Raw genomic sequence first — 1,153,433 nt, forward strand, 5'->3', positions numbered from 1 at the left:
GAAAGCATTTGCACAATTTCTGGTTGGGGCAAGTAGTTACATTTCTTGCACTTCTCTGTAGTTTCTTCTTCCTTCTAATTTATATTGAGAGTTAAAATGTATTATACTCTGTCCAAAGAAACCTTTTCTATGTAACAGAAAGGGGGTATACAAAATAAATATGTAGAAAAATTCTAAAATTCATGAAAGGAGGCAAAAATCACTGTGTAATGAAATTTGACTTTCCTTTTAAGTTATTGTTTCTCTATTCCTAATGCAGCCAATTAAATTAAAATTTCACAAGAAGGGTTTGTTTGTCTTTAGTTGAAATTTATTAGCAATCATGAAGGTTAAATGAAGCTTTAAAAATTCCGTAATTAAGCAAATCTTCCTTATCATTACTCTAATAAATTTCCATTAGTACTCTCCTGCATACGAAAAGACTATTTTTCAGTTCAAACAGGTGATGTCATTTGATATCTTTTGAAATGTTATCAGATAGTGAAATCCTTGAGAGAATTCAGGTAAGCTGTCTCAAACCATATTTCTTAATAGAAATTTTCATAGCATAGAATCCGATTCTTCAAACTGAATTGTGGAGCTGGTTTTTCTCATCCTTAACGATGTGCTTATTCATTGCCATAGAGTCCCTTCTCCCTCATGGCTCCCCTACAGGTGCAGAGAAGACTTGCTTTGTAAATATCTCCCAACTCCCTCTCTGATGCCTTTGTGGCCCACCCTGGGTGGAGGAAGTGAAAAGAAGGCAATGGGGGGACAGACACTAATCCACCAAAGGGGAGGGTATTGTTTATGTCTCCACAGGAAAGGGAGGGAGAGAGTAAGCCTCATTCAGGTACACCAACCCTTGAGGGCAATGTTCCTGCTCTGAGCAGCTCCTTTGCAAAGAGGACTGCCAGGCAGGCCTCGGGGGAAGGCATGGCCTCCCCTCCCTAGAAGAAAGCACTACAGAGGACAGCACTGAAGCTACTGTTGGGGAATATGCTGTCAGTCTGTCCCACTCACATGGCAGCCAACCAAGAGGGGAGGCAACAGACCAGCAGTGGGAGCATGTCACAAAGTCCCTGAGGAATGCTGATTGTAGACTTCTGACTTGGGTGGAGCGGTGGGCAGCACTTGGTCCCTCCTCTGAACTGGCTGGGTGATATTCACAAGAGGGCTCACTTACAGTCTACAGGTATTATGGGGTGTGTGTGGTGGTGGTGCAGTGCATTAGACCACTCCACCCTTGACTGCAGGAAGAGCAATAGGGCCTTGTAGAAGGTACATTCTTCAGATAGGAACGCCAAAAACTAAAAGTGTGTAAGTGCTGTTAGGTAAGTGGTGCTTGGTTATGAATCCCTGAAAGAAAATTTGATTGGACCAATTAATTATAACAGGGACTACTCACTATTTAACTCATCTACTTTAGGTCAGGACAATAATTAGACTTGGAACTATTTATATAGCCTCTCTCTCTCTCTTTTCTTTTTCTATTGGTGTATATCTATATAATATAGGCAGGAGAACCAAACCAAAGGAGACAGCAACAGGACCTATGGTTGGGGAAGCTTGGGAGAGGAGGAGGCAGGGGAAGGTGAAAAGTGAGCCAACAATGACAGCAATAGGGGAATTGCAAGGGACCTAAAATTGATGGTGAGGAGGATGTAGCATTTCTGCACATGTTTGATCAATTGAAATATATCCAAGAGGAGCTTCTGAGGGGTGAGTGATGGGTAAATATGATAGTGGGGCAGGAGGCAAGTAAAAAGAAAAAGAGGAAAGAAAAAGAAAGTAAAAAAGTATATGTATAGGTATAGGTATAAATATAAATATGTATGTATAAAATATAAATATGTGTATATAAATACAACAAGGAAACAGATGGGCTCTGGGTCTCTAATTCAATCTTACTGAAGTACAAGAATGGTTTGTTCTAGTAATGTTACAGTGTCTGATACTCACCTTCTTGACACTATCGCTGAAGACAAAATGGGTGCGTAAGCAAATGTGGTGAAGAAAACTGATGGTGCCCCGCTATTAAAAGATAGCATCTGGGGTCATAAAGGCTTGTAGTTAAACAAGCAACCATCTAGCAGAGAAGCAACAAACCCTATGTGGAAGAAGGACACCAGTCTGTATGGTCATGAGGTGTCGACAGGAAAACGTATCAGAAGTTCAAAAATATGCAATTAAATTGATGTGAAGGAGCATAGACAAAACGGAGACCAAAAACCCACCTAAGAAATTTGGACAGTCCGCCATGGAAGAGCCACATGAAAAGGATGATATACCCAGGATGCAATATAGCACTGATGAAACACCTATCTACCCTCTAGTTCTTTAATATTTCCTCCCCTTACTATTATGGTCTGAATTTTACCCTATTAACCTATGTTCATTTATGCAACTAAGCGCGTTTGATGCATGAAATCCAAGATAGATAAACCCTTCAGAAACCAGAACAGGAGGAATGATTCCCAGAGGAGATGGGAAGAGAGGGGGTGTGAAGGAGGGTAAGAGAGAGCTGACAGCAATGATGACTGTATAACCCCACTTGAGGGGGAGCAAATAACAGAATTGTGGGTGAATGGACACATTGGATGGTGTAAGATAGGGAAAAAAGTATAATATAATAACAAGGGTTCATGAGGAGTGGGGTGGAGCAAGGAGGAAATAGGGATAAAGGGGAGCTGATATCAAAGAGTTCACAAAGAAAGAAAATGTTTTGAAATGGATAGTGGTAGCAAGTATACAATTATGCTTAATCTAATTGGTTAAACTATCTGTAAGAGCTCCCAATAAAAATATTTACATCTTTTGACATGGTCTTTGAGAAAGCCCCCAGACCTGCTTTCTGAGACATTTCAGGCTGGGTTCAAACTGTCAGCCTTTCCAACATTGTACTGCTTGTCCCTGCCCCCCAGGCACTTGCATCCATGCAGTTGCCTATTGTAGAACCCATGCTAGTCATATTTCATAAATAGATACCTTTGGATCTGAGGGCTTGGCTGGCTACTCAAGCTGAATTATTGGAAACAAGGGCTTTGCAATACTAGGAGACATGCTACTTTTTGAGATTCTAAGCTTGTGAAAACAGCCAAAATATTCATACATATTGTGGGGCTTATGTTTTAGGTTAAGCCCTAGGAGCTAAAATGAGATACAAAAGTTAACTGAGTTCATGTCTGCCTTGTGGCTTGGACATGGCATATTACATCCTTGGAGCTTTCTCCTCATGTAAAATTAGAGTTTTTAGAAAGTAGTATAAAATGGGTGAAAAGTGACTATTTATGTAATGTTCATATTCTGTGCTGTGGTAGTTACATAATCTTGTGTCAACTTGAGGATGCTAAAAGAGAAGGGGTGGGGTCTATCCTGCAATGGGCGTGGCCTCATGTGGATTCTGGGAACTTCCTCTCTTATCTCCCTGCAAGAGAACACACTCTCTCTGCTTCACCTTACTGCCAAGGAGTCACACTCAGGAGCTGGGGAAAACATATGGAAATGCTTCCACCACCACTGGATCCACAAGACTTTTCACCCACCTGCCTGTGATCTTCCTGCATTTGGCATCATTGAATGTGACTTCGTGAGTCTGAAGAGTGATTTGTGGACTAGTGTCAGATTTATGGTTTAATATTGGACTTATAGACTTAATCTGGACTGGATTGGGACCTTTTTGTCAATGGAACCTGTGGAGAAACACTGATTTAAATAAAAGCAATGGCTAGCATTTACACAGTATGTACAATGTGACAGGAACGGTTAAAATATAAATTTTAATGATATTTCATGCTCAGATCTCATTGCCTCTTCTTGAAAGCAGCAAGAATTTGTGTGCAACTAATCCTGACAAGGGGCAGAAATTATGTAACTGCCAAAGATTCCTATTTTTTGGTTTGTTTTTTGCCTGTTTGATTATATTTACCCTTTCCTTTTATGTTTCTTTTTGCTGATTACTTTTATATACATGTAAATTCAAATATGCATGTACATAGACATACACACACATCAGGGGTCCTTACAGGATTAGGTAATTCATAACTGTACATGTTGGGAAGGAGGAAAATGGAGATGTCCAGGACATTTCTTTTTCCAAGATCTGGCTGAATCTTTGGCTTTCTTAGAATCATGTTCATATATTTTATATATTTTGATGTAACTAAGACTCTCATTTTGATAGGGACAGAGTAAAAGAACAATAAAAAAGAGCTTTCAGGAAAAAAGTTCAGTCATTGGCATGCCAAGTATATCACAGATATGGCAGGAGTTCTCTCAGAAGAAATAACTTTCTGGATTTCATTTTGTAAACCAATAGGGAAGCTAGAGTATTTATCATAAAGAAATCTATTTAGCTGTGTGACAGAAATGCTTTCCTCATGCAAATGTGCAATTGCGAGACCCTTACCTACTGTTTTACCTTGGTGAGGGTCTCATCTACATTGAAGTTTGGATTCTGCTGAGACTAATTTGCTCTTCTCTGGGATGAGGGAGACATATGGCTCACCTATTAAGGACTTGTTTCTCTAATACCTGTTGGTCATAAATAATTTCAATGCCAAGTCATGCAATAAATTAACACTGTCAGTAGTAGATAACCTGTTCGGGACATAATTATTCCTTGGTGAAACCCATCAATTTAATCAAAGGAAATGAGTTTTCCCTTGATCGGTGTAGTGTCATCAAATACTCTTTGAAACTGAATCTCAGACATTTAAAAATATATTGTTGTTGAAAACCCATATTGCCTGTACCTCAAAATAATTAAATTTATCTCAAAGGGATCATTATATTTGAAAGGCTTAACATTTTCAAGGCTAGCATGAAATATATACTTATTTTTTAATCATATAATTAAGCAATACCAAATACTGAAAATGCCTTACAATTTGGGCTTAATTTCTATATATCATCAAAAGTATAGCAGGAATCTATATCACTCCATTTTCTGAATAATTGAAGTCATATAGAGAAGACACAGAACTACGGAGTTAGGTTTTAACTCTTTCTATGTAAATTGTAATTCAATTCTTATAATGGGCTCAGTATACCTTGCAGACCTCAGTTCAACCATTATGTCTTCATCTGCTTTCCCCCGTAAACAGATCCTCCTTCTTTACCTTCACCATTGTTGAAAGCAGAAAATACTGCGAGGAATAAACTGAAAGCTGGAGATGAATTACTTGGGTAATCAGGCTTTCCATCCTGTCACATTGCTAAAACAAAGTGAATGAATCCATTACACTAAAAAGAATCCGAGAAATTGTAAGCCCCATGTGGGAACTTAAATCAAGAATCAAATTTCAGCCGCCTTCCACTTGAGGCATGATATAGAACCTTTCCTGCTTCATAGTCCCATTGAACTCCAAAAGGTCTTACTGTGCCCCCAAAATCATGTCCTTCTCTTCTACTGACATAACTGATTCCATCTTATCACAGTTTCATATTAAATATCCTTGAAGGAACTTTCATTAACTACCTTACTTAAAGTAGATTGTACCTAATATTCTGTATTTCATCAGCCTGATTATTTTCCTCACACTATCGAACAATGTTAATTGTTTTATTAGGAGCCCTGGTGGTATAGTGGTTACACATTGGGCTTGGAACTGCACGGTTCACAGTTTGAAACCACCAGCTAATTCTTGGGAGAAAGACTGGACTTTCTACTGTGTTGAACACAGTCTCGGGAACACAGTTTATGAGCAACTCTACTCCCCCGAGAGGGTGGCGGTGAGTTAGCATCAACTCGGTGGCAGTGGGTTTGGTCGCGTTTTCAGTTACTTGATCCCTTTGCTGTTTTCATTCTTCAGTGTACTTTCTAATCTCATGGAAATGAGTACAGCCGGGTTGTTATTTAGAAAAGCCATCAGATTCATTTTCAAGCAAAGTTAATATGATTTTCCTAAAGTGAGCATGTCAAGAATGTCTCTCAGACACTTTGTCTCTGTTATCAACAGGGGCCAGTCTATGGAGAATTACGTAGTAAAGTATAGTGACATCAAAAGGAGGAAGACCTCAGTGGAATGTCCTCCCACGGCAATCATGGCAACAATTGTGCGGATGTCTTAGGACTGGACAGTAACATGTCATTCTGTTGTTCAGAGGTCCACGACTGCTTGGGCCTGACTTGATGCCGCTAACACGTTCCCTGGACATGGAGACTCGTTATCTTGTGTGCGGCACTGTGCAAACAATGAGCTGTATCCATGTTTGGGACTGCTAGTCTGAGGATACTTTCAGTAGTTTAGTGACTACCCATCAGAGAACTGAATTTTCTGGGAAAATTATCACTATGAAATTTGAAAACATAGGGAGGTAAGATAGCTGAAATATACTTAATTGTCATTGAAGCTAAAAACAAACAAAAACAACCCAACGCCCCCCCCCACCTCCCCATCCGCTAGTCAATTCATCCTCATAGCGACCCTATAAGACAGAGTAGAAGCCTCTGTGGATTTTCGACACTTTAACTCAGGAGTAGAAACCCTGTCTTTCTCTTGAGGAGTGGCTGGAAGTTTTAAACTGCAGGTCTTTTGGATTGCAACCCAATGAGTAACCAATATGTCACCATGGCACCTGGCCTGTGGTAAGAATAGTCGCTTCACTGGTAAATCTGACAAACTGCTAGACACTGAGTGTGAACTGTTCTAAGAGTAAAAAACTCTAGTACACCACTTTTTTTGGGGGGGGGGAGTTGGGGTATCTTTTTGTGGGAATGTGCTCCATGAGTCCCACCAGATTTTCACAGCAGGGTTCTGAGAACTCTCTTCTGGCTCTGGCAGGAGAAATTGAATAATAACCCTCCCAAACACTTCTGTATGGCAAATATTTTTCTGCCAGAGAAGGAATTTCCTACAGGCAATATGGAGACATTACCTCATCTGTGTACAGAATTCCCACCCTATTCCAACCCATGTTTTTTCTCATCTCTAAGAAGGGTCAAAATCATAGCCAATTTCATGCAACACTTTAAATATTAGATGAGGCGTATTAGGCGTATTCAGTATTTAAAAGACCTGTTGAGTGAGGAAATAAAGAAATGAAATTTTAAATCAGTATATTGGCTCTCCCTTTTGTCCTATTTCCTATTTACACCAATAAATGTAGGAGGTGGTCGGCTGCTCAAGGTGTTTACTGGGAGGTGACTAATTAGTCTCCTGTGCCTCTGTCTACCTTGCAGCTAAAAGCATTTCAAGAGAACTCAGTTATTTATAACCTCTTTAAGATTCTCTGGAACCCTGCATGTCATTGTGCTTATCTTAGAATATAGTGCTGTTATTATTCAAGTGTTTAGACAGTGCGCCTAGTTAAGTAATGTTTACATAGCTAAGAGGTTCAGAATGTTTTTTTTTAATTCGTGCTTTAATATTTACTTGGCAATCATTCCCTTGTAAGAAGAGTATAAAAGCCAAGCTTGGAACATACTCGGGACTTCAGTCCATCAGACTGTTGTCCTCCCTATCCCATGCTTTGTACATAACTTTCTTTTCCTTTCATCCGCACGCCTCGTTTCGGATGCAGCTTGATGCGGGATAGCGGGTCTAATCACCCGCAAATAAGACTCTGGAGATCTACGTAAAAAGAAATCCCAAAGTCAAAAGAGAAATACAAAAACAAACCCCCTAAGAAACTCGATATCTCATGTATCAGTGCTTATGGAAAACCCAATACACTGCCATCAACTCTGTTTGTATTCATAGCAAACCTACCTAGGGTTTCCTTAGCTATAATTAGAGAAGCAGGGAGACTCAAATTTCTCCTAAGGAGAAGTGTTTTTAGCAGTCCTATGCTTACCTGGTGCTGGCAAATTCCTGCCCAAACCTAAGTTGGTTTTGTGCTACGAAGTTGCTTCCCACCCACAAGGACTCCATGCACAGTGGACGAAACACTGCTCAGCCCTGCTTCATCCACGCAATTGTTCCCTGATTATTCTTGGGCTCATTGTTGCAGCCTCTGGGCTAATACATCTCATCAAGTGTATTCCAGTTTTTCTAGGCCCTTCTACTCCACTAAAGATGGTGTCCATTTCCAGGGACTGGTCTCCCTATTAACATTTTTGAAGTATGATTCAAAGTTTTGTCATTTTCACTTCTAAGGACTATTCTGGCTAACTCCTTCAACGGTAGATATGTGGGTTCTGCTGGTAGCCCATGGTACATTCAAACAGATCAATCCTTCTTTTGTCTTTCTATTCAATGTCCAACTTCCAGAAGCATCTGAGGCAGCTGGAATCCTATGGAATGGATCAGAAGCACGTTAGTCCTCAAAGTTACGTCTTTTCTCTGAAACGCTTTAACGAGCTCTTGTACCATAGATGTATTCAATGTAGCACATCCTGTGTGTTTTAACTGCTGCTTCCATGAGCTTTACTTGTGGATCCAGATAAGATAAAACCCTTGACAACTTCAATTTTTGTCCATTGCTCATGATGTTATCTCTTGGTTCAGTTTTATGGATTAGGGTATTGTTTATATTGAGTTGAAGGGCTTAGTGCTTGATCATCATCAACAATTACTTCAAGTCCTCTTAAGTTTCCACAAGTAAGTTTTTATGTGCATTTAGAAAATTATTAGTAATCCTTCCTCCAATCGTGATGTCAAATTGTTCTTCATATAGTCCAGCTTCTTAGATTTTTTTCTCAGCATACAGATTGAGTAAGTATGATGAAAGGATACAACCCTGACACACGTCTTTCCTGATTTTAAACCTTGTACTAATCTGTTGGTCTGTTTGCACAACTGCCTCTTGATCTCTGTAGATTCTTCAAGAGCACAATGAAGTGTTCTGGAGTTCCTGTTCTTCTCAATGTAGCACAGAGTTGGTTGTGATACACACAGTTGAAAGCTTTTGTAGAATCAGCAATTAAATACTCCTCTGTTATCCTCTGCTTTGAGCCAAGATCCATCTCTCATCAGCAATGCTTTCCCTTCTTCCATAGCCTCCACTGAGTCTGACCTGAGCCTCTGGCAGTTTCCTAGGGATGTACTGCTGCAGTCGTTGGATGATCTTCAGCAAAATTTTACTTGCATGTGATATTAGTGATATTTTTCTATAATTTGAGCATTATGTTACATCACCTTGGAATTTGGATAAATATGGATATATTCTGGACAATTGACAAAGTACCTGTATTCCAAATTTCTTGCCATAGACTAGTAAGTGCTTCAACATGTTGAAATTTTCCGTAGATATTCCATCACCTCCTCAAGTCCTTTTTCTTTTTCTGCAAATGCCTTCAATTCAGCTTGGACGTCTTCCTTTAGCACCCCAGGATCTTGATCATATGCTATCCCTTGTAATGGTGGCTTAGTGGCTAGTTCTTTTTGACACAGTCACTCGATGTATTCCTTCTGTCTTCTTTTCATACTTCCTGCACCTTTCAGTAATTTTGCTCATAAAATATTTTAATATTGCAAAGTGAGGCTTTTATTTTTCATCTTAACATATCCTGATCCTGTCCATTTGATTTTTTTAATACCAAGTCTTTATACATTTAATATTTTACTTTGCTTTGAATTTTCCTGTTCAGTTCTTTCCCTTCATTGCATCTTCCATTTGCTTTCGATACTCTGTGATCCAGAGTAATTTTCATAGGCTCTTCTAACATCTACTTTGTTTTGTTATTTTTTCTTTTTTCTGTCTTTTTGTTTATTTGAAACTAGCTGTGTGTCACAAGAGAACTTAAGCCCATTCAATTTTACTTCTCCTTTTATAACCACTCAGACCAGTGTTTAAATTGATGATTAAGAAATCTGAAGAGTTTTCCTTTTTTTAAAAGTTTAATATGATAAAATTAGTATATCATATAATTTAATAATTTAACCATGTTAAAATATTTGTAAATCATCTCCAAAATCAATCTTAGAGCGTTTACTTCTTTCTTGTACTCATTGTTACAGCTCCTCATTTGCCCCATCCTCTCCTGTCATGCCACCCAAGAAACCTTCATGTACAATGTTCTTGATGTCAACAACTGGTTCATCAGATTTTCTGTCACTAGTGTCTGATGAGTCCAATCTATTTGAGATGTTCCTGAAATCAGGTGTGACTTCCTTAAGGCCCTACTTAGGATCCAGTAAATAGTACACATTAAACACAACCTAACTCACTTCAAGCTTCACACTGAAAGTCCATTGACTTCAGTAGTTATTTTCTGATACAACATGTATAGAAAAGTTAAAAAGCATAATACAAACAAGAAAAAAGAGTTTAAACACAGAGGAGCAGATAGTAAATCTATGGTTAAATTTGTATTTCAACACATTTAAAATAACAATGATAACTATGAGAAATAAACCACAAATGACTAATAGTCAGGGTCAGGCTGAAGTGGAAGAAAATTAAAACAAAATGAATCCACACGCCTCACTCTACATCCTTGATTGCATCCTACCACAATTTAGAGCATATCTCAAAACCACCAACTAACAAACATCTTGGTGTCTCAAATTTTAGACTTGTTTCTGGGCCTATTTGACCTGATGATTCAAAAAAATGGTACCAGTTTTCCCCAATCAGCTATACCTTTTGAGACAAATTACATTGCCATATATCTCTTTTCACTCTGCACACCCATAAGAACGCAGGATATTTTAATGTGGTGCTAGCTAGCCTGAGGAACTGCAAGTACATGCTGGCTTTATTTAAAGTAGTTTTTGTTGTAATAAATATTTGGGTCAAGTTATACTTCACATAGTGCCTTTGATCCAAAGATATATTTATACAGAGTAAATTTCATGAACTTGGATCTTTCCTCAAGTAACTTCACGTTTATTAGGAACTGGATAGGAAGCAGTTCCAGCTTATTCTCTTAAAAGGAGCCAGAAATAAGAGTTACTATAATAAATAAGGATCCCTGATGGCATAGTCCACTGTGTGCTTGATTGCGAACCCCAAGGTCAGCTCTTCGAGCCTGTCAGCTGCTGTGCTGGAAAAAGACAAGACTGTCTTCTTCCATAGCAATTCTAAGCCTCAGCACCCCACAGGAGAAGTGCCCTCTGTCCTCTGTGATGCAAGGAGCAGTAATTGAAGGACTGGTAATGAATTTGGTATAATAAATAGAGATTCAAATGTTCCAAAACACAAAAATGGTTCAAACTCCTTTATTAAAATTAAAATTATAAAGTGGCACAATTTCTCCACTAGTTCACAGAAACTCTTAAAATAAAGTTAGAGTAGCTCTTATCAAGAAGTTTGTAGTCAATCTCACCTCTGAATTATGTAACATGAATTATCCATGATCAACTAGATGGACTGGCATACTGGCTGCAACATTGGGCTCGAGTATAAGCACAATTGTGCATCGTGTGATTATGGGGTGGAAGCAGCTTGATGGAACCTAACATACGTCTATATATCAAACTGTGTTCAGAAATATTTCTTGTGTTATTTGAATAAGAACAATTTAGATCTTCAAAATATTTATGAAAATGGTTACGACGTTCTAAATTGTCCCCACACCTTCCATTTGTGTGCCTTTTTGGTTGCGTTTTGTATCGTCCGCTCTTCTGAAGCTGTGTTCTGTCTTTGCGGTATTAACTTGAGCTCTCTATTTTGCTCAGCCTTCCAGACCAAAGAGAAAAAGCCATTGTCATCGAATCTATGCCAACTCCTAAATAGTGACGCTGTCAGACAGAGGGACAGAAAAGAACTCCCTGCTAGGTTCCAAACCTGTACATCTTTTAAAAGTTGCAGAATGATGGGTGGGTTTAAACTACCAGCCTTCTGTGGTGACTGACAAGCCATGATGAGTCCATATACAGATTCCCTTGAAAGTCACTTAATAGCTCATTCTTTTTCTAATATTTCTGCTTTTTCATTTTATCCTTTAATTTGTGGTCTGAGTCCTTCTCCTATTTAAAAGTAGGACAATAACTTAATAACCATATAATTTGATAAATAAAAATATAACAGAACACCATATATAAGAAATCAGAACTAATACAGTCTATCCAATGCAATTTTCTGAATAATGCCTCTGTTAGTCTAGGTACACTAGAGAAATAAATTCATAGACATATGTGTGTAAGAGAAAGCTTTATATACAAGAGCAGTTGAATATTGAGAAAGCATCCCAGCCCAGTCCAGATCAAGTCCATAAGTCTGAAATTTGCTCATATATCTGACTCCAATCTACAAAGTCCTCTTCAGACTCACAAAACACATGCAATGAAGCTAAATTCAGGATGATCATAGGCCAGTGGGTGGGGAGTCTTGTGGATCCAGTGGCATTGTAAACATCTCAGCGTGGCTTCCCTGGCTCCAGAGGACTAGGGCAGTTCCATGTGTCTTGTCAGTAGAGCATCTCTCAGGATGTCAACATAGAGAGAGTGTGTCTTCCACCTCCAAGGAGGAAATACAGGAGCTCCCAGAATTCTCAGGAGAAGACCATGACCACACAGAGGCCTCATTGGCTATCACCTGATTGACAGGCCAGACTCCACCCCTTCATTCTTAACCCTCTCAGGTTAACAAATGATTATATAACTACCACAAGGCCCCGCAAACAGTAGGAGCAGACCTAAAAAACCAAAACACCAAGAAAAAAATTGGGGTGGTGGCACTGTGCAGCAGATTTAATGCATCAAACACTTATGACCAAAGATTACCCGAGTGTGTGATGACATCTGTGATATCATAGATAAGGACAGTAAAAGGTCTTAAATGATCTTTTAAATAAGGTAGGGGAGGTTTAGAGTTTAAGGGGAGCCAATAACAATGAGTCTAAGAATGAAGAAAATGTTATAAATTTGTTGGTAGTGATGATTACACAAGTCTCCTTGTATGATTGAGCTATTCAATTATATAATATGTGAAATATATGTCAATAAACTGTTTTTTTTAAGTCATGGCCACACACACAACACAACAGCATGTCTTGGCTATGTTGTCAGGAAAGACCAGCCTCTAGAGAAGACGTGGTGAATTGGAGGGTCAGCAAAAAAGAGGAATACCTCAATGAGTTGAAATGGCACAAGATTAAAATAGGGAAATAAAAAAGTAACAGCAAGAATGAAGACAGCACAGAATTAGATAGTTGCTGTGAATAAAAACCAACTGATGTCATCTAATTCACATGATTAATATTTCAGTGATCTAATGGATAAAATAAACTGCATGCTGGGACAAATAATGCCAGAAGTGAGATAGATACTATGAAAATATACTCAAAAGGAAATATGAGAATCCAACATTTTTATAACAGAAATTCAGAACACCTGTGAAAGGCTCTTGAAATAACTCAATCCACTCAAGGAATAAATCAGTGAAATCAGAGACAGAGGAATAAAAGTTTCACATATGGAAAAGACAAAAGAAGCATGGGGCTGGAAAGAAAAGAGTAGAGCATATACCAGTGTTAGAAAATATGGAGAAGGTGTAAACTATGTTCCAAAGTAATACCATAAGGAAAAGAAATGGAGAAAAAATAGAATCTTTGGTATAAGAATCACTGAAGGTTTCCTCCCAAAAAATGATATACAAAAACACAGATCCAGAAAGCTCAGACAACACCATGATATACCCAAACCTATCAAGGTGTTTTCAGTAAGAGCAATCCAATGTATTATCTGATGTTTACTGATTCTTCTAAATCCTGCAAGTCAAGTTAGTATGAGTCCGCCTATTTTCTGGTTTCTGAGGGAAAAAAAAAATAAGCCTGCCTAATATTCTAGGCTTGGCAACTTTGCCAGAAAACGCCAAAAAGGATTAAAATGTATAATTAATATTATTTATTTCTCTTAACTTAAACATTTAGTAATGGGCTAACTCTTTCCTAAACCTCCTAGAGATATAATGACTAGATGAAGACGTGTGGAATTGATTCTTAAAGTTCTGAAAATTCTTGTTTATCATTAAAATGATTAATTTAATGGTAACTATATTTAATGTTTTTTAAAATTGTGTTAGGCATCTTTGCCAGAAGCAAGTAGTTTAACAATAATTTTACCTTATGAATATGATTAGCAAAAGGAAGCATAGTCAGAGCATTAGCATTACGCATTTATAAGTAACATGCATTTGTAAATTGTGTCCCATAAATTTTTTTCCTTTAATTCACCTTATTCTCTCCATAAAGTTAAAGACTATCAATGCAATACATTCCCAGAAATATATCCTGTGTTACTAAGTATTTAGTATGGTAATCTTGTACTTATATATCTTAGAACTTCTATGGTATTACATACCATACAATACACTACAATATTATAGCAAGCTGTATATGTAGATTAAATATCATATTAATCACATGTATAACTATACTATTTGTGATTCGATATTAGTAATTTAGTAATGACACTGAAAAATTTCCTTTATGCCAACTCTTCTAGTCACGTTTGGTTGGTTGTTGGTTTTCCTTTTATATCTGCTTATAAGATGAGTATAGCCTTATAACTAAAATATTGAATTGACTGTTTTCAATTTGAGGATTAAGTGTGTAAGGATAGAGTCTAATCTGTCAATCAGATTATAGTCAATGAGGGTTTTGTGTAGGCATGGTCTTCTCCTGAGAATTATGGGAAATCTGGTGTTTCTTCTTGGAGGTGGGAGACACTATCTCTCGCTGTGGACTCCTTTTGAGACATCCCTGAGGAGAAGTCACAGGGGCCTACCCTGATGCAGCCCTGGAAACAGGAGAAGCTGCGTAAAGACCCCTGCCAGTGCTGAGATGCTTACAAAGCCACTGGATCCAAAGATTTGTATGCACTGGCCTGTGATCATCCTGCATTCAGCATCATTGCATGTGTTCCGTGAGTCTGAAGAAGACTTTATAGATGGTATCAGACCTATGGCCTAATATCAGATTTATGGGCTTGGACTGGACTGGGTTAGGATGCTTTCTTAAGGCACAATTACCTTTTATATAAAACTCTCTCTTATACATAGGTGTGTTTATGAATTTGTTTCTCTAGTTTACCCAGACTAACACATCCTTATGTATTGCTTTTTTTGTATGCCTTAGCGCATGGGCCTATCTATAAAATCTTAAAGTGGAACAATAGTATTACACATATTAAGCATAGATATAAGCAAACAGTATAAGTGCATTGTTACGAAGTCTGAAAGTGTACATTTTGACTGTGCCATAGACATGCAAACACCTCTAGCCATCACATTTAAAGTGTTGGAGCGCAGCGATGCCACTTTGAAGACCAAAGTTCTCCTGACGCAAGCCATTGTATTTCAATAGGCTTTTTCAATAGCCTCATATGCATGTAAAAATTGGAAAATGAATAAGGAAAACCCAGGGAGAATTGATGCATTTGCATCATGGTGCTAGCAAAACATATTGAAAATACCATGGACTTCCAGAAGAGCAAGCTAACCTGTCTTGAAAGAAGTAATAGAGAAGACTCTAGTGGTACTTCCTAAAGTAGCCGTTAGTGGATCATGTAAAAAGTCAAACAGATAATTTAGGTAAAAGAAATTTTCTTTGATAGGTATTATTGATAGCCTTGAGAATAATGGAAATTCCAAGATACTTTATTGTGCTCACGTAGAACGCGTAGATGGATCAATATGCAGTTATGTAAACAGAACCGATGAACACTGTGTAGTTTTGGATCAAGAAAGGTGTAGTCAGGGTCGTATCCTCTCACCATACTTATTCTATGTGTAGCTGAACAGATAATCAGAATAGCTGCATTGTAGAAAGAAGAACGGGGCATAGGATTTGAGGAGGGATTATTAAGAGCCTGTAATAGGCAGGTGATACAACCTTGCTTGCTGAAAGCGAGGAAGACTGGAAGAACTTGGTGATGAAGATCAGTGATTGCAGCCCTCGGTATGGATTATAATACGCTGTAAAGAAAGCGAAAACCCTCATAATTGAACTAACACAATATCACGGCAAACAGAAGATTGAAATTGTCAAGGATTTCATCTCTCTAGTATTCTCAGTTACAGTGCAAGGAAGCACCAATCAATACATGGAAGGATGTGCTTCATTAAGTATCTGTCGTACAAGAACACTTTAAAGTGTTGAAATCAGAGATGTAACTTTGAAGACTAAGCTACACCTGATCCAAGCCATGGTGCTACAGTTGCCTCACATGCAAGTGAAAATTAGACGTTGAATCAGGGAGACTGAAGTAGAATTGATAGATTTGAATTCTGATGTTGGTGAAAAGTAGTAAAATTGCCAAGGACGGCCAGAGCACAAAGAGATCTGTCTTGGAAGAACTAAAGCCAGACTGCTCCTGAGAGGCAAAGACGGAGAGGTTTCATCTCATGTACTTTGGCTATGGTATCAGCAGAGGCAGTCTCTGGATGAGGACAGCATCTTTGTAAAGCAGAGGCGGGGGGGGGGGGGACGTTAAAAAGAGGAAGGCCCTTGACCCAGAAGCTGCAACAATGGCCTCAACCGTAACAACCATTGTGAAGATAGCACTTTGCAGGGAGGTGTTTTGTTCTGTTGTACACAGGGTCGCTATGAATTGGAACCAACTTGCAGGCACCTAAGAATGACATGTTAACCTGGGTGAAGAAGTTACTTGAGGGATTTTGACAGAAAAATGAAATGATAATACAGGCAGAGGGAGACACTGGGAGAAGTTCAAAATTTAAAGACATCAGTGGTAAATCCTGTTATATACACACACAGTCCAGCATAGATTGACATGCATAGAGACATGTTTGGGAAAGAGTGGAGGATGTACACACACACACACACACACACGGGTTTTACAGAGAATATTTGTAGATGGGCTTTTTCCTTCTATTCTATCCGCAAATGTAGTGAAGCATACTGTTAGCAAGGTTATGGAATCTTCATAGTTTTAGCTAAATACCTGAGGATACACATCATTGGCCTGCTGACTCTGAACCATAGTGCCAGTAGACCTCAAGGCCAAGGCTGGCATCTTTTTGTTTTAAATAGTTCTATTGGCATATAGTTAGCATATCATATAATTTAATAGTTCAAACATATTAATAAGAGTTGTGTGATAATCAACACAATCAATATCAAAACATTTTCTTCTCATACTCATTGTTATTAGTTCCTCAGTTCCCTCAAACTCACTTGCCATGCCTAATTATTAATCCAGTTACTCTCCATATAGTAACCTGTCCTAGATTTCATATACAGAAAATCATACAAAACACAATCAGAAAGCAAACAACAAAAAGCCAATAACCAGAAAAAGAATAGTTAAAATCCCAATTGAAAACAAAGCAAAAATATAAAAAGTAGAAACAACTTCGGGTGCCTCTCTTGAATTGCTGTTATATGTCTTTCTATCTTGGGAAGTATGAAACCCAAGACTGTTGAACATATAGGGACAGTCAGTAGTATAGATTTCCTGGGGATGGGGATGGCTAAAAGAGAGATGCTATCAAGGAGTACAAGAAGGAAGAAAATCTTTTGAATTTGATTGTAGTAGCAATTGTACAATATTACTTGCTGTGGTTGAAATATTGAATGGTCCGATACCAGTAAGAATGCCCAAAAAATATTTTTGGGAAAAAAGCACAAAAAACATAATAAAAATGGTTGAAAGGGTGATCAAATGATAATGTGTTCCATTTTAACCTAGCTATATGCCCTAATCAACTTCACAATATTGTCTGATAGGCTATTCACACCTGTCAACTATGTTCAGAGGAAATTCACCACGTGGGGACCCTGCAAATAGATTTGAGCTTCCTCTGTCATCCATAATCCTTCTGCAAACTGAGGGTTCACAATTTAAGCCCTGATACCATTCCCTCCTCCAGATTTAGATTTTATTATTAGAAGTCCTTGGATCACACAGGCTGGTTTCCTTTTTCCATGTGGACTTCATTGACAACATATTTAGATGGCTGCTTGTTTTAAGAAAAGCCTTTAAAATCCTTGATGCTATTTTTTCTAGCTGGGCACAATCTGGTTTCTTCACCACATTTTTCTATCGTGCTCATATTTCCAGTGATCTCTCAATGAGAATGAGTATCAAGTAGAGCCATGTCATAAGAACAAAGTAATGGGGGCTAGAAATAAATTTGAATCTAAAATCTATTTCTATATCTTATTATGTCAGGCTGGGTTGACGAGTGAAATAAATCCAGTTATACATGTATATGTGTAAGAGCGAGCTTTATATTGAGAAGCTTTGTATATCAATAAAACATCCCAGCCCAGTCCAACTCAAGACTATAAGTCTATTACTAGTCTGGAAGTCCCTATTCAGAATCATGCAGCCACATGCAATGATGCCGCATGCAGGACCATCACCAGCCCAGTGGCTGCAAAGTCTTGTGGATCCAATGGCAGTGGGTGCATCTCCAGGGCTTTGGCAGATCTCAGAGTGGGCCACAGAGACAGAGAGCGTCTGGTCTCCAGTGAGCCATTTATCTTGGTCCCACCTCCCAAAGTGATAATCAATCTGCGACCTCATTGACAGGCTGAGCTCTACCCCTATCTTATTACAGGTGCCAAGTTGGTACAAAAAAACCTAACTCTTATATGTGGCTTACATATGTCTCCTGTTGAATTTAGAGATATCATTATCATTTTACAATAGAAAACATGATAAATAATCTCCCTGGACATAAGATAATTCTATTGAAAATATCACTAATTTAGGCAATGGTGTAGAATTTAAAACATATAAGAAAATAAAAAATATCTATATGGTAATCTCAGTTCATTATTCATTGAGCATGCTCAAAGTAGGAGATCTGAATTGAAATCCAATAACTACCAATTCCAAAACCTTGGGATAGTAGTCACTGCTTATTTTCACGCTAGGGTGTTTCCTTATTAAGTCCAATAGAGTATGTCAGTTCCCTAAACCTGCTTACAATGAGTTTGGGGTGAAGCCTTGTTCAGTTAGTGGGAGTTTCCCCGGTGAATCTTTGTGGTGTGGCCTGTGAAAAAAGGTGTGGGCGTCAAAAGGACAAGAGTAAGTCCCAGGACTCTGTATCATTTGGCCTGGGCCATTAAGGGCTGGGTGGAAGCTAGAGCAGGAGTGTCCAGTTATGAACATAGTATTGGGTGTACTCTCCCTTGGGTTCTATATAAGGAATGTCAAGTATTTTATTCTGATGGGCCATTTTTCCAATCGGTTTACCCAACAACAGAAGTGTAATTACCTTCTCCAAGACATACTTGTTCCATCCCCATCAGGATCTGATTTTCAGAAAGGTTCCCTTATCAGTCTCAGAGGGGTGTCTGTTGCTTTGAGGAGACCACTGCTGCAAACAAATCGTCTTTTCCCTCTTGCCAGTCTAGAGAAACTGACTCCAGCTCAGATGAGCTCATCCCTGAGGAAGTGCTTTGAAGTTGTACATGTAAAGGGAGTGATACAAGTTCACAGGCGCTAGGCAGACTCTCTACCTCATTGCTTGGGAGATCCGATTAAGCGATTACATGATCTGAGAGCAGAAGGGCTGGAATCTTAAATGATGCAGACGGTAACCTATACCTATCTGAGGCAAGAGCTAGTGGGTTCAGAGTGCTGTTTTCTGGTTATAGCTCAACACTTAACAAATGCACCCCCAAGGAGTCCTTTGCAATTATAACCAATCAGAAATGGAACCCATCGTCCTCAAGTTGATGCAGATTTACACAGAGTCCCCCTATGGGCTTCCTAGAAAGTAACTCTTTACAGGAAGAGAAAGCTGTGTTTTTCTCCCAAGGAGACGCTAGTGGTTTCAAACCACTGCACACTCTTTTGTCTCATAAATGTTCTTGGGGTTTGGATTACTACTTATCAAAGGTTAAAGTGAACATTTTGAAAATGAAAATGAAATTTAAAACAAAGAGAGAAGTTGAGTAAAATCATAGGTAATGATTAGGATTTGGCTGATCTGTAAAATACCACGAAAAAAAGCATTTCCAAAAACATTGTGATTTTTTTATTTGAAAAAAATAAAACCAAACAAACAAACTACAGAATTCTTAAGGCTGAAATTGGCATGTAGTTTCCTTTATCTGAAGCAATACCTCCCTTGCCTTTATCCTGAAAGCAAAGCACACCCAGCCTGAGACAATGCTGATTTGAAGTTACCATGAAAGCAAGGTCATTTCCAGGAGACATAGAATCTGAAGTCCTCCAATTCTTTAAATGGAAAGCTTACCCTTTATATGCTAATTATTTCAGTTCAAAAGAAAACCCAGGTCTTCAAAAGATAAGAAATATTTGAGAAGATTTATATTCCAGATTTCATGACTTGAAACAAAAGGGCCAGTTTGCAGGAAATTCAGAGCACGAAGGTCTGTGTACATTACTCCATGTAGATGAAATGAGAGCATGCAATGGAAGAAAATGAAATTGGTTTATGTTTTCTTAGTAATCATATCTGACAGACCAATTTTTAACTGGTGAATGGAAATAGTAAACATTTAGGCTATATATAAAATTCTGAATACCTACTTCCAATGCCGTATTCCTTTCTTAGAATTTAATTCATGAAAAGTTTTTGCCTCCTTAATTTTTTTTAAATTTAGAATTTAAGTTATATAGGTGTACTCTTATTTTTTTTTATTTTTGTAAGCACATAATCCACCCACCATACAACTCAAGGGTTCAATTATATCAAGAATTGTACAATCATTACCACGATCAATTTTAGTTAGAAATAGTCAATGTCTATAGGGAAATCAACTAAGAGTTTCTTTATTAGCTATAAATTTAACATTATTTTGAAATTTTGTATTTCATCTTATTATAAAATATCTCTAAGTGAATGTTACCCTCTATGGATGAACTGGGATGTTCTGCAGCTAAGAAAATGTAATCTACTTTGTGGAGTCGCTGGGTAGGGCAAATGAGTAGTTGGTGGTTTATTGTTTTTCCAGAAACCAAAAGTTAAAGTTTGTCTTTAATTTTGACGGTGATTTTCATCTTGTTTGTTCTAGAAAAAATTTTTTTTTCATACAACTTTTAACACAGTCCATACATATACATACATCATGTATGGACTGTGTTAAGAGTTGTATGAGCCCCTAATAAATTGTTTAAAAAAACAAAAACAAAAAATAAAACATGGAAATACAAATGATCTAAAATACTTATGACAGGGTTAATAAAAGTTTTAAAATATACTTAATACTTTTTTAATTGTGATAATTGATAACAATTTTGGTAAATTGGCAATTTTTTCTCAAATTGATTAAAAGTTGATGAATTAAAAATTTTTTTTTTCCTGTTTTCAAAGTGTATTACTTAAATCTACTCAATGTATTTGGATCCACGGTGCTCACAGAAGGAGCAGTCAGGCTAGACATGAGCTTGCACACTGGCACACATAAGGGCTCTCGACCAAAGAAATCCAGAAGAGATGAACCCCTCAAGCACAGTCATGGGAGTAGCTATACCATGATGGTACCAGGAAGTCGGAGGCAGCGAGGGGACAATCACAATAATCAATGTAGTAACACCCCCCCCCCCCCCGCAGGATGTCAAACAACAGAAGCACACATGAATAATAATTTACAATTTATCAAGGATTCATGAAGGTGGGAGGGTGGGTGAGGGAGGGGGAAAAAGAGAAGCTCAAGTAGAAAGACAGTGTTTTGAAAAGAATCTTGGCAACATCTGTACAAATGTGCTTGACACAATGGATGGATGCATTGTTATAAGAGCTCTAAGAGCCCCCAATAAAATGATTTATTAAAATTTAAAAATTCAAATGACGCACTATAGCAAAGGGCATATCTGCCGCAAATATTTTTTTAAGTGCTAAAGAGGAGATATCTATATATCTCAACAACAATAAAAGACAGCTTAGGAAGGATAAAGTGTGTTTTTGTCTTGCTTTGTGTTGGGATGAAAGGTGCATTTGGGTGCAAGGAGACAGCAGGGTACTGAAGTGAGGAGAGCTTCTTTTAGGTTTCTAGCTACTCCTGCATTTCTTTACCTGATCTCAGTGTCACCACTTTCTCCTGGCTCATGACTTTTGGTGTGGGGAATTTGGGCCCACTGAACACACGGAATTCCTGGATCTTCATTCTTGATAGTAGAAAGATCCTCCTTCGATCTCTAGGATGGTTCATTTTACATCTAGCAGGATGGAAACTTTAACCAGTTCCCATGTTCGTGTTACATGTATCTTATTTTCATGATTATACCCCAACACGAGAGCCATGTAACTTATTTGAATTATTAGCAAGCTATCCAATTCCCTGATTGGGCCACAAACATCTCATATTTGCATAGTTCTGCTAGTCATTTGGTGGGATTGCAAATTCAATGGATAGAAAGACCATACCAAGTAATTCACTATACTGCACTATAGAAAATGATCCCAATTTTTAGTTTTGCTTTTATTTTGATCTTTATTTTTATTTAAGGCTTCTAATACTACATGATCAAAACTCAATACCAAACACATTGCCCCTGAGTATATTCCAAATCACAATAGTCCTATATAAGGTTTCTGAAACTGTGAATCTTTATAACACTAACTTCAGTCTTTTCCCATAGAGCATCTCATGTATATGAAATACCAACCATGTCCCACAATGCCACCAGGGCATGTTAATTAATGGTATGTCTCACAATTTTATGTATTGAATGATGACTATAAAATTATAAATTCATTCTCTTTATTCTGATTTTTGAAATTTCATTTCAGTAGCAATTTGAAATAGCATTTACAAATATATTTCTAAACACTATCTTTATTGTCATTTTAACACATATCTTTTATTTTCCTCATTTATTTACTATTTCACTCATTTTTCATCTTCTAATGATATTCCACAATAAAGACATTAAGAGTACTGTGGCTTAAAATACTTGGTTTGAGTGGTTCTCAAACCACCTCAAATCCCATCTCTTACATTTAGTTAAATTAGTTTAGGCAACTTACCTAATCTCTATATGTTTGCTTTCTCATAACTTTTTTTTGAGAATTAAACTCAAAATTACATGATTTAATTTATTAAACACATGGAATTCTATGTAACCTGTAATATCTATTAAAAGTAGTAGCTTATTAACTAGTTATATTAACTATATAAGGAAGAATTAAAATAAAGCATCTAAATGATCATACAAGATGTTATTAGAGACAGATATTTTCATGATAAATACAAGTGTATTAGAGAACAAGGACTTGGTCATAAAAGCTATAAAGCTAGCCTACATATTCTTTCATGCTCTAAGTAAATTTGAATAGTATCTATGCAAAATTTAATGATACAGAATTTAAAAGTTTGTCATCATGAGGTACCTTCAAGTCAGTTTCATTTCATAGCAGAACCTCATGAACAAGAGAATAAAGCACTGCCTGGTCATATGTCATTATTCAAGAGCCTATAGATATTGAAAATTTAAAAAGTCATATTCCTTGATGTTTCTGGTAACCACATCCATTGTTTCCATGATTCTGATTGGCTTTTAAAAAACTGTTAAACTAGTAATACATTTTAGCCAACAACTGTCTTGTGCTCTCAATCATATTAAATAAAATAGTATGATTTATACAAGAGATAAAAATTCAATACAATATAACCAAATGGCACAGTGGACCAAAAAGGACAAACACATGGAAATTTTAGCAAAAAGAAAAGAAAAAAAATGAGAAAGAGTGATAGTGCAATATATTAAGGCAGAAATATAAAAGGCACATCAAGGAAAATCATAAATGTCACTATGCTTAAGAGGAAATATCAGTAAAGCATTCTGCCAATCCTACTTTTAAGTGAGTAATATTTAATGTTTGTCAGTGTACAACAAAATATATTATCTACTTAGTTTACTACTATGGCTTGCTAGTAACAGAAATACTACAACTTAGTGGCTTTAAAGAACAACAAAAAAAATATTTTCCGGGAGCTAAAATGCTGGATTCAAGGTGTGGCTTTGAGGAAGTTCCTTTCTTGCTTATTCAGCAGGTAGTAGTTGGCAGAAGTCTTTGATGTTCTGCAATTCGTAGATGCATCCTCTTCTCCATCTGTCTTTCTCTTGCTTTCGTATATGCCTGTATCTATTCTACTCGTGTGTGACTCAGTGGTGATCAGGTTTAGGATCCAGCACCATTGAGTATGACTTCATTTGCAAAGAAACTCAACTCCCCACTTCTAAGATCATCATCACAGTGACTGTGGTAAGAAATTCGGTCCATAGCTTGGACCTAACCATCCTAACTATAACCCAATAACCTAACCATAACCCAATAACCTAACCATAACCCAGTAACCTAACCATAACCCAGTAACCTAACCATAACCCTGTAACTTAACAATAACCATAACCATCCTAACCATAACCCAATAATCTAACCATATCCAAGTAACTTAACCATAACCATCCTAACCATAACCCAATAACCTGACCAAAACCATAACCATCCTAACCGTAACCCAATCTGAGTCACCTTTGACAAGGATTTTTATTTCAATATGCTTTATAAATAAGTCTGATACCTTGAAATGTATTCGTAGAAATGTTCATAAACATTTACAAATATTTTATTGAGCTATCATTAACAAGAAGGCATTGGCAGACCACTGGAATTGAGCGAATACTAAATTAAATGTTTCGACAAATTGATGAAGAACTGGAAGCATTTGCAGTCTATGCCAAGAAATTTAGAAGACTTCTACCTGGCCCTCTTGCTGGGAGAGATCCATATTTGTGACAATTGTGAGGAAAAGAAAAAAAAACTAACCGAACTCAAAAATTATGGAGCATATCATGAATAACACATGCAAGTAAATTTTACTGAAGGTATTTCCACAATGATTGCAGCTGTATATTGACAAGGAGCTGCCAGAAATTCAAACTGGATTCAGAAGAGGACATGGGCTAGGGTTATCCTAACTCATATCAGAAGGATCGTGGCTTAAAGCAGGGAGTACTAGAAATATGGTTACTTTTATTTTATAGATTATTCAAAGGCATTCAACAAAATGTGCCATAATAAACCATGTATAGCATTGAGAAAATTGGGAATTGCAGAACACTTTATTGTACTGCTTGGACACTTGGACATGGACAACGAGGTAATTATTCAAAGAACCAAAGGTATTCTGCAAGGTGTAGCATCAGGATGAGTGTGCTTCAGGGTTGTAGCCTCTCCCTAGTCTTATTCGATCTGTATGCTGAGCAAATAATTGGAGGAGCTGGATTTTATGGAGAAGAGAGCTTCAGCAGGATTGTAAGGAAAGGTCATTAGCAACTTGTGATATCCAAATGAAACCACCAGATGAAGAGGACTTGAAGCTCTTGCTGATGGAGATCTAGGATTTCAGCCTTCGGTATGGATTACAAGCCAATGAAAAGAGGCCCCAAACCCTCCCCACTGCTCCACTAGGCAACCTCATGTTAAATTAAGAAAAGACTGAATTTGTCAAAATGTAATTTTCATGGGTCCATTGTCCATTCTCATGGAAGCAACAGTCAAGTATCTAAGGATGGATGCGTTGGGCAAATCTGGCAAAGATATGGTTCACGCAATTGTGGAAGAGGTTAAGTTCTAAATGCAAACCTGGAGGATCTCCTCACTCATGTAACTTTGGGGGCTGATGGACCAGGAAGCAAGAAGATGAAGGAGGAAGACCACAGGCTACATTATTTGGAGTCAGCAGCCCACTGCTGGCTGCTGGGATCAGCAGGCAACATGGCCTAAGGACCTGCATCCAACAGAACAAGCAAGCTTTCCTACAGTCTAGGTTAAAAAGAGCAGGCCACCCACCAAGGAGTCTTTCTTCCAATTACATCAAGGTTGTAACCTAATCAAGGGAACTGCGTTCTACCAAAAGTACTGGCTAGTCAGAGTTGATTATGCTGTGCTATATCCCATCACCCACCACTTGTTTGTCAGTGTGTTGCACTGTAGTGGCTTGAGTATGGCTATAATACTGGAAGCTATGTTACTGCCGTTTCAAATACCAGCAGGATTGCCCAAAATGAACATATTTTAGCAGGGCTACCGGACAAAGAACAGACCAGGATGAAGGAGCAGGCTCTCTACTTTAGAGTGACTGGCAAATGACAACCCTCTGGATAGCACCGAAGGCACTCAGAATATGGCTGAGGAAGAGCTGCCGTCTCAAAGTGGAGTGGATCATAGTGGTGTCGATAGAGTGTAGCCTGTAGGAGTAGGATCATCTGGAACTTGATGGGCATGACTCAAAATGAGATGAAACTGCTGCAAACATCAGTTAATAATCAGAACTTGTGATAAAAGAAGTATGAAAGTAGGGAAATTGGAAGTCATAGAAATGATATGGAATCATATTCTAGGTGTCAATGAATTGAACTAGACTGATATTTGCTGTCTTAAATCAGAAAAGAATATGGTTTACTATGCTGCAAGTGACATATTCAAGAGGAATGGCATCCCATTTATCATCAAAAGGAAATTTCAAGATGTGTCTTAATGTATAATGCTGTGTATGAAAGGAAAATATCTATACACATACAAAGAAATACAGTCAATATATTTACTATTCAAATTTCTGCATCAATCACTAAAGCTAGTGATGCAGACATTGAAGAATTCTATGAATATCTTCAGTCAGAAACTGATCAAATATGCAATCAAGGTGCACTGATAATTATTTACAATGGAAATAGAAAAGTTGAAAACAAAGAGGAAAAGCAAGTCCTTGGGAAATATGGCCTTTGATAAAAATTAAGCTGGAAATCACTTGATAGAATTTTGCATGCCCAATATCATTTTGATCATGAAGACCTTTTTTCACCAATACAAAAGGCATGAGTTCTGCACATGGAGTGCACAAAAATCTGTGGAAAGGGAAGATGAAGACTGTCAATACCAGCAGCTAAACCCAAGACAGGGGCCAACTGTGGAACAGGCCATCAGTTGTTCAGACACAAGTTCAGGCTGAAGAAAATTAAAACAACTCCATGAGAGCCCAAATACAACCATGAGTATATTCCACTTGTGTATCAAGCACATCTCAAGCAGAACCGATTCAATGCATGGAACACTAATTACAGAAGACCATATGAGATGTTGCATGACCTCAAGAACATCATATAAAAAGATAGCAAAAGGTCATTTAAAAAGCCAGACAGGGCTGGGCTGGTGTTGTGGCCAGAGATGCTGTTGGCTGGCTATGGCGGCTCTCGGTGGCCCGAAGCATCGCACTGAAGGCAGCGTGGGGTGGCGCACTGCCAGATTGTCCGGTAAAGTGAATGGTGAGGACGGGAGTTTGAAGACGCAGGCCACAGAATTTCTTTGCTTGCAGTGCACGTTCTGGACCCTTTCTGGAGCATGTCTCCAAGCTCTGTGTGCAAATGACCTGAAGGGGAAGAGAAGCCGTGAACAGGGGACGTGAAAACCAGTCCTGCACGCACTGCTCCCAAGAAACGGCAGCCTTCAATTCCCAAAAATGCTTTCCCCATAACTAAGCCTACATCTCCAGCTCCAGCGGTACAGTCAACAAACGGTACACATGCTTCTTACGGGCCCTTCTACCTGGAATATTCTCTTCTCGCAGAATTGACCTTGGTTGTGAAGCAGAAGTTCCCATGAATCTATGTGCACCCATCTTACCATTCTGCATTAATGTGGTTTGGAGTAATATTCATACGGCATGGGCTTGACCAAGATGGCGTATTTAAGTTTACAGTTTACATCCCTGATACCTACCCACCTGGGGACTGCCCATGCTTGGTGTTTGATATCCCCGTCTTTCACCTGCTTGTTGATCCCACCTCAGGTGAACTGGGTGTGAAGAGAGCATTTGCAAAATGGAGACGGAATCATAATCATATCTGGCAAGTGTTATATGCGAGGAGAGTTTTCTACGAGATTGACACAACAAGCCCCCTAAACCCAGAGGCTGCAGTCCTGTACGAAAAAGATGCCCAGCTTTTTAAAAGTAAAGTGGTTGGCAGTGTTCAGGTGTGTGTGCACGGCTCATTTGTCCGACCAACCTAAAATAGAAAACCCCGATGAATTAGCTTTTCTCCATGGAATCCTTCTGTACACGATGAAGCCAGGGAGAAGATGTTGACTCAGAAGGAGCCTGAAGAACAGCACAATAAAAGTGTTCACGTTGCTGGCCTGTCATGGGTAAAGCCTGGCTCGGTACAACCCATCAGTAAAGAAGAGAAAGCGGTAGCAACCTAAGAGGTGGTGAATCTGGTGCACTGTGCCTTTCCTGCTGGACTCTGGCCTAGTTAAAGCTGGCCAGGCAAGGGACTGCCTGAAGAGCAAAACTGTGGACAGCGACTGAGATCAGTGTTCTCCACATGTGCTTCGGTTCTCCCCGCTGGTGTTGGAAACGTCTCTTTATGTAATGCGTTACTTCTGTCAGAAGTGGTTTTAGAGAGGTGACCTTGAGGCTTAAGTATTTTTCTGAACACAATGCTAAAGGTAAGTTGCATTCATTGAAACTAATCTTAGAATAGGAAGCGTGCAACACTGCTGAATGATTTTTAGACCATTGGCTTCGGTTGTGCATGTGGTAAGATGTGGAAGAGCAAGTTCCAAAGCAGAAGATCGTTTGAAACAGTCCTCAGCCCACCGTCTTACTGATTTACAAACTGCTGTCACTGGGTACGTTGCTAGTTGAGGGAGAGGAAACCAGACACTTATTCATAGTTGGGTTTTTTTAAAGCAAATTACTTAATGTACTTTTATGGTGGGAGGAGAAAAAGTGTTAAACCAGTTTCTAATGAAGTCAAATATTTGAATGATGAATGACTAATGTGTTTGTAGAGACAAAATAACCTAATAAATGATTTTTAAAAAGCCAGACAGATTAGTTGATGTCAGAAGGGACTGAAACATGTTCTTGATTGCAGAGTAGTTAAAACAAATAGAAGAAATGATTAAGTAAAACACCTGAACAGACAATTCCAAAATGCAACTGAAAAGGATACAGCAAAATATCATAGTGAAATGTGCAATGACCTGTAATTAGATAACAAAAAAAACACTCAGCATATGTTAAATTAAAATGATTAAAGAAAATTCTGTCTCAGCTTGCAATATTGAAATATTCTATGGGCAAAATATTGAACGACGTAGGAAGCCTCAAGAGAAGATGGAAAGAACACACAGACTCGTGTAACAAGGAGAACTAATTGGCATTCAAATATTCAACAGGTGGAATATATTCCAGAATTAATAATCCTGAAGGGCAAAGTGTAAGCTGCAGTGACAGCATTAGCCAAAACCAAAGCTCCAGGAATTAATTGAAAGCAATTAAAACGTTTCACCAGGCTGATGACGCACTGGACGCACTCACGTGTCTGTGCCAGGAAATTTTGAAGACAGGTACTTGGCGAGCTGACTGGAAGAGATCTATATGTGTGCCCATTCCAAAGAAAGCTGACCAAAGAGAATGCCCATAGTATCAAAAATTATGAATGATATGTTTCATTCTGCTATGCATAAATTAATTTTGGATTGTAACCAACTTGATGGCACCTAACAACAACAACAACATGACTGATATCACATGCAAACACAATTTTGCTGAAGATCATCCCGTGATGGATACAGCAGTACATTGACAGGGTTCAGTGGTTCAGGCTGGATTCAGTGGAGGATGTGGAACCTTTCATTACTCATGAAATCCTTGACTGAAAGCAGATAACTCAAGGAAGATTTTACTTCTATTTTATAGACTCTGCTCAGGAAATTGATTATGTGGACCATCACAAGCTATGCCTAGCCTTGCCAATAACGGGAATCTCAGAATACTACATTGTGCTCATGCAGAACTTATGCCTGGCTCATGAGACCATTGTGTGAACAGAACAAGAGCATACAGCATGGTTTAACATCAGGAAATGTGTGTGTCAAGGTGGCATACTCTCTCCATAGGTGTTCAACCTGTAAAATAAGCAAATAATCAAAGTAGCTGGATTAAATGAAGAATGCAGCATCAGTATTGGAGCGTCTGCACTTTGACAACCTGAAATATGCAGATGACACAACTTTGCTTGCTGAATGTGAGGAGGACTTGAAGCACTAACTGATGAAGATCAAGAATTACAACCTTCAAAGTAGATTATAACTCAATGTAAAGAAACCAAAATCCTCATAACTGAACCAATAAGTAACATTCTAGTCAACAGAGAAAAGTTTGAAGTCAGGGATTTTGTCTTGCTTGGAGCCACAGTCAATGCTTACGGAAGCAGTAGTGAAGATCCAAGGGCATATTGCAGGAAGTAAGTCTGTTTCACAAGTTCTCAAGGAAGTTTTGAAAAGCAAGGATATTATTTAGGAGCTTAAGGTGCACCTGACTGAAGCCATGGTCTTTTCAACTGCCTCACTGTCATGTGAAAGCTGGACTTTGAGAGAGGAACGCCAAAATGAATGATACATTTGAATTACGGTGCTGACAAAGAATATTGAAAATCCCATGGACTTCCAAAAGAACAAGCAAATCTGTCTAAAAGGAAGTATAGCCAGACTCCACCTTGGAAGCGAAACTGGCATGGCTTCATTCACATATTTTGGGCACATTGTCAGGAGTGACCAATTCCTGAAAAGGGCCATCATGCTTGGGACAAAGGCAGTGAGAAAGAGGAAGACCTTCAACAAGATGAAATGATCCAGTGGTTGCTTTGATAGACTCCAATGGAAGAACACCGTGAGGAGCACACCGCTTCCTCCTGCTGTGCGCAGGATCAGGAGGAGTCAGAGCCCGGTCTGGTGCTCGCACCCCAACCACCACCAACGGGGAGCACTCTGCCCCTCCTAGAGGATGCAAAGCAGAATTACCATGCTTGCATGACTCTAACGATAAAAAGGATAGCTAACTACATAAAAATGCAATGGAAACGTATGTTCATTTTGCTATGTGAAGGAAACCAGACCCGCAGGACTATAAAGTTGTATGGTTTATGTACACTACTTTCAGGATGAGACAAATCTCTCAGACATAAAACTGATTGGTGGCTTTCTGGGTTCTGAGGTGGTGCAGAAGTTTGAGACGTGGGATCACATAGGAATTTGAAAGGTCATGGATCATGAATATTGTAATAGATGCACTACTCGATGATTTTTAAAAACACATAAAACTATATATCACAAAGAATGAATCTAACTTTCTATAAACTGAGAAAAGGAATGGAAAAAAGGAACCAGGTTTTGAGGATAACCTGAAGTGGAATGGCACTCTAGCAAATAAAGTTCACTATCTCACAAATGAACGACACAACTACACTGAAACCTCTGAGGAAGAAAAACCTAAGTGATGAGAAATAATAAAGTTGGTATGTTTCAGCTCAAAATCCAACTTGTAAATATGTGCTCTGTGAATACAGAAGTGTTTTGAATATACTTGCTAAACCTGGTTAGTAGAGGGAGCAGGTGGGACAATTTATGAAGAAGAAATATTTCTCTTCCCTGGCTCAGGTGGACCCCTGGAGTTAGTTTTCCACAAAGCATGCTCACTCACCAATGCTCAATTCTTCGGCAGTGAGATTTAGCTTGTTACCCACTGAAGACAACTTTCTCTCTAAGGTGCAATTCTCTCCATAATTCCTCCTACAACCTGGTTTCTCTCATTCCAGCCTCCTACAGGACTTACTTTATCCGCGTTGTGCGTTCTTGAACTGTGAGGTGGCCATTGACACAGGGACCATCAGCTTTCCCACAAATCCCTGCCAGCAGCTTTGCAGTGGGGTGCAAGGTCTCAAGAGCTCCACATGAACAGTCTCCCTGGTGTCTGTGGGAAACTTTACATTGGGTCTAGAATGGCATCATCTCCTTGTTAATTGATTTCCTTGGCACCCAGTAGGCAGTTTTATAGCAAGTCTTGTTGACAAGGAATCTTGATAGCTGTCAGGCTATTCATTGCCTAGATTCTTCCACCCCAGCTCTGTGGACATGGAGCAGGCTCTCGCATTACAGAGCTAGCTCCACCACAGGAACATTGTCTTTAACTCTTTCTAGTAAAATCCTCAGTAGCCCCAAACCTCATTAATAAGCTTAGCAGTAATATTACCTGTGTCACCCTGGGTACACTAAACAAATTCATAAACATTCACACGTGTATAAGAGAAAGTTTTATATAAAGGGTATTTGTACATTAAGAAAGCATCCCAGACCAGCCCAGTCCAAGCCCAGTTGTCTGATATTAGCCCCTATGTCCAATACCAATCTATAAAGTCCTCTTCAGACTCATGAAACACATGCAATAACACTGAATGCAGGATCATCACAGGCTAGAGAGTAGAAAGTCTTTGGATAAGAGTGGCATTGTAAGCATCTCAGCTCTGGCAGGGATCTCCACGTGATTTCTCCAGTTCCCAGGGCCTGGCGTCTACCAGCATGCAATGTGTCTTGTCAGTAGAATGTCTCCAAAGGAGTAAGCCCTGAGAGACTCTCTTGCCTCCAAGGAAGATTCAGGAGTTCCCTGACTTCTCAGGAGAAGGCCATACCCATACGGAGGCCTCATTGGTTATATCTTGAATGACAGGCCAGACTCCACCCCTTCACTCGTAATGCTTTCAAATTGACACCAGATTATGAAACTACCAGAGACCACCCCTTGTCAGTTTGACACTCTCACACAACTCTGTAACCAGATATAATTTCAAACAACCAATAATGAAATCATATCTGTACCTAACAGGATAAACTAAAATGCATACAATATAACATGTGCCACCCTCATTTAAACATAATACTGTATAAATGAACAAAATGAATATATCCTATGCCTAACAATTGCAGTTAAGTAACACCTACACCTTACTCCTATAATCCTATGACTATATTACCCCACTTATGAAAGTTTGTAAACCAACCACATCATGTTTTTATGCCCCAATTTTAGGTATACAGTTTCTATACTGCCCACTTATATCAACCCAGTGCTCTCAGGAGACAATCATATTCTCTGATTTGAAGAATCTTCATTCCTTTGGAACCTTGTGAACTCTGTATGTATAAGCAAAGTCAAATCAGGACAGACCATCCATAAAATCTGCAGCCATATGCACCAGTTCACAGGCTCAAATATCTTCTCCTCAATTGGTTGGGTTCTGATCAATTCAATGTGGGCTGCCTCAATTAGCCTCACCAGGGTATCCATTGGTTGCCTCGGCTTTAGAGCATGGGATTGTCTCAAATTCTCAACAAGCCTAGCCCCTTGGGTTATGTCAAGGACTTCAGAACAGTCAGTCTGCTCTTTAGTCTTCTCCTCTATTTCCTGTAAATCGAGTCCATGGGTACCGGTGGCCAGACTCAACCTGTCCTTTATTGCTGCATTTCTCCCACTTCCACTCAACAAGTGGATCCAAGTGGTCTCCTAGCAAGCTTTACAGCCTGTCCACAATCTCCCTTTAATGTTCAGTCTCAGAGAGGAGTTTTCTTCATGGTCCCAGATGTTTTCCAGCTACTGGCACAAACCACTGGTTCAAAATTCCAAACTCCAAAGAGTTCCTTTTTCCTTCAACCTGTCAATCTTGCCCTGAGGAAAATCTCTTGCAATGCAAATATGCTGAGTACTCCAAACAACTGGGTGGGGCTTATCCTTTCAGAGCCTTCTTAAGCCCATTTAGAGATCAAATTAATGGCTCAAGGCATATGGGCTTACAAACTCTCTATTTTCATACTTCCCAAAATCATTTCTATAAATCCTTATAACTACAATAATAGGCAGAAGAAATCAGTATAAATAAAGTAGAATCAGGTACTAAACTCAATTCTTAAAACAGTCAAATTCAATCCTTATTTAGCTTATCTTAATCCTTATCTAAACCACTCTATTGATATAAAAATATGGGATTAGGCCTTTGAAAGTATCCATGCAGATTCAGGCTTTCTGTCAGCCATTTTCTCTAAGCAGCATGGTTTGTGAGAAATTCAAATAGTGATTTGCACCCCTGAACTCAAAATATACATCAATCACATTAATTTTTGCCATTCCACACAGTAATTACCAAAGACTACAACCAAACGAAATAATCAAAACTTTAATTTCCCATATTATTTCCAGAAAACAACCCAGTAAACTGCATGGCCATATCTGACTTTTAACTAGACAAGGAAGAAATACTACCATGAGGGAGAGGTCAAACAAACATCCGCTCTCTATCTTTATGACTTATTTCTCCAGTATCCCACTTCTGGTACCATAATGTGTTAGTCTAGGTAGACTAGAGAAGCAAATTCATAAACATGCATATGTATATAAGAGATAGGCTTATATAAAGAATAATTACACATTAAGAAAGCATCCCAACCCAGCCCAGTCCAAACCCATAAGTCTATATTTCCCATATCAGTCTATAAAGTCCTCTTCATACGCACAAAGCACATGCAATGACGCTGAGTGCAGGAACATCACAGGCCAGTGGGTAGAAAGTCTTTGCATACAGCAGCATTGTAAGCATCTCCGTGCTGGCAGGGCCCTCCATGTGGCTTTTCCAGTTCCCAGGGCACGGGGTCTATCAGCGAGGTGCCATATGTCTTGTCAGTAGAGCCTCTCCAAAGGAGTGAGCCGAAAGAGAGGGTCTTTCCGGCCTCCAAAGAGGAGATCCAGGAGTTCCCAGACTTCTCAGGAGTAGGCTATGCCCAAACAGAGGCCTAATTGGTTATATCTTGAATGACAGGCCAGACTCCACCCCTTCTCTCGTAATCCTCTCAGACTGACACCAGATTATGTAACTGCCACACTACCTTATTAAATTAAGATGTAGTATTATTTTCCTGATTAGTAAAATTACTATTGAAATCTTGGTTAGATGATGTAAGGCTAAAAACTAAAGTCCAAATCTCACACTCACTACCATCAAGAAGGTTCAAGAGCAACCATATAAGACAGAGTAAAACTTCTCTATCTACCTTGGAGCTTCTGGTAGTTTCAAACTGCTTACCTTGCAGTTAATAGTCCAGCCTGTAACCCCTGCACCACAGGGCTTTAAGGAAAATAATAAATAAATAAAATATCTGTGTACAATTAATGAAGTTAGTGACTGCATAGTGTTTACTATGCATTCTCATAGCATTAGTATGTGTTAGCAATACTAAAACCTTGGTCTATGACACTAGGGTGATAGCTATATGGTTTATGACAACTTGATAATCTATGAATATGTCAATCAGTTCACAGCCTCATGCCTCTTGACAGTGTGTCCATCTTGTATGTAGGGAAAATTAAGAATTTCCCTCTGTCCCTCTGTCCTTTCTCCTTCCTGCTTGTTGGGACTCTGCCACTGACACTGAGAGCTCCAGTGCCTGCCATGTTTCTACCTACCTTGGATCCACATGACTCTGACCCACCAGTCTGTGAACTACTTGATTTCTGATTACTGAGTGTAGCTACAGGAGTCGGCAGAAGGACTTATGGACCAGTATTGGACTTAGCAAGTTAGAGTTGGACTGGGATGCGATGTTTTCTGGACATATAATTGTTTCTTAATATAAAGCAGTTTCTTATACATAGATGAGTACCATTGATCTGTTTTTCTAGTCAACCCAGTCTAACATACCTAGAATAAGAAAATATAAATAATAAGAGCTTTGACATCAGAAGTACATGAAAGAAATGCAAGATTGATAAGTATGGCTTGATCAAAACTGCTTTTTAAAAAACATCTTCATCATAGGATTTTGTCAACTAAGTGAAGACACAAATTATAAACTGAAGAAGATAATGGTACAAACTATATAATAGGAACCCAGACAGCTCAGTCGGGTAAGCATAGGACTGCTAACTGCAAGATTAGTGGTTCAAACCTTCCAGCTGCTCCCTGGGGAAAGATGAGACTCTCTATTCCCATGAAGATTTATAGCAAGGGAAACTGGCTAAAGGGTCCCTGTCTGAGAGTTAGAATCTTTGGCAGTGCTTTTTAACTTTGGTTTTTGTTTTTGTATATCTATTTGTGTGTGTAGATGCATGTGTATATGCATATATAAATACATATACATGGGATTCTAAAAGTTAGTAAAAACTGAAATGTTAAGAAAATAGTCTATGTTTTGAAGTCTATAACCATCCCACTTCCATTAAGTCCATTCATTCAAACTCTTAGCAAGCTTACATATGATTTCACAGATTGTACATCTTTAGGGGAGAGGCTGTCTCTAATATCTCTGGAAAGGAAACTGGCACATTTGAACTACTGGCCAATACTAACACACTAACCTAAAGTGCCAAGCCTCTTTGAAGCTTCATGGTCTGTCTTTCTCTCTGTCTTTCTCTCTGTCTCTCTTTATTGCCCAACCACCCTCCCCCCCCCACTCTCTAGCTATACATACATACATGTCTATAATAAAAATTTAATATCCAGAATCTAGAAAGAACTGCTAAAATTCAACAGTATGAGGCATATTTTCCAAATCTTCCTACAGAAAAGGCCCCAAAGCAATGGTGTTGTCAAAAGCAATGGGTAAACCTAGCACCAGGTCTTGCCATAAAAAAAATCTTTTCAATAACAGAAAAATAGCCCACAGCCATCTAGTTGATTCTGATTCATAGTGATTCTATTTACAGTCTAAGGTTGTGTGTCTTTATGGGAACCGACAGCCTCATCTTTCTCCCACAGATAAGCTTGTGTCTTTGAAATGCTGACCTTGTGCTCAGCAGTTTAAGGATTACCAATCAACATGGGCTCCTTGAACAATGCTTGGTTGTAGCACTGGGCCAGTGAAACACAAAATGAGATGAGAACCTCTTGTGTGCCACAAAGTTCAGATGTTATGTGTGATTGTGTGTCTTTGTGTGTGAAAAAAGATGACGCATCACAAAAACATAGAATTCAACCTGAAAAAAAGTTCTATTTGGCAAAAGCTAAAACAGTTTGAGAAAAAAATAAATAACAATATTATTGTGTGAAAAACTTGTATAATAAAATACATACCCAGAAGTCTACAGTTATATACACAAATAATTAATATACTGTTAGAATATTCAGTAGTAAGTATTGTAGGCAAGATTTGCCAATGCATTCTTAAATGCATATACACAGAACAGGTACTTCTCAGTCTCAACTATCTCCATTAAGATATATATTAACTATAAAAGAAAACTAGTAGCTTCACAGTGGAGAAACCTGTCAGACAGGGCATTAGCTAAATTACTAAAGCTAATGTCACCAATAATAAGACACAGCCCCATCACACACTCCCCTGAGTTGATATGGTGAAAAGGACACATCACTTCTAAGACACATTTTCAGCAATAATGATAATAGCTTCAATCTTTTCAGAAGAAAACATCTGACCACACCAAGTTGAAGGACACCCAACAGATTAACTGAGCTGCTCTCTGTGAGAGTGCCAAGGTCATGAAACAAGAGTAGACTGAAGAATTGTCATGGACTGCAGGAAACTTCGGAGGCAAGTAATATGAGATCATGGGGTGGAAACTAGAGAAGAATAATGACATACATGGAAATATAATGCAGCCCAATGAAGTAGTTAGTTAATATTGCTATTGTAGTATTAATATTGTGGTTTGGATAATTGTCCATGATGGGTACATGGGAACACATTAACTTTGCTATTGTGCTTATCTAAAATTATTTCACAATGAAAAATTAAAAACAAAACATATTATGAACTCAAAATTGAGTCATATCAGAGGAAAGACCAACCTTTGTCTCTCAAATCAATGCAAAAGCATAAGAGAAATAAATTATAAATCCAGAATTCTATAAAAAACAGCTATAAGCTAAAACATGGGAGCAAAAGTATAGAAAACTAAATTAATGAGACAGAGAATAGGTATGAGCAATTAATGAGACAGAGAATAAGTAACTAGTAGATAAGAACAAGAAATCAAATCTTGGTTATTTAAAAGAACTTCCCAGCCTGGACAATAAATTAGCTAATTTAACCCAGGAGAGAGGACATCCGCAAACTACCAATTAAAAAAGGAGAAACATTTAAAAATATTAAAAAAATTTAAATCTATAATTAAATATGAAAATTTTATGAAATAGAAAAATAGTTTACAAAGTTGAGCTTAGATTTAATAAAAAGTTAAATCCAATGTAAATCACCTTCAAATGAAAACCTGAATATTCAAACACACAAGTGTGCGTGTGTGTGTGTGTGTGTGTGTGTGTGTGCGTGTGTATCAGGATTCCTGTTGGTGTAGTGGTTTCTTATTGGAATGAAATCCACATGATTGACAGTTCAAAAACGCCAAAAGCTTTTCAGGAGAAAGATGTTGCTTTTTACTCCCTTACAGCCTTGAAAATGCACAGTGGGTCGCTATTAGTCAGCACTAGCTAGATGACAATGAGTGATATATATATATATATATACACACATATATATAATTTAGAATTAAAAACATGAATGGATAATTCATTAATGAGGTATAAAATGATATTTCAAATTAAGAATACCAGTGAAACACTGTCAGATACAGCTCCAGAAGATTAGACCGTCAGGCTATGATTAGGGAAGAGCTCCTTCCCCAAAGTGGAGTTGAGCTTATTGTAAAAAACAAAATAAGACAAACACAATATTTTAATTTGCTGATGAAACATGACTCCACATGAGAAGAAGCCATTGAAAACTCCCATCAATTATCAGAACATTAAATGGACAAAGTGCGAATCTTGGAAAATTGGAAATTGTTATACATCAAATGAAATGTGTAAAGAGCAATATCCTAAATACTTATGGGCTGAAATAGACTAATATTAGCCATTGTGAATAAGACAGTAGTGTGGTTTATCATTAACAAATACAAACAAACAAACTCACTGCCATCCAATCTATTCCAACTCATTCTGACCCTACAGGATAGAGCAGAACTGCCTCTGCAGATTTCTGATACAGTAAATCTTTTTGGGAGTTGAAAACCTCTTCTTTCTTCCACAAAATGACTAGTGGTTTTGAACTGCTGACTTCATAGTTAGCTCATCACATAACCCATTACACCACCAGGGCAACTCTAGTTTCCTTCTAAGGGGATGACAAATACAAGAGATACAGTATTGCATTCATGATCAAAAAGAACATCTAAAATCTACCTTGAAGTACAATATTGCCTGAGTTAGGATAATAGCTATATGCTTCCACGGAAATCAAGTTAATACAACTATTATTCAAATTTAACAACATCTAAAGCTAGATGTGATGAAGAAATGAAAGATTCTCCTAACATTTTCAGTCTGAAATTGATCTAACTTGCAACTGGAGTGCATTGGTAATTATCATGAATGCAAAAGTTGGAAACAAAGAGGCAAGATCAGTATTTAGAAAATAAGCCCTTGGAGACAAAGAGAGGGCATGATAGAATTTTTAAAAACCAATGGCTTCTTCATTGCAAATACCCTTTTCTCAATAACCTAAATGGTTACTATAACAAGAATATCACAGGATGAAAAACAATGAAACAGAAAGATTTTTGGAAAGGAATCGAAAACTATAAAGGAGAAACTTAGCAACATCCACCAAAATAAGGCCAGGGACTGAGTTGTTATATGGCAACAATCTGAAATAAATAAATAAATAAAACAAGTCCATGAAAACCAAAATACAGCCTTGATTATATTACACAAGGATTTAAAGAGCATAAAAGAAACAGATTTGACATATTTATCACTAACCAATGACAGATGACCCAGTGAGCTGGGGGATAACATCAAGAACATAAAATGTGGGTGGGGGGGGGGGAAGGTGATTTTCAAAAGGCAGGAAAAAAAGAAAAAGCATTGGTTCCCCCTTTCCACCCCATCCTCCCGCCACCCTTGCAGGATCGCCACTCTCACCACGGGTCCTGAGTGGTTCATCTGTCCGGGATTCCCTGTGTGTCTGATTCCTATGTACCAATGTACATCCTCCGGTCCAGGCGGATTTGTAAGGTAGAACTGGGATGATGATAGTGGGGGTGCGAAGGGGAAGGGGAGGAGGCATTTAGGAACTAGAGGAAAGTTGTATATTTCATCATTGCCACACTGCACCCTGACTGGCTTGTCTCCTCCCCGCAACTCTTCTGGGGGAATGGACAGCAGAGAAGTGGGTGAAGGGAGATGTCAGATAGTGTAAGATATGACAAAAATATAATTTATAAATTATCAAGGGTTCATGGGGGGGGAAGAGGGAGGGAGGGAGGGAGGGAGGGGGAAAATGAAGAGCTGATACCAGGGGCTCAAGTAGAAAGCAAATATTTTGAGAAAGCTGAGGGAAGCAAATGTACAAAGTGCTTGACACAAAGGATGTATGTTTCAATATGATAAGAGTTATATAAGTCCCCAATAAAATAATTTAATTATTTTTTAAAATATTAAAAAACAGAAAGAAAAGGCCAAAGTGGTTGGCAAAATAGTCCCTGAAAATCGCTCTGAACTTAGATTAGTTAAAGCAAAAAGAAGAAATGGAGCAAAAGAGCTGAGCAGAAAATATCACAGTGTACATTGGAAAGACAATGTAAATATTATAATAAAATATGCAAATGTCTTAAGTTAGAATGCCAAAAAAGAAAGAGCACACTCAGCATATCACTGGCTGAAAGAAATGAATAATCAACCCCAAAATGTCAACATTTAATGATTCCATAGGCAAAACATTGACTAATGCAAGAAGCATGCAAAATAAATGGAAGAAAGTCATTGTACCTCCCCCCCAATAGAGGAAGAATCGTTCAATATGTAACCATTTCAAGAAGTGGCATATGATCCAGAAACAACCGTATTGAAGCAACAAATCCATGCTGCACTAAAGTGAAAAAAATAAGGCTCCTAAAACTGATAAAACACCAATTGACATGTTTCGACAAAATGATGAAGAACTGGAAGAATTCACTATTCCAAAACATCTGAAAGCCACAAACCTGGGCAACTACCTGGACAAGATCTGTAGTTGAGTTCCTTTTGAAGAAAACTGCCTTCTTAGGATTCATAAATTGTCTAATAATATCATTGATATCACATGCAAATAAAAATTATTTGGAAATTATCCAAAAATACCTGCCAGCAACACAGCAACAGAATGCTGCTGGAACGACACGGCAGGTTCAGAAGATTTGGCCTGAGGGATATCATTGCGGATGTCAGGTGGCTCTTGGATTGAAGCAAAGGATAACAGAAAGAAATTCCCTTGTGTTTTATTCACCGTGCAAAGGGATTAGACGTTAGCATCCCAACACACTGGATAATATTGCAGAGAATGGAAAATCCAGAACATTCCATTGTGCTCTCCATGTCAACCATGAGGCTGTCCCTTGAAGGGAATAGTGAGGACGTCACTATATCAGGAAGTCACGTCTCAGAGTTGCTTCCATTCACCAGACTTAGTTAACAGATAATCTGAGAAACTGGACTATATAAAACAGACATGATATCAGGGTTGGAGGAAGGCATATTAAGAACCCTCACGGTTTAAATACACAACCTTTCTTGCTGAAAGCAAGGAGGATTTAAAATACTTGCGCTGCTAATCAACAGCTACAGTAGGGCTTGCAGCTCCATGTAAACAGTGCCCATATCCTCACAGCTGAACAATAGACAGAATCAAGGCAGACAGAGAAAAGATCAACGTTATCAAGGTTTTCAATTTGCTTCTATAGCATCAATGCTTATGGAAGCAGCAGTCAAGAAATCAAAAGATCTACTGCCACATTACTGTGGCTCTTCCGGCCAGAGTCTAACTCTCATGAAACAAACTTTTCCTAGATAGGGCTTAGTTAAAAGGTCAGAAAAGATTCACCTATGAGTAATTTTTAACAGATTCCATTGTGATTGCTACCCTTCTGGGTATAAAATGAGCCAGTTGAGAAGCTGGAGAATGGATTTCACTACTAGCAAGAGCGAGGAACTGAGGGTACCTCTGGACTTGAGATCCCTTCACAGAGAACCTCCTTGAACCAGAAGGTTGCTGTGAAATCAGATGATTAACACAGTCAGGATACAGAGCATGACCGAACAGAGGAATTCCCAACCCTCACAGAAAGTAAAGCTCAGTGAGGCAAGAACAGGCTGGTGGAATGGGGTGCCTCTCGGCACTTAATTGGAGAAGTAGACCCATAGAGCTAGAGCTGAGGGCTCTTGGGTTTAGGCTTACAGTGGCATGGAATGTCATTTATTCACTTATTAGAAGTCCTGAAAGAACTTTGTAACATGTGCTTACTGAACAACAATTTCCCAAGTATTTCTCACCTGCATTTTGACCTGTTGCCTTCCTTAATAAAACTTTTCATCATAAATATTGTCTAAGAGTTCTGTGTGGCCACAGTTTTGAATTATTGAACTCAATAGCTGGAAAAATAGAGGATGTAGTTTGAGACAGGACTTCTTTAAATTATTGGAGAGCAAGACTATCACATAGACTAATGTTTGCCTGGCACAAGGTCAGATTGACACAGTGGCTGCAACAACACGTTCAAGCACAACAAATGAGAAGGTATCGAGTCAGCCAAGTAGCTGTGTTCTAAGTTTCCTGGTAAAGATGAGGAAGTGCTTCCAGTGCTTCATCAGATTGATGAAATGGTGAAGTTGGGTTCCATCAATTCCTGTAGACTTGTTTGTGTTTAATGCTTTTCAGCTCAGACTTCTTCGACAACATTGGTTCTTGTTCATTTGCTACCTCTTGAAATGGTGAAATGGCAATTGATTATTTGGGGTATAATGATTCTGTGTATTCTTTCCATCTTCTTTTTGTGCTTCCTGTACCATTCAATATTTTTCTATAAAAGCTTTCAACATTTTATATGAAATTTGAAATTTTTCTTCAGTTCTTTCAGTTTAAGATAGTGTTCCTTTTGGACACTCTAACTTTGATCTTTGCATATTTCATTATATTTAGTCTTCTCAATACTTAACCACTGTATAATGAAGAGAAAGTTTCTGAGTTTATCCTGATATCACTTTGCTCTTTTCACTCTTTTAAATCACCTTTTGAGGTCTTCATGTATTATTTTCTCTCTCTCTCTCTCTCTATATATATATATATATATATATATATGAGATATATATCCATATCATATATATATAATTGGGGGCTATTATGGCTCTTATAACAATCAATACATCAATTGCACCAAGCATATTTGTATATATGTTGCTGTCATCATTTTCAAAACATTACTTTCTATTTGAGCAGTTGGTATCAGTTCCTCTTTTTTCTCTGCCTCACCACCTCCCACCCTTGAGAACACTTGATAAATTATAAATTATTGTTTTCTTATCTTATCCTGTCCACTGTCTCCCTTCACCCACATGTCTGCTGTTTGTCCCCCTGGGTGGTGTTAAACATTGATCTTTGTGGTCGGTTCCCCTTTCTCCCCATTCATGGTATTGCTCCTCCCATATTGTTGATATCAGTTTTCTGTCATTAGTATTTAGTGCAACCAATCTGTTCGTGTCTGTTCTCAAAAATTCAGGTGTGATTTAATCAATGTCAGATTTTACTCAACTGGACTTGTTTTAATTTTCTTTAACTTCCACCTGTACTTACATATGAGCAACTCCTGGTCGGTTCCACACGCAGTTCCTGGCCTGGTTTGAGCTGCTGACATTGAGCTTCTTCATTGTCTCTTTCCACAGATGTATATTTGACTTTTGTGTATTCTATCTCAGGAAACCCTGGATAGAAGCCAATAATGGGTTTGGCCTACTATCAAGGGTTTTGCTTTCTTAGTAAATTGACTTAGAATATTCCCAACACATTGTATCAGTAGATACTCAACATTCAGCGAAGAGTCTCTTGGGAACTAAAAGCCAACCTTCCTTAGAGAGCTGTTTTACATCTCTTAACTGTCAAGCAACTGGCATTGCAGGGAAACTTAGATAATGAAAAAAGACTGAAGAAGAATTGATGCATTTGAGTTTTTGTTGTTAATGAAGAATTTGAAAAGGTCTGTGAACTGCCAGAAAAGGAAACAAAGCTTCTAAATGATTTGAGAGCAGTAAGGGCAGAATGTTCCTGAGAAATGACTATAGTGATACTTGTTTCATGTACTTAGGATATGTTATCAAGACCGACCCATACTTGGAAGAGACAATATGTTTAATAAAGTAGAGGTTCAAGGAGAATGAGGAACACTGTCAAGGACATGAATTGTCATTGTAGCTACAAAATTGGGCTCAAAAACAACAATTTTGAGGCTGGCACAGGACCAGGTACTCGTTTATTCTGTTCGGCATAGTGTTCCTATGAGCCAGGACCAACTAGATGGCACCTAATAATCATTACAGTGACCTCAGTGAAGAGGACATGAGAGGTGAGGTAGTTAGATTATTGTCCCAACCTGGCTGATAAACACACATGAGGTTAATTGAAGGGCGGAGGGATAAATGGCTCGGTGAGCTTCACCTTTTGAGTTCTCTAGTCTCTTGCTTTGTGATAGTCGGACCAGGGTGCAGCTGCCTTAGCCAGTCCCTGCTTCAGCTGGCAAGGCTCACTTCCTGCAAGGCATCCCCAAGGAGATGCTGCATGGACCTACCCTGATTCAGCCCTGAATGCTGGAGCATCCATGTGGAGACCCTTGCCAGTGCTGAAATGCTTACACATTCACTGATTTGGCATTCCTCCTGCAGTTGGAATCATAGTGGGTGTTTTGTGAGATGGAAGAGGACTTTGTAGATTGGTGTCAGACATATGGGTTAATGTTGGACTTGTGGGTTTGGAGAGCACTGGGTTGGGATGTTTTCTTGATGTGCACTTACCCTTTATATAAAACTTTCTCATACATGAGTTTTTGTGGATTTGTTTCTCTAAAGTACCCACACTAACGCAAGAGTATACAATGTTATCATCAGTGAATACTGAACTTCCAGGGTATTTCAAGTCTCTTTTAAGCTAGACTCTCATGGATGGATTCATCCTGTACTAAAATTGTCCTAAGTGCATAGAGCTGGTATAACCAATGAGGGAGATCTCTGGTCACCTCTACTCATTGTCCTAAAATATAGCCCAACTATCAGACAGATTAGTTTATTACAAGGGGTTCAACACTTCTTGATTGGGTTATGAGGTTATTGGGTTTCAGAAGACACATTTCTCAGCCATTATCTTTTGTTAGAAGGTTGAACATACTTATTAATGCACTATTTAATGGCAACAGATGTACACACATGCTTGACACAATGGATGGATGGATGGATTGTGATGAGTTGTATGAGCCCCCAATAAAATGGTTTAAAAAATACATGAGTCAATTGTATACAACTCTTCTTAATATAAATTACTGAATTATATTATATGTGAATTATTATGCCAAAAAACTTTTTTTAAGTGCATAAGACAAAAAAAATTCACTATTTAGCTTTTCTAGAACATGAATTTGGCAGTTTTATTTTAAATTATTATGAAATTGTATGGGCACTTTAGCAAATAAATAATTTTGAACAGCATTTATATTATAATGTATGTGTTATTTCTTTTAAATATTATGAAAATATCACTGTATCCCCGTGTCATTCTTATTAACTGAAATTCCTATTCCATGAGAAAATGATCACTGTTTCTAAAGGATATACTAAATTTACCACTCATCCAACCCTCATTTGAATTGCTATGAGGTCTTAAATAAATGAATATTATTTGAATAAGGAAGAATTGTATATTTAACTATTCATATAATCCACAAACCTTTCATTTAGTTATAATTCCCTCTACCAAGTTTGTTTGATTTTTCCTATTTAAATTAATGATAATACATGCTTATAATAAATATCAGTAATTTCTTGAAAATAATAAATCCCTTTCCAAAACATTGACTTTTCATAATATCAAATACAATAGAAAACTTCAAAGGGAGATAAAAGAATGTCCATCATTTCATAGCCCAGATAGAAACTTAATTTATCTACTTTAAATAATATTTTTAAATATGTAGTAATTTTCTAATTCAATTTAATGAAGTATAATATTGTTAAGTCATTATTGTTTTCATCTCTCCTCCATGTAATTGGAAATACTATCCTAAATAGATCACTAAATATTTATTAATATTATGGGACTCAACATACATACTTCATAATTTTTTGAGTAAATATTAATTCATCTCAGAAATTTCATAGAAATATTTTACAATGCTTTGTGGAGCAATGAATTCCTCATCAAGTGAGAGGAATTCATGAGATACTAGCCTTTTATTTATTACTATCAATAATAATATTATAAAATACAATTAAATTATCCAATAATGAGTCAAAAGGTATTGCTGAAAATTTATAGAAATAGTGTTAAATAAAATTATTTGGGACCAGGTATCAGGCATCATAAGACCCAAAACAAAAAAATGTATTGATGCAAATGAGGACCCAACGTCCATCTGTAGACAATTGGGTATTCCTTCACAGAAGGTTCACAAGGAAGGCATGAGTCAGCAAGGGTGCAGCATAGCACCAAACACACAACATTCCTCTAGTTCTTTAATGCTTCCTCACCCTCAATATCCTGACCCTAGTTCTACCTTACAAATCTGGCTAGACCGGGGCGTACAGTAATACAGATAAGAGCTCTCACAAAGAGAATCCAGGACATATAAAACCCTCAGGAACAGTAATGAGAATAGTGATACCATGAGGAGAGGTAGGGTGGGGGCAGAAGAGGGAGAAACGAGAATCAATTGCAATGATCAATGTATAACACATACACCCCGTCCCCAGGGTGACAAACAACAGAAATATGGGCAAAGGGAGACAGTGTATGATGTAAGATATGAAAATAACCATCATTTATCAGGGGTCCATAAGGATGGGAGGGTGGAGGAAGGAGGGAAAAATAGTTGATATCAAGGTCATAAGCAGAAAGAAAATGTTTTGAAAATGATGCTGGCAACATATATACAAATGCATTTGATATAATGGATGTATGGATTGTTATAAGAGCTATAAGAGCCCAACATAAAATAATTTATTAATAAAAAGTATACATATCACAATGTGAAGCTATTGTTTCTTGATATATTTTTCCTCCGGTGTGTACACTTAAGAGTATGATATTTTAATTTTTCTAAACCTTCACCTCAAGAATTCCATGTAGTTCAATTCACTCCATATTAAAATGCCAGTTTGGTCATCCTCCAAAGTCTCAAATCATGGTCTTTTTAAATGATCTTTTAGTTTTCAGAACACAAAGAAATCTGAAGACACAAGAGCATGGGGCAGAAGGATGTGCTAGTATGAGTAGACTAGAGAAATCCATGGACACACGTATGTGTATAAGAAAGAGGTTTATATACAAGAGCAATTGAACATTGAGAGAACATCCAGCCCAGTCCAGTTCAAGTCCATAAGTCTGATATTAGCCCATATGTGTAATACCAATCTATGAAGTCCTCTTCAGACTCACGAAACACATGCAATGATGCCAAATGTAGAAGATCACAGGCCAGTGGGTAGAAAGTCCTTGGATTCTGTGTCCCTGGAAACACAGCTCTAGCAGGGGTCTCTACATCAGGGTGGGTCCATGTGTCTTGTCAGCTGCTATGTCTCCCAGGGTGTGAGCAGAAAGAGAGTCTCTCCTGCCTCCAAGGAACGTACCAGATTTCCCATAATTCTCAGGGAGAAGGCCATGCCCACACAGAAGTCTCATTGACTAACTCCAGATTGACAGCCTAGACTCTTTAATCCTTAAATTGACACCAGATTAGGTGACTCCCACAGATGGGCTGGGCAAGGCTTTGCAAGGACTGCTTCCTGGAAAGCCCATGCTAGCCTGGAAGAATGAGTAAATGGATTAGCATGGTGGGAAAGCTTTCTCAGCTCAACTTCCAGGGCCTTTTCCCTATCAATGCAATGTTTAATTGTCTTGAAACTTCTTCATAATACTCCCCTGTGAACGCCCTGTATTCTTCTATAAAATCTACCAAGCTTATCCCTGGGGAATCCCACAAACAGTCACCAGAGAGCTTACTTCCCTCCCTTGAATTTAACTAATGTAGTGATCAGTAGATGGCTTCAGCCTCTGCTTTCCTTGAGCAATTTGCTATGTTATTTTGTTTTTTTATGGACAACCTTGCCTTTTAAGGATCCCAAGTTATGCAACGTGTTAAGAGTTGGAATGCTGATCTCAAGGTCTTCAATAGAGCACAGCTGCAAATTCACAGGATAAGTATGAGGCTGTCTGTTCCCATAAAGATTTACAATCTCAGAAGCCCTGAACAACAGAGCTAGGACACCCTGAAAGGTGGCAAGAAATTGTAATGACTAAACAATTTTTCTGTATCTGTTTACTGATCACAGATATTTTCAAAGACATGTTTTTTACAATAAGTATGTGCATGCATGAAATAAAAAAATAAAAAGTAGCAGTACTTTTCTACTATTGTCGTATATAATAAAGTACCCTTTAAATCTGAGATTTCATGATTTATTATCCTTGCCAAAAACCAACAGAAAAAAATCCTTTGTCAAATCACTAGCTAATTAAAACACATTTTTTCTGGTTTTTAGATAAACATATAAACTTATAGGCAATCACTTTATTCACTTTAATCTGGATTGACTTGCAGAGCATTTTCAAGTAGACAAACAGTAGAAGAAATACAGTTGAAGTCTGAAGTGGAAAGAGCAGATCCTCTTGGGAGAAAGCAGATATTAGATTGAATAGGTGAAGAAGGCACAATAAAGGAAACATTAAAATCTGGTGGAAGGATTTGGAATTTTTATTTTAATCAGTGGTGCCCTATGAAAGATTTTGAGCAGGAAGTAGGCATGTTGAAATCAATAGATAAAGAAGATGGACATGGTACTGTTTTATAGACAATAATGTAAATGAGAGTAGCTATCTAACACATGAGAGTTTCTAGACCTCATCTGCAAGCACAATATGCTTGCTGCTATTTCAGTTAAAATCCACCACACATTATGACTTTGATATAAGTTTCATACATTTTCACTGGTTGCTCTCCTGACCAATTAAGAGCTGCTAACCACAAAGTGAGGAGTTAGAAGCCTGCTCCCAGGGAGAGAGATGAGACTTTTTTTCCACTTTACCACCATAATCTTACAAATGCACAGATGCTCTACCTGGCTCCATTGTCACTATGAGTCAGAGCAACTCAATGCTATTGAGTTTGTTTTCTATTAACAAAGTCACCATCTTTCAAAGTAAAACATTCTCCATGTGATTTAACCCAGTCTGTTAGTCTCTCCTTTTATTTTCTATGATGAAACTCCTATTCCTAGAAGTTCCATTAGAATTTCCAGCACATATCAACATGTATCATAATAATTGTTATAGTTATTTGCTCCATTAATGTTGAGTTATCCGCCTTGCCAGGACAATGTTTTCATTATATGTGTTCTACTATACCCTCAAGGATACTAAAGCCAAAAATATATATTGGGTTATTTAAACTGATTATCCACATATTTATAAAATTATATGCTATTTATTCTCCTGTTCTTATATTTGTGATTTAAGTTTATAAAGTGGTAGGTATATCCAAATTTAATAGTCTTTCCTCAATAATCACTTTGTACCATCACCAAGTTAATAGAAATTTACATAAGTCCAGTTTCTAAAATGAAAAGGACAGTCATATCCTTACTCTCTCATTTCCCATTACCCTGACACCAGCTGTCCACCCATCGCTTTCTTCCTCTCATCCTCATCATCCAGAGTTTTATCAGATGTTATAAATTATGGGTACTCAGTGGTTCATGATACAACTATCTCCACAGTCTTTCTTCTGATCCCCAGATGCCCAGAACTGAGTCTTCATAAGTTTGGACTCTTTTTCTTCTAGATCTCCAAATATGCAAATATCAGACACTTTGCTGGCTTTCTGTATCCCCAGTAGGCATATTCACTTTCTTTAGTTACTCCAAAAACTAAGGGGTGTATCCATACTTACAGTAAAACTATTTATTATAAGCAAGAAAGATGCAAACAAAGAGACACACAGCTCTTGCTCTGGAAGGGGTCTTGCCTCCATATTTCTACTGTCTCTGAGGACATGCCACCCTCTTCCCAATCCAGGATACCAAACCGAGTCTGTGTTCGGATTCTTTGATAAAAATGCATAGTCATTACTGCATCCTCAGTGCAAACAAATGCTTGATTGGACCAATGAAGATGCGTGCTTGACTGTATCATGTTCCCTGTCTTTCGGGAGCTAGTTGCCAGTTTGTCCAAACTCGTCTGCACATATTTAAGTGTTGTCTGAATATTTGGGAACACAAAGTCACCTCTTTTGCTTGAAAAATTCCAAGATGTATTTTCAGAAATTCAGAGACAAAGGCCAAATCACGTTCTTTATCCCACCATCATTCCACTAGGATTAGCTTTATACAAATATGTGTTTATAAAATTCACAATTATAGGGAAAAACAGTAAGGAAATATAACTACAACCTAGTCAGCTTCCACTCTACAGTATTATGCTTACCTGCATCTATCTTGATGATATTTAACCTTTTCATATTATTGAAAGGACAGTTTGGACAGTTAAAACTTTGGAATGTTGGAAAGCTTAAATCTATGGAGTTTTCCATACATGTGACATGGCATTTACGAGAGTAAACAGGGAATTAGGAAAATGTGAAATGTATATAAAGCATGTATACTTAGTAGAAAACATTAATAATGACACTTTCATGGGTCTGTGAAGCTCAAGACTAAAATTGTTACGTGTGATACTTTCAAATAAGTGTTGTACTGCTAATGTGAAGTTTGGCAGTTCAAACCCACCACCAGTTACCTAGCAAAATCACGAGACTATCTGCTTCCGTAAAGATGTAGCTCCTTAGGAATCCTAAGAGGGTTGCTATGAGTTGGAATTAGCTGGATGACAGTGAATGGAGATTCAGTGCTAAGCACGTGTATATTGTGCTGAGACCTAAAATGTAAAGATATTTGATCTGCGGAAGGTGATGGTCTGCAATGAGCGCTCTTAACTCCACCTTGAGCTTTGATGTAAATTCAGAGGCCATATTGAGTGTTTAACAAACGTCTGACCAATAACCTGCCAAAGTAACCTTGACAATTCAGGGAGACTGCAGAAATGCAATTTTCCCTCAAGACAAAAAGATTAATTCATGTTCACAGAAAGTTCTAGAGGTCTAGGCCAAGGTGCTTCCTTTTTAGAACAAAAATATATACAAAGAGGCACCACCCCCAAAAGAGTGTTTATTTTTTCAAAGCTATGTATTTAATTAAAAAAAAACTATCGTCTTCAAAGTACTATCTATGACACTTAATACATTTGTCAAATTTGTGATCCCATTCTTTCATGGAAACATTTTTCAAACTTATCTATTTGGATGGCTGACTGCACCTCCCTTGTTTTTTTATTTTTTCTTCATTTCTAATTTGTTGTCAAATCATTGTCCTTTCATGACCCTCTTCATTCACAGAAACAAAAAGAAGTGACATGGAGCAAAGTCAGGTAAGGTGCACGGGGCAAGAGAGGCATGCAGTTTTTTGCCCCAAACTGGCACACTGAGAGGGCTGCATAAGCAGGTGCATTGTCATGGTGGCAAAACCAGTCACCCATCTGTCACAAATCAGGTCTTTTTGTCACACACTGTATGCAATCCTTTTAGAGCCTCCAAATAGAAAGCTTGATCAACAGTCTCACCTGTTACAATAAACTCCAAATACACTACAAGTGTGCATTTTTGTTCGTCCGAGAAGTTGATGGATGTCTAGAATGAGGTTTCTCATCGATAGACAGTTCACCTTTTTGGAAATGAAATAACCTATCATACACAAGTTTTTCCCATAGTGCTTTCCTTGTAAGTTGTGTTTAACATCCCAGCAGTTTCAGCGGCACTTTTCCCAAGCAGGAAACAAAATTTCACAACTGCACACTGTTCTCTTAAGTCTGCCATCACAAAAAAAGCGAGTTTCTAGCAAAACTGCTTTTACAAAAAAATTCACTGCAACCAGAGAGAACCTTCCCAGGTGATGCCGCTGGGTGCACTAATTCAGAGATAATTACTACTTCATGCTCGCCTAGTGGGAATTAAAAAAAAAACAAAAAAACATACTACCAAAGCTCGGCTCAGTCCAGCACAATTCTGGTTTTGGGGGTGCCCCCTGGTATATAGAATAGCAAATAACTATTTCTTTGTCCTTTTCCCTAGCCTGTTGGATCAATGACTACTAGTATTGCTGCAAATTTGTATCAATAATATTTTGACAAATAATCACAATGATTCAAGAGCATGTCTATTGAAATCAGTGCTTCTCCTGATTCTTACTTTGTATAAATTCTGATGGCTTATGGAGTCCTGCTGGTGGAGTGATTCTGAGTTGGTGTAGGAAGTGCAAGGGCAGCAGCTTGAAATCGCCAGCAAATCCAAGGAAGGAAGACGGGGCTTTCTATTCCTATAGTGAATTGCAGTCTCCGAAACTTACAGGGGCAATTCTACCCCGTCCAACAGCATCCATGTAAGTCAGCAGAGATGCAATGGTTGGTTTTACAGGAGCCTTGATGGCATCGTGGGTTACAGATTGGACTGCTAATTGCAAGGTTTGTGGTTTGAATCCATGGGAGAAAAGGTGAGGCATTCTGTTTCTGTAAACAATTGGAGCCTGGGGCAGATCCTCCTTGAGGGTCCTTATGAGTTGAAATTTATGCAGTAACAACAGTTATGGGTGGTTTTCTAATGTCCTTGGCACTTTGGCTGACATTGTTTTGTTGGCATGTCCTTTTCCCCCTTTGTTTTCTCTTTGCGAAAATACAGGGGGAAAATCTCTTGTCTTCATTACTTTAAGTTTGAAGACAAGAAAAAAATCTCTTGTCTTCATTACTATACCTTTCTCCCAGGGAATGATTCATACTTGATGACAACGTCAAATAACACCTAGTCACCCTGAAGACCCTGCTCATTATTCCTATTCTGAGTTCACATTCTTGAATATCTATTGGAGTTTTTCATATATTCCTTCTCTAATTGAAATGCCTTTTCTAACCAAATTAACTATTCACTTTAAGGTAATATTTCTTGTAATTATATTTGCTTCCTACTTTTCCAGAAAATATTTCCTTTAATAGAGTATTATTTAATTAATGAGAAATCTATAAGGAAGCAATATATGTAGTTGTCAAAGTTGTATCCAGAGTCATCAATAGATATTTCCAAGTTTTATTTTTATATTCAATCTAAGAGGAATAAACATTTATTTCCAGCAAAAGTCACTAAATTTGCAGAATATATGGAACTACTTAAATGGAACCCCCAAAATATTGTTTAGTTGAAACCACTGGACCAAGAAAGTCTACTTTTCAAATATAGGCAGGTCCTAAAGCAGTATCAGGCCACCAGTATGGCATTTAGCATCATTCTTAAATCTGAGAACAGCTCAAGGAAACATCTTTCTGAAAATTTGCATTTTGAAGAACTCATATCTGAAATTTGACTGAAGGAAGCACCAATTAATTGAATATTTAATTAGAATATTTATATTATAAAATAATCTTTATTGTACATTTGATACCATGGTTTTAGAGTGTCTTTATTTTAAAACACCGTATTTTTGTAGTCATAATGTTTCTGAGAAGTTTTGAATTTCTTTGTGTTGATCAAATCTATACCATGTCTCAGCTTGCCAAATAGCAATGTCTATAAATAACACTCTTTTAAAAGCACACTGTCACTGCATCGATTCTAATTCAAAGCAACTCTAGTTAGAAAAGAGAAATGTCTATATTTTAATACATTGGATTAACAGAGATGTAGGGGACAAGTAAGAAAAGGCAATCATTGTAGAAAGTGGGATATACTGAAATTCTGCAATTTATAGTGGAATCAATTATTTTCATTAATGAAAAAGACTGCCTAGTCAATCACTTGACATAACAATGTTTACCTACAACATAAATGGATGCATGAAGGGAAATTATGAACTGATGGCATTTTAAAAATCTGGAATGGGGAGATTTACTAGCTACTATAAAAATAATTTCAAGGAAGTATCAAGTTCTTAATGCTATGTAATTTGGAACTTATCTGACACCCAGCTTTTGTCCAAAAAATGCTCTTTTATGATGGGCCAATAAATATTTTAAATTCATCAAATGACATCCCTAAAGTTTCCACCTTTACTGGTTATATTTTCTCTGAATCAATAGACACAGAAGCAAAACAGAAAAAAAATAAAATATACATACAGTCCAAGTAAATCTTTATATCAAGCACTTTTTCTGATGGAATTTTTGTGCTGACTGCATATAAATATATGAACAATTTCTGTTGATATTTTATGCAGTCCTTAAACCCAACCATATTCTATTTGTCAAGTTGAGCGGAGACATAAGCATTTATTTTGAAATTTTATTTCTTTAATTTGTAAATGTTTCTTTTTTAAAAATTCCCCATGATCTCTGTCTGCAAAGTACCCCTGGTAATTTATACTTTGGTTCTATATTTAAACAATCTGCCTTCCCATGAATAGGATTAACTTGGTGAATTCAGTTCTGTGCACTTTCATAAACATTATTGAGTCTCTACATTGTGCTAGGATACATTATAAGCAATAGTATGATAAAGATGAATTTTTATTACTTTAACTTCTTAAAAGATCATACTCTACTGAAATAAACAGGCTTCTAAGCAAATGAATAAATATGAACCAGTGAATAGCACACTATCCTAGGTGATAGAAGTACACAGAAAACAGTATATATTGCTCTCATGTAAATAAAAAGACAAGAAAACACAAATGTATAGAGGCCAAAATTTATTCATGGTAACCAGAGATATGGGTGATCCGGGGAGAGGAAAGGTTGAGATTTGAAGTGATGAAAAAATTGTATTATTTGAGAAAAATTTTCGCAATTGACTATTGCGATTATTGTCAATGAGTTATAAATTTCTTAAAAGTTAAATTGGTAAATGCCATGCAATATATGTATCATGATGTAAAAAAGGGGATAAAAGAGTTGTTGCTGAGGCTGCTTATATATAACAAAAAAACAAAAAAAACCCTCAGGGAATTTAATCCTTAATTTGGAAGTTTAGGCTTGTGTTTTCATGGGACAGCCTGGTCAGTTGGCCTAATAACATTTTTTTGGAAGAACAAAGCAAAGACAGTCAAGAAAAAAGTGGAATGTGTGGCTAATTATCTCTATTAATAATTGTCTCCTTTGCCAAGAGACAAGAATCAGAAGGTGGCCAACTATAAGACTCTATAGCAGAATCTGATCAAAAGAAATAAATTCTCATTGACCCAGGCTTTCTGAAGCCAAAGGAACTAGATAAATGGATGAAACGACTGCCCTGAGATAATCTTTAAAACTTAAACAAATTAAATCCCTGAAGTCTTCTTAAAACCAAGCAATAGTCTATCTAAACGAGTAAAAATATGTCTTGATCTTTCTGCTGTTTGAATAGCTATCTACATGGGATCAAAAAGACGACATCCAGTCAAAGGACTTGCTAGGTAAGAACCTTAGGGGACAAAGAGTCTATCCTGCGGGGGAAGAACAACTCAGAACAGGAAGGTGAGAATGACTGTACAAATTGAAGAATGTAATTAATGTCACTGAATTATACATCTAGCAATTGCTGTGTATGCTCTCAAAAACAACAAAATAGAAAAACTGAGAGACCAGAAAACCACCCATGTGAAGTCCATCTTAAGTAATGAGTATGTTTAGTATTTAAATCACCAGAAAAAGACATCCAGGCCAGCGGAGGAGCATGTGTGAAGGGTTGGAAGATAAGTAGGACTGAGCATATTTGGAAGTAGGCAGAGAAGTATGAGTGAGATCAGGAACAACTGGAGCAAAAGGGGCCTGCCGAGATAATATTAAGCCCAATATTCGTGTTAATGTGAAAAAAAAACCTCGATTGTCATCACAAAGATTATGGGGTACTTAGAATTACTACTTTGTGATTAGCAACCCACTGTCTAGTCCACAGTGGCACCATACCCCCCCAAAATAAACAAATAATCCACAAAAGAAATTTTAGTGGTATTAATCTTAGGAAACCTTCCTGTTAAGTGTGTTCATTTTTAATGAGTTGTTGATGAGGTTTTGGGATATAAATTTTTTCCTTGGTAAGTTAAAGGAGGGTGTGTGTTATCGCAGTGTCAGAAGCAGGTTCTAGAAATGATGTTGGTTGGGGTATGTGTGGGGTATATTATATCTACCAGAGTCCCTTACTATCCATGTAAATTTTGTAGGGAGAGTGCCATCCTTCAACTCTTGGTGTTTATAACAGTCTCTTCCTTTCTAGTAGATCCTGCACAACTCAGAGCACTCCCTTCCTTAAGCAGCATCTGGGGTGGAAAAGGCGACTGCAGTGCGTGCTCACGAAGGAAGGGGTTTCTAGGGAATACAAGGTACCGTGGCACACATGTCACACAAAGTGAGGTGATGGGGGTGGGGAGAGTGCAGTGGGGAGTGATGTGTGGGAGTCTCCCAGCCAGGGAGAGCAGGGGAATCTGGCTGTGGGTCGCCAGAGTGGGGAGATGCAAGGGAGTGTGGCACATGGGTCTCCAGTGCAGGGAAATGCAGGGAAGTGGTGGTATTGGCGAGCACAGCTTCACTCTCTGTGGGGAAATCAACAAAAGATCCCAAGGATGCTGCAAAACCAGAGCCTGAGTCCAAATCTCTCAAACTGGCCCTCTCACTGTAATCTGCCAATGACACAAGGGTGTCTGAAGGGTGATCCTACCTTGGCACCATCTTCCCAGAAGGTTCAAAGGGGCACTGCTTTGCAAACCCTATGAAGCCAGTCTCATTCTCCATTAGGTCTGAACCCTGGTCTATTTGGTTCAAATGGGAGGGTAAGTAACAATGAAAAATGATTTCAATGCTTTTGTGGCATATGGACTAGTTTCAAAAAGATTTTGAAAAAATAGTGGTATAGAGTTTTCTCAATTATTTAATTACCCACATCCAATAACAATTTTTAAAAACTCTCAAAATTCAAACTCAGTGCCATTGAGTCATCCTGACCCATAGGAATATAGGAACCCTCTAGGACAGAACAAGACTATCCCTGTGGCTTCCTGGACTGTACATCATTAAGGGAGAAGAAAGCATCAGCTTCCTTCTGTGCAGTGCCTGGTGGTTTCAAACTTCTGGCCTTATGGTTAGTAGCCAGAAGGAAAATCCACCAGGGCTCAATTACAAGAACAGACACTTTAATTGACTAGGGGCCAGGACACTTATATGACACAGCTGTGGGTTCTTTCTAATCTTACCAGAGACATAGAAAGTCCAAAGAAAGTACCTTAGCCAATCACATAGTAATGTCAAGGCATACAAACTATAAGTAAACAGAAACAGGTATTTCTCTCTGGCTGCTTCTTTCCTTTTCTCCTTCCATTGTAATACTTCTCTTTCTTGTTTGGTCATATTCCCTTTTAATCTCTCTCTCTTTGGGTCTCTGCCTTTGAAATTATATCTCCTTCCTCACCTCTTTTTGCTTCTCACTCTCTCATTTTACCATACACACACATCCTTATCCTATGTCTCAATCCAAGAAGGGTTCCTTGATAAATATAAGAAATTCATTTAAACTTGAATTCCACATAGACAACAAATAGTTTTAATATATATCCTAAATATTGCCAAGGACCAACTTTTTATTGTTATTTTCCTAAAATTAAAATTTAACTCAGCTTCATATGTTTTTGTATGTTAAGCATGGCAACCACTCACTCCAAAAATACCTGAGTATTCCATTGTTGAGACACAGGAGGACTGGGGAAGCAGGGGCCAAGGCCCTCTTTATGCCTTAAACCTGATCTGCGATCTCAATTGCATTTTTATAATTCTTACATGATGATACATGAAATCTAAAGAGGTATTATTTCATTTCACATAGATCCATAGATGATACACAAAGCATTGTCAGGATATGAAGTAATAGATTCCTGGAACCTAACAACCTATCTTCTCCAAAGCAATATGTACATAGGGTTCAATAACAGGATTTAGGAAACCATGGATTTGATCCATTCCTGACAAGACTTTATCATTGGATGAAGTCCCAAGTCTTTCTAAGATTTAATTCACTAAGTCCAAATAACCCCTAGTAGCACCTTGGCCTACTCATCTCAAGGTGAGAGGTTCAGACTCAGCAGCTACTCCACCAGAGAAAGGTGAGTCTGTCTGTTCCCATGAAGATTGACAGTCTTGGAAATCCAAGTAAGGTAGCTGTTCATCAGAAATGATTTAATAGCAGTCATTCTGGTTATTTCTGGTATAAATTTGAGGGAAAATATCTAAGTGCGCAGACTATGGTAAACATTCCCTAAACATTACTATCATCGTCATCATGTGCCTTGCTGTTACCATCTTCATTCACACTCCTTTTTGGAAGCGGCATTAGATTTTGAAATCTCCATGAATACAAATAGTAAAATTTCACTAGAAAATTTATCAAGGAAATTGAAAAATAGGGTGTTAAGCTCATTCTACCAAAAGAAAGTCAATTTAGATGTGCTTTATGAATCCTCCAGGGAGAAAATAAAGCTATTAAAGAAATCATTTTAAACATAAACATAAACAAAACACTCGTTTTTCCATTAATTTAAGTGTTTTAAAAAGATCAACGAGATAGCTAGCTGTTACCAATTTTTCCCCTTCTTTTCTTCTCACTGCCATCAACTCAACACTGAATCATCACAACCCCCTGGGGTTTCTGAGAGATGATCACTGTTTACAGGAGTAGAAAGCCCAGTCTTTCTCCCACGGAGATGCTGACCATGCAGCTCGCAGGTCAAAGTGTAACCATGACACCACCAGGGCCCTATAGCCATCATATCAGGACTGTGTTGATATAGTGTTGGCCCAGTACGGCCCAAGAAACCATCTGAATACCAACCAGTAGAAGAATGTGAGTCTGGTTAACAGTGAACCTGTAAGTCTGAGTAAATCTACTCCCTAAGCCTTGGGTTTCCTTACAGTCTTAGAATTTCAATACTGTGATTCTCTGCAGGAGTAGACCGCGACATCTTACTCTGACAGAGTCACTTGTAGGTTTGAAGCATTGACCTTGCTTAGGAGCTCAGTGAGTAACCAATTAGCCTAGTGGGTTCCTTAAAGGAGAGAGAGAATTGTCAAGGAGCTTTATTCAGCACAGCCATGATCAGGACCAGGACATGCACAAACACTGGTGGCTTGACAAGGTGGTGAAATGCTCTTCTTCTTCTTCACCCTCTCCTGGCAATCAGTAGGCAGAAGAGCCTCCATTCACTTACCCAAAGCCAGCTACTCTACCAAACCCTACCTTTTCCCCTTCAGAGCCTCTGTTCTGCTTGCAGCAGCCTCAGCTGCCCCTCGTGGATGGAGCTACCACGCCTAGACCTGAGGCTTGTGAGCTCAGCATCATCAGAAGAACATAAAGCATAGCCTGTCAACTGCCCCTCCTGGGGGTCAAAGTCTCCCAAATAAAACAATTGTCAAGACTGAACATTTCAATGCACCGCTTGTCAACAAAGACTCACAAGAAAAACAGAAATACAAATTTGTAACAAAGACAATTACAAAGTAAGAAAAGGCATTGCATAGTTACAGAAATGTCAAATCAAGAGGAAGTCAGTGAGTTTTCAGGATAGAGCAGATGGCTTTAAAAGTGAGAAGAGATCAATAAATTATTAAGGTAAGCTCAAAGAAAATGAATAAACATCAGCAAAACAAAAATATTTAGTGAACACTGAAACAACAGAGATGAAGAAAATAACAAAAAAAAGAATAAAATTCACTCCGTAAAGAAAAACACAAAAACATAAACAGCAGTATCATAAAAATCAGCAGAACAAAAGTGACAGCAACAAATTAATACATGTACATAATTTTACTCTATGTAAGTGAATGTAATGCAAGTCATGAGACAGAGAGAGAGTAGCAGACTGGACAAGCAAAGACCACCCACACATATACTGTTTACAAGAAGCACAACTTGAACAAAAATATATAAAAGTTATATATAAATATAACACATATTTATATAATATTTATATAATTGATATGATGTTTATATTTGTCTATTTATATTATTAAATATTATAATTAATAAATTGTATAGCATATATATAAAAGATAAAAATAGTCTAAAAGTTAATGCAAAAAACATCGAACTTGTTTCCTATTAGCTTGGTTGTTCATTCTTTGATTTTTAGTCTAAACAACCACTACTTGCCTGGCAGTTTGTCGTACTGCGGCGGCTTGTATGTTGCTGTGATGCTGAAACTGTGTCACTGGTATTCCAAATCCCAGCAGGGCCACCCACAGTGACAGTCTCCAGCACAGCTTGCACACTAAGAAGAGACAATGCCGAAGGACTTGCCTCTTTCCTCCCACACACACTTGGAGGGGCATAGTCTCTGAACACCTTATGAGTCACTTTGAAATATTGCCAAACACTGATCGCCTACTAAATAGAAGCCGGAAGTTGTCAGTGATGGAGCTTTGATGGAGAAGGCATGTTCTTTGTGGCTGAAGAGGCGCTGCTTGCTTAGAGTGGAGGCCACCGTGGTTACATGAATGGAGGAAAGACTCTGGGCACGGAACCTTTATGATCTTTATTTCCTGATGGGACATGACTCAAGTTAAGAAGAAGCAGTACAAAAATGTGCTAATGATAAGAAATTGGAATGTGCAAAGTTATAAATGCTGGAATGTGCAAAATATGAACCAAGGACAATTGGAAGTGGTCAAAAATGAAATGGAATACATAAAGATTGATATCCTTGGCATTAATGAGCTGAAAAGGACTGGTATTGGCCATTTCGAATCAGAATATCATACAGTTTCCTAAGCTGGAAATAACACCATCAAGACAAATGGCATTGCATTCATTGTCAATATTATGATATCTATCTGCCATCAAGGATATCAACCAAATACAACTATCATTCAAATTTATGTACAAGCCACAAAAGCGAGTGATGAAGAATTCTACAGACAACTTCAGTCTTAAATTGATCAAACATGTAATCAAGATGCATTGGTTATTCTTGGTGATTAGAATGTAAAAGTGGAGGGGGGGAATACTTTGAAAATATGGATTTGGGGATAGAAACAAAGCTGGACATTTCATGGTAGAATGTAGCAAGACCAATGAATTATTCATAGCAAATACCTTTCTCCAATAACACAAAAAGACAATCACACACATGGGTGTCTCAGCAATCACATTGAGCACCTCTGTGGGAAGAGAAGGGGGCAGTCCACCATCAGCAGCAAACCCATGGCAGGGGCTGACTGTGGAACAGTGTCAACCGTGGGCATCTACATGCAAACGATAGCTGAAGAAGAGGAAAGTGAGTCCACCAGAACCAAGATATGGCCTTGAGTTTACGCCGCTTGAATTATGAGCACAGCTCAAGCTCAGAGTTGCTGCACTGAACAGTAATGAGAGAAGACACGATGAGGCTAGGAGGACACCAAGAGCATCATTCATGCAGAAAATAGAACAATGAAAAGGCAAGGGAGACAGCAACGACTAGAGCGGATATCAAAAGAGACTCTGAAACTTGCTTAGGTAAATGGCAAATTTGATGAAGTAAATGATTCAATATAAAATTTCAAATTGTTGATTAAGTTCACAAACTCAAATACCATAATGAAATGTACAAAGACCTAGCATCAGCATAACTTTGAATTGAAAGAAAGCGAGAAACAAAATCTATTCCCAAGTTGCAATATAGAACGATTCCGTGGGCAAAGTATTGAATTAAATGGGAAGTATCAAAAGAAGATAGAAACTGCGCACAGAGTCACTGTACCAAAAAAAAACAGAACAAAAAAAAAAAACCTAGTTGTCAATCTACCATTTCAGGAGGTACCATATAACAAGGATCAATGGTGCTGAAGGAAAAATTCTAGCTGCACTGAAAGCGTTCACCAGAAACAAGTCTCCAAGAACAGATGGAAACCAATTGAAATGCATGAACAAAGTGATGCAGCACTGAGAATACTCACTTATCTATGCCAGGATATTTGGAAGCAACTACTGGACGTGGTCCCGATTTGTCCCCATTACAAAGAAAGGTGATCCGACAGAATGCTCAAATCATAGATCAATCCTCTGATATCACATGCAAGTAAATGTTTTCTGAAGAACAAGCAGCAAAGTTGCAGGGGTACACCGTAGGGAACTGCTCCGGAGACTCAGGCTGGATTCAGAACAAGGGACACCGTCTCTCATATCACCCAGATCTTGGTTCAAGTCAAGGAATACCAGAACCATTTTTACTTGTGTTTTACTGACAGCCCCAGGGCTTTTGAAAGTACGGATCATAACAAATTATGGATAACATTGAGGGGAATGGGAATCCCAGAACATTTCATTTTGCCCATGCCGAACTTGCACATGGATCCAAAAGCATTTGTCAGAACTGAACAAGGGGCTAGTGCATGGTATAAAATCAAGAAAAACTGATTGACAATGTTATATCCGCTCATCACACTTACTCATTCTCTACACTGAGCAAATCATTGGAGAAGTTTTTTTATATGAAGACGAATGAGGCATCCGGATTGGAGAAAGGCTTCTGAACAGCCTGTGATACACATATGACACAACCTTGCTTTATGAACATGAGAAGGCCTCGGACCGTCTGCAGATGGACATCAAGGACTTCAGCCCTCAGTGTGGATTACGGCTCAATGTCAAGAAGACCGCGTTACACACAACCAACTAGCAAGGAACACTGTAATGAATGGAGAAAAGATTGCTGTTGCCTAGGATTTTTCTCCTGGATTCACAATCCCTGTTGATAGAAGCAAGAGTCAAGAGATCAAAAGATGCACTCTAATAGGTACAACGGCTGTCCAAGACTGCTTTAGAGCGGTGAAAAGCAAGTAGGTTATTTTAAAGGCTAAGGTGTACCTGAGCCAAGCCATGGTATTTTCAATCACCTCATATGCAAATGAAAGCTGAACAGTGAAACAAACAAACAAACAAACAAAGCAAACTGGACATTGAAGAAGGCAGACTACAGCAGAAGTTGTGCATTTGAACTGTAGTACTGGAGGAGAATGTTGGAACTCCCTTGGATGGTAAGAATGCAAACCAATTTGTTTTGGGAAAAGTATGGCCAGAATGCTTGGCAAGGCTTCATCTTACATACTCCGACATGCTGTCAGTAGAGACCAGTCCCTGGGGAAGGGCACCATGCTTGGCAAAGTGGAAAAGCAATGGAAAAGAGGAAGACCTGTAGGAAGATTGATTGACACCGTAGCTGTAAAGATGGGCGCTGGCACAGGAACAATTCTAAGGATGGTGGAAGACAGGGCAGGGTTTGCTTGCTGTGTATATGGTTTCTATCAGATGGAACTGAAGTGAAGGCACTGAGTAACACTAGGACACTTACAAGGGAAAAGTGACCATATTAACTTCTCATAAAGTAGACATCAAGGCAAAACCTTGCCGAGATAATCAGGCTGGTGTAAGGATTAAGCGTTCCATCAGACAAGATGACACAATGAAAGAGCTGCACACTGCATTAATCAAACGCTTAAAGAATTGAAGGATTTACCATCTCCAGAACAATAGTAGAAAACTGTAATGCACCACTTCGGATGAAGGTTAGAATACCTACAAAGAAACTCAGTAAAGACACAGAGATACTAGAAAAACAACCAGCCAACATGACCTCAGAAATACATGGAACACACAACGCCACAGCAGCACAATGCACACAGAGAACGTGTCTCTGGAATAGAGCAGAACATAAACTGACTCTTCACCCAATATGACTTCCACGCGGCTAGGCTGGCAGACTTGAAGAAGAAACACACATGATCGACGAGAACCTTCATAAACTGATGGTAGGTCCCGAAATGGTGCGGCCACTGTGGAAAGCAGTCCAGTGCTTCCTCAAAGGGGTGGCAATGTGAATATCGTACGATTCAGTATTTCAGTTCATTTTATATATCCTAGAAACATAAGAGCTGCAACATGAATAGATACGTACTCACGCACATTCCCTCACATTAGCGAAAAGATGGAAACAACCTAAATGCACTTAAATGGACGAAGGGTTAAGTACACATTTTTACATACACACGAGGCAATACTACCCCAAGTTAAAGAATGAGTGTGAATCTACTGAACATCTCGTACCTTGCATGAACCTGCAGGATGTCATACGGAGTTGAATTCACCAATCACACACACACACACCACACACACACACACACACACACACACACACACACACACACACACACACACACTGAATCAGATTTTCTGGTTTTTTATTTCTATTGATTTGTTCATTGGTTTGTTTTTTCATATTTGAGTGTATCTCAAAGGTGTGATGTCAATGGAGGTCACTCTCTTGAAACTGTTATATGGTTTTCTATTGTTCGGTACATGAAACCCAGGATTAAAGAACCTATAGGGGCAGCTAATAGAAGAAGGGATTCGGGGGAAGGACGGTACAATAGTGGTGGTTTGGTAAAAGGGAGAGGATGTCAAGGAATCCATACAGGAAATGATTGTTTGGAAACCGATTGTGGTAGCAATTTTAACTGACGTGATTGAATTATGAAATGATATGATACAGGTATTAAATCACAACTAATTTTAAAAAGTTAAGAAAAAATTCACAGTAAAAGAACTATAACTTGATGAATGCCAAGGGTGGGAGGAAAGGAAGAGTGAGAAGTCATGGACAAAAGGGAGGACAGGTGTCAACAGTGGACAAAGAAGAAGAAAACACACGACATGTGCATCTTCAAAATCAATATCTTCTACAACTTCAAGAAGAAGAAATATATTGAAGGGGGGAAGGGAGACTCCGGATAGGGAAAGATATGACAAAATAACAATGTATAAATTACCAAGGGCACATGAGGGAGGGGGGAGCGGGTAGATAGGGGGAAAAAAAAGAGGACCTGATGCAAAGGGCTTAAGTGGAGAGCAAATGCTTTGAGAATGATTGGGGCAGGGAATGTGCGGATGTGCTTTATACAATTGATGTATGTATATGTATGGATTGTGATAAGAGTTGTATAAGCCCCTAATAAAATGTAAAAAAAGAAAAGGGAAAAAAAAAGAAAATGATTAGGGCAAAGAAAGTACAGATGTGCTTTATACAATTGATGTATGTATATGTATGGATTGTGATAAGAGTAGTATGAGCCCCTAATAAAATGTTAAAAAAAAAGAAATATATTAGAAATTTTCTGAACTGCAACAACCAAAGTTCTACTTCAATTTTAGTTAGAAAAACAAAGAACAATTATTTGGGAAAATTGATTAAAGAAATTCTTTTTTCAATTAAATGATGTTGTAAATTACATCCAAAGGGAAAGTTGGTAAAGTGAAAAATGTAATATCAAACCACTAGTCAACCAAATGGTCGACTATTGTTCTATTGGTCACAATTTGACTCGAAAGCAATGAACTGGGATTTTCTTTGGTGTGACATATTTGCCTATTCTGACTTCTTTACTTCACTAATGATACATTCTATGCTCATGGAGACCCCTACTGGTATCTTACTCTGCCCACCCTATATGCATTGTTATAAAAATTTTCAGTGTGCTATTTGAATGGGTTATTTAAAAACCATTTTCAATTGACCTCTAAAAACTACACAACAAAAAAAAATTAAAGTATGGTTCAAAATGTCCCAAAATAGGATTTCATGAAATCATTATGCAAGGAAAAATATTTAAAGAGCTATATAATTATGGAGTCGACACTGTCAAATGTTATGCTTTTTTCAGTTCAGCTTGCAATGGGATTTTTTAATTTTAGAAAAGTAATTTAATCAAATATATCATTAATTATTAAAATTTCAAATACATCTTACAAATATTATATTAGTACTTTCACACTTGGTAGAATTTCTCACAGTTACAGGAGTGTGTCATCTGATTATTAAGTATAAGCAGGATTTCAAGACTCTTGGGATTAAATTACTGAACATTCTTATGTGGTAGTCTATAGTTTTCTTTAAATTATTCTAAGAATACTCATGTAATAATGGAGTACATAGATTTTGATAATCATGGAATTAATTTTCTCTGAAACTACCAAAAATATTACTTTATCAATTCTTGAAAAAAATCAGTACAGTTTACCTTTCAATTTGTATGTACCTGTTGAGTATGAATATTTCAGGACATACTCTGGAATTTCTTTTGTCCTCTGAAAGCAGCAGCATTTCATGAAAAATATACAATGTAATCAATGAATGTCTGGATTTGGCTATGATTTCTGCCCACAGGAAAATATAGTGAATTCAAAATGATTCCTGCGAGCATTTTTGAAAGTTCTTTCTCACTGACGAAAGAAAAAGAATCTCATAAAGATGAAGCTGTCTAGTCTATTTTTCCACTAGTGTGGCATGATATTTATCTTTGTAGATTAAAAAATAGAATCGGCTGACAATATATTTCTCAAGCAAAAGTGCAGTCATTTTATTAGAGAATGACATTAGCTGGAATTTTCACACTAGTAATGGAAGCATCATAACCCATGAGAAGACTCTGAACTTAGATTCCATTCTTGATACAGTGACTATGAATATAAGAGGCACAGAGTAAAGTAAGTCCGTTTGCTTGCTCCATTTGTTCTTACATAACAACTTCTAGTTGTCCTTCTTATCATAGAGCGGAGGGTTATGTTGGTGTCATCTGTAGGTTACTGTTGCAAAAATGAAAACAACTGTCATTTTTTATTTGTAAATTTAAAAATTATCTTTGTACAGAGGGTCTGGAGCTTTGAAACTGTTGACACTTTACTTGGAAATGAATGATTGCTCCATATTTTTCAAGTGGCTTCTCAACCCAAAAATCAAAACGGTTGCTGTCAACTTCATTCCGAGTGATGTTGATCCTATATTTACTAGAGTGACGCTGTGCTCGGCAGGGTTTGAATGGTTGGTTGCTAAGGTATGGATCACCAAGACCTCCTTCCTAGTCACCGCTGGGTCGAATCAACCTCTGTCCTTTTCACAAGCAACCAAAGGTGTTAACCACATAAACCATGGTTTTTATATACATACTATATGCATGCTAGAGGCACTAGAAGAGTATGGGGTGGTCACTGATATTAAATATTCAAAATTCTTACAGGGACAATGAAACCAAACATTCTCTCTCTCTCTCTCTCTCTCTCTCTCTCTCTCTCTCTCTCTCTCTCTCTCTCTCTCTCTATATATATATATATATATATATATATATATATATATATATATATATATATATATATATATATATATATATATACTTTTAAAAGCAGATAGCCAGGTCTTTCTTCCTTTGTACCACTTGGTGGATGGTAACCATTAACTTTTCATTCAGTGCTTAACTGCTTAACCATTCTGCTCCCCCCCACCCACACACACACCCCTCAGGAACAGCTAGAATTCCTGCTATTGTACCAATAATGAATCTTACGTTAGACAGCTGTGTGCCATCCACAGTCACAATACTTGTCAATATTTTATCTCTGACATTCTTACTCTGGACCAATAACCAGTAGTAAAAAGAAAAGGTCAACGTTACCAAGGCCCCTTGGATCCACAATGAGGACTCATAGAAGCAGCAGGGAGGAAATACTCGTTAAGCGTTACAGAGCCAAGATGCAATTTTGAAGATTAAGTCGTGTGGTGTAGTGGTTTATGCTTCAGGCTTCTCCCCTCAAGATGAGCAGTTCAGAACCACCAGTTTCTCCGTGGGATAAAGATAAGGTTTTCTACTTCTGGAAAGAGTTATTCTCTGATACCCAAAAGGACAGTTATATCCTGTGCTGTACAGGGATGATGAGTCAGAAATGACTCCGTGGCAGTCAGTTTGGATTTGGTTTGGCCTCAAGTCGTGGTATTTTCAATGTCTCTACATATGCATGTGAAAACTGGACAATGAATAAGGAAGACTGAAGAAGAGGTGGCAGGCCTGAGTTGGCGGAGAGTATTTCAAGTGTCATAGACGGCCAGAAGAACACACTTCTGTGTTGAAGGAAGGACAACCCGAATGCTCCTGAGACCCAAGGGAGGTGACATTAGTCTCAAGTACCTGAAAATAGTTTTAAGAATATTCCAGTGCTGGGAAAGAGCATCAGGTTTGGTCCAACAGGGTGAGCTAGAAAGAGGAGGAGCCTCAAGAGGATGGATTGATGCCCTGTCTGTAACAGGGGACTCCGACCTGGAGCATGGCCCAGCGCTGAGCTGTGAGCTTCATTCTGGGCATGGGGTAACTATCGAACCTCAACAACATGCTATTTCTGAATGGGATTGCTAGTCTTATACCTGCTGCCCTAATTCCTGAGTCCTGAGAGTAGAGGAATAAGGGGAACTTTGGTCTCCACTGCATTATTTTCCTCTCTCCACTGACCACTTCCTCTCTTTTCTATCCGATTCATTCACCCCCCCGACCTGTGTCTCTCTCACTGCCCTCCATTCCCACCTCCTCCTTCTAGCTGCCCAGCCTCTCTCATCCCTTCCTTGCCAAACCTTTGACTTTCCTCCCCCACTTTCTTCCTTGCCTTTCTTATCCATCTCTCTTATTTACCCTTCTCTTATCTCTTCTTCTTTAAAATTGTCTCATTAAATCAATCAGCACATTTTCATTCTTTTTTACTAAATCAACCAAGAAACTTCATAAGTAAAGCAACAATGGAGCCAAGCTCCAACCAGATTCCATGGAAATAATCATCTCATTGTGCTGCTGATGCAATTAGCTCAAAAATGAGTGTTTTCTTTAAACCATGTTAGATTTGCTATACCAAGATCTTCTAGGATTTACCTTCTTAACATTTAAAGACTCTGTAATGTCCATACCAACTTAGAGATTGTCCAAATGCCATAGCATACACACACAACTTTATCTGATGTAATTTCCACATGTCAGGACAGACTAGTCCTTGGAGAATGGCATCATGCTTAGTAAAGTACAGGGCCAGTGGGAGAGAAATCCTCAAGGAAATGGACTGAACAGTGGGTACAACAATGAACTCAAACATATGAGACTTTATGAGGCCGGTGCAGGACTGAACAGAAATGTTTGCTTTGTGGTACATAGGGTTTCCATGAATTGGAAATTACTTGATGGCACATAACAATAATCTAATTTTTTATAAACAATCTAATTTTTAAGATTCAGATCTTAAATTTATTTTTAACTCAACCTATGGTAAATTTGGGGAGTTTTACTACAATTTTAATCAGCACTTGTTCCTTCGATAGGTAATCACGTTGACCAGGCAGCATGAAAATTGGCATCTTCCCTTCAGACTCCAGCGATTTAAAAAAAAGTTTCAGCTAAGCATAACAGCCAGTATGTTTTCCTGTGATCCTATTACTACCCTTGGTTGATGACTACATTATATCTCTTCAGGTTAGGTTTCAAATGTGCCTGGAATTTTTTTCTCCTTTTCCCTACTTCAAGTTGAGTCATTTTTTTCTTAGTTTAGTTGAAAATCAATATAGCGCATCATATTGAAGAGAAAAAAGATAGAAGTTGTTAAGGATTTCACTTTTACTTTCATCCACAATCATCAAAATTCTTAGCAACAATCAAATGATATACAACATTGGGTACATATGATGTGGAAAGACTTTTTAAAACACTGAAAAGCAAACTTCTCACACACACGGCTAAGGTTTTCAGACCCAAACCATGGAATTGTCATTCACCTCATGTGCACAGGAAAGCAGGACAGACCCTTCCTAAGGCAGCGAAGAGCTGGTGTAGTTGAATGATGGGGTTGGTCAAGAACACTGACGACCCTGGACTGCAATCAGAATAAGCAGATCTGTTTCAGAGGGAGCAAGGAAGAATGCTGCCCAGAAGTGAGCATGGAGAGACTTACCGTATAGACTCATGTGTAAGCCAAGTGTTTCAGCACAAAAAATGTGCTGAAAACCTGGGGTTGTGCTTACACACAGGTCAGTGGTACCCCAGCATGGTGTAACATCTCGCGGGTGATTGCCATTCCTCCGCTGTTCATTCCAAGCCCCGCTGACACTGCAGGGCTTTGAATGTTTGTTTACTCATATCTAACCAATGAGAGCTGTCCTATGACGTGGACAGCGCCGATTCACAGAAGCTGAACTGGTAAGGATGTGTCTGTAGCTGCATTTCCGTCTCTCCCCTCTGGTTTCTGTGTTAATTCACATCCTGCATTTCGCACCCTAGGCTTATACTCGAGTCAATCAGTTTTCTGGTTTCCCAGGTAAAAATTAGGTACCTTGGCTTATACTCGGGTCGGCTTATATTTGAGTATATACGGTAGTCTAGCACACTTTGGACACGCTGTTGAAAAGGCCCCATCCTGGGAAGAGAACACCACTGTTGATAAAGTAGAGTCAATTTAAAGAGGAAGAGCCTCACCAGATGGACTGCCTCTGTGGCTGCCCATGATCTCAAGCATAACAACTGTGTGACCACAACAGGGACTGGCGGCCATTCATTCTCCCGGACACAGGGTCTTGGCAAGCTGGAACCGACTGGACAGCCACTAGCCACAACCAATTAATTTTGAAACCAAAGGGATAGACTTGCCTGTCTGTGGTCCAATACCCCTTAGTTTTATGCTTATGATGAAGCCTCTAAAAATTTCATGTAATGGGGAAATTTAAAGATAATGTAACTTTTCCACAGTCTTTGAAGATCCTTCATATACATTGTTCCAGAAACACTGACTTGAAAATGGTGAAGTTATCTGAGTAGACACAGAACCATTAGATAGCATCTTTGAATTTTGAAAATATAATTTTATTAATGCAGCAGAAAACTGACTTTTAATTTCAAGACCTATATTTCACCTTGTGAAAAAATGTAAAATCCTACGACTTCATGGTCATGTAACTCTTGCTAACATATTGCTGTCATTCATAACTCACTGTGTCCTCAAAATACACTTACTGATTTTAAGAAATGATCCAACCAGCAAAATTCCAAATAAAAAGGGAACAATCACAAAAATGAAAACATTCTGCCACAGAAACAGAAAGACCATTATGTAATTCCACTGCTAGCATTTCTCAGTTAGGAATTACAAGTTTTTCTATTTATAGACTGGGTGAGATATCTACAAAGGATCACATTTGTATCTATAGCAGTGTAATAACTCCTTATATATGGAGGGAAAATTGGATTTGCACTATCCTTATATCATATATAGAACACAACACATTTCAGTACCCAAAGCTATTTTAGTCAAAACTGTATTCACAAATAAGATGACATAAATGAAGGTATAAATTCAGTGTACTTCGTAGCTATTCACAAACCACCAGCGCTGAGTCCTTCCATGCTGACTAGAAGTCAGCACTTCCTATTAGAAGTTCTCTTGAGCAAGGGAACCCCTTGTATCCATATTCTACACCAAAAAGCTCTCAGGACTTTGTAATAAAATGTTTCCCATCACAGATAGAATCTAAATAGTCTGTTTCAATCTGTTTCTGTTTCTAGTCATCCAGAAAGACATTCAGTTTTTTCTGTTTTTCCTCAGGAGAGTTTTGCCAACTTTACTTCACCCCAACACATGAAATGCTAATAATATGCCAAATACAAAGTAAACAGGAGAACTTTCCAGCTCATTATATGATATGATTTTGTTGGTATGTGTGAGGCTATAGATGTTGCATTTTGGGTTCATTGGGGCACAGAATTGGGATTGTGGCTTCTTCTCCTAAACTCTTAATGAAATCCATTCAGAGGAAATGTTAACATCACATAGTTTCAAATCATGTAACCCAAGATTTTAGATATAGATTTGGATGCAGTCTTATCAAAGATTTCTCATTGCTTAAATCCACAATCAATGTTCATGGAGGCAGTAGTAAAAACAATCAAAGTAGCCATTGCATTTGGGAAAAACTGTTGCACAAACTTTTTAAAGCGTGGAGGAGCAAGGATGTCATTTTAGGAATAAAGCGCACCCGACATAAACAGTGTTGTCAAACACCTCCTACAGATATGCGCGTTGGACAATGAACAGGAAGAGCACAGAAAAATGGAAACATTTGAATTGACATATTAATGACCAGTGTTGAAAGTACTGCAGACTGTCAGAAGAAACAACAACTCTTGTCTTGGAGGAAATGCCATGAAGTGCTGAGTCAGAGTGGGCCTATGAACAACACAAGGAACTGCTACCCAGGCTGCACGCACATCACACGGGTCAGGTGGGAGTCAAGTGTGGCCGTCACTGTGTGAATCCCTCTTGGGAAAGGGCTCCCTGTTTTTCGCTGCTCTTCGACTTTACCAAGCATGGTATCCTTTTCCAGGGACTGGTCTGCCTGGATAACATGCCCCACGTATGTGAGACAAAGGCTCATCATCCTCACTTCAAAGGAGCGCTAAGGTTGCACTTCTTCCGAGAAAGATGTTTGTTCTTCTGGAAGTCCATAGTACATTCAACCTTCTTTTCCAGCATCATGATTCTCATTCATGAACTATTTTCAGGTCTTCCTTATTCAGTGTCCACTTTTCACATGCACAGGGTTGATTAAAAATAGCATGGCTTGGTCCAGGCACACTCCAGTCCTCAAAGAGACGCTCTTGCTCTTCAACATTTAAGGAGGTCTAATGTAATATATTCACCCTTTGCAATGTGTCATTGGCATTCTTTGGCTGCTGCTTCAATGAGCACTGATTGTGAATCCAAACAAGATGAAATCCCTGACAATTTCAATCCTTTCACCATTCGTTGTGATGCTATCAATAAATCCATTTGTAAGGATTTTGGTTTTCTTTACATTAAGTTGTAATCCAGACTGAAGGCTGAAATATTTGATCTTCATCAACAAGTGCATCAACTCCTCCTCTAGATCCATAAGCAAGATTGTGACACCAACATACAGCAGGTTATTAATAACCCTTCCTCTTATTCTAATACCACATTGTACTTCATGTAGTCCAGCTTCTCCGATGATTTAATCGGCATATAGATTGAATGAGTTCGGTGAAAGGATGCATCCCTGATGAATACCTTCCCTGATTTTAAATCACGGGTATTCCTTTGTGGTGTTTGAAGGCTGACTCCAATCCATGCAGAAGTCACACTTTAACAAAATGAAATGTCCTTGAATTTCCATTCTGTGCAAGGCTATTATAGCCATGACACCCCCAGTCAGCTGACTTTGCATAATCAGCAAAGCAGGAGTAACCTTTTTTTCTTTTCCTTTGGCTTTCCCCATTTTGAGCCAAGTTCCTTGTGATGCAGGCAACGAGATCCCTTGGTAAATGGGAATCTGGGCTTGGATTTCTGGCCACTCATTTTCATTACATTGCTCCAGGTCTTCAGCAAAATTCTATTTGCATGTGATATTAAATATAGTTAGATATTTTAATTGGAAAGGGTACAATTATTAACCTCTTCCAGTCAATTGGTGAGATAGCTGTTTTCAAATTTATTGGTATAGAGGAGTATTTGAGTGCTATATAAATTTATTGAAAAATCACATTGGGTATTATATCAATTCTATCAATTCCTGGAGCATTCTTTTTGCTAATGTCTTTAATACAGCCTGTATTTCTGATCACATGCTACCTCTTCATATGACTTCAGAAGTCTTTCATATCACGACTGCTTATTGCTTCATCTCCTTGTGATGTTTCCTGCATCCTTCAAAAGTTTTCCCGTAGACTCTTTTAATAATGTGACTGAATTTTCCCCTTCATTTTGTCAGCGTGTTACATGTTGAATATGTCTTTTTTATTTCTAAATCTAGGTCTTTGCACATTTCATCATATATTATTTTACATTGTCTTCTCAAGTTGCCCTGTGAAATTGCCTATGCAACTCTCTTACTTCATTACTTCTTCAGCCACTGAAGAGCAGCTTTCTGAGTCTCTTCTGACATCTTTAACCATATCTTTTTCCCCTGGGTTTTTAATGACCTTTGCTTTCTGTATGTATCATGATCTGGATGTGCTGCCACAGCTTGTCAGGTTTTCTGTCATCAGTGTTTAATGAGTCAAATATGTTGTTTAAATGGTGTCAAAATCCAGGTGAAATATATTCAAGGTCCTTTTGCAACTCTCATTGGCTTATATTAATTTCCTTCAGCTTCACCCTTAACCTCAACTTCTTTATAAGCAATTGATGGTCTCTTTTACCCTCACCCTTTGGCATAGATTTGGATTCTGATATTGAGCTTCTCTATTGTCTCTTCCCACAATAGTTAATTTGATTTTTATGCACTCCATGTGGAGACATTCATGTGTATAGTCATAATTTATGTTGTCGAAAAACAATATTTATGATTAATAGGTCATTAGTATTGCAAAATTCTGTCATACTATTTCCAGTTTCATTTATATCACTAAAGTCATGTTTTCCTTCCTTCTACTCTTCCTTCCACTTTGTTTCCAACTTTCACCTTTGGAACACTAATTATTATCAATGCATCCTGATTAGATGATTGATTAATTTTATGCTGAAGAAATGGGTAGAATTCTTCAATTTCTGCAGCAGTTTGGCCATAAATTTGAATAACAGTTGTATTGATGGGATTTCCTACCATGCAGATAAATAATATCCTATTTCAGACAGTACGGTACTCCGAGATATATCTTGTAATGCCTTTTTTTGGCAATGAATGTACTGCTAATTTCCTCCAAGAACAACTGTCTCCGCTATCTGGACACCCAGAAAATGGAATAACACCCAGCTACCATGACTGCACATTATAAATTCTGTTTGAAAATCGCCCATATACTACAAAAACATTAAAGTCATTTTCCAGTTTACTTTTCCTCCTTTGTAACCACTCAGACAAGTGTACAGACCCAATGGGAAAGGAAATGGACAGTTTTGAAGACTGTGACCTTCGGTGCTGTTTTTTACTGAACATTTTGATGAATGATTCTAGGGAAAATCCTGATTAAAGGGACAAGATGCAGAATGGAATTTTGAATTCTCATGCAGTACAGAATTTCTGGAAACATTTAGGCTGATTAAAAACAGGAAACTATTACTCCTCACATAATCTTTAAATATAAAGAAAAAATATCTCATGAAACATTCTTATAATCCAAGTGATAGTCTAATTTAACGAGGAAAGAATGTCAGCCTTGTGCATGGTGTGCTTTTCAGAATTATGTGTTTAGTAGAGGAATCTTCGGGTCAGTGAACTTATATTACTAAAGGATGCAAAGTTCAGAGAGGTGAGAATAATCGCTCAATTTGAAGAACATAGCCACAATGACATATATGCAGAAATTATAAAATTGATGTATAGTTCACTGTGTATATATATTCTCAACAAAAGAAATAAAGTAAATTATTTAAAATAAAATAATGGGAAGTGGCCTGGGTAAAAACACCATGTAAAGCATTGTGTTAGACAGGGTTCTTTAGAGAAACAAAACCACAATGCTGATAATTTTATACATATCTATTGAAAAGATAGATAGACAACATAAGAAATGAACAGTTAATTAAATTATAAAGCAGGACCTTGATCGTCTGTTTATTCCAAAAATGTCACACTGGTCCAATATATTGATGATATTATGCTGATTGGACCCACTAAGGAGGATATATCAAAGATTCTAGATTCATTGGTATAACATCTGCATACAAGAGGTTGGGAAATTAGCCCAGTGAAGATTCCGAGGCTGACTTGGCTACTGCCACTGCTGAGTGCCACTGCAGGTCCCTTTGGGGAAGGCTACAAGGCTAGAAAAAAGACTAATAGTATAAATCTTTGGTGATGTAGCAGGGTCCTCCTTCAAAGAGACCCAGACTTCCCCACACTCAAGGGGTTGTGGGTGTGTAAACTGACTAAGGTCTGGGAATTGATTGAGCGATCCTGACTGTCTATTCTGCTGTTCACCTGATCTACCATTCTTGGGCCTGTACAGATAATGTAAATATTTAGTAGGTTTCCCATCCATTTCATTCCTAGGGACACAGGTTGCTTTGTTTACTACGGAAACCTTGTTGTCTATTATAACCACGCCCATCCTGTCTGTTGATTCAGTGCTGACACCTGCCCTCTACCATCACGGGGACCAATCAGCCCCATTGTGGGCAAATGTCAGAGTTCGCTTAGGGCAGTGCCCACTGTTAATCTTGGTGTACATAAAATAGCAATTACAGGAGTCTTCAGAGATGCTGGGGCCCACTTCACAAACTTGTTCCTTTTGGTTGTGGTAAAGGGTGTGTTCTCAGGACACCTCCCTTTTGGGTTTATGGGAATATCCTGATAGATCCATTTCAACCTACCAATTTCTCTAAGCTTTTGGATGCCTTCCTCTACAGTGTATCAAGGTAGTTCAGTTATTTCAATTTGGTCTAATCTAGGCCATCTGGCAGTCCATGCTTCAGTGAACCAACCAAATAAAGAATTAGATCCTCTCTTAGCCTCTCTCACAGAGACATTGAAAGAAGAGTCTGTGCTTAGGGGTCCCATATCCAGAAACTCAGACCAATCTAATATTACATTTCGTGTACCAGTATCCCACACCCTTAGTAACCATTCCCAGGGATATTCCCCAGGCTTCTCTTGTACGTATTTGAAAACTTGAGATCTTTATAAGTATAGCATGCTTCTTGAGTAATCATCTCAACCTCACCTTTAGGAGCTTTCTGAGACTTAATTTAGTGACAGGTCTAGAGGAAATAATGGGTTGTGAGGGTGTTTCCCGGGTGCTCCCAGCAATATCTTATAAGGCATCTCCCTCAGGCAATGCTACTGATGCAGCCCCACCTGGCAATATCAACTTGAATAGTTTGGTTAATCTGCTCAGGTGTGGATTGTTTGATTGATTGTGAATTAATACCTTCAGCTGGGAGGGGTGGATCTATTGACTCGGGTGGGTCTAGAGGCTCAATATCCTCCTCTTCTGGATCATCAGGCCATATGTTTTCTTTCCATGTTTCAGGGTCCCAACTTTGTCCTATCAATGCCCTCACTTTGGTATCAGACACTGCTCTAGATCTGCAATTCAGCTGATGCTGTAATTCAGTCACTCACATGAGGCTCTGGACCTGGTTCTCAGCAATGTCAGCTCTATTACCAGAGGACAGAAGGCTGTCCTTTGTAGCACAGATGGAAGCTTTCAAATCTGTCAGTCTGCACCTGAGGCATGTTTCTGAGGCTCTGAGACCATCCCTCTCCTTAATCACACTTTCCATTGTAAGAAGGACCAGCCAACCAGCTTCCCTATACTTGTTATCCTGACAAAACTCCTGGAAAATATCAAACATATGATCACTCAGAGCCTCTCCTTTAACCAACACCTCATGTTTCGGTGGTGCTAGAGTTGATATTAGCTTTGCTATTTCACACCATGGATTACTAAGAGTAGCAGGCTTATCCATGTTTTGGGGAGTAGAAGAAGCATTATTAGTGCTGTTAAGACTAACTAGGCTGGAGAGTCAATTTAAGAAGCCCATATTTATGAATTTTTTTCTCTAGAAGCACTCTTGCTACCAAATGTGCTAGGGTTCTTTAGAGAAACAAAACCACAATGCTAATTATATATATATACACACACATAGAGAGATAGATAGGTAAATAACATAAGAAATAAACAAATTATAAAGCAGTACAAATGGCTCAGTGCAACTCACTCTCTTGCAACAGTTGTGAGACACTGACAGTCCTTCAAGCCTTGAGGGCCGCCAGGTATTCTTCTGTAGAGCAATTCAGGCTATCTGGGCACAGGCAGCAAACAGCAAGGCAGGTCACCAACAGTCAGCCAGATGACAGGGTCTGACAGTCTTCAGATCAAGAGATGTCAATTTCAATTGCATGGGCGAAGCAAGTCTTGAAAGAACCTCAAGTTACAGTGACACAGTCCACAGGTAGTACAGCTTGCAAATTGAGGCACCAAACAAGCAAGGCAGCTGCACACTGGTCCGATGATCAAAGAGCAAGAGACAAAAAAAAGGGAGGCTCACAGAGCTATTTATCTCTCTGCCCTTCAGTTAATCCCACATGTGTTTATTGGCCAGGTTGGCACAATGAACTAACTACCTCAAGCATTCACAGTGTAAAGCATCAAGCAACTACTAGAGTCATGAACTTGATAGTTTACATTTTTTTCTATTTCATATACTTTCATTATGAAAGCAATGAGATTTTGGGCACAAAAATTCAAATGATGCTTATCTTTAAATATTTGGAGGAGTGTTCCATGACACATAAATGATTGATCATTTTGTTACTCCAAAGTACAGAGAGATAATTTATGAATAAAAATAAATGTGATACATTTTAACATAGGAAAACAATTCTATAACTTGAATTTATAATCCCTGCATGCCTTGTCTTATATAGTATGGTGGACTTGACATGGCTAGAAGCCAGCAAAGCTTCTCTAACCACCATGAAATGAAGTCACAGAAAAAAATTTTGACATTTGAAGACTCTTCCAAGAAGATTCAGTGATTCTTTAATTCCCTTGATGTATCTTAAAAAATATGTATTTCAAAATGAGTTCACTGCATAGTACTTGAGATTTAATAATATTGGACTTTTCTACTATAAGAAATAAATCAACATCTACAGTCTTATAATAAATTGTCTATAAAGCAGGCAAAAGGGTCAGATCGGTGACCTTGATAGTCAAATAGAGTTATACTGGATTCTTTGGGGAGATATTAAAACAGCTTATAAGAAGTAAATTTATAAATTCTTAGCTGCATATAATCTTTGAAAAGTCATGTTTATTGGGTCTTGCCAAGATCAATTGAATTCTATTCTATCTAAGAACATATTCCTTTTTTCCCCATCTACCACGTGACTAAGGAAATCCTGTGCTATTTTCTTTGAAAAAAATTCATAATTCTTTTACCTCTACTGCTGCAAACATTGCTTTAAAACTTAACTAGCTTGAAATATTTATGTCCTTGGGTTTTTAATCATCTTTTATTTATGTATTAATCTGCTTAGTTTATATTAAATTTTTATTGAATAAATGTATATCCCAAGCAAATTGCTATCTCTTTAATATTATCAAAAGCTCTCAAAAGCACTTTAATAAAACAAATACACCTGAAACACCACCATGTGCTTTTGAGAAAAAGTCAATGAGGAGCTCTGGACGAGTATGTAGAGTGCATGAGTGAGACAACCAGTAAATGTGCTTGACTCACCAACATGGCTGCGTCTACCCAGAAACACCTTGGATAAAAGGCTTGGTTATGTCCTCACCAACACGGCTGCGTCTACCCAGAAACACCTTGGATAAAAGGCTTGGTTATGTCCTCACCAACACGGCTGAGTCTACCCAGAAACACCTTGGATAAAAGGCTTGGTTATGTCCTCACCAACACGGCTGAGTCTACCCAGAAACACCTTGGATAAAAGGCTTGGTAATGTCCTTAAGGGAAAAACCAAACTTTTAAAACTCGATTGAGTCGTTTTACTCTGCCCTATATGAGCCAGAGTTGACTGGATGGGTGCTGGCTGCTTTGAGGCTGGAAGGAATACACCTGGTATCTGAAGACGAGCTAGGGCAGGATTTTCCAGACTGCAGTTTTCAGTGGAGCTTCCTCCTATCTAAGGCACACTAGGAAGAATGGTCTGACAATATATTACTGAAAATTAATAAATCAATACTAATGAACTCCGTAGACTTGAAGGCGCTCAAATTACACTCTGATGGCAGCAATGACTTGAGCATATTAGTCATTGTTCTTGAAGCTGGCACATGTTTTGGTATTGCGCGTGCTAATGTATTACAAGGAGTCCCGGTGAACTGACCATTGAGCACCGGGCCGGCTGTTAACTAATGGCCAGCAGGTAACCACCAACCACTCAGGAGGAACCGATGAGACCGTTTGCTCCTGTAAAACCTACATAATGTTGCAGTGGGTCAGAATCACCTGATGGCCGGGAGTTTAGTGTTTTATACATCTATAGGAAGAATCAAAGGCAAATTTTTGATGCATTTGCCTAAGTGATATTTTAATATCATAGGCTTTTTGAAAACAATGCTATTTTTACATTCTCTTAGAGAATATGATATTCCGATGTGTTTGAGACTTTCAGTGTGTTGTGCAGTTTCTGGAATGTGGAATCCCATTTTAAAATTGTTATTTCTCCGAAGAGTCAACACTTACGAAAATTGGAAGAGTATATACAACCTTTATAAAGTAATTTTACTAACCTTGTTCTGGTTATTCTTAGTTCAAAATTAGAGTAATTATAGACTGATTATAAGGATTAAATGCCAAATAACGATACAAAGACTGCATAAAATTTATAGTGTATAGTACTCAGAAATAATAGCAGCCATCAATTTGAAACAATAACATTTTAAACCTCACATATTTTATTATAAATTCTTCACATGTGACTGCGTTGTTGTGTTTTGTGGAAGAATAAAATTTCTATATCAAGTAAATATGAAAGTTAATAAAACAAAGCAAGTTAAGACTTGTTGCCCTCTAATGTCTCATGAAAATGGCACACTAATAAGACAAAGCTTGCAACTTGTGATAGAAAGCAACATTTAATATGATTTGTTTTCTCAGGTTTAAAAAAAGAAGCACTCTTTGAAAAGCAATAAAGACATTTAATTGGAGAAAATGTCAAATATAAAGCTATATATTTGTATATATATGTATTTTTAGTATAGCAATAGAGAAGGTTAATTGATACATTTAGTTGATGAAATCAAACTCAATGCCATTGAGTTGAATGTTTTGAGAATGATGAGGGTAAAGAATGTGCAAATATGCTCTATACAATTGGTGTATGTAAGGATTGTGGTAAGAGTTGTATGAGCCCCAATAAAATGACTAAATAAATGGTTTATGGAAGCAGAATGCCACACCTTTCTCATATGGAACAAGATGGTGTGTTTGATTTGTTGGCTTTTAGTCCAAGAAGATCATGATGTTAATTAAATATTTAATTTCTGACCCTTAAGATACTATGTAAATTTATCACAATTTGACAGTCCAAACTTTCTTACAGACATCTCTAACCAAAAATCCATGGAAATATGAAACTTACTGGATCTAAAATAGCAGTATCTTAATAAAATAAAGTATAGCATAGTAAAATAAAATAAGATAAAATGGCAACCTCGTCCCTGCTCATAAATTAGATCCTTTTTATGGGCATGAAAAGCAGGAGAACAATAGATGGGAGAGGATGGCGGGTACAGGGGCCAACATGATTGTGGCTTGGGCAGCGTCAGTAAAGGTGTGCAATGACCTAAGAAGATGGAGGAGGATGCTGGATTGCTAAACCAGCATTGTGTCTTGAGCAATTGATAAAAATATCTCTAAGACATCCAAGTCCAAATGTCAAACATGCAGTCTGGAAAATAATGATGGAGTTCCAAAGAAAGATAAAATCTAAAATTTCCATTTGAAGGTTTGTCAATAGTATTTAAAGCCATTGGGGAATTAACAACAACCCATAAGAGGCCTGTGAACCGAGAGGACAATCTCTGGGACTATTTTGCATTTTGAAAGAGATCTTTTAATTAAAAAAATAGTATACGGATGAAGAATTGGTGATGACTGTACAACTCATTTTAATATGTTTAAATTATTTAATGGTATGTTATGTGGAATACATGTCAATAAAACCTGTCAATGAAAAAAGAAGTGGCAAGCGAAAATGAGGAGTGCTTAGAGACCTATTAGTATTGGTGCCCTTGAATCACTTTTGAAATGGAAACCCCCATTCTAAGGAAGTCATAAAGTTGGCCTTTTTCCCAAGGTACTTCTGGGGAGACTCAACCCTCCAAACTTTCTTGATAAGTCAAGTGGATCAGAATCGACTCGCTGGCATTGTGTACTTTAACACTCCTATTGCTTATTTTACCTCTAAGCAATTTTACCCTAGCAGTCAGACTTTTGTCTCTTCCTTTGTTTCAGCTCACAATCCCTGCTTAGCTTCATTTTATTGAGTGATTAAATTGATCAACATAGTTTCTCACAATTGCTGGTGGTATTTCAGTTCTACTTCCACTTGTAAGACAATTTATGTCTCTCTCTGTCTATATCTCTAAAGCACAGCAGAGGGAAAAAATACAGAAGAAGCCAGAAAGATTCAGCATAAGTCAGTTTCAAATTACAACATCAGTTAAAAATAAAGCAAAATGAACAATCAAACAAATCCAAATATAGATTCTTCACAATTACACTGCTAACAGGGTAGATTCATAAGGATATAGAAATGATGAACAAACTCCTAGTCAACAGCACGGGGAAGTAATCGCATTGCTGGGACAAGTTAAAGAAAGGCTATCAGAATAGATAGCGAAAGGTCAGCATAGGTTTATAAAAAGTGGAGGTTGAGGGCTAGAGTGACTGAGGGCCTTTCAAATTTTCCAGTGAGGAAGGGCTGCTCCTCCGAATGCAACTGATTTGGAGATTAGTTTTTGTGCAGACTGCCTGATATCACATATGGTTACTTATAGATACGTAGTGCATTTTTTCATATTTTTTCAGTACCTTAAAGAGTCTGGCTGTCATGTGTCTCTATCCCCACCCCACCTTTTATCTATCAGTGGCCTATAAAAATTTCATATCTTATTACTAGGAGCTGTTGTTACTGACTTAGCTTTATTATTAGGGCAAGAATAACTTATAAACTACTCATAAAGTCAAATTTCCTGAAAGTGATGATGGCAAAATTTTTTGTTTAATTTAATTTTATTGGGGGCTCTTAGAGTTTTTATCACAATCCATACATATATCCATTGTGTCAAACACATCTGTACATCTGTTGACATCATCTTTTTCAAAACATTTTCTTTCTACTTGAGCCCTTGATATCAGCTCCTCATTTTATTCCCTCCTTCCCCAACCCCACTTCACCCATTATCCCTTGATAATTTATAAGTTATTATTTCTATTTTTTATTATTTTGTCTTAAACTGACCACTGTCTCTCTTCACCCACTTTTCTGTTGTCCATCCTGCTGGGAGGGGGGCAAATGTCGATATTTGTGATTGGTCCCCTCTTACTCTCTACCCCTTTCCTTCCCCTCCTAGTATCACTACTCCTCTTATTGGTTTTGAGGGGTTTAACTGTCCTGGATTCCCTGTGTTGTGAGCTCTTATCTGTATCAGCATACATGTTCTGGTCAGTCTATTTGTAAGGTAGAATTGGGGTCATGATAGTGGTGTGTGTGCGGGTGTGGGGTGAGTATTAAATAACTAGAGGAAGGTTGTGTGTTTCCTCGGTGCTATGCTGCACCCTGACTGACTTGTTTCTTCCTTGTGACCCTCCTGTAAGGGGATGCCCAATTGACTACTGATGGGCTCTGGGTCTCCACTCTGTGATGCTCACCTTCCCTGACATGATTGCTGAAGACAACAGGAGAGCATAAGCAAGTGGTGAAGAAAGCTGATGGTGCCCAGCTATCAAAAGATATAGTGTCTGGGTGGGGTCTTAAAGGCTTGAAAATAAGCATCCATGTAGCTGAAAAGCAACAAAGGTCACATGGAAGAAGCAGACCAGCCCTTGTGATCATGAGGTGTTGATGGAATCAGGGATCAGCCATCAAAGACACAAAACAAAACAAAAAAGCATATTGATTTCAGTGGGGGGAGGCGGAGAGCAGAGATGGCAAAACTTTTAAAGAGTTTAAAAATAAATTTCTTAGAAATGAAAAGCAAACAAACAAACTTGAGAACACGGTTTCACAGCGAAGAATAGAATATCTCATGAAAATTCTACTACACTGCAAACAGATTGCCACCATCGTATCAGAGAGTGTTCTGGACCTCCCAGAGGTGCCCCTTCATACGAGAGCAGATGTATCAAAGCACAGTGCCTTTGTCGGTAGCATTAGCTGTAATTTTGGATCTGTAAGAAAAGGAAATTATTATGCCACATCCCAGACTTACTGAATCAGAAACTCAGAATAGAGATGAGAGATCTGGGGTTTAAACATTCTCCAAGTGATTCTGATGTGCACTAAAATTTGAGAGCCATTGTTCTTGAAAAATATAATCTGTAGGAGCACATTAGGTGAAAAGAGTCAGAAAAGAAAAAAAATAATGTTGACAAAACAAATAATATCAAAAATACACAATAATAGGACATATCCCTAAATTGGTGGTAAATCGTCACATCAGAAGCATATATCACCATAACAAGAAATGGTGTGGCATGATTTATTGTCATTTCTGGTAAACTTTTTCAATTTAATTCAGGCTTGAGAAACTGAAAAGCTCCAGGAAGGTTGGTTATGGACGTAATGCATGACAGAGGATCTATTAGTAACCACTCATGTCTGATGACCCAAGAAGCCAGGTAAGCATGAGCAGACTTGTGTTTCCTTATAAACAGGTAGTGAATTTTTCACATTTTCAGCATATTAAATGGCCTGCCCCCCCCCCCCACAGCACTTTCCCTTCAGAATCGAAATCTATTTTCAAAATTAAAATCCCTGTGAAGGATGGAATACCCAGTAACCAAGAGTACTCACCCAGACTTATCACCACCAAGGCAATTCCTGCTCATCGCGACCCTCTAGAACAGAGCAGACCAGTCCCAGTGAATTACGGACACTCTAGATATTTATGGAGCAGTTAGAGGTTTAAAGGGCTGACCTTGGAATAATCAGCCCAAAATGTAACCCACTCTGTCACCAGAGCTCATGCTCAGTCACTAATCTATAATGAACTATTTCACACATTCTTTCACCACATTCTTCACTACAGATTAGGGAGTAAGCACAGTAAATCCATGTGTACATTCATTGCAATGAATATACAAATGATGTACATATGGACTGTGATAAGAGTTGTATAAACCCCTAATAAAATATATTTTAAAAATAAATACAATAAACATATTCATTAAATATTAAAAAAGAATAAATAAATACTTCCAAGTTAAAAAAACTCATGTGTACCTTGATTACTGGTTTATTTATCTCTGGTGACAAAGCGAGAGATTGTGATTTTGGGAAATGAAAAAAATACATACACTTTTCTTGGGGAAAATTTGGGACACACCTGTCTGCTCACGAAAGCTCCCTACTCTGCCCCTTTACATCACTGAGATCAATGCCTCTCTCTTCTGCATGCAGCCATCAGGGGACGTTGTAAAACCCTGCTGTGAGAGACTAGGTAGAGTCTCCCACATATATTGGCAGCATCGTGTCACAATCAGCATCATGTTAGTGAGCTGAATATCTCAAGAATTCTCAACAAATGGTGCGCATCTGCTGAACGCTGGAGAGTATACATCCAAACATTTCTGTAGTCTCATCCTTTTCCTGAATAAGATGATGTTTGTTCATGGGTGCTGCGGAGGAGATTTTGACTTGTAATGGCCCCGTCTCTCACACTAGAATTAGCCCACAGTGTTGGCTAGGCTCTCGCCTTCATGGAAGAATGTCCCAGAACCTGGGCGGCATGAAACCACCAACCTGTCTTTCATCAGCCAGCACTTGATCTAGCAATATCATAATTATTAATAAACAATATTATTCACAAAACAAGATAGCTTTCTGTTGAAACAGGCACATTAACATAAAAGCAGTGTGTGCTGCAGAAGAATTTAGAAATGTTTCTGTTTTTTTAAATTCCAGAAAGGCAAATCTGATGTTTTAAGTCTTACATGTCCTCATTTTTTGAACAAATTATTTTGTGACAGTGGCATGCACTGGTCTGTTGCTGAAGAACTGTAAGTCGTGGGCCTATATTATGAGAATCCACTGAGAGTGACCCAAACTGCCTGGGATATTTGCATCTGCCTACTATACCTTCAAGAGGCAGAGTTTGTTTTGTCATGTTACGTTATGCTATGTTATGTTATGTTATATGCTATTCTAAACATCTGCTCCCACATCTTGAGAAGATTTAAAAAAAATAATAATGACCACTGAAGTACATGGGACTCAATGCCAATCCCTCCCCCCCCCACAAATTACTACACAAAATCACAGAAGTCAATACAGAAAAGAACTATGCATCCATCATTTTCTTTAAAATAAACCTGATCATAAACAGAGTTATTCTGAATACAACAGTCGATGGAGCTAAGGAGAAGCATCTACCGAAAAAAACTAGAAACTTCCTCAGAATCTTTGTCAGCTTCTACTTTGGCTGCCTTGAGAAAAATAAGAAAATAAAGACTGAAGATTTTGCAATTATTTTTTAAGATACTCTAATTTCTTTAAAGGGAGGAATGTATTTTAGATTCAATTATTTTATTAGAGTACTAAAATAGAAGGTTCCTGCAATTTGAATTCCAAGGGCCTTGTGCCAAAGTGTTCATACAGAGTTTACATAGGAGAAGATATACACGGGCTATGGGCCTGCGTCACGCACATGAGCACAGTGTTGCCGAGATGACGGCAATCATTGCACACTGAGTCAGCTAATACTTTAGTGGTCCTTTTGGTTTCTCTCCTGCTGGTAGTTATTTGTTTATTTACCTTAAAAGCCCATGAAGAGTGCAGCACTTTTGGAAGGAATTCAAGTAATCCTATGTCTTCTAGTCAAATACCCTGTTACATCATAACAATAAAATTTTACTTCATACTTCTTAGATTTTAATGTCATGATCTTCTTTCTGAGACCTAAATAAATAACTCCATACTATACAAACTAGTGAGAAATCCACAGATCTCACCTACTATTCTTTTGCTTAGTTTTTATTTGTTCTCCTCGTAGACAGAGAAACACAAAAGAAGCAACACTGAGCATTTCATTTATCTCGTCTATCCAACGAATAATAGCTTTGTATTTTAATTTTCTGTTTTGTCAGAGATTTCATAAGCTGGAATTCAGTTAATTCAATAGATAAAATGAAAGGAAATAAAGATAAAAACCAAATATTGAACACTATGAGTTTGGATTGTAAAGCTTAGCTTTTGAAAGCTGGAAATTCTCAACCCCACCCCCCACCCCCCAAACCCATTCACCCCCAGCTCCCCATCTATTGACAGATTACTAGGATAAAAATCAAGTTTTGGGGAGTAGACACCTTTTGAGGACATTTTATTCCAAAGGCAGACAATAATACAGTAATAAAGGGAATACATTTTTTGTACCAGAACCTTGAGTAAGATAGTTGAGTAGACAGGCACAGCTTACTAACATTTCTGATTCTTTGCGTGTGGTTCTTGCTCGTTTCTTCCTTCAGGCACAAAGAGCGCTGGCGGTGCCGTGGTTGTGCTTTGAACAGTCATCTGCATGGTTGGCACAAATCCATGCGCTGGGGTTGATCCTGTAAACCATTCAAGTCTCAGAAACTCCCCCTGGGTCACTGTGAGTCATCATTGATTGGATGTCAGTGAGTTTTTTTGTTCTTGTTGTTCTAAAGGTAATAATCTAAAGGTAATATTTTATAGTCATGAAGTTCATAAAAATTAAAGCCAATTATGTTAGTTTCCCAGGATGATATCAAGTTACCACAAGTGTATTGGGTTAAAATTACAGAGATTTATTACATCACATTTTTCTTGGAAATGTCCAAAGTCTTTGTGTCGGCAGGGCCATAAATTCTCAGAATGTTCTAGAACATCATCCTTTGTTCATTTCTTTATGTTGATTGTCCGTAATCCTGGATACTCTGTAGCTGTGGAAAAGTCATTCTAATCGTATTTTAGCTTGAATACACATGCAAAGGCCCCATTTCCAAATAAAATCCCATCCTACAGCATCAGTGGTAGGACTTCAACATGTTTCACAGGGAACACAATTTAGGCCGCAGCACTTCTGGACTTGTTCATGACATTGTACATTTCGATCCAGATTTGTGATCATTAACCAGGGTGTTACTTCAAGTTAGGAAATAATTCTAAGCATTCTTAAACGCATCTGCATACCAAACCACCCGAGGGCAGAGGGCAGAATCCTCACTGTATAGGAAAGACGTTGTCATCTCATGTTCTCTTACCATGCTGAATTTTACAGCTATCAGTTTTGACCTTGCCATTAGACTGAATGAAAAGATCTTCCCGCTCATATCAATTCTCAATCACTGTACCATGTTTATTTAAAAACTGGTAGAAATATTAAAAAATGATGAGTGATGTCTTCTGTTATGCAAATTTTGCTTATGTTATCCACATTACCTTGCAAAACTTTCTCTACAGTCATATGCGAATTGTTTTCCTAAACAAGTGAAAAACAAAACAACTAATTTTATGCTTAGAAATGTCACTTGTTTCTTAAAGTTCTTTGGGTAATTTTAAAAGCTAGTGTTTGTCTTTTCTGAGCTACTGGCTTAACAGATTGATCCAAAGCATCTTTATTTACCAGTCTCAGCAGATGCAAAAGCGCTTTCAGTTGCAAATTTGTGTGGACCCTTCCACAGACTGAATCATTGGCTCCGTTGCCATGGACGCTGTAGTACTCTGGGAAGAGACTGTGAATGTTTATTTCTAAAATTTTCCACTGAGTAAAAGCTCAACTTCACCATCTTCTAGAAAAAGTGCTGAACTAGGGAACAGATTTCTTTCATTTATTCTCTCAAGTATACACTACATAGTCCTTCATGTATGACCCACTGCCATGTGTCGGACACAGTGCTAATTAAGAAATAAATTCCCTATGACCCTACCCTTATTGCTCAAAATCCCTTAAGGACAAAAGCACAGAAAGCAACTAGTACAGACAAAAAAAATTGGGCAAGAATTTATCTGGGAGTCATGTTTGAGGTAAATGCTTGTTTTGGAAAAGAAAAGAAAAGAAATAATAGAAGCAATTTATTCATATTCCGATGGCCTGCAAGAGTTTAAGAACTAATGAGCACAATTGTAGTCACATTTGTTTAGAGCTTAATAACTACCATCTAGGTATTTTCTGCCCATGCCAATGAAATGGTTCAATTCTTCAAAGATTTCCTTCTAGTTTGCAGGTATCCATGATTTCTCCGGTACAGAGATGAGAATGCCTGCACTCTCAATGTAGGAAGGGCAGAACCTTATCACCAGCCATTCTTTTGCTAAAAGATGTGACTTCCCTAATCCTCTGGAACTCTAATGCCAGGTCTTCTCTGCTTGGACTATCACCACCCTGCAGTGCGGACACCCTCTCTGTATATTTTACATGCAGGACTGTGTCCCAGTCCTTTTTACTAATGATAGACTGTGTGCTACATTATCAAAACTTCCTTGAAAAAAAGTACTAAAGCTTTCATAAGATGCTCCTATAACTTCACACCGATCAAGATAACATGCTCTGCTGAAAATCACTGTGATATATGTCCTGAAGCTCAGTTTGCCTTTAATGGTAAGCACTGCCGTTATTCTTATATTAAAAAAAAATACTATCGACAAAGAGCTAAAGTTCAACAGGTATACTCTGAGTGCCTTTGTATATACAGTGAGAAAGCAGACAACAACTGGGGGTGACATGCAACCAACATGCCGATATGCAAATTAGGTGAATTGCAAAATAAGGCTTTGTTTATGATTTAAAATATTTTCCAAAAATATACTGCTTCTTTTTAGATTAGTTAAATAACATGTTGCTTTGCAAGACTTGCTAGCATTCACCACATGTCTGCCAGTTTGTCAAACTGCGATGGCTTTCAAGTTGCTGCCATGCTGAAGGCTGTGCCACCAGGTTTTCAGATGCCAGCAGCATCGCCCATGCTGACCGGGTTCCAGAGACCCTGTCAAAGAAAGAAGAGACTACAAAGAAGGAAGAGACTGTCCACTTCTGAGCAACAAGCCGCTAAGGGCCTGCTGCAGAGCAGGAGAGCATTGGCAGACACAGTGCCAGAGTTGAACCTGGAGGTCGCAAGTACCTGAAGCTACTACGAGGGCGGAGCTGCCTCCTCAAAATAGAGTCAAACTTAATGACATGAGTGGAGTAAAGCTTTCAGGGCCTTCATTTGGTGATGGGACATGACTCAAAAAGAGAAGAAATCCTTGCAAGTAGCCATTAATAACCAGAACATGGAGTCTATGAAACATGGATCTATTAAAATTGGAAATTGTTGAAAAAATGAAACAGAACACATAAATGCTTACATTCTAGGCATTGGTGAGTTTAAACAGAATGTTACCATTTGGAGTGGAACCAGCAAATTGTTTTTATGCAAGGGATTCCAAACTCAAGGGAAATGGGACCACATGAATGCTCGTGAAGAACATTTTAGCGTGGTCTTGAAGTGCAATGCTGGCTGAGATAGAACAGCAGCGATGGGCCAAATGAAAGGTCCAATTAATGCCATTAGTATTTAACTTCGCTCTCCTATCACAAATAAAGCCATGAAGAAACGGAAGAATTCTAATAGCTTCAGTCTGAAATTGATTAAACCTTCAATACAGATACTTTGATAAGTATTAATGATTAAAATTTGCAAGCAAAGAGAAAGGAGCAGCAGTTTAAAATTATATTCTTGCTGGTAGAGATGAAGTTTGAGATTCCATGAGATAATTGTGCAAAACCAATAACTTACTCCTTACAAACATGTTTGGTGACGATATAAAGAGCATCTCAATCAAAGGACGTTGCCAGATGCAATGCCCAGGAGTTAAATGGGCTGTGCCTAAGGGAAGAAATGATGGAGAAGCTCAATATCATCAGTCAACATAAGATCAGGTGCTGACTGCTAACACACAAGTTCAATATTGAACTTCAAGTTTAAGTGGAAGAATATGAAACTCATTCCATAATAGTCAAAACATTAGCATATTCCACCTGAATTTAGAAAACATCTCAGGAAGAGATTTGAATCAAGATGAAACAACTTTATGAGCTATGAGACAACGCAGGTAATAGCATGCAGGAAGGAAACAATCATTACTTAAAGAGACAGAAAAGAAAGAAAACACTAAAGTGGATGGCAACGAAAGCCCTTAAGTTTGCTCTTGGACATAGAGAAACTAAAGTAAATAAGAGACATGACCAAGGGAATAGAAAATCTCAAAGGATAGCTTGAGAAGACAAAGTTTGATGAAATGGAAAGGCCTGGAGTTAGACCACTCAAAAAGAAGGACATCTTCCATATAACTCAAGCTGAAAAACTGAAGAAAACACTTCAAACCTGAAGTTTCCATATAGAAGGAGTTCGTGAACAAAATCTTGTACACTGAAGTGAGCATGAAAAGAAAATGGAAAGAATGTACAGAATCACTGTTCCAAAAAGAATTACTGGTAGTCAACACTCAGCCGCTTTCATAGTAGTTAAGCAAGAAGTCCAAGAGGCACAGATAGTATGAAACACAGAACAAGGCTCCAGTAAATGATGGGATTCCAATAGAAATGCTTCAAAAAGCTGATGAAACACATATTTTAGCTATCCCAAAATATCCCATTTTGAAGCAAGGTGAACGAACAGAATTTAAGTAAAAAAATTTGCTGATGATATTTCTAAAAAGGAAATAAGCAGGAGCTGCCAGAAATTCAAGCTAGACTCATTAGAGGATTTATATAGCAAGGTATATCACTGCTGATGACAGATATAAATGGGCCATAACAAAGAATATATTAGAAATCTATTACTTGTGTTTGATTATGCAGTCAGTTGACTATGTGTATCATAGGAAAGTGTCCATAACATTGAGAATGGAAATTCCAGAATATTTCACTGCGCAGATTTGGAACCTGTACTTGTACCAAAGGCAGTTGTGTGAATGGAACCAGGGAGTAATTCATGGTGAAATTAAGAAGTGTGCCTCAGGGTTTCCTTCTTTCACCATACGTCACCAATCTTTATGCTGACAAAATCTGAGATTTGAAACCTCAGAGAGAAAGGTTGATCAACAAGTTGTGATATGCAGATGGCACAAACTTGTCTGCTGAAACTGAGGAAAATTTGAACCATTTGCTGCTGAAAATTGAAAGAAAAAAAGGCTGCAGCTTACAATATGTATTATAGCTCAATATGAAGAGGACCCAAATCCTCACAACTAGACTAATAGAAAACACTGTGATAGAGAAAACGTTGGTGTTGTCAGGAATTTCATTTTACTTTAATGCACAATGAACACTCGTGGAAGCAAGAGTCAAGAAATCAAAAGACTTATTGCATCTAGTAAATCTGCTGCACAATAGGTGTTTAAATTATCAAAGAGCGAAGATGTCACATTGAGGACTAAGGTGGACCTGATCCAAATCAACGTATTTTTCAATCCCAACATATGCATGTGGAATCTGAACAATGACTAAATGTAAAAGATTCAGTATATTTAAATTACGGTGCAGGCAGAGAATATTGACTGTACTGTGGCCTGCCATTGAAAGAAACACATCTCTCTTGGAAGAAGTACAACCGGGTTGCTCTTTGGAAGAGCGATGGCAAGACTTCGTCTCATGTACTCATTGAAGTATCTTTGTACCTTCCTTCCTCCCTTCCTTCCTTCCTCCTTCCTTCCTTCCTTCCTTCCTTCCTTCCTTCCTTCCTTCCTTCCTTCCTTCCTTCCTTCTTTCTTTCTTTCTTTCTTTCTTTCTTTCTTTCTTTCTTTCTTTCTTTCTTTCTCTCTCTTCTGCTCAGAGATGTCTTGGTGCACGTGAGCCTTGGAAGCAATAGCAGTTAACTGGCTAAGGCATCGTCACCCTGGACTGACTTTCAAAAAGCAAGATACCAGAGAACCTGAAAAGCTAAGCTGACTAAGGCATGTATCCTTGCGCCCTTCAATTAACACCACCTGTGCTTATTGGCCATTTGGGCTGATAAGCTAACAATGTCAATGAGCATAACCTGTTGTGAAAAACAGGAAGATACATAAAGCTCCATTATTTAATGTAATTATTATGTACGGGAACCTGCAGGATTCAAGGTTTCCCATAAACTACTGACTATGAGAAGTCATAATGCTTGTTGACCAAAGAAAAACCGTTGCTGGGGGCACTCTAGAAATGACAAACGTAACTCTGGGTGAGGCAACACAGAAGAGCAGCCCGTGAAATGCAGGATTTTCTCTTTTCCTTCACATCAAGCAAGTGGATAAGCTAAGGGTCTAGCTGAGAGAAGTAAAACTGTTTGAGGCGACATTTACTAGAGGCAGGCAGAGCACCAGAATCGCCTCTTCTTTATATTCCTGAATCTCCTGGAGCTACATTTGGAGCTGGGGTGTGTGAAACTGCTTGAATCACAATGATATGGAAGTAAAAGCCATTTCTCATGGAAAGTTGTGGTGAAACAGCTACTTTTCCCATTAAGGTGTTTCAACGCATTTCAAGTAAACTCCTCTGGCAATAATGAGGCTCAAGGAAGTAATACAGCTAAAGACATGAGTGAAGGGAGGTTCACACAGCGACATGAGTGTGAGAGTTTGGGAACTTTCGAGAAACAAATCCACAGAAACCCGTGTATGAAGAGAAGTTGAATTAAACGTTCAGTGCGCATCAAGAAAACACACCTCCCCAGAGCTGCCAAAGCTCACAGCTCCAACATTATACTGTGTGCACCAACAATCCAAAACTCTTCCACCATCTCACCAAAGAGACGAACTGAGACCCAAAGTCGGGCAAAAGCCAAGTCAGGGAAGGGGAAATCATCTCACGAATGGTGGGGTCTCCACATGGCTTCCGGCAAAAAGTGCTGAATCATGATACTGTCCGGACTCTCACCGGAACTTCCCACAGGACGGGAGGACGTCTCCCACTCTGAACCTGACCAGTGACTGCTCGGGCGCTTCCGCCTCGGTCGTATTCTGGTCGCCATTAACGGCGCCTCCCATAGACGGGTCCGGACAGAATTTTATAAAAGAAAAGAAAAACAAACAAATGAAAACCCTCCTACCTCAAGGTCGGTCCATGTGTCTGCGGCAGGGCACGTGCTCTCAATCCCCAATCCAGGACGAGTCCCCAAAGATTAGATTCGGGGAAGGAAGGCGAGCTCACCTTGGGCGCTCACAACAGTCACGACCAGTTGAGATGCAAAAGCAGCAAAAGGAGTTTATTGGCTAGCTCCAGCTAGGGCTTCCTCCCTCTGCTGCCCGGCACAGCGGGGACGCAGCATCCAAAGGGAATCGGCCCCTATATATTTTTTCTTGGAGCATATAAAACTCAATTATATGAGAAGATGAAACACAAATTTCACTCAATGATTTACAAGATGAATATAACCAGCTCAACTTGATATTCTATCTACTAAAAAGGTTTCCTGGGCCAGGGATGCCTACACTGTGTGACATTTCTTCATGCAGGGGTTATGCCCAGCTCTAAAGGCTCTTGAAACTCCAAATGGGAACATAGCTGTCAAAATGACGACAAGAACCGTGGGCATGGCTCTCTGAGTCATTTGGGGTGGTACTGGTGAAGCAGCTTAGACAGTAACGTCTGTTAATGGTCCGCCTAACCAAGAAGCCAAATACTCGTTAATTCCAGTGTGTGTGTACGGGACAGAGAATGACAATACCAACTGGCTGCCCCCCTATTCTGGCAGGAGCTTAAACCCTCCTACAACCCGCCCCTCCCCCACCAACCCCACAAAGGGAAAGAACTGGGCCCAAATTTCGCTGTTTGCTCTCCTAGTTTCCTATAGCAGCTTGTCTTCTTTTGAAACTCAGACTAGATCTAGTCTAGTCCAGGGTCAATTTAGTTGTGCATTGGACATGTTATATGAAGGATCAGTCCCTGGAAAAAAGGTATCACGCTAGGTAAATTAGAACATCGGAGAAAATAGAAACACTCTCATTGTGAAGGAGTGATAGAGTCCCTGTAACAATGAACTCAACCATAACTAAAATTGTGACGGTTATTGAGGACTGGGTAGTGTTTCATTTCATTGTGCATAAATTGTAACTGACTGGATGGCATTGAACAACAACAACAATATCTCTAGTCTACATCAGATTTTAAATGAAGAACCACACCTAAAACAAGACATTTTTTCAAAATGTACTGAATAACAGTAGTTTTATAAATAAGTGTCATATAATACTGTGCATTTTAGAGTTTGCAGTCAACCAGGAAAAATTGTCCATTTGCATCTCCATGATATAGCTCAAGAAATTTTAAAATAATTTTTTAATAAACTAAATTGTTTTACTCAAACTCTACATTGTAAATCCTAATTCTTATACATGCTGAAATGTTAAAAGTTGTCTGGTTCCTTTTGCTACAGTATCTCTTTGTATTTCTTCCATATTCCTATGATACTTCATGAATCATAAAATATTGTCTAGGGAATCCTATAATATTACAACCCGAGAATTGAATTTTTCTTCAATTCTTTCTATGTGTTCTTCAATTTTTGTTGTCTAACTCTTAAGTTTTGTGTATTACATTACAATAATTTCAACCATTTAAAGAGGTAGCATAAGATTAAACTCTGATCATATTTAGAGGAGAAGTACAAGCTTTTCTAAGGCCATGGCATAAAAGAAGGTCTTAGAAATGAACAGTAAAGCAGTTGCAATATATCAACAGATGGAGAATTGAATGTGTTCATTTTTGTACGCCAAGAAATTTGAAGACAACTAGCAGATCAACTTCTAGAAGAGATCCATATTTGTACCTATTCCAAAGGAAGGAGACAGCTCACGACAAATTCAGAAGAGGATAATCCGACGTTGTAGTGATTAAAACTCTTTAATGTGGTTGCTTTAGCCATGGACATTGTAACAGCAACCAAACAATGGAGCAGGACTACGTATATTGGGTGTGTTTCCTCTTTTCTTCATGGTGTAGGTAAGAAAAGTAAGGGAGAACTCTTAATAAGAGTATTTGTTTCTGGTGTGAGTATTGTTAACAGGATTAATTATAAAAAATAGCGGGTCTACAGTAGAAATTGGTTGATTTTGCGATCCTGCTGGGTCTAAAAGGAAACATCCCAGAAACAGGAAGCAGACATCTCACTATCATCTAGAATAAAAGATGTATGCGTGGAGAGTATCCTTTGTACCAGAAAAGAAGATTGAAGTTAAGGATTTCATTTTACTTGGATCCTCAGTCAACACTCAAGGAAGCAGCAGTTGAAAAAAAAATTCAAAGGATATATTGCATTGGGAAAAGAAGCCTTGGGGTTGGGGTGTGGTCAATGAGATAAATCTGGGATCACTAAGCACCAATTCAGAGTTTTAGTCATATAAACTACTTAATGGGGAAAAGATGAAGCTGTCTGCTTCAATAAATATTTATAGTCTGAAAACCTACGGAGTCATTCGACTCTGTCCTAGAGGTTATTGTGAGTCACAATCAAGTTAATCATAGTGGACTGAAAGTACACATTTATGGTATTGGCTCTAGGAATTGTGAACAAAGAACCTTGTTGATTTTTAATTTCTCTCAGTAGCTGCCTTAATAATATGTGCTTGGTTTCTTTCTGGTTTATCCTGATTTTGTGTGAATCAATTTAAAACATATATTGTAATTATTTTGTCCCATCACATAACAGAGAAATGGATGCCTGAATGAGATTATAACCAGATATGTTGTGGTTCGGTTAGGTGGCATCAAGTGGGTTCATATCATAGGCAACCTTTGGAAAACAGACCTAAGCATTGCCCACCATTCCTACAGCAAATATCATAAATTTGTACTTCTAACCTCATAAGCTTTGAAAAAATAAAGTTATGTTCATTACACTTACAATTTATGGTATTTCCACTACAGTAACTGTGGTAGTTACATAATCTGGTGTCAATTTGGGACTTGGGAGGATTAAGAGTGAAGGGGTGGTGTCTAGTCTGTCAATCTGGTCAGAGCCAATGAGGCCTCTGTGTGGGCATAGTATTCTCCTGAGAATTCTTGGAACTCCTGTGTTTTCTCCTTGAAGGTGGGAGACACACACTCTCTCAGCTCACTCCCTGAAAGATGCTTTACCGACAAGACACACGGAGCTATGCTGATGGAGCCAGACCTCTAGAGCTGAAGGAATCATGTGGAGAACCCTGCCAGTGCTGAGATAGCTACAATGCCACTGGATCCACAAGACTTTCCACCCACTGGCCTGTGAGCTTCCTACATTTGGCATCATTGCATGTGTTTCCTGAGTCTGAAGAGGACTTTATAGATTGGTGTCAGACATATGCACTATTATCAGACTTATGGACTTGATCTGGACTGAGCTGGTATAGTTTCTCAATATTCAATTGCTCTTGTATCTAAACCTCTTTCTTATGCACATATGCATGTCTAAGAATTTGTTTCTCTAGTCAACCCGGGCTAACACAGTAACTTAACAAACTATGGATAGCATTAAGAAGAATAGAAATTGCAGGAAATTTCATCCTGCTTAGGGCGTATCCATAGACCAAAAGACCCCTTTGCAACAGAACAAAGAACATAGCAAGATTTAAAATCAGGACATGTGCTCATCGGGGTATATTCTTTTACCACAGTTATTTAATATATATATTGAGAAAATAATAAGAGAAACTGGACTATATGAGGGAATATGAGGCATCAGCATTGGAAAGCTTATCAGCACTTTTGGATATAGAGATGACACACCCTTGCTTACTGAAAATGAGGAGAACATGAAGCACTTACTGATAAAGTTAAAGGCTGAAGCCATCAGTTTGGATTGCAACTCAAAGTAAGAAAGCCAAAGTCTTCAAAATTGAACCAATAGATAGCATTATGATAAGCAGATAAAATATTTAAGTTCAAGGAATTTAATTTTGCTTGGATCCCCAGTCAATGATCATGGACGTAAGAGTTGGCACTACATTGTCAAAATAAGATTGTATTGGGAAAAATTAAAGCACTTTTCAAAATATTGCAGACCCAGGATATCACTCTGAGGATTAAAGTGAACTTGATTCAAGCCATAGTATTTTCACTTGCTTAACATGCAAGAGAAAGTTGGAAAATGAATAAGGAAGATTTCAGAATCCTTGATATATATCAAGTATGGTGTTGCTGAAGAATCTTGAAGCCTGAACAAATCAATCTTTCTTGGAAAATCGCAGGTAGAATATTCCTTAGAAATGAAATGATCAGACTTGGTCTCAAGCATTTTAGACATGTTTTCAGGAGAGATCGATTCCTGAAACAGGTTATACTTAATAAAGCACAGGGTCAGAGAAAAATGGAAAGCCCTCGACAATATTGATCAATGCAGTGGGTGCTACAATAGACTCACACACAAGCACGATTGTGAGCGTAGTGCAGGACCAAGAGTGTTTCATTCTGTTAACTATAGACACCCCGGGAATTGAATCTAATTTGTTGGCACCTTACAACAATGAGCCCTAGATAATTAAGACCCATTTCTGCATATTTTAGTTCAATTTCTATGTCTATCTTAGTAATATTTACTTTAAGCATATTTTATTATACTTAATAATTTTTAAAAAGAAAATTCACATTAAGTTTATTCATGCTAGTGAGGTATTTCATTAAGTTAAGAATATTTACTTAAATGGTAACTTATTGTAAAGAGGGAAGTTTGCAAACTACAATATGCTTGCCTCATAAAGCTCAAAAATCATTGTAAGTTATCTATCACTGCATAACAAATTACTCGATACTTAAACTTAAATTGACGCACATCTCTTATCTGAGAATATTTGTGGTTCAGGAATAGGGACATGGCTAGCTGGCTTCTCTGCTCTGCAGCTCAGTAGCTGTGACCAGCAGGTCTGTGTTCGTGTCTGCAGCCATGTCTGAGTGAGGTACTGGAAGAATGTGTTTCCTTACTCTGTAGAACTGGAGTGCCAAATCTTGTTGCTCATTGGCTAAAAGTTTCCCTGTACAACTATGGGATGAAAATTCTTCCCTGCTTTGAAGAATTCTTCACACGCTGCTCTCAATATGGACCCTTGCATTTTTAAGGACAATAGGAGGTCAAGACTCAATGGAACGCTTTATAATATAGTCACAGCAATTGCTATCATCAGATTTTCCATTTTTTTAAATATTAGTTTGGAGAAAAATCAAAGGTGTTGTCTACAAACGAAGGAGGTAACAGTAAAAGTGCACCAAACCGGAAAGGGGGGACAATCAGAGTCCATCTTGGATCTCTCAACATAGGTCTTGATATTTTAAAATGTTGGTAAAAATAATTAAGTAACAAAGAATAACATGTGGCCTAAATACAACGTGAGACTCAAGAAACCTGAAGTACTCACCATCTGACCTTTTCCAGAGGAAGATTAGAAACCCCAAGAATCCGGGATACTGTTCACTGTCAAAATAGAGGATTACCAAGCTAGGCAACAAACTCAAAACCAAACTCACTGCCATCAACTGGATTCTGACTCCCAGTGGCCCTACGGCACTGCAGGAACGACCTCTGTGGGGTTGAAGGCTGTAACTCTCCAGGAGGAGAGAGACTCTTCTTTCTCCAGGGCAATGGCTGATGTTTTCACCCTGCTGACCCTGGGTTTACAAGCCGAATGTGTAAACACTGTATGACAGCAGGGATCTTAAGGTAGCCTACAGTTCCTGGTGTTTCCATGTAATTTATCAAGGAAGCAGAAATGGAGACAGAATCTGAAATCATTTCCTTCTTGCTCATATTATCGTTATAGATCTATAGATTGAAATATAACATTTATATATTTTCTATGAGTTTTTGAGGATCTCACATCCCATAAGATATCAGTGACTCTGATGCTTTCAAAGCGCATGTCTACCTTTGTGAAAATCTTGAGTATAACTATAAGTCATTAGAAACTTGTAAGTTGAGAAAGTTATTTAGAAAATTTCTGAACTTTGTCATAGAATTATATGAAGAATTTGGCAAACAGTCTTTAACGTAAATTGACTTTGACTTGACATGCTGTGATAAAAGAAGACATCACATAATTAAGCTTTGTATACTAGCCTTGGTATTAATTCTGATCTCAAACCTTGATAAAAGGTGTGTCAGTCAGTTAATTTCTGATCCTGGGAAAACACATAATGTACTTGTTGACATCATAGCGTGGAGCTAGAAGCAAAGGTGATGTATTCACATACAAACCCTGATGGGCTGCTCTCTCACTGAGAGCAGGCAGAGAGGCAAATACTTGAGACATTTGAAACTCTTAACTTGCCACCACCAATTTTCTCTTCTATCCATGAAGGATTTCCACCAAGCGATTGCCTGCCTTCTGAGATTTCACATAAAAAATAACGTCCAAAGCCTAAAGATCTGGATCCTAACTACTAAACTAAACTGAGCTAATACTAAAATTGTAATAGCTAATTCTGCATTTCCAATTCTAAATGAAGGTTGTGAGTTCTTACTTGCTCTTTAAGAACTTCATGAAGGACAAAAACCTGGGTATCTATTAATTTTACAAGATAAAATGCTGCAGAACAATGGAATTTTCTCCACCCCCAAGAAACGGTTTTATGATTCTGTCAACCTGTGTGATTAAATTTGTCCTCTCATGTCCTTTTATATCTAAGGCTAATTATGATTTCAAGTATTTTACCCTCTTGACCTCTTTCAAAAATATTGGAAGTAATTAGTATTTTAGTAGAAATAAATAGAAGTATAATTTTCTATAAAGGAAGTGCTGCTGTGGAAATTTGTCTAGGCATAATTTTCCAAATCCGAGGGAGAATGGTCAGGCAAGAAAGAAGAGGAAACAGGGAGGGCGAGAGTGGAGGAGCATGAAAGAGAAATTGGTTAAAGTGAAATGGTTTCTGGTAAACGCAGTAGGAAAATTTGGGGAAAGGATAGTGGCAATTCTTGCACCACCTGATGAATGGAACTGATGTCATTGAATCACCGAATTGCACATGTAAACAAAGGTTGCCCTTGCAAATACTTATAAAATTGGGTTTTTATACATATTTTTCTATGGTTTAAAGAACAAAAATCTAAAAAGTAAAATGCTGCAACTGTCCAGAGCAGGACAAGGGTATCCAACACAACAGTGCATAAAGTGGCTCCCCCTGAATCTCTGTATCCTAAAAGCAGACTCACCGATTCGGACTCCTAGCAAAATCAGACTTTCTCTGTCCGTTTCGGACACTGTAAATCTCTCTGGGAGTAGCACCTCTTGTTTGTCTCCCTAGGGATAGCTGGTGATTTTTAACTGCTAACCTTTTGATGGCTTAGTGGTTATTCATTGGGGTGCCATCCCAAGGTCAGTAGTTCAAAACCCCCAGGTGCTCCTTGGAAGAAAGGCAGAGCTTTCTACTCCAGTTAATAGTTACAATCTGACCACCAATTTGGATAACTTGTTGTTCCCTTGTCCCTGGGTTTGTTATCACCACAAGTGATTCAAATTGATGGTGAGGTGGGTGTGGGAGGCCTAGTAGGGCATGATCAAGGTTAATGTAACCAAGAGAAATTGCTGAAACCCAGGTGGGGACTGAGCATGATAGTGAGACAGGAGGAAAGTCAAGGGAAATAGAGGAAAGAGCTGGGAGGCAAAGAGCATTTATAGAGGTCTAGATAAATATATTTACATATTCAAATATATTTATATATGAGGATGGGGAAATAGATCTATGTGCCTATATTTATAGATTTAGTATTAAGGTAACAGAAGGACATTGGGCCTCCACTCAAGTACTCCCTCAATGCAAGAATACTTTCTTCTATTAAATTGGCATCCTATGATGCTCGCCTTCCCGACACAACCACTGAAGACAAAGTGGGTGAATAAGCAAATGTGGTGAAGAAATCTAATGGTGTCCTGCTATAAAAAGATATAGCGTCTGGGGTCTTAAAAGCTTGAGGGTAAACAAGCAGCCATCTAGCTCAGAAGCAACAAAGTCCACATGGAAGAACACACCAACCTGTGTGATCATGAGGTGCTGAAGGGATCAGTTATCAGGCATCAAAGAACAAAAACTCATATTATTGGGTGCACCCCTCCATGATATGATCACTGAGGACAAATGGGTGCATAAGCAAAAGTGACGAAGAAAGCTGATGGTGCCCAGCTATCAAAAGGTATAGTGTCTGGGGTCTTAAAGGCTTGAAGGTAAACAAGTGGTCATCTAGCTCAAAAGCAACAAAGCCCACATGGGAGAAGCACACCAGCCTGTGCGATCACGAGGTGTCGAAGGGATCAGGTATAAGGCATCACCAGAACAAAAAAATCTTAGCACAGTGAATGAGGGGGAGAGTGCAGAGTGGAGACTCAAAGTCCATTTGTCAGCCACTGGAGATCCCCTTGCAGAGGGGTCTAGGGGAGGAGATGAGCCATTTAAGGTGCGATATAGCAACGATGAAAAATACAACTTTCCTGTAGTTCCTAAATGCTTCCTCCCTCCCCCACTATCATGATCCCAATTCTACCTTGCAAGTCTGGCTAGACCAGAGGATGTACACTGGTACAGATAGGAACTGAAAACACAGGGAATCCAGGGCGGATGACCCCTTCAGGACCAGTGGTGTGAGTGGTTATACTGGGAGGGTAGAGGGAGAGTGGGTAGTAAAGTGGGAACCGATTGCAAGGATCTACCTGTGGCCTCCTCCCTTGGGGACGGACAACAGAAAAGTGGGTGAAAGGAGACATTGGACAGGGCAATATATGACAAAATAATAATTTATCAATTATCAAGGGCTCATGAGGGAGTGGGGACTGGGAAGGGAGGGGAAAATAAGAACCTGATGTCAGGGGTTTAAGTGGAGAGCAAATATTTTGAGAATGATGAGGGCAATGAATGTACAGATGTTCCTGACACAATGGATGTATGTATGGATTTTAATGAGTTGTATGAGCCCCCAATAAAATGATTTTAAAAATAGTTATAATCTCAGAAACTCAGGGCCAGTTGTACCCTGCCCTGTGGGGTCTCAATGAATTGGCATTGACTCGATGGCCGTGAGAGGACATTTTGGTCAGCAGCCTAATGAGCACCGCCGGGACTCCTGAGTTTCAGTATAGGTAACTGATTTTTCTCCTCAAAATCAAGACCAAGAAGATAACGTAAAAATATAAAGAGGTACTTTTCTTGCTTTGTTACCCAAGAAGTGTGTGAGGATCACTGGGGATCTTACTAAGAAGGATAGAGTTGAAAGACTAAAATGTAAACTTGCACTTAAATAAAGCAACGATTTTCTCAAAGGTAAATTACAAAGGGGAAATAACACAGTAGATTCTTAAAAGAAGCCCCGAAATAAAATTGCTCTTAAAAAGCAAACTATATCAAGGAGTACACATTGCCACACTCAAGCACTATATTTGGGGCAGCATATAATTCGTTTCACCTTCTCCCACTCTCTCATCTATTTCTCTGCACTGTTAAAAATAGACATTTATAAACTGTGGGACAGGAGAGATATGCAACTAAATTTGTAACTTTACTAAAACAAAGTAAAAATATACCCTGGCTTTAACAAAGTATTACAGTTTAAATAATCTAAGTTTATTTGATTTCTTAATTTGTCCTCAGGAAGTAAAAGCCAAAGGATTCTGTGTTAAGAGAAACGTTGCATTTCTCAGTGATTCAGAACATCAATGTGAGAGCCATTCGTATAAGATAACGTTGGTGTGGTTAGGCATAGGTGTTCCATGTGGACACATTGTGACCTTGTGTGAAACAGAAACAAGCATTGTGCAGGCTTGGGTTAAACTCACAATTGTTGCAACAGCGGTGTCAATTCTTCTCCACCAGGGTCTTCTTATCTCCCGGGCTCTCTGTCTTACCAAGCTTGATGACTTTCTCTAGGGTCTGGTCTCTTGTGGTAGCATTTTCAAAGTATATTAACTATAAGTAAATTGGAATTAGTATGATTTCATAAACTTTCCATGAACTATGTACTATTACTGGATTGCTCATAGAAAATAAAATATTTGGTACAGAAGGAATGCTGTGTTTTTATTCATATTGGAGAATATATTGTTTTATTTCATTGACTCAGTTGCATCAAATGAAAAATAATGTCTTTAATTTTAATTGGAGTTTTAGAATAATACTATTATTTTAAGAATTGATTCTTAGTTTTTCCCATACCTACAGTGAAGACAAATCAAGACTAGAAGAAACTATTGAGAGGAAAAATGAGAGGCGAAAGTTAAAATCACACTTTGTCATAACAAAGCCTGGGACTTGACGGCATGCAGTTGAGTTTACTGACTTTAAAAGAAAGGGAATAACAGTTGGTCAAATTACATTTTATCACTATCTATTATTGTGGTTGGTTATTTACCTCTGAGGTCTCATCTCCTTCTATGTCTCATCTCTAAATGATATGCTTTTATTGTGTTCAGCTTTTTCTAGTTTACCAGACACACTTTATTGTCTCAGCCTCACAATTCCCCAAACACTTTTAAATGGATCCACAACTTTCAGTGGAAAACTTGTGTTAAGATCTCAAGGCACTGAAATTGCAGTACTTCTTGAAGGGCCTCCAAACCACAGAGACCTGGACAGGATGTTCCCCGCAGTGACCCCGAGGGCATCTTTTACCTTTCCTCTCTGTCAGAGGATGCTGCAATGTGCCTTTGCTGATCTCATTCTTCACGCTGAAGATGTCAATAATGGCAGGCGCTCTCCTGGTTAATTACTTCCGTGTCTCCCACACACAGCACCGTGTCGTGCAAAGAGAAAGTGGATTGATATATCTGTGCGATGAGACCAAGGGAAGGCGTAACCTGGGTGGTGCCAATGGCTGACATGTTCAACTGCTGTCTGAAAGGTGGAGGGTGGAGGTCACCGAAAGGCACTTCAGAAGAAAATAAAGGCCAACCGAACTACTTCCAGAAACTAGTAATTGAAAATTATAAGGGATATAGTTCTACTCTGATGCATGTGGACTCATTATATGACAGAATCAGTTCAACAGCAACTGACTGATATACATACGACATCAATCAAATACTATTTCATTGAACAACAGAATCTCACAAAGTTGCTATGCAATTGTACCCTACAAAAATATATTGCCCAGGAAACGAGTTGAAAGGAAATGTAGGATCAGCTATTTGAGCTGTATGCCTCTTTTGAGGCCCCACCCATAGCTTTGGGTTAAGTCAGTACAAAGATCGTCTTCTGCCAGGTAAACCCTATACTTACAAAGCCTAAGTTGATTTATTGTTTCTACTTCACGTAGTTACTACAAATGATTGTGAATCTGGTTAAAATTAACCTTAAGAAATTCTGAAGAAGAGGATCTCCATACTCCTATTTAAAACATATCCTTCTTTTCTTTGTTCACTAATGATTATAATTGTATTAAATAATCATAATATTTTAATTGCACAAATGTTATAATTATCTTTGTCCATAAGTAAATGATAGATAAAATATTTCTTAAAAATAACAGTGTTGGGAGTCAATAAACACTCAATAAAATACTTTACTCCATTGAGTAAAGCATCGTTTACTCCATGTTGTTATTAGATGGCATTGCGCTGGCTGCCGCTGTGTGTACACCTGGACGAAGCACTGTCTGGTCTAGCTTCCTTCTCACGATTAAGGTCATTGTTGCAGTCACTGTGTCAGGCCCTCACCGTGGAGTGCTTCCTCTTTTTCTACTTCAGCAAACATGGTGTGCTTGTCTAAGGACTGGTCGCTCCTCATACCATGTGCAAAGTACATGAGTTGACGTCTCACCACCCGCTACTTATAAGCAGCGGTCCAGTTATACTTCTTCCATTGGTTCTTCCTGAAGCCCGTGGCACTTCCAGTATTCTGTGACTGCTCTGGAATTCAAATGCTGAGAATCGTCTCCAATCAGATGTATTCATTGTCCTGAGGTCACAGCATATGTGGTGACTGAACAGACCTTGGCTGCACATACTGTGGTCTTCAAAGTGACATCGTTAGTCCTTAACACTCTAATCGGGACGCTTACAGGAGATTTGTCCAACACAAAGGGAAAAGAAATAGACGATACTCCACAAAGAGTAGATTCAAATACATAAAAAGAAACAAAACCAAAAACTTCACCAATTAAGAAATGTATATCCAAATTTCAGCCTAGTGATGGTTAGGATGAATCAATTTGTTGTACTGAGGAGGTTTGCCAGTTGCTGTGGTGGTGGAAGCTGTGTCACTGTAAATTCATGTACCAACAGGGTCCTCTGTGGTGGACAGGCTTCAGTATTCCTAAAACAGACTAGAAAAAGAAAAGAAAAAAAATTCAATAATATACTTTCTAAAAAGCCAATGAAAACCTAATGACTCACGAAAGGAACGTGTCTGTTATAGTTCTGCAAGATGAGGTTTCTAGGTTAAAGCCACTATACAATAACCATGCAAACGGACTCAAATCAACAATCCACTCTACTGGAATTTATGTTCACCATCAGTTGGTGCTTATTCGATGACAAAATAGATGGCAATATTTTGGATTCTGTTGTGATAATCACCCCATTCTGGCAGTCAGACTAGTATTTTGAAAATTCGTCTTATTATTAATGTAATTAATAATGTAGTTAATGCTCAGGGCTGTATACTAGAAAGGCTAAAGGAATAGGATGGTTTCAATGGGAAAATACACAGAGCGGCACTTATCTGAAGAGCAAAGATGCTGTGTCATGTGTCACAGTGGCTATTTTCTAGTAAAGGAATCTATAACAAGGCACTAATGGGGAAAATGTCTTTCTTAATAAATAAAATTTTACTAGTTTAGTTCTATCCCAAGCCATGTAAAAGTCTCACTAGTAAAGACTTATTGAAATTTTCTCCCTAGTGAATTCATTTAGTATTCTGTATATAACCCTCTTGAGAGCTATATTTTTGGTTCACAAGTTACTTAAAATGTGATAGCAAATAAACCACAGTTCTGTCAAGGATGAAGTTATTCAATGTGACTTTTAAAATATCCATTTAAAAATGAGATACATATTCAAAAATAAGCAACTTTTTAATTTCTGTGCACTTGCAAGTAAAGGCACCACCTTGATTTTTTTTTAGTTTGTCTTAATTATTCACCCAGACAGCAAATAATCCTGGAGCACCTACTATGAGCAAACATTTCATTTAGTTCTATAGATTATAACATTAAAGTAATTCATTCCTTCAGTTTGGTGTATTAGAGAAAAAAGTATTAAGTAACTATCAAACCAGATATAAATATATCCATAATTCCTGAGAAAAAATTTACGTAAAAAAGGATGAATAACAAAATCTATTTTTATGAGATACACTAACATTAGAAATTATTGGATATGCAAAAATATTAAGAAAGGATATTTCAAATTAATGAACACATAAAATATGTAGAAAATTATATACAATAAATCCAATATGTATACCACAATGTTCTATACAAAAAGGAGATGACCAATATGGAAATAATTTCACCTTTACTAGAAATTAAAAATTTAAATAACTATAGAATATATTTTGTATCACATTAACCACAGTAGATTCTTGAAACCAAATGGCAGTGTCATGAAGAAAGAGATATCAACTGATCTCTTGCAGAATAGCAATTTCTCAATGGAGTTTATTAATGTGTATCGTAAATCTTAAAAAGTAATATTTAAAATTTTTTTCACCCAAAATTTACTGTAGCAAATTAGTCTAAGACAAAAAGTAAAGTAAATGTTCAAAGAAGTTGAGACAGATATTCTCTGTATGGTGTTATTTATATTAAAAATATATGGGAACATTTGAAATATTCAATAATATGAAAAAGGTTATACATCTTATGCTACATACTATGTATTAATTACCTAAAATTAGGCAAAATTTTCACTACAAAGAAAAATGCTTTTCTGTATTTACTAGAGAAAGAGTAACGGAAAGTAGATGAATGGCCAGAAGTAAGAAGCAATTTGCCTCACAGAAAGTAACTTCAGAATGTGCATTTGAGGGGATGACGTACTTCAGGCATGCTAGCAAGAGGAACTGGTCTTTGAGGAAGGACATTAAATTGGAAAAGTTAAGGCAAATGCAAAAAGACCCTCAATAAGACGGAGAGACACAGTGACGGCAGTCATGAGTTCAAGCGCAGTGTGTTAGGTTGTCTAGAGAAACAAGCCAGGAACACTTATCCATGTACAAGAAAGAACTTTCTATCTAGAGTCAGAAGTTACCTCAGTCTCACCCAACTGAAGTATGTAGGTCCAGTGCTAACCCAGGCGCTCTGTGCTCATCGATCCGCATTCTGAGGATACCGACAGGTAGAGAGACGAACAGGAAGGTCACAGGCCAGGGGATGCAGAGTTGCAGAGATCCAAGGTCAGTGGAAACAGAACTGGGCATAGGCATTTTTCAGGGTCAGGAAAAACACATAGGGCTCTCTCCGGGGACAGCCACAAAATCCTAGTGAAGCCCTAGCAAGGAGGAAGGTGAAATAGTAGTGGGGGGGTAGGGGGTTGGAGTGAGGGGGTAGGGGTCAGAGAGAGGGGGCAGGAGAATTCCTAATTTCTCCCCTATAAAGAGGCCACACCCCCAAGTAGTCATCTTCAGGCTGTGTCCTGATTGATAGGCTTGGACTTTACCCTATACGCTCACCCAAGGTCAAGTTAACATAAAAATTCTTTGAAACATATAGAAACAGAGGACAGTGAAGGAACAGGCAGTATAAGATTGCTGGGTAAAAAATAATCAATAGCTATTAAGAACAACTACTCCTGTAATACAACAATATATTATATTCATGTAAATAGATTATACATTTTGGAAGACTCTGATTTGATAGGATTTACCCCACCATGTAAATGGAGAAAAGATTGAAGTTGTCAAGGATTTCATGTTACGTGGATCCACTTCAATGCTCATGGAAGCAGCAGTCAAGAGATCCATCAATGCATTGCATTTGGGGAAATCTATTGCATACGACCTCGTTAAAGGCTTGCAAAACAAGGATGTCACTTTGAAGAGTGCGATGGGCCTGATCTGACCCATGGGAATTTTGTCTTGTCACCTCTACATGTGAATGTTGGAAACTGAAGGAAGAAACCTGAAGAGGAATCGATGCATTTCCTTTAGTGTGTTAGTGAGCAATGTGGACAGAACCTTGATTGCCAAATGAACAGACAAATCTGTTCTGGGAGAAATACATCTAGAGTGTTCCTTCAAAACAGGAATTATGACAGTTCCTTTCACACACTCTGGGCATGTTGTCCCGAGAGACCAGTCCCCAGAGAAGGCCTTCATTCTTGGTCAAATAGAGGGACTGCAATGGAGAGGAAGACTTTTGTCAAGGTCGATCGACACTGTGGCTACCGCCATGGGCTCAATCATAAGGACAATTGAGAAAATGGCACGGGACTGGGCAGGGTTACATCCCATTTCTATGAGCTGGTGCTGACTTGATGGCGCCTAAGAAGAGCAGCCATCATGGGTGAGAAGATTGCAGAAGTCCTAAAAGGCCCCCTCTGGTTACCGAAGGGGAAGGAGTAACTCTTTCCTTCTCAGTCTGAGACCCATTTCTACAAGGTAGAGGTCAGATATGGCTCCACCCTCCATCTTTATTGTTATTATTTTAACCTTAGTGTGACACTAACTGTTCCTCCCATGACAATGAACTTCTCTTCTGAGTTTGGCAAGCCTTTGAAATGGCCACCCAGAACTCACTCTTGATTAAGGGTGATGGTTAGGGAAATGATAATCAGAATCCAGGAAGAGAAGATATCATCAATACAGTCATTGGTCCACAGCAGCACCTCTCCTCAGCCAGCATCTCTAGGCCTCTGTAGGAGGTTGGCTGGTCCAGGTGTTTCTTGGTGTGTGACTAATTAGTCCCCTGTGCCTCTGTTTACCTTGCAGCTAAAAGCATTGCGAGATAAATCATTTATGACGTCTTTAACATTCTTTTGAACCCTATATGTCATTGTGCTTATCTTAGAATATAGTGCTGTTATGCTGTTGTTATTGAAGTGTTTAGACAGTGTGCCTAGTTAAGTGATATTTACATCGATAAGAGTTCAGAATGTTTTTAAAATAAGTGCTTTAATGCTTACTTTGTAACCGTTCCCTTGTAAGAAGTGTATAAAAACCAAGCTTCGAATATACTCGGGACTTCGGTCCATCAGACTGTTGTCCTCCCAATCCCGTGCTTTGTACATGTCTCTTTCTTTTCCTTTCATCCGCACGCCTCATTTCAGATGCAGCTTGATGCGGGATAGCGGGTCTAATCACCCGCAGGCCTCCATCTTTCAGCCACAGATCCCTTCCCCTCTGCTCCCCTGGGCCAGGTAGTGCGTCAGGTGTTCTGTCGCACAGCCTTATAGTGACTGTTCGACTCCTTTGCTCTAGCTCACGGTGCCCTTGTGTCGGCTCTAGTTTCTGGTCTATGCCTCGCAAAGACATGGGTGACTTTGCCACTTACAGGCAGGGCAATGGCAACTAAAAGTGAACATTTCTCTTTTACTGTTTCACATATCATGATTTCATAACCCCACCTCATCTTCTGATGGGAGCTGTGGAGACATGTGTGTTGTTATTGTAAGGGACTATTGAGTTGAATCCAGCCCATAGGGAGCCTATGCACAACAGCATGAAACACAGCCCAGTCCTGCTGCACCCTCATACTTGCTTCTATGCTTGAACCCATCATTGCAGCCACTTTGTCCATCCATCCCAGTGAGGACCTTCCTTTTTGCTGCCCCTCCAGTTTACCAAACGTGATATCCCTCTCCAGGAACTGGTCTGTTTTGATACATGTCCAAAATACATTAACTAGAGGACTCAGGGGTGGGAGGATGGTGACTTGCTAGGACTCACCTGACCGGAGCTCCAGCTGCTAGACCAGAAAATTGGGAGGGAAGTGGGACCAGACTTAAAGCCAGTACCAGACGACTGCAGCGAACCAGCAAGGAGTGGAGAGCCAGTGGAGGGGCCTGAGGGATTGGCCCCCACACCAGCTATGTGGACAACTGCCCCTCCCCCCAGAAGAATTTACTTTAGAGGATGACACTCAAGCTGTAGCTAGGGGAAAGGGGCATGTCTGATCAGAGGACATGGGAGCAAATGAATGGGGAGGAAGAGAGAGTGGAGCACACCCTGGCCCACCAGGTCTGGAGGATGATATCCCTGCTCTGAACAGCCAATGCACAGTGGACCACATGGCTGATCCTACTATGTGACACGACATCCCTCACTGACCCATGGCCCTACTGGGGACAACACTGGAGACTCAGTGTGGGGACTGGCCCAGACTGACCCCGCAACACTGAGGCAAAACACTAAAGACATGCAGCAAAGCAACCATGGGAGCCGAGCAGGGAGCTCCCTAGGGACTACAAAGGAGAGACTCTGGGGCCAGAGCATGGCACCCCATCGGACCTGACTGAAGGATACTACTAGAGGTCAAAAATCAGACCTAGAACTATTTACAGGTTTTTCTTTCTTTTTAATAATTTTTCTTTTAATTAATTTATTATTTTATGGGTCATTGGTTTTCTTTTTGGTTGTCATTGCTGTGTTCTCATTCATCGCCTATCTTGATATGGCTTGATTTTTTTGTGCATATTATTATCTCTGCAGATTTATCTAGATAAGATAGACTGGATGAATAGTCTGGCAGAAAAAAAACAATGGGACCAATGGGATCAGGGGGACATGGGAGAGGGGGAGGCAGGGGTAAGGAGGTGGTGCTGACCAACCCAGGGATAGGGGAACAACAAGTGATCCGAAATCAGTGGCAAGGAGGGTGTGAGAGGTCTGGTAGGGATTCAGCAAAGGCAATGTAACCAAGAGAAATTACTGAAATGCAAATGAAGGCTCAGCATAATAGTGGGACAGAGGAAAGTAAAAGGAAATAGAGGAAAGAACTAGGTGACAAAGAGTATTTATAGAGATCTAAATACAGGCATGTACATATATAAATATATTTATATAGGAGGGTGGGAAAATAGATCTACATGCATATATTTATAGGTGTAGTATTAAGGCAGCAGATGGACATTGGGCCTCCACTCAAGTACTTATTCAATGCAAGAACAGATTGTTCTATTAAATTGGCATTCCATGATGCACACCTTCCCGAAACAATTCCTGAAGAAAAATGTGTGCATAAACAAATGTGGTGAAGAAAGCTGATGGTGCCAAGCTATAAAAATATATAGCATGTGGGGTCTTAAAGGATTTAAGATAAACAAGCATCCATCTAGCTGAAAAGCATCAAAGCCCACATGGAAGAAGCACACCAGCCTGTCTGACTATGCGGTATAGAAAAGACCAGTTATCAGACATCAAAGAACAAAAAATCATATCAGTGGGTGTCCACCTTCCAGAGATGATCACTGAAGACAAACATGTGCACAAGCAAATGTGGTGAACAAAGCTTATGGTGACTGGCTATTAAAAGATATGGTGTCTGGGGTCTTAAAGGTTTAAAGATAAACAAGCGGCCATCTAGCTCAGAAGCAACAAAGCCCACATGGAAGAAGCACGCTAGCCTGTGTGACCATGAGCTGTCAAAGGGATCAGGTATCAAGCATCAAAGAACAAAAAAATCTTATCATTGTAAATGAGATTGAATGCAGAGTGGAGACTCAAAGCCCATTGGTAGGCAACTGGACACCCCTTACTGAAGGGTTGTGGGGAGGGGATGAACCAGTCAGGGTGCAGGGTAGCAATGATGAAACATATAACTTTCCTCTAGTTCTTAAATGCTTCCTCCCGCCCCGCACCGCCCCACGCCCTTCCCCCCCCCCCCCACACACACTATCATGATCCCAATTCTAACTTACAAATCTGGCTAGATCAGAGGATGTACATTGGTACAGATAACAACTGGAAACACAGGGAATCCAGGACAGATGACTCCTCCAGGACCAGTGGTGAGAGTGGCAATGCCTGGAGGGTGGAGAGAATGTGGGGTGGAAAGGGGGAACCGGTTACAATAATCTACGTATAGCCTCCTCCCTGGGGAAGGGACAGTAGAGAAGAAGGCGGGGGGAGACGTTGGACAGTGCATATGACAGAATAGTAATAATTTATGAATTAGGAAGGGTTCGTGAGGGTCGGGGTAGGGGAGAGGGAGGGGGGAAAATGAAGAGCAGATATTAAGAGCTCAAGAAGAAGGCAAATGTTTTGAGAATGATGATGGCAACAAATGTACATATGTGCTTGACACAATGGATGGATGTATGGATTGTAGTAAGAATTGTGTGAGCCCAAAATAAAATGATTAAAAGAAATACATTAACCAAAGTCTCATTATCCTCACCTCTAAGGAGCACTTTGGCCATAGGGCTTCTAAGATGAGTTTGCCCTTGTAGCAGTCCATGGTATTTTCAGACTTCTTCTCCAGAACCACAGTTCAAATGCATGGATTCGTCTGCTGTCTTCTGAAGTGCTCTGGAATTCCCATTCTTCTCAAGGTTATCCATAGTTTGTTATGATCCACACAGGCAAACATCTTTGCACAGTCCAGAAAACATTAATTAACATTTTTTCAGGTATTCTCTGCTCTCAACCAAGATCTATTGGACATCAGCAATTATATTCCTTGTTCCAGTCTGACAGCTTATGGATAGTTTTATAAATAGCTTCAGAACACTGTCAGATATGGAAGATCTAATGAATGGAAGCAGAGCAGTATGGAGAACAGTGCTGGAGGGTGAGCCCCTCAGGCTGCAGGCACTCAAAAGATGACCCAAGAAGATGCACTTCGCCAGGTAGAGTCAACAATGGGAACCCGAGTTTCTTGACGTCTGGGAGATGTGCCTTCAAATTCTTCATTTGTGGATGAGCCATCACTCAAGGTGGGGACCAGCAGCTACAAAACTCTGCTAATGATAGGTACTTGGAATGCGCAAAGCGTGAATCCAGTAAAATTTGAAGATGTAGTCTAATTATCTATCTTTCGATGAGTGTGCTCCCCGAGTAATTGCTAATTTTGCATATTGTTCTTACTTCCTTTTATTTTTGCTTACTTGCTCGTGTTTTTTATTTAATTATTGTTTTTATTGATATTTCTGCTTTCCTATTTTCTATCTTCTAAGTTCTATTTGTACTTTTATTAAATTATTTATTGTACTTGTCTTTGTGTTAGTTATTGCTACTTTTGAATTATGTATTTATCCATCTGCTTAACTTTATACATTTTATTACTGCAGTTATTTTATGTAATGCAATTTTTTATATTTCAAACTTTTATTGGCAATTGTTTTAGCTGTATCACACAAATTCTGAGGTCATCTGCTCATCATTTTATTCAAAATGTTCTTTATTTTTTCACTTGTAGCAAGTATTACTATCATAGTTCACTCACTGGGCCAGAGACCCTTGTGGTGTTGGCGAAACCTTGCCCATCTTGTAGCCCACTACCTACACTTGTGATCAAAATGTTCTTTAATATAACTTTGAAATTCCCTTTTAAAAAGTGCTTGGTACTTGTAGTTTACTTTTTCTTTCTTCTGTATATAATTGAAGAAATTTAACTTAAAAATTAATTTCTAGCTGATTTTATTATTGTCAAAGAAAAAAATTAAATAGAACAAAAAAATGATACCCTAGGAATTAAGTAAGTGAGAGAAATGGATTGGATTGTCCCAACTACTCCACCCACTTTTTTAAGAGAATGCATTCCAAAACCCTACCAAGCTTGCCCCACCACATTTGTCATACAGTGATGGCTCATAAGGCCCTGCGATGTTGGAAGATATGCGAGTGATTTTTCAAATACAACAGTGTCACCCCAAATGAACAGCTTCCGGTAGAACTTCCAGACTAAGAACAGACTATGAAGAAGGAATAGGTTGTTCACTTCAGATGAATTATCCAATGGAAACCATATGGATAGAATCAAAACTTTGGCAGATACCGAAACAGAACATTGTTAGAGATAGTGCCAAAGATGAACTCATCAGTTGGAAGGTGCTCAAAAGATGTCTGAGGCAGAGCTGCTTTCTCAAAGTGGAGCCAACCATAATGATGTGGATAGACAAAAGCATTGAGAATAAAATCTTTGGAACCTTAATTTGCTGATGAGGCATTACTCAAAATGATAAGAAACAGATGAGAACATAGTTAATAATAGGAACTTTGAATTTGTGAAGTATGAAAATAGAAAAACTGTAAGGTGTGAAAATGAAATGGAACACATAAAAAGATTGATATCCTAGGCACTAATGAGCTAAAATGGCCTGCGTTGTCTATTTTGAATCAGAAAAGCATATGGTTCACTCTACAAGGAATTTTAGGTTCAAAGAGAATGGTTTTGTATTCATGGTCAGAGAAGACATTTCAAGACCTAGCTTGAATGACAATGATGGTTGTTATAGGAAAATGCCTATTAGCCTACAAGGAAATCCAGTCAATAAAACTTTTATTCAAATTTATGCAAAACTCACTCAAACTAGTCAGAAATGAAAGATTTTTACTTACGTCTTCACTGTAACATGGATCGAACAATGCAATCAAGATGCATTGATAATTGCACAAGATTAGAACGAAAAAAATTAGAAACAGAGAGGAAGAAGCAGTAGTTGGAAAATAGATCCTTGATGATAGAAAAGAAGCTGGAGATGACATGATTGAATTTTGAAAGACTAATGATTTTTTTTCTTCAAAAATACCCTTTTTCTGAAACAAAACTGTGCCTGCACACCTGGGTCTCTTCAGATAGAATGTGTAGCAGTCAAATGGACTACATCTGGGTCATAGCGAAGCTCCAAAGCAGCTAAAACAAGGCTGGGGACTGATTGTGGAACAAATCATCATTTTCTCATGTGTAAGTTCAGGTTGGAGGTGAAGAAAATTCAAACAAGTCCACAAAAGCCAACATAAGACATTGAGTATATCCAATTTGAATTTCAATTACATCTCAAAATAAATTTGATGTTTCATGTTTGAACAGATCTGTGTTTGAACACTGACAGAAGATCAAATGAACTGTTGTATGACATCAAGAATACCAAACATGAAGAAAGCAAAAGACCATTAACATAGGGGAGACATAATAGACCAAAGTGGATGTCAGAGTAGATGTCGGCACTAGCCCTTAATCCAAGTAACTAGGGCAGATGGAAGAAATGATGAAGTGACAGAGCTGACAGAAAGGTGCAGATAAAAGCGCGGGAAGACGGATTCTGATACTATAATGAAATGTGCAAAGACCTAGATCAGCAAACCAAAATGGAAGAACATGCTCAGCATATGTTAAACATGTTCTGTGGACAAAATAGTGAGCGATGCAGAAAGCATAAAAAGAAGAGGGAAAGAGTACACAGAGTCACTGGACCAAAAAGAACTAATCTGTATTTAACTACTTCAAGAAATAAAATACTAGTATGAGCAAGAACCTGTGATCCTGAAGAACCACGCGCAAGCTGTACTGAAGGAATTAGTCAAAAACAAGGGTTCAGGAATTTATGGATTACCACCTGCAGTATTTCAACACGATGATGAAGCACTGAAAACAACTCAGTCAATCTCCTATATCAAGAAAATTGGAAGACAGGTACTAGGCAAATTGACTTGAAGAGATCCATATTTATCCTATTCCAATTTATAAAACAAAATTAATTATAGATGGAAGTAAATGTATTGAAGATCTTCCAACAATGGTTGCAGTAGTACCTTGACAGGGAGCTGCCAGAGGTTCAGACCAGATTCAGAAGAAGATGTGGAACAAGGGACATAATTATTGATGTCAGAGGGATCTTGGCTCAAAGCAGACAATAGCAGAAAGATATTTAGTTCTGTTTTTTTGGTGATGCAAAGGCATCCAACTGTATGGATCATAGCATACTATGGGTAGCCTGGAGAAGAATTTGAATATCAGAACACATTAATGTGATAATTCAGGACCTGCACCTAGATTAAGAGACAGTTGTGTGAACAGAACAATGAAATACTATACTACATGATTTAAAATCAAGAAAAGTGTGCATCTAAATTGTGCCCTCTCATCATACTTATTCAATCTGTATACTGAGCAACTGATCAGAGAAGCTGGATTATATGAAGAACAATTCAGAATCAAAATTAGTAGAAGACTTATTATCAACCTGTGCTATGTAAGTCATATTACATTGCTTGCTGCAAGTGAGGAAGATTTGAAGTACTTGTCATGAAGATCAAGAACTGCAGCCTTCAATATGTATTATAGCTCAATATAAAGAAAATAGAAATCCTTATAACTGTCCAATGAAGAACATTATGGTAAACAAAGAAAAATTGTCAATTGATGCTCATGGAAGCAGCAGTCAAGAGATCAAGAAACACATTGCATTATGTGAATCTGCTGCACAAGACCTCTTGAAAGTATGGGAAGTCAAGGAAGGTTCTTGAACACTAAGGTTCCCCTGACCCGAGCAATGACCCATTTGCCTCACATGCGTATGAGACATTGGATTGGGAAGACCGAAGAAGAACAAATGCATTTGAATTGTGGTTCTGGTGAAAAATATTGGAAGTATCATGGACTGCCAAATGAAGAAACAAATCTATCTTGGAAGAAATATAGCTTCCAAGAGTGCTTCTGAGAAGCACCGATGGTGATACTTATTCATATATATTTATTCACATGTATTACAGAGACCAGTGCTGGAAGAAGGACATCATCCTTCATAAATTAGGGTGAGTGCAAAGAAAAGGAAGACCTCCGATAAGATGGATCGACACAGTGGCTACAACAAAGGACTGAGACACGGGACCAGCCATTAGGCTGGAGCAAGACCAGCAGTGTTTCTTTCTGTTGTACATCTGGTAGCTGTTAGTCAAAACGGATTTGATGGTACCAATGGCAATATTAAGCTTGCAAATATTTAAAAAAAATTTTATCCCAGTTTAGGTTTCCTAAGAGATGGGATGGTCAGGGAACTAAAAAGGGTCAATTAATACAGGACCCATGTTTTTGGCCATGATCCAACCTTCATATGGTAAATATCAATCATCCTAATAATATAACTGGTTTGCTCTAAGCTGTGTAAGAGTAGAGGAATAAATCAATGGTGTTCTTGTTAGATCTGGACAACCTAAAAATGTTCCTACCACATGGTCACTTCTTCAGGGAAATATGATGAATTTACTTTTTTTAAGTATTGTCATTTAAGTTTGGAAATTTTCAAAACATTTATTTTATTTTACTTCAATTCTCACAGTGGAATAAGATCTAACAGGCTGTCTTATAAAAGTAAGGAAGAGAAAGTAACCACTTAGAGATAGTTAAGGTTTATTGTGCCAACCTGCCCAATAAAGACATGTGGGGTTAATTGAAGGGCAGAGAGGTAAATGGCTCAGTGAGCCTCGCCTTTCTAGTTCTTGGGTCTCTTGCTCTCTGATGGCAGGATCAGTGTGCAGCTGCCTTAACTGGCAAGGCTCACTTCTTGTGAGACATCCCTGAGGAGAAGCCACATGGACTTACCCTGATACATCCCTGCCACTGCTGAGATGCTTACACCACCACTGGATACACAGACTTTCTACCACTGCCCTGTGATGGTCCTGCATTCGGCATCATTGTGTTTTCTGAGTTTGAGGGGGGACATTGTAGATCGGTGTCGGTCATATGGGCTAAGTCGGACTTATGGGCTTGTACTGGACTGGGTAGGGATACTTTTTGAATGTACAAAACTCATATATAAAACTCTCTCATATATATGTATATATATATGTGTGTGTGTGTGTGTGTGTGTGTGTGTGAGTTTGTGTGGTTTTGTTTCTCTAGTTTACCCAGACTAACACACCTGCATACTTATTTAACAAATACTGTGATTTTCTGCTTGTGTGCTAGGCATGTGGTAAATAATAAGGCTATAAGGATGGATAAATGAGTTATAAGATCTCAAATATTAATAATTTCATGAAGAACACATTAGTGAGCAAATACCACTCACATAAAATATGTTACTCAGTTCTCAGGATTCCTAAGGTTTGGTACCCACAAGTCACTGGCATTAAAATGATCTTCTGTGTGCCCTCAAAGGACCTGGGGAGAAATACTGGACCGGCTTTAATGCACTGTCCCGTATTCCATGCCAATAAAACGCCTGAAGGCATCATGGTCTCTCAAGTGCTAAGTGTGTCTGTAGGTAACAGTCCTATTCCACCCTCTGTGTGGAAAGTAGACTGATCCCAACTACTGCTTGTAGCTTAGCTATCTCTCACACATATCTGCAGCCATCTGCTTCTAGAAAAGCACTGGGTAAGAAATAAGGAAATGGGCAGCACCATTTTAGACTGAATTTCAGAAAGTAATAGCATGTTAAATTATAATTTTGTGGTTGCTAGCTAACTGCCTGACCTTTCGTTCCTGAAAGATTGGGTTCTTTGCATTCCATGTATTCTCTTTTTGCCTTTTACCGTGGTCTCTGAAAGTTGGTGGAAACATGTAATGAGATAATTCACATCAGCTTTCATAATTTGACATTTCCAATAGTGGAGATTTTATATTTGTACTTTTCTATACATTTGCACTGTCAAAGTGAAAAATTCACACCACTGCCTCTACTTAACTAATAATGTTCATACAGAACTATGCATAGTATGTTAGTACAATTGTACCTAGTAATGAGACCAAACGTCTACTTCCATGAGGTTAGGTTGATAGAAAATAGTTGACATTTCGATGACACCAGACAAATACCAGGTTAGTTGTCTAAAATGTACAGAATACTTCTTGGCTTTGGAAATGTCCTCTTAACATTTTAACTCTGTTTTATAGTAGTAAAACTTAAATGAGGTTATGTTTGAAACAATTTCCTTATTGCCATACAGGGAAAATAAAGAAACTACAACTGGTTGCAAATCTGATACCACATATCATGAATATTCTGCTTAAACTATACAGTACAGGAAAACAATTGCAATAAATAAAGACATTGCTAATAAATAGAAAAGGCTCCGATGAGGTAACCCAAATTTAAATAAACAAAGGAATACCTTTATTTAAATAAATAAAAAAATTGAAAAGGTGTCTTTCAGTTGTCCCAGGAAGAACAAAGCACTGTAATTTGAGCTCCTAAAGACAATAATAAAGTGAACTTTCCTCATGTTGAATGTATTAATCTGAACATTTTATTAGTAATCCAATAAGATCAGGACATCAGCTTTTTGTTGTTGTTGTTGCCATTCAGTAAATGAAATCAGCATTCAGTAATACTTTCCAAGAAATAAAACATATTCCCAAAGTTGGAAGGTCAACTGTTATCAAAAGCATTAAAATTGTTATCAATTCTGAGTGAAATCTCCTTTAAATTCAACCATTTGGAAAATTGTAACAACTGAAATGGAAAATGATTCCAGCGATTTGGAAAACTGGGCTTATTGTATGCTCCAATCAAGAAAACACTCCTCATTGCAGTTCAGGCCAAGGTCTTATATTCACAGTTATTCCATTTCTGTATCTCAATGATTAATTCCTGCAAACATGAATTCCAATAAAAATTAAGTAGCAACAAAAAAGCAAATCCAAACAAAACCCTAACACCAGAATGAAATACAAGGGTATGGTTTTTCACAGAGTTTCACTTAAACTACAGGTGTCATCAAATTCGTTCCCGATTTATAGTGATCCTCTGTACAACATCATGACACCATGGAGATATGCATATTCCCTCTTCTGGAGTAATCTCTAGCCAAAGAATCATTTTATGTGCTCAGGGTCAGTGAGACTTTGAGGAACAGCAAAAATGATTCAATCTTGCCTTACTGTTCCTGCATGCTGAGATTCAAAATGTAAACAAGCAAATTCATGTTATTTCAATTTCATAATGTTTGGAGCTAAGTGACAGACAAGAGGTGACTGAAATATAGGCTGAACTCCACCAGAACACAATGAACATTTTCTCTCTAAAAGTGAAAAAGCAGAAAGATGCTGGACTTCCTTTGACTGTTTCTCTTCTGTCCAGAAAAGAGGCATGTTCCTGTCAGTCTCGTTTGCAAGGGATTTCTCTGTGAACAAATGCGCCACGTGATTAGGAAACGGTGCTGTTGATGTTGGACGGCTTAGCGTCCGCACTAACTCATCGATCGCACCCTTATGTCCAACAGAACGAAGCATTGCTCGGCACTGCGCCATCTTCTCAATTGTGAGTTTTGAGCCCATTGTGTTAATCCATCTCAATACATATTTTTCTAAAACTGTCTGCTATCGATGAGGCGTCTTACACCCCAGAAACAATTACTGTCTGGGAAAGCAACACGGGCAGCTTTATGTTGTCCTACTGCATCATTGTGAGTCAGCATAACTCCAGGGCAGAGAGTTTTTGTCTGCTCCGCCAAGCACGATGTCCAGTGCCCAGGCCTGATTGATAGACACTCACACTATGTTCAAAGAACTTGAGACAAAAACCTCTACAGCCTCCCTTCTAGGGGGCGTTCTTTTGAGCCTCCTTCAAGACAGATTGGTTCCAGCAGTCCATACATTCAACATTCTCCGTAGGCCTATAGTCACATGCATTCTTCCTAATTCATTATCCAATTTTTTTTAAATGGAGGATTTCCCCCCCTTTATTGAGAAACTTAAGACCTAGATACATCAAATAGCCCCACAATAGAAAAAAAAAGGTAAAAAGGTTAATATTATCTGGGCTATGGCAGAACCCAAAGAATATCTTTGTATAAATTTAAAAATTCTAGATGCTTCATAATTGACCTTTTGATACAAAACGACGTATTAAGTCATAATTTTTGGTTTGTGATGTTGAGGTCCATTTGACATATTATGGGGTCTTCAACCTTGACCTGAAATCCAGGAGGGGTAATTTGGCTTCTGAATCATTTGCTCATGTCTAAGAGGCAGCAGCTGTAGGAGCATCCACCTTCTAGGCAGCTTCCTTCTTGGCACGATGAGCCTGTAGAACCACAGCAGTTCCATCCCTCTGGGAGCGCAGAGATTCTGGGGACTCCAGGGTGTTGTCAGTCTCCAGTGGCATGCCTGTGATCTTCCCAGATAGGTTGTGTGCATTGTTTGCATGAGCGGGGACGTTCGCTTATTATCCAACTTTCATGTGTATATGAAGTGATTGAAAATACCATGACTTACCGCCCTGAGCCCACTACACCAAAGCCAGCCACTGGGGACCTGCAGCAGAGAGAGCAGAACACTGAAGTCTCCAGGGATAGATGTGGGGCCAAGGCATGGAACCCCATCAGACTCAACTGGAAAGCACTCATAAAGGACAACAAGTAGACCCTGAACTATTTATAGGGTCTGTGGTAGCTATTGTTTTATTTCTTGTTGTTGCTTCATTGTCCTCGGACTTATGTTGGTGCATATTGGTGAATGTCTACCTGGAAGGGATAGCAGGATAAACAAGCCGGAAGAGATAACAACGGGATCACAGTTCTGGGAGGACATGAGAGAGGGGGAGGTGGGAGAAAGGAAGTGGGGGTTAACAAACCTAGGGACAAGGGAACAATAAGTGATCCAAAATCAGTGGCAGGAAGGGTGTAAAAGGTCTGGCAGAGCTGATCAAGGGCAATATAACCAAGAAGAATTCCTGAAACCCAAATGAAGGCGGAACATGATAGTGGAACAAGAGGACAGTACAAAGAAATAGAGGAAAGAACTAGGAGGCAAAGGGCAGCTATAGAGATCTAAATACAGGCATACACAGATGTAAATATATATTTATATACGATGACAGAGATATATATCTATGTACATATATTTATAGGTTTAGTATTAAGGAAACAGATGGACAGTGAGCCCCTACTCAAGTACTCCCTCAACACAAGAACACTTTGTTCTAACAATTCAGCAGTCTGAGATGCTCAGCTACCTGGCATGATCACTGAAGACAACGTATGCACAAGCAAATGTGGTGAAGAAAGTTAATGGTGCCTGGCTATCAAAAGATATAGCATCTGAGGTCTTAAAGACCTGAAGATAAACAAGCGGCCATCTAGCTGAGAAACAACAAAGCCCACATGGAAGAAGCACACCAGTCTGTGAGATCACAAGGTGTCGAAGGGATCAGGTATCAGGCATCAAAGCATTCCACTTTCTCTACAGTTATCTTTCCCCATGGTGATGGATAAGTCAGTCCTTTATCCCATCTATGGTTGATTTTCAATCTTTCTTATTTTATATATTCAATACAATATTTATTAAGTCTTAAAAGGGACAATGGAAACACAAAGACACAAGCACATCTTCTGCATGAGGAAGGCCACAACACGAGGTTGAAAGGGCATCCAAGAATTCACATACAAGAAACAAGATAAAGAGGGCATTTAGGGTAGGGAGAGCAAAGGAAACTGTTCACAAAAGCATGACTGACAGAAGATAAATACGATACAATTCGAGTTTAGGCTACAGAAGCAGGAATGGGATTACAATTAGAACACACATGTCATTACATTAGAAGGGTTACGAGATGGTCTTGGGTCTTCTGGCCAAGGCAGTCAGGGAGAGATGTACAAGGCATGACTCATAACTATGTGGCCCCCGTATGGTGCCTAGTATGTTTTCAATCAATTATCCATTAGTTTCTCATACCGTGATGCCTGGAAAATAGCTATAATCCTAGAAGCCATGCCACAGTGTGTTAGACAGGGTTCTCTAGAGAAACAAAATCGGAATGCTAATAATTATATATATATATAATTTATACAGGTAGATACATAATGTGAATAAACAGTTAATTAAATTATAAAGTAGTACAAATGGCTCAGTGCAGCTCACTCCCATGAGACAGTTGTGAGACACTGGCAGTCTTTCAAGTCTTGAGGGCCGCCAGGTAGTCCTCTGTAGAAAAATTAAGGCTATCTGGGCACAGGCAGAACACAGCAAGGCAGGTCACCAACAGTCAGCCAGATGACAGGGTCTGATAGTCCCCAGCTCAGGAGATGCACATTCCAATGGTGTGGGAAAGCAGGTCTTGAAGGAACCTCAAGTTACACTGACACAGTTCACAAGTTAGGTGTCCCACAGGTAGTGTAGCTTGTAAATTGAGGCAAAGAATAAGCAAGGCAGCCGCACACTGGTCCCATGATCAAACAGCGAGAGACAATTAATCCCTTCATTTAATCCCACATGTGTTTATTGGCCAGGTTGGCACAATAAACTAACTACGTCAACATGTATTTCAATACTAGAGGGTAGCCATGGTGAATAGGTTTCAGTAGAAGTGCCAGACTAAGACAGAGGAGGGAGGAGGACTTGGCAGACCAGTTCTGGAAAAACTGGTCATTGATGACTTTATTAATAGCAGTTATACGTGGTCTGGTAGAGCGTTAGAAGGCCTGCTGCTGAGGTTGGATGGAACTGAAAACTGTGAAAGAACTGCCTCCTCCAAGTTGAATTGTCCTAGTGACATAAGGGCAGCACAATGGTGGGGTCTGCATTTGCTGATGTAACATAACACTACTCTAAATGAAAAGACATAAACGCAAATGTCCATTGACAGTATGTGGGATACACTAAGCACAAATCCAGGAAAATACTAGCCATTGAAAAATGAAACGGCAAGCATAAAGAGTGTTGTCTTTGGCACCTTTGTGTGAGATGTCTGAATCGACTCAATGGCAGTGAGTTAAGGGAGTGAGCTTAAAAGGTCTTGGATTAGCCATTTTGAATCAGACAGTAGAATGAAACAGCAAATTGAAGAGGAATACCATCATATTCATTTTCATAAAGAACATATAAAGATCTATTCAAAGTAACACACTGTCAATTACAAGATAATTTGTTAGGCAGGGTCCTCCAGAGAAAACAAAATAGCCACACTGATATTTGTATTTATATCAAGAAATGTTTTACACAGTTGTCGAAACAGGTAAGTCCAGCCCAGGGAAGTCTGGTCTTCCGGTTGTAAGACAGAGGGCTCCTCTCACCTGTGCCGGTGCACAGGCAAAGAGACCAGCGAGCAGGAAGATAGATCAGGAGGACTAGAGGATGCTCGTCGAAGAGCTGAATGAATCCAAGGTGTGCAGACTGCTAACGGCTCCTGGGATGGCCAGGTGAAATGGCAGGAAGTTGGTAGAACATGTGCAGGCTCTCAATCCAGCAGGAATGAGCTCGCTTTTCCACAGTATTCATCTGTACAAGAATAGACAACACCCTAAATGAAACGGTCCCTCAATTGAATCAGGGCTATGACCCACTTAAGGAGGCTGCCCTGCCGCCTATTCTGACCACTGCTTGGCTTCTTCACAGAATATCACATCACGGGGTTCGCTACTCTATTTCAGATCTCATTAGGGATAAAGCCTCGCCCAGCCAGGTAAAAATAAAGCCCAACTATCACAGATAACAGCTGTAGGCTTAAAAGGAAGACTGGTTAACACAACTATTCATTCACTTAATGAATAAACCAGGAAACCCACTGATAAGGGACTTGAAGATTTTTACAAAGTTCTTCAGTCTGAAATTGAAATATACAATTAAGATACCTGGATAATTACTGGCAATTCGAACATGAATGGTGGAAGCTTGGACAATTGGGAAGATTAAAAACTAAACAAAACAACAACCAAAAAAACCCCACTGTATCTGCCATAGAGCCAGTTCTGACTCACGATGTCCTTGCAGAACAACACAGATTTGCCCTTGGTCAGTGACTGAGGCTATAGTTCTCGATAGGCTGAGAAAGCCTCATCTTCCTCCCTCTCAGCAGCTGGCAGTTTTGAATTGCTGACCTTGCTGTTAGCAGCCCCATGCATAAACCACTCCACCGGCAGGGCTCCAGTGTGGGCACCATCTGTAGTTAAAAATATGGCCCGGTGACAGCAACAAAACTGGTGATTCCATGGTAGAATTTTGGAGGACCAAAAAGTTCTTCATTGAAAATATCTTTTCCATCAACCCAAACAGTGCTATACACATAGATTTCACCAACTAGAAGACAAATGGATGGATCAGTAGGAAAGCATAATGGAGAAGCTCACTATCACCAGCCCAAACAAGACACGGGGCCAACCCTTAAAAACCATTTTTCCATCTGTAAGTTCAAGTGGAAGCTGAAATAAATTAAAACAATTGCATAGTAACCAAAATATAACCTTGAGCACATCCTGCATCAATTTAAAGACTATATAAAATAGATTTTACATGTTGAACAGTGATGAACAAAGACATTATATGTTGTGGAATAATACTAGGACATCATACTAGATTAAATCAAGGGTAATTTAAAATGCAGTAAAGACATAAAAGGCCAACATGCTTACCCAAAGAGTTTGCAAAATTTATTCTAGATAATGGAGATATGAAAGTGATTGGAAGCAATGATTGTGTAAAAACTGCATAAGCGATTTCAAAGAGTGGGTCAGGAAGATCAAGTAAAGTATTATAATGAAATGCACAAAGACAAGGAGTTAGAAAACCCAGTGTAAGACGTTATAAAAGTGGAAGAAAGATAAGAGTTAGAAAAAGCACTCAGCATTTTGGAAACTGAAAAATCAAAGAAAAATTCAAGCCACGGCTTGCGATATGGACAAATCATTATACTACGAAAGAAATATTAATGGTGGAAGGAATCCAGAGTCACTATAGCAGAGAGCTGCCTGTGTTCAATCATTTCAGGAGGAAGCATCTAACCCAAACCAGAGGAACTGGAGGAAGCCGACCACGCTGTCCCAGGAGCTGTCATGGAAAACAAGGCTGCAGAGAGAGCATCAGCAGAAAGGTTTGCAAACACGCTACAGGGGCTCACTGGTGTTTGCTAAGAAACGGAAATGACAGCTTCCGTGGCCATCACTGGAGGAGATCCACGTTAATGTCCCCTCTCGATAAAAATGACGTAACAGAAGGGAGAAAGTATGAAACCGTAGTAATATTGCATTAATAATGACATTTATATCACATCAATAATGACAGGAACATTTTGCATATGATATTTCAAAATAGTAACAGGGAAGCACGAGGAATTCAAGTCAGTCTCAGAAGAGGACCTGGGACCAAGGGCATCCCCGCTGATAGCAACTGCAGTTTGGCCAAAAGTTGAAAATAATCAAAAGACATTTCTCCATGTTTTATTTAATTAGAAAGGAACTCCACTGTGGGGAACACAGGGAAGTATTGATAACACTGAAAAGAAGGGGAATTTCTGAACACTTAGAAATGCTTCTGTGTGTCCTGGACAGTTATTTTCCACAGGGGGTGAGGGTGTGGGGGCGGAAACTATGTGGTTTAGCCATTTGTCTGTCAGTTTGTCGTACTCGAATGGCGTGTGTGTTGCTTTGGGGCTGGAAGCTATGCCACTGGTATTTCAAATGCCCTCAGGATCATCCCAAATGAACACATTTCTGTGGAGCTGCCAGACTTAGAACAGACTGGGAAGAGGAAACAGGCTGTCCACTGCAGAGAAATTGGTCACTGAAAACCCTGGGCGGAGCATGAAAACACAGTCAGATTCTGCAAACGTCATGAGAAGAAGCAGAGCACCATCGGAGAGAATGCCGGAAGACAAGACTCTCAGGTCAGAAGGGACGCAAAATACAATACAGCGGAAGAAATAAGGCCCCAAAGGACAGTGGGCCATGACGACATGGATGCAGTAAACATGTAGGAGTAAAACCTCTGGGCTTCCCTGGCTGCTGACAAGACTCAACATGAGAAGAAAGAGCTCTAAATGTTAGTTAATAGTTGGAACGTGAAATGTATACAGTTTGTATCTAGGATATCTGGAATTGTCAAAAATCAAACACATAAAGAATCATTACCTTAGGCTGAAATGAGTTGGTATTGGCAATTATGAATCAGAAAAGCATCCAGTTTATTATTTAAGGAATGACAGATTCAAGAGGAATGGCAGTGCATGCCTCATTTATAAGAGCATTCTGATCTCTTTTAATGTACAGAGTTGTCGGCGATAGGATCCTGTTTACCTGCATGCAAGGAAATCCAACGGACACAACTATGATTAGTGATCCATGAATTGAAGAATTTTACTAGCATCTTCAGTCCGAAATTGATCAAACATGCACTCAAGATGCATTGATAATTATTGATTAATGGAATGCAAAAAATTGAAACAGACAAAGTACGGTATTTGGAAAATATGGTATTGGTTATAGAAATTAAACTGGAAAGCACATGATAGAATTTTTTCAGACTAATGATTTTTTCACCAAGAAAACCTAAAATGCATAATACACATGAACTCATACAGATAGAATACAAAGAAAGAAAATTGACTACAATTGTGGAAAGAGAGGATGGAGAAGCTGAATATCAGCAGCTAAAACTAGGGTGGGGGCCAAATATGGAAGGGTTTCATATGTAAGTTCAGGTTGAACTGGACAAAAATTAAAACAAGTACATGTGAGAGTGTTAGTCTGGGTAGACTAGAGAAACAAATCCATGGACATACATATGTGTATAGGAAAGATATTTATGTACAAGAGCAACCCAGTCCAGTCCAAAATCATAAGTCTGCTATTAGCCCATATGTCTGATATCAATTCATAAAGTCCTCTTCATACTCACGAAACACGTGCAAAGATGCCAAATGCAGGACGATCACAAGCCAGTGACTGCAAAGTCAGTGGTAGTAGAAGCATCTCAATGCGAGCAGGTCTCCACGTGGTCATTCCAGCTCCCCAGCCTTCTCAGGGTAGGTCCATGTGGCATCTCCTCAGGGACGCCTCGTAGGATGCCCACCTTGTCAGTAGAGAGTCTCCAAGGGAGCGAACTGAGAGAGACAGTGTCTCCTGCCTCCATGAAGGAAGTACTAGATTTCCCAGAATTCTCAGAAGAAGGCCATGCCCACACAGAAGTCTCATTGGCTATCTCCAGATTGACAGCCTAGACTCCACCCCTACACTCTTGATCCTTAAATTGACACCTAATTAGGTGACTACCACAGTGAGCAAAAAAAGGACCTTGAGTGTATCCCACCCAAAATCTGAAAGCCACTCATGTACTTTGGACATGTTACCAGGAGCGAGCTGTCCCTGGACAAACACATCCTAATAGATAGCGTAGAGACACCATGAAAAAGAGAAGGCCCTTGGAGATGATAGCTTGACGCAGTGGCTGCGACATGTGGCTCAGTCAGAAGACAGTTGTGGCAACTGCAATATTCAGTTCTGTTGTACATACGGCAGCTATGCGTCGAAGTGTGCTAGGAAGTTATCCAGCAATGTGCGGCTTAAAGTTAGGAAAGCGTGTATTAGCGTGGAGTAATGTGCTGTATGTTGGACTGCTAGCCACGAGGCAACAGAACCCACTAAGCACTCTTTAGTAGAGAGTTGAAACTTAGTTCTTCCATAAAGATATGTAGTACGAGGTCTTCTTTATTTGATAAGGTGTGGTAGTTAGATTGTATGTGAACGTGAATTGCCAAGATTCTCCCATTATATTATCTAATACAGTCTGATAGATCCATGAAGCAATCTTGTGTGATTCTGCCAATTATTTGTGGGGAGTATTGACCTCCTTGATCTTGTCATAGTCTTGGTATGATTGAGGGAGTTTTATTTAGGGTGTAGCCTACTCTTCTTATAAATTGACAGTATGTGGATGCCAGGAGCCATCAGTGAGCTTCAGATATTTGATTCATTGGCTTATTCCAGATTCATTCATCTCGACATCCACCAGTCTAGGGTCTTCGTGTTACATTGTTTGGCTCCCTATTTGCCAGCCTCTGTAACTACAAGAGTCAGGAGAAGTCTCAGTTTACTTTTGACCCACAGACTCTAAGCAGGCATAACCCTTTCAGTTTAACAATACTATGAGCAATTTATAATCTCTTTCTATTTACATACAAGAGCCACTGGTTTTGCTTCTCTAAAGAACAAAGCCTGACATATAAGGTCACTGTGCCTTGAAAATGATGAGAGTAGCGTTCATTTGGGGTGTCAATGTGCATGCTAAGAAAATATTAAAAACCTGGGCTATATGAAGAACCCCAAGGTGAGAGGAAGACTCAACACCAACCTGCAGGATGCAGATGATAGAATCTTGTTTGATGACAGTAAATGGGCATGAAGCACTTACTGAGTATGGATTGCAACTCAGTGTAACCAAAATAAAAATCCATACATTTGGACCAACAAACTATATCAGAATAAATAGAGAAGATACTGAAATTGTCCAGGATTTCATTTTACTTGGATCTACCATTAATGACCATGGGAAACAGCTTTCAGGAAATCAAATAAGGTATTGCATTTAGGATACTCTGCTGCAAAAAAAATTATTGAAAGTGTTAAACAGCACTTTAATGTGTTTAGTGTAGGTTGGGGAGAGGGGCTGGCCTGCTACGACCATACAGAAACAAAACAATAAAGAAGAAGAGAGTGAGGGACTAGACCCCACACTGGCAAACCAGGTCCTGAGGATGATGTGCCTGCACAGAGCTGCTAAGGCACAGAGAGGACTGTAGGGCTGACACCAACTCAAGGCATGTTGTCCCCTCACAGGAGCACACTGCGACAGAGGACAGTACCAAGGACACATGGCAGGGAGTGTGTCTGGTCTCACAAACCCCACAGTGGGGTCACACAAGAAGGGACATAACAGATCAGCAACAAGAGAAAAGCCAAGCCAACCCCTACCCCACCCCACCCCCAAACAAAACAAAAGAAAAACCCTAGCAACCCTCAAAATAGACTTCAGGCTAGGGTGGGGGTTGTGGGAGCAGTTCTGGAACCCCACAGAACTGGTGGGACGATAATCATAAAAGTCAGCAGACAGACCTAGAATTATGTATGCTTTTCCTTTTTGTATTTTATTTTCTCTTTTTCTTCAATCTTTTGTTTTCTTTTTGTTTTGTCTCTATTGTTGTTGCTTTGCCATAGGCATGGGAAGCAAGCCCAAGGAGAAAGTGATGGGACCTAGAGTTCTTGAGGGACTGGGGAAAGGAGGAGGCAGAGCAAGGAGGGTGATCAAACACAATAGACAGGGGACAGCTAGGGAATGTAAAAGCCTCAAGGAGGAGGATGTAGAAATCCCACGGGTGTTGGAGCAAGAGCAATCTAGCTGAGAAGAATTACAGGCAGAATAACTGCAAGTGTGATGGTGGGGCAGGAGGAAAGTAAAATGATACAGGAGAAATCTAGGAAACAAAGCTATGAATAGAGGTATGAACACAGGTTTACATTTATGTAAATATATTAATTCATAAAAATAGAGGTATTGGCCTATGTACATATATTTATATGAGAATACATTGAGGAAGTGGATGAACTTTGGGCCTCTACTCAAGCCCTCCCTCCACACAAGAAGACTTTATTTTAACAGCCTGGCATTCTGTGATGCTAACCCTTCGGACAAGATCGCTGAAAACAAAATGGGTGCATCAGCAAATGTGGTGAAGAAAGTTAATGGTGCCTAGCTATCAAAAGATATAGTGTTTGCGGTCTTAACAGCTTGATGTTAAACAAGCGGCCATCTAGCAGAGAATCAACAACTCACATGGAAGAAGCACACGAGCCTGTGCGATCATGCGGTGTCGACAGAATCAGGTAATGAGCACCAGAAGGCACAAAACACCACACACACACACACACACACACACACACATACACACACACACCACACACACACACACCACACACACACACACACACACACACATCACACACACACACACACACACCACACACACACACACACACACACACCACACACACACACACACACACACACCACACACACACACCACACACACACACACACACACACACCACACACACACACACACACACACACAACCTATATTGTGGAGAGCGAACGGGATTGGAGCAGAGACTCAAAACTCATCTGTGGGGGGAGGGAGGTAAAAAAAGGGGGAGCAGGCTCAAAGGCTCAAATAGGGAGTAAATGTTTAGAAAATGATGATGGCATCATGTGTACAAATACGCTTGATACAATGGATGTATGGAATGTTCTAAGAGGTGTAAGAGCCCCAAATAAAATGATTTAAAAAAGGAAAAAGCGCTTTAAGATTAGAATGCATCTGACCCAAACCATGGTATTTTTAGTCACTCCATACCTATTGTAAACCTGGCAAATGAATACGAAAAAAACAAATAATTGTTGCTTTTGAATTGTGATGTTGTTGAAAAATAGTGTTAGAATATAGCAATAAATGTACATCTAATATGAAAACTCTAAAATTTAGAATTTAAATGTAATGTAAGTCACTATATAAAGGTGTATTTTGTAACATTAAAATAATTTTAAATCTGTGAAGATGGATAGTAATAAACCACTTTTTATTATTATAGTCTAACTTATTTTTAATCTCTCTACCAGACATGTTGTATAATTTAAGACAATTAAATTTTCTCATTTAACATATTTAGCATCCTTTCTGTATTAAATTAAAAACTTAATATTCAGAATATCAACCCAGTAAAATTAATAGTTTACATGCTCCTTAAATGTGTTCCCATGAGTTACTAAATATGAGTAAATCACATCAGCAGATTACTACTGTGCCTAATTGCGAAGTCTATTTTAACATTGCTAGCTAATATTTATTGAACACATTTCATAAACCCAGCATGAACTTAGTATTTTTCCTATGTCTCATTTAAATCTCAAAATAAACTTAGAAAGTAGAAGGGAAATTTTCCACTTTTTATTTGTGAGTTAGCTGAGATAAGCGTAGGCCAGTTACTTGGTTAAAGCCACACTGTGAGTGAAGTAGACAAGCTTGGATCACTGTGTCTCCTGAGACCTGTCCAACTGTCTCCTCCTTCCGACTGTCTTCTCAAACTATGGATGTTTCAAAAGCTCAGCAAAAGTTATTCCATCTAGTTCAGAAGCATCAAAGCCCACGTGGAAGAAGCATACCAGCATGTGTGATCACAAGGTGTTGAAGGGATCAGGTATCAGGCATCAAAGGAGAAAAAATCATGTCATTGCAAATGAGGGGGAGTGCAGATTAGGAACCCAAAGCCCATCTGCAGGTAATGGGACATCCCCTTACAGAAGGGTCGAGGGGAGGAGATGAGTCAGTCAGGGTGCAGTGTAGCAATGATGAAACATACAACTTTCCACTAGTTCTTAAATGCTCTTTCCCCACCCCTCCACTATCATGATCCCAATTCTACCTTACAAATCTGGCTAGAGACCAGAGGATATACGCTGGTACAAATAGAAACTGGAAACACAGGGAATCCAGGACGGGTGATCCCTTCAGGACCAGTGGTGAGAGTGGGGATATTGGGTGGGTGGAGGGAAGTGGGGTACAAAGGGGGAACTGATTACAAGGATCTACATATAACCTCTTCCCTGAGGGATGGACAACAGAAAAGTGGGTGAAGGGAGGGAGACGTCGGACAGTGTAAGATATGCCAAAAATAATAATAATTTATAAAGTATCAAGGGTTAATGATGGAAGGGGAGTGGGGAAGGAGAGAAAAAATAAGGAGCTGATACCAAGGGCTTAAGTAGAAAGCAAATCTTTTGAGAATGATGAGGGCAACAAATGTATAAATGTGCTTGACATACAATGGATGGATGGATGGATTGTGATAAGAGTTGTATGAGCCCCCAATAAAATGATTTAAAAAGTTATTTTTCAGTTATCACCATTGAATGCTGAAGAGCTTCGGAATTCAGAAGCTAACAGACTGTAAAAATGAGCATACATCAAAACTTCCACTAGTTCCACTATCAAAAGTTACAGAATACAGAGGTAACGTGGTTGTTACCAGCAACTGTAGAATTTTAAGAGATAAAAGTAAGTAGTCTGATATTTAATAACTGGAAAGAGTATTTAACACAGACAAGCCCTAAAATAAACTCGCAGAGTAGGAATCTGCACCAGACTTTCTCATCTCTGTGTCCCATTCATTTCCTCAGCTATAAAAGTAAAATGTAAAGCACCCAGGTTACACACAAACACAGACACATACACATACTTAGTGTTTCTAATAGACCTTGACACTCCAGGGAGGTGATAGGCATTGCTGAGAGCGGGTGAGAAGAAAAGGGCGAAGAAGCCATCTGTGAGAGTGGTTATTACCAATACTTGGGGGGGACACAGCACGTTCAGTGATGTAACTCCGTCCCATGTTGTTGTTTTTAATTAGTTGTCAGATAATTGATTCTGACTCGTGGCAATCACATGCGTGGCTTTCTAAAACTGTGACCTGTAGGAAGCAGATCTCCCAGCCTGTTTTGTACCTATTCAAGGTACCTATCCAAGGTACCTATCCAAGGTACAAGACAGGCGACTAATCTTCTGACCATTATCGCAGTTTACACTTATTTATCTCAGACAGCAATCATGGGGGCTCAGCCCATATCTCCATCTGAAAACAAAACAAAAAACCTCACTATCATGGCACAAGTCTTTATAATAACTGAAAGTATGGTTGTTCCTTGTAAGGGCTTGTGGTAGTTGCATAATCTGTTGTCAAGTTGGGACTTGAGAGGATTAAGAGTGAAGGAGTGGAGTCTAGTTTGTCAATCGGGTTATAACCAAGGAGGCCTTGGTGTGGGCATGGCCTTCTCCTGAGGATTCTGGGAATTCCTGTATTTCCTCCGTGGAGGCAGGAGACACTCTCTCACTCTGCTCACTCACTGAGAGACTCTATACTGACAAGACACATGGATCTATGCTGATGGAAGCAAGAGCTCTGAAGCCAGAGAAGCCACATAAAGACCCCTGTCCCAGCTAAGATGCTTCTACCACCATTGGATCCTGAAGACTTCCCATCCAATTGCCTGTGATCTTCCTGCATTGTTATCATTGCATGTGTTTCATGAGTCTGAAAGAGACTTTATTGATTGGTATCAGACATATGGGCTAATATCAGACTTGGACTTGATCTGGATTGGACTGGGATATTTTCTTAATGTACAATTACTCTTTATATAAAGGTCTTTCTTATTCACATATGCGTGCTTATAAATTTGTTTCTCTAGTCTACCAAGACTAACTCAGAACTGATGAGTTCATTCTGAGCCCCGTTCATAATTAACCTTTCCATCTGGGTTCCAAAGTACCTCTTACAACTCTTGAGTTATGTCTCAAATAAGGGATGATATATTTCATGTGGGAGACTACTGGTGACCTCTCTTAGTCCAACAAGAGGCACAGTAAAGTAAAGCAGACATAGTACTTGATATCTCAAGACCAAGGAATCAGTGTTACAGATCTCAAGATCATGGAAGGAAGGTCTAAAGGTGTACACCCTGGAACTTGCAGACTTTGAGGGACTGTGTTACTAATTGTTTTTGGCAATGGTACTCTGGATAGCGCCCGAGTGAGGCATGGTTTAGTGTAGTTGATCTGATGTTGGGATAGGTGTCACCTTGATGTGAAGACACTTTGGTCACTCACATTGCTATTACAACCAGCTATTTTAGTTAGTTAATACTGATATCCTACAGAATTAAGGGATAATTAACACATAAAAATCAATCATGATAGGTAAGCATTTGATAAACAATACTTAGGGTCTAAGAAATTCTTAGGGTCTAAACAATAATGGGATTTTTTCTCGCAGAAAATATATATCTTCCAGTTAACAACACTAATATTATCCTCTCCTGTTCAATTCTTGCTACTGTGTAGCTCAAAGGTGGCATGTTGGTCTTGAGTTTACACTTGCATGGTTCTCAACATTAGCTCTGTCATCTATGAGCATGAGAACTGTGGGAAAACTATGTACTGTCACTAGGCTTCAGGTTCGTATCCATAAAATAGAAATAAAAACTTATGCCACAGTATTGTTAAATAATGATAGCATTATTAAATGGCATTTGTTAATATTTTCATTTTAAAAAGTGGACCAAAAATTTGAAAAACTCAAAGTACTGATATAAATAAAGTACACTAAGATCATTAATTTCCAAATTTAAAGAGAGCAATTCATCACTCTATGAACTCACCTACAGAGCAGTAATTGTCTTCATAGAGAGACTCCGTACATAAGTATTTCTCTGTATTCTTATTGTCTAATTTTGATCAGGCTGGTAAATATCTCTGTAGGTTTCCTTAAGTACTCACAGTACATTCCAGATGTCCTTGACAGGTTTACTAATGTTTTTGTTTAATTTGCTGTATGCATTTGTATGACTCAATGTCTATACCTCATATAGACTTTGTTTCAATTTTGTTTCCATTAAAATGAAATAGAAGGCCCCCTCTTTTTCAGAGAGTTCACTGATAAAAGACATTTATCCGTGAGGTTTATCAGAGAACTGAATTTATAACTTTATTTAGTGGGCAGAGTTCAATTACAAGACTTTATTTAAGCATTCCAGATTATTCACTTAAGAAAAAAATTCTTCTGCATACTTGATAATTTCTACTTATTAGAAATTCCTCCAGGTAAATAGGACTATTTTGCATTTTGGCATATTAGTCATAAATATTACTGTTTGATTGCTCACTCGGAAATTAATTGAGTTTTAATGATAGGATAATAAAGTGTAAGAAAATGTGGAACTAAAAGTATTAAAACAGTCAAAAGCAAAACAATTTAAAAATATGAATACATATTTGGGGAAATGATTGCTCTCTCTAGATACAAAAACAATTGCATTTAAAAAACACAAAATCAAATTAATTTAGCAAATTATAGCTTGCTGTTTCCAAATGAATTGTGTTCATGTAATCTTTAGCACAAACTTAGTTTAGATTTGGGTAAGGTTCATGCTTGTCACATTTTGAAAATTAAGATTTCATAGATTTGGAGGTCCAAGTAGACTCATATTTCAGACTCGACTACACTGCACATGAAGCGAACCTAAACGATTTGGCCACGTTCCACCAGGCTTTTGTTTTATCTCCTGCAATCAATCCCAAGCAGTGGCTTCACTACAGGGTGAGTGATGATTGTCTCCTGCAGGTGATTTCACCACTGTTTGTGGGTGAACCATCCGGGGAAACATGCCTCTGGGAAAAATGCTTAGCATTTTAAATATACCGTATATATTAGAACATAAGCCAGCCCGAGTATAAGCCGAGGTACCTAATTTTTACCTGGGAAATCAGAAAAACTGATTGACTCAAGTATAAGCCTAGGGTGGAAAATGCAGAAGCTATTGGTGAGTTTCAATAATCAAAACAAATGAAAATAAAATTACTAAAAATTTAGACATCAGTGGGGTAATGTATTTAAATGTTTATTTTAAATAAAAAACAAAAGTAAAAAAAGGACAAGTTATTTAACATTATTAAACCAGCACAGTAAGTGGAAAATAGATTCAACAAAAACAATAAGGTTTCAGCAATGATATCTTAAGAGTACTATTCCCTGAGCTCAATCAGTCACCAAGCTAAAATGTAAACAGTTAAAATCCTTCAAAACTGGATTCCTCATCATCATCCATATCCCAATGGAGAGCTTCAGCATGAGGTCATCATAGACTCTGTCCTCACTGAGATTGCCGTCATCACCACCACTGCTGTTATTTTCATACAAAGCACAGTCTTCACTGCCATCCATAGCATTACTAATAAATACTACATTTCTGGAAGGCACGTCGCACCATGTCTTCTGGAATGTCTCCCCATGCATCTCGAACCCACTTTGCTATTAACTGTAAGTCAGGCTTTATAAGATTTCTTCCTTTTGTTAGTTGGGCTTGACCAGATGACATCCATTCATGCCACATCCTTTACACACAGTCTTCAAAAGGCTTATTCAAAGATACATCCTGAGGCTGCAGTACAGATGTAAGTCCACCTGGAATAACAGCTAAAATAATTTTACTAGATTTTGCCAACGTTTTTATGTCATCCGATAGGTAGACTCTGGACATATCCCAAACAAGTAATTTTTCTTTAAGGCTGTTCCTGGTCGTTGGTTCCACATTTCTTCCAGCCATTTTTGGTTCCGTCTTCATCCACCCAGCCTTTAACATGGGCACACACAGTAATTCTTGGTGGGAAATTGATATTTTTAGGCAAGGTCTTTCTTTTTAAAATAATGACAGGCAGCTTAGTTCCATTAGCAAAACATGATAGAACAACTGTAAAGTGTTTGTTTGTTTTTTCATTTCCTCTGGTTTTGAGAAAAATTGTTTTTTCTCCTAAACTTGCCACTGTTCTGTTGCTTGGAAGATCAAAAGTCATGGCAGTTTCATCCATATTCCCAATATCTGCCAGGTCATAATTATAAATCCTTCTTTGTTTTGTAATACATGACTGGAATGGAATAATTTTTTCTTCAAGGTCTTGTGGCAATTTCTGGGAAATCTTTGTTCTTTGTCTCAAACATAGTAGGTTAAACCTATTCATGAAGCAGGCACACCCTTCTGCTAATGCTGCAAATTTTTCAATGCCTGGTGCTTTATATTTTTCATCTTTAGCCATTTGTAGAGCACATATGTGGATTACCATGCATGTTACGTAGTAACCATTTTGATGACACTCCATAATCCAATTATGAAATTCACTCTCTAGAGCCCCATAAAAATGTTAAACTACGATGAGCTTTTTTAGCTTTTGGAATCTGTTCCAAGTCAGTCTTCATTTTCCGCCACTCCCTCAATTGCTTTTCGTCAACATAGAATTCCCTACTTGCAATACTGTTATTGCTCTCTTCTGCTCTTGACACAACTTTCATTTTGAACCCAACCTCATAGGACCGATATTTTTGTTTTGGTTCAAGAGTATCCATTTCTAATCGGATAAAAAAACATGTCTTTGAAAAAGAACTTTCATGGTAATTCCCCCCGGCCACTGTGACATGTTAGCTAGGGGACAGGGGAGTCAGTGTGGGTGGGGGATGCAGGATGTGAACTAACAGAGACCAGAGGGGAGGGACAGAGCGCAGCCACAGACACATCCTTACCAGTTCAGTTGCTGGCATAATCACTACGGGTGATTCTGAGAATTTGAGCCATCCACGTCATAGGATGGCTCTGATTGGTTAGATGGGAGTAAACAGACATTCAAAGCCCTGCAATGTCAGCCGGGCTTTGAATGAAAATGGAAAAATGGCAATCACCCATGAGATAACGGGCAGTTGTCCAGTTACCTCGGCGGGGGGAAGGGGGGAGAGATGTTACACCTCATTGGGGTACCACTGATCCGTGGATAAGCCGAACCACAGTTTTCTGTGCTGAAAAACTCAGCTTATACACGAGTATATACAGTAGATATGCATTAGGATAATATACCTGGAACTGTGTTCCTAATTTGGTACTTTTGAACTTGTTTCTAGCCAGCCCTTAACGAAGGCCAGGCCATGTGTTATAGACAACTGGGACTTCAAACTCTTTCCTTCAAAAGTGAACGAGACTCTTCATAAGCTATACCAGAAGGATCAAATTTAAAAACCCCACTGGGTGAACTGAACTTAAACCCACCTTTAGGAGGTTAAGGAAAAAAATTACTGCCTTGGACTCGAGGCTGAAATGCCCTAATGTGAGAAGAAACAGAAGATTTCTGTCCCAAGGCTATGGATTTTGAAGCCATTGGATTTTGGTTAAAAACATATTGCTTTGAAGGTGCTTAATATATGGCAACTCGAGTACGATATGGTTGCTATTTTCATACAATCTTTGCTTTATTACGCCATGTCTCAGTTGAGCAGACATAGTCTCCTTTTGTGAATGAGCATTATTGAAGTTTTACCTTATCTTTACCCTTCATGATTTGAATAGTGTCCAGTCACTTTAGTTTTTAACTTGTATAAGTCAACAATCTGTGTAATTTAGTCTAAAAAGCTGTTTTATATGCATAATTTCCTTTTTTTCAAAAGCGTTTTAACTTCTATACCTTTTCTAAAGTAACGATGCTACTGATAGATCTGCCAGAGCTTCATGAATTATTTATGTTCTCCCTTTTGATACATTTAAAATTTATTCTAGTTTTAAATATTTTCTTATTTCTTTTCTGTATTATTATTTAATTGTTGTCATTTTTGTATGGTTTTCTGTATAGGAAACCGTAATAGGTAAATCTAGACAGTAACCGGGTTAATAGTTTCTTAGGATTAATTCAGTGGAATTGGGGAGAGACAGTAAGCTAATCAGTACAAGAAAGGGGAAAATGTTATAAAACTAATTATAATTATGACTACACAATTCTTTTTAATAGTATTAAACAATTGAATTGTATGATGTTGAGTTATATTTCAATAAAACTTTTTTAAAAGATTCAGAGTCTTGAAACTACAAAGAACTAGTTCTATTCTTTTTTTTAAACATTTTATTAGGGACTCATACAACTCTTATCACAATCCATACATACATCGATTGTATAAAGCACATCTGTACATTCTTTGCCCTCATCATTTTCAGAGCATTTGCTCTCCACTAAAGCCCTTTGCATCAGGTCCTCTTTTTTCCCCCTTCCTCTCTGCTCCCCCCTCCCTAATGAGCCCTTGATAATTTATAGATTATTATTTTGTCATATCTTGCCCTATCCAGCATCTCCCTTCACCCCTTTTTCTGCTGTCCATCCCCAGGGTATTAGGTCACATGTAGAGCCTTGTAATCAGTTCCCTCTTTCCAACCCATTTTCCCGCTACTCTCCCAGTATCGCCCCTCACACCTCTGGTCCTGAAGGTATCATCCACCCTGGATTCCCTGTGCCTCCAGCTCCTATCTGCACCAGTGTATAACCTCTGCTCTATCCAGACTTGCAAGGTAGAATTCGGATCATGGTAGTTGAGGGGGAATAGTCATTTAGGATCTGGGGGAAAGTTGTATTCTTCATCGGTGCTACATCACTCCCTGACTGACTCATCTCCTCCCCTAGACCCCTCTGTGAGGGGATCTCCAGTGGTCGACAAATGGGCTTTGCGTCTCCACTCTGCACTTCCCCCTTCAGTCACTATGGTAAGACTAGTTCTATTCATAAGGTCACTGTGAGTCACATTGATGACAATGAGTTTATCGCAGAGAGCATTGTACTTGAAGATAGATCTTGAAATATTCCTTTGTATGGTGAATGCAACATCATTCCTCTTGATTTTGTTATTCCTAGAACAGTAAACTATATGATTTCCTGATTCAATATTCCCAATACTAACCTATCTGAGGTCACCATTGCCTTGAATAATCCTCTTTACCATGGTACACTTCATTTCAGAGGAATTTCAATTTGCTTAGATTACTACATTCTATGCTCCAATTCTTAGTGTGTGTTTGCAGCTGTGTCTTCTACTGTGGGTGGTACTCCATCAGCAAGGAAATGTCTGAGCGCTTTCGCTGTACGCGCCTCTATACTTTGAGAAGAGTCATACTTGAGTGCTTTCCCAGCGTAGAGGCTTACCTTCCAGCCCTACAGCAAACAGCTGCTGTGTACAAGACTTTTAGTGGTTACTTTTTGCTTCTTTGTAGTCTGTTTTTAATCTGAATCACTGTAGTAAATGTATTATTATAACTGCAATATCAGAGGAAAGCAAATAAAGTATGATTTTGATGGTAAAATACATAATCATTGCATAGATACTTGATCATCTTTTGTTGTTAAATGTTTTTGTACCCTCTCTCCTAAGGGTCAAAACCAGTTACATATTGTTAAACTACTGAAAATCCACACTACCTTACTATAAAACTTATCAACTGACAACATATCTGCATTCATTTTTTTAACCTGAGAAAAAGTAGCCTAAATTAGCTGAGTCTCTTCTTTGCAATGACACCTCTTCCCATGTACTCTCACAGTGGTGTTGAGTTATTTAAGAAATATGCAGCCTATCAAGTAAACAAGCTTCTTTTTAGCACTCATTTCTTTTTAAGGCGAAACAACAAATCTTTGAGACATTTCAGCAGCCATCTGGGAAATCTTAAAGATAGTTTAAGTTTAAAAATCATCCTGAAACTTTTAATATTTTGAGGTTATAGTGTTGGTAATCAAAAGAGTTAGTGTCTTAACTAAGACAAGATTATATATGCCTAAGGAGGTGAATGATTTCATCTTGGTTACCTTTTTTTTTCATTTTATGGGGGGCTCGTACAACTCTTGTCATAATCCATACATACATCCATTGTGTCAAACACATTTGTATATTTGTTGCCATCATCATTCTCAAAACATTTGCTTTCTACTTGAGCCCTTGGTAACAGCTCTTCATTTTTTCCTCCCTCACCACCACCCCTCCCTCACAAACACTTGCTAATTATAAATTATTATTATTTTTCATGTTTTACACTGTCCATTTTCTCCCCTCACTCACTTTTCTGTTCTGTTGTTCATTAATGAGAGTAATAATACATATTTTAAATATAAAATTAAAGACAACAATTTTTTTAATGAACTTGTTTCCCTCAGAGTGGGATACTTGTATGCATATATTTAATAATAATACAAGAGATACAATTTATTGTGGTGAGATAAGAATCTCTGTTATGTGGTTAGGGTAAGCTGAAAATAATGCTCTCTGACTATTGGTAATAATTGTTTAAGTCTCGCTTAGCCTGTTTTAATAACGAGAAATAAATTTTGCATTAAGTTAATATTTGGTTGTAATAGACTCATGAAATCTTTATAAATGACTTTGACTAAATCTGTCAATTGTGCCTAATTTGCTAGATAGCATATTTCTCTGTTTCCTTAGATATTTATTATCTGCAAGAATTAGAATCCAATGAAAATACCTCTTTTTTGAAAGCTATCCTTTTTCATATAATCAATAAATTGATAATTTTACATTTTAAAGCAGGACCATTTCTTTCCCCCTTAAAAACATAAACATGTCCTCTTGCATATAGTTATACATTCTACCACAATTGCTTCCAGCATAGACTGAATCATTCATAGTAATTAATACTTTTAACCACACAACCATTCCAAGAGACCTAATATCTAATTGGTAGATATAATCAAGCTATAAATCATTTGAACTTGGTCATCCCATTAAAGCATTTTAGCAGATCAGCAAAGCCATGAGTCCAAATAATGCGACCCCTTATGGGACGAACACACTTGTTATGCCTACTTACAACAGAATGGTCAATGCCATGTTGTCCACCCTGTTATCTTGTGGTTTATCTGCTGACATCTCTTTTCATATCGGCTTTCTAGTGATTCACTTCTTGCGATTGTTTTCAATGTCATTGCCCACATCTGTTGAAGGTTCCTAAACACTCTTCAATTGAATTAGTTTTCTGGTAGTTCAAAGGATTATTTTTCAGAGTGCTCCATTGGGCATGGGTCATTTTCAAATGTTTGTGAGGGTTTTTTCCTTATTTCTTTTAGGGTGCTTAGCAGCGGAGTGTTGTTTTCCCAGCATCATGGTACTGCTATGACTGCTACATGTGCCTCTTGGTTCAGTAATAGTAGTTGGCTATTCCAATGTATGGGGGATATGTCGAATAGGAGGAGCCACGGTTTTGTAATGGTTGTGTCTTGCTTCAATTCGAAAGATCGAGTGTTCGAAATCACCAACTGCTATGTGGGAGAAAGATGGGGCTCTCTACTCCCGTAAACAGTTACAATCTCTGAAACTCACTATGAGTTGGCATGGACTTGATGGCACTGAGTTTGGTTTTTGGTGTGTCTAATAAAAGTTGGAAAATACAAAGTGGGAAATGGAGAGTGGGGAAGTAGAGAGGTAGTGGCTGGTGAAGACGAGAAAGAGCCAAACAAAGTAATAGTAATAATTTTAAGGGACCGTTGGGAGATATCAAAACATTTGTAAAAATAATAGGAAAACAAATTTTAAGAGGGATAATAAGACTTAATAGGTATCATGGAAACACATTACACCAGGAAAAGGAGAGATGGAGCAGGTAATGATAGTGTGTGGTATACGAGAAAACTGAACACACAGATCCAGCCTGGCGTGTGTGTGTGTGTGTGTGTGTGTGTGTGTGTGTGTGTGTGTAGATACATACTATATAATATATATTTAAAGAAGAGAGGAATATAAGGAAAGAAAGGAAAAAGGGAGAAGAGTAAGATGACAAAAGAAAACAAAAAACACAAGAAGGGAAAGTACATTTTTAGTAGCGTTGGATTTTACAGTACGGGTGTGGCTTAGTTGTGGATGTGATGTACTGTTATTACAGCGACACGGAAAAGAGCAAGGATGGGCCCTAAGAAGGAAATTTTAAGACTTAAAAAAAAGCCTTATTTTGGTGGGTGTATGTGCCTGTTGCCTGGAGGACTAAGTATCTCCAGGGAGGTGGGGTCACGTGGGAAGAGGAAGTCAGAGGAATGAAGGAGAAAAGCGAGCAGAAAAAAATTCTTTTAAACCTTCCTTCCATTAGAGTGGGAATTCCTGATCCTTTGGCAAAGTTGTGTGTGTACTACCCAACACGGGTGTGTGGGGGAGAGGGGACATGTTGGGAGGTGTACCAGACAAGGAAGAAAAGCTCAGATGGCTGCACCAAGCTGCCCCTGTGCTCTGCCATGCACATATGACCCGAGTGGCAGTGAAGCACGAAGTTTGGCTGGGGGTGTTGGCATGGGAGCAGGGGTGGATCCCCTTGTGTAGGAGAAGGGGGTGCACAGAAACAGCTCAGGCAGCTGGTCGATGGTGAGGGGCAATCAGTAACAATCAGCAGGGTCTGTGGATCATCTCTATCTTTAAAATAACTTTGGCTTCCAGTGAGCACAGGACTGTCCTCCCGGTGGGCCTTTCACTGAGAGGCCATATCCCCCCAAATTCAGATGTTGTGCTCTTTATGGCAACAGAGAGCCTCTGTAGATTCAAACTCTTACAATTTGGTTAGCAACCCAATTTTCCACTGCCACATATATATCCAGATTATTCTCACATGACTCACTAAATCCAATGATGGAGAATTCAAGACTGCAACTAATTCATCCATCTCGTATTGATCAAATATGTGATAAAGAAAGATTAATTATTACTGGTGATTGGAATTCAGAAAATGGAAATGAAAAGGAAGGAATAGTAGTTTGAAATATGGCCATGGTGATAGAAATGAGGCTATCCCTGGTGTATAGTGGTGCATTAGGTAAATGGCAGGGTCAGCAAACTGTTTTTGTTTGTTTTTTATCATTTTATTGGGGGCTCATACAACTCTTACCACAATCCATACATCCATCCATTGTGTCAAGCACATTTGTACATTTGTGGCCAACATCATTCTCAAAACATTTGCTTTCTCCTACCTTAAACCATTAACAGTTTCAAAATGTACAGAGGTTGGGGGTAGGGCTGGCGAGGGCTGTGAGTTAGAAATGAAGTTGGAGACCACATGGTAAAACTTTGCAAGACTCATGATTTCATTACAAATAACATTTTCCCCAACAACACACATGGTTGGAATACACAAGGAATGCAATTAACTAACTCTGAGGGAAGAGAAAATGTAGAGGCTCAATGTCCTCAGCTGAAACAGCACTGGCCATATTGAGCAGACCACCGTTTTCTCCTTTTCGATTTCAGGTTGAAGCAAATGAGCTTAAACCACGTCCACGAGAGCCAACATGAAACCTGGAGTAGATCCCACAGATGGATGGTTACGATGGCTGCCACAATGGTCTCAAACACAACAACTGGGAAGATATTAGAGGAAAAAATTGCTCTGTTCTAACATAAGACAGGTTGCCATGTGTAAAGGCCAATTTGAGGACATCGGACGATAAGTGTTGTGTTGTGGTGACACCTTGAGGTTCAAGTTCAGCAGGAATTCACCAGCTTCTCAGGTGGAGGAAAACAGGACCTTGACTCCTGTAGAGTGACAGTCCCAGAAACCCATAGGGGCAGTTCTACCCTGTCCTGTAGGGACACTGTAAGTCAAAATTGACTTTAAGGAAGAGGGTTTTTTCAGAGCAATAACAGGTGCATTTTGGTTTTGCCCACACATGCCCAAAGCTCATGCTTGCCCAAAGGTTAGAAACTAGTTTTCAGTAAGTTTCATTATCATTATGGAGATTATTATATTTAGCAATTGATTCTCCTTTAAATAAATAATTACAAGTTTTTTAAATGATAGTGATTAGGTAAAAGCTGCACAATATCAGGAAATTAACTCATGACTTTCACGATGTGTTTCTTTTGCTTTAGTTTAAAGCTTTGTCTTCCACTCACAACCATAAAGTGCACGAACAACAGAAGAAAATCTAGAAAACTAGATCCTCTACAAACTAAATTCTTATGTTCATCAAAATACTTGATCAAAAAGACAAACTGGTAAAAATATTTGTGAATGATTTATCTGACAAGAGTCAAATCTTCAAAATAGACAGAAAACGTCAACAGTTCAGCAACAAAAGACAAATAACCTAATTAACATATGAGCAAATGACATAGTCACTTCCTCTAAGGGTGTATTCAAGTAGTCCACAAACGCATGGCAACTCATGCTCATTAACTATCAGAGAAATGTAAATCAAAACCATAATGGAATATCAGATCACTCCAATGAAAATATCAGTGTTCAAAAAAATTTAGAAGCAAAAATGCTGCTGCTGATGTGGGTAAAGTGAACTGTTATACATTTCTGGTAGGAATATGAAATGTCAAAATCACTATTAAAAATGCTAAGGCTCTCTCAGAAAGCTATAAAGAGAACAACCATATGATCAAGCAATTCCATTCATAGTATGTCTGCAAACACCTAACGAATTAACTTAAATAAACAAGTGCAGAGTTATGTTCATTGCAGCACTATTCAAAATGACAAAACTATGAAAATAATCAGAAATAGGAGGAGCTCAAGGGGGAACTGATCACAATGATCAACACAGAACCACCCACCCCTCCCCCCCCCACCAGAGGGGAATGAACCGCAGAACCCATGGGGGAATGGAGACAGTGGTCAATGTGAGATATGAAAATTATTATAATTTATAATTTATCAAGGTGTCATGAGGGTGGGAAGGGGGAAGGAGGAAAAAAGAGGAACTGATACCAAGGCTTCAAATAGAAAGTAAATGTTTACAAAATAATGATGGCAACATATGTATAAAAATGCTCGGTACAATCGATGTATAGATTTTTTAAGAGCTGTAAGAGGCCACAATAAAAATGATCTTAAAAAATAGAATAGAATATTAGTGACTAGCAATAAATGAATGTGTAAACAAAATGCGGGCATACATAAAATGGAATACTATACAACTATAAAGAATAATTATGAGTCATCAAAACATTTTATAATATGAATGAATCTTAAAGGCTTTATACTGTGAGACACTAAACAGAGTCAAAAAAATTTTTTGGCATTTCATGTTCAGTTGGAGCTGGATCCTGAAACTTATTCCTAGATTTCCTGTTGCATTACCTGTCAATCCCGTAAATCCTGCCAATCCCAGAAGCCACTGGCAGACTACCAATGGCGGATTCCTTCAGCCCACTTTGGAATAATACAGTAAGTAAATACTTTGGAGAACTTCAAGTCTTGCTTCACATTTAAATCCTGCATCTGACTCATGGATCTCCATTTATTTTGACTTAGGACAATGGCATACCATCTCGTATACTGACCCAAGTAGGTATAAGAACCTGCAATCTGACCTATTGACCTTAAGCTGCGTTGTCTCTGTATCCACCAGCCATGGTCTTCCTGCTTTATTTCCCTGCCCGATAGCCCTCCTTTTTGGTTCGTCAGCCCCAAAATCAATCTACCTGAGTCAGGAAAAGCCTACCCTTTAAACATTTGACCCACAGACTTGAACCAGACTGAATTTACTAACTTCTAAAACTGTGTTCGTTACTTTCTTGATATAAATTTCTTTATGATACATGTAGAAAGTTACATACACATACACACAAACACACACTGAGTTTTCCTTCTCTAGAGAACCAAGATTAACACCAGGGTTGACGGTACAGTGTACACATCTCTAATTCTTCTCCAAACAAATCCATGCTTAGTGATACGCAGCATCTCAAACGGTCAGTTTTGGAGTATTTGAGGGACTTAATTCTTGCTCCTAGTAAGTGCTCTTTGAGTTTGGGCAAGAAAATGAAGAGTGAAGGGATGAGATCATTTATAGTGTGGACTGGGTACATTTTTACAAGGAAATGATTGTACAACACCCCTCCTCTCCTCCACGAATAAGCAGGTGCATTGTAGGGATGGGGAAATTCTTCAGCACTTTTCCTGAAACCAATGCACTTTTGTTTTGGTTTTTAAAAAGCATTTCTCCCTAATAACCCCTGTGAAACTCATAAACCCTTCAGGAACATATATGCAGGTAACTCCTTTGAGATTAAAAGAAAGGCAATTTTAAAAAATCATTTTATTGGGGGCTCTTGCAACTCTTATCACAATCCATGCATACATCCATTGTATCAAGCACATTTGTACGTGTTACAACAATTATTCCTTGGATTTAACTGCCCAGCAGACCCTGCTAAGAAACCTTTGTTTTAATGGACCTCAATTTTGATAGCACTCTAAGGAGATCAACCAGTATGTTACTGAGAGGACAAATCTAGCACCATTCAGAAGCAGGTTTAAACATATTTTGCTTTGATTAAACAAGTATGAACTGCAACCCTAAGAGTAATACTTTCTGACCCTGTGTATATGTGTGAGTGTGTGTGTGTATTTAGTTAATTGCTGACACGTCAGTACCAACTTATGGCCCCCTACGATGCTCATAGTTGAACTATTTCATAGGGTTTTCTAGGGTGTGAGATTTTGGCAGCAGCTCACAGCCCTGTCTTGTGAAATACTTCTGGGTAGGGGGAACCACCAGACATCCGCCTGATGCTTTAGTACTTAACTCTTTCACTGCCTAGGGATAGATTACATATACATTACGACATTTTAAAGGACAGGATTCTCTGGATCATGCAAATAATTAAAATGTTGGATGGGTAATTGAAACGTTGGAGGCTGATGTTCATCCAGAGGCAGTTCAGAAGAAGGAGTAGGCATCTGCTCCCTACTGCTCACCCGCTCCCCAAAAACGGTGTGTACGGAGCACAATTCTTTGTGACATAAATGATGTTACCACAGGTTGAAATTTACAATACGACAGCGATTGGTCTTGCCTTTTTATGTTTGGTAGAATTGTAATATATTTGGTTGATTGTGTAAACTATGTGAGTTAACTCAGGTAAAACTGCCATCGAGTCAATACTGACTCACAGCAACACGACAGGACAGTGTGGAGCCACGTCTGCCAATTTCTGTTTATGGGAATAAAGAGCCCAGTCTTTCTCCTGCTGAGCAGCTGGTGGTTTCAAAGCTTAGAGCTTGCAGATTGCAGGCTGACAAATAACCACTAGGTAAACACTTTCATAATATCTAATATATAGCGCACCTCATAAAAGTGTTAGCTATTCTTATGATTTTGTACTTTGAGACAATACTTCAATGAATATGTATTATTTTCCTTTGTGCAGGAATTAGGATTTCCCTTCTACTCTTCAATGTCCAATGAAACTAACAAAATAAACTAAAAATTTTGATGAAAAATAAAATTTTACAGAATTAAAAATATTTCTATACAAAATATTTATTTGCCAAAAATAACTTAAGAAAATAACTTTACCGTGAAAGAACCTGGTATGTATCAAGTTGATCAAATGATCAAGGTTAAATTAATATTACTAATAATGAAACCATTTCCTTTTCCTTCAACTAATGGGTCATCAAAGACAGCAGAAATCGCGTCCTGACTAATTAAGACCCAAGATGCTTTGAAACTTGACTTCAATCACTGGAAGGATCAGTTTATTTGGAAAATGTAATAGCTTTCTGCTTTTCTGACACAAAGCTTAAGGCAGCCTGGGTGACCCCCAAATAGAATAGAAGTTCTTTTGCTTTTCAATGGTCTGCTTTATACCATTTTGCACTTAAGAATGGTCTGCATTATTCTTGTTTTGGCTAAAAAGAAGAAGTGGATTTTTGCTTTTGTGTAAAACAGAGGATTTTTGCTTTTGTGAAAAAAGATGAAAAGCAAACCGGGCACTCAGGATTTGATTTGTGAGCAGTGGAGAAGCGGCCACGCCCAGCGCCCCAGCGAGATGCAGCCAAGCTCCTTCCCTGAGAGCTACACTTGCACCCCGCATGCGGCTGCTCCCGCTGTGGCCTGTCCTCCTACTGGGGTCTTTATGTATCATTTAGTATGAATTGGTAGGCTATCTTCGGGCTTGGGAATGCTCACATTTGTTTCCCATGTAAATTAGTGGCCATTGCTTTGTCTCTTTATGCCATTTTGTCTTAGGAAAGATTTTGCATAACGAGGGAAACCTGTATTTGGACCCTTGCCTCTGATTTTGCCACGTTAGGTGTCACTGAGCAGACTAATTCCACAGAAGATGGAAAGGCGCTCAAAACAGCAGGTTCACCTTCTCCTGCAGCAGAGGCCTGTGATTTTTCTCTTACTTGGTAGTTCTCCAGCACTTTGAAATACGTTTCATTCCATTCAGCAGCTTATTGACAGCATAATTGTAAAGCAGCGACTACAAAGTGGAATAGAACGCTGTGTGTGTCTTACATCTAAGCAAGATAGTGCTTAAAAAACACTGGGTTAGAAGCCCTGCTCGTTCCACCATGTACTCATTGGACTGCTAACCTGGAAGTCAGTGATTCGAGTGCATTAGCTCCTCCTGGGGAGACTGAGGAAGCTTTCTGTTCTCATAAAAAGGTACAGCCTCAGGGCTTGAGTGAAGCCAAAGACGTTACAGAATTAAGGAACAGGAAGGAAACTGTAACTTAGTTTATCTGGAAGGGAATCTTTAATGAATTTCTATTCTCATTTGACAGAAAAGAAATGGAGCGATACAGTTTATATTTATATATTTCTCATGCAAGAGGTCTCTTTTCCTTATTAATTTGTAGCAGCAGCAGTATGTATGTATGCATGCATGTATGTTGTATGTTTTAATTTATTCTGTCTTTTTCTCAGCAGCACTAAGGTTGTTACTAAAAGAAAACAAAATACTTTGTTTTGGTTTTGTAACAATGTTAGTGCGACCGAGGGCATCTAAGTGGCACTTGGCACACTCTGCCCTCAGGGCTGTGAAGTCGAGGGTAGGAGATACATCATTGTATGTCAAGCTGATATTGACCTTGTCAATCCGAGCACACCCAGATGGTGCCTTTTAGTGGGCATGTTTTCCTCATCAGGAGGGTCAGGGAGCCTCCCTCGCTCTGCCTTCACCTTCCTGCATGCTGGCTCCCCTGACAACTGCCGAGACCTACCAGGTTTCCTCCGTACTTGGAGTCATGGGACTTTTCCATCACTGACCTGAGCTCTGCCTGCATCCTGCATCCTTGCATGCGACTGCATGAGTCTGAAGAGGAACTTATGGACTGGTAGCACACGTTTGGACTTGAGCTGGACTGGGCAGGTGTCTTTTATTGATATCTAATTCCTTCTTGATGTAAAGCGCTGAGTTTCACTGGATGTTTCTCTAGTCAACCTAGTGTAACACATCAAGCGTGTAAGAAGTTTTTTCAAAAGTAATTGTGCTTTGGAGTAATCCAAGAGCTGAAGAATAATGCTGCAGGGCAAGTTCAAGCACACAGAAAATACAGCCCTCTGTTTCCCCCACTATCTAAATTGAGGAGTCCTGAAAATAATTGGTTTTACTAAGGGTACTCCTCAAAATAAGGATTAAAAATCTCATGATGCGATTCAAGCATATTAAAGACTTCCAAATTACCATAACCAAATTTGGTGAGGTGGTCTATTTAAAAGCTCATAAAGTTTCATGGCATAGGCTCAGTTTTAAAACTAGAATAGAGGCAGGCTTTATATAAACCTCCTATGATGACAGAATGCTATTCTAATAAACTGGAAATGGAGGTAATACAGTCTTGGAATTCCCATTAAGATCATTTGCTTATGAATCTCGGCTCAAATGGATATGATCTTATGTGTAGTTATAGCCTAGAAACTTATTTGCTCTAAGTAAAATGATGCTTTGTTGTTTATTTCTCTGTTGAGTTTTCATAGCATAGGTTAGAATGAATTGAATAGGTCATAAAAAGCAAAGCATGACTTTGGGCAAAACTATACATTTCTTTTGTAAAAGTTTTTACTACACTATCTAATGGAGAAACGATTTATCTGTATGAAGGGGAAAGTCAGAGTAGCCCTGAGTTCATGTCAGGAAACTTCAATGCTATTTATGGTAGCAGGTACCAAGTACATAATTTACATATACATGGTGTTCGTGTAAAGATCCAGGAGCTCTGGTGGTGGTGTGGGTTATATGTCGGGCTACCAATCACAGCCCAGCAGTTTGAAATCACACCTGCTCTGTGAGAGAAAGATGAGCCGTTCTACTCCAGGAAAGAGCTACGGTCTCAGCCATTCACAGGGACAGTGCTACTGTGTCCTACACTGTCCCTACAAGTCTTAATGGTCTCGATGGCGGTGACATTTTTTTTCTTTGACAATAAATATAATATCAATAATTACTTACAGTTAATAACTACTGCCTGGTTTAAAATCGGGAAGACGTATGACAGGGTGGTATCCTCTCACCATATTTGTTCAAGCTGGATAATAGGAAGACGAATGTGGTATCAAAACTGGAGGAAGGCTTATTAACAACCTGTGATATGACGATGATACTACCTTGCTTGCTGAAAATGAGCCGCCCTTGAGGCACTTGCTGATGAAGATCAACGACGATGAATTATAATTCAATGTAAAGACACACATCCTCACAACTGCATCAGTAGGTAACATCAGGAGAAATGGAGAAAATGTTGAGTTGGTCAAGGATTTTGTCTGCTTCTATCCACAATACATATTTATGGGAGCAGTAGTCAAGAGATTAAAGGACAGGTTTTATTATGTAAATCGGCTGAAGAAGATGTCTTTGGAGTATTGAAGGGCAAGGCTGTTACTTTGGGGACTAAGGTGTGTCTGCCCCAAGTCATGGTATTTTCCATTTCCTCCTATGCATGTGCAAGTTGGACATTGAATAAGGAATACCACAAACTATCCATATATTTGAGTTGTAGAATATTCAAAGTACCATGGGCTGCCAAAAGGGCAAACGAATCTATCTTGGAAGAAGTACAGCCAGGATGCTCCTTACAGGTAAGGATGGAAAGGCTTTGGCTTACATACTTTGGACATGCTGTCAGGAGAGACCAGTCCCTGGAGAAAAGCGTCATGCCTGGGAAAGTGACGGGGCAGCAGAAAGAGGAAGGTCTTCCATGAGGCGTTGCTCTGACACAGTGGCTACAACCAAAGGCTCACCACAGGAACAATGATGAGATGGCTCAGGATCTACTCAATGGCATCTAAGAACCCAAAATTGAATTTATTTCATATTATAACAAATTTCTGACGAAAAATTATTTTGGCTTTGTAAACTAAAACTTCATTTTAAGTAGGAGCCCTGGAGGTATAGTTGGCCATGAGCCAGGCTGCATTGAAACTAAACTTAAAATAAAACAAAACAAACAAACAAAAACCAGCCACACACAAAAAACCCTCACTAACATCAAGTCAATTCTGACTCATAGGAACACTGTAGGGCAGGATATAAGCACCCCTTGAATTTTAAAGGCAGTACCTCTTTACAGCTGAATCTGTCTCCCAAGGAGCTGGCTGGTTGTTTTGAACTATGTACCTTATGGTTAGTAGCCTAATGTATCACCATTCAAACCTTAGGGCTCAGGGGCTGCAGTTAGGCACCCAAACAGGCAACAGAGCACAGGTGCTGAATCTAGATCGTGTGTTCAAACCTCATGACACAATCTTGAACATTCCATTCTTCAGCAAGCCCGTTAGCTGCCGTTTGTAGAATGGAGATAACGACACAGAAGATGAGCCCCTTGGGTCTGAAGGTACTCAAATTTTACTGAGGAAAAGCTGCCCTCTAAAAATACAATCGACCATAAAGACTTGGATGGAGTAATGCCTGTGCGAATAAAACCATGGGGGAATTTCATTTGCGGATGAAGCACAACTTACAATGAGAAGAAACAGTTACAAATATCAATTAAAAATTGGAATTTGGGCTGTACAAAGTACGCCTTTTGGGGAATTTGAAGCCCTCAAACATTAAGTGAATGCACAAATTGACAAACTAAATATTACTGGGAAGAAATCAGCAGATACTGGCCTTTTTAAAATCAGGAAATTATATGGATGACTATGCTAGCAATGAAGCAATCAATGCATTCAATGTCAAAAAGGACATTTCAATGGCTAATGGGCATACAGTGCTGTCTTTGGTAGGGTTTTATCCATCCACACTCAAGGAGATCCAATCAGTACAACTTTATTCACATCACAACACAGACCACAAAAACTGGTGATAGAGAAACTGAAGAATTCTAGCATGGTCTTCAGTATGAAATTAATCAGCATGCAATTAAGATGTCTTCATTAATTCATGTCCAAAATACATGAGAGGAAGGACTGCCATCTTTGCTTCCAAGGAGTGTTTTGGTTACACATGTTCCCCCACAGGTTTGTTTGTTCTTCTGGAAATCTATGCTAATTTCTATATTTTCACCAATATTAGAATTCAAAATAATCAATTTTTCTTTTGTCTTTCTTATTCACTGTCCAAGTGTCACAGGCATTTGATGAAACTGAAAATACCATGGCTTGAGTTAGGTGAACCCCAGTCCCCACAGTTAGACTCTTCAACACTTTCAAGAGGCTTGTGTAGAAAATTTTTCTAATACCAAATGTAATTTGGTTTCTTGACTGCTGTGATATTTCTACCAGTTAAAGATTTATTTCTTACTTCCATAAAAATATATTTGAAAACATTCTTCTATTTTTTAAAAAAGGATGTTGCCCTCACTTTTCTTATAACCAAAATTCCCATTATGCAAAATATTATAATATAATCTGGAGAAATGGCAGCAATACACAAAATATCTCTAGAGCTAACAAACGACTTTGTTTATAAAACAAATCTTATAAATGCATTTGAATTTTTTAAAAGGCAATAAAGCTAGGTATAATGAATTTTAAACAAGACTTACAGTGTAAATTGTAAATATTATGTGATTAACTTATTTGGAAGACACTCACATCTGAAAGAAAATTAAGTTAGGGGCTTTTGCTGTAATATCGTTTCCATCAGCAAAATGTTAAAGTTGAGCTAAGGATTTATCACTTAGAATAGAAGTACATAAAGCCATTCAATTCTTTAAAATAGTTGAAATAATATATTAAGTTTACATGCTATATTAAAGCAAATCTCAACAACATAGGTGAAGAATAGTAGAGGCAGGATGATCTATATAGCAAAATACCATACGTAAAATGCATACACAACAACATATATATTTCTGAGGATATATAAGCAATAAAAACACAGTGTATTTATTGAAAACCTACACATTGAATAAGATGTGCAGGAGATGAATGGTGGAAGTAGTGGACATGGAGATAGAAGAAAGCAACTTTGTAAACTAAATGAAGGCCTTACGACAAACATAGTCTTTAGCATGAATTGGATATTGTGAAGTCACTCCGCTCAAATTCAGATACAAATCAATACAAAGAAGAGTACAAAATATGGTAAGGGAATCACTCAATTCTGCTTTCTCTCACTTGGGACTTAATATCCTTGAGTCCATTCCAATTCATAGCAACCACACAGGGCATAAGAGACCTGCCCCCTTAGGTTTCTAAGACTACACATTCTGGCAGGGGAAGACTGTCTCATCTTTATTCAAGAGAGCAGCTGGTGGTTTTGAACTGCTGACCGAACAGTTTAACACATAAGCTTCTCATTACAAAGTCAGCAGCTTGAAACCACCAACTGCTTTGCAGGACCAAGATAAAGCTGTTGAATTTTGAGAGTTAAAAGTCTAAGAAAACCAAAATGGTGGTGTACCCTATACTACAGAGTAACCATGAGTCAGAATCAACTTGATCACATTGGGTATTTTAGATGCCTTGGGAAACCTCATTCAAATAAACTTACCTGAAGAACACTGAACAGCTATGATGGCTGACTAAGGTGATTGCATGGGATAACACATCATAAAATTGAAACACACAGGTCTCCTAGAATACAAAAAAGAAATTTAAAAAGAAGGAAAATATGAAAGAAGTATCAAATTCAACTAGCAAGAAGAATTCTTAGAAATAAAAATACAAAGCATTAAAGAAAAAAAATTTCCTTAGAGAAAGCTGATTTGACTGCAAAGGTTGAGTTGCATAGCTTGCCCTGATGAAACTCATGATATGATGCGTGTTTATCAATTCTTACAAGAAAAGGATAAAGTTAAATTCCCCAATCTTTTGGTGGTAGTGGGGTCAAACAATGAATGAGAAAAGGATTGCAATAAACTTTTGTGAGTATAGCATATGCTCAAAGGTATGTTTAAATAGAGTATGTTTAAATTTTGAAGGGAAATGAACTTTCAGATTGGATTAATTAACATGGCCATCAAAATTACCAATGGAATATAATAACAGAATAAAGATATATGCAAATGTAAGAAATACATAAATTATACTAATTGAGGTAAATAACACTAGAAAAATATAAAGGAAATAAGAAACTACAGAGAAAAGTAACAAACAAAATCCACTGCTATGGGTTAATGCCAACTCAGTTTGGCTGTATAGCTCAAAGTAGAATTGTTCTGCTGGGTTTCAAAGTCATTGAATAAACAGATGGCCTATTATGTCTCCTACTGGTGGGTCTGAATCATCCACCTTGTGGTTAGCAGTTCAAGGCACCATCAGGGATCCTTACAAAGAATAAACCTGCCTAAGAGTCACTCATAAAAATATGCATCAAGACTTCTGGTTCAAGATGGGTGATAGATCACACTGATAGCAAATTTCTACAACAATCAAGAAAAAAAACAAGTAAACAACAACTAAGTAATCTTGGGAAAGGATTCAATAGAAAAATAACCCAACGCTTCAAATATGGAAGCCTATGAGACCAGGTGGAAGAGGGGAGGAAATGGTAAACATGACCAGGAGGAGAACCCTTGCATTGACAATGGGGCCGATCCACACCGGAACGCAGCCTCCCCGTCTCCACACAAAGCCTGTGCCCACCTTTGCGTGGCCCCTTGCTCATGGCAGAACACCTGGCTCTCACCCACACCAGCTGCAGTGCTCTTGGGCAGAGAAGATCCCAACCAAACAGCAACCCTTAAAAAAATTATAAGGGCTACTATTTGTATATAGTTTTAAAAATTATATTACCATTTTGTTTTTAACAGTTTAATTGGCATACAATTCACAAATCATACAATTCCATAGTTCAATCACATCACAGAGTTGTATAGGCATCACCATGTCAATTTTAGAGCATTTTCTTCATTCTTGTACTCGTTATTAGTTCCCCGATTCCTCCACGCCTCTGCTAACACCTTCCCCCCCTCCCCGCCCCCCCACCCCCCGCAGCCCAAGGAACCATTAAGCCAGTTACTCGCTATAGATTTTACTGTCCTGGATTAAACAGCAAGTTTTTTTTTCAATTTTCTTAAAATTTATTACTATTTTATATGTTTTAAAAATTACTACTACCTCTTATTTATTTTTAAAAATCATTTTTCCTTTCTCTTTCTTTTTCTGTCCCTTCCATTTGTTTTGAGATTTCTGTTATTCTTCTTCTGAATCATCTGACTTTATTTATGCTCCTATATAACCCAATCTCCCTGACACCCCTAAACGCTACATCAAATTGTTGTAGAAACATCAGGAAATATTTGTACACACACACAAGAAAAATAAGCATAAACAATTGAACAACATCCAGATTACAAGAAATTTGCTTATGATGAATAATCTCTGGTATGACCAGAAAAAGAATTCAGAATAGTGCTGGTCAGGTACTTCCAACAGGCAGAAGAAGATTCCATTAGAACAGAGGAAAGAGTAGAACACCAAAAACTTTACTAAGAATAACTCCAAACAGAAACTCAAAATCCAACACTAAGATAACAGAATCACACGATACTATGAAAAAACATTGATCAAATTAAAAATATGGAAAGCCAAATTCGTGAGCTTTAATAAGACAATACAGTATGCTCTCTTTTCTAGGGTACATGAAACATTCTTTAACACATATAAAATCTTAACTATCAAAACTAGCCTTCATAGATTAAAAAATATATCACTTCTTGGACTTTTGACTAAGATCAAGTGTAGATTAAAAAATATATTGAGAGTTTGCAACCCATTTTCTGAGACCAAATAATATAAAATTAGAAATCATCAATAGGAAAAACAAGAACAAAAAACTAATACATAGAAATTAAACAGGATACTGTTAACAATACTGGGTAATTGATGAAATAAGAACGGAATTGTTTTAAAATCCTTGAAAATTAAGACCAAAACCACCACATCTGAAAAGGCTTGGGACACAGAAGCAACATTCCAAAGGAAATTTACAAAGGGTACTCCCCCACAAAAAATAGGATATTTTTTCCAAAGCTAAGTATTTAAATTTTTTTACAAAACAATTTTGTCCCTTTCAAAATATCCTCCATTACACTTAATACATTTGTCAAATCTGTGATTCCATTCTTGGAAACATTTTTCAAACTCATCTGTTACGATGGCTGGACAGCACCTCCTTCATTTTTTTCTTCATCTCCTCCATGTTGTCAAAATGCTGTCCTTTCAGGTCCCTCTTCATTCGTGGGACAGAAAGACGTCGCATGGAGTGATACCAGGTGAATCAGATGTATGGAGCAAGGGAGGCATGCATTTACCCCCAAAACCGGGGCACTGAGATGGCTGCATGAGCAGCTGCATTGCCGTGGTGACAAAATAAACCAGTCCCCTGTCTGCCAGAAATCAGGCCTTTCTGTCACACACTGTTCCGCAGTCTTTTCAGAATCTCTAAATAGGAAGCTTGATTAACAGTCTGACCTGGTGGAACGAACTCCAAATGCACTCTGAATGACCATTTTCTTCTGTTTGAGGAGTTGACAGACGTCCAGAATGAAGTTTGTCATCAATCAACATTTCAGCTTTTTTGAAACAAGAGAACAACTCGTGCACTTTAGTTTCTCCCACGGTGCTGTCCTTGGAAGCTGTGTTCAACCTCACAACACCTTCTGTGGCATTTTTCCCAAGCTGGAAACAAAGTTTCACAGCTGCACGTCATTCACTTAAATCAGTCATCACTAAAAGGAAGGTTCACGTGAAACTGCTTTTATGAAAAAGTTCTCTGTGACCAGAGAGAAACTTCCCAGGCAATGACCCAGGGTGCAGTAACTCAGAGTGAGTTGTTCAATGCTCACCTACTGGGAAAAATGCATACTATGAAAGGTTCACTGCACCCAACCTCATTCCAGGATTTTTTTGGGGGGTTGAGGGTGAGTGTAATCCCTCATATAGTAATAAATACACATATAAAAAATAAATGAGAAACCAAATCAATACCTTGCCAGAGCATACAAAAACTAGAACAAAAGCAACAAAATTAACCTTTATTCAAGGGCGGGGAAAAACTCTTAAAGGTTAGAGAGGAGGTAAGTGAAAAGGAAAACTGAAAACCAGTAGGAAAAAATCAACATTACAAAAAGGTGGTTTTTCAAACAGAATTAGAAAAATGGGTACAGCACGAGAAACTTAATGGGGGAAGAGAAAGAGAAGATGCAATATGAAGAATAAGATCTGAAAGGGGTGACATCACAAACGAGCCAAATGAAAGAAAAATATCACATTACTATGAAATACTGTATTTTCACAAATTTTAAAACCCAGAAGAAATGGACAAATTCCTAGAAACCAAATATCTACCCAACTTAACATAGACTGATCGACTGAGGTAGAAAATTTCAATAAACCCATAACAAATAAAGAAATGGTACAGAGAATTAGAAAGCTGCAAACAAAAATATTCCAGGGTCAGATCACTTTCCTGGGGAATTCTACCAAGCATTCACAGGAGAATTGATAACAATTCTATGCAAACAATGACAAAATATAGAAAAGGGCAGCAACGCATTTTATGGAATAAACATAATCTTAATCCCTGGACCAGGAAAGACATTACCAAAAAACTACAGACCAGTATCTTTCATGAAATAGATGCAAAAATTCTCAATACTAGACACTAAAGTGAAAGAATATATGTATTTTTAAAATACACCAATATCAAATAAGATTAATACTATATACACAGATTATTCAACATTAAAAATGCAATTCATGACATAAAGTATTATATCAATCAATAAAGAAAAGGCATTTATTTGAAAATATCCAATACCTATTCTTTATAAAAAACATTCAGCAATATAGGAATAGAAGGGAAGTGTCTCAACACAATAAAGGTCAATATGAAAAACACATAGGCAACACCTTGGTCAGTGGGAAGACACGGAAACCATTCTCTAAGCTAAAGGGAATAGACATGAATGCCTTTTATTGCGGCTCCTGCTCAACATTGTGTTGGAAGTCTTAGCTGGAGCTTGTAGACAACAAATAGAAATCAATGGAACACAGAGTGTCAACAAGAGATGAAACTTTGACTATTGGCAGATGATATGATCTTATATATATATAATTCCAAGATTAGACAAAAAGATGTTGGACAATCAAGAAATTCAGCTACATGACAGAAAATAACATGAATATGAAAAAAAAGAAAATCTGATTCATAGATGCTAGAAAAGAGAGCTCTGAGAAATAATCAAGAAAACACAATTTCCAATATTTGTACAAAGACTTAGCAAATTAGTAATACTAAAACTTGTACAAGGAAAACTACAGAACACTAATATGAGAAACCAAAAAGACTCACACAGATGGAAGACCATTCAATGTTCATTGTTAGGAAGGCTTAATATTGTAAATATGTTAATACTACCTGCAGCAATATAAAAATTCAATGCAATCCTCACCTGGATACTCAATTACTTCTTTTTCTTTAAGGATAAAACAGTAATATAAAGATAAAAATAAAGACAACGAGTAAGAAAGGGACCACCATCAATGTTTAAAAAGCCAGAGAAGAAGTTTTTCTCATGGAACAAACAAGAGATCTTGTACCAAACACAATTCAGGTTGAGTCTGAGGGAGATCAACTGAGCAAGTATCAAGTTTGATCCAGGATTTCAATGATCTAGGTTTGATAGTAAGGCTGGTCCTGACCTTTGCCTGTGGCCAGAGGGGTTTGTCAGTGGCTTAATCTATCTAGATGCTTTGCAGATGGGTTTTGGGTTCCCACTGTCCTCCACAGCCTTCCACCATTTTTTGTTCTGATTCTCATCTTTGGATCACACAAACTGGTGTGCTTCTACTATTTGGGTTTAGTTGACTCCTCACTTAAATGGCTGCTTGTTTCATTACAATCCTTTAAGACCTGAGGCACTATTCCGCTTGGTAGCCAGGCACCATCAGCTTTCTTCATCACACTATGCTGTAGCACCCTTACCTTCAGTGATCATTCATGCAGGTGAGTATCGAGGTGAGTATGCTATCAGAACTAAGTGTTCTTGGATGGGGACTAGAGTTCAGTGGGGCCCCAGAATCCATCTGGTTGTCCCTGCCATGACTCAGATTTACTGTGGTGGCCATATTATGACAAATCCCAAACCCTAAAGACCAGCTACTGCAAACAAAAGCTACAAACCAACTAACAAAAACAAAAGACAAACAAACAAACAAAAACAATCAAACTAAAAGCAGAAAAACAAAAGCACATAGGAATAATCAAGTAAAACCTTGTCAACCACCCTCCAGGGATTAAGTCGATGACACCTATAACATCAGTTTTTCCAAAGACACATCACTGTGGGAAACGTAGGTATGAGGAGTCTATGCAAACACAGTTACATCGTGAGCCACAACACACAAGTTGTTGCTCCACTCCGTTCAATTTCCTATTCAATTATGCTCTGTTTATTCTAGGCATGGAGGTTGGTGCCAGGGGGAAACTTCCTTGATCCATCCTTCCAAGTTCAAATTCCTGCCCAACAACTCAAAACTTGTTTGTGTCACTTCAAGGGGGCATCAAGGTGCTAAATATATGGTGATTCTTGTTCCTTTTCCATTGGACACCATCCCCCACCTCCCCAGGTCCAATGGTCACCACTTCCACATGACTGGGGAATTCACTCTCCATTTCTTCTTCCATGTGAGTGCCCCAGGGTGCAGGCAGCTTTGAAGCAAGGCTCAGTTCATTCTGCCAACCTTTATTAAGTTCTTCTGGGGTAATCCCTGGGTTATGGCATGCTGCCCTCAAGGTCAGTGTCTAAGGTCATCATGGGTATAGTATACTGAGGGTTGAGCAGAACCATATTCATAGTGTCCACCCAGGAACATAACATCGGGATCATTGCCCCCACCAGATTCCCTAAAATCCTTGTTGAGCAACGTTTCCAAAGTGCTGCTACTTCTCCCCCAGTCCCCCGCCACACTCACCAACAGAAGTATAATTGTCTCCGCCAAAATGTAGATGCTCTTCTACCCTGGACCTGACTTCCTTTTCAAACAAGATTCTCCTTCCATTATTTTAGAGAGTCCATTGTTCTGACCCAACCTAGTTTAGGTATTACAGAATCTAAATCCCATTTCCCCCATCTTGAAGGAATGATCATAGACAATGTGAGGTCTCTTCCTTCAAGATTGCTCTGCTGAGGTGCATAAAAGTGAGCTGGTATGTGGTTCATGGCTAACAGGTAGCCTTCTCCCCTTTTATTCAGGAATTGGTCTTAGATTCATTTAATTGGTGTTTCTCAATGTCATAGTGTATTTATGCAATACTTGTCCTTTTGTGGTTGACTTACTTCACTCAGGATAATGGTTCTTCTTTATCATGCAGTGTTTCATGTTTCAGTGAAAGATGTTTCAATGGTATGTAAAACAGGATTCTATAGAGAAACAAAACCAGAACACTAATAATTTATATATATTTATATATAAATTAGATAGATATATAACTTAAGAAATTGATGTATAACTAAAGATAGATAGATAACTTAAGAAATAAGCAGTTCATTAAACTATAAATCAGTACAAATGGTGAAGTGCACCTCACTCCCGTGAGACACTGGCAGTCCTTCAAGTCTTGAGGGCTGCCAGTTAGTCCTCTGTAGAGCAATACAGGCTATCGGGCCACAGGCAGCAAACAGCAAGGCAGGTCACCAACAGTCGGCCAGATGACAGGGTCCAACAGTCCCCAGCTCAAGAGATGTAAATTCCAATAGTGTGGCAAAGCAGGTCTTGAAGGAAATTCAAATTACAGCGATACAATCCATGGGTTGGGTGTCCCATAGGTAGTGTAGCTCGCAAAGTAAGGCACAGAACAAGCAATGATCAAAGAGCAAGAGACAAGAGAGGTGAGGCTCACTGAGCCATTTATCTCTCCGCTCTTCAATTAATCCCACATGTGTTCATTGGCCATGTTGGCAGAATCAATGTTAACTATCTCAATCAACCCCTTGCCAACTTGGCACCTGTGCACAATTTTTTAGCCATAAATAATTTCCAGATATTAATAAAATCACAGTTATACTTAACATCAAGCATCTCTCATCCATACAAATGAAAACACACGGAGTCCAATTGTATATGATATATCATACATGAACAAAGGAAAGACACTCAATAAGCACATATAAAGAAATACACTGACAATTAAAAACCTCACTTTTGCAATTGATCACATGGTTGTAACTGATAGGTAGAACTACCTTCTTCTACTACCCATTCTGTATCATCTTTGCCCTCAGCAAGCACCTCAGCTGGCTGTGGTTTTTTGCCTGGTGGGGTGACCCAGACTTTCATTCCTGAGGGGTCAGGGTCATTATAAGTCCTGTCAGGATTGGGTTGCTGTAACTTACCGTTTACTTTAATCACAGGGCATGGTAGCACTGAGTCGGCCTATGGGATCTCCTGGAGTCCACACATATTTTTCTGCACCTCCATTATGTAACACCAGTCCAATTTCTCCTTGGTAATCAGGATCAATCACACCACTCAGTACAGTGACACCCTTTCTGACCCATTGATCCAAAGGCATGAGAAGCCCAAAGTGGCCAGGGGGCATTCTCAGCTGCCAGTTCAGTGGAATCAGTGCTGTGTTTCTGGGTAGGAGGGTTCCTTCCTTCGGGACCAGGACCTCCAGGCCTGAGGAACACAATGTTGCTGGGACAGGAAGCAAAAATGCTGCAAGTGAATCACTTGGAATATGTTAGTCTGAGTACTTTAGAGACACAAATCCACAGAAACTCATGTATAAGAGAGAGTTTCATATAAAGGTTAAGTGCACATCAAGAAAACATCCCAATCCAGTGCTGCCCAAGCCCACAAGTCCAACATTAACCCATATGTCCAACACCAATCCACAGAGTCCTCCTCCATCTCACAAAACACACACTATGATGCCGACTGCAGGAGGAAAGCCGAATCAGTGAATATTTAAGCATCTCAGCGCTGGCAGGGGTCTTCACAGGACTGCTCCAGCACCCAGGGCTGCATTGGGTGTGGCTTCTCCTTGGGGATGTCTTGAAGGAACTGGGCCTTGCCAGATAAAGCAGGAATTGGCTAAGGCTGCTGCACCCTGGTCTGACCATCAGAAAGCAAGAGCACAGAGAACTAGAAAGGCCAGGCTCACAGGGCCATTTATCCCTCTGCCCTTCAATTAACCCTACATGTGTTTATCAGCAGGTTGGCACAATAAACTCACTAACTCAAGGAGTGAAACTGAGTGGTACCACTCCAGCTTCCAAGCCTAGGTTTCTGGACCCATGAATTCTGGCTATTGGAGACACAGCACCATCTATTGGCTGCTGGTTTAGAGCATATACAGCTTCCTGGAGAACATTGCCCCAGCCCCACTAATTGTTGCCACCTAGTTTACACTGTAATTGTGTCTTTAAGAGCCCATTCCATCATTCTGCCAAGCCAGCAGCTTCAGGATGATGAGGAAATTGGTAAGACCAGTGGATTCCATGGGTCTGGGCCCATTGGCGCACTGCATTTGCTGTGAAGTGAGTTCTGGAACTGAAGCAATGCTATATGGGATGCCATGCTGGTGGACGAGGCAGTCCGTAAGTCCACAAATGGTAGTTTTGGCGGAAGCATGGGGTGCAGGGAAGGCAAATCCATATCCAGAGTAGGTGTCTATTACAGTAAGAAATTCCATTGTATGTAACATAGTATCCATTCTTCCACTGTTGGCCATCTGGACTGCTTCTAGTTTCTTGCTACTTTGAACTGCTGCTATGGACATGAGAGAGCATACTTCCACTTGTGCTGTGTGTCTTATTTTCTCAGGGTATATTCCTGAGAAATAGTGCTATCACTGGATCATACGGGATTCCAATTCCCAGTGGTTTTAAGTATTGCTATATCATTTTCATCAGTGGCTATATGTATTTACACATCAACCAACAGTGTATATGAATTCCAATCACTACATATCCTCCCAGAATTTGTTGTTTTCTGTTTTTGTTTATCTTTTTCCTTTGGGCTAGCATTGTGGGTGTAAAGTGGTATCTCATTGGTTTAATTTGCATTTCCCTGATGACTAGTGATCTTGAGCATTTTTTATGTGCTTGTTAGCCATTGATATTTTATTTTTGGTGAACTGTCTGTTCGTGTATTTTCCTACTTCTTCCCCCCACCACCACCCCCCCCCCGGGACCAGATGCTTTATTTTATTTTAAAAAATCATTTTATTGGGGGCTCATACAGCTCTTATCACGATACATATATACATCCATTGTGTCAAACACATTTGTACATTTGTTGCCATCATTTTCCAACCATTTTCTTTTAACTTGAGCCCTTGGTATCAGCTCCTCATTTTCCCCTCCCCATCCCCAATAATCCCTGCCTCCCAAACCCTTGATAATTTATAAATTGTTATTATTTTTTCATGACTTACACTGAATGATGTCTCCCACTTTTCACCCATTTTTCTGTCATCCATCCCCCAGGGAAGAGGTTATATGTAGCTCATTGTAATTGGTTTCCTATTTCTCCCCACACCTTCCCCTTACCCATCCTAGTATCGCTACTCTCATTGTTGGTCCTGAGGGGTTTATCTGTCCTGGATTCCCTGCTTCCAGGTCTTATCTGTACCTGTGTACATGCTCTGATCTAGCTGGATTTGTAAGGTAGAATTGGGATCATGATAGTGGAGGTTGGGGGTGGGGAGAAGCATTAACGAACTAGAGGAAAGTTGTATGTTTCATCATTGCTATACTGCACCCTGAATGGCTCATCTCTCCCTTGTGTCCCTTCTGAAAGGGGATGTCCAATTGTTTACAGAAGGGCTGTGGGTTTCCACTCTGCACTCCCCCCTCATTCACATTGATATGATTTTTTGTTCGGGGTCTTTGATGCCTGATAACCTGATCCCATCGACACCTCATCATCACACAGGTTGGTTTGCTTCTTCCATGTGGGCTTTGTTGCTTCTTAGCTAGATGGCTACTTGTTTGCCTTCAAGACTTATGATACCTGGACACCATCAGCTTTCTTCACCACATTTGCTCTGAACCCATTTATTCTTCAGTGATCGTGTCCTGAAGGTGAGCATCACCAAATGCCAGGCTATTAGAACAAAGTGTTCTTGCATAGAGAGAGGACTTGAGTAAAAACCCAATGTCCATCTGCTACCTTAATACTAAACCTGTTGTGCTAGTCTGGGTACTTTACAGAAACAAATTCACAGAAACTCACGTATAACCCTATAACGCCAAGCACAAAGTTCCACAGAATTTAATTAAAACATATCCGGTGCCAAAAATATAAAGCTTTCGGAAACGATGAAGATGTCGACGAAATCGTCACACTTTACTAGTACAAATGCATTTTAGCGGCACAATGCTTGAATGGTGGCACATGCTTTGACCGATTGTGTGTTTGAGGTTAAGTAGTCATTGATGTTCAGTTCATTTTACAATAATTTTCAATCTAGTGAAGTTTTAGTGTTGATAATTTTTGTATATGTTCATAAAACTGTGGTTTTTATGTCAAAGGTGTAGGATTCATAAAAAACGTTATATTTATTATATATTTCTGCTTTTTCAAAACATAATGAATTTGTTACATTCATCTTTTGAATCGACAGTGACAAAAATTACCACAGCATGGATTGCAATTTGTTTTATGGAAAACAGCACATTTATGACCTATATGAAAGTGATACTGACTCAAACAAGGAACCAGATGCTAATATGAATGAAATTGGTAAATAAAATGTGTACTATATTTTAAAATTTTGATTTTACAGTATAAAATTTTAATTTATTGTTATTCAAACTATTTCACCATTACCCTGAGGTCACAAACAGAGGAAGATGCAAAAATGTAAACTGCAAGAGTGCACCAGTATTTTTCTGCAGCAAATGCAAAGTTCATCTTTGTATCATTAAAGAAAAAATTGTTTTGTTCAATTTCACACTAAAATTGTAAACAAAAAATTTTGTAACATATTTTATAAATAAAATAAGTTTTCAGTTTGTTTTTTATTTGATAATAACATTTGATGAAAAATAATATAGAAATGAAGGTGCATTTTTTATTCCTGTATTATAAATCCATGGATGAATGTGACAATTTGGTTACATTTTAAAACATTGCAAATTTTATATATTTTAATTTATTTTGGTTGTTATATAGGTTGATAACTATGAAAGTAAAGAATAAAAACAAAAAAATGTTTTTCCTGAAATTAAAAATTCAGGCATTATAGGGATAAGAGAGAGTTTTATATAAAGGGTAAGTGCACATCAAGTAAATAACTCAACCCAGTGCTGCCCAAGCCCACAAGTCCAACATTAACCCATTAACCAATATGTCCAACACTAATCCACAAAGTCCTCCTCCATTTCACAAAACACACCCTATGATGCCGACTGCAGGAGGAAAGGCAAATCAATGAATGTCTAAGCATTTCAGCACTTTCAAGAGCCTCCATATGGCTGCTCCAGCACCCAGGGCTGCATCAGGGTAGGTCCATGTGGCTTCCCCTTGGGGATGCCTTGCAGGAAATGAGCCTTGCCAGCTGAATCAGGGAACGGGCTAAGGCAGCTGCACCCTAGTCTGACCATCAGAAAGCAAGAGACCCAAGAACTAGAAAGGCCAGGCTCATGGAGCCATTTATCTCTCTGCCCTTCAACTAACCCCACATGTGTTTATCGACCAGGTTGGCAAAATAAACTAACTACCTCACCTATAAATATATATACAGAGATCTATTTCCATTTGTTGAAGAGACTGTCTTTTTCCCATTGGATCTTTCTAGGTCCTTTATTAAAGATTATATGATTGTAGGCTGATGCGTTTATGTCTGAGTTTTGTTTTATGATCCATTGATCTATTTATTACCAATACCAGACCAATACTATGGCTATGTAGCCGGTTTTTAGGCTAGGCAGTGCTAGACCTCTTTCTTGGTTCTACCTTTTTGAGTTCTTTGCTTATCCCGTGTCTTTTGCCTGCCCATATAAAATGGCAATTAGTGTTTCCATTTCTTTAAAGAATTTATTTGGTATTTAAATTGCTTGTAGGTCATTTTATGTAGTACTGTGGTTTTCACAATATTAAGTCTGCTTATCCATGGGCATGGGATATTATTCCATTCATGTAGGTCCTTTGTAGTTTCTGGTAGTATTGTTGCATAGTTTTCTCTGTATAGCTCTTTTGTTTCTTTAGATAATTTTACTCCTAAGGAGTTCATCTTTTTTGTGGTTATCACAAATGGTATTGGTTTCTTACTGTCCTTTTCATAGCTCTCCTAGCTGGCATACAGGAATACAATTCACTTCTGGTTATTAACTTTGTATTCTGCTACCTTGCTGAATTCCTCCATTGTTTCCAGCAGGTTTTTAATGAAGACTTTTGAGTTTTCTATAGATCGGATCATATCATCTGCAAATAGCGAGAGTTTCGCTTTTCCTTTGCCTACTTTTATTTTCTTGATTTATTTTTGTTGTCTGAGGGCTCTGGCTAAAACTTGCAGCACACTGCTGAATAAGAGTGGTGGTGGGACACATCCTCGCCTGGTTCCTGTTTTCAGAGAAAATGTTTCTTGCTTTCCCTCTTTATGCATGATGTTGACTATTGCTTTCTCACACATGACTTTTTTATGTTGAGAAATCTTCCTTCTATTCCTATTTTGTTGAGCTTTATTTTTAATAGAAATGGGTGTTGCATATTGTCAAATGCCTTTTATGTATCAATTGATATATACATGTCATTTTTATTTCTTGCCTTATTTATGTGGTGGATTACATTGATTGCTTTTTGAATATTGAACCATCTGTGCACACTTGGAGTGAATCCCACTTGTTCATGTTGAATTATTTTTGATGTGCTGCTGTATTCTATTGGCCATGATTTTTTTGGGGGGGCTATTAGCATCTATGTTCATGAGGGATATTTCTCTATAATTTTACATCTTTGTGGGGTCTTTGCCTCAATTGGATATCAGTGTTATGTCGGCTTCATAGAATAGGTTTGGGAGTTTGTTGTCTTTTTTCTATGTTCTGGAACATTTGTGTATATTGGTGTCATAACTTCATTGAATATTTCATAGAATTCCCCTGTGAAACCATCCATTGTGTGGCTTTTCTTGGTTTGTAATTTCTTAACAACCTGCCCTATTTCTTCTTTTCTTCTGGATCTGCTGAGTTTACCTATATCTGTCAGCATTAAATTGAGAGTGACGTGTTTTAGGTATCTATCTATTTCTTCTAGATTACCAAATTTGTTTGGTAAAATTTGCGAATGTTATGCCTATTTTTGTTAACCTTTTTAAAGAACCAGCTTCTTTTCCTGTTGATTGTTTCCAATTTTTTTCTTTGTTTGCGATGTCATTTATTTTTGCTTTGGTCTTTATGATTTCTTCACTTTATTGGAGGGATTATTGGGCTTTTGTCCTTGTTTTAGTTCTTGGAGGTGTTGCATGAAGGTGTTGGTTTTAGATTGCTCTTCTTTTTTCATGTGTGTTGACAACTATAAACTGACATCTGATTACTGTTTTTGCTCTCCCAAAGTTTTGATATGTTGTGGTATCATTCTCATTTGTCTCAAGGAATTTTTCAGTGTCCTACTTTATTTGCTTTATTACCCAGTTTTTTTTAGTGTTATCTTGTTCAATCTCCATGCATTTGTCTTTATGTTTCTATTTGTTTTATTGCTGGTTTCTAATTTTATGGCTTTGTGGTCTGAGAAGAATGCTTGTAGAATCTCCATCTTTTTAATCTGTTGAAGCATGATCTGTGGCTTAATATGTGGTCTATTTTTGAGAATGTTCATGAGTGTTGGAGAAGAGGGTATACTGTTGTTTGGCGGATGGAGTATTCTGTACATACCTACAAGATCTTTTTTATGGATTGTGTTATTGAGTTTTTTTGTGTCTGATTCGTTTTTTTCTTGATGTTCTTCCTTTCCTTGAAAGTGGTGTCTTAAAGTCTCCTGTTATCATTGTCAATGTCCCTATATCCTTTTTCAGCTCTGTGAGGATTGGACTGACATATTTTAAGGGTTTCATCGTGTGCAAATATGTTTATTATAATTGGGGGTTCCTGAGCTATTGTTCCTTTTTCATTATGTAGTGTCCTTTCTTATCTCTTATTACATTATTTGCCTTGAAGTCTACATTCCTAGAGAATAATATTGCTACTTTTGTTCTCTTTTGGTTACTGTTGCTTGGTGCGCTTTTGTCCGGTCTCTGATTTTCCATCTCTTCATGTATTCATTTGTGAGATGTGTTTCCATTAGGCAGCATATTGGTAGATTTTGTTTTGTTATCCATGTTGCTACTCTCTATTTCTTCACTAGTACATTTAGTCCATTACCTTCCAGTGAAATCACTGGTCTGCATGTATTTGTTATTGTCATTTTGCCTTTTATAGGTGCGTGTTCTGTTTAGTTTCTTTGTTCTACTTGTGTCATTTCCTTGTGCTGGGTGTTGTTCTGTGTGCTGGTTTTGTGAGGTATTGTCTGGGATGTTGGTTTCGGGTTTGTGTGTTGTTGCTGTTCGTATTTGGCCACAGTACTTCAATTAGTAATTTTTTATAATGGTGGTCTTGTTTTTGTGAATTCTTTTAGTTTCTCCTTTTCTTTGAGTACTTTTATTTCACCATCATATTTTATTGATAATATGGCTTGATTCTAGGTTGAGGTTTTTTCCTCTAATATTCTGTATCTATCACTCCATTGTCTTCTTGCCTGCATGGTTTCTGCAGAGAAATCTGAGGTTATTCTGGTCCGTGTAGGTGTATGTAATTGATCTTTTTTTCCCCCTAGATGCTCTTAGAATATACTCCTTGTCACTAATGTTAGACATCTTGAGTACAATATGCTAGGTAGTTTTCCTTTTGGGACCTGTCCTGGCGGGTGTTCTTTCAGCTTCCAAATAATTAACTTTTCCTCCTTTTTTACAGAGGTAGCTTCTCTTGCAGGAACTCTTGGATAATTCTTTATGTGGATTATTTTGTTCTTCCTCTTCTGGAATCCCTATAAGATACAGAGTGTTCCTTTTAATTGTGTCCCGCATGCTTCTCAAGCTTTTCTCGGTCTCTTTTGTACTCTTTGTTATTGTTCTACTTTTCATTTAGAATCTATAGATTTGTCTTCCAGCTCACTAATTCAGGTTTCCCTCTCTAATTCAGTTTCTCTCTTCTTTTACAGCTTTATGCTATTCCTTTATAGTGTTATTGAATTCAATTATTTTAGTGTTTAATTTTGTGTTTCTGTTTGGGGTTTCTCTAGTGAGGTTACTGGCTTTTTTATTGTTTCACTTATTTTCCCCAAACTCTTTCTTCAATTGCTGCATGAATGTAATCATCATTATTTTAAAATTCTTTTTCTGCTAAATCCGTAGCCTGTTTAATTTTAGGCATTACATTTTGGTCTGGTTGGTATTCAGTTACTTGTTTCTATTTCTCTTGTTTTGTGTGTGTGCTTGTGTGTGTGTTAATTTGTTTTGTTTGTGTGCACCAATACATTCTCTTGTTTCCTTGACATCTTGGAATCACTATTAGGAGTGTTAGGTAGGTGGTCTTATTGGGAGTGGTTAACTCAGTTAGTTGGTACAGTAGAGGGGTAATGGACCATTTGTATAGGTATATGGGGGAGAGGGTTTGATTATGTGTTAGGGGAGCCATTGAATATGGGGCAGCAAGTGTTAGGGTAGGGAGAATGAAAGAAGAAACAGGTTAACAAAATGGGAAGGATTAGGTAGTGTTTTTGGTAGTCTCAAGGAAGGGAGACTAGGCCCCCAAAATATCTGGTTTGTAATTGTGGAGAAATGGGTATTAATATTTGATACAATTTTTTTTCCATTTTCCAATCAATTTATTTTCTTACTGAATAGTATTTAAAAAATATTTCCCCCAAACAACTATATTTATTTTAATATAGTTATTTTATTAAATATGAATATATGGGTTTTTAAATATATTTACCATATTTTATTAATTTTTGTCTGTTTTTAATCTTTTTATTGGGGCTCATAAGGCTCTTATCACAATCTGTACATACATCAATTGAGCAAAGCTCCCTTATACATTCATTGCACTCATCATTCTCATAATTCACCTTCCACTTGGGTTCCTGGAATCAGCTCAGTTTCCCTTTATTTCCCCCGTCCCCCACCCTCCCCGATCCCACCCCTGGTCCCTTGATAGTTTATAAATAATTATTATATCTTATCTTACACTCCCCGGCGTCTCCCCTCACCCGCCTCCTCATTGCCCATCTCCCAGAGAGGAGGTTACATATAGATCTCCGAGATCGGATCTCCCTTTCTACACCCCCTTCCCTCCTGGTGTCACCACTCCCACCGCTGGTATTGAGGGGTTTGTCTGTCCTAGATTCCCTGTGTTTCCAGATCCCTACTGCACTGCTGTACATCCTCTGGTATAACCAGGTCCGCAAGGTAGAATTGGGGTCATGATAATTGGGAGGGGAGGAAGCGTTCAGGAACTAGAGGAAGGTTTTTAGTTTCATTGTTGCTACATTGAACCCTGAGTGACTCATCTCCTCCCCTCTACCCCTCTGGAAGGGATGTCCAGCTGTCTACAGATGGGCATTGGGTCCCCATCATGTACTCCTCCTCTTTCACGGTGATGTGATTCTCACCACCACCCCACCTTTGTTTATGGAGACCTGGTCTCCTCTGTCCTTCACGATCACCTATGTTGGTGTGCTGCTTCCGTGTGGGCTTGGTTGCTTCTGGGCTAGATGGCCGCTTATTTGCTTTCAAGCCTTTAAGTCCCCAGACGCTATATCTCTCAGTAGCCGGGCACCATCAGCCTTCTTCACCACACTTGCTTATGCACACTTTCGTCTTCAGTGATTATGTGAGGAAGGTGATCACACAATGATTGTTTTTGTTCCTTGGTGTCTGCTACATGGTCCATTCAACACCTTGTATTCGCTTAGGCCTAAGCAAAAAATGATTTTTTAATGTAGTAATGGTGTTAACTTTTGGTTTTATGAGGCTGAGAAAGTAAGGAAAGATTTGATGAGAAGAAAAGTGACACTAAAATATAGGTCAATAGTGTTATGAAGTAAAACTTTATACTTTTGGATTTATAAAAGGCAAAATAAAGGAAGAGTTAAGAAACAATGTTTTAGGAATAGTAATAGGACAAATAATACTAGAGTAAAATGTAGGGGAGGTGTTAGTGTATGTTTGTCCAGGCTCTAAGCTTTGTGGTGGCTGCTAACTTCTGGGTAAATGCTGTTTTAGAAAACTAGATAATGAATGAAATAAATTGAAAGGAAAAAAGTAAAGCTGTGTCCCTATCCTCACGTACACCTACAAAGGGGGAACTCCTGATAAAAGATTAATTATGGGAATTTGTGTGGTCCCCTCTTTTGGAGAGCTATGACAGTTGGACATCCACTGGGGTCTTCTTGTCTGGGCAGAGAGCCAAAGCATGTTATATTTATAATCACCCTTAGAATGATGACCATTTTGCTCCCCTGCACCTCCCCCCAATTCCAAGATCTAGAAGTCTACCCTCAGGCAGCCAGGTTCCACAGGGAGATGACCAAGTGGATTCTAATTGCCCACTGTTGCTGCTCCCTAAGTTTAGTAAATTTGTGTCTACCTGTCTTTATGTTGAAACCCTGTGGTCTGGAAGTGATATCCTTATCTGGCGCCTTTGTGCAATTCTCTGTGAAATCCCTGCCAGGTGTGCTGCTTAGTCATTATCTTGCCAAGATCCCTCTGATACTTAAACTACTCCAGTGAATCAGCTGCAGGCCCAACAGCTGCTGGAAATACCCAGGTGAGCACCAAGCCTGGCAACACAATGCCTGACAACTTCAGCTGCTGCCCTTGTCCTCGTCTTCCCCCCCTCATCCTCGGATGCCCCCAGGTCACCCCTCTATGCTCCTAGGCTTGCCCCGTCACACACACACACACACACACACACACACACACACACACACTGACTTTGTTCTTTAAAGAAATGGAGAAACTAATTTTTAGCCTCATAAAGAGAGGAATAAAATTTGGGATAAGAAAATAATCCCTTAAGAAAAACAATATAAGATTCTCAGTTAAGCTGTTTTCAAGAGAAGCAAACCAAGTGACACTCATAGGGAAAATATTTATATCAAGGGAACATTTTGTATAAACATGCAGCTAAACCCAAAGTGACTAAACACCCTGGGTCGAGTGGGAGGCTGGACAAAGACCTCTTCGGACTCACAGAGCTACTGCTCAGAGAAGGTGAACAGGGATTTCGGGAAAGGTCAGGTCTCTGGGCAAGGAGTCGTGTAGACCTAAGGTCTTCATAAACATGGCAGGTACCCGAGTTCCTGGGGCTAGCACGTTGCATGGGCTCTCAACCCCAGAGCCACATACAGATGTTTAGCAAACCAGATGTAGAAGGGGCAAAGCAGAGTAGTTCTAAGTGTCTCATTCTAAAAAAAGTCACAGAGCCCAAAAAGAATCATCAGGTTGTGACCTAATTAATAGTTTGAATCAACCCAACCCTCCACAAAGCTACCATCAAGCTGACATAAAAGCTAATCATCACAGAGCCTGTCATTCAAAATGTAGTACAGCATTGGGCTGGTATGATGATAAATATATAGACCAATGGAAAAGAACAGAGAACTCTGTAATAAACTAATCAACTTATAGATCTTCAACAAAGGGCCAGAGAACATTAAGTGAGACAGAGCAAGCCTCTTGAATAAATGATGTTGTTGAAATTGGATGTCCCTCTTTAGGAGAATGCAACAGGATCCAAACTTCATTCCACATACAAACACAAAAACAACCAATCTGGAAAGCTTCATACTGAGTTAAATTAGGTAAATATTGTGTGATCGAAAATATAATCCCCCTCGTCTCTTGAGAGCTAGTTTCTTTTTCTTCAAACAGAAATGTAGTAGTATGAATGCTAAAAACGTGGTGCCAATAATTAAATAAATGAATAGCCGTCCACTAAATTGGGCACATCTGGACAGATATGAAGGCTATGTTTGTAGAGCGTACTTTTCTGAAAATTCAAATGTCATATTTTCACTTATAAGGAAAACCTAAAGTCCTTGGATAACATCCACCACGGACTAGATGATATGCTTTTACTTTTGCCATGATTATTATACCTTGTGACATGTCACTGGTGGTTTCTTAAGTTTTCACAAAAAAAACCCAAAAAAACTGTTGTTATATTCTGAACATTGACTTCCAGTTTGTCCCTGTGCAATTAAAGAAGGTCTTATTACATTTTGTTCAATTCAATAATGAATTATCATTGACCTTACATATTCAAGACCTTGTTGGGAGTCAGGGATGCCATTCATGGCCTGAACCAGGCCAGCTCATTGGGTAATTGGATGGAAGAACAAATGTAATCATGAATGAATGCTGAAAATAATATAAGAAGAGAAAGTTGAAGTGGTCATTAGAGGCCACTCTTCCAAATATATGAATTTGATGAGGAATTGGAGAAAGGACAATATCATCAGAGAATTAGAGAGAGGAATAGTCAATTCAATATATACATGAATCAGAATATTTTAGTAGAGTATTAAAAGTGAAGAAGGAAATATTTAGAATAATTACAGGGAATGGCAAAAGCTACTTCCCATATTGCAATTAGAAGCATTAACTGTTGTTAGGAACAAGGGGATTCCTTTTAAAGAAAGGGATACTAGAGAGTATCAGGAGAGATAAATAAGTGGGTAGATTTCATGATAGACAAATAAGGTAGTTTCTATCTAGTATGTTCCTCATTTCTTTTGAGATTAAGGTGCAAAATATACGGTGAAGCTGAATTATAGAAAGATAAATAGAAATCCAGGGGAGAAGAAAGAGAGAGAAAATGAAGAAGAGAAGGGAGAGAGGGAAGGAAGGAAGGAGTGTAGGGGAGCGGAGAGAAAGGAACACAGAGAGGGAGAAAGGAAGGGCAGCAGAAGAAGGATGGTAGGAACAAGGGAAGCAAAGAGGGAGGCAGAGATGGGGGTTGGAGAATTATTTTAGAGGCTGGCAGATGAAGTATGCCAGAAAGTGTAATTGAAGGACCAAAAGCTTTGAGTATCTGTTTGAAATGCAGTCATTTCTAGAACAGAGGCCACTCTATTTTGTATTTTTCTCTCATAATAATCATTTGTTTGGTAACAGATAAGGAGAGGTTAAAAAATGGAGCTCACGAGGTTGTGGTTTTGTTGTATAACATAGAGACAAAATGGGAAGAAGATAATGATGTTTGTGAGGACTGATTGCAATGATAAATCTTAAAATTTAAGCAGCATTACTGAGAAATGAACTCTGTTTTCGAGGGAGGTGATCAAAGGTAGTAGTGAATCCACGATGCATCATGAGAGATCCCTCGATTTGGAAGTATATAATAAGACAGTATATGAATATAGTTTGTGATGCTAATGGAGAAGAATTTTCAAAAATAATTTAGATGTGGTTTAGTTATTGGCTCCTGTCATTGTTGAGACAAATTGGTGGGAAGTGAGAATTATGCAAAACTTTCTCTTTTGTATATTATACTTTTAATCAAATAATGTAAATGTTGTCATATTTATATTTGTGTAACCTTCATATAATAGTGTCTGATCTATAGCATGAGTTCAATTCATATTGTTTAATAATTTATGAATAATATACATTAAAATTATATTGATATAAAATTATATTAAAATGATGTATTAAATTATAAAGCCAAGGAAACACTGATATTTTGCAAGTGGCTGGGTTTTTTATGTATGAAAGAATGTTCTATTAGTAATATTTCATGAATCACAAGTCATTTCCATCAGTAAAAATATCAAACCTGAAGCTTAGACTTCTCATTTATATACTTCATAAATTGCTAATGTCCTTTATAAAAAATAGTATCATATGAGAGATCATCTTTTAGCTACTTTTAGCACAGTAAAAAAGTCATGACCTTGATCAAATATTTTTACACATTTAAGTCTACAACTTTCTTTTTGTATTTTGCAACTAATCCTAACTGAAAGCTTCTCTGTAGCTTTATATAACCTGAAATAAAGTTTGAGATCCTGGGGATGAGTCAAACAAAAAATGTATTCAGAGTTCACTTCTATTTGGAGGCCTAGTTAAGTATTCAAGAGTATATTTGAATATATCAATGCCTATCAGGTATTTTTGATATCTTAAGTAATAATGTAGTTACATAATCACTCATAACTTTATTCATTAGCTCACAGAAATATTTTATATCAATTAACTAAGAACCTGATATATGAAGTACAAGTTTTAAATTTGAATTATTAAATTTCTAAATTTAATTTAATAATGCAAATTATAAACATGAGACTTGAAGGCCTGACATCTCTTACATGTTATTTATTGTCTCCGTTTCAAAAACATTACCAGTAATTGAGAAGTTCTATTGAAAATAAAACGTGTTAACTAATACAGACTCTCCATCACCTGTGTACCAATTTGGCATACTGTGAATGGTGGCTTGCTTGCCTGTTGCCCCGATGCTGGCGCCTAGAAACAGGGCCACCTGTGGGGAGGAGGGTTTAGCAGGGCTTCAGAGCAGGGCAAGGAAAAATAACTCAGAAATCTACTTTTTAAAACATTGGCCTATTATTTCAGTTTTTTTGGGAAAAAACAACTGAATGGGAAATACATATGTAATAAGCCTCTGGCACATGCCGTCAAACCACAGAACTGGGGTATGGACAGCCTCGATGGTGTCGTGGGGTAGCAGTGGCTCTGAGTTGGGTTGATCTGCACAGTTGGCACCTGGAAACCACCAGCAGCGGCGCCGGACAAAGACGGCTTTCTACTCCTGGAAAGAGCATTGACACGTGAATAATTGCAGAGGTAGTTAGGTTAAATTGCAACAACTAATCAGTTAGTCTCTCTTTTGACCCATTTAGAATTTGTTCTAATTATTAATATTCCCTACTTTTTGATTGAGGTTCTTCTGTTTTATTTTGTTCCTGCTGTTAGAATTTTGGTGTTAGTTGCATGTAGCTCTGTATATGAAAGGTAGGATAGGTAAATCTATAGAGGAAGTAACTGGACTGATGCTTTCTTGGGGGACTGGTAAAGGAGGTTGTCGGACAATGCAAAACTAACAACAATGAGTACAAGAAAGAAGGAAATGTTCTAAAATTGATCGTGGTGAGGATTGCGAAACTACGTGAATTATTTACCAATAAAACCGTTTTTAAGAATTGTCTGTGTAAGACCAAACAGTCCACGATTACTCAAGAGTAAATACAAGAACAGAATGGGCAAGGAAACTAGATGATAAGAAATAGAAACCCCTGAAAAGAAACAATGGGAATGTTGACCATTGGGAAAAATGTAACCAATGTGATTGAAAAATATGTGTGGAAGTTGAAAAGTGGAAACCTAATTTGCTGTGCAAACTTTCACCAGTAACAAATATTGCTTTTAAAAATAAAATCAAGCCAAAAGGTTTTGAATATCAGTGAGGAGAAGATGGTTCAATAAAGTGTCTCATATCTGAAGGCACTCAAAATGTGACTGGAGGGGAGCTGTCTTTGCTGACTGGGGTCAATCTTAATGACATGGAATAAGCAAAACTTTGGAAACTTTCCTTCTTTATTTAGCATGACTAAAATAAAGAAGAACCTGTGGCAAACAACCTTTAACAAAGATTAATAATCATAACATAGACTGTACAAAGTGTCAAGGAAATAGGTCATTATCCAAGGCATAAATGACCTGAAACAGAGCAACATTGAACATTTTGCATCAGAGAGTCGCACTGTCTCATGCCAGGATGACAAATTGAAAAGGAATGTCATCATTGTGAAAAAGAACATTTCCACATCTCTGCTGAAAAATAATCTACCCTGAAATGCTGTCTGGGATAGGATACTATCCATGGAACTACAAGAGAGACAAGTTAATGCAACTATTATTCAAATGTACACACTAACCACTAGAGCCAAATATGAAAATATGAAGGCATTTAATGTTTTATAAAGTTTTCCAATATAAATGGCTCAATTATGCAACCAATTTTGTTGATAATGACTGATTATTAAGAATGGAAAGTTAAAAGCAAAGAATTCATTGCTCGAAATGTGCAATAAAAATTGTGGCAGAGATTTGAGGATAGACTTTTGGGAGTTCACTGGCTGATTCCCCACCACTTACATGGAAGCTTGTCTTACTGTGGTGGTGTATATGTTGCTGGGATACTTGAAGCCGCGTCACTGGTATTTCAGACGCCAGAAAGGTTATCCTAAGTGAACAGGTCTTAGCAGAGCTTCCAAACCAAGGACAGACTACTAAGAAGGATCAGGCTTTCCACGTCAAAGGGATTTACCCTTTGAATAGTACCTTAGGAACCCTTGAGGAAAGCAGCAGAGCATTGTTGGATGCTGAAAACTTCAGGAATAGCAGTAGAACATTTTCAGAGAGCATAAAATGTCAGAAGATGAGTCCCTCAGGTTGGAAGGCACTCAAAATACGACTGAGGAAGAGATGCTGTCTCAATGTAAAGTCATCACCATAAGGATGTGGGTGGAATTAATTCTTCAGGAGTAAAAACGTTAGGACCTTCATTTACTGATAAAGAAACATTTAAAATAAGAAGAAATAGCTGCAAATACAAATTAGAAATTGGAACTTTTAATGTACAAAGTATAAATCTAGGAAATTCTGAAGTAATAAAAAATGGCATGCAATGCACAAAGATTGATGTAACGACATCAGTGAGTTAAAATGGACTGATTTTGAAACAGAAAAATCATATGGTTGTTTATATAAGAAATGACAGATTCAACAGCAATGGCATTACACTGATTATAGAAAAGGACACTTCAGTATCTATCTTGAAGCAAATGCTGTTAGGATCCATCTGTACACAAGGAAATCCAATCAATACAAATCTTACTATACACCAACCATAAAAACTGATGATGAAAAATTGAACAATTCGATCATTATCTTCCATCTGAAATTGATCAAACATATAATGAAGATACATTGATGTTTTTTGGAGATTTAAATGAAAAATCTGGAAACAAAGGGGAAGGAAAAGTAGTTGGAAATATGGCTTTGCTTATAAACATAAAGCTGGAGATTGTATGCTAGAATTTTCCAAGGCAAATTGCAAATTTTTCATCACAAATCTCTTTTTATTTTTTTCCAACAGAACAAAGCTGATTATATATATGATTTTTTCTTGATGTAATACAAGAAATTATTTCACCTATATCTGTGGGAAAAGACAATGGAGAAGCTCAATATCAGCAGCTTAAAGGAAGCCAGATGCTGACAGTGAAAGAGGTCATCAATTGCCCATATGCAAGTTCCGGTTGAAGCTGAATAACATTAAAATAAGTCTACTAGAGTCAAGATACCACCTTGATATCTTCAACCTGAATTTCCAGGTCATCTTGAAAACAGATTTGATGCACTGAACACTAATGACGGAAGACGCGATGAGCTGCGGGAGGACAAGAATAGCACCCGCTAAGAAAGCAAAGGTCACTATAGCGACGAGAAAGCCAAAGCCAAAGTGAATGTTAGAAGAGACTCTGAAACTTGCTCTTCATCATAGGACAGCGAAGCTAAATGGGTAAGTGAAGTCAAAGAGCTGACTGAAAAATTTCACAGGGCAGTTTGAGAAGACAAAGCAAAGGATCATCAGGAAATGTTCAAAGGCCAAGAGTTAGAAAAGGAAGAACACAGGAAGAATACAGGAAGAGCACAGGAAGAACGCAGGAAGAATACAGGAAGACTACAGGAAGAACACAGGAAGAACACAGGAAGACTACAGGAAGAACACAGGGAGAATGCAGGAAGAACACAGGAAGAACGCAGGAAGAATACAGGAAGAACACAGGAAGAACACAGGAAGAATACAGGAAGAACACAGGAAGAACACAGGAAGAATACAGGAAGAACACAGGGAGAATGCAGGAAGAACACAGGAAGAACGCAGGAAGACTACAGGAAGAACACAGGAAGAACACAGGAAGAATACAGGAAGAACACAGGAAGAACACAGGAAGAATACAGGAAGAGCACAGGAAGAATACAGGAAGAACACAGGGAGAATGCAGGAAGACTACAGGAAGAACACAGGAAGAATACAGGAAGATCACAGGGAGAATGCAGGAAGAACACAGGGAGAATGCAGGAAGAACACAGGGAGAATGCAGGAAGATCACAGGGAGAATGCAGGAAGAACACAGGGAGAATGCAGGAAGAACACAGGGAGAATGCAGGAAGAACACAGGAAGAATACAGGAAGAGCACAGGAAGAATACAGGAAGAACACAGGAAGAATACAGGAAGAACACAGGAAGAATACAGGAAGAGCACAGGAAGAATACAGGAAGAACACAGGAAGAATACAGGAAGAGCACAGGAAGAATACAGGAAGAACACAGGAAGAATACAGGAAGAACACAGGGAGAATGCAGGAAGACTACAGGAAGAACACAGGGAGAATGCAGGAAGACTACAGGAAGAACACAGGGAGAATGCAGGAAGACTACAGGAAGAACACAGGGAGAATGCAGGAAGACTACAGGAAGAACACAGGGAGAATGCAGGAAGAACACAGGAAGAACACAGGAAGAATACAGGAAGAACACAGGAAGAATACAGGAAGAACACAGGGAGAATGCAGGAAGACTACAGGAAGAACACAGGGAGAATGCAGGAAGACTACAGGAAGAACACAGGGAGAATGCAGGAAGACTACAGGAAGAACACAGGGAGAATGCAGGAAGACTACAGGAAGAACACAGGGAGAATGCAGGAAGAACACAGGAAGAACACAGGAAGAATACAGGAAGAACACAGGAAGAATACAGGAAGAGCACAGGAAGAATACAGGAAGAACACAGGGAGAATGCAGGAAGACTACAGGAAGAACACAGGGAGAATGCAGGAAGACTACAGGAAGAACACAGGGAGAATGCAGGAAGAGCACAGGAAGAATACAGGAAGAACACAGGGAGAATGCAGGAAGACTACAGGAAGAACACAGGGAGAATGCAGGAAGACTACAGGAAGAACACAGGGAGAATGCAGGAAGACTACAGGAAGAACACAGGGAGAATGCAGGAAGACTACAGGAAGAACACAGGGAGAATGCAGGAAGAACACAGGAAGAACACAGGAAGAATACAGGAAGAACACAGGAAGAATACAGGAAGAACACAGGGAGAATGCAGGAAGACTACAGGAAGAACACAGGGAGAATGCAGGAAGACTACAGGAAGAACACAGGGAGAATGCAGGAAGACTACAGGAAGAACACAGGGAGAATGCAGGAAGACTACAGGAAGAACACAGGGAGAATGCAGGAAGAACACAGGAAGAACACAGGAAGAATACAGGAAGAACACAGGAAGAATACAGGAAGAACACAGGGAGAATGCAGGAAGACTACAGGAAGAACACAGGGAGAATGCAGGAAGACTACAGGAAGAACACAGGGAGAATGCAGGAAGACTACAGGAAGAACACAGCCAGCATATCTCAAACTGCAAGAACTAAAGACAATTTGAAGCCACAATTCACAATATCGAAAGACTTTATCTGTAAAGTATTGCACGATGCAAGAAGTATCAAAAGAAGTTGGAAAGAATTCAGAATCACTTCACTAAAGAGAACCGCTTGAAATCCTACCTATTTTAGAGGCCACTTAGAATCAAGAACCCGTAGGATCAAAGAGAGAAGTCTAAACTCTATAGAAAAAGGTATTAGCCAATAATAAGCGTCCACGAATTGATGGAATATCAATTGAAATATTTCCAAAAAAAGCCTATAAGACTCTGGAAGCACTTACTGTCTAGGCCAAGAAATTGGGAATACACCTTCTTGGCCAAATGACTGGAAGAGATTCATTTTTTTATTCATTCCAAAGAAAGGTGACCCAGCAGAATCTACACATTATAGAACACTATCATTGATATCCCCTGCAGGTAAGATTTTGCTGAACATCACACAACAGTTACAGCAACGCATTGACAGAGACTGCAGATATTGCACACAGTCGGGCTGGATTGAGATGAAGACTTAAAACACGGGATATCATTGCTGACATCAGAAAGGGAAGCAGAAGGCTTAAGAGTGTTACAGATGTGAAGAGAAAGAAAGAGAGAGATAAAGAAAGAAAGAAAGAAAGAAAGAAAGAAAGAAAGAAAGAAAGAAAGAAAGAAAGAAAGAAATAATGAGAAAAAAGTGGGTTTTAGGTACTATAAAAGTAGAGGGAATATGCTTGGGGAGTAAGAACAGCTAGAAATGGATTTGCTTATGAAAATTAAAGCCTGGCCCAAATCAACTCATTTTGTGATTTAATCAAGGTTATGCTCCCTACCTATAATTCTTACCACAAGAGTATTCATAATTTGATGAGAATTGTGTTCTAATCTTAATTTTCTAAAGCAATACTTAACCTACAATTAGAAAAAAAGCAAACACATTATGAGACAGGCTCAAGATTTGAAATCAAAAGATACAAAATAAGGATTTGGGAACTGTAGAAATGTACTGGAATGTGTATAACTGATTAATAACAAGTACCTTTTTTTCAAAAATACAAAAAGCAACTATACACATGAACTTCCCAGATGGAATACACAGAGAGAAAATTAACTGCAACTTTGGAAAGAAACTCAACATCAGCAGCTAAAAGTAAGCTGGGGGCTGACTATGGAATAGATCATCAATTGCTGATATGTAAGTTCAGGCTAAAGCTAAAGAAAGTTAAAACAAATCCACCAGACCCAAATCTTGACCTTGAGTCTATATCACCTGACTTTTTGCGAGAACATCTCAAGAACAAATTTGCTGCACTGAACATTAATGCCATAAGACCTGATGAGCTGTGAGTGGACACCACAGATGTCATTCGTGAAGAAAGCTCAAGGTCATTTAAAAGGTTACCAAGAAAGAACAGGTCAAAGTGGATGTCAAAGAGGATTCTGAAACTTGCTCTTAATCTTAGAGTAGCTAAGGCAAATATAAGACATGACCAAGTCAAAAGCCGAATAGAAAGTTCAAAGGGCTAGTTGAGAAAACAAATATTATAATAAAATGCCCAGAGACCTCTAGTTAGAAAACCAAAAAGGAAACATGCTCAGCATATCTTAAACTGAAATAATTTAAGGAAATATTCAAGCTTCAAGTTACAACATTGAAAGATTCTACAGGAAAAATATTAAAAGATGCAGGAAGCATCAATGGAAGATGGAAAGAATATGGAAAGGAACTAGCAAAAAGAAGAGGGCGACATCCCCCCATTTCAGCAGGTAGCATGTAAACAAAATCAATGGTAACGAAGAAAGAAACTCAAGCCGAACTTAAAACATTAGCCAGAAACCAGGCTCCGGGAATTGATGGGATACCAATGGAAATTTTCATCAAGGCGATGAAGCACTGGAAGCATACCCTCATCTATGCCAGGAAATTTGGAAGACAATTGCTTGACCAACTGACTTGTGGAGAGCTATATTTGTACCCATTGCAAACAAAGTGACTCAACAGAATGCCCAAACTATAGAGCAGTATCACTGATATGCCCTGCAAGTAAAATTTTACTGAAGTTCATCCAACAACGGTTCCAGCAGTAAGTTGACAGGGATCTGCAAAAGGTTCAGACTGGATTTGGAAGAGGACACGGCAGTGGGATATCCTTGCTGACATTAGCCAAATCTTCATTTAAATTCAGAATTTACTTGACATATGTTTACTTGAGTTTTGTTGACTATGCCAAGGTATTTATGTGAATCACAACAAATGATTGACAACCACGAGAAGAATGGAAATTTCAGAACACTACATTAAGCTCATATGGAATGTGATCATGGATCAAGAGACAGTTGTGTGAACAGAACAAGGGAATACTGCATGTTTTAAAACTAGGAAAAAACATGTGTCAGGGTTGTATCCTTTCTCGATCTCTATTCAAACTGTATGCTGAGAAAATCATCAGAGAAGCTGGATTATAGCAATAAGAATGTGACATTAGGATTGGAGGAAATCTTATTAACATGCTGAAGACCCAACCTTGCTTTCTGAAAGTGAGGAAAACTTGAAACACTTACTGGTGTGGACCAAGGATTACAGCTTTGAATCTGTTTTACGACTCAATGGAACGAAGATCAAAATCCTCACCGTGGGACCAATAGGTAACTTCGTGGTACATGGAGAAAAGTTTGAAGTTATCAAGGACTTAGCCTTGTGTGGATCCACAGTAATGAGATTAAAAGATGTGTTGCAGTAGGTAAATCTGCTGCACAAGAATTCTTTAGATCAATGTAAAGCAAGGATGCTAATTTGAGGACCAAGGACTGCCTGGCACAGGCCATGGCATTTTTCGCTTCATCAGATGCAGCTGAAATGTGGACATTGAATAAGGAAGACAGAATCGTCGTTCTGATGAAGGGTGTGGAAAGCACTATGGGCAAACCCATCTCTTGTGGAAGAAGGACAAACCCATCTCTTGTGGAAGAAGGACAAACCAATCTCTTGTGGAAGAAGGACAAACCAATCTCTTGTGGAAGAAGGACAAACCAATCTCTTGTGGAAGAAGGACAAACCAATCTCTTGTGGAAGAAGGACAAACCAATCTCTTGTGGAAGAAGGACAAACCAATCTCTTGTGGAAGAAGGACAAACCAATCTCTTGTGGAAGAAGCATGGTTCGAATGCTCCATTCAGGCAAGAATGACTTGACTTCTTCCTACATTCTTGGGACATATTGTCTGGGAGACCAGTCCTTGATAAGGACATTCTGCTTGGTGACATGCAGGATATCCACGGAGAGGAAGGCCCTTAAGCAGACCGATTGGCACAGTAGCTGCAACCATGGAAAAAGGCACGGCTCCACTAGTGAGGATGCACCAGGCCAGGCCAGTGTTTTTTCAGTTGTGCATGGTGTCACCATGGGTGGAACGGACTCGGTGACGTCTAACAGCAATAAAAGAAAACAAGCAGACTGATGCATGGGGGGAAGAAAATTGGGGGGAAATTCACATGCATGGTGTGTGAACACTATGCAAAATGAAACTGTAAAAGAGAACAATTGAAACCTTAAAAGAGGACAAGGAGAAAGGGCCAGACAGAAACAATATTTAGAGAAAAATACCAGCATGCATTTTAAAATCTGTCCATAACCACCAAGTTACACATTCAACAATACCTACAATCCCCAAGAAGTGTTGCTTCAATGGAAGCCACATGTAAGGACATTATAAGAAAATATTCCAAACCAAACACAAGGAATCGCAGTGAAATCAAACTGTGACTGACAGCTCTCCTTCCTACAGAAAGGGTAGAAACCAGAAGACGGTGTAATTGATGTCTTTCAAGTGCAAAAAGAAAATAATTTACTACCTAGATTTTAAACCCAGTAAAATATCCCTTAAATATGACATTAAATGAAGATATTTTAAGACAAACCAAAATTTTACTTCTAGTAGAAAAGTTGAATGCAAAAATCACATTTATAAACACCAGGTTAAATATTCAGCTTGTCTGTAAACTTATGAGAGAAACAAACAAACAAACAAACAAACACATATTTCTTTTCAATAAACCCTAAGTGGAAGCTAGCATCTCTTTCGCTTAAATGTGAAAGCAACAATTCAAAGTAATATTTGTGAGAAATTACCTGCATTATCATATCACTTCCACGTTTGTACATATCTTAAAATATTATTTATGCTCTTTGAAATTAATTGAGTTATTAGTCCTGCCTCCAGGTCTTCAAATTTGATATTTTCCGAAACATAACATATTTCTACACCGCAATGTGTAAGCCATCACTTTAATTGAGAGTTACATTTTATTCCTTAAGAATATGTGGTGCAATCCTAATCTCTCTACCTATAAAGAAGTCTTGGTTGTCCAGTGGTTTGAGCATTGGGCTGCTAATTTAAAGGTCAACTTTTGAATCTATTGGCTAATCCATGGCTGAAGGGCGAGGCTCTCTAGTCTCCCTTTGGAAGCCCTCAGGAGCATTTCTCCTCTGCCCCATATGACTGCTCTGAGAACCGACGCAATGGCAGTGGATGACTGTAAACACGGCCCTATGTGGAAACAGCATCACGAGGGTCAAAAGCCTTCACAAACTTGTCAACGGGTGTGGTAGTTACATCATTTCATGTCAACTTGTTAAGCAGGTGATAGGGGTGGAGTCTAGCCTGTCAATCAGGTCACAGCCAGGTTGATGCCTCCGTGTGGGCGTGGCCTTCTCCTGAGGATTCTGGGAGTTTTCATCTCTTCTTCCCTGGAGTTGGGACATACTCTCTCTGCTTCAAATTCCTGTTGACAAGCCACATGGAGATACAGTGATGGAGCCAGAACCCTGCAGCTAGAGGAGCCCCGTGGAGATTCACACCAGCACTGAAATGCTTCCACCTCCAATGGATCTATAAGATTTTCCACCCACTGGCCTGTGATCTTCATGCATTTGGCATCATTGCATGGCTCAGTGAGTCTAAAGAGGAATTTATACACTAGTATTGGACATATGGGCTAAAATCTGACTTATGGACTCTATCTGGACTGGACTGGGATGTTTTTTTAATATACAATTGCCCTTTGATATAAAGTTCTTCCGTATACACCTTTGAGTGTCTCTGGATTTGTTTCTCTGGCTTAACACAAAGGGTCTAGAATTCAGTGTGTTTAAGAAACTTGTTCTAAAGGCAACACTAAGACTAGAACAAAGTGAATCCACGTGGAAGAACAAAGATGCCATAAATAAGCAAGACTATTTGAAAGACGTGGTTTTTGGTTAATCTCAATTAAAGATGAATTAATAGTGATTTTTGTGGACCTTAAAATAGTTCCTTTCTACTTATGGCGACACTATGTACAACCCAACGAAACACAGTCCACTTCTGCACCATCCTCACAATCCTTCTCCTGTCAGAGCCAATTCCTGCAGCCACTGTGTCAATCTTATTGATGAGTGATGTCAATCTTATTTATAAATGTGATTTTGTTTCTTTTTGTATTCTGCTTTTCTATCAGAAACAAGTTTTGTGTGAGTCTAAAATTTTAACTTCATTTTTAAAGGATATTTTACTCGGTTTAGAATCTATGTAGCAAATTATTTTCTGTTCGCACTTGAAAGCCATTAATGACACCTTTCTGTAGGAAGGGCAGCTGTCAGTCACATTTCCATTTCATTGAGATTGTTTCTTATATTTGTTTCGAGTATTTTCTTATAATGTGCTTAAATGGGATTTTCTTTGAACTAACACTTCTTGGGAATTGTAGTTATTTTTGAATCCATGACTTGCAGTTTGTGGTCAGATTTGAAAAATTTAGGCTCAATGTACAGATTGACTAAGTAGGGTGTGTGTCATGAAATACCTTTCTGGGTTTTTTTCAAACATCATTCAATTTAATAATTTAATCATATTAAGAATACTTGTACACTCATTGCCAGAATACATTTGAGATTTTTTTCCTCTTATTCATTGTTGTTAGCTCTGAATTCCCCCCATCTTTCACTGCCATGTCCACAGGCAATAACTGCCTATGATGATCTATCTACCCTAGGTTTCATATATAGAAAATCATACAAAAACAAGCAGGAAACAAACAAAAAAATCAAAAACAGACCATAGAAAAAAACCTAAAAAGAAAGGAAAGCAAAATTATTAAAAACTGAAACAATTTAAAACTAGTTAAAAGGAAGATATTCCATAATCAACTTTACAAAACTCCCCATCTGATAACAAGGCTGTCCATATCCCTCAACAATGGTCAGAGGGAGTTCAACAGAAGCTTACCACATGTAGGGGAAACATGCTGGGTGCTGCAAATGGATTTGTGGGTTCCACTGTCATCTATGACCTTCTGCAAACGGAATGGTCAGGACCCGATGCTATACCTTCCTTAGGACTTGTATTTTATTATTTGCAATCTCTGGAGCACACAGTCTATTGTGCATCTTCCATGTGGACTAAGTTAATGGCTCACTGAGATGGCTGCTTGCTTGTAGCCAAGATGTCAATACCCAAGATGCTAGACTTTCTGACACTTGTGCTCCATCTTTTTTCTTTACCGTGCTGCTGTAGCACCCCTCTATTCCGTGACATCCCCCACCCCAAGGGCATGCATCAAGCAGGACCGTCTTGAAATGACTTTTTTGCTGATGAATGCAATGGCATGCCTCCTCAAACTGTCATCCCTTGCATAGTCAACCGTATGACTTCTTGTTTCAAAATGCTAATACCAGTCCGTTTCTGTTCACTTGTGCCTAGAATATTGGTCTTTATGCATTCCATTCCATTTTTTATGACATCCTATCTTCCTAGAATCATATTTTTATATTCCAAGTTTCAATTGTCAATAGGTATTTGCAGTTGTTTCTTCTCATTTTGAATCATGCCCAATCAACAAACGAAGGTCCCAAAGGCTCTACTTCTGCAGGCTTTACTCCATCTAGTTCATTATGGTCAACTCTACTTTGAAGTGCTAGCTCTTCCTCAGTCGTATTTTCAGTTCCCTCTGACCTGAAGGGAGCACATTCTGGCACTGACCCGCTGACCGTGCTCTCCTTTTATTTATTTATTTTTCACTCTCTAACAAGGTTTCACTACTCTCCATAATATTTCCTGTGGCCAATTCCTCTAAAGTGGACAACCTATTCCTCCTTAGTAAGTCTGTTCTTAGTCTGCAAGCTCTGCTGAAACATGTTCACTTTGGGCAATACTGCTGATATTTTAAGTACTAATGATAGTTTCCAACACAGAGGAACACACAAGCCACCATAGTGTGACAAACTGACAGACAAATGGTGGATTTAAATATTTAATGTATTTTAATGTTTCACCTTCATCATAGTCCCCAAAGATTAATGCTTGGTTCTATTAGTGTCATTTTGTCTTTCTCCTATGGCATTGGGAACAGTCCTCTGAGGTCAAGAGTATTAAGACATTGGCAGTAATTTCACGTGAGTTCCGACGCTAGGTCTTAAAAAGAACTGCAACCTCCACTTGGATTTCTGTAAGTGCAGGTTCTGAGATAAGTGTGTCATCATATACCAAAGCCATGAATGGACCCTTATGGAGAGGGCCTTATGTAGAAAACCGGAGACTCACTGATAACACACATTGCAAATTTCCCACCATGAAACTGAGCCATCTTGGAAAAGAATCCTCCAGTCTTAGCCAAACTTGTTATGACTGTAGCTAATATTTCCCATAATATCATGGAAGAAATTCAGTCTACCCTGGAACCACCTAGGTTAGTCAATCCTGAATTCTTGTTAATAGAAACTGAGATAAAACAAAAGATTTTTGTTATTTTAATTTGGAGAACCTTAGAATGAGCTCTTATGAAAAACTAGGTAAATAGACACGTTTTGATTAATCACATGTTAATATATTTAGTATATCTATATGTTTTGTATATCAATTATGTATTAAATAATATGTTAAGTTATTTATTAATGTAACAGTGAGTAAATCTGGTAAACTCTAGATTAGTCAAGTGTTTAAAATAATATCACTGGAATTTGGACAAATTAACGTTGTACACATTCAAATATGATACACTGTATATAACACCATCTCAGTTCTGTCATATTCTGACAAAAATTGATCAAGTTATAGGAATGGCCAAATTAAGAAACATTCTACAGTTCAAAATGGAAAGGATGAGTAACGATTTATATTGGAGGGGGGGAAATGTCGTATAACTTATGGTATAACATAATCTTAAATTAGAGCTTGTACTACAAGAGAACGTTGAAAAAAGGGAAGAGTTTGTCAGCTATGTATGTATATATCATTGTTTTGCAGTACTTATTGTGAAAATTTAGCCATTTAAACAGTCATTATTGTAATATTGCTGATTACATTAATGTAATTTTGCTGTACATTTTCTGATTTTGAATGACTGTACTCAGAACATGTAGGTCAGTGCCCATGTTTTCATAAGACACTCCATGTAGTATTTTAGGGCAATGGTACATTCTGCCTGCAAATTACATGCCAAGGACTTCAAATAAAATAATAAACTGTATATACATTTCCTCTTGAAACACAGAACAAAAAATGACGATTGAGTGAAAGTTGACTCGTCGTGAACCTATGGAACCTGCACAGGGTTTATGAGGCTTTATGGGACGAGATGGCCTCGTCTTTATGCTAAGGAATGGCTGGTGAGGTCGGATTGCGGACTTCGTGGTTAGTAACACAACGGGTAGCACACTATTCCATCAAGAGTCCTAAAGTGTAGATACATTACTGGAACAAAAATACTACACATTGGTGTGTTAGGAAATCAGAAATTTATTTTCTTATAGTTTAGGTGGTTATAATTATGAATTCAGGGCTGATTGTAGGAAAGCGTTCTGTCTGTCTTGGCTCTGGGTGAAGGGCCACATAGTTTGAGCTCTGTCCATTGGCTCCTTGGTGATTTGCGTGTGGCATGGCATTTCTCGTTCCCCCAGCTGTGCCACTCGGCTTCCTTGCTTATTCTGCTCCTTTTATGTCTCAAAAGAGTTTGACTCATGACACACCTTAAACTATTATTGTCACACTGTGTTGACATGAAAATTAAATATTATTTCCAAATAGGATTATAGCCACACGTATAATAGGATTTCCATCCTATATTTTGGGAAAATATGTTTCAATTTTAATATGTATCAAATGTAAAATATTAATAACGGAGAATATGTGCAAATACTAAATGGGTATATATTCTCTAAGTTAGAATATTTGCAAGTATTCTCCTGTGTTTGCAAATATTCTCTAATTATTTTGAAATAAAAATTATAAATTAAGAAGGCATTAATTATAACTAGCTTTTGGCATATCATATGTCAGTAGAAATTATATATTCATCCTGAAAACTTTAGTTGAGTTTCAGATAATAAATGCAAACTAGATCAAGAATTTTTCTTAGATTTTATGATTTCAAAGGTTTATATTATTTTTATTAGAGGATAATCTTATAATTAAAAAAATTGTGTGCAACCATATAGCAAAATGGATAAAAGAGCAATTTATCGATATTGTATGGACAAATCACTTTACAAAATTGACCTGTGATTGATTTCCAAAAGAGTTCCTTAGGTGGTCTGGATATAGAATCATAAAATCCTAGTTTTAGATAGGAACCCAGAAATTTTGGGATAAAACCATATTATTTTTCGAATGAATTAACTTCAGTCTGTCAAACAAAAATTGTGTCCAAATTCTTTCACTTATGGAATAGCTAAGTCAGAACAAAAGCTCAAGCTTCCCAAATTCAACCCTTAAGCATAAGACACATTTTTTCCTACTCTGGATTGTGGAACAGATATGTTCATTGTATGTTAGCTCTACAGTGTTGTGTATCTCTTAGACATTCACTTTCCCAGATGTTATACCCATGCATTGTGCTTTTATACATTAATGAAATTTCAAGTAGTAATTGAATCTGTTCATTTTTTCATTGTCCTAAAATTCGCAAGAACTAAAATTAATACAATACACTCAACCAATTCATTCATGCAATTTATTGATCACCAAATATTATATAGCTCATGGGGCTCGTGGTGAGTCAGCGGTAGCATCTTCTTCCATACAGGGTACCAGGGTTTGATTCTGACTGATCATGGACACCCATGATGGGCTTGTTAGTACAAGCTTGCTTACTGCTATGATGGTTTACAAGTTTCAGCTGAGCTTCCAGACTTTAAGCTAGATTAAAAAAGAATAGTTTGGTTGTCTATTTCTGAAAACTCAGCTAATAAAAACACTATGGTTCATAGCAGTCTAATCTCTTTGAGTATAGGCCACGAGTCAAAAGCAACTGATGTCAGCTAACCAATGTGGCTGGTTGAGAAAACAAGGCCATTGGTTTGCTCTCAATGAACTCATTTCTAAGTGCTGTCAAGCTGGTTCTAACTCATAGCAACACTCTGTACATGAGAAGGGAACACTGTTTGGCCCTGTGTGTTCACACTATCATTGCCAAGTTTGAGCCCTGTAGCCACTATGTCCATGTATCATGTGCAGGTTTGTATGATTCCCCACTAACCTACTACTTTACCCAATGGGATTTCCTTCTCTAGCTCCCAGTCCCTTCTGGTAACATGCTCAAAGTCTATGAGACAAACAAAGTCTCATCGTCCGTACTTCCAACGGGCATTCTGGATATGCTACTTCCAAGACACATTTGTTAGTTCTTCTAGCAGTCCATGGTATATTCAGTATTTTTCACCAACATCATAATTCAATAGCATCAATTCTTTTGTCTTTTGAAATTTGGAAACATTTGAAGAAAATCTGTTCCTGAGTGTTTATAAGTTTGCAGGATAGTCTAACCCAAAATCCTACTTGAAAAAGGCTGAATGGGCCTAGAGTAAGTCTCCTAAGGAGTCTCCCTGCAGATACTCTGGGGAGAAGCTTCAGTCTAAATGCCGCTCTCGCTCAGACAACGTAGAGTGCTTGTGTTAGGGCATCAAACTATTTGCCATGTGCTTTTCTTTTCACTTGATTTGCATAAAATATCATATCTTTGACTCCAAAGAAAGCTAGTGAGCGCATCCATAAAGCTAGGAGACACCCACCATAGAATTACAGAAAGAAAGCCTTGCAAAACGTGAATATTCAGCTGCCAAATCAGATGAAGTCACTGCTTGTCTGATTTGGCAGCTGGATATAACATGGCTAAGTGACATTATCAACATCTTTGAAAGAAAAAAGTGATTCAAGCAGCTACTGTAGCTCAAGGTGTGACAAGCTTAACCGTGAAATGAAGAGCCCAGCCAATGGAAGAGCTTGAAAGGTTACGGTTAATTTGGATAAATCAGAAACAACGTGATGGCAATCGTGTATCTGAGACAGTGATATGTGACATGCTAAAAGCCTCCATAGTGATTTAAAGTCCTGGAAAAAATAATGTATGTGTAATCTTTGGGCCTCAGAACCAATTATTCGGTTTTCCATTATTTCTTATGGAGAGAAGATGTTCAGTTTTCAAACTTTTTTGGTGTTAGAGGCTGCATTTGAAATGAATTGAGTTCGACAACTGAGGTATCTCTGTATTAAACATTTAGAGTAAATTCATATTAGGGCTATAGGGACATCATATTATAAGTGTTTGCATCACAGCCTGAGTACAGTTCGTATACTCCCCTTTACAATGCTCACCATGTGATTACCTCTTCGTTGATAACCCTTTAAAGACAATTGTTGGAACAGATGTGCCTCATATATCAGTTGATTTATTGGCTTCTGCTATATGGTGCTGATTATGTATCCAAATAAAATTAAATCCTTGAAAAGCACATTTTTCTATCTAGAGATTGCATATTGATATACTTACTTTTTTGTTGCTGAAGTATAATCCAGATTGATGGTAGTAGTTTTTGAAATTAACAGGTGTTTCAAGTCTTCTTCGCTTTCAGTGTGCACTACATACATTATGGTTTTTAATGAACCTTCTTCTAATCCTGATATTGCATTCTTTATTTATGTAGTCCAGCTTCTCAGATTTTTGCTTAGGAGATGGATAAAATAAGTATAGTGAAATATTACAATCCAAAGACACATCATTCCTGATTTTAAACTATGAAATATTCCTAGGTTCTGTTTCAACAACTACGTGTTGGTCTATGTATAATATCCACACAAGTACAATTACATTTCCTGCCATTCCCGTTCCTTGTAATATTATCATAAATGTATTATTATACACAGTCCCATTGGACATTTCTTTGTTTGAGTCTATTTTTCGGCCACTGTGTCAATCCATCTTGTGGAGGGTCTTTTTTTGGTTTCCTCTCTCCCAAGAATGATGTCCTTCTCCAGGGTCTAGTCTTTCCTGATAACATGCCCAGTGTATGTGTGGTGAAGCCTTGCCATGTCATCCTTGCTTCTAAGGAGCATTCTAACTATACTTTTTCCAAGACAGATTTGTTTGTTCTTTTGGCCCTAACAGTACAATTTATCAATAGTAAACTCTTTTATGGTATTCTCTGATTTGATGCAAGAAACATCTATGATAACAAGGTCAACTATGATAATCTGTGTTCCACATACTGTTCTAAATCTGGATTGATTACCTAGCAGCTCTCTGTCAATGTACTGCTACAACCAGTTAAAATATTCTTTGTAATTATTTGAATTACATTTGTGCTGTGACAATATTTATGGATTACACAATTCCAGCATTTCATATCATTTCATCAGATGTATACAATCTGCATGCAAAGCAGATCATAAGCAAGTGCAAGTTTGAAGCAGAAAAAAATTAAAACAAACACACGAATGTCAAAATCGGACTTTGAGTATATCTCACCTAGAATGACAAATTACCTGAAGAATAATTTTCAACATTGGACACTAATAACTGAAAACCAGATGAGTAGTGAGATGACATAAAGGACATCTTATGTGAACAAAGCAAACAAACAAACAAAAAGACCTCAAACCAAACCCTTGCGATGGGGTTCTTTCTCTGTGTTGTCCTCTAGGACAGAGCAGTCCCTAGGGCTTCTCAAGGTCTAAATCTTTACAGGGGCTGGGGGTGGGGATGGGGGAAGCCCATTTTTCTTCCACAAGAAAGGTCATTAAAAGGCAGGGAATTTAAAAACTTTAAGAAGAAGAGGACTCCAGTGTTCAGATTCTAGTAAAGTTATGAGCATTTTTAAGTGTTAAAGGAGTCTGAGAAAGATTTCTGTTTAGATTAAGACTCCAAACTCATGCCCAGTCATAGCCCTGGTGGGTTGCTGAGACTGTAGCTCTTTACAGGAGCAGAAAGCATATGGGGATAAGGAGAGCGAAATATGGAAAGCCGGCCTCTTTTGAAGCTCCTGGGTTAGAAGCCAGACATACTCAGCAAACAGGTTGGAATAAAAATAGTGTTCTTAATCATTTGTTCAGTTAATCTGTGTCCACCAGGCAGTATCTCGTTTTGCTGTGCATCAGTGGATAGGGCCGCTGTGGGTTTGAACCGACTCGTTGCAGCAGCAACACCAAGGGCACCCTTGTGTGGGCCGGGCATTCCAAAGCATGGTTTATGCTGCAGCGCATACGACATTATATTCGGATGGGTTTCTTGCCGTTGAGGTAATGGGATTGAAATCTATACGATGAAGTTGCCCATGTATAAATTGATGCCAATGTGCCTATGTATGAAAGGAGGACTGTGTTAGTCTGGGTACTTTAGAGAGAAAAACCCCACAGAAACTCATGTAGATAAACCTTTATATAAAGGTTAAGTGCACATCAAGAAAACACCCCAGCCCAGTGCTGCCCAAGCCCATAAATCCAACCTTAACCCCTACGTCCGGCACTAATCCACAAAGGCCTCCTCCATCTTGCAAAACACACACTATGACACTGATTGCAGGAGGAAAGTGGAATTAGTGAACGTGTAAGCATCTCAGCGCAGGCGGGGGTCTCCATACACTGCTCCAGCACCCAGGGCTGCATCGGGGTAGGTCCATGCAGCTTCTCCTTGGGGATGTCTTGCAGGAAGTGAGCTTTGTCAGCTGAAGCAGGGAACTGGTTAAGGCAGCTGCACCTTGGTCTGACCAGCACAAAGCAAGAGACCCTAGAGCTAGAAAGGTGGGGCTCACCAAGCCATTTATCTCCCTGCCCTTCAATTAACCTCACATGTGTTTATTGGCCAGGTTGGCACAATAAACTAACTAACTAGCTAGCTAGCTAGCTCAAGGACTGTACAGTTTGGAAAGAGAAGAAAATGTATACTTGCTTCTTTTAAAAATGTTAGGGGTCAGGTTATTTTACCTCTGAGATGTAATCCAAAGTAACATTAATTTAAGTTGATTTATATCAACATGTAAGTTGATTTTAAGCTGTAAAATCGAATACTGCTTTTGAGATTTATTTTAGCACACCGGTAAGCCAGTAAGTACAAACTAAGCAACAACAACAAATTCCTGGATTTCTTAGTGCCTCAGAGACTAGCAGGGGGCTCAGGATTCTAGCTCTGAAGGCAATGTAGGAAGACGAAAGAAAGTGGGTGGAAGCCAGACCCTTCAGCTTAGCTGGAGGCGAAAGTTGGAGTTTTTGTGCGTTTCCTGGGGCGAAGCTGTCCCCGGGTGTCCAGCTATTGCTCTCTGGGTGACGCGGAGAAATCCTTTGGGAGAGGATTCCCAGAGATCGGAGTAACGGAATGGATGGGAACCCCGAGAGGCGTGGGAAAGCGGCAGAGGAGCCTCACACGCAGGGACTGAACGGCGCCGGCGCTTGGCCCGCGCGGGCAGCCTTTTAAAGCCAGGCGTGCGCGCGCTGCCCGAGGGGAGTTGCCTCCGGGTCGGCGTGCCGCCGGCGCCCTCCCCTGCCTTCGGCCCGCGAGCCCGGGGCGCCGGTCCAGGCGGCGGGCGGCGCTCGGAGGGACCCCGCGGAGCTGAGCGCATGGCCTCGCCCGGGCCGGCGCTGCGGCCGCCGCTGCCCGCCTGAGCCCGAGCCCCAACCCGAGACCCAGTCTGAGCCCGAGCCCGAGCCCGAGCCGGAGCCGGAGCCCGAGCGGAGCGGCGCTGGGCGGCTCGCGCGGGGCCACGGCCGCAGCTGGGTTCGCGGCCCCTTCCATGCGCGCGTCTGCGGCCGCGCCCGCAGCCCCGCCGCCCGGCCGAGCGCTCCGAGCGCGCTGCCTGCGAGGCGATGGCCGCGGAGGGAAAGCCGCCTTCGCCCGGCGCGCGCCAGCGCCCCTGCAGCCTCCTGGTGCCCGCCTGGGTGAGTAGCGCGCCCGCCCGCCCGCTCTGGCCCGCCCCGCAGCCCTTGGAGGGGACATTCGCCCAGGGGTGGTGATGGGGTGATGGTGGTGGTGGTGGTGGGGTTCGAGTGAGTACCGAGCAGCAGCAGGATGCGGCTCCCGGAGCGCCCCATGTCTCCCCGCTGCTGGAAAGCTCCGTGTGAAACTTGTCCCGCCTTGGTTTCAAGGCTGTGAACGGTTAGGTGGAAATGCGCTAGGCGCAGGGGCTGCGCTCTACAACTCCTTGGGAGCCAGGGTTTCCCAGATTCATCTTTGCGATTCACCCTGGGCTGCTCCCTGGGAACTGTTGGTTTGGGTTGCGAGTCCTTGCGCTGGTCCAAACCTCCTCTGTTGGGCATGGCATTTCAGACAGGACTTCTGGGCGCTGAGGGTGGGTGCCAAGTTGGTTTGGCCTCTGTTCCTCCAAAGGGCGCCTGCTGAAACCTTCCTGCCCCCCAGCTCTGGGCTGGGAGGCTGCTGGAGGGCTGAGAACTGCCAGCTGAGTGAGGGCTGCAACTCAGAGTCCAATTGAGATGCCAACTTTCTCAGACTTCTTTAAAAAAATTAATCTATTCTTGTCTCTACCACAAACAACTCCCTCCCCAACCTCTTTTATTTTTAAATGACTAAACTATTGATTGACAGAAAACCGAAATGTTGGCTCAACGACAAGGAAAGTTCTTGGAAACCTTCAAGTTTGCCACCCACAGCATATCCTAGTGTTCTGGAAACAAGTTTAAAGCGGTGACTGATTAGCCTGAGCCCTAGGAAGATAGCTGGCTAATATGGTTGTTGGCCAAAGGAAATTACACGCAGCTCTCTAGAATGTGTCACCTTTGAGCCTCAGCCTCCCAACTGGCGCCAGAAAACCCCGGAGCTCACTTTCCTAACCTTTTTAGGAAGAGAAATATTTCTAAGGACAGTGAGTGTCTTAAGGACAGCTAGTGTAAAGTAAGTGGAAGGGGTAATAAAAACTCTTTATTTTTCAGAATACTCACAAATTAGTGTAATAATAACTATGATGTTTGAAAAAATATCTGTTCTATAAAAAAACCCTCATCATGTGGTACCATTCTGAGTTATTGCCACAAATGTTTAAATGAACTTTTCTGTAAAATGCTGGTGCTTGTTTCTGAGGCGCTTTGCAGTGGAGAGAGACAGTTCTCCAACTATTGCAGATGGTATTTAAACCACGCAAAGCATTCTTGGAGAAAATGGAAGTAAAGTGCATAAGAGATAACAGAAAATCAGGGATCCCCCCCACCCCTTGCTTTGAAATTTGAAATAATGCCCTCCGGTGGCCGTGAGTTGTGCACTTTTTTGTGGTCTTCTTGCGACAAGTCTGATTTGTAATCATGGTAATTAGAAATGGATGAATCACCCTGCCTAACTTTGACCCAATTGATGAACTATTGGTATAACTTAAGATTTTAAAGCATGGACTAACTGCAAGTAGTCAAATAAACACTCTGCTGTACTGCATGTTAAATACTTTAAGGTACTCAACACTCCACAGACTACTCAGCAACTTGTCAGAGACGTCAGCAGTGCATTCTCTATATTAAGAACCTATGTGTAGAGGAACATGTGCACTAGACTTGCAGGAAGCTTTCCATGAGCCTTGGAAGACAAATGATAAAATAATTGTGGAGCAGGAATCACAACTTTGATTATATAATATGCCAGTGCTACATTGAACTCCAGCACATGGCATGTTTCATGTTTTTATTTATTTAAAATAAATTCAAAGCATAATGTCAGCGTGTTTATCCTTAAACACATGAACATTCACAGCAAGCAAGTGTAAACCATTGCTTAAATCGTTGATGGGAAATGTACTACATCTTTACACGGTGCACTTAAAATGATGGCTAACATTCACTTGAATCATTGGGGAAAAGACAAGAAAGCAGAATTACGTGTTTTCTCATCAAGGAGTGCATACTAATATCAAATATGCATAACAATTTAATCATTTCGGATAAGGTGGAGATTCCTGCTTCTAAGTAGAAAAATGGCAACAACAAAAAAGCAGGTCGTGAGATCCATTATATTTTCTGGACTTTTGCAATGATTGCTGCTGGTTTGAATCATTGGAATTTGTCCCAGTTTGAATGTATTCTGATTAGTGGCGAAGCTTCTCTTTTTTCATTTGCCTTTACAGCTAAACATTTTTCCCTTGTATTTTTCTAGATTAAGACAGAGCTATAGCTCTGTCCCTCATTATAATTTTGTATTCTTGTGGTAAAATCCCATGGGTGGTGAACCACCAGGACAAAGTGCTTAGTGTATTTTGCCCTTTATATTAAAATAACACTATTGACTTGTATTCACAGAAATTAAAAAAAATAACACTAGAACTTCAGTTGAAAGGGCTGGAAGGATTGAACAATTAGGAACACTAATGAGCTTGCCAATTGAGAGTTGAAAAGAGTTTAGGTTATTTTAAATATGCATTTGGAGATAGAATTATTTAACCATCTACTTAGGTATGTGAATTGCGACAAGAGGTAAGTTAAGCAGGGAGCCTTCTAGACAAGTTGTCCATTTGTTTTGTGCTTTTTTCCCACGTCCTTCTCATCTTTGCTGACTCATCGTTGAGCCTGATGGCAGGATTTTTCTTGATGTCTCTGACATCATAAGCATAATTCACACGTTTTAAAACAGGGAATGTCTCTTTGACCAGGGAATGCATTTTTATGTTAATAGGAACTCAATTAGAAAAATATGCATCTTCTTGAAATTTTCAGATGAAATGTTTTAGTTCTAAACTATGTATGTGAAAAAATCTTATATCTACATATCAACATAAATATATACACATAGATTAGACTTTTAAAATTTTAACTGATTAGTAGCTAGTTGTGCTTCCCCAGATGTAGCTGCATGTTGAAGAGAAATGGGATCAGCTGCATTTGTCTGGTGAGATACTGGTGAATTCCTCACTGACGATTCACTGTGCGTGTTGTAGTATTAGAAGTTCTGTGAAGTCCTGTCGTAAAGAAGAGCGAGTTTAATATCGTTTATCCAGGCTGAGATTCTTCCTATCAGGCGACACTAAGAGAAGTTAGTATAGCGACTAATGTAGCAATGAAGTATACTTGAAGAATTAATTTAAAGATCAAAAGATGTTCTTGGTAGACCAGCGGTTTATATTCAGCACAGGAGGTGAGTGTGCGTTGAGTGGGTGGGAATATATGTACATCCTAGTTTTCCTATCATCATGCTTGATAAAGCAGAGGGGCACTGGAAAAGAGGGAGGGAGGAAAGGAGGGAAAGAGGGAGGGTCATAGTGGCTTCAACAATGGCGCAAACTTAAGGCAAATTGTGAGGAAGGCACAGGGCGGGGAAGTGTTTCAGTGTTGTTTGTAGGGTCCTGTGAGTCAGAACCGACTGAACGGTATCTACAGCAATGACAATGACACTCCTCCTATCTACTACAAGGGACTAGTCACTCAGAATTACCAACCCAGCCTGTTTTCATGCTCTTTGTGCTGTCCCGTTGCCCAACGAAGACTGAGAACACCAGATATACTTAAAGTGTGGTCCAGAAGAAGTGGTCTTTAGCATCTGCATCCCTAGCATGTATGCCATTCTTGGCACATATTAAGTATTGAGACTGTATTGAGATAAAGAGTTAGTTATGTGGACATGTTTCAAGAAAGCCTAGATCCCTGGGACCTGTAAACATTCTCCCAGAGAATGTGAGGTCACTGTACTCCAGTTGTCCAGCCAGTTGTCCAGCTTGAGCGTGTGGGGATGGGCTTTGGTGGAGTAGGGGTTAGGTGTTAGACAGCTAGAAACCACCAGCGGCTGCTTGGGAGAAAGATGAGATACAGTCTCATCAACCCACTGGGTCGTTGTGTTCTGCCCGAGAGTCGCTCTGCGGAGGAATCGACTCGGTGGCAGTGAGTTTGGTTTGGAGACTCGGGCCGTAGACAGCTACAGGACCCTCTCCATCGCGGACTCTGGGCACACCGCAACGCTGGCTAGCTAGTGACGCTCTGTTGGCATCTTATGAAAGCAACAAGAAAGCGTAGATAAAGATGTCTGTGCAGGGAAAGTGGCTAAGTAATTACCTGGGAAGATGTATCCTCTATGAAACTTTTGTGTACATTTCATTATTATTCAACTGGTTACTGTATATGGTTATTCAACGTATGCTGCTTAGGCAAATAGTGTGTGTTTACCATTTTGCATATTAACAATACTTAGATGACTTCCTCTGAACACTAGATGTCACTTTCCCCCAGTCCATTTAAAATTTTCCTGTATGACACAGGAGGCCTCGTTTATACCTTTTATTGCTGTACTAAGTACTAAGTCACTGTGGAAATTCTGTTGTGAGCGCTCACAAGAAGGCTAGATCTTTTTTCCATCTCACAGAGAATGGTTACTTGGTTGCTCCCTTTCAGACCATCTAAATGAGAAGGCTCTCTTAGTTTTGTGCGATTTCATGTTTTCTTTTTAGTGACTCTATCAGTTCTTCAAGTCACCGGGTCTAAACTTTCCTATTGCCCATTTTATTAAATGCTATTGAAAAGTACTTTGAATATTAAACTATGTTTTTTCAATTATAGTCACTTGGTAAAATAGCTTTGGTTTCTCAGGAGTCTACATTTTCAGCTCCTTTCAATGTGGTTTTTAGTTCAAAACCAAACCCAAACTCATTGCCACGGAGACAGTGCTGACTCTTAGGGACCCTCTGGGACTTTGCAAGACCGTAACTGCTAACCAGAGTAGAAAGTTGAGTCTTGCTCCCTCAGAGCTGCTGGTGGTTTCAAACTGCTGACCATGAAGATTATAACCCAAAGTGTAACGACTACGTAACCGGTACCTAAAACAAAAATAAGTGTGTGTTTGAGTGCATTAATAGGACACTGTTATCAGCCATAAAGTATAAAGTTGCATTTTAATTTTACTTAATATTCCCAATTTCAGGAACTTTTTTCTATGACAGTTCTAGTTATTATTCATTCTATTTTATCTGCTAAAACTTCTAAAGAGACCAGTTAGCTCCTATCCCTTACGTTTGAAACCTAGCATAATGCCTGTGATGTCATTTGCAATAATATCTATTTTAGTAACTGAGCAAAGCCAAATGATTGGATTGTTGAATATCTATATACTTTGTTTTGATAAGAACCAAAGGTCGTTTGAAATTTGAATAAGTATCATTGATTTAAGCTATGAATTGTTATACTTCAAAAACAATCTCAAACATATTAAAATAAGCTATCATAAACATTTTAGTGCAAATCGGTGTTGATTTGTCACATAATTTTTACTTAAACCTCAGCTCAAAAAAAGTGCCTTTCTCTCATGCTCCTACAAATACGGTATGTGTGTGGAACCTTTAATTAATATAGAAATAACTTTAATTATTTACATTTTAGTTAAATGACAAATTATATCTAACAAATTTGATGTCTGAATAAATGCTTTCAGCAGGCAGATATTTTAGAAATAATTAAAAGAAAAAAATATAACCACAATAATGTGCTTAATTTCCCAACAGAATTTTTTTTGTTAACTGGACTAATGGTTAGGCGAATAATTTATGCTTATAAAGTGTGGCATAACTATCAACTACTCTTCGCCAAGAGGTATAGTGCATTTTCCATTAAAATAATATTTTATACTTAGCATTGATCTCCAGCATTTTGAATTAGTCTTCCAAAAGGAAATGCAGTGTCCCTCATTGCAAGTTGGCTTCCCTTTCTAAACAAAACTAAAAAGGAGGGAGGTAGGAGAGCCTGCTGCCCTAAGTCTTTCCCTGAGAATTCATTGGGACAGGACCAAATCTTGTGGTTGTACTCTATCTCTGATTACCATTACCACATTCAGCTACAATGTGTCTTCTACCATGTTGCCAAAATTCTTTCCCTGAGGACACTAATGATCCACATGTCATTAAACACACAGATCCGTGTGTGAATGTATGTGTGTCCTATTTTATCTTTTAGCAGTATTTGAAATGGTTGAATCGACCCTTCTCCTTCAACTGAAGTTTTTCACTAACTTTTACCATAGTTCTCTCTTTGGGGAAATCCTCCCCTATAGTAGGTCTTTAAAATTTAGATTATGTGTATGTCTGAGTTCTGCTGTTTTCTTGATTTATGGTATTTGTTATAGTAATGTCACCTACTTCTCAAAGTAAATATGATTTATCTTGCCATAAACATACCATTGAGCCCCAAATCTTTATCTTAAATGTCTAAGCTCCTACTGTGTGAGTCAGTCTTTCTTGGATATTCAGAGGTAATATTCACACACACCCTCTGATATCTCAGTATCATAATTCTGAAACCGGGTTTTCTGGCTGTGTTTCACAGCATTTTCACACAAATGCTATGCATGTTTATTGTCGTTGGCAAACCATGTGGTGTCCTGATGTGTTACTTTGCTATGCCATTATACATTTATAGAGAAAAAGTTGCAGTTGACAAAGATTCTGTCTCGCTTGGATCCACAATCAATGCTCATGGAAGCTGCAATCAAGAGATCAAAGGACGCATTGAGTGAAGTACGTTTTCTTCAAAAAACTTCCTTCCAGTCTTGAAAAGAAAGGATGTTATATTGAGAACTAAGTGTACCTGACCCAAACCATGGTATTCTGCATTGCCTCATCTGTATGTGGAGGGTGGACATGGAATAAGGAAGGCTGAAGAGTTGATGCATTTGCATTGTGGTGCTGCAGAAGGTGTCTGCTAAAAGCCAAATCTGTCTTGGAAGAAGCATGGCCGGAGTGCTTCTTAGAGGCAAGGATGGCGATTCTTTGTCTTACATACTTGGGCCATGTTGTCAGCAGAAGCCAGTCTTTGGATAAGAAGATCATGCTTGATAAGATAGAGAGGCAGTGGGAAAAGAGGACAGCCCTCAGGGAGATGGATTGACACCCTGGTTGCGGCAATTGGCCCCGGCATTGAAAACATTTTGAGGCTGGTGCTGGGGCGGGCAATGTGCTATTGTTTGTAGGCTGCCTATGGGTCAGACATGCCTCAGTGGCACCTATCAACAACAGTACATTTATATGTACCGCTTTAGAATTGGACATTTTGAAGATTTATGATACATTTTCTTATCCTTGTCCCAGAATCTGTGCTCATACTATTTTGATTTCCTGGCACATTATTTATCCAAAACCATCTTAGTCTCCAAAGCTTTCCTTGGCCTGACTATTTTCTACTCAACCCATGTTGCAATGGTTGGCACAGTGCCTTCCTAACAAGAATGAAAACCTCTCTTCCTTTCATCTGGGCGACACCGCTAAGCTCCATGGGCCTTTGTCCAACCCCCAGGGTTAACTATGGGTTAATCTAAGTGTTGTTTTTTTTTTCTGAAAAGGCATTACATCCAAGTTTATCAATAATGCTGCTCTTGAGCTAGAGGGGGAGGTTCCTTTTCTTTTATAAAGTGATACAGGCTGAGTGAATCAGTTTCGTCTCTGGTATAGGTAAAATTGAATGAATAAGTATCTAAATTAAAGGTTATTATTGCATGAATAAAGGTGCAAAATTTTCATTTCTAGTTTTTATATGTAAGAGTTTATATTTATGATTAACTATTTTGGATTAGAAAACTTATGCCTTTATATTTATTTAATAACTACATTTCTAGTTCAATTTTACACATTGAAATAACTGTTAATATTAAAATAGAATTTATTCTCTTTCTCTTCTCTACCATGCTGAAGATTATCCTTAATGATTTCTCTTCAGATAATTATACTTTACCAAATGGGTCTATCAGTTTGACTTTTCAAATACATAACTTTTGAATATATATATATTTCAAGTATAATTATCTTCAGTTTTCATTATGTGCCAAGAAATGTGAAATTGCATCTCACACTTTAAATTTAGAGATATTCAGAATTCAGCAGAATTAGAAGCAGTCTGTTTACAAGTGCATGTTAACATTGTCATAGAAGTCATGTTTTCTTGCAATAAATCCATGCTGATTATATTTTTTAAATTATCAAGCTTATAGTAAGCTTGAACATTATGATCATACTTTGTATTTATAGAATCAGAAGCAAAGAGGGAGATAGAATGACCCTGAAAACTTGATTAGTCCTGTTAAATTTTTGTTCTTTGTTGTTTGCTTTCCCTAAATATTATTTGTGTGATCATTAAATATCATTGTAGAAGAAATAGCAATTATAAATGTCTACACAAATACACATAGGCAATCAAGTAGTTTACAGAAAAGTATTTCAGTTTCACTAGATACTATTCCCTATGCCAGAAATTAAAGATAACAAAAATATAATAGGATGCTGCCTCAGGCATAAAGGATCTCATAACCCAGTAGGCACTATGACATCTAAGAGATAAACTTGAATATAGATAGATAGATATATAGATAGATATACATGTATATATATAGACACATATGTATATGAAACATTTTAAAGCACCTAAATTCTTTTCAATGGAGAAAATATTCAAGTTCTCAGGATTTTATTTGCTTGCATCTATAGTCAATATCTATGGGAAAAGACACTACCACTGAGTTGAGTCCGACCCACAGCAATGAAATAGGGCATCGTTGAACTGCCCCTGGCATTTCCAAGACTGCACATCTTTACTGAACCAGAAAGCTTCATCTTTATTCCACTGAGCTCCTGGTGATTTTGACCTGCTTGACCTTGTGATTTTGAGCCTGATGCACAACACAGAGATGCATCTCATTGGACAAATGTGCTCCAAGAGATTTCTTTAAAGTATTAAAAAAAACTTAGAGGACTAATTAAAATTGCACCTGACCAAATTATGTTTTTTTAAGTCGCCCCGTGTGAAATTAGATTCAATCAAAGAAAAATAGATGCCTTTCAATTATGATGTTGACCAAGAACAGAATAAACCTTGGACCCTTAGAAGAATGAACCAGCCTGTGTTGAGAGCCTGAAGCCAGAATGCCCTTTAGAAGCAAGATGCTGAGAAAATCCCATGTCCTTTGAGGGTTGTACCACTGGAGAAGGCATCGTGCTGGGTGAGGGAGAAGTCCAGTGAAACAGAAATCCTTTGCAATGAGCTGGATTGACACAGTGACTCAGAGCCACCATTGCGAGGACGGCACCGAGCTGCGCAGTGTTTTCCTTGGTGGTACATGGGGTCTCCACGAGCCCAACAGCACCCAGGACTGTCCTCCTTTCCACATTTCTTCAGTGCTGCTTGTTGCTGGAAATGTAATCACAAATGCAAAGTTCCAACATTGAAAAAGTACAGTCACATGCCTAAGCAATTGCAAATTCTATGATGTTGTTTGGGAAAGACAAAGGTAGTGTAATAGAGAATAACATAGACATGGCCTAATAGACTCACTGTCCTCCTTTACAGAGGACGCACAGAGGAGACAGAGCAAGTGGTAGAATCATTTTAGATTGATTAGCCAGGAGAAGTCTTTCAAAATAAGTGACGTGGAGAACAAGAGGGTGATCACTTTAGGTAATGAAATAGAAAAATGAGCATCGGTGTAAACCAGAGATACATATATAGAGGAAAATCATGTCTATGGAGAAGTTTTAAGGATGCATAGGCATTGGACTGCCAAGTTCACATGTGTAAAAACACATGCCGGCAGGTATGCATACACAAACACTGATTCCGGGCGTCAAGGTTTGTTAGGCTTTGAGTGTTGTAACAGCTACCACTTGCATTTGTGTTTTATTTGCATAGCCATTTAAGGATTTGTTAAAAATTCACTATACCTTGGGATCAGAATGTTTTCTTTCTAATAGAGGAATAATACCAATGTATTTAATAAGGGATCTGATTGATTAGTTTTTTTTTCATGGAAGAGAGGCAGATTCCCCTTCTTAAAAGTAGTCTATTTTATATATTAAGTGAACAATATGCTGTTTTACAACTTCCAGTTTGAATATTATATCATCCCACGGTCAAACAGGAGCTTGGGATTTAGCACTAAATGGAACTGCAAAAATGCTGTGTCCAGAGGTTCAAGAAGAACCTCTGGGTATGTTAGCAAGCTGATTGCTTCTTTTAAATGAACTTATCAAGAGATAAAGGCTAAGTAATTACAAATTTAAATAAGATTCTCAAAATGTGGGCTCTTTGTTCTGTATGATATTGAGACCAGTAGCCTGGGAATGTTCTTTTTCTCCCTACCCAAACTCAACTGGTGGCTTGAAGTAGAGCCTAGCCCTTATGATATAAATAATAGTTTCTGTACTAGAATTCTTGTTGCCTGTGGCTGTAGCAAATGCCTATCTGACTTACAATTTATTTGAATAAAATTCTAGTTAAATTTTAGGTATATTTTGATGTGAGGAGGTATCCACCCCCAAATAACCAAACCAAACAAAATGGAACAAAGCTCTGCGGGGCCACATTTTCGTGGTGCACATTTTTCCTGCTAGGTGAGCAGCTCTGGTCTCAGTGAATTTTTTCATAACAGCAGTTTCACTCGAACCTTGTGTATTTTGTTTCCACTGGTAACAATTGTGCCGGTTTATTTTGTATTCCTGGGGCAGTACAAGAAAATCATTGCTGACTCCTGGTGACCTTATGTGTCAGAATAGTGCTGTGCTACCTAAGATTTTTGGTGGCTGATGTGTTAGAAGTAGATTACCAGCCCTTTCCAATGAGGTGCTTCTGGGTGGGATTAGCTCTCTGGTCTAATATAACAGGGGTAGAAAGAGTTTTTCTTTTGGAGTTTGGCTGCTGGCCTTTCACTCGGACTCTACTACATTAAATTAAAAAATTAAAGTTTTTGAAACTCAGTCATAAATTGAACATAATCATAAAATCTGCATAACCATGTTCCAGTGATGATTATTGTAATGTGATTATGCTAGTAGAGGTATAGTGATACATATAAAAACTGTATAGTGATTCATATTCAATTTAGTTACCATTATTAACAACCTTTAACTACAGGTAAATTGGTGTTAATAGTACTATTATGAAGATTTGTACAAGTTTTGTTCCTCATTTCAATGAGAAGTTGCCACCTTGAGTTGCAATTGGAGTCTTCAAAGTTTGTAAGTGCTCACGTGACATACCCCCATTGGGATCTCTCTGTCTTGAACAAAGAAGAAGGGAGAAAATAAAAGAGATAAGACATCAGGAAATCGTTAGCTCTTAGGACACCAGGAGAACTGAAGACAATAAGGGGTAGGCACCTGACCACCACTGCCCCCTGCTCTGGCAGCGCTCACAGTAAGAGGTTCTGGGTAGAGTGTGTGGGGGTGGGGGATATAGAGTAAAATTCCAGTTTATATAAAGAAAATGCTTACTAATTTCATACAGACAGCTGAACCCCCAACACGAGGACTCTCAGAGGCCGTTAGGGCTGGAACTACACCTACTTTAGCTCCTGGCTCAAATTAGTGTCAAAGGATAGAGGAGCATTTCAAACGAATAATAACACTGAACAAGCAGACACTCCTTAGGATAATCAACTCAATTAGAAAACATGGGCAGAGCTTGTCCAAGGGCAAAGCTCAGAGAGCAGGAAGGGAAAGCAAAGAAGGATGAATGGAAACTACAACCAGGGACAAGGTGAGAATAGTACTGTTGCATTGTGGGATTTCACTCAGTACAGTAAAGCAAAATGTGTACACATTGATAAATGGGCAGCTAATGTACTCGGGTTGTTGCTGTTATCAGGTGCTGTCACGTTGGCCACAGCTTATAGTGAACGTTAGAACAGCAAACGTGCAACAGAATGAAACACGACGTGGTCTAAGGCCGTGCTCACAAGCGCAGTGTTTGAGCCATTGCTGAAGCCGCCAGTTCATCTCTTTGAATTTCTTCTTTATTCCTGACACTTGTCCTAACTAAGCATGGTGGCCTTCTCCAAGGACGGCCTCCATTGATAATATGGCCGAAGTGCATGGGAACAGGCCTGTGATGCTTGCTTCTAAGCAACAGGTTGACTGTACTTTTCCAAGACACATTTATCTGTTCTTCTGACAGTCCATGGTACTTTCCATATCCTTTATGCCAACACCATGATTCAAATATGTCCATTCTTATTTAGTCGTCCTTATGAATTGTCTGATTTTCACAAGTATATGCAGCAATTGAAAACATCCTGACTCGTATCAGACACACCTTCACCTTCAAAGTGTTAACCTTGCTCTTCAACACTTTACAGAGATCCCTTGCAGGAAGTTTACTCAATGCAATAAGCCATTTGATGGTGACGATGCCGCAGGACTGTGGTGTTTCATTCTGTTGTGGCCACAGGGTGGCTATGGATTGGAATGGACTCAATGGCACCTAACACGACAGACAACAGCTTCTACGAATCTTGATTGAGGACCCAAACAAGGGGAAATCCTCGTCAACTTACATCTTTTCTCTGTTGATCATGATGCCCTCCATTGATCGTGTTGTAAAGGTGTTGCTTTTCTCTACACGGAGTTGTCATCCACACCCTCAGCTTTAAGCAAGCAGAGTTGTATTATCTGCACGTCACAGTCGTAAGTGAGCCTTCCTCCCGTCCTGGTGCTGCATTCTGCTTCATAAAGTCAAGCATTGGGGATTATTTACTCAGCATAAAGTTTGAATACGTATGATTAATGGATACTCCCCATGATGCACGTCTTTGCTGATTTAAACCACCGTCTTATATTTGAATCACGGCCTCTTCGTGCTTGTAGACTTTGTATATCATGTGTACAACATAATCCACGTGCGCTGTTTATGCCACTGACTCTTGCTTCATGAATATAGTTACATCATGTACATTACAGATGAACCATGACCATATTTTTCAATTAGTGTGTTTTTCTCTTGTTTTCCATTGTCACAGTTCAATATGCAGTAGTTAGGTTAGCAATGCACCTTGATTACATGTTTGATTAATTTCATTTTATTTCACTGCCAGATTTGGTGCTTGGTGCATGAATTTTAAAATAGTTGTGTTATATAATCTTCCTTTTAGGTGTACAGGTATTATCTTATCATAGATAATGTAATTCAAGATCGATCTTTTAAGCTACTTTTTGATGATGAATGTGATGTAATTCCTGTTCAGTTTTTCATTTCCCACATATGTAAACCGTATGACTCTGACATTAAATGGCTCATAGTGTATTTCAGTTAATTAATGCATCTTCAGAGTATTGAAAAGGAAGAATATTATTTTATGTGTCTATACTTCTAATTTTCCTATATTCATACTTTATACATTCCATGTTCCAATTGGTAATGAATATTTACAGCTGTTCTATTTTTCAGTCATATTTCTTAATGACAACAAACAACATATTATTTCTCTGTTTTGCACCCTGTTGACACATTTCACTAAAATAATTATCTTAAAATGTTTACTCCCTAAGCAGATGGATAATAGAAATAGAATATCAGAAATTAGAATGGAACTATATCCCTATATATTTGGTTTTAGTTTCAGTTAGAACTACAAATTATAAGAAAGTTTGTAGTATAAACACAACCCAACTCTTGATTGGTGGTGCTGTGGTGGCTTTTATATTGCTATGAAACTGGGAGCTATGACGTTTGTATGTCAGATACCAAGAACTTCACCTGTTATGGACACGTGTCAATGGGCTTGCTTGGTTTGTACATGTCAGACAGAAAGATCAATCACTAATGGAAGACATCGTGTTGGGAGAAGGTGGGGCCACTGCAGAAGAGAGACTATCAGTAAGATGGATTGTTAAAAACCGTGCAATGCTGGGCTTGGATATGGTGGCTCTCGTGAAGATGAAAGAGGACCAGGTGATGCTTACGTGGGAGCAGCAGGTCAAGCGATCAAAAGATGAGTTGCAATAGGTAAATCTGCTGCACAAGACCCCTTTAGCTCATTGAAAAGCAAGGATGTTACTTTATGTCATATTCATGGGTGAAAGTTGGCTATTAATACCCAAGAGAAGAGAGAATCAGAGCATTGAGGCATTAACTTGCGGTGCTGGTGAAGAATCTTGAAAGTACCACATGGTGCTCGAAGGATAAAAGTCCCTGTCATGGAAGAAGTCCGTGCCGGCATGCTTCTTAGGGGCGAGGGGGCGAGACTTCCTCTTGCTGACCCCGGACGCGGCAGGAGAGAGCAGTCCCTGGAGAAGAACATCTGCTTGCTAAAGCCGAAGGGCAGTGAGAGAGAGGCAGGCCCTCCAGGAGCTCGCTTGACATCAGGGCTGCATCACTGGGCTCAGGCAGAGGAATCATTGGGAGGCTGCCGCAGACGAGGGAGTGCTTGCTTCTGCTGTACATAGGTTACTATGCCCTGACTCAGTAGCACCTAACAACCCAAACCAACGCTGCCTTCTGTTGCCCAGGAATTTGCTATGAGTTGAACCTGACTTCAGGAAACCCATGTCTTTGCATCACACGGCAAACTGGAATGTAAGAGTGACTGTGAGTCAGCATCGACTGGACAACATGGGGCAACTGTGTGTGTACTTAAACTGTCTACTAATGATGTAGAAATAATCACATGGCATAATTTGTTTAATGGTCCAGATTTTGTGTGTTACGATTAATTTTACTTAAAAATACACACCAGTAGAATTTAAAATTGCAGATTCTCATACCTTCTTTGCTGCCCAGTTGATTGTGACTCAGGGACCCTATAGAAGAGCAAAACGTCCCCATAGGGTTTCTGGGAATGTACTCTTTATGAAAGCAGACTGCCATACCTGTCTCCCCTGAATCAGCTGATGGGTTTAGACTGCTGACCTATGGGTTAGTCGCTGAGCACTTAAGAAGGCAAACATTTACCCACTAAGTTCCTAGGCTTTACCGCTATCCAGTGTAGTGGGTATCAGGGAATTTTCTGGAAGAGAAAGCTTTTAAAGAAGCTGTTTGTGGGGGTCGGGGTGGTTAAATAAAGCTTTCTGTACTAAATTTTCTAATGTGAAATGTAAGCATTTTAAGATTTAATTTTAATTGTTGAATATGGTAAATTTGACAGGATAAAGTTATTTTGATAGAGTATTTAATTTCATGGATAATTCTCTATGTATAAATAATATATATATTAAATGTGTATTTATAAATAAAATATCTGTATAATTTTTATTTTGCTTTTCTTATGTGCTAAACAAAATGCAAGATTTAGTTGGAAAAAAGAATGTAATTTTTAAACTATGTAAACAGCTATTTTATTGAAGGTGACAATTTATTAATTTTCCATATTTGCCTTTAGAAAAAAACCCAAACACCTTTAAAATGTCTGTTATATAGATATGTATTTAGGATTTGAATATTTTGGGAACTAAAATCTCTTTTAAACCAAATATGCTATATTTTAAATTTGTTCATGCAAAGTCCAGTATTTGAAAAAGAATACATAGGTTTTCTCCTATTTTAAATTCTGGCTGTAATAGAAGCCAAATTTAATATATCTTATTTTTTCACCTAATTTCTAACATTCAAAATTTGCAATCAATGATTTTGCATTAATAAAGTACTCACCTAAGAACAGTGTTTCTCTAAGTTTCTAAGAAATTAGAATTTATTCTGAAACAGCCAATAGCAAAAGCTGTAAAAGATAAATGAGTTTATTTATATGCATATCATTAGAAATTATATTATCTTTTATACTGTCTTTTATAACTGTGTGAGAGGTATTATAAAAGATAAATAGCTATTTTAAATATATATGAAATATGAGTATATTTGTTCTTTCAAACAAATGACATGGAACAAGAAAAAAATACCTAGTATCTTCTGGAAAATACAGTGATTAAGGAAGATTTAATTATATTCAAAATTAATTTAAAAATCTGAAAATATAAGTTAAATGTCCAATTTAATGTAAATATAGCATGATATATTAAATTTAGGACAAGATACTGAATGAAATGTAAAGGGAAAATCTGATAGCTCAAAAAGAGGAGGCAATATGGGAAAATAACTTTCATATAAAGACAAGATAAAAAATAGTAAAGTTGAAATCAAACTGGATGAATCTAAGAACTTTATATCTTATAAATGCTAGAATGTAAATATTCTCCTGCATGGCTCTTTTTCATTTACTCTAGGTCGAAGACACCAAGATCTTTGAAGATTCATAGAATTTTTATAAACTATAGTTATTTTCTTCCAAGGTTTTATCAAACTTTATTGTGATCTGTTTTCCTTTTTAGCAGAGTGTAATAGGTTTTTTTAGACTGATAATTTACATTTCACAGGTGAAAGAGAAGAGGGTAGCGTTATGGGGGCGTCTGCACATAACTCTGAAATAATGAGAGTTCTGGGGATGGACAAGAAGTGTATTGTTCCAGGAAAACCTAGTTTAAGTAGGTGAGGAGTGATGATTGGGCTTTTTGTGTTTCCCACAATGTGGTACTGAAAAGGGTCACAGTTATGTACTTTTGCTTTAATGGAGCTGGAGTGAATGTAGAACTGGACCAAGAGGACCTACCGGATGATGATTAACTGCAGAGGCAATATAGTTCGGTCCTGGCCATTTCCTAGTGCCTGGGCTCACGGATGCACTCCATCTGCTCGATGCAACTAGAAGGAGTCCTCTACAGCCCCTGCTTGGCTGTGATGCTGGCTCTAAATTTATACTTAGGGCTTCAGTAAGTCTTCCTCCAATTTTTGACATTTATTTGTATAAATATTATACAAAGTAATATTTCAATATAGAAAGCGCATCCAGTATTCAAGTTATAAGAAGAAGAAAAAAGAGTCCCAGGACCTAATGATACCTACAGTTAGCATTTCATAGATTTCTTTCTGATTTTTTTTTTTTTGGCTTCTGTGTATGTTTGATGTTAAACTCATCCTTCAGAAAAATGTTTAAACCTACTTTAAAATAGATCTTACTATAAATAAAAATTTTCACAGCTTATTAAGCAATATATCAGATCTTGTTAAATGCTTACTTAATATTTTGTTATGAAAATGGAAAGACTTTTCAAAGTTATTTCCATAAAAAGAAACATTAAGTGCAAATGACATAATAGTGTGCTTTGATGTGAAAATCAGTACTTATCTTTCCACAATCTCCTTATTCTGCTGGTGTGGCTGTGGATTTAGGCATCCATGGATGACTAGACGATTATAATTAGGTACTCCCATTCAAAGGGAAGGTATTCAATGCTTGTATTTCCATAAGGAGAAAATGCCAGTTATCTTAAATCCCACAATTATTTATTTTCCATTCTTTACTTGATTTCTCTCATTTGTTAGAACTGTATCAGTAAATTATGTTTTTCAGAAAGACTCAATGTGTGATTTGTTTTTGATTCTTAAATATATTAGATTATATTCTTGCTTTACACATGAAGGATAAACTGAACACTTGGTCATAACCTGTGTTGCTCAAAATTTGGTTGATGTTGATCCTTGACCTTTTGATATTTATTTTTATAAGATAAGACAATTGAGCATGCTTCTTTAGTTGGCCCCAGTGCTTGAAATATATATATATATATATATTTTTTCAGACATTTAAGTTGGACAAGCATGGTGGTATTGATGCTTCTCATCGAATTCTTTAGAACACATTGCTAGTATCTATCTATCCTGTAGCCCTGGTGTTAAAGACTGGGCAGTGGTTCTCATGGTTGGTAGTTTGAAATCACCAACAGCTCCTCAGGTGAAAGACTGGGTTTTGTATTCCATAAGCAGTTACATATGAGTCAGTACTGATCTGATGGCAGTAAGATTTTTAAGCTATAAATTAATTTTTAAAAGAATATTTTTCTTAACCATCATCTTATATAAATGCCTTTGTTGAAATTTGGGGAGTTTCTTATTCATGTTATTGTAGAGCACAATTGATTCCATCTCCGAGCAGAATTGTTCTATAGATTATTTGTGGCTGTGATTTTTGGGGAGCGGGTCGCTAGGCCCTTTCCCTTGGGACTGCTAATGGGCTCCGGTGCCAACATAGGGTTTTCAGTACAATGCTTCACCATCGTGCTATTAGGGCTCCATTCTTTTTCTTTTCTTTTTAATAAATCCTTTATTGGGGCTCTTAAAGCTCTTATAACAATCCATACACCAATTGTATCAAGCACATTTATACATATGTTGCCACCATCACTTCAAAATAATTTCCTTTCTTCTTTTAGCCATTGGTATCAACTCCTCTTCCCCCACCCTCCCTTCCCAGCATCTCACCCATATGGACCCCTGATAAATTATACGTTATTATTTCCATCTCTTACAGCATCCACTGTCTCCCTTTGTCTACGTTACTGATATTCATCTACCTGGGGATGGGGGCGGGGGGAGTTATGCATCATTGTAGTCAGTTCCCCCCCCCCCCACCATCTTCATGGTGTCGCTACTCCCATTGCTGTGCCTGAGGGGTTTATCTGCCCTGATTCCCTGTGTTGAGAGCTCTGATCTGTACTGGTGTACATGCTGTGGCCTAGCGGATTTGTAAGGCAGAACTGGGGTCATAATAGTAGGGTGGGGGCAATGAAGAACTAGAGGAATGTTGTATGTTCTGTCGGTGCTGTGCTGCACCCTGGCTGTCTCATTTTTTCTTGTGAAACCTGTGAGGGAATGTCCAGTTATCTACAGCTGGGCTGTGGGTCTCCCTTCCTACCCCCATCATTTGCATTGATCTATTTGTTTGTTTGGGGTCTTCTTCATTATTTTTATGGATAACTGTTATTTATGTCACAGCATTTTCTGCCTTTTGTGTGTGACATTATGCGTTATTTTTACCTCTTTCCCCCCTCCCCATCTTTACATTTTAGAACAAATTTCTCACCTTGGTCTTTGAGCACTACTCTGCAAAAGAGGACAGCCCAAAGCAGAGAGAAGGATCCTGGGGACATAGTGCTTATGCATTGGGTTTCTAACCACAACACGAGCTATTGAAAAACGCCAGCCACTCTGTGGAAGAAAGACTAAGCTTTGTATTCCCGTAAAGAATTACAGTTTCAGAAACCCAGAGTTCTACCCTGCCCTGTAAGATCACAATGAGTGGAATTGACTCAATGACAATGGATTGAAATTGAAATTTAACAATGGGTTTAGAGTTTGAGACAGTAGTATTTGTCAAAGTGACTGAGGCAACCTCCCACCCCTTCGGAAGGCACTGAAACTATCCAGTAAGTCTGCACAAGCAGATACCTACACTTTATTCTGGATTATGGTTAATAGTATAAAATACTATGGGTGTGCTGGGTGATTTTACCCCTGAAAAGTGAATGATAAGCCAAATGGGTTTGGGGATCTGTGCCTATACAAAGGAATGCATTACTGTGTCTTTAAGCAATCTGTTCCATTTTTATTTTCTTTTATATTATTAAAATTATAAAGGTATAAAATTTTCTTTTATATTATTAAATTGTTCTTTTTATTTTTGAACTATATTCATTTTTGTATGCCTTCATTGGTTTTAATCTATCCTTTATAGCCATACAGAATTATAAGCATCTTAAAATTGACAACCATTCAGATGTCTTATATTTAATATTTTCTTTTTAATTTTAATATCTTTTTTCTCAATTTGTATAGGTTTTTGTTTCAAATCCCTCATTCAGCTATAGGATTAAAATGTTTACTTTTATTATTGTTTGAAGATAATTTCTAGTCCCACAATACAGCAAAACAAAAACTTTTACATCAAGATAAGGTTAATGGATGAAATTTTTGAATTATATTTTCTGACATATCTTCTAGCCAGAAATTCCATTCTTATCTTAATTTTGAGGCATATTTTGTATGAACTCTTTTGTGCCCTAAGATTCCATGTTATTCTGAATTCAATTTTGCCCCTACTCTTCCATGTGAATATATTTCCCGTAAATAAACCTAACAACAACATGTTCATCTCAGTATTGAATTGAATTTGCCATTCCTTCTTGGAATAGAGAAAGAAGATAATTGAAAAAAAGATGGGTCATATAAAACACATGAGCACATCCTCCTATATGAAATTGCTGAAATTAATTAATTTTGTTTTTTATCATAACAATACGTGTAAACTGTGATATAAACAACTGGAAACATTGCTTTTTAAATTTTCAGTGGAGAAAAGTAAAACTGCACAATTCAAGCGAGGCTTCCTTGATTTCTCAGTGCAATGCAGAAATCGTTACGAGATTATTGTTGTTTTTTGTTTTATTTCCTTTAAAGAAGCGCATGGCTTATGAACTGTAGATTCGAGTTCCAAATTTGTCCCTGAGATTTTCCTGTTTGGATATTCCTAAATAATTAGAAAAAAAGAGAATTTTATAAGTAGCAGAGAAATAGTTATTTCTTAATAATGCCTCCTTTTATATTAATGGGTTATAGTTTCATTTCAATGTTTCCTTAAAATAGATTATCTTTGTGAAAAGACACATGTGTATATGAATGTTTATATCCAAACTCTCAATCTTACTGTCATTAAGTCAATGCCGACTCATAGCGACTATTTAAAACAGGATGAAACCCATTTATGGTAAATTTTTACAAGAATAGAAAGCCTTGTCGTTCTCCTGCAATAAGGCTGTTGGTTTCAAACTGTGAACCTTGTGGGTTGCAACCCGATGAATAACCGCTACACCACCAGAACCCCTATGATTGTTTATATATGTGTGCATTTTTGCTGTATGCAACTTCACGAAGTAAAGTGGTAGAGTACAGTATAGGAATATTTGTAGAATCATCACCACAGTCAATATCAGAACATTTTCATCACATATACCTTGCTGTTAGCTCCCCCTTCCCCCTGCTCCCTACCATGCTCCTCCCCAGTTACTGTCTCTGTACATCAATGTATCCTGAATTCCATATATAGAAAATCATACACAACAAAACCCCGTCCTCAAAAATCACACGAGGCAAGCCAATAGAAAATAAGCCCATTAACGATGACTAGACAAAGCATAGAAAAACCTCAAAGAGAAAGCAGAAAATATTAAAAACTGAGAACTTTAAAATGGGTCCCCCCCAAAAGAGCAAATGATAGTGTATTACATTTTAACCTTACTAAATCTGCCACAGTAGATTTATAGTGCTTTCTGTATGATATCATAGCTATTCAAATATCTCTTATCTCTTGACTGTGGTCAAGGGATTCACTGAAGACTTTATCCATGTGGGGAACCTGCAAATGGATTTTTGGCTTCCACTGTCATCCAAAGCCTTCTGCAAACCAGATGTTCACTATATAAGTGTGAGCCTGAAATCCATTTATGGATCTTTTTTAATGCTTCTTTTGAAAACTGGTTTGATGGACAAAATTTTATGTTAGTACACTGTGGTAGTTACATAATATCATGTCAACTTGAAGATATATAAAAATGTAGGGGTGCTATTCAAGCTGTCCATCCAGCCACAGCCTGGTGGTGCCTCCTTGTGGGGGTGGCCTTCTCTTAAAGAAGGCCCCCCGCTGTCTCTCCTGCTCTCAGACCCTGATTGCTGCCAGAGCCAACACCTTTGGATCCACATGACTGTGCACCCACGGACCTTGTGGCCAGCAGCTCGCTGTACAGCCCATTACACCAGCAGTGTTCCCTTAAAATGTACAAGTCCCCTATCTATTGTTTGGAATAGAATGATCCAGGAAAATCAAGTTTCAGTAAAGTAGATAGAAAAAAAATGTTTCAGGTACAAAAGAGCGGCATTTCAAAAATGGTAACTATTTACACGGTATTCAGTTTTTCAGACAATGTTCAAAATGTTTTATGAAATGTACTAATAATGGTAAACAAGTTCTTAAGTTATCTGAAATGTTTGTATATTGAACGTTATTCATGAAAATATTCTCTACTGACATTTGGTTAACAAAATATTAAAATAATGTTAACTATTAAATATCAGTTTCTAATGTTTACACATTTAAAGTTATTAACACATTCATTAGCTTTGCTCACACCTGCAAGGGTAAATCAGAATGTATTGCACTATGGTTCTGGTTCATGCCCGTACAGTATCTATACCATACAATGTGTGTTTGCATATGTCTCTGAGATCAGTGGATTTCTGCAGGAAGATTTTCTTAGTGATACACATGTCTTCATCTTGTTTGGGTGCCTTCAAAAAGAAGAATGATATTTTTCTTCCTTAAAAATTGATTTTGAGATGAAGGCTCTTATTAAATTTTTAGAAAAACTGGAGTTTTATATTATTCAATCATTGGAGCTTTGAGACAATGTTATGCGAATACTACCATACATAAAACAACAATTTTCAGATGGATCAAGGGTATCAAAGAAGGTCATTGAGAACCTCAAAATTGAGCTAGGCGAGAGAAGACCTCCAACTTCCATGGATGAAGATACTGGCTGCCATCCAGAAACAGGTGCAAGGAGCTAGAAACACCATCACAGGGGTAGTTACTGAGTGGGCACCTCACATGGTGTGGCATTTTCAATTCTAAGTGACCATACTGATTGCAGCAAGCCTTTTGCTGCATGGTGGGTGTCAAAAACATTTCGGCCTGAACGGTGAGTGCAGTGGCTGCTATTTTCATCGGTCTTGGAAGGAAGACCATGACGAGTGAAGACAAATATTATGGGCCACTTCTCAACCAGTGAGAAGCCAAGGATGTACAATAAGGTCCAGAGAGCAGTCTCCAAGCTGGAGAGGTCAGCTCAGACGGTTACGACGATTGTTTTGCCCGACTTCAGGTGAAAATCTTGATAGGTTTACACAAAGGACATAAGATAATCATGTTTGCTTATTAAAGATGTTTTAATAAAATTGAAATCGGCAATGTATTTTCAATATATGGGATAGTACCTGGCATAGACTAGATGCCTAATACATATTGTTTCAATAAAATAATAGGAGATTAAAATCCATTATTTCAAAGTAATTTTAGAATTTTTATAGACTAAGTTATAAAACTGCTTCTCCATAATACAGTAAGTATAAATCTACTAGAAAAGGGTTGACAGTCTGGCAAAAAGCCACTTGAATATTGCTATAATCTCACTTTGTTTCTTTATTTTATTTGAAAGGTGACTATATCATTTGTACTTAAAAAAAGGCTTAATGATCATGAATTTTCCCATTTATGATTACTGAGGTGCGGCAATACATGATATTACAATGTGTTCTTTTGTTGTTTATAAAAGACTTTCATATGTAGATTTATCTTCATGATATTCAATTGCTGGTACTATTTGTAACATTTAATCCTTAATAAGAAGCTCTGAAACAGATAACTCCAATATGCCTGTTGCTTTTCAGACAGAGATTAATTTAGTGTAAGGAATTTCTTATTAAAATGAGCTGTTTTATAATGGCCAATTCCAACTTAGTAAAGTTGCTTCTGTTAATATTTTTAAATTCTCACAATAGTAATTATTATGAGGATAATACATTTGAATGTTGTCCCAGTTATGTAAAAAAGAAAAATAATTCAAGATCTTTCTTACAGATACTAAGTACATTCATCTCTATACTCTTATAGAAATGTGAACCTTAAATAATTTGCCTTAAGGAAATAGCTAGAGGTTTTATCTTTATTTTATGGTTTATATATATTTTTAAACATTTTATTAGGGGCTCATACAACTCTTATCACAATCCATACATATACATATATTTGTTCAAATATCATCTATTGAAGAATCTGGATATTGGCTAATTTTCCCGATAATTTCAAAAGCAATGAAATCTCAAGATTGTTAGGTACTCTTCAATAAATATTTTAAAAACTCTTTCCTAATAACTGACTTCAAATTCAAGGGTTTGGAGACATTATTTTTCATTGAAACTATTTGTTAGAAGGATCATAATTTAGGACAGGTTATCATATGTAAGTTAAAACTCAGAACACACAGAAACCTGACAACTTACCATATATACTCGTGTATAAGCTGAGTTTTTCAGCACATCTGTGCTGAAAAACTTGGGTTCGGCTTATACATGGGTCAGTGGTACCCCAGTGAGGTGTAACATCTCGCTGTCCCTCTCTCCCTGTCCAGGTAACTGGACGAGCGCCCATTATCTCGTGGGTGTTTGCCATTTCTCCGCTGTTCATTCAAAGCCCCACTGCCTCTGCAGGGCTTTGAGTGTTTGTTTACTCACATCTAACCAATCAGAGCCGTCCTATGACATGTATCTTTGAACAAGCCTTTTAAAGACCGTGTGGGAAAGATGTGGCATGAATGGATGTCATCTGGTCAAGCCGACTAACAAAGAAGGAAATCTCATGAAGCCTGACATAGAATTAATAGCAAAGTGGGTTTGAGATGCATGGGAAGACATTCCTGAAGACATGGTGTGACGTGCCTTCCAGAAATGTAGTATTAGTAATGCTATGGATGACAGTGTAGACTGCACTTTGTATGAAAATGACAGCAGTGATGGTGATGACGGCGATCTCAGTGAGGACAGCGTCTATGATGACCTCACACCAGCTGAAGCTCTGCATTGGGATATGGATGATGATGAGGAATCCAATTTTGAAGGATCTTAACTCTTTACATTTTAGCTTGGTTGCTGATTGAGCTCAGGGAATAGTACTCTTAAGATATCATTGCTGAAACCTTATTGTTTTTGTTGAATCTATTTTCCACTTACTGTTCTGGTTTAATAATGTTAAATAACTTGTTGTCCTTTTACTTTTATTTTTTTATTTAAAATAAACATTTAAATACATTACCACACTGATGTCTCAATTTTTAGTAATTTTATTTTCATTTGTTTTGATTATTGAAACTCACCAATAGCTTCTGCATGTTCCACCCTAGGCTTATACTCGAGTCAATCAGTGTTTCTGATTCCCCAGGTAATAATTGGCTTATATTCGGGCTGGCTTATATTCGAGTATATATGGTACATAGGCAGTAGGTAAAATGCACTCACTTCTCATTTCTTGTGAAATATTATGTAGCTATCTAGGGAGGAGTAATTTATTAACATACTTAATTGGTGTGAGAATGTGTGGGAGGAGCCCTCTCTTGGAGGGTGGCCCTTTCCTTTCAGAATGTCTGAACTTGGCAGTCTCCAGGGAAACGAGTGAATTGATACTTGAGAGGGCAAATTAGTATGAGTAGCTTCAAAAATTTCAAGGACTGATGGAATTAAATATAAAATTGATGAACAGAAAAAATATTAAAATTGCCAAGGATTATATTATGCTTGGATCCAAAATCAACACCCATAGAAGTTGTTAAGTGCCAACGAGTCAGTTCAGATGCATAGGGACCTTCTGTACACTGGAGTGAAACATTGTTCAGCCCCATGTCACCCTCACAATCATTGCTATGCCTGACAACATGTCCAAAGGATGTAAGATGAAGTCTTGCCTCTATGGCATGCTCTAGCCTGCTTCTCAAGGCACATCCACTTGACCTCTTAACAGTTTGTCCTTTTAGTAATTTCAGTGTGCTTTGCCAACACTGTGATTCAAATGCATCGTTTCTTCTTCAGACTTACTTATGCAATGTCCAACTTTCACATGCATGTGAGATCCATTTCAAAATACCATGGCTTAGCTTAGGTGGATCCTTGTCTTCAAAGTTGCATCTTGCCTTTAGAAAGTTGGAAGTGATTTTGTCCAGCAGGTTTAACTAGTGCATCACTCATGGGAACAGCAGTCTAGAAATCAAAAGATGTGTTGCCCTAGAAGTCGAAGTGGCAGTCAAGAATCCAAAAATCCAAAGATGTATTGCATGGGGCTAATATGTTTCCCAAGATTTCTTTTAAGTACTGAAAAGTAAGCACTTCACTTTGAGGATTAAGGTGTGCCATTTTTCCATTGGCTCATATACATGTAATATGAGCTATGCTATTTTCCATTGGCTCATATACATGTAATAACAATGAATAAGAAAAACAATAAGAATCAATGCATTTAAATTATGCTGCTGGCAAATAATATACCATGGACTACCACAGAATGAACTTCTGTGTTAGAAGAAGTATGATGAGAATGGTCCTTCTTAGCAAAGATGACAAGCCGTCATCTCAAATCTCATAGCTGTGTTTTCAGGTGAAAAACATCCTGGAGACATGCATGATGTTTGGAAAGGGAAAGGGGTCAACGATAAAAGAGAGGAAGACTGTCCATTAGAGAGATTGAAATAATGAATACAATAATACAGTCAAACCTACACATAACTGAGAGCATGGTTTGTGAGCAGACATTGTTTGCTCTGTTGTACATCGAGTTGGTATGTAAAAGTACAGCACATGTTATATGATAATAGTGTGAAATTATTAGAGATGCATTGACTCTATAGTCCCAGTCACAGCAACTCTATAAGACATTGTAGAACTGCATCTTTTGGGTTTCTGAGGCATTACATTTTGCGGGGAGCGGAAAGTGTTTTATTTGTCCCATGGAGTAGCTTGTGGGTTCAAACTTCTGACCTTACATTTAGCAGCTGATCTTGTGATCCACTGCAAATCCAGGGCTCCTTGCATTGAATTTATGGATCGATTTAAATTGATTTGTCAGTTTTCCCTTTGGTTTTCTATTCAGTGAACTCAATATACATTTTTATTTCAATAGTCACTTTACATGTATATCAGAAATGTTATATAGTTTTCACTTATTTTTTGAATATTTTGTTGATTTTGTACTTCCAAATGTCATGTTTTCATTGCTGTTTTAAATTTCCAATTGTTTTTCACTATAACTATTTTTTCCCAGTGATTTAAAAATATTTGCTGAGTCATGGTTCTATTTGTACCTTTCTATGCAATCCCTCTTCATCCTTTTAGCCCACTCTTCAATGTTTAGAAATTTCTTTTTTTTTTTAAAGAGCATGTAAATTGGGGACAGGGCATTTGATCTGTGTGGGATTTTCTAGGTTTTCTGCAAATTTGATGTTTTCTTTTATGAATTATTCAAAAATGTACTTGTTAATTAATTAATTCCTTACTATTCCTAATGATTTCTTTGCTTTTTCTTCTTCTTTGATACTCCCCTTAACATATACATCTTATTATTTGATATCTGATACTGCTCTTTTATTTCACATATATTTTTTATTTTGTTTATAATTTCCAACCTATCCTCAACTTGATTGAATGTTTCACTTGTAAGCCTTGAGTTTGCACGTTTGTCGGTGGCAATTGCAATCCCCATCTTTTCACTCTTGCAGTTAGGTCTTCCTCTCTGGAGGAGGCGGGTCTTTGCTGTGCTAATATACAGGATTAGGGTGTACGTATTATATGTCTTCACCTTCCTAGAGGGTGTGAACTGAGCCGCTAGCCTTCATTTCCCTGGAGGTTTGGTTTGCTGAAAGACAAGAACCATACTTACATGGAATCATTTCCTCTGTGTATAAGAACAATCTAAAAAGTAGAGAAAGAGGCTTTCTTGAAATGGCTGGGGGAAATGAGTTCTGTCTGAAGTGACAGGGGCAGGCACGAGATCATTAGACAGAGCAGAGGTGTACCACAGAGACAACGAGACCCTGAGGCAGGGCGGCAGGTAGACTTGCTGGTTCTTGAGAATAGAAGTCCAGGGACCAACCATGTGGCTGAGAAGCTGAGAACCACAGAGAGCAACTTGGTTTCTGGCTGAGGACTGGAACTGCTGTGGATTCATGCCATATCCTTTCTGTTTTCTGATCCTGACTTGTGTCACTTGTTAACTTCCTTAATAAACCGCCACGTTTGTGAGCTTTGACTGTGAGTTCTGGGTGACCATCACAAGGACTGATGTCCAGCAGAAAAGTGGAGCCACACAGAGGACAGTTGGTGTCAGGAAAGGACAAGAAAGCTGGAGGGTGAGTGGGTGTCTGACCTCTGCCCTGTGGCATGTGCCTGGGGCAGATGTAGAAATGGGTTTTCCTCCACCCTAGTGTAGGCAGAGCACATCCTACGTAGTCTCAGCTCTGCTCACTCTTAAGATAAACACATCTGATTCACACTGGAGCACTTTATAAGCAAACTGCAGAACATAAACAGAATATCTTGAAATCACAACAGATGAGAAAATCATCATGAAGTAGGGTTAGTCTATAAGATTAAATAACGATTTCTTTCCTCAGAAACCATAGATGACATATTTACAGTGTCCAAGGGAAGAAAAAAGATCAAAGCTGTTACCCAAGAGTTCTGTATCCTGCAAAACTACCATTCAAGAACGGGTCGAACACACGCAATCTCCTGTACGTTGGACATCTTAGCAGGCTAGACCAGTCCTTGGGGAAGGGAGCGTGCTTGGCAGAGAGTAGGGTGGTGAAAAAGAGGAGACTGTGAGGGAGGTGAGCTGGCCTCACACAGAATGCGATGGTGAGGATGGCGCAGGCGGGACAGCGTTGCCTCTGTGGTGTTTGGCTAGCTCTGAATCCGAAGCCTCTCGATTGCACTGAACAACAGGAACATAAACAAAAGCCAAGGGAGTTTGCCACCGCGAGGCTTACTGTATAATAAATGCTAAAGGTCATTCCATAGTTTGATATGAGAACACTGTGCTTTCCTAAATGGACACCATGATAAGTTGGTTAAATAATTGATGTAAATCAAGACACGGATGAGGCACAGCAGAGCAGGAGTAATTATTTGTGGGCAGGGAAGTGCCCTTTCAGAGGGTTTTCTTGCTGAGGAGTGGCTGCCTGTCAGAAATGATTTTAACAAAAGTGTAGCATGCTCTCTTATCGTTTCCTGTTATCCCTTCCAAAGACATTTCCTCTTCTCAGAGCGTGGAGACCAGGAACACATTTGTCCTACTTAGTATGCAAATGCGTGGGCTTCTTTCAACCAGCTGCTAGAGTGAGTTTCCACTTTAAGATTTTTTTTAAACCCCGAATGGCACATGTACGACGATCTAATACGTGCATACTGAATGGGGGTTGTGGGGATGCAGCGGTAGAATTACCGAATGCCACGCAGGAAACTTGCTTCTGATTCCAAATCAAGTGTAATCATGTGAAGGATTTTAATCTTCAAAATAAATTGTTACTCAGGGTTGACATCCATAAACTCATGTAGTTGATTGTAAGGTAATCATGGAAAGACAGGCAGTTAGCCTGCAAAGCATTCATTTAGATCCAGAGAATCACAAGGAATAATTACAATATTAGTTAATGGTTACAGTCCCAAATTTTCAACTATTCGGCATTGGTCTTTTTTGAGAGGACACTAGAAGAGATTTCAAACTTGAGCTTGACTTGAACCCCATGGTGATCCCTTGCAGCTAAAAGCCTGAGGTCAGTGGTGGCGGACTCAAACCCTCCTTGTTCAAAGAGTACAATTCTTTCGTCATTTGCGAACAATTGGAAACCCTGTGTTTCCTATGTAAAATTCTCCCCTGGACATCTCACCTAATGTGGGTCAGTGTACTACTGAAGATTCGCATGTCTGTATTCTCTCCGGGGTAACAGACTAGTCAAGGGGTGCACCTTCTCTCCATGGTGGAGAGTGGGGAGATCGTGTAGGTCAATGTCTCAAGGCTAGTTTTAAAAGACGAGCTCTGTTCTTGTTACAGCGTTCTGGGCCAAAGTCAATTTCAGAGACGTTTCCATCACTTACAACTTCTATGTCTCTGTGCTTAAGTTTAGAAAAATTTCAAACAACATTTTAATGATTTAGATGTTGCAGAATTGACAAAATGATGGGGAGCTTTTTAAAAAGTGGAAATGACTTATTGTTAAGTTTAGCTTCACCTAGGTAGATTACTTCCTTTTCTTTATAAATGCATGTATGTTTGCATATGCATTTTCAAACCATCATAGTGGCTTGTACCTTATGCAATCTGAGAATATTATTAGAAGATACAAAGCATGCAGGTGCAACCAAACGATTAGTAGATGCTTTCATTTTGTGACGTTGTCAGACTAGTTTCAGGTGAGCTCTCTAGGCTGGCACGAAAGGCCTGCTGGTCACAACAGCTAGAGGCTGTTACACTGGGGCCTCAATGCTTGACGCCGAAAGCCAATAGGAGTGATGCATTGGCTGTTCACTAGAGACTGACCCTTTTAGGAAAAGAGTAGAAGGACATTGACAAAGGGACAGGAAGATTTTCACTAGGGGCACTGTGGCCCAGTGGTTAAGCGCTTAAGTGAAAGGTCAGTAGTTGGAACCCAGCCACAGCTCTGTGGGAAGCATGTGTGACAGTCCCCTGTAAAGCCTTTCCTCCAGTCAGTTGACACAGCGCCACTATGGAAACAATCCCGTGTTGTCAATCTTCCCAGCAACAGTTCAGAGCAGCTGTTGCCCACAGGGCAGACAAAGGGTTCAAATCCCAGAGCTCTTGGTTTAAAACTAGGACACCCAGCTGCCTTGGTAAACATCAAAGCCTTAGAAATACAAAGGGGCGGTTGTACCCTGTCCTGTAGGATTGTGGTGCGCCTGAATACATTCCACAGCACTGTTTTGGTGTTTATGCTTGTTCTGGATGTTCAATTGTTAGATCCAAGGACTTTATCTGGGAATTCATCACTTTTTAAAAAAGAGTGTGTGCCATCAGTAACTTCTGGCTGACAGAGACACTAGAGGATAAAGGTGAATGGCCCTTTAGAGCCTCCTCTGTGATTCTGATGTGAGTAGGTGCCTGGGTGTCTTTTGTGTGGAGCCTCAAAGAGGGTTGAACTGCAGACATTTTATCAGGGTCACGCTGGCAGTTGCGCTGTGTGGTTAGGAATGAAGGAGGTACATTGTCCCTCAAAGTTAGATTATTTTATAACATTGTGCTCTTTTTGTCATTTCTGTGATTTCCATATGTTTGAATTACACTCAAACCTAAATGCAGAAATTTAAAATGATCATCTTTTTAGTTCCTAGGTATTTCTTGATTATACAAAACAGGATAACCATTTGCTAATTTGTTAAATACGTCTGGAAACGGCTCGATTACAGCTCAGTCTAAGGAGCCCTTTTTACAGGTAAACAGAAGAGAGATGATGACATTCATAGTAAACGCAGGAAGAAAAGCTTCCTTGAGCCTAGAGGACAGATGATTATGCATAATTCATGGCAGGGACTCATTTTTCCTTAAGGATTCGGGTAAAACATTATTGCCATCAGGAAACACAGTTGTTCTAAGTCACTGGCACAACACCACACATCAAAAACAATGTATTGGGGATGACTAATACATCTTTATGCTCTGTTTCCTACTTTAACTTTAAGATAACGTGAAGTTTTCATTTATCGCTTATTTTAAGAAGAGTGTGAGGGTTCATGCAAAGATAATACCTTTAGCTGACATTTTATCAGAATTTTACTTTAGCACTGAATGAGCCATTTAATGTCTATAATAAACAGATAACTCTGGTAGTTTTAAATATACAGTGGAATGCCAGAAGAATAATAAAACCAGGCACGGTAGAAAAATAAGCAGAATGCTTCTTGGAAGTTAGGACAGCGAGACTCCCACTAGCGTTAGGGGGAACCCTAGTGAGATGGGCAGACCCCACAGCCCTAATCATGGTCTCACACATGCCAACATTCTTGAAGGTGAAGCCATGTTTTATTGCAGACGATAGTACCATGATTTTGAGTCTACTAGTGACTATCTGACAGCACTTCTGATTCATTTACTTTTAAAAAATGGAATAAATAATATTTAAAAATTCTATTTTACAAAAAGTAAATAGGTTTTGTTTATAGTGGCATTAATACATGAGAGAATGAAGGATTGTAAATTACTCATGGAACACAGGTAACAAGAATTATGTTCCTGATTCGGGCTCCTGGCAACCTCGTGTTGTACGAACCAGAACTGCCTTGTAGGGTTTTCTTGGCGTAATCTAAAAGGAGTGTATGTGGCTCAAGATGTAAATACTCAGCTGCTAACCAAAGTCAAAAAGTCGACCCCAACAAGTAACTCCTCTTAAGAAAGGTAGAACAGAACGTTGGCTTTCCTAAAGATTACAGCAAAGACACGTGTATGGGGCAATTCCGCGCTGGTGTGTGAGGTCATTGTGAGTAGGAATCACCAGGAAGAATCCTAACCACAGTGAAGATAATTTTAAACGGAGCAGAGATCCTGGCCCTTTTTCCTGTGCTGATACCACTTGGTGTGTTAAAATCACCCACTTTTAGCCACAGTGCATCACAACGCATTGGTGCCACGCAGGGAATTTCCCAAGCACTGTCACAACCTCAGAAAGATGCACAGCTGTCATCATTGAACAACATGGAAGGGAGGCTTGGACGCCTCCAGAGGTGCCTCAGTGACAGACTGGAGGCTCTGTTGCCGACAAGGCACAGCCTCGAAACCGATGTGGTCGTGGTGTCTGCACACACGGGGTTGGCCTGCCAGAACCCAGTCAACAGCAGCATGTGGTTGTTCTTACTTTTATTGTATATAAGCGGAAACCAGCACACAAAGAGGTTGAATGAGACACCTAAGGCTAGAGATAATACGTTTCTGGGCTGTAACATAAATATTGGTCTGTTCTCTACAGAGTTTGTGATATTCCTCATCACTCTCTGCTACTTATCAAATAGCAAATACTATTTGTGAAACTCTGCTCCCCATTCTACTTTAGCCTAGATTTTCATGATAAAAATGTTTGTGACAAACTAGAATGGATGGCCTTGGGCAAGATACTTAAACCAGACACAGGAACAAAAACCACTTTATTCTCTTTAAGCACAAGCATTGTCATCCAGTAAGTGGCAATAACACAGTGACTTTGAGGCTGGGCCGAAAGTTTGGTGTGCAGTGTGCTGTCCGCTTTGCCGTGTCTTTGGATTCGGGACTCAGGTTCTCTTCTGCATTAGTCATCAACTCTGCACAAGCAAACACACATACACACACACACACACACACACACAGACTGAGTTCTGGACTGTTCTTTGAATTCAACCATGAGTAGCCAGTCTCAAACCAAACACTAAGCTTTACTGATTCCATATTTCTCTTCGTTTATTTTTAATTCTGCAACCAAATTACACTATTTTTCATACATGTAGGAAGGTTACTCAATTATTTGTTGACCAAAACCACACTCTTCAATTTCTTGACATTCGTTTGTTAAATTCATGCAGAAGTCACAGTCTGCGTTATATGCGATTGTTTTTGAATCGGATAAACAGCGTTACTCAGCAGAGCGACGGCTTTTGTTTCCCTCACAGTTTTTCGTGTTGTCGATTTTTAAAGACACCATACTTCCTTGGAGATTTAATATACTTTCCAGGATACGTCGAGGGAATGGGAGGGGCTAGCCAGATTACCATTTCTGAGACCTTAATGAGTTCAAAACCACCTGGCTCTGTAACATCTGAAACATGTAGAAAATTGTTGAAGGTATTATATTTTGTTGTTACTGTTGTTTCTGCCACTGTTTATGGGGAATACAATCAAGGCATAACACTGATATAAAATGTAAATCAAACTTCACTAGAAACCTTGTTCAATTGTGACGCCGTGGTCTAAGCGTACCCGCTACTGTACAGTACTGGCAACATTTCCTGCTGTGAACGTTGGTTGCTGTGCAGCAACTTCCTCTAAAATGATTCACATTAAAGTCAGTGGAGCAAAAGGAGCATCGTATGGAAAGCACTTCCTCCAAGCAGTTGTCTGTAACTACGCTAATTCAAGAAATCTTGGCCATCTCGTCGAGTCTGACATATCCTTACCTGACAGGACACAGTCATCCTGGCCCACCTGGTTTCCAAGGCTGTAATCTTTATGGAAAGCGATTACTGTGTGCCTTTCTCCTACTGAACAGCTAGCTAGTGGTTCCAAACCCTGACCTTTGACTTAGTTGCCAAACATAGAACCATCGAATCACCAGGGTGCTTTTTTAACTCCATACCTTTTTGACCTTCTTACAAGGAGCCCGGATGGCATAGTTGGTTACATATTAGGCTACTATACACAAGGTCAGCAGTTCAAATCCACCAACCTTTCCATGGGAGAAAAATGTGGATTTCCACTCCTGTAAAGAGTTATAGTCGCAGAACTCACCGAGGCTGCTCTACCCTGGCCTGTAGTATCCCGATGAGTCTAAATAGACACAATGGCCGTGGGTTTTGGTGTACTGTTCCTGTAGTACTCAGTATCTCTACTTAGTACTCACCATGATTATAATATAGTTATAATTGTGTGTTTGGTTATTTAGTATCTTACTCCCTTCTACAGTAATCCCCTTTATAAGTTCAGCAAGATCAAGCAATGCATTTTAAAATTCTACTCTATTCCCAGAGGCAAGAGTGAAAGGCTTATGGTAGTTGATCGGATAATCAAATTAATTGAACAAATTATTTAAAACATACTAGGAATAAAATAAATCTGATTTGTACTGATTCTCATTCCATTTGCATAGTCTAGGAAATTCATGCTTTTAAAATTCTCATGACACTTCCAAGTTTTCAAGATGAAGGGATTTCTCCAAGGAAGATAAAAGACAGAAACCAGGTGTTATGATGAAGCTTCGGGCTCTTATGCTTCCCTCCATTGAAACCACAGAACGTAGAGAAAACTTTCAGATTCTGAAAGTGGCCTTTAAAATATTCTATCCCTCAGGAGAAGGGAATCTGTATATTAAAATATTATGGATGAAGCAAGAGCCCCATTGAACAAAAGCAGATTCGTGAATACTGTTTGATAACAGGTTTTGATTTAATCTGTCTACTGCTTTGCAGCCTCTTTGTCCTTATCTTATTTCTATCCGAATTATTTTTAAATTAGTTCACAAAGTAGGTATTCCTGCTACCTTGAGCTCACCTTCTAAAGAATTGTTTTGTACGCTAAAGCTGGGAAAATCTTCCCCAAACACGTTTCATCTGCTACTCCCTGATTAATATTCTTTCATGACTGCTCATTGCTCCCGGATAAAATGTGCCTCAGATAACAGTATAATTACAGTACTTTCACCAAATCCTTTTTTCTGTCCTTAGTTGCATTTTAAATATAACATGTGTTCTTTTTACCCAGAATTTGGTCAAAATATAATAAAGGGATGAAGAAGACCAGGAGCATATTACATATTTTTGGTTTGCCAACTTTCTTTCTACAGGGAAACTTGCAAAGACATAGCAGTTAAAAGAACAGTAGATGAATTAATCACATAAGGGATAGTGGTTGATCCAAGAGATATAAATTTGTGTTGCAACTTTGCCTGATTAGAGCACACAGGAGCAAATGAAGGGGGAGGAAGAGAGAGTGGAGCACAGCCTGGCTCACCAAGCCCTGAAGACGGTATTCCTGCTCAGAGCAGTCAATGCACAGAGGGCCAGCCCGACTAAGAGACACGGCATCCCTCACTGACCCAGTATGGAGTATGGCAGTATGGAGGATAACACTGGAGACACAGTTTGGGAATTGTGCCTGATCTGACCTCACCACACTGAGGCGAAACACTAAGGGTCTGCAACAGAACGTCAAGGTGTGCAGAACAACGAAGGTCTCTGGGAATACCAAAAGTAGACTTTAAGGCCAGAGGTTGGCACACCATCAGATTCAATGGGAAAACACTCCTAAAGTGCAACAAACAGACCTTGAACTATTTAAAGGCTTTTTTTGTTTTCTTTTGTTGCTTTGTTTTGCTTTGTCTTGTTTACGTGCATATTGTTATCTCTGTATGTCTATCTTGCTAAGATAAGTAGATAAACAATCTGAAGGAGAAAGCAACAGGACCTAAGGTTCTGGGATCACATGGGAGAGGGGGAGGCAGGGGAAAGGAATAAAGTGAGTGTTAACTAACTCAGGGACAAGGGAAAACAGTGATTTAAAATTGATGGCAAGGAGGGTGTTGGAGACCTGGTAGGGCTTGATCAAGGGCATTGTAACGAAGAGGAATTACTGAAACCCAACTGAAGGCTGAACATAATAGTGGCACAAGAGGAAAGTAAAAGGAAATAGAGACAAGAAGTAGGAGGCAAAGGGTATTTTTAGGGGTCTAAATACAGGCATGTACACATGTAAATATATTTATATATGACTACGGGGAAACAGGTCTATGTGCATATATTTATAGGTTTAGTATTAAGATAGCAGATGGACATTGGCCTTCTATTCAAGTACTCCCTCAACACAAAACACTTTGTTCTGTTAAACTGACATTCCATGATGCTCACCTTCCTGACACTCGTGAAAACAAAGTGGATACATAAGCAAATGTGGTGAAGAAAGCTGATGGTGCCTGGCTATCTTAAGATATAGCATCTTGAGTTTTAAAGGCTTGAAGATAAACAAGTGGCCAACTAGCTGAGAAGCAACAAAGCCCACATGGAAGAAGCACACCAGCTTGTGTGATCATAAGATGTTGATAGTATCAGTTATCAGACATCAAGGAACAAAAAAATCTTATCATTGTGAATGAGGGGGAGTGAGGGGTGGAGACCCAAAGCCCATCTGTAGGCAACTGGACATTCCATTACAGAAGGGTCAGGGGGAGGAGACAAGTCAGGGTGCACTATACACCAATGAAACATACAACTTGCCTCTAGTTCTTCAGTGCTTCCTCCCCACCACTATCATGACTCCAATTCTACCTTACAAATCTGACTAGACCAGAGGATGTACACGGGTACAGACAAGAGCTGGAAACACAGGGAATCCAGAACATAGAACCCCCCTCAGGACCAATATAGAGAGTAGCAATACCAGGAGGGTAAGAGGAGGGTGGGTGAAGATAGAGGGAACCCATCACAATGCTCTACCTATAACCACCTCCCAGGGGGATGGATAACAGAAAACTGCATGAAAGGAGACATCAATCACTATAAGATATGAAAAAAATAATTTATAAATTATCAAGGGTTCATGAGGGAGGCAGGGTGGGAGAAGAAGGGGGAAAATTAGAAGCTGTTACCAAGGGCTCAAGTAGAGAGAAAATGTTTTGAAAATGATGATGGCAACAAATGTACAAATGTGCTTAACACAATCGATGGATGTATGGATTGTGATAAGAGTTGTGTGAGCCCCCAATTAAAATGAATTTTTTAAAGTGTTGAATAACAAGTATATCACTTTGAAGACTAAGATGTGCCTTAACTAATTAATGATATTTTCAATTTCCTCATATGCATGTGAAAGTTGGACAATATATAAGAAAAAATGAAAGAGAATTCACGTATTTGAATTAGGGTGTTGTAGAACATTGAAAGTGTCATGGACAGTCAGAAGAACAAATAAATCTTCAATGAAAGAAGTGAAGCCACAGTGCTTTCTAGAGGTGAGAAAGGTGTGGTTTGGTACCATTGAGGCAATCCCTACTCATAGTACCCTTATACACAACGGAAGAAAACACCGGCAGGTCATGGGTCCTCCTGAACATTGTTCTTAACCTTGAGCCCATTGTTCGAGTGGCTGTGTCAGTCCGTCTCATCAAGGGACTTAGGCTTTTTCACTGGTCCTCTACTTTAACGAGCAAAGCAAATGGAGGAAATGGCGAAGGCCAAAGTTAAACAGACTCCTTTCAAGCATAATTCAATTCAGGGACACAAAGGCAAATGATATAATGAAATGTGTTAATTCCTAGAATTAGAAAACCCAAAGAGAAGAACAACCTCAGCGAATCTTAAATTGAAAGACGCAAGAAAAATCCAACCCTAGTCTTGAGTTGCAATATCAAAAGGTTCTGTGGGAAAATCTTAAATGATACAGGAAGCATCCAAAGAAAAAATGACACGAGGAACACTGGACCGACAACACTCGTTCGCCTTTCCCCGTTTTAATCAAGTAGCATCTGAGCAAGAAGCAATGATATCAAAGGAAGAAGTTCTAGCTGCCCTGAAAGTATTCACCAAAAACAAGGCTCCAGAAATTGATTTCAATGCCAATTGAAATGTTTCAACAAGCTGGGAGGCACTGGAAGCACTCTCTGCCAGGAACTGTGGAAAGCGGCTCCATGGGCAACGGAGTGGGCGATATCCGTATGTGTAGGCGATATCCGTATATGTACCCATCCCCCCCCCCAAAGGGAACCCAGCAGAATCTTCCACGTACAAAAGACGATCATTGATATCACAAAAAGGGACCTTTTGCTGAGGATCGTCCGACAATGGTTGTAGCAGTACACAGACAGACACGTCCGGAGCTTCAAGTCAGATTCACAAGAGGGCATGGACAAGGAATGTCATTGCTACGGTCAGTTAGATCCTGCCTGAAAACAGTGCAGAAAGATGTTGGCTTGCATTTCATTGACTGTGCAACCTCCTTCTGTGTGGAACAAAACGAACTATGGATAATTTTGAGAATTCCAGAAAACTTCTTGTGCTCATATGGAAACTGCACGTGGATCAAGAGGCAGTTGTGCAGCGAGAACAAGGGAATACTGCGTGGCTTAAAGTCAAGTCATCAGAAATGCTGACTTTGATGAAGGAGAATGTGGCATCAGGATTGGAAGAAGGCTTCTACAAAACCGGAGTTATGCTGATGACACAGCCTTGCTTTCTGAAAATGAAGAGGACTTGAAACCTTGCTGGTGAAGATCCCGGACTGCAGTCGTCAGTGTGGATTAAAACTCAACACAAAGAAGAGAACCCCTCAAAACTGGTGGACCAGTAGGTAACATCATGATACAGGGAGAAAAGTTTGAAAATTGGAAGGATTCTGTCTCCGTTGGATTTACAACCAGAACTCATGGGAAGAGCAGTGAAGAGCTCGAATGATGAGTTCCATCGATCTCATTTGCTGCAAAAGACCTCCTGGTTGTGTTGGGAAGCAAGGACGTTATTTTGAGGAGTCAGGCACACTTGCCTGACATGCATGTGAAAGTGGGCCATTGGATAAAGACCTGGCTAAGATGTATTGATAGAATTGAATTGTGGTGTGCTATTGAAAGTACCATGGACTACTAAAAGGACAAACCAATCCATCTTGGAAGAAGTAAGGACAGAGTGCTCCTTACAGTCAATGATGGGGAGACATGTTGGACATGCTGCCAGGAAGGACATCATGCTCAGGAAAGTAGAGGCACTGTGAAAAGGAGGAAGAAATGAGAATAGTGAGACTTTTCTCATGAAGTTTGGGTATAATCTTTCCCTGGCAAAGTCATCATGCTTAGTAAATTCGTGGCACAGGAAAAAGAGGAAGAATCTCATCAAACAGACGGAGCCAGTGGCTGCAACAGGGAAACAACCTTAAGAACAATTGTGAGGTTGGGAAGGACAGGGCCGTGTTCGTTCTGTCTTACACAGTGTTGCTACTACTAGGAACCAACCCACTGCCAGCTAACAAGAGCACACACTCAGAGAGCATTTTATTTGGGTTTGGGGTGGGTGTCTGGACCCAAATCCAAACCAATCTTCAGTTCAAATAGGTGATGAAAATGAGAAGTCTATGCCCCTTTCATTTCAGGGAAAGGGAATGTGTGTACTCAAATCCTCATAACATAAGACATTTCTCTCTGAGTTAGGCTGCAGCTATTTCTGACCTCTCTAGCCTATTATATACATGCTACCATGTGCACATCCCTCAAGCACTCTGCTCATTATTTTAAAGCGAATTCTTTTTTTGTATTTAAACTACCTCTTGACATGTGGTATTTGATAGTATCAGGTAATTTCTAGGAGCCCATTACCTGATTCCAATGCCAAAGGATGGTGCTGAATAAATAAATAAACGGTGAACAAGTGAAGAAAAGGGACAAATGATAAAATTGTTACTGTTGATGCTATGGAAGCATAATATCCATAGGTAATTGGCGTTATTCTACGAACACACACACACACACACACACACACACTAAAAAAATAAATAAATCAAGTATCAGTTTTTGAATCCACATCTTTAGTCTGCAAGTCCAAAGCCTATTTTTGCTATTGCAGTGTAGAAATATTGTCACAATTTAACAAGGAGTGACAGGGGCCTGTTTGTTTCTCTAATAGGGCTGTCTTCAGCACCACTAGGAAAGAGATGTGATGGGCTGAGCAACTTGCTAGAGGAGATTCTCTGTGCGGAAGTCCAGTATACTAGTCTCTCCTTTTTTCTCCACAGGAAACTTCTCTTCATTTTTTTTTTCAAAAGCAATCACCTCAATTTGTGAAGATACAAAATCCAATCATCAAGTGTTGCCAGAGAACCAAATACATATAAATCACTTTCATTTTTAGACACAAACTGATTTCTAAAGCAAAATTAAAAAAATATATATCTATAGTCTGAAGAAAACAACTCCAATTCCTCTAGAGTAATTGTCTTTTTTCTCACTTAATATATACCAGACTCTATCAAAGAAAAGCTACCAAGAAAAGTGTCCCTGCTTTCATGAAACATAAAGACAAGTTGATTTCCCCCCTCTTTTTTGGTAAATGAAGAAGCTGGTGAGAATGTACTTTCGTGTTAGAGAGACGTCTGTGATTAAGAGGCTCCTTTCCTCAAGACAGTGGCTTGCAGTAGCTCTTAGAGGATGATTTCTTTTGTCACTGTTAGCCTTTTCCCTTCTGGGAAGGGGTCAGTCAAATTCTCAACTGGAGTTTTGGAGACATGGCTACTGATGACCATTCTCCACCTACGACCTAAGCATGCTCGCCAGTTCTCACTGTGCTTGTCTATTGAATCAACTAGAAAGGCTTGTCATCTGTACATCAGATGGTACAGAATAATTTTGTTTTTCAGAGATAATCTGACCCCAAGTGAACTGCTACCTCAGCACTTCAATCAGAAAGTTGGCTTTCACTAAAGATAATTTTATAAGAATAATTTATCCCACCAGTAGGAACGCTATGCCCATGTTGGAAGTGATTTCAAGGCCGTGGCCATTTGCTCATTTTTGTTTTGTTTTTGTTAAAGGTTTTGTTTGTTGACTGTTTACCCTTGCTCATCTTTCAACTGGCATAAATATATCTACTCTCTCATGTAGACTAATCTTAATTTTCTCTCAGGAATCATGAATATTAAAGTAGGCACGTGTTATCCCAGTTTTAGAGAAAGCAGTATTGTGCTCAGATGCATACTTATTTACTTTTCTGAGATGCAGATTTCAGAAAAAGAAGAAAAGAAGAGGGGTCAGAGGGGTCGTGTCATTAATCATTGTTAATTATTTTATTTGCAGGGTGTTGTGTATACATAGAAACAAAAATATTTCTTACATTTTCTTACTTGCCTGAGTATCCACTGTCCTTTTGGACAGAAGATTGGATGGTCCCAAGCACGAGTCTGGCTATGGCTCTTTTGGAATCATTTAGACACCCTTGTTACCAGCTGTGAACCATTTGTTTAGGAAAGGTGAAACATTGGGTCTTTCAGGAAAGAGAAAACGTGTGATCAGGTTTCAGTTTTCATTCTGCCTTTTTGAAAAAGCCCCTCTTTACATGCATGGAATGAGACTGAATAATTCAAATAATGAAACGAAACTGTGTTTCCTTTAGGTGAGACTTCCTCCTCCTGTAAAGATTTAGTCTCGGAAACCTCAGGAGCGGGTCCAGGCTGTCCTCGTGGGTCGGCACGAGTTGAATTGACTTGTGGAAAGTGGGTTTGGGATCCAGGAGGTATCATCAAGATTGTCATAGTTAGAATTAGAATATGCTCAGTGATATATATATATATATATATATATATATATATATATGGTATACATAGGGTGATATATGGATTTCTTTGGATGAAGTAGGAAGTAACAAGGGTACCAGTGGTGGAACCAGTCTTAACATCTTTCTAAGTAACGTATAGATTGGCCTTTTTGCTAGGATCAAGTGTAGTATCTGTTCTTATCAGTTTAATATCCGATACGTGCTCTATCTGAGGACCATATATTAAATTTGCAAGTAGGAGTTGGACTAGGAGCCTGCTCTGTCAACTCCACGCATCGACCTGGTATTGCAGGACTTTCAGGAATGGTGCAGCCCCTTGAGGGAATCTTAAAAAAAATTCTATGAAATATCGAGGGTAGCAGTTCTCAACCACGATCTTCTTGGGGGTCGAACGACCCTTCACAGGGGTTGCTGGATTCATAACAGTACCAAAATTACAGTGATGAAGAAGCAACAAAAATAATGTTATGGGTGGGGGTCCCCTCATTATGAGGAACTGTATTAAAGGGTCACGGCATGAGGAATTTTGAGAACCACTGATCTAGGGGCTATTGCTTCATTAGCAATTGAAACTTTGTTTTTCTTAGAGGATTTATTTTTTACCAGGGAAGACAAAATGCGGCACTGTTTTAATTAAAGCACAGATTGTGTTGTTTAAAGAAAACGTCCTTGGCATTACAGAAAGATAGAACATGTTAGAAACACCAATAAATGGTTAGCAATTTTAGAGTATATGTGTGTATAGCATATATATATATATATATATATATATGCTACATTTTGTGGAATATTTATAAAACAGTAGCACATTTTTCTCATTAATATTTTCTTAAATGCAAATATTTGGACATAATTAATTGGGTAATTCATTATATTATTATTCTTATATATGCATGTCTACTTAAAAATCATTTTGTGACATAAATATTTAAAAGCTATTTATGTACTTAATATTGTCTTAAGTTATTTAGAAAATGCAGAAGTTGGAAAAAATGTGGTATTTATCCTCCAACTGTAATGTAAACGAAAATGGGGGAGATTGCCTGAAACAAATGAACAAACAATACATACCCACAACCATTCAGTCTATTCTGACTCAGAGTGACTCTGTAGAACAGAGTAGACTGGTTAGTTATGTTTTCTGAGTCTGCAAATATTTATGAAGCTGAAAAGTGCCTTATTTCTTTGGCAGAAAGGCTCTGGATACAAACTGCTTTCTTTCCCCCCCCCCCAATGGTTTTATTGACACATGATTTACATATCATGCAATTTGATAGTTCAATCACAGCAAGAAGAGGTGTACGTACAGTCACCAGCAGAATCCTTTTCTGAACATTTTCTTCATTCCTGTACTCGTGGTTAGCCCTCATTTCACCCCAACGTTCCACACCTCCCGGGAACCATGATTCAGCGATGGCCTCTGTTATAGACTTACCAATCCTGGATTTTTTTTTTCCAATCCTGGATTTTATATATAAATAAAACCTTTTAAAAATCCCAAACCACAATAAAAACTAACAATCATAGCAGAGTAAAACAGCTTACAACCTCAATTAAAAAGAAAGCAGAAATCATTAAAAACTAGAACACAATTAAATGGATCAGAAAGGAGATGAACTGATAGATCGATAATTTTTAGACGTAACTGCATCTGCAATATTCCACTGCCTAGCTTTTTGCTCAGCCACCCAATGCATCACCCACTGCCCCGCATTGCTCCTGGATTGACAGCAGATGTCAAAAATTAAAAAAATGCAATCTGATCTATCTTTTCCTGTTTTAAAGCCCCTCCCATGAAGTCGATTGCTCTTCTGGTACGTGACCTCTTTTCGGAATCACAGTTTGGTCTTCAGTTACCTCTCTCGGCCCTTCTTGGTGTCCTTCTCCTAACCATTGCTGTGTCTGACTTTCACCGTAATCACCTACACGTTGTCCTTTTAACTCCTCGTGTTCCCAACCCTGCCAGTCACCTTTTTGCAAATAATGTTAGCTCTCTCTAGAAACCTCTTTCCTCTGCTTACCTATTTAATTCCTTGTATTTGTCTTTCTCAGAGTTCTGCTGGAGCTGTGGGTCACATGTCGGGCTGTGAACTTCAGGGTTGGAGGATCAAATCTCTCCGCTGCTCTTTGGGAGAAAGAGGAGGCTTTCTGATCCTGTAATGATTTTCAGTCTTAGGAGCACAGTGCCAGTTCTCTTCTGTCTTCTAGGTATGAGTCAGAATCAAGCTAATGACAGTGAGTTTGAAAGTTTGATTGTTTTGCTTTCAGATTTCAGTTCTTTCTACTTCTTTTGAGTGATTACTTTGGCTTGCTAGACTTGTGAGAGAAGGAATACCAGTTTTTTCCCTTCATTCACTATTGACTCCAAAAGGAAAACCAAAACAACTAACATTCGGTTGTTTATACAAGGTTTCTGAAACTAAATATTTTCCCAAGCAAATGGACTATCTTTCACCCTTAAAGTACTGGTGGGTTTGAACTAATAGCCTTGTAACTTGCATCACCAAAAAAAGCTCCTTGGCACCCACCATTTAGCACCAACCAAGGAGCAATACAAATATTAGGATTTGCTTTTGTGCTTGAATAAATTAAAGGGACTATTTTAAGAGGCTAATAGTTGGTTATGAATAACCTGCTATATGCAGATGACATAACTTTTGTTTGTTGAATGTGAGCAGGACTTGTACTTGCTGATGAAGGTCAAGGATTGCAGCCTCAGTATGGATGACAACGCACCCTAATGAAGATACCATCATGATAATGACACAGTGTGGAAGTTGTTCAGGATTTTCTCTTCCCTGGATCCACAACCCATGCATATGAAAGCAGCACTCAAGAGATCAAATGATGAGTTACTCTGAGTGCATCTGTTGTACAAGCCCTCATTAAAGGATTGGAGAACAAAGCTGTTATCTGAGAACTATGGTGTGCCTGGCCCACACCATGGCATTTTCAATCGCCTAATATGCATGTAAAGGAGACACTGAATAGGAAGACATTGAAAAAGAATCAATGCATTTGAATTATGGTGCTGAGGAACAATGTTAAAATCCCGTGGATTGCCCAAAACCAACCATATATATCTTAGAATACTTCTTAGAACATGGATGGGAAAACTTCATGTCACCTATGTTAGACATATTATCAGGAGAGACCAGTCCCTGGAGAAGGACACCATCATTGGTAAAGTGAAACGGCAGTGAAAAAGAAGACCTTTGACCAGATGAATTGGCACAGTGGCTACATTGTGGGTTCCAACCAAGAACAATTGTGAGGATGGCAGAAAAGTGGGCAGTGTTTCACTCTGATTGCTCTGAATCAGAACTGACTTGAAGGCACCTAACAACAAAGTGACTGATGCTTATGGATGTGGACTGAGACTAGTTGAGATGAGGGATGAAGAGGAAATTTGTAAAGCAGGATCCTCTTCTGATAGTAAAGGTGAGAATATCTGGAGATGTGAAGTAGGGTATTGTTTTGGGGATCGGAAAGGTGCTGTGTAGTCCCAACTATTCCAATTCAGAGGCTTTTATAATTGAGGATAGGCAGCAGGTCTATTAACCAATGTCCATAATCTCTAATTTTAATTATGTTTTAATTTTAATGCAATATAAAGAGAGGAAGTACATTTCTTTGGATACCAGGAGTTTGCTGCATATAGGCATTTTTCTAACCGTGAGGAACTATTGAGGCATTACAACTGTACATTACATCTATTTGATGGATAATATTTCATGGTGTTTTAAGATTTTCTTTAATTAATATCATACATACCAGAGTTCTTAACAGGATGAGTTTTAGGTAGCATGTGAGGTGATATGGAATGCAGAAACATGTTTGATCTATTTCTGTCTAAAAATCTAATTCTTTTCCAGTCATCATTTTTCCTTTCCCCTTTTTCTCTCCTCCACCAAACTAAAACAAAAACAACAACAGAAAACTTGCCTTTTGCTGGTGTTTTCATTTAAAACGGTGACACCTTGTATAAGAATAGCCGTCCTGAGCTGGTTGGCAAGGAGATGTTAATACCTAGAGGCCAGCCACAAGCCTGGGTACTTAGCTAGGATTACAGTCATTAGCCTTTCTATTTTCAGAATGGCTCAGAATGTTCTTTAAAGAGTGAGTGTTAACATTAACTTGGAATTTTTTTAAAGAAGTCACTTCTGTTGCAATAGTATACTTTTATAGTTCATAGGTGTTATAGCTAAATGGACACATTTATTAGAAGTAGAATGAAACATTTAACTTATGATCTCCATAAATGATCATAGAATGTGTTATGCTTTATAGATTTTAGTACACAATTATCAGCTCACATCGGGGCATGAGGTAGATAATTTGAAATATCAACAAACATATTCAGACAAGGAATTTATATTGCAATGTAAGCTTATGATTAATATCAAGAATATGTTTTGTAACTATAAATGATCTAGGTTAAAATATATTGTAAACTATCAAATTATTTATTTTAGTTGGAATTTAAATTTCCATTAAATTATAGAACATTTAAAATAATGTTAAACCCTTAACACACTATATAAACAAGAGGCTTCCTTTACTCAGTCTAAGTAGTACAACAATCTCACAAGCTGGACCAAAATGCAGAACAAATTAAAAATATTACCAGATTTTAGGTTTATTTTCACACACTTGATTTAATTATGAATGCATTCCCTTTTATTATGGATTAGTTGGGTCTAGACATTTCAGACCATCAACTTTGCATTCACCATCTCAGAACACTCATAAAATGCTCACCCCTGTGGTCTGTCTGCGCTGCCCTCAGCTTTCTGTTCCACTCTTACAAACCTGAGTTTATTGTGCCAACCTGGCCAATAAACACATGTGGGGTTAATTGAAGGGCGGAGAGATAAATGGCTCAGTGAGCCTGGCTTTCCTGTTCTCAGGTCTCTTGCTTTGTGATGGTCGCACCAGGGTGCAGATGCCTTAGCAGTTCCCTGCTTCAGCTTGCAAGGCTGACTTCCTGCAAGACATCCCCGAGGAGAAGCCCCATGGACCTACCCCAATGCAGCCCTGGGTGCTGGAGCAGCCGTGTGGAGACCCCTATCAGTGCTGAGATGCTTTCACATTCACTGACTCGGCTTTCCTCCTGCAGCGGGCATCAGTGTGTATTTTGTGGATTGGTGTTGGACGTATGGGTTAATGTTGGACTTGTGGGCTTGGACAGCACTTGGGATGTTTTCTTAACCTTTATAAAAAACTCTTATACATGAGTATACGAGATGCACCCTTAACCTTTATATAAAGCTCTCTGTTATACATGAGTTTCTGTGGATTTTTTTTCTCTAAAGTACCCAGACTAATACATTATGGTACCTTGGGAGCGGGGTACTGGAGAAACAAATCCTAAGATGGAGAGTAGATGTTTGTTTGACCTCTCCCTCATGGAAGCTTTTCTTCTCTGTCTAGCCAGAGGTCAGCACACTATTTACTTGGTTGTTTTCAGAGGAAAAAAATGGGAAGTAGGAAAATTGAAAGCTTGTAAGTCCACTGGCTTTCAGCCATTAAGATTTGGTCTTTAGATGGATTTAGGCCATGCCTGTAAAGAAAGCTGGGAAAAGATATGCCCCACCACGTGCTCAGGAGTGCTCAGGAACCAGTAGTCTTTTTCAAAAGCTGGAAAAATTCTGGAACCATGCAGAAAACTCCTCTCTAGGACTGCATGTAAAGGGAGCCAGTGAGCAGGCTGAAATGCTTGCTAGGTGACCAGCTGGACCTACTCGTTGAGTGGCAGTGGAAGAAATGCAGCAATAAAGAGACGAGTTGAGTTTGGCCACCAACACCTGTGGGCTTGGTTTACAGGAAAAAGAGGGGAAGATGACAGCGGGTTGATTGGTCTAAAGTTCATGACCTAGCACTAGGGGGCTAGGTTTGTTGAGTATTGGTGAGAGCCCATGGTTTAAAGGCGAGGCGACCAATAGGCAACCTGTGGAGGCTGAGTGAGGCAGCCCACATGGAGTTGACCAGAACTCGATCATGTGGAGATTTTGAGCCTGTGAATTGGTGCATATTGTTGTTGACTTCACGGATGGTTTGTCCGGATTTGACTTTGCTTATGGATGCAGACTTCACAAAGTTCCAACTGGAATGAAGACTCTTCATGTCAAAAGATATGATTGTCTTCTCAGAGAATTGTCTTGATGTAAGTGGGCAGTATATAAATTGGATACCCAAAATTGGGCGATAAAAGCATGGAGTGGTTGGCTTACAAACTTTCATAGGTGGGGGAACATATTCACAGTATTAAGGTATAGGTGTTACTTAATTACAATTGTGAGGCTAAAGAATTATGCACAGGTGCCAAGTTGGCAAGGGATGGATTGAGTTAGTTTATTGTGCCAACCTGGGCGATAAACACATGTGGGGTTAATTGAAGGGCGGAGAGAAATGGCTCTGTGAATCTGGAGAGTTCTCGGGTCTCTTGCTTTGTGATGGTCATACCAGGGTGCAGCTGCCTTAGCAGTCCCCTGCTTCAGCTTGCAAGGCTGACTTCCTGCAAAACATCCCCAAGGAGAAGCCACATGTACCTACCCTGATGTAGTCCTGGGTGCTGGCGCAGCCGTATGGAGACCCCTGCCAATGCTGAGCTGTTTATACATTCACTGACTTGGCTTTCCTCCTGCAGTTGGCTTCATAGTGTGTGTGTTTTGTGAGATGGAGGAGGCCTTTCTGTGGATTGGTGTTGGACATATGGGTTAATATTGGACTTGTGGGCTTGGACAGCACTTGGGATGTTTTCTTAACCTTTATATAAAAACTCTCTCTAACAAAGGCGGGGAAAACAATCCTATCATCGTGAATGAAGGGAGTGCATGATGGGGACCCAATGCCCATCTGTAGACAACTGGACATCCCTTGCAGAAGGATAGTGGGGAGATGAGTCACTAAGGGTTCAGTGTAGCAGTAATGAAACTCACAACCTTCCTCTAGTTCATAAATGCTCCCCCCACCCCCCAACTTCATGATCCCAATTCTACCTTACAATCCTGGTTAGACCAGAGGATGCACAGTGGTACAATTGGGATCTAGAAACACAGGGAATCTAGGACAGATGAACCCCTCAGGACCAATGGTGAGAGTGGTGATACCAGGAGGAAAGGGGTTGCAGAAAGGGGAACTGATCTCGGGGATCTACATATAACCTACTCTCTGGGGGATGGGCAACAGGAAAGTGGGTGAAGGGAGACGCTGGGCAGTGTAAGATAAGAGAAAATAATAATTTATAAATTATTAAGGGTTCATGAGGGAGGGGGGAGAGGGGAGAGAAGGGGGGGAAGGAAAATGAGCTGATTCCAGGAACCCAAGTGGAGGGCGGATTTTGAGAATGATGAGGGCAATGAATGTATAAGGTTGCTTTACTCAATTGATGTATGTATGGATTGTGATAAGAGTTGTATGAGCCCCAATAAAATGTTTAAAAAAAAAACCAAACTCTCTCTTATATATGAGTATAAGAGATGCGCCCTTAACCTTTATACAAAACTCTTATACATGAGTTTCTGTGGATTTGTTTCTCTAAAGTACCCAGACTAATACACCTTAATCCTCCTATACTTTCAAGTGTACATTCGTCCACCTTTCAGTCCATTAGTTCCTCTTCCTACCCTTGGCCTCCTTCCCTTAGGAACCTTCAACGTCTATACCAGTGGTATACCGGTGTGCTTTGTTTTGGCATTTATCCGTATAATGATGGTCTCACACAGTATTTGCCCTTTGTGATTGACTAAATTTGTTCAGCAAAATGTTCTTCAAGTCCATCCATTTATGAGTTACTTGGTGGATTATCATTGTTTTTAGTGATGTGTAGTATTCCATTGTGTGTTTATACCACTGTTCCTTTATCTAGTCTTCTGATGATTGTTTGCTTCCTGCTGGGATCAACAGTGCTCTGGCACTCATCCTTGTTAATGCTATGGCTCTTATCTTTTTTAGGCTATATACCCAGGAATGGTATTGTTGTACCTTATGGGATTTCTGTTTGAATCAGTGCCTAAATTCCACAATGTTTTGTTTATTTGTTTGTTTTTTTCAGACCTACAAGTATGTGAGTGTCATTCTCTCTGAATTTGTTTGCTCTTGTTTTGAAATGAGCTGTCATTGTTGGGGTAAAGTGGAATCTCATCATGTTTACCTGATTATGAGCATTTTTTCATATTTTTGTTAGCCATTTGGATGTCAGTTTTGGTAGACTGTTCATTTCCTCTGCTTATGTTTTTTTCTTTTTGAGGCATTATATTTTTCTGCAGACTTTTTAGATTAGTTTCTTATTCATTGGGTCCGGGCTGAAGATCCCCCTCCCCCTGCCCCCAGTCTATGGGTTTTGTTTATATTCTTTAATAAAGTCTTTTGAAGTACTTAAATATATATATATATTTAAAAGTAGATTCCTGTATCTATTTCCCTCTTCTACAGTTTATATTTCACTTGTTTTGCTTGATAGTATGTTTATACTCTGCAATAGTGCTCTTAAGTTTGTCCCTATTTTCTCATTGATGAACTCTTTAGCTCTGGAATTACAATTAGGTCTCTGATCCCTCTTGAGTTCATTTTGTACTTGGGGAAAGGTATGGGTCCTGTTTCTTTCTTGTGCAGGTGGAGATACAATTGTGTCTGCACTGTGTCTCTTTACCATTTAATTTCTTTTGGATACAATGTTGAAGACTAATTCTATGTGGGTGTTTAACTGGTTACTGGGTTTTCTATTCTGTTACATTAGTCTATGTACCTATCAGTGTAACAGAATGGAATAGTTTTGACTATTGTGTCTATGTTGAAGGTGGGTAGTGAGGGGCCACCCACGCTGTTCTTTTATTTAAGAAGTTCTCTGTTTATCCTGGGTCTTTTCCGACTTCATATAAAATTAGTAATTAGTGTTTCTACCTATTTAAAGTTGGGGTCTGCCTCAGACGTGTATGGTACTTACAGATTTATCTGAGTGATATTGGCATTTCCTTAATGCTAACCCTTCCTATACATGAGTCTTGACTTTATATATAATTTGGGGTTCCTTGTCGTAGTGTTCTGTAAGTTTCTTTAAACACATCTTCACTTTCTCTGGTTAAGGTTTTCCTAAGGACTTTGTAATTTTTGAAGCTATTTTAAATGTCATTATACTCTAGATGTCTTTTCCAGAAGTATCGCATTAATACATAGAGACACAATTGATTTTTGCATGTGAATCTTATATCCTGCCACATTGCCAAATCTTTCCATTTCTTCCAAAAAATATTTTTGTCAATTCTTAAGGATGCTCTCTACATAAAACCAAATAGTGAGAATTTTAATGTTTTTTTTTCCCGCCCAGCAGTATGTTTTTAGATAAGTTTCCCGAACAAAATTGTGTAGGAGTGATGATAGAGAGGCATCTTTTTGGTCACTAAGTGGCTAGGGAATGCCTTCTGTTTTCCCCTGTTGAGTGAGATATTGCCTCTTGGTTTTTCATATATAGCCTTTATTTGTTGAGAAATTTCCCTTATATCCCTAGTTTATTTATTGCCTAGAAGTCTATTTTATCAGAGATTAATAATGTTACTCCTGTTTATTTAGTTGCTATTAATTTGGTAAATATTTCTCCAACCCTTTATTTTTCGTCTATTTTTGTGCTTGCACATAAAATGTCTTTTGTAGGTTGCATAGAGATGGATCTTGTCTTGTTTTCTAATCCAGTCTTATTTTTCTGTATCTTTTAAGTGGTGCATTTGATCCATTAATATTAAGAGCCATCATTGATATGTACGAGTTAGTGTTAATGTCATGTTGTTGTGATATTTATTTTTGGTGGGACTGTGTGGGCGAGAGGGCTCACAGAAATAGGTGGCAGTGGAGGCTCCCAGTGTGTCCTTAGGGGTGGGTGAGATGGAAGAGCTCAGCGGCTGCCGGGCCTGTGGTCAGTGGTGAAGGGAAGCCGAGCAGCAGTGACCGTTCTTGGTGGGAAATGCACAGAAATTTGCACGGACAAGCAGCAGGGAGAGCTGAATTCCAAGTGTGTGGCTGTGCGCCTTTCATCCCTTGGTCTGCCCACATCCACAAATTTGAAAGGCAGAGACCTCAGTTCATGTAGCTTTAAAGTTATTCTCCAAGTTTCCATTGAGGCTAGGTTTTTATTCCCACTGGTCATTTCCTGGGACTTGTTAATAGTGAGCCATCTTCTTGGAAGTCCTGAATTTTTTCTTAGGACTTTGTACATGATCTTTGATTCCTTTGATTACAGATATCATCTCAGCATTAGCTTATTCATTTTCACTACGCAGGGTACTCTAAAGTATGAATATTTTGCGAGCTTCACAAGGCTCAAAGAAAAATGGAATTAAAGCTACTGGGATTTTTCTGTGCACTTTGTGAGGTGCCCTGAGATATGACAAGATCATCATCTGGAGAGCTTTTAATTATTTAAACCTATTTGTTACTTTACCTCATAATTCTAGGATCATTTCTGAATAGGAACACGGTGACATACATAAAGGTCTTTCTGCACTAGCTTCCACCTCCTACTGTAGTCCTAATATTCTGTATCTGGGGTCAGCAAATTCCACCTTATTTTACAACTCTGTGTTGCTGCGTTTATATGTGCACTGCATGAAAAAGGATTTTACATTTTTAGGGGTTGATACATCATTGGGAAGATAATAACAATTCATTATGAGTAAAAAGATATGAAAGTAAAATTGCAGTGCTAGAAATAGTGTTTTATTAGAACACAACAATGTTCGTTCATTCCATTCATTTACTTATGAGTGATGGCTCTGTTCATGCAATAAAGACAGACTTGAGTAATTAGGACAATGGGCATATGTCCCACCAGCCCAGAAATATTTATCTGAAAGTAAAAAAAATTAGCTTCTCATTTATGCCTTTAGAATGGTGCTAGTTATTCTCCATTCATAGGTGGATTGAAAAAATGTTGCTTTATTATTTTCTGTGATTTTTTATCCATAATATAAACTTGAAATTGGATCCATTGAACTATTACTGTTGTATATATTTACATTCAAATGCCTTCTTATTATCCGAAGTGACTTTATTCCCACCCCAGCAGTGTAGACATTGAACCTGTCACCCTTCATCCATGACATTTAATATGATTGGACTTTATTGTTGTGATTATGTTCCTCCTAGTGGCCGTGGGAGAGATTTCGACTCCCGAAGGTGCTCCACAGAGCTTACATGGTCGGGACCTTTCAGAAGCAGATTTTTCAAAGAAGTGTGACCAGATATATTTGAATGGCCAACATTTTGCCTAGCAATTGAGTGCTTACGTGATTGTGCCTTCAGGGACTATGAAGTACACATGCTCTGAATGTCAACAGAGGCAGATTTTCATCTTCAGTCCATTGCTGAGAAGCTGGGTGACCATGCTGAAATTTAGCAGTCTCCTTGGTCAAAGGAAAATGAAGCCTCCTTCAGGTGATGTTCGTGGCAGATCGTGCATTGCTGCAGATACGTGGAAGCTGCTATTTATCTTAATGATCACTTCCACCCATCATTAGGAGCACAGGGAATGATTATCAGATTTTAAGGTACTTTTCTCAAGAGATGAACTGATTTCAGGACTGGAGGAACCTGACGAAGTTATAGTTCATAAACACTGAAAGCAAAAATCAACTCATGGTCATTGAATTGAGAATTGATTCATAATGACCCTGTGGGACAGAGTTTAACTTCCCCTGAGTTCTAATTTTGACAGAACCTTCACTTAAAAATATGTCAAAATATGAATAGTGTTTAAAATTATGCATGTGCGAATGTGTGTGTGTCAGTACACACACAGACATGCATTAAAATGGATAGTTAGCTTATCAGACTTATATATAGACTATTATGTGTTTTGTCCAAAATATCTTCAAAGCTAAGACTTGGGAAGCAGATGCACTAGGACGGGAGAGGGTCAGGAAGGCTAACAGGGAAACCCTGCCACAGACTCTCTTATGAATTGAGTTAAAGCATGCTTTACATGCTGTTTTAGGTACAAAGAAGAAACGGTGTCAAATATAATTTAGAGAGAAAAAGACAATACAAAGCCACAGATACAACATTCGGATGAATGACCACCATCCTGAGTTTGAAATGGTGTCTGAGACACCAGATAAGTCAGGCATCCACAGGTGGGCAAAGGAAACCATCCTAAAAGCATGGTAAGTGAATCTCAGGTGCAAGGGAATTACAGAAGCATAAAAAGACCATAACTGGAATATGCACATCTCAATAGAGATGTGTTACATTATTGGTCCAAGGCCTTCCGACCAAGGCAGTCAGCATGACCCATGTCTCTGTGACCTCCTCTATCAGCCAGAGTATGGTGACGTCTATCAAGGCTATACCTAAACCAGCCTCAGAGAGAGACTGCGCCTCCCTGAGCTGGCCAGAGAGAGGTTGAGGCAGTCCATTCTCCAAGGCATTCTGCCTGAAGGTAAGATGATCTGTATCCTTGGATAATGATCAGAAACCATTCTGGGGGCTCAGTCTATGTGGGGACTTCATAAATAGATTTTAGAGGGCCATTGCCTTCCATAGCCCGATTTTGCAAATCAGGGTGTTCAGAATTTAAGGTCTAATACAATCCTCGCCTCCATTATAAAACCATTTGAGAATAGATTTTCTTTGCTATCTTAATGAGAGGACAAAGTGAATGGTGTGTTTAGAGTCAGTTGCTTACAAAATATCAAAGATGCAAATTAGGCATGATGCGATGAGTTATATAAATGCAAATCATATAGAGATGGGCAAGGAGTTGGGAAACAGAAGCTTAAGAGTCAAAGATATCCTCCACTGAGACCCAGCAGCAAGTGAATTGTTTCCCTGAGAGTGGTATCCTGAATTTGGGTATTTTGGGCTGTGTGGGGAACAGAGGCGCCACTATCCTTCCAGAAAACTTCGTGCTGTGGCGGAAGAAGTCTGCAATTGCTAAAGAACTTGTCACCATGTTGATTGGTCACAGAAAACATGGGAGGGATATAGTACCTACTGTTACATTATTTTAATTTACATTTAATGAGAAAGTCAATATAAGAAATTAAGGTAGTTTCAAGTGGGAAGTATGTACCTCTTAAGGCCCTAAAGTGTAGTAACCAGGAAGCTTCAAAGAGATCTTAGAAAATAGAATTTTAAAAATGGAATTTTTCTATGAATTTGTGACGCTCCCCACATATGCACAAAATTTAAATTCAAACTGAACTGTGCAGGTGTCTGAGAATGCACAGATTTTTACAATGGCTGGTGAAGGTAGGAAAAAAACAAACATTTTTTTACACACAATTTTTATGGCCAACTGAAACACATCCTCTAAATACCAAATAATTTACCGAAAACAATTTCATAATTCCACACTTCCATTTGAAGGGTTTCTTAGTACCACACAGCCCTTATGTTATCTATCAATCACAACTATAAAAGAAAAGAAATCTCTTCCGTTTTCCCCATCCTTAGTCTCATGGACTGCCCTAGAGAAAATAAATGAGAAGTGTCAACGCAGCATCAGCAACCTGTCAACATCGCAAAAGCCTTATAGATTCGACAGGATTTAATATACCTTTGAGCTTTGTGCCTTGTTTCGGTTTCACGGAGGGGGAAACCCATGTTAGAAACATGTCATATTAGACCAAGATGAGGTATATTGAGTCTACATGCTTAATGCTAGTGTTATCTGAAAGCAGATTTATTCCAGTGGAGCTCTCACCAACCAGAAACTGCACCGAGATGAGAGTGAAAGAGGGCTGTGTTTTCGCATGAGAGATGTCTGACGTCAGATTTTGTCTGTCTTGTGGACGTGGGTTGGTACTCACTGGTTGGTCTGTTTAATAAGGTGGCATTATCATACGTTTACATACATGTTGATTTATATGCATTTGCAAGGATGTGAGCATGGTAGGTATGCATAGTTGTAAAAAGTGATGACATCTTATTAAGGTAGATCCACTAACATACTAATTTGTATTATAATAATGCTAACTCTCCCCAGTAGTTCTTGCTATTCTAATATTTTTTACTATTTAACTTTCCCCGCAGTAGCATTTAACTGTTTTCTTGTGCTGACTATGGACTGAGATGCATAGCAATGGAGGAGGACCTAGCTGACCTCCTGTAGCCGCTCTCTGACGATACGAGTAGAGGCCGATATTCTGCCATGCTCCATTCTTCTGTCCTTAGTCTGACCCCAACCATTTCTCCTAGGCCACTCTACAATGTCTGAGTGGCCTAAATTTTTTTCAAGAAGCATGTAGTAAAATCTTTAACTAGAAGGGTTTTTTAAATGAAATCTATTGAGTCTATTCTGTAGATATCCGATAGGACAGCCTAGAAGTGCTCCTGTCCGTTTCTGAGGATTGAAATCATTACCTTAGAGCCATAGCCTTCTCCCTCGGAACGGCTGGTGGTTTTGAAATAATCATTTTGCAGCTTGCAGCCCTCTGTGTAACCCTTGCACCAGCTGGGATAAAATTCTCTAAAGGAATTAAAGTTTAAGGCAAGTTTGATGACATAAAGGAAAAAATTAATTTTCCTTTTAATGAAGAAATTATTCTTATATAGATAATGACAATAATCAAATTCTTAAGATATGTGCATGATACTTAGATTTTCTGTTGAGTAACCTTCAAAATCATGTAACAGGTTTATTTTTAAATATTTGTTTTTATGATATTTAAATATAGGCTTAATTTTTTAATGAAAATGTATGGAGGAAAACAAGATAATTGTTCAGTATATTTCCTGGAGTATTAAAGTAAAAGCTCACGGGGGCAGTTTCACTTTGTCCTAGGGAGCCACTCTGAGTTGGCATTCATTCAATAGAAGTGAAATTCTGTGTTTGTCTTATAAGGAATTTTTACTTTTTTTTGTGACTCTCAGTGGACTTCAATATATGTATTTAAGTCGATACCTTGGTTAAGGGTTGGGGTGCTAACCACAATGTAAGCAGTTCAAACCCACTAACAGCTTGAATGGAGAAATTGGGACAGCCTCTTTATTTATATAAATATTTATATTTCTGCTTTTTCTTATGGTTAGTAGTTGGTTTGTTTTTAAGATAGGGAGTGCAACATTGTTTGCCTATAATTATATATCTCTATATGATCTATCCATTTTATGGATATACACATATGCATATACATGTATTCATGTACTTATGATTGTTAAGTAAATGTAAGTAAGAAAATTGAGAGGTAGATTTTAATATTTTGTTTGGGAGATTACTGGCCATTTAATCCTCGGCCTTCCTAAATCACGTCGCCACGTTCTTTGCCTTTCTCTTTAGAGAATAAAGAAGTGGTGTATGGGACAGTAGGAACAGCAAAGTTGTCAATATTATATGTCATTAACTTCCAGTTACCACCTGAGAATGCTGAGAAAGCTAGACAGTCTCATGTGTCTCAGTCTCTGTAGGTTAAAATGGTACTGATACTATGTTACCTGTTCTTGTGAAGGTGGAAAGTGATCACTCTAAACTACTACAAAGCAGGAGATAGACCAAGTATTGCACAACTGTGTTTAAAAACACAGCATTTGTATTATTCTCTAAACGGTTTTGCCTGAGTGATTCCTAAAATCAGGATAGGAAAATAAAAGTTAGAGGAGAAATAACTTAATTCTTAAACAGAAAATTCACAATGAATTAAATAAACAAAAAGCTGCCTTTGTTGACAGACTAATCAAATTAAGACTCTAGTACCAGCATTCAACAGTGAAGACACAAAATTCTATTTAGAAATGAAAGAAGGACCACCACTACTGAGTGCACACACCGTGAAAGGGTACAAAGGAATACTGTGAACAAAACCGATGGTATAATGGTTATACGTTGGGTTGTAATACATACAATTGGCAGTTCAAAACCAACAGCAGCTCTGTGGAGGAAGGACTGGGCTTTCTACTCCCATTAATAGTTACAGTCTCAGAAACCCACAGGGTAGTAATTGTGGGTCAGCATTGACTCAATGGCAGTGAGTTTGGGAAATAAAGCTACATCCAGAAATTTGATCACTTAGATGACATTGTGATCAATCAGTTCATTGAAGGATACATTCTATTTAAACTGAAACATGGAGAAATAGATCATCTGAATTGGTTCACATCTGTTAAAGAAATTAAGTAAGCAATTAGTCTCATTTGAAAATAGGAAGCCCCAGGCCCAGATAGTTTCACTAGTGAATTCTACAATTATTTAAGAGTTAGCATCAATCCTTCTCAAAGTCTTGCAGACAAGAGATGAAGGAGTATTTCTTGACTTATGATACCAACATTATATTTATATATACCCAAACCATATAAAGACATCAGCAGAAAGGGAAATTATAGACCAATGTCCCATATAAATACAGGTACAAAAATTCTGGTAAAATGTTAGCAATTCAAATATAGTTATGTAGTTAAAATTATATGCCATGATCAAGTGAGATTTTTACTATGCATACCATGTAGGCCATATGAGACACTGTCAGATACTGAAAACATAATGAATAGAAACAGATAATTGTTACATAATGCCAGGAGATCCCTTCAGGTCAGAGAGCACTTAAGAGATGAATGAGGAAGAGAGGCCTCTTCAAATTATTGTCTACAATAAGGATGTTGATGTAAAGCCCACAGAAGTAAATCCTTTGGTTTGCCAAGGCTGTAGCTAGTTTCTGAACTCTAATGCTTCATCTCTCTCCCAATGCATTCTCCACTGTGCTACGCCACCAGACCTCTGGTACTGAAGAAGCAGAGTCATATAGATGACCCAGAAATATTCAGATATGACCCTGGCCTTCAAGTTAAATTTAAATCACAAACATAGCAGTATGGTTATTATAAAGAAAGGGAAATGGCAGGGTATGATTTTGCCAAACACAAAAAAATGCAGTAATGAGTGTGGTCTGTGGAATTGTGTATGAATTTGTTTCTCTAGTCAGAATCTATGAGAGATTCTTCTAAGCAGGGTGTTTGTAGGCATCGGATCCAAATTTTGATTGTGGAATTTAAAGTATGTCAAAGAAATCTGAATACTTTTAAAACATAACATCATAAGAAAAAATATTTATTGGAAGAGTGAACAGATTAGATATTACACACACACACACACACACACACACACACACACACACACTCTCACACTCATTTAGACCTGATGGTTCAAGGTAACAAAGAAAGGATCCATGTAAATAGGATTTAAATCTTCCAAAGATCAACACTCTGACCTCCCATGATGAGTCAATTTTGTAGCCTGTATCACTGCTGATATGATTGAGATCATGGGGTGTGATCAGTAAAGTGATCACAATAGACAGAGCAAGAGTGAGGGGAGAAGAGATATCTATTTGGCTTGATATCTATTTTTTGTTTGTTTTTTCACCTATTGAATTTTAGATTGAATGCTGAATAAGATGAACTATCATATCAAGGATAACTAGATTTTTTTTCTTTTCTAGACAGAATATGAAGAGGTTAAACTGATTTAAGACTTTAATAAAATGAAATTCATACTAATTAAAATGTTTTTTCTTAATACAGCCACTTGTGAGATATCTTTAAATTGTAATGAATTTTCTCTCAGATTGTTCTGTAAGAGAAAGCTTTAGTCCTATAGTACATCAGAAAGTATGAATTCTGCCTTCAGTGTCATGTCTGAAATCTCAACACAATTCTGAGTGATATAATTTTTAACAATATGAGAAAACTCTAGAGAATGTCACAGACAAATGAAATGGGAACAACCAGAACTTGAAGTAGTAGGGGAACACATACAATTTTTGACACATTTATAATAATTTGAGAATTCTACATCTTGATAGACACTAAGCCTCAGAACTTCCTTAGCAATAGACCTAATTTTTTTTTATAAAACTAAGCTTTGGTAAAATAATTCGACATTAAAGAAAACATATAGTAGTTAAACACAATGTAATATGTATCTAGATTTATTTTTACAATGTCGCTACATCAGGAATTTTAGTACGTAGTTAAATATATATGATTTATTTTGTTTGTATTTTAAAGGGAATGCCACAAAGTGTCACTGATGCCTGACCTATAACAGGTCATTTTATCTGGAATATTTGAATGTTTGTTACTTCTTTTCATTTTCTACCAGCCAATCGGTGAAGCAACTGAAAATAAAGGAATTGTTATTTTATAGTTCGAGAACTATTCGTGCGTGTGTGTGTTTAGTAGTTACTCATTAATTTGCTAAATATTGGAGCTCAAATTGTGAGCACCCAGTTTACAGAAGACTATGAATGGTAGTGAATGTTAAAAATCAATTTGATTGTTCCCTGCTGGGTTAAGACTTTGGTGAATACCCTTTGACCATTAACCAAGGAGGTGAATAGACTTGCTATTAGAAAATGCATGCGAAAATCTGCTGATGCAGTTAGGTTAATATTTAATACCTTATACTTGTTCTCCCTTTGACACATTTTAAATTTGGTCTAGTTTTTATTATTTTCTATTATCATTTCCACTGAGGTTTTCCTTATATTTTGTTATTGGGGTTTTTTATTGTTGTTGATGATGTTTTTCTTTATATGAAACCCAGAATTAATAGTTTCTTGGTTTAATGGTGGGGGAGGCTGGGCTGGAAATGGGGATCTAAAGGTAATGAGTATGAGAAAGAAGAAATGTTTTAAAACTGATTTTGCTGCTGATTGCACAACTCTTTAATATGCTTAAACTATTGATTGTGCGATGCAGGGATTACATGCGGGCCTAACTCTACATGGTCAAAGAACTTTGACTTAATGGGCTCATTGAGATTGGAGACACTCATAAGACTGTTGGTCTGGGCTGAAACTATACCCTGAAGTCACCTTTTAGACAAATAAAACTGGATGTCTCATGAAATAAAAATATCATCCTTCACTTCTACACACTTAAAAAATAATCTAAATGAGTCTAAAGGGTCAACAAATATTCTAAAGCATTGAAAAAGAGAACCAGATAAGACAAGAAGGTTTTTGGAAATGGAATACACAGAACAGATGTAACGAGAAGGTTGACACAATATGAAGAATATAAAGTATAGTATGTGTAGAAACTGTTGAATAAGAACCTCTTTTGCTGTGCAAACTTTATTCAAAATATAACAGAATAATAGTAGTGATAAATGTATGCATCCTGAACGGTGATATCACCTTGTGCCTTTTGGTATTCTTTATCAGTATAGGAAGTAGAGGAACACTTTGAGCAGTGGTTCTCAACCTTCCTCCTGCTGAAACCCTTTCACACAGTTCCTCATGTGTGGGGATCCCCAACCATAAAATCATTTTCAGTGCTACTTCCTAACTGTAATTTTTCTACTGTTATGAATCGTAATGTAAATATCTGATATATAGGATGTATTGTCACTGTTACAAATTGAACATAACAAAAGCATAGTAGTTAATCACAAGAATAATATATAATTATATATTGTGAAATAATTATTTCTAATTACAAATAAATGAAAATTTGTCTTGTAGCATGGTATAGCATGGGTAACAGTCTTCACGCTGGGCACTCCTTTGTGGGTGTATCTGCATGTGGGCGGACCCTCCTGGAGACCATAGAGGAGTGGTGTCTCAGTTCCTAAGACCATCGGAAATATGTGTTTTCCGATGGTCTTTGGTGTCCCTGGTGAAAGGGTCGTTCAACCCCCAAAGGGGTTGCAAGAATGGTACCTAGCATTCAGTCAGTGTTTACTAGTAATATTACTATGCAATATATGGGGCTGAATCATTGGTTTTCTCTACATGAAATTGCATTTTTATGTTACTCAAACAGACAACTAAAAAAAGGTTATATTTATATAAAGGCTCTGAATAAATTATTTTAAATTCAATTACAAAATCAGAATCTTAAAGAATCAAGTTGAAAATTGTACATTATTAAAAATTCTGTACATTTTTTCTCAAAAAGATACTGTCAGACAAGTTAACTGCAGAATTTTGAAGATTTTTTAATTAATCAATAATTTATTTCCACATTCCATCTCTCTCTCTCTCTCTCTCTCTCTCTCTCTCTCTCTCTCTCTCTCTCTCTCTCTCTCTCTCACTGCCATTGAGCCAACGAAGACTGTAACTGTTGACAAAGTAGGAAGCCCAGTCTTTCGCCCTTGGAGCTGCTGGTGCTTTTGAACTGCTGACCATGCGGATCACAGCTCAATGCCTTCCTGCAACACCACCAAGACTCCATTTTCCATAGAGGGTTAAATACAGATGAACAAGTGATAGACAAAGACCCAAGGGCATATAAAAAGACAATGTACTAGTATGAAAAACATTAAAAGCAGCTCGCATATGAGTGCTACATATGCTTACTAGTCAGGGAAATGTAACTTAAAAGATGAATGAGAAACTATTTCACAAGTTTCCATTTAAAAGCAAAATAAAGATGTCTTAGTTCCAAATCTTGCCTAGTCTATGGATTGCCAGAAACTCCCATAGCAGTGTAATGCTGTAATTGACTACAATTTTCGCAAGGAACAATTTGGCCAGAAGAGTCTAAAGGACGTGTGCTATATGGCCTAGAAATTGAATTTCTATGTACGTCATAAGATTTTTTCTACTTGCTACAAAGACTCATATTAAGCTGTCCATTATGAATTTTAGTGTAAGAACATGTCAATGGTCAGTATACAAGAAAGTTTTTATTTATGAATGATCAGAGCAGTATTGTCCCTAATGGGTAAAAGCCAAACAAACTTGAATTATCTCTAGTCTCAAAACTATAGATGATTGACTATGTTGGACTGATGCCGTGCATTGAAATGCTATATAGTAGTTAAAATGAATGAAGTGGGACCATCTTTCTCAACATATTTAATTGATCTTATTTAAGGGCAGTTACCCTAATTTTGGAATTTTTCAGCTCTATATCTGTGAATTAATGAGGCCTGTTCTTTAAAGACTCTCAATTGTAGAATTATTGATTAAGGTAAAATGAGCTAATGAGTGACGCACCAGGAAGGCACAGTTTCAGGAGGATAGCTGGTGCATCCGGCACATGACACTGAAACCTTAGAAAACAGTAATACACATTCAGGAAAGATGATTAAAGAAGGGTTTTCCAGGTAGTATGTGCAAACAAGAGAATATGATACAGAAAGTGAAAAGAGGCCTAATTCCACAAAGTTAAAACAAGCAAACAAACAAACAAAATCAAACCAAAGCTGTCAAATCAGTTCTGAGGTATAGCAACCCTGTGATGGTTTCGCATTAAATTTTGCCTTCATCGATAGGCAAGGATTGGAAATGCTCATGCCTCATGTCCTAATAATTGCATTGAGAACATATATACTCTAGAAATGTCTTGTGGCGTATATGAAGCTTCCTAAATATTGTTAAGAAATTCAGATCCCACACTAAATGAAATGAAGAATTGCTTATGGATAATGGGATTGATGGCTATTTTTAATGAGTGTAGATTTAAATTTTCAAGGACAGATTACTTTGGACATATGACTAGAGATTTTTGGATGCCCCCATACTGAAATGAGAGTGATAGAATAAATGTTAGGACCAATTTAAGTGAGAAGCATTGCTTTGAATATGTGATATGCTCACAGATGTGTTTAAAATTTGGGGAGCAATATTTAGGTTAGAACAGCTTGGGACATACTGGTTGAGCGAATTTGTGAAATGAGGAGCAAGAGGATTTGAGATGTTTCTGAGATATCTCCCTTGAGTCCTACTGATGATTGGTCATCTCATTCTCTAAGATAGAGTAGCACAGTCAGTAAATAGCCGAGTTGGAGTTCGGGCTTGGCTCTGTCTGACACCAGTACTAAGCACCCTGAATCAGCCAGATGGTCACAGAGAGAACAAATCTAAAATAAGCAAGCAGTCAAGCAGTAGCAGTTTCAGAGTGACATCTCTGTGAGGCTGAAGTTCTCAGAATGACTTATTTTTACACCAAGATTGCTATGCAGAAAATCCATTCATCATCTACATTATCCAGATGGCCATCACATGGTTCTAGTTTAGTACATTGATTTCTATTGTCTTTCTCAAGTTTGTACTCTTAGTTTTTAAAACACAGAGAAATTGAAAGTAGAGCACAATAAATAACACTATCACCTAGGTTACTTAACTAATATTTTCAAATGCATTTTATGTTGAGTTGACTATTTAAAATCATTTGCTTATCAATGTCAACCATAAATATGTGAACACTAGGTTGCCTTATGATTGGATGATCTGTGCAGTGCAGTGGGTTAATGTCCGGACTGCTTAGTATAAGGTTAGAGGCTCAGGTATGCACATAAGTGCCTTGATAAAGATCGAACAATTTACTTCTTAAAATGTTTCTGTTGAAATCCTATGGAATACTGTTCTACCCTGACTCTGCCATAAATTGGAATTGACTCAGTAACAACTGATTGCTAGTGTGCCCCACTATCAATGATGTTTTCCCTTAATTCACACATTTTAAATAGATCCATCTTTCCGTCTGTCTGTCTTTATGCTTCTCTATCCAGCTATCTACTCTGTTGCCATTGAGTCACTTCCTACTCTTGGTGGCCTTATAGTGTGGGAAATTTGCCCCATAGGGTTTCCTAGGCTTTTTGTAGAAGCAGATTTCCTTAAATGTGTCAAATGAGTTAAAACTGCATTCAGTTAGCCAGCCAACACTTAGCCACTGTCCAACTATGGCTACTTAATTTATAACTGTTTAAAGATGTTTTGATATTTGAGTCTTAACATTTTTCCTTTAATTTAATTGAACATTTGAATATTTAAACATATACACTGTATATAATTAAAACTATATAAAAAGAAGTATTTAGCGAATTTTAAAAATTCTTATTCTCTCAGCCTTGACTTCTTCTGTCACCTATTAACAATACTTTTAATGATTTTATAATATATATTATACTTTCTTTAAAAAGTGAATATGTGCACATATCATTTTCTTTTTATCCTGACATAGCATTAGTGTACTATATATTGTTTTATTCACCACAATATATAATCCTAAAATTGAATCCATATTAATATGCTTATAACTTCCTCATTCATATTAAAAACTGCAGAGTACTATATTGCAAAGATCTACCATAACGCTGATCCTTCTTAACTTCAAGTATGAAAGTGTGTAATGTTGCCAGTCTCAAATCAACTTCATGGCTTTTGATATGTTTGAATGCTTTTATATGGGTATTATGTAAAATAATCTCATTGGGGAATTCCCCCTCTTTGCTTACTATTTATTAAATATGATGTTATTTTTTAGAGATTCATCTTTTCTGGTGACATGTCCAAACTAAGTGAGCCAGCATTTTTACTTCCAAGGAACACTTCATTATACTTACTTAAAGACAAATGTGTTGATTCTTCTGGCAGTGTACAATATATTTGATATTCTTAGTAAACATCACAATTTGAACATTTCAGTTCTTCCGATATCTTCCTGTTTCTTTGTCCAGTTTTCATATATGTCAACAGAAAGGCATGGCTTGTGAATCTGCATTTTGATAGCAATGATGATTGTATAATGCTCCTCGATGGGAATGAATAACAATATTCTAGGTGAATGGATACATTGGATGATGTAAGATATGGCAAAATAATAATAATGCTAATATAATAGAAATAAGGGTTCCTGGGGATAGGGCGGAGGGGTGAGGGGATAAAAGAGAGCTGATAGCAAACAGTTCAAGAAGAAAGGAAGCTTTTGAAACTGATGATAGCAGCTATTGTCCAATTATGCTTGATATAATTGAATTATGGCTTGTTATATTATCTGTAAGCGCTCCCAATAAAATGACTTTTTAGTGACACTTTTGTTTTTAAAGTTTAAAGAAATATTTTGCATGCAAAAATTTCACTTGATTCAGCATGCATTTGATTTCTAGACTGCTCCTTTCATGGGAATATGTTGGTGCACAGGACAGCAACAAACCCAGCGCCATCAAGTGGATGTCTGCTTGTGTTGTTGCTGTGAGGTGCAATCGAGCTCATTGCCGCAGCCTCTGTGTCCATTCATCTTCTTGAAGATCTTGCTTTTTCTCACTCACCTTCAAGTTCATCAAATACATGTCACCAGTGATTTGTTTCTTCTTATAATATGTCCAAAGTACAGGAGATGAAGTCTCACTAACCTAGCTTCTAAAGAATATTCTCGATCTACTTCTTCCAAGACAGATTTGTTTATTCTTCTGGCAATCCACGGTACTTTCACTATTCTTTTCCATTTTTATTCTGTCTACCTTTTTCATTCTCCAGTTTTCTGATGCAAATGAGGTGATTGAAAATATTATGGCTTCAGTCAGGTGCACGTCAGTCTTCAAAGTGACATTACTGTTCTGAATACTATAGTCCACAAAGTAACATCCTTGCTTTTCAGCACGTTAAAGAGGTCTTGTGCAGTAGATTTGTCCTGTGCAATCCATCCTTTGATTTCTTTTTAAAACCATTTATTGGGAGCTCTTATAGATATTGTAACACTTCATAATTCCATTAGATCAAGCATAATTGTACACTTGCTGCCATCATTAGTTTCAAAATATTTTCTTTTTTCTTAAACGCCTTGATATCATCTCCCCTTTATCCTCTCCCCCCACCGCTTTACCCAGCAGGAAACCTTACTATCACAACATATATTATTATTGTTGTTTTTGTTGTTGTTTTGCCAGATCTTGCATTAACCAATGTATCTGTTCACCTGTGAATCTGTTGTTCGTTCCCCTCACATGAGGTGACAAAGTCATCAATATTATCAGTTCCCCTTCTCTCTGTCACCTCTTCCCATTCTCTCAGTAAATCGTTACACCTGTTAACTGTTTCTGAAGGCTCATCTATCTTGGCTTTCATGCATTGAAGGATTTTAATTATATACTTGCACCTACGCATGTCTAACAAGATTAATGAGGTAAAGCAAAGACCATAAGGGGAAGAAATATTAAAGACTGGAATTATTAGAGAACTAGAGTATAGTTATGTGTTTCATCAGTGCTATACTGCACCCTATATATATTATCCCTTCCATGTGGCCCTTCTGTGAGGGATTGTCAAATTACCTTATAGGTGGGCTTTGAATCACCACTTTGTCCACAGTCCTTCACGTTGATTTTATTGCTTGCTTTGAAATTCTGATACTTACTCTTGATGACAGCTCATGATCACACAGGCTGATGTGTTTCTTCCCTGTGGGCTTTGTTTCCCTGCTAGAAGGTCACTTGTTTAATTTCAAGCCTTTAAGACCTCAGATGCTATATCTTTTAATAGCCAGGCACCATCAGCTTTCTTCACCACATTTGCTTATGCACCCACTTTGTCTTCAGCTATTGGGTTGGGAAGGTGGGTATCATATATTGCCACATTATTGGAGCAAACTGTTCTTGTATTGAGTTAAGATTTGAGTAGTGGCTCAATGTCCATCTGCTTCCTTGTGTGTATGTATGTACACATACATATATATGGATAAATATACCTGTATTTATATATTTACATATCTACATTTATACATATACATATAATTTTTACTCTCTTCTTTCCTCTTTTTTTCCCCTTTCCACCGTCATGTTTACCCGTTGCTCACCTCTCAGCAGTTCCTCTCAGATATGTCTCAATTGATCAAACATGACCAGGAGTGCTACACCCTCCTCACTGTTAATTTTAGTACCTTTGGTGTAATACCTGTCTGTGCTGTTATTGGCTAACCACTCCCTCGTCCCCACCTGTTCCCCTTCCCCAGCTGTCTGTCCTGTCGCTGTCCCCTTGGGTTTGTTTATCCTGCCAATCTTATATAGATAGACAGTAAAATAAAATAAAATAGAGATCACACATATATTTCCAAGTCTGTGATCCTGGCCCAGTGGAGGTGAGTATCTCACTGTTAGAAAGTGAGAAGGACTTGGTATAAACCGTAAGTTCAGTCCTCATTTCTTTCGGTGTTCCATATCCCGGGACCCACATACCCACAACACTTATATTCACTTATGTCTCAGCATTATGACCGATAAGTACACCTTCTCCAAGTCCCCATTGTCTTTCCTTTAGTCAGGGTTGGAGTGGTCTAGTGAACATCCCACCCATTCATTACACCTTTCGACTTTCAGAATGGCCTCCTTTTGAGTAAACCCAAACCAGTTCAGATGAGGTGGCACGTGCTGCCCACGACCAGAAGTCTACAATCAGGGCTCCTTAGGGAAGTCATGGTTTTGCTCCCATTACTGGTCTATTGCACACCCCTCTTGGTTTGCCCCCTATGTGGGCGGGTCAGTCCGGCTGCCATCCCTGAACTGTATCTTCAGTGCTGTCTTCTGTTGTGCTGTCATTTATGGAGCGGATGTCATGTCTCGAGCCGAGGCCAGCCCTACAGTCCTCTCTGTGAATGAGCTGCTCCATGCAGGGACATTGTACTCAAGGTTGGCACCTCGGAATGAGGTCTCCCTTTTGGCCTTTCCTGTGCAGGAATAAACAATACCCTCCCATTTGGTGGATTAGTGCCCTTGTCCCACATTACTGTCTTTTTATTCCTTCCTCCACTCCCGTGTGGTTCTTAGTCATATGAGAGGGGAAAGATGCCTTTCAGAATAGGTGGCATCTGCATCTTAAATTTTTTAATTGTCTTATTGTATTATTATTATTATTAATTGATGTATGTACCATTTGGCTTGGTCTGGCTCATGCCAGAGTACATGGTCCTCAGCCTGTGCATTTTCCCTTGTACCTTTTCTGCTGCTTGAACTTACATCAAATAGATTCATGTTCTATTTTTCCTTTTGTGCTTGATTAACTTCACTCAGCACAATATCCTCAAACTGTACGTCATGAGGTGCTTCATCTTTTCATCACTAAATTTTTTAGGAATGTGTAATACACCATTCTCTGTCTCTATCAGAGTTTTTAAAATACATTCATCTATTGATGGAAATTTAGCCTGTTTCCAAATCATTGTGATTGTGAACTGCACAGTGTTGAACATTGAAGCACATATGTTGGATAATAGTCTGTTTCTTAATTCTCTGGGGTATATGCCCAGTGGGGGGTTTTTTGAGTCCTTAGGAAATTTGAATTCCATCTGTTTTGGGTATCACCCATGGCTTTCCATAGTGGCTGTATCTATCGGCAAGACCAGCAGCAAATGCGAGTTCCGATCTCACCACACCCCTTCTAACATTTGTTGCTTTATGATTTTTTTGAGTTGGGCTGTCTTTGAGGGTATTAGGTAGTATCCCCTAGTTGTTTTACTTTGCACTTCCTGAATGGCTAATGACTGGGAGAATTTTTTCATATGTTTATTGGCCATTCGGGTTTCCTCCTTATATTCAATTTTCTATTCAAGTATTTTGGTAACCTCCTCAGTGGGCAGTTCATTTTCCCCCTCATTTTATGCTTGCAGAATTCTTTATATTTGAGTAATAAACCCTTTGTCTGATGTCAGTGCTAAAAATCTTTCCCATGCTGTGGGCCCTCTTATTAGTCTCTTGATGAAGTCTTTCAATGTCTATAAGTGTTTTATCCTTGGTATGTCCCAGTCATCAATTTTAGCATCCTCTGAGTGCATATCCCTCTGTATTTCTAATAGCTCTCATATTCCCTGTGCTGTTTTTGGCTTTGTCCCTATCCATTCATTGATGATCCTGACAAGTTGGGGTTTTATCTCGAGGTCTGAGATTGACTTTGAGTTTGTTCTTGTATATGGAGTTCATTAAGGGTCTTGCTTCAATTTTCAGCAGGTAGTTATCCAGTTTTCCCAGCACCATTTGTTAAACAGGGCATCTACTTCCCAGTGGATATTTTTTGGACTTTAATGAAGATCAGTTGTCTGGATGCTGCTGATTTTATCTCTGGATTTTCCTTTCCTCTCCATTGGTCTGTGTATGCATGTATGTATATATATGATTATACCAGTACCATGTTGTTTTTACAACTGTGGATGTAGAATTAGTTTCTGGGTTTCTTCCCTATCCGTATGAAGTCAGTACTCCATTTTCCACTTCTTTGAAAAAGATGCTGGTATGTGTATCAGGGTTGCTTTGAACTTATATAGTGCTCTGGGTAGGATTGACATCTTATGATATTGAGTCTTCTGTCCACAAGGTTGGGATACTCTTCCATTTGTGGAAGTTTCTTTTGATTTCTTGTAATAAATTTCTGTAGTTTTCCTCGTACAGATCTTTTATTTTTGGGGGTGGAGGGGTTGTTATATACCTATATATTTCAATTTATGCTTGACTATGGTGACGTGTACTATCTTCTTGATCTCTTTTTATGTAATCCCATCAGTTGTATGTAGCAATTGTATTGATTTCTACTTGTTGATCTTTTATCCTGCCACTCTTCCATAGTCCTCTATTGTTTCTATCACTCCTGTTGTGGAGCCTTTGGGTCTATCAATATATAGAATTTTATCACCTGCAAATAACAATATTTTCATTTTTTCTTTGTCTAGACATGTACCTTTGATTTCCTTCCAGGACAAAGTTGAATAAAAGCGACGACAAAGGACATCTTTCTCTGGTCCCTTTTTCAGTGAGAATATTTTCATATTTTTTCTATTGATTTGGACACTAACTGTTGTTTTTTTTCATGGATAGCTCATATTATATTGAGGTAATATCCGTCCAGTCTTATCTTCATGAGTGTCTTAATTAGGAATGGGTGTTGAATGCTGTCAAATGCTTTATCTGTGTCTACTGATATTATGTGATTCATGTCTATCTCATGTATGATATTGATGGCCTTTGTAAGATAAACCATGCCTGCCTCACTGATATGAATCCCCTTGACCATGGCGAATTCTTCATTTTATATAGTTTATATTCTCTATTTTTGTGGGTTTCTTGTCTGGTTTAGGTACCAGTGTTTTATAAGCATCATAGAATGTGTTTGGGGGTTTACCATTCTTTTTTTTATGCTCTGGAAGAGCTTGTGTAGAATTGGTGTCAATTCTTCCCTGAATGCTTGGTAGAATTCTCCTGTGAAGCCACCTGAGTGGGATGTTTTATTAGTTGGTAGTTCCTTGATAACCTTATTGATCACTTCCTTTGCTGTGGGTCTCCTCAGATTCTTGATGTTTGTTTGGGATAATCTTGGGAAGGATTATTTTTCCAGGAATTTGTCCATGTTTTTCAAGTTATGTTTATTGGAGTACAGACCTTTATAGTACTGTGTAATTAGCCTTTTAATTTCATTTGGGCCCATTATAATTTCCCCTTTCACCCCCATCCCCAACCCCCCATGCTGGATCTTGACGTATGCTCCTTTCTATCCTTGGTTAACATTACCATCAGTTTGTGGAGTCTGTTAATCCTTTCAAAGAACCAGCTTTTTGTATTTATTGTTTCCATTGTTTTCTTATTTTCTGACTCATTCATCTCCACCCTGATTTTTATTATTTCATTTCTTTTGTTATTAGAGGGATTATTCTGTTGACTGTTTTAACTGCTGAATGTTTTGTTATAGATTATCAATCATAAGTCTCTCTCTTCATCTTTCTTCATATGTGCATTTGTTGCTATCACACATCCTCTGATAACTGCCTTTCCTGTTAAAAATCTCATAGGTTTTTATATGTTATATTCTCATTCTTATAGGTTTGTAGAAACTTCCTAGTTTCATCTTTAATTTGGGTCAGTATCCATTCTTTTTGAAGAAGGAAGTGATTCATTCTCCAAGTATTTGCCCTTGTTTGTTTGTTTTTTAATCTCTCTTCTGTTAGTTTCCAGCTTTACAGCATAGTGGTCCAAGAAGCAAGTCTGAGTAAATTCTATATGTTTGAAGTTATTCAAGCTTGACTTGAATCACACAATGTGGCCTATTTTAGCTTACTTGTCATGTGCACTCTGAAAGAATTTGTGCAGTTTTGCATTTGGATGGAGAACTCTGATTATATCAATCAGGTTGAGTTGCCTAATTGTACAGTTTAGATCTGTAGCCTCTTTGTTGAGCTTCTTTCCCACTATCTTTCACAGAGAGGAATGCATTGAAATCATCTACTGTGATTGGTGAACCTGCATTTTTTTTTCTTCATGCTTTGAAGATTTGATTGATGAATTTTATGGGCCACTCGCTGCACACATACATATTCCTTATGCTCGTTGGCACCTGGTCTACTCATCCCTTAAGCGTGATACAGTGCTTATCATTATCTTGTTATGTCCTGTACCTTTAGATCGATTTTATCAGAGATTAGGATCACAACTCCTGGTTGTTTTTTTGTTAATTGCCATCATCTTGATCTACTTTTCACCAGCCTTCGATTATCAGCCTATTTTTGCCTGCAAGTGTGAGATTTGTCTCCTGCAGACAACAGATTTATAGGTCTTTTTTCTAATCCAGTCTACTAGCCTTTGTCTTTTAATGGGTGAAGTCAGACTATTAACTATCATAGTTATTACAACCATCTGTGGATACTTTGCTGTCATCTTGTACATTTGTGTTACATGTTTTACTCACCCTCTTTAGCAGTGTGTTGTCTGTGTGTATGGGGATTCTTTCTTGCTGCCTTTTCACCGCTGGGTCAATGATGTCTTGTATGTTGCTTTCAGTGCATTGAAATCTGGATAGTGTTGCACTTTGTGGTGGTCTGGCGTTTATGGTCTGTGAATGTTGGTCTTCTTTCTGAAGTGAGTTTGCAAGAATTTTTTTAGTGCTTTTTAAAAAAAATATTCTCTGAATTTTTCCATGTCTGGGAAAATTCTTACCTGTCCATCTATTTTGATGGCTAGTTTGGCATATTAGAGAATTCTTGGGGTTCTTTTAGAAGATTCCTATCCACTCTCTACTCTTCTTCATGGTATCTGCTGAGAAGAGTGAAAATATCTTTTTCTGAGTACCATTATAAGTGACTATATACTGATCTTATGATTTTCTCCTTCTCCTAAAAATTGGTTAATTTGACTACTACATGCCTTGGTGTATTTTTCTTGGAGTTCAGTCTAATTAGTGTCTTCTCTGCTTCTGGATAATTGTCTGATTTATAATTCATTAAATTCAGGAACTTTTCTTCCAGGAATTCATTTGCTATTTTGACTGTTGTTTTCTTTGTTATTTCTTGTTCTGGTATTCCAATTTTTCAAATATTGTTCCTCTTCATATCATCTTTCATTGTTCTCAGATTTTCTCAAGCTACTTTAATTCTCTTGTTTTATTGCCTTTCCCATTTGTTGAAACTGCTTGGCTATCTCCGAACCACTGATACAGTTCTACGCTTCTTTTCGCCTGTTGGTGAGATCTCTTATCTTATTCTTTGATTCTGTTGCTTTTTCCCTTAATTCTTTTATGTCCTTTCGGCATATGGATTCTTTTTTCTCTTATTTTATCCTTTTTCTGTATTGAGTCCCTCATATCCAACATGACTCTAAGCAGCATTACGAATATTTCTTACTATGGCGGTTCAAGATCTGCTTCTTCAGTGTACATCTTTAGGTTCAAGTCCTCTTCTGATTTTGTTTCTCTTACTTTCTTGTAGAGTTGCTGATGTGGATTGTTGTCTGTATGTCATTTTGGTGGACCTCAGTACCATATTCTTAGAAGTTCAAGAGCCCTGTGTTTTTTTATTCTGTAAGGCTAGTAAGACTGATTCAAAGTACTGTCTGTAGCCAACTGCACTGTGGGATCTGGCTTGGCCTCTATCTCATTGAGGTTTTACTCTCTCCATAGACAGCCAGGATTACCTCTTTGGAGGGCAGCTTGTGTAGCCCACTTAGGCATCATAGGAGGCAGGGCATTTGCAAGCAGCAAGGGTGGTGCTGGAGATGCCATGGGCAGTGGGTGTGGGCTGGGAGCAGCAAGCAAGCTCTGGGCAGTGAGCAGGCTGTGGGAGCACAACAGTTTGGACTAGTGCAACAGGGAATGTCTGCCCACAGGTAGGAACAGAGTTTTGAGGTGCCGTGAGGTCTAACTGTGATGTCCGGACACTGCACTCAGCCTCCCAGTCTCTAAACCAACTAATTGTCACTGAGTTCCCAACACAGCCACCCCTACTTCAATGCCATTCTTCCAGAAGTCCCCCATTCTTTGATTTTGGGGCAGCTTCTTCCATGAGCATTGATTACGTATTGCGGCAAGATGAAATCTTTGACAACTTCAATAGTATATCTGTTTATCATGAGATTACCTACTGTCTAGTTGTGAAAGATTGATTTCTTAATGAGTTGTAATTTACACTGAAGTCTGCAGTTGTAGATCTTCATCAGCAAATACTTTAAGACCTTCTTGCTTTCAACAAGTACTTTTTGTCATCTTCATGTTACAGGTTGTTGACAAGCCTTCCCATAATCCCAATGTTGCTTTCTTCTTCATGTAGTCCAACACCTCACATATTGGCTCATCATACAGATTGAATAAGTACAGTAAAGAATAAAACTTTTATGCACACCTCTCCTTATTTTAAACCATGCAGTATTCTCTTGTTCTTTTTGAACCATTATCTTTTATGTATAGGTTCCACATGAGTACAATTAAGAGTTCTGCATTCTCATTATGATTGTCCATCTGCATGTTGATTTCTGGTACTATATTTTTCTTTATATAGCCTGACTTCTCAGATCATTTGCTCAATTTATAGATTGAAGAAGTAAACTGATAGGTACATGTAGCCTTATGACACATATCATGCCATTTTAAATCATATAGCATTCTTTTGTTCAATGAGTCAACTATTAATAGACTTTTGTTTTCAGACTTTTAAACATACAAATAGTGGTGTATGTTTGTGGTTGTAAACTTCTTAAAAGTGTATTACAAAATTAAATGATAAATGCAACAATTTATTCTCCAATGTACATTTCTCCCCCCATGGTAGAACCCTAATAATGTATGACATTGCCATTTTTTAAAACAAAATTAAAGTTGTTTTCAGTTTTTATATATTTACTAGTAAGTTATTAATTACCACCTGCCTGTTTGCTTGTTGCACTCTGACAACTGTCATGTTGTTTTAACATTGGAAGCAATGCCTATGGTTTTTCAAATATTATCAAAATCATTCAGGTAGATAGGTTTCAGCAGACTTTCTAAACTATAATAAACTTGGAAAATAGACATGGCCCTGTACTTCTGAAAACTGGATAAAGAATACCCAATAGATCACAAAAGAATTGTGCCTGATAGAGTATGGATATAGGGTCTGATGTAAATGAGCCCTCTGGATTAGAAGACACTCAAAATACGTAGTTGTCACAGCAATGGAGTGAACAAAGTAACAATAGTGAAGAAAGCTTGGCATCTAGCAGCATCTTTTTCTTTGTACGTGGAGTTCCACCTTAGTAGTAATTAAAAACATTAATGTAATTTTATGAAAAGGATTCTCAAGTGTGGACTCAATGCGTCACTCTTATGGTTGAAAATATGCACCTTCACATAGATATTTAAAGTTAAGTTGACATTATTATCTGATGACCGACAATTGGTGATTTTATTTGGCCTCATTTTTTATCTGTTTTCTCAAACTATGTCTAGCAATTGAAATTATTCTTGAGATTGCACACAGGGAAGCACACCGAGTCAGTGATATATATTTCACACTCCATATACTGATGGTGGTTATATGTTCTCCAGGTGTGCGGTCACTTTCACCTTTCCGTTCTGAGTCATTCTTCCAAATTAACACAAATACTCTGTCCTTATGGTGCGTATCTAATCTTTCCTGTTACGGAGTTACTGTTGGCAGTTATATTTCATATAGCTCATTCCTAAAGAGCATAATGCTCAAGGAATACAGGTTTCACATGCTAATATAAGCGACTATTTGGTTTTAAGAAAACGTCCAGGTTTTTCTGTGTTTACTTTTTTTAGGTAATTTCAAGGCAATAGTTTTAGAAATCTATCCAACCTTTATGACCCCATGGGAATGCGAAATTCTGTTCTACATTATCCCCATTTTGATAAGGATTCTGCTGTGAAATCTCTGCTCAAAATGCTCAGTAATGGTAGATGAGAGCTAATTGGTTCTATTCTTCTGGCAAAAGAGACAGTTAACGGAGGCATTTGCCAACATGTTCCATATCCTCTATCGATCCTTGCTTCTCCTCCTTCCTCCACTGATTCAATAACACATAGAGACTGATCATGGTGCCTTGTATGTCCACCTGCAAGCTTTTGAAAACCCAAACACTGTGCAAGGGGCTAAGAAGGAGAATAGAAGCAATAAGTAGACAATTAAGCTCATACACTGAGATGTTCTATAAGACTGTTACCATACAGTTTTAAATCAAGAAACCAAATCCGATTATGGTTTTGGTTATACTTAGCAATTTAAATCTACAAAGTTGAAGTTTTCCAATGAAAACCTGAAATTAATTATCTAACTTAACAATGTTGTGGTTACGCATTGGGCTGCGATTTTCATGGTTCGGGAATTCAAAATAACCAGCAGCTCTGAAGAAGTCTGGGATTTTTACTCTTGTAAACAGTTACAGTTTCAGAAACCCACAGGGGTTCCCTATGAGTCAGCATTGATTCAATGGCAGTGAGTTTGATTTTGGTTTAAACTATTTGTACAAATATTTTTCCATTATCTGCTATAGAATTGTTAGGATATTGTAATTTAATTATATGTTGACCAAACAAGTGTTTGATTATAAATGACATATAGAAGTAAGTTTCCACTGCATTTAAACCCTTAATTAATTTATATTTAATGTTGTCGAATTTGGACACAGTTTTGTCCCTTTAGGACAAATTCATGCAGTGTAAGTATGCATTTGGCAATGGTTGCTTTGTAGAAAGCAAGGATGTAGTGAACGTGAATGATGAAAGTGAAGAAAATCTACCTTACTTCTAAAGACCTCTAAAGAGACTTCTCCAAAATAGCTCCCAAGATAAAAATGAAATATTTTGATATTGAGTCAGTTCTGACTCCTGCCTATCCCAAGTGTTTAAGAACAGTTAACATACAACTGCACAATTTGGTATTCTCACAGTGGAAACAGAGCACCCTCTTGCACCACCAAGATCCCTGCTGTTGGCTTGTGTTTTCTATAAAAGTCTGTAATACATAAGATCACTGAGTGTGAATTGCCTTTTGCAGTTTCTTTCATTGTATTCATTCACTTCCATTGAGTCAGATCTAAACTTATCATGGACCTATAGGGCACGGGGGAATGGCTCTGTGGGATTCTGAGATTGTAACTCTGCACAGGATTTGAAAGTGTCAACTTTGTCTTAGGGAATGACTGGTGGTTAGAGATTAGCTGCTCTGAACTATGCTCAGTCTCCCCCCAAGGCTCCTTCGACTGTGCTATACCCAGTCAAATTAAAGTAGAAAATTCTTAACAGATTATTATACACCAATCATTAGGAAGTTATTAAGATATTTTGATATTTATTGCTAGGTCATTAATGGAGCAGCTATTAGATTAACATATTGATATAACATAATAGCTGTTCAAATGCAATGAAATGATTTCAGAATTTTTCTTTAAAACTTTAATTTGTTTTACTGAGTAATTTGTCTGTACTTCAAAAAAATTCCTCTTGAAGTCTAAAAATAATTATTTGTAATAATAAGTAATCATATAGCAAATATTTGTAAATTCAAAATTATGTTAGTTTATTGATAATCATTCTGTCCCAATTATTAAATTCCTTTTAAATTTACCCACATGGCATTTTCATTTTTAATTGTCTGCACAATAATTAATATTTACATCACTCACAGCCACCTTCAGAATGGAGGGGAAGGTTTAGATAATCCTGCCTTTAGCATCATGAGTTTTGGAACACCCACATCTCATTTTCCTCCACAATTATGTAAGGGTTATTTTAGCATAAAAGTTTGACTAGATGATGAAATAATCTTGGCATTTATTCTCCATTTGAAAATTTTAATTAAACCACCATATATTTGGAGAATAAATGCTAAGTTTACTTCATTCTTGTATGTAATTTGTTAAGTTCTAAGAGGTAGTTCTCTAGTAAATGTGATAACATGAAGAAATACATCTAGGTCTATAAAGGACCTCATTTTAAAGCCTTGAACTAATGACAATGTATTACATGTTTATTTTTAAACACAAAATAAATAAAGCAAGCAGGTGTCTTTAGGACTGCAATCATCAAAATGGAACTGTTTTTCACAACTTATGTGACTTAAGGGAGAAAATAAATCCCATACACAGGTCTCAGACCTAGGACTGGGAGAAGTGTGATGCAATTAGGGTCAAAACTATTTGAAATTTGACATGTAAATTGTCCCAACGATTATTGTAGAAAATGTAAAGAAATTCAGTGTAAATGTTTGCTTCTAAATAGAGGAGATGCTTTTCAATAGGGCATTTCCAACCCCCAAAATGGAAACTTGGTCATGATATGACATTACATTGACAGTACTTCAAGTTAGGAAGTAGGTATAATGCCATTGATTAGGGAAAAAATATTTTTAAAAAAAACCAACCTCCCAACATGGATTTTATTTTTCTTCGCTGGCTTGGATTTTACAAATGAACAGACAATCTTTGTTTGCAGTGTTCTAAAATAAGCAGTCCATTGTGTGTGGGAAAATATCAATTAAATACTGTTTAGTCAAAGCAAGTGGGAACTTGATATTCCCTTTCAACTATGAATGTTGGTGTTCTGTAGATATATACTAAAGTACACAAACACTCATTTAGAAATAACCGGGGAAGGCAGAAACCCTGTCAGGGAGGAAAGGGACCTTTTCTAAAAATCATTGTAATGTATTCATGGTATATTCTTCCTGAACTGGAGATCTAAATTAAATTTACTAAGTAATTCTGACCAGGGAGGATCCACGCCCATTTGCTGTCTTCATGGGAGGGAGTGCAATTCAAAGGCCAGGAACTGCAGGGTACTTTCTGTCTTCTCATTGCTACATTCTCAGCATGGCGTGAAGTGGTTGGTACGTAGCTAAATGTTCAACAACATTTTAAATGAATGTGTCAGTGAATGAGTATGTGATGTTTGGTACCATGGAGTCAATTCTGACTCATACCAATGTTAGAGGTCAGTATAGAAGTACCCCTTAGGGTTTCCAAGGCTGTGATCTTTGCTGAAGCAGTTGGCCCAGGACTGGTTGCTCCTAAAGGCACAGATCTTTTGGGTAATGGATGACTACTCAATCATTGGACCACCAGGCTTCTCAGCTGCATGACAGAAATGAACAGTCTTAATGTGAGTCCCAGGGTTGGATTGCTAACCTTAGCAAGGTCAGTGGTTGAAATCCACTAGCCACTCCTCAATAGAATGATGGAGGACATAGTGCTTGGTACAGGGACAGTGAGGAAGAGGGAGACCTGAGCAAGATGGATTGGATCAGTGGCTGCAACGATGGCCTCAAAGATAACACTTGTGCGGATGGCCCAGGACCCTGAGGTCTCAGGTAGTGTTTTCCCCTGTTGTACTCGGGGTTCCTGTGTGTCACAGAACCTAACAACATTGACAGCCTGTGGCTATAATCCCCTTGGGGAATAAATAATCCTTCTAAAGTTTATAAGTCAGGAATTTTGTAGGGAATATATTGAGCCAGTGTCTTTAGAGATATAAAAGATTACACAGTGATGAGTTAGAGATAGGGAAGAGAGATGTCTCCCAGTGGAAAATGTCCAGGAGCAGACGCTCAAAGAGACTAGGCAATTCCTCCAAAGCTGTCAGAGAACGCTTGCCCTTAGAGTCCTTAGCCAGGGTTCCGCATTCTAGCCTCTCAAATGGTGAGATAATAAAGCTTTATTTGTTGAAGTTCCTTGTAGTTGTGTTATATGGTATCACATAACTAAGGGAGAATTTAGTACTGGGAGCATGAGGCTGCTCTAAAAGAGAGCTAAAATTCAAAGTAGAAAATGAGTAGAGATTGGGAGTGTTTATGATGCTCAACAGTAAAACTAGGAGGGATGCTGTGGGTGAGGGCTTTTAACAGCAGCGTTGGCCACTGTGAAGAAGAAAGATGAGGTTGTCTGTTCCATAAGGACTTAGTCTCAGAAAACTTAGCAGTTTTATGAGTCAGAATTGATTTGGTGGCAGTGAGTTAGGTTTTGTGAACATAACAACCTATGTTGTCTTGAAGAGACTTCTGCTAGCATTTTGGATCTTGAAGACTATTCTGGTTGAGAAGTCAGAAAGAAGTGAAGGGGCCCAAAGGGGAAATCGCTATCATGTGAGAGAAAGAATACTTACGGTCCCTGCCAGAGAATGTTTCTAAAAATGTGGCTGTTATATGTACATCAGGTGAGACTTCACATGAACTGATGGACCACAGAGGAAGGTAGACTTGGCAATCTACTTTAAAAAAAATCATTATATTGGGAGTTCTTACAGATATAACATTCCATAGTCCAATTACATCAAGCATTATTGTATAATTGCTATCACAAATAGCTTCGAAACACTTTCTTCTTGAACTCCTTGAGATCAGCTCCCCTTTATCCCCTCCCTCCCCCAGCCTGCTCCCTGGAGCCATTACTATATTATTATTCTTATTGCTGTATCTTCCACCATTCAGTCTGTTGTTCTTTCCCTTGAGTGGGACAGCCACCTCTGCTATCAGCTCCCCTTCCCTACCTTCTTTCCCTCATCTGTACCCTCAGAGCCAGTATGACCATCACTGTTTCTGAAGGGTTATCGAGCTTGGCTTTTATGTAGCTAATGATTATAAATATACAAATGATTATACGCAAGCTTAACAAAATGAATGAAGTAAAACAAAAATCATAAAAGTAAGGGGTGGCATATTTAGAAACTAGAGATTAGTTATGTGTTTCATCCGTCCTATACCTTACCCTGCATTTAGCATCCCTTCTACGTGGCCCTTCTGAGAGGGACTGACCAATTATCTTACAAGAGGGCTTTGGCCTCTACTACTTTGATACACCTTCACATAGATTTGGTTGCTTGCATTTGTGCTTTTGATACTTATTCTTGTCAATACCTCATGATCACACGGGTTGGTGTACTTATTCTACATGAACTTTGTTACTTTACTGCTAGATGGCTGCTTTTTTTTTTAACTACAAGCCTTTGAGACCCCAGACACTGTATGTTAATAGCTGTGCACTATCAGCATGCTTCACCACATTTGCTTAGACACCCATTTTGTCTTCAGTGATTGTGTTGGGAAGGTGAGCATCATACATTATTAGAGCAAGTCATTCTTGTACTTAGATAAGATTTAATTAGAGGCCCAAAGTCCATCTGTTTCCTAGTTTATATACATATATAAACAAATACACCTATATTTATCTTTCCATCTACACACATATCTATTTTCCTCTCTTTTTTCTCTTTTCTTATCTCCTACCACACTATCATGTTTACTCATCGTTCACCTCCCAGTAATTCCTCTCAGATACAATTCAATTGATCAAGCATGACCAGAAAAACGACACCCTCCTCGCCATCAATTTCAGAACCTTTACTATTCCCCTGCTCCGTGATTATTGGCACACTGCTCACCTCGCCCACCTCCTCCCCTCCCATGCCCTCTACAGAACCATTGTCAAATTGCTTTCTTCTTAAGATTTCTTATCCTGCCTGTCTTGTATAAATAAGCACACACACACACACACACACACACAAAGAGAGAGAGAGAGAGAGAGAGAGAGAGAGAGAGAGAGAGAGAGAGAGAGAGAGAGAGAGAGAGAGAGAGAGAGACCCCATACAAAGAGTGCCATGTCTAACAGGGATCCTGACCCAGAGTAGATGAATATATCTCTGTTAAATAGCAAGCAGCATATGTATGTTACAATCCATCAACCCATCTCCTTTTCTTTCAGGGTTCCCTATCTTTCAGGGTTCCATATCCTGGACTTCACGTGCTTAACAACAATACACCCCTTAAGTCTTCATCTTAAGCATGCATGTCAAAGGAGGGCATCCTCAAAGTCTCCATTGCTATTCCTGCAGTCAGGGATGCCCCACCTCCATTCCCCTCCCCTGTTACACCTTTAGACATTCAGTGTGGCCTCCTTATAAGTAACCCCAAACCAGTAGAGATGAGGTGCTAAGTGTTGCCCTCCAGTTAGAAGTCTACAATTGGGATTCCTTAGGGACTTCATGGTATAGCTCTCATGACTGGCCCATTGCACTCCCCTCTTGGTTTTTCCCATGAGGGTGGGTCACACTGGCCACTCTCCCAAAACTGTGTCTTCAGGACTATCCTTCATAGCACTGCCATCTAAGGAGAGGACAGCATGTCCCAAGCTGAAGTTGGCCCTGCGATCATCTCTGGAAATGAGCTGCTCCAAGCAGGAGCATCGTCTTCAAGGTTGGCACACCAGAATGCGGTCACCTTTCCCTCTCCCTCTCTTGTGGCTATATAAACAATGCCCTCTCCTTGGCAGATTAGTGTTGTGGTCTCCCATTACAGTTGTTTCTCTTCTCCCACGCCTCTTTGAACCTTCAAGGCATATGGGGGGGGGAGGGGGATGCCTTTCAGCACAGGTGCTATCTGCATCTTTTTTTTGGATGACATATGAATCATTGGATGATCTGGCTCATGCTAGAGTATCTGGCCCTCCGCCCAGAAATTGTGTGTTGTGTGCATTTTCCCTTATGCCCATTGTGCTGTTTGAACTTACTTCAGTGGATTCATGTTGTACTTGACTTTTGGTGCTTGGCTAATTTTACTTGGCATAATATCCTCCAACTGTTTCCAGGAGATAAGGTATTTCATTGTTTCACCAATATTTTTTCAGGGGCACATGGCATCCCACTGTGTGAATGTACCAGAGTTTTAAAATCCATTCATCTATTGATTGAAATTTAGACTGTTTCCAATGTTTTGCAGTTGTGAATATAAAGTGATATACCTTGGAGGGCAGATGTCTGGTTGTGGCCTGTTTCTTATTTCTTCTGGTGTATGCCCAGCCGTGGAATTGCTGGGTCATAAGGTAGCTTGATTTCCATCTGTCTTAGGTATCACCAAATCACCTTCTGCAGTGGTTGTAGGTATCTATAAGACCACCAAAGGTGAATGAGAGTTCCTGTCTCACCACACCCCCGCCAACATTTGTTACTTACTGTTTTTTTTGTTTTGTTTTTAAATTGGGCTATCTTTGTGGGTGGTAAGTAGTGTCTCATAGTTGTTTTGACTTGAATTTCCCCAATGGCCAAATATCAGGAACAATTTCTCATATGTTTATTGGCCATTTGAGTTTACGTCTTTGTGAATATTCTGTTCAAGTCTTTTGCCCACCTCCTTAGTGGGCTATATTGTTGTTGTATTCTTGCAGGATTCTATAGATTTTTGTTGATAAGCCTTTTGTTTCACATGGCATTACTAAGTATACTTTCTCAGCCTGTGAGTTCTCTTATTACTCTCTTGATGAATTCTTTCAATGTATACAAGTGTTTCATATTTAGTCTGTCCCACTCATCTACTTTATCTTCCTCTGGGTATGTATTCTGCCTTATTACTGACAGCCCATGTATTCTCTGCACTAAGATTTTTAGCTTTGTCCCAATTTTCTCATTGATGATCCTGATAGTTTGGGGTTTTACCTGGAGGTCTATGAATTTGTTCTTGTGTATGGAGTGAAGAAGAGGTCTTCCTTCACTCTTCTGCAGGTTGATGCACAGTTTTCCCAGCACCATTTGTTAAACGGAGCATCTGCTTCCCATTTGATATATTCGGGGCCCTTATCAAGGATCAGTTGCCAGCGTGCTGCTTTTATTTCTGGGTTTGCTGTTCTCATCCATTGTTCTGAGTATTTAGCATTATCACAGTACCATGCTCTTTTGACAACTGTGGCTGCCCCCACTTTGTTCCTCCTCTTGAGGAGTTATTTGCCAATCCTAGGCTTCTTCCCTCTCCATATGACGTTATTTGTCAGTTCTTCCATTTCTTTGAAAAAAGATGCTGGTATTTGTCTGAGGATTGCATTGAACTTATATAGAGCCTTAGGTAGGATTGACACCTTTATAATTTAGAGCCTTGTAATCCATTAACAAGAGATATTCTTCCATTTGTGAAGGTCCCTTCTGGTTTCTTGTAAGGATGTTCTGTAGTTTCCCTCATGCAGATCTTTTGCTTTTTGCTTAGGTGTATCTTAGATATGTAAAATTATGCTTAGCTCTTGTGAAGGGTACCAACTTCCTTGATTTCTTTTTCTGTAATCCTATTCATTGTATATAGCAATCCCATTGACTTCGGCTTATTGATAGTGTATCAAGACACTCTACCATATTCCTCTATTACTTCCAACATTCCTATTGTGGAGCCTTTGGGGCTCTTAATATATAAAATCATATCATTTGCAAATAATGATCATTTCACTTTTTCTTTCCCTAGATGTATACCTTTGATATCCTCCCATTGCCTTGTATTATAAACTGGGATTAAATGGAATAACAGTGGGGACAAGGGACATCCTTGTTCTCTTTTTCAGTGAGAATGTTTTCATTTTTTCTTCATTGATTGTAATGCTGCCTGTTGGTTTTTCTTATATAGCTTTCACAATATTGAGGTCATTTCCTTCCAATCTTATATTCTTGAGAGTTTTAATTAGAAATGTTTTCAAATGTTTTTTCTGCATCTATTGATATTTTCATGTGGTTTTTGTATTTTTTCTTGTCAATGGAAGGGTGATACTTTTTATACAGTGTGTGTTAGTCCAGGGTGACTAAAGAAACAAATCCCGAGATACTCATATATTCATAAGAGATATTTTTTATATCAAAGAGCAATTGTATATTAAGAAAACATCTCAGCCCCGTCCAGATAAAGTCCATAAGTCCAATATTAGCCCACATATGTGATACCAGTCTTTAAATTACTCTTCTGACTCCTGCAACACATGAAATGATGCTAAAATGCAGCAAGATCATGCCTGTATAGACCTGTGGGTGGAAAGTCTTGTGGATTCAATGGCAGTGGACTCTGGCTGCCATCAGCATGGCTCCATTGCATGTCAATAGAAAGGTGAAGCAGAGAGAGAGTGTGCCCCTCCAGGGAGGAAGAAGAAGTTCTCAGAATCTTCATGAAGACTTGCTCAAATGAGGGATCAATCAGGCTGAGACCTGATTGACAGGTTAAACTACACCCCTTCATTTGTTTATCAAGTTGGTGTAAAAATGTGTAATTATCACACAACAGAAAAGTCTTGTCTGAATTTAATGCATATATTTGGATACTATTTATCCAATATTTATACTACTTTATCCAAGTATTCAGTACTTTATCCAAGTATTTACACTACTGTAAGTGATAAACTTGGATATGTGCGGATGAGATTTTTCAGCAAGACCTTCAAGAAGCTTGATGGTTTCTTCTCACACCTGTAAGTAAAATTCAAGAGGAAAGAGATGAACTTAAAAAAGTAGTGCAAAATGAAGGCAACACATAAAGATTTGGAAACTACTTTTAAGCAAACTCTAAATTGTTGCATGTGAAAGGATTGAATGCTGTCTTTTTCTGCAGGTCTTTGGGCAGGAAATCCACCAAGTGATCTACACCCATTTTTCTCTAGGAACAGAAAAAGCACTCTACCCAGAGAATTTCAGATATTTACAGGATTGTTGGAAGTAGCACTGCTTCCAAACAATGTCATTGGTTTCGAAGAGAGAAATCCATTTCCCGAGATTTAAAAGAGTTCTTCACCAACTTGATTCCCAATATGAGGGCTTCCATTCAGAAGTGCCAATGGGTTGAAGTTTCTATCCCTAAGTTAGGGACTGGGGCAGCTGTGTCCCAGTCACAGAAGAATGGGCACTGCATCGGAAGGGCTGAGGTCACCACTCAGATCCACTCAGACCAGGGGAATGGGGACATCAAAAGTCAAGGGACCAGAGTTTGGTGCTGTGTGGTTTTGTTATGTTAATAAAGCAGAAATCATGCAGGGTAATATTGTGAGTCAATAGCTTTTGAGATACAAAACATTGTGCACCTGAGCAAGGCAGACGTGAGGGAAGAATGACACCCAAGCAATGGTGATTATGCAGAAATGGCAGCTCAGAGACAGAGACTTTCTCCAGGGTAGGAAGGAAAGTCTTCTCCCACAAGCCTTTGACGCAGGCACTCGACTGCAACTTCCGCTGAATCTGAACTGTGGGAAACAACCTTTGTCAACGCCATCTGCTTACGATGGTTCTCTTACAGGAAACCCAGCTTATTGACATAGTGCAGATTTCACAGATAGGGCTCAAGAAAAGAGAACACATGTAAATCAAAGAAATATGTGTAGAGGCATGAAGAAAAAAGATCTTAAAACTTTCACTGTGAGTTGAAATGAATCCGTTTATAGTTCGTATTTAAGTCACGAGCAGTACAGATGTAGCTTGCTTGTGCTTTAGTTCCCAGACTATTTCTGAGTGTGAATTGAACTGGCCTACTATTCCTTATTCTGATTCAAAGGAAGGCGTGTCAATGAAAATTTTTCATGGCCTTTTCTGGGAGGTTACTTGGTTTTGTGGTATCCTCTCGTATTAGAAATAGTAGGAGAATATAATTTTCAATTTTTTTGAATTTCTATATTGTGAGGCTACTGTCCATAAAATTGGTTTAGATTTTCCAGGAATGCTGTCCTTGATACAGAGTGGTGCTAAATCTATTTTTAAAGCAATTTTATGCAATCAGTAATGTGCAAATAGATGGCGTCGTCTTTGTTTTAGATGATGGAAATAAAAAGGCGATTTTTTGTTGTTGTTTAAATGGATCATTTCATTAAAAGGAAGGACGTGCTTTCTAATTAAGAAGAGCAACAGGAGGAACAGATAAAAAATAATTGGAAGAGTTTATAGGACCACAAAACTTTTTTGTTTGTAAGTACTGTAGAGCAGCATCGATTCATCTCTCACGGATTTTACTCAACTGTGGAAAATTCAGCAGTTGCAGCACAGAAAGTTGATATTTCACTGTCCTGAATATATGTGATTATTTCAACCAGCAGGAAACTGTAACATATGCAATTTAAGTTATTTCGTTAATATAAAGGAAACGATGTTGCAATAATAAATAGATTCAGAATTGCTGCACCGCTCACCGTAAGAACCGCTTATTTTGTGCTTATGTCCATCTTTGTCTAGAGCTACATTCTTCCTCGCGATTGTCAGGTGGTCCCCTGACTCAGCAACCATAACAGAGCAATGCTATGCTGCCCTTATCCGGGCCCCTTCGTGATCAGTGTGTACCGATTGTTGTGGGCCACAGGATGCTCCCTGATGGATTTTAGGCTGTCTTAAATAGACACGCCATATGAATTACCACATGACCTCCTCTTTCTTGACCAAGACTGAAGAAAATAAACAGCAAGGCTTATAAAATTACACAGAGTCGCTAATTGTATGGGGGTGGGCTGGGTAATGAGCATTTTTGTTTTACATTAGTAGCAACTATTTTGAAGAGTTTGGAAAACTTTTTACATAAATAACTACACAGTAAAGAATTAATGGGTTTCCTAGTACATCTGCTCAGCTCCAAGCTTGTTGTGTGAAAGAAATTGTGTGTGATATTTAAATGAGCAAGCATGACTTGCACCAATAAAACCTAATCCTTATAATTGATGGATGAGAGATTGGCTGTAGTCTATAGTTTTCTGACATTTTTAATTTCTATTTGAAAGACAATAAGAAAAGTGGGAAACCAAATGAAGAAAACTAATTTTTTAAGTAAGAAACATAAGACTTGACTAAATTCCAATATACCACCATGATGATGGGTTTTCTCTCACTTTCTCGCTCTCTTTCTCTCTCCTCTTCCTCCTCCTCCTTCTTATCTATATAGCTATCTAATATATATAAAGTAGTTTTCATAAGTGTATTAAAAATTAAATTAAAATCATTCCCCCCCAAAATTCTAAGAGTATTTTTCATTAAAAACTTACCTGTTAACTTAAGCAGACTAATAACCATCTCATATAAAAGCCCAACTAGGCCAAATAGAAGCTTGTGAGACCTCAAGATTAATCATCCTAGTCACTTTTCAACGCTACACTTCACCTTACAGACATGACTCAATTTTCATCCAAACACTAGACAGATCTGTAAAGGAAACTGTATTATACATAGATTGACATTAATTAGAACAATCAACCATTTGTGATTTAAAATGCATTCTCCCAAGGATAATGTACAGCAGAATCAGGCAAACAGAAGAGAGATAATAGCCTTGTGGAGTTTCACTTATTGTCTTGGAACAACATTTGCCTGAATTATTGAATGAAAAAATGATCTGCTTTAGAAATGAAATATTAAAAAAAGAAAATGACAAGTCATTAATATATTTTTGAACAATAAGATAATAAGACATTAATTTGCCTTCATGGAACATTTTAAACATGATAATAATTTAAAAAATACTACACTGGCATATAATTGAAAATAGCTATCAATGAGATTTCAATTTTTTTAACAAGAAGAAAAAAATTACTATATGATAAATTGAGAAGACAAATCTTTGAAATTAAAAAAATAGATGATTAAAAATACATGGTGTAGATATAATCAATTATTTGGAAAATTATCAAAGAGTTGCTTTGTATACTCCAAAGACATTGAAGAATTATAGTGTACACCATTAACACGTAAAATACATTTCGTTCCATCACAATTAAAGTATATGTCCTTCATGTCACTGAAAGACATCCTGTGAAAGTTTAATAGAAACAATGGGAGTAATCACAAAATGTTGTGTTTAAATTTTTCCCCTCAGGCATAATGAGTAAATACAGATTGATTGACTAATATTTGGATAGGAGAAAATAATCAAAGTTAACTAGGGTGAGTGACAAGGACTACATGGAAGAAGTTACATTTGTTTCGGTAAGTAAATATAAACTAAGGTGAGATTTGGTCCTTACTAAATTAGGATAACAAACAGATGATGGATGGAATGGATGGATGTTACTAAACTTATCGAAACAGGATATGATGAGGAAGGTGATGAAATAGAAGTGTATTTTTAAAAATTTCTATAAATATAAAGCAGAAAGTGCTGTCTTCCTTTTCTTGCTATAACAAATTGCTATAAATATAGCGGCTTAAAACAAGAATCTTTCTGGGGCTCAGAGGTCGGTTGCTTGTCTAAGTGGCTAAATTCAAGGTGCTAGCATAATTGTGCCCCTATCAGAGATTCTAGAGAAGAATTAATTTCCCTGTCTTTTTCTTTTTAATAATAGTTTTATTGGCACGTAATTTACATAGACGATTCAATAATTCAATCATATTGAGAATTTGAGAATCATTACCATATCAATTTAAGAATGATCGCCTTCCTTTCATGGTTCAATTGCATCCTGGTCTTTTCCTATGGTGACAGGCCACCTAGATTTTTTGTTTGTGTCGCCTTTGTCCATATTCAAAAAAGAAGTGTATCATCTTTGAATTTTCTTCTAACCCTGATTCTCTTGCTTAAATTTTATAAAATCCCTTGTGATGAACTGTATTGGAATCTCCCAGATATTCTCTCCATTTTAGATCAGTTATTTAATCAGGTATAAGATTTCTTTTACCATGAAAGTAATATCTTGGTAGATTTTTGTGTGTGAGGACATATATGTTTTTGTAGAGAGCATGATGGTGATCAGTACAGGCAGTACCAGTCATTCATTTATTGTGGATATTTTAAACTACATTTGAGAAATTTGAAAAGTTGCAGCCACGAAGACGAATTGATTTTTTAAATTAGGTCTTTAACATATATTATGGTTTCCAAGTCAACACAAGAAAATTGTTAGGTCATTTTCTTTTTCTAAATGTATTATAGAATTTAAAATGCATCCTTTTAAACAATCTAGCCATGATGAATGATTTTAATATGACTTGTTAATCAGTGTCGGGAAAAGCAAACAGCTATCATTTATTACCGGACAGCTAATTTTCAGAAGTTCTTTTCAGTTTTCAAATATCAGATTCAGACACGTTGCCTATCATTGAAAACCACACTACCATTGTTTTTATGGTAATTCAGGGTTATTAATCAGACTCTGAAGTGGTGTTCCTCTGCAGGCACTCAACCTGAATACAGAATAAAACATATGGAGTAGAATTGGTTTCCTCCCTCCAAATTTTATGTACTTTTTGCCATTAGTTCAAAATCTGTTATTCAATGCAGAAAAATTCATTTGGAGTAAACATGCAGTGATTTATCCTACAGAAAATAGAGTTAGGAAATTTGGAGTTGACATTGATCAGCAGAGCACATTAGTTAAGAGTTGCGCTGTTAAGCAAAACGCCAGAGGTTTAAATCCACCAGTAACTGTGTGGAAGGATATGCCGTTTGCTTTTCTATGGAATTAGAGACTTTGAAACCTTGGGAGACAATTCTATCCTGCCCTGAAAGCCACTGCGCATCTGAATGGACTGCACACTAGTGTATCATTGTTTTGCTTTGTTTGATTTTTTAGGAGGAAAGACATAATAAGTAAATCTATGAAATGCATGGGCCACTGTGGCACAGTGGAGACTCTATAGCTCGAACCATGTTTTTCTAAGAATAGATTCACAAATAATCCCTCGTGCTTCCCTGGACAGTTCATTTTCAGGAACCTGATACTCAAACCTCACTTGCCTGCTTTCCTTCTGGTGCAGCCTGGCTTTCAGATGGAACTTTGAAATCCCATTCCTCAGTGAATGTGACTGGCTCTGATTTTAGGGACAGGCATGAGAAGTCCTGGCCGTCCGGGTGACGTGCGCTCATGACCACCCATGGGTGCCTGCGTACACTGATGGTCGGGGCCTTTTGTCAGGGTTTCTCCGGTGGCCTCCCTGGCTGGACTGGAACAGCAGCCCTTCACGTCGAGGCCAGCTCGCAGCGGAGCTTATTGATAGGGCGAGTGCTCCCATTTCCCCGCTTCAGATGGCTTTGCCTCCCATAATCTCCAGCTTGGCGGGAGAGGGGGGGTTGTCATAGAGCGGGAGCGCTCTTAAAAACGCCGGCTTGCTTTCTGAATGAAGCTTCCCGTCCTCGTCACGACAGGACTGGGCTCCTTCCCTCTGAGCTGACTGCTTGCCCTGCCCTCCTTGCTCTCCCCTGTTCCTCACGTGCACATGATCTCCTAGCCCTAAATGCAGTATAACTGCTTATTACGGTTTTCGCTTATTGGCTGCTTTTCCCAGGTAGACCAGTGATTGAGCTTGTCCACTCGCAACTTCCAAGTAGCCAGAAGAGCACCTGTTAGGCAGACATGTATTTGCCGAGTGAGCGCATGCAGTGGAACATTGATGTGGTCATCCAGAGATGCTGGGCCCCGACTCTATAAACACGTCAGAATTACTGCAGAGTTTCTCCCCGCAGCTGGGCAGGCCTTGATCCCAAACCCTCACATGAAGTCGAACTAAGACGAGCATTAATAATTTTTAAAAGCTCGGCAGGAGATTCCTGCCTCCCTTACACCTCGATTTGTGACTTGTTATAAATCATTTAAATATTTTCAATGGTTCCACTTCGCTGAAATATTTAGCTAGTTCCTTGGGTTTCTTTGGAGTGTTATTCTTTATGTTTTACGCAATTAAAGAACCTTTCTGGTTCTTCTAACACTTTGGGGATCCTAGACACCTACTGAAAACCTCGTGATTATAGCAAATGAGGAGCTCTTGGGCGGCTCTGAGGGTTCATTTGTAGACCACTGGCCAGGGTACTGGCGGCTTGAATGACTAGAGACATCCTAGGAAGAAAGGCTTGACAGCTTCTCAGAGGTCCTGCCTGCCAATGCTCACAGAACAATGCTTCCTTGCACGCATCAACCCAAGCAAAAACAACAGCAAAAGCTCACTGACATCCCGTCAGTGCTGACTCATAGCAACCCTACAGGACAGAGGCAGAAAATCGCTACCTGTGTGATTTTCTGAGACTGTAACTCTGGATGGGAGTAGAAAGCTCCTTCTTTACTCTGTGGAGTGGCTGGTGGGTTCGAACCACTGAGCTTGGTGTTAGCTTTGGAATAGATGGACAAGTACAATCACAAATAAACCGGGCGTTGATGTAACTCTCTGCCATTAAAGGGATGCTCTTCATACGGACCCTGATAGGACAGAGTAGAAATACTCCGTAAGGACACCGATACAGTAAATCGTCATGGGTGCAACTACTTCTACACGGAAAGGCTGATAAGCGCAAATAACTGATCTTGCAGTTAGCAATCCAATGTTTATATCACGGCCTGATCAGGACTACTCGTTTAGTTGAAAATGTAAAAAATCTCCCAAGTTTTCTTCAAATCTGTACCTCTATGTCTAGGCAAATCCATCCCCATTTTTATGATACTAACTTCACATATACATGATACGGGGTGGCTTCCTGATCCTCAGATGGCCAAGAATAGTATGTGTTTTTCAAATTGTACTTACAAAAAGAAAGAAAACTCTAGCTTCTAAAGTTTTTATGCTATGGTTTCTATTTTCATTTCTAAGAGCAAATACTTTTTACACACGAGCAGCAAAAATCTGTGTTTCTTAGTAAATATGAAGGAAATGTTCCCTTTTATTCAGCAGAGATTTCCCTCCAGATTGCTGAAGGAGTAGTTTCTAGGTGTTCCATTGAACTTCATTGTGCTTCAAGGCCCTGCAATCCCTGGATGTCAGCAGTATGTTTCCTAAGTATCTCTGAATAACAAATCAAAGCTAACCATCCACATATTTAGGGATTTTATGGATCATCTCAGTCTAACTTTATTTCCCCAAAGCACATATCAAAGAATGTTATTATGTTGAAAGTATTTAGTATTTTCCTTTTGTACTTCAAATCAGAACTGGTATGTGACTACAAATCTCAGTCTCCTAAATGAGGATAAATTGAGTTCTAGAAAGCATTTTAAATGGCTGAAAGGGATTAGTAATCCAGAAAAGACAGATTTTTCTTTTTGAGGTGAGAGCGTGGCGCTATAGGGGTAGAGAGAAAATGAAGAAATGCTGAAATAAATACATTGTAATGTAATAAATGCATGGGAAATTTAATATCTGATACTTGATAAAGCAAATGATAATATGTCAACCAAATTCTTAAGATTTTGTGCATTGCCTCATTGGAGTTTCCAGGTATCTCTAATTACCACAAATCAAAAGTTTTCAGGGTTGGCTCCAGCAGAAGTGAAAATAGTGTAACTGTTTGTAAAATAGATCTCCATGCATACAAACGTATTGAGAATCAAAAACAGGGAAGAGAGCTAAGATAAGTGAAAAACTCTTTCATATGAGGAACAAAAGGAAATATCTGACACCACTGAACCCTCAAACCTATTCTATATGCCTGGTCCTGTTACAATGATAGGTACACAGACTAATGGGATCCATTAAAAAGCCCCAGTTAAGTGAGTCATCAGAAAGCCCTCTTGTCTGTAACAAAGGGGACCTAACAAAGCAAACCATTCAATGGGAAAGAGACAGTCTCTTTAAAAAAATTTATAGTCATTAGCAGAAACATGAAACAAGACCCATACTTCATCCCGTGAACAAAGCAAGCTCAAGATGCATCAAAGACCTAAATTTAAATCCCAGAGCTACAAATATGGAACAGGGAATAGAAACCAGCTGAAGGGCACAGGTGTAGGGCAATACACACAGACTGGCCACTAGAAATAAGGAAGCACACACAAGAGAGACCTGCTGAAAATAAGACGTGTGTGTGTTTCCAAAGACTTCATGCATAGAATAGAAAGATGGCCCGAGCATTTGGAAAAATCTTTAGCAATTATACAACAGACATGGTACTAATCTCTAAATGAATACTGTAAAATCTCAATAAGGAAAGCAACAACAACAAATAATCCAACTAAATTGTGGGCAGGAGAGATGAACAGACATTTCACCCAAAATAGCATTAAAATGACAAACTCAAGAAAAAAATGATCACTAGCCATCTGAAAAATGCAAATCAAACACAAAATGGCATATCACCCTGCACTAACAATTACAGCCCAATTTAAATAAGAAACAAATAAACAAAAGAGAAAACAAGAGTGCACATTTATTGGAACACTCATACAGCAGTCTGCCGGGTCTATAAACATGTACAGATGTTGTGGAAAACCATGTGGTGCTACAATAAACAATTGGAAATGGAAATTGTATACTATTCAGCAATACCTTTCTTGGATACATACCCTAAATAAGTGAGATACATAACACAAGCAGATATATGCACCCCCTATGATCATGTCAACACTATATACAATATAAGGAGGTTGAAAATAGCCATAAAGCCTATCAGTAGAAGAATGGCTAATGAAACTCTGGTACATCCACACAATGGCACATTATCCATTGTTAGAAAACATTGATAATACCACATGGTTGCACCTTGAAAACTTTATGCCGGAGTGAAGTTAGTCAATTAGAAGAGAACATACATTTTATAATCGCATTACTATAAAGATGAGTGTTTCCTCCAAGACAAAGATGGGAATCTGTTCTCAGGTTATATAAACAATTTATGTAATCATTTCTAAACAATGTGGGGGAGGGGATGTCTGTCTAATGGTTACCATCCATTTATCAGTCCTTGCTTTGTAAATCTTAAAAATCACTCACTCAGATGAGACCTCACCTCACCTGGGGTCAGTTTTGTTGTTGTTATTGTTTGTTTTTGTTTTTTAAGCTGGGAGAGGGGCAGGAACAAGCAGTCCCATGTTCACCCCAAATTAATAGACATTCTTAGAATATGGATCAATGAATTTCAATGAGATTTCATGACCAGAAGAGGGAGCAATATTTCTGTCTCTGAGAAGAGATTTCACTTCTTCTGGTGGATAAATCAAGTAGGGGCAGTTTACCCTTTGATAACAGTGCTTATGTAGACTCCCAGTAGGGGACTCTGAGCAGGATTAGCTTGCGAATCATTCCTATTTGACCAAGGTCACATCAGAAATAGGTGATTTGGAACCCTCACCGAAGGAAGCAGGTTTTACCTTGAACACACCTGTTGCAGATTAAAGGAACTGAAATACTCCGTTGGAGTAATGTGAAGTGGTGGTTGAAGAATAACATAGTAGTTTATCTTTGAAAAGATAAAACCTAAAATATAAGTAGCCGATAGTATGGAGCTGGGGTCACCTCGGGCTAAAAATAAACTTGGTCAAATATGCTATCTCAAGGTTATGAATTTGGAAATCAGGAAATCAGCTCAATAGCAGGAAACTTATGACTCCTATATGCTTGTTATTTCCACACCTTCTTCCCTTTCTATTACACACCTTCGTTCTTCTGACATAGGTATGCATGATTGTTAGTGAGCACGATTGAAATTTTTGCCTCTGTCTAACCCTCTTTGCTTTAAAAAACGTCCAATTACTTAGGTTTTTAATTGTATAGATGGACATCCCATGTCTTTTAGTCTACAAAGATTCCCTGAATGCATATTCTCCTTTTCTCGACAGTATTTTAAAATGTACACCATTGGTTACGTTAATGATCCTATTATTAGCATTACCAAATGTCTCCTGTGCTTACTTCTCAGCCACCTGATAACAGAGATGCACCCGAGATATTTGTAAACTTTAGATATAGGAATGGATTTAGAACCCGAGCTTAATCGTATATCCTGTGAGAGCAATTAATTCTCATGATGTGGTCCAGTACTTGCTCTCTTGAAGTGATCACTGATGATATGGCTGCTATAGAAAAATGTGATGAAGATATCAGATAGTATTTGGTATCAGAAAGATTTTCACTTAAGATCTTAAAGGCTTGTATTAAAACAAGAAGACATCTCAATGGAGTGTCAGCTAAATTCACAGAAGGAGTCCACTAGCCGTGGTTATCCAAGGATTGTAAATAATAAAATCCAAGATAAGAGGAGGGAAATTCTGAATACATGGTTTTCAGGTGGCTACTGTTGACAGTAAAGACTCCAAATGAATGTTGAAAGTTCCCAAGTGGAATAAGCCCTGATTGAAATATCTGAGACCATTGACCAGCAACGCAAATAGTTTTGCCCGTAGACAGAGAGCATTGGAAAGTGGATAACTACAGATAGAATGAGGTTAAAATTTAACCTCATCATTTGTTCTGCTTTTTGATCTATTTTAACATCTTCTAGTTTCTATATCTTTTGCATTCCCTTGGATTTAGTTTTTTGTGTGTTTTATTTTTGAAATTGGAGTTTTTGGTATAATTTTCTCTATATGAAATGCAGGAAAAATAATCTATCGAGACAGTGGATAGGTTAATAATTCTTTAGCATTCTGGCAGGGGAATTAGTTGTTAATAGGGTGAAAATAATGGATAGCAGACTGATATTTTTAATTGTGGTGATAATTGTCAATTATTTTAATATATTTAAACCATTGATTTATGTGGCATGTGAACTTTATGCTAATTAAATAGTTTTGAAAAACTGATAGGGTATGCATGTTTTAAGGAAGTATAAATAGATATGTATTGTAGCTATGGGAGAATTCCTTAGTTTACAAATGTTTATTCTCTCTCTCTCTCTCTCTCTCTCTCTCTCTCTCTCTCTCTCTCTCTGTTTTTCTCTCTCAAGGTCTGTCACTACACTCTGTGAGCTTGTATATGTGAGACTGTGTGGCTTTTTATACACATTCATTCATGTTTTTCAGTTGTATAAGTTTCCTAGATTTGCCCTAATCTTCTCATAGCCTTAATTCCAGCCACCCAAAATGCATATTCATTATGCTTCCCACAGTGCCCTGAAGTCCTATAGTTTTCTGTGAAAAGTCAGGTGTTGGTTCTGTGATGACAATAATAATTCCCAGCACATGTCATATTTCCAAAAGCACTCATCATTTCCTCTCTCTATAACAAACATTGGTTACCCCAGTGGATAACAAAATTTTGATTTCTAAATCACCTATTTTGAACATTTCTCAACTCTATACCCATCTTTTAAAGTAAAATATTCTTATATTTTTTCAGTGTTTAATGAAACTCACAAGAAGTTCATTCCTAATTTTTATTTTTTGGGGAATGCTGTTTCCTTAATTTCATTAATCCAGCCTATAATTGATTTCAAGTTGAATTAAGGTGTTTTCTTAACCCCCTTGTCATGGATTGAATTGAATTGAGTTCCTCCCAAATATACATTGTGTATCATATCCCCTGTACCTAAGGATGTAATCTGATTAGAGAATATGGTTTTTATGCATTAGAATAATGAGGCTTTCTCAGTATGTTCTGTGTTCTTGGAGGTGATTCTAACTTGTTGGAACCCTGCAGGACAAAGAACTGCCCGCCACAGGATTTCCTTGTTTGTAATAACAGGAGCAGGCAACCAGAGTTTTTCCCCAGTAAACAAAAGTTTGGTTTATTTGTCTTGTGGATTTGCTAAATATTCTTGCTTAAAAAACGTTTCTTTACAATCTTTGTAGATACTGAAAACATCATCTTGCAGTTTGTACTTCTGTTCATTTTTTCTACTGTGTGTGCCACTGTGCAATAAGATGAATTTTGACGGATAGTTTGTGCTGTTTTTGTTTTGCTTAAGAAATTCGTCTTCAAAATTAGCATCACAGACCCTTTGCACTTTCAAGTCTTAACTCATTGGCGATGGTACGCTACCATTATTTTCCACACTAGGTTTATTTTACTTCATTTTTATTATGTTTCGTTCCTTCATTTTAGGTTACCCACTCAAGTTCTATCAAGCATTGCTCTGACAGTTTTCTTTTTTTAAATGCATATAATTCATCAAAAGTGTAACATACAGGCTTTTATGATTTTTAAGGAATTATGCAAACATTGCCACTAGTTAAGGCCTTCTTGGTTCATCTGTGTTGTACAGTGCATCAATATTTCTTTTTGTGATGAGCTATCCTATTTTATAACTACACCATATTTTGATGGACATTTTGAGCTATGTCTACATTTTGACTGATATGAATATAACAACTACAAATGTTCGGGTACACGCTTTTCTTTGTATGGATGTATGTTTCACTTCATTTGGGTATACACAGAAGTGGAAGTATTATAGGGCACACAGTAAGTACAGGCATGATATCTTGAGAATTTACTGAATTCTTTCTAAATTGGCTATTCCATTTTACCATCTCATTAACCAGATGTAGAGTGTGCCATTTCCCAATACCCTTACATCGCTTGTTTTGTGTGTCTATTTAAACCTCCTGGCTCAATGACAGTCAGGTGTTTTGTTTATTTTGAATGACTTAATACGAAGTAGTATCTTTTTAATAGGCATAAGACCAAGAGTCTATTTATATAAACGCATATAGAGATACTGATTTCCAGGTAATGGCTCAAGTAGAAATGTTTCTGCTCTTAGGTGCCATTGAGTCATTTCCAAACCACAGCGACTTGCTGGGAAACAGACATAGATACTGTCCGGTCCTGACCATCCATCCTTCGGCTCCCATGCTTGCGCAGCTTGGACTTCTCCTTCAGCACCACTGGTTCTTGTTCATCCGCTACCTCTTCAAATGGCACAGTGAATCTGTGTATTTTTTTCCATTTTTTGGATGCTTTCTTCATCATTCAATATTTGCACACAGAATCATTCAATATTGAAACACAAGATTTGACTTTTTCTTGAGTTCCTTCAGTTTAGGAGACGCGGACTGTCTTCTTCCTTTTGGATGTTTTCCCTCAGGGCTGTCAGCTTTTCATTATACTAGTTGACTTTGTCTTCTTGAGCTGCCCTTTGAATATTTCTCTGAACTCTTTGACTTCATCATTTCTGTCATTTGCCTTAGCTACTCTGTGATTAAGAGCAAGTCTCAGAGCCTCTTCCTAGATTCGCTCTGAGTTTTGCTTCTTTCCTGTCCTTTCAACGACCTTCGCTTACTTCATGAGTGATGTTCCTTATGTCCTCCCACAGGACAGTCATCTTGTCACTTATGTGCCATGCACCAGATCAGTTCTTGAGATGTGCTGCATATTCAGGTGGGATCGACACACATTCTTATGCTAGAAGATGAGCCTCTTAGTTCTAAGTACACTCAAAACATGTGTTTTAACTTCCTTCTGAAAGTAGAGTCCACTTGCATTCAGTGAAGCCTTCAGGACCTTCATTTGCTGATGGGACAAACGTCAAAATGAGAAGAACGGCTGCAACCATCTCTTAGTAACCAGAACTCAGAGTGTATGAAATATCAATCTAGGCAAATTTCATGTTGGAAAATGATATAGAATGCATAAAGATACATCTTCTAGCCATTAATGAGCTGAAATGGATTGGCAAGATATTCTAGGCATTACTCAAAAAATGGAGGATAAAAAGAAAAGAATAGAGAAAGAACAATAAATACAAGCATATCTCACTGTAATTAAGTCCATCCAACTTACAGTGACTATTTCGGAAAAGGTATATTGCCTTGGTGGGTTTCTGAGACTATAACTTTTCAGACAGCTTACTTTGTAGAGACATACAAATTCGAGAGGAAGGGTGTTGAGTTCATTGTCAAATAGGACATTGCAAGTTCTGTCTTGAAGCACACTGCTCTTCTATAATAGGATAACACCTATCTGCTTACAAGGAAACCCAATCAATCCTACCATTGTTCAGTTATTTGAAGATGGAAAGAATATACAGTAACTGAACCAAAACAAAACCAAAAAACAAAAAATGTGTCAACATGCCACCATTTCAGGAGACAGCCTATGAGCAAAAACCAATGGTGCCGAAGGAAGAAGTTCAAGCTGCACTGAAAACATTAGCCAAAAAACAAGGCTCGAGAATTGGTGGAATAGCAACAGAAATGTTTCAAAAAGCTGCTGAAGCACTGGAAGCACTCATTCTTTTCACCAGGAAATTTGGAAGACCGCTACTTTAGCAACTAACTGAAGAGTTCCTATCGGTACCCGTTCCAAAGAGAGGTGGCCCGACAGAATGGACAATAACGGCGAACTGTAGCATTGATATCACATGAAAGTAAATTTTTGTTGGAGATTGTCCAGCAGCAGTTTCAGGAATCCGTTGGCTACCGGAAGTTCAGGCCAGAATTTGGCTGGGAACTGTCCAACCTTCAAACCGAATGCAGAAGAGAATGTGATGCAAGATCTAGTATTGCAGATGTCGTCAGGATCTTGGGTGAACTCAGAGAATATCAGAAATCTGTGTTTTTTTACTGACTATTCCAAGGCATTTGACTGTGTATCATAATAATATAAGGATAAATTTCAGAATAAAGGGAATTCCAGAAGACTTCATTGTGCTCATGTGGAACTTGTACATGGATCAAGATGCATTTGTGAAAACAGAGTAAGTGGATACCGCCTCTTTTAAAATAAGGGAAGATGTGTGTCAAGGTTGTATCTTTTCACTATGCTTATTCAGTCTGCATGCTGAGCAAACCATCAGAGAAGCTGCATTATATAAAGAAGAATGTAGCCTCAGGGTGGGAGACTTATAAACAACCCGTGCTGTGCAATGGCGTGACCTTGCTTGCTGAAAGCGAGGACTACTTGAAGCACTTGCCGATGAAGATCAAGTATTGCAGCCTTCACTATAGTTTATTTATTTAAATCATTTCATTGGGACTCGTAAACCATTTTTTCCCAATCCATACATCCATTGAATCAGGCATGGTTGTACATATGTTGCCCTCAATCTTTTCTAGACATTTACTTTATAACTCAACAGGTTCACAACTTCCACTTAACATGATGCAACTTTCTTTCATAGAACTATAAATGCACTAACTCTTTTTCCATACAGAATGTACAGTTAGCATATTTTATGCTTTGTTGTATTGGGATAGTAGATAGAAGATTACAAAGATATGTGCTGCATACAAAAACACAAGCATCTAAATGGACACATAAGAAACATCAAACCAATTATAGTTTGTTTCTGCAACTGGTAATATCATCTGATTTGAAATGTTTACCTCAATTCATTTCAATTTCCTTTGACTCTTCCACTGACTCCAGTCCCTGCTTTGTAATGCTGAATGACATCAATGAGAGCTCCTGAATTACAGACATGTTCTTTGTACATATGTGACAATCAGAATCAGTCACAGGAGGCAGCATTATTGTTTCTATTTTGCCTTCTGCTTGCCCGTTGCTTTAGAGGCACCAGGAGGCACAAAGTGGCCAAGTTCCACCATTAGCTTCCAGTTCAGTAGAATCATTGTTGTGTCTGGCAGTGGAAACATTTGTTCTTTTGCAACTGAGAATTACAGGCCAACATTACATTGGCTCGCAGAGCCATGGTTTTTCCAGTGGCTCACTAATAACAATTGTAGCTGGTGTCACTTTCAAATTCATGCCTCATTTCTGGACCCACGAATCATAGCAAGGCTAGGGAAGAACCAGAATCATATATAGATGTTGATGTGTAGTTTTTAAAGTCACGTGGAGAATGTTTCCCTGACCCCGAGTGGCAGTGTCACCCTGCTGGAAATTTAATCGACTGTTCAAAAGGCCTTTTACTGTTCTGTGAAGCCAACTGCTTCATATGGTACGGTGATAATTTAATGAGTGTGGGGCCATCAATGTACTTAATTTGCTTCAATTGAGTCCCTTAATCTGGCATATGCCATGATAATACATGCTGTAAGTTCACAGGTGATAGTATTGGCAGAAACATTTCATTTAGGTAAGATTACTTTTTACTTTTAGGAAGAACAAAATGCTGTCCTTTTCTTGTTGCAAGAAGTCCAATGTGACCAGAATGTCTCTGGCTTGTTGGCTGTACAGCTTGGGTAATGGTACCATATTACTCTTGGTTTCTGTGACTACCAGATTGGAAATTAAGCAGTGTCTGGTTGGCCCTCAAAAGTGGAATTGGATAAGCCAAGAATGGTTAGGGGACAAGGTTGATGATTATTAATAGAATGCATCATTACCTACTTAATTATTAAAGGTTTTTGATTGGATAATCCTTTTGTATGCAGCACAAGAAGCCTACCTATCTTTGTTTTTGTTTATTTAGAAAAGTTTGTTAATCTACATCTTTTTCATATCTCGGTGTCACTAATTTTCAATGACATGCCTTCCATGTCCCGATCCAACCAAAGATACCCAGCTGATTATCTCTTCTTCCAGAAAACATGAACAACCACATGCCCCGCTGACCATGCTAGCCATTGCCAAGATTTCCCTCCCGGACTTATCCTCAAGGAAGGTCCAGAAAGGGACTGCTGTGCAGGAGCTGTTCACTTTAAACTGGGGCCGACATATGGAACAGAGCCTTTCATAAACCAGGCCTGAGTTTTGTCTTCCTCAGTCGACTAATTGTAGAGAATAAATACAGGCTGAGAGTGAAAAAGTAAGGAAGCAGGAGTGGGGATCATAGGCATTGTGTCCACTTCCTAAAGCAACGTGTGTGCATTCAGAGCTTGCCGAATCTAAACTCCTACAAACCTCTCTGTTTGATGATGGAGTGGCGTGCACATCCAACTGTACGGTTCTGTGCATCAGATAAAATGCAGTTCAAAATGGGCAGCTGTGGTCATATGGTAGTTTGTAGCCCAAGCGTAAGCATTCAGCCTCTAGTAAGGCCCAATTCCAAATCAAAAGCTCTTTCTTCAAAACTAGAGTAGTTATCTGCCAGGCTTTGCCCTCACCTCCTAGAACTGTGTGTTGTGATTCACATATGGAAAGGTGAAAATCTCCACAAACAGCTGCTGCTTCTCCTGCTGTCACTGCAGATGCCTTTGTATGTGAAGCATCCTATGGACAAGGCAGTAGAACACTTGGGGGTTGCTGCAGGGCCCTCTCTCGTTTAGGGGCCCCATTCCAAACTAGCGGCTACTCAGCTTACATGGAAAGTGGGTCACAGCAGCGTGCTTTGCTTTGTTTGAGGAAGGGCTGGAAGCAGCGGGTTGTCTTTCCTCTCGTCTGATCGTGCCACCCTATGCCTCCCACGCACTGGATCCCTCGAAATTCCTCTTAGGTGAACAGCCTTCCATTTTGTAGGAATTTATTTCCCACCCTTGCATGAAAGTGTCTGACCAGTTAATCTAGATAGTTGTTCACTAAGTGTATTCAGCATTGTGTTACCAGTAAAATAGACTAGAGCGGTATTTTGTGGAAGAAAAAAGACATCAATATTTCTGCTGAATAAATTATGACATAAACTGCAAAATTGATATGTCCTTCATGTAAAGAAGGAGTGTAATCCAAAACTGTATTGAGTGGCTTTTACTAACAGAAGTCGAAAGAAAAAAATCACTCCTCAGGCCGACAGCTATGTAACAGGCCATGTAGTCATTTGCTCAAGCAAGGAAACGTATCTAAAATAACAACCATATCTGAGGTCACCAGCTAGAAAAGTTTTCTCTAACACACTGCCATTCCTTAGATTGGCTACTTTCTGAACACCTCGCCCAATTACGTTGAAGGGGGATGAGTTGACAGATGCAATCCTTGCATTCTTCAAGTTCTTAATGGTGACGCAATCTCTGTCATCTCTCAGGGTCTTTTTATTTCTTCCTAAGTAGAGGCAGGTGGATGGCGTCTACTTGGTTTTTCCAGTCATTGTAGTCTTCACTTCAGATGACAGGCAGGTGGTGCAGTCATTCTGGAACTGGAGAAAACACACGCAAAAATGCGTTCAGGGATCAACCCATTGCAAGACAACTGAGCTGAATCTCCACTGACTGCCCAACATGCATACTTTCCCCAAGTCTGACTGCCGGCCCAGAGTGATGATTTGCATCTGCTTGGATTAGTGCCACTTCAGGACCAGTGGCAATGGATACCACTAAACTTCAATAATTTCCTTCCCCATAGTTGAAAAAAAAATCACTTCAGTTACAATGTGTAGACTCACGTAGGCCAGTATGGGAGAAAGGCTAACTGGGTAATGCAGTGACAGCCCACACATTTGTGAGAGGCTGTGATTCTCTGGGGATTCAAATTAGACTTTTGTTCACATGACCTAGAATTCTTGCACTTATGAAAATTAAATGAACATTTGTTATCCATGTTATCTATTTCACTCTTAGGCACAGCATGACCAACTAGCCAGCAGGATAGGTAACTTCAAGTAAAAGCTAAAAACCAAACCCATCGCCTATGCCTAGTCAGAGTGACCCAGTAGGACAGGGGCGGCCTGCCTTAAAGGTTTTTGAGCCCGTCTGGAGAGGTTACTGTCTTTGGGAACCACAGGTGAGTAGGAACCAACTCAATGGTACGAGGTGCAAGTAAAACTATTCCAAGTACTACTTCGCCTCATCTGTCTCGTAGGCTGACACCTATTTTACTTTGTCAATTTAGAATCTAATCGCCTGTAGATTTTTAGATTCACATCATGTTTAGTTTTCCCAGTGCGGTGTTAGTGAGTCTCACCATAATATCTGAACTATAGAGAAGAGGACAGGAATTTCAGCACTTTTCAAGGGCCCTGGAGCGTCCCTAACATTTGCTCCTTCTTAATTGTGGTGAAATATGTGGATTTCTGCTTCTATGATGTAGCAATGAATCTGAGCATTTTAGCTTTATTTAATGCACTCTCCTATTTGGCCCACATTTCAGCAAAACTTCCAAACAGATCCTTTCAAATGACTCAAGCCGAAGCATAGAATCCAGAATCCCTATTACTCAACCTATATTTTTGAGGAGAATCCAACTTGATTTTTCTTTTATCATTATTCCATGATGTTAATACCCATTCCCATACACATTCCTTGGATCTCTGGATGACATTATTACCAATAGCCTGTGCTTATTTGGGGATGTAGTGAACCTTCTCATGGATGACCTTTTGTATGTTTTCTATTATTGCTTGCTGGAACTTAAATCTATTGTGTTAGTGTGGAGGTGCGTATTGAGGATGCTTGTCAGTAAAGCAGTACATTGTGTTTTAAGTTGCCCCTCAGTGGAAGATGTTTACGTTTCTTTGGGCAAAGCTGAGTGTGCTGTGCTGGTTTTCCTAGAGAAATCCAAGGACATCATATATCTATGAGAGAACTTTAGATCAAGAAGGAATTATACATCAATAAAACACCCCAGGCCAGCCAACTCGTTCATAAGTCCGACACTAGTACATCGGTCCCTCTTCACACTCACAAAGCCACATGCAAAGATGCAGAAGGCAGGAACATCTCCAGCCAGTGGGTACGAAGTCTTGTGGATCCAATGCAGTCGATGCATTTCCAGGGCTTGCTCATCTTCCCATTGCATTAACAGGACAGTGACAGCAGAGAGTGCCATTTATCAGTGGCACCTCCAAATGAGGTCCTCAATCTGTGACTTGATTGACAGGCTAAACTCCACCCATATATTCTTAATGGGTGCCATGTTGGCACAAAACCCTAATTATTACACTGAATTAATTTCCTCAGATGGGGTTGGATAGGCTTTCTCTACTAGCAAAGTGGATCTAACAAACTTTAATTGCTTAAAACCATAGGTACAATGATATCTTCCCATGTATATTTTTTTCCAACCCTGAAATCAAAATAGTTAAGCTGTTGGCTACTAGCTTAAAGGTTAGAGGTTCAAACTCTTCTAGTATCTCTTCAGGAGGATGACCAGGAGCTCTGCCCCCATGACGATTACAGTGCTGAAAAGCCTACGGAAAAGGTCTACAGACATAAATGGGGTTATGCCGAGTCAACACTCACTTAGGGGGTCCTAATAATAACGTGTGTGCCTAATTGATGTTTTTAACATCAGACACCTGTGGAACTGGAATTTAATTGTCACGGAAATTGATAATTGCCCCTTGTATGTTGAGACCCTGGGTTTGGTTTTTGGCAGCTTTAGTCCAGTGGCGATGGGACTTAATGCTCTCCTTCAGGATGGTTATGCAGTTGAGTCGATTTCAACTCCTAATGACCTTAGCGGACACAGTAGACCTGCCTCATTGAGCTTTTCAGGCTGTGATCTCTATGGAAGACCCTACTGTATCTTTCTCCTGCAGAGAGCCTGGGGAGTCTGTATTTGCAGCCATTCATTTAACAGACAAGCGCTTAACCAGTGTGCCACTAGGGCTCCTACTTTTTCAGGGAAAACAGCAAATTTCACTTGAACTGTTAATTGCCAGTTTGACAGTGTAAACCCACAGCCTGCCCTGTGGGGAAGGATGAGTCTATATGTGTTCCCATGCAATGATTTGCAGCCACTGACACCCTACACTAGGTTGCCATGGGTCAAAATCCACTCAACACAGCGGGTTTGCTGTTTTTTAGATGCAGTCCTTGATCTGTGAGCTGAAACTTTGAACTCAGCCTTTCTCTTTCTTCACTATTCCAGGAATAGTAGAAAGACCTAACTAAAGCCATTATGTTCATTCCAAAAAAAGAGATCAAACTCACTGCCATAAAATCGATAAGGACTCTGGTTCCTAAATGCTTCCACACCCTCTCCATTATCTTGATCCCAATTCTACCTTGTAAGTCTGGCTAGACCAGACGATGTACACTGGTACAGATAGGAATTGGAAACACAGGGAATCCAGGGCAGATGATCCATTCCAGACCAGTGGTGAGAGCGGCCATACTGGGCGTGTAAAGGGAGGGTAGGTTGGAAAGGGGGAACCGATTACAAGGATCTACATGTGATCTTCTGCCTGGGCGACAAACAACAGAAAAGTGAGTGAATGGAGATGACAGACAGTACAAGATATGACAAAATAATAACATAAATTGTCAAGGGTTCATGGGGGTGGAGGAGCAGGGAGGGAGGGGGAAATTGAGGAGCTGATGCCAGGGGCTTAAGTGGAGAGAAAATATTTTGAGAATGATGAGGACAATGAATGTACAAATGTGTTCTACATAATTGATGTATGTATGGATTGTGATAACAGTTGTATGAGCCCCTAATAAAATGATTAAAAAATCGATAAGGACTCATAGCAACCCTATAGCTCCTTAGATAAAATTGTTCTAAAATATCAACAACAACAACAAAAAAAAACCCTGATCCTCAAGAACCCTGATTCTCATAAGCATTTGATTAGGAGTGTTCAACGATAATATTTTTGTATCTTTTGCTTTATTATTCTGTGGACTGTAAACACTCCCTTCTTGACAGGGTTAAGGTTAAGTTTAACTAGATTTGAGAACAAGTTCTAGAACCCTAACGTTAATACCCAAAACTTATCCTTAAAATTACTAGACCCTCTCTGCACTATAAAATATTTCATCTAAGATTCTTTAGAGAAATCGAACCAGAGACTATCTATGTAAATACAGGAGCAAGAACGAGATGTGGAGTTATTTTGAGGAAATGACTCAGAAGATAAAGTCAAAATATAGGAAGTACAACAACTTGGGGATTCAAGTAGTCTTGTGTCTTGACATCCATAGACCAGGCAAAGTTGAAGAGAGAATAAATTCTGGAAAAAGAAGGAATGTGTTTAATTTGAAGGCAGAATGCATTCTAGAGGAAATTCCCACTTTGCTATTAAGGCTTCCAGCAGACTTTATGATACCATCCACATTATGGCGAGTAATCTGATTTTCTGAAGACCAACCAACACCTAGACTTCTAATTATCCAAATAACTAGGCACCAAACCCTAGCTGATTTGATACATAAATTAAACATCCCATCATGCATATTAATATTTTAGCTTTTTCATTTTTGTCATAATGTGTTTATAATGTAATGAAATTCAACATAGAAAAGATTAACCTTATCTATTATTCAAGAAGATTTACCTCTTTTAAGCACTTAGCTCTAAAATATCAGGAACTTTGTGAATGTTTTGACATATGTACCTCAAGTTTAAGTTTATAACTAGATTTATGGAATATTTAAGTTAATGATGAGAGACCTATTAATCTCAAAAAGAAAAGTTATTTTTATTGCTAGAAAAATGTTAGTTGCATGCTTAATTTAATTTCAGAGTCAAATCTGACATATATCTTTATTGAAATGTATGGTAGATTTTAAAAATTAACATGTATTGCCATCTGTGGTTATTTTTTCCTAAATGAGTCCCTGTTTATATTCCTACTTGTTTAAGTGGGAATGTCATCTTTACTTAAGAAAAACATATCTTGCAATCAGTTGTTCTCTGCCCATCTCTAAGCTCATGAATTGTACAAATAAAAGCTCATGTAGCCTCCTATTTCTGAAAGTGATTACTTTTATGAATTAATGAGGTTTTGTCTTTAATTTTGTTTTTTGACAGCAGTTATAAATTCCCACTTACAACACATAAAGAATTGTTTTGACAATTTCAACAGTAGTGTCTGAGTGACTGACAGTTGAGTTCTGGCAATGAGAAATGGTAATTCATTCATTTTGTTTTGATTGTTTTCATACCTTTTATGATTCAAAGTATGCATACCATTCTTTTTCCCAAGGTTTTTCATAATTAGATTGTATTTTAAAGTAAAGTTTAAGCAGGTAGGTATTTATTTTAAATAACCCTGAAATGGTTTTTTGTGTGTCAAAATCAGTTATTCAAATATTTTGCCAATTTGTTATGAGACTTGATCTTTGTGACTCATTTTTGTTACTATTTCTGTAGATATGAAAATCATGAACAGCATATGGTTCTACTTTTTTTTCCTTTAAGATGTTTCAAAAAGAGATCATTATTGACAAGTCTTGTTTGCTTTTTTTTTTTGGTGGCCATATATTTATTGGGATGGCAGGAATCATCTCTTTCCTTCACTCATCTGAATTAGTTAGTTGAGCAGTGCTGATTGAAGTTTCACTGTTACTTTATGGTCTTCCTTGGGTTCTTAATAAATAGATCATTGCAGTTGAACCATCTCATAGAGGATATTACTAGTTGTCAGGGTAGCCAGCCCCTAACAAATCATCACCGGCCCAGCAGGCACAATTTTACAGCTATAATAAGTAGTGATAATAGGAAAGTCATAAAAAATAAGAGAGACAGAAGAGAGATTGATATAATGGAATCAGACACATTTCTTAGTCACATGCTCACCGCAGCTCCTATTGGTGGTCCAGGGCAGGTGAGAGCGATTTATTGCTAAGCAAGGCTTATATGTCTTTGGGGACATGCAAGCCCCCTAATTACAGGTAAATACATATGTCACAGGAAAGGGTTTTACTATGGGTAATACAGTAATGGGAGGGGGGCCATCTAGGGGCTACATACACTATAGGAAGAGGAGGGATTAAGGGTATACATGTGACAAGATGGGTGGATCCTAGATTCACGATGGCGGCCTAATCCTGATTGCCCTAGAGCTGGAGACTTGATTTAGCCTGTGCTTTCAGGGGAAACAGTTCCCTGTCCCTAACAGCAGGGATTGATCCATACCTGTTGTGGGAGAAACAGTGGTGTCTGCTTGCTCAGGATGGCTGCAATCTTCAGGGAGATAACTTGACAATTAGTTGCAAGCAGTATCAAGGGCTAACATATATATATATATTTGGGGGAGTTTGGAAACAATCTTTTTGTATCTCACAAATAGTTAAAGAAAATTAAGTAAGTGTGTGGAATGATAAAGTGCTGATGCTTAGCTCAAGTTTGTCTTGCAGGTGTTTGTCCTGTTGCACATTTTTAACGGTGAGCCCTAGTGTGGTTGATGTTCATGTACGTTCATATTCAGCAGAGCAGTCCTGATGGCATAGTGGGTTACAATTTGGCCTGCCAGTCCTAAGGTCAGCACTTCCAGTAGACTAAGGTGAGGTTTTTCACTCCGATAAGCAGTTACAGTCCCAGAAACTCACAGGGCAAGTCGATCTGTCCTGTAGGGTCATGATGAGTCAGAATTGACTTGAAAGCAATTTTAATGGCTGGGTTTTGGAAGCAGAATACAAGGGGTCTCTTCCAAGGTGTTTCTACAAGGGCTCTTTCTCACCAGATGTATACCTTCACTGTTTGCATCCATTTAAACATAGAAAGGATCTCTCTCAGAAATGAATATATTTTGGAACCTTATGTAATTTCATTGTGTAATTGGCTTGAAAACTAACTTCTCTATTGCATTCCATTTAGACAAACTTTATAGCTTGACATCTAATTCCTAGTGGAATGTTCTTTTATTAGATTCTAACTCCAAGTACCTGGTTTTGGAAACTTGTTTCTTTGTAACCAGATGTTTTACTTTAATTTTCCACTTGGATATGGAGTTTTTAGTCTACAGTGACCAAATTTATTGACTTATTGATCAGGATATCTTATTTATGGTGTGAAAGATTGTTTCATAGACTAGGAATTTCTCTTTTGCTGCAAACAGAAAAACAATTCAGGGTTTTTTCTCATAAAATTAAGATCATATCTGATACTGATACTAATATGAAAGAAACACTTCAAAGATGTGACAGAAATATATCATTTTTAAAGATGCATAATGACAGTGTAGGTAGCAGAATAGATTCTACTTATCCCACCACCCTTGACTTTTGATAGTAATTATGCTTTAAAAATACATCGATGTGACAAAGCATGGGGGGTACAATCAAATGAACGGGTTGATTTCTGAGTTAGCTTCCTGTTCACATCATTTTTTCTGTCAGCTTTAGATCAAGTGAAGTTGATGGGTTTTCAGTGGAAGTTAATGTTAGTTTAAAAGTAGAAGATCGATGAAATAAAGAACATCTTTCTGAGGTTAATCCTGGAATGTATGCCCTTTAAGAATAACCTTTCTTTGTACATGATGGTATGAATTTATAAGTTCTGGGTGCACAGCTGGTAAGTGTTCAACTGACTGTCCCTGAAAGGTTTGTGGTTTAAATTCGCCAGCTGACCCAAGGGACAGAGAGGAAGTCGTGGACTGCCATGCAGATTATAGGCATGGAAACACTGTGACCTGCAGGTTCACTATGTGTCAGAATCAACTCCATGCATCCTGGTTGCTTTGGTTTCAGATACGATTCTTTTCGACACTCTTTATTGCAGATAGCCTTTTCTAGCATTTTACTTTCTTCAGTAGCAGCCTTTGTTGGAACAAAAGAAAGACAATTAAATGTAGGTGTGCTTCATAAATTTTGCCCATGCAATAGGCTTTTTGTATTTTATTCCACAAGTTTTGTAATCCCAGAAGGTAAAAAATCCGAAAACATTTTAAATTAAAGAAAATCTTGTGAAGTCTTTAATATTTCTGAAATTAAGTAAATAATCAGTTGATATTTTGTTCATATATGTAATAAAGAGTGAATGATGGTAAATTAGTCATTTCATAATCAATTAAGAAATTAGAAACTAATATTCCTATTTTTAAAATAATATGCTAGTTTGGCTTTAAAATTTTTTTTTCCCAATAAGTTTAGGTTTTTTTTTTGGTCAAGTTCTATATTGATGCATACATTTATGGGCCCCGTACAGATGTATAGAATTTTTAACTAGTGACACCTTTAATTTTAAAAGTAAAAGGTAACATTTTATTACTTAAAATCTTATCTGGTGTTTTTGTGGCTGTATTTCTGAATTTTTAATAGAAAGTTTTTGGGAAAAGACATTATAAACAATTTTCCTCTTGATTGATATTGTAGCTGAATAACACAAATGAGAGGAGTAAATTCTAAATTAACCCATCAAGATTGCTAACATATCATGAATTTTAATAATATGGCTGGATATACCTTTTTATTTCCTATGAAAATAAACAAGTTCTATTTCTTATTAACAATGTTGCTGTTTTTTGTACCTTTGTTTATTAGAGTGGGGAATCTTTCTAATGTTTTGTTATTTAGAATGAGGTTTATTACAGCTGGTCTCAAACACATATTGGAGAATACTCTTCAACCCTGGCTTTTAAGGAAAATTTACTTTCTTCCCTCTAATCATTACATTCTTTCCTCATATTTTTAACATTTGAAGTTATATTCTTTACTTTGATTTATTCCTTTATTTGCACTAATGGCATTTTCTTTCCTCTACCTCATTATAGGTATTAATTCTAAATTGTATATTTTTATTTATGCTTTTGAAATATGTCCATTTTTTGTATGCTTACATTTTATTTTTATAATGTTTATTGAGATACAAAATAAAATTAGAAAAAGGTCTAAATCATTTTTGTATATCTCAGTGAATTTACTCAAAGTACTTATATAAACAGCATTCAGAGTTTTTAAAAAATCGTTTTACCTGGGGCTCCTACAACTCTTATCACAATCCACACTTTCATCCATTGTGTCAAGCACACTTGTACTGTTGCCCTCATCATTCTTTCTCCTTGAGCCCTTGATATTTCCTCATTTTCCCCTCCCTTCCCACCCCTCCCTCATGAATCCTTGACAATTTATAAATTATTATTATTTGTCATGTCCTCACACTGTCCAGCATCTCCTTTCACCCCAAACAACATTCAGATTTAAAAGGTGGAATCAAACCAGCATGTATAAGCTTTCGCAGGTCCCGGCACTCTAAACTCTCTTCCTCTTTATTGTAAGTGAATTTTAAGTTCTACGTATTAGTCACGTCTGCTTTCCTAGTGCATCCATGTACCACTCATGGTCAGTTTAGGCAATGCACCACTCACGGTCAGTTTAGGCAATGTGCATGCATCCACAGTCCCAGTGTCCTTAAAGCATATTAGAAATATTAGAAATTTACACAATATATACTGACTTTGAATAAAAACAGATGTACTATTGGATGTTTATAAAAACATTAGCATTATTACTATATTATTATATAAAAGATGTTTTATTGAATCTGGAAATATTTCATATGCATAAAATGTATAATAGTATATAATATATTTTCCAAAAATTTTTAATTAATATAAACTTCCAGTAACTGCATATCATTATAGTATTTCATATATAACTTCTATAAAACACAGTACTTTGTTTTTTGTTTTATCTATTCATATATATATACAATTTTATGTTGGTATGGATTAATTTTATATTCTCTGATAGTTAATAAAGTGGAACACTAGGTCATACCAGTTTTGATGGTCTTTAAAATTATTTTCTAATGTTTATTTGGATCTTTTCCACCATTTGTCTATCAGCTTGTCTATTGTGGTTATTGTGCTACTAGGAGTTATTTTGCTTAAGTTTCAAATGCCAACTGAGTCACTCAAAGTAAACTGGTTTCAGAGGTGCTTCCAGACTGCCAGTAGACTATGGAGAAAGAACAAGCTGTCCACTTCACAGTGATGAGCCAATGAAAATCTTAGCAATAGCAAAGGAGTATAGTCAGATAGGCTGACGACTTCAAGAACAGCAACAGAGTACTATCAGCTATAGTGCTGGGGGATGAGTCCTTCAAGTTGGAAGGCAAAAGATGACCGAGGAGCTACCTTCCCAAAGTAGAATGGACCCCGATGGCTTAATGGAGCAAAGCTCTTGGGACCTCTTTGAGCTGATGTGGCACAACTCAAATGGAGAAGAACCAGCGGCAAAGATTAGAACACTGGATGCATGAAGCATAATGTAGAAAATTGGAAGTTGTCAAAAATGAAATGCAAGGCATGACTATCAGCATACCAAGCATATATATAGGAGCTGAAATGGACTAGTACTGGACGTTTTGAATCAGACAGTCATATCACTTACTATGCCAGTAATGACAAGTTTCAGAAAGAATGGCTTTGCATTTATCATCAAAAATGCATTTTACGATCTATCTTAAAGTACAAAACTATCTATAATAGGATAATAGCTATGAGCATACAAAGAAATCCCATTAATACAAATATTTAAAACTATTCAATGACTGCCATTGCTAGAAATGAAGAAATTGAACCATTATACTAACCTCTTCAATATAAAGTTGATCAAACATATGTTCAAGATGCCTTGAAAATGATTGGAAATCAGAGTCCAAACGGTGGAAATATACAGGAAGGAACACAGTTAGGAGATATGTTCTTGGTGGTAGAAATAAATTTGGAGATTGCAAGATAGAATTTTGTAAAACTAGTAACTTCTTCCTTTTTGGTTTGTTTTTCTAACTCTAGTTCTTTGCACATTACATTGTAGCAGTTTCATTTGTCTTCTTAAGCTTCCTTTAGAAATTTTCTGTGCAACTCTTTGACTTCATCATTCTTTGCATTTGCTTTGACAAATGGGAATATGGGACAAGGGAATCTGGCATGTTTTAAAATCAACACATGTGTGCCTTAGGGCTGTTTCCGCTCAGCCTACTTCTTCAGTCTGTATAAGGTATGCCATTGTAATTTCAACTACACCATATATATATGAAAGCTGGACATTGAGTAAGAAGAAATGCGGACAATTTGATGAATTTGAATTGTGGTACTCATGGGGAATGTTGAAAATAGCATGGACTTCTAAAAGGACAAACAAAAGAAATTTTGCCAGCGTGTTCCTAGGAGGCAAGCATAGCAAGACTTTGACATACATATTTTGGACATGCTGTCAAGAGAGTCAAATTTTGTGAGAAGCATATTATGTTTGGAAAAGTATATGGTCAGTGAAATAGAGGAAGTCTCTCAGTGGGATGGATTGACACAGTGCTTATCCCATTGGGTTCAATTTGATAAAATGTTATTTGAGAGGTCAGCTAATGAAAACAAAAAACACCAGCCATGAAACACACTGCAGCCTTCATTTGCATTCAAAACTTGTCCAGACTTTATATATATGTTCTTTTTTCTTTCTGGGAAATTTTATCCCGTGAATGCCCTGTTTGAGGGGCCCAGAAAAATAGAACCTTTGGCAGCAGTCAACAACTTTAAAAAATAAGTTGGAAGCATTTCTTCTAGTTCAATCAAGTCTTAAGAGATTATAGCAAAATCATACTATTGGATTTCATAAACAGTGTGTCTTAGGCTGCTGTTTTTTGAGGTATTTTATTATACTATATGAAATTTTAAATTACCCTTACAATCCTTATTCTAGTTGATTAAGTAATACTTTTAACTTTTTGTTATTTTCATTAGTATTTTGGCATTTATTTGCAAGAGAGTGATAAATATTATCTGAAAGATGCTTTGTACTATTAACATAATTTCTTGAAAAATTTAAAAGAATTCACTGTTGAAATTATTTCTAAGGATTTATTTGTCAGCATTTATTAAAAATGAACTCACTTGTGAAATTTCGTTAGGTGCTTTACAGTATATGCTTACTTGTAGCTACCTTTGTTTAACATAACTAAACACTACAGGATTTTGGTGTGTTAGTCTGGGTTGACTGGAGAAACAAATTTATAGACACCCATATGTGTATAAAAAAGAGCTTTATATACAAGAGTAAGTCTAATGCTAGCCCATAGGTCTGATGTCAAACTATAAATTCCTCTTCAGACTCACAAGACACATGAAATGATGCCAAATGCAGGAATATCACAGGCAAGTGGGTGGAAAGTCTTGTGGATCCAGTGGCAGTGTTAGAAACTTAGCATTGGCATGGGTCTCCATGAGGCTCCCCCAACTCCAGGACTCTAGTGTAGCTCCATGTGTTTGTCTGCAGAAAAGATGAGGGAGTGAGAGTCTGTCTGTATCAGGCCTCCGGTGAGCTATTCTTGGCACCTCAAAATGGAATCATCAAGCTGCAATCTGATTGACAGACTAGACTCCACCCCTTCACAAATTGACACCAGATTGTGTCACTACCACTTTGGGCTAATTGTTGTTATGTGTGAGCCCATCATTATAGCCATTGGTGTCAGTTCTTCCTTTAAGAAACCAAGAATAATGGTTTTTTTTCTAGGGACTTAACTCCCAGAAATATGTCCATGTTTTGTCCTCATATCTCAAGGGGATTCTGGTTGTACTTCTTACAAGCTATATTTTTATTGTTTTGGTTGTTTGGACTGCCTGCAGCAGTTTCAGTGTTCTTTGCCAACAGCCAGATTCAAATGCATTAGCTGTCTGCATTCGTCTGTGATGTCCAACATTCACATGTGTATGAGGTGATTGGAAATGCCATGGACTGGATTAGGTTCACCTTAGTCCTCTGATTAACTTTAAAGAAGTCTTGTGCAATAGATTTGCTCAATGAGGTGTATTGTTTGGTTTCTTGAGCTCCACTTCCATTTCAGCCTTCAGTGTGGATTACAACACAATGAAATCCCTCACAACTGGTAACATCAGGATCAAATGAAAAAGATTGAAGTTGAAATGTTTCCTCAGACCCGGAATCTGTGCTCCTGGATGTAGCAGTGAAGAGAACAAACTACACATTGTGTTGTGTAAATCTGCTGCACAAGACCTCTATAAAGTGTTGAAAAACAAACAGGTTAATTGGAGGTATTTTCAGTCCAGTTACATGCATGAGAAAGGATGACATTGGATTAGGAAGATCAAAGAAGAATCAATGCATTTAAATCATGGTGCTAGTGAACAATATTGATTATCATGGACAGCCAGGGGAATAACAACAACAAAAAAACCCTCTCTTGGAAGAAGTACAGTCAGATGCTCCTTAGAGGCAAGAGTGGAAAGATTCAAAGAATTTGGACATGTCGGCAGAGAGCAGTTCCTGGAGAAGAACATCATGCTTGTTAAAGTAGAGGGACACATTAAAAAAAAGGGACGGATCTTGATCAGATGGATTAACACAATGATAGCAGCAGTGAGTTCAAACATAAGAAAAGATTGTGAGGATGGCCAATGACCAGGCAGTGCTTCATTCTATTGTATATCGCTGAATTGGAAATGACTCAGTGGCACATAACAGCATCAGCCTCCTTTAGCATTGATGATGGATACAAATAAAAAGAAATCTTTAACAATTTCCATCTTTTCTATCTTTATCATGAAGTTGTTGAATGGTCCATTTGTAAGAATGTTGCTTTTCTTTATTCTGAGCTTATTCAGAAAATATTTGAAGTATTACTTGCTTTCAGCAGGCAATGTTGTTAATAAGCCTTTCTCTAATCCTCATCCCATATTTTCCTTCATATAATCCAACTTCTCAGGTGATTTTCTCAGGAAGCAGGTAGAATAAGATTGACGAAAGACTACAACCCTGAAGCATCGCTTTTCTGAATTAAAGCCCATCCCCTATGAGCTTGGTCTTGTTCTGCTTATGTTACTGCCTCTTGATAAATACATATATATATATCCATATGAATAAAATGAAATAGTCTGGACATCATTTTTGCAACATTATCCATAACTCGTTTTGATATACACAGCAAAATGCCTTTGCATGCCAGTAAATGCTAGTGAAAAAATATCTAGCATCTCTACTTTTAGTCAAGGTCCACCTGGCAACAACAAGGATATCCCATGGTCCATGTCTTCATTTAAATATGCCTTGAAATTCTGGAAGCTCCCTAATGATACATCGCTGTAGTGTTTTGAATTTTGTTCAACAAAATTTTACTTGCAGGTGATTTTAATGATATTTTTATTTAATTTGTGGTCTTTTGGGTCACCTTTTTTTTTTGAATGGGCACATACATGAATCTTTTCCCATCAGTTGGCCAGGTACATGTCTTTCAAATTTCTTTAGATAAATGAGTGCCTATAATGCTGGTTGGAACATTTATATTGGCTCTTTTTAACTTTATGAGCCATGTTTTCAATTAACACCCCTTCAGTGCAGCTTGGACTTCTTTTTTTTTTTTCAATGACCAAATTAGATGTCATAATAGATGTGGAATAAATGAGTTAAAATAGATGAACATAAAAATATCACATTGTTACTCACGAACATGCTGTGTACAAATGTGTACAATGCTATGTACAAAAAAACTGGAGTTAGCCAAAGAGTTAGAAAGCAGAAAGAAATGGAGAATAAAAGCCAAGCTTCAAGTTGCAACACTGAAGGATTTGTATTATTGAATGATGGGGGAAACTTCAAAAGAAGATGGAATAAATATATAGAGTTAGTGTAACAAAGAGAAGTAGTTGACATTCAACCGTTTCAAGGGATAGTATATGATCGAGAACCAATCGTATCAAAGGAAGTTTGTACTGAAAAATTTGGAGAGAAAAAAATGCAAGTTTTTGTAGGAAGAATGTATTTCTAGGGTGTAGTACTAATGGTTAACATTAAAGGGAGTAGAGACTGTAATCGACATTAGCCAAGTTTATATATTATTTTGTTGGCAGTGTATTTGCTTTATTAATTAATAGCTTTAATGAATCTTCTGGTAATCTACTATTGGTGTAACAGACATACGCTGTGCAGGTGGCTTTATCAAACTGAATGTCATTTTGGTTTATGAGGCTGTAGGTCCGGACTAAAGAAGAGCGCATACACGCAAAGAATCTCGCTCTGTCTGGGGAGACCTGTGCATCCTTAGTCTTTATTCCTGGATTCCTGAGTGATCTTCCTAGATCCGTGTCTCGTATTAGTGCTTTCTTGATTCTAATTCTAAACTGCTCGTTTATCACATGATCCAAAAAAATCTATAGATAAGGTATTGTCAGAAAAAACCAAGCTTATTGCTTTATAGACTTTTTCTTTAAGGAGTTTCAGAAATAGGATGCGGAAAGTACAGGGAGTTCTTATATACTGCCCCCCGCCCCCCACACGCACAAACACACTTATTCTTTTATTACCATCCTGCATTCCTGCGTTATTATATATGACACAACATTGGTATATTTCTAAAACTAAATTCCACAGTTTATATTCAGATTAGTTCTGTGTGGTGCAGCCCTGTGAGTTTTGACAAATATATAGTCCTATTAATCCTTTGTTTCAGTGCCATACAGAATAGTTTCAGGGCCTGCCCCAAAGCCCCATCAAGCTATTTTACAGATGCTCATAACAAATTAGTTTTTGTATCAAAAGTATTCTTTGTCTTTCTTTGTATTTCTTTACTTAAACACCATGGCAAACATCTAGTTGTACATCTAATTAATAGCAACTGTTTGTTATACAAGCCTGTAGCCTTTACATTAAAATCGGATTAGTTGAGCTCCACATTCACGAGGACATTCCTCTGAGGCTCTTCTTCGGCTGCGTGTGCATCTCTGTGTGATGTGTTCACTGCACAGCTGCTTCGTCTCCTCAAGTGGGAATGAATAATGGCAGCAATCAGGCACTGTGTGATGCTTCTTTATTTACCTATATGTTTTCGTTGATCTTCTTTCTTCTTGGCTGACATTTTTAGGGGATTGCCTCTTCCTTATATTTTCTGAATTGTTTTCAAATATAAAAACAGTAAAGAGCAAACCTCTTCTCAGGGTCTTGGATCTACTTTGTGCATTGGAATGTATTATCATTGTGTTAATTTTCCTTTTGTGCAAATTTATTCAAAGGACGAAGGAAAGTACATCCACAGTAAAGTGACATATTTTTATTTGGCCAACTCTCAGAGTTATTCTGAATATTTCGAAACATTTTAGTGTAGATAGTAAGAGTGAACTGAAAAAAATACATGCCTGTTTTAAGTAAAGGCCAAGTATAGGGGACTTGTTATTTTGTTTCTTCTTTTTTGATAAGAACTTTCCATTTCAAAAACCTGTAAAAAGAACGAAGGAATTAAAAATGCAGTATTTATGTTAATATTGTTGAGATTTTGAGGTGTTCAAAATGTGAAATTTAGCAAAAAAATATTCTGAAGGTATTATGAAGATAAATGTCTTCTGATATTTGAATGGGAAAATGGTGTGTGCTGAGATAGTTGGAAGAAACAGATTTCAATGTATTGGAAACTCTAATGTTCTTACATGATTTTCAAGCCTTCAATTTTATCTAACTACATTTTTTTTTCATTATCAAATTGTATTTTGTAGAATTTCAAAATATGAGTAATAATATTGTCAGAAAATATAAGTATCTCTCAATTCTCAATGTTCAGTGAATATAAATTGCATGTTTTGTAAGATTTCTTAATATTATATAATTTGATTATTGGTAATTATGTTTTAAATATTTAAAATGTAAAAAAAGAGGTCATAGGATTACAAGAGCCAAGAACAGCTTAAACACTCATCTTCTGATTACCATAATGTAATATAAGTCTATCATAATAAAAATAAACCTGTACTACTGGAGTAGAGATAAAAGAAATTGCAGATAGAATAGATTTAGATTATAGATACAGAGCCTGGCTATAAAAATGATACAGCCTCTTCACTTTGGACAATGTCACAATCCAAGCCTAGGTTGTTATGTGTAAAACGGCATCGTGCAAAAGTGGGAGAAAGCATCACCAGATCACAAAATTGAGGATGACTACTGAGATGTAGTTCATTAATATGACTTTTCTGGCTATCATTCCTTCCAAATTCTCACTGCCATTGAGTTAAGCCAAGTTGACATAAAGTGCTGAGGGAACAAAAAAGATATTCAATATGTAGAAATGGAAAAATGGTTACATGTATGAAAATGAAGTAATTTAATCAGTATAGAACTGGAGAATATTTCTTAAAATAGAAAAAGCGTGAAAGGTAAATAATGAGGTAGTGCTTCCAATTTTAGGACATTAAAGAGAAATATCAAAATCAATAAATTCTGGAGTGCAAATGGATAAATGGAAACAGTTCTATATGAATAATTGGTTAATTTGAATATGTTAATTAGATACTTCTCCTGGGCTCTCTTCCATTTTCCCAAAACGATTGGCAGAATCACTGACTGCATTTGCGTCTGACTATCTGTTCAGGGGTCGTTTGGGACAGAGAGAACACCTTTCTTTAGAACAGAGGTCAGGCTTGTCTCTTGCTTATTATAATAAAGATAATATCTAATTCAGAAACAATGAACAGGTGTGTTTCCAGCCCATTATAAAAGATTCAGGTTTAATAACCTTAAGATTTCTTTTCTGCTTTTCTGGTATTAATCACATGGCCTTCGAGTCATCCTGTGTATTTCAGACTCCTGCAATTGTAGGAGTCTGTACATTCTCTTTCTAATGCTGGAAAAATTCTTTGTCTCCAGACACACGTTTCGTGTATTCTGTCAGCATTAGTGAAATGAGGTAGGTCAGATCATTAGCCAAAATATATGGTAAAAGAACTTCTGGTCGTACAGTGGTTAAAGTGTTGGCTGCTAATAAAACACCAGCGGTTCAAGTCTGTCAGCTTCTCCGTGGGATGAACATGAGGCAGTTGGTATTCACAGAGACTCACCTCCAGCCCTTTAGTTGATCCTACTCGTAGAGATCCTGTATAGGCTAAAAATATGTATGGGAACAGGTGTCTCCTTCTCTCTCCCTAGGAGGAGCTGATGGAGTTTACCTGTCCACCTTGTGGTTAATAAACACAATTGCCTTACAGTACTAACCTGGCTCTACTCCACGGAGACTTAAATCTGTAAAAATATTTTCAAATACAGTGGTATTGCTGTCCTGCTTCCTACATGGCCATTAGGAGAACGACTCGACTTGACTACAGAGTGTGTGTGTGTGAGGTGAACTCTCCACACCTGCAGGGCTCTTGAGGGCCACTACAGCAGTATTTCTGTAGTGATGGCAAGCATGGTAGGTCATCCTTCCTTGCAAGGAGCATTCAGGTTGTACTCCTCCCAAAATGACTGCATTGTTTCTTTGGCAGTTCATGGTCCTTGCAATATTATTCAGCAGCACCGTAATGCAAATATGTTGATACATTTTCAGTCTTCCTAATTCCATGTCCAACTTTCCCATGCATATGAGGCAGTGGAAAATGCCCTGGCTGCGTCAGGCACACCTTACTCCTCTAACTAAGCGGGTGCTTGCTTTTCAGCTAAATACAGAGGTTTAGGGAAACAGATTTTCCAAATACAATGCATCCCTTGATTCCTTCACTGCTGCTTCCAGAAGTGTGATCATGGATCCACCAAGGCCAAAATCCTTGTCCATTTTTTGTGATATTACCTATTAGTCCAGTTGTGAAGATTTTGATCTTCCTACATTGAGTTGTAATCCACACTGAAGGCTGCAATCCTTGACCTTCATAAGCAACCTCCTTACTTTGAGCAAAGCATGTTTTGTCATCTGTATGTAACATCAACAAACCCCAACAAACCGACCAACCAAACTAACAGACAAACAAAAACAACCTCACTACCTTCTAGTGAGTGCAGGTTTTTAACCACCCTATAGGACAGAATAGAACTGCTCCTAACAATTGCTGACTATAATCCATCACAGGGGTAGAAAATCTTGTTTTGCTTGTTGGTTTTTTTCCCCCCTCAGAGCAGCTGGTGGTTTTGAACTGCTGACCTTTGTGGTTTGCAGCCAAATGACAATCAATACAATATAGATTTTTTTAAATGCAGTAAAAAACAAATTTAATGTTTATATGAATCACAACTGAGTAATCCAAGGGCAAGCTAAAAAGTTCTTTAACTACTAAGTATAAAGAATCAGATGACCTGTTTTTTCGCAATAGCCATATAATTAAGTACTTCCTTTCTTTGAGTGAAGTTTCTTCATCTGTGTTATGAGAATGATTCTGTAGCTTTCCAGAGGTCCAGAGATTATGGAGGGAGCAGATCATTGACACTGGTCTGGCTCTGTACCAGGCTGTCTGGTCCTGAGCCAGAAGACTGGATTCTCCTTAAGCTTGAGTGTATGTCCCTTCTGCTGCTTGTTCCTCCCCCAATGGGCTCACGCAGTATTTTGTGCTTGACTAACTTCCCTCAGCGTGATGTTCTCCAGATCCCTTCACGAGTGGATGTGCTTCATGATTTCATCTCTGTTTTCTTAGGGATGTGAAGTATTCCATTGTGTGTATGTAACAGAGCCTTTTTATCCACCCGACTACTGATGGGAATTTACACTGTTTCCAGATTCTTGCTATTGTGAACTGCGCTGTGATGAACATGGGGAGCAAATATAGCTTCATGATCTGTTTCTTATTTCTATGGGTATGTGGGTATATGGTATGAACCAGTAATGGTATTGCTGGATCATATGGTATTATAATTGCTACCGATTTTATGTATTGCCATATGGCCTTCCACTGTGGCTGTACATATTTACATGCTCACCAGCAGTGAATAAGATTTCCTATCTCAAACCTCCAAAAATATTTTTTAATTGGGTTACCATTATAGGTGTTAGGTGGTATCTCATGGTTGTTTTGACTTGCATCTCCTGGATGACCAGTAACCGGGAGCATTTCCTCATATGCTTATTGGTCATTCAAGAGTCATCCTTTGAAAATTGCCTGCTCAGTCCTTTGCCTATCTTAGAAGGCTATTCGTTTTTTTCTTTTCTTCTTGTTATAGGTTTGCTAAATTCTGTAGATTTTAATAAGCAGTCCTTTGTTATGTCTTCACCAAATATTTTTTCACTGTCTTGGGCTCTCCTCTTACTCTTTTAAAGAAGTCTTTTGATATACACAAATGTTTCATTTTTGATAGGCCCCGTTTATCTATTTCATCTTCCATGTCGTATGTTTCCTTTGTTATTTTTGATGGCCCGTGCATTCCCTGCACTGTCTCCCAACTTTATCCGGCTTTTCTCATAAATGATCCTGATAACTTTAGGTTTTACATTTAGGGTTTGATGCACCGTGGGTTTGTTTTGTGCATGAGTGAGATAGGGTTTTGTTTCATTCTGCTTCAAGTGGATTGCCAGATTTTTCACCATCATCTACTGAAGAAAGCATCTGCATTCTGTTTAATGTTTATTGGGCCTTTGTCACAACGTGCTGTCTGTATATGGATGTTGTTATTTCTGGGTTGTCTGTCCTGATCCATTGACTTGAGTAGCTATCATTAGACCAGGACCGGAAGTTTTGACAGCTGAGGCTGTATAGTAGGTTTTAAGGTTAGGCAGTGCAAGACCACCTACTTTATTGTTCTTCTTGAGAATTTATCTGCCCATGTTGGATTTCTTCCCTTTTAATAGGAAGTTGGTAATCAGTGTTTCCATCTCTTTGAAAAATGATGTTGGAATTTGGTTTGGGTTTGCACTGAATTTGTAGATTGATGTAGGTACTATTGAATTTTCACAGCATTGAGTTTTCTGATCCGTGAACATGGAATATGCTTCCATTTCTGCAGATTCCCCTTTTGCTTTCTTGCCTTAACGTTCTGCATTTCTCCTCATACAGGACTTTTGCATTTTTAGTTAGTTTTATTCCTAGGTATTTCAGCTTTTGTGTGGCTATTGTGAATGGTACTGATTCCTTGATAACTTTTTCATTATTCCCCTCACTGCTATATAAGAATTCCATTGATTTCTTCTTGCTAAACTTGTATCTTCTTTTGTTTCCAGCAATCCTATTATGGACCCCTTAGGATTGTCAAAATCATCCTGTATAAAATCATACTGCCTGAAAAAAGTGAAAGTTTCACTTCTTCTTTACCCAACTCTATATTCTTCATTTCTTGCCATTGGCTTATGGTATTGACTAGGACTTCCAGAACAATGTTCACTAGACATGGGGATAAGGAACATCCTCGTTAGGTTCCCTTATTTAGTTGAAATTTTCTCAGCTTTTCTCCATTGAGTACAAAATCATCGACTGTGTTTTGTATATCGCTTTATGGTAATTGAGGATTTTCCTTTATAATCAATCTTGTTGAGAATCTTTATTAGGAATGGGTGCTGGATGTTATCAAATGCTTTTAAAGCATCATTTGATCTGATCATATTGTTCTTATCCTTTGCCTTCTTGAATGGTGGGTTATGTTAATTGTGTCTGGAATGTTGAACCATCCCTACATCCCTGGTATGAATCCCACCTGGTCATGATGGGTTATTTTTTACATTTTGACATGTTGTTGGATTCTATTGGCCAAGATTTTGTTGAGGATTTTTGCATCTATGTTGATGAGAGATATCAGTGTGTAATGCTCTGTCCTTGTGGGGTCTTTGCTTGATTTTGCTCTCAGGGTTATGTTGGCATCATAGAATGATTTGGGGAGTTTGCTGTCCCTTTCTATGTTCTGAAAGGGTTTGTGTAGAATTGGTGTCAGCTCTTCTCTTAATGCTTGCTAGACTTCACCTGTGAAACCATCTGGACTGGGGATTTTTTTGTTTGGAGTTTCTTGATGAACTTATCCATTTCTTCTTTTGCTGTGGTCTGTGCAAGTTCTTAATGTCCACATGGGATAATTTGAGGAGAGTGATTTTCTAGGCATTTGTTCATGTCATCAAAATTATTGAACTTTTTGGAAAATAGTCTTTCATAATGATATGTGATTAATCTTTTTCATTCCATTAGGGTCTGTCATGAATTCCCGTTTCATCCCTAATTGTAGATATTGACTTTTGCTCTTACATTTCCTTTGTTATGTTTGCTAGTGGTTTGTTGATTTCGTTGATCCTTTTTGCTTGGGTGATTTTTCCCCCATTGTTCTTCTGTTTTCAGTTCATTTATCTCCTCTCTAATTTTTTTGATTTGTTTTCTTTTCCTGTTGGAAGGATTGTGCTGTTGAGCCTCTTCTAACTGCCGGAGGTGCTGTGTTAAATGCTTACCATAAATATCTACTCTTTTTTTCATCTGTGCATGTATTGCAATAAAGTGACCTCTGATAACTCCTTTGATGTGTCTCATATTGCTAAGTTGTATTGTCATTCTCATTGGTTTCTATGAACTTCTTAATTTCCTCTATAATTTGGGCTATTACCTATTCTTTTTTTGGAAGTGTTATTGAGTCTCCATGTGTTTGTCTTTGTTTTTTGTTCTTTTTATAGTTGATTTCCACCTTTATGGTGCTTTTGTCAAAGAAAGTATTTTGAATGACCTCTATGTGTTTGAAGTTTTACATGATTGCCTTGTATTCCAGAATGTGGTCCATTTTTTAATGTGAGCCAGGAAGAATATATTGCTCTGCTGTTGCTTGGTGAGTTTTGAAAATGTGACGGAGATTGAGTTGTTCAATTGTGTTGTTCAGCTCTTCAGTTGCTTTATTAAGGTTCTTACCTATTGATCAATCTTTTTTTGAGTGTGGTGTATTCAAATCACTTATTATAGTTATTGATCTAGTGATTTCTCTTTTCATCTCTGAGGATTTGGTTGAGGAATTGTATTATAAGGGTCCTTTGTTGGGCACATACATGATAATTATGTTTATGGGTTCTTGGTCTACTTACCCGTTAGCATTATGCAATGCCTAGTCTGAAACTCATTATGTCATGCATCATAAGGTCTATTTTGTCATTAATTAATATTGCCACCCATGCTTCCATGATTGTTTTTTATTGCTATTAGATTGGTCAATTTTTTTTGCTATCCTTTGCCTCTCAGTCTACTTTTGTCTGTGAGTTTGAGACGTTTTTCTTAATGACAGCATATTGATTTTTGTAGTCTACTCCAGACTGCTACCCTTTGTCTTTTACTATATGCATTTAAACCATTAATGTTCAGTATAATCAATTCTAAATGTGGATTAGTTACAGGCGTCTCCTACTATTTGCGTTCTGTATTTTCCTTTCTTCCCTTATTACAGGGTGGTGTGTGTATGTAGTTTATACCTGTCCTCATTTATCCTTGGATCTGTAATGTTTTGCGTACTGTTTCAGTGTGTTGGTTCTTGGTGGTGTTGCACTATGAGCTGGTCTCAGGTTCATATGCTGCGGTTGTTGGTTTTCGTCCCATAAGAAGTGAAAGGATAAAATCCTGATGCACATCTTTCTTGATATGAAATCATGCAGTATTCCCTTGTTCTGTTTGTACAAGTACCTCTTGATCCAGGTGCGAGTTCTGTATGAACACAATGTAGCCTTTTGGAACTCCCAGTCTTCTCAAAGTAAACCTAGATTGTTATGATTGACACAGTCAAATGGTTTCCTGTATTCGATGTAATATAAGTAAACATGTTTCTGGTATTCTCTGCCTTGTGCCAAGATAAACACTAACAACGTCAATGATATCCCTTGTTTCAAGCACTCTTCTAAATCCACTCTGACCTTCTGGCAGCTCCTTCTCAATGTCCTGCAGCAACCATTCTTGCATGACCTTCAGTACAATTTTACTTGCATATACTAGCAATGAGTTTGTTTCTACCTTTTAATATTCTAATATTTGAGCTTTGTGTTGGGTCATCTTTCTCTGGAATGGACAAAAATATCTTCCAGTAAACTGGCTAAGTAGCAGACCTTCAAGTTTCCTGGCACAGACAAATGATTGCTTCCAGTGCTTCATCAACTTGTTGAGATGCTTCAGTGAGTATTCATTCCATCAATTCCTAGAGCCTTGTGGCAAATACTTTCTGTGCAGCTTGTTTTGTTTTCTTCTGTACCATTGGTCATGCTCATAAGCCCTCTCATGAAATGGTTTGTTGTTGACTAGTTCTCGGTGATAGAGTGATTCTATGTATCCTTTAAATCATCTTTTGCATCATTTCATATTTTGTAAATAGAAACTTTCAGTATTTCAAATTCAGACTTGATTTTTTTTCTTGATGTCTTTAGTTTAAGATATACTGAGTGCTTTCTTCACGTTTTCTTTCCCAACTCTAGGCTTTTTCACATTACATTATAATTTATTTTGTTTATGTGAGCTCCCCTTTGAAATCTTCTACTCGGTTCTTTGAGTCTGTCATTTCCTCCATGTGCCTGTGCTACTGTATGGTTAAGAGCAAGTTACAGTGTCTCTTCTAACAGCTATTTTTATTTTTTCTTTCTTTCCTGGCTTAGGAATAGACCCCTTTCCCCCACTATGTGTGGTGTCTTTTAATGCCATCCCATCGGTCTTCAGTCTTTTGTCATTAGTGCTTATGTCAAATCTGTTCTTGAGATGCTCTTGAAATACAAGTGGGGATAGACTGAAGTTCAAAGTGGATTTGTTTTAATTTTCTTCAACTTCAACATGACCCTACATATGAACAATTGATAGTCTAGTCCTCGGTTAGTCCTGTCTTGGTTTTAGCTGGTGATGTTGAGCTTTACCAACATCTCTTCCCTTAGATGTCGTCAATTTGATTCTGCATATACCTGTGTATTACATTGGAGAAACCCATGCATATAGATTTATACCTATGTGCATTTGTTTTGGAAAAATGCTATTTGCTATGAATAAGCAAAATTCTATTATGAGAGAAATATGCGGAGGCAGGCCAGGGCGACAGGGGGCGACAAAATTCTATTATGAAATTAAATTCTATTATGCAATCTCCAAATTCATAAACAAGACTGTATTTTCCGACCATATTGTTCCTTCCTCTTTGTTTCCAGCTTTTAAAAATTTCAATCACCAATAACTATTAATGTATCCTGATAGCATGTTTGGTCAATTTTGGACTAAAGATATTGGAGCAATTATTTAATTTATTCACTAGCTTTTGTGATTGGTGCATTAATATGAATAATAGTTGTGTTAGTTATGTTCCTTGTAGGAGGAGAGATATAATCCTATCACAGAAACCATTTGATTCCAGAGACAGCTTAAAATGTTCTTTTTGAGGAAGAATTCAACACCATTCCTCTTGAATTTATCATTTCTGGCATAGTAAACCAAAGCTTTTGTCTCTTTAAAATGAGCAATACTAGCTTATTTTAGCTCACTAATGCTTAGGGTATTAATCTTTTGGAATGAAATAGGAGAGGTCAATTACATTTTTGATGATTTCCAATTATCCTGGATTCATACTTCATCCAATTTATGTTCACATTATTGATGGCTTTTTTGCAGTTGTTACTTCTCATTTTAAATTCTGCCCCCTCAGTAAAGGAAGACCCTGAACGATCTGTTTATCCATTTAAGCAAGGATGACTAAAATTTGAAGAAGCAGTGCTTTCTTAGTGTCTTGAGTGCTTCCAACCTGAGAGCTCAACTTCTATTAAATTTCAGATAATGTTTACCTCTTATTCATAAGGTTTTAAGTGGGTGTTTTTTCAGGAAGGGATTCCTCTTCTGTCTTCCGAATCCACAGGAGCCCTGCTGGTGTCATAGCTGCACATCGGGTTGCAATCAGCGTGGTTGGCAGCTAGAAACCACCAGCCCCTCGCTCTGCTGGAGAAACACTGGGTTTTCACCTCCTGTGAACAGCTATAGTCTTGGAAAACCACAGAGTGTTGCTCTTGAGCAGGATCGACTCAATGGCAGTGAGTAAGAGCAGGTTTCTTCTTAATCTTTCTTATTCTGCAAGTTCTGTTGAACTTGTTTACTATAAGTGAACCCTGCTAGCATGTGAAATACAGATAGTGTGTTAGTCTGGGTTCTCTGGAAAAGAAAAAATGTATAAATTTATGTCAAGAAACTAGTTCACAAAGCTCCAGAAGTTACAGAAGTGGGCTAGGTGCAGTCTCTGTGGGTCAGATGTTAAACTGGGTGCCTTTATTGACCTACCTAGCTGCCAAAGCACCAGAAATAAGCAAGGTCACAGGCTGGTGGAGGCAGATATGGATGAACCCAAGGTGAGCAGGTTAGCCTTGTGGCTGCAGGGTCAAATGAACCAAGGTCAGCAAGTAATATGATAGGCTCCTGATAGCTCCATGAGGCAGCAGGCAATGTGGTGGGTCATTGAATCAAGTTCAAAGAAGCATAGATCATTGATACAAATGCAGGGTCCAGGAGAGGCCCCTTGTGGGCCTCCTGACCCTGAGAGCTGTTGCCATCCTGCCGTGTTTCCATAGACCTTGGGTCCATGAGACTCTGCATCTTAGTACACCTTTCCGTGCCATCAACCTGTAGTTAGCTGAGTCGGAAGAGGGCCTGACTAGCATCCCACTGGGGTGCCTGCTGATGGAAAGTTGCTTCTTGATAACAAGCTCTTTCTTTTACATAGATATATGGCATTGGTTTGCTTCTCTAGATAACCCAGCCCGACATAGACCTCAAATGTCAGACCAAAATTGTGAGTGACCCAGCCAATTTGACATCAAACCTATTAAGTGCAGCATAGTTTTGAGCATCAAGGCACCATGCATGTCTCTACAGTATAACAAACTGACATTTAAATAAAGGACCCAGCAGTGTAATCACTGGACAAATTGCAGCAACACTAAAAATTATAATATTAATTAGAAACTATATTTTCTTATATTTTTCTCCATATAGCCTAACACACTATTCATATTTCAGACAACATTAGGGTCACTTGTGGTGAACAGTTTTGAGCTTAACTTCCTAGACAAAGACAGATTAGGAGGAAGGAAGAAGCAATTTACTTCTGAAAAAAAAAATTCCAATTATGGAGTAGTTTGTTCTTATGTCATCAGGAACTATTAAAATGTTACATAATATATTAACATTAGAGTATGAGACTTTCCTAAGCCTGGACTTGTTTAGATTATTTCTTTATTTGCCCAATTCAGTGAATAAAATTCTAGGGACACCTAATGTTCTTTTAACTTTTCTAAATCTCTTCAAAGAGTAAAAGCCCTTTGTTCTATGAAGTGAGGCAGAAATAATCTTAAAGAAAGCTGAACTGATATAAAGCATCACGACACAAAATATAATCTACCCAGAACTATTTTTCAAAGATTGATGAAATTGAGTCCACTTAAAAGAGGTAAAATTTTTGTCTTTAATGAAACTATCCGACTACACAAGTTCATGTTTGTTTTATAGAAGGAGAAACAGACTGACAATATTAAATGGCATCTGAGAGGTTATACAGCGTATCCAAGATCCCACTTCCATTAAAGCATATCATATGTGAAACTGCATAGTGATTCTCAATGAAAATTTTCAGGACATGTGCATCAGAATTACAGGGGGGGGAGTTATGAAAATAAAAATTCATAAGCTCCTCACCACACTTTTTGATTCACAGATGTCTTGAATAGGATTTGAGAACTTTCATGAAAGAAATAGCTGCCCTTACACTGCATTCCCATTTATCTATGTGAGATATGTATCTGTCTGAATAAATTAAAGAATGCACATTCCCCTAGGAATCTTGGCGGCAGAGGAAGCTGTGCATTGGCCTGCTTCCCGTAGGACATAAGCAGTTTGAATCCACGAGGTACCCTGCAGGTGAAGGATGAGACTCTCCTTCCGTAAATAGTCTCTGAAACCCACAGGAACACTTATGTGTGGACTGATGCGGAGCAGTGGGTCTCAACCTCGCTAATGCCATGGCCCCTTAATACAGTGCCTCAGGTGGTGGGGACCTCCAACCATAAAATGGTTTTTGTTGCTACTTCATAACTGTCATTTTGCTATTGTTATGAATTGTGAGACCCCTGTGAAAGGGTCATTCGACCCCCAAAGGGGTCGCGGCCCCCAGGTGAAAAATTGCTGATGTAGGTGTTCAGCAAAGCACATACTTACAATTTATCCTAGATTATGTGCTATCGTACAAAGGGTTTTAATTTCCTGCAGGAGGGCACCGAGTAATTTTCTTTCTTTCAAAGTGGGTGGTAGGCCAAACATGTTTGGGGTCCTATAACATAGTTTAAATTCGGTTTATAAGCAATGTTTATCCTTTTCTCTGCTGAGTTAATATTACTTTAATTCTATGTGAAAGTAATTTAAGTGTAACTTTTCAAGAGCAATTAAATGTTAGTTAGGCATTAATTAGTATATGACCAAAATAAACCAAGGGAGGAAAGATCAAACTTTCCCACATATTGCCATATAATATTGAGCTATTAAGTTAGTTGATTAACCCTGTGGTAGTTACATAATCTCTTGTCAACCTGAGGATATTAAGAGTGAACAGGTGGAGTCAATCAGCCTGATGATGCCCCCTTGTGGTCATGGCCTTCTCATGAAATTTCTCAGAACCTCCTCTCTTTCTCCCTTGAGTCGGCCACTCTCTCTTCTACACAGTAACATGGGCCACGCTGATGGCAGCCAGAGTCCTGGAGATGCTTCCACCACCACTGGATGCATGAGAATTTTCTCCCATTGGCCTGCGATCTTCTGCATCAGGCATCAGTGTATGTGCTACATGAGTCTAAAGAGGAATTTATGGACAAGTATCGGACACAAGGGTTAATATTGGATTTATGGATTTGATCTGGACTGGGCTGGGATGTTTTCTCAATATCCAATTGTTATTGGATATAAAATTCTGTTACACATATATGAATGTCCCTGGATTTGTTTCCCTAGGAAACCCGGCCTAAAACCTAAGGAGTTGTGTTTGAGTTGAATCTGACCTATGACTATTTCATATGTGTGACGGTAGAACTGTTCTCAGTTTTATTGAGTTTGATATAGCTGAATAGACACACCTGATTTAAATGACATATTAATAATTTTCCAGTAGGTTGAAGAGAATAATATATACATCTATATTCTTTCCATATGCTGTACACACAACAGATCATGGAAGCAAGAAACAAATTAACATGGTCTGCACATTGAAGAAACTTATAATTGGTGGAATACGTGGGTAGCCATATGCCAGGATGTCTTATTATAATTGTTTATCCTGAATCTATCACTGCATAACTTTCCCTGTATACATATTATAATTATCTTTACTAATGAAAGGTTCTGAAATATCAGAAATGTCTAGATACAATTCAATTAGACAGATGTTATACTTTCAAAGCCATCTCATAATTGTCATTTTACAACATTTACTACACTTTATGCATTAAATTAGCTCTAGATTTTAGTCAACTTTCATGACAATACGTGCTTACTTAAATATATGCTTCATTTATGTTAAATTATTAAGCTGAAAAAAACTGATGAAATGCATAGCACAGAAACTCCAGGATTTCACATTACACATTCAGAGCTGCGTAAGGATGACAATAATAAATCATGTCTAATTAGCTCATGACATATTGTGTTTACAGCAATTAAATAAGGCATTCAGCTTACTTTCTAATTATTAAGAGCTTGTAGCTTAAGAGCTAGCTGTTAATTATACGATTGCATGCTAGGCTAACGGCATTAACTGGAAATGCTAGTGTTTTACTTTAGGCTGTTTCAAACGAGGCTTCTTGTTAAAAGGCTGTCTTTTAAAAGACAACAATATCTTAAGAACACTGATTGGCATCATTAAGTCAGTTATATAATTGCACCGAAATCTAGTTCTCTTCAAGTTTCCATGTGAAAAAGTACTTATTGTAGTTATAAATAAACATAGATGTGCCTTAAACTTATATTTAAAAACAATAAAATACTCTTATAAGTCCTCACTAAATCAGTAATGCTTCTGAGCCATACATGGGTTGATTGCATTAACTTTATCATAATTTGAACATATATAAACATACCAAAATATGTATCTGAAAGGACATCTATAAATAGTGAAGACTCTTCTGTACATGTAAAAGAAGAAAAATAAATTTATTTTATCTTGAAATTCATATCATAAAATAAAAATTGTTTGAACTGCTTTCAGAACTAACAATGATTTTTAGTATCATTAGAACTGGGAACAGAGAAAGTCTGATAAAAAACAATGGGCACTTAGTACGAAGAGATAGAGGAAAAAAGAAAAAAAATGTTATTTCACTAATGTTAAACAAAGATGGTTAATTAATAACTCAGTTTCAAAATATTTCATCTGAAAGCCTTCCTGGTCTTACTCTTTAACTTACAAAATCTGCAGTTTCTCCCTTGTTTCTCATTTCGACATATCTGGCTTCTTACCCACCCATGACAGTTTCGAATGCCTCACACCTCCCCGCACAAACGCATTCCAACAGACATTCCCTAAAGTTATTTCAGTGCTAAACCGGGATTATTGGCAACAGTGTTTCAGTGTGCAATGGGAATATGCAAAAAAGGAAATTAAAATGACAATGTATAGAGATTTTGAAAATGGACCAACAAGCACTTGAAACTGTGTCCCACATAATGCAAGTCCATATCATAATGAAATTCCACTTCACATTCAGTAGGATAAAAATAATTGGAAAACAAACAAAAACACTAATTGAAATGAAAATAATTGAATACAAGTGTTGATGAAGCTACAGATAAATCTGCCTACATTATTGTTGGAAATATTAAATGGTAAAGCAGCTGAAGAAGTTTAGATGTTATCTGTCAAAAAGATCAACCAGAATTAACACGGGACACCATTTTAACTCTTTGTGGAAGACCTTCGAGAATGGGGAATTGTCTTCTCAAAAATTATCCTATCAGAGCATTAATTCATCATAGCCTAAGAGTAGAAATAGCCCACATGTCCATTCACTAATGAATAGATGGAAATTATTTTAATTAACCAGTATAATGTTTTCAGCAGAAAAGGAATAAAGTACTGCTCGTGCTACCAATTAGAGGAGCCTGGAAATCGTGAGGCTACATGAAAGATGCCAGAAACAAATGCAAACTATTGCAATGATGCTCATACACAACATCAAGAACAGTCAAATTGATGAGGCAGAAAGTAGGTTAGTGCTTTCTAGGGATGGGGGGACGGGATGCTGAAAGAATTGTTGCATAGACACACGTGTTTTGGAATGATGGCATGCTTGAAATTAAGAGAGGTGGTAGTTGGACAACATTGTGAATGTCCTAAATGCCAATGCCATTTTTATTAGGAGCAAATGCAGATATTATATCATTCTATAGTTCAGTCACATAAAGCAGTATGGAAGTTGTGGGTATTTTGCAAACAAGTTTTATAAATTAGTTGGGGCAGAAATATGACTAACATTGCCAAAGGGGGTCCGTGTGTGAGAATACTACAATATCTCATATATATTTGAGAAGGAGGAGGAGGAGGAGGAGCAGGAGGAAGGTATTGCAGGGGAGAATTGTGTAAGAGAGTGTGTTAACAGTTTCCGGAATAATGGCCTTGAGTAGGTGATGTGCAAGGTCATCTGCTCATTACAGAGACTGCTGTAGAAGCACTAGTTCTTAGTCTGTGGCAGAACGTTGTGTCAAAAAACAAACGAGCTTCTGGTCACGTTACAGTATTTATTGAAGCAGTAAAGCAATGTAGGACCGTCAGTACCTTGTACAACTTCAAGGGAAGGAAAGGTTCACAGAGCCCAAGTACAGAAAATCCAGGAATTTACAATAAAATTCTGAACAGTTGATATTTACAGTCATGCTTTCAGAGACACAGGACAATGGAAAGATCCCGAACCATTCATTTGCTTCCCATAAAGTTTGAGTCGTTTAGCAGTGTAGCCCTGGATCTTTTGATGGTCTCTCTGAAAGAACACCCTTCCTGGGACCAAGCCCTGTGAGAAGGCCAGTGTCTGCAGAGCTCCCGGAGCCAGGCTGGTCAGTTGATTTGTGAAGTGAGTTCATGTTAAATAGCAAACAGAAAGAGACTAGAAAATGGGAGTCTGGCCTGAATTTCTTACAGAAGCTTTCTTGCGCCAAATACTAAGTCCGTTTGAGCTCCTTGTCAGTGGGAAGGTGGTCTCAGTGGGACCTTCCGGTATGCAAATTCCTGGGCAGATGTGGTACATAAGGTAGTTCCCATCTGATTGCTCTCCTTTTGTCAGTGAAGTAGAGGTCATTGCTGAGAGTGACTTGCGATTGTGCATGTGAGTGTGGTTTAGGCAAAGTAGTGTATGTATCTAAAGTACAATACTTTTATGTACTCTTAACTTTGAAAACAGCCTATTAGACAGATAGAATATTACATGTTTTCTGTTGTTGCCTATTAAGATATGTTTGTTCCTTTTTATGTTAATTACTTTTGTAATTAAAAAATATGTATCTCTCTCTCTCTGCTTTTGCTTTTTAAATTTAGGTTGTGGTTAGAGATGGTATTCTTGTATTCTTATCATTAATGAGATGTTAAACACATATTTTAATATTGAATTTATAATTTAAAAAATTAATGTACAAATTTTAAGAGTTTCTTTTAAGATATTTTTGAGTTGTGCCTATAAATACTGAACATAAGCTCCAATGTAGTTTGTGGAGCTCAAGTTTGATCAGATAACAATGTAAGAAAAATTCACATCTAAGGAAGCATTATACATATAATGTGCCCTTGAGAGCTTTGATGATGAACATTTTTTCCTGGCCAGTCTTCTTCCAAATTTGATGTAAAGGCACTGCATTTAAGTCTTTTAAAATGAATACCATTCTGGGAAGCTTGATGTAAGCGACTGTTGTGGTTGAGTGAGCATGTTTTAGGAGTACTTATGAAATGTTAGTATGGACAAAATAAACTGCAGTGCATTCAGGGGGAATTCTTCTACACTTTGAGAAATTTGATCAAAGTATTATCAAGTAATGGACATCTGCATTTTAAAAGCAAGAAATAGATGACTCTTTTTGCAGTTACCTGCAGCAAACCTATGAACCTCGATAATGAATTTAAAACTTACTCTGTATCTGATGTTAAATATGCCTTGTAACAATTCCTTGTGCATTAAAATTTTCTTAGGAAACTTTCCCCTTAAAGTTGAAGTGTAAAATTTAAAGAATATCAAGAAAAAAGATTACGAATGCTGATTTGTTGATGTTGTTGTTGTTGTTGTTGTTGTTGTTAGGGACCATCAAGCTGATTCCAAGGCAGAGCAACCTCTGCATAACAAAATGAAACAGTGCCCAGTACTGTGACATCCTCACACCTGTCCCATGCCTGAGCCCGCTGGAGCAACTTCAGTGTCAGCTCCTCTCCTAGAGGGGCTTCCTCTCCTCCCATGCCTCTCTGCTTTATGAAGCATCATGGCTTTCACCAAGGACAATTTCTCCTGACAACGTGTTCAAAGTATGAAAGACAAAGCTTCCCCACCCTTGCCTCTGAGGATTACTCTGGCTATATTTCTTCCAAGACAGATCTGGTTACCCTTTTAGCAGTCCTTGGGTACTGCATTATTCTTCTCCAGCCCTACAATTCAGATGCAGCCATTCTTCCTCAGTATTCTTTATTCAGTATCCAGCTTTCCCAAGCACAGGAGGATATTGAAAATACCATGGCTTGGGTCAGGTGCCCCTTAGTTTTCAAAATAGCATCCTTGCTTTTCAGTACTCTAAAGAGGTGCACCCAATGTACCTAATGCCACACATCTGTTGACCTCTTAACTCCTTCTTCCTGGAGCACCGATGGTCGATCTGAGCAAAGGAAAATCTTTGACAACTTCAGACTCTCCTTCATTTATCATGATGTTACCTCTTAGTTCAGACATGACACTTTGGTCTTCTTTATATTGAGTTGCAATCCATATAGAGAACTATGATACTTAATCTGCATCGGCAACTGCGTCAGTTCCTTCTCACTTTCAGCAAGCAAGCACGCGTGTGTCATCTTCATATCAAAGGTTGTTAATAATCCGCATGCCACATTTTTCTTCATATAAACTAGCTTCTCTGATGATTTGTTCAGCATATATTGAATAAGAATGTGTGTTATTCCAGGTAGACTAGAGGAACAAATTCTTAGATACACACATGTGTGTAAAAAAGAGCTTTAATTACAAGAGCATTTGGGTATTGAGAAAACATCCCAGCCCAGTCCAGATCAAGTCTATTAGTTCCATATTAGCGCATATGTCCGATACCAATCTAAGAAGTCCTCTTCTCACTCGGGAACACACGCAATCATGCCGAATGCAGGAAGATCACAGGCCAGTGGGTGGGAAGTTCTGTGGATCCAGTGATTTTATAAGCATCTCAGTACAGGCAGGGGTCTTCATGTGGTTTCTCCTGCACCCAGGGATGCATCAGGGTAGGTCCATGTAGTTTCTGCTCAGGGATGTCTTGCAGGGAGTCAGTAGAGTCTCCAAGAGAGTCAGCCAAGAGAAAATGTGTTTCCTGCCTCTAAGGAGGAAATACAGAAATTCCCAGAATTCTCAGGGAAAGGCCATGACCATACACAGGCCTTATTAATTATGAACCAATTGATAGATTAGACTCCACCCCTTCACTTTTAATCCTCTCAAGTCCCAAATGGACACCAGAGTATGCAACTACCACGGTATTAAAAATATATGTAATAGTGATGCAGACCTTTGCTGATTTAAAAAAATGCATTATTCCTTTCTTCATTTCACATAACTGACAATAGATGATATAATTACCACATGCAAGTTCCGCGGGAGCACAATGCAGTGTTCTGGATATCCCATTCTTCTCCAGGTTATCCATAGTTTGTTATGATCCACACAGTGGAATGTCTTGATATAATCAATAAAGCGCAAGGAAACATCTTTCTGGTATTCCTTGTTCCGAATCCTCTTCTGAATCTGGTCCGCACCTCTGGCAGCTCCCTGTCAGTATACTGCCACAACCATGATTGAGCGATCTTCCGTAAAATGGTTCTTGCATGTGCTCTCAGTGGTATTGTTATAAAGTGGGAAAATTCTCTTGGGTCACCTTTCTTTGCTATGGGTACAATTATGGTTCTCTTTGGGGCAATTAGTCTTTTCAGCAATTAATCACCTTTCAAATTTACTGGCATCGACCAGTGAATGTTTTCCAGTACTTCATCATCATTTTGAAATGTTTCAGTTGGTATTATTTCAATACCCAAAAGCTTGCTTCCAGCTATTACTTTCCGTGCAGCTTAAAATTCTTACTCTGCCCCATTGGTTCTTACTCACATGTTAACTCCTAAACTTTTACTCAGTGTATTCTTTCCATCTTCTCAATGTTTTTTATGTCATTCCATATTTTCTTGAGTTCTTTCAGTTTAAGATATGCTGAGTATGTTCTTCATTTTAGTTTTTCTAATTCTATATTTTTGAACAATACCAATTTAGTAGAACTTAGCATAAATTATAATGGTGATTGCTTTATAAATAAAAACAACGATTCTATTAAGCAATGATATCCTAAAAGAAATATCATTTAAAAATTGTATTCCTTTACAATTTATAAGTGCAAGAAATAGACGGAGATTTGCGAGGATTTGATCTTTTCTGATTAGAAACTGATGGGGATACATGGAAGTGGCATGTTCATCCCAAGGGTGGCTCCACATCAAACGTGTGAAGTCAGTTGTGGAAATGGAGCTAAAGGCTTGAAGAGGGGGCCGACTCTCACTTCACCGCTCTTGCCATGGGCCAAGAGGCTCCTATCTGGGGAGGCAGGTCAACCCTTTCTGAGAAACTGCTGATGGGGTAGGCCCCACGATCAGCTAACAGTGATTTAGTTCCCAATTCTGTCAGATCAGAGGCTGAGGACTTAGGAGTTTCCTTGGTCCCCAAATCATGATTCCTCCTTTGTACCTTTGTACAACTGGTGGTGCAGATCATGAACCTGACTTGGCAGGAATGGATAGCCATTGTTTGGAGGTTAAAATTTCCAATCTAACTGTAGTAATTTCCAGGCCTTAGTATTAGCCTATTTCACTAAATAGGAAAAAGTGAAAACAATTGAAAGAAGTTCTTTTCAAATAGCCAGCTTTAGGTAAAATGTAATAAAAATCAAGGACCTCTGCACTTGTAAGTCTAGTCCAGCACGTGAACTTAGCTCTAGGAGGAAGTGGGTCATATCTTCCAGAGGACACTCTTATACTAGACTCCCTGACATTCAGTGCCTGGCTGGAACATGTGCAGGGCGCTGGGCTGTCCTTCCCTGGGTGTCTTAAAAGTCAATTGACTAGGATTGCAGGATAGCGAAAGGATAGCATTTGAACCAGAAAGGGATGGAGCAGAGGTCTAGTTTGGACAGAAAAAGAAATTGGTAAAAAGATTCTGTATCTTCTCCTAGGAACATCCTCCGCATCCCCGAATTACTTACGGTGTATCATCACACTGAGAAAACGTAAATCTTCCAGACCCAGAAACTAAAACTAGCCTGAAAAATCAGGACAAACATGAAGAAAAGTTGGGATCCCAGACCAGCCCCTGAATGTCATGCATCCACGTAGCTGTGCTTTCTTCCTTGTAGGAACTAGGAAGTCCCGCCGCTGCCTAGGGCCTGGTGGCAACAACCAAGATAGCCAGAGAGGACAAGACTCAGCAGTCATTCATTAAGCAGACACAGGTTTCCAAAAAGCAAAGCGTGTCTCCTTTTGAATTGAGTGAGATCATTGGCACAGTACACATCAGTCACAAAACAGGTCCCCTGGGGATTTGAGGAAGACACCAGTTTGGTCCAGTTTCATAGGAATCTGGTGGTGGGACCCTGTAGGCCCACCTCAGTCTTTTTCTACTTTCCCATTGCCCTTTACCTGTCCATCGTGATGGGTCCGAAGTGCAGCAGCCTGATTGCTGCTTTGAAGAGCTGCCTGGACTCCTGCTCATCATAGAAGAAAGGCTGTAGGCATCTCAGACACGAGTTATCGCTGTTTGCTGGAGGTGTGGTGCCGAGCATCCAGTCTGAGCCCAACTAGGAATTAATTTTCTCACCATAGACATCCCAAACCTAAGAAACAGAAAGTATAATAACTTACTCACAATCGTATAATTAAAAGAAAATGGATTTGAAGAACATTTCATCTTGCTCTATCTGATATTAAATATACCCTCTGACAGTTTACTGTACATTGAAATGCTTTTAGGAAACATCTAAGAGGCAGCAGAATGTAAAATTTAAAGCGCATGACCTTGCCAACATGAGTAGTCTTACTCTCTTAGAAATATAATTAAGCAGATTTAAAAATACATGTCTTGAAGTAATAAGCACGTATTGATCACTCACCCTATCCTAGGCCTTTAACATTGTTTATCATATAAATTATGTATGGGCAGAACTGTAAGTGGCTGTCACTAGTTATAGTTATTATCATGAGTGGAACTAATGTATCACTCACCAGCAAGTGTCAATGGAAGGTCCATCTTTCATGGGGATTTCATTTATATTGTTAAGCTTAACATTTTCACTTTTGTTGGCAAAAAGTTTCCAGTTTTACTATGCAAGCTTTGTTGTTTGATTCACTGACAGAAATGGAGGCGTTAACTTTTGGCTTATTTTACTATTGAGAGCAAATAGTAACTCTGCTTGTGCAGCAGTTTAGAGTTTTAATGTTTAACCTTAAAAAAAATGATAGTTTAAACTCCCCCAGCATCTCAGTGGCAAAAAGATCTGGTAATTTGCTTTGCTAAGGATTAATATAGGGCAGTACTATTCTGTTATATAGGATATTAGGAGTCAAAAATTAACTTAGAAGCACTTAAGAATAGGAAGCAAGCAGTTGTTTCACTATGTTTTCTTTATTGGTGGAATATTGGCTGATGGTTATTTGTTTTATTGCACATCTGAGTTATTTGGATTTTAGAAATATGAATTTTTTAACTTATAATATTTTTGCATATTGAGTATCTGTTGATGTCTTGATTCTTTTGATTTATGTGATTTACTTCTGAGAGGTCCTTGTTAATTTTCCTTTCTTAGAGAAAAAAATGTTTAATTTTTACTGATACATAAATAATTCAAAACAGTAACCTACCAGAAAAATCACTCAATTGCATTCAACTACTGCTTTTTTGTGACATGTACTCTGTTAGAAACTTTCACAAATACCATCTCATTTACTCATTCTGTCATCCATGTAAAATTGGAATTATCTAATTTTACAGATCAGAAAATAAAGGCTCAAAAATCAAAAAACAAAAAAGACAGATTGTTCCAATGTGTATATCCAGCCAGTGATAGAAATAGAATTGCTTTTGACATCATATGATGTCTTTTTTTCTCCTTACCTTTATATCACTCTACTTTCCTAGAGAATCTTTTCATGTCTACATATCATAAACCGATGGTCAAAGCTATATAGACATAGAATATAAACTAAATGGAATGTTCACACAATCTCCTAGGGTACATTTAATATAATCCTTAATAATCAGTGTATCAGTAGATTGAGCTAATCAAAATTCTTAAATGCAGTATTAAGTTCGGAATTCTTTAGATACGTTCCTTGAAAAAGCTCCTGAAATAAGTATTGACATAATCTACAGTAAAATCTTCCCCCTTCCTCCACTCATCCTTACCTTTTTAATACCTAATAATTTATGACTCCTCTGTGCATTTACTGCTCACTTTTATATTTCACTTAGTATTTTGACATTCATTCTTTTATTTATCTCTACAATTAAGGGAGCTAAATATTTTAATTTCTGAATGAAGAAAAAGGCATTACAGCAACTTTTATACATTTCTATCACACTCTGAAGAATAAAATAATAATTATTTAGTGAACATAAGGCGATGTGGTATTAGGCACACACCAAAAAATGGTGATTGGCACAGCTTGATGAGAGAAGCCAATTCTCAGAGTGGGCTGACAGGAGACTGAGAGGAACTACTGAGTATCAGTATTCAAGGAGACTGTGCGATTTGTCTGCCTCCTCAAGCAACAGCTTCAGGGGGGTTTTCTCGGTAAGGAGAGGAGGGTTTCTGGAAAGAATCAGTTAATGAAAAACCAGATAAAGCTTATTGGAGTAATCAACAACTTTCTGTGGTCAGGCTGGAGACAATTGTTTGGTTTTCAGATTGTTTACATTGCTTGGAAGGTCTTGTCCACATTTCAGCTGTAGGTGTTACCAGTTAATTTCCCTCTTCTAATGAGAAACAGAAAGTTTGTCGATTTGTAATGCATTCTAACAAAGTTAAAAAGGTTGCCAAATGAAAGCTCAGTACGTGAAACCCCAGTGGAACCTTGGGGCCTCCTGCAGCATCAATATCTTTATGGAATATGGTATGTTTTAGAATAGGCTTGTATTTGTCTGAACCTATCCGAAAGCTTTGGCTTATTACAGGCTTAACAAATACATTGTGGATATAGTTAGGTGCATGGATATATAAAAACAGTGGGGATTTTATAGATGTAGTATTTATGAATTTTCTAAATCAGTATGACATTTTTGCACATCACTTTAAATCAAGTGAAGCAAAATCAAACTTAGCTTAAATATTAGGACATAATAAAACTAAAAAAGTTTAATTTGAATTAAATAGCCAATAATAAATGATTTGCATCTATAACTTAGCAATTATATAATTTTCTGTAAATATTATAAATACATATTTTTCAATCCTTGCTGTACTTTCTCTAAGGGATTTTTGCATGTACACTTAGGTACACATATAAAGTTTTTAAGACTATATTTGATAGTATGATCCTCTTGTTTATTTTCTCATCAGTAATATTTTTGGATGCTTTTCCTTGTCTATAGACATAAAACTAAATATTTTATCAACAGCTCTGTATCATATTAAACTTTACATGTGAAAGGGTGAAATGTGCAATGGTGCATATAGCTTCTAATGTGCTTGTCTAATTATATTATTAGGATGAATTCCTAGGAATAGAGATGCCATACAAAAGATTAAGTGTGACTAATTCCCATCTATTTCTGAAATATTTTCTAGAAATAGTTGTGTGAAGACACACAACTGCCAACACTATCTGAATTTATACAATTCTGTACCAGCATGCAGTTGTATAATTATGATCATGCCTTTCATTAAATTACAGTTATTTGTCTTTAAACGTTTTCTTCTCTAATAGTTTAAAAAGACATAGAGAAGGGTTTCCGTGTTTGTGACTCTTTTGATTATTCTTGTAGTCATATACTATTCCAGATTAATTCTCTTTTTATATTCTTTCCTTTGAGAATTACTTTTAATATTTGTTAACTTGTTTTCAATGGGTGCCTATTTCCCCTTCATTATGTATAGTATCTAATTACGTTAAGCTAATGTGTGTTATGCAAGGATACATTTCGGTAAATGTTAATTTTGCCTTGTGCATTTGGTATTTTTATATAGTGAATTTCATGATCCTCTCTCACTGTTTGTTGCTCTAGAGTTCTGACAACCCAATATTTTGATAAGTATACACACCCACACATACTTATATAAATATTTCCTTCACAAATATGAATTTTGCTTTCCTATGTTTTTATAATCCTTGACCTCCTCAAATTTATTATTAAAATAACATGTAAATGTGCAAACCTATTTTGTGTTTTAAAAATCTTTGGATAATTTTCTCAGTGTCTTTCTTTGAACTAGATAATTCACTACTGATATAATACATCGCTTTTTACACTTGAAATTTTCTAAACCCTATTTAAAACCAGTAGGCTATTTCACTACCCTGTCACACTGCTAAAAACTTGTGACAGGTAATACTATTCTTTGTTGTTCACAATTGTTCTTTTCTTCTGAAGTAGAACTTTAGTATTCCCTGCTCTTCAGGCTGTTTACATTCATCCCAACCCCAGAGGATGGTGCAGAATTGGTTCCCTAATTCTTTATGGGAACAGGGAGCCCATCTCTCTTTAGAAATTGTTTGCAAAGAATTGTCTAGAAATTCTTTAGAATGCTGTTGGAAGAAGCATCTAAGTGATACGTTTTAGGCAGAAAAATAAAGCAAGGAAGAGGAAGAAGGGACACTGAGAGGAGGGGTGGACTTGAACTTTTAAATTCGCTTGTTAAAGAAAATGAGGGGAAAGTCCTTGGAGAATTTGGGGAAAGTAGAAGGGAAAAGTTAGAGCACGCCACTACAAAGACTTGTACACAGAGAGCGCCAGTGAGAGCGGCCAACACTGAAGGCAGAGAGTTAGTGGAGAGTCAGGGTCCTGTTGAACCCGGAAGGCAATGTAAAACATTGTTTAGGTTTTGTGTAATTTGAGACAGATGTAAACAAAAAAAAGCCCCTCAATCTTGACTGGCTTTATTAGAAACATTCATGTTATTTGAACTAAGTTTTAAGCAGTATGATCCTGGCTATAATAGAGAATAGACTAAATTTGACGTCTTCCTTCGTTCTCTTCTCTGCTGTCCCTCCCCCAGGGAGGAGGCTCTATGTAATTCCTGTAACCAGTTCCCCCTTTCAACCCCACATTCCCTCCACCCTCCAGGCATCGCCACTCTCACCACTGGTCCTGAAGGGGTCATTTGTCCCCAGGTTTGATATCCTATAGACCAAAAGCCAACTACTGTCATGGGTCACACTGGCAGTAGAATAAGTGAGACCAAGAGCCAACTACTGTCATGGGTCACACTGGCAGTAGAATAAGTGAGACCAAAAGCCAACTACTGTCATGGGTCACACTGGCAGTAGAATAAGTGAAGCACATTTGAAAGTACATTATTTAGGTTCTCCCTACTTTCAATTCTACACACACAGAGTGAGTACCTGTTTGTGGGGGGCATTGGGCTGTCAACTCCTGAACGAACAAAGCGAAGCAGCCTCCTTTTTCTAATGGACTGGAGTCTACTAGACGCTACGAACAACTTCAACAGAAGCAGGGAATGTTAAAATAAATGCAGCCAGTTTTCAGATAAATATTTCAACCAGGTGCTGTGAGAAAGCAAAGGAGCAAGCAGCTGGGCAATTGTTGCATGCACATAAGTCTATAGATCATCCTGTTCCTCAGAGGTGTTTCTGTCAGGTGGCTCTGACTCATAGGAACACTGTGCGCAGCAAAAGGAGACACTATCCGGTGCCGTGTCATCTTCACAATGGTTTCCATGATTGAGCCCATGATTGTAGCCACTGGGACAATCCACCTGGTTGAGTGCCTTCCGCTCCTTCTCTGGATCTCCATTTTGCCAAGCCCGATGTCTTTCTCCAGGGACTGTTTTTCCTGATAGCATGTGAGGTGACGTGTCAACATCCTTATGTCTAAGGAGCATTCTGCACGTACTTCTTCCACAAGCGATCTCTTTGTTCTTTTGTCGGTCCAGTGGGTTTTCCATGTTCTTCATCAATGTCATAGTTACATGAATCAATTTTTCTCGAGTCTTCATTATTGATATCCACATTTCACATGCATGTTAGATGATTAAAAACACCATGGTTTGGGCCAATTGCACCCTGTTTTCCAAGTACCACCCTTGCATTTCGAAACTCCAAAGAGGTCTTGTGCAAAAGGTTTACCAAATGCATGTGTCATATAATTTCTTGACTGATGTTTCCGTGAGTGTTGATTGTGGATCCATGCAAGATGAAATTCATTATAACTTCAATCTTTTCTCTGCTTATCATGATATTACCTATTGGCCCAGTTGGATGGGTTTTGGTTTACTCTATGTTGAGTTTTAACCTATAGTGAAAGAAGCAATCCATCTGCATTAGCAATTGCTTCAAGTTTTCCTCACTTTCAGCAAAAAAAAAAAAAAAGAGAGAGAGATTGTGTTATCTCTACACCACAGGTAGTTAAAAACTTCCTCCAATTCTGATAGCACATTCGTCTTCAAATAATCCAGCTTCTCTGATGATCGGTTAAGCATATAGATCAAGTCTGAGTCGATGAAACAACTGTGACACGCACGTTTCCTCATTTTACACCATGCAGTATTCTCTTGTTCAGTTCACACAACCGCCCATTGATCTTTGTGCACATTCTCCAGGAGTATAGCTAGGTGTTCTGGGATTTCCATTCTCCTCAAGGTCATCTACAGTTTATTATGATCCACACCTTCAAATATCATTACATAGTTGAAGAAATACAAGGAAACATCTTTTTCTCCACTTTCAGCCAAGACCCATCTTTTCTCAACAATGATATCCCTTGTTCCGCATCCTCTTCTGAATCCAGCCTGAACCTCTGGCAGCTTCCTGTTAAAGTACTGCTACAACCATTGTTGGAGGATCTGTACAATTTTCCTTGCATGTGATATCAATTATATTGTTCTATATTTTGTGGATTCTGTAGGTCACCTTTCTTTGGAATGGGTACAAATATGGATCTCTTCCAGTCAGCTGGCCAAGTAGCTGTCTTTCACACTTTCGGGCACAGGTGAATGAGTGCTTCCAGTGCTTCATCAGCTTGCTCAAATCTTGCCCTGGGTACCCCATCCCTTCCTGGAGCCTGCTTTTTCACTAATGCTTTCAGTGCACCGGGACCTTCTCACGTGTTCACGAATTACCTCTTGAAATTTTGGAAAGGTGTCTAGTTCTTTTTGGTACAGTGACTCTGTGTATTCATTCCATCTTTATTTGATGCTTCCTGCAAAACTCATTTTTTTCACCTATAGAACTTTCCAATATTGCACCTGGGAGCTTGACTATTTCATTTGTTTTTTTACTTAAAGATATGGTAAGCATGTTCTGTTTTCTTGGTTTGCTCCCTCTAAGACTTTACATATTTTACTTGATTTGCTTAAGGCGTCCTTTGAATTTTACCATTCAGCTCTTCATCATTTCTTCCATCTGACAAAACTGCTCTATAATTAAAAGGACATTTTAGCATTTCTTGTGACATTTATTCTGAAAGTGTCTTTCTTTCCTGTCCTTGAACTTTTGCTCTTTTCATAGATGATGTTCTTTATGTTAGCCCACAGCTCATCAGGTCTTCTGTCATTTTAAAAAACTTTAATTAAATATGTTTTGAGATGATCTGTGGATTGGATAGGATATACTCAAATTTGTATTTTAACACAGCTTGTTTTAATTTTCACATTCAACCTATTATTTTTAACATATATTTTTAATATTCATAATTTATACATTCAGATATCCAATTATTAATTTATGTTTGAGGCTGTTTCTTCTCGTTTTCACTCATGTCTCATCAGCAAATGGAAGTCCTGAAAGCTTTACCCCCACAGGTTTTACTTCAAGCACATGGTTGTGCTTGACTCTGCTTCGAGAAACAGCTCGGTGATATTTTGAGCACCACCAGACCCGTGGGTTGCACCTCTAGAGGTATCTCTGACGAGGTTCTCCTGTGATTCGTTATGTTTGCAGTGACTGACCATGTTTCAGTGTTCTCGCTAGGGTTTTCCATGGCTAATCCCTCTGAAGTGGACAGCAGGCACCGTAGTAGTACCCATTTTAGTCTCAATGCCCTGCTCTAACCTCCCCACCTTGGGATTTGAAATACCAGTGACATTGCTTCAAGCATCATAGCACCACAGCCACCATAGAAGGAAAACCTGACAGACTGAGCCGTAGTCATCACTGTCGAATTCTTTCTTCTAATTAGGTATTTATAATGATAAGTAAGTAAATACATACATACATACATACATAGAGTCCGAAGGAAAGCATTTACTTATATCTCTGCTTTTGTGGTCTCTCTTCTTTTCTTAATCACGCTGGGCTGGGTGGACTTAACCCCTGCGGTCACTAAATAAAGAACAAGACACAGGTCATGCATTAACCGGGAGGATGTAATTTACGTCAATTCAAATGGCTGCTCATCCTCTGGATGTGGGCTTGTGTTTTCCATTCATTCCATTCTATGTGTCTGTGAAACTACTGATCATCTGTGGTGAATTCAAAGCCACATCCGTGTATTAACAAAAAACTATGAGCAAAAATTTAGGCGCTAGACCAAAAGTCAGTGGTTCAACATACCTAGAAAAATTTTGGACTGTACAGACCGGGCAATCTGCCTCTGCACGGTTATGACCCTGAAAACTCTTGGTTACGGATCTAGTGTGCTCATATGGAGGGCACTAAAATAATAAACTAAATAACAGCCAGCCAACCTTTTGTTGTACAAGGTTGTACAGCTCTTCAAGTTGTACAGTTTGTTTGCTTGGGGGTGTTTGCTTCTGTTTTCAGTTCTTGTTATGGGGCACTGACCTGCTAAACACAGGTTGGTGATACAAAACCAACAGCCACTACTTGGGCGACCAGTGGGATGATGTGCTCCTGTGAAAAATGATCATGTCAGAAACACCCTGAAGCAAAGTGAGTGGAAATGGACTCCGTGGCAGTGACTTGGTTTTCGGTTGCGGTGATTGCTAGAGTGAGGTGGTGCGTTTGGCTATCCCAAAGGGGTTCCTGAGAAACCAATTCATCCCGATGTATTCAGCAGAGGTATCCACTGCAAAAGTCTAAGTTCAATAAACTCCAAATGTATGTTTCTAAGTGAGTTGACTTTTAATTGTTTTAACCGTAGGATCGATGTTTTAGCTATTTTAAGTTTCCACTTTCCTACTCCAAACCAAGAAACCATTATACAAAAAGTATTTAAATATTTTCTGAATTATCATTTTGATTCAGGTATATTTGTCTACAATAAAAATGAAAGCAGAAACATTAATTTAAACTCCAAGTAAATTTTTAGATTTTTCCATTTTAAAAAGGACCCTTAAAAGCAAAACAGGGGGTGGACAACAGAAAAGTGGGTGAAGGGAGACGTTAGACAGTGTGAGATATGACAAAAATAATAATAATGTATAAATGACCAAGGGTTCATATATTACCTATCTGTAATTTGCCTATCACCTATTAAAAATAGTGAGTCTAAAAAAACAAAAAGCAAATAGAAACATGTTTTGTATAAATCCTGTGAATAGTGACATGGACCAATTCGTCGAAGGCCCAGTGTTTGTTTGCAAATGTGTTGAATTAATCAAGGTCTTTATGGGATAGACAGGTCGTGTGTTCATAGTAGATAAATTGATTTGTCTTCTAATAAGTCATCATAAAGAACGCAACTTACAATCATCAATGGTTCTCTCGTATTAAAACCGATGTATTGTGTTTGCGCCTTGTTTCTGCAGACGAAAACCGGTATTGCGTTGTTGTATGACGAAGGGTCTGAAAACGCCTATGACGTCCGACTGAAGCTAACCAAGGAGGTACTCACTATTCAAAAACAAGATGTCATCTGTACTAGTGGAAGCAGTCACACTGCAAATGTAAGTGCTTCTGGATCTCCCTGTTTCCAGTGGGATGTTTCAAAAATGTTTTGAATTTATGAGCTAAGGCTTTACTCAGATCAACGGCATTTAAAATTATTGCCATGATGCTTGATAACAAAAACCTACTAGGCCTTATTAAAATGTTCTAATACGTTTGCTGCTTATGCCCAACTAAAATACAGTCTACATCGTCATTTAATTTTCTTTGTTTCTTGCTTAGCTTATCTTCGTCATTAAAATATGGTTAGTTTTAAATAAAATAATAGTCACAAGTAGCAGATGATTTGTGATCTTTCCTAATTAGAAATTTAAAAGACATAATACAGCAGATGCTCTAATTACTAAAAGAATACTGACGTTAGCACCTGTGTCTGAAGTCCCGTGAAGTGGAGGTGGCGAGCACGGCAGGTGTTCTCCTGTGCGCTGGTCACAGTGTACCTGGGCACCGGTGAATGTAATTGAGCATTTTCCTCTGCAAACAGGCCTTCTTGGCTTCACTTGTATTCATAACACACAGATTAAATTTTCTTAGAAATAAAAGATCTAATTTGATGCACTAGACTAGTGAATAAATAATACAGAATACTATATTTATGCCTATCTAGGAGTTTTCTCAATGAAGACCATTTCATATGAACTATATTATATTAAACTATATTATATCATAGTAAAATCACTTCATTCTTAATTTTTCTTTCTAGGCACTTTAAATAACTTCAAATATATGTTTAAAGATTAATCAGAAATCCTTTATAAATACCTCTTTTAAGTACATCTGTAAGCTACAAAAACATCTGTAAGCTACAAAAACTGATACACAGGAAATCAATTAGGTAAAAAGAATGTCTTTTAATGAATTTTGAAAATATTTCAGGTCATAGTTGAGTTTTTTGAATACTTTTATTGGGGGTTCTTACATCCCTTTATCACAATCCATACATTCATTCAGTGTGTCAAGCACACTTGCACATATGCCACCATGATCATTTTCTTCCCACTTGAGTCCCTGATATCAGCTCCCCATTTCTACCTCTTCCTCCCCCGCCCACCCTCCCTCATGAACCCTTAATAAGTTTATAGCTTTTGTTCCATATCTTGTATCATCCTCTGTCGCTCCTCACCCACTTTTCCATTATTCGTCCCCCTGGGAGGGGGTTCTAGGTTGATCCTTCTGATTGATTCTCCCTTTCTCCCCCCCCCCCCCTTCACCTAATCCTTCTGTTTCCTCTACTCTCCTTGTTGGCTCTCAGGTTTATCAATCCTGGATTTCCTGCGTTGCAGACTCCTATATGTAGCAATGCACATGCTCTGGTCTAATCTGATTTGTAAGGTAGAATTGAGGCCGTGATAGTGGGGGAAGGAAGTACCAAAGAGCTAGAGGAAAGTTGTATGTTTCATTGGTGGTATACTGCACTCTGACTGGCTCATCTCTTCCCTGTGACCCCTCTGTGAGGGGATGTCCAATCGTCTACAGATGGGCATTGGGTCTCCACTCCATGCCTCTCCCCCCAGCCCTATTCACCTTGGTTATGGCTTTATTCTGGGTCTTAGATGCCTCACACCTGATTCTATTGACACCTCTGATCACATAGGCTGGTGTGCTTCTTCCATGTGGGCTTTGTTGCTTCTCAGCTAGATGGCCACTTGTTTATCTTCAATCATGTAGGACCCCAGATGCTATATCTTTTGAAAGCCGGGCATCATTATCTTTCTTCACCACATTTTCTTATGCACCCATTTTATTTTCAGCAACCATGTTGGATGGTGAGTATCACAGAACGCTGGATTGTTAGAACAAAGTGCTCGTGTGTTAAAGGAGTACTTGAGTTAAGGCCCAATGTCCATCTGCTGCCATAATTCTTAACATATAGATATGAGTACATAGTTCTGTTCCCTTCTCATTATATATATGTACATGCCTGTTTTTAGGCTTCTATAAATGTCCTTTGCCTCCTGGTTCTTTCATCTATTTTCTTTTTACTTCCCTTTTGTCCCACCATCATGTTCATCCTTCATTCAGGTTTAGTAGTCCCTCGCTATTATATTGTCTTTGATTGAACCCCACCAAGCATCCTATGGCCTCCCTTCCATTGATTTTAATTCACTTGTTGTTCCCTTGGCCCTTGGTTGGTCCCCCTCCCTTCATTTCTCCTACTTCCCCTTCTCCTGTGTCCCCCAGAATCATTGGTCCCATTCTTTTCATCTCTGGATTATTTATCCTGCCCCTTATCTAGATGGAAATTCAGATACATTAATAAGTGCAAAAATCAGGCAAAGTCAAATAAAACAACAAAGGAAGTCAAAACACACAAAATAATAACAACAGCAGAAAGCAAGAACAAAATATTAATAAAAAGAAAGCCACCGGCACAAATGGAAAAGCCTACGGTCTGTTTGTTGGCCATTACGAGTATTTTCCAGTAAAGGTCTGGTGGGGGCCACACTCTGTGTCTCCCTAGTGTATTTTTGGTATTCCCTGGGGGCTTCATCCCTGCCCCCTGCTGCTCTGCTCCATGCCCTCAGTGCCTCGCCCCACATGATGGGGGCAGACGGTCCACTGTTCCAGTGGTGTCCCCACAGAGGATACAAGCTCTGGATCATCCTTATGTTTGGCCTTCTGAGTTTTCTTGATGTTCAGCTTAGAAAATAAGCAAACGGTTCTTCTTTCTACCATTTTCAACTCTCTTTTCCATATTTACTCAATAGATGAGTTTGCTAGAAGAAAAAAGATTCCTTCATAAAGACAGTTTGATTCGTTTATTGAGGTTGTACAGTACTATCTCCTTCTATTAGTAATTTTGGACTTAATATTTGTAACTACCCCAACCTATCTTACTTTACTCTCTTTGCATGTTAGCAAGCACACCCAGTTCATGCCACCTCTGCCGGTCTAGGATGGGAGCAGGGAAAGAAAAGGAAACGAAAGAAGGCACATGCTTTTATTTGTGTTCTTCTTAATAATAATTTTCAAACACTAGAAATTTCTCACTACCATTATATTATAAATACTGAATATTTTATATTTTAATAGACTAGAATATACATAGATCAGAGTATCCTTACAATTTTAAACTTTTGGTTAAAATATATATTATGTAATGTTGTATATATTATATATTCTGTCCAAAGGAAAATGAACATTTTGTCATATTTATGTTGTTATTTACATAATGTCAAATGATTTACTGATAAATAAATCATCAGTAACTTCCACAGATTTGAGATTGAAATCCTATGTTCTCAAAGATTGAAGATAAGACACTTGATTTTTATAGAAATATATATATCGATTCTCTGCTACTTTTTATTAATTATTTTTGTTAATTCATGAGATCTTCCCTTTAGAAGTACAGTGATCACATTAATGAATACACTTGCATGCAGTTGGAAATTGAGAGAGGGATGGTGGGAAATGGGAAATTCAGAGGAAATTTTTTTTACCACAACCTAACATATATTTTTACCTCACATATTTTTACCACAGTCTAACATAGCCATCTTCTGAGATATGATTTCTATATTTGGCAGTTAAGGAACCATACTGGGATGGACTACTTTAGTTTAAGTGACAGTTGAAACCCATGATCCTTCAATTGCCTATATAAATAGAACCTCTATGAGAATTTATCAAATGTTTAAATAGAGAAAAATCTTGTTAAAAAGATCGCAGTTAATTTTAGAATTAGAGGTAGATATCTCTCTGGGGTTTTCAGAGACAGCAATGTTCACTATATCCACATGATTAAACATTGCCACATTCGCCTTCATTAAGAAACATGGGTTTGAACAATTGATTTTCATTTAAAATGTTCTTTGTTAGGGGAAGGAAAGGTGAATTATTCTATGATTCATAAGCAGGGTCAATGAGTGAAGATTTAATGACTTAGGGAAAAAGCGATATCAGATTTCAATATGTGCACTTGGAGTGCACAATATATGCATTATAGCCAAGCAGAAAGGGGAGAAGTATTGTTTATTATAAGCCTAGATACTAGGGCTACAAGTAGATAAAATATATATTAATCTTTTTCTATATGGCAATAATAGTGTAGCACATTACATGTAGTTATTCATTGAGAAGTTTCAAACACGTGTGTAGCTTGTACTTTAGGAACTCTTTAGTACAAGTGTTCAAAGGCAGGGGCACTGAGAGTAAGTAACATTCATTTTAGCTGTCTGTGTTGTCTGATGCATCAGTCACAGCTATTTAGAGCTGTGTGTTCTTTCAAAAGTTCTCACTAATGTCATACAGATGGTTCAGACTGGTATTTTATCTGCAAAATCAGTTTTACTTAATAGAAAATATCACCAATAATTAAGTTTTACATTCTCAAATCAATTACAGGGTAAATTCATACTCACTTCAAAGTCTCCATATTTTGATTCGATATGCATTCAGTACATGTGTTTCTATAGAATTTGGTTGTTCAAAAACCAAATTCAGAGTTTACACTAAATTATAAATCATTGCTACGCATACATTTTGGTTTACTCTGTGAGGACATACACATAAGTGATAGACTTCCATTGTGATTTCACAAACTTACTGAAAATATAATCAAAATATCATGTAATGATTGTGCAGTTTTTTGGTTTTTTTCCCATTTTTTAAACGTTTTATTACTCATACAACTCTTATCACACACAGTCCATACATATACATACATCAATTGTATAAAGCACATCTGTACATTCTTTGCCCTAATCATTTTCTTTTCTTTTTTTACATTTTATTAGGGACTCATACAACTCTTATCCCAATCCATACATATACATACATCAATTGTATAAAGCACATCCATACATTCCCCGCCCCAATCATTTTCAAAGCATTTGCTCTCCACTTAAGCCCTTTGCATCAGGTCCTCTTTTATTTTCCCCTCCCTTCCCGCTCCCCCCTCCCTCATGTGCCCTTGGTAATTTTTTTAAACATTTTATTAGGGGCTCATACAACTCTTATCACAATCCATACATATACATACATCAATTGTATAAAGCACATCCATACATTCCCCGCCACAATCATTCTCAAAGCATTTGCTCTCCACTTAAGCCCTTTGCATCAGGTCCTCTTTTTTTTTTCCCCTCCCTCCCCGCTCCCCACTCCCTCATGTGCCCTTGGTAATTTATACATTGCTATTTTGTCATATCTTGCCCTATCAGGAGTCTCCCTTCCCCCCCTTCTCTGCCGTCCCTCTCCCAGGGAGGAGGTCACATGTGGATCCCTGTAATCAGTTCCCCCTTTCCAACCCACTCACCCTACACTCTCCCAGCATCGCCCCTCACACCCTTGGTCCTGAAGGTATCATCCACCCTGGATTCCCTGTGCCTCTAGCCCTCATATGTACCAGTGTACAACCTCTGCCCTATCCAGCCCTACAAGGTAGAATTCGGATCATGGTAGTTGGAGGGAGGAAGCATCCAGGATCTGGGGGAAAGCTGTGTTCTTCATCGGTACTACCTCGCACCCTAACTGACCCATCTCCTCTCCTAAACCCCTCTATGAGGGGATCTCCAGTGGCCGACACTTGGGCCTTGGGTCTCCACTCTGCACTTCCCCCTTTGTTCAATATGGTATATATATATATACACATATATTCTTTTAATTATATCAACGTTAAATTGGTTTATTAATTTAAATTTTATTTTAGAAATTATGTTGATTCAATATCAGACTTTAGAATATAAAGACCATATTTAATGTATTCACATGTTCCTTTAGGTCAATCTGGCATTTGGAATGATTGTGGACTAATGGTTTTCTTTTTTTTAAACAAATACACTGCTATCAAGTAAGACCGATCATGTAAGACCAGTCATGGAAGACCGATCATGTAAAGACTGGTTATTTAAGACCGTTCATGTAAGACCAGATATAATTGCCTCCCTGGAGCTTCCAAGGCCATAAATATTCATAAAAGTGAACTGTCCTTTCATTCGTGCATGGAGTGGCTTATGGGATGTGAAGCTCAGAACTTTCAATTAGCAGTTAAGTGATATAACCATTGCTCCATTAGTGTGCCCTGTTATGTAACCCTGTTATGTAAGAAGGAGAAGCAAACTTTCCCTAATATTTCTAGAGCAGTTTAAAATGGTTATTTATGTTTAGAGTTGTGTACATTTAAGATATTTATTTGTTTAATCAGAAGTTTATGTTGGTGTTTTAAGTGAATGTGGAAGGGAAAGTATATATGTAGAACTGTTTTAATAGATGTCTATTTAATATTGGGTAATTTAAATCCTGGCAGGTATGCAATTGGAGTGTATTTTAGAGAATTCCCCATTTTTATTTTACTGTGTAGCAAATGCAGAATCATTGATCTAAGATCAGAAACTTAATTACAAAACTAAAATGAGCTCTGTTTCAAGGTTCTGCCAGTTTATAATGCTGCGTGGTAAGTTATTGAATGTGATGAGAAGACAAAATGTATTCCTTCAAGGGCTCGAGTTTATAGGAAAGGTCTTCGCAAAGTTCCTAGTAAAAATGCAATTGACCAAAAAGAAAAATTCCTAGGACTTTTTTGAAGCCTCGTCAACATGCACAAATTTACAAAAATTGCGCAACTGTCTCTGCCATCAGTCAGATGGACACAAACAAGTTAGCTCACTGCTACCCTTGTCTTAGTCTTGCCTGGGAGTCTTATGAAAAGGACCAAACCATCACTCCAGGGGGCCCATTGGCCAGTTCAATTCAGGCCAGAGGATTAGTTCATAATGTGATGGTGCCTATACTAGGAGACTACACAAAGGGGCTTATCATGAAGTAGTTTTAAAAAAGTTAAAATCATATTCATGAGGATAAATGTCAGGAAATGGGCACTGAGAATTTTTTTCTTTTTTAAAAAACATTTTATTAGGGACTCATACAACTCTTATCGCAATCCATACATACATCAATTGTGTCAAGCACATCTGTACATTCTTTGCCCTCATCATTTTCAAAGCATTTGCTCTCCACTTACGCCCTTTGCATCAGGTCCTCTCTTTTCCCCCTTCCTCCTTGCTCCCCCCTCCCTCATGAGCCCTTGATAATTTACAAATTATCATTTTGTCATATCTTGCCCTGTCCGACGTCTCCCTTCACCCCCTTTTCTGTTGTCCATCCCCCAGGGAGGAGGTCACATACAGATCCTTGTAATCGGTTTCCTCTTTCCAACCCACTCTCCCTCTACCCTCCCATATCGCCCCTCCCAGCCCTGATCCTGAAGGGATCTTCAGCCCTGGATTCCCTGTGCTTTGAGCTCCTGCACTGAGAATTTTTCAAGCATGTTTTCCTCCAGCACTACAATGCACCTGCTTCTTCTTTGAGGGGAGCAGGGGCTCGTCTGTGAGGATTTAATTTGGAAACCATCTCGTGTCCAGCTGTGCCCCTGATCTTGTCCCACTAGCATTTTTGTTCCCCAAACTTAGAGAATTTTTTAAACGAACGTGATTTGAGTCCCTTGAAGGAGCCGGAGCTGATGTAGGAATGTGGTATAAATCAAAGAGCGCACAATTTTTCAAGGAACTGTAAGAGGTTTGGAAGAACTGTCTGTGGAAGTGCGGGGGCCTGGGTGGAGGTGAAGTTGGAAAATAATATCTTCAGATGAGTATTTAATCAATGTCTTTATGATTTTGTAGTGATGCTATTTGACTGACCCTCATATAAAAGCACAAAATGACCAAAGAAACACAAACAGTACCAAACACTGACAATGTTGTGTAAGCTACTGCAAACGTGGAAATGTAGAGAAACAAGCAAGCACTGAAGTTGGTGTTTGTCATCCAAGGTGACCGCGTCCTTCTGCTTTAATACATATCATGGGAGACAGAGACCAGGGTCTAACCAGACAGAGTGAGTAATCAGAACGCCTCACTCTCTTCAAGCAAGGGCGATACAAATGGCAGGGCTTTAGGGAATGAATTTGGAAAACAAACAAAATCTGCCAAAGAGAAGGAGAGTGGGACTAAAGTGTTTCGTTGGTGAAGTCGAGGGGTAACAAATATATTCCTTAAAAATCCCCAGTTGGCTTTCATATAGATTTAGTGTTCGAATATATATATGTGGGTGGCCTGGAAAGAATGAAATTAAAAGTGGTATCGGGCTTAGGGGTTCTATAAGAATCTCACGGACAGGAACTATGTCTTTTCTACAGGGAAGACCTTTATACTCCAGCTTCGAGTAATTCTCAAGTTCAAAGTTCAAAGAAAACTTTGGAATTATGACAAAAAGTATAAAACCACAAGGAAGAAAACCATAAGCAAGAGACAGATAATTTTAAAAATGGCATATGCTACCAATTAAAAAATTATACGCTTTGTAATACAAACCTAGGGTGATTGTGTCTACAGACATAAAATGAGGTATTAAAATGTAGCACAGGAATACATATTTATAAAAAATGGAAGGATTTTATTTGCAAAATGGCAAATAGGCAGCCAAACCACATGACACTCTGTAAGAAAAGAACGTCTAAATGAAAAAGATATGATTAAAAAAATGTACACCGAATACCAACTAAGAGCAGAAACAGGACAAGAGTTGGGAGAGGAAATGGAGCAGTAAATTTTTGGAGAGCTGACACAGCATGACCATCCTCATCTTCTGCATGGATTGGGCACTCCTGGCTCGGGCACTGAATGCACCACCCCTATGTCTTGAGGCAAGTGGACTCACCCTCGTCAGACCAGCAGAACAAACAGTGTGAGGTCCCAAACATGCTCCCACTGCCTCTATCTGGAAAGAGCTTCTTGGTACCAGCAGCCTCTCCGACCTTAGGCATCTTTTGTGCCATCAGGAACTATTTCCAGGTCAAATGGCCTGACTCCAGACAGGTAATTAGTTAGTTTGGTTTTGGCTTATTGTGATTTATAATTCACGATGATGGCAATAGTATTTGATCTTCATCAAAAGTTTCGTGTTGTCTTGACTGTGCCACTGTGTATTGCGGATTACCAATGAACTTTCTTTCTTGATATCGTCCAGGCAATCAGAATATTTGATTAGAATACACATTGAGCAGCATGTTGAAAACATACAATCCTGAAGCACACCTTCTCTAATCTCAAACTGTAGAGTACACCCTTGTTCTGTTACAGTCACACTTCTTAGTCTGTGCACAGGTTCGCCAGGTGAACAATGGAGAGTCTGGAATTCCCATTTTCATCAATGTTACTCATTGTTTCTTTTTATCAACAAATTGAAATGGCTTTTCACAGTTAATAAGAAACAAACAATCATCTCTATGGTACTTGTTTTCAGCTAGTTCTGATGCCATCAGTGATATCCCGCATACAAAGTCCTTTTCAGAATGTTGCTTAAAATTCTGGCTTCTCTCTGACAATGTAGTGCTACAACCCTTATTGAATTACCATCAGCAGTGTTAGGCTTGCGTGGAACAGTAATTACATCATTTAGTAATTTCCATATTTGTTTTGGTTACCTTTCTTGGAATGGATACAAATATGACTCTTTCCTATCAACTGGCCATGTAACTATCTTCCAAATATCTTGATATTGGCTTATGAGCTTTCCCAAGGTTTCACCATTTTTTAAAATAAATATTTCAGTTGGTATACTATCAACCCCAGGGTTTTGTTTTTTTAGAAATGCCTTCAGTGCTATTTGTTATTGATCATATTCTTTTTCTTGATCATATGATATTTCTTGTTATGAGTGTCAACAAATTCAGTGAGTCTCTGTATATTTTTCCCATCTTTTGATATCTGCTGCTTGTTCAATATTTTTATGGATTCCTTCAATATTGCCACTCAAGGATTGGATGATTTCTCCAGGAATTTCTGCTTGAGATATGCTACACCTGTTCTTCTCTTTTAACTTTCTTAACTTTGGATCTTTACACTTTTCATGATTGACTTTGTCTCCGGAAGCTTCCTTTGACATTTTTTGTTCAACACGCTTCCTTCATTATTTCTCCCAATCCACTTTAGCTGCACAATGTTTAAGAGCAACTTTCAGAGTCTCTTCTGATACCCGTTGTTGTCTGTTTGCTCTTTCATAACTTCTTAATGAAATTTAACTTTGTTACAGAAATTATGTCATCTACACTCTACTGGCTAAGAGTAAAGTTAGAGCCCCCCCAAATCAATCAGGCCAGAGCCTGATGACAACTCCCTCGATGGGAGGTCTTTTGTATAAGGCACAGACTGAGCAGAGCCTATTTCTCTTTGACCCCTTGCCTTCTGCAAGAGTTAGCTCTTGTATATGATTCCTCAATCTCCTGGTGTTTCATTTGTTGATCCCAGGGTCCCTCAGCAGTCAACGCGAGGCATATTCATCTGGGCAATCCCAGATTCATCTACCTCTGCATCCTTTAGCCTGAGCCCCCACAGCTCCCCCTTCTCACCCCCACTCCTCTTTACCATACTACTTCCTATTTATCAGTTTCCATAGCTACATGTGTCAGGGGAAGCCTGACTTGAACTGAACTGGTCTTAAATACGTCTAAAAGTGTGTAAGCCATTAATCAACAAAGATCTCTTTCTGTGTATGAACACATACAAATGTCACTGATTTTGCTGCTCTAGAGAAGACAACTTAACACAACTTTCTGAACATCTGATGCTCTCGCTGTCTCCCGCATCTCATCAGATCAACCTTAGCAGGTAAAGATCAGTGAGCTATAAAGGCTACTTCTTACAGGAAGTTAATTAATATTAGGAAAATATTCATTTTAAATTTATAACACTGTATAAGTATTATTGTCATTGTTTCTTGCTAAAGCTGAAGAATTCTGTGTTTTCATTTTTCTATCTCGAGTCACCAGTTGGATAATTACATAAAGTGATTAGTGTAGGGACACATTACATTTTATGCTTTACTTATTCACTATGACATCTTTTTTCCATAGGTGAATTGGGATGTTTGTCTATCAAATGTAATCCATTATCTATCTACTTATTGATTAGCTGACTTGTTTTATATTGGTAGAAATCTTGCTGAGAAATGCCCTTGTATGTGTGCTAGACTTACAGCCCAATTCTACTTTGCGTTTTAATATCTCAAAATCTCACGTGGGTCATTATTCTTCTAAGTAGATGGCTCATGCGCAGAGTTGCTCTCCTGACATCGGCAGGAAGGAGCTGCATTGTAGTGATCATTGTGCATTAACAAAGTGTGATACTAAAGAACACCCTGATAATTTTAAAGAAAACCCTACATAATGTGATTTGAAAAACATAACATAAATTGAATGTAGAAATTGTTAAGTTTTAACTAATGTTTTGATATTTATGCTAGCAATAGAAAAGTTGGCAATATCTGACAAGGACCATTACTGAAATGTTATCATCAGCAAAATATCTGCAACTTACTTATAGTATAGTCTGTATAATGGCTGACTCTTGCAAATTCTACTTTTCCCTAGATTCTGGCATCATGAAATTATCTCATTAAAATGTTTTTTTAAGTAACATCAATGTCATATTTTACTTTAATGAGCAAAGCTGCAACTTACAAATATTAAAATAGCATATAGTTTGGCCATATCCTTTATAAAAGTTCACAACCAGCCTTATTTTAAGGTTGGAAAATAGTTTATGTATCTATGTGCTTATATGTGTGAGAAATTTTTATCAAGAAATGAAAACATGAAAACAGACAAAAAAGTTTCAAATATAAATTTAAATTGCTCAAAGTCATAATAACAAATCTATTCTGCCTATTCTGATAAACATTTTATATCACTTTCCATCAACATATTTTCATATGAATAAAAAGTTGGAAATTAAAGAAACAAAACTTCATAAAATCATTATTAATTTACCAGTGAATTGCCATTTTTGCTTAAGAAGGCTTCATTCCTTAAAAAGAAAAAGTAGATTCTAGAAATATAGTTGAAGTTTTACTCTTTTATCCTTTCAAATGTTAGTGGTTATCATTATAAAGTTGATACATAGTATTAAATTAAAAATTTAAATCCTTTATGTAAATATACATTAATTTAATGAGGAAAATTTATATTAACCTGGGTTTGAAACTTTGTGACTCTAACAATATTGTGCTTTTACTTATTTAGATACAGTTTCTGATCAAGTAGACCAATTCTGCTTGATATAGAATTAAACAAAAGTTCATTGATATTTTGCTGTATATTCTTGTTTGATTTAAGCCTGCCAGGTATAATTTGTATTTTCAATATTGCCCATAGTTTATCACTTTCATAAATTTAACTTTAGAAATATATATGTATATATGACTGCTCAAAATAGATTGTCCCCAAAAGATTCATCTATATATACAGTGAAGTCTGTTAGCTAACATTGTGAATAGTAAAGGTGTTTTTTTTTGTTTTTTTTAAATCATTTTATTGGGGCTTGTACAATTCTTACCACAATCCTGACATACATCCATTGTGTCAAGCACATCTGTACATTTGTTGCCATCATCATTCTCAAAACATTTGCCTTCTACTTGAGCCCTTAATATCAGCTGTTCATTTTTCCCATCCCTCCCCTCTCCCCCCTCCCTCATGAACCCTTCATAATTCATAAATTATTATTATTTTGTCATATGTTCACTGTCCGATGTCTCCCCTCACCCTTTTCTCTGCTGTCCATCCCCCAGGAAGAAGGCTATACATTGATTCTTGTAGTCAGTTCCCCCTTTCTACTCCACATTCCCTCTGCCCTCCAGTCATCGCCACTCTCAACACTGGTCCCGAAGGAGTCATCTGTCCTGGATTCCCTGTTTCTAGCTGCTCTCTGTACCAACGTCCATCCTCTGGTCCAGCAGATTTTCAAGATAGAATTGGGATAATGATAGTGGTGGGGAGGAAGCATTCAAAAATGAGAGGAAAGTTATATGTTTCATCTTGTTACCTTGCACCCCGACTGGCTCATATCCTCCCCACAACCCTTTAGAAAGGGGCTGTCCAGTTGTCTACCAGTGGGCTTTGAGTCTCAACTCTGCACTCACCCACATTTACAATGATAGGATATTTTATTCTTTGATGCTTGATACCTGATCCCTTTGACTGTTTGTGGTCACACAGACTGGTGTGCTTCCTCCATGTGGGCTTTGTTGCTTCTGAGCTAGAGAGCCACTTGTTTATCTTCAAGCCTTTAAGACCCCAGACATTCTATCTTTTGATAGCTGGGCACCATCAACTTTCTTCACCACATTTTCTTATGCATACGTTTGTCTTCAGTGATAATTTCAGGAAGGTGGGCACCCATTGATATAACTTTTAGTTCTTTGATATCTGATGACTGGTCCCTTCTACACCTTGTGGTCAGACAGGCTGGTGTGCTTCTTCCATGTGGGTTTTGATGCTTCTCAGTTAAATGACTGCTTGTTTATCTTCAAGGCCTTAAGACCCCCTTTTGATAGCTGGGCTTCATTAGCTTTCTTCACCACCTTTGTTTATGCACAAGTTTGTTCAGTGATCATATCAGGAAAGTGGCACCCACTGATATGATTTTTAGTTGGATATTAAAGTTTTAAGAGTAATAATAAATACCTGATTAGTAGTGTATGTACTTTACTTGACTAATAGAGAAATTTAACTGTTGTTGTTGTTAGGTGCCAGTGAGTTGGTTGTGACTCATAGCAATCTGTTGTGCAATTTAATGAAACAGTACCCAGTCCTGTGCTGTGCCAGCAATTGTTTTTATGTTTGACCTCATCAATGTAGCTCCTGTATCTGTAGAAGCTCTTCCTATGTTTTACTGCCCCACTACATTAGTAAGCATGATTTCCTGTTCTAGGGACTAAATCTATCCTGATTACATGTCCAAAATACATGAGATAAAGTCTCACCATTCTTCCCTCTAAGGGGTATTCTAGCTTTACTTATTAAAAGACAGATTTTTTAAAAGACAGATTTGTGAACATCACAGAGTGTTTTGTTAGTAGAATAAATTGTATTTACATATATACATGCCTATATTTAGTCCTCTATAAATGTTCCTCGCCTCCAAGTTCTTTCCTCTATTTCCATTTACTTCCTCCTGTCCCACTCTCATGGTCACCCCTCGGCTACATTGCCCTTGTCCGAGCCCTCCCTCAAGCATCCTATGACCTCCTTGCCATCAATTTTAGATAATGTATTCTCCCTTGTCTCTGGGTTGGTTGGCACCCCACTCCTTTTCCCCATCTCTCCTTCTCCTGTGTCCCCTCTGAACTGTCGGTCCTGTTGTTTTCTCCTCCAGATTGTTCATCCCACCTATCTTGTCCAGGTAGACATGCACAGAAAATAATACGTGCAAAAGCAAAGCATAGCAAAACATAACAAAAATAAGACAAAAATAAATCAACACAGCTAATACAACAAAAAAGGAAAAAAAGAAAAACTAATAGCAACAACTGAAAAGCCCTCCAACAGTTCCAGGTCTGTCTGTTGACCTTTATGAGTGTTTTCCAGTCGAGTCTTGTGGGGTGCCACATTCAGGCCCCCAAGTTCACCTTTGGCATTCTTTGGAGACTTTGTTGCTTTGCTCCCCTTGCTGCTCTGTTGCACACCCTTAGTGTTTTGCCCTGGTGCGGTGGGGTCAGATCAGACACGTCCTCTGCACGGTGTCTCCAGTTGTGTTAGACGGGGTTCTCTAGAGAAACAAAACCAGGACACTAATATTTTATATATATTTACATAGATAGATAACATAAGAAATAAACAGTTAATCTGTAAAGCGGTGCAAATGGCTCAGTGCAATTCACTTCCGTGAGACAGCTGTGAGACAGCTAGTACACGGACATTCCTTCAAGTCTTGAGGGCCACCGGGTACAAGTCAAGGAAGCATCCAAGTTTCCAAAGCTATCAGATGCTTCTGGCCTCTGTACCCCACTGATCTCTGTAGAACAATTCAGGCTATCCGGGCACAGGCAGCAAACCGCAAGGCAGGTCACCAACAGTCAGCCAGATGACAGGGTCCAACAGTCCCAAGGTCACTAGATGTATATTCCAGTAGTGTGGGGAAGCAGGTCTTGAAGGAACCTCACATTACAGCAACACTGTTCACGGGTTAGGTGTCCCACAGGTAGTGTAGCTTGCAAATGAGGCACAGAACAAGCAAGACAACTGCACATGGGTCTGATGATAAAGACCAAGTGAGCGAGAGAAGAGGCTCGCTGAGCCGTTTATCTCTCCGCCCTTCAACTAATCTCACGTGTGTTCACTGACCATGTTGGCACAGCAAACTTACCTGTCACACCAATGCGGTCACCTTTAGCAGTGTGTGTCAGTGAGGAACATGATGTGTCTTAGGATGGGGCCAGCCCTGTGAGCCTTTCTGTACATTGGCTGCTCTGAGTCGGGGCTTGTCCTCAGGGCTTGGTGGGCCAGAGCGTGTTCCACTCTCTCTTTCCATCTTCCTTTGCCCGTAATCAGATGCACCCCACTTCCTCAGCTGCAGCTTCCGTGCTGTCCTCTGAAGTGCATTCCTCTGGGGTGGGAGGTGCCCATGTAGTTGGGATTGGGGTCTGGCCCAGCAGATCTATCAATTGGTTCCCTGCTTCCTGTCTGTATGTTGCATTCATGCCTGGCACAATTGACATGCCTGACACAATTCCTGAAGACAAAATGGGTGCATAAGCAAATGTGAAGAAAGCTGATGGTACCGGGTATCAAAATATATAGTGTCTGGGGTCTTAAAGGCTTGAAGATAAACAAGTTGCCATCTAGCTGAGAAGCAACAATGTCCACATGGGAGAAGCACACCAACCTGTGTGATCATGAGGTGTCAATGAGATCAGGTATCAGCCATCAAAGACTGAAAACAAATGAACAAACAGACAGAAAGCGTATCAATGGTAATGAAGGGGTAGGCAGAGTGGAGACCCAAAGCCCATCAGAAGTCAATTGGACACCCCAGTCAGAATAGCCACAAGGAAGAGAAGAATCAATCAGAGTGCAGTGTAGCACAGACGAAACCCACAACCTTCCTCTAGTTCTTAAATGCTTCCTACCCCCCACCACCACCACTACCACGACCCCAATTCTAGCTTACAAATCTGGTTAGACCAGAATATGTATACTGGTAGTTAAGAGCTCACAACACAGGCAATCCAGAACACATATACCCCTTAGGAACCAAAGGGGAGTAGTGATACTAAGAAGGTAAGGTGGAGGCCTGGGGGAGAAAGAGGGTTACCGATCACAATGATCAACGTATGGCCCCCCCTCCCAGAGTGACAGACAGCAAAAAAGTGGGTGAAATGAGAGCTGTCGGTGTAAGACATGAAAAAGAAATCATAAATTATCTCGGGGACATGGGGGAAGGAGAGTGGGGAGGGAGAGGGGTAGAAAGGAAGAGCTGATGCCAGGGTCTCAAGTAGAAAGAAAATGTTTTGAAAAAGATGATGACAACATATATACAGATATGTTTGACACAGTGAACATATGTATGGATTGTGATAAAAGTTGTAAGAGCCCCATAAAATAAAAAATAAATTAAAAAATAAAAAGATTTGTTTGGGTTTGGGCAATCCATGGTACTTTCAAAATTCCTCACCAGTACCATAATTGAAATCTACTCTTCTTTGGTCTTCATTGTTCCTTGTTCAACTTTCATGTGCATATGAGGCACTTGGAAATACCATGGTTTGCATTAGGCACACCTTCAATCTCAAAATAAGATTCGAACTTTTCAATGCTGTAAAGCAGTTTCATGCAGCAGATTTACCTAATGCAATATATCCTTTGATTTTTTTAAAAAGTTATTTTATTGGGGCTCATACAATGCTTCTCACAATCCATACATCCGTCGTGTCCAGCAATTTGCACATTTGTTGCCATCATCATTCTCAAAATATTTGCTTTCTACTTGAGCCCTTAGTATCAGCTCCTCATTTTTTCCTCTTCCTCCCCACTGCCCACTCCCTCATGAACACTTTATAATTTATAAATTATTATTAATGTTTTGTAATATTTTACATTGCCCAATGTCTCCCTTTACCCACTTATCTGTTGGATGTCCCCCAGAGAGGAGGTTATATGTAGATCCTTGTAATCGGTTCCCCCTTTCTATACCACACTCCCGGTATTGCCACTCTTGCCACTGGTACTGAGGTCTTTATCTGTCCCGGATTCCCTGTGTTTCCAGTTCCTATCTGTACCAGTGTACATCCTCTGGTCTAGCCAGATTTGTAAGGTAGAAGTGGGATCATGATAGTGGTGGTTGTGCGGGAGGAGGGCAGGAAGTATTTAACAACTAGAGGAAAATTGTATGTTTCATAATTGCTACGCAGCCCCCTGACTGGCTCATCTCCTCCCCATGACCCTTCTGTAAAGGGATGTCCAGTTGCCCACAGATGGGCTTTGGGTCCCCAATCTGACTCTCCCTCATTCACAATGATATGATTTTTTTCCCCCTTGATGCCTGGTACCTGATTCCTTTGATACCTCGTAATCACAGGCTGGTGTGTTTCTTCCATGTGGACTTTGTTGCTTTTCAGCTAGATGGCTGCTTGTTTACCTTCAAGCCTTTAAGACCCCAGACCTTATATCTTTTGATAGCCCGGAACCACTCAGCTTTCTCCACCACATTTGCTTATTCACCCATTTGTCTTCAGCAGTCGTATTGGGAAGGTGAGCACACAATTATATGGTTTTTTTCTTCTTTGATGCCTGAAACTTGGTCCCTTTGATACCTCATGATCACAAGCTGGTGTGTTTCTTCCATATGGACTTGGTTACTTTTTAGCTAGATGGCCGCTTGTTTACCTTTAAGCCTTTAAGACCCCAGACACTATATCTTTTGATAGCTGGGTTCCAACAGCTTTCTTCACCACATTTGCCTTCAGCAATCCTTTCGAGAAGGTAAGGATTATGGAATAGAATGTCAGTTTAATAGAACAAAGTGTTCTTGCATTAAGGGGGTACTTCAGTGGAGGCCCAATGTCCATTTGGTACCTTAATACTAAGCCTCTAAATATATGCACATAGATCTATTCCCCATTGTCATAAATAAGTATAATTACATATGTACATACCTATATTTAGACCTCTATAAATGCCCTTTACCTCCTAGTTATTTCTTCTATTTCCTTTTACTTTCCTCTTGTCCTGCTATCATGCTCTGCCTTCATGTGGGTTGCAGTATTTCCTCTTGGTTACATTACCCTTGCTCAAGCCCTATCAGGCTTTTTACACCCTCCTCACTGCCGATTTTGGATCACTTGCTGTTTCTTTGTCCCTGAGTTTGTTAACACCACTCCCCCCACCTTCCCCTCTCCCTGTCCCACCGGAACCATTGGTCCCATTGTTTTCTCCTCCAGATTGTTTATCCAGGTATGCTCCCTTCTTGATTCGCTCCATTTTGGGGGGTCAGACCACACTGCTTCCCCCTCATGTGACCCCAGAAATGTCCTCTTTCACAGTCTTCTCCAGTAAGGGTACAGTGTGACATGAGCTGTTGTCATTTTCCCCATCCCCTCTGTGTCCCATTAGCTCCCCAAAAGGATGTCATCCTCCAAGCCTGACATGCCAGCATGGAGTCCAGTCTGGCTCTCTTTCTCTTCCTCCCTACTGGCCTGCCTCCATGTGGGTGTGGCATGCTGTGCCCGCTCCCCAACCTGTAGATTAATTTCTGCTCTTTGCCCACCCTTTTCCCGGGAGGGGGTCAATTTGCCTCTGGTTGGGGCCAGCCCTGTAGCTCTCTCTTTTCATACATCCTTTCACATGACCACGCTGTCCTCATGGTTTTGTGTATAATGGTAGGGTCTGCTCACTCCCGATTCTGTGTAGAAAAGACCAGTATTCTCCCCCATGGTGGATTAGTGCCCTGCTCCCTTTGTCATCATTTCATTTACAACTCCCTCTTTTCTCCGTCCCTCCTCCCTCCTTTTCCCATTATTGTATTGACCAACATGTACCTCCTCCCAATTCCTTGTATCTCAACCCAAATATTATGATATAGGTGGCTTCTCTTCTATACCTACCATACTGATTACCCCTACCTCAGAGGACGTACTTCTCTCATTTTGACTGGCTGACTTCACTTAGCATAATTTCCACCAAGTTTCATCAGTGCTTTTTCTGTGATGCATAGTACTCCATTGTGGGTATGTGCTAGAGTGTACTGATCCACGCATCTACTGATGGAAATTTAGATTGTTTCCAACTCTTTGCGATTGTGAATTGCGCTGCAGTAACAATGGAGTTCATGCAACTGGTCGTGGTTCATTTCTTACGTCTTCTGGGTATATACCCAGTAGATGGATAGCTGGGTCATAAGGTAGGTCAGTTTCCATCTTTTTAGAGTATTGCCAGATCTCTTTCCATAGTGGCTGTACATATCTATAGGACCACCTACAATATAGGAGAGTTCCTATCTTGCCACATCCCCTCCAACATTTGTTCTCTGATTTTCTGATTTGGGCTAGCCTCAGATTTATTAGATAGTATCTCATGGTTGTTTTGATTTGCATTTCTCTGATGGGTAATGATCAGGAGCATTTTCTCACATGTTTATTGGCCATATGGGTCTCCTCCCTCGTGAAACTTCCTTTCAGTTCTTTTTCCCACTTCTTCAAAGGGTTAACTGTTTTCCTCTATTTGCAGGCTAGGAGGGTATTGTAGATTTTTGTAATAAGCCCTCTGTCTCTTGTGTCATTGCTAAAAATCCTCTCCCTGTCTGTGTGTTGCCGTGTTACCCTCTTAGTAAAGTCGTTTGATGCACACGGGTGTTTTATCCTTAGTAAATCCCATTTGTTAATTTCAGATTTCCCCGCATGTGTACCCTGCCCTATTGCAGTTAGCCTTTGTATTCACTGGACCAAGGTTCTTAGGTTTGTCCCAATTCCTTTGCTAATGGTCCTGATGGTTCAGTTTTACTTCTAGGTCCATGATCCACCTTGAATTTGTTTTTGTGCATGGGGTGAGGTAGACATCTTGTTTCATTTTTCTACATGTGTATTTCCATTGTTTCCAGCACCACTTATTAAATAGAGCATTGCCCTCGCACTTGATGCTTTTGGGTCCTTGTCGAAGATCAGTTGTCTATATGCTGATGGTTTTATTTTTGGGTTTTCTATTCTTTTCCGTTGGTCTGTGTATCTGGCATTATGCCAATGCCATGCTGTTTTGACCACTGTATCTTTGTAGTAGGTGTGAAAATCAGGCAAAGCAAGCCCTCAGACTCTGTCCTTCTTGAGGAGTTCTCTGCTACTTCTTGGCTTCTTCCCTCTCCATTTGAAATTGGTGGTCAGTTTGCCCAATCCTTTGAAGAAGGTTGTTGGTATTTGAATCGGGATAGCATTAAACTTATAAAGTGCCCTGGGTAGGATAGACATTTTTACTATATTGAGTCTTCTGATCCATGAGCATAGGGTATTCCCCCATTTGTGAAGGTCAATTTTGGTTTCCTGTAGTAGGGTTTTGTAGTTTTCCTTGTGTAGGTAATTTGTTTTTTTTGGTTAAATATATCCCTAGATATTGCAGTTTGTTCTTGGCTATGGTGAATGGTACTGATTTCTTCATCTCCTCTTCCATGGTCTTTTTTGATGTGTACAGCAAACCAATCAACTTCTGTTTGTTAATCTTTTATCTTGCCACTCTTCCATATTCCTCTATCGCTGTCAGTACTCCAGTTGTGGAGCTTTTAGGATTTTCAAAATGACAGAATCATGTCATCTGGAAATAACAATAATTTCACCTCCTCCTCTCCCAGTTGGATACCTTTGATGTTCTTCCATTGTCTTATGTTATTAACTAGGACATCCAGTATGATATTGAATAGAAGTGGGAACAAGGGACATCCTTGTCAGTCCCCTTTTCCAGTGGATTAAGTTCACCTTTTCTCCATTGACTATGATGTTAGCTGTCAGCTTTACATAGACAGCTTGTATTAACTTGTGTAACTGCCCTTCCATTCCTATCTTCCTGAGCTTCTTAATTAGGAATGGGTGCTGGATGTTGTCAAATGCTTCTTCTGCATCTATAGATATTATCATGTGGTTCTTATTCATTTTCTTATCAATGCAGTGTATAATATTGATGGACTTTTGGGTGTTAAACCATCTCTGTATCCCTGGGATGAATTCTACTTGATCCTGATGGATGATACGTTTTATATATTTTTGTATTCTATTGGCCAATATCTTGTTGACGATTTTTGTATCTATGTTCATTAGCGATATTGGTCTATAGTTCTCCATTCCTGTGGGATCCTTGCCTTTTTAGAGTTTCAAAGTTATGCTGGCTTTATAAAATAAGTTTTGGAGATTGCCATCCTTTTTTGCTCTCTGAAATACTTTATGGAGGATCAGTGTCATCTCTTCCCTGAATGTTTTGTAGAATTCTCCTGTGAAGCTGTCTGGTCCAGGACTTCTTGAAAACCATATATATTTCTTCATTTGCTTGGGTTTGTTTAGGTTCTTGACCTCAATTTGGGATAGTCTAGGGAAAGATTGTTTTTATAAGTATTTGTCCATGTCTTCCATATTGTTGAACTCATTAGAGTACAGACTTTCATAGTACTTTGTGATTATCTTTTTAATCTCATTAGTGTCTGTTGTTATTACCCCTGTTTCATTCCTCATTCTGTCTATTATTGTTTGCTCTTTCCGTTCTTTGGTTAAGTTTGCCTGTGGTCTGTCAATACTGTTTATCCTTTCACAGAACCAGCTTTTTGCTGCATTAATCTTCTGCATTGTTTCTTTGTCTTCCCAGTTTTCATCTTGACCCTGATTTTTTTTTTTTCTGTTAGAGGGATTGTTCTGTTGACTATTCTAATTGCTGGAGGTTTTGTGAGAGTGTATCCATCATAAGTGTCTCTTCCTTTTTCATATATGCTCCTATTGCTATCAGGCTACCTCTGATGATTGCTTTCGCCATATCCCGTAAGTTTTGACATGAAGTATTCTCATTTTTCATTAACTACTAGAATTTTTTTTAATCTCCCCTCTAATCTGGGTCAGTACCCAATCATGTCATAGAAGATCATTATTCACCCTCGAATTGTTTGCCCTTGTTTTCCTGGTTGTCCTTTTATTGATCTCCAGCTTTATGTATCCTTTGATCTTTTGACTGCTGCTTCCTTCCATAAGCATGGACTGTGAATCCAAGCAAGACAAAAGTCGGTTGACAATGTCAATCTGTATGCTTGTTTGTTTTCATTTACCTTTACCTTGATCCAGTTGTGAGGATCTGGGCTTTCTTTACATTGAGTTGTAATCCATCCTGAAGATTACAATTCTTTATCTTCATCAGAAAATGCTCCTAGTCTTCCCTACTTTTATTAAGCAAGTGTTTTAATAATCCTTCGTACTAGGGTAGTTCTGCATTATTCTTCATATACTCAAGTTTCTCTGCTTATTGCTCATCACAGATTGAATATGCTGAGAGAGTACAACCCTGATGCACAATTTTCCTAATTTAAATTATATAGTATGTTCTTGCTCTGTTGGCAAAACTGTCTCTTGATCAGAGTTCAGGTTCTGCAGGAGCACAATGTAATGTTCTAGAATTCCATTTTTTCACAAGTGGGTCCATAGTTTGTTATAGTCCCCACAGTTAAATGCCTTAGCATAGTCCATAAATCACAAGTAAACATTGCTCTTATATTCTGTTTCAGCTCAGATCCATCGACATCAGCAATGGCATCCCTTATTCCACATCCTCGTCTGAATCCAGGCTGAATCTCGTCAGCTCCCTGTCAGTGTAGTGCTGCAGCCATTGTTGGATGGTCTTCTGCAGCATCTGACTTGTGTGTAATAGCAATAATATTGTTCTATAATTTGAACATTCTGTTGTCACCTTTCTTTGGAATGGGTACTCCCTGCCATCTAATACATATTTATTTTATGAGTCCATCAACATTTTTCTGAAAATATTTTTGAATATACCATTTTATAAAATGAAATGTATCGTAAAGTCATTTGCCTATTTTTTAAAATTTCTTTTTCAAACTCTTTAATTATATAGTGAAAAATATTTTTCATTTTTCTGTTAAAAAGCAAGCCTTCGCTCATCCAATCAATAGGCAAAACAACCTTGGAAAAGGGATGGTACGTTCTTTGAGAAGACAGGAAGAGGGGAAGTTGAAGTGTTAAAATTTCAGACTGCCTGGCTAACAAGACTTCTTTTAAACTGAATAGGCCCTGGTTCTTAGCAGAGACAGCAAGTTTAGTGGCACGTCCACTAAACATTTATTATAATAGCAGTCTGAAATTGGTCACTCCAAATATTGAAAGCTTTCTAACTTAAAATATATTCCAATTTTATAAATTCAAATTTGGTATTAAGTCTACAATTTAATTATACAACATTCAATTGCAGACCAAATCATATCTCATTTATGTGGCCCGTGAAAAATAGTATTTTACTTAGCTAGGCTAAGAAGTTTAACCTTTCCAGTGTCCTTCATGCCTTTTTTTTTTGTCTACTTCTATGTGTGATGGAAACTGTGTAATGGATAAGGGTTATCTATATCTTTGTATAGGGGTTTGTGTCAACATACTTATAGTGAAGATAATGGGATGATTGCTAAGTCAATTATAATGGTGTCAGCTACAAAGAAGTGATCACAATTGAATTTTAAAGCACAAGTGGAATGAATGATAAAATACAGATACATATTTTCTGAAAAAAAATTACATATATATTTGCAAAAAGAAACTTGTTTTATTTGAAAATAACTTATTGTATAAACTACTTAGAATTGGGACTTCATTTCCAAGAAGTTTATTATAAATTTTAAATGTGTTCTGAATTCATTTTTGATTGTTCATGAAGCCTCTGAATACAGAGAATGAAGAAATACTGTTTATATGAATACACCTGTAAGTTTCAGATATCTGGCCATGGTTTCCATTGTGACTGAACGTTATCTGTCAGTTCCTATCAGATACTTGTGGTTGACTTTAGAATATAGTGTCCTCTTTTTAGCAAATTGGACACTGTTTTTTGAAGCTTTAGGTTCTAGTATGAATATCTGTTAACAGAATTATTATGGAAAATTTAACTTTCTTTAAAATAAAATGTCCAGCTTTAGCTGGGCTGTACAATCATAATAAACTAAAGACACACACAGGCACATATGCACAGCACATAGTGATTTCAATTAGACTGTGGTGTATATTGTTGTGTTGTGTTTGGCGCTTTAGAGTCAGTGCCAGCCCATAGTGGCCTTATGCACAAGAGGAGCAAACACGAGCAGGTCCTGTTCCATTCTCCCAATTGTCCTAGGCTTTACCAATTGTGCCAATATTATTTTAATATTAAAATAATGTTTAGAGCTTTAATGATTATATAATCTTCATTTGTTAAATCATGAGAGTATTGTTTGGGCAAAATGTTTCTCTCAACTTAGAAAAATTTGGTGAAACTGCTCAAATGAGATAATGTTTAAAGATAGAAAACAACATTTCCTAGATGAGATTAATAGCTCCATATTTGTAAATTTTTCTAATCTCCAATGTCCTTTGTCATAATTTCCTTACTTGCTTTCCTACATAGGGAACATATTATTATTTCCATTTTACTGATGCAAGAGCAGATCTCTTTAAACAACTTGTTTTAATTGGCACCAAAATGACATTTTAGAACATTTTCAAAAATCAAGATGATAGCTTAAGATAATAGATAATGGGGTCTTAAAATCTTAAAATGTATATCCTGTTTAAAACCTGCTTGGAATAAGTCCGGTTTGTTTGGTAGGAGTTCACTTATTTAACTACAAGTAACATGTTTACTATTTATTTTAAATTATTTATTAATGAATGAAATGAAAACTGTAAAATATGTGCCACGGCTATTTGGTAAAGTATTGAGGCACACAATCTTGTGCTTTCTCAAAACATATTTTTCTGACATGATGTAATATGTGAAGGCTTCAAAAAGTTGTGAGAGGCTGGCATTAAACTATAATGGGATTTTTCACAAAGCCCTCGAAGTCCTTTGTATTTGTTTATTCTCAGTAAGGTTGAGATGGTCATTTGATGGCTACAATTGTATAACATCTGAGTAGAATAGAGATTCCTGACAAGTATTATATTTAAAGATAAATTGCATTGTTCCTAACTTCTTCCTGGCCCCGGTGTGTCGGAGTAGAATTGTCCTCTATAGACTTTTCAGTGGTTGCCTTTTTTTAGAAGTAGATTAACAGTCTCTTGTTCCACATTGCCTCAGCTTGGATTCAAACCTCCAAGTTTTAATTAGCAGCTTCAAGTGTTTACCATGTGAACCACCCCAATGATCTAACCCACTGTTGCTTATAATTTTCCTTAGAAGTTTGTGTCATATTATTGAGTCTCACAGAAACAATTGTTAGGTGGATTTTTTAAACTCGTAGGATCTTAGCTTATCGGATATGTCTTTGAATGCGTGAGAGCGGAGGACTTCCTTTCTGTCAGTTCATGTTCCTTATGAAACATTTACTTAGAAAATTAACTTTTGTTGTTGTAGGGGAGAAAATCATATGCGCCCCAAATAAAAGGATGCCCCCCTCAGTTTCCAATGAAAACACCCGTGGGAGCGATGTGCAATCACAGTAGGATTTGCAATAGAATTTATTTCTGTCCTTTGGTTGATATACAAATGAAACGCTTTCTGGAAATTTCAATTAAATACTTAGATTATGTTTTTCAAGGAAACTGCAGTGTATGTTTCTTAGAAACAACGATAAAATGTTTCCATTCACCAATCTCTTTTGAATGTAGTCTAGGATAAGGAAAAAGACAAAAACAGTTTCTGAGAGGCTAAAGACACTAAAATAAAGCTCTTTCTTTAAATACGGTGACTTGTGTGTTGCTGTGTCGCTGGCATCTCCAATGCCAGCAGGGTCACCCACCATGAACAGCTTTCGGAGGAGCGGCTGGGCTGACCCCGGCCTGCACAGGGAAGGAATCGGCTGTCCACTTCAGAAACAGTCGCTGCTGTGAAGCGTATACATAGCCTGGAGACGACTGACTCATCGCAAGTCCGTGTCACTTTCTCGAGGCTTTCCATCCTGCCAGGAAGTGGAGCAGAAAGAACAGAAACTCATCTTTCTCTCAAAGACTAACTGGCGGGTTTGAACTGCTGACCTTGAGGTTAGAAGTCCATTGTTTATCCCACAGCACCACCAGGGCTCGTAGTTTAGATTACAAAAAGATAGAGTTGCATTATTTAATATATAAAAGACCTGGAGATTCTTTGAATTTGAATAAGCTCGAAAGACTTCCTGTCAGTTAGATTTTCTCAACATGTCTTCACCTTTCAAGGCGCCCTGCTGGTGCTGGGGAATAGGCGTTGTACTGCTATCCGCGGGACCACTGACGGTTCAAGTGCATCAGTGACCTACAAAAGAAAGAGGTGGTTGTCTGATCCTCTAAAGGCCTGCAGTTGCAGAAACATATACAGGGCAGTTATGAATCAGCAGACTTTTCTTGGCTTCACCATAAAATTCAAGTACCTCTGAACATAAAGCAAAAACCCAAGCCCACTGTCACAGAATCAGTTCCGACTCATGATGGACCTTTGAAGCCGAGTAGAATGGTCACACAGTGTTTATAAGACTGTAAGTCTATCCCCATGCTGCGTTGTCCCCCACAGGGCAGCCCGTGGGTTCCAACCAATGACCTTTGGGTGTTAGCCCAGTATTTAGACCACTGCATTTCTGAGAATGCCCTTGGAACATGCCATCAAAGTTGACCATTCATAATTAATATTGATTACTTAAAAGTCAACTTCACATAAATGAACTACGCCTAAAAGGATAGTGAATAGGGGATTAGTTTGGTAAATGAGTGGAAAGAGAGGTTTTTTTAAAGCATCAAGTTTGCACTGTAATGGCTGTTTGCACTGACTTGAAGACCACAGGCCAGTCCTTTCACTATCCTGAGCCTTCATTCCTTAAATATACAATGGAAATAATTAGGCCAGTCTTACAGGTTCTTTTTATGCATTTTATATAATTTAAAATAGTTCCTATTTTTATCAATATCTTTATTTCTATATATGCAAAAGAAGCTCGGACATTTAAAATATTGTGATTTTATGCCATTTTGTGTAGTAGTATTTATGAGATGTTGTTATACACATGTGTCTAATTTTACATGAAAAGTCATCTACTCATTTTATCTTTAACCTAAACAGTTTGTTTTCTGAAATTTTTTAAAGCGCAGAACTGTTACACTTCGCAGACACCCTATTGGAGGCTTGGGACTGAGTATAAAGGTATGAGCATATTTTTCCTATTCCTGATTTTTCTCGTGAATAAAACATATTTAAAAAATAAAATAATGATAACTGAAGTCTCCTCTTGATTTTGTCTTTCAGGGAGGTGCTGAACACAAGGTCCCTGTTGTCATATCAAAAATATTTAAAGATCAAGCAGGTAAAAACAGCCAAAAAACCTGCATGGCAAAAGCGTATAAAACAATACATTATTTTAAATTATTGAAAAGGCCATTGTTGTGAGAGGCCATTAAGTCGGTTTGAACACATGGCCCTCTAAGTAGCACAGAAGGAAACATTGCCCGGTTCTGAGCCGTCCGTAAAGTTGTGCTTGAGTTCATTGTTATGTCCAATATGTCAGTTCATTTCATTAAGGGATTTCCTCTTTTTTGTTGATTCTCTAGCATGTTGTACTAATAAAAATTTAGGGCATGTTTATTTTTCTTAATTATATAAATTATCATTTTATTTTTGTAGTTATATTCTTTTTGAAAAAGTATTTTAAAAATTATTTTATTGGGGGGCTCATGCAACTCTTAATCACAATTCATACATCCATCCATTGTGTCAAGCACATTTGTACATTCATTGCCCTCATAATTCTCAAAACATTTGCTCTCCATGTAAGCCCCTAGCATCAGCTCCTCATTTATCCTCCTCTCTGCCAGCTAGTCCCTCACTCATGAACCCTTGATAATTTATACGTTATTATTAATTTGTTTTCTATTGTCTGATGTCTCCCTTCACCCACTTTTCTGTTGTCCATCCCCAAGGAAGGAGGTTATATGTAGATCCTTATAATCGGTTCCTCCTTTCTACCTCTCCTTTCTTCCACCCTCCCATATCACTACGCTCACCACTGGTCCTGAAGGGATCATCTGTCCTGGATTCCCTGTGTTTCCGGTTCCTACCTGTACCAATGTACATCCTCTGGTATAGCTATATTTTTAAGGTAGAATTGGGATCATGATAGTGGGGGGAGGAAGCATTTAAGAATTAGAGAAGGTTGTGTGGTTCATTGTTGCTACACTGCACCCTGACTGGCTCATCTCCTCCCAGCGACCCTTCTGTAAGGGGATGTCCAATTGCTCACAGATGGATCTTGGGTCCCCATTCTTCACTCCCCCTCATTTACAATGATATGATTTTTTTTCTTTGCTACCTGGTCCCTGATCCCTTTGACACCTTGTGGTCACACAGGCTGGTGTGCTTCTTCTGTGTGAGCTTTGTTGCTTCTCAGCTGGATGGCCACTTCTTTACCTTTAAGCTCTAAGATGCCGGATGCGATATCTTCCTTTTTCATTAATACTGCTCCCCCAGCCCTTGAAGAGAAGAACGAATTGATGTTGGACATATCAAGTTACCAACCACAGTATCTGGTGATACAGTGGCTTGAACGCTGAATATATATTTTTAAAAATTAAGGGAATCAAATGCAGATCTATTTCATTAGAACTTCGAAAAGGGCATTGCACATAAAATGTTAACAACCTTATTGAAAGCAGAATTATAACATACCACCCTAAGAAGGGGCTGCAGAAGTATAGGGAGGAATATTGTCCTGGGTATGGAAACCACAGGTGGTGAGTATGGACATGTGTTCTCTTCTGCCAGCTAAAGAACATGGAGATCAGGAAAATGAAAGTGAGAGCAGTAAAGAATTAATTGAGAGTTAGTAATATATCATATTCCATAGTTCAGTAATGCCAAGCAGTTTTGCACATTTGTTACCAAAATCAGTTACCAAACATTTTTTTCTTCCTGGACTCCTTGACATGTCTCCCTTATACACCACCCCTCATCCCTCTGTAACCCTTATTCTATTTGATGTCCCTATAGGTTTATCAATCCTGGGTTTCATATACTGAGAAACATATAGCACAATTTCCGGAGGGCGACTTCCAATTACATAATACCTGTGAGATAAACTCTAATATGAACAAGAGAAACAAAAACACCAAACAAAACTATAGAAAATGTTGAAACCCAGGTCAATTTCAGTGTGCATCAGCAGGGGAATCAACTGACAAGGTCTGAACAGTTCCAGTAGGCTTATCCCTTTGATCTTTTATACTCATCTCTCCAATCGTGGAAAGAGACAGATCAATTCAGGTTAGAAACCACTTTCTTCTCACCCATCAGTTGTGGATGGAGAGAGATCATTAGAGGCTTACTTCCTATGCCGTACCCACAAATGTACCTTGGGCTCCTAGTGCCCTCCATAACCTTCTGCATACCAGATTCTCAAAACGTAGGCTCTGAAACTAATGGAAGGCTTCAATGGGAACAAAGGGGCACTGTTGGAGTTAATCTGTGATTAATAAATTCATATAGAAGAATATGATAAATAATAATGAGGGTTCTTTTGTATTCTCTCTTTGACTCTAGGATTCTGAAAGATCCCCACTCTCCATGGGAACATGTAGGGTTGAGTGAAATGAAGAATGATGAACCCCTATTGTTTTCTAAAGTCTATCTGGCCCATTTCTTTTGATTTTACTCAAATCATAACCCTGATATTTTTGTCATCTTCTTTTACTTTGCTACATCCAAATAGATCCCATTCTTGCCACAATCGATGTGAATGTTAGGGAAAATCTAGCAACATTTCAACTTCAAAAAATCTTCATCATTTGTTATCAGAAGATATAAATAAATTAACAATAGAGAATTATAAAATGTGAGGTTCATAGAATCAGTCAGAGCCTATGGTAAGACCATTTTTGTATGGATTATTTAAATAAAATTGGTCTTTCTCACAGCAGATGCAATGCATTCTTTGGAAAATAGTCTTTGGAAAATTCAATGCATTCTTTGGAAAATAAAACAAACTTATTCATACTGCCAGTGTTAAGACACATTTTGTCCCAAAGACACTTAGGAGTCAGTTAAACAATACACATTTTTCTCTTTTTAATTAAATACTTTTATTGGGGCTCTTACATCTCTTATCACCATCCATCCATCCATCCATTGTGTCAAGCACATTAGTACATATGTTGCCATCATCATTTTCAACCATTTTCTTTCTACTGGAGCCCTTGATATCAGCTCCTCTTTTCCCCCCATCCTTTCCCTGCCCTCCCTCTCTCATGAATCCTTGATGAGTTATAGATTACTATTTTCATATCTTACATCATACTCTGTTACCCTTCACCCACTTTTCTGTTGTTCATCCCCCTGGGAGGGGGTTATACCTCTTTTGATCCTCGTGTTCAATTTCCCCTTTCTCCCCCAACTTCCCCTTATCCTCCTGGTATGTCTGTTCTCACCGTTGGCCCTGAGGGGTTTATCTCTATTGAATCCCCTGTGTTATGGGCTTTTATCTGTAGCAGTGTGCATTCTCTGGTCTAATAGATTTGTAAGGTAGTATTTAGGTCATGATAGTGTGTGGGGGGGGTGTGGGGGGAGGATTAAAGAACTAGAGGAAAGTTGTGTGTTTTGTTGGTGCTATAGTGCACCATGCCTGGCTCATCTCTTCCATGTGACCCTTCTGTAAGGGGATGTCTAATTGTCTACAAATGGGATTTGGTTTTCCACTCCACACACACCCCCATTCATATTGGTATGATTTTGTTCTGGGTGTTAGATGCCTGATACTGATTCAGTTACACCTCATGATCACACAGGCTGGTGTATTTCTTAGATGTGGACTGTGTTGCTTCTCAACTAGATGACTGCTTGTTTATCTTCAGGCCTTTAAGACCCCAAACACTATATCTTTTAATCACAGGGCACCATCTGCTTTCTTACCACACTTGCTTATGCACCCATTTTGTCTTCAGCGATTGTGTCAGGAAGGTGAGCATCACAGAATGCTGGATTATTAGACTAAAGTGTTCCTGTGTTGAGGGAGTTCTTGAATTGAGACCCAACCTGCTACCATAATTCTTAACATGTAGATGTAAGTACATAGATCTGTTCCCCTCTGGTTATAAATAAATGTATTGACATATGTACATGCCTGTATTTAGACCTCTCTCAATGTTCTTTCCCTCCTGGTCCTTTCCTCTATTCTTGTCCCACCAGCATGTTCAGCCTTCATTGTTGCAGCCACAGGGTCAATTAGGCAGGGTCTTTATTTCAGCTTGTCAACTTTGCATTCTGCATTTTAAACTACTAATCACCCCAAATTGTTTACCTATCACCTCCCCCTTGTTTCACTTCCCTTTGTGAACTACTCCCGTTCACCCAAGGCAAAACACTCCCCAAGCTCTAGCTTATTGCTCTATCTCCCCTCCATTACCCTCTCCCCCCTTGGTATAAAAGTCTTTTTTATTAACCTCTCTTTATCGCAGTGGTCTCATATAAATTTTGTTCTTTATTTATTGGCTTGATTCATATTTTTACCCATTTCAACCAAGCTTACAAAATTGCCGTTAAAGATTGTGACCAGAACCTGTTTACTCGGGGCTGCAAACTGATGAGCTGTGGAGAAAGGAGCTTTCTCTCATCGAGACTCTCTCCGTTAGTGGGTCGGTGAGAAACAGGAGTTCTCGACACATCATAATACCGTGTCTTATGGTAACAGAACATAATTTCAGTTTTACAATCAATAGAATTATAATTATAAAACACTTTTTTGAAGTGTTCCAAGCATTTTAGAATAAGGATTCAGTTTAAATTTGGTTTAAGTACTTCTGTTGTATATATCAAGTGTTATAATTTTAAAATTGACAGAAAATGCAGAAGTTAAGTGATCCAGTGATTTAAAGTCAAATTGTACAAGGGAGAAATAAATCATTATTGAATTAGGTATGTGTAATTACTTCTGCACCACTGTAAGCCATCTGGTTGACTGATTAATAATTGAAAGGGGGAAAAAATTCCATGGCTGTGGATTTGATTCTGGTTTGTAGTAACCCTGTGGGACAGAATAGAATTGCCCCATAAGCTTTCCAATCCTGCAGATCGCTATGGAAGAGGACTGTGGCCTAACCACCCTCCCCCGCCCCCCAGAGCAACTCATGGGTTCTAATCACTGACCTTTGAGGTTCTGCTGAGCACTTTAACTTCTGTGCCACAAAACTTATTTTAAATGAAAAGAAGGTCAACATAAAATTGTGTTGATATAATTATCATTTTGATAATCTCACAATATTTTTAAATTGGATTTGTGCATGTGTATATAAGCCTTAGGAAGAAATAAAAAAAACACAGGAGTAAGAGCAATCAGTAGGTAAAATGTTATGCTGAATTCAGAAAGAAACTTATTTCATAGAGTGATAAATGGGTCAAAACAAATAAAACAAAGCTTAAGACTGAAAATGAGGTTGTACATTTAAGAAAGGAGTACCAAATCACCTCCAGTGGTCTTTTCTTTCAATGATTAAAAATGTTTACTTTTTTCTTACAGTAAAATTAACTCCAAAAAAACTTTTATACAGTTTGTTTTGATTCAACAAGTGACATATCATTTCCTAATCAATAAACACAAGTGAGCAGCATTATGGTATTCTCAGCTTCAATCAGGATCCTCTGATGTCAGCACTATCTTTTTTGGCAAGTCCAGTTCTGAATTTGGTTTGCATTTCCATGTTTTTGCCCTGCTGAAACAGTTTGTCAGTTGCTACTGTTCCCAAATGCCCACATTGTGGGAGATCGCCGTTCTTCGGGATGGACAACAGCAGGGTTCCTCCCGACAGGCTGGCCAGGTCTTAGCCCCATGAGTGCTTCCAGTACTCCATCCATATGGGGAAGCATTCCGGTTGGTGTCCCATAATGCCAGAAGTATTGATTTTTTGCAGTGTGGTTTGTGGTTATTGCTTCAGCACCATCAGTGTTTGATCAGGTGCGCCCTTTGAAATGTCTGCAAGTCAACCAATACTTTTTGGTTCTGTGACTGTATTCCTTCCATCTTCTTTTTACTCTTCCTGAATCACTCAATATTATACCAAGATTTCTTTATGATTACAAGTTGAGGCTTGAACTTTTTCTTCACTTCTTTAACTTTTAGAAATAAGTGGAGGTGTTTTTTAAAAGTTATAAATCCAGATCTTTCTACATTAGTTATAATACTTTACTTTGTCTTCTCAAACTGTTCTTTGGAATTCTCCGTTCAGCTCTTTTACTTCGTCATTTGTTCCAGTCTCTTTAACACTCAGCAGTCCTTAGCTCATCTCACAGTTTCCTCTGACATCCACTTGGATCTTCCCTATCGTTCCTAGATTTGAATTTCATTTTGGTTTATTTGTGCTTGAAGATAATTCAAAATAGTTGTAGGAGTGTATTGCAAAGGAGCTTTCAGAAATCCAGGCTGGATTCATAAGAGAACATCAAAAGGGTCTGATACCACTGTTGATGTCAATTTATGTTGGATGAAACAAAGAAATAACAGCAAGATATATACCTATATACTCCTGTATCAGCGAGTTTTTCCGCATATTTTCATGTAGTTTGTTTGGCAAAATTAGGTGCTTCGGCTGATATTGGGTCGGTTTATATTTGAGTATATACAGTACTTCTGCTGTGTTGATCAAGCCATTATATATGACTGTGTGATTGCACAATAATCCATCTATGCAGTAGTGATGTATAATGTGTTTCGATGCACATTATTTTCACATTTTTGTAGTTAGATCTTATTTCTAAATTGAGAAAACTTCCTAAAATGTTAGCTTCTAGATATCTGAGACTTGGCTAACTCATTTGATATCATCAGTGTCTGCCAGAAGATAAAGTGTTTTTCCTGACAAGGTGACTTTAAGGTTGCCATGGAACTTTGTATAAAAGTTTTGTAGTAGTGTGGCTATCAAGGTAAGGCATGAAGGGAGAGCTTGTAAACTTGAGGTCTTTGTGCCTTATGATTCAGACCAAGATGTGCAAGTTGAATGTAAAAGCAGCAAGTATACACCAATTACCAAATTCATCCCAGAGTAACCATGTGAGTTGGGAAAATGGACAGGAAAATAAAGAATTTTGGATACACAGTTTGTGGAATTGGAAATACCTGTAATTACCAAGAGAAACAATTGGATTTGAGCATGAAATAAAATATTCTTCATGTAGGCAGTGATTTAATTCATCTCCAGAAGAAAGGCTTAGAAATATTTTGAACTATTCTTTAAACTCTTGGTGAAAGAAGGAATAAATGAATTTACATTCTCTTCTGATCCTAATAATTTATAATCACTTCTATCCTAAGTATGAAGCTGGGAAAATGACCAGGTTTATTGGTTTCCATCCTAAGAGATTGCGAGCTAAAAAAATAGAAGATATTGTTCAAAGCATGTATCAGGAAAAATGCAGAGCACTGACTAATACAGAGCTTACATTCCACTGCAGAAAAGAGCCAATATGCAAATATAATATACTTTCAGGTAATGAGCACATTTTTGCAAAAATTTAAACTATATTAACGAAGATAGAGTGGTAATAAAGATATTTTTGTAGGCATCTTTTTTGATAATAAAGATATTTATTTTTTGATAATAAAGATATTTATGTAGGCATCATTTAAGTAAATATTTGAATAATATGTAGGAACAAATTGAACAAATGTGCTGGGCAAGCAACCTAAACAGAGAAAAGGATGGCAGCATTTGCATGGGAGTGGCATTGTTTGTCCATGGAAACCACGGACATGGTCCAGTAGGACTGACCATCTAGAGTGAGGGAATGCCATTGTTTGTCCATGGAAAGCATGGAGGATGCGGTCCACTAGGACTGATGACCTAGAGTAAGGGAATGGTTGGCACCAGCATGTTCTCCGGGGTGCTGACGTACTTGGAATAAATTTAAATTTTGTACTAAAAGTAAAAGGGACTTGCTTGTGGACTTCCAAAATTAGGATAATTTTTTCTACATTAAAAAATCATGATGGTAGTTATAGGAAAATGCATTCTAGGAGGCAAAATTAAATGCAGACGTACAATTTTGAAAGTTATTGTAATAATACAGATAAGAGCTAAGCTGTGCACTAAGGTGCTATTCGTGTACTTAAATATAAGTACTCACATTTTTGATGGACTTTATGGATAGAATCTCAAGCACTTGCTGAAGGGTACGATGAAAAGGAGCAATGTCTGAATCCGAGCATTTTAGCCTAAGCTGAAGGTGAACAGTGATATTACGTCAGAAAGTAGTGGGGTTAATGCTGGACTTCAGTTACCTATTTAGTGGATAATATAATATACATGTATGAAGCTCAGGGGGAGTACCAGTATTAACAAAATCAAAGAGGTACTTAATTTGAATTGAAGATGATTGTTTAGAGATTTAAAGTAAAAAGAGAAGATGCTTTACTAATTTGTGAAGTAGAACTGTAAAAATTGGAGCTAGGAAAAGAGTCAGCAAGGAGATTACACAGATTAGTCTATGATGTAGGAGTGAAGTAAAATGAAACTGGTTTAGAAATTCTCTCCTTGAATACTTCTAGCTCTTGCAAGTATAATGAAAATCTGAACGTTTGCAAAATATTACAAATTAAAAGTTTCCTATAACATAATACAGATTATAACGACTAAGTAATTTTTCACATTCTTTTCCCATAACTGCCAAGCAACCAAGTAAGTGAATGACTTAGCAAGGGGCTAGAGGAATAATAAAAGAGGTGCCAATGTTCTATTTCCTTTTATATATGAACATAATTACCTGCCAGATAATTATCTTCCTTTGGTGGAAGATGAGAGAAAACATTTTTCATTTAGAAAGTCAAAAGAGTTGTTTGATGGAAAATAATAGCTACCTAAACTTTTGGGCTAATTAATATCATGATCTAAATAAATTTATTTATTTATTGGGGCGGTATGAATTTACAATTTGGGGGGTTTAATTTGCTGTTTGGTTTATAGTTACTTATCAATAAATATGATCTCCCAGTTCTCTTACTGATTAATTAATCACGTTATTCTTGTCATCATTAAGTAAATTCTGTCTCAAATTGACGCTAATGCATAACAGATCAAAATCCGCCTGTTCATGCACCAGCCCCAGAATTGCTCTTTTCCTGTGATACCAGTTTTGCAGCTACTGAGTAAATCCATCGTATGGAGGGTCTTCCTCCTTTTCACTGAAGTTACACTTTCCCAAGCATGACTTCCTTTTCCAGTTATTAGTCCTTCCTTAGAACAAATACAAAATATATGGAATTAAATCTTCCCTTTCTTGTTTCTAGAGAGAATTCTGGCTCTACTTTGTCCCAGATTGATTTGTGTGTTTGTTCTTGTCCGGATCATAATTCATAGACACCATTGTGCTGTCTTCTTTATTCATTGTCCAGCTTTCACATGCACATGAAGTAACTGCAACTGCCATGGCTTGGGTGGAATGCATCTTAGTCCCCAGGGTGGTATCTTTGCACTTTAACATTACAAAGAGGTCTTGTGCAGCAAATGCCCTGCTTTTCAGTGCATATTGAAAGTAGATCCACATAAAATACAATCCTTGAAAACTTCCGTCTTTCCTCTCCTTCTCCTGATGTCTTTTGGTGCCATTGCGAGAAGTCTTGTTTTCTTTACTTTGGGTTGCTAACCATCCTGAAGACTGCAGTCTTTGTAGCCCTTAGGTGCTCTCATTTGGTTCTGATTCATAGAGACCCTGCGGATGACAGAACGGCACCATCCCGTGTTATCCTGACAACAGGGATTTTGTGTGAGCCCACTGTCAATTATCTCATGGAGATTTTTCCTCTTTTTGCTGTTTTACCAAGCATGATGTCCTTTTCCAGGGAGTCTCTCCTGAGAATATATTCAAAGTACATGACATGAAGTCTCACCTTCCATACTTTAAAAAAAATCATTTTATTGGGGGCTCATACAGTTCTTATCACAATCCATACATACATTCATTGTGTCAAGCACGTGTACATTTGTTGCCCTCATCACTCTCAAAACATTTGCTTTCTACTTGAGCCGTTGATATCAGCTCCTCATTTTCCCCCCTCCCCCCCACTCCCCCTTTCCTCATGAACCCTTATAATTTATAAATTATTATTATTTTGTCATATTTTACACTGTCCAATGTCTCCCCTCACCCACTTTTCTGTTGTCAATCCCCCAGGGAGGAGGTTATATGTAGATCCTTGTAATCGGTTCCCTCTTTCTTCCCCACCTTCCATCCACTCTCCAGCATTCTGGCTTTATTTCTGCCAAGACAGACTTTTTTTACATCAGTCCATGATACTTCAATATTCTTCACCAGCATCAGAATTCAAATGCATCTATTATTTAGCCTTCTTTATTTAATATCCAACTTACACAATTACCTAAATAGCTCACATTCAAATTTGGACAAATGGTACTCAATAAGTTAATATATCCTTATCTATGAATCTACTTATCTACTTATGATGTATGTAACTACAATTGCATATTGTACACATTTGTTTGCTAAAAGAAAGAAGGATTTGGTGCACTTGCTGATTAAAATCAAAGACTTCAGTTTGGTTGTAATTCAACATAAACCCCAAAATATCATCACCTGACCAATAAAGTTTCATGTGAAGTGGAGAAAAGTCAAGGATTAAAATTTGTGTGGGGCTATAATGGCTTCAGACAAGAAATCATATGGCACCTAGAGATGGGTAAGTCTGTCGCACAGACGACTTTAAGGTGCTACAGAACTAGGATGCTCCTTTGAGGATTGAGGTGCACCTGAACCAAGATAATTTCAATCTCCTCTATGGATGTGAAATTTGAACAATGAATAATAAAGGTTAAGAAGAATTCATGTATTTGATTTATGATGTTATTGAAGACTATTGAAAGTACTGTGGACTGGCAGAAGAACAGAAAAATCTGTCATGAAAGAAATATAGTCAGAAGACTGATGCCTGATACCTGATGTCTTCGACACCTTGTGGTCACACAGGCTGGTGTACTTCTTCCATGCGGGCTTTGTTGTTTCTCAGTTAGATGGCCTCTTGTTTATCTTCCAGCCTACAGGACCCCAGATGCTATATCTTTTGATAGCCAGGCACCCTCAGCATTCTTCACCACATTTGCTTATGCACCCGCTTTGTCTTCAGCAATCATTTTGGGATAGACTGTGCTTCTTCCATACGAGCTTTGTTGTTTCTGAGCTAGATGGCTGCCTATTTATCTTCAAGCCTTTAAGACCCCAAATGCTTTATCTTTTGATAGCCGGACACCATCAGCTTTCTTCACCACATTTGCTTGTGCACCCATTGTCCTCAGCGATCATGCCAGGAAGTGAACATCTCAGACTGCCAAATTGTTAGAACAAAGTGTTCTTGTGTTGAGGGAGTACTTGAGTAGGGACCCACTGGCCATCTGTTTCCTTAATACTAAACCTATAAATATATGTACATAGATCTATTTCCCCCTCGTCATATATAAATATATTTATATCAGTATGTTGCTGTAATTAGACCTCTGTAACTGCCCTTTCCTCCTAGTTCTTTCCTCTATTTCTTTATACTTTCCTCTTGTCCCACTCTCATGTTCAGCCTTCATTTGAGTTTCAGGAATTCCCCTCGGGTATATTGTCCTTCATCCAGCCCTGCCAGACTTCCTATACCCTCCTTGCCACTGATTTTGGATCACTTGTTCCACTTTCCCTGGGTTTGTTAACAACAACTTCCTTTCCCCTGCCTCCCCCTCTCCCATGTACCCCCGGAGCTGTCATTTCACTGTTCTCTCTTCCCGCCTCTTTATCCCGCCTGTGCCATCCAAGTCAGAGTGATTCTTAGTTGTGAGTTTAGCAAGATTTTGTCTCACTACTTTAACATAATATTAGGAGAGAGCAGTCTCTGGAAAATGACATCATGCTTGCCAAGTTGGAAGAACATGGTCAAGGCCATGGATTCACACAATTACTGAAACACAGAAAATTTGAGAATGAGGAAGAACTTGGAAATATTTCATTCTGTTGTGCATAGACTCACTATGAATCAGAATCCATTTTATAGCACAGAGCCATAACAACACTGTATAAAAACATTGAAGGAACATTCCTGGTACATTAAAACATTTTAACATTGCATTATTCTTTTAAAATAGTAATGTTTTATCTGGATTGAAATATACTTCCCATTTGTTATTATGAGCCATTGTGTGTATCAAAATTTTAATATGGTAGGCACCATATAGTGTGGACCATTAGATCATAGCTGTATGGGTTGATGGACATTGCCTAAACATAAGTCGTATAGTTCAGAAACCTATATTGCATATATAGTATATTATTATAATATATATATTTATATATACATATATAAAATTGCCATCATGATGATTTCCACTCGGCAAACTTATAAGACAGAGTAGAACGTCCCCTCTCAGTTTCTGGGTTTATAAATTTTTATAGAAGCAGACTCCTTATGTTTGTCCTGCATAGTGGCTGATGGGTTCAATATACCAACCTTGTGACTATCAGCTGAAAGATTCACTTTCTGCACTACCAGGAATCCTTTATGATTCCATATATTTACTTACATACATGTACTTATATATGTGTTATTTTCATGTGAGAGTATGAGTGTATATATTTGAGAGGATGTTGGTCAGGTTTGTGTACATGTGTGTTTGTCCATATCCTAGCCTGTGATGTGAGATAGACACATACGTATCTCATATACATGAAATCTATATACCCCTTCCCCCCAAGGGACTGGCGTTGTCATTAGCTCAATGGGTCTCAATCTTCCTAATGCCACGACCCTTTAATACAGTTCCTCATGGTGTGGTGACCTCCCCCCAACCATAAAAATTATTTTCATTGCTATTTCATAACTGCAATTTTGCTACTGTTATGAATCAGATGACCGCTGTGAAAAGGTTGTTCTATTTCCAAAGGGGCCGCCACCCATAGTTTGAGAACTGCTGGTAGCTGATGAAAGCATAATCCACATATATATGTATTAATGCCTACATTTATAGATATGGATTATGCTTTCAGATGCGCTCTCTCTATATATATAGGCATTAAAATTTTGAATTTTTATGTTCCAATGAAACATTTTTCTAAGTTAAATGTTAAAAGCGTGTAACCATAAAATGGAAGATTATACTTCATTACTAACAGAAGCTTATATGACTCTGATGTAATGGTTTTGAGTACATTTGCCTTTTGAAATAAATACTCAAGATAAAATGTGCTGAGCTGCATTTTAGAAGTATAAATTTCATGGAATCAGAGAGACTTCACGCTGAAATATGGAAAGGCTACATATTGGAGGGATTTTTGAGACTTTTGAAGAATAATTCCAAGGAAGTCATTTACTGTATTTTGACTTCACTTTCCTCACCATAAAATAGTTTTGGATTAAATTATCACCACATTTTCTCTCAGCTCTTGAAGTCCATGCTTCTCTTTAAATAAATGCCTCAAACATTTCTCAGTAGATTTGGGGAAGGTGGACGTTGAGTCCCCAGATATCAGACACGCTCTCACCAACATTACAGATCTTACCTTGTATGTGATACTTGATGAGGAGCAAGTTCTAGTATTTAATAGCCTTTGTTCCTTTACTTTTTTTTAAAACTTTGTGTTCTCCTTAGAAACTTCTGAACTGCATTGATCTGTGACTAATAGTCTTTGACTTGTTTGGGGCATGCCCTGTTGGTGAGTCTACTTGGTTATTATCTACTTCGTTTCTATTATAATTCAAGGAGTGAACAAAATTTGTGACTATCATTGACCCTTTATAGCTTTGAGTGACTGACTAGGTAGGGAAATATGAAATATAACCATTAGTTCTATCATCAAATGAGTGTGTTCATTTAAATGAATCAAGAGTTATTTCTAGTATTTACAAACAGTTTACAGAATGAGAGTAGTCCCAGCTCAATAGCTTCAAAGACAGATTGCTGCAGAAAATGCAGTCACTTTCTTCTTCACTCACATAAAAGAGTGCTTGAAATGGATTGGCTTTCCCATTACATTATGATAAAATAGTTGTGCTGTATTTTTACTGTGTTGTGTCGTGTGGTTAGAACTCAGGCAGTCCTTCGTAGTAAGTCAAATTTGGCAGCTGAGGTATTTAAATTCTTAGATGTTTTGTCCTTTACACATTAATTTACTGCTCATATAAACTATGTAAGTGCACCTGTCAGAGCCCATCTGTTCAGAAAATGAATGTGCGCGTACCTTGCCAGCACCCCTCAGTAGGATGCCAATCATTTATGAGTCCATTTAAGAATAGAAAAGTAAATTTAAGAGCTGCTGTAATGTCATAAGATAAAGTTGTATAGATTTCATTTGAATTACCGATTAGTGTGGTTCCAGTGTGGTCTTACCATTGAGAATACATGTTTTTGTCATGTTCATGTTCTTAGAGGCGTCCTGGCAGCAGAGTGGTTAGGAGTTGCTCTGCGATCCGTAAAGTCAGAAGTTTGACACTACCTATAGCTACTCATGAGAAAGACGGGGCTTTCTCCTCCCTCAGGAGTTGTGGTCCCAGAAACTCACAGGGACAGTTCAGCCTGTCTGACAGGGTCTGCACAAGTTAACATGGACGCCGTGTTAGCGACTGGTGTCCCATTCTGTAAACAGCATTCTCTTTTCTATCTCTGCATTCTTGATGAGAAACCACCAGTGAGCATCTGTTGCTTAAACGTGAACTGTAAATAATCTCACTGCTATTGGTAGCTATAAACTTGGAGACACTAGGTAGCACTTCCACTCCGTGCAGCAGTGTCATCTTGGGTCAGGATTGGCTTGATGGCAGTGAGGTGGGCAGGCATGCGTCACTTTGCCCCTCTTTGGCCAGTCTGGAGGAGCTCTTGTGGTGTACTCATTATGCATTGGACTGCTAACAGCAAGGTCAGTAGTTCAAACCCACCAGGTGTTCTGTGGGAGAATGATGCTTTCTGCCCCCATACAGAGTTGCATTCTCAGAAATGAACAGGGTCACAATGTCCTATAGGACCATGTGAAATGGCATCAGCCAGATAGCAGTGAGGGTGTTTTGTTTTGTTGTGGGGAGGGTGAAATCAGTCTATCATTGGAGGAACAGAGGATTGGGAGATAGATATTCGATAGCTACATACATATAAACATACAAGCATCGGAGGGTTATGCAATGCATTTGTGGAAATTTTTCATTATAATTTAATTCAATTTTCCACATGTGAAGACCATATTTGTGTGTGTGTGGTTGCTATGCCATACTTTGAATTATGTACATAAGCTCTTAATTTACATTTTGTGTTTTTAGAAAGCATGAATAGTATTGTGTTAGGCTGTATTCTCTAGAGAAGCAAAACCAGTGACACTTGGGTTGCATATAGAAAGAAGTTTGGATCGAGAACTGGTTTTCTCCATTGTAGGAGAACGTACATGCAGTCTTGTTCAAGTCTGCAGGTAGGGATACCCTGGGGGCTTCTCCTGACCCTGCCCTGGAAGGAGCTGACAAAGGGGAAGGAGGACGTGCCCGAGGCTGCTGTGTGAGGAACTAAAGGAATGTGACTTCAGTTGAGCGAATCCAATGGTGGCAGTCCGCCACTGACTCCTGTGATTGGCAGGTGATAACACAAGAGATAGAAGAATCAAAGGTAGGAGACCGATCCAGCTGAAGGTGAAGGGGCTCTAGAGAGCTGGGTTCCACTAAGGGCCTCTCTTATACAAAAGGCCACACCTCCCAGGATTTGCCTTCAGGCTTCAAGCTGATAGATAGGTTGGGCTCCACCCCTACTTCCACCCAGATACACCGAGTTGACATAAAATCTAAACATTAAAGACCGCCCCATGTCAATTTTACGATTGTACACAGTTCTTTAAGGACCATCCATGCATCATCTTCAGACCAAGACCATAGTAAAACCATGCGCGCACAAAGCAGGACACCGCTAATGCGGATTACGGAAGTGCACCAACCCCTTTGAATGATAATTTTAGTAGTGAACAGAACAAGAATATCGTATGCATATATGCAAATAAGAGCTACTCAAAACATCACTTTCCTGATTTCTGTAGCTGATCATGGGACTGTGGCTGGAATCACCTCCATCTTCTACTACCTATTCCACGATTCCTTTTGTCCTCAGCAATTACCTCCCCTATCCACTGTTCTCTATTAAAACAAAAGCAAGGTAGAAGCAGTTTGTTAGATGTGGTTATCAAGTTCCTGCTTTACAAATGAAATCTTTCTTTGTTATTGGGTGAACTTTGAAGTATGTATCTAACATGGCAAAATATCAGCACCTAAGCAAAATATACAGAATTCCTAAATTTTGAATGAGGAAAGCCTGTAATGCAAAAATAATCAAATGTTAGAAATCATCATCTGAATAATAATTTCTTATATCAGTATAATACTTTTGCAATATGCAAAGAACTTTTATTTGCATTACATCTGCACAAAAATTGTGTGAAATGGAAAGGCAAGGTTATCTATACTTTCTGTGAGGAAGATAAAGTGAGAGATAATGTTTTTCCTTCTTTTATGCTGCAAGCAAAATAGTTTAGTTAGAAAAACTGGTCTTTTCTCAAAACATATTTCCAATTTTGTATATTAATAAAATTCACTCACATGTTCACTTTTTTACTAACATGCTACCTAAGGAAAAAATTGGATAGTTATCAGACCCTATGACTAGATTGATGTCTTCTTTCAGAAAATAGACTAGAAAATACCTGAAAATCGAAACAAAAATATCAGAATTTATGAACATTGTGTCACATAAAGAAAAGCAGAAATAAACCTTGAGGAAAAGGAAGAGAGCAACCACATCGGTAGGCTCTGTGTTCAGGTCTCTGTCCTGCAACAGTAAGTGATAATAGATTGGTTTAATTGATTAGCTTTATGTAGTTATAAAAACTGGAATATAAATTCTTCTTACAACTACCTCAAAGAAGTATTCTGAGGATAACATCAGATTTGCAAAAATTCATTGTTTTCTGTAAAGTGCTATGTCCATTTGTGCCTATATAATAGTAGGATAGAATACTATATATCATGTTACTACACCTTAAACGCTTTCTGTGTTTTCCAGTTTTATGTGATAAGTAATTTATTATGCCATTTGATGGAAAAGAATCTAATGAATACCACCCACCACCTGTTGTTGAATTCATTCCAATTTGTATAGAACCCGTAAGAGAGAGAAGTGTTTCCTGGGGTTTCTGAGACTCTCCATCGTTGTGAGAGCAGAGACTCTCATCTTTTGCTTGCAGTCCAGCTAATGAATTTGTGCTGCTGATCTGTGGTTCTAGTCCAGCACCTGCCCCACTGAGCCACCAGCATTCCTGAACTGGAGCACAGAGAGGTTAGTGAGCAATCTGTCCATACTTTCACACTCATCATTGGTAGATATACAGAGCCCAGAGTCCAGAGTCCATGCTTCTATTCTTACAACAAATGTCTATAACCACAGACTCTAAAATTAATACACTAAAATAGAGTCAGCACTCTCAAGTTCTGCTTCAGTCCTTCTAAAGCCAACCGTCACTCTTAGGCATGTACTAACACATTTAAAATACTTCTTTAGAAAATATAGCGACTTTGGGTTCTTTTTAAAGAAAACACAGTGAACTGAAAGCTATTGAACTGAGTTTTACAAGTGAGAAGTGATAACCTGATAAATGGACCATTAGAGAGATTTGTTTTCCCCCAAATGACCACCCAGGGTAGTGATATATCATGATCATGTGTCAATGTTTGCATTAATCAACAGCGTCTTATGCTCAAAATCAAATAGATAAGAATGTTATAAAGCATTACTGATTAAGGAACAAGGATATTTAAGAACAAATTTGAGATGCAGTCAGTTAACATGACCCTTCTAGTCATAATTCCTGTGTACAAATATAATCATACATTTATATGATCATACACATTTGATCATATAGTCATATAATATAATTATGATTCCAGCCTCTGTGCATGTGGCCATACTCCTATTTTGGAGGGTGTTCTCTGCTTCGCTGATGGACAGGATAAAATTGGGATGAAGTCCTGATCTTAGTAGAGGGTGTCATACCCTGTGTTCCCTAGGGGGTATGGTCACAAGTGGACACAAAGCACACCTCCATTACACAGTTCTTTTTCTAAGAGCTGTATCAGACACAGAGAACAATCCCAGCACCAGCAGACAAAGATGTCCGAAGAGTCAGAGGCAAAGACCAGAGACACCAGAGACTGTGGAACAGAGTCAAGGAGCCTGGCTGAGACCAGAGGCCGAGGCAAGGAAACCATGTGACAGCACAGAGGGTGTGGGGAGAGGAGGCGGAGTGATGGGCAGGATTCCTGGTCCTCAGAAGCAAAGAGCAAGACTGCAAGATTGGGGAGTGGGGGAGGCATGGCTGCTGCCTGAAGGGTGGTGTTGCTGTGGACTAGGCACTGTGTCCTTGCTGCCAATTGATCCTGAATTGTGGTAACCTACTCACTTTCCCAAGAGACCCCCATCACTCGGAGTTCTCTCTGGAAGTTGGAGAGGCTACTCCACTGTCCTCCTGCGAGCCGGAAGAGAAGTGCAGCGCTGTGCTTTAATCCACAGGTGGAGGAGGATGGAAGGGCATGTGAGGTGGTGGGCTTACCCTCTACCGCGTGACAGTGTGGACACCACAGGAGACCAGCTATTTCTCTCCCCCATTATTTATGGAAAACGTAACTTGCGACTGTGACAGGAGGGATGGTAAAAGAAATGTGGAGCACCAAAATTTAGGCTTATTTTTTGTGGAAATATGATTAAATATACATTGTGGATATCAAAAACAAAGGAAAGACCGTCGAGTCAAATCTGACTGACAGTGACCCTTTAGGACAGGGTGGAACTAGCCAATGTGTTTCAGAGGCTCTAAAAAGCTCCATGAGAGTTGAAAGGCTTATGGGTGATTTCAAACTGCTGACTTTCTGGTTAGCAGCCCAAGGCAAACCCACTAAGACATCAGGGTTCCACATGCCATAGTCTCAACTTGGTGCAGAAATAATCATTTTGCAAGGCAGCTCTCATATGTGCTACGTGCGAGGTCTCTTAACCAGAAGGAACATTGTTTGATCCGGTTGGTGATGGCATGTCTTCCAAAAATTGAGTAGTGACTAAAGTAAAAAGTTATCATGATCCCAATTCTGCCTTACAAATCTGGCAAGACCAGGGGATGTACACTGGTTCCAATAGGAAATGTAAACACAGGGAATCCAGGGTGGATGATCCCTTCAGGACCAGTGGTGTGAGTGGGGTAGAAAGGGGGAACCGATTACAAGGATCTACATTTAACCTCCTCTCTGGGGGACAGACAACCAAAAAGTGGGTCAGACAGTGCAAGACATGACAAAATAATAATTTATAAATTATCAAGGATTTATGAGGGAGGGGAGTAGAGAGGGAGGGGAAAAAATGAGGAACTGATGCCAGGAGCTTAGGTGGAGAGCAAATGTTTTGAGAATGGTGAGAGCAATGAATGTACAAATGTGCTTTACACAATTGATGTATGTATGGATTGTGATAAGAGTTGTATGAGTCCCTAATATAAAGATTTTTAAAAAAAGAAATATCCACATAACAATTTTTAAAAAGTTAATTCTCTAAAGAAAATGAATTTGTAAGTATATGCATAGCTGTATTTAATGGAATAATAACCACAACAACAAAGCAGGAAAATAGCCAAGTGAGTTTGTGTGGTCATTATGTTACGTCCTCAGTTGCCTACTCTCTATTTTATGTGCTCCTTAAATTTTAATTTCTTATTTGGGGTCTTACCATCATTATAGAATAGTTCACCTTTTTTTTTAAGAATCTTCATAAGGAACTCTGGTAGCACAGTGGTTTTGAGCTGGGCCGCTAACCTCATGGTCAATAGTTCTAAAGCATCACCCACTGCACAGGATTAAAGGGGGTCTTTAAACTCTTGTAAAGACCCACAGTTCGGGGCCCACAGGGCAGCTCTCCCTGTCCTCAGGATCACTCTGAGTAGCCATCGATTCGATGGCAATGAGGTTCTTTTGTTTTTGAGCTTCATAATATTTTATTTTTTTCAATGTGCATAGCTAAGATTCTTTAAAAGTTGTACACTTCGGGTGATTACTCCTTCAGTTAACTATTAATTTGAATAATTATACTTCATTGCTGAACTCTTCACTGCTTCTTCACTTTCTGCACGATCTTATAAAATATAAAATAAGTGCAAGTAGAACGGACTGTCAACCCCAGAAGGCAATGATTGAATATTCCAAAATACCTTTCCCAGAACTTGAATATTTCATAGCTCCGTCCCACTGGCGTCTCCCTTCAGATCAGTGGACTTTTCACCTGAAATCAATCATGTTGCTGTTGAGCTTAACAGCAATGTCTGCTACATTGTAACATCTTCCTTTATATTCTGTGAAAAAATTACTTTGAAATTTAAAATTTGATACAAATATTAAGGTCAAGGTGCTCACACTAATAAATGACTAACTCACTAATTGTTGACTGACGTACTAATTTTTTCCTCTGAAGATCCATGCATATTAAAAGACACTCCTCGATTTTAGGTAGCTTACCACCAGACATGGCTAAATGTGTGTAGGGAGAGGCTATGAGAAGTTGCTTATTACCTCAAGATAAAAGCGAATGTACTCAATATTTGCGATTTTTAAAGTCAAACTTTACCTACTCTGCTTTTTTATACCAAAACAATAACTTTTTGTCTTGTAGATTGCCATAAAAATGAAAGGTGCCCTCTTTCCCTTTCCCTAAATCTACTTAGAAGTATAGAAAATTGAATGAGAATTACTTCAAAAGCATTTCTTCTTTATTGCTAAGGAATCACTAAAGGTGTAGTTAGTGCGTTTTCAAAATTAACGGAACTTGAAAGGATAATAAAAATTGTCTACGTTGTCGAGTGAGAAATGTTGGAACCTCAAGAAGAAATGATAGCTATGTCAGAAACTCTGAAATTCACATTATAAATTACAGATTTAATTTAAATTCGATGCAGAAGAGCCTTCATCCTAAGGAGCCGATTGCTAAGAGCACACGTGAAGTTGAAATACGAATCGGCAGAGTATCAGTGTGCTCTTATTTTTGAAGGATAAACTTGGTGAACAATCAGTAAGACAGGGGTTTAGTAGCAATTAATCCGATTTTTATCCCTAAGAATTTGTTAGACTACTTTAAACAAATTTATATTGGCCTTAAAGATGTTTCCTTGGTTCCTAAGTTCTACTCATCTTTTTGAATATGGCATTATTCAATGCTGGGTATGGTTGAGGAAGATGAAAAATAGTTTTCTCTTTTAATTCTCAGGATATTTGACATTTGAAATTCCAAAAATTAGTTCAATTATATAGATGACTCGATTACCGATTATAAATAATTGCCAAGGCATTTTGTAACAAAGGGAAGCTCATCTGTGGTGGCATTTTTTTTATTCTTTTTTTTTTATAGCTGTCACTTTTTTTTTTCTCTTTTCTTCTTTTACATTTTATTAGGGACTCACACAACTCTTACCACAATCCATACATATACATACATCAATTGTATAAAGCACATCCATACATTCCCTGCCCCAATCATTCTCAAGGCATTTGCTCTCCACTTAAGCCCCTTGCATCAGGTCCTCTTTTTTTTTTTCCCCTCCTCCCTCCCCATTCCCCCCTCCCTCATATGTGTGGTGGCATTTTTATGCGTTCACATTTGATTCTTAAAATCCTTTGGGGAAGATTCAAGACACGAGCAAAGGGCAGCTCCATTGTACAGATGGTCTTGGAAAAGTCTAGGAGCTTAAGAGTGGGAGAGTTTTGGAAATGCACTCCGTGCTGTATGCTCACCGTGGAAATCAGGGGGCTGAGCTGCAGTCCAGTGAGCGATTAATTCAACCCAGCCCGCCCGCTAGGACCCACTCTAACAGGACTACGGTCACTCGTTTGTTTATGGCTCTTTTGCACTTAGTTGATTTATAATGTATAAGTAATACATAGGTGGTAAATATATGGCTAGATAAATGGAACTTAAGGTATATGGTTAGTAAATGAGACTTTTCAGGAATAACCTTACCCACCCCACCCCCTTGTCCTTTATCATTCCTAAGTATTGGTGCTCCAAACCAAACTAAACTCACCACCATTGAGTCACTGCTGACTCAGAGCGACCTCCTGTGGGATTCCAAGCCTGTAAGTGCTCAGGGCAGCAGGAAGCCCAGTCTCACAGCATTGCCTGTGGTTTGGAAGTGCCCCTCCTGCAGATGGCAGCCCCTCTTGTAACCCCTACAGGACCGCGCTCCCTTTCTTTCCTAAGCAGCTATGCTAGTGAATGTTAAACCAAAAAGATCCTGCCCACCCATGTGATATGTTTTTCTTGGTTAATGCAACAATAAAAATGTGCGTGAACGTCTGATCAGTTAATACCATTGGAGCAATGCATTTTTTTAAGGCTGTTAGAGAAACATTTTGGAAAAAAAGCACAAGTTAACAAGTTAAAGTCAACGTGCTTAAATGAGACTCTAGTTATTTCAGAATAAACAACAATTTGGAAATGCTCTGGCATATGAAGTTACTTGGGGGAGATTTTCTAAAGATAATTAAATCGTCCTCTGACAGTTCTTCAGGGACTGCTCGCTCTAACAAGGCCTGGGGTTTATCGTGCTTAACCCCTCTTGCAGAGGGTAAAGCACAGTACCCTAGGTGTCCCTGATTATTTTAAATAATTTCTTACATCATTTATGATTTTTTGCTTTATTTTACTGGCAGTAATTCCATGTTATCAGTTTGGATAATTCATTTCTTTAAAAATATGTAAAATATAAAATATTTGGAGTTTTAAAAAAGTAATTGAGTTTTAGGTTTCTTTTTGAATTCCAGTTACCTATAGAATCTGTATTGCACCTGGTGTAGAAGAAATGTCTGTCAAAAAATGAGGATTACAAAAGGAGTTTTAAATAACCATCAGAGTTTGCTTTTCGTCTTGCGGCTTAAACCAGTTCATTATCGGCAATGTTTTCGTTTCTTTCTGCCTTGTAGACATTCAGTAATGAGCCAAGTGGCTATGGGTTCATGAATGTGAGGAGGAGGCTGAGGGTGAGCAGTAAGTTGATGTCAGAAACTTACCGAAGAAAACAGGAGGTGGACATCATCGTTGGAGATGCCTTGACCATAGGCTAGATTTAAGAACATTTATAGCACAAAATGTTGTGTCTGCTTGAATTCATTAGCTAATATTGTATGAGTCAAGTGGGAGGTGATAATTACTATGTTTTCAAATATTTGTATAATGGTTGTGGGACAACATATTAAGCAATATGCATTGAGGTTGTGGGAAGCCTCCCGTATGCAGCTGCTTATGATGCTCGGACTTTGGGGACTCTTTTGCTCTAACACTGACCACATTCTTTGTTTAACCGCTTTAGCTACGGAGTGGAAGCTACTCGTTGCCCAGCCTTTCGATTGGATTATTCAAAGAGATAATCTGATTAAATTTAGAATGTGACCCCTAGCCTTTGTACCAAATACATCTAAGCATCACTAGCAGTTTGATATAGAAAATCCTGTAATATAAAAAGAAATGAATTTAGAAATTCCCTTGTGGCAGAGAAACAGAAAGCTGCCAAACCTTCAAATGGTCCTAAAATTCAAATTGAGAAATAGCATTGTCTTTCAAACTACATTAAATAAAAGATTTCATTTGAAAATCTTCTTTGTAAACTATACTTCCAAGCTGAAATGACTACAGAAGTCTAGTTAGTCAAGGGATTTCTTTCATATCATATGTTCCTTATAAATATTAAAACTGTGTTCATGTCTTCAAAGTCTATGATCCTGTTTTTCAAAGTTACAGGTATCTATTTTTAAGTCAATGATGTGTGAAAAGAAACTTGAAAACAATTTCCTCTCTCCTTGCCTTATTGTTCCTTCTGTTTTCCCCCTTCCTCTCTATTTCTTGATTCTTCTGTTTCCCATAAGTTTTGATTCCCTTTCTATACACGTATCTTTTTGTATTCATTCAGCTTACGCTGATATTGAAGACTTCTCATTCACTGCATCACCACATGGAAATCTTTCTAAGGTCGACTTGCCCGAATGGTCAGTTAGAGAAATAACACATTATTAGGCATGAATTTGAAGTATACTTTGCTAATTTACTTTTTCTTACAAAATAACAATACACAGGCTTAAAATAGTGCCAAACAGAGATATATCTTGAACAATGAACTTTTACTTGAGAAAGTTTTCCGCTGTTGCAAATAAATAAATAGCATGTTAGTTCAAGGAATCCTGGTGGTGTATAGGTCAGCAGTTTGAATCCACCAGCTACTCCTCAGGGAAAAGATGAGACTTCCCCCACCCATCACAGTTCACAGTACTGGAAACTAAGAGTGGGCAGTTCTACTGGGTCCTATAAGGTTACTCTTAGTAGTAATCCATTTGATGGCAGTGTATTTGGTTTTACTGAGCACATTACTTCAGATAATAATTTGAGGACAAGATGTTACAATGAAGAATATAAAACATTTAAAGAATGCTTTTGCATGCAGAGATAGAATTAAGCTGTGTATATTATCTGTCTGGTGAGCTATATTTACTTCCTTGCTTTTAGATACTCTGAATATTTGAGTCTTCACTGTAATCTGAGTTTACTCAACTCTAAAATCTTTATTTTACAAAGATAAAAGAGACATAAAATGAGGAAAGTAATCATGTATACTTTTACTGTAAGTGAAGTTATATCAGAAATATAAATCATATATACTGATCATATGAATTTAACCTTGAATTCTTATGGATGAGTCATTCTTTCAAGAGGCCTTGGAGCATGCTTAATAGCTGCTTCAAGTCAATCTATAATTGGTTCATTATTTCTGTTTTGGAAAAGTGATCCTACATCAACACCAAATGTATACTGTAGTCTCCAATATGTGTTTGTGAAATGAATATATGTCCTAATTCTCGATTCTTCCCTCAAGCTTTCTTTTTCAATCCAAGTATCCTAAGCCATCTTTTCACATTAAAAATAAAAACAATCCCATTGCTTTGGTACAGGGTGAAAAATAAGTTATCATGTATGATTCATTTGTGGGGTCTTAATAAAAACAGGGCCCTCTGAATAGAAATCTATATTTTGTAACACTTCTTTAACATCATCCAATTTCCGCCTTGTCTAAAGTAGATAAGGTTCTCTGAGTGACCATTGCACACTCATGTCACGCTTTGCAAAAGCAGTTGGTTTAAAAATAAATAAAAGCAAAATGTTTCTATCTGGATTGGGGTTAAGTCCCAAAAGCCATTACTCATTTACCCCCAAAGGAGAAGTCAGAGTAAGCCAAAGTAAGACTAGATGTCTAGCATTTCCACTTGAAAGCATAAATAGTATCTTTTTCACTGAGAAATGTATGTAAGAACTCACAAGCTTCATCTCTCCATTTGTTAATCACGGGACATCTGGCATTAGGTAGTCAGACCGAGTTCTGAACAGCCTCACAAAGAGAGAGTAGTTTTGTAGTATGGCCAGCCAGGAAAAAGGTAGCTGCATTGGCAGATTTTGGATTGCATTTCCATCCTCATTTAGAATAAAAGTGAATCGATTGGTTTTGGACATGTTTCTAGGAAGTTCAGGTATAAACACTAACTAGAAAATGAGATCCGCGTTGGTTAACCTGGAATTTAGCATCAGTGGCTTCATTCAGGGGCTAGCGTAGTCCGGTTAGTGAGCACATAGCAAGGTCATTTATTTTTAATAAAAAAAAATAGAATTAACTCCAGGCCATTATCAAAAGTAATCAAAAAGTCATGTAGCTAAACATTCTTGAGATAAACTAATTCATATATTATTTTACTAAATGTTTTAATAACACTTTCCAAGAAATCTAAATACGTGGGTCCTTTGCACAACCAGCATCTTTATCAAGTGTCATATGATGAGTTGTTGGCGTTTCTAGAGGCTCTCTGGTGAAATAATGCCATGTACAGGGAGCCAGAAGCTCAACAAAAACGTTTTTGAATTTATTGCCCTTTACAATGTTTCATATTAGGATATACATTACATTCCAGAGATGTGCTTGATTCTCAGTGTAAATAAGTAAAAATGTAAAAAGTTTGTAAGCTAGATACTTAATTTTTATGATGTTTTCCTTTTGTATTTGTATTTGGTAAAATGAGCTGAAGTTAAAAATCAAGTCTAGTAACTGCATTAATTTGGGATTTTGTATATTATTTGTCATTCTAAATATACTTTAATGTTCTTTCTTATTGATCTAATCATACTACTATAATGGGTTTTATCTATAGTGTGTCATTTCTAATCTTTCTGAAGAGCTAGGAGCTATAAGCCATCTTGAAACCTTGATTCCTTATGGTTGCTTTAGTTGCAAGTCGAACCTAGGTGAACTAGAAGTCTGAGTGATTGCTTTTCCTGGTAAATTATGAAATGGATCCTGTTGTGAAGTGAACAAATGCTAATTACCAAGTTATTAATATCTCTAATATTTATGAAGAGAATGCCTTAAATAGACCCTTTCCTTTTCTACAATACTAAATTAATTAACTCACTGCCATCAAGTTGATGCCAATTCATATTTTATAATAAGTTATCTTAATATTAGTGAATGTATAAATATCTGGGAAGTAGAGAGCCACAGATTTTAAATAGATAGTTTGGGGAAGCAAGTCTTTTTCATTGATTGACAACTCCTGTTAATATGAGCGATGTGCAAAATAATCCAGGAATTTAAAATTCCTGGCCAGATAAATTATAGTTTATGCATGCTTTTCTTAGACATTTGATTGATTTTATACTACACGGGCAATGACATTTATTGCTAGATCTATCAAAGCTTGAACACTTTATTATTTCTCTTAAATAAATATATTGTCTCTTAAATTAGAAAAGCATGTCTTGAATTTATGGACAAAATTCCATGAGAGAAAATTTTGAAAGTAAAATACTATTAGCACAGACACTTCTATATTTACAGAAAATGCCAACACAGTTTTAAAACATCAATATTCTTTTCTTAGTTGACCAAAATTAATCCAAATATAATACTAATTAATAATAAGGTAAAATTTGCTTTTAAAGTTTTGACACTGAATATGAACTAATTTTTACAGACTCATATTATTTAATATATGTGTATATATATTTCTCTTTTTCAGATTGGGGGTAATTAAATGTTCCTGATTGGGCTAATGGAAACTCCGTTAAAGGTGGCCCCTCGATCCTTTTAGCATTGTCCTTCAGAAATCTGGAAAGTTTTACACCATTGGCAAAAGGCTTTTCCAGGCCCATCCCTTCTGCACAGTTCTCGAAAGTTTGATACCACAAATAATGGAAAGAGTTATTATTGTTTCCCCCTCCCAAAAAGGTTGATTAGTTATGTTGGTGGGTAGTGTTTGAGATTCAAATCTTGGTTAGATTGTTTTTCATGACTCTTTCCTTGTTTGGATAAATCTGCATCACTGACAGTTGTTTTTAAAAAAAGCATATCTAAAACATAGGAGTCACATTAAGGAAGTTAATTTAGGGCTCTGCTTTTCTATAACACATTTAGATGTTTTAACCTGTTATCAGTACAATACTATGCTCTTTTATATTTCTGATTAACTGTTCACTGAGACACATTTTGCATGGCTCAAATACATAAGTCCTCCATTGAAGCCAGAATATACCTCCGCCCAGAGCGCCTCAGGGAACAGGTCTGACCTGCTGCTCGAGAAAGTTCGCGTCCATAATAATCCTGTAACACACTTCGACTACGCACAAATGAGCACAGGAGAACCTAAGAACGATGACACAAAACAAACAAACAAACTAAATTAACAACTGTCTCTACTCAGTCTAATAAACCAATGTAGATTTGAATAATTACTGTAATATTCATAAAAACGAGGCCAGCCTCGAAGAATAGCCCACTGTCAAAGTGCTGTCATCTCCCTTTGTGTTACTACTCTTTGTCATTGGTGAGACATTAAACACTTGACATTTACTCTCATGTCAATTTGTTTAAATTGATTTTAATTAAAAGACAGAGTCTTAACAGGCAATTCTTAGCACTGTGTTTAAGTAGTTTTTCTTTGTTGATAACAACACTTACTTAGTTGCTAATGGCATTGAGTTCTCCCTTGTGTCAGCAGAAAAAGAAGGCAAATTCCATTTCAAACTCATAAACTTTGTTTTATTCAGGTATAATCTGACCAGAAAGAAAGAACTCAATGTATGTTTATATGGACAAAATGCATAGTATCTTGGGCAAGTGCATTTTTTCCTTACATTTACCAGACTAATATTTTAGATCAGTGGTCTCAAACTTCCTAATTCTGTGACCCTTTCACACAGTTCCTCACGTTGTGGTGACCCTCCAACCATAAAATTATTTTGTTGATACTTCATAACTATAATTTTGTAATTCACTGTTCTGAATCGGGCGACCCCTGTGAAACGGTGGTTCAAGCCCCACAGATTGAGAACTGCTGATTTAGAGAGAGATCATTTGAAGCAGCAGCTATTTAAGGTGAGCAATTTATAGACTAGTATTGATTCAGGTGAGCAATTTATGGACAAGTATTGATTCAGGACAAACTGTCAATTTGCTTTCATACAAATTACTGAGAAGCGATCAGTTTGGTTATGTCCTGAGAGTTCACACATTTATGACAACCCAGCTGGACTAGTTTCTCTAGTCCTTCAAACAAACATTTATTCCCTGAATATGAAAATTAATTTTCACACATTTCTAGGCTAACTCATTTGTTCTAAACTGTTAAATACAAATAGTCTCTTACTAATGTTGTGAATAGACGACCTCATAATAAGCAGAGAAAAAACTGTAGGTATCAAGGATTTCATTTGACCTGATTCACAACAAATACTCATGGAAGCAGCAGTAAATAAAATGATGCATTGTGTTGCACAGACCTGCCTCACGACACCCTTTTTCAAGCTTTGAATAGCAAAGGTGTCGCTTTGAGGACCTAATATGTGCTGTACCCAAGCCACATGACTTTCATTCACCACCTGTGCAGGTGAAAGCTGGTCAGTGCCTAGGAGAACTCGCCAGGATTTGGTCCATTTGAATGATGGTGCTGGAGAAGAACAGTAACACAATTGACTACAAAAAGAACACATCTATACGTCTTAGTGGAAGGACAGCAAGAACGTTCCTTTATAAGCAAGGGCGGTGTCACTTCATCCCATGTATTTTGGGCGTGTTATCAGAAGAGAATGCTGCCTAGATAAGGACAGCAGGCTGGAAAAAGTGAAAGGTCACTAAAAAGGGAAGACCCCCAGAGAGATGAATTGATACAGTGACTGGGAGAAAGGCAGTCTTTGTCTAGCACACCGTGCAGCTGTTTCCAATCAAGTTTGGTGTGCCATGAAGTTCGGCAGCTAGCTGCCTGGCCAACCAGCTAGAAGAGATCCATATTTGTGCCCATTCTAACCAAAGGTGAGCCAACAGTTTGTGGAAATTGTTGAAAAATATCACAACGTCCCTTAGAAGTAAAATATAGTTGAAGATCATTCAAGCACTATTCTTGCAGTACATCAACAAGGAGCTGCCAGAATTCAAGCGGGGTTCAGAAAGGGACAAGGGATATTATTAATGACATCAGATGATCTCAGCCAAAAACAGAATGTTTTGTTTGCTTGTAGACTATACAAAGCATTCGATGCGTGAATCATAACGAGCCATAGATAACACAGAGAGGGATGGAAATTCAAGACCACGTCAGTGCGCTCACGTAAAGCCCGGACACAGACCAACCGACAGCCTTTCACAAAGAACAGGAAAATATGGTTATGAAAATGTTGGTCTACTTTGGATCTTTCTGCATACGTATTCAATCTGTACACCTCAACATAATTGACATTACCTAGAAAGCTAACAATGTCCTTTAGATTGTCGCCTCATGGAAATTAGATATTTCATGAAAACATATTTATAAATATATTTCTAAAACAATACTAATAAAAATAATGTGGAAAATTTTTTGTTTTATTCAAAAAGAAGGAGAGGCAAGCCCCCCCCCCCCGCCCCACTCCTCAATTCTAGTTTCAGGTGATGTGCATTAGGGCAATGGTAGTGGACGTTGGCATCGAATCAAGTTACATTGCTCATTACATGGGTTATTCCGTCTCCTTTGTGATTCAGTGTTTCTTTGTGAAAACAGAGAATAGTACTGTGTAACTCATGGGATTGTTATATGATTTAAATGACTCAGTCCATGGTGAATAGGAATATGAATGCTAGTCACATAAGAAATGCTCTATTATCTTTATTCTTAATCCAAATAAATAAAATACAATTATGTTACTATTAAGAATTATTTGAACTTTTATGTTTTAAGATTATATTTTTGTATGTCTAAATTCATAATTAACACATGTCTTATTAATTAAAGGAAAGAACAGCTAATATATAAGGGATTGTGTATTTCGGTTAAAAGATTTTTCGCAAACCATGACTATTTTTACACAGTCTCAATGAACTCTCTAAGAAATATTTATTTATTCTTCTCGGAAAGGCACATTAAAGGAAATTGAAAACATTACTCATTATTACTGTTTTGTACAAATTTGAGTGCCTAGATGGAGTAAGGTAACTATACATTTTAATTGTTTATTCTAATGTAACGACAGGTATATCATATCATAGAGTTAAATTTCACAACTCCATTTTAATTCAACAAAATGACCTTTATATTTAGATATATTGCTTTAAAGATTTTATCTTATGTATTTTTATCTCTTTAGAATCTATTCCCAATTGGTAATTGCATGAAATTTTCATTGCTTTGTCTTCATTACCTGGGACAAGACGTCTCCTGCTTGTTTTCACTTACCCCAAATTGGCAAGAAAACATGAACTTTAAATAAAAAAAAGTGGATACTTTTCCTTGAATAACTTTATTAATAACAGCAAGTATATGTAAGGCATGTAGTCATTTGAATATTTTTGTTTCTCAGTAGTGTTTTATTTAAAGTGAAAAAAATTAAATGTTATTTAATTTTGGCCAGTCAGTCAGCTACAGATTTGAGATCTTGGATGAGTTTGGGTTTTATTTATTTTTCTTAAGCAATAGCTAAATCTGAGGCAAATTAAGTCATATAACACATTTCCTAAACTCTTGAATTAAACTGTCTCAAAACCATTGAAATTCAAACTATTCAAAAACTATCATTATGGAAATGATGAACGCATGGATCACATTAAACAAAAGTAGTTCTAGGCGTTCAGGAGGGTTTGCCCCAAAGAGGAAGGGAGTGGGAAGAGAACACGAAGTAACAACAACAACCAGTCGTTCACAGAATTGTTTTAAAGCCTAAAGACTGGAAAGGAGAGTGAGGCAGGGGTGAATTTCCTTTTATGTGCTCTTTGAATATTAACTCAGAACTATTTATGAAGGAACTTTATTTTTTAAGAGAGTAGCATAGAGTACAATGAAAACAAAATTAATCATTTAGTTTTTTTCTAACTATATTAAAATTAAGTCGTATTTTCCGTTCGTTCTTCATACTTCTGACTGCAAGTCAACTGAGAATCTTCACATATTCTTTAAGGATTTTAATGTACTCTTTTCATTTATTTCAAAGGCAGTAGAAATTGTATATACACGTGCCTTGTTATTTACCTAGATTGCCACTGGCATTTTAATTTCATTACTTGAGAATTTATAACATTATTTTTGTGTGCACACCAAAATTATGCAGAAGTTCCCCGAGGGCCATATCCCTTCCATTTCCATGAGATTGTCACAAGCGAATCCTTCTCAAAGCAGACATCATTCCCACTGGAGGCACGTTACAACTAGCCAGCTCTGGGGACTTCCTAGTTTTTTCCAAACTAAGGTCTCTAAATGGCTATCTCACTCATTTCAAACTAGAAAATATACTTATTGAATGATTCAAGACTATGTCATGCTTTATGAAAGTTTTAATGAAGCATCGTTTAGATTAAAAAAACAAACAGAGTCGACACTATTTTGAAATGAGAGCATATGAGCCTTGGGTGGTCTGTTTGACAGTTGGCCCCTAACCTGGCTCTGGCTGAGGATACTGAGCTTCGCTATTGTCTGTTACAGCAGAGGTAGTCCATTTAATTTCACCATCTGGTGAGATCCAAGTCTGTACTCATCTTTTATGATGATGATCGAAGGTCATTTACAGTGATTCAGGAACGTGTCAGGTAAAATTCTGCTATCAGATTTCCAGGATTGTTTTCCATCATTGTCCCAACTACTGACTTTTGTCCTTGTAACTTTCACATCCCATTCCAGTAATTATCAGTGGCCCTGGAATGCATGTTTGAATACAGAAGTCGATGGAAATATTCTCTATTTTCATGACTGATTTTAGTGGTCGGTAGATAAATTTGACTAATAGTCATGTTAAGTGATTTTTCTTGTAGGCTTACATAGGAATATTATCCTATCACAGACAACAGTGTACTTAAGGATAGATCTAAAATGTTCTTTTTAACAATGAATGTGACACCACCCATTATTAATTTGCCTGTGTCCTCATAGGACACCCTATGATTGTTTGATTTAAAATAGATAGTACAGGTCTATTTCGTTAGCTAATAGTTAGCATAGGACTGTGGTGGCACTTTCAGGAAATTTTGGGCAGCTAAATATGAGCTCAGCATTTAAACGACCAGCTTCTCCACTGGAGAGAAGTGAGGTTACCTTTTTCAGAAACCTTCCTCCCCTTCCAGGTGTGGAACTCTCCCTTGTGGCACAATTTTCAGCAAAACAGCAGACAGCCTTTCAGGTAAATAATAGCGCTCATTTGTATGCCCACTTCACTACTGGCAAACATATGGGATGAAATGAGCAAACTTACCCAGGAACAAAATTCAGAAGGATGAAGAAAGAAGGACGAAGATAAAGAGGAGACACAGGAGGGAGAAGGAGACTTGAGGTTACATTGAGGGGATTGCAGTGAATGAATGAAATAAATGTGTGTGTGCATTGTTGGACGTAAAACGGATGATCTGCTCTGTAAATCTTCAACTATTTCACAGTAAAATGTTTCAAATAATAAAAATGATAATGAAATATATTTCCCTAGTGGCCCAATAGTTAATTACTTGACCGCTAGCCAGAGAGCAGTGGTTTGAAATGTATATATTTGTTTATATCTGCATATGCACACATATGTCGGTAGACACACATACATAGATATGGTCAAGTCAGTTCTGACTCGTGTAGACCCTATGTGCAACAGAAGGACACACTGCCAGGCTCTGTGCCATCCTCACACTCTTTCTTAACTTGAGCTCATGGTTGCAGCCACTACGTCAATCCATCTGGTCCCAGGCCTTCCTCTTTCCCCTGCCCCTCTACTCTACCAAGCCTGATGTCCTTCTCCAGGGGCTGGTCTCTTCTGACAACTTGGCCAAATCACCTGAGACTAAGTCCCACCATCCTTGCCTCTAAGGAGCATTCTGGTTGTACTTCTTCCAAGATAGATTTGTTTGTTCTTTAGGCAGTCCATGACACTTAAATTCTCCGTCTGCAGTATAATTTAAGTGCATCGACTCTTCTTGCTTATTCATTGTTAACTTTCACATGTATATGAGGCAATTGAGAATACCATGGCTTGGATCCAGGGCACCTTAGTCAACAAAGTAACATCCTTGCTTTTCAGCACTTTAAGGAGGCCTTATGCAAAAGATTTACCCAATACAGAGCATTGTTCAATCTATTGACTGTTGATTCTATAAGCTTTGATTGTAGATCTGAGAAAGATGAAATCCTTGCCAACTTCAATCTTTTCTCTGGTTAGCATGATGTTACCTATTCATCAGTTGTGAGGATTTTGGTTTTCTGTATATTGAGTAACAATCCCTTCTGAAGGCTGCGTTCCTGATCTTCAGCAAATGCTCCCCCCGCTTGCCTGTCAGGTTGTCATGCTCTGTTGCCTTGTGTTCGTTCTGATGCTGGCAGCTCTGTCACTGGTATTTCCAGTGCCAACACGCTTTCCCAAACGGACCAGATTTCAGATTCAGAACAGACTGAAGAATGAACAGGCTGTCCACTTCTTCTGAGGACAAGCGCTGGAAAATCTCATAGATAGCATCCAAATGCATAAGTGGTTCACACCAATATATATGCCATTTGTATTTTTGGCAATTAATCCGTGATGAAAGGTCATAGAAAATAAATTTGCTTTGCATAGCACAGTTTAAGTTAATAAAAAAACCAACAAATTATGGGGATTGTATAGGTTAGCCATTGGGCGTCTAACCACAAGGTCAATGGTTAGAATCCAGCAGTAGATTTGAGGGATAAAGACAAGGCTGTTTGCTCCAGAAGGTCTTGGAAACTCCATATTATTGCAGTTATTGTGGTTTGATTTTGGATAAAGGAGTGTTTCAAGACAATCCAAAGTCTCTGAAGGATCCAATGTACCACTAAAATAATGTCCACTCTTTTTAATCTGTTCATTCAAAGACCTTCACCTTGTCTTCTGGTTTCCTTACCACTCACCCCAGCCTCCCTTTTCCCTTTCTTTTTTTTACTTCATCCTATGGTTTCTGCTTGATTCTTCTTTTACTTCATAGCAGAATTCAAATATCTCCTACATTTATTTTTGATTCTCACCCTACCGTTGTGGAATTTAGTATTTTATATCTAAGATTCTTTAGAATACTATTAATGATGATCTCATGTTTTTATTCTAGCTTTTTAGATGTTTATCATAGCAAACATAATTGTATATGACATGCATATTCAAGTGTCATCCAGTCAATGACAGCTCTTAGCAACCTTCTGTATAACTTGTACTATACTGTGGGTGATTGTACCTTTCCAGTCCATCTGATCGAATTTCAGGTCATCGAAAGTCATCTTAGAACCTTATGTCCAAATGCCTATTGAGGACTCATCAAAAAGAGTCCTAGTGGAGACGTGGTTACCTGTGCAGTAACTAATTAAGGATACAGGAGCCCTGGTGGCATCGTGGTTACTCATTGCGCTGCTAACTGCAAGGTCAGCAGTTTGAAACCACCAGCCACTTTGAGGGAGAAAGGGAAGATCTCTAAGCCTGTAAACAGTTACAGACTTGGAAACTCAAAAGGGCAGTTCAACCATGTGAGACAGAATTGACTTGATTCCAATGGTTTTTTGGTGTTTGTTGGTTTGAACCCGCGTGTACTCTGTGGGATAATGATGTGACAGTATACTTACATCAAGACACAGTAGATGGATGGATGGACTGCGATAAGAGTTGTATGAACCCCCATAAAAATGATTTTAAAAAAGAGTGATAGACTTGGTAACCCTACTCTAATCTGTTGGGTGGCTATGAACCAGAATTGACTTGATAATTTGGGTTTGGCTTATAATTGAAGATAAAGAAAAAACAAAACACATAAAGATGGAAGGTGATTTGAAGAAGGCAATAGATACAGAAGTAAAGAAAGGAATTGGCAGCATAGGTCACTGGCAGCGATTGTGAGGAAGATCCTACTACATAGGAGAATGTTATTACAGTTACCCTTCACTATCTAGCATTATTACTTATCATCAATATAAGTAATATAATGGTTAAATTTTTTGTTCAACAAACTATAATACTAGGTTATGACTAGGAATCATGTTTACAGTTGATACTCATTTTGATATATGATTCGTAATAAACATTCTAATGTGCAAAGTCTAGGTCATTGTTTATCTTTCGATCTTTAATAAAAGACATACAAATTAAAACAAATCTATTTGAAGGCAGAAATGAATGCAATTACTTTTTGTGCAAATTTGTACAATCTTGGTGAAAGGAATTATCTCTAGATATCTAATAGAAAGGTTAGGTGGAAATAATGAAGTAGAGATTATTCTCATACTTGACAATGTTTTTCCTCATCCTTTCCCTTTTATATTCTAGGCACAGTATATTTAATTAAAGCAGTCTGTGTAAATTTGTTCAGGAGAGAAAGCAGAAAATGCTAAATGACTTCTGGAATTCTATTGTCTGTGTTGACTTAATGAACAATGTGAATCAGACATTTCGCATAATGTAATGAAACCCTTCATTAGTAGGAAATGACATTTGTATTCTATATTAAACAAGTCTTCTGTGACTGCAAAGTAACCCTCTTAATGTGCTTAAAATTAGTAGCAATTTATTTAGCTTTATTGGGTGGTTGCCTATTGCTCTGCTGTTGGCATTTCTCTCTCACAAACACACATAGTATTTCAATTGTTGCACAGACTAAGTTTCAACAACTGCCTTAACTAGCATGGTGCCTTTTAAAATCCCTCTTAACACTTGCACTTTTGCCACCCTGCAGCTGACCAAACAGGAATGTTGTTCATAGGAGATGCAGTTGTGCAGGTCAGTATTTTAATACTTGTTTGTGGTATTTTTATCTCAACTTCATTATTTGATTTTTACCTTCAAAATTCTTAATTTGTCATTTATTTAGGTTAATGGCATTAATGTAGAAAGTGCAACCCATGAAGAAGTGGTAAGTGTGCTACGTTTTATGCTTTTGTTCTATTTACTCCAAGTACTCTTATACGCAAAGTGCTTTCCTCTCTAAATGCATATGCCACTGAATACAATCATAGATACAGAATTTTAGACTTCCAAAGAAGAGCTTAAATTATTTAGTAAATTTTAAATGATCTTTATTAAATACTTATTATGTGCAATGTAATATGCTTGACACTTTATATACATGGTAGTGAATTATCCAGAATACTCAAGAGCTAAATTTATTATGCTTATTATAATATGAGACATTTGACATTCCTCATGTGTTTAATAATTTTGCATAGATTTCCTGGATGACGGTAGTCAGAGCTAAGAACAGAATCTGTCACAAATTTTCTATAGAAGCTCGTCACACCATCTAGAACCTCAGTGATATCAAGGCCTCTATTACATATTAGCTTTGTCTAGTAAATTTTGAGTTGGTGGGTAAGTCACAAAATATTTCTGTAAAAGCACAGAAACCTTATTAAAAAAACATATCACAATAAGTTGTTGTTGATAGATCCTTCATGCAGGGCTCTCTCCTTCTGAGGCTCTGTCCACATAGCTCTAACCCTCCCCCAGTGAATTCTCTGCACTTCAGTTTATGCCACATCAAAGTGGCAGATGTAGCATCTGCAGGAGACACAGATCGTGTTACTTTTCAAGGTTATTTGAGTCTGGAAACAAAAAGAAGTCTAAAGTGGGAGAGATGATGGCTGTAAAGCAGATGTGGTAAGGATTCCTAACCAAAGAACACAGGTCTTTCTAACCTTGAAACATCAGCAGGTCCATTGTGGTGCTTGGGAAAAGGTGCCTCAGTTACACTTTCCTCACCAACGTCGTTTCCCACTGCCTTAGAACCCCTTCTGAATGAAGGTGTGTGACTGTCCTGTGCCTTTTGGGAAAATCTATCGAGATTGCTTCTTTGTAATAATAATAATAAATAACGATAATAATAAAGTTGCCATAATTTTCTTAGCTGAATTCCATGCTGCCTTTAGTGAAACTGGCTCATTGGACACCCTCAGAGCCTCCCTGTAGATTGGCCCATATTTTTAAGCACCCAGAATAGAATAAAAGGAGAAAGATGAGGCTTTATATTCCTGTAAAAATGTACAGCCTCAGAAATCTACAAGGGCAGTTCTATGCTATAATCTAGGGGCACATGGAGTTTGGATCCATTTGATGGTAGTGAGTTTGAGTTTTTAATGATACTAAAACAAGGATATTACCAAAGAAACCTGTCTGCCTTCCACTTCTCATAGACACTCTTTTAAACGTCTTGTTTGGAAGAAGCATGTGTGTATGCAAGAACTGGAACTTAGTAGTAACATGTTTCTCCTGGCTCTCACATAAGCTATATCCCATAGGGCAGTGTTTCTCAGAGTCTGAGAAAACACTCTGGGATGCATAGGAAGGATACAGGCATGCTGCAAAAATAGCATCCTTTATCCTGTATTATCACCTTTATTACTGACCTTTCTAATTGCCTGGGAATATTGAATAACTGTGTCTGCGAAGGAGCAGCTGGCCAAGTAACTTTGGTAATCTCTGCCTTACAGGATGTGGCACGATATGCATATCTCTATCTATGTCTGTATATCATTATTACATAAGATGATGATATGTCAGAATTTTAGTTAAAAATGTTTTACCCCACTTCTTTCATGGTGGTGCACTTTATTTAAGTGTCTTGTTTGTTTAGGTTCTGGTGATGGAAATAAAGGCAAAGAAAAAATCTAGCCTTCAATACTCATATACTATTGTATGGTGACTTGATGCCGTGTAAATATGTGACCCAAGGGCAGTGGAAGCAGAAGGAGTGGATTGGAGGCAAAGGGGCAAAGCTAGAGAAGACGGACTGAAACCTAAAGAATGAGATGTGCGAAGAAATAAAGAAATAACTTCTACTCTGGTACAGATAAGAACTCGCAACACAGGGAATCCAGAATAGATAAACATCACAGGAACAATAATGAGAGTAGTGACACCATACTGGGAGGAGAAGGGCAACGTGGGGGATAAAGGTGGAACCAATCACAATGGTCGACATGTAACTGCTTCCCAGGGCGATGAACAACAGGGAGACAGTGGTTGGTGTAATCCATGAAAAGAATAATAATTCATAATTTATCGTAGGTTCATGAGGGAGTCAGGATGCGAGAGGGGCAGAAATGAGCTAAGACTAGGCTCAAGTAGAAAGAAAATGATGATGGCAACAAGTGTCCAAATGGGTTTGATACGATGGATGTATGCATGGATTGTGATAAGATCTGTAAGAACCCCCAATAGAATTATCTAGAAAAGAAAGAAATATCAGGGAAAACAATAATTTCTACCCAAGTTTTCATTCTTAGTGTTGCAAAGCCATATCAGAATTGAAAGAAAGGGAGTGCGCCCCGGATACCTTCTGAAGGTCTCACCCCAATAACTCCATCACGGAAGCTTGTGGCTTAAGCGAAGCATGTGTGACTCTGGAAGTGGAGCTGTGTCAATATCTGATTGATGCAAATATCCTTCGATCCAACCTATCAAATTATATGTCCTCCTCCAATGGCAAATATACAGAGGATTGGAGAATTTTTAATGAGATGTACGCTCAATTTTTCAGATTTATAAAAGTCACAAATAATGCTACATTTGTAAAAACACCTCATAAATCATATGGGTTTCCTTTTTGTTATTTTAGAGGAAAATCTAGCTTCAATTAATTCTAAAAGAAATATGTCAGCTCTGCTCAAATTAATTTTAAGACTTATCAAAAAATCAATCTTAACCACCCCTTACGCTGTCTCCAATTTCAGGGAAGTTTTACTGTATTAGTGTAACAATTTCCCCCTTTGTTAAACATAAATCTGTGTACCTTTATCTAAAAGTAATCGTAGATCGACTGTGAAATAGAGTAAACTGTCCTCAAATTTACTCGGCTAACTGTGATATAAATATGTCACCACTGAGAAAAAGGAGAATTGTTCATATTGTCTATTTTAATTAAAATATAAAACCAAAAAATCAGATGTAGTTGAGTTGCATCTTCGGAGGAAGCTGCCGACTCCACATAGAACATGCTTGTCTTGGGCAGAAGTCCGGGCTAATCTAGGCTTCTCAGAGTCACACATGCTACACCCTCTACTGCTGCCTTTGCCAAAATTCCTGCCTGCAGACCCAAAACAGTGATCTCGTCAGGTCCAGACAGGAATCTCATTCTGTTCTTGAATCACTTATGGAAATATAAGAAAGAAAAAGATATCTTAAATGTTAAACTTAGACAGTGCAATCAAATATTATGTCTAGTCTGATTTTTTTTTAGTCTAGTTTCTTCTAAGTGTAGCGGAGGAGCCCTGGCGGCATAATGGCTGTACATTGGATTGCAATTCCCATGGTGAGCAGTTCAAAACCACCTGCCTCTGCAAAAGAAAGACTGGGCTGATTTCCACTAGTCCCTGACATACCCACCCAAACTACTTGCTGTATACCTCCAAGCCCACCCTTGCATTGGTTCCTAAAGTGGAAGATACTAACCCTGGGTGATAGAATGATCTAGGGAGGCTGCAATAGCAGATGAAAACCCAAACCAAACTAACTCATTGACTCAGTGCCAACTCTTAGCAGTCCTGTAGGACAGGATTTAGAACTGCCCCTGTGAGCTTCTGAGACTAGAACTGTAATGGGAGCAGAAAGCCCACCTTTCTCCCAAGGAGCAGCTGGAGATTTCGGACTACTGACCTTGCAGCTTGCAGCCCAGTACTTAACCCCTGCACCATCAGATCCCCGGCAAAGCCGATACCCACCCCTTAGCCTACATCGCAGGCTATAATCTTTTCATTGCGGAGGGGCACTGAGTAATTTTTTTTTCTTTCCGGAAAAGTGAACAATAATGCCAAATAAGTTTGGGAACCTATGCCTTACTGGCTGTATTTCTTAGAAGATTCTAATATTTTATAATGATATAATTGAGTTATTTGTTTTTTCAACATAATGTAGTGTATTGTACGAGCTTTGGTGGCATAGTGGCACACATTTTGCTGCTAACCGCAAGGTCAGTAGTTCCAAATGACCACTCACTCCTAAGGAGAAAGATAAAGCTTTCTAGTCCCATTATATATAACGATAGGGAAATAAGTCTATGTACTTATATTTATATGCTAAGTATTAAAGCAGCAGATGGACATTGGGTTTCAACTCAAGTACTCCCTTAGCACAAGAACACTTTTTTCTAATAACCTGGCATTCCATGATGCTCATCTTCCACACACGATCGCTGAAGATAAAATGGGTACATAAGCAAATGTGGTGAAGAAAGCTGGTGGTGCCCGGTTATCAAAAGATATAGCGTCTGGGGTCTTAAAGGCTTGAGGAGAAATAAGTGGCCATTTAGCCGAGAAGCAACAAAGCCAACATGGAAGAACCACAGCAGCCTGTGTGATCATGAGGTGTTGATGGAACCAGGTATCAGGCATCAAAGACCCAGAATAAAAAATCATATCAACGTGAATGAGGTGGGGGGGGGGTGCAGAGTGGAGAACCAAAGTCCATCTGTAGATAGTTGGACATCCCTCACAGAAGGGTCACAAGTAATAGACGAGTCAGTCAGGGTGCAATATAACACCAATGAAATATACAACTTTCCTCCAGTTCTTTAATGCTCCCCTCTCCCCTACTATCATAACCTCAATTCTACCTTACAAATCTGGCTAGACCAGAGCATGTACACCGGTACAGATAAGACCTTGTAATACAGAGAATCCAACACAGAAAAATCCCTCAGGACCAATAATGAGATTAGAGATACAGGAGGGTAAGGGGAAGGAGGTGGGGGTGGGAGGAGATGGCGGAGAAAGAGGGAACCAAAAAAAAAGAAAGACTGGGCTTGCGAAGTCGGCATCCATAAGCAAAGTCAAATAAGGGCAGGCCATCCATAAAGTCTGCAGCAATATGCACCAATTCACAAGCTCAAAAAGCATTTCTGTTCACCTGGTTGGGTTCTGGTCAACTTAGTGCAGGCTGCCTCACTTAGCCTCACCAGGATGTCCACTGATCGCCTTGCCTTAAGACCATGGACTTGTCACAAATTCTGAACAACCCTATCCCTTTTGGGCTAGGTCATGAACTTGAGACCAATCAACATGCTCTCATCTTCTCAGGTTGTCATCCAATGAATATGAAATATTTATCTTCAGATAAAGTTATTTCAAATTTAATAATGCATTTTCTGGAAGTGATGTTGATTACCATGCTTTTGTTTTATATTTTAAAGGTTTAGCCTCTCAGAGCATAAATGAATGGATGTGACATATTACTGTGGTCAGCAACACAATTCCATGATCTCCATGTACAGAAAGTCACTGACATTTCACTGTGATATCACAAATCCACTTGCTCCATGTACAGCAAATACATTTCTAAACAGGAGTTTTTGATATTGAGTAGAATCCTGCATTCCTATCACTCCATGGTTATTCATTTAATTAATGTTTATAAAGTGTCTTACGTTAAAAAATAAGACAATATTCTTCATCACCTATAAGCATGGTTTCTATCTTCAAGAATGGGTATGGTCTAATTAGGAAACAGTAAATTCTATCAAACAGTCTTAAATACAATTGGAATATATGAAACTTTAGGTCAAGTACAAGCGAGTCATTAGGGGTTGAGAGTGCAAGTCACTCCTTCAGACTTACTGTGACACTACCCTCTGAATCACAGATAATTATTGAATTCCTCTTCATCCTGATAGCATCTCATGTATGAGTATTTTAATGTATATCTTTTCTCCTTCCTCCTTGTCAGAGTTAATTTTGTCGATACCTATAGGAGAAACTGTCCAGAAACTTGGTCATAAAAAACTAAAAGGAGATGTTCCCTTGGTGTAATATTAAGCAGCAAACTAGAATCCATTTTCAAATAAGAAACAAAGTAATTTATTATACATAGCTGACGGATTATTTACAGAAGTCACGATCAATCTCTGCCACACAGATGTATCTATACTATAAGCCTGGGAAAGCAACACCTTCCCCTCCCCCCACCATTATCTACAAACAACTTCGGTTCATTCAGCACCAAGTCTCATTCATTCCCAGACCTTTAAACTAATGAAGTTCAAGATTGTGAAAATGATCAAATAAATAACAGTCATAAGTCAGGGCTGCAGAAGGAGTGTCACTGTAGTCGGCATAGTAGGCGCCATGAGAATGGAAGCTAGATTCCCATGCACCTTTTTCCCATTGATCCCGTCAAGCCCAATCTCGAAGCTATGACTTGAGCTTGATGATAAGCCTACTCACACCTGATTTTTATTGCTTTGTGGAAGAGATAAGACTCGGATCCTGATGAACAGTTATGTTGCAGTATAACTTGATGCCTCATTGTCAAGTGTTTCCATTATAAAGGTTAAGTAACAAGTTATGAGCTTCTTATGAGTAAGAATATTTATCAGTAGAGGTTGACGTGGCTTTGTTCTAAAACATTAAAATGCAGTAGGCTATTATACTATGAAATTCATCCAGAAGCTTCATCAAACACTCCTGTTTGCCACTGAATTTTCAGAACAGTTAGATCTTGAAATCTAATTTGAACATTGCCAAGTTGATAGCCGCTCTTAAGATGGAAGGATGGACATAATTCAGTGCCTTCTTCAAAGTGGTAGCATGATTAACTGATAGATGGGAGTGGGAGGGGAGTAGCATGACCACTTAAAATAGATATTCCACCAGGGGCCAAAGAGATCGATAGTATTGATAGATTCTGAGTTGTGGTTGTGAGTGTTTCAACATGCAGCAGCTGGTTCTTTCATTTGGACAGGATAGCTTGACATGAGCCAGATCTCCAGGTGCCTTCTTTTTTTCCCACTAAATATTCAGACTTGTATATTCTTGTAGAAGTCATTTCTCACTCTGTACTGTTTTTGGGGGGTTATTTTTGGTTTTTCTTTTTTTTTTGCCTTACCAAATTGTTTAAGGAATTGCCTTTCTTTCTATCCTAGTTTATTCAACATAAGATCATCAATGTAGGAAGTCAACATAATTTCTTGTACAAATGTGAGTGTATTCATTTTCCTGTACACTAGAGAAATAGAGAATGATGGGAAATTGACATGTTCCTGATGTAAGATAGTCAAGATCAACTACTGTTATTAATAAAGCATACTGTTTATTGTGGTGGCTGACAGTTGTATATCAAGAATTGTAGATCAGAAATAATTGTGATATGCTACAGGAAAGAGAATGCATCTGGGATTGCAGTTGTAATGGAAACCATTTATTTATATCTATGATTATTCAGTAATTATGAATAATTCATTTTCTTTCTACATGATCCAGATAATTATGTTGAATAGGAATGTAGCAAAATTTGCCATTTCTACACTTTTAATGGTGCCACTGACTTTCAGATTAATCCAAAGTATATGTTTCAGGTTTGTTGGTTTGGAAAATGGAAAACATATTAAGTGTTTACACTTTACGTTTCTGTGTATAAACATTCTTTCTCTGTGGGTCAGCAAATGATAGTACATAGTCCAATAGCACATACATTTTCACCTCTCTGTTCATAAAGGGAAATAATAACCATTGATTAGGTTAAGGGCTTTGAGGCCTACTGGAAGATGGACTCAAGCTAGAAGGCAATTTCACTTGAGCTACACAAAGATACTCCTTTGCCTGGTGAGCCATAGCCTCATGTCATATCCCCAGGGAATATCATCACTTCACTGGCTAATTACAATGTGAAATTCTTCACTGAGACAGATTGACACAATAGCCACATCAAAGGATATGGTGCAGGGCTAAGCAGTTTTGCTCTTGCCAGAGAGTTTTGTTATCACAATAAACAGTCAGTACTAGAAAATTGAGTTAGAGAATAATTTTTAGTCAAGAAGCTAACTACAGTCTCTGCTTAATTGACCTAGAGATTTTCATTTATACAGATAAATTAGGGCTGTAATACACGCCTTTCTATTTCAATCCAAGAAGAATTAAAGTTGTTAGCCCATGCACATCTGCTTTGATGACTGCTCCAGCCCAGTTTCACATTAGAGGAAACAAGGCATCTTGAGATTCCAGCATCTCCTTCAGAGTCAGGGAACTCATTCAGTTTTACCGAGCCCACTATTGTCCCTAGTTAGCAGAAAACTGATGCCAGAGACTTTCAAGGATGCTGCCTCTTTTCCCATTTAGATGTTTCTCTCGATTTTTGGCAAACGAAAATTTGGCAACTCTGGACCCTCCCTAGAGTTGGCTGATGGAATCATTTTATATCTGTAGCTTTTTGGATTCCCTCTTTTATAGAATTCAAGGCAAGTCTGACCACATAAACTGGACGTTATTTTGCTGCCATAAGTAAATATTTAACCCAAATGTGTTAGTGTGGGAAGACTAGAGAAACAAATTCAGAGACACTCATGTGTATGCAAGAGAGAATTTATATCAAGAAGTAATTATGCATAAATAAGACATCCCAGCTGAGTCCAGATCAAGTTCATAAGTTTGATATTTAGCCCATGAATTCCTCTTCAGGGAGACTCATGAAGCACATGATGCCAAAGGCAAGAAGATCACAAGCCAGTGCTTGAAAAGTCAAGTGGATCCAATGGCAGTACACACATCGCCAGGGCTCTGGCTTCCATTAGCATGGCTTCATAAAGCTTATCAACCGAAAAGAGAGAGTGAGAGTGAGAGTGAGAGTGAGAGAGAGAGAGAGAGAGAGAGAGAGAGAGAGAGAGAGAGAGAGAGAGAGAGACAGCCTCTTCTGGCAAAATCTAGAGAGAGAAGTTCCCAGAATCCTCATGAGAAGTCCTCACCCACAAGGAGAGATCGATCAGACTGTGACCTCATTGGCAGCCTAGATTTCACCCCTTTATTCTTTTATCAAGTTGACATGAAATTGTGTAACTATCACACCCATCAATCAAGGAAACTGTTGTTTTCAATTCTTTGTAATAACAAGTTGAATTCAGACTCTTGTCAGGGAAGCCATACCAATAAATTTGTCCCAGCCCAATAGAAAGAAGATGGATTACCCTCAGCACTCAGTTCCATGGATAAGCTACGTTTCTCTAACTATGACTGTCAACAAAATAATCCCAGCTCTTTTGGTAAGTATAACTCTGTGCTATTGAGTCAAGGTCTGCTCACAGGGATCCTACAGGACATAATAGAATGCTCTTCAGAACTGCAAACAGGAGTAGAAACCCAGGTTTGTTTCCTCAGAGGGGCTGGTGGTTTCACGTGGCTAATCTTGAGAACTGTATTCCATTGTGTAGCCACTACACCATCTGGGCTCCTTTGATCAGTGTAGGAAATATTTTCAGGAGTTTTGAGACTAGTTATGGGTCTCAAAATTATGGGATGCTGTACAGTTCATTCTTGAGGAAAATCAGCCATTTTTTGTAAGGTTTTTACTGCAATATTTAGGCAGAAACCAACAAAATTTGACATGTACGAGAAGAAGAAAAAAAGAATTCAGGAAGATGTGGAAATGCATCATCATAGATACATTGACACTTGTCTAAACATTTCCCTTCAAATACTCTGCCCCCACTTGCCCAATTCATACCCTACCTGAGAACTTTTAGCACCAGTGGATTTGATTATTCAGCCTCTTCCAATGTAAAATATTTTTAGTTTTTAGAACCTCAATTCTGTACTTGAATGAACTAAAGAATTTTTTCCAAAGGGGCATATTATGCTAATTATTCTCCCCTGGCTTAAACTGTAAATGTAATTCCCTGACCGATGCTGTGTTCCTTTATCAAGGTTTCCAGTACCATCATAACTAGCCATCCTAAACTATTCCTGCAGCAAACCTCGATTTTAATGAGAAAGAAAAACAACCTATCCATTAAAAATATTAAATTATTGATGATTACAATGTAGGCTCTTACAGCACTTTGATGCTGCTACATTTAGGAGTAAGGGGATTTTTTACTAATGGTCTCAAACTAAAAACTGAAGTTGTCCATTTTTAAGAAGCCAGAGAGCTGCTGAAATTTTCAGGAAATTTGTTCATGAAAGAGACAGTGCTCAGTTATGGGAAAATCATTGTAAATCCATATTTGCCCAAGAGCTTCTTTATTTGACTTCAGAGAATGACTTCTCTCCTTCTTTCAGCTTCTAAATCAATGCACTCTAACCCCAAGCACATGGCGACTGAGTAGGTGGTGTAGAATCTTTTTCTGATCTCTTTGGTTAGACAAGGGGAAAGGGAAATCCAATTGGTCCCCCGCCCAAGCGTATCATATTCTGGCACTAACCTCTCCACCCACAACTTTCTGCGTCTCCAGTTGGTGCCACACAAAACTCAGAGACAATACTCTCGATTAAGGAGGTTTATCAAGTTTCTAGACTCCGGATCAGAGCGCATGGTTAGGATACAGCCCTTTCGTGTGCAAGATTTCTTTTCAACCCTGTTGGCAGGCACTTGTCTCTCGGGTCTAAGGTTTCTCAGCCACACAGTCCTTTGGCTTTTGCTTCGCTCATGCAAGTAATATAAAGCTTTGTTGCCCTGGAGAATGGCCAAAGGAAACGATATTCAGAAAGCCAGCTTTTCCTGGAAGCACTAAACGGTACACTTTGTGAACCAGGAAGCCACTGCTCAGATTCCTGGTGTCTGCTGCAGCTTCTTAGGCCACTGTGGATGTCAATTCTCCACACGTGGAACTTGGACAGGCTTCACTTCTGGATCATTTTCCTGCAATCGTTTATTTCAGTCTCTTCCTGGTTCTGAAATGGTTCACTTTGTACCCAATAGAATGGTAAAACTAAGTAATCCCCTGACGTTCGTCACATGCATCCTATACACACACTCTCACCTAGTCGTTTGATGGATAAATGAGCCATATCGAGTAGTTCTAATTTCCTACAGAGAGGGTTTGAGATGAATCTATTTTCCGGCTTCTCTTTTGTGTTAGAGAGGAGCTTTGAGAGGGTGTTGAAATGCTGCCAAGCATAACCCAGCACAAGCATAGAAGTTCAATTTTGCAAGATTCAGAAGATGTGGGCATTAAATCTGCATTTAGAATCGTAACTTACTCAGTATATTTAATTAAAAGAACACTAAATGTATGCACGTTCTAGACATATATATGGGTGTGTGTGTTTTCAAAAGGAGACAAGCAGGCCTTGAAGTCCATGATGTCCTAATTTAGGTAATTTGGTGTATAAGGAAATATAAGTACATTAATAAAATGCATATTACAGAGTACTCAACTAAACTAAGCAACTAGACTGTCATTGAGTCCATGCCTATTCGTAGTGATCCCCCCGTGGGCTTCTGTGACTTCTGTGGGTTTCTAGTTGTTTACTGGAGTAGAAAGCCCAGTCTTTCCTCTGTGGAGCAGCTAGTGAGTTTAAACCGCCAACCAATGTGGATCTCAGCACCATCTGCAGTCACTCTGCCAGTAAGGCTCCTCGTTACAAGTACATCAGCGAAGTAGCAGAGCCTTGTGAAAGGCGACATAGATCGTTTCCCAGATCTCACGATCACTCTTTCCCCTAGTTTCTGTGTAAATAGGACAGTGCTCCCAGATATTATTATTGCTACACGTATCTTTACTACTTTATTAGCTTGCAGAGGACTTTTGAGTGAGTCATTGGTTGTATGATCCTGTTATTTAGATTTCATTCCAATATCAGAACAGTAAATCTTCAGGAATTTTAAGAAGCTGTAAAATTGGGATGGCATCAGGACTGAAGTTTACATATGACACGTCAAAAGCATTTCTTATGTTTCACTAAGTCATTTTGTCTCTGTTAGCCTCCACAGAAGAAACTCTGGACAATAGTATTTAAGTGTTCGGTTTTTTTTTTTTCTTTTCAACCTACCTTCTTTCCTTGCATTTCAATTCATTCAATGAATTTGCATTTCTTCTTAAGATGATCCATATCAAGAATGAGTAAATTAAGATCACCAGCTTGATAATTTATAAAATGCATTTGATGAGACTATGATAAGATTTTTCAATGTTGACTCGCAATGTTCTTTCCATTATGATAAGATTTTATGTATAAAGCATTTGTGAAGAGTAATATCAAGGATAGCATTTAGCAAAGGCATTTTTAGATAATCTAATCTAAAGACTAGAAGAAAACATACACATAAAGAAGCTTTTAGGTACAATCACATAGTATAAAATTCTGTACAGCCCAAATATAAGAACATCATGTGAAAGTAATTATTGTCTTTAAAAGCATTATTATATAAAAGTCCCTGATAATTATTATTCATGATATTTTAAGAATATGAAACTATCAGAGGCAATTGAAGACAATACAGGCTTGATTGTGATCTTGAGGGTAAAAGGTCCAATAATTGAAAAATGTGTATATTTTAACTCCACATTAAGAGGCACTAAAATAGTAACATTGTTACAAATGAAGAGAAGATATTAAAGTGAAAAGCTGGTTGTATGCATTTTCTTTGACTCTTTCATCTACTTTATTATAGAATGGATAATATTAGCTAGTTGAAAATTCAGAACCAAGAACTATTTCAAGTGTGACCTATATGATAATCACATCAGGGAGAGCAGAGCAAATTGTGGTGTCAGGGACTTTGGAATTGAAGATAGTTTTTTTTAAATGAAATATATATAGATTCTTAGTGATTATCTAGTCAGTTTAACCCTTCATTTCACACATGAGGGTTTGGAGACAAAGCAAAATCAGGAAATTTTCATATTTTTACAAAGTGCGACGGAGCTGAAATAGAAGTCATGTTGCCTTGGCCCTACTTGATTGCAGTTCTTCACACATGTCAAGTTTCAAATCAAGAAAGGGCAGCTAGATACGGTGCTGTTTTTAGTGTTAAGCTAAGAATAATACTAAATGAAAAATAGCATGAATGACGTTAATAAAATATGCAAACTTAGTAAATTCTTACCTTTTATAAATCTACTGTTTTATGGGTATATATAGGAGTATTAACTTGCCACAATACTACCCATGGTAGGGCCAAGCGTAACTCAAGCTAATTTTAAAAAATCAAATTCAAGATGAAAGTGTCAGGGTGAAATTATAGTAAATGTAATGAAGGACTAGCTGCATTTTTAAAACTTCATCTGAAATTGTTCATAGTTTTAGATATAGTTGAAATAGTGAAGGGAAAAGAAAGAAAATGCAGGTAAAAGAGTGCATTAGAGCGAGGAGAAAGGAAGAGGAAGAAATGAGAAAAATGCTCTGATGTAGCAGCTCTGTCTGTGAAATATCCTCTCCTTGATTTATGCTCATCTTTTGAAAGGTGTGCAAAGAAGTCATGAGCATCTTTCTGAGTTATTCATAGTGTAAAACATGGCTTCTTTCTCTAGAACGCTGAGATGGTTGTTATTAGGGTGCAGATGAATATATTCCAATATTAGTCTCTCCCCATGGAAATTCTTAAAGTATTATATAAGGTTTTGTGATCACATACTATGAAACACAAAATAAATAACTAAGGTTCATACATTAGGAATTGCTAGACCAGTCAACCCCCCACTTGTCTTTGGGTTTGTCATACTGTTGTGACTTGTATGCGGCTGTGATGCTGGAAGCAATGTCACGAGTGTGTCATGTGCCAGCAGAGTCACCCAAAGTGACCAGCAGCTATTCTAGATGAAGAACAAATTATGAAGAAGGAACAGGCTGTCAAAGGTGGAGGAAGGGGCAAATGAACACCTCGCAGACAGAATCAAAACATCGTCAGATAGTGAAAACCACAAGAAATGAAGCAGTATATTATTGGAGACAGCACCAGTAGATGAGCCTCTCAGGTCAGAAGAAAACTCAAAATATGACTGAGGATGAGCCATTTTCTCATTGTGACGTCAGTCATAACGACTAGCTGATGTAAAGCCTGCGGTAGAGAAGCCTTGGTAACTTCATTTACTGCTGGGCACCACTCAAAATGAGAAGAAACAGGTGAAAACAGCAATTAATAATCACACCTTGAAACCTCAGAAAACTAGAAGTGTGAACAATGAAATGGAATGCACACAAATTGACATTCTAGGCATTAGTGAACTGAAATGGACGGATATTGCACATTTTAAATCAGAGTATCACATAGTTTACTATCCTGGAATGAAACAAATAGGAATGGCATTGCATTCATAATCACAAAGGACATTTCAAGATCTATCTGGAAGTACAATGCTTACTATGCAGATATGTAATCCTGTCCTCATTCAAAGACAGCCATTTTATACGCAACTATTAATCATATGTATGCCCTGCCCACCAAAGCTAGTGATGAAGAAATGGAAGAATTCCACCAATGTCTTCAGTCTGGAATGTATCAGATTTCAGCAAGCATTCATTGATAATCATTGGCAATTTGAATGCAAAAGTTAGAAACAAAGAGGACAGAGCTGGGAAACCTCCCCTTGGTGATGGAAACAAAGCTGGGGATGCTGTGATGGCCTTTTGAAAGACCAAGGGTTTCATTACCTCAAGTCCCTACTTCCAGAAACACACAAGATGACAACCGCATCCTTGGACTCCTCCAGATGGAATGTGCAGAGATTGAATGGCGACATCAGTGCGAAGAAACCAAGGAGAAGCTCAACATCAGGGCTAAAACCAGGCTCGGGCAGAAGGCGGAAAAGACCATGAATTGGTAAGATGAAAATTCAGGCTGACGCTAAAGGAAAGTTGTAAAAGTTCACAAGAGCTGAAAGACCTCGAATATATTTGAATTTCAAAGAACACCTCAAGATCAGATTTGACTGGAGTTGTTCAAGTAAACCAGGAATATCACGTGTAGAGAAGCGAAAGTCCTTAACAGACAGGAAAGACCTCTATGAATTCCCTTATCCTCCTAGTTCTTTCCTCTGATTCCTTTTACTTTCCTCTTGTCCCACTATCATGCTCAGCCTTCATCTGGGTTTCAAGAATTCCTCTTGGTTACATCGCCCTTGATCCAGCCCCGACAGACCTCCTCCACCCTCTTCACCATGGACCCTCAGGTCACTTGTTCCAATGTCCCCAGGACTGTTAACACCACTTCCTTCCCCCATCTTCCCCTTCCTCATGTCCCCCTGGAACCTTCATCTCATTGTTCTCTCTCCGGGGGCTAGTTTATCCTGCCTATCCCATCCAGATACACACAAAGCAATAACAATATGCACAAACAAGACCAAGCAAAACAAAGCAACAATAGAAACTAAAATAAGAGCTACAACTACAAGAAAAAGGCAATGACAAAAAAAGGCCTATAAATAGTTCAAGGTCTATTTGTTGTCGTTTACTAGTCTTTTCCAGTCGAGTCTGATGGGGCCCTATGCCCTGGCCCCACAGTCTATTTTTAGTGTTCCCTAGGGACTTCATTGCTCTGCTCTCCTTGCTCCTCTGTTGCACTCCCCCAGAGTCTCACCTCGGTGTGTGGTGGGCTCAGGTCAGGCACAATTCCCACCCTGTGGTTCCAGTGCTGTCCCGTTTGGTGCTATGGGTCAGTGAGGAACATCGTGTCTCCTGGTGGTGCCAGCCCTATGGTCCTCTCTGGTCATTGGCTGCTCTGAGCAGAAATATTGTCCTCAGGGCTTGGTGGGTCAGGATGTGCTTCCCTCTTTTTTCCTCCCCTGCTTAATTGCTCCTGTGTGCTCTGATCAGACACCTCTCTCCCTGAGCTGTAGCTTCATTGCTGTCCTCTGAAATGAATTCTTTGTTGGGGGGGCAGGAGGTTGTCCATTGTTTTAATGAGGCCGGCCCCTCAGGGCTCTCTATTGGTTCCCTGCTTCATGCCAGTATCTTGAGTTCTTATCTTGAAGCACCGGGTTGAAGTCTTGTCCCTCTTTCCCTTTGGAGATATAAACAACACCCTCCCCTTGGATGGGTTAGTGCTCTGTTCCCCCAGCTACCCATGTCTTTTTGTTCCCCTTCTTTTTAGTGGGCTACCATATCTAAAAACAGGTATGTACATATGTAAATATACTTATATATGATGATGGGGAGATCTATGTACATATATCTGTAGGTTTAGTATTAAAGAAACAGATGGACATTGGGCCTCTACTCAAGTACCCCATCAAAGACCCAGTCCAAAAAATCATAATATGAATGAGGGAGGGGGTTGTGGAGTGGAGGCCCAAAGCCAGTTTGTAAGCAATTGGACATCCCCTTACAGAAGAGTTGGGAGAAGATGGGACAGTAAGTGTGCAGTGTAGCACTGATGAAACATACAGCTTTCCTCTGGTTGCATTCTCCCCCCCCCCAATATCATGACCCTAATTCTACCTTACAAATCTGGCTAGACCAGAGCATGTACAGGGGTACAGACAAGAGCTGGAAACATGGGAAAATATAGGACAGATAAACTCCTTGGGACCAATATTGAGAGTAGCCATACCAGGAGGGTAAGTGGAAGATGGGGGGGTGGGGAGAAAGGGGGAACCAATCACAAAGAACTATCTATAAGCCCCTCTGAGGGGGATGGACAACAGACAAGGGGGTGGGGGGAGACATCGGACAGTGCAAAACATTAAAAAATAATAATTTGTAATTTTTTTGTAAATTATCGTGAGGGAGTCATGGAGGGGAAAATGAGGTTATACCAAGGGCTCAAGAAGAGAGAAAATGCTTTGAAAACGATGGTGGCAACATACGTACAAGTGTACTTGAGACACTGGATGTATGTATTGATTGTGATAAGAGTTGTGTGAGCCCCCAACTAAATGATAAAAAAAAGACAGGAAAGACAGACAATATCAGCTTGAATGTCATAAACTTGCTCGTTATCAGAGAGTAGCCAAAGCATGGAAGAAATCATGATGTCATATAAGTGAACCGAAAAGTTCTCCAGAAAACCATGTAAAATATTATATTAAAATGTATAAGGATAATAGAATTAGAAAAACAAAAAGCAAGAGCACACTCAGAATATATCAAACTGAAAGAGCTCAAGAAAAATATTCAAATATCCAGTTTCAATATTGAAATACTCTATAGACAAAATTTTGAATGATACAAGTATCCAAAGAAGATGGATCATATACACAAAACCACTGTACCACAGAAATAGTCCACATTCAAACATTTAAGATTGCATATGAACAAGAATTAATGTTCCTGAAAGGAGAAATTCAAGCTGTACTGACATCATTAGGCAAAACAAGGTTCTAGAAGTTGATGAAATACCAATTGAAATGTTTCGAAAAAGCAATGTAATTACTCACTGTCTTTGTCAAGAAATTTGGAAGATAGCTACTTCTCCATCTGATTGGAAGAGACCCATATTTGTACCCATTCCAAAGAAAGAATGTTCAAAATATAGAAAAATATCATCAACATCACATATAAATAAAATTTGACTGAAGCTCATCCAACAGTCGTTTCAGCAGTTCATGACAGAGGCTGACAGAGGTTCAGACTCAATTCAAAAGAGAACGTGGAGTAAGGGATATCATTGCTAATGTCAGCTAGCTCTTGTCTAAAAGGAGAGAATAATGGAAGGATATTTATTGTGCTTGATTGACTAGACAAAGTCTTGAGAAGATGGGAATCCCAAAAGACGAGTATTTTGTTCTCCTGCCGAACTGTACATGGATCAAGAGGCAGTAGCCTGAACAGAGCACAATAGCACTGGCTACTTTAACATCAGGAAAGGTGTGCTTTACGATTGCATTCTCCCATCATACGGATTCAGTCTGTAGCCTGAGCAGATTGCCAGAGCAGCTGAATTGCATGAAGGAGAATGTGCCAGCAGGGTGTGGGGAAGGATTATTAACCGCAGCCATACACAGAAAGCAAGAGGGGCATAAATCACTTGCTGATGATGATCAAAGATCAAAGCCTTCATATGGATTGCAACTCAATGTAAAGACAGCAAAAATCCTCACAACCGGACAATCGCTGACATCATGCTAAATAGAGAACAGATTGAAAGTGTGGTTATGTTGTGAAGTTCAGGGAATTGCCACACATCCGAGCAGGTGATTTTTGTTGTAGTTTCCTCTTCAATGTTTGTATTTAAAATGATATAAGATTACCGAAAACGTGTTTTAATAGTATTATAAATCAGGATATTTAATACAAATTGGGCTAAATAAACATTTTGAAGGAAAACTTCCAGCAATAGCTGAAGATCTAAAATTCTATTCAGAGCTTTGCTGCTTTAAAAACATAACAAAATTCTATAATTGTTTAGAATTTTGTTCATAAATCTGTAAAGGTAAATAGTTATACTATTTACTCTGCACTAGTACTATAACGCTATTTTATCTATTTAAAAAACGACTGTAGTTGGAGAATTCTGAGTGGCAGAACATTGAAACAAAAATCTGCTTATCTTCTTCGGGGTTTAGGTTGCAAAATTATTCATTCCAGAAACAATCTGCTAGATAGTATTTACTATACAGACTTCCTATCTGACTTTTCTCTATTAATAATATTTTTATCCACTGATGTAGTGATTTTTTTGGAAATACTTCATAAACACAATTTTTAATAAATCTTAAGTCACTTTTAACACCAAATGTTTGAAGATTTAGATAACTGTGTTGAGATTATCTTTTAAAGCTACTGCTAATTAATGAACAGAAAATGGGAAGTGGTCAGAATAATATTCATTTTAGAATGTCTAGCCTATTAAATAACCGTAGTCATCTCTGTGTGCCAGTAACTGATCTGTATCGAATGCGAGTACGCTTTGTATGCATCACACCTGCAGGCGGTTTTTATCTATTGTGGTTCCCGAAGACTCTGGCTGTCACTCGTGGGTGCGTTTAGTATATAAACACAAACAAACTCCAGTCTGGAGCCCAAGTCAAATGCCCTTTCTTGCCAAAGCTTCATTCAGTACGACTGAACATGTATCAGGTGTACCATTTAAATCACTCTCCGGAAATGTACTTCAACGCAATATACAATATAATCACCGTTCCTTTTGCGCTTGACCTTCTAGGGGGCGCGTGCAGGGAGCGTGTCTGTTGGGGGGCGGGGGTAGTAGTGACTACCCTAGGAGCACTGTCCGCATAAGACTTGACGAAGATTGCTTTTGCTCTTCTCTTGTCTGAGAGAAGAATGCGTCTTCAGTTAGTTACTCATTACAGGAGGAAATCGACAAATGTCAAAATACAACCTGTGACTGACCTATCATCTCTCTATCTCCCTATCATGTAGCTATAGGTAGATTTTTGTCTAGATATAGATGTTTAGCGTATTATCTGTTACTAGCCACTGTCAAGTCCCCATACGTGCTGACCCCACAATTAGACCTGTGTGATCCCCAGGCTGGCCATTGGCGGATTTTCAAAAGGTTTCCAAACCTTGCTTGTGAGCTCAGATCAAACTAGTTCGGCATTACAACAAAGCGCAAGCCTCCCCTAGCAGATAGGTGATGGCTGTGCTATGGTACATTTGCCAAGAATCGTCATCTATTTTCCCCAAATCATTTGATTAGTATAGAATTTAGACATCATACCTTTCAGTAATTCGTTCACATGCAATAGTGTTGGGTGATCACTGCCACAATCATTGTCAACGCGTTTCCTTCCTTATTGCACTTCTTGATATAAGCTCCCATTACCCCTTCCTTCCTCATTTTCCATATTCCAGTTGTTGTCTCTAGAGAGTCGCTGAACCTGGGCGTCATATGCTGAGAAACATAGAAAGATAAATACGAGAGAGCCAAGAACACTACAGCAATAACAAAATGCAGCATCGGTTAGGCCTTATCTGGAAGCAAACCCATAAAAAACAGAAAATATTAAAAACCAAATCAAGCTCTAAGCGTATCTAAAGGGAGACCACATGGCAAGCTTTTACCTCTTCGAGTCCGATTTATCATTTAAATCTACTATGATTGTCTCTCAATCCTCTATGTCTGATAACTCGCCTATCCCCACCTCTCTTCTATGGTCAGAGGGGACTCCCTAGAGGCTCTTCCCTGTGTGGATCCTGTGAATATTTGGGGGCTTCCACTGTCATTTTTTAGCCTTCTGCCAACCAGAACTTCACGATTTAAGTTCTCATGCCAAACCCTCCTTTGCATTTGGATGATATCTTTTCACTCCTTGGATCACGGATGTCAGTGTGCTTCTTTCCTGAAAGCTCAGTTGACACCTCTCGCTTAGATGACTGCTTGGCCGAACACAAGCCTTTATGACCCAATCATATTCTTTTTGATACCCTCGATTCCTTTCCTAAAAATCTGTTTTCTCTCAGTCGCTGATTCATCTTACAGACATCCCTGTTATTTTGTGGTAGAGAAACTTCTTGACCAGCTCCCTGGAGTAAAGTTCTTTCTGTTTATAATGTCATTGTCAGTGTTAAAATGTAAGCCGAGTCTTGACACTTTCCTCCACTGATACACTGTGATATCAAGCTGGTTTCTGTATTGCCAGGACAATGCTGTCATTGGTAAGTTTGTATTATTTATAGGTGACTTATATTTGCCGGGTCTGGTTCTTTTTGTAAAATGAGGGCATGGTTTAATGGAAACCCTTTAATTATTTTGAGTTAAAATTTATGATACTGGGAGGGTGGAGGGAAGTTGAGGGAGAAAGGGGGGAACAGATTACAAGGTCTATGTATAACCTCCTCCCTGGGAGACAGACAGCGGAAAAGTGGGTGAGGGGAGACATTGGATGGTATAAGATATGACAAAATAATAATAATTTACAAATTATCAAGGGTTCATGGGGAGGGGGGAGGGGGGAGCGGGGGGGTCAATGAGCTGATACCCAGGGCTCAAGTAGAAAGCAAATGTTTTGAGAATGATGATGGCAACATGTACAAATGTGCTTGACACAGTTGATATATGTCTGGATTGTGATAAGAGTTGTATGAGCCCCTAATAAAATGATTTTTTAACTTATAGAATATTTTTATAGAATGCAACAGAAAATATATTTCTTTGTTCATGACTTTGGAAGAACCCAGTTTTTCAGAGTGCAGCTAAAGTTTTTCCTCCAGTGGTTTTCATGGTTATAGAAACCAAAAAGAGCTCTATATGAAACTCAAATGGAAAGAGTATTGAACATTGACAGTCGCCTTAGATCCCGTCAGTGTCGTGCCTGAGTCTTAGGTTGCTATCCAAGTAGGCATGATCACTGAGCCATGCCGTTTGCTTATGCAAGACATTCCAGTGTCTCTGTAGATCAAAGGTTTATTGTCTAATCTATTAACCAAACATTTCTGAGGTTTCATTTTCCCCATGCTGCCCTCCAAATAATAACGTGCCATGATCTTTTTCTGATGCTTTCAAAAATTCAACAATACCCCTCAATAATAATGCAAAATGCTTCTTTCCCTCAATTGGTCAATGTTTTGAATGTTTTTCTTTGGACATACTTGCTACCCAGTTTTTCTTCCTCATGTTTCCAAACTCTTCCCACTTTTAAATGTTCACAATGTTATTTCTCTCAAATTTCAATGAATTTTTTTTTAAAAAATTCTTTAAAATTCCTTACTTACAAAATTATCTGCTTGTCCCTTGCTCATCCAGGTAATATTTTCCATTATAGTTTTAATGCAAAAAGGATTGCATTTTCTTATCATCTTGGTATTTTCACCTATGTAGTAATTATGCATTGTAAAGAATGGTTATTTCTACTTTGCCTACGGCTACTTTTCTGGAGAGTATGCAGTTTAAGGGTAGAGGAAAGAATAATATATCTTTTCAAGTTACATCATGCCTATTAGTAGTATTTCAATGATTATTTGAGTGATATCATTCAGGGTTTTACCAGGTTAAGATAACAAGGAGATTATATTTACATATTGAGCTGGGTGATAAGACTGTAAATTTTCTGGGAGGAACTGAGACAGCAGACCACATATGGAATGACTTTAGCTTTTAACGCCTCTCAATTAATGGATGAAGTTCACCCAGGTTATTGAGAATAACTTCTTTACTTACAGTCAACTGATTAGAGACTTTAACGACATCTACAAAATGTTAACTCACAATCCCAAGTTTAGCATAGAACCATGGTGACCGAATACCTGGGGTGCTGTAACAAACCAAGGTACTTTATAAAACTAGCCATCATCATCAATAGTCTATCACAATATGTTGTTATTACTGGTGGCCATTTTAAAATACACAAAGGAAAAGTTTTGTCTTAAATAAATTGTTTATTGTTGAAATTAGATGGAAACGTATATTCTTCATTGTGTTATAAAGAAAATATAATATTATTCTGATTATCAACATAAAAATGAGAAATTTAAGAGTAACAATACAGATATCCAAGGCCTAAGAATGGTGGACATGCAAAAGGATAAACTTATGTGAATGTGTGCTAATTTTTCTGGCTATGTAATGTTAATAAAATTGTATGATGCAGAATTAGAACAAACAGAAGGGAGTTTTTATGAACCATTGCAAATATGCATTTGTAAATCAGTGGGGTTCTAAATTGTATGGTGGCAGTGATTTGTCCATACTTAGGCATAATCTGTAGAAACACATGTGGACAATTATGAATTGTATAGAACAGAAAAATACAAGATATTTAGAGCAGTAAAACATGATTGATGCTATAAATCAGAATTGCATCCCAATGCAAATGATTGAAGACTCGGCACATTTGCTTAGTTTCAAGTAAAAGTCACAATAAATCAAGCTGAGTAAAATACATCTGAAAATAATATGAAGTTGATAGAAATCATAAAAGAAACGTAGCTACATGAAGTACAGACATTATTTCTGCATGAAAGGTTGAGTCTTTAAAATCAAACACAAAGGCCTTTTAGGAAATAGCTATAGAATATAAAACAACAACAAAATGTTTCTGCTCCAAAGGGTAATTAGCCAAAATAATTAAACTGATAGAGTAACTTTACAGACACTGAAACCAGTAACAAATACAAATTTCAAAATATTGGCCAGATGTAAGATATCTTGAACCAATGAAAATAAGAGCTGTGGAAACTAACGGGAGGGTTTCCAGATGGGAGATTGTGAAGAAGTGGAAAAGGAGGTGGACCAAGGGACGAGTTATTTCTAGGAGGAGTGGAGTCAGTGCAGCCTTTCCTTCACAATCTTCACTTTTTAAAGAAGCTGGAAATGACACCAAAGCACATACGAGTTTCTGAAGATAATTGACCTGAGAAAAATATCACTGAAAGTTATAAAAGTTAATTTATAAGAAATGAAATTGTGTGCATACATAATTGAAAATGTAGGTAGGGAAATTGGACAAATAGAATGGCACAACGGTAATAGATTTTTATTTAAAAAAAGGGGGGAGGACAAGGCAAGGAAAAACCAGGATATTGCTTATCTTATCTCTAATACTAGCATTGAATAGGGTATCTGGGGTAGTTAGTTTATTGCACCAACCTGGCCGATAAGTACATGTGGGGTTAATTGAAGGGCGGAGATATAAATGGCTCCATGAGCCATGCCTTTCTAGTTCTCCGGTCTCTTGCTTTGTGATGGTCCGTCTAGGGTGCATCTGCCTTAGCCAGTTCCCTGTTTTAGCTGGCAAGGCTCACTTCCTGCAAGACATCCCCAAGGAGAAGCCACATGTACCTACCCAGATGCAGCCCTTGGTGCTGGAGCAGCAGTGTGGAAACCCCTGCCAGTGATGAGATGCTTACACATTCACTGGCTTTCCTCCTGCAGTCGGTGTCATAGTGTGTGTTTTGTGAGATGAGAGGCGGATTTTGTGGACTGGTGTTGGGCATACGGGTGAATGGGTTAATGTTGGACTTGTGGGGCTTGGGCAGCACTGGGTTGGATGTGTTCTTGATCCTGACTTAACCTTTATAGAAAGCTCTCTTATATATGAGTTTCTGTGGATTTGTTTCTCTAAAGTACCCAGATTGACATAGTATCAAAGAAGCAAGACTCAGAGCATAACCTGGTTTTAATTAAATTATTTAAAAAATAAGTCTGCATTTAGGCTATCTTATCAAATATTTAAAAAAAATACAGTATCATTGTGGTAGTTACATAACCTGGTGTCTATTTGAGGATTAAGAGTGAAGAGGTAGAATTTATCCTGTCGATCATTGTATAACCAATGAGACCTCGATGTGCATATGACTTTCTCCTGAGAATTCTGGGAATTCCTGTATTTCTGACTTGGAGGCAGGAGACACTCCTTCTCTTTGCTCACCCTCTGAGTTACATTGTACTGACAAAACACATGGCACTGTGCTGATAGATCCCATGCACTGGGAACTGGAGAAACCACGTGGAGAATCCTGCCACCATTGAGGTGCTTCTACAACCCTGGCTCTATGAGACTTTGTACCCACTGGCCTGCATTTGGCGTCATTGCATGTGTTTCATGAGTCTGAAGAATACTTTATAGATTGGTATTGGACATATAGGTTAATACTGGATTTATGGTCTTGATCTGGATTGGCCTGGGATGCTTTCTCAATATTCAATTGCTCTTGTCTATAAATCTCTTTCTTATATACATAGGAGCATCTATGAATTTGTTTCTCTAGTCTACCTGGATGAACACACTCATGTAGGAAGAGTTGGGGTGATTTGATAGGAGAGAATGAGGTGGTTTTATTTGGGGTGTAGGAGGTAGTCTGGGAGTCTTGCACATGCTTTGGGTTTGTTCAGAAGAATATAAGACAAATAATTACTCTAGTAATCTCAACAGAGAATATGCACAATTCGTTTGAATTATGATCTTTATGTCAGGGCAAATTTCTTGTCAGTATCTATACATCTTAGCCTCACTAAGAATATGCAGCAGGCACGCTGTAGCAGGGTCAGGGTTACAGCCAAGAAAGAACTCAAGAGTTTTTCTTACAAACATTGTATCATGCTACCACTTGTCTATCTATTAGTTTGTTATACTGTGGTGGCTTGTGGATTGCTGTGAGACTGGAAGCTATTTCAAATGCCAGTAGAGTCCCCCAAAATAAACAGGGTGAGTGGAATGTTCAGACTCAGAGCGATGACAAAGAAGGAATTGGCTGCCCACACTGGAGGAAATAGCTAATGAAACCTTAAAAAATACACAGAACAGAAACTATGTTAGGTACCAAAGGCCTAATAAATGGAAGCAAAGCATTGGTAGAAATAAGGGCAGAGGATGGCAGGGTCAGGTCTGCAGGTATGTGGAATGTGACTGAAGAGGAAGTGCTTTCTCAGATCCTCATGGTGACTGAGCTGGAATAAAGCCTGTTGGAGTGGGTGGAGCCTTCTGAATCTACATTTGTTGATGGGGCACAATCAGGCGGAGAAGAAACAGCTGCAAACAAATACACTCATAATTGGGACTTGGAATGTACAAAATATCAATCTTTGTAAGTGATTAAAATTAAATGCATAAAAACCTATGTCCTAGGCATTAGTGAGCAGAAATTGACTGGCAGTGGCCATTTGGCATCAGAAACCCATATGATTTTCTGTGACAGAAACACAATCAAGAGAAGTGTGTTTGCATTAATCATCAAATAGGACATTTCTACCTTGAATTACAGAGCTGTCTGTGATGGGTATATTTATATGCCTTGGAGGAAATCCAATCATGTATATATTAACTCCCACTAATAATAAAAAAGGCAGGAAAGAAAAGAAAGAAAACATCAAAGTGGATGTCAAAAGAGACTGAAAATGCCCATAGTCATAGAGTAACACAAATGGGGAAAAAAAGGATGAAGTAAAAAAGGGGAATAGACAATTTCAAAGGATAGCTTGAAAAGACCAAGAAGAGTGCAGTTTCTGCAGGGACCAAGAGTTTGAAAATGAAAAAAGAAGAATGCTCTCACATATCACCACCTTTATATGTGTGTATCATTAAAAAGGTCGCAGTTATGTGCAGGAGACCCAGCAGTCCTGTGTTGAACTCAGGGCTTAGCACTTACCAGTCACTGAACATATTGGCAGAGAGTGAGGCAATGAATGTATAAGTGAATTATCAGTGCTGGTGGGGCTTGTGAAAAACAAAGTAGAGCTCCGTCTACTTTTGTGAATAATGACACGTGTGGACTAATTGAATGACACGTGTGGACTAATTACATTCGAAGAGTAAACAGATATAGGAATGCGGGGAAACTTGAGTGCATGTACTTGAATGAAAACAGGTAGGTGGAACGAACAATTTTAGTGCCAATATTCTGTGTAGACTTTAAACACTTAGTTTTTATTGGTACTAAAGGAAGAAGTTTATGATTTATAGTTTGGCTTTATAGAGTGGAAATATTTGGATTACACATCGGCTCATTTATGGTTAGCCTAACCTTTAAATAAATTCAGAACATGTGTTAATTAGGCTAGCAGCTACAAGAGAAGAACTTCGTGAAGATAGAAATTACATTTTTGGAAGGAAAAAAAATCTCTGATGGAATACCTACCCTGTCTTATAATAAGTAGGTTTTCAGGTGTGCACTTATTTAAAGAGTATTTACAATAGGGGGAAAAGTAATAAAAATAAAGTGTTTAATATGCCAGGTAAATTTGTTTTTTTGATTTAGTATATTTAAGTTGAATTAAATAATATTCTTTAGAGAAATACAATGCAGTTTTGTCTCTCTTCAGGTAACGATGTTTTTTTGTTTTGTTTTGCTTTCAAACTCTTCAAACATCTCAGTTAAGCATTCAAAATAGATAAAGTATGAATGACCCCCTACTCCAACCTAGTCCGCAGGGCAATATAATCCTGATTTTGCTGTGTTCTGGGGTTCTTCTTTTTCCCCTAATGTTTCTAAACTTATCGTTCCGGGGATAGACACTGCATGCTTCATTTGATAAAGGAGAAGGTAGTTTTGCCGGAAGCAGTTTTCTTTAACTCTCCCGTTGCTCTGTGTACAAAAGTTCATGCATCAAAGTTTCCTTGTCTAGCCAGCATATTTTGGTAACTTGTCCATCAAATAGACACTCTTAACAGCACAGATTCAGGTGGGAGTCCGAGGTAATGAATACATTTGAAATTAAGCTCAATGTTGTATAAACTGCTATTTTTGTTTTGTTTTATTTTAGAATACTTTGCTGCTGACAGAAGCATTAAATAGAGACTGTTATCATTTTCAATAGATAGCTTCTTTGTTTAAGACATCCTGGTTTTCATATTGAATTAAGGGAGAATTCACAAATGAAAATTTATTTGATTTCATCTACTTAAATTCATAAGAAAAAAGCACATAATAAATGACATAGAGATAAAGTACTATTTTTAATGTTTAATTATATTTCAGTTGGCTATCATAATTAGTTAGAAACATATAACTTATTTGGAGGATAGTTATGTTATCCACTGGCTATTCTGTATGACCTCTAGCAGTAGTACAGGTATCAGAATGAGATCCATGTGTATTTAGCATTATACCCAACACACAGTATTGAACAAGGAAAATACTAGCTACAACTTAATAAAGCGTGTGTGGTCATTCTGAAGCGATATGTTTGTATGAACTTTTCTTTTTTGGAAGAGAAGACAAGTATGATTAATGAACACTCTGAATTTATTGTTATTTTATTCTTATAATTATTATAAAATATTTTTAAAATTACCCATTCAGCATTTTCCATATATTCCATTCATTGAAACCATATAGATCGATCAAGTCATGTAATCATCAATATCTGTTGCCATTCTTATATCATGCTATCATATTTCCATGAGTGTGATAACCATGACATTTTAAAATAGAAATTTTTGTGAATTCTTTAAAATATATGTACATATTTCAGCTTTTACAATATGCAATTTTGCAATTCTGTAACAGTGAGTTTGGAATATATCCTGTGGTAAAAGGAAATACTATGTTTTAATTTCACTTAATAAGGCATTCAAATCTGTATTTTAATGGTTAGAGACAGTAGTTCTCCCCTCCCATTTTTTAGATATTGTCTAAACAATAGGTCTGAGGGTTTAAGAAATCTGGAGTTTGTTTTGTTTTAAAAGAAACACACTGTGTGTAGTTACACAGCTCATCTCAGCGAATTCGATCAGCAGCAATATCCTTTTAGACCTTCCAGATGCGCGGTTCTCTTCCCCCAGCTCCCCAGCGCCCCAGCTGTCCTTCCTCTTTCCTCCCTCTCCTATCTCCCTTCCTCCCTGCTCCCATCCCCGAGCCCATACCCGGACTGTTCATATTCATCAGTCTGGTGTTTGGGTAAGCATCACATTGGTGCTTCTTTTTTTTTAAGTAATAATGGTGTTGTTAAATATTTATTTGTCTTTGTAAGATTGACTAAGCTGGCTAAGCATCATATGATCTAGTTTAGCACATGTCTTGATCTGTTTAGGAGAGTTGTCACTGTCTTCATATAGATAGAAAGATAGATGCATTGTGTGAATGTACCAGAGTTTGTTTATTCATTCCTCTGTAATGGGGGGGGGGGGTGGGTCGTTGACATTTTTTTGCTATTATGGAAATTTCTGTTAAACATGGCCATACATATATGTGTCTCTTTGTGTTATATTCTTTATTTCTTAACCATGTCTACTCAGTGGAGGGAATGCTGTATCAGAATGTACATAGATTTGCATTTTTAAGGAAACATCCTACCGATTTTCCTAGTGACTGTAATTTGGCAGTCTGCCAGCAATGTAAAACAATTCCAATTTCTTCTCACCCCCTCCAGCATTTATTGTTACCTGTTTTATTCACTTTTGCTAAAAGTGTTAGTGCAAGGTGGTATCTCATTGTTGTTTTAAATTGCATTTATCTTATTTCTAATGAATGTTAACATTTCTTCATATTCTTCATATTGACTCTCAGGGTATAGTGTTAGGTAAATTGTCTATTCATGTCTTGTGCACATTTTTTTTCAAAACTATGTATTTAACTTTTTTTTTACAAAACAACCTTATCGCCATTACATTAATACAGTTGTCAAATCTGCAATTCCATTCTTGGAAACATGTTTCAAACTCATCTGTTTGGATGACTGACAGGCAGCACCTCTTCTACATTCGAATCACTGTCCTTTCATGTGCCTCTTCAATTGTGGAAATAAAAAGGAGCACATTTTAATGGGTTGTTTACATTTTTCTTGTAAGCATGTTCTGATGTTCTATTGATTTTGGAGACTAGCCCTGTGTCTGATGTATTATCACTGATTTTGGCCCCCAATCTGTGGGTTCTCTCTTAACTCTTTAAATTAAGCCATTTGATGTGCAGAAGGGGCATGTGTTTAGCAGGTCCCTTTACTTTGTCTTTTGTAGTGTGGATAATTTTTATTTTGTTTGGTAGTGTTTTAGGCATTGTTTTAGAGTCTTTACATTTGTTATTTTTTCATTGATGGTCTTCATAGTTGTGTGGTTTATACTTACGGGAAGCCTTTGATTCATCTAGAGTTCATTTTATAGATGGTCTCAGGTGTGAGTTCTGTTACATTCTTTTGCAGGTAAAGATCCAGTTTTTCAAGCAGCACTTGTGGAGAAAGCTATCCGTTCCCCACCTAATATGTTTTAGTTCTATCAAAGATGAGGTGTCCATAGATTCTAGGTTGTATCTCTGGGTTCTGAAGTGCAATTACTTCCCATTTACTCAATGGCAGTGATGAAATGTCATTTAATCAATGGCAGTGATTTTGGTTTGGGGGTGGACTTCTAATCCACTGGTTCTAATATCTGTGATTGTACCAGTAAAAGGCTATTTTGATTATTGTGGCTCTATGATATATTTGAAAGTCTCTGAGTGAAAGGTCTCCTACTTTATAAAATTTTTAATAGTGTTTTATTTATTCGAGGTTATATTAATCTCATCCTTTCTATACAAAGCTAGTGGCTAGTTTTTTTAATGGCTTTGAAGAAATTTGGTGGGAATTGGATAAGAATTCTGTATTTGCAAAGTTTTTTTGGGTTTGTTTTTTTTTGTAATGTGGATATTTCTAGAATATTTAGTTAGTCTGCCTATCCAGGAACATGGTAACTTATCCCATTTATCTAAATTTCTTTCTTTTTATTTTGGGCTTTTAACATTTTGTTGGGGGCTCTTATAGCTCTCACCACAATCCATACATCCATCCATTGTGTCAAGCACATTTGTACATTTGTTGCCATCATCATTTTCAAGACATTTTCTTTCTACTTGAGTCCTTGATATCAGCTCATTCCCCCTCACCCACTCTTTCTCCCTCATGAGTCCTTGATAATTTATAAATTATTATTATTTTCATATCTTACAGCAACCACTGTCTCCGTACACCCACTTTTCTGTTTTCATTCCCCTGGGATTTTTGTTCCTTCTAAGAGTTTTTTTTTTATATAGTTTTCCTTGTGTAAGTTTTCTGTTTCTCTGGTTAAATTTATTCCAAAATATTTTATCTTTTTATAGTTATTAGAAATGGCATTGTCCTTTCAGTACCTTTATTGGTATCATCAAATTTAATAATCAAGAACCCAACTGATTTCTGTATGTTGATCTCGTAGCCTGCTATGCTGCCAAATTTTTCAAATTAGTTGCAGCAAACGAAAATGGAATATTTAACATTTTCTCTATATAGGAGGATTATGTGTAAATGGAGTTTTTTTCTGTGACTATATTGATACTTTTAATATCTTTTTGATATCTTTACCTCTAACTAAAGCTTCCAGGAGATTATTAAATAAAATTGGTGGTAAAGAACAACCCTGTTGTCTAGTCACCATTTGAAGAGGGTATGTTTTCAATTTCTCTCCATTAAGTAAGATACAGGCCATTGGTTTTGCATATATGGCTTTTATTAGTTTGACAAATGTCCCTTCTGTTCCTCTTTTACAGAGTATTTTTATCAGCGATGGATGTTGAATCTTATCAGATGCCTTTCTGCTTAGATTAATATCATCACATGATTCCTTTCCTTTATTTTATGGGGTGAATTACACTGACCGTTTTTCTAATATTAAACTATCCTTGCAGAGTGGCTATGAATCCCACTTGATAGTGGTGTGTTATGATTGTGATGTTTTGTTGAATTATGTTGGCTAGGATTTTATTGAAAATCTTTGTGTCTATATTCATTAGCGATTTCGGTCTGTAATTTTCAATACTGGTGATCTATTTGCCTGGCTTAGGTGTCAGGGTTATAGTTGCATCATAACATTATTTTGGTAGCATATTGTGCATTGTGGAATAGTTTATGGAAATTAACTCTTCTCTAAAAGGTGGCTAGAACTCCCCAGTGAAACCATCTCCTCTAGCACTCTTTGTGGTTGGGAGGTTCTTTATGACGAGATCTGATTCCTCTCAACTTATTGGCTAGTTGATATTTTCTACATCAGTTTGTGGGAATTTTAGGTAAATACTGCAACTCTAAATATTTATACATTTCATCTAAATTTTCAAATGTGTTGGAATACAATTTATCATAATACTGTGTTTTAAAATTTTTCCTTTGGTTCTGCTACATTTCATTTTTATTCCATTTCATTTCATTTTTATTCTTAGAATTTGCTTTTTCTCATTCTCTTCCTGTTAACTTTCCAATGGCTTATCAATCCTTAATATCATGTTGAAAAAACAATTTCTTGCCTTATTGATTTTTCTATAATTTAAAATGTTTTTCTGATTAATTTGTTTCTGTCCTAATTTTTATTATTTCTTTTCTAGATGTTTTTCTTTCCTGCATCTTTTTGAATTATTATAGTTAATGAGATAAGGTGTGTATTTTAATTCTTTCTGCCACACTGATGTGTACAGATATTGCTATGGTCTGTCGTGTGTGCAATGTCCCAATCGTTTTTCTATGTTCTATTTCTATGCTCATCTGTCTCAAGGAATCTTTGATTTGTCTTCTTTACTTCGCCAATTACCCAGGGGTGCTTAAGTAAAGTTTTGGTCGACTTCTATGTATGTCATTTTTTGGAGTTGATGGTTCAGGTTGATTTCTAATTTTGCAACATCATGTTATGAAAAGATGATTTGTAGTATCTCAACATTTATACATTTTATTGATGCTTTTGTGAGCTGGACTATTTTGAATAGGTACCATCAATGCTAGAAAATAATATGAAATGATTTTTTTTGTTTGGGTGAAGTGATACATCTATCACTTGATGTTGATTGATTAGATAAGGGAATTATTTGTCTCTTATTCTCATTAACCATTATCTATTTTGTCTGAAATTAATATTGCTATTCTAGCTTTCTTTTAACAGTCATTAGCTTGATTTGTTTTTCATATAATTTGATTTTCAGTCTATTTTATCTTTATATTTAAGGTCATTTCTTGTAAGCAGCATATTTAAGATCTATACTTTTTAAAAATCTATTCCTTTAGTCTTTTTTAACTGCTCTATTCAATTCATTTACATTCAGTGTAGTTATTGAAATATATGTTTTTACTCATAGTTTTAAAATGGTGTTACTGGTTTTGGTTTTTCTGATTGTGTTTTTGTATTGTGTTCTTGTTCATTTTTATTTGTCTTATTTATACTCTGTTTTATTCTTTTCTTTGTATTCGTTGTATGTCTTGCTTATATATATTCTTATTTGTTGATGATGTTCTAATTTGTTCTTTGTAAGTTTTTTTCACATGTTTTTCTTTTCACATAATTTTCTTTCCAATTTTGAAAGTTTGCTGTATTTTTTATTGGTTGTTTATATCCTCCATTGGATTATTTTTTGTCTGTTTTTTTCCCTCTACTCTTCCTTATTTGTTTGTTTATTTATTCATTTATGATCTTGGTAGTGCAATGTGATATATGGTTTCATGTTTTAGTTAATTTAGTCTTTTAATTTGAGTCTTACATTGTATATTTTCTCTGTAATAATTTCTTTTCTGATATTTTTAGGTTAATGTATGCTATTGTTATATATTTTCAGGCCATAGAAGTCCTCTTATATTTTTTGTAAAGGTTATCATTTTTATAACTTCCTTTAGTTTTTCCTTATCTGTAACTATTTTATTTACCCAGATATTTGAGGGATAATTTTTCTGGATATAGGATCTTGGTGGGCAGTTTTTGTTTGGGTTTTCTGTTGTTGTTGTTGTTGCTGTTGTTTGTTTGTTTCATTACTTTGGATAACATACCATTGCCTGAATGGTTTCAGTAGAAAAATCTGCACATATCTTAATTGGTTGACTTTTATATGTGATTCTTCATTTTGCCATGCTGCCATAAGGATTGTTTCCTTTTATTACTGGCAAATTTTCATTATTGTATGTCAAAGTTATTTACTTTTGGCATCAGCTCCGTTTGAAATTATCTGAATTTAACAAATCATTATTTTCTTTCATGGTATTTGGGAAATTCTCCCTTGATATCTTGTTGAATATTTTCTCGGTGGTTATCATTTCTTCTTTCTATTCTAAGACATTTATCAGACTGTGGTAGTTACATAATCTGGTTTCAATTTGGCACTTGATAGGATTAAGAGTGAAGGGGTGGAGTCTAGTCTGTTAATCAGATTATAGTCAATGAGACCTCTGTGTGGGCATGGCCTTCTCCTGAGTATTCTGGGAATTCCTGGATTTCTTCCTTAGAGGTGGAGACAGACTCACTCTCTCTCTCTCTCCTCACTCCCGTGGCGACTCTACTGACAAGACTCAAGGCTCCCTCCCTCCCTGGGAGACATTGCAGTTGACAAGACACATGGCACCACGTTGGTGCCCTGAACTGGAGAAGCTACATAGAGATCCCTGCCAGCACTGAGATGCTTACAATGCCTCTGGATCCACAAAACTTCCCATTGACAGGCCTGTGATCCTCTTGCATTTAGCATTATTGCATGTGTTTCGTGATTCTGAAGAGGATTTTATAGATTGGTATCAAACATATGGGCTAATATTGGACTTATGGACTTGATCTGGACTGGGCTATTTTCTCAATATTCAATTGCTCTTGTAAATAAACCTCTATCTTATATAAAAATATAAATGTCTGTGAATGTTTTCTTTTATCTACGTTGACTAATAGGCATATTTTATTAGTTTGATAGTTTCAATTGTTCTTTAGTTTTCTTCGGTACTTGTGGTCATTTTTATAACTTGATTATCTTGTATTTTGTTCTTGAGAGATTTATCTTCTAAGATCACTAATTCTTGTTTTCATTGTTTTAACCCAGCTTTTTTGTTTAAATAATGTTATCCAGTTTTCATATTTTGGCAGTTGCTTTTTATATTTCTATTTGAGTTTATTAAATTATTTCTGACATTTCGTTCATTTTTAAAATTATGGACATTTAAATACTTCTGAGTTCTTGAATTGTGGTAGTGTTGGTTCTTTATTTCTACCTGTAATCCATCCGCCTCATGGTAGTATTCATGGTCCTCTCCTCCTCTGGGAGCATCTGTGTGTGTTGGGATTCATTCTTCATTCAATTTTTTTCCTGTTCCTGCAAGCATTCAGATATCAACTCTTGCTTCTTAGACATAGTGTTATTTTTTGTTCATTTATTTTTATGTTTGGCTCTGACGACAGTGTAATCCCCCACATATGCTGCAGATTCTGGGCAATCAAGGGTAACTAGGCAATTGGGCACCAACAAATCCTCAGCAGGAGCCAAAGGCAGCACAAATTTAAATATTGATTCCATGAAAGTTCTGATTTCAAAGCTGTTTCCCAAGTCACAGTTAGTCTGGTACATTAGAGAAATAAATCCACAGTAACTCATATGTATAAGAGACAGTTTTGTACTAAGGGAAGTGCACATCAAGAAAACATACCAACCCAGTGCTGCTCAGGCCAACAAATCCAACATTAACCCATATGTCCAACACCAATCCACAAACTTCTCCTCCATCTCACAAAACACATGTAGTGATGCCAACTGCGGGAGGAAAGCCCATTCAGAGAACGTGTAAGCATCTCAGCACTGGCAGGGATCTCCACATGGCTGCTCCAGCTCCCAGGGATACATCAGGGTAAGTCCACGTGGCTTCTCCTCAGGGGTGTCTTGCAGGAAGTGAGTCTTGCCAGCTGAAACAGGGAACTGGCTAAAGCAGTGGCACCCTGGTCTGACCTTCACAACACAAGAGACCTGAGAATTCCTAAGGCGAGGCTCACTGAGCCATTTATCCCTCCACCCTTCAATTAATCCCACATGCATTTATCGGGCCAGTTTGGCGCCATAAACCTTTAACTATATCAGTCACCAAAGGGCACCTGGCAATTACTGACCAAACCAGCCTGATTGGGGAGAGAACAGAGTAATCATAACAGTGTTCACTAAAACTATCTCCTACCTGCCCTATATATCAGTGTTGGGCCCAATTCCTCTTAGAGTATAGGCCTGTGGGATGGCAGGTATTAGAAATTTGAGTCCAAGGGCCTTCAGAGAAATGTTTACTCACTAGTGTGCCGGCTGTCTTCCCTAATCCATATCTTCTTGTTTCTATACCCACTCAGAGCTGGTCAGTTCTCAATTGTCTGGGGAAGCTCTGTCTCCAAAGCTTCTTCTCCAAGGCGTCCGGGAAAATGCTGAAGTCAGCCCACTGCAGATCCTACTCTCCCCATGTTGGCCTGTTCGCTGTAAGCTTGTCAGTACTCTCTCTGTCCCAGGACTCAGAAGCCTGCATATCTTCCTGGCAAAGTTCCCACTCACTTCTCCCCACTCAGTGGTGGGAGAGAGGGAGGGGGTCTCTCAGCTCAACACTATGGTCTGGAGTAGAGTGATTTATACTTTGCATGTCCTGCTGGGGAAGACCCGGGGCTCTTTTCTTTCTCCCCCCGCAGCTGCTTGGATTCTTTTTGTCTGTCTGTGTCTCTTGCCCAGGCACCTTCCGCAAGTGTTTGCTCTTTTTCTGAGGGGGGTCTGGAAATGTGACCTTGCTGCAACTTCAAAAGTTTACTTGGGAGAAGGATCAGGAATAGCTCTGACTTCCTGACCTTGTTGTTTTTCCATGATTGAAAAATTTAGATATTTAAAATATTTATGAAAATTGTTATGAAATCTTACGTTTTCACTCCAGTAAATTACCATCACACCATCATCCATTTCTGTTCCTTTTTGATTTTGCATTCTTGTTACTCTGTTTTCTGCCTTCACAGTGTCCCTTTTTAGCCCTATATCAAAAAGTAAAACCCACTGCCACCTAATTGATTATAGCTCATATTGGCCCCATAGGATTGAGAGAAACTGCTCCTTTGAGATTTCAAACTTTTTAATGTCTGTAGACTGAATGATGGGTTTGAACCACTAACCTTATGATTGGTAGTTCATAAGGTAACAAACTAGATACCATGGGTCCCTATACAACTTTCCTTGGAAAACCCTTAATATCTAATTGTTTTTCAACTCTTTCTATCATTTATCTTGCCTTATAATTTGTGGGTCTTCATTATATTCATATTTAAAATTGGATAATAAATGATTCAATTAATCTATCTTAATAGCTAATTATAAGAAGACTATAACATCAAGCATGGAGGAAAACATATTAAGAAACATTGATATGTTAGCAATACACTACTTACTCGGTAGTGCCTCCGGGAGTCCTTTCAGGGAAGAGTTAGAGAATAGAAATATTTTCTTCAGAAGTTTGTATACCTAATTCAAGGGTACATAAAGAAACAGTAGCTTCACAATTTAATTTTTATTTAATAGTGGTTTCCCTGCTTTTTGGATAATTTTATTTTTTTAAAAAAATTAATATTTACCCTCTTAGATATTCTTAGCTTTCAACATTTGTAAAGAGTTATGGTCTCAGACATCTATAGGAGCAGTTCCACCCTGTTCTATAGGGTCAATATAGGTTGGCATTGACTCCACAGCCATGGTTGAGATTGAGAGATTCTTGGCCTTAGAAGTGTCAGGTATTTTGATAGCTGGGCACCATCACCTTTTTTCACCACACTTGATAAGGCAATCAGGCACCCATTTGTCCTCAGCAATCATATAAGGAAGGTGAGCACACAGTGAAACGATTTTTTTTTTTTTGTTCTTTGATGCCTGATAACTGATCTCTTCGGCACTTGGTGATCACACAGGTTGGTGTGTTTTCCATGTGGGCTTGGTTGCTTCTGAGCTAGATGGCTGCTTGCTTACCTTCAAGTCTTTAAGACCCTAGACACTGCATCTTTTGATAGCTAGGGACCACCAGCTTTCTTCACCGCATGTACTTATACACCCGCTTTGTCTTCAGCGATCGTGTTGGGAAGGTGAGCATCATGGAATGCCAGTTTAATAGAACAAAGCATTCTTGCATTGAGGGAGCACTTGAGTGGAGGCCCAATGTCCATCTGCTATCTTAATACTAAACCTATAAATATATGCACATAAATCTATATCCCCACCCTCATATATAAATATATTTACATATGTACATGCCTGTGTTCACTCCTCTCTAAATGCCCTTTGCCTCTTAGTTGTTTCCTCTATTTCCTTTTACGTTGCTCTATTTCCTTTTACGTTGCATCACACTGTCATGCTCAGCCTTCATTTGGGTTTTAGTATTTCCTCTCGGTTACATTACCCTTCATCACGCCCTACCAGGTCTCCTACACCCTCCTCACCACCAATTTGGATCCCTTGTTGTTCCCTTGTCCCTGAGTTTGTTAATTCCACTTCCTTTCCCCGCCTTCTCCCCTTTCTGGTGTGCCCCTGAAACCATCAGTCCTGTTGTTTTCTCCTCCAGATTGTTCGTCCAGCCTATCTTATTTAGACAGACCTGCGGAGATAATAACATGCACAAGAGCAAGACAGAGCAAAACAAAGCAACAAAAGAGAACAAAAACAACATCAGAAAGCCAATGACAATAAAAGAAAGCCTGTAGTTAGTTCAAGGACCCTTTATTGGCCTTAATAAGTGTTTTCTGGTTGAGTCTGATAGTGTGCCAACCCCTGGCCCCAAAGTCTGTTTTTGGTATTCCATGGGGACTTCCTTGCTCTGTTGCTCTTATTGTTCTGTTGCACACCCTTAGTGTTTTGCCTCGGTGTGGTGGGATCAGATTAGGTGCAATTCCCACAATAATCACACAACTGTGTCTCCAATGTTGTTCCCTGTATGGCTATGGGTCAGTGAGGGGTGTTGTGTCTCATAGTGGGGTCGGGCATATGGTCTTCTCTGTGGATTGCCTCCTCTGAGCGGGAATAACATCCTGAAGGCTTCGTGGGCCAGGGTATGTGCCACTCTCTCTTCTTCCCCCTTCATTTGCTCCCATGTGTGATCAGACATATCCCTCTTCCTGAGCAGCAGCTTCAGTGGTGTCCTCTGAAATAAATTCTGGGGTGAGGGTCAGGTGTCCATGTAGCTGGGATTGGGCCGGCCCCTCAGGCTTGAAAGTAAACAAATGACCATCTAGCACAGAAGCAACAAAGCCTACATGGAAGAAGTACACCAGCCTGTGTGAACACAGGTGTTGAATGGATCAGGTATCAGGCATCAAAGAACAAAAAATCAAAAAACTGTGAATGAGGGAGAATGCAGATTGGGAACCCAAGACCGATCTGTAGGCAACTGGACATCCCTTTACAGAAGGGTCTCAGGGAGGATAAGAGCCAGTCAGGGTGCAGGGTAGCAACGATGAAACATACAACTTTCCTCTAGGTCTTAAATGCTTCCTCCACCACCCACCCCCACTCTCATGATGCCAATTCAACTTTACAAATCTGGCTAGACTGGAGGATGTACACTGGTACAGATAGGAACTGGGAACAAAGGGAATCTAGGACAGATGATACCTACAGGACCAGTGCTGGGAGAGGTGATACCAGGAGGGTGGAAGAAGGGTGGGGTGGAAAGGGAGAAATGAGTACAAGGACCTACATATAACCCCCTCCCTGGGGAATGGACAACAGAGAAGTGGGTGAAGGGTGACATCGGACAGTGTGAGATATAACAATATAATAATAATTTATAAATTATCAAGTGTTCTTGAGGGAGGGAAAAATGATGAGCTGATCTCAGGGGTTTGAGCTGAGAGCAAATGTTTTGAGAATGCTGATGGCAATAAATATACAAATGTGCTAGACACAAAGGATGGATGGCTGGATTGTGATAAGAATTGTACAAGTCCCCAATGAACTGGTAAAAAAAAGTGTTGTACAGCCCCCAATAAAATGATTAAAAGCAAAACAAAAGTATCAGGTCTGTGAGTGGTGTAAGTGCTCCCAAGTCCATTAGGGTGTGCTGAGTAGGCAATAGAGGGAAAGGTATAGGGATCAATGAGTCTCAACTCTAATTTCAAAATGTTTTAAAAGAGGGGAAAATAGAATAGTAACTAGAGGGGGGATAAAAAGTAAATGTTATTGTTTTAGATGTGTCACTGTCTCTCCTTGCGAGAGATACCATAGCATAAGTTGATAGAATGACCTTGTAGAGTATCAGGGAAATGATTCAACAGAGAGGGGGAAATGATGGAGGGATATCCTTGAATAGGTGTAAAGGGTGATGTCCGTTGGAGAAGGAAGGGGTAGTCATGAGATCAATTCATATATGAGTGTAGATGTAGTAACAGAGACTGTGGGAGGATCTCTTTTGATAGCTTCTGTTCCTTGACGGTCATCACAGAGAAGGGAAAGATGATGTGTTCCAAGTCTATTAGCAAATCGTAGAAATTTTCAACAACAGGGGAAAGTGGAGTGATGTCCAAAAATTGCTGCCACCAGCATCGGATAATCTGACATTTAAAAAAGATCAATCAGCATGTTTATATGATTTTCCCCTACTGATGTTTAGCGGTATGCAGGTAGAAGTGGATTAGGTAGGCAAGTAAGATTTAGCCATGTTGAGATTTTGCTTAAGAGGTACAGAATGAATGCAGTGGTGAGATCATTAAGGGCACTTGCATTAGAGAGTGTCCAGTATAGAATTTACAATCTAACCCATGTAGAGAAGAAAGTGAAGACACAGGTAAAATAAGAGCAAAGCAAGTTATTCTAAATAAGTAATATCTAAATAAGATCATGAACATGTTATTAAGGTCAGTGGAGGATGAGATCATTGGAGGGAAGGAGGAACTGATGGATAATTAAGGGGGAGAGAGAGAGATCAAGCCCTGGCAGTGCAGAGGTTAGGTATCAGCTGTGGAACAAGAAGTCACTGTGGAGACCCACTATCCACCTCATTGGAGAAGGTGGTAGCAGTTGGTCTCTACTACTATTATCACCTTGGAAACCCTCTCTCTTGGAAGGCACTATCAGTAGAAATTAACTAGATAAAAAATGGGTATGTGTAGTTACATCTACGCGTATATACTTATGAAATGGGGCAGAATAATTTATGAATTATCTAAATTGCACCGTTTATGAACTCAGACTAACATAGGGAGGGATGTGATTTAGAACATATCCACTCACTACAAAATTTACACTACTTTCAATGTCATGTGGAAAATTCACAGCCATTGCCAAAGAAGGAACCAAACTCACTGCTATAAAGTCTGTCTGACTCAGAGTGACCCTGTAGGACGGGATAGAACTATCCTCTGGATTTCTGAGACTGTTACTCTTTCTAGAGGTTGAAAACTTCATCTCTCTCCCACTAAGTGACTGGTGGTTTTGATCAGATGCCCTTGTGATTAGAAGCCCAAATGTTAACCCAGTATGCAACCAGGCTCTTTGTGAAGAGATCAAGGAACAAGCAAAGTGTTTCTTTTTAAAAAATCATTTTATTGGGGCTCATACAACTCATCACAATCCATACATCCATCCATTGTGTCAAGCACATCCGTACACAGGTTGCCATCATCATTCTCAAAAACATTTGGTTTCTACTTGAGCCCTTGGTATCAGCTCTTCATTTTTCCCTTCCCTCCCCACCCCCCGCCACTCTCCCCCATGAACCCTCGATAATTTATAAATTATTATTATTTTGTCATTTTTGAAGCATAATGAAAATTGCTTTTAAAATCCTACATGGCTGGGAAATTATATATATAAATAAATAAATGTATATAAATATATATATTCAGTATAAAGAAAACCTAAATGAAAAAATCTTAACATGAACCTAATAACAGTATATATAAAACACAATTAAGCAAAAAAATTAGATTCATCATGTTAAATATGTTTAATGGGAAGCAATAAAACACACAGGTAATAATTTGAAAAAGAGCAACAAAACCACCCAAAGTAATAAAAAGAAAGGGTATAATAAGTAGTAGAGCAAAACATTTTTAAAACAAAAAATATAGAGGACAAAAAATAAAAGAATTTAGAATGCTGAAAGTTGTTCGTATGATCATTTAAGGTATAAAGATTTCTTCTAAGACTTATGAGGAAACATTAGCAAAGATAAATATAAGATTAAGCATGGAAAGGAAGCATTGTGAAACTTCCCAACAGAGAATATGAACATCATGAATTACTTGATATAGATGTAGAATCTTTATGAAATGCGTAAAGATTGCCTTCACTAAAACAAGTAAGACAGACAGACATCTATGGGCTGATAAGGAATAGCCTACACACTGTATGTTTTGGGCAAAGAAAAGAATATATCAGAATATGGAGCACTTCTTTTCATAGAAGTAAACATGGGACATATAACTGGGATAGTGCGTATAATGTATTAAAGTTTCATGTACATATCTCTTCATTGCTCTGTGCCAATGTGCATAAAAACACAAATCTGATTACAAAATAAACAAGAACTGTAAGTTTTATATGTATGACCAAACTACCCATAAGAAGAATACATTATTATACATAGATGTGATATTTCTGGAAGAACTAATAAATGGTGCTAATGACAATTGTCTATAATATATAGAAATAATAATCTGTTATGAAAAATATTTCTTTTGGGTACTTCATATTTCTTATATTGGTGTTTTAAATCATCTAATAAATTCTTTTACTTAATGCATTTAAAATACAAGGGGGCATCAAGAGCTCATGGAAAACCCCGCAATCTCTTCAATCCATTTTTCCATGACCATTTTAAACCCTATGGCCAATGACTTTTAAACCCTATGACCTATGATCATCTGCATGTCTGCAGCATGTACCTCCACCACTCCCTGTAACAGCTCCCTCACCAACGCTAGTGAGCTAGCTCGCATGTTGGGTCCTCGATTTTGTTACAAAGTACTTGTCTTGGTTGGATCCTGGAACTAGCTTATAGTTCAAATGGGTGGCTTGAGTGGAATTTTAACATTTGGGGGAAAGGAATTTCGTTAGAAGTTGTGACCTTTCTAGAACTATAAAAAGACTGAACATCTGTTAAGAGTTTGGTGGGATGGACGTCGAATCCGAGGTTGGAAAGGAACATGGTGAGTTTACTGTGTAGAAGGGAGCAGGTGTGGAGTTGTGGTTAGAAATGCAGCACAAAGGCAGGCGGCAAGGAGCTTGGAGGAGTGCCACAGTGACGGACTGCGATTGGTTGCAAAAGCAGTTATGTGCTGTGGTTTGGTGGAAGAATGTTCCCATGGAAACGGAAGGAATGGGATCTGGCTCTCCCTGAGAGTTCTCTGTTTTAGAATAATGTTTTGGTGAGAAGTAAATAGTTTAGATGCCATTTATGGAATTTAGTAGTTTCTATATCCATATTTACATATATTTCAATATACCTCATCCTATTGCCATAGAGTGGAATCTTACTCACAGTTTCCCTGCAGAGTTTCCAAGGAAAAGCTATGCATTTTTACAGAAGCCAACTGCCACGTCTTGCTCCTGATATGGAAAGAGGCGGCAGATTTACAGCCTTGCGTGACCTGATGGGCAGGTTTTCTCTGTCACCAAGGGTGCCTGTGAGTGAGTTGGAATGGACTCCATGGACATGGTTCCTTATGCATCTATTTTGTGTCATATGGGGTGAGCATCGTGCGTTTACTAATATTAAAACAGCGAGCCTCAAAAGTTTCAAGTCCTTCTTTGGTGATATTCTGTGTGGTTTTTTTTTTAATTAATTGATCTCAATGCAGCGAGGCTATTGCAGCTGCAATTCACTTATCAGAATGTGGCAGACAAATGACAGCCTTGTACTGTCTTTCCACTCCCACTCACATACAGAGATAAAAAAATACTTAGGATAGGATTTTGCAATACTGTGGACTCTTGGATACAGAAAGAGAGCATAAAGTTATTTAGGCTTTTCTCAGGCTCTTACACTCCGTTAATCAAAGAAGGGACTTTAAGCACTGCTTCTTGTTTTTGATTATTTCCTTTCTGGGATATTGTGCATGGATGGAGGATAATCTCAGATAAATACTCTACATTTTTTAACTTCTGTAACTTCATGAGTGTGGCTGAGAAATGCTTTCCTTTCATAGTCACTTGGCACTGTTGGAGTCTCTGGGTAGTACAGATATGTAATTCACATGACTGCTAACCAGGAGCTTGGAAGTTCAAGTCATCCCTAAGGCATCTTGGGGAAAAGACCTGGCATTTTCATTCTAACAGATGTATATAGATTAGACCCCACTTGTGTCATAATATATAAGATAGATTGATGATGATGATAGGTAGATAGATAATAGAATATATATATATTCTTCATTTATGAACCATTGTTATATTCTGACACAAGTGGGGTCAGGGCACCATGAATCAGAACGGACTTGAAAGCTACTGCTTATGTTTCCACTACTTGGCATTTGAATAGAAGCCAGTACTAGATACTTGATAAAATGGTTTTCCACTAGAAATTTAGGAGAATGACTCTGACAATAAGGAAACAACAACTGGGTGATACTGTCCTACTTTTCCCAGCGCAGAACTAAAACGGCTGCTGAGACAAGAGCGCTTTGGAGGCCAGACTACCTGACAACGTGAACTAAATATAAAGCAATGTGATCATATGGACTTGATTTACATAAACATACCCTATAATCCCTGCTACACAGGAGCATGTCAATACATGGTAATTAATAATAATGATGAGATGAGAAGGAAAAAGAGAAATGTTGAAAATGCTTGATGGAATTTGGGCAGGGGTTTAGCAGTGGTCACCTGGCGTTTTCTGGAATTTTCCGAGGTCTTTGTCAAGGCCCAGGCAACAGACACGCTCTCCGGTTAAGATGTAAGCAAGGGCACACAGCTTATGTAATGTGCAGTATGTTCTGGCGGTGATCTAAAACCAAGGGTCCGTTGAGGTGAGTGAATATGCAAGGAGAGTAGGTGGGGCAGCTAGAGAAATGACAGATGGTAGAGGGGGGATGCCTTTGATTGCCCTGGAAAGGCATTTAGATTCCATTTCTAGGGCCTTGGGGAACTGGGGATATATATATATTTTATCTCGCCTGTGATCCTTCACATCTAACAAGTGCTTTTAGAAAGCTGTCCACAGTTTAAACAGCCCAGGCATGCAATAATGAACTTGAGAAGTCACAGAAGTGCACAGGGAAGGAAAGAATTTGATTCTGTTCAAATTGTTGACAGATTATAGTAGGGAGAAGATCAAAGCTACAGATTACTCTTGTCATTTAACTCAGTGTTGTCCCCAAAAGGCAATAACGTTCCTTGGGAGCGCTGGAATGACCCAGGGGGCTGCAAAAGCAAGTAACTGCATCTTAGCTGGATTGTGGGTTGCAGTACAAAAGGCTTTAATTACCAGGGAGCTTCTAAGTAATTTTGTTCTCAAAAGGGGGCAATAGGCCAAATCATTTTGGTGATCTATGAAATTAAAACATTGAGTATTGCAAAGGGTAAAATTGGAGTGAATTATAATAAATTGAAACTTCATAGCATATACATTTTGTAGTAGTTCAAACAAATTTATTTAAAATGGTAAATATCTTTACCACAGTAAATTATTAGAGATTAGTAAGCCTTTAAACAGAAAGGAAGCATGTACACCTGGGGGGACACAAGTGCATTCCTGTTAGTATGAAAAGAAAAAGAAAAACAGAGAGGACCAAATTCCTAGCAGGGAAAAAATGACTAGCAATACTTTGATGGACCCTGGAAATATGTTCCTTATAAGCCACATTAGTTCAAGTTTTTGTACACTCCCTGGGGAACCAGGCCATGTGTCATAGAACACTAGATCCTTGAACCCTGAACCTTCAAGGCACCCAACATTCCCTAAGGGCCATACCAGAGTCATGTGATGGGGAAAACCACCTTACATGAACTAAGCTCTGCCTCAGACACACTTGTAACCCAAAGACTGAAACCGCATGATGTGTGAAGAAGCACAAGACAGCTATACCAAGAGTATTGAACTGTCAATCCATTGACTAACATTTACTTAATACTTCCATGCCCTGCTTGCTCTATTGTTCCCATAGACTGATATTGTCAGTGAATATTATTGTAAGTTTTGCCTGACCACCAACTCATATTGTTTGTGCAAGCAGCGTCCAGTCACATGAGGATTTATTCTGTACAAGTGAATAATCTATGTTTTCTGATATGTAGTTAGCCTAAATTTATATAATCTCTAACTAGTGTTTTAAAATTAATGCCATAGGCTAATGACGCCATAAACAGAAGGCCCGTATGCTTCAGGGAAATGGTCGATGATTCTCTCTCACAAAAGAGCAAGGATGCCTCTAAGGGACTCGACTTTACTTTCAGACAGTAATGATTGTAAACTTGATTGCAGTGGATTGAACCACAGTATAATATATTGCTTGGTCAGTTGACCTTCCTCCACTAACCTAAATTTGCTCTAGGCCAGTAGTTCTCAACCTTCCCATGACCTCAGCCCTTTAATACAGTCCCTCGTATTGTGGTGACCCTCAACCATAAAATGATTTTTGTTGCTACTTCATAACTATAATTTTGCTACTGTTATGAATTGGAGTGTAAATATCTGATATGCAGGATGTATTTTCATTGTGACAAATTGAACATGATTAAATATAATTAAAGCATAGTGATTAGTCACAAAACACTATGTAATTTTATGTTGTGAAATATTTATGTTTTCTCATGGTCTTCGGCGATCCCTGTGAAAGGGTCATTTGACATCCAAGGTGTCGTGACCCCCAGGTTGAGAACCGCTGCTCTAGGCTAAAATATTCCTCACTAGTTCTATGGCATAAATTTCTTCCCTGGCTCATAAATTTTGTTTGTAGTCTTTTCTTTCTTTTTTAAAAACATTTTATTAGGGGCTCATACAACTCTTATCACAATCCATACATATACATACATCAACTGTATAAAGCACTTCCGTACATTCTTTGCCCTAATCATTTTCAAAGCATTTGCTCTCTACTTAAGCCCTTTGCATCAGGTCCTCTTTTTTCCCCCTCTCTCCCCGCTCCCCCCTCCCTCATGAGCCCTTGATAATTTATAGATTATTATTTTGTCATATCTTGCCCTATCCGGCATCTCCCTTCACCCCCTTCTCTGTTGTCCGTCCCCCAGGGAGGAGGTCACATGTGGATCCTTGTAATCAGTTCCCCCTTTCCAACCCACTCTCCCTCTACTCTCCCAGCATCGCCCCTCACACCCCTGGTCCTGAAGGTATCATCCACCCTGAATTCCCTGTGCCTCCAGCTCCTATATGCACCAGTGTACAACCTCTGCTCTATCCAGACTTGCAAGGTAGAATTTGTATCATGGTAGTTGGGGGGGTGGGGGGGAGGAAGCATCTTTTCATTCATACTCTTTATTTTTATCTTTATATTATTTTCTTTCTGTTGCTTTGGTTTTTTATTGTTACTGTTAAAGCGCTCTGTTAGTCTGAGTTGAGGAGAGACACAAATACAGAGACACTCACATGTATGTAAGAGAGAGCTTTATGTCAATGAGCAATTGCATATTAAGAAAACACCCCAGCTCAGTCCAAATCAAGTCCATAAGTTCATAATTAGCCCATATGCCCAATACTAGTCAATATATTTCCCTTCAGACTCACACAATACAAACAATGATGTTAATATAGGAAGATCACAGGCAAGTAGGTGGAAAGTCTTGTGGGTCCAGTGGTGGTGGAAGCATCTCAGTGCTGGCAGGGATTTTCATGTGGCTCTTCTAGCTCCAGGGTTCTGACTCCATTAGCATAGCTCCATGTGACTTGTCAACAGGATCTGGTGGAGAGAGCGTGTTTTCCCGCCTCCTGGGAGGAAGATAGGAGTTCCCAGAATCTTAAGAAGGCCGTGCCCACACAGAGCCCTCATTGGCTATGATCTGATTGACAGGCTAGACTCCACCCCTTCACACAAATTTTCAGGAGATTATGTAACTGCCACAAGTGCAGAAGGAGTGGATATGTAGAGACAATAACTGATGTAATGGTTTATTGGGAACAGGAGGTGGGTGGGTGGGTGGGGAGGGGGAGAGGAACTGTAGGGGGTCCTCAGCACTTGAACACGTTCTCAGGAGTAATTTTGTGACTGTGGAAAATATTAGAGACAGACAGACAGTGAGATCGTGAATGTTAAAAAAAACTGGATAATATTCATACATACATACAGAGAAGTATGTTGAAGTAATCTCCATTAATTATTTGAGAGTTGAAATGATATTTTACCTTTGTGTGTATTATATGTGGTCTGTTAGGTCAGTGTTAGCATGTGGCATGCTGTTTTCCAATGTCTGAATATTTGTTTATTAAAAATTGAGTTATCACATGGTTTTATTTTCTGATGCTACATTCAAACTGTATGCAGACAGCCTGGTCTCGACGTTAAGTAGCATCGCAGTCCTAATAGTGTATGCAGATGGAGTGTATACAGATGGAGTGTATACAGATGGAGCTTAAGTAAAGGTGTTCTGCACCATTGGGCGTACATGCTCCCACTGCTATTATTCAGTTAAGATTACGAACCGCTCGGTACTTCAGAGGTAATCATGAAAACCATGCTCTTGAGAAACACTTGGAGTATTGAATGATGTTTCTTTTGAAGAGTGCACCTGGTCATTCATGATGGTGAAGAAGCATTATTTTGTCTTATTGCCAGGTGCATCTTATGAGAAACGCTGGCGATGAAGTTACCATCACTGTTCAGTATCTCAGGGACGCACCAACGTTTCTGAAGCTACCATTAGGTAAGAGGAACGGAGAGAGCCTGAAATTTACCAGAATTTCCTTTCTTTGCACCATGTCTGACCAAATGACGTGAGACCGGCAAGACCACGCAATACAGATAGATACCTTTGAGCTCCGTGTTCCTAAAGCGTTCTACCCTAAGAGCCCTAGTGCTTTTACTTTGGGTTAGGAGCTGCACATTCAGCAGCTAGTTCTAAAGAACAAACCACTCTGCCGGAGAAGCATTAGGTTTTCAGCTCCTATAACGAGTTCCAGTCTCAGAAACCCACGGGGGAAGGTCCACCGGTCCAAAAGGATAAGTATGAGTGGGCAGTGCTCAATGGCACTGAGAGGAAAGGCATTCTACATATCAGTATATAAACAGACTTTTTGTGTGGAAGTAAAATCAGGCTGACACTTGTTGAATAGCTGATTATATTCTTACTCGTTGAAGTGAATTATTTGTGATTTTTAAATGTATTTATATTTACAGTAGCACATATACATAAAAATGTTTTATTGATATCCAGGAGAAATTTTTAAAATTCCAAAATGAATGAACTCTTTAGTACTAAGTACCTCCCATATTTTATTTCAGAATTTGAAATTATTTGTTGTACTGGAGTAATGATCCAGCTTCAAAATTGTAAAGCAAATCCAATTCTATAAAATTTTTTTAAATGTTATTCTTATTTTAAAAACCGTGTTGTCATTGTTCCAAGTCACAGGGACCCTCTGCGCAGCTAGCAGGAAACACTGCCAAGTTCACTGCCATTGTCAGCATTCGTGCCAGGTTTCAGCCTATTGTTGCAGCCTCTGGGTCAAGCCATCTCCTGGAATAGCTTCCTCCTTTAGCTCACTTTTCCAACCAGTCAAGATGTGCTTTTCCAGGGGCTGGTTTCTCCTGAAAGCATGTCCGGTGTACATAAGATGAACTCTGTGAGCTGTACTTCTGCCAAGAGACGGCTTCTTTCTTCTTCTGGTCACTAAATGTACTTGTGTATTCAGTAATTGCCATCAGCACCATCCTTCAAAGGTATCTTTTTTGGTTGAATGTTTTGTTGTATATATTTTTGAAAAAAAATTTACATGAAAACAAAGCGTATGGAGAAAAAACGTTGTAAATCAATTGTGGTAAGGATTGCACAACTCTTCTGGATATGGATGAATTATTGAATTGTTTGATATGTGGATGAAGTTCTAATAAAACTGTTTTAAAATTTTATCCATTCTTCCTTATTCAATGTCCAACTTTCACATGTTTCTGAGGTGATTGTAAATAATATGACTTGAGACAGATGCACCTTTGTCTTCTAACTGATGTCGTGAACTCTCATGACATTAGACAGGTCTTTTGCAGCAAATTTGTTCATGACAATACTTTCATTGATCCATGACTAATGCTGTTATGATCAATGCCTGTGAAGCCAGTCAGTAAAAATGAAATCATTGATAACGTTGATGTTTTCTTCATCTGCCATTCTTTCTTTTGCTCTGGTTGTGAGGATTCTGGTAAAATTTACTTTGAAGTATAATTCATACTGAAGGCTGCAGTTCTTGACCATCAACAACTGATTCCAGTTTTCCTCACTTTTAGCAAGCAAGATTCTGTTATCTGCAAATTTGTATTATTTTATAATTTTTTCATTGTGATGGGTAGGTTTATTGTGCAAACCTGGCTAAAGGGCACATTTGGGATTAATAAGTTTGCAGTTTGATTGGAGGGCAAAGAGATAAATGGCTTGGCAAGGCACATCCCTCTCGCTCTCACTCTCTGGTGACAGGCCCATCATGCAGTTGCTTTAGCCATTTCTCTGCCTCAGCTTGTGAGCTACACTACTTGTGAGACAGCCAACAATTGGATCATGTTGGTAGAACTTGAGGTTCCTTTGAGACCTGCTTCTCCATGCTGCTGGTGTATATATCGCTTGGACTTGAGGCTAGTGGATCCTGTTGGCTTGTATTTCTTGAGTTTAATATCCCATCCAGGCCTGTTTTGCGAAGCTCCTGAGCTGTAGACTATGGTGACCTGTTCTGCTGTTTGCTGCCTGTGGCTCGAATGTGTCCAACATTCCTCATGAGTTGACGGGCTTCCAGTATATTAACTATTCCATGGACGTGAATTGATCTGAACCCTCTGTACTACTGTGTGGACTATTTAGTTGTTATATTCTTTTGTGATATATAGATATAATAAATTATTTGTGTGATTATTGATAATAATAAATTATATATAATTTATATATTAAAATATATACAATCACATATATAATCATATATACATATATACATATAGTTAGATCACCTATATTTGGAACAGGTAAAATAATGGATCTCTTCCAATCAGTTGACCCAGTAAATGTCTTCTAAATTTCTTGGCTTAGAAAGATGTGTTCTGCCAGTTCTCTGTCAGCTTGTTGAACGTTGCACATGGCACTCTGTCAATTCCTGGAGCTTTGTTGTTCACTAATGCCTTAAGTTCAGCATGGACTTCTTTCTTCAGTACCATTGGTTCTTGATCATATGCTACCTCATGACTTTAACTTACATATGAGCCAGGTTTCACTAATTTTGGCGACTGATATTGAACTTCATCATCTCTTCCCAAATATGTAGTCAATCTGATTTCACGGTATTCTATCTGGCATGGTCCATGTTTACAATACACATTCATGTTGTTAACAAAAGGTACTTGGAATGAAGAACTCATTAGTCTTGCAAAATTTTGTCATGTTATCTCTAACAATTTCTGTGAAGAAGACTACATTTTTGTGGTAGTTACATAATGTCATGTCAACTTGATAAAGAAGTATAAGGGTAGAGTCCAGCCTGTCAATCAGGTCACAGACTGATGATGCTTCCTTTTGGGCCTGGCCTTCTCATGAGAATTCTAGGAACCTCCTTCCTCTTTCTCTGCTTCACCTTCCTGTTTACAAACCACTTCTAGCCACGGTGATGGCAGCCAGAGCCATGGGGATTCATCCACTGCCATTGGATCTGTAAGACTTTTCACCCACTGGCCTGTGATCTTCCTGCATTGTACATAATTCCATGTGGCTTTGTGAGTCTGAAGAGGGGCTTTGAGGGCTGGTATTGGATTAGGGGCTAATATCTGACTTATGGACTTGTTCTGAACTGGGCTGGGATGTTCTCTTAGTCTATGATTCTTTGGTATAAAGCTCTTTCTTAAACATATATGTTTCCCTGGGTTTGTTTCTCTAGTCAGTCCAGTCCAACATATTTTCTACCTGCTGTTCCTTCCTTTTTTTCCTTCTTTAACTTTTGCATCTAAATCAATAATTATCAGTGCATCTTGATTGCAAGTTTGAACAATTTTGAGCTGAAGCTATTAGGAGAATTCTTCTATTGCTTCCTTACTAGCATTAGTGGTTGGTACATAAATTTGAATAATAGTTGAATTGAGTGGATTTCCCTGTAAGCATATCGATATCTTGTCACAGACAACACTGTACTTCAATATGAAACTCAAAATGTTATTTTTAATGAGGATCATGTCACATTTCCTCTGTAATTTGTTATTTTAAACCATAGTAAGCTATAAAATATCTGATTCAAAATGCTAATACCAGTCAACTTCAGCTCACTAATGTCTAGGGTATGAGTCTTTAGGAGTTCTGTTTTGGTTTTTTGGCAACTTCAAATTTTCCTAGATCCACATTTTTTTTTTGCATTCTACATTCTCATTATTAAAGGATGTCTTGAGTTTGAGGATGTTTGTGTCACATCAGCAAAAGAAGTTCCTTAGATCTTTACTACACCCAGGTCATTATGGTCAACATTGAAAAAGAAAATTCTTCCCTGGTGGTATTTTTAGTGTCCTCTAAATGGATAACCTGATTTTATGGCATTATATCTGACAGTGTTGTGCTGCTATTCCTAAGTTTTCCAATGACTTCTCTCTCAAAAGTAGAAAACCTATTCCATCTTTTGGCAACATATCGAACAATGTTCCACTGCCATTCTTAAGGTGCTCCATGACTAATCCTTCAGAAGTGGACAACTTGCTAGTTTGCTGTATTCTGTTATTAGTTTAGAAGCTGTTCTTATATAAGTTCACCTTGAATTACCCTGCTGATTTTTGAGATACCAGTGATACAGCTGCCAGCATCACAGTAATATGCAAGCCATCACAGTTCAATGAATTCGCAGACATGTGGTAGAATAATTGTATCAGGTGTTTCAAATATTGTTTTACTACCATCATTCTTCTACTTCATTACTGAGTACCTACTTTGTCAATTGGCAAAGAGCTTTATAGCAAAGTCCAAGTATCTGTCATTACTGAACTACTGTGGGGACTTAATCTAGACACAAGATACCTCCAGATTGATAGGATGAGTAAATGGTTATTTCAAAGACATGACTACCTTCTTTCTCTACATCTTCATTATCTTATTATTTTCCTTTTATTGTTCTGCTGCTGCTTCCTTTACCCCTCCCATTCTCCTCTTTCCCTTCCTCTGAATCCCCCTCCTGCTCCTCTTGTTTTCTTTCTTCTTCATCTGTTCTATTTTTAAGACCAAAATGTTCACATAGAATGAGGTAATATCTATTGAACTGGAGGCAGAGCTCATTGAAATCTGATAAAGATTGATGCTAATTCATAAGGGATGTTGGTGTAATAAAACAAAAAGTCTCCAGTTGAAAACTTCATATGATCTGATTTATATTTTAGCAGATGTTTAGCATGGTATTTTAGCAGAATCACGCTTGCTGTCTGAGTAGATCTACTGTTGCCTTGGATGCAAGAGTAGAAGAAAGGGGGTTTGCTAAAAGGAAAGAAGGAAGAAAGGAAGGTTAATGTTCACTCATGTGAAATGTACATGAGGTTATACACACTTCAGCATGGAATTAAAATACATGGAGGTATGGAAGGGGCTATTAAGATGAGAGCAATATTGGTATCTGTGGTAGTTACATAATCTGGGGTCAACTTGTGAAGTTGCTTTTCAATCAGGTCACAGGTTAATGACCTCATTTGGAGGCACCATAAAGATACATTGCTCCCTGAATGCCAGATGCACACAGACTTTCTGCTTCATGTTCCTGCTGAAAAGATATGTGGAGCTATGCTACAGCCCTGGAACTGGAGGAGACAGCGTTGAGATATTTCTACTGCCACTGGATCCACAAGACTTTCCACCCAGTGGCCCATGATCTCCCTGCATTCAGTGTCATTGCATGTGTTGCATGAGTCTGAAGAGGAATGTATAGATTGGTATCATACATATAGGCTAATATTGGACTTCAGACTTGATCTTGACTGGGCTGGGATGTTTTCTCAGTATGCAATTGCTCTTTTATATACAGTTCTTTCTTACCCACATAAAAGCATCTCTGGATTTGTTTATCTAGTCAACCCAGCCTAGCACCTTGGGAGTGGGGTACTAGAGAAACAAGTTGTGAAGCTGGGGAGCGGATGTTTGTTTGACCTCTGCTTCATGGTCGTTGTTCTTCTTTGGGTAGCCAGAGGTCAGATACAAGTAAATGCAGTTTAGTAGGTTGTTTAATGGAAAGAATATAAGAAGTTAAAGTTTGAATATTTTGTTTGATTGTTGATTTCAGTTAATCCTGTGTGATATGGCTTAAATAAATATGATTGATATATTTTTTGAGCTCAGGGGACAAAAATTTCCCTTTCAGTTTCTCAGAGACCATGCTGCTTGGTGAAAATTGCTGACAGAAGGTCAAAAAGTCTGACACAAAGACTTGGCCTGGCTTTCAGTCAAAGGCCTAAGGCCATATTTTGTATCAGTGGAATAATTTAAACAAGGATTAAGATAAATTAGATAAGGATTGAACTTAACTATTTTAAGAATTGCATTTAAGATCTGGTTCTACTTTGTTTATACTGATCACTTCTATTTATTATTTTGATATAATGATTGATATAAATGATTACTGGGAATTATGAAAACAAAGAATTGTAAGCCTTGCCTTCAGCCATTAAAATTTTAATCTTCAAATGGGTTAGGACACTCCTGCAAAGAAGATGCTGAAAAGATAAACCCCACCCAGTGATTTGAGTGCTCAGGATATTCAAAGGTGAAGACACTTGCCTAGGGGGCTGTTGACAGATTAAAGAAAAAAAGGAGCTCTTTGGATTTTTGACTTTTAGACTAGTGTTTTTTGTCAGAAGCTGGAAAAATCTGGAACCATTAAGAAACTCCTCTGTAGGTCTGAACATTAAAGAGAGCCTGTGAGCAGGCTGAAATGCTTGCTAGGTGACCACCTTGATGCACTTGTTGAGTGAAAATGGGAGAAATGAAACAACAAAGAGATGGGCTGAGTCTGGCCACTGGCACCCATGTGCCAGGTTCACAGGGACTAGAGGAACAGATGAGAGCGGGTTGACCGGTTTGAAGCTCATGACCTGGCCCAAGTGGGCCAGAGTTGTTGAGAATTTGTGATGGGGCCCATGGTCTAAAGGCAAGGCAACCAATGAGCACCCTGGTGAGGCTAAGTGGAGCAGCCCACATTGAGTTGACCAGAACCCAACCAGATGAAGAGAAGATATTTGAGCCTGTGAACTGGTATATTTTGTTGCTGACTTTATGGATGGCCTTCCCTGATTGACTTTCCTTATGGATGCAGACTAAGAAGGTTCCAACTGGAATGGAAATTCTTCACATCAAAGAATATGACTGTCTCCTAAGAGCACTGGGTTGATGTAAGTGAGCAGTATAGAAATTGGATACCGTAAATTTGGAGGATAAAGGCATCAAGTACCTGGCTTACATACTTTCTTGGGTAGGAGAATATGTTGAAAGGATTATAAAATTGTGAGGCATAGAATAAATTTGTTTTGTCTACTTATAGAATATTATGTTTAAATGAGGCTTTGGCACATATTGAGTTGCATGCATTTTAGTCTTCTCCTCTTAGGTACAGATATGATTTTATTATTTTTTGCTTGAAAATTATATGTGACTGTAGAGATGTGTGAATATGTCAAGTTGACAAGAGTTGGTCTGTGGTAGTTATATAATCTGGCATCAACTTGTGAAGGGGTGGGTGGACTCTAGACATTCAATCAAATCACAGCTTGATGACCTCATTTGGTGGTGCCATGGAGATAAAGAGCTCAGTGGAGGCCAGATACACCAGACTTTCTACTTTGTCTTCCTGCTTATAAGATACATGGAGTTACTGTAGTGCCCTGGAACTGGAGGAGCCACATGGAGATCCCTTCCAACATTGAGATGTTTCCACTGCCATTGGATCTACCAGGCTTTCTACCCAATCACCTGTGATCTTCCTGCATTTGGTGTCATTGCATGTGTTGCAAGAGTCTGAAGAGGAATTATAGATTGGTATCATATATATGAGCTAATATCAGACTTATGGTCTTGATCTGTACTGGGCTGGGATGTTTTCTCAATAAGCAATTGTTCTTTTATATGAACTCTTTCTTACCCACATATGCATATCTCTGGATTTGTTTCTCTACTCAACCCAGACTAAAACAGTATCCATGTATTTGATAGCATTTGAAGATTTAAAAGGGGTGGGGGGATTAGGTATTTTGTATATTTTTCATATAAAAAGCAAATAATAGATGCACATATTTTTGTTAGTTTCCATTGATTCTGTTAAGACTCATGGTGGCCCCAGATAGGCATATTGAACTGTTCCATAGTGTTCACAGACAGTGATCTTTCATAAGCAGATTACCTGGTATGTCTTCTGAAAACCACCTGGGTGCAGTGAAACCTCCAATAATGTAGCTAATCATGAAATAACTGTTTACTTAAGCAGAAATATCGAACACATATGAAACATAAGATGATGGTGAATACACATTCTATATTCTAAATATAATTTTAAACCCCCCTCACAATGCTGCCCTCATAATCGATTATACTAAATCATTTGAGATCAGTAAATGGCACCATTGAAAATATTTGAAACTGGACATTGCTGATAAGAAGGTTAAGGAAAGAGTTTTAAACTTGGACTAAATAGAAAGTGAGTGTTAAACCCAGGGACAAGGGAACAACAAGTGATCCAAAATCTGGAGAGGAGGTTGTAGGAGGCCTGTTAGGGCGTGATCAAGGGCAAGGTAACCGAGAGGAATTACTGAAACCCAAATGAAGGCTGAGCATGACAGTTGGACAAGAAGAAAGTAAACAGAAATAGAGGAAAGAACTAGGAGGCAAAGGGCATTTATAAAAGTCTAAATATAGACATGCACATATGTAAATATATTTATATATGACAGTGGGAAAATAGATCTATGTGCATATATTTATAGGTTTAATATTACATTACGTTATCAGATGGACATTTGGCCTCTACTCAAGTACTCCCTCAGCACAAGAACACTTTGTTCTATTACACTGGCATTCCATGATGTTCACCTTCCCAACATGATCACTGAAGACAAATGGGCACATAAGCAAATGTGACGAAGAAAGCTGAGCCCAGTTATCAAAATATATAACATCTGGAGTCTTAAAGGCTTGAAGGTAAGCAAGCAGCCATCTAGCTGAGAAGCAAAAAAAATCCACATGGAAGGAGCACACCAGCCTGTGTGATCATGAGGCGTCTATTGGATCCGGTATCAGGCATTAAATAACAAAAAAATCCTATCATTGTGAATGAGGGAGAGTGTGGAGTGGAGACCCAAAGCCCATCTGTAGGCAACTGAACATCCCCTTACAGAAGGGTCGCAGGGAGAAGACGGGCCAGTCAGGGTGAAGTATAGCACCGATGAAAAATGTAACTTTCTTCTAGTTCTTTAATGCTTCCTCCACCCCACTATCATGATCCCAATTCTACCTTAAAAATCTGGCTAGCCCAGAGGATATGCACTAGTACAGCAAAGAACTGGAAACACAGTAAATCCAGGTCAGAAAAATGCCTCAGGACCAATAATAAAAGTAGTGTTACCAGGAGGGGAGGGGAGAGTGGGGTAGAAAAGAGGAACTAATCACAGGGATCTGCATATAAACCCGTCCTTTGGGAAGGACAACAGAAAAGTGGGCGAAGGGAGACATCATGACAAAATATTAATAATTTATAAATTATCAAGGGTTCATAGGGGGGAGACTGGGGAGAGAAGGGAACAATTAGGAGCTCATACCAAGGGCTCAAATTCAAAGAAAATACTTTGAGAATAATGATGGCAACAGATGTACAAATGTGCTTGACACATGGATGGATGGATGGATCGTGATAACAGTTGTATGAGCCCCCAATAAAATGATATAAGACAAAGGAGAAGAAGAAGATATGAGTGGAGGTTAGCCTGTGGCTCCAGTCATAGCTCATGACCTCCTTTGAAGATGGGACTGAGACAATGGCTCACTGAAGGCCGGCCTGTTTCTGCCCTTACCTTCCTCATGAAACCACATGAAGACTTGCAGGAGTGCTGGAGATGCATCCACCATCACTGGATTCACAAGAATTTTCTCTCACTGCCCTGTGATCTTGCTGTATTTTTTCATTGCATGTGACTATGTGAGTCTGAAGAGAGACTTGTGGAGTAGTATTAGGCGTATAGACTTGATCTGAATTGGTCTAGAAATTTTTCTTGATGTATAATTATTTCCTGATATAAAGCTCTCTCTTATACACAAAAATAGTAATAATAAAATAAAAAATAAAAATCTATCCATCTATTTGTCTCTCTTGTACATATCTGTGTGCATAGATAAAAATAGATTCTTTTAAGAAAAGGCATATGATGCAGAAAGTAGGAAATGTGCACACAGTATTACGGCAACAGTTAATTACTCAGAGCTATTTCTAACTTCTCTATGGCTAAGGTGCCTTTGGTTGGAGGGAGTTGATAAGGTTACTAGATCAGCTTTACCTAATTTTACCGAGGCAGCAGAATTTAAAATGCACATAGACATTTGAAAACCTGTTTCAAAAAGTGGAAATGGCCTACACTGAACATTTAAAAAATGAGTCATTAGCTGGAGGTACCAGAGGACTTGAGTTGTTATTTCCCCCTGACAATAGAACAACTCTTGAAATGTTAGCGCCTCGGGCAAGTGGTACTGGCTGCTATTTTGGTTAAGGGATGCATCATATTTTCTGTTCCTGAGCCCCAGTTAAAATCTGTGCTCTCGTTGGTCATATCTGTTGTCAGTGACCTACTAACTTCTGTTCCCTTTATTGCTGACGTTCCTATGCAGAGTTTTGCTAACTCTCCCTAGCTGCATTGCCAAGGTCAACTGAGCAAATAGGTCAACATTTCTTTAAAGGTATACACAATAATAAAGGAAGAAGGAATTTAGCATGATCTTTTCACATGAAACCTCTTACTCAGCCTTCAGGGATGTTGAATTCCATGATATTTAATCAATTTAATTTTTTCTTCCCTTGGTTCTTTAGGAAATAGGAATGCTAAAATATATCAGTATCCAGGAAATTATGAACATAGTGTCTTTAATCCCTTCGTAAACTTAGGCAAATTACATCTTTGGTGAATTCTCACCCTCAAGAAAAAACTGCTTTTGCCTAAGTGATCTGTAGTGAATAGGAAATCACAATATGGTAGATACATTGAAGAGATCTGTGTTCATGCTCATTCCAAGGAAAGGTGAACCAACACAAAGCTCAAACTGTACAACAATATTATTAACATTTCATACAAATAAACTTTTGCTGAAGGTCATCTGACAATGGTTGCAACGGTACATTGAAAGGGAGCTGCCAGAGGATCAGGTTGGATGCAGAAGAGGACATGGAACAGGGGATATCATTGCTGATGACAGATGAATCTTGCTCAAAGAATATGTGTTAGTTTGGGTAGACTAGAGAAACAACTTCATAGACACATGTTTATAAGAAAGAACTTTATATAAAGAATAATTGTACATAGAGAAAACTTCCAGTAAGTCTGATATTAGCCCATATGTCTGATTCAAATGTATAAGTTCCTCTTCAGACTCACAAAACACATGTAATGATGACGAATTCAGAAAGTCCACAGAGCAGTGGGTGGAAAGTGTTGTGAATCCAGTGATGTTGTAAGCATCTCAGCACAGGCAGGTTCCTTCAGCTCAGGGCAGAAGTGTAGTTCCATGTGTCTTGTCAGCTGCAATCCCTCTCAGGGAGTCAGCCGAGAAGAATACAAGAGTTCCCAGAATCCTCAGGAGAATGCCATGTCCACACAGAGGCGTAATTGGCTATTTCCTGTATTACTGGCTAGACTCCACCCCTTCACTCTTAATCCTCTCAAATTGACAAATGATTATTTAGCTACCACAGTAGAGAATACCAAAAATATGTTTATTTATGTTTTATTAACTCTGCAAGGATTTAGCCTCTAAGGACTGTGGATTAACTGTGGATGACCTTGAGAAGAGTGGGTGTTGCAGAACCCTTCATGGTGCTCTTACGTAACTTGTATCTGGAGCAAGAGGCAGTTGTGAGTACAGAACAAGGGCATAAATACTGTGTGGTTTAAAATTGGGGAAAGTTAGTATCAGAGTTGTAGCTACTCACCAGATTTGTTCAATCCTCATGCTGCTTAAATAACCAGAGAAGCTCTGTTATATCAAGATGGCATCAGGTTAAGAGGAAGGCTCATTAACAACCTGCAATATGCCGATGACACAACCTTATTTTCTGAAAGTGAAGAGGACTTGAAACATTTGATGATAAAGATCAAGGATTACAACCATCAGTATGGATTATAAGCTGATGCTAAAAATAAACCCAAACCCTCACCACTAGCCTAATAGTTAATATCATGGTAAATGAAGAATGGCTGAAGTTTCAACGACGTTGTCTTACTTGGATCCACCATCAATGTTCATGGAAGTAGCAGTCAAGAGGTCAAAACCTCATTACATTGGGTAGATCTCCCACAGACGAGCTCCACAGAGTGTTGAAAAGCAAGGCTATTACATCGAGGACTAAAGCAAGCCTGGCTTAAGCTATGGTGCTTTCTATTGCCTCAAATGACTGTGAAAGTTGGATATTGCATAAGGAAGACTGAAGAAGAATAGATGAATTTGAATTGTGATGGTGGAGAATGTTGAAAATACTACTGACTGGTAAAGAGAGAAACCAGTGTGTCTTGGAAGGAGTAAATCCAGAGTGGTCCTTAGAAGCTAGGATGGCATGCTTTGGACATATTGAACATCTTACAGATAGCATTGAGAACCCAATGTAAAGTTTGACAGCAAGATGTTTTCAACTATGGTACCAGAAGATGAGCTTCTCACTCAGAAGACACCCTGAATATGGAAAGAGAAAGAGCCTGGTGGCATAGTCTTTATGAGTTAGTTATCACGGGTCAACAGTCAACACCACCAGCCAACCGCACTAGAGAAGACTTGGCTTTCTAATCCTGTAGGAGTAGTTGTACCGTGTCCAATAGTCTCAATATGAGTCAGAATTGACTAGATGGCAGTGACTTAGGTGAGGTTTGGTTTGGTTTGATGAGAAGAGAGGATAGAAAAGCTCATTATCAGCAGTTAAAATGAAACCAAAGGCCAATTGTGGAACAGACCATCAGTTATTCATATGCATTTTTTAACCTCAGACTGAAAGAAAAAATGTAAAAGTTCATGAGAGTCAGCCTATGACCTGAGTGTACCCCACTTAAATTTTAAAAATACCTCATAAATCGTTTAGATGCCTTAAACACAATGGCAGAAGGCCTCGTGAGCTGTGGAGTGCCGTCAAGAACATAGAACATGAAGCAAGAAAAGTCATTACAACGACGGGGAAGAGAAAAATGGAAGTGGATGTCCGAAGTGGCTCTGACACGTGCTCCTCATTGTAAAGTATCTAAGGCAAAGAGCAGAAGACCAAGTCTTCAAAGAGAGCACAAAAAGACAAAATCATATTATAATAAAATATGCCAAAAGGAAGAACATGATCCGTATATTTTAAACAGAAAAAAACAAGGAAATTGTTTAAGCCTCAAGTTGCAATATGGAAAGATTATGTGAGCAAATTTTTGAACGATGCAGGAATCATCAAAAGAAGATGGAAATATACGCCGAGTTATCACCATTTCAAGAGGTAGCATGGGAGCAAGAACCGACATTACTGAAGGAAGACGTCCAAGCTACACTGAAAGCATTAGCCGATTTCAGGGCTCCAGGAATAGATGACATGGCAATTGAAATGTTACAGCAAGTTGGTAAAGCACCGAAAAACGTACTCCTCAATGCCAGGAACATAGGGAGACATTTACTTGTCCAAATGCCTAGAATGAACCCACGTTTGTATCCATTCCAAAGAAAGGTGACTTAAAAGAATGCAGAAGTTACATTCCAGCACATTGTGATAAAATGTAAGTAAATTTTACTAAAGATCAAGCAGCCATCAATTGAAGCCGTACATTGCTAGCGCCTAGAGGTTTAGGCTAGATCCAGAGGGAGTCATGAAATAAGGGATAGCACTGCCAACGTAACAGATTTTGGTTGAAAGCAGAGAATAAGCAGAAAAATATTTTATTGGTCCTGCAAAGGCATTCAAGTGTGCGGATCCTAACAAACACCAGCTAGCCTTGAGAAGAATGACAGTCCCAGAACATGTAATTATGCTCATGCAGAACATGAATATTGATTAAGAGACAGAACAAAAATGGAATACTGCGTGGGTTAAAATCAAGAAATGGGTCCGTCAGTGTTGTATCTTCTCACCATACTTTACAAACTGTATTCTTAGAAAATCCTCATTGAAGCTTTATTATATGAAAAAGAATTTGGCATTAGGATCCGAGGAAGCATTATTAACAACCTGTATATGAATAAGACACAACCTAATTTGCTGACAGTGAGCAAGACTTTAAATACTTGCAGATGGAGATCAAAGTTTAAAACTTTCAGTAAGAATTACAACTCTGTATAAAGGAAACTAAAAATCCTTATATCGGGATTGATAGGTATTCATGTCTAATGGAGAAAAGATTGATGTTACCAGGGATTTTATCTTGCTTGGATTCACAATCAATGCTCACGGAAGCAGAAGTCGGGAGTTCAAAGGATTTATTGCATTGGGTTAATATGCTGTACACAATGTCTGCAAAATGTTGGAAAGCAAGGATGTTACTTTGAGGAGTAATGGGGGCCTGATTCATCCCACGGTGCAGTGGTATTTTCAAATGGCCTCATATGTATGTGGAAGTTGGACAAGAAAGCCTGAAGAAGAATCCATACATTTGAATCATGGTGTTGCCAAAGAACTATTGAAAGTCAAAAGAACAAACAAATATGTCTTGGAAAAAATACAGCCAGGAGACTCCTTAGAGGCAAGACTTCCTCTCAAGTACTCTGAATGTGTAAGGAGAGGCCAGACCCTGGGAAGTTTACCATGCTTGCTAAAATAGAGGGGTGGCAAAAACTAGGACGGCCTAAGACAAAATGGATGGGCACAAAGTCTGTAAGAATGGCCGCTAACCTAAGAACAGTTGGGAGGGCTGTGTTTCCTTCTGTACATTCTACATCTCTATATCACTGAGTTGGAGCTGGTTCGAAGGCACTTGACAATAATAGCATTCTTTATCCAAGATTATGAGCTGCCAAGGGAGCAGTGAGTAATTTCTTTTTTTTCTGAAAATGGGGCTGTAAGATTAATAAGTTTGGGCATATAGAGATAGAACCTTTGAGGTACAAGTGCATGGAACTGTCAATCAGGTCTTGTTTGTTTTCAACTTCACAATGTCGATCCTGCCTAGGGACAGAAAATCCATTGCTACCAACGGTTTCTCATACTGCAGGAGCCCAGGTGATGGAGCGGGGTTCCACTTTGGGCTGTGATCCACATAGTTAGCAGTTCAAAACCACCAGCTGCTCCTTGGGAGAAAGCCTGAATAGACTTTTGACTCCTGTAAACAGCATCTCAGAACTTCCTAGTGGCGTTGCTCTGAGTCAGCATTGACTCTGCAGTAGCGAGTTTGGTGTTTTGAGCATCTCATAATGGGTGTGATTTTTTGCTACATGATCACAGATCATGCTAATTCTACTAATTCAAGCATTTCTCTCCTCTTTTAAAATGTTCTGTTCATCTTCTAGTAGGTTTTCCAGTTTTTTCTCTGGGATGTAAAATGATTTAGTTTACTGTTTTTTCTAGATGTCTTTTTCTCTTGTAAAAGACAAGAAGACAAGTTTTCAAAATTTGTCTTTCTGTGATAGTATAATAGAAAAGTAAATAACAAAGCATTATATCAAATGTATGAGAGACCCAATCTCATATTCTGGCCAGAAAAAAAAAAATCAAGGGATGATGCAATTACAGTATGCAGTTTCTTGTGATGTTATTTTCAGAATACTGATAATGACATGAATGTATTGTGATTTACTTTGGTTAGTAATTGTGTGATTCATGAATTTATCCTTATTTTGTTGAAAATTATGTTAGCTCTGGTTGCGCTATCTTACATTAGTCTTATGTCGCTCATATTTTATCAGCACTGTGCGAGGTGTTTGAGTGTGTTTTCAAACAACTGTTTCGTTTGGATAGCATCACCTCTTCTCAGTGGAGAAATCATCTCAGCAGGGGCTCAGATGTCACAGTGATTGTGAGCATGGCACAGGAAAGGATGGTGTTCCAGTAACTGTTTATTTCTCTGAAATGGGGATAATGATCAATAATGCTGATTTCACTGGGTTTTACTTTGTTAGAATGTAGTAAAGTAGCATGTACAAGCCTTTTAGTGTGGTTCTCCGTACATTATCCCTGTGATTCTGATCACCCTAAAGCGTCTCTCGCATGTTCATGTTTCTGTACTGGCATTTTATATAATGTATTACGAGCACTTATCTTAATGAAGAAAAATACATAAATGCCGACAGGAGCCAGCAGAAAGCAGAAATGCCTGTAGGGTGTTAGTAGACCATGATAGTTGGAATTCAGCTAAAACAGAAGTCTCCTCGGAAGGAGACAGTCATCACTCAGTTCCAGACATTTTCCCCTCTTCGATTAGCATTTGCAAATTGTAACCTGGGGTTTCCTTGAATTCAAAGGAAAGTCAGAAATTTGGAATATGGATTTTGATAGAAATTTGTTGCGTTTTGACCTCCCAAAATTTTTCACTCCTCTTTAGCTTCTGTCTACTAGTTTGGAAACTTGGCCTAAGATTACTTTTCACCTCAATAGTTAGTTAAGGGTTAAAGTTGGCTGGAAGACGTTTAAGCTTAAAATAAATGCCCTATCTCCTAGTTAATCCATTAAGACTGCACTGGCATATACATATAACCTAGACAGGGCGAATCAGAAACCCATTCAGTACCCAAATTGGTAATAGGAGAGGCAGGCCCTCTCACTACTGAGACTGCTGATAGGATAAGGCAGTACGCACCATGGAGGCATAGCTGCCCTCCCCTGACTTCCCTATTTCCAATAGGCAGGAGTCAGACATGCTTCGGCAGCATCCTTCTCTGCCCACTGTGACACCCACCATCTCCCTGAGGGGCTCTGGTTCTGTGCGGGGTCTGATAACTCATTGTGACGGCCATCTAGAACTCACCAACAGACGGTACTTGGAATTGCGGAGGGTGTTGCTAAGGAAGTTGACCAGTGACCACAGTTGGGATCAGGAGGAAGCGTGGACAGTCATTGGTTCCCAGTATCACCTCTCCTCAGCCAGTAGCCAAGTCTCCTCTGATTCTTATGCTCTCCCTGGGCCTCTCCCTCCACGGGCTGCTGTCTCCTGGCACCGTTCCTCTGTTTGTGCCCCACCGTCTCGGTGGCGCAGTCTCTGGTGCCTCTGATTTCAGCCGCCACCGCTTGAGACAGAGGTCTGTAATGTGCCCTTCAGACGGTCTTGCACATTCCCTGTGTCTGAGATGGTTGTTATGTACAGAGGAACAGCTTTGATAAAGGTTAACCCAAACATTTCTTGTCTTTAGTAAGTTACCCCACCGAGGAAAAGAAAACATGATGATTTAAGTCACACCCTTCTGTAGAGTTTAAGGACACATCTCACCCTTATCCTGTAGCAGAGAACAGCCTCCAACATGTGATCATAGCCACGGGCATTGAGTTCAGAATTATAATAAGGAATTATGGTAAAACAAAAACTAAACTCACTGTGTTGAGTTGATGCTGACTCATAGAGACTTCATAGACCAAGGTAGAGCGGTCCGTGTGTGTTTCCAGGAATGTAACTCTTTACTGGAATCTAGAGCCCTGTCTTTTAACTGGAGTATAGCGCCTGGTGGTTTCGAACTGCTGACCTTGCAGTCCGCAGCCCAACAGATAACCACTGTGCGCAGGGCATATTATCTGACTATATCGCAGATAAAAAGACATGAACTTAACACTCCCCTCTTAATATTGGAGCCACTGATGAGGAGTTTTCCAAGTTCATATTCAGAAGAAACAAACCCAGACCCTCCTCCTTATTTTGTAAGTTATAACTGCATTTGACAGGTTTTCCTCTGCAATTAATAGACAGCCATCACTGTCCCATTGCCTGTGGCAAAGTCTGGCGCCTTATGTTGTTAGCTGCCTTGGAGTGAAATTTGTCTCACAGAGGCCCCAGTGCCTTCAGAGCTGGTGCAATCAATTGACACACACCCAGTGTTTTCGAATGCAAATCTTCCTCTTTTCACCGTGTTTGGTTATTTTCTTTCTGGCTAATGTTTCACATCTTTCTTCCTTTCCATCAAAGCAATGCATTCTGAGAGGGATTCTTTTTGCTGCTAGATCAAAGTGAGGCATTTTGTCTGGGCAAATGGAAAGAAACATTGATCCCTTGAAATAGATTTCACTGTGTTTTTTTCATCAAATAATGAATAAGTGTTTGATACTTTTTTTTGAACAGCCAAAGTTTCCTCCATTTAGACATTGCAGTGATTCTTTGAGGTGGTCGTAGTTATTAGCATGCTTCTGTGGAAAATTAGAATTACAGTAATACACAGCTTGCTTGATTTACATAGTTCGCAAGGACTAGAGCCTGGATCCAATATAGATCTCTGGTTTCACCTCCTAAGCTCATAATCATTGAATTTATATGTCAAGGTTGTAGAACCATGTTGTTGTTTTTAGGTGCCTTTGAGTCTGTTCTGACCCATAGGAAACTAAACACTGCCTAGACTGTCACCATCCTTAGCATGGTATTAGAAGTGATTAGTATGCTTATATGTGATATACATTATGTAAAATATACTTTATTTAAATATAATATATATTAATATATTTGAAAGATAGGAACGCACCAGATACCAGTAAGTCTTTGCTCCATGAATTTTCCAAATCAGAATTACAGTAATGTAATTTTCACTTTAGTCATTATGGGCAAATTTCTTGCTTCAATACTTTAAGCTCCTCACTTGTCAATCAGAGTCAATAATGCTGTGCAAGAGGATTGTGACCTCTAATACGAAAGCTGCCCATCACAGTTCTGATATGCATAGGTCCTCCGTGCCTGTCAGAGCCCCCGTTTACCCTGTGCTTTGCATGTGCATTTATTGCATTAAAGGACTGAGCATGGACTCCTCACAGGAGGGGAGTAGAAGAAAGAAATAAATTCACCGTCACCACCCTACACTGACAATGCACAGAAACACTGCCAAGGTCAGAGTAACCGCACAGCCTCTGACAGTGAGTCAGCTCTAGCACTTAGCAACACCATGAGAGTAGAGCTAGTACCCGATTGTTTTGAGATCGTAATTAGTTGTTGTTATACTTAATATCTCTCTTTTTTAAAGTAGTAGCTTTATATTTTCCAGCAGTTTATTGGCACATAAGTCACATATCATACAATTGAAGAGTTCAAGCATTCAGTCACATCCAGGGGAGTTATTCAGTCACAACCACATCTATCTTAGAGACACCCCCCCACCCTGCCACCCCCCCTTCCCCCTCATGGTCATATCACCTTCAAAGTGAACTGTGTCATCACTCGCAGGGGCCATCTAAGAGATATTTCCATCCACTGCTATCATCACTCCACTGTGCAATTCGACAAATATATGGGATTTCCATACATCTGTTCTTCTTTCTATATTTGTTGTTCCCCGCTCATCCAACTTTCAAATTATTTCAAAATATTTCAAAATTTCGAAATCTTTTAGAAACAGATGTTGACGTTGTTGTGTGCTGTAGAGTTGATCCTGACCCGTATCTGTCCTATATAATGGAGTAGAACTGCCCCGTTAGAGTCCGAGACTGTGAGGGTGCTGCTGGCGCCGCCGTTAAAGTATTCAGCTGCGAATCCAAAGGTAGGCTGTGGAGCTACCGGCCACTGCTTGAGAGGGAGATGTGTTATTCTACCTCCCCAAACTTTAAATCCTGGGAGGCCCTCTGGGACGGCTCCACTCTGTCGTGTATGCTCCCTGTGAGTGCGGATCACCGTGGCAGCAATAGATCTCGGTTTTCCTCTTTGTGGGATCGGGTGTCAGAGGATTTCTCCGTTGACTTGCTGCATATCTCAGACAGTCCTCTTGGCTAGCACCCAAGAGGTCAACCATTGTGTCCCCAAGGGATCCTTAATGTAAGTTTGTAAAGTTTCCAAATGAGACCAAATCAAATAGCCTACCTAAGTATTCACAGGTTACATTAAGAATTCAGGGAGCACATTCATTCACACAGTTACTTCATTGGATACTGTATGGCAGCATTTCTCATTGTGAGGGAGGCTAGTCCATTCGTCCCTGTAATCTCGCCCCTTCCCTATTTAAAGTCAGATAAGTAGTGAGAGGGCTCATAACAGTGCAGAAAGGAAAAAGACTCATCATATCGAATGCCTGTTATGAATTGGGTTATCAACAGCTCTGATAGTTGTCCGAGGCATTTTATCCCAGGTGACATCCTACTTTGGGGCTAGGATTGAATCTGTTTCATGGCTTAGGATGACTTTCTCTCTCATTTTGCTTTCAGGATCCCCAGGGCCATCCAGTGATCATAGCAGTGGGGCTTCTTCGCCTCTGTTTGACAGTGGCTTGCACTTAAATGGAAACTCCAGTAACACAGTAAGCATGCGGATTCTCATTACATTTTATCTTCATGTAAATCTCAGTACACCACCATTCATCCCTAGACAGAACTAAAAACAAGAAAGATAATGGTGATTGTTTTCGGGGGAAATAACTTAAAAGATAGGCTTGTGCTGCCATTCCACGAACATTTGTCCTCTTGTGTGATATCTTGTAATTTCATTCTAGGATATTTTTAAAACACAAAATCCATAAAAATCTCAGAAAGTAAGGAGAGAGAGAAAAAAAAGGAAAGGAGATATCATAATTTGGTAATAGTCTACAAAGATCTGATTTAATAGGATTTATCACATGAATGACTACAGAAATTGATGTAAGTTTTTTTTAAATGAGATCATCAACACAAGCAAATAGAAAATTACTAAAATTATTAGACAGTGGCTAAGAAGGAACTCACTGCATTTAGGCCGATTGTGACCGTTAGCCATTCTAAACCACCAGGTCCCAAGTAGGAGAGAGGAGGCTGTCCACTCCCGGCACAGCCACAGTCTGAGAAGGACAAGGGACACCAGGGACAGTTGTACCCATGTCTTATCGGGCCTCTCTGTGTTGGAATCAACTCAATGGAAGCGTTTTGTTTGTTTGTTTGTTGCGGGAGTGGGGAGGGAGGAAAGGAAGGTGTAGGAGGTACAAATGTTGGACATTTGCAGTGAGTTTTATTCATGTTTCAAATCTCTACTCTCTCAAGAAAACATGAATTTAGGAAAGAAATGGAGAAACTACAGTCCCCGTGGGTTCATGTCTAAAGAGTCTCTTCTCTCCTGCACTGCCTTGCTCATATTTTCTGCTCCATAGGATGCTATGAAAATTCTTCTTTCAATACATATAGACTCCCTATCCACCCAAGGGTTAGGGCATAAGAAAAATTTTACTACACTGTAAGCTATTTAGGAGATTTATTTTTTATAAATTATTGCAGGCCACACCAGTGTAATTATCAGCTACTTTACCTACAGATAGAGAGTAGACAAAAAAAAAGTCTGATGCTTTAAAAATGCTTTTTTAGGAATCATGTTTTTATTTGTTAATTAATTAAAATAGTGTTTGATACTTAAAAACAAGATAAACTGTATATGAGTTGTGAAGAACAATAATACCTGGAATGTCTGTTTTAATACAAATCAATAACTAGAACATTGGCATTAACTATTCTTATTAGCTCTTCCTGTGCCAAAGATAAAACAGCAGCCTAAATTTTGTGTTTATAATTTATTTGACTTTTTATAAGATTTTTAAATCATATTAATATATTCTTAAACTATACCATCTAATTTTTAGAGATTTATAAAATATTATTTTGTTATAGTTCTTTGGGCTTTGCATTTTCCCCTATTATTATGTTCCAAATATTCACTCAGATTGCTTTATGGGATCAAATGTACTTGTTTGCTTTTCTTTCCATATGGAATTTCATTGTTAGGATGTATTACAATTTCTTTATCCACTGACCTGTAAACAGACTTAATTTATGTGTGGGTGTTTCATTAAATTCAGACCTGTCATAAGCATACTTAGAAATGCCTTCTATATGTACAGCATTAGAGTGTGTCATTAGATTTATTTATCAATGTTACATATGCAAAGTGATGAAGTAGGATTTTCCCAAGTGGTTGTACAAATTCATATCTTACTGGCACAGTGGGGATTTCAGTGGATCCAGCAGTTAGTGTTTGGATTTAATATTTAGAAGTATAGTGAATTTAAGCAGTTATGTCCTGGTATTATTAGTTTCATTTCCATCATTACCACGAGTGAGATTTACCTCTCATATTTGCGTTTATCTTTTCCTCTCCTTCTACCTATTTATATGAAAAGTTTTTCCTGTTCATTGTAATTGTTCATATATAACTTAGTATTGATGTTTTATTTGTTAGTGGTTGTAATTATTTGCTAAAATTTATAACTGTCATTTTGTTTATTTATTCTCTTTAATAACAAGAAGTTAAGTTTAATATAAAGTCAAAAATAGCAATTTCTTCCTACTGAAGTTTATAGTGTCAGTTTCTTATTTAATAAATCCTTTCCTGGCCTAGAGTTGTTTTAAAAATGTGCTTATATAAGTATTTTTATAAGACATTGAGGGTTTCTTTCACTTTTAATTTTTTAATCCATATGACATTATTTTTTGCCAAAGCTTGAGAGGTGAGGATTCAGAACCATTTCCATGGCTCTGACACCATTTCCTTAGTGACGGCCGTTGATACCTCTGCCATTGTCACACGTTTCTTTAACTCAAAGCATTATTTTTGAGACTTTCAGTGTTTGCTCTTTATTAATATCAATACCATTGGCACACTGCTAAAGTTTATTTGTCCCCAACTGCTACATTTTTATTATATTTATTTGACTTCATATTTTTCCTGATGTTTTTATTAATATTTTTAAATTTTATTTTTACTCTCCTCTGCTAATTTGAAATTGATATACTTTAATTCTATTCATTTGGAATTTATCAGTGGAATTTACCATTCATACTACTATGATTATAAAATATAAAAATAAAGCATATCTTACCTCTTTCTAGAGTAATGTGCAAACCCCACTTTACATGGACTCAAATTCTCCCCTCTGAATTTAAAAGCTATTATCTGTCTTTAATTTTAAAGTATATTTTAATTCTTATGTAAGTCATACATGTTAGGATTACTTGATGCAAATAATGCTATATCTTTTCTCATCATTATTTCTTATATTTGACATCCTGATGTTGTCTGCTGAATTCCTCCTTGTGTACCCCCATTAGACATTAAGGCCTGTTGGTGGCAAACTATTTACTGGGGTTTATATTCAATAGAATTTTTCTGAAAAATTCCCAGATGGTATTTCATTGTTACTGATTTCTATTGTAAATTCTAGGAATTTTTAATTTTAATTTAGTCATAGATTTTAGGAAATCCTTTCTCTGACTTCGTTTTAGTTCTTAGGTAGAGGTGGCACACAGTCCCACTACAGTGTTTTTGTTCTTGTAATCATTTATTTTTCCTGACTCTGTGGATCCTTGAATTTTACCAGTTGTATATACAGCTCAGCTATTCACTTCAAAATTTCATTTTTTTAAATATTAATTCCAGTATCTTCTCTCTGAGACTCTGAATCTATATTAGGCCTTCTTATTAGATGAATTATTTCCCTTAGATTTTTCTTTCATGTTTTTATCCTTATCTCCTTGATATATTATGGAAATTATATATATATGTGTATAATACTTTGCTCACTTTGAGCTAGTATTCTGGTTAAAACCTACCCGGAATGGGGTTTTCTTTGTTCGCTTATTGCAATTTCTAAAAGGATCAGCGTAAATGTGATTCTTCTCAAACTACAGTATGTGCTCAGAGCTGTGGGAACATCCTTGGTAATTATTTCAGGAAAGATAAATAACGTTTCTGAGATGGTATGCATAGTTAAGAAAGTAACATTGTAGAGATATTGAAGAAAGACTGATTTGAATTAACTCCTTTATTTTATGACTTGGGCAAAATTAAAATGACTAGCATAGTACTTTGAATGTGCTAACTCCAGACATCCTCATTTTCTTAAGATAAAAAGAGAAAGAAAGAGGAAAGGGAATATTTAAATGATATAAAAGATCAAAAGATAAAGAACTGCCAAACTTAGAGTGGTCCATTACTATTCAAATGTTTATTTACCTTTAAAGTACAAACTGTTTAAGCACTTTACAAAAAATCTGAATTTCACAGAATCAAAATTGTTTTAGAATGTTACTTTAAAAACAACTATCAGGAATCAAAATCCTGTAATGTTTTTAAAGACATCCCAGTTGGTATTCCATGTAACTATTCGAGTAGTATTTTAGCTAATTTGCATTACACTCACAATTAACCATTATGGTTTGTATTCACAAGATCATTTAAAACATTGAGATTGCTTTGTATACTCCACAGTGGATTTTAGAGTTCATAACGTGAGTATTACACTAAATTTTCAAGACTTACAGGTTCTAGACTGTATTCTCAGTTCTGCAGTTTGCTTTATTGGAAGAAAGGAGTTTAAACGTTATTGAGGCCTCAGTGGGTTAGACTTCTTGTCAAAGCTTACAGGTTCTGATTCACTCATCTCAGTTTCAGTATTACAGGAGCAAATCTGACATGGCCAAGAAACACATGTTGTCACGTTCAGAGCAGCCTTATAAACACAGCAAAACCCAGAGGGCTGTTTTCTCTATTTTACAACGGAATGCATTTGACCAGCAGAGGCCCTTGTGACCTCTTCGTGGAAGGGACTCTCCGTTTAGATGGAGGGCATGAACAGTAAAGACTATGGTTTATCTCTATAGCGAAATTCACTCTGCTACCCTGAATGTTTGACAACATTACCCCGTTAGTATCTGCAACAAATTCTTAAGTAATTCCTTTCCAAGTGACTACTTTCTCTTATGCCTTCTTATTCCGCCAACCTTCACATGAAGTGTGGAGTAGTGGTTTCTTAGGAGTATGGCAGGGAGGTTGTTGAGAGATAGGCATCAAGGAGATCTAGAAAGAAAAAATTTCCTAAAATGTATCGGGTGAGGATTGGGAAACTCTTCTTAATATGACTGAAATACGGAATGGAATAATATGTGAATTATATACCACTAAAACAGATTGACTAGAGAAACAAATCCAGGGACAGTCATGTAGGTGTAAAAAAGAACTTTATATCCAAAAGTAATGTAATTGTATAAAGTAATGTAAATTAAGAAAATTTCCCAGCCCATCCCAGTCCAGATCAAGTCCATAAGTCCAATATTAGCGTGTATGTCCGATATCAGCCTATAAATTCTTCTTCAGACTCATGTAACACATGCAATGATGCCAAATGGAGAAAGATCACAGGCCAGTGGGCGGAAAGTCTTGTGCTTCCTGTGGTGGTGGAAGCATCTCAGTGCAGGTGTGGGCTCCACCTGGCTCCTCCTGCTCTAGGGCTCTGGCTGCCATCAGCAGAGCTTCAAGTGGCTTGGCAACAGGAATGTGAAGCCGAGAGACAGAGTTCCTAGACTCCTCAGGAGAAGGCCATGCCCACCCAGAGGTATCATTGGCTATGACCTGATTGACAGGCTAGACTCCACCCCTTCTCTCAAGCTGACCTTGCAGTTTCCATTCCCAACCATAAGCCACTATGCTTCCGAGGCCCTATTCACTCACAGGAATACCATCAAGTTATATTTTAAAAGTTCAATACAAAATGTATTGCTACTTCTATTCTTGTCATCATTTCCTTTATTTCTAAATCTGTTCTGATGCGCTTGTAACTTGCTTAGTGATTTCCTCCAATCTTACTTTAATAGGGAGAAGATTTTCAGAGATTAATCCTTGATTGCTTATATATCTAAAAGTGTTTTCCTTTCTCTGGATAGTCTTTTTATTATGCATGTTTTTGAATTGCAGCATAGATCTCTCAAATGCCCCTGCCAGTGTCTTCTGCTTTAAGATATTACAGGTGTAATACTGATGTTGGTCTGTCAGGTTAATTTTCCTTTGTAACAAAAGGCTTAGCAAAAATGAACAAGAAACTAGAATAATGTCCACAAATGTTTTTTGATGGAAAAATGCCTGGATTTCTAACTTAAAAGTTTTCAAATATTACTTGTTAAAATACGGTCTATAGAAAAGAATTGGTGATTCAAGAAGGACATGGAAAAGGTTATCTTAAAACAGAAAAGAAAACAAAAGGATATGGAAATTACAAGGGAACAAGTAAGTATGCAATGCATGTTTGTAAAAGGAAAAGAGAGTCCGACAGTGTGGTAGTTACATAATCCATGTCAATTTGGGAGGATTAAGAATGGAAGGATGGAGTCTAGCCTGTCAGTCAGGTCATAGGCAATAAGGTCTCTGTGTGGGCATGGCCTTCTCCTAAGGATTCTGGGAACTCTGGAGGCGGGAGACACACTCTCTCTCTGTTCACTCTCTGGAAAACATTGCAGCTGACAAGGCACATGAACTAAGCTATTTCCCTGGGCTGTGGAGACCCCTGCCAGGACTGAGATGCCTCTGCCGCCACTGGATCCACAAGACTTTCCACCCACTGGCCTGTGATCTTCTGCATTTGGCGTTATTGCATGTTTCATGATTCTGAAGAGAACTTTATAGCGTGGTGTCAGGCATATGGACTTAATAGCTGACATGTGGGCTAATAGCTGGACTGGGCTGGTATATTTTCTCAATATTCAATTGCTCTTGTATATAAACCTCTTTCTAACACATATATGAGTGTCTACGAAATTGCTTCTCTAGTCTACGCAGACAAGCACATACTCTAAGGTATATAATTAAGCAAATAAAATATTTTTAAGATAACTAAATGAACTAATTTGTGTACAGTGTTAAATAAAATGTAAAACAACATGAATTGAACAATTTAGTCTGTAATATGAAAAAGACAGACACAGCAGAAATAATGAGTGAGTGCTTTTAATTATTTTATTAAATTATTTTATTAAATATAAAGGAAATATAGTAAAATGCTTAATTTTACAATGGGTAGCTTAGTGAATTTTACATCACAACGATTAAGATCCCATCCAGATCAATTCCCATAGTGACCCTCTAGAACACAGTAGGGCTTCCTCATATTAATTTTGGAGACTATAGCTCTTTATGGGAGTAGTGAAGGGACTGGTTGTTTCAAACTGCTGACTTTTGGGGTTACAGCCCATCTCTGGTGGTGGAGTAGTTTCACAGTGGACAGTGACCCACAAGGTCAGCAGTTCAAAACTCCCAGCCTCTGAGTGAGAGAAAGATGGGCCATTCTACTCCTGTTGACACGTACAATTTTCAAACTCATAAGAACAGGTCTATCCTGCCCCCTAGGGCCACTATGATTCACCATTGATTGAGTGGCAGGGAGTTTCCTTTTTGTTTTTTTTTATCAAGATACAGTACATCACAAAATCTCAACTATTCTCCCAAAACACAGTAACTATTTTGATATTTGTAACTGCAGATTAATTTTATGTTTATGAAAGTCACATGTATGAAGTTATACACTTAAATCAGACATCTTTTTCTCAAGATTATAATATTTGGTAGCAATATGGTTTTTTTCTTTCCTTTTTCTATGTTTAAATTACAGTTTAGGTATCCATTCTAATAATGGTGGGCATTAGGGTGTTCCATTCCTGTGCGTGTCTTATTAGTGGATATAACATTTACTAGGGCGGGGAGTGGATATTTACCCTGGAAGATATCCAGGTGGCAAAACTGGTTACAAATTGAGCTAATAAGCACACAAGCAGCTGTTCATCTTAGTGGCTCCAACCTAAGGACATGCAAAGGAGGAAGAGGAGGACTTCTGCTTCTGTAAAGATTTAGAAGCCCCAGAGTCTGCTCTGTCATGAAAGGCAGTTCAAGTCTGTCCTACAGGCTTGGGCTACTCTGAGTCCTAATTAATTCAGTGGCAGCAAATCTGTTTATGTGTATGTACCTGAGAATGGAACTGAGAGATAGCATGTATAATTGGCTGTACCAGATACTGTTACTAAGTTTCTCAACCTGATAGTCTAATTTACCCTTTTATTTCATATGGTTGTCAATTCTAAGTGTCATGCGCCTTCATCAGTAAAGTTAGGCAGATAATGAGTACTCTTTGTTACGGAAACAGGGCCAGGTAGTAGTGCCTGGTCGTGGTCAGACTGCAAACTTCTGGGTTGACAGTTCAAACCCACCAGCCTCCTGTAGGAAAACTATGAGACTGTATATTGAGGTAAAAGTTTGCAGCCTTGGGGAACCTTTAGAAGTCACTATGCATTGGAATGATAGGTGCCATCCAGTCTATTCTGATTCATAATGAACCTAGGAACAACAGATTTCTAATAGAGCAGTAGTAATCCTCTGCTGGCCATGCACATTCTCGCCATGTCAGCTCAGAATGTTATGCACAGATAGACACAAATTGTTTACTGACTTTTGTTCCTGATATGTGACAGAGTCAGTTCTACATCATAGAGACCAGTCTCTTTAATCATTTAAAAACCAAGTCTCCAGATATTTTCTCCTGGAAAAGTGCTGGTGGTTTCAAAATGGTTTTTGATTCCAACTTGATTCCAAGATTACTCCAAAGGAGTAACCCTCTTAGAGTGTTTTAGAAGGACACAGGGTAATCATGGGTTTGTTGTTGTTGTTGTTGGGTTTACGATGTCATGGTAAGAAAATTGAAGATTTCATTGGTCAGAAAAAAAAAAAAAGTCAGGATCATGGAGCCTCAGATTTTCCCCCAGCAGATGCAATGCATCTGCTCATTTTTGTGGTCAGCACAGCATCTGATGAGGGTTTCTTTGGGAGGCGTTACCTTATCCCCCCAAAGCACTGATCTTGACTCTTCAGACCTTTTTTTTTGTCTCCTAAAGTCAAAGAATATTGAAAGGAACATACCCATAATCCAAATCCCAAAGGCTGACTAAATGACCATTTCCCTGTAGTATAAGTTAAAGATCTCAGAAGTCTTCCAGACAGGGTTAGAGAGATGGAAATACTGCCTTAAGAAATATAGAGATCCAGATAAAGGAAGTTTGGATATTTTGGTGTAGTAATAAATATATCTATTATTTTATTTCAAGACCTTTGTGGTAATTATATGTATGGAGGTGGTCTTTGAGTTTATTCGCACTGATCAGAAACATTTTATAATTTATTTTGTTTGGAATAATCTGGAAACCTAGTATCAATATTTTTTACATACTCATAAATATATATATTACTTCTGTTTTCAACAATAATACTTTAAATATTTAACATAGCAGGTGGAAGACATGGTACTCAGAAGATGTTATAATAAATGACTTAGAACTATCCTAAAATTGGAGGGTTATTTGACAAAAGATATTAAACTATCTTTACTATATACTAAACAATACATATAAAAACAGAGCAGCTATGTCTTAATCGTAACTCTGTGAAAAATTAGAAATGGCCCCAGAGTGAGAAAGGAATGACCTCCCAGGCGTGAAGGATAAAAGATGTAGAATGCTATTCGCAGGGCTCCAACTGCCATTTCAGAGCCAGGGTGGGCACATTATACTGGTCTGTGTGTTCTCTGCCGAGGGACCTGAAACATAGTTCTCAGCAAAAAGTTTTGTTTTATTGTTTGTTTTGCGATTTAAGTGAATGTGAAAAAGTCCAATTGAGTGGCACTGTAGCAATATTTCTCGAGAGTAGTCTCACAATAGGTACAAGGCCGTTATGGATCATCATGCCTTGACATAGTAATTCTGCATCTGGGAATTTATTGCAAGCAGCCTTTCTTAGCAATAGTTGCAATAAGAAATAATCATTTGAGCCTAACTTCTCAAGAACAGAAAATTTTTGTGGTGATAGATTCATATGATGAGATTTTTATTGTTTAAATTTTATTTTAACAATGCTTGTTAAGGTGTGAAAAGTATCTATATTACATTAATTTTCAAAAGTATGTAAATATACAGTAGGAGTTCAATAATACACAAACACAAAGATATAGAAAAAAGAAATCTATTGCATGTTACATGATCTGATTCATATCTATCTGTGGTTATATTTTATTTTTTCCTCCATATATAATTGATAGTAATATAACAATATCTAATACCTATAAAGAATTTCTTACATATTGGAAAAATTTTAAAACATTTACATTTATTAAAATTACCCTTGTCGTACAGAGGGAAAACCCTAAGGCATAGAGAAATGCATTTATTTGACCCAAATCATCTAGTTCATAAGACACTCAACTTTGGTTTCTCAAAATGTGTTTTTGGAATTCTACATCTTATAACCGAAATTTAGAGTATTTTCATTGTGCTCAATATTCTTAAGCGCTCCACATATTCTAGCTCATATAATGCTTACACAATCACTATTAATTCAATCTTTTATTCCCACTATTACAAAATGGAAAAACTAAAGTATGGAACATTTAAAAAATATTTAAATAATAAAATCTGTAATAAATAGAGTTCGAATTTGAACCCCCAAAATACAAGAGCCTTAATATAAAATAGATGATTATAAAATACCTTGCAGTCATTTATTAAACCATGATTTAATATTCACTACTTGTCCATGCATTTTCTAGTCATTGCAGTTTGTGATACAAGCAATGTTGTCCTTTGAAGATGTCGGCTTTCTTCCCAATCAATACAATCTGTCAATATGCTACCTTATGTGACAAAAGGGACTTAGATTATAAGATTGAATTAATGATGTTTATTTGCAATTATCCTGGATTCCTTTAAATGCCCCAGTGTAATCCAAACGGTTATTCGAAGAGAAAAGAAGAAAGCTGAAAAAGGAGGCACAGAAGAAGTAATAACTGAAGCGAGACGTCGCCGTGATGTCATTGCTTGACATGAACTACAAGCCAGGAAAGGTGGGCAGTCTCTGGAAGCTAGACCAAAAGGACATTCTCACAGAGTCTCCGCAAGGACCTTGGCATGGATGACACCCTGCCTTTACCACTAAGACCCACTTTCAGAAGCCCTGAGTGATGCAGTGCTTATGTATTGAACTGTCAACTGCAAGGTCAGCAGTGTGACATCACCAGCAGCTCCTCGGTGGCAAGTCGGGGCTTTCTCCCCCATAAAGAGGAACAATGTCAGAAACCTGCAGAGGCCTTGCTATTCGTCCCACGGTGTTGCTGAGCCAGCGTCAGTTCAATGACGGTGAAGTTAGTGCAGTGTGCATGCTGCTTCCCACTGTGATTCTAAGATAAAAACTGAATCACGCTAAGCTGCTTCATTCCTGGTACTTTGTAATGGGAGCCTAGAGAACTAAGAGAGGGACATTGAATATTGTGTTTATCATAGAAAAGCTCAGATCCTGTTAGAAAACCTTAAATGTCTTTGCACACCTTCCCTTTGGTCTTAAATGGTTGGTTATTCCACCATCGGGGCGAGTTCAGTTTTAGTCCTGAATGGTGAATAAGAGTTATAGTCTTGGGTTCCCACCAGCCCTAATCTAACCAGGAAGCCTGGTATCTTTTCTTGTTAGTTCTGCTGCATTTTCCCTACCACTCTATCCAGAATCTTCCCGCGTTATCCTTTTCAGAGGCGAGAGCAGGAAAGCCAGGAAGCATCTCATTCTGCTGGGCTCGAGTTTCTGCAGACCGATGTGGTTGGTCCATTAGTCCACGGTACTAGTTGTGTTCATGCACCTTTTGATACACATCCCTCTTCTTTCCAATATTTGCACCTTAAGAGCCGGGCACAAGGTTTGAAGATCCAACTCACTACTCTCCAAGTAAGATGTGGAACATATCTTTATGAGCTGTTTTATGTGAATCGGTCTCAGTGCCCCTGAGGAGCATGATCCTGAGCCTGATCCCCCTGGTCCAGCAGCTCATCTCTTCTCCAACTGTTTGGTGATGACTAAGAAATGCTCATAAATTTGTCTCCTGTGTGCTCCACGTTGATGGATATATTTGCCGCACTTGTAGATATGCATATACCTGTCCTTTTCCAAATCTGTGTATATTCACAGGCATATTTTGAAGGGAATATATTCATTATTATTATTGTACTAATTTTTGTTTTTTCTTGTAAATTATGATATTGTACCTCAAGTAATTTTATTTATAATAGTTTCTTATTTCAAGTGATAAAGTGGATTTGATACATGAGTTTTGTTGCATCTAAATGTATGTTAATAATTACATGGGATCAACCTTGGAGGCACCCCGTCCTAATAAATTATATTATAATCTTCTCAAAGTCATATTTAAATATTTTATTCTTATTTTTCATTTGTTTTCCATGTTATTGATTTCTGTTTTAAATAGACTATGTAAGATAATAAATGTATTTTAACTGGTTTCACGTAAACCTCTGTTATCTTCCAGTGAGCCTGGTTTGCACTCACCCGGAAGAGTTTCTGCATAATTAAACTATTTATTTTCATCATTTGTGTTTAATCATGATATTTTAAATGTCATCATGACATAATGATTTGATTTAAAATTTTAAAGAATAGTGTATCATCAGTTAAAGTTCATAAAGCTTTTAATAATTTTATTGCACAATCCTAAATAATTCATAAAACTAAATAATTTAAATGGTTTGCTAACTTTACAAAATTGTCGAATTAATATTTATGTGTTAAAATAACAAATTAAGTATTTCCACATTAACTATTCAAAATTTTAATGAGAGAATTATTTACAGATTTCTTATGCAGGGGTAAGACCGTCCTGCATACAGCTTGCCTTGTAATTTACTAAGACAGACACCGTACTGTAGCAGTAGCAAAAGCACTTTAGAATGAAGCATTTCCCCCAATGGTAATTTAATATTTGATGCCTAATTGAGCCTTTACTCTAAGAGCTGGACTTTGGAGACAAAACAAACAAGAAAAAGATTCTTTTAGTCAGCGAGGAGCACAGTTGATTAACAATCTACAAACGAGACACCTTGGGAAAGAGTGCTGACATAGTTTTGCAAAGCTGAATGAATTTTCTTAAATTATATTTCTAAAGTTAGTTTTTAATTGGTTCCTAAATAGCCTCAGTGGCCATGTCTAATAGGTCAAGACAAGACAACAAGAAAATCTTCCTTTGTGTTTGTGCTGAGGTCTTTAATAGATTTCTGTATCCTCGTCCATTTTCCTGCTTGTGCTGAGGTGGTTTCCCACTTGACTGTAGTACAGAGTCCACTTGGTAACTCTGTTCTGCACATAGAAGCAATCTCATGTCCGTTGTAAGGCATTTGAAAAGCATAACTTAGATCTGGAAAAGCAATGATTGCCAAAACTTTGTTAAGAATGGATCATCATGCTGGCCCAGCTCTAGTCTGCCACCTTGGCCCCCGGGGGGGGGCACCAATCAAATGGCAGGCACTTTCTCTGTAAGCAGCTTTTGTGGCTTCCTTGTAAATTTTCCTTAAGAATCTTCTACTATGGTTCCCTTGATCCCCCCCACCCCTCCCACCCACCCCCGCCCATACACGCACCCATGGGTATTCTCATAACTAGTTACACAATAAGGTTTCTTTGTAGCCCTGTGGAAGGATTGCCCCTGGCTACATAGCACTCTTTCCTTTGACCATACTGTGCCAGGGGTGGGTTCTCCATACAGCCTTGTAATCTTAGATTGCTTGTGTCAAGATACAATTATAAATATCAATTCCCCTGACCTCAGAGGGCAGCAAGTTCTCGACCATACTCCTACCCTCTACTTGCCACTCCGCTTAACATGGGGAGAGGGGACCAAGCCCCCCTGCCACGGAAACCTTACTCTGAGCTCCTCAGTCAAGCTGTGCACTCCTCAGATTGCTGTGCGCTCGTGGAAGGTGAGCTGCAGATGGCAAATGCAACGGCAGACTCCTTGATCGTCATGAGCACGTGTTCCTTGGTTTCCGTTACAGTGAAACCTGTGGGAGACAGAGTGCAATGTTCCACTCCCGACAGGGAAATCATATCACTTTTCTCTCACTCTTAGTTGAACATACATGATTTTCAGGGAAACTTAAAGTTCCAGTTTTCAGATCATCTGTTTTATAGGTGTTATGTACTGAAGAGTTTCAGTAAAATCCCTGGAAGCATTTTATTACTTTCTATGATGTTTTCCTACTGAAGTGATTGACTTAAATATAAACATTAATACATAATTACTTATTTATAAAGTACAATTCCTATATGTTTTGTCTAATTTCAATCCATTAGTTTTGTATCAATCCTTCCCGCCTTCAATAGCAAAGGTGATTGAAGTGAACTACATTGTGTGGGCAGCATTGTGCCCATGGCGATAAGTACCTTTAAGGAGGAAATAATCAGAGAGATAGTAGACTTGTACACAGATGAAAACAGAGCACCCTCTATTTAAAAGTAAAACACCTTCAAAGGGGACTAGGAAAAGTAGAGAGTGGACACAGAAGTTGCAGAAAAGTATTTCTAAAGAGTACACAGAATAATCCTTTATTTGTTAGGCTAAAGTAAATCTTGCAAGTACCGTGAGACTCAGGTGAAATTATTTACATTTCAGAGTAATAAAGAGTGTATGAAACCCAAGGATATTGGGGAAATTATTCACTTATTATAAAGCAGATAAGAATTAGATAAGGAGATTTAGTCCTGTGTTTTTCAGCCTCATAATGCAAACACTTTTCACACTGGTTTATGGAGATGATTGCTTTTTTCTATTTTAATGATGGGAAAAAAAGAAAATTAGGAAAACATTTAAGATATATATTAGGAACTAATGTATTAGAAAGCATCTCTTTTTCCTAAAGAACTGTTCTGAAAGCAATTATTTCGGGTACTAGGTGGTGTCAGTTGTGAGAACTTTTCCATGTTGAGGTCAAATATCATTAAACATTCGACAGCCAGGTGTGTACTTAAAAGAGTGTTGGCACAAACAGATTTTAAAATAAGTTCTTTAAAACAAACATTGGGGAAATCTTCCACAAAAAAAACCTCTTTGGGGTGTGAAAAATAAAAATAAAAGGGAAGATTAGCTTTTGAGGACTGAAGTATGCCTGACCCAAAGCCTGACATGTTCCAGCACCTCCTGTGTACTCAAAAACTGAACAATTACTAAGGAACACTGGAGGAAACTACATGCATGTGGATGATGGCATAGGCAAATAATATTGACTGTACCATGGGCTATCATAAGAATAAATAAAACTGCTGGAAGAGGTAAAGTTGGAATGCTTCCTAGAAATAAGGATGGCAAGACTTGCTCTAAACATATTTTGCACATATTATAGAGAAGGACTTCATGCTTGGTAAAGAGTAATCAAAAAAGAGAAAGATCATAATAAGTTTAGCTGACAGAGCAGCTGCAACGATGGATTCAAATCTAGTAATGAATGTGAGGGTGGTGCAGGATGCAGCACAGTTTCCCTTGCTGTGCATAGGATTATTATGGGTCAAAATGACTCAAAGGCACCTAGCAATAACTTAGTCATACATTTCTGTGCTACTCTCTTCATGCATCTCCATTGTTTTTCTGTGCCACACAGTTGATTATGACTCATAATATGTTAGGCGAGATTTTCTAAAGAAACAAAACCAGGACACTTATGATTATATATATATATATATATATACTTATGATCATATATATATATATATATATTTATATAGCAAGAAGGAATATAAAGGATAATTTGTCCACACAGCAGTACAGAGGGCTCAGTTCGAATCACTTTCCTGGAACAGTTAATGTACTGAAGGTCCTTCACCTCACTTGGGCTGCCGGTCCAAGATCAAGGACGCAGACCACAGAGTCTTCCCTAAGGCAAGACAGGCAGAGTAGACACCCAGGCAGCAGACAGCAGGGAGTGGTGGCAACAGTGGGTAGCTGGGGAACTTAGTGAAGCAGATCCCGTGGGATTTCCAACTCAAATGATGTAAGGCGACAGGACCCATTAGCCTCTAGCTTGGCAAAGAAGGTTTCAAAGGAGCCTCGGGCGCTTGGGACACAATCCATGAGATGGTTCCACCCACAGGTATGGCAGCACATGATTGAAGCAAAGAACTAGCTCAAGTAGTAGCATGTTGGTCCGATCACCAGGAGAAAGAGAGAGGGTATACCAACCACTGAGAGTATTTATCTCAATCACCCTCCAATCAAGCTGCCACCTCATTAAACCCTGGACACATGTCCCCACGGAGGTATAGTTGGCACGATAAACCTATTACATACAGCAACCCTCCAGGACAAAGTGGAACCGCCTCATAGAGGTTCCTTGGCTGAAATATCTGTGGGTGAAAATTGCTAGTTCTTTTCTCCAATGGATTTTCTTGTGGGCGCTAACCACTGACCTTTTGAGAAGCAGCCTGACAATGAAACAGCATCAGGGCTTGGGAGCATGAAACATTTTTTTAAATAGCACCATAAAATAATGGGTGCACCCCAAAATTGGTCTTTTTAATGTTATAGAATTAAGATCAGTATTTGTAAATATGAAAAACTAAATGCTGGAAACATTTATTAAATGTGAGATCTAATTATAGGAAAATACTTTTCAACATTTTTCTTACTTCAAATCATATACTTTTATATACTAAGTCTGGTGGTATTATTATATTTAATCTTCCCACACTCCCCCAAATCTGCATAATATACTTTATATGGATCCTGGAACATTGCATAATGTACTCAAAGTCTCCCTCTCACACATGACCTAGCTAAACTTTGAGCCCAGGTCTATATTTGTGTTTTAAAGCTTTTCTGTATATTTACATATTTATTTTATTTTAAGATTTAAATCCATATTTACTTTGTGGATGTGAATATTTAATCTTAATTTTTTTTTGAGTTTCATGTTGGCTCTATTCCAAAGAAGATGATGGGGTTGTACATTCTCTTTTCAGTTTCTGAGGAGACTAGGTAGTTCTCTACTTTATTCCGGGGGCTTCTAATGAGGACCATCCTCATCCACTTCCAGGTGAAATTTCAAATTTAGTGATAAACATTACATCATGGGCAAGGTTCTCTAGGATCCACTGATCTTGTCCATAAGTCATGAATTTCCTGTAGAGATTCTTTTCCATAGTGGTTACTTCTCACTAGTTGTGTCAAGGTTCCAAAAATAGGTTGACATGATATGGTTCCCATTACTTGTCACCAGTGAGTATTTTCCCTGTTGTTGGTTGTCTAACATTTGGGCCCAGGAGTGATGAACCCTTCACGGATCCTCTCCCTAAGCTTCACTCTCTCTGATGAGTCCATGTTGCCAGAGCTGGAACTGCCAAAACAGTACTCATCATTTCAATTCAGAGTTGCAGAGGCTGGAGAGGCTCAGCTATCCGTCTGGACCCTTTTCTTGATTCTAGTAAGTCCAGTACCTCATGAAGACAAGATGGTAGATCAGGTGCTAGGCTGCTTCCTCACAGGTTATGCAGATGGATGAATCCAAGCTAAATAGGAAATATGGCAAGATGCTGTCTCATGTCTGGAGATCCACCTATCTGGTGAGGTCCTGGAAATGGCCAAAAGCTGCACCGAATATTTAATCTTATATTGCATATGTAATGTTAAATTAATAAGTCACTTTACTTCAGATTCATAGTTAAGTCTTGACAGAGAAAATGAACATAAAGAACAATCCAGATGGTAAGGCAAGTCCAGGATGAGATAATAGGAGCCAGCATAGGCATGCATCACCAAGGGAAAATATCAATCTCCGAGCCGTATTCAAGATGTCGATCTCCCCCGGGTGTTGGTGTTGTAGTGACCTTGTGAGCTGCCTTGGTGTCCGTGCTGACTCATCTTGCCCCCGCATACAACAGAAAGACATGCCACCTCGTTCTGCAGTATCCTCAAAATTGTTCCATGTTTGAGCCCATTGTTTCAGCCACCGTGTCAACAAATCTTATTCAGGCCCTTCCTCTTTTCCGATTGACCTTTTACTTCACTAAGCACGATGTCCTCCATGGACTGGTCTCTCCCAAGAACATGTCCAATTTACATGAAGTGAAGTTTCCCCATCCTTGCCTCTAAGTAGCAGTCTGGCTGTACTTCTTCCAAGAGAAATCTGTTTGGCACCCTATGGCACATCCAATACTTTCACCAACAGCATAATACAAATGTGTCAATTCCTCCGACATTTTTTCTTGTTTATTGTTCTGCTTCCACATGCATATGAGGTGATCGAAAATACCGTGGCTTAGGTGAAGCATACCGTAGCTTTCTGAGTGACAAATCCTTTCTTTGATACTTTAAAGAGATTGTGCTCAACAAATTTGTTCAATGGAATAAGCCATTCAATTTCTTTACTGATGCTTCAGTGAATATTAATTGGGGATCTACGTAAAATAAAATCTTTTTACAACTCCAATCTCTTCTCCACTTATCATAATGCTGTCAACCAGTTCTGTTGTGAGGATTTTTGTTTTATTTACCTTGAGGTGCAATGGATACATAAGGCTATAGTCTTTGTTCTTCATCAGTACTCCTTCAAGTCCTCTGGCTTTCCGCCAGCAAGGGGATGTCATCTGCATATCGCACATTGCTAATGGGCCGTCCTGCAAACCTGATGCTGCATTCTTCTGGAGATGGTCCAAAGGCTCCGGGTCTTTGCTCAGCACACAAATTTGACAAATGAAAGAATACAACCCTGACAAATGCCTTTGTTGATTTTAAACCATGCAGTGTATCCTGAAAACTCACTGCCGTTATTTCAATTCCAACTTATAATTACCTTATAGCATATAATATTGCATGGCGAATGGGGTAATTATATAATCTGGTGTAAACTTGAGACTAATAAGAGTGAGGAGGCAGAGTTTAGCCTGTCAATTGGGTCACAGCTTGGTGACTTCATTTGGAGACTCTACAGAGGTAAATAGCTTAGTGGGGGCCAGGCCCCCACTCTCTGCTTCACCTTCCTTCTGACAAAATATATGGGGCTAAGCAGATGGAGCTAGAGCCCTGGAGCTGGAGACTCCCCTCCACCCCCTCCAGTACTGAGATGCTTCCACTTCCATTGGATCCATAAGACTTTCCACCACTGGCCTGTGATCTTCCTGCATTCGGTGTCATTGCATGTTTTCCATGAGTGAAGAGGAATTTACAGACTGCAGTCATCCATATGGGCCAATATTGGACTTATGTACTTCAACTGGACTGAATTGGGATGTTTTCTTAGTATACAATTATTCTTTTATAGAAAAATCTTTCTTATACATATATGACTGTCTATGAATTTGTTTCTCTAGTGAACCCGAACTAACAGAGCTGAAACTCAGTAAGTGTGTCGTGTTGTATCCTTTCACCATGCGTATTCGATCTGTGTACTTGAGAAATAATGGAAATAGATGGACTATATGAGAAGAACACAGTAGCCAGATTTGAAGCAGGTTTATTAAAAACCTGCAATATTCAGGCGACAACCTTTCTTCCGGAAAGTGAGGAGGATTTGAAGCACTTGCCGATGATGATAAGGATGGAAGCATTCAATATAGATTACAACTCAATGTCATGAAGACCAAAGTCCTCACAACTGTACCAGGAGATAATATCACGATAAATAAAGTAAAGGTGAAGCTATCGAGAATTGAATCTTACATGGATCTGTAATTAAAGCTCATGGAAGCAACAGTCGAGCAATCAAAGGATTTACTCTATTGGATAAATCGGCTGCACAAGATCCCTTTAGAGGGTTGAAGAGCAAGGATATCTTTGTGAAGTCTAAGGTACATCTGACCCAAGCCATGATATTGTTTTCTCAATTATTACTTATGCATTGGAAATGTAGAGAGCGAAGAAGAATCAATGTGTTTGAATTATGAGGCTGGCAAAGAATATTTAATGGTCTATGGACTGCCAAGAATAGACCTGTCTTGAAATAAGTACAACCAGAATACTCCTTAGAATCCCCCATGGCTGGCCTTTGCCTCACATATTTTGACGTGTTCTTAGGAGGGACCAATGCCTGGAAAGGACACCATGCTTGGTAGAGTACAGGTCAGTGGAAAAGAGGAAGAGCATGCCAAGAAGGAGGTACAGTGGCTGTATCAGTCTGCTCACGCGTAACAACAGTTGTGACGTTCGCATGGGACTGGGGGTGTTTCCGTCTGTTGCACATACGATCGCTATCGTTTCGGACCACTGGGTGGCAGCTAGCAGCAACATAACAATAGCGCCCTCTTTACCTGCTTCAGACAGGTGTACTTCTGGAATTCCAATTGTTTTTATTGATTTTATCAATAGGTTGTTATCGTGCATACAGGTGGATGACTTTGCTTGATCTATCAAACACCTGTTAACATCTTTCTGCTTTTTTAATTCTTTCAGCCAAGACACATGTGCTATCAGAATCTCTCTCTCTCTCTCTCTCTTTCTATCTCTCTGTGTGTGTGTGTGTGTGTGTGTGTGTGTGTGTACAGTGCTTAAGTAGTGCTAACCTAATGGTTGGCTACTTGAACCTAGAGTGAAGCCCCCATTCCTCACTATTCAAGGGAAAGAAATGACAGCTATGGAAACAGGCTCCACTTTCTTCTATAAAATAACAAGATTTTAAAAATTCACAGGGATTATGGGGATGGGCACATCCCACTTTTAGGTTTGTTGACACACTGGAGAAGAGCTTGTGACCTGATCGTTCTTATATCTGAATTTGGTAAGCTGGGCAGCAGACTGGACATCACCTTAAATTTCTTACTGACTGTCTTTAGTGAAAATGTATCTCTCAGTAAACCTGTTTCCATTGATGAGAGTAGGTCCACCAGCATTGTGCAGAGTAATCCGCAATTGATTTACATGCTCCCCATATCATCAATGTCCACATCCTAACAACCCTATACAACAGAGTAGAACTGCCCCTGGGCTGCTGAAACTCACACATCTGTACCGGAGGCATCAGAGCCTCCGCTTTCCACGAGGAAGCTGGTGGCTTCAAAAGGCTGACCCTTGCAGTGACCAGTCCAAATGTTAACATACTCTGATCCAAATGCCAATCACACTGTAGCAATTTTACAGAAAGACCTAGAAAAGTTTGTGATGAAACACTTGGGTGCCATAGTTTAAACAAATGGACACAAAATCTACCATCACACACGTTGATTTGGAAGAATTCTCCTAGGTGACAATACGGCTTTCCCAGAAACACTGACAGAAGGGAGGCTGAAGCAGTGAGATTGAGAACATGAGATAAGGGCAAGCTGGGAAGGGCCTCATCGATCATTTAAAGACAGGTAGCCTTAAGGAGAAGAGCATATATGGTAAATATTCCCATGTTGAACTTACCAAAAAAATGAGGGAAAATGCAATATAGATATTACGTATCCACACCTTTTTTCCTGACATGAAAATGAGCCCAGCCATACATCAAGGAGATGACAGGTTTGGAAATATGAAAGTGAAAAGACTTGAATATAAACACTGTTTAAAACAGACTATAAAATTATAGTCAAAACAATTCATCATCAAAGACATAATGTACTTATCTTAAATTAGAAACTGACACAAAAACGAATTATATGTGTGTGTGTGTTTAAAGTCTTCTCTTCAAAACTTCTTTTCTTAAAAATGAAACTGGAAAATACTGATTTAGTTTTTCAATTTACTTAGTCTATATTTCATTTCTATAACTTTTAATGCTAAAAATACTTTTCCATCTTTCTTTTTATATATATTTTTTCATATTTCATATTTTAACAGTTGAACTTTAAATTTTCAATCTTGTATCCCTGCCAAGATCCAAAATGTAATATGACTGCTTGTTTCATATCCAATTTTGTGTCTTGTAGGGGAGAAAAAACTATACTTCTGACTTTCTTATAAACTTAAATTCTTTTCAAAAATTTTAGACGTAGAGAAGAAGGGCATGGCATTCATCACAAAAGAATTAGTCATAAATGCATACAAACAATTATTTCATCACTTATTTTTAAAAAGACTAATTTTGTGGTTAAAATTCAATATTGTGGAAAGATTTTGAGATTTAAAATGTGTTTCTTTAAAAGTGGGTGTTAGTTATTGTTAAAAACAAACAAAAACTCAATGAGAGCAAACTCCCCTCAAGTTGAAGTCCATTCTAACTCACAGTGACCTTAAACATAACATCCTGAAGCAGGAAGTGCCCAGCACCATCCTCACACTCACTGTGATGCTTCAGCCCACTGTTGCTGCTACTGCGTCAGTCTATCTCCTTATGGATTTTCTTCTTTAGGGTTGACCTTCTGCTTTAGGAAACATGATGTCTCTTCCCAGACACTGCTCTCTTCTGATAATGTGTCGCAAGTACATGAGATGAAATCTCCAGATTAAATCTGTCCAAGAGAACACAGAATCATGTTGTCAGGTTTGGGGTCCTTCAAACAATTTTGAGTGGTTTAGCCACAGGTCCAATCTAGTAACAGTAGTAGGGGGAAAGCTTTCACTCCAAATAAAGTCTGTGCTTGTCTACTTGTAGAGAGCATGTTCAGTCTGCGAGAAGGTTTTTGTTTAATCCTTTCCAGAACAAATCAAACCAAACCAGACCCTGTGCTGTCAAGATAATGTAAACTCAGAGCCTCCATATAGATCAGAATAGAATTTATCCATGAGGTTTCCAGGGCTATAATCTTTACAAAATCAGAGTCATGGCTTTCTCTGGTCATGACACTAAAACACTCGCACAGAGACGAAGGGGATTATGCTGTCAGTTGTCAGTCAATACTGGTACAACCAAAGTTCCTCTCCACAATGATAGCGCTGGATCATTTAACAGGGTGTTTCACTTCTCCCGTATGGTTATCATCATCTTTATCAATGTTATCGTCATCATGGCCATTTCTTCTGTGTTTTCATGGGTAATTTTTCTACTCTAATGATATAAGCTTTGTTGACACAAAAAAAACACTGATCTCTTGAATACAGGAAATTGTCTTGGGCCTATGCTAAGATCTATTGTGTGGCTAATTGGGAAAGTATAATATAATTCTCAACATATTTTACCTCCTCATTTTTTCTCTACTGGAATATATAAAATTCTATGGATGAATTTGGAATCCTGTTCTAGAGTTTAAAAAAATGTATATGGATGTATTCACTCAATTTCAAAGAGATAAAGGAGTATTTCATTAGAGTTTATGAAACATATTAGTACAATGCAAAGTAAAGGTGCTCAGGTGCTGTTGCCAGGTAAGCGTTAAACGGTTGACCACATGCTCACTCGTACTATCCCGTCAGCACTGTCCTATACAACACTATCTGCTTTTAAAAAGATTTACCCTAGTCCTTGTATCATTAGTTATTATGACTAATGAAGATATAGATGTTATAATAAAGTTTGGTGAATAAAGTGCCAGGCTATCAGAAAGCATAGGGCCTTACTGGCTTAAGCATACGGGTCTTGAGAGGTTATTTTTAAACAAGTGGTCATCTAAGTGAGGTGCCAACTAAGTTCACATGAAAGAGGCACGCCAGCCTTTGTGATCCAAGGAATGTAAAAAATATAATACAAATTTGAAGAATGGGATGACATGAGAGCTGAATTTGTGAGCTCTGGTTTGCACAAGCCCATGGATCAGAATGGAATCCCAAAATCCATTTGCCGAGCCCACACGTGGATTATGCTCCTGGTGATCCTAGTTGAAGGATGTGAATAATACCGTTCTCAAACAGAGAGCCTTGCTTTCTTTTCAATTGGGGTTTTTGGCTGTTTTATTTTGTTATTGTCGTTAGTTATTTTTCTGATGCTTTTCTGTAGATGAAATCCAGGATAGGAAAATCTGTATAGACAGTGACTGGATTGATGGTTCCTTGTGGGAACAGCAAGGGAGGTTGGAGAGAAATGGGGAGCTAATAACAAGGAGAACAAGAATGAAGAAAATGTTCTCGACTGATTCTGGTGATGATTGTACAACTCTTCTTGATGGGATTGAACTAATGAGTTGTATGATGTGTAATTTATGTGCCAATAAAACTTTAAAAATAAGTCAATAAAAGTTTAAATGGTAAAAATTCAACTGAATAAAACAAAGAGTTACAGCCTTGAAAACATCGTATAGGGCCATGGTGCATAGGAATCAATCTGATTACAGAGGGCTTGGGGTGGTTCCAAATGAGCAGAAGCCCTACTGGGGCCATTGGAGTCCTTTGTTCAAGCCCAGCAGTTTCTCCAAGAGAGACTGGACTCTGCAATTCCGTAAAGATCAACATTCTCAGAAACCCTCTTTAGAACTGCTGTGACTTAGCATCAATTTCATGGCAGTCAATGGGATCCAAAATGATAGTAATATTGGTGAGGTTTTCTGCTCACCAATTTACCAGCCCGGATCTAAAGGGACAAACTTTACTTTCATCTGATTGAGATGACATACCCATGGGAGAAATGTAGCGAGATGTTCTGATAGACACTGGTAGATCAGCTGCCAAATATTTGAAATAGAGACGGCCTTGCACAAAGGAATGATTAGACTCCCCCAATACGTTTGGACAGTCAGCAGTCCAGAGGAGCCCATTGAACATGGCTCAGGAGCAAATCTAATTCCAAGTGTGTGGCACATGGCAGTAGGAATTTTAGTCAGGTAGGTGACAATTCTTTCCCCATACATACTGTTTCCCAGCAGAATCCTGGATGGGTTCAGTATGTGGGGTTTGGAGTCTGTGGTGGAATCAGATATTGTTTCCCAGCAGAATCCCGGATGGGTTCAGTATGTGGGGTTTGGAGTCTGTGGTGGAATCAGATATTGTTTCCCAGCAGAATCCTGGATGGGTTCAGTATGTGGGGTTTGGAGGCTGGTGGAAGCAGGGTGCTCAGATCATTGCAAGATTATATGGAAAGCCCCTGTTAGGGAGGCTGTGTTATCAGAAACTCAATGCAACTCATTGCCGCCCAGTCAATTCCAACTCACAGCAGCCTTATAGGACAGGGTGAAACTGCCCCTGTGAGTTTACTAGACCCTTCTTCTTCTTCTTTTTTAAAGGTAATTTTATTGGGGTCTCTTAAAGCTCTTATAACAATCCAGACATCAATTGTATCAAGTATATTTGCACATATTTTGCCATCATCATTTTCTATACATTTACTTTCTATTTGAGCCCTTGGTAAGCAGCTCCTCTTTTGTTCCCTTCTCCCTGGCGTAGATCATGACTTCTTATCCTGGTAGGAAGTCTGGTCTCTCTCCTACAGAGCAGGTGGTGATTTCGAACCGCTGGCCTTGCACATAGCAGGCCAGTGAGTAACCACTACATCACCAGGTTTCCTGATCATTAAGAAAAAGGGGCAAAAAAAGTAGTCATAGAAACTTTTAAAAAGAGACAGAGAGGTATTAGGTAAATATTTTTGCCAAGAGGATATCAGTTCTAATTTGATATGCTTCCTTAAATTTTTCAAAAATATTTGACCAACATAAGTATCTTAAGATAGGTGTGGGTTGTCTCACACCGTTGCAGTGACCTATCCGTCCATTTTCCGTGCACCTTGAGAATTCTTTGTTTCCAAGCCAGTCACTACAACCGTTGGCTCATAAACAGTAATTAGCGATTTCTAAGATTATTTTGGAAAGAATTAGTCTAGGCAAGGCTTTCTTCCTTAATACTTTTAATTAAGGAATGCTTTAATTTGTGTGCTTATGTGTTTGTTTATTTTTCTGACTGAATAAATGAGCCTCACACTTTAGCGACAGTGTTAAGAGCTATAAATCAGGTCGTAGTAATGAAAACAGAAACATTTCTAGGCTAATTGCTACATTTGCTGAGGGTGTTCCTCAGAATTCCTGAACATTTCTCTTTCAGAAGGAAAGAAACGTGGCGCGGGGACTAGAAAAAGAGCAGACTCTACTACTTACGGCTTCTTTCTCCTTAAAAAGTCCAGATTCTTCCTATCTTCCATTGAAATCATTTTGGAAACATTTTCCCCTTCCCCCCCCAAAAGAAATTTAGAAAACTGTCTGGAACCTTGAATTTGTCGTCATCTCCTAGGCCAGGAACAGGTGAACCCGTCGGCCTTGTTGGAGACTATTTGCCCTTGCGAATCTGTTTCCAGTTCTTACGCAGAAGCACCTGTTGCTCGCTCGTGTCAATCGCTTGAAGGTAGCAGAGTGTTGTTGTTCACCTTTGCTTTCAGAACCCCGCTAAGTCTCTCTTTTAGAACCAGAAACTCCCAGGGAGGGTCCGGGAGATTTGGTTGGTGAGCGTGTGTACCCGCAAGGAATGGTTCCTGCTTGTATACCGTAAAGAATCACAGGAGGGATTGGGGAAGGAAGTGCTTGGTAGACAGAGTGATATCTCTTTCAGTATCCTGTCTGGTTCAGGGTTTTCCTCCGTGTGATAGGACCACATGACTCTCGAAATGCCAGCAGGCAATTTAATCTTGTAGCTATAAAGCCACTTTAGTCATTTGTGTTTAGCAAATCTAAACTCCCAGAGTAATTTGCATTTTTTAGAAGAATCCTATTGCTCTTCAGAAGTATTAGACTTTTAAAGGTTTCAGATTCCGTGTTTGGACTGCATTGACTAAGTCACCTTTGATTGACAAAGGAATGTCAGGTTTGTCCTAGCATCAGGCTGAGGGTGTTTCACAAACAAAGCGCTGTTGTCCCTTGAAGCTTAGCAAGCAAAGGTAAGCAGTGTGAAGTGACCACATGAGCTAGTCTGTGACAGGGCATCCCGGAAGAGTAAAGTGCATGTTAGAGGCACTGTTAGGACATGTAGTTTGGGCTGAAGGTTCACTGCCAATCCTTAAGTGAGTGCTAGGATACAAATGCACAGGGATATTTGGAACAGAGCTTACCCAAGGGTCACTCATAAGAAGTTCAATGTCAAAGTAAGATACCCGAGGTCATTCAGGTCTGGATGACATTTCCATTCTACTCCACAGGACTAGAGAACGAACTAACTAAATAAATGTGGGGCTCCAATGGCATTAGCTGACATTCTTCAAAGCCTAATTTTAGATGTGGAACCATTTAAAACCTAACACATGAACTCTGAAACCGAACCTTGAAAACAGCTGTAGAGGAGAGAGATTTGAAGGTTGAATTCCTTCATGTTAGAGGACCTTATTAAACACCTTTTATTGCTAAAGATCTCTCTTGATGAAGTTTAAGGTGACTATAGTAATGGTACTGTCAGTTGAACTGTCACTCTTGAGACGGAAATAATATAATGCTAAGCCTTTGCTTTGTGTAACTCTGGTGTCCAGTAGGCAATTAAAAATGCCAACCAGTGTAAAAAAAAAACAGCAGAAAGTGACTTGAAGATAAGAAAAAAAGAATTACTCGATAGGAACAAAACACATATATGGATAATTTAACAGATGTTATAAATAAACTATTTTATAAATAAGGATAGGCTGGTGGCTCAGTGGGGTGAGCACGGAGCTGTTAACCAGAGTCACTGGTCCAAGCCTACCAGCAATTCCACGGGGGCAAGATGCTGTTCTACTCCCATAAAAATTAAGAATTATGGAAACCCTAAGGAGTAGTTCTACTCAATCCTATAGGGCCACTATGAGTCAGAGTGAGCTGAATGTCAATGGATTTATTACTAATATGTTCAAGAACCTAGAGGAAATAGAATCTTAATGAAGTAACAAATGGGGAATATCAGTTTAAAACTTTGAACATGAAAATCAGAAACAAGTGATTTTTCTTTTTCTTTTAATAATTTTATGGAAAACCAATTCACAAACCATAAAATTCAATGGTTTGAATAGCTTAAGAAGTGTACAATAAGTACCCAAATGGATATTATAGAACTGAAATGTAAACTAAATAAAATGAAGAAAAATCAATGAATTTTTCTATCAGATTACAGATGTCATCAAAACAGCTATATTAAATTTGAGAGAGACCAAAAAATCGTAGACAATGCGAAGAACAGGGAAAAATAAAGATTAGGAGAAGTGCCTTGGACATCCATCATTTGTTGCCTATACAGGAGAGATAAGCTCCTGTAGAAGCCTCCTCAGAGAGGAGACTGCAAAGGAGAGAAAGCTATTTCCACCACGAGATGCGTGTTTCCTGAGTAAAGTCACACTCATTGGCACCTTGTGTGTGAAACATTAGAACCGGGCACCATTGTTATTTTCAATGGCTGATTTTTCTTAATAGAAATCGAGGAGAAAAACATATTTTAAGAATTAATACATAAAACCCTCATTTGATGATATAAACAATTGAAGAACCAAAAAAGGCTCTAAAGCAGGACAATTACAAAGAAAACCAGCGACAGTTATACCACAAACTGTTGAAATAAAAAATGAAGAGGAAGCGGAGCAGGTCGATAAGATGGTAAGTTCCTTACAGAAAACAAAGGACCATCAACCACGAAACTCAAACCCGCTGCCACGGAGCCAATTCTGACTCACATGGACCCCATAGGACAGGACAGGACTGCCTTTGTGGGTTCCTTAGACTGTAACTCTTTCCAGATATAAAAAGCTCCCATCTCTACCATAAAGGAGCTAGTGCAGCGGTTCTCAACCTGTGGGTCATGACCCCTTTGGGAGTTGAACGGCCCTTTCACTGAGGTCACCCGATTCATAACAGAAGCAAGATGACAGCTATGGAGTAGCAACGAAAATCATTTTGTGGTTGGAGCTCACGGCAGCATGAGGAACTGTGTGAAAGGGTCGCAGCATGTGGAGGTTGAGAACTGCTGACTAATGGTTTCAAAGTGCTGGCCTCGTGTTTAGTAGCCCAAGGAGTAGCCACTGTGCCTCCAGAGCTCCTGATCGTCAGAGAAAAATGTCTTCTCCAAATGAGAATACAAACCAGTACCTTGTGAGTTAGCTGCGACTCACTGCACACCTGATTCATAAAAAGACCCTCCATAGAATTTCCGAGGCTGATTTTTCAGAAGTAGATTACCCCAGCTTTCCTTTGAAGGACTCAAACCTCCAACCTTTCGGTTACCTATTTGAATACTGGAAAGTATGCTTGGAAAACTCCAAATGAAACTTATCTAAAGCATGATGCCACTTAGCTTTTCACATAATAATTTTAAGGTAAAGGAATGTGTTACCAGCACACCTACATTACAAGAAATAATTTTAAAAAATACTCTTCCAGTTGAAAGGATACCAAATGGAAACTTGAATTTATATGAAAATTAGAGAGCACTGTGAATATGAAGCATGTGTGGTAAATGTACACTTCCTTCTATGAATACTCTCTAAATATAAGTGATTATTTAAAGGAAAAAACAACTCCAGATAGTGGAGTTCTTCAATAAACTGTAGTGCATATGTATATAGATTGCTAATAAGCAGCACTGGCAGTGTAGTAGTCAAATCCCCAGCAGCTCCACTGGAGGAAGACTGGGCTCTCTACTTTCATCAACAGCTCCAGTTCGGGAAACCCACAGGGTCCCTGTGAGCCAGCATTGACGCGAAGGCAGTGAGTGAGTTGAGTTTATTGATAAGATTCCAGATCACACGTGCACAAGTATATTCTAAACAAAACATACCTAATTATGTCTCCGTGGCCAGGCGATAGCTGTAGACAAATTCTCACAGGAACGCAAATGCCTTAGTCTCCTTGGAATGCTTTTGGATATTATTTATTTCGTTATTTTAAAAAACTATTTTTGAGAACAGAATTAATATCAAAATATTGACACAACTGAAATGGACCTCTTCCTAAATCTTTGAAGCCTTGCAACAAGTTTACAGAATGGCTGCTCCAGATAAAACAGTCCTGCTTACGTGGATCCAGCATTTTAGAGAAGGTTGAGAGCAACTCAGACTGGGCTCCCAATCCCAACAAGAAATTCGGAAGTACAGAAACCGTGAAAGAAGAGTGGGAATGGCCCTGGAGGTGATAACTACTGGAGCCAGGATTTCACAGGACTCAGCGCTGTAGTGTGTTAGTGATCTTTTGGCCTCTGCAAGCTTGCAACTGGATCAAAAGCAAACACATTACATGGAGATCAGCTCACCGAAAGACTTGATCTTTTGTCAGTGTTTCAAGCAGGATTGACACTAGTGATCTAATTTTAGGGAGCAAAGCATAACTAGCGATGCACCTTGAATGTACCAGTATGATCTAGAGAACAGGGCCAATCAGAGCACGGCATGCAAGGATATCTACTCAGCCAGTGAAATTCAAGACAGAGAGGTGAGCTCAGATGTTACAATGACTGATGTTCTGGACCAATAAGAAGCGTCTTATTCATATAGTTTCTCAAATGACACAAGAAGATCATTTTTATAGAAGAGATTCTGAAAATCACACGGCAGGAAAAGGCTAGGGAAAGTTGTGCAGTGGCCTTATTTCCACCACCCTGCATCTGCTCAGTATTTGAAAATAGTAAGGAATAGTCTCATATAATTTAGTTGGGAAACCTTACCCTGTGTACCAAACAACTCAGAGCATGCCCAGTGGACGTATTATTTCTATTTACTGAATTCAAGGAGCATTGAAAAGAATACAAGGAAGAAGCACACCAGCTTGTGTGATCCAAAGATGACAATTACAAAATTCCAAATTGGTGAAAATATCAGAGCTAGAATTATGAACACCCAATTTGTAGAAGGCTATAGGGGACAGTGGGAGCCCCAAACCCATCTGCAGAGCATGTAGTCAGACTGAGCCAATGACAGATATGTTCTAGGCAAAGACAAGCGTCATGAGCAGCCTTGCTATCAGGCAGAGACCATTGTAATCTTGATTATGGCTAGATTGAACTCGATTCTAGTCTGTAATGGATGCACATATCTCTTACTTGTCCCATAACAAAAATTTCTTCCCTGGCTGTTTGAATGTTGATAGGGGTCTTTTCCTTTCCACAATTATTTGTAATTTTGTCTTTCAACTACTATGATTTAATCCTCACCATCTTAATGCAATTTTGGTTATTATTATAGTCGGTTTGGTTTCCCAGCTTTGAAGCACAGGCGGAGTAGAAGCTTAATGTTAATAACTGATACAAGGGGGTACAGAGGATGGAGGGGTGTGGGTGTGTGAGAGAGGAAAAGGGAATCCCGCAGTAAATCATGAAGGTGGGGCACTAGAACTGATTGTGATTGCGCAACTCATTTGAAATGTGATTTTAGTAAGGGACAGTGGGGGGTCGGGGTGCCCTAAGGTTGAAGTGTTGGTGATTGCGCACTTTTCCTTGATATGATTGAACAATTGAAATATTTCATTATGTGATATGTAAATTATATGCCAATAAAACTGAAAAGGAAAGGGAAAAAAGGAACGCAAGTTGATATCATCCGATATACCCAAACTACAGATGGAGTATATCAAGACTGCTCAATCCTGTGGGCAAGGATTAACTCCCTGCCATCAAAGCAGTGCCAGTTCAGAACCTTACAGAATTGTTGCTATAGGTTTTCGAGACGGAAAACCGTTAAGTGAAAAGTCTCATCTTGGTCCTGCAGGGCAGACGGACGTGTCTTTCAGCTGCTGACCTTGCCATTATCAGGCCTCATGTGATCACTAGAGCAAGGTTTAGCGGGATGAACACACCATTGTCAGAAATGTACAGACCTAGAGGGAGGGTGCCCTAGGACATAACAGCCTCGCCGTTTGAAGGCTGTAATTAACATAGGTTAATAGGATGCTGTAGCAATGTGCTTACACTTAAGCTCAGATGAGCAAGGAAGTTAAACTAATCCACAATGCATGATATATATATATATATATATATATATATATATATATATATATATATATATATATATATATATATACTAGAAATACTCCAGATGTCCCTCAGCAGGTGAATAAATGAAGCATTGGAATAGATATATTTATAGAAAATCACACATATATTAAATTATATAATCAGTTAAAAAGCAAATCAATCTAGTACCATCAAGCAAATTTTGTCTCTTGGTGACCCTACAGGACAGGGTAGACATCCCCTGTCAGTTCCTGAGACTGTAATGTTTTTACGGGCATAGGAAGTTCCATTTTTCTCCCATGGACTGGTGGTGGTTTCAAAGTACTAACGGGTGGTTTCAAAGTACTAACGTGTGGTTTGCAGGCCAATACATGACCACTACACAACCGGGGCTCCTAATCATCAGCTAATATATAATTTAATGTAGACAAATCACATGAACTTCAACTTGAGACAAGAAATTTATGCAATAAAATCATATAACGTATGACTTTATATATGTTCTTCTAGAAACTAATAACAAGGGATAGAGATCAGATCATTGACTACCTGGCATAGAGAGAAGGGGACTGCTCAGTTATATATCTGGAGAGCAAATATCCAAAAACACTGGGACAAAGTTCTGCTGGGCTGAGCTTTCATAGTATGCAATTTTCTTCCTAGCCGAACATTGAACAACCCTCTCTGACTCTGTGCACCCAGTGACATTGCCTAGGGAGGTGCTCTCTGCTCACAAAGAATTTTTTCATAAAAGCAATTTGGCTCAAACCTTGTTTTTTGTGATGACCAATTTAAGAGAACTGTGTGTTGCTGTGTGATTTTTCTTCCTGCTTGGGAAAAATCCACCGAAACTTTTGTGCTGTTGAACGCAGCTTGAGCAAGGACATCGCTATAGGAAAAACAAAAGAGTACACGTATTTTTTTCATTTCAAAAAAATGTGAAATGGTGATTGATGACAAACCTCATTCTGGAAGTTCATGAACTTCCTGAAAAGACACAAATGTTGACTTGTAGTGTGTTTAGAGTTACTTCCCCCAGGTCAGACTGCTAATCAAGCGCTCTTTTTAAAGGTTCTGAAAAAATAGTGTAGCTTAGTGTGGCAAAAAAAAAAAAAAAAGCCTAATTTGTGGCAGATGTGGGGCTGGTTTTGCCACCATGATAATGCACCTCCTCATGCAGCCATTTCAGTGTGCCAGTGTTTGGCAAAAAACAGCATGCCTCTCTTGCCTCTTGCACCTTACTCACCTGACCTCCCTCTGTGTGACTTCTTTTTGTTTCTGCTAATGAAGAGGGACATGAAAGGACAGTGATTTGATGACATAGAAGAGGTAAAGAAAAACAACGAGTGAGGTGCTGCCAGTCATCCAAACAGATGAGTTTGAAGTGTTTCCAAGAATGGAATTGTAGATTTGATAAATGTATTAAGTGTAATGGAGAGTACTTTGAAGGTGACAGGGTTGTTTTGTAGAAAATTTTAGATAAACAATTTTGAAAAATAATACCTTTTTTGGAGGATACCCCCTCATAGATCATATTTTAGGTTAGAGTACATATGGGTTCTTTACATTTAACAAAATGGATCCAGTAACATTTTAAATCATTATATGTTATAATTTGTAAATTGTCCCTCAACATAGTCAGTTAAGGAACCTTCCCTGGAAATTGGTTATTTTAAGTTTTAGGGAAGTGACCAAATTTCAGCAGTGTGAACCATGAGCTACTTCACAACCAAAATATGTAGCAGGGAGCGTCTGTAAAAACTGCAGCCTTAGAATCACAAGGAGCCATTCTACTGTGTCCTGTAGGGGCATGTGAGTTGAAATCAACTTGTGACAACATATTTTGTTGGTTATAGTTAAGATAAAAATTTTTTTTAAATATCAAAATTTCAGCCTCAAGCCTATTATTTGAAACACATATTATTTAAACACTGATATATTTCTTGAGAATGATTATGTAAAGATATACCTCAACTCAGAAAAGATGAATATGAATGAACATCTGAAGGGTGGCAACATTGAAGCATTAAAGATAAAGAGACCCTTCGCTATGCACTGAGAACTCAAGCCACGGGTTCAGACAAATGTATTGCTAGTTGTAGTCAGTAGCTTCTGCTAAACTTAATTCATACAAGATTCTTACTATCTCCCCCACTGTTATCACCTGGTTCTTAGTAAACTTAAGATTCTTGGGTCGTCCTTTACCCTCCAATTCAGATGAATCCCCTGATTGTGTTACATGATCCTATAAAATAGATAGAGAGTGTTTGTCTGGGCCTACTCTTGCTAGTAATCATTAAGCAACACATAAATGGATATATTGTTCCAATAGGATTGCTGAGCAAGAAAATAAAAGAAGAGCTATGCTGAGCACACTGCATGATTCGAAATTAGGAGAGGGGTGTGTCTTGGTTGCATCCTCCCAGCACACTGATTCAGCCCGCATGCTGAGCAAACAATCAGAGGAGCTGGATTAAATGAAGATGAATGTGGCATCAGGATTGGAGGAAAACGTTTTAACAATGGGTGATATACAGTCGCCCGATGAAAATGAGGAGGACTGGAAGCACGTGCTGATGAAACCAAGGGCTGCAGCCTTCAGGATGGATTACAATGTAATGGAAAGAAAACCAAAATTCAAACAACCAGTGCAGTCGCTCACGTCATGGTAAATGGTGCTGTCAGTGATTTCATCTTCCTCAAATCCACAATCAAAGCTCGTGGCAGCAGCAGTCAAGAGATCACACGAGGCACTGCACTGAGCACATCTGCTGCCCGAGGCGGAAATAAAGAAAGGGAAAGCAAGGCCGTTACTTTGATCACTGGATTGCACCTGACCAAGGCCCTGGTATTCTCAACGACCTCATACTTAGTAGTGGAACTCAAATAATTTAACAACCGCTTTGCTCTCTTAAGGACAGTTTAAGTACTAAAAAATGATATACCAAAAGGAAGTTTATTACTTTGACGTGATATCAGTACACTATTGCACAGAGGAGCATTAAAAAAAGAGTAGGAAATGTAATTATGTGGTTTCCAGCATCTGCTCAGTCGTCATCTTAGAGGGAATCCTGAATACAATTCTCATTTGAACAGCCAGTTAACCCATCTCAACGGAGAAATTAGATGTCCATTCCGCTGAGCTGGTGTGAACTGGCTGAATCCTACCACTAATCATATGCATTGAAAGTTGCGCATTGAACAGGGAAGACTGAAGGCAAATCAATGCATTTGCATTATGATGCTGTGAAGACTATTGAAAGAATAAATAAATTTGTCTTGGAAGAAGCATAGCCAAAATGCTCATTAGAAGCAAGGATGGCAAGGTTCTGTCTCACATCATGTGGACATGTTGTCCGGGAGACCAGTCCCTAGAGAAGGACATAATACGCAGTAAGTAGTAGGACAGTGACAAGGAGGAAGACCTTCAACAAGACAGATGGATACAATGACCACATCGATGGTTCAAACACAAGAATAATAGTATAACGCAGACTTGGTAAGATTTCACTCTGATGGACAGAGGATCTTTGTGACTCCGGACTGACTCAAAAGCACCTAACAGCAACAATATGTCGAACAAAATAATCAAAATGTTTGCCCCATCAAGGAACAATATTGTATGATAATGAGAGACTCTGGGAACTGCCTTCTCGCTGTCACTTTACCTTCTTCTTTGCTGGGACTTCACTAAGACTTGATGTCTGCTGCCCTGAGGGGCCCCTAGATGCCAACAACTACAGGCGCCCTGTCATGTCCCCATACCTTCAGTCCACGGAAGTCTGCACCCACCAGTGTGTGGTCTCCCTGCTTCCGACTTCACCTGTTGGCCTCAGGTACATGAGTTTGAAGAGCCCCCCCACCCCCCCCAGCGAGTTGGACTGGGCTGGGATGCTTCTTTTGCTATCAGGTTACTTGTTGGTAAAAAGTTCTTTGTATTAGTTTATCTAGACAAGGGTTTGGCCAACTTTTAAAATGGAAGAACCAATCCTATTCTCACTCAACTTACAAAATATTCAAGACCTATGAATATACTTCTATAAACAAATGAAATCACCATCAGCTGAACAATATCCTTTATAAATTTTTAGTTTTATAAATTGGGGCCACATGTACATACAGAAAGAGCCATAGAGAGCTTGAGAGCTGCGCTTGAGAGCTGCAGTTTGCCAACCTTGCTCTAGACAACCTGGCTGTGGTAGTTACATAATCTGTTGTCAATTTGAGACTTAAGAGTAAAGGAGTAGAGTTTAGCCTGTCCATCAGGTCACAGTTTGATGACCTCATATAAAGGTACTAAGGAGATAATTAGCTTGCTGGAGGCAGGACACATGCTCACTACTTGAGAGACATTCCTGCAGACATGACACATGGAGCTACTGTAGATCTCTGGAGCTGGAGGAGTAACATGGAGACCCCTACTGGCGCTGAGATGTTTCTACCACCACTGGACCCATAAAACTTTCCACCCATTAGCCTGTTATCTTCCTGCATTGGGCATCACTGGCATGTTTCATGAGTCTGAAGAGGAATTCGTAGATTGGTACCAGACATATGAGTAATATCAGACTTATGGACTTGATCTGCACTGGGCTGGGATGTTTCTCAATATTCACTTGCTCTTGTATCTAAAACTCTTATACACACATGAGTGTCTGTGATTTTGTTTCTCTTGTTTGCCCGGGCTAACACACTGGCCTAACACAATTAGCAAGTCTTATTTTTAATCATCTGTCTAGAATCAATCAATTTTATTCTTAAATATCTTTAGAATACATTAAATTAAATATGAGACAATAGCAAAAAAACTATAAGGAAATATATAAAGTGGGAGGCACGATTATGTCTAACCAATTTTTTTAACTTTCTCAAATATTCTAGAATAAGGATTTATTTCCATTTTAATCAGATAATAAAAAGTTAATATTATACATATATGTATATGCCTTCAGAAATCTAAGATGAATTAATTTTTTAAATCATAGCACTTGTGTCTAGTAGAAATATTTTTAAGTTATTCTCCTTTCATCTATTTTAATTAATATTCAAAATTGTATAAAGAATTTTTTATAAACCTATCTAATTTTGCCGTCGGTTAATAATAGCACAGCACTTTCACTGTGCCACCTATGTGCCTTAACTGTGTTGAAGTCCACATCTTATTAAACTCATTGATTTTTCTTTGGTTTCAAACATGTTTGCATCATAGAGCCTGAGAACGTATAAGCGGTGTTACCTGGTTTCTCCGAAATTAAGACATCCTCCGAAAATAAGACCTACTTACAGTTTTGCCTCTCACTGAAATATAAGGCGGTCTTCTGAAAATAAGACCTTCCCGAAAATAAGGCCCCCCCTGAAGCTACGGTAACTCTGGACCATAGCGGCGAGTGCTGCCATGCAGCTCACTGTTGGCCACAGCGTAGCAGGAGCAGACAGGAACTGCGAAGTCTCTTCTAATAAAACAAGAAACAATGAATGTGTACTGTATTCATCTTCCTGGAAAAATAAGACATCCCCTGAAAATAAGACCTAGCACATCTTTGGGTGCCAAAATTAATATAAGACACATATAATAATTATTTATAAACTATCAAGGGACCAGGGGTGGGATTGGGGAGGGAGGGGGATGGGGAAAAAAAGGGAAACCAAGCTGATTCCAGGAACCCAAGTGGAAGGTGAATTATGAGAATGACGAGTGCAACGAATGTATAAGGGTGCTTTGCTCAATTGATGTATGTACAGACTGTGATAAGAGCCTTATGAGCCCCAATAAAAAGATTGAAAAAAAAGACACAGTCTTATTTTTGGGGAAACAGGGTAGAAGGAAAAGCTGTCAGCATTTCTGTGGTCGGACACCATTTCCTTTACCTCAACCTCCGTCTACTTTGTAAACATTTCTCTTTTCATTCTGCGTGCCTCAGGTCATGTTTTACAAGCTCTTCTAACTTCATTCAGAATCCATGTGCCATCAGAAGTGAAGCACCCTCAAATAAACATCCTTGAAGTTGCTCAGCTTCTATGACTCTTGCAGGATGACCTTTCCGCACCTTTTGACGACATCACAAGCGAAATAGAGAAACACAGTTATGCGTTGTTTTCTCGCCTACAGTTTTTTTTAATGCAGTGATTGCTGTAGTCGAAGCTGCCTACTGTAATTGGAGCATGATCACATAAAGCTGCCAGGTTCTACTACCGTGTTTTGGTTCAGCTGGTAGAAAAATACCTCCTTACTTCTGCAGGCTAGTAAGCTGATATAAAATGTTTGGCTGATATGAAAAGCATGAGATGTTTAGGTTTTTTGACTCTTCTTCTACCTACTCATTAACTTCTTCCTTCAGCTTCAAGTGAACTTTCATCAGACTAGGATCTGTTCAAGTGTGTACAGCCTGCACAGAGCACTTGCCTGCAGAGCCCTTTGGCTGTGTGGGATGTCGTTCAGTGTCTGCAGGCTTTTTACGCTGTGTGTACAGTTGACATGCTGCTCACCTAAGAAGACCAAGGTGTGGATGCCCCTTGTAGTGCTGATCCTTTCTGCTCAGAGTCCTTGGCGGCAGTTGTTTCACTAATGCATGAGACGTGTAACGGCAAAGAGCAGTTACAGTAGCAGTGTGTGTTGGGGCTGTTAGCAGGAAGTGAAAAGTCTCAGAGGATAATGCCAACTGCTGCTTTGTTTCTCCTCTCCTCAGTGTACCCCCACAACTTCTGTATGTAAAGAAAAACAAACGACAACAACCCGATCATCTCCTGCCCTCACTAGCTGATCTAACCCCAGCTCACGGTCCCGCACGTGTGTAGAGCAGAATGACACTCAGTAGGGTTTCAAGGCTATGACTATGAAGAAGCACATTACCAGATCGTTTTTTTTTAAGGCTCCTCTAGTGCGTGTAACTATCAAACATTCGGCTAGTCCTCATGCACATACCTGATCTCACAACCCAAGGACTCCTTAGCCTTGGCGTGCCAGGAGGCATTGTAAGACTGCAGAGAACACCCTTGACCTATAAATAATGTTTCATAGACATTACCTCCTTCAGCTATATATTTAGAATAACCATTCTCTCCAAATGTTGGAAATTATTCTTCCATAGGAACATGACATCAGTCTGACATGAAATGTAAGACTTTGCTGTGACCTCTGAAGGAGAAGGTGTTTGCAGCCAAAGGGAACAATGTGCTTCCTTTCAAGGTCACCATACTGAATACTGAAGTGTACCAAGAGGTTATGAAAACCAGAATCACTTTGCAAAGAAAAATTGGGTGTTAGGGTTCTCTAGAGAAACAAAACCAGGACACTATGATTATCTATCTATCTATTTACCTATCTATCATATATACTCGTGTATGAGCCAAGTTTTTCAGCACAGTTTTTATACAGTTTTTGGAGTAAAATTAGGTGCTCAGCTGATATTCCGGTCGGTTTATACTCGAGTATATACAGTATATAGGTTTATATAGTGAGAAGGATATAATAGCTAATTAATTCACACGCCAGTGCAGAGGGCTCAGTTCAACTCACTTTCATGGAACAGTTCATATACTGCTGAAGGTTCCTTCAATTAACACAGGCTTCTGGTCCAAGGTCAAGGAAGCAGACAGCTGAGTCTGCCCTCAGGCAAGACAAGCAGGGTGGGGCAGCAACAAAAGGAAGAAGAGAAGAGGCCAGTAGTGCATGAGTGTAGGAAACTGAAGCAGTTCCAGTGGATCTTCAAGAAGCTTGGCAAAGCAGGTCTCAAGGGATCCTCATGCTCTAGGAAGCACTCAATAGCAAGGTGACACAATCCATGGGTTGGCTCGACCCACAGTAGCACAGCACACAGTTGAGGCAAAGGAATGACTCTGGTTCGATCACCAGGGAGGAAGAGGGAAGGGGGCAGGCCTTAGCAAGCTAATTATCTCATTGCCTTCCAATCAAGCTGCAACCAGATAACACTCCACCAACGTGTTCCTATGGAAACCTAGTTGGTGCAATAAAATTAACCATTACAGTCTACTTGTATGGCTTGTTTCCAAGGCAGGGGGAGAGTGTAGCCCATCACCAGGGAGAAAGAGGAATTTCCCAGAATCCTCATGAGAAAGCCATGCCCACAAGGAGTCTCATCAGGCTGTGGTCTGATTGACAGGCTAGACTGCGCTCCTTCACTCTTAATACCCTCAAGTTGACCTGAGATTATGTAACTACCACAGAGAGTAAGTCAAAAAGTATTACTATTATGGTTCCAGATCATGCACATATAAATTAAAAACAAATATATATGTTTAAGAATGACATGAGCAGTGAAAGGCTGCAGACAGTTTCTCTCAGTTGTAATACATTTAACTTGGTCTCATTAGAGTTCCTTAAAACCGTGGCTTTTGAGATCTGCTGGCTGCTTAAATCCAAGGGAGAGAAGTCAGCTCAGAAAGTCCTAGTGACACTTTGTTTTGTGATGTCAAAGGGATAATTCACATAATTTTACTTGAAGGACTGAAGATGGTCACAAGGTCTTATTATGAAGCATTATTGAGAAAACAGAAAACTGCATTAGAGAAGAAAACATCAGGAAATTTGTTTCTAGGAATATTTTTCTATTAGGACAAGATACTTGCTCCTTTTTAAAGTTTAGCAGAAGCTTTCCTAGCGGAGTTTCACTGGGAAACCTTATTTCATGAATCCTATATTATCTCCCCCCAAATCAGAGAACAAAGAAGAACAACATTTCATTTTGGTAGGAATGTCCAGACTGCCCATTTATATGGTGCAAATGAAAGAGCCCAGAATTCTTCAGGGAAGAGCTAGAGGTAGAAACTCCACCATCAAAAATGTATGAGCTTAGATGGAGCATGTGTCAAACCACAGTAGTTTCACATTTCCATACTTTTGTCTAATAAAGGTTTATATGATTTTACAGCAAGTTTTTGACATTCCTTCATACTTTAATTAGTGGTATGTCCTACTGAAAGAAAGAAAACCTTCTAACATATTACTAGCAACGAAGTCCCAAACAATAGAGTTAACATTATGAATACAAATACTGGCATTAAAATCAATGCATATTTATACCTAAGAACAAGGTAGAATATGCAATAAATTATAGTGAGATCTCTTACAGGTAATGGCATTTTATGGAGACTAATCATTATTTCAGTAAATCTAGTATAAAATACTTAATAAAATAATCTGAAAGGATCCCAATGCTGTGTTCATATATACATCCAAAGTGAATATTTTATTGGACATTAAAACATAACAAAAAAGATAATAAATGAATGTTAACTATATTTTACTTGAACCTCTTGTGTTATAATATGTTGGCCATAGAATTAGGAAATCTAAATTTTGAACGTTAGACGGATAACCCAAACCCAATTTCTAGCTGTTTTTTTTTCACACATCCTTAGAATGGAATGCTAGTTACCTTATTGTGATTTCTACTGTTTCCAAGTCCCAACCTCTGATGGTTAAGGTTGGATGTCACGTTGGATGGGCCATGGTTTTTAGTGGTTCAGCAACTATGATGTAGTCATCCTTCAAGATGAGATCTGATATGATGTAGTCCTTTCCATGGTGTGATTTTTCTCATAGTAGCCAAGTAGAGGGAAGACCTTTTCCAATATCTGGTTTGTTTTTTGTTCTTATCCAAGAACAGTTGTCTGTATGCTGATATTTTTATTTCTGGGTTTTCAGTTCTTTTCCATTGGTCTGAATATTTATCATTATACCAACACTATACTGTTTTGACCACTGTGACTGCATAATAGTTGCTAAAGTCCGGTAAAGCAAGCCCTCCCACTTTGTCCTTCTTCTTAAAGAGTTCTCTGCTAATTCTTGGTTTCTACCTTTTCCATATGAAGTTGGTATTTAGTTTTTCCAATTATTTGAAGAAAGATGATGATATTTGTATTGGGATAGCATTGAACTTATACACTGCCTTGGACAGAACTGACGGCTTTACTATATTGCATCTTCCAATCCATGAGCATGGGATATCCTTCCATTTGTTGAGGTCATTCTTGGTTTCTTGTAAGAGTGTTTTGTAGTTTTCCTCATACAAATCTTTTTTTTCAATCTTTCAGTTTTTTAGTCAGATATATCCCTAGATATTTCAATTTGTGCTTGGTTATTATGAAGAGAACTACCTTCTTGATCTCCTCTTCCATGGTCTTGTCCCATGTATAGAGCATTCCAATAGATTCCTGTCTGTTTGTCTTGTATCCTGCCACTCTGCCATATTCCTCTATTGCTTCTAGCACTCCCCTTGTGGAGTTTGTGAGGTTTTTTCATATATAAAATCATATCATCTGTGAATAATGAGAGTTTCGCCTCTTCCTTCCCAAGACTACTACATTCGATGTCTTTTCTTTGCCTTATACTGTTAGCTAGGAAGTCCAATACAATGTTAAATACAACTGGGGACAAGGGGCTTCCTTGTCTGGTATGCTTTTTCAGAGGGATTATTTTCACCTTTTCTCTATTGACTACCACATTTGCTGTTGGTTTTTCATATGTAGCTTGTATTATATTGAGGAGCTTTCCTTCCATCCTAATCTTCTTGAGTGTCTTAAATAAAAATCGGTGTTGGGTATTGTTGAATGCTTTTTCCACATCTATCAACATTATCATGTGGTTCTTATAATTTTTCATTTCAATGTGGAGAATAGTACTAATGGTTTTCGTATGTGAAACCATTCCTGTTTTCCGGGTGTGAATCCCACTTGGATATGGACATTATTTATTTTATATACTTTTGTATTCTCTTGGCCAGGATTGTGTTAAGGATTTTTGCATCTGATCAGGAGCAAACAAAGAGGCAAAAAGAGAGAGTGGAATACACCCCGGTCCACCAAGCCCACAGCACAATATTCTGGCTCTGAGCAGCCAATGCACAGAGAGCATCACAGGGCTAGCCCCACCATGAGACATGACACTCTCTCATTGACACATACTGCTAAGGGGAACAGCACTGGGGACATGGTGCAGGACATGTGCCCAATCCAGCCTCACCACAGAGGGTGAAACACTAAGGGTGTGCCGTGGAGCAGCAAGGGTAGCACAGCAATGAAGTCCCCGGGGAATGCAAAGGTGGACTTTGGGGCCAGGCCTGGCACCACAGCAGACTCACCTGGAAGACACTCATAAAGGTCAATGGACAGACATGGAACTGTTTGAGGGCTTTTCATTGTTTGCTGTTACTTTTTAATTTAAAAATTTTTGTTTCATTGTATTAATTGTTGATTTATGTTTTATCTTCTGTCTTTGTTATGTTTTGCTTTGCTTAGTTTTTGCGCATATTGTCTATGCATGTCTATCTGGACAAGATGGGCAGGATGAACAATAAGGAGGAGAGAACAATGAGATCGATGGTTCTGGGAGGATGTGGGAAAGGGGGATGTGGGGGAAAGGAAGGGGGTGCCAACAAAGGGAGGCAAGAAAGAATAAGTGATGATTGGGGGAGGTGGGGGAATCTTGATCAAGAGCAATGTAGCCCAGAGGAATTACTAAAACCCAAATGAAGGACGAACATAATAGTAGGACCAGAGGAAAGTAAAAGTAAATAGAGATAAAAACTGGGAGGCAAAGGACATTTATAGAGGTCTAAATACAGGCATGTGTATGTGTAAATACATTTATATATAATGACAGCGAAATAGATTTATGTACACATTTATTTATAAAGTATTACGACAACAGATGGACATTGGGCCTTTACTCAAGTACTCCTTCAATGCAAGAACATTTTACTCTACTAACATGGCATTCTGTGATGATCACCTTCCCTGACATGATCGCTGAAGACAAAATGGGTGTATACGAAAATGTGGTGAAGAGAGCTGATGGTGCCCAGCTATCAAAAAATATAGCGTCTGGCATCTTAAAGGCTTGAAGATAAACAAGCAGCCAACTGGGAAGCAACAAAGCCCACATGGGAGCTGCACACCAGCCTGTGTGATCATGAGTTATTGATGGAATCAGGTATCAGGCATAAAAGACCCAAAACAAAACCAAACAAAAAACATATCAATGGGAATGAATGGTAGGGAAGAGTGGAGAGCCAAAGCCCATCAGTATACAATCGGACACCTCTTGTCACAAGGACCACAAAGAAGAAATGAGCCAATCAGGGTGCAGTACAGCAGTGATGAAACATACCACCTTCCTCTAGTTCTTTAATGCTTCCCACCCCCACCCCCACTATCATGACCCTAATTCTATCTTACAAATCTGGTTAGACCAGAACATGTATACTGCTACAGATAAGAGCTTACAACACAGGGAATCCAGAACAGATAACCCCACAGGACCAATAAGGGGAGCAGTGATACTAGGAGGGTAGGGGTTAACGGAGACCTGATCACAATAATTGACATATGGCCCCCTCCCAGGGAAACAGACAGCAGAAAAGTGGGTGCAAGGAGACAGCAGTCAGTGTAATACATGAAAGAAAAATAAGAAGAATTTATAAATTTTCAAGGGGACATGGAGGAGGGAGGGTTGGAGAGGGAGGAAAAAATGAGCAATGATACCTAGGCCTTAAGTAGAAAGAAAATGTTTTGAAAAAGTTGATGATAATTTATGGACAGACGTGTTTAATACACTGGATATATGTATGGATTGTGTATGAAGTATAAGAGTCCCCAATAAGATAAAATTTTATTTTTTTAAAAAAGCAGTTTCACTCAAACCCCATTTTTGGTGACGGCTTACTTAAAAGATGAGCGTGCAGCTGTGAAATTTTGTTTTGTGCTCAGGAAAAAATGCCATAGAAACTGTTGTGATGTTGAACACAGCTCACAAGAACAGCACTTTGGGAAAAACTCAAAGTTTACAGTGTCTTTCTTGTTTCAAAAAAGGTGAGATGTTGATTGATGACAAAGCTCATTCTGGACCCCCAGCACTTCCTAAGCAACAAAAATGTCAACTGATAGTGCATTTGGAGTTCATACCACCAGGTCAGACTGTTAATCAAGCTTTCTATTTAGAGGTTCTGGGGAAAAAATTACACTACAATGTGTGGCCAAAAAAGTCCTGCTTTGTGGCACCTGGGGTACTGTTTTCCCCACCATGACAATGCACCTGCTGACACAGTCATCGCAGTACACCACTTTTTGGCAAAAATCAGCATACATCTTTTACCCCACACACTTTACTCACCTAACCTCGCTCCTTGTGACTTTTTGTTTCTGCGAAGGAAAAGGGACATGGAAGGACAGCGGTGTTACAGCACAGAAGAGGTGAAGAAATAAAAGAAGGAGGTGCTCTCAGCTCTCCACACAGATGAATTTGAAAACTGTTTCCAAGAATGGAATTGCAGTTTTGACAAATGTACTAAAAATATGTTAAGCGCAACGGAGAGTAGCCCCAATTTTGGAGGGGTGCCCCCTCATAGTATGTGGACATTCTGGAAATGTCACCTGATCTTTGCTAGGTCTGCATTCCTCATGTAGCTTGTCATCTGGTTCTTGGGGCTTGGGCCAGCAGCTTACTGTGGAAGCTGATTCTGCAAGTCAGCAGCAGCCTTGCATCTTACTTGCTGCCCTTGCACTCACTCACGTCTACCAGCAACCTGCTGTCTGATTTGCTGACCCCCAGTTCATCAGGCACTGCAGCTTTGGAAGTCAGGAAAAGTCTGACATCTCACCTGCAGATTTGGAGCTTGCCAGATTCTACAACTGCCAGAGCTATTTCCTCGAGAAAAGCTTTTGCATTTATACATATATAAGTTCCATTGAAATTGTTTATGCAGATAACCCAGACTAAGATACTAGCCTTAAAAATTAACCTACCATCCTTCATATCACTTGGCTTTGGTAACAGACCTCCCATATAAAATTCCAGAGAATTGATGCACATTAATAAGTTAGAATCCAACAAGTCAAACCCTCTTCTAGCTAGTCAAGAATAGTAAAAATTATAAATAAATTGCATTTTATTAAGAGCTAGACATTCTTATGGTAATTACTAACAAAGTTAAGGATTGTATGAAATATATATATAAATATACATCCACGAAATTAATGGTAGATTAGCACACAATCATTAATGCAATGGAAGGCACAGAGAGGTATACAAGAGTTACAGGCAACAAAGGAAAATACTATCATGTTCTCAATCCTGCAATGTCAGAAATAACAAGCAATAGTTCATGACTGAATGCATCAAGAGACATGCAAATTGAGCAAGTGAGGCTAGATGAACAGGATTATATGGAGGTTTGGCATGGGATCTATATATATATATATATCCATCAAACATGTTTATAAAAAATGTATATGCTTATATTTATGTTTTAAATATACCCATGTTATCAGAGAGAAAGCATAGGGCACATTTATGAAAGCTTGTTCATCATAAACAAGCATGTTGTTGGAAGGAGGCACTGGACATAAAGGCTGGGGCCATGGTATGAAAAGTATAGGTAAAATCAGGCGGCAAACATAGTTCACAAGAACAATGGTTCTATGCTGTACTGTAGTCAGCAGTGAATGGAGTCTTGAAAGCTAGCAAACTGCCATCGCAATATGATAATACCTTCTGATCGGTAGCAAAGAAAGTTGCAAAGACCACACATCTGATGAACTAGATGGTGCCTGGCTGCCACAGCTGGCCGTGTTGAATGGGGATCAATGTAGAGTGATATTTAAAATCATTAAAAAGACCATATTTATCTAGTGAAGATGAGGCGAACTCCCTAGCTTATATGCCTTAGATAGTGATCAAAACCTGATCTGAATAAACTCCAGGAAGCATGCTGCAGCTAAACAGCAACATCTGCAAAATGAAGTTACACTTTGAGGAGCATTCTCCTTGGAATGAAAAGCTGTATGATACTAAGAAAATTATTTGCAGAGAACAAACTTTATAAGATAGGGGCAGGAAAGAAGCCATCTCAGGAGCAAAGCAGAAGAATGTTCTCATATGAGGGGAAAGACAACTAATTTTGTGCAACAAATATGTATGAATTATTGAATGGAAAGCTCTGTAAACTTTCAAGTAAAATATTTTTTTTAATTTGAAGAAAAAATACTCAGGGCACAGAAAGAAATCTAATGAATTACAATGAATTGACCAAAGCCAATTTAGAAGTACATAATTTTTAGTGCTGTGAGTCCATTCATTTATGTATTTTATTTTTTAATTTAATTTATTTGTATGAGATGATACTGACTGTTGATAAAGTTTGAGATGGGAAAACTTAGCTACTAATTCTTATATCACCATACCAATACATTTTATCACATCTCTAGTCTAATTTATAATGAACACAAAACTCAAATCTAAAAGATATGCACACACTGAATATTTATATGCAAACAAATAAGAAAGATGCAATTCAAACAACTCTTCTGAGTCTTATCTATTCTTTTGATGTTCCTACTGTGCTTAAAAGTATATTCAAACAAATCAAAAAATTACAGAAGCCACATTTCTGTCAATGTTATACTTCCAGTCAACAGAAGTGTAATAAGCAAAACCCGGGGCTCATTTTGTATGTTAATGTCCTGTGACAACTGTCGCATCTCTGGTTGTGACCAGCTTTAAGACCCCAGAAACACCCCATTATGTAAGCTATAGCTTCTCCTCAGACAGGTGTTCTCCTGAAATGTTAGTAAGGAGTTTTGATTTTTTGCAGATATATATTCTTGGTGATACTTTACAGAATACATAATGTTATAGATAATCAAAACATATTGATAGATAAAGCCCTCAACAGTGGCTGCTGGGCATGGAGATCCTCAGGTGTACTTATCACACGGGCCATCAGGCTTGCATGAAGGTGCTTGCTCCTAACGGTTAAGCACCAGTGATGCCCCCCACCCCAGGGAAGTAATGTTGCCCCTGTGCTTGTGAGCCTGCCCCCCCCGCCCCCAACACACACACAAAGTGCACAAATCCCACCAGTAAAGTCTTCCAGTGAGTCACCATGGGGTCTGTTCTTGCCACTCCACTTCTTATCCAGGCAGGAATCAGGAGTGTCAGTGAGGTCCCCTCCCTCAGCCTGGGCCTGACAGGGCACTGGGAGCAGGAATGAGGGACAGGTGCATACCCCAGGTGTACACCAGGGATCTTCTGCAATCTGGGTCAGCTCAAGGAACTGGTGTGGACTTGAGGCCCCAATGAGTTTGGCAGGGCACCTGACCCGCCAGCTCTACAGGACCAATTCTGAACTAAGGCTGGTGGGCCCCATCTAAAGATAACCATGTATCTAACCAAAATACAGATGATCTGAAATGAAAAGAAAAAGAGAGAAAACAAAAGAAATAGCTGCTCTTACAGTTCTGGATCCCATAAATATAAAATCAGTATCCATGGGCCAACATTAAAAGGCCCACGGTACTTCTCTCCCTTTCATAGTTAATGGGGAGATTCTATTCCTTAATTCTTCCAGCTAACAGGAGCTATCCACATTTCTTGGCTGTGGACACAGCATTCCTTTGTTTTGCCTTCCTGGTTACATTGTCTTTTCATCTGTGACTTTGTTAACTTTCTTTTTCCATGGATATTATAAGAATACTCATGATTCCATTTTATACTCACTCCAATGATATAGAAAACTGCTTATATTCTTAATTCATTTCATTTATTGTTTGTTTTGTGTTGTTAGGTGCCAAGGAGTCAGTTCTGACCTACTGTCACCCTGTGCACTCTGCATTCTGTTGTTCAGTCAAATCCAAATTTCACCAAGTGATCAGGATAAAAATATATAGTGACTGATAAGAAACGTAGAACAGAAAATTGCATGAAGCCACTGTGGGAAAGTGACCATCTCAAAAACGATGCTACGGGACCAAATTAATTTTCACAATCTGAACTAGTGTGTTGGCTTATTAGCCAGTGTCTCTCCTTTTCAATTTCATATCTTGTTCTAGTCATTTGTGGCTTAACATGGTGACTTGCTTTGCTCAGGGAAGGAGATTTGAGCAAGGCTAGGTAGGATGTGTTCATTTGCTCCACTCGTTTATTGTCAGCTGCAAAGGCATGCAAAGGGATGGAGGCTCCAGTTCTTCATAGAGCAGACTCAGCACCAGCGTCTGCTGCATTCTAGCTGCCCGCTGGGAGCTCAACAACCTTGTGTGCTAAAGGCACGCTTTTGCTGGTTTTCCCTTATGGCTGTATCCATTGTTTGAGCATCCGACCTCAAAATAGAAATAAATGCTATTTTTGATGTACAACTTCCAAGACAAATAGGCTTGTTCTTTTAGCACTCACTCTGTGGTACTTTCAGTATTTTTCCTAACACCGTATTTCAAATGCATCAATTCTTCTTTGTTATTTTTAGCTTGAATTGAAGAAAGATGTTGAATTTGGAACATGATCACATTATACCTATTGAGTGCTTTCAGTAGTATTGGTGATCCACAGTATTAAGTCTTCCAAGCCATAAGTATGATTTTTTCCATTTGTTTTTGTTAATTTGCAGTAATATTTTATAGTTGTCCTGCTCTATGGGGGTAGCCAGCCCCCGACAACTAATCATGGATTCGGAAGGCGCAATTGTACGGTTAAGATACATAAAGATTATAGTAAAATCATGGGGGATAGGGAGAGATGGGACAGAGAGGGTAAAATGAAGAAGTCAGACATGATAGGATGCTCACCTCAGCTCCTCTTGGTGGTCCACATGGAGATGTGGGCCAGTGGGCAGGAGAGAGAGCATGAGGTTTTATTTCTAACCAGAGTGTATATATCTTTGGGCACATGCAAGCCCTCTGGTTACGGATAACAATGTTTGTCATGAGAACGGGGTTGTTGCAGAGGCAATACAAGCAATGGGGGGGGCGACCTAGGGGTGTACACGCAATGGTTCCGGGAGGGATAGGAGGACATATGGGGCAAGATGGGCGGAGCTCAGACTCAAATAGTGGCCTAACCTTAGTCATCCTTGTGTGGTCCCAGGTTTGCCTTTGGGCTCCCCTTCAAGGGAACAGTATTAGAAGGGAGTGGGCCCTACTTGGGGTGAGTCAGATCATACCATGTGGTTTCTCTAGATGCCCTTAAGGAGAACTTCTGACCTACTTTCATTGACCTTCTAATGTACACTCATTTACCATGTGTAGCAAGCAGCATCTTGGGTTTGACATATATTTGGGGGAGAAATATTTCTGTATCTCAAACAAATATATATGACTAAGTTAGGTTATTGCTTGCTAAGTATATTGTGCATTTGGGGCCGCTGTAAATGATAATGATTTCCTTTTCACAGTCTTCCTTATTAATGTGCATCTAGCCAGCTGCTTTTTGTGTGTTAACCTTCTATTTCACCACTTTGCTTGACCCTTTCATTAGTTAGAAGTGTGTGTGTATGTGTGTGTGTGTGTGAGTGTGTGTGAGATCTGATTGCGTAGGATGTCATCTTCATAAAATAATTTGTTCATTACCTCGTAAACGTAAAGGTAAACCTCTTCAATTTCTTCCTCTTTTAGGTTAGAATGATAAATATGTTAAGATCTACGTTTCTAGTGTTTACAGGAAAGATAGTTCTGATGCTTAAATCAGTAAGCTGAGACACCTAAATGAGTATTTAGGCTGGAAAGTATGATTAACAATGTCCCCCTGGGTTCCTTATATCGGCTCTTAATGGTGGTGCTTCTGTGTGAATGCGAACAGAATTTTACCATGAGATTAGCCAAGTCCACAGTGGTCGTTGAAGCGAATCAACAATTTAATTTATAATAATTCGTGGGCTCTGCATTTAAAACAGATCAGACAACAAAACTAATTAACCAAGCAACTAACGTGAGAGAGAGAGAGAGAGAGAGAGAGAGAGAGAGAGAGAGAGTGTGTGTGTGTGTGTGTGTGTGTGTGTGTGTTTACTGGGCTGTTTTCTTCACAGGAACTAGTACGGCCTCTTTTTCAGTTGGATATTTATGAACTCTTTTATCTAGTAATGCATGGCATTTGCATGGATTCTTTCACTCTCTCACATACTCTTCCTTTCGATTTTAGGCCTGGCTATAGAAAGAGCAGTATTCGTCTATTTTATTTAGGTGTATGCTCTGTTTCTGAATGAAAATTCCACATCATTTTACTAGACATTAAGGTATTTTCCACTAGTTAACGAACATGATTATGTAGCTTGGAGTCCCACTTGAACATCATCAAAATGTATACTTTGGTTACGTCTCAGACTTAAACTTGGTCTCCTTTGACAGTTTGAGTTGTTTGCTGCCTTTCATTCCTAATCTTCGCTGACTTGGCGCATGTGTCATAGCTCCAACTTTCTACCTTTGATTCCCCACTCCATCCCTTCAATTTTGGATTTTGAAGTATTTTGTTTAAGAGAAAGAGAGAAAGAACCTGACTGAGAGGTAAATTTGCTTAAAGTCAAGCTAAAGATTTCTTTCTTTCCAGATCTTTGAGAAAAAATGTCATCTTTTCATCGGTGAAAATGTATTTCATTAATGGTGCTTGACATTTCTGCTGCCGCTGCCGCCGTGCCCTGCACTCAGTGCTCCCTGAGTCCGTGATGATCGATTCTCATCTGTTTTGCCCAGGCGCCGTCGTCACCTGCCTCCCCGATAGCGAATGAACCCAAATACGAGAAGCGCTGGCTTGACACCTTGTCAGTTCCTCTGACTATGGCTCGCATCTCAAGGCACAAGCCTGGAATGGAAAACTTACGGTATGTGAACTTTGACTAAACTGAGTAAAGCTGGGGAATCACATGCTCTTTGCCAATTCTTCATTGTTTCTTGTCTGCTTTCGACTGTATTGTTATGCAAGTGTGTGTCTTGTGATAAGTTTTAGCATTTGTGAAAATAAATAAAATTTAATTACCAAGACGAAATGGGGGAGGCAGATTTGTTATAGGAATGAGTCTATGCAATGGTCCAGGGACTGTTGCTTCTTGTTTTGAAGCCTAGTCCATAGAAGAATAGATTGTATTTTCAGTGTTAAGCAATTAGAGAGCTCGATTAGGAATAAGAAGACGTGCTAGTTCTTATCTGAAATGCACATGATTTAAGAAGAGTCATTTTAACTCCATGGACTTCATTTCTTCAGTAACAAAACCAGAAGATTAGAAGAGTGTCAGTATTAAATGTGTTCATAGCCTTAATTAACTAATTATATTTTCAAATAAAAAATTAAATAAATTCAAAGATTTCATTCTAAACTTAAAGCTTTACATAACTGTTGGATATAATAAGTTAGAAGGTTTGTTTGTTTGTTTGCTTAACTCTAATCAGTGTTATATGGTTTCTGTGACCAAACGTACTATTTAATTACCATCAAGAGGCTAAGTCATAACTATATGATGAATTTTCCTTCCTGAATCTTAAGACAGATGTGTAGAAAACTGTGTGAACAATTTGCCTAACTGTCAAGAAAGAAAAACCTGTTGTTTCTGCCCCCACCATCCCAAATCAAGCATTGTCCCTGAACATAAGTGAGTCAAGGCGAAGGTAAAGGATGACGTAGTGTTCAGTAAGCCCTAAATCAACGTTTAAGGCTAAAAACGCTTTGGGTGGACAGGTACAGTGTACATTCATGACACACTCTTGGTAGCCTTGAGAGGACTGGCCATTCTAGAACACTTCGTCGGGCTCTTGCAGAATCTCTACATGGACAAATAGGCAGCTGTGCAGACAGAACAGGGTCACGCTGCGTTGCTCTGCCTCAGGAAGATATGTATAAGAGATATATTCCCTCCCCATACTTACTCAGTATGCATGCTGAGCAAATAATCAAAGAAGCTAGGTTGTATGGAAAAGAATGGCAGCATTAGAATTGGAGAAAGACTTATTAACAGCCTTCGATGTGCAGATGGCACAATCTTGCTTTCTGAACCAGAGGGGGACTCGAAACACGTGCTGATGAAGAACACGGGTTACAGCCTGAAACCTGGCTTCCAAAGGAAACCACAATCCAAACAACTGGGGCAACAGATAGCATCACGGTAAGTGGAGAAAATACTGACTTCAAGGGTTTCGTCTTGCTTGGATCCACAATAAATGCTCATGAAAACATCAGTCAATAAGTCCAACAACACATTGTGTTAGGGAAATCTTCTGCACAGATATATTTATAGTGTTGAAAATCGAGAACGTTACTTTGAGGACTAAGGTGAACCTAAGCAAAGCCATGGTATTTGCAATTGCCTCATATGCATGTTGGACAAAAAAGGTGTACATTAAATAAGAATTTTTTTAAAAAGTCAATGCATTTGAACTATGATGTTGGCAAAGAATATTGAAAGTTCCATGGATTGCCAAAAGAACCAACCGATCTGTATTGGATGAAGTACAACCAGGGTGCTCTGTGTTATAGATCATCAGAGATCGATCATAGGAAAAAGACATCGTTCTGTGGGAAGTGGAGGTGTGGCAAAGGAATGTCCTCGGTGAGATGGATTGAAACAATCATGAGACTGTCTCATTGTGCACCACAGACGCAAGGGCACCTAAAGACAACAGCATGTGTACAGCCTGTTACTATGAATGCCCATGAACGAATGGGTATCATGTCACAGCATTAATAGTCGAAATTTGTGTTTTAAAAATCGAGTTATCTTTGGGATACCCAGAGCCGGTTTCATGTGCATGAAGCTAAACATTGATAAAATTCATTGCACGTGTAACTTGTGGAAAGCAGTGGATATACCGACAGCCAGCTCTGAATTCACGAGGGCTCCATTTATCTTATGTTTGAGTATGCTGGACAATGCTGACACTGTGCCACCGTCTGTTTTTGTTTGTTTTTCATGCAATTTAGAATGTGTACTACATACAAAGATGCTGCATTTAATAATGTCCTCATGTTTCCAACATCCAAAGACAAAATGGAAACCGCGTTCATAAAGATGCTGGTTATACGAATCAGTAGTTATGAAAAATCGTCGTTATAACTATTTTTTGAGTACTATTTGATGTATGTCACAACTGATTTATAACAGAATCACGGTAAGAACTGGACCCCCTTCATTGTAAATTTGAGACAGGCTCTGTAGCAAAATGTATAAGCAATCTATGTTTCACCACCATAAAACTCTCCTAAAATGTATGCAGATTCACAAGTGGCGGGGAAAAGAGGATTTAAACAAATGTGTTTCTTCGAAATAAGCAGCTGCCTTATTTAGGAACTGAGTAGTAATGTGGGCATAATGTCTTCTTTGACAGACAAGGAAATATTGTCTGGTCTGATCTCTGTCTATCAGCATGTTTGAATTAAATAGGTTCTTGAAAGATAGAGAAACTGAACTTCATCAAGCACTTACTAGCCCATTTGTCATCCAAAGATGATGAAGAAAAGATGTGCTGTTCTAGCTTCAGGTTTAAAGATTAATGCTAGCCATTTCTTATAGGCTGTACCCTGTCCTCCCACCGACACAATGTCTACAGGGCATAAGATGAATGTCTCCTCCCCTAGAGGAAATGATGGTACTCTCTGGTAATTATTAACTAAATGCAGATTTTACCAAGCATTTTGGCAGCTTTCAAGATCTTTAGAGACATGTGTATTATTCTTGACGACAAAAGATTTTGACCTATCAGGCCATCCATAAAGTCATCATTAAGATAAATGCAATGTGTCTTCAAAGAATTAAATAGAAAGCAAGAAGGTGTTATATTGTTTGAGCTTCTTATTGTATTGTTCCTATTCTGTATGTGTGTGTGTGCGTGCTTTAGAAAAGTTATCTAGTTCTAAAAACAAACTGACAGGTTTCTAATTTTTCACAGAATATGATGTTTTGTAAAGGAAAACATACAGCTTTTCATGATTTCAAGCAGAGGACAGGAAGGTACAAAAAGGAAAATTAATAAATACTTAAACTCTAAAACCTATGTGTTTACAGGCTGAAATAACGCCTTTCCTCCCATCCTACCTGCAAGCTCCTTCAATCACATTTTGAAATAAAGGAAAAAGAAAAGAGACATGAGCATTTTGACTTGAACAGGCAGAATTCTAATGTTTCTCCTGAGAGATGTAGAGTCTGATAAGTACGAGGAACACATTGAGAAAAGGGTTCTGTAGTTCCCCGTTTTTAATATTTAACACAAAACTCATAAACTGTAGCATAAGAAGAAATTTTAGACAATGTATGGCAGTGGGTTTAAAAAATACAAAACAGTAGGTTTTGAGTCAGACATGGGTTTATTTACTGTCACTCTGCATGTGTGACCTAAAATGTATCTTCCCAATTTATACGTCTCCTGGTTTATCTTGGATTAAACTGGGCTGGGCAATTTTAGGTTCTTTAGTTTTCTGAAAGGAGCCCTGATGACATACTGGGTACAGGTTGGGGTGCTAACTGAAAGACTAGAGGTTCAAATCCATTAGCTGCTCCTTGGAGGAAAAGGGAGGCTTTCTGCTCCTGTAAAGATTGACAACCTGGTTATATCCTCTGAGACAGATCTACTCTGGCCAGTGGAGTCTCTACGAGTTCAAATCTACTCAATGGCACAGAGTGAATGAATTTTATGAAAGTTTATTTTCAAAAGATACTCCTAAGAATAGGTACAGATTTAAAAGTAAAAAAATTGTGTATATTTATTTAAATCACAAATGTAGCTTGTCCTTTTTGTCGGTACGACTATTTCCATTTTTCTTTGCCTCCAAAATATCAATTACCTTAAACAATTTGCTACTGTGTTTACTATTGGGTGGGGTTTCTCTGGGGTGCTATGTGCGACATTGACAGATGCTGCGGTGCTGTGCAGTCGCTGCAGATCAACACCGTAAATCCGCCCTGCACCCGTAGACAGATAGAGGCCGTTAGCAAAAGAGAACCAATAACTAATATGTATGGCTGCATTGTCACGTACAAAGTCCTTTTATTATTCATAATAAGAGGACAGGTTACAATAGAGGAACAGCCCCACTTGCTTAAAAGCTGTCAGGGTGAATATGATGAAACCTCTCTGCGCACCCCCAGGTTGTGTCTCAGATGAGAGACTCATATGGGACAGTTATGCAACACCCTCCCCTACTGGCTTCTGTAAATGGTGTGCGTAGAGTTCTTCCAAGAAAGGGACCCAGTGGGAGACTACCTTTGGTAATTATCCCTCTTGCCAGGTAGGTCCTACTAGGTGAGACAAGCTAATGCCATTCATGCTCTATGATCACCACAGCGGAGGAGACAAAGACTACTTCCTCTCTCTCTGCTAGTTTGTACAATAGCATTCTGCCTTGTTGGGTTTGCAATCTAAGTCCATGCGGGGGCAGGGCACGGTGGTGATCGTTTGGAGGCACAAGGATGCCAACAGGAAGAAGAGATGATAGAAACGTGGCTGACTGGGTGGTTTGAAGGACTACCTTTTCATATCTTCCTTGGAATTTGGGCTTTTATATAAGGTCTGTCACCACTAATATAGATGAAACATTGGCTTCGCCATATGGACCAAGATTATCCCCTAAGAATTTGGTTGAGAAGACTATCTCAAGATTAAACTAAAATAGTTATAAACACAGCAAATGTATGCTCAATGAGGATATAAACTTACTCTGTACAAAAACCAAGCTTTAAGATAAGTGCTTATGTAGGGAAAATTAATCACGCCTCATGGTGCTTGAAAATTAGCCATAAATCATCACTGATTATTTAGCATAATAGTGTGATTTTGGTTACTGGGTTAGTTATTAATACATTTCTCTGACATTATTAGAAGAAAAGAGTAGCTATTAATGGGAGTCAATGAATATGAAGAAGACTATCATTTTCTGCAACATTTGTATATGTTTATCCTATTGCTGTGTAACAAAGTGCTACAGATGGAGTGAATTTTAAAAAAAACTATTTATTATCTCAAACGTTCTGTAGTCAAGAATCTGCTGTGCCTGAGTAGATACTCTGCTGAGGATATCACCGGACTCAAACCAAGGACTTCATCTGTATTAGAGCTTAAATTCGGTGTCCTAGGCTGTAGAAGGCCAGGCTTTACAGTGACAGTGCTAAATCCATTTTGAATTGCCTCATATGCTCAGCCTCACTGAATTATTTGTGACCGTTAAAGGGCAAGTTGAACTGCTTTGCCCTCAGGGGAAGTGTTTGAAGGTCATTGCTACTACTTGCTAATCAGTGCGGGGTGAAGGGTGGGGTGGCTATGGGTGGGGGGTGATCTACACCTTAAGGACTTGTTTGTATGGCCACTTGAGGGAACTTGGAATACTCAGGCCTAAATATTGATGATTTTTTTTGAGTCATGAATGACTGCCTTGGACAAAGTGCCTGGAATCAGTGATGTCTGTTTTGTTTTGCTTTTTAATGTAAAATAGACTGCACTCTCAATCAGTGCTCATGGAAGCAGCAGCCAAGAGATCATAGTACATTGGGTAAATCTACTGGGCAAGATCTCACTCTGTTACTTTGTCACTTTGTCATGAAGGATGTCACTTTGAGGACTAAAGTGCTTCTGTCCCAAGCCATGGTAATTTCCATGCCCTTATATGCATATGAAAGTCAGTCATTGAATAAACCACCAGAGGCCTGTGGATTCGCTTCCACAAGTCCTTCTCCATCTCTAAGTCAGAAATGGTTAAAGTCCCATGCATTGAACTGACCTGAGCTTTAGTATATGACCATGTTCATCTATAACCTCTAGACTAAAATGTAAAGAGCTCAAAGGAATTGAGCAGAGTTGCCTGGAGTGTCTCCCTAATATAAAGTCAACTTCTGTGAGACCTTTATTATTTGTGCGAAATCCTTTCACAACAACACTTAGGTTTGCATTTCAGTACCTGAGAGAAGATACATATAAGGGGGCTAAAAATTGTGAGATCCAAGGTGGAATTCTGCTTACTCTAACTACTGAACACATTTTCTTTTTATTTACTTTTTGCTCTGGCAAGTATATAATAGCATGTGTTCAAATAAGTCTTAGGAATTTGTCCTTTAAAATATAATTATCCTTGGAATGCTATGGTTGGTTGTACTTTCAAGTGCTACCATTAAAAGAGCACTGAGTGTGGATCCAAAGACCCTGGAATCAAGCCTTGGCACCTGCTCACATTGTGTGTTTTAGCACACAGACTCAGCGAGAACAGGTCTGAGAACCAGAGAAACATGCATGCTGGCAAAATATCCACATTCCTGTTGACACTGATGAGACTTTAAGATTGCCTTAGAAAAAACATTAACTATAGTGCTCTGTGAGACCTTGGAAAAATTGCTTTACCTCTGGTGAGGCAGATTGTTTAACGAAAGAGATTGGAACTAAAGATTTCTAATTCCACCTGCGCTTTTTAAGGGCTCTGTGAGATGGATAAGACATTTAGGATCTTTGGACTGTTTTCTCAACTACTTTAATAGGTATAATATTGATGATATAATTATTGATTCACAAAGTATTTTTGCGATAAAATTTCATGTACCTTGGACATGCTTTCAGAAAAGACTAGTCTTTGGAAAGGGACGACATGCTTGGCAGACCAGATGAATTGACACAGTTGCTGAAACAATGGGCTAAACTATAACAACAATTGTGAAGATGACGTAGGGCTGAGCAGAGTTCCATTCTGTTGGGCGTAGGGTCACTGAGTAAGAACCAACTCAAGGCCCTTTAACAACACTTGTGATGATTAACTGAAGTCAGACTTGGAGGTTGGTAGGTGCTGTGAAACCTTCTCAATAAAGACGGGATGGCAGTCATTTTCCCTTGTTTGTAGGGGAAGGGATTGCTAAAAGCGGGTGCAGGACCCGGCAGTGGCTTGGTTTGTTATGCAGGGGGCCTCTACAAATGGGTATGGGCTCTCCCTGTTGTACATATTCTTCTGCAAGCGAGTGTTCAGAATTTAAGCTCTAATACAGCAAGGGGGGGGGTGTGAACTATTGGGGTTTTTTCTTGGTTTTATGAGTATTTTGATTTTTAAGTGATAATTAAATTATGTTTTATGACTTACGATTCCATTTACTTTACATGAGCTCACCTTAATCAAAGAGAAGAGGAGCATACATTTAGCCTGGTGAGTTTTATAGTAGTTATAATAGAAATACACATCTTACAGATAAGCACATTTTGAAAAGCAATATTATAAGTCAAATTTATCTTGTAAACTCTTCTAACCTATTTAACAAAGGAGAATTACATGTTTAGTTATTCATGAAAAAAAGATGCTTATTTAGTTACATTTCTATAATTGGGAAATTCTGAATGAATAGTTCACTTGGTGCCTTCTCAGAAAGAAAAATAACCACACAAGTATGTGTTGCCAATTTTGTTCAACAATGTAAACTACAAGTCTGGGAGTCCATGGAGTGTCTTGATGAGGTTTGAGGCTATTAGAGGATTGCGACTTGAGGGGGGCAAGTGGGTGAATGCAAGGAGGCAGGGAGTCTGTTCTGAAGCCGACCTTATCACAAAATCAGCATGATCTGGTAATTGTTGAGCTTAAAGACTTTCACCTAGGAGGAAAAAAATGAAAAGTTCAACGGAGCTGGAACTGTCTTGTCATTGACCAAGAAGAAGAATGACATTGGTCAGGAGTGGGATCTGTTTATTTGTTTTTAATTAATGTAGAACAGTATGTCTACTTGAATAGCTGCGTGAGCATGTCTGTGGAGCAGTTTTCTTTGGTCTTTTCCATCAGGTTCATTGAGAGCCCTTATCTGAAGCTGATAATCTACAGAATGATTGATGTGCATCACAGGAATTTCCCAAGACTAGATACCAGCTGTCAGATGTCAGGGTCACATAATTCCTTTCTCATTCGACACATTTTTTATATTTTTTCTGAAAATATCATTGTGTGGTACAATGATATCATCTTTATAGTTATTCGGAGAGAATAACATCTTTCTATGTATATTATTGGAAATGCCATGAATTGTAATGATGTTCTGTCTATATTGTGCAGACTAGAAGAAAGTGTTCTGTGTTTGTGTTGATCGTAGAATGCATTTAGAACACAGAGATCTTTACGCCCTTCATGAAGTGCATGCGTTCTTAGATACTGAGAGTTGCTGATATTGCCGCGTAGGCACGTTTTTCAGAAAGGGTGACATCTTCGGTTATGTTGAAAATACAGGTGATGATGAGATTTCAGCTCAGTAGTTGAGCCTGGATTCCAAATTTCACTGACTATACTTGTGATGATAAAGAGTCTGCTTTTACTAATATTGAAATGAAGATGCTGCCCCACCCTTATTCTGTATAGAAAATTGGGTTATTTTAATCATTATAGAATGCGCTTGATGGGGAATTATTGGTCTTAGCTCTCTAGATAACTTTTGTCATACTTTCTATTTTTTTCCTATATTAAGAACCACCCAAAATCTGTATTGGCGTCTACAGAGTGCCTTCTCCCTTTCAGAGAGTGCCTGCTGGTGGTGTTAGGAACACTCACTCCTTCGCGGCTGATAGTGTGTGCAGTGAGATTCAGGTAGAGGTCTCCACCTCGTCACTTGCGAGCTCTTTCCTGGCTGCTGATGTACCACACATTTAATGTGAAAATTTTCCACCTGTGGATGGTCCAGATGCTTAACATCATCATCAACTAACTGAGAAGTTGCGGTTTAATTGCACCCGGAGACATTTCAAAAGAATGAGTTTGTGATCTACATCCACATTATCAGCTATTGAAAGCTCTGTGGTGTGCAGTTCTACTTTGAGACACATGAGTCCTCTTGAGTTGAAACTAACTCAAGATGAACAAATGTTAGCATATATAATAATTATTTATAGCCTATGTAACATATATACATACATCATATATAATTATGTATCATATGTGTGTGGATATATACATTCTTATTTCTCTTTAAAGTAGGATTCATTCAGCTTTTTATCTGCAGTGGTATCTAGCACAAGACTTCTTCCATCCAACAGATACTAAAGTTTTTCTAGCTTTCACAAACCCTTATGAAAATCTCAAAGAACTTCTATAGTGGACATATTCACTACTAAGTGGCATGATGACTACTTGTATTATTTTCTATGTTTGTGTGGTAACAATTTCTTGTAGAACAATTAATACCAAGGAGTTGGAGATTGAAGATACTCAACGTTCAACTCTTCCAGGTCCCCCCACCCCTTACGCCTTGCTTTAGGATATTCCCTCACGTCCCTGTGTTTCCCAGTGTACAGCCATGTCTCACAGAAGCTTGGCGAACTTTAAGGAAATGTCTAACATGGTTGTGGGTGCTGTTAAGTCCCAAATACAAAAGTCAAGGAGAGGCGAGCCAAATTCAAGCCAGAAGCCCAAATGTCTGAAAGTCAAAGCTGGCTTTCTTGCTTGTACCAAAGCTCAGCCAGGAAACATGTCACCCAAAAAGGGACTTTTAGGGTCACTGTGAGTAAGATGGACTAGGTGAATTATTTGGGGGAGCTTTGTTTGACAGGTATGTGTTTATCTTTCAGCTGCCATGCCCCCAGGGCAAACAAAGGATGGGGACTTATATCACACTCTGCAGTAACGCAGGCCTAAAATGCACCCACCCTATTCCCACAACAGAGACCCCAATTTACTCGACAGCCTTTTAGTCAATTCTGAACTCATAGTGACCCTATGGGCCAGAGTAGAGCAGCCTCTGCGGGTTTCCAAGCCTACAGCTCTTTATGGGAAGAAAGAGCCAAGGTTTTCTTCCCATGGAGTGGCTGCTGGGTTCCACCTTCTGAATTTATGAGTAGCAGCAGAATCCATAACCACTGCACTATCGGGGTTCCTCATCATAAACTCCTCCAAAATGGGATCCTAAACACAAGCACCGAGGCTGAATCCATCCTACATCACACTCTGTATTAAGGCAGACAAGAATATGCCCAGAAACACCCTGTTAATTAATAGACCGGATCTCGGTGTTACTACAGAACAATACTTGCTGATTTATGAATAGAAGTTAACGAGGCAACACTCCTCTCCCCACAACACCATGAAAGAAAAAATAAATCCCTTGCCACTGAGTTGATTCAGAATCACTCACAGGAACGCTATCGAGTGTTTTCCTGGGCTGATCATCTCAGGAGCAGAGAGCCTCATCTTTCTTGGGCAGAGTGGCTGATGGTTTTGAACTTCCAAACATATGTTATATTTAGCAAACGAATGCTTATCAAAACTCCACTCTATAAATGTCTGACTCAACTCTAGTGGGCTGCTTCCTACTTGAAATTACACCCACAGATTTCTTCTGTGGGAATTCAGGGCAGGTGGCTAGTAGTTATTCAGGTAAACGGTATCAGTGACACCAGTTCATTCCTTCAGTTTCTGTCTGCCATGACAGCTCTGGGAGTATCTGTACCTTATCTCCACAGTATCCTGCTTCCTTGGGGAGGGGGCATTTGATTCTATGCTCTTCCGTATCGTGTTCTCCCTTTGAGTAAAGTCAATTTCGCAAGGCGGTATATTTTATTTGTATCTCTGGGAATTATTAAGTTTTACTGTATTAGTTAATGTACTGCCAACTAATCGTTGCAGATTCTCAGCTATTGACCATTAAGATGGGGATCTGAATGGCTGGCTTTGCCTCTATGGCTCCAGGGTGCTTATCATGGCTTCTTAACCTTTCTCCCACTCCTGATCACTTTTTGAACCAGGAAATATGCAACTCAGGCACGTGCAGACACACAGAAACAACTCAGATCCATTTATGTGATTGCTTTTAAATTACTTTTGGTCCTTGTTTCAGAAACCTTTTATTGTTGCCAAGTTTTTTGAGATCCCCTCACATTGAATAACTGGATGGTATTACAGCTGATCTGACCCCGCATCTCACAGCAGTGTTTTTAAGCCTGTTTATAGGCCATTTTACCTTGACCCTCCTTACTCAGTTTCCTGAATTCCTATTAAAATAAAGCAAATGGCAAAACTCTTACACTGCAATAACTAGAGCAATCCTGGTAATATAATTGTGACTCCACCGGGACTGTGCAGAGCAGTCAGACATGGATAGTTTGGCTGAGTAAGTAGAAGCCAACAGGATTTTATCAGACTGTGGAATGGAAAGTTGAATTTCTAAGGTGTGCATTGGCTTTGATATATTTTCCTTGATTTTTAGATATTGACCCAGTAAGAGTTTACTGGAGAAATCTCATTTTATCTATTAAGCCACGTTTGAGGTATAACATTTCAAAAACCGTGTTTAGTTTTATGTGCATTTTTAAAACTGTTTCTGTAGTTTTGTAGACAGGCCTGCCACTGTGACTATGTCCAAGCCTGGGGCGTTTCCTCAGGTCCCTTGGTTTCATCGCTCCAGGTCCTCCGACCCAGTGCCTGCTGCCTTGTTCTTGGAAGCTGTTCCGGGAGACTCTGGGCTTGTCTTTGTCTTCCCCTGGTTCATCGTGAGTGAGTTTCTCAAATTCTTTCTGATGAGAAGTATCAGCTATTTAATGAGGAGAAGGTAATAGCAAGATCCTTAAATTACAAGAAAAAAATCATTCAAATTCTCCCCTTATCTTTTCTTCATTCATACCTGAGAGGATAAAATACATTTCTGCTGGCTAATTTATGACCGGCATACGCTTTTTAACTTCACTCAACCTGGTTTCAAGCTTTGGTTGGATTTTCTATGTGAGCGGTTTTCTTTTTCTCTCTCTGTCTCTTATCAATACAAGATTTCTACCCTAGGATGATGATATATACTTTATATATATGGAATCTCATGTATACACATCATGTCACACACATATAAAATGCTTCTTAATTGTATGCACACATAGAAATACGTAGGCATGTATGACATAAGCATGTAGTTATAATGTGCTCATTTTGGTGTTTTTTATGATGGGCTTACTGGTCTCTCATTCTTTCCCTCGGGTTTCAACATAAATTTCCTTTCTTTCTGCCACAAATTTCATTTCTTAAATGAATGCATTTCAGAATGCACTGCTATTGATTTCGGATTCATAACAATCCTGTAGGACAGGGTAGACCTGCCGCTGTGAGTTTCTGAGAGTGTAACTCTTCGCAGGAGTAGAAAACCCCATTATTCTCCAGAGGAGTGGTTGGTAGTGGCCAACGGCTGACCTTGTGGTTAGCAGTCTAATGAATAACCACTATGCTGTCCCATCCGATCTTTTGTCATTCTTTATTATTATTGGATTAGCTACCCCTCTTCACAACACTGCAGGGACCAGCAGCGTTGTTCATCAGTACATGCCATTTTCTGAGCCCTGGTGACTTGGTAGGTTACGCATTGGGCTGCTAGCCACAAGGTCAGCAGTTCGAAACCACCAGCTAACTCGAAGGAAAACAAGGAGGCTTTCTGTACCCAGTCTTGGAAACCCACAGGGGAAATTCCAGTCTTTGCCATAGTGTCGCTATGAGTCAGCTTTCACTCAATGGCAGAGCACTGGGAACCTGCTGTTTGCTGGCTGGCACACAAGTCATTTTCAAAGGCAACCAAATACATTTTGAGGAAACAAATCATGAAAAACGTATGAATTGAAGAACAAGGCCAGGACGGGGATGGCAGCGGGACAACACGAAGACCCGGATGTGCTGACGTTACCCACCGTCGAAATGGTTATAGCATATATAATCATCTTAGGATATAGAGATAGATAGATAGATGTATATATATATATATATATATATATATATATATATATATATATATATATATATATATATATATATATATATATATATACACACACACATATATATACGTGTGTGTGTGTGTTCCTGATGGCATCATTGGTTATAAGTTGGGATGCTAATGACAAGCTTAATAATTCAGGCCCCCCAGATCCTCCACAGAAGAGAGATCAGGCGACCTACTCTTGTAAAGAGTTACAGGCTCAGAATCTCCAAGAGACGATTCTACCCTGCTCTGTAAGGTTGCTCTCAGTCAGAATCAGCTCACTGGCAGTGAATTTTGGTATATATGCATTGATAGTTCAAAGTACAAAAGAACAGGTTTGTTTCCAGAATTACAAAACTGCTTCAACAGATTTCATTATATGAATTGCCAAAATCAACATATATTTAAAATATATTCTCAGATTTATGGAGCATGCGCTACATTGTCATAAAAGTCACAGTCTTTTTCATTTCAATGTACAAAAGAGCTTCTTAAAATCTGGGGAAGCAGTATGATGCTTTAGTTTAAAACTTAGGATTCAGTAGCAGAGACCCTAGTTATGTTTCTATTTGATGTATGTGTATATATGTATACCTTTGTATTTTTGAGGCATATGACCTTGGATTCACCTACCTGCACCCCAGTTTCCTTACCTGTGAAATGATTATAATAATAGGACTAGTAGAATCTCCTAATGAGAAATATTGTAGAGATCAAAACTGGTACAACTTAGAAAGTATTTTATACTGTACTGATTAAAACATAAGTATTCTTTACATGCTAAGATCATCATTAGTAAGATAAATGTAATTATCTCTTTTTATATCCCCCAATTTATTATTTGAGTTTAAATATTGTCAAAGAAAAGTTTTGAAAAACTAAAAGCAGAATTAGGATTTATTGACCTATGAGATCAACAGTCAATAAAGCATAAATAATAGGAATAGATAGTATATGAAATTTTATATTCTGATATTTTACACTATCTTGAGATTCTTCTTTTACTCATCTCGTAAAAATCAGTAGCATACTATTCACTTAAAAAGACTCTGTGCAGGTATGAATTGAGAATATCATATGGAAAATATTTGAATATTACTTAATGTTAACTAGCCAAATGCAATAGAATAATATGGGAGCAGATAAATATTATTTTGATCATGCTAGCCTTGGTAATCTTTGACCCTTCAGAGCAGCGAACTGTTTAGTCCTGAACATATGATAGATGCATGTGTTCCTGCACAGTCCCCAACTCCAGGGTGATGGTCAGGGTGACTCGTGTGGTTTTCTTTCAGTGTCCTGGGGTTATCAAGGCAAATCAGTGGTTAAGAGCAGAAATCATTCTTAAATTAATTTACTGTAAAATGAAAGAATAACTGATACTTTTTGGAAAATGTATTATAAAAATTAAAAGTTGATAAATTAGGCAGTTATGCCAAAGTCAATTATTTTAATCATTAATTTAATTTAATTTCTTTTAAGATCGCCAAAACGGTAGCTTAACAGTATTTGGTGGCCTTTGGGGGTTAAGCATTGAACTGATAACCACATGGTCAACAGTTCAAGCCCACCAGCAACTCCCTGGAAGAAAGATAAGGCTTTCTGTTCTGGTAAAGATTTACAGGCTCAGAACTCATATTGGGTCACTATGAATCCAGGTTAAATCAATTGACAGTTGATTCAGTTAAACACTTATTTAGATGAGAAGTTTGTGGACTGTATCGTTAGGAATAGATATTTAAATTTAAAACTAAGGGCTGTTAGCATTGGAGATTTTGATAGATAGTATGAATACAATGTATGTTTTATAAAGAAGTAACTGTTAATTAGGATAGTTCGTAGTGTAGATTCTGGCATCTCAGAAAATCCAGGCAACACAGTGTTTCAATCACAAGGAGTACAGCAGGAGGACTGTGTCCGGTTTGCTTTCCCGGGGAACCAGCTAAATGACATGCTGGGTCAGCAGCTGCCTCTGTTAGAGATGACCGCTGGTAGTAATGGTGAAACTATGTCGAGGGATTTGAGAGAATTTGAAAGACTTGCTAAATGCAAGCAAAAGCCTTTAAGGAAGTATTAATATTGTCCTGGATGCAGAAATATATATTATAGACTGAGGTATACGTATCAAAAAATTCTGAAGCCAGCTTTTTAGGACACAGCAATCAAACTCTAAAATAAAAAACCATAGCAGATACAGTGCTTTATTGACACTTTAAGAAAGCTCTGGGGCAAAATGGTGAATTTCAAAATTAGTAGTAAGATATTTTTGCGCTTATCAGTTTCAGTGAACTTAAACATCTATAAATATTTTAGAGTTTCTCTTATTTTTATGGACAATAAATATATTTCTACCTCTAATTTATAGTACTTTGAAATTGTTAGAATTACTTCAGTCATTATGCAATGACTCAATTGTAATAGATAGCATTGTGGATGAAGAATTGAAGGACATGGTCAAGATCATTATGATTTCCAGACATTTTTTAACGAATGCAACAGCTTTATTCCCCAGAAAAAAAGATAAGCAACCCAGGCCTTCTTTCCTCCACAAACACTAGCATTTATTTAAGATCAGCTTCTCCTTGTCCTTTTTCATTGAAAATGTCATGATTCTTCCTTTTAAATCCTAAACGTAGTTTTTATACAACTAACCATTAGCAGAGATATTGTATTATTGTTTCTGTTACTCATAAAAACATCACCGCAAGTGAATGGTTATGATGAAATAACTTTTAGAACATGCATTTATTAAGCAAGCAATAATTGAGAATCTTGTCTATGTAAAGCACATTTGAAAATACAAAGGATCCAAAATATGACTGGCCTGTGCTTTAGAGAGTTCACAAATTAGATTAAAACAAATAAACCATTGTTATTCCCTCTACTCCATTTCTAAGGACAGACCTCTTTTCCACAGGAGAGTCCACATTTTTATTATATATTCACAATTATTTACATGTGACACAATTTTGTAAAAGCCAGCCTTGAATTCTCATATTGTTTTGGACATCCTTTCCTGTTAATCTCCCCTCTAGGATTTCGCTGTTTTGTTTTGGTTTGGTTTAGTTTTTCACATAATTTCAATGTAACTTGTGGAGGATGGGGTGAGGCAGTCATCTCTAGTGGTGAAATAAAGACCTAGATTTCCATTTTAGGTTGTTAGATGCTCTCAAGTCAGTTGAGGCTCACAGACAAAAAGATTTGGAATGCCCATGGCCTTGTGCATTTTCTCTCCAGCTGAGGTGGATTCTGAGCACAGTGATCCCTTCCTTTGCCTCTATCTCAATGGACGAGGAAGCCCACCTGTCCCTCTGTCTCACAGATTTGTCCTTCCTCCTCTTGCTCTGTCCTTGTTCCTTGCCACAATCTGTGTTGCCTGTTGTCTTGTATGCACCATTTCAAAGATGTGGAATGCGCTCTCCAGACGTTCAGGAAATTCCTCTCTCTGACTGAGAGGGCTCTCCTATAGAGAGCTATGGCCTTGAGGGAGAGGTGTTTGCTTGTTTATCTTTCAGCTGACCATACCCTCAAGGAAAAGGAACATGTTGTCTTACGTCACAACCTCTAATGGAGTCCAAAGTTAGCCCCCACTAGGTCTTACCCTCTACTAGGATTGGAATTTAACCCCATCTTAATCCTATAAATTATTATAGCAAAGATCTTCCTCCAAAATGGGATTATAGCCACGAGCATAGGGTCCAGAACGTAAATGCATCACATAAGAAATGATGGCTAGAAGGACCGTACTAATTTACTTCGTCTATTTGGTTTATGTAAGGATCTAGGATCCACTTAAACACAAATAAATGTTCCAGAAATTCCATTACTTGCTGTGTTATCCCAGTTTGTTATGATCCACACAGTTGAATATCTTTTCATAATTCAAAAAATTGCAAGTAATCATCTTTCTGGTATTCTCTGCTTTCAGTCAAGATTCATCTCACATCACCAGTGGTACCCATTTTTACACATCTGCTTCTAAATACTACTTGAATTTCTGGCAGATTTATTTTGATGTACTGATACAGCCATTTTTGAATTATATACAGATCTTCCTCCACTATTTCTAACAACCTTCTGCTGCTATTGCTAAGGTTGTAAGTAGCTAATTTTTCTGACTGGCCCACTTGTTCTTTCTTTCTACACTATCTTTGTCTGGGTTTTCTACTGAAACCTATCCTTCCAGAGGGGCCTTGCTACCATTTGAAATTCCAGTGACATAGCTTCCAACACCACCATGCAAACCACCACAGTATAAAACAACAATGATTTTCGGTTAGAGACTGGATTTTTAAAAATATATTTCCAGTTTTCATGAGTATCTTCAAACTTATTGAATAGTTAGATATGAGTATGTACAATAGTAATTGTGTCCAACATTTGCATATATAAACATAACTCGATTGGCCCCAAGTTGATTTTTGCCCCACACAGTGAGCCTCTATGATATAGTAGAACTTCCACATAAGGTGTTAAATACTGTAACCTATACTGAGAAAATTCCCACATTTTCCACAGTTGAGCCACCGGAGGGTTTGAACTGTTGAGCAAGGCATTTTTAATACCTCTCATCTGCACCACAATTCAAATGCATAGATTGTCTCCCTTGCCCAGTGCCCGCTGTCTTCTTCTGCATGTGAAGCAATTGAAAACAGCATGGTGTGGCAGGTGAGATTTAGCACTCAAAGTGGGGTTTGTCTTTAGCACTTTTAAGAGATCTTGTGAAGCAGATGAGCCAGAGCAATGGATCCTTGTCCTTGATTGCTACTGATTGTGGACCCAAGAAAGATGAAACACTTGACAACTTAAAGGGTAGCTCTGTTTATTCTGATGTCCGCCCTTGTGAGGAATCTGGTTTTCTTTACCTTAGCTCTCATCCATACTGAAGACATCAATCCTTGATCTCCTGTGAAAGTTCTCCAGGTCCTCCTCATTGTCAGCAAGGGAGGTGTGTCATCTGCATGCCCAAAGAGTGGATCTGCCGTCCTCCGGCTAGTGCCCTTTCTTTCTTCTTCCTAGAATAATTCAGTTTGGTGGATTATATGCTTAGCATACCTTTAGAATAAGTACGGTCAAAACTATTAGGGATCTCCCCCTCGTCATACTTCACATGCTTTCTAGTTTCAAAATGGTGATTTTTACAAGATGAATGCTCTTTAATCGTCCCGGGAGGATTAAAGAATTTAGAAACGTCATCCTTACTCATTCTTCACTTAGTTCTTGGTTAGCCACCGTTGGTCTGTAGAAAACATTTTTCTCTGGCAGTGTGCGTCAGTAGAAGTCTACTGTGTTAGTTCCTACGAGGCCGATTAATTACCTTATTTTTTGTTTCACGTTTGTTTAGCAGAAACCTAAGCTTAGTTTAAGGGTAACATGCTAAATCCTTCTGTTTTAATAACAAAACCATAAGTTAGGACACATATATATGACCTCAGAATTACTACTGTGTACCAGAAATTTGGCCCACTTAAAAAAAACACACACAAACATTAAGAGCTCAACACCTAACTGAGAGGCTTGAGGGCCAGGCCTCCCCAAAGGTACTTCTGAAGAAAAAGTAAGAAATCTGCTTCTAGAAGTAAATAGTATTGAAAACTCCACAGGAAATTGCAGTCTGTCCACAGGGCTCCACGGGAGTGAACTCTAATCCGGAGTAACTTGCTGGGTTGTTATTTTAATGAGCTTCAGTGGCGATGAGAATCCGAATACAGGAGCTCCGTTTCTCCTTAGCATGTGCATCCTCTTGGCTATTTTATTGCAACCAAAATATGCACTTTTCTATCTAACTATTCCCTTTTTGAGATTTGTTGGATTGCCTTCATTATTTGTTTTGTTGTTGTTTTTGTTGTTGTTTTTGGCCAGTGATATTGGGATCTAGGCATTCCATGTTAATTCTCTGGATTTACTATTGGAATGGGATATGAAACAAAGGTTACTTAGATAAATATGTACATAGGCTAATAAGCTTTGTATCCAAGATGTAGCGCTCATGGTCTGTATCCTGGGTGCCACCGAAGTGTCTATTAATCACTGAAGTTTCCATCACAACCTGGGAGAGTAGGCAAATTGAAACTATGCTTTTCTCACTTGAGAGACCCCAGGGATCAATGAAAGAATCTCTGGTGTTGCAATGGCTTCAAATATTGGGCTGCTAATCAAAAGGATAAGGCTGTCTGGTTCCGTAACGATTTGCCATTTCTGAGACCCCAAGGAGCATTTCTAATGTGTTTATACAGGAGCTATGAGGTGGACTCAACTCCGTGATGGGGTAGATGGGTAAAGAAATCATGAAAAAACAAAAACAAATAAACCACTTTGAGCACAAACTAGAACAATTCTCATCAGCGGAAACAGGAACATGCATCGACGTTTTCTTGTGAGGCCATCGTGTGATATCAGCTCGATTAATGAGCTAGACTTGTGCATTTGAGGTGTTGTAATGATAAAGTTACCTGCAGAGATAAATATCGTGTGTTTGGACATCGGCATAATCCCAGTGCTTGTCATAGACAGTGTTTCACACATATATGTCTCTGTTGATCACATTTCATATAGCTAATAGGTATAATAGGCATTCAGAACAAACTTGTACCACCATTTTTACCGTTGGAAGCTGGGCAGATTTACAGAACAGAGAAGGTTTCTAGAGAAGCTAAGTGAGTCTGGGATAATTTTATGTGTGAATTATTCATATGAAAAATGTCCTCATTATAAGTTTTGACTATGATAATAATTAACCAGATTTCCTCTCCTATGAACATTGGTGTCTAATTTTGAGTTGCTGAGGCAAAAGAGTTGAGTTTTTTTAGCCATGAGTAAAAGAATATACACCATGTAAGCTCTTTGTGTTTTTACTCGACTTAAAATATGAACAATCATTTCATTTCAAAGACAACATAGAGCATGGAACGTGATTGTCAGCATTGAAATCCAGGCTCGACTTCATGGCTGTCGATCCTAGATCAGGTTATATAATCCTGCTATGTGTTTGCTTTGGGAAAAAATAATAATAAAAATTTCATAAGTTTTCTGTATGAAATAATTAAAATGTAAATAACTTAGAATGCTATCTGACACAATGGTAAGCCCTTAAATAAATAATCTTTAACTTTTATCATTGTTTTGACTGCTGGTGGTAGTTTATGACTGTCGTTAAGTGTAAATAATCCAAGTATCATAAACACTTTTCTTCTTTTAATTCCTAAAACATTCCAGGTAGCATATGCATGGAAAGAAGAGCAAACTGATGTCAGAGCCCTCAGAAGAATATCCCCAGAATAAGGGATAATTATAGCAATTGTCTGCTTAACAGAGGCTAGCCACAGTGATAATTCTGTATACACTTCATCTCAATTTCATCCTCACAAATCATTGACGCGCCCCCTAAATTATGCCTATTTTACATAAAGAAGCCATACTCTGTGGCTGGAGTTAGAGAATGAAATGATTTTTCCATCCATAAGTAAGCAACAGGCAATTGGGAAATGGAGACTAAATAACAAACTCAGGCATTTAAAGCGTATACTGCTTTTTTCTCAAGCATTTATTCAGGCCACAAATATCTGGCAGTGTAGTAGGTTATGCACTGGGCTTCAATCCAGAAGAGGTCATCAGGTTGAGCCCTCCAGCATCATCTCTGAGGTCAAAGGGTAAGGATTTCTGATTCCATAGTTTTAAGGCGGTTTGTTGCTGTTTGTCGGGTCAACGTGAGACAGGGTCCACTTTCTTGCAGTCGGTTTGGTTTCCTAGGCTGTGTCACTGTTACAGTTACTGGACAAAGTGAGCCAAGCACCAGGAAGTTTATCGTGTACTGGGAAATACAAGTATCACTATCAGTCAGCTCAGAGCAACCCTCGGCACAACGGAGCACAACCTTGCTGGCTGGCGTGCTTTCCCCACGAGGACACTGCACTCTGCACTGCCGTCCGTAGGCACTGCACCAACCCATCTCTTCAAGAACCTTTCTCTTTTTTGATGCTCCTCCACATTTCCAAGTGCAATGAGGGCCTGTTCCCGGCACTATCCTCACCTGACAGCATGTCCAAAGGATGTGAGACTGCCTCGTCATCTCTTCCAAAGCACATATGTACATTCTTTTGACGGTCCATGGTAACTTCTTATCTCCAACGGCACCATAATTCCAAAGGATCGGTATTTCTTCAGTCTCTCTTATTCATTGTCCAACTTTCACAAGCAACTGAATAAAATACTATAGCATGGGCCAGACTTCCCTCAGTCCTCTAAGTAACACAGACGTTGATTGTGGACCCACAAAATATGAATCCTTGTCATCTTCCATGTTTTCTCCATTTATGATGACGTTACCTATTGGTCCAGTGGTGAGGAATCGGGGCTTCTTTACACTGAGGACCTGATTGAAGTCAAGTAGCATCCTGAAGGTTGCAATCATCTGTCTCCATCAGCAAGTGCGTCCTGTCCTCCTGGTTTCAGTAAGCGAGGCTGTGTCATCTGCATATAAACCTTCCTCCGATCCTACTGCCTTGCTCTTCATGTGGTCCAGCTTCTTCCTTCTTTGCTCTGCATACAGACTGAATAAGAATGGTGAAAGGATCAAAGCTTGACACACACCTTTCCTGATTTTAAACAATGCAATATCTCCTTATTCTGTGCACACAACTGTCTCTTGGGAGATGTACGGGTTCTGCATGAGCACAATCAACTCTTCTAGAATCCCCATTTATTGTTTTCCTCTTGTCTATCCTGGACTTCAGTCCATCTCAAGAACAGGAAAGTAGTAAAACAGTAAACAAATATATACAAATGTCAATAATTCTATGATGCGCCCTTAAAACACTTGCAGGTATGGTTCATCTCCTTTCTGAACTCACTGAGAGGCATTCGGAGGTCACTGAACAGCCCTAATGCCATGGGTTCAATATTGGACTGCTAACATCAAGGTCAGAAAGTTCAAACCTATCGCTGCTCTGTGGAAGAGAGATGAGGCGGCTGTCTGCTTCTATAAAGATTAGCAGTCTCATGAATTCTTCATATTTCTATTCTAACCTATTTTTCCCCTGGAGTAGGACTGAGCTCAAAGGCTCTGGGTGATGGTGGGGCCATCCTTTTCTATCTTTACATCCCACGGATCGATCCTTCTGCCATTTGTACTTCTGAGGCCTCTTTCCTGGAAAGATAGACATCGCAGAATCCGCATGCCCTGGTCTCATGAAGACCATAGGAAGCGAGCGAAGGAAGATGCTAAGTTGCTCTTTTAGTCACTACAAAAGAGAGATCATCTCTCTGTTTTAATTCTGGTGAAATTTTTGTTTCAAATTAATGTATTATTTATACTATGAATTCTCTAGTAATAATGACTTTTTAATAAACACACTGCATAAATGGAAAATGGTGTCTGAATTTTAATTGACCCAGTTTGTTAAAATTTAATATGAACAACTTAGACATGCTACTATATAATAGGAAATTAGCAAGAAAACATTTTTAAGGGGAGACTGGAACATGAGTTCTTCACTGCAGAAAAATTTTATTTCTAGTACAAGATATAAACAATTTGAAGATTTTCAAATTTATAAAATTCTCTAATTTTCATCTTGTGAATACACATAACTCTCAATCATTAACTAAAAGATACTCATTATCCTTCAGCATCCAAAGCATTTAGACATGAAGTTAAACAAACAAACAAAACATGGCTAAAGTGTATCGGTCATTGGAAACTCTCACCGGTCTATTCCGACAGACATGGGTCAAAAGGAGTCAGAATTGAACCTGCTTGGTTTCTGCCTGCGCATTTGTATTGTTTAGTTTTGTGTTGGCTTTGGACAGGATTAAAGGCACAGTTGGGGGCGGGGGGAGGAGTAAAGCACACAAAGGACTGTGCCAGTGGGTGTATAAGGAGGGGAATATCACTGGAAGGAGGTAGTGTAGCTGCACAAGTGTCCACCAAGCGGAGCAGTACCTTGCCAATTTCCATTTGGAATACAACTGAGGTAATGAAACCAAAGGAGGAGAGAGGGTGAATCTAAGTGGATGGAGGAGAGGGTGAATCTAAGGTGATGGAGGAGAGAGTGAATCTAAGTGGATGGAGGGGAGAGGGCAAATCTAAGGGGATGGAGGAGAGAGAGTGAATCTAAGTGGATGGAGGGGAGAGGGAGAATCTAAGTGGATGGAGGAGAGAGAGTGAATCTAAGTGGATGGAGGAGAGAGAGTGAATCTAAGTGGATGGAGGAGAGAGGGTGAGCAATGGAGTGGAGACAGCATGAGCGTAGGGGGAAAGGGGGTGTAGAAGGCAAAGAAAGGGGGAACTGGTCGCAATGATTAATGTATTACCCCCGCTCCACGGGGGTACAAGCAACAGAAATGTGGGTGAAGGAAGACAGTTGGTGTAACATATGAAAAATATTAATACTTTGTAATTTATCAAGGAGTCACAAGGGTGAGAGGGTGGGGAGTGAGGCACAAAGGAGCTGATACCAAAGGATCAAGTAGAAAGTAAATATTTGGAAAATGATGATGGCAAGATATGTACAAATGTGCTTGACACAATTGATGTATGGGTTGTTGTAAGACTTTTAAGAGCCCCCAATAAAATAATTTTTTTAAAACCTAAGATTTCATAAGAAAAATCAAGCTTATAAGAGGTTTTTGGGTTTTTTTTCCCTCCAAATGAAGTAAAGCAGCAGTTCTCCACCTGTGAGTCGCGACCCCTTTGGGGGTCGAATGACCCTTTCACGGGGGTCGCCTGATTCATAACAGTAGCAAAAAGACAGTTATGAAGTAGCAACAAAAATAATTTTATGGTTGGTGGGTGACTACAACATGAAGAACTATATGAAAGGGTCACAGCATTAGGAGGGTTGAGAACAACTGAAGTAAAGGAACAAAAACTTATAGTTCAGCTCCTTAATGTTCTATTAAATTAAATGTATTTTGAACTTTACTGGGGGAAATATTCCCTTTAGTCAAGAACTGAGAATCCATTTACTTTCTTAAAGTATGCAGTTATGTTCTCCATTGTGTCTTTGTAAATTAAAAGTCCCCCAGGCCTTGAGAAAGCCACGAACAAGAGAGAGTTCTTCAGACCTTTTGACTCTGAATCCGTGATTTCCTCCTTTATAACAAATCCTCACAGCTTTGTTTTCTTGTGGGAAATTAAGTCATTGAACATACCACCTTTTACACCTTTCATTGATAATTTTTAAAATCTAAAACGTGATTATCAAAGAACATTCTGGGACATGAACAATACATCTTCTGTCATTTTTAACTTGGAAAATGACCTTGACTAGATGATAACAACCTGAACAGCCAGGGCAAATGCTCTGAATATAGAGAATCCTAGACCTGAGCCCAGCTGAGAGCAGCGGGGAGGGAATTTATAGAGAAATCCATAAGCACTACATATGTGAAATACAGAGAGCAGAAGCTGCATAATTATTCAGAGTGCTGTAAATGGCACTGTAGCAGTTGGACTGTCACGTGACAGAAGAGCTGTTCCACAATGCTCCGTAGACGCCAACGGAATGTCTCACACACTTTCGATGTGCTGTCAGGAGAGACCAGGCCCTGGAAAAGAAAATCAAGTTTGGCGGACACAAAAGAGAGAGACCCTCCGAAGAGTGAGCTGCCACCGTGGCTGCAAGTGTGGGCTCAACAGCAAGAATGGTAAAAGCGTCCCAGGACTGGTCGGTGTTCCTGTCTCTTGGCTCTGGTCCGCTGTGGTTGGAGCCAACTTCAGAGCTCCTCAGAACTGTCACAGCCAGTGAAAGATGACCCAACCGAACACAGTAATCACTGCAGAATATCATTAATATTGCCTCCAAGTCAATTGTTGGTTTGAGCAATAATTCAAAAACAGTTGTAGCACTACGACAAATTGGTGCCAGCAGTCAAGTATGGATTCAAAAGAGAACGTGTGTGAATGGCCGGGCTCTCCGGGGAGACAAAAGCAGTGACTTTTTAATGTGAATGCATATGGAGCGTGGTGTACATCAAGAAATGACTCACATAGTTGTACAAGTGGCTAAATCCAACCTGATTCACGTTTGCGGGTCACAAATAAGCCCAACGTTTCTCCTTACTTCTTCGGCTGCAGAGGCGAATGAACAGGAAACAGGCATATTAAGCAGAAACGTCACAGGCGGGTAGACGCCTAGCTGAATGATCAGCGGAATGAATCAGAGGCCAGCAGTCCTCTGATCGGCAGACTCTGTTAACAGGCGGGTGATGAACCCCTGGCAGGAGCCAAGCCCAGCCGTAGAATTGAGCAAGCATCCCTACATGTTTAATCTACACTACCAGCAGGATGCACCCGGAATAAAACTCCCCTCAGTTGGATCAAGGCGATGCCACATCAACGGTTTGGTTGCTTCACAGGCGATCCTATCACAGAAAAGCCCAAAGCCCTGGGAGAATCCTGGCCTCCCCAAGGTGCCACCAAACCTCTCATCATGTGCATGAGGGAGAGAGCATGGCTGATCAACAGAGAATATAGCAAAGATTGTTTTGTGTGTTTACTGACTTATGCAAAGGCACTTCACTATGTGGATCAGAACAAACTATTGATAACATTGCAAGGAACAGGAATTCCAGAACACTTCATTGTGCTCCTGCAGAACCTGTACGTAGAGCAAGGTACTGCAATTCGGACAGAACACGGACTCGATGTTTTAAACCAGGAGAGGTGTGCATTAGAGATTGTATTCTCTAATCACACTGATTCAATTTGTATGCAAAGCAAAGAAGCAGAAAAGATGGAATATATGAAGAATAATGTGGCATCAGAATTGTAGGGAAGCTAATTAATAACCTGAGCTATGCTGATGACATGATCTGAAAGCAAATGGGACTTGAAATACTTCTTAATGAAAGTCAGAGAATGTATCCATGAGTGTAAAGAAAACCAAAATCCTCACAACTGGACCAAGAGACAGCATCATCATAAATTTTAAAAATGATAGAAGCTATGAAGAATGTCACTCTTTTTATTTGGCTCTACAATTAAGACCCATAGAAACAACATTCAAAAAATAAAGAAGCATTAGAAAAATCTGCAGCAAAAACCCTTGTTAAAGAGCAAATATGTCACTTTGGGGATTGAAGTGCACCTGATCCATGTGCACCATGATATTTTCCATCGCCTCATATGCATATCAAAGCAGGACAATGAATAAGGAAGAAGGCTGAAGAATTGACAAGGCCCAGCATCTCAGATTATTTGCTCAGCATAAAAGTTGAATGAGTATGGTGAAAGAACCCTACCCTGATATATGCTGTTTAATATATAAACAGATAGCTAGTTAGATTAAATAAATCAAACTGAACTTGTCGGCATCAAGTTGATTACGCTTCGTCGTGATCTAACGGGATTGAGACCACTGTTCCTGGGGTGTCTGAAGCCGTGAATTTTTAAAGGAGCAGAAAACTCCACCTTCCTTCCACGGCGTGGCTAGTGGTTTAGAACAGCTGACGGTTTTGTTAGCGTCTCAGTGCGTAACCACCGCACCACCAGGGCTCCATGGACAGACGGACAGACAGACAGACAAATATTCTCTCTTGATATTTATTAAGCATCTAATTTGTGGGCATGCCATACAATGCTAAATAAGTACCCCACAGCATGTTTAAAGGATCAACAATGCTTTGCAGTAAACAAAATCATGAAGGGATTTGAAATTATATTTTTCTTTTTATTCATCAACTATTCTGCCTTCAAAGTCCAGTGAATTTGATACTAGAAGTTGGAGAAATGCTCTCTGTATTCGTGCCGAACTGATGCAGCCTGCACGTGGACTGAAGATTTTCCCATAGGCAGTTCTTTCTACGGAGTTACTTTGTTGTTCTCCAGCACACACTTCAACTCACCTCCTTGTGCCTTGAATTCAATCAATATTCGCTTCTCACTGGGTCCAAGAAGCCTAGCCTCGCTATCTGACAGCGATTACCTGTGTTGTTTTGTTTGTCTGTTTGTTGTGTGTCGTTTTGTCACAGTCCTCATATTAAGCTTGAAACTACGTTTCTCTTTAGCCTAGTTTTGACTTCTCAGCCAAAAAGATTCTGATAAAATTATTTCAGATAATATCAATCCCCTGCTCAAAATTCTCCAGGGGCTGCCAGTGTCCTTATCATGACCTGAATTAAATCTAGAGCATAATTTTATGACAAAATAGAGGAATGAAGAGGAATTAATTAGTTATAACAGATACACTAGATATTCGGATGCATCACTGAGAAGTAAAAAAAAATAAGGTCAAGAGTTTAGAGGTGAGTAAGTGCTCGCTATATAAACAAGTTAGAAATAAGTCAAAAGAGCTACGTATACACGCAAAGAAAAAATACCGTGGCCCTTTCTTGACCCATAGGCATTGTCTTTTAACCAGCTCCAAGTTTATGCAATGTGTCCCTCTTCAACTCTCCTCTCCCTTGAAGTTACATGTGCTCAAAGGCATCTCATCTTACCCTCGATATTCCACCAGGGAGGAAAAGAAAATTTACCAAGAAGAAAATCAGTCTCTATATTCTGATTACTATAGTGCAAAGGAAGCAGGTGGAACGTCTCTTTGAAAAACTAAACGGAACCTAAAATCAAACCACTTGCCCCTGAGTCCATTTCAATCCGGGGCAACCTTACAGGGAAGAGAAGAGCTGTTTGCAGCCAGATCTGAGGAAGACTGAGCTTTCTACTCCGTAAACAGCCTTGGAGACCCACAGTGGCAGTTCTTCCCTGTCCTGGAAGGTCACTCTGTTCACACTGACTGTGGCTGGGAGTTCGGTGTGGAGAAATCCCTCTCCTGGTTTCCAATGCTGACATATTTTTGGAGGTACCTGGCTACACCTATCTCTCATAGTAGCTGGTGGATTAGAACTGCCCACCTTTCCTTTAGTGGTCCCTCACTTAACCATGTACGGACTACTTAATCTGATAAAATATTTGCTTTTTGGAAAGCGAGTTATTTGAGTCAAAGAAAATCCCATTTGAGAGAGTTGGTTTAACCGTTTGCAGGGCTCTTTTGTGTGTCCGTATGCCGCTTCTCTTAAACCCGTCCTCCTGTGACAAAGGAGTGGCATCGACACACATGTAAAAGACCTTCACTCGTTTCTAATTTTTATTCAATTATTCTCTTTACTATTTAGTTATCTTTTTAAGATTTTATTTAAGACATGGATTAATACACATTTTCTTTTGAAAAATCTTAAATTTAAATGGCATCCCCTCTCTGAAAATGATTATATGTAAATTCTCTTTTCAAAAGACTTTATGTGACAGAAAAGAACTACTGAATTAGAGACAGCTATTTGCTGTTATGCATAATTTTCAGTGGTTAGGTACGTGACAAGTTGATTTCCATGAAATAGAGGAGTGCTAACTCCTGAAAAAAGCTCTATTATAAATCAAAAATGTATATGTGGTCATAAAATACAATAAATGCTGAATAATAATCACGCTTGGTCTGCACAATCATCATTATGTGAAGAGTTTTAAATATTATAATAAATCAGCTTTGAAAGGGTTGTTGCTATGGGGCCTACAAGACAATAACTACATTTCTAGAGCGAGAGCGAGTTCCCATGTGACTTGTCTTTCATATTTTTATTGAAAGAGAAATGGCTTTTGGTCATGGGAGTTTTGAAGTTCTAAACTTAATTTTCGTAAACCTATTTAAAATATGACTTACAGGATAAGTATATGATTGCAATTTTCTGCTTTATTTTTTATAGTGAATAATAGATCAACACGAAGAGTAGCAATAGTAGAATCACTGACCAATCAATCATTCATTGCGCAGTGCTCTCACTCTTTGGAACGACGTGGACCTGAAGCTACCTAAGCATGTACGTGAACACTTCCATAGCTCTGTGCCGGTGACCGGTGTGTCCTCCTCTCTCCAGGTCCAATGCCTTTGAGGTCCTGGCCCTGGACGGAATCAGCACTGGGGTTCTTCAATTCTGCACCGCCCAGGAGAGCGCAGAGTGGCTGAAAGCCGTGTCAGCAAACATCAGCGATCTGACACTTCAAAATGTAAGCATGTAGGTTTCCTACCACTTACAGTGTTTGCTTTTCATATGTGAAAAACAATTTACCATTTTCATCTTTATGATGAATAACTGAAAAATAGTTCTAAAAACAGTAACTCAAAAGAGCTTGTACATGTGTTTGACACATCGATCCTGAATAAAAACATTTAACATGGAAAAGAGTCTACATACAGGCTGTGTTAGTTCAGGTTGATGAGACAAACAAATATATAGACACTCATATGTGTATAAAAAGAACTTTATATTAAAGAGCTTAAGAAAACATCCTACCCCAGTAGTCCAAATCAAGTGCATAAGTCTGATATTAGCCCATATGTCCAAAACCAATGATAAATCCCTCTTTGGCTCACACAACGCATGAATGACGCCGAGTGCAGGAAGATCACAGGCCAGTGAGTGGAAAGTCCAGTGGATGGAGTGGCAGTGGAAGCATCTAAGCACCGGCGTGGGTCTCTACATGGCTCCTCCAATTCCAGGGCCCGGGTTCCTTCAGCGTAACTCCATGTGTCTTGTCAGGAAGATGAAGCAGAGATGTGTCTGGCCTTCAGTGAGCTTCTCTGTCCCACCTCAAAATGAGGTCAGCAAGCTGCAACCTGATTGACAGGCAAGACTCGACCCCTTGCTCAAGTTGACAGTTGATTATGAAACTGCCACATCGCCCGACTTAAAATGTTGGTACTTCACAGCTTGTGTTGGTTCCTTTTGGCTCTCTCTCTCCCCAGACATTCACATCCATGCACTAAATATTTGTATATATTATATAATTCAGATACATTGACATCATGCCCAGATTTTACTTTGGGGTATCTAACTGGGTTAAAGAATGCAAGTCTCCAAATATGAAAATTTATGAAAAAAATTCTCTATAACCTGAAACATCACTTTGAAGTTTTCCGTCCTGGAATCCAAAAAAGTGCTGTGTTTTCTTGAGTCAGTTGGTGGAAGCTCAAAGTCAATAGGAAATTGAAAATATAAGAAGAAAAAAGAAAAGGAGTAAGGGTAAACTTTTAATTGCATATAAAGTTAGCTAACATCAGCACAGACAGAATGTTGACCTTAATTGGACACAAGTAAGAGGCTCATGTAAAGCCTATCCTCAGAGTCTTGATTGACTTTGACCAATTTTCTTGTTCTTATTTCATCTCAGAATTTTCCCAGCATTTGCATCACTATTCTGCTTCTGTTTCACTGGCCAATCTCTGCAAGGCTTTGTGACAAATGAGCCTCACTGTCAGACTGTCTGGTGATGCAGATAATCCCGCCCATTCATACCATGTTCCTTCATTCCACCCCTGGCTCATACCTACCTGGTTCTTGATAGCTTTGAAACAGAAGTTGGTTAAATAAAACAAATACATAGATTTCTGTTCTGTAGACCATCGAAACATTCTTCTGTTTTGTAAGGTAACACGAGATTCTCCCCAGGATTTCAATTCCCAAATTTGAGATGTTGAATTTCAAAGTATCTGGATGGAAAGATGAAGACTGACATTTGCAAAAATGCACGTGACAGGAATCCTTCAGTTCTAGGTGATTTTCACACATCGTCTTTACTACCGAGAACAGAGCTGGAAAATTGCAGACACTTTAAAACTTCCTTTCCAGTTCTGCAGATTTAGGCATGCTATATTTCTTGGTCTCCATGCCCTCATTGGTAAATTTTTTGAAAATATTATTTACATTTCAGGATTGTTAGGATAATTAAAGGAACACCTGTAAAATATGTTAATTAGAATCCCCATAAAACAGAAATAATCCCACATTTTCTCAAATATTGAAATTAAAACATCTGCTACCTTATCAGTCCACTTACATAAATGTTAATATTCTAAAAAATAATTTAAATATGTTAATATAGGATTTTCCTATTAAGAACAGTATTACAAGAAGAACCTCATAAGTTTGTATCTACAGTGCTCTGCTTTTTTAAATAAAAATACATCATAAAAGAAATTTTCTTTACAAGGTCATTTGTAAAGCTTATTAAATTTTCCTGCATATTAAATGGGTTGAAAATATATGATATCAATGCACTTGCTATACGGACTCTTTATTACCTTCTCTCTACAGATGAAAATGGCAAATAAATGCTGTTCTCCTAGTGACCAGGTAGGATTTGTATTTTCACATTGATAAAGCAATAAGTTCCCCAAATAGTCTCTTCTTTGAAATTTGAGTTGGAGATGTCTGATGTTCCTGAAGTTGACGCGCATGCTCTAAGTTTTAACTCAGCAAGACTCTACCTTTATAGTAGAAACAGTGTGAGGGAAATCGTTCTGATCTCACATTTACCATGTTATGAGACATTTATACTGTACATTTATACAGCAGCAATTAGGTTTTATAAGGAAAAATGATTGAGACAGTAATGCATGATTAACCATACAGAATTATTTGTTATGGAGACAGCTATATAATTGTTTACAATATTAAGGATAACGTAATTTTCATTGATAACTTCCTTATTTGGACAAGCTCACACTTCGTAGGCCTATGTACTCACATATTTTTTGAAGGTAAGGTGGATATTGTAAGTGCTCTTTGAAAGTCAGAGAATTTGTTCATTGTTCTTATCCTGGCTTAGGCTCATTCATGTCAGTAATTATCACTTTATTCCTATTGAGAGCAAAGTCTGAGGTTCAACATATTTGGCTTTCTATTTCAAAGACTACTCAAAAACTAGGTTCATAAATACTTTATAATATATTATAATAAAAAACTTTATGATCACATATATATGCTTTCAAACTATGTCATTCTTCCATTTCCTGTTTAATAAAGTAAGTCTAAGATATAATATAATCAAAAATTTTAAAATGTGTACTTCATTAGATTTCTAGTTATGTGAATGTATGTATATATATTTAAGGGACCTAAGCATCTCTGCATTATATCCCAAGTTAAGAAGACTGAAAAAATGTGTTTAATTTTCATCAAATGCTACAAAACTTGTTTAAAAAATGTTTGAATTCATATTCAAGTAAAGTTGTGCCAATCACATCTTGATGGAAAACCAGTGAAATTAAGGCTATATTTCAAATTACTGTAAATCACAGTAACGCATTACAACAGAACACAGTTGCCTCAAGGCTGTAGCAACTGTTTTCAGGAGCAGAGAGCCTCACCTTACTCCCATGGTGCAGCTGGTGGTTCAGAACTGCTGACCTTCAAGTGAACAGACCAACAATTAACTCACCTTGCCACCAGGGCTCCTAATCAACTGAGCCAATAGATACATTGAGAAAGGATTGAAGTTGTCAAGGACTTCATTTTGCTTGGCTCCTTAATCAGTGTTCATGGAAACAATAATCAGGAAATCAAATGCTATTTCATTACAGGACCTCTTGAAAAGCCAGGGTCGCTTTGAGGATAAGGTGATCATGGTTCGCAGAGTCGGCCCCTTGTGCTGGGTCACTCTGAGTCTGAATCAAGTAGATGGCAGTGGGCTGGGTTGGGTTTATCCTCTATCATACCGTAGCGTGTTTCATTGATGCTTGTTTTTACCAACATTCGCATATTTTGTATGAATTATAGGAGTTTTAGATTTTTAATTGCTTTTCACCAAAAGGCACTTGTACGAGGGGTTAACCCCCAAAACCAGGATGTGATTTGAGGGGGATAGTGAATTTGGAATTCATTCCACCGGGGCAGACTTTCTTAATCAAGCTTTCTATTTAGAAGTTCTGAAAAGATTGTGTAACAGTGTGTGTGTGTGTGTGTGTGTGTGTGTGTGTGTGTGTCGGGGGCGGGGGGTGGGGAAGGGAACGGAAGGGAATGTCCTGATTTGTGGCAGACAGGGGACTGGTTTTGCCACCACGACAACTTACCTGCTCACAGAGTCATCTCAGTGTACCAGTTTGGAACAAATTTCAGCAAGCATCTCTTGCCCTACGCACCTTACTCACCTGATCTTGTTCCATGTGACTTGTTTTTTATGCAAATTCAGAGGGACATGAAAGAACAGTGATTTGATGGCATAGAGGAGGGGAAGAATAAAATGAGAGAAGTGCTGTCAGCCATCAAACAGATGAGTTTGAAAAATGTTTCCAAGTATGGAATCACATTTTGACAAATGTATTAAGTGTAATGGAGAGTATTTTGAAGGTGATAAGGTGTTTTTTTTAATTAAATGCATAGCTTTGAAAAAAGTCCGGGTTTAGGGGGGTACCCCCTCATATATCTTTGCATAATGTTGCAGAGTAAGAGATTTGATGTCTTTGTATGAACAGACAGACATATCTGAAAAACAAATTTTGGTAAGTTAAGTTTTTAAAATATACTTAGCTGGTCTTCACAATGTTTCATTGTTTAATCCATAATTATAAGACACTGCTAGGGAACTAAATTCACCTTTCTAAGTGTGCAATAGTAACTCTCTGGCAAAATCTATTCTGGAGAGATGGGATGATACTGCGACACATTTATCATTTTAAACTTGATCTCAACCCTCAGAGTCAGCACCTGCCCTCGCGTGCATGGTTCACAGAAGCTCCTCTTTAAAGCATGTTCATTTTGCTTGCACTGCAGCCACTGCCAGACTCTCCGCACCATTTGGGCATTCGGCATTAGCACAGTAGCAATGGTGCTTCCTATAAGCCATGGGATAAGCTTCCAGAGAATTCGCTAATACTTTAAACTGTTCTCAATTCAAAGTAACACGAACTTTTCAGGCACCCCCCGGTTTGTCTTTCATGTGACCACTGGATGGGTGCCAGTCACCACGCTGTAAATAGTAGGTAAGCACAAACTGTAACATATAAGTGTGTGATAGGGAATCATGATAACAATTATATTAATAGGGATGCAATGAAAAATATTTAGAGACAGCTGTAATAAATCAGTAATCTTTCCTCTGAGGAATTTGTTTTGAGATTAGATGATAATAGAATGAGATTGACTATTGGAACCCGCCTTGCAGTGGCATAGGTGCATGGTAGGGGTGGGCCTTGTCAATTACTTACATAAAGATTACACCCTGCTAGTGCAGTGGGCTATGACTTGGGCTACTAGGCACAAGGTCAGCAGTTCACAACCACAGGCAACACATAAGGCTTTCTACTTCCATAAAAATTACAGCATCAGAAACCCATAGGGGCTATTCTACCCTGTCCTCTAGGGTAAAATTGACTCAAAGAGGGTGTAATTTTTAAACACTATTAGCAATTTTTACTCTGCAGCACATGGGGTTGCCAGGAGTCACATCAGTGTGATGGTAACATCTTTGGCTTTTATGTGTTTTCTCTGCTAGATGGATTCTAGTTAGTAAGACTTGAATTTCACCTGATTTAACATGAGACTCACATCAGAGGCTCTTTTCCCAAGAACTGCGTTGTCTGGAAAGCTGGATAAGTGAATGTTAGTCTAGTCTGCAATGGATGTAATCACATCACTAACACACACACACACACACACACACACACACACACACATGAATGCCACGAGAGTGATCTTATTTGAAAAGTATAATGAAGGGTGCTTGTCTTTATTCAGTTTGCAGCCCAGTCCTGTTGCCTCTTGAAGCAAAGCCCTTATCTTCTTTTCATTCATAGTACTGTTGATAGAAATCTGAAGGAATTGCTTCGAGATCAAGGACCATATTTGGTATCCTGTATTCCGTATACCACCTAGCATTGAGCCTTTGTACAAAATAGAGAGGAAGTAAATAGTGTTGAACTGATTTGGAGCAGCAGATCTTAGAGAAATTAATACTTTGTGTTAGAGAGAATTCTCTAGAGAAACAAAACCAGGACACTTACAATTTGATAGATAGATAGATAGATAGATAGATAGATAGATAGATAGATAGATAGATAGATAGACAGATAGACAGACAGATTCAGCAGGAAGGAATAATATAGTTAATTAGTTCACACAGCAGTACAGAGGGCTCACTCCAACTCACTTCCATGAAACAGTTAATATACTGGCAGTCCTTCAACTCATGAGGGCTGCTGGGCCCAAGGTCAAGGAAGCAGATAGCTGAGTCTCCTGTAGTTCAATGCAGGCAGTCCAGCCACAGGCAGCAAACAGCAGGGTAGTCACCAACAGCCAGATGACCGGATCCAACAGTCATTGTATACACCAGTAGTGTGGTGAAGCAGATCTCGAAGAAACCTCAAGCTATAGTAACACATTCCATAGATTGGGTGTCCCACAGGTAGTGTGGCTCCCAAGTTGAGGCAGAGAACTAACTAATGCAGCTGCACACTGGTCCAACCCCCAGAGAGCAAGAGACAGAAAGGCAAGGCTCATTGAGCCATTTATCTCTTTGCCTTTCCATCAAACTGTGGCCTTATTAATTCCACATATCTTTATTGGCCAGGTTGGCACAATAAACCTACCTATCACATACTTACTTGAAACTTTAAAAACATGAGTGGCATTTCCTTTCCATCCAACAATCAATTCTTGACTTTTATATATAGTGAAGCTGTCACAGTATTTTGATAAATATGAAAAATCAAGAGTGTTGGACAACTGCTAAAAGTGATGAATGAGGAAACTGCCCCCACCAACAGAGAAGAAATAGAAGGATAATACTTAAAAAACAGAGTTGAGATGTGATAGAATCTTACATTTTTTAACCAAACAACCATTTAATGTATCATTCAAACTGGGCACTTTGGTCTGTGGCAAAGACTAACTTAAAAGAGAACTTAAGGCCCCAGCAAAAATTAGAATTGTCCCAGACAAACTGGAACAGATGCTTGCCCCAATAAAATAGCAGGCAGTTCTAAATATTCCCAGAATAAGCTTCTTCTTGAATAATCTACACTAAAAGTAATATAAAAGAAACCATAGTGATACGGATGAATTCCTTCTCAAATACTAAATGATGCAGGTAATTTTGATGTGTCAACATAAAAGAACTTTCTACAAAGTAATAATCATATTTATGTGTGATTTATATATTGACTAGTTTGAGCCAAATATATGGAATGTCCATAGAAGCATCATCAGAAAAAGTAGATGGAAATATATCACTTTTATAATGGTTTATATCCTATGATATAATTATAGTAATACAATCAGGTAGGCATTAATAAAATTATAATATACATTTCTGGAACATATAATAAGGCATTAGAAAATCCATAATGGAAAAGAAAAAATTAGCTGCCTTTTGTATAATTTATGAACTGCCTATACCAAAGGATTTCTAAAGTAACCATTATTCCTAATAATAGCAAAGATATTACTTATTTTCTAATTAAAATTAATAGATTTAAATTGCATATGAAATTTAATTACATTCACATTCAACTAATAGATATTTCAGATTAACAACCTGTATTATTGGTCTGGTCAACTGTCTTCACCAGAAAAGTAACTCTTCATTCATTCTTCAGCATAAAATTTCTGTTGAACTCTGTGTCAATGACTGAATTGACCAGATTTTAAAAGGGAAAACAAATATGTGTTTCCCAGAAACCTGCTGTGGTCGAGTCCATTACAACAGAGGTGAAGATCCCAGCGGCATTTCTGAGGCCTCAGTATGCATGGAAGCAGACGGGCTCATCCTTCTCTGGCAGAATGGGTGGTGTTTTCAAACCACTGACCTGTTGGTTAAAAGTTTGGTGTATAACCCATTGCAACACCAGAGAGCCTTAAAGATTGTAATAGGACCTATTAATTATGTGGAATTGTGTGGTATTGAAGATCTTGTCATACACCTCACTTCATTTACTCCTAGAATCAGACAGCATTTATAGATAAGGACTTTAACATTCAGAGACTCCTGAAGGGCGTTTGGCCTTGAAGTCGAGAGTCTACTTCGAAAGTAGCTGGGCCTGCCGCACTCCTGGCGTGGTATGGATCTGTTACTAACCCAGACTTAATAAGGCCCCTCTGACGCAAAAGAAGGCAAGCAAGTGAATACTTTTCCAGAGCTACATGGCAGCTCATTGACTTTCATGACGTATTAAGGGTGTTAAACCTAGTAACTTTAGACGCCTTTATATTTTAGATCCCTTTTTTATATTTGATTATAAAATCTAACCAAACATCCAGTATCAATTAGTTTGGGCCACATACTAACTTAAGAAAACTTGCTCAAAGTATTTACTACCTCTGTGTTCTGGCTTCACATAATAAAGGTATATTTATGAACAATTCTGGCCTATTATTTTTCTTTTGATGTAAAAGTCACTCTTTGGTATTCATTGTTTTAGCAAATGTGCTTGAAGATATTCCTATCATAAATAAGTTATCTAAATTGCTATTCTCATGCAATGAGTTGAGAACTAAATAATCGCCATTGAATTCATGTTGAATATCGAGCATGTGCTAAATACATTACCTAGAAAAATGGCGTGAGTTTTCGCAATGAAAGTTCAGTACATGATGATTTGCAGTCGTCGCATTGTTCTTGGTATTAGAAACAAGAACATTGTACCCATATGACCAACCAGATAAAAAGGGCAAAATGCAATTAGATGTTGGACAATGGCCCCCTTAATTGGTTTTCAATCCATGAGAAATGCAAATAGTCTAGTACTTTAGTGGTTTTGTTGTTGTTATGTTTCTTAAACCAAAACTCAGAAAAGCAAAGTCACTGGCATTGAGTCAATGCCAGCCCACAGTGATCCTATATGACAGGATAGGACTGCTCTTAGGAGTTTCTGAGACCACAACTGTTAACAGGATAGAAAGCCCCATCTTTCCCATGTGGAGCAGTTGGTAGTTTTGAACTACTAACCTTGTAGTTCTCAGCCTAACATGAACTACTACACCACCAGGGCTCCACTTTTTCTTAAGACAGTATTAATGCATAACAAAAAAAGGTAATTTTACATCCCATTTGTGAGAGGTGGTCTCTCAGGCAGTATTAAATTCCCATAAGAATCATGAAGTAGATAATTTATTTTGTTTTTTTTATGTTGAAAAACTGAAGTTCAGCAAAATTGATTATTTCCAATAGCTCATGGGCTTAAGATAAATCTATTATTATGACAGCATTAGTAGATTTCATGTGCTATTGACACCTTAGGAGACTTTTGAGTCCAAGGACCCGGACAAAGAATTGGGTGACTTTATGAACCTCCATCTAGTGTAGCTGGTGAGTCAAAATTATGACTTTGTATTCTTTAAATGGTATGTATTCAATACTCAAACTCTTAATAATGTTCATAATTTAGCTATACTTAACTCTCCACCATATAATATTCCTTACTTTTCTCTTTTGCATAACTGAAAATACTGTTGCAGAAAACTTTCTTTTCTTTTTAGTATTATCGTTATTAGCACTTTCATTGGCATGTAAGTCACATGCAATCCAGTAGTGTACTCACATTAAGAAGAGTTTTACTACTACTTTACCTCAGATCTTGAAGTCAAAACTAGCTTATCACAGTCCTCATACGATGTTGCTCACCAACACTGAGACTGTCCGTTGTTTGTCGGGTAAGAAACTGATGCAAGACATCCCCTCCTTTGAGCACATTGCGGTGGTTGTTCCATTCACCCACGTACCTCTATTGAGGACGCTCCAGAAAGACACTCGATTCTCAGAGATGTGTTAAGGTATAAATGGCCTTCAACGGGAAGCAGCTTATTGGAAATCTTCATTTCATGAAGTGGTCAGTATATCTATGAAAGTTTATTTTTATTTTTAAATTTTCAGTTCTTTAAAATGTTTACTATATATGAACGTGTTAAACAATTTCTCATAACATGGCAAAATGAGGAAAGAAAATATTAAAATGAATTGTCTTTATCACGTACTCAGACCTTTATGTTACATTAAGATTTTAGAAAAGACCCAGAAATTTTAGCTTAGTTTGAATTCATGCACCAATGTGTATTATTATTTCCACTAGACATTAGAATCATGACTTTTGGGAGGGGTCTAAAATTATTATAAATACTCAAGACTGGTTGTAACAATCTATTCTTTTTTATTTGTTTCAAAATTATAAGGAATTGAGCAATATGTAGTTGTAAAGAAAGACAAAATAATTAGTTGCTTTTACAAAATCATGGAAATATCTGAAGTGCTATTCTTTACTATAATGTAATTCTTTTAAATATATGTGGGAAATAAAATTCTAATTCAGCAGAGAGGCTAATTACTAGTGAAAACTGTAAACCTATAGAAGTCCATACGTTTAGAGAACCTGGACCAATACAGACTTTGGATTTTCTATTAATGATGTTATATATCCATATCATGTATACTTTATTTAGATATTTTAAAATTTAGTTAGACTTTCCAAGTTTCAACATGCAACTGATTTTAAGTGTGCCGAAAAATTTAGAAGACAACTTGTTTAATATTTGTTTTTCTACTCCTGTGACTGTATGCTCTTATTAAGGCTTGGTTTTTAATTTTCAAAGGTTTCCCTCTGCAGGTTGTGCATATGGGGTGGGTAAATGAGAGACTCCCAGGGACGGACTCCTCCCAAACCTTCAGACACAAGTTCCTGGCACTAAAAGGTTCATCCTTCTACATTTTCCACACGCCTCCGGTAAGAACACTATTGAAATGCCATTGGGCTTGCTTTGTTGATTCTGTTCTTTATATTAGAGAAGCAAAAATAAATCAGATATGATGTTTGAAAATTAACGATAGTGGTTTTACTGATTTTCTTGTTTACCTGGGTGTGGATTGACTGGCTATTTCTTTTTTTTTTTTTTTTGACTGGCTATTTCTTAATTAAATTTCATAAATTAATGAATTTTTAAATTTCAATTCAAAAATCTATTATAACATACAATATTTGGTTTGGTTTTGCCGAAAAATTAGCTTGGCTTAGAGGTAAGGATGGATAAGGCTTTCTATAGGAAGTTAAGAACACATATCAAGGTAAGTCAAAATTTATCTCTGTAGAATCATAAAAACCTTTATTAGATTAAAAAATCCAAATATGAAGATATTTTTCTTGAAATATACCGTTGAAGGGAATTCTGCTAACTCTCTAGCCCTCTCCCAGTGAATTCTCTGTCCTTCACTCTGCACTGCATCGAAATGACAGCTTTGATGTCCTGGAGGAACAAGCATGTTCCACTCATCTCAGAATCTCTAAAAACATCTGTTCTTTGGCAGAAATCTTTGCGTGTATGAAATGGAACCTTATTAGGAAGACTGTTTGACTTACCAGCTCATCTGGCTAGAAACAAACAGAAAAGCTCTAGATAGGATTCATTTGATGGGCAAAAAATAAAAAATTTAAAACTATTATCGTCAAAATATTTTTAAAAATATGAATGAGGAGCTTATGTATGTAGAACCCATAATGTAAATTGATTGCTAAATACTGTTTATACAATCTTATTTTCCAAATTCCACTCATATCATCTTCCAAAACTACCAAGTGTCATGTGCTAATCTGCCTAGAAATTTACTAATTAAATGCACTCTTAGGGAGTCCGAAAATTAAAGCTGCAAACGAAAAAGCAAAACTTACTTGCTTCAGGTATCTAATAAAACAACTTTTAAAACAAGAAATAATGATGAACTCTCTGCCATTTGAAAGATAAAATAATATAATCAGACTTCCTCTTTAGAACATCAAGATAAAAATGTCTTGCATGTGCATTTTATTGTTAAAGTCTAATTTTTTGGAATAATTTTAGATTGCAGAAATGTCACACTTAAGGGTGCAGAAATAGTCTGTAAAATCTTTACCCAGATGTTCTGGTGTTAACACCTTATGCAGTCCTGATGAGTTTGTTACAAATTGAGAAAATGTTATTGATAGACAGACCACTGTGAACCAGGCCTCTAAATCTATTCCAATTTTGCAACTATTGAGGATCCAACACAGTATCACACATGACATTTAACAAATGTTAATAAATGTCCTTCTAATAAACTAATGATGCCAACTCTGACTACAGTTATCTTAATATTGGCATATATAATTGAGTGTCATCAAAACAGATTAAATTATGTTTTGTTACATATTTTGTTCAGTAAAATTTTGAATGGTTTTGCCTAAGGAAGTCCTTGAAATTAAAAGAAAACCTTAAAAATAACTCAGAATAACCAGGATAGCCTCCATTCAGCACAGGCTGTAAAATGCAAGAAGACTGGGGACATGATTTATGATTCTAAGAGTGTAGCTATCCATAATCTATATTTTTGTTACTGCTCCAAGCAGAAGTGCCTCATACGTTACCAATAGAGTCTAAATGAGACCACATCTAATCTTCAATTGAGGAGAAGAAAACACATTCGCGTTACGTGCATCAGATATAAGAGTCGTCAGCTCATCAATTGAAACTTGAACGTACCCACCCTGGCTGGACCAAGGATGGAGGGAGGAATAAAGTGTGACAAAATGTCCCTACATGATACAACTGAGAGTGGTTTAGGAATCCGAATGTTTCCATTCCAATTTGTCAGTAAGATTCTCAGTTTCTGATTGTTTTCCACATACAACATGCTGAATTATGAGAAATGCTTAAAATATTGAATCAAAGTTCTATGTCATTGAAAATAAAATTGAATTTAATCTACATTTGCTGACATTTTCGACTTTGTTGACAAACTTCTCATTGGCAAGATAGACAATGTCATATTTTTATGACTAGTGTGATGTTTTGCTTATTTATTTTAAAATTCAGCAGTCAGTATTCCTTGCATTGATCCATGTTATAAACATCGTATCAGACAAATAGATTGCCTGACCTCCGTTGCTCAGATTTGCCAGAAGCAAGCAATAATACCCTTTATTGCCATAAGTATTTTGTTCAGAAATTTTAAATCTGTCGAAGGTCTGCCCTAAGGAAAGGGAATAACTGGCAAATTAACGTCACTATAGAGCCAGGCTCTCTAGAACCTGTGTTAATTTCGTGCTTCCACACAGCAGGGCCTCAGGGCTGTGGCGGCACAGGCTTTCCTGACTGGCCTTCCTTTACCTTTCTTCCCACAGTGTTGCCGTTCCCAAATTTGATTTTCTTCGTTTGTTTTCTTTCCTTTTTGAAAACGACAACTCCCCTAAAGTACAGATAGTTTAAGAATATATTGACTATATTAGATGTCTTCACAAATACTTTGATTCTGCCTGGTACATTAAAATTCAAACAAATGCATGTGCGCAGTTGGGAAATGCCAGAGCTGTTTACGTAACAGAAAGCAAGGAACAGTGGCTGAGGCCCTTCAGGATCAGGGATCTAGTCCCAGTCCTAACTTTGAAAATCAGTTCTCCAAACTTTAATGTCCTCTGTTGCTCCATTGGAAATTTTCCAGTCTGGTGCCCGAAATTTAATGTTTGAGGGACTTGAATAATTTGCTGGTGACTTGAGAGTCCAAGTACCGCAGTGGATCTCTGACTTCCTCTTCAGGAACAGCGTGCACCTTAAAGTACTTTGTCTGACTTAGTATATAATCCTAATAAAGCTACTTAGCTTTATTACAACTGGCCATTAAAGTCCCATATGAGTTGATAATTACATCTTATCATTAGCGCCCTATATGACTAATACACGAGAAACTTTCGAAAGTGCATCTTCTAAATCAGCTGGGGCCAGGCAGCACATTTTGTCTTTTGTTTGGCCTCGATTTAAAAGGTGTTTGCAAAAAGCCAGGTAATTTGCAGGAAGTGCTTATGTCCTCAGAATTAGCTATTCTTCTAGGCATCAGGAGACTCAGAACATCACCGTCAGGTAAAAGTTGCATCTACTTAAGCAGGTTTTTTTAAATGTATGAATTCTGTTGTATTTGTTTTTCTTTGTTTTTTCATTTTTTGAAGAAATGCAATATTGACTTACCAAAGTTCTGGTAAATTTTATAGTATTTTGATTTTTACTTTATTTTTCTTTTGTATTTTAGGACTTTCTAACTTTTAAAACATGAAGTATTGTGATTCATCATTATATTAAATTTAACTCTTAGATGTACAATTCCTTGGGGGAGGGGTTGTTTGGTTTTGAGTCTTGGTTAACGAGGGTGCGTGGGAAACTATTGCTTTTGTAGTTAGGTTTCCTCAAGTTCATTCTAAATCCTAGCGACCCTGTGCACATTAGAACAAAACACTGTTTTCCTATGCGTCCTCACCAACCATTCGATTTTTACAAGGCATTGTTTCAGCCAAGATGTTGATTTATCTTATTGAGGACCGTCCCCTTTTCTACAGGGAGAGGGACGGCAGAGAAGAGGGGGAAGGGAGACTCCGGATAGGGCAAGATATGACAAAATAACAATGTATAAATTACCAAGGGCACATGAGGGAGGGGGGAGCGGGGAGGGAGGGGAAAAAAAGAGGACCTGATGCAAAGGGCTTAAGTGGAGAGCAAATTCTTTGAGAATGATTGGGGCAGGGAATGTACGGATGTGCTTTATACAATTGATGTATGCATATGTATGGATTGTGATAAGAGTTGTATGAGCCCCTAATAAAATGTAAAAAAAGAAAAAAATTTAAATCATTTTGGTAGGTACAACTCTTATCACAATCCATACATACATCAATTGTGTAAAGCACATTTGTACATTCATTGCCTTCATCATTCTCAAAACATTTGCTCTCCACCTAAGTCCCTGACATCAGCTCCTCATTCCCATCCCCCTGCTCTCCACTCCCTCATGAACCCTTGATAATTTATAAATTATTATTTTGTCATATCTTGCACTGTCCGATAAATCCCTTCACCCATTTTTCTGTTGTCCATCCCCCAGGGAGGAGGTTATATGTAGATCTTTGTAATCGGTTCCCCCTTTCCAACCCACCCTCCCTCCACCCTTCTGCTATCGCTACTCTCACCACTGGTCCTGAGGGATCATCTGTCCTGGATTCCCTGTGTTTCCACTTCCTATCTGTACCAGTGTACCTCCTCTGGTCTAGCCAGAGTTGTAAGGTAGAATTGGGATCATGATAGTGGGGGTGGGGAGAAAGCATATAGGAACTAAAGGAAAGTTGTATGTTTCATCATTGCTACGCTACACCCTGACTGGCTCGTCTCCCCCCAACAACCCTTCCTTAAGGGGATGTGCAATTGCCTACAGATGGACTTTGGGCTACGACTCTGCACTTCCCCTCTCATTCACTGTAATAAGATTTTTTGTTCTGATGATGCCTGATACCTGATCCCTTCAACACCTCGTGATTGCACAGGCTTGTGTGCCATGTGGGCTTTGTTGCTTCTGCTCTAGATGGCTGCTTGTTTACCTTCAAGCCTTTAAGATCCCAGATGCTATATCTTTTGATAGCCCGGCGCACCATCAGCTTTCTTTGCCACATTTGCTTATGCACCCATTTGTCTTCAACAATTGTATCAGGGAAGTGAGTACACAATGATATGATTTTGTGTTCTTTGATACCTGATAACTGATCCCTTTCACACCTCATGATGACACAGGCTGATGTGCTTCTTCCATGTGGGCTTTGTTTCTTCAGAGCTAGATGGCCGCTTGTTTACCTTCAAGCCTTTAAGACCCCAGATGCTATATCTTTTGATAGCCGGCACCATCAACTTTCTTCACATTTGCTTATTCACCCGTTTTGTCTTCAGTGATTATTTAGGGAAGATAAGCATCATAGAATGCCAGAACAAAGTATTCTTGTATTGAGGGAGTACTTGAGTGGAGGCCCAAGATCCATCTGCTAATTTAATACTAAATGTATACATACATAGATACACATATATATAGTCCCCCATCCTCATATATAAATATATTTAGATATGTGCATGCCTTTATTTAGACCTCAACAAATGCCCTTTGCCTCGTAGCTCTTTGCTCTATATCCTTTGAGAGATCAGTCCCTCTTAGTGGCTTGTCTAAAGTGCATAAAACAAAGTATTCTCATTATGGCTGTATTTCGTCCAGCATCTATTCATTTTTCCAGCAGTCCATGGTATATTCAGTATTGTTCACCACCATGATTCCAATGTAACTCAATTCTCAAATCCTTAAAACAAAACAAAAACACCAACTTTTTTTTTAGTTTTTTCTTACGGATCAGCTGTCACATGCATATAAGAAGATTGCAAGCACCATGGCTTCAGTCAGTTGCTCCCTCGTCGTCAAAGAAGAATCTTTGTTTTTAATACTTTAAAGAAATAGTTAGCAGCAGATTTGCCCCCAAGCAACGCATTCGTATTGTGTTTCTGCGTTTTGTTGTTTCCCGTGACTGCTGCTCCCTTGGCATTGATCGTGGCTATAAGCAAAAGGAAAGTTTTAACAATTTCTGTATTTTCTCCATTTATTGTGACGTTGCTGTTTGTCCAGTTGTGAGGCTTTCTGTTTTCTTTATATTGAGTTGTAATTAGTATTGAAATATGTAGTCTTTGAACTTCATCAGAAAGTGTTTCAACACCTCTTCATTTTCACCAAGAAAGGTTGTGTTTCTATGTACAGTTTGTTAATGAGTCTCCCTGTAGTCCTAATGATATTTTCTTCTTCCCATCTTTCAACTTCTCGTATTATTTGTTCACTTAGTAGATTGGTGAAAGTATACCACCCAGGTGCAAACATTTCCTGTTTACAAAATATAAAGTGTACTTTTGTTTTGCTTCTTTCTTTTCAAAAGGCTCCCTCAAATTATATATAGGTCCCATATGAGCAAAATTAAATATTCTAAAGTTACTATTTTTATATAGCTATCCATAATTTATTAATATCCCATTTATCTTGTGACTTGCACAGCCGCTGAAATATAGTTAAACATCTTTCTGGTACTTTGTGCTTTCAGGCAAGGTGCATGTGGCCTGAGCAACAGTATCCCTAACCTTCTGTCTTTTTAGGATCAGGCTTGAATTTACGGCAGTTTCATATTGATGTACTGCTGCAAATATTTTTACCAATTATCTTAAGCAAAATTTTACTTGCAAGTGATCTGAATGACATTTTTAGGTAATTTTAGAATTCTGAAGAATAACTTTGCAGTTGGGCATATAGTTGGCTTTCAAATCTCTAGACATTGACTATGGTCTGCACCTGTTTGCTGAAACATTTTAACTGGTATCCTGTCAATTCTTGGAATATTTATTTTTCCTAATGCCTTCAATGCAGAGTGAACTTTTATTTTGATACCAATCGTTCTTGATCTATGTATTCATTTCCCCTTCATTTGAACCTTCCTACAGTATTCAAAATGTTCCCAATAGAATCTTTCAATATTGTAACTCAACATGTGGAATTGTTTCTTCAGGTCTTTAAGCTTCAGAAATCCCAAGCATATTCTTCCCATCTGATGTGGGCACTCCAGGTCTTTGCATGCTTCATGATAATACGTTACTTAGCCCTTTAGAGTCACACCTCGAAATCGCCTGTTCTTTTACGTCATCACTTCCTCCTGTCACGTCAGCTATTCCACACTAAAAAGCAAGTGTCAAGGTCTTTAATGACATCCATTTTATTCTTGCCTTTCATCCATGTATTTTATTAGCCTTTTGGTTTCTTCCTGCATGATGTCTTCAGTGTCAGTCCGCAAATCATTTGGTGTTCAGTCATGAGTGACCAATCAATTACTGCAGTGGCCTATGCATTCAAGTACAATTCACTCACGTTCAACATCCTTGACTTCCTTGAATTTGTATACATTTTCAACAGCTTTTCTATGAACTTTCATATGAGTCCTTGGTGGTCTTTTCTAACTTACGTATTGAAATTTTCTGTTGTTCCTTTCAACAGATGTCATTGATTGGGTTCTTTTATGTCCATCTGGTGAGGTTCTCTTGTGCAGCTCCCACTTAAGTAGTTGAAAAAAGTATTTGCAATGAATAAATCATTGAACTTGCAAAATTTCGTCAGGAAAATTTTGGAAAATGTTTGTCTACAAGGGTGATCCTGCTTTGTTTCCCAACTTTGCATTCCAATCACCAATAATTATCATTTTATCTTGATTGCATGTTTAATCATTTTTGTTCTGCAGAAATTAGTAAAAATGTTAAATGCTCTCATACTTGACATTAGTGTTTGGTGTATAAAATTGAAAAACAGGCCTAAAAAAGGATCTTCTGTTTATTTAATAGATTTATTTATTCTTATTTTTTCAATAATTTTATTTGGGGCTCTTAAAGCTCAATTGAATCAAACATATTTGCACATATGTTACCATCATCATTTCTAAAACTTTTTCTACTTGAGCCCTTGGTATAAGCTCCTCTTTTATCCCCTCCCATCCATGTGAATCCTTAATCTATTATAGATTGTTATTGGTATTTCATGTCTTACAGTGGCCATTGTATCTCCCTTCACCCACATGTCTGTTATTCATCCCCTTCAAGGAGGGTGGGGCTATATATCCAATCTTGTGATGGGTTCCCCCATTCTCCACCTTCCCCCTCGCTGACCTTCCCCCTACCCTCATGATATCACTACTCCCCCTACTGCTCCTGAGGGGGTTATCTTTCTGAATTCCATGTGTTGAGAGCTCTTATCTGTACCCATGTACGTACTCTGGTCTAGCCAAATTTGTAAGGTAGAACTGGGTCTTGGTAGTGGGAGAGGAGGAGGTATTCAGCAACTAGAGGAACGGTGTGTGTTTCATCAGTGCTATACTGCTCCTGGGTTGAATCATCCCTTCCTTGTGAGCCTTCTGTTGGGGGATGTCCAGTTGTCTGCAGATGGGCTTTGGGTCTCCATTTCAAGCCCCATCAATCACATTGATATATAGTTGTTTGTATTGGGTCTCTTGATCCCTCACACTTGATCCCATCTACACCTCATGATCACACAGCCTGGTGTGCTTCTTCCATGTGGGTTTCTTAGCTTCCCTGCTAAATGGCTGCGATGCTATATCTTTTCATAGCGGGGCACCATCCACTCTCTTCACCACATTTGCTTATGCACCCATCTTGTCTTCAGAGATTGTGTCAGGAAGGTAAGTACCGAAGAGTGCCAGGTTATTAGAACAAAGTATTTGCGTGTTAAGGGAGGCCTTAAGTTGAGCCTCAAAGTCTGACTCCTGTCTTAATACTTAACATATAAATATGTGTACATTGGTCTCTATCCCTTTCATTATAAATTAAGATGTTTACATATATGCCTGCCTTTAGCTATGCCTCTATGAATAGCTTTTGTGTCCTGTTTCTTTCCTCTGTTTCCTTTCACCTTTCTCCTATCCCACTATCACGGACACTGTCATCCATTTGGCTCTCAGTAATTCCTTGTGGATACATTGCACTTGATAGAACCCCACCAGGCATTATACGTCCACAAGAAAACACACCAAAAAATGCAATACGTAGTTCTAGGTCTGTCTGCTGACCCTTATGTATGTTTTCTGATCAAGTCTGATGAGGTGCCAAGCCTTGTCCCCCAAGTCAGAAATCTATTTTCAGGATTCCTCGGGAACTTGGTTACTGGGCTCTCTGTACTGCCCTGTTGCATATTTCACCCCACTGTTCATGGGGCAGACCAGGGACTCTTTCCTCACATTGTCTCCAGTGCTGTCCCCCACGGCACTAGGGGTCAGTGAGGAAATGTCTTGTGTCGTGTTGGGGCTGTCCCTATTGTCCTCTCTGAGCACTGGCTGCTCTGAGGAGGGGTGTCGTCCCCATGGCTTGGTGAGCCATGCTGAGGTTTCTCTCTCTCTCTCTCTTTCTTTCTATTCACGCTTGTGTGGCTTGGGCAGACCCGCCTCTCTCCCTGGGCTCTATCTTCAGTGCTGTCCTCTGTACTGCCTTCTTCTTGGGAGGGGTCAATATAGCTCAGCTTGGGCCAGGCCTCTTTGTCCACTCTGTTAGTTCACTGCTCCATGCTAATATATTGTCCTCAAAGTTTGGCACTCTGGGATGGGGTCTCATCCCTCTCCAAAGGGCTTTCTCTTGAGAAATACCATGACAACCCTGGATTTCAAGATCTTGAAATAATCCTTTGGATGGTGAATGTGATGCCATTTCTCTTAAATTTCTCATGTCCACCATAGTAAGCCACGTGGTGTCTAATTCAAAATGGCCAGTGCCAGGCCATTTCAGTTCACCAGCAGTAGGCTATCAAACTATGTATATTCCATTTGATTTTGACAACTTCCAGTTTTTATAGATTCGTTCTTTGCAAACCCTATTTTCCCATTATAAACAGATGTTTGCATCTGTTTATTCTCATTTTGACTTGTGCCACATCAGCAAATAATGTTCTGAAAGATTTGCTTCATTCATGTTATTAAGACTTACTCTACTGTAAGGAAACACTTTTTTTTCTCCAATTGCATTTTGAGTGCCTTCCAACCCAAGGTCTTTATTATCAGGCACAATTAAAAATATATATTCCGCCTTGTTCTTGAAGAACTTGACTTCTAATTTTAGCAAAAGCATTGTCAAGTTGTTGACTCTATATAACATTTAGGTTATTTGAACTACAGAAAGTACCTTTGTAAAATAAGAGAAAGCATTTCCATTTCTTCCCCTTTTTTTTCTTCAAAAGTAATTTAAAGTTGAATGTGTAATTTCTAGTCCTGTTTAATTATTTTTTCCTCCTCTAAAATATCTACCGTGTATAGACTCCTGGGTCCTTAGCTTCTGAAATGCTGTTCATATAGGAGAATTTGTGGATTTTATAGTTGTTTCATTTCAGCATTTAATACATTATTTGGGTTTTCTTTTTGTGTTTCTGTTCTTTTGTTTTCTTTCCCCCACCCAATAAACACAACTTTGTTCCATGTCTTACTCCCACGTCTCTCTGTTGTCTTACCCTAAATTGCCATCCCATGGATGCATATCTAAAGGTTCTATAATTAATCACTTGTTTTCTGACAGTAATTTCTTTAATAAGCCCCATATTCTATTCTATTTGGCTGTGAAACTGTCTTTTCATTTCAATTTTGAGGAACTAAAATGTAGTACTCTTAAGGTTATTCAGAGACACAAAAGTATGCATCCTGAAAGTCTATGATTAGCTGTTGCACCTGCTCTATGATTCATCTATCGCATAGGGTGACTGGAATCAGCTGTTACCCTAACTAAGCCGCATATTTCCCACTCCCAGGATGGTATTTATTAAAATGGTATCTTTGTGTTGAAGAATAAATGAGACAACCAATCAAAAGTGCACAGTACAGTGGTAAGCACATACAAGTCCCCCAGCATTATATGGTACCTCCACAAACAAGAGTGCATAGAATATCTTTCATTCACCTTCCTATCAATCAATACAAAACTGAATATTTACTTTCACTTGTATGCCAGCTGGCTTTTCTGCCAACACAACAAATTGTATCTCACTCTATACTTAGAAACTTGTGTTGTAGGTTTTACATTTTCGGTTGCTAACAGGTCAATAGTTCAAAACTACCAGCCACTCTGTGGGAGAAAGATGAGGCTTTGTACTTCCGTAAAGAGTTAGCATCTTGGAAATCCACATGGACAATTAACTCTGCCATCGGGTTACGATGAGTCAGAATCAACTCAGTGACAGTGAGATGTTTTTGTTTGTTTTATTTTGTGTGTGTATGTGTGTGTTTATAACAAATTACCCTATTGGTTTACTCACAATCTCACATAATCTGTGGCTATATTCTAAAGATTATATACAGTTTGGAATAATAAAAACTTTGCTTTAAGACAGACTAAAGGTCTAGTCAGAAACATGTCCTTTACAAACTAATATTTGGAGAACTTGTTTAAACACTCATCTTCAGCTACATTACACAACGTTTTTGTTGCTTAAGTAACCAATGCCTATCAAATGTTCTCATCACACCAGGTATAGAATAAATGTTCAGTAAATAGTCATAATGGTTATGTTCTCATCTTCATTGTAACTTCTCTTCCTACTTAATACAACATAATTGCCTCCCTATTATAAGATTTAAATCCCAGAAGTGAACATCTGCTTGGCTAAACTGATTCTGTTCTTGAACAAACCTAAGACATTTATTGGGATAATGGTTTTGATTTGAATCAAGGTCAGGAGGAAGACAAGGCTTTCTACTCCAATAAGGTTTATGGACACGGAAAATCTCAGGGCCGTTCTACCCCGTCCTGTGGTGTCACGGTGAGTCAGAATCAATCAGCTCAATGACAGGGAGCTTGTTTGTTTTATCTGAAAGGCATCTGATGACTAAAGAGACTGCTCATGCATCATGTGCACAAACTTGAGCCAGTCTTCACCTATGACCGGGCCAGGTGTGATAATGCAGTGGGCATTGTGGTCAAGGCACTGCGTTCTGCACATCCTGGGATAAAACTTCAAGGTTCAGTACAGCATAGAGTGAAGCATACTTAATGATCTTTCCTGAAATTTAAATATTCCATAAAATCCGAAGAGGCATGCCTCCAGAAGTCATTGTCAATACGCTTTTAAAAGCAATTATTTAAAACAGTTAAATATTTTTTCTGGAAGTTTTATTATGTAATGGATCTCTCCAAAGAGGTTATAGCTTGCAGAATTATCATAATTAACCCAATTAAGAATTTAGTTAACTGTTACCACAATCCATACATATACATACATCAATTGTATAAAGCACATCCATACATTCCCTGCCCCAATCATTCTCAAGGCATTTGCTCTCCACTTAAGCTCCTTGCAGAGTTGTATGAGTCCCTAATAAAATGTAAAAAAAGAAAAGAGAAAAAAAATGATTAGGGCAACGACTGTACAGATGTGCTTTATACAATTGATGTATGTATATGTATGAACTGTGATAAGAATTGTATGAGCCCCCCCCCAAAAAAAAATTTAGTTAACTGATCCTAATACTCAACAGAAATAAGGAAGTCTGATTTTAAAATACTAAAATCTGTCTATTTCTTTTCTTTTCTGTATATTCTGTCATTTAATTTGTAACATACAACAGGGTACCCACCTCAAAAAATGGACTTTTTCCCCAAAACCTATGTCTTAATTTTTTTTTTTACAAAACAACCCTATCACCTTCAAAGTACTCTGCATTATATTTAATACATTTGTCAAGTCTGTGGTTCTATTCTTGGAAACATTTTTCAAACTCACCTGTTTAGATGGCCGACAGCACCACCCTTATTTATTCTTCGCCTCTTTTATGTGGTCAAATAATTGTCCTTTCATGTCGCTCTCTATTTGTGAAAACAAAAAGAAGTTGCACAGAGCAAGGTCAGGTGACTAAGGTGTTTGGGGCAAGAGAGGCGTGATGTTTTTTATCAAAAACTGACACATTGCGATAGCTGCATGAGTGGGTGGCACTGTCAGGGTAGGAAAACCAGGGCCCCGTCAGCCACAAATCAGGCTTTTTTTGTCACATGCTGTTACATAATCTTTTCAGACCCTCTAAATTGAAAACTTGCTTAATAGTCTGATCTGAGTGTCAGACTCCAACTGCACTACACCCTCACCTCAAAAACAAAACAAAACAAAAAAACCCAAAACAAATGAGCATCGTCTTGATCTTTGTTTTCACTAGAGGAGCTTTGCAGGACGAGGTGACGATGGTATCCTCCACTGGCTTGATTGATGTTTGCTTCCAAGGTCATAAGAATAGCACCGTGTCTTATCACCAGTCATGACCTTGGGCAAAGTGTCTGGGTCTCTTTGGAGATGTTCTTTCAAGGCACAGCATGTTTCCACTCAGTGTTCTTTTTCCTGGTCAATCAGAATCCAGGGCACAAATTTCATAGAGACCATTCTCATTCCCAAATCTTCTGTTAAAATCCACTGAACTGAGTCCTAGATAGTTCAGATCACTTCACCAACCCTTTAGTGGCCCGTCATCTGTCTTTGAGCACAAGCGCATGAATTTTGTTGACATTTTTATCCTTTCAGGAAGTTGAAAGATATCCAAACCAAAGTTTGTCTACAATTGACACTGCAGCTTTTGTGAAATGAGAACACCACTCTACACTTGAGTTTATCCCATAGTGCTGTTCTTGGAAGCTGTGTTCAACATCACAACAGTTTCTGCAGCATTTTTCCAGAGCAGGAAACACAGCTGCACACTAGTCTCTTAAATTGGCCATCACAAAAAAAAAATTCACTGTGACCAGAGAGAACCTTCCCAGGTGATGCAACTGGGTGCACGATCTCAAATCAAGTTGCTTGATGCTCACTTAGCAGGAAAAATGCCCACTCTGAAAGTTCTGCCCAGTGGAGCTTTAATCCTGTCTTCTTAGGAAACCCTCTTGTAATCCAACAAATTTGTCAGTTTAAAGAATTTCTTATTTTACTGAGAAAAAAAATGTTAGATGCATAAAATTGCTTCCCCAAGAATGTACAACTTGTTTATATAGGACTAGATAGAATTATACAAATTATAAAATCATACATTTTATCATTCTTTTCCAGGGAAGCCTTGAATCTTTCTTTAGCTATAGTCATAGACAGTCGTCTTGGGGAGTAGTTTATGATGGACACAAGCAAGGATTTCTCCATTGCCGTACAGCAAACATTTTAACAAGCAACTACTACTGTGTGTCACATTCTGAATATTAACTAGCAATACAGTAATTCTGACATCAAAAACCCTCACAGCTTCATGGAACATTGTTTCTGGGATTACAGAGTTCAGTGGCTGAAACATACACAAGTATCTCCCCACCAGGTGAAAGAAAAGGCAACACAACAAACGGAGGTGGTAGCTCTGTTAGGTGAATTCTCTAGAGAAGCAAAACAACTGACACTTGTATGTGTATGCATGTAGGAGGAGATTAACTCCAATAAACGGATCAACTAGTTGTAGAAGATGTTAAGTTCCGGTCAAGTCCATGGAGTAAATGTAAGACAAAAATGTTTCCTGCTCCTTGAAGGCGCCTGGGTTGATGAACAGAACGCAGGAAGATGAAGAGCCTAGGCTTTAGAGGCAGAGCTGAGTGAGATCAGTCAAATGAATTCAAAGTTGGCAGTAATCTAATTGCCCCTCGGAGTGGTAGGCAACACAATGGAAGTTGATAAAGTATATGCAGGATCCCAATCCAGCAATAGAAATCCATTAGCTTCCTCACACTATCAATGTATACTGAGAGTATGCCACGCCCTGAATAAAATCTCCCATTAATCATAACCAGGCTGAGACAGATTACGGAACCTTATTCTCTCCAAAACTGTGTGACAGCTTCACAGAAGGCCTCGCTATGGAGTTGGCCATTGAATACTATATTAGATCATATCATAGAATCCTAGACCACACAAGTTGATATAATCTCTATCAAAGTCAGTGATAGTGGGTGGCATGTAGAAGTGACGTGGAGAGGAAGTAGACTGTAACAGAGATCCTGATGGGGCACAAGTGTATATTCATTATCTAAAGTTATTTCCATTCTAAATATGGACATAGCAAAATTTAATACCCCATAGACATATCTGGCACTTTACTGACCCATTTACAAAATCCCCGGTATTTTATACAAAAACATCCGTGTGTGAAAACAATTCTGTGTGTGAGGAAGACGGCGAGAGTCTTCTTCTGCCATTCATTTTCTTACTGTAATTAACAGCATCCTGTGGATGACTGCGCTCATGTGAAGACTTTAAAAATTTTTAATCTCTAAGTTTTAGAAACAATCTCAGAACTGTACTGTGTTGTTATTAAAGTGATTTTATGCTCTGCCTTTATTGTTATAAAACTCTGAGGGTACAAAAGTGCATACTTGAAACTTTTAGTGATGGTTTCAGCAGCTGCATCTACATTTACTGGCTCTCCCACATGAGTTGTAATTCGACAAAAGGAACTCAGGGTAAAATAAATAAATAAATTTACTCAACTGAAGAGTTATCTATGATAATTTTGGTTGGAAATCGCTCCTAAACTATTAAGGGTTATAGTAGCCATAGTTGCTACTGAAACTCCTTAAAATATCTTCAAAGTATAAAATGGAGGGAAATATTCTTTTTAGGTGGCCTTACAAAATCTGACTTTCTAGCTCAATGCATCCCAACTGGAAAAGGCAAGGAGAAATGTTATGGAATGATCACTTCATTAACAAAGATTAATTGCACTAAAAATGGAAATTCTAATTCTGTTTTTTATAGCTTTATTTCCATGTCATTTACATATTATACAATTAAATTCATCAATAACATTAAGAAGAGTTGAACCGTCATTACCACAATCAATTCCAGAACATTTTCTTCCTTCTTGCAGCATTGTTGTGAGCACCCCATTCCCCCACCCATTCTCCTGTCCTCCCAAGGTCTTTCTTTACCTGCATTCTAACCCCGACGTCACCAAGAGCTTCTTTCAGATGAGCAAATGAACTGTACATTACCTGTAATGAAGCATTTCCTCCTTTACACATCTTCATTTCCTAAAAACATACGTTTACCAACTATCCCCCCTTTCAAGTCAGCACTCCTGAAACTTCTTAGGAATTTCTTTCATTTATTCCTAATAAATTAACTTATCACCATGCTTTGACCTTTTTCTCAGAATCAAAATCAGCAATTTCTTCAGACAATTATTATTTTGGTGACATAATGAATACAATGAGGCCATTTTGATGTGGCCTGGGACCGTGCTATTACTTGTAAAGAAATAACAAGATCATGGATGATTCTAGAAAATAATTTTCAAGATGCAGTAGACCTGTGAAAATTGAATTAGCCCCATATGCATTTACCAATAGCATCAGCCTTAGGAACCAGATGTTAATCTAAATTGTACGCATACACCCCAAAGTGTCTGTTGATAATTTAGCTTCCCAGATCGCTGAAGCATGAAGTTCTCATTATCTTCAGGAAAGCATGTGGTTTCATAATTTGAATTTTTTAAAGTAAATATAAAAGTGTTCATTACATCAATGAAATACCCAATGCTTACAAAGTCCCTGAATATGGTTGTGTCTATGAAATACATTTAGCCACTCTTAAACATACAATTATACACCTTATAGTTCTGAGATAGGATGAGCATACAAAACAAGTGATTTCAGTGGGGGCACAGCACTGCTATTTACTGAAAAAGAGTAGTAAAATATAGGTATATTAACAGCAGTAAATAAATCAATAATTTGAGAGGTTGTTGTAAGTTTGAATTGCCTAAGAGCTGCAAAGGTTTTTTTAATGAAGTTAAATATGCTGCTTTCCTAGTCCTGATGGATGGATTCCAACCTATGGTGGAATCTAGGACAGAATAAACATCCCCTAAAATTTCCAACTTTATCCTGTTTACAGAGGCAAAATTTTACGTCATTCTCCCTCTCACTCTTTGGGTAGAAGCCAAAATTTTAAATATTTGTTAATGAAGAAAACCATATATTTTGCTTGGAATTTAAAAGGAGATTTATTGAGAAACAGACTAGCTGTCGGGAGTCAACCAGACAAATCCACTGTAATGGAGCTGGGGCTGACTCAGGTTGCCAGTGCCATTGAGTTGGTTCCAACTCAGTGACCCGATGGACAACAGAAAGAAACAAGCCCGGGCCATTGCCATCTTCAAAATGGGTCTTATGCCTGAGCCCATTGTTGGGGATACAGTGCCAATCCATCTTGTCAATGGATACTTCTTTTTTGCTACAGTGCCAATCTATCTTGTCAATGGATACTTCTTTTTTGCTACACCTCCACTTTGCCAAGCAAAATGTCCTTCTTCAGAAATTGGCCTCGCCTGATAATATGGAATAGCTATAGCCAGGCAAGCAAAGAAACCCATTGCCATGGAGCTGATTCTGACTTATTGGGGCCCTGAATAATGGAGTAGACCTGCCCCATAAAATTTCCCAGACTGTAAATCTTCATGGGAGTAAGCAGCTTCATCACCTTCCAGCAGAGTGGCTGGTTGTTTGAGCTATGGTCGGTCCACTGTTTATCCAACAGTGCCAGGAAGGCTTCTTATAGCTTGACAGCACTAGATAAATTTGAGAAATGTTCCACCATTGGATCATAGAGAGGAGTATTTATAGAGAAAAGCAAAAAAAAAAAGAAGAAGAAGAAGATAGGAGTTTGATGATTGTAAATAGGATCAGCTTTGGTTAGAGGTCTTAAAGGCTTGAAGGTAAACAAGTGGCCATCTAGCTCAGAAGCAACATAGCGAACACGCAAGAAGCACACATCAGCCTGTGTGATAATGAGGTGTCAAAGGGATCAGTTATCAGACATCAAAGAACAAAAAATCAATTCATTGTGAATAAGGAGGAGTGCAGATGGGGGAGCCAAGACCCATCTGAGCAACTGGACATCCCCTTTCAGAAGGATCACAGGGAGGAGACAAGCCAGTAAGGGTGCAGTGTAGCAATGATGAAATATACAATTTTCCTCTAGTTACTAAATGCTCCCCCCCCCATCATGATTTAAATTCTACCTTACAAATCTGGCTAGACCAGGGGATGTATACTGGTACAGATAGGAACTGGAAACGTAGGGAACCCAGGACAGATGATCCCTTCAGGACCAGTGCTGGGAGTGTCAATACCGAGAGGGTGGAGGAAAGGTAGTGTGGAAAGGGGGAACCAATTACAAGGATCTACATATATCCTTCTCCCTGGGGGATGGACAACAGAAAAGTGGGTGAAGGGAGACCTCAGACAGTGCAAGATATGACACAATAATAATAATTTATAAATTATCAAGGGTTCATGAGGGATGGGGAGCAGGGAGGGAGGGGGAAATGAGCTGATAGCAAGGGCTTAAACAGAAAGCAAATGTTTTGATGAGAATGATGATGGCAACAAATGTGCTTGACACATGGGTGCATGTATGGATTGTGATAAGAGTTGTATGAGCCCCCAATAAAATGATTTTTTTAAAACCCAGCTTTGGTGTGAAATCTCTTGAAATGTACCAGTTGCCCACTAGGTTGGGTAAAAGTTGCCATGCAGAAGTGAGACGGCAGCTGTTTTAGTTATACTTGGCTGTAGAGTTATGACCAGCTCTTCATAGCTGTTATTGATTCCAGGCAAATTGTTGAGACATTCTCACCAAATGGTTTACATCCTAACCTCTTTATTTCCTTATGAAGGTCAATTAGAAACACAACCCACCCACCCCACCCTCAAAATGATTGACATCTAGCCGTGTTCTTCCTAAACGGTCCTCCTGACCTGCAGTTTCCTAAGAATGCACGTTGACCCATCATTTGTAGTGGTACCCAAGTGCCCCCGTTTGAAGCCATTCTATGTATGTGCTGTGCCACCAGGACAGCTTCTGAGTTAATATTCCAGTCCACATTTTAAGGACAATAGCTGAGCTGCAGATATAGGCCTTGCACTCATCTGAGTACAGATGGCCCCTAATACTGTGAAACTAAATGAATTTCCTAGTGCAGGTACCAGGGCTCCTCATTATTAACAAGATAAAGAAACCACCTGTTTCCCCCAGAGTAAGTCATATGGGAAGAAATGAAATGGTGAAAGCAATGGAATTTATATATATCCATTTCAAATGCTAGATTGAATTGAAATGCTTTCTTTGTACACTTCTTTATTTAATCATTTTATTAAGGGCTCATGCAACTGTTATCACACTCCATAATCCATCAATTGTGTAAAACACATTTGTTCATTCATTACCCTTATCATGTTCAAAACATTTGCCCTCCACTTAAGCCCCTGGCATCAGGTCCTCTTTTTTCCCCTCCTTCCCCACACCCCCATCCCTCATGAACCCTTGATAATTTAAAAAGTATTATTGTGTCATATCTTGCACTGTCCGACGTCTCCCTTCACCCACTTTTCTGCTGTCCATCTCTCAGGGAGGAGGTTATATGTAGATCCTTGTTATTGGTTCCACCACCCCCTACCAGTACCCTCCCGGTATCACCACTCTCACCACTGGTCCTGAGGGATCATCTGCCCTGGATTCCCTGTGTTTCTAGTTCTTATCGTACATTGCAATGTACATCCTCTGATCTAGCCAGATTTTTAAGGTAGAATTGGGATCATGAAAGTGGGGGAGAGGAGGAAGCATTTAGGAACTAGAGGAAAGTTGCATGTTTCATTGTTGCTATATTTTACCCTGACTGGCTCATCTCCTCCCTGAGACCCTTCTGTAAGGGGATGTCCAATTTTCTACAGATGGGCTTTGGGTCTCCACTCCATGCTCCCCCTCATTCATAGTGATATGATTTTTGGTTCTTTGATGCCTGACAACTGATCCCTTCAGCATCTCGTGGTTACGCAGGCTGGTGTGTTTTTTCCATGTGGGCTTTGTTACTTCTGAGCTAGATGGCTGCTTGTTTACCTTCAAGCCTTTAAGACCCCAGACACTATCGCTTTTGATAGTCAGGCACCATCAGCTTTCTTCACCACATTTGCTTATTTACCCACTTTGTCTTCGGCGATTCTGTCAGGAAGGTGAGCATCATGGAATGCTGGTTTATTAGAATAAAGTGTTCTTGTGTTGAGAGAGTACTTAAGAGGTGGCCCAATGTCTATCTGCTACCTTAATACTAAACCTATACATATATGCATATAGATCTATTTCCCCATCCTCATATATAAATATATTTACATATATACATGCCTGTATTTAGACCTCTATATATGCCCTTTGCCTCCTAGCTCTTTCCTCTATTTCCTTTGACCTTCCTCTTGTCCCGCTATCATGCTCAGCCTTCATTTGGATTACAGTAATTCCTCTCAGTTACATTGCCCTTGGCCACACCTGAACTGGCCTCCTATGCCCACCTCACCACCAATTGGGATCACTTGTTGTTCCCTTGTCCCTGGGTTTGTGACACCACTTCCTTTCCCCACCCCATCTCCCCTCCTCCCATGTCCCCTAGGAACTGTCGGTCCTGTTGTTTTCTCCTCCGGATTGTTCCTCCAGCCTATCTTAATTAGACAGACCTGCGGAGATAATAAGATGCACAAAAACAAGATAGAAAAAAATGAACAGCAAAAGAAAACAAACAACCACAAGCCAATGACAAAAAGTAACATTATTTGTATATTTCATAATGTCTACATATAATTTTTAAATTTCTAGTGAGTTATATTTCACCTATAAAATGAGAAAACTAATGATTATTTCAAACAGTTATTGTGAGATTCAATCAATTTATCTATGTAAAATTTTTAACATATCTTAGACATGCTGGATTTGTAAAGTAGAACTGGGGTTATCATAGTGATGTGGAGGAAACATGAAAGAACTAGAGAGATGTTGTGTGTTTCATCAGTGCTATACTGCATCTTTGCTAACTACTCCCTTCCTTGTGACCTTTCTGTAAAAATTTTAAAAATTATTTCTATTCTTATTGGTTGAGTTATCTAAAATATATATATATGAATGATATTAAAGTTCTGTATTTTTTACATTTTAGAAAAATCATAGTTTTATTTTGATTTTGTTTTTGAAAATTCCAGAGCGTAAACCAATAAATTTCAAGCATTTTTGTGGCTTAAACTCTGTTAACATAGCTTTAATTCCACTCTAGAGATGAGTTGTTTTTGTTTTTTTTTCACAGTTTAAAAGACAGGTGTATTTTCAATCTGGTCTGCTCCTTACTAAAGTTTGCAAACAGAGGATTTTAAGGATGCGTACCTAGAGACGATGTGATATTGAGTCATCATCTTCTGAAATGTCTTGAGGATATTCAAGAGGTCATATCAGTAAAAGTATAGATAGCAATAGTTTCTTTTTTTAATTCAGTGAAGAAAATTATTAGATATTTTCCTATCATCAACACTGAGGAATTTTAAAACCTTTATGTTTGTTTTTACCATTACAGTAGGTTAATTTGAGAAAAGTACAAATATTTAAAATATTTAGATGGTAAAATTAGAATTTCATTTTGTTTTATTGTCATACTATATGACTGAGCATTTATTTTGGAACTCAAAATACATAATTATAAGTCATTTTGGATGTAGTGTTTAAGGATAATATTTATTGAGCATAATATGGACAGAAAATTAAACAGCCAAAGTAAATATTTAAGCAGAAAAACAATCAAAATTTGCATATGGAAGTTTATGTTATATGAGTGTATTATGCTGACTTAATTTTATATGTTTTACTTAAGAGAACCCCTTGTCCATCTGTCACCCTGCGGTAGTTTATGAGTTACTCTCAGGCTAGGAGTTTAGTCACCAATGTTTCAAATGCCAGCAGGGCTGCCAGTGGTGAACAACTTTCTGCAAAGCCTCCAGCCTCAAAAACAAACAAATATAAAAACACTAAAAAGAAGGAAGAGGCAATTCTCTTCTGAAAAAGTCATCACTGGACACTCTGTGTCCTAGCAGAAAATGATAAAACAATCAAGTTGGGAGACACTCAAAATATAACTATGAAGGAATTGCCTCCTCAAGAGTTGGTCATAATGGCATGGATGGAATAAAGCTTTATTTGCTGATGTAGTGCACCTCAAAATGAGGGGAAAAAAACAGAGTGTCCAGTGATGACTTTTTCAGAATATACACAGTATAAATTTAGAAAAACAAATTTCCAAAACAAAAAGGAAAGCATAAAAATTAATATCCTAGGACTTATTGAGTTGAAACAGATTAGTATTGTCTACTTAAAATGAGCTAATCTTATGGCTTTCTGTGCTGAGTTTGACACATTGAAGATGAAACCTGTGGTATACATCATAAAAAATAACATTTCAAAATATATCCCTAAGTATCACTAATATTATAATATATAAAATGACCCCAAACTAAAATTGAGTAGTTTAATATTTCCACCAACTACTGTTGTCAGAAATTGATCAAATGTGCAATTGAGATGCATTACTATTGATTCTAATTACTGTTGATTCTACTGCTAAGGTTGAATATAAAGAAGGATCAGCAGTTGAAAATATAACCTTGGTGAGAGAAATTTTCGCTGGAACTGACATGAAGTAATATTGCAAATATATTTTCAACAGCATGAAGTGTGGCTGCACATGACTTCATTAGATGGAAAATGAAGGAATCAAATTAACTATATCTATGAGAAGAGACTATGAAGAAACTAAATGTCACCAGATGTTAGGCAACTGACTTACCAAAGACCCTCTGCAGAATAAACATATGCAGATTACTTTGTAATTGAATAAAAATAAAACGTGTGCCCATGAGTCAAAATATGACCTTACCTGTGTCCCACCTGAATTTAGAGACCATCTCAAGAATGAATTTGACACATTGAAAACCAATGACTCCAAACCAGATGTCTTGTGGGATATCAAAAACATCAAACTTGCGGAAATCAAGTCATTAGAAATTTAGACAGGAGTAACTGTCATACATGACTGTGAAAGATCCTTTTGACTGTAGAGTTCATCGAGTGTAAATGGCGGAAAGTACTAAGGAAACCGGCTGAACAGAAATGCTCCAAGCACAGGTCTATCCCAGTGGCTGTGCCAAGACCCGAGTTAGAAACCACAGGGAAGGTCTCGCTCCACATTTCTCAAGCTGAAAGACCTGAAGGAAACAATTCAAGTCTCCGCTTGAAAAGCTGAAGGATTCTATGGGCAAAATATGAAAGACAGAGGGGGCATCAAAGAGGATGAAAGGAATGCACGGAGTCGCCTTACCCAAGAGAATTGGTTTACATTCACTGATTGGATGAAGTAACATTTGGTCAAGAACCAATGGTAGTGATGTAAGAAGTAGAACTTTCACTGGAGGTATTAGGAAAAAACGAGGCTTCAGGAACTGATGGAATATCAATTGAAATGATTCAACAACAGATGCTGTGCTTGATTGGCTCATTCATCTATACCTACAAAATTTGCAAGTCAGTTATCTGAACAAGCAAAAGCAAGAGAATCCTATATATACCTATTCCAGAAAATGCGATCCAACAGAATTAGGAAATTATCAAACAGCATCATTAATATCACATGCAAGTAAAATTTAGGTGGGAATAAATTAGAACAAACACACATTGGAAGCGCGGTACATTGAGAGGGACCTCCCAGAAATTCATGCAGGATTGAGAAGAGGACCTAGAAGAAAGGTTGCCATTGCTGTTGTTAGGTGGACCGTGGCTAATGGCAGAGAATAACTAAGATTTTTAGTCATTTTTCATTGAATAATCAAAGGCATTGGACTTTGAGAATCATAACAAGAAAATACTGCAAAAATAGGAATTACAGAATACTTCATTGTGCTCATGAAATAACGCTACAAGGGGAAATTATTCAAATCAAACAAGGAAGTATGCTGCTTGGTATAAAATCAGTTAAGATTGTATTATTTCATCATAGTTATTCGATCTGTATGCTGAGCATGTAATCCAAGGATCTGAATAATAGGATGAAGAACACAACGTCAGGATTGGAGGAAGACGGGGTAATGGCTTACAACGTATAGATAGCACCATCCATCTCATTAAAATGCCAGATCCCTTGAAGCACTCACTGCTGAATAGCAAAGATGACAGTCTTCAATATAGAGTACAGGTTAACTTAGAAAACAGAAACAAAGCACTACTGGCCCAATAAGCAGCAGCATGGTAAACAGAGAAAAGATTGAAGTTTCAATTGTTACCTTTTGTTTGGATGCACAAAATTCCACAGGAGCCCCAGTCAGGAAGTCAAACAGCATATTACATTGAAAAAATCTTCTACACTAAATCTCTGTGTTAGTCTGGATAAACAGGGAAACAAACCCACAGGAACTCACATGTATAAGAGAGGATTTTATAAAAAGGGTAAGTGTACATTAAGAAAGCATCCCAACCCAGTGCTGTCCAAGCCCATAAATACAACATTAGCCCATTTGTCTGACACCAATCCACAAAGTCCTCCTCAATCTCACAAAACACATGCAATGACACCAACTTCAGGAGGAAAGCTGAGTCAGTGAATGTTTAAGCATCTCAGCTCTGGCAGGGGTCTCCACACGGGTGCTGTAGCACCCACGGCTGAATTGGGGTAGGACCATGTGACTTCTCCTCAGAGATGTCTTGCAGGAAGTGAGCCTTGCCAGCTGAAGCAGGGAAATAGCTAAGGCAACTGCACCCAGGTCTGACCCTCAGAAAGCAAGAGACTCGAGAACTAGAAAGGTGAGGCTCACTGATCCATTTATCCTTCCCCCCTTCAATTAATCCCATGTATGTTTATTAGCCAGGTTGGTACAATAAACCTTAACTATCTCAATCTCTATATAGTATTTAAAATAATGTCAATTTGAAGGCCAAGATGTGCCTGCCCCAAGCCATTGTCTATATTCAGTTGCCTGATATGCATGTAGAGCTATAAAATAAATAACGACGATCACTGTGAATCAGTGTATTTGAATTGTAGCATTGGCAAAGAATATTAAATATACATGGACTGCAGGAGAATGGACAAATCTCTTGGAGGAAGCACAGTTAGAATGCTCTTTCAAAGTGAAGCAGATGACACTGTGTCTTATGCACTTTGGACATCTCCTCAGGAGGAACCAAGCCCTGGAGAAGGCCATCATGATTTGTGAAGTGCCAACCAAGTAGAGGAAGATTCTTAATAAAATGGATTGAGACAGTCACTGCAACCGTAAATTCAAGCATACCACTGACTTTGAGGATGACAATTTTCTTCTGTTGTCCATACAATCATGAGTTAGAACTGACTGGATGGCACCTAACAATGACAACAAGATCCTGCAAAATCCCTTAGTGGTATACATGGCTTGCACTTGATTATTAAAGTTTGGGAAGTTTTCAAATGCCCAGCAGTACTGTAGACAAAAGACTTGGCAATCTGCTTCTATAAAGATTACTGTCAAGAAATATCTGTGAAGAAGTTCTTACTCGGAATCATGTGGGGTCCACCACTGTCTCTTAGTTTGTTGTACTGTAGTCGCTTATTAACAACCTGGTAGATGCACATGGCACAGCCTCACTGGCTGACGTGAAGAGGAACGGAAGCAATCACTGATGAAGATTAAGGACTGCAGCCTTGAAAATGGATTACAACTCAATATAATGAAGACGAAAATCTTCACAACCTGACCCAGAAGTAACATCATACTGCATGAAAAATAAACGTTGTGTTTAGGGTTTTGTCTTCCTTGGATCCGCAATCAATGCTCCTGGAGCAGAAGTCAAGAGAGCAAAAGATGCTTTGCCTTGGGTAAATGTGCTGCACAAGACATCTTTAGAGTACTGAAAGGCAAAGAGGTTCCTGTGAGTACTAAGTTGTGCCTGACCCAAGCCATGATCTTTTCAGCTCCCGCATAATATGAGTCATACGCATGTGAAAGTTGGACAACCAATATGGGAAACTAAACAAGAATCAAGGCACTTGAATTGTAATGCTGGGGAAGATTATCAAAAGTAAATGGACTCTCAAAGAACAAACAAAATTGTCTTGGAAGAAGTATGGTCAGAATCCTGCTTAGAGGCAAGGGCAATGAGAATTTATCTACTATATTCTCGACATGTGGTTTGGAGAGACCAGTCCCTGGGGAGGACTTCATGCTTGGTAAAGCAGAGGTCATCCGAAAAGAGACAGGCCTTCAAAAGGAGGGATTGACCACGTGGCTGCCGCAAAGGGCTTAAGTATGTGAATGTTTGTGAGATTCCACGGGCCGGGAAGGGATTCATCGGTTTTGCATTGAGTTGCTATGGGTCAGAGTCGACTCCACGGGCACCGAACCACAACATCAGCATCACACGAGATCAACTGGTGGCGAGTTGATCTGATGTCAAATTTTTATTTGTTTTGGATTTTTTTTACTTTATAGTTTTTAAACACAATGTTTTCTATATACCGCCCATGGTATTTGGGCAAGTTATTTATACTGTTCAACACCCTACACATTTCTATCTATTTGGGCTTTGTAAACACAGAATGACATAATTTATGTTTTATAAATGTGTCTGAAAATTCTAAAGCTCTTTTAAAGTATGAAATCACTATTGATGTCCAGCAATGTTACATTGTAAAATCAATGAACAAAACATGGTAGTAACTATATAAATACATATATGCAGATAATATATCCAGCCTGAGACTTAATATTCAGAAGCTTGTTAAAATTTTTCTTGCTCAAATCTAATAACACTTTGTGTTAAGTTGTAATTTATTTTTATTTATATTGGTGTGACCTTAAATATGATGTGTCTGCATCAGAAACAGATTTTTAATTACAGAACAATTTAACACTAGTTTTCCATGCACCAGTTCTTACAGAACAGTGAGACAGTGAGAACCAGATGTATTGTATATCCACAAACCAGAGGAAAGGCATTCTGCAGTCATTAATTCCAGAGTTTTGTACAGGATGCTTGCTACAACTTCCCAACTTTGTCTTCAGAGAAGAAGAGAGAGAGAAAGACCTTATTAACTGATAGAAAAAGAAAATCTTTTAGGAGAAGAGGTGAAGGTCTCTTGTCCCATAAAAGCTTGAATGTTAAAAATGGCTGCAAGGGAGATACGTCTGAAAATGTTCATGGGATGATTTACTGTCTTTACTCCAAAGACATGGTTACAGTCAATCATCCTTTAATCTAGGTTGCCCGGTATTTTTGTTCAAACAGCCGTAACCTTGCAGGAAAGGGAAAATGTCTGTGTAGTGTTTTCCCCAGACAATTCAGATGAGTTTTCGAAGAGCCAAAGATTCTTAGGAAAATTATTTAGGAAAGGATTAAAAACATAAATTCTTTTATTCGACAGATTTTGAACTCCTTCAAGATTTTGGTGTGTGAGGGGTGGTGCTGAGTGGGTGGGTATTGTAAGAGAACATGAAAAAGGGGGGAGAATGTTGAAATGGAAGGATAAGGTCTGAATTTGACAAGCCTGTGTCTGTGCTGAAAGACAGCAAAAGCCAGCGTAGAAATTGGACAGTTGGGGTTAAAATCAAGGAGATTTTTCTCTTTCTAATCTACTCTACTCTTTTATGTTAGCCTGAATGTTTATTTCTGACGTGCAAATTAGAATCAGAAAGATAATATTTCAGCCGGGCGTGTTTTCAAACACCATGAAAATGTGTTAAAAACAGCTATACAATCAATTTTACAGCACCATATATCATTAACATATAAATTATGTAGCAGTTGCTATGCATATGTAAAACATAGGGTAGAATATCAATTAGGTAAATTTACTCTTTCATATAAAATTATCTGGAAATTATTTAAATGAAGAGTATAGATTGAAGAGATTTGACCATATATCTAGTATGAAATCATTCTATATTATATTCAGCGGACTCCTGATGGGGCAGTGGTTAGGATGCTCAGCTGAAAACTTAAAAGTCAACTGTTTGAACTTATCAGTTGCTCCAGTGGAGAATATCCATTGATATGGAGAGCCTTGAGAACCCTATGGGGCAGTTCTTCTACTAAAATAAATTCAATGACAGTGGGGTTTTTAAATATATGTATATATGATGCCCAGGCTACAATGATATAAAATACATTTTATATTCTATTTTTTTAATCATTTCAAATACAATTTGACCAAACATATTATAGAAAATGATCAACCATCATTATTTAGGGGAAAAGACTCGATGGTGTGAGCTTACCCAACTATCAGTCTTTTTTTTTCCTGTCATGATTTCTGGTGATCAATCTTTACATGCTAGTCTGTAAAAATCAAGTTAAGCGCAATAAGCATTTTTCATTTTGTGTCCCAGTTTCTGAACCACCACCCTTGAGTTAACAGTAAGAGGTGTACTTATGGAACTGATTGAATCCCATTCCTGTCATATAAAATCATTGCTCACAGGAAGTAAAGCTACTGTAATGAGGCAGAGTGAATCATTCCACATTTATCCCACTTGCCCTTCGAGATTTTCACCTGTTGCTACAAGAGGTATGCCCTAACAAGGGTAGTATAAAAGTGAATCTTATTTAGTCAATAAGAAAGATCACCATAGCTAAACCATTTGGAGTTTCTTATGAAATATGAAAATCATTAACATGAATGCAATCACCAGGAGGTAATTTATAAACACAGTCTCTGATCCAGTCGATCTGGGATGTGGTCTGAGATTTCACATTTCTACAAAGCTACCAGGACTGCTGAGACTGGTGGTTTGCATACTGTACTCAGGGAGTCCTTTCCTTAAGCAAATGCATCCAAATATTGCCGTGGTATGTCCTAGAGAAAACCCCAACTCGTGGTGCTGATGATGTCCTGAATCCCAGAATAGAAGACTCCTCAGGGACCTTCAGCTGTGATATTTATGAAGCACACCATTACACCTTTTCTTCCACCCTGACACTGTGCGAATTCAATGTCCCTTTCCAATTACCAGCCACGTGTTAACCGTTAATGCCATTCGGGGACCTTATACAGCAACAGTGCTTACATTTTAGAATTAAAAGTATATCCATAATGAAGAATGAAAAGAAGCCCAAGATTTATAAGCCCAATTCCAGAATTTCTGCATCTCTGCGGTGGGGCTCAGTGAATCTACATGCTTCTCAGGTGACGCTGGGCCGTATTTAACTTTCGTATCAACATACTAGGGGTTTCTGCTTTAGGACAGATACACTCAAGACCGATTTTGTTAACATGCTACCATGGTGGCATCCTCCAAGTTTAAGCTTCACATTTACGTTTCCAACTTTGAACTTTGCGATTACTTTACATGATATCCTAGTTATACATACATACCAATAGTTATACACAAATATGTATATGACAGGTGGTCACAAAATTCGTGGAAAATGGAATGAAAAGATAATAGAATTTTTCCATGAATTTTGAAAGCCTGTTCATTTCCCCCTGTAGTTACATATACATAAACGTATACATATGGATATATTTTATTAGTTTATTAGTTATTAGTTATCTAACCATTAAATTCAATGTATTATCTTAAAAGCCTTTTACTTCTGTAATGATTACAATATTTAATCTTGCATTAATATAGAGAGAGTTTAAAAAGCTGTTATTGAATTCATTTCAACTCTTTGTGACCCAAGATATTATTTCTGAGATTATAAATCTTTATGGAAGCATAAAACCTAACCTTTATCCTGTGGAGCAGCTGATGTTTTTGAGCCACTAACCCTGTGGTCAGCAGTCCAACCACAGCTGTCACGGTGCCACAGAGGCTCCTTTGTAGAGCCAGACATCATCAAATAACCAACTTGAAGATGCCTGAAACACGCACTGGATATTTTAAAGGAAAACCAAGCAGAAACCTTCATGTGCTTTATATATGTATTTTGCTAAATTAGAAATGGCTTCACATCACTTCTCTCTGAGAGTTTAATAGCTCTGAACAAACCTAATTGTGTTTTACCAGTCTCCTACTGGACATCCTGCCACTGGGTTATCCAGTTGCATTAACTCAGCTTGTTTCTCTTCCAGCAAGCTAATCCGCATTCGACCTTTAAGTTTGGACTTAACGTAACACATTCTCATCAGTCATCTGATGGCTACAATACAGTAAACTTCCATCTTGTTGTATATACACAAGACATAGATATACAACAGTTAACATAATTTATCAAAGACCATTAGCTTTGAGAAAATTACATGGCTTCTGGAAATGAGAAGAAGGATGGAATAACTGCCTGGGAGCATGAGGGAAGACATCAGTTAGAGATTGTATCTGAGTCTTTAAGAAGTGGGGCCAAGTAAACAAAGGAACGGCATGAAAACAAAGATCTACTCCATTCAAGAGTATTTATTGACAATTCAAGGAGAAGGAAATGAGATTCAAAACCAGGTGCTATATCGCTTTCAGAAATATGATTTTCTTTCTAAAACTTTGAGACATGTCACCATCTACAAAGGCCTTCTGAAAGCAATCGTGCTCATATCAATTGTATATGAAGTATGAATTATCTAGTTAACATCTCAAAATAACCTCCAGGTTTCCTTACAATTTGTTTCTTTAGCAACAAAACACTTGTATGCATGCCGTATGGCGCCTGATGGAAGAATCGCAAACAGACTAACACAGAGAAATGTCTCAAGAACTCATTTAATACTAAAATAAATGTCTACTGGGGTCATGGGGATGTCACAGGGCCACAAGTCAGAGATGACCTTGAGCTGCTGTGCAGCAGTGGTTGACGTGGGGAGAAGCTCCCTTCAGACACCAACAATGTCTCACACGTGATGAAGACCACTTCTTGGTCAAAGTTCTTTCCCAATGTGGACCTCACGCAGTCCTATCCCCAGCAAGAACGGCCAGGCCATCTTAACTCAGTATTTGTATCACTTATAGGTCGAATGTGGATTAGCTTGCTTGAAGAGAGAAACATTTCAGGCTAACAAGACTACAAATAATTAGTTTGACAACAGGATGGATTGATAACAGAATATAAACAACAAATAGAGGACTACAAATCAACTGGGAAATGTTTTAATAGAAAGTGACAGAAAGTCCACCCCAAAGTGACTTAACAAAGAACAAACAGATCTAGATGTTAAATAGCTGAACAATCCAGGAATAGACTTTCCCCAGCACTTCATTACCTAGCGCGTAAATAATGAAATATAGACCAGGTTTCTCTGTTTGTCTCAGTTCTCTCCATTGTCAATCAAGTTCTACACATTCCTTCCCAGGGTGACTACAAATATTTCTCAAGGAAAAAAGATTTGTGTTGTTGTTATTCAAGCCCATAAAAGAAGCAGTTCCAAGCCCAGGGCTAAGAACACTCTTATGTTTAATTGGTCTGTTGGTCACCCCTCTGGAGTAATATTCTCATCCCCAATCACCATGGTGAAGAACATGAGACTCACTGAAGCTTTATTCTGAGATCCCACGCTCTGTCCAGAGCTGGACGTACAGTCAAAACTGTGAACAGCACATAAACAGAATGGGAGGGAGATGATTAAGAGATAAATATGAATGGTCATTACCAAAAAATAAAATGTTCAAGTGAACAGCAAAAGTAATAGATTACTAATACAGTCGTATAGGGAACCTGGTGCATAGTGGTTCCACATTGGACTGAAATAATCAAAGACAGCAGTTCAAAACCAACAGCCGCTCCACTATAGAAACACCTGACTTTTACTCAGATAACCATTGCCATCTCAGAAACTCAAAGGAGCAGTTTTATCCTGTCCTGGCAGTGATGTCTGTGTGTGTGTGTGTGTGTGTGTGTGTGTGTGTGTGCATGCGTTTATATGCCTATATATGTGTATAAATTATTTAAAATCAATATTATGTGTAATATAATGTGTATAATATGTGTTAGATATAGAATATATATAAATCAAAATATATTTGCAAACATTTTGCAAATAAGAAGCACTCCTTAAAGTTTTACCTTAGCATATGATTCTAAAGGTCTACGCTTTATGCAATATATTGATGTTCTATGTGCTAATCAGGAAAATGCATTCAATGTGATACAATATTAAAACATTCTACACTCTGAAGATATTAATGTTTCCAGTGCTCTGTCAGCTTGCTGGGACATTTCATTGGTATTCCACCAATTCCTGGAGCCTTGTTTTGGGTCCATGTTTTTGGTGCTGTTTGAACCCTTCCCCCTTATTGGTTCTTTCCCATCAGTTACCTCTTAAATGGTTGAATGTCAGCAATTCTTTGGGGTACATTGTGTGTACTCATCCCATCTTCAGTTGATACTTCCTGCATCATTTAATATTTTGCTCATGCAATCTTTCACTAATTGCAACTTGAAGCTGGAATATTTTCTTTAATTTTTTAGGTTTAAGATATGCTAAAAATGTTCTTTTTTTAAAAAAAAGCTCTATCTCTTTTCACATGCCATTACATTACTTTATCTTCTTTAGCTGCCTTTTGAAATTTTCTCCTCAGCTCTTCAACTTCATCATTTCTTCTATTTGCCTTAGCTATTCTAAGATTGAGAGCAAGTTTCAGATTCTCTCTGACATCCACGCTGGTCTTTTCTTTCTTTCCTGTCTTTTTAAGTGGGCTTTTCTTGACCCATGTCTATTCTCCATGATGTTATCCCACATGATCCAGTTCTTCATTCATGAGTAGTCAGAGTACTCACTTGTTCTTGCCAGAAAGTGTTTAAAAATAGCTACTTGCCAAACTTACTAGATTTCACCTATTATTTGTACCCATTCCAAGGAGAGGTGACCAAAGAGGATGCTGAAATTATAGAACAATATTAAAAACATACATGCATGCTAAATTTTGCTGGGCCACCGTTGTAGCAGTACATTGACAGGGAGCTGCCAGAGGCTCAGCCTTGGTCCAGAAGAGGGCATGGAACAAGGGGCATCACTGTCTGTGTCACATGGATCTTGACTCAAAACGGAGACTGTCAGAAGGAAGGCTGCTTGGGGTTCGTTGACGGTGTGAAGGCATTGGCTGTGTGGATCATAACAAGCGATGGACGGCTTTGAGGACAATGGGAACTGCAAAACATTAACGAGCTCATGCGGAACCTGTGCATGGATCAGAGGGCAGTTGTGGGAACTGAACAAGGGGATGCTGTGTTGTTTAAAATCAATAACATGTGCATCAGGGCTGGACCCTTTACCCTCTATCAATGCTTGTTCATTCCGTATGCTGAGCAAATCAAATCCACTGGCTTAGAAGAAGAAGAAGAAAGTGGCATCGGAATTGGAGGAACATTTTGCAGATGACATGAGCGTGCTTGCTGAAAATGAAGAGGACTTAAAACAAGTGGTGCTAAAGATAAAAGACTGCCGTCTTCAGTCTGCATAACAACTCATTGTAAAGAAAAACAAAATCCTCACACTTGGTCCAATAGAAAACATCATGATAAACAGAAAAAAATTGAAGTTGTCAAGGATTTTGTTTTGTTTGGATCCATAATTAATAGTCATGGAAGCCTCAATCAAGAGAGCACACGATGCATTGCAATAGGTACATCTGCTGCAACCAGAGGGGTGTTTACTTTTGTTTTGTTGACTGTTAGGCATAGAGTCCCTATGGGTAGGGGCCAACTCACTGGCACATAACAACAACGTAAAGCAAACCCAAATCCTCACCATTTTGCTTTGACTAATAGATAACAGCACTTGATAAATCTGCTGCACAAGACCTCGTTAAAGTGTTCAAAAGGGGGTGGGGGGTTATCCTGAAAATTTAATTGTATCTGACCCAAGCCAAGGTAGTTTTAATATCCTCATACACATTTGAAAGTTGGTGAAGGAGGACTGGAGAAGAACCAATAATTTTGTTTTCTGCAGCTTATGAAGATAATTAAAAGTCCCTTGGACTCCAAAAGAACAAACCACTCTGTTGTGGAATGACAGCCAGAATCCTCCGTAGTGACCAGGACGACAGGACTCCATGTACATACGTTGGACATGTCAGGAGAGACAAGCCCTGGAGAAGGACCTCAGCTGGGTGGAGGGGAGAGGAAGAGAGAAAGGCCCTACTATGGAGTTGACTTCCCAGAGTGGCTGCAACAATGGGATCAAACATATCAACAGTTGTGAGGGGGCACGGGATAGGGAAGGAAGAATAACTGCAATGTGAGCAATAAATATCTAAACCTGACACACTGTTAAAAATTTAGATACACCGTATGGACATAGTAATGCAGAGTAACATGAATTCAAAAACATGAGCTATTATTAAAAATTAAAATTATTTTCATCCATATTATTACTACAGTTATGGCAAATTATAATCAGTAAAAATAAAGGCAGAACTTCAGTTAAACTAATGAATTAGAGAAACATTCATTCATTTTATATATAATTGATTAGTTAATTATTTCTGAAGAGAAACAATTCTTTCTCTAGTATCACATATCATCAATTACATAAGTTCACCTACTTTAATGTGTAACTACATATGTTCCACATTTAGAGTACACCTTAAGTTTTCTACATATAATTTAAAATCCTGACTTTAGTTTTATCTAAAGTAATACAAAATGACTTTTTAAAGGTGTATGCAACTGTGTGTAACAGATGGGTTTCTATACTACTGTATTCTTGTGCTAATAATTTATCTAAATATATTGAGATCATACACAGTCAAATATATGTTCATTCATTAAAATTCTCCACAGTGCGTTAAGCATAAGTACTAATTCTTGTACTGTGGCTTTTAACTTTATTAAATAGAGACATGTTAGGTCATTCCAAAGTTGTTAATGCTTAAATTCTCCAACCAAAAGTAGCAATTTTCTTCACATTGATTTTTATATTTCTTGCAGGTGAGCACATTAGACTGGGTACGAGCTGAAAAACTCTATAACCTCTGTGAGGTATTATTTAAAGTTCATAAGGTAAGCATGCTTTTTTATTTTAGATGTTTTCACATAAATAAGATATCCCTTTAAGTTTAAATAATGAGATAATTTGTTTTACTTAAGTCCATTCAAATGTTAATCTAACATGAAAATTATCTATAGCCTCATCAGACTACCATATTTGATAATATTGTTGTGCTGTTATGAATTTTGTCAGTTATTTTGAGAGTGTATGTATTTTTGTGTATGTGTGTGCTGAAAGGATATTCTTTGTAGCTTCCAATTACAATGTTTTTCTAAAACATTTCTAAAAATTTAAAACATGTAAAGTTTTGTAAAAACTTTAATTTCATAATATTATAATTATTGTTATTTAAAAATAAGACACAGATTTGCTTCCTAAAATATTTCATAATTTAATGTAATCTGAACTGATCAGAATTAACAACTATTTGTATGTGTAGTAGATGATTGATTGGCCAAGAAAGGGCAATTTTGTCTATAGCACTTATTTCAAGGTTTCAGAGTAACATGATTTATTTTTAAAATTACATAGTAACTAATATTAAATTTACACAGTAGCATATATTAAAATGGCTAATACATTGCCATTTTAAGCCATTTTAACTGTTTCTAATGGGAAAACACATAATCATATAATGCACTCTTGAAATTAACAAAGACTGAGTTTAAAAGTCAGATACACTTTTACTGGGAGACATTGTGCCTAACTTATGACCAGATGCTATAGGCAGGTGTATATATAGTTCAACTAACTCCTGTGAAACAATTAATATACTGGCAGTCCTTCAACTCCCAGGGCTGCTGGGTCCAAGGTCAAGGAAACAGACCATTGAGTTTCCTGTAGAGCAATGCAGGCAGTCCGGCTACAGGCAGCAAACAGCAGGGTAGTCACCAACAGTCAGCCAGATGACAGGATCCAAGAGACCCCAGCTCAAACGATGTGTACACCAGCAGTGTGGTGAAGCTGGTCTCAAAGGAACTTCAAGCTACAGCAACACAGTCCAAAGGCTGGATGTCCCAAATGTAGTGTAGCTCGCAAATTGAGGCAGAGAACCAGCTAAGAATGCTGCACCCTGGTCTGATCACCAGAGAGCAAGAGCCATTTTTCTCTTTGCCCTTCAATCAAACTGTGACCTTATTAATCCCACATGTTCTTATTGACCAGGTTGGCACAATAAACCTGCCTATCACATTAAGATACATCTTTCTCTTTGTTTTTCTAATTCTACATTATTTGCTAATTTTATAGTTTCCTTTTGGCATTTTCCACTTAGCTCTTTGACTTCACCATTTCTTATATTTTCTTTAGCTACTTTATAATTTAGAGCCAGTTTCAGAGTCCATTCTGATATCCACATGAATCTTTCCTTTTTACCTCTCTTTTCAATAACCTTGCTTTTTTCGTGAATGATGTTCTTGATGAGTTTCCACAGGTTTTCTCTCATTAGGGTTCAATGTGCTAAACCTGTTTTTGAGATGTTCTTTAAATTCAGGAATATATGTACAAGGTCATATTTTGGTTCTTGTGGATTTGTTTTAATTTTCTTCAGCTTCAACATGAACTGATAAGAGCAATTAAAGGTCTATTCCACCAGCATCCACTGGCATGGTTTTAGCCTCTGATGCAGAATTTCTCCATAATCTCTTCCCTTAGATGTAGTCAATTTTATTTATGTGTATTCTACCTGAATATTCCATGTGTATAGTTGCCTTTTTGGGTGGCTGATGAAAAGGAATTTCTCTGAACAAGTTCATTAGTTTTGCAAAATTCTATCATATAATCTCCAGCTTTGTTTTGATTACCAAGTCCTTGTTTTTCACCTACTGCTCCTTCCTCTTCGTAACTAACTTTTGGATTCTTATCAATAATTATCGAGGTATCTTGATTGCATGCTTGATCAATTTCTCATTGAAATAGTTGGTAAAATTCTACAATTTCTTCATCACTAAGTTTTGTGGTTGGTGCATGAATTTGAATCATAATTGTATTGATTGGATTTCCTTGAAGTAAACAGCATTTTACTTCATGATTGATTTTTTCAATGTCATTTTTTCCAATGAATTCCTCTTGATTGTGTTATTCTTGGCATATAAGATCATACAATTTTCCAATTCAAAATGGCCAGTATTGGTCCATTTTCACTCACACATGTCTAGTAAGTCAATCTTTATGTGTTCCATTCATTTTAATGACTTCTCATTTCTGTGTTCCATTCATTTTATTGGCTTCTCATTTTCTTAGATTCATGCTTTGCATGTTCCACGTTCCAATCATGAGCAGATTTTTGAAGCTGTGTGTTCTTACCTTGAGCCTGCCCTGGCAGCAAGTGAAGATCTTGAAGGTCCCCCCCCCCCCCCATAGGCTTTTCCTGACTCATGTCACTGTGATTGCCTCCATTCCAAGAAGATTCGCAGTCACACTTGAGTACCTTCTGATACAAGCACCTGATTTTGTGGCTCTGTCTTCAACATTATTCTACTTCTATTCAGTAGGCCTTCAGTATCTGGCAATGTTTTGAAACTATGCATAAATTTTCAGCAGTTCATTTCTCTGAAGTGGGGAGTAAATTACTCATTTTCTGTTCCTTGTCTGGAGGCTTTACTGAGAAAATACAGATGTCATCACACACTACATAGACTTTAATACCAAAATATGTTGCCTTTAAGTGCATTCGAATTCATAGTAATCTATAGGGTCTATAAGATTTTAAATCTTTATGAGAGAAGACAATGTAGTCTTCCTCCCATGGAATGCTTATTGGGATTGAACTATCAACCTTGAAGTTAGCAATTCAATACTTAAACCAACAGCATCACAGAGCTCTGATTATTAAAAAAAACAACAACTCAATGCCATTGAGTTGATATGAGTTCGTAGTCATCCTTTATGACAGTGTAGAACTGCCCCTGTGGGTTTCCAAGATTGTAACTCTTTATAGGAGTAGAAAGCTTCATCCTTCCTCCCACAGAGCTGCTGATGTTTCCAAATTGTGACGCTTGGGTAAGCAGTTCATACATAACCCACTATACGAGGGTTCACCTGACAACATTGTTGTTGTTAGGTGCCCTCAAATTGGTTCCACCTCATAGCAGCCCTATGTACAACCCAACAAAGCATTGCCCTGTGCTGTGACATTGTAGCAACTGTTCTATTATTTGAGATCATTGTTGTAACCACCACGTTAATCTATCTTGTCAAGGGTCTCCTCCTCTTTTACTGACACTCCACTTTACCAAGCATGATCTCCTTTCCAAAGACTGGTGTCTCCTGAAAACATGCTCAAAGTACATGTAACAACTTCTCCGCATCTTTCCCTCTAAAGAACACTCTGGTTGCACCTCTTTCACACATATTTGTTCGTTCTTGTACAGTCTATAACTTTCAATATTCTCCACCCATCCCATAAGTAAAATGTGCTGATTATTATTACGTGTTCCTCATTCAATGTTAAAATTTCTCTGGAAAAAGAAGGTTAAAAATGAGCAGGATCTTTATGGAAGGGAAAAAATAATAAAACTGGTTGTTGTTTTTATGTGCCCTGAGTTGATGTCAACCCTTTAGTCACCCTATGGATAACAGAGCAAGACACTGCACAGTCCTACACCACCCTTACAATTGTTCCCACGCCTGAACCCGTGTTTGTGTCCACAGTATCAATCATCTTATTGAGGACTTTCCTCTTGTTCAGCAGCCTATCTGCTTTAACAAGCGTGATCTCCTTCTTCAAGGACTGGACTCTGCTGACGAGGGTCTAAAGGGTTTAAAACAAAGCCTTGCTGTGCTTGCATCTAAGGAACACTTTGGCTGTACCTCATCCCAAACAGTTTGGTTTGTCCTTTGAACACTTCGTGTTACTTTCCAAATTCTCCTCCTGCACCACAATTTGCATGCAAATAGTATCTTCAGGTTTTTTAGTCATTGTCCAACTTTCACATTCATATGAGGCAAGGGAAAATAGTGTGGCTGGGGTCAGGTGCACCTTAGTCTTCAAACTCTCATCCTTTCTTTGAAATACTCTAGAAAGAGGTCTTGTGCAGCAGATTTTCCTAAGGCAACACAGATTTTGACCTCTTGATTGATAATTACATGAGCATTAATTGTGGATCCAATCAAGACAAAACCCTGAACATCAACCTTTTCTCCATTTATCATGATGTTATTTATTGATCCATTTGTGAAGATTTGGGTCTTCCTTACATTGAATTATAAATCACACTGAAGGCTAAAATTCTTGAATTCATCAGCAAGGTGTTTCAAGTCCTTCTCACTTTCAACAAGCAAGGTAGTGTCATCTGCATACCACAGGTTATTAGCGAACTTTCCTCCAATTCTGACACCACATTCTTCTTCCTAGAAACTTACTTGTTTAATCTAGATGCTAAGAAAATCATCGGAGAAACCGGATTATATATGATGGGCTAGCCCTAACAAGTAACTAAACTTGTTTAAAGACTGCTGTAATTAGAAGCATTTACTATTGTTCCTCAGTAATCACACTATCAGGAGAATGCACCAGGTGCTTCAGAGTGCTGCTTTCCGGACTTGTAAAGATTTATTGTAAAGTTGATGATGGCAGATGTAGTTAAGTTAAAATGTAACACCTTATCATTTGATCTTCTTTTGACCCAGTCTGAAGTTTTAGTTTTTATTATATTTTACTCCCTTGTTTGATTGAAGTATTTTTGTGTTTGTCATTTTTGTTACTTTTTGTTGGTGGTGATATTTTTTTGCAATTGATAGGATTTTCTCTATAGGAAGTCCAAGATAGGTCAATCTATGTGGACAGTAACCGGATTAATAACCACCTAGGGAGACTGCAGCAGAGGTTGGGTGAAATGGAGCACTAGCAGCAATGACTATGAGAGAAAAGCATTCTGACAGGGATTGTACTGATGATGGCACCACTCTTCCTAATGTGATTGATGGATTGGTTGAATTGGGCAATAGGGGAATTAACTGCCAGCAAATGATTAACAAAACTTTAATGAAAATTATCATTTAAAGCTCTGTTTATTGCCTTGAATTGAAAATATGCACTAAAGTAATTATCTCACCAAACGGACTTTTTAAAAGTTATTGGTCAATGGAAATGAAAAGGTAATGGAACTTTCCTATAAACGTTTTGAAGTTCCTAGCATTTACATTTCATGTATTATAAATTTAGAGATATGGAACTTCAGCATGCATCAAATGAAAATCATCAAATATGTGTTTTCATAATATCAGCTTCAAGATTGTAATTATATTAATATCCAGTTTTGAACACTAACTTATTGGGATGTATTTGTTATTTTTGTTGAAATCAATAATCAAAGAGATGAGGAAAAGGCTCAATTAAATTATAGAGCGTCAGCATTTCTGAAGAATAAATGAAGAAGTGAAGTCTTAAGTTATGATATTGAGGGATTCTGCTGCTAAAATATTGATAGACACAGGAAACATTAAAAGATGGGGAGAATACATAGAGTCCCATGCCAAAGCATTGTCAGCCACTTGAGACCACATAAAGAAGTCTACCCTACACAGAAGGCATTGGTGAAAAGAGTGTTGTTGTTTTTTTTTCCAACTAAGGTGGTTCAAGAAACAGATGAAATTCCATCTTCTTTTGAAGATGGATTCAAAAGCAGGCTATCATTGCTGATGTCAAATATATTTTGACTGAAAGGGAGAACACCATAAAAATGTTTACCTGTGTCTTATTGACTAAGCCTAAGCACACAACTGTGATAACATTGTGGTGAATAGGAACGCCACATCATTTGATTGTGCTCATGTAGAACTTGCAAATAATCTGAGAAGCTGGACTATATATAAAGCATCACATCAATATTGGAGGAAGTTTGATAAATAACATCGGATATGCAAAAGATACAATCTCGCTTGATGAATCCTAAAAGGACTGGAACCTTTATGGGTGAATATCAAGGCCATAGCTTTCAGTATGGATTAGACATCATCATAAAGAAAACACAAACTCTCACAATGGGGCCAATAGATAACATCATGACAACTGAGGAATGATTAATATTCTCAAAGGATTTATTTGACTTGGATCTACAAACCGAGTCCCAGAGATGAAGCAGTCATGAGACCAGCTGACTTACTGCATTGGACAAAGATACGGCTAGAGATCAGTGGGAAGTGTTCAAAAGCAGATGTCACTTTAAGAACTCAGGTGTGCCGATCACAAGTGACATCTCAGAGTTTGCCCTTACGTCACATGAATGTGAACACGAGACAATGAAAAAGGAGGACTAGATAACAATGCCTCGAATGATGATGCTTGGTAAGGATGTTGAATACACCATGGATTGGATGGAATGAATAAATGTGTATTGGAAATAATAAGATCAGAATGCTCTTGAGAAACAGGATTCTGAGAATTAGCCTCATGTGCTTTGGACATGCTAACAGCATGGACAAGTCCCTCGAAAAGGACATGATGCTTGGTAAAGTTGAAGTTCTGAGATAGAGAAGACCTTCAAGGAGATCAATTCTTGAAATAGCTGCAGCCGTAGACTCAAACGACAAAGCGGGTGACGGTGGTGCAAGGCCCGAGAGTGCGCTGTTCTGTTTGTCATAGGGTTGTTGAGAGTCAGAATCGATTCGACAGCACCTGACAATAACTTCCCATACGTGTTCTTTAACAATTGGGTACTTTGAAGGATTTTTTATACCATATGTTTGCTTACTTAATAAACTATTATCATCAATGCCCCCTTATTTCCCAGGCATATTTAAAAAATAATAAATATGATATGAAATGATTATGAAATCATGGAAATAGTCAAAAGAATAGTTACAGCAAAGATATTAAATTCAATATGAGTAATATAACAAAAATCAATATAACATTCAATAGTCCTGATAGAAGATGGAAATATTTGAGTTCAATTTTCTATTTAAAAGTCTGAGACTAATTACTTTACATAATAATGCCTCTCTTCCTGCAGACCTTTCATTGTTGGTATTGATCACTTAGCATGTATGAATAAATGTTTAAGAATTATATCCTTTTGCAGAAAATTGAATTACATGAACAGTAATCAGAAAAATGTATAATGTTTAGGATAAAATGATTTTTAAACTTTGTTTTCATAATTACCCCTTAATGCATAATCATCAATATTTAGGCCAGAAACCAAATTTTAGAATTGTGATTTTGTTTTTGTATGCTGCTTACTTACCTTCAGAAATGAGTTCTTCAAACTATTAAAATTATGTGTTCCATATTTCAACCCTCTCTATGAAATAGATGAGAAATTTGCATCAATCAGTGCCTTGATTGCAATCGCGATTTAAATTACAAACAACCTCCACCTAGCATCTAAGGAAACATCACTTAACAGAGAGAAGCGTCATTTACAATTCTTTTTTCTCTCAACATAAAATGTAAACAATTTTAAAATTCAGGCAAACTAAATTTACTAGCGTTTGGGTCATAGAATTGTGATAATAACATAGCTGTTGGAGTATGCTATCAATTCTATTTCAGTTCATTTCAGTTCTAAGAATAGAACTACCTCATGGAGTTTCTTAGACTTCAGTCTTTAAGAAGGAAGAGTTGGTAGGGCATTTTTTCCCACTGAGCTGCCGAGGAGCTTCGAGTGACAATCTTTAGTTAGCAGCCAACCCTTAAGTCGTGGCACCACCTGCCTGGCACCACCAGGCTTCAAAGGAACTGACTGGAAAACAAGGCAATCTCATTGCCCTTGAGTCGATTTCCACGAATCGTGACCCCTAGATGAGGGTAAGAAATAAACGCATCCTCTTTTCCACGTGGGGCACCTGGTGAGTTGAAACCACCAACCTGAAGATGGGTGATCCAGAACTTAACTACTGTGAATGATGACTCGGACGTTATTCCGTGCACCTCCCTTGCATTAACTCAGCTCATCATCTCCCCATCCTTGGATTTAATCCTCATAGCCTCTATTTGACAGCTAACTCCCAAGCACAAAGTGAGTAAGTCACTTCTAAAAGTTTTACTCACTTAGTGGAGTAGGTCTAGATTTGCTTAGCCTCAAAGTTCCTCTTAAATACTATGGTGTTATACTTCTTAGAAACATGGTTGTAGTGCCAATCTATATTAAGTGTGTATTTAAAATTTTACAACATGTTCTCCAGAAATCTTCAAAGCAGTTCATTTTGTATAATGAGGAAACTGGGGTAATAAATTCCAATTTTTTTTCCTGAAGTCAATTTTTGACTACTTACAGCAATATTTAAAATTTTTAATTGTTCCATTTCTTAACTCTTGGAACACATTTCAAAACACAACTGAATTATTGTTTGGGAAGAAAAAACTACAAGAAAATAATGTCTAGGAATATGAGCATGTGGCCCCTACTTTATATTTATATAGTATTTATAATATGTTTTGAATCTGAACCATAAATCAGTTTCATCATAAATGTGAAATATAACCTTCTCCCAACCAAGAAAGTTAACATGAAGGAGTTTCTGTAGTCAAAAAGTCTTGAATTTATATGGGCTGCAATAGTGATATAAGCAGGAAATACCATGGCTAGGTAATATGATTGATTACTTTGTAAGAGAGCTACTTAACTAAATACCAAGTTTCTATTCAGTTAAGATATTAACTTAGTTAAGATATTAAGTTTTAATTATATACCATGGCTCAGCCTTGCATTAAATACTATGCTAATGTATTGAATTGGAAGATGATTAAGTAATATGAAATAAACTTGTATATGCCATATAATTTACCTTTTGTATCATTCACATTTCATGATAATATCATTTCATTTTATCATTCAAAAAATGAAGCTTGTGAAAGTGAAGCAAATCTCTCCACCTTAAATAGAAAATAATTTGCAAAGAAAATGTCTTAAGAATTGTCTATTTGGCTGCAAAACCTTCTGTCCTTTGTGAAAATACAATTATGACAAGTGACAAAGGAAAACAATAATTCAACCTTATAGATCACTCATAATCACATACCACTTTTCCCTGTCATCAGGTTTAACAAAGAGTGAAACAAATAGAACATGGATCTTTTAAGGAAGCCTATACATGAAATAATTTCTGAAAATGTAGGTCCTTGATTAAACAAAAAATTCCTTTCTGTTGTCTTTGGGTCTGTTCCTTTCCTCGTGGGTTGAAGTCATCAACCATACTTACTAAGTCTCGGCCTGCCCAGTCTACCGGGAACTATCTGCAGGTGCCAAAGTTATGACGCAGTCTCTGAACTCAGGTGCCTTGACAATTTGGAACGCGTAACCACGCACTTAGTCACACAGAAACAAAAACCATCACATTCCATAAAGCGTTTGGTGGCTATATCAAAAATAGCTGGATTAAATGATAGGGAAATATTCAAGAATATATAGGAAAGTGCATTTTACTGGATAATGACAATCATGAAGTTTGTTGTAGGCACACCTGTAGTCGTTTCTACAACTTGGTAAATCGTGTAGCTTCCAAGCAGAATAAAACATGTTTGAAAGAAAACCATTTAGGTCGTTTCTAAATTGATGAAATTTGAGTAAATTTTTCTTTTATTTTTAAATCATTTTGGGGGGCTCGTTCAACTCTTATCACAATCCATACATACATCCATTGTGCCAAGCACATTTGTACATTTGTCTCTATCATCATTCTCAAAACATTTGCTTTCTGCTTGAGCCCTTGATATCAGCTCCTCATTTTCCCTCCTCCCTCCCTCCTTCCTCATAAATCCTTGATAATTTAGAAATTGTTATTATTTTTTCATATCTTACACTGTCCGAGCTCTCCCTTCACCCACTTTTCTATTCTCCATGCCCCAGGGAGGAAGTTATATGTAGATCCCTGTAATCGGTTCTCCCTTTTTACCCCACCTTCCCTCCACCCTCCTGGTATCGCCACTGGTCCTGAAGGGATCATCTGTCCTGGTTCCCCTGTGTTTCTAGTTCCTATCTGTACCAATGCACATCCTATGACCTAGCCAAATTTTTAAGGTAGAATTGGGATCATTATAGTGGGGGTGGGGAGCAGCATGTAGGAACTAGAGAAAAGTTGTATGTTTCATCATTGCTATACTTCACCCTGCCTGGCTCTCCTGTAAGGGGGTGTCCCTTCTGTAAGGGGGTGTCCAGTTACCTAAAGATGGGCTTTGAGTCTCCACTTTGCACTCACCCTCATTTACAATGATATAATTTTTTTTATTCGTTGATGCCTGATACTTGATCCCTTTGACATCTCGTGGTCACACAGGCTGGTGTGCTTCTTCCATGTGGTTGCTTCTGAGCTAGATGGCCAGAATAGGGATAATCTAGCTTTTTGGGTGACACAGATGAACAGAGTATCTCAGGATTATTATGTGAAGACACATCACAAGCAGTGAAATTCAAATAATTTAACAAGTGAGTCACTGTCTAAACATTAAATAATGATATACAAAAAGATATTTTATTATTTCATACATTTAGCACTTTAATCAGAATAATAATAGACACACATAAGACTAGATTTTGTTATGAGGTAGTTTTAAAATATTAATGAAAAACTACCACCAAATAATAAAGCTTATATAAGATCTTTCCTTGTTGCTACTTGATTGGCATCCTCACTTACAATATTCTTCACTTTCATCCAAGCAAAGTCAGCTGGTGATTTGTCCTTAAATGTCTTTTCACTGCAGGAGTACATTCCCACTCCTTCAGAGGTGGGCCAATTAGACAGTAGACATTGTGTTTGCTAGATTAGAAACAGGCGATTTCTCTTCCCTGAACATATTATACTCAGCTTTGAAATACCTGTTTCCACTTCAGCTCAACTGACAGCACTTGTTGTGACAGTATTATCAACTCTTTACACTTTCAGGAATTTCATAATTCACTCCTCGTGTCCTGTGGGAATGTGGGGGCTAACACACAGCTGAAACGAATGACCGCGTGTTACCCCCTGGTTGTTTGTCATTTTTTTCTGTGGGTTATGTGCTTATTTATTGAAGTAACTAATGCGAGGGAACACAAATGTCTTTGTATTCATGTATTTAATCAAAAGGATGATGAATTTTATGGAGTGAATAAATAAATATTGCAAGCATGGTTCTATCTTGTGTTTTATATCTATGAGTGGAATAAACATTATTACACTTAAAATACTCTGTTTTGCAACTGGCTTCCACCTTAGAGAGAATTATGATTACAGGTTTCATTTTCACAACTAGTTCATTGACCTGAACAGAAAAATTGGCACTGCTTCTGTTGAACCAGTGTGAACTGGCTGAATCTCATCACTGAACATGGGTGCATCTTTGCATTACTTTCTGCTACAGAATGCTGAACTGAATATAAATATCACTATTGACTAGCACATTTAGGAACCTTGGCTGTGTGTCCATCCTTACCTTCTTTCCTTGTGTTGACAAACTTGATCTTCAAGAAGTGCTCCCGTGCAATACCTGATGCACTTTCTTCAGTATGCATCTGTGGAGTGTTTGAATAGATGGGCCACTTAAAGAGTTAAATAAATTAAAAGACTAGACCCAAGGACATGGAAAGAGAGAAGCAGAATTTTTTAAATGTCAGGCACTGATTTTGCTGATCTCATGTTTCAGAAAACAAAAACCCGCCATCTGTCTGTCACTGTGTCACACTGTGGTGGCTTGTGTGTTGCTGTGAGGCTGACAGTTATGTTACTGGTGTTTCAAATGCCAGCATGTCATCCAAAGTGAATTGGATTCAGCAAAGCTTCCACACTAAGAACAAACTATTGAGAAGGAACAGATAGTCCACTTTGGAGAAATTAGCCACTGAAAACTTATGAATATGTTTGTCGGTTACTGAAAGCCTCATGAACGCAGAGGAACATTGTCAGATAGAGCAGAGTTGATGCAAGCAGAGTAAAGCCTATGGGCCTGCATTTTCTGCTGGGTCATGGCTCAAACTGAGAGGAATCAGCTGTAAACATGTATTAACAATTGGAACTTGTGATGTGCAATGTATGAATCTAGCAAAATTGGAAGTAGTAAAAAGTGAAATGAAATATACAAAGATTAATACCTATGAGTGAGCTGATTGGTATTGGCCACTTTGAACCAGGCTGCCCTATGATTTACTGCACTGGGAATGACCAATCCAAGAGGAATGCCATTGCGTTCATTATCCAAAAGGACATTTCCAGGACTATACAGAAGCACAACACTGGCTGTGCTGGGGCAAGATTCATCCGTCCATAAGGAATTCCATTTGATACAAACATTCTTCACATTTGTGCACCAACCACTGAAGCTAGTGATGCAGAAACTGAAGAATGTATCAGCATCTTCAGTCTGAAATTTATCACCTGCGTGATTAAGATGAATTCATAATTATTAGAAATTGGAAAGCAGTAATAGAAAACAAAGAGGAAGGAACGGGAGTTGATAGAGAAAAAGCTAGAAATCGCATTTTGTAAGCTCAACCATTTCTTCATTGAAAATAGATTTTTCAACAACACAAAGGGTGCCTTTATACATGTGAACTGCTCCAGAAGGATCTCACAGATGTAAAATGACAACATCTGCGAGAAGGAATCATAGAGAAGCTCAAGATCAGTGGCTGAAATGAACTGATTCCATTTTGAACCCCATGAACTGATTCATGGGCTTGATTGTGGAACAGAACATCTATTGCTCATATGTAAGTTCAACTTGAAGGAAATGAAAACAACTCAAAATAAGCCAAAATATTACCTTGGGTATATCTCATCTGAAATTTGAAAACATCTCAATAATAGATTTGCTGCACTGAACACTAATGACCCGATGAGCCGTGTGATGACATCAAGAATATCAGCCTTATGATAGTAGAACTTTACTTAAATGACAGGAAATGTAGATCTCAAAAGAGAAAATAAAACTTTCTATTAATTATAGAATACCTAAGGCAAATGGAAGAAATGATGTTGTAAAAGAGCTGAACAGAGAATTTCAAAACACACTTCAAGAAGATAACAAAATAAATAAAACAATAAAATAAAGTATTATAATAAAACTTACAAAGACCTAGGTTTATTAAACCAAACATGAAGAACACATCCCGTATAGCTTTTAAACTAAAAGAACTGAAGAAAACGTCAAACTGTAAGTCACAATATTAATAGATTCTCTGGGCAAAATTTTGAACATTTAGGAAGCATCAAAAGAAGGTAGAATAGAGTCACTGTGGCAAAGTGAACTAGTGGAGATTCAGACATTTGAAGAGGTGGCTTATGATTAAGACTTAATGGTATTGAAAGAAGATGCCCAGGCTTCACTGAAGGCAGTAGACAAAACGAGACTCCAGGAACTGAAAGAATACTGAAATCCTTCAACAAGCTGCCAAAGTACTGAAAGCACTCACTCATCTATGTCAAACAATGTGAAAGACAGCTACCTGGCAAACTTATTGGAAGAAAAACACATTTGCACCTTTCCAGAGAAAGATGATGCAACACGACACAGAAATTATAGAACTATGTAATTAATATTGCATGCAAGTAAACTTTTGCTGAACGTTCTTAAATAGCAACTGCAGCAGTGCATCAGCAGGGAGCTGCACGGTAAGTGAACTTGGCACCAAGGATACCATTGCTGATAGCAAATGGATCTTGTCTCACATCATAGAATAATATAAAGATATGCTCTTGTGCGTTAGTGACTATGAAAGTGTATTTGAGGGTCATAAACTATGCACATTCTTGAGAAGAGTAAGAATCCCCAAACACTTTATGAGGCTCACCCAAAACCCACATATGAATCAAGAGGCAGTGGTGAAAACAAAACAATGGAGCACTGCTCATTTTAAGACCAGGAAAGATGTGAATCCAGGTTGGATGAGTTCACCACGCTTATTCAGCCTGTATGCTGAGCAAAGAATCAGAGAATCTAACTACTTGAAGAGTGGCATCTAGATTGAAGGAGGACTTATTAATAACCTGCAATATGCACATGACACAACCTTGCTTGCTGAAAATGAGAAGGACTCGAAGCCCTGGCTGATGGAGATCAAAGATTGCAGCCTTCAATATATACTGCAGCCTCATATAAAGAAAACAAAAACACGCACAAGTGGACCAATAGTAACATCATGATAAACGGAGAAAGATTGAAGTTGTCCAGGATTCTGTCTTGCTTGGATCCACAACCAGTGATCATGGGATTGATTTCAAAGTGGATAAATCAACTGAATAAAACTCTTTAAAGTGTAAAAGACCTATTATGTTACTTTGAGACCGAAGTCATGGTATTTCAATCACCTCATCTGCATGGAAAAGCTGGACATTATCAATAAAGAAGATAGAATAAAAATCAATACATTTGAATTATGACGCCCGGGAAATGTATTGAAATTGCCATGGACTGCCAAAAGAACAGCCTCTTGGGAGACGTTCAAGGTTGCTTCTTAGAAACAATGAGGCAAGAATGCATCTCAAATACTTTGGATATATTATCCCGAGAGACGAGTTCTTGATAAATGACATCATGCTTGGCGAAGTGGGGTGGGGGGGGGCAGCCAAACTAGGAAGGCCCTCGAGGAGATGGATTGACACAGTGGCTGCAATAATGGTCTCCAGCATAACAACACTGAGGAGATGACACAGGACATGGCAATGTTTTGTTTGTTGATACATAGGGTCCCTGTGTTAGAAAGGACCTAACAACATGTTTCTGCACCAGTATCCTGATAACACAAACTACCACCTCCACGGAGAAGATCATGTGTTTGACTGTCTCTAACATTGAGATAGGCGCATTAGTGATTCCATGATAAACCCATCTCTTTACACGTGGGAAACTCTGTGCAATTCCCAATCCCTGCACCGCATGCTCGACGGAAAAGTGCCTGTTGTTATGAGGTTGAACATACAGTGAGTGGGCTCATAAGTTCATGGAATGTTCCCCTATTTTAAAAAAATTATATTTTTGTACAAACTCTTTGAAGCCTTCTTGTATTTATTTTTCCCTTTTTCTTTTTTAAGATCATTTTATTGGGGCTCATACAGCTCTTATAACAATCCATACATTGATTTTATAATATTTGTACATTGTTACCATCGTTATTTCCTAAACATTTACTTTATATTTGAGCCCTCGTATCAGCTACACTTTTTTCCTACTTCCCCCACCCTCCCAGTTTTGTGAACCCTGGATAAATTGTATATTTTTATTTTCAATGTATAGAATCATGTCGTCTGGAAATAGCCATTGTTTTACTTCCTCCTCTACATACAAATGCATTTATTGTCCCTACGTTGTTAACTAGGACCTCCAGTCCAATGCTGAATAGGAGTGGCAACAAAGGGCATCCTTGTCTCTACCACTTTTTCAGTGGAATTGATTACATCTTTTATCGATTGACTATGATGTTGGCCAATGGCATGTCATAAATAGATTGCATTCACTTTAAGAAAATTTCTTTCCATTCCTATCTTCTTGAGTGTCTTAATTAGGAATGGGTGTTGAATTTTATCAAGGGCTGGTTCTGTGTCTATTAATAATATCATGTGGTTCTTATCCTTTTCCTTATCAATAAGATAGATTATGTTGATGTACATCCCAATGTTGAACCATCCCTGCATTGCTGGAAGGAATCCCACCTGATCATGATGGATGTTATGTTTTATATACTTTTATCCTCTATTGGCCAGTATTCTATTAAGGATTTTTGCATCTGGGTTCATTAGAGATATCAGTCTGTAGTTCTCTGTTCACAGGCCAGTGGGTGGAAAGTCTTGTGGATCCAGGGCCTTGTAAGTATCTCAGTGATAGCTGAGGTCTCCACATGGCTTCTCCAACACCCAAGGCTGCATCAGGGTAGATCCATGTGTCTTCCTCTCAGGGATGTCTCGCAAGGAGTGAGCTTTGTCAGCAGAGAGACCAAGGGAATGAGCAGAGAGAGAGAATGTTTCCCACGTCTAAGGAAGAAATAAAAAGAGTTCCCAGAATCCTGAGGGGAAGGCCATGCCCACACAGAGACCTCATTGGCTATACAATGATTGATAGGCTAGACTTCATTTGCAATCCTGTCAAGTTGACAACAGATTATATAACTATCACACTGAATTTTTGCTGCATTGATTTTTTTTTTTTTGCATTCTTCTCTGGTCTTCCCACTCATACATATCTGCCCTGATTTTTATTATTTTTTAACTGTTGGGGGGTTGTTCTGTTGATTCTGTTCTAGTCGCTGCAGGTTTTGTGACAGTGTGTTTGTGTTTTGTGACAGAAAACTCTCTCCCTTTTTCATATCTGCATTAGTCGCTATTAAACATCCTTTTATGGTATCCCATGGGTTTTTATACACTGTGTTTTCATTCTCACGAGTTTCTCAAAACTTCCTAACTTCCTCTCTAATCTGAATACCATTCATGTTACAGATGATCATTATTCATCCTCCAATTGTTTGTCCTTGTTTTTCTGTTCGCTTGTTTGTTGTTCTCCAGCTTTCTGGTGTGGTGATCTGAGAGGGATGTTTGAATGACCTCTATGTGCTTGAATTTACTCAGGCTCCACTTGTGCTCCCACATCTGGTCTACTATTGAAAATAAGCCAAGTGTACTCGAAAACAATGTGAATTTTTTGCATTGGGATGGAGAGCTCTATAAATGTCTCTAAGGTGTGGTCACCTAATTGTAGTGTTTAGCTCTGTAGCTTCCTTGCTGAGCTTCTTTCCCAGTCATCTATATTTCTCTAATAGTGGTGTATTAAAGTCACCTACAGTGATTGTTGTGTCTGTGATTTCTTTCTTCATCTTCTGAATTGTTTGGCAAGTTTCACGGGTCTCTCATTAGGTACATATAAATTTATTATGTTCACTGGGTCCTGGGCTACTGAACCCTTGAATAGTACCCTTCCTTGTCTTTTGTTATATTTTGCACCAGATGCAAATTTTGTTGGAGATTAAGATTGCAAACTGCTTTATTCTGGTTGCTGTTTACTTAGTATATTTTCGCCAATCTTTAATCTATTTCTGTCTACAAGCTTAAAATGTGTCTCTTTTAGGCAACAGATTGATGGGTTATGTCGTCTCAGCCAGTCTGCTGACCTTTGTCTTTTAACGGGAGAATTCAGAGTTATTACCACCATCTATGGATTCATTGCTCTCATCTCAGACCTGTTGTGTTGGGTGTTTTCCAATCTCCCTCATATCAGTGTGCTGGGTTTATATGGGGCATTCATTCTTCCCTTCTCTTCCCTCTGAAGCAATATTATCTTGGTGCTTGTTGCCAGTGCTTTGCCGTCTGGATAGAATTGAGCTATATGGTTGTCTCCTGCTTCTGTTTAGTGGATGTTGGTCTTTTAACAACAGTGAGTCAGCAAGAAATGTCCACAGGGTTAGGTATTTAATGGCATATTTTTTTTAGTGCTTCCTTCTCTGGAAAGACTCTTACCTCAATGTCTTCCTTAATAGATTCTTTGACAAGATGGAGGACTTTCAGGTTGTCCAGTTGTTTTTGCTTTGTTTTGTTTTTTTCTTTCAGCTTTCAGAAGATGTTACTGCATTCTCTCCTCCTCTTCAAGTATCTTCAGATAAGTCTGAGCATATTCTTACCTGAGTACCATTGTATGTGACCTCCTTTTTTCTCATATTGCTCTTAATATTTTCTCTTTTCCTCAATATTGGATTAATAATACTGTGTCTTGGTGAGTCATTCATGGGGTTAGTCTCGTTGGTGTGATCCCCTATTCCTGTATGAATATCTAATTAAGGTGGGGAAGTTAACTTTCAGGAATTCCCTTGCTAATTTAGCTGTTGACTACTTTGTTGTGTCTTGTTCTAGTAGACCAGTTATTCAGATAGTGTTCCTCTTTACAGCACATATTTTTGTTCTCAGGGTTTCTTCCTCCTGTTTGATTATATTTTTCGACTGTCTTTCCGATTTGTTGAAGTCTGCCTGATTGTTGTCAAGATCGCCTGTATAATTCTCTGCCACTTTTAATCTGTTGATGAGATCTATTATCTAGTTTTTTGCTTCTGTTACCTAATCTTTTTAGTCCTTGTATTTCCCTTTGGTGCATGGACTTCATTCTCTCTATCATGGACTTTATCTCCTCTATCATTGTGTCCTTATTCTGGGTTGCCTTTCTCCTCTCCTGTATTCCTCTGTGTCCTTATTCTGGGTTGCTCTCCTAATATCCTGTATTCCTCTTAGCAAAATTCTGAAGATTTCTTTTTGTGGTAGATCAATGACTGTTTCTATGAGCATCATTAGGTTTAGGACTTCATCCGCGATTGCGTTTTGTTTTTCTCATTTTCTTTCTTGAGAGTGTTGAGGTATGTTGCTGTCTACATAAAGTTTTGGAGGAACTTGGTACCATATTCCTGGGAGACTGAGGGGCCATGACGATTTTCTCTGAGAGACTGGTAAGAACAGTCTTGGAGACTACAATGACTCGTAGCCTACTATGGTAGTGGGTTAAACTACTGTGTAGGGGAGGTGCTTCGCCTACTCAATGGCCAGCAGCAGTTGGGGGCTTTGTAGCATGGCCTGAGACCAGCGACTGTAGGTATGCCATTGGGTCAGGTAGGGGAGTGCCTACAGTGTGAACACAGGTCTGGTCTGGACTGTCTGGCCACTATGGTCTTTCAAAGACTCTCTGTGGAGATCAAAACTGGTAGAGCCCATTTAGGGCTTGGTCTGTTGCTTTCAGCTCCTGTTGGCTTTCCAGTTTTGTAATGTTAAAATCTTAGAATCTACTCTTCTGGGAGCTGAGTTCTCCCCATCTTGTTATGTTAATGCTATGTTAATGAATCAGGTTTCTGGTGGCTTATATTCAAAGTTACACAAAGGAACACAGCCTGAAATTAAAAGCATTTCTTAATTTAATTTTTATATTTTTAAATAATGGACTTTTGTGGTACCCTATTATCAGGACTGTGTTGCACTGTCCCACAGGGAGGTGGGACGGGTTTAACAGAGTAGGTTTGAGGCTGACTGGATCTGAATTCTCCCTTGGCTGAATTCCTGTGTCACTCCCAGCTTTCTCCTGCACAGCTCTGCATGCTGTGCTCCATGGATCTGCCTTCTGTCATAGGTAAATGTCACAGGGAATCTTCAATTGCTGCAAATTAGTTTCTAATTATCTATCATTGCCCACACTTGCCAGCATGGAGCTGGGTAGAGGGGAAAGGGGATGTCAGATGTAGTCACACTGTTCCTGGCTGGAGAGGGAATATACAAAGCCTGAGAACGCAGGAGCTGGGAGGACAATAGAAAGGGGAACTCCTGTGTGAGGTCTTATAGCTACCCTGTTTCCCCCAAAATAAGACAGTTTCTTATCTAATTTTTGCTCCCAAAGTTTTACTAGTTCTTATTATCAAGGGATATCTTATTTTTTTCCATGAAGAAGGATATGGTACACATTTATTGTTGAACAATAGCAACAAAAAGAAATTTATCAATTGTATACGGTATGGTAGTAGTTGCCATCACAAACCGGCATAACCAGACAAACTGTGAATCCTACAGTATCAAGAATTTCTTGTTACCACTATTATTTCCATGTGCCACAATCTATGCTACATTTACGCATTTGTTCAATGACAGTCAAGTCATCATCTTCTGGAACATCATCATAACAATCCAAACCCTGAATTTCCTGGTGAATTTCTCGTGACTCCATTTCTTTCAGAATCAGTGGACCAAATCTCTCATGTTAGCAATAGCACCGTCCTTAACTGAGTGCTTCTTGTCAAGACGGCCTGCTCGCAGTGCATTTGCAGTTCAACTGTCGGTGATCCTCTCCCATGAATTCTTCACCAAGTCACAACCCCTTGCAATTTAGGTTTCACAAAGTTTCCACGCTGATTTCTCTCCATGCTATTTTCAATGTAGTCATTAATTTCCATGCACAAATTGTCCTTGAATGGCTTGTTTATTGCAACATCAAGAGTCTGGAGATAGGCCGTCATTCCTGCAGGAATCATTATTTGATCTATTTTTCTTTCGTGAAGAAATGTCATCATGTCTTTGGCTCGGTGAGTGCTGGCTGCATCCCAGACCAGCAGACCTCTTTGGCTCCCTCGCATAACAAGTGGCAGCATTCAATCAACCCACTTCCTTATAGCTGCTTGTGTGGCCCAGGCTTTTTCAGTTTCAAGAATAAAAATGCCTAAAACATGTTCAATCTTTTCCTTCTTAACCTTAGAAATGATTAAAGGTGGGGTTTTAGTGCCATCTAGATGAATTGCCAAAATACAGGAAACACATGCACTTTTGTGAGCAGTGGAGGGAATGTGTACTGAGGAGGTGCCCCACTGTTCCATTGTTGTTTGAGATGATTGGCCCATAAACACTGCAGTCTCATCCATAGCAATCATATTGGAAAGATTGCATTTAGAGAAGTCAGCATCCTCGATAAAGGACTTGAATGCAAATGATCGCTTAATAACTTGAGCATCTTCCAGCCTAGACAATGCTATGGATCTTCCTAAAGACAGTTCACTGCACTGAAGGAAATGATCCAGCCAGTGCTGTGATGCTTTGAAGTTTTGGGGGGCTATGTCAAACTGGGGTGCCATTGCAAGGGCAAATTCTTGAATCTGAGCCCGGTTCACAACCAAAGCCTTTGCTCTCCTGTCAACAACCCATTCACAGATCAGGTCTTCCAGCTCGAAAAATAATGGTTGCCGACCTGATCCACACTTGCGCTTTTTAGTAGTTCCCTGTGTACTTGTTCCATGAAGTGACCATACTCTGCTCGCCATTTTTGGACCAATCGGATACTCAACATCTCCTCTTTGCAGAAAGCAGTGAGATTTTGGCCCCAAGAGTCTTCCACGATTCCTTTCTTGTACTCCATGGAGTAGCTTTTTCTTTTTGGGCTCATGTCTAGGGGTAAAAAAAAAAAATTGACACCAGGGTATCAGGGTGTGGGGAGGGGGATCACTTAAAATGACACAGGAGGATTGAGGGGGGAATCATAATGACACAGGAGAATCAGAGGTGGGGTTACCATTTTGTAACCCCTTCTCATCGACCTGTGTCATTTTAAGTTATCCTCCTCCCCCCATCCCGGTGCAGTGGACACCTTCACCAGACATCCCCCACCCCTTTATCAGACATCCCCCACCCCTTTATCACCCCTACCTCAGTCACCCCGGTGTGTCCACACAATGTGCCCGACTCCTGCCCTGTGCCACTCACTGTCTCATGGTGAGTCAGCCAGAGTCAGTCAGGGCAGAGTTAGCAGCAAGCGGCAGCTTGTCCTGTCAGCTGCACGGACTGACTATCTGGTTAAAAGAGACCTCACACTTCCTGTCTACTCGGCTGTGCTGTGGCCAACAGTGAGCTGTGTGGCAGCATCTGCCACTATGGTCCAGAGTCCAGAGTTATGGTAGCTTCAGGGGTGCCTTATCGGGAAGGCCTTATTAGTGGGGCGATCTTATTTTCAGGGAGGTCTTATTTTGGGGGTGCCTTATATTTCAGTGAGAGGCAAAACTGTAAGTGGTCTTATTTTCGGGGGATGGCTTTCAGGGAAACACAGTAGTTCTCGAAGTTTCTCTGAGAGCCAGGGATTATGACCACCTGTAGATAGTGTAGTAGTTATATAATCTGGTGTCAAATTGAGATTATTAAGAGTAAAGGAGTGAAGTTTACCCTGTCAATCTAGTCGCAGCTTGATGACCTCATTTGGAGGTGGTACAGAGATAAATAGCTCATTGGAGGTAGGATACACACTCTCTGCCAGACATTCCTGCTGACAAGACACATGGAGCTACATGGATGTCAGCCAGAGTCTTGGAGCTGGAGGAACCACATGGAGACCCACAACATTGCTAAGTTCCTTCCACCACCTCTGGATTCACAAGGCTTTCCACCCACCTGTGATCTTCCTACATTCAACTTCATTGCATGTGCTGCATGAGTCTGAAGAGGAATTTATAGACTGGTATCAGATATATGGGCTAATATTGGGCTTATGGACTTGATTTGGACTGGGTTGGCATGCTTTCTTAATGCATAATTGCTCTTTGATATAAAGGCTTATCTTTCTTATACACATATGTCTCTGGATTTGTTTCTATTATAGTCCACCCAGACTAACACAGAGAGCAGGTTGGGGAAACCACTGCAAGCTTTGGGTCTCAGATCTTGGGTGCAGGAAGGGGTGGCGGATGGTGTCCCACTGGACCTGGCAAGAGATTAGCAGTGCCTATTGTCATTCATGGTGAACCTAAGAGTGTTTCAGTGAGGTCTCAAATAACTCCATGGGCAAAAATCTCAGGGGGAAATCTGAGCCAGACCCTAGTACACCTCATCTATTTTTGCACCCAACATCCCAATAATGGCCACCTTAAATTTCAGATCTAACCACAGGAGCCTCATGCAGATGATACTATCTTGTCTCATCTTCTTGTGTTTCTATGGAGGTCTGTAACTGAGACAGACCATCAAGCAACACCTAGCCATGTGCTTCCAATAGCATATAAACCCTTTGGATGGATCACTGCAGTGCAGACATCTCAAGATAATTCTCGGAATAAAGCGAAACCTGGCAGTCTTTTTCCCCACTGCACCTCAATTTGTTATATGTCAGGAGCTAACTCTATGGAGGCTAAAAACTTTAAAACAAGGGAATTTTGAAGTTTAAAATGTAAATGTTTGCAAAATACCAAGTATATATGTTATGAAAAATCTCCAGAAACATTTTTACTACAGGTTCCAGATTAAAAGTTGCCATAATAATGAAGCAAATCTGTGGTCGCTTTATATTTTCAGATTAAATTATTAACCAAAAATTGAACATTTTTTGTTTAACTACGAGATTAAAAAATATCTTTAAAGTACTTATTCTATTTTGGTCCTTCTCTTTACATAACTTATTTGAATCATATATGACTAAATATCTTATACTACTTAAGGGATAATCTAAGAATAATGTCCTTTGTTTAAAGAGGCAAAGACAGGAGATTGAAAGAACTTAATAATTCCAAAAGTATGCTTAGGCAGAGGGAAAGTTTTAGTTGTTTTGTGTGATGTTGTATTTAATGTTTGTTATTATACCAAACATGAGCCTGTTATTTTAAAATTTAGCTATAAAACTGTAGTTACTACAATTTGAAGGATAAACACAGCTAACTAGATGTGAGACATAATTTATTTACAAATAATTCTTCCTGGATCAATTTCCAACTAACAAAGTACAAAACCACCAGCTGGCCCTCAAGAATAAGATGAAGCTGTCTTCTCCTATGTAGACGTATAATTGTGGAAACCCTTTATAGTGTTGCTGTGAGTCGGCATTGACTCAGTTACAGGGAGTTTGGACCAGTGTGTGCGCATACCACTACAAGAACTGTGTGCCCATCCATTCCTTTATGTGCCAAAAACGATGCCACATGATGTTGTGTTTCCCAGCCTAAGCAGAGATAACATCTGTCTCCCCTCGTTTGCTAGTAGTGAAGCCTGTAAAATGGGTGGTTGGTTTTCTCACTCTCCTCGCTGTATTCCAATTCTAATGTAATTTTATTCCTGGTGTTTTTCAGTTCTGGGTTACTGATGATTGCTGGTTACAAGCAAATTTATATCTGGGTCTTCAGGATTTCGATTTTGAAGATCAGAGGCCATATTGCTTTAGTGTCATGGTTGGCCATGGGAAGAGTCATATTTTTAACGTAGAACTTGGGAGTGACCTGGCTGTCTGGGAGAAGTCATTCCAAAGGGCTACTTTCATGGAAGTGCAAAGAACTGGGGTAAGTCCTTTACTGTAGTTATTTTGTTTTTGTGTTCACTTCAGAATTTAACTGGTGATATCTAAATTAAATTAATTACTCTAGTATATCTATTTTACGCAAAATAGTATATCTTCACAAGTTGAGTGTTTTATAAGAATCACTATGTTGAAAAAAAGATATTGTTACTCAGCTATTACCTTTAACTATTTTGTATCTACCTTCAGATCAACATTTGTGATTATTATGACTAAATGGACTAACACAGTCCTAATTAGGAATTAGCATGTTACACTTACATATCCTATTTACTCATATCGGTAGATAAATGAATATAATTTCTCATAGACGATGTTTACAGTACATAAAACATCTAGCTTAAAAAGGAACCCGTAGCTGTTCCCTGGATGTCTGTCATCTTCCAGTGCCTGTAAGGGTGCTCCCCTGAGGTACAACAGCCCTTAAGAGAATGTCAAGTCATTCCTGTATCAGAATCTTTTTTCTTCCTGGATAGTAGCAAAGAAATAAAGAACAACAATGAACATATAAAGAAGACTGTATTTTAATCCTCACTATCATAAATAGTGGGATCATCTTCAAAAGGGTAACAATACTAGAAATAAGAGTGACAAAAAAATAAATTAAGCAAATGTCTAAAGAGGAAATTTAACTCTGCACAACATTCTGAGTTCATTCCTGGCCTAGTGGGGATAGCTATGCACTTTATGAGTCTGAGTTACTAATAACACCTACTTGACTTTTAAAAATACGTTTTTCATGTGAAAAGATCCTATATTAACATTTATTTCTCATTCACATTGTAATGATATAAAGGGATCGTGATGTAAGGTGTCATTACAGAGCAGGAGGCATTTCTTTGACATTTTAAAACATTTTTTAACTGTAATATCCACTGATGTTATAATCCACTTAATTATGTTATGCTCAAATATTCATCAAAGCAAGTGTTAGTCTCTTCCTAGCCCCTGTTGTATTCTCAATTAATTATTATTGATTGAAGTAATAATTTATTCCAAATTATTTATATCTGAGACATCCAGTTCATTTAACTATTGCATATCAATGCTGAAAGACAAAATATTAAATATAGAATCTCTTATATTAGGAATTTTCTTGTGTATAATGATGTTATCCATTTAGAAATTGTGAATACATGAAGTTCACAAATAATTAGATAACAAAGTGAAAGAAAAATTTTTGCATGCGGCGAACTTTTACATAGCGTCCTTTTTTTCTTTCAGACTGCACCAACGATCATTATGTTTTTATGTAGAAAATAGGGAAATGGGTTTCTTTATACACTTTTGTTGATATACAAGAAAAATGTTTATTCCGTATTTTTTTGGTTTGTGCTGCCTACCAGAATGTAGTTGGGGTGATATTTAACTTATGCTTAAAAGAAGATGATAGGCAACTAAGAGACCAAATCCTGAATAAGATAAATCACAAAATCCAGTTGCTGGAGGGAACCTGGCAGGTAATTTCATCTAGTTCCTACACAAACAACATGAGGGTCTGATCACACTAGATGGATGAAAGAGGACTTCTCATTCCTTAAGAATAGAGCCTCTTCTTTTGACGTACAGTGGTCAAACCATCCTTTCTCACATTCAGTGATTTTGTTGATTAAACGAAAATTAAGGGGTTGGAATGTTAATAGTAAAAAACGTATTCTGAGGAGTGCTTAATCCCTTGGAAAAATGTTCACTTCTTTTATGCAGAAGGAAAGGAAGCAGAAGGCATTTACAAGAACGAGAACTGGAAATGAGGCTAATTGTAGAATAGTCCATTGGATGAAAGATCTGAAATTTGAATTTCAGATGACAGGAGACATAAATGAATCAATGTAGTTTTTAATAATCCAGGACAGATGATCCCTTCAGTGCCAGTAATGAGAATGGTGATACCAGAGGGTGGAGGGAAGGTGGGGTAGGAAGGGGGAACCAATTATAAGGATCTACATATAACTTCCCCCCTGGGGGACATACAGCAGAAAAGTGGGTGAATAGAGGGAGACATCGGATGGTGTAAGATATGACAAAATAATAATTTATAGATAATCAAGGGTTCATTAGGGAGGGGGGAGCGGGGAGTGAGGGGGAAAATGAGGAGCTGATACCAAGGGCTTAAGTGAAGAGCAAATGTTTTGAGAATGATGAGGGAAATGAATTTACAAATGTGCTTGGCACCATGTATGTATGTATGGATTGTGATAAGAGTTGTATGAGCCCCCCAATAAAATGATTTTTTTTAATGACATATTTATTCACAGTAATTTCTTATTATATTTTCCTAGAAGTAGTATATTTTCTAGAAAAATTCAAAATCAGCAATGATCATACATTATAGAAATTACATATTTATAAAAACTTCAAATATCATATATCTAATATGAAGATTAAAATATTTATGATTCTAAGCGCTGGTGTACTACATTGCAATGTGCAAGTTGTTGAACATTGTTTTCACTTTAAGTCTTCTAAATTTTTGTTTAGGCTAGCAATATCCCTTTAAGAAATTAAAATCTTAAAGAACATGTAGGAGATGGATACAAAGCATGTAGACAACAGTGTCCCTATAGAACCTAAGGAAAAATTCAATAACATTTTCTGAACGGCATAAAGGAATTTCTGAAAAATTGATACCTTCTTGTTTTTCATAGATTATTCAAACATGTACCATCAAGAATCCAGAGGCAAAAATAGCATATTGATATTTCCAATTTCTACATCAGTCAAAGATATTTCAACTTGTGTTTCAGCTGTATGAATTCTTCATTTATGGAATTATATTTAGTAATTTTTTGTAGGAAATTTTAAAAGTTGGTTTCTAGATGAATGGCTAAATGAATGGATGAATCAGTATATATATATATATATATATATATATATATATATATATATATATATATATATATATATATATATTATATGAATGGATGGACGGATGGATGGAGGGATAGGATGGGTGAATACATTTTAGGTATATGTAGAATACCTCCTGTATATTAATGAAATAAGAGAAATGTGTTTAGTTTGAAATAGCTCAAGGACAAAAAGAAAATAATGCTGTCCAATACATAGAATAAAACAATATAGCTTTGTCTTTAGCAGTAGTTCTCACATGTTTACCTAATTCAACATATGTAAATATTGCATATGTGGCTTGAACATCACTATTCCTTATACAAATCCCCATGTAACTCTAGTGGAGCTGGGGTGGGGAATTATCTGCCTAAAATAGTATACAGAACACATTCAGAACCTTACATTATTATGAGGGATACACCCCCCCCAAACAGAAAAAAATCTCTGCTGGGCGGAGTTTTCGTAGTAAACATTTTTCCCGCTGGGAAAGTATCAAGCAACTCACTCTGAGTTAGTGCACCCTGTGGCGTCATCAAAGAAGGTTCTCTTGTGTCACAGTGAGTTTTTGTAAAAGCCGTTTCACTCAAACTTCATTTTTTGTGATGGCCGATTCAAGAACAGCATGAGGCTGTGAAATTTTGTTTCCTGCTGGGGGAAAATGCCCCAGAAATTGTTGTGATGTTGAATACAGCTTACAAGGATGGTTTTATAGGGAAAACTCAAGTATTGGAGTGGGTTTCTCATTTCAAAAAAAGTGAAATGTCGATTGATGACAAACCTCATTCTAGATGTCTGTCAACTTCTTGAACAGAATAAAATGTCAATAAAATCCATGGACTGTGCTCGAGGACCGGCCACAGACCATTGGAGAGACGGGGAAATTATCCGGACGGACCTTCTTGGCGCTCAGCTAAGCATATTTTAATGAAAGATTTGGGAATGAGAAGGGTTGCTGCCAACTTTGTACCCCAGGTTCTAATGGACCAGCAAAAAGCACCTCAACCGGAAACATGCCATGCTTTGGAAGAATAGCTCTGAGGTGACCCAGACTTTTCCCCAAGATCCTTATTAGTGACAAGAAATACTGCTTTTCTTATGACTCTAAACGCAAACAATCAAGCCGGTGAAAGATGCCCTGATCATGCCCCACGCTCCCCACTCCCACCCCCCAAAGCTTGTCAGGTGAAATCAAAGATCAAAAAGATGCTCTGTTTTGTTTGTTGTTTTTTTTTTACATGAGGTATATAGTATAGTACATTTGGAGTTTGTTCCACCAAGTCAGGCTGTTAATCAAGCTTTCTATTTCGAGGCTGTGAAAAGATTGTGTGACAGGGTGTAAGGGAAAAAGGACTGATTTGTGGCAGACGGGGTATTGCTTTTGCCACCATGACAATGCACCTGCTCACACAACCATTTCAGTGTGCCAGTTTTTGCCCCAAACTGCATGCCTCTCTTGTCTCATGTGCCTTACTCACCTAACCTCACTTCATGCAACTCCTTTCTGTTTCCACAAATGAATGGGGACATGAAAGACAGTGGGTGCATGACTTAGAAGAAGCGAAGAAGAATGAGGGAGATGATGTCAGCCATCCAAATAGATGGGTGTAAAAAATATTCCCAACAATGGGATCACAGATTTGACAAAGGTATTAAGTGTAATGGAGAGTACTGTGAAGGTGATAAAGTTCTTCTGTAAAAAACAAAAAATTAAATGCATAGCTTTGAAAAAAATCTATTTGAGGTGAGGATACCCCCTCACACGTACATATATACATACTTCTCAAAACTCACTACTGCTGACTTGACTCTAATTAATTATGACCAAAAGGATGGAGTAGAATTTCCCTTGTGCACTTCCAAGACAGAAACCCTTTAAATGAGGAGAAAGCCTCATTTTTCACCCATGGAACAGCTGGTAGGTTCCAGCTACTGATCTAGTACCAGGTATACACACATATGTACACACATACTGCGTCCATACATGCATACACAAAAACATTCATAAATGTCTCTAAGATTGATTTTTATCACCTCTTTACTGTAGGTAAAATAATATAGCTGTAAATACCTAGTAAATATTTTGTTTTAGTTATTTTTCAGGATCTACAGATCAATATCTGTCTCTTATACTATTAGAACTATAGCCCAAAGCAGTGAGAATTGAGGATAAGAAAAATAAGATGTTTTTTAATGTACTTATATCATTTGTCCACATGTTTGATTCAAAAAAGAACTTTTAATTATTTAGTTTAATTTTAATGTATTTAAAATATATAACATAACATGACTAAAAATTAGGGAATTCTTGAAAAGGAAGACAATTATCTGTCCATATCTATGTGATCTCAAGCATTTTATCTTGGAATTATTATATATTGGGGTTTATTTGAAAGTCTGATCTGAGTTATTGACAGGTGAGGGTAAATGTGATTATGGAGTCATTTATTTTAAATTGACTGGGTATTTGATTTGACTCCATATGAATCAGAAATAGGAACATCACCATATTTGGTGAGTATTCCTTCCAATCAAGATTCACTTGACTTCCCCAGATCTCATTATCATTCTAACACAGGAGCTATATGATTCCAACTTTGTTTATAAATTATTCATCCCAGATTATCACCTGAAGATGGGAAGTGTGTAAAGAAATCTTCAAAAATCCACTGTATCTGAGAGACGTTAGTGGTGATTTTTCTTTGCATTTAGTGGGTCTTGGTTAGCAGCAGGGGATGGCATGCACACGTTGTCTGAAAGGCAAGGTACAGAAGTAACCGAGGATCCAGTGATCCTTAATAACATCGCATCTCGTTCCAGGAGCGGTACCCAAGTCCCTCTCTAATAGCCATGGTAGCATTAGTGATGGGGGAAACTACACTTTTGATAAAGCGTAGAGTAATTTTTTTCTTTAAGCTATGTGTATACCAAGCCTCAAATTCTTTCAGGTCATGAAGCAGAGAAGACTATTCTACTAAACCAGTTGAGTAAAAAGATGCTGTTTCAGAGACCATCTCCCCCTATTTTTAACCTTTTCCATCACTGTAAAGTTGCGACCTCATTACTCCAGAGAGCTAACTAAAGTCCAGAAATAAAGGATGCGTGGAAATGATGACCACTCATTATTGAGAAGAATACTCTAGCCACAAAGACTATTTTACAAGAGACTAGGTTGACTTGGGGGAAGTGAGGCCTCTCTTACTGGATGCACTAAAGCAAATGTTTTCTTATGGAGGATGTTATGGGGAACGTGCAGAGCCGAAGACCAGACTATGTAACCACCTCGGGGACACAGTGCTTCCAAGGTGGGCCGTGATCCGAAAGGGCTGCAATTGGAAGCCATCGGGTGTTTAGCTCTGCAGAAGAAAGACGGGGCTTTCAACTCCCTTCAAGAGCTCCAGTCTCAGGAACCCAGAGGGGCAGTTCACCCCTCTCCTATTGGGTCCCCATGAGTGAGAACTGCCTCCATGGCAGTGAGGTGAACACGAAAGCAAATGGTTTGGAATGCTAGCCTCTCACCCATAGGCTACAGGCTCTTACAGGACATTTCTTGAGAAAGGTGATGCAGTGGCAACATCTGGAAAAGGACGCAAGTAGGACAGTGATTCAGATATGTTCAATTAACGCAGGTATCAAGTTGTCATTCTCATTGCATAATGAATTTTGAAATGAAAACTGATGAGTACATAGTCTGGCTTGTGTCAGCTTCACTAATTAAAAACAACATCACTGTCATTGAGGTGATTCTGATTCACAGCACTGCTGCAGGACAGGGTGGGTACACTTGCCTGTGGGTCTCCTGAGACTTGCTCTTCACAGAAGTAGAAAACTTCATCTTTCCCCATCCAAGTGGCTGGTGGTTCCAAGCTGCCCACTTTGAGTGTGATCTTTTCTGATTGCAGGCATCTTTGGAGAACGAATGTCACACGAATCGCCTTTTTCTGCAGCATCCGGGCTGCTTGACTGCTCTTCCTCAGACCTTGTGTGGTCTGTTCCTAAGCATGAGTGGTTCACTGCTACTGCCTCTGAGAGTTTACCATGGCTGTCCTCACGGAATTACGTCTTTCATCAGAGCTTGTTTTTTTTTTTTTTTGTTTTTTTTTTTGTTTTTATAAAGAAAAGTAATTTATTGAATAAGTTTTATTTGAAGAAAAATAAGCTTTAATTTACAATGACTGCTAAATTATAGAGTGGAAACCAGTTTTCCTAGTTTTCCATACTGATGGAAAGGTTTCTACTAAATTAAAAAAGGCATAGAATCATATTGGCAATATAGTATACTCTATCTTAAAACATTCCACATGATTATTCACAAAATTACCACAACAGAAAAATTAGTCATTTGGCCAAGTTAGATACAATATACCAGTACAGAGCTTGATTTTTTAATGATGTTTTTTCCCCCAACTCTTTTAGCTTCATGAATATGCGTTCTATGTTTCACTCATTTTCATATCTTAGAACCTGGCATGTCTTAGGTGCTCAATCAATAGAGAATCCGCATATAACCACCCAGGACTCCTGAGCACAGCATGTAAACTTCTAACTTCTAGCCATGAAGACTTTTCCTCCTGTGATAGCTTTATGATCCTCCTTGGGGCTCTATATTTGCTCACGTTACACTTCACCTGTTTTCCTCAGCAAACACAAGATCACAATTTATCTCTGAAACCGAGACAAATGAAGTGAGTCTTCCAAATTACATAACCGGTGCAATGTGGTTGTTAAAACGACAAGGAAAATTGAAAGTATGGAAGTGGATGTCAGAAAAGTCTGTGACACCTTTTTTTTTTTTTAATGTAAGAGAAACGATGAAATAGAAGATTTGAACAGAACCTTTCAAAAGGTAGTCCAGGAATAAAAAGTAAATGATAATGAATGAGCAAACACTTGGAGTTAAGAAAGCAAAAAGGGAGAGCATACTAAGCACTTCTCAAGCTTAAAAAACGGAAGAAACTAATTCACACTTCCAGTTACGGGAGGGAGGGAGGGACGGACAGTAAGGACAACACAGGGAAAGGCACAGGGAGCATCACTGAAAGTGGAAGGAAGAGACAGAACGATTGTGCCCCAAACAGTTGATAAACATGTGACCATTTTCAAGAGGTAGCACCTGAACAGAAATTGATGAGACTGAAGGAGGAACACCAAGCTCCACTAAGACACTGGCCATAAACCTGGACCCGGAAATTGATGGAGTACAAATTAGTGTTTCAACAACATTATGTAGTCCTGGAATCATTCAATTGTCTATAAGAGAAGTAGGAGGAGGAGATTCATATTTGAGGCCACTCCAAAGAAAAGCAACCCAACAATTATATTAATTATACACAATTATATTAATCATACACGCAAGTTAAATTTTGATGAAGATCATTTTTAAATGGTGCATCAGTACATTTGCAAAGAACGGCCAGAAAATCAGTCGGGATTCATTGCTGATGTCAGATGATTCTTGGTGGAAAGCAGAGAATTTCAGAAATGTTTTGCATTTTATGGACTAAGAAAAGATATTCAAATGTGAGGATCAAAACAAACTATAAGTAATATTTCAAAGAATGGGAATTCCAGAACATTTCCTTCTATTCATAGAGAGCCTGTCCCTAGACAGGAAGAAGTCGTTGAAAAAGATGATACTGGATGGTTTAAAATCAGGAGAGGTGTATATCAGGTTGTATCCTTTCACAATACTAATTCACTCCATGTGCTGATCAGATCATCTGAGGCGCTGGACTATACAAAGAAGAATGCGGTATAAAACTTGGAGGAAGGCACATGATGAACAAGCTTGCTTGCTGGCTGGAAAGAGGACTTGAAGCACAAAGTGCAGAACCTCAAAGACTACAGCCTTCGATATGGATTGCACCTCAGTGTAAAACCAACAAAATGCAACTCAACCCAAAACAGCATCATAATAAGTAGAGAAAAAACTGAACTAGTGAAAGTTTTCACTTTTCTTGTCTCCCAAAAAATCTTATTGAAACAATAAGTCAAGAAATTAAAGGATATACTCCATTGTGCAGCGATGCAGCAAGAGACTTCTTTGAAATGTTAAAGAACAACTATGTCATTTTGAAGACTAATTTGCAGTCACTGCATACGCATGGGAAAAGATAGACAATCAATAAGGAAGTCTGAAAACATCATTGGTGCGTTTGAACAATGGTGTTTTTGAAGCATATTGACTATAACATGGGTTGCCAGAAGAAGGAACACGTCTATGTTAGAAGAGCAGCTGTATTGCGCCTTGGATACAAGGATGATGGAATGTCATCTGGCCTCCTTTGGGCATGTTATCAGTTCAACGAGATGAGATGAACTAAAACAGTGGTGAGAGCAATCTCATAACTCTTGTGAGGTTGGTGCAGGCTGGCCATGTTTCACTCTCTTCTATAGAGTGTTGCTATGGGTTGGAACTGACTTGAGGACACCTCACAAGGAGACTTGGTGTAAACGGGTTACACACTGAACTGTTAACTCTAAATTTGATCGTTCAAATCCATCAAGTTCTCCATGGGGAAAAGATGCTTTCCATTCTCATTATGATTGACAGCCTTGGAAATCCAAGGCTCAGTTCCACCTTGTCCTAAAGGGTTGCAACTAGTCCAACTTGACCCAGTGGCAGTGAGTTAGAGTGACCCTTATTTGCTTCAGCTGAAACTGAAGCTAATATTCTCTAACTCTTACTCCAGCAGCTTCCCCATTTGCTGTGCAAACATTTCTTCTCTTCCCATCAATCCTATAACATAGTAAGAATGATAATGAATTACTACATATAACTATTTCCCGTGAATATTAACATGTTCGCTTCTTTTTATCTCCTAAGGAGCCCTGTGGCATGCCAACTTCAGGCGCACAGCTTGACCTCACTAGCTGGTCTGTGGGGGAAACAGGAGGCTGTTTGCTTCTGTAGATACTGAGAGTCTCCCAGGTCTTAAGATCCATTCTCCTCATCCCCATCATGTCACTGTGATGGGAGCGGACCTGGTGGCTGTGGTGGGAGCTTGATCACTAAAAGAAAATACTGGGGTACATTCACTACAATTCCATATGTGGAGGAGAATCGTGAAAACAATTATCTTGGTCCTCAATCTCTCACTTTGAAAGCATGTTCCTGAATACGTGCCACAGAGCACTGTCATCGGTGTGCGTATAATCTTCATTTTGAGGACGCGAAGCTCAGAAAACTAACAAGTCAGCCTGGTTTGCCAGCGCTGTCTCTTTAGCAGGTACCACAGGGTGGTTATGCGTCTGAATGGACTTAATGGCAGGAGATTTCGAGTCAGAACTTTCAGGGAGAGAAGTACTAATGGTGTAATGAGCTACATATTTGGCTGATATACAAAAGGTTGACAGTTCAAACTCACCAGTCTCTCTGCAACACAAAAATGAGGCCTCTGCTCTGGAATGTTGTACAGCCCCAGAAATTCTAAGGTAGAGTCCTATTGTGTCCTACAGAATAACTGTGTCAGAACAGAATTGATGTGTAAGTGAGAGGCTTCAGCAGACAGCACCAAACGAAGATGGAGGAGACACACAAAGTCACTGTATCAAAAGCAATTGACCAATGTTGAGCCATATCCAGAGGTAGCATCTGATCAAGAACCAATGATATAAAAGGACGAAATCTAGCCTGCACTACCAGAAGGACTCACTCACTGTGAGTGACTTGAAAAGACTGAGTAGAAGTGGCCCAATGGGTTTCAGAGACTGCAGACCTTTAGGGAAAGAGAAAGTCTCATCTTTCTCCAGTGGGTCAATAAGTGGTTTAGAACTGCTGACCTTGCAGCTCAACACATAGTCCATACCGAAGGTTTGTGGATCCCCACTGGAATTTTCCAGCAAGCCCATTGGGCACGGGAAGCACTCACTTTTCTGTGTCGGCATTTGAATGACAGTCATCTGGGAAACAATGGATGAGATTCATATGTGTGTCCATTCCACGAGGCGGTGAACTGAATGTGGAAATTACACAACAGGATCACTAGCATTATGTGCAAGTAAAATATTGCTGAACATCATTCAACAGTGGTTACATCAATATATTGACATGGAATTGCCCGATATCCGAACCTGATTATGAAGAGTGTGTGGCATAAGTGATCTCACTGCTGATGTCAGAAGGATTTAAGCTGAAAGCAGAGAATACTTGTGCTTGTTGACTATGCAAAGGCATCTCACCTAAAAATGAATCAGAACAAATTCTGCATAACCTTGAGAAGAATTGGAGTTCTAGAAGACTTCATCATACTCATTCAGAACATATGTATAGATCAAGTTCAAACACAGCAAGGGAATACATTTTTTCAACCACACAAATGGCAGTCTTACACACGGACTTCTCCAGACGGAAGACATCAAATGAACTAAGCTTATGGGACATGAAGATGGGATGGTAGAATATCTGTAGCCAGAACCAGGCCAGAGGCTAACTGCAGAGCACGGGTTCAAGGTAAAGAAACCACAAATGATTTGGAGTATATTGCACGTGAATTTTCATAACATCTCAAGGACAGATTTTCTGCATTGAACACACATGACAACATGATAAGCTGTGGGAACATATCAATGATATCATTCATGAAGAAAGCAAAAGGTTATTAACAAGACAGGAAAGATACAAAAGATCAAAGTTCATGTCAAAAGAGACTCTAAACTTGCCGTTAGTCATAGAGTAGCAAATGGAAATGGAAATGAAGTTAAAAACACTGAATGGAAAAATTTAAAGGGACTTCAGAGAAGACAAAGTCAACTATTATTATGACATGTTCAAAGGTGAAGAGTTAGAAAACCACAACAGAACACTCTCACCGTGTTTTAAACTGAAAAAAAACTCAAGCCTTGAGGGGGTATTTTTAAGAACTCTATGATACCACCTAGCTGTCAAGTATGGTAATGTACTCACTGACCTGGCTCAGAGCACTACCAAAGGGCCCCTGAGGGGCAAGATGGCAAAAGTTCACCTTACATAGTGTGGGGGGAGACTGATCCCTGAAGCAGGCCATCCATCGTGCTTGGTGCAATGGAAGGGGAGTGGGAAAGAGGAAGGCCCGCAACCAGACAGACTGCCCCCCTGGCTAACAATGGCATCAGGCAGAGGAGCAAGTGTAAGGTTGGTGCAGGACCTTTCAGGGCCTCCTTCTGTTGTCCATAGGGTCAGGATGGGTTATAACTGACTCAGTGGCACCTGACAAAAGCAAGTGTTATCACATGCAAGTACATTTTACTGGGGATCATTCAGCAACAGTTGCCTCAGGATGTTGACAGGGTGTTGAGAAAAATCTAGGCTGGATTTAGAAGTGGCCATAGAGCAAGGAGAGTCATTGCTGCTGTCAGGTGGATCTTGCTTGAAAGCAGAGAGTACCAGAAAGATTTTCCTGTTTTGCTGACTATTCAAAGGCATTTGAGTCTGTGGATCATAACAAAGTACGGATACTTTTAAGAATGTGAATTCCAGGAAACTTCACTGTGCCCAGGAGGAACTTGTACATAGAGCAAAAGGCAAGCTTTCAAACAGAGCAAGGGAGCACATGATTTAAAATCAGGAGAGTTGTGTGACAGGGTTGTAGCCTCTCACCGTACTTGTTCAAGCTGTAGAGCAAATACTCAGAGACGCTGGATTATATGTGCGGCGTCAGGTTTGGAGAAAGGCTTAGTAACGACCTGTGTTAGGCGAATGACACAACTTTGCTCCCTGAAAGTGAGGAGAGCTCCGAGCACTAGCTGATGAACATCAAGAACCGAAGCCTTCAATGTGGAATGGAACTCAATGGAAAGAAGCCCCCAGTTCTGGACCAAGAAGCCCTCACAACTGGACCAATAGGCAACATCATGGAAAATGGAGACAAGGTAGGCGTAGTCAGTCAATGCTCCTGGAAGCAGCAGTCAAGAGAGCAAAAGATATCTTGCCTTAAGTAAATCTGCTACCCAAGACTCTTTACACCAAGGGAAAAACCCCAAAGCCTCACTGCCGTGGGATCAATGCTGACTCGTAGTGATCCTACAGGACAGGGTAGAACTCCCCGATGGATTCCCAAGGCTGTAAAGACTAAACACTAAAAAACCTCATCTTTGTCTTCCAGCGCGCTGGTAGTTTGAAACTGCTGCCCTTGGGGTTACTAGCCCAGTGTGTAACCGCTCCCTCATGAGTACTCCCCAAGACCTACTTGGAGTGTTGAAAAGGAAGAGGCTTACTTCAAGTGCTAAGGTGCACCCAACCCAAGCCATGGCATTTCCAAAGGCCTCGCATGCATATGAACGTTGGGCATTTGAACACAGAGGGCCAAAAAACAATAGATGCATTTGAATTGTGGCTCTGGAGAATATTGGAAGTACCCTGGACTACTGTAGGCACACACTGATCTGTCCTGGGAGACGTATGGCCAGAGTGCTCCTTAGAGGCAAGAGCAGGAAGACTGTCTTATATACTTCGGACGTATCGTCAGGAGGGCTGGTCTCTGGAGAAAGATGGGCTATTAAGTAGGGTAGAGGAGCGGGGGATGGATTGTCACCCTGGCAGCAACCATGGGGACAAGTAGGAGGCAATTAGCAAGCAAGGGGGCAATTAGGAGGATGGCCAAGGCCTGGGCTGTGTTCTGTTGAGTTGTGTTTGCAGACACGAAGGCTTGGAACTGGCTCAATGGCTCCTAACCATAGCAACAATGTGCTATCTGAAATCTGTTTAAAGTGGTGAAGACCATGGATGTCACCTTGAACACTACGGCGTGCCTGCCACTAACCATGGTATGTCAGTCACCGGATACGCATGTGAACGTTGGGCACTGAGTAATGAAGCTGGAAGAAGAAGCGATGTACTTGCATTGCGGTGTTGGTGGGGAATATTGAAAGTCCTGCCGACTTCCAGAAGAACCAGCAAATCTGACTTGGAAGAAATAGAGCCGGAATGCTTCTTGGAAGGGAGGATGGAGAAATTTGAACTCACGTACTTGGGGCATGTTGTTATCAGGTGAGTCCAGGCTCTTGAAAGGAACACCGTATTTAGTAAAGTACAGGATCACCAAACAGTAAAAACTGACACCACCCTTTCCCCCCTCTCTCAATTAGCCAGAGTGACACAGAAGCTGCTGTGGGTCCAAATGAGTCCACACACCAATGGTTGTGAGGATGGGATAGGACCAGGCAGTGCTCAGTGTTTTTGTATATAAGATCACTGTGAGGCCAAATCGACTAGATGACAGTTAACAAAATAACATCAGAGCTTTCAACGCCACTTTCATACGACGAAAAAGTGTTGTAAGTATCTGGAAGTCTACTTCCAAAACCCAAACCAGTACAGTTCCCAATGGCTTGATCCCTTTGTTTACAGGATTGGCATGAATTGGGAGCTGGTTTGATGGTGGCAAATAATGGGTACAACAGAGTTATATTCAGTTAAATCAAATTATGAATTAACATGTCTCTGCCATCTCCAACTTCTACCTTGTTCTGAACCAAACCTCGTTCCCACAACATTCTATCTCTCTCGTGGGTTCAGTAATCCATTGCCAGGGCCACACTGAACTCATAGACAAGACTCATGGACTTGAAGGGTTATTAGGAAATTTAACAGTTTACCAACAGTCAAGATCAGAAAACACTAAGGATACATTACTTTGTTTGCAGTACCTCATCGCAGTCATGTTCACAGCCACATCTTTCTCTTTGGTTCTTAATCTTTCAGCTACTAGGTCCCTCAGTCTCTGCCCTGGGAGGTCAATTGGTTTATGCTTTCAGTGGGCTTGGGAGCATTGGCTTTTGCAACCAGACTTTTAAAAGTAACAAAGAGCAACCAGCTAGAAAAGAATTTTAAAATATAAAATAAAAAACTTTTATATTTCATAAAAATTGAGATGAAATCTACTATGTGCTACAAACCAGAATTAAAAAGTAGCTTAGCAATGCTTCTGGATAAAAGATCAATATATAAAATACAACTTCATTTCTTCATACAAACCATCATAACTCGAAATTTTAAAATATTCATGCTAACATTAAAATATGAAATATATTAGTATAAACTTGACAAAATTTATGAGACTTCTTTATATACAAGGTTATAAATGATATATGAGAGAAATGAAAGAAAATCAAAGTAAATGGAGAAATAAACTTGTACATTGGTCATAAGATTTTGATGTATAGATTCAGTGCCATCAAAATCACAACAGGCTTTTATGTGAAAATTGAGAAAGTGATTCTGAAATTAATATGGAAATTCAAAGGACATTTAGAAACAAATCATTTTGTAAAATTACAAAGTTGAAAGACAAGCCCATCTAATTTTAAGGTGAATTGTAAAACTAGCTGAATATGGGTGTAAAAATAAATGTATCATCAGAACAAAATAAAGAACCTAGTGGAGATACTGAGGAAATGACATGGAAGGCCCATCTGACTTCCTCTGGTTCCCAAGACTGTTTGCCACACGACACAGGCAATGTCTTCACATTCCAATCCATCTTACCAAGTCTGACATCAGTTGTTCCTCCCGTGTGCTGTCACTTCCCATCTGTGCTCTCTAATTTACTGCAAAGTCCACACAGAACTTCCAGATGGTGCTTAGGACCATCGGATTGATTAAAGATGTTACTACACCTGCTGCCCCAAGGCACTCACCCTTGCTTGCTTGGTGCCGTGGGAGGCCCACTCTCCTGTAGTCCTATGACTAGAAGACTCCCATTAAATAACTCACTGCATTCCATCTCCCTCTAGAGAGGACGGATTTTTATATCAACATACAATAGCAATTGAGTGGGAAAAGGGTAATCTTTTTGCCAAATAATACTAGAATAACAGAATATTGTAAATAAATCTAATCTAATACCTAAGACAATATATAAATCTTAAATCAAAATGTGCCAAAGACCTAAATATAAAATCTCAAACTATAATACTTCTAGAAGAAAACGTAAGGTAAAATCCTAGTAACCTTGAGTTATTCAAAGATTTCTTAGATACAAATCCACATGTAAAACCCATAATGGAAAATTGATACATTAGAGTTCATTTTGAATGGAAAAATTTCCAATCTTTCAAAGACATTGTTTAGAAAATGAAGGGAAAAAAGTCTAATATTGGGAGAAAATATTTACCAAGAAGATATCTGATTTAAAGACTAGTATCCATAATGTATAAATAATTTTCAAGATTACATTTTAAGAAAAAATTTAATTGGAAAAATATTGAATACACCTGACCCAATCCTAGATATGTATAAGGTATAAAACCCAAAGAAGCAAGCAAAACAAAACAAAAAGGCCCGCTGCCATCAAGTCAATACTGATTCTTAAGAACCCTCGAGGGCAGGGTAGAACTGGCATTGGGCAACTTAAAATTCAGAAGTTTCTCAACTTATTTGGCCTAGAGCCGCCTTTTCAGAAGAAAAAACAAGTCAGAACCCCTCAGCAATTAAAAATGATTACACTAAAGCCCAAGTCCAGGGATAAGTGTAGTTGTCTGCTTTTGCAGCCCCCTGAACCATGCCACCCCCCGGTGGGGGTACTGTGGACCAAGTTGAGAACTGTGTGGTGGAATGCAGTGTCTTTAATATGGCTCTTCTACCAAAGTCTCTGTAAATCCCACCAAACGTGGGTGGGACTAAGCACACACAGCTTATTTAACACACATCTGTCCCACCGCACCTCTCCCAGCATCCTCTCTTCCTCTTACCGCATACCACCTACCCACGTCACCCAAGTCAGGATGGGTCCACCCTGTGGTTAGCTGTCTACTATCTCTCCCCTTTTCACTCCAGCAAACCATTGAAGAATGCTTACTTCTGTGCAAGATCCTTTCTTTTAATGTCTACAATAATGCTGTGATACAATGTTTTTCCTTCCCCGACTGACTTATCTCACTCAGAATAATATCTTTCAATTTCATCCATGCTCTCTGATACCTGGCAGTTGAAAATTCAAAAATATTAACTGTGTTTCTTCAACAATTAGTCTGAGCCCTGACTTTGTCCAGAACTTTCTTTCTCTCTCTCTCTACTAGCAACAGGAATGCAGGTTTTCCAGAGCTGTTATTTGTTGGGCATTACGGGCAACTCAAAATTATGGAGGCAGAATCCTCTCAGTCAACCATATCTAAAAACAGTGTGTCTGTGTGTAAGAGGAGTCCTTTGTTTTAAAGTCCCATGTCATTTTGTGAGACTAGAAAGATAACATTAAATACGTCACTTAACTGCTAATTTCAGTTTACCAATTTCCTTTTGAATGGTATGAACTTTACTTAATTGATGTTTAGAAAGCATTCACATTAAAATATACAACACATTATTTTCTTAAGTGCTTAAATCAATTTTTGAGACAAATTACTCATACACTAGCTAGGCTTCAGTTACTTAAAAATATTACTGATAGAGCAGGATTTTTGTAATATCATGTGGAGTTCTACATATAGGTTTTTATTGTTTCTTCTGGAATAAAATAAAATCTAACAAGATTTACTAGAAATCCAAATGAAATATTAAATATCACTTCAATTAGAACAGATTTATGGGATCATTAAAAGATAATTATTTTATTATCAGAAGCACCAGCTTTAATTACATAATTAAGTTTTAGATTGTTTTAATTATGTACAGGAAGACTCTTGCAATTCTAATTCATCTCATTGCTTTCAGATGTGGTTTTGCAGCCTGGTTTATATTTTAAGTTAAAACCATCAATATATTTGCCCAGCTTATGTTGATTACTCTTAAAATGTTCTCAGTTCCTTAAATACATAATAATAAGTTCATAAGTGACCTAGGAAGTGACTCTCCTTTTGGGGGATCCACTATATTCCTACTGAGGGCATATTAATCTTGGTATTCTTGCATCACTCCTTAAAAACACCACGTAAATCTGCCACTCTGAGACTCTTACCAATATTTTATTGCCTCATCTAAATTCATATTAAAATTGAATTTCTCTTTAAATTGTCATTCATTGTGCTTGAACAGTCTCTATAGGATATTGCTAGCCACTGAAGAAAATAAGGAATTGCAATGAACTCACAAGTGATTCCATAATTAAAGTTATTTAATACATTCATTTACAGACCTTCTACAAAGATCTAACTTCCACATGCCATTGTAATATTGACATTTTCCTATTATGTTTATTGTACTATTATATAAACTCTATCATGTATGATGATTCTTACAACATAATATCTTCATATATTCACAACCAGTAGTTATACACCACTACCATGCACACAGAAAGCCAATAAATAAATAAACAACTCACTGCAACAAGTGGATCCCGACACCTAGAGATCTAGTAGAACCGCTTCTGTGGGTTCTGCGGCTGTAATCGTTACAATGGCTGACAACCTCATCTTTCTCCCCCCGAGTGGCTGGTGGGTTCCAACTTTTGATCTTGCAGTTAACAGAACAAAATGTAACCCACTACACCACCAAGGCTCCTTACGGTTTGCACAGGGACACATAAATATCTACTTAGGTTACCAGAAATCTGTTGTTCATTATTGTTAGCATAAGTGACTGCTCTTGTCACTGTTCCAGACTATTCTGACGCATGGAGAACCTACAGGGCAGGGTAGAACTGTCCTTGTGGCTTTCCCAGACTGCCACTCTTTATGAGAGTAGAAAGCCCCATCTTTCTATCAGGGTGTGCTTGGTGGTTTTGAACTGCAGACTTTGTGAATTGTAGCCCCATTTGTAAGCATTACACCACCAAGCGGCTTCTTGATGCTCTTAGTAACCTTTAAAGTTCAGGATTACCTGTCTCATATCTGAGTATCATATTACTGAGACCTAACTGATAAATAGTGGTGACTCCTGAAACAGTTAATGCTCGAGGAAGGTGAAAGCTGACCCCTGCCTTCCATATTGTGGAAGCAGATTAGTTTGGGATATGAACCTGTGTCTATAAAAATGTGTTTCTTATCAGTAGCTACCATTCCGGATGTGTTTACGTAGGTGCTTATGACTTGAATTGCAGTACTATCTCCACAAAATAATAGCTCCTTTAAAACTGTTTGGAAAGGGAAGACGTGAAGTGAGATACGAGTAGTTTGTTTATGGATCCAGGTGGGAAAATGGTGTCGTTTCAGTCAATCTTCAGAATAAAAGGAGATAGTGAATTTGCTGAATATCCATGAAAATTTAATACCAGAGCCTAAAGATGTGTATGAGAAAAGCATTTGAATCCTCTGCGCTGGGTGTACATTACTGCTCTAACAGACTACCACAATGTACTGATTCAATACAACACAGATTATTGTTTTATAGTCCTGTCGATTAGAAACCCAACACTGGGCTCACGATGCTAAAATAAAGATATTGGCATGCCCTTTCTAGGGTCTCTCTGGAAGAATATGTTTCTTTGTCTTGTTTTCAGCTTCTGTTGTGAATTCTCCATCTTTTGAAAGCCAGAGAGGTCGAATCTCTCTGACGACACGTCTCTACCTGAGAACCAAGGGAAAAGATTTCTTCCTCCTAAGGAATCATGTAGTCAGATTCAGATAATCCGATATCTTTTTCTAACTAATATACATGTGCAATAAAAGCACATTTGAGAAGTGTGTTTTTGTTTTGCCATGGTAAGTAACACACAAGTTGGAGGAATTCCAGCCCAAATTCACTGCCATGGAGTCAATTTCAACCCACACTCACACGTAGGATGAAGAAGGAAGTCCCTTAGGGTTTTCAAAGCTGTAAATCACAAAGGAAACAGAGTCCCGGGCCCTTTCACCTGGATGAGCTGGGGGAGTCTAACCCTTCGTGTTTTGGTTAGAAGCCCCGTGCTGTATCGCCGGGCCCCAAGGCTCGTATATTTCTGGGTGCTGGGCTTTAGATTCTGCCTACTATGGTATTCATACTGTTTATTGTATCTTATAAAGATAAGACATAGTTTATATGATTATATGATAGGTATGGAAGAGGATGTCACATTATTTGTCAATTCATTCAATAGGTTTGCCATTTTGTACTGTACAGAATGAAATATCACTAAATTGAAGGCAAATCTTGTACCTAATGGAAACATTGTTGTTGAAACTTTTATTGAGAGTGGGGCCGGGTATAGATATCAACCTGCCCAGAAAGACAGCATCTATAATAAAAGAGTAGATCCCAATTTTAAATATTCCAAACATTACTCTCATGAACTTCTTTGCTAATTAAAAATATCCAAGTTGCTGTTACTTACAGATATGAACTTACAATGCAGACTGAGTTTAACCATACTTTTTTGTTTGTTTGTTTGTTTGTTTGTTTTCTGCACACACAGTATGCAGTATAAACAGCAAACAGGACCTGTTTCCAAGACTAATAATAATAGCCCAGAATCATTGCGAATGTTCTCTGGGTCAGGACTACATCAAATCCCGCCAACTCACTTACAAAGTATTATTATTCATTTTACAGATGAGAAAACGGAGAGGCTATGTTTTAGTACTTCAGACAGGCCACAGCGCCACAAAATGTCAGAGCCAGGTTTGCTGTCCAGTCTCAGACTTTAGAACCCCAAGCACCCTTGCTAGGTGCTGGGGTTAGAATCTCTCACTTACAGGGGCCACACCTTTTTTAACGTTCAAGCTAGAATTCTTCCTCGTGTCCTCATCAAATTGTATTACCTCTACCACTTTAATGAGCTTCAAAACCCTTCCCTGCTTCATGGAGCTGCTCTTTTGCTGCTCATTGCCATCAGACTTAATGCCACAGAGTCGATTGTGACTCATAGGGACCCTATAGAACAGAAAAGAACTGCCTTTACGGGTTCCAGAACTGTAGCCCTTGAAGGGCGGTGAAAGCCTCGGTGTTTCTCCCTCAGGGCAGCTGGTGCTTTCGAACTGCTGACTTGGTGCTTAGCTGCCCGATGCGGCATCCCCAAGCCGCATCGCTTCAAAAAGCCATGCATTTTTCCCTCAGGTTCCAACACACACCTTCTATGCTCCTCTCACACCAGGCTGAAGACAGCCTTTCAGATGAGATCATCTCCAGTGCTTTGCTACCTTCTTCCCATGGCTTAGAGGGCACGCTCTCCCAACCAGACCTTTGCTCGTCTTTGTAGACTCGATTCAAATGCTGCTTCCGAAAGGATGCTTCCTCTCTTTACCCATGCTGCGATTCCATGACCTTCTACTCTCTATCCAGAAAAGCCTTTGATGTGCACAGGAAAAACTCAATTGTTGAGTTTTTTTTTAATTTTAATAAACTGAGAATGTTATTCATGTACACATCCCCATCATCTATTGTCAGCTTGGCATAAAGTGAGGTTTGTAGAATGAATCAATGGATTAAAGAGTCAGGGGAGACAAAAGAAAGGAGGTGGGGAAATGAAGCAGAGACCATTTCATTCTTTATTAATCCTTTAGAGATTCTCAGTAAACAATCAAGTATTGGGTCAGGCTGTCATTGTATAATGTATTCTGAAAGGCACTGTCATGCCATTTATGTAGCAGGGAAACGTCTGATTAAGGAATGCCCAAATGAGGCAGGGCAGCACAGAGCAGGAAAGCTCTAGGGCAGCTTGAAATGAGCAGAACTCACCTAGTTCTGCCTTGCCACGGAAGGCCAGAGGTAGAGAGGGGGCTATTTGAGTTAGTATGCTCAGTATAGTATTTGGATTAAAAACACACAAAATAAATTAGAAGACATAGTAAAAAGTTAAAAAATATTTTTTTGTTGAGAACAAAGACAGTCCCCATGATATGGATATCTAACTTACTTGTAAACCATTTTTAGGACCTAACCTCCCTATTATATTAAATATTCCAAGTATAATCTTTCCAGGTTTATAAAAATTCCAAGTATAATCATTCCATTCCATGGTCTCCCCATTATTTTTAGGGATGCATACAATTCCACTGCATGTATCTCTCAGAGTTTCTTTATCCATTCTTCTACTGATGGGCATTTCGATTTTCCCCCATCTTCTTGCTATTATGAACAATGCTGCAATGAATATGGGAGGGCTTACATCCGTTCTTATTAAGATCCGTACTTCCTTAGGGCACACATCCAGCAGAGGGACTGATGGATAACATGGGATTCCTATTCCCACTCTCTTGAGGGAGTGCCATATCACTTTCCACAGTGGTCATGCTTAATGACAGTCCTGCTAGCAGTGTATGGGGGTTCCAGTCCCTCAGCAGCATCTCCGGCATTTGTTATTTTGGCTTTTGTTTTTAACTTGCCTGGCATTGTTGGGGCAAGGTGACATCTCATTGTTGCTTCACTTTACATTTTCAGTATGGCTAGTAATCATGAGTATTTCTTTATGTTTGTTGGCCATTTTGATGTCAAATTTAGTAAACTCTCTGTTGATGACTTTGACCCCAATTTTTAATTGGATTATTTGATGTTTTCTTAGCGAGGTATTTGTTGCCATTTTCTCTATATAGCATCTATAAATTAGTCCCCTCTCTGTTGCCTCATTAAGATTTTTTCTAACCCTTTTTCACTCTTATTATGAAGTCTTTTGTTGCATATGTCTTGTTTTCAGTAGGTGTAAATCAGCTATGTTGTCATCTAAGGGTGTATTTCTTCTTTATATTTGAGAGAGTGTCTGTGATCTGCAAAGGGGCACTGAAGTTTGGCCTTACTTTCTCGTTAATGATCTTTTCAGGTCTGGGTTTTGCATTTACTTCCTTGAGCCACATTGAGTTCGTTTTTGTTCCTGATGTGATGTATGAAACTTGTTTCATTCTTCTTCAGATGAAAATTCAGTTTTCCAGCACTATTTGTGTAAAATACCATCTCTTTTCATTAATGTATTTTCCTTTGTCTGATATCAATTGTCTGTGGGTAACTAAATTTATTTTTGGGTTTCCTATCATGTTCAATTGATATTTGTATCTGTCATTATACCGATTAGCCAATTATCAAAGAACTCTCATTTTATGAAACCACTGTTGTAAGTGGAAAAAACTCAACAGGATAAAGACTTTCATCCTAAAGAGAAAGGACATTGGAGATTGCAATGGTTCGGGCGAAAGAGGGGCGGTAAAGCAATGCACCAGAGAGTTGGCTGGGCTTAATGTTGGTGAAATGGAGCAAAGTGGTCAACGTGCCACCACTAGTTTGTCCAATATACTATGGTTGTTTGTGCGTTACTGTGATGCTGGAAGCTGTCCATTGGCATACAACTAATAAAACTATTGTTAAAAGGCATTCACCAACCACAAAAGCTAGGGATGAAGGAGTTGAAGAATTCTACCAACTTTACTCAGAAATTGATCAAATGTGCAATCAAGATACATTGATAATTCTTGGCAATTGGAATGGAAAACTAGAAAATAAAGAGGAATGAACATATTAGGAAAATATGGTCTTGGTGGTAGAAATCAGGCTGGAGAATGCATGATAAAATTTTGCAATGCCAACACCTTACTCATTGCAAATGCCTTTTTTTGAGCAACACAAATGGAAAACATGTACATGGGCTTCTCTAGATGGAATGCACAGAAACCAAATTGACTACATCTTTAAGAGAAGACAGCAGAGAAGCACAATATCAGCAGCTAAACTTAAACTAGGTGCTCACTGTGGAACATAGCATCAATTATAAGTCCACAAGAGCCAAAATATGGTATTCACATTATCCCATTTTGAAAACAACTCAAAAACAGATTTGCTACGTTGTACACTAAAGACAGAAGAACTAATGAGTTCTGGGAGGAGATCATGAGCATCATTCATAAAGAAAGCAAATGATCATCAAAAAGACCCAAAAGAAAGAAAAGATCAAAGTAGATGTCAGAAGAAATCTGAAATCACTCTAAATTGTAAAATAGCTAAGACAAGTGCAATAAATTATTTTTCTTTATTTAAAGCTGAACAGAAAGTTTCATAGGGCAGCTCTAGAAGAAAATTAAAATATTATAATGAAATCTGAAGATGCACATCCCCATTAGAAGTTCAGAAAGGAAGAACATGCCCCTCATATCCTCATCTGAACCCTAGAAAAAGTGCATGCTTTGAGTTGCAATATTGAAATATTCTATGAGCAAAATATTGAATGATGCCCGAAGCCTCAAAAGAAAGTAGGAAGAATACATAGACCAACTGTAGCTAAAAGAGGTGGTCCACATTCCACCATCTCAGGAGGTAGTGCAAGAAAATCATACTGATGGAAGCAGTTCAAGCTGAAGTGAAAGCATTACCCCAAAACAAGTTTCCAGGAATTGATGGAACACGAGTTTAAAAATCAAAATGTCATTAGAAAGACAAGAAATAATTAAAAATATCAAAGTGGATAGCAAAGGAGTATGTGATGCACTTGCTGTTGAAAAATGATGGTTGAAGACCCAAATCCTCTCCATTGGACCAGCAGGTAATATAATGATAAAGCGATACAAGGTTGAAGTAATCGAGAATTTATGTTTGTGTTGAAGCACAATCAGTGCTCATGGAAGCATCCATTGGATATCAAAAGGTTGGTTGCACTGGGTAAATGTGCTGACCAAGGCTTGTATTGAAAAGCAAAGGTATTACTTTGAAGACTCAGGTGCACCTGACCCCAGTCATGGAATTTTCAAAGTTGAACATTAAATATGGAAAAAAGAAAGAGGAGTCAGTACATTTTAATTTTAGTCCTGGAGACTATGGAAATCACAATGTACTGCAAAAAGGCCAAACAAATCTCTTGGGAGAAGTACGGCCAGAGTTCTCCTTAAACCCTGACTGGCGAAATTGTATTTTGCATCCATTGCACATGTTGTCAGGGGAGACCAGTTCCTGGAGAAGGACATCCTGTTTGGTAAAGCAGAGGGGGAGTAAAAGAGAGGAAAACCCTTAAGGAGATGGATGGACACCATGGTTACAACAAGGGGGTTCAGACGCAGGAACAATTGGGATGATGGGTCAGGACTGTGCTCTGTTGCTTTCTCTTGTTCATATGGTTGCTAAGGGTCAGAATCAACTCAATGCAACTAACAGCAACAGAATTGAAATATGTGAACAAGCTGATGAAACACTGGAAGCACTTGTTGATCTATGCCAGGAAATTTGGAAGATAACCACTAGGCAAATTGGCTAGAAGGGATCCACAATTGCCCATTCCAAAGGAAAATGACCCAACAGAATACACAAATATTAGAACAGTATTATTAATATCACATGCAAGTAAATTTTTGCTAAAGATTTTCAAACAACTGTTGTAGTAGTACATTGACAGGGAGCTGCAAGATTTTCAGACTAGATTCAGAACTGCAAGTAGAATAAGAGATATTGTAGATGTCACATGGATCTTGGCTAAAGGGAGAGAATACTAGCAAAATGTTTTCTTGTGTTTTATTGACTATGCCAAAGCATTCTGTTATATACATCCTAATAAACTATGGAAAGCCTTGAGAAAAAACGAGAATTCCAGAACATTTCATTGTACTCTTGCAGAACTTGTACAAGGATCAAGAGTCAATTGTGCAAACAGACAAGGGAATGCTGCATGGTGTAAAATCAAGAAAAGTGTGAGTCAGGCTTCGGTACGTGCACCATATTATCAAATCTGTATGCTGGACACATGATTAGGAGAAGCTGTTTTATATGAAGAATGGGGCATCAGGATTGGAGGAAAGCAGGTTAACAAACTGTGATATTGAGATGACACAACTTTATTGCTTAACGTGAGGAGGATTGAACCCTTTGCTCGTGAAGTCAAGAACAGCTCTATGTAAAGAAGACCAAAATCCTGACAGCTGGACCAACAGTTAACTTCATGATAAATGGAGAAAAGACTGAATTTTTCAAGAATTTCATCTTGCTTAGATCCACAACCAATGCTCATGGAAGCATCAGTCAAAGGATCAATCATAAGACGTGGCAGTGGGCAAAGTTGTTCAAGACCTCTTTACAGTGTGGAAAGGAGGGAGTTTAAGGACTTTGATGGCCTCGTATTCATGTGAAAGTTGGACACTGAATAAAGAAGAATGATGAGAAATTGATGCATTAAATCATGGGCAGGTGAAGAAAATTGGAAGTACGATAGACTGCCAAATCTGTCTTAGAACAGGTCAGCCAGAGTGCTCCTTAGAAGCAGGGATTGTGAGACTTTGCCTTTCCTGCTTTGCCTGTGTTGTCAGGAGAGCCCGATCCCTGATGAAGGACATCATTCTTGCAGAAGCAGAGGGGCCGTGAGAAGAGGCAGGCCCTCAAGGAGAAGGACTGACACCCTGGCTGCCACAATGAGATGCAAGGACAGGAACAACTGTGAGCAGGGCCCAGCCCCAGTGTTTCATTCTGTTCTGTGTGCTGTCACAATGGATCCGAACCAACTGGGCGGCGCCTGACAGCAATAGTCAACAAGAGGAAGATGAGAAATCAAGGAGCAGGGGAGGGAAAACTATTAGGGAGTCTGATTTGTGACTTAAAGTGTTGAACACGCAAATTGGTTATCTGAAACTTAACCCCCCCACCAAATTTACAATAAAATGTGATTAAAAATGTCCAAATATGTACAGTAGTTCATAATAACAAATTGGGACTATTTTTGGATCCACAGCTAAGTATTATCATTACCATATTATTTTGTTAAGATGTTTCAGTTCACCTAAATTTGTTTTTAATGCATTTTATACACTATGTACTCGTTACTAAGGAAACCATTTAAATAATGTTAGCTGCTTTCTGACGACTTTCATACAAATTCTATTTAAGACAGATGTACTTGAATTGAACTTGTTTGCCATCCAGGGTCTGCCTGTGCTCAACTCATGGTAATTCATTTTGACCCATGGAGAATTGCATTTGCTTTGCTTTTACATTCATATTGACTTCTCAGGTAAAACTCATAATGTATCAAGCAGCAGACTCCTGCTGTGTGCCGTCTGAGGCAGAACTAGCTGTTCCTAGCATGAACATGATCTTCCTTCCAGAGCTCGAGCAGTCTGTTCTGAATCTGACATGCGTTACTGGGCTCTTACGATCCGACGCTAGGAGCATCAGACTAGACTAGCACTATAGACCATGGGAGAAAAGCAAACGAACTGTGCGCTACTCTTAGCCTCAAACAGCTCAACAAGAGATGCTGCCTTTAAAACAAGTGGAAAGGTGAACAAGACTACGTAGTATCAGAATTAAGTGTATTAAGGAAAGTATGAACTCACCCCAGGATTCTGGGGTGATTTGTTTTTATAATGATTATAGCCAGTCAAGTCTAATGGGGAGGGCTGCTGTCACATGGGTTGCTATGGATAGACTCAACTCCAGGGCTCCCAATAAGAGTAAGAGCTCAGAGCAAAGAAAAAGAACTGAAGTCTTAGGTACTCCATATAAGCCTTATGGGGAAGTATGAATTTGGTCTAATATGTATTTCATATTTATTTGTTTGAAAATAAGATAGTTTTTGTTGTTTATTTTCATTGTATTTCAGCCTTTTTCATGAGTCAACCAAATTGGTAAAATATTTAGAAATTGTGTCTTTTATTACCTTTGAAACATAATACTGCTGCTGTTTTGAATAATGATTAATTGTTGAGTATTTATCTTATTCTACAAGCCTACATTGTGCATATCTATATATGTGATATGTATATACATACCTATATGTAGATATATATGGATATATTTATATGTGTATGAACACCACAGCCATCAAATTGATTCAACTCATAGCAACCCTATATGTGGTTTATGAGGCTATACATCTTTATTGTTTGAACTACCAACCTTTGAGCTAACAGTGCAACACTGACTTGAGAGCACTGCTACGCTCCTCTGTCTTCTCTAGTGGGAAGAAAATGTATTCCAACATAAAGTTGATGTCTTAGTTATCTAGTGCTGCTACATATGATAAGTAGGTGGCTTAAACAAACTGAAATTTATTTTGTCACAAATTGAAGCGCTAGAAGTGTTCATTTAGGATGCCAGCTCCAGAGTACAGCTTTCTTTCTGATGGCTCTTGGGGAGGGTACTTGTCACTTATCATTTGTGGGCATTCGTTGGCGATCGTCACACACCTCCCCATGTCTTTGGGTCTAGGAAGTTCTCAGTGCAAGAATGCTGCGTCTTAAGAGTTTGACTAAAGATACACTCTAATACTGTAGATCATATCCTTCTTTATTAGCATCATTAAAAACGTTTACAAAACTCCCACCACCATGTTTATTCTAAGTAATAGCAACCCTGTAGGACAGAGTAGAACTACCCTTGGAGTTTGCAAAACTGTAAATCTTTAGGGAAGTATACAGCCTTGTCTTTCTCCCAAGAGTGGCTGGTAGTTTCAAATTGGTGACCTTGGGATAGCAGTCTAACTCTGAATCCACTTTACCACTAGGGATCTTAGAGGTTAGGATTTATAATACATAGGCAGATCACAAAATAGAGAATAATTCCATAATAATGAGAAGCATGGCCAAGTTGACACAATCCAGTCCATTAACAGTCACGGTGCCCAGCCTTCAATCCTAGTCCCACTAGTACCCATAACTTTAGGGAAGTGCATGGAATTTTTAACCCATATGCTGTCATTCTAATGCAAATAGAAAATGATTTAATTTAGAGCATTCTTCTCTAGATGAAGTCACGTGTGCTTTTGGCATATGTGTGGGATGTACCCCTGTGTTTATGGCTAAGGTAGCTGTCAATTGCAGAAAGCTTTTCCAGAACAGCAGAAAATGTCCCCAGAAAGCCTATGTATCTCTTGTGGTGTACACATCAAGAAACCGTCATCCTAGTGCCATTCTTTAGGAACCATAGCACCATTCTATGAAGAACAATACTACTTGGTTGGTTTCCAAGTAACATCAATTCTCCATGCATAGACGAAAAGGCCAAGTGTGCCTTTTAGTATTAAACATCAGCTTGTGTCTTCTGAACATCTGTTAGAAATGGTTACTTGTTCTCAGATCCAAAACCCAGCATCCTTCCTGAATCTTTGCTGAAGTGAAATAGAATATAGGTTCACTTCTGTGAGGAGGAAGATGTGCTGGATGTGATCATGTGTGTCTGTATCACGCCCATAGCGCAACCACCCATGTCACCTGCAGTACCAAACTATGGGTTTAGAAGTTTTGTACAGGAAGCCCATAAGACTGGCAGGGGATTTTATGCTTAAGTCTTGTAACTTTATTACCATTTTGAATAATGTGTATAGAAAAATATTTTTTTTATTTCTAAGTATTTGACTTACATGTCAATTTCTGACCTCTGCTCTATTTGGGGCTACTTGTCCCTGAAATATCAATATATTGTTAATTTTTCAAATATTATAGATTCATTTTAAAAATACCAATATTATCCATTGCATTTAATATTACTACAATAAATATTGGTCTTTCCATAGTCTGTTTTCTAGCCACTGGTAATTAGCACTTAATTATCTTTCATTGTGATAAAATACATACGCTTGTAGATAAATTGCATATATTTCTCACAGATATACAAATGTAAAAACAACTATATGTATCATTACCTTGTATTTCTTTTAGATAAAGTAAACATTTTCTTTATGCATTTAATTTCTTGCTTATTATTCATAAATTTATTTGCATTCTCAGTTGGAAACATTGTTGATCTAAGAAAAGCTACTGCATGCTTTTGAAGTCAAAAATATGTCCAGTCTATTTAGCTTGCCAGGTTTCAAGCTGGGCAAAATAGCATTTGTGTTGAGTGCTTTTTAATTATAATTCTCCAAAATGCTACCAAACAAGAGAATCCAGAATCTGGATCTGCAAAGCCTTGTCAGGCTTGTCTCCTTGTAATTCTCCTTCCCTTTCACAGCACATCATGCACGGGAATATCCCTCCATCCAATATATCAGATCAACGAAAAGCCGTTCAATCTCATTTGCCAGTCTTTTCTCACCACCTAGTTCTCTTCTTTCCTTTTTTCCCCATTATTCATACAGTTTACAAAATCAAAATGGAATGCCAACATTTCCTGGTGGCATCAATATTTTGACTTATTATAGTAAATTCAGCTCCCTTTGATCATAAGATGCCCTTTGTTACAAATAATTTACACATTTTGATCTAAATTAATTTAAAATATAATCAGTGGGGAGGAAATCACAGGATTGAAGGCACAAATGATCACAGGAAATTGTCAGCCAAATTAAAATGAACACCAAATGTAATTTAAAGTTTTCTGCACTCTGTCTACTCCAGTTGCTGTATAATTGGAAAAAGCATTTCTTTAGTGTATCCCTGGGTGGGTGGTGCAAGCGACTGCTAATCCAAGTTGGAGAGTGGAGGTTTGAATCCACCCAGAAGCATCTACGCAGAAAGTCCAGGAGCTCTACTTCTGAAGGATCAACCACTGAAAATCCTATTGGGCACAATTCGACTGCTGCACATATCGTCCCCATGAGTCAGAGTTGACTCCGCAGACACTAAGAGCAGAAACTGACCTGCTATCTTTGGCATGATTGTTCCCTGAGCTTGTATAGCCCAAACTTTTATGAACCTGCTGCTTTCCTACTTTGATACCACGCCCCATCCAATTGCTACCACCTAAATGCAGAATATTGCAATCTCAGATCTGTAATAATTAGCACTCTCAAATTGGTCTATACTTGATATGACTGCCTACTTTCTCCTCTGCCTGTGTGAACTACTGCTTCCTCTCTGTAGACCTTGAATTTCCTTACTACTTCCCTTTCTTTTACCAACAGTGAGGCTTTCTTACACAGACCCCTTAGGTAGGTTGCCTCTGTAATGCTCGTCCGCCACTGACATGCAACTTTTTTTTTTTTCCACAAGAGAAAAGCTTGTAGTTAGTTCAGGGATCGTTTGCTGGCCCTTAGGAGCGTTTTCCAGTCCAGTCTGTTGGGGCACCACGCCCTGGCCCCAAAGTCCACTTTCAGCATTCCCTGGGGACCTTGCCACTCCATTCCCTTGCTGTTCCGCTGCACTCCCCCAGTGATTTGCCTCGGTGTGGTGGGATCAGGTCAGGTGCAATTCCCACACTGTGTCTCCGGTGCTGTCCCCTGTATCGCCCTTAGTCACTGAGGGGCATCATATCTCATAGTAGGGCCAGCCATGTTGTTCTCTCTGTGGACTGGCTGCTCTACTCAGGAACATCATCCTCACGGCCTGGTGGGCCAGGCTGTGCTCCACTCTCTCCTCCTGCCCCTTCGTCTGCTCCCGTGTGCTCTGATCAGATACTGACTTGCAACTTTGAGGACAACTTTCCTTCCTGAATATGTGTCTGTGATCCACTCTCAGGTTGTAAATGAAGATGTTGGTTAGAAGCCACGAGGCATAAGATAGGGTGGTCCTTCAAGGCATCTTAAGCATTCTGTAGGATGTTCCAGCACCTCAAGGCCAGTCTTCTCATCTACATGTGAAGTTTGTCCGGGCACAGAGATCGCCTCTACTGGATGTGTGTTTTCAATCTCTTCTATATGTAGGCTTGTCACATACCCAGTGCTTGCCCAACCACACTATTTCCTCCCTAAAGCCTTTATGTGGCACTTGTTTTGTTCATTAATATTGCTGGTTCTGTGCTTACATATATATTTTTTCACGGACTAATTGTGAGCAACAAGAAAGGAGGGATGAGAGGTTATTGTATTATACTATTGCAGAAACTAAGTCTCTGCAGACTAAAGTGTCACTTAACTTAGTGGATCTTAGACATTAGTAACTATTGTAGATTAAACACTTGTGAATTAAATAGCTTAATAGCTATCATGTCCTCTATTACCAAAGCAAAACCTATTACTATCATTTCTATGCTGACTCACAACAGCCCTATAGGACAAGATAGAATTTCCCCTGTGGATTTGAGACTGTAACTCTTTATGGGATTAGAAAGCCCCATTTTGCGCACAAGGAGTGGTTGGTGGTCTTGAACTGCTGACCTTGCAGTTAGCCGTCCATCTCCTAACCACTACAGCAACAGGTCTCATATCTTTTTTAGATATTTGAAAAAGAGAGATATTAGTGAGAAAATATAGTTAGACCATTGGAGCAATGCCCTCGGTGGAAATGGTGTTTTAAAAATAGAGTAACTCTCCAGCAAATATTTAAGAGTATTCAGTGAATCACCAACAGAAGTGTAATTATGAGGAATGTTATGCAGTGTTATTCTTGGTACAAATGAGCTCTTCTGAGTATTTCCCTGAAAGATACTGGAGTATAGATTGGGTAACAACTGGGCAATTTATTTCTCTAAAAACCATTATAACCTAATTTAATTAGATTGAAACTAAGAGCACTGGTTGTAATGTTTCTATTTCTGCTCTTTAATTTATTTCAGGACTTAATCCAATCACTCCATTAACATTCCCATCATGGGAAGAGGATAACCAAATTAGCTTTTATTAATTGTCTGCGTTGTAAAGATTTCCTCTTTTCGCGCCTCTTTCTATTCTGATTCAGATATACAATGATAAGAAAGGAAAAACCAATTTGACTTAAAAGTGTGTCTGAAAATCACAAATCCGGTTTTCCTAGAATACCCATTCATTGAAGGAAAATTCAATGCATTTTGAATATAACACTAGTTTCCAATGGGTCATATTAGGCACTGAAAAAAAAAAAACCCTTACAAATATATCTCAAAATGGTATATATTTCTTGCTATATAATTTTGGCATAAGGCTCCAAACTGATTACTTTTAATTTTGTATTTGGAGACATATGAAGGAATGCCATATGTTCTATGAGTAAGACAAAATTAAATTAGGCTTATATTTTTAGACTGCAACTAAAATTAAGTTTATTTACAGAACAAGTAGGAACACTTGTTCTCTGTAGACTCACCACTTTTCGACACTAAATCTATTGTCTATATTGCTCAATAAACACTTCTGTTTTTGGATTTATCTACTCCGTGATTTTTGTAAGTTATGTAACTCAAGCAATCATTACATATGTACCACAGGGTAAGCTGTGGAAGCTAGTGGTTTGCATGTTGAACTTTGACTACCTAGGGCAGCAGCTCCTTGTGAGGAAGACAAGGCTTTCTACTCCCATGGCTTGGAAACCCCAGGAGCAATAAATACTACCCTGTCCTAAAGGGTTGCTGTAGTATGTGCCCTATGGATAAAACTCACAGTCATTGAGTCTATGCTGACTCATAGCGCCCCCCCACCACACACACTGTGGGCTTCTAAGACTGTAACTGTTTTTAGGAGTAGAAACCCCAGTCTCCTCTCTGCAGAGCTCCTGGTGGTTTTGAACCTTGCAGGTCGCAGCCCCACATTCTGGAAAAATACATATCAGTGGCCAAAACCCATTTTGGTGGCTCAACCGTTAGACTGGTGTTTGGCTATATGTGACCTGGGTCTCTGGTGGCAAAGTAATTATAAGTTGGATACTAATGGCAAGGTCAGCAATTCTAAACCACCAGCAGGAGAAAGACAGGGATTCTGTTATTATCATAAAGAGTTAAATTTCCAGAAACTCACAGGAGCAGTTCTACCTTGTCCTCCAGGGTGGCTGGCTATGAATCAGCATCAACTCCATGGCAGTGAGTTTAGTTTTTGGTTTTTAGTTCAAAAATAGCCTTAGTTTTCCATCAGCTCTAGTATTTGAGATACAGAACATGTGGCATAAACCACTCTATAATCTGCGGACCCATCAGGATCTTTAATTCAAAGATATATTTGAATGGTGAAAATTTCATGAACTTGGAATTTGCCCCAAGTAAAAGCTGAATAGCAGTCAATTCCAATGTGCTAACTGAAAAAGAGGCCAGAAATAAAAGTTTGTCTGAAATAAGTAAGGTGTAGTGGGTTATGTGTTTAATCTAACCATAAGAGCACATTAGCCACCCTTCAAGAAAAAACATGAGACTTTCTGTTCCCATGAAGCTTAGAGCCTCAGAAGCCCACAGAAGAAGTTCCACTCTGCCCTGTAGGGTCACTCTGAGTTGTAATCAACTGACTGCATGAATTTAGTACCTTGTCCTCAAAATAAACTCCTTAAAATAACTTTAGAGAGGCTTTGTGCAGCAGATTTACACAATGGAATGTGTCCATTGATCTCTTGACTGCTGCTTCCATGAGCATTGACCATGGATCCAAGCGAGATGAAATCTTTGACAACTTCAATCTTTTCTCCATTTATCATGATGTCACCTATTAGTATAATTGGGAGGCCTGTTGTTTTCTTGACACTGAGTTGTAATCCATTCTGAGGACTGCAGTCTTTTCTCATCATCAGCAAGCACTCCAAGTCATCCCCACTGTCATCCAGCAATGTGTGTCATATTCACACGACAAGTTAACAAGCCTTCCTCCAATTCTGATGTCACATTTTTCGTCATATCATCCAGCCTCTCTGATGATTTGCTCAGCATCCAGATTGAATGGGTATGGTGAAAGTGTACAAACCTGTTGCACACCTTTCCTGATTTGAAAACATGCAATGTTCATTTTTCTGTTTGCACAACTGTTTCTTGATCCCTGTACGTGTTCCACATGAGCACAACGAACGCTTCTGGACTGCCAATTCTTTTCAGGCATTCATAGTTCATTAGAATCCATAGTAAAGCACCTTGGCATAGTCCATAAAACTATGTAAACATTTTTCTGCCATTCTATGCTCTCACGATCCATCTGCCATCAGCAGTAATATCCCTTGTTCCATGTCTTATGCTGAATCTAGCCTGAATCTCTGGAAGCTCTCTGTCAATGTACGGGTGCTACCAAGTATCTTAAGGAAAAAATTTACTTGCTTGTGATATAGTTCAATAATTTGAGCATTCTGTTGGGTCAGTTTTTCTTTGGATTGAGTACAAATTATCAATCTCTTCTAGTCAGTTAGCCTAGTAGCTTCCTTCCAAATTACCTGCCATAAACAAATGAGTGAATCCAGTCTTCATCGGTTTGTTGAAATATTTCAGTTAGTACTCCATCAAGTTTTGTTTTGGAGTAATGCTTTCAATTTACTTTGAACTTCTTCCTTCAGTACTTGCTCATGTGCTACCTCCTACAACGGTGACTAGCTCTTTTGGATACCGTTTCTGTGTTCTTTCCATCGGCTTTTGAAACTCCTTGTACCATTCAATACTTTGCCCTTAGAACACCAGGCTTGAATTTTTCCTTGGGTTCTTTCTGTTTAAGTGATGCTGATCATGTTCTTTCTTTTTCATTTTCTAACTCTAGGTCGTTGTATATTTCACTATAATATTTCACTTTGTTTTCTCAAGCTACCCTCTTCTGTAGTTTCCTGTGCAGCTCTTTGCCTTGCTAAGTGTTTGCGTTGGCCTTACCTACTCACCTATCAAGAGCGGGTTGCAGTTTCTCCTGACATCCATTCGAACTTTTCCGTCTTTCTTGTCTTTTTCATGACCTTTGCTTTCTTCATAAAGGCTGTTTGTAATGTAATCACACAGCGCAGCATGTCCTCTATTCATTAGTGTCTGATGCAGTAAATGTGGTATTCAGTTGGTCTCTACTCAGTGTCATATGTTGGTTCTCCTGGGCCTGTTTGAATTTACCTAAACTTACGTGTGATCAATTGGTGGTCTGTTTCAGAGTCAGCACCTAGCCTGATTTTAGCTCCTGATATTGAGCTTCTCCGTGGCCTTTTCCCACAGATGCTGTCAATTTTATTTCTCTGTATTTCATCTGGAGAAGTCCATGTGTAAGGCTGCCATTGTGTTGTTGAAAATTGTAATTGCTATGAACAAGTAATTGGTCTTGAAAAAAGTCTATCATGCAGTCTCCAGCTTCGTTTCTATCACCAAGATCCTATTTTCCAAATACTTTCCTTCGTCTTTGTTTCCAACTTTTGCATTGCAATCACCAATAATTGTCAATGAATCTTGAGTATATTTTTGGTAATTTCAGACAGAAGATGTTGGTAGATTTCTTCATCAATGTCTTTAGTGTTTGTTGCATAAACTTGAGAAATAGTTGTATTGATTATACTTCCTTGAATACAGATATATATTATCACAGATAGCCTCATACTTCAAGATAGATCTTCAAATGTCATTTTAACCATGAATGCAACACCATCCTCTTGATAGTGTCCCCCCCCCCAGCATATTGAACTCTATGATGTTCTGATTCAAAATGTCCAATATCGGTCCATTTTAACTCACTAATAACTAGGAGATTTTCTAGGGTATTGATCGTTATGGCTTCCATTTCATTTTTGATGACTTTCAATTCCCTGGATTTGTACTTCATAAATTCCAGTTTCCAATTATCAGTGAATTTTTGCAGATGCTACTTCTCCTTGTAAACAGTCCCCCACCAGCGCCCCAGTTAAGATCCTGTAGGCTTTGCTCCTCTAGGCTTCACTCCATTCCCATCGTTCTGGTCAACTCTACCTTGAAAAGGCAGCTCTTTCTCAATTATATCTCACGTGCCTTCTGACCTGAGGGATTAATTATCTTCCAGAAATATCTCTGACACTTTTCTACTCATATTCATTAGACCTTCCGTATTTGACAGAAGTTTGATGTTATGCCTGAGTGGAAGGACTAATACTAGATCAAAGACAGCAGTGTAGACCATCACAGGACTTCTGGCCAGCTTTGGGTACAGAGAAGATATAACCTCATCGAAATAACAGACGAGTCATTTGGCTAAATATTTTTATACATTTCTCTGAACACTAATATTAGGCCATAATAATGAGAGTTTTGAAGTAGAAATGGAGATGTTTATTGTATACTTTATACACACTAGAGATATAATAGTTGGTCACAAGTTATACTGGAGTGAAACAAATGGTTCTCACAAATGTTGATCATTTCCCCAGGAGATATGTGTGTACCACCAAGCTCTGAAGTCTCATCTGCTGTTGGTCAGAACAAGTACACTTGAATAGAGTGGTTTGCGATGCAGGTCATTGGCATACACAGACGTTTGTAAATGAGCCCAAACTTGAGGGGAACAGAATGTCTTACTAGGTAATTTTCATGTTGAGTGATGACAAATCAGTCCTACTTAATAGTTATTTTATCCAAGTTTCAAGAGCATTGTACTTTTTTTTTACTTGCTAAAATATTTTAAGCGCTTCCTTTCTTCAGAATAAGGCTATGAGTTAGAGATTGAAATAAACAGCAGTATCTTGACACACATAAGGTTCTTTATCTAATAAGCTCAGCTTTGTAGCCAATAACAAGTAGATTTGTCAGCAATATTAGGCAATCGCAATACTTCTTTTACTTCTCAACTTGAATATCTCTTTGAATATAGTGTTTAGAAACACATGCCATACGTCTCATCAAGGAGAAACTTAAAATTACAAAAAACATTCCCTTCTATTTATGGTATCCATACCACCTCACCTGTGTTCTTCTCAATGTCACATTGGCCAATTGCAGCTGGTGGAGAACAACCAATCATTATGTTCGAATGAAGCAATCAGTAAAGGGTGGCAAATTTAAGCAATAAAATACTCTTGATTATAAAGTTAATGAGGGCTCTATAAATAGTACTATTCTTATAGAGTGTTTAAAATTCTCATCTGAAGACCAAGGTCACAGAGAAAGGAAATTCCCTCACCTTCAGTATTGAACCTATTATTCTGGCTGTATGCCTGAGGCTAGGATGTTCTATATAAAATATTTTAAAGTGTTGTTTTCTACCATCCATTTTTTGTGGTTACCTTAGTAGCAGAAGAGAAGTTATTAACAGTTGTTACTTTTGCAACTAATGGCCAAGAACCACACATTCAACTACTATACAGACTATATAGCTTAGTAATTAAAATCACAGGTTCTAAAGCCACACGAACTTGAATGTATCCCAGCTTTTTGATACACTGTCTACTAAAAATTGGCACTTCTTTCTAACATCCTTGTCTTGTGTCATTATTTGTATAATGTAGTTAAAAAGAGAATTAAATCTTCTAAAATTATTTTTTATTGCTTAGTCATTGATATTTGAGGAACTTTTAAACTGGTACCTGGACATGATATGTGCTATATATTATATTTGCTCTTATGGCTTTAAAAATATGTCCTGGCCAGCTACTAAGTATTAAAGAGTCTGCAGTGAACAAAATAACTCTCCGCCATGAGGCTTACCTTTGAAAATATCTAGGCTGGGTAAAGCAGAATTATTTTACTGATTTTCAGTAGGCACAGGTTTGAGATCTGGCCAAAGAAAATAAAAATCATGGGTTGAAAGAAGACAGGACCACTATAATTGTCTTTTATCTAAAATTGTAAGTTGAACTCAACTGATAGCACTAAGTTATCTTCCAATATTATCACCTTCCTCTCTTCGATAGAGAAACAACCTACAAACAAACCTACAGACACAGATTCGTATTTGATGTTCCTCTCTTGCACCTTTTCAGCCTTGTCTGTAGCCTTGAAAGGCCATCCACCTTTAGCTTTTGACTTTGTTGATTCTTTAAAACCCTTTTCTATGTTGCCTTCAACTTTTCTCCCTACAATGGATTGTTTGTTATGCCACCCCCTCTTATCTCCTACTACAGTCATTCTTCATCTGAAGCCCTGTCACAACGTGGAGATAGCCTGAGTCCTATTCATCCCCCTCCCGTCTCCATTGGAGGCTTTTTCTCTCCATAATTCCTCTGATAGGTAACTCCTCATGCCCATTCCCTTCATCTCCACCCATTGAGAGCTTCTTGCATTGGAAATTGTATACCAAATCTCACCACAGGCAAGGCACTATCTTGTTTTGCCCAGCAAAAGCAAGCTTGTAATCATTTATAAGCAATGTCCCCTTTGCTCCAGCCATTAATATTTTCAAAAGACAGCTGAAGAGTTCATAATGAAATGTATGATCATGTTTGTAGTAAGTTTATTAATTCAGAGGAGAATCTATTGTGATATTCAGTTGATCATCATGAGTTGACCCCAGTATGTTAAATCATATCCTGGAGAATCCTAACCCATTGAAGTTGACATAAAACCTTTCACAAGTGGTTTCTTTCTTACTAGAGGAGATGGAGGGATATGCCAAAAGTACATTGACATTAGAGATACCCACCATGCTTCTAATCTTGGCCATGTCACTCCCAGGTGTTTGGCTTTGAACATTTCACTTCATTTCCCTAAATATGATACATTTTAGGCACTCGAGTAGTTGATAAATGAATTAATTCCTAAAATGATATTTTTCATCATCTGAAAAATAGAGATAAATTTAGCTACATCAGGAGAAAAATCACGTGAGACTCTATAATGATTAAATTGTAATTACTGATAGAGCCATCCAATTTATATTTAGAAAGTAGAATATACTTAGTATTGAAGAAATCTCTAATCAGAATAGCAAAAAGGAGCTTTCATGTTCCCCAAAACTAGATGTAATTGGGGTAGTCATCATCTTCTCAAGTGGTTCTTGAAACCTACAAAGATTACAAACAAAACAAAACAAAATCCTTATATCAAAGACCACAGTTTTTAGTATAGGACACAAATCCACTTAGACCCATAATCAACTTCACAAATGTGGACTATACTGAAGTTGTCAAGGATTTCTTGGATTCACAAGCAAAACCTATGGAGACCATAGTCAAGTAATCAAATGGCGTATTGAATTGGGTGGGTGTGCTGCAAACAATGTCTGTAAAGTAATAAAAAAAAAGTCAGTTCACAGGCTGCCTTGCCCCTGACTCAACCATGGTATTTTCCATCACCTCATATACCACACACACTTGCAAAAGCTGGACAATGCCTAGAAGGCTGAAAGACTGATGTCTGTGAACTATGGGGTTGGTGAAAATATTGAGTCAACTGCCAGAATTCTTCTTAGAAACAAGAATGATGACACTTCATCTCATGTACTTTGAACACACATTCAGAAGGGATCAGTCCCTGGCAAAGAACGGTCTGCTTAGTGAAGCACAGAGTCAGAGAAAAAGATGACGGCCTCCAATTGGATGGACTGATCCAGTGTCTGCAATGATAGACGTAAACACGGCAACAACCATGAGAGTGGCATGATGAAGACAGATAGGCTGTGTCAGAGCTGCCTCAAAGGATCTATCAACAGCATCAATAACAGAGCCAATCCATTAGAAGAATCAAATATTAAAATAGAATCTTAATGGCAACACGATTCATTGAGCAAATATTTTATTATATGACAAAATTCAAATCTAAGAATACAGGTTTGTTTAAAGACCCTCTGCCATTGAATCCATTGAACTCATGGTGACTCAGGTGTTACAAAGAACAGTCAATAGGTGTTTATTGACTGTCATAATTCATTTTCACAGATAGACCAGTCTTTCTTCTGCTGCACTGCTGGATGGATTCAAGCTTTCAACCCCAGCTTAGAAGTCAAATACAACCTGTTATGTCACTTAGGGAAATTTGGGGTACATTACAAAACAAACAAACAAACTCACTGCCACTGAGTGAATTTCAACCCATCACAACCCTATAGAACAGAGTAGAGCTACCTTTGTGGGTTCCCAGACTGTCGATCTTTGCAAGATCAGAAAGCCTCATTTTGTTTCTGCAGAACAATTAGGGTTTTGGAATTGGTGAATTTCTTTTCTCGGTTTTAAATTTCATCATGCTGCCTGATGGTATGAACAATGCCTAAAAATTCTTAAAATAATTTGCTAAGATAGCTTAGTTTTATCATTGTGGGCAGTGAAAATGCCAAGAAACCAAAGATACAGCTAGTTTTCTAGATCCTGCTCCAAATATGTAATCTCCTCTGGAATTGGGGATGTTAACCTACTGACTGCTGCCTACGGAACATAGAGCTCCAGTCGTCCTGGGAGATCCTTGGAATGCCAGGAAGACAGCAATGCTTCGTTAAGTGACTGAGTAATGAGGGCAATGAGGAATAAGATAAAAGTCCTTTTTGTCCTTTTAATTCTTGTTCACATTGTATTAGGCTGCAATTTAATGTGTAATTGTGAGCTGGCTATTGGAATAGTGTGTCTTCATATTTTTATCTATCAAAATCTAACTAAAATATCCCATATGTCACATGCATGTTGTCAGATATAGCAATATGTCTACAGTCGCTAGCATAGAACCCAGCACATAGTAGGCAACTTTCTTGTTTCCTTTCATTCCATGCTTTACCTGAATATCATGTTCCCTGAAGAAATTTTCCCTGAATGTAGAACCTTATATAGAGAAAGTGGCTCTTACACTGGAAAATGTCCTCCTCAATAAATTGCCTGTCCTAATAATTTATATATTTCTTACTTTTAACCCTATTCCCCAAAGTCATCTATGATAATAAGATGAAAAATATGTAACCCAGAAACGGAATGACTTGAGGACATTTTGACTGAAATCAGAATGACAGGTATAGAAGGCACATTCTTCCTATCAGGGACTGAAATAGGTAGTCATCTTCATCTGTCGCTTATGTAATGCAATAATTAGCAAATCTGTGCTCCCCTTTCACTGTTCCCTAGTGTGCTAATACAGGTTTATTTATCATACAGTTTGATGCCATAACAATGACTACAGAATACCCAAACCACTTTATCCTTATTGCTTACCAGGTACTCTTATTTTTTTGGTCTCCTTGTTGTTTGCTTTGAGAGTCAGTACTTTGAGTTGCAGACCCCGTGCTCCAGAGAGGAACATGCCCCATGGGGTTTGGGAGCATGTCATGGAAATGGCAGAAGATCACATAGCTATTCTTGCATGGCACAGCTCACTGGGCTCCTTTTGTTAGCAGGGGAGCGCAAAACATTTGTACCTCCAAGGGGGTGGCAGTGTCATAAGGTCCCAAGTTGAGTAGCGAGCGGAGGGAAGGACCAAGCCCAGGCAGTCAGAATGCAGTCTCTATTCTTCATCAGATCACTCAACTGCCTCTCCATTTCACTATTTGGAGAAAGTCTCTCTAACTACAGGTTACTAAAATTGAAAAAAAGAAAGAGATGTACAAGCACATACATGAATATTATATAAATATTAGAAAAGAAAAGATACTACGAAAAACTCACATGGTCACTATAAAGCAATTTTAACTCTCCTGATCCCTTTTTGACCTGAGTTATGCAACGACATCACCACAGTTCGTTAATTAACAGGACTTTGCATTTTTTCTAGTTAACTATCTAAAATTGCCAAGGAAAACATAGCACATGTGTATTTTCTTAGTCGATTGTTTGAGATAAGTCACGTTTTTAATAAAATCATACTCTTTAAGGATTTTCACCCTTACAGAGCCACACTGTTGAGAAGGCTGTCGAACTCACAGTCAGTGCTGTTTACAAATTTATAGGTGTAATGGTTAGAGATTATGTCAACTAGACACTCCTGAGTACCGTAGATGTGTAGCCCAATCAGCGTATCAATGGAGTCATGCCCTGATGACACCTCTGTGTGGGTGTGACATCTTGTGTAGGAGAGAGACCAATCAGGAGCATTCCCTTTCGCCCTCTCCGTTCTGCTGGAGCTGGAGCTGGCAGCTAGTTCTTCGTTCTCCTTTTGGGTCGCTCGCCAGTCCCAGGAGCCATCAGAGCTCGACTCACAGTGGATTCATTCCGCTGACTTCAGATTCATTTACCTCTGTATCCACCAGCCTGTGTCTCATGCCTCTGCTTTGTCACCCTGCTTTCTGTTCGTCAGCTTCACTGAATCAGAAGCAGCTCGACTTCAATCAAATTGGACGCACCTGCTGTGTGCGCTATTTCTTGATATCAATCTCTTGCTGAATATCAAGCCTAGAAGTATCACTCTGTATGCTCTTCTCGAGAACCTAACCTCACACATTTGGTTTCGCAAGTGAAATCATAAACACGAGGCCTCTAAATTGGTTCTCGCGTCCATTTAGGCTTAAGAGCACCAAAAACTCCAAGTCCGTCTCTTTGAGTCCAGCCAAGTGTGGCACTTTTAGTGAAGGAGGCACTGTTCACCGTGGCCCAAAGTGCCAGAGCTAATCCCTAAATAGCACTAGCAACAGATGAATGGTCGGGGAAATGTAAGGCTTTGGGTGATCGTGTGCTTGATATCTTTCGACAGTTTGGTCAGAAGTATGGGGAAATTGGTTGGATCGTACTCTTACAACATACAAACTGGTAAAGGAAACAAATGAGCGCAGAGACTCAGAGGCTGGACTCAAATACCCTGTAGACGGCCTCCCAAGCTTCCAGGTGTGCCGTGAGAGGAAGCAGCAGGACTGGTAGCGTCGAAACCAAACCCAGAGTCTCATCATGCAGGTAGCTTAATTACAATGCCAGTTTATTTCTCAACCTAGACAGGTGGGATATTGAAATGAGAATATTGATTGGAAAGACATGAGACCGTGGAACTTGGAATGAGGACAAATGGGCTAATGATCCAGAAGATGGGGCTACTGAGCCACTGCAGCCACCATTACCACCCCCCCTGTCTGAAGAGATGGATCTATTCCCAGTAACACTATTATTCCCCTACTCACACTTAAAGGAGATTATCCCACCTATGCATGTTGATATGGCACTCGGGGTTACTTCTGAAGAAAACTGTAACAATGAAATATATAGAAGGAAATATACAGAATATATATCGAGGAAATGAAATACATGGAATATAAATAGTGGGAACCAGACACCCTTCCCCCAGCCACTCCTATGAATGCATGCTCGCGTGAGAAACGTGGCCATGAGGGCGGGGGGGGTGATGCATGGGATCAGCAACAGACTTCCATTCATCAAGGCTGACTTGACTGCTGACTCTGCTGACTGCCCTTCTGCCAGTGTCAGAGCCCAACGCTTGATTTCAAGATGTGGAGCCGTTCCTCAGGGCAGAGGGCGGGAATCAACCGGCTATAAGGTGGCAGGTTGATGACACACAACAACTTCATCGAAAAGAGTATTTTATTCTTGCTAGAATAGAAAGTTCCTCTGGTTATGGATTTGAAGCCCCTACACGGACTACTTCTGTGAAAACTATCATTCATCCACGGACATGAAATCCTGCACAGCATCACCTAAGATCTTGGACTCACTTCACATCCAATGAAGTGTGGCAATGGGCCCCTTCCTGGAATCTGGTCCAGCCATGTCCCCAACCTTCTGAAGCACTGGGCTTGAAAGTACACTGAAATTGCATACCAAAGACAAAATCATGGTGCCAGTTTTGTGGCCTCTTATAAGACGTTAGTGGCCACTTATAAGATTGGGACAATGTTCCCCATGAGGCTGTGTGTTCTCTAAATCAGCATCCCACCAGGATTCACGGCACTAGGAACCAAGGGGTGAGAGTGGGAATGGTATCACTCACTATTATTCCTAATGGCCCACTCACCATATTTTGGTTTTCTGTCCCTGAAACCCTGTGGGTTTGGGGGATGGAGGTCCAACTTCCAAAGAGAAGAATACTCTGACCAGGAGCTACAGCACGTATTCAGTGAACGGAAAGTGAAGAATGTCCCCTGGCCATTGTAGACGCCTCCTGCCTCTAGCTCAACAGTTAAAAATGCTATTTCCCTCTTGAATAGTATGTCTGAACTTCATTACCAAGGAAAATTGAATTAGAATTGCATAATGGTGTTAAAGAAGAATATGGCTGAAATCCAAGAGATTCACATGCTAAAATTTCCTGTGCCTAAAGTCACTGTAAAGTACAGCACCCCAATTCTGACATGACTACTAATAGCCCAGGTTCTTCAAGAATGAAGGTTCCCAAAGAAACATGAACATCAAGGATCTCACTGAGGGTAAAGGAAATAAGGAATGGGTAGTGTATGAAAGCAACAGCCATGTGACCAGCTGCCGAAATGAGGACTGTTATTGCTATGGGTCATTCATATTTGTATGTATACACCAGATATTTTTTGTTTTGTTCACTAATAGAATCTAAGATGAGAATGGGATTCATGCTTTTTCTGTTATATGCATATTAGTTGTAACATATTTGGTACAAGTATGACTTAATTGTCTTCTTTGGTTAAAGAGTTGTGTACAGGCATCACGTTGACAAGGAGTAGCCTGTAATATTAGGTGCGATGCAACTAGATACTCTTTGGTAAAGGTTGGGGTGGAGCCCAACCTATCAATTGGCTTACAGCCTAGTGACACCTTCCTGGGGTGTAGTCTTTTGTCTAACAGAGAACAAGCAAAGTGAGATTCTCTTTGGTCCTTCACCTTCTCCTGGCATCTGGTCTACTATTAGACCCCTTGCCAATCCCAGGAACCATCAGCAGACTACTGACGGTGGATTCATTTGGCTGACTGTAGATTCCTTTACCTCTGCTCCACCAGCCTGTGCTCCCCACCACCTCTGCTTCATCATCCTGCTTTGTTTGTCAGCTACCTCTAGTCAAGAGAAGCCTAACTGGAACCAGACTAGACCTACCTACTTCTAAAACTATTGAAGCCATTTCTTGATACAGATCTCCTTCTATATACAAACGCATACAAGCAGCATTTGTTTTGCTTTTCTAGAGAACCCACCCTTACACATCATGAGAAATACCTTTTGCTTCTCTCTCTTTCTTTGTCTCTACTCTTATCCTAGTCATAGGAATATCTGGCACTTTTCCAAAATTCCCAGCATAAAATGTTTGGCATCACAGGGATCCTCATTGTGTATCATAACAGCAGCGTCTCTGAAAAGCTGGTTAATCTCAAATACTAGTAGCTCTATAGCTATTGAAGGAAGTTGTTTTTTTTTGTCCATATTTCCCTGAGGGGAAGAAGCATAAGGAATCTGGGCTTGTTCCGTTCTAAATTTAGCAAATAGAAAACTGGATTTCATCCACTGAAAGATCACAAAATGTTATACACTAAATTAATTGTTCCCTGTTAATTTATGTGCCCATATGTGCAACTGAAAGAGGATCAGTTAGTGACCAGGATGAGTAGGAATGAGTCTTAGTACTTATTTTTAAGGAAACACGTACTTAACAACCTTACAGACATGATTTAAGAACTCAAAGTGGTTAGCGACACTTCAGATGGTTTGATACTTGGTACACCTCAACTGGAGGCTTGGTAGCAGGGCTTAGATACTAACGGAAAGATTAGTAATCTAAAGCCATCCAGTGGCTCTGTGAGAGAAAGCTGGGCCATCTGGGGCACCATCACAATCATTTCTAATGTTCCTTACCCCCTACCACATTCATTGATTGCTCCCCAGTTCATTTCACCCTCGCACTCTACCCCAACTTCCCAGTAAACAATTGCATCAGCTGTTATCTATGCATCCACTGTGCCTCATAAACAATAAATAAAACAGAAAGAAGAAAATAACAACAACAATAATATGAAGATAAAATTAAGATAAGAAAGAAAAGACCACCGACAATATTTAAAAACCCGGAGAACACATTTCTTTTGTGGAACAAGTGAAAAATATTGGAACTTAGAGCAAATTCAGACTGGGGCAAGAGGGAGGTCAACTGACCAAGTATGTATTGTATTATACCATGGTTCAGTCCACCACCATCCAGTTATAATCATCTCTGTTTTGACGCTCTCACCTATGGCTAGAGTGGATCTGCCAGAGGCTTCCTCTGACTGAAGAGTCTGAGGATGGATTGTGCTTTCCCACCAACCTCCACACCCTTCTACAAATTGGTGTCACAATCTAAGCTCTGCTCCATGTCCCTTCATCGTATTTGGATTTTGTCATACCTGCATCCCACAGGCTGCTGTGCTTCCTCCATGTGGACTTAGTTGATGGCTCACTTAGATGGCTGCTTGTTTAAATAAAAGCCTTTCAGTCCCCAGACACTGATCCAATTGATAGCCAGGCACCGTAGTCTTTCTTCACCACTTTTTGCTGTAGCACCTTTGTATTTAGTGATCTCTTCATGCAGGTGAGGATTGAGCAAGGCCATGATATAAGAACTAATTGCTCTTGGATGGGGGAGGGGGGCTAGAATTATGCGGAAGCTCAGAATCCTTCTGCTTCGTTCCCAGGTTATAAATGACTCTGGTTTACATGGATGGTTGTGTTATAGCAAAACCAAAGCCAAAATCAACAACAATGAAAAAACAGCACAAGCAAAGAAACCCAAAAACATTAGAAACGTAAAAGAAAAACTTTGTTCACCATCCCCCTAGGGCAGGGGTGGCTAACTGGCAGCCGGTGGGCCTCATGAAGCCCCTCAGGTAATTTTTTTGTGACCCATGATGCTCTGAGATAAAATGAAAATAGAAAAAAATTATGAAGAAAACAGCGTTTAGGGGAGATCAAGGCAATACCATATACACATTCCCTCATGACGTTTTATTTCAGAGCATCATGGGCCACAAAAAATTATTTCAAAGGCTGCATGCGGCCCGCAGACAGCCAGCTTGACACCCCTGCCCTAGGGAATAAGGAGATTGCATTGATAACATCAATAATTTATCCAAAGGCATAGGATTTAAGGGAGTGTTGATAAGAGGAGTTTTACGAGTATAGTCCAACTGCAAGCTGCCATCCTGAGGTATTGGTATGGACAGATTGATTTCGTCATTGATTGAGCTCCATTTACTTTGAGCAGAGGGGTTGGTGTTAGGCGATATTTTCCGGTGTGGTTTCTTACAAGGGAAGACCTTTGCCTCTCAGATTAAAACCTGTCATATAAAAGGAAGGAAAAAATTGAGATCCTAAATATATGGTGGTTCTGGGTCTCCTTTCATGGACACCCATTAAGCCACGGGTCCCCCGCAAAGTCCAGTGACCACTATTCCCGCTCTCGGGGTGGCCTCCTTTGCTTCGTCTCACATCCGCGTATTTCAGCCCGAAGTTGCATGAAACATATTTTTTAAAACCACTCATTTGTGGCTAATCCATTCTCAGGGTTAGAACATATTTCCACCTCTTATTTCAGAGCACGCTTCATTTATGTGATTATTCAGCCTCTTCTCTCTGAGCAGTTACAGTTTGCTGCTATCTGGGCCACCAGCATCTTAGCGGGAGAAAGACTAGGCTTTTTACTCCCAGAAACAGTTACAGTCTCCCCACAGGGGTGGCCATGGCTTAGCGTTGACTCAAGGGAAGTGAGTTTGGTGTGTTTATTTGGAAATGATAGCCGCAGGGCCCAAGAACCTCAGAATAGATATAGTCAGGAACGGAAGAGAAGTTCAAGAAGAAAAGGTGGATAAACTCATTCCATATTAGGAAAGAGTAAAGTGCCAGAGTCTTTGAAAATAATTGTATATGTTATTTTTCTTGACATTGCTAATCTAGTGCCAAGCAAGAGAAAACACGGAGTCAAAGGATTTCACTTCTGAGATGGCGGTTGTTGTAGCAGTGAAGTGGAGAGATTGGGAGCTTGTAGCCAGGGAACAGAAAAACTTCACATCTCAGCTGTTCACCTTGGACACGTCCCTATAGCCGAAACCATTCTTTCACCTGTAAAAGGAGGACAAAAACATCTTTTCCAGAAGGGAGTGTGCGAAATCAATGTAAATCACCTTGATAGTCCCTAGTTTACCAGAAATGGACTGTAAATTATAGCAGTTATTATAACCACTGACGTGTACTACAGAAGAATAATTTTAGAGTCATTCATAGATTCTTGATATTCATTTTTAACCAAAGCACTTTTCGTTGGTTTTATAATACAAATTATTCTCCTTTTGATTGAAGAAAATGATGGACTCCTGGCACTCAGTGACCTCCAGATAAAAAATAAAAAGGTTAAATCTCTCAACAAAGTCAGTATTAGTCAGCATTCTTCCACCTGGAAATAAGCAGGTGTGTATCCAGGGATGGATATGCTAGTAGCTCATTTGAATAATTTGAATACGTGGTTGTAAAGGTAACTGTAGTGCCTATTCAAAATTAGAGCTATTTCATTCAAGGTGACTCCTTTAAAATCTAATACTTTTCTCTTTTTTTGTTGAATCTTCTACTTTTGTAAAGTAATAGAGTCACTACTTTTTAGATCTATTATTAAATCAAGCTTTCATTTAAACATTTTGTGTATGGTCTCCATATTACTTAAAAGGCTATACTATATGCACCTGTTAATATAATGACACCAGCTTATAATTGTACATTATTTAAACATATTTGAAAATGAATTTAAGTGTTCCATTCAGTACCACACACACATAGCACAGTGGCACTTCAAAGTTCCAGAGGTGGACACACACACACACACACACACACACACACACACACACGCACACACACATACACATCATTTCCCCACCATTTCAAATCAGTGTGGTTTAATTATACATATATATATATAATGCCCTACTTTATTTCAAACTTACTATTCCATGAGAATAACAAAGCTATTTTAATCTTTGTTATCTTTATTTTTTCTGCTACTGCAGCACATTTAATTTTCTACAGTGGTGTTTAAACATTAAGTAAATGGTTTTTAAAGAAATTCTGATTGAGCTAACCTAGAGCCCAGGAAACCTTGATTAGTGATTAAGTTCACTGTACACAGGAGGAAGCTAACAAATAGCGGCCTGTGGTTCTATAGAGCAGTCCAGTGTTAGGCCTAGAATAGCTCTTTTAAGACTCAACTAAAATCTAGATTTCTATATAAAGTCATTCTCCAAAATTGACAGTCACCATCAATCAACCTCAGCTCCCTTCACCTACCCGAACAATAGGTGGTCCAGCGCATTTTGCTCCTATCTAGCAACTCGAACACCAGTCTCGATGTATTTCTACCTCTCAATAAAGAGGTATTTGAGGGCAGGCACCAGGCCTTCATTCTTATAGCAAGAGTGACACCGTTGACTCTAAACACTCAGGAAGGCACATGCCTGCGAAACAAAGAGGAGCTGTCCATCTTTAATCCGTTCTCGCAGGGGTAGTGGGGACATCACATGAGCATTCAAGGACCCCTAAACAGTTGTTCACACATGGTTGCTGTAGTTTCCCCATAGCCTCTGATCCCAAAGACATTTTCTTGTGGGACTGAGGCAGAGATTCTGTGTGCCATAATGGAGACAAGGTCATTCTGTTCACCTTGACTCATTTCTGCCCCGCTGGGGACTATGCCTTTCTGGCCATTCAGGGTTGTGAGTGGAAAAGCTCACATTGACTTTCTGTTCTGTTCTACACAGTTCCAGCTTATGTTTGTTCTAAATAGAGACCCAAATAGCCCAGTGGCACTCCAAAGCTCCAGAGGTGGACACAGAAAATATAAAATAAAATTTGAATTTCAAATCGATGTGGTGTAATTTTTAAGATATTGGTTTTATTAAATAATGTATTAGCTACTAAGTCAACAAGTCGGTCAGTGTGGCTTTTCTTTTTTCTGGCTTTGGTTTGTTTGTTATCTGTTGTTTTTAATCAGTTGGATACTAAGGTTCTTGTAAAGGCAGAATAGACATGTTTTTCCTCTTCTTATCACCTCATACAGCTAAAAGTCCACGAACATTACATATAAAAGAAACGTAAGATTCTGATAAAGGAAGGAGGAATACAGACCAGCGAGGGAACTCAGAATCAGACAAACAATATGGTAATCAGTTGTTTGAGTTCCTTTTAGCTTTATACATCTTGCACTTGAAGCTGAAGAGGCAGGTTACTAGCAGAATACTAGCAGACTGACATCTAACATCTCCAAGAAAGACCTATTCCTTCTAGCCCAAAGACGTATACTTGAGGAGCTTTGAAAGACACAGCCCCCTCATCTTTCAGTTAGTCACACTGTGAAGGTTTTATGTTGCTATGATACTGCAAAGTGTGTCCAATGTTTCAGGCATCAGAATGGTCACCCATGAGAGGCAAATTCAGCAGAGGTACCAAACTATGGTAGTATAAAAAGAAAGATTTATCTGGTGATTTATTTGCCAAATTTAGACAATAAAAAACCCATGGATAGCGACAGAACATTATCATGTACTGCTTGAACTTAAGCCCTGTATGTTTGAAGGCCCTCATGAGGCCTACAACACGGGACTCAAATGTCCCACTATCATGATGGTAGCGCAGGATCTGGCCATGTTTATCTAAGTTGTACATAAAGTTGCCATCAGTTAGAGCTGACTCTCTGGAAACTACCAGAACATCAGAAAGGAAACTGTTTTAGACTCTAGCACTTTTCGTCAGCCAAATAGCAATGATAGCAAGTCTAGACGACTCCTTTCAAAAGCTATACAAAAACACAAGGAAATACCCGGCACTATTAGAAACCAAGAGAAACAACAAAGGACCCTGAGTTTTAACTAGCAGTATCCCAAACTAGGCTTGTTTGTATAAGGTATTACGTACATACTTTGTCTACTAATCAAAAGATTGGTGACTTGAACACACCCTGCAGTGCTGTGGAAGAAAGGCCTGGCAATCTGCTTCTCCAAACTGACAGCCATGTGCAGCCTAGTTCTACATAATAACACATGGTGTGGCCGTGGGCAGTGCTTGACTCAGTGATGACCTGTTTGGGTTTTGTTGGTGGTGGTGTTATGTTTTATTTCAGTCCTAGAAAATGAATACATTTATTTAGATTTGAGTAATTTATTTCTCTTATCAGTAAGTGAAAGCTGGAGTCCCAAGACAAATACAAAAATATGTTTAATTGCAGAAAAATGAACCATATTAAAATTTGTGTGTTGCACCCAAAGCAGTGCTAAGGGGATCATTTATGTCAATAAGTACATATGTTAGAAAAGAACAAGGCTTAAACTAAGAATCTAAGCTCCAATCTCAGAAATGTAGTAAAGAAGTGAAAAATAAACTCAAAACAAAGAAAGGGAACACAATAATAGAGGTAAATGCAGGAACCAATAAATTAAAACAAAAAAAACCCTAGTTTAAAATGAATGAAATGAAATTGTTGATTAGACTGCAATTGGGAGGGTTTATTGTTTGTTTTTTGTTTTGAATCTACTAAATACATTCAGGATATTTATGGTGAAAACAATGAAATTAGGATGAAAGAAAACCATGGGAATCTAAATAAATTAAAAGTCATACCATGTCCAGAGAATTAAAGGGGAAAAAACTCATTATAGAAAATACTGCCCACTTTAAAAAAAAAGGAAAGGAAATATTACCCAAATTTATATACTACCTTAACAACAAGGGAACCCTCGTGTCGAGTGGTTACTCATGGGGCTGCTACCCCAAGGCAGGCAGTTCAAAACCACCACCTGGCTCGAAAGGAAAAAGATGAGACTTTTACCCGCTATAAAGATTGACCGTCTCAGAAGTCCACAGGAGCAGGTCTCCCCTGTGCCATGGCATTACTAGGAGAATCCACTCAATGGCAATGCTTTTTTTTTTTTTGAGACCTTACCATCTCATATCAAAACCTGACACCCAAGAAGGATTATTCAAATATCTATATGGAAATTGAAAGCTAAAATAATTTTGAAAAAGAGAAAGTTCAAAATGAGTCCACCTGAATTTAAGGTGCATAGTTTATCTACAATAATCAAGATAATATACTACTGGTCGAGGGATAGACCAAAAGAACAATGAAATTAAATAAAGATCTGACTCTATTACTGACACATAAATACATGCTTGATTTCTGTGAATTTCAATCCATGTGAGTTGTCTGCACTTAAATTTTCCCTTAAGTAAACAGTTAATATTCCCATTTTTATGCATCGCTTCACTAATATTTCACCTAGAAATATGTTTATACCTGTTCATATGATGAAAAAGCCAAAGCGTGGGGCAATCATACAGCCATATGAAAGGAAAAAATGAACATCAAGCCACCTTTACACATTTTAAACTGAATGTGAATCCAAAATATCGCATGTTAATTTAAGAGTAAATTAACTGAAGTTTGAAAGATAGGAATGAAACTTTCCTCTTGACGTGGTTAATTCCTACACACAGAGGTGGCCATATAGTCATTCCTTTAGAAAATGGTATGCTTTGCATGTCGCCATGGACTCAGATTTCTTTAATCATTTTGACAGACTGTTTTGATTGCTTCTCAAATTGGGTAGCAGCTGGTTAGCTATCGCTATTAGTGTCGAAGTTATGACTTTCAGTCTTAGGGATGGGACACCAAAGAGACCAAGACGCAGTACATAGAGTGAAGAAGGAACAATACTAGCAACAATCTCTGTCCCCGTACAGTCGGGGCCGAGCTAGGCCTTCCAAGAATAAATAAAGAGCACAAGTAACTCAGGGGTAAAATATCTGAGTTCTAATCTCCACTAAGAAGCTGCCTGAATTTCGGACAAGATGGCAGGTTACCTCTTCACAGTACTGGGTGATTTTAAAGGATACTATCATACATATTTTTAACTATTTTAATTTACACTTTCCTCTCTCCAATCTATTCTATTCCAAGTATTTTTTTTTAATTTAAAAGATGGTCAAAAATTTACAACCAAAATGTTCCTTTGCATTGGCTTTTAATACAATTATTATAACTAATTCTCTGTTTCTCCCTGTAGCCACACCCCTCCCACCCAGATAGTATCTCTTCCTTGTTAGTTGCCATTGCGTTGGAAGCTCATGGTGCGCTCCTGTGTGTCAGAAACAAGTGTTACCCATCCCCGTAGCTTTGCGTGATTGTTGCAATGCATGGTGGTGGCTGCTGTACGTTCTGCACTTTCCCACTAGGACGCTCATCTTTCAGCACTGCATAAGGCAGTGCCCTGTGTAATCGATCATGATTTCATTGGCTGAGTTTCTAGAAGATTAGGCCTTTCTTCCTACTTTGTTTGTTAGTCAGAAAAGCCAAGGATAGCCATACTTGTATTTGAAATCCTGTGGAGCTAGCTCCCAGCACCATAGCAACGTGTACAGCAGGATACACTAATACAAGGTGATGGGGACCTCTCAAGTTGCTCTCTTCTATAAAAAAATTTTTCTCCTCCATTTTTAAGTTTTGCCAAAGATGCTTTTGGCTCCCAGATTGTGTTGTTTCCCTAATGCATGTTGTATACCCTCTTACATATCTTCTTCATACCCAGCCTGACTGCCTTCAAGTCAGTTCTAGCTTATACCAGACATGTAGGGCAGACTAGAACCGCCCCCCAGGGTTTCCAAGACTGGAAGTCTTTGTTGGATTATACAGCTTCACCTTCCTTCTGAAGGTGATGGATTCACACTCCTCACCTTGCAGTTAACCTTGCAGTTAACAGTCCCATGGAATCTCCTGCATAGCACTCATTTGTAGATATTGATCAAGCTTTCCAAAGTTTGTCTCCCTAAGTAGACCATCAGGTCCCGGAAACTAGGCATCTTTTCAGTTTAGTTCACTGTGGTAACACATTTGCCGTTACAATGCCAGGCATATGGTAAAAACCAATACATGTGTTTACTCTGAAACCAATTTGATTTGTGAACACATTACATTCGTGCACTATCCCAGGGGCTTAAAACAGGATAGAGATTTGACATCTGCTTTCCCATATGAAACATGGATTTGAGTTTATTGGGACCTAAAATTGAGCTAAGGCAGCTACATATATACTAACCATTATCTCACATTTACTGGATGATTTTTATGTTGTTTTATTGTCTATAATGTTAAGGTCATTTTGCACATTAGATTTCTCTTCCAGCATTCCAGCAACATGCACAGCGTGACACACTAATGAAAGGTGATGAGGATCTCTCTTTTATCCGGACAAATCCGGACAAATCAAACAGAGTTATCCGGACAAATCAAACAGAGTTATCCGGACAAATCAAACAGAGTTATTTTATCCGGACAAATCAAACAGAGTTATTTCCATATGTCATTTCTTCAAGTATAACATTATGCTTAAGTGCTAGAGCTGTCTCGTCTTTGCTCTCAGTGTTCAGAACATAGAAAAGAAAAAAATGTTGTTGGCATCTGTGCTTTGTTTTTAGTTTTATTTTTTAATTCTCTAGGTGGTTATGAGCTTCAGTCTTTTGACAGTTTCCTTAAAAAGTGATCGTTCTTTACTAGGGCTCCTGGATTGTTTTGTTCCAAAAACTGAGCTTCAAAGGCATTGCAATCTTAAGATTTTACTAGCAATATCCCTTCACATAAAACGTTCTGACAACATCTGCAAAAACACAACACATTCTAATTATAAAAATAGATACTAAAAATATTTTTCCTGAGCCCCATACATGTATTTTAAAAGATTTATTGTGTACCTACAGCTGTGGACAACTAGTGAATATTTTCCTGTGGGTCATTGTGCAATGTGCTAAGAGTAAAGAGATAAATAAGATAAGCCATCTTCACAAACCATTAAGTAGCCTGACTATCATATATCAATGTTAATTTTTAGTATTCCAGTAAATAACTCCTATAGCCTCAGTGTCTTAGGCAATTTCCAAACAATTACCCCATGTTAGCTGAATGAGCATTTTCTCCTATACGTAAGACAAATACAAGTTTGGAAAACATTTGGAAAGATACAAATAATTTTTCAATTACTAAAGTCATAATTTCTTGAATGATCTAGCAGGGCACTTTGGGGGATACATGGATTACCCAATATATATAAACAGAAACTCCAGAGACAATCTACAAGAGGTGAAGCAGACTGAAGGGAAACATGTCCCAAAGAAATTAGGATACATTTGCCTGTCCGAGTGCTCCCAAAGGCAGCAGTGGGGAACAGAGAGTAAGTGTAAGGGGAGTTTAACAATAACTATGCTTTAGGGGCTCACTAATTTGAAAAATATGCGCTTATAAACTGCTGCAATATGACTCCACTTTCAGATTTTTGTAATATATGGTAACATGTACAGCTGTAAAAGGGAAACTAATAATTTTAAATATATATTTGCCTGGATTCTAAAATTGCAAATAGATACTCCATGGGTGTGGAAATCTATTGACAGATTCAATTCAGAACATAGGATTTTATATAGCCAGAGGTACCTTAAACTGAAGCTTTTTCTCTTCATTTCTATCTATGCTAAGTCCCTTTCAAGATTATTCAAATGCATAATATGCAGTATAAAATTTCTGTATAATTTTTTTCTTGTTCCCCAAGTATAAGGCCAAAGCTAGATGGATATAAGTACTAAACTATAACTATAATATGTATGTGTGAATGTATGTAAGAACTGCTAGCAAGGGACATAAATGATGTCTATAATTTCCATACATCTGGTAATGCGTTATTTAATCTAGTAAATATTGAACTTATCTTCATAATACTTTTATTTAATATTTTATAATCACTAGATTGACACTCCAAAAATTAAGGCATTTCCAAACTTAAAGTGTGCAAAAAATTATTTTGGGTGCAGCTGAGGACAGGGTTATGGTGGTGAATGGATTAGAAATTACTTTTGTGGTCTTTCCAATACCATTAAAATATAAGTTTCCACCAAGAATGTTTCACTCATTGTGCCAATCACAATAATTTTTGTACTCTGAACCATGGTCAGGACAAAAATTGTCTCAAAGATGAGCAACTCTTGTTTTGTTTGTTCCAATTGTTGGTTGAAAACCATTTTGCAACCCTTATCCCCTACACACTAAAAGTTGATCGTTCAAATGGACACTTGCCATTTGAAGGCTGCAGACAGAGCATCCCCTGGATGCTCATACAAAACATGAGATTGCACAATGATGGAGGAGATGGGTTCTGAGAAAAGACAGTGAATGAGGAGAGGTTTGAAACTGAATAGAGTGGTTTAGTGGGCTACTTTCCTTTGCTGTCTAAGAGGCTAGTATGGCATGTGGATAACAACTCTAGGAATTACGGACAGTGCTGGATTTCCCAATTAGCAAGGCAAGCATGCGTGTACTTGTGCTTATTTACTAGTCCGTGCTAAACAATTACACATTTATTTATTGCATCAAAAATTCTGCTCGCACCTCTCTTTTTCTCAATCCCATGACACCGTCCTTCAGAACCAAAGTCCTCCAGTCTTTGCCATCGGTTAGATGCATGATGTCCCAAATGACTCGGAGGGCATCTGACATCCTCTGACTTTCCTCTTGCCAGGCAGTAGAGGCCAGACATAGCTCCATTCTCCATACTTCTTTACCCATTCTGCCACCAACCTTCCTTCTCACAATACTCTACTCTGCTGGGTTTGATCACTTGTTTTAATGTCCACACAGAATTCAGAGACAATGCTCATGATTAAGGCAGAGTGGGAGTCATTAAGGACTCTTAGCAGGTGATGGCCAGCCAGGATCAGAAAACACAAAGATACAGCCAGTGGTCCACAGCACCACCTCTCTGGAGGCAGCAGCCACGTCTCTATTCGCCAGCCCCTTCCCTACAGGGCCCATTGGCTAGGGACCAGGCACTCTGCCCATGACTCTGCATCATAATCCCATGATTCCGGGCCTCTCCTCTTCTATGCTCCTGGTGTCCCTGGTCCAGCCTTTGGTCTCAGCCTGGCTCCTTTGTTCTGTCCCTTAGACTTTAGGCCACAGTCCCTGGAGTCTCCCATTTCAGCTCTTGCCATTTCAGAGACGTGTGCAATGGGCTCTTCTTCTGATAGTCCTAGAACTTCTCTGTGTCTGAGATGCTCTTATACACTGAGGAATGGCTGGGATGGAGGTCTGATTTTTGTATTTCAGCAGCATATACCTCCAAGAAAACAATGTCAGGACTTAAACCCACCTGAATCCTGCCCATCAGGATAACACAGCACTCCACGTGAGGTGAGATTATAGCCACCGGCATGGATTCCAAAATTATTATACTTTGCATAAGGAATTATAGTGAGAAGGGCTATGTTAATTGACTACATCTCATGTGAACAAGTTGTTATATATGTACAAACCACCAGTCCCTTGTCCACAAAGTAAGAGCACTGTGTAGATTCAGAGAGATGCTGTCCATTAATCAGCCAGCACGTAATATTGCTGCTGTCAGCTCATATTGTGTTAAAAAATTATGGTTTATTTCTTTATTTAAATTGATGCCTTCAGATTCCATACTACATGAGAAAATTTAGTTTAATAGATGATTTTTAGAAATAATTTTACCACCATGATATTAGTGTTCTCACTTATATATTTTATTTAGAGTACTGTGAAAAGATGCAAAGCAAAAAAAATGCTGCTTTTTGGTGTTTTTACAAATAGTGACTCGAAGTGATAAGAAGTACTTAAGTGACAAGAAATACTTAAGGCCTCTTGCCACAGCGACCTGGTAATCTTGAAGTAGATAGCTATTGCAGCTACATGACTTCTCCTCAGTAATAGGTAGCAATCTCAGCCAAACCAAAGGCTCCACACGATGTATGGAATACTAGCACCATGTTCTTGTTGCATCAGCATACTCACTTTTTAAATTGTTGTTTTTTTCAGGGGTTTATTGGTCAGTAACTTATATATCGTATTATTCCATAGTTCAGTCATTCACTCATATCACAGAGAATTGTGCAATCAGCCACAGCTCAATTTGAGAGCATCCCCTCTCCCATGGTTAAATCACCTTTAAGATGATGTGTGCAATCATGATCCGTTCTAGGGCTCCCCCCCTCCCAGCTTCATTAGTTACTCTCCAAATCTCCTTTCCCTCCCTATCTTCCCCCTCAACCCTGTGTTCCCATCTCCCCTGTATCAGTTAGTATCATTATGCATCCACGCCTCCTGTGCTTCACAGCTGGGAGACCCAACAGAAAACAACTAAAAAACCAAAATCTCACTAAGGTGCTCAGGGCGAAAACATAACAGTACACAGACGAAAATCCTAATGATGTGTAAAACGGAAAAGACCACCCACAATAATCAAAAGCCAGGGAAGAAATTCCTGTCGTGGAACCAGTAAGAAATACTTGACCTCAGCACGGATTCAAGTCGTGTCTGTAACTCTGCCAGTGCCATTGTTATCCTGGGTCGCTTTGATGGTGCTTCACATGATACCCTCTGCAGAGTGCGTCCCACGGGCTATGTCTCGGTAACACTGGAGCATCACCGCCTCCCTGCATCCGCAGGACATTTTATCCTGAGATCTGTCACAGGCTCAAAAGTAAAATAACTAGTTTATTCAAAAGATTCTATTTTAATGAGTCAGCACACTGAAAATGATTTTCACGTTATTTTGAAAGACAAAGAGATGCTAACTATTTGTTGTGTTCACTTGTTTTTAGTTAGAGTGTTGCCTATAAATATTATCTAACATTTGATAATGTGAAAATATTATCGTGCATACAACACACAGGAAAGAATTATCTCTAAACAAAGTGTTGATGAAAGTTTCATGTGGCACTGATGTTCCTGGGTTTGTTTGTTTTTATGTTCCTGTTTCAATACCTGCTATTTATATTATTTCTAAGAGATGTTTTAGTCATAAAAGGAAAATATTAAAAATGCTGAATTAGCAGCAAATAGCATTATTATAGAATGGTTTCTCAAAATTGATACTTTTTTTCTAGTCCAAAACATATATGTGCAGCTGGCAAGGAGAGATGCTGTGTTTCACAGTGGATTTCGCTTTGGGATTCACCTGTTTTGACAGTATGACCAAGGTAAGATGCCACCCAATAAATATATGTCACCTACTTGATAAGGCTTTTGAATTACATCTCATTCAGAGAATGTAACCCTACTCAGTGTGGAGATTGTGCTTTATTGTGATGAATATGTGTAATTTGTGCTTTCATGTATTACGTCTTTCTTTTAGTCCAGGGCCCCAAGATTTCTACAAGCTCTAGAGTGTTTTTGCCCAAAGTGGGTGATATCACCTAGTGGGGGTGGGGGTGCACAGAGACGTTGTGGTGATGAGGGGCCTACGCAACTAGATCACTACGTTTGATCCTGGCATGTGCACTGTAGGACACAAGTCTGCATTTCCTCCGGGGCACTGGGCAATATGTTTCCCTGTGAAGGAGCTGGTAGGCCATACTCTGGACCGTAGGCCCTGAAAACCACACCATGTACCCTGCTGGGTATGAAGAATGGATATTCATGGTGGGTCATCTAGAAGAGCACAGCACAGTAAGCTTGTCTCCCTCATCCTGCTCACAGAAAGGATTCAGGGCAATAAGAAAAGCAACAATAGCCATCATTGGATTAATACATTATTACTCTCAATATAATAATTATAATAATAATTCCAGTGAAGTTTATTGAATTTGCTACTTCCACTAATGGGAATCTGAAATTGATTTCAGTTTTATTCGATAAAAATTAGTAATTCTATGTATGAAGTATGATACCTATTCCATTAGCATCATTAAAAGACCTGAGTTTTCACTAAACTACATAAGTGTTAGGAAAATATTTTCCAAACATAAAGTTAGAATTTTGTGATAAATTATGTTAAAATATTTACTCGCATTGCTAATTAAAGAATGAATGCAATGGAAATGTGTTGGTGTGATAAATACTGTTTTATCCCATTCACTATAACATCTGTAGTTATGTTAAGCCCCTTTGTTTACGTCTTCAAAGTAATTTCAATGAACTGCGTCAGCATTAGCCGATTTTGCCTTGTGAATAAATCAACAGTAAATAACCGAGGGCTCATACCAAGTTTCCTCGTCGTTGTCATTTGTTTTTATGTACGTATTTCTGGAGCGCTCTGTGTTAAATCTCTTGGATACTCTATTCTATGAAATGATTACTGAAGTGATTAGTAAACATTGACAAAATAATACTGTTTATTCTCACTGGTGAGGTTTCCAGCCAGGGACATTGTTCACGGTCACTCTTGGAGTCTGTTTGGACACCTCATGAATGAGCTGTCATGCGCACCCCAGCTCCCCACAACATAGAATTATAAGGCTCAATATTGCATAAGACGTTGAGAAACCCCACTTTAGAATAAGGGGCTGCTAATTTGATAAATCTGTGAGTCGATTAAATGCCTTGTGGCCATTCATCTATTTTCTTCCAAGAAAAATTTTAGAATGTTTTTTCCAATAGTATTGTTTTAATCATTTTATTGGTATTGGGAACTTTTACACCTTTTTTTTTTTTGCTTTTCCAACTTTTATCACAATCCATAGATACATCAATTGTGTCATGTATCTTTGTACATTCGTTACCCTCATCATTCTCAAAACATCCACTCTCCACTTAGGCCCATGACATCAGCTTCTCATGTTTCCCCCTTCCTCCCCACTCCCCTCTCCCTCATGAACCCTTGATAATTTATAAATTATTATTTTTCCATATCTTACACTGTCTGACATCTCCCTTCACCCATTTTTCTGTTGTCCATCTCCCCAGGGAGGAGGTTACCCCTTGTTATCAGTTCCCCATTCTACCCCACTCTCCCTCCACCCTCCCGCTATTGCCACTCTCACCACTTGGTGTAAACACAATTAATATACACAGGTTGGAAGTTTGAACTCACCCAGAGAGGTCTCAGAAAGCAGACTGATGATCTGCTTCCAAAGGTCGTAACCTTGGAAAGCCATGGGTTTACTTGCACTTGAAAATACCTCTTGAGCTCCTTTACTAGTTCTTCTATTTTCTTTAAATACTCGATGTTTAAAAGCAAGTTTCAGAGTCTCTTCTGAAACCAACTTGGTCTTTTCATTCTGTCCTGTGTTTCTAGTGACCTGTGCTTTCCTGTGTTTCTAATGACCTGTACTTTCCTGTGTTTCTAGTGACCTGTACTTTCCTGTGTTTCTAGTGACCTGTGCTTTCCTGTGTTTCTAGTGACCTGTGCTTTCCTGTGTTTCTAGTGACCTGTGCTTTCCTGTGTTTCTAGTGACCTGTGCAAAATATCCTTGCTATTTCCTCACAATTCCTGTAGCCTTCGGTCACAGGTATTCAAAGTATCAAACTGAGATGACCTCAGAATTCTAGTGGGATGTATCAAGTCTTTGTCTCTTGTGGACTTGTTTTAATTTTCTTCAGCGTGTTGTCCCTGGCCTTATTTGGGTTGGTGATGTTATGTTTTACGTACTTTATTTTATTCATTTGGTTAATTTGATTCCTATGTATTCCACTCAGTGAGGTCTATGTGTCATTTATGTCATTGAATATAAAACTATTTGCAATGAGTGAATCTTTAGTCTTCCAAAATCCTAACATCCCATCGATGCTGCAGTTTCTTTCCTTGTGGCCGTATTTTCTAACTGGCCATACTTCCTTCCAGCATTTTCATTCCAACCACCAATTATCAAGTGCATCTCGATTGCATATTTGATCAATTTCAGATAGAAGTTGCTAAAACTGTTTCATTTTTAAATGTGGCACTAGTGATTGCTGCGCTGATCTGAATAATTATTGTATTAATCTGTCTTCCCTGCAAGTGCATGAATATTATCTTATCGCTGAAAGCACTGTACTTCAGGAAAGATTTTGAAAGGTTCCCTGTGTTGATGAATGTCACATGCATTTCTCTCTGTTTGTCCTTCCTAGCGTAGTAGGTCATATTCAAAAGTACCAAAATCTGTCCATCACACCTCCTTCATGTTGACGGGAATTGATATTAAATGTCCCAATTCATTTTGTTTAGATTTTAAAGTACATAATTTTTATTTTTTAAAGTTTATATTAACATTATGCACTTACTGTCATTTTTAATGTTGTAAAATATATTTTTAATTTCCAGTATATAAAACCCATATAAGCCAAAGCCATTGGGTCTTAATAATTTTTTTAAATCATTTTATTTAGGGCTTGTACAATTCTTATCACAATCCATACATCCATCCATTGTGTCAAGCACATGTGTACATTCGTTGCCATCATCATTCTCAAAACGTTTGCCTTCAGCCCTTAATATCGCTGTTCCTTATATTTGCATATTCAACATTAAAATGATTAAAGGATGCTTTCAGCCGTTTTGAATAGTAACATATAAACAAATGAAGGGCTGGAAAGCTTTCCTCTGTTCCTGTCATGAAGCTCAACTCTGTCCTGAAGAGAGAGCTCGTGCATCATCCATTTTGGAGTGCTTTCTAACCTGGGTCCTCCATCTTGCAGGCCTCGATCCGACCGTTCCACCGCGATTCACGTTATGTTCACTGGCCAATTTCTTTTCAGAAGTAACTAACTAGGTCTTTCTTCCTAGTCCTTCTTAGTGTCGAGGCGCTGAGACCTATTTACTTGGGGTGACCCTACCGGAATTTGAAAAAGCAGAGCCACACCTACCGGCACCGCCTCTACAAAAAGCCACCCCAGCAGGACAAACTGGCAAACAAATGCTACCTAGCTATCATAGATCAAGAAAAAGATTTTAAATCAAATCTGTAAATCTATCTCCGTATTTGCTTTTATTTCTTATTTGTATTTGGTGAAATTTAAAGTGATAATTTTCCAAGTTTCCTTGTAAGAGCAAGTTTATGTAATCAAATTAAATGCAACTTACAGGGTGCCCCGGATCTCTTACTCCATGTCAACATCCACATCATGTGTGCAGGTGTGGGAACAAGTCATTTACCTACAAGACTTCCCATGGGTTCTTTATTCAAGAAGCAAAACAATAACCCATTAACACATTTACTGCCGCCTGCATTTCCTAATTTGACTAACCTGTTTTTGTTAGCAACTTATTCACCTGATAGCACTCAGTGCGCTGACCGACCGGAGCAAACTTTACAACTATGCGTGGGAATCGCTGCTGTAACTGAGAGCGCATATGACACCCTCCCTCCTCCCCTCAGCGGAAAGCACCAGGCTCTCCACAGTCTGGGCATTTGATGTGGGGTGAGTGGGTGGGGGTGGAGCTGCCTCATCAGATTCAACTCAGTCTGAACAAGTCAGAAGAAATAACCATTCTAAAATCTCGCCTACCAAAATGGCATTTACCTCCTGACACGGGACTTCGGTCTGTCTTCTGACTGGGCCTTTCAAGGCACCGAGGTGGAAGAACAAGTTTGTGCTGCCCATGGACTCACATCAGTAATATATTTTCTATAACTCTCCTTCTCCCTTGGCTGTTACAGCAAGGTTTTCGTTATTTAAGATATCATGATACTTCGGTTTTTGAATTCAGTTCTTTTCAAATTCATGTTCAAATACCCCAAAGTTTGAGATGCAAACCTATTTATTCCCATAAGAAATAATGGAACACCAAATAATTGATTTTGAGGCCCCCAAATGGCACCTATAAATTCATTGCAGACACTGTTAGGCTTCTCGCCTATCACTGCCTCAGATGCGCTATAGCCAGTGAGTTGTTTGTGGTTTATCAAAATGGACAGTTCTTTGATGGTCTGCGTTCTTTATTTCATGGTTAATGATTTCACACCTTTTGCTCCATTGGCCATTTTTAATCACATGTTCCCCCCAAGAATGTTGATAATGACAGCATAGCCATGTTGCACTCAGCAGCCAAATTGGATAAGCGGCGACCTACTGGTAATTCAAATTTGGCCTTTCTTTCTGTCTTTCTTTCTTCTTTCTTTCTTTCTTTCTTTCTTTCTTTCTTTCTTTCTTTCTTTCTTTATTTATTTATTTATTTTTTTCTTTCTTTCTATCGTGGTTCTCCCAGTTTTCCTCTTAGTGTCACTGTTGCCAGCCCTACCTTTCTTTGGAACCAAGGTTATGATATTTTATGCAAATAAAGTGCCAAAAAGCAAAGGAAAGGAAAGGACATGATGAACGCCGTGGCGCCCTGACGCAAGCACGGCATCCCCTCTGTGCCAGTGCACAACTTAGCCTGACGCGCCACCCGACCACTTGGTGTCCGCTGCAAGATGCAACACATGAATCATTCTTTTTCCAAGTTGGAATTTTGGTTCGGTTGTCGTACAAAGTTACAAACGGGGAGCAAATGTTTTTTGTACTTTACTACTCCAGCCGTGGAAAATTCAAGCTTGGAAACTTTGGACCACCGAGGTATCAGTGTAGCTTCTTTTTAAGCCAAACTTTCTTTCTCTCCTATTTCCCTAGTATACGCTTTGCTAAACATAGTTGGACATGCAGCAGTTCTAAAAGCAAACGTTCACTGCCTTTGAGTCGATTTTGTCACCTTCTGCTCATGCTTTCATAGTTTACCAACTTGTGGGCCTCCCAAGAATCAGCCTTTCCTGACACAATCTCTGCCATTTCTGGTAAAAACCTTCCTTGTTTTCCTTAGTTTAATCTTTGTATTTTCTTTCTTTAAATCAAGCTTTCCTAAAGGTCCCAATGAGATATATTTTTCTTTTGTTTTCCCATTAAACAATAATTACTTAATTTTTTAAAAAGTTTTCCTTGTTAAACCATCCCTTTTTGGGGGGTTGGGTGTGGATCCACTTCTTATTTCTTCCCTTTCCCTGTACCCACCTCCGTTCTTGGTCGCCAAAGTCTTGTCTATTTGGTGTATACACCTCATTTCTTCTTTATTTTTTTCTTATAACAACAGTGATAAATGCTTATCTTTGTAAGAGTGACTAAGTTTGCTAAGCATAATGTTCTCTAGTTATGCCCATAAATTGTAGTGTTGAGTCTTCTCACTGTTTTTAATAGATGCATAAAACTCCATAGTATAACTATACCAGAGCTTATTTATCCATCCCTCTAAAGTTCAGGGTTTGGGTTGTTTCCATGCTTTTTCTATTGTGGAAGTTGCTGCAACCACCATAGGTGTACATGTGTCTGTTAGTGTGTGTTAGGCTGGCTTGACTAGAGACACTCATATATGCTTAAGAGAGTGTGTTATATCAAGAAAATATTTGCATATCAAGAAAACATCCCATCCACGTCCAACTCAATTCCCTAAGTGCAGTACTAGTCCATAAGTCCCTCTTCAGACTCACACAGTCCCAACCAGGGATGCAGGAGGCAGGAATGTCACAGGTTGGTGAGTGCAGAGTCATGAGACTCCAATGGCGATGGCAGGGCTCTGGCGGCACTCAGGGTCAGCCAGCAGGACAGTGAATGCAGAGAAATGGGGACAGGTTCCCAGGACCCTCCTTAGGAGAAGGTCATGCCCGCAAGGAGTCACCATCTGGTTGTGACCTGATCAACAGGCTCAGCTTCACTCCTACACTTTGATACAGTCTCAACTTGACATGAAGTTCCCTAATTACCACAATGTGTTATAGTCTTAATTTCTTTTGGGTATACATTTAGTAGAGAATCATAAGGTATTTGGATTTGCATTTGTTGAAAGAAATGCCATACTGATTTCCATAATAGCTGTACAATTCCCACCAGCATTGTAAAATGTTCCTCTCTCCATAGCCTCTACAGCATTTGTTATTTTCTGTTTTAGTGATTTTTCCCAAAAGTGTTGGTGTGGGGTAATATCTCATTGCTGTTTAATTTGTGTTTCTTTTATTGCTAGTGATGACAAACAAATCTTCATATGGTTGTTAGCCACCTATATGTCATCTTTGATAAATTTCCCATTCAGATCTTGTGCTTTAAAAAAATAATTTTATTGGGAGCTCTTAAAAACATCATAACATTCCATCGTTCATTTACATCAAGCACCGTAACACAATTGCTACGACAATTAGTTTCAAAACATTTTCTTTCTTCTTGAACTCCTTGATATCAGCTCCTCTTCACCCTCCCTCCCCCACTCTACCCCTCAGGAACCCTTCTTTTTTATTGATTTAGTTTTGCAATATCTTACACCATCCAATGTTTACCTACAATGCTGTTTTTCACTCCCTCTGACTGGGGTGACACAGTCATATAAGTGCTATCAGATTCCCCTCCTTCCCCCTCTCTTCCCACACCCTCAGGGGACCATTACTCCCGTTACTGTTTCTGAAGGGTTAACGGTCTTGACTTTCATGGATAGAAAGATCTTAATTATACAAGTGAAGATACACAAGTCAAACATAATTAATGAGATAAAACAGATAAAAACCATAATAGTAAGAGGAGGGAATATTAAAGAATTAGAGGATACTTATGTGCTTCATTAGTTCTACACTGTATCCTTGTTTATCTGTGTGTCCCTTCTAAGAGAGACTGTCCAATTTTTTTCCGGGGGAGTATTTTTTGTATTTTTCTCATTAAGATGCTGTCACTTATAGATTTTGTAGATTAGACGTTTATCTGATGAATTATTATGGAATACCTTTACCAATTTTTTATTAAGTTTTGTGGTATGTTTATGCCTTGTATTAGAGTCCTTAAGTTTGTCCCTGCCTTAAAATTGATGGTCTTAATAGCTGTGTGATTTGTTTTTATGTCTTATTTCTATCCTGAGGTTGGTTTTGTACATGGTGTGAGGTATGGGCCTTGTTTTGTTATTTTGCATGTGGAGATCCAGGTTTGCAGGCACCATTTGTTGAAAAGGCTGTCTCTTGCCCACTTAATGTGCTTTAGTTCTCATTAAAAAAAATTAGATGCGTATAGGTACGTGGGACAAAAAATAGGGACAAACTTAAAGAACATAATACATTTTTTTCACTCTCCCCATTCAGTTAAATGCAGGCTATTGGTTTTACATAATGTTATTTTTATTATGTTGAGAAACTTTTCTTCGATTCCTCTTTTTGTGGGTGTTGTTATCAGGAGTTAATGATGAATTTTATCAAATGTCATTTTCTGCATCAATTGCTATAATCATATGGTTCTTCTTGATTTTGTTTTGTTTATGTGATGAATTGCATTGTGTTATTCTAATATTAAACCATTCTTGCATATTTTCTATGAATCCCACTTGATCATGGTGTATTATTTTTTTGATGTTCAGTTGAATTCTGTTGGCTAGAATTTTATGGAAAATCTTTGTGTCTATATTCATTAGAGATATTTGTCTGTAATTTTCAAGGCTGGTGATGTCTTTCTTTGCCTGGCGTAGTTATCAGTTATAGTTGCTTCATAAAATGAATTTGGTAGTATATTGTCCAATTGTTTATTGTGGAATAGTTTATATAAAATTGGCATTAACTCTTCTCTAAATGTTTAATAGAATTCCCCAGGGAGACCATTTGGTATCCAGCTTTTTGGTGTAGAGCTTTTTGTTTGTTTTTTTGTTTTCTGTTTTTAATCTACTTAGATCTATTACTTATCATCTTACAGGTTTGTTGAGATACATTTCTTCTATGTTTTTGAATTTGTTAGACTGCAATTCTTTTTTATATTACTATATAATTATATTTCACCTCATTTGGTTCTATAGTAATATCTGTTTCATTTGATATTCATATAATTTGTTTTTTGTCATTCTTTTGTTAGGTTTCCTAGTGGTTTATAAATTTTGTTAATCTTTTCTAAGAATCAGCTTCTTATTGATTTTTGTATAGTTTTAAAATTTTTCATGATTCATCTACTCTAATCTTTATTAATCCTTTCCCACAGTATCTGATCGTTTGTTTGTCTGCAGTTTTCCAGTTGTTGTAGTTAAATGTTGTGATGTTTGTTTTATTCTTTTTGTCTTATTGATATGTGCAGATATTACCATAAACTGCTCTGATTTTATCATCTCTCAAAGATTTTGATAGTTGCATTTCATTTCATTTGTTTCAAGGAATATTTTATTGTGTTCATTACTTCTTCAATTATCAGTAGATTTCTGAGCAAAGTGTTATTGAATTTCTATGTATTTGGTTATTTGGAGTTGATCCCCAAAAAAGAAGAATGGTTGATTTCTAAATTTTACAGCATATGATTTGCATAGATGGTTTGTAATATATCAGTGTTTAAAAACTTTATGACCTAAAATATGGTCTGTTCTTAAAAAAAAGGTTCTGATGGTGCTAGAGAAGAAAGTGAAATGAATTTTTGTTGGGTGAATTCTTCTGTATATGAGAGCCAGCTGATTGGCTATGTCATTTCATATTTTTGTATCTTTGTTAATTTTCTTTCTAGTTGATCAATCTTTAGTTAAGAGTGATGTATTGAAATCTCCTAGTATCATCTTATTCTGATCTAATTATCTCTTCATTTCCATAAGAAATGAACATATTTTAAATTTTATATTAATATATTTTAGGGTCTTTCATTTGGTCCATATATATTGATTATGGTGCATATAATTGATTATGATTTCTTGTTCAATTGAAGTTTTAAGAATGATGTGGTGACCCTCCTTGTCAATAATGTTGATTTCTATTTTATCTAGATTAATATTATTACTTTAACTTTCTTTTGACTGCTATTATCTTGCTATATATTTCCATCCATTGATTTTGAGTCTGTTTATTTTTATATTTAAAGACTGTTTCTTATAAGCAACATATTAAGAGTTCATGTTTTTCATCCATTCTGTTATATTTGTATTTCAACTTATGAATGCAGTCCATTTACCTTCAGTGTTATTGATCAATATGATTTTGTTAATGTTCCTTGTTTACATTTTTTAAATGGTGCTACTGGTTTTAGTTTTGATAATTTTGCATGTGTGTGTGTTGTGATTCTATTGTTTTAGGGTTGTCTTATTATTACTCTCTGTTTTTTTATCTTATCATTTGTCTTGTTTGTAGGATTTTCATCTTGTTTTGTTTAAGTGTTCATTTTTTCTTTGTAGGTTGTTTTTATTTTGTAGCTTATTGTAGATTGTAAATGCTTTGATAGCTGCTCCATTTGAGCACTTATTGTGTGTTCTTCCCCTCGGCTCATATTTATTTGTTTATTGGTATCATTATAGCAGGATTTTGTCTATGATTTTTTAAAATTAATAAATCATTTTGTTGGGAGTTCTTACATATAACCATCCATACATCCATTATGTCAAGTGGACATATACAAAAGTTGGTGTTAGCACCTTTAAAACATTATCTTTCTTCCTACGCCCTTTGATATCAGCTCCTCTTTATTGTCTCTCTCCCCTACCCTAGCATCGACCCGTGAACTCTTCATATATTTTTATTGTTATTATTATTTATACCTATCTTACATCCCCGATTCTATCCCTTCACCTACTATCCTGACATTCATCCCCTTTTGAAAGGGGTTAATCTGCCATCATCGCTATCTGTTCCTCCTTCTCTCCTCCCCACTTCCTTTCCCCTACTCTCCTGGAATCATTACTCCCATTACTGTTTCTAATGGAGTTTGTGTGTCCTGAATTCTGTACATTGAAAGCTCTCATCTGTACTGGTGTATGCATACCAGGATAGCAGGATTTGAGAGGTAAAATTGAGGTCATAGTAGTGGGGGTCGAGGGGAGGAAGCATTAAAGAACTAGAGGAGTGTTGGGTGCTAAAGATCCCTCTGGATGTATCTTCTCTTTCATGCAGCCCCTCTGTGCAGAATGTCCAATGATCGCCAAGTGAGCTTTGGGTCTCTACTTTTGCCCCTCTCCTCCTCAATGAGATTGTTTATTTTTGAACTTCTGATACCTATTCCCATCGACACCTCATGATCACACAGGTTGGTGTGCTTCTTCCATGTGGGCTTTGTTGATTCTCTGATAGATGATTCCTTGTTTGGCTTCAGCTTTTAATATTCCAGGCACTATATCTTTTAATGGCCGGACACCGTCTGCTTTCTTCACCGCATTTGCTCATGCACCCAGTTTGTTGTCAGCAATCCCCTCAGGGAGGTGGGGGTCTCCCAGTGCCACATTATTAGAACAAAGGATTCTTGTGTTGAGGCAATACTTAAGTAAGGGTATATTGTCCATCCACTACATCAGTGTATTGCCATATAAAAATATGTGCATAAGCCAGTACCCCTATTTTTATGTATTAATATATTTACATATGTACACATCTATGTTTATACCTCTACAAATAGTTTAGCTTCCTGGTTCTTTCCTCTGTTTACTTTTGCCTTCCTCCTGCCCCACTATCATGCTCATCCCTTGAATGCCTCTCAGGAATTCCTCTGGGCTAGATTACAGCTGCTCCAGTTTCTCCAGGAACTCTGTATGCTGCTCACCTTCCATTCTGGGACCCTCGTTGTTCCACTGTCCAGACCCTTGTTTGCTCGCCACTCCCTTCCCCCGCCTCCGCCTCCCCCAGGTCACCCCAGAACCATAGATCATGTCATTTTCTCCTTGCTTCTCATGCCTAGCTTACATAGATAGACAAACAAAAACAACGAAGACAAAGCACAATCAAAACAAAACAAAAAACCCTATACATAATTCCAGGTCTGTCCACTAATCTTTGTCACTGTCTCCTCAGCAGTCAAGCATGACTCCAGGCACTGCCCCTCCGATTCTGAAGTCTATTTTCAGAATTCTTCAGGGGATTCGAAACTTTGCTCCCATTGCTGGTCTTTACATTTTCTTCTTGGTTCACCTCACTGTGTGGGGGTCGGTCATGACTCCCTTCCTGTGCTGTGTCCCCAGTATTGTCCTCTGGGGTGCTATGCTCCCGTGAAGGGACATCATGTCTTGAGCTGTTGGCGGCCCTACAGTCCTCTCCGTATCTCAGCCTCTCTGTGCAGGGAAGTCCTCCTCCAGATTTGGCGCTCCAGAATGGAGTCTAGTCCCTCACTCTCTCTTTCCTTCTTAGCTTGCTCCCATGTGGGCAGGACAGGCTGGCCCCTCTCCCCGGCCTGTAGCTTCAGTGTTGCCATCTGTGAAGTCTATGATTATAATTTGTAAAATTTATTTAGTTCCATTGCACTTTGAGTATTGTCCCAGTTGAATGTTTTCATCATAATAATTAATTTTTTCAACTTTTTAGGTTGCTATGTATTGCTATAGATTTTCTGTCCATGGAATTCCTGTTAATATTTTTTTGTAAACATGGTTGCATCCTTACAAATTCCTTTGGTTTTTCCTTGTTGGTAAATGTTTTTATTTTTCCTTCATGTTAAAGGGGTAATTTTTCTGGATATAGGATTATTCCTTGGCAATTTTTTTAATTTCTGTTTTTAAATATATCTTTCCATTGTTGACTTGTCTAAATGGTTTCAGTGGCGAGATCAGAATGTACTTGACTGCATGAACTGTGTATGGAATTGTTCTTTTTCACAGCTGCCAGGATTGTTGCCCCATCATTGATCTTATAGTGTTGATTGTTACATGTCAGGGTGATTTCCTTCTAGAGTCCATTCCATGGACTTCCTGCATAAGCATTTTATGTTCTGACATGATGTTACGGAAGTTTTTCCTTAATATCTCATGGAATATTTCCTCAGTTGTTATTTCTTATTTCTATTCCGAGACGTTTATCAGGCATATGATGTTCCTTTTGATGCTGGCCCAAGGTGTGCTCAGATTATCATCCGGATTGGTCTTTTTTGTTTGTTTGTTTGGTTGGTTGGTTGGTTGGTTGGTTGGTTAGTTGGTTTTTTGTCATTTTTTTGTAAGCCAGTCTAATTGTATTTTGTTCTAGAATATTCATCTCCAATATCACTGATTCTTGATTTCAGCTTGCATCTCTCATTTTGCTCTTTCAAAATGTTAAGTTCTATTGTTTTGATGTTTGTCTTTTGTATTTCTGTTTGAATTTGTTATATTATATCTAAATTTTCATTACTGTGTGGGCAGTTTTATTCAAAGCACATCTTAGTTCTGGGCACAGGTATCCTTTCTATCTCCATTTCATTTCTCCCACAGTCACTTAGAGTAGCTGGGGACCATTGCTGTAATTTCTATCTTGGCAGGATCAATGGATCGCTCCTCCTCCAGGAGGCCCTCCAGCCCCACATATGTATGTGGTGGAATTGCTTGAGATGTTTGCTCCTGTTTCTGAAAGTGTGCAGAGTTTGCCTTCTGCTTCCAGAGACGATTGTCTGATCAGTTTTTGTTTCTTTGTTTGTTTATGTTTTACCTGAATGCAGAATTATCCCCACACATGCTACAGTATCTGGGTAGTCAAGAGAGGCCAAGCGATTCCACACCAACCTAGCCTCTATATGGGTCAAAGTCGGCAAACAGTTATATATAGGTTCCTTCAAAGTCCTGGTCTTGAAGTTGATTTACAAGTCTCCAGGGGTACCCAGCAATGGTATATCAAACCAATATGCTGAGAGGAGAGAAGCAACTAATTAGAGCATTCAAAGAACCATGTGCTGCTGTGGGGCCTGTACATGGTGGGCCCAATTTCTAGTTAGTACTGTAAGTTCTGAGCCCTAAGGAAACCTCTCACCCATAAAGGAGACAGTAATCACTCCTACTACTTGCCCTCTTGATTTTATACCCACCCAGAGTTGGTCAATCCTCTGTATACTCTCAGGAAACCCTGCCGCAATGTAAACACCCCTTGAGAACCCGCCAGATGCTGGCCAGTTCACTGTAGACCCAAGTCTTCCCAACCTGGCCAGTGTGCAATCAGCAAGTTGGGGCTCTCCCCAGTTCCAGGGCTCAGAGGCCGGTGTATCCTCAGAGTCAGGTTCCCACTCAGCTTCTCCCCACTTAATGCTGGGGAAGTGGTTGATTAGTGATGGGGGGATGGGGAGGCTTTGCACTCACTCCCCACTGTTTGTTTGTTTTTTGCTCACTTGGACCTTCAGATATTTACACTTTCTAAGACATTTCTTTTGATGGTGAACTATTGACTTCACATGGTTCTTGTGGTTGCTGCTTCATTTCATTTTCATGTTCAGGTAGCAACTGAAAATGACACAGACGTGATTGAATGTAAATATTAAAATTCCTAAGATTTGCTACATATGTTGCTTATTTATTTATTTGTAAAATTTAAAACTATCTGAATCAATTTTTAAAGGAACAAATGCCCCAGATCAATTGTGAGGATTATACCAGTCAATTATGAATGCATAAGCTAGTCATTCAAGTGTGCTCCTAAGGAAGACCCTTGTGAAAATGGATTGACACCGGGGCTGCAACAATGGGCTCAAGCAGGGGGGCTACTGAGAGGAAGGGACAGGCCAAGCAGTACTCGTTAGGTTGTGTGTAGGAGATCGCTATGGGTTGGAACCATTTCAATGATATCTAAATGGTATTCATAATGTTCCCTTAATTTACTTATCTTTATTATTTCAATATTTTATCATGTTTCTAAGTTCAGCATGAATAGAGGGTCAACTCTTTCAGGAACATAGTTAAATATCAATAATGTTGATGATGATGTTTGTTTATATGCTTTTCGAAGTCAATATGAGAAAATAGAGATTTGGGGATCAAGTAGTATTTACGTTGGTATTACTCTATTTTTATTTACAAGATCATTGGTCTTCCTATAGGGTATTATGCTATTAGTTCAAGCATTGGTGTATTATTTCTTGGGTTTTGCCAAATGCTTCCAAGAGGAGACTTTGGGTTTTGATAACTGCCCACGTTTTCCTGCTGCCATTCTGCAGGAACAGCCCCATTAGATGAACGCAGGTGGTTGCATATACGTGGTCAGTTTTCTTACTTCTTTACTTGCCAGGGAAAAAAGGTCCGTTAATTATTTCCAATACTTCATATATTCATTGCAGACTATTTACAACACTGGGGAAAAGGAAATAAGCCAAGAAGATAGGAACTGGCAAGGGCAAACGTGTTTCCCAAAGGACATTTATTTCTGCAAGTCCAAAATGAATGAGAAGCCTGTTATATTTTCCCCACAGAGTGAGAGTATTTTAAAGGATTTGTTCAGAATAAAATAGAGTGACAATGGGCTACGAGTCCAGCTGCCTCCCGCTGCCCCGACTTCACGCTAGAAGGAGATGCATTTCTCCCCAGATGGACGCACTTCATGGGCCCATTTTCCCAAACTTCTGTCAAAGAAACTTGGACTTTGGGATGATTATCTTCTTTTTTTTTTTTTGCTCAGTCTAGTTTAGAACAGATGTCCTAATTCTGTCAATAATTAAGCGGAAGCGGGAAGGAATGTCAGCAAGAATTTGAAAACAAAAAGTGAAGGAGAACAGTGAATTGCTAAAAGGAAGTGTATAAATTAGGCAGCATACAAGTCAGGAAGGTGAGAGAGGAATATTGAAAGCCTCAGAAGAAGCCTGTGCTTTGTGTTCTGGCCTTGCTAGCCTCCATGAGCCTGAGAATCTGGATTCTGCTTACTTCTGTATAGAAAGAGTTGTTGGAGACACAGAATCAAAAGGACAGTTTTCTAACTTTACATATTACTTGGAGGCATATTGAAAAGTGACCTGGCTTCTGGAGGTAAACTTTTACTCCACAATTCCTTTGCACCATCTGGCTGCTCCTACACACACCATCAAAATTATATTTCTTAATTTGGGATGATGACACGGATCCTCATTAGAATGGTCTGGTGCTCCATCTACCCCATAGTGTCCCCATTAGGCTGGAACCTCAAAATCACACAGGGCCAAGATAAAACTGTTCTAAGTGAACTTAAACGTCAATTTTTTTAATGGTGAAAAGAAACGGACTTTCTTGTAGGACAGGAAATGAAGCCTTGACTTTGGACAGCCAAGAAACCCACTCCATAACGACACAGGAAAATACTATTACAAAGGAATTCTGCTCTGAAAATAACGGACACCTCCTTGCTTTGGGTTCATGAACCTTCTACTGCTGCTAATTGAGTTATTACAATGAAGGATGCAAGGATCACTTTCCTCTGTCATCATTTTAATAATTCATATATGTTAAAAATGAATCGACCATGATTATTATCATCTGTCATCATAAACCTTAAATATCACCATGCTTAAGAAAGCACATAACTGAGAAACAACAGCCAGTTATCGTCAAGTCGTTGGTGACGGTGATGGCTGAGGCCGTTGGTGCAGAGTAGACTGTAGCATAGGATCTCTTTGACTCTCCCCTTCCTGAAAGGCAGTCTCCAGGACTCTCGAGAGCCAGAGCCATGTCGATTCAAATCACCAAACTTTCTGATAGTCATTCCTCACATACCCAGTTTTGCCTCACAAGAGCACCTACCATATACCAAACTTACCTCTACACTTGTTTCTTAAACTGCCTAACCCACGGGAAAAATATTTAATTGTTCAAAATTAAGACCTAAAATCAGGATAAACATAAGCTTTTATAAAGCTCTCGGAATATCCATGCCCCATCCAAATTAATTGAATGGATCATTTAACATAAAATCCAACCCTTTTTTTATATTTTGTCAAGACATCACTAATGCTTTATAACACAGACGGCATAATTATCTTTTATAGAAGGTCTCAGAGTCTTGAAATCAAACTGTTACCTAAAACCACTTTTAGGTATAGGATTCTTATTCATATGGAAGTTAGAATTTTTATATTTAGAGAGGTAGTTTATCATATGCAAAAATGCTCAGAATTTAAAAAATTCAGCTACACTCAATATACATTTCAAAAGTTCAATCATATCAAGAAGGACTGTACAACCATTCCACAATCAAACTTTACAATCATTTCTACTGACTTGTACACACTGATTTTCACTCACTCCTCATTTCTCCCATGTTTTCCATGTTTTCAAGTAATCATCAATTTTGTTTTTATCTTTATAATTGTACACATTCCAGTTTCCCTATATATATATATAAACATACAAGACTAGGATAGACCAAAAAAAAACACCAAGGATCCATTTATAACTTTTCTTGAGATAATACTAAAAGTAAATTGAAAATAAATAATTGTGAAAGAAAATTCTTTGTCTGCTGAAGTTTTTTGCTTCTATACCAATGGTTCTATGTGCAAATAAAGAAATGGAATGCACAGTGTGATGCCTCTTGGCTACACCAACCCTACCTCTTTTGAATATTGTGAATCACTTCTTCTGAATGTGGGCTTCCAAGAATCTGATATGTCATGTCTTCCATCACTCTGAATAAGGACCATAGTACAAAATTGATACCTCACTTTAAGCAAAGAAAACTGTGAATGTCTTACAAGGTATCATTTTCTCATATCCACAAATATATAGGAAAGTTGCTATTTGAAAATGAAATACTAAAAGTGTAATAATATAAGTATACTGAAGCAATTATTTGTCAAAATAATCTGCAAACAATAAACATGAGTTTTGTGTAGGTGTTGTGGTACTTTTTTGTATACAGTACTTTATCCACTGTGTGTTATATAATGTTGAGGTGTTACTGATCGTGAATCTTGGGATTCTACCCTCAGGAGAGCAAACCACTATTGAGCATCGTGGTTTCCTATCAGATGTGAGCCAAATACTGTGTTCTTGTGGCTGATGGAGAAATAGTTTGAGCATTGTTTATTTTGTGAAGAATTTGGTAAAATTGACTTGAAAGATTTCTCTGGTTTCTTTTAATACTACATACATGTATTTGCACATTCTTTACAAGGAAGCTTATGTAGTGGATCATTCTAAAGGTAAAGAAGGGTTGAGCTACTGAAACTAAATCTACTAGGCTGAAATCACCACCATTCTGGGTTGCCTTCCGAGGCTATGCATAGGAGATGTCGTGAGAAGGTGAGAAGGACAGAGAGTCGTGCTTGAGAAGTTGAGAAATGCTCTTGGGAAATGTGGGCACATAATTGTGTTCAACGATGACCGTGCCATTTCTAAAGGGAGTTTCCATCAATATTAATATATCCACCAACTTGTTTTGTTTCTTTGGAAGGGCTGCATTTGTGTGTGTGTTTGCTTGGTTAGTTGGTTGGTGGGGTTTTATGGTTAATCTATAAAGTACTGCCGCAAACACTAAGTAATCTCTGCAATAATATGAAAGAGCATGACTATCTACAGTCTTCAAATGGGCTCAGTCGAAACTGAGGTTAGGTGATTTCTGCACCGGCACGCATGGGGTTGCTGTCTGTCATAAGTAAAGTTTTTCATTTTATCTGCACTCCATTAGAACATGTCTCATATACTATTACAAGAACGAGTCATTGTGATGGATTTCTCTTATTCTTCTTCTTTTTAGTTTTCTAAGCAGAAATCATAGCAACAATCTTTTTTTTTAAGACTCTATGAGTTGGAATTTATTTAAGGGCACAAGAAAGCAACTGTGTTATTTGGGATGTCATTGTAGTAAATGCATCAATAAATACGCATTTTTATAATAAAAATCTACCGAATACTACTCAAACCAAATAAGTAACATGAAAATGTTGTTTTTGGTTTTTTTTTTAACATTTTATTAGGGAGTTATACAACTCTTATCACAATCCACACATATACATACATCAATTGTGTAAAGCACCTCTGTACATTCTTTGTCCTCATCCTTTTCAAAGCATTTGCTCTCCATTTAAGCCCTTTGCATCAGGTCCTCTTTTTTTCCCCTCCCTCTCCACTCCCCCCTCCCTCATGAGCCCTTGATAATTTATCATCATAGCAACAATCTTATAATACTTTTAGGCTATGTTTAGGAAAACTCAAGAAATACCAGAGCTTATCAAAAAGAAGTAGGAAGGGCAGATAAGACAATAGATGCTAAAAAATATGTGGCACCAGTTACTTGAGACTTGACAGAAAGGAGGAAAAAGAAAAGTAGATGAGATTTGAAGAGCAAAGTTTGCATAAAAAATGAGGAGGTCAATCTGCTATTTATCATAAACTAAATGTACATAAAGTAGTAAGTACATGTATGCATTTATTTAAATAGCTTAATTACTGTATTAACATGTATTAAATAAACAAGCTCCTGTTTCTGAATTACTAATTAATTTCATTCCTTTACAGAACGTGCTCTGGAGATTTAAATTCTCTCAGCTTAAGGGATCTTCAGACGATGGAAAAACTCGAGTAAAGCTGCTGTTTCAGAATTTAGACACCAAACAAATTGAGATGAAGGTAGGGGTCCCTGTTGTGTGGCCAAACCAACCACACACAAAGTTGAATAATCAGCTGATAGTTACTTTCCATTCATGACAATTTAAGCAATTCATAAAGGATGGATTCTCTTTAAAAACCATACAGCAAATGTGTCAAAAAGAGCCCGTGGTTATGAGCGTATGTTCTAAGTTGGCCATCAGTGAAAACAGATTCTTTGGTTCTACTGAAAGTCACAAATTTCTTAGTAGATCAGAGTAAACTAATGTTTTAAAAGGCATGAAAAGTCAAAATGTAAAGTAAGACTTTTACAAACTTCATTTGGTAGATAATCAATATTATATATTGAGAGCTCTTTTAATTGAAAATAACTTTGACATAGCTTTCAAATTCATTGCATTGAGCAATTTATCATTAAGAGATATTGATGTTTCCATATATTATAAATAAATAGATTCTTCACAACCAGATTTTAATCTAAGCTGAAGACAAGCTGAAAGATGAATTCAAAGAAGTATATTATTTAAAGGGGGAGATATCAACAACAAAAAAGTAGAACCATGACCAAATGCTGCTGGTAACACTCAGTGTGCATTTATTCACCCACCCTTTACTCTGTGTGAAATTAATCAATGTAACATTTCAAAGATACTGTTATAATATAATTTTCAGCATCAGTGTTGATCAGCGTTAAATAAAATAATGTTTTATAATTGCTTTTAAGCACGATAGAAATTATACAAAAGTATAATCTTATATTTAGGGGATTACCAAGTCAAATTTTAAAATTTCAAATGCACTCAAAAAGTGTGAACTCATATGTTCTATAAATGGGCAGCCAATGAGACAGTAGTCCAGGCAATGAGAGTGGATCCCCTGGAATGCGATCTAGAGGTGGTGGTTTTCAACCAGCCCGCCCTGAACCAAGTCCAGTGGCGCCACTTCCCCAGCATCAAAGAACTCCTAGGTGAAAAAAGAAGTGGAGAGAGATGTTCAATAATGGTGTCTGATGATTTGTTTGCAATGATAGGACCAAACCAGCCGTAATCAGAACCCTCTACCTTTGGTTTATTTTGCACTGTTTCACCTGCAGGGGCGATGGCATGGGATGGGCTCTGTGGTCATAGGGATCCAAAGCCCTTTCTCTATGAGACCAGAGTGAACACAAGAGGAAAAACTGGCTCACGAGGACGCTCCTCTGGGCTTTAGAAGCTCTTCAGCTTCAGCAGAGCACCTGCTTTCCCCTATGCTTTGGGAGCATGCAATTGCTTAGGTGACATCTGAACAATCCATTTGATTGGTTGTAATTGTTTCATTACATTTTAGGCTATTTACTGTGGTCATTTGTGTTAATAAAAGGAACGGAGGCACTGGGTGATATAAAATAGACAGTCTCCGAATGTATTGAGCAAGTGTGCGTGTGAGCATGTATGTGGTTTGTATCTTCACGGTCTCTGGTTTCAGCCATATCAATTTCTATTTTCATTTTATGGAAAAGAGAGACCCTGTAAGATTACGGTATCCACCGAGACAAATAAAAGATGTGTAGGATTAGAAACAATCTGGGGACTCCTATTTAAGAACAACTTAAAAATATAATGCATCATGTAATATAATACCCTATGTACTCGAGTATAAGCTGACCCGAATATCAGTCGAATCACCTAATCTGACCACCAAAACTGCATTAAAAACATGCTGAAAAACTCGGCTTCTCCACGAGTGTATATGGTTATAAATTTTATTTCTCAATCTAACCTCCACCAAATCCAAGACATTTTTTTAAGTAAGAATGCCAGTCATTTATTCCATCCTAAAGAACAAGGTACTGTGAATTTAACCATGACAGTGGAGTCATTTTTACATTATTAACGGGGAAAGGATGGATGCCTTAACTTTTTTTTATTTGATAAATCTTTTATATTGGGGCTCATACAACTCTTATCACAATCCATACATACATCAATTGAGTAAAGCACCCTTATACATTCGTTGCCCTCGTCATTCTCAAAATTAGCCTTCCACTTGGGTTCCTGGAATCAGTTTGTTTTCCTTTTTTCCCTCCCCCTCTCTCCCCTCTCCCCTGCCCCCTGAACCCTTAATAGTTTATAAATTATTATTTTATCTCATCTTACACTGCCCGGCATCTCCCCTCGCCCACCTTCCCATTGCCCATCCCCCAGAGAGGAGGTTACAGATAGATCCCCAAGATCCGTTCCCCCTTTCTATACCCCCTTCCCTCCCAGTGTCGCCACTCTCACCATTGGTCCTGAGGGGTTCATCCATCCTAGATTCTCCGTGTTTCCAGATCCCTACTGCACCTCTGTGCATCCTCTGGTCTAACCAGGTCCACAAGGCAGAATTGGCATCATGATAATTGGGATGGGAGGAAGCATTCAAGAACTAGAGGAAGATTTTGAGTTTCATTGTGGCTACACTGAACCCTGAGTGACTCATCTCCTCCCAACTACCCCTCTGCAAGGAATGTCCAGCTGTCTACAGATGGGCATTGGGTCTCCATCACACACTCCCCCTCATTCACGGTGATGTGATTTTTTTCCCCTGCCTTTGTTGTTTGAAACCTGGTCCCCTCTGCCCTTCACGATCACACATGTTGGTGTGCTGCTACTATGTGGGCTTTCTTGCTTCTGAGCTAGATGGCCGCTTGTTTACTTTCAAGCCTTTTTGTCCCTGGACGCTATATCTCTCAATAGCCGGGCATCATCAGCCTTCTTCACCACACTTGCTTATGCACACATTAGTCTTCAGCGTTTATGTGAGGAAGGTGATTACACAATGATTGTTTTTGTTCCTTTGTATCTGCTACCTGGTCCGTTCAACACCTTGTATTCGCTTAGGCTGTATGCTTCTTCTCTGTGGGATTTGTTGCTTCTGAGCTAGATGGCCGCTTGTTTGCCTTCAAGCCTTTAAAACCCCAGATGCTATTTCTTTTTGATAGCCAGGCACCATTAGCTTTCTTCACCATGTTTGCCTATACACACGTCTGTCTTCAGTGATCATGTCGGGAAGGTGGGTATCATGGAATGACCGTTTAGCTGGGCACAGTGCTATTGTATTGAGGAAGTGTGCGTGAGTAGGCCCAATGTCCATCTGCTACCCTACTACTGAACCTATAAATATATGTACATAGGTCTATTTCCCCCATATTCATAAATATATTTACATATGTACATGTTTAAGAAATTACACTAAGTGAAATCAAGAATGTAAGGTCAAGGTCTAATTATTTCCCTTTGAAATTCTAAAAAAATTTCTCATGTTTGATGAGAGAAATCAATGAACAGAGCAATGGTATGGTGAAAGATTCTACTGAATCTTTTTTTACCAGGAGATTTTCTGATAAAGGATTTTAGGTAAATTTCTCAAAATAATCTCCTAATAGGCAAATATCATTGTTTGTTTTTTTGGCCTTCTACAGAGTTGGGAAGAAAAATACCTTAAGTATCACAAACCATTGCCATGACCAGATAGCTTTAACTTTACTGAACCCTTCCAGCTCACAGGAGCTCTTACTTTGATTGTGCTAGTCTGCAGTATCATACTGGTTAAGTCATGTTGCATTTCCTGTTACAATTCTTCCAAAAATACTCAGGGTTTTGATCCCACTTGTTTCAAACTGCAGTTGAAAGTTCAGCTCTTGTCTACACCTGCTCAGGGTGCCACGGTTTGGGCGCCCAGCAAGCAGAAAGTTTGCTTAACTTTAATTTTTCAGTCAGAATTGTGTAAGCTGACAAAGTTGAGAAGTCTATGATGTTTGCCATTATTTCTGTTGTTGGTTGTTGATCTTCTTCAATAAAAGAAGCCCTGGTGTCACTGATAGGTAGGTTTTTTACTGCTAGCAGCAATGTTGACATTCAGACTCACCAGCTGCTTCTTGGGGTAAAAAATGAATCTTGTAAAGATTTACAGCACCTCAAGCTCTCAATTGGGATTGAATTTGTTTGTTTGAATTCTGATTCTTCAATTAAGGCATGAAAAAGGTTAATTGTTTCCTCATAAATTGATGTCGGTCGTTGGCTGCTGAGGGCTTAGACTTCAACATCCTTTAGCACCTTTTAAAACTTATTTATCCATTTTTAAATTGCTAGTTTCTTTGGGACAATGTCCTCATAAACTTTTCACAAGGCATCAGTGATGTAAACAATCCTCCACCCAAGCTTTCACCATAGATTTGATGTTTTCTTGCTTTTGCTGCAATTTTGGCAGAATTCATGGTGTTCTGATAAGGGCTGTGGTGAAGTGAAATAAATTACATATGACTTTTCTATCCATTTGTCTGTAACTTACCTCTCTCCAAATGGTTGGGTGGGAACATGCAGATAAACTGTAGGGGACTCAACTCAGGAATGGGTCCATTTTCATACATTCTTCTGAATATAAGAGAGCCATCTCAGAAGCTGAAAGAGGGAAGAGACGACTAGGACCATCGAGAAAATAAGGCCACCCGTGGAACCCATTCACAATCCCCGTGTGAAGTGGTGGAGGCAGCAGAGGCCCCGGGATGAGCCCAGAGTCCATGAGACTGTGAGGTAGACCAGTGGGTAGGCTTCCTGCCACACCAAGCAGAGGCCAAACTCCCTGTGGATGAGAGAGTGCAGACCAGAGAGAGACTTGGCTACTGACTGAGGTGATGCACTGTTGGGAACCAAAGACTCTCTCCTTACTGTATTTTTTTTAATCCTAACTGTGATAGTATGATGATTTCCCTAGTGAACCTTTGTAATTGTGAATATTGTATGTGTGTTTGTGTGGCATTTCAACATATTACTGAGTCCAGCAGAGAAGTAGACTGGAATCCGAGGTCGAGTTCGTTTTTAACTGATGAGGAGAAGCCATGCGCTCTCTTCTGAAGCAGGGGACGTCAGATGTGACCACACACCACTTCCCGGGGGTTCTTTTCAAACTACATCCCACCCTTCTTATTGCCTCAACAGGCACTCTCTCCAGACATGTTTTAACGAGTTAGCAGGAGTTTATCTGGGTGCAAAATGATGTTTTTGGAATTTGTACATAGTTTATTTTCATAATACGCATTTTCAGTGAATTTTTGAAAGACCCCTCATATCTATATACCGACCTACGTACCTATCTACTTGTCTCTATATCTTTAACCCAATCCAAGCTAAGTATATTACCAGCGCATTTTGTTCCCTCCCCACCAGATCTTAAAATGCCTCAGAAGCCTGCTCTCATGCTATAACCCAGGACGGAAAATAAGGTGGTGGGGAATTTGCTAGAAATAGAAAAGATATTAACCATTTGCAGTTAAAATAAGGACCATGAGAATAAATTCCTAGGGTGTTTCCCAGAGCACTGAAGAAGGCAACCAGGGGATCCCAAACCATCACCATAACTAAGTCTGTGATGGGAAGAACCCAAATTAGGGTTAAAGTATTTTGGCTACATTATTCCACACATGTAAATAGCCAGAAGTAGATAGTACAGTGATTACAACGGTCATTTAAGAAAGTGTCTCTAAAAGTTATAGTCTGCATTGTATCACAGCATATGGGATGAGGAACAAATTACAATAATAATGATAAAGGAATATAGATGCCACGGAAATCTTGACATTAATGCAGGGTTCAAACTAAGAAAGAGTCCATGTAATTGTTCTTTTGAATTGGAAATCAAGGCTATTACAAATATTGGGGATTAACAAAATCACATTTTTGTAAGTAATCAGGAAAATGTATTTCTTTAATAATTAGCTATCCACGATTTTCAAAGAAAATGTTGAATTTTCTATTAAAATGTATGCTAACCATGAAATAATTTCTCTTAATATTTATTAAATGCTTTCTGGAAAGGTGGAGGGGAAAAAGAAGCGTTTTTGGAATATTTAGCCATAGAACTGCCTTAATAATTACTACATAATGAAAATGTTTGTGTTTCTCTTTGATTTTAAGAATTTCAAGGCCTTGGGGCTATGAAATGAAACAATGATTCTTACCATTTCTTATGTACAAAAGTGGCATACAGTTTTAGAATTCGAAATGATTCCATAGTGAGTCCAAGGGATGGAAATTTGGATTTGTGTTAGTTTTAAAATATGTATTTTTAATTTCTTGTGTTTTATTCTTCTAAAAATGTAAAAGAGAGCTGTTTATTATATGAAGTTTATTTTTTATCAATGAGATTTAATGGAAAATTAATGTTAATTATATGAATTGTAGTTAGGTGCTACTTTCCAAGAGGTCGGGTATTCAGGTTGCAGCTCCGGGTCAGCTGTGCTCTGCATATGTGCCATCACCCTGAATGGGAATCAACTCTATGACAGTTACCAGTAACAATAGTGAGATTTTAAAGACTAAGGAGTGAATTGGGGTGAAAGATATGATCCTTCCCCTGGGATGTCAGCAGTGTACACATCCCTTCCAATGTACACACATCTTTGAAACATACGTCTTTGAAATCTGTATGTTTTTGGTTGGTTCAAACTGAAGTGCTAAACTAAGCCTCCAAAGAGTAGCTCTATTTCAGATGCTTATTTTCAGCACTTTTTACACTACATATGAGCACTTAATAGATTTCACATTAGTAAATTAATACAAAAAGATCAAATTAACATTGAAGCCATTACCAATATACTAAAAATATTTAATGTTTTCTGAAAGGAAAATTATTCCAATTATCATAAAAGTGCAACTTCATTACTATATATAAAAATATGCATGCATTCCTGATAGTTCATATGTGCTTCGATGAAACTGATTGTCATTGACAGCAATGAACAATATAACAAAGTGTAATTATATCTTTGTGAGGAATAATTGCAAGTATGTTTCATCCTATATTGATCTCTGAGTACAAACGTCATTGAAACTTTTCTGCTGACGTCAAAGCAGCCATCAATTATGTCCCACATGGAAAGATGAAGGCAAAGTGTGATCACAAGAACATGACTATAATTTTCTGAGGGCTTGAAAGAGTAGAAGCAATTTGGCTCGTTTCTGAAACTAAAGGCTGAATGCTAACGTTCTTTTGCAAAGTTCATTGGTAGCCCCAGCATTCATTATTGAAATGACTCAATTGTTAGTGCTGAAAAAAATGTAAGAAGCCAGATGGTACAGAGCAGAGGGACAACCAGGCAAAATGTCCTAGAATCGAGAAATCCACCATTGCTGTGTACACATGTTTGTTCCTTATGCCTTAGAATAACTGAAATTCAATCCCCACTTCCAAAATCCCCCTCTGGAATTGCTATTTCATCAATCCTCAGGGAACCTGGAACAAAAAGCAAAATCTTTTTTTCCTTTGCTATTTTTATAAGCTTTTCCATCAGGCTTAAAATCGATCTATTCCAGAAAAATCAAATAGTTGCTTTTAGACGGTTTGAGCATGACATCTTTGTTTGGGTTCTGAGTCTCTCATAGCTGTGTGTACATAACTACAATATAGTCACAATCCCTGAAATTTTTAAGTTGAATTAAATCTCTTCTGTTAGCATTGGCAACTAGCAAGGCCATTAGTTTTAAGTTGCTACCATTTTAGAGATGAGGATTTAAAGAGAGGTTTAATGTCTTGCCCATGGTTACACAGTAGGGAGGTGCCGACCTCTAGCTGCCCAGCCTCTTTGTACCATGGATCTGGCCCCCTTCTTTCCCCTGATGTGTTTTTGCTTCGCAAACTCTCCACTGCAGTTCAAGAAGCAGTGGGTGCAGACATTGCTCCCAGGCAATACTCTTGGAATGGTTCAACAGTCAACTCTCCTAAACGTGGAGAAACAGGAAAGCGTTTCGGGCTCAAGAAGGAGATATTTGTTTTCTGTGACAAGAGTGGTTTGTCACTTGTGGTGGCCTCAGGAACCGCCAGGAACAGAGCAGAGATTCAAAGGCAGGTCTCTGATCTCCAGTCAGATTCATGGTTTATATTTGAGGTGACCTCACCAATGCCTCATCCACTTTAATAAGATTCTACTGGTTGCTTTTGTAGGGTACATAGTCCAAGACTCAACTCCCAGAGGCACTGACCATGAAGTCCTCATTGGAAATGGACCCCATGTTTTCTGACTGCTCTGGGTTAAAAGAAGCCATGATTGTGCCCACTTGGCACACAACAATGTAGAACCCAAATCACTTCTCACCACGTAATGGGTGCTTCCAACTTGAGTCGAATTGACTTTTTGCAATGAAAATTCCTCCTCAGTATGCGCTTCTCATTTCTGGGAAGGACTGGTCCCAGCCTGCATGTGATAGAAGTGTCCAGCCAACACCTAGACTCCAGAACAACGGACGCAGAAAGTGCTATTAGATACGCCGGGACGCTGGACGTATGAGGAACAACTCAGTCGCATGCTCCTTACTCTTCCATCTTAAGAAATGTGTGCGGCTAGCCAGTGGGAAATGACCAGTCATCTTCCAATGGAACGAGCGTGGTGGTGGTTAGTGCCTATCCTTTTTAGTGGCCCTTTGATTTCTTCATGCTGGAGGTACTTAATGTCATTCCACAATCCACCTGGTCTTCAATCATTACCACTAAGTGTCAAATGAATTCTTGAGATGGTCTCTAAATTCAGGTCTTTGGGCTCTCATTGACTCGTGATTTTCTTCAGCTGCTGCAACCTGAACTTGTAGATGAATAATCAGTGTTCTGGTTCATAGTCAGCCCCAAACCTTGCGTTAATTGCTAATAGTGAGCATCACTATCTTATTCCTACAGACATAGTCGATTCAATTCCTGGGTATTTCATCTGGTGAAGGCCACATGTGTAGTGACCATTTATGTTGTTGAAAAGGGTATTTGTGATGAAGTCTTTAATCTTACAAAACATTATAATGTGGTCTCCATCTTTGTTTCCATTAGTAGGGCCTGTGTTATTGTTGTTGTTGTGTTTTGTCAATAATCCTTCCTCTTCACTTCTAACTTTCACATTCCAGTTACCACTAATTATGAAGGCCTCTTGATTATGTGTATGATTAATTTTAGATTGAGAAAAAAATTGAACTCTTTAGTTCCTTCATCATTCGGTTGGTGTGTAAATTTGAATGATAGTCATATTAACTCATCTTCCTTGTGGGAACACAGATGTAATTATGCCACGGACAGCATTGTACTTCAAAATAGTCTTGAAATCACTGAACAATTCCTAGGCAAATACCAGTGGATTTTAGCTCACTTATGCCTAGGAAATCAATCCTTATGCATTCCATTTCATTTGGACAACTTCCAATTTTCTGTGATTCAAATTATGTATCTTCCATGTTCCAATTACTAATGAAGTTTTGCAGCTATTTCACCTTATTTCTTCATTATGAGACTCTTGAACACTTTGTTCCATCATGTCATTAAGGTCAACTCTACGTTGAGGTGGCAACCCTTCCTCACTAGTACCTTGAGTGCTGTTCAATTCGGAGTGCTCTGTTGCTATTCAGAAGTGTTTCAGTGTCTAGTTACTAAGAAGTACACAACTTACCTGTCCTTATATTCTCTTCTTATTCTACAAGCTCCTCTGAAACTTGTTCCTCATGGGTGACGCTTCTGGTATGTGAAATATTTTAGCTTGGTTCCAGCATCACAGCAATAGATACGCCACCGTAGTATGACAGCCTGACAGATGAGTGGTGGCAAACTAGTGTAGCAGGTACCAATTCACAGTGATGATTTCCCATATTAAAAAAATTCATACAAGTTTTAGTTCTGTTAATAACATGTTATTTTGAGGCATTTTAGCCTGAAACTGTGGAATGACACTGCCTGTTCCCATTACCACTCCCCTCACCTCTGCTTACCCTCCCCCTCTTCTCTGGCCTACTCCCAACCTATCTGGATCCACACTTCCTTATTACAAGATTTGGCAAATTTCTGAAACTCCATTTCTCAGATTCATTCTTCTTGTAGAGATTAATTGTACCTAACTCATAGCACTCCCATGAATTAGAAGAAATTCATTTTGTATAGTGCTTACAAGAGAATCAAATCTTTTATAAAAATCAATAGGTGCTGGTTATCATTACTACCGTGGCTTACTTCCCACAGTTCCTGGGACAGATGATATTCAGAACTTCTTGAAATGGCAATTGGTATTCCACACAAACATGAATGAACACTATTCACTGTCTGTTTCCATCCCGTACTTTTGTCATTTGAGACCTCACTATCCCTGACTCTCTCATACCTGTCATATTCAATAACATCGAATTGACTGTGGTGAGAAGGCAAAAATGAGTATATCATCAACCTGTTACACTCTTTCACCTCTCCAAACCACAGGGCATTTTCTTTATATGCATGTGTGGGGAGTGTTGAAAGCAATGAGAGGGGTCACAAGTCAAGGAAGATAGGAAACCTTTAGGAGCTGAAATAAGCCAGAAAACTGATTATTTCCCTGTGCCTCCAAAAGAAACACAGTTCTATTGACACCTTGATTATAACCCAATGGTTTGGGTCCAATTCCTGATCTATAGACATGTAGGTTAATAGATCAGTGTTGTTTTACATCACTGTTTTCTGATTTTTGTTTTAGTAATATTAGAAAGCACGCACAGAGTAGTGCCTCAAAAGCATCCTAGTTTGGTAAAAGCATTACCATTCTAGCCTGAAAGGGCTTTCGTCCAATGACCTCAGTCTTTCGGTTCCTCATCACCTTAGCACGCTATTGCTCTCCTTTTCCATTCAGCACCACCATTCAGTACACAGTGGCCGACTAGACGTGCCTTTGGGACAAGACAAAGTGCAAATTCCCCTTCATGAAACTGCCAAATCCCTCCAGCCCTGATCATGTGTTCTATGTCTCTCAAAAAAAGTAGCCAGACACCGTCGTTTCCAGTAGGCTTCAGTTCTCTAGAGTCCCATTATGAACGCCAGCACCTTCTGTCTTGTACTGCCCTCCTCGTGGTAACCCTCGTCACACTCTGTGATGACGGTTTGTTTCATGTTTTCTTTGGCTCCCCCCTATATTATTCACTTTGCGAGGTGACAGGTTGTTGACATCCAAAAGGACTGCCAAGGCAGCTCTGCTTCATGGAGCTGCTCTGTTGTAACGAATGAACGCTTGCCTGGGCGGAAGCCATCTTCATGATTGCTTGTAAGTTGGAGTCCTTTGTTGCTGCAGTTATGTCAATCCATCACATCATGCGTTTCTTTCATGTTGGCTGACCCTCTCCTTTGTTCCTTTCTCCTTAGTGATTTCTCCTGAGTCCTGTCCAAAATAAGATAACTACATTTGTACTAACCTCCTTTCTAAGGAGAATTTTGATACTATTTCTTCTAAGAATGCCCATTTTTTTCATTATCTCGACACTCTTCGGTATATCCAATTGTCTTTATGAACACAACAATTTGCATTAGTCTGTCTTCCTTTTGAATTATCCAACTTCTAAATATATATGCAGTGATCAATTAAAAAGACCACTACTTTGGTCAGGTTTACCTAAGTCATCAAAGTAACATTGTTGCTTTTTTAAGCTTTATAGATGGATAAAGGATGTCCAGAAATGTTTGCATGACTGGGTGAATGAAGTGTACTTTAGTACCAAGAAATGTTAGCAGGAAACCAGGAGCCATTTATATTTAGTGGTTATTTGAAGATTGTGCCTATATACAAGTAATCACTGGTTGCCCAGACCTCTACACATTTGTTTTGTTTTGGTTTATAAGTATTTTATTTAAGTTTAGTCTTTATACTAGCTTTTTCATGGATTTAAAAGGATTTCAAAACTCATGAAATATACTATTTCCGAGCCTTGAAGGTTCTTACTCTTCTGTGTTTCCTTATTAGGGTTTTTTTTCCAAAACTTGAAAAAACAAAATAAGTTCTTTCTGTGAATAGCGCAACACGTAACCACGCTGCCACCAGGGCTTCCAAAATAAGTTCTTTAGGCTAGCCATATCCCATTCATCTCTGAAGATATTGGCAAAATCTGTGACATAAATTTATAATGATTATTTTGATGAATTTCTACTTTTCCATAGCTTTACCCAATAAACGTATCAGTAAATGGTGAAATTGTACTAAATGAACGAATGATAACAGAGAGCCCTGCAGCCGTAGCGCATGGTTGTTAGACCTCGTCTCTGTGCGTCTCGAGAGCTGCTGCTTGCTCCCTGCTTGTGTTCCCTTGGGTTTCTAGTGATGATTCAGGAATCATTAACAATTTTTATTTGATTCTGACTCAGGCTTTCCTAGACTGTAAATCTTTGCAAAAACATATAGCCTTGCCTGTAAGTATTCGAGAAGTGCCAGAGACCAGATCAGTCGAATTAGAGCAAACAGGCTTTATTGGGCAGAAAAAAATCCAGCCTGGGCGAAGTCCCACGGTCCAGTGTCTGGGCCGGAGGAGTCGCACTGCAGGCTACGGGGTTGGTGCTTATCTATGGACAGGAAGGCCCGGGTTTCTGGAATGTAAGGTGTTTTCCTGGTTCTGGGTGTATTCGTGCCAGGTGCAGAGCTGCGGGCCGAGAACAAAGCGGGCACTGAGCCAAACGGGCCATGAACAAAACGGGCCATGAGTAAAAGAAAGAAAAAAACTTGCAAAGCTGCTGACAGGTTACATAGACAGCGCTGGTCAGCTCCGCAGGTGTGTGTGCGAGATTCAAGGTCACTTGCTGCTAGAAGCCAGCTTGGCATTGATCCGGCCATACGTTGCCATTTACCTGAAGAGCAGCAGGTGGGTTTGCACTGCCGACTTTTAGTTAGAGGCCCAAGGCTTACCCCACCGGGGCCACCAGAGCGCCTTCTCAGGATCTATTCAAGGGTCCTTTCCAACCGCTTTTTATTTTCTGCGACTTCTTCTTCCTGGGATTTGTTATCAAATAACCTTTCAAATGACTTTGTAGCAACGTGTACCACAGGAGCACAGATGTGTCTCAATATACTACTATTTGTTCAGAGAGGACATTGGTTCATTAAGTGGCATAATTCTTGCTTCTAATGTGACCCAGGTTTCTTTCCTAAGCAAAGCATCCAATACCTAAACACCATTAGTCCGTCAGTGAAGCCGTATGTGTGGCTGTGAGGTTAGGACCTAAGTCCTGACAGCCTCCTTCTGAAAATCCGTGGGATCACAATCGTCCCTTTGCCAACTGATCACGGGAATAACAAAAGACCAGGCCTGATTTTCTTCCATAGTACATGGGGTTACTTTGTATTAGATCCAACTCAATGGTAAGAGAGGCTTTAAGGAAAGGACAGATCCAGATATCCTTGCACCACTAAAGCTCCTAGAACTACCACTACTTAAGATCCTCTCTTCCATTAATTCATCTCATTCATCATAAAGCCATAAAATCATCATGAACATCAGTTACCTTACTGTTCTCAAAAACCCTGTCAAATATCCCCTTTCACCCTGTTGTTATGTGAGCTGCTAACCACACGCTCAAGAGTTTGAAACCATCAGCAGCTCCATGAGATAAAAACAAGGCTTTGTACTTCCATAAGTAGTGATAAGCTCAGAAATCAACAGGAGAAATTCTACCGTGTCCTATAGGGTCACTATGAGTCAGCATTCATGGCAGTGAGTGAGTGATACCTGGACTAAGAAGCCCTGGGGGCTTGGGAGGTTATATGATGGACCACCAACCACAAATTCAGCAGATAAGAGAATGATGAGACGTTCTGCTCCCTGTAAAGACTGCAACCTCAGAAACCCACAAGAACAATTATACCCTCTTCACAGGGTTGCTCTGAGTCAGAAGTTACTCAGGGTAGTAAGGAAACTACCCAGAATTGCTCATCTTAAAAAATTGGAAAACTTAGATATAAAAGGTCATATAATTAATTAGAAGAGGAGCCGTGTTAAACCTTGTATATCTACTTTGAGGAGCCCTAGTGGCATGGTGGTTACACATTGGGCTGCAATCCAAAAGGTCCACAGTTTGAAGCCACAAAGAAAGGCAGGACTTTCTACTTCCATAAAGAGTTACAAAGGACATTACTATGAGTCAACATTGACTCAAGGCGAATAAGCTTTGTTTTGTTTCATTTTTAATATCTACTTCTACATCCTAATGATGATGGTAAAGGGAAGGCAGGAAATGGCTGAGATGAATCAACATCAAGCAAAGGAGAATATTTGTGTAGCCAAGGATTAGATATAAAATAACTTAATATAAATAGATATAAAATAGGACTGATCTATGTTGCTTAGAAGTAACTAGGCTTTGTAGTAATAGGAAGTAGCATAAATAAAGAACTAATCCGTTTCTATCACTAACAAAAAATTGGGTAAAAGCATCAACAGAACCTGATGTACACATTGCCAAAACTAATGGCAAACAGGCAAATGCTCAACTACTAGCAAGAGGTAAGGAAGATACATTGTGAACTCGTGAATTGTTGCTCTTGCTGCTTTTCTTGGTAAAAGTATCCCTATACTGGGAAAATTAAATTTACCCATATGGTATCAACTGGCTGAATAGTTTCTGAAAATTACAATCAGGTCCTGCAAGTCAGATCCAAGACACAATGAAAAAAACCAGAGAACCATTCTCAGTTTGGCGCTACTAGAGATCTAATTAAATCCTAGGTACAGAAAATAGCTTGTCACTCCAAGGGACTAAAAAGAGTATCTTAAAAAGCTGAATATCTTTTGTTCTCTTTAACTTTGTTCCAATTAACTTGATCTAATAACAGCACAGGGGAGCAGAGAATTGTAGGAAGAGCTACAGGCAGTGACTTGGAGCAGTGAGTCACTAAATTATGACTTGCCTTATTCCGTGCCTGTGAAACCTTGGGTGGTGCCTTGGAATAAGAGCAATGTGAAATTAGGAACCCTCCCAGTTTCGCTAGATGGAATTCCAGTTTTAACAATTCTCTGAGTCACAAATTTTGGATAGTGAAGCCTTTTCTTAGCACTCCGCTCAGATGCTTTAAACAGCTCAATTAATAGAATTTGGCAATACACTTCAGTCTGGGATCTCTCTGGCTAAAGTCGTCATTTTCTCATTCTGAGGAGTTATATATATGTGGGATGTGCCAAAGAGAATATAACCAGCTAACTCAACTATTCTCAATAGTTTCATAGTTACTTTGATAGATTTTAAATGCCATCCTTGGAGTGGAATACAAGGAAGGAATTCCATTGTTTTCCCTGCCGGTGTGGACCAATTGCTTGAACACTGACCCTGACTCAAGTTTCCAGACACTCAACCTCCACTGTGTGCTCCTACACCCGTAGCCCGCCGTGAACTTTCTCATCTCCACACCTTAGTTTACCTCAGTTTGACAATTTTCTTTCTGATAAAGTTGTATTCTTTTAGCCTTCCTTTGGTAACTATTTCTCAAGCATTAACTATACCTCTGAGTTTCTCTACTACAGAAAACATCTTTTGGTTACTGCTGGGTCATAGAGATGAATTAGGGAGAGAAAAAGAAAGAAGCCCCGAATTCATTGTCATGTTGCTGTGCGTGCAATAAAAGTGTTCCCAGACCCCTGAACAATGAAATGCCCCTCCTTGAAAAACCGTAAATCGAATCTGTGCCCAATGTAAACCAAAGGAAAACCCCAGTCACTTTATGGACATTTTCTTGGAGCGTTTGGGATAGAGTGAAAATTAACTTGGAAAATTCATTTTCCCAGCAAAGTTCTCGTTGATCCAGAGATACATTGCAAACAAGTTTGGTTATATATTAAATATTTAGAAACAATTTCAGAAATGTTGAATTTCTGTCAGGCCAACTTAAATGTATTTTCCTAAGACTTTAATAATCTTTGTTTACTTGTGATTTTACTTATAATATTCTTGTGAGGAAATTTCAGGAATGTGCAGTGATCACTGTACTGGAAGAGCTGCCCTTGATACATGTTCGGTCTTATAAGAAACAAATACAGCTAATGAACTCATCCACTGGGAGACCCTGGGACATCGAACTTCCTGCCACGAAGTCTCTTGAGTCATAAGCACCCTACAGGGCCAAGTCGCAACTCTCCCTGTGAGTTTGTGAGACTGTAAATCTTTATGGGGGCAGAAAGCCTCATCTTGCTTCTGTAAAGCAGCCAATGGTTTTGAATGGCCAAACTCGAAGTTAGTGGCTGAAACCGGACCATTCGGCCCCCAGGCTCCTCGGTTGGTGTTTTGTTGGTGAGATGTGAGGCACCGTCGAGCCAGGTCTTACTCAGAGCGATTATTTGCACAACAGAATGAAACACTGCCCAGTCCTGCGCTTGCCTCACAATTATTCCGCTGCTTGAGCCCATCGTAGCCCTGGTGTCAGTCCATCTCTTTCAGGCCCTTGCTCTTTTTGCTGCCCTCGTACCTCACCAAACATGATGTCCTTCTCCAGGGTCTGCTCTCTCCTGACATGTCCAAAATAGGGAAAACGAAGTCTCACCATCCTTGCCTCTAAGGATCACTCTGACTATACTTCTTTCCAAACAAATCAGTCTGTCCCTTTTGCGGTCTGAGTTAGTTAAAGTTTATTGGGCCAACCTGGCTGATAAATACATGTGGGGGTTAATTGAATGGCAGAGAGATAAATGGCTCGGTGAGCCTCACCTTTTGAGTTCTCGGGTCTTTTGCTTTGTGATGGTCGAACCAGGGTGCAGCTGCCTTAGCCAGTTCCCTGCTTCAGCTGGCAAGGCTCCCTTCCTGCTTGACATCCCAAAGAAGAAGCCACATGGACCTACCCCGATGCAGCCCTGGGTGCTGGAACAGCCGTGTGGAGACCCTACCAGCACTGAGATTCTTACACGCTCTGTGATTCAGCTTTCCTCCTGCAGTCGGCATCGTAGTGTGTATTTTGTGAGAAGGAGGAGGACTTTGTGGATTGGTTTCAGACATATGGACTAATGTTGGACTTGTGGGCTTGGGCAGCACTGGGTTGGGATGTTTCCTGGATGTGCACTTAACCTTTATAGAAAACTCTCTCTTGTACATGAGTTTTTGTGGATTTGTTTCTCCAAAGTACCCAGACGAACAGACAGTCAAACGCACCTTATTCTCCTCCAGCACCATAACCCAAATGTGTATATTCTTCCTCAGTCTTCCTTAGTCAATGTCCAACTTTCACATGCATATGAGGGCAATTGAACATGCCATGACTTGGGTCAGGCATACCTTAGTCCTCAAAACCACATCCTTGCCTTTCAATACTCTAAAAATATCTTGTGCAGCAGATTTACTGAATGCAATGTGTCTTTTGGTCCCTTGACTTCTGCTTCCATGAGCATTGATTGTGGATCCAAGCAAGATGAGATCCTGGACAATCTCAACCTTTCTCCATTTATCCTGCTATTATTGATTGGTCCATTTGTGAGGATTTTTGTCTTCTTGACACTAAGTTGTAACCCATACTAAAGCGAGCATTCCTTTATTTTCATCAGCAACCTCATTGTTTTTTTGCATTTTCAGCAAGCAAAATTGTGTTATTTATATATTACAAGTTGTTAGTAAACCCTCCTCCAATCCTGATGCCACCTTCTTCTTCTTCATATCACCCCACTTCTCTCATGATTTGCTAAGTTTATGGATTGAATAAGTATGGTGAGAGGATACCACCCTAGCTCACACCATTCCTGATTTAAACCATGCAGTGTTGCCTTGTTCTGTTCTGAAAACTGCCTCTTGATCCATGTACAAGTTTCTCGTATGCACAATGAATGCTATGGAAATCCCATTCTTCTCAAGGTTATCCATCGTTTATTATGGTCCAGGCAGTCAAATGCTTTTGCATAGTGTATAAAGCAGAAGTAAACATCTTTCTGGGTTGTTTTTTGGGGTTTTTTTTTTTTCAGCTTTGAACCAAGATCCATCTCACATCATCAATGATGTCCCTTGTTTCAGGTCCTCTTCTGAATCCTACTGAACCTCTGGCAGCTCCCTGTCAATATCCTGCTACCACCATTGTTGGATGATCTTTAGCAGAATTTTACTGGCATGTTGTTTCAGTAATATTGATCTCTAGTTTAAGCATTTGGTTCAGTCACCTTTCTTTGGAATGCGTACAAATATGGATCTCTTCCAGTCTATTTTCCAAGTAGCTGCCTTCCAAATACCCTGGCACAGGCAAGTATGTTTGCCAGTGCTTCCTCAGTTTGTTGAAACATTTCAATTGGTGTTCCATTAACTCCTGAAGCCTTGTTATTAGCTAATTTTTTTTCAGTGCACTTAAACTTCTACCTTCAGCACCATTGGTTCTTGCTCATATGCTACCACTTGAAACGATGGACTGCCGATTCTTTTTGGTCCAGGGACTCTGTGTAGTCTTTCCATCTTCTCTTGATGCTTCCTGCATCATTCACTATTGTGCCTACCAAATCTCTGAAGATTGCAACCTGAGGCTTAAATTCTTTTTTAAGTTCTTTCACTTTCAGCTCTTCTGTTTGTTCCTATGTTTTGGTTTTGTAATTCTAAGTCCTTACACATTTTGTTATAATACTTGGCTTTGTCTTCTTGAGGTACCCTTTCACATTTTTGATTCAGCTCTTTGACCTCATCCTTTCTTCCATTTGCTTTAGCTACCCTATGGTTAAGAGCAAGTTTCTGAGTCTCTTCTGACATCAACTGTGATCTTTTCTTTCTTGTCTTTAAAAACCTTTTGCTTTCTTCGCAAATGGTGTTCTTAATGTCTTCACACAGCTCATTAGGTCTTCAGTCCTTAGTGTTCAATGCAGCAAATCTGTTCTGGAGATGTTCTCAGAACTCAGGTGGGATTGACTGAAGGTTTTATTTTAGCTCCCATGGACTAGTTTTAATATATTTTGGATTTTTCCTGAACTTAAATATGAAAAAAGGCAATCAGAGTCTGGCTTGGTTTTAACTGATGATATCAAGCTTCTCCGTTGTCTCTTTCCTTAGATGAAGTGAATTAAACTTCTGTATATTCCATCTGGAAAATCTTTATTTATAGACAACTTTTGTGTTATTGAAATTAAATGTGTGTTGTTGATTCGCTATGAATAAGACTATAATGTGATCTCCAACTTCATTTCTATCACCTAACCCATATTTTCCAACTAATGTTCCTTTCTCTTTGTTTCAAACTTTTGCATTCAAACAACCAATAATTATCAATGCCTATTGATTGCATGTTTGATCGGTTTCTTCAATTTCTTCCTCACTAGCTTTTGGGGTTGGTGCTTAACTTTGAAGAATAGTTTCATCAGTCAAATTTCCTTAAGATAAATCAATATGATCCTATCACAGATAGCATTGTACTTCATGATTTATTTTGCAGTATCCTTTTTGATAATGGATGTAACACCATTCCTCTTGATTGCATTATTCTCAGCACAGAAAATGTATGATTTTCTGATTCAAACTAGCCAATACTAGTCTATTTCAGTTCACTAATGCCTAAGATATTGATCTTTATCTGTTCCATTTCATTTTTGACCAGTTCCAATTTTCCTAGATTCATATTTAGCATAGTCCAAGTTCTGATCATTAGCAGAGTTTTGCAGTTGTTTCTCATTACCTTGAGTAATGCCCTATTAGCAAATGCAGATCCTGAAAGCTCCGTTCCACCGGGTTTTCCTGACTCCTGTTACCATGGTCAACTTCACTCTAAGAAATCAACTCTTCCTCCAGTCACTTTTTGAATGCCCTCAGACTGGTAGGGCCCATTCTCAGACACTAACTCCTGTAATATTCTGCTTGCACTCATTAGGCCCTCAGTCTCTGACAATGTTTCAAAATGATGCATTAAGTTTTCAGTGGCTACTTCCATCTAGGTGGGGATCTGAGTACTTCTTTGTTGTTGGTGCTGAGTCTGGAATCTTCTGAAACCTGTTCTCTCTGGGAGACCCTGAGGCCATTTGAAATACTAGTGACATAGCTTCCAGTATCAGAATTATTTTAGTTTGGTAATCCAAATAAAGCATTTCATCCCCGTGCTATGAGCAAAGAAATGGATACAAAATATGCTTCCTTTGACAGGTATTTTATAGAGAAATAAATAAGAGTCATTATAATATCTGTTGTTTCTGAGATGGCAGGTTATTTGAGGGTCTTCACAGTATTTATACTGTTGAAGACATATCTCTTTTCATCCTTATAAATAAGGAATACAAGGTTCAGGGTGCTTTAAACAATGCCAACCATCACTTAACTTTTAAATGGTTGAACGAATAAGTTTTCAAGTCCAATTTTCTCTGTTCATAAACTAAAAACAAGGCAACTGTGTTTTAGCTACCTAATTCACAAATTGGAATCAACTCCACAGCAGCAGTTCATGATAGGAAGGCAACTTTTGACGCACTGATAATTAATTTGTGGTAGTCTCAGCTGCAGGCTCCTTGCTCCAGCACTGACACTCACACTAACGTGAGAGATTGTTCAGAGCACCTCTTGTTCATTTCCAGATAACAGCCTGAAGGTATCTTGCCAATCGGCCTTCAATTTGCGTGGACACTTGTCATGTCTCAGAGGTAAAACAATATGTATTTTTTGAAAAGTGGGTTTTTTTGGTCTGATTTTTAAAGTGATGAATATCAAGAGGAAAATACAAACACTATGCAGCACCTCAGCTGAGTTTAACAATAACTGTCAAAATCCAAGGTGACAAATACATTTTAGGTCATTTCCTAAAAAACCTGATGTAATCCTACTTTTTGAGATTAAAAAATAAAGATTTCTGAGTGAATTTCCCAATAGCTACAGCATCTAAAAGTACTGTGAAATTATTGATTGTATGTATTTTAAGATTGATGGTCCATGAAATGCACACACTACATGATTTTAACATCCAGAAGTGAAAAATTGGCTTTGGGATTTTCAAAAACACTTCTATGCAAGGCCTTTGTATATAAAAATAAATAAATAAATAAATAGATGGAATATATAATTCTACCTTGGAACGCAAGCATTCTGTATTTTAAAGTAAAGGAGCATTACTAGGGGAATATGAATGTAATCTATGCAAACGTTTTTGAATCTGTGGGACTAAAGGACTTTTGTATCTCTGCATACGCATTAGCATTTTTCAGATCTATACACTCATTGGCAATCCTCAAGTGGAGGACGTTTCATCCGGAAAGTCATGTTAGGGTACATGATCAAACTGTTGGACAAAAGTAAATTAATTTTCAGTCCAGTTTTTAAATACCTCTTATATTTAGCTTCCATTATGAAAGAATTATGCATTTGAATTTATTATAGTCTAATTCTTAGAGTTGAAGTTTTCTATTTTAGACCTTTTTTAATTGATTTTTATCTGAAATGAATTATTTTCTTCCCACTTCCACAAATAAAGTATGCTCAACATAACTGTACTCGTGATTCAAGATAATAATTTAAACTCCACATTTCTATCGAAATGTTTTATACTTACTCTGATCAAGACAGTGAGAATTTCTTTACATGAATTATCTTATTTAATCCCATGAATAACTGAGAAAATTATGTATTATCATCATCATCACTATTGTTCATAATAATAAAGAGAGCCTGGTACAAATGAGAGGACACTGGTGACCCCAGGGGAAAATTCTTGGCTTCCATGCAATTCCTTGGCTTCCATGCAATTTCCAGTCAATAGTCCTCATGTCGTTGGAGGGTTGAATTTTGCTGCAATGCTGAACAGAGGTCAGCAGAACTTCTAGACCCAAACCGGCTCTTGAAAGGCCTGCTTTGTTTTGTTTTCTATGACATGTAAAGTAGCCATGAGTAGGCCCAACTATTCAATGACAGTTAGGAACAACATAATAAAAATTGTAAATGATCAAACAGAGCCAACTGCCCAGGACTCAGGTCTGACTTGCACATTGAACTGATGGGACACAGTAGAATTGCCTCCCGGGGTCTCTGAGACTGTCGATCTTGGAACGGGAAGCCGCAACTACTTTCAGTAGAACAACTGATGGGTTTGCACTACAACCTTGAAGCTAGCAACCCACCTCTTAACCTGTGTTGTCACCAGGGATCCTTGGAAAGACAAGGGTGGGATTAAGGATGTATTTTAAGATGTTATTCACTAAAATTTTTTATAGGTTTATTTTTTCAACATTTTTATTTGCACGCAATTTACATATCATACAACTGAACATTTCAAGCATTCAATCATATCGAGGGGAATTGTACAATCAGCACCATATCTTTATTAGAGCATCCCCACCTCATGGCTAAATTGCATTTAAAGTGAGTTGTGCAATCTCCATCCTTCTAATGCTTCCTCCCATCTCTGGGCTTCATTATTTATTACTGAAATCCCCTTCCCCTACCTATCGCCCATCCCCACACCTGAATTCCCTATAACACCTTGAATCAGTTGTTATTATTATACCTCCCTTCCTCCTGTATTTCACATCTGGGAAAGCCAATAGAAAATAATATTGAAAGTACCATGAATTTCCAAAAGGAAAAACTAATGTCTTGGAAGAAGTACAGTCAGAGTGCTCCTTAGATGCAAGGACAGATGCCGTTGGCTTACATACTGGGGGCATGTTGTTGGAAGAGACCAGTCCCTGGAAAAGGACAGCTTGCTTGGAAAAGCAGGGGGGCAGTGCAAGAGGGGAAGGCTCGCGAGGAGATGGATTGATACAGTGGCTGCAACAATGGGTCCAGACATAGGAACAATTGTGAGCATTGTGCAGGTGTGTGCAGTGTTTTGTTCTGTTGTGCATTGGGTTACTGGGGGTCAGAAGCAACCCCATGGCAGCCGACAGCAACTGTGCACAGGAGAGTGAGGGGAGGATGGGTATCCCCAAAAGAAGTCAGTGACTCTGCTCAGGGCATTTAAGGGGGTTCCCTGGTGGCTTAAGGGTTAAGTGTTGGGCGGCTAGCTGAAAGACCTGCAGTCCAAAGCCACCAGCCACCTCAGGGGAAAGGTGAACCTACCCGCTTCCATAGTATTTACAACTTCCGGGACCTGTACCAGGTGCTGTGAGTCAGAATTGACCAGATAGTGTGGAATTTTGATATTCGTGCACAAATGCCTGCACACAAGGTGAAAATCAGGGTGAGTGAGGTGGAGATAAAAGGCAGATGCACTTGCTTTGTATTATCAACACTAGAATTTGCTAATTTATGACTCAATTTACAAGGAAGAAGCAAGTTAAGGCCATGTGTTATTTTTTAAGCCACTACTTCATGTCTAGATTGCCCTGGTATAATAAGAGCTACTTCAGGGACTCAATAAGAGGGAAGAAGGATCCATTTGGATGTACGTGGATAACCCCACTTAAAGCTATAGAAAGATTTATCTTTCTCAATCACCTGTGACAATTAGCTATACGTTCCAGAGAACCTCTTCTCTCTCCCCCCTCTGAGAACTGTGGTTCTGACTCATTGTTTTTGTTGTTGGGTGCCATCAAATTGGTTCCAATTCATAGGGAGCCTGTGTACCCCAGAAGAACACACCGCCTGGCCCTGCCACATGCTCACAATTGTTGCGCTTGGACCCATTATTGCAGATCTGCAGGAGGGCTTCCTCTAGTACAGATCCTCTCCTTCACCAAGCATAGTGCCCTCTTCAGAAGACTGCTCTCTGCTGATAACATGTCCGAAATATGTCACATGAAGAAGTCGGAACTGACAGTTAAAATCCCGTGTCTGTCTGAGTTTACTGGCAGGTGACAAATTTGCTCCCCTCAGTGAGTCGCGCTTTCAGTAGGGTGATTCATGCGGCAATGAAAACCCTTGAGCTATCGCCCTGGAAAGTGAAATGAGAATGGTAGTTTATGACAACAAGTAACTGGCTTGGCATTTAGATAAATGAAAGCATCACCAAACAGCCTGTTTATTAAATGCCATTATTAATCCTTTCCAAAATCTGAAAAGCAAATATGTCATACTAATTGAGGATACATTCTTCTCTAAGTGGGTCATATTTCCTCTCTGTATTCTGTAGAGCTGGTTACCCAGCTAGGATTTAATAAATATTAAATAACAAACTGCAGTTGTGCATACAATATCTTCAAAGAGATGATTGAGTCTACAATTTCCATCAAGTATGCTCCCACATGAAATATACCAAATGTAATTGCATATCCACCAAAAGGCGATGCAGCTCATAAAACCGTCAATAAAAAGGTTTGATATTGAAGACTTGCCTGTATATGATTGAATTTACCAATGTGTAAATACGACTTACATTAATTGTATGAACATTAGCTCTGTTATTGTTATACTGTTCTAAGTGGAAAGACAATTTCCCCCTATTTTATTAATAATATATCAAATGAATATAAGACATCTGTACGAAACAAGTTATATTTCATTCTCTTCACCATGCTTCCATAATTAATTATCCCCATTTTACAGCTGAAGCAATTGGAGCAAAGTAGTAGCCAGGTTTTGCAAGTAAGACCTCATACCACTCTCCCTGCAGTTCTAAGAGCTGCATACCCATATTATTCCAATTTTATGGGTAATGAAACCATGATTTAAATAGATGGGCCATCCAAAAGAACCCATGAGCAGCAGAAAAGTCACAGCGCTAACATGTGAATGCAGGGGTGTGTGCATATGACTACAATTTGAAACCGCTCAACAGGGGCAAAGGTAGGGCAAAATTCCAGGTCTCTGCTGTCACAGCCCTATTTTCTTCACTTGGCCATGCAGTCCCACACCCTTTTCTTTCAAGGTCTTTATTTCCTGTTCATGACTTTCCATGAGAAATCGGATGTTTCTTTCTTGGAGAACGGAAGTGTTGGATTGGACATGCTCATGACCTCTTGCACTGTGAATGCAGGCTTACAGGGCATGTAAAAGGACATCATCAGTAATTAAGGTCGTTAATTGGTTTTAGATTAATTATATTTCAATCCAGTAGCACACTGCCACTTCAGATTTAAGTTATTTATGAATCTGGAGGAGAGATTGGAAATTATTTTTTATGATTAAACCATCTTGAGGAGCTAATCAATGCAATAAGGGAATTTAATATTAAACCTTTTTAAGGAGCTCTTCAGAGAAGGAAAAATAATTGCAAGGGTAGTTTTTAGAGATACAGGTTCGTTTGTTGTTGTTGTTCCCAGCTTGGTATGATTTACCTGCATCGCTAAGTATTTTAATTTGAAAGAGTTCTCAATTTTAATGCTAAGCAGCTCTCTCTTTCATCGGGGCACTTAATTTATAAGTTCAGAAAGTGAATAGGAAGAGGTATACGCCCTGCCATTCAGATTTCCTCTTTTAATATGTACTCATCCTAAAGAGACAACTAAAGTGTAGTCTATGAGGTCCACAGGTAAAACAACCCCCTTTGACACCTACCCTCAGCACCAGGCGTGGCTCTGAGCGCCTTTACATTCACTGGGGTTATTGCATCTGCAGAGTAGATGCCAGAATCTCGAGGAGGCCTCTGGGGAGGAACTGGCCACTGCTGACCCTGAGTGAGACAGGAATGAAGTCTAGGACCACGCTCTCCTGCTTTTGAAAGGAGAGTATGATTTGGCCTGCATCTTCTACTTTTTCTTCCTCTTTCATCTGGGCACTTAAATTACAGTGCCAACAAGTGAATAGGAACTGGTATACTCACTGCCGCATAGAGAAGGACACAAGAAGGCAAAGACTTTCAACTCTCAAACACGCCCACCTGTCATTACAACAATAACACCTGCAAAAAAGCTATGGGCCTTGGGGATCTGAGGGCTCAGGGAACTGTCTGCCCCCCAAAAGTGCTTTTTTTCTCAAGAGCCCAAGAGGAAGGCAGAGGAAGTGATCAGGGTGCCGTGTCCCTGCATTCTCATGTGAGTCCAGGCTCCGGGGAAAGAACAACTGGGGTGCGGATGGAGCCCACAGCCTCATCTTCCAGCTGGTTCGAGGAGACAGACATCAGGCGTGAAGTTCTGCCTTCAAGTGGAGCATATGCTGGGCCATCAGGTCTTCTGTCACTTCTTCATGATAAAGGAGAAATCTAAAATGCTATTTAAATTGCTTCTCTCTTTCCTGATTTTAATACTTAGTAATTTGTAATCGTATGAATGAACCTTTTTGTATAGAGAAACTGAAAAGTGAATTCTCAAGAGACTATTATGATATTTGGAGAAAATTGTGCAAAAAACAATAAAAACAAATAAAAGTGCTTAAAAGCGCTAGAAAATGACTCTCTTACTCTCACTCACTCACTCACACTCACTCTCACTAACTCACTCTCGCTCACTCTCACTAGCTCACTCTCTCACCAAAAAAATAAAAATTTTTAAAAAGACCTAGAAAACATGCTACCAAGCTTTCTCTTCTCTGTTAAAGAATGAACCACTGTAATTCTGAACTGAGTCGGGAGCTGAGGAGGCAGGAACATATAATTAAGCTCATGAGCTTCAGGATTTTCTTTTCAGAAATCCAAGTTTAAAAAGTTAATTTGATTTACTCATTCATGAGACCTGCTGTTACCCCACTAATGTCATCAGTATAAATAAAAGAGCAAAAACCATGGCCATGGAAAATAGGAGTATGTATTTTAATTGAAAGATACTTTAAAAGGTTATCCACCATCAAAATTTGAAACTTTGAGTTCCATACACACACACACACACACCGCATGGGAACAACCCCCCCCCCTCAAAAAAAAGGGTGAAAAAACACTGCTGGGGGGAGCTTTCACAGTACGCATTTTCCCCCTCTGGGTGAGCATCCAGCAAATCACTCTGAGTTAGTACACCCATCGGCATTGCCAGGGAAGGTTCTCTCTGGTCAGAGTGCGTGATTGCTAATTTAAGAGAAGAGTATGAAGCGGTGACATTTTTCCTGCTCAGAAAAAATGCCACAGAAACTATTGTGATGTTGAACACCACTTACAGGGACAGTGCTATTGGGAAAATTCAAATGTACAAGTGGTTTTCTTTCAGAAAAAGTGAAATGTCGATTGATGACAAACCTGGCTCTGCACGTCCTTCATTTTCCTGAACTCATCGTGCATTTGAAGTTTGTTCCACCAGATCAGACCGTTAATCAAGATTTCTATTTAGAATATCTGAAAATAGTGTGTAACCGTGTGTGACAAAGAGGCCTGATTTGTGGCAGACTGCGGACTGGTTTTGCCACCACCACAGTGCATCTGCGCACGCAGCCATCTCAGAGTGCCAGTTTTGGGCAAAAAACAACAACAGCAACAAACAGCATGCCTCTCTGCCCCATGCACCTTATTCACTTGACCTCACTCATGTGACTTCTTTTTATTTCCCTGAATGCAGAGGGGCAGGGAAGGGCAGCAATTTGACAATGTAGAAGAGGTGAAGTAAAAAAATGAAGGAGGTGCTGTCAGCCATCCAAAAAAGATGAGTTTGAAAAATGTTTCCAAGAATAGAATCACAGATTTGACAGATGTATTAAGTAGAATGGAGAGTACATGGAAAGTGATAAGGTTGTTTTGTAAAAACTTTAACACATAGCTTTGAAAAGAAAATCCGAGTTTTGGGGGGGAACTCCCTTGTATGATTTCATAAACTATCCTGATTCAAAAAGGAAATGCCAAGTACTGAAATTTGTGCTTCCATTAAATATATTCCTCTGAACATGCTCCTGCAAGCATTGTATTCCTCCCAAAAGTCACTTTGGAATAAAGTCATATAAATAGTTTGCCACGGAGTTTGGTGCTCACACCCGTCATGTGACTGCCCCTTGCCTAAGCTTCCAGTAGGGCTCCTCTCTGACATTACTTCTCAAACCCCTCCCCTATGCCTGTGCCAACCCAAGTCCTGGAGGATACTCTTGACAGCCATGACAACACAGATGTGAAGTAAATCAAGTCAGGTTGTGAGTTGGCCTGTGACTGCTCCCACATTAGGATCTGTCACTGAAGCCTATTCCGAGATGGATTCACCTAGACCCTGATCAAAAGCCACTGGACTAGAGACGATTGAGCCTTTCAGTTGAGCCTGGATTTCAGGAACAAGGTCAAGCAGCGAACATCTGTGCTGGTTTTTCCCTTCACACAGGTTGTGTTGCCTGCAGAAACCCTCTCATCAGACTGTGAGCTGACGCTGAGGGACTTGAAAGACAATAGTGGACTCACTGTTATGACCACGGTCACAATATCATAGAGTACACTTTGGTTGTTTTTTAAAAACATAAAATGTATGAGTATTCGATAATTGAAAGAATTTAAACTAATAATTGTATGCCAAGCTTACTAGGCTTAAGGAGCCCGGGTTCTCATGGTTGGCAGTTCAAAACCACTAGCCACAGTGTGGGACAGAGAGTAGGCTTTCTATTCCCATAAAGATGTATAGTTTCAGAGCCCCACAGGAACCGTTATAGTCTGTCTGGTAGGGTCACTCTGAGTAAGAGTCAAGGCAATGGCAGGAGGGGTATTCCATGGAGCTATCCCTGCTGGTGCTGTCAGGTAAGGACAGGACCGTGGACATCGAGGACAGGACTGCTGATGTCTAGTATAGGAATGCTGACATCTTAATTGGCAGGTCACACCCACTAGCCATTCCAAGGGGAAAAGACGAGGCTGTCTACAACTGTAACAGTTTACAGCCTAAGAAATCTTGTGTCGGGTCTCTATGTGTTGGATTCAATGACATGTGGGTTTGGATTATTTAATCAATACTACAACAATCCTATGAGACAAATACTAATTTTATTTACAGCATACTGATAGTGAAATTGGGATTCATTATAAGGAAGCAAATCGCCTAAGGTCGCAGAATTTTACTGTTCAGTCAGAACAGTATATTTCTTATCATTATGTGAAATATTCAGTCAATATATTGTGAAGAAGGACTCACTTTCTATATTCAGTGAAGTCTGTGAGTAGCAGTGGGATATCAAAGCCTCATTTAAAGAAAAAGCCACAAACACCTGATGAGCATGTGATCTCAGTGTGGTCCGGGAAAGTCCCAGAAAGAGTAGTGTCAGGGCTCCCAATAAGGGAAGGAAGTGTTTTTCACTTGGGTGTCCCTGGGTAACTAGTGATAGCGGTGATGGCCCACTGACTCTGTGGTTCACACTCTGAGTGAGATACTCCAGAAGGAAGGGTGTCTTTTGTCCAACACATTGTACCAGGAAGGGTGCAGTGATTGAAAATGAAACGCTGATAGGGGAAAAGCAAAGGTGTCCTGTGGGACAGGCAGGGCCACAGCTCCCAGGGACAAGATGAAGCCATCCAAATTGGCATCAGTGTCCACTGTTTGACTTATCAAACATGCAGGGAAAAGTCATTTGGCGTTGTATCCTGCAAGGTGGAGGGAGACCTGGTTGTGTGTAAGATGTGTGCTGGGCTGCTCACGACAAGGTCAGCTGTTTAAAACCATCAGCCACTCCACAGAAGATAGATGGGACTTCCTATTCCAATTTAAGATCTATCGTCCCGAAACCCACCAGGGAGGTACCATTCTCTCTGATAGGGTCACTCTGACTCAGAGTTGCTGAGTGACGGCTTTTGGTGTTTGCATATTGTGAGGTGCAAAGTGGAGAGCATTAAACAACATGGAGGCTTGCATTCACATTTTTAACTTTCTATTCTCATTCAGCTTAGAATCAGAACCTGTCCCAATTCAGTCCTTCACCAGATTAAGAAATAGTACCATATTTCTAAAGTAACACCAACCTATAGTGTCCTACATAAAATAATAGATAATAAATTTATTGTATAAAACCATAAATGTTTTGTTCAAATTTAATGTTTTAAGGTGATGAAGAAATAAACATGTGGCCCATGTAAGTGATCAAATGGCATCTGGTAGTTTTCTAGAATTTTCATCATTTCTTGAGGACCGACGACATTCCAAAGAAGTCCAAGTGGCCCTCTGAGCACGCATGGGCTCCTGGGACGAAGGCCAGCAGCTCCCACTGAGTAAAATGAGGCTGTCTGCTGCAGTCCAAATCACGGCTTAGCAAACCTACTGTGTGCTTACGAGTCAGACGCAACTCAATCGCCATGGTTTTGTTTGCCTGTACTCCAACCACCGGGTGAAAGATTAGAGTGACATTTGATTCTATCCGGCGTCAATTACGGTTTGTAGTAAATGGTGAGTCACAACGAGTTGAACATGGAAAGAAATGTACAGGAAGCCCTTTGTCTGTTGTGTCATTTCTGAAAATCCTCTCCCAGTCTGTGGGTTCTCTTGTTTCCCTCATGGTGAAGTCTTTCGAGACACATGGGTGTTGATCTTTAGTATATCCCACTTGTTGATTTCAGGTTCACCTGTGTGTGTACCCTTCCATATTGCTGTTAGCCTATGTATTCCCTGTTGGATATTGTCAAACACTTTTTCTGCGTCTATCAATACTATCATGTGATTCTTATACTTTTTATCCATGTGGTGTATAATATTGATAGATATTTGGACGTTAAACCATCCCTACATCCCTGGATGAATCCCACCTGATCATGGTGATATTGGTCTGTAGTTCTCTATTCTTGATGAAACCTTTTCCTGTTTGGGTATCAACATTATACTGGCTTTGGGAGTTTGCCATCCTTTCCTCGGCTCTGGAATAATTTGTGGAGGATCAGTGTCAGCTCATCCCTGAATGCTTGGTAGAATTCTCCTGTAAAGCCATCTGGTCCATGAGATTTTTTTTATAGTTTCTTGATAGTCATATCTATTTCTTTCTTTGCTATGGGTCTGTTGAGGTTCTTGACCTCTATCTTAGATAATCTAGGAAAGGACTGTGTTTTCAAGTATTTGTTCATGTCTTCCATAGTGTTGTTATTAGAATACAGACTTTCATAGTATTTTGTGATTATCCTTTTTATCTCATTGGGATCCATTGTGATTTCCCCTGTTTGATTCCTCATCCTGGCTATTGATGTTTGCTCCTCCCTTTCTTTGGTTACCAGTCATCTGTTGATTCTGATGATCCTTTCAAAGAACTAGCTTTTTTGCTGTATAGATTTTTTGCATTCTTCTCTTGTCTTCCCACTTGTATAACTCTGCCCTGATTTTTATTATTTATTTTCCTTTGCTATTGGAGGGGCTGTTCTGTTGACTCTGTTCTAGCTGCTCAAGGTTGTTGTGTTAGCATATCAGCCATTATCTCTCTTCCTTCTTCATATCCGCACTTATTGCTATCAAGCAACCTCTGAGAACTGCTTTTGCAGAATCCCGTAGGTTTTGATACAGTGTATTCTCATTCTCATTAGTTTCTAGAAACTTCCTAAACTTCTCTCTGATCTGGGCCAGTACCCACTCATGTCACAGAAGATCATTATTCATCCTCCAGTTGTTTGGCCTTGTTTTTCTGGTTTTCCTTTTATTGATCTCCGTCTTGATAGCGTGTTGACCCGAGAAAGACGTCTGGGTAATCTCTATGTGTTTGAAATTACTCAGATCGACTTGTGCCCCAGCATGTGGTCTATTTATGAAAATGGCCATGTGCACTGGAAAAGAATGTGATTTTTAAATTTTTATTTATTATTTGCATTTGGATGGAAAGCTCTATATATGTCTATCAGGGCCAATTGCCTAATTGTACTGTTTAGCTCTGTAGTGTCTGCGCTGAGCTTCTTTCCTGGGGACCTATCTTTCTCTGATAGCAATGTATGAAAGTCGCCTACTATGATTGTTGAATCTATGATTTCTTTTTTTATCTTTTGAATAGTTTGTCTGAAGAATTTTGCAGGTCTCTTGTTAGGCAAAGTAGTGTGGCTGGCGTGGGCTGGGGAATACCAGGGACCAGGTCGCTGAACCCCTGGTTCCAGAACAAAGCTAGTCATGGGGGAAGGTTGCCTTCTGGACCAAGGATATACTTTGGGCTGTGGCAGGAGTCTTTTGCTACCTGAATCCCCCACTTGTCTTCCTGTGCACCGGGTACACTGATACCAGAGAGCTCCCAAGATGGGCTGCTTACCTGGGCACCATCTTGCCAGAACCTCCTCAAACATTTTTGAAAGAATAAATAAAAGCTTTAAGGCATCAATAAATGTTTAAGTACAAGTTACATCCAGGAAATCAGGTCAGGCCCAACTATACATGCAAATGTTCACTCAAGTCGTTCACATTTCTACATTTTAAGTACAACAAGCTTAGACTGTCTAAGATATTAGCCATTTTAAAAATCTCCATAGTCTTTTTCACAAGGGTTTGACAATCTATAAATGATACACTATATTGCATTTTGAAAGATTAATTGCTACCAGCAAGAACATAGTGGGTGAACGGTTTGTAAGTGCTCGCTTTAGAAATATAAACATATTATCACTCTCTAGCCCTAAAGAGCCCTGGTTTGTGCTGTGGTTAAACATATGGCCAATAACCAAAACGCTGGTGGTTCAAACTGACCAGCCAATCCTGGGGAGAGAGAGGTGGCAGCTTGCTTCTATCAATATCACAGGTTGGAAAGCAGGTGGAGGCAGGTCCAGTCCATTCTCCTGGCTCATGATCAGTCAGAATGCCAAGGGGGTTTAGCTCCAGTGACTGAAATATGCCTGAAGATTTGGTTTCGCAGAAGCAGGAGGAAAGTTGGCAGTCGAATGGGGATAATGCGTACTGGATTGTCCCCATGGAAAATCAAGTACAAATCCAGATATGCTTCCTAAAAGCACAGATATTACCATGACTTGTGAAAAGGGGGGAAAAGAACTACAATGAGTAACCTTATAAAGTTTAACCCTATTTTAAATGACTAAGCTATTAATTGCCATGAATTGGTGCCTAGACCAAAATGTTCTAATATCTCACCCAGGACCATAATACATTTATTTCCATTTTTATTTTTCAACATTAATTTCTCTGAGTAAAATTCTATAACCTCTCTTCACGATATTAACTTTGTTTAGATAAGACGTTTAGGAGTTATTTATCTCTGTCAGAACTTGGACATTTCCAAATAAAATATTTACGTGAGCAGGAAAAAGCAGGCCTACTGGCTCACTTCTTCCCCTTGCCATCTCTGCCTTCATAGACGTCTGAGTTACTCAAGAGATATCGAAAATTGCAAAGACGATATTTCGTGAGAACAACTTTTCGAAGAGCATGCATTCATCTTTAAAATATATGTCTCTGGAGAGAAAGGAAGCAGGCAGAAGTGATAGATTCAGAGCTGTTTGGAGAAGTCAGACTTTGAAAAACATCCTGGCAAGGTAATAATGCTGAGCCTTAGTATAAATAAAATTTATGAAGTTATAATTCCATTATTTGTTGAAGGGGAAAAGGTGGTTTAAGAATGTGAGCTAAAGAAACAACCAAGGAGATTTTATTGCCCAAAACAGACAGTATTAGAGGTGGTGAATTATAGAGTAACCTTTAAAGGTTACCGAGAAACTTTTTTTTTTTCAAAGAAAGGGCCTCTTCCTGAATTCTACTACATGAATCAGAACTGGTAAAGGGAGAGTGCACAGAGCCAAGTAAACTCTGATCAGGATTGGAAAAAAAATAAATAGTATGTATTAATAGAGTCACTTTGTTCATACATATGGAGTCAGTTTTCATCCAAGCCCGGGCTAGCCACTTCCCCACCCCCACCACCCAGGACTGTCTCTCTCACTGACATGTTACCTGGGAAAATCAAACATCTGATTGAAACCGTTTATTGGACAAGTCATGAACCTCCTCCACCTCTGTGTTTCTAGCCTCTGAGCAGTGAATCACCAACAATTGTTCTAGCCTCTCCGCAGTGAATAGCCAACAATTGCTCTCACTAATTCTACAGTGTGTCTGTAAGTGCAATCTATTCTCTTTTTTTAGTCTATCTGGGCTGAGTTCAAGATCACATCCTCTCTCACAGGGACTCTGCCTATCAGCTACGGATATAAATCGCTGCCTCCAGTCTTTCCTTCTATCGTTAGAGCTGTCCTTGTCAAGCACACCTGATTGCGTGACTGCTCTGCTTGCATCATCCACACTAACAGGTGGCGAGTAATGCCGAAAACACTGTCCGGGCTCCTCAGTGTGGAGTGCACTGCAGGGACCCGGACTTCTCTCTGCAGCTTCCAGGCCCAGCACAGTCCCTGCACACCACAATTGGAAGGCTCTCAGTATGGTCTGAGCACAGTCCCTGCACACCCCAATTGGAAGGCTCTCAGTGTGGTCTGAGCACAGTCCCTGCACACCACAATTGGAAGGCTCTCACTAGGGTCTGAGCACAGTCCCTGCACACCAGAATTGGAAGGCTCTCAGTATGGTCTGAGCACAGTCCCTGCACACCACAATTGGAAGGCTCACTAGGGTCTGAGCACATTCCCTGCACACCAGAATTGGAAGGCTCTCACTAGGGTCTGACTTCATTGTGTATTTTGCACTCATGATGCATGCATTGTGTCCATACTTGTGCTCATGTCTTTTTCTAGAACATCCTTTGTCCCCACCCCTCAGCCAACTATAGCAGTCTATTAATTTTCTGAGGGTCAATGCAAATGCCAACATCTAATCAAAACCTATTTTTATTCCACTCTTTGGCACACCTATCTTCCTGATTGCATTTTAAGTTGTCACAGAGCTTCCTGGCCCCTCTGTTTCCTGAGCTCCTTAACAGTGTTGCTGTTTCCTCTCTTTCCGTGTCCCCTTCAGTGGTCTTCTCCAACTGTAATGCACTGAAAATTCACTAGGGGATGAATCCAGAGTTTGATTCAGTAGATTGGCCTGGAACCTGAGATTCTGATTTTCAAAGGAGCCCCAGGAGAGGCTGAAGCTGCAGGACCACTCTTTGAGTAAGACTCGATGCAGTAAGGATTTATGCTAAGGAATTGTGTAACCGAGTAAGCTTACAATGTTTTAGAATCTTCAGTAATTGAAACGGGACCTAACATAGGGCATATGGGTACCCAATTTCAAGTCTCAATTCTGTAACTAGCATTGCGACCTTGGGAGAAGTATTTAAAACATCAATTTCCACAACTGGAAAAAATGAGATTGTCGTACCGCCCCTTTAAAAAATATTGAGGGTGTGTGAACATTTGACAATGTGGTGATGAAAGTCGGTTTTTGTTGAGCATTTGCATTGTACCAGAAGCGTCACTCTTCTCACTGACGATCACATTCACTTATCACACCGCCCTGGGAGGTAGTCACTGAGGACGTCTCCGCAGAGGACATGAGGAGATCTTCTGAGTTACAATTGCCCTGTAGGAATTTCTGCCCTGCCCTGAAGTGATGTGCAGAATCGGGCTAGCAGCTACCTGGGAAAGTCACATATTGCATGTTCAGGCATGTTGGTTGCTTGAAAGCAGCTACCATGTGAGTATTTATACCATGGCCATTTTAAAATGCTACAGATCAGAACTCACCCTGCACCTTCAATTCAGAGCCAGTTTGTCAACAAACCTCTGCCGGACTTCTGAGTTAGGAAGTGGAAGAACCAAGCTCTGAATTCTAATGTTCTGTCTCTATGCTCTAATGTAGTGACCACCGCACTCTAAAGTTGAGGAAAATGATCGGAAAACACGGTGCGTGAACATAACCACTTTAAAACAACTTGTGTATACCAGATGCAGTTTTTCCTTCCTCTTGCATGAGGCAAACTGAGGAGATGGCCTGAAAGCCGTTGTGAGGGTGTCCTGCCTAACGAGGGACGGTCAGTGGTGTTTTCTGGTAGAGGCATGTCTAAAAGACCCCAATCAAACCAAATCCACTGATTCCAACTCATAGCGAACTATGACTGTAAACATTTGCAAAATCCACACAGCCTCTTCTTTCTCTGAAGGATCAGCAGGTGGACTTGACCCACGAACGTTGAGGTTTACAGCCCAGTATGTAACCCACAGTGCCACCAGGAATTCTTATATCTAAAATAAATGCCCAATAGAATCCCATTGTCCGTTGAGTAGACTCCAACCCCTTAGCAGCGTGGAACTTCCTAGAGGGTCTCCAAGACTGTTCTCTGTGGCAGAAGCCATGGTACCACCGTGGGTGGACACCCATTCAGTTGATATGAACAGTGGTCATTTGGACCCACCGGCCCCTTAGCAGATGAACCTGTGATTTTCTCCTTCCATAGGACTGCAGTCTTGGATTTGCCCTTCAATTCTGCCTTGCAGGGTGGTTCTGGGTCAGAGTCGGCTTTAAAGCACACCAGGTCGTTATGAAAGCCAGCGATCGCATAGGCTGCGGTGTTGACTCACACTGCACCACTGCTACCGGCATCCCAGCCCTGAACAGCGGTGCCTCTGAGCTGCTTCGAGTGAAGCATCGGGATCCTTCAATGGCGAGAAATACACAGGGCACCCATTCCTGAGAAGGGAGAACCACCTGACATGGGAGTGGGCGTTTTATCAGACCCAGGTTCCTGTCTGAATTACCTATCTAACAAACACCTGTTGAGTGATTTCTGATGTATGATTAATCCTCTTAATATCCATACAAAATTCACACCTGTGGTTTTCTTCAAGGAAAAATAGTCACTTATTCTAGAAACGTATTCATCTATTTTACAATCCTCTCATTCATGTCTAACATTTATCATTAAATTATCACAGCCTGTACTGTGGGGAGAGAACTTTGGTTAAGGACTGGCTTCCTGGGCTGCCTTTGGAATGCCATGTGCACTTGGATCGCTGAGGTTGAGTGAAAGCGGTTCTCTGCAGTGATCATACAGTTATGAAAGGTTTCCCTTTTTGCAAAGAGCCATTAGGTGGCAATTAAGGAAAACTGAACACCCACGGGGGCTCCCATTGATCAGAAGGGGTGCCAGTCATCTCACAGACATTTTTTGACAAATGTCTGGCAAACTGTTCACTGAGATGGAAATGTGAATGGTGCAATAAAGAAGTGTGATTTCTCCTGGAGGAGATTTATCGAGGACATGTGGGTAATATTAACATTTATCCGTTGATGGAAAGTGTCGCTCCTGTGACAGATGGAGCATACCTGGCATAAAGAGGAGGGAAGAAGAAATGGTTTCACCAGCTACTGGTGACCTTGCGATTCGTATTTTGATGAGCATGGCATTGCTCCTCATGACTTCCTGAGTGTTTCACCTAATTAAAGAAAGTTCACAGCATTAAAATATCTAAATGTTGAGAAGTGGGCCAAGCTGTATATCATGTTTTAAAATATTATTCTAGCTACCATTAGAAAAGACTTTATAAAACTCTACTTTATTAGGATAAGTACATTGCCAAGGAGAGTAATGTATTGGAGTTCCCCGTGGTGAAGCTGAAAGAACAGGGAAACAGATGTCCAGAGACACGTGGTCAAGGCCAGCTGTGCGGTGTCTTAGCCCTTAGATAGATCCATGCCCCTTTTGTTCTCTGACCTACAACTTCCTCACCCAGCTGATGCATAGAACCCGCCAGCGATGTTGCAGATTCTAAATGTAAATGAGTGGACTAATATAGGAGAAGAAAAGACACTGGGACTTTAAGCTATTTAGAAACATATTCATTTTGCAAGGTGGCAAGCATCACTGAGTAAAATTAACATGAGCTGTGGAGACAGATCGTCATTGTTTTGTACCATCAAGTGCCCCCAATACAAAGGCTTCCTCAGTCACTCGATACTGGTTTGGCTTCAGACAAATCTGCTAACTCGGCAAGTCTCAGTTTGCTCACCTTAGAGTAGAGAAAGAAGTGCTTGCAGTGCCTGCTGCGTTGTGATGAGGTTCACTAGGAAAGCATGCACGCGTGCCCAGCAACGCCTTGGACACTTGTACTATTATTTTCCACTCATTCTTTCTCCATATCTCTGCTGCTTACACCATGAACTTTGTAACCTTAGGAAAGTCATTTCACACTTTTGGACATGTTTTTAAAAAATAGGATGTTAGTCCTCGATGTTCTTATTTCTTTTATGTTTCAATTTAGTCCTCAAAAACACCGTTCTTTGTAATTTCTTTTTTTTTAATGGTTTCTCTTTGTTCAGATTATACTTGGTCAGACATAGCTGGACATTCCATTCATAAAGAATGATGTAACAAGGAAAATATATAACAAGAAAAGTATAATTCTGTTGGAACATTTTGTTACAGAAGTCTTTAAAATAATTTAAGGTAAAATTTGCATTTGTCTAATTATTAAAGTTATAGGTGATTCCAAGTTAGGTTTCTCTCTCAGTTCCTCAAGATATGATACCTATTTGTGTCACTTAATCATTTATCAGTTTGGAACTCAATATTAAGACACAAATGATACATTGTAACAGTGTAGCCAAGCTCCCTAGATTCAATAACTCTGAGACCTTGGGAAAGTTATGTAGCCTCCCTGTTCATTACAAATAAAATTACAGTAATAAAATTATATTCATAGAGTTTTTAATAAAGATTCCATTTGTAAATATAATGCATCAAGACACATACTATTAGTTATCATTAATTTAATATTTATTTTTATTTGTTTTGTACAGTAAAAATTTATGTACTTGTTATCATTTTACTATTTCCTTGATTGATATTTTAGATCTATATTTTTTATGTCTACTGCAGATTTCTCTCCTTTTTATTTATTCCAAAGATTTATATTTTGTACATTTTAAAACGTGTCACTGAGTTAGTCCAGGTAGACCAGAGAAATGAAATTCATAGACACTCATATTTTATGAGAGAGTTTTATATAAAGGGTAAGTGTACATTCAAAAAGCATCCCAACCCAGCACTGTCCAAGCCCTGAAGTCCAACGTTAGCCCATATGTCAGAATCCGATCTACAAAGTCCTCCTCCATCTCACAAAGCACAAGCAGTGACACCTACTGCAGGAGGAAAGCCCAATCAGTGATCGTGTAAGCATCTCAGCGCTGGCAGGGGTCTCCACACGGCTGCTCCAGCACCCAGGGCTGCATCGGAGTAGGTCCATGCAGCTTCTCTCAGCAATGTTTTGCAGGAAATGACCCTTGCCACTGAAGCAGGGAACTGGCTAAGGCAGCCGCAACTGGTCTGACCATCAGAGAGCTAGAGTCAAGACAGGTGAGGCTCACCAAGCCATTTATTGCTCCCTCTTTCAATTAATCCCACATGTGCTCAGAGGCCAGGTTGGCACAATAGACCTTAACTATCACATTCACCTTATGTGCTGTTAGCTTCATTATTTTGATCACCGTGTATATAGGTAAATGATTGCATAGTGGTTGAAATAGCAGGGCATATTGCCATCAATGGTGAGTCACTTTTACTCCTGGGGCATGCATAGGGTGTGATAGATATCAAGAGGAGGGAAAAAGGTGTTCTAAGCAGAGAGAAGAATGGAAACTCACATTCATAGGGAGGGCACAGGATCGTGCAGAATTTGGAGGATCCATTCAGTAATTCTCCCAAGAAGGTAAATATCTGAAGGTGAGACTGGAAAGGTAACAGGAAGCCACAAGACAGTGGATGCCTTGACCCCATGATGAGGGACTTCCCTTAGAGGAGTGGCGCTGCCTAACTCAGCTGGAGGGGGTCTAGTGGGCCATGACCCCAGGGAGCTGTGGACAGCAGTGTTGACAACGAAGTAAAAACTGATCTACAATTACTTCAATCTTAACAAAAACATGTATAGATACTAAGATCTCTGTCATAATAAATGATTATAATTATAAATAAAAATCATAAATAATTGGGATATTTTAACTGAGTTTTGATGTCACAAAAGACTCAATAATTGTACTTTTGTGGTAGGCATAAATGAGTATTTAAAAAATCAATTTTTTGGTTTATTTAAAGTAAAATTGAAATGGACTTAGAGTCTGTGGTGACAAGTTCATCTCAAGCAAAAATGAAAACTCAATTAAATGTATTAACAAGATTATTCAATGTAACTTTTCACTACTAGAAATGTATAATCCAAACATAAAAAATATATTTACCTTAAAAAAATAAAAGTAAAAAGGCATGCAGAAGGGAGGCCAAACACTTGTGCTAAACATTAGCTATTTAATGACATGGTATTTTGTACATCTTTATGTGTATAATCCTATTTCACTTACATCTGAAGTCTAAGCCGAATATAGACATCTTATGAAAAGTTGAAAATAAAGGAAAATACAATATAGCTCTTTTCCACGTGTTTTCTTTCTCTTACGTTATTGAGTCTTGCTTTGTGCCAGTCAGCGTGCTGTCGTTTCAGATATCTGCATCTTTGGTTGTCATATTTGAATAGATGTTAAGTAGCACGAGCTCGTCTGATGTTACCTTCATGAACCTCCACTGCAAAATGGCACGGTCCTGATTTCATAGATAAGAAAGGGAAGTGGCACCTTGGGAGATGGCGGCACTTAGTGTCATAATAAATAAGTGCTCACTGCCTGGCAAAAAAAAGATTACAGTTGTAAATGATCTTTCCTTGTTTGGTCCCCAATCAATGATCATCAAACCAGCAGTTGCCACAGAAGACTTCTTTAAAGTGTTGAAAAGCAAGGATGTTGCTTTGAAGACTAAGGTGTGCCTGACCTGAGTTGCAGCATTTTCAATCTCCCCACCTGTATGTGAAAATTGAATAAGGAAAACTGAAGAATTATCTATCATTTGAACTATGGTGTTGGCAAAGGTTATTAAAGTACCATGGACTGCCCAAAGAATGAAGAAATCTGTCTTGGAAGAAGTATAGCCAAAATACTCCTTGGAGGCAAGGATGATAAGATTTTTGTCTCGATTACTTTGGAGATGTTGTCTGATGAGATAAGTCCCTGCAGAAAGTCATCCTGCTTGGTAAAGTGGAGGGGCAGTGAAACAGAGGAAGGCCCTTGATAAGAAGGATTGATGTGGTGTCTGCAACAAAGGGCTTAAATCCTCTCCCCCCAATTATGAGGATGGCACAGACTGAGCAGCATTTAATTCTCTTGTTTACAGGGACAGTGTGAGGCTAACCCCACTTGAAGGTGCAACCCTCCTGACAGAGCTTATGAAGCATTTTCTTAAAGTACAAAGGTCCTAGTTCAGATTTGACAAAGTCATAAGAATGGATTTCTACAACATACTATTGTAAAATATAGTGTCAGATAAATTTTAGAGATCATCTAGCTAACCTTATGCTTTGGGGGATAAGTCAATGAAGGATTTGATAGATAATATTTCTTATAAGCACATATCACAAGTTATTTATATAGCTCTTAAAAATACTTAGTTTTTAAAAATATGATGGAATCATATTTAGTTTTTACTTCATCATCACTGGTTAAGGTCATATGTATAAGAAAATATTGATTTAATTTTATTGTTTGGTTTTCTTTGACCTGATAAGAATACTACCTTCTTATGGTTTCATAGAGCAACATTTTTTTCATATCATTCTTCAATTTACCTGTAGTAAAAATAAAACAAACTGCGGTTGATTCAATGAAAAAAAAATGTGAGTTTTATTGACTCCAAATTGTTGGCCCAGAAATTCTACTCTCTTATAAAAAGGCATACTAATTTCTCTAAGGATTTACCTACATTCATCTTCTGTTGATATTGTAACAAAGTAGCACAGCAAGTGACTTACACAACACAAATTCATTAACTTAGACTTGCACGGTTCAGAAAATACTTGTCTCTCAGGGAAAACAATGAAGTATTGGAAAATCAGAGTAACTGTTTGGAATCTCTTGGCTAGAGGAAAATCTCTTCTGCTCATTTACAGCTTCTAATAGCCACCTATATTCCTGTGTTCCTGGCTATTTTCCTCTACTTTCCAAGCCAACAATGTTGAGTCTGGTTCTTTTGAAGTTGTCATGTGTCTGATTCTTGGGCTCTGGGAAAAGTTCTGTGCTTATGAAAACTCATATGATTAGATCAGATACACTTGGATAATTCAAGATAATCTGTCCAATTCAGGGCCTTTAATCTTGATCCAATCTGTTGGCAGTGTAAATTAAAATATTTACAAATTAACCTGATTAGTACTTGGATATGGGGGCTTCATTACTATACCTACCATGTCATCCCTAAGTATTTAAATAGAATTTCCCTAATTGAAGAACATTTTAATGTGTGAATATATTGATAAGTATAAAGTCTGGCCATTCTATCAGCCTTCAGTACATTTTTTGTTTTTCTTGGTCAAACCTATAGTTCGAAACTCACTTTGAAATAGTGAGCAGAATGGAGATGCCAGAACAGAAAATGGCATAGGAGGTCCTAGCACTGTGACATCTCTGTGAGCAGGAGGCAGATGCCTGAATCAGCAGTTGTATCAGCCTCTTCGTCCAAATAGCCACTTTGAGCCTTCCAGATGACAGAGAATGATGGAGGTCAGGGTGAGAACCAACTATTCTATTGCAGACCTGAATTATAGATACTTAGAAAATTTGTTTTGTTTGGGGTTACCATTTGAAGAAGAGAATTTCTATAAATATTTTTGTTTTTTTTCCTCCTAAATATAATGTCTAAATTTATGGACAAATAATTTAATTTAAAAAACATATACTGATCAGAAAATGTATCATAGTCTCATACATTCATATCAAGTAACCTAGGATAGTGGTATTGTTTAAGAAGTAACTTGTTTTATCAGTTTTTCTTAAGCTGAATTTTGTTCAAAAAGATTTAATAGCCTACTACATATTACAAAAACTCAAGATGAGAGATGCAAGATGCCCGTACTTAAGAAATTACAATCCTTTGTGGTTAGGGAGATAGTGATGTGTATTTTCTGGATCATGAATTCCAACTGGGAATTAACAGAGTGCTGTGAGAGAAAACTGGAGGGCACTCTAAGCCAGCCAGAGCATCTGCAGTCCCTGGGCCTCCAGATAAGGGAACGTGAGGAAAAGGTGATCCATAAGCCGGGAAGTGCCAGGGATGCTGAGAAAACTGTGTGAGGCCAGGCATGCTGAGAAAACTCTATGTGTGTGTGTGAGAGAGAGAGAGAAACAGAGACAGACAGAGGGAGACAGACAGACAGACAGATTTGGCAGTGCTGGCACATTCCAGTCCCTAAACCCCCAGCTTCAGCGACAAACTGGATCAGAAAATCCTTCTCCCACAAATCTCTAGGTTTTGAAATTGAGCTCAGACCATGGATCACAAAGCTGGGCTATTCTCCTGGTGAATTGCCTCTATTTTTGTGGCCATGAACTTGTGTCAAACGTCTGTGTAACAGAAGGCAATGAAACACTGTCACTTGCTGCACCATCTTCATGATCATTGCAGTGTGTGAAATCATGTATGTATATTTGTATGCTTGATTCTATTGCTGGTAATGTGACAGTTCATCTCATTGGCCTTTTAATTTATCAAACATTATGTCCTTTTCTGATAATTGGTTGTTTCCCAATGATGTGTCTTAAGTACGGGAGCCAAAGTCTCATCACGCTCCATTCTAAGAATGCTGGTTCTACCTTTCTTTTAAGAAATAGACCTTATTTGCATAAGTGTAGAAGGCAACTCTGGTGATTTATCTTCTCTTTTTAGTAATAAAATTCTGTCACCTGGTAATGTCCTGTGGTCCCCTGTACAGGTAGAAAAAGACAAGTATCTGATGTTTAATTGTATCTCAGCATATACAAATGAGGAAACTGATAGGAAGAAAAGGTACTAGTTATATTTTCTTTTAATATCTGTAAGATCAAAGAACCTCCAAATTAAAGAGAACAGTGACCATGTGTCGTATAAGAATAAGGTTATGCAGATCAATTATATTCCCTGTCTCAGTTATCTGTCTCTTAATCATTTAAGAGAGTCCCTTTGAAGTCATAGTCACAAAGTAGCGAGGCTTACAGAGACAGATTCAATTTAATCACCCTAATAGTGGTTTTCTGGTGAGTACATAGTGTCCCTAAACACTGACTCTTCTGCAACTGACACTTCGCAAATGATTTGCCTGTTGTTTGGGCCAAAAAGAACTGACTGGGCTTGTTGCTAGATCTGTGTATTGTGCCTTAGACAACGAACCTGTTAGGTTTCATTGCCTTGTGTTGGGACAGGCAGGTAAAGATCAACTAAATATTGAAGTTGCTTAAGAAAATGGTTTATTTTTGTGTTGATGAAAAGGCATTTTTTGTTACACCAATGGTATGTTTCTCCCCTATCATTATTGATCCAATTCATAGCACCCCTATCTACAATCGAACAAAATCGTGTCCATTTCTGTGCCATCCTCACAATATTTCTGTTGAGCCTATTGTGTGTCTCGGTCTCCATCACTTCCGGTAGAGATCTGTGGTATGCACCTCTAGAGGCTCTTCTTGTGCCCGTCCTAGAATTCTCGGTTTCGGAGATGGCTCTGAAGAGCGTACCCAAAGGAATTGCTTCCATCGAGGTGTGGGTTTTGCCTTTCAGCAGATCCTGCCCCCAGGCCACGAAGGGTGGTGACTCATTTCACACCCTCTGCTAAAATGGAGAATCAATAGACCCCAGCTTAATCCTGTAACAGAGAAGCCCCTCCCACGCAGGACTGTAACCATAACCATGAGGCTAGATTTGATCATGCATCGCCTATGAGATTATGGCGAGAAGGGCCATAGAAGTTGACTACATCTCAGTCACTCTTAGAGACACACTGGACAATTAAAGGTTCTGCAAAGTCCCTCATGAAAAATGGAAAATTTTCAATCTAACGTGTTTTATCTATTTTAGCTCCAAACAATATTTTAACAACAAACTCCTACTTTTATTATAGCACTTTCTGATATCAGACCATTTTCAAAGTGCTACTTTGTTGATACCCGTGCATTTCTGTGTAATGTCTTCATGTAGTGCACTGGACTATTTTCCTTGGTCTGTTTTACCATGCTATATGTCTAACCAAAGAGCTGCCAAAGTCCTCTGTTTCATCAGTCAGCAACTGGCATACCCTCATATTGGAGTAGCATGGTATCTTAGGTGTGGAAATCAACATGAGTATTCAGTTCAAACAGAATTTCAAAACATTTTTCTAGACTGCTCTATTTGTAAACTTATATGTCAATATAACTGTCTTAGGGTTCTCTAGATAAACAAAACCAGGACACTAATAATTTTATATATTTATATAGATAGATAACATAAGAAATAAACAGTTGATTAATCTATGAAGAATTACAAATGGCTCAGTGAAACTCATTCCGTGAGACAGATGTGAGACACTGGCAGTCCTTCAAGTCTTGAGGGCCACCGGGTAGTCCTCTGTGAAGCAATTCAGGCTATCCGGACACAGGCAGCAAACAGCAAGGTAGGTCACCAACAGTCAGCCAGATGACAGAGTCCGACAGTCCCCAGCTCAGGAGATGTACATTGCGGTAGGGTAGCAATGCAGGTCTTGAAGGAACCTCAAGTTACAGCAATGCAGTCCATGGGTTAGGTGTCCCACAGGTAGTGTAGCTTGCAAATGGAGGCAGAGAACAAGCAAGGCAGCCGCACGCTGGTCCGACGATCAACGAGCAAGAGAGAGAAAGGCAAGGCTCACTGAGCCACTTATCTCTCTGCCCTTCAATTAATCTCACATGTGTTCATTGGCCATGGTGGCACAACAAGCGTACCGATCACAATAACCTTCCTAGTAATATTTAGTTTTAAAACGATCCAGACCTTAAATAACAGTGTTGAGTATTCTGTGTTTGAAATGAGGTAGAACTAATTGACTCTCACTTCAAAAGCTTTGTTTGATTCCTGGATTGGAACCTCCCTGCAGGAGAAAGCTATAACAGTCTGATTGCATAGAGATCACAGGTACGGACTCTCGCTGGGCTAGTTCTACTGTGGTCCACTGGGTCTGCATGAGTTGGAATCAACTTGAAAACATCATTTTCCAAAAAAAATTGTGGTGTCAGTTCAGTTTGTTCTGCAAAGACATTCAGAGATTTTTGCCAAACAGACTCGATTTATGATGCCAGAAGTTATTGATGTTGCTTTTGAATGTGTGTATTAATTCTATTGGCTGTATGGCTGCTTATTTCAGAGTGTGGTGTGCTAATAATGGTGAAATCTTTAGGGAACATGAAAGCAATTTCCAATTTACATGTAGAAAACCAAGGCCCTGAAGCAGAAATGATCTGAACATTGTTCCTTTTCTTTCGTTTTTTATTCCAAAATGACCCTTAGCAAAGTTCAGTAATTACTGTTTGGAAACACATATATTGAGTTATAATATGTGCTAGATCTCCAAGTAACCTGTGTTGTTGTTTTTCCAGAAAATTACTTACATTTTCTTCCCTCCTGGACTGAATGATAATTCATACTACCATAAATAACTGCAGGCTAAGTTTACTTCACTCAGCAGAGATTTTAAGTACAGTCTGGAGGTATGGGTATAACACATTGAACCAAGCTAAAATGAAGTTTTGTACAGAAACGGCGCACCTTCTGGATTCTAAAATTGGATTAGGTTAAAGGGACCTCATTCACATATAGTGATTATTTTTTGTAAGCACGTAAATATTTTTTAAAAAACAACCACTGTGTCCTGGTGTCATGGAAGTTCAGACTTTCACAGCTAACCAACAGATCGGTTGTTCAAATCCAGTACTGCTCTGTTGGAGAAAAATTGACAGTCTGGATTCATGAAGGTGACAGTCTTGAAAACCACATGGGGCATCCCCACCTTGAATTGCAGGGCAGCTGTGAGTCAGAATCTACTCAAGGGTAACAGATTTGATGTAGTTTGGGTAAATATGAAGATGTTTCTGGCGTACTCACTTAGCATCTTGAATATTTTGTTACACATCACTCAGAAAATATCAATATGAAACAATTAATCAATTAGGGAAAAAGGTCTCTCCATTGGCAGCAAAGAGAGCTGTAAGAAACTTCAATTTTACCTCCTTTATTGCTCGTCATCACCTGACCTCCTGGTTCAGAAAACCCCAGGCGAATGATTGAGAGCCTTGAACCTCATGTGTGTAGAATTCACCTTTGTCCATCCAATTGGCCTGCACACAATACAAATATCAGGGACTGAGGTAGCTAGTTTATTGTGCCAACCTGGCCGAGGAACACATGTGGGGTTCATTGAAGGGCAGAGGGATAAATGGCTCCATGAGCCTCACTTTCCAGTTCTCAGGTCCTTTGCTTTCTGATGGTTGAGCCAAGGTGCAACTGCCGTGGCCAGTTCCCTGATTCAGCTGGTAAGGCTCACTTCTTGCAAGACATCCCCAAGGACAAGCAGCATGGACTTACCCTGATGCAGCCCTGGGTGCTGGAGCAGCCGTGTGGAGACCCCTGCCAGCCCTGAGATGTTTACACGTTCACTGACTCAGCTTTCCTCCTGCAGTCGGCATTCTTACGTCTATTTTGTGAGATGGAGGAGGACTTTGTGAATTGGCATTGGACATATGGGTTAATGTTGGACTTGGCTTGGGCAGCACTGGGTTGGGATGTTTTCTTGATGTGCACTTAACCTTTATATAAAACTCTCTCTTATACATGAGTTTCTGTGGATTTGTTTCTCTAAAGTACCCAGACTAATAGAGGGACCTTGCCTTGAGAGATCAGTGAAGGAGCGCATATGTGAACTGCACACATATGAACTACACTGCCTTACTTTTCTTGATTGATATTTTTCATAATGTCATCTCAGAGAATATTCAAGGATTTTTATGAAATTGTAATCATAAGATACCAATCAATTAGCAGGCACTTTAAATGAAGATTTTGTAATTGCCAGTTCTATTGAAATGTTATTACAAAAGAAAAGAACCCACAAAAGAGTGTGTGTAATACTTTCTAAAGCTTCCCTTTCCTCCAAGAAGATGCGGTTCTGGGATGCTTTGTTTACAATTGAGTTTTGTCGCTTTTCGTTTTCTGTATTTGGCCTGGGATTTTTTGGTGGGGGAAGCGTGAGAAAAGATGAATGATACAAGTTCAAGGTACACGTCTGATTTTTAACATTTTCAGTCTTTGAAATGGAGCCGTTAAGGCTCTTTTCTTGTCTTCTTGTTTGGTAGGGGCACGGGACCTCAACGGAACTTGACTCCTTGTGCGTTATTGCTGTTGGTCCTGCGGTGGGAACAGGAGGAGGTTCTGTCAGCCATTTACTCTGCCTTACTCTGCCTTTCTGTTGCTTCTTCTGTAAGATGTGGCAGTTGAATGTTCCTTCCAGGATGTTATTTGTTGTGCACACACCCTCAACCAAAGCTTAGAAGCCAGTTCTGCTTATTGGAAGGATGTGAATGTTGTGGGAATCTTAAGGCACTAGTACCATAAGCCAGTAACCAGTTCATAGTTTTAATGAGGATTCAGATCGTGGCACTGTGATTAATTGATGTGATTTGATCAAATATGGCATTGATTAATGAATGTGATAAATATTTAAACTGTTATAATCAATAAAATGAAGACTTTATGTGTCAGGTTATCAATTCAAAAATACAGATACATAGCATTCTTGATATGCACTGTAAAATTTACTTAATTTATATTTATTTGTACTTGAGTGCCTTTCTTCAAGCTCACAAAATACTAAATTTGTTGAATGCTTAATATGTATTTATAATAATTGTAATATGCACACTTCTCCTCTTTTGCAGGAACTTGAATTCCAGGATCTGACGTCTGTTTTGCATTGCATACACTCCTTTATTGCAGCCCGAGTGGCCTCGGTGGATCCCGTGTTCATAGACAGTCAGAGCATTGCAAGAAAATACATGTATAGCAACTAAAAAAAGCTTCTGTTGAGTGCTGAAAAATTAAATTATTTTCTTAAGAAATGAATCTTTCCTGCACAATATTGCAACTTTGTGTGATTTTATAATGAGCCTATAGTTGTGATACCAATAAAATATGTCACTAGTTTCCAAATATGGGTCATACTTGTTACATTTGACAAGTTAACAAAGATTCTGTTAAAATTTTTAGGAAAAACAAAGCCTATGGGTACTAGAAAACAGTGTTCCGCAGTGAAATCATTCACCTCCCATCTGCTGCTACTTCACTAGATTGTAGATAAAGTTATGTCAGCATACAGACTCCACTTCCTACAGTGGTGAAATCCAGATGAATTTTTATAAAACACGTCATAGAAAATACGGAGAGCACACGGGGTTTTTTTTTCCTTCAAAAATAAAATAATGGCCTTTGGATTTGACTTGCCATAGGTTCATTGTTCTCAGCAGGGAGTGGGGGTGGGGAGAGAGGAGAAAGAAGCCTGGATGAATGGGTGCTAGATATGTACAGCAAAAGGACATTAATTTTGACTATTTTTCTAATTCATAAAAGTGAGCACATATTTTGAGTCCCTTGTTGCTCCTATAGTCTATGACTTCTACATATTTTAATTTTGCTGTAATTACACAAGGCAGTCCTTCCATTTTTCCTCTAGAAATGCAGCATGTGGTGAGGGGAAATCCTGATCATGTGCTCATTCTTGGGGCAGCAAGCAAAGGAATGCAACTCTAACTCTAAGAAAATAAATGGATACTTCACGCAGTTTCTATCAGAGCAAATGGACAAGTCATGAAGTTCTATCCTAGGCTGTGATCCAGATGTCAGCAACAGTAGTTATCTTGGCCCACTTTGCCCCCGATTTAAGAGGAGGAAATATAGTTTTGTTGTTATTGTGTTGATACATCAAACATTTGTTATCCGTGATTTCAACTATTTAAAATAATTCTTTAGTTTTAGAAGATATATGCCTATCTGTAATATATGAAAGTCTCACTGATATTTTAGTGGCTTGGGTGGAAGACTATCAGGGACAGGACATTTAACAGAATTTTAAACTAATATTCAGCAAAAAGAATGATTCGCAAGGAGCACCGGACACTGTTTAATCTCTTGTTTGAAATTTAAAAAATGTTAATAACAGTAGGAAAATTGAATTTTATAAAATCTCTAGGAACTGAAAAATATAGTTAGAATTGTCCCTTTGTCCAGTCTTTTTTCTCATGAGAGAGTTTGAACTCCAAATTGAAGGGATTCTCATTTTCTTCCCGTCTGCCAAAATGACTAAACGCACTCAGATATAGAAGGTATTTTCAGTGAAGAACTTGTGAAGACTCTTCTCCTCTTGTTTTTATGAACAAATTTTAAACTCTGGTTTTTAAAATGTACTTTTAGTGGAACAATCATTAAAAATAATATTTTCCCAGGGAAATTTCATATTAAAATCAATTTTTATATTTGTACCGGTATATAGATTTTCGAAAGATGCACAACTTTAAATCTAAAAAAAAACCATCAAAATTCTTATAAAAAGGAAGCATGTAAGCAAAATGCCAACTAATGTTATTTATATGACTCTACCACCTGTCAGAGTCACTAAGGACAACATTATTAAAAATGCCATGAACAGTACAAATTAATACTGCGTTTTCCACAAACGTTCAAGCCTTGCTCCACTGTTCTCAATAATGAGGACTCTGGTGATGTAATTATGGTACTATTAAGAATATCAAACTAGGTGAGAATTACTGTTTGTTTCGTTTTGCTCCCCGCCCCCCACCGGATAGAGTTCATTATTTTGCATTAGTTAGAAATGAGTAAGGACATTTGGTATCATTCTAGTTGAAATATATTGAAAACTTTAGTTACTAGATGCTGCCTTAAGGGCTTTACACACCTGATGTCCATCGGCTTTCTGAGCAGCCTACCAGTGATGCCATTTCAATCCTCATTTTGTAGGTAAAGAGACAACGGCTACCAGACAATTACTAAGTGGGCGGAGATTCTGTTTGTAAGCACTGAAACTTCACCTTAAACAAAGGCAACCTGACTCCGAAACCTTAGTCCTATTACTTGTTTGGGAGTGTTTTGTGTCCTTAGATCGATTCAATTCATAGCAATCATATGAGAAGCAGTAGCGTTCCCCCATTGTGTAGTGGTTACACGTAGGGTTGCGATCCACGTGGTCAGCAGTTCAAAACTTGCAGCAGCTCTGCAGAAGAAAGACTGGGCTTTCTACGTCCCTTAAACAGGTAGGAGTGTTTGAAGCCCCCAGGGCCCTTAGTAGGAATCAGCATTGACTCACTGGCAGCGAGTTTGTTTTGTGGGGAGAGTGCTTCCACAGGGGTCCAAGGCTGTAATATTTTAAGTCAGAGCTCTGGATAGTAACAGTAGTAGATAACACTTGGCTGCTGTTTCCATGGAGATGATAGGCTTGGAAACCTTATGGGCACTCCTCACTGCCATCTAATCCCTTCTGACTCAGCAGCTACCCGTGTGGGTTTCAAAGACTAAATCGTTACAGGAGTAGCAAGCCTCATGTTCTCCTTCAAAACAGCTGGTGGTTCCAAATTGCTGGCTTGCCTGTGATCAGGCCAACTCCTTACCCACTGCCCACTGGGCTTCCGATGGGCACGCTCACTGCCTTGTGTGGGTCCTATTAGTCAGAATCAAATCAACAGCAGCTGAGCACTAGTTCTTCTAGTTCAATTCTAGGCCTGTTCTCCCTGGAGCCCCCGGGTGGATGCAAACCATTAGCCTTTCGGTTAACAGCCAAGCCCTTAAGCATAGTTCCCCGGGCTCCGTGATTAGGACTCTACATGGTACAAGTGCGAGTCCTTGAGAGAATTCACTTAGAACTCACGATTCTATCAGGCAGGTCTGTGAGATCAGATCTGTGCTGACAGTCACATTTTGATGTTTCACCATTCATCAGAGTATATATGTGATCATTATTTTATTAGCCTGGACCCATTTTTCTTTTGATTCATTTTTATGAGTTTTATATAAAATGGAAGTGTTCTCATTGGTTAAGTATTAGAAAAGAGTGAGGTGTCATTTCCTATATTATCTTAATCTAAGTGATTGACCTGCATTTCATTCACAGTATTTATATGGACAACTGGCAAATCATTTTTGGGGGGTAGGCAATTCTCTTTAGATACATTGGTCAATGAATATTCATTAAAGTTATTATTCAAAAGCTTTAGGAGAACTTGTAAATGCAAATGTTGTAAAGAAATAAAATTGCAAAGAGTTTATCTTTTTTTGAGGAAGATATGCACCGCTATTCAGTGGTTTTGTTGCCCGCTTTTGTTTCCCGCAAGCATGTGGGGCTCCCACAAAGCACACTGGGTTTTAATAACTTGGAACCAGCAGAAATTATTAAATTCTGTCAGGCCATGGTAAAGCAAATAATTATCTTATAGAAAATAGCAGATTAGACAATTACAGCTAAAAGTTGTGCTATTGAAATAAGAAGTACAGATTTTAAGGAATTGAACAGAGAGGATGATTAATTTGGCTTGGGACTTTAACAGGGCATTTATGCATAGTAAGATCCAATTTCAATGGGAGAAGGAGATTTATAGCAAGTTGTATAGAACATTAGTAGTAACTTCAGATAATTCGCAAAGGCTTATTTCCCTTCCTTTTATGGTCTGAGTTTTTGTTATCTCGAAGTACATTTCAGTTATCAAAGAGACCTAGATCTAGCTGCATTTAGTTTTAGAAGTTTGAGGAGGTAAAAAGAAAAACATTAAAATTCAGAATATAAACAAGCCTCAGAATTTCTTGCTCGAGTCTTAGTTGAACTCTGTGTTTGACACGTGATACCAACCAGCCTTTTTTTTTAAATCATTTTATTGGGAGTGCATACAACTCTTATCTCAATCCACACATACATCAATTGTGTCGACCAGCCTTTTAATCATTATCAATTCACTGACATTGCTTATGACCGACTGTCTGTGTCCAGCTTACTTTTTCATAATTGATGACTGTTACCTTCCTTGAGCTGTTTGCGGCCTGAGCAGATCACAGCAGTGTTCATGGAAACCCAGGGAGTCAGCAAAGCGCTAATTTCCTCCTTTTCACCCTATGGATAATATACAGGAAAAACCATGAAGTGCCTCTGGTTTACAGTCTCTAATGAATCTGCATCATTAAATTCTTTCATTTGTTCATGCTCAGTGACATTCCCCATTTCATTTTCCTATACCTGAACTACATTTTTAAAATGGTAGAGATTCTTGAAAAAACATAGATAATATTGAAAACATCTATTTATTTTTCAGAATTTTGGACAGGAGTGTGAACAAGTAAAGGCTACATAACCCATCTTTCCTATTATTCAGAGCCTATAGAAGGTTGATATTAGAGACAACATAGATGAAAAGTCTGTTGGTTTAGGAGTTAGCAGAACCTATTACAATTCTTCCTCAGCAATAAACAAGATATTTGTTCCCACTCGTTCACTGCTTCGTCATGGGCAGTACATAAGAAATATGAGAGACGGTTCTCAGTAAACTGTAGAAAGTAAACCAAAATGATTGTGCTGCTATTGAATTTATTAATTCTGCACACATTAGCAAAAGTAGCAGTGATCATTGAATTGGTTTCAATACAGATGCATTTTTTATTTATGAAAAGTAACATAAAACATCTCACAGATATTAAAAAAGTGGCAACCAACAAAGCATGTGGCAGCATATCTAATATCCTGGGTGATTAAGTGTCCATTGGATAATGTTGGATAATTTGTAGCTGGTGAATAACGATACAGTGCACACTAACCCCCAAAGAGGAAAATGATATACAGAAATACAGAATCGAACAATGTAAAGCTCTTAACAGATTAAAACATTGGCCCAAAACAATATATTGTATTAGTAGAAGATTTATTTTGTTTACACTTTAGTACATAGACTTACTACCTTAAGACTTTTAAAACTCCACGATGTATTTGAGGAGACAATGCAAACTCAACTGTAGTGATTGGAAGAAAAAAATTGGAGGTTAAATGAAACACTCACGGAATGTTAATTAAGGGCTAGGTCCTGTTTTTGATGCAACTAACGTGCTATGATGAGCCAAGAGTTGCAATCAAGGCAATGGGAACTCTCAAAACAACAACAAATTTCGGGTTGTCCCAAGTGCAAGGTACTGGGTAAACAATAGAAATAATAGTCGTGATGGTCCCTGAATTGGCCATTTCACATATGGGCAGAGAGCCCAGTTCTGCATACCAAGTTACAGGATGAAAATTGGCATGTTTTTCCAAAGAGATAATCATATTTTAAGGTATTATATGTAATCTATACAAAAAACTTCATGTATATGATAGATTTCTATATGGTAATGAGGGAGCTCATCTATTTTATAACCATGAACAATTTGTAAAAAGTATACAGTGACTGTCACTTTTAACCAGAATTTCTACAACCTGGCTTTATTGAATTGTTCTTTGTCTGTATTTGGTTTTTAGGCCAAAGGTAATACCCAGATTACTTAATTTTCTCTGTAATAGTAAAAACAGTGAATATTAAGAAGGTTTAATACACCTTAGGAGGAACATAAAACTTAACTACTTTCATAAATGTACTGTGTGCACTCTCTCTACTGTTGGTTTGTTTTTTTCTCTCTCTTTCTTGAGTGTGGGCAGCTATTTCACTTTCTGAAATTTAGGTTATTCAATGTTTTGTGTTACAGGACATTATTTATTCATTCAGGAAAAAAAGTACTTATGAATACCTACTAGATGCAGAGTATTTAATTATTAACTGTTGTTGAAAACTAAAACAAGAAATCATTTGGAATTTTATTTGCTCAAGTTGAAAGTATACACACAGTATCGGTGGGGTTTTTTGTTGTTCATTTGCCCCCCATGACATATTAGTTTCAAAGGTAAACCGATGTTTAAATACATAAGTGCAGACATGTTGCAATATGTTCACTGATACACGGTATTGGGAAAAATATAAAACACTTGTGACACGAAAATATGTAGCTTCTCATATAGATGATATGCTAGAAAGATAAAATAAGGTGTTACTTAAAATGCAGCCGTTGTGTATTTCAAATTTAGAATTAGAATGTGGAAGAATATACATTAGCATAGTTTTCACACAGAGATAGGAATAAAAATGCCGGGGACACTTGCAGAACCCCTTCTCTTCCCTTGGGGAAAAAGAAAGAGTGTTTGTAAACTGTTTTAAATAAGCTTATGGGAAAAGCACAATCCATTTGTCATGCGCCCTTTCAAGTTTTCGCTGCCCTCTTTCATTATATCTGGCCATCGTTTACATGCATGAAGCATTCTTAGACTGACTTTAGGAGGGAAAAAGAAGCAGCAATTTTCTTCCTGCCTGCGGATTCCAAATGCCTCTGATGATGTAGTCCGTGAGGAGGAGGAGAAAGGCGGGGTGCTACTTTCAAATGAATTTCTATCCAGATCATGAGAAAAATACTGTCCCTCCAACAAGCCTTCTGGGGCGGGGGATCCAGCATGGAACAAAAGAGACAAAGCCTTGACTCATCTTTCCTAAATAAGATATGACCTAGATTTAACAATTCCAGTAGGTTTAAGTCTGAGGAAGTAGTTTTGTCACTCAAAAGCAATTGAATGAAACCCTTATGATCGCTAAATCACCAACACACCTCTTTTGGCAAATTTCTCCCAAGGTAAAGACTTCTTTTTAGAAATGAAAATCAACTTGGACTTGTTTTCTTTATACCCAGACTATTGGAAAAGTTGTAAGATTCATTCCAAGGATTTTGTGGAAATTGTACGTTCACACTCCTATATTAAACCTCGTGCTAATATTTTGTTATTGGCTAACCGAAATGACCGTGAAACATCAAAGATTTAGTCAAGCGTCAGTACTCTAACTAGTTTCTCTTTTTACGTCTTTCTTTCCTTATTCTCTCCCTCTCTTCACCCTCATTCTCCCTCCCCTCTTCTTTCTGTTTTCTAAAGGAACAGGCTGAGCACTTATTGAGCTTATACTTTGCTGTTACTCAGACATAGATGATTTTCAAGACTATTAAAAACTAACTACATGTAGGGAACCAGTGGAGTGGTCTGGGAGGCTGGCCCCAGCACCAAAAATTAAGTGTATTCCTGCCCCTCCCCCGAGAAGAATTTGTTTCAAAGGACGACGTCGATTCTGCAGCTCCGGGAGAGGGACATATCTGATCAGAGCACACGGGAGCAGATAAAGGGGCAGGAGGAGAGAGTGGAACACAGCCTGGCCCACGAGGCCGTGAGGATGATGTTCCTGAGTAGAGCAGCCAGTCCACAGAACAACATGGCTGGCCCTACTATGAGACATGATGCCCCTCAGTGACTAAGGGCGATACAGGGGACAGCACTGGAGACACAGTGTGGGAATTGCACCTGACCTGATCCCACCACACCGAGGCAAATCACTGGAGGAGTGCAGCGGAACAGCAAGGGAATGGAGTGGCAAGGTCCCCAGGGAAGGCTGAAAGTGGACTTTGGGGCCAGGGCGTGGTGCATCAACAGACTGGACTGGAAAACACTCCTAAGGGCCAACAAACGATCCTTGAACCGAAAAAAACAAAACAAACTAACTACATGAAGGAAGAAGCGGGAAGTGAGACAGAGAGCGGAAGGTGGAAGGGAAAGAAGAGGGAGCAAAAAAGAAAGACAGAAGGAGGGAGAAAGAAAATAAGAATGGACGTTTGCTGACCTACATTATGAACAAAGACGTGGTGGTGTAGTGGTTAACCATTGGACCGCTGACCGCAAGGTCAGCAGTTCAGAAGCCACCGGTCACGCGCTGGCAGTGAGACAAGGCTTTCTACTCCCTTAGAGAGTTACCGTAACAGAGACTCCAGGGTGCTTCTATCCTGTCCAAGAGGATCACTGAGTCAGAATGGACTTAACAGCAGTGAGTTTGAGTTTTAGACCCACAATATACGAAGGAGATAATTTTGCTCAGCTAAATTTCTTTTGTTTATAAAACCCTTTGTTTAATCTTTTATGGTTCTAAGTTTCATCTGAGAAGAGTTTTAAGCACATATGTAAAAGTGTTAACTTTTGTTTTATATGAATCCTGTACTTTATAGATTTAATTTTTAAATAGTTATGAGTTTTTAAAATGTTAACAATTCATTCATGATTTTTTACTTCTAATTTCCAAAAGGAAAATTTACCATGAAGAAAATGGCATTACATTTATTTGTGGAATCCTGAAGATTGAAAAGCATATAAAAAAAGAAAACTAGAAAGAATAGATTCAACTCAGATTTACACTAGTAATATAAATGTATTAACTAAGAGAAAAACCTTAAATCCCCTCTTGCCCTCCTCCCTCCTCTGCCTTCCTTCCTGTTACCAATGCAGACTATTCCGACCAGGGACACAATAGACAAACCTAGTTAGAATGGGAGAACAATGTAGCGCAAAACTCAAATTCCTAAGGGAAAAGACCAGGCTTGTTGGACCAATAGATGGATGAACCTCTGAGACTGGTCTGAAGATACCCTTAATGTGTAGAACTAAAGCCTCTCATGGAAACCAAGTCTCAAACAAACAATAGACCGGCATATAAAATAAGCAATAGCACACGTGAGAAACATGATCCTTAGAAAAATCAATTATAAGAGAGCAAAGGGCAGCATTTTCCCACAAACTCAGCTAAGCTAGCAGGGAGGAAAGAGAAACCTGTCCAGTGGAAATTGGGAGCCCAGATGGAAAGAGGACGGAATGCTGACACAGTGTGGAAATTGCAACTAATGTCCCAGAATAAAGTGTGTATGAATTATTGAGTGACGGACCAATTTGCTATGTAAACTTTCACCTGAATTATAATGAAAGATTTTTTAAAGAAACATCTTAAATGTGACAAACATACTTTGAGTTTAAAAATCGACATCATTTTAATGAAAATAGATGTAGAGAGAAATTATTTAGTATTAGCAACACTATAATTATAAGGTCTCTGATGCTAAATTCTATTTCTGATTTTGCGGAAACTACACGCTAAAAGTAGCTCAATATGTTGTCATTGTCTTCAACCAACAAATCTCAAAAATTAAAAAGACAGTGAGTTAAAATAAAATATTTTGCCAATATTTAAGCTTTTTGTCCTTATAGACTATTAGAATATATATATTATATATATTCAAAATATTTATTTTGAGCTATGAGAAAGCAGGAAGGTTTTTTTTTCCTGTTGTGCATTAAGAACATTTGCACTCACTACTAGTTAAAAGCTGTTTCCTTAACACACCCTTGTATCCCTTAAACATGAAATCCCTTGTGTGGTGTTAAGTGTTTTCTGACTGCTTATATATTACATTTAATGGATGCTGACCATCGCTCCACAGGAGAAAGCAGAGCTTTCTACTTCTATAATGAGTTACAGTCCCAGAACACAAGGGTCCCATAGGATAGCTTTAATTCAGCACAATGTAATGGCAGTGAGTTAAGACTTATCTTGGCATCCTAAACCTTGGAAATAGAAAGGGAAGCAAGATACTATCTAATCTCCAGGAGTTCACAATCTAGTTAATCACATTTTAAAAGTTCAATCTACCTGAAGAAGGAACTAGATGGAGTCTGGGAGGGACAATGGGATAACTGGTGGCTGCTCACTGAAAGGTGAGAAGTTCCCACTGGGACCCACCAGGAGAGAGAAGGTGGACAGAGCAGACTTGTACTTGCCACAGGAGAAAGATGGCCGGTAAAGTTTAAGACCTTGGGAACCCAATTGAGCAGTTCTGCTCTGGTCTGGAGGATATCTCTGAATCAGAAGTGACTTGACAGCAATGAGTTTGGTTTGATTTACAGGAACTGATCCTATCAGAATTGCCTCACTTATTTAAAAAGTAAGATAGGAAGAAAAGCTCGATTTTCATTTGCAAACTGGCTTTACATTTAAATAAAAGCTACCACACTAATGGAAGTCACTTCATTACAAGTCATAATCCATTGGAAAGATTTGCATGCGGTTGTTGTTTTGTTTGTTTTGGTTGGTGCTGATCGAATAATTTACTAAGGCGTTGTTTGGTCATGTCCCTACAGACTTAACTAACTTCTGTTTAAAAATTGATCCAAGAACTACCTTTTGACGTAAATGACAAACATTTGAATTCTGGAAATGATGTTAATATCACAGCTGTTAACTGGAGGCGCGAAGTGATGAATGAAGAGCCAGTGGTGCATAGTTGGGGGCTGACATTGTTTTTGATCGTCAGGGTCCTCAAGCCCTTGCTTTGTGCAAGCCCTGGACTATACCCTCATCGTTACAACTCAGAAAACACGTTCCAACCGGTACACACCAAGATCACCAGGCTCAAGACAGCACAGCTTCATCATCTGCCTTCCACGCCCACGGGAAGCTCTGAAAGTTTCAAACAATTAACAGCGTAGCTGCTAACTGAAAGATTAGCGAGTCAAGCCCACTCAGAATTCCCTAGGAAGAAAGGCCTAGTGGTCTAACCTCAACAAATCAGCCAGCCAAACCCTGATGGAGCACCGATACATCAGAGTTACTGGAATGAGAGTGAACTTGGCAGCAACTGATTTGGTCCAAACTTTGTACTCTTGCTTATATCTCACACACCTCTCATGAAGTAAGAGTTAATGCATTTACTAATGTAATCATATTTCTATATCAACTTAATAGCACTTCTTTTTAAAACTGAAGCCACTTGAATGAGTCCAGGTGGAAACAAATGCAAACCCTGCTATTTCTAAAAACATTTAACAAGGACTTTGCCAGCATGGCCGTAACATTAAAGGAGTGACGATAACGTTTAATGATTGTTTTCCTGCAAACTTTATTTTACATTTTGGCAGTGGTAAAATTTAAACACGTTTTAGATTCAGGAAAAAAATATATATTTTATTGCTTCCTAACAATATCGTCATACTAGATGAGGAGAAAAATGTTCTGTAATAAAATGTTTCTTTAAAATGGGAATTCAAAGCAAATACAAAGCAAAAAGAACAGCTGGATTATTTCTTTTGGGGAAACCAATATTTCTGTTTTCCTTCAGATAGACAGCTCTTGTGATTTTTTTTTCTACCATATTTTATACGCAAATAGAGAGAAATTGACAAACCCACACTAGCATACAGTCTTTTTCTAAGAGATTCCTTTTTTAAAAAATTAAGATTTCATGAGTCCCAAGAGAATAATATGTGGAAGCCACAGTTCTTTTTCTGGTTACCTGTCATGGTTTCCTGAAAGGCATTTTCAGAAGGTAGCTTCAAGGTGATTGAGCGGATTTCCATGCTTCTAAACAAAATCCTTCTCATACTGCGACTCAGAAGTAGAAATGAGAGGTTAGCCTGATGGTATTATAGGAACATCACATGGGGTTCTTCTTTTATGAATAAGAATTTTCAATGCCTTCACAAGAGCTCAAAATGAACCCAGACAGATTTTTTAAAATGACAAATCCAGGCCAAAGAAGGTCACGTTCTGAATTGTTGGTTTCAGATCCTGCCATTTCAATAGTAATTGAATTGATATTAATCAGCTACCAAAAACACATCCCTTTCCCATATGAGTAATATTCTGAAAGTGAGCACAGCTCAGGAAGGGAAATCACATGGTTCAGAAGATCAATGTGGACCAACCTTTCAGGGGGATTATTAGTATCCACTTGGATATGATTATATTTCACAAATAATTAAACCATTCTTTGCTTCCAGCTTCAAACTCCTTGCATAAACATTTGAGTCACCAGAGCTATTTCATTTAGCGATGTTGCTGGTATTAAAAGAATGAAAACACTGAAATGTAGTGCAGACAGGTTGAAATGGAACACAGACAGGTATGGAATACTGTCCTGGAAAGGGTATCAGTGAATCTCCAAGCAGGAATTCTTCCTAAGGGCATCTTAAGTTTAGCTCCTTAGCAATCCTCTCCAGTTTTTGTAAAGTAACATGGAATTTCGCCAATCCAAGAAACAATATGATTTCTCTACCAAAAGGTGAACTGAACATGAGTGACAAGTAGGCTGAATGTGTGAATGTCCAGGTTTACATAAGAATGTGAACATAATACAAAAATTATTCAAATTCTAGACACTCAATGGGTGGTTAGCAAATCTCTATTTGTTTACAGAGTGAGGAAAATTATTATGTAAAGTTAGCATTTCTGGAAGAGTTGAGAGATGCTAAATCCATTTGGCAGATGTGAACTGAGACAATACTCACTCCATCTACAGCTTTTAAATGGGAATTGTTCTCTTGCTGAGGGCAGCACTGAAATTTTATAAGCTGCATACCTCTTAGTATGAATGCATTTTGCCATTTGGCATTGACTTTGGAAATCTCAACTGTCTAGGATAAGCCAAGTAAACTTAGATTTTATTTCAGTCAAAGAATGAGGCAAGGGATTAAATATTTGATTCAGTGAGCTTTGATGGCAATAGTCATGAGCCTAACGCCTTTATTTATGTGAATTTAACTGAGAGTTCAAGCAATGACTAAGCAATTCTAAAACAGCCACCCAAATAATATTAGATTGATATCTAATAATAGAAATAGCTGAACCAGAAGGGGGATCTGGAAAATCAGACGCATTTGCTATATATCACTGGTGTCTGAACTACTAAAATGGGTATTCTTAGTTGCTGTGGGATGATCTCTACGTGTGCTGATGTGCTCCCAACGCAGTAGATAGGACTTATTGTAGAAAGGGAAGTCTGAGTAGAGGTCTTGTCTTTGATGTCACCTTCTGTTGGAAGCTCTACCTGTGTGCTGCCTAATGAATACTTTTCTAGGTTTCAGCTTCCTGGTAAAACATGCCTTCCTTATCCTAGAGTAATTACTACTACTTAATATTATAACTTTAATATAAATAAATTTTCATTTGATAAAAAATTCTCTGAACCACAACCTCTTAACTTCGCCTGGGGACTAACTTTTAAATATGAAATTACCAGACATAACCAAGGTCTGGAAGGAGGGATTTAGGCGAAGACATGTGTTCAGTAAACTTAAAGCCATCACATTTGCCTGGAGCATGGTAATCAGTGTCAAGAATTATATGAGCAGCAGAGCTCACACGTTGCTGACAAGTGTCAACAAAGCGTCTCATTACTGCATTGATTCCGAAGAGATGTCAAACATAACTTTACAAAAGGTTAAGTAGAAATCTGTTCCTTCTTTTATTTTAGAATATTGAAATTCCATTTTTCCAGTGAAAGCTTAATTTGCTCCATGATTTAATTAAGATAGCTGCCTAATATATTAGCATAAAACAAATGATCATGTTCATCATTACATTGTAATCAAGACACGATGCTTGTAGCATTTGTCATTATCAGGACGCCTCTCCAGATGGCAGATTGGATATTTCCAGAGAGGAGAGCTTATCATTAAAGGAAAATAGGTTGGTGGTTCATTTGATAATATTCAATTCTCAGTTATTTGTATAATAAGTCATAACCACCATCCTCCAACACATAAGTTGAAGAAAACTTTCTTGAACAACAGAGTATATATTTCTATGAGAATAGGTCTCATATAAAACATATAAATGTGTCTAGGAGTGATGATTTCTTTGATAAGTCATTTATTTTATGTATGCTAATAAAATTATATATTGCATTATTTTTAACACATTTATGGAAAGGTGATAATGCACTAAGATATAAATCAAAAGTTCATGTTGAAATACCATGTATTTTAAGATGTAAGCTGACCCCATAGGTGATAACGTAAGTTTCAAAGTCACAAGGACCTGAGATGCAGTCCCACGCCAATTGTGTAGCTTTAAACAAGCGGGCTGACCTCTCTACTGCCCCACGTCCTCCATTCCCAGTGACAAATGGGAATTATAGCTTCTATCTCATGGGCATGGTGAAAGAATTAGTAAAACTGTGTCTGGAAAACCCTGAGAACATGATAGATACAGCTTTAAATTTTATTACTTTAATAGAAATGGGAAACCCTTAGGTATCCAAAACAATAGCATCTACCCTACTCTCTAGGGAATGTGACAAGAAAATATAAATTCTGTCATATCTCTGACTAATTGATATGTAATAGTCCACATGCTAAATTCTACAAGGTTGGTTTTTAAAAAATTTTTGTATCTTTTTTTTAAAACATTTTATTAGGGGCTCATACCACTCTTATCACAATCCACACATATACATATATCAATTGTATAAAGCACATCCATACATTCTTTGCCCTAATCACTCTCAAAGCATTTGCTTTCCACTTAAGCCCTTTGCATCAGGTCCTCTTTTTTTCCCCCTCCCTTCCCTCTCCCCCCTCCCTCATGTGCCCTTGGTAATTTATACATTGTTATTTTGTCATATCTTGCCCTATCCGGAGTCTCCCTTCCCCCCCTTCTCTGCTGTCCATCCCCCAGGGAGGAGGTCACATGTGGATCCTTGTAATCAGTTCCCAATATCTAATACACAGCGTCTAAAAAGAGACTTCACCAATAGTTCATTGCAGTTTTACTAAACTGCCGAACCGGTCCTGTTCAAAGTCATCATAAACTGATTTCTGAAAGAGCTGATCCCCACATGTAGATGAGTGAGTCAATAAGCATATTCATTGCTGTGAAGCGCCCACAGAGAAACTCTGGTGATACAAATGTTACGTGCTTGGCTATTAACTGAAATGTTGCCATTCAAACCCAAAAGCTTTTCTGAAAGAGAAAGATGCGACAACTGGCTTTCAGAAAGATTATAGCCTTGGAAACCCTAAGCAAATGTGGCCAAGAAAGCTGATGGTGCCCGGCTATCAAAAGAGATAGTGTCTGGGGTCTTAAAGGCTTGAAGGCGAACAAGCAGCCATCTAGCTCAGAAACAACAAAGCCCACATAGAAGAAGCACGCCAGCCTGTGCGATCACAAGGTGTCGAAGGGATCAGGTATCAGGCATCATCAAAAAAAAAATATTATCATATGAATGAAGGGGGAAGTGCAGAGTGGAGACCCAAAGCCCATTTGTCGGCCAAGGGAGATCCCCTCACAGAGGGATCTAGAGGAAGAGATGAGTCCGTCAGGGTGCAGATGTAGCACCGATGAAGAATACTGCTTTCCCCCAGATCCTAAATGCTTCCCCCCCCCCAACTTCCATGATCCGAATTCTACCTTGCAAGTCTGGATGGAGCAGAGGTTGTACACTGGTGCAGATAGGAGCTGGAGGCACAGGGAATCCAGGGTGGATGATGCCTTCAGAACCAGGGGTGTGAGGGGCGATACTGGGAGGGTAGAGGGTGAGTGGGTTGGAAAGGGGTATCCGATTACAAGGATCTACATGTAATCTCCTCCCTGGGGGACAGACAACAGAGAGGGGGGTGAAGGGAGATGCCGGATAGGGCAAGATATGACAAAATAATAACTTATAAATTATCAAGGACTCATGAGGGAGGGGGGAACAGGGAGGGAGAGGGAAAAGAGGACTTGAAGCAAAGAGCTTAAGTGGAGAGCAAATGCTTTGAAAATGATTAGGGCAAAGCATTTACAAATGTGCTTTACACAATTGATGTATGTATGGATTGTGATAACAGTTGTATGAGTCCCTAATAAAATGTTAAAAAAAAGAAAGAAACTCTACTCCGCCCCACAGGGACATGATGAGTTAGAACTGACCCGAAGCAGCAGGTCCCAGCCGACAGGTGCTCTCTCTCAAGTGGTAATTTAGAAGGTCGGCTCCTCTCATCCTTGAACGTCACTGCCTTCAAAGCAGACTCTGAGGTCATCCCAGGAAAAGAGAGACCAGGGGCTGGTCATCTCTATTTCCCCCATTCCATATGTCGTCGTCAGTGCAACTGAGCAGTAGCATCTTTGCCTCTGCCATGGTACCGAAAATATTGAAGCTTATCACGTGAAAGTGATGTGAACAAGAAAAATGATCTGAAGTTCATTAAGAGCCACTTATTAGGGTTGATATGAATAGTAATTCTAGGAACCTGAATTATAGACTAATAAAGAGAAAATGACTCCCTCTTATCATTAGTATCAATTAGGCAGAAAGTAAGCAGAGTAACAAATATCATAAAGTCTAAGAGAGCAGAAACAGTTCTTTAGCTGTGGGAAAATATGTCCAGGAATTAGCCAGCTTCCATCCAAACTAGGTAGATATTCATTTAAAACAAAAATCTTAATCCATCTGCAATGATAAAAATGCATATGGCTGATTTGTTTCAAACCATAGAGGAGAGAATTAATCGCAGTCTAAAATTATTCCCATCCTAAAATGCTTTCCTCACTACTCATTCCAAGAGCCAGTAGCCAATGCCAGATGGAGCGGAATCAGACAACCACGTGAAATGTGCAGTGATCCGGACAGTTAAATGACATTAGCCCACTCTAGTCTATCCATTTGAGTAAATAGGGCCTTTCCCAAGGAAAACTTGGATGAACCATTCTGAAACTAGGTACCTCAGCATATTCCCTGTAATATATTTGCACTACAAACACCAGACACTCTATTTGCAGATGCAGTACACCATTCTTCCTTTAAATCCCAGTTATTCAAGAAGCGGAGAGTGACATCTTCTGCAGTCATAATACCTAGTATTCGTAAATTGCTTTTATCAAAGAACTCCGAGAGCATTGGAATTAGTATCATGCTAATCCTTTTTACAGAAGGGAAGAGCGTGTTTACCGACAAGGATGTTAACCTCATAAAGTGTTTTCTTAGAAAAAAAGAGGTCATGTTAGATCCAGTTCTTTGAAGTAATAATAATAGTAACCACTTACATATTTAAAAGTATTGCAGTTTTGGTCGAGTACTCTCGTGTATTGCTTCATTTGATTCTGTTAACAATTCCACATAGCACACATAATAGGTGTAATTATTCCCCTGATATTAATAAGTAAACAATATTTGACATATAAGTAACTTTCATAAAATCATGTCTACCCTGTGCTAGAGCCTGAGCCCAAATGAGATTTTATAATTCCAAATGTATTCGGTGATCATTAAAACATCTAGCTCAATGTCTGCTCATATTCAATATATACAAAAGGTTGCATCATTCTCATGTCAATATTTTAAAAACTCAACTCTTGAATTGTCCCCAAAAGGCCATAGTCCTATAACAAGAAAGCTACCTAAATATTTCAACTGTACACATTCTGCTACATCAAGGGGGTAAAAGCAGACTCGCCTGTGCACTGAGAACATTGAACTTGTTGGGAGCAATAGCACAAGAAAATGGCTTATCCAGTTCATATAAACCTTTAACCTTGAAAGTATGCAAATGAAACTTTGTAACACCAACTGAAATGCACTGTCAGTATGACATCCCGGCTCATCTCAGCATGATTTTGAGATGTGAGAGCTGTTTTTAAAGGGAGAAAAGGTCTTTGTGACAGATTAGAAAGAGTAGTTAAAGACGATCACACGGCAGTTGCTCTTAAACTTCACTGAGCTCAAGAAAGGTAGAGAGCACAAGAAGGTGCAGATTCCCTGCCCCCCGACCCCCCACTCAGAGAAGAGACCTTGGAAAGGCTGGCAGAACTACATAATAAAAAGCACCCCCATGTAATTCGGATTATGTGTTCCAAGGACCATAGTAAAAAGCATATTGATTTAAATTTTCTGACTTGAGAGATATGCAAATTAATAGAATCTCCAACAGCAATAAATAATGCAGCGGGGAAATCACCTAGAGAGAAGAAGATCGATTCATTTGTAAGGTCTTTGAACATAAAACCATCCAGTTGAAAACTTTTGGAGTTTAGCTGAACGGCCGAACCTGGAGGGTAAGCCTGGGTACTATTCACAGAAGTCAGAGTTAAAACTCAAGAACAGTGATCCACAATGAGCCAGCAATTGTTCAAAATCAAAATTCTGAGTTAGAAATGCAATTCTGAGTTAAAACTGAGCAAATAAAGAGAAGCCAATAAAGGAGAGCAGAAAGAGGCCCCAACCAATACATTGCCAAAGGTGTACTTAAGTCCGTATCCAAGGGAAGAGAGAATGAATTGAAGAAATACAACGTCAAGTAGCACAGACGGCGCGGTGACAATTGTTAAAGCAGGATCACGAAGGAAAGTCAGAGTCATGTCAAAGCCAGAGGCAGCGCAAAAACATTCAATCTTAATTATGGGAAATAGCACATTGACAGAATGGAAAGAGAGAGAGAATGCAATTGATGTACTAACTCAACGCAGCCTAACGTTGGCTGAATTTTCTGAAGTAGATACTGTAAGCTTTACACAAAGTAGCTTTCCTTCCCCAGAACTCTGATTGGGATGAAGTGAAATTGCTGAAATATGGCTCTTCTCTCTATGACTTTCTTCAATCAGATTTTACTTGCATGTGATACCAAGGCGGATTGCACTACGATTGAGCAGTCTCTTGGCCACCCTTCTGTGGAATGGAGACAGGGATGGATCTCTTCCAGTCGGTTGACTAAGTAGCTATCTTAAAATTCCAGGCACAGGTCAGTGAGTGCTTCCAGGGCTCCATCAGCTTGTTGAAACATTTCAGTTGGTATTCCCTCAATTCCTGGAGCCTTGTTTTGGGTTAATGCTTTCAAAGCAGTTTTCAATTCTTCCTTCAGGACCATTGATTCTTGTCCATGTGCTACCTCCTGAGATGACGCACATGGACGAGTTCTTTTTCTTACAGTGACTCTGTATATTGTTTCCATCATTTTTATGCTTCCTGAACCATTTGATGTTTTCCATAGACACTTTCAATATTGCAGCTCGAAACTTGACATTTCTCTGGAGTTCTTTCAGGTTAAGATATGCTGAGCACGTTCTTCATTTTTGGTTTTGTCTTTACATGTTTCAGTAGAACATTTTGCTTCGTCTCATTGATAAACCCTTTGACATCGTCGATTCAAATCTTTGACTGCACTATTTCTTCCACTGGCCTCAGCTCCACTCGGGTGGATAGGAGTCAACATTGACGCGATGGCAGTGAGAGAGAGAGAGACCTTATGATTCTGAGCATGTTTCAGATTCTCTTCCAACATACACTTCCATCGTTTTTCTCTTTTCTATCTTTTAAAAATCCTTTTCGATTTCTTCAAGAGTGCTGTTCTTGCTGACCTCCCACAGCTCACCAGTTCTCTTGTCATTAGTGTTCAGTGCACCCAATCTGTTCTTGAGTTATTATGAGAACACCTGTGAAGAGGCGACTTCCAGGAAGATGGTATCGATGCAAGGACACCTTTCGGCAGTTCCCTGCACAGTGGTCTCCGGATTTTAGAGTCAAGGGACCATGCCAGGTGATTGAGACTGAGCCCTGGTCTCACAGCACCCTGGGGAACCTTAGGCTGATTCTTCACGGATGGCGCCCTGTGCAACACTCATCCTCCGGAGCTTTGTTGCACCTAAGAACCAGGCAAGATGATCCCACTGTTCCCCAGCAGCAGTGACACATAGCAGTGGTTTCCTGGCTCTCCATGGCTGCAGAGATCCCCACACACCGTGTTTCCCTGCCACTCATTCCCCCACCCCCATCACCTACACACACCTGCACATGCATGTCACCATCCCCTGCTTTTCCCAACTAGGCAACTGACGCACCTTGATTCCTTGAGTTGCTCCTTTCTCCTCCTCCCCCCAGTGACCCACCTATGCCAGCCTTGCGCTATGGGCCCATGTGCTCCCCCCTTCACTGCCTGTGCACACCCCCATGCTGGGAGGAAGCCCAGAATAGACTGTCCCTCTAGAGTACCACAAGAATTTCCCCATCAACTTCTGGAGGCCCTGGACTCTGGTGACCACTGCAGCCAGCAAATCTGAATCTAAATTGGGATAATCCCATTGCCAATTCCCTGCATATCCCCTTAATAACAAATGTGCAGTTAGATCCTCCAGATAGATAACCCCAGCTTCCTAGGGAGAGCCAGCCTCAGTGAGATAAAGATGCAGCTTGAAACCATGGCACATTTGGCTCCAGGAAGTTTTTAGACATATCCACTTCTGAAAATGAAAATACAGGGCTCCTTTCCTCACCAAAGGAATTAGAACTCGTCTCATCAGAGTTTCTCAGCAACCTTCCCTGCCCCTGGCTATGTAGCCAGCAAACACAGGGTCCCACTAGCCTTAGTCAGACTGCCTTCTGATCAGAAGGCCCTCCTCCTTGGGGCACACATAATGGCCTAAATTCATGGGATCGTACATATGGCGTGGAGAATTCTAAGTTGTGCAGCACTCTACTATTAAGGGTCCTTCTGTAAAAAATACAAATAATTGAAGAATGGCACTCACCCTTTCATAATTTGAAGGATCAATAAGGGACTCTGGTAGATTTACTATAACCCTCATGCACCCCAACCAGGACTACCTCTAGGACCTGCTTTCTATACCATGATAATGCCCATTCTCCTCTAATTTAGCAAATAAAAACTTATCAACCATTATCCTCTGCACCAACTCATTAAAAATTAACAGAGTATCAGGAAGGCTTGTGTTAGCCTTGATTGACTAGAGAAATAAATCCAGAGACACACATATGTGTATAAGAAAGAGCTTTATATAAAGTGTAATTGTATATTGACAAAACATCCCCGTCCAGTCCAGATCAAGTTCATAAGTCTGATATTACCCCATATGTCTGATACCAGTCAATAAATTCCCCTTCAGACTCATGCAACACATACAATGACACTGAATGCAGAAAGATCACAGGTCAGTGGGTGGAAAATCTTGTGGATCTAGTGGTGGTAGAAGTATTACAGCACTGGTGTGGGTCTCCATGTGGCTTCTCCAGCTCTAGGGCTCTGGCTCCATCAGTGTGTCTCCATGTGGCTTATCAACAGAAATGTCTTGCAGGGAGCGAGTGTGTGTCCTACCTCCAATGAGTTGTTGGTACCAGATCATGTAGCTACCCTTGATCACCCCTTATCACATTGCAACTTTCACACAACTCTTTAGCCCCATTTAATTTTCAAAAAAACAATAATAAAATCTTAGCTATACCTAACAGGATAAAGCTAAAATGCATACAATTCAATATGTACCATCCTCATTTAGACACAATATTCTATAAGTGACAAAACAACAATGTTCCATACTTCATAATTGCAGTTAAAGGAACATCTTCACCATAATCCTATAAATATATTCCCCACCTATGAAAGTGTGTACGCCAGCCACTTTATGCCTTTATCTGCCCAACTTTGGATATCCAATTTTTATACTCCCTACTTTCTTCAACCCAGTGCTTTCAGAAGACAATCCTAATATTTGACGTAAAGAATCTTCATTCCGGTTGGAATCTTGTGATGTATGCTTCCAATAAGCAAAGTCAAACCAGGACACACCATCCATAAAGTCAGCAGTAATACGTACCAGTTCACAGGCTCAAAAATCATCTCTTCATCTGGTCAGGTTCTGGCCTACTCAATGTGGGATGTTTCAGTTAGCTTTAGCAAGGTGTCCATTGGTCACCTTGCCTTTATACCAAGGCCCCATCACAAATTCTCAACAACCCCAGGCCTCTTTGGCGAGGTCATGCCATAGGCTCAGGTTCCACACAACTCTATGAACTTCAGACCAGCCAACCCTCTCCAGTTCCTATAAAAGAGGTCGATGGCCAGACTCAACCCATCTCTTTATTGCTGAATTTCTCCCACTTCCACTCAACAAGTGGATCCAGATGGTCAACTAGCAAGCATTTCAGCCTGCCCACAGGCTCCCTTTAATGTTCAGTCTTAGGGAGGAGAGTTCTTCATGGTTCCAGATTTTTTTTCCAGCTGCTGACAAAAATCACGAGTTCAAAATTCAAAAATCCCCAAACTTCCTTTTCCCCCCTCAATCTGTCAACAGCCCCCAAGGCAAGTCTCTTCACCTTTGAAGATCCTGAGCACTTAGGACACTGGGTGGGGCTTATGCATTCAGAATCTTCTTTGTGGCATGCCCTAAACCCATTTAAAGACTCAAAATTTAATGGATGAAGGCAAGACTTTCACATTCTCTATTTTTATACTTCCCAATAATCATTTCTATCAATCATCATATCAATAACAAGCAGAAGAAATCAGTATAAGCAAGTCAGAATCAGATCCTAAACTCAATTCTTAAAGCAGTCAAGTTCAATCCTTATCTAACTTATCTTAATTATTATCTAAACTACCTTTTGATACAAAATTATGGGATTAGGCCTCTGACTGCATCAAGCCTGGGCCAGGCTTTCTGTCAGCCATTGTCACCAAACAGCATGGTCTCTGAGAAATTCAAATGTCGATTTCTACCCCTGAGCTCAAAACATACATTAATCACATTCATTTGCACCATTTCAAAGAGGAATAACCAAAGACAGCAACCAAATAAAATAATCAAAACTTTAACTTCCTATATTCTTTCCAGAAAATAACACCATAAACTGCATGGTCATATCTGACCACTGGCTAGCCAAAGAAGAAAACTGCCATGAGGCAGGGGTCAGACAAATATCTCCATCCTTCCGATTTTTTTCTCTAGTACCAAGTTACCATACTGTGTTACTCTAGGTTGACTAGAGAAACAAATTCAGAGACACATATCTGTGTAAGATAGAACTTTATATCAAAGAGCAATTGAACATTAAGAAAATTCTCCAGCTTAGTCCAGATCAAGTCCAGAATCCAATATTACCCCGTAAGCCAATACTAGTCCAAAAATTCCTCTTTAAATACATGCAGCCACGCAATGATGCTGAATGCAGAAAGATCACAGTCCAGTGGGTGGAAAGTCTTGGGATCCCATGGTGGTAGAAGTATCTCAGCACTGGCATGGGTCTCCATGTGGCTTCTCCAGCTCCAGGCCTCTGGCTCCATCAATGTGTCTCCATGCGGCTAGTTAGCAGGAGTGTCTTGCAGGGAGTGAGTGTGTGTCCCACCTCCAGTGAGCTATTTTTGTCCATAGAGCCTCCAAATGAGGTCATCAAACTGTGATGTGATGGACAGGCTGAACTCCACATCTTCACTCTTGAGAGTCTCAAACTGGCACCAGATTATGTAACTACCACACCTACAGTTAAAATAGTAAGACATTCTTGGAATAAAATTTCCACAACACACAAAGGAGAAGATGAAAACTAGTCAGGAAGCAGAGAGAATACTACTTGGATTAACCCTTCCTAGTCCACCTTCCACCACCACTCCAAAGAACAAACAAACAAACAAAACATGAAGATCTATAGTAGTCACATTATCCAACTTCAAAGAAAAGGAGAGAATCATAAAATCCACTAGAAAGAAAAATGGAGTCACATGTAAAGATAAATAGACAAGAATCATCTCAGACCTCCCCTCGGAGGTCATGCACAAAACAAGAAATTGGAGCAACATATTCTGAAATTTGAAAAACAACATCTACAATCTAAGAATCCTTTATACAGCAAAGTTTTCCTAAAATTTAAAGAGACAAAAATTTTCTCAAATAAGCAAATATTTAGAGAACATGTAAACACAAAACAACCATTACAAAAAATTCTTTATGGACAGAAAACCAAAAACTGCAGCACAAGCATGACATCACCACTGGGTGTAACAATACACAGAAACCGAAATATGGAAAGGAGCCCCCACTCATTGCTTAGCGAACAGACACTTGAAGACAAGAATAGACTCCTCATATGCTTACAGCACCCTACAAATGAGGAAGAAAGGAAAATATCAAACACAAATAGTAAGACACGATAGTGTCTAATGTGCAATTAGATTTAATTACACTGAATGTTAATGAGCTAAAACGCCATAAACATACCCCAAAAATGGTAGACTGGATAGCAAGATCCAGCAATCTGCTCCCTTCAAGAGCCACATCTCAAACTCACAGATAAAAACAGACTGAGAGTCAAAGGTTGGTGATAATTTTTATCAACTTAATAGCAATAAAAAATAAGGGGTGACAATATTAATCTCTGATAAAATCGACCTCAAGGGATACAAGATAACAAGAAAAAAGAATGGGCATTACATAATGATGAAGGAAGGGGTCGACAGACCTAGAACACATAATCGTAATAAAGTTATATGTGCCCCAAAATACCATGGAAATTCATAAACCAAATCCTCAAAGCAATGAAAGGATAAATAACTACATCAACTATTATTGTAGGTTATTTTAATAACCCACTCTCAAAGAAAGATAGAGCAGCAGGTAAGAAACTCAGTAAAGGAACAGAAAAGCTGAATCAGGCAATCAATCAACTTGACCTCATATATATTTATAGAGATCTCCATCTATCAGCACACACAAAAAAATACACATTCTTTCCCAATACACATGGTTCATATTCTAGAATAGACCACATTCTGGGACATACAGCAAGCTTGAGAAAGTTCACACATACAGAGATCTTTCCACCCATGTTCTCTGACCCCTCTACTCAACCTGGAATTCAACAATGTAAAGAATAAACAGAGACAGTAACTTGGAAAGCCAACAGCGCTCTTCTCAAAAAGGAATGGATAATAATCCAAATAAAAGAGGAAATTAGGAGATTGCTAGAAAGTGATGAGAATAACACAACATTCCAAAACCTGTGGAACACAGCAAAGGCCTTTGTCAGAGGTCACTTTGTTGCAACAAATGCACGCATGAAAAAAGGAGGAGAGAATTGTGAACTTCTCCTTAATACATCACCTCTACCAGTAAGAACAGAGGCAGCAGTAGAATCCCTCCAGCAGAAAAAGAAAGGAAATCATGAACATAAGAGCAGAAATAAACGTACTGGAAAACAGAAGAACAGTGGAAAGAATTAACAAGGAACTGGTTCTTGGAAAGGATTGACAAATTAGACAAACCGCTAGCAAATTTATCAAACAAAAAGAAGGAGCATACATCAATATAAAAAATTGGGCATGAAACACAGGAAGTTACAACAGATCCTAATGAAATAAAATTATTATGAAGAGGCAGTTGTGTGAACAGAACAAAGGAATACTGCCTGGTTTAAAATCAGGAAAGGTGTGAGTCAGGGTTGCATCCACACTACATTTATTTAATCTGTATACTGAGTAAATGACCTGAGAATAATCCTTAGATTATACGAAAAAGATTGAGGCCTCGTGATTGGATGATGGCCAACTAACAATCTGCAATGTGCCCATGGCACGTTGCTTGCTGAAGCGGAGGACTTGACACACTTGCTGATGAAGGTGAAGAATTGCAACTTTCAGCAAGGATTACATTGCAAAGTAAAGAAGACCAAGACTCTCACAATTGTACCAGCATGGTAAACGATAAATGCAGGAGAGATTGAAATTGTCATGAATTTCCTCTTGCTTGGCTCCACAATCTATGATCGTGGCAAAAACAGTCAAAAGAGCAAAGGCACAGGGCACTGTGCAAATCTGTTCAGCATGACCTCTTTACACTGCTGGCCAGCAAAGATATTACTTGGAGGGGTAAGGCGCCCCTGACCCGGGTGATCGTTGGACATTGAGTAAGGAAGACTGGAAGAGAATCTATGCACTTGAATTACAGCACAGACACAGATTAGTGCAAGTACCACGGACTGCCAAAGGAACACATGAATCTATCTTGGAAGAAGTACAACCAGAACGCTCCTTAGAGGCAAGGGTGGCGAGACTGTCTCTCACACCCTTTGGTCATGGTATTAGGAGAATCCAGCCCCCTTCGAAGGTCACCATGCATGGTAAAGCAGAGCATTGGGGGAAACGAGAACGTTCCTAGCGGATGCAAACATGAGCCTGAACGTAATGACTGTGAGGAGGCAGTAGGCCACGGAGCTGTCTCCTTCTGCTGTGCACGGGGTTGCGGTGTTTCAGAACCAACTCTAGAGCACCCACACCGGCCTCCCTGTCCTCATACAGTCCACCAAAAACTGGGTGGGACCATGCAAAGAGGGTGTCTGGAACAGCCGGAGAATGATTGCTCCGCGTGACTGTGCCTTTGGCTATAGCATAACCATCTCAGAAGCAGACAGGGAAAGCAGAGCTACAGTCAAAGCACCTGTGGGATCCCTGTCGAACAGAGCAGAGGCAGCAGAGGCTGCAGTGCTGAGGTTGGGCAGTCTTCCTGCACCAGCCTTGAAGAGTCTCGTGGTTTTGAACTGCTGGCCTTGTGGTTAGCAGCCCAACGAGTAACCACTACAATACATATTCTTCTCTTACCTGTTTAAAATCATATCTCTGATTCTATTTTATCTTCTTTCCTTTTCACTCTGAATGCTCTTTCTCGTCAGTCACTGGGATCAATGGACCTCATACTTTCCCTAGTCTAGTAGGAATTCCTTAGTGATTTTGAGGATGTTTGAAAATGTTTAAAGACATAGAAACTTTTATCTATTAGGCATCATTGGTGAATTACTATGAATGAATATCTGAAATAAGAAGGAGTAGAGAAAGGGATTGTTTGATGCAATTGAGTAAGCATTAATTGAATGATTGCTATATATTGAGTCCTGTGCTAGACTCTAAAGGGGAGTCAAAAAATGAGACCAAAGAAGCTTGCCTCTGAAAACAGGATTTTAGTTTCCCCTATTTCATTACATTTCTGACTGAACCCATAATTTCATAGGATGGTATTCCTAAGACACCACATCAAGAGGCTGCAGCATCCTGTGCTAGGGAGTTCCATTATCTGACCCCATAGGTGAGGAGTCCATACAAACAAATGGACAGCCTTTGGGACAAAGGAAATTAATGAAGAAAGGGTAGGGAAAGCAGCCAAGTTAGCGAAAGGAGAGAGGACAGGGTGTAGACAAGTGGAAATGGTAGGACAGCAGAGGAGGCCAAGGCCCTCAGAATTAATGCTTCCTAGTTGTAACAATTTTTCTGTAAGGATGGCTTTCCAATGTCTTTTATCTCTTATTGAGTTTAAAAGAGGCCTTATGAGAACAATTATTATGCTAATGGATCTTTCATATCTATGACAAAAAGCAGATACCAGTTACTGTAATGCAGAATGTTCTGCACAACAAGTGAGATAGTTAAGGTTTATTATGCCAACCTGGCCAATAAACATGTGGGATTAATTGAAGAGTGGAGAGATAAATGGCTCAGTGAGCCTCACCTTTATGGTTATCAGGTCTCTTGCTTTGTGATGGTCAGACAAGAGTGCAGCTGCCTTAGCCATTCCCTGCTTCAGCTTGCAAGGCTCACTTCCTATGAGACATTCCTGAGAAGCCACATGGACTTACCCTGGGGCAGCCCTGGGTGCTGGAGCAGCTGTATGCAGACCCCCTGCCAGAGCTGAGATGCTTACACCACCACTGGATTCAAGACTTTCTGCCCACTGGCCTGTGAGCCTCCTGCATTCAACATCATTGTGTGTTTTGTGAGTTTGAGGAGGACTTTGTAGATCAGTGTCAAATATATGGGCTAAGTCGGATGTATGGGCTTGGACCGGATGGGTTTGGGATGCTTTCTGAATGTACACTTACCCTTTCCATAAAACTATCTCGTATATACCTATGAGTTTCTGTGGATTTTTTTCTCTAGTCTACCCAGACTAACAAGACAAGCATGAAACCTGGCTTTGTGATGCCCTCAGGAAATGCATTACTTCTTACGCATGCAATGTGAGCACCGAGCTAAAAGACCAGCGCTATTTTAAAAATATTTATCAAAATCCCCAGAGTTCTGAGAAGTATTATGCAAGGGACAGCCTAAGGAGTGGTGTGCATGCATGTGCTCACACATGTGTGGTTATGTGTGTAGATTTCTGCAGAGGTCACATAGATGTTCTTGCACTTGCGGATATGGGCCTCCGTGTGTGTGTGTGTGTGTGTGTGTGTGTACATACTTGTGTATGTATAGAGAATTTGTTTTCCAGAGTTCAGAGACAAGACTGATGCACAGGGGAAAGAGAGAAAACAGATAGCTCCTCCCCCTCCCCCACTAAGGAGCCTTGGTAGCGTAGCAAAGTGGGTTACTGGAGGCCCACTAACCTCAAGACCATCAGGTCCAACCCAGCAGCCCCTCCCCAGGAGAAAGGCAAGAGTTTCAGCTCCCATAAAGATGTATGTCGTTGGACATTCAAAAGGGCAGTTGTACTCTGTCCTATAGGGACATTATGAGTCAGACTTGACTCATGGGGATGAGTTCAAATTCCTCAACAGCTTTACTGAAAAGATTCTGTCCCTTTGAGTGTTTTTATAAACTAGCTTTAATGGTTCAGCATCAGATGACATACTTACCCAAAACTCAGGTCATGAGGGCTTTTTCTTCTCACAAGCCATCCGTTGATATGTGTCTAAATATAACAACAGACATCTTTGTTTAATTTTAAGGTTTGTCTGACCTTTAAAATTAAATGTTGGCCTTAAAATTAAATATTAGCCTTAAAGAAATCAGTTCAGTCCGTGTTTCCTTTTTTATTCACTTTTTTCCCCTCACAAAGTTTCTAGTATTTTCTTACCTATTCAAAACCAGGCATATTTAATTGAAATTTCAAAAGATGCATGAGTGCATTGGGTGGAACAACAGAGGCGACCTTATGATCTGATGTCAGTTGATATCAGTGTAAGGAAAAGAGCAGAGTGTAATCACAAAAACAAGCAAACAAAAGCCACGGTGCCGTTCCGGGGTTCATACTGGGATGCTCCCTTCAAAGCAGCAATAGAAAGCAGCAGCCACTCCACAGGCACTCCAGTAAAGAGTCGTCCTGAAAACCCACAGGGGAGGCTCCACCTGCCTTGCAGGGTCACTGTGAGTTGGAATCTGCTCAACAGCAGTGAGTTGGGTTTCTGGCAATCTCTACAGGATCAGAAAGATGGATCTTTCTGCTGCTGAGGGACTTGTTTGATTCCAACTGCTGATCTCCCAGTTATCAGTCCAACACGTAATCCACTACACATCAGGGCTCTGGAGTTTAGCTAAACTTGTTAAAATTAACAACAACAATCCAAACTCACTCCCATCAACTCGGTTCCAATTCATAGCAACCCTGTCGGGTGGAGAACTGTCCCTGTGGGGTTCCTGAGACTCTAACTCTTTCTGGAAGTAGAAAGTCTCATCTTTCACTCATGGTGCAGCCTGTGGCTTTGAACTGCTGACCTCACAGCTAGCGTTTTCATTCGTATGCCACCAGTGACTATGGTTAATCTTCTATTCTCCTCTTTTCTCATCTCTTAATCAATTTCATTGTAAGTAGCCTGATTCAGGTCATCAGAATTCTCTTACTATATGCATGTAGAATAACTGTTCAGATTGAATTTTATTTTTCAATTTGAGTTTGAGTGTTTTAATTCATGGAACAGATTGAAGGAGATGTCGCCAAGTACACAGTGTATTGGAATTTACATTAGAAGGTATTTGGCTTGTGGAAGGTGACAGCTTTTATATGGGAGCCCTTCCATGGTGGGAACCCGAACTTGCTTTTGAGCTTTGTCGTAGTTTCAGATGCTGGTTGGGATCTTTCTAACCAGTAAATCATCAGTAAAGTGTCTCTGTTTAGGCAAACACTGATTAATCCCAAGCAGGGGCAGTTTGCCTTCAGGTAGATGTACTTGAACGTAGATTCCAGCTTCCTAGCATGAACTCCAAAAGAGGCAGTTTAATCCTCAGGCTTTCAACGAGAGCCATTTAATGGTACTAGGCTATGTCTTTAATAATTTATAGAAAGAAGCACATGCTACAAATTTAAGTTAAAATTTGGAATCCTGGTGACTATGACTCTGGGCTGCCTGGCCATGTTCCATACCCCCACCAGCACTTTAACAAGAACCAGGAGCAGCACAAGAACCAGTCCTGTAAATCTGCCACGTATCCCAATTATTGTCCTTCTCCAGGTTGTTTAAGCCTAATTAGCAGTAGTGATGATTCTGTGATAATTTCATTTATTTTTAATATTCCATGCCTGGGAATCAGGGGACTCAATTTGGCTTCTATATTGTATGCATTCTATTGGATTGTCATCATTCAAGATGACTATATCGTTTGTCTTTGTTCTGTTTAAAGCTGAATATAATTGTCTCTGAAGACTATGGTTGATAATGTCAGGCACACTCTCAATTTGGAGGTCTACCTAAGTAAAAGCAAGCATGTTTCCCAATATCAGGTTTCCCAATCTGGTTTGCCCGCCAACAGAAGTGAAATCACCTTCTCTGAGAAAGACATGTCTGTCCCACATTTCCTAACTCAGCACTTGAGCCTCCATGATGCTTCACTGAGCATCTCTGTAGGGCTGTCTGTACATTTGGGGTGACCGTAGAATTTATTATAAGGCAGGATCTAATTGGTCGTCTCCCTCTCCCCTAACACCAGAAACTGATCCCTGCTGAGGTGACACCTCCTCTCAAAGTGGTTATTAATATTGTAAAATAAGGGAGTAGTAAATGGATCATGAGCATTAAGCAGTTACACTGCTTCATTTGGGGAAACCAGAGTAGGAGGTTCCATGACTTGAGAACAGATGCCTACTTTCATCTTGCTGTTTATCCTCATAGTAGTGGGCGCATGCATAATTTGTCCTTTTGTTAATGATTAACTTCACTCAGCCTAATGGTTTCTAGGTCCATCTCTGTCCTGAGGTGTTTTGTAATTTTATCACTATTTTTAGTGAATATATATACATATATATCAGTGTAACTGAATATAAGCTGAAGCAATTAATTTTACCACAAAAACTGGGAAAACTTATTGACTCGAGTATAAGCCCAGAGTGGGAAATGCAGCATCTACTGGTAAATTTCAAAATAAAAAGATACCAATAAAATTACATTAATTGAGGCATCAATAGGTTAAATGATTTTTGAATATTTATTTCAAAGAAAAACAGGAAACTAGCTCTGTAAGTGGTAAAGAAGGTCAACAACAACAATGTGGTATCAACGATAACATACATGCTGTGTGACTGCATAAGATGTATTGCTACACGCGCTGCCTTACCATACAGACACAATGCAGCGTGTATATTTTGAGGCCTGATGCAGGCTGATGATATAGCAGAATGTGATGACATGACTGCTTGCACAGAGAAGCCTGTGTTAGGGTTCATAATATACACGCTGCCTTGTGTATGCACTGTGTTACTGCATATGGATGGGAAGTGCAAATGCACCGGCAGAGAGATTGCGGGGCCATATGGTATTTCTCTTCCCAGTTGGTTTAGATAGCGCCTTAGCATTTTCCACAGATTGTACATGTTTACAAGCCCACCCATACTATATGAGTTCCAACCTCTGAACACCTCTCCAGCATTTGTTTTCTGTTTTGTTTTGTTTTAAAACTGGGCTCTATCACTGTGGGTGAAAAATATTTTGTCATAACATTCTTATATCAAAAAGTACCTTTCATATTAAATTTCATTGAAATAAGGGAGAAAAAAGATGATGTTTGAATCTGGAGTCTTTTTTCTCCTAATACAACAAGCGCTATTAACCAATTCTAAGGATAGTGTGACCACTTAATGTACTTGATTGTTCACTGAAGCGTCGGGGTTCCTCTCTGCCAGGAAGTGTGTCAAGGTCTATGAACACTTTTGAAAAATCAGCTGTTGAAAACTCTATGAAGCACAATGCTCCTCTTACACACACACACAAGAGCTGCCTTGAGTTGCAATTAACTCGATGGCATTTGAAAGACAAGGTCCAGTGGGTAGAGTGCTAGTCAAGAGTGAAGAAATGTATTCTCTGTCCTGCTTCCTTTCCAAATATTTATGTAATCCCTTGGAAACAGCTCATACTTTGTGAGCTTTTGCTTCCTCATCTGCGTTAATGAAAATTGGATTAGATACTTTGTAAATCCCTGTCAGTTCTAAAATTCTAACTCTGGAGCCAAATAGGTAGATCTTTTTCCCCACAGTAAAACCTATGTATGCTCATGTGTTTCAACCTATGGATTTTTTCATCTCTCCTCACCTCTACAGTGTTAGCATATTCCCCATAATAACAATGATCACAGTTAGTCTGCCTCTGTCTTTTGGGAAGAGTCAGACTCAATTTGGCTCTGAATTAAGTCTGAGAATGTGTGTGAAAATTAATTTCTCATCCTCAAGATTTTGACTATTTTCTTCATCCAAGAATAATCAGTCTGAATGGCATCAGGTGTTCTTAGGGATCATGGAGAACACAAATAGTGAGGACAGGTATACCCATACCATTGAGGAGCCTGTGACGGAAATACAATCAGTGCTTAGCTGTTCCCTTCCCTCACTTTATTTATATCTCTCACTGTAAGGGGAATTTGCCTACTGATGCTGGACCCCAAATGCCCAAGACCCAGGTATCACTGATCTCATACAGATATTTGTATGAGTTCTTCCAGCTGGGGAAGGCAGCAGAGAGAAATGTATCACTGTTTTTCAGGAATGTACAGTACTCTATCCTATGTATGTGCTCCCACAGGCTGCTTCTTGGCCAGAGACATCTGGGGTGGGGGGATGTTGAGTGAGGTCTAAGCTGAACATAAAGATGTGGTTTCAGGGTAAACATGTTTGCTTTGCTAAAAGTAATTGGCTTGAAGAAAAGAAGAGCAAGGTTTCTAGAACTTAAAGCCCAGAGCAGTGGTTATGGTTGCTTAACAAGTTCCAGTGTGGGTAGAAAACGAACAGCAGCAACAACAACAACAATTATGCCACACATGCAAAAGCAACAAAGAAGAGTTTTATAGGATGAAGATTCATTTTGACAAAGGATTTTACAAAAAACAACAAAGGACATTTTTAAAAGCAACATGTTTCCAGCTAAGCTTTTATCAAAAACTAAAATAAACTCAATAATTTTAAGACAAATATATGGGAAAGTATTTATGAGTTATTAATATTAATGAATGTGACTTAATGTTCTTATGTGAGATGGAACAAAAGCATATATTTTTTTCCTTTCTCTGCTCCAAAGGAAAAGTAGCCAACAGCAAGAAATGCTGCTGGGCTGGAGAGGTACCCTTTGCTTGATGTCACAATATTTTATACCTGGGATATTCATGTAGTATTTCTTTGCGAACGGTGCACAGGTGTGAATCTGTGAAGTTAAAACTTATCCTAATCTCTTTAGTGAAACATAATGGCTGTATAGTTTAGCTGTAAACTCCTGCAACCTGCAAGCCAAGCAAGCCAGAATTCAATGTACTTGGAAATTTGTCGCTGAGTCCTCACAATAGTCATTAATAGCCACAGGTGTTTTTTGTTTTGTAAAGAAAACAACTCTTATATTGAGTGTCTAATATTTGTAAGAAATATGCTCAGGGTCTCTCCGTTTTACTCTGTCATCATTATTGGGGGTTTGGGTTGTAGTTGTTGTTGTTGTTTTGGATGTGATTTTCTTTGCATGCGATCCAGGTAGAGACAATAATTGGACTAAAGGTTTATTGGGAATCTGGCAGGGGAGGTGGGAGGAAAGGGATAGCTAATAATAAATAAAAGAAAGGAGAAAATGTTCAAAAAATTTTTAAAAAGAAATATGCTCAGTGATCTTTGAATTATGTTTTTACCTTTAATCAACTCAAAACCACCATTTGAAAAGGAATGTTTCACTTTGTTGTACAGATGGAGAAATAGTGGAATCAAAAAATGTATATGATTCGTGACCACAACCATACATTTTTAAAGAAGAGAGCTAAAATGAAAATCCAGGTTATTTGATTTTTAAAATATATATTGGATGATGAAAAGATAGAAAGGTAAGTATTTCTCTTAATGTCTAAGCCTGTGCTCTTATACAGTACAGACACACCTGCCTTTCTGCACATTGAGCATCAGAGTTTTAACTACTTGAAGAACAGAGTTCTGCATTCCATGAAGGTGGGGTAACTTTGGGGAAGTTGGTTTTCTAGGGTGATTTTTAATTCTAACCACGAGCCCTTAACCACACCCACTGGCATAATGGGTTCCAAGTTTTGCAGCTAACTGTGTGCTCAGCAGTTCAAAACTACTAGCAGCAACTCAGGAGAAAGATGAAGCTTTCTACCCTGTTAACATTTAAAGTCTCACAAATCCACAGAGCCCTTCCACGGTATCCAGTAAGGTCAATAAGGGCTGGAATCAACTTGATAGCAGTAGATTTGTTTTTCTTTTTGGGGGAATGGGGGAGGGCATTTAGAAGTTAGAAAAGTAAGCAAAAGAACAGCGAGTAGGAGAAAAATAAGAGGGTAGGGAAACAATAAAGGTACACGACAAAAGGATTCAAAGGAAGAGAGAGTTGCCAGTTGTTATCAAAATTCCTCATAAGACGAATAGAAACTAAGAAGGTAAGAAAGACCTTAAGCAAGATCTGACATTGCACTGACTAATAAATGTGTTATTAGAATGTTGTTCTTGTTGATATTAGTGTTAGATGCTTTTGAATCAGTTCTGTCTCTTAATGATGTTATATAAACAAAATGAAATATTTCCTGGTCCTGCACCATCCTCACAATTGTTGTCATGGTCCATTGCTATAGTCATTGTATCAGTCGATTTCATTGGCCCTCAACTTTATTAAGGATGATGTCTTTTCTCAGGGACTGGTATCTCTTGATAAAATATTCAAAGGACATGAGATGAAGTTTAGCCATCATGCCTTCTAAGGATCATTTTGGCTCCACTTCTTCCAAGATATATTTGGTGGTTTCAGTTCTCTTCAACAAATGTATCAATTCTGAGATCCTCCTTAGTCAAAGCCCAACTTGGTCAGGCACAATTGAGATCTCATAGCTTTTTAACACCTTACAGAGATCTTGGCAGCAGATTTGTCTAACGTGATATGTTGTCAGATTTCTTGACTGATGTTCCCATTTGTATTGATTTTAGAGGCAAGAAAAATGAAACCTTGACAACTTCAATATTTTCTTTATTTATCATGATTTCTATTGATTCAACTGTGAGGGTTATTATTTCTTTTCTTTCTTACTGGAATGGTAGAGAGAAAAGCTTTATGGTAGCAGGAACGTGAAAGTGATACAGTAATAAATGGAGGCCAGGGTTATCAGTTACTTTTTAAGTAGTTTTATTGCAAAAGATATCAGAAAAAGTGCATAGATTCATAGAAAGAATATACAGGGAGCAGACATTTTCAAATAATCCAGTATGAAGGTGGGCTTATTAATGAAGACTGAGAGGCAAATGTTTGATATCTTTGAGTAGACAAGAGAAGATGATATTTATGGCATATATACTGGTTCAGAAAATTGAATACATTCACAAGACTAGAGTCAATTATTTTACTGGGTACTGCCCAGCTTGTTTCAGCTCACATTAACCTCATGTGACAGAGGAAAGCCGTTCATCATGTTTTCTTGGCTGTAACCTTTGTGGAATCAAATAGCCAACCCTTTCTCCCGTGGAGCTGCTAGGTAATTCAAATACAGGTTTCCTTTAAGAGAGCCTTTAAATAGCACATTGTGGCTGATACAATTTCCCATGTATGTTGCTGAGGTTTTTTCCAAGGGTACCAGGTTTACAGACATCCTTGAGGGAAATATTAGAATTATTACAAATCAACTACACAGTACCCTATCATTACAGAGGTTCTTATACCCAAGTGGACAGATGGGCCCTGTATTAGTCTGGGTACTTTAGAGAAACAAATCTACAGAAACTCAGGTATAAAAGAGAGTTTTATATAAAGGTTAACTGCACATCAAGGAAACATCCCAACCCAGTGCTGCCTAAGCCTACAAGTCAAACATTAACCCATTAACCCATATGTCCAACGCCAATCCACGAAGTCCTCCTCCATCTCACAAAACACACACTATGATGCCGACTGCAGGAGAAATGCCAAATCAGTGAATGTGTAAGTATCTCAGCGCTGGCCGGGGTCTCCACACGGCTGTTCCAGCATCCAGGGCTGCATCGGGGTAGGTCCATGCGGCTTCTCTCAGAGATATTTTGCAGGAAGTGAGCCTTGTAAGCTGAAGCAGGAAACTGACAAAGACAGCTGCACACTGGTCAGACCATCACAAAGCAAGAGACCCGAGAAATAGAAAGGTGAGGCTCACCAACCCATTTATACCTCCGCCCTTCAAATAACCTCACATGTGTGTTATCAGCCAGGTTGGCACAATAAACTAACTACCTCAGGCCTTTTCTAAAAGTCAGAACCTTTCACCTGCAGTGGAAGAACACAAGAAAGATAATGGAGGTAGTGGTGCAGTCTTACTAGAAGGAATAGGCTTCTCCATAATGCTTGGATTTTGTTGAGATATGGGTGGGGGTGGATTTCAGCATAAAAAAGTGGTAGGTGAGTTGTTATAAGTTTGGAAAGAGAAGAGAACATGTAAAGTAACAGTACGAATGAGTAGAAAAAATTAATGAAATAATAGAAATGTAGGATTATAGGATCCTCTTAAACTAAATGACCTAGTCGCCTGCTTTTATTCGGTTTTGTTCTACTTATGTGTAGAGAATTCAATGAGTCGAATATAAACAAGATTTTTTGTAGTTAGACAACTAAAGCAGAAAGAAGAGGGAAGTATTTGGGGGTGAATTTAGAGGCATTATTGCAATGATTGAGCATGGGATTTAAGTTGAGTAGAAAGAAAATGAGCTCATGAGGGTGATAGGCACAATTAAAAAGTGGTGGAATTAATATATTATAGGCCCTAGCAGTATTGAAGAACTGTTAAACATGGATAACATACCAGTAAACTTGAAAAGTGGAAGGTGGTGGTTAAAAGGAAAAGTAATTGAAACAGAGATTCTCATTAAGATAATAACTTTTGCTATCAAAGGTTTTCCAAATATCTTCCCAGGAAATTGATTTTCTTTGTTTTTTTTTTATTCTCTTTTCATCCTTTAAAGATATATATTAGTCATATAAAGGTCAAATTTCTTGTTTCATAGAAATATATATATATCAGAATTAATCATTTACAACATTTGAGAATACATTTATCAATGGTTACCAAAAGTCCATCTTTCAGTATTCCTCTTTCTAAAAATGGTACCACCATCTGCCTTATGCAATAAGCTAAAATATGGCTAACACTTTTGATCCTAACAGCCAATCAGTTTCCAGGTTCTAAATATTGTGCTTCCCAATGATCTAGTAACTTCTTCATCTGTTCCTGTTGTTTCACAATATTTTTCTGTCAGCCTCTCATACTTTGGTGGTTGCCTGTTGCTGTCAGACTCTCACGGGTATTTCAAATGTCAGTAGGATCCACCCAATGTGAATAGGCTGCAGTGGAGCTTATTGACTAAAAACAGACTTTGAAAAGGAATATGCTTTCCACTTCTGAGCGAATCGTCACTGAACACATAGTGCCAGAATATTAGTCCCTCATAAATCATCCAATAAACAGCAGCAGGACCAACAGAGAAAAGATTTATGTTGTTGAGGGTTTCATCATGCTTGCATCCATAGTTAATGGTCATGGAAGTGGCTGTCTAGAAATCAAATGATGTATGGCACTCGGCCACTCTGCTGCACAGACCTCTTTAACATGTTGGAAAGCAAGGCTATTGCTTTGAAGAGGGAGGTCCACCTAACCCACACGGGGGGGTTTGCAATTGCCTGGAATGCATGAGAGTGGACCTCTGAATAAGAAGACCGAAGAAAGAGCAGTGCATTTGAATTGTTGTGCTGGCAGACTGTCCAAAGAATAAGCAAATCTGTCTTAGAAGAAAGAAAGCCAGAACGTCGTTACCTGTGAAGATGGAGAAGCTTCATCTCTGGGCAGAAAATACTAGTTTCACTGCAGAAGTGCAGTGAAAAAGAAGCCCCTTGGGGAGATGGCTGTCACAGTGGCTGCAGCGATGGGATCAAGCATGTGAACAATTAGGTGCCCGAGGATGGCACGGTATCAGGCAAGGTTTCATTCTGTTGTACATAGGGGAGAGACAGAACCGACTTCATGGCCTTGGAAACTCTAAATGGCAGTTCTGTTCTGTCCTATAATGTCACAATGAGCCCGATTAAATGCTATTTTCACAATAAAACATTCTTTTACATACCTAACCCTGCAGTTGCTCAGATTTTGTTACTAATGTTGCTTTGTAATTAATCACAAATAAGTAAAATGTTTCAACAATTTACTATTGACTTATTATAAGTTTCATACCTGTCTTGTTCACTAAATTGTCTTTATAAAGCTCCAGGCAGATTGCTGTTGTTCCCCTCACCACTGTCTCCTTAGCAGGAGCCGTGGTGCCACAGGGGTTATGCATTGACTGCTAGCCACCAGGTCAGCAGTTTGAAACCAACAGCTGCTCCAAGGGAGAAAAATGAGGCTTTCTACTCCTGTAAAGAATTACAGCCTAAGAACGCCACAAGGGCAGCTCTACTCTGTCCTATGAGTCAGTATTGACTCTATGGGAGTGAATTTTGGGTGAGTATCCTTAGTGACTAGGTAATGCCTGGCATATGATAAATTCCACAATTATTTCTTAAGTAGCAAAGCATAAAGGTGATAACAGAGATTTCTTTTTATCATTGTTGGCTTTATTTATTTTGTTCTTAACCATGCTCTTTTACTATAAACGGGAATGCTTTCAAGTTATTGCTTTATCTTATACATTTATTTTTAAACCGTTTTATTGGGATAGCATTTGTATATGTACATGCAGTAGTTCAATCATGTCAATAAGAGCTGTTTAATCATCTCTACAGTCAACCTCAGAACATTTACTTCCTTCTTGTGTCCATTGTCATCAGCTCCCACCTCCCCACAATCTTCTGTCATACCACTAAAAAACCACCAATGCAACCACTGCCTGCCGAGCTCTACCCATCTAGGATTAAATGCGCAGAAAAACCAAGCAAAAAGCTGCATTCTACGTCATAGCAAGGCTATTCACATCCCTGGTCTGGGGTCAAAGGGGAGGCATCCATGCATGAACACTTCTACTAGATTTTGGGTTCCCACTGTCATCCACAGCCTTCTGAAGATGGGCTGCTCACAATGGAATATCTGATACCAGTTCTCCTTAAGGTTTTAATGTAATCATTCACAATCCTTGGGTCACATAGGCTGGTGTGCTTCTTCCACGTGGGCCCAGCTGACTCATCGCTCAAATGGTTGTTTGTTAGAAGACAAGGCTTTAAGGCTTCAGATGCTATTCTTTCTAATAACCAGGCATCAGCTAGATTATTCCCTACATTTTGCCATAGGACCAATATCTTCGATGATATCTTCAAGCATCAAGTATGGTCATGTAGTGAGAATGAATTGTTGTCAGATTGGACTAGAATTAAATTGTGACTCAAAATCCATTCATATAGCTGCTTTTTTTAAATGCCTTTTTTCACTTTAGATACGTCATTATTATATGTTAGAGAACATTAGCAATCACCCTCCTAGGGCATAAGGTAATTCTATTGATAGTGTCATTAATTTAGCCAACGATGTAAACTTTAAACACTCTTGAGAAAAGGGCCTTATGCAATTGTAAGCTGGCGACAAACTTCAGTACATGAATTGTTGAATTACTCAAAAGCGATTGGACATAGTTAATAGAGCCAAACTTCTAATAACAGTTATTCACAAAGGCAACACCATGCCTACCATATTAATGTATATCATAATTAAGCAAGGAGGGCTTTAAGATAATAAGTGCACAATAGTATTGAGCCACCAGTCACGGGGGACTCTCAAAGCAAGAGATCCACACCAAAGTCCAATGATCATCAGTTCTATAAGCATGTGGTAGCACGTATGTAGTTCTGAAATGTGTTAGTCTGGGTAGACTAGAGAAACAAATTCATAAACACATATATGCATATAAGTGAGAGGTTTATATACAAGAGCAATTGAACATTGAGAAAACATCCCAGCCCAGTCCAGATCAAGTCCATAAATCCGGTATTAGCCCATATGTCTGATACCGATCTATAAAGTCCTCTTCAGACTCATGAAACCCATGCACTGAAGCCAAATGCAGGACAATCACAAGCCAGTGGGTAGAAAGTCTTTGGGGCCAGTGGCGTTGGAAGCATCTCAGTGCTAGCAGGGGTCTCTCTGCGGCTTCTTCAGCTTCGGAGGTCTGGTTGTGTCCATGTGGCCTGTCTTCTGCAATGTCTCCCAGGGAGTGGCAGAGAGAGAGAGATGTGTCTTCCACCTCCAAGGAGGAAGTACCAGATTTCCCAGAATTCTCAGGAGAAGGCCACACCCAACCGGAGTCTCACTGGTTATCTCCTGATTGACAGGCTAGACTCCACTCCTGCACTCTTAATCCTTAAATTGACACCAGATTAGGTGACTACCTCAGAAACATTAGAGAGTTTCAACTTCAAGACCCAGGGCTATGGATGAGGTCAAGGTAAAGCTCAGTTCATTAGGTGAGGTTTCCACAAGCCTTTTGATGCAGTCTGTGGAGGATGATATGCATCTTGAAAGAAGTCTAAGAACCCACTTAGGATATAGCACGACCTGGGGCATTAAGGTCTGGATAGTAGTTAGGTCAAAAGTGTCCAATTAGGCAGGATTTCCTAATGTGTTTATTAGTCATTCAAGTATCGTCATTTGTGAATTGACTGTTCCGTTTTCCCACCTTCTTAGAGGGTTATTACCACAGTTTTTTTTCCTTTTGTAGGCTTGTAGTATACTGTAGATTTTAGTAATTAGTCCTTTGTCTGTTATGTCACTATTACACATTTTTCCCCATTCTGTGGGCTCTCTTTTTTACTCTTTTAATGATGTATTTTAAGTACACCAGTGTATTATTTTTAATAGGTTCGATTTATCTATTTTGTCTTCCATGTAGTTTGTTTCCTTCTTATCTCTGGTAACCTGTCTATTTCCTGCACTCGGGCACTTAGCTTTGTCCCAATTTTCTCATCGATGATTCTGATAGCATTGGGTTTTATATTTAGGCCTTTGATTTACCTTGAGCTTATTTTTGTGCATGAGGTGAGATGAGAGTCTTGTTTCATTCTTCTGTATGTGGATGTCCAGTTTTTCCAAGATAATTTATTGAAGAGGGCCTGAGCTTCCCATTTAATGCATTAGGGCCTTTGTCAAAAATATTGTCTATATGTAGATGTTTTTATTTCTGGGTTTTCTGTTCAGACCCATTGGTTCAAATAGCTGTCATTATACCAATACTCAGCTGTTTTGACAACTGTGACTCTATAGTAGGTGTTGAGGTCAGGCAGTGCAAGACCACCTACTGTGTTTTTCTTCTTGAGGAGTTATTTGCCTGTTCTGGGCTTCTTCCCTCTCCATATGAAATTGTTAATCAGGTTTTTCCATTTCTTTAAAAAAATGATGCTGAAATGTGGCTTAGGATTACACTGAATTTGTAGGTTGATGGTTTCACAATATTGAGTCTTCTGATCAGTGAGCGTGAAATATTCTTGCATTTGTGGGGCTCCCTCTGGTTTCCTGTAGTAAATGTTCTGCAGTTGTCTTTGCACAGCTCTTTGGTTGTCTGGTTTGGTTTATTTCTAGGTATTTCTGCTTTGGCTATTGTGGATGGTTTCTTGTTCCTTGATATCTTTTTCAGTATTTCTGTCACTGGTTCATAGGAATCCAATGGGTTTCTGCTTGTTACACTTATATCCTGCTACTCTACCACAACCCTCTGTTGTGTCCACAACCCTCTGTTGTGTCCAGCAGTCCTGTTGTGGACACCTGGTCAGGTACCACACATCAACTGGGATCAAATGGCCAAAGGTGGGGGTGGAGGTGTCCTATACCCAGTGGCTGCCATGTAAATCTAGGATGAGGTCCCCTGGACAGGTAGAAAGTTCTACCAGAAGGATACTGATGGGGGAAACAACACAGCAAGGGGGATAGGGAGAAAACACATCTAGGGGATCACAAATGCATGTTTGTTATTAGGCAAAAATGGATGATCGACCTCCAGTGGATGGGAAGAATGACGAAAAAATGCTTTGGGGGACTCTAGAGGGGAAGTGTGGCCATCAAATAGGCCACATTGACACAGGCTTCTGGGTGTATGCTGGGGACCCTAGATTGGTGCTGGGGAATGAAAGGGCCGGTAATCTTGGATCTTCAAAACACACAGAAAGCTCCAGAGGCTGCCTCAGTGAGATCCAATGAGAGAGCTCATTGGTTATCTGGACTCTCCCTCAGACACACTTGTAACTTGAAGACTTAAAGTCGGAAGCAGAAGACAGCTGAATCAAGATTGATGAAGTGTTGGCAGGCAGACAAACAAGGTCTGGCTACATCAATTCCCCGTGTGCTCTATTAACATGTGTTTTATTACAGCAGACCTGTGATGGACATTCAGGTTTTTTTCATATTGTGTTTATGTTTTGCTGTTGTTCAGTAAATGAAACCCAGAACTGATGAACCTATAAGGGAGAGCAAGTAGACTAAAGGTTGGGGGTGGGGTATAGGAGTGGTGGAGCAATAAAAGGGAGACGATATTATGGAGTCTAGGAAGAAAAGGAATGTTCGGAAACTGCAGTAGCAATTGTAAAATTCTGCTTGATGTGATTGAACTATGGAATGATATGTTATATGTATTATCTCCAAATTAATTTTTTTAAAAGAATGTAAAAAAGTGTTCAATTAGGAACTTAGTGCAGGACATATCCTTCCCTGGTTCTATATAAGTATTTTCAGGTGCTGTTGTTTTTTTCTCTGCGTGAGAAGTTGCTCCTCCCTGGTTACCCACCAACAGAAATGTAATAACTTTTCCCAGAAACCACATGTCCCCTTCCCACATAATGACTTGAATTTCCAGTCAGATTGGCTTACCCCTCCCGTAAGAGTGTCTATTGATTTGGAGTGACCTCAGTCCATTATGCGATGGCAGCAACTGAATGGTCCTTTCTCTCTCCCCACCTGCAAAGAAACTGATCCCAGCGAGCTGGTCCTCTGCCGTGAGGGTGGTTTTGCAGGTGAACGTACATAGAGTGGTCTATGGCCCATTGACCAAGGCAGGGTCTCTAATCGTCGCTCAGCAACCAGATTAAGAGACTTAATGACCTGCAAGTTGAAGGCTGTCCTTTGCCTTGGTTTTTATTCTTACAGTAGTTTGCTCCAACAATAGTTGTCTGTTTATGACTGACTAATTTCGCTTATCATAGTTATCTCCAGCTCGTTCCACTGTCATAAGGTGATTTGTGGTTTCAGGGACATTTTTATCGACATATAATATTTCTTAAAGTAACGGTGGTATTCATGATGTGTAAAAGCGGGCAAGCATGAATGCTTCCATTCCGACCGATTGGCGGTGATTGTGCTGAAGCAGAGGCCCGCAGACAAGGAGCTGAGACCGGAAAGGGAGCCTGAGGGGCAGAGCAAGGTGCCGTGTGCACCAGCCAATATCGGCTAGTGGTGCCTTGGCACCTGCTTCATAGATTTTTAGGTAAAAATGGTCCCAAGAAAGCAAAATCTGTAGGGGAATAAAAAAGATCCACGGAAGAAAAGAAAATGATTCAAAATTTGAAACATTACCATTTCATACTGGAACCAAGGCCTGTTTATAAGAACCTGAAAAATTGCTGTTTAATATTTCAAAATGAAGGTTAGGATCAATTGAGGAAATAGCTACATCATGGTGATAATTTTAAATATTTTAGGTACTTTACTCTTTTCTGGTTATTAAGAGTGTGTCTTCACAGCAAAGCTATTTGTTTCAATATATAAATACACTGAGAAAAGGGGAATGTAAGAAGGAAAAAAAATCTCTGCAGCAATTAGTTTAGGTTTATGTGTCAAGGTTGCTTTAGAAAGCTTTCACACATTACTTTCAATTTAAGCTTGCTTAAATCTCCCTTACAGAAATTTTCAAAACTTTCAAACTAGAGTTTTTAACCTAGAAAACATTTGGAAAATAAACCCAATCAGCCCTGTAGTACTCTACCACATCCAAAACCTTGCCTTCTATATTAAAATTTTAATTAATGATAAGCATATGTTACACACTATAACATTCCAGATACTGGTGGACTATTAAGGCCAAAGAGGATAAGATAGTGTCTATGAAAAATAAAACTTCTCAGATACTGTCCATCAAAACGGTTTTTATCTCCTATTGCACTTTCGTTATATAAAGGAAAGTATGATTTATGGCATATCGACTTTCAAATAGTTCACCTTTTAAATGGGGAACATGAATAACACAGCTTTAATTGATAGTCTCAACACTAAGCTGCTTAATCACAAAGTCTGTCAAGACTCAAAATTTAGATGGACATTCATATGAAAGTAATGAGGTTGTTAGGTGCACCCCCATCAGCTCCAACATTGCTGACTCCTTCGCTGTCTTCATGATCATTGGTACTTCTGAGCTCATGCTTTCTCATTGTTGGTCTGGGTGCTTTAAAGAAACAAATCCTACAGCGGGTCCGATCCCATGGGCCATTCACAGTGCCCCAGGCCAAAGCATACTGCAACCCCGAACCATTGCCTAGCTTTCCCCGTGGGCTTAAGGCACTGAAGCGAGTTGCACAGTGGGAAAAAAAGAGAGAGAGAGAGAGAGAAACAAACAAACAAATTCACAGAAACTCATGTATAAGAGAGAGTTTTATATAAAAGTTAACTGCACATCAAGAAAACATCCCAACCTAGTGCTGCCCAAGCCCACAAGTCCAACATTAACCCATTAACCCCTATGTCCAACACCAATCCACAAAGTCATCCTCCATCTCACAAAACACACACTATGATGCCGACTGCAGGAGGAAAGGCGAGTCAGTGAATGTGTAAACATCTCAGCACTGGCGGGGGTCTCCACACAGGTGCTCCAGCACCCAGGGCTGCATTGGGGTAGGTCCATGGGACTTCTCCTCGGGGATGTCTTGCAGGAAGTGAGCCTGGCCAGCTGAAACAGAGAACTGGCTAAGGCAGCTGCACCCTGGTCTGACCATCACAAAGCAAGAGAACCGAGAATTAGAAAGGCGAGGCTCACTGAGCCATTTATCCCTCCCCCCTTCAATTAACCCCATGTGTGTTTATCGGCCAGGTTGACGCAATAAACTACCTACCTTACTCATTGAGAGTTTTTCTTATTTTTACTGACTCTCTATCAACCAAGATGTCCTGTTCTCGCCAAGTGGGTTGGTTTTCCTAGTGACGTGTCCAAAGCAAGTAAGTGGTAGTCTTGCCATTCTTCACTTTTAAGAAACATTCCTGTTTTATTGCTTCTGAGATTTATTTATTACTTTTCTCTGGTTTCCCACCAATGGGTGCAAACATACAATTGTGAGGATGGCACAGGACTGGGCAGTGCTTTGTTTGGAGGTCCATAGGGTTGCTATGTGTCAGAACTTGCTCAGGGCACTTACCAACAATAGCAACTGGCATTTCTGGTGTACGTACTATTTTTCATCTGGATCACAGCTCAAATGCATCCATTCTTCTGTTATCCTTTTCCACGGAGCTTTAGTAGCATTTGACAATTAAAAAGACAATGACTTGGGTAAAACAAAGTAATCAAGGTGACTTCTTTGCTTTGTACTATTTTTAAGAGGTCTTTTGCAGCTGACTTGCTAAAGTTGAAATGCCTTTTAATGTCTTATCTGCTACTTCTATGGGTATTAATTGCAGATCTGGGTAAAATGAACTCGATCAGTTTGAATTATTTACTCATTTATTATGATGTTGCTTATTAATCCAGCAGTGTGCATTTGCATTTTCTTCTGTCATTTATTAGGGATAGTGAAAGATGTAGCCTAGAAATACTGTTTCCCTGAGTATGATGATGAACAGTTGAACTGGGCTGAGACAAATGATGACAATATATTAAGTATGAAAATCCCAGAGCTTGCTGACCATGTATCTAGAAGGATGCCACTTAAACGTCTAGCACTGCTTTCTCATCCATAAGATGGAGAATTTGGGAATATCTGCCGTATCGGTAATATTCATCAGAGTATACTAAATTGGGAAAACCAAGTTATGACATACTAACAAGCCGATGTAGGATTTTTTGGGCTTGTAGCCAGTGCAGTTGCGGAGAGTCAAAGCCCCGTGTTTGGAAGGTATCTGTGCTCAGTGCTTAGATGCTCGGCTCTCCTTGTTTTTACAGCTTAATAATTTTTGAACAAAGGGTCGTGCACTTTTTTTAGTGCTGGGATCTGCAAATTATGTAGCCACTTGCATCTGGCGCCTGTAATGTATGTGGAGACAGAATTATAATTAGAAATCTCCAGGCATAAGTTCAGAAAGTCCACACATCCTGAAGCTTGGCTGGTCTATCTCATAAATTCCGTTGGCAATGCCTCATTCTGCGCACCGAAGTTATCCTGACTCTGTGGCACATCCTTCTTAGGAAGGAGCAATACCAGAGCTGCTGCTGAGTTGTGTAAGGTTTGTCTAAGGAAACGACTATACAACAGGCCGTGCTCTGCTCAGAGAATGAGCTTTGTTGTCATGGGGCAAAGAAAGCACTTTTTCCCCGACATTTTTCTCACCAACTGTGTTAAGCTAGGTTGTCTAAAGAAACAAATCCAGTCACACACACACACACACACACACACACACACACGAAAAAGCTTTATATCAAGAAGTGATTATATATCAAGAAGGCATCGCAGCGCAGTGCAGCAAGTCCATAAGAACACCACTGTCGATCAGTCCCTCCTTTGGCTCACGCAGCCATAAGCAAGTGACGCGGAATGATGACTCCGGAGACAGGAAGATCGCAGGCCAGTGGGTGCAGTCTCATGGATCCAAAATTGATGGAAACCTGGCAGGGTGCCAGCATCTCTAAGTTTCTGCTGCAGAGCTCCAGCAGGCCGGCAGGCAGCCAGGCAACGTGGCAGAGAGAGAAGGAGGCTTGCAAGCTTTCCTCAGAAGGACACCCCCCTCCCCCCCAGGAGGCGTCATCAACCTGATTGACAGACTGGATTCCACAGCTACACTTGCATACATCTTCAAGTTGACAGAAAATCATCTAACTATATCAATACAGTTTTAATTTTCGCAAAACTTCTTCCTAATCAGCCCCTAGGATCTTCTTGTATCCTTCAAAAAAAACTATCAATATTACTTGTTTGTAATTACAAATAAGCCATCATAACCTTCTTAGATTACCTCTGTCTTAAATTTAACTGTTTCCAAAGCTGCAGCTTTGATTGGACTTTCATCTCTACATTGCACTGGGAAATCTCAAAACTCATCCTTGGTTTCAACTTACTATATAAAATCATCTTCATTAGCTTCGATGTTGCTTAAAAATTGATGGAAAGTTCAGTAGCTGTGAGCTATCTGGTCTTTTTGCAAAACCCTTTTGCGTGAATAGATTTAAAAGATTAATGGTAGTGAGGGGTGTGCTTAAAATGAAGGTGCTGCATTTTAAAATTTTAAATGCTCCATGATGTGGCCTGCCAACTGCAGTAGCTGTGGACTGGGTGGTGATTGTGTTGTCCCCTCCATTGTTTCTAGGCTTCAGCCACAGTCTCCATTTGTCAAGAAAATGGTCTTGGCCCAGCTTTGAATTTTTTCCAAATTCCCGATTCTTCCAAAAACTGTTTTTTTTCTAGGGCGGCATTCCGGTTAACTTGTTGATTGAAAAGCTGTCAACTTGAGGTTTGTTTAAAATGTGATATTATCCCTGACCTCAAAATTATTTTATTTCATGGCACAAAAAATATTATTTTGGTTTTTTTCTTAATACTCCTGGCTGAGACTCATAAAACCCCCAAACTCACTGCTATTGAGTCAATGATGACTCATAGCAGCCCTATAGAACTAGGCGGAATTCTCCTGTGTGTTTCTGAGATGGTAACTCTTTAATGGAGTAGAAAGCTTCTCCTGAGAATTAGCTAGTGGTTTCAAACTGCTGACCTTGCAGTTAGCCACCCAACATGTAACCATTACACTACCGGAGCTCCACTAATGACTCTAACAAATGTCTTTTACTTAGAGAACTTGTACTGCTCCCAGCACCTGATTATAGATATCGGTTTAAACATGTTTTGTTCAGAATAATTTAATGTATGTATGCACTGGAAGCCTAGGAAAAGTCGTTATGTTAGATATTTATTGGACAATAAAAAAGAACAGCGGGTCTTGTCTCTTTCTTTTTGAGATCTCTTAAGGGCCTAGTTGGTTTTTTTCTTGTTGACTGTTAGTGAAAAATATTACTTTCATCTCTCTTAAATTCTCCATAAACCTGTCCTGTCTCTGGTCCTTGACAGAAAGTGGATCCCTCATAACTATCATGTCTGAAGCAGTTGCACTATCCTGAGTGTGATTAGATAGGGCCATAAATTGCTCCACTGAACTGTAACGTAGATAATGTATTTCATTCCAAAAATGCCCACAAAAACATTTCTCCAAACACGTTAAAGCATAGTCAAATGTAAATATTTGATGCAAGTAAAAATGATATTTTCTACATCATATTTGTGTTAGGTTAGTTTCCCTAGAAAAGCAAAACCATTGATATTTGTATAAGTACATAAATTCCTAACAAGACAGTAGCCCTGACAGGATATTCATGACTTTTGTAGTTGCCAGGGCTAATGAGGAGCTGGAAGACCATGGCTGGTAATGGTAAAGATCAATCTGTCCAAGCTCACAAGGTCAAATGTTTGGCTTTGCTGGCTCCCAGGGTTGACGTACAATATGGTGAGTTGAGTAGCCAGATGCAGGATCCAGGCCAACAGGAAAAGAGTTATCTTCCTCACAGTGTCTGTTTATGAAAGACAAGATGAGACACCCATGACAAAACTACCTTCCGGTTGCATCAGGGCCCACAACTCCTCAACTGCTGTAAGAGATCCCCACCATGGGGCAGATTACATTCAGTCAGATCATGTCATGGGAATCACCAGGCTCTAACTGCCAAACCTCTGAGAATCCTGACTGAGCCAGGTTGACACAGAATCTAATCCACGATGAGAATATAAAGCATTTCATATGAGGATGTTTCTTCACCCTGTAAAATAGTGAAGTTTCTTTTGCATTATGGAATGTGGTCTGCATGTAAAAATCTTGAGAAAAACTCAAAATTGGAATGAAGCTATTCACTGGTAAAATATTTTTTCATGATTTACCTTGCATATAATTTTCAATATAAATTATGCCACTTATTAATAAATAAAGGGGTTCTGGTGGTGTGCTGGATTAAACACTGATTTGCCAAACCCAAGTTCAGCAGTTTGAATGCACCAGCTGTTCAGTAAAAGACAAATGAGATTTTCTGTTCCTGTAGAAACACAGAGACTTGGAACCCTACAGGGGTTAGTCTAGTCTATGCTATGGGGTCATTGTGGGTTAGAATCAACCTGATGGCAGTGAAGTTCATTTGGTGTTTGCTTATATTAATAAATAATAAGTTTGACTTCAATTGAAATAAAATAGAGACATAGTAGAGAAATACCAATTTGAAACTCTAAGGGTTTAAATCTGTATATTATCCAAACACTTTATTTTAATTCTTTCTAATGTTAAATTTTATCTGTGTTAATTTCTTCCACATGTTATTCTCTGATACAACAATGTTCAGCTAATTAGAAAATATACAGAGTTATCAGTAAGTAAACAACATACAAGAAATATTTATGGCTAATCTTCATCAAATTACATCTCCAGTTAGAATGAGAATGGAGGACCTTGGCTTGAAATAGAAGGAAGATGATGAGGAATTATGTGACTATGAATCGGAAACAGAGCTAGACTTGGAGTTGGAAAGCTTGGAGACTAAGATGAGAAAACAAGTCCGTAAAACCCAGCGGCAGATGTAAGAGGGGACTTCAAAAGTTACATTGTTCCATGGATGTGTTGAAGTTTCCTTTTATGGCTGGCCGGGATAATTAGCATGTAATAAAGAACTGAAAAGTGTTATTCTGGAAAGCACAGTCTTAGCCCATGAACGTTAGATTTCAAACTGACCAACAAACAAGAAGGTTCAGTCGTATAATGACTACCTTTCATGTAGGCGACCTGGCCCATTTCCTGCCCTTGCAGATCTGCCCGTCAATGGAGCCTTGGGAGTTTCTAGGACACTGAGCAGTCTTCGGAGAGGCTTCCAGGCTAAGATGGGCTGGGAAGAAAGGTGTGAGAGTTCAGGTTTTGCTTCCACTTGTCTGAGCTAGGATTCTCAGGGATTTGTCAGTTAAGAAGTAGCAATCTCCCAGGATGAGAACTATTATAATGTAACTAACTACCTGATGGGATCTGCTATGAGCAGCCAATTAATTAACAGAAAAGCTTCTTTGCTTTTTGGTTGTTCTAGCTGCTGCATCTGGTAGGTCATCTGACTTCTGGTGTTTTGGATTTAGCCAGCATGCATCCAAACTGTCAGCTGATCCTGGGAATTATTGGTAGCCTGCCATCTTACCTGATGATCTTGAACTTATTCATCCCTACAGCCAGAGGGTGGCTATCTGGGCTTCATTAATGCTTGCAACTACATGAGTCAAGAGGAGGATCCAGGCTATCATTTGACTCATAGACCGGGAAGATGACTTCTAAATCGGTGTGAGTTATTTTCTTGATATAAACTATTCTGTGTGTATATATATATATATATATATATATATATATATATGCCAAATATTATAATGAAATGTGAAAAGACCTAGAAATAAAAAAACAAAAGGGAAGAACACACTCAACTTATTTGAAAGTGAAAGAACTCAAAAAAAATTTCAAGCCTCAAATTACAATTTTGAAAGATTTGATGGGAAATCTATAGCATGATTCAGCCAGCATAAAGAGAAGACAGAAAGAACACACAAAGTCATTGTACCAGAAAGAACTACTCAACATTCCATCCTTTCAGTAGGTAGAGCATGAACAAGAACCAATGGCACTGAAGGAAGACACCCAGGCTGCACTGAATGCATTAGCCAAACACAAGGCTCCAGGAACTGATGGAATGCAATTTGAAATGTTTCAGTAACCTGAAGAAGCATGGAAAGCATCACTCATTTATGCCAGGAAATCGGAAAGGCGGCTAATTGGCCAACTGACTGAAAGGTCTGTATGTTTGCCCATTTCAAAAAAAAGTGACCAGACAGAATACTCAAACTTTAGAATAATTATCATTGATATCGCTTGCAAGTGGAATTTTGCATAAGCTCTTCCAACAATGGTTGCAGCAGTATGTTGAAAAGAAGCTGCCAGAAGTTCAATCCAGATTCAGAAAAGGACATGGACAAGGGCTATCGTTGCTAATGTCAGATGAATCTTGGCTCGAAGCTGATAAGACCAGAAGAGATTTCCTTGTGCTTCATTAGTTATGTACAGGCATTTGACTTTGTGGAGAAAAAGGGGACTTCCAGAACCCCTCGTTTTGCTCATGAAGAACCTGTTCAAGAGGCAGTGTGCAAACAGAAAAAAAGAATACTGCATGTTTAAAACTCAGGATACACGGCTGCATCCTCACACCACACATGTTCAACTTGTATGCTCAGCAAATCAACAGAGAAGGTGGGTTATTTGAGGAATCCTATGGCATCCGATTTTGAGCAACTAACAACCTGCAATATGCTAATCACCACGATCTTGTTTGCTGAAAGTGAGGAAGAATTTAAGCACTTACTGAGGAGGATGAAGGACTGTAGCCTTCAGAGCAAAATGCTCACAACTGAACCAATAGGTAACATCAAGGTAAATGGATAAAATGTTGAAATTGCCAAAGATTTTGTCTTATTTGAGTCCACAATCAACCCTCATTGAAGCAGCAGCCAAGAGATAAAAAGAGACGTTGAATTGGGTAAATCTACACAAAAGATCTCTTTATATTATTGAAGAGCAAAAATATTATTTTGAGGACTAAAGTGTGCCTGACTCAAGCCAGGGTATTTTCCATTTCCACATAAACATGTGGATGTTTAGCACTGAATTAAGACGTACTGATGCATTTGAATTGTGGTGTGGTGCTAGAAAAGAATATTGAAAGTACTATGAACTGTTAAAAAGACAAACCAATCTGTGTTCAAAGAAGTAAGACCAGAGTACTCCTTAGAGAACGTATTTTGGATATATTTTTAGGAGAGCCCTGTCCCTGGTCTCTCATGCATGGTAAAGTGGAAAGGAAGCACAGGAGGGAAAGATCCTCAATGAGATGGATTGACATAGTGGCTGCAGCGCTGGGCTCAGCCATCGGAACAATTACAAGGATGGTAAAGGCCCATGGAGTGTTTCGATCTGCTGTCGCTATGGGTCAGAGCCAAGTGGATGGCATTTGACAAATACACACACACACACACACACACACACACACACACATATATACACGTATACATTTTAGTAGTTTATTTTCATTATAGAACCCAACCTAAGACAAAAGGACTGGGGATCTATTTTGTAAAATCAATCAATAAAAGTCCTATGGATCATAATCTGATCTGCCATCCAGCATTGTAATGGGGTGTGTCCAGGCAGCGCTTTTTCCTATTGAGCGCAGGGTTTTGATGAGTCAGGGTCTACTCAGCAGTGGTTAACAACAAAAAAACATTATTATGAATATTCAATAATATTAATAAATGCAAATACCCCAAGACAGAATAACATAGTGGTACCATTTACGGACAATTCTCACCTTTGTTGATGGCATCCCAGACAGCTTAATAGGACATTGAAACCTATTCAGGTTCAGTTGCATAAAACCAAAAAAAACTCACTGCCATAGAGTCAATGCCAACTCATAATAACTCTATCAGACAAGGTAGAACTGCCCTGTGAGTTTCTGAAACTGTAACTCTTCATGCGACTAGAAAGTCCACTGTTTCTCTAGTTGGGAGGCTAGTGGCTTAGAACTGCTGACCTGATGGTTAAGAGCCCAATTTGTAATTCTCCACCATCAAGACGTCTCAGTTGCATAAATATCTCATAAATTACTGGCAATATTTATCATAGCTAAAAGGTTACCAAAGAGTTCTGGCGGAACTGTGGTTAATTACTCTGCTGCTAACCAAAAGGGTCATAAGTTTGAACTCAGCCACAGTTTATTGGAGAAAAATATCTAGATATCTTCTCCAGTAATCATTACAGCCTTGAAAACCCCGTGGGAAAGTTCTACTCTGCCCTGTAGGTCACTATGCGTACGAGCCTTCCCATTTAATGTACCGCTGTATCTGTTTAATCATCTTCAGCACAATTTCACTTGCATTTGATATTAGTGATATTATTCAAAAATTCCGGACTTATGTACAGTCACATGTCTCTCGAATGGACACACATCTAAACCTCTTCTGGTCAGGTGGCCAGGTAGCTAGCTTCCCGATTTCTTGGCACATACACTAGTCAGTGCTTTCATTCCCATGCACATTTGTTGAACTCTTTCTATTAGAATTCCTTTATTTCTGGGAGCCTCGGTTTTTGCTAATGTCTCCAATACAACTTTGACTACTTTCTTCAATACCATGAGTTTTGGATTACATGCTACCCCTTGAAAGTGTTGCATGCTGACTAATCAATTTTGGCTCAGTGTTTCTGTGTGTTCTTCCCATCTTTTCTTGATGCATCCTGTGCCCGTCATTTATTGCACATAGAATCCTTCAATGTTGCAACCTGAAGCTTAAAGTTTTCTTCATCCTTCAGCTTGAAAAGTTGTATGGGCTTTCTTTCTTGTATAGAATGTAACATATCAGCAAATAAATCCATACCTCTTTGGCTTATGACCGAATGAAGATTGATATTTAAAAATAAAATCAATAAAACTTGAAATAAATATTAAAATATCTATTTAGGAAAAAAATAACTGGATTTTAACTGAATGTCCCAATAGCATGTAAGAAGTTATACTTACTTGTTAGATATTTAAAGAAAAGGTACTTCTCAAATAAAACTTGCTTTGTGTCCAACCAATTTGAAGTTGAATTATTAATAAAATATATTCAGCATTGTTTAACTTCAAATTTCTCATTGAAAATATGTAAATAATAGAAATTATCTTATGAAGGTGTTTCATATACAAAAGGAGATCTTATTGGCATCATTTGAAAATGTATTCAAAATGTAGGTAATTATTGATACTATTCATGCTGATTTTTCTATAAAAACACAGTAACAATGCTGTCCATATTTACTCTTTGTTTTGTAATCCTGCTATAACGAAATCACCATAAGTGAATGTCTTTGACAAACACAAATCCATTCTTCCACAATTTAGAAAGCTAGGCGGCCCCAGCTCGGGGGAAAGGATTTCGCTCGCAGTTTGGTGTAGGAGAAAGTCCGTATCTTCTTCCACAGTTATGCTCCTAGTGTCCCTTCAGTGTCTTGATAGCAATGCCTCTTTGGTTTATGAAAGTATTATCAACACAGGAAGCCTGCGTCCAAATACCACCTTCTGCGCACAACTCTTCTTTTTTGGAGATAGCCAGGTCCTTCCTTCTCTGCTTACTTCTCTCTGTTTGCATGTCAGATAGAGTGGTGTGTGTTTAGGCTCCATCCCAGGGCACTTCCCCTTACATTAGAGCAGGCCTGTGAATTTAAAGTGGTGTTTCGCCCCACCCTATTCCTCTGCAGACTCACCGGATGATCACATCAGATCACATAATAGCACATGAGTACATCATAGCATAAATTCCAAATCACATCTTTTACATAATTACCAACCCATTGAGATTCATGGCTCAGTCACAAAGGAACTTATTTGAAGGGACTCCATTCAATCTATAACCTTTGCTAAATTGTCTCTATAAATGTCTGAATTATAGATTATTATTTCTTCACAAGCAAGCAAATGTCTCAATTTTCCCACAGGTCCATGAAATCAGGAGACACGAAGAATATCAAACATGGCACGAAAATATTTATTTCAAATGGATACATGAAAAAGTCTCCTCTAGGTAGTGTCATTGATCAAGTAACAAATCAACTATCCCAGTAAGCCTTTGATAATTTACTCAGACTTCACTAAGCATTGACAGAGCATGGCTTAAATCCAAAAAGATTAACTTCCGACGCTCCAAGCTTTACAGAAGGATCATTATTTAGGCTGAAAAGTAAGAGACAAAGCTGACTCTCGCTTTCTTATTTTTGTTCCTGACCTTGAAGGAAAAAGTGCAAAGGCTTCTTTGAAGCCACCTGGGAATTCAAAACTGTGGAAATGTCTCTGGAAAGTCTCCCTCCCGCTTCCCTTCTGTTCTCTTGTGGCTAAAGTCACCTCTTTTCCTTGAGTCAGCCATTCTCAACAGCACACCAGTCGGTCACTGGCGAGCAGCTGAAGGGGTTGAGAGAAGTGAAACCATATCTAGGCACTTTGGAACAAATAGTTAACGTGTTCAGCTGCTAACCCGAAGGTTGACTGTTTGAGGCCGGGCAGAGCATGATGAATCCTATGGGGCGCTGTTCTTTTCTGACACATGGGGGATCACCATGGCCTTAGAGCCTATACAACCGAGAAAAGACTTCTACTGCCAAAGGCAATTCTTCAGAGAAGGGTGCAGGTGGGAGCCACTGACCCCAGCATCTCCTGCAGCTGGAGGACAGGCACCCACACCAAACTGTGACAGGTGCATAGCACCCCAGTGAGTGTCCTGTGCATTGGTGTGTTGGGTTTGGGCTCTGATCAACCCCATGTGACCGTGTATAACTACCCAAAAACGTCTTTCTAAGCTGTCATGCGTTGGGGGCTAGTTGAGCAGGGCCTCCTCCAGCAGGGCAGACAGTCGCTTGGAAGCACTAATCCTTTGGTTAGCAGCTGAGTGAGAACCGCCGTGCTACCATTATACTAATATTATATTAGATATTATATTCTGTTTTGTTTTCCTATGAATTTTTGAAGCACCTGTGTTTGTGTACAGTTTGAATTTGAAACTAAACTAAACCCAGTGCCCTGTAGTTGATCCTACAACCTTACTGAAGTCTCCTCTGATCCTGATCCTCTGCTCATGGAGCCTTCGTTGATTTCTACCTCCCCCACCTAAACGCTCACGTGCTTTTTTCTCTCAGTCCCAACGGGGTGTTTGTTGACCTCTGTTTTTTTATCCGTCATGGATTTCTACTTTGTATGGTGAATTTTGCACATCGAGAAAGCTGATTTTTGAAATGTGATTATTCAGGGTTGGTGTGGGCTGGGCCTCTGGGTTATGCAAAATACATACATTTTCAGCCAGCTATTACTTAAAACATGAAAATATTTGTGATATTCTCTTGACTGTGTTTGTGAAATGTCCCCAGCTGCATATGTGGAAATGTAAATTTCCTTCACGCTCCAGTGAAACTGGTGGCTGCTTCATTATAGGTGGGAGTTCATTCAAGAGTTTCCTCAGTAAGCATTGAATATTAACTTCATGTGGAGTCTTTTTCATGTCTTGACAAGTCAGTCATTAAGACTAAGTCCTAAGCAGGTTTTTTACTTTTTAAAATGTGCTGGCATATAATTCACACATCATACAATTCAATCATTTGATCGTATTAAGAAGAGTTGTGCAGTCATCAACACAATCAATTTCAGAGCAGTTCTTCCTTGTGGCTGCTGTTGTGACCTCCATTTCCCTTCAACCTCCTCCGCCATGGCCCTCAACTAAATCCACTGCCATCAAGTCAATTCTGACTCATAATGACACTGTAGGACAGGCTAGCACTGCCCCTGTGCATTGACAAGAATTCAGCTCTTCATGGGAGTAGAAAGACTCATCTTTCTCTGTCAGGGCTGCTGGTGGGCGCTAGCAGCTAGATAATCATTGTCCCTGGATAATTATTAATCTGTGTGGTGGTCACCTAATCTGGTGTCCATTTAAGGATTAAGAGTGCAGGGGTGGAGTCAAGGCTGACAATCTGGAGGTGGCCAATGAGACCTCTGTGTGGGCATGGCCTTCTCCTGAGAATTCTGGGAAATCTGGTACTTCCTCCTTGGAGGCATAAGACCTCTCTCTCTCTCTCTCTTTCTCTTTTTGCTGCTCTCTTGGAGACATTGCAGAAGACAAGCCACAGGGACGCAACCAGACTTCGGAAGCCGAGAAGCCAGAGAGAGACAGATCCTTGCCAGTGCTGAGATTCTTATACCACCACTGAACCCAAAGACTTTCTACCCACTGGCTTGTGATCGTCCTGCATTTGTCTTCATTGCATGTGTTTTGTGAGTCTGATATGACTTTATAGATTGTTATCAGACAACTGGGCTAATATCAGACTTATGGCCTTGAACTGGACTGGACTGGGATGTTTTCTCAATGTTCAATTCCTCTTGTATATAAATCTCTTACTTGTACACATATGTGTGTCCATGGATGTGTTTTCTAGTCTACCCAGACTAACACAGTCTGGTTACTGTATCTCAGTATTTATCTACCCTTGATTTCATATACAGAAAAAAAAAACATACAAAACAAAATTAAGGGAAAAAATAACAATGAAGAAATAAAACAGAAAACTTCAATAAAAATGTAGAAAATACTAAAATGTGGAACAAGCTTAAAATGGACCAAAAGAGAAATCAAGTGAGAAGATGGTACATGTTCCTGTAAGTGCCTCTGCCAGAAGCAGCGTTATAATGCGCTCTATCTCATAGCAAGGCTGCTCACATCCGTGGACTATGGTCAGACGGCATTCCCTGGGGGTCGAATCCATGTGAGGATGCCGCAGTTGGAGTCGGAGTTTTCACGGTCATCCAAAGCCGTGTGCAACTGGGTGCTGACCGTTTAAGCTCTGATGACTGTCCCCTACCGTAGACTATCTTATTTGCAATCCTTGACTCGCATCGGCTGTTGTGCTTTCCTGTGGACTTAGCTGACACTTCCCTTACTTAGGCGGTTGCTTGTTCTAAGACTGTGGGCTTAAGCTGGCCTTTTAAAAAACTCCTTACAGTATCTTCTATACTTTTTACCCAATGATGGATCCCTGGTGGCACAGCGGTTACACGTTGAGCTGCTAATTGCAAGTTCAAAACCCCAGCCTCTCTGAGGGACTAAAATGAGGTTTTTCAATCCCATATAGAGTTACAGCCTCAGAATCCCACAGGGACTGTACTGCATTCCCCCCACCACCACCCCCATCCTATAGGTTCACTCACTGTGACTTGGAACTGAATGGATGGAATTGAGTTTGGTGAACTGTTTCTTATTGTCACTGTTATTATTTTATATATACCTTTTCCATACTAGTTGTCCTCACGTGGTTTCTGCCTCGTGGTGATCGCACGAGTGTCAGAGCGGAACTGTTCACTGGGTCGGTCAGGTTGGATTTCCCAAGCAGAGCACAAACCCTTTCTTTTGAGGTGCTGCTGGGTATAAATCAATGTCCTGTCTAGCAGCCAGACATTAGCTGTCACCCAGGGATGACACCTTTTAGGGATCTCGATGAAAATGTAGATCGATATTAACTATAGTTTATTTTTACCATGTAAATAATATTATGCTCATGTATTTGGCTTGGGAATTGAGTAACAAAAACAAAACAAAACAAAAAAAACAAAGCAGAAGCAACTGTATCAGTAATTATGGTCATTTCACATGTACTCCTCACACAATTGTGGAGTGTTTTGTTTACTTCGTTTTCATAGAACATCATTTCAAGCTCAATCATATTAAGAACAGTTGAGCAATCACTAGCACAAGTCCGCCATATTCCCCCATCTTCCCCTGGGTATGACCCATCCAGTTACTGTCTCCTAGTCTGAATTTTATATACAGAGCATCATACAAACCACAAACAGGAAGCAAACACACAAATAAAAGCAAAAACCAGGAGCGGCCAGTCCCTGGAGAAGAATGCCGTATTTGGTCAAGTAGAAGGGCAAGCGAAGGAGGGGAAGGCTTTGACAAGGTCGATTGGCATTGTGGCTGCATCAATGGGCTTGGACTTGGGCACAGTGGTCTGGGTGGCGCAGGACCCTGCACTGCACAGGGTTGCTATAGCTCAGAGCTGACGTGATGGCACCTAACAGCAACAAAACATCTGTCACAATTAACTTGGCAGTGCTCTGTCTGATAACCAGAGTGTTCACATCCTGGACTGGGGTCGGAGAGGGGTCGCCAGAGGTTGAATGTATGCTGGGGCCTTCCAAATGGATTTTGGGTTTTCACTGTCATCCATAGCCTCTGCAAACTGGGTGTTCTTATCAAAAAATATAAATAAAATATCCCTTTTTAACCGTCTTTTGCTTTATATTCTCTTCACTTAAAGTAATTGGTGCATATCATTCTGCCCTGACTTTATTACCTAACAATGTAGTGGGGTAGTCTGTCCTTGTCAGTGTGTGTAGATCATTCTTATTCTTACTTGGAAACCCAAACAGCATAATACTCAGGTGTCCAGCTCTCTACTTTAATGTCTGTCCTTCTTGGTTCTGACTCAACTATAGAGCAGCCTCTCCCCAAGCTACGCCCCAGCCCAGGTAGCCACCCAGTGCCTGAGTGGAGGCTGGTGTGGGGCTCCAGCACTTCCATCTACAGGCAGCTCTGAAGAACTCTTATCATGATGACTTAGTTTGGGCTTGTGCAGCATCTGAATGTCCAGTCCTGCATTCTCCTGTTACTTTAACAAGACATCTGTATCCCTCATAAATATGCTGCACCCAAAGTCTGGCTCGGTGTCTGCTGCAGTATACACTTTCAATTTATTGGTGACCACTTAGTGATTACACTTTCTGCTTTTCAATTTTTTGTCAATAAACATCTTTCACTTACAATTGGAATATTTATATGGATATTAGGATAACTTTCCTACTTGGAAATTCATAGTGGACAAAGATTTATGCTCCCTGATTTCAGTTATTATCAGCTGGAGATTGAGATGAATAAAATCTGCACTACCTCCACCCAAATGTGTGAGAACTGAATTAAATACACAGCAGTTCTCCAGAATTAGGTCCCCACCTCTGGGAGGGGAGATTGGTTGGGAGAAAAAAGTAGTAAGACACCCCAGCACTCTTCACGTGGAACCTGTTTTCTCTAGGCCAAAGTGCGATGCTGACAATCTGGGTGCTGCCTTGGAAATTTCACACAAGGGGACGGAATTTTAGAACAATGAAATGGGGATCATAAAAAATACTCTATAAATTACAATGAACCGCAGTACCCACTCTGCCTCTGGGCATCAGTTTCCTTACCTGTTAAGATAAGGTTGATAGAGGGAGGGAGTCTTATGATAGCCCTTGAAGTTGTTCAAAAATACTTCCATTTCCAGGCTTCCTTTTCTGACAGGAAACTGGTGGAACCTCCAAGACGAAGGCCCTTGGACACTTTTCAAGCTGGATCTAAACTCAGACCCTGGCTCAACTTCCAGCCAAATAATAGATACAATGAACACCAGGCAGGTAGCACACCTTAGAGCAATGGATTAGAGGAGATCAACAGGTTAGCATGAGTCCTGGGATCAAGCTCAGAAGACAGAGAGAGGGCTAAGCAAGAAGGACTGGGAAAGTTAGTACAGGGAGAAGCCTTGGGAAGACTGCTATCCATGTGAAGAAGTGAAATGTGTATGGTTTATTTACTGGAAATTCAGTTTGTTCTGTAAACTTTCATCCAAATCACAATAAAAATTTAAAAAACAAAGAAACAAAAGAAAATTTAAATCTCTCCCCGTCCGTGCTTATTGTGGGATCGTATTTTCATACCCACTGATGAATGGCTGGGTGACTTTGAACGCAACGGAGACTGGGAAGGATGTGTGTCACTCTGGGAGACGTCCTAAGAGTCAGAGCAAACCTTCACACATCTAGTCTTCCCTCTGGCCTGGCAACTCCCACAGCAAAACCAGGCCCGGTCCATCAGCATCGGCCCCGGAATTACTGTCATGAGCAACATCCTGACCAAAACTCCTTTCACCCACTGGTTACAATCATTGAAGTGTGATGGCTATTTGTTGCAGCCACGTAACCTGTGTTACCCTAACTCAGTCAGTAATAGCAATGTTTGTCACGTAGGTAATTCTTGAGGAGAGAAGAATCTAATTGGCTCATGCATCACATGAGTCTACAGAGTTCCCAAACACAATCAGGGCCAGAGTTAGAACAGTATTATATACGTGTCTGAAACCGCAGTGGAGAGGATGGGGAGACAACATACGTGGTGGTTTTTTTTTCCCCCACTCTGAGCTCCATCAGTCTAGACCCTGCCGCTCATTTCCCCTTGAATGATTACTTTCTGTCTCATACACCTGCTATCTCAGACACTCAAAGTGTTGGAAGATGCACTATGTCCTTGACCTGGTGGGAAAAATTAAATGGTTCCCCACTGTCAATTCTGTTCATGTGGACAAATGGCCTGGCCCTGTTTAGACCCAGATAGATATTGCTTTTCCCATCATTGATATCAGCCTTTCCCTTCCTCCTAGGAGGCAACAAAGTTGAATTTGTACCTTTCAATGAATTGAACCATTCAATTAAGTACATGAAGAAACCTAAGGTCCTTTATTTTATTTTTCAATTAAAAAATCATTTTATTGGGGGCTCTTACAATTCATAACAATCCATACATCTACTGTATCAAGCATATTTGTACATGTTTTGCCATCATTCTTTTCTAGACATTTACTTTCTGTTGAGCCCTTGGTATCAGCTCCTCTTTTTGCCCTCCCTCACACTTCATCATGAACTCTTGATAAATTATAAATTAATATTATTTTCATATCTTACATCTACCATTGTCTCCCTTTCCCCATGGTTTCTGTTGTTCATCCCCCTGGAGAGTGTGTGTGGGTATGTGTCAATCATTTATATGGCAATACACTGCTCAACACAAGAGCACTTTGTTCTAACAACCTGGCATCCTGTGATGCTCACCCTCCTGGCATAATCACTGAAGTCAAAAATAGGTGCATAAGCAAATATATTGAATAAGTGGATGGTGCCCAGCTATTAAATGATGTAGTATCTGGGGTCTTAAAGCCTTGAAGTTAAACAAGCTGCCATCTACCAGAGAAGCAACAAGCCCACATGGAAGAAGCACACAGCCTGTGTGATCACCAGGTATCATTGGGGCTGAGTAACAGGCATCAGAAGACCCATAACAAACAAACAAACACACTGTTGAGAGCAAAGGGGATTGAAGGGGAGACAAAGTCCATCTGTAGACAATGGGACATCTCCTCACAGAGGGGTCACAGGGATGGGATGAGCCATCCTGGGTGCAGTAGGCACCAACGAAACACACAAAATTCCTCTGGTTCCTTGAGGCTTCCTCAACCCCCATTCCCATGGCCCCAGTGCTGACTTTCACTGTGGGCTAGACTGGAGCATGTACACAGGTACATAAAAGAGATGGAATCCAGGAAAAGGAATGGGAATAGTGAAAACAGAAGGGTAGGAGGAAGGGGGAGAGAGGAGGGGAGGAAGGGGAAACTGATCCCAATGATTGACACATAAAACCCTTTATAATTAATTACTTTTTTACCTTTTAAACTTTTTCATATGAATTAGGTGTAGGTTTACATAAAAATTCATTTTTCCATCGAATAGCTCATACACATTTTCTTTCAGATAATTGATTAAATCATCACAATGGCATTACATTATATAGCCTACTCCTGCCACAGTTAATTTTCATCCGTCCTTCTTTCTTGATGGCCCCTGCCCTTGGTTCTTCTGTCTAGCTGGATCTGCAAGACACAACTGGGATCATGATAGTGGGGGTGCGGGGAGGTCGCAGTAAAGAACTAGTTCTTTCCTAACATTTCCTGCCTTTCAATCTTTGTCTTTGGACAAATGCTGTCCTGTTGATGGCAGGTGTCTGATGACCCTAAGAAGAGTGTCCTCCTCTACTGTCATTGCTCATCTTGGAGGCCTGTGTATTGTTTGACCTCAACTTATGGCCTCATGGAGGCTGTGATGTTATCGGTTTAGGTGAGGCCATGGGGGTTACTAAGCATAGACTGCCAACCCACTGAAAATCCTGAACAACCCATTAGATAAACAATGTTAACTATCACAGTTCTCATGTATCCTGGAAAATTATTTTTACACTAGTACTATCCTGCTTATCTCAGACAGTCCACCAACTTCATGATACTGTCAGTTTCCTTAACAAGTTTAGCTTTCATTTATTTTTTCAGCCATCCATTCAGCCATCCATTCATTCTATTCAGTCTTTCACCCACCCAAGCAGTCATTCATCCTTTAAACATGTATCGAGTGCCACTGCCTTCTGTCATTTCTGCTTCCTAGAGGCAGCGAGCACAGTGCATGCTGTGGTCAGAGTGCCAGGATGCTGGACTCTCTGGGAGGGCTTTGTGCTGCAGTAACATGGCACTGTGAGCCCAACCTAATGACACCGAACACCAGCAACATGGACAGAATAAGAAAAATAGTGACTAATCTTTGAATCTTCCACCTGCTATTTTCCTTTACCAGAATGATCATCCCTCTCCAAGAGTGCTCCCTTCTCATATCTATCTCCCACAGAAAAATTTCCTCATCATTTCTGGTGGCTAGGAGCCCTCTTCTGTGTTCTCACAACATTATGTCTAGAACTTTAATAAAGAACTAGGCAAAAATGATTTCTTTGTCTTCCTAAGTGGATTAAAACATTCATAAGGGAGGGAACATATTTTATTTATAACTATATGGTGCTATACTTGGCTCAATAAAGGCATTCAAACATTATTTACTGAGCCCCCTAAAATATACAGATAATTTATTGCACTGATTCAATTTATTTAAAAGACTGTACCAAAATATATTCTAGGCTGGACCTTTGAATTTTTACTTCTTATATCTGTGTAGTTTTTTAAGACTCTTATAATATTACACTGAGCTCTGGTGGCACACTAGTTTAGCGCTTGATGTGTAGCCCAAAGATCTAAGCCATTCCGTGGTTCTAGACACAGATCTAGTAATGCCTTATGGGATCATTGGATTCTGACACAGGAGATTGCTATGAATTTGATTGTACATCCCCAAAACTAACTTGAAAGAGAATATGCATCCCCTTAAGCTGCAATTTGGTCAAAAGTTAGATACTCACTTTTTGTGTGGTTTGCATCATTTCTTCCCTAAATTGATTGAATTGGTTATTTTTCCCTCATGTAAGGTATGCTTCTAAATTAAAAAGAACACCTTATAATTTCCCTGGTAAAACTCTATAGGCTTGCAAATCAGGAGCTCTTTGGTGATATTCACATCTTCCTCTAGAAATTATTCAAGTGCATTTATTGACCTTCACCATTCTGATTAGAGAAATACAATGGGAGAGGAAAGCTTTGCATTCTAATCGGTAAGGATTCCAGAGCCTTTTATATTGTCATAATTCTGGACATGAGTGTTGAGTTTAGTAACATAACATTTCTTTTAAAACCCTAATATTTTTATTTCCTTTTCTCGGATAAAGTCTGCTATTTTTATTTTCCCTTTGTGACTATTTTAAGACAATTTATCTCAGTAATGTTACTCTCTCTTGCTGATAATAGCTACTAATCATGTTCGTGTTTTCAGACTTCAATTGGCTTAAATTTATCATACCTTTCTTTGAGCCCCATCAACCTTGCAGACTGACAAGGACACAAACTCAGTTTTCTCCTGTTTCTAGTGGCATTACCTTGAGCTTTATACAGCTTGTAAATGCGACCGCCGTTCTCATCTATTAGCTCCTTATATTGTAAGCGCGCTGCTGAGAAACAAAAGAAGCAAGTGTTATTTTCTGAATCACCATTTTAGCAATCTCTTTCAAGGGCCAGACGCATTTTTATTTCAGGAATAGAAACATGAGCAACTGCTCCGCAATTGGCAAGTGGAAGGTGAAAACCATCTGAGAGCTCTAGAGTTCTGCATTGAGATAAAGCTGCCTTGCCTTTCTAGTCAGAAAGCTTACCAAAGAAAGCACATCACTTGAACTGTGCCATCATCTGGAAAATCATAGACCAGCAGCGTGAGAGTTGCTTGAGTCATGGCCTGCCCGGCTCTCCTTGATATAAACGGGTAGTAAGTGCATAACAAGGAAGGCTTTGCTTGCTACCGTGTTAGAGATTGGAGGACCCTGAAAGGAAATCAGTCATGCGGTGATGGAAGATGAACAGTGCACTTAATACTGCATACAGAACACCCATGTGTCAGTGATGGGAAACAGTGTTGTGTTTGTTTGCTTTTTAAATTCAATATTATTTCTCTTTTCCTTCTTAGCAATTTAAAAGCACTAAAACCACAACAACAACAACACAGGAACAATTAGGAACCGCTATGCTTCGGATCTAAGTGTTTGAAAATTTAACCCTCAGAACAATGCTGCCATAAAGATGCATTATAGGGCAACTTTAAAGATTATGGAAAGGCTAAGAAATGAAATCCTGAGACCCTCCGTATTCTAATGTTTGCTTCATCCTGTGACGGTCTGAAGACTCCTCATGAGAATGTGATGCGGAGTGGCCCGTGACTTAAGCAAACCCCTCGAAGCCACTTAGGTAAAACAAAGAGTGTCTCCTACTTCAAGAGCAACTGAAAGAAGCACGCACATGACTTGAGTAGTCTGACGCCCAAGGCACAGAATGGTCTTTTGCCAAGTGGTGGGGGAGGGGGCCCTTGAAGGCACGAATACCCAAGGACCTGGTGTTCCCGAGTGCAGGGGACAGTTTCCCACAGGCCTCCGATACTCGCTGTAAGCAGAATGTATTCTGCACATACCTGTTATCAGAGGTTGTGTCCATGCACCTGTTTGAACCTTCTTTAGTAATTTACCTTTGGGGCACATTAGTAAGTGACCTCTGTGATTGGTTCCCTGCTAGTGAGGGAACCAGCTGAATAGCTTCTCCTACTGACCAGTTAATTCAGCCCACCTTCTACTTCATCCTCCATATCATTCGTGCATGGTCCCTCACTACTGTAGGAAGCTGCAATGCTGTCCGAGGTGATAGCAAGATATTGTCCCTGGCTTCTTGAGGAAATTTTGTAGCCTGGCTGGTTTAGTTAGGGCATTCCAGGTCATTTGTGAATAAATGAAATTAAACTACATGTGTAAAATATCCCTTGATTTTGACTTATAAATCATGCATTTGGAGCTAAATTTGTATGCCCCTACTATGTTGTCAGTGCCAACACCTTAGTTTTTATCATTATGCCGTGTTATATATGATGTTAGCATTCGAGAAAGCTACAGCTCCCTACTCTCAACTCTGAATCTAAATAATTCTTAAATAGCGTAATATCAAGTCATCTGGTCAGATTTAATGATCTTTCTCTGTAAAAATTGAAGACTGATTTAAGTGATGGAATTTGCCAACCCATGTAATTTAGACAGTGCAGAAGCATCTAAGACCATGCTTAAGCTGGTATCTCACATCCCATGACAAGCTCCCAGGCAGCAATGAACATTCCAACAGTCAAGAGGTTTCTGAGCATGAGACACTCGGCCTGTGCTCACTTCCGTCTGTCTCTGTTTTCATTCATTTCCCATATTGTGAGCATCTTTTTGTGCCATTTAGGGCATAATTGTATTAAAGGACTCAGATTCTTCATACACTGTAGCCCCTAAACACAAGCTGTCCCCAACATCTGGTGCACAACTAAAGAAACACCAATTTGCTTAAACATTTTGGGGGCGGGGGCACCTGATCTCCAAGGTGGCTCATAAATACCACTGTACATGCGCTTTATGGGTGATTAAAAGATTTCCTAGGATAGTGCTGACTGTAAAGGAATTCTCTGGGCTGGTTTTAGACACGGTCCTAGCAGTGAATTGCAATGTCTCTCAGCGTTTAGCTTCTATACTAAGTCTCTTGAGCTGGGGATTCAAAGTCATCCTAGAAATACCACAAACACATTAAAGAGATATATTCTTTGCGCGCGGAAGGCTCTCCTACTTTAGACATTTCAACCACATTTTTCTTAAAGTGGAGATTTCCGTCTAAATTTGGACATTGCGAAGTCTACGCAGAAGTAGTAAAACAGAATTTAATTGGAAATATATGAATCACCGAAGAGGATTTTTTTCCTAGACTCAAATTTTCTCATGTCTTTTGTACATAGAAAATATATGGCATATGTAGTAGATGCTCTGCACAGATATAATGAATGACTTAAACACTTGAATTTCTATGCTATGAAATCAATGCTCTGCTTTTGAATTTTGGTGACTCTAAACACCTCCACTCACCTCCACTGATAATTGTACTGTGTCATGTATGATGTAAACTTGTTTACATAGAAAATAGTGTTAGATGTATGCATTTGCTCCAAGTTCTAAAGTCAAAAGCCAAATTCACAGACATCAATCGGATTCTGAATATTAATAACTGCAAAGGATCAAGTAGAACTGGCCCTGTAGGTTTCCAGAACTGTACATCTGTGTGGAAGCAGAAAGCCTCATCTTTGTCTTGAGGAATGGCTCATGCTTTTGAACTGCTGACCTTCTGGCTAGTAACCCAACTCATATCCCACTACACTACCAAGGCTTGATGGTTTTTACTTAGCCTTACAATTGTTTCTATGTCTAAGCTCTTGTCCTTTTAGCCCTTTGTCTTTTACACTCAGTATCATTCTTTAACAAATTGAAAACCCACAATCTGACGTCCATAAATTTACACATAGACAAACCACATGCATATGTACATACAATGCACAAACCACCACATCAGTAGCAAAGGGAATGTTAGGCATATACTTAAAAAAATTACTATATTAATAAATTAGTCACATATACTAGGGACCCCTTTACCCATCACAGACAAATGGGATGAGGTTCATTTCAGTGCTGATTCCCTTAGCTTCTATGTACTAAGGGCATTTCCATCTAAAAACAGAGAAAGAGTTCATCTAATGAGAGGAATAAAAGGATAAATATACTTTAGTATATAATAATTCTTTGAAAACCAACGAATTTGCATTTATCAAAGCATTCAGTTATTAATATTTTCCCATTCTGTTGCAATTTGTTGGTTCCTAGCATTTAAAAAGCCACAGTACAAATAAACTAATTTTATTTTAATTTTTAGAAGGCAAAGTTAATCGATGTTTTTTCCCTTTATAAAAAACATATGGCCTTATTTATTGAGTTTTACTCCTTATGACTCAACTCAATGCCATTGGGTTGATTCTGTGGATTTCTAAGACTGTAAATTCTTATGGGAGTTGAAAGCCTCATCTTTCTTGCACAAAGTGGTTGGTGGAATGGAACTGGTGACCTTGTGATTAACAGTCCAACTCATAACCCTCTAAACCATCAGGGCTCCTTACTCCTCATAAAGTATAGGTCAGTTGTCATGGAGTCCAACTCAACTCAAGGAAACCCCATGCATTTCAGAGTAGAATGGAATTGCAGAGGTTTTCAATGCTTCTGATCTTCCAGAAGTACATTTCCAGGCCCTCTGGTCATCTCTCGGTACATCCAAACCACCAACCATTCCCATTACCAAGGACTTCTATTTAAGCACACACCTCTACTAAAACTGCTTTTATGCTCGTTAAAATGACAGATTAGCACAGACACCAAGTTTTTAGAGAGAAGGCAGTGATGGAAATTTTTAAAAAAATTAATCCTGGAAAATTTGATAGGATGTAGACGTTCAGGTACAGACTGAAGAAGTTACTGTAAAAAAGACAGGATGGATGAACTAACTAGAGGAAAAACAACAGAATCGACTGTTCCGGGGAGACTTGGGATAGGGAGGGTGGGGGAGGGGTAAGGAAGTGGTGTTAACAAACCCAGGGACAAGGGAACAACATGGGTTCCAAATTGGTGGGGGGGGAGGGAGGGCAGGCCTGATAGGGAATGATCAAGGGTAAGGTTACATAAAGAAAAGGTATACCTGTAACCCAGGTGGGGATGAAGCATGAGTGGTGCAGGAGGAAAGTCAAGGGAAATAGAGGAAAGAGCTAGGAGGTAAAAGGCATTTATAGAGGTCTAAACAAAGACATGTACATATAAATATATATATGAGGATGGGGAAATAGATTAAAGTGTCTATATTTATAGGTTTAGTATTAAGGTGGCGAAAAGACCTTAGGCCTCTACTCAAGCACTCCCTCAATGCATAAATACTTTCTTCTATTAAATTGGCATTCTATGATGCTCACCCTCCGGACACAATCACTGAAGCCAAAGTGGGTGAACAAGCAAATGTGGTGAAGAAAGCTGATGGTGCCCGGCTATCAAAAGAGATAGTGTCTGGGGTCTTAAAGGCTTGAAGATAAACAAGCAGCCATCTAGCTCAGAAGCAACAAAGCCCACATGGAAGAACACACCAGCCTGTGTGATCACGTGGTCCCGAAAGGATCAGTTATCAGGCATCAAAGAACAAAAAATCATTATCATTGGCTGCACACCTCCATGATAGTGTCTGGGGTCTTAAAGGCTTGAAGATAAACAAGCAGCCATCTAACTCAGAAGCAACAAAGCCCACATGGAAGAAGCACACCAGCCTGTGCGATCACAAGGTGTCAAAGGGATCAGGTATAAGGCATCATCCAAAAAAAAAAAATCCTTTCCATAGTGAATGAAGGGGGAAGTGCAGAGTGGAGACCCAAAGCCCATTTGTCGATCACTGGAGATCCCCTCACAGAGGGGTCTAGGGGAGGAGATGAGTCAGTCAGGGTGCGAAGTAGCACCGATGAAGAATACAGCTTTACTCCAGTTCCTAAATGCTTCCTGCCCCCACCCCCACCACCCACTACCATGATCCGAATTCTACCTTGCAAGTCTGGATAGAGCAGAGGTTGAACACTGGTGCATATAGGAACTGAAAACACAGGGAATCCAGGGTGGATGATACCTTCAGGACCAGGGCTGTGAGGGGCGATACTGGGAGAGTAGAGGGTGAGTGGGTTGGAAAGGGGGAACTGATTACAAGGATCTACATGTGACCTCCGCCCTGGGGGACAGACAACAGAAAGGGGGGTGAAGGCAGACGCCGGATAGGGCAAGATATGATAAAATAATAATTTATAAATTATCAAGGTCTCATGAGGGAGGGGGGAGCAAGGAGGGAGGGAAAAAAAGAGGACCTGATGCCAAGGGCTTAAGTGGAGAGCAAATGCTTTGAAAATGATTAGGGCAAAGAATGTACAGATGTGATTTATATAATTGATGTATGTATATGTATGGATTGTGATAAGAGTTGTATGAGCCCCTAATTAAAAAGAAAAAAATGCACCTGGAGATTAATAGAGGGTGGTAATAATTGTTATTCTCAATTGTAGTGTGCTTACAATGTGTCAGGTACAATACTGTCATGTACAGGCGTGTGTTTATGTGTAAGTTCACAAAAACTACAATGAATTTTATAAAGGAGAAAACTAAGAGTCTCGGTCATTGTCTTAATGATACAGAGCTAGAAGAGGTAACTCTATGACCATAGTCAATATTATTGCCAGTAAGGTCACATAATTTCCACCACCACACTCTGGGCCCTAACTGGGATGTGGAGGAGGGGCCACACATCAGAAAGCATCTTTCCTGAAAAGAAGATAGAGGAGAACCTGATCTATTGGCAACAGAACAAAAGGAGACTAACGTGAGGCAATGTACCAATGATACAAAGGATGAAGAAAGAACATCCACAACGTTGGAATTCAGTCAGCGCATCAGCTAAGAGCTGATCTGTTTCTCTTCCCCTTTACCTCCCAGCCCTGGTGAAATGCACTGCTAAATTCTCTTCTCCTTATGATAAAGTCTTCTGGTCGTAGCTCCCATAACTTCTCCCCTGAACTCTTCCATACTCCTATATGGTCCACTTTCTTTCTGGCTTGTCTCTTTTGAGTACATCCTACTTACTACCATTCCCCCAATATTGCAGAAGCACAACTTCCACTTCCCTGCCTCAGACATTTTGCCTCTCATTTTATCTTAGATAGAGCTCAATTTCCGTTTCTTGACTTCCCACATTCCCTGATTTAACTCATTTATCATGTGGTTCTGAGCACAGCGATGGAAGGCAGGGCACAACGTTGTAAAGACCGGTTTTGCATACACTTGTTCTGTCATCTCCTGAGCCAATTCTCTACATTTCAGCTTCCTTATTTTCAAAATTGCCAAAGCAGAGATACCAACACTAACACCTCCTTCCTCTCCTTGCTCCGACTTCAAGGGATCAGATGGCACCATTCATCTACAGACACTGCTATTCAACAAAGGACCAAAGAACACTTAGTGTGGAAGAGATCATCTCTTCGCCAAAGGGTGCTGGCACAATTAGATCTGCATCTTTGGAAGATTCAAACAGGACCCATACAAAATGAACCCATGTACAAAAATGGACTCAAGAGGGAACAGAGATCTAAAAGTAAATCCGAGAGCTACAAAGAACCTCCATTAGAAAATAGGGATAAACTCAAGGGCCCTATTGCAGGGCAGACATACTATCAAACATAACGAAGGAGGTACACATAATAGACAGCAAAAAATATGACTGGGACCTACTTCAAATAAGAAATGTTTTTGCCTCAAAAGAATTCATCAAAGAATAAAAAGATACCCCATGGGGTGAGAAAAAAATCTTTAACAATAACAACAGAAAAGAGACTACTCTCTAAAAATCTATAGAACTGCAATTCCTCAATATGAAAAAAATTGAATTTTTTTTCAATTTTCAATTGGTCCAATTGAAAAGTAGGCATAGGACATGGACAGATAGTTCACCAAAAATGATATCCAAATGGCTAACAAACACTTGAAAATGCTCATGATCATTAGCCATCCAGTAGATGCAAATTAAAAAAGGATGACCTATCACCTCACACTGAAAATGATAGCCCAATTAAAAAAAACTGCTGGAGAGGGTGCAGAAGTTGAAACCCACACACTACTGGTGGGAATGAAAAATATACCACCATTGTGGAAAGCCTTAACAATTTGGAATAGAAAGTGCATACAATCCACCAATACCTCGACTAGGCATATACCATAACATGAACGCACCCATGTTCATCACAGGACGGTTCACAATAGCAAAAAGGTGCAAACAACCTAAAGACCCATGAACAGAGTAGATCAAGGAACACCAACAATGGAATACTAGTCATAGCAAACAAGAATAATGAAACCACAAAACACCTCATAAATTGAATGGTCTGAAGATCATTATGCTGAGTGAAATTACTGAATTGCATAAGGCCAAGTATTGTTTGAGACCTCCACTGTAGCAATAAAAGCCAAGACAAAGACTTGCAGCCCAAAGGGAAAAGACAGTGGAGGGTAATAATGCCAGGAGGGAGGAAGAAGCAACGTACTAGAGGGATGACCGGGATGGACATGTGTGAAAGGGAGGGCAGGGGGCCACAAGAGGAAGCAGAGAAATCAGAGGTGTGTACGGAGGGTAGAATGGAGGTAAGGGTAGTGGTTGATGAATGATTTGAACTGCTGAATATAGAGTGGATGGTCCTGAATGTAAACCCCTATTTCAATTCATAATTTAAAAAAATTAAAACGGAGGTCAAAATAAGTAAACAAACATAATATAGTGTAAACAAGGGAAAGCATCAATAAAGTGAAGTTGCTTTCTGAAAAAAAATAAGCGGAGTATATCAAGTTGTTAGCACAATGAGTGGTCAAGCAGTCAGTTGTGATTATTATTGCTGTTACTCTGTGCTGTACATCCAAATCCTACCCTGTTTTCGTGGTCTAATTCAAGTGCCATCTTCAATGTAAAGTTATATCTGATTCCTCCCAGCTGTAAGTAATTTCCCTCTATCCTGAACTCCCATAGCTCTTTATCTGTCTCATGTGGCTTTTATCACTTTCTACTTTGTATTATACTGATTTGTGTACATGCCTTATCTCCACGAACACAGACTGTGCTAGTGCTTGCTTCATTGTGTAGTTACAGCTGCAGAGATAGAAAGTAATGTAAATTTATTTTTGCTGGAAAAATCTTTGGGTAACATTTTTCCACATTCTAGCTTCACTAACTAGGACACTGTGTGTCCGTTCCCGAGGCTCCTCTCCTTCCCCCTGCACTCCATACAGGCCTCATTGGAGGTGGTGAGCAGGCCAAATGGCATGGGCAGGCACTGTGCTCCATGTCTCAGGCCAACATGTCAGCAGTATTGTATACAACTGCTATTGATGTATCAAATATGTCACACTTCGGCTTCTTCCTCAGTTCCTTTCTATCATGCCAGTTTGGAATTGCATGAGATTTCATCCTCATTCATGCTATTCAATACAATCCTCTCAGTTGAATGTTTTTGTGCCTTAGAACAAGTCCCAAGGATTTACTGTTATCCTTCCTATACCTGCAAGGATGAATACCGAACTATTGAGTTGTTAAGGATTTATTTGATTGGAATCCATAATCAATTCTCATTGAACAGTCAAAATCAAATGATAGATTTCATTGTGTAAATGTGCTGCAAAAAAATCTCTTAAAATGCTGAAAAGTAAATTTATTATAAATCTATTACTTCAACTAAAAGTGTTGAAGAGCAAATACGTATATTATTCTGAGTAGCGCCATTACTCCTGCTGACCTAAACCATGATATTTTCAATCACCTCATGTGCATATGAAATCTGGACCAATTAAGAAGACCAAAGAAGAATGTAAATCGTGGTGTTGGTGAAAAATATTGGAAGTACTATAGTCTGTGGGTTACAGAAGACCAAAGAAATTTGTCTTGGAAAAATACAACCAAAATGTCCCCTGGAATTGAGGACAGCAAGACTGTGTCTCATGTTCTTTGAACATGTTTTCAGAAGAGACTGGTCCCTGGAGAAGGACATCATGTTTGAAAAAGTACATGGCAGACCCACAGAGGAAGATCCTTGATGAAATGGATTGACATACTGGGGACAGCAATCAGCTCAAACACAATCACAATTGTGAGGATGGGGCAAAACCAGGTCATGTTCCATTCTGTTGCCCCCTAAGTTGGTTATAAACTGGAACCAACATGATAGCACCTAATAGACCCAACAGACCTTTTGACACACACTAGAATCTCAAAAACTCTATTATGTAATGTGGGTAGAAAGAATAATATACCTGTAATGATAAAACGTCCTAGTAATTATTCAAGAAAAGATTATTTTTCAAGCAACTCAATGTCAACACTGTACTTGGACTAAAGACTGTGTGGAAATAAGGAATCGTTCATTATAAGGACCACTTAATAGGACAATAAAAACTGAGTTATTCTGACTAAATTGCATGCTTTTTATTAACTCCACAAATATGGTCCTGTAAGACTGGCCACAGTATAACCTAATTACTAATAACTAATAGTACGAAAATTCCTCCCACCAAATTTTAGTATTCTATCTAAAAATAATGCCTACTTCACATCTTTTAAAAAAATCCTTTTATTGGGAGCTCTTACAGAGATTGAAACAATTCATGATTCAATTAGATCAGGCACAATTGTACAATTTGCTGCCACCATCATTTTCAAAACATTTTCTTTCTTCTTGAATTCTTTGATATCAGCTCCCCTTTATCCTTCCTCTCCAACAAACTCCACCCAAGGAACCCTTATTATTATGTTATGGATATTATATTGTATTACGTTCTCTTACATTATATTACTGTTGGCCATATCTTACACCATCCAATGTGCCCATTCATCTACAAGTCTGCTGTTCATTTCCCTCCAGTGGGGTTATACAGTCAGCCTTGCTATTGGTTCCTCCTCACCCCCACCCACCCACCTCCTCCCGTATTCTCAGATGATCATTATCCCATTATGATTTCTAAAGGCTGTATCTATCTTGGATTCATGAACATTTAAACATTCCACAAGATTAATGAGGTGAAACTAAGACCATCGCAGTAAGAAGAGGAAATATTAAAGAACTAGAAGATATTTATGTGCTTCATCAGCGCTATACGACACCGAGTATATATCATATCTCCATGTGGTCCTTCTGTGAGGGACCGTTCAATTATCTTACAGGTGGGTTTGGGGTCTCCACTTTGTCTGTGCGCCTTCACGTCAATTTGATGACTCGTTTGTACATCTTTCCAGAGCAAACAATCACATTTTCCTCCCATTGGAGATGACAGTGTATCTGAACTACTGGCATTTGGGGTAACAGTCCAATGCTTATCTTGAAGTGCCATTTATGCAGAAGGGTGCCACAAGATTGTTGAGTCAAATCAACTTGATAGCAGAGAGTTTGGGCATTTGAGTCTCTGAAACAACCCTGGCATAGTAGTTACCTGAAAGGCAGCTAACTGCAAGGTCAGCAGTTCAAACCCACTAGGCGCTTCTCAAAAGAAAGGTGAGCCTTACTGCTCCCATAGTTACAGACTCAAAAACACTCACAGGTAGTTCTGTTCTGTCCTGTCCTGTAGGGGTGCTATGAGTAGCAGTTGATTCGACGACAGAGTTTCCTAGCTCGGCAGCACAGTGGTGAATCAGACAACTACTAACCGGCAGTTTAGACCCACCGCCTGCTTTCTGTGAGAAACACGTAATGGCCTTTCCCACAGCCATTACAGACTTGGACGTCTTACAGAGCAGCGGTTCTCAACTTATGGGTCACAACCCCTTTGGGGGTCAAATGCCCAATTCATAACAGTAGCAAAATGACAGTGATGAAGTAGCAATGAAAAAAATCTTATGGATTGGGGGTCACCACAACATGAGGAACTGTGTTCAAGGGTTGCGGCATTAGGAAGGTTGAGAACCGCTATATATAGAGTATTTCCACTTTAGGGATCCTACAGGGTCCCTAAACAAGTTTCCTTTTTAATTCTACTTTGAACAACTGTTACACACCTCACTGTACTCATTAAAATGTATTTAGGAACCATGCAAATCGATCTTTGGTTAGTATTAACTTTTGCATTTGTACTTGTATTGCATTTGTGCTGTAGGTAGAAGCAGATTAGGAGAGATAGATGCGTGGCTATTGTTGCGCTTGATACAATTGGGAAATCAGAAATATAGGAACAGATATAAATCTTGTGGCATAGTTATTAATCTTTATGCAAATTTCTACATTTGGAACCCAATGTGAGACATTCCAAGCAGGTTAGGTGGCTCTCCGGAAAAAGTAAAGCCAGAGATTAAATTACAGCTGAATAGTTATAACTGAAAATGAAAGTGCCAGCACCCTTAGGAGTAGAGAAAAAAATAGTCCTTGGTGTTGAAGCTGCTGGTTGTTGAACTGCAAACATTGGTGGGCAGTGAATAATTGCTTTATTTGCTGAACACAGAGACTTCCCAAACTGAGCTGACAGCTGTGTCCTCTCGTGAGACTCATCTTCCATTAGCCTCTCACAAGGGATGATTTCTGCTTCAGCTATGAATCCTCAGACTATCTTTATTTCAATTTATAATATCTAATCGAATCTATGCCTCAGTAAATATGGCGAGTTTCTTTCTTTCTTTCTTTTTGCCTGCTATATTCTAGGAAATAGTGGTTTGGCTGAAAAAAAAAGTTGGAAATTATCATTGAAATTCCTGTTAAAGAATGTTTTTGCAGCAAGTTGAATGAGGAAGAAACCATATATTCAGCTACCTGCATGAATGTTGTCTGGTCCTTAGCACAGTGGAAACCGAACAGGACTAAGTGGTGAAAACTCCTGGGCTTGTGGGCTAGTCCTCGTTCTGCAGCTTTTTAGGGATCTGTACACAGATAGCTCTACGGCTCAGTTCTTCTACCTGGAATTAGACTACTGGGGACCCTTGGTGTGGAGTGAGTCCAGTCTGAACCCCCACAGTAGGGTGAACCAAGAAGGGACCAGAGCAGATCAGCATTGGGAACAAAGAAAAGCCACACAGCCCCCAAAGACCCCCTAAATAGACTTCAGGCAAGGAGGGGCAGTTTGCAGAACCCCTACAGGACCAGTAGGGAGATAGTCATATAGGTCAGTGGACAAACCTGTATGCTGGGGTGGGGGGAGAGGTTGCTAATTATTTATCCCCTCCCCATTTTCTTCCATCTTTCGTTTTGTTTTGTCTCCATTAACTAGGAAGCAGAGCTATGGATAGAGGTACACCTTTGCCTTTATTGTCATGCCCAGTTTCCTTGCATCTCCAGCGCTCTCAGACTGAGAAATGCATTTGTCCTGAACTCAGGCTATCAAGCTAAAACTATTTAAGCCATCTCAGGCACTTTCTCATTTGTTCCCTATAAATTAATTCTCTTTAAAAAGAAATACCAAATATTTTCTTCTTATTTATGACAATTTTTATAGCAGAAACATTTTTACTTTTGACTATTTTTCTACCTGCTTTTTAGATGTCTTTCAATTAATTTACTACATTATCTTTAGATACCTTTCAACTAAATCACTACATTATCCTCCAGGAAGTTGATGGAATGCTAATGAAAACATCTCAACTAGCTGATGAAGCCCTGGGACCATTCATTCAACTCTGCCAGGGAATGTGGAAGACAGATACTTGGGCAACTGACAGGAAGAGATTGATATTTTTACCCATTCCAAAGAATGCATACAATATAGGACAATAGCATTAATATGATATGCAAGTAAAATCCTGGTGAAGATCATGCACCACCGGTTCCAATAGTGCATTCACAGGAAGTTTCCAGCAGATCAGGAAGAGGAAGTGGAAGAAGGGCTAGTATTGCATATGTCAGGTGCATCTTGGCTAAAAGCAGAGAATACCAGAAAGATGTTTATTTTTGTTTCATTGACTATGCAAAGGCGTTTGACTGTGTGGGTCATAATACACTGTGGGTATGGTTAAGAAAGGAGATTTCCAGGACACTTCATTGTGCTCATGAGGAACTTGTACCTGGATCGAGAGGCAGTTGTACAAGCAGAACAAAGGAATACTGCTTGGTCTAAAATGAGGACAGGTGTGCATCAGGGTTGTATCCTCTCACTATCCTTATTCAATCTGCATGCTGAGCAAATTATCAGAGAAGTTTGAATATATGAAGAAGAATCTAGCATCAGGATTAACAACCTGCAGTGTGCAGATGACACCACCTTGCTTGCTGAAAGTGAGGGGGACTTGATGAAGCACTTGCTGATAAAGGATTGCAACCTTCAGTGCGAATTATGACTCAATGTAAAGAAAACGAAAATACTCACAACCGGACCAATAGGTAGTATCATGAAAATTGGAGAAAAGGCTGAAGTTGTCAAAGATTTTGTCTTGCTTGGTTCACAAGCGATGCTCAAGGAAGCAGCAGTCAAGAGATCAAGAGATATGTTTCATTAGGTAAATATGCGGGACCAGACCTTGTAAAGCATTGAAGAGCAAAGATGTTTCTTTGAGGGCTATGGTGCTTTTTACCCAAGCCATGGTATTTTCAATTGCATGTGAATGTGGCATAAAGAAGTCAAATGAACAATTACAGTATTGATTTGTGGTGCTGAAGAAGAATATTAAAGGTACTATTGATTGTTAAAAAAAATAAGCTGATCTGTCTTAGAAGAGGTATGACCAGTGTACTTCTTAGAGGCCAGGATGATAAAACTTTGCCTTCCATACTTTGGACATGTTGTCAGGGGAGACCAGTCCCTGGTGAAGGACATCAAATTTGGCCAAGACAAGGGCCAGCAAAGGAAAGGAAGCCCTCAAGGAGATGGAGTGACACTGTGGCTGCGACCATGGGGCTTGGGCATAGGAACAGTTGTGGGGATGGTGCCGGACAGGGCTGGTTCGCTGTGCATGGGGTCACTGTGTGTGAGAAACAACTCGGTGGCATCTAATAACAACAACAATAGCAACAGTCTTCAGAAGGATCTTCCTACTGCTAATTATCACATTCTATACTTCAAACTACTTCTTAGTCTCCACATACCTAATATTGAGACACTTTTGTTAATGTTAACGGAGCATTGGCAATGCTGTAGGGTAAGTCTTGAACTGAAAATTCCTTTGAAGAGAGATGAGACTGTCTGCTTCCATAAAGATTTATGGAGCTTGCGAAAGCCTATACAAGTTGCTATGAGTTGGAATCGACTCTATGGCATTGGGTTTGGTTCTTGATAATATTTTAGGATAATATTTCCTAGCAGAATTATCTGTAACATTTGAATAAGTGTAAGGAGAGAAGAGGGAAGAGAAAGACAATATTCATAAAGCAGAAAGTGGTATGGAAAACGTTCAAGTTTTCTGTCTCTGATTAAAACAACTGGAATTAATGTGTTTATAATTGTGCTTCTCATTAGCCTGGAAAATTTATTGAAAACGTATGCCAGCTTGATCATTTTCATGCTTAGATGTGTAGCCTACAGGTAGATTAAACATGAAAATGTTTTCTCTCTTACCTTGGAGAATAGTGTTTCTGTGATCTTCATTCTAAGCTGCTCTAGTGTTGGTTGGCAACTTTTCCTTTTGTTATCAAAAGCATTTTTAAAATTTTAATGTTACTCGGATGAAAGTTTACGAAGCAGATGATCAGTTTTGCATTTAACAATTCATATCCGTTTTGTATCATTTCACTCGGCGCAATTCCCTCAATGTGCATGGTTTAGCTCACTTCCACCCTCATTTTCTGCTTCCTAGCCTCCTTCTTTCCTGACCCTGCTGAACTCTCGCCTTAGGGAAACCCTTTCCTGTGATCTTAAATGGCTGATTATTCGTAGGTGTAGATGCCTTACTGTTATCATTATTCCTTTTATACACCTGTCTATTGTTTGGCTGAAAATTGAGCCACCACAGACCGTATGGTCAATTTCAGACATGAAAAGTGACTAATGGTAGAGTCTCAGGGTTCCACCAGACTCAATTTGACTAGTAAGATCAATCTATTTTATGATTGTTAATTTTATTCCACATATTTTTACACTCAGTCTATGCAGTATGTTCTAATGTGATCTCATTTAGAGAATTTTTAGTGGTAGCTAGGTACCATATAGTTCTTCTGGTCTTAGGGTTGTGGAGACAGATGCTTTCATGATCCATTGGACTAATTGTTTTCTTGTGTCTTTCTGTTGTCATCACTATTTTCCCTCCACATAGGGAAAGACCAATAGTTGCACCTTAGATTGCTGCTCACAAGCTTTTAAGGCCCCGATGGATGCTAATCAAAGTAGAGTGTAGCACAATTTCTTTATGAACTCCGGTATTGTCAATTGATAGCTGAGACTATGGTCCCGAAGCCAGAGTCTGAGTGGCTCCATTCCCTTAAGCTATTTGATTATGTCTAAGAAGTTTTCACAAATTTGCTTCAGGATGCTCCACCACAGTCATACATTTGCAGTAAAGGCACATACTACTAAACTAAAAATTCTACTCACTGCCACTGAGTTGATTTCAATTCATAAGGACCCTGTAGGACAGGGTAGAATTTCCCCTGAGTTGCTGAGACTGTAACTTCTTACGGGAGTAGAAAGCCTGGTCATTCTCCCTTGAAGCAACAGGTGGTTTCAAACTGCTGACCTTGTGGATAGCAGCCCAATGCGTAGCCCACTATCCCACCAAAGCTTAACTGGTAAATACACATATAAGGTAAATAAATAGACACAAGTATCCTCTATCAATGGGTCAATAATGAGATAGAGTCAATAATATTTTCTGTATGATGGTGGGCTTTCCTTTGTACAAACATTATTGGTCTATTCATCCCAACAAATTGGAAAATATGTTTTAGTGGGCACCTTTTAGAGCAGGGCCGTGGAGCCATTTTCTGCCGAGATATTGATAACATTGTTCATGGGCCACACCTGTCAAGCATTTCGTTCACGCACTCGCAGTGTGATGGCTGAGCTTGCTCTTCTGTGACGTGTGTGAGGTTAGCTGATTGCGATGATTTCATGGACAGGTGTTCCCCATCCTGAGGTCGGAGTAATGAGGCAGAGAACACAGGACACTAAATAAAAATAATTAGGTAATCAGTCGTGGGTCCAAAGAATAATTGTTTCTTTTTCATAAGATACTTCATATAGAAAATTAAAGGCAGATCAATGCCAGTATGATGAGCATCCATTCTAGATGGTTTCTTTTTTGTCATTACGTTTTGTACATTTATTTTTAACTCCCATCTCTGAATGATGTCACCTTCTCTCTTACCAGCTGAACCAGAGAAGCCAGATGCAAACGCAACACCGCTGTGCAAACATTTCATTGTTCCAAAGACTGGAAGCCATGCTATTTTCTAACCGCTTGAGTGGGTATCAGAGCATAGAGTCAGTTTATATGGTGGGTAACTAAGTCCCAGGGAAACCACTGAAGTTCACATTTCAGAAGAGTTACAGCTGCTGATAAAGTGCTGAACCTTGTTAGCTCACCTTGCAGGCTGAGAAGAGAGAAAAAAGGTCAGATTGTAAAACTTTTGATTTTTCCATTTTCTAAGAGAAATTTATCATTGAAATTATTGTAGAGCAGTCCAAGAAAGGCCATTATTTGAGGTATATGGCAACTGTGGGTGACTACTCTGAACAAAACTGATTGATTGTTGATTTCTAGGATCTCAATGACCTGAACTCAAATACGCACCCCCTGTTAAGGCAAGTTAAATCTTATCATTAATCATAGTGTATTGAAATATGTTCTCATCAGAATATAAGGATCACTAATATCATACTTAACAAAATTAGCTGCTCAAAAATAACTACAGAGATTCCAAGTGTAAAAACTAAAATAGATTTTTTGAAGTAGAAATTTGAATTACCTGCTTTGTCTTAACAACTATATAATTTTGAAGTAATTTTGCAAATAGGAAATAATGCTTACAGATTTTAATAGTATTTAAAATTTTTAATTAACACTCTTATGGAATCTAAATTCCTAGTGACTGTTTTTACATAGTTATATTAGAGGAATATATTAGTATTTTTGTCTCATTCACAATCATTATTTCTAGAACTTTTGTATTATTTAAAATTACTATGAATTGAAACACATTTATACTAAGCTATTTTGGTCACTATAAGCTGTCAAATATGGAAAAATCTATTTTCAAATAATTTGTATCTAATAAATGCTTCTAGCTTATTGTACGTAGCAATCTTTCTTGATTCAAAAGGCAATCTGGAATATCTAGAGCACTAAATCCAAGTTATGAAAATCTGTTTCTACTGTATAGACAAGTAAATGTGAGTTCATAGAGATCTATAGCAAGCAAGGTGCAATAACAAACTTGTGTTTACATGCTTTTATTTATTTATTCTAATTTTAGAATGAAAACTCTCCTGGTATTGGGAATTACACTAATTTTGGTGTTCACTGAATTCTTTTTCCCTTTCATCTTCAGAGGCACAGACACCTCTTGGGGTAAGTAGCAAATAAAATAGTATATTTTGACTTTACAAACTTATCTTCACATTTACCAAAACGTAAAGCAAACTGTTAGTGCTAAGAGTCAATAAAAACCCTTCTCCCTTGTTATTGTCCAAGAAAAAATAGTTTTTAGTTTAGAAGAATTAATATACAATTCTTTATGAAAAAGAACTGAATTTCTATCATTAAACAAGAAGAAATCTCCTGTCTACCTGCACAGTTATCTGCAAAACAAAGTTTGGTGGTGGTTAATCACTCATCCCTTTATAATGAAAGCACTTTTCATTAAATAACTTCTGTGATACACTTTCTGGAACTGCCATATTATGATGTCAAATTAGAGTAAGAAACCTTTAAGATGCACTGGTTAAAATAATCAGAAGTCACGCTGTTTTTCTTTTTGTTTTGCTAAAAATAAATTCCCAAACACCGAGAACAAGTTTTACTCAAGCAGAGTATATTCTCCAGCCTTCTGAAAAAGTTTAAACCTTGCTCAGCAGGCTCGGATCTCTCAAAGGTCATTACTAGCCTATCTGCTGCAACTTCCTGGAGATTCCACTCCTGGCAGCCTCTGTTTTTAGAATTTAATGGCCCCGCTTCAATCTATCTTCCAAGGAATTACCAAACTCTTCTTAATCCACTCTTGTTAAAATCTCGCCAGGCTCTGCCTCTTCCTACTGGGAGCCACATTTTTTTTTTTCAGGTTTCCTGAATACAAGGCCTTTATGACCACATTCAAGGGCTGCAAGAAAGTACTTTGAAGAAGTTCAAGCAGCTCAGAAAAGGCCCCAGTTCCACCCAATGTCTACAGGAAGCTTGATGGTAGTTACAAAGCTGAGCTCTGAAATCACATAAAATAAGGTTCAAAACTTATTTCTTCTATTACTATCTCAGGCACTTCAGACATTTTATTTAATCTTTTGAAGCACCCATTTTCACATGTGTACAATAGGGAAAACTGGAAACTTCCCCATTATAGTTATCATTTGTGAGCATTAAATGTGATACTCCATGTAAGGTTGTGATTGTTGTCTACTGATGTGGCACCGCTATCACAGGAATAGTGCAGGTGAACGGTCGTAACCAGAAAAAACATATTTCCTCACAGTTTTGTAAGCTAGAAATCCAAGTTCTACTCCTTGTCTCCTTTCAATAGCTCTGGGTTCAAGTTCCTTGGAAATCCCCACATGTCTAGGCAACAATCTTCCCTTGGGTCTAGGACTAGGGTGGGCAACCTTTTGAGATGGAAGAGCCAATCCTGTCCATCACAACAAGTTAACAATTATCTGAGAGCCATAAGCATATTTTTACAAACAAACAGAATCACCATTATTTGAATAATATCTTTAAAGTTGTTTTTTTTTTTACGTCAGAGTCACATGTATGTACTGAAAGAGCCAGATAAGACTGGAGAGCCACAGTTTGCTGACCCGTAGTCTAGGAGTGTCTCAGTGCTGGGACCTGGGTTCCAAGCTCCTTGCTCATCCTTGTCTCTGAGCACCTTTTCTCTCTTTGCCTCTTACAAGACAAACAAAGGTGTGACTTACATCAGGGTGTGACTAAGTAAGGCTGTGATTTGGGACATACCTTATACTGATCCTGCCTCAATAACAATTTGATTCCAACTCAGAATTTGATTCCAACTCGGAGACCCCATAGGACAGGGCAGAACTGCCTCTGTGCATTCTGAGACTAACTCTTTACACGAGTAGAAAGCAAGCCTGCCTTTCTCCCATGGAGTAGCTAGTGCTTTGGAACTTTTCATCGTGAAACAATTAAGGCTCCTCATTAACAGATAGAAGTGAGATTTTACAGCCCATCTCAACATGTAGAATTCACAACTCAAAATGTGGGGAATCGCACCATGCTGCCAATTAAGGGTTACTCAAGTTGACATATCTTTTAGGGAAGACACAATCAATCCATGAACAATCCATGAACACAATCAATCCAGCCAATACTAGAAATACAGAAAAAGATGGCATGCTTACATTTCAAGTTTCTCAGATGAAAGTACTTCCATCAGCTCCCACAGCAAATCAATCACTTTAGGGTTTGACACATCACAGATGTTGAGCCAATGCTTCCTAAGTCAATTCATTTGTCCTTTATAACCTCACAACCTGAAAGTTATATGTAGCTAGTTGGGAGCAAATTGCTATGCTTGACAGTTGAATACAATACAAAAAATATCTATTTGCCACATTTAAAGATTTTAGAAATCAAGTTGAGCCTAGTACAACGAGCTCTCTTACACATCAGGCAACACCAACTCATTTTGTTTCACAAATCAGGTAATCAATTTACAAATGCTTCCATATTAAAAGAAAGGCCTTAACAATCTCTTTGTCCTCCGTGAAGTATGCTTAATACCTCACTCGGTGTAAGTCCCAGCACAGGGTCCATCAATGAGTGGAGAGAGACATTTTAGCAAGTAAAAAAAGTCTATATTTTAAACCAATTTGGAGGGGGGGGGGGAAGATTTCCTTTTTTTTTTTTACCTACAAAATATGTGTGATCATTATGGTGCTAAGAAAAGAAAATCCATTCTGAAGACCACTGTGTAGCACGTTCATTATGATAAGCCATACGTATTCAACACCACACGGAGTGTGGTGTTTGTGCAAAGGCAAGATCTATGTGAAATTATCTTCATGGAAAACGTTAGAACAAGTTATAGCTGTTAAAAGAAAAGAAGATGCAAATGAACAACTAGAAGTCAAGGCATTGGCTGTAGACAGGGGAATTTGGGGAAGCCAGCTGAAAGAGTGAATTTGCTTAAAAAGGAAAAGTTGGCCAACTTTATGCCAGTTCATTGGATTTTAGCAAACAGGATTATTAAAAGGAGGATGAAATTGAAAAGCTCAAAGTCAAAGCCAAGTGCTCAGAGGTAGTCAAGGATGGCGATCGGGAGCTCAGCATAGTTTATTATTTTAGAGAAGGAAAATTTCTGCTTCCCTGTCTACTCCCTTTTGTTTTATACAGATTTGACAATAAGTGACTTTCCTCTTCTTCTCAGAATAGAATAGTGTTTTACAGCCTCCTGGCTTCCTGAATCGCAGCTCTTTTGTAGGTGATGGATATGCATGCAATGGTGTTATTGGGGGTAAAGGATGGCATCAGGGTCAGTGAACCCTGTCAAAGAGGTGAAATGATTTTTAGAATGGTGTCTCCAGGTGGATGACTTCATGACCGTGATTTCAACAAATCAAATAACTTTGTAGAATATACTTTTCAGATTTGAGTCTAGGAACCTACAGCAGTCTCTGGGTGGTGCAAATGACTAGTGGGCTCAGCTGCTAACTGACAGGTTGGAAGTTCAAATCCGCCCAGAGGCACTTCGGAAGCTAGGTTGGGTCTACTTTTGAAAGTATTATAGAGTACAGTCCTTCTCTGACACACACGACCACCAGACAGCAATGGGCAGTTGTAGCCTATGGTTTCATACGGCTGCTTTGGACACTGTTCTCCCTCTCACCATTTCAGACTGCCCCAAACAGCAGCAGAGGAAAACTCACATGAAGAGAGGCGGAAACAAACTGTGGAGCATGGATAAAGCATTCATTGTATTCAGTAAAGCAGTAGTTAAATGTATCTTCTGAAAAATTATTAAGCAACAAAATAATTAAACAGTATCTATCTAGTTCTAGCAGACATTTGGAATAATAAATATTACATGAGAATTATTTTTCTGGAGGAAATATTTCAATGTGAATATAAAATTTTTATACAACATTGTAACAGCAATAATGTGCAACCTGATAAAACTATCTTTCAAAATTTAGCAACATGTTCTGTAATATTAAGAGATTTGAGATTAAGAAATTAATTATTAAATAAATTCAAATCTACTACAGTAATAGTGACTATTAATTAGAAAGTGACATCTTTTTAAAAAATCATTTTATTAGGGGCTCATACAACTCTTATCACAATCCATATATGCATCAATTGTGTCAAGCACACTAATACACATGTTGCCATCCTCATTCTTAAAACACCCGTTTTCTTCTTGAGCCCTTGGTATCAGCTCCTGATTTTTTTCCCATACGTATATCTTACACCATACGACATCTCCCTTCACTCACTCCTCTCCTAACCATCCCCCAGGGAGGAGGTTATGTGTAGACCTTATAATCTGTTCCTCCTTTCTCCCTCAAATTACTAGCTGATAGTTCCATGGAAATTGGAAAACATATCAACATTTTGCTTTGAATGTAATCATTTGGTCTTTAACTAATTGAGAAGTGCTTACTAAATACTAGTCACTGACAGATGAAGAGAGTGATAAATAGAAATGAATACCTAATTCTAAAAAAGAGCATGTTGGTATAACTCACATACACAGGCAGTATAAACAAATAAATCATCTGATTTCCTGCTATGCATAAAAAGTAAAGGAAGACTTTATTGAGAAGGCCTTTGAAGCTTTAGAAATCTGAGGTTGAATATTTTAAAAGATGGAGGAGGGCCTCTGCTCATACCTTCCCTCAATACAAGAACGTTTTGTTCTAACAAATTGGCAGTCTGAGATGTTCACCATCCCGACACAATTGCTAAAGACAAAACGAATGCACAAGCAAATGTGGTGAAGAAGGCGGATGGTGCCTGTCTATTAAAAGATATAGTATCTGTGGTTTTAAAGGCTTGAAGTTACACAAGCCACCATTCAGCAGAGAAGCAACAAGTCCACGTGGAAGAAGCACACCGCCAGTGTGATCATGAAGAGTCATAGGGACCAGGCAATAGGCATTAGTAGACACATAAACAAAAACATATTTTTGAGAATGAGGGGGGCTGGAGCAGAGGTCCAAAGCCCACCTGTAGACAATGGAACAATCTCCCCCACAGAGGGCCCACAGGGAGGGGTAAAACGTCAATGAAACACACTAAATTCCTCTGATTACTTGAGGCTTCCTCACCCCCCCACCCTACCATGACCCCAGTGCTGCTTCTCAATTCAGACTAGACCAGAACATGTACATAAATATAGAAAAGAGATGGGACATCATGACACACAGATTCCAGGAGCAGGAGTGGGAGTAGTGATATCAGAAGGGTAGGGTGATGTGGGGGAGAGGAAGGGAGAAAGGAGGAACCAATCTTAATGATCAACACACAACTATACAGCCCTCTCCAGGGGAAGAACAACAGACTATATGGGAGAAGTGTGACAGCGGTCGGTGTGAGATATGAAAATAATAACAATGTACAATCTATCAAGAATTTATGAGTGGGGGGAGATGGAGAAGGAGGGAAAAGAGGAGCTGATACCCAGGGCTCAATAGAAAGTAAATGTCTAGAAAAGAATGAAGGCAACATATGTACAAATTCACCTGATGGAAGCAATGTATGGATTGTGACAAGAGTGGTAAGAGTCAAAAAAAATATGGAGGAGGCTATAGGTATCCCGTACAGAGCCTGAGAAATGTACGAGCCACTAGGCAGAGGTCAAGCATGCTTCCACTGTCCAATTTACTTAATCCTCTTTGCACACTGGCTGCTCCTCCGGTCTATAATCTGTTGCAATAACTACACAGAACTCAGACAATACTCCAGATTATGGAGGCTTATGAAGGAAGTTAACAAGTTACCAAAAGTCAGGCTCGGAAAACAATGTTCAAGGTTTGTTCACAGCAACACCTCTTCTCTGCCAGTAGCCGCCTGGCTCGCTGGGCCTCAGCCTCTCAACTACTTGGTTCCCTGGGCTCTGGCTTGTTATGGAACACGGAATCTTCCCCCACTCTGTCACACAAGCTCCATACTGCTCCTCTGTTGTGGCTTCTAGCGCACCTCAGACAGGAGTCAAACACATGCTCTTCTTTCTTGGTGGTATGGAATTCTCTCTCTCTCTCTCTCTCTCTCTCTCTCTCTCTCTCTCTCTCTCTCTCTCTCTCTCTCTCTCTCTCTCTCAGATGGCTCACTTGCAGACCAAATGGAATGCAAAACCGACCCTTCATTAGTGTTTTATGCCCTTTATTTCCATGGTTCCACTCATGCAGTGGGTAGGAGTCACAAAGGCAGGGATAGAAGACTCATTGACTTCACTCCAGAGCTTTGTTAATATGACAAGAAGTTAGAGTCAGATTTATTGGTGTCGGTTATTGTTTATTGGGGTTGGTGTTATTGGTGTTGCTGACAGGTGCCTTCAAGTCAACGCTGACTCATAGCAATCCCATACACAAAAGAACAAAACACTGCCCGGGCCTGGGGCATCCTTAAAATCATTTCTATGTGGAAGCCCACTGTTGCCACCACTGTGTGCATCCATCTTGTGGGTTTCCCTCTTTTTATTGAGCATTTAGGTTACCAACCATGATGGCCTTCTCCAGAGACAGGTCCTTCCTAAAAATGCGTTCGAATGACGTAAAGTGAAGGTTAACCATGCTTACCTCTTAGGAGCAGTCTGACTGGACTTCTTCCAAAACAGATCTGTTCATTATTCTGGCGGTCCTGAGTATATTAAATACTTATTGCCAGCACCATATCAGAAGCATCATTTCTGCATCTTCCTTGTTCATCTAAAGATCTCACATACAAATGAGACCATTGAAAATGCCATGACTTGTGCCAGTGCACCTAAATCTTTAAAATGACACTCTTGCTCTAGGCAGAGTTAAGTAGGGAGAGTATAAAAAATGACCTACAGTAATTGTTGTTTGTGGTGGATGGGGAAGATCAAAGAAACCTGAAGTTAAAGTTCTTGAAGTGTCTTCAATCAACATTTCTCCTGAGTCTACCACATATATGGCTTACTCTAAACTTTCCTAATCACTGGTTTAGATAACTAAGGCATTCATTTTAAAATGTTAACATTTTTTATAATTAGTTTTAGCCAGTAAATTGAAGTTTCAGCTAGGTTAAAACAGTGTTGACACTTTTCTTCATTCCATTCTATAGTCATTCTGAGACAGGATCTAATACTTACTCTTAAGATGGATAAATAGGGGCTCGTGTGACTTAAGTAACCTTTCAAGATCCCACACATGTAGTTGACACTAGACACCATTTGTTACCAGTTTATCAAGCTGTGTGATGGATAGAGCTAAAAATGATAGAAAATTATGGAAGTGAAATTATCTTCTGATTGTGTAAAATGTTGTTTAATAGGAAAGACTAAAGAATCTCGTGTCCTCAAAATTTTGGAAGAGAGTAAGCTCATGGTGGATAATGCCATTTACCACACAATGAAAAGGTAAGGCATAAAAGATGTACAAATGGAAAAGGATGGGAGTTTTATTTTAAGTCATTGGATCCCCAATTGTCTTGAGAGTATTACTATACATTACATATTGCATTTTCATAATTACCTCCCAAATTGGATCTTCTCCATTTTACAAATCAAGGACTGAAAGTCAAGTTGGTTAATTCATTTTTTTTCAAAATTATATGCCCACAACTGACAACTAATATTTAAATGCCTTGTTCTTTCTTTAGCAAAATCTAGCATGAAAGCAAAATGCTAAAATCAATTATTCAATATATTCTGATTTAAAGATGACATATATTGAGTTTCTGATAAATAAATGGTTTCTCACCTCTGACTGGCTTGACAATGTTTTACAATGGCCATAAATGTGTCACAGATGATGCAACAGCTACAGGTTTATTAAAAGTAACAAGTTGTAATTCAGGTTCTAGAATGATTCAAGACGCAGCTCTCCAATCACGAGTGAACTATGATTGTCAGGTGCCTTTGAGTCGGTCAGAGCTTATAGCACAGCCTTACGTACAGAAGAACAAAACGCGTACTTGTCTTGAACCATATTCACAAGTATTTCTGTGTTTGAGCCCATTCTGCCAGCCCCTGTGTCAATCCATATGCTGGAAGCATTTTTTCCCACTGCCCCCCCTATTTTACTGTTCCTGACATCCTTCTCCAGGTACTGGTCTCCTCTGAAAATGTGTCCAAGGACTTGAGAAAAGTCTTGCCATCCATGCCTCGCAGGACCATTCTGAACCTACTTCTTTTTTCCCCATTCATTTTATTAGGGGCTCTTACAGCTCTTCTCATAATCCATACATATATCCATAGTGTCAAGTACATTTGTACGTATGTTGTCAGCATCATTTTCAAAACATTTTCTTTCTACTTGAGTCTTTGGTATCAGCTCCTCATTTTTCTCTCCCTCCCTCATAAATCCTTGATGATTTATAAATTACAGGGATTTTTTATGTCTTTTTCTGACCACCCACTTTTCTGTTGTCAGGCCCCTAGGAGGGGGTTATATATAGTTCATTGGGATTGTTTCCCTTTTACTCCTGCCAACCCCTTCCCTTCCCCTCCTGGAATCACTACTCTCATTATTTTTCTTTAAGGGTTTATCTGTCCTCGATTCCCTGTGTGGTGAGCTCTTATCTGTACCCATGTACATGCTCTGGTCTAGCCGAATTTCTAAGATAGAATTGGGCTAATGATAGTCATTAAAGAACTAGAGGAAAGCTGTGTGTTTTGTCGGTGCTATACTGCACCCTGACTGGCTCATCTCTTTCTTGCGACCCTTCTGAAAGGGGATGTCCAATTGACTACAGATGGGCTTTGGGTCTCTACTCTGCCCTGTCCCTCATTCACATCAATATGATCTTTTTGTTTTGTTTTGTGTCTTTGATGCCTATTACCTGATTCCATTGACACCTCATGATCACACAGGCTGGTGTGCTTTATCCATGTGGGCTTTGTTGTTTCTCAGCTTATTGGCTGCTTGTTTATCTTCAAGTCTTTAAGACCCCAGATGCTATGTCTTTTGGCAGCCGGGCACCATCAGCTTTCTTGGCATTTGCTTATGCACCCATTTTGTCTTCAGCGATCATGTCAGGGAAGGTGAGCATCACAGAGTGCTGTGGTATTAGAACCAAATGTTCTTGTGTTGAGGGAATACTTGAGTGGAGGTCCAATGTTCATCTACTGCCTCAATACTTAACAAATAACTACATGTATATAAATCTATTCCCTTATTATTATATGTAAATGTATTTACATACCTACATGCTTGTATTTAGACCTCTATAAATGCCCTTTACCTCCTACTTCTTTCCTCTATTTCCTTTTGCTTTCCTATTGTCCCACTATCATGTTTGGCCTTCATTCAGGTTTCAGTAATTCCTCTTGGCAACATTGCCTTTGATCAACCACCCTCCAGGCATCGTATGCCCTCCTCACCATTGATTTTAGATCACTTATTGTTCCCTTGGCCCTGGGTTTGTTGGCACCCTCTTTCCTTTCCCCAGGACCACCCTCTCTCATGCCCCACAGCGGCCCATTACCCCTGAGCTGTCGGTCCTGTTGTTCTCTCCTCTGATTGCATGTCCCACCGACCTTATGACAGAGACATGAAGAGATGACTGCACAAAACAAAGAGCGCCAGACAGGGCTCCCCAGAGAAACAAAGCCAGAATGCTGATATATATATATATATGTATATATATATATATATATATATATATATACATACACACACACATACATACACACACACATATTTATACAGATAGAGAGATCACACAAGAAATAAACAGTTAATTAATTGATAAAGCAGTACAATTGGCTCAGGGCAACTCACTCGCATGAGACAGTTGTGAGACACTGGCAGTCCTTCAACTCTTGAGGGCCACCAGGTAGTCCTCGGTAGAGTAATTCAGGCTATCCAGGCACAGGCAGCAAACAGCAAGGCAGGTCACCAACGGTCAGCCAGATGACAGGGTCCAATAGTCCCCAGCTCAAGAGATGTCAATTCCAATGGTGTGGTGAAGCTGGTCTTGAAGGAACCTCAAATTATAGCAACACAGTCCTTGGGTTAGGTGTCCCAGGGGTAGTGTAGCTTGCAAATTGAGGCAGAGAACAAGCAAGGTAGCCGCACACTGGTCCAACAATCAAAGAGAAAGAGACAGAAAAGGCAAGGCTTGCTGAGCCATTTATCTCTCTGCCCTTTAATAAATCCCACATGTGTTTATCAGCCAGGTTGGCACAATAAACTGAGTACCTGACAAAGCAAAGCAAAATATAACAACAAAAGAATAGAAAATACAAAACAATGACAACAAAACCAACAGCAAAAAAAGAAAAGCCTATAAATAGTTCCAGGTCTGACTGTTTTTCAGTCAAGTCTGATGGGATGCCATGCCCTGGCCCCAAAGTCTATTTTTGGCGTTCCTCAGGGACTTTGTTGTGTTGCTCCCCTTGCTGTTCTGTTGCACACCCTTAGTGTTTCGCCCAGTTGTGATGGGGTCAGATCGGGCACAATTCCTGCACCATGTCACAAGTGCTGACCCATAAGGCTATGGGTAAGTGAGGGATGTCATGTCTCTTGGTGGGACTGGCCCTATGGACCTCTCTTTGCATTGGTTGCTCTGAGCCAGAATATTGTCCTCTGGACTTGGTGGGCTGGTTCCACTCTCTCTCCTTCCCTCTTCATTTTGCTCCTGATCAGAAGCGTCCCTCTCCCTGAGCTGCAGCTTCAATGCTGTCTGGACCTACTTTTATCAAAGCAGATCTGTTTATGTCTTGGCAGTCCCTGGTGTTTTCCAATTTTTTTTTTTTGCCACCAGAATAGTTCAAATGAAGTGTGGTTTGGTTTGGTTTTTTTCATTATCCTTAGTCAAGCTCCAACTTTCAGGTGCATAGAAGGTGATTAAAAATGCCATGGCACCATTGTCCTCAAAGTAACATCTGTGCTTTGCAACATTTTAAAGAGATTTTGTGCAACAAATTTACCCAGTGTGATGCATCCTTTATTCTTGACTACTGGTTCATGAGAATAGATTGTGTTTCCAAAAAGAGTGAAATCCTCCTCAACTTCAATCTTTTCTCCCTTTATCCAGATGTTGTCTATTGCTCTAGTTGCCAGATTTGGGTTTCCTTATGAGTTGTAATTGATGCTGAAGGTTTTAACCCTTGCTATTCATCAGTAAATGTTGCAAATCCTCACTTCCAGCAGGCAAGGTTGTGTCATCTACATAATCCCCTATAAGACAGCCTGGGACTACCTCTGTGAGTTTCCAAAATGATAATTCCTTACTGGGGTAGAAAGCCCTGCCTTTCTCCCTGGGAACAGCTGGTGGTTTTGAACTGTTGACTTTGTGCTTCACAGTTCAATGTGTAACCACTATGCCACCAGGGATCCTTCATGTAATACAGCTCTCTGATTATTTGCTCAGCATACAGAATGAATAAGTATGTGAAGAATAAAATCTTGACACACATCTTAACTGATATTAAGCCATGCAGTTTTTCATTGTTATGTTCACACAGCTCTCTCTTGATCAATACAGATTCCACATGGACACAATGAGGTGTTCTGGAATTCTCATTCTTCTCAGGCTGTCCACAGTTTGTTATGATCCACACGGTTGAATGCCTTGGCATAGTCAATGGAACACAAATAAGCATCTTTCTGCTATTCTCTGCTTTCAGCCAAGACCCATCAAACATCAATAATAGCATTCCCTGTTCCATGTCCTCTTCGGAATCCAGCCAGGATCTCTAGCAGCTCCCTGTCGGTGTATTGCTGCAACAGTTGCTTGAGGATATTCAGCCAAATTTTACTTGCAAGTGATATAAATGCTATTGTTCTATAATTTGAGCATTTTATTGGAATACCTTTCTTAGGAATAAGTATAAATATGGATCTCTTCCAGTAAGTTAGCCAAATTGCTGACTTCAAAATGTCCTGGTATAGATGAGGGAGTGCTACCAGCATTTCAAGAGCTTGTTGAAACATTTCAATTTGTGTTCCATCAAATCCTGGAGCCTTGTTTTTGGCTTAAGCTTTCAGTGCAGCTTAAACTTTTCTTCCAAAACTTTGCTTCTTGATCAGATGCTACTTCTAGAAATGTTTGAAGGTCTGACTGGTTCTATTTTAGAACAGGATTCTACATATTTTTCCATTTTCCTTGATACTTTCTTCATCATTCAATATTTTATCCATAGAATCTTTCAATATTGCAACCAGAGGCTTGGTTTTGCCTTGAGTTCTTTCAGTTTAAGATACACTGAACATGCTCTTCCTTTGGTTTTCTAACTCTATGTCTGCACACATTTCATTATAATATTCAACTTGCTCCTCTCGAGCTGCCCTTTGAAATTTTGTGTTCAGCTCTTTGATTTCATCATCTCTTCCTTTTGCCTTAGCTACTCAAGGATCTAGAGTAAGTTTCTGAAATCTCCTTTGATCATTTCTTTATTTAAAAAATATATTTTTAGCATTTTATTAGGGGCTCATACAACTCTTATCACAATCCATACATATACATACATCAACTGTATAAAGCACTTCCGTACATTCTTTGCCCTAATCATTTTCAAAGCATTTGCTCTCTACTTAAGCCCTTTGCATCAGGTCCTCTTTTTTTCCCCCTCCCTCCCCGTTCCCACTCCCTCATGAGCCCTTGATAATTTATAGATTATTATTTTGTCATATCTTGCCCTATCCGGCATCTCCCTTCACCCCCTTCTCTGTTGTCCGTCCCCCAGGGAGGAGGTCACATGTGGATCCTTGTAATCGGTTCCCCCTTTCCAACCCACTCACCCTCTACTCTCCTAGTATCGCCCCTCACACCCCTGGTCCTGAAGGTATCATCCACCCTGGATTCCCTGTGCCTCCAGCTCCCACATGCATCATGGTAGTCGGGGGGAGGATGCATTTAGGAACTGGAGGAAAGCTGTATTCTTCATCGGTACTACATCGCACCCTGACTGACTCATCTCCTCCCCTAAAGCCCTCTGTGAGGAGATCGCCAGTGGCCAACAAAAAAGATATTTTATTGGGAGCTCTTACATATATCATAACATTCCATCAATCACATAAAACAGTATTGTACAATTGAACCACAGTCAGTTTCAAAACATTTTCTTCTTTTTTTTACATAGATGGCATATAATATTTTTTAAATACCCTTAAATAATGTATTATTTAAGGTTAAGTATAATATGAGGGGATTTTTTTAAAGTGTAAAAAAATGAATTAAAATATAATGTCATCTTCCCACTTTCCGCTGCTTCTTTTTTAAAAATAATTTTATTAGGGACTGATACACCATCCATCTCGATCCATACATACATCAATTGTGTAAAGCACATTTGTACATTCGTTGCCTTCATCATTCTCAAAACTTTTGCTCTCCACCCAAGCCCCTGGAATTAGGTCCTCATTTTGCCACTCCCTCCCCACTCCCTCTTCCTTCAGGAACCCCTGAAAATTTATAAATTATTTTTTTTTCATATTTGGCTCTGTCTCACCTCTCCCTTCCCCCACTTTTCTGTTGTATGTCCCCCAGGGAGGAGGTCAAATGCAGGTCCTTGAAATAGGCTCTCCCATTCCAACCCACCCTCCCTATACCCTCCCAGTAGTGCCACTCACTCCACTGGTCTTGATAGAATCATCTGCCCTGGCTTCCCTGTGTTTCCAGTTCTCATTTGTACCAGTGTGCCTCCTCTGGTCTAGTCAGACTTGCAAGGTAGAATTCGGATCATGGCAGTGGGAGGGCGGTGGGGGGGATGGGGGAGGAAGCATTTAGGAACTAGAGGAAAGTTGTAATTTTGGTAGTTGCTACGTTGCACCCTGTCTTGTCTCCTCTCGAAGACCCTTCTGTAAGGGGATGTCCAGTGGCCTACAGATGGGCTTTGGGTCACCACTCTGCACTCCCCCGCTCATTTACTATGGGAAGATTTTTGTTCTGATGATGCCTGATACCTGATCCCTTGACACCTTGTGATCGCACAGACTGGTGTGCTTCATCCATGTGGACTTTGTTGTTTCTGAGCTAGATGGCCACTTGTTTACCTTCAAGCCTTTAAGACCCCAGACGCTATATCTTTTCATAGCCAGGCACCATCTGTTTTCTTCACTACATTTGCTTATGCACCCACTTTCTTCAGCGATCATTATCAGGGAGGTGAGCACAAAATGATACGATTTTTTTTGTTATTTGATGCCTGATAACTGATCCCTTCAGCACCTCTTGGCCACACAGGCTCGTGTTCTTCTTCCATGTGGGCTTTATTGCTTCTGTGCCAGATGGCCACTTGTTTACCTTCAAGCCTTTAAGACCCCAGACGCTATCTCTTTTGATAGCCGGGCACCATCAGATTTCTTCACCATATTTAGTTGTTCACTCATTTTGTCTTCATTGGTTGTGTTGGGAAGGTGAGCATCATAGAATGCCAATTTAATAGAAGAAAGTATTCTTGCATTGAGAGAGTACTTGAGTGGAGGTCCAATGTCCCTCTGCTGCCTTAATACTAACCTTATTAATATATGCACATGGATCTATTTCCCGATCCTTATGTATAAATATATTTGCATATGTATGTCTTTATCTAGACCTCTATAAATGTCCTCTGCCTCACCTCTCTTTCCTCTATTTCCTTTGACTTCCTTCCTGTCCTACTATCATGCTCAGTCCCCAACAGGGTTTCAACAATTCCTCTTAGTTACGTTGACCTCAATCATGCCCAACCAGGTCTCCCACACCCTTCTCATCACCAATTTGGATCGCTTGTTATTCCCTTGTCCCTGGGTTTATTAACACCATTACCTTTCCCTCCACCTCCCCGTCTCCCATGTCCCCATGGAACTATCGGTCCCATTGTCTTATCCTCCAATTGTTCATCCAGCCTATCTTATTTAGACAGACCTGCGGAGATTGTAACATGCACAGGAACAAGACAGAGCACAACCAAGCAACAATATACAACAAAAAACAACAACAAACCAATGACCAAAACAAAACACCAGAAAGGCTTGTAGTTAGTTCAAGGATTGTTTGTTGGCCTTTAGGAGTGTTTTCCAGCCAATCTGTTGGGGCACCATGCCCTGGTCCCAAAGTTCATCTTCAGCTTTCCCTGGAGACCTCACTGTTCCATTCCCTTGCTGTTCTGTTGCACCCCTCTAATGTTTTGCCTCGGTGGGGCAGATCTGATCGGATGCAATTCCCTCACTGTGCCTCCGGTATTGTCGCCTGTAGGGCTATGGGTCTGTCTGTGGGGGGCATCATGTTTTACAGTGGGGCCGGCCATATGGTCTTCTCTGTCGACTGGCTGTTCTAATTGGGAACATCAACCTCCTGGCCTGGTGGGCCCTGATGTGCTCCACTCTCTCCCCCTCCCCCTTCCTCTGCTATTGTGTGCTCTGATCAGATATGTCTCTCTTCCAGAACTATAGATTCAGTGCCGTCCTTTGATATAAATTCTTCTGGGGGGGGGGCAGATGTCTCCTTAGTAGTTGGGGTTGGGGTCAGCCTCCCAGACCTTTCCACTGGTTCCCTACTCCACGCCGGCATTCACATCTTGGAGCATAAGGATGAAGTCTGGTCCCTCTTTCCCTGTGGAGACACAAACAATAACCTCCCCTCCCAGTTTTCTGGTCTGGCAGCAGGAGCTCTGAAGGGATGAGTCCTATCTGGTGGCCAATTTCTTCCCCCTCCCTGACCATTTCTTACCTTCCTATCTTTTTAATGTCCTTTTGCTTTTTTCATGAATGATGTTTGAGTCAGTTGGTTTATTGTGCCAACCTGGCCAATAAACAACTGTGGGTTAATTGAAAGGCAGAGAGATAAATGGCTCCGTGAGCCTAACCATTCTAGTTCTTGGGTCTCTTGCTTTCTGATGGTCGGACCAGAGTGCAGCTGCCTTAGCCAGTCCCCTGAATTAGCTTGCAAGGCTCACTTCCTGCAAGACATTCCTGAGGAGAAGCCATATGGACCTACCCTAATGCAGCCCTGGGTGCTGGAGTACCTGTGTGGAGACCCCTGCCAGCACTGAGATGTTTACACATTCACTGAGTCAGATTTCCTCCTGCAGTTGGCCCCATTGCGTCTGTTTTGTGAGATGGAGGATGACTTTGTGGATTGGTGTTGGACATATGGGTTAATGTTGGACTTGTAGGCTTAGGCAGTACTGGGTTGGGATGTTTTCTTGATGCGCACTTGACCTTTATATAAAACTCTCTCTTATACATGAGTTTCTGTGGATTTGTTTCTCTAACGTACCCCAACTAACACAATGTTCTTGATGTCATTCCACAACTCATAATATCTTCTATCATTATTATATAATGCAGCAAATCTATTTTCAGTGTTCTCAGAATTTGAGTTGGTTGTATTTTGTAACCAACCAGTTACTTCCTACTGAACCCTACAATCGTAAGTATGGTCTGTGAATTTTGTGTGAACAGTGAAATTAACAAACTCATTAGAGATGGAGAGAGTGCTGTGGGAGGGACCAGAATTTTCTTTAAGTGTAAGGTTGGAACTGTGGCTGATCTTCAGCACATAGAGAGACAACTTACACACAGGGAGAAGTCAAGGGTAATTCTACTATCCATAGGATTTCTGACTAGAGCATTCAGGGTAAATGGAGTCTCCAATGTAGATATTATTATTAAAATTTTGAGGAAAAGAAACTAGAGTACACCAAGGTTAAATTAATTTCTCAGTGTCATGTAGCTGGTATGGGAAAGGAACCAAAGATAGATGATGCATGACAAAGACGTTTTGCCCTTTATCAAGCTCAGAGCACAAGAGACGCATTTTAAAACGTCCTCCCAATGCCTGTACCATATAGTTGGCCCAACATTTGCTTTATTTTTCTGTGTTTTGCTGGTCATCAAATAGATGTATTTAGATGGGGGAGAATCTATCTAATCTCACAATCAACAAGGTTCTCTGGACTTGTGTTCATGTTTGAGAAGACGAGCTCAATTTTTTATGAGCCAAAAATATATTTAGTAATGAGCACTCAATTATTTGAAGATTTTTTGTCAAATAATAATTCTTAACCAAAATCCAGTTATTCATGTAATGACCAGAAAGTAAACAGCGAATTAGTGTCCCACTAGTTCATTAACCGTAATTGAAAAACATTTGTAAGGAAAAATCTTCTTGTTGTTTTTTGTATTCGTATTTACTATATTTATAAATCTAATCTAATAATTTTAGATTGTGACATTCTGGAAACAACAGAGATTGCTATACAACAATTTTCTCTAAAGTTGGGAAAGTAGGGGAGGCACTCAGGAGTCTGCGGCTGAGGCTACTCCAATACCATGGGCTCACCCATCACACTGAGATCGTGTATTTTGTTAGCAGGGCTAAAGACAGGGTCGAGAGGTGGAAAATGTGTGCAAGCATCTGCCTAGTCACCATGGTTGCGCCACCGGGAAAGGATGTGGTTGGCAGTGTCTCTGCAGGAGGTAGGTGGACGTAAGAGTCCACTTGATCCTTCAGGAAACTACCATGCCCAATGTTCCCTGCCATGGACAAGGACTGGAATTCGTTCTAAATAAAAGCAGAAATTAAGCATGGAGCTTCAGATGCTCTACCTTCAGTCCATACTGAGAAAACCAATGTCTCTCCTAATCCTCTCTGAAAGGAGTTCTTTGAAATGCTTAATTGAGTGAACAATCCCAAATATGTCAAATCCCTTCTTCATGGAATTGCCTTAAAAAGCTCGATGATTCTTTTGATAGCTGTTTTGTTGTTGTTGTGGTGGTGGTGGTGGTGTTCTGTTTGGGGATTGTTTTTCTTTTCTGACTCTCTCAGGAAAAATGTGTACTCAGTTTGTTTATGCAAATTTGGCCCTGGAGTGTGACTGGAGCAATTTCGGAGCCTTTCCTCGTCTCCTAAGTGCACCAGGACTGGACACATTCACATTAAGGAGGCACTTTATCTAGGGGACTAGAGAACTAAGGAATCAAATGTTCTGATTAGTCTAAGAAGCACAGAGCAGGGGAGCAGTATTTCAATCTGCTAAGTCTCACATCCCCGAGTAATCAATCCATCCCTTTCTAGCACTCAGCAACATTTTCTAGTGTTCATAATTTACTGTGCATTCCAGAATGCGTGCAACATGGAATATTTGCACTTAAAGCTCTGATATCACTTTAGTCTGTTTAATATTAATGTTAAAACATTTTTGGCGTTGCTCTGGTGCCAGTCTGGAAGCTAAGGGCGCATTACTCTGTAATGAAAATGATGCTGTTACACTGTGCTCGCCGTTACAGCGCGCTCCAACGTGTCCACGGAATACAAAGTTGATGCATGGCGCATGTCACACACTCTTCTCAATAAGACTGCTGAGCGAGCTCTAGCAAAGGGCTGAAAACTTGAGTCAAAATCAGATACTTTTACTGCAACAAGGAGCATGACTCTGACCTTTCTTAATAGTTTACTTATGTTCTAGGGCTATGATCTTAAATTAACCTGCAGAATCTGGCAGGGAATAAAGTTGACATGTCTTTGGGATTAGCCATTGCTAAACCACCCTGGAAAATAACAGAAATTAACAGAACACACTGCTACTTGCCAGGGATTGTATACAAAACGACTTGGTAAATGCACATGAGCTGAGCATGGAACACGCTAGACACTTATGCAAGTGGACATGACAGAGAACCTGAACAGCCCATGAATGAGCGAAGTGTTTGGAGTGGGGAACGGCGAAAGCATAGGAGGTGCCTGGGCAGCCCAGGACCAAAGGTGCAGGGTGCTAACCATCAGTCTTGTCACGGAGAACAGAACATTCAAGGCAGCATTGCAGTGTCTGCTCACTCTAAAATTCACATGGAGAATAGCAGGAAACAAGAAGCATTTTCAGAGGTACCTATATAAAGTGGGTGCCAGGAAGTCAGAGGCAAGGAAGGGATCAGACTGCTGATAGAGAAGTCGGGCAGGATGCAAGGGTTGTTCATAGAAGGGCGGGACAGACATGCTCATGAGCATAACAAACCAGACTGCAATTTGGAAAATCAAATCATTTTGATCTGACAGGAGCATATATCCTTGATGTTTTCGGGTAACTACAGTGTCTCCACGGCCACCAGGAAGTCAGGACTGACTAGCAGAGAGTCTGGAGGCAATAAAGTTGGAGCCAGGCTTTGACCAGCAGAAATGGAGAAGATGCTGAGTGTTCTTCATTGAATCTTTGGATGCCGGTTCTAGGGAATTACTCTTCATTGGTAGATCAATGTATGACCTATATATTTGGAGTCATACACAGGATTGGTTCAGCTGCTGAATAAGCTCTCTGATATAAAGTTAGGAAACCCAGAGGACCCACTCTGAAGGTTTAGGAAGAGAGAAAGCAGAGGACGTGAAGCCGGAGAAGTTTTATTTCTATAATCCTAGTAGATGGTGGGCCAGCTCAGTATTAAGTATCAGGGCATTTCAATTTATTTAAGAAAGAAAACCATTTTCACACAAATGTGTTTCAATTCTCTTAGTTGACAGTTTTCCATCACGTTACACTAAAACACACATGTATATGTGTATATGTATTTCTATGTAAACATACACATGGTTGTATGCTTTTAAACACATACTCCCTTAAAGGACTTCTTTCAAGAGAATACTTCAGTTGGAAGCATAATTAGGAATCAAAATCCAATGTCCCGATCCTTATCTCCGAGTCTTCCTCATGTGGGTGGAGGTAACGCGGGGGAGGGGGGAGGGGGAGGGGGAGGGGAGAGTGCATATTGCAGCATCCCTAGAATGTTTGGTAAAAAAAGGTAACAAAACAATAATTCAGGTAATGGTTTTAAATAATGATCTAGGAAGGTGAAGCAAAAAAATGGTCTTTTTATTTTGGGAATCTCCAGCTATACACTGGAAATTCTCAGAAAGTTTTGTGTATTCGAGCAGCAGATCTCTCACAAATGTCTGACGCTGGCAATGCTGACTACGTCAGGTGGGCCTTACTTCCTCTAGCCTTTGCACTCGGTCTGCTGTTTGATCGAGTTGGCGTGCAGGTGGCTCTCACCCAGGCCACCATTCTTGTAAGAGAACAAGGAGCGTCACTCAGCCCCATGTCATCTTCACAATCACTGGAATGCTTGGACCTTTTGCGTCACTCCATCACATGGATGGTTTCTCTGGTTTTCACTAACCACTACTTTACCAAACCTAATGACCTTTTCTAAGTGGGCAGCCTTCTCATGATGCTGTATCCAAGCTAAGGGAGCCTAACTCTTGGGAATTTCGCTGCCGGCTGTGTTTCTTTTAAGACAGGCCAGAAGGTACGTTGATGGTTGTCCAAGTAGCGTGAAATTAAGGAAGCCGTCTGCTTCTTCCTTATCACTAAGGTGTAATGCAGTGAAAGACAGGCAGGGTCTGGCCTATTTGGTAGTTACTGTAACAGATAAATGGGAGACTTGCAATATGTCTCTGTGTGTGTGTTTTCATATAATGGAGAAAATGGGGTGCCAGCTTTAATATTCATTATTAAAACATTTCTGAAAACTTCTCTATCACTGAATTTATAAATATGATGTATGATTATAATCATTATCAACTAAAATGTCTAATATGGTAGAGTTTTACTTTTTATTTTAGTCTGTCAGTAATATCAGAAATGGAGTTAAGGTTAGAAAAGATGTTTCTTCTAACTTTGGTCTCCTACAGTCATGAAAAAGAATATGTTGAATATTCTCAGAGAAATTAGAGAAATACATGTATCATAAGACTAAGTGTCATGAATTCCAGCAGTTCATTTTTTTACAATTAAGAAATCTCCAGTGAAAAACCATACTACAAGATGACCTCTTTTGGTTCCCAATGGTTTGTTTTGAAGATTGCTTGATATTAGGCATTCTCGATATTCTTACCAAAAACTTAAAGAAGGGGGAACAGCCTATTGGTGAAAGGTATAATCAGGGGATAGATGTTTGCATTATTGTGGGTAGTGGTATGTATTGACATGCTCCACTTGTAGGTTAGTATTACTTTCCTATGACTGCAAAAACCACACAATGTGTGACTTAAAGTAACAAAATGTATTCTCTTGTAGTCTGGAGGTTAGGAGGCTGAGATTGAGCTTGGTTCCTCCTGGGGACCTCTTAAGGAATGTCTGTTCTACACATTCTTATCTGAAAGCGTCCGGCAGTGGTCAGAAGTCCTTGGCATTATTCTTTGTCTTGTAGCTACTTCCATCTCTGCCTCCATCTTTACCTAGTGTTCTTGGTCTTCCTTATCTTCTTCTATGAAAACAACTCTCACTGGATTTAGAGCCCACCAAATGCCACTCTGGTCTCATTTTAACTTAGCAATTACATCTTTAACTGATAATAACACTTGCAAAGACCATATTTTGAAATAAGGTCACATTGTAAATTTTGGGGTGACTGTGAATTTTGAGAGCCATCAACTCATCCGTAAAATTGTGCTCTGTCAGCGACTCCTCCGGGGACAATGGTGAAGCTAAAGTGAATTGAAGAAAGGGGTCCCCTGGAGAGGGTGATGTGACTCTATTCTGCAATTGTTTTGGCAATGCTGGTGGACTCTGGATATTTAGCAAAGTGGTGAAGAGTATCATTTCAGGTTCCTTTCTGTCATTCTCCACCAGGGACCACAGTGCCCTGGATGCTAACAGGCAGGAGGCCTTTGAAAAGACCCTGGATTGGTTCCTTCTAGTTGTAAGGAACTACAGTACTGCAGGGAGACAGTCCATGGAAGGCTTCAGAAGGTTTCACTTGTCATTAGTTTTCATTTCCTGCTGTTCTTAATGTTCTTTTAAACGATACGACTGTATGCATCTAGATTTGCTATGTCTCCTTGCTACAGCTAATAGAGTCTTGAATTGTAGTGAAAAGAACATGGGATTTAGAGTCAAGTCACAACCTTAGCATTCACTGGCTGTGTGAGCCGGATAGGTCTATTTTCTCTTTGAACTTCCTGGATTGGAGACAAAAATTACACGAAAAACTTAGAATTTTGCTTAAAATGCCCTCGATGACCTTGTGAAGAGAATGCAAAAACAATGGGTATGAAAGTACTTTTTAAAATCATTTTATTAGGGGCTCATACAACTCATCACGATCCATACATACATCCATTATATCGTGCACATTTGTACATTTGTTGCCCTCATCATTCTCAAAACATTTGCTTTCTTCTTGAGCCCTTGGTATCAGCTCCTTTTTCCCCTCCCTCCCTGCTCCACCTTCCCACATGAACCCTTGATAATTTATAAATTATTCTTATTTGCCATATCTTACACTGTCTGACGTCTCCCTTCACCCACTTTTCTGTTGTCTGTTTCCCAGGAAGGAGGTTATATGTAGATCCTTGTCATCAGTTCCCCCTTTCTACCCCACCTTCTCTCCACCCTCCCAGTATCACCCTTCTCACCACTGGTCCTGAGGGGTTCATCTGTCCTGGATTTCCTATGTTTCCAGTTCCTATATGTACCAGTGTACATCATCTGCTCTAGCCGGATTTGTAAGTTAAAATTGGGATCATGATAGTGGGGGGGCGGGGAGCATTTAAGAACTAGATGAAAGTTTTGTGTTTCATTGTTGCTAATACTGCACCCTGACTAGCTCATCTCCTCCCTGAGACCTTTCTGTAAGGGGATGTCCAGTTGCCTACAGATGGGTTCTGGGTCCCCAATCTGTACTCCCCCTCATTCACAATGATATGACTTTTTGTTCTTTGATACCTGATCCCTTCAACACCTCGTGATCACACAAGCTGGTGTGCTTCTTCCATGTGGCCTTTGTTGCTTCTCAGCTAGATGGCCACTTGTTCACCTTCAAGCCTTTAAGACCCCAGAAGCTATATATTTTGATAGCTGGACAACATCAGCTTTCTTCACCACATTTGCTTATGTGCCTATTTGTCTCCAGCAATGGTGTTGGGAAGGTGAGCATCATGGAATGCCAGTTTAATTGAACAAAGTGTCCTTGTATTGAGGGAGTACTTGAGTGGAGGCCCAATGTCCATCTGTTACCTTAACATTAAACCTATAAATACATGCACATAGATCTATTTCCCAATCATCATATGTAAATATATTTACATATGTACATGTCTGTATTTAAACCTCTATAAATGCCCTTTGCCTCCTAGTTCTTTCCTCCATTTCCTTTGACTTTCCTCTTGGCCCACCATCATGTTCAGCCTTCATTTGGGTCTCAGTAATTCCTCTCAGTTACACTGCCCTTGATCAATTCTTTCCAGACCTCTTACATCCTCCTTGCCACTGATTTTGGATCACTTGTTGTTCCCTTGTCCCTGGGTTGGTTAACACCACTTCTTTTCCCCTGCCTCCCCCTCTTCCATATATCCCCGGAACCATCGATCCTGTTGTTTTCTCCTCCAGATTGTTTATCCAGTCTATCTTATCTAGATAGACCTGCAGAGATAATAACAAGCACACACAAAAAATAACAACAACAAAAAAAGAGCAAGACAAAGCGACAAAAGAAAATAAAACCACAGCAACCAAAAAACCAATGACAAAAATAGAAAAGCCTATAAATTGTTCAAAGTCTGTTTGTTGACCATTAGGAGTGTTTTCCATTTGAGTCTGGTGGGGTGCCAAACCCTGGCCCCAAAGTGTGTTTTTGGTACTCCCTCAGGATTTCCTTGCTTTGCTCCCCTCCTTGCTATCCTGTTGCATGCCCTTAGTGTTTTGTCTCAGTGTGGTGGTGTCAGATCGGGCACAAATTCCCCCACTGTGTCTCCAATGTTGTCCCTGTAGGGCTATGGGTCAGTGAGGGATGTCGTGTCTTGTAGTGTGGCTGGCCATATGATCCTCTCATTGCATTGACTGCTCTGAGCAGGAATATCATCCTCAGAACTTGGTGGGCCAGGATGTGCTCCACTCTCTCTTCCTCCCCCTTCATATGCTCCCATGTGTTCTGATCAGATATTTCCCTCTCTCTGAGCTGTAGCTTCAGTGCTGTCCTCTGAAGTAAATTCTTCTGTGGGAGGGGGGCATGGCTTTTCACTTAGTTGGGATTGGGTCAGCCCCTCAGACCTCTCTATTGGTTCCCTGCTTCATGCCTGCATGTTGCATTCATATCTTGGAGCACCGGGTTGAAGTCTGGTCCCTCTTTCCTTGTAGAAATATAAACAATACCCCTAGGGTGGGTTAGTGCCCTGTTCCCCCGTATCCATTTCTCTCTCACTTTTTCTTTTCTTTTTGCCCCCCTCCTTTTTAGTTGGCTACCATATGTACCCCTGGGTTTGGTCTGTTCCCTGCCATACTACCTGGTCCTCACCCCAGGAATGTTTGTATACAGTAGCCTTTTCCCTATGACCCTTTTGGACTTTTTTTTTACACTTACCTCAGTGGACTCATGTTGTACTTATCCTTTTGAGTTTGCTTGACTTACTTCACTTAGCCTGATTTCCTCCAGTTCTTCTCATGTGATATGCTTCCTACGTTCATCACTGCTTTTTAGTGATGCGTAGTACTTTGTTGTATGTATGTACTACAGTTTTTTAATCCATTCATCTGTTGATAGAAATTTGAGTTGTTTCCCACTCCTTGCAATTGTGAACTGTGCCGCATTGGAGCACAGATGTCTGGCTGTGGTTTGTTTCTTGCCTCTTCTGGGTATAAGCCCAGTAGGGGATTGCTGGGTTGTATGGTAGCTCAATTTCCATCCATTTGAGAAATAGCCAAATCAATTCCCATAGTGGCTGTACATACCAACAGATCCACCAGCAGTGGAGGAGAGTTCCTATCTCACCACAGCCCCTGCAACACTTGTTGCTTTCTGATTTTTTTTGAATTGAGCTATCTTTGAAGGTGTTAGGTGGTGAAAGTTCTGTAAATGACAAAATTTCCTTAATTTTTAATGTTTATTTTTCCCTGTTATATTCAGATCATGTTAATTTTACTAAAGTATATTATCTCTGTGGCAGGATCTGCATCTGATATATCTTTGTATACCTGACTGTGTTTACCATAATGTCTGGTACACAGTAGTAACTCAGTAAATGTCTGCTTAATGAATATGTTAATTAGTTACCCAAGCTACCATTCGATTGTTATTTATTTTATGCTTTTCTCTCTGTGCCATAGAAACATAAAGAAAAGGGAAGCAAATTCTCCAGTGCAGCTTCTGTCTTTTTCTAAGCTCCCGGAACCAACTAGCCGAGCGATTTCCCAAGCCGCAGAGATCATGGACACTTCCATACAAGCCATGAGCAGAAAGGTCTATCAGACACCTAAGCAGGCACAGCTTCCAACTGGTATGAACGCCTCCTGAGTGCCCGGACCCTGCCCTGGGGACACACCTCCTGAGAGCCCGCACTCTACACTGGGGGCTCCAGAGAGCCCTCACCCTGCCCTGGGGACACCCTCCTGAGAGCCCTAACCCTGCCCTAGGGACCCCTGAGAGCCCTCACCCTGCTCTGGATACATGCCTCCTGAGTGCCCACACCCTGCCCTGGGGACACCCTCCTGGGTGCCCTCACCTGCCCTGGAGACTCCTGAGAGCCCTCAGCCTTCCCTGGGGACACGCCTCCTGAGGAGCCCTCACCCTGCCCTGGGGACATGCCTCCTGAGAGCCCTCACCAGGCCCTGGGGACATGCCTCCTGAGAGCCCTCACCCTGCCCTGGGGACATGCCTCCTGAGAGCCCTCACCAGGCCCTGGGGACATGCCTCCTGAGAGCCCTCACCTGCCCTGGGGACACGCCTCCTAAGAACCCTCACCCTGCCCTGGGGACACCCTCCTGAGTGCCCTCACCTGCCCTGGGGACATGCCTCCTGCGAGCCTTCACCCTGCCCTGGAGAGAGACAGCGGAGTTCGGAGTTCGCAGAGGCATATCCCACCACTGTTAACACTCTCCTAAAGTTGTCCAGAGGCAAAGGTGGAATTGCATGGGGTTGACAGTACCCAGAAGTATCATTCACATTATAACACAGCGATTCTTTGAAAATGCCCCTGAGACAGTCGTCCCGTTTTCTTTTTGTTAGTCTGGGAAAGAGCTATTTCTTTACTTTTAATTTATGATTCAAATTTAGAAAAGTAGCTCAAAACACTAAACCTCCCATTTCAAAATAAGCCAGGGATTTTTCCCGAGTCTGCTTACCTCCTTAAAATTGGAGATGTTTGTTGATCTGCATTCTTTGAGGAAGCAATGTTGTTGTAGGCAGCATCTGATTTGAGAGACCCCAAAACGTCCCCAACCTTCCTACTTACTCACCTGTGCCTTAGTGCAATTCCTCCGACCTTTCAGAATTGATCACCTTATTTCTGAAACAGGAATAACGCTACTCCTGCTCACTCAGATGGTACGGACACACGAAAATAAAAATCAAGAACGTGTCAGATCAATCTAAAGTGCTCTGCCATTTACTGTTATTGATCATCACTGGAATCATAAGGCAGACTTGTGACTGTGATAGACAGTAAGCAAGGCTTTTATTTTTTGGTTTTATAGGTTGAACTTTTACAGCTTCTCCCTGCCCCCCCCACCCCAGTTGTGCCAAGAGCTACTTGATTCTCTGAGTTCTTCCTCCTAATTAGCTCTACATTAATTTGTTATTGATTACCTTAGCCTCAGAATAAGACCGACACAACTAAAGCAAGAGTAACCAGAATTCTCGGATCCAGGACACTTACATTTCATTGATTTTTCTGACAATCAAAGATTCATTGGAAACATTTGTTTGTTTGTTTGTTTCAAGCCATGCAGTTAAACATGTTTCTAGGAACGATTAGTCGGCTTTCTGATCAGAGCGCACACTAGAACTGCAGTAGAAACTGCTTCTGCTGACAATAGATAATGGTCCCCATGGTCCTCTGGTCAGTATCCTAGAATCCCTGTTCTCATTGCCCAGATCTGTGGGTTTAGGTTATTTGGGAATCAGGCTGTTGTGTGTTGATCCAGGTCATCTACAGAATTCAAGAACACCAAAACCTTACTTGCTTTCTATATCCCTTACAGAAATAGCCAAGTTAGGAACTCTATCATGTGAAAGAGGGAAATGATCCAAAATAATCCTGTTATCCCATTCCCATTGCGTTGATTCTGACCCCCAGCAACCCGACAGGACAGAGCAGAAGAGCCCATCGAATTTCCAAAGCTGTAAACTTTTCTAAAATAAACTGCCACATGGCTCCCCTTCAGATCAGTGCATGGGTTCACCCTATCATTCCCTCAGTTAGCATCTGAGGGTTTAACCACTGAGCCACCAGGCCTGCCCATCACTCCAGTGCCTGGCAGTAACTCAAACCAAGTTAGGACTCTCTTTCCAGGTTGCTTCTTAATTTAGCTAGGATAATATTGCTCTTTGTTTTTTACTGGTTATTATTGTTTAAAGTTGAACATATGCTTGAGCATTTTGCTGTTATGAAGTGTCTTGTTTTACTTCTCTGCCATTTCAGGATGGAGCACATTTCTAGCTTCTTTCCCCTTCGCAGATATTTCAATGTCTCTGACATGGGAGGAATCAAAGTGATAGCAATACATCTTGAGACTTACAGAAGCTATCTTGGACCCAAAAAGTGGTTCTTTCTAGTAAGAGATAATGTAAGGTCTCTCTCTGGGCTAGATTTAAACCTCAGTCCTTGACTCCGCACGAGAAAGAATTCACACCAAAGCCTGGCTCGTGATCCAAGTGAATTTAATGAGAGTTAAAAGAAGCTTCAGGTTTTTCGCGGCACCCATAGGATTCCTTTTGATCATGGGGCCTGGCAAAGACTGCTGGGGTCACGCAAATATCTCTCTCCCAAGTTCTCCTCCCACAAAGACAACCAGACAAGATCCCTCTCCCTCTCGGTCCCTGCCTTTTCATGGATTCCTGGGGGAGGCGTGGTGAACGACCACAGGTCGGTCCCATGGCTGAATTGCAATCACCTGGCTCAGGTGGGCTGATCCAGGTTCAATGCCCAACTGTGCCCACCGGCGGGAAAATCCAGCTTTGTCCTATGCTGGCTCTCCTGGGCATGCGTCAATGGACATCCCAGTCCCTAGGCTAAGCTACCTAACAATAACAAAGAAGCCCTTTCATTTCTTGAAAAACATATAACTAGGAACAAAATTGGCAGAAATATATATATTATGGTCTTTTGGGGCCCTAATCTGGAAAGAATTTCCAAAAAAGAACCCAAAGTCAATATGATCAAAAATAAAGAGCTTGGCAGGTAGTCTCGATGATTTTTGCTTTGTTCGTGGAAGTTTTAGGTGTGGGGTGGGGACATAGAATATGAATTATGAATTCTTTGTTTTCTGAGGATTGGAGCTATTGCTAGTTACAAGTATTGTGATTGCTATTAAGGGGGGTCCAAGCCAGTTGACTGACGTTGGAGACAAGCCAAATGAGAACTGACGATAAACCTGAGAAGTAAACTGTTTGTTTATGTCGCTGATGTTCAGGGCTCTTTGAGTACTTTTTTTCAGAATGATCACAAAGCTAAAGTACATTGCCCACAAAAAGGGAAAGGAAAACCTCCACATGACTAGCCATAAGAAAATATAAGGCAATTGAGAAAGTAATTGATTTATAGAGACAGGGAAAATTTTCCTCAAAAGAATGATTGTGCTTTATACTATAAAATAATTATCATATTATACATTTCAAAAGAAAATCATTCCATTATTTAACATTTATTTGCATGTATTGTGTTTCTCAAACTTAATTACAAAGGCATTTAGCATACAACTTGTGAATTATAATTCAGATATACAATACATTGAGTTAGGCAATGCTTGTGGTTACTAGCTAATATGAAGTTTATTCTGATTCATACGGGTCCTCTGTGTTCAATGGAAGGAAACACTGGGTATATGGACATTTTTGTCAAAGTTTTAATTGGACAAAGATAAGTTCTACTTTTTTACCCCACAGTCATTTTTATAAGACATATATAAAACATCTCTTTTCAATATTAGGTTAAACCAAATGGTATCTCCAACTTTAACCTTTTATTGTTTTACCTTCAAAAGAACAGCTTCATGAGAGTCAGATATATTAGCATTGGTGTGATATTCTGCCTGTTCAATTGTTCTAGAAAAGTTATTGTCAAATATATAAATTAATTTGATTTAGCAAGCCAGTTACACATTTGGATTGTTGAAGCAACTTCCGAAACATTAGAAATGCTATATTAGTAAGTAGATTGGTTATTACAAAAGAGTGTTTCTGGTTTATTTACTTTTTCCCTAGATATGGTGTCAGCAGATCTTCTGAACACAATTGCAAATATATCTGGATGCCTGCCTTACATGTTACCACAAAAATGTCCAAAATCTTGCCTGGCAAACAAATACAGGCTCATCACGGGAGCTTGCAACAACAGGTTGGTGTACAGGTTTTCTTAACCTTCTCGTGCACGTGTGGCTCTAACGCAAAGAACTGCACGGTGCGAAGGAGACGGTATCGATGATTTGTAGATCTTTTCATGGCGACCTTTTAAAACTAGAAATGTGTAGCCATATCCACCTAATTGCTCAAGATAAATATGTAAGTCTTATCCTTGGTTTCTTCAAATTCTTCATCCTCTTTATCCTGAACTCCACCAGATCTCTGATTTTACCTCTAAAGTGAGTCCTGAAGCTCTCCGCTGCTCTGTGATCATCCTCTGCTCACTTCCCCCGGCTGAAGTTGCCATCGTTTTTGCGACAGTGTTGGAATATAAGTACTGCTTTCCTTCACGGCGTGTTCCACATTGTAGCCTCAGCGATCGTTTAAGACCGCGTATGTGATCACAGTATGCATTTACTTAGCATCCTTCATTGGCCATCCTTTATACTTCGAATAATTCCAAATCCTCTGCCAGAATCTGCAAGGCCTTAAGGATCTGGTCTCCACCCATGCGCTGACGTCATCTCAGTGCAGGGTGCCCTGGCCGCCTATGCTCCAGCCGGCAAAGCTTCTCTCCTTACCAGGGCACTGTGCCCACTCCCACCTCAACGCTACGAGGAGCATGGAGATGTCATGAGCTAGAGGCTGGGAAGCGGCCAGCAGGTTCTTGGGAGAAACACAGGCTTTCTACTTTTATATCGAGTTACAGTCTCACAAACCCACAGAGGCAATTCTGCTCTCTTCCATGAGATGGATGTGAGTTGGAATTAACTCAAATTACAACAAATGTAAGTTTATGGTTTGGTCGGGTGACTGGGTCTTTGCTATTCTGGTTTCATCTCCAATAACACAGCTTCTGAGACCTTCTTTAAGCTGTGACCGATAATGAATGTATATGTTTCATGGTATTATGGTTATGGGCCATTGAGTTGGTGCCGATTCATCATGTCTATATGTGGGGATACCACCCCCAAAAATGGAAAAAACTCTGCTGGTCAGAGCTTCCATAGTGTGTATTTTTTCTGCTAGGCAAGCATCAAGCAACACGATCTGAATTTGTGTACCCAGCGGCACTGCCTGAGAAGGTTCTCTCTGGACACAGTATATTTTTTCATAAAACCAGTTTAGCTCTAACCTCATTTTTGTAATGGCTGATTTAAGAGAACAGTGTGCAGTTGTGAAATTTTGTTTCCCGCTCTGGAAACATGATGCAGAAACTGTTGTGATGTGGAACACAGCGTACAAGGATGGCACTATGAGAAAAACTCAAGTGTCAGAGTGGTTTTCTCGTTTGAACAAAGGTTCAATATTGATTGATGACAGCCATCAACTTCCTGAACAGACGAAAATGTCAATGAAATATGTGCACCTGCGCTCACAGACCAATGACAGACCAGTGAAGAGATAGGGAAGTTTCTGGACTCTCTTGGAGCTCGGGGCAGCAAATTTTAATAGTAGATTTGGGACTGAGAAGGGTTGCTATGAATTTGTGCCCCGAGTTCCTACCGACCAGGAGAGAGGGTATCCAGTAGAAGCATGCTGTGCTTGGAAAGAACAGCTCTAATGGGATCCTAACCTTTTCCCCACAGTCATTACTGGTGACGAGACAAGGCACCATCCTTATGTCCCCAAAAGCAAACATCAATCAAACAGTGGAAAAGGCCTTCTCCACCTTGCCCCCCGCCAAATACCAAGTGAAATTAAAGATGAAGATGATGCACAGTTGGGTTTTTTTTTTATATGAGGGGAATAGCGCATTTGGAGTTCATTCCACCAGATGAGACTGTTGTGAATCAAGCTTTCTATTTAGAGGTTCTGAAAAGATTGCATAGCAATATGTGACCCAAAAAGGCCTGAATTGTGGTCCAGTGGGCACTGGGTTTGTCAACACAGCAATGCACCTGCTCAGGCAGCCATCTCAGTGTGCTGGGTTTTGGCAAAAAACAAACAAAACAAAAACCCCAGCATTCCTCTCCTGCCCCATGCACCTTACTCACCTGACCTGAATCTGTGTGACTTCTTTCTGTTTCCATGAATGAAGTAGGACGTGAGAGGGCAGTGATTTGACAAAACAGAAGAGGTGAATAAAAAATGAGGGAGGTGCTGTCAGCCATCCAAACAAATGAGTTTGAAAAATGTTTCCAAGAATAGAATAGCAGATTTGACAAATGTATTAAGGGTAATGGAGGGGTACTTTGAAGGTGATAAGGTTGTTTTGTGAAAAAAAATTTAATACATAGTTTTGAAAAAATAATTATAAAATTTTGAGGTGCCCTTCATATGTACAAAAGAAACACTGGCCAGTCCTATACCATACTAACAATTATTGTTATATTTCAGCCAATTCTTGCTCGCTGTACGTCAATTCATCTGGTGAGGGGCTCCTTCTGGTTTGTTTCCCTCTGCTTGACTAACCATGGTGCCCTTCTCCAGGGTCTCGTGCCTCCTGATAACAGGTCCAATGCACGCGAGGCAGTCTTGCCACCCTCAGTTCTAAGGGACATTCTGACTGTGCTTCTAAAACAACTTTTTGTTTGTTCTTCTGGCAGTGCTAATCTAAAAGTCAGGAGCTCAAATACCCCAGAAGTGACGCTGTCTGCTCCCATACGGCTATGCACAGCCTTGGGAATCCTAGAACAGGGTCTCTGTGGGGCAGAACCCCCGCCATGGCAGTGGATGAGAGCACGTTCTGGCAGTCCGGGGTGTATTTCATATTCTTTGCCAACACTAAAATCCCAGCGCACCCATTGGTTTTCAGTCTGCCTTATTCCTTTCTGAGCTTTCATCTGTGTCGGAAGCAACTGAATACACTAAGGCTTGGGTAAGGCTTCCCTTAATCTTCAGAAGGACATCCTTGCTTTTAGCACTTTGACAAGGTCTTTTGCAGCAAATTTGCCCAGCGCAATACATGGTTGGAATATTTTCTTGAGTTCTTTCAACTTATGATATGCTGAGCGTTAAAACCATTTGGTTTTTTTTAATTCTAAATTTTTGCATGTAATTCTATTACTATTTTATGATATATTTATTATTATTTAATGATATTATTTATTATATATTTGTTTTATTTTGTATGTCATTATATTATTTGTCTTTGTCTTCTTGAACTGCCCAGGACATTTTCTTTTCAGCTCTTTGACTTCATAATTTCTTTCGTTTACTTTAACTAAGAGCAGTTTTCTGTCTCTTTTGACCTCCACTTTGGTCTTTTCTTTATTTTCCTGCCTTTTTAATGGATATTTCCCTCTTCCTGAATGATGTTCTTGATGTCCCTAGACATGTGAAAACCAAAAAGTCATCCTGAACAAAAAGGGAGTTGAGGCCTTGCTCCTGGGGTTATGGCCTCCTGCAGTGACAGCACAGAGCAGCATTCTGGGTGGTCTTCATGTTTTCCTTCCTGCTGAAAACTAACAGACTCTTCAACCCCTTGCTCTGCAGGGTCACTGATATCATGTTCAGGTGTGCTTCCCACATTGACAAATTCACTCTCCAGGCTTGTCCTTGGGTGCCTCTAAGGCTGCTTGCTATTACCAGCACCTTTCTTTTGCTTTTTTGTCACCTGTGCCTTGGCTCAGTCCACTGAGTGCTCAGGTCCCAGCTGCACTTCTTTTTATTGCCACAGGGTGGCGACCTTTCAGTCCGGTAGAAATGCACGTTCCCTCTCCTGAGCTTTCACTGCCATCCATCCTAGCAGTCACTCAAAGCACTGAGCTCTTAGGTACTTTGTAGCTTGCTTTGTAAGTCTTATTTCCTGAACAGACTCTAGAAAGGCAGTCTTGTTATCGTCAAAACAGGTGGGCTTTCATTTGTTTGAGATTCACCAGTGTTCAAAATTGTTTACAACACTTCTAAGAGGTAAATTAGAATTTATTGAGCAGAGCAACAAGTTTATACTCTCTCTAATATTTTACAAAATGTTACTAGTTTTTATTATTTTGAATTTATTTTACAGTTAAGGCGTTTTTTCTAGAATCTAATGTGGATCCATAACTTTCCTTTTAACTTTTTTCTTAATAGTAAACTATCACCCTGCTATTACAGATTTTGTAGCAACAATGGTGCTAAATTTCTGAAGAATTTGGGATGTGGGCTATGGATATACCTTTAAGCTAAATATCCTTTAAAATTTCATTTCCTAAAGTATTAATTTCTTAATACATGATTTTATAACTCCGTTAATACCAGTTTTATTGAGCTGTAGAGAAGGACGTATGTTACATCTGTATGACATGACAGCATTGTTTGTCCATTGTTGAGACTTTTGTAATGCCCAAATATACCACATAAAATTATTAAATTAGTAGTAGAAAGGAAGGATTTTAAAAAATCATATTTCAACCTCTTATTTCTAATATACCAGTGGGCTTCAAAAGGTTTATGAAAATATAGAAATAAAAGATCATGGAAATTTTCTTTGGAAAATGTTAAGCATCTTTATATAATCAATGCTACAGTATTATACAGTATTATGTGTAAAGTAAATATAAGAGAATTTCAATTTTTAAAATTTTTATTTTGTGAAAAAATACAACAATCTTTTACATGTATTTTCCCACAAATTTTGACCCCTTTCATAAAGTGCACTAATTTACAACTTGACATTGTTGTTCTGTTACCTCTGTCCTGAGGCTAGTCCTCAGACAATGCTTAAATCTGTGTGTTTGTGTGTGTGTGTGCACGTGCACATGCATGCTTTGAAAAGAATATTTGGATCGCTTCTCATAAGCTGAAAGCATTAGACACACTGTAACTGTGCCTTTGGGGAAGAAGATAGTCTAGCGGCTCCTTTGAAGCATTTCCATTTGTTTCCTTTTCTTCTAGCCAACCTGTGGAAAACTGTCCTAAGATCTCTGTGGACTCAAAGCCTGCTTTCCAACTCCGCTGAGTCCCCACAGTGACAACTATTGTTGTATATTTTGATATGAGATACTTGGACAATCAGCTGGGATTGAATAGAGGAAGTAATAGGAACTGTACTTGTAGCTTGTACTAGTGAGAATCAGTAGGTTCCCAACCCCAGCAACCCTATGCATAACCCAGTGCAACACTTCTCAGTCCTGGATCAGCCTCACAAGTGTTACCATGGCTCAGCCCATTCTTGCAGCCATTGTGTCAATCCATCTCCCTGAGGATGTTTCTCTTTTTCGCTGTCCCGCTAATTTTTCCAGACATGATTTCTTTCTCCGGGGAATGATCTCTCCTGACAACCTATCCAACACATGTAAGATGAAGCCTTGCTTTCCTTGCCTCTAAGGAGCTTTCTGGTTGCATGTCTTCTAAGACAGATTTGTGTGTGCTTTTGACAACCCATGGTACTTTCAATATTCCTCTCCAGTGCCATTTAAATATAGTGAGTCTTCTTCAGTCGTCCTTATTCAATGTCCAACTTTCACACTCAGTGAAAGGGAATATTGCATAGTTTAAAATCAGGACAGGTGTGCATCAGGGTTATATCCTGTCAGCATATTTACTCAATCTGTACGCTGAGAAAATAATCAGAGCAGCTGGGTTACATGAAGAAGAATGCAGCTTCAGATTTAGCAGAAACACTTATTAACAGTACAGATAACACAATATTGCTTTCTGAAAGTGAGGAGGACTTGAAGCACAGCACTTGCTGATGAAGATCGAGGATGACAGCCCTCAGTATGGATTACAACTCAATGAAAAGCCTCACAAGTAAACCAGTAGGTAACATTGTGATGTATGAAAAAAATATTGAGGTTGTTAAGGATTTCATTTCACTAAGATCCACAATCCATACTCATGGAAGCAGCAGTCAAGAAATCAAAGTATGCATTGCATTAGGAAATCGGGAGCACAAGACCTCTGTGAAAGGTAGAAAAACAAGGATGAGACTATGAGAATTAAAGTGTTCCTGACCTGAGCTACAGCGCTTTCAATCACTTCATTTGCATGTGAAAGTTGGACATTGAATAAGGAAGACAGAACAAGAATTGATGCATTTGGATCAAGGTGCTGGCAAAGAATATTGAAAGTATGAGAAACACAAATACATCTGTCCTGGAAGAAGTACAACCAGAATGCCCCTTAAAGGCAAGGAAGGGGGGGCCCGCTCTCACATACTTCAGACAGGTTGGCAGGAGAGACCAGTCCCTGGGAAAGGACATCACACTTAAAAGAATGTCGAGGGGCAGCAGTGAAAAAGAGGAAGATTGGATCGATCGACACAGGTGGATTGACATTGCACCTGCAACAATGCATTTAAACATAAGAACAATGTGGGAATGGCGCTGGACACAGAGTGGGTTTGTTGTTGCTTGTTGTTACCAACCCAATGCACCTAACAACAATACGTCCCGTCCCTCGTGAGCACTAGGCCAGCACCTTCCAACGTTGCCAGGGAGACCATGTGCCCTGGGAACAGAAGCCGGCCTTTCTTTACCTTGGTGTTTATCCTAATAGTAGTGGTATCCTACAATATCTGGGCTTTAAGATTAACCAGCTTCGCTCAGGATAACGGCTACCAGGGACAGCCCTCTCATGAGTTATGTCACATGTATCATTTTATGGACGCATAGTATTCTGTTGTTTGCATGTACCAGAGTCTCTTTATCCATTCTTCTGCTGACCGGCATTTGGACTCCTCCCGGCGTCTTGCTATTGTGAACTGAGCTAATGAAGAGCACGGGAGAGCCTACGTCTCTGCATGGTCCGTCTATTACTCCTATGGTCTAATGATATTCCTACTCTGTTTTTCAAATAGTGCCAGATTGCTTTCCACAATGGTTACACATGCTTACAAGCCCGCCCACGGTGCATAGGAGTTCTGATCTCTTTTTCTTTCCAATGGTTTAAAATTTTTAAAAATTATTTAAATAAGCTATTTTGGTGCAAGGTGATATCAAATTGTTATTTTGACTTGCATCTCCTAGATGGCTAGTGATTGTGAGCACATTTTCTTGTTTGTTAGCTATTTGAGTGTAATTTTTGTTGAACAGTAAGCTTATGTTTTTTACCCACTTTTTAACTGAATTATTTTTTTTTGTAAGGAGCTGTTAACAGAATTCTATAGACTTTTATAAATTAGTTCCTTATCCACTGTGTTGGTGATAAGGGGTTTTTTTTCTTTTGATGAGCATCAGTGTTTTATTTTCAGTAGGTCCCGGCATGGATTTTTGTCTCCCAGTGTGTGTGGGTGCTCCCTGTATTATATTTAGTAGTAAGTATATGCCTGCAATAGGGTCCTAAACTGTGTCCCAATTTTCTCTGTAATGATCCTTAAAACTCTGAGATTATATTTAAGTCTCTTGTCCGCCTCGAGTTTGTGTTTGCTCTTAGGACTAAGTATAGGTCCTATGTCATTCTTCTTCATATGAAATCCAATTTTGCCAGCACCTTTCTGTGAAGAGATTGTCCCTTTCCCAACTATTTATCTATTTACTTTGCTCCTTTGTCAAAAATCCATTGCCTGTGGGTGGATGCATTTGTTTCTTGGTTTTCTGTTCTGTTGGTCTTTGTATTAGCAGCAGTGCTGAGCTGTTGTGACCACTGTGGGTTGGTAATAGCTTTTGAGGCCAGGACTCCTACTTTGTTCTTCTTTATAAAGAGTTCCTTGCTTCTCCTAGGCCTCTACCCTCTCCATATGAAGTTGGTAATTAGTTTTTTTTTCTCGTTTCTTTAAAGAATTAAGTTGGGATTTGCATCAGAATTGCATTGTGTTTGTAGATTGCTTTAAGCAATTGTGACATTTTCACAATATTAAGTCTTCTTATCTATCCCTGAGTGTGGTGTAGTCTTTCATTTGTGTAGTTCTCATAATAATATTCTGTAGTTTTGGTTAGATTTCTGACCTAAGTATTCCATATTTTATGTGGCTATTCTAAATGTCCTTGCTTTCTGGATGTCTTTTTCAGAGCTCTCTTCACTTGCATAGGGAAATCTAATTGATTCTTGCTTGTTTCTCTTGTATCCTGATACTTTACTATACCCCTCAATTGTTCCCAACAATCATTTTGTGTTCTTTGGAGTTTTCTATATATAAAATCATAGAATCTACAAATAACTAGATTTTCACTTCCTCTTTTTCCAGTTGTATTCCATTGACTTATTTTTGATGTCTAATGGAAAATATACTACAATGTTGAATAATAATGTTGATAGGGGACATCCTTGTGTGGGTTCCATTCTCAGGGAAAATGTTTTCAGTTTTTTCTCATTAAGTGTGATGTTGTCCATTGGTGTGTTTTTCTGTATATAGACTTTATTATGTTTAGGAATTTCCTTCTAGTCCTATGATGTTATGTATTTTTATCATAAATAAGTGGTGATGATCACTAAAGACAAAATGGGTGCATGAGAAAATGTGGTGAAGAAAGCTGATGGTGCCTGTCTATTAAAAGATATAGCGACTGAGATCTTAAAGGCTTTAGTTAAGCAAGCGACTATCTAGCCGGGATAGAACAAAGCCCACATGGAAGAATTACACCAGCCTGGGTAATCGTGAAGTGTCAAGAGGGAAGAGGAATCAGAAGTTCAAAAACAAGCAACCAAATTGATGTGAAGGGGCATAGATGTAGGGGAGATACAATACCCACCTAGAAGATAATTGGACAGTCCCTCTCAAAAAGGTCAGGCAGAAGGGATGATATATCCAGGGTGTGGTCTCCTCTAGTTATGTAGAGTTAATATTTTCTCCCCTTACTATTATAATTTTTATTTGTTTACCTCATTAATCATGTTAGATTTGAATATTTAAGATCATTCAGTACGTGAAAGACAAGAGAGATAACCCTTCAGCAAAAGTAACAGGAGCAATGGTTCCCTGAGGGTACAGAAAGAGAGGGGCAGGGGAAGGAGGGAATAGGGAGCAAATAGCATTGATAACTGCATAACCCCACTCGATGGGTTAGAACAACAGAATTGTACGTGAATGAATATATTGGGCTGTGTAAGATATAGAAACAAAAAATAACATAGGAAAATAAATAATTAAGGGCTCCTGGGGGGTCGGGTGGGGAAGGGGGGGGGATAAAGGGTAGCTGATATCAAGGAGTTCAAAAAGGAAGAAAATATTTTAAAACTGATTGTGGTAGCAATTACATAATTCTGCTTGATGGGATTGAACTATGGAATGTTATGATATCTCTAAGAGCTCCCCCAATAATGACACATTTAAAAAGAAAGAAGTATTGGGGAAACATATAATTTTAAAACCTCAATTTCTTCTTGTTGATTAGTTGATGAAGAAATTTAAAATGTTTGCCAACTTCTCAGTCTGAAATTGATCAAACATGTGATCAAAACACTGTGAGAATTACCAGATATTGAAGTGCAAAACTTGAAGCGGAGAAATGATCAGTAGTTTAAAAATGGGGGGCTAGTGATAGACACAGTGCATCCTATTTCATAACAGAATTTTGAAAGATCCGTCACTTAGTCATTACAAGTGCTTTTTTTCAACAATTTTAATGATACACATAGACATCACCTAATGGGCTACATGAGAATCAAATCAATTACATTTGTGGAAAGAGACAATAAATAAAGTAGATGTTTTCAACCAAAACAAGGCCAGACCTGACTGTGGAGCAGACCACCGGCTGCTTAGATGGAAACTCAGGAAGCAGTGAAGAATATTAAAACCAAATCTATGAAAGCCAAAACATGCCCCTGAGTATACCCCACCTGAATTCAGATTCCATCTAAAGAAGAGTATAATAAGTATCATTGAAATACATAATATATTATGTGTAACAAAAAATAACACACTGCATTATAATTTTCTATTTATTAATGTTATATCCACAGTAATTCTGTCATATAATTAGACACATAATTCATATATTTATGCATTCCAATTGATTTTAACTCACAAGAACCCTATGTAAAACAGCATAAAATATAGCCTGGATGTGTACCTTCCTCATAATCATCATCATGTTTTAGCTCATTGTTTCAGCCACCCGGTCAATCCATTTATTTTTCACTGATCCTATTTACAATATATATAATGTACTTTATCAGATATTTGTCTCTCCTTATAATCTATCAAAAATATTTAAAAGGAAGTCTCACCATGTGTGTTTCTAAGGAGCATTCTGGCTGTACTTCTTACAAAACAAATTCATCCTTTCCTCTGGAAATCTAGGGTATATTTAATATTCTTTGCCAACACCCAAATTCAAGTGCATCAGTTCTTCTCTGGTCTATTTTATTAATTACACAAATTTTGCATGCTTTTGAAGCAATTGAAAACACCGTGGTTTGAGTCGGGTGTACATTAGCCTGCTAGTTCTTTATTAGGCTGTTGTCCTATAATGCCTTACATGTTGCTGTGGTGTTGGAACCACTGGTAACCACATGCCAACAGTGTTCCCCATGGTGGTCGCTTTTGGTCTAACTTTCAGATTAAAATAGACTAGGAAGATAAACCTGGTGATCTATGTCTAAATAAAGAAAAAAAGAAATAACCAGTTAAATCTTTATAAATAGCAGTAGGATGTTGTCTGGTAATTTACATAATATTGTTTATTTTATGGCTATGATACGAATTAGAGCTTTTGTTCTCTAGAGTCCTACATCTTTTAATTGAAGACAACATGCTGAGTCCCCAATGGCTACGTGCACAGTGCCTAACAAGGATGGGTAGTCAATAAATATTTGTAGGCTGAATTGATGTGTAAGATAAATGACAATGTAAAAGGCTGTGTTCTTTTAGAAGAAAGATAAGCATGACTGCGTTTCCTAGAATAAAAACGACAGACTTGCCAAGGCTGCAACTCAATTTCAAATAAAGATTAACACACTGAGTTTGGTAGGTGCTATATGTGTAATGGAAAAACATTGTATTGTGAAATATAAAAAAAGATTCTAGTCACATTCCTATCTGTTACAAACTATTTAGACCAAGTTACTTACTTCACTTTTTCAATCCTCAATTTATCTGTATCTATAAAATTAAAGAGATAATGATGTTAAATATAGTGGTGTTATAAGAATCAAATGATATAATGGAAACAGAATTATTTAATGATCACTTACTGCTCTGCAAATATTAATTACTAATATCTGTAAGTAATATCCCACTTTTATGCCTCTTGTTCAAAGATTCCATGATTATTACATTTTAGAGAACCATACTTGACATTTGAAGCAGCAGTTATTTTCTGAATTATAGATGTATAGGCCTCTATAATAGTCCACTGTCTCAATAAGTAGCACAATGAATAAAAAATATGTTTGTTTGAAGAAAATAAGTTGATAACTTTTTAAAGTTCACTTTAAAGTTGCATTTTATTAATGAAGCCAGTCTTCATTGAGTTGACATTGTCCAGTTCATCTGTTGGACTACAGTTCTTCATAACATTGTGTAATTATATGTATTTTTAATTTTAACATTTTTTATTAAAAGATCATTTTATTGGGTTCTTTCTTCTCCTATAACAATCCGCACATCAATTGTATCAAGCATATTTGTACATACGTGGCCATCATTATTTTCTAGACATTTACTTTTTATTGAGCCCTTGATTTCAGCCCCTATCTCCCTCAACCTTGTGATCCCTTAATAAATTTTAAATTATTGTTATTTTAATATCTACACCAAGCTTCCCCCATAGTTTCTGTTGTTTGTCCCCCTGGAGGAGAAAATTGTGTGATTATGTGTCAATCATTACAATTGATTTCTCTTTCCTCGCTCCTCTCCCTACCTTCCCTCTGCCCTTCTGGTATCACTACTCCTATTCCAGTTCTTGGATTTTGTGTGTCATGAGCTCTTATCTCTTATCTGTTATCTGTGCACATGCTCCAGTCTACCCCACAGTGGAAGGTGGTACTGAGCTCATGATAGTGGGGGTAAGGAAGCCTCAAGGAACCAGAGGAATAGTGTATGTTTCATCGGTGCTATACTGTGCCCTGGATGACTCATCCCTTCCCTGTGACCCCTCTGTGCGGGGTTGTCCCATTGTCTACAGATGGACTTTGGGTCTCGTCTCTGACTACTCTTGTTTTCAACAATAAGGTTGTTTGTTTGTTTTGGGTCTTCTGATGCCCCATTACCTGGTCCCAATGATACCTCATGATTGCACTGGCTGGTGTGCTTTTCCATGTAGGCTTGTTGCTTCTCTGCTAGAAAGTTGCTTGTTTGGCTTCAAACCTTTAAGATGCCAAATACTATATCTTTTGATAGCAGGGCACCATCTGCTTTCTTCACCACATTTGAAGACCCATTTGGTCTTCAGCGATTGTGCTGGGAGGGTGAGCATCACAGAATGCCAGTTTGTCAGAACAAAGTGTTCTTGCATTTGAGGGAGGGTATGAGCAGAGGACTGAAGATCGCCCACTAACTCAGTGTATTGCCATATACATATATGTACCTAAGCCAATACCTCTATTTTTTATGAATTGATGTATTTACACATGTACACACATATGCTTAGACCTTTATCCATAGCTTTGCTTCCTAGATCATTTCTCCATTTCCTTTTACCCTCATCCTGCCCTGCCATCAAGCTTGCCCTAATTCTTCCTCTTAGTAATTACTCTCATCTGGATTGCTGGACCCCAGGATCTCTACGTCCAACACCCAAGGATCCCTATGTCCTCCTCGTTATTGATTTTAATGTCCAAGTTGTTCCCCTGGCGATGGTGTTGTTTGCTCACTGCTCACTTCTCCTGCCCCCTTCTTTGTGTTGGAATAACATGTACCTCCTTGTGTTGGTCTGAGCTCCACCCAACTGCCTGTACCCAACCTGTATGGTGTGAGATAAGTGACTTTTCTTTTCTTCTATACCTACTGTGCTGATTATACTTATCTCAGGGGACTCACATCTACTTGACCTTTTGTGATTGTTTAAGTTCGCTTAGCATAATTTCCTCCCATTTTTCCCATGAAACGTGTTTCATGTGGTCATCAGTGCTTTTTAGAGATGCATAGTACTCCATTTTGTGTATGTGCAAGAGTTTACTGGTCCACTTATCTATTTGGGTTGTTTCCAAATCTTTGTGAATTGTACCACAGTAAACATTGGAGATCATACAAGTAGTCATGTTCTATTTATTACTGTTTCTGTGTACCATTTCTATCCCAGTAGAGGGATAGATAGGTCTTAAGGTAGCTCAATTTCCATTTAATTTAAATATCACCTGATCACTTTCCACAGAGGCTGTACATATCTACACAACCACTAGCAGTGGAAGAGAGTTCCTATCTTGCCACATCCCCTCCAACATTTTTTGCTCTCTGATTTTCTGATTTTGGTTACATGGCATACCATGGTTGCTTTAATTTGCATTTCTCGGATGTCTAATGATCTCAAGAATTTCTCATACGTGTTGATCATTCAGGTCTCCTCCGTAGGGAAGCTTCTTTTGAGGTCTTTGCCCACTTCCTCAGGGGGTTAATTGTTTTCCAATTTTTGCAGGCAAGAAGTGTATTGTAAATTTTATTAATAATCCCTTTCTTTGTCTTTTGTGTCATTGCTAGCAATTCTCTCCCAGACAGTGGGTTATCCTGCTACTCTCTTTGTGAAGTCTTTCAATGCACACAGGTGTTTTATCCTTAGTAAATCCCACTTGTCAATTCCAGGTTCACCTGTGTGTGTGCCCTTGCCTGTTGCAGTTAGCCTATGTGTCCCCTGAGTCAAGATTCTTAGGTTTGTCACAATTCTTTTGTTGGTAGTCCTGATAGTTTGTGGTTTTACTTTCTAGGTTTGTGATGCACCTTGAGTTTGTTCTTGTGCATGGGTCGAGGTAAACATCTTGTCTCATTTTTCTACAGGTGGATATTCATTGTTTCCAGCACCACTTGTTAAAAAAGGCACATGTCTCCCATGTGATGCCTTCTGGGCCCTTGTCAAAGATCAGTTGTCTACATGCTAGTGGTTTTATGTCTAGGTGTTCTTTTTTATTTTACATTGGTCTCACTATCTCTCATTATACCAGTGCCATGCTATTTTGACCACTGTGACTGTGTAGTAGGTATTAAAGTCAGGTAAAGTGGATGTTGGTTTTCTAACTACAGTTAGTCAACAAGGATTTTCCTCAGGGTTGGATGTCTTACGGCATATTCTTTGTTTTTCCTTGTCCTGGAAGACTCTTACCTCATCCTCTATCTTAATGGATAATTTAGCAGGGTAGAGGATGCTCAGGCAGGTGATTTTTTTCTTTCATATTTTGGAAGATGTTACTTCCACTCTATCCTCCTATTCATGGTTTCTGCTGATTGGTCTGAGCATATTCTTACGTGAGCCCCATTGTATGTGACTGCCTGTTTTTTCTCTTGTTGCTCTTAAAATTTTCTCTTTTTCCTGAAGTTGGATAGCATAGCTATTATATTACTTGGTGAGTTCTTCCTATGGTTTAGTCTAATTGGTGTCCTTTCTGCTTCCTGTCCAACTGTCTGCTTCTCTTTCATTATGCTGGGAAGTTTGGATCCAGAAATTCCTTCGCTAATTTTTCTGTTGACTTCTTCCTTATATCTTGTCTGGAAGACCAATTATTTGAATGTCATTCCCCTTCGTCTATCTGTCATTATTCTCAGGTTTTCTTCAGTCAATTTGATTATCTTGTTTGGCTGTCTTTCCAGTTTGTTGAAATCTGCCTGATTGTCCTCGAGTTAGCTGGTACGATTCTCTGCCTCTTCTAGTCTGATTGTGAGATCCATGATCTTGTGTTTTGCTTCTGTTACTCATCCATTAGCTCTTGTATTTCCCCTTGGTAGGTGAACTTCATCCCCTCTAATGTGGACTTCATCTCCTCTATCATTGCATCCTTATTCTGCATTGCTTCCCTCATCTCTTGTATTACTCAAAGCAAACTTCTGAAGATTTCTTTTTGTGGCAGATCCATGTCTGATTATTCTATGAGCATCATTAACTCCATCTTGGGTTTTTTGTTCGTTTGTTTGTTTGTTTAGAGTGTTGTGCAATCTTGCTGTTTGCATGTCATTTTGGAAGAATGATCTCCATGTGTCTCTGAGAGCAAGGATCCCTGAGCTCTTTCTCTGTGTGACTGGTAAGAGTGTTTTTGAGGACTGCCTATGGCCTGCTGTGGTGGTGGGTCAGACTGCTATGTAGGCAGGGTGCCGCAGCTACTCAGAGGATGGCACTAGTAGGGGGCTTCCTATTCTGAAATGAGGCTGCTGAGTGTAAGTCTGCCCCTTGGCTGACTTAGGGCAGGCTTACAGTTTGGCTGCTGGTCTGTCTGGGCTTTCAGGCCATGATTTTCATTGTTTCAAAGAGTAGTAGGACCTGTTAGCTTTTTCCGTTTTGTTGTGTTAAAAACCCTAGGCTGTGCTCTGGAGTTTCACTTTGGCTACCTTGTTATCTTAATGGATGCTTATGGACAGAGTTCTGCAGGCTTACATTGAATGTTATACAAAGGACCACAGCCTTGAATTTAAAGCAGTTTTAATATGAAAAAAATTTCCCCATTGTATAAAGGACTTCTGGGATGCCCTGGTATCAGAGCTGTGCAGCGCTGTGCCCAAGAGGAAGGGAATCAGCTTAGCAGAGAGGGTTTGGGGCTGACTGAATCTCAATTTGTCACTGGCTACTGTCCAGTGTCTCTCTCGGCCCGATCCACTTGTGGTCTGTGAAACTACATTCTGTCACAGGATATTTACCTGTGACTATATATCTCAGCAGCTCTTCAATTGCTGAAAGATATTGTCTAATTATCTACCCAGCTCCACTCTGGCGGCTGCGGAATTGGGGAGAGAGGTAGGAAGGGATGGCTGCCGTGGTCCCTCCATTCCTGGCTGGGGAGGGGTTTTGCAAAACCCTAGACTGCAAGCTGAGGGTGATTAGCAGCATGGGAAACTCTGGTGTGAAGCCGTGTGGCTACCTTTTGGAGGCTCTCTGCAAACCTGGGAAAGAGTAGTCTGGGAAAATTACTGCTCACGGTGGGACTATGGCACAGGAAGGGGTAGTACCTGGTGGGAGTGCAGTGCACTGGTTGGGGCAACTTCCAGAGCCGAAGGCAAAGTCATTGCATGAGTGCAGGAGAGGCCTGGGTGGCTCTGTGCCATGCGGGCCACAATAGGCCTGTGTGGCGCTGCTCCACGTGGGCTGGGATAGGCTGGCAGTGCTGCACCACATGGGTGTTCAAGTGGGAGAGGTCAGCAGTGCTGCACTGCACTGGCTCTGACAAGGAAGAGACAGGGGTGGCACTGCTCCAAATAGGCGTGGACTCAGGAGAGGCCAGGTTGGTGGTGTGCCTCACAGTCTGGGAGAGGATAGCGGTACTGCTCGGTGAGGGTCAGGAGGCTGGGTTGCTACTGCGCCATGTGGGTGCAGGAGATGTGGCTGCTCCAGGGCTTGGGGAGTGACAGGCAATGGTGGGGAGAGTCCCCACCACTGAAGGTGACCAAACTTACTGCAGGAGGACTACAGGTGGCCCCTGGGGCCCTGGGTGGGTGGTGGGAGGGACCTGAGCTTGGAAGCGGGATCCACTGCCATGTGGGGAGAGGGAATCCTTGGGTAAAGGGAGCAGCTCACCAAGGGGAGTTCTGGGAGCAGACAGTTACTGTGGGGGGGTCCAGCTGCAGCTGTGTGGGACTCATCAGGGCAGCCAGCCAGTCCCTGGTGCCATGATCAGGCTTGTGGGCATTGGGGGAAATCAGTGGGTGGGTGGTGACCTGGAAACATCCAGAAGCAGCAAGATCGATATGGGCTGGGGAAACCCTGGGATCAGGTCGCAGATCCCCAGAGCTCTGGAATGAGGTCAGATGTGGTTAGGATTGCCTCTCAGACTGAAGAAGAACTCTGGGTTGTCATGGGGATCTTGTCACTTACTCAAATCCCCCGGCTTGTCCTCCTGGACACTGGGATCAGTGATCACCACAGAGCACCTGGTATGGGCTACTTACCTGGGCGCCATTTTGCTGGAACTAATTTTAACACCTTTAATGACATACAATTTACATAACATAAAGTTTAATAGTTTAAGCATATTTTTTTAAGTTAATCAATTTTTATAATTATTTTTCCTTATCCTAATTATTAGCTCTTTATGTCCCCTACCCTCCACTGCCATAACCCCAAGAAACTATTAATCTAGTTACTGTCTCTATATATTATCTATCCTGGATTTCATATAGAAAAAAATGCAAAAGCAAATATATATATATATATATATATGAAACATTAGTTGAAAAAATAACAGAACTAATAAAATGTAGAATTAAATTTTCACCTAACTGCATCTGTATTAGCTCACTTTCAATGGGACTCGGTCTGATAACATCCCTGGTCAATGATCAGAGGGATCCACCAGTGGTTTTATTCAAATGAAGACCTTGCTAATGAAGTTGAGGCCTTCATTGTCATTCATAGCCTATGCAAACTGTATGTTCAGACTTTAGGCCCTAATACCTTCACAATCCTGTCTTGAATTTTATTACATACAGTCCTCAGATCAAATCAGCTGTTGTGCTTCTTTCATGTGGACCTCACTGTCACTTCACTTACATGGGTGCTTGTTTAAGGCAAGTCCATAAGACACTATTCTTTCTGATTGCCAAGTCCATCTGATTTCTTCACCACACTTTTATGGAAAGAAAACTTGTTTTCCCTATCTTTTTAAGGATCTTCTTTTCTCCCAAGCACATGAAACTATTTTCCTATATTTTCTTCTGAAAGCTTTTTTATTTTATATGTGTTCTTTGGATCTGCGAGTCATTTTATTGACTTTTTTGTGTCAGATATGCACTAAGGGTCAAAATTATTCTTTTATATATACAATATTAAATTGGGTTGCACACCAGTGATTCATCTTTCACCTTCTCATACATATGTGTGTGGTATTATTTCTGTAATTGCAATAATTGCATTTTAATTTCATATATATATATTATGCACACATGGAAGCTTGGTAACACAATAACTAAGCACTTAACTACTAACCAAAACTTTGCTATTTGAAACCACCCAGTGGATCCATGGGAGAATCTGGTAATCTATTTCCATAGAAATGAGAACCTATGGGGAAGTTCTACTCTGTCCATGGGCTGCAATGGGCAAAATTGACCCGATGGCCCTTAACAACAGCAATAGCATCTAGAACAACATTCAAAATATTCATGGACAAAATTGCATTATCTTTTCATTCCAGTTTCCCCTTGTACATTTTATTGTTGTTCTTAAGTGTCATCAAGTCAGTTCCTACTGTTGTTGTTGGTAGAGTGTGTCTGGTCATTGTCAACTCACAGTGAGCTCTTATACAGCAGAGAAAACTACTGCCCAGCCCTGTGCCACCTCACAACTGAATTGTTGCTATGTTTGAGCCGCTTGTTCCAACAACTGTATTGATCCACGTTGTTGAGACTCTCTCTTTTTTCATGATCATCCACTTAATAAACCATGGTTTATTTGTACCACAAATGGTCCCCCATATTGATAACATTTCAAAATATATGAGATAAAGTTTCTTCATTCACCCTTCTAAGGAGCATTCTGGTTGTATTTTTTCCAAAATAGATTTGCCTATACTTTCGTTAGCCCATGGAACTTTTCATATTCAGTACGTACCATAATCCAAATGTCCAGTTCTTCTCTTTAACACTTAAAAAAGGAGATCTTTGTAGACAATTTTCCCAATGGAATGTAGAGTTTGATTTCTTGACTACCGCTTTCATGCTCCGTGAATGTGGACCTTCTATTCAACCTGAGAAGATACTCGGTCCTGTGCCCGACTCCCAATTTTGTTAGGCTGGAACCCATTGTTGCAATCCTTGTCTACACCTGTTAAGAAAGAGCAGAGATCGAGAAAATGAAAAATGTCTTGTTTCTAAGATAAAGCTGGATTGGGGAATACATCTTGGATTCAAAGACTGCGGTTCTGTTCCACACCTAACATGGACCTAAGCATTGGGAAAACTGGATATCTATAAAGCTGATAGTGACCCCAGTGTTCCTGGTGCTCAAGGGTTCTTCACCCACTAGAATGAGCACAGGCCTCATTTCCAGGATTGGCCGTATCAGATGCTCCCATCTCTCAATGAGGATTAATCACACTGCTCAGGGGGGAGGAAATCACTAAGATAAGACAATGGTTGCTTTTTCCACGGTATATTCTTAAAAGGTGGACTGCCTAGGAATGGGGAGAATCCAGTTCCTCCTGCTCACGCTTGTAAGGGCCTGCTGGCATAGTGGTTAAGAATTGGGCTGCTACCCAACAGTCAGCAGCTTGAACCTGGAGCCATCAGACAGAAGAAAGATGTGGCAGTCATTTTCCATAAATATTAAAACAAACAAGTGACCACCCAGTTCATTCTGACTCAAAGAGACTCTCTAGAACAGAAGATAGGGCATGGTAGAACTATGTACGGCAATGGGTTAATTTTACTGTGCTCTAATTTGGCATTCCATCCATGGTAGCTTTCAGCATTACCTGTTAAATATGAATGAGCTTTTCTCGGGCCTAGGTGTCATAAACATCGTGTTGTTTGTGCATCCGTGCTTTTCTAGCTCAGCTGCCCTTGCCTGGGAATACTTTTCTTTGCCTGGAAAACTTCAATTGGTTCTTTCATCTCTCACTGAGACTTTCCATTCTTTATAGTTGAAACTTACACTGAATTTCTCCCAATCTGACTGTATGGGAGTCAGCTGTGATATATTAATCACACCCCTGTTGCCAAAAATCAATTCTATTATTGCTCATTGAACAACTGCATTCAGCATTGTAAGTATTTACTGAATGTTTCCCTTTTTGTACCGTGAATTCTTCGAGGATGGGTACATGTCTTAAATTTCTATGACCATCTATTCTTAAAATACCATTTACCATGTAATAGGAACACAAAAAAAATATGTCCTGAATTGAATTGTTTTTTTAAAGCTTATCCTGAATTCAGTCTTAAAATTGTTTTAGCCCTAGATATTAAGACCAGTACCTAGATGCTGTGTGACTCCCCATTGTCATCTAAAAACATCAGCTATTGTTGGATTTGAGGGAAGCACAACCTAGGTAAATATAGATTTTTGTGTATCAAAACTGTGCCCAAACTCTAAATGACTTACTAACTTTCAACGCAATTGGCTCAATATCCTCAAGTATATAATCTGATGTTTGCACTTCAAGTTTCCCATTTCCCATTTCTGTTTAAGTTTCAACTCTCAATTTGGCTTCTGCTGACTCTCTCGTCAAAGTTTTATTTATTGTACCTTTCCATTTTCAAGTGCTTGCTAACAAATGTCTATTACTTTAGTGACAAAGCCATGAGGAACATTATGATGATGACTAACTTATACCTTTAATAATTTATAAATTTATATGTGATCCCTATCCCTGCTCTCCCCCACCCATTACACACCTACCACACCCACATGCTGAAGTTGCTGTAAGGAAAAACAAAACGTTTTCCTAGAGAGGTTCTAGAAAATACAATAAGAGAGTCTAAAACTTGGGCAAAGACATACCCTTTGATGTACTTCAATAAGTGAGTGTATCATATAATGTACAGAGAACTAAGATTTCCACAACTCACTAACAGAACACATCGTGTAGTATTGTTAAAATAAACAAATACAGTATCTTGTATATACTAGGGTCATTAATTGACCCTAAAATAGCAAATTCAAATATATGATTCCTCTCCTCAAAGACTTAGACATATGATAAGAAAGACACTCGGTGCCATCCAGCCAATCCCTACTTACATCATCACTGTAGGATACTAGCACTTTATGGCAATGGAAGCCTTGTCTTTCTCCTGTGGAACAGCTACTAGGTTCGATCAGCCGATCTTGGAGTTAGCAGCCTAAATCATAGCCACCATACCCCCAGAACACCTTAATAAGGAAGATAAGCACCATAATTAGCATACTATATAATATACAGCACAATAAAGATGTGCTTAATAGAGCACAAAGAAGAATCAAGCTTCACAGAAAAGAGCAATCTGAGAGAGGTTCTCAAGGATGTAGCAATTTTGTAACCAGATCAGGAAAAGAAGGATTTTTAGATTAAACAGCAGAAGAAAAAGCGCACAGGCTTGAACTAGAAAGATATATTTGTGCAACTGTAAATATCGGTGTAGCTTTGCCCTTTGAGTGGATTTTTGCTTCTGACACCATGTAAGGGTCACATGACCTCATAAGGTGCTGCACGTGGTAATCGTTATAGGAACAGGTTGTCAAGTCTTTCTTCCTCAGTTACTGGGTGGCTTTGAGCTTCTGAATTTTTGATTAGTAGTTGAATTGCTTCTCCATCAGTGTTCCTGTAAATACAGTTTTGTTGCTAAGTGCAGTGGGTGTGTGCTGACTTTTAGCAACCCTATGTATAACCGAAGGACACATTGCTCCTTCCTGATCCATTCTCACAGTCCCTGCTATGCTTGAGTCCATTGTTACAGCCACTGGGTCAATATAGCTCATTGAGGTTCTTTTTCTCTTTCATTGAACCTTTACTGTACCAACTATGATGTCCTTTTCCATGAACTCTTGCTTCCTGGTGACATGTCCAACATACTGAGACAAAGCCTTTCAGTCCTCTTTTTCAGGAGCATTCTGGCTGTACTTCTTGCAGCAGAGAATTTTTTTCTTCTTCTTTTAGTCCATGGTACTTCCAATAGTCTTAGCAATGGTCATAAAGCAAATATATACATTCTTTCCTCATTATTGAGCTTTCACAATATGGAAAAGGCATGGAATCCAATGAGTTTTGGTGAAAGAATGGTTAAGCACTCAGCTACTTTCTAAAATGCTGGTGACGTGAAGCCTCCCAGCACTTTCATAGGAGACCAATGCAAAGATTTGCTTACAGGAAGACTAAACCTGGAACAGCCTATGGGCATGTCTCCTCCATCAACTGTGCCAACGGTGGGTTGCACTCCGGGGCACGCAGCAGTAACGACAGCAGGGAACAGAAGTCCACAGGGAAAGCACAGGCTGAAGACAAGAAAGACTTAGAGAATCTTGTGAACACCTTGCCACGAGAGGGATCTGAAAATACCAAAGTGCTACATGGGGCATTTAGAACAATTCCTAAGTGACGTCCACTGAAAAGAATCACCGCCATTTTCCCCAAGAATGAATCCAATTTATTTGAGAAATCATATTAAAAGTTATAGGTGGAAAGTGTTCAGCTACTTTCCCATCTCTTTGATGATCAGAGAAATATATTCAATACATTCCTGTAAATCTTTCATTCCTGGAAATTTTTTCCATAAACTCATATAGCAACTTTTCCTAAAGATCATTATGACTCATCTCTTCTAGAAGCCTATCTCCTATGCAGAATATCTAGTAAAGACTGTGTCTCTCAATGAGAAACACTTCTGGTATATAATCCCAAGTAGCTCACATGTCTTAGGTTGCTACTGGTACATTCAAATCATTTGTAAATTACTGGTTGACAATTCCCAGTATTTCTTTTGCATTCAGAGTACTAGTTTCTATTCATCCTATTTGAACCTCTGTTTCTCCATTTGAGGTAGTTAGTTTATTGTGCCAACCTGGCCAATAAGCACATGTGGGATTAATTGAGGGTGGGGAGATAAATGGCTTGGTGAGCCTCACCTCTCTTGTCTCTTGCTCTCTGATCATCGGACCAATGTGCGGTTGCCTTGCTTGTTCTTTGCCTCAATTTGCAAGTTACACTACCTGTGGGACACCTAACCTGTGGACTGTGTTGCTATAATTTGAGGTTCCTTCAAGACCTGTTTCACCACATCATTGGAATTTATATTTCTTGAGCTGGGGACTGTCGGATCCTGTCATCTGGCTGCCTGTTGGTGACTTGCCTTGCTGTTTGCTGCCTGTGCCCCGATAGCCTGAATTCCTCTACAGCGGACTACCTGATGGCCCTCAAGACTTGAAGGACTGCCAGTGTCTCACAGCTGTCTCACAGGAGTGAGTTTCACTGAGCCATTTGTACCACTTTGTAACTTAATTAACTGTTTATTTCTTATGTTATATATCCATCTGTATAAATATACATAAAATTATTAGCATTCAGGTTTCGTTTCTCTAGAGAACGCTGTCTAACACACCGTTCTTCTAAAGGTCTCAAAATACCACTCTTTTGTCTTTTCTTCGCCGTTCCTTCCCTATTTCTTCTCTCCTTCCTTTCTTTCCTTCACATTAGTGCTGGATAACAGAACGCACAACAATTTCCACATGTGGAATTCAGCGACATTGCTTACATTGTTCAAGTTGAACAACCACTTTACCCTTCATTTCCTAATTGTTCCGCTCCTATTACTATAAACTCACCACATATAGGTGTCCTATTTTATCCTTTGGTGTCTTCCCCATATTGACATTGCTTGAGAAAGCACGGTGCTTAAGACAGACACATGTGTTGCTTATTTTCCTATAGCAACACCTGCCGAAGTTAACAGAACTTTCATTCTCATTTTTAACTCGAAATGTCCTTTTTAAAAGGTTTGCCCTAAATATTTTAAAAAACAAGTTGAGTGCTTTCTTTTCCTCTTTATTTAAAACCCTCCAAAGAAGAAACATGGTGGAAATGTACTTTGCTGTCAAATTTATGTTCCACAAAGTTTTTCCCTATCATGGTCCAGCTTCTAACACATGGTTGCATATGTAAAGACTCCTGGAAGAGAACCTGGCAGGGCTTGGTATTAAGCTGTCAAGAAGAGGCTACCCAATCTTCTACCCATTATGTGCAGCAGAGCTCTATGGGTTGTTAAGGGTTTTATAAATGCTTCTCTTTGAATGCAGAGAACACAGGTTAAGTAGGAAGAGTTGAGCTGAGCTACAGGATGGTCATCCTTTGGCAGAAACAAATCATGAAGCTGTTCTACATTCTCCAAAAACTGTGAGAGCCAGGAGACAAGAAAGCCAAGTCTTTAAACACTTGGTTCTGTCCTTACTAAATGAAATCCACTTCTTAATTGGGGAAAAGGGCAAGGGGTGGAAGACATGGTTTGGCAAGACACCAGCTAACTGACACCAGGCCAGTTATTCCTCCTCAAGCTAGAGAGACTGTGAAGATAACAAAATAATGTAAAATCAGTGTTGTTATAAGTGTTTGTTCCTTGATAGTTTCTTCCATTTTATAACTAGAAGGCATTTACTCGTGGCAGTTTTGAGAAGGACATAGATCATGTTTCACACAGTCTTTGGCTTCATAGATTTTTCAGTTGATCAGGGATGACAAAAGATATCCTGCAAGTAGCAAATTAAAAGCAATATGCAACAATTGAAATCAGAAAGGCAGAATATGTTACATGAAGTTTTTGCCTCCATGTGTGGGGAAAACTATGAATTCCAACTACAATGAATGGAAAATGAAGATCATAGAAATGATAGGTTTGATACCTGGATCGTTTCTCCCTATGAATTTGGCCTAGGGTGGTGTTCTGTCAGTCACAATACTTCTATTTTATGCTAGGTTCTATAACTTATTGCAGTGATCACACAGAAAGCACAGATAATAATCATGATTTAAGGGTTTATTAGAGAAATGAGCAGTTACAATACAGGTGAGAAATTCTCAGGATACAGATATTATAAATGCTCAGAGCATGTTACAAAGCTCCTTCTAGGGCTATTAATAAATGCCCAAGGAGCATGCCACTCAGCTCTAAGCCTAAGCTCGAGCAGTCAGAGACCCCAGCTGCTCACTGAATCAAGTGCCCGGGGGCACCCCACCCCAATACAGCTCAGCCTGAATGCATTCACCTCCATCGCAATAAGTTACAAGTGTAGCTCTGCCAATGAAAGTCCAGAGGCTCCCTACTCCACAAAGTTAGGGACCTGCCTAAAAGCATTCATCCTTATTTGCTCTGCAGGCTGAGAAGTCTACAACTCTGTTTCATGGTCTTGCTCCTTGCATTTAAAAATATAGCAATTGATATATCATAATTATTAATGATATATCATATCATTCCATAGTTCAATCACGTCAAGTAATATTGTACAATTGCTACCACAATTTCCAAACATTCTTTTCCTTCTAGGACTCCTTGACGTCTTTTCCCTTTTACCCTCCTTCCAGGCCCACTGCCCTGGACCACTCTCCCAAACCTTTATTCTACTTGCTGTCTCTATAGGTTCATCAATCCTAGGTTCATATGTCATAAACCAGAAAAGCATATAACTTCAAGAGGGTGATCCCAATGACATAACACCTCTGACATAACCCTTAATATGAACAAAGCAAAACAAAAATAGAAAATATGTTGAAAACTAGAGAAGTTCTAGCATGTATCAGAGTGGGGATCAAATGACAAACTTTTAAATGTTCCATTCAGGTTTATCACTTTGATCTTTTATACTCATCTCTCCAATGCACTCTGTTAGTAACCATTTTCCTCCCATCCTTCAGTTATGGATACAGGAGATCACCAGAGGCTTATTTCCTATGTACTTGTCACAAATGTATCTTGGGTCCATTGTTATACACACCCTTCTGCAAACTGGATTCTGACAATTAGGCTCTGATGCTATTCCCTCCTTCAACTGCAGATTACATGATTTACAATCATATAATTTAAAATTATATGATTTATGATGATGGGTGCTTCTTCCACGTGGACTTAGTTGACATCTCACTTAGATGGCTCCTTGTTTGGAGACAAACTTTTAAGACCCCAGATGCTATTTTATCTGATAACCGGGAACCGTCCAATTTCCTATATCGCCCGAATCTTCTGTGTTCACTTTCTGAGTAATATCTAGCAGAGCCATGATGCAATAACTAATTGTTCTTAAGTTGGATCTAGGATTTAGTGAGAGCCCCAAACCCATTCCTGGATATTTTTGTGTGTTTGTTTTATTTGCCTTTGGCTTCCTTTCAACCCCCCCTTGTTACTTTATAGTAGAGAGTCTTATTGATCATCCCCCTGAGACATAATGATCTTCCCTTAATATTTTTATTAGCCTCTAGGACTAATTTTTAAAGCCCTGTTGAAAGAGGGATATTAGACCAATGTAGGCTAACTCCATATTGCTGTAGCTGAATTATTCACTTGTACAGAAGAGGTCCTTTCAGGGCTGGATGCTATTTAGACAAACAACATGGGTTAGTTGTCAGAGAAATTTACAAGAATAATCATTGAGAATGTCATTAATGGGTTTTCCAGATAATGCATATCTTAATACATTATCTAGGGCATTGATGTTGTAAGACCATGTTTGTCCACCCAACAACAGTAAAATAATCTTGGTACAGATGCCTTCTGCTCCCTCAGCCACCATGTATTTTCTGACTTAAGCCCTCAGGTTAAAAGTGTGTGTGAGTTAGAGTCCATTTCACCCAATGGAATTTCTGAATCTGATATCACTGATGTGGTATCTGGAGCATGCCTTGTGCCTTGGAGATCCAGGATTCAAGATCCCAGCATTCCACAGCACCTGGCCTGGGTCCTCAGGATGCACCCAGAGGCCTTGGTCTATGTGGTCATTTGGTGCATAACACCAAAGGCACACCCCTGCTACAGTCCCTGAAAGCATTTTTAGTATTCCCTCCCCCACCAACCCCCGGAGGTTGGTTCTCTCTCTTTTTCTACCAACAGACCTGCATTTGTGTTCTCCCATACATCTTCGCATTTTTCTTCTCTCCTTCATTGTTGGTTCTCCCCCCACCCCCATCAGTATCCTTCATCTCTCTGATAGGGCTGCCTACTTTTGGGGAGCCTCATCATAGATTGAAATGGCAGCGACTCAGTACAGAACATCCCCTTCCCTTCCCTTGATCATTTGATCCCATGTGACATGAAGGGCCCTCCGGCAAAGGGACTTTCAAAAGACTTACCTGAAGCAGATGGTGCATAGTTCATTGGCACTGTTCAGGCTCTCTGCCAGGCTGCCAGCCCCTGTTGGCCAGCAGAATGGATGTTCTACAACTTGAACTTGTTCCTACCGCAATGGACTCATACAGTATTTTCTTTTGTGATTGACTAACTTCACTCAGCATAATGTCTTACAGATCCTTCAAGTTCTTGAGATGTTTCATCGCTGTTTTTTAGGGAAATGTAGTATTCCATTGAATTTTGTATCCAATATTCTATTGAAGAAAATTTATGCTGCGTCCAGTGTCTTGCTATGGTGAATTGCGCTGCAATGAGCATGGGCGAGCATACTTCTGTTTGTGATCTGTTTCTTGTTTCTTTATGGTATATGCTCAGTAATGGTATTCCTGGGTCATATGGTATTTCAATTGCCGTCTATTATAGGAATCACCATATAGCCGTCCACAGTGGCTGTACCTACTTACAAGCCCACCAGCAGTGAATAAGATTTATAATCTCACCATACCCTCTCCAGCATTTGTTGTTCTCAGTTTTGTAACACTGGGCTACAGATAGGGTGTCAGATGATATCTCATGGTTGTTTTGACTTGCATTAGCCATTCAAGTGTCATCCTTTGTGAATTTCTGTTCAGGTCCTTTTCCCACCTTCTCAGAGGGTAATTAATTTGTTGGGTTTTTTTTTTCATATTGTAGGCTTGTAATATACTGTAGATTTCAGTAATTAGTCCTTTGTTCATTATGATGTTACTAAATAAATCTTCCCAATCTGTGAACTCTCTTTATACTCTTTAATGAATTATTTCAATGTACACAAGTGTTATGTCTTTAATAGGCCCCACTCATCTCTTCTGTCCTCCACAGAATGTGTTTCCTTTGTTATCTCTGATGGCCCATAAATTCCATGCACTAGGCACTTAGATTTGTCCCAATGTTCTCATTGATGATCCTAAGAGCTTTGAGTTTTACATTTAGGTTTTTGATCCCTCTTGAGTTTATTTTTTGCATGAGGTAAGATATGGATCCTGTTTCATTCTTCTGCAGGTGAATGCTCAGTTTTTCCACACCGTTTGTTGAAGGGAGCATCTGCTTCCTATCTAATTCTTTAAAAAAAATTTTTTTTTATCCTATCTAATTCTTATTGTGACTTTGTCAAAAATCAGTTATCTGTGTGTGGCTGCTTATGTTTCTGCATTTTCTGTCCTGATCCATCGGTCCATTATACCAGTACCAGGTGTAATGATATAATGACAACTGGGCCTGTACAGTAGTGCAAGGCCCCAGACTTTGTTTTTCTTTGTGAGGATTTCCTTGCCTATCGGGGGCTTTGTCCCTCTCCACATGAACTGGGTAATTAGTCTTTCTGGTTTTTAAAGAATGATGTTGATATTTGGTTCGGGATTTCACTGAATTTGTAGATTGCTTTAGGTAGTATTGACATTTTCACAATATTGAATCTTCTGATCCACAAACACAGGGAATTCTTCAAGTTGTGTAGATCCCATTGAGTGTCTGGTAGTAATGCTTGGTAGTTTTCTTCATGTAGGCCCTTTGTGATTTGGGCTTGGGTTATTCCTAGGTGTTTTAGCTTTTGTGTAGCTATTGTGAATGGTACTGGTTTCTTGATGTCCTTTTTGATATTCTCATCACTGGCATACAGGAATACAATGGATTTGTGCTGGTTAATCTTGTATCCTGCAACTTTACTAAACTCCTCTCCTGTTTCCTGCAATCCTATTGCAGACACATTAGGATTCCAATATATAAAATCATACCATCTGTAAATAGCGAAACTTTCACTTCTTTGCCTGTGGAATTCCCTTGATTTCTTGTCATTGTCTTTTCTATAATACTGACTAGGACATCTAGCACAAAGCTGAATAAATGTAGGGATAAGGGACATCCTTGTCGGGTCCCATTACTCAGTGGAAATGCTTGCAGCTTTTCTCCATTGACTGTAATATTGGCTTTGCTTTTTCATACAAGGCCTTTATGATGCTGAGGATTTTCCCTACTAATTCAATCTTCTTGATTGCTTGTGTTAGGAATGGGTGTTGATATTGTCAAATGCTTTTTCGGCATCAATTGATGTGATAATATGGTTCTTATCCTTTTTCTTGTTAACGTGGTGGATTATATTAACTGCTTTTCAAATGTTGAATCATCCCTGTATTCCTGGTATGAATCCCAATTAGTCACGATGCATTATTTTTGTTGATATGTTGTTGGCCAAGACTTTGTTGAGAATTTTTGCATGTACGCTCATTAGGGATATCAGTCTATACTTTTCTATCCTTGTGGGGGTCTTTGCCTAGTTTGGGTATCAGGATTATGCTGACTTCTAGAGTGAGTTTGGGTGATTGCTGTCCCTTTATATGTTCTGGAAGAGTCTGTGTAGGACTGGTGTCAGCTCTTGGTAGAATTCTCCTCTAAAGCCACTGGGACAGTGCTTTTTTAGTTGAGAGTTTCTTGCAGCCCTTTTCTATTTTTTTCTCTTGCTATGACTCCGTTCAAATACTTAATGCCCATATGTGTTAAGTTGGGTAGAGAGTGATCTAGGAATTTCTTCATGACATCCAGATTATTGAATTCGTTGGAATACAGTCTTCCATAATACTGTTATTAATCTTTATATTCCATGAGGGTCTGTTGTCACTTCTCCTGTTTCATCATTAATTCTAGATATAGTCATCTGCTCCTTCTTCTCCTTTGTTAAGTTTGCTAGAGTGGCCTGTCATTTTTGTTGATCCGTTCAAAGAACCAACTTTTTGCTTTGTTGATTTTTTCCCATTGTTTTTCTGTTTTCAAGTTCATTTATTTCTGTTCTAATTTTTATGATTTCTTTTTTTGCTGTTAGAGCTTTTGGACTGTTGACACTGTTCTAGTTGTTGGAGGTGTTGTATTATGGTGTTGAACATGATTGTCTTATCTTTTTTCATGTGTGCAATGACTCCTATAAAGCAGCTGTCCCCCACTTTCAGACATTATGCCCCTCACGGACCCATAGCCCTACAGGGGACAACATCGGAGACACAGTGTGGGAATTGCACCTGATCTGACCCCGCCACACCAAGGCAAAACACTAAGGGGGTGCAACAGAACAGCAAGGAAATGGAGTGGCAAGGTCCCCAGGGAATGCTGAAGGTGGACTTTGGGGCCAGGGCGTGGTGCCCCAGCAGACTGGACTGGAAAACACTCCTAAAGGCCAACAAATGATTCTTGAACTAACTACAAGTTTTTCTTTCTTGTTGAGTTTTGTTTTGAGTTTTTTTTGTCATTGGTTTGTTGTTGCTTTGTTGTATATTGTTACTTGGTTTTTCTCTGTCGTGTTTTTGTGCATGTTATCTCCGCAGGTCTGTCTAAATAAAATAGGCTGGATGAACAATCTGGAGGAGAAAACAACGGGACTGACAGTTCCATGGGGACATGGGGGAGGGGGGGGGAAGGAAGTAGTGTTAACAAACCCAGGAACAAGGGAAGAACAAGTGATCCAAATTGGTGGTGAGGACAGTGTGGGAGACCTAGCAGGGCATGATCAAAGGTAATGTAACAAAGAGGAATTGCTGAAACCCTGGTGGGGACTGAGCATGATAGTGGAACAGGAGGAAGGTCAAGGGAAATAGAGGAAAGAGCTGGGAGGCAAGGGGCATTTATAGAAGTCTAGATAAAGACATGTACATATGCAAATATATTTATGTATGAGGATGGGGAAATAGATCTATGTGCATGTATTTATTATAGGTTTAGTATTAAGGTAGCAGAAGGACATTGGACCTCCACTCAAGTACTCCCTCAATGCAAGAATACTTTCTTCTATTAAATTGGCATTTTTGATGCTCACCTTCTCAACACAACCGCTGAAGACAAAGCAGGTGAATAAGCAAATGTAGTGAAGAAAGCTGATGGTACCCAGGTATCAAAAGATACAGCATCTGGGGACTTAAAAGTTTGAAGATAAACAAGCTGCCATCTAGCTCAGAAGCAACAAAGCCCACATAGAAGAAGCACACCAGCCTGTACGATCATGAGGTGTCAAAGAGATTAGGTATCAGGAATCATCAGAACAAAAAATCTTACCATAGTGAATGTGGGGAGGAGTGCAGAGTAGAAACCCAAAGCCCATTTATAGGTCACTAGAGATCCCTTTGTAGAGGGGTCTCGGGGAGGAGACAAGGCAGTCAGGTTGCGATAGAGCAATGATGAAACATACAACTTTCCTCTAGTTCCTAAATGCTTCCTTACCCTGCACCACCCACCCACCCCACACCCCGCTACCACTATCATGATCCGAATTCTCCCTTGCAAGTCTGGCTAGACCAGAGGATGTACACTGGTACGGATGGGAACTGGAAACACAGGGAATCCAGGGTGAATGATTCCTTCAGGACCAGTGGTGTGAGTGGTGATACTGGGAGCATAGAGGGAAGGTGGGTTGGAAAGGGGGAACTGATTACAAGAATATGCATGTGACTTCCTCCCTGGGGGATGGATAACAGAAAGGTGGGTGATGGGAGACGTCGAACAGGGCAAGATATGACAAAATAATAAATTATAAATGATCAAGGGTTCTTGAGGAAGTGGGGAAAGGGGAGGGAGGGGAAAAAATAAGGACCCGATGCCAGGGGCTTAAGTTGAGAGCAAATGTTTTGAGAATGATGAGGGCAATCAATGTACAAATGTGCTTTACACAATGATGTATATATGGATTGTGATAAGAGTTGTATGAGTCCCTAATAAAATGATTTTAAAAAAAGAAACCAATACCATTCACAATAACCACAAACAAGTGAAATATTTAGGAATAAATTTATCCAAAGAAATAAAATAAAAAAGCAGCAGTACTTAACCTGTTGGTCACGACCCCTTTGGGTGGCAAACAACCCTTTCACAGGGTTGCCCAATTCATAACATTAGTAAAATTATAGTTATGAAGTAGCAACAAAAATAATTTTATGATTGAGTGTCAACACAGCCATGAGGAACTGTATTAAAAGGTCATGACATTAGGAAAGTGGAGAACCACTGCTGTAAAGTGACCTATGATACCTGCTTTTGCTGTTTGTATGTTCTCATTAATTTCTAGGAACTTCCTAATTTCCTCTTTTATTTGGGCTATTACTAAATATTTTTTGAATAGTATGTTGTTGACTTTCCATGTGTTTGTCTTTGTTTTTTATCTTTTCTATTGTTGATTTCAAGCTTTCTGGCACTGTGGACCGAGACCATGATTTCAATGATCTCTAGATGTTTGAATTTTCTCACACTTGCATGGGGTCTGTTTTAGGGTATTAGCCACGTGCACTGGAAAATAATGTGTATTTTTGTTGTTGGTGGTTGGAGAGCTCTATAAATATCTTGGAGATTGAGTTGTTCAATTGTGTTGCTTGGCTCTTCTGTTTCTTTATTGAGCTTCTTACCTAATGATCTATCTTTCTTTTAGAGTGGTTTATTGAAGTCACTTACTATAATTATTGATCTACTGATTTCTCTTGTCATCTCTTTGAGGTTTTGACTCACCAATTTTGTCAGTGTTTAGTTGGGTGTGTATATTCTTATTATGTTATATGTTCTTGGATTATTGATCCCTTGAGCATTATGTAATGATCATTCTTCTCTCTCGTTATGTCATGTACCTTGAAGTCTATTTTGTCAGAGATTAATATTGCCATCACTACTTTTTTTTAATTGCTGTTAGCTTGGTAAATTTTTCACCATCCTTTGACGCTCAGTCTATTTTCATATGAGTTTGAGATGTGTCTCAAAGGGAGCAAATTGATGGATCTTGTTGTCTAACCCAGTCTGTTACTCTTTGCTTTGTCTTTGATTGCTGCATTTAGACCATTGATATTTAGTATAATTAAATCCAAATCGAGATTAGTCACAGTCATCTCATATTATTTAGGGCAAATATTTTCTATTCTTTCCATTTTATTTGGGTGGTGTGTGTGGGAGTTTATTTGTGTCTTCATTTCTCCACTAGAGCTGTAATGTTTGGGGTACTGTTTATAGGGTGTTGATTTCTGAGTGGTGATGCACACTGTGGTGGTCTCATGTTTGAGCACTGGATTTGTTGCTTTTCTGCCCGTAAAGAACTGGATAGTATTTTTTGTAGTGCTGCTTTTTTTTTTTAAACGAATTCTCTAAATATTTCCTTGTCTGAGAAAACTTTTATTTTCCTTCAAATTTGATGGATAGCTTTGCTGGATAAAGGGTTCTGGGATTGCACTTTTGTCTCTCAGTGGTCAGAATATGTTGCTCCATTTTTTTTCTTTCCTTCATGGTCTCTATGGAGAAGTTAAAGCTTATTCTAAAGAAGCTCTCATAATTCTCTCCTTTGCCTTGTAGTTGGATAATATGTCTTGATGTGTTTGGGGGGAGTTTACTCTGTGTGGTTTTCCTCTCCACTTCCCGGTTGGTTTGTTATTGTCTTCTCTTTTGTGATATTGAGGAAATTATCTTCCAAAAATTCCCTTACTATTTTAATTGTAGACTTTTTTGTTTCTTCTTGCTAAGGCATCTGAATAATTCAAATGTTATCTCACTTCATAGTATCTCTCAGCACCCTCAGATTCTTTTAATGGTTTTCTTGTATTTTTTTTTTAATCTTGTACATTGAATTCTGCTTGGTTGTCCTTGAGCTCACTGATTCAATTTTCCATTATCTCCATTCTACTGGTAAGATCTTATAGTTTGTTTTCATTTCTGCTATGTCATTCCTTAGTTCCTGAATTTAGGTGTGAGGTTTCTAGTAGGTCCCTTTTTTTTCATCTGTTTTCAGGATTGATTTTTTTTTTTTTACATTCTCTATCTGGTAGTTCAGGTACTTCTTTTTCTATCTGTTCCAATGGGTTTGGGTAATCTTCAGTTGTTGACTTTTGTTTCACTTGGTGTGTGTGTGTGTGTGTGTGTGTGTGTGTGTGTGTGTGTGTGTGTGTGATAGCTTCTAATGGCTGTTGTTTGCACTGCATAGTGGTTGAGCTGTAGATGATGCATAGAGTTCTGTGCTATGGGATGGGGGAAGGGTTGGCTCCTTAGATTTGAGAAGGATCAGCTAGGAGCTGGATGAGGAGTGGGTGATAGTTGTGTGGGTAGGAGAAACAGGATATAGGTGCTCAGGAGTTGGTTTTAAGTAGTGGTTTTAACCATAGGAAACCTTCTTGTTAAGTATTGTAATTGTTGATAAGTTGGAGAACAGAGTTATAAGAGATGTGTTGTTACTTTATAGGTTATAAGAGAGTGTGTGTTACTGAGGTGGCAGAAGCAGGGTCTTGAGGTAATGGTAGTTGGGGTATGTAAGTAGTACATTAAAATAATCTACCACAGTCACTTATGGGCCCTGTATATTATAAAAAGAGGGCGTATGCCCTTTTGTTGAAGTGTTTATAACAGAAGGCCCTTTTATTGTGGATTTCTGCACAACTCAGCACTATCCGCTCTTTGTATGTGGTCCTAGGGTGGAAATGGGCTATTGGAGTGAAGATCTAAGGTGGGTGGACAGGGGGTTTCCAAACAGGAGGTGATCCTGTTAAGGACAGTGAGTCCAGGGGTCAACCAGACACCTAGATAGGGGAGAGGGAGCCACCAAGAAACACGGGAATGCTGGGTTCTGGCTCCTCTGGCAGGAATTTTTTGTGTGTGATTTTCTTTCTAAAAAAAATTAAAGAAAGAAAATAATTATGTTTTCTTTTTCTTTGTTCATATTAGGGTTTATCTCAGCAGTGTTATGTCACTAGTGGGTCATTGTGTCATTTGGGTAGGCTAGACAAGAAAATTCATAGAGACACATATATGCATAAGAAGGAGGTTAATACACAAGAGAAGTTGGATAGAGAGAAAACATCCAGCACACTCCAGATGGAGTTCATAAGTCTGATATTAGCCCATATGTCCAATACCAATCCACAAAGTCCTCTTCAGATTCATGACACACATGCAATGACGCCAAATGCAGATGATCACAGACCAATGGGTAGAAAGTCTCCAGATCCAATGGCATTGTAGGCACCTTTGTGCCGTCAGAAGTCACCACATAGCTTCTCTGGCTTCAGAGATCTGTTTCAACAGGGTAAGATGGACTTACCCTGGCTTCTCCAGCTCAGAGTACTTTCATAGTTCCATGTGTCTTAGCTGCAATGTGTCCCAGGGACTGAGCAGAGAGAGGTCTCTCCTGCCTCCAAGGAGAAAAATACCAGACTTTCCAGAATTCTTTGGAGAAGGCATACAACTCTTTAGCCATATAAAATTTTCAAACAGTAATAAAATCATATATGTGCTTATCAGAATAAAACTAAAAGGCATACAATTCAATATGTGACACTCTCATTTTATAAGTGAACAAAACAAAAATATCCTATGCCTAACAATTACAGTTAAGTAATTCTCGGTTACATTGCCCTTGATCAAGCCCTACCTCCCATACCATCCTTGTGACTGATCTTCAGTCACTTGTTGTTCCCTTGTTTCTGGGTTTGTGAACACCCACTTCCTTTTCCCCCACTTCCCTCTCTCCTATGTCCCCTGGAGCTGTCAGCCCCTTCTCTCTTCTGGCTTGTTTATCCTGCCTATTCCATCCAGATAGACATGCAGGGACAACAACACGCATAAACACAAGACTGAGCACAACAAAGCAACAATAGAAAATAAAAAAATACTTAGAACAACAAAAAGAAAAGCCTATAAATAGTTCAAGCTCTATTTGTTGTCTTTTGCAAATGTTTTCTAGTGGAGTCTGATGGTGTGCCACACCCTGGCCCCACAGTCTATTTTTGGTGTTCCCTGGGGAGTTCATTGCTCTGTTCCCCTTGCTGCCCTGTTGCACGTCCCCAGCATCTCACCTCAGTGTGGTGGGGTCAGGGGGGGCACAATTCCCACAGGGTGTCTTTAGTGTTGTCTCCCGTGGTGCTATGGGTCAGTGAGGAACGTCGTGTCTTGTGGTAAGGCTGGCCTTATTGTCCTCCTTATGCTTTAGCTGCTCTGAGCAGAAATATTGTCCTCGGGGCTTGGTGGGCTAGGATATGCTTTACTCTTTTCCCTTCCCCTTCATTTGCTCCTGGGTGCTCTGATCAGACACATCCCTCTCATTGAGCTGTAGCTTCAGTGCTGCCCTCTGAAATGAATTCTTCTGGGGGAAATGGGGCCAGTCCACTTCTTTCTCTGTAGAGATATAAAAACACCCTCCCCTTGAGTGGGTTAGTCCCCTGTTCCCCCAGCTACCCATGTCTTTTTGGTTTTTCCCCTCCTTTTTAGTGGGCTACCATATATATCCCTGAGTTTAGTCTGGCCCCTGCCATATTACCCGGACCTCACCCCAGGAATGTATGTATACAGTAGCTTCTTCCCTATGCCCCTTTTGGATTTTTTTAGCTTACCTCAGCGGATTCATATTGCTCTTCTTTTGTGCTTGGCTTACTTTGATTAGCATAATTCCCTCCGGTTCTTCCCAGGCAGTGATGTGCTTCATGCATTTATCACTGCTTTTTTTGTTAATGAGGCTTTCTACTCCTGTCAAGGTTTGCAGTCTTAGAAACCCACAGGGTCAGTTCTACCTTGCCCTGGAATGTGACCGTGGGTGGAATTGGACTCGAGGGCAATTAGGTGCTGAGTGTTTAGAGGTGTCTTGTTGAAGGCTCGGTGGCTAAAGTGCTGTTCACCACAAAAGGCCAATGATTTGAAATGACCAGCTGCTCCATAGGAGCAAAAGAGGCAATCACATCTGTGAAGTCTACCTGCTTTGGCAACTCTGAGATTGACTCCAGGGCAGGGGGTTGGGTTTGGAATGGTTTAGAGATCTTGTCTGAGAGGCTTGGAGGCATCCTGGGTTCAGAGGTAAAGGCTAGGGAGGGAGGGGTTGGAGGACAAAGTTCACAGGAACAGTGGCAAGGTAGGCAGAGCAAGGCCAATATGTGGGGGAGCAGAGAGGGTGCGGAAGGATAAGAATGGAAGGTGAGGGCTGGTCGACAGGATGACCACTTAGGGGATGATTCCACATTCATGGGTACACTAGTATTCAGCAGGCGGGTGCCCTGTGGCTGCCCTCCCCTGCCCCCAAAGCCCACACAGAGAGGTCGTCACTGACCTTTAGGGATGTGTAATACTCCACTGTGTATATGCACCACAGTTTTTAAATCCATTCACTTGTGGATGGAAATTTGGGTTGTTTAGAACTACTTGCATTTGCGAACTGCACCATGATGAACATTGGAGGACAGATGTCTAGAAGTGCTTTGTTTCTTTTCTCTTCTGGTTATATGCCCAGGGGATTGCTGGATCATATGGTAGCTCAATTTCCATCTGTTTTAGATATCGCCAAATAGATATCCATAATGGCTGTATATATCTACAGGTCCACCAGCAGTGGGCAAGAGTTACTATCTCTCCCCAACCCCTCCAACACTTGTTGCTTTCTCATTTTTTTTGAATGGAGCTATCTTTAAGAGTGTTAGGTGGTATCTCATATTTGTTTTAATTTGCATTTCTCTCAAGGCTAGAGATTTGGAACATGTTCCCATATATTTATTGGCCATTTGGATTTCTGCCCTTGAGAAGCTTCTGTTCAGGTCCTTTGCCCAACTCCTCACTAGACAATTGTTGTTTTTTTCTTGTTGCAAGTTAACAGAGTGTTGTAGATTTTAGTAATAAGGCCTTTGTCTGGTGTGTTATTGCTAAAGATGTTTTCCCATTTGGTAGTCTCTCATACTACTCTTTTGGCAAATTCTTTCAATGTATACAAGTGTTTTATCTTTAATATATCCCACTTGCAAATGTGTGCCTCCTCTGTGTTTGTGTCCTTTTCCCCGATTTCCGATGGCCTTTGTATTTCCTGTTGGCAAGGTTCTCAGGTTTGTCCCAGCTTTGTGATTGATAGTCCTAATAGTTTGGGGTTTACCTCAAGGTCTGTGATCCACCTTGAGTTTAGTCTTTTAAAAAAATCATTTTATTAGGGGCTCATACAACTCTTATCACAATCCATGCATACATCAATTGTCTAAACCACATTTGTACATTCATTGCCCTCATCATTCTCAAAACATTTGCTCTCCACTTAAGCTCCTAGCATCAGGTCCTCATTTTTTCCCCTCCCTCCCTGATCCCCACTCCCTCATGAACCCTTGATCATTTATAAATTATTGTTTTTGTCATACCTTACCCTGCACGACATCTCCCTTCAACTGCTTTTCTATTGTCTGTCCCCCAGGGAGGAGGTCACATGTAGATCCTTGTAATCGGTTCCCCCTTTCCAACCCACCCTCCCTCTATGTTCCCAGTATCACCACTCACACCGCTGGTCCTGAAGGAATCATTCGCACTAGGTTCCCTGTGTTTCTGGTTCCTATCTGTACCAGTGTACATCCTCTGGTCTAGCCAAACTTGCAAGGGAGAATTCGGATCATGATAGTTGGGGGTGGGGAAGAAGAAGTATTCAGGAACTAGAGGAAAGTTGTATTTGTCATCATTGCTACATCGCAACCTGACTGCCTTATCTCCTCCCTGAGACCCCTCTGTAAGGGGATCTCCAGTGGCCTACAAATGGGCGTTGGGTCTCCACTCCGCACTCCTCCCTTCACTCAATATGATAAGATGTTTTGTTCTGATGATGCCTGATACCTGATCCTTCATCACCTCATGATCGCACAGGCTGGTGTGCTTCTTCCATGTGGGCTTTATTGCTTCTGAGATAGATGGTTGCTTGTTTACCCTCAGGCTTTTAAGACCCCAGACCCTATATCTTTTATAGCCGGGCACCATCAGCTTTCTTCACCACATTTGCTTATTCACCTGCTTTGTCTTCAGCTATTGTGTCAGGAAGGTGAGCATCACAGAATTCCAATTTAATAGAAGAAATTATTCTTGCACTGAGGGAGTATTTGAGTGGAGACCCAATGTCCTTCTGCTACCTCAATACTAAACCTATAAATATGGGCACATAGATATAGTTCCCCATTCTCATATATAAATATATTTGTATAAATACATGTCTTTATCTAGACCTCTATAAATGCCTTTTGCCTCCCAGCTCTTTCCTCTATTCCCTTGACTTTCCTTCTGCCTCACTATCATGCTCAGTCCCCACCAGGGTTTCAGCAATTCATCTTTGTTATATTACCCATGATCATGCCCTACCAGGCCTCCCAAACTCTCCTCATCACCAATTTGGATGACTTGTTGTTCCCTTGTCCCTAAGTTTGTTAACATCACTTCTTTCCTCCCACCTCCCCTATTCTCATGCCCTCTCAGAACGGTTGGTCCCGTTGTTTTCTCCTCCAGATTGTTCATCCAGCCTATCTTATTTAGACAGACCTATGGAGATAATAACATGCACAAAAACAAGACAGCACAAAATCAAGCAACAATATACAACAAAACAACAACAAGCCAATGACAAAGAAAACAACACAACAAGAAATAAAAGCTTGTAGTTCATTCAAGAATCATTTGTTATGTGGTGAAGAAAGCTGATGGTGCCCGGCTATCAAAAGAGATAGTGTCTGGGGTCTTAAAGGCTTGAAGGTGAACAAGCGGCCATCTAGCTCAGAAGCAAATAAGCCCACATGGAAGAAGCACACCGGCCAGTGCGATCACGAGGTGCCCAAGGGACCAGGTATAAGGCATCATGCAAAAAAAAAAGAAAAGATATAAGTGTGTGTATGTATGTGTATATATGTGTATATGTATATATGTATGTATATATATGTATATATATATCATATTAAATGAAGGGGGAAGTGCAGAGTGGAGACCCAAGGCCCAAGTGTCGACCAATGGAGATCCCCTCATAGAGGGGTTTAGGAGAGGAGATGGGTTAATTAGGGTGTGAGGTAGTATCGATGAAGAACACAGCTTTCCCCCGGATCCTGGATGCTTCCTCCCCCCAACTACCATGATCCGAATTCTACCTTGCAGGGCTGGATAGGACAGAGGCTGTACACTGGTGCATATGAGGGTTGGAGGTACAGGGAATCCAGGGTGGATGATACCTTCAGGACCAAGGGTGTGAGGGACGATGCTGGGAGAGTGGAGGGTGAGTGGGTTGGAAAGGGGGAACTGATTACAAGGATCCACATGTGACCTCTTCCCTGGGAGAGGGACAGCAGAGAAGGGGGGAAGGGAGACTCCGGATAGGGCAAGATATGACAAAACAACGATGTATAAATGACCAAGGGCATATGAGGGAGGGGGGAAGGGGGAGGGAGGAGGGGAAAAAAAAGAGGACCTGATGCAAGGGGCTTAAGTGGAGAGCAAATGCCTTGAGAATGATTGGGGCAGGGAATGTATGGATGTGCTTTATACAATTGATGTATGTATATGTATGGATTGTGGTAAGAGTTGTTGGAGTCCCTAATAAAATGTAAAAGAAGAAAAGAGAAAAAAATGATTAGGGCAAAGACTGTACAGATGTGCTTTATACAATTGATGTATGTATATGTATGAACTGTGAAAAGAATTGTATGAGCCCCAATAAATTGTTAAAATTAAAAAAAAAAAAAAAAAAAAAGAATCATTTGTTGACCTTTAGGAGTGTTTTCTAGTCAAGTCTGTCCGGGCACCACGCCCTGGCCACCTAAATCTACCCCCAGCCTTCCCTGGGAACCTCACTGCTCCACTTCCTTGCTGTTCTGTTGCACCCCATTAGTGTTTTGCTTTGGTGTGGCAGGATCAGATCAGGTGCAATTTCCACACTGTGTCTCCGGCCTTGTCCCCTGTAGGGCCATGGGTCAGCGAGGGGCCTCATGTCTCATAGTGGGACCGGCCATGGGGTCCTCTCTTTTGACTGGCTGCCCTAATTGGGGTCATCGTCCTCAAGGTCTGGTGGGACAGGATGTGCTCCACTCTCTCCTCCACCCCTTCATTAGCACCTGTGTTCTCCGATCAGATATGTCCCTCCCCATAGCTGTAGATTCAATGCTGTTTTTTGAAATAAATTCTTCTGGGAGGAGGGGCAGGGGTCCACTTAGTCGTTGGGATTGAGGCTGGCTCCCCAGACCTCTCCATTGGTTCCCTACTCTAAGCTGGCATGTTTATTTCATATATTGGAGCACTGGGTTGAAGTCTGGTCCCTCTTTCTATGTGGAGATATAAACAATACCCTCCCCTTGGGTGGGTTAGTGCCCTGGGCCCCTGCTACCCATTTCTTTTTTATTATTATTATTTTTCTTTTCCCCTTCTCTTTTTTAGTTGTCTACCATGTGTATCCCTGTATTTTATCTGGTCCCTGCCATATTACCTGGTCCTCATCCCAGGAATCTTTGTGTATAGTAGCTTTTTCCCTATACCCCTTTTGCATTTTTTTAAAAAAAAGCTTACCTCAGCGTACTCATGTTGTACTTGTCCTTTTGTGCTTGACTTACTTCGCTTAGCATGAATTCCTCCAGTTTTTCCTATGCCGCTATGTGCCTCATACGTTCATCACCGTTTTTTAGCAATGCGTAGTACTCCATTGTATGTATGTACCACAGTTTTTTAATCCAATCATCATTTGATGGAAATTTGGGTTGTTTCCAACTCCTTGCAATTGTGAACTGTGCCACAATGAGCATTGGAGCACAGATGTCTGGCCTTGGTTTGTTTCTTCTGGGTATATGCCCAGTAGGGGATTGCTGGGTCATACCGTAACTCAGTTTCCATCTGTTTTAGATAACATCAGTTCGATTTCCTTAGTAGTCATACATACTTACAAGTCCACCAGCAATGGATGAGAGTTCTTGTCTCCCCATAATCCCTCCAACAATGGTTGATTTCTGATTTTTTTGATTGGTCTACCTTTGAGGTGTTAGGTGATACCTCATTATTGTTTTAGTTTGCATGTCTCTTATGGCTAAACATCGGGGACATTTTCTCATATGTTTGTTGGCCATTCGGATTTCTGCCCCTGTGAAACTTCTGTTCAGGTCTTTTGCCCACCTCTCAAGTGGGCAATTCGTTTTTTTCTTTTTGGGTGCTAGCAGAGTATTGTAGATTTTAGTAATAAGGGATTTGTCTGATGTGTCATTGCTAAAGATGTTTTACCCAGTCCATGGATTCTCTTATTACCCTTGGTGAATTCTTTTGAAGTACACATGTGTTTTATCTTCAGTATATCCCATTTGTCAATTTGTGCCTCCTTTATGTTTGTGTCTTTCCCTACTTCTGATAGCCTGTGTATTCCCTGAGCCAAAGTTCTTAAGTTGGTCCCAATCCCCTCATTTATGGCCCAAATCGTTTGGGGTTTAACTTCAAGGTCTGTGATCTACCTTGAGTTTATTCTTGTGCATGGAGTGAGATAAGGGTCTTGCTTCATTTTTCTGGAGATAAATATCCATATTTTTCAGCACCACTTGTTAAAGAGTGCATCTGCTTCCCATTTGATATTTTGGGGGCCCTTATCAAAGATCAGTTGTCTGTATGCTGATGATTTTATTTCTGGATTTTCAGTTCTTTTCCAGTGGTCTGAATATTTGTCATTATACCAATACCATGCAGTTTTGACAACTGTGGCTGTAAAATATGTGCTAAAGCCAGATAAAGCAAGCCTTCCCACTGTGTCCTTCTTCTTGAGGAGTTCTCTGCTAATTCTCAGCTTCTTTCATCTTCATATGAAGTTGGTAATCAGTTTTTCCATTTCTTTGAAGAAAGATGAGGGTAATTGTATTGAGATTCCATTAAACTTATATTTTGCCTTTGGCAGAATTGACATCTTGACTATATCGTGTCTTCCAATTCATGAGCATGGGATATTCTTCCATTTGTTGAGGTCCTTCTTGGTTTCTTGTAATAGAGTTCTGTAGTTTTCCCCGTATAGATATTTTGTTCTTTTTGTCAGGGATATCCCTAGATATTTCAATTTGTGTTCGGCTATTGTGAAGGGTACCACCTTTTGATCTCCTCTTCTGTGGTCTTATCCGATGCGTCTTACAGTCTTGTAGCCTACCACTCTGCCAAACTCCTCTATTGCTTCCAGTACTTCCTTGTTGAACTTTTGGGATTTTCCATATATAAAATCATATCATCTGAAAATAATGATTGTTTCACCTCTTCCTTCCCCAGATGAATACCTTTGATGTCTTTTCTTTGCCTTATGCTATTAGCTAAAACCCCCAGCACGATATTAAATAAGATGGGGACAAGGGGCATTCTTGTCTGGTCCCCTTTTTCAGTGGGATTGTGTTCATATTTTCTCCATTGACTATCACGTTGGCTGTTGGTTTTTCATATATAGCTCGTATTGTCTTGAGGAAATTTCCTTACTTTTCCTATCTTCTCAAGTGTCTTAAATAGGAATCGGTATTGGATGTTGTCGAATGCTTTTTCTGCATCTATCAATATTATCATGTGGTTCTTATAGTTTTTCATGTTAATGTGATTAATAATACTATTGGTCTTTTGTATGTTGAACCATCCCTGCATCCCTGGTATGAATCCCACTTGGTCATGGTGAATTATTTGTTTTATATAATTTTGTATTCTGTTGGCTAGTATTTTGTTAAGGATTTTTGCACCCATGTTCATTAGGGATATTGGTCAATTCTCGATTCTTGTGGGATCCTTGCCCAGTTTGGGTATCAGAGTTATACACGCTTAGTAGAAGGACTTTGGGGGTTTGCCATATTTTTCTATGTTCTGGAAGAGTTTGTGTAGGATTGGTGTTAGTTCTTCCCTAAATGCTTGGTAGAGTTCTCCAGTGAAGCCACCTGGTCCAGGGGATTTTTTTTGTTGGTAATCCCTTGATAACCTTGTCTATTTCTTCTATTGCTATGCATATGTTGAGATTCTTGACGTCCATCGAGGATAGTCTAGGGAGGGATTGTTTTTCAAGAATTTGTCCATGTTGTGCTTTATACAATTGATGTATGTATTTGTATGAACTGTGATAAGAGTTATATGAGCCCCTAATAAATTGTTTTAAAAAAAAAAGAAAGACCATATCTAAAAAGATCAATTTCCCACCAAGAATTACTGTGCATGCACATGTTAAAGGCTGCATGGATGAAGATGGAACAAATAAATGGCTGGAAGAAATTTGGAACTGACGACCAGGAGCAGCCTTAAAGAAAAAGCCATTGTTACTTGTTTGGGATATGTTCAGAGCCCACCTATCAGATGACATTAAAAAATTGGCAAAATCTAGTAAAGTTACTTTAGCCATTATTCCAGGTGGACTTACATCTGTACTGTAACCTCTGGATGTATCTTTGAATAAGCCTTTTAAAGACCATGTGTGAAGGATGTGGCGTGAATGGATGTCATCTGGTCAAGCCCGACTAACAAAAGGAGGAAATCTCATGAAGCCTGACATTGAGTTAATAGCAAAGTGGGCTCGAGATGCATGGGAAGACATTCCAGAAGACATGGTGCGACATGCCTTCCAGAAATGTAGTATTAGTAATGCTATGGATGGCAGTGAAGACTGTGCTTTGTATGAAAATGACAGAAGTGATGGTGATGACAGCAATCTCAGTGAGGACAGCATCTGTGATGACCTCACACCAGCTGAAGCTCTGCATTGGGAAATGGATGATGATGAGGAATCCGGTTTTGAAGGATTTTAACTCTTTACATTTTAGCTTGGTTGCTGATTGAGCTCAGGGATAGTACTCTTAAGGTATCATTGTTGACACCTTATTGTTTTTGTTGAACCTATTTTCCACTTACTGTGCTGGTTTACTAATGTTAAATGACTTATTGTCCTTTTATTTATGTTTTATTTAAAATAAATATTTAAATACATTACCACCCCCCCAAAAAAAAGAATTTGTCCATGTCTTCCAAATTGTTGAATTCATTGGAGTACAATCCTTCGTAGTACTGTGTAATTATCCTTTTGATTTCATTAGGGTCTGTTGTAATAGCCCCGCTTTCATCCCTTCTTCTTGGTATTGAAATTGATTCCCTCCTTTCTTTGGTTAGGTTTGCCAGTGGTCTGTCAATTCAGTTTATCTTTTCAAAGAACAACTTTTAGCAGCATTTATTTTTCCATAGTTTTCTTATTTTCCCTCTCTTGAATATCAACCCTATTTTTATAATTTCTTTTGCTATTAATAGGATTGTCCTGGTGACTCTGCTCTAGTTGTTGTAAATTTGAGCCAGCATATCAATCTTGAGTCTCTCTTCCTTTCTCAGGGGTGCATGTATTGCTATGAAACTTCCTTTGATAACTGGCTTTGCTGTGTCCCATAAGATTTGGTAAGTCATGTGCTCATTCTCATTGGTTTCTAGACATTTCCTAATTTCTTCTCTGATCTGAACCAGAACACACTTCTTTTGCAATAGAGAGTTATTCATCCTCCAATTGTTTGCCCCTGTTTTCTTCATCTTCCGTTTGTTGATTTCAGCCTTATGGAACAGTGGTCAGAGAGAGAGGTCTGTATGGTATTAATGTGCTTAAATTTGCTCAGATTACACTTATGCCCTAGCATGTGGTCTACTTTTGAATACAGGCCATGTGGGCTTGAAAAAAGATGTGATTTAAAAAAAATTTTGAGTGGATAACTCTGTAGATATCTATCAGGTCAAATTGTCTAATTGTAGTGTTTAGCATCCTTGTTGAGTTTTTTCCCCAGTAATCTACTTTCTCACAGAGTGGTGTATTGAAGTCACCTACTGTAATTGTTGAGGCCGTGATTTCTTTTTCCATCTTTTGGAGCATTGGATTGACATATTCCACAGAATACTTGTTTGGCGAGTAAATGTTTAGAATGCTTAGTTGTTCTTGGAATATGATTGCCTTGAGCATTATATAATGTCCCTCTTTTTATGTTTTTTACTTTGAGATCAATTTTATGTTAGATTAGGATTAAAATTCCTGCTTTCTTTGAATTGGTATTTGCTTGGTATGTTTTTTCCTAGCCTTGGATTCCTAGCCTGTTTTTGTCTGTAATCTTAAGATGTGTTACCTGTGGAAGCAAATCGCAGGGTTGTGTATTTTCTAAACCAATCTGTTAAGGCCCGAGTTCATTCCATTGATATTCAGGGTTATTCCATCTATCTGTGGATTCTGTGATGTCATTTTATCCCTCTTGTGTTAGGTGTTTTCCTACCTCCATTTTTTTCCTCATGGTTTGTGCATGTATGTTTGTGATTCATTCTTGCTTTCTTTCCATCATTGAGCCAGTGTCATCTTGGAGGCTGTTTTTCCTTTAATGGTCTTTGGGTGGAGTTGTTCTGTGTAGCAGTCTCTTATATGTGCTTGGTGAGTGTTGTTCTTCTGCCCACACTGGGTCGGTGAGGATCTTTTGTAGTGATGGGTTCTTTATAGCATATTCTTTGAGATTTTCCTTGTCCAGGAAGACTCTCATTTCTCTATCAACTTTGATAGATAATTTGGCTGGCTAGAGTATTCTTCGGTTTGTGTTGTTTTCCTGAAATTTTCAGAATATGTAGTTCCACTCTCTCCTGTTCTTCATAATGTCTGCTCATAGATCTGAACATATTCTTATCTGCTTGCCTTAATATGTGGTTGCCTGTTTTTCCCTAGCTTTTCTCATAGTTCTCTCCTTTTCCTCATAGTTGAATAGTTTAACTGTATGTCTTGGTGACTTCTTATTGGGATTCATTCTAGCTGGCATTCTTTCAGCCTCCTGGATGGTTGCCTGGTTTTTATTCATTAAGCTACAGAAGTTTTCCTCCAAGCATTCCATCACTATTTTGGATGTTAATTTCCTTGATGTGCATTCCTCTGGTTATCGATTAATTCTGATGATGTTCCTTCTCATAGCATCAGACCTAGCTCTGAGGCTTTTTTCAGTTTCTCTGATGGACTTGATAGACTTTTTCTCATGTTTATTAATTTCTGCTTGTGAGCCCTCTAGTTCACTGGTGCAGTTCTAAGCCTCCTCCATTCACTGGGAAAAGTCTATGAGTTTGCTATTGGTTTTTGTTGTCTCTCCCCTTAGCTCTTGCATTTCCCTTTGGTGCATGGCCTTTATTTCCTCTATCATTTCATCCTTCTGTAATACTTTCCTCGTGTCGTGTATGACTCTAAGCAGCATTCTGAAGATTTCTTTCTGTGGGAGGTTGTCTGCCTTTTCTATGACTGCTGTTAGTACCAGGTTGTTCTCTGGCACTCTATTTTGTTTCTCTTTTTTTGTTGCAGCTGTAGAAGCAGTTTACATTTTTTTTATGGTTGCTTTGTTGGAACTAGGTGCCATTTTCCTGGGTGTCTGAGACCTGGACTCTCTTTGGGATAATGGTGTTGGTGTTTTTGTAGGCTGCCTATAGCCAACTGCCTTGAGGGGTTGTGTTTCACCTTTGTCCTGCTGAGGTTTCCCTCTCGCCTTGGCCTATGCTTTGTGTTCCTGCCACCCTCAGGTCTCCTTAGGCGCTTTTTGCAGCTGTGAATGCTGTGATCTGATGGAAATTGTTGGCCTGAGAGCAGGGGAGTGTATTTAGGGGATGGGTTGGGGATTGGGTGATCTGTTCCTGGATAGGGGCACTTTCCACAGGTAGGCCAGTGGGAGGGAGGGTCCGCTATTTCTGTTAGCATGCATATCCACTGCTCAGAGCACAGAGGGTGGGATTTGGGGGAGGATTGTGTAAGGAGAAGGCACAATGCAGTGGGAAAACCCCAAAGGCCTAGGTTCCTACGCCGCAGCTGCAGAAGCCTCTGCCAAACTTGTGTCCAATGCCTGGCAAGCTCAGAGAATCACAGCAGGATGAGAACCACTGTGTGTGTGTGTGTGTGTGTATGTTGAGGAGTGGTACTGACTGGTGTGTCTGTACCTGGCTGTCCTGTAGCATCAGGGCATGACAAGCTCTCTATTTTCATACACCCCCAAATCATTTCTATAAAACCGTATATCAATAATAATAAGCAGAAGATATCAGTACAAAGTAGAATCAGATACTATTCCTGAGCTCAAAATATACATTAACAACATTAATTTTACCATTTCACACAGGAATAAACAAAGGCAACAAGTAAACAAAATAATCCAAACTTTAACTTCCCATATTTTTCTCAGAAAACAACCCAGTAAACTGGATGGCTATATCTGACCTCTGGCTATTCAAAGAAGAAACACTACCATGAGGCAGAAATCAAACGAATATCTACTCTCCATCTTTATGATTTGTTTCTCTGGTACCCGACTCCTGGTACCATAATGTGTTAGTCTGGGTAGACTAGAGAAACAAATTCATAGAAACTCATATGTGTATAAGAGAGAGTTTATATATAAAAGGTAATTGTACCTTAAGAAAACATCCCAGCCCAGTCCAAATCAAATCCATAAGTCCAATATTAGCCCATATGTCTGATACCAATCTATAAAGTCCTCTTCTGACACATGAAAAATATGTAGAGACACTAGATGCAGGACAATCTCAGGTCAGTGGGTAGAAAATCTTTGGATTCATTAGCATCGTAAGTGTCCCAGCCCTGGCAGGAGCCTCATGAAGCAAAGCAATTATGAGAGCTCAGTAGTAAGAGTGCAAAAAAGCCTACTATCACAAGCTTGCCAGGTTTGCTAGTGAATGACTTGAGTATTCACAGACTCATTCTATACTTCTTTTTCCCCACATCCATGAAATGGAATTACATGTTCCTAGCAGGTTTGTTGTTGAGATGTACAGTTTGTAAATTTCAGTGCTCAAAATCTACAACCCAAATATATTAAGTATTAAAATAATTACCCTCATAAATCTATTGCTCACAATGTAGACCTCTTGATTCTTGCCCTAAGCCTTTAACCATGGAGCATCATAATGATCATTCAACGTGGTTTCTTTTCCCCATGAAGGCAGTCACTAAAGACTTCTTCAATTAAATAGCTGTGACTTGATTGGTTTTTTAATATGATTGCATCTCAAAATTATAGCAAAATTTTTCATGGCACAGGCAAAATATAAAGTTAATGATAAGTTGTCATGAACTTGGCCCCTTACGATTTCCTTACAACCAAAATTGTTGGATGAAGATTACAAATAAAATTTCCATACAGACAGTAACACAGACTCAGCCCATTACTGGGTTCATCTGTCTAACACTGGCTTGCCAAATATGTCTCCTTCACGAACAGAGCACATTAAATCAGGCTTGCTGCTTCTGGGACACAATCTTACCAAGGAGCCAAAATGCCAGTTTCTCTTTACTGTGATAATTCTGCACTGAGCCACTTTTATGGGCAACAATTTCTATGTCCCTTATGGTTTGAAGATCCATCAGTTCATTGCAGAAATGATAAACTCTGAAAGTAAAACCAGAACCCACAAATATGCATGAGTATAACACAGTTTGGTATATAATTCCTTATATTCATTCTGTAAAAATATCCAGAAATCCAAATTAAATGTTACACTTGCTATCCAAATAGTGTTAACTTGACATAATGTCCCATAACTGAATACATTATTTCCATTTTTTTTCCTAGATGGTTACCTTTTACTCATGTTCATTGCCATCTCTCTTTCTTTTCCACTTATGGTTTGGCCCAGGCAGTCACTCAGCATAAGCGATAGTTTGTGAAGTTCTACCAGAATAAAACTTCTTATTAAATTCAGTGTTTTGTGGAACTATTTATCCAAGTTGAACTATTTTAATCAATAATCATTAAACACTAAATATGTCAGTGATTCAGAATTTATTTTGAATTTTAAACTTCAAAGAAAGCATGAAGATATAGTTACTAGCAGTTGGATTAAAACAACAACATGCACTTGTACGGTTGTCGGCGATCGCTTAAACTCCCACATGAGCTTAGTAAAATCTTCAGCGAAAACAACTTGGAGGTGACTGCTGTCTTGTACACAAAATATTTAGGATCATTATATTACTACAAGTAACACCAGCACAATGAATATTTCAAAATTTGTGGGAAATACTGAGAAAAGTATTTTTCATCTTTTAGAAGATTTTAAAATCTTCATCCTATTTGATCATGACTGATAATAGATTGATGATGATTTTAATGGCTTCCATTCAAGTAGGGCTAACCTGAGACCAAAAACAAAATGAGTTCAGCTTTTCTACATTTCAAAGCAACCAGACAGGACATCAGGTATCTTTTGGAAACCAAATTAACATTTTCACACCCCTATGGCTCTGCTTAGTAAATTCTTGCTGAAGTGGATGAAATATTGCATCACATGTGTCCTGGGCCCAAACAGCACCTGACCTATGTCTATCTCTTCCATCTCCCATCCACTTAACAACAAAGTGTTAAAAAAAAAAGATGATATTTTATCATGAGTTAAGCGTTAACTGTAAATGTTTCTTTCTGCACATGATTAGCTTAATTTTCCCCTAGCAGTTAATGCTATTTGATAATGTTTTTTGAAGATAGGGCACAAAGTTAATCCTACCTATCAGTAATTGTGAAGATATACCTGGCTAACCTCAAGTGAATGAATTTCCCATCATCAGTCATAGACTTGCAATCATGTACTCATCAAGTTGGAAGTTTACAATTTTCTTTCTCTTCAAATTCAGGATATCACTAATTCTATAGTAACTATAATCTTTTAAAAAATCATTTTATTGGGGACTCATAAAACTCATCACAATCCATACATACATCCATGTGTCAAGTACATTTGTACACTTGTTGCAATCATCATTCTCAAAACATTTTCTACTTGAGCCCATGGTATCAGCTCCTCATATCACCCCCTCTGTTCCCACCCTCCCTCCCTTATGAACTCTTGATAATTTATAAATTATTATTATTATTTCAAGTCTTACACTGACCGAAGTCTCCCTTCACCCATTTTTCTGTTTGTCCATCTCCCAGGGAGGGGTTATATGTAGACCATTGTGATTGGTTCCCCTTTCCCTTCCCTCCTGGTATTGCTATTCTCATTTTTGGTCCTGAGAGATTTATCTGTCCTGGATTCCTGGTTCCAAGCTCTTATCTGTACCAGTGCACATGCTCTGGTTTAGCCGTATTTGTAGGGTAGAATTGGGATCATGATAGTGGGGCATGGGGGTGGGGAGGAAGCATTAAAGAACTAGAAGAAAGTTGTATGCTTCATCGGTGCTACACTGCACCCTGACTGGCTTGTGTCCTCCCAGCAACACTTCTGTAAGAGGATGTCTAGTTGCCTACAGATGGGCTTTGGAGTTCCACTCCATACTCCCCCATATTCAAATTGATATGATTTTTTTCTTTAGGAACTAATCATAGATGACACTAAAAAGGATGGAGATCCAAGGACACTTGATTACTCTCACGTTGAACCTAAAAGGACAAAAATACAACTATTTAAACAGAATAATGGATATTGCATAGTATCTGCATGTTTAGCAAATAACACTGAGAATGTGGAGTATATAAAGATAGTGTCTGGATTGGAGGAAAAGTCACTAACAATGTGTGATAGGCAGATGACACAATCTTGTGCTGTAAATACTTCAAGCATTTACAGATTGTGGTAGTTACATAATCTGGGGTCAATGTGTAACTTGAGAAGATTAAGAATGAAGGGGTGAGGTCCAGTCTGTCAAGCCGGTAATAGCCATTGAGGCCTGTGTGTGGGCATTGCCTTCCCCTAAGGATGCTGGGAATTCCTGAATTTCCTCCTTGGATGCGGGAAAGACTCACTCCCTTGGAGACTCTACTGACAACATTCAGTCCATGAAAGATGCTCTACTGACAGGACAGATGGCACTACATTCATGGACCCCATGCCCTGGAAACTAGAGGAGCCACGTGAAGACCCCTGCCAGCACCGAGATGTTTCTACCACCACTGGATCCATAAGACTTTGCACCCACTGGCCTGTGATCTTTCTGCATTCGGCTTCATTGCATATGTTTTGTGAGTCTGAAGAGGACTTTATAGATTGCTATCAGACATATGGGCTAATATTGGACTTTTAGACTTGATCTGGAATGGCTTGGGATGCTTTATCAACATTCAATTGCTCTTGTATATAAACCTCTTTCTTATATACTTATGAGTGCCTATGAATTTGTTTCTCTAGTCTACCCAGACTGACACAGAGATGAGGATCAAAGACCTAAAGAATAGAATAGACCAGTGTTTAAATTCTAAATATTTGGTTTGCAGAAAGCTATAGATGATCAATAGTGAATCTCAAATTCCATTTGCAGGATTTCTAGGTGAGATCAACCTCCGGTGAATCCCCAATATACATAGGCTAAGAACATCAATAGCCCAAAAGTGAGACAAAGAGGATTTTAAAGTGGATTGTAGCCATAGTACTTAGACTAGATTGTAACATTTTGTAATTCCATGTCCTTATGGCACCCAGTGGGAAGTTTTTCTAATTTGTTGTAATTTCTGCTTTCTCTTAGTTTGAAGTTTCTATTGTTTTCATATGGCCATTACTGATGGATCCTGTTTGTTGTCTGCCCTAGTCTCCTATATTTATCCACAGTGGGAACCGGGATGTATGGAATTATGAAGTCAGTAGTGGAATTGATGATGGCATGGAGTCCCAGAAAGGGTGGAGGAAATGGGAACTAAACATCAATATGTCAAAGGAGGTAGTAAAGATTCCAAAATTAATGTGGCAATGATTTCACAGCCCTTCATGATGTGATCAAACTATGGAAGTGTATGATACATTGATTATAGCTCAGTTAAAAGGACTTCAATACAGATTATGCCTCAACCTAAAACAAAAATTTTCAGAAATGGACTATAAAAAAGTAGACATTCCCAAGGATTGCATTTGACTTGGATTCCAGTTGCCCCCCTGGAAGCATCAAACAGGAACTCCAACAACATCTTGCACACGAATAAACTGATGCCAAGCAGATGTTACTAACCATCTGCAAGGCTGAGGGCTGAAGTGGGCCTGAATCAAACCATAGGATTTTCTCTGGCCTCTTTGCATGAGAAGCCTAGACAAGATTGACTGGGGGAGAATTGATGTATTTGAAATATGGTGCTGGAGAAGATTATTGAAAATACTACGGACTGCCAAAAGAAAAAAAAAAAGTCAGTCTTGGAGGAAGTAGGGTCCAAATGCTCCTTCTCAGGGAGGATGGTGAGACATGGTCTTACAACCTTTGGACTTGTTACCAAAGGACCATTACCTGCAAGAATACATTTAGTCGGATGGTGTCAATGAAAGAGTGGTAGACTCTATAAAAAATGGATTGCCACAGTGGCTATAAAAATGATCTTGAGCAGGGGCTTAAGTAGAGAGCAAATGCCTTGAGAATGATTGGGGCAGGGAATGTATGGATGTGCTTTATACAATTGATGTATGTATATGTATGGATTGTGATAAGAGTTGTATGAGTCCCTAATAAAATGTAAAAAAAGAAAAGAGGAGGAAAAAAATGATTAGGGCAAAGACTGTACAGATGTGCTTTATACAATTGATGTATGTATATGTATGAACTGTGATAAGAATTGTATGAGCCCCAATAAATTGTTAAAAAAAAGATCTTGAGCTTAGCAATAATTATGAGGCTGGCCAAGAACTGGGAAGTGTTTCTTCCAGTTTTACCTATAGGACATATAGGGCTGCTATAGATTGAAACAGACTGGCCAGTACCTAGCAAGGTACCAACAGCACAGAGACTGCTTCCAGGGAGAGATGAGCTGTTGGTTCTAAATAAATCATAGTAAGTTGGATCTACAGTGGCAGCAAAGATCCATCTCTCTTATAAACATGTCTTCCAGAAACATTACAATTTGTTCATTTTTGTCAGCTTTATGACTACATCCCCATTGTTGCCATTAATCCAAATCTCGTAACAAGCAAATGATATAGTGCTATAAGTGGATCCCATCAGGGGCAGAAGTATTTCCAAAACACCCTGAACAACAATTAATAGAGGTTCTTTAAAGCTCCGAGAAACATGAATAATGGTCAGGAGTTTCCAGAATGGTACCAGAAATACTGATTGTACTCAGTAGTCTTGCTGAATAGGCGAACACAGTGATTATGAAGGCTAAGTGAACAGTCACTGAATGTTCACAAAAAACATCTGTGAAGGCTCTTGGGCTATTGTAACATGCTAGTGAACTGCTGAAATATAAAAGTCAACCAGGAAAAAAAATCATTGCTTCGGCAGTTAAATTAACATTTCATTATTTTTAATTGAGTTAAATAGCTCCTCCCCACGAGCACTACTTTATGGAGTTTCAATAAAGACAAACCAACTGTAACAAATGTGAACACTTTATTAAAGCACACTCCAGTCTTCAAAAGCTGACTTATTGTAGCTAATTAAATGCATTACTGTCCCATATAGTTTTGCAAATTGAGCCACTTTGATGTGCTGGAGATCAATGAAGTATTAATAATTGAATTATTCTCCACTTCCTGTCCCTACAGATGTACAAAAGTAACCACATCTCCCTGGGGCATCACTTCCTATTGCTAACTAGTCATTCTTGAATGGTCCCTGGAGAACGTCCCAGTATGTGAATGATAGTAGCAATAAAGTTCTTTTGCTGTAATATTAAATCCATGTGGCATCATTGAGAGACCAGCAAATGGAAAGACATTCAACTTGTTCATTCTGTTGCAGAGGCCAAATTTGAGTCTTGTCTTTAAATATGTTGACTCTTGGTTGCCCTTATTTAAAAATAGTTCTTAGTAGCACTTTGTCAGTTTCATTCTCATTGACTAGATTATATAACATTGTTTAAAATATGTATATTCATAATAATGATGATAATTCAGTCTCAAAACAATTTGACTCATTTTTACATAAATGAGTGTATATTTTCAGATAGTACAAAATGAATTCTAAAAGCATTTAGTCAGCCATGATTCTTAAAGACTGCCTTCTCATTGTTGCTTGTGAAATACCTACAAATATGTGAAGTTTTTCAAGTTTATATCCCAATGTTTTTCAATTCAAATCATTTTTCCATATAATCTCCAAAGTCCTCCAACACATCCACACCTTCAAACCTTACATCCCCTTCCTTACTTCTTCCTGATGCTCACAGGCGTGCAGGGTACCTTTCATCGTACTGTGGAATGAATGGCCCGCACGGAGCACAGCCTGTGACTCTCCAATTGAAATTTCTTTTCACATAGTTCTACCCTCCATGGGATTTAACCCTCTGATTATCAAACATGAAGACTCTGTTTTGTCAGGCACTGGGAGGTTTTATTTATTTATAGGACAAAATAGTGATGTCAAGTTTCTAGGAGCGATCATGAAAGAAACAGTGAAATTATCCCAGTGATTTGGGTAGAGCAGAGAGCAGAGGTTCAAAATGTGAGGCAGTTACAATTCATATAATAACCCAGCCCCATTAGAAGGCAGATAGAAGGGTGGGGATAGAGACCCAAAGCCCATCTATAGGCAACTGGATATCCCCTTACAGAAGGGTCGCAGATAAGAGACTAGCCAGGCAGAGTGCAGGGTAGCAACGATGAAACATAAAACTTTCCTCTAGTTCTTAAATGCTTCCTCCCCCCACACCCCACTATCATGATACCAATTCTACCTTACAAATCTGGCTAGACCAGAGGATGTACACTGGTACAGATAGGAACTGGAAACACAGGGAATCCAGGACAGATGATCTCTTTAGGACCAGTGGTGAGAGAGGCAATACCGAAAGGGTGGAGGGAGTGTGGGGTGGAAAGGTGGAACTGATTACAAGGATCTATATATAACCTCCTTCCTGGGGGATGGACAACAGAAAAGTGAGTGGAGGGAGACATTGGACAGTGTAAGATATGACAAAATAATAATAATTTATAAATTATCAAGGGCTCATGAGGGAAGGGACAGGGAGGAAGGGGAAATGAGGAGCTGATATGAAGGGCTCAAGTAGAAAGCAAATGCTTTGAGAATAATGATGGCAACAAATGTACAAATGTGTTTGACACAATGGATGGATGTATGGATTGTGATAAGAGTTGTACAAGTCCCCAATAAAATGATTTTTAAAAACCAACTTAGTTATGCATCCTATTGAAGCAGCTGCTGAACCTTAAACTTGGTACAATTAGAATGATTAAGAACTACAATGTCAATCCCTCTCCCCTCCTTATAGCCTTCCAATTAACCATTCAAATTCCATGAAACTTGGCTCAATCCATCTTGGACATCTTTTGCTCAGAAGTAGTTTTCTGCCTGAAGACAGCTGGCACAGATAATGTGCTGACTTGCTCGTTTCTCATGAGACTTGACCCTGGCTCTGTATTTTATATGAAAAGATACTCCTGGGTAAGGGAAATAACTTAATATTTCTATCTCCTTGTTGTCCTCTCCCCAAATTTCTAGGACACTTTGCTCTTAGGGTACTTAATAGCCATGTGTTATCGACACAAGGACCAACCATTGTACTATATTTTCCTAATTAAGTACATAATGTGTATAAAGTCTAAAGGAGAAGGAATGAACATTTCATGCCACGAAGTGTTGATTTTTTGACCTTGGAGAGAGAGTATCCTGAGTCACAGCCTAAACTGTTGCCATATTTAGGATACCCTGAAGAAGTCTTTGAAAGTCTCTAGGTCCTTGTGATGGATGGAGATGATAAACCTGTAGAACTCATGGGCCTATGTAAAGAGTTTAAGAAATTAACAGTAAGGTAACTTGTGAACTGTACAAAGTTAGAAAATATTATTATAATTTAAATACTTTAGATTAATCTGTGGTATCATTTGAAATGATTTACACTCAACTTTGATGTGCATTTTGCTTTATCTAAAATCTTATTACAGTTCCCATTGAAATCCTATGTCATTTTCTAAGTTTTATATACATATATATAGCTTGATATATATATATAAAATAAGTATATATGTATATATATTCTTTGATATTGAGTGTTTGGTCTTTAGATTTTCAACTGTTAGTTATAGTAATAAATGTATCTGTGAAATCATACCTATGAACAGTAGTAAATTTACTTCTTTTGGCCTTGGATATTAGACCAGACACCTTCCAATTTTAACCCTTACTTTATTCAACTTTAAGGTTAAATAAATAGTTAAATCACTAAGTATTTTCATAATTTTTTTATACTAAATCATCACACACACAAATACAAATTTGCAAACTGCACCTGAGAATTTAAGTTCTCAAATAGCTCTGCTAGCATGCAGTGAATATCAACATATATTCAGAGCACATTCTCAGAATACAGGGTGGTACTTTGTGATTTCTTACTTTAAGGGGCCCACACAGTATGTTGGGCTATAGACTAGCTGCAAGGACAGCCGTTCCGACCACCAGCTGCTTCACAGGCCACCGACGAGGCTGTCTACTCCAGGAAAGGTGTAAAGCCTCTGAGACACAAAGGAGCACTTGTGCCCTGTACCGTAGTGTCACTCTGTGTCAGAACTGACTCTGTGGCAGTGAATTTTTACTTTGCGTAATTTTCCTTCCTCTTTTGCCTACTGGCTTATATTTATGATTCAGTTCAAGGTAATACACAGTTTCTGTGAATATTTTAGTTGTCTAATAAAAATAAAGAAGCATGGGGTTTATTACCATGTTTTAGTTTTAGATTTACGAGGCAGCTCACATGAGAGCTCACCTCTGCTATTGAAGTAGAGAAAGAGCCCAGGTGTTGCTGCGGGATAAATACTGAGCGACTACAAGTGAGCTCAGCGTTTCAAACCCAGCTGCCCTGCCATGGGAGAAAGATGTGGCTGTCTGCTCTCGTACAGATTTCATCTAAAATACCTTCTATATGAGGAAAATATACTCGCCTGCAGTTGATGTGGGCATTTTAGAAAAGAGAGTGGTATAATAAAACAGGAGTAACTGCAGAGAGACAGTGGTGACTTAGTTGAGAATTGTGACGTCTGGACAGCTTTCTAGGGCCCTGAGGCTGCCCTGGCGCCTTTTGTTTCTGTGCCGCCGTGGTGCCCTAGGCTGTCAGCACTTTCAGAGTATGATAATTACTACTTTAAGTTGCTTGTCTTTTTCACTAGAAATGATCACATCTTCTTTAAATGTCATCAAAGTGAAACTACTGGTTGTTGTTCTAATGTACATAATCTTTGTAACTCCCACCGAATGGAATGACTAGGTGTAACATGCAAATATGGTGTGAGAGGCTCTAACTCAGGGATGAGTCAATTTTACCATTCTGCTGAGAATGAGTGTGAGCCATCTCAGAAGCAGAAATCACGGGGGGGGGGGGGGGAGATCACTGTGAAAACCAGACCATGCACAATGGAATGAACCATAAGCCAAGGGATCATGTGGAGGAGAAGCTGAACAGGAGAAAGAGACCTGGCAGCGTTCCTGAGAAGTGCTGCATTACTGACAAAGAACTGCCTCCTTTCATTTTGTGACCTGCAAGCTTCCCCCAATAAATCCTCTAAGAGAAAGCATTGTTATGAATTCTATCTGCCAAATGCAACAAAATATTGTTCCACCACCACCACCACCCCATGGAGTGGAGTGTCCTGGAAGGGAGAGTCTTCATCATAATAGGATGAAGAAGGTTGGAGTGTGGAAGCATGCCTGACTTCTGCCTCATAGCAATTGTAATTGGGCAGATGTGGCGTTCATTTCTCCTCCTTAGATGTAGTCTCCACCATTTCCTCGCAAACCTTTGTCAAATGCTTGCTGAGTATCCACTGCCATCAAGTCATTTCTGATTGTTGTTAGGTGCCATCCAGTTGTCTCCAGCCCATGGTTACCCTATGGACAGCAGAAGGAAACACTGCCTGACATAGGCCATCCCCACAATTGTTCCTACGCTTGAGCCCATTGCTGCATCCGCTGTGTCACCCATCTTGATGAGGGTCTCCTACTTTGGGGCTGCCCCTCTACTTTACCAAACATGATATCTCTTCTCCAGGGACTGGTCTCACCTGAAAATATGTCCAGGGTATGGAGGTCCAAGTCTCGACATCCTTGCCTCCACTGTACTTCTTCCATTCTGACCCTCAGCAACCCTAAATGGGATTTCGGAGGCTTTAAATCTTGACGGGAGCAGGATAGCTTCACCTTTCTCCCAAAGAGTAGCATGTGCATCTCACCCACCAACTACACAGTGAGTAGCCCAATGACGACCCCTCACTATCACTAGGATGCCTTGTTTGTTGAGTAGATGAATAGAATTATACACAAATTTGAATACAATACTTAGAACAACATCCAAAGAAATGTGAAGTCTAGGCTGGTCTGGTTTTCTGAGTCGTTCCTTCCCAGCCCTACATTTTCCCCCCAGGACACACTATGCATCAAGATCAGCCTAGATATCAGATTATGAAGGCCATAAACTACCTCATCCACATGTGAAAGTTGGTCATTGAATGAGGACAACCAAAGAATTCTTAATGCATTTCAATTGCGGGGCTGGAGAAGAATATCGAAGGCACCATGGACTGCTAAAAGGACAAACCAGTCTGTCCTGGAAGAAGTATGACCAGTGTGCGCCTTAGAGGCAAGGATGGCAAGACTTCATCGTACATACTTTGGACATGTGGTCACGAAAGACCCATACCTGGAGAAGGACATCATGCTTGGTAAATTGGAGGGCCGGCAAAGGACGGGAAGGCCCTCAGGGAGGTGGACTGACACAATGGCTGCAACAATGGGTTCGGGTGTAGGAACAATTGTGAGGATGCACAGATATGAGGGCCTAAGGTCACTATGGGTCACAGTTGGATTGAGGTCGCATAGCAACAACACAGGGAGATGATAAATATCTAGAATAGCCACTTAAATGATAATGCCTCTTTCTGTTCCTTGAAAAATCACACCCGCCCTCCCCCCACCCTCATCTACCCTTAATCAAAGATCTGTGACATTTGCTGCTCCCTCTCCATAGGCTGTCTTCCTTCCAGGTCATCACATTGTTTATATCAAATCCTACCTAACCTCTACTCATAGACCACCTGCTTAGAAAAGACATCTAAAAAAAAAGTCTTCTATCTTACAGAATAATTCACATAATTCCTTATTCCATCATCTCACTTTGGTTTTCTTCAGGGCTGATACTATGTAAAGTATCTACATATTTGTCTGATTATCCTCTGTGCACCCTATCTGAGCATTCACTGTAAGCATAACAACCTTATTTATTATGATACTTCTAGTTACCAGTACAGTGCTTATTAGTACACATTTTGTGCAGAATAAAAAGAATTGTTTATTGGCATGAAATATGCCTCAGAAAATGGCGAATATAGGCAGGCTAACTAGCATTAGATGACAGCATTTGTATTTATTTACTTATTATTATATTTTTAAACCTGCTAGACAAATTCTAAAAGAGCTGTAACACTAAAGAGCAGTATTTGGACACAACTCTTGGGTATCTGCCTGTACTTCACCCTTATCTTTCTTTGGGTCATCTGTTTAACTATGTGTCCTTCGATATATCTTACAGAATGCCTATAAAAAAGTGCTGGAAAAGAAGGAGTCCCACAAAAGAATTTTAAACTTGATACCTAATATATATTTAAATCAAGCAGAATGTCTTAAATTTTTATATCTAAAACTGGGAAAAAATAACTTACAAATTACCAATGTAACATGTAATTTTGTATCAAGCAATCTATTTAAAATTCTGAGTTTTTCTCTAAAAGAAAACATTTTATTTTTATTTTGCTTTTTAACTTCTACTCTCACTCTAATTTTCTTCAATTTTTCCAAGCATAGCATATTTTAGGATTAAAAATATTTTATTTTCTCCTTTAACATATCTTTTTAGTATTACTCTATATAAATCTTAAATTTATGTTATTTAAATTAAAATACCTTATATAAATTATGTAATATAGTTATTTTATGTTAGTTTATAGTTATATTTTAATTTTTAATGTATACTATATAAATTTACTTTTTAGACAAATGTTAATTATGTTACTCAAATTTGAGTTATTATACTTGTTACTAGACTTGTTTGACCAAATTAGCAGAAATATTATAAATATTCATAAAATATTAAAAATAGCAATAATTTATAAAATTAATTTATGAACAAAAAGGATGTGAGCATCTCCCTTAGCTCAAGCATTCATTAGGTAGCTATTATTTATTAACTAAGTGACCATACATCCCATACTCCCTGAGACAGTCCCTATTTGGATACATTATCTCAGCATAATTATTAGTATCAGTTTCTTGTCTCCTCCAAAGTATTACCCTTTGGATTATAAACTATATTATTATCCTACTTATTGTAAAAGGATATAGAATAAAGCTGTCCCATGCCTTTCTTTTTTCACATTTATAGATGCATTTGCTTAAGACTTTTTCCCCCAAAAAATATATAGTTGGGAAGGGAATAAGTTTTATTCTACTTATATAACCCAGTTCCCAAAGTTGCTCCTGCGATGTAGAAGAAAATGAGAGGATCTTGAACTATCTTTAAAATAACTTTAATTGAACTATCAGCAGCAACTCAATCGGGTTCTGTTAATTTTTTTTAATCAATACTGAAAAGCTTGTGATTTACCAAGGGATTTACTCACCACCATGACTTTTTCATTTACTCAGTTTCTGGAAATAGTCCTCCAAATCTCTATCAAGACACATCAAATGACTATCAAGTAGGCCTGTCCCACTCCTAGATACACCTTATTTGACACAATGTAATTAGAAATAGTTGGTAAGAAACAAAAAACATCAAACACATCTCTGCCATACCATGCACTCTAAATATATTTTGGCACAAGAAACTAAAAATTATTCTATTTAGAGAAAATGTTACCATTTCACCTAAGTTGGCAGTGTCCATCCTCCTTGTCAAATCAATCAATTAAATATGACTTACCTTCTCTCAGAAAAAGTCTCCATTCATTTTAAATCCAAATAAGTGTATTAATAAGTGTTCCCTTGACAACCATCTCACTTCTGAATTTAGAATGTTTCAGCAAGCACCCAAGTACCCTGTTTTTAACAGGCAGTGCATCCTTAACATAAAATAAATATGACAGAAAAAGACATAACGCCCCCTGAGGTGGATTTATGGTGCCTTGATTACAAGATGCTTACATATAACACTATTTTTTAATCTCTTTGTTTAGAACTCCACAGGTTTTTATCCTCCAGGACAGTGTACCATTTTATATTCTATTAGAGTGAGAGATATGTTTTTCCAAAAAATAATTAAGTAGAGGAATGGCTATTCGAAAGCTAAAGGCATAAAAGAGATTTCAACTGGCAAGAGACCTTGAAAACAGGTTTATTGTCAAGCTGAGAAAGAGTGTCTATGGAAGGTGAAGCTTTGAAAATGAATTGCCTTGTAATTATCCACTCTGTATACTCTTAAGAAAGTCTTTTGTATGGCCCTGATTATGTGCCAGCGTTAAAAGACTATTTCTTCAAAGCAAAGTCATCAGGGGCCATCCTCGTTTATGTTCTTTGAGAATGATGTGCTGTCTCAAGTTCAAGTTGAGACTTAATGTATCTTTGCCTTTCTTCTTCGCCAACTCAAACTTTGCACATATTTGTTTCCTACAGAGACCAACCTCGATGGGGAGCCGCCAACACAGCGCTCGCGAGATGGCTCCCTCCAGTCTATGAAGATGCTCTCAGCCAGCCCAGAGGCTGGAATCGCAACTTCTTGTACAATGGGTTCCCTCTGCCCCTGGTTTGTACCTTAGGATCCTAAGTAAATACGACTGAAAATAGTTTTCCTTAATGGTAGCAAGCAGGAAACTACCCTTTAAATTTGTTCAGTATGCCAGGCAGGTGCTGTGAATAATTTCCTTTGATTTTTCTCAACATACCTATGAGATAGTATCATTTCCTCTAATTGCAGCTTAGCAAATGAAAATCCTGAAGATTGAAGTCACTCAACTAGGGAGAGGAACAATGTAGATTTAAATTAAGATTCATCTAACTCTTTTCAATCACTTCAACTTAAAAAAATATTTGTTAAGTACAAGACTAAGTACATTCGAAGATACCTATCAATTAATTGATTGATTTAAATAAAGATAACGATGGAGCATTTGCTTCCAGAGAATAATTTGTTTGATAAGTATATTCAGAGTGAACCAGGACAGAAGCAATTTTTTCTGGTGGCCATTTAATAAGAACACCACTGATCGTTAAGATGGCATAGGATTTAGCAGTGTCGTTCTGTCCATAACTGTCCTTTTGATAAATACTGTGGGTAGAACTAAAAAGAACCAACAGAAACATTCGTGAAAGTCCAGTGTGTTCTTAGAAGCTGGAACAAACTAGTGAGGAGAGGTGAGTTCTGTGTCAGTGCTTTATGTACATTCATTTGATCCTGTAAGGTAGGGTTTTCTTGGGGTGTAGTTTAGCAATGAAATCTAAAGATTGAAGTCACTGACCTGGAGAGAGGAACAATGATTAGTGGACATTAAGTAAGGTCTTTTGCTCTTAAAAGTGAAAGACCAAATTTATCTGGTTTATCTACCACTTTTAATTTTCTACAAATCACTTGACCTCGCTAAGTCGCACTTGGATTATCTCTAAAATGGGGCAATGATTTTACATATTTTGTGTTGGATACTGGACAGTGAAATGCCTGTGGTATTTTATGAGAGACTATGTTTATATGAACCTATATTTGCTCAGATTATGTGACTATTTTTACTCAGAATTTAAGAATCTTTAAATATGGAATATGTTAGTCTCCTACAGCTATGGTAACAAAAAATGACCACAATCTTAGCGGTTTAAAACAACACAAATAGATAATCCGACAGTTCAATACAGAGGCCAGGATTCTGATCCGAGATTAACTAAGCTAAAAATAAGGGGTCAATGCATCCGTATTTCCGTCTAGAAGCTAGGGGAGAATCTGTTTCCTTGCCTTTTCCACATTCTTGGCTCATAGACCCATCCATCTTCCAAGCTAGCAATTTTGCATCTCCTCTGCCTTTCTTCCATCATCACAGTGTTACCTCTACTAAGTGTTCAGACCCCGGAGCAGCAGAGCCAATCACTAATTCCATGTTAGAGCCAAACGAGGGGTTTATTCGAAGGTGACACCAGCAGGGATCTCAAAAACATCATGGACTCTCCTTAGGGAATCATGTTTGAAGTCGGTGTCCATAGAGGTTCAACTCTTGCTTCTTTGGGATTCACACTTAGGAGAGTCATGCACAAATGTTTCATAGTAATGCAAGTTTCAAGATAAGCAAGGGAAACAATTTTTAATCCTCAACAAGCAGCTAGAATAATAAGATTTTTTGGTTTTGTTTTTATTTTAGCCTTAGCATATCTCTGTTGACTAACCAGTTAGCAAGAATTAGTCTTTTGCTCACTAATAGGCAAATAAGCAGAGATTCTCAGAGTTAACTGGCCCAAACGGTTTGCCTGTGAGCAATGTAGATAGTTATAAAAATTCCACTAAGATGAGAAATGAGGCCATCATGGGGTGAACTAGGCTAGCTAAAAAGGAGTAAATCTAGGCTACAGCTCACTCTTACTCCAGCCAAGAGAGATTTTTAGATATTACAGACCCATGAGGCTAGGTCGAACCATTTGGAAACTCCAGGATAATTTTCCCATCACCAGTTCCTTCGCTTAATCACTTATTTAAAAACCCAACAAACTCACTGCCATCAAGTTGATGTCGACTCATAAGAGTCCTACAGGACGGCTGAAACTGTGCCTCTGGTTTCCAAGACCATAACTGTTTACGGGACTGGAAAGCCCTGTCTTCCTCCTGTAGAATGACTGCTGGGTTCAAAATTGCACCATTGAAGTCACAGATCAACTCGTAACCACCACACCTCCAAGGCTCCTTAATCACCCAGATTAAGTACTATGTTTCACGAAAGTGACGCATTTACAATTTTAAAGGATTTAAAGGTGGACACATGAGGTTTTGGACTTTTGGTTGCTGATATAGTCATTTCAGACTTGTTGGGGACCTTTGGATGGGATGAATAAGTTTTTAATTTATGGCAGATGTGAGTATTTTGAGAACCGGAAATCAGACTGTGTTACCATTTTCTGGTCCTCAAAAACTAGCATGTCTCACATGCAAAGCCCCCAACAAGTCTGAAATGACTATATTGTTATACTATCAGGGAAGCTGGATTATATGAAGAAGAATGTTACATCAGGATTGGAGGAAGTTTTATTAACAATCGCTGCCATTCAGATGACGCCACCTTGCTTGCTGAAAGTGAGGAGGACGACTTGAAGCTCTTGCTGCTGAAGATCAAGGATGGCAGTCTGCAACATGGATTACAACTCAATGTAAAGACTGAAATCCTTACAACTGGACCAGTAAGAAATATAGTGATAAGTAGAGAAATGATTGCAGTTGTAACGGATTTCATCTTGCTTGGGTCCACAGCCATGCCCCATGGAAGCAGCAATCAAGAGACCAAAGGACATATCGGTCACACAAGACCTTTTAAAATGTTGAAAGGCAAAAATATCAGCCATGGGATTCTAAAAGCCCTCATGTGCGTGTGAGAAGTTGGACATTGAGTAAGGAGAGCGGAAGAAGAATCCATGCACTGGACTTAAGGTGCTGATGAGGAAGATTGAAATCACCATGGACCGCCCAAAGCACAAACCAATCTGTCTTGCAGAGACAATGGCAAAATTCTCTTTAGAGACCAGGATTATGAGACATCATCTCCTGTATTTTGGACATGTTGTCAAGAGGGGTCAGTCCCTGGAGAAGAATCCCATGCCTGGGAAAGTGGAAGATGGATTGACACAGCGGCTGCATCAATAGGCTTAAACGTGAGAACGATTGTGAGGATGAGGATGGCGCAGGACCAGCTGAGTTTCGTAGTTCGCCATGACTCAGAACTGACTTGATGGCCCCGAACAACAAATAACATCCGAAGTATGAAATCTCATCAAGTCTGAATCCTTAAATCTCATCTTTTCAATATTTTTAATTACTGAGGAGATTCTGGGTACAATCAATCCCGGGGCAGAAACCTTCCCATCTAGACCTGATAGTGGAAGCCACTTATCTGTGCCCCAAGCACAAGGGTGAATAAAATAAAACCAACCGCCATGGAGTCCGTTCTGACCCAAAGTCCTTACAACCCTGGTGCCGTCGTGGATTATTAATTAAGCTGCTGACCTCCAGGAAAGTATAGTGTCTCCATAAGCCACTCTATGGGAGAAAGATGATGATATCCCTTCCCATAAAGATTCACCACCTCAGAAACCTTAAGTTATATTCTGTCCCATGGGGCCTTAGGACAGAATAAGTTAGTTCTAATAAGTTAGAACTGTAGACATCAGCGTCCAAAAAGAAAAAATAATAAAAGAAGGGTAAAAAGAGTCTCTGACTACAACGGATTTTAAAATCCATCTGAGCAAATGCTGATAAATTCCAGGGCCTAGGAGTACTTCTCAATGGCTCAAGGCCAGGCTCCATCCTTCATGCATTGTATCATAACAGTGGTAAGCCATTTTGTAATGGACTTTATTTAGTTCTGACAACAACCTTGAAAAATCAGCACTTTTTATATGTATTTAGCTAATAAAACCTTGCCTAAAAACCTACTGCCAACTGGATGATTCTGACTCAGAGTGACCTAAGAGACAGTAAAAATATTCCACAGAGATTCTGAGACGGTAAATCATAGCTGGAGACAGCCTTACCTTTCTCCACAGAGCAGCTAGTGCACTCAGACTGCTGGCCTTGCAGCGAGCAGATTAAAGCTTCACCCACTCCACCACCAGAATTCTTTAACCTAAGGCTCATAGAAACTAAATGGAAATATCACAAACAAATGACAGGATGGCTTTGACTCAAATCTAAAATGTTTACCTTCCCAGAGTAGAGCCTATAGAGGTTTTCTATGAACTCTGTGAATGTGACTCATACTATAAAATTTATGATCTCACAGTGTCGTCATTTTTCTGCCTACACTGTGGCTTTCCTGTATCATAGCAAACTGATTTTCTCTTCCCCAGGTTCGGGAAGTGACAAGACAAATTATTCAAGTTTCAAATGAGGCTGTTACAGAAGATGACCAATATTCCGATCTCCTGATGGTGTGGGGACAATATATTGATCATGACATTGCATTCACACCTCAAAGCACCAGTAAAGCTGCATTCTGGGGAGGAACTGATTGCCAGCTGACGTGTGAAAACCAAAACCCTTGTTTTCCCATACAGGTAGAAATTTATTTAACTTTCCTTTTTCTTTTCATTATGAAAATATCAAGGGCAATTTTAGAAATCCAAACCATAAAGACAATTATAAAATTAAATACCAAAGTCTCTTTTTTGCCACTTATCCAGGGGTTATTAGCGCTTATGAATGTGCTATGCATCCCATCTGAAATTACATATGGAGATGATATATGTGTATAATGCATAATATTATGGGTAATATGCAATATTATAGATTGCATATATACTATATATAAAATATGTGGGTATATACCATATACATATGAGTGTGTTCATATGCTTTTTTTAACCTGGTATGTGTCATATAATCTATGCCATTCTTTGCCTGATATGGTGGGTCACTTAGTAATATTTCTTGTATTTCTCCCATATAATTAGATGGACACTAATTTAATGATTTAATTCTGTTTTGTTAAATAAGTTATATTACCTTATAACATATTTAATCACTTTAATTAATAAAAAATAAACTCTTTTATTGTATGCTTTCTCAAACAATGCAGCAAACAGCATATTTAGACACAAATCCCAGGACACGTGGACTTACCTAACAGACAAATTACTAGGAATAAAATCACCAAGTCGTAAAGAGCATGCATTTGATTTGAATAGATACTAAAAAGAGATCTCCATTAAATATAATACTCACTTTCACTCTTAAAAGCAAGAAATGAAACAGTACAGATAGACGGTTTTATGACTTCTCTTCCTAAAGTCTTGACATTGATACAGGAATATAAAGTTCTTGAATGAAAGAAATGTTATTGGGTTTTGGCAGCTGTTACTTGGACAACTGGAGTTTAGTAGCAAAAAGAAAGACCATTTAGAGTCTAAAGTCATGCGTGAGCCACCACGTGGGGGTGGAAAGAGAGAGTGTGGGTGCCGAAATCTTGTAGAGGTCCCAGTGGAAGTTTTTCAGTCCTTCAAGGACAGTCATCTCACCAAAGGGTCCAGAAATATGTGACCAAACACCAGCGGGAGGCGCTTCCAGAGGGTAATCCAGAGGCACTTTCTGACCTTTGTGACCCACTCCCTTTTATCTTCACAGGTCCCTTCCTCTAGTGCAGCAGGTCCCAACCTGGGGGTTGAGACTCCTTTGGGGATCGAATGACACTTTCACAGAGGTTGCCCGATTCATAATAGTAGCAGAATGACAGTGGTGAAGTAGCAATGAAAATAATGTTATGGTTGGGGGTCACCACAGCATGAGGGACTGTATTCAAGGGTCACAGCATTAGGAAGGTTGAGAACCAATGCTCTAAAAAAATAAAAGGCATTTAAAATTATATTTTACAACTACATTAGGATAAAGGTAACTGTATTTCTACTACATGTTAAAATATTTTCAAGTTAAACGGTTTAAAAAAATGCTTACCTTGATTTTAAAATAAAATAAACTATCTTTGCAATCCCACTCAAAATAACGAGGGACCAGAATACTATGGCCCATGTGCCTCTTTGATAAGGTGCCCCTAGAGAGATCAGACATCAGCCCCGTTTCTAGGAGCTTATCATAGAAAGAAGCCTATCACAGAAAAATATACACAGAAGAGGCAGGGCAATTTAGAGATGAATGAAATGGAGGTGGTACAAACAGGTTAGCTAGTAATAGAAAGTTAGCCAATCGCAGTCCATCTGGAAAAGGTGATTTGAACAATCAGCATTGAAAACTCTATGAAGCACTGTTCCACCCTGACACACATGAGGTCACCATGAGTCATATTCAGCCTGCAGCAAACGGTTGTTTTGGAAGTGAGATAAACCAGTCCCATTACAAGAAAGGAGGAAAGACTAATAGAGAACATCAGACTTGAAAGACAAATTTGAGTTAGGCCTCACACACACACACACACACACACACGCACACACACACGCACACACACGCACACACACTTCCCAAGATCCTTTTTCTACACTGGACAGTAAGAGCGGGAAACCTGCCTGGGCAGAAATTGACTGTGACCCATAGTGACACTGTGCTCCTGTTGGGGTCTCCCAAGTTGGTGTACATTTTCTCTCTCCATTTCATTCTTTTTAGGGCTTAGTTATTTTGCAGCTGAACCTTGCTGCTTATCAGCTCTTTCACATATTCCTACTTCCTGTTTTAGCCTTGGGCAACAATCTCTTCAGTGTTCAGAGCCAGTGCTGGTAAAACTTCATTCATATACCGGCAGCCAAATTTGTGAGAGCTAGGAAATCACCGGGACCGGGAAGGGAACCGTAGGCAGGAGGGAGTAAAGCTGGGATTGATTATCTAATGAATAGGGGCTCACAGAGGCTCTGAGGAATGATGCATGGATTAAAATATTTTATAGAGAGGTGTCAGAGGCATAGAAACAAAACCAATACAGTAAGAAAAGCTGTTTTCAAAATATGTGATCAGGAAAGTAGCATTATCATTTTTTAAATAAAGAGAGTTTATAAAGCAAGAAAGAAATAAGCATCTTAATAAGATGGACACATCTCAAGAAAAATCACAAATAAATGAAACCAAAAATACAGAGACATACGTGTACATATAAATGAACTGTAAACTAAGTTAATAATGAGATACACTCTTTGGTACCATGATGGTACATCCTGTCATGTTGGTTTTGACTCGCGGCAACCCTGAGCAGTAGGATTGCCCAGGAGGGTTTTCTGGGCTATAAATTTATTTATAGGAGTAGATGAGCAGATTTTCTCATCCAGAGGCTATGAACTGTGCATTTTTTTTTGCTGCCAGTTGGAAGCTTTACCAGCATGGCTCCTTTGAGTATACACAATACAATTTGATATAACAATCTATGCAAAATAGTGCTGCACACACAACCTTATAACCATGAGTATTCCAAGGTATCTGACAAGTTGGAGTTAGTAGATCATGGGATGTGTAAATGTCTTCCTTTGGATGCTCTCGAGATGCCCAGTAGCAGTTGAAGCATGAATTGTATTTTCTAATTGGTTATTTATCATGAACCATTAATATTATTTCTCTCATATAATATGCCAATATGATGGGAAAGTTGTAGAACTATATCACTCAGTTCTTATTACTTGCTATCTTTTACAAAATTTCCATTTTAATTACCTTTCTAGAAAATGCTTACTTACATATTTTGCTCTTAATTCTGTTCTAAGTTGCTTTTCATATTGTTTTATGTAAATTCCTTATACATTCCCGACTTTAAGCCATATTCATACATGATTTCCTATCTTCTAATATTGTTTATTTTGACAATATTTATTAAAAACTTTTGAATTTCAGAATATTTTATTAGTCACTTCTTTCACTATGAGACATTAAATTGTCTTGTTTAGAGGATTGTCCATATTTGAAAACCATGAGTACATTTTCTGTATTTTCTTTAAAAATGTTTAAAGCAACACAGACTGGCCCCACCAAACCCTTAGGATAATCTTCCTGCTCAGAGCAGCCAGTGCACAAAGAGGAGCAGAGGGCCAGCCCACCATGATCTACAATGCCCCTCATTGACCCATTGTGCTACAGGGTACAACACTGGAGACAGTGCAGTAATTGAGTCCAATCTGACCCCACCACACTGGGGCAAAACACTAAGGGTGTACAACAGAGCAGCAAGGGGAGCAAAGCAATAAAGTCCCTGGGGAAGAGAGAAAACAGATTTTTGGGGCCAGGGCATGGCACCCCATCAGACTGGACCAGAAAACACTCATAAAGGTCAATTACTATTTATGGGTTGTTTTTTTTTTTTGCCTTTGTTTGTTGTTGTTTTTATTTTGTTATTTTTGTGCTTATTGCTGTCTCTGAAGGTCTATCTAGATAAGATAGGCGGGATAAACAATTTGGAGAAGAAAATAATTGGACCGATGTTTCCAGGGTGACAAGGAAGAGGGTGAGGCGGAGGAAAGAATGAGGGGTGTCAAACTCAGGGACAAGGGAACAACAAATAATCTAAAATTGATGGTGAGGAGGGTGTAGGATGTCTGATGGGGCTTGATCAAGGGCAATGTAGCTGAGAGGAATTACTGAAACCCGAATGAAGGCCAAACATGATAGTGGGACAAGAGGAAAGTAAAAGGAAATAGAGGAAAGAACTAGGAGTCAAAGGACATTTACAGAGGTCTAAATACAGGCATGTATATATGTAAATATATTTATATGTAATGATAGGGACATCGATCTATCTGAATATACTTAAAGATTAAGTATTAAGGCAGCAGAAGGACGTTGGGCCCCTACTCAAGTTATCCCTCAATGCAAGAATATTTTGTTCTAACAAGCTGGCATTCTGTGATGCTCACCTTCCCCACATGATCGCTGAAGACAAAATGGGTGCATAAGCAAATGTAGTGAAGAAAGATAATGGTGCTCGGCTATCAAAAGATATAGAGTCTGGGGTCTTAAAGGCTTGAGATAAACAAGTGGCCATATAGCTGAGAAGCAACAAAGCCCACATGGAAGAAGCACACCAGCCTGTGTGATTAGGAGATGTCGATAGGATCAGGTATCAGGCATCAAAAACCCAGAACAAAAAATTATATCAATGTGAATGAGAGGAAGGAAAGAGCGGAGACCCAGAACCCATCTGTAGACAATTGCACATCCCCTTACAGAAGGGTCACAAGAACTGAGCCAATCAGGGTGCAGTATAGCACTGCCAAAACATACAACTTTCCTCTATTTCTCTAATGCTTCCTGTCCCCCATTATCATGACCCCAATTCTAACTTACACATCTTGCTAGACCAGAGCATGTACTTGGGTACAGAATAGAGCTTGCAACCCAGGGCAACCAGGACAGATAAACCCCTCAAGACCAATAATGAGAGAGGGTACCAATACCAGGAGGGGAATGGGAAGGTGGGGGAGCAAAGGGGAACTGATCACAATGATCAACATATTCCCCCCACCAGGGAGACTGACAACAGAAAAGTGGGTGAAGGGAGACAGTGTACAGCAGGCAATGTAAAATATGAAAATAATTTATAATTTATCAAGGGTTCATGTTTGAGGGAGGTTGGGGGAGGGAGGGGAAAAATAAGGAGTGGATACCAAGGGCTCAAGTATAAAGAAAATATTTGGAAAATGATGACATCTTATGTACAAAAGTGCTTGACACAATCGATGGATGTATGGATTGTGATAAGAGCTGTAAGAGCGCCCAATAAAATGATTTAAAAATAAATAAAATAAAATGCAATTAAGGACACAAGATTTAGAAGGATAAGAAAGTTTTTAAGGTTCAAGTTTTGATATAACACTGCATTTTATAAGCAATTGTTTTATGGAAAATGTGAAATAGGAATATGGTTTATTTCCCTATTAAATAATTATTTTATTTTAAATAGTTGATCTTTCCTCACTGCTTTCAAATGATATCTTTATCATATGCTGCTCTGCCACACACATTGGTCTTTTTCTGAATTCTAGGTTCCATTGTTATATATTTACTTTATCTTTAGATTACGTTCTGATGAGCACTAGGAAAAAGTCTCATTCTCAGTTTTATTTAATGGTCTTGGTTCTTCTCTTAAATTGCTCCTCCATATGAAGTTTATAATTTGTTTATTCAGCAATATAAAAAGTCTTGCTGATATTTTGAATGAAATTTATTTTGTTTATGCAATCATATAGATTTTGTTTTTCTTACAATACTGAGTTATCCTTTTTAATAGGTGCACTTTAAGATTATGAAGTCTTTGATGATCCGGCCTAAAGTTTTTTTTAATAGTTTCCATTAATGTCTTGCTTCTATGTTAATACATTTTTTTAGCTTACAATGACATAATGAATAAGATTTGTTCAACTTTTTCTTAACTGGCTGTTCCTCTTGTGGGAGAAAGACTGGGCTTTCTATTTCCATAAAAAGTTAGTCTTGGAAATCCACAAGAGCAGTTCTACCCTGTCTTACAGCATCACTGTGAGTCAGTATCAACTTGGTGCTAGTGAGTTTGGTTTGGTTTGAATTCGTCTCATGTAGGGATACATTGATTATTTTGAATGTAGTTATTTTATTTCACCAACTTTCTGGTTTAATACTGTGTGCATTGCTACCCTTACATTTTCTATATAGACAAATATATTATTCAAATAAGAATTGTTTCCTCATTTCATATATACAGTGATGCTTCCTTTCACTACTAGAATTCATGCTGTGAAATATGATGGACTTTGTGAGAGCATCATGTCATTGTCTGCATTTCTTTTCCCTTAAGCATCTCAAACAAGCATTGCACCATAGCAGTGATGTCCAATGTTCTGAGAGACATTTGCTTTTGTTGTTGTTGTGCTCAGTCCATATCATTAGCATTTTATCCATATCTGTTACAGATGCCCCTCACAGTTTAGTTAGCCTTGTGACTTTCAGTGGAGCCAATTCTGTAACTGTTTCAAGAGTAATTTTTTTGTGTTTAAGGATCATTCTCATTGTCCAGTGAACATGCCTAAGTGGCTTGCAGTAAAATTCACTGTGTTTCCACCTTCATGTTGTTGACAAGCTAGAGCTTCAAATCCAAACTGGTATTTCTCCTGGGCCCCTTTCTGCTGGTAGCACTCACTAGCACTAGTTTGCTGTGCTTGCAGCCAGGACACACTTCACAACAGCATTTTCCAAAGAAAATGGGAGCGAGAACATTCAAGAGAGGTGCAATACATAAGATTGGATGATGTAACCTCTGAGTCAAAGGTACACTCTAAATATTTTAGAGAAAACATATAGTATATTACATGCATAAGTTAGTACCACATGAATTATAAGATATGTGTGTATGTATGTAGACAGTAAATGTATATTCCTGGAAGTGCAATCATGATGCAGAGGGAAGCTATTGCATTTGCTATGTCTCATCCTCTGATGAGGTCTCAGAAATCCATTGTAATCTTTTGGTGTGTGTGCAAAGATCAGACATGACGCAGCACATGATGAGGGGCCTTCAAAAGGTTCATGGAAAAGTTCCATGACCTTCTATTCCATTTTTCATATATTCTCAAAGAGTTACAATATCCTTCATATAGATATGTGTGTATACATACATACACAAGTATTGCTGAAGAAAAAAAATCAAAGAATACCGGTGATACTTATTCTAGTTTTCTTCCTTGCTAAAATTATTCCCGTTTTCTTCCTTATTGTAATAGCCATTCTTCTAATGTTTTTTGACCTCAGTATGATGTCTCCTAGATAAGTTAAAGAAGATGATCATTTATTTAAAATTCCCTCAAGAGATTTTAAACTGAGCATTTGGGTTGCAGTTTTATCAAATACTTCTCCAACATCTGTTGGGGATTTCTCCCTTACTCTATTATTGCAGGGCATTACAGTGACACATTTCCCAATCCTGAACCATCTTTCTATTCTGGCTTAAACCTACTTAGTGATGATGTCAATATTAATTTACTCCTGGACTTGGTTTGCTATTATTTCATTTAGAACTTTTCAATCTCTCTCCATCAGGAAGGTTTTCCTTGTGTAGTACTTTTCTTAGTTTATTGATACAATTATGCTAACATCATAAAAGGTGTCATTGTCTTATATTTTTGTATACTCAAGATTAATGTGGATTAAAATATTTTGTTTAAAGTATGAGTAGAATTTTTCTTAAATTAATTGGATCTGGTCACCTTTGCAATATTAGATCTTTGGATATATTTTCAATTGTATTTATCATAATGAGTTTTTTAAATCAATAAAGGTAATTTATGATAATTATCTTTATTATAACTTTTGTTATTCCTTTTCATTTGTTTTATATTTCTTACCGGCTTATGTTGAAAAGTAAATTTGGTTAGTTTCAATATATCTCTATTTTGATAAATTTTGTTAAAACTATAAATTTTCCTATGACCTGCCCTCTGTCTTAGGCTGGCTTTGCTAAAGAAGCAAAACCACTAATGTTTATATGAAGATAAGTAAAAATGTATTTGTACTATGGTTCCACTTAATACAGGCACAGATCGTGTGTGTGTGTCAACTTGCCTCTGCAATCAGCGCATAGCGGTGCACAAGTTCAAGCAGCAATATGTTTGTCTAAGTCTCATTATGGTACCTTCAAAAAATCTCACTGCCATCAAGTCCGTGCCAGCTCATAGTGACCCTGTTGTGACTTGCAAGTCCAAAATCGATGGGCTATACATCAAGCCGGAAGCATCTTCTGACTCACATAGCTCCAGAGGCTAAAGAAATCAAGAGCAGCAGGTCATGCGTTAGGCTGTAATTGAGCATCGTTACCTTTGGGGACAACTGTTGACTATCAGACTGGGAGGCACTAAGGCAGATCACTGGCTCAGCTCCAAGACCTAGAAGTCAGATTATAAAAGATGGATGCAGAATCTAGAGTGAATAATAACTGCCAAGCTATAGACTCATAGGACAGCTACGTTGACAAACACCCCTTTTTGGCCACATGACCCAGTTAAAAACAGCCTTCATATTTATGTTGATTCTGAATAGATTTTAACTTGAGGATGAGATTCTCATACTAAAATTGTGTGCCCACCCATAATCGTAATGTCCCAGAAATAGTACACTTTCCTTTCCAAATTCGTCTTCATCTTCTCCTTATTTCCTTGACTTGCCTGTGCTCTTCTTTACATTCCCATATTAGCCACTCACTTCACAAGACAATGCAAATAGAAAACTTAAGTTGTAAAGTGTCTGTTTGGGTCAGAGGAGTGAAAAGTGGAATAAGATTGTCAGGAACGTAACGGAAGCTGAGTAGTGGCTTCATGGAGACTCTGTGTGATTCTGCTTCGATTAGAGCCATTTGAACATGTTCTATAATAGTTTCCTGAAGCAGTATACAGATCTTACATGATCTCATTTCTCATACAACTATTAATAGTGAAATACAAACACGGGAATATTTTTTAAAATATTTTATTTTATCATTAAAAATAATCAAAAAGGTCATTATTGGACATATTTTATTAATCTTATAGTGTTCAGGGAAATACTTCAAGTTATCTAATAAAGTTTCAAGTCTGTCTTTCTAATAACTGAATGAAATGTTATGCTGTGGATTACAATGATGAACTTAGCCATATCCTTATATGTCATCGATTTAATTCCATGGTTTAGCTCCTCAGAATTGAAAATCCAGAATGAAAGGCATTCACTTAATGCTGTCGTATTGCTTTCAGAAAAATGACATAACAGCCCAAAACATTGCCTGAGAATATTTTCCCACATGCACATAAAGAGTAGACACATTTTTCCTCGAATTTTCTGCCAGTTGGGTAGAGTGATTTTATCATTATGTTATTTGCATTCTCTGAGTGTTAATTAATTTTCTTGAATTTATTCTTCTTTCCCTTCCTTTCCTAGTCTTTATTCTTGTGAATTGCCTCTTTGTATCATTTGTCCATTTTTTCTAGTAAATTATGTGTCAATTTTCGTGCTCATGGTCTGTTCTAGTGAGTCTAGGCAAGCTTTATTTTCTTACCTTTCTTTAAAAATATTTTCTGTAGTTCCATCAATATAGCATTTTTCATCATCAAGCACTATTTAAATTTTATATGCTCAAGTCTAATAACCTCATTAGTTCTTATTTTATTTTCTAATCTCTGATCTAATTGCATTGTTAAAATGTCGGAGATACTTCTAAGTAATGATAGTGAGAGTGTGTGTTGCATGTAGTTGTGAATTTTATTTGAAATCGTTACTGCTTTAATTGTTCATTCAAAGTCACATTTGTTATTGTACCTACATTACAGCGTAGCAATTTTACTCTTTCTATTTTCCTTCTATTTTACCAGGAATGGTAAATTTTATCATTGCATTTTAAATCCTTACTGAAATGACTTTTCTATTTAATTTGTTGGTTTCATAACCAAATTCAAAGTCAAACTCACGGTCATTGATTCAATTCTAGCTCACTGTGACAGGATAGAGGTGCCCCTGTGAGTTTCCGAGACTGCGTCTCTAAGGGACCAGGAAGCCTTGTTTTGTCCTGTGGAGTAGCTGGGGGGTTTGAACTTCTCATCAGTTAGCAGTCCAACATGTAACCACTACACTGCCAGGGATCCTTTGGTATCATATATCATATGAATCTACTTTCTAATATTAAACCACTCAGAAAAAAAATCCTTTCTCTGGATTCATTGTTCTACTGTACTTTTATTATTTATTAAGGAAGGGATATTGATCTGTAGTATTATTTTTTGAACTTTTTTTCTCAGAGGCTAATATTAGATATTTGCTGAATTTATAAAATGAATTGGAAATTTTCTATCATTTTAGTGTAAATAAATTGGAATTATTTTTCCTATGAGGATTTAAGAGAACTCAGCTGTAAAACCCTGTGTAGTTTCGGTGCTTTATTCAATGTTAGAAATCAAATAAGTAGCCTATCTCTTCAATGGTGGTTGTTCCAGATGAGTTTTCGATTTCTTCACGATCCAATTGTTATTACTTCTGTTTTTCTCAGAAGGCATCCATTCATTCTTTCTTTTGAAATGTGTTCTTTTGCAAGGGCATGCAATGTTGCTGATAAGTGAGACTGAGTGGTTCTACTTCTGGCCCCCCTATGTGTACAACACAGCAAATACTTCCTAGTCCTTCCCTCTCTTTGCACATGTGGTTATGTTGCAGCCTCTCACCGAGAGCTTTCTGCTTTGATGCCGATCCACTTTACCAAGCCTGTTGCCTTTTTACAGAGACTGACTGATCCCTCCTGATCACATGCCCAAAATACATGAGATAAAGTCCCACCATCATCACCAAGATCGATTTGTTTGTCTCTTGGGCAATCCATAGTACTTTGAACAATCATCGCCAATGCCATAATTCAAATGCATCAATTCTTTAGTCTTCCTTTTGCAATGTCCAACTTTGAGGCGATTTAAAACGCCATAGCTTGGGTCAGGTGTACCCGAGTCCTGAAAGTGCCAGCTTTACCTTTAATACCTTAAAGAGGTCCTGTGTAGTATATTTGCCCAAATGCAGTATGCCATTTGATCTCTTGATTGCTGCTTCCTTAAAGCTTGAGTGTGGATGGATCCAAGCAAGATGAAATCCTTGACAACCTCAATCTTTCCTCTCTTTATCATGGTCCATTTATGAGAACTTTTGGGTTTGTGTTTCACATTGATTTTTGTTTTCTTTAAATTGACTTGTAATCCATACTGAAGGCTGCAATCCTTGATCTTCATCAGCAAAAGTTTCAGGTCCTCCTAAATGTCAGCAAGCAAGATTCTGGCATCTGCATAACATAGGTTGTTAATATGCCTTCCTCCAAACTTGATGCTGAATTACTCTTTATGTAATCCAGTTTTTCTGGTTATTTACTTGCATACAGGTTTAATAAGTATAGTTAGAGGATATCTTCCCCATTATACATATGATAAGAGGATACCTTCCCCATATATTTAGCTACATAATTTTATATATAACATATAATGTTTATTCCCCCAATTAATCATCATCAGGCATATAAACCCATAAATCTTAATCTGTTCGAAAAAGTGTTTCACCATCATTCGCATACCATTATCTCAAACCAGCTTACCTCCCCCTTACCCTCACTATCAGTACATAGACATCTCCTGCTTATTTTGACATAGCGAAGCTCAGACTCAGTCCTTCGCACCAAGATTATCATGTCCATCCTCTTCCAAATCAGACTTGAATTTATAGCAGCTTTCTGTCAGTGCACTGCTGCAATAGTTTTTGAATTAGTTTCAATAAAACTTTGCTTTCATTTGATAATTTATGGTATTGTATGAAATTTTCCTCATTCGGTTGGGGGAATGGGCGTAAATATGGATTGCCATTGGTTTGGCAGTTGGCTCTCTCTCAAGTATCTCGGCATAGACTGTGGAGTGCTTCCAGTATGGCATCGATTACTGGAAACATCTAAATGGATTTTTTTTTTGTCAATTCCTAGTGCCATATTTTCTGAGAATTCATTCAGAGAAGCATGGACTTCTTCCTACAAATCTATCAGTTCTGGATCATATGCCACCTCTTGAAATGGTTGAGTATCCATGACATTTTTGGTACAATTGATTCATTGTATTTTACATCTTTTTGCTTCTAATGTTTCCTGCTTCGTTATATATTGTAGAGATAGAATTCTTCAATACTGTTACTCAAGGATTGGATTTTTCTTTTTCTATTTTTTAAGTTTGAGATATGCTAACATTTCTCACTTGGTTTCCTAAATTTTTATCATTTTACATTTCATTATAATGCTTTACTTTGTCTTCTTGAATTGCCCATTGAGATTTTTCTGTACAGCTCTTTTTCTTTTATTAAGTGACAGAATACTGTGTAAGAAAACGATATGGCTTAGATACAAGGCAATGGTAGCATTCATTCATTAAGGCAAAACTATTTGTTAGAAGAATTAAGATATGTCACCAAAAGCAAAGGAAACATGAAAATAGAAAATGTAATAGTCTGAAATTATTAATTATGGGGAAGCTCAAAGTAATAAACATTTCAACCAAAGTTCAATGACCTTAAAGGTCATGACCTTGGGATAGCTGTCCTCTGTTTATGGTCAACATAAAGCTTTCAGCTTTAAGTCCAAAGAAGTTTTTAGTTCAATTACTCTGGAATATGTATGTTTAAAGCAAGTTCCAGTTCACTTGGTGAGGTTTCCAAAATGGGTCTTTTATTTGTGTATTTTTTCATTACTTTTTTTTAGTTTTATTGACATATAATCACATATCATACAATTCAATATTTCAAGCATACTAAAGAGTTGTGAAATTATCAAATTTTAGAACCTTTTCTTCTTTTGTGTGCTCATGGTTTTTAAGCTCCCTGTTTTCCCCAATCACCACTGCTATGCCTTTAAGAAAATACTGATTCAGTTACTGTCTTTATAGATTTACCTATCCTGGATTTCACATACAGGACTGCATTAAAAACAAAACCAACAACAATGAAAAATAAAACAGAAAAACCTTAAGCAAAGAAAAAGGAAATATTGAAACCTGAAACAAATTCAAATAGGTCAAAAGAGAGATCAAATGATGAAGTGTTACATTTTAAAATCATGGCATGTGCAATAATCCACTTTCCGGTGCATTCTGTCTGAGAACAAGACTATTCACACCCTTGGTCTAAGTCTCTGGTCTAAGTCCACAGAGGGACCCTGCAAATGAATTTTGGCTTTTCACTGTCATTCATAGCCTTCTGCAAATTGGATAGTCAGAATTTAAGCTCTAACACTGTTCTCTCCTCCGGATTTGGATTTTTTAAATGTATAATCCTTGTATACCACACAGGTGGGTGTGTGTCTTCCATGTGGACTTAGTTGATGCTTTGCTGGGATAGCTGTTTGCTGAGGACGAGCCTTCATGACTCCGCTGCTGTCCTTCCTGATAACCTGTCCCCATCTGCTTTTTTCACAACATGTTTCGATAGCACTCCGACCTTCAGTGGTTTCTTCATGCAGAAAGCAGGGCTGAGTATTGGATACTATGCGTTTTTTTCCCAGAACTCTGGCTTTGACTGATGATACTGAGCTCCTCCGTTGTCTCTTCCGACAGATGTGGTCTATTTTCCCCTGTGTTTTCCATCGGATAAAGTCAATGTGCTTAGTCACCATTGATGCTGTTGTAAAAAAGTATTTGCAATGAGAAGTTCTTGGTCTTGCAAAATCCTACCATGTGATTTCTAGCTTCATTTCTACCACCAAGGCTATATATTTCCAACTATGGATCCTTCCTCTTTGTTCCCAACTTTTGCATTTCAACCACCAGTAATTGTCAATTCATCTTAACTGCATGTTTAATCAATTTCAGACTAAAGAAGTTGGTAATAATCACTTATAATTACTTTAATCTCTCTTAAAGCTGTTTCCTTTCTTATTATAAATCTTATTTATAATGTACTTTCTCTTCTCCTTCAACAAGCTTCTGAAATTTAGGATTTTTGTTTACTGCTATCATTTTTTAAATCTAGTTAATTTTGACTTTTATTTTTATTAATTTACTCTTCTTGGGATCTCATGGTTGGTTTCTTTATTTTTTAACCAAATTCTTAGAATAAATATTTAGCTATATTTTCATTATTGTAATTTCTTTCTTTCCTTTTTTTAAATGAAAGTCATTTACAGATTTTAGATTTTCTGCTGAGGAGAATTGTTGTTCTTATGTTTAGGTTTTATTAATGAGAAGTTTAATGTCTTCTTGATTTCTATAGAGTTTAAAATTTATTTCTATTTATTTATTTATTTATTTATTTTTTAATCATTTTATTGGGGATCGTACAACTCTTATCACAAGTCATACAGCCATTAATTGTGTCAAGCACATTTGTACATATGTTGTTATCATCATTCTCAAAACATTTGCTTTCTACTTGAGCCCTTGGTATCGGCTTCTCATTTTTCCCCTCCCTCCCTGCCCCCCTCCCTCACGAACCCCTCATAATTTATAAATTATTATTATTTTGTCATATCTTACATCATCCAATGCCTCCCTTCATCCACTTCTCCGCTGTCCATCCCCCAGGGAGGAAGGAGGTTATATGTAGATCCTTGTAATCTGTTCCTCCTTTCTCCCTCACCTTCCATCCACCCTCCTGATATCGCCACTCTCACCACTGATCCTGAGGGGTTCATCTGTCCTGGATTCCCTGCGTTTCCAGTTCCCATCTGTGCCAGCGTACATCCTCTGGCCCAGCCAGATTTGTAAGGTAGAATTGGGATCATGCTAGTGGGGAGGAAGCATTCAAGAACTAGAGGAAAATTGTATGTTTCATCCTTGCTACACTGCACCCTAAGTGGCTTGTCTCCTCCCTGTACCCCTTCTGCAAGGGGATATCCAATTTCCCACAGAGGGGCCATGGGTCCCCACTCCACATTCCCCCTCATTTCTAATGCTATGATTTTTTTTTTGTCTTTGATGCCTGATACCTGATCCCTTCGAAGCCTTGTGATCTCAGAGACTGGTATGTGTCTTCCATGTGGGCTTTGTGTTGGTTCTCAGTTCGATGACCCCTTGTTTATCTTCCAGCCTTTAGGACCCCAGATTCTATATCTTTTGACAGCCTGACACCATCAGCTTTCTTCACCGCATTTGCTTAAGCACCCACTTTGTCTTCAGCGATTGTGTCATGGTAGGCTGTTGTGCTCCTTCCATGTGGACTTTTTTGTTTCTTAGCTAGATGGCCGCCAGTTTATCTTCAAGCCTTTAAGACCCCAGATGCTATCTATATCTTTTGATAGCTGGGCACCATCTGCTTTCTTCACCACTTTTGCTAATGCACCCACTTTGTTCTCAGCGATCGAGTTGGGACAGGCTGGTGTGCTTCTTCCATGTGGGTTTGTTGTTTCTCGGCTAGATAGTTGCTTGTTTATCTTCAGACCTTTAAGACTTCAGATGCTATATCTTTTGGTAGCTGGTCACCATCAGCTTTCTTCACCACATTTACTTGTGCACTCATTGTCTTCAGCGATCATGCCAGAAAGGTGAGCATCTCAGACTGCCGAGTTGTTCGAACAAAGTGTTCTTGTGTTGAGGGAGTACTTGAGCAGCGGCCCACTGTCCATCTGCTTCCTTAATACTAAACCTCTAAATATACGTACATAGATCTATTTTCCCCATGTCGTATATAAATATATTTACATCTGTATAAGCCTGCATTTATATCTCTGTCTACCCTTTGCCTACTAGTTCTTTCCTCTATTTCTTTCTACTTTTCTCTTGTCTCACTATCATGTTCAACCTTCATTTGGGTTTAGGAATTCCTCTCAGTTACAGTGCCCTTGATCCAGCCCTGCCCGACCTCTTATACCTTCCTTGCCACTGATTTTTGGATCACTTGTTTTCCCTTGTCCCTGGGTTTGTTAACACCCACTTCCTTTCCCCCTGCCTCCCCTACCCCCATGTCCCCCCTATATCATTTATTTTATTGGATTTTCATCATCATGAAGGATGCGTGCTGATACCTTTGCACTGTAAAATTTCCTACTACACAAATTCACATTGCTTTCCCTTCTTTTTGCTTCATTTCAACTGATAAAATTTCTTTAAAGTTTTTCACTGTAGTTCATTCTAAGACTGTCTCCTCTGACCTCTAACTCCCAGCCCCTTAGCTGTCTTGTTCGGGATCTTTAATAGAAAGAGTTTATTTGACGCACACTGGTCTGATCTGGTAATCAATTCCTAGGGCAGGATTCAGCTCTTACTGGAGCCTTCCCAGCAAGCCTCTGGTCGCACAGACAGGCAGCTGCTAACCCTGCCTGTAAATATTGCTGAGGGCATCTGCTTTGATACTTCCACCGATTAAAATGCCACGCTGTGGTCTTTATCCACATAGGCAAACTGAAATGTCTCTCTATTAATCTCTGTGACCTAAATTATCTTCTCTCTACTACATTTGATTGATTCCATCACTATATCCACTCTCTTGCCTACAAAGGACTGCAGAGGCAGAAATCTCACTTGGATGAGTTGCCTCAAGCCTTCAGTGCCCTCAGCCAGCACTGTAAGATCAGTGACTCAAATAATCCTTTGCTGACACTGGAAATGATTCTCTAAAATGCCAAACCACTCTCCCAGTGAGCATTCTCAAGGGATACCTTTTGAAACCCAGACCGTGCCCCCTCACTGAAGTGACTCACTGGGCATATTATATGAGTACATGGTGGTGGATTGCTGGCAGTATAAGAAACATTTGCCATTGTTTTGTTTGTTTACTTGCTTGCTTCAGAAAATCATAGTAGAAAAGGTATGTGCCGATCAATTGTAAGAAAGCCAAAGAACGCTGTCACCTCCAGAATTTTCTGCTTCATGTTGAGAACTTATTTATAATTATTTGGCTTATCTATTGCTCCTATGCTATTTCTTGCTTTCCTCCCCAAATCCTGGGATTAAACATTAAACCCCATAAACATTTCTGCCATAAAGATGCTCACAGTTCTGTAAACCAGGCAGTTATATAAGTGGACATTAAAAAACGCTAAACTGAGCTCACTGCTGTTAGGTCAATTGACTCATAAGACAGAATAGAATTGCTCCAATGACCGCATTTACTAGGCTGTAATATTTTTGGAAGCAGATTGCCACAGTTTTCAAACCACCAATCTTTTGGTTAGCAGCTGAGTGTTTAACCCCTGCAGCACCAGGGCTTCTTATAAATGGGTGTAAACCACTGTATCTGTCTAGATATTATGACTCACTCTTTAAAGGGTTTCAAACTCCTTTTGTGATGTCTAAATCACCCTGTTTGCTTTTCATTGTATTATTATTATTATTATTATTATAGTTCACATTCAGTCTCTCTGAACCAGCTGTAACACCAAAAACACATTGTTCAATTGAATACTTAGTTGCTACTTAGCTCCAGCTACCAACTCAATGCTGGGCAGTCTCCTTGTTCAGGTATTCCAGTATCTCCGGCATCTGGTCCCACACTATTTAATGTCACACTCTACTTGGTCTTTTACGTGAAATTTAAGACTCCAAACAAAAGACAATGTACAAAATAATGTATATTTGGAATTTTGAGATGAAGGCAACAAATTTGGTCCTCAAGAAACTTGAGATCTAGAGGGAGGAAAATAGTCCCACTCATAAGAATCATCTACTCAGAAAGCCCTGGTGGCACTACAGGTTAAGTACGATGCTACTCAACCCTCATCAACTTTTCAAACCCGCAAGCTGATTCCCAGGTGAAAGGGGAGGCCATCTGTTTCCATCAAGATTTCTAGCTTCGACATGGGGCAGTGCTATTCTGTCCTGTAGGAATGCGATTGGGCAGAATCTATTTGAGGGCAGTGGGTTTAACTTTATGTTTCACTGTAAAAATTTTTACAAAAATTAGATTAAAAAATTTATGTAATAATAAAGAAATACATATGGACCCATGCCATGGGTGAGGCAAATTAGGGCTTAAAACCCCAAATCAAAACCACTTCCATCGAGTTGATTCCAACTCATAGAAACCTACACAGGCTCTTCAATGCTCCAAATCTTTACTGGGGCAAACAGCCTCATCTTTTTCCCAAGGAGCTGGCGATTGATTTAAACTGCCTACAGAGGAGGAGAAAAGTCAAAGATACTTAAAAGACCATCTCAAACCCTACTATAATGACTAATTCCAACCAGTTTTGATTGATTTCTGACATTTACTGAAAAGGCCTTTAATTTATTGTCAACCATATTCATTTTAATATTTATATTCAGTGACACAGTTCTCTACAAGGGAGCTTCAAAATGTTCATGGGAAAATTTCATTATCTTTTAATTCCAATTTTCCATGAACTTGCTCTATAAGAACAAGTTCTCTCTATATATATTGTTCTACAAGAAAGTTTTGAAGAATTTAGTCCATGATGATATGTTCATCCTCATTCACCATACCCATTACATCCACCCTCAAGAACACAACTTTGCACTTGTAGAATAAGAGGCCATCTTGTGGAGTTTGTCTCCTCTGATCTTGTGACTTTGGGCAATGTATTTAACCCTTGAAATCTCAAACTCAATAGCTATAAAACAAAGAATATCACGTCCTTCTCATAGTGATAATATGAAAATTGTGTATTAATTGCCCATGTAATATCTATTCTGTGTGTACATTTACAATAACGAAGAACTACTATTATGACATGCCAACTCACTTTATAGTTTTTATAAAGGAACTTCAAAAACTTGTGGAAAATTGAATCAAAGTTAATGGAATTGTCTATGAACTTTTGGATGTCCCCTTTGATATGTTCTATTTCAAACAATATTCTCTACCTTTTTATTGAGACTCTTGAAGCCATTGGACCTCAAAGACAATATTAGTGATAGAAAGATTTATCAAGGAAGTTAACAGGTGGCAATGCTCTTGAGAAATGCTCAGGATGTAGTTGCTCCTCAGGATGTTACAAATTATCTTAGAGCCGCTAACGAACTCCCAAAGGGCTTCCCACAGAGCTACAAACCTCAGCTGGAAGGCATCCAGCTCATACTCAATGAGTCAGCGAGCCAAGGTCCCAGAATTAAGTGCCTGGAGGTAATCCACTCCAGTAAGTCACGACCCAAAGTGACTTAACTCCACGTCTGTGGGTCACCAAGCCCAGCTCCACTAAGTCTCTAGAGGTTCCTCATACTACAATCCAGCCTCCTGCCCCAAATCATAGAGCTTTACTTGCTCTATAAGCTGGAGAATCCACCACTTGGCTTTCAGCTCTTACTTCTGCTTCTCTCGCTGCCCCTCTGATGGATCACAGCTGTCTTCTGGATCCAGAGGGTTCACTGAGCAAGGATCTGTGGTCTATAGCAACACCTCTCCTCAGCCAACAGTCAGGTGTCTTTCCTATCTTCAGACTTTCATCCATGTGGTCACTTGGCTTCTTGTCTGTAGGGGCCAGGAAGCCAGCCTGTCAATCACGCTGTCTCACTATTTTGTCTCTCTGGCCAAATGAGAAGGAAGTATTGCATAATCTCAGCAGAGTCCTCTGAGTGTCTATGCTACAGTCTCTGTTGCATCTGGTCTCTGTGGCCTCAGCCACTTCTAACAGAGATCTTGGAGCTACTCTTCCAAGGACCTCTAATTTCTCTATGTGTCCCAGATGGTTCTCCTAAACTGTTCCTTTTAGCAGACCAGACCCCCATGGAAAATGAATGAGGATGCTTTTAGTAAAGTTGTCGTAAATAAGTCTCCAAGGGAAAGAGTGTTGCTTGGTTCAAATACAGGTCTTAATCTCACCCTAATCCTGCCCATTAGAATCGTAGAGAACACCCTGCACCATGGGAGTATAGCCACAGTGTAGCGCGGATTTCTAATACAACACGTGAGGAACTCTGGCTAGAAGAGCCATGCTAATGGAGTGCATCTCATCCTTGAATGGTACTTTCACATACAATGCTTCACTACAGGTTTCATGAACAACTAGGAAATATACCTAAATGTGTTTTTTAGATCTTCATGTTACAGTTTGGAAAGAGAGTCCTGGAACCAGGGCCATGTCATTTCTACTTTCTTGGGTTTCCTATGAAAGAGATGGTCATAGAAACTATGCCCACTGTTTTTCTAAAGGAAGCATATGTCATATCAATCAGTATGTAAAGCGGGAGAGAGAGAGAAAGGCAGAGGAGGAGAAGGAGGAGGAGGAGGAGGAAGAAGAAGAAGAGAAGGAAGGAAGGAAGAGTAGACTTGATCAAAAGTCAGAAAATCATCTGGGCACGTGGGGTTACATAAACAGGTAGGACAAACACAAGGAAGTCAAAGACTGGATTATCCAGAAGAACTTTGAGGAGGCCAGAATTTGGATCTCTCCGGAATCTCCCTGCATCCAGTAGACTCTGATTCATAGTGGCTCTGTAGGACAAAGTAGAACATCACGTGTGTGTTTCAGAGGAACCTTTACAGGAGTAGAAAGCCTTGTCTTTCTCCCGCGCAGTGGTGGCTGTGTTTAAACTGCTCACTTTGCAGTTATGAGCCAGTTCGTGACCCACTTTGTTGCCAGTGCTGAGTGTTCTTTATCCGGACCCATCTGCCTCTCCCTGCCAACTGACTCACCTGGGGAGAAAACAAAGCTGGGGGGACAGGAAAGACTGCCTTCAATGAACCCACTTCAAAAAGGACTGACCACAAAGAAATGTCCCCAGTGGTCTAGAATCATCCCCAGCCTCGAGTTCTTATTGTTTTAAGCAGGATACATATTAGATTTGGGGATTACAAGCAATACCATGAAATGAAATATAATTGAATTACTGAACGGAAAATTGATTGAACTGTAAACCTTCACTTAATTCATAGTGGAAAAGAATTGGTTTTGACTTTTCATTGAGGGTGGGGCAGCGGGCAAGAAAACCAAGTGAACTTGCTTTTCCCCTTCCCCTGGCAGCTCCCCTTGCAGGACTCGCTGACCATGGGTGCTGAGTGTTGGCCCTTCTATCGCTCCTCTGCTGCCTGCGGCACCGGGGACCAAGCCGCCCTGTTCGGAAACCTCTCAGGCTCAAATCCAAGGCAGCAGATGAACGGGCTGACTTCTTTCCTGGATGCATCCACCGTCTACGGCAGCACACCCGCCTTGGAGAAGCAGCTAAGGAACTGGACCAGTGAGGAAGGGCAGCTCAGGGTCAACCAGCGCTACCGGGACGGCGGCGGCCGGGCTTATCTGCCCTTCATGCGGCCCCGGGGGCCCTCGCCCTGCGCGCGGAAGCCTGGCGCGGCCGGTGCAGAGCGCACCGAGTGCTTCCTGGCGGGCGACAGCCGCGCCAGCGAGGTCCTGTCCCTGACGGCGGTGCACACGCTGTGGCTGCGGGAGCACAACCGCCTGGCCGCTGCGCTCAAAGCCCTCAACCCGCACTGGAGCGCAGACACCGTCTACCAGGAGGCGCGCAAAATCGTGGGGGCCCTACATCAGGTGCGCGCACTCATAGGGGCGCTGCTGCCAGGCTGAACCCCAGCCGGCTGCCAGAGGCTGGGTGGGGTCCTGGGAAACCTTGGTCTGAGCGTCATGATTGGCCAGGGATACCAAGAGCAACCGGGATTTGAAAATCTTAAAAGGTTCAACTCAAGTGATCTTCCCAGTATCAGGGGCCATTCTAAGGACTTTACAAGTTGTATCTATTGCTTTTCTTAATTTCTTTAGCTCGCTTCTCACAGCAACCCCTAGTGGTGGGCGGGCGTCAATGATTTGCTGTATTACTGGCATCTGTCAAAGAGTGGTTCGTTTTATTCACCTCATAAGGCGGCGTTCATAAAGAACAAATGAACGAACTACTTCCATTTGTGTCTAGTGAATGTTAGGTCTGGTGTCATCGGAGACATGTTCAGTGCACAGTGACTCCATAGGAAACTGATGCCAACTTGGGTTTCCTCGACTGGATTCTTCATGCAAGCAGATTGAGCGCTTGGCTGTTTGAGACACCAGGGCTCTGTGGCAGGACACTGTATATTATTCTTTCCTTCTCTCAAGGGACCCTTAAGGGAGCCCCCGAGTCTCGTGCAGCTTAAGTGTCTTCCCCAGGGCCCCTTGGCTCCCTACTTCCTTCTCATCTCTGACACATTGTAGCCTAGATATGTAACAGTCAAACCAGACACTGTCCAACCGTGTTGCGGAGGGAGGCAGAAGATCCACTCAGGCATTAGAACCTTAGTTGCTAGAGCATGAGAGAGAGAGAGAGAGCTGAACAGCATGGGGATTTAGCCTGCAGAAAACTCTAGGATGCTTAAGAGTTGCAACTGTCTTAGCAACCACTGCAGAAATTCTTCATTATGCGCACACCAGTACAGAACAATTGAATATCAGCATTGATGGAATCCATCTATATGCTGATGTGTGTGTGTGTGTGTGTGTGTGTGTGTATGTAATAGGCTTGAGTTAGAAAAAGGGAAACCGGATACATAAATAAAGAGAAGAAGGTTAAGACTTGATCTCCTATGTTTTGGATATGTTTTCTGGAGGAACCAGTCCCTGGGAAAGGACATCATGCTTATTAGTAAAGAATGGGTTCAGCTCCCAGAGAGGCAGACCTTCAACGAGGTAAACTGGCAGCATCAATATAATGATTCAGTAACCATTGTGAAGATCCTAGAATGGTAGGCAGTGGTTCATCCTATTGTGTATTGGGTTGAAATGAATTGGAACCAGCCTGATGGCACCTAGAAGGACAATGAAGGAGGGAAAGGTCCTCAAGGAGGTACATGGACACGGGAGCTGCAACAATGGGCCCAAGCAATAGGCACCACGGTGACAGTGGCACAGAGCGGGCAGGGCTTCATTCTGCTGTGCGCCAGGCCACTATGCATCAGAACTCACTTGATGACACCCAACAGCCATGACAAGAGGATCATAGCTGAAGTTTAGCACTGAGGTTGCATATTGGCAAGCTGCTTCACAGAATGATAAACTTGCTTCTTACTTGTAGATAGATAAAACTCCAATATTAAAAGTGGGGGGGAAGAACCTAATCATATAGGATTTTGTAAAGGAGAGAAATTCAAACAACTTTGGCTATAGCAATATGTCATGACAATAAGTTTGATCACTTTTTAATTAAAAAGAATCAGTAAACCATGTCACTTTTGAGTAGCTCACCAGCATTATCTCAATTCTTTAAAGTAAAAAAGTATGAGCAGAATGTAATCAAGAGATCAGCAATATTAAAATATGGTACTGCATTTTTATAATGACTTACTTCCTTCGGCACATTTTCTTGGTGAGGTTAGTCCTGGGTGATTATATTTTCTTTCCCTGGTTTATCATCAGCTGCCATATTGTGTGTGCTTTTTGGTTAGGTTTTGTCTATGTGCCTCCCTTCCTGCCACTCGAGAATGTCAGCTCTTATGAGGGCAGAGATTTTCATCTATTTATGCACTTAATTCTTTTTCCAGAACTTAAAATATACCGGGCAAAAGTAGATGCTTCATAAAGATATGTACAAAGAATTAGTGTCATCTAAATTCCAAGAAAATGGTAGGGTTCCATCCTCCCGCTATATCCTCAAGAACCAGAATTTTATTTAAATATTCTTCAAATTAAAAACTTCAATCAACCCCAGGAACATATATGGGGAACAGCTGGATTTCAGATCAATGATGACTATTCAGAAAAAAAGAAAAATACAGTGATCATACATCCATTTCTCTCTTCTCAATATCTCCCTGTGATTGACTTCCTGGGCGCCTTATTCGTGTATACTTGCTGAACTTACAAACTAAGGATAGTTTGATTCTGGGATTTCTGAGAATTTCAACTGATCTAGAAATATTTATATTTGGCTATCTATTCTTCTTAACAAGTAAAATAATGACGACAACAAAATCAATAGCAAAAACACTCTTCAGGTTGTTTGTATTTCCCTTCTTCAATCTATTTTCTGGATTTTATAATTTTGTGGTTATTAATATTTTTTTCCTTCTTGGCCTCATATTTAGCTTTCAAGTTTTCTTTGGTGCTTTTTCAGTCAATAGCTTCTTTCCCATGCTTTTTACAAATACCTTTGAAAACTTAAAATAATAAGTTGCATTTAATATGTCAATAAGACTACTGCTGAGACTAAACTGTAAGTTAAAGATCCAGGGCAGCCTGGGGGGACGGCCATTTTTCTTCCTGTGGTTTTATTGACCCACAGTTCAGTAACTTGATGATATGAATCTCTCTCCTCCTGAAAGACATTAGATAATTGAAAGAAATATCAGAACAAACTTTAAGATTATATGTCTTTTCTCTCTTCCCCAACAAAGCCAGCCAAGAGGCCCAAATAATATATACAAGGCTACATCTTCTGGTGCTTGACATTCCCCACCAATCAAAAAGCGCAGGAAGTACCAAACCAGAACAAGAAAGTACATATCCTTTCTCCTTCATTTGTCTGCCTTCAATTCCATTCTATATTTTTCAAGGTTGAACTTCAGTCATCCCTCTGCAATGGAAATATCTCCATCAGCTGCCCCGGGGACCTCAGCAATCACGATTTCTCTCTCATGTGATACAGACGACCTTTAGCAGTAGCATTCCTTTATTCTGAGGATAGACACCTAAGGAGCCTACAAGACAGGGTAGGACTTTTCCTGTGAGTTTTGACACTGTAATTCCTTACAGGAGTAGAAAGCTCTTTCTTCCTCCTAACTATTTTGCCACAAAACAAAAATAAAGATCCAGATACTCACTTGAACAAGATTATTAGTGTTCCATATGTAGGTAGAAAATAATAACAATAAAAAAAACATCCCAGGTATGAGGTATCGAGAAGAAAGTTTCAGAGTGTTCATGTATAGCTCTGCGGAGTTGAAAGGCAAAGACTTCTGAAACAACTGACTTGAATTCTTCACACTCACACCTCTTTTCCCCCTTAGCTATCTGGTAACAGTTATTAGGGAAAGTTTCTTAGGGAAAAGCAGTAATTTTCCCAGATCCCCATGGACTAACAAAAGCTTTAATTAGGAGTTCTATGGAGGCCAGACTTGACCTCCAGTACAATACCCTACCGCTCCCTGTGGCACTCCCGTCTGAAAGAGGCGGACAAACTCCCCAGAGAGATTGCCTTGCTACCTCCGAGACCTCATTTGCTGAGATTTTGAAGCAGCTGAAAATTCCTTGTTAGGTGGTTGTTCTTCACAAGGAGAGAGAGAGAGAGAGAGAGAGAGAGAAAGAGAGGGGGCAGGGTGGGATTGTTGCCTGTTGCTAGAAAGATTCAAGGGATGACAGTTTCTACCGTGGGTGCTTTTAATCTTTTGATGTCTGGCTCAGATCCCCTTTACTGGAAGCCGTAGCATTCCTAGTGACTTTGGAGGCGACTGCAAAATCACATAGTTGCCCCTCCTTTAAAGAGAAGTGTAGCCTCCTACCTCCCAGAAAGATCCAAGCTAATGACTGACCAAGAGGCCTCACCCTGAGGCCAGAACAGAATGGCACAACTCATTCCTCAGAGCTGTCTACAGGATGGGGACGGTGGGGGGGACACCAAACCAGACTCCAGGTAACACCAAATTCGGTGGTAACTTCTTGATTTGTTCAGTCCTGCTTTCCTGGTCCCTGTTTATCCTAAGAGCTCTCCTCAGTGAATGCAAAGAATCCTGTCTCTGAAGAAACCAGCCTGGGGAAGTTTCTGATGTGACATTTGTGACTCCAGAGGCAAATGAAACTAAGGTCAGCAGGTCACCGAGGTCTCCAAGGATTGGCAAGGATGAAGGTAGGCTACTGGCTGGAGTCCAATGAGCCAGAGGTCAATGAGCTAGACATAGGATCCAGACCCAGTAAAAGGGCACCATGTTTTCCCACAGCTTCCACTTATATTATAAGCAACCTATACCCCAGAGAAAACTCTCTTTCAATTGATTTCCTCAAAGTTATGATCCGAGTGAGGGTGGAGCTTCTCATCCTAATCGTTTTATGAATGATTGGCTATAATTACAGTGTTAGGTCAGATCATGAGGGATTAGGGGACGCTAACTAGAAAACCACTGAGAATCCTGCCACAGCCAAGTTGATACAAAACCAATCACATATGGCATAGAGCATTTCCCAAAAAATATTTTCCCACAAAATCTATTTTTTTTCTTCAACTAATCCTGCTGTGAATTTATGCCCTGTCATGCTCCACATGGTGTACCTCAAGAGAATTAGTCTAGAGACCTGATTCAATGAAGTCAAAGGGCCAGCTTCTGTATATCAGGGCCTTCCCTGAAACTGTCAGCGCTTTCAGAAACCACAGGTGTCAATAGTGGGTGCATTTCAACTCCTCAACAAAGCACACAAAGTCTTGGATTAATTTTCTACTTTCCTTTCTATCACTTTATCTGCCTTCCAATTCCAAGTAATTTAAACCCCAGCTGAGTACAACGATTCTATTTCCTGAGTCAACTACACAGATGCTGTTCCGTTCCCTGGACCCAACGTCTCCATCCCTCATATTCCAAAACTCATTTCGATATCACCTTCTCTAGAAAGAGAAGCCTTCAGTGCACTCTAAGCAGCGTCAGAAAGAAGTTAAGAAAAGTTTGATTTAGATCACACTCATTTCTTGAGGAAGAGGATATTTGAGCTTGAAACTGGAAAGGTCACTCTGAGTTCTTATTACCAATAGGCATGCAGTCAACCAGGCTCATCCCTGGGTTTGGAGTATCCCAGAAACTTCCTCTATCTAGCTTCCCGAGGAGGGCACATTGAGTGCCAAGGAAATATTAAACCTGTAGAAAGCAGGCTTTAAACAAGGAGTGTATTTGGAGTCCCCATTCAGAGATATTGAATTTGCTCATCTCCGGGTTTTGTTACATCCAGGTTTTGCACAGCATCCACCTGTGGAAAGAGGTCGGGATTTAGAAGAGTTGAACCTGGATGCTAGTTTGGGGCCTACCCCTCACCAATGTGGAACTCTGAGCAACCAAAGTATCCTCCTTGGACCTTATTAAGGAACCTAGGAGATCAGATTACCACAAGCTACGTGAAGGGAGTCTAAAAAGGGTATCAAAGTAAAGGAAGGAGCTGTCCTCTAATCCCATCCCTCGGAGATGGAGTCGAAGAGGCAGGAAGCCCACAGGAGCAATGAGTTGATAGAAAGGTTCCAGTTTTCATTTTATTTCTTCGATCGTACCCCCAACAGGAGGAGCCCTGGTGGGATAATGGTTACGTGTTGGGCTCTGGTCTGCAAGGTCCAAAATTCAGAACCACCAGCCACTTGGTGGGAGGACAAGGCTTTCTACTCCCGTAAACCTCTTAAAAAGTCACAGCCTCGGTGACAGTGAAGAGAGAGTATGCGTCAACAGTCTACAGCAGCCATGGTCGCCACGAGGGCTGAAGTTCACAGATACCAACGGGATTTTCAGAAGAAATGCCATGGAAATTCAGAAGGACCGTTTGGATCAATCAGATCTTAACGCTCCGTTGGTTAGAACAAATGATGTCATTGCGCCTGCTTTGGCAATACGCCACGGGAGAGTTTCTCGTAGTTCAGCATAAGAATTTACAATTGGCGCTTGAATCCGATGGTGGGGAAAGTGTAAAAGAGGGGAAACATACCTGGCAGAGCTCTGACAAGGTCAGACCTTGAGGATACTACGGACACGGAAACGCGATCAGCTAAAACGGCATGAGTCCGCGGTGGCTAAGCAGCCGGCATTGAGGATTAGGGCGATGTGTCACAGCAGCAAATGCTTTCAGGATTTCCTGTCACCCTTTGTTGCCATCCTCTGGAAGCACAAGTTAAGCTTTAAGTAAGGGACAAAGCAAAGCCTGGTCATTAAAGTAGTCTACACTTAAAGATCTCTTGTTGCCATAGGCTGAAATGAGAGGGGCCATCTCCTTCGATTGTAACCAGAAGAAATCAAAGAAGCATATTAAAGGAACCGAAGGTGCTGTACCTGTTCTGAATGTGAAAAGCCACATTAACCTTACTGTCTCATCAGGAGAAGTCACTCTGACCTATTTGTGGTCCAGAAGCTTCTCCTCTTACTAATTGGATCTGTGTGCACTATGAAGCCATAACTCCGCTCTAATACTGATTTATAACTCGGGTACGTCTCACTGACCAATGAACCAGCACGGAGACTGAAACCTGTTTGGGAAGCATGGTTAGACCTTTTTCATTTAGTGTGTGTGCAGGTCTTGAAGGAGAATGTGTATGAGCAGCACATGAATAGGGCATTCTTCCCTTCCTGGTTTCACTTTGAAGTATCAAATTATATGTTTAGTAAATAGATTTTATCATCCTGAAGGAAAATATTGCAGATATGTAAAGCATATTGCTTTTAAAATAAACCCTTGGAAGATTCATAATTTGCTTTTTAAAACTGACCACAAAAAATATGTGATTTTAGTTCATTTATTTCTAAGAGTCGTTTTTATCACTTGAACGTCGTTTTGACGCAGGTTATTGATCAAAATAATCTCCAACAACCAAAACAAAGTGATGGTGATTTTTTTACTGCTGAAACATTGTTCAATATAAAAACAGAGTCCTCGTGCATAATTCTTCCAGAACCCAAGTGTCAAAAAGTAATGAGCGTCTCCTATGTTTGCGTGATCATTTATCAGTGACACAACACTTCAGCATATAGGGTTCTCTGGTTATTATCCCTTACAGACACTCTCAGAAGCAGGTGTTGTGTTATTACTTTACTGGGAAGAACACGAAGTTTCAGCTAGTAAATTAAAGAGCCAGGAGTAGCTCTCCACTAGACTGGGTTCGGGGTGCATTTTATTGCTCCGTGCTGACTCACTGAAAACAGCTTAAAGAGTTTTTGCATCTATTTCCTATGAGGTGTTACCATATGGTCCCCGACCAGCCTATGCCTGCCCTGGGAATACAGCTCCGGCAGTTAACCTTGCAAATGGACTTTCTGAAGCCCCATGTGGGCAAAGGAAGACTTTCTAAGGAGTTCTACTTGAGGATTTTATGGCAGGTCAAGAAACTTAAGCCGGCATGCCCTCTAAACATCTCTCCCTGTGGAATCAAATTGACCACAGCAACTTGAGAGATTAGGTAGGCAATTTAGGGGGCAGTGAGTTTATGTTAACAGGGAAGGAACAACTGTTAAAAGGAGGTGGGGGGGGGGAATGGTTGACGAGCTCAAGGAAGGTCCTCAGTGTAACTGCGCGAGGACACATTGTTGGATTGGGGTGGGCTCTGCTCAGAGAGTCTCAACAGCAACCACAAAAATAAAATTACTTATGTGCAAGAAGGACTTGCGTTTTATAGCATAAGACCTAGAAAAAATTGTTTTCAAAAGCAAAAACTGAAAGCTATGTTAACTGAGACCCAGTTAAATTAGACAATTGCTTCCCTGCCTTTCCAGTTAGGTGACAGCCAGGAATGAGGCGGCACCCCTCTCCTCTTTCGGGCTGGGCAATGGAAGGCACTGCTGTAGGACAGAGCAGGACAGTAGCGACGTGAACCAGTGTACAGCAAATGCTTTCGACGCCCGTACGAATTCAGAGTCTCTGAGAACCACAGGGACGGCTCTGCTCTGTCCTGCCATGCCCCTGTGAGTCACAATCAACTGGATGGCCGGGAGTCTAGGGGGTTTGGTTTGGTGGTGGCACAGTCAGATAAATGGTGGACGGCAGACCACCAGGTCAGTGTTTCAAATACCGCAGAGCCTCTGAGGTAGAATGTTGAGGCTCTCTGCTCCCAGCAAGTTTTGCAGCCTCAACAGCTCTATAGGGGGTGACTGTGGGTCAGAACTGACTCGATGGCAGTGGATTTGGGCTTTTTAATATCACTAAGAGTTGGCAGTATTTTGGTACATTTTTGTTTTGTTTTGTTTTTGGGGGGTATGTTTTTGTTTGTTTGTTTGTTTTGGTAAATATTATGACAGAAACTCAGCTCCTTTACTATTTTTTAATTATTTTTCCCAATACATCTTATACAATTCAATAGTTCAATCTTTCAATCATATCCAGGGGCATTGTACAGCCACCGCCACAGCTCCTTATGGAAACGGGTGGTTTTACCCATTCTTCCCTCCTCTAATTCCAGTGCCTTTCTTGTAAAGGCCAACAGGTAGTGGATAGGAAGAAAAAGACACGCCAAAAAAAACCAAGCAGACATATCTAGGAGACTTGATCGCTTCGTAAGTGTGCGTCATGAAATCTTACATAATCTTTATTTTGTGCACCTTGTCCTTTAAAATTAGGGGAAGAAGGGTTCGGTGATGCATCTTTCTGTAACTCATAAAAACTCTATGAAAGATGTGTTTCCACATTTAAAAAAAAAGCCAAGGTTCCGAAATGTCGATTAAATTTGCCAGATTCACACAGCTCAGAAGGAGCAGGGACAGGATTAGAATTTACATTGGTCTGAGGCCGGAGTGCTTTATGCCATGACTGCAAGTGATTGGATTTTGGATTTATATGTCTAAACTAAGGCGTGACTGTCTCCCCCAGAGCTGAAGCACGGTGTAGATAGAAAAAGTACTTCCTAGTTCAAAACTACAAAGGCAGGTAGCAGCCCCCTTGGAATCTTTCTCTCCTTTCTGTCAGCCAAATTTCACATGGCTCGTCCTGCCCAGAGCACTGCCCTGGTCGGGCTTTGAGGATTGCCTCTAGTGTCCGCCATCTAATCCCATAAATACCAAACACTCTGAAGACTATTTGGAATTGTGGATATTGGTTTGCCTGTTCGCTGCACTTAATGCACCCTCTCCTGTGAATACGCTGTCTGAATATCAAGTCTAATCTCCCCAGGCTTGTTCAAGAAGATTTTCTTTTTCCCATTTGCTCAAAGTTTTAACCCTTCTAATAACCCAAGCTTTGCTGAAAATCATCCCCAGTTGAAACCCCTTGTCCCCGCTTTGTTTCCTCTCCATAGATCATTACCATGAGAGATTATATTCCCAAAATCCTAGGCCCGGAGGCCTTCCAGCAATATGTGGGTGTCTATGAAGGCTATGATTCCACGGTGAACCCGACGGTGTCCAATGTCTTTTCCACGGCTGCGTTCCGCTTCGGGCATGCCACCGTTCACCCGCTCGTGAGGCGGCTGGACGAGCACTTTCAGGAGCACCCAGCGCTCCCCAGCTTACTTTTGCACGATGTCTTCTTTAGCCCGTGGAGACTCATCAGGGAAGGTGGGTTGCCTTCTTTCACCTTGGGCTTCATGATATGTTATTTCTATGTGTCTCTCAGCTATGACGACTGCGCGGGACAGGCATTTTGGTTGATTATTAGGTAGATTATCTATGTTTACAGAGAAAAGGATTTTTCTCAAGCTATGTTAAAAGACTGAGGTCTCCATCGAAAATGCTTTCTCTCAACTTACTGAAATTTTTCAAGATTCACAAAATAAATGGATTCAGGTGCAGATGAAATCTCTATCCATGATATCAGAACAATTAAAGTAGACATTTTCATTTGTTATCATACAATCTATCATATACTTTTATCACTAGACATTTCGGGTTTTTTATGGCTATGTTCAAGAGCATATCCTCAAAAATCAAACTTAACTGCATTAAAGTCAACTCCAACTCATAGCAAACCTACAGGACAGGGCAGAACTGACCCTGTGAAATTTATGAGACTTGCACTCTTTACGGGAGTAAAAATAGAAAGCTGCATCGTTCTTGGACAGAGAATCTGGTGGTTTTGAACTGCCAACCTTGTGGTTCGCAGCCCAACACTATGCCACAATTCAATACCTTATCACTCTCAAAAAAAACAAAACTGAAAAAGGTGCCTTGAAATGAGTTCAACCTCAAGGCAACTTGAACTGTGAACTTGCCCGAGAACTGTGCACTGTGAGATTGTTACAGGTTCAAATTCACAGCGGTCCTGTGTCGAACAGAGGGAAACCCTGCGCATGCTCAAGACATGTGCCAGCTCATATGCTGCTGAGCCCAGGCTGTCTCGGAGAGTTGGGAATGACTGATTTCTCAGCTACTGAGCTCTGAGCCTTTCTTCCAAGGTTCTTCTGGGTGAACTCCAACCTTGCCCTTTTGTGTTAGCAGTTGAGCACATTAACAATGGGCTTCCCCCATGGCTTTACAATGTTACCTTTGGAAATGAATTCTTTAAAAAAAAAATAAGTTAACTCTCTGGTTAGCCTTATGGTAAATTGACTTTTAATTCTTCCCCTCAGATTCCCTTTCTCTTGTCCCATGTCGTTACTTTATGCCCACCTGGAAGCTTCTAGTTCATCTCAAAGGTTGATTATTTCAAAAAGGATATAGTAGGGGGTGAGGGGAGGCTGGTGGCTCCTGTAAAGATTGACAATCTCAAACCCTAGGAAGCAGTTCTGCTCTGCCCTCTCAGGGGTTGCTCTGAGTCAGAGTTGACTTAGCGGCAGTGGGAACATCATCCTGCAGAGGTCAAAGTGAATTGTACTTTCTAGTTGGTGACTTCGGTGGGTACCCTGAAGCCTAACTGGCCCACTAAAAGACTCATCATATGTCATGACAGATCCAAATCGTTTGTGGTCACAGGGGACCGAATATAAAACTGATCTGTTTTCTGTGCACGGGAGAATGCCAGCGATTGGAGTAAGATCTCTCGGCATCCTCCAAGTAGGCCTGCAGGCAAATCAGTTCTTCTTTTAATTTTCTGTACATTAGAATTAGGCAACTACGTCCTTTCATTGTAATCTTTCTCCTGATGAGAAAGAAAACTCCATCCACCACGGAGTGGACACCATCCCTCAGTCCTAGACACCCTTCGCCTTTAGCGCTTCATGGGTTTCAGATGGCTGCTTCTCCACTAACAAAGACAGTATTCTAAGAGTATCTAAAAGGAATTCCTAAAATCACAGCTGGAGGAATAAGCGTAATTTGTGATCTGAGTGGTTATTCCATGTCTCCATCACAGAGCAAAGAAATCGCTGACCTCTTCTGTGAACGTTTTCCAGGTGGCGTGGACCCGCTGGTAAGGGGCCTGCTCGCAAGACCAGCCAAGTTGCAGGTGCAAGGTCAACTGATGAATGAGGAGCTGACAGAAAAGCTCTTCGTGCTGTCGAATTCCGGCACTTTGGATTTGGCATCCTTAAATCTACAGAGGGGCCGAGACCACGGTCTGCCAGGTCTGCTGCTGCTTCTGGGTTTCCTTTTGAATGCTCCCTCGCACATTTGCCGTGTAATTTGGCTGTGTAATTTGTTCTTTGAGAGACTGAATTAACATGAAATGTGTCTGCACATCTATTACCAACTTTAAGAAATGGGCTTTTAAGGTACCTGAGTCCACTAAAGGAAAAAGGAAACGTCCAGGGCTTCTCAGACAATAGAAATGGCGCCAAGCAGAGCTGAGCTTCATAATACGTGCCTGAGCAAAGGCACTTAGAGATAGCATGCCCGAGCAGAATGAGGGAGAGTTTGCTAGAGCATAATGGCACCTCTGAGCCGAGTTTCCCAGCTGCTGGTGGCTATATTGTCCACCCTCTTTTCCCTTTAGTCCCTGCCAACATGCCCTGGGGGCCTGGAGAGATGCTGCTGCTGCAGAACCCACCCAATTGCCTGCCCACAGAGGCGCCTTGATTCCTCATCTCAGGCCAGGCAGACACCGCCCCGTGCCTTCCTCCGTTGTCATCTACTCCATGGAATTTCTGTCTGCCGCTCTATCTCAGCTGTCGATGTCACCTCCTTTACTGAGAACTTCCCTGACTTTCCCAACTCCCTGGAGCCTTCGCTCCTCTGACCTCTGAGGTCTGTCCTCGGCCCAACTCTAATAGCACTTGCCCCATCTTCATTATGTGATACCAAATTTCCTGTGCCCACATCTGGACTCTATATGTGCTTGGTAAACTCTCCAATTTTATAAATCACTCTGTCTACGTTTCTTACTGCGGTCTTATGCTTAGAAACCAAAGCAAGCTGAGTCTACTTCCACAGAGTCAATTCCCATGCACAGCCACTCTATACGGGGTCCTTGATACATTTCCTTTAAAGGAGTGGAAAATTGCACGCTTCCCCCATAGAGAGTCAGGTGTGTTAGAATCTCCACCACAGTCCGCCCTTTGCAGTCACCAAAGCTGCTTTAGAATGTCCTATACGAATATATGTTAGCTGATTCTGTAGACACTCCAATAGGAGCGAATCACATTCCACTGAGTGTTTCCCTGGCCCCTGAGATGTAAGACGTTTCTTTGCAAAGCATTCTGCAAGGTCTACCCTAAAGTCTTTGGTTTCAATACCTCATGCATGCTAAACATTCTCTCATAACTTCTACGTTCAATGTCCCATTTAATTCAATCATGCATTTATTTATTAAATGAACAAATTCATGTCCATCTTCTTGCATCTGTGAAGCAAGTAAAGTTAATATACAGGTGACAGTTTCTTCACATGGGAATCTTTAAGAGGATGTTTTATGCCCATTAAGCCTCCATTCCTCCCTAGCCAGCAGTGATCTCAAGGACTAGAAACAGCCAGGGCACAGGCTGTAAATTTTGGAGACTATGTACAAATTTTGTATAGAGCCTGGCAATGTTTCAATCTGTTACAATATAGTGGTCTTGAGTCGGAGTTGACTCAATGGCAACTAACATCAATGACAATCTTACAAACCGTAAGGAAACAGAAGGATCTTCCTGAAGGAGACTTCTCATTTTCCCCTGCCTGTGTCTGGAGCTCCGGACACGCCTGCTTTTGTGTCTCAAGTCCATTGAACCTTCCATTCCCTCTTCCTGATATGTTCTCAGTGCCTGTAGTGGTCTATCCTACCCCCACACTTTCTTCCAGCCTGTACATCCAACGCACATGAATAAACTGACAGCCGAGAGTGACATCCCCTCACTCTTCACTCCAGCCCCTCCTAGTCTTTTACTCTGTGTTATTGATCTATGTTCTTGCCACCGCTCTTATCACCAGACAGTAAAATACTTCGTGCATACAACAAGCACATACTTTTCACTTAGTTGTTGTTTGTTTTCCCCAGGTGGCATGTAAACATGACGGTAGGTGAATGCGGCTTGTGTCCAAAGACTTGGACTTAACTCCAAGTTAGAACCGGTCTCTTAATCCCTCTGAATGTCTACATTCGCTAAAAACAAAACAACAACAAAAAAGTGGCAACAATGTCAATTTCATAAAGTGGTCTTAATTGTTAGAGACAACACATGCAAGAATGCTCCTGGTGCCACCAACAAATGTTAATAACAATAATACTAAAAATAATATCCCCAACCAAACCTAACCCACTGCAATTGAGTAGATTCTGCCTTACAAAATCTCTAGAGAGAAGTTCTGAGGCTATAAGTTTTCATGGCGGCAGAGAGCCTCCTCTGTCTCCCGAGGAGTGGCTGGTGAGTGGGGCTAGGGGCCTTTTGGTCAGCAGTCCCCGGGCTGACAGTGCACCAGGGCCCCTATGAAAGCAATACGTCTGATTAAAGTGTTGCATTACGCCAAGCACCACCCTCCTCACCTTATTTCTCCCACAACTCTTGGCGATTGTGTTGTGGTTATTTTTTTAATTGATTAGAATTTTATAATTTCCAGTTTTGGCAAGTAGACAAGTTTAGATGGAAAAGCTATGTCTTTATTGTTGCTAATTGCCATTGATTCAATTTTCACCTCAAGCTGACCTCATCGGACAGAGTGAAACTGCCCCATGGGGTGTTCGAGGCTGTAATCTTTACAGAAGCACGCTGCCAGTTCTGTCTTCCATTGGGCTGTAGGGTGGGTTTGAACTGCCAACCTTTTAGTTAACATCTGAGCACTTAACTGCTGTGCCACCAGAACTCCTTCCCACATATATCATGGCCCCTAAATACAGGTTACTTAGATCAGAGGTGAAAGTAGATAATAAGCATTACAGTGAAATTCTCATTATAACAATGTGATGATGACCTCCACTCTGCCCTGAAATCCTTTTTGTTTGTTTTACTTTGAAGGGCTGAAGAAAATAGCCAACTTACATTGTCGCCAAAGGCTTTTTTCCCTAACTCTTCTTCCCCCCACCTCCATCTGTCTCACATAAACAGGAGTCTCTGTAAATGAAAGTTTTTACATTCCTAGAGTGGAGGTCCCCTCACTCTGGCACCAACTACCTTTTGCCTCTTTACTACCTTGCCAAGCACTTCACATTTTCCTGCCTGGAGATGAAGGATGTAAATGTGTTTCTTCGTAGAGCAATAAAAAAGGAACATGCCTTCCTCATTTATTTTTATCTATGCATAACTTAAAGCACCAATCTCCCATAGGCACTGAAAACATTTTTTACTACTTAAAATAGATTGAAGATAGTCTGCTTTACTATTTTAAAAAGTTCCCTCTCTAATTTTAAAACTATGGTTGACTCAATATTGTAGCTTTTTCTTCATCTGAAAAGAAATACATTTCTTTAGCTTGCCATCAAAGCAGTAACTAATAATCCTCCAGTCTCATGAGAAAGGTGGAGGGTGTGTTTGATGGTCTGGCCTAAAACACAGTATTCCATGGACAGCGTGATAAAGATGAACTACTCACTGGACAAAAGGAGCTAGCTCTGGGGGTGCCACTCACGTCCAAGTCAATGGTTCAATCCCACCAGCTTCTCCACGGAGAAAAGATGAGGTCATCGACTCCTGTAGAAATGTCTTGTCTGAAAAGCCTATGCAGGGTTTCCATGAGTCAGAATCGACTAAAGAGATGTGAATTTAGTTTGAGAATGGAAGTTGGGTGGGAAGAGGCAGGGGAAACTCGAAGAGCGAGGTAGTTAGTCGTCCTTCTACGTAGCTGGAGCCAAGGTTTGATGAGAGACCTGGGAATGGTCCATCCAGAAAGAGAAAAGAGGAGTAGCTTCTAATATGAATTTGAAGTCATAATAGCAACTGCAGATATTAACCGGAGGCAGAGCAGGGTCTCAAGGTTCAGCTCCTGGTAACATATACGTATAACATATAGCCCAGGACTGCGCTAGCGCACCCAAACTGGCAATGATTGTGGCTAACACATGAGTAAAATACACGTGCATGCTTTGTCCTCATATATTTACATCATGGATGCAGCATTTTTTAAAAACTTGACTCAACACCATTCGGTAATGGTTTTCTAAAGCTCTAGAATACCCACTCACTCATATTTCCTTCCTTCAGATGTCCCTTGCTCTAATATCGCTTCTTCCAAGGCTTTTTCCCCCCAGAGCCCAGTGTGTTTCTTTATCACTTCCATGCCTCTGCCTGACTAATTAGAAAATATGTGATTGTTTTTCCTATGCCTCTCCATCGGCATATGGCACCGTGGTGCGTAGTCTATTGCCTGTCTCATGTATGCCCCATGTTCCTGAGCTGGGTCAGTTCAATCAGAATCACTTTTCTACTTGTGCCAGAACTTAGCACTGTGTCGAGGGACAGCACTGATCTGTCAGGTCGTCGTCCTGGGGTGGCTCGCCTCTTGCTGGAAAGCAGGCAGGTACGCTGCCAGTGTTTTAAAAAATCAGCAGGGTCTCCCATGGTGACCAGGTCTCAGCAACGTTTCCAGACCAAGAATGGACTAGTTGAGTGCCAAATATATACGTATTTTAAATTAAATATATGTAAATATATTTTAAAATTAGTTGAGTACATAATATATATTTATATGCATATATGTATGTGTGTATATGTGTGTGTGCATACACATATATCTCAATGGGAATAAATCTCAGCAAAAAGACTCCAGGTGCCAGAATGGATGAGCAAAGAGAAAATAATAAAGAACATTGGCGTATGTTCTGATTAGCCTCAGCTCCAAGTGCTAAGTGAGCACTTTAGAAACCTCACCTCACTTAACCTGGAAGAAGGAGAAAGGTTTCTAGAGGAGACAATAGCTAAATTGAGATCAGTTGACTGAGGATGATAACGTAAAAGTAAGGGAGCAGGTTTTTAGAGGAGTGGGAGAAGAGGAGAAATTATGTCCGGACAAAGCAGCAGCCCTGGCAAAGCCAGAGTGTGCGAGCAAAGCAATCCGGGCGAGCGATGAGGACACAGACCATAAAGGGGGATGCAATATAAGAAGCTGCAGAGCTCACCAAGGACCAGACACCAAGCGCTTTCTTGGACATCGACATTTGGACGTTATCCTGGAAGCAGTGGGAGACAATTGTAGGTCCTAAACACGAGAGACCATTGGTCAGAGAAAGCCATCTATGTCCATTTCCCTGTTTGTGGGCATGTGTGTGCACTTGTGTTTGTGTGATGAGGAGGGCCGGAGATGGAGGGAGCATATTGCTGGGGTCATCGGTAGAGAATTAAACCTGTACAGGGTCAGACCATGTCTCAGCTGTTCTGCAGTGTAGGATTGAGTGCAGGCTGGGAAATCATATGGATCCACTTAGGAGTCTTGGATTTCATCTTATTGCTCTCTCCAAACTCCTTCGTGAATACTCTCCACTAGGACCCCTAAAGTCTGTGCAGAAATATCCTGGAGTATTGAACTCTACGGGGTGTAGGGTCATTAGGTGGTTTTCTCTGGGGCTGGAAATTACGGACAGGATTCTATAACGCTGCAATTGTTTCAGTGGATACAGACTCAATGAGGTATGCTGCATGAATATTCAGAGCCCTGTGGGGAGGGGAGAGGCGGGGAGGGAAACACCTGAAACCCTTCTGCCTTGTATAGGTTATAACGAATGGAGAGAATTCTGCAGCTTGCCAAGACTAAAGACACAAGCCGACTTGAACACTGCCATCGCTAACAGGAGTGTTGTTGAAAAGATAATGAACTTATACAAGCATCCAGATAATATTGATGTCTGGCTGGGTGGCTTAGCTGAGAACTTCCTTCCCGGGGCTCGGACTGGTCCCCTGTTTGCATGCATCATTGGAAGGCAAATGAAGGCTCTGAGGGAAGGTGACTGGTAGGTATTCACACCCAGGTACTTTTTAGATCCTGTATGGGAGGCAGCATGCAAGTTATTTCTCTGATCTATAATTCTTCCTCTACTGTAAAGATGTTATGAAATGCTAACACATTCAAAACACACAGCGTGTTTTTTAAACATTTAAAAACATTAGCTGTAATTCATTTTGCTATATCATCTAATCTCACAGTCTGGCATCCTGGGAGAACCAGTTATATTCCGTGATGGTCCTGAAAGTATATTCCATCTCTACAGGTTCTCTGAAAATGTCTTGTCAGAACACTTCTACTGACACTCAAAAGATGGAATCTGAGATGATCATATTTTAAAGCATGGAGGGGTGCTTTGTTTTGTTTTTGTCTTTGTACGAACTATCCAGTTTCCTTCTCAGTGTTCAGTTTTCCAACCCAAGCAAAGATTTCATTTTCAGGTAGCAAAAAGCTGAAATACTCAACGCTGTTGCCCTCACACATTTTTACTCCCTTTTCAACATCAACCAAGACTTTTAAATGCTGCGTGCAAGCACTTCAAAAGATGATGAAAACAATTGAACAAACAATTATGATTTTTCTCCCTGGACATTTTGAAGCCCCCACATGTATAGACAGAGAGAAGAACCCTGCTGGTACAATGGCTTAAGCCTGGCCTTCAAAACGAAAGGTCAGTGGTTTGAACCCACGAGGGGATCCTGAAAATCGTTTCCTGCTAGCACGTTAGGAAACCCAAGGGGACAGTTCTCGATTCCTCCGTCGCTGTGAATCAGAAGAGAGCTGACAGCACACAACATCGCTCGAGGGAGTTCAGAAAGCAATTGTTTACCAACGTTTAGCCTTCGCATGCCACAGTAGAAAATTATGAGTTAGTCATTTGGGACCAGATAGATAAAAATAATAGGGATTCAAAAAGAATTCCTATGTAATGAGTTATTTTCTTCATGCTCCACCTTTTTTTCCCTCATCTCTTTATTTTCCTACTTTCCCTTCTTTGTCATTTTTCTCATCTTCCTCGCTCTCTTCCTGGTCTGTTTCTGGCGCCACTATGACTACGGGACTGAAAGAAATTGTTTTTCAAGAATATTCATGTTTCTTCAAGAGAGTATATTAGGCATTTCCTAAGGTTCCACTTTTCTCATTAATTTTGGAAATGCAGCCTTTCCAATCATTCAGCCCCCTGAAGAGATATAACTAGGGGGAGCCGCATGCTCAAAATCGAATCTTTAGCAAACTCCTGCGGTTTAAAATAGGATGGAGCATATGAATGATGAAATATGAAGTACCACTTCAGACAATGATGTATTTCTTCAGTTTGTATATTATTATGCTTTTATTATATTATCTTTGGTAGAAGCACAACTTGAGCAGCAAACACAAGATGCAAACAGATTCCTAGAGTGACATTGTTAATTTTTCATCCTGATTATTGGTGATTGCCTATCTCCTAACACAAATCTGACCAAGTGTTAGTGTGTAATTAGGCTCTTTTCACAATCTAAGAGCAATTTATATCCCTGTGGGAAGTAAGGAAAACTTTACAGCATAAATGGAATATACTGATTTTATGGCATTCAGGTAGAAATAATTGGAGCTTTATCAGTGATTCAATATTTTGAGGGTAAAAAAGTGACTATTTTTCCCTAATGTTGCAATTTCTCACAATAACGATGACTGAGAACAAAAGATAGAAGGTAGAATGGCCCTGATACAACATTTTAAATTTCTTGTGAACAGTAGCACTTTGTAAAATGACTGAACTTGTTGTCACTGTTTTAATTTCGAAACAGCTCTCCACTGCTCCCACCCTTCCCCCCTAACTAAGAGCAATGCAGCCCAGGAGATTGGCAGAATGGGCTGGAAGAACCCCTTTCCTTTAAAGTCTGTTGTTTTCAGCCAGTCCGTAGGACATAACTTACTGGAGTGACTTGCCTCCTCATTTCCCCGGTCACTTCCTCAGATGACGATGGAAGTGGGAAGCGCAGACTTTGCCTCTGACTTTCCACATTACCGCTTTGCTGGGCCTGTGCCGGGGATGGCTTCACTTGGTGCCTCTGTGGAGAATCCTGGGCATGTTTGAAGTATGTGCTCAGTGAAAACTGCGTAGAAGAGTTTTCTCCATTCAGCATTCTTACACTGTTTTCTTGTTCTGTGGAGGTTTTGGTGGGAAAACAGACATGTAGTTACTGACGCTCAAAGGCATGAACTGGAAAAGCATTCTTTCTCCCGGATAATCTGTGACAACACAGGCCTCAGCAGAGTGCCAGCCGATGCCTTTCACGTTGGAAAATTTCCCCAAGAATTTGAATCATGTGAAAATATACCACAGATGAATTTAGAAGCATGGAAAGAAACCTTTCAGCCAGGTAAATATAAGCTTTTCATATATATATATATATATATATATATATATATATATATATATATATATATATATATATATATATATATATATATATATATATATATAACAGAGATTTAATCATAGCAAGTATATCTTCTAAAATAAGCTAATTTTTAATAAGGACCATTTGTTGCGACTTAATGTTTCCTGAGAGTCTACTCCTCAGGTGAGAAAGGAATTTGAAAGTCTGAAAAAAAAATGAGTTAACCTGGGTTGTCCCAATTAATAAAACATCGGCCAATAGAATACTCCATCACTGACTGCCTTGTGTAATTGTGTGCTAAAAGAATGACTGTCTTGGGATTTCTCAAACTCAGTCTTAATGACATGTTGTGTCACATACATCTTTGTTGTTGAAATCTGTGCTGTGCTTGGTAGTGTCTTTAGAAGGAGCATAGGTTCCCAGGCTACAGTATCAAAAGGTCCATGCATTTCCAAATGTGCTCAGGAGCAAAGAATCCACCCTGTCTGGGAATAAAGAGAGAAAATAAAGAGACAAACACCTGACTACAGAGAAAGGAGAGTTTCTAGAAACACAGAGGACAACTTGCCAAGCACTTGAAGATTCTTTAGGATTTAATTTATCTAAGCAAAGATTCCGATTTTAAGATTATATACCACAAATAAATGACAGAGGAGTCAAGCCTTGAAACCAAATTTCTGACTTCAAATTTCATATGAAGTATGCCTAAACAAAAGAACCATTTGAATGTTATATATCTTGATTATTCACAGTAGGAAATACCTTGTACTGTTATTGTTTATAACACCAATTCTGGCTCAAAGCAAGAGTTAAAAGAAAATCATTTGTGAGTACCTCGTATGTGTTCCTAGTGCTGAGAATATATCTCCGAAGGGAAGTGCATACATGCACACACACACAGACATGCTCACTGATTTTCATAGTCCCTACATTCTAGAAAGGGAAGACAGACAATTAACAAATAAAAAGCTAATATATTTCAGGTAAACATAAAAGACATTGCTGCTAAGATCCTTGTTCATACATGCACAGGTTTAATCCAAATAAAATGTAATCGAATATGTCTCTGTGATCTCACATGCTTTTAGACAGCCATCTCCTAATTCCCTTGTCTTGGTCTTGTTCAGGATACTTCAAAGAAAAAAATGCAATTAAAACAATCGTACAGATGGGATCTATGAGGCTATGAAACTCAAGACAGAGAAGTCGACTTGGATTATAGTGACACGTTTTTAGGCATTCACAAACAGCTGATCTTGATAAATTTTTTATGTGGGAATTTTTTTCTCATGTCTCGTAATATTCAGGGGGCTTATTAAGAATTAGCTAAAAAACAAAAACATATTAAACTATATTGGTGAGAAAAAGGCCACAAGAGTAGAATCAGAGGTTTTTTTCTTTACCCCCTCCCCCACCCATTTTTGACAATGTACCTCATTTGTCAAGGGGATCCTGGGCTGACTTTAACTACTTCTATTGAGACACCTTAGCTCAACCATGTATAGCTCTGGGGATATATGAAGAAACATGATTTCAGGATATTAAAACTGTCACTCTGTTGTGGTGTAAGTGGGTGAGTGCAGAAGTCTTCAAGGAAGGGGTCGCAAACTGGAAGCAGCACCCTCAAGTGTGCAGACCGGGTGTCGTTGTGAGGTGCCACCCGGTCAGTTCTGACTCACAGCCACCTTTTGTCTAACATAATAAAACACTCTCCAGCCCTGCCCCCATGCTCATAATTGTTACCATCCAACCCATCATGGCATCCACTGTGTTAACCCATGCTTTCAAGGTCTGCCTCTTTCGCTTGCCCCTCTACTGTGCCCAGCATGAGGTCCTTTTCCAGGGACTGCACTCCAAAGCCAGATTGCTGATACTTTTATATATCTATTTATAAAGATAGAGAGACAGCACAAGAAATGAACTGTTCAATTATATACAGATAGATAGATAGATAATACAAGAAGTGTACAGTTAAACTATAAAGCAGTACAAATGGCTCAGTGCAACTCACTCCTGTGAGAGTGTTATGAGACACTAGCAGTCCTTCAAGCCTTGAGAGCCTAAATCTCTCTAGAGATTTAGGTTAGCCCTGCACAGGCAGCAAACAGCAAGGCAGGTCACCCACTGCCAGTCCTCAGCTCCGGAGATGTAAATTCCAATTGTGTGGTCTTAAAGAGACTTCAACTTACAGCGACACAGTCCACAGGCTAGGCGTCCCACAGGTAGTGTGCCCTTTAAATTGAGGCACAGAACAAACAAGGCAGCTGTACACTGTTCCGATGATTAAAGAGCGAGAGAAAAGCAAGGCGAGGCTCACCGAGCCATTTATCTCTCCACCCTTCAATTAATCCCACTTGTGTTTATCAGCCAGGCTGGCACAATAAACTATCTCAATATCCAAATTACTTGAAACTAAACCTCACCAATACCGCTATCATTCTGGCTGTACTTCTCCCAAGACAGATCTCTGCAGTTTTTAAATATTCTTTGCTGGCACAATTCAAATGCACCGATTCTTCTTGGTTTTCTTTACTTAATGTCCAATCTCATATGCATATGAAGCAATTGAATAGACCATGGCTTGGGTCTGGCACACCTTATGCCTTATAGTAACATTCTTAATTTCTTCACTTTAAGAGGTCATTTACAACAGATTTACCCTATGCAATGTATAATTTAATCTCTTGACGGCTGCTTCAGTGAGCATAGATTGTGGATCCAAGCAAGAGAAAATCCTTGACAAATTCAACCTTTTCTCCATTTCTCTTGATGTTACGTATACATCCGGTTCTGAGGTTTTGGGCTTTCTTTACATGAAGCTGTCATGCATATCGAAGGCTGCCATTCTTGATCATCAGTAAGGGCTTCAGGGCTTCACTTTCAGCAAGCAAGGTTGTGTCACCTGCACTTCAAAAGGTATTAATAAGATCGCCTCGAATCCTGATGCACATTCTCCTTCACGTAGGCCAGCTTCTCTGATCATCTGCTCAGCATACAAGTTGAATGACTATAGTGAAAGGCTATAACTCTGACACACATCTCTCTTGATTGTGAAACATACACTGTCCCTTTGTTCCGCCTCTTGATCCGCGTATAAACGCCAAATGAGCACAATGAAGTGTTCTGGAATTCCCATTCTTCTCAATGTTATCCATAGTTTGCTAAGTCTAGTTTCTTGGCACAATCAAACACCAGTAAACATCTCTCTGCTATTCTCTGCTTGGAGGCAAAACCCAGCTGATATCCACAGAAATATATCTCAGTGGAGGGCCTTTTCTGAATCCAGCCTGCAACTCTGGCAGCTCATTGTCATGTACTGATACCATCATTGCTGAATGATCTTCAGCAAAATTTACTTGCTAAGATGACTAAACTATTTAATTGTATTATTTGTTAATTATATGCAAATGAATTGTTAAATTTTTTAAAAGATGAAAATAAATGTCTTTGCACATGATATCAATGATCAAAAAATAAGTAAATGTACTGTTATCCAGTTGGTGCTGACTCAAATCCATCCCCTGGTGGGTTTCCATGAGTGTAACTGTTGAAGGGAGTAGAAAGCTATGTCTTTCTACTGAGGAGCATCTGGTGGTTTCGAACTGCAGAGCACAGGAGTCAAAGCCCAATGCATATGCACAACCAAAACACCATAATTTTCACATTCTGTTGGGTCACCTTTCTTTGGAATGGACACAAATACAGATCTCTTCCAGTTAACTGGTCTGCTAACTGTCTTAGAAAGGTCCTGGAATATATAAGTGAGTGCTTCCAGTGCTTCCTCAGCTTGTTGAAACATTTCAGTTGATATGGCATCAATTCCTGGAGTCTTGTTTTGGGCTAATATCTTGGCTCGTGTAGTTTGGATTTCTTCCTTCAGTGCCATTGGGTCTAGCTCATATGCTACCTCTTGGAATGGCTGACTATCAGCTTCTCCTTTTTAGTACAGTGATTCTGTACATTCTTCCATCTTCTTTTGGTATTTCCTGCATCATTCAATATTTTGCTTATTGAATCGTTTAGGATTGCTTCGTAGGCTTGAATTTGTCTTAAGTTCTTTCAGTTTCAGATATACTGAGTATGTTCTTCCTTTTTGGTTTTCTAACTCCAGGTCTTGGCACATTTCATTATACTACTTTGTTTTCTCAGGTTGCCCTTTGAAATTTTCTATTCAGCTCTCTAACTTCGTCATTTTTTCCATTTGCATTAGCTTCTCTGAATTTAAAAACAACTTTTAGAGTCCCATCTGACATCCACTTTGATCTTTTACTTATTACATAACTGTTTGATAACCTTTTGCAATCTTCATGTATGATATTCTTGATGCTCACCCAGCCCCTTGCATCTTCCTTCATTTTACTGTTCAATGCAGCCAATCTGTCCTTGAGATGTCCTTGAAATTCAGGGTAGGTATGCGCAATGTTGTATATTGGTACTCACAAACTTGTTTTAATTGTCTTCCACTTCAACCTGAACTTACATATGAGCAGGTCTTTTCCAGAGTTGGGTCTGCCCAGAATTTAATTGCTGGTAGTGAGTTTCTTTATTGTTTCATCTACAGATGTAGTCAGTTTCAATTCTTTGTATCCCTTCTGGTGAAGTTCATGTGGATAGTCATTATCTGTGTTGTTAATATGAGGTCTTTGCCGTGTAGTCATTGGTCTTGCAAAACTCTGTCATGTAATGAATGTCTATCTTTATTTCTATCACCAAAACCATATTTTCCCACTCCTGAGTCTTTCTCTTTGTTTTCAAGTTTCTCATTCCAGTCACCAATAATTATCAATGTCTTGATTACATGTTTAATCAAGTTCAGACTAAAAACATTAGTATATACAGCATTAGCTTTAGTGGTCACTGTGTAAACTTGAATAATAGTTGTATTTAATGGTTGTATTTCCTTGTATAAAGATAGATAGATATTATCCTATCACAGACAGTACTGTACTTCAAGATAGATCTTGAAATGTGTTTTTGATAATGAATGTGACATTATTTTCCTCGAATTTGTCATTCCTGGTCTAGTAAACCATATGACTTCCTGATTCAAAGTGGCCAATACAAGTCCATTTCAGCTCATTAAAGCCTAAGATATCAATCTTTGTGTGTTACATTTCATTTTTAACAATTCAGTTTTGGGTGCTAGAGTGCACCCTGACTGGCTCATTTCTTCCTTCTGTGACCCTTCTGTGATGGGATGTCCAACTGTCTACAGATGGGCTTTGGTTCTCCACTTTGCCTCCTCATTCACACTGATATGATTTTTTATTCTGGGTCTTTGATGCCTGATACCTGATCCATTGACACCTCCTGATCAAACAGGTTGGTGTGTTTCTTCCATGTGGGCTTTGTTGCTTCTCTGATAGATGGCCACTTGTTTATCTTGAAGCCTTTAAGACCCCAGACCCTATATCTTTTGATAACCGGGCACCATCAGCTTTCTTCCTCACATTTGCTTATGCATACATTTTGTCTTCAGCGATTGTGTCAGAAAGGTGAGCATCACAGAATACTGGATTATTAGAACCAAATGTTCTTGTGTTGAGGAAGTACTTCAGTAGGGGCCCAATGTCTGTGTACTACCTTAATACTTAACATAAAAATATAGGTACATAGATCTATTTTCCCTATCATTATACATAAATATATTTACATATGTACATGCCTCTATCTATACCTCTATAAATGCCCTTTTGCCTCCTAGTTCTTTTCTCTATTTTATTTAACTTTCCTCTTATCCCACTATCATGTTCAGCTTTCATCTGGGTTTCAGTAATTCCTCTCAGCTTTGCCCTTGATCAAGGCCCACCAGGCATCCTTGGCCCTTATCAACATCAATTTCAGATCACTTGTTGTCTCCTTGTCCCTGTGTTTTTTTTTTCTTCTCCCCTCTCTTTCTTTCCCTCCCTTTGCCCTCTCCTGCATCTGCCGGTTGGTCCTGTTGTTTTATTCTCTGTATTGTCTATCCCACTTATCTTACCTGCATTGACAGAGACAATAATAAGCACAAAAAAAGCACCAAACAACAACAACAACAACAAAGAAAAGCCTATAAATAGTTTGTTGACCGTTAGGAGTGTTTTCCAGTCTGTCTGATGGGGTGCCATGCCATGGCCCCAAAGTCTATTTTTGGTATTCCCCAGGAACGGCATTTCTTTGCACCCCTCGCTGCTCTGTTGCATGCCCTTAGTGTTTCAGCTCGGTGTGGTGGGGCACAGGCTCACTTTCTATGGGAGTGGAAACTCCTGCCTTTATCCCAGAGAGCAGCTGGTGGTTTCAAACTGCTGACCTTGCAGCCCATTGTGTAACCACTATGACCCAGGGCTCTTAGCAAGGATCCCAGATTGTCCACAGGTGAACTTCTAAAGCTAACAGAGAAACTCAGCAAAGTTTCAGCATACTTACGCATTGTAGCACTACTCACAGCCTAAATACCCATCAACAGATGAATGGATAAACATACATATAATGGATTCCAGCTCAGGTGATAAGAGAAATAAAGCTTTGATATATGAATGGAGTTAGAAGGCATAAAAAGAACATACAAAAAAGACAAAAAACCAACAACTCAGTGTGTGTAGGTTCAAACCTTATACATCCCAAGTAGCAACTATCAGTAAATGTTTTCAGCTGCTTCTTTTTAATTTTGAGTCGTGCCCATCAGGAAATGAGGGTCCCCAAGGCTTTATTTCATCCGCATTGTAATTGTCTCCTCTACCGTGAGAAAGCAGCTCTGCTTCAGTCAGACTGTGGGTGCCTATCGGCCTGACACACTCGTTTTCTGACAATCATCTGCCGCTGTCCATGGGGGTTTCAGTGCCGGACAATGTTCCACTGCTAGTAAGAAAGCTTCCAGTGGCCACCTCCTCTGCACTGTACTGTGTGTGCCTTCATCATAGTCTCTAATCCGTCTAACCCTGTTCACGTTGGGCAAATCTACCACTGTATGAATTACACTGACATAGCTTCCAGCATCACAGCAACGCACAAACCACCAGAGTACAATAAATTAACAAACAAGTGAGGACATGTTCAGAAATAATAGTTTTTTTTCATTTTGATATTATATTATGATATTAAAGCAATACTTTTTGATTGACCTTTGTATACACTATTTCACATGCCATAAGCACAATAGTTCAAAACAAATAAAATATCAAAGGTTAATTGCAATTGGCTGCAATGAAATGAGTAGGGAATGAGAAGAAGGCAAAATGTGCAGAAAACTAACAGTGACAGATCATATGACCCTTGTAAGGACTTAATCTCTTATTCTGAATATAGCACAAATCTACAGGGGGTACGTAAATGATTGTGTTAGACAGGGTTCTCTAGAGAAACAAAACCAGAATGCTGATCATTATATATATATTTATACAGATAGAGAGACATATAGCTTAAGAATAAACAGTTAATTAAATTATAAAACAGTACAAATGGCTCAGTGCAACTCACTCCCGTGAGACAGTTGTGAGACACTGGCAGTCCTTCAAGTCTTGAGGGTCCCTGGGTAGTCCTCTGTAGAGCAATTCAGGTTATCTGGGCACAGACAGCAAACAGCAAGGCAAGTCACTAATAGTCAGCCAGATGACAGGGTCCGACAGTCCCCAGCTCAAGAGATGTAAACTCCAATGGTGTGGCAAAGCAGGTCCTGAAGGAACCTCAAATTACAGCAACAGAGTCCACGGGTTAGATGTCCCACAGGTAGTGTAGCTTGCAAATTGAGGCAAAGAACAAGCAAGGGAAACCGCACACTGGTCCAATGATCAGAGAGCAAGAGGTAAGAAAGGTCAGGCTATCCGAGCCATTTATCTCTCCACCCTTCAATTAATCCCACATGTGTTTATTGGCCAGGTTGGCACAATAAACGAACTACCGTAATGGTGTATATTTTTAAAGGATCACTTTGGATGCAGGTTAAAGTCCACTAGAGGCATGGGAGAGCACAGGTGAAATCAGAAAGGAGAGTTCAGGGTTATCGCACAGTTATTCCATAGTTGAGATGGTGATGGCTGGACCCCAAATGGTAGCTGTAGAAGTAGTGAGCAGTGGCCAAATTATAGACATGTTTTGAAAACAGACTCAGTATGATTTATTATTCATTAAATATGAATGTGGCCCAAAGTGAGTAGTCATAACTCTCAGGTTCATCCTGAAAAAAGTGGACAAGTAGATTTCTAGTTATTGAAAAAGTTCATTTTTGAAGAAAATAAGTATGGAACAGAAGATTAAGGTTTTATTGTGTATTTGTTAGGTTTTAGTTACCTATTACGTATTTCATGGAAAGCTGGAATTAAAAGATAATATAATTGTTCCACAACATTTTCAAGCCCCCTCAAACCATCTATAGAACTTGTATTCTGTGCCAAGAAACTGAAAGAAAGCACCTGGGGAGTGAATGCAGAAAGGAGAAGTGGGATTGAAAACTGAACCCATCTACCCAGGTGGAGTTTGAGGTAGGGTGGTAAAGAGTTAGTAAAGACACCAAAATGGAACTCCAGTGAGCTGGAAGGAAGCTGGCGGCTTGCCTGTTCTAGGGAATTTAACTGGAGAAACCCTGTTAAGAAGAATGGAATACCGCTAGTCCTGGAATGCTTTTAAAGCAAAAAATATAGTTATTGTGGCGTTCACTCATACTCATGGTGACCCCCTGTGTGTGAGACCAGAACTCGGCTCCACAGGTTTTCAATGACTGATTTTTCACAAATTCTCTTTCGAAATAATGGACCGCGATTGCAGCATCATTGAGGCACCTCTGGTTAGACGGAACCCTTCAGCCTGTCCACTGGTGGCTGCACCATTTATTGGGCCTACTAAAGTAAAGGAGACATAAGAAGTATTAATCACATTTATCAGCAATGAAGCTATTGTTAACCTTATTAATATCCAATCCTTGTTCAATTGGGAGTAAAACCCCGATAGGGGCTGATTTGTGAGACAGTAGGAAGAGAAGGATTTGAGTGAAGTACTTACAAGTATCTCAGCAAGGTGTGCTGTAAGAAAGCGGCTAGAGATTGATTAAAAGAGAACTAAGTGTGCTTGGCAAGTTAAAGAAAAGGAGCCCATCAAGGGAGACACTTGCTGAAGCAGCATTCTTGGGAAGCCAAGGAGGGATGGGATATAATCCTCAAGGAGGAAATGAATGGGTGCATTTTAATGTAGTTTGACTTCTCAACCCTACGTAGATGTAGCATGCGCTTTGCCCGCTAATGTGGACGACGGGGACTTTGTGCGCTGTGACGCATCTGGAAAGCATGCCTTGGTGTATTCCTGCCGTCATGGATACGAGCTTCACGGACAAGAACAAATCACGTGCACAGACAAAGGATGGGATTTCCAGCCTCCCACTTGTAAAGGTCAGTTATCTACAGAAACGCGTATTTTTTAACAAGTGATTTTTTTTAACATTTTATTAGGGACTCATACAACTCTTATCACAATCCATACATATACATACACCAATTGTATAAAGCACATCCATACATTCCCTGCCCCAATCATTCTCAAGGCATTTGCTCTCCACTTAAGCCCCTTGCATCAGGTCCTCTTTTTTTTCCCCCTCCCTCCCTTTCCCCCCCTCCCTCATGTGCCCTTGGTAATTTATGCATCGTTATTTTGTCATACCTTGCCAAAACTTCCGAGCATAATTATATCACCAGGAATGGCTTTGGTCATGGAAATCAATTATTCCCTCATGTGGCAGTTACATATTTTTTGCCAATTTGAGCAAAGGGGGTGGAGTCTAGCCTGTCAATCAGGTCATAGCCAATGAGGCCTCTGCGTTGGCATGGCCTTACCCTGAGGATTCTGGGAACTCCTGTCTTCCTCTCTGGAGACAGGACCCACTCTTCCTGCAAGACATTACTGTTGACAAGTCACATGGAGCTATGCTGATGGAGCCAGAGTCCTGGAACTGGAGGGGCCACATGGAGACCCACACCAGCGCTGAGATGCTTCCACCACTGGATCCACAAGACTTTCCACCCACATCTTCCTGCATTTGGCATCATTGCACCTGTTGCATGAGTCTGAAGAGGAATTTATAAACTGGTATGGGACACATGGGCTAATATCAGGCTTATGGACTTCATGTGGACTGGGCCAGGATGTTTTTCTAATAGACAATTACTCTTTGATATAAAGCTCATTCTTATACACACATATGAGTCTCCCTAGATTTGTTTCTCTAATCTACCTGGACTAACATACCTTATTAATTAACTATGTCCCCAAACTGGCATCTGTCTAGATAATGAAACTTGATTGAAGTTTCAAAGTAGGTATCATCAAGTAGGACTGCAAGATGAAGTAGTGTAGACGTGAAAGGGAAAAAGAAGTAACATTTAGAGGAGATTTGCAGTAAATAACTTTTAGAGCCAATTTCTGAGCTGAAACAAAGCATAAAAATGTTTTCCACTCCTATCAGTTTCCTAGGGATGCTGTAAGAAACTCCCACAAATTAAGTGGCTTATAACAACAGAGATGTATTGGCTCAGAGTTCTGAGCTAGAAGCCCCAATTTCAGATGCGAGCAGGACCTTGTTATAGCTGAAGGTTTTCAGGGAAGATTCGTTCGAATCTCACTCAGCTTGGATAGTTAGGAATCCTTTGACTTTCCGATGCTTCTTCAACATGCCGCTTATGCACCTTCTGACGATATTCCTTGCCTGACTGCCTCTTTTATAAGGAGTCACTTAGACTGGGTTATGAGCCATCCTACTCCAATATGACCGCTTGATAACTGCTAACATCTTTAAAGACCTGTTTCCAACTAAGGTCAAGTCCACAGTTACCAGGGTTATGTATTTAAGCTGTCCTTTGTAGCTTTGTGGGGACACAAGGCAATCCATAACACATTCTAAGAATTTTGACATTAAGATCTGACAACATGCCCTTGCCCTCTTAAGTTGATTTCCAAGCCCATTTTTTTTCATCCTCGGTTTCAGGATTTGTTTGGTACAGCAGCTAGTGTCGCCTAACTAGTCCAGATAAAAAAATAAAACTAATGCAAATATCTTTTAAAACATGGCATTGACTCAGGTGACGGGCAGTGAAGAAATTGATATGAGAAGCAGGAAACATGATTACCCAGCTGGGCAACAAAGGAAACATGCATTTAAATCTACTTTCAATGACTTAAAGGAATACCATTTGCCTGCCAAGATTGGATTTCTATTCATTCAGCAGTTTGGAATCAGAAATAGACCATAGTATATGCAACTTGTTCTGATCTACATTTAAGTATGGTATTAGAAGAAAGAGATAAATGCATGCAAGACGTTAGCTAACTGCTAACAGAAATCAAAACAAATAGATGGAGTTATTATATATATATATTTTTAATGATTGCAAGATCAACTTCTTCTAGACTTGGAATTGTAGGAAATGAGACTGGGACAGGCAGCACCGAAAGATCCATTCAGACTTAATCCTACAGCAACTACCAGAAGCCGACGATCAACTGTAACTCACTGTGGAGCCTCAGTATCAGAGTAGAGGTGTTCTCTAGGAGGTTTTAAATAATTGAGCCTGTTGTTGTTATTGTTGTCTTTTTTTTTTAGACTTAACCTTCCTTCCCCTGACTATGCACGAATCTCTCACTTGGTAGCCAGAAGGTTAACTGTTTGCACTGTCCAGGGACTCCTTTACATTCAGCTAATTTTAGATGAAGATAGAATAGATGAGAAAGCAAAGAAATAAAGTTAGCTGGCTTGGGACTTATATCTAGGACATGATTTTAAGGGCCATTAATAGCACATGAAACCCATTGGAAACAAATAGAGCAGAAGCCTGTTAGATATGTGAAGGCCTTTATTGCTGAAATATCTACAAACCTGAATTGGAAAAGCTTTTTGTCAAAATCTTCAGATGACCATAATTCCCCAGTAATAAGTGGGCTAAATATTCCCCACACCGATTTTTAACCTGGTTGTGAATAATAATAGGCAAAGAAAATCTGCCAAGAATTTGAAGACAAGGATAAAGAGAACAATGGTCAAGGGCATTCCTCCAAGAGCTTCACTTATCAGAAATCTGAATTTTCAGGAACCAACTGCTGTGCCAATTGTGGCAACATCTGTGTGCGTTCGTTACTGCTCCTGACTCCCGTTTTTATCACTCCTCATGATTGCGTTCAGGAGCGCGTCCTTCAGTGGAAAACAGAGCAAACCTGGAAGTTTGGGGCTTTTTAAGCTTAGTGGCTGGGCTCACTGTATCCAAGTTTCCATGATTAATGTTGGCAGCACAACCAAGCAATTGGTGGTGTTTGCTTCAGGGTTTAGTGCATTGCCTGTTTTATATTAATAAGCCTTCATATAGTATCCCCTTCACTTGTGCAGCTTACATATTTTTGCCTGAATGTCTAGATATTGTGTATATATATATATATATATGTAGGCTTTTGTTTTGGGTATTTATGATTCAAATGCTCTATTCCCAGGGATATGTGTGGTACAAAAAAAAAAGAGTAAGAGTTAAGAAGTACACAAGTATAGGAAAATTCCATACATCCTCTATACCGTCTGCACTGACCTACCTATCATCCTCGGAACGCCCTGTGACTTTCAGGCCTGTAAGACATTACGTACACAAGTTACTATATCTGGAATAGCTTCCCTGCCGCCTGCAGATAGTTTAAAAATGCCATCAAAATCAACCCTTTAATTCAGAAGGTTTTTTTTTCACAATCCTCTCCTTTCACCCTATCCTTTCAAGGGTTTTCCATCCTCCATACAACAACCATTGTGACCCTCTCTTAATAGCAACTCATTGCCCCATAAAGATTCTCTCTCAGCTTTCAAATACGTATTGTAAATTTGATCCCATATGGACTGGTGTTAAAATAGTGCAAGGCTTAGACAGGCAGGCTGACTTTAAGAAGCGTAGAGGGGATGCCCAGTCTGGTTTTGCAACCTGCAACCAGGAATAGGTATTAGTCCCTTCTGTGAGCCAGTGTTACATAGGAACCAAGACCATTCCCCCACATGTACGGCAGCCATCTGCACAGTCTTGCCAACAGACCAGCCAGGGAAGCGTCAACTGGGAGCTTGTCATAGATGTAAGCTCTCAGGCTCCTCACAAACCACTTAGAATCTGGACTTTGTTCATGATTTTGTGTCTATTAGAGTTTGGGAAGCCCTGTTGACTAACCCCAAGTGCCTCCTTCTCTATTGCCGCTGACGGGCTTCATTCGGGCTTTCATCCCCCTGTGCCTCCTCCTGTCTCTGTTTGCTCATCTACAAATGCATCCTCTTCATGACTCCTGCAGAATCCAACTCTGGTTATGTTATTGCATGAAAAAAAAAAAAAAAGAAGAAAACCAACTCTTCCACAGCTATACATTTACACTGGGAAACTGTTAAAAGCCTTAGTAAATAGTCTAGAACTTTTGGGGCCCATTTCTTTCTCACCTTCCTTGGTGCAGCGCCTGTCATTCGTCACCACCCCCGCCCCCCTATTTCAATCACAGTTCTGTCCTCAGACCTGGTGCATTCTCTGGGCCTGGAAACTCCCTCTCCCTCCGTCTAAGGAATATGCCGCCCACTAACCATGCGGAGTGCTTCTTCTCTGCCAGGTGGTCTTTAACCAGGCTTCCACTGCAATTCCTTCCACGAAAGATGGAGAACTCATCACTGCTATTTTGGTCTTTCAGAATTTCTCAGCTTCTGGGTGGGTGTGTGTTTTCAAATGGGAAGTGAGAATGGAAATGATGGCTACCTCAGTTATTGTTCATTTAAGTTAATTAAGAAATGCACAGTGCATAAAACAAGGTGCACACTAACATAGTCAGTGTCTAAATAATGGCCATTACTACCTTACAAATCTATCCCCTATTGTGCAGTATGTGAACTGGTCATAAAGAATAAATTGAATGCATTCATTCAACAGATATTTATCGAGTGTCAAATCCTGCTCTGTGCTGTCGGATGTAGATGTGTCATGAAGGAATGACAGCAGCATCCCAACAGAATAAATGAAACAATAAACAGTTTTGAAAAGCGGCCATGATTGCCCTCTAAACCTTTATTTCTTCACCACCTGAAGATTTAGAAAGCGCCCACTTGAGTATTTCACTTTCAGTTAAAAAACATTAAGGGGACTCGGTGTATAATTTTATCAGAAGAACTTTTAATGACAAGGGAACTAAAACCTCCACTGCCATATGCCGTCAAGTCCATTCTGACTCCCAGCGACCCTGTAGCACAGGGCACCATGACCCCTGTGGGTTTCCAGGACTGCAGCTCTTTGCAGGGCTGGGGCATGGGGGTGGGCAGTAGAAAGCTTTGCCTTTCTCCCACAGAGCAGCTGGGGGTTTCAAATTGCTGGCCATATGGTTAGCAGACTAAGATGTCATTACCCCACCACCACAGCTTCTATATTTGCAAAAAAAACAACAACTTAGAAATGATTGAACTATTGAATTGTATGATACTTGATTATATACCAAGGAAACTATTTACACAGAAAAATATCAAACTTGCTGCCAACTCATCGTGATCCTGTAGGAGGGGGTAGTCTGCCCAGTAGGTTTCCAAGACTGTAACTGTTTGCATTAGAAAGCCTTGTCTTTTCCCCCAGAGTGGCTGGTAGTTTTGAAATATTGACCTTGTGGCTCACAGCCCAAAGCATCACCACAGCAACAGGGCTCCTATATACCAGAGAAAAATAGCTCTTTGGGATTTCCAAGGTCGTAAATTTCTATGGGAGCAGACAGCCTCATATCTCTCTCACAGAGCAGCTGATAGGTTTGAACTATAGACTTTGTGGATAGCAGTATAACTCACCGCACTATCAGGGCCCCTTGACAAGACCACTGCTACACTGCATATGCTGCCTATATCACATGCTATCATATTTTGTACTTAATAATTAGTTTTGCTAGTCTCCAGCAAATGTAGTTCCGCAAACATTGTGTGTGTGTGTGCATGTGTTTTGTAGCTTGGGGGGGTTTTGTTTTGTTTTTCCCTTGAATGTTCTTCCAATATAAGCCAAGGATGGGTGCCAAGTGTATATAATTGATAAGCGAAGCAAAGAAAATAAGTAAATAAACACATGAAAGGTTTGTTGTCTTACCAGTGATAAGTGAAACGCTAATGAGCATTATGTTACATTTAGTTATCATTTACAAGGACTATAGTAGCCAATGATGTTGAGAATATTGGGAAAATGATATGCAGGAATATATTGTTGAAATACATGTAAATCTTTGCTTTTTATGGGAAAATTTTATGACAGTATATAAAGATATATGCATCCCAATGTATGCTGCGACCCTGTGACAAATAAAGGAAGAAACTAAATGTCCATGTACAAGGGGCAATGTCCTAACTTATGGGAAATACATGCTGCAAACTATTATACTTAATTTTTAAAATAAACAAGTAAGTTGTTGTCATGGGCTCAAGTCCAAGGCGTAGGAGCCCCTTGTGCGTGCAAGTAGAATTGTGCTCCACAATTTCAGTGCCTAGGTTTTCTTGTCTTTTTTTTCCATTTTAAAAATACTAATGTACTATTATGAAAGGCCCTGGCAATTTTCAACCTAGATGAAAGGAATACATTTCTGGGAACCTCGTGCTGTCTACCCAAATCAACACAGACTGGCGTTCTCCATTTGCTTTTAGCGACTCTCTGTTTATGAGCGGGTTTCAGAGCCTCTCCTGATACACACGCTGGTCTTTCACTTCTTTCCCCTCTTTTCAATGACTTCTTGCTTTCATGTATGATATTTTTATTGTAATACATCATTTTATTGGGTGCTCCTCCACCTCTTATCACAATCTATACATCTATTATATCAAGCACATTTGTACATATGTTGCCATCATCATTTCCATAGCATATTCTTTTTACTTGAGTCCTTGGTATCAACTCTTTTTCCCCTCCCTGCCCTCCCCTCCCACTCGTGTGAACCCTTGATCATTTATGAAGTATTTTTATTTTCATCTCTTATACCATTTTCAAAGTAGATCGCTAGGCTTCTTCGGAAGCACCTTCCAGTGAACTCTACCCTCTGTTAGCTTAACGGCCAACCGTGTTAACTGCACCAGGCGCTGACTCCACGAACTGTGTATATTTGCCAGCGGAGCCCCAGTGGCATTGTTCATGCATCGGGGTGCTAGCTGGAACATCACCAGCTGGAACTCACCGGCCGCTCTATGGAGAAATCTGAGGCTTTTTGTTCCCATAGACATCACACCCACAAAACCCCGAGAGAACAGTTCTACGCTGCCCCGGAGCATAACCGTGAGACAGAATTGACCCAACGGCAGAGGGTATGTTGACTGAAATACTACTATGCATACTCTGTCCCTAAGTAAAATGTCCGTTACTGAGCAATGTATAAATGAACCCCATTTAGATTTTCTAAAGTGGTGACATTCATTTTTGTTTTCATGGTTCCTAAATGTTTTTGTGAACATCAGGAGAGGTGAGTCAGTACAGAAACACTTGTCAATGTTGGCTATCTCAGCAGAGAGAGATGAGAAAGCAAAGGAGAGGAGATTAACTTTTTTTATTGACACATCTCTGTGTTCTCTAGATATTAAATTGTAATATTTTAAGTATAAAGCTCACTGAGGGAAGACTCATGGCATAAATGCATTCATTTTTGTATGCAAAAATTTTTCCATATCTTTGTCATACACTAGAAATTTCTAAATCAAGCATTACTAAAACAAAATCAACTCTTAAATACACTAGAGGAGAAACTCTTTGTTTCTGTGGTAAATTAATGTGCACGTAAGTACTCAAACTGATCCTCAATGAAATCAGCTTTTCAACGTGTCTGTGGCTGCAGAAAAGAAAGCTTTGAGCTTAATTGAATATTTAATACAGAAAATCAAGTGAGATTTGCTGTTCTCTTCTCTATTCAAATCCTACTTAGCCCCTAAAATCCATCTACATAAAAATCTGATGGAGGAAAAATCTGCCTAATGAATTGTAATAAGCCTCTCTTGACTGCTTTAAAGTTGTGAATTCAAAATAGATAAAAAGCTATGTGTCTGTGACTTTTTACACAAAGCTATTGTCAAGAGGTTGTGTAATAAATGAATACAAATAAATGTTTCCCTGTCTATTCGGGAAAATAAGATTTGCAATCAGCACAAACTTGTTTAGGGAGATGGGAACATCTGTCCAGATGGTTGGAACTAGCTGAGGAGATTTGAGGATGCAGTCTGTTGCCCTTCTTGAAGAACAAAGCAATCAGGCCAGGTAAGCCGAGCATTGGCCTTTGCACAAATTCACGCAGGAATTGGGAGATTTTGCAGGCTTCTCTTTTGTAAGAAGCATTATTCCGTGGTATCACTAGGGAGTACAGGGGCTGCAGACCTCACTGCTTCACATTGTCAGAAGGGGAGACGGCAAAATCACCCGAGGGTTCTCAGTGATAGAAGCAGCATCACAGGGGAGCCGGCTACCTAGACAGTGGGCTGTCTAGGGTGACTTCCCCCATCGTCCAGTGTGGTAACCTTCAACCACAACCCCCGTAAGCCCCAAAGGTGTAATACAGCACCTGCCATTAGACCAGCGGTCTCAACCTGTGGGCTGCTACCCTTTGGGGGCCAAACGGCCCTTTCACAGGGGTCACCAAATTCCTAACAGTAGCAAAATGACAGTGATGAAATAGCAACAAAAATAATTTTTTAGTTGGGGGGGTCACCACAATGTGAATTTTGCTCTAACTGACCCCACCACAGCGGGGTAAAACGCTGCTAAGGGCTTTCAACAGAGCAGCAAGGGGAGCAAAGCAATGAAGTCCCCAGGAAATACTAAAAATAGACTCTGGGAAAACACTCCTAAAGGTCCACAAACAAACCTGCAACTCTTTATAGGCTTTTTTTTGTCGTTGGTTTTTTGTTGTTGTTTTGTTTTGCTCTGTCCTGTTTTTGTGCTTATTACTGTTTCTGTATGTGTATCAAGATAAGATAGGCGGGATAAATAATCCAGGGGAGAAAACAATGGGGTTGATGGTTCCGGGGAAGCACAGGAGAGGGGGAGGCAGAGGAAAGGTAGTGGGTGTTAACAAACCCAGAGACAAGGGAATAACAAGCGATCTAAAATTAATGGCAAGGAGGGTATAGGATGCCTGGTAGGGCTAGATCAAGGGCAATGTAGCTGAGAGGAATTACTGAAACCCAAATGAAGGCTAAACATGATAGTGGGACAAGAGGAAAGTAAAAGGAAATAGAGGAAAGAACTAGGAGTCAAAGGGCATTTATAGAGGTCTAAATACAGGCATGTACATATATAAATATATTTACATATAACGATAGGGAAATAGATCTATGTACATATATTTATATGCTTAGTACCAAGGCAGCAAACAGACATCGGGCCTCTACTCAGGTACTCCCTCAATGCAAGAACACTTTATTCTAATAACCTGGCATTCTGTGATGCTCACCTTCCCAGCACATTTGCTGAAGACAAAATGGATGTATAGCAAATGTGGTAAACAAAGTTGATGATGTCTGGCTATCAAAAGATATAGTGTCTGGGGTCTTAAAGGCTTGAAGACAAACAAGCTGCCATCTAGCTGAGAAGCAACAAAATCCACATGGTGGAAACATATCAGCCTGTGTGATCATGAGGTGTCCATGGGATCAGATAGCAGACATCAAAGACCCAGAACACAAAATCATGTCAATGTATATGAGAGGGAGTACGGAGTGGCGATCCAAAGCCCATCTGTAGGCAATTGTACATCCCCTTACAGAAGGGTCACAGGAAGAGATGAGTCAGTCGGGGTGCAGTAGAGCACCGATGAAACATACAACTTTCCTCTAATTCTTTAATGCTTCCTCTCCCCTTCTATCATGATCCCAATTCTACCTTGCAAATCTGGCTGGACCAGAGCATGTACACAGGTACAGATAAGAGCTGGAAACACAGGAAATCCAGGACAGGTGATCCTTTCAGGACCAATAATGAGAGTAGCGAAAACACAAGGGTGGGGAAGAAAGGAGGAGGTGGGAATCCTATCACAATGATCTACATATACCCCCCTCCCTGGGGGATGGACAACAGAAAAGTGGGTGAAGGGAGATGTCGGACAGTATAAGATATGACAAAATAATAATTTACAAATTATCAAAGGTTCATGAGGGAGGGGGAGCAAGGAGGGAGGGGGAAAAATGAGGAGCTGATACCAAGGGCTCAAGTAGAAATAAAATGTTTTGAAAATGATGATGGCAACAAATGTACAAATGTGCTTGCCACAATGGATGCATGTGTGTATTGTGATAAGGGCAATATGAGCCTCCAATAAAATGATTTTTTAAAAGACTTTGAAGACTAAGAATCTTTTCAAAAGCAAATAAGCCTCATCTTTCTCCCCAGGATCTGCTGGAGGATTTGAATCACTAAACCTGAAGTTAGCAGACCAGTCCTTTTCCCAATGCTCCCAGAACTCGCTACCCATGAGAACACTCACACACACACACACACACACACACACACACACACATTTAGTAACACGTTTATAAAATATGGTGATATAATATGTTGGATATTTCGTTTGATATTCAGTTGTTTTTAAAAACTGGTCAGAAAACAGACATTCAGAGAAACATTTTAAGTTATTTAGAAACCTGAGGAGGAGCAGATGCAGCACAATAGTCTGCATTTGCAGTTTGGTGAGTAGAGACCCAGGCAACTCTGGGGACATGTGTAACTGCACTCAGTTTCCCCGGGATTGGAAGTCCAGGTTCAAACACCTGGTTCAATAACTGTGTTGTAGCAACAACAATGAGCTAATCAAACAAACAAGTAAAAAGTAGCAAGAAGAGTAACATATTCACTGAAATAGAATCAAAGGAAGAAAACGTCACATCTCCTACATCAAATATTATTTGGGGGACACACTTCCTCTGTCTCCACCACCACCCTCATTTCCAGCTCACCTCCCTATTTTGCTCGCTTGACTCACTCTACTCATTGTTCTGCTCAGAGTGAGTAGCCGAGTATGAGCCGAGGTACCTCATTATTACCTGGGAAACCAGAAACACTGATCGACTCGAGTATAAGCCTAGGGTGGAAAATGCAGAAGCTATTGGTGAGTTTCAATAATCAAAACAAATGAAAATAAAATTACTAAAAATTGAGACATCAGTGTGGTAATGCATTTAAATATTTATTTTAAATAAAAAGCATAAATAAAAGGACAAGTCATTTAACATTAGTAAACCAGCACCGGAAGTGGAAAATAGGTCAACAAACACAATAAGGTATCAACAATGATACCTTAAGAGGACTATTCCCTGAGCTCAATCAGCAACCAAGCTCAAATGTAAAGAGTTAAAATCCTTCAAACCTGGATTCCTCATCATCATCTGTATCCCAATGCAGAGCTTCAGCTGGTGTGAGGTCATCATAGATGCTGTCCTCACTGAGATCACTGTCATCACCATCACTGCTGTCATTTTCATACAAAGCGCAGTCTTCACTGCCATCCATAGCATTACTAATACTACATTTCTGGAAGGCACGTCGCACCATGTCTTCTGGAATGTCTTCCCATGCATCTCGAACCCACTTTGCTACTAACTCTATGTCAGGTTTCATGAGATTTCCTCCTTTTGTTAGTCGCGCTTGACCAGATCAGATCCATTCATGCCACTGACCCGTGTATAAGCTGAACCCAGTTTTTCAGCACATTTTTGTGCTGAAAACCTCGGCTTATACACGAGTATGTACAGTAGTTGAACTCTTTCAGGGAGATCCTCGGACACTCCAAGTCTGGATGAGGTGTCTCCTGCACTCTTCACCCAAAACTAAACTAAACTTACTACTTACTACCCTTGAGCTGATGCCAACTCATAGGCATCCGCGAGGACAGGACAGAACTGTTGCTGCGTGTTTCTGAGATTGCAATTCTTTACGGGAGTAGAAAGCCTCATCTTTCTCCCAATGAGCTGCTGGTCGTTTCGAACTGCTGAGCTCCACCCAGCATGCAACCACTAAGCCACCAGAGTTCCCACACCCTTCACAGAATTTTGCAAATAGCTTATTTTATTCTTTCATGCTTACCCAGGAAGAAAAACCCATATCTGTTTATCGATTATTACATCCATGGGCACTCGATACTAGACATATGATTTGAATAAAATCATAGCAAATGCATTATAATATCAATTGTCACTGGAATTTCATAAACAACAGTTGCTTCTTAGGGAATTCAGCAAGAAAAACAAAACCTACGAACACAGCTTAAGCGGGTGTTTGAAAGGTTGTACAATCTCAAATCTTAGATGGCAAGAGATCTGGGATTGGGGCTCTCTGCTCGAGAGAACCAGTGTGAGCAAGAAGTACTGGGACCAGAGACAACATGAAAGGCTCAGAATGTACAATTTGTGACACTAGTTGGAAATTAAGAGCTTTGCAGAAAAGTCCACTAATTGGAATCAGCTGGCCAAGCGTATTGCACCAAGGGACACTCCCACACATATGTCCTTTTCTACGCTGTAAGAAGATCAAGGAAGATGCCACACAAAGTGAAGGTGCTCTTGTGCTTCTTTCTAGATAAAGGATAGCACTAAGGAAATCGTTATTGACTTCTTTGTGGAGAGGGGCTTATCCAAAATGGAAATGCTGGCAGCCTGTGTGTGAAATTAGAAAAGTTTCTTTTCCCCCTGGAACATTGTGATGGTTCCTGTGTTGTCTGTGCAGATATTAATGAATGCAACGATTCAATGGACCCTCCCTGCCATCCCTCCGCTACCTGCAGGAACACGAAGGGCAGCTTCCAGTGCCTCTGTACGGACCCCTACGTCCTAGGAGATGACGAAAGGACCTGTGTGGGTAAGCGCTCCCCCCCGCCCCCCCCCCCCGTCTCTTCCCTTACGCCAGATGCTCCTGTTTGTTCCTAAAATAATATAAAGTTTCATGTGGTCAATGACCATTGGCCTCCTGATTTGGGCTGAAGGTGATCTATAGGAAGAGATGATGTATTGCATATTCCAAAATCATGGCTCTCTGAAGAGCTTTGTTCTGGTTGCATATTGTAAATAGAGTTGTAATGAGGCACACAGAAGTGCCCACCTGGCCCAGGGGTTACATAGTGGGCTGCAAACCACAGGCTATCAGTTCAAAGCCATCAGCCATTCCAAGGGAGAAAGACAAGTCATTCTGTTCCCCTAAAGGGCTACGGTTTCAGACACCCACAGGGGCACATCTACCCTGTCAGATAGGGTTGTTAGAAGTCAGAATTGACTCAGTGGCAGTGATTTTGAATTTTGAGTACCATGCTAACCAAAGCCTCACAAATGGAACAATAAATAATAATCATGATCAATGAGAATATTGAGATTGTCAAGGATTTCATTATTACTGAATCCACAATCTGCACCCAAAGAAGCAATTGTAAAGAAACCACATAGTATATACCATGAGACAAGTCTGCTGCAGAAAGCAAATATATTATTTTGAGAATGGGGGTGTGCCTACCAAAGCCATGGGCTTTTCTGTCACTTCGTGTGCATGTGAAAACTGGGCAACAAATAAGAAAGACCTAAGGAGAATTGATACATTTGACTTACCATGCTGGGGAAGGATACTGACCTTCAGGAAGAAGAAGGATATGGCCTTCAAGAAGAAAAAGCAAAGCTGTCTTGGAAGAAGTACAGCTCACATGTTTCTTAGAATTGAAGATGGTGAGTCTTTTCCTCTTGCACTTTGGACATGTTATAGGGAAGAACCAGCCCTTGAAGTAGGGTATTATGCTTGGTGAAGTAGAGGGTGCAACAGAAAAAGAAAGATGCCTGATGTAATGGATTAGCACAGCGGCTGCAAGGAGTTCACTCATAGCAATGATTGCCAGGATGATGCAGGACCAGTAGTGTGGCCTCTTTCTTAATGAAGTCTATGCATATGCAAATCTTGTTTTAATAGGTCCCAGTCATCTATTTTGTCACCTGTGCTTCCTCCATTTTATTTCATAGATATCTATGCCCTGTAGTGGGGCCCTACATTTTCCCCAGTTTTTCATTCATGATCTTCTTAGCTCTGGGGTTTAAAGTTAGATCTTGGATCCATCTTGAGTTTGTTCTTGTCCGTGGTGTGAGTTAGAGATCCTTTTACAATTGTGTCTAGATAGAAATCCAATTTGTAGCACCACTTGCTGAAGAGGCTGCCTCTTTCCCATGTAATGTTTTGGGTCCTTTGTCTAGGATCAGTTGTCTGCAGGCGTCTGGCTTTGTCTCTGGGGTCTCTAGTCTGTCCATTGGTCTAGTGCACCATCCACTGTACCAAGACCAGGCTGGTCTCACTCCTGTGGCTGTGCTTTAAGGTCGCGGAGTGAGAAGCTTCGTATTTTGCACTTCCTTTTGAGAGGGTCCATTTTCTTATGGTGTGTATCTTCCCTCTTTATGCAAAGCCAGTGATTGGTTTTCTCTCTTTAAAGTGAGATGAGAATTGCATTCTATGTGTAGATTACATTGGGTAGCATTGATATGTTCACAATGTCAGCCCTTCCTATCCATGTACATGGGATCATCTTTTGGAGGTCCCTTGTTGGTTTCTTGTAGGAGTGTTCTGTAGTTTCCTTCGTACAGTCTTCTGTTTGTCTGGTTAGGTTAAGCACTAAGTTTTTCATCTTCGGTGCAGCTATTATAAATGGTATTTCCCTCTCAATTCTTTTTCAGATCTCTCTTTGTTAGTATAAAAATCTCAAACTCACTGCCATTGAGTCAACTCCAACCAATAGCAACCCTGCGAACAGAACAGCACTGCCGCTGTGGGTTTCTGAGACTGTAGATCTGTACAGACCATGAAACCTCACCTTTGTCCTGCAGAGAGGCTATTGGGTTCGAATCTTTGACCTTGCAGACTAATGGAGAACACCACAAGTGTTCCATTTTTGTCCATTAACTTTGTGTCCTATCATCTTGCCCAGTCTTTTGATTGTTCTCAACAAATTTTTTATCAGGTCTTTGGGATTTTCTATGTGTAAAATTATATCATCTATAAACAGTGATAATTTCCATGCCTCTTTTCCCCTTTGGGTTCCTCTGATTTCTTTCTGCTGCCTAACAACTCTGGCTAAGACTTCTGGCGGGCATGATGTTGAACAAGAGTGGTAAAATGGGGCATCATTACCTGGCTCCCTCTCTCAGCAAGGACACATCCAGTTTTTCCCCAATGAGCAAGATTGGTTTCATTGTGTTGAGAAATTTTCTTTCTATTCTTATTGTGTTTTATCAGGAAAGGGTGTTGGTCTGGTGGTTCATTTCTGAAAGGTCAAATAAACACACAAGGGGCAGTTCTACTCTGTAAGTTTCCATCATTCAAAATTGACAGTGGGCAACCAAGAATACATGGTTTATACATTCATTCAGAAATAATTCATCAGTTACCAGGCCCTGCACTAAATCATAGGATTACAGATGTGAGTCAAAACTGACACAGACAACCTAGCATGGAATTTAGAATGTAGAAGGGGAGGGAGGCATCAATTCATAATCAGAAATTTAAAATTGAATCACTATGGCAAGAACCATAAGTAGGAGACACAGAAATAGTGGGTCAACCTCCTGAGGAAGTTTAAGGGATACTTTCTTGAGGAAACGAGGCTTGAGCTAAGCGCTGAAAGACGGACGGGGTGTCAGAGAATGAGTGCGGTTTCAGACAGAGTGAATAGCAGGTGCAAAGGCTCTGTAGTAAAAGGGCACTTGATGATCAAAAGGAAGTGGCAGAGGGTCAGTTTAGCTAAGAAGAAAACATTTCACCAGAGAAAGTAAGTTAATATGGACAATATGAAACAGGTCCTTTCAACCCAGGTTAGAGACATTTTCTCGTTTATATAAATAACCGCAATAATCCATTCAGAGGTTTAAAGTTGATTATTCAGAGTCGAGGAGTCACACCTCTCATTTGCATTCTAAGAAATTACTCTCACTGCAGTGTGGATAAGGAGTCACTTAGGGAAGTGGGGAGTTTATTTGTTACATTAAGCCAGGCAAGTGATTTGTCTATTGCTTGGTTAATATGAAAAAAATGATGGTTAGTATGAAAAAAAACTTTTAATAAAGTACTGACAAATATGTAGGAGTTTATGATGAATTTGGATGAATAATAAGGGACAGGACAATGTCAGGCAGCCACCTTATGTGATCTGATCAGTAGTTAATGAGTTAGGCAGTGAGTTGAACCTGACTGGGTTTGGGATAAAGAGCATAGTTTGTGTGTATCAGTGTTTAAAAAAGAATAATTAAAATTGACTCAATTTAATAACAGGGATTGAACATATATATGAGAGAGATTAAAGAAAAACGAGTGTTAAGGAGAAAGTATAATCATTGGGGATGGAATTCCATTGGAGCAGAAAGGCCAAGTACCCCACGTGACCAACAATATGGGGAGAGACATTAGACAGGTTTGTTCAAGGGTACCTTTATAAGGCCCGCTACAGAGACCCAGAGACTGTTTTTTCCTAGTTTTGGATACGAATTTTATAGAGCTTATCCACCAGAATGGAACTAAAGTCTGTACAAAACCAAACGTTTGTTACTATAACTTCTGCACCACAATTGAAATCCAAAGGGATTTTTAAAAACAGTCAACTCAATCAAAATCCATTCCTTCAGACCAATAGCTTCTTGGAAGCTACAATAACACTTAAATGTGGGTAAGACTTGAATGCAGACATTTGGCTGGTTGGAAAGCTAATTAAACTCCCAACTGGCTAAAATTGAATTATAAAAAGGCAAAACGGTGTTTTCCACCGAGATACAGGTCACTGGAACGCCCACACTGGACAGCTGTTAAGAGTATTACTGTCCAGTCCCGAGATTACATCCAGACCCCCTTTAGACAGACTTCTGGTGTCCTTTCTTCCCAATCAGAGACTTGTGGATGTGTGGAAGGACCCCACCAGCAGCAGTGGAAGCCCTGAGAAGCGAGTCCAACTCTTCATCTCCTCGGAGAGCAAGTTACAAGTGATGAGGGCGTGTTCGCTTTCCCGTCAGGTCTTTTGATGCATTCCCTGCCAGTTCAGGGGCCTCTGCGGTGCGGTGCTGCAGTCGGGCGGCACTGTACCGAGGACACAGCGGCAGTCTGTCCACAAGTCCATGGCTGGTGGCCCTTGATTGCAGGTTTCCATTGGGAACGTCACGCCGACTCTCTGTGCGCAGGAACCGCCTTTGTCTTGGACTTGACGAGTCCTTCCCAGCGTTATCCACAGCCATTTCAAAGTCCGCTGGATTACAAGCAAGGCAGAGGAAGGGCTAAATCAAACACTAGTGAGATCCCAACACCGACTCCAACGCACCGCGCTTCAAACTGCCCCGGAACTTTTATTAAACAAAAATAGCAACGTGTGAAGCTATTGTTTCTCAACACATCTTCCATCTAGGTCTGTCGATTTCTGACGGTGGTCTTTCCATTTTGCTAACCCTTTGCTGAAGAGTGCTGTGCTCTTCGATTCACGCCACTTTAAAACAGAGTTTTCCATTTGGGAGATTATCCTTTTGAAATAGTCTTAGCGCTTGAGGATCTAAAGAGAAATCTGAGTAAGATCAGGGTTTACGGCAAACATGATAAGGTTTCCAAAAACTTTCTTTTTTTCATGAGAGCCCTTGCTATCCTAGAGAAATAAACAGGTTAATTGTGAGGATGAAGAAAAAAATTCCTTGGCATCATTTTCCTGACCATTTTCATATGGGACAGTTTCTTTTTTCTTAAAACTTCAAATCCTTCAAGAAAATATATCAAGGGTGACATTGGGATCTTCCCCCCCCCCAAAAAAAAAGACCGCCGTAACCGTCTAAGCTGACTTCTTTGCTTGGTTCATCTTTTAGGTCTTCCCCAAAATGGACCATCTGAAAACTATTGCTTTAAAGTGGGACAGCATTCCTGTAAACTTGTTGAAAAGTGTCAAGTATTTTTGGAAGATGTCTACTTGAGTTTTGTTTAAAATGAGCCCTGCTCTTGAATTTTCTCCCCCACGGTACACGAAAAATATATCCTTTTCGTTGTTGTTTTGAGGGTGCTCTAAGAAGACAAGTATATTTTTTAATAAAATCCATCTACATGGAATGTAATTTTATTACTATAATGTTTTCCTGCTTAGAGGTGTAGCGTAATCGATAAGGGGAAGGAAATTGTTTTGAGATTTCTCCTTCTTTTCTCTATTTCTTGCTATGGCTACTTAGCATCACAGTGTAGCAGCTAAGATGCCAGAAACTTTGACAAAATGAGTGACTAGCTAGGACTGGCTGCGATGAAAACTCGGCCAGTGCTTCCAGCACTAGCAGACGAAGCCACATGATGTGAGGCCCCGTGGTTGCTGTGTTACAATGACAGCTCTGCCCAGAGCACATTACAAGTTCAAAAGCAAATCAGCATAGAGGCTTAGTCTTGTAGGAATACTGACCCTTATACACTGGGTTTACAGAAAATGGAAGACAAGTATATTACTAAGAGAATTGGTCTGCAGCCATCCACGATCTTAGAAGCATATCTAAACACATAGTGTTTGAGATAAACCCATGCATGTATGAACCGGAGTCCGTGAAGTGATTTAATTTTACTTCTACTTTGTACAACTATTATTAGAAGATCCTGCAGTTTCCCCTGGATAATTTCAGGGAAAAGCTGCAGCCAGGGCCATCTTCTATAAGGGAAAGAAACGAGAGAAAGTTCAAGGTTGGACAAGAATAGAGGATTCTGGGGGAAAACAGCAACACTTTTCTTCTCTCTGCCATCTAATATGATACTACGTTCCCCCAAGGCACTTTATGTTCATTCTACCTCCCAATCAGCTAGAGCTCAAGAAAAGGAAACCCTTACCTAAAAGATGAAACTATTCCAATCATTTTGGAAAGAATTGTTATCCTTTTGCATAAAACCACTTATGTTTTTGTTACATGACATTTACATGAGAAATAAGCTCTCCCACCATCATCTCTTTGCTTGTCCTGGACTAGAGCAACTGAAAATGCTCCACTGACAGTTACAAGAACCTCACTTGCTTCCCCATCACCAGGCCCCACACTGCCTTCCTCCTCTCCACCCTCCAGGACCTCAGTGATTGGGCAGGACTTCTTCACTGTGGCTCTCTCCTCCCCACGGTCTTTCTCGGTGAATCCCTGGGGAGAAGAACTGAAGACCTCAATGTCCCTGGAACTGGGTTTAAAGACCCTCAACTACTCCAATACCTCTTCTGAGATATTTCAGTTAGTCTATATTTGCAGCATATTTCATACATAGTCCATCTCCTTCACATTTATGTGACTGTGATTCTATCTGTCTCAAAAGATGATAAGCCATTTGTAGGACATAAAATCCAGCAAACAGCAGAGAGCCAGGCACAAAACTGTTGTTAGGGACCATCGAGTTGGTTCCTACTCAAAGTAGGAACAAAAACATAACAAAACATCCTCACATTGTCCTTATCTTTGAGCCTATTGATATAGCCACTGCATAAATAAATCTTGTCAAAGATCTTCCTCTTTCCTGCTGGCCCTCTGTCCTACCAAGCATGATGCTCTTCTCCATAGACTAGTCTCTCCTGATAACATGTCTAAAATACTGAAACCAACTCTCAGCACTTTTACCTCTAAGGACCATTGGGAGTGTACTTCTTGCAAGATAGGTCAGTGTGATCTGGTGACAGTCCACAGTACCATCAATAATCAATGCAATTAAAATGCATTGATTTTTCTTTTGTCTTTCTTATTCAATGTCCAGTCTTCCCGTGCATATGATGCTGTGCTGTTAAGTGCCATCAAGTTAGCTTGGACCCATAGTGGTCCTGTGCACAACCGCATGAAGCTCTGCCCAGTCCTGTGCCATCCTTACAAACATTCCTATGCTTGAGCCCATTGTTGGAGTCAGTGCCAATCCATCTCCTTCAGGACCTTTCTCATTTTGCTGCCCATCTCCAAACGCCCGACAGCATGTCCAAAGTATGCAAGATGATGTCTCACACCCTTGCCTCTAAGGAGCACTCTGGCTGGACGTCTTGGTTTGTCCTTTCAGCAGTCCATGGTACTTTCAGTGTTCTTCTCCAGCAGGACCATTCAAAGACATCGATTCTTCTTCAGTCTTTTTTTATTCAATGTCTAATTTTCACTTGCATATGGGCCAATTCAAAATACCATTTCTTGTATCAGTTGGACCTTAGTTCTCAAAGTTACATCCTTGCTTTTCTACCCTTAAAGAGGTCATGTGCATGGAAGGTGCCCGAAGACACCATGGTCTTCACTTAATCCTCAAAGTGAAATCCTTAACCTTCAACACGTTAAAGATATCCTGTGCAGCAAATTCACAAAAGCAATGGATCCGTTGATATCTTGATTGCTGCCCCCGTGGGCACTGATTGTGGATCACAGCAAGTTAAAATCATTGTCACCTTCAACAGTTTCTTCATTTGTTGTACTTTTATCTATTTGCCAAGTTGTGAGGATTTTGGTTTTGTTCACATTGAGTTGTAATTCATACAGAAGGCTGTAATGCCTGATTTTCATCAGCAGGAGATTCAAGTCTTCCTCACATAAGCAAGCAAAGTTTTGTTATCTGCACATTGTAGGTTGTTAATAAACTTTTGTCCAAACCTGATGCTGTGTTCTTTATGTAATCCAGCTTTTCTGACTGCTCAGCATGCAGATGGAATCATTCTGGTCAGAGGTACACACCTGATACACACCTTTCTAGTTTTAAACCATGCAGTATTCTCTTGTTATGTTTCCATAACTGCCTCTTGATCCATATATGAATTCTGCCTGAGCAAAATGTAGTGTTCTGGAATCCCGATTCTTCTCAAGGTTATCTATAGGTTTTATAATCCACATAGTGTAATGCCCTTGATAGTCAATAAAACACAAGTAAACATAGCTCTAGTATTCTATGCTTTCAGCCAAAATCCATCGGACTTCAATAATGTGTTCCTCAGACATATGCTCTTTTGAATCCAACCTCAACCTCCAACAGCTCCTTGTCAATATACTACTGAACTTTTGTTGGATGATCTGCAACAAAATTTTCATTACCTATGATATTGATGATATTGTTCTGTATGTTGAGCGTTCTGTTGGGTTGCTTTTCATTGGAATGAAGCCATCAGTTGGCCAAGGAGCTGTCGTCCAAATTCCCTGGCATAGACAAGTCAGTACTTCCAGTGCTTCGTCAGTTTGTTGACACATGTCAAAGGGTGTTTCATCAATTCTCAGAACCTTGTTTTTGGCTAATGCTTTGAATGTCGCTTGGACTTCTTTCAGTATTAATGGTTCTTGCTCTTGAACCTCTTGAAATGTTGGAATGTCACCTGCTTCCTTTTGATTCAGTGACTTCCTTTGTCATTCAGTATTTTTCCCTTCGACTCTTTCAATATTGAAACTCCAGTCTCAATTTTTTCTCCAGTTTTTTGTTTAAAATATGCTAAGTTGCGTTCTTTCTTTTTGTTTTTCTAACTCTCAGTCTTTTCACATCACATTATAATCTTTGACTTTGTCCTCCTGAGCTATTTTGAAATTTTCTGTTCAGCTCTTTGACTTCACCATTTCTTCCATTTGCCTGATGAAGAGAAAAATTCAGAGTTTGTTCTGACATTCACATTTTTTTCTTTATGCATGGTGTTTTATTATTTTTAAAAATGTATTATTATTGGGAAGTAATATATATAGCATATGAGTTCATAGTTCAATCACATCAAGCAGTATTTTACAATTGCTACCACAATCAGTTTCCAAGCATTCTCTTTTTCCTGGACTCATTGACATCGTCTCCATTTTATAACCCCGACCACCACTGCACCTCTCCATCCTCAAATTCTTATTCTACTTTTTGTCCCTACAAGTTAATCAATCCTGTGTTTCATATAGCAAAACCCAAAAATATATAACACATATATTTACCCCACTAACATGAGAACTGTGAGATACACCCTAATACGAACAAATAAAAATACAAAAATGCAGATAATGTTGAAAACCGGATCAAACCCAGCATACATCAGACGGGGAAACAACTGACTAAGTTTTTACTGGCATTCTCTTTCATCTTTTCTTTCATTCCTGTGTTTGTAATGGTCTTTTGCTTCCATCGTAGATGATTTTCTTGGTGCTATCTCACAGCTCATCATGACTTCTTGAAGTAGTTAATTTATGTGCCAACCTGGCCGATATACACGTGAGGTTAATTGAAGGGCAGAGGGATAAATGGCTTGGTGAGCCTCGCCTTTCTAGTTCTTGGGTCTCTTGCTTTCTGATGGTTGGACCAGGGTGTAGCTAGCTGCCTTAGCAGTTCCCTGCTTCAGCTTGCAAAGCTGACTTCCTGCAAAATATCCCCGAGGAGAAGCCACATGGACCTACCCCGATGCGTGCTGCAGTAGCCGTGTGGAGACCCCTGCCAGCGCTGAGATACTTACACACTGCCTCGACTTTCCTCCTGCAGTCAGCATCATTGCTGATGGAGGAGGACTTTGTGGATTGGTGTTGGAGATATGGGTTGATGGGTTAATGTTGGACTTGTGGACTTGGGCAGCCCTGGGTTGGGATATATTCTTGATGCACACATAATCTTTATATAAAACTCTCCCTTATACATGAGTTTCTGTGGGTTTGTTTCTTTAAAGTACCCAGACTAATACACTTCTGTCACTAGTGTTCAAGACAGCAGATCTGTTCATGAGATATCCTCAAAATTCAGGTGGGATAGACACAGGTAGAATTTAGTCTCGTGTACTTCTTTAACTTCAACCTGAACTTATATAAGAGCAAGTAATAGTCTGTTCCATAGTTGATCCCTGGCCTACTTTTAACTGCTGATACTGTGCTTCTCCATTCTTCCTTCCCGTGGATGGAATCAATTGGATTTCTGTGTATTCCATCTGGAGAAGTCCAACAACACTACTTGTATGTTGAAAAAAATTTCTATGAACAAGTCACTGAGCTTGAAAAATTTTACCATGTGATCTCCAGCTTCATTTCTATCACCAAGACCATATTTTCCAAGTACTATTCTTTCTCTTTGTCTCCAATTTTTTCATTCCAATAGTCAGTGAGTTTCTATGCATCTTGATTGCATAGTTGGTCAATTGAAAACTGAAGACTGTGGTAGAATTCTGCAGTTTCTGCAAGAATAGCTTTAGTATTTGGTGTGTAAATTTGACTAACAGTTGTGTTGACTAGATTTCCTTGTATTATAGATATTATCCTATTTAGCAGCCCTGTACTTCACATTAGATTTTGAAATGATCTTTTTGATGATGACTACAAAGCCATTCCTCTTGAATCTGTGGTTCTTGGCACAGTAAACCATAAGACTTTCTGATTGAAAACAGCCTGCCCTATCCATTTCAGCTCACTAAGGCCTAGGATATGTGTTACATTTCAATTTTAACAACTTCCAATTTTCCGAGCTTTATTCTTTGTTTATTCCAAATTCCTAGTTGATGTTTGCAGTTGTTTCTTCTCATTTTGAGTCATGCTGCATCAGAAAATTGGGGTCCTACAGGCTTTACTCTATTCACATGATTGTGGTCAGCTCTACTTGAAACAGCAGCTCTTCTTCAGTCATATGAGGGGGTACCCCCCACCCCCGAAACAGAAAAACTTCCCCTGGGCAGAGCTTTCGTATGTGCATTTTTCCTGCTAGCCAAGCATTGGGCAACTCACTCTGAATTAGCACATCCAGCGGCATCATCTAGGAAGATGCTCTCTGGTCACAGTGAATTTGTTAATAAAAGCAGTCTCTCTCAAACCTCATTTTATGTGTTGGCCAAATAGAAATGTTGCAAAAACTGTTGTGATGTTGAACAAAGTTTACAAGGAGAACACTAAGGGAAAAACTCAAGTGCACAAGCGATATTCTCATTTCAAAAAGGGGAAAATGTAGATTGATGGCAAGCCTTATTCTGTACATCCTATCCGTCAACTTCCCAAACAGTCGAAAATGCCGACAAAATTCATGCACTTGTGCTTGAAGACCAAAAAACAGATCATTGAAGCGATGGGGAAGTGATCTGCAGGATCTGGAAGCTCAGGTCAGTGCATTTTGACAGAAGGTTTGGGAATGAGAAGGGTTGCTGCAACATGTGTGCCTCGGGTTCTGACTGATGAGGAAAAGAAGCATCTAGTGGGCACCTGCTCTTTCCATCTGATTGAAAGAACAGCTCAAAGCATCCCAGACATTTTGCCCAAAGTCATTGCTGGTGACGAGACGTGTGCTATTCCTATGACCCCAAAAGGAAACATCAATCATACCAGTGGAAGACGCCATAGTCTCTCAAAAAATCTTGTCAGGTGAAATCAAAGATCAAGATGATGCTCATTAGTTTCTGTTTTTGTTTTCATGTGAGAGGGATAGTGCATTTGGAGTTTTTTTTTTCCCACAGGTCAGACTGTTAATAAAGCTTTCATTTAGAAGTTTTAAAAAGATTGAGTAACAGTGTGCGACAAAAAAAAAGGCCTGATTTATGGCTGACTGATTTCGTCAGCACAACAATGCACCTGCTCATGCAGCCTTCTCAGTACACCAGTTTTGGGCAAAAAAAAAAACCCAGCATGCCTCTCTTGCCCCACACCCTTACTCACCTGACCTCCCTCCTTGCAACTTCTTTTTGTTTCTGCAAATGAAGAGGGACATGAAAGGACAGTGATTTAATGGCTTAGAAGGGGTGAAGGATAAATGAGGGAGGTGCTGTCAATCAACCAAACAGATGAGTTTCAAACATGTTTCCATGAATGGAATCGCAGATTTGACAATGTATTAGGTTTGATGCAGAGTACTTGGAAGGTGATAGGTTGTTTTGTGAAAAAGAAAAGAAATGCATAACTTTGGGGAAAAAATCTGTTTGGGGGGCAAGATTTGGTATCATCTTGCATTTTTAGTGCCTTTCAACCTGAGTGGCTAACCTCCTGGCGCTATCTCTGGCAATGTTATACTTCTGTTCGTGATGTTTTCATTATTTAGCAATGTGTCACGGCTATCCATAAGGTTTTCAGTGGCTAATCCTTCTAAAATGGGCATCTTATGCCAAAGTGACAGACAGGCATGGAGGCATGGCATAGTGATCAGCAAATAGAAAAATTAGTAAAATGAAAGTAGAAATTAGAACTAAGCTGCATGGTTACAATTCCAGAAACACTTTTTAAAAACTTTTTATTTTATTGGGGACTCTTACAACTCTTATCATAATCCATACATGTATCCATTGTGTCAAGCACATCTGTACATCTGTTGACATCATCTTTTTCAAAATATTTTCTTTCTACTTGAGCTCTTAGTATCAACTCCTCATTTTTTCCTCCCCTCGCCCCTCCAAGTTCCCTTGATAATTTATCATTTTTTTTCAAGTCTTAAACCAACTGCTGTCTCTTTCACCCACTTTTCTGCTGTCAAACCCCCTGGGAGGGGGGGGTCATATGTCGATTATTGTGATCGGTTCCACCTAAATCCCCACCCCCTTCCCTTACCCTCCTAGTATTGCTGCTCCCTTTATTGGTCCTGAGGGGTTTGCTCTGGATTCCCTGTGTTGCAAGCTCTTACCTGTACCAGCATACATGCTCTTATCTCACCAGAGTTGTAAGATAGAGTTGGGGTCATGATAGTGGGGGGTGCGGTGGTGGGGGCATTAAAGAACTAGAGGAAGGTTATGTGTTTCATCTGTGCTATACTACACCCTGACTGGCTCATTTCTTCCTTGTGGCCCTTCTGACAGCGGGTATCCAAGTGACTACTGGTGGACTTTGGCTCTCCACTCTGCCCTCCCCCCCCCTTGTTCAACTAAAATCACTGATATGATTTTTGTTTGTTTGTTTTGTTTTGGGTCTTTGTTGCCTGCTACCTGATCCCATCAGCACCTCGTGATCACACAGGCTGGTGTGTTTCTCCATGTGGGCTTTGCTGCTTATTAGCTGGATAGCCACTTGATTGTCTTCAAGGCTTTCAGACCCCAGACGCTACAATGTTTGATAGCCGGGCACCATCAGCTTTCATCCAGAAACGCTTTTAATCAAACTTTCACATAAATGGATGTAAATTCAAAAACATTTTTGTTTCTTTGAATGCAAGGGTAGCACGTTATAGTTAACTAATATAGTTTATTTTATTCTATAACATAAGTCAAAAAACATTGTATTAGAGTTCTAGTCATACATATTAAAGTTTATTCCAAACAAAATATGTTTCTGAGACCAGTGGATGGATCCTAATGAGATCCCCTCTAATTTACTTTTTTTTAAAAAGGTTATTTTTTGTTCCATATAAAAAAATTATTTCAAGATCCAGGCTAATATCAAATTTTTAACAATAAAATCTTCCCAAATCATTGAAGCTTTGCAAAAACTTTAAGTGAAAGCTAGCTCACATAAACAAGAATTTTTAAGATTGCTTAAATGTTTTGAGAAAAAGAAGGAAAACAATCAATATTGTTGAATGTGGAAACTGAGCCTGACGTCTAGAAACTGGTGGAAGTAGATTGTAGAATTACCATTGATGTGATACATATTCAAGTTTGGGTTCTCACGTGGTTTGGAATTTTTTATTTTAAGTGAATTCGTGGCCTCAGCATTCTTTCAACTCACCAGATATCAAAAGTGCTGTGCAAAGATCAGCCAGCACAAAAGGGTGACTTCCCATCAGTCTTTTCAGAAAGATCACAGCTGACAAAGGAAATTTCATGGATCAAACCTCAACCAAGGATGGGTCTTGGATTTACCTATATGATGCAGAGAGCAGGAACCATTCAAGAGTAGCTTCCAGTGGGATTTTCTGGGCCAGAAAGTTCAAGGCAGAGGGTCAACTGAGCAGCTCATGGCAATAATTGGGAAGGACGTGGAGGAAGGATCCTAAAGGGTTGATCTTGATAAATTTACTCAAAGGGCATAAAATGGTAATGGGGGATGATTGGGAAGAATTTTTCAGAAAAGTAGAAGCTACAATACTGAAAAGAAGGCCAGATGATTTGAGCCAAGGTAGTTTTTTGTTTTGATTTATTTTTCATCAAAACAATTTACCTACTCATTCTTTGTGAATATTAAGGGTTGTCCTGTGAGAATTTTGTTCAGAAAGCTGATTCAATTCATTTTCCAGTCCCAATCTTACCCCTTCAGACTTCTTGTTGTTCCCTAAAAACAAAGATCATTTGAAAGGAACATGAGTCCCTTGAGGATGCTAAAACTATTATATCGATTTTAGCATGGTGTAAGTCAAAGAGAGCAGAATTCTTCAGGGAAGGTTTAGAGAACTGGAAACATGACCTTCCGAAGTGTATAAACTTTTATGGAATATATGTTGAGAAACAATAATTTTACCTTTTGATATTTTTTGGACTGAATAAAGATATCCATGGTTTTGTAGCAAAACCTTTTTTTTAATGTTACATTTTTAAAAACCATTGTATTGGGAGTTAATACAGATATCATATCATTCCATAGTTCAAGCACACCAAGCAGTATTGAACAATTGTTGCTACAATCTATTTCAAAACATTCCCTTTCCTCTTGAACTCCTTGATATCCGCTCTCTTTTGCCCTCCCTCACCACCACCACTATGCCCCCAGAAACCCTTATTTTACTAGCTGTCCCTATAAGCTCATCAGTCCTGGGTTTCATATACTGAAAAACAGAAAGACATATAAAAATTCAGGAGGGACACCCCAATGACATAACACATCTGAAATAAAACCCAATATGAACAAACAAAAAAATACAGAAAATGTTGAAAACCAGATCAAGCCAAATGTGCATGAGAGGGTGGGTCAACTGACAAGGTTTTAACTGTTCAAGTCAGGTTTGTCACTTTGATCTTCTTTGGTAATCTCTCCAATGGACTCTGTTTAGTACCCACTTTCTTCCTGTTCTTCTATTATGGATACAGGGAAATCACTGGAGACTCATTTCCTATGTAGTTCTCACAAATGTATCTTGGGCTCCCGCTGCCATCCATAGCCTTCTGCGAAACAGATTCTCGCTTTAGGCTCCGATACAATTCCTTCCTTTGACTTCAGATTATGTGATTTATAATCCTTCAGTTGCTGATGGTGATGTGCTCCTTCTGTAGGGACTTAGTTGACATCTCACATAGATGACTGCTTGTTTGGAAACAAGCCTTTCAGATCCTAGATACTATTTTATCTGATAGCTGGGCACCATCTAATTTCTTCACCACACTTTGCGATAGTGCCCACATCTCCTGGGTTCCCTTCCTGAGGGGTGAATATCAAGAAGGGCCATGATGTAAGACCTAATTGTTCTTAAATTGGAAGTAGGTTTTAGAGCAATCCCCAAACCCATTTTGGATATATGGGGGGGGGTTGTTGTTATTGTTTGTTTTTTATCTGCTTTTGGCTCCCTTTCAAAACCTCCTTGTTAACTGATGGTAGAGAGTCTTATAGATCATCCCCTGGAGGCATAACTATCTTCCGTTCATGTTGTTCTATGATTAGCCCCTGTTGCTAAATTTTTAAAGCCATTGAAAGGGGGGTATTGGACCAATGTAGGCTAACTCCACATCGCAGTACTTGAATTATTCACCTATACAGAATCAATCCTTTCATGGGTGGTTGCTATTTACACATACAAAGGGAGTTCATTGACAGGGAAAATTTACAATAAAATTCTTTGAGAATGTCAATCACAAGTGTGTCGGTACAATATTTATCTTAATACAGCATATAGGGTATTGGTGTAGCCAGACAATGTTTACCTACTAACAGTTCAACAATTTTGGTACAGCTGTCTTAAACTTGCTCACACACCATGGATTTTCAGTCTTAAGTCCTCAGGTTAAAACTATGTCTGAAATACAGTCCAATTCACTCTGTGGATGTTTTTATCGATCTTACTGATTCTGCCTCTGCAGCATGCTGTGCACCCTGAAGATCCAAGATTCAATACCCCAGTGTTCTATGGTACCCAGCCTGGGTCCCCAGAAGCCCCAGAAGTTCCAGAAGTCTGAGTCAATATGGCCCATTTGTTGCACATTCAGGAAACTCCCCTCCTAGGGTCCCCCAAAGCATTTTCAGTCATTCTTTCCCCCACTTGGAGGTTCATCCTCCTGCTTTTCCCTCAACAGTGATGCACTGGTGTACCCCCAGACATGTTTGCTCCCATCCCCCTCTCCTCTCTTGACTTTCCCATCAGTCTCCCTCACTCCTCTCAGAGCACTGTCTACCTGCCCAGCGGACTTCATCGTAGCTTTAGCAAAACCTTTGACTTCCCTCCCCTCATACTTATCTTGTAAAAGTCACTTCTGCCCAACGTGATGTTTAATTGAATAATTTAAAGTATGTGAATAATAATTTTATTGTTATTAATTTAATTAACAATTAAATGATAACTTATCAATAAATAATAAAATTGTTGGTTTTATTATTAACAAAATGTATATTAATGAATGGGTAATAAAAAGTATGTTAAAAATAATATTACTTATTATTCTTAAAATTTCTCCTTGCTTACAGAACCTTATTTGTTAATTAACTTTCACATATGTTCCTGTGTTTAAATGATTTTGATTTTATAAACCTGCTCTTTTAGTGCAGACTTGCTCAATCATTTGCTTTAGCTATAAGCAAAACCAAGCCAAAGGCATTTTATTCAAAATATGTATGATCCTAGTGCTTTGCCTTCATTGCAGTGCTTCCCCGTAGGGTGTTTATCTTGACCCATACAATTCTTCTTTGAAGTAGAATGGAGATATTATCAAGGCCTAGAATGAATTATTAATAACAGAAAGACCCTGAACAGTAATCCAGGACATATAAATTTATATAAAATTTTATTGCTTACTTGAACAGTTCTAGGATAAAAGTAGGACCATTTATTTTGTGCTCTTGTAATGAAAAACTCAGAGGAAGACCTAGCCCTTGGAAGCGGATCCCATGCTAGTAAAAGAGAGCTAAGGCTATCACTCAATTCACTGGATCCTAAATTCCTACTTCTCATGTCTAAATATCTGTATGAATACTTTCACCATGACATCTGGATGTGTCCCCAGTTGAGAGTCACTGATCCAAGGGACCAAGCTGCCCTGAACCCAACTGTGCTGTTAGCGGTCGTCGAGTGGCTCCGACTCCTGGTGAACAGACAAAGCACAAACATAGCCCACTACTGCAGCATCTCTATTACCTTAACATATCTGAATCAACTGCCATTTACTTGACTCCATAGAATTTCTCCTTCCTTCCCTCCCTCTTTTCTGTATAAAAATTGTATTACTAATTGAGAGTTAATATCTAAACCATATCATTCCATAGTTCAGTCATGTCAAGCAGTATAGTACAATCGCTACCACACCAGTTTCCTCCCTCCTTTCTGTATAAAAATTGTATTACTAATTGAGAGTTAATATCTAAACCATATCATGCCATAGTTCAGTCATGTCAAGCAGTATAGTACAATCGCTACCACACCAGTTTCCAAACATTCTTTTTCTTCCTGGACTCCTTGACCACCCCCCATCACCACCACTCTCTGCCGCCCTCCCCATCACCACCACAACCACAACCACACACATATACACCGAAACCCCCTTATTCTACTTGCTGTCCCTATGGGAAATCCTGGATCCATACACCATAAAACAGAAAAACATGGACCACATCTTCATGAGGGTGACCCCCAGTGATATAACCCCTCTGAAATAAACCCCAATGTGAACAAGCAAAAGCAAAATAAAACTTTTTATTGAAGTTTGAGTAAAAGATTACAAAGAAAATTCGTTTTCCATTCAACAATGTATACACATTTTGTTTTGTGACATTGCTTGCAATCCGTTCAATATAACAACATTCTGCCTACTCTTGCCTGGATTTTCTTTTCCATTCCACCTTTTCTGCCCCTTCCTGTCACCCGAAGGTTGGTATTGGCCAAATATTACCCTTTGAGACTTCCATGGCTGATTGTACACAGGAATTCTTTCTGCCTGGTGTTATTACTCATTTTGTAGGCTAGTCAATTATTTGTCAGAAATTTGATCCCTGGGGACAGTTCAGTTCAAATCGTGAAGAATGTCTAATGGTCACAACCTCAGGGGTCCTAACTGTTGCTATCAGACCTGTAAGTCTTGATTTTTTATCTTTTTGAATTTTGTTCCACATTGTTTTTTCTCCTTCTGTGTCTTGTTGTTTTTGTGTTGTTAAGTGCAGTAAAGTGGGTTTCAGCTCATAGTAACACTATGTACTGCTAAACAAACCCCTGCCTGGTGCTGAGCCATCCTGACACGTGATGGGAAGCTGGAGCTCACTGCTGCAGCCATTATGTCAAGCCATTTAGTAGCACAGTCTTCCACCTTTGCACCAACCCTGTACTTCTCAAGCATGAGGTCCTTTCCCAAGAACTGGTCTTTCTTGATAACATGTCCCAAGTATGTTCTTACATGCCTTTAAGGAGCCTTCTGGCTGTACTTCTTCCAAGACAGATTTGAGTTTTCTTATGGCAGTCCGTGGTATTTTCAATATTACTCTTTTAAGTCAACCAAAATATCCAACTCAGAGCCATTGAACCAATGCCAACTCATAGTGACCCTCTAGGACTGGGTTCCCAAGACTGTAACTTGTTACAGGAGTAGAAAGCCCCATCTTTTCACACCCATATTTCAATGCATCAGTTCTCTTGAACTCTTCTTTATTTATTGTCCTACTTTCAAATGCATTTGAGGTGATTAAAAATATCATGGCTTGGATCATACTCACTTTAATCCTCAAAGTGATATCCTTGCTCTTTAACACTTTAAAGAGTTGTTGTGCAGACTACCCAATGTGGTGTGTTGTTTGGTTTCTTGACCACTACTGTCATGCTTGTGCATGTGCATCCAAGTAAAATGTAACCTCGAACCTTTCCCTGTTCATCAGTAACTTCGTTGTTGGTCCAGTTGTGAGGGTTGTTATTTTCTTTACATTGAGTTGCAATCCATATTAAAGGCACAATCCATATTAAAGGCACAGCAAGTGTTTCATCTTCCTCACTTTCAGTATGCAAGAGTGTGTCATCTACTTCTCTTGGAATGGTTTTTTTTTAATCTGTAAATTCTTTTTTTTTATTATTTTTTCAACAGTTTTATTGGCATATAATTCACATACCATACAATTCCATAGTTAGATCACATCAAGAAAAGCTGCACAATCATCACCACAATCAGTTTTAGAATATTTTATTCATTGTTTTAGTCATTTTATTGCGGGCCCTTACAGCTCTTATCACAATCCACCCATCCATCCATTGTGTCAAGCACATTTGTACATATGTTGCCATCATCATTTTCAAAACATTTTCTTTCTACTTGAGCACTTGGTATCAACATAATTCCCCCCTCTCCCATGAACCCTTGGTAATTTATAATATTTTTTCACGTCTACCACCAACCACTGTCTCTTCAGCCACTTTTCTGTTGTCCATCCCCTTGGGAGGAGGCTATATGTTGGACATCGTGATAGGTTCCTCTTGTCTACTCCCCTCCCCCTTCCCTTACCCTCTTGGTATCACTACTCTCCTTACTTGTCCTGAGGGAGTTTTCTCTCCTGGATTCCCTGTGTTTCCAACTGTTATCTGTACCAGTGTACAATCTCTGGTCTAGCTGGATTTGTAAGTAGAATTTGGGTAATGATAGTGTGTGTGTGGGGGGGGGGTGAGCATTAAAGAACTAGAGAAAAGTTGTATGTTTCATCAGTGCTACAGTGCACCCTGATTGGCTCGTCTCTTCCTTGTGACCCTTCTGTAAGGGGACGTCCAACTGTCTACAGATGGGCTTTGGGTCTCCACTCCGCCCACCCCATTCACATTGATATGATTTTGTGTTCTGGGTCTTTGATGCCTGATACCTGATCCCATTGATACCTCCTGATCACACAGGCTGGTGTGTTTCTTCCATGTGGGCTTTGTTGCTTCTCTGGCTAGATGGTCTCTTGTTTATCTTCAAGCCTTTAAGATCCCAGATGCTATATCTTTTGCTAGCCAGGAATCATCAGCTTTCCTTACCACATTTGCTTATGCACCCATTTTGTTTTCAGCAATCATGTCAGGAAGATGAACATCACAGAATGCTGGTTTATTAGAACAAAGTGTTCTTGCATTGAGGGCATACTTGAATAGGAGCCCAATGCCCATCTGCCACCTTAATATTTAACATATGTACATAGAACCATTTCCCTATCATTATGTATAAATATATTTATATATGTACATGACTGTATTAAGACCTCTGTAAAATTCCTTTGCCTCCTAGTTCTTTCCTCTATTTCCTTTTACTTTCCTCTTGTCCCACTATCATGTTCGGCCTTCATTCAGGTTTCAGTAATTCCTCTCAGCTACATTGCCTTTGATCAAGCCCCACCAGGCATCCTATGCCCTCTACACCACCAATTTTAGATCACTTGTAGTTCCTTTGTCCCTGGGTATGTTGGTACCCCTCTTCCTTTGCCTCACCTCCCCCTCTCCCATGTCATCCTGATGTTGAATTCTTGTTTTATGTAAACCAGCTTCTCTGATTATTTGCTCAACATACAGATTGAATAAGTATGATAAGAGGATATAACTCATTTCTTGATTTTAAACAAGCAAATATTTTCTTTTATTTAGACTCCTTCTTGGTATATATCCAGATTCTAAAGGAGCACAATGAAGACTTCTAAATTTCTTATTCATCTCGATTCTCTATTTTCAGCCAAGACCTAATGGCACATCCTCTTGAATTTGGCTTAATTTTTTAAAATTTTACTATATTTTAAGCAGTTGTATTGGCACTTCAGCCACATATAATACCATTCAATTGTTCAATCATATCAAGAAGTGTTGTACACTCATTACAACAATCAATTTTAGAATATTTTCTTCTTCCATGTACTCAATTATATGCATGTATCTTTTTTTAATTTTTGGCAAAAATACACACAACAAAACATTCTACAATTCAACAACTTCTTAATATATAATTCATTGCCATTGATTGTACTCTTTGTGTTGTACAGCCATAATTGATATCCTTTTCCAAATTAGTCCACCGCCATTTATATAAACCCAATGCCCCCTAAGCAAATATTCTTCCTCCTTCACCCATGGTAACCATGGGTCAGGTTTGGTTTCTTTCTTTTCTTTAGTAATTTTCTTGATATACTACTCACATATCATAAACTTCCCTAACTAAATTGCTTTTTTAATGAGTTGTATTTCCATCCAGCTTGAATTTCTAGAAGCTTCCTGTCCATGTACAGTTGTAACCTTTTAAAAATTATCTACAGCAGAAGTTTACTTGCATATGATATTTATGATGGTTCCCAACTATATATGAAATGGTTTGAGAATAATGATATTGACGGCATCCTATGTGATCATCTTTCCTGAAAATGTGTTTAAGTATAGATATCTCCCAGTAGGTTGGCCAGGAAACTCTTCTAAATTTTGTGGTGAGTGATTCCAGTGCTCATCCGTTTTTTTATATATTTCAATTCGTACTGCAACAATTCCTGGAGTCTTTGGTTTGGTGATCTCTTCAGTGCAACTTGGGCTTCTCCCTACAGTATCGTTGGTCTTGTTCTTATGCTGTAGCATGGATGGTGAGAAGGTCACCAATTTCTTTTGGTACAATCACTCTATCTCTTCTTCTGCTTCTTTCTTCCATCTTATTTTGCTGCTTCCTGTATCATTCAATATTTTTCCCACAGAATCTTTCAACTATCACAACTAGAGGTTTCAAAATTTTTTTCAGTTCTTTCAGATTAAGATAAACTGATTGTGTTCATGTGTTCATTTCTTTAGTTTTCTAATTGCAGGTCTTTGCATGTCTCATTATAATGTTTGACATTTTCTTCCCAAGCTGTCTTTAAATTTTTCTTTTCAGTTCTTTTAATTAGTCATTTCCTCAATTTGCATTTAGTGACTCCATATTCAAGAGTAAATCCAAGAATCTCTTCTGACATCCACATTTATCTTTTCTTTTTGTGAACTTTATAATTTTTTCATATATGATGTTCTTGATATTATCTCACAGTTTCTCAGGTCTTCTGTCAATAGTGTTCAACGTGTCCAATCTGTTTTTGAGATGTTCTCTATCAGGTGGTATATACTCAAGGCTGTATTTGCCTCTCATGGATTTATTTTCATTTTCTTCAACTTCAACCTTAACTTACATATGAGCACTTGATGGTTCTTGTCAGTCCCTGGCCTTGATATGGTTGATAATATTGGGTATTTCCATTATATCATCCTACAAATATAGTGTATTTGTTACCTGTATCTTCCATCTGGTGACATCCACCTGTACAAGCAACACTAATAGTGTTGAAAAGAGTATTTGCAAGAATCTTTAATATTGCAAATTTCTATAATGTGATCCCAGCTTTGTTTCTATCAGCAAGGCCTTATTTTCTAATTACTGTTCTTTCTTCCTTTTTCTAGTGTTTTATCAATATATTGATTGCATATTTGATAAGTTTTAGATGGGACATATGGGAAGTATTCTTCAATTTCTTCAAGGCTGGCTAGTATGGTTGGCACATAAATTGGAATAATAGTTGTAATAACTGGTCTTCCTTGTGGGTGTAGAGATAGTGTCCTTGAGCCTTTGACTTCCTTCACTCTTCTTTTGAACCCATTATTGACGCTGTTGCTCAATCTAACAGCTGATGGTTTTCCTAATTTCTTCTGACTTGCCTTTATAGTTCATTCTACATTCGCTTCTCTATCCCTTCAATTTTGAAATGTCCACTTCTAATTTTCTCATCATACTCCTTCTAGTGTAATGATCACTTTCCTTACGTTACTTCTGGCCCTAGTCTTCTCACCTCTCTCTCATTTAACACTATTTTTATTGTCTGTCTTCTTTCTCAAACCTATTGTTCAACCAGTATCCAGTTGTATTTACTATTTTTCTATATTTAAAAGGTTATCCTATCTTTATTTGAAACTAGAGCACCATTGGTTATGGAAAACTAAAGACAATTGCACCTTGTGCATTCATTCGGGTAATTTGTTTTAAATGTCTGAAATATCTATTAAAATGTAAATTGACAAGTAGCAGGTGACAATGCTATAAAATTTACAGAATGAAATGCATGACTGCTCTCTGTGCTTATTGTTAGAAAGTCAACAAAGCTAATTTCTAAAATCTATCATGGTGAAACAATTAGGATGTTAACATTCTAACTTTGCTGCTATCATAGCTTCAGAAATCTTCCTTCTTTGACAGTAGAATGTTTTCTGTATCTTTATAATATCTGTTCACCCTGTTGATAGCTTTAAGGATCTCTAGGGAAGAAAAAATTTCCGTTTTTATTATCAAAATATACCTTTCTGTCTTCTCAAAAATATTTGCTCAGGACTCATCAATAAAAGGTTTCTCAGAATATTAAACTCTAATCTCATAAAAAATTATGTATCTTTCATGTATTTAAAAATATCTTCATATTTTGAACAGAAGTAAATGAATTACTTTGTGAAATTAAATGACTCTTATTTGGTTCATTTTTAAATCCCAACCTAATTCTAGCTTGAATGAGTTCATGAGAGGAAGTCAAATGTGGGTGTCAATTCCAAGAGGTAGAAATGATGAAGTCTCCTTAATGAGTTGTTTTGCCCCATCTTTCAGTTCCATTCTCCTGCCATGACAAGCTATTTGTGTCTATGATTTAAAATTATGGACCTAGTTCCGTGAGACTCAAGGTAATAATGGGAAAAGTTACACTGCTTTGGAATCACAGTAATAATTATGCTCCCTCTGTTGGCAAATTCATCTCTTGTAAAAGGACAACTGTGTTGTGTGCATTTTCTGGTAAAACCATTCATTTAGCTACTGACATCTAGACCAATGAGCTCCTCTCCTCTGATCATTCTCAAGCTTAAGGAAAAGGAGAGGAGACTGGCATCCATGAGAAATTCCTAGAGATAAAGGCCACACGTGAATCTGCACTCTTTGGTTTATTTGTTTTAATATTGTGGTAAAAGGAACTGTGGTTCATAATGTATTATGTTTGGAAATACAACTATCTCAAAAGCCTTTATACAAGACTACAAATTATATAAACTAATTTTCAGAATTTGGCCCCAAGAATAATTATCTACATAAATCACTCCAATTTCACATCTCAAAGATTTCTTTGAAAATCCCTAAAGCCAAATTTATTTCTTAGATTAAAACATATGTTTTCACTGCTACATCTTTGCTTATTATATTCTCCTTTCCATTTCCTCCATGTCTCTAACTCCTACCCTTCCTGCAGAGATATTTATTAAGCACTCTGTGCTTCTATAAGATTCCTGGTGGCTTCGTGGTTAGGCATTGGGCTGCGAATCGCAGGTCAGCGTTTTGAAACTGCCAGCCGCTCTGTAAGAGAAAGATAAGGCTTTCTATTCCCATAAAGAGTTACAGCCTCAGAAACACACAGGGACAGTTCTACCCTGTCCTCCTGTGCCCTGGAACTGTCGTTGATCCCGTTGTTTTCTTCTGTGGACTGTGTGCCCTACCTGTCTTATCTAGATAGACATGTGGAGACAATAACAAACACATAAGGAAGACAAAGCAAAACAGAACAACAAAAGACAAAATAACAACAGAGAAAATACTATAAATAGTTCCAGGTGTGTTTGTTGACTGGACTGCTTTCCAGTCGAGTGTGATGGGGTGCCACATCCTGGACCCAAAGTCTATTTTTGGTACTCCCTGGGGACTTCATTGCTTTGCTCCCATTTCTGCTCTGTTGCACACCCTCAGTGTTTCCCCCACTGCGATGGGATCAGAGCAGGCACAATTCCCAGTTTGTCTCCAGTGTTGTCCCCCATAGCACTTTGGGTCAGTAAGGGACGACCTGTCTGTGTTTCATGGTGTGGCCGGCCCTGTGGTTCTCTGTGTGCATTGGATGTTCTGAGCAGGAATATTGTCCTTGGGGCTCAGTGGGCCAGGATGTGCTCCATTCTCTCTCCTTCCCTCTTTATTTGCTCTTGTGTGCTTTGATCAGATGCACTCCTCTCCCCAAAATGTAGTTTCAGTACTGCCCTTTGAAGTGTATTCTTGGAGGAAGGGGGGTGGTCCATGTAGTTGGAATTGGGGACAACCCCACAGACCTCTCTATTGGTTCTCTGCTTCATACTGGTGTGTTATATTCATGTCTTTGGTGCACCAGGTTGAAGTCTGGTCCCTCTCTCCCTCTCCAAAGGAAATATAAACAATACCATCCCCCATGTCTTCTCTCTCTCTCTCTCTCTCTCTCTCTCTCTCTCTCTCTCTCTCTCTCTCTCTTCTCTCTTCTCTCTCTCTTTTTTCCCTTCCTTTTTAGTTGACTGCTATGTGTATCTCCGGATGGGATCTGGCCTCTGCTATAGTAACTGGACTTTACCGTAGGAATGTATATATATATTGTAGCTGTTCCCCTATGCCCCTTCTGCATTTTAAGCTTACATCAGCTCAGCGGATTCATGTTTTGCTTGACCTTTTGTACTTGGTTTACTTCAATTAACATAATTTCCTCCAATTCTTATGTTCATCACTGTTTTGTAGGAATGCATAGTACTCCATTGTGTGTATGTGCCAGTTTTTAATCTATTCATCCGTTGATAGAAATTTGGGCTGTTTCCAACTCCTTGTGATTGTGAACTGCGCTGCAATTAACATTGAAACAGATGTCTGGCCATGGTTTGTTTCATACTTCTTCTCAGTATATGCCAAGTAGGGGGGTTGCTGAGTTGTATGGTAGCTCAGTTTTCATCTGTTTTAGAGATCGCCAAATCGATTTCCATAATGGCTGTATACATACAGGTCCACCAACAGTGGGTGAGAGTTCCTATCTCCCCACAGACCCTCCAACACTTGCTGCTTTCTGATTTTTTTTAATTGAGCTATCTTTGAGGGTATTAGATGGTATCTCGTAGCTGTTTTAATTTGCATTTATGTTATGACTAATGATTGGGAGCATTTTCTCATATGCTTATTGGCCATTTGGATTTCTGCCCTTGTGAAACTTCTGTTCAAGTCCTCTGCCCACCTCCTCCGTGGGCAGTTAGTGTTTTTCTTCCTTGTAAGCTAGATTTTAATAAGGCCTTTGTCTGATGTGTCATTGCTAAAGATGTTTTCTCGGTCTGGGAGCTCTATTATTACTCTCCCGTGAATTCTTCCGACGTACACAGGTTAAAAACAGACTTTCAAGTATTACATTTATGACCTCAATTGCCTTAAACTTATCACTATTATTATCATTAGAATAGATGCCTGGCGATTCAACATTACACTGATTACCAAGGTCGAGTGGGTTGACCTGATTGACTAGACAATTGACCTCCCTCTCTTCTTCTCTCCTGAGTGTTGCCTTCCTAAATTATCAATCTTTAGTTGAATATGATAGATATTCCCTTAGACAACATCTCCAACTCAAAGATCTGATGAGAATAATAATCATAGCGGGCACCCATCCACATGCCCGTGTCCCAGGCATCTACCATCACCATCTCTCATCCCTCCTCATCTCTCATGTCAGACCTTTATCAATGATTTTTAATCATCACTTTGAATACTGGGACGCTACAAGTCTGGAAGATTAAATTACTTCTCTAAGGCTCTACTACTAATGACACAGCAAAGCTGGAGCTCCATTTACAGCCTTCACTCCGTCTTATAAACATACCACACGAACTTCATGTGCAATTAAGATTCTTCTCTTTTATTTTTTTGTAATGAAGGTCTTGAAATAATTACATTTCTGTAACCCACCCCCTCGATTGCATGCGTTTAATTGTTGTGCTTCATTTAGTCCGTGCATATTCCTAATGAAAGACAAGGCGTCTCTCAACAGCACGCACCGCATCCAGTACGTCCTCAGTCCTCTAACCTGAGTAAATGATAAGCTCCTGCACAGTCGGATGGGCAGCCAGCAATCGGGAGTGAACATTGTTTCTTTGACTCACTCGTTCTGGCATTGGGTGTAGTATTTACTAATTTGTTAACAAAAAAATCATTGTGCTCAGTCAACAAAAGGACAAAATGAACTTCAGGGTCTATGTACACAGTGAAAAGAAAAAGGAGACTGGTTGAAAGCGAAGGTCAAGGTCAGCCCTGGATAAACTATGGAGGAGGAAAAGGTTTTGTTTGGTGTTTTTATATTTCCATATCAGCATCTTTCTCTTCTCCTTTGCTACTCCCTAGTAAGCCTCTTATTTTTATAATATTTGCTAAATTATTAACTATTAAATAAAACTTTGTTGCTTACGTCTCAAAGTGTGAATTCTTCCAAGCAATAAGGTACCAATATTTACTGACTTTAAGACAGGATGCTGTGTAGGAACAAGGATCTGGAAAGATGATGTGGTCGGCCACTGGATTCTGAGTCATTTCTGTGCAGGGGATATGAGACATACCTACTTAGTGTCTTTTAATAGTAACAGTAACTTCTGAGATTAGTAGTATTGTCCACGTTTTACTGGTGAGGAAACTGAGGCTCAGAATTTATCATTCATTTTGCCTTGAGAATAAAGTCCAAATATTTTGTTTTTGTTTGAGATTAACTTGTTTGTCATTAAAGATCCCAAGTCCATTTTAATCTTACGTCTCCTAGTCTTTTTTCTTATTTTCTTTCTTTTTTTGATTTTGGAATGCCTCAATTTTTGTCTATAATTATTCTTCATTTTCCTTTCTGATACCCTGTCTCTGTTGAACCCTTTCCTCACAGAAAAATATCCCTTTACACCAAATGAGTATCAGTTTTCACTAAACCTGGCCAGGCAAACAAGTTCACAAAGACATGCCCAACCTCATGTCACATGGAACAGAAGGACTTTGTTCAATGAACCAAAAGTCACCATAAAGACATCACCAGACCAAAGAAGTAGACATTTGGAACCAAGAAATATAAAGAGCCATATCTTGTTAAGAATCATAACTCCACCCGAATGCATATTGATGAATGTCCCTGTGAAATCTGTTTCACATCCATAATCCTATACATTTACTAATTGGTATACTTGTTTAAAACTGTAAACCACTCATGCCATTTTTTCCCAGGAGCTTACCTTGGCAAATCTTCTTGCTGGATCCATGCTTAATCCAAGTAAAAGCAGATCCCTTTCACTTCATGGGGCCCCTGTCTTTTTTCTCAGCAAGAGTCGTGTTGATAATGTGTTACACACTTCTTTTTGCTGAGTGTTTTTTTAAATTATTTTATTGGGGGCTCGTACAATTCTTATCACAATCCATCCACCCATCCCTTGTGTCAAGCACATTTGTACATTTATTGCCATCATCATTCTCAAAATATATGTGTTCTACTTGAGTCCTTGATATCAGCTCCTCATTTCCCCCCTCCCTTCCTATTACTCCCTCCCTCATGAACCCTTCCTAATTCATAAATTATTATTATTTTGTCATATCCTACACTGTCAGACATCTCCCTTCACCCACTTTTCTGTTGTCCATCCCCCAGGGAGAAGGTTATATGTAAATCCTTATAATCGGTGCCCTCTTTCTACCCCAGCTTCCCTCCACCCTGCAGGTATTGCTACTCTCACCACTGGTCCTGAAGGGGTCATCTGTCCTGGATTCCCTGTGTTTCCAGTTCCTATCTGCACCAGTGTACTTCTTCTGGTCTATCTAGATTTGTAAGGTAGAATTGGGATCATGATAGTGTGGGGAGGAAGCATTTAAGAACTAGAGGAAAGTTGTATGTTTCATTGTTGCTACCCTGCACCCTGACTGGCTCATCTTCTCCCTGCAATCCTTCAGTAAGGGGGTGTCCAGTTGCCTACAGATGGGCTTTGGTCACCACTCTGCACTCACCCTCATTTACAATTATATGACTTTTTGTTCTTTGATGCCTCATACCTGATCCCTTCGCCACCTCGTGGTCACACAGACTGGTGTGCTTCTTCCATGTGGGCTTTGTTGCTTCTGAGCTAGATGGCTGCTTGTTTCCCAAGGGAGTGCAAAGACTCTGGGGCCAGAGCATGGCACCCTACTGGACTTGACTGGAAGTGCACGCCTAGAGTTCAAAATTCTGACCTTGATCTATTTACAGGTTTATCTTTCTTTTTCAAATTTTTCCTTTTTCTTTTTATTAATTTATTATTTTATGTGTCATTGGTTATCTCTTTTGTTGTCATCACTGTATTCTCATTCATTGCTTTGTCTTGCTATGCCTTCTTTTTTGGTGCATATTATTATCTCTACAGCACTATCTAGATAAATAGGGTGGATGAACAGTCTGGAGGAGAAAACAATGGGACTGATGGTTCCAGGGGGACATGGGAGAGGGGGAGGCAGGGGTTAAGGAGGTGGTGTTGACCAACCCAAGGACAGGGGAGCAACAAGTGATCCAAAATTAGTGAAAAGGTGGATGTGAGAGACCTCTTGGGATTCAGCAAGGGCAATGTAACTGAGAGGAATTACTGAAACCCAAGTGAAGGCTGAGCATGATAGTGGGACAAGAGGAAAGTAAAAGGAAATAGAGGAAAGAACTAGGAGACAAAGGGAATTTATAGAGGTCCAAATACAGGCATGCACATATGTAGATATATTTGTATAGGATGGTGGGAAATAGATCTATGTGCTTACAGGTTTAGTATTAAGGAAGAAGATGGACATTGGACCTCCACTCAAGTACTTACTCAATGCAAGAACACGTTGTTCTATTAAATTGGCATTCCATTTTGTACACCTTCCTGACACGATCACTGAAGACAAATGTGTGCATAAGCAAATGTGGTGAAGAAAGCTGATGGTGCCTGGCTATCAAAAGATATAGCATCTGGGGATATAGATAGCGTCGGGGATCTTAAAGGCTTGCCAATAAACAAGCAGCCATCTAGCACAGAAGCATCAAAGCCCACATGGAAGAAGCATACCAGCCTGTGTGACCACGAGGTATAGAAGGGACCATGTATCAGACATCAAAGAACAAAAACTTGTATCAGTGTGTGCCCACCTTCCCAATATGATCACTGAAGACAAATGTGTGCATAAGCAAATGTGGTGAAGAAAGTTGATGGTTCCCAGCTATCAAAAGATATAGCATCTGGGGTCTTAAATGCCTTTCTTTCTTTGTTATCAAGCTATTCAGACATCTATTTAGGTTTAAGGAATAAGAAATCAGGGGAGGATAATTTTTAAGGAAATATATTACATATATATATATATACAGTCCAGCTCAAGAAATGAAATTAACAATAATATCTTGTTAAACCCTCCATATATGTGGTTCATTTTTCCCCCTAACCCCCACCTCCACCTCATGCCTCCTCCCTCAAAAACCCAACCCACCCCTTTTCCTGTTTCCACTGCATCCCTGGCCTCCTCATACTCATGAAGTTTTGTCTATTGGTGTATAAACCATGTTTCTTCTTCTTTGTTTTTCCTTATGACATGGTATAAGTAAATATTTATCTTTGTAAAATTAAGTAAGTTTTCTCAGTATAATGCTCTGTAGCTTTATCTTGCAGTGTTTAAGAGAGTTGTCATCATTTTATATTGATGTGTTATATTCCATAGTATGAATATTCCAGAACTTGTTTATCCATTCCTCTATAATTGGGATTTTGGGTGGTTTTCATGGTTTTGGGTGTGCATATGTCTGTTTTCATTAACCCAGCAGAGAGATTTATGGATCGTAGGGTTCTTGTATTTGCATTTGTTTAAGAATGTGCCATGCTGCTTTCCACAGTGATTGTACAATTCTACAGTCCTGCCAGCAACATAAAAAACATTCCTCTCTTCAAATCCTCCCCAGCCTTTATTATTTCCTTGAATTATTTTTATTGAATTTTGCCATTAATGTTGTTGTGAGGTGATGTTATGTTTTAATTTACATTTTTCTTACTGCTATTGATCTCGAACATTTCTTCATATGGTTGCTGACTGCCTAGATGTTGCCTTTGGTAAGTTGCTTATTTGTGTCTTGTGCCCATTTTAAAAATTGGATTATTTTTCTTTTTCTTGTTATGGTGTAGCTTTCCATAGATTTTGGAGATCAACCCTTTAGCTGATGTATTATTGCTGACTTTTCCCCCCAATGTATGGGTTCTCTGTTGAATCTTTTGATAAATTCTTTTAATGTGCATAGTGTCATATCTTTAGTATGTCCCAGTTCTTTATTTTGTTTTCTATGGTATGGATATTTTTCATTATGTGTCTATCCCTTATAGTCGGTCCTTAATTTTATCCCTGTTTTTTCATTGAAGGTCTTAATAATTGTGTGGTTTATATTTAGGTCTTTGATCCGTAAGTTCATTTTTCTGCATGGTGTGAGGTGTTGGTCCTGTTTCATTATTTTGCAGGTGAAGGTCTAGTTTTTCCAGCACCATCTGGTGAAAAGATTATCTATTGTCCACTTAATATGTGTTAAGCCTTTATCAAAAATCGGGTGTCTATGGGTACTTCGTTGTATTTCTAGGTTCTCAATTCAAATCCATTGGTTTTCATGTCTATCCTTATACCATTATAAGTATACCAGTATCAGACCAGCATCAGATTATCATAGCTATTTATAGTAGGTTTTAAGGTCTGGGCTTGAAAGGCACCCTGCTTTATTTTTATCTTTTAATAATGCTTTATTTACTCTGGGCTTCCTTCCTTTCTATGTAAAATTGGTGATGAATTTTTCCATTTTTTTGGAAACTTGTGGTGGGATTTGAATTGAAATTGCCTGGGGGTTATAAAGAATTTTTGGTAATATTGGCATTTTCACAATGTTTAATCTGCTTATCCAAGAACATGGTAACTTGTTCCATTTGTGTATGATTTTTTTTCTATGGTAGACAAAGCCATGATCTCCAATCTTATACACACCCACAGTCCTAGTTTGGGTCATGATTTGACCACATTGTTTTTAACTGTTTTGTTCTTATCTTAAGTTTTCTAGAGCCATTGTAATAGAAATGCCTCAAGCAGTTGACTCTGAAGAACAGAAACTTATTTTCTCATGTTTCAGGAGGTTAGGTGTGTGAATTCTGGGCACCAGTTATAGTGGAAAGTTCTCTATCAGTTTGGGGTCTTTATCCTATTTTACATAAGCTAATTATATTTTTTGTTTGACCCTTTATCTCACATTTAAACTGCCAAAACTCACATTTCTTTAAATGGTCAGTCCTTGGTTAATCATTAATGGTAAATGAATATTTATGATTTATAATCTCTCCACTGTCTAGTCCTCCCACAATGTTTTTGATTTCAGATTCAAAGGTGTTCATGTGTCACCGTCTTCCCTATTTGTGCCTGCTTCTCTAGCTAAACTGCTCTTTTTGATAATTCAGAAGTTAGTAAGTTTGGGGCATATCCACACCTTAAACTATATTAACATGACAAAGAAAAACATATTTCGAAATAGAATTATATTTCACAGGTATGGGGGTTAGTGTTCATATTTTGATGAGACACAATTGAATTTATAGCAGTTATTTTCTTGGTTCTTGAAAAATTGCACATTCTCCATACCCTAATCCTCCCCATATCCGCCTTTCTTTCAAAATTATTTTCCCTGCTATTTCATTTCAAACAACTTTCTTTCATGGGTCAGATGGGATCATTTATGAGAGTCCTGTGCAGTTAGTACACTACAATGCATTCTTAACATAGTTCCCTCTCATTAAGAATCCACTGAATTCTCTTCAAGAAGCCCCGATGGCCAGTAGGTTAAGCCTTGGATTGTGTTTCAAAGCAGCAAGTCACTTTTCAGGAAAACTGAGGCATTCTGCTTCCAAAAAGAGTTATTGTCTCAGAAATCCTAGGAAGCTGTACAGTCACTAGGGGTAGAAATGGGCTCTGTGGTATTGGTTTGGTTTAGTCATTTTTGCACGTGCAGTTATCTTTCCGTGGTCCTTCTTGCAGGAAAATAAGCACCATGAGGGCAAGAGCAAAGTCTCTCTTATATTTTTGGTTCCCTGGCCCCTACTTCGCATGGTGCCCATAACCTAAAAGGCATTCAAGAAACATTGGCTGATTGAAGTGCTTAATGAAGTTGCTTCCCAATTAGCAAAAATAAATTAAAACGAGACTTTAAAATTATGTTGTGGTTTGATTGCTACTTGGCATTCTTTACTTAGGCTGCCTCTCTGTGTTTGATGTGGTGCTTCTAACTGCTGTTGTTAGAACTTTTTATTACGCTCCACAGGGGCTCCTAGTACACTGTCTAATGAATTTGAAAAACACAGCAAGAGTACAGCTTGACTTCATCCTAAAATAACATGTTTATCGTTCCTTTAAAAATGAGCAGCTGGAATTTGGAAGTGATTGGAATGTGAAACTGGTACAACCAGTGATGTATAATTATTGGAATGTGTGCTCCTTAAAGGAATTCCAATCTGAGAAACAAAAGTGCTATCACATTTCTATAGACTTTTAACGTTAACTATGCTCTAGTGCCTGTTGATAAAATCAGTGCTCTCTTCCTCGCTGGGCATGCTGGTCAAGGTTGAATGTAAAATGCTCGGGTATCGCATCACCATGTACTGGCTCTATGGTACTGAGCCATTTATGCATCTCCTCCGAATATCCATTTTCCCATTTCAAAACCAAAGCAAAACCCAACTGTTGCCATCGGATAGACAGAACTGAACCACCTTATAGGGTTGTTAAGGCTGAAATCTTCATGGAAACAAATTTGTCACATCATTTCTGCAGTGGAATGGTTGAGAGATCTGAATTGCAGCCTTTGGGTTAGCAACCAAGTCCTTGAACCACAGTGTCACCAGGGCTCCTCCTGTCTTGATGGGGACAGCAACCCCACCTGCCACACAGGACCAGTGGAAGGATGAAATGGGACATAAAGTATCTAAATATGTGAACTATTTAGAAATGTGTCTGGAGCCCAACTGGTGATATCTAAGGGTCGCTTACTATAAATCATTCTATCTCTAGCAAACAGAAATCTTACCAAGCGAGTTTAATGCAAAGTGAAAATTAAAACTACAAGCCCCTCTGAGTTCTTTCTTTGATCATTCGGGTGGATCCCTTTCAAATTAGCGTTACATTCTACTAGGTCGTTGGGCCAGCCTCTCTTGATTGAAGAGGAGGAGAGCAGTGGGAGGGTTAGTTTACAAAGAGGCTGCATCTTCATTTCCCAAACATAATGACTCAGGGACTGAAACGTGAGTCTTGCCAGTTTCAATGTGAGATAAGGGATCAAACCAGCTTCAGTAAAATATGACAATAACAACAAAATGCAAAGGCAATCACAGGCTTCCATTCTTTTATTTAGCAACCACGATTCCAGACAGACTAGGATCCCAGAAGCTATCGGGAGTATGCGTTGGGCTGCTAACAGCAAAATCAGAAGAATTACAGCCTCAGAAATACATGAGGGGTAGTCTTAATCTGTCCTGCAGCATCACTCAATGGCAGTGGACTACTGACCTGAATCCTTGGGTTATGTAAACGGTTAGCCTACTAACCTAAAAACTGGTCGTTACGTCTCATGAAAACTGCCTCACAATATACTTCTGAAAGATCACAGCTGAGGGGAACTCTGCAGAGTGGAGTACTACTCTGATACCCAGGGGCTCCCATGTGTCAAAACCAACTCACATCGCTTTTATATACTTAGATAACATGATACTTCGATACTTATAGCCACGTACATCAGAAGAAACATTGATTGTCTGGTCCTGCACCATCTCCACAATCACTGGTATACTCAAGTCCATTTTAGTGCCCACTGCCTGTTCTCCATGCCTTTCATCACATGGAGGTCACATCCCAACACTCTGTATAGCAATGGTTCCATAAACACATACATACAAATGGCACTTAACCAGGCCACGAAGGAAGACTTCCCACCACAGGAGATTCTCAAACAGAATCTAGGAGACTAAGTGGCGTTATCTAAGCAGGGGTGAGAAGAAATAATGGTGGAGAATCTTAGGAAAGATGGAATGTCGTGTTAGAAAACGTAGAGAATAGAAACGTAAGTGCAGGGTGACTAGTGCTTAGAATGTGAAGGTAACGCAATAACAATGGTCTCTGTACATAAGTGAGCCAATAGGATGGCTCAGAGTGATTTTGAAATTTCTAAATAGATTTTGACTGCAATGTAGCGCCCAAATGAGAAAGGATACATTGAAAGAAGTCAGGTTGGATTGGAGGGGATTGAGTTCCATTTGAATATTTTGAGTTTGAAGTACAAAACTAAGGCAGAACAAACCAGAAGCCAGGTAGACATGAGCACTGGAAGCCTGATGCGTTTGGTCAGATGCAAACATTTGAATCTCACCACCCCCACCCTTGACCATTGAGTCAATTCCTACTGACAGCAGCCCTGTGAACAGAGTAGACTGACCCCGAGAGTTCCTGAGAGTGTACATCTTTCTGCAAGCAGACAGCCTCATCCCTCTCATATGGAGCAGATGGTGGGTTTCATATATGGACTTTGAGTTGCAGCCCAATGCTTAACCCACTACACCACCAAAGCCCCTACATGACCTTGCAGGTGGGAGTTAAAGTGCTATGAGTTGATTGCATCCTGCACAGAGACGATGGAAGTATCATTGCATCCTGCACAGAGACGATGGAAGTATCACTGCATCCTGCACAGAGACGATGGAAGTATCACTGCATCCTGCACAGAGACGATGGAAGTATCACTGCATCCTCCACAGAGACGATGGAAGTATCACTGCATCCTGCACAGAGACGATGGAAGTATGACTGCATCCTGCACAGAGACGATGGAAGAATCACTGCATCCTGCACAGAGATGATGGAAGTATGACTGCACCCTGCACAGAGACGATGGAAGTATGACTGCACCCTGCACAGAGACGATGGAAGTATCACTGCATCCTGCACAGAGACGATGGAAGTATCACTGTATCCTGCACAGAGACGATGGAAGTATCACTGCACCCTGCACAGAGACGATGGAAGTATCACTGCATCCTGCACAGAGACGATGGAAGTATCACTGTATCCTGCACAGAGACGATGGAAGTATCACTGCATCCTGCACAGAGATGATGGAAGTATGACTGCACCCTGCACAGAGACGATGGAAGTATCATTGCATCCTGCACAGAGATGATGGAAGTATCATTGCTTCATACACAGAGACGATGGAAGTATCACTGCATCCTGCACAGAGACGATGGAAGTATCACTGCATCCTGCACAGAGACAATGGAAGTATCACTGCATCCTGCACAGAGACGATGGAAGTATCACTGCATCCTGCACAGAGACGATGGACGTATCATTGGTGGTGCACTGATGTAAGCTGTGGGCTTATAACTGAGAGATCAGTCATTGAAACCTAGCAGGTGTTTCATTGGAGAAAGTCGAAGCTGAGCTCCCAGAAAGATTTACAGTCTAGAAAGCCCTAGAGACGGTCCTACTCTGTCTTAATGGGTCACTGGGAGTCCCAGCGACTCAGTCACATGAAAGTTTTTATCTTAAGTTTCCCTCAACCTAAACCCCACCGCGTTTTCTTCAGTCTGTATGTGATTATCTAATACTGGTGTTCTAAGACTTCAGTTTTATATATACATAAAACAGTTGATAGTATTAAAATTGTTCATTTAGAAATGGATTTTTATTACATCCTCTATGACAACTTGACCTTTAATGGTTACTGTTCACATTCAATGAATCTTTTTTTTTTCTTTTTAGGGGAAGGGCACTTGGTATCTAAATAGAACAGTTCATTATACAATTGTGAGCAGGGAGAATTTGAAATCCAAGTCATATTAACCCCAGATTGCCACCTAATCAAATGAATCATAGAAATTCAGAGCTTCAAAGGGACAATAGAAATGATCTATTCAAGGTCAATCTTACCATGAAAATTTTTAAAGACCTTTCTTTCTGGGATTACTAAGAAACTGTAAATCCTGGCCTCCAGATTCTGGGACTAGCCTCTTTGCTCTCTGCACACCATCCACTCTTCATCCCTCTGCTGGCTGATGATTTCATGAACACTCTTTCATTTCTTTTTCCAATCTGTAAATGACAGTTTAGCTTGGACACAGATGGCTGCCATGCTATCTCCATGCTTCCCTGTGAGGGGCTCTACGGATGGCAAGGAACCCAACCGTGCCTTCTCTTGTTTTGTGTTTAACTTTCAGACTGCTCCTGTGGTAAGTGAAATGTAACCGAAGAGAGAATTTCACACCTTTGTGGTGTGTTCTTGGAGCCAGTTGTCCACGACCCCGTTTTGTATCCACGTTTTCTTTCCCTCGTCTAATCCCTTTCAACCCTGTAAAGGGGTTCACGTACAAAACCAAAACCAAATTCACTGCCTTTGAGTCTATGCTGACGTGTATCGACCTCATCCTGGTCTTCTTTCTGTATCCTAGATTCTGGAAGACTCCCCAAAGCCTCCTTCGTCTCCATCACGTTAGGTGGTGTGCTCATTGGCAGCCTGGCGGCACTGGCCTGGGTGGTAATTTGCAGATGGTGAGTCCCACATTCCTCTCTTGTTACCTTGAACAAAAGGCAATTTTCTCTCCTCAGGGCACAGCCAGTAATGAAGGTTTTGTTTGTTTTTTATATATAATGCTGAATCAATCGACTATGGATAACAAGTGTCACAAATTCATGTATCTCGATATAATTTATTGGACTTTCTAGTTTGTCCATTATCCTTGATGTCATAAAGTAGTGAATGGTCATTCATACACTTTCAGTTGAATCAGAGATTTCCAGCTAGAGAATCTTGATATTGAAGACTTGGGTAATTTTAGGTCTTTTTATTGAAACACTCTCTTGTTAAGATTAAAAAATGTCTACGAAGCTTCCTCAACATAGAAGGGGGAAATGAACTCATCTGTGCTAAGAAGTTGTGCACTTCATCTGCATCTGCTCCCTCCCGGCGAACAGCTCAGAAATACAACTTGAACTTCAGTGCTAGAAAGGGCAGTGCAACCGGAATAGAAGGGTAGAGAAAAAACATCCTAAAACAAAAGAATCACCGGCTTCATAAACCTCTGACCCCACCCCCAGCGTCACGTATAAAACATATATGCCTCATTCCTGTCCACCACCAGACTTTTCTGCACACAGTTCAGTTCTGTACAAAATGGCCCCACTATTCGCCCTTTCAAACCAACACTCTGACTTCTTTTAAGATACACTTTTGCTCTGCTCTTCCGTTCTCTTTGTACTGCGATGGTCTCAGTGTGGCTTGAAGCCCACATATCCTAATGTTAAATTCAGATAATAACTATGGGGTAAGTCTTCGAGTAAAAGGCTAAAAATAATCATACCTACCAGTTTTGCCAATATTCTATGCCAAGTGATCTTTAACCACTGTCTTACTTAATCAGCTCTGGTTTTCCTTATGGGTAAGCATTAGATCACCGATCCAAGTTCAGAAGTTCAAAAGCACCAGTTGCCCCACCAGGCAAAGATGAACCTTTCTGCTCTCATAAAGATTTACAGCCTCGGAAGCCTCACATAAGGTTTTTGTAATGGACTCTACAGCAGGGGAGTTTATTAATGACACGAGTTAAGTAGTGTCATTGTGCCCATTTTCGGTGTGTCATACTGTGATTGAGAAAGAGTTCGTTATAAGTCTGAGAAGTAGCAAAGTGGGGTTTTAAGTCACAGATTTGTCTGATACTGAAAGTCATATATTTGAGCATGTTGTCCGTCTACTTCTCTTTAAAGTTGAACTTGGAGCACAGCATGATAAGTGATATAGTTGTTGTTAGCTGCTACAGAATCAGCTCCTCCCTAAGGAACCCATGCCCAATGAAATGCTCTCTGATCCTGGGCCATCCCGTGATGGTTGCAAATTGGACCTACTCTGGTCCCTGAGCTTTCCATTGTCTACTGGGAAGTATAACGCCAGGCCTTTCTTCCTAGTTCCTTTACTCTGGACGCTCCACTGAAAACCAGCATCTAGGAACACACACGCACTTCCACTGACAGACAAGTGGTGAGTGTGCATGAGGTAAATTGGGTAGAAATTGAAACAAGGTCTCCTGCGTGGAAGGCACTTACCCTCTCTGTAGGGCTCCACTGCTTGCTTTTTCATGGGGCAACATGTGTATTAGACACAGTCTCCAAAGCTCATTCAAACTTACTTAAAATAACATCTAGACAGTGTGCCTGGTTTTATATAAGGTGCAAGAAATATCCCATGTGTTATAAGAATCATTTAATCTAAAATTTTATCTATTACAATAATTAAAAACCTTTGCTAGCCATGAAATAGATGAAGCAGTAACAATTAAATGGGCTTTAAGTAAACAAACTCAAATTCGCTAAGTTCAGTAATCATACTACTAAATGTGCATATTATGAAAGCTAAGATTACTATGATTTAGTGCTCACATGCAATTTTATATTCGTAAACATCTGCATAGACCCTATAACCTTATCATTATGAAACTGTTAGTACCTCCAGAATTCACTTATAAGAATAATAACCGTTTTCCTTAAGATTGACAAGTAGAGATTAAACAAACATCTTTCAAAGGAAATTTGAGAGAGAAGTATACTGCTACACTGGCTTTTGGAGTCTAGAGCCTTAACAAAATGTGTTAGCAAGCATCAATTTATTTTATGAACTGCTACTTAGTCTAATGACATGAAAGGCGGATAATAACATGCGAAACACTTTTATGAAGGGGAAACACGGAGTGGAGCGAGGAAGAGCTGAGCTTTCCTTTAATGTTGTTATTAAGGATGCTTTTGAGTATGTTTTTTGACACTATGAGACACAGAAGAATGGCTCCTTACATTGTTCTAATCTTGACAAAGCAAATTGCCAAGTCTTTCCCCAGTGGAATGCATTTAAACCACCCGGCTTTCATTTTAGCAGCTCACCCTTCATTATTGTGGCGCCAGGTCTCCTCTTTAATGAAAAAAAAACAAAATAACATAGCCGGATGAAAGTTGCTCTGCACAAATCTTGCCTAAAATTACTGCAGCAGCTGACTATGTGTGTTTGGCTGTATTCTCTAGAGAAGAAAAACCAATGACACTTATGTAAGAAAGAAATTTCTATCAAGAGAAAGCAGCCCACACAGCTGCAGATGCAGGCAAACCCAGCCTGGCTCAAGTCAGATGCTAAGCTGGAGGCCCATCCAGACTCATGCAGCTGCAAAGGCCAGTGAATCAGGAAGCAGGAAGATGAACCAGGAAGCAGGCTGGTGGATGCCAAGTGAAATGAATCCAAGGTTGGCAGGCAACATGGCAGGCCACTGACAGCTCCTAAGTTAGCAGGCAAATACATGTTGGGCCACTGGACCAAGTCCCAAGATGTCAGCTACAAGATTCAGGCCATGAGGAAGAACAAAAAATAGAGGGTGCAAATGATGTATAGAATATTATAAGAGCCCCAATAAAACGATTTTTTAAAAAGAGAGAAAGGGTGCTCTCCAGTGTCTATTCAAAAATGTGATGTAGACCATACCCTCAAAGAAACATCAAGTTGTGACCTGAATAGGGGGGAGGTTGCACTACACCCTAATAATCACACAGTTTTCTACATTATGGAGTCACTTTAGGAGGGAGGTCCTACTGGCTGCTAATCACAAGTCAGTCAGCAGTGAGAACCATCAGCCATTCTGAGCGAGAAAGGGGAGGCGTTCTACTCCTGTGGCAACTCCAGGGGGCAGTTCTACGCTATCCTGCAGGGAGCTATGCGGATACTTTGACTGGGCAATAGAGGGTTTTTTCAGGTTTGGGTGCTATTTTAAGTCCAAGACTGTACATTTGACGATTGCAATTATTAACATAAACATTCCAAGCTGTGATACACCAATATCAACGTGTTTTCATTTTTAAAAAGCCCAAAGCTTAAAAATCAGATTTAACTCCATTAAATGTACTCATGTATCAATTTTCCTTACACTACTATTAAAATATCCCCAAGGTTTTTCCCATTTATTTCATTGAACTATTTCTACCAAGGTAAATTACTTTCTGTGTACCTTTTTTTATAACAAACAATTTGATTCTTAATCAGTTCTTTTGCTAATATCAATTTTTCCACTTATAGCTTCTAACCTTCTAAATTTTCCCCTTTGCTTTCATTTATATAGTCAAAACTTCATAGGCCAACAGTTTTCTATCTAAATTTGATTTGGATTTTATTTCACTATTATTGGTTAAAAAATATTAACAGGCACAATTTTAATGCTTGCCAATATCCTCTTTTTATTATTTGTTTTGATTAACTTCTCTGTATTATTTTCACAATTTTAATGTGATGTTTACATTTTACTTTTATTTTCATTTTTGGTTTGTAGTAAACTTTGCCTTGTACGTTTTCACTGTCTTTGGTTTTATTTTATATTGGTTATTTCCACTGTGATAAGCATTATAATTGGGAAAACGGATTGATAGTTTACATTTGCTAACACATAATCCATGAAAAAATTTTGTTTAAAAATAAAAAAGCCCACTCTGCTCCCTAATCTAGTTAACCCTTCTTCTGCTTATTTTCCACACCATCCCACACTATTAGTTGCTCAGAAGTATTGCTTTGAACTGCATCCTGGGTGCTTTAGTGTCTGTTATCCTTGTCTCTTTATGAGTCGACTGAGCCAGGGGGGTTAGCCTGAGAGTGACAGCTGACAAAGGGAAGACTGGGCTTTAGGCCTTTTCTCTGCTTGTCCCTTTTCCTCACCTCAGAGGACCAAAGCCTGTAACTGAGAGAAAGGGAGAATTAAAGGAAGCATCTACAGCTTCACATTTTATCCCAAACCGTAGGAAGAGAACAAGCTCTGAATTCAACATCAACTTGAGGTTTTAAATCAGCTTGAACTGAGTTTTAATACCCCAAATTATTTTAGATCTGTGATCTGGACCAGGTATCATTAGGGGAAATATATCAAATTAAGATAAAACCAAGAAAAATAAATCACATTAGGTATGTTCACACCCCTCCCTCGGAGGGTTGAAACTACTCAATAATTCATTCACACATTGATTCCTTGCTTTAGTCTTTGTCTTTCATACTTGGTCCACAGGAAAGAGAAGAGGCTTCCAGCTCTTGGAAAGACTATAGGGTCACTATCAGTCAGAATTGACTCAATGCAATGAGTTTGGTTTAGTTTGGTTTACACTCAATTGTAAGCAACCTCCAGGCCAGATTCCCAATTACTTTAGGATCACTGGATCTAGTGCCTTACCACAGGGTAGGCTATTCCTGAGAAATCCACAAATATTTATGAAACAGTTTAGCATATTAAAATAATTATATTATGCTCCACTTTGGGGGAGGATGTTATGACATTTCTAGATCATCTAACTTCTGAGAGGAGAAACTACTTGTACAATAGATGCCTTCTAAGTGCTCAGTGTTTTCTGTTTCGTACCAAACTGCCTCTTTGGGGATTGGGAAGGGGGGGAAGGTGTGTGAGCGAGGAGCTCTGCGAAGAACAACTGGACAAGGAGTGCACATCCTTCAGCGAATGCACGCGTTGGCTTTTCTTCGCCACCAAATGCCATCGGCATACTCCGCTTGGAGAATGAAACGGTTACTTTAACATGCAAATCACACTTTTGCTGAAGATCATCCCACGTCTATTGCAACAGTGCAGGGCGCTGCCAGAGGTTCACCCTAGATGGTAAGTATACCCCAAGCCAGGTTCCCAGTCACGTGAGGATCACTGGATCCCGGGATCCAGATCAGATCCTGAAGAGGACATGGAAAGTGGGCTAGCATTCAAAATATTTGATGGACCATGGCTGAAAACAGAGAATATCAGAAAGAGGTTTACTTGTGTTTTATTGACTACACTAAAGCAACTAAGTGTGTGGACCATAACTACCTATGGATAATCATGAGATGAATGAGAATCCGGGAGCACTATGTTGTGCTCATGCAGAAACTGTGGGTGGATCAAGAGGCAGTTATGCGAACAGAACAGGGGGATACTGCGCAGTTTAAAATCAGGAAAGGTACGTGTCCGGGCTGTATCCTTTCATCATACTTACTCAATATGTATGGTGTGAAATGATCAGAGAAGCTGGAACGTGGCACCAGAACTGGAAGAATTCTTGTCAACAACCTGCGATATGCAGGTGACACAGCCTTGCTTGCTGAAAGTGAGGAGACTTGAAGCCCTTGCTGATGAAGATCAAGGATTGCTGACTTTGGTATGGATTACCACTCAGTGTAAAGAAAACCCAAACCCTCACAACTGGACCAATAGAAAAGGTTGAAGTCGTCAAGGATTGGATCCGCAATCCACGCTCATGGAAGCAGCAGTCAAGAGGTCAAACGAGACACTGGGTAAATCTACTGTACAGGATCTAATAAAATGCTGAAACGCAGGAATGTTGCTTTGAGGACTAAAGTACGCCTAGCCCAAGCCATGTTATTTTCCACTGCCTCTTATGTGTGTGAAAGTTGGACATTGAATACGAAAAACTAAAGAAGAATCACGGTCTTTGAATTATGACTCTGGTGAAGAATGTTGACTATACCATGGACTGCCAAAAGGATAACAAATCTGTGTCAGGATAAGTGTGGCCAGATGCTCCTTCAAGGCCAGGAGTGTGAGGCTTCATCTTACCTAATTTGGGCGTGTTGTCAGGAGAGACAAATCTCTGCAGAAGGACATCATGCTTAGTAACGTAGCAGGGCAGTGAGAAGAAGACCAGATGGATGGACACAGTGGCTGCAACAATGGGCTCAAACAGAAGAACAATTATGAGGATGGAAAAGGACTAAGTAGTGTTTCATTCTGTTGGAATAGAGTCACTATGAGTTGGAGTGAATTAAAGGGTATCTAATGACAATAGCAAGCTATGTGGTAGAAGGTCCCTCCCTTTATGATTTATTTGTTTTAAGATAAAATTGTTGTGGGCCACCTGCCAGGAAAATTCTCCCTACATTGGGTCAGGCCCATAAGGGATTTTGTTGTATCCCACCCTTCTTCCTCTTATTTGATGATCATATCAAATAATAACATGGAGGATCATTACATATATGCCCCATTAGATTATTACAGAAACTGCCAAACCACTGAGTGCCATGGCCCAGCCACATTAATACGTGTGTCGCTGTTGTTATTGTGTGCTGCTGAGTTCTTTGCAAGTCCGAGCCACAGCAAGAACCCGTTCAGAGTACAACAGAAGGAAGCACTGCTTGGCCCTGGGCCATCAGCACATTGTTCCTATGTCTGAGCCCGTGTTTGCAGCCACTGTGTCAGTCCATCTCACTGAAGGCCTTCCGCTTTGCCGCTGTCCTACTTCACCAAGCAGGATGTCCTTCTCTCAGGACTGGTCTCTCCTGGCAACCTGTCCAAAGTTATATAAAGTGAAGTCTAGCCATTCTTGCCCTTCTTCCAAGACAGATTTGTTGGCTCTCTTGGCAGTCTATGGTACTTTGATTTTCTTCATCATTTCTTCTTCAGACTTCCTTATTCAATGTCCAGCTTTCACGTGTATTTCAGGTGATTGAAAATACCATGGCTTGGGTCAGGTACACTTTAATCTTCAAAGTAGCATCCTTGCTTTTAAACACTTAATATAAGTTTTGTGCAGTCGACTTACCAATGAAATATATATTGGGGGGGGGGTGAATCAATTGAATCCACAACACGATCTTCACAAATTTTGTCTATAGCCACATTTTTTCTTTCTTAAAAACAACAAAAAAGTATCACTCCTGGCTCTTGCATGAAAACCTTGATAAGAAAAGTGAAGCCGTTGTTCTCTTATTTCTCTTTCAGTGAAATCACAATGCTCTTTGGCTGAATGAAAGACTAACCCTACTCTCTTGCCAGGTCTTGGCTATGGAATATGTTTTGTTTTCCCACATGAATCCAACCATTTTAATCCAAACAAGCCTCGCTATGATGATGACATGTCCCCTGGACGTTTCAGCTCAGCAAGCATAGCTGTCTCCAGGTCCCCAGATTGGAGTACTGCCCCTTTTATTCTTCTGAAGCCCCTTGTGGAAGCACCATGTGTGTTTGCTGCTGCCAATTTCAGGGAACCAACAGCAGTGTGTGCTCAGAGTATAGATCTAGAAGACACAACTGAGCTGAGAGATATGGTCTGTCCCTACTAGGAATTAACTACAAGGTTTTCCCCAAACCGAGCAAAGGTTAAGGTATGTCTTGCATGGACTCAGTACCTTACCTTGTTCCTGTGGCCCCATGTGGAGCACACACAGTGCACACAGGAACGAAACTCCAGGGCTCGTGTCAATAGTTTCAAGCAAGAAACAAATGGAGAAGTGGAACTGTGGCTCATCTCACCATCAAAATTGTAACCGTGAGTGGTTGTTTTGCTTTTGTGGAAAGAAAAATGGCTAAGAACATTATTCTCACATTGTTATTAACTTTAAAATTCTTTACAGTCACAGGCCTTTGGGGCAAATGTAGGCCTCAAGTTATTTGGTAAACTATGTTGTTGACAAACAATAAGAAATGTGGAAATAAAATATAAAATAACAGCAAAACATAAATTTGAATCCCGGTTCAATCACTGAATCATCTTTGATGTTGACTGAGTAAAGATAACTCTTGGAGCTTGTGTTTACTCTTTTTGTAACGTAACTAAGTACGAATACTTGCTCTTGAGGCTCTATCAGATTACTGATATATTAAAGTTTAAATTCTGAACACTACATTTGTAGAAAATTTACATTGGGAACCTTAAATCCATGTGAGTTTTAATATAGATTTACCCTCCAATGAGTTCTTTCTGACATTATGAAAAAATTTCCCTCAAGTAAAGTATTTTGAAAATAGAATATCACCAATGCCCTCGCCAGTCCAGCGAGGGGTGCCCTTCCTCTGAGAGACTTGTTCAGATGAACCCTACTTTGCATTTAGGACCCTAGGCCTCGAGTAACATAGCGATGCATTATTCACTGATTGCTTGGTCAGAGGGCTCTGGACCAAGCTACTCAGCTTTTCTAATATACAATAGTGTACACATCCTGATTGATATGGATTCCCCTCTTCAGTACGCCTACCTACAATTGTAATGGATTTATTTACTTCCAATTATGATTTGTTTGCCACTTCTGTTGTTCTCCATGTTGTATTCAATTGGTTCAATGGCTGTAAATCCTTAGAAACTATTACGGGGTGCTGCTAATGGTTTCCCAGAACGTTTTTGTCCTGGGAAAGACTTAATGTGTCTCTATAAATTATATTCAAATTTTAGTTCTCTTTTCTCCCATCAAACACCATAAAGAGCAAACATATATAAGCATTTTGTCACATGCAAAAGAGTATGAGTCACTGTGGGTCAAATCTGATGCCGCTACTCTGGAGTCAGTTGTGTCTCATAGTGAGCCTGTTTAAGGTTTCTAAGGCTGTAGATCATGGCAGGAGCAGACAGCTTCATCTTCTTTTTTTAATTATAATTTATTTTATTTAACAATCTAAGAAGTTGGCAGTCATCAGCAGTTCCAGTGCAATTTCAGGTGCAATTGGGAATTCGGGGATCTCGGTGGAGCTGATAGTGCAGCGAACCTTGTAGGTAAAATTACATGCATACTTTTGATAACACATGTGATGGGATCTCTCTAAAAGTGACCTCATTGGTTTCATTCTCAGCAAACTGACCCCATTCAAAATACAGAAAATGCGAAGCACAGTATTTTGAGAGGTGGTGACTTCGACTGGGAGCGCACATCACTAATCAATATTCTTGCGTGGTTAATAAGCTGACCATGGAGACTAATATAGATAAAGCCTTATCATCCATTCTGGGCCACTCAACATGGCTTTGATTGTTCCTGATGTTAGTGCATGTTCTCTTTTTACAATAAATTCCTGGCCATCAGAAGCTATCAGTTTGACGTACGTGGCATCCGGGCCTTTGCAACCACCGTAAGTTTCTCCTCTCCGTCCATTATGCGCTTATGAAATTCTAATTCACTCCCATGGGAACTTTAGTAGCCTATTGTCAGCCCGTAGTTTCCACAGCCGCCGCAACTGGGCCCCCGCGCAGCGCCACAGCCCCTATTCCAGGGCCGCCCCCCCCCGCTCCCTGCCGCCCCCCCCCACCCACCCCACCCCCCGTCCCCCAGCTGCCTGCCGCCGTGGGTTCCGGGGCAGCGAGAGGAACTCGACAGCTTCACCTTTTACACATGGAGCACCTCGTGAGTTTGAACTGCCAACCTTGTAACTAACTGCACCGTACTTACTGACAGTCCCCTTGGGGCTCCTTTAGTCACTATTAGAGAAATCATAAATCCATTGATTGATTGATTCTATCCAGAAAACACAGCATTCCTTTCATACAGTTGCCTTATTGGAATCCCGTGACTTCATGTCGATGGGTGCTCTTTGGAAGTCCCATTTTGGTAAGGTCCTGTCCCCCATGTGTGTTCTCAAGTGTTACCTCCTCCCTTTGCAGAGATAATAGCCGGAAGACAGACAGATCGTTCCATTTTATTCACTCTTTCAAAAACGGTTAATGAAATGGCTTCCAGGTCCCAGGACTTTGCTTGATGCTTGGAATACAGATGTCAGTAAGTAAAGCTTGCTACCTGCCCTCACATGGGTCAAAATCTAGTTAGAGGGTAGACACATCTGAAAATGAAGTATTTGTATAAACCATCACTCTGCTGTGTATTGAGTGCTTTGAGGGAAAGGACTTGCTATTGTGGGTTGTCCTGTCCAGCAGGACATCAACAACGTGGACCTGAAAGAGGGACTGGGAATGAAGATGGGCAAGGGCGCGGAGAGATGGAGGCAAGACAGGAATCTGATCAACCCTCGTTTATTGAGCTGAGAGCAGAGGCTTAAATAGCCAGTGAGGGGCTGGCACCATTACTGTCACATATAAAATAAGGTACAGCTGAGGTAGCCTATAGTCGTGCATCTCCAAACAAGGAAGGAATGGCGAGCAACTGATCAAACAGGTAAGTATGCTAATGAAGCATTCCTGGTGAGCCTGGGAGGGAGATGCCCTCAGTCATGTATTGACCAATCATAGCAGCTGCGAGTGAAAGATCACCAATCCTAGCAAGGGTCAGGGCAGCCACCCTCTGGCGGGAAAGGAACAAAGGGCAGAAAAACCTCTGGGCAGTTTGTATGGGAGAGTAAATTCATGGCTAAAATCCAGGGTGGGGAGACACGCAGCTCCCTACAGTGGGTCACCTGGCTAGGAATATCTTCCCACTAGAAGTGATGTCCAAGTTCGTGAGCAGAAATCATGTTTCAGAAGATCCTCCTGAAAAATCAAGTACTGGGCAGTGAATCTACCCAATGCACAACATTAAAAAAAAAAGTGCTTCCGTCTAACCGCTAGGATCTAAATCTGATCCATCCCTGCTAATAAAGGAGATGAAGGAAAGAAATCTAAACCACAAGGACAAGATCCTTTGAGAAGAGAGAAAAATGGTTCTAACAGTGTATTCATATTCCCTCCTATACCATATTTCCACCTATCACTGATCAACCGTGCCATTAAGATGTACCGATAATTACTGGTGACTGCCTTGTGAAAGTTGGAAAGCATCAGTAGTTGGAAAATATGGCCTGTGTAATAGAAATCACAATGATCCCTCCCATGGTAGAATTGTGCAAGACTAAGTACTTCTTCATTGCAAATACACTTTTAACCATATAAGGGTGACTCTATGCATGGACATTTCCGCCGGAACACACAGGAATGCCACTGAGTACATCTGTGGACAGAGACGCCGGACAAGCTCAACGTCCTCGGCCAAAATGAGGCCTGAGGCCAATTGTGCCACAGATGATCGATTATTCATATGCAATTGCAGGTTGAACTTGAGGAAATTAAAACAAGTCCACAGGAGCCAAAGTACGATCTTAAATGTATCCCGGCTGAATTTAGAGAATAACTCAAGAATAGACTTGCTCCGATGCTGAAAAGAAAAGGTGAAAGCACAGCTCAAAAAGACAACGTGACATTTATAACGCAATGCGCAAAGACCTGAAAACATTGACTCCAAAGGGAATTGCTTGCATAGCACGTGTCACAGTGAAAGACGTTAAGAAAAATTCAAGCTTGAGTTGCAACAGTGAAGGGATCTGTGGACAAAATATTGAATGACGAATGAAGCATCAAAAGAAGATAGAAATATTCATGTTAATGTACCAAAAACAACTGGTCAACACTCAACCATTTCAAGAGGTAGCATATGGCCAACAACCAGTGCATGGTATTGAAGAAGGAAATCGAAACTGCACCCCAAAAATGGTGCAAAACAAAACTCTAGGAATTGATGGAATATTAATTGATCTGTTTGGGCGGGGGTGGTTTTGTTTTTTAAAATTGATGCAGCACTAGAAGCACCCTCTGGTCTATGCCAAAAAAAAAAAAAAAAAGGAAGACAGATGGCCAGTTAACCGAAAGAGATCTGTATGTGTTCCCTTTGCAACGAACAGGGAATGTCATATAAAATAACGTTTCTGAAGACCGTTCAGAAATATTTGCAGCAGTACATTGACCTGGAGCTGCCAAAATGCCAAGTCAGCCAATGGCGGGCATTCCTGACGTCAGATGGTCTGGGGCTAAAGGACGAGAGTACTGAAGAGGTGCTTACTTGTGATTCATTGACTATGCAAAGGCGTTCAATCGCGTTGATCATAACAAACTATGGATAACATTACAAAGCATGGCAAGTTTTAGAACACTTCATCGCACTTATGTGAAGCTACATAGAACAAGAAGCAGTCATTCTAAGGGAATAAGAGCTAACTATGGTTTAAAATCAGGAAAGGTGTTTGTAAGAGTTGTAGCCTTTAACATACTTATTCAGTTTGTATGCTAAGCAAATAATCCAAGGAATTTGAAAATATAAAAAAAGAACACAGCTTTAGGATAGGAGGAAGGCTTATTAACAATCTTCAATATGCCGTTGACACCATTTTGCTTGCTGAAAGCCAGGAGGACGTGAAACACTTACTGATGGATCCCAAAGGCTAGACAGCCTTCAGTCTAGTTTGCACCTGAATGTTAAGCAAACAAGAACCCTTTCATCTCGATCAGGAGGCACACTGGCGCTCGAGCCATATGCAGTTGTCAGTGCATACATGTGGCTCTGAAGTAAAATTAAAAATGGTTTAAGGATATGATTCAAATTATGGTGATTTCATTTGTTTGTAAAATTATAATAATAGTTTTCAAATAATTTTTAAATTGTTGTGATGGACAAGATGAGCTCTTCTGTTTCAAAAGTTTGCCAACCCCTGCACTAGACTAACAAACAACACCATGATAAATGGAAAAAAGAGGTCAATAAATCCTATGACACATTGCATTGAGCCACATGAGATCTCTTGAAAGTATAAAAGAGCAAAATGTCACTTTGAGGACTAAGATGCACCTGACCCATGCCATGCTATTTTCAATCCCCTCAATGCATGTGAATATTAGACATTGAATAAGCAAGACAACAGAAGAATTGATGCATTTGAATTATGGTGTTGACAAATAATTGCAAAATTACCATGGGCTGCCAGAAGTAAAAGCAAACCTGTGTGGAAATAAGTACGAGCAGAAGGGTCTCTAGACCCGAGGGTGTCAACGTGTCCAGCTGTGTGGTTTGGACAAGGTACAGGAGGCACCGGCCCATGGAGGGCGACATCAGGCTTTCTAGAGTAGAGGCTCAGTAAACAGTAAACAAATAGCTCCCCAAGATGGGTTGACACGGCGGCTGCACTAGTGCACACACAATGATCCTGTGGACAGCACCCGGACTGAACAGTGCCTTGTTCTCCTGTCCATAGCGTTGCTTTGGGCTGTAAATGACTCAATGGCCCCTAACAACAACAACACAACAATCCCAGTAGACTTGTTTCGACTGAACATCCACCTTCTGGAATCGCCAAAAGACCCCGACGCAGGCTTCTTTAAGGCAGTTGTAGGCTGCTGTGATTTCTGACTCTGTTTCACTCCCCTGCCGAAGGCTAAACTCCAATTCTACTTTATATCCACCAGTGACTGACAAGGTTTCAATAACATCCAGAGGGTTTCCAGTGGCTAATTCTTCTGAAGTGAAGTTCCACGAAGGCGTCATGGTCTGTTCTTAGTCTGGGAGCGCTGATGGGACATCACCTCCAGAATCACAGCAACACACAAGCCACCACAGTTTGACAAATCGACAGACAAGTGGTGGTCATGGTATTTTCAGCTGCCTTAAGTGCCGGTGAAAGTTGGACATTGAATAAGGAAGACTGAAAAAGAATCAATTCATTTGAACTATGGTGTTGGAAAAGAATATTGAAAGGACTATGTGTAAGGTCTTAAGTAATATTCTCTTTGTCACTTCTCTGCTTGCTCTCCCTTGCCATGGCTACGCAGACTCGCAGACAAAAGTCACGATTAAAGGGTTTAGTAAGGAGTGTTAATAAGTTATAAGGCCAGTGAGAAATGCTCAGGGTGGTTGTTTACCAGAACATGTGGCCAAGTATCAGGGCTGCTAACCAATGCCAATGCCCAGAGGAACCTGCCGCTCCACTGCTCCACTGAAAGTCTCCACCCACGGGCATTCAGTTCGAGCTCCAGGGGTCCGCGAGTGAAACTTCCTGGTTCAGAGGCACCCTGCTCAGGTGAACTTAGCCTGAAGGCACTCAGCTCCATTTCCATGCGTTCCCCTTCCCCAAGTATGTGTCCAGCGGTACCCCACTCTGAAATCCAACCTCCTACACAAAAGCACCTACCTTGCTCCCTGGGTTGGAAAGCCCCGTGCTCTGTTCCATGGTCTGCCACCTGCTGCTGATGATGATCCTCTGATGGCCTAGCTGTCACCTGGGTCCAAGGCATCTCAGGTTCAGAGGATTTGTCTCGCTCCTGGCTCTTGCTGGTAATGAGATAGACGCTCCTGCTTCTTCGAGGGCTCATCTTATGCACAGCAGGATGCCACTCCAGGGACTCCTGTTCAAAATTACAGGTAAGTCCTATCAATATCTTCCCCCACATTCCTACCAGGCTCCTACAGGGCAAGGTCATTTGGTGAGAGTTAGAGACTTTGGCTACTAGAGTTCCATTAATTCATTCCCTGTCACTACATCATGTGCTGCCTAAAGAACAAACAGCTCTGTCTCGGAAGACACAGCCAAAATGTCCCTTAGAGGGAATGATGGTGAGACTTATGTCACCAACCTTGGGCAGGTTATCAGGAGAGAGCAGTCTCTGGAGAAGGAAATCATACTTACTAACAGAGGGACAGTGAGAAAGATGGGTTGACACCGTGTCTGAACCATGAGCCTAAACATAAGTATGATTGTGGGGTGGCTAAGGATCATGCAGGGTTTCATTTTGCAGTGTCACTGTGAATTGACACTGGCTTAATGGCACCTAACAGCCATAACAACATAGTCACCAGATCACAGAGAGTCACAAAACCATGATGATAGTCCTTGACTTCTAGCCAACAATGAACTTCTCACGTCCTTGTCTACCGGGGAGCTACTGCTGGGGCAGACGGACTGAAACATGCCAGGGTCATGTGAGCTAATCATTTATGTTCCTGGTGTTCCTGCTTACATTTCAATATTGATTTTCTTCAGGATTTCATACAGATACCACCCTGCGACATAAGGAGGCTGGCTGGCACAGTGTATCAAGCACTCTACTGCCAAGCAAACTGTCATTGAAGCCCACAAGCTACTCGATAGGAGACATGTTCAGTCTTACAAACTGAGACAATTGATGTGGGCCACAGTGCCCTCCTCTGGCTCCCAAGGCTGATTTTCCTAAGACCGAAGTCAGACCTGTCCCCTCCTTCCCAATTCTGATACCACATGTTCCTCCCACCGCACTCTCTACTTTTCAAACGCGGTCTGTGATTCACTGTGATGGCCACACAAAACTCACAGACAAGATTCCCAGTTAGGGTATTCATTAGGAAAGCTAACAGGCTACAATTCTGGTGAGAAATGTTCAGGATACAGCTGTCCAGACAGTGTCTTCTCTGTCTTGCACACAGGCAGGCTTTCCTGGTCCTCAGCCTCGCTGCTTGGCCTCTGCCCTCTGCCAGGCCGTCTCATTATCCCCTTTTAGGGCTGCCAACAAATTCCCAAGGGACATGCTACTCCCCTGTGAGCCTCAACTCAAAGGGACCCCACTCCGGCAAACCCAGTGACTTCAATGACATGCCTAGAGGGCCCACAATCCACAAGGCAGTCTCCTACCCACGCGGCTTTACTTGCTCTGTGGTCTAGAAAGTCCAGTTCTTTGTCTGTGGCCCTGATTCTGCTGCTGTTCCTCTGCCGGCCCCTGGGGTCAAAGCTGGTTCCTGGACCAAGGAGGTCCCGTCAACAGGGATCTTGGGGTCCAAACTATGCACCCTACTCCTGGCACTTCTCTTTTGCAGGTAATGAGACACCCCTGCACCACTTTCCTGCTTCTGAGATGGCTCATTTAATACCCAGCAGGATGGCCATCACAATCAACTCTGGTAACAATCACGCACAGCTGAATCTTCATCCAATCAGGATCTTCCCCCACTTTTTACCTAGACATGCCAAGAAAACGAAGGTCATTTGGTGAGGGGAACTAAAGCAATATCTAGAAGAGCCTCCTTTGGACATTTATTAAATAATTTGCCACATTGCAGAAAACCTATGGGGTTGTTCTCCTCTATCCTCCAGATTTGCTGAGTTGAATTCAATTGGATGACAGTAGTTGGTTGGTCCGTCCGTCAGTTTGTCATGCTCTGTTGGCTTGATGCTTGACACAATGCTGCCATTATTTGAAATACCAGCAAGATCATCTACGGTAGACAGATTTTGGTGAAATTTCCAGACTAGGACAGACTGAGAAAAATAGTCTGACAAGCTCCTTCCAAAAATTAACCAATGAAAATCTATGGATCACAACAGCATATTCTCTGACAGTGCTAGAAAAGGAGTCCCTAGTTTGTAGAACACTCAAAGTACTCGGTGAGTCTGACAATGGATCCACACAGACCAAGATCCCAAAGGTGCCATAGGACCAGATGATGATTTGTTCTGTGGGGCATGGGACCACTGCCATGAGTCAGAGTCAATCAATGACAACAAACAACAACGATCTACATGCATACAGTGTGAAAAGGCAGGTGGTTTTGTTGTTGTTGTTGTTGTTGTTGTTGTTATATAGATAGTCTGTTAATTTGGTACATCAGTACCGATCAACTCATGCCCACAATCATTTTTATTTCTTATAGCTGACTTGTGGAGAAGGTTCCTCCATGTCCATAAATAACCTAACAATATTTCTACTCATCTTCAGTGCTCTTCATTCATAGGCACCTTTTCCATCCCTTCAACTACCCAGGAAAGATATGTAACAATTTGGGCCAGCTTGGTTCATCTTATCATGATTATTTAAATGTTATTCAAACTTAGCCAAGCAGAAACCCATGCCTACATTTCTTCCTGGCTCCTCTTTTGTTTATGTTTCAGTTAATAATACCTTCTCTTCGTGCTGGTTTTCTAAATATAAGTAGTTGAACATCAGCATCTTTGTCAGTGACCTAAATCTCTCCTCAAAATATTTAGACATTACAAGGATGCCTGGGTTTCTGAAGACATATATCTCTGAGCCTTCTGACTTGTTCTTGGAAGCCACAGCAAAGCTGTGAACCTGGAATCTCCCTTCAACCTCATTCTTGAGTTTTCCTTCCGTCTCTCCTGTGGAGAATCTCCTGATCCTTTGATACCACACATTTTAGTTTATGCTCCTCAGATACAAATTGCTACAAAAAATATATTGCGTTTCATCGATGCTACACTGAAACCTGAGTGACTCATCTCCTCCCCACTACCCCTCTGCAAGGGATTTCCAGTTGTCTACAGATGGGCACTGGGTCCCCATCGCATGCTCCCCTCATTCACGATGATATGATTTTTTGTTCTATGGTGCTTGCTACCTGTTCCCTGATTCCTCCCCCTTCCACTATCATGATCCCAATTCTACCTTACAAACCTGGCTAGACCAGAGGATGTACACTGGGGCAGATAGGAACTGGTAACATAGGGAATCCAGGACAGATGATCCCTTGAGTACCAGCAGTGAGAGTGGTGATACTGGGAGGGAAGAGAGAAGGGGGCATAGAAAGGGGGAACTGATTACAAGGATCTACATATAACCTCCTCCCTGGGGGTGGACAACAGAAAAGTGGGTGAAGGGAGACATTGGGCAGTGTAAGATATGATAACATAATAAATTATCAAGGGTTCTTGAGGGAGGAGGTGTCGGGGAGGGAGGGGAAAAAGAAAAATGAGGAGCTGATTCCAAGAATCCAAGCAGAAAGCAAATATTTTGAGAATGCTGAGGGCAATGAATGTATGTGTGCTTTACACAATTGGCGTATGTATGGATTGTGACAAGAGTTGTAGGAGCCCCTAATAAAATGATTTATATATAAAATTTATATATATATATATATATATATATATATATATATATATATATATATATATATATGAAGGAGTAGTTCTGGCAGGGTGGTGAGTTAAACGTGGAGCTGCTCTTTGGGAAATTAGCCACTCAAATGCACCAGCTACTCAGCAGGAGAAAGAGGAAGCTGTCAGCTCCCATAAAATTTTAGTCTCAGAAATCTAAATAGGGTTGCTATTAATTAGAATCAACTTGATGAGAGGAAATGATTTATTTTAAATGGTAATATAATAAGTAATAGCCCAAGACAAATTAAGAACACAATGCATCATTAAAAAGAACAAGTTTCTATATTTAAAAGGAATATTTAGAATATATGAGTATTTATACATGCATAGATACATGTATATGCACATTTATATATAGAAAGAGAGTGAGAAATACTCAACAGGAAAATACTCAACAAAGCGGTGCACACTGAGGAGTCTGTTGTCCTAAGTAGTGGCGAGTGACATTTCCTTCTACCTCTCCTCTGCCATTTTCCGGCCGTCCCTCATCATCTCATACCCAGGTTAGGAATGCAGTCATTTCACTGGTTTCATGGCTCCAATCTCCCCATCTTCCAGTTTCCCTCCAGCCAGAATAATTTATTGACAATGCCATCAATTCTCCCATTCTACTGCTAAATATTCTTAATTGTTTTCTGTCACCACCAGAATAAAGTACAAATGTCAATGTTTGACCCTGTTTTTATGGTGTTATTCTAATCAACAGGAACATTTATCCATCTGTTTTATAAGTCAGCAGCCCCGGGTGGTGCAAACCATTTGCCCACTCAGCTTCTGCTCAGAAGGGCAGAGGTTTAACTCCACCCAGAGCCCTGGCAATCTGCCTGAAACTCAGACTTTGAAAACCCCACAGCCCGCATTCACTCCAGTCTACACTGGGGTCACTAGTGTAGGAGTTGGAGTTGACTCAATGGCAACTGGTTTCCTGGATTGGCCGTCACAGATACTGTTTTCCCTTCCTGAAATACCACTCCTCCTGGGAACCGTGGAAAAATTACTGCAACATTTTCTGAGATGCTAGTCCAGTGACTCCTTCACCCTGCCGCTTTCCCTAAATTTCATCCTATAGTCTGCATCCTGAGCAGGTTATTCCCATTTCAATTCAACATGTATGCATTGTCTTGCAAGTGGCTGTTCTGAATGCTGAGTTTCTCCTGGGTGGGCATGAGCCTGGGTCAATAGGGCTGTTCTGAGAGCCATAAATTGGCCTGATGGTTTCAGGCTCCTGTAGGCAAGTTCAAGGAATGCATACCCTTTTCATTTTTACTTTCCAAAGTCATCATTGTCAGACATCATCATCACCTGGTGGAAAGCCTGGGTACCAGGGAGCTTTATAATGAGGACAAATCTGTTTGCCTCCGGCAGTTCTGGGCCAAGAAAACTGGGTCACTGTCATTCCTGTCACTAAAATTGAGGTGACACCAGAAGAGAATGATGGGAATTTGGGGCAGAGGTGGAAAGGTGGAATGACATGTTCCCACTTCCCCGTTACAATGCTAGTCAGGTGGTAGCAGCTTATTACTCCTGTCCTTTGGTTCTGGTTTACAGAATGAATTATTCTAATCACTCTATCCAGCCAATCATGGCAGCAGAACCTGTCTTCTCATTTTTAAACTCCAATGTCTCCTTACTTTTGTTGAAACTGATGATGCTGATTCAAGTTTTACAAACTGAAAAACCATGATCGTAGTTTTTCTTTCAACACAGTCTGGACGGTTGTGTGTGACGGGGTGGGGACAGACAGCAAGACTCTCTCCAGCCTGACCTCCTCATCTTCTGGATGCCAACTAATGAGATTAAAGCACTCCCAAATTTGGGATTTTTTACTCCTAACTTGACAGGAATTCTACCTCTCTTGGACATTTGTAATGATCCGAAGTAAATGAGAGACCAAGAGGCAAGAGGTATGTGCTGAATAATGGCAACTGTGTTACTACTACTGCTCCTTGGCTCTCTCTACTCCTGTGTGTTTAAAAGTTTTAAAAGCTCTAGAGGATAGTGGTAAAAGAAGGTATGACTCAGAGATTTTACCTAAATCCCGTCATCGTAAGCAGAGAAACTTGTTGAATGAGTTGTTAAATATACTGGACCTTCTTCTTGCATGTGTTTGTTCAGAATAGTAACAACTAAAGCTTTCATATCGGGTGAAGACCAAGAAGAACCCTGAACACTACTTTTTAAAATTTTTTTTATTTTTTTTTATTTTGAGATAGTTGTTATATATTTTTTTAACAATTTTGAACACTACTTTTTAAATAGAAAGTAAGCAAACAGAATTATATTTGCCAACTTGTAACTCTAGAGCATACTACTCAACATGTACACCTACTTTATCACTGTTACTTTATGATTGATCACTGTTACTACCCTAGTGTTATTCTCCTGCGGGGGATTATTCTGCCCTCATCACTATCCATTCCCCATTCTCTCTCTTCTTCCCCCTTCACTTCCCTTATCCTCCTGGAATCGTTGCTCCCATTACAGTTGCTGAGGGGATTTGTCCCTCCTGAATTTCATATGTTGATAGCTCTCATCTGTGCCACTGTCTATACATTGTTCTAGTGGGAATAGTGAGATTGGACTAAACGTGGGGGAGGAAAGAATAAAGAACTAGAGAGGAATGTTGTGTATTTTGTTGGTGCTAAACTACCACCTGGATGCATTTTCCCCTCCATGCAGCCCCTCTGGGCAGGCACATCCAATTATCCGCGGATAGGATCTGGGTCTCTAGCTTGATCCCTCTCACATCATCTCAAGGAGGTTGTTTATTTTTGGAATTCTGATGTCTGTTCCCATTGACACCTCATGATCACACATGCAGGTATGCTTCATTCATGTTGGCTTTGTTGCTTCCCTGCTGGATAGCTGCTTGCATCGGTTCTGTTTTGCCTATCTATATAAGACAGGCTCGAGAAGCAAACCTGAAGAAACAGCAATGGAAGAGATGATTCCAAGGTTGGTGGGGAGTGTTTGGGGGAAGGAGGAGGGGGTTGGAGCAGTGAGCAAACAAGGTCATGAACAGGGGAACAACTAAGGATCTGAAATTGACAGCAAGGGGCGAGTAGAAATACCGGTAGTGGTAGAGCAGCTATAGGAATTACTGAGAGGTAAATGAAGGGTGAACATGAGAGTGGGGCAGGCAGAAGGAAAAAGGAAATACAGGAAAGGACTTGGAAGCAAAACTATTGATAGAGGTACAAGTTACAGAAGTGTCCATATGTAAACATATTAATGCATAACAATCGGGGTATTGGCCTATGTAGATATATTTATATGGCTATATATTAAGGCAACAGACAGACTCTGGGCCTCTACTTAAATATTCCCTCAAAACAAGAACACTCTGTTATAATAATGTGGCATTGGGTGAGCCCAACTGCCCCACCATGAATGCTGAAAACAGAGATGGGTGCATAAGCAAAAGTGGTGAAGAAAGCAAATGGTGCCTGGCTATTAAAATATATTGCATGTGAATTTTAAAAGGCCCAAATCTTTACAGAGTGGACTGCCACTTCATTCTCCTGTGGATCAGCTGATGGGTTCACATTACTAACCTTTCAGTAAACAGTCAAGTATTTAACTTCGACATCAACAGGCCTCCTTGAGGTTGTGGGAAGGGAAATTAAAAGTAAATATAGTATAATACTCCATTTGCATACCAATCTGTCATGTCTGGTGGTTTGTTTGCAGGGTGCTGTCATGTTAGAAGGTATGTGACAAGTTTTCACATACCTGCATGATGACCCATGGTCAACAGGTTTCAGTGGAGCTTCCAGAAGAATAACAGATTAGAAAGGATGAGGAAGCTCACGTAAGAAATTGTAGTCACTGAAAGTCATAGAAACAGCAGCCAACTACTGTCTGAAATATGGCAAGAAGGTGAGGCCTTCCTCGCAGGTTAGACAGCACTCAAAATATGACTGGGAAGGAGCTGCCTCCTCAAAGCAGAGTCAAACTTGATGTGAAGGGAGCAAAGCTCCCTCCCCAGCTAATGAACAATGACTGCAAATGAGAAGCAATAGCTATAAAGATCTGCCAATAATTGGAACATGGAATGTGCAAAGTATGGATCTAAGGAAATAGCAAGTTGTCAAAAATGAATCACATAAAGATCCTAAGCATGAGTGAACTGAAACAAACGGGTATTAGCCATTTTGAGTTAGCCAATCATAGAGTTACTGAGGCCAGAAGGGCAAATTAACGTAGAGTCACATTCATCATCCAAAAGAACATTTCAAGACTTATCTTGAAGTATCATGCTGTTTGGAACAGGATAATATCTACATGACTACAAGAAAGACCAGTTAATATAATTATTATTACAATTTACTCATCAGTCACTGCAGCCAATGGTGTAGAAATTGAATAATCCTACCACCTTCTTCAGTCTGAAATTGATCAAACATGCAATCGAGATGCATTGATAATCACTGATGCTTAAGTTGCAAAGTTGCGAACAAAGAGAAAGGATAAGTAGTTGGGAAGCACAGCTTTGGTAATAGAAACTTAGTCTCATGTACTTTGGGCATGGTGAAAAACATAAAGACCATCAGAGAAATGGATTGACCATGCGGTGTTTCATTTTCTTGTCCGTAGGTTCACTGTGGGTTGTAGATGCCTTCATGGGGCCCAGCAACAACCTAGTAAAATAAAAATGGTTCCTTCACTATTATTGCCTGGGCTTCACTTTGAGCATTTAGAGAAATAACTGAGTTGTGGATATACTTTGAGCATAATTGTGATTATGTAAAATTACGTGGAATGGCTCTTCCGTCCAGACCTTTGTAACTCTCACCAAATGATTGGCTGGGGCCTTGAAATACCAGTAGAGGGGATTGATCAGTTTTGCCATTCCATTTGGTATTTTAGAAAGAGTCATCTCAGAAGGAAAGAAAGGGAATCCCATGACCATCAAGAAAGAAAAGCCACCAGCCAAGCATCCTGCCTGAAGTGGGAGAGATAGCAGAAGCCACTTCCCTAAAGACCACGGTACCAAGGCAAGGAGCCAGAGCAGAGGAGCAATTGCTAGGTTTCCCAGCTCCAGATGCTCGCATAGCTGAGAAGTGCAGAGGGAAAAACAGTGTCCTTGAATTTTTGTGACCTGTTAGTGTCCCTAATAAAACCCTATACTCCTGAGTATTGTTTGTGAGTCGTGTGGCCATTGCAATGAATTATCAACCCAGCAGGGAACTGCCAGGGGAGGGATGGTTGGTGTCAGAACAGGGTAAAGGAGAGTGGACACTCGTCTACTATCTGCCTTGTGGAAGCTGGCCTTAGATCGGTGTAGAGGTGAATTTTTTTCCCCTAAAAGGAGGTCAGAGGTAGCTGCAATGCCATTTCCTCGAGAATTTACCCCTCCTACAGAACATAACGCTTTTACGTCTATTTGTATATACACTGATATAAAGTCTGCAAGTAAATGTTTTTTTAAGTCAATCCCTATGAGAGGTTAGTAAAAAGTTTTGAAAGAAAAAGTTTGGACTCTAGCACTTAAATTGACACAAGGCTTTAGTCAACATGAGCTTTTCCCCCATTTATAGACTGATGCTGAGTAAATTGCGCCTTTAGTATGTGATCGCACAGAAATAGAACTCGTTAGCATGGACTATTTAGCATGGAATGATTTCTACTCCATTGTGATGGAGACTCTGTAGGTAGCACTCTTCCCTCTGTGTCAAGATGGAATCTCTGACCCAGCATGGAGCCCAGAGGAAAAGGGAAATGACTTGTGGTCATTAACGAAACCCAAGTCTGCGCTTGCAAATGATGCCGGTGAGATGCTATCATGCTGGCCACATTTCAGCTGGGTCATTACAGCCTCCCATCACTTAAATCCCCTCTGTGGCTTCAGTGGGATACACTAGCCAGTTTCTATTGCGCAAAAAGATGCCTTATTGCTCACATCAAGCGGTGTATCTGCAGTCTCACAGCACCATGCCAGTCTCAGTGTCTCTCTCTCTCTCTCTCTCTCTCTCTCTCTATATATATATATATATATATATATATATATATATATATATATATATATATATATATATATATATATATTTATATATATATATATATTTATATATATATATACACACATATATATATATCCTAGTAATCATCATCTTTTTTCCTCTGAATAAGAGTTGTGAATGAGCTTTACACTCCCACATCTAACCTCTTGTCCTTGAAAGCAAAGCCAGGTATCAAGGCTTTCTGTAAGCTAACTTCAAACAGTTTTCCAATAAAAACTTTGTACTTCTCTTTCCTCTTTATGCATTCTAGTTGTGGGCCATTCCTTCTGTGTGGATGCCACCTGGCCACTCAATGTCTCATTTCATAGTTGCTCAACGCTTGGTTCATGCATTTTTTTTTTTCATGAAATCCTCTTTCCTTCTCATCTCAATCAAGCCTTCTCTTTGTGCAAATCCTCCCAACCTAAAGGATCTGCTTGAGTGCCAGCACCCGCAGACAATCATCTGAACCAAACAGTCAAGGGGATACTGCATGGTTCCAAGGCTGGAAAGGTACGCATCATGGCTGTATCTTTCACCAGGATCATTCGCTGAGATAATTTCAGAAGCTGGACTACGGGAAGGAGAGTGTGATATCAGGAATAGAGACGTATTAACAAACTTTGATGTTCAATAACACAACTTCGTTCACTGAAAGCAAAGAAGACTTAAACCACTTACTGATGAAGATCAAAGACTAAAATCTTTAGTATGGGCTATATTCAATGAACAAAATAAAACAAAAAGCTTCATAAAGGAACCCATAAGCAATATCATAATAGACAGAGCGCAAAGGTCAAAATTTTCAAGGATTTGATTTTATTGGATCCACACGCAATGTTCATGGGAGTAGAAGTCAAAAAAATCAAACAAGAGACTAGTCTGAGAAAATTGGCTGCAAAAATCTCTTTAGAGTGTTAAAAAGCAATGATGTCACTTTGAAGACTAAGCTGTGTCTGAATCAAACCTTGGTCTTTTCAGTTGCCTGGTGCGCATTCGAAACCTGGACAACAAAGGAAGAGTACCGCCTTCAAATTAGAGTGTTGGAAAAGAATGTTGACTACGCCATGCATGCGTTGCCAGAAGTATGAAACTGTCTTGGAAGAAGTACAGCTAGAACACTCCGCTGTAGGGAGATTGCCAGCACGTTGCTCCCCTGCTCTTTAGTCCTGTCATGAGGAGGGATCAGACCCTGGAAAAAGACATCCTTCTGCATAGAGAAGAGGGTCCGAGAAAGAGGGGAAGACCTTCAGTTGTATGCATCTACACAGTATTCACACAAATGGACTCAAGCCTGTCCAGGATTGGGAGCAAGCAGTGGTTCCTTGTGTTCCTTGAGTCAGGAACAACTTCAGAAAACAACAGCAAACCCATTGCCGCCCAGCAGTTTCCCCGCTTAGAAACCCTGTAAGATAGAGTGGAAGAGCCTCTTGACGTTTCTAAGGTTGGAGTCGCTATGGAAGCAAACCGCCACATCTTTCTCCCACAGAGCTGCTGCTGAATTTCACCTGCCAAGTTCAATCAGCAATCGAGCAGCCACTGTGCCGCCAGGTCTCCTCCCCCATGTGCAGCTGGATCGAATCCCTACAACCCCACTTTACAGGAGATCTTTTCCTTCTCGTGTGGATTTCTCCTCTCATTTGCATCAGAGCATCTTGTAATTAGTAAGTGTGCATTGAATATTTTTTCAAATGAATTAATGGTCCCTGAATTGCAATCCTACATTTTATATATATACATATATACATATATATACATATATATATATATTCTTGTTGCTGTTGAGTCGATTCTGATTCATGTATTACCAACTAAAACTGCTCCTTGGGGTTCCCTTGGTTGTATACAGAATTGAACTCTTCTATTAAGCCACTGTGTAGGTAGACCCTCAACCTATAGGATAGTAGAGGAAGCATGACATTTGCGCCTCCTAAAGACCTTATATAAGAAAACCTGGTGACTCTGTGGGTTAAGCACAGGGTTTGTTACCCAAAGATCAGCCTCTCGGAGGGAAAAGGAAGTGGCAGCCAGCTTTTGTAAAGATGCACAGCCTCGGAAGCCCTAGGAAGTCCTTCTATCCTGTGTGATGGGGTCGATGTAAACCAGAATCAACTCAGTGGCAGTGGGGCAAAGGATTATCCAAAGAGAGCTTAATTCAGATGCACTGGCTTGTACTATGACTGTGTTAGAATGTTCATGGATCAGAGTGATCTCAATTGGTGAAATAACCCAAAACACAAGAAGTCATATATCAAGAAGTTTTATGTTTTTGCTCAGTGCTCAGGCCCTTGCTGGTTGATTTCAGGTGCTCTTGAGCCGGTTTGGGCTCATAGAAAGCCTGTATAAACCAGAATGAAGCCCTGCCCAGTCCTGTGCCATCCTCACCAGTTTTATGCTGGAGCCCATTGTTGGAGCCACTGTGTCCATCCATCTGTGGAGTGTCTTCTTTTTCACTGCCCTTCTCCTCTACTAAGCGTGCTGTCATTTTCCAGGGACCTGAATAGCTACAGACGAAAACAAAGACCAAAACAGCATAGTACCTATCCCAATTGAATTAGCTGTGTGGAAACAGCATGGGGGCCACAGTTGGCTTCCCCTCCCTCCCAAGATTGAGTGCCATAGGCAGAGATCAAACACACCTCTAATCTCTTCCCCTTGGACCTGATTTTTATCACACCAACCATCCTCCCCAAGCTCTCGGCTTCTGTGAAGGTGTTCAAGAATTCACTGCATTAGGCACAAGGAACTCGCACAGATGGTGCTCACGATGATGGAATGTAGTTGGGAAAGTAACAGATTACAATTCAGGTGCAAAAGGTTCAGGATACAGTTGTCTGGTCAGGGCCCTCATTCTCTGCCTTCTCCCTTGGGGCCCTAGCCTATATTGGCCTGGCCTCTGCCCTGCTTAGGCAATGTTGAAAAGTTCTTTTAGGCCGAAGAGCATCCCACTACCATATAAACCACAACCTGAGCCGATTCAGCTCTGGCTTGGTGGTTTAGCAAACCCAGCTCTCCCACTTAAGTGCCAGAGACATCCACTTCACAGTCTAGTAGCTTCCTGCCCAAAACACTCAGTTTTGCATTTTCTGTGGTCTTTTTCAGGCCCTAGCTCTGACTGGTGCTGCTGCTCTGCCTCTGTTGCTCCTTTGATGGCAACATCATCTCCTCGATCAAGGACATCCACTACACAGGGACCTATGAATCTTAGACACACTTCAGTCCTGCTTCTTCCTTTTCTTTTTTTGCTTGTAGTAAGATTCCCCCCTTGCTGTTTCTGAGATGGAGTTCATTTTATGCCCACCAGAAAGGCATTCACAATTAAGCCTGATAGCAATCATTCACAGCTGTAGCCCGTAACCCAATCAGAACCTTGCCCTATCTTCTTACATAGTGCTGTTGGGAAAGTGAAGGTTTTTCAGTGGGAGTCACAAAGGCTATTGCTAGAAGAGTCATATTAAATAATTCACTGGAGTGCAGGTAGACACATGTAAAATTATTACACGCAATGATTCTTGTTGAAAGGTGCCTTTGAGCCATTTTGGCTCATAGCAACCCCATGTGACAGAGCCGACAGATTCACTGGGATTTCTCATTATAAACTTTATGAACACAAATTTCCAGGCTTTCTCCCAGGGAACAACTCAGTGGGTTTGAACCACTAGCCTTTCACCATCAGCTGAGCTTTTAGCCGTTTGCACCAGCGGGGCTTTTTGAACAATGCCTAATCAATTTTTATTGTTTGATTAAGTCTCTTAAGCACAGAAAGTCCGGTTGATTTCTGTCTAAACAAGGCTTCTTTACAACATTTTCAAGACATGTAATCTTTCTTCAATCAGATTTTTTACTTTGGCTGTCAATCAATAAAAAGTCGGAATGGTGGTTGCAGGGGTTAAGGTCAGAGCCCAGAGCAATAATCTCCCTCTTGGTTTTCCCCTCATCTCCAGCGAAGCTGAGAGGCACCAAGACAAATTCAGTTGTCTCCCACAGGTACAAGGAGTACAGAGAATGGGGAGTTAGGTGGTGGGCTATGACTGTGGCAGCCTTAACCCCCATGCCCACCCCACCTTAGAGCTCTGTGGCCTCAGTGGTTTATGGTTTGCAAAAGGCTTGATGATCTAGGTATTTCCATCCAGGCCTCCCATGATAAAGCTGGATGGCTCTGTCCTGGGTTGTCCTCTCACAGATTGCCAAGATGGCTCGCAGCCTGGTTCACTCTGATGCCCAGAGCACTTGGGGGATGATTTCATCATTTAAGTCCCGCAGCTCTCCCTTTTCCCCCTTTTGTGGCCAGAATAAAACTTCCAAGGAGGATATTAAAAACAAAATATATTTACCACCTAATACAAATTTCTTGATGGATTATGAGTCTTTGTATATAACACGAGTTGTCATAGAGCTACTACAATGAATAGATCCCCATGTGTGTCCAAGTGGAACTGAGCTACAGAGTTTTCAGTGGCTGATTTTTCAGAAGTAGACCCTTGGGCCTCTCTTCCAACATGAGACATGACAATGATGATGATGATGACAATAGATGATAGATAGATAGATAGATAGATAGATAGATAGATAGATAGATAGATAGATAGATAGATAGACAGACAGAATGAACTGGACTGTACCGTTGACAAACTTAGCTGCCAAACAGGAGGTTTGGGTTTGAATGTATTCAGAGCACATTAGAAGAAAGAGCTGGCAATCTCCTTGAAAAATATCAGTCATGAGACCCGAGGAGGCGCACTTCGACTGTGCTGTATCTGGAGTCCATGCAACTTTTTATATAATCCATTCAGTATTCATTTTTTGTAGGGCACCAGCCTACAACTGGCCATACAACAATGATAAAATACAGCTTATCTTCTCCCATGGAGCTATTGCTTTAACAGTCATTGCTTTTTTAGTCATCAACACAGTCGCTGGAACCTAAGACAGAGTGAGAATTGGTTGTTGAAGTGAATAGAATGAGGGTCAACTTTTTAAGGGTTGATATTATGTCTCATTCATCTGTGTCCATCTTGTGCCTAGTATATGAAGGGGTACCAACAAAGGGGGGAGGAATTTTCCAAAGCTCTCTATACAAATTTGTTTTTACAAAACAACCTTATCACCTCCAAAGTACTCTCCATTGCACTTACTACATTGGTCAAATCTGATTCCATTCTTGGAAATATTTTCTAAACTCATCTGTGTGGATGGCTGACAGCACCTCCCTCATTTTTTTCTTCACCTCTTCTACTTTGTCAAATCGCTGTCCTTTCATGTCCTTCTCCATTCTTGGGAACAAAAAGAAAGGTGCTGAGGCAAGAGAGGCAATGCTGTGTTTGCCAAAACCTGACACACTGAAGTGGCTGCATGAGCAGGTACATTGACGTGGTGGCAAATCCAATCTCTGGTCTGCCACAAATCAGGCCTTTTCTATCACACACTGTTTACACATTCTTTTCAGAACCTCTAAGTAGGAAACTTGATTAACTGTCTGGCCTGGTGGAATGAACTCCAAATGTACTATCTCCCTCACATAAAAACAAAACAAAATGAGCATCGTCTTGATCTTTGATTTCACTTGGTGAGCTTTTGGGGGTGGAGGTGCAAAGTGATGATGGCTTCTTCTACTGGTATGATTGATGTTTTCTTTGGGGGTCATAAGAATAGCACATGTCTCATCACCAGCAATGACCTTGTAGAAAAAAGGTCTGGGATGCTTTGGAGCTGTCCTTTCAAATCATGGCATGTTTCCACTAGATGTTCTTTTTCCTAGTCAGTCAGAACCTGAGACACAAAGTTCACAGAGACCCTTCTCATTCCCAAATCTTCCATTAAAATTTGCTGACGCGAGCTCCAGGATAGTCCAGATCACTTCCCCATCTCTTCAATGGTCCACCACTGGTCTTTGAGCACTGGTCTTTGAGACACTGGTCTTTGAGCATGAATTTTGTCAACATTTTTGTCCATTTGGGAAGTTGACAGATGTCTAAAATGAGGTTTGTCATCAATCGATATTTCTTCTTCTTTGAAACGAGGAAACCATGCTTACTCTTGAGTTTTTCCCATAGTGCTGTCCTTGTAAGCTGTGTTCCACATCACAACAGTTTCTGAGGCAATTTTCCTGAACAGGAAACAGAATTTCACAGCCACACGCTGTTCTCTTAAATTGGCCATCAGTTATACTTAGTACTGTACTACATGCCTTGATCATTAAATGCTTCCTTCTTAGGATGTTTATTTGACAGTATTAAAGTATTATCTCTATACTCAATACATATCAGATAATCCCTTTATAAAATAAGGAGTTTGAATTTGAGAAATCCTGTGTTCAACAGTGGTATTTTTCTTTCTTTATGCTAAGCTAGGCTGTTACCCTATCCCCTTCAGGTTCTTCCTTGTTGGTCCAGAATCCATACTTCTAACCATGTCCATAATCAAGCTTCATGATCAGGATTTTGATAATCAAAATATTCTTTCTATTCTTCTACAGCAAATCAGCACAACTCACAAATATCAACTCCATATGCCTTTTACCTTGGAAAATATGCATCCCTATAAAGAAGGGAGCATTGTATTATAAAAACTCAGAAAGCCATGAAGAACATTTATATTTTATGAAAAGTATTAGAGTTCCATGATTAAAATGTAAAGAAAAGGGATCACCATTCTAACATCCTATTGGTACATTATTCTGCATTGTTTTGTTTTGTTTCTGAAAAAATATATTACATTTTCCCTGTTGTCAAAAGACTATATGTTTCTAAGCATATCTAGTCCCTCAAGGAACAAGGTCAATACTGTTGTGTTGTACTAAGTATAGTAATCTTTACAACTTTGGACATATTTTTTACAGCATCCAATACCTCAGTATTAAATTCTCTTTCACAAATAATTAAATCAGAACCACTTTAATGATATGACCTAAGTTGCTATTTCCATCTTTCACAGATGATGAAGTAACAAAATAATTAGGCATTAAATTATATGATGTAGCATCTCATTGCATACCCAAATAGGAAGTAAGTGTCCACCTCCCAGCTTTATTATACATAGTTTTAAAATTTTTCTCCTATAAGTTATTTATTTGAGTGTATGAAGATGTCTTTGCCTTTGTAGACACAAAGGTGATGTGTTCTAGGAATACCGCTTTGCAGTAAACCTGACTAGGGTTCATTCGTGATTTGGTCACCTGCTGGTACAGATAACATTGCACAACATGTTTAACCTTTGTGAAGACCAAAGTCTAGGTACTGTAGATATCTATATCTAACTTGCAAGGAGGTTTTTTAAAGATTTAAAAAGCATTTAGTGTATCTCTGGTATGTAGTAGGAAGTCTTTGTAAGGTGCAAATAGTTAACACACTGGGCTACTAACTGAAAGGCTGGAACTTTGAGCCCATTCAAAAGTGCCTCAGAAGAAAGTCCAATGGTCTAGTTATAAATGCTCCATCATTCAAAGCCAAACAGAGAGTGATTCTAGCCCAGTCCAGGGTCTCTATGAACCAGAGACACACTGATGGCACCTGGACGGGTTGACACATTGTAAATGTGAACTTGACCCACTCATGACTGATTTAAAAGCTGGTCTATGCTCCTCCTGGTTTTATCACACAGCTAGCATGTCAGAGCTTGGCTAGAACAAAGGTCACCAACAGTGTTCACCACTGGCTGCACAGCCACAAAGATGATGTGGTGAACCCTGATAGGATTTGATAACTTAATCAGGACCCCTTCTTCTTCTTCTTCTTCTTCTTCTTCTTCTTCTTCTTCTTCTTCTTCTTCTTCTTCTTCTTCTTCTTCTTCTTCTTCTTCCTCCTCCTCCTCCTCCTCCTCCTCCTCTTCCTCCTCCTCTTCTTATTTGCTTTATAAAGACTTGTTCTTAATACATATTGCTCCCTGTAATTCTGAACCTGGTGAAGGAAATTACAAATGAATCCAATTTCCCCACACTGGTAGCAGCTGCCTCTGATAAACTTGGCCTCGGTGATGTTTGATCAAATTCTTAAAGAAATGAAACCTCTGCAACAGATATTTTAATATGTTGCTGTGTTCGATATAGTGCTTTGCTACAAATAATAAAAGTCCTGATGGTACAATGGGTTAAGCATTGGGCTGCTAACTGCAGGACTGGTGGCTCAAACCCCCTGGAGCCCTGGGGAGAACAATAAAGCTGTCTCCTCCTGTCAAAACTGATAGTCTCGGGAACCTTACTGAGCAGTTCTACTCCGTCATCTAGGATCACTGTGAGTCATCAGCTCAATGGCAGGGGTTTCTAAGACTTTTATTTATTTGGTTTAAATGGGAAAAACTTTGGATCCATAAATATAGTGTCCCTAGGAGGAAAAAAAAGTCATATCATTGGACACAATTATCAAAGAGGTCCGGTGTGGCTTATAGTAATGAGCAGAGCAGGCACTTGAAGTGTGTAAGTGAATGAATATGGTCACACTCACACAACCACAGACATTTGACCATTCACTAACTGCTTACTGAATGGAGGCATGTGTGTTATAAAGATTCCATACTTTGTTTCAATCAATTCCGACTGCCATCCTCTGAGGCAGCTACCATTTTCCACTTTGTGAGTGAGAAAACTGAGACTTACAGGAGTTGCCCAAGGTCATATACTTGTATCCAGCATTATAACTCAAAACCATGTGCTAGTCTTTAATATATGGGCAGGTAAATAAATAATACTGATTTAGTGCATTTAGTTGAATCAGCCCAGTTGTAGAGAGAAAGGTGCATTCTTCTTTGATGAAGACAAGGAGTTTGACAATTTCTTTATTCCAGACAACCGAAGTACATCCTTCTAAACATGTTGTTTCAAAATAACATCCTCAAAACTGCCCAGAAAATTATCCTCTTCAATAGAAGATGATATATGTATCCATGGGGGAAAAAAAGAAAAATATGTCTACGAATCCAGAGCATCTCAGAGTGCTGGCCAGGCCATTTTCTGGCACAGGGATGTTATTTTCTACCCGTTATTTTACCCTTGGTCGGTGGCCTTTATGTTCTGGCTGACAAGATGCAGGAAAAAAGGGGGAGTTTTTGAGCGCAGAGATGGGGAGATGGAAAATCCAATTTATTTCAGAGGTTCCTACAGCATTAACCTTCTTTGTCCTGATCAGATGGCTACTGCAGTAGCTCAGCAGCCTGGGTCAGGAAAGGAGGGCGCTGGGAGTTGTCGTACACACAATCGCATGCCAACTTCCTAAACAAATATGGCATCTCTCTGGGTCACCTGTCAAGTTCTCGACTCCATCTTTCATACTTCACACTGTTATGAGCCGTGGTTGAAAGGAATCAGAGAACCGTTTGCTGAAAGCTGGCCAGACCATTTTAAACAATCAAACTGAAAGAAGATCTAATTGAAGGGTTTGAGGAACTTCTAGAAAGACAATGAAGCAAGAACCTGAATAAGATGATACCAAGCTACTTCCACCTAGTAATCAAGTCAGTTCCAACTAATGGAGGCCCCAGGTGTACAAGTATAGAATTGTGCATGATGATATTTTCAATAGCTGATGTTTGGGAAGTTGAGCCTTTTTTTTAGAAATCTCTCAGTGGACTTGAAATTCCAAGCTTTTTGTTCACAAAACTTTACCATTTTCACCAAGGATGAGACTATAAAAAACTATTTAATTTTTACATTTCTCACTAAGACAGAATTAATGTTCTGGATAGCTATTCTGCAGCTAATTTGCTGTCCACCAACACACAATTTACTGTCCATCAATTTAGGGAAGACAAAACATGATCATATTATCCCAGTGTAGATATAATTGAGAAGTTTTAGAATTCAACATTATTCTCATTTCAAATAGTGTAATCTTTGTGCTAAGCTCACTCTACACAATACACTGTTATCTTTTGTTTTCAAGAGTTTCATAGGAATTTCTGATTCTTAACCTTCCATTGGTGGATTTGAGCCTGTGACATCAATTACTTTTAAACTAGTAAGTTACACTAATCAGAAAATTGACTTTTCTACATAGACTCTAATTAGAGAGGTCTTACTCTAATGACGTGCATGTCTGTCACACTCCTTGTATGACAACACTAAATTGTGTTTTATGCTTATACATACACAAAGGCTGGAATTCCGTTCCATACTTAATTTTTCCAAATAAGATGTTGTCATCTAAAATTATGATGTTGAGTTGATCCATTCAATGTTAAATGCTTTATGTCAGAGGAATTTTGCCTGTGCCTGTGGTGGATTTTTAACTGGAAATGTGCTGTCTTTTATTTGGGCAAATTAGTGCATGAACTAAAATGGAATGTGTGAAAGCATAGCTCCTAAAACAGAAAGTATAATCCTTTTGTTTTCTATTTCATTGTGCGTGAGGGGGGGGAGCGGGGGGATTGGGATGGAAGCATATAATGGCAGTGAGTCAAAATCAACTGAAAAGCGACAAATTTAGTGCAGGTTTTTATATTAGGCCTAGTGCAGACATCGCCTCACTCAAACAATCCCGTCTGGCGAAGCTCCGGGCCAGAGGTAGTCCTAGAAGTACCCCTGTGCCCTGTGACTGCACCTCCCCAGCCTCAGCTAATTGATAGGAGACAGACAGGAATTTAACACTAAGCAGATCAGATTCACTTCTCTGGGAATTTGAACTTTGCCAAAGAGACAAAGTCTTAGAGTCACCAATGTTGACGCCACCATCAACTAAAACTAAAGAGAAATAGTCTAGAAATGCTACCACTGAGGTCCCAGAAGGCTGATCCTTCTTCACATTGGAGAATCTTCATTCTCTTAGAGTCCATGAAATGCCCATGGCTGCTACAAATCCATTTGTGTTGTTGTTGTTGTTATTGCAACAATCTCTAGACAGCTTCTATTATTTGATGTTGGATATGTATTTTTAAAATTTTTTTTAAAACACTGTCATCCAGTTGGTTCTAACTCATAGCAACTCTATATAGGGTTTTCAAGTAGACAGTCCCATATTTCTCTGGAGGAGCAGCTGGTGGATTTGAACCACAGACTTTCTGCTGGCATGTCTGCCACCATCATGGCTAATTAATTAAAGTTCTAAAAATCTTAATTAACAAATAGTTGTATGGGATGAGGAAAGGGGACAATTCTTCAGTACAAGCAATCCTCAGGTTACAAGAAGATTTGTTCCCAGGAGTGTTTTTCAGTAATATATGCAGGTACGTTGGAACTAGTCCATTTGTTTCTTAGCCCTGATGGTGTAATGGTTACGTGTTGGCCTGTGATCTGCATAGTTAAGAAGCACCAATAGCTCCTTGTGAGAAAGCTTGAGGTCTCTACTCCCATCAACAGTTACAGTCTCAACAATCCACCACGGGGTCCCTATGACGCAGCAAGGATTTGATGGCAGCAAGTTTGTTTTGGTTTGGTTCACATCAGCCTTGTCAGCGGCTTAAAATGTGCATGTGCAGCAAATGACGGTGATTGTGTTGAACCTGTTGAGAGCAGGGCTTTGAACCAGTTCATCTCAGTTGGACCCTCTTGTTCAGTGGTTCTCAACCTGTGGGTCGTGACCTCTTTGAGGGGCGGACTACCCTTTCACAGGAGTCGCCTGATTCATAACAGTTGCAAAATTATAGTTATGAAGTAGTAGCAAAAATAATGTTAAGGCTGTGAAGTCACCACAACATTAGGAAGTGTTTAAGAGTCGTGGCCTTAGGAAGGTTGAGAACCACTGCTCTTGCTCTACTCTGTCCTATGGGGTCTCTGTGGCTCAGAATGAACTTGATCACTGTGCCAATTTGGGCATGCTAAGAATCAACCCCAGGTCTTGTTCAAATATAAATTTTGGTTCAGTATAACTTGGGTAGAAACAAAAATTCTCAGCTGCATGTCAAACCATAATGAACTGGTTCGGAGCCTTGTTCGTAAAAGATTGGCTCAGCCATTACAAACTGAGAACTAGTTTGCATAACATTAAAAGCAAGTAGGAGTTGTCAGTAAGTCAGATAGACATCTGTAACCTGGAGGCTATCTTATCTGTGAACCACCAGGCATGGGCTGAGTGGGCAGCTGTTTTGTATACAAATAAGGACTGCGGTTGATACTGCTGTTCTAGAGGATCTCTGGTCACCATGATGACGTCTAGCACATGGGTAGAGGAGAAAGGAAAAAGGAGGCAAGTATGTATGCAGATGAAGAATGAAATACAGTAACTAAAATGATGCTGATAAAATATATAAACAACATAAGCCACTCAGAAAGAAGTAATTAATCAGCAAGTTCCGAGTGGCATATTGGGAATGTGATCAAGGAATGGGTCAGAAAATTGGGAAAACATCGTGGGTTTCAGTTTTCAAATGGATTGTGAATGGCCTCAGCTGGTGAGTGCTACTCTGGGGTCTCTGGGGTCTGTCCTTTCCAAAATAAGAGAAGGCACAAGACCTTAGTGACCGGGCTGCATTTGCTGGGCCCTGGATATCCTGAGCTTGGTCAGTGATTCTTTAATGCCCGCTCCTTGGAGAAACATCCTAGACTTCCATAACCCAGAGATGTTTGAGCTGGAGAAGACAGGGAGGATGGGGGACTTCAAGGGTTTAAAGGGCTGTTAACTAAGTTAATTGGCATGCAAGTCCAAAGCTATATTCAATGAACGTGAAACTTAAGTCCTAGAAAACATGTTAAATAGACTACGTAGTTTTTCTAGGTGTTCTTTTATTTCATTTTAGACATCATGAAAGAGAGGAGATTATCGGGAAATGCCATACACAAACACAGGGGACAAGCAAGGAGAGGAGGTATCTGAAGTAGCATACATTAATAAACTTGTATTTTGTTCACAACTTGCCTCATTCCAAATATAAAGAGGATTTCTGGTAATTCGTGCTTAGGGGAGAAAAGAGAACCCAAGTTCAAATATAATGTACAGAGATATATCGATTACCTTTTAGAACCAAGACAATAATGAAATATCTGGATGAAGGAAATGATCAGCATGAGGCCATTGTGGTGTCTAAGGATGCACAATCCTGAATCTTGTAGAGCAAAGGAAAGTGTCACGGGATTATGATTGGCAGCACATCAGTTCACCAGCTACAGGCAGGACTATAAAAGCAGGAGAGAGGCCATGATATGGATACACACACTACTGGAGATAGAAAAGCCTAAATAATTAGTCCAAAAGTCCTCCAAAAATAAGTCAGGGTTTAACTTATGAGTATGTGATTGTTATTGTTACTAGATGCTAGACGATTCTGATTCATCACAACCCTACCTACTACAGAACAAATCACTGGCCAGTTCTTTACCATCCTCACAATCATTCTGTGTAAGCCATCAATGCAGCCACTCTGTCAAAGAGCCTTCCTCTTCTTCACTACCCCTCTCCTTTCCCAATCACGATGTCCTTCTCAGGGACTAGTCTCTCGACGTGTCCAAAGTACGTGAGATGAAGCCTCACGATCCTTGTGTTTAAAGAGCATACTGGCTGTACTTCTTCCAAGGCAGATTTGTGTGTTCTTTGGCCGTCCGTGACACTTTCAACATTCTTCATCAGACCATCATTCAAATGCATCAGCTCTTCTCCGGCCTTCCTTCAATGCTTCATAAGTGTGAGGCCATGGAAAATCCCATGCCTTGGACCAGGCACACATTCGCTCTCAAAATAGTATCTCTAATTTTCAACACTTTATTTATTTTGTTTTTATTATAAGATTTTATTGGGGGCTCTTATGAACAATTCATATATCAATTGTATCAAGCATATTTTTACATTTGTTAGCAACATTATTTTCTACGCATTTACTTTCTATTTGAGTCCTTGGTATCAGCTCCTCTTTTTTTCTTCTCTCTGCCCTCTCTCCCACCTTTGTGACCCCTTCATAAATTATAAATTATTATTATTTCATATCTTACACTGACTGCTATCTCCCTTCCCCCATGGTTTCTGTTGTTCATCCCCCTGGAGGGGGTGGTGGTTATGTGTCAATCATTGTGATTGGTTCCCCTTTCTTCCCCTCCTCTCCCCACCTTCTGTGGCCCTGTTTCACAACCCTTCATTGAAGTATGACTTATGATGTACTATGTGACCCTCCTTCAAAGCTTACTACCATCAAGTTAATGCCAACTCATGGCAACTCTTTAGGACAGGGTAGAACTGTCCCTTAGAGTTTTGAAGGCTGTAACTCTGTAGGAGAGTAGAAAGCCTCGTCTTTCTCCTGCTGAGGAGATGGTGGCTTTGAACTGCACACCTTGAGGATCACAGGCCAACATATAACTCCCAGGTCACCAGGGCTTCCTACATGACCCTAGGACCCCAATTTCCATTTCCTGAGGGGAAGACTGCCCCTCCCTGAGCAGACTATGGAAGTTCCAGCAAATGCTGAAAGCAAAGCTTTTCACAGGACTGGTCCAGGGCCAGAAGGTACTCAGAGGAGACGGAATGTGCATGACCATTCAAAATGAATTGGGCTCCCACTGTAAACCAGTGCCTTCTGAAAGCCTAGTGCTCAGGATTGAAGCTATAATATACAGCTAACAATAAATGAATTTGAGGACAAATTTGTACATTTAAAACATAGCTGCTGAGAGCCACACACATCTATATTCCCAGACCAACACAGCTCTTCCTACAGACAAGGCACAGGGTGACTCCCAATCTTAGTGAGAACCCCTTTATGAAACCTGAGATTTGCTCAAAATTTGTTTGTTTTTTTAAAAAATACTTAATTGTTCAATCTTATTAAAAGTTGTGGCATCATCACCACCGTCAACTTCTTGTCACTCTCGTTGTTAGGTCCCTATTTTCCCCATCTCCCCTGCCATGCCCCTAGGTAACCTCTGTAGATCTACCTATTCTGGACTTCAGGTACATAAAATTTTTAAAAACACAGAAAGGAAGCAAACAAACAAAGACCCAACAGCAACAACAAAAAGAAGTTAACAACATTAACAAAAGAGAGGAAAAACCTCCGTTGAAAAGAAAGCAGAAAATATTAAAAACTGAAACAGCTTAAAAATGGGTCAAAAGGGACATCAAATGAAAAGGCATTACATTTTACCCTAAGCACATCTGCCTTAATTCCCTTGAGTTCATGTTGCTAAGATAGTCTACCACATTAATCTCCATAACATAGATATACAATCTACCTGCACCAAATAAGCCAATCCCTATGGTCAAAATCCTCGTCCCTGATCTGCATTTTAATGAGCACATGCCAATTTTCCTCCAGGTGTCTCATTTTTGTGTGTTGTCTAAGCCAGAAGACACCCAAGGTGACACAGTTGTTAATTCTTCAAAGAGCAGCAGAGCCTCCTAGGATCCCTGGAGCCAAGGGCAAAGTGAGAAAGCAGTCCTGCACCCAAAGGCCATGTCTCTGCAAGTTATTCTAGAGGCCCGCTGAATTCTCTTCTGTGGGTGCTTCTCATTCATTTGACACTCATTTCTTCCAAAACTGGCTGCTGAATCACAGCTCCTGTGAAAGGAAGCAAAATTAAGACGACATCAGGTCGCCTGCCTTACCACGGGGCCATGGCTATGTCCACAGATTGTTCCCAAACATTGAGTGTACTCTGAAAATCCACAAATGAAAGATCTTAAGAATGGAGAGCGTGGCAAAGCTTGCACACACTGACCTTGAGACAAAACTTGGCGCTTCCTGAAAGGCTTCTCTCGGGGGAGAAAAAGGGAATTGAGCTGTAGACTTTCCATGCAAAGTCAGAGTTAAGCATCAACACAAAAGTAAGAAGAAAAAGAGAACTCACTCTCCCAGGGGGATTCACATTTAATTCCCAGATCTCATTTAATTTCCAGGGAAACGCAATGACGGAAGTTCTGTTTCCCCCGCTGACGGATGGGAAAATAAGCCTAGAGAGACGACTTGCTTCAAGTTATACCTATAGAACTTGAACTCAGGTTTTCCTCAACCCTAAATTAATTCTTTCTGAATGTGACTACATGATTGCGTGCTAGAGAAGTAAGAAACACCCCTCTGGCCCACATCTCTCCACTCACCACTCGGCACCCCATCTGGATCACTACGCCCATAAGAACACAACTACTGCCTATCAAAGGAAGTGATTCAAGGTGAGGCCTCGCAGGCTTTGTTCCTGCAAGTTAATCCCGGTGCCTCTTTCCATTCCCCTCTTTATATGTGCCCTGGGACTCTTTCCGATGATCTAATAGCTATTTTGATAAGATTCATCTAAAAATAACATATGAATTTTCCTCAAGGAATTGCGTTCCTTCCATTTAACTTCTAATTTTCCCTTTCTTCATTGGTTATTTTTTTTATATAGCCTCAAAAGGCAAGCTATTGATCATGTCGCTTTAGGTTTTTTAAAAAATCACAGAATTTTGCTCATAAAAGATCTCTCCACCAAATAGGTTAGGGACAAAAACACAGCAAAGGCCAATGACACCATTGCAGCTCTTATAAACCAAGTCCATGGAATTCTGCCCATACTATGATGGGAAAGCAAGTCTGTGATTATATATATATATATATCCCAGCCTGACAGCAGAGACTCATTACATTATTCCACCTGTCAAGTGATATGTAATAGTGATGAATCACTGTGGGTTTAAATCTTCCTGCTGGCCCCTGACTAGCACAGCTCAGAGTTTAGCTTAGAGCACTCAGAGCAGAGGCTGGCAGCTACACCTGCATCAAATGAATTTGCATGTCTGACCCACTTCACATGCATCCTGCTGAGATATAATGAGGGTCTACTGAGGGAAGAAGCAATGGATTCTTGAATCTTTGACAAGAAACCTTGAGTCAATTCAATATCCTTGCCTCCCTCTTTGCATTTCTGTTGCTCCATCATTAAGTAGCTTCTTCATTTTCTCACCTATAAATATATCCCCCTAGCTTTCAATTTCTAACCATTTGTACCTAAACTATTTTTATATACCTATAAGAGAGAGAGAGAGAGAAAGAGAGAGAGAGAGAGAGAGAGAGAGAGATAAAGGAAACTCCATAGAGGTTTCCATGCTTCTCACATTGGCCAAAGAAAAATACAGTGGATTTTCAGCCACTGCTTTGCTTATAAATCTGTCTTTTTTAATATAGACAATAATCTGTCCTCTTTCTCCCAGGCTGGACATTTTATTGGTAGAGCTCCCCTTAGTGGATTAAAGACATTGTAAGATAAACAAACGGATATCTTAAAGTCCTGATTTTAAGGTATCTTTAGTCACCTAATCTCCTGGTTGCTTTTATCAACTAATTTATTTTTTCACACGGAGTCTTTTGTTAACACCATTTATAAACACATATTCAAATGTTGTTGTTAAGCGCTGTTGCACTGGTTCCAACTCATCTGAACCTGGAAAGCAGAGAAGGACCCACTGCCGGGGTCTGTGCCATGCTCACAATTGCTATGACATTTGAGCCCAGTGCTGCAGCCACTGTCAGTCTACCTCGTGGAAGAGCGTCCTCTTCATTGCTGCTCCTCTACTTTACCAAGCCTACTGTTGGTGAATAGAGTTAGGTAAAACCAAAAGCTACATCCTCTTCAGAAAGCGCACATTGTTATGCATGTGGAATTGTGAAAGAAATCACAAGATAGAACAGTATTTAATTGAATGCTACACAAAGAAATGACAACAAAAAACCATTCTACATTTAATTCTATTTGTATTAGACATTATGTATCAAAACCCACTCTCTCTGCTATCATGTTGATTCCAACCCATAGCAACTCTATAAGACAGAGTAGAACTGCTCCACAGATGATCTGGGATTGTAAATTTTTTAAAGAGGAGGGGAGAAAAAAAAAAAATATATATATATACACACACACATATGTGTAATATATGTGTATTTGCTTATATATGTAAGTGCAACAAGGAACCAGTGGACTTTGGATCTCTATGTAAATGTTACTTCAGTACAAGAATCATTTGTTCTAATAATGTATCATTATATGATACTCACTTCCCAGACACAATCACTGAAGATAAAGTGGGTGCATAAGCAAATGGGGTGAAGAAAGCTGATGGTGCCTGTCTATTAAAAGATATAGCATCTGGGGTCTTAAAGGCTAGTTAGACAAGTGGCTATGTGGCAAGGAAGCGACAAAACCCACATGAAAGAAGCACACCAGCCTGTGTGATCACAAGGTGTCTATGGGATCAGGTATCAGAAGGTCAAAAACAACCAAATTGAATGGGTGTGGATATAGTAGAAACCCCAAACCCACTTGTAAGATAATTGGAAAATCTTTCTCAGAAGAGCCACACAAATGAGATAACAAATCCAGGGTGCAGTGTAGTACCAATGAACCACATAACTATCTTCTAGCTCTTTCTATTATGTTTTTTTTTGTTTTACCACATTAATCATATTAGATTTTTGTATGTTCGTTTGTATATTTAAAATATTTCAGTACATGAAAGTCAAGATAGATAACCCTTCAGAAACAATAAGAGGAGTAATATAGTTCCTTGAAGGTACAGGATATGGGAGAAGGGGGAATAGGGAGCCATTGTATTGATGACTGTATAGCCCCACTCTATGGGATAGAATTGTATGTGAATGGATATATTGAATTGTGTAAGATATGAGGATGGGGGAAATGTTATAGGGAAAAACTAAAAAATAAGTTTTCCTGTGGGGTCGGGGGAAGAGATAAAGGGGAGCTGATATCAAGGAGTTCAAGAAGAAAGAAAATGTTTTGAAACTGTGGTAACAATTGTACAATACTCTTGACAAGAGTGAACTATGGACTAAATGTGTAAGAGCACCCTATAAAATTATTAATAATAAATAAATTTAAAGTAATTTTCTTAAAAACCATTAAGTGTTCTGGAATTCCCATTCTCAAGGTTATCCATAGCTTATGATTCACACAGTCAAATGCCTTTGCAAAGTCAATAAAACACAAGTAAGCATCTTTCTGGTATTATCTGCTTTGATCCAAGATCCAAGATAGCTAATGATATCTCCTGTTACATGTCCTCTTTTGATTCCAGTCTGAAGTTCTGGCAACTTTCTGTCAATGCACAACCATTCTTGAATGATCCTCAGCAAAATTCTACTTACATGTGATAACAATGGTATTGTTCTAGAATTTGAGCATTGTTTGGTCACTTTTCTTTGGAATGGTTACAGATATGAATCTCTTCATGTCAGATGGTCAATTACATAGTCGCCTTCCAAATTTCCTGCCATCGATGAGGGAGTACTTCCAGTGCTTCATCAGCTTGTTGAAGTGTTTCAGTAAGTGGCCCATCAACTCCTGGAGCATTGTTTTCTGCTATTTCTTTCCTACAGTGCAGCCCTGAACTTTTCCAGCAATATTGGTTCTTGCTCATACGCTACCTTCTGAAATGGTGGAATGTCAACTAGTTCTTTTTGGTACAGTGACTCTGTGTATTCTTTTCCAAATTCTATTTTCAGATAAGTACAGATGGAAATGTAGGTCTTCTCCTCTACCAAATACAAGTTTAGGGATGTGTAGTGCTCATTGCATGCATGTATCACAGTTTTTTGATCTATTTGACTTTTGATGGAAATTTGTATCCTATCGGCCAGTATTTTGTTTAGGATTTTTGTATCAATGTTCATTAGAGATATTGGTCTGTCGTTCTCAATTTCTTGTGGGATCCTTGCCCGCTTTAGGTATCAGAGTTATACTAGTTTCATAGAAAGAGTTGGGGAGTTTTCCATATTTCCCTATGTTCTAGAAGAGCTCAGTTCTTCCCTGAATGCTTGGTAGAATTCTCCTGTGAAGCCATCTGGCCTGGGGGATTTTTTGTTGGTAATCCCTTGATAACCCTGTCTATTTCTTCTATTGATATGTGTCTGTTGAGGTTCTTGACGTTCATCTGGGATAGTATAGGGAGGAATTGTTCTTCCAAGTATTTGTCCATGTCTTCCCAGTTGTTGAATTTATTAGAGTACAGGCCTTCATAGGACTATGTAATTATCCTTTTGATTTCATTAGGGTCCATTGTGATGTTCCTGTTTCAGCCTTCATCCTTGCTAATGAAATGTGTTCCTTTCTTTCTTTGGTTAGGTTTGCCAGCTGTCTATCAATTCTGTTAATCCTATCAAAGAAACAACTTTTAGCTGACTTAATTTTTTCCATAGTTTTTTGTTTTCCTCTCCTGTATCTCAGCTCTTATTTTTATTATTTCTTTCCTTTTGCTATTAGTAGAATTGTTCACTTGACTCTGCTCTAATTGGTGTAGGTTTTTTGCCAGCATGTGAACCACAAGTCTCTCTTCCTTTTTCATGTGTGCATGTATTGTTATCGACCTTCCTCTAATAAATGTCTTTGCTGTTTCCCAAAGGATTTGGTACAACACATTTTCATTTTAATTGGTCTCTAGAAACTTCCTGGTTTCATCTCTGTTCTGGGCTAATACCCACTCCTTTTGCAATAGGGAGTTATTCATCCTCCAATTGTTTTCTTCATCACCCTTTTGTTGATTTCAGGCCTTATGGCACAGTCATCAGAGAGAGACATCTGTATAATCTCTATTTGATTGAATTTACTCAGGTTCGACTTGTGTCCCAGCATGTGGTCTATCAAGTTTGTGCCATGTAGGCTTGAAACGAATGTGAATTTTTTTTGCATTTGGGTGGAAAGCTCTAAAAATGTCTATCAGATCTAGTCGTCCAATTGTGCTGTTTAGATCTGTAGCCTCCCTGTTGAGTTTCTTTCCCTGTGATCTGTCTTTTTCAGAGTGGTGTATTAAAGTCACCTACTGTAGTTGTTGAGCCTGTGATTTCTTTTTTCTTCTTTTGGAGTGTTTGATTTACGAGTTTCGCAGGTCTCACTTTGGGCACGTATATATTTTTGTGCTCACTGATTCTTGGTCTACTGTTCCTTTGGGCATTATGTAGTGCCCCTCCTCATCTCTTGTTATGGCTTGTACCTTGAGATCTATTTTGTCAGAGATTAAGAGTACTACTCCTGCTGTTTTTGCATTGCCATTTGCTTGGTATATTTTTCTCCAGCCTTTAATTCTCAACCTGTTTTTGTCTGCAAGTTTGAGATATGTCTCCTGTTGGCAGTAGATCAATGGGTTATCTTTTCTGAGCCAGTCTGTTAGCCTCTGCCTTTTAATGCCTGGTTCGGTCCACTGATGTTCAGTGTTATTACCTCCATCTGTGGACTCTGTGATGCCATCTTGTATCTTTTGTATTGTGTGTTTTCCTACCTACCTATCTTATAAGTTGGTATTGTGTGTGTATATGATTCATTCTTGCCTTCTTTCCACTACTGGGATAATGCTATCTTGGGGGCTGTTTTCTCTTTGTGACCTTCTGGGTGGAGTCGTTATATGTGATGGTCTCTTATTTGCTCTTGGTGAGTGTTGATAATCTGCCCATACTAAGTGGGCAAGGATCTTTTGTAAGTCTTGGATGCTTTTTATGTATTCTTTGAGTTTTTCTTTGTCTGGGTGGATGTTGCTGAAGCTGCGTGGAGGACCACAGGTGAGCAGGAGTTCCCTAGCCACTTGGGTGCAGGCTGAAGTTCATCCAGCCAGTGGAAGGGGAGATTCCCCAAGTTGCTTGGGGTATCTTGGAGGATGGGTGTGACTTCCCCAGCTATATGTAAAGCCAACACGTGTAGGCAGGGTTCCCCCAACTGGACCGTCAGAGTTTCCCTTGGTGGAGGGGAGTGGCTGGAGGCTGATAGTGGCTTTTGAAAGGAGAGGACAAAAATAAAAAGGAGACAAGAAAGACAAGAGCAAAAATAGAAAACAAACACACACACGCAGAAAAATGCAAAGACAAAACAAACGTTAAAAAAAGTCAAAAAAGAAACAACATAAAAGGAAAACTGCATCTGGTTTAGAGATAGAAGAAGGGAGAAGAAAAATCAAAAGAAGAAAAGAAAGACAACAGAGAAGAAGAAAATAGATAAACGAGATAGCTGAGCCCTGTGCCATGCTGTGTGTAGCACTGCCTCAGGATGTGTACAGCATTGCAGGGGGCAGGCTGGAGCTCTCCATGCTGGGTGGGTGGAGTTGCCCTAAGCAGAGGGTAGGAGGCAGGAAACCAGCAGTGGCGTGTGGAAGGGAAAACAGGGAGAAGAGAGAAATAGAAAAGAAGAAAGTAAGATGAGAGAAGAAAAATAAGTAAATAGTAAAGAGATAGCTGATCCTTGATTGCCTGGATGTGGGGCTAGAGGGGTTGAAACCCTGCCCCAAGATGGCAGGTTGGTGTGCCCTTTTAGTGTAGGGTCCCACCAGTGTTGGGCAGAATTGCCCTAGTTGGAAAGGTCATCATAGAGGCCAGACTGAGGTTTCCTCAGCAGCATAGAGTGCTGTAGAGGGCTGTCACAGCTGCCTTGTGTGGTGCGCAGTGCTCCCACAGAGGGCAGGCTGGAGTTCCCCTTGCTATTTGGGTTGAATTGCCCTAGGTGGAGGGTAGTGGCCCAGCAGTCAGCAGTGGTATATGAAAGGAAAGAGAGTGAGAGATGAGGAAAATGGAGAAAAAAGAAAGAAAAAGAGAAAAAAAAATAATGGCCCATTAAGACCGACTGTTGTGGGAAAGAGAGAAGTGAGCGTGAATAAAGGGAGAAGAAAAAGAGTAGTGAGTAAGGAGATAACTGAGGCTTGATCACCTTACTGTGGGGCTGAAGGAGTTTCAACCCTGCCTCAAGGTAGTGGGGTGGTGTGCCCACTTGGTGTAGGGTCTCACAAATGCTGGATGGAATTACCCTTGAAGACAAGGTCATAGCAGAGGCCAGGCAGCGGTTCCTGCAGTGGTGTTGAACGCTGGAGTTCACTGGTATAGCTGCCTTATGCTGTATGCAGCATTGCAGCAAGAGGGATAGGGGAGTGTTCCTTCAGTCCGTGTAGGGCCCCAGGACAGGCAGGATCTCCCCCAGATATTTGTAGGATCACTGAGAGGGGATAGTAGCTCCTCCACGGCCCCCTCCCCCAACCGCTGGGCTAGTTCTAGCATGAGCCAGGAAAGCTGATGCCCTAATAGCTCAGAGGTTTGTCTTTATTTTTTATTGTTTTCCCCTGGCCAGCTGGAATTAAATTAAGTTATTCTGAAACTGGGGCTTGCTCCAAGGGTCTTTTTTATGTTGATAGTCTCTGGGCTCTGTAGCTAACTTCTGGGATTCCTTAGCTCATGATCACTTATTATGTCACTATATGTTAAAGGACTCGTTATACTGGTTGTCTTTGACTTGAACAAGGAGCCTGGGATTGGCAGTTTTACCGAGAAATTATTTTTTCTCTCTTTTTTATATTGGGCTCATGGGTATCCTGATTTGGGGGCTGTCACACTGACCCCCAGAAGGGAAGATCCAGTTTATCAGAGAGGTTGTTTTCTTCTCGGCCAACTGGAATTGAATTCACCCCCTATGACTATCTGCTTATTTTCTGCCACACAATGACCTGACTCAGGTAGATTTCCTTCCCTCGTTTCAATTGCTCTAAATCTATGACTACCTGCTGACCCCCATCCCCAGGCGATGAGCTCAAGGCAGCTAACAACATGGGAAGCTCTGGGGTGGGGGGCTGTGACTAGCTTTTAGAGGTTCTTCTCATGTCTGGAATCATGCCCCCTTTAGCGTGTCAGCCTGAGGAAGTTGGTACTCGTCGCCAAACGAGGGTGCTGGCCACTGCTCAACTGGAGCCCATGAGTTCAGCACACTGTACCTAGAGCGATTTAGTGTGTTCTCAGTTCACTTTGTGAGTGGACATTTTTAAAATTGGCGTTCAGGACAGACCCTAGTACCCTGATTCTAATTTCAGGACTCAACCTCCTAGTCTCCTTGACCTTACCTCCCAATTTTCTGGTGTGGCAGCAGGAACTCTGGGCGGATGAATCTAACTAGATGCCATCTTCTTCCACCCTCCTATTCTGTTTGTTTCATTTTAATACTACTTCATTTATCGTATGTTGTTGTTGTTGTTGTTGTTGTATGACCCCATAGATGCACCCTGATTTCAGACTATCGAGTGGGAAAGATATTTTCCACTAACAAGTGCAACCCAACTAACAGACTCAAATAAAAGCAATATCTTATCCTACACTGTCTTGCTTTCTACACTCACTTATCATTACCTTCTCTGTGGAGGAAGGAGTATGTGCTGCAGAAAACTAGATACGTCCATAATTGTCTCCGTCAGCTTCTACCTCAGAGCCCCAGAGAATACAATAGATGTACAGAGCAGCTTTCCAACAGAAAAAGTCAACGTTTCCGCCTGCACTATGATGGTCTCTAACTCTACACAGCTCACTGACTGTTTCTTAGGGAAACTCTGCCTTGGGCATCATTCTGAAGAGCCCTGGCCATTGTGGTGATAACAGTGCGAAAGAGAAATTAGTCTCCCGTGAGTGTGAATTGATTCAAGGTGTTTTTCTCCCTAAAGCAGTTTATGATTAGTCATGTATGGAATACATCTCATTAACTGTAAGGCTGAGGAAGCTTAAGCTTTTGAGGTGGTCTTTTATCTCCCCTTAGCTTTAGGACAGTGCAAGTTTGAGTTTTTAGAACTTTCAGTGCCACAATTTGGGGTCTGAACTTGGGGTCCATAAAGAAATGTATTATAATTTCTAAAATTCTTAATAGAAGAAAAGATATTTTCCCCAGAGAGTCAAGCTCTCTGAACAGTAAAAGGCAAAATCACTAAAAGACAAAGGCTTTTCAGTGCTACTGCACGATTGGTTACAAACTTATCAGATGTGGTACGTGCCCATTGAAGGAATGCAACCATGTTAAAAAGTGAAAGTTAATGTTGAAAATAAATAAAAAGCAGAATCTAGAGTCAAATGCTGCTGGCCCTGCTGTTCTCTTTAGTCTGATCTGAGGAAAGGAATGAGTATTTTTTCATAGGCATCCATAATATGGAGCTGGATTGACAAGCAAGTAGCTCAGGCAGAAGAACCACTGTGAAGGTGGCACAGCAGGAGGAAACATTTTATTCTGAGTTAGAGAGGCTTGATGACATAAAACAACAGCGACTTCAATAACATAGACTTGAAATACAGAGTTGTATCTTTTATGGTCAAAGTACTAGAATGCTTTTATGGTCAAAGTACTAGAATGTTTCGGGCACACATATTCCTAATATGAAATGCTGACAGTCATTTTCTCTTGGAAATCAACATATTAGTTATTTAATTTTCATGTTGTGATTCAATGGTCAAAAATATTCTGCATGTGTATTTAATAGCTTTCTTATTTTAAAAAATGATTTTTGTATCTCCCTCTTGTTCAGTAACTGTTAACCAATTAACTCTGACTTATAACAACCCTACAGGGCAGGGTAGAATTGTCCTTGTGAGTTTCTAAGACTGTAACTCTTTATGAGAGTAGAAAAAATCTTTCTCCCTCAGAAAAGTTGGTGGTTTCAAACTGTTGACCTTGTGGTTAGCAGCCCAATGCATAGCCCCTACACCAACACAGATTACAACTGGTCCCAAATCAAGGCCTTCAAAGAACTGAGAGTATTGTTAAGCTTTGTAAATGAAAAGTCAGAAAAATATGAACCACTTTCTTCTTATAAGAGGTAAGAAATGTATTCGGCAGTGGCTGATCACAAAACTCATGTCACTTACATGCCAATGGAAATAATATAAAGTAAATTAATAAGTTAAAAAAAACCTGAACTTTTGTGAATAGAACAATAATGGGAACCAGAAGCCAGCAGAAGAGGTCTCTTTAAACAAGGCAGTTTGAGAAGGCCTCTGTGAGGAGACCCTACTTAGAATTACATATTGAAAGAGGCTGCCAGGAGCCTGGGCTCTGTTCCAGAGAAAAGACACGGCAAATGCAAAGACCTTCGAGAGACGAAAGATAGTGAGTGGTCGTTCCTGAGCAGACAGCCTGGATGTTGTACCATACGGTCAAGTGTGTCCAGGAAAGTCCCACTCTATTTCGTGGTCCTGGAATAATTATGAATGGTACTTTCACTCTCCAAAGTGACCCCAACAGAGTAAGACATCTGATGATCATGGCAAATATGGCTAACAGGTAGTACGCAAACAGCGCCAAATAAAGTAGGAATGGTGGGAATTGGAGGGTGTTAGCCCGGGTTCTATACACAAACACAAAAAGACAGACAGGTGATGATAGATGATAGATAGATAGATAGATAGATAGATAGATAGATAGATAGATAGATAGATAGATAGATAGATAGAGTGAGTGAGTGAGTTCCAGAGAGAGGTACAGAGTATTTAGGCCAAGAAAATTACTCACGCAGTGGGGTTAGCACCTTTGAGCTACTTGTCAAATTTAATTGAAATTTTAATTAGCAAGAAGCAATAACCACCAAGCACAAGACTCGGTGGGGCTTGTACTCTCCAGTTAAGGAGTAGAGAAAGGACAGCTAAGTGGAGGAGGCACAAGGACGCAGTGCAACGAGGGATCTTTCCCAAATGCATGACAAAGCACAGGGCCGTACTGCATCTTAAACAATTCTGGGAACAGCTGCTCATTTTCAACCTGCAAGAAGGGTCTGAAAAGTTCCTGTCGTCCTCACATCTGTCACTCAGAGGACCATGTTTAAATGAATGCAAACAGTACAGTGACTGTGAACGATGCAAATGAAGAGAAGCCAAGGTATGATGCAAAGGCCACACACCACAGCGTCTGGGCCCAAGGGACACATCAACATATACAAGAGGAAAAAAATCACTTTCCCAAGAACCTCAAAACCTCAAGGAAGAAAAAACCAACATGAAAATATCTCACCATAACAGAGGGAACTATTGTGTGGAATAAGGTCGAATGGATAATCAGTGATTTGCCAAGAATGTGGACTAAGTACTCAGTTTAAAACTTAAACTCAGCATGGGGTTGTTGAAGACAGATTCAGTGTGCAAATATAGAAAGCTGATCAATCCACTGTGAGCTTTGGGTGGCAGAATAAAATGAGGAACTCACATAATCAAAGGCCAATCTGGTGGAGAATCTGGCCTGTGGACTGACTGAAGGGGCAGTGACGTGAACTTTGGTTTTCTGAGAAAACGGACCCTTGATTCTCAGAAGGATTGTCTCAAAGATTTTCGTGGTAACTAGCACACTGAAAGGCGTATTCAGAATGCTTTTGAGTATCAGCAAAATCTGAAAATGTATGTCAAAGACAGATTGTGCCAAGGGGTTTGAAGGAAAGTTTGGCGGACAGACACCCGCCAAATGGGCACTTGACTGGGGCCATGGTGAGAAATCGTAGAAGCAAGAATTCCAGGGGGAAAAAAACTATTCCAACAGATTTAGCATATAATATAAATAAAAAGCACATGTTGTCAGCAGAGACCCATGCCCGGAGAAGGGCATCTGCTTGGTCACAGAATGGGACAGCAAAAAGGAGGAAGACTTTTCACACGATGGATTGGCATAGTCACTGACTCGATGGGCTGGGATGGAAGAACAATTTTAAGGATGACACAGGACCAGCCAGTGTGTCCTTCTGCCATTCACAGGGTCCAAAGCTACGAGTTGGAACTGACACCTAACAAGAACAACATGGATACAAATATTTTCATCTCTAAAGATGCGACGAAGTATCCTCTATTTATCAGAAGGCTGTTCCTGTAGAAACGAAATAAGAAAACAAAAGAAATCGGAGATAACTGAACATATTTCTAAAACAAAATCAGGTAAACATAAGGGAGGTAGAATCAAAGATCACAAAAGGCGGCTAAAGAAAGGAAAGACCAGGAAGAGGTCAGGAGAAAACAAGAAAAGCAAGCCAGACTCCCTCTCTTTCCGCTAGTGCTTAGCAACTGAAAGGGGGCACCTGGGAGCAGGGGTAGAGTACTCAGAGAGCAAGAGAAGGACAGAGGTGTTTGTGCTTACTTACGAATCTGTACTGAACAGCTTCATCTATGGTGAATACATGTGAAAATGCTGACTACAAATTTGTAAGTAAGCCTAAGTTTACCTTCCTCATGGGGTACTCTGTCCAGTCAAGGACTGTAAATTTGAAAAGAGGCTTTGGTTCTGTAGAAAGGTGCTGTGGCAGCAGTTCTCAACCTGTGGGTCGTGACCCCTTCTGGGGGTCAAATGACCCTTTCACAGGGGTCTCCAGATTCATAACAGTAGCGAAAGTTCAGTTATGAAGTAGAAACAAAAAGATTTTATTGTTGGGGGGGGGGTCACCACAACATTAGGAACCATATTAAAGGATCACGGCATTGGGAAGGTTGAGAACCACTGTGCTGTGGGCTTTGAACAGAGACCAATACCTGCCATACCTAGAAGCATCTTTAATGTGGTAAAATTAATCATTACGGGGTAGTAACATCATAGGATTTTTCTAAAAAGCATGCAAACTCATTCAGTTCCCTCAACTAGGTGACAAGTCCACAGTCAACCTGCACATTAATTTTTGGTGGGCACTAGGCCCAATGATCCTGGTATTGTCTGCTGGTGAGAGTCCTGCCTCGCATTGTCTGTTGGCCCGCAAAAAGGGTTAACAGCACAGTGGAAAGCACCAGGAAGGCTCTGGAATGACTCCTTTCTTCCCTTCTCCCTCACTGTTCCATGATGCGCCCAGCTAAGCATAGGTTTTGTATTCTTGGGAAAGGTTCTGGAGATCACCTTAATCAGAAGTAGCTCTTACCTGGTAATGGCATTTTCCCTAAGAATAAGAACAGACTACAAAGAAGGAATCAGCTGTCCACTTCAGCGGAATTAACCACTAAAAACTTTATTCAGACAACATGGAACCATGGACAGAGATGGTACCAAAAATGAGCCCCTCAGGTGAGAAGGAACTCAAGTTATGACTGGTGAGCACCTGCCTTCTCAAAGTAGAGCTGACAGTGAGGAGAGGAACAGAGCAGAGCCTGTGGGAGTAAGGACTTCTGGATCTTCCACTGCTGATAGTGCACAACTCAAAATCCGAAGAAATTGCTGCAAAATTCTTACAACTTGGAATATATGAAGTATGAATCTAGGAACACTGGATGTCCTCAGAAATGAAATAGAACATAATATCAATATCCTAGGCATCTGTGCGCTGAAATAGGCTGGTGTTGGCCATTTTAATGAGAAAGCACATGGTTTACGGTGCCAGGAAAGAGACAGTCGTGATAAAGGGCAGGACATTCAGCATCCAAAGGGACATTTCAAGAGCTATTTGCAATTACAATGCTATCTTTATAGGATTATATCTATCTACATTCAAGAACCTCTAACCAATACAACCGTGATTCAAAGTTATGCACCAACCACTGCAACTAGTGATGCAGAAATTGAGGAATTTGACCATTTCCGTCTGAAATTTATCAAATACGCAATCAAGATGCATTCATAATTATTGATGATTGGAATGCAAGCTCCGAAAACAAAAAGGAAGGACAGTAGTTGGGAAATATGGTCTTGGCGATATAAACGAAACTGGAGAGGGAACGATAAAATTTTGCAAGATCAACTACTTCGTAGCAAATCACTTTTTTCAAAATCACAATGGTGACTCTACACTGCTATTCTCCAGATGGAATACACAGACATCAAACTGACAACATCTGGGGAAAGAGATCCCGGAGAAGCTCAATATGCCGCAGGAAGGAGGCCAGGGGTTGACAGTGGCACAGACCACCGATTGCTCATAGATATGCTTCGGTTGAAGATGAAAATTGAAACGAGTCCACAAAAGCAAAATATGACCTGAAATCTATCCCATCTGAATTTCAAAACATCTCAAGAACAGATTTGCTGCATTAAACACTAATGACAGAGGACCTGCTGAGCCGTGGGAGAGCATCAAGAACACGATCCATGAAGAAAGCAAAAGGTCGCTTAAAAGACAGAGATCAGAGTAGGTGTCAGGAGAGACTCTGAAAGTTACCCTCACTGTACAGCACCCAAGGCAAACAGATGAAATGGTTCCGCCAAAGCGCTAAACAGAACATTTCAAAGGGCGGCTTGAGAAGACAAAGCAAAATATTATAATAAAATGTGCCAAGACTGTATTGAGCACTTTTTGACTGTTCTGAAGCCAGAGCTTAGGAATCAGCCAACTTCCGTATGAGGACCTTTCAGTCTCTAAGCTTTGCACAGTAACTAGGCCAGGTTCTTTCACGAGCAAAACACACTATGACGCAAGTAGTCTCTTAATACATTAACCAATTTGTTCCAATAGGTGTTCACACACATCAATAGCAAGTTAAGACAAAACAGGCAAGACTTGCCAGCAAGAGTGAGGGAGGAGGGAGAGCTTGGTTCCATTGCAGCATTAACGAAGCGCTCCCCGCTGGGCTCTTAGCTGGATTGTTACGTAATTTGGAGGGGTGGGGAGTCTGGGGTGCCGTGGGTTTCAGTCCAAGAAGGGGTGCAACCACAAGTGTTTAATCCCATGGCCTTGGATTCTGGCCCATTTTCATTTTGTGCTTTACTTCTTGATTCTTGGTGGCCTCTTGTCAGCCTCCATTAAGTATGATCTATTCAAAGACCTAGAGGAAGAAGGCCAAAAGGGAGAACGCACTCAGCATACCTTAAACTGAAAAGACTTAAGAAAAAATTCAAGCCTCGAGTTGCAGTATTAAAAGATTCGATGGGCAAAATAGTGAATGATGCAGGAGGCATCAAAAGAAGATGGAAAAAATACAGTCACTGAACCAAAAAGAACTGGTCAACCTTCCACCATTTCAGGCGGTAACGAATGAGCAAAAACCAGTGGTAGTGAAGGAAGAAATTCAAGTTGCGCTGAAACCATTAGCCAAAATCAGGTCTCCAGGAATTGATGGAATACCAATTGAAATATTTCAACAACTGATGAAGCCCTGGAAGCACTTACTCATCGATGGAAAGAAATCTGGAGGACAACTATTGGACCATTTGCAGAAATAGTTGAAGTACTAAGGACATCCTTATTGAGTGTGGTCTATGTGTCATATTTTCTAAAATGTATTTCTGCAGAATAATCACTTTATCAAAATTAGATTAATTTTTATATAATTTGCTGTCTTAAATTTTCTGTAACATAACTCATGAATATAATTTTGTTCTTCAAATTAGTTGTTCAAAATTAACACTGATCCATACCTGCTTTTAAAAAGTAAATGATTTACATGGTGGCTATTTGTGTAACTGCTTTATTTCATTTTCTATGTCAATAAGATAGTGCTTATGCAATTGTTTGCTGACTATCCATTGGATTTCTCTCTCGCTGCCATCAAGTCAATTCCAATTCCGGCAACCCTAAAGGACAGGGTCGAACTGCCCCTGTGCGTTCCCAGACTGTAACTCTTCATGGGAGTACAAAGTTGCATCTTTTTCCTGACAAGTGGCTAGTGGTTTTGTACTGCTGATCTTGAAGTTAGCAGTCCAACACATAATGCACTATGCCACCAGGGCGTCTTTAATCATCGTTACTTAAGATTGAGAGGGAACTATACAGTGATGATAGTTATTAGTCAAAACAGTGGATGCTGGTTCTAAGACACAGTGTTGACTCTAAAATACTCTAGATATAATTTTTTTAGCTTTCAAGTATTTAAGGAAATATGTTTATTTAGCAATTATGGGAAATAAAAACTGGATATTTGAGTGAATGGAAAAGCAATACTTTTTGCCTTGATACATGTCATAAAAATGTAGGAAAATTTACTATTAAGATTTGTAGATACCTATTTATCTATTAAGTATTAGGAACATATGATAGTTAATACATTACAAAGGAATACTTAAACTCAATAATTTAAAATGCAAAGGACATTGGATTATTAATTCCAAGCACTGGTGGTCTAAAGTAAGATCAAAACCTTCATACTTCTTAGTAATCAAAGAAAAGGTGCTTCAAACAATAGCAAGAAAGCACACTTAAACTTATTAAAGCTACCACCCAATAATATTTAAAATAGCATAATTTGCAACACTTGTAAGATTTATTGAAATGGTATGCTTGTAGTTGTTACCAGCAGCATAAATTACAAGAACTGTTTTGGAAAGACAGGCAAATTATAGACATAATATGCTCTTTGATTTCCACTTAGGTAGGCATTTATGCTAAGGCTAAAGAAAAAAGAAAACATTTCTTTAGCCAGGCTGTATTACGATATGATAGCATAAAAATGAAAATGGCCAAATGCCCTACATGAGAGGAATGACTAATTATTACTAATTACATACTTTGTGGATTATAACATAATTAAATTTGAGCATAAAAGAGTCATAATTTAGATTGGTTAAATGATAAAATGAAAACAGAAGTGTGTTTCTGCCTTAAGTATGGTCAAATAAAATTACATCCAATTCAAAAATGTCCTGTGTAAACATAAAAAGTATTAAGGTAAATTTGGATAATGAGAATGTATGTTATGATTTAATTTCCTCGTTACTATATTTTATGCATGCCTTAATTTAATAATTAAAAGCAGTATAAAATAAAGTATAGCAAGATTAGAACTGAGTGTAGTAATTGGTACAGCACTTTTCTATATTCTAATGGGTGTATCTTATCATTAAACCTCAGCTCACATCATCTTTAACATTATTTTTATCTGATGCTGATGAAATTACATCCCACAATATAAATTAACCTACAAAAGTCATAACCTTTCAAAGTAATATTGTGAGTGAAGATACTTGAATTGATTCTCAACGGCCAGCAGAGGCTACTTTCCCTGATTCAGATTCTGGAAGGAATTTGAATTGTATTTAATTATCCGCTGCCAAATGCAAGAGTACAGTTAGATACATTTGACGGGCACTTGTGGATTCTTCTGAGTAATGATAGTCACAGCTACCTATGTGCTTCCCAACAGGACACATTCAGATACTGAATCTGCGCTGGCAATCACAGAGAGGGAGGGAGAAATAACTTCCCAGTTGGGATGTGCAAAGTGTCAAGAAATGAAGATGTCACAGCACAGCATTTCAAGTCAAGGCACAAACAAGGTGAGCTACACCAGATTCGTGTTTACGAAATGTCAGTTATTTCTATTAAGATCAAGGAAGTAATTTTGTTGTGTGTATGTGTGTGTGTATATTGATTTTGTCAGCCATCAAGCCAGCTCCAACTCACAGTGCCCCTGTGCACAGCAAAATAAGACACTGCACACTCCCGCGCCACCCTCATCATTGGTATGCATGGGCCCAGTGTGGCTGCCACCATGTCAGGCCTTCTCCTTGATGGTCTTCCTCTTTTCACTGAGCCTTTACCCTCCCAAACACATGCTTCTCCAGGGACTCCTCCTAAAACTCATCCAAAATATATCAGCTAAGTCTTCTCATCCTTGTTTATAAGGAATATGCTGATCATCTATGTGTCTTCCAAGACAGATTTGTTCATTCTTCTGATAGTTCATGATATATTCAATATTTTTCACCAATAATATAATTCAATTGCATCAATTCTTCAGTCATGTTTACTTATCATCAAACTTTCCCATGCATATAAGGCCACTGGAAATGCCATAGTTTGAGTCAGAATCTCCTTTGTCCCCAAAGTGATATCCTTGTGTCTTAGTCTGGGTTGACTAAAGAAAAACATCCAGAGACATGTAAATATGTATAGGAGAGAGCCTTATATCAAAGAGCAATTGTATATTGAGAAAACATCCCGACTCAGTCCAGATCAAGTCCATAAGTCCCTTAGTAGCCCATATGTCTAATACTAGTCCATAAATTCCTCATCAGAGTCATGTTGCCTCTTACAATGATGCTTAATACAGAAAGATCACAGGCTGGTGGGTAAAAAGTCTTGTGGATCCAATGGCAGTGGAAGCATAACAGGGCTGTGTCCACCAGGCTCTGCCGCTTAGCTTGACAATAGGAAGATAAGGCAAAGAGAGAGGACACTCTTAGAATCCACATGAGAAGGCCATGCCCACCAGGAGGTATCATCAGGCTGTGACACCACCCCTTCACTCCTAGTACCCTCAAGTTGACACGAGATTATGTAACTAGCACAATGTTGGTATTAACAAAACAAAAACACACCTTTAAAAGAGATCTTTTGCAGCAGGCTTGTCCAATGTAATACATCCTTTGATTATTTGACTGCTGCTCCTATGGGTGTTAATTGTGAATCTAAGTAAAATGAAATGTTTGGCCATTCTAATCTACCGTTTAGCATTATGATATCTATTGGGCCGGTTTTGAGGATTCCATGAGAGTTAGAGCCTCGTCTTTCTTCTGTGGAGAGACTGATGGTTTTGAACTCCTGTCTTTGGAGTTAGCAGACCAATGCTTAACCACTATACTATCAGGACTCCTTGTTTTTCCTTATATAAATTGGATTTACAAGAAAATGGCAATCTTTAGAATTTAACCTAGTTGTTTTTCAAGTAGATTTCTCAGGACAGTGTAAGGGATTAACAAACCTGCCTTCTAAACAAAGTATTGATGGTTAGGCCCACTAAAAGGTGCCTAGGAAGAAATGCTTGGCTCTCTTCTTCCAAAAAAAATCAGCCATACAACTCTGACATACACAAGGTTGTCATGGCTCAGACTTGATTGGACAAAAAACATTTTGGATCAATAATCTAGCATGAAAAGAATGAAAATGCCTTTCATTTGCAGGAACTATTTTCAAAACTGATATTTACCTTTCAGGCATTTTTTTCACAATTTGTATCTCAAGTTTATTTGTGTGCTGAAAGGAAGTGGAACTCAAGCTAAAAGAAAATTTTAACTTTTATAATGTCCTTTTCTTTAAAAGGGATTAATTCTGATCCTTGTGGTGGGGGAGGGATCCGTGTCAAGAAATGGCTTTTTTATTAGTTTTACTTTATGTGCATCAGCCAAGTGATATGTATACATATATTAATCACTTTCTGTACACTTCCCGGCCATTCCAAATCTTAAAGTGTCTCCGTGCTCTTCAGGTACTAATTGCGAGAGCAAAGCTGAAGTTCTCGTGGCCTGAGAGATAAGGAGAGCCTGTGGGCATTCCAAGAGGAGGGCAGAACTCATCGTCCCATCTTCCTCCCAAGCAGGCAGCCTAGGATACCCCAGCCAGTGTGTCAGGGCTGCTGGCCAAATTTAAACGCCAAACTCAATGTCCTGTCCAACCACTCCCAGGACCACTTTTCACTCAGCCTGTAATTGGTCTGATTGAGAACAAATGTTTTATTCTCTGTTTATCTGTGTGCTGGCAGAGACTTGTTTGCTGAATATGACATCTCTCTCATAGGCTCCTGCCTCTGGATCACAAATTCTTCTCGGCAAGTAAGAACCTTTGCTCCTTTTGGAAGTCCAGCAGTATCAAGTATGGACACCCTGTTACATGCCAGCAAATAGTATAGCTTGGAATCAGCATTTTCCTTTACAGTGTGATAAGGAGGAAGAATGTTTTGTCTCATCAACAGTCTTTTGTTAAAATCACTCCTTTGTGAGAGTTGGCTGCAAGTGAACATTATTAATATCTGTTTTGAATTTTCACAGGAGAATGATCATATAAATTGACAGGGTACTTCAACATTGTCAAACGGCATCATTAGGACAAAATGATTTGGAAATTAAATATTTCAAAATTGTTTCATATTTCAAAACTCATCTTTAAGACTGTTTTCAGAATTAAAGTAAGCCTAGTGTTATTCCCTAGCTACTATAAAGCACAGATGAATAAATAACTTCCACCTTATATTTGTTTAGCTCTTTCGTAAATGATTCCTGATTTGTTCCCTCTGGAGGGGTTTGCCATAGAAATGTATTTACATATCATATCTATAAACAATTTCCTCTAACCAAACAAATGAAAAAACTGTTTTCACACATAATCATATCTTGTTTTTTAGTAGCACTCCAATTTTAGTATTTCCCCTTCTCCTGTTTGCCTGTTTTCATGCCCAGAAGTTTCTTACCCCAGTAGACCACTTTTCTAGAGGCTCTGCCAGTCAGTTTCAGCAGTTTGCATCCTCGCTGCTACCTCACCAGTGGCATCACCAGAGAGGAAGGCAGGAGGATGCAGCACAGACCAGGTGACGTTGTGGGGAAGGGGGTGGGCAGGAGGATACAGCACACACCAGGTGACATTGTTGAGGCAGGGGATGGGCAAGAGGATGCTGCACACAACAGGTGACATTGTGGGGGCAGGGGATGGGCAAGAGGATGCAGAACACACAAGGGGACACTGTTGGGGCAGCAGGAGAGGTAAAATGCCAAATAACTGACTATAAACTGTGAGGGCTGTAGCAGAAATAGTATCTCCATCTTTAGTGATGATAACACTAACTTACATGTGTCAATATACCAAGGAGGCTAGGTATCTATGATAGTTTACTTTCTGAATCTTTTCGGGTTCTGGTCAGAGCTGTCATTATTACCAAAAGAGAGTGATGCCTCAGATCACGTGGGTTCATCTGCACCTACTACAGTGTTTCATATTTGCTGATTTGTTACCAATATTACTTGTGTCAAAAAAATTAACCACAATTGCATCAATAATTTTTCTGAGAACAAAATGATAAATAAAGGAAGAAGAGCAAAATCAAGTAAGGCTCCCACTCAGTTACTCACAATGATGCAAGTAATGTTGTAATGTAGAAAGATTTTACAAAACTCTTTTATTCCTAGTGTTGAGTAGTTCTTTTTTAAAATCATTTTATTGGGGCACATACAACTCTTATCACAATCCATACATACATCAATTATATAAAGCACACTTATACATTCGTTGCCCTCATCATTCTCAAAATTCATTTTTTACTTGGGTTCCTGGAATCAGCTCCTCATTTTCCTTTTTCCACTCCCCCTCCCTCTCCACTCCCCCCTCCCTCATGAACCCTTAATAATTTATAAATTATTATTTTATCTTATCTTACACTGCCCAGCATCTCCCTTCACCCACTTTCCTGTTGTCCATTCCCAGAGGAAGTTATATGTAGATCCCCGAGATTGGTTCCTCCTTTCGACCCCACCTTTCTTCCCAGTATCGCCACTCTCACCGCTGGTCCTGAGGTGTTCATCTGTCCTGGATTCCCTGTGTTTCCAGTTACCATCTGTATCGCTGTGCATCCTCTGGTCTAACCAGGTTTGCAAGGTAGAATTGGGACCATGATAGTTGGGGGGAGGAAGTGTTTAAGAACTAAAGGAAGGTTGTGAGTTTCATTATTGCTACACTGAACCCTAAGTGACTCATCTCCCCACTACCCCTCTGCAAGGGATATCCAGTTGTCTACAGATGAGTATTGGGTCCCCCTCATGCGCTCCCCTCATTCATGATGATATGATCCCCCCTACCCCCACCTTTGTTGCTTGAAACCTGGTCCCCTGGGCCCTTCATGATCACACATGTTGGTGTGCTGCTTCCATGTGGGCTTTGTTGCTTCTGGGCTAGATGGCTGCTTATTAACTTTCAAGCCTTTAAGACCCCAGACGCTATAGCTCTTGATAGCCAGGCAGCATCAGGCTTCTTCACCACACTTACTTAAGCACACATTCATCTTCGGTGTTTATGTGGGGAAGGTGATCACACAATGATGGTTTTTGTCCTTTGGTGTCTGCTACCTGATCCCTTCAACACCTCGTGTTCACACAGGCTTGTGTGCTTCTTCTCTGTGGGCTTTGTTGCTTCCGAGCTAGATGGCCGCTTGTTTGCCTTCAAGCCTTTAAGACCCCAGATGCTATATTTTTGATAGCCGGGCACCATCAGCTTTCTTCAGCACACTTACCTATGCACACATCTGTCTTCAGCGATCATGTTGGGAAGGTGGGTATCATGAAATGACCGTTTAGCTGAGCAAGGTGCTCTTGTATTAAGGGAATGTACGCGAGGAGGCCCAATGTCCACCTGCTACCCTACTAAAAGACTTTTAAATATATGCACATAGGTCTATTTCCCCCAATCATAAATATATGTACATGTCTGTATTTAGGCTTCTGTGTATGCCCTTTGCCTCCTACTCCTTTCCTCTATTTCCTTACGCTTTCCTCCTGTCCCACTACCATGTTCAGCCTTCATTCTGGTTTCAGTGATTCCTCTCAGTTACCTTGCCCTTGGTCTCTCCCTACCAATCCTCCCAACCCCTCCCTGTCACTGCTTTTGAACCACTCATTTTTCCCTTGTCCCTGGGTTGGCCAGCACCTCCTCCCTTCCCCTACCTCCCACACTCTCATGTCCCTCCGGAACCATTGGACCCGTTATTTTCTTCTCACATTGTTTGTCCAGCCTATCTTATCTAGGTGGACCTGCAGATATATTAATATGTGCATAAAATTGAGGATGGGTTTGACAGCACCAAAGTGGCACATAAGAACATGGCGACAATGGCAGCAACACCAACAAGCTAACAAACAAAAAAGCCACTGAAATACAAAATTTAAAAGAAGAGAAAAATAGAAGAAAAACAAAACAAAAGACAGGGGGGAAAGGCTGTTAGTAGTCTAAGGTCTGTTTGTTGACCTTTAGGAGTGTTTTCCGGATGAGTCTGATGGGGTGCTACGTCCTGGCCAGAGAGTCCATCCTTTATACTCCCTCGGAACCTCCTTGCTCTGCTTCCCCCCACCACTCCATTGCACACTCCCAGTGTTTTGCCTCACTGTGGTGGGGTCAGCTCAGTCACACATCCCTCACTCTGTCTCAGGTGCTGTTCCCTGTAGTTCCATGGGTCAGTGTAGGATGTCGCATGTTGCCATGGGGCCAATTATATGGTCCTCTCTGTCCATTGGACCCTTTGAGCCGGGCTGTCGTCCTCTGAGCTTGGTGGGCCCAGGTGTGCTCTGCTCTGTTCTTCCTCATTCCTTTGCTTCAGCTTCCTTCTGGGTGTGGTGTGGTAGGTCAGTTCCTTTCCCACACCAGACAATCTATTTTCATTTTCTGTGGTACTCCCTTCCATGGTGGAGGTCGGGCTAATTCTGGTTAGGGCCACCGTATGGTCAAGTCTCTGTGGATTCCTCCATGTGTTATGTTGCCCTCCCAGTTTGGTGTGTCATGGTGGGGTTTGTATGCATGTTCCAGTTCTGTAGGGACACAACCAATACTCTCCCCCTGGTTGGGTTAGTGCCCTGTTCTCCCCGTGCCATCAACTCAGTTTCTCCCCGCCCCACTTCTCCCTCCACCTGCCCGACTTCCCCTTCTTTATGTTGGACTCCCATGTACCTCCCTAGGTGTGGTCTGCCCTCCCTCCATCTATGCTTCCACCCATTTATTGCGAGATAGGTGTTTATTCTTCTATTCCTGGCATGCTGATTGTACTTACCTAGGGGACTCATGTTATACCTGTCCTTTTGAGTTTGGCTTACCTCACTTAACATGATTCCTTCCAGCTATTCCCACTAAATGATATGTTCCATGTGATTGTCCGTGCTTTTCAGTGCTACACAGTATTCCATTGTGTGAATGTGCCAGGGTATTCTAATCCACTCATCTATCAATGGAAACTTAGGCTGTTTCCAAGTCTTTGCGATTGTGAATTGTGCCACAATAAACAATGCAGCACAGATGACTGGTCGTGATTTCTTTGTTTCTTCCACCGGGTATATGCCCAATAGAAGGATGACTGGGTCATAAAGTAGATCAATTTTCATTTTCTTTAAGTATCGCCAGACTACTTTCCACAGTGGCTATAAAAATCTACACAACCATCAGCAGTGGAGGAGGGTTCCTACTGCACCACAGCCCCTCCAACACTTGTTGCTCTCTGATTTGCTGATTTGGGCTAGCCTCAGGGGTGTTAGGTGGTATCTCATGGTTGTTTTGATTTGCATTTCTCTCATGGCTAATGACCTGGAACACTTTCTCATATGCTTATTGTCCACATGGGTCTCCTCCCTAGTGAAAGTTCTTTTCATTTCTTTTGCTCACTTCCTTAGGGGGTTAACTGTTTTCCTCTTTTTGGGGGTCATGATGGTGTTGTAGATTTTAGTAATGAGCCCTTTGTCCTCTGTGTCATTACTAAATATATCTCCCAGTCTGTGGATTGTCTTGTCATCCTCTTGGTGAAGTCTTTCGAGGTTCACAGGTGCTTTATTCTTATTAAATCCCATTTGTTGATTTCCAGTTCACCTGTGTGTCCACCCTTCCCTACTTCAGTGAGCCAATGGGCCATTGCTCTGAGGTTAGTCCCAATTCCCTCCTTGATGGTCCTGATGGTTTGGGGTTTAACCTCTCAGTCTGTGATCCACCTTGAGTTTATTCTTGTGCATGGGGTCAGGTAAACATCTTGTTTCATCTTTCTACACGTGGATATCCATTGTTTCCAGCACCACTTGTTAAAAAGGGCATCCGCTTCCCCCTTGATGGTTTGGGGACCCTTGTCAGAGATCCGTAGTCTATATGCTGATGGTTTTACTCTTTGGCTTTCTATTCTTTCCCACTGGTCTGAGTGTCTGTCGTTGTGCCAGTACCATGCTGTTTTGACCACTGTAGCTGTGTAAAAGTCATTAAAATCAGGTAAGGTGAGTCCTCCAACTGTGTCCTTCTTCTTGAGGAGTTCTCTGCTAATTATGAGTTTCTTCCCTCTCCATATGAAATTGGTGGTCAGTTTTTCCAATTAATTGAAGAAAGTTGATGGTATTTGAATTGGTATAGCATTAAACTTGTAAAGTGCTTTAGGTAGGATTGTCATCTTTACTATGTTAAGCCTTCCAATCCACAAGCAGGGATGTTCTTCCATTTGTGGAGGTCACTTTTGGTTTCCTGTAGTAGGGTCTTATAATTTTCCTTGTATAGGTCTTTAGTGTTTTTGGTTAAATATATTTATAGATATTTCAGTTTGTTCTTAGCTACTGTGAAGGGTACTTCCTTCTTAAGCCCCTCTTCCAGGGTCCTGTCAGATGTGTATAGAAAACCTGCTGACTTCTGTTTATTGATCTTGTATCCTGCCACTCTTCCATATTCCTCTATCGCTGAAAGTACTCCAGCTGTGGAGCTTTTGGGGTTTTCAATGTACAGGACCACGTCGTCTGCAAATAGCGATAGTTTCACCTCCTCCTCTCCCTTTTGGATCCCTTTGATGTTCTTCCACTGTCTTATGTTGTTAGCCAGAACCTCCAAAATGATATTGAATAGAAGTGGGGACAGGGGGTATCCTTGTCTTATACTCTTTTTCAGTGGGATTGTTTTTGTCTTTTCTCCATTGATTATGATGTTGGTTATTGACCCTTCATAGATAGCTGTATCAGCTTGAGGAACTTACCTTCCAGCCCTATCTTCATGAGTGTTTTGATTAGGAATGGGTGCTGGATGTTGTCTAATGCTTTTTCTGCATCTATGGATATTATCATATGGTTTTTATCCTTTTTCTTCTCGATGTGGTGTATAAGACTGATGAATTTTCAGATGTTAAACCATCCCTGCATCCCTGGGATGAATCCTACCTGGTCGTAGTGGATGATATGTTTTATATACTTTTGTATTCTATTTGCCAGTATTTTGTTCAGGATTTTTGCAGCTATGTTCATTAGACATATTGGTCTATGATTCTCTAAACCTGTGGGGTCATTGGCCTGTTTGGGTATCAAAGTAATACTGGCTTCGTAAAATGAGTTTTGGGGTTTGCCATCCTCTTCTATGTTATGGAACACTTTGTGGAGGATTGGTGTCAACTCTTTCCAGGATTCTTGGTAGAATTCTCCTGTGAAGCCATCTGGCCCTGGGGATTTTTTTGCTTGTAGGTTTTTGATGGCCCTCTTTATTTCTTCTTTCGCTATGGGGTTGTTGAGGTTCTTGAACTTTGTCTGAGATAATCTTGGGAGAGAATTTTTTTCCAAATATTTATCCATGTGTTCCATATTTCTGAATTCATTAGAATACAGACCTTCATAGTACTTCGTGATTATCCTTTTAATCTCATTGGGGTCTGTTATTATTGCCCCTGATTCTTCCCTTATCCTGACTATTGATGTTTGCTCCTTTCTGTCCTTGGTAAGCTTTCCAAGAGGACTGTCAATTTTGTTAATTCTTTCGTAGAACCAGCTTTTAGCTGCATTTATCTTTTGCAATGTTCTCTTGGCTTCCCACTGGTTTAACTCTGCCCTGATTTTTATTATTTGTTTTCTCTTGCTATTGGTGAGGTTGTTCTACTGAATCTGCTCTACTTGTTGGAGGTTCTGTGTTAACATAGCTGGCATACACCTCGCTTCTTTTTTCATACATGCGTTTAATGATATTAAGCTACCTCAGACAACTGCCTTCGTAGTGTCCCATAAGTTTTGATACATTGTATTCTCGTTCTTGTTAATTTCTAGAAACTTCCTTATATCCTTTCTAATCTGGGCCTGTACCCATTCATATCGCAGGAGATCGTTCTTCATCCTCCAATTGGTTGGTCTTGCTTTTCTGGACATCCTTTTATTAATCACCAGTTTTATGGCATGGTGATCTGAGAAAGATGTCTGGATAATATCTATGTGTTTGAATTTACTCAGGCTGGAGTTGTGCCCCAGCATGTGGTCTATTTTGAAAAAGATCCATGTGAACTTGAAAAGAATGTGACATCCTTTGCATTTCGATGGAAAGCTCTATAAATGTCTATCAGGCCCTGGTGTCTAATTACACTGTTTAGCTCTATGACCTCTTTGCGGAGCTTCTTTCCCAGTGATCTGTCTTTCTCTGCTAGCGGAATGTTAAAGTCACCTATTATGATTGTTGATTCCATGATTTTTTTCATCTTTTTAATAATTTGTTTGATGAAATTTGCTGCACCATTATTTGGAGCTTAAATATTCAATATGCTAAGTTCTTCTTGGTTTACTGAATCTTTGAGCATTATGTAGTGTCCCTCTGTCTCTTTTTATGGTTTATATCTTGAGGTCCATTTTGTCAGAGATTAATATAGCCACCCTACCTTTTTGGAGTTACAATTTGATTGGTAAACTTTCTGCCAAACCTTTATTCTTAGCATATTCTTGTCTGTGTGCTTAAGATGTGTCTCTTTCAGGCAACAGATTGATGGATTATGTTTTCTGAGCCAATCCTCAAGCCTCTTTCTTTTAATGTACGAATTGAGTCCATTGGAATTCAGAGTTATTATCACTATCTGTGGATTCATAGTTGTCACACCCTGTTTTGTGTTTTGGGTCTTTACCTATCTCACTTCATATCAGTATGCTGTGTTTGAGTGGAGAGTTTCTTTCTTGTCTTCTTTTCCATCTGAGAACCTTTTGTCCTGGTAATTGTTGCTGGCATGTTGGCTTCTAGATGGAGATGGGCTATATGGTGGTCTCCTGTTTGTTCTTGGTGGAGGTTGATCCTCTGGCCATAGTGAGTCAGCCAGTATCTTACGCAGGGTAAGGTGTCATGCAGCATATTCTTTGAGCCTTTCCTTGTCCTAGACGACCCTTATCTCACTATCTGTCTTCATGGATAACTTGGCAGGGTACAGGAATCTGGGAAAGGCATTTTTTCTTTCAGCTTTTGGAAGATGTTGTTCCATTCTCTCCTCCTCTTGGTGGTATCTGCTAATAGGTCTGAGAATATTCTTTGCCTGCGCTCCTTTTAGGTGACTGTCTTCCTTTATCTTGCTGCTCATAAAATTTTCTCTTTTTCCTTGAAGTTGGATATTTTTATAACATGTGTCTTGGCGTATTCTTCTTAGGGGGGTAGTATAGCTGGCATCATTTCTGCTTCCTTTATGAATGCCTGGTTCTCACTTGTTACAGTGGGAAAATTTTCTTCCAGAAATTCCTTTGCAATCTTTGCTGTCGACTTGTGTGTTGTGTTGTGTTCCGGTAGACCGATTATTTGAATATTATTCCTCTTCATAGCATCTCTCATTGATCTCAGGCTATCTTCTGTTTCTTTAATTTTCCTATCTGACTGTCTTTCTCACTTGCTTAGGTCTGTTTGAGTGTCCTCTTGATCACTGATATAGTTCTCTGCCTCCTCAAGCCTACTCGTAAATTCTGTGACCTTGTGTGTGGCTTCTGCTACCTCCTCTGGTAGCTCCTTCAGTTCCCTTTGATGGGTGGACTTCATCCCCTCTATTGTGGACTTCATATCCTCTAGCATTGCATCCTAATTCTGGGTTGCTTCCCTCAGTTTCTATATTACTGGGAGCAGACTTCTGAAGATTTCCTTCTGTGGCAGATCTGTATCTGTTTCTTCTATGAGAGATGTTAGCTCTGCTACTATGTTTCGTCTTTCTGGGTTTTTGTTTGGAGTGATGGGGTCTGTTGATTTTTCCTCGATCCTTTCACAGGCCCCATGTTTCTGGAAGGCCAGGGGAACCTTGTCTGTGTTACTGTTAAGGATTCTTTCATGCGACTGCCTATGACCTACTATAAGGATGGGTCAGACTGCTGTGTAGGCAGAGTTCCCCAAAGGCTTAGTGATCCCCAGTGGTGAGATGTTTCAGCGACTGGAGTGGGGGCTGGAGCCTCAGTGAGTGCCCCCAAGCTGCCTTGACCTGGTCTGTCAGGGTACCCTTAGCAGACTTTTTTTGGTTTAGTAATAAAAAATTAAAAGTTAAAAAAATAATAATTTAAAAAAATTTTTGGAGGAAAAAGAAAACAAATGGAGAGAGAGAAAGAAGGCGAAGCTATAGAAGAGAGAAAAGAAGTGATAATCATGAAAGTGGTAGGAGAAAAAAGAGAGAAGGAAAACCTGTAGAAAAGGGTCATAAGAAAAGTAATAGTAATGAAAAAGGAGGAAGAGAGAAGAGAGAGAGGAAAACACAGAAAGTAAAATTAAAACAGAGAAAAACCAGCATGAGATAAAAGATACACACACACATATATAATATATATATATTTAAATTTCCCCCCTCCTTCTTTTCCCTCCAAGATCTAGTGATAGAAGGCAGAGGTGGGCAAGGCCTCGCTGCCACGGGACGTGGTGCTGGTCTGGGCTCCGGAGCCAGGCTCTGTGGAGGGGAAAACGCTCTTCAGATCAGCAAGCACTCTCAGGTCCCTGCAGGCCTGTAGAGTTGAGCCTGTTGGGAGAGGCTACACAGGCGGGAGCAGCCCCACAGGGCTGAGCTCCTGAACCAGGCAGAAAGGGCTGGGGCCGCAAGGGGTGCTGAGGGAGGCACAGGTCGCAGTGCCCGTCTCCTATGCCAGCTGGGAAGGACTGGGGCAGGCTTAGGAGCTGGCACTGGGGACCCCACAGGGGAACCTAGCACACAGGCGGTTCTGGCAGGGACGGCAAAGCCGTGTTCTAGGCTCCCTAGCTGGTGGGCATTTATGTCTTGAGCCACTGGCCCTGTGAGCAGCGCAGGCTCCTCAGCGACATGGTCGAGCCGGATCAGACAGCGGCGGCTCTGGTGGGAAACAGGGGGCATAGGTGCCTGGCCTCCACTCTGGGAGGAACGCCCCGTGGCAGGCTCAGAGCTCAGAGGCGCCGGCTGCAGCAATCCTCGCAGGGCACTGGGGTGGGCAAAGCCGCTCTGCAAGAGAGCAAGGCCCTGTCACTCAGGCTCCCTGTAGACAGAAGCACCCACTGTTCCACCTGGTGGTGTCAGAGCTGGAAGGGGCACCTCGCGGCAGGCAGGCCTAGTGCTTTGGCCCACCACCACATGTCTCCATGGTGGCATGGGCCAGCCTGATCTGGCTCTGGCAGAAACGCAATGCCAGGGCTAGAAGCAGGATGGGCTCCGGCTGCAGGCCGTGCTGGCCGTAAGTGCATATCCCGCGTTCCTGGCCCGAGTGGAGCGGGGCTAACGTGACGGGGAGGGCAGCTAGGCAAGAGGGTGCCAGTGGAGAGGCCCCAGGCAGCAATGGGGGTGGATGGTCCCTCGTGGGGGTCGCCCAGGCAGCCCCTGGAAGATTACAAGTCAGTTACCCAGGCCTTGGATGAATGGAGGGAGGGACACAGGCCCAAGGGCAGATGGCTGCCATGTGGGGAGAGGGGAACCACGGGAAAGGGAAGCTTCTCTCTTAGTGGGGTCCCACAAGTGGGCAGTTGCTTTAGGGGGTCCCGCGGCCTCTGCGTGTCTCGGCAGAGCAGGCAAGCGACTCTGAGCGCGGGTCCCGGTCTGGGGATGGAGTGGGACTATAGCTAGTTGCGGCCGCAGTGGTGGCAGCCTGCTGACCCAAGATGTCCCATGAATCAGGTCCTGGATCACCAAGGCCCCCGCTCAAGACAAATGCTTGGGGGTGGGGTGGGGTGCTGTCCCGGGGGGATATTTCACTCACCAGACTCTTACCACTCAGCTACCTGGACACCAGACCCTCCTTGTTGGAAAGAGCTCTTAGAGTATGCGGGTCCCCTGGTCTGCCATCTTCCTGAGAAGTTCTTATATTGGATAACTGTAATACATAATTTACAACTATATTCATCTCATATTTTTCTGTGATTCAAATTGACAATAAACCTTCCTAAGGATTATATATGGTCAGGTTATGGGCTGGCTGACACCAAGAGTTGCCATATTTTGTGACAGCAAGCCTGTGGGCGCCTCTGTACCTTCTCACACACGTGTCAACTTGGATCTTCATCTTCCTTCCGCTTTCCCAGTGGAATAGAATGTGCCTGGACAACCAGTGGAAGGAACATCATTTTATCTGAGTGAAAAGCAATCATGCTAAGGACCAAAAGTGAACTGATTTGTCTGCCTCCCAGAATCTTCTGGCAAATGAGAGCTAGAACTGAGAACTAAGTCCCAGTGTTTCTTTGCCCTGTTATTCTCTCTCTCCCTGTTTGATAGTACAGTCTGCTTTCCTTGGTTTGGACCAGCTCCCACCACTCATTTGCAGTGTTGGAGGGGCTCTTAATTGAATCAGCCCTCTACAATTGCTAATAACATTATCCTTATTTTGTATTTGTAAGACGTTGAGTAACTGGCCACAGATTACAGCGCTAATAGTGGCAGGGATTTGACTCCAGGCAGTCTTTAAACTCTGTGCGATGAATTATACTCCTCACTCGTAGAAATATTAAGCACTTTTTCTGCAATAAAACCAAACACAGTTCTGTTTGCCTGACCTGAAACTCTATTATGTGCCTAAATAGTAGTTATTAACTCACAGACAAAATACTATCTAGGCAATTCTTAATAATCAGCACCAATGAAGGAGACCAATGATTTAGGAAATTTATAACTATTTTGCTCCAAGACTTTTCATATTTTCTTGTTGTTATGTGTGCCACGAAGTCTGTTCAAACTCACAGAAACTCACTGTGGCAGACCAAGGCCACACCATTGAGTTTCCTAGACTTTGATCTTTATGGAAGCAAATTGCCAGTTTTCCCCTGACGAGTCACTGGCTGAGTTTGAACCATCAACATAACAGTTTGCATTTGCAAACTTAGTCATTGGCCCATCAATGTCGTGTTATAAATCCCTGAATGATACAAACAATTTAATTCCTTGTCTGATAAGCATCTGGTTAGCAATACCAAGCCACTCAGAGGCAACTTAGAAGATCTAATTCTGAAAACAGCCATTGACCACTCTAAGGAACACCACCATATGTGTGCATTTCAGGAATGCTTCTACCCTATTTTCTGAGTGCAATGCCTCCAGCTAGCATGTAGCCATGACAACGCTCCTCTGTCTTTAAAGCCTTTGCTCTACATTTAAAGAAGAGTAAATAAGCTGTGCTGTGACCTCCTGGGTCTTAACATTAATGACATTTAAACTCCTACCATTAACAGCATTTTAACAGAACCACACCAAGTGAGGCCCTTCGTGAAGGCAAAGTCTCTTCTTCACTTTCAACTCCGCGGTAGGTAGGTCGTCTGCTTGCGTTACCAAAGAGCCTATCAACTTCAACAAGAAGTAAATGAGCGAGGGCAAGGAAGACGATGCCATGCCTTTCCTTAAAGGAGATGTTGAACAAACGGGCTACATCTACAATAAGCAGTCAACTGCTGGGTCACTGACCACTGCCCAGCCAGCAGTTGGGTGGGCCTAAACTGTGTATTAAAATTTAGAGAAATTCACCTAAAAATCCCATGATTCCAGCATCTCTGGCAAAATCAAAGCTCCAATGATGATAGAGCCACATTTGGGGACCCCTTACATGGCAAAACATGAAAAGAAAGAAATAGTAACTACAGGTAAGGAATCACTCTGTTTTCATTGGTTCCCAAACGATTTGATCTTCTGCTCCCTTTTCAGAAAAACAAAAATATTCAGTGCTTAAAAAAAAATTGTACTAGCCAGCCAAGGCGCAGGGTAGCAAGGACGAAACATGTAACCTTCCTCTAGTTCTTAAATGCTTCCTCCCCGCACTATCATGATCCCAATTCTCCCTTAAAACCCTGGCTAGACCAGAGGATGTACACTGGTACGGATAGGAACTGGAAACACAGGGAATCCAGGACAAATGATCCCTTCGGGACCGGTGATGAGAGTGGTGATAACAGAAGGTGGAGAGAGGGTGGGGTAGAAAGGGGGAACCGATTATAAGGATCTACAAATAACCTCCTCCCTGGGGATGGATAACAGAAAAGTAGGTGAAAGGAGATGTTGGACAGTGTAAGACATGGCAAAATAATCATAATTTATAAATTGTCAAGGTTTATGAGGGAAGAGGGAGTGGGAGGGAGGGGGAAAATGAAGAGCTGCTATCAAGGGCTCAAGTAGAAAGCAAATGTTTTGAGAATGATGAGGGCAACAAATGTACAAATGTGCTTGACACAATGGATGGAGGGATGGATTGTGATAAGCATTGTATGAGCCCCCAATAAAATGATTTTTTTTAATTGTACTATAGACCCAAATCTCGGATAAAATGTAGCTGCCTATTTTTGCAGCCCACTCCCATCATTTCAGCATCCCCAGAGGGTGGTATTGTCCACTGGAGGAAACACTGCTTTGGAGCGTGCATGTCCTGACCTGTTCACAGCAAGACCACGACCCTTAGTCACCATTTCGGTCTGCAACTGAACCCTCCCGCGCGGCTCAAATTGTAGTCAGAGAGAGAGCGCTATAAGAGGAACACTATTCTAAGGTGGGTGACGTACACACACCTTAGATAAATATTAAACCATTTGAGATCAGCATTTACACAAGGACAACGTTCCGAAGGGTCAGGAAAGATGGGAGACTAGAAACAGGAACCACAGAGAAGAGGTGAAATTAGTGACGTTATACTGAGTGGACTGCAATGAATGAGCTGAAACGAAACGTGTATGAATTGTTGAATTAAAACGGATGAGCTGCTCTGTAAACCTTTACCCAATTCAAAATAAAAGGTGTTTTCAAAAAATAGAGGAAACTAAGAAAAGAGTAAAAAAAAAAAAAAGAGAGAGAGAAAGATGGAAACCCTGTAGAACACAGTTCTACCCTGACATACGTGTTGGTACCATTACTTGGCGTTCACTTTATGGCTTCTGGTAAAGGAGTTACACATAGAAAATATGGCTTATTTTTGTAATCTGAATATCCTATATTGCTGTTTTCCTATTCGTGCGACGTCATCCTCTTTTGTATGCACAAACTGCTATTGTTGTTCATGTAATTAATGTTTAATGACTTAAACCAACATTAAAGATATCTTGGCAAACATGCATGATCATCCTAACCATTATATCCTATTGGGGCCATAGCTTGATTTGTGAAGGGGAATGGCTAATAGCTTGCACTGGAAAGTGAGTGAAATACACGTTACACAGTTCATTACTGCCCAACTATGGAAAATAAAGTATGACAGGCTCTGAATCTCTGAATAATTCCTTCTAATGAAACAAAGGGATTAGAATAACAAGCAAGTAGTTTTAACCTTGTATCCCTCTAAGCCTCTTACCATCATCAACAACCAGTAAACAATCAATTGACTTGGCCTATCTGCTTGTACTGTCATTACCTGTGGGATTTTAATTTTTTCTTATATGTCCATTTGACCCCTCTGTGCTTAAATTGTGCCCTGTAAGTACTGTTAATGAACAATTAATTAGCCAAAGTGGATATCCCATAGTATGAGTCCTAGAATTACTCAATATTGATGGCTTGCAATCTTGATCATTCTTCCATAGCCAGCTTGATCTATCTTGATGTCTGAATGCCACTTTCCATTTGTACTACAATGTGTATGCTCGCAACAGTTGGCTTGGGGTCATAGTCACTTGTTGGTATAGTAATGCCATTGATCTGAATGCCATACTTTGCAGTAATTCAATTGAATCTTAATCTATTTAGATGACTGTTTCCCCTGTGCTTAGCATCGAAGGAGCTAATCAACCTGTACTTCAGACCTTCATGTGTACGTTGCTCTAAAAGCATATTTTGATTGATTTTGTGTCTTCTCTGTTTCCATAGTCATAGGATAACAGTCATGTAACTTGGCAATGGATTTGGCCTGTCATTGGGCGTCTTAAGTGGCACAGTGATTGAATGTTTGGTGACGGGCTGAAGCGTATGTTTTGAGGAGAGCTCTGGACCAGGCACTGTTTGCTCTGTCATCAGAACTACTTTGAGAGCACCTTACAATAACAACAACACGAATCAGAATCCACTCAATGACAATGGGTTTAATTTTAGCACTGGACATCACTCCAAAGAGTAGTTTGAGCAAGCCCTTGGTTTTATAGCAGAAATAACTAAGGAGTGAAAGTCCAAAGAAATGCAAGTTCAAAGCGATGTGACAATACTGTTAATCAGCTTTTAATGGGCTTGCCTTTCCCGATTGTTATTGTTGTTAAGTGCCATCGAGTCAGTTCCGAAACACAACATCTCCATGCACAACAGATGACAACACCAGTCTTGCACGGTCCTCACAATTGTTCCCTGAGCCCATTGTTGCAGCCATGGTGTCAGTCCAGCTTGAGGGGTTTCCTCTTTTCACAGCCTCTCCACTTTACCAAACCTGATATCCTTTTCCAGGGACTGGTCTCCCCTGACAACATGTCCAAAGTATGTACAACAACGTCTCACTGTCCTTGACTCTACGGAGAACGCTGACTGTATTTCTTCCAACGCAGATTCGTCTGTCCTTTTAGCAGTCCACTGTTCCTTCAATATTCTTCTCCAGCACCATAGCTCAAATGCTTCGACTCTTCTTCAGTCTTCCTTATTCAATGTCCAACTTTCACAGCCCTATGAGCCGATTGAAATTCCCAGGGCTTGGATCCAGCACATCGTATTCTCAAAGTAACATCCCTGCTTTTCAATGCTCTAAAGATGTCTTGTGCTGCAGATTCGCCTAAAGCAGCTCATCTTTTGCTCTGTGGACAGCTGCTTCCATGAGCAAAACAAAACCTGTCTTGATATTCATCCTCAAGCCACGTGTGCAAAAACAATCCTGCGTGCAAAATTGTATTTACCGCTTGGAGTGCATCTTTTTCTTTATCAAATCTTTGCTGTTACTTAATAACTCTGGTGAAATTGACCAACATCTTGCCAACCTTTTTTGCTTTAAAATATTCATCTCATGCAAATATTACAAATAAACACATTGATCTAACAGTTACCAGAGAAAAGGCATTTTAAATTTACTAGCTCCTACAAGTCAAGCACCAACCACAGCTAAATCATGAGCTGTTAAGGAAAGCAACCTAATGCTTAACTTTGTGGAGCTATGAATTAAACACTGGACTGCTAACCCCAAAGTTGGAGGTTCAAACCCACCAGTCACTCCATGGGAGAAAGATGGAGCTGTGTGCGCCTGTAAAGGTCTACCGTCTCAGGAACCCTAAGAAGGAGCTCTACGCTGCCTTATAGGGCCACTGTAGGGTCACTACGCACCACAATCATTCTGAGAACACTGCAATTGCCTGGTTTGACAAAGATGAATAAATCAGCCAAAGAACCTTCTGCGTACAGTCACCACCTGTCTGTCAGAAAAAGCTTGCATATTATAATGCTGGACGTGGTTCAGGAGAGCTTCCTAAGACTGATTGGGAAGAAAGGTCTGGAAATCAACTGGTGAAAATCGCCCACTGAAAATGTTATGAATCACACCATTTGAATCACAACTGACCATCGAGATGGCACAGACAGCAAGAGTGCTTTCTCTTGCACAGAGGTTTGCCGTGAAGCTGGAGGCAACTTACTGGCAGTGAACAATCAGGAGTCACGGAAATCTCACTTTAGGATACGATTTCTGAGTGAGTTGGCCTGTTCTTAGACAAAAAGGAAAAGGGAGAGTTTTACAGTAGCAATACCATGACTTTCTGTTTTCCATTAGCAGATAGCACCACCTCCTGGGTAATTCGGGAAAAAGTCTGTTGTTAACGAAAATCACTGCTGTCATTTTCCGACTCAGCAGCTTCATGTGTTTAGCTAAAAGGTCTGATGTGTCTATTTGATTCCAATATGCTTGAGCTGCACCTTGTGCACGGACACTTGTTCCCTTTGCCTCTGTTTTTCTCTTTGGGACGTTAACATCGCTTTCTCATTCAGCTGTGAAATTGAAGAAACTTGTTTCCTGTGGGCTCAGGGAGCTCTGAAATAAACTTTCAGAATCTCAAAACATCAGCCGGAAGGTACGTGCCACTATCAGCAGCATACGTGCCGATGTTTTCCCAAGAGTCACAGATAATAATTTTTCAAAACTGTACGTATACCTTCCTCCTCTTACTTTAAGAACAGAAACAAGAAACACAACAGCCAAATGAGTACTGTTATTTCCTAATACCTATATGCAAAAAAAATCAGAAAATAATTTTATTTGTATTATGATCTAAATCAATATCAAACACGTCACTAAAATTGTACTGTTTTCATATAAAACAACTTACATATAAAAATGAGAAGTTTTCCATGGAAGATTTGTTTATGCAGATTTGACCTTCAGAAGCAACTATTTATCCCTGGCACCAGATGGCTAGCCATGTCCACAACCCTGGGTCCAGATGCAAAAACCCTGTTACTTGAACATGAAAAAGGAAATAAAGGATGGAATACATATTAAAACCCTGTTGGTACAAAACGGGGGGGGGAGGGGGGAGTTGGGGAGTCGATAATAGTCTCTGAGCTAGCTGTTAGTGGTGTGGACCTTCTAGATCAGTTCCTGATTTCTCACAGCCAATAATCAAATCTCCCATTTTGGAGTAACAAGAAAACTGGGGAGGAGAAGGAAGTGGAAGGGATTTGGCAGTTCTTGGCTTTACCATACTAGATTTTGATCACCGCCCAGATTAGTTCCCTGTGACAGCTGTAACAAAGTACCACCAACTCGGCAACTTAAAAGAACAAAAATGTGTTAGGCAGCTTAGCCTAGGGAATTGGGAAGTCCATTTACGCATGCTCAGGAGAGCCACCATAGGACAAGGCTGGATTTTCCCACCAGTGGGCTGGGATGGGCGTTACACCTGGAGCAGCCCACCTGGGCCAGGTGATTGCAATTCAGCCAATGGGAGCGACCTGGGGTCGTTCACCACGCCTCCCCCGGGAACCCTTGAAAAGGCAGGGACCGGAAGGGAAAGGAGTTTGGTCTGGTCGTCTTCGTAGGAGGAGAGATCCTTGCGTGACCCGGAGCAGTCTCTGCCAGGCTGCATGGTCAAAGGAATCCTATGGGTGCCGCGTAAAACCTGAAGCTTCTTTGAACTCTCATTAAATTCACTTGGATCACGAGCCCGGCTTCGGCGTGAAATCTTTCTTGCGCGGAGCCAAGGACCAAGGCTGAAATCTAGTCAGGAGAGAGAGACCTAACAAATGCATTATTTTCTTCTGGGCTGTTTGATTCTGTAAGTCTGAAGTAAGCATCACTGGGCTAAATACAATGACACAGCAAGGTGGGGTTCCTCCAAAGACTCTCAAAGAGGACCCATACTTTGACTCTCCCTATTTGGTGTGGTCACTCACCTTTCTTGACTTGTGGCCACTGTTCTCTAATCTCTGCCTGGACGGTGGCTTTGCCTCCTCTTTGGTCACCCGTCAAATCTCCATTAACCTCCCTCTGCAAAGGATACATGCAATTACATTTAAAAATTTGCATTAGGAATTCCACATTAGGAATTCAGGAAAGTTTTTCCATCATATTATCCTTACTCTATTGAAAGCTGAAAAAACTCCCTGTTTTATGCTATCTACCGTAGTATTCGCAGATTTTAGGGAGTCATATGTTAGTCTGGGTAGAGTAGAGAAACAAATCCAGGGAGACATTCCTATGTGTCTAAGAAGGAGCTTTACATTCAAGAGTAATTGAATATTGAGAAAACATCTCAGCCCAGTCCAGATCGAGTCCTTAGGTCCATTATTAGCCCATATGTCTGATACCAATCTATAAAATCCTCTTCAGACTCACGAAATGCATGCTATGATGATGAATGCAGGAAGACACAGGGCAGTGGGTGGGAAGTCTTGTGGATCCAGTGGTGGTAGAGGCATCTCAGCGCTGGTGTGGGTCTCCATGTGGTTGCTTCAGCTCCAGAAGTCTGGCTCCATCAGCCTCTTTCCACAGGGATGTCTTGCAGAGATTGAACCTTGTCAGTATAGAGTCTCCAAGGGAGTGAGTCTGTGGCCCTCCTCCAGCGAGCTATTTATCTCTTTGCCCTCCAATCAAATTGCAACCTTATTGACAGGCTAAACCCCACCCCATCACTCTTAAGTCTCTCTCAAATTGACACCAGATTATGTAACTATGGGTCACTTTTTTTTTCAAATTGGAGAAGGTTATAGTTTTTAGCCTAAAATTCTATTGTAGCTAACTTTGTTTAATAAAACCCCTAATCCTATATTTTTATTTATATAGTTAAAATAACCAAAGTATGTTAAGCCAAGAATAAAGGCTTCAATCAGTAACCAAATTTGCACAATTGTGAAAAAAGAAAATATGTGTGCTATATCAATATACAGAGAATCAGAAATAGACAGGACTGCCTCATTTTCATGCTTCTCACAGGTTTCCACCTCTGACAGGGTGCTCACAACTTTTCTATTTTCTTCTGTTCATAAAATTCTACCTTATAATCATCCATTGAGTTATCTATCGCCAACGGGTTCCAGGTTTCATAGCTCTTACTATGCAGTGGTGACACATGGGGCTGCTAACCGCAAGTCAGCAGTTCAGGGTCACCAGCCACTCTGCTGGAGAAAAATGAAGCTTTCTACTTTCATGAAGATTTTCATCTTCAGACACCAACAGAGGCTGTTTTAGTGTGTTTTGCAGGGTCGCTGTGAGTTGGAATCTACTTGACAGCAGTGAAAAATAAATTGCAGAGTAAATCAAGAGGTATTGCTTGTTATTGGGGTTTCAGTTTATACATGCAGAGGCATACTTTAAACTCACAATGTAAGCTCATTGGCGTTGAATAAACCTGTGCATGTATAAATTGGAACTCTAATAACAAGCACTTCCTGTTGACTTAACCTCACATTCGGAATATATATATATATATATATATATATATATATATTAGATCAGTGGTTCTCAACCTTCCTAATGCTGTGACCCTTTAATACACTTCCACAAGTTGTGACCCCCAACCACAAAGTGATTTCCATTACTACTTCATAACTGTAAGTTTGCTACTGTTATGAGTCATAATGTAAATATCTGATATGCACGATATATTTTCATTGTTACAAATTGAACATAATTAAATAATAGTGATTAATCACAAGAACAATATGTAATTCTATATTGTGAAATGTTTATTTCTAAATGCAAATAAATGAAATTTTGTCTTGAAGCACATGGTGTAGCATGGGTAACAGTCTGCACACCGGGTACCGTATGTGGGTGTATTTGCATGTGGACAGACCTGCCTGGAGAAGGATAGAGGAGCAGTGTCTCATTCCTAACACCATCGGAAATATGTAGTTTCGGATGGCCTTAGGCAACCCCTGTGAAAGTGTCATTCGACCCCCAAAGGGGTAGCAACCCACAGGTTGAGAACCACTGTACTACAGAGTAAAAACTTATACAAACTGGAACCTGTTAGACAAGTTCTCTCCGCAAAACTCTTGTCTTAGTCTCAGTAGGGTGCTTTAAAAATAAAAGTCCAATCAAAACAAGGGCCGCCAAGGGAATCTGGGAGGTCCACGAACTGTGATGCAGAGGGGTCAGCTCAGACGATGACCTTGTTGTTGCTGTTGATGTTGTTGCTGTTTGCCAGTGAGTCAGAATTGTAGGAACCCTATATACAACTGAAGGAAGCACACTGCCCGATCTTGCATCATTCTACAGTTGTTATATGTGTGCCCACTCTGTTCGTCTGGGATCACTAGAGAAATAAATTCATTGGAGATATATATAGATATACATATATAAAAGAGGTTTTTTATGACCCCTTACTGGAGCATACCATGACAGAAGACAATACTGGGGACACACAGCAGGGAGTGATTCCAGTCTGAACTCCCCACAGGGGGGCCAACCCAGAAGGGAACATAACAGATCAGCAACAGGAGCAAAGCCAAGTCCAAAGCCTTGTGGAGTCCCTCAAATAGACTTCAGGCCAGGAGGAGCAGTTCTCAGAACCCCACAGAACCAGTGGGGAGATAGTCATAAAGGTCAATGGACAGACCTGGAGTTATTTGTGATTTTTTGTGATTTTTTGCTAGTTATTCTTTTTTCTTTATGTGTGTGTGTGTGTATGTGTGTTTTCCATTTCTTTTTTCCCTCATTTTATTTGATTTTTTGTTTTCTTCTTGTATTGTCTACCTTATTGTTGGTTTGCCTACCTATATAAGATAGGCATGGGAAGCAAACCCCAGAAGAAAGCAGTGGGACTGGAGGTTCTGGAGGGACATAGGGGGAGGCAGAATCAGGGGATGGGAACAGTGAGCAAAGAATGCCATAGACAGGGGAACAACTAGGGAATTAAAATCAACCACGATGAACACATAGAGATCCTGGAGGGTCTTGGAGTAACAGCAATCTAGCTGAAAGGAATTACAAAGAGCCAGAAAAAGGGTGAGTGTGGTGGTGGGGCAGGAGGAAGGTAAAAGGAAACAGAGGAAAGATTTAGGAACCAAAGTGATGGATAGAGGTGCAAACATAGGTGTACACTTATGTAAATATATTAATTCATAAAAATAGAGGTATTGGCATAGGTACATATATTTATTTGGCAACATATTGTGAAAGTGAACAGATTTGGGGCCTATGCTCAAGGCCTCCCTCAACGCAAGAACACTTTGTTCTAACAACTGAAATTCTGCAACGCTCACCCTCTTGGCACAATTGCTGAAGACAAAATGTGTGCACAAGCAAATGTGGTGAAGAAAGCTGATGGTGCTCACCTATCAAATGATATAGTGCCTGGGGTCTTAAAGGCTTGAAGTTAAACAAGTAGCCATCTAGCAGAGAAGCAACAAGCCCACATGGAAGAAATACACCAGCCTGTGTGATCATGAGGTGTCAACGGAATCAGGTAGCAGGCATCAGAATACCCAAAACAAACATACAAAAAATATATTATTGAGAATGATGGGGGTCAAAGCAGAGACCCAAAACCATCTGTAGACAAGACAACATTCCCTCATAGAAGGATCACAAGAAAGGGATGAGTCAACCAGGGTAAAATATAGCACCGATGAGACAAAAAATATTTTGTAAGGCTTCCTCACCACCCCCCACCCCACAATCATGACCCCAATCCAATCTTTCATTGTAGGCTAGGCCGGAGCACATACACAGGTACAGATTAGAGCTCAGGACACACAGAATCCAGGTCAGGTAAACCCCTCAGGAACAGAAATGAGAGTAGCGATGTCAGGAGGGTAGGGGGAATGTGGAAAGAGGAGGGGAGGAAAGGGGAACTGTTCACAGTGGTCAACACCACACCACATCCCCCCCCCCACCCAGGGAAAGGAACAATAGAAACCATGGAGAAAGGGACACAGTGGTCTGTGTAAGATATGAAAACAATCATAATTGTTTGTTTACAATAATAAACTATTTATAATTTATCAAGGCATCACGAGGCAGGGAGGGGAGGGGGAGGGTAAAAAGAGGAGCTTATACCAAGGCTCAAATAGAATGTAAATGTTTAGAAAATGATGATGGCAACTTATGTACAAATATGCTTGATATGTTTGAGGTATGGATTGTTAGAAGAGATGTAAGTGCCCCCCACTAAAATGATTTTTTTAAAAGAAAGAACGTTATATCAAAGACAATTATATATTAAGAAAACATCCTAGCCAAGTCCATATCAAATCCATATATTTAGTAATAACCCATGTGTCTGATACTATTCTATAAATTCCTCTTCAGACTCACAGAGCATATGCAATGATGCTTAATGCAGGAAGATCATAGGCCATTGGTGAAAAGTCTTGTGGATCCAGTGGCAGTGGAAACATCTCAGGGTTTGGACTGTGTGTTAGTCTGGGTTGACTAGAGAAACAAATTCATGGATTCATGTGTATATACAAGAGCAAATGAATATTGAGAAAACATTCCAGCTCAGTCCAGATCAAGTCCATAAATCCGATATTAACCCATATGTCCAATACTAGTATGTAAATTCCTCTTGAGACTCATGAAGCACATGAAATGATGCTGAATGCAGGAGGATCACAGGCCAGTGAGTGAATTGTGAATCCAGTGGCAGTATACACATCTCAGAGGCCTGGCTGCCATCAAAGCATGGCTTGAAGTATCTTGTCAAGAGGAAGGTAAAGCAGAGAGAGTGTGTCCCACCTCCAGAGAGAAAGAGAGGGAGTTGCCTGAATCCTCATGTGAAAGCCACACCCACAAAGAGGCATTGTCAGGCTGTAACCTGATTGACAGACTAGACACCACCCCTACACTTATTTGTCAAGTTAACAGGAGACTTTGTAACTACAGCACCCACTGTCCCGATCCCATCTTTTTCACTGCCTTTCCACTTCAGCAAGCATGATATCTTTTTCCAGGGACTGGTCTCTCTTGATAACATGTCCAAAGTATATAAACCAAAGTCTCATCATCCTTGCTTACAAGGAGCATTCTGGCTGTACTCCTTCCCAGACCGATTTGTTTGTTCTTTGGGGAGACCGTGGTTCTTTCAACATTCTTCTTCAGCACCGTAATTCAAATGCATCTAATCTTCTTCAGTCTTCCTTATTTAATGTCCCACTTCCACATCCATATAGGGTGATTGAAAATTCTATGGCTTGGGACAGGTGCACTCTAGTTCTTAAAGTAACAGCCTTGCTTTTCAGCTCTTAAAAGAGGTCTTGTGAAGCAGATTTATCCAATGCAATTAGTCATTTAATCTCTTGACTGCTTCTTCCATAAGCATTGACTGTGGATCCAACCAAGGTAAAATCCTTAACAATTTCAATCTCTTCTCCATTTATTACAATGTTATCTACTGGTTCAGTTGTGAGTGTTTTGTTATAACTGTGTTTTTAATGCTAAAGATTTCATCTTAATAAATGTCCTCAAGTGACACAGGATGATCACATTGGATTATTAAGAAATGTTAAGAACATTGAAGACTATATTGGTAAGGAAAAAGACTCAGAAGATTGTACCAAGGAATTTTCCCCTCAAAACTATGCATTTGCGCATTCTTCAGGGGTAGCTAGGGTTGTCTTATAAAAATTTTGTTGGGAAACCTTATCCCACTCACCCTAGTGCTCTGATTTTGTTCCTTCAGACTCAGTTTGGTCCCCAAACTTAAAGAAAATTTAAAACTAACACAACCTGAGTCCCTGAAGTCCCCAAGACTGCATTTTGGATATGGTATAAATCAGAGTACAGAATTCTTCAAGAAAGGGTTACAATGTAGAAACACTGCCTACAAAGTGTGTAGGAAGTGTGTAGACCTAGAAGATATGTCAAGAAATATTAGCTGTATTATATAAAGTTTCTATGATTTTATAGTGATTCTTTTAAAATTATTGTCATATGTCAAACAGCAATTAAGAAACAAAAATAGTAAATAAAAAACTTTCTATTTCTTACTAGGAACAGAAGAACAAACAAAAAGAGGTCTTTCTAGTCTTTGTTTGGATGGTTGGTATGAGTGGAGATTCCGTTTTCAATGTGCTAGCTCAAAATCCCCATTACTGGAGAGACTTTGATACAATTAGAAAACAAACATTCACCCTTGCTCAGAAAACTGTAGCTCATTCTATGTTGGGGGCGGAAAGAAGCCTTAGCCTTCACTGAGTCAGGGAGGAACTGAAGGCAAATCATACTCCTGTAGAAAGAGCGGAGGGGCTGGGTGGAGAGGCATTGGCCTTGACAATGTAAGGGGTGGTTAGAGAAAAGGAATCAAACCTAGGGAATGTGAAGGCTTATTTGTCTGCCAACCTATAGACGTATATTCCTTAGAGAAGGACAAAGGAATGTTTCCTTACTTGAACCTATTGTCTTATACAATAATATAATTCAATACAAACTTCTACATCAACTTTGAAATTGAGTATTATGTTAGTCCAGGTTGACTAGAGAAACAAACTCTTAGACACTTATATGTGTGTAATAGAGAACTTTATATCAAAAAGTAATTGTATATTGAGAAAACATCCCAGCCTAGTCCAGATGAAGTACATAAAGTCCAATATTAGCCCATTTGTCTGATAACAATCTATAATTTCTCTTCAAACTCACACAACACATGCAATGACACTGAATGCAAGAAGATCACAGGCCAGTGGGTGGAAAGTCTTGTGAATCCAGAGACAGTGTAAGCATCTCAGAGCTGGCATGGATCTCCACGTGGCTCCTCAGCTCCAGGGCTCTAGTGGAGCTCCATGTGTCTTGTTATCAAGAACACAAAACAGAGAATGTATCTGACCTCCAGTGAGCTATTTATCTCCTTTGCACTTCCAAATGAGGTCATACAGTTGCGACCTGAGTGACAGGCTACACCCCAATCCTTTGCAAGTTGACAGGAGATTATGTAACTTCCACGGTACATAGATGTGACGAGGTTAATCACAGAGGGCCAATTTAACTCTACTTGATTTGGTTGAAGATTCTGAAAAGGGAAGGAAGAGATGGAGATGCAATGTGCATGGGCTAGTAGTAGCAGCAACGAAGAGAGAGCCACGACCTTGTGGATATTGAAGAAAGCACAGGTCCCAGATTCGGTAAAACTAAATAAATGAAGTAATTAACACTCACCTTCTTGGACCAAGGACAGCTTCCTAAGGCTGCTATAAGAAAAATTTGACAAGGTGAGTCATCTTGAAAAAGAGATTTATTTTCTCACAATGCTGTGAGCGAAAAAATGCAAATCAGTGTACTCTGAAGATGGAGTTGTTCTATGCCTTTCTCCTAAACCTGGTGTCTACCGGCAATCCCTCATGTTCCTGGACTTGTATGTTTGTGTGTCTGCTCTTTATTTTATAATATACTACATAGATATGATTAGGCTTACAATACTTCAAGAAGTGGCATATGATCATGAGTCGATGGTGTTTTAAAAGAAGTTTAAGATGCACTGAAAATATTGGTGATAAACAAGGCCCCAGGAATTAACAAAATACCAGTTGAAATGTTTCACCAGATAGAGGGCTGACGTGTGCACGCATCTGTGCCAAGGAAATTGGAAGAGGGCTACCTGGCTAACCAACTGGAAGACAGCTATATTGGTACCCTTCTCAAGAAACGGGACCCGCCAGAATCCAGATGATATCAAGCACTTAATATCACATGCAAGTAAAACTTTTTGAAGATAGTTCAAATACTTTTTCAGCAACACATTGAAAATGAACTGCCAGAAATCCAAGCTTATTCAAAAGAGGCTATGGAAAAGGTAATATTGTTACTAATATCAGATAGACCTTCGCTAAAAGCAGACCCTATCCGAAATATGCCCACCTGTTTTGTATTGACTATTTCAAAGGCATTCGATTGGGTGGAGCACACAAATTATGTACAACATTGTAAAGTATGAAAATTTCAGAAGAGTGATTTATTTTTGTGAATAAGTAGAAGGCTTACATTTCAGAACATCAACTCTGAAATTAACATTTTAAGCCACGCATCAACCGTCACCACTTTATTCTACTCTTCCTCCTTTTGCTCTGGTTTTCTTTCTTCCTTTCATACATTTAATTGTGTTCAAATGGAACCTGTACACAGACCAAGAGGAGGTTATTCAAACGAAGGGGCTACTGCATGGTTTAAATGAGATTAAGTGTGTGTCAGGGTTGAATCCTTTTATAATGCCTATTCAATCATTGTTGTTGTTGTTATTGTTAAGTGCTATCAAGTTGGTTCTGATTCGTAGCAGCCCTATGCACAACAGAAGGAAGTACTACCAGGCCCTGCACCATCCTCACGATTGTTCCTAAATCTGAGGCCATTGTTGTAGCCACTGTGCTGATTATTGAGGACCTTCGTCTTGTTCGCTGCCCCTCTCCTCTACCATGCATGATGTCCTTCTCCAGGACTGATCTCTCCTGATGGCATGTCCAAAGTATGGAAGACAAAGTCTTGCCATTCTTGCCTCTAAGGAGCTGTACTTCTTCCAAGACAGATCAGTGTGTCCTTTTGGCAGTCTATGGTACTTTCAATGTTCTTCTCCGGCACCACAATTCAAATGCATGGATTCTTCTTTGGTCTTCCTTATTCAATGTCCACTTCCACATGTATGTGAAGCAATGGAAAATACCCTGGCTTGGGTCGGGCATACTTTAGTTCTCAAAGTAACACTCTTACTTTTCTAGACTCTAAAAAAGTCTTGTGCAGCATATTTACCTAATGTCATGTGAAGTTTTGATCACTTGTCCACTGCTTCCATGAACATTGATTTCACGCTGGGGAAATAATGCTAAAATTTAGCCTAGGTGGAGAAGAGTTCGACATCTGGATTGGAGGAAGACTCATTAACACCTTGCAATATGCAGATGACACAGCCTTGCTTGGTGAAAGTGGAAAGAACTTGAGCATTTATTAATAAAGATCAAAGACTATGGTGTTCAGGATGGAATAAAATGCAATGTGAAGAAAACAAACATCTTCATAACTGCACCAAGAAACAACATCATGATAAGTGAGAAAAGAGTGAATTGTCCAGGATTTCATTTTCTTGGATTCACAATCAATGCTCAGCATTCAGGAAATTACCACATTATACAAAAGATCTCTTTAAAGGTTTTTTATGGTTTTGTTTTTAATCAAATATGTCTCTGTGAAACTAAGGTACCCCTGACTCAAGCCATAGTATTGTTAATCCCTTCATATGCATGTGAAATCTGGACAATGAATAAGAACGGATGCCTTAGAATTATAGTTTTGCCCTCAGAAGCAACAAAACCGACATGAAAGAAGCACACCAGCCTGTGTGATCACAAGTTGTCGAAGGAATCAGGTATCAGGCATCAAAGGACAAAATATCATATCATTGTGACTGAAAGGGAGTGCGTAGTGGAGACCCAGAACCCATCTGTAGGCAACTGAACACACCCTTACAGAAGGGTCATGGGGAGGAGACGAGTCAGTCAGGGTGCAGGGTAGCATTGATGAAACATACAACTTTCCTCTAGTTCTTAAATGCTTCCTCCCCCCGCCACCATGATCCCAATTCTACCTTACAAATCTGGCTACACCAGAGGATGTATACTGGTACAGATAGGAACTGGAAACACAGGGAATCCAGGACAGATAAACCCCTTAGGACCAGTGGTGAGAGTGGTGATGCCGGGAGGGTGAAGGGAAGGTAGGGTAGAAAGGAGAAAACAATTACAAGGATCTACATATAATCTCCTCCCTGGGGGATGGACAACAGAAAAGTGGGTAAAGGGAGATGTTGGACAGTGTAAGACATGACAAAACAATAATTTATAAATTATCAAGGGTTCATGAGGGAGGGGGAAGCAGGGCAGGAGGGGAAAATGAGGAGCTGATACCAAGGGCTCAAGTAGAAAGCAAATGTTTTAAGAATGATGATGGCAACAAATGTACAAATGTGCTTGACACAATGGATGGATGGATGGATTATGATAAGAATTGTATGAGCCTCCAATAAAATGAGTTTTTAAAAGAATTATAGTGTTGGCAATTAATATTAAACAGACCATGGATTTATTTATAAGAAAGGAAAGTGTTTCTTGGAGGAAGTACAGCAAGAATGCTTCTTGAGAGAATGTGAAGACTTCATCTAATGACTTGGGGCATGTCATCAAGAGGAAGTAGTCCCTGGGGAAGGACATCATGCTTGGTAAAGCAGGGTCGAAGAGGAAGGTTTTCAACAGATGGACTGGCACAGTGGCTGCAGCAATGATCTTAAACACCGGGAGGCCAGTACAGGTTCAGACAGTGTGTCGTTCTGTTGTACATCACTCACTACCACCAAGTGAGTCCAGCCCACAACAATTCTGCAGGACAGAGTAGAACAGCCCCTGTGTGCCTTTAAGACTGTAAACCTTTTTATTCCAAATGATTTTATTAGAAGCCAATCCAGACATCATACCATTCATCGTTCAATCACATCACTCAGTATTGTACAATTGCTACCACAGTCAATTTCAAATCTTTTTCTTTCTGCTTGAACCCCTTGCTATTAGTTTCCCTTTCCTCCCCACCTCTCCCTCCTACCCCCATGACCTCTTATTCTGGCTGTTTTCTTGGTAGGGTCATCAATCGTGGGTTTCAAATAAAAAGACAAACACGTGGCAAAGATTCAAGAAGACTGTGAATAGCCTTCGTTGTGGATGATGACAAAACACATCAGAGATAAGCCCCAATATGAAAAAGAAGAGAAATTATTAAAAACCAGATTTAGCCAAAGTGTATCAGAGGAGAGGTCAAGTGAGAGGATTTGTATGGTTCAAATCAGCTTTGTCATTTTGATCTACTACAGTCTTTCCCCCAGTGCACTCTGCCTGGTGATCAATTTATCCCTCCTATGCCTCAATTATGGTTTCAGGGAAATCACCAGAGGCTTATTTCCTGTGTAGATCTCACAAATGTATGTTGGCCTCCATAGCCTTCTGCAAACCAACATCTCGCACTTTAAGCTCTGATAGTATTTCCTCCTTAGGAGTTGGACTATGTAATTTACAATCCTGGTGTCACAGATATTGATGTGCCTCTTCCATGTGGACTTAGTCATCTCACTTAGATGGTTATTTTATTTAGAAACAAGCCTTTAAGATTCCAGACACTATTCTGTATGATAGCTGGGCACTATCTAATGTCTTCACCACACTTTGCTATAGCACCCATATCTTCTGTGCTTCCTTCTTGAGGGCAAGTGTAGGGCAAGGCAATGTCATAAGAATGAATTGTCCTTAGATTAGAGTTTGAATTAAGGGTGATTCCCAAATCCATTCCTGGATCTATGCTTTTTATCTGCTTTCAGTACCCCTTAGAGATCTCCTGGTTAATTAATGGTAGAGAATTGTATCCTTCATCTCCCTGGTGCATAAGGATCTTCTGTTAACGGTGTCATTGATTAAACCACAGAACTAATCTATAAAACACTATTGAGAGAGGGAGATTTAACAAGTGTAGGCTAACTACCTATGGTAATACCTGAATTGTTCAATTGTACAGAATAAATCATTACATGGTGAGATAGTTAAGGTTTATTGTGCAAACCTGGACGATAAACACATTTGGGATTAATTGAAGGGCAGAGAGATAAATGGCTCAGTGAAACTTTCCTGTCTGGTTCTCTGCTCTCTTTGTCCTCTGATGGTCGGACCAGTGTGTGGCTGCTTGAGCTGGCAAGGCTCACTTCCTGCGAAACATCCCTGTGGAGAAGCCACATGGACTTACCCTGATGCAGCCCTGGGTGCTGGAAAAGCCATGTGGAGACCCCTGCCAGCACTGGTACGCTCATACTGCCACTGGATTAAAAGATTTTCTACCCACTGGCCTGTGATCCTCCTGCATTCAGTGTCATTGTGCGTGTTCTGTGAGTTTGAGGAGGACTTTGTAGATTGGTGTCAGGCATAGGGGCTAAGTCAGACTTATGGGCTTGGACTGGATTGGGTTGGGATGTTTTCTGAATGTACACTTACCCTATATATAAAACTCTCTCTTATACATATATGAATTTCTGTGGATTTGTTTATCTAGTTTTCACCCAGACTAACACACATGGCTGCATGGTATTTATACAATGGGAGTTGCTTGTCAGACCAAATTTATAAAAATATTAACTGATAATGTCAACCACATGTTTGCCAGAACAATACATATCTTAATGCAGCAAAAAGGGTCTTGGTGTACACGTCAGTCTTGGTCTGCCTAAAAACAGTGCAGTATTCTTGGTTTAGCTGTCTTCTGCTTCTTCTCATACCACGTAATTTCAGTCTTAAGTCCTCGAGTTACAGGTGTGTTTGAGGTAGACTCTGGTTCACCTAGAGGAGTTTCCATGGTAGATCTCTCTGATACGGTCTTTGGAGCTTGGTGCGTGTTATTGCCTTGAAGGCTCAGGATTCAATGCTCTTTGGCACTTGGCCTGAGTCCCCAGTACGTGTACAGAAACGTGGGTCAGTGTGACTTATTAGGTATACTTTACCAGGCATACTCCCCCTTTAGAGTCTTTAAAGGTATTGTTAGTCATTTTTTTCCACAGTTGGAAGTTGATCCTCCCTCTTTTACTCTTCTCCAGAACCACAATTCAAAAACAGCAATTCTTCTTCGGTCTTCCTTATTCAATGTCCAACTTTCACATGTATATGATACAATGAGAATACCATGGCTTGGGTCAGGGGCACCTTAGTCAGTCCTCAAAGGAACATCCTTGGTCTTCACTACTCTACAAAGGATTTGTGCAGCCCATTTACCTAATGCAACACCTCTTGATCCCCGCTTTTGATCAACTGCTGCTTCCATCCGCATTGATGATAGATATAAGTAAGACAAAATCCTTAACAACTTTAACTTTTTCTCTATAAATCATGATGTTAAAGATTAGTCCAGTTGTGAGGATTTTGATCTACCTTACATTGAGTCATAATCCATACTGAGGGCAACAATCCTTGATCTTCATCAGCAAGTACTTCAATTCCTCCTTACTTTCAGCAAGCAAGCCATGTCATCTGTATACCACTGGTTGTTAATAAGCCTTTCTCCAACCCTGATGCCACACTCTTATTCATATAATCCAGCTTCTTTGAACAATTGTCTGTCAGTGTGTCATACTGTGGTGGCTTGTGTGTATGTCACTGGTATTTCAAATGCCAGCAGGGTCACTCAAAGTGAACAGGTTTCAGCTGAGCTTCCAGACTAAGCACAGACACTGTAGAAGAACTCGGCATCCCCACTTAGAAATAAGAAGTCACTGAAAACCTTATTCATAACTTCCAAGCACTGTCAACTGCTTTTAGAAATAGGATTACTATAAGTCAGAGCCAATTTGAAGGTACTTAACAACATAACAACAGGTATGGCATGACTTCATTGTAATGGTTAAATTGTGAATATGATCTTATTTTTAAATAGGGTCTCCTAGATCTTGTTAAGTTAGCAACATTTTTACTCGAAAAGCAAAGTAAAATTTTAAAATATTAATCAGGACAATATCAAATCAATATAATCTTTAAATTTAAGCCAATGGAAAGGTACTTTAGTGTGATCTGCCTTCAGCAAAATTTCTGGCAGATTGTACATCTACCCTTTTTTTTTAATGACACTTAAAACCCAAATACTGGGTTAATACCCATTACATTTTATTTTAATTTTAAAAAATAATAGTTTGTTTGTAGATACAGTGACAAAATTAATCAAAATAAATATAAAGGTACTATAAAAGTGTGCAATTAAATTTTTCATTACTAAATGGATCTGATGGTTCCCATTTTTGTCATCTTCAACTTGGCAATGGCTTTAGGAAAGTGTATTGCAGCAATAATTGTGAGTCAGTGAAAGTCATTTGGCATGCCTTATATTTTCTACAAATAGCTTATAATTTTTCTCAGCTAATCGGGTTGGAGTAATGTAAAAGGAATAGTAATTGACATTTGGCTAGTCTTCCTCACCAAGTGGCTCCAAACTAATAACACAAAAATACGACGAACTACACAACTTTAACTTTCTCCAATATCAGACTCTGACTCCTAGACTACCAAGGGACCAGCATAACATGCAAAAGTATAGTCAGAGTCTAGGGAATTTTCCATCAAGGCATTTTTTAATGGAGAATATGGCACACCTTTTAATTTCAAGTCACAGACAATGGTGTTGTTCGCTGTATAATGATATGTGCATTGTACTGAAGAAACAGCTCTCTGAGGGCTCTTCTCGTCTTTGCAGATGCCCACAGTCTTTTACATCTTTTGCACTAATATTGCAGCAAGCACCATGAGCTTTCAGAGAAAATCTGCACATGCAGGTGAGATATCATTTTGATCTCTTTATACATGATACACAGCTCCAGCTGCACCTAAGTGGATGCCTGATGAATCAGAGTTGGACCTGACAGAGTAAAAATGATAAGACTCAGTTGTTTATGACAAAGATGATCTGCTCTTGTTTAATTTACCACTGAGGAAGTTGTTCTCACAACTAGTTACTCAGAAATTTTGAAACAAGTCTTGAATAATAGCTTATTCTTCAAGAGGTCATGAGGTAATATAGAGATGCAAATATGAATATTTTTCTCATAGCTCTACACTAATGCCTATGTCATTAGTACCTGGTAGCTACATATCTGTTTACTCTAAAATTAATCACTATGCTATTTATAAATTATTTTCTGTCATTTTAGAATGTATGTTACTGTGCTAGTCTGGGTACAGTAGAGAAATAAATCCACAGAAACTCATGTACAAGAGAGAGTTTTATATAAAGGTTAAGTGTATATCAAGAAAACATCCCAACCCAGTGCTGACCAAGCCCACAAGCCCAACATTAACCTGTATGTCTGAAACCAATCCACAAAGTCCTCCTCCATCTCACAAAGCACATGCAATGATGCCGCTGACTGCAGGAGGAAAGCCGAGTCAGTGAGAGTGAAAACATCTAATTCTTTAGCCTCACAATTGCAATTAAGTAACACCCACGTGATAATCCTATAATCCTGTGAATATGTTCCCCCACCTGGGAAAGTTTGTAAGTCACCACTTCATGCCTTCATCTCCCCAATTTTGGGTATCCAATTTATATACTGCCCACTTACATCAACCTAGTGCTCTGAGGAGACAGTCGTATTTTCTGACATGAAGAATCTTCATTCCAGTTGGAACATTGTGAAGTCTGCATTCATAAGCAAAGTCAAATCTGGACAGGCTGTCCATAAAGTCAGCAACAATATGCACCAGTTCACAGGCTCAAAAAGCTCTTCATCTGGTCAGGTTCTGGTCAACTCAACGTGGGCTGCCTCACTCAGCCTTCTCAGGGTGCCATTGGTCACCTTGCTTTTAGACCATGGGCTCTCACCAATATTCAACAAGCCTAGCCCCTGGTGCTAGTCATGAACCTTAGGCCAGTCAACCTGCTCTCATCTTCTCCTCTTTTTGCTGTAAACCAAGTCCACAGGTGTCAGTGGCCAAACTCAACCTGTCTCTTTATTGCTGCATTTCTCCCACTTCCATTCAATGAGTAGATCCAGCTGGTCACCTAGCAAGCACTTCAGCCTGCTCTCAGGTGTCCTTTAACATTCAGTCCCAGAGAGGAGTGTTCTTTCATAGGTGGGGGAACATATTCTTGAGATGCAGGAGGACTTTGTGGATTGGTGTCGAACATATGGGTTAATGGTTAATGTTGGACCTGTGGGCTTGGGCAGCACTGGGTTGGGATGTTTTCTTGATGTGCACTTAACCTTTATATGAAACCCTCTCTTATACATGGGTTTCTGTGGATTTGTTTCTCTAAGGTAGTTACATTTCAAATTGTTTTAAGTAGAAAAGAAGATTGAGCTAGTCTTTCTCTATTACCTGAAAGAAGAATCTAAGAATATGTTATTAAAAGAATAAAACATGTGTTAGAGAAGTACAGATTGTCTGCTTTCCATATATAAGATAAAGAAGAGAATTATGCCGGAGAGTAAACTTCTTAATAAGTTGGCAACAATTATATGAATGTAGACTTTTATATATTAAAATGAACTCAAAGTTATCAATATTGGTTAGCCACTATTAACCTGGGGATTAGGAAAGGAACATAACTGAGCAAAAACAAAATGTATCAATAAAAGAGAAAATATGTATAATAATAAGTGGAAAATGAAATATAAATTTTATTCAATTGATGTAGATGCTTAAAACTAAAGTTTCACATGAAGAATACTAAAAGGCAAAATTTGCATATTTATCTAATCCAATTATAATAGTTTTCCTTTCTCATATTTCATTTTAATATAGATTTGTTTAAAAAGTTAATAAAACAGGCCATTTCTTTTTTTTAAATCATTTTACTGGGGGCTCATACAATTCTTATCACAATCCATACATAAATCCATTGTGTCAAGCACATTTGTACATTTGTTCCCATCATCATTCTCAAAACATTTGCCTTCTACTTGAGCCCTTAATATTGGCTGCTCATTTTTCCCCTCCCTCCCTACTCCCCCCTACCTCATGAACCCTTCATCATTCATAAATTATTATTATAATTTTGTCATAAGTTACACTGTCCCACATCTCCCCCACCCTCTTCTCTGCTGTCCATCCCCCAGGGAGGAAGCTATACGTAGATTCTTGTAATTGATTCCCCTTTCTACCCCATATTCCCTCCACCCTCCAGGCTTCGTCACTCTCACCACTGGTCCTGAAGGAGTCATCTGTCCCGGATTCCCTGTGTTTCCAGTTGCTATCTGTACCAATGTACATCCTCTGGTCTAGCCAGATTTGTAAGGTAGAATTGGGATCATGATAGCGGGAGGGAGGAAGCATTCAAGAACCAGAGGAAAGTTATATGTTTCATACTTGCTACCCTGCACCCTGACTGACTCATCTCCTCCCCACAACCCTTCAGTAAGGGGCTGTCCAGTTGCCTACGAATGGGCTTTGAGTCTTCACTCTGCATTCACCCACATTTACAATGATATGATTTTTGTTTGTTCTTTGATGCTTGACAGGCCCTTTCTTCTATTTAAAAAAAATCAGCCAAAATGAAATCTGATTTACTGAATAGTCAGGACCAAGTGCTATGAGAAGTCCTATTTTCCTGCGAATCTTAAAATCTGTAGCTCCAGCTATGAGCATCTGCACTGACTTGCTGGCCCTGCCGTGCTGATATATTTCATTTTAATATACATTAGTAACTTGGAAAATCATACGCCCCTTAGCGCTAATGACCTTGACATATATGGAACAGAATTCAGCTAAGGATTGATGTAAGGCCTCTCTATATCCAGACTTGGGTTCTATGACTAAACAGGTTTTCAAAGTACTCATTTGGGAGCTATGTTCTAACAAACGAGCTCCGGTCCAACAAGTGTTGCCACAGCTAACAATTCTACAGGAGATGGAAAAGTTTAAGAAGGAGAAAGTGGCTCCACTCTCCATGTATTTCTTGTCACCTGACTTCCCCTGTGATGGAGAGAATGTGTCCTTTATGAAGCACTGAGCCACACTCACAATTGGACTCAAGCACTCGAGCCAAGAATTTGTCAGGTAGACAGCTCTAATGTTCCATCTAAATAATTAATTGAACCTCGAAGCAGTAAAGTCAATAGATGTGCATGGTTTTCCTTCTGGATCGAAACCTGGTTAGGAGGTTATTTCTGAGAAAAATAATTCGAACTTAATAAGAACTCTAGAGAGTCTTTAAAAAGAGAAAATCAAAAAGACCCATTCTTGATTGACATATTCTAATCTGACGATGAACATTAAGGAAAAAGTTTTACTTGTTAATAACAAATTAACATTTTTAAATCCTCTACGTTCTAATATTAGTTAGGTCTTAGAAATGGGATTTATTTCTGAATGTTTTTATGACATAAATAAGTGTCTTAAATCTAATTATTCTAGGAAAACATTCTCCAAATCACTTTTCTCCAAATTTGCTCATTTATTCCCTATCCCTGAATCTTTCTACCTTCCTTTTTTCTATCATTTTTCTTCCTTTGTAACAGTTTTTCCTTCCTTTATATCCCTCTCTCTCCGTCTCTTCATCTCTCCCTCCCTCCTTCCTTCCTCTCTCCCATTTTTTTCTTCAGAGGTTCATGCAAGTTCTCCAAATTTCACAAACCCTCTCAATTCATTTTAGCCATTTTAGCTCCTCTGTTCACTTACACAAACCTCCCATGGGGTTCTTTAGATCAACAAAACCCCCTGAAGTTTTTGCATAGAGAACTTCAGGAAATGGATCATAGGGTTATGGGGACAGTAAAGGCCAAGTCTGTGGGTCAAACAGCAGGCTGGAAGCTTCTCTTGATTCACTGAGCTGTAGGGGCTGACAAACACCAGATTGACAGTTAAGATGGTAGGCATCTCTCCTATCAACCTCAGAGGAAAATGAACTGAGAGGGAATACAGCAGACCACTAATTCACATCCAAAGAATCAGAGGTCAGATTGTGATAAGTCAGTTGCAGGATCCAGATTAATCAAAACATTTTAGAGAGCTTTACTGGAATATGCACATATATTTGATGGCAGCCACAGCCCTGAGAAAACTATCTTTCAACTGACTGACTGCACATAGCAGATCTTGTAAGGTTTCTCTCTCCAGCCAAAATATCAGCCTCGGTCCTTGGCTCCGCGCGAGAAAGATTTCACGCCGAACCGGGCTCGTGATCCAAGTGAATTTAATGAGAGTTCAAAGAAGCTTCAGGTTTTACGCGGCACCCATAGGATTCCTTTGACCATGTGGCCTGGCAGAGACTGCCCCAGGTCAAGCAAGGATCTCTCTCCTCCCACAAAGACGACCGGATCACCCAAGCAAGCCCCCCTCCCTTCCAGTCCCTGCCTTTACAAGGGTTCCCGGGAGAGGCGTGGTGAACGACCCCAGGTCGCTCCTATTGGCTGAATTGCAATCACCTGGCCCAGGTGGGCTGCTCCAAGTATAATGACCATCGGAGCCCACCAGCGGGAAAATATTAGGTAGCTTAGCCTAGGGAATTGGGAAGTCCATTTATGCATGCCCAGGAGAGCCAGCATAGGACAAAGCTGTCAGATGGGCGTTACACCTGGAGCAGGCCACCTGGGCCAGGTGATTGCAATTCAGCCTATGGGAGCGACCTGGGGTCTTTCACCACGCCTCCCCCGGGAACCCTTGAAAAGGCAGGGACAGGAAGGGAGAGGGTTGGTCTGGTCGTCTTCGTGGGTAGAGAGAGATCCTTGCTTGACCTGGGGCAGTCTCTGCCAGGCCACATGGTCAAAGGAATCCTATGGGTGCCACGTAAAACCTGAAACTTCTTTTAACTTTGATTAAATTCACTTGGATCACGAGCCCGGCTTCGGCGTGAAATCTTTCTCGCCCGGAGCCAAGAACCGAGGCTGAAATCTAGTCCCGGAGAGAGAGACCTAACAATCTCATTATGAAAGTGATTACATGATATTTCTTTCTATAACTGCCATACTACATCAAAACTGTCAAGCTACTGACCAGCATGGCCAGACCAAGTTGGGACACAAACTGGGCCATTATGCTGATCAATATCATTATATCCATAAGTAATATCTCACCTGGATTCAGTTTTGTGATAGAAGAATAAGTATTTCCTTTATTTCATTGAAAAAGCTAGATTCAGATTGAAACTTGGAATGGGAAGATGGCATGCAGGTAGATTTGCCTGCCCAGAGCTCCTGCTGCCAGAGCAGAAACTTAAGAGGTAAGGAGATTGAGACTGAGAGGCCACGTCCTAAAACTAGAATCAGGGTAGGAGGGTCTGGTCCACACCCCTGCTTTTTTTTTTCCTCCCAAAGGAAACCAATAGCACATTGAAACTTTCTAGATTCATTGTGCTGGGCCTAGTCCTTCAGTGAGGAGGGATTACCCCAGGCTGCTGTCTAAAAGTGGTCATTATCCCAGATTTGAAGAGAGCCCCTAAAAGCTAGTCACAAGACCCACACCAGAGCTCCCCTCCCTGTGAGCTACCTTGCGCTTGTAGCCTAGGGGTTGGCGTGGCTAGCCATATGCGTGCAGCAATTGAAAAGCCATCTGGCAATTTACCTGAGTCAGAGTGCAGAGTGGCAGAGCACAAGCGGGTAGCCTTAACCCAGGGGGTGAATTCAGTGACACTTGGCCAAGGAGAAAACAACCTCTCTGATAAGCTAGATCTCCTCCCCTGGGGGTCAGCATGACATCCCAGAAAAAGGGGCACCCCATAAACCCAATATAAAAAAGAGGATAAATGTTTTCTCAGTAAAAACTGCAGATCCCAGGCTCATTGTTTAACTTGGAGACAAACCTGCAGAAGAGGTCCTTAGCATGCATTGACATAATAAAAGAGCCAGAGCTAAAGAATTAGAGAAGTTAGCTACAAAGCAGGAGATTTTCAACGTAACAAAGAGAACTCTGGAGCAAACATAAATCTCAGAATAATCTCACTGAGCACAAACATAGAGCCCATAGCTGTGGGGCCAATTTAATTCCAGTTGGGGGGAGGGAACTTCTGTGAGCTGCTGGGACATCAGTGGTCTTTGCACAACCGAGGACAACTCCGCAAGCCCAACAGGGGTAGCTGCTGTCCTCCCTCAGTGGTCCTACATGCAGCGGGGAGGTCCTGCCTGTCCTTCGCATGGCTGGGGGACCCCTTGCCTGTGCTGGGGAACTTCCCCATGCCTGCTGAAGTGCTGCATACAACATATCAGTCATTTCCAGCGCTCCACAACCTCTATCTGGCCTCTGCCGTGGTCTTGCCTATGAGGGTAATTCCGCCCAACATCTGTGGGACCCTACACCAAGCAGGCACACCACCCTACCACCTTGAGGCAGGGTTGGAACCCCTCCAGCCCCACGGTCAGGCAATCAGGGCTCAGCTATCTCCTTTTTATTTTCTTCTCTCTCTCTCTTCTCTCTTTCCCACCACCGTCAGTCTCGGTGGGCCCAGGTTTTCTTTTTTATTTTCTCTCTTTATTCTTCATTTTCTTCTTTTCCTTCTTCTGTCCCCCTCTTTCCTTCCACATGCCACTGCTGGCTTTCAGCCCCCTCCCCTCTGCCTAGGGCAACTCGCCCACCCAGCGGGGAGAGCTCCAGCCTGCCCCCTGTGGCAGTGCCGCACAGTATGGCACAGAGCTCAGCTATCTATTTATTTTCTCCTTTTCCCCCTTCTTCTATCTCTTCTTATCTTCCTGCCACAGCTTCAGCAGGCTCCATTTTTCTTTGTTGTTGTTTTCCTTTTTTCTTTGTCTATTTGTCTTTGTTGTATGTGTGAGTGTATATGAGTGTGTTTTTCCCTTTCTCTCTTTTTCTTCTCTTCCCCTCCCCCTCTCTCTTTTCTTTCACAGGCCACTAACAGCCTCCAGGCCACTCCCCTCCACCTGAACAGAAGTTTCACAAGGGCAAAAATCAAAATGGCCAATAAATATATGAGAAAATGTCCCCAATCATTAGCCATAAGAGAAATGCAAATTAAAACAACTATGAGAGACTCCCTAACACCCTCAAAGATAGCCCAAATCAGAAATTAACAAGTGTTGAAGGGACTGTGGTGAGATAGGAACTCCCATCACTGCTGGTGGACCTGTAGGTATGCACAGCCCTTGTGTAAATTGATTTGGTGATATCTAAAACAGAGCTACCATATGACCCAGCAATCCCCATACTGGGCATATACCCAGAAGAGGCAAGAGACAAACCACAGCCAGGCATCTGTGCTCCAATGTTCATCATGGCACAGTTCACAATTGCAGGGAGTTGGAAACAACCCAAATTTCCACCAACAGAAGAATGATAAAAAATTGTGATACATACATACACTAGAGTACTAACCAATAATGAACACATGAAGCACATTGCTGCATGGGAAGAACTGGAAGAAATCATGCTAAGTGAAATAAGCCAAGCACAAAAGGAAAAGTATAACATGAGCCCACTGAGGTAAGCTTTAAAAATGGAGCATAGGGGAAAAGTTACTATATACATACATTCTTGGGGTGAGGTCCAGGTACTATGGCAGGGCAAAACCTAATCCAGGAATACATATGGCAGCCAACTAAATGGAAGGGGGAAAGGGAGGGGGAAGACATGGGTAGGGGAGTAGCAAGGCACTAACCCACCCAAAGGGAGGACATTGTTTATATCTCCACAAGAGAGGGAGACAGAGACCAGACTTCAACTTGTTGCACCAAGACATAAATGCAACATACTAGCATGCACCTGGGAACCAATAGAGTGGTCTGCAAGTCCGGCCCCAATCCCACCTATGTGGACAACAACGCCCCCCTGCCTCCACCACCAAATAATGCTCTTCAAAGGACAGCACTGAAGCTACAGTTTGGGAAGAGGGAAGTGTCTGATTCGAGCACACAGGAGAAACAAAGAGGAATGGAGAGTGAGGTAAACACATCCTGGCCCATTAAGCCCCGAGGACAATATTCCTGCTCAGAGCAGACCATTCAGAGAGGGGACCATAGGACCAGTTCTACCACAAGACACAATGTCCCTCACTGAACCATAGCACTATGGGGGACAACACTGGAGACACCGTGCAGGAACTGTGCCCAATCTGACCCCATCGCACTGGGGCGAAATACTAAGGGCATGTAACAGAATAGCAAGGGGGGCAAAGTGATTAAATCCCCAGGGACTACCAAAAATAGACTTTGGAGACAGAGTGTGGGACCCCATCAGGCTCAACTGGAAAACACTCATAAAGGTCAACAGACAGACCTTGAACTATTTATAGGCTTCTCCATTTTTGTCAGTGGCTTTCTTTTTTTGGTGTTTTTTACTTCCTTTGATTTATTTTGTTCGGCTTCGCCTGTTTTTTGTGCTTATTAATGTCTCTGCATGTCCACCTAGGTAAGTTAGGTGGGATAAAAAATTTGGAGACAAAAGGAATAGGACTGATGATTCTAGGGGGGGAGATGAGCGAAGAGGAGCAGGGAGAAAGGAAAGGAGAGGTGGGTACTAACCCAGGAACAAGAGAACAACAAGTGAACTAAAATCAATGGAGAGAAGGGCATAGGATCCCTGGTAGGGCTTAATCAAGGGTAATGTAGCAGTGAGGAATTACTAAACCCGAATGAAGGCCGAACATGATGGTGGGACAAGAGGAAAGTAAAAGGAAATAGAGGAAAGAACCAGGAGGCAAATGACATTTATAGAGGTCTAAATACAGGCATGTGCATATGTAAATATATATAATGTATATTTATATATAATGTACTTATATCTATATATTAAGAATTAAGATTACAGATGGACATTGGGCCTCCACTCAAGCACTCCTCAATGCAAGAACACTTTGTTCTAATAACCTGACATTACGTGATGCTCACCTGTCCGACACAGTTGCTGAAGACAAATGGGTGCATAAGCAAATGTGGTGAAGGAAGCTGATGGTGCCAGCTCTCAAAAGACATAGCATCTGGGGTCTTAAAGGTTTGAAGGTAAACAAGTGGCCATCTAGCTCAGCAGCAACAAAGCCAACATGGAAAAAGCACACCAGCCTGTGTGATCATGTGGTATCGATGGGATCAGGTATCGGGCATCTAAGACCCAGAACAAAATAATGCCCAATGTGAATGGGCATGGGGGCATGGAGTGGAGACCCAAAGTCCATCTGCAGACAATTGGACAACCCCTCACAAAGGGGTCACAAAGAAAAGATGAGCCAGTCATGGTGCAGTATAACACCGATGAAACACAGAACGTTCCTCTTGTTCTTTAATGCTTCACTATCATGACCTCAATTCTACCTTACAAATTGTATTAGACCAGAACACATACACTGCTACAGACAAGAGCCCCCAACACAGGGAATCCAGGATTGATAACCCCCCTGAAGGCCAACATTGAGAGTAGAGATACCAGGAGGCTAAGGGGAGGGTGGGGGAGAAAAGGGGCATTGATCACAAGGATCAACATATAACACCCTCCCAGTGGGACAAACAACTGAAAAGTGGGTGACGGGCTACAGAGAACCATGTAAGATATGAAAATAACAATCTACAAGTTATCAAGGGTTCATGAGGGAGGGTGGTCAGGGGAGGGAGAGAGAAAATGAGAAACAGATATCAAGGGCTCAAGTAGAAAGAAAATGCTTTGAAAATGATGATGGCAGCATATATACAAATGTGCTTGACACAATGGATGAATGTATGGATTGTGATGAGATGTAAGTGGCCCCAATAAAAGTATTTAACTAAAAAAAGATAGACAATTTAAAAAATGACGGAAACTCAAAACTATTTCTGTGGCTCTCATTATAGTGAGGGACATTTAATACGATAATATTTGTACATGGTACAAGAGTTGCTCAACAAATACTAATTCCTCCTTAGTTGAAGCCAAGCTTTCATGAGGTTCACAAATGAAAGGCTTAATGAGACAAATGAGGAAAGGGTTGGTTAGCCTGAGCAAAGTAGAAATCTGAAGACTGGAATTGGTGGGCACACATTTTCCACAGTAGGGCTTTAAGTCCTGTGGCATTGTTTTACATCGCACCCTCAAACTAGCCAGGCAAACATAAATGTTAATACAATGTTGATAAAACGATGTTAACTGCCAAAGCATCATTATATAAACCTCCCGCTCACCCTGCCTCTCTTAAGATGTAGAGTCTCATATTCATCCAGGTGAAAGGATTGATCCTTTAATTTTACGGTGGCTTTATCTTAAGGCACTTATCATTTACTTTTCTTTGTGTGAGTGGTATCATTCCTTTTGAAGGTTGTAAGCAGCTTAAAATCAGGCCTCAACTTGATCCACTAATGAGCTAAGCCTGAGAGTCTTCACATTCTAGACTTAAATCCTCTAGCTGGGTAACCCTGAGTAAGGGATTTCAGAATTCTATCTTTTTATCCAGAACATTGTTTCATGAATTTTACCCACATTGTATGACTGGAGATCCTTTGTCTAAAATTTAATAGTTAATAAATAACAAATCTGATGCTGGAAAAGGGGAGAGACGGAGAAAAGGAAGAAGGGGGGGGGAATGGAAGAGGAAAGAAGATTGAGAAGCAAGAAAATCAAGGAAATAAAGAGATAAAGGAGATTTCTGGAAGGAAAAGCAGGTGCTATCTTACCTGATCTAGGTCGGACTTTGAGCTGTTGATCATGTTTCCAACCCCGAGGTACGTGATCTTAGAGATTATGGAGCAGATGGATTACAAATCGATGGTGTCTCTGGCTCAGCTCCTAAAGCTCCAAAACGCTGGAGGGGGGGATGCTCTGCTTCAATTCAACCAGAGCCACTTATCTGCTTAAAGTTTATCGTTTCGAATAATATAGGGTTTGATTCCAACAATAGCTTAATTAGTGACCTTGAGCACTGTGATTTTTTTCCTTGTTAAGAACCAGCTGTAATTGGCCCAAATTAACAAGAGCAACTAGGAAGGTCAAAGACACTGGGTGGCAGTGCATGATGTTATTAGTTGGGGACTCCTTTGTAAAGGCAGAGTGAGGAGAGTGGCCCAGCTCGACATGTTAATCAGCGCCCTGCAATCGTGAACGTGGACCTTGTTGAACTGCTCGCTGTATGCTGCCCTGTCAACCACACAGAATAAAATACATCATTTTCAAAGAAATTTTTTTTTAAATAGGGATTTATTTTGAAGTAAAAAAGGCAGATGAGGGGTCCGGACTCTGATATTCAAAGCAGACTTTGGGGCCTATTTATGGAATCTTATCTTTAAATCTGCCAGAGGAGGGATTTGAGATCCAGGCTCTGCAAGCTTCATCCCAGGTACACGTGTTTTAGTGGTAGCTGAGAAAGTTCTGCTTACACGCCATTGGTTTCAAATATACCTACATCTTGAAACAGCTATCTAGTGCCATCTTGTGGTGTCCTTCGACTGGTCCCCAAAATAGAACTAAAGCAAAATTCTTTGCTGATAGAAATCTCATTTTTCATGTCAGAGCAGACATTTATTTACCTGTTCCTGCAATCTCAAGCCTAGCACCAAGCCATCATAGATATTTCTACATGATACATTGGGAATAGAAATTCTCATTTGATAAAAATAATGTTTATGAAATGTGTTATCCTTTTTTGGTGAAAGTATCTAAAGACACTAAGCCAATTTAGGAAGATAAATATGGATTCAACAGATGTCCTTTTGACCTTTCTGCAATGAGATAGTGACAGCAAAGGAATAATATCAGTATTGGCTTTTGAGTGGTTTTTAAAAATCAGCTCTTGTAGCATTCCATACACCAATTGTGTCACGCATATTTGTACATAATGTTGCCATCATCATTTTCTAAACATTTACTTTCTATTTGAGCCCTTGATATCAGCTCCTCCTTTTTCTCTCCTCCCCCCTCGCACCCTCATGACCCCTTGATTAATTATAAATTATTATTGTTTTTATATCTTACACCAACCGCTGTCTCCCTTCACCTATGCTTCTGTTGCTCATCCCCCTGGAGGGGGGCATTATGTGTCCCTCAGTGTGAGTGGTTTCCCCTTCTTCCCCTCCTTCCCCCACCTTCCCCCTGCCCTCCTGGTCCCACTATTTCTGTTCTTGAGGGGTTCATCTGACATGGATTCTGTGTGTCGTGAACACTTATCTGTACCAGTGTACATTCCCTGATCTAGTCAGCAACAGAAAATCAGGACTGAAGTCATGATAGTGGGGGGTGAGGAAGCCTCAAAGAACCAGAGGAATATTGTGTGCTCCATCAGTGCTATGCTGCACCCTGGTTGACTCATCCCTTCCTGTGACCCCTCTGGAAGGGGATGTCCCATTGTCTACAGATGGGTTTTTGGTCTCTGCTCCGCCCTCCTCATTCTCAACAATATGTTTTTCTTTTGTTTTGTTTTGGGTCTTCTGGTGCCTGTTACCTGAATACGTCGACAGACTTTGAGTGTTTAAAGCAGTGGTTCTCAAACTTCCCAATGCGGCGACCCTTTAATCCATTTCCTCATGTCATGGTGAGCCCCCAATCATACAATTATTTTCGTTGTTACTTCATCACTGTAATTTTTCTACTGTTATGAATCAGGCGACCGTTGTGAAAGGGTCGTTCGACCCCCCAAAGGGGTCGCAACCCACAGGTTGAGAACCGCCGGTTTAAAGTATTATTGCTTGGTCCCGTCAAGTTGGTTCTGACTCATAATAACCCCAGGCACACCAGAACTGAACACTGCCCAGTTCTGCACCATCCTCACTATTGTTCTTTTGTTTGAGCCACTGTGTTAAACCATCACAAAGGGCCTTCCCTTTCTCTTTGCTACCCCTTTACCAAGCCTGATGACCTTCTCCTGGGACTGGCCACTCCTGCCTACATGTCAAGTACACGAGACAAAGCCTCACCATCCTTGCCTTTAAGATTTCTTTCTGTGCTTCTTCCCAGAGAGCTCTGTGTGTTCTTTCGGCAGTCCATTGGATAGTCAGCATTCTTCATCAGCGTCAATTCTCCTTCAGTGTTCCTTGTTCAATGTCCAACTTTCACATGCACACGGGCAATTGAAAACACCATGGCTTGGGTCAGGCACACCTTAATTTTCAAAATAACATCCTTAATTTTCAACACTTTAGAGAGGTCTTGTGGAACAGATTTCATCAATGCAATGCTTTGTTTGATCTCTTAACTGTTGTTTTCATGAGCCCTGATTGTGATCCATGCAAGGCAAAATCCTTCCCAACTTCCATCTTTTCTTGATGGAGCATGGTGTCACCTATTGATCCAGCTGTAGGGACTTTACATTGAGTCACTTCTCCTACTGAAGGCTGCAATATTTAATCTTCATCAGCACGTGCTTCAAGCCCTCTTGACACTGCAAGCCAGGTTGTGTCATCTGCTTATTGCAGTTTGTTAATCCACCTTCCTCCGATCCTGTCATCACAGTCTTCGTATAATCCAGCTTCTCAGATGATTTGCTCAGCACACAGATTGAATAAGTGTGATGGCAGCATACAAGTCTGATGCAAACCTTTCCTTATTCTCAACACTGCAGCACCCCCTTTTCTATTTAAACCACTTCTTCTTGATCCATGAACAAGTTCCTTATGATCGCAATGAAGTGTTCTGGAATTCCCATCCTTCTTAAGGCTGCTCATAGTTTGTTAGGCTCTCCACAGTCTAATGTTTTGGCATAGTCAATAAAATACAAGTACATATTTCTGGTAGTTTCTGCTTTCAGCCGAGATCTATCTGATATCCTTTGTTCCACACCCTCTTCTGAATAAGACCTGAATCTCTGGCAATTCCCCCTCAGTGTGCTGCCGCAACTCTTGTTGAATGACATTCAGCAAAAATTTACTTGTATGTAATACCCATGATATTGTTTTATAATGTGCACATTCTCTTAGGTTTCTTTTCTTTGGAATAGATATGTACATTGATCTCTTCCAGTCAGTTGGCCAAGTAGCCGTCTTCCAAATTCCCTGGCATTAGATGAATGAGTGCTTCCAGTGCTTCATCAGCTGGTTGAAATATTCCAATTGGTATTCCATCAGTTCCTAGAGCTTTGTTTTGGCTAAAGTTTCCAATGCAGCTTGGACTTCTTCCTCCAGCATCATTGATTCTTGCTCATTTGCTACCTCCTGAAATGGTGGAATGTCGACCAGTTATTTTTAGTATCGTGACTGTGTGTTTATTCCATCTTCTTGGATGCTTCCTGCCTCATTCAATATTTTGCACACAAAATATTTCAATATTACAACTTGAGCCTTGTTTTTTATTAGTGTTTTCAGTTTAACATATGTTGAGAGTATTCCTCCTTTCTGGTTTTCTACCTCTAGAATTAAAGCATTAAGGGGAACACTAACTTTTCTTGATTAAAGAGTCCCAATGCTGCTACAGGATAAGCATTGGGTTGCTACCTTCAAGGTCACTGGCTCAAACCCACCCCCCAATCCTGGAGAGAAAGATGAGGCTGTCTTCTCCTATAAACATTTAAAGCTTCAGAAAACCCACAGGAGGAATCATTCTACTCTCTCCATTTGGGTCACTATAGTCAGAATTGATTTGATGACAATGGCTTTGAATTAAAGTTGCTATATCTCAGAAGTGCCATACCTTCACCCACAGCTCTCAATAAGCGAAGTTCCCTAACAACAGCAATAACCTGATCAGCCATCTCTGGAAAATGCAGTCCAGGATTTGCTCAACTAACTTCTACATTCATTTTGGTTGTTCAGTTGCTTGTATTTTATATCTTCAGGATATTGTCAAAGTATTTTTCTATTTTTTTCCTTAAAAAAATTAAAACTTGGGTAAAAGATAACACATTTCTCTATAATATTCTTTGCAACACTGGTTTGCATAAGAACAGAGGAAGCTCTATTACAGGGGGGTACACGAGTCTGAAAGAGTAAATCAGATTCAGTAGCAAAGATGTGGTGGATCCAAGGGCAGTTGAGTAACTAATACAAGGCCCTCTCGTGTTCTAGATTTTTGATAGTGTTTGTGCAAAGAAAGTGTTGCTGATTTATTTCCCCCAAATCAGATTCTGAGACAAATATTTCAATGTATACATTTTGTTTGAGAGATGATCCCAGGAAGTCCAGGGACAGAGTGTGACATGAATCAAGGGCAGGACAACAAGGACAACGCTAGGGAAAAGCACTGTAAAGGCATTCCTTTGGAACTGAAGCTCAGTCTTGCTGGATACCCCCTGAAAAACACAAGAATGTACATCGAAGTTATTTCATCAATGAGTAATCCATTAGCTCCTGTCCTCCTTCGTTGGTTAAGAATATATTCTGATAGCATTAACTTTTCCGCCTTCCAGCCGGCCATCATGGAGCGCAGGAGAATGGCTCTGTCAGAGTGGCTAGGAAAGTCATCGGCATCTTCGGGATCCTGTTTCAGGAGCTCCTTGGGGTGGTCTAAGGGGGTACGGGCAGGTCACTGCTAGCTTCTGTTAAACACACTGCTTACCCTTCTCAGAGCTATTCATGCCTCACATTAAGTCCACCTTTCCCAGCTCTGATTCTTCAAGGTCACAATCCACTCCCCCAAAAGATGATTTACAGCAGAAGGGTGAGTGACAAGCTTACCAAAATTGATATTCAGCTTCTTCCTTTGTTTCTGACCATTCTATATTGTACTCATCATCAGTCAGTGCTTCTGTGACTCAAGGCTGTGTGGCACATTATTTCTCTGAGCTGACTGAACTCTGAGATACCTGGCCGCTGTCAATCTTTGATAGCAGAAATTGCTCATTTACTACTATTGCCTGTCATAGAATCACCAAGAGATAGTCCGAGTGAACCCGTGAATTTCAGACAGATTCTCCCCTTCCTTCTTTATGTAACAACATGATCAGAAAAATACATCCCGTCAAAAAGGTACAGGGGTCTTCGGCATGTACATAGGAATAGGCAAGGAGATAGTGTGATCACTGACCAAAAATGTGCTATCTTTTTGCTTTTTGAATAAAAAAACAGTGATATGAAACTCTACACAGGGAAAAACTCTTACGTTTCCTATTTTCTTTAAATATATATAGCAAATTAGAAGACAGCTCTTACTTGCCAAGTTTATCTTTTCTGAAAACAGTTTCATTAACACGTCATTCACATGTCAAACAATTCAGTCATATCAAGAAGAGTTGTACAATTATCACCACATTCAATTCTAGAACATCATTCTCTTCTTCCTTAGTCATTGTTATTCATGTGTTTTTTCCAATTGTGACAAAAATACATGTGTTAGTGCGGGTGGACTAGAGAAACAAATTTATAGACACACATATGTGTAAAAGGAAGAGGTTTATATACAAGAGCAATTTGTACATTAAGAAAACATCCCAACCCAGTCCAGTTCAAGGCCATAAGTCTGCTATTATCCCATATGTCCAATATCAATCTATAAAGTCCTCTTCAGACTCACGAAACACATGCAATGAAGCCAAATGCAGGATGATCACAAGCCAGTGGGTAGAAACTCTTTGGGTCCAGTGGCATTGTAAGCATCTCAATGCTGGCTTCTCTGGCTTCCAATGTCTGGTTGCATCCATGTGGCTTGTCTTCTGCAATGTCTTCCAGGAAGTGGCAGAGAAAGAGAGGTGTCTTCCACCTCCAAGGAGGAAGAACCAGAGTTTCCAGAACTTCTCTCAGGAGAAGGCCATGCCCAAACCAAAGTCTCATTGGCTATCTCAATTGACAGACTAGACTCCATCCCTACACTCTTAATCCTTAAATTGACATCAGATTAGGTGACTACCACCATACACTCAACAGAACATTCACCAATTCCACAACTTCTACTTGTATAATTAATTCTGTGTCATTGATTATACTCTTCATGCTGAACAACCACTACTGGTATCCTTTTCCAACTTGTTCTACCACCATGGACATAAACTCAATGCCCTTCATGCATCAACTCTTCTCCCTTCACTAGGATAGCCATTGGTCAAGTTTCTCTCCCCCCACCCCCACCCATGGGTTTTCTTGATAAAGGATTCACATATTATATGCTTCCATGATTAAATTGTTCTTAAACTGAGTTGTATAATCACAATCAATTTCAGTGTTCCCTCTCCTCCCACATTCACTGTTTGCTCCTCCAAATTCCTTCCCCCTTCCTATCACTTACCCACACCCCCAAGTGTATCTTTACCTCAGATAATTCCAAAGGGATTGACTTCAGGTTGAAGAAAGGTAAACGGTGCCATGAGTCTTGAGTTGGCATCTTTTAAGAATAACTATAATCATCTGAATATGGGGATCTTATTCTGCCAAGGAAATTATGCCTACTTCATAGATGTGAGGAGGGCAGAGTACATTTTCAGAAATTAAGACTTTTGCATGAGTAAGTCGTCTCCAAATCATCAAGAATTGAATATTAAGGGAAAAGTTTACCCTAAGTAATCCTAAACCATCTGACTTCAGCAAGAAAAGCATAAGTTGGACATTTAAATCCTGGCTCCACCTTATGGTAGCTAGGAAACCTCCCTTGTTCCACATCCTATTCTGAATCCACCCTGAACCTCAAGCAGCTCCCTGTCAGTGTGCTTTTGCAACATGGTGGAGTGATCTTCAGGACAATGTACTAACATTCTGTATGAAATAATGTCTTGTGATTTGAACATTCTTTTGGGACACCTTTCTTTGAAATATGTACAAATATGGATTTCTTTCTATCAGGTGGCTCAGTAGCTGCCATCCAAATTTCCTGGCTAAGTAGTGAAAGCTTCCAGTGATTCATCAGCTTGGTGAAATATTTCAATTGGTATTCCATAAATTCCTGGAGCTTGGTTTTGGCTAATGTTTTTATTGCTGTTAAACTTCTTTTTCAGTACCATTTTTTCTTGCTCATACACAACCTCTTGAAAACTGTTGAATGCTGACTAGTTATTTTAGTATAATAACTCTGTATTCTTTCCATTTTGATGTTTCCTTCATCAAAAAACATATTTTAGTGTTTTCTTCATATTTTGCCCATATAATAGTTCAATATTACATCTCAGGTTTGAATTTTTTAAAATTCTTTCAGATCGAGTTATGCTAAACATGTCTCCCCTTTCTGGCTTTCTAACTCTATAACAAATTGTATGGAAATTGTCAAATGAAAATCTATTTAGCTACATAAACCTTTACTGAAAATACAATAAAATTATATACATGCATATATATCCCACTATTTCCTTCTGAGATCCAAATTTTACTTACTTCAAACTTAACTAAGAAAATGCATGATATTTTGGCCGTCTTTGAGGGGACCAGAACAAATCTATTTTTGTATACTCAAGCTTTTTAAAAAAATTATTAAATTGTGTTAGTAAAATGGTTAGTATGTTGTTGTATATCCAAAGGGTAGAAGATAATAATTGCAGTAAGTTATTCCTTCCTCTACTCATGGCTAATCTAAATCAATTGGCTGATAGCAGCAATCTGGCAACAGATATGCATGTAAGGCTCAGCACATGAGTCAAAATGGTCTAATCTCATTATGTGAGATAACATGTTTTTCTATGGTTTATGCCAGTTTGTATTGTTTCCTATCACTCAACCTGTGAGACCCATTGCAATAACAATGGCCAACGATATCTTATCAGGAGCGATACAGTATGTGAAGTATTTTGTACACATTAACTCAATCCTCACAGCAAATATACTAAAACAGAAATGCCTATTACTTCATACCATTTTACAGATGAACAGGTAGGGGCTTGAATCGGTTAATTCGTTTTTCCAAAGTTATGCAACTACCAAGCAGTAGTCCCAGGTTAAAACAAGGTCTGTGTTATTATAAGGCTCATGCTTTTTACTATGATAGTCTATTGCTTTCCATACTGGAGACATGGTTTCCTCACTTATATTATGGAAGCACCAATACCTAAATTGAAAACATGTGCAGCTTTTCTGGTCGTGTTTGATCACTTGAATTATACCTGAGAAGAATTACAGAGAGACGAACAACAGGCAAACATAATAGTGAGGCGGGAGAGAAAAATGAGCGGAAAAAACTAGCTATGAATATGTGTATTTATTTATATATGTAAACACAAAAAGGAAGCAGATGGACTTTGGGGCTCTATTTAAATCTTACCTCGTTTGTTCTAATAATGCGGCATTGTATGATATTCATCTCTCTGACACGATCGCTGAAGACAAAATGGGCACCTAAAAAAAAGTGGTGAAAAAAGCTGATGTGCCCAACTCTCAAAAGATATAATATCTGGGGTCTTAAAGGCTTGTAGTTAAACAAGCGGCCATCTAGAAGGGACACCACAAAGCCCACTGGGAAGCATACCAACCTGTGTGATCATGAGGTGTCAATGTAAAGAGGTATCAGAAATTCAAAAAGGAAGCCACCCAATCAATATGAAGGAGAGTGGACTTAATAGAGATCCAAATTCCACCAGCAAGACAATTGGACAGTCCCTCTCAGAAGAGTCACACAGATTCGAGGAGAAATCCATGGTGTGGTATGACACTGACAAACCACATAACTATCCCCTCTAGTTCTTTTTTTTTTTTTTCCTATTTATTTATTTATTTTGCCCACTCCTGGCAGGGAGTCTTGAGAAGGGTGGGAGAGAGCTCATTCTAGAGCTGTTCAAGGTCAACCTTGGGCCTGCAGGTTGACCTTGGGGGTACAAGTGTGGCTTGGATGAGCATTTGTGTACTGGGTAATTCTTGGACCGTGAGGCTGGGAAATCCCCTTGTTTAGGGAGGGTCACCTTGCCCCCTGGGGAAAGAGCTTGGCAGCCATGGCTTAAGAGCATACCCCACCCTCACCCTGCCCGTGTTTTCTGCTGTGTCACTGTCCTGAAAGGGGTAGTTGGAAGGGACGGACACCCAGGAGTTTGGCTTTTCAGCAGCAGCGGATGAATGGCATGACTACCGGTGCCGTATGACTTCTTGACATAGACCCGAGCTTTCCCAAAAACCCATTGCCCCTGAGATTTCAAAACAGAATGAAGTGGTCAGTGAAAGCAATGGGGCCGAAAAGCCTACCAATGAGAATACCAGTCCCCCCTCCCCAGCCTAGGAGAGTGCTCAGGGGCTGGGTTAAACGCAGATATTGTCGCTGGGGTCTGGGCTGGCAAGAGCAGCCCTGCAGTGCCACCGATTGGGCAGATTCACTGGGCTGGCGGACCTCTGAGAGCCCCACAGCCTTCCCAAGACCCAGCTCCGCGCAGCCGCCCAATGTGGGAAGGCGACGGTCTCGGTGTTTGGCACCTGTCCTGCTCATAGTGGTTCAGGTCGTCGGGAAGGAGCACGGGCCGGCGACCAGGAGCCGGGCTTGCTGGCTGGACTGGCCTGGAACGCGAGAGAGAAGGGCCGGAACTGCAACCGCAGTGGCAGGGAGCGCCCAAAGGCGGCAGGTGCAGGAGCCGAGCGGTTGGGTGGAGCCTGGCAGAGTCCCCCACCCTCCGGCGTCCTGGGGTGACCTTCCCCACCCGCGAGGGCCTCGGAGGGGTGCACTTGCTGCAGAGGGAGGTCGGGAGCACGTGGGTGAGGGCAGGCGGGAGGGAGCGGCTGCACTGGGACGGCCGGAGCCGCTTGTGCGCTGCGGCGGAAACGGCGCCAGGGCCAGAGTTGGGAAACTCAGGTGCCAGACTCCCCACAACGGAAGGGGCGGTTCGCGTCTCCTCTAGTTCTTTAAGATTCTCTTCCCCTTACTCTTGGGGTCTTTATGTGATATACGTCATTAATCATGTTAGATTTGCATGTGTTCATTTGCACATTTAAGATCTCTCGGTACATGGTAATCAAGATAGAGGACCCATTAAAGGCAGTGACAGGAGTAATGGTTCCATGAGGATACAGGAAGTGAGAGGAGTGGGGGAGGTTGGATAGGAGACTTGATAACATTGATGATGGTGTATCCCACCCTATGGGATTGAACCGCAGAACTGCACGGAATGGGCGGGATATATTGAAATGAGAAAGATATGTCAATGAAAATATTACATTAAAATTTTAAAAGGAAAAACTATTGTGAGAACTAAGTAAGATGATTTGCTCAAATGTTTGAGACTTAAAAGATTTGATTTTTTTTAACTCCTTTATCACTTCCTTCCTTTGTCCCAATCTCATTGACATCTTGGATCATATACTTAAGTTGGTCTCTACTCCATTAGCCTAAAGAGAGAACATTTCCCCATTCCCAATAAACTTCTGAATAAAGTATTAAAAAATAAACTTAGTTTTCCTCCTAACATGCTCAGCCACTTTATCCAATCCAGAAGGTTCTCATTGGTGATTCTGCAAGTACTTTCCATAAGGACCCGCTATAAGATCTTGATATTCTATCAGTACTTCAAGGGGCCTCAAAATGGTCATGGGGGAAAATTAAACAATATTGGAATATTTTTCAAGCCTTCTAAAATTCCCTAATATATAATTACCACATAATCCCTAATTTTCATTCTTGGTAGAACTGAATCCTGACCCTTACACCAGTCAGTTTGTTAGTCTCTTTTTTAAAAGATATTTTTGTGATATAAAGAGTCATTCTAAATGCAGAATCTATATAGTAAATTGATTCTATGTGTCCCCAACCAAAAAATTTCCTAACCTGTACAAACTACTAGAAGAATTTCAAAAATATGGTATTTTGAGAAAAAAATATCTGGGCTGAAAACGAATGTGTGCATAAGCAAGTGTGGTGGAAAAGGTTGATGGTGCCCGGCTATTGAGAGATATAGCATCTGGGGACTTAAAGGCTTGAAAGTAAACAAGCAGCCATCGAGCCCAGAAGCAACAAAGCCCACACAGAAGCAGCACACCAACATGTGTGATCGTGAAGGGCAGAGGGGACCAGGTCTCAAACAACAAAGGCAGGGGGGGAAGAATCACATAACCGTGAATGAGGGGGAGTCGAGAAGCCAACAAGTTTATTTCTCCACCCTCAGCAAGGGAACACAGAAGATATGTATTAGAGGGTGCCTGACTATCAGATAAAACAGCAGCATCTTGGGTTTTAAAAGCTTATTTCCAAACAAGCAGCCATCTAAGTGAGATGTCAACTAAGTTCATTTTGAGGGTTGTAAATTACAAAATCTGAAGCCAAATGAGTGAACAGTGTCAGATCTTAAATTGTGAGATTCTGGTTTGCAGAAAGGCTATGGATGTCAGTGGGAGCCCAAGATGCATCTGTGAGCTCTGTACCGGACATAAGCCTCCAGTGCTCTCCCGCTCTCCATAAGTGAGGAATGGGGAAAAACTGGTGCAGTAAAGAGATGACTATAGGAGATCAAAATAATAAAACTTTCTTAAACGGCTAAACCCTTGTCAGTTGATTGCCCTTCTCATGCACATTGGGCCTGATCTGATTTTCAGTATTTTCTGTGGTTGTTTGTTTGTTCATATTGGGGTTTATCTCAGATGTATTTTGTCACTTAGGGTGACCCTCTTGCGTTTTTGTTATGTTTTTCTGTTTTTCAGTATATGAAACCCATGATTGATAAGCCTATTGAGACAGCAAATAGAAGATGGGTTCATGGTGGGGTAGGGGGGTGGACAGTGGGGAAGGATGGCATAGGGGAACTGATGTCAAGGAGTTCAAGAAGGAAGAGAATGTGTTGAAACTGATTATGGTAGCAATTGTACAATAGTACTTAATATGATTGAACTATGGAACAATATGATATCTGTATTAACTCCCAAGAAAAACAGTTTTTGAAAAATAGAATGAATAAAAATAAAATTTGAAAAGTTTATGTCTTCCAAGTCATGATTTTAACATTAAGAAAATAATGCCCCAAGATACTTCTTTTCCAAGCTCCCAAAATCTAGAAACACACCCCCAAATAGCAACAACAGGAACAGAGAAGGGAAATCTACTTCAGAGTCATAGTAGGACATGGGACTCCTCATGTAGCATATTATCCAAGAGAGATAAAACCAAACCAACACATTGTCCTTCAGTTGACTTTGACTCATAACCCACCCAGAGGGCAGAGTTTCCAAGGCTGTCATCTTTAATGGAGAACAAGGCAACATCTTTCTCCTGTGGAGAGACTGGTGGGTTCAAACCACTGACTTCAGTTCGCAGCCTAGCATTTTAAACACTGCATCACCAAGCCTGTCCCCAGGTTCAAGTCTAAGTGCAGGATGATTCTGTCCAGGTTTTGAACTCTTAGTGCCCTGAGCTTTGACTTAGGAAAGTGAGTCTTCTGTGATTCCAGCCTGTGGCCTGACTAGAGACCATCGGAAAATGGAGGGCAGGTCCAAAATCTAAAGTTTATGAGCTGGCACAGATGTTCTCAGACAACTGTCTTCATCAGGGACTGCCAGGAACAGGAGCAAATATATAATGTCCCTCTCTGTGATCAAACCAAACTCACTGCCACCGAGTTGATTCTGACTCATAGGATCAGCCAACCTAAGGGCAATGACCATTTCCTCAGCAAACAATAGAGCTCAAATACATTATCTCATTTGATATTCATAAAAATTCTTCTACCAATTGTATCCACATTAATAATTATACAGTTTAAACTTCATTCTGGACTCAAAATTCACTTTCTGAACTATATTAACAAATTACTGCAAATCTAGTAGTTTGGAGCAATCGTTACTCTCCACAGCTCCTGCAAGTCAGGACATCCCTTAGTGTTAGACTGGGTTTCTCTTTAACGAGTCATCCCCGCCATCGAGTGTCGTAGCCAAGTGTTCTGATTTGGAAGCTTGATGGAGAGAAGAATCCACTTTAAAATATAACAAACTTCTTGGCAGACTTTGCTTCCCTGTGGTTGTAAGGCTTAGAACTTCAAGGTTTTTTATTTAGTTATTTTGGTTTGGTTTTGACTGTTAGAAAAAGAATGCTTGAAGTTCCTAAAAACTGCTTGTAGTTCCATGCCACATGGTAAATTACTTCTTCAAGTCCATTGTGAAAATAAAGGCAATTTGTGGTTAGAAGGGAGCCACACCACCACCACTAATCATGGGTTCGATAGGCACAATTGTACGGTTGAGATATATATATGCACACATACATATACATATACATATACATATAATCATAGAGAGCATGAGAGATAGAAGAGAGATTGAAATAATGGAGTCAGACACATTTCATAGTAGCAATGCTCAGCCCAGCCCCACTTGGTGGTCCACGTGGAGAGAGAGGGAAGGGAAGGCGGACAAAGGGAATGGGAACAGGGGAGCGAGGATGGGAGAGGGGAAGCCAAGTGGGGAGCCTGAGAGAGATAGAGAGCTCGTTATTGCTAACCCAGGCCTATGTACCTTTGCGGGGAGTGCAAGCCCACCAATTAGAGTTAAAGACATACATCACAAGAAGGGGTTGCACTATAGGTTATACAGCAAGAGAGGGAGACAATCTAGGGATATACAAGCAATAGGAAGAGGAGGGATTGGGGTATGCATGTAACAAGAAGGGGGAATCCTGGATTCAGGATGGCAGCCTAATTTTGGATGACACTGAGTCGGTTTAATCTGTTTGCCAGATCTCCATAGGAACCACTATCAGTAGGGTGTAAACCCCACCTGCAGGAACCAAAGTAATGGTGGCAAGCCTTCAGGGAGAAGTAGTAGCTCATTGTCTCCAGCAGCAGGGAACAGGCCCACCCCTCATGGGAGGAGACAGCAGTCTGGTACATGATTGCCTCAAGGGAAGTAACATTTACCATTAGCTGCAAGAAGTGTCCTAAGTCTAACATATTTGGGGCAGACAACTTGGGGAAAATCTTTCTGTTTCCCACAGCAATTCTGTTAGGAAGATAGAGCCTTGCCATACTCTACTAGTTAGAATCAAATCTTGGGTCCTATTTACAATCATCCTGTTGGGTGGCCCAACAGAATGCTCAAACGATAGAACAATATCATTAATATCCCCTGACGGGACTGTAAGTTTGTCACACTGTTGTGGCTGTGTTGCTGTGATGCTGGAAGCTATGTCACTGGTATTTCAAACATCATCAGGGTCACCACAGTAAAAATGTTCCAGCAGAGCTATCAGACTAACAACAGACTACAAAGGAGGAATTGACTATCTACTTCGGAAGAAGTAGCTGCTACAAACCTTATGTGTAGCATCAAAACATTGTCAAATACTGAAGGCCTAATAAATAGAAGCAAAATATTATCAGATCTAGTGTCAGAAGATGAACACCTCACATCAAAAGCCTCTCGAAATATGTATAAGGAAGAACTACCATCTCAAAATTGAGTCAACCATCATGACTTGAATTGAGTACAGCCTGTGGGACCAGAGTCTTCGGGACCTTCGTTTTGAACTCAGATTGACTGCATTTATGAGAAGAGACAATGGAGAAGCTTAATATCGGACAGGTGTTTACTTGCGTTTTATTGATTATGCCAAAGCATTTGATTTTGTGGGTCATAACAAACTGTGGATAGCCTTTTAAAATATGAGAATTCCAGAACATTTCATTGTATTCATTCAGAACTTGTGCATGGATCAAGAGGCAGTTGTTCAAACAGAACAAGGGAATATTGCCTGGCTTAAAATCAGGAAAGGTGTATGTGAAGGTTTTATCCCGATTATACTTATTCACTCTTTTACAGAGCTAAAACCTAGAGAAGCTGGATTATACGAAGAAGATTTTGGTATGAGGATTAGAGAAAGGCTTATTAACAAATGTTGATACGTAGATGACAAAACCTTGCTTGCTGACAGTGAGGAGAACTTGAAGCACTTGCTCTGTATGAAAAAAGACCAAAATCCTCACTACTAGACCAATAGGTAACATTGTGGTAAATGGAGAAAATACCGAAGCTGTCAGGAATTTCATCTTGCTTGGATCCATAACCAAAGCTCATTGCCAGTGGGAAGATAAAGAGAGGCTATGGATGGGGCTCAACTATTAAAAAGAACACATGACCAACGTGCCAAGGCTATGCAAGTCTCGAGTGTGGCTTCACTGTCAACTTGATGGTTTGCAACAATTCCCAGAAAAAGGGAGGGGGAATTCTGACTCATGTTGAAGAGGACACAATGCTTAGATTTAATGTCATACCTTCAAGATATTGTCAATTTAGTTCCAGACCAACATAATAAAGTAAATACTTCAATAAAGCTAATTGCACATTATTGCTTTCCCAGAGTATATAAAAGTTATGTTTACACTACACTGTTGCCTATTATGTGCAAGAGCTTTATGAAAAAGTTAGAAATATTTTGAGAATTACCAAAATGTGACACAGAGCCTTAAAGTGAGCACATGCTGGACACAGGGCTGACATAAACTTTCCATTTATAAAAATTCCAATTCCTACCCAACACAGTAAAGAGAAGAACAATGAAAATAAGAGGTATTCCCATACTGGCACATTAGGATTGCATTCTGACTTAATTATCTCGTGCTAGAAATACTACAAGTGGATGGCATTAAACAACATAAATTTATTTTCTCTTCGTTTAGGAAGTTAAAAGTCCAAATTCATGATGATGGCTCTAGAGGACCACATTCTGTGTCTGGTGGCTATAGAATGTCTTTGTCTTTTCTAAGCTTCTGCAATTGGACAATTTCATGTAGTTTGGCATTTCTCTTTCCACATCCTTGCTTCTTTCTCATATCTAGAAAAAGATTAATTCAATAAGCCATAAACTAATTCTGAATCACTTACATAACAATGACAGCCCATTCCCAAGTGGGATTATAAGCACAGGATAGAGGTTATGGTTTACAAAGAATATTTGGGGGGAATATATTCAATCTATAAAATTCAATCCATTGGCTCACAAAATTCATGTTCTTCCCATATTTAAAACACATTCACCTCATGGCATCATCACATAAGTCTTAAATTAATTCCAAGTCCAATATTTCATCTTCTGGTTCATTTAAATCAATGAATACAATATTTTAGGTGAGGGGAAGAAAATATATAATAATAAGTCAGCTAAAAACAACAAAGACAAAGGGAGAAACTGAGAAGAGTACAAGAATATAAGGTAACAGAAGTAAATGTTTTTGTTGCTAGGTACCATCAGGTCAATTCTACATTGCCCATCCTGTGGCATCCTCACAATTGTCCCTATGCCTGAGCCCATACTGTGGCCACTGTGCCATTCCATCTCCTGGAGGACATTCCTCTCCTTCACTGCCCCTTTACCCTCCCTAACATGATCTCCTTATCCAGGAATTGGTCTCTCCTGACAACTTGCCCAAAACATGTGAGACAAAAATCTCACCAGCCTTGCCTCTAAGAAACACTCTGGCCATATTTCTTCAAGGACAGACCAGTTTGTCCTTCGAGCAATATGTGATAATTTCTACATTCTTCTCCAGCACCACAATTCAAATGCATCAATTCTTCTTCAGTCTCCATTATGCAATGTCCAACTTTCACAAACAATGGGGTACCCCCCAAAAAAAACCCAGAATTTAATTTTTAATTTACTTTTCAAAAAAATAAATCACTTTATTGGGGGTTCTTACAACTCTTATAACAATTTAGGCATCAGTGGTATCAAGCACATTTGTACATATGTTGCCATCGTTTTTTGTTTAAATATTTTCTTTCTACTTGAGCCCTTGGTATCAGCTCCTCTTTTGTCCTCCCTCCCCCATCCTCTACCCTCATGACCCCTTGATAAATTATAAATTATTATATTCATATCTGATACCACTGTCTTCCTCCACCCATGTTTCTGTTGTTCAACCCAGGAGGGAGTGGGGAGGTTGCTGGTCAATCATTGTGATCAGTTCCCCCTTTCTTCCCCTTCTCCTCCCATCTCCCCTACTACCCTCATGGTATTGCTACTCCCATTACTGTGCTTAAGAAGTCTATCAGTCTTGTTTTCTGTGCATTGAGAGCTCTTATCTGTACCAGTGTACATGCTCCAGTCTCTCCTGATTTGTAAGGTAGAACTGGGGTCATGAAAGTGAGGTTAGGGGGGAGCATTAAAGCACTAGAGAAATGTGTGCTTCATCAGTACTATACTGCATCCTGGGTGGCTCATCCCTTGTTTGTGACCCTTCTGTGAGGGGATGTCCAATTGTCTACAGATGGGCTTTGGGTCTCCAGTCCAAACACCCTCATTTGATTGATATGATTGCTTGTTTGGGGTCAACACCTTGTGTTCACACAGGCTGGTGTGCTTCTTCCATGTAGGCTTTGTTGCTTCCCTGTTACATGGCCACTTGTTTAACTTCAAGCCTTTAAGATGCCAGACACGATATCCTGTAATAACTGAGCACCCTCAGCTTTTTTCACTACATTTGCTGATGCACTCATTTTGTCTTCAGAAATTATGTTGTGCAAGTGAACATAACAGAATGCCAGGTTATTAGAACAAAGTGTTCTTGCACTGAAGAAGAACTTGAGTAGAGGAATAATGTCAGTCTGCTACCTTAATACAAAATACTAAATATATGTACAGAGACCTATATCCCTATCATTATATATTCATATATACACTTGTCTATATTTATACCTATATAAATGTATTTTGCCCTCTAATTCTTTCTTCTATTTCCCTTTACTTTCCTCAGTCCCACTATCATGTTTGACCTTCATTGAGCTCTCTGTACTTGCTCTCGGCTACATTGCACTTGATCAAGCCCCACCAGGCATGCTACTCCTTCCTCACCATTGATTTTAGATCACTTGTTCCCTTGTCCTTTGATTTGAGATTCCCCTCTGCCTTTCTCCCACCTCCCCCTCTGTGCCCCAGAACCATCATTCTTGTTTTCTCCTTAGGATTGTTTATCCTACCTATCATACATAGCCATGAAAGAAAAAAAAAGCCTATAAATAGTTCCAGATCTGTCTGTTGACCCTTATCAATGTTTTCCAATCAAATCTAATGAGATGCCAATCCCTGCCCCCTGGGTCCAAAGTCTATTTTCAGGATTCCTCAGGGACTTCATTGCTTTTCTCTGCTTGCTGCTCTGTTGCACTCCCTTCATGGTATGCCCCAGTATGGGGGGAGGGGGGTCAGAGCAGACATATTTCCCACACTATGTCTCCAGTGCTGCCCCCTGCAGCGTTATGGGTCAGTGAAGGGGAATTATGTTTGGTAGTGCAATGCTTTGGGGGTGTTGTTTTTTTGTTTAAAAAATTTTTTTACAAAACAACCTTACCACCTTCAAAGTACTCTACATTAAATGTAATACATCTGTCAAATCTGAGATTCAAATTTATCTGTTTGGATGACTGACAGCATCTCCCTCATTTTTTCTTCACCTCTTCTATGTCATCAAAGCACTGTCTTTCATGTCCCTCTTCATTCACAGAAACAAAAGAAGTCACATGGAGCAAGGTCAGGTGAATAAGGTGTATGAGGTAAGAGATGCATGCTGTTTTTGCCACAAAATGCTATACTGAGATGGCTGTGTGAGCAGATGCACTGTCAGGGTGGCAAAACCTGTCCGCTGTGTGCTACACATCAGGCCTTTTTTGTCACACACCATAATGAATTCTTTTCAAAACCTCTATTTAGAATACTTGATTAACAGTCTGCTCTGGTGGAATGAATTCCAAAAAAGTCAACCTTTTTGTCCATTTGGGATGTTGACAAACATTCAGAACAAGATTTATCATCAACAACATTTCACCTTTTCTGAAACGAGGAAACCACTCATACATTTGAGTTTATCCTTATGTTCAACATCACAGAAGTTTCTGCATCATTTTTCTGTGCAAGGAAAAAATTTTCAGTCACATGCTGTTCTCTTTAATCAGTCATCACAAAAACATAAGTTCAAGTGAAACTACTTTTACAAAAAAAATTCAGTGACCACAGAGAACCTTCCCGATGACAATGCCTTGTGCACTAACTCAGAGTGAGTTGCTCAATGCTCATCTAATGGAAAAAATTCATACTATGAAATAAATCTCTGGACAGTGGAACTTTTTTCTAGTATTTTGGGGGTACTTCCTTGTTCAAGACAATTCCCCACAAAAGCCAACACACACACACATCCCAACAACCAAAGCAAGAAAATAACCCAAAAGGACAAAGAAACTGAACACAAAAGACATACAAACACAAAGCATACATATATACAGCAAGATGGCAGTAACAAATAAATACTATCAATCATTTAATTGAATGCTAATGGACTAAATGCACCAGCAAAGACACAGCATAGCAGAATGGTTAAGAAAATTAATTCCATCAATATGCTGACTACCAGAAACACACTGCAGAAACAAAAACATGAACAGAATGAGAATCAGAGGCTGGACAAAAGTATTCCAAGCAAACAGCAGACAAAAGAAAGCAGAGGTGGCAATAATCTCTGAGAAGATAGACTTCAAGGAAAACAACATAATAAAAGATAGGTCACTACATAATAAAAAAGGGAACAATAGTTCAGGAACCCAAAGCTATAATAAACATCTATGCACCCAATGAAAGACCTTTGAAATACATCAATCAATTTCCCACAGAATTGAAAAATGATATAAACACATGGACAATAATAACAGGAGACTTTAATGTACCACTCTCAAGGAAAGAGAACTACAAGAAAAAACTCAACAAAGACAATAAAAAGCTCAATAACAAAATCAATAAGGAAGACATACAGAATGCTTCATCCAACAGCACAACAACATATGTTCTTCTCCAACACAAACGGGATATTCTCAAGAATGGCCCACACACTAGGCCACAAATCATGTCCCAACAAACTCAAAAACTGAGATCGTACAATCAATCTTCTCAGACCACAAAGTCATAAAATTAGAAATCAACAATAACATCAGCAGAAACACAAAGTTAAACTCATGAAGGTTCAACAACATAATACAAACAACTGGGTAATAGAAAAAGAGAAAGTTTTAAAATTACTTGAGACAAATAAGAATGATAACACAACATATCAAAACCTTTGAAACACATCAAAAGCAGTAATCAGAGGCCAATTTATAGCTCCCATCACACACACAAAAATAAGGGAGAAAGCTAAAATCAAAACCCTAACACAACACATCCAAGAACTGGAACAAGGACAACAATCCCTCCAATAAAGGAAAGAAAGAGATCATAAGGATCAAGGTAGAAATAAACGATATGAAAACAAAAGTCAACAAGAACAGGAGCTGGTTTTTTGAAAAGATTAACAAAATAGACCACTGGCAAACTTAACCTATAATGCCGAGTGTTCCGTTTTCATAACAGTTCATTAAATGTATATATTAATATATACTGATAACTATAAAAGTAAAGAACAAAAACAAAAATTTTCCTGAAATTAAAAATTCAGGCATTATATGGTTAAAGGGGAAAAATGAAAACATGCAAATGCCCAGAATAAGCGATGAAAAGGTGAAATTACAACAGATCCAAATGAAATAAATAGAATAGCACACTATTATGAAAAAACTATACTCAAACAAATTCAAAATCTAGAAGAATTGGATAGGTACCTAGAAACACATCACCCACTCAAATTAATGCAGAACGATATTTAAAAACTCAGCAGACTCATTACAAAAGAAGAAATAGGGCAGGTCATTAAGAAACTACCAACCAAAAATAGCCCAGGATCAGACTGTTTCAAAGGGGAAATCTACCAAATATTCAAAGAAGATTTGACCCCAATACTACACAAACTCTTCCAGAACATAGAAAAAGACAACACACTTCCAAAGTCATTCTATGAATCCAGCATAACACTGATACCAAACCAGGCGAAACCTCACAAAGATTGAAAATTACAGATCGATATCCCTCATGAACATAGATGCTGAAATCCTCAACAAAATCTTGCCCAATAGAATACAGCAGCATATCAAAAAAATAATTCAGCATGACCAAGTAGGATTCATTCCAGGCATGCACGGATGGTTCAGTATTTGAAAACAATCCATGTAATCCACCACATAAACAAGGCAAGAAATAAAAACCACATGATCATACTAATAGATGCAGAAAAGTCATTTGACAATATTCATTACCCACTTCTGTTTGAAACATTCAACAAAATAGGAATAAAAGGAACTTCCTTAATATAATAAAAGCCATATAGAAGAAATCAAAAGTTAACATCATGCAATGAGGAAAAACTAGAAAAATTCCCACTGAAACAGGACCAAGCAAGCATGTGCCAAATCACCACTCTTATTCAACATCATGCTGAATGATTAATCTAGAAACATCAGACAATGAAAAGACATCAAGAGAATACAAATAGGCAAAGAAGAAGTGAAACTCTCCCTATACGCAGATGATATGCTCTTATGTATAGAAAACCCAAAAGTCTCCACAAAAAGTCTGCTGGAAATGATTGAGGAATTCAGCAAGGTAGCAGGATACAAAGTTGATAACCAGAAATCAAGCAGATTCCTGTATGCCAGTGAAGTGCTACTAAAAAAAGAGATTAAGAAATCAAAACCATTTACAATAACCACACAAAAGATTAAATACTTAGGAGTAACTTAAATAAAAACAAAATAGAAAAATATGAATTATATAGAGAAAACTACAGAACATTACTACAAGAAACTAAACAGGGCCTATATAAATCAAATAGACCATGTTCATGTATAGACAGACTTAATATTATGAAAATGAAAATACTACCTAAAACAATCTATAATTACAGTGCAAGACCAACTCAAACCCCCCAAAAATAGTTTAAGGAAATGGAAAACCTAATTACCAATTTTGTATGGGCAGGCAAAAGACGAAAGATAAGCAAAGAATTTTAAAAGAACCAAGTAGGAGGCCTAGTACTGGTTGACCTAAAAATATAGCCACAGTAGTCAAAAGAGCACCTTGGGGGGACCCACAGCTCAGTGAGTGTTCAATGGAAAGTGACCGAGGATCACCATACGTGTAGTAAACCAATGCCCACCTTACAGTAGCATGACAAGTTCTGATCACATTCAGCAGGGATCTGCACTTGGAAGAATTGATCAGTGAAGGGCCCCTCCTGGCATCAATCCCCATACTGAGGGTCAACAGAGCCCAATCAGATGCTAGATCAAACCACATCGGGAAAAATCTCGTGGGTTTTGGCTCAAGGTGAAACTCCTCATACTGACAGTGTCTGCAGTGCAGGGTCCTTGGAAAAATTGATGATGATAAGAGTGCAATCAGGCAGAAGATGAACAATGTTGCTGTACTTCTTTATTTATATGGAATTCTGTTTTTCTGCTTGTAGCTTCTGTTGTGTTTTGTTTGTTCTTTGTGTGCATGTGTGTGTTCTGTTTCTATGGTTGCTGGTTGGCTTATGGCTGCTATTGGTACATTTGGTCTTATAGAGTCTTGATTTTGTCATATTACAACAACTAAAGTAAACCTAAGATGTGTAAATCCCATGGACAAGCAGATGGAGTCTGGGCTCCTACTTAACTCTAGTCCAAATTCACGAAGAGTTAACAGCATGGCCATGTCTGATGCCTTCATGAAATAATCACTGAAGATAAGGGTGTTACAGTAAGGTGTGGTGAAGAAAGTAGATGGTGCTTGGCTGGCAATCAGAATAGTGTCTGGGGTCTTAAAGGCTTGTATTCAAACAAGCAGCCATGTAAGCAAGGAGTCAACTAAATCCACACACAATAAGCACACCAGGTTGTGTGATCCAAAGACGACAGTTACAAAATTCGAATATGGTGAAGGGAAAGGTATTAGAGCTAACATTATGAGTACCCAATTTGTAAAAGGCTATGGAGGGCAGTGAGAACCCCAAACCCATTTGTAGAGTATCTAGTCAGATTGAGGTGCTGGCAGATCCCATCTACCCATGGGCAAGAATTTCAAAGAGCTTTAATATCAGGCAGAGACCATTACAATCTTGATTATGCTAGATTAAACTCAATCATTGGCCAATTGTCCTCCCTGTAGACCCTCCCTGAATTGGTTCTGCGTGCAAGTATCTCTTACCTCTTCCATGTCAGAAATTTCTTCTCTGGCTCTTTGAATGTTGATTGGGGTCTTTTCTTTCTTACTCATTATTTGTATTTTGGTCTTTATATTATTATTATTATTGTATCCTCATCACCTTATTTTGATTTTGTTTTTTATTGTTTCTGTTGGGTTTCCCGGTTTGTGAAGCATAGGAGGCGTGGCTACATAGTGATAACAATGGAATAAAGGGTTTATAAGGGATATAAGGTGTGGGGTTGGTGACAGGGAGAGAAAGGGGACTTGGGGAATCAATAATGAAGGTGGGAGGAAGCACTAGAACTGACTGTGAATGCACAACACATTTTAAAGGTGATTTAACCATGGGGTGGGGAATGGTCTATGATTGATGTGGTAATGATTATACAATTCTTGATGTGATTGAATGATTTAACTATTGAATCGTATGATATGTAAGTTATGTTACAATAAAACTGTTGGGGGAAAAGTATCAATGACCAGTCTCCCCATAGCCACAC

The 1,153,433-nt window shown here is 39.3% G+C and overlaps 2 protein-coding genes, 2 non-coding genes and 3 pseudogenes across 4 annotated transcripts; 4 read left to right on the forward strand and 3 right to left on the reverse strand.

Moving 5' to 3' along the window:
- The first annotated feature begins 26,998 nt into the window (after positions 1–26,998).
- Positions 26,999–28,028, forward strand: LOC142455392 (AKT-interacting protein pseudogene; annotated as a pseudogene).
- Positions 28,029–113,465: 85,437 nt separating this feature from the next.
- LOC142455781 (small nucleolar RNA SNORA62/SNORA6 family) lies at positions 113,466–113,618 on the reverse strand. The gene has a single exon (XR_012785911.1). It is a non-coding gene; the product is annotated as a small nucleolar RNA SNORA62/SNORA6 family (small nucleolar RNA).
- An 83,015-nt stretch (positions 113,619–196,633) lies between these two features.
- Positions 196,634–749,889, forward strand: SNTG2 (syntrophin gamma 2). Its single transcript, XM_075555664.1, has 17 exons — positions 196,634–196,987; positions 344,795–344,932; positions 371,974–372,030; positions 372,133–372,190; positions 408,136–408,179; positions 408,271–408,312; positions 455,884–455,971; positions 475,770–475,861; positions 526,331–526,458; positions 555,160–555,289; positions 557,377–557,415; positions 565,656–565,772; positions 600,068–600,139; positions 623,588–623,794; positions 682,619–682,711; positions 701,518–701,628; positions 749,667–749,889. The coding sequence occupies exons 1-17, from the start codon at positions 196,916–196,918 to the stop codon at positions 749,796–749,798; spliced, it is 1,620 nt and encodes a 539-aa protein (XP_075411779.1). The 5' UTR covers positions 196,634–196,915; the 3' UTR covers positions 749,799–749,889.
- On the forward strand, positions 238,379–238,560 carry LOC142455641 (U2 spliceosomal RNA). The gene has a single exon (XR_012785817.1). It is a non-coding gene; the product is annotated as a U2 spliceosomal RNA (small nuclear RNA).
- A 41,488-nt stretch (positions 749,890–791,377) lies between the features above and the next one.
- TPO (thyroid peroxidase) lies at positions 791,378–1,027,326 on the forward strand. The gene is made up of 14 exons (XM_075557175.1): positions 791,378–791,531; positions 838,526–838,610; positions 856,218–856,387; positions 860,311–860,443; positions 922,422–922,551; positions 926,838–927,044; positions 947,819–948,340; positions 957,729–957,987; positions 959,760–959,930; positions 965,422–965,659; positions 967,810–968,018; positions 977,225–977,395; positions 989,705–989,836; positions 1,027,223–1,027,326. Exons 1-14 carry the CDS (start codon positions 791,378–791,380, stop codon positions 1,027,324–1,027,326), a joined length of 2,685 nt encoding a protein of 894 aa, XP_075413290.1.
- On the reverse strand, positions 920,201–920,240 carry LOC142455769 (U7 small nuclear RNA; annotated as a pseudogene).
- Positions 1,027,327–1,036,191: 8,865 nt separating the features above from the next.
- LOC142454304 (elongin-C-like) lies at positions 1,036,192–1,036,701 on the reverse strand (annotated as a pseudogene).
- Between the last annotated feature and the right edge of the window lie 116,732 nt (positions 1,036,702–1,153,433).

This window comes from Tenrec ecaudatus, chromosome 8, assembly GCF_050624435.1.
Source record: "Tenrec ecaudatus isolate mTenEca1 chromosome 8, mTenEca1.hap1, whole genome shotgun sequence".
NCBI classification, from domain to species: domain Eukaryota; kingdom Metazoa; phylum Chordata; class Mammalia; order Afrosoricida; family Tenrecidae; genus Tenrec; species Tenrec ecaudatus.

Excerpts from the sequence above, each read along its gene's own strand:
- SNTG2 (XM_075555664.1), top strand. The coding sequence starts at position 196,916 with ATGGCCGCGGAGGGAAAGCCGCCTTCGCCCGGCGCGCGCCAGCGCCCC. Across the intron at positions 372,191-408,135 it reads AATATTTAAAGATCAAGCAG|CTGACCAAACAGGAATGTTG; the intron begins GTAAAAACAGCC and ends GCCACCCTGCAG. Across the intron at positions 455,972-475,769 it reads GTTTCTGAAGCTACCATTAG|GATCCCCAGGGCCATCCAGT; the intron begins GTAAGAGGAACG and ends TTTTGCTTTCAG.
- TPO (XM_075557175.1), top strand. The coding sequence starts at position 791,378 with ATGGATGATCGACCTCCAGTGGATGGGAAGAATGACGAAAAAATGCTT. Across the intron at positions 791,532-838,525 it reads GCTGGGGAATGAAAGGGCCG|GAAAGACTAAAGAATCTCGT; the intron begins GTAATCTTGGAT and ends GTTGTTTAATAG. Across the intron at positions 968,019-977,224 it reads GAAAGAAACCTTTCAGCCAG|ATGTAGCATGCGCTTTGCCC; the intron begins GTAAATATAAGC and ends AACCCTACGTAG.